This window comes from Pleurodeles waltl, chromosome 6 (genome assembly GCF_031143425.1).
Source record: "Pleurodeles waltl isolate 20211129_DDA chromosome 6, aPleWal1.hap1.20221129, whole genome shotgun sequence".
NCBI classification, from domain to species: domain Eukaryota; kingdom Metazoa; phylum Chordata; class Amphibia; order Caudata; family Salamandridae; genus Pleurodeles; species Pleurodeles waltl.
Genome location: NC_090445.1, coordinates 198,125,346 through 199,278,778, shown reverse-complemented (window position 1 = coordinate 199,278,778; position 1,153,433 = coordinate 198,125,346). Strand labels below are relative to the sequence as shown.

The following is a 1,153,433-nucleotide window of genomic DNA, read 5'->3' as shown; positions in this document are numbered from 1 at the left end:
TGGGACTCCTCTTTGGGTGTGCTGAGTGGGCCTCACTGCGACTCCTGTGCTTGCTGCCCGTGGGGGCTACCTCCTCTTCTTGTGACTCTTCTAGCTGCTAAGGGTCACCTCGGACTCCCCTCCTTGGGTCGAGTCCCGTGGCCCTTACTGGTCCTCTTCAGCCTTGCAAAACCTTCTTCTCCAACTCTTGCATTTGCCAAGGCTTTTTGGTGGTCTTCCAACACCACTGACTGACTGCATCACGACTGCCGACGTGGGACATCACTTGCATCACTTCTGGAACTCCTCTTCTGCTCCTGTGCTGCACTGCTGACTTCCTTCATCCACCATCGGTCCTGCATCCACAGAAGGATGGTTAGTGGCTCCTGCCACAGCCGGACATTCCAACTCGAACTGGACTTGGTCCCCTTCTTTTTCAGGTCCTCTTTTTTCAGGATCCACCTTTGGTTTGTTCCAATCTTGTCTGGGTCTTGCACAGTCGTTTTCCAAAGTCCCCCATTTGCTTTAGGGAAAACCAGGTACTTACTTCATCTCTCCTGGTCGTTGGGGGGGCACTCTGGTACTTACCTGTTGGGGCTCCTAGTTCCTTCAGCTCCTTTCTCCTGATTCCACATCCTTGGCTGGGGGACTGCCTTTCATATTCCACTTACTTAGTGTAGGGCTTTCACTATTTACTATTGTTTTTACTATTTGCTATTGCTTTCTGTGCTTATCACTGACTTCTAATGTGTGCATAATAGTGTGTTTTACTTACCTGCAGTTGGGGTATTGCCTATATAGTATTTTACTATTTATGTTCCCATAATAAAGTACCTTTATTTTTGTAACACTGTCTGGGCTTGCATGTGTGTGAGTGCTGTGTGACTGTAGTGGTATTGCATAAGCTGTGCATGTCTCCTAGATAAATCTTGGCTGCTCATTCACAGCCACCTCTGGAGAGAACCTAGCTTCCTGGACACGGCCTACACTCACCAATGGGGGATACCTGGACATGGTATAGGGTAATAACACCATAGGTGTCCACCACACACCCTGCAAGCTTCCCACAGTCCCTCCCCTGCATCTGCAGGCACCTCAGTGACAACGACCGGCTGGTAGATCCTGCTGTCCCACCAACATCAAGAAGGCTCTGCAACACAGGTGGTGGTTCAGTGGTCCCCTCCAGGTCCAACTTATGTTCTATCCAATTTGAGAGATGGTGGGCCCTTGCTGTGGCCACTGGGACGAAACCCGTGTGCACCACGTCTTTTGCTGTTATGAAAGCTTGTTGACTCTTCTTCCAAGAGATCTTCAAGCTCCAAGAAGCCCCAGCCTCCAGCACTCTGCAACTCCCAGAACATCATCCATCCTGCAACTCCTGCGGCGTGGGACTCCTTGTTTGCTCTGCTGCTGTGGCCTCCCTGCAACTCCCTGTGGCTGCTGCCATTGGGTCCTCGTGGGGGCTCCAACGATTCCTCCTGGCTCTCCTGCTTGCTGAGGGCCAGCCCTGACTCCCCTCCAATGGGGACTAGTCACTAGGACCTTGCTGGTCCTCCAAAAGCCTGTAAACATCTCTTTCATTTACCAATGATTGTTGGTGGTCTTGCTGACCACAGACCCTTCTGCAATCCGGCAACCAACGTGGGACAGCTCGTGGGTGACTCCAAAGATCTTCCTGTATAACCTGCACTCCGCATCTGGACTTATTCCTTCACCGACCTGCAGGAACTCTTCCCAAGAAGGGTGGGCACTGCCTTCCTGCACCACCTCATAGTGGTCTAGACTATGTCGCCTTCTTTTTCAAGTTCTTCCTGTCCAGAATCCACCCTTGGGTTCCACCGACCTGGTCCACAGGTCGCAATAGCCTGGACAAACGAGACTCCCATTGACTCCAAAAAAGGTTTCCAACATCATTTCACCACATACACCTGGGCTCCCTACTGTAGGTACTCCACTTTTCTGGGTATCCACGGGTAAGGGCACTATCCAATATTCCTTGGGCCTGCTGGTTCCCGCGGGGTCCTCTGAGAAAGGTCCTGAATCCTGAAAATTCCAACCGCAACAGTCCTATGTTAGCCTATGGGATGCCCGGCTAGATAACACCTCTCCACACAGGCACCTGGGGGATTTCTGTTACTTACCTTGGGTGATTTCATACTTTCCCAGCCCCTGGGATCCTAACACACTTACCTTGGTTGGGCAACCCCATTCTTATACCACTTTCTTAGTATATGGTTTGGCACCCCATAGGTTTCCATGTATTTTTGTGCTTTTCCTGTTTGTTTCTAAGTATATTTTCTGTGTGTAGATATCTCCGAGTCGGGATATACCAACGTTAGGATAGTACTAGTGTTATAATAAAAAATACTTTATTTTTGTAACACTTGAAATGGTTCTTTCTTGTGTGAACATCACTGACTGACTACTGTGGTATTGTAAGTGCTTTTCACTTCTCCCAGATAAGCCTGAGATGCTCTCCACAGCTACCGCTAGAGAGCTTTGGTTATCAAGTCACCAAAACACTATCACTAAGGGTTGCCTGTACTCAGTATAGGGTGCCTCAACATAGGTGTACACCATACACTGAGCCAGCCTCCCACAATCCTCAGGACCTACAGGGTTTAGACCCTCAAGACAGACAGGGAAAAGCACAGTGTTCCGTCGACGAAGACGGCAAAGTAGACCGAAAATGGCCGAACAAACCATTACTGGATCCACATTGCAAGCATGGAAAGGAAGGAACCAACATCGGCGTGTTGACATCACATCCAGTGGACAACATTGGTACGGAGTCCTGCGACTCCCTCTTCCGATGCACAGACGTACTGGGGGGAAAAAAGATTCCGGATCCAGTTTTGTGTCTGGGGAAGATTCTAAAGTAAGGAATCTGCGGCTAGATATCTCTTATCAGATATGGTTCTTTTCTGCCAGGCTTTTCCCTTTATCATTTCCAACCAACCCCACAAAGTGCTGATCATCCTCTCTGTGTTCTCTGGTATGCTCAATATAAAAGCTCAGTGCCCTTTGGGTGTCTAGTCAATGGAGTCTTTCCTCCGTAGAGGGATGAGGGGGAGCACAGAATGCCAGTAAAGTTTGATCTACGTGGAACAGCGGCACTACTTTTAAAAGAAAGGACACCTGAATCAGCAGAACCAATTTGGGAAGAAGGTGGTATATGGTACATAGAGCTTGGAGCTCATTCACTGTGCTGATGACAACTAGGAACACTGTCTTGAGGGTGAGGAGCTACAAAGGTCACTTGTGCAATGCCTCAAAATAGGTGCTCATTTAATATGCAAGGACCAGGATACAAATCCACTGTGGCATAGCAAAGGGAGAATGAGGAATAAATGCTGGAGTCCTTGAAAACACCACATCAAAACAGGTGATAATAATGAAGGCTGGTCCAGCAACTGTAAGAAGGCCAAAAGGTACCCTTTAACCATGCCCAAGGCACAGCCTTGCCAGGTAAAGAAGTGAACAGACAAACCATCAGACAACTTTCCCTGGAGAGTGCCTATATGTTGTGCACCTCACCAAACAAGAAATTTGCCCCAACAACAGATCCTTCCAGTGGGGCAGACTATTTGGAGGACAGATGCTCATGTCCTGGAGCTCTGGATACCATACTTTCCATGCCCAGTCCTTGGACACTAGGATGACTTGGGCCCGGTTGTTCCTGATTTTCTTCAGAATCTGGGCAGGACAGGAAGGCATACAGAAGTCCTGAGTCCCACTGTAGGTGGAACACATCTTAGAGGGAGACACCTTAGGAACTCTCAGTGCATAGAACTATTGACATTGTGCATTCTCTGTGGTAGTTAAGAGATCAAGCACAGGTTCTCCCCATGCATGGAAGAGACCTTGCGCCACCTCAGGGTGTAACTGCCACTCATGATACACTAGCTGTCCATTCTGGTATTCAGAGTTCCCTCCAGGTGGTTCACAAGCAGGAAGATTTCTTGATGGTCCACCATTTCCAGAGGTGCAGTACCTTCTGGCACAGGGGTCACTACCCAGCCTGTGTTGCAGCACCACATGGCAGTGGTGTTATCTGTGAACACATGCACTAGCCTTCCCCTGCTGGATGGCAAGAAGGCTTTTGACACCAAGAGGATGGCTTTCAGCTTCAGAAAGTTGATGTGGAGCTGGGTCATAGCCAGACACCATAGACACCGGATATTCACCTCTCCTAGGTAACCACCTTAGCCCAGAAACAATGCATCAGTTTCTATGCACCACAGGTGGAGTATGGATAGGGGTGTGCCACCGATCCAAGTGCTTTTGAGCAACAACCATTGCAGGTATTTTGCAGTCTCATCCGAGACCTGGACATGATCAGAGAGTTACCCTTGATGTGGGGCCCACTGAGATTTCAGATCCCCCTGCAGAGCCCACATATACCACCTGATGTATTTCACCAGCACGATGCAGGAGGCCATCAGTCCCAGCAGACTCAGATTCAACATCACTGTAATCCAAAACTGAGGTTGAATGATTGGGATCATAGCCTGAATGACCTGGACTATCCTTTTCATGGAATGTGTCCAGAATTGCTCAGATGAAAGGCAGCATCTGAGAAGGAATAAAGTGTGACTTCGGCTGTTTGATAGTGAACCCCAAAGATGTCATGAGGTTTGCTGTAATCTGAAGGTGGGGGATGATGCCTCTGGTGAGCCTGCCTTCCGCAGCAAGTCATCTAGGTAGGGGTATACTAGGACTCCTGACCTCCTAAGATGTACTGCCACCACCGCCATCACTCTTGTGAATATCCGAGGGGCACTGATGAGACCAAAGGGGAGTACAGTGAACTGTAAATGTTCCTGTCCCTCCATGAACCGCTGAAAGCACCTGTGTGTCTGCAGGATGGGGATATGAAAATAAGCTCCACCGCTTCCATCCTGGTTCGAGAGCATATAACACTTGAGCCAGACAATGCCTGGACTGGGGTGGGCCTCTTGAATTTGTCCTTATGAGGGATGGCATTGAGATGGCACAGCTAGGTCTAAAATAGGATGAAGGCCTCCATCTTTCTTTGGCACCAGGAAGAAGCAGGCGAAAACAAACACATTCCACTTCAGATGCTGTCCAGTTATAGTATCCAGACTGATGGATTTTGGCGGCAGCACCACAGAGTGCAGGGGACTGAGTCTGATCCTGCGCTGTGTGACAGTTGTCAGTCTAACACTTATGGCCACCTAGCAGCACCTCATTAGTACCCGAGAATGAAGGTGATTTTGTGTTAGCCCTTAGTATGACATCTAGATTTCTCAGGGAAACCGTGGTGAAACGGATCTTACCCCTTTCTCTCAGTCACATATGCCTCACACAAAGGCAAAACAGAAGCAGGACTAGTTTCAATAAGTTTTATTGATTAACTGCATTCTATGTAAAAAAGGCGTGTATTGTGATTATAAAGATGATAAAACCTAATAAAAGCAAGGCAGTGACAATGAAAGTGAAACACAGGAAAAGTCCCACCATACTGTCACAACAGTGGTCCAACAATCCCTAGGTGCACTACTAAGATTCTTTACAAGAGCATGGCAGTGTAAGCTCTAATCTGCCTATTGGCCCCCAGAAAAAAACCCATTCCCCATACCTGTGATTGTAGGTAAAGAAGAGATCTGTTGGTCTACTAAGAATCCTCCGACATGGAGGAGGCGTCAGGTCTAAGCAGAAACTGCAAAGGTGATGTGCAGCATATTATGGCAACTGGTTAGAATTCCCCTCTGGTGTGTAGGGTGCAATAAAGTGTTTTATAATAAAACATCTGGTGTTCTGAGAAAACTGCCCTGACGTGACAACACATATTTCTGGATATGAGAGTTGGGTACATGATGAACGCTTTGTACCGGCAATAACTCATAACTTATCACATTCAACCTTGAATGAAGCACAGAATGAAAATGCTGTGCAGAGAAAAGAATAACAAAATTCTGTGTGAAAGAACTAGCTGATACAATAATAAAAACATCTCAACTAAAATAAAGCGTTTGCTAAAACAATAAGAATAAAATTGGATGTATCCGAGTGAAAGGGCGGAATCTGCAGGTCTAGGATAAAATAACATGTCTGTGTAATAGCTAAAGTAACCCCACAACAATGCAGGAACCCTCTCTGTGGCCCTTTTGCACTTCCTACCTTAAGGGGGATAGATAGTCCTCTATAAGGCTTTAGAAAATGGTGGAAGGTTCAGTGAGGAGGCCAGGAAGGATAGACTATACCTCTTCTGGACAATTTGCAGGAACCACCTGTCCGATGTTATGGCCTATTAAACCGGTAAGAAATTGTTCAATCTGCCTCTAACCTCGTGGCCGTGCACCACTGATGGCACGCTAAAGGTGTTATGCAGGTGGGGCTGGGGTAGGGGGTGGGGGTCAATGGAATGACACTGGTACACTATCCCATCCCAGACCGTATGGTCGGTGTATGCCATACCCTCAAAATGGCTGGGAACCCTGCTAAGGCTGAAGTGACTGTCTGTATAGGGCACCACACCCAAAGCTGTGGAGCAGTCAAACGTGCTGATGCAATTGGCATGGCAGAGCAGATAAGCTCAAGGAGCCCAGTATCTCCCTGCTTTCTTTGAAAGGCTCTACAGCAGAGTAAGCTTGTTCTTCAAAAAGGCAAGTCCCATCAAACAGCATGTCCATATGTGATGAACATCACCTGAAAACCTGCCATTCTCAACCAGTCCTGGTGACGGATGGCAATGCTGGTGCCAATGGCTCACCTAATGGAATCAGTGGTTCCACACCACAAAGGATGGTAAACTTGGCAGCCATCCTGTATGACCTGGTTCAGTGCAGGACAAAGGCACACAGTTCTTAAGTAACAGAATACCACAGACCATGGGAATAGAGGCCCAAAGGTATCTGAGAGCCAAACCTGGAAAAAATATCCTCTTTGCAAATGACACCACTCTGTTAGACTCCGTATGTGGGGGAGTAGTCGGGAAGGCATTCTGGTTTGTCCAACTGGTGGAAGCTTGCACCACCAAGCTCTCAGAGGAGGAAGGGCACTGAGTCACAAAAGCAAGGTTGCATGAGGCCGGCCAATAGGGACCAGTGCAAGGTTTGGTCAAGGCTCCTAAGAGGGTGTCAGTAAGGGCTTTATTAAAGAGCAACAGGTATTAAATATTGGTTTGCCCAGACTGAAGGACTTTGGTTAGGACACTGGCCTTGACCTCCAAGATGGGAAGCTGGAGGTTGAGAACATCAACCACCCTATGCTTGACCATCGTGAAGGAGGTGCGTTCCTCATTTGAAGGGCCTGGAGTGGCTCAGTTGGAGCAGCCAAAGGCTGGTCCCAGGCCCAGTTCTCCCTGTGCTGCTGCAGCACTCTTGCTCTTGTCTTTTCCTTGTTTTTCCCCCATTTTTTTAGTGCTTTTTCAAGGACCAAATTAGCCTTCATCCCAAAAGGTTTTAAGCAATGGAACGGTATGTCCTTTAGGGACTGCTGGACGCCGAAGAGATGTCCGTATGGCTGATCCAAGCATGGCTCCTAAGCACCACACTGATATCAACTGGTCACCAAGAAGTCTGTTGTGTCCAGGCTAGAACTAGTTGTCTACTTTTGGTTATTGATGATCAGACATTGTAGGTTATATCTGACATCCTTGGGAACAGCTGGCAATACATCCCACACTCTGTTCCCCAAAGTGTGTGAATACTGTCTCAGGAGGCACAAGGTGATGATGGGTCACAGGGCAAGGCTGGCACTCAAAAAAACAAGTTTAACAAAATGTTTGATCTGTTTGGATTTCCTTTCGGGTGCAGTGGAGGAAAAGGAGATAGGGCTCTGGTCGCTGCATGATGGCAGTACAACCAAGCTGGCTGGGGTGGTATGTTTTATCAGGACGTATGGGCCCCTTGGAGCAGGCCTGTGCTGCTTTGCCACCTGTCTGATGACCTGGTGGGCATGATCCTGGTTTCGCCCACTCACCCACAAAAACATCTACTTGGGCCACACTAAAAAGAGGCAGAGTTTGTAGCTGCCGGGTAAAGAATCTCTGTCAATAAGTTGGTCTTCAACTCTTGCATTGGTGGATTAAGCAATGCCCTCCTGATGACTGTTGCCAAGTAGGCAGACTCTTCAGTGGCCAGTCTATATCATGGGAGGTATCTAACCCACTGGCATCTTGAAGGGCCTTTAAAAACACTGCCCTCATCATAAAATATATCTCCTTCAAAATCCTGATCATAAAACTGCTGACAGCATCAGAAAAAGTAAAATAATGTGGTGGAAATTGCGGGTGTCGAACTTCTGAGTTCGATAAAAGTATCAGATCCGGAGTCGGCTGTAGGCACCCAGTATAGCATTGGACACTGCACCAGGGCTGAGTTGGCAGCACCGTGCTAGAGAGCTGGCCTGACCTCAGATTGAAGTTGAGTGGCACGGACGGTGTTGGACTCACCAATAGGCATCGACTAGACTGCCACCTCAAATCCTTGGGGCCAGAAGGTGCTCCAGGGGGATAGGGTACAGTAGCAAAGATAATCGCTGCAGCCTCTTTCCGACCACATATCTCATCTGCCATGACTGTCAGCTGAGGGAGAATGAGGGTGAGCGGAATCGCTTGTGAAGCTTACTCTGTAGATGGGCTCTGAGGCCTAGAGGTACCCCCCTCAATGTACAACTCCAAGTGATTAGAGTTGGATGATGCCAGAGGACCGTGCTTTGATTTCTTATGTTTTTATGCTTCTTTGACTTACCTGAATCTCTGGATCTTGAAATGGATCCATTTCTGGATCGGCTGTGGGAATGCGAGTGCAACTGTGCCCTCGATCTCAACATGGTCAAGGACAGCTTCCACCACTTCTTCTGCATTTTGGTGAGCTTTGTGGCATGATCTCAGATGGCCTTGTGATTCATTTTAGCACAACATGAACATGAGTTTGTGTACTGCAGGGCAATAAGTCACCGCAGGCAGATTTTTTTTTTAACAATTCTATTTTGCATTTTCAAGGTAAATCAAGTAAACATGACACATCATAGAGAGTCTTTAGGTATGATAATCCTTACTCGCACATAACAGGATGAACAAGTTACATACATCCATATACAATGGAAAAACAGTATCCGAAACAACCACCACCCCAATCCCTCACATAGGTGGTCATTACAACCCTGGCGGTCGGTGTTAAAGCGGCGGCAAGACCGCCAACAGGCCGGCGGTAAAAAAATTGCAATTACGACCGTGGCGGAAACCGCCAACAAAGACAGCCACTCTGAAACTCCGACCGCCATGGCAGTACAAACAAACAGCTTGGCAGTCACCGCCAACAGACAGGCGGAGGACAATGTACCTCCCACAGTATCACAACCTACCAATCCACCACCTTTTCCAGGGCGGATTCACCGCGGAGAAAAACACGGCGGAAACAGGACTTCGAAGGAAAAACGCTCACCTCTACACACCCCACGAGGAATCCGGACGCCATGGAACCCGAGCTCTAGATCCTGCCAGCCCTCATCTTCTTGCTCCTCTACCAGGAGCACGAACGCCAGCGGCGAAGACAACGGTGAGTACTGCACCTACGACACAGGGGAGGTGGGAGGGAAAAAACAGGGACACACACCCGCAACACCCCCACCCTCACCCACTACAACACACCCTAATACAGCATGATACATTACAGTTACAACCCCCTAGCCCCTCAGAAGAATGCAAAGACAAAACCAAATGAGTGTAACCATTGTAATCTATTAAAATCCAGGACGCAAAAATATATATACACTATAAACAAACATATACACCAAGAATAGTAGTCCAGGTAGTGCTCCATTGAAGTCCGTGGAACACTGGTCCCACACGGCATGGGCGAGGCCCACACTCAATCCCCGAACATGACAGAGAGAACACTGCAGGGGCATCAGATAGCAATAAAACAGGCACCTCAGGGGGAAGGGAAAGGGGGGGCACCTCAGCCGGTTGAGTGCACAACGCAAAATCCACGAGGGGGCCGCATGCCCACTGTTCCATCCTGGGGAGTGCAAAGCCACAGTCTCTCAGGTCTCTACAGTGGGTGGGTTGCCCAGTGTTCCATCCTGGGGAGTGCAAAGCCACAGTCTCTCAAGTCTCTCCAGTGGGTGGGTTGCCCACTGCATTATCCTGGGGAGTGCAAAGCCAAAATCTCTCAAGTCTCTCCAGTGGGTGGGTTGCCCACTGCTTTATCCTGGGGAGTGCAAAGCCACAGTCTCTGAAGTCTCTACAGTGGGTGGGTTGCCCACTGCTTCATCCTGGGGAGTGCAAAACCACAGTCTCTCAGGTGGATGCCTTTCTCCACTGGTTCTGGAGGGGGATTTGTGCCCTGAGTGCTTCATCCTGCCAAGGACAGAGGTAGTGGATGTATCTCTCCACTGGTTCTGGAGGGGGCCTTGTGCCCAGAGTGCTTCATCCTGCTTGTGACGGACTCAGTAGCGTCAGTGCCCTTGGCGCTCATGGGCCAGCGGTGCTTGTTGCGGCGGTGTCCTTGGCAGCGGTGCTTGTTGCGGTGGTGTCCTTGGCAGTGTGCTTGTGGCGGCGGTGCCCTGTTCAGCGGTGCTTGTGGCAGCGGTGTCCTGTTCAGTGGTGCTTGTGGCGGCAGTGTCCTGTTCAGCGGTGCTTGTGGCGGCGGGGTCCTTGGCAGTGACTCAGCTGCTGGCGGTCCTGTCTGGCCCAGCGGGGCTGGTGCTGGCGGTCCTTCATGGCCCAGGGGGGCTGGTGCTGGCGGTCCTCCATGGCCCAGCGGGGCTGGTGCAGGCGGTCCTGTCTGGCCCAACGGAACTGGTGCTGGCACTCCTGTCTGGCCCAGCGGGGCTGGTGCTGGCGGTCCTGTCCTGGGCAGCTGGGCTGGTGCTGGCGGTGGCCTCCTGGGCAGCAGGGCTGGTGCTGGCGGTGGCCTCCTGGGCTGCTGGGCTGGTGCTGGTGGTGGCCTCCTGGGCAGTAGGGCTGGTGCTGGTGGTGGCCTCCTGGGCAGCAGGGCTGGTGCTGGTGGTGGCCTCCTGGGCAGCAGGGCTGGTGCTGGTGGTGGCCTCCTGGACAGCAGGGCTGGTGCTGGTGGTGGCCTTCTGGGCAGCTGGGCTGGTGCTGGCAGTGGCCTCCTGGGCAGCAGGGCTGGTGCTGGCGGTGACCTCCTGGGCAGGGGGGATGATGGCAGTATTCTCCGCCGTGCTGCTCTTCCCAGACTTGCTGACTTTCTTGTAGCCCTTCCCCACCTTGGAAGGTGTTGCAGCTGACTCCACACTCCCACCTGTACCCCTGGGAGCGACTTCGGTGACTGGAGTCTTCCCCCTCTCCCGCTGGGCACTGGCCAACTTTTGATGCTTGACAGGTGGGGACTGTCCGTGCTGTGGCTCCGTGCCACACTGGCTGCCCTGGTGGCCGGTGCACTTAAGATTCCGGTGACTACAGGCACCACTGCTCCCTGAGATGTTGTGGCTGAGGTGCTAGGTTGGGACCTGGAGAGTCGGGACCTAGGAGACTTATGGGGTGGGGGAGGTGAGGGAAAAAGGTCAAGGTTGGACAGGAAAAGTTTCTTGGGAACACTGGGACGGGTAGCTGGAGGGGGTTTGGGAGTGGAGGAAGAGGTTGTGGTTGTAGGAGGTGTTCGTTTGGTGACTTTGGGTGAAGGTTCATGCGCTGGAGGCTGTCGTGAGGTGGATGGCTGTTGGGTGGGTGTGTGCCTGCATTTGTGTATCTTGGGAGATGGTGTCACAGACACACTGGGAGAGGACACGGAATGTGTGAATGGCAGTGGGGGTGGTGACTGCATGTGAGCGGGGTGTGGTGGTGTGTGTGCTGGTGATGGAAGTAGTGGCTGTAGATGTAGTGCATGCAGGTGTGAGCTAGACGAGACTGGGAGGGAGGAGGGAGACGAGGAGGAGGGGGGCACAATGGAGGCAGTGGATGTTGGTGTGTCTGCATGTGTGTGATGCTTGTGTGAGTGCCTGTGGGATATGTGGTGCTTATGTTTGCCAGAGTTTCCATTGTGTGTTGACGTGTGTGCATGCTGGTCTGAAGGTGTGCTTGGGATAGGCTGAGGTAGAAGGGATTGGGTCTGGGTGGAGGAAGTTGGAGGGGGGAGGCTATCGACAGGGACAATGGCTGCCATCAGTGTTGAGGCCAGAGTCTGAAAAGCTTGCTGAAGGGCCGCCTGACCAGAATGAATGCCCATAGGAATGCATTTGTTTGTTGCAACTGCCTTTCTACACCCTGGATGGCATTCAAAATGGTAGACTGCCCAACAGTGAGGGACCTGAGGAGGTCAATGGCCTCCTCACTGAGGGCAGCATGGGTGGCAGGGGCAGGGGCTGAGGTGCCTGGGGCGAAGGTGATGCCCACCCTCCTGGGTGAGCGGGCATGGGGCAAAGGCTGGGGGGCTGCTGGGATGGCGGTGCTGGTAGGGGGGGTGGCGGCTGTACCTGTAGATGCGGGGGGCACAGATGTTGCCGCAACCACAAGGGAGCTCCCATCAGAGGATGAGTCCGTATCACTGGTCTCAGCTCCTATCCCCGCCGTGGAGCTCCCCTCGCCCTCCGTCCCACTGGTGAACTCTCAGAGTCCGTTGTCTCGCCCTCCAGGGCCATGTGGGATGCAGCTCCCTCCTGCCCCGGTGCCACTGCTCCTCCGCCTGATGATGCTAATGCACACAAGAACAGTGAGACCACAAAAAGGGGGTGGGGGGTCAGAAGAAAGACATGTTGAGTGCATGCATTACCGCTACAGTTGGCGGACACGACAGACACAGAAGCCCCCTGCACTACGCCGTGCACTTGGGCTCCACTGTTCAATCCCTGGGACATGGCCCACAAGGCTATGGCCGACATCTGCACACATGGATGATACAGGAGCCTGACTAGGTGTACTTGGCACTGTACACAGGTGGGGTGGGGTGCCACAGGGTCTGCCAGAACAAGGGGACCTAACTAGCACACTCGCCCTGGCCTAGGTAAACCCACAGCCCACCTCCCCCACCCAGACACCTCCACTGCACGCAAAATCAGCAGAATGAGAGTGTACTCATCCCGTTGTGGCTGCTGTGATGCCCTCAAGCGCCCATCCAACTCCGGGTACGCCACCACCAGGATCCTGATCATCAGGGGGGTCATGGTGCGACGGGCACCCCTCCCACGTTGGGAGGCCATCCCCAGCTGGGCCTCCGCCGTCTTCTTGCTCCAGCGGCGAATGTGCTCCCGTCTCTTACGGCAGTGGTTGCTCCATCTGTAGTAGACCCCCAGGGTCCGGACGTCCTTGGCGATGGCACACCAAATATCCTTTTTCTGGTGTGCGCTGACCTACATGAATTGTACAGGGGAAAAAGAAAAGTTATTACCAACTGCATCGTCACAGTCATTGGCCCCCATCCCTACCCTTGCCATGTGGCACATGCACTCACCGTCGTTTCATGCACGCCTCAGTCTCTCACCCCCCCATCTTTCATCCACCCCACTCCACACAGGCATAGCCCGTACAGCATCCTCCCAGTGTACTTAACTCTTTGTCTGGAGGACCGTAGAGCAGTGTGTACGGGGGAGGACCCCATCCACCAGTTTCTCCAACTCCTCCGATGTGAAGGCAGGGGCCCTTTTCCCCAGATGCACGAGCCATTGTCTCTTCCAGACCGAGGTCACAGCAGCACTTGCAGTGTAGGTCCTCTCCTGTTGAAGATCAGGTATGATTGAACAGATAGAAAATGGTGGGCACGTCCGCGGCGGTGCGTACCGTCACCGCCGGCATACATCGTCATTGGCTCCTGGGACCCATAAGGTCCAATGTTAACCAATGCAGAATTGCGCCGCGGTCTTCGACCTCCTACCGCAACAATGTACAACGCCAGCGCAGTTACCTCGCATCCCATTGTCCCACTTTACAGGTTAGGCAGTCGCCATTTCAGGGGCCCACATGGCTTAATTTTTAACTGCGTCACACATACCTAGGCCTTTCCTCAACACTCATACAGTCCAAATTTCAGATTATGATTCGTGTTCTATGTAAGCTGTGGGTACGTACCTCTGAGTTGGTTGACTCTGTGCTCGCTGTTGTCCTTCATAGGCACCGTCCGCTGGGACATGTGAGGAGATGGCGGCATCCTCCGGTGTACAGACCGCTGGTGGACCTGTCGATAATTGAGGAAAGACATGTGATCATCACCGACAGGCTTGATCGTGCCACAATCCTGGAACTGTGTGCCCAGCTGGAGCTAGACCTGATGTCAGCTATCCGTCATCCCACAGGAATCCCCCCTCAAGTGCAGGTGCTGTCAGTACTCTATTTCCTTGCAAGTGGGTCATTTCAAACAACAGTGGCCATAGCATCAGGGATGTCCCAGCCTATGTTTTCCAACGTGTTGTCCAGGGTGTTGTCTTCCCTGCTGAAACACATGCGGAGCTACATCGTTTTCCCTCGGGTGGAGGATCTACCTACAGTGAAAGGTGACTTCTATGTCTGGGACATATCCCCAACAACATAGGTGCCATTGATGGGACACATGTGGCCTTGTTACCCCCCGCAGGAGTGAACAGGTGTACAGAAACCGGAAGAGTTTTCATTCCATGAGTGTGCAGATGGTGGGTTTGGCAGACCAGTACATCTCGCATGTTAATGCCAAATTCCCTGGCTCAGTGCATGACGCTTACATCCTGCGGAATAGCAGCATCCCTTATGTGATGGGGCAACTCCAGAGGCACCGTGTGTGGCTATTAGGTGAGCACCTGGAAACAAGTCAGTGGGAATGGTTGTCTGGGTCTGGTGATATCCCTACAGGTTAGTGTGTGTCTAACAGTTGTCCCTCGCCATTTGCAGGTGACTCTGGTTACCCCAACCTGTCATGGCTACTGACCCCAGTGAGGAATCCCAGGACAAGGGCAGAGGAAAGCTACAATGAGGCCCATGGGCGAACTCAGCGGATTACAGAGCGGACCTTCGGCCTCCTGAAGGCCAGGTTCAGGTGCCTCCATATGACAGGTGGATCCTTATTCTACTCACCAAAGAAGGTGTGCCAGATCATCGTGGCCTGCTGTATGCTTCACAACTTAGCTTTGCGACGACAGGTGCCTTTTCTGCAGGAGGATGGTCCAGATGGCGGTGTTGTTGCAGCTGTGGAGCCTGTGGACAGTGAAGACGAGGAAGCAGAAGAGGACATCGACAACAGGAACTCGGTGATCCTGCAATATTTCCAATGAGACACAGGTAAGAATACAAACCTGCTTACTACTTGTACTTTAACACTACTACCTCTCTACTGTCTGTCGTTTTCACCCAGTGTATGGTCACTGAGTTGTCACTTTCCCTTACGATTTCACAGATGTGCGTCCCACTGTGTGACATCTGCTTTGTTTCCTCATGGACTAGAGCTGTGTGACATAGGTATGTTGACATTACATTTGAAAGAGCATTTTGACACTGTAATTGCTAATACACTATTTCGAAATCACAGACTGACTCCAGATTGTTTTGTGCTTCAAGGGTGTTTATTTAAGTGCTCAATATTGGATAGCGTTGTAAAATGGTGAGGGGTGATGGTGGAGGAATGTCCATGGCAGACTACAGTCTATTAGTCTCACAGGTGCATTGCCCATATGGGAAAAGGAAAGTGGAGCTTGGGCAGTTTGAGAATGGAGAGGGTGACAAAGTGGGACAGAAGGATGACATTCAGGGTGGTCTCATTTCTTGGCGGGGGTCTTGGCATCGTTCTCTGTCTTTGTCCTGGATCTCAAGGACCGTTTGCGGGGTGGTTCACCCTCTGCAGGGGGTGGGGTGCTGGTGTGGTGGTCCTGTGGTGGTGCCTCCTGTCCACTAGCGCTGGCGGAGGTGGTGGGCAGTTCATCGTCCAGGCTAGTGTCAAGGGCCCCTTGTTGTGCCACAGTGTCCTTCCTGGTGTTGAGGACTTCCTTCAGCACCCCTACGATGGTGCCCAGGGTGGAATTGATGGATCTGAGTTCCTCCCTGAAGTCTAAACACTGTTCCTCCTGCAGGCGCTGGGTCTCCTGAAACTTGGCCAGTACCGTTGCCATCGTCTCCTGGGAATGGTGGTAGGCTCCCATGATGTTGGGGAGGGCCTTGTGGAGAGTGGGTTCCCTTGGCCTGTCCTCCCCCGTCGCATAGCAGCCCTCCCAGTTCCCCTGTGTTCCTGGGCCTCTGTCCCCTGGACCGTGTGCCCACTGCCACTGCCCCCAGGTCCCTGTTGTTGTTGGGGTGTTGGGTTAGCCTGGGTTCCCTGTAGTGATGGACACACTGCTGATTGACGTGTCCTGGGGACAGAGGTATGGGCCCGCTGGGTGGGTGCTCTGCTGGTGTTTCCAGAGGGGGGGAAGCTCTGTCGTGGCCTGTGACTGTGTCAGGGGAACCGACTGTCCAGAGGTCCTCGATGGGCCGGGCTGGTCATCTAGATCCAGTTGGACAGAGCTGCTGTCATCACTGTGGGCCTCTTCTGTTGGTGGTGTGGACATGTGTGGACCCTCCTGTCCGGTGACGTTGGGTAGGGGTCCTGCAGGGGTATAAAAGAATGTTTATTAAATCTGTGTGTGGCATGGTGTGCAATGGGTGGGTGACCGTGTACCCCAGTGCTTGCATTCCTGTGTGGGTCCTTGTGTGATGGTGGTTTTAGGGGGGTGTATGGGTGTGTGCAGTGGCCATGCTTTGGTGATGGGTGTCCATGCTTTGTTGTTGCATGCAGGGCTTGGTGTTAGGATGTTTGGAATGTGATAGTGGGACATTTGTGAGGAGTTGGAGTGATGGGGGTGAGGGTGAGGGTGGGGGTATATGATAGCATGCAAGTAGGGTGGGGGATGTAATAGTTAAGATTTGACTTACCAGAGTCCATTCCTCTATCTACTCCTGCGAGGCCTTCAGGATGCAGCATCGCCAGGACCTGCTCCTCCTATGTTGTTAGTTGTGGGGGAGGAGGTGGGGGTCCGCTGCCAGTCCGCTGAACCGCAAGGTGGTGTCTTGAGACCACGGAACGCACCTTCCCCCGTAGGTCGTTCCACCTCTTCCTGATGTCATCCCTATTTCTTGGGTGCTGTCCCACTGCGTTGACCCTGTCCACTATTCTTCGCCGTAGCTCCATCTTCCTAGCTATGGAGGTGTGCTGCACCTGTGATCCGAATAGCTGTGGCTCTACCTGGACTATTTCCTCCACCATGACCCTGAGGTCCTCCTCAGAGAACCTGGGATGTCTTTGCCGTGCCATGGAGTGGTGTGGGTGATATGTGGGGTGGTGTGTGTAGTGATAAGTGGGGTGATATTTAGTGGTGTGTTGTGTGAGGTGCGTGGAAGTTATGTGGGTGATGGTATTGTGTGCCTGTGGATGCTTGGTAGTTGTTTGTAGTGTCTCCCTATGGCCTTCTCTCATGATGTGGGTGTGGGTTTTATCTTGTAATGGGTGTGTGGGAGTGGTGTGTGTATGTGTAACAGATGTGTGTATTTCGAATTGTTAAATGTGGTAGTGTTTCGTAAATGTGTGTGTATGTTGAGCGCGGCGGTGTGTACCGCCAATGGAATACCGCGACTGAAAGACCGCTGCGTGGATTCGTGTGTCGTGATAGTGTGAGCGTATTTCTGTTGGCGTGATGGTGGAAGTTTTGTTTTCGCCAGTTTATCACTGACCGTTGGTGTGGCGGACTTCTGTGGGTGTCTGAATTTTGGCAGATTCCGAGCAGTGGGTGATAATGACCGTGGCGGAATTCTGCTGCCGCGGCGGTGTGTTGGCGGTCTTCTGCACGGCGGTAAGCAGCTTTTACCACCAATGTTGTAATGAGGGCCATAATGTTTACTCTTTGAAAGAACCATCGTCCAGTTCAGAAGAAGACATAGGCTCTCATTACAACCCTGACGGTCGGTGATAAAGTGGCAGTAATACCGCCAACAGGCTGGCGGTAACAAAAATGGAATTATGACCAAGGCGGAAACCGCTCAGACAGACAGCCACTTTAACACACCGACCGCCGCAGCGGTATCAACAAGCACCATGGCGGTAACCGCCAACAGCCAGGTGGAAGACAATGTACCGCCCACACTATTACGACAGGCCTATCTGCCACCTTTCCTGGGGCGATACCGACATCAAAAGCACAGCAGAAACAGAACACAGAAGTCGAAGGACTCACCTCTGGAGACTCAGGGAACAACCACGACATCATGGAGCCCGAGCTGCACATATTTCCCATGATCGTCTACCTTTTCCTGCATCATGAGCAGCAACGCCGGCGAAGACGACCACAGTGAGTACTGCCACCTAGCACACAAGGGAGAGGGGAGGAAAAAGAGAGTGACACACAACATGCAACACACAAGCAGATGCACAAACATTACATATCCACCCCGTACCCTTCAGGAATAATGCAAGGACAAAATAATTGGAAGAGGAGTGTAATACGATAAAATAACATGAATACCTGCATTAAAATACAAATGTATACATATTTACAAATGGAGGGACACTGTCCAGTCCTCAGTGCCCTTGGGCTTCAGGGCCACATCACATAGGCCAAGGCCCCACCTCACTCCTGCAACACGGAGAGAACACTGCAGGGGCATCAGGTCGAAAATACACAGGCACACTCAGGGGGACAGGGAATGGGGGGTACCTCAGCCGGAAGATGGTACAACACCACTGATCCTGGAGGGGCCAACATGCCTGGTGCGCTGTCCTGGGGAGTGCCAGGTCACAGTCTCTCTAGTGGGTGGTTTGCCCACTGGTTGGTCCTGGGGAGTGCAAGGCCACAGTCTCTCTAGTGGGTGGTTTGCCCACTGCTTGGTCCTAGGGAGTGCAAGGCCACAGTCTCTCAAGTGGGTGGTTTGCCCACTATTTGGTCCTGGAGAGTACAAGGCCACAGTCTCTCAAGTGGGTGGTTTGCCCAGTGCTTGGTCCTGGGGAGTGCAACGCCACAGTCTCTCAAGTTGGTGGTTTGCCCACTGCTTGGTTCTGGGGAGTGCAAGGCCACAGTCTCTCTAGTGGGTGATTTGCCCACTGCTTGGTCCTGGGGAGCGCAAGGCCACAGTCTCTCTAGTGGATGATATCTCCACTGGTTCTGGAGGGAGCCTTGTGCCCAGTGTGCTTCATCCTGGGAAGGATGTGGTGAGTAGATGGCTTCTTCCACTGGTTCTGGAAGGGGGCTTGTGCCCAGTGTGCTTCATCCTGGGAAGGATGCGGTGAGTGGATGGCTTCTTCCACGGGTTCTGGAGGGGCCATTGTGCCCTGTGATGTAGATCTTGGGGAGTGCAAGATCACAGTCTCTTACCTGGGTGTCAGACCCACATGCTTTGCAGGGAGGGGCCAGGACGCACAAGAGCCCATGGAGGCAGGACTACACACAGTCTGCCGGCGGTGACAGCTGCTCAGTGGTGGCAGTGGCGGTGCTGGTGGTGGTGCTGGCAGTGGTGGGGAGAGGCTCCAGCTCATCCCCTGCAGCCTCGGACGGCTGCCCACTGGGGCTGCTGCTGCTGGCAGTGGTGCTGGTGGAGGTGCTGGCAGTGGTGGGGGGAGGTTCCAGCCCATCCCCTGCAGCCTAGGACGGCTGCCCACTGGGGCTACTGCTGTTGGCAGTGGTGCTGGTGGCAGTGCTGGTGGCGGTGCTGGTGGCGGTGCTGGTAGCATAGCTGGCAGTGGTGGGGGGAGGCTCCAGCCCATCCCCTGCAGCCTCAGACGGCTGCCCACTGGGTCTTCTGCTACTGGCAGTGGTGCTGGTGGCAGTGCTGGTGGCAGTGGTGGGGGGAGGCTCCAGCCCTTCCCCTGCAGCCTCGGACGGCTGAACCATCATGGTTGGTGGTGGGGGCTCAGAATGAGTCCTAGCACCAGGACTCCTGTCCTTCCTGCCTACTGCTGCAGGCCCATTGCCCTTACTGTCAGCAGCCGGAGATTGCCCCTTGCCCTTCCCTGTCGCAGCTGGTTGCGCCTCCATGCCCTTCCGTGATGCATCTAGTGCAGGCACTCTGTCAGTGTTGCTGCCTGGTACCCGGGATCCTCTCCCACCTGCATTAGCTGTCAACACTACTGTGTCCGTGGGCTGGGTGGCTGATGTGCCCGGCTGGGTTCTGACCACCCTGACCCAACGAGAAGGACGGGGGGAGTGGTAGGAAAGAGGTCAAGGGTGGAGAAGAAAAGCTTCTTAGGGACATTGGGGCGGGAAGAGGGTGAAGGTTTTGTAGTGGAGGAAGAGGAAGTGGTTGTAGGAGAGGTGTCAGTCTGCTGTGTTTGCGTGCAGGTGCATCGGTTGGATGCGGTTGTGAGGTGGATGGCTGTTGGGTGTCTGAGTGCTTGCGTTTGTGTACTTTGGGAGGAGGGGGCACAGACACAGTGGGAGAGGACACAGGGGACATTTGCATGGATGTGGGACTGGCGACTGCCAGTGAGGGGCATGTAGTGATAGATGTGATGGTGGTAGTGGATGAGGATGTAGTGCATGCAGGTGTGTGTAGACGCAACTGGGAGGGAGGTGGACGAAGAGGAGGAAGGGGACACAGTGGAGGCAGTGGATGTTGGTATGTCTGATTCTGGATGGTCTTTGTGTGAGTGCCTCTGGGATGATGTGTGGTGCTTGTGTTTGCCTGAACCACTCCTGTGTGTTGTCCTGGGTGCATGCTGGTCTGACTGTGTGCTTGGGATAGGTTGGGGTTGAGGGGAATGGGATTGGGCAGAGGAAGTTGGAGGGGGGAGGCTAGAAACAGGGACAATGGCTGCCACCAGGGAGGAGGCCAGAGCCTGGATTGATCGTTGTTGGGCTGCCATTCCAGAGTGAATGCCCTTCAGGAATGCATTTGTTGGTTGCAAATGGCCTGCCAGGCCCTGGATGGCATTCACAATGGTTGACTGCCCAACAGAGATGGATCGCAGGAGGTCAATAGCCTCCTCACTCAGGGCAGCAGGGCTCACTGGGGAAGGGCCTGAGATGCCTAAGGGCAAGGAGATGCCCACCCTCATGGGTGAGCGGGCATGGGAAACATGCTGAGGGGCTGCTGGGAGGGCGGTGCTGGTACGTGGGGTGGCAGCTGTACTTGTAGTTGGGGTGGGCACAGAGGTGTCCACCACCACCAGGGAGCTTCCATCGAAAGAGGTATCGCTGTCAGAACTGTCCCCTCCAGTCTCCGCCATGGTGCTCCTCTCGCTCTCCGTCCCACTGGTGCCCTCACCGTCAGTGGATTTGGCCTCCTAGGCCCTGTGGGATGGAGCTCTCCCCATCGACGGTGCCTCTGCTCCTCCGCCAGATGATGCTAATGCACATAAGGATAGGGTGACAAAACAAAAAGGGGGGGGAGAGACAAAGGATACCCTTGGTTATTGGCAACAACACCACCGTTGGCGTACACGACACACACACACAGGGAACAGCCCTACGCACTAGGCAATGCACTAACAGTCACAATGCTAGTCACCAGCCCATGGACAGGGATACCTAACACCAATTGCAGCATAGCTGAGGCTCACAGACCCCTGCCCAGTGGTGGATGCCTACTAGCTTGGTTGGAGGAGGTGTACATCAGACCATGCCCAACCTGGGACCTACCCTGCAATGTCCGGCCTGGCCTAGGGGCACCCACAGGCCCACATCCCCCACCCGGATGCCACCCAACAATGCAGCACTGTACTCACCTCCTTGTGGCTGCTGTGATGCCCCCCAAGAGCCCATCCAGCTCCGGATAGGCCACTGCCAGTATGTGGCCCATCAGGGGGGTCAGGGTTCGAAGGGCACCCCTTCCTCATTAGGAGGCCATCCTCAGCTGGGCCTCCTCTGTCTTCCGTGCCCAGCGTCTCAGATCCTCCCACTGTTTCCAACAGGTGGTGCTCTGCCTGCTGTAGACCGCCAGGGTCCGCACTTCCTTGGCAATGGCTAGCCATATGCCCTTTTTTTGATGGGCGCTGACCTGCAGAGAAATACACATAGGAAAAGGTATCAGTCAGACCGTCCTGCCTGTTACACTCATGGCCCACCATAGCCCTCACATCCCTTTATGCACAGACATTGCCCACCATACATGCAGCACACTGCCCAGGGCCCTTCCACCAACCACACCCCACACGAGGACCTCACACACAGCACTCCATGCATTCATGCCCCATGCATCGTGCTCACAGTGTATTCACCTGTTGGTATGGCGGCCCATACAGCATTCGGTACTGGGGTAGGACCCCATCCACCAGTCTCTCCAACTCTGCAGCAGTGAAGGCAGGGGCCCTTTCCCCAGTGACTCGAGCCATGGTCGGTTCCAGACACAGGTCACAGCAGCACTTGCAGTGTAGGTCCTTTCCTGTTGAATGTCAGGTAGCAAGTGAGAGAACAGGTAGAAAATAGCAGTCACATCCGTGGCGGTGCGTACCGTCACCACCGACGTACGTCACCATTGGTTACTATAACTTATAGGGCCCAATGACAACAATGAGGAGTTGCACAGCGGTACTCGACTGCCTCCCGCAACGGGAAACACAACGTCAGCGGCATTTCCTCATTTCTACATGTCCATCCACACAGGACAGGCGGATGTCATTTCGGTGGGGGGGCAGGCCATGGCACCTAACTGCGTCACAGTACACCTAAGCACCATTTGGGCCTATCCAACAATATACTGTTACATTCACAACATGCAATGCAGTGTAGTGTTTGGAAATGTGGAATACTGACCAGCTGCTCACCGTTTTGCCCCCTAGATTACAACCGCTGCGGATGAATAGGAGATGGAGACATCCCTCCCCCCCTGTGTATAGACCCCTGGTGGACTTGGCAACAATGGAGGACAGGCACATTATCCTGACCTATAGACTGGACAGGGCCACAATCACAGAGCTGTGTGCCCAATTGGATCCAGACCTGATATCTGCTATCAGTCACCCCACTGGGATCCCCCCTCTTGTGCAAGTCCTATCTGCGCTCCATTTCTTGGCAACTGGCTCCTTCCAAGTGACAGTGGGCTTGGCAGCAGGAATGTCTCAGCCAATGTTCTCAATAGTGTTGAATGCCCTGATTAAACACATGCGCAGCTACATTGTTTTTCTCCAGGTGGAGGATTTGGCCACAGTGAAAGATGACTTCTATGCAAAGGGACATATCCCCAACATTATTGGGGCTATTGATGGTACACATATTGCATTTGTCCCCTCCCAGGTGTTCAGAAATCAAAAGAGCTTTCACTCCATGAATGTGCAGATAGTGTGCCTGGTGGACCAGTACATCTCCCATGTCAGTGCTAAGTATGCTGGGTCTGTGCATGATGCCTATATCCTGAGGAATAGCAGCATCCCATATGTAATGGCTCCACTCCAGAGGCGGCCCCAGGTGTGGCTAATAGGTGAGCCCATGGTTCACACTCAGTTGGTGTTGGTGTATGGGTATGGTGTTGGCCATAAGGGTTAGTGTTTGGCTAACAGGTATCCCTCGATATTTGCAGGTGACTGGTTACCCCAAGCTCTCATGGCTATTGAACCCTGTGAGGAATCCCACCTTACAACGAGGCACATGGGCAAACAAGAAGAATCATAGAAAGGACATTCGGCCTTCTGAAGGCCAGGTTTTGTTGCCTCCATCTAACTGGTGGATCCCTGTACTACTCACCCAAGAAGGTCTGCCAGATCATTGTGACATGCTGTATGTTGCACAACCTTGCCTTACATCGACAGGTGCCTTTTCTGCAGGAGGACAAGGATGGAGATGGGCGTGTGGCAGCAGTGGACCCTGTGGACAGTGAAGATGAGGAGGCAGAGGATGAGGATTAGGACAACAGAACAGCTATTATACGACAGTACTTCCAGTGACACACAGATAAGACACTATAACTTCACTTTGCATTGACAGTTTTGTATTTGACATTGTACATGGCAGGCAGATTCTCCCAATTCTATGACCACTTACTGTACCCTTTGGCATCTCTGTTTTCAGATATCTGTGCCCCACTCTGTCACCTGGGTGTTGACTGCAGCCAACTACAGGTCATTCCTATGAACACATTACTGTACAGTTGTATGGCAGTGTTTAAACCCTGTTAAATGAATACATATTTAAATCATTTGACAGACTCCATACTTGTATTTATTCAAATGGTGTTTATTTAAGTGCTAATAAGTAGAGGGGGGTGCAATGGCCTGGGGTGATGATGGAGGAAAGTCCAGGATAGAGTCCAGTTTATTTGTATCACAGATACATTGTCCAAGGGGTCATAGAAAGGGGAGCAATTGCAGTTCAAGGTGGATAGGGTGACAGAGGGGGTCACAAGGGTGACAATCATGAGAGTCCTATTTCCTGGCAGGGGTCTTGGCAATGTTCTCTGGCTTCTGCCTGGATTGCAGGGACCGGGTGAGGGGTGCTGGTGGCCTGTTGTTCCTGTGGCGGGGCCTTCTGTCCACTAGCGACAGCGGAGGTGGAGGGCTGTTCATCGGTGTGGCTAGTGTTAGGGGGGCTAGTGCCAGGGGCCTGGTGGTGTGCCACTGCCTCCCTCATGGTGTTGGCCTTGTCTGCCAGCACCCCTGCAATGGTGACCAGGGTGGTGTGGATGTCCTCCAGGTCCTCCCTGTTCCCCAGGTACTGTCCCTCCTGCAGCCGCTGGTTCTACTGCAACTTGTCCAGTATCTGGCCCATTGTCTCCTGGGAATGGTGGTATGCTCCCAGGATGATGGTGAGTGCCTCCTGGAGAGTCAGTTCCCTGGGCCTGTCCTCCCCCTGTCGCACAGCAGCCTTCCCAGCTTGGGACTGTTGTCCTGTGCCCACTATCTCCTGAACCGTGTGCCCACTGCCACTGACCCCAGGTCCCTGATCGTCCTGTGTTTGTGGGGTTGCCTGGGGTCCCTGTAGTGGTGGACACACTGCTGATTGACGTCTCCTGGAGACAGAGCATGGGCTCGCTGGGTGGGTGCTGTGCTGGTATTTCCTGAGGGGGAGACTCTGTGGTGTTATGGGACTTTGCCTGGGTAACCAACTGTCCAGAGATCCCTGATGGGCCAGGTTGGTCATCCAGATCCAGGTGTCCAAAGCTGCTGTCATCACTGTGGGCCTCTTTTCTGCGGGGACTGGATGTTTCTGGCACCTCCTCTCCAGTGACGTTGGGTGGGGGACCTGTGGGGATGTAAATGCAGTGTTATTGTTTCTGCGTGTGACATCTTGTGCATGGGTGTGTTGGCCTGTATGATTGTGATTCTCCTGTCAGCTTTGCCTTGTGTGAGTAGTGAGTTTGTGGGCTAGGTGATTCTCTCTAATGTGCATGCTTTAGTGATGGGTGTCCATGCAGGGCTGTGAGTGATGTCCATGCATTGGTGCTGCATGCAGGGCTTGGTATTGTGATGGGTGGGTTCTGATGGGGGGTGTATTTGAGGTGGTGGGGTGATGGTGGTGAGGGTAGGGGTGTGGGTATGTGATGGCATGCAGGTAGGGGGGATGAAAGTAGTAAAGAGTTGACTTACCAGAGTCCAGTCCTCCTGATACTCCTACCAGGCCCTCAGGATGGAGTATTGTCAAGACTTTCTCCTCCTGTGTTGTTAGTTGTGGGGGACGAGGTGGAGGTCCACCGCCAGTCCTCTGTACAGCTACCACGGAACATACCTTCCCCCGTAGGTCGTTCCACCTCTTCCTGATGTCATCCCTTGTTCTGGGGTGCTGTCCCATGGCGTTGACCCTGTCCACGATTCTCTGCCATAGCTCCATCTTCCTAGCAATGGATGTCTGCTGCACCTGTGATCCGAATAGCTGTGGCTCTACCCGGATGATTTCCTTCACCATGACCCTTAGCTCCTCCTCTGAGAACCTGCGGAGTCTTTGTGGTGCCAAAGGTGTAGTGTGTGTGGTGTGTGTGAGGGTCTGTGGGGTGATGTGTTAGGGTGTGTGCTGTAAGGTGCATGGATGGTATATGTGTGAAGGTGTTCTGTAGCTCTGGTTCTGTGGGTGCTCTTGGTGTCTCTCTCTCTCTCTGTTGTCAATTCTTTTGAGTCGTAAAGGGTTGTGGCTAGTGTGTGTTTTATAGTGGTGTGGGTGTGGTGTGTATATGAGTGTCAGGTGTGTGTAGTTTGAATTGTCCAATGTAGGGTTGTTTTGTATGTGTGTGTGTATTTTGAGCATGCTGGTATGCACCGCCAATGGTTTACCGCGGTTGAATGTCTGCCGCGGTGATTCGTGGGTCATAATGTTGTGGGCGTAGTTCTGTTGGCGTAATGGTGTGGGTTTTGCTACCGCCAGTTTATCACTGACCTTTGGTTTGGCGGACTTGTGTGTGTGGCTGTATAGTGACGGATTGCTATGTGTGGGTCAGAATATGGGTAGCAGGAAAATCGCCCTGGCAGCTTTATGTTGCCGGCAGTCAGCATGGCGTTAAGCTGAACTTACCTCCAATGTCATAATGAGGGCTTCTGTCTTGTATAGCCTTCTTTCTGGTGTTTCTGATGAGTTAGTAGTGTGCAGTGGTGGCGGCTCTAAAGTTGCTGTGGGCTTCTGGGGATTTGATGTTTCTCCAGATTTTCTTGAGGCGGCGACAAGTGCGTCTTGATTCTCGGAGTTCGGGGGTGAACCAGCTAGCTCTCTTTGCGTGGGTGTTGTTGTTCTTTTTGAGGAAGGCTATGGTGTTGGTGAGTCGGTGATCCATTTGTGGAAGGTTCATGATACAGTGTTTAGGTCATCGTCGTGTGTGATGGTGGGGAATCTTGTATACCTGGGGGTTGGTGATGGCCGGGCCTGAGGTGGTGTCGGTCCAGGTCTTAGTGAGGAATGCGACGTCTGGGATGGTGCTGTCAAGGAGGTCCCAGATTTCTGAGGCGTGTTTATGGAGGGAACGGATGTTGAGGATGCAATTCAGGGGTCTCGGGTTCGGGGAGTTGTTGCGGGTGGGTTGTGCTGTTTCCTGGGTCCTGGTGGTGCTTCAGGTTTGGCTGCAGTGGAGGCAGCTGAAGGGACTGTGTGTGTTGCCTGGAGATGCTTGCTTGCAGGTGTTGTTGCGTCCTGGGTTGAGTGTGCTGAGGTTTGCTGATGTGTAGAGGTGGCAGGTGGGAGGACAAGGGTCCTGGCGCTGGTCGTGTTCCGACCTGATTAAGTAGACAGGGGGGAGGAGAAGACATCTGGGAGGCGTGAGCGGGAAACTTCGTGAAAAAAGGGGGCGGGACCGCGGGGGCAGCAGCAGCAGGATAGAGCGCGAGATAGAGGAGGGGGGTGGGGCCGCAAGAGCAGCAGTGGCGGGGAGTAAGAGAGAGGGGGGAGAGCGAGAGTGATGAGAGAGAGAGCGGAGTTGGGGGAAAAAAACGAGGAAGAGAGGAAAAGAGCACAGAAAGCAGAATGTACAAATGGAACAGCACACAAAGAATAAAAGGAGGAAAAAAAGGGTAAAAAAGGCAGAGGGCAGCCTAGCAGAAGAGCAGAGCTCTCCCACTAGACACCAGGGATGAGGAGTAGGTAGAAGCCTGGAGGTGGAGGAGGGCCTCGAACTCCTGACAGAGGTCAGAGTTCGTGGACAGAAGGACTTCACTTGGATGGTGGAGCTATGAGGTGGCAGAGCAGTTCACTGATCAGGTCAGTGATCTTGCTCGTCCTACCACGCAGCGGCCGAAATTAAGTAGGGAGGGGGGAGGAGAGAACAGCTGGGTGGCAGGAGCCGGAAACGGCCCGAAAAAAAGGGGCTGGGCCGTGGAGCAGCAGTGACGGGGATAGAGTGCGAGAGGGGGGAGGGGGCGGGCAGCAGTGGCAGGGAGTGAGAGAGGGCAGAGAGCGAGAGTGATGAGAGAGAGCGGAGTGAGGGGAAAAAAACGAGGAAGAGAGGGAAAGAGCGCAGAAAGCGAAATGCACAAAAGGAACAGCACACAAAGAATAAAAAGAGGAAAAAAGACAAAAGAGGCAGTGGGCAGCCTAACAGAAGAGCAGAGCTCTTACTAGACACCAGAAATGAGGTGCAGGCAGAAGCCTGCGGGTGGAGGAAGGCCTTGAACTCCTGACAGAGGTCAGAGTTCAGGGACAGAAGGGCTTCACTTGCCAGTGGAGCTACGAGGTGGCAGGGCAGTTCACTGATCAGGTCAGTGAGCTTGCTCGTCCTACCACGCAGCGGCCGAAATTAAGTAGGGAGGGGGGAGGAGAGAACAGCTGGGAGGCGGGAGCCGGAAACTGCACGGAAAAAAGGGGCTGGACCGCGGGGCAGCAGCGACGGGGATAGAGCGCGAGAGAGAGGAGGGGGGCAGGGCAGCAGTGGCAAGGAGTGAGAGAGGGCAGAGAGCGAGAGTGATGAGAGAGATAGCGGAGTTAGGGGAAAAAAATGAGGAAGAGAGGGAAAGAGCGCAGAAAGCGAAATGCACAAAAGGAACAGCACACAAAGAATAAAAAGAGGAAAAAAGGCAGAGGGCAGCCTAACAGAAGAGCAGAGCTCTTACTAGACACCAGGGATGAGGTGCAGGCAGAAGTCTGCGGATGGAGGAAGGCCTCCAACTCCTGACAGAGGTCAGAGTTCGGGGACAGAAGGGCTTCACTTGACGGTGGAGCTACGAGGTGGCACAGCAGTTCACTGACCAGGTCAGTGAGCTTGCTCGTCCTAGCCCGCAGTGGCTGCCATTTAGTAGGGAGGGGTGAGAGAGGACAGCTGGGAGGTGGGAGCAGGAAACAGCGCGTAAAAAGGGGGCGGGCCATGGGGGCAGCAGCAGTGGGGATGGAGCACGAGAGAGAGGAGGGGGTTGGGGCCGCAGGGGCAGCAGCGGCAGGGAGTGGGAGAGGGGGGAGAGAGTGTGATGAGACAGAGCGAGAGAGCAGAGTGAGGGAAAAAAATGAGTAAGAGAGGGAAAGAGCGCAGAAAGCAAAATGCACAAAAGGAATAGCACACAAAGAATAAAAAGAAGAAAGAAGAGAAAAGAGGCAGAGGGCAGCCTAGCAGAACTCTCCCACTAGACACCAGGGATAAGGTGCAGGCAGAAGCCGCAGGGGAGGAAGGCCTCGAACTCCTGACAGAGGTCAGAGCTCGGAGACAGAAGGGCTTCACCTGCTGGTGGAGCTATGAGGTGACAGAGCAGTTCACTGTCCAGGGTAAAGTAGATGTCTCTACAAAGCAAGATGGCCACTTACTGGGATTTGCCGGTATAGCAGGAGTGGAATTGTGTGGGATACCAATAGGAGTACCAGGAGTCTGCCCACCGTGTCCCCTTTTTCAGTTTGCTTGATTAATGTAAATCAGCCTTTTGGCGGTTGATTTCATTAAGAGGTGTCTAAGCTCACCCCGCCACTGGCGTAGGTCTCTTAAAGTCCTGTGGGAACTTCCTTCCCTATGGCATGCCTCTGCTTGACATATATGAGTCTCTAATTGTTGTTGGCACAGTTTATTCGCCCGTTCGAAGGTAGCAGTGTCGGAGATAAGCTCACCCAGGAAAACAGTTTTCGCCACATCCCATAGGGTCGCAGATGCCACATCTCTTGTGTCATTTTCAGAAAAATTATGTTCTTTGGTTTCTTTGATGCGATCACAGAGGGCTGGGTCCCTAAGTGCAACATCATTAAGGATCCATGGTTGAGGAAATGAGCATTGTGGGGTCACCAAGCTAAGTGTCAGCGAAACTGGGGCATGGTTGGAGATAACGCTAGCATTGATTTTACTGTCAATAAGGCTGGGCAATAAAGACCGAGGGATCAGAAAATAATCATTTCTTAAATAGGTCCTGTGGGCACTAGAATAGAATGTACAGTTCTGTTCGGTGGTGACGCCAAGCATCGGAAAAGGTCAGGTCTATTATACCCTGAGTCAAGGCCGGAGGTGGGTGAGGTTTGTCCTGTCAGGAATGGAAACGGTCCAGGCCCGGGTCCAGAGGAACATTAAAGTCTCCCCCAAGCACTGTGTCGCCTCTGTGGAAGTGGGAAACCCACGGGAAAAGGTCAGAGTAGAGTTAATCTCTATCTCCGTTGGGATCAGAGATTGAAACAATGGACAGTCATGTAGAACCAAAGTGCCATTTACACGACACAACACCTATCTACCATCCCTTGTGCTCCCTGTATGTGCTGTCCAAGATAAAGTAGAGGTCTCTAGTAGCAAGATGACCACTTCCCGGGATTTGCGGGCGTAGCAGGAGTTGAATTGTGTGGGATACCAATAGGAGTGCAGGCTCGTAGTGTCGACTCTGAAGAGATGCGTCTCTTGCAGCGTGACCAGTTTTATTAATGCCATATGTTTAAGCAGGGTGTTGAGGCCCTGAAGGTTAAGGGATACTCTTAATTTTTTTTATTAGATCTTTATTAGGAGCCATTACAGAGAAAGGCTATACCGCCTGTATACATCGTAACAAGTGTAACAAATAGGGCTTTACAACTCTGAGGGCAGCAGTCGAGATCCTGTTGCCATCCAGAGCAAAGTTTAATAAATTAAGCCAGGGAAGAACAGGGAATAGACATAAGGAAGAAGAGAGTGGGGGGGGGGGTAGGGGGCGTTGCAAGATTGAAGTGGGTAAGAGGAGAGAGGAAACAATGGTAACATTAATGATATATTGCAAAATGTCCAGGGCGTTCGGGGAGGACCATACAGTCATTAGGAGCAGGGCGTTCTTAATCAATCAATCAATCGGGCGCTCACAAGGGTCCGAAATAGTTAGGCACATAAGAGTGCGTAACACGGGGTGCAGAGGGTATGGATATCCATAGTGTGGGGGCTATCGTCAGTCGTAGATGTTATCTAACATAATGGTTGTGTCCTGACCAGTTCTGTTGCCGCTCGTCGTGGCGGTGGAGGGAGAGACAGGAGGGCTGTTTCAGGTATGGATCGGTAGCATATAAAATGCATTATGATCGGGTTATCCACTATTGGTGGCGCCTATGCTCTAGAGCCTGCTCCCCCATCGACTGAAGGGGGGGGGGGGGCGAATATAAGCGAGACGGATCTCTCCCTGAGAGTTTGTCCCCTTTAGAACGGATCCAGTATTCCTGCACTAGGCGGACCGAGAGCGCTGAGTGATAGAAAAGGGATAGTTGGAAGGGTAAAGGGAGGAGATTGAGGGATACTATATGTAGGGTGGTCATATGTAATAATCATGTAGACATACTCCCTTCACCTCTATGAGAAAACAATGTACATGTGGTTTCCGCATGGTAGCAAGGTGTGTCATGTACATGTGTGTCAACAACAATATCAAATTAACAAGAAACATAGCTGGCAGCAACCTGAATTAAAGGCATCAAACGGCAAAAAAGCAGACGGGCCACCAATCTGCAAACAAGCAAATATTAAGTTAGAAAGGACGAAGAAAAACGAAAAACGCAATGGTTAGCAGAAGCAGATAAGCTGTACACCAGATGAACAAAGCAAACACAGCAAAGAGGGGATGAGCTCGTGTTTAGGAAGAAAAAAGGCTCCCTTTTTCCCCCGCCGGCAACCACTGAGCAGAAAAAATCCAATCATCTCCCCTCCTTTAGGGGCCAAGCTTTTAAGGCAGTGTGTCATCATCAGATGAAAGAGGATGCTGTCTCTTAGCAGCCTGTCGTTTGTGTTTCCAAGCTTTCTTCTTGGCTTGGCATGAGGGCTGGTAGAGCCCGCCAACCCCCCCCCCCCCCCCCCCCCCCCCACACACACACCTATCAGAGGAAGGTGTTGTGATTCAGCAGGCTTGTCCACGTCAGAAGTGGGGGAAGTGGGGGTGACAGGCCGAGGTCCTCCGAGGCTTCCTGAAGCATGCGAGCGGCAATCCTCTTGTCTTGATGAGTAAGGTGGATGCGGAGTGGGAAGTCCACTGACATGGAATCTTGTTGCTCTGTAACTGTTGAGTGACATCTTTGAAGTCTTTACGACAAGCTAATGTGTGGGCGGAGATATCCTGATAAATACTGAATCACCAGGGAAGACAATGGGCTCCTGCTGGTGTGCAGCACTCAAGATCTGTTTTTGAAGTAGTGTACCCTAGTTAGGGTGCCTGGAGCCAAGTTCTTTTGTTGCTGGAAGTCTAAGAGAACCAACAAATCATCAGGAAGTTCCAAGAGGTGGGGGAAAAAAGGGCCTGGACATGGGACTTAAGATCAGCAGGCAAATTAGAGGCAGCCAGGCCCCAAAAGCAGATGTTATGGCACCTTGAGCAATTCTTCAGATTGTCTATCTTGCCCTGCAATGTCAGTTACTCCCACTCCAATTTTTCAATGCGTGCCTCCCTGTCAACGTTGTCACGGATGTGATCAAGATTGGAGATGGCGCTAATGAAATCTTGGCACAGGGAGGTGAGGTCCTTACAGAATTCAACAAGCAATAGCTGGATGTCCTCCTTAGTTGCAGAAGCATGCGATTCAGATCCCTCACTTGAGGCTGGGGCTGAAAGTCACTCCCCGCCGAGCGGGGTGAATATGCCGAATGGAGGAGGAACAGTGTGTCTTCGATTTGTGGGCCGCCTTATTAGTACTAACAACCCAAAGTGCACTGTCTCCGATGTCTGTCAGTGTAAGAAGTCAAAGCCCCAACCTGTCTGTTGCTCAGTAGCACGCCCATGGAGCTTATAGGTGAGGCCTTGAATGTGGCTGGAGAACAAGGCACAGGTAGCACTATACTAGGCTGTTAGGTATCCCAATGTCGACCAAAGCCAGGAGCATGATATCTGCAAAGTCAATAGGAAAGGAGTTGTCCCAAGTGGCAAATGAGTATACAAGAGTCAATGTGTGGCAGAACAACTCCAACGCCCAAAGGGAATTCAAAACCGTTCTACAGGGCCCTCCTAATAATGTAGGAATGTTGCAATGTACAATGTGCAGATTTCAGCACCAGGCACATCTCCCACTTCACTCAGACCTTTCATCAATGAGAGTGATCAAGCTTTTCTATTGGCCCACAAGTAATTGAGTCCAAAGATGCCGGGCATCATCACACTGCCAGTTCATTCTCTCCCTCTTCAACCTCACCTCTGATGCTGCCGCTACATGCCTTATTGGAGGGCCTTCCCCAAGCCCAGGTCCGCTCTCCTGCGCGGTCCAGTGGGCGGGGTCCAACATGCTTGTCCCTCACAGTGGCGCTTCGGTGGCCCTTATCCATGACCCTGGGGGCCGCCGGTCAGGTTGGGGTGGACAGCCAATTCAATTAAGGAGGGCTGATGCGCCCATCCATCAGCCATCCGATTCTTCTTTGCAGCGAGCGGTGCGTGTGGCCTAGGCCTGATCTTGCCTCTGAGCTCCTGAGCTCCTGACACCTTTGTGGCTCCACTGAGAATGAGGGGGACAGCAAGTTCAGTTGTGGAGGGCTGGCGTGCTGATCTACCAGCCCTCCAAAGCCTTGTTGCAGCGAGGGGAGGGCAAACTCAGTCACCAATCTACCAGCCATCCGATGCCTTTTTGCAGCGAGCAACGCGAATGGCCTAGGCCTGATCTGGCCTCCCAGCTGCTGAGCGCCTGATCACAACATAGGCCCTCATTACAACATTGGCAGTAAATCCCGCTTACCGCCGTGCAGAAGAACGCCAACACACCGCCGCAGCCGCGGAATTCAGCCACAGCTATTACGACCCACAGCTCAGAAACTTCCAAAATCTAGACACCCACACAAGTCTGCCACACCAAAGGTCAGTGATAAACTGGCGATAACAAAACCTTGTTTCCAGTCCAGGGAAGACCTGGCCTAGCAGTTCGGGCTGGACTGTTCCCATGGGGAACAGGGTCAAGACTGATTTGCATATGGCTGGGTCCAAACTGGAATGGCCTGGGCAGCAAAAAAACAATGGATTAAACCCAGATCTGTGACTGTGGGTGAATGTTTGACAATGTTCAGCATTCCGTCCATCACTTGTTGTTTTTGCATTTGATAACAAAACCTCCACCATCACGCCAACAGGAATACACCCACACTATCATGACCCACGAATCCACGCAGTGGTCTTTCAACTGCGGTATTCAATTTGTGGTACACATCGCTGCGCTCAAAATACACACACATTTACAAAACACAACCACGTTGGACAAATCGAAATACACACACCTGATACACATACACACACCACTCCCACACACCCAATACAATATAAAACACACACCCACATTACCCACAAACCCTTACTACCAAAAATTTAGAAGAAGGCCAGACAAACCGCAAAGCAAAGACAACACCATATACAGAGGCACACAACACCATCACACATACACATCCACACACAAAACACCACACACCCCTAAACCTCATCCCACACATCACAACACTCACCACCTCACACATCACCCACACCACCCGATGGCACCGCAAAGACACCCCAGGTTTTCTGAGGAGGAGCTCAGGGTCATGGTGGAGGAAATCATCCGGGTAGAGCCACAGCCATTCGGATCACAGGTGCAGCACACCACCATAGCTAGGAAGATGAAGCTATGGCGCAGAATCGTGGACAGGGTCAACACAGTGGGACAGCACCCAAGAACACGGGATAACATCAGGAAGAGGTGGAACGACCTACGCGGGAAGGTGCGTTCCGTGGTCCCAAGACACCACATTGCGGTTCAGAGGACTGGCGGCGGACCCCCACCTACTCCCCCACAACTAACAACATGGGAGGAGCAGGTCTTGGCTATACTGCATCCTAAGGGCCTCGCAGGAGTAGCTGGAGTAACGGACTCTGGTAAGTCAAATCTTTAACTAACATATACCCCACCCTACGTGCATGCTATCACATACCCCCACCCTCACCCTCACCCCCATAACTCCAACTCCTCACATATGGCCCACTATCACAAACCACACATCCCAACACCAAGCCCTGCATGCAACAACAAAGCATGGACACCCATCCCCAATGCATGTCCACTACACATACCCACACAGACCCCTAAACAATTAACACACAAATTCCTACACAGGAATGGAAGCACAGGGATACAGTGTCACCCACCCATGGCACACCATGGCACACACATATGCAATAATCATGCCTTTACACCCCTACAGGACCCCTACCCAATGTCACCAGACAGGAGGTTCCAGACATGTCCAGTCCACCCACAGAAGAGGCCCACAGTGATGACAGCAGCTCTGTCCAACTGGATCTAGATGACCAGCCCGGCCCTTCTGGGACCTCGGGACAGTCGGTTCCCCTGACACTGGCACATGCCACCACAGAGCCTCCCCACTCAGGAAACACCAGCACAGCACCCACCCAGTGGGCCCATACCTCTGTCCCCAGGACACGTCAAGCAGCAGTGTGTCCACCACTACAGGGAACCCAGGCTAACCCACCACCCCAAGAACAGCAGGGACCTGGGGGCAGTGGTAATCGGCACACGGTTCAGGGGACAGAGGCCCAGGAAAACCGGGGAACTGGGAGGGTTGCTGTGTTACAGGGGGGGGACAGGCCCAGGGAACCCACTCTCCACGAGGCCCTGCCCAACATCATGGGAGCCTACCATCATTCCCAGGAGACAATGGCAATGGTACTGGCCAAGTTTCAGGAGACCCAGCGGCTGCAGGAGGAACATTATTTGGGGTTCAGGGGGGAACTCAAATCTATCAATACCACCCTGGGCACCATTTTAGGGGTGCTGAAGGACCTCGTGAACACCAGGAGGGACACTGTGGCACAACAAGGGGCCCCGGACACTAGCCTGGACGATGAACTGCCCACCACCTCCGCCGGCGCTAGTGGACAGGAGACACCGCCACAGAACCACGACACCAGCACCCCACCCCCTGCAGATGGAGAACCACCCCGCAAGCGGTCCCTGAGATCCAGTACAAAGACAGAGAACAATGCCAAGACCCCCGCCAAGAAATGAGACCGCCCTGATTGTCATCCTTCTGTCCCACTTTGTCACCCTATCCATCGTTAAACTGCCCTAGCTCCACTTCCTATGCCCCTTTGGACAATGCACCTGTGAGACTAATAGACTGGACTCTGCCATGGACTTTCCTCCACCATCACCCCTGACCATTTTACAACCCCCTCCACTATTTAGCACTTAAATAAACACCCTTAAATCACAAAACAATCTGGAGTCAGTCTGTGCTTTCACAATTGTGTATTTGCAATAACTGAGGGAAATAGAAATGTCCATTGTATTATCAACATACCTATGTCACACAGCTCTAGTCCATGAGGTAACATAGCAGAGGTCACACAGTGGGTCCCACATCTGTGAAATCGAAAGGGAATGTGACAAGTCAGGGACCATACACTGGGTGAAAGTGACAGACAGATGAGAGGTTGAACAATGTTATCAGATATAGGAGGCAGTGATGTCTTCTTACCTGTGTCTCACTGGAAGTATTGATGGATCACAGTGTTTCTGTTGTCTATATCCTCTTCTTCTGCCTCCTCTTCTTCACTGTCCATAGGCTCCACAGCTGCCACAACGCCTCCTTCAGGACCATCCTCCTGCAAAAAAGGCACCTGTCGTCGCAAAGCCAGTTTGTGCAGCATACAGCAGGCCACGATGATCTGGCACACCTTCTTTGGTGAGTAGTATAGGGAGCCACCTGTCATATGGAGGCACCTGAACCTGGCCTTCAGGAGGCCGAAGGTCCTCTCTATAACCCTCCTAGTTCGCCCATGTGCCTCATTGTAGCGTTCCTCTGCCCTTGTCCTGGGATTCCTCACTGGGGTCAGTAGCCATGACAGGTTGGGGTAGCCAGAATCACCTGAAAATGTTGAGGGACAACTGTTAGACACACACTAACCCTTAGGGACAACCCCAGACCCAGACAACTATTCACACTGTATAGGGTCCATGTCCTCACCTAATAGCCACACACGGTGCCTCTGGAGTTGCCCCATCACATAAGGGATGCTGCTATTCCTCAGAATGTAAGCGTCATGCACTGAGCCAGGAAACTTGGCATTCACATGGGAGATGTACTGGTCGGCCAAACACAACATCTGCACATTCATTGAATGGTAACTCTTCCGGTTTCTGTACACCTGTTCACTCCTGCGGGGGGGACCAAGGCCACATGTGTCCCATCAATGGCACCTATGATGTTGGGGATATGTCCCAGGGCATAGAAGTAACCTTTCACTGTAGGCAAATCCTCCACCTGAGGGAAAACGATGTAGCTGCACATGTGTTTCAGCAGGGCAGACAACACTCTGGACAACATGTTAGAGAACATTGGCTGGGACATGCCTGATGCAATGGCCACTGTTGTTTGAAAGGACCCACTTGCCAGGAAACGGAGTACTGACAGGACCTGCACTAGAGGGAGGATTCCTGTGGGATGGCAGATAGCTGACATCAGGTCTGGCTCCAACTGGGCACACAGTTCCTGGATTGTGGCACGATCAAGTCTGTAGGTGACTATTACATGTCGCTCTTCCATTGTCGACAGGTCCACCAGCGGTCTGTACACCGGAGGATGCTGCCATCTCCTCACCTGCCCCAGCGGACGTGCTCTATGGATGAGAACAGCGATCAGAGGGTCAGCCAACACTGAGGTACGAAATAAACAACTTTATTGCACACATTTGTCAATCCGCTATGTGCCTGTCTTAGTGTGTATGCAAGGCCTATATATATGTGACGCATTTAAAATAATGCCATGTGGCCCCCTGAAATGGCGGCTGCCTGACCTGTAATGTGGGACAAGGGGATATGAGGTAACTGTGCTGGCGTTGTACACCATTGCGATAGGGATTGGTTAACATTGGACCCTATGGGTCCCAGGAGCCAATGACGATGTACGCTGGCGGTGACGGTACGCACCACTGCGGACGTGACCGCCATTTTCTGTCTGTTCACTCACTTGATACCTGATCTTCGACAGGAGAGGACCTACACTGCAAGTGCTGCTGTGACCTCAATCTGGAAGCAACAATGGCTCAAGTGTCTGGGGATAGGGCCCCTGCCTTCACATCGGAGGAGTTGGAAAAACTAGTGGATGGGGTCCTCCCCCAGTACACGCTACTCTACGGTCCTCCAGACAAACAGGTGAGTACACTGTGAGCATGCTGTATGGGCAATGCTTGTTTGGAGTGGTGTGGATGGGAGATGGGGGGGATGAGGCGTGCATGAGCGGACGGTGAGTGTATGTGCGTCAGGGCAAGGGTGGGAACGTGGGCGAATGACCAGTGGTAAGAGCCATCTCCACCTAGTCAGGCTCCTGTGACTTGCATGTGTGCAGCAATCGGGCATAGGCCTTGTACCCCATGTCCCTGTGATCAATTAGGGAACTCAAAGTGCATGGCGTAGTGCAGAGGGCTGCTGTGTCTGTAGTGTCCGCCAACGGTAGTGGTATTGCATGCACTGAACATGTCTTTCTACTTTCTTCCCCCCCCCTCTTTGTGGTCTCCCTGTTCTTGTGTGCATTAGCATCTTCAGGCGGAGGAGCTGTGCCACCGGAGCAGGAGGGAGCTGCATTCCACATGGCCCTGGAGGACGAGACTACGAACTCAGAATTCACCAGTGGGACGGAGGGCAAGGGGAGCTCCACGGTGGGGACAGGAGCTGAGACCAGCGACACCGACTCCTCCTCTGATGGGAGCTCCCTTGCGGTGGCAGGCCCCTCTGTGCCCACCACATCTACAGGTACAGCCGCCACTCCCCCTACCAGCACCGCCCTCCCAGCGGCCCCTCAGCGTGTGCCCCGTGGCCGCTCACCCAGGAGGGTGGGCATCTCCTTCGCCCCAGGCACCTCAGGCCCTGCCCCAGTCAGCCCTGCTGCACTCAGTGAGGAGGCCATTGACCTCCTCAGATTCCTCACTGTTGGGCAGTCCATAATTCTGAATGCCATCCAGGGTGTAGAGAGGCAGTTGCAACAGACAAATGCATACCTGGAGGGCATTCATTCTGGCCAGGAAACCCAACAGCGAGCATTTCAGACTCTGGCCTCAGCACTGATGGCAGCCATTGTCCCTGTGTCCAACCTCCCCACTCCAACTTCCTCCACCCAGACCCAATCCCAAGTACCTCAGCCTATCCCAAGCACACCATCAGACCAGCATGCACACACCTCAACACACAACGGTAGCTCTGGCAAACATAAGCACCACACATCCCACAGGCACTCACACAAGCATCATACCCATGCACACATACCAACATCCACTGCCTCCACTGTGTCCCCCTCCTCCACATCTCCCTCCTCCCTCCCTGTCACGTCTCCACTCAAACCTGCATACACTATATCTTCAGCCACAACCTCCATCACCAGCACGCCCATCACCACACACCGCTCACTTGCACTCACCACCCCCACTACCATTTACACATCCCCTGTGTCCTCTCCCAGTGTGTCTGTGAGCCCTCCTCCCAAACTACACAAACGCAGTCACACACCCACCCAACAGCTATCCACCTCACGACAGCCTCCAGCATATGCACCTTCACCCAAAGTCAACAAACGAACACCTCCTACAACCACTACCTCTTCCTCCCCTCCCAAACCCCCTCCATCTACCCGTCCCAGTGTGTCTAAAAAACTTTTCCTGTCAAACCTTGACCTCTTCCCTTCACCTCCCTCACCCCTTCTGTCCCCTAGGGCCCGCCTTTCCAGGTCCCAGCCCAGCAACTCAGCCACCACATCACCGGGAACAGTGGTGCCAGCAGTAACCTGCTTCTGGAGTGCGCCAAGCAGCAGGGCAGCTAGTGTCCCAAGGAGCGAGGCCAAGGACATTCCCCCACCTCCAAAACAAAAGACGTTGCCCACAGCCCGGAGGGAGAAGGCCAAAACACCTGCCACCAAGGGCTCAGGCAAGACAACAGTTGGGAGTGGCAAGACAGCTGCGCCACCATCCAAGGTGGGGAAGGGCCAGAGAAAGAAAGGGAAGTCGCTGCCAACCTGCACGGTGGACAAGACCGCCACAGGCACCGCCACATACACTGCCGCCAACACCCAGGATACTGTGCCCTTAACCTGCACCGCAGGCAATGTGCCCTTCAGCAGCAGCAAGCTCAGTGAGGCCACCACCAGTACAGCTGCTCAGGACACCGCCGCCAGCAGCAAGCTCAGTGAGGCCAGCACCGCCGCTCAGGACACCACCGCCAGCAGGAAGCTCAGTGCGGCTGCCACCAGCACTACCGCTCAGGACACTGCCGCCAGCAGCAAGCTCAGTGAGCCACCCACCAGCACCGCCGCTCAGGATACCACCACCAGCAGCATGCTCAGTGAGCCACCCACCAGCACCGCCGCTTAGGACACCACCACCAGCAGCAAGCTCAGTGAGGCAGACACCAGCACCACCGCTCAAGACACCGCCGCCAGCAGCATGCTCAGTGAGCCACCCACCAGCACCGCTGCCCAATGAGCGCCGCAAGCACCGCCGCTACTGAGCCATCCCCAGTGGTCATTCGTCCGAGGCTGGTGGTCAGTTCCAGGGCGTGGACAGCTTCCATGTTGCCCCACCGTCAGTGGAGTATCACATCCAATACCTCTGTTCTTGGCAGGATGAAGCACTCTGGGCACCAAGCCTTCTCCAGAACCAGTGGAGTATCACATCCACTACCTCAGTCCTTGGCAGGATGAAGCACTCTGGGCACAAAGCCCCCTCCAGAACCAGTGGAGAATCACATCCACTACCTCAGTCCTTGGCAGGATGAAGCACTCTGGGCACAAAGCCCCCTCCAGAACCAGTGGAGTATCACATCCACTACCTCTGTCCTTGGCAGGTTGAAGCACTCTGGGAACCAAGCCCCCTCCAGAACCAGTGGAGTATCACATCCACTACCTCTGTCCTTGGCAGGATGAAGAACTCTGGGCACAAAGCCCCCTCTAGAACCAGTGGAGAATCACATCCACTAGCTCTGTCCTTGGCAGGATGAAGCACTCTGGGCACCAAGCCCCCTCCAGAACCAGTGGAGTATCACATCCACCACATAAGTCCTTGGCAGGATTAAGCACTCTGGGCACAAAGCCCCCTCCAGAACCAGTGGAGAATCACATCCACTACCTCAGTCCTTGGCAGGATGAAGCACTCTGGGCACAAAGCCCCCTCCAGAACCAGTATCATTCATGAATCCTATAGCAGGTAATTATTTGGGAACAAATGTACTCATTGACTCTTGTTGTGACGTGATTGCTATTCTAAGGATTAACTTGAGAGAGTTCAGTGTTCAGAGTATATGATTATAAAAAGGTCACGTTATTGAAAAGTTCTTGATCTCTCGTGTTATTAGAGCATAAAGAATTAAAACAAAGTTCATGAAGATTAATGTGAATGATCTTGCTATTGCATTCTTAACTCTTACTTCCACAGGTTTCCTTCCCCGCTGTTCACAACCTAAACCCCATCCCCGGCATAACTCTGTGCTATGATAGCTAGTAGAGTTTGGAGCTGCCAAGAGGCGGACATATTGGGAACAGGCGCAAACCCCGAGGATCCGGCCTCGCTGACAGTACTAAAAAAACTCCAAAGGTAAGTAGGCAGGATTCCCCAGGCACCATTGTGCATGCAGAGTAGTAATCTCAGGTCAGTGTCCATAAGCTAACATGGGAAAGTCGCGGTTGGAGTTTTAATGTTTTAGGACCCTTCCTAGAGGACTCCAAGAAAACCCGTTGGGACAAGGGAGGTTGGATAGTGCCCTCAACTGTGGATACCCAGAACAGTGCCATACCTGCACCAGGGAGCCCAGGTGTACAGGGATGAAGTTGTGTTGTAACCTCTTGCTGAAGTCAGTGGTGATCTTGGTTGTCCATCTGCTGTCAGGACCCCTGGGCCAGGTTGGTGGAACCCAGGCATGGATTCTGGAAGAAGAAGACCTAAGGAGAGAGGGGACAGAGTTTAGACCACCCGGAGGTGCCCAGACAGTGCAGGAGGGCAAAGCCCACCCTTCTCAGTGATGCTTTCTGTATGACTGTGGACGAAGAAGTGAAGCTGTGGAGTCCAGGTGATGCAGGAGGATCCCAGGAGTCATCCATGAGCTGTCCCATGCGGTCGTCGAATTGCAGAATGGTCAATGGCCAGCTGGACCACCAACAAGCCTTGGCAAATGCAGAAAAGCGTTGCAAGAGTTTGCAGAATTTGTGGGGACCAGCAAGGTCCAGGTGCACCAACCTTGGCAGTTAGGTCAGGTCTGGCCCTCAGCAAGCAGGAGAGCCAGGAGGAATCGTTGAAGCCACCAGCACGACCCTTTGGCAGCAGTCACAGGGAGGCCTCAGCAGCACAGCAACGAGGGATGCCCACGTCACAAGAGTTGCAGAGAGGATATCATTCTTGGAGCTGGGCAGTGCTGGAGGTCAAGGCTTCTTGGAGCTAGGAGGTCTTTGGACTAAAAGGCCAACAAGCCTTGGCAACAACAAGCACACGCAGTGCACAGGGGTGCCAGCCAAGCAGCTTCACTGTGGGACCACAAACTTCCCAGTTGCAAGGAAGATTGGTCAGACTTCTTGAGAGCCACAGAACCATTTCCTGTGTTACAGAGCCTTGGAGAGTCCGTGAGACAACAGGATCCACAAGCCGGTCACTGTCGTTGAGGTGCCTGCGGATGCAGGTGAGTGACTCCTTCACTCCAAGGGAAAGTCCTTCTTGCTTTCCTAAGTGCAGGCAGAGTCCCAGTGACTCTGGACGATGCACGTTCATGGGGTTGCGGAAGTCTTTGCAGAACTTGGAAACAAAGCTGCAGTAGGAGCCATCCTACTGGTTACAATCTTGCTTCTGGTTTCAGCGAACAGCAGCAGCGGTACCGGTGTCCAGGATGCAGAAGTGTCTTGCAGAGAAGACTTGCAGACAGTTTTGGAAGTCTTGCAGATGAATCTGGTGTCCCTCCCTTAGGGGAACCCTTAAGTAACCCAGGAAGGGGGTTGGACACTAACTGAAATGACCCACTTATCAGAAGGGGACAGTGACGTCAACCAACTGGACTAACTAGTCAGATGCTCTGAAGGGCCTCTGCTTATCTTATTTCCAAGATGGCAGGATTAAGTGGCCACTTGGCACAGCTCTGTGCACATTCATAGGGAAGAAGCAGGACAGGGGGTGGTCACTCCCCTGTTCTTTGTGTGGTATCGAACCAAAGCAGGAACCAGCGGCTCCTGCACTGGTACAAACCGATTTATGCAAGGAGGGCACCAAATGTGCACTTCAAAGTAGACTGGTGGCACTCAGAGGCACCTTCAACTCAGCACAGAGACACCTATTTCTAAAGGAGAGGTGGTCACACCTCTAAATTACAGGAAATCCTTTGTTCTGCCTTTCCCTGTCTGAGTTAGGTTCAGCAGCAAGAGGTAAGAACAGTGTCTGGGGTCAGAAGCAGCACGGGTTGGCAAGCAGACCCTGCAAAGCTGTATAGGCAGACACGGGGATCCCCTAGAGACCCCCAGAGTGCATGGTATCATGCAACTAGCACTGGAATCAATCAGTGTAGTTGCATGATTACAACATGTTTGATACCAAGTGAAGCCATTATGTAGTTGGACCACTTGTGTTGACCAGTGTCCACTACATACCTTAAAATGGCTTCGCCTCACATGCGAAGTCAAGGGAATGGAATCTAGGGTTTTTAGATGTATCTTTGCTCATGCAGAGGTACACTCACGCTTAGAACCATGCACCATGCCCTGGGGCTACATGGCCTACCTTAGGGGTGACTTAGAGGGTCAGAGTGCAGTGACCATACTATAAGGCACACTTTATATCTGGAGTGAAAGGTGTATGCATCATTTCACACAGACTTCAATGGCAGGCCTGTAGTCAGTGTGCATGGGCCCCCATGGGTGGCACAATACATGCTGCAGCCCATGGGGGACCCCTGGTGTACCAATGCTCTGGGTACCTAAGTACCATAAACTAGGGACTTACATGGGTGCACCAGTATGCCAATTGTGGAGTGTAAAAGTTACCTTACAACTAAATTTAGGGGAGAGAGATTTGACACTGGGGTCCTGGTTAGCAGGATCCCAGTGTACTATAGTCCAAACACACGGACACCAGGCAAAAAGAAAGGTGCTACTTTCCTACATCTGTGTTATCCAATTTAAGCAGCCCTCTGAGATCTTGCAAAATGACTGTCATATTGGATAGAGAGAGATGGAGTTCAGGAACTACGGAGGGCTGAGCTACTATTGAGATAAATCCCTTTTTACCTGCCCACCAGGAGGCATTTCAAGGCCCCAATAATCTTTGCTTCTTTCAAGAGCACAAATCCAATTCCTCTACCCCAGTGACTCCCCACCTTAACCGGACACAGAAGGCTTACCAGATTGACAGCTTGCCGGTATAGTTACAGGTATGGAGAGACAGAGGAGGTAATTGAATGGAAATGGACGTGCAGGTGGAGCAAAACACTTGGGCCCATATTTAGGAAAAAGTGGTCCATCAGCTATGATGTGCCACTTTGCTTGCTCTTCTTTATCGGCATCTAACAACACCATGGTTTCGCCATATTTATATTCATAATACGGCACACCACTGCAGTTGTTAGCACAGTAGCATCAATATTTTTTACGCTATTGTGGTGCTTTGCTACACCAGCATCAAAAATGTTGACGCTAGTGCAGCAAAGTGCAAAGACGCCCATAGGTTACCATGGGAGCGTCATTTTAATGCCTTCTCTGAGCGGGTGTTAAAAATTAAGTAAAAAATTGTGCTTTTAAATTTCACTGCACCATTTTTGTGGGCCTCCTAGCACCGCTACGCCCCTCTTGCGTACATTATGTCTGGCGCTGGCATAATTTGGCGCAAGGGGTTACACAAAGTGGTGCAATGCATGCATTGCACCACTTTGTAAATAAGGGGCATCTGAAAAGCCACTTTGCCACAGCCTTAGAATACAAAAATGATGCTTTGGCAGCGCTAAAGTGGCGCTAGGGGCTCTTAAATATGCCCCTGAGTGTCTTGCATCATTCTGCTAATGCACAGCCACTCGGGCAAGGAGTGTAAGAATTGTGTATAATACTTACTGTAGGGAGTTGAGATGGGCAAGATGCCTTTCGCTGATACAGGAAAAACAAGAGGTTAGGAACTGGTCCTTCTTTATAATTTGAAGGGCAGGAGCTTATGCAAAATACTGTGTACATTTTCTTTTTTTTTAATTTTTATATAGAGAGGGTAAATAGGGTCTATATGACTACACAAAACATGAAGATCTTAGAATGGGACAAGGAAGAGAGAAGGTTGATAATGGCAGATCAGCAATAAGAACCTGCATTTTTGATAGACTTCCAACTGCAGATTTCTAACCTTGTGAATTTCCCCACGCACCAGACTGGATCCAGAATCTAGGCAGGTGTTGTGGTGTGGCTGCTCCGTATTTGATCCATCTGCTCCACGTGCTGACATCAGTTTCTTTTTTTTTCCAGGCCTTCCAATGCGGATTCTGATCTAGTAGTGCTGTCTATTGACAAAACGTTCCCTGAAGAAACTAGTTTTTCCCCATAAAATTCTTGCAGTGTGCAGATAAGGCCCCAACACTACAGAATTTAAAGTATGGCCCTCATTACAACCCTGGCGGTCGGTGTTAAAGCGGCAGTAAGACCGCCAACAGGCCGGCTGGAAAAAAAATGGAATTATGACCGCGGCGGAAACCGCCAACATAGACAGCCACTTTAACACACCGACCGCCACGGCAATAGAAACAAACAGCATGGCGGTCACCGCCAACAGACAGGCGGAAGACAATGTACCGCCCACACCATTATGAGAGGCCAATCTGCCACCTTTTCCAGGGCGGATTCAACACGAACAAAAACACGGCGGAAACAGGACTTGGAAGGGAAAACTCTCACCTCTACACACCTCACGAGGAACCAGGACGCCATGGAGCCGGAACTCCAAATTCTCCCTGCGATAGTCTTCCTGCTCCTCTACCAGGAGCACGACCGACGGCGGCGACGACCACAGTGAGTACTGCACCTACGACACAGGGGAGGGGGGAGGGAAAAGAGGGTGACACACACACGCAACTCGCAATACCCCCACCCCCACACACAACAACACACACACCAATACATGCTGAAATGTTACATTTCCCCCAACCCCGCCTGGAAGAACGCAAGGACAAAAGGAAATGAGTTGAACGATTGTAATCATGAAAAATCCATTACTCAAAAATATATATACACTATTAACAAATATGTACACCAAGAATTCAAGTCCATGTACTGCACCTACATAGTCCGTGGACTACTGGGCCCAAAATGCATGGGCGAGGCCCACTCAAGATACCCGATCCAAACGGAGAGAACACTGCTGGGGCATCAGATAGAAATAAAACAGGCACCTCAGGGGGAAGGGAAGGGGGGGCACCTCAGCCGGATGAGTGCACAACGCCAGCTCCATGCCCATTGATGTATCCTGGGGAGTGCAAAGCCACAGTCTTTCAAGTCTCTCCAGTGGGTGGGTTGCCCACTGCTTTATCCTGGGGAGTTCCAAGCCACAGTCTCACAAGTCTTTCCAGTGGGTGGTTTCCCCCCTGCTTTATCCTGGGGAGTGCAAAGCCACAGTCTCATAAGTCTCTCCAGTGGGTGGTTTGCCCACTGCTTTATCCTGGGGAGTGCAAAGCCACAGTCTCTCAAGTCTCTCCAGTGGGTGGTTTGCTCACTGCTTTATCCTGGGGAGTGCAATGCCACAGTCTCACAAGTCTCTTCAATGGGTGGTTTGCCCACTGCTTTATCCTGGGGAGTGCAAAGCCACAGTCTCTCAAGTCTCTCCAGTGGGTGGTTTGCCCACTGCTTTATCCTGGGGAGTGCAAAGCCACAGTCTCACAAGTCTCTTCAGTGGGTGGTTTGCCCACTGCTTTATCCTGGGGAGTGCAAAGCCACAGCCTCTCAAGTCTCTCCAGTGGGTGGTTTGCCCACTGCTTTATCCTGGGGAGTGCAAAGCCACAGTCTCTCACTGTAGAATAGGCAAACTGACTAAAATTGTTTTGTCCAGAAAGATCACACTCTGTTTGATCTAAGTGTCAAGATTCAATTGACCAGAAATTATTGCGCACCTTATTGCCAGACTGCGCATCAAGACTCAAGTACCTAGAATGATCGCGCGCTCTTCCGATCTGAACTGCAAGGGTTATTTGCCAAGAATGAATTGCGCACACTGTTGCCGTTTCAACCATCAAGATTCAAATGCCTCGAAATGATCGCGCACTCTGCCGATCCGAACTACAAGAGTTAATTGCCAAGAATGAACTGCGCACACTGTTGCCGATTCAAACATCAAGATTCAAATGCCTCAAAATGATCGCGCACTCTGCCGATCCGAACTGCAAGGGTTAATTGCCAAGAATGAATCGCGCACACTGTTGCCGATTCAACCATCAAGATTCAAATGCCTCGAAATGATCGCGCACTCTGCCGATCCGAACTGCAAGGGTTAATTGCCAAGAATGAATCGCGCACACTGATGCCGATTCAATCATCAAGATTCAAATGCCTCAAAATGATCGCGCACTCTGCCGATCCGAACTACAAGGGTTAATTGACAAGAATGAATTGCGCACACTGATGTCGATTCAATCATCAAGATTCAAATGCCTCAAATTGATCGCGCACTCTGCCGATCCGAACTGCAAGGGTTAATTGCCAAGAATGAATCGTGCACCCTGTTGCCGATTCAGCCATCAAGATTCAAATGCCTCGAAATGATTGCGCACTCTGCCGTTCCGAACTGCAAGGGTTAAATGCCAAGAATAAATTGCACGCACTGTAAATCACAAAGCCAAAAACTCAAATGTTTCAAGAAACGGAGTCGGGGGGCCTACCCCGAACTCCGCCTTACCGCCCTGCTTGAAGATCAGCAAGAAAATGAGGACCGGGCCAGGAAATGTCCAAGTAGGCCTCCGGAACAGGAGCCCAGGAAAATGCTGCTGCTCTGCACCGAGACCTCTGAATAGTGAGCAGGTGGAGCTGGGCTGGGTTCCTCAAATAGTCCCAAGCCCCGTCCACATGCCACACCCAGCCAGGCTGCAGGAAAAACTTGAAAAAGAACAATACATTACAAACAGCATTAATGACATTTCAAGATAAATACCTGCAATGCAAAAGGTTAATATGCAATGTCAACACATACTGCATGAATTATTACATTGCATAAGGTTTGTCATTTTGCATTATGTTGCCCATAGAGCGTGCACTGTCCTGGTGTTGACAAGTACTTACCGAGCGCTAAGATTCCTTGAGTGGTAGTAAGGATTGGGACTGATTTTTGCATTACATTTTTTTAGAATATGGTTTGGCCCACCAGGGGCCCATGTTATTTTATGCCTTTACTTGCCTGTTGCTAAGTATATTTTTGTATGTTCATATCTCTGGTTAGGAGATATACCAAAGTTAGTACTAGAGTGTGTGTTTTACAATAAATATCACATATGTTTCTAACACTGTGCTCTGCTTTGCTTTCAACTGAGAGGAAACGGTGCCAAGGAATGCAGCACTCTTAGTTTGAGTAATGAATGTATTAAGGCACTCCCTATATATCAAATAAAAGCACACAAATATATGAACATGAGCATTTAACTTGAATGCATTAAAACATGTTGTAGGAAGCTGGCTCTGTATATACTATTTCAAAGTAAGAAATAGTGTGCATAGAGTCCAAGGGTTCCCCTTAGAGGTAAGATAGTGGCAAAATTAATTAATTCTAATGCTCTATTTTGTGGTAGTGTGGTCGAGCAGTAGGCTTATCAGAGGGTTGTGTTAAGCATTTTTGTTGTACACACACAGGCAATAAATGAGGAACACACACTCAAAGACTTACTCCAGGCCAATAGGTTTTTATATTGAAAAATATATTTTCTTAGTTTATTTTAAGAACCACAGGTTCAAGATTTACATTAAACACTTTAAATCCAAGGTACTTCACTTAGATACTTTAGGAACTTTGAATAAAAGCAATATCATATACAGTCTTTGTAAAAATGGCAATAAGCTATTTTCAAAGTGGACACAGTGCAAAAATCAATAGTTCCTGGGGGAGGTAAGTAAAGGTTAGATTAGGAGGTAAGTAAAACACTTACAAGTCTCAGTTCTGGGGCATAGGCAGCCTACCATTGGGGGTTCAAGGCAACCCCAAAGTTACCACACCAGTAGCTTAGGGACGGTCAGGTGCAGAGGTCAAAGAGGTGCCCAAAACACATGGGCGCCTATGGAGAACTGGGGTGCTTCGGTTCCAGTCTGCCAGCAGGTAAGTATCTATGTCCTTGGGGGGCTAACCAGGGGGGTTTTGTAAAGCACTGGGGAGGGGACACAAGTAGGCACACAAAACACACCCTCAGCGGCACAGAGGATGCCGGGTGCAGTGTGCAAAGCAGGAGTCGGGTTTCAGGTAGGTGGGTCGTCTCTGGTTACTCACGGGTTCGCAGTCGCCGGGGAGTCCTCCCTGTGGTGTTTGTTCTCTGAATCTCGAGCCGGGGGCATCGGGTGCAGAGTGTGAAGTCTCACGCTTCCGGCGGGAAACGTGCAGTCTTGGAAAGTTGCTTCTTTGTTGCAAAGAATTAGCTGGTTTTGAGCAGGGCCGCTGCTCACAGGAGTTTCTTGGTCCTTTAGCCCAGGGCAGTCCTCTGAGGCTTCAGAGGTCGCTAGTCCCTGTCGGATGCGTCGCTGGTTGCAGGTTTTCGAAGTTGGAGATAGGCCGGTAGGGCTGGGGCCAAGGCAGTTGTTGTCGTCCGCCTTCTCTGCAGGCTTGTAGGTCAGCAGTCCTTCTTGTTTCTTCAGGTTGCAGGAATCTAGTTTCCTAGGTTCCGGGGTGCCCCTAAATACTGAATTTAGGGGTGTGTTTAGGTCTGGGAGGGCAGTAGCCAATGGCCACCCTCTTTGTGCCAGGGGTCACCTCAGCTCAGGACACCTTAGGGGCTGTCCTGACTGATGGGTGACTCCTCCTTGTTTTTTTCATTGTCTCCTCCAGCCTTGCCACCACAAGTGGGGGCAGTGGCTGGAGGGGCGGGCATCTCCACTAGCTGGAGTGCCCTGGGGCATTGTAACACGAGGCCTGAGCCTTTGAGGCTCACTGCTAGGTGTTACAGTTCCTGCAGGGGGGAGGTGTTAAGCACCTCCACCCAGTGCAGGCTTTGTTTCTGTCCTCAGTGAGCACAAAGGCTCTCACTCCAGGGGAGCAGAAACTCGTCTCTCAGCAGCAGTCTGGCACAGACCATTCAGTTCTGCACTGAAGGATTGGGTAAAATACAGGGGACATCTCAAAGATGCCCTCTGTGTGCATTTTCTAATAAATCCAACACTGGCATCAGTGTAGGTTTATTATTCTCAGAAGTTTGATACCAAACTTCCCAGTATTCAGTGTAGCCATTATGGAGCTGTGGAGTTAATTTTTGACAACCTCCCAGGCCATATACTTAATATGGCAAAACTGTACTTACAATGTCTAAGAATAGACTTAGACACTGTAGGGGCATATTGCTCACCTGTGGTATAGTGCACCCTGCATTAGGGCTGTAAGGCCTGCTAGAGGGGTGACTTACCTATGCCACAGGCAGTATTTTGTGGGCATGGCATCCTGAGGGGGATGCCATGTCGACTTTAGCTTTTTCTCCCCACCAACACACACATTCTACAATGGCAGTGTGCATGTGTAAGGTGAGGGGGTCCCTTAGGGTGGCACAACATATGCTGTAGCCCTTAGGGACCTTCCCTGGTCACAGGGCCCTTGGTACCACTGGTATGTTTTACAAGGGACTTATCTGTGTGCCAGGGGTGTTCCAATTGTGGAAACAATGGTACATTTTAAGTGAAAGAACACTGGTGCTGGGGCCTGGTTAGCAGGGTCCCAGCACACTTCTCAGTTAAGTCAGCATCAATATCAGGCAAAAAGTGGGGGGTAACTGCAAACGGGGGCCATTTTCCTACACCTGTTTAAATGGCAAAATGCTCATAGCATTTAAACAATGATGGACAGAAAAAGTGCAATACATCGACAGTGAATATATGCAGTGAATATATATATAGGAGCACAGCCAAGCTGAATAAATAAGGAATAAAAATGCATCATCATGGGGGTCGAATCCAGCATCATCCTTGCCAACATCAAGCCCGGGAACCCTGACCGGCTGAGACAGGAGAGCTTCCCCAACAGGATCCTATTGGGCAGTGTGTTCACTCCCAAAACAAGTTCTTCTTTCTCAGTGCTCAGTTTTCCCCACTTTATATACCTTAAATTAACTCAAGAGGAAGATTCTAGCAATCGACTCCTTCCTTCAGATATTGACTTCAACTGCTGGCTGTACTTGGTCTGTTGAAAACACACAAAAGCACTGGCCAGGCCCCAATGTGCATTGCTGAGACAGAGCTGAACCTTTCTCTGCTGAAAACATTGTCGCCCTGGTACACTCTTATCACCTCCGCATCCCCCACAATATGTTCCCTGCTCTGGTGAGAAGAGCAAAAACACGTTCAGTGTAAAAAACAAGCTTTGTTGAAAAATATCTGCACTGCCACTGTGATGGCACCTGAAGCTGAGCACAAAATGGGGTCAGTGATCAATATGGAGTTGGTGGTCAAATACAAATAGCATTACACTCCACCGTTTGACCAGTGACTCTCATAACATACTGGTCTAAAAGTAACCCTTTTTTGGTCTACACATTGCAATCAGGTTAGGTATGCATTGTATACAGCAACATAGCATTTTTATAATATAAGTCACTATGAGTATTCTACCCAAAAGTGCGCTATTGTCCAAAATCAGGCAACCAGCTAAGTAACCAGTCCCACCAGCCTTTATCTACATATTGTTTTACTCCTTTCACCAATTCATGTACAGCTTCAATATGGAACTGGATGGATTTGGAATGCTCTGACAGGTTAAAGCAGCACATGCCCTCAAATTCTGAGCAACCATGGTTGTGCTTCAGAAGCAAGTAGTCAATGGCTGCCCTCTTTTGCAATGAAGCTTTTCTAGTGTCTCATATGTCTAAGAATAACTCTGCTACAGCAATAAACGTGTGGTTTATATTTTTAACCATCAAGCATGCTAGTTTGGTAATAACTTCGATCTTATAAACAGCTAATCCCGCAACTCCTACCTTAGAAATACTTAAGCTTACATGAACAAGTTACTTACCTTCGGTAACAAATTGTCTGGTAGAGACTCTATCTAGCTGCAGATGCCTTACCTTAGAATTTCCTGTTGTCAGCTTCGAATCCGGATTTCTTCTGCTGAGCAGTACCCTGCGCGTGCCGTCGGGTGGCGTCGTTCGGATCCGCGTGCCCCGTCCGGCTCTGCGTGGTGGCAACAGCGTCGTTGGAGCCGTCTGTGACATCATGGTTGTCTATATAGACTCCACCTCGGCGCGTGCATTTCAGTTCTTTTTCCACAACTTTCCATGCCAGAACTGCAGTTAAGGAAGAACCAACAGCATTTAGTTTTTTCACTTGATTGCTTGAAAAAAAAGACATGCCCCTAACAAAGGCAAAAATACAAAAAAAAAAAAATATATATATATATATATATATATATCCACAGAGCGGGGAGGCTTGGATGGGTGTAAGGAATCTGCAGCTAGATAGAGTCTTTACCAGATAATTAGTTATCGAAGGTAAGTAACTTGTTCATCTGATAGAGACGTCTAGCTGCAGATTCCTTACCTTAAAATAGATACCCAAGCTATAACTTCTGGTGATGGGTCTTGAGGATATATTTCATACCAGGAAGTCCTGCAGGATCGAGTGGTCAAAATGCCCCTCTCTCCTCATCGGGCTATCCAGGCAGTAGTGTCTCGCAAACATGTACAAGGAAGCCCGCGTTGCTGCTTGGCAGATCTCAAATACCGGCACGCCACGAGCTAACGCAGTGCTAGCAGCTTTTCCTCTGGTAGAGTGAGCCCTCAAGCCCTCCGGCAGCTTCTTGGCCAAATCATAGAAAATCTTTATACAGAGAACAACCCAGCGTGAAATGGACCGTTTCTGTACTGCCCGACCCTTCTTTCCACCAACGTATCACACAAAGAGTTGGTCGTCCACCCGGAACTCTTTTGTGTGGTCAGGGTAGAACGATAATGCTCTTTTTGGGTCCAGCTGATGGATACAGCCCTCTTCCTTAGAGGGATGCGGTGGTGCAAAGAAGGTGGGCAGGGTGATGTTTTGACCCAGATGGAAAGGGGTCACCACCTTGAGGAGGAAAGAGGCACGAGTTCTGAGGACTACTTTAACAGGATATATCGTGAGATATGGTGGTTTCGATGATAAACCCTGCTGCTCACTCACTCTCCTATCAGATGTAAATGGCACCAAAAAGGCTGTTTTGATAGTGAGCAGCCGGAGAGAACAATTATGTAAAGGCTCAAAAGGAGCACACATTAGGAAAGTAAGAACAAGCTTAAGGGCCTCATTATGGCCCTGGCGGCTGGCGGTACACTTGCGGTAACACCGCCAACAGGCTGCCGGTGTACCAGAAGTGAATTATGACCGTGGCACATTAGCCACGGCCATACCGCCAGCCCCTCCAACTGACCGCCAGGCTTCAACCTCCAGCCTGTCCATGGAGGTGTAGGCTGGTGGTAAGGGGGACTCAGGGTGCCCCTGGGGTCCCATAGGCACAGCCCCATCGTACATTTCACTGCCTGAATGTCGGGCAGTGAAATGCGCATTGGGTGCTGCTGCACCCTCTGCACGTTAACATTGATGCCAGCTCTATTATGAGCCGGCTGTAATGTTAATGAGACTTTTCCGCTGGGCCAGAGGGCGGAAAGACTGTTTCCGTCCACTGGCCCAGCGGTAAAGTCATAATAGGGAGCCACATATATATACATGGCGGTATAGTGGCACCCGCGGCTTCGGCAGTCTTTTAGTAAGACTGCCAAGTCGTAATGAGGGCCTAAGATCCCACTGGGGCATGACAAAAGGCACAAGTGGATACATATGCACAAGCCCTTTTAGAAATCTTTGTACGATGGGAGACTTGAACAAAGACGGTTGGTCGGGCAAGCGTAGAAAAGCCGATAAGGCAGCAAGATAGCCGTTGAGAGTCCTTAAGGAGGAAACCTGTTGGGTGAGAGATAGAATAAACAAAAGGATATTAGATAGAGAAGAATGAGGAACAATAGACCTCTCTGTACAATATGAAACAAAACGTTTACACCGGCAGGCGTAATCGTTTTAGTAGAGAGACACATGTCTGCCAGAATGACATCACAAACTTCAGAAGGGAGGCCATAAACCATCAACTGTCGCCGCTCAACCTCCACGCATGAAACCGCAAGGTTGACAGGTTCGGGTGAAGAACCTTCCCCTGCTGCTGCGACAGAAGAGCCTCCCAGGAAGGCAATCTGATTGGAGGACTGATGCTCATTTTGAGAAGCTCTGGATACCAGACTCTTCGCGCCCAATCCAGAGCCACTAGGATTACTTGGGCCCGGTTGTTCTTGATTTTCTTGACAAACTCTGGGCAGAAGTGGTATGGGCAAAAAAGCATACAGGAGGCCTGAGCTCCACTCGCGATGAAAAACGTCACCTAGCGATAGTCCCCTTGTAAACTCCAACACGCAAAACTGCTGACATTGCGCATTCTCTACGGAGGCGAACAGATCTAACCAAGGCTCTCCCACTGCTGAAAAAGTCCTTGCGCCACCTCCGGATGGAGATACTATTCGTGATCCGCTAAGCATCATCAGCTGAGTTCATCCACCCTGCCGTTCCGAGAACCTGCCAGGTATTGAACCACCAGGGTTATGCCCTGCTGTTCCAGCCACGTCCAGAGACGCTGAGGCTTTTGACAAAGGGTCCACGACCCCATACCGCCCTGTTGCAGTACCACATTGCAGTGGTTATCCGTGAACACCTGCACTACCTTCCCTTTCACAATGGGAAGAAATGCCCATAATGCTAGTCGGTTCGCCCGAAGCGCCAACAAGTTGATATGGAGCCTGGATTCCGCCAGAGACTAGAGACCCCTGATCTCCACCTCTCCCAGATGGCCGCCCCATCCCAGAAGTGACGCATCTGTCACTACTGTGAGATCTGGTTGGGGAAAGGAGAGGAGTCTGCCTTTGACCCAGTCGCAGTTCACTAACCATCACTGCAGATTCTTTGCAGTCCCCTCCGAGATCTGAACCACGTCAGTAAGATTTCCCTGATGCTGTGCCCATTGGAACTTCAGGTCCCACTGCAGAGCCCTCATATGCCACCTGGCATGCTTGACTAACAGGATGCAGGAAGTCATGAGCCCCAACAGCCTCAGTCTGTCTCACCGAAATCCAGGATAGAGGCCGAAACATCGGTATCATAACTTGAATATCCTGGACTCGCTACTCAGGAGGATAGGCCCGATACTGCACTGTGTTCAGAACAGGTCCGATGAAAGTGAGCTCCTGAGAGGGAGTCAGGTGTGACTTCGGCACATTGATAGTGAACCCCAGCGAATGCAGGAGGTTTGCCGTTGTCTGGAGATGGTTGACGAGAGCCTGGGGTGTGAGAGCCTTCAACAGCCAAACGTCAAGGTAGAGGAAGACTGAAATCCCTGACCTGCGCAGATGAGTTGCTACCACTGCCATCACCTTTGTGAACACCTGAGGGGCACTGGTGAGACCGAAAGGGAGCACGGTAAACTGAAAGTACTCGTGGCCCACCTTGAACCGCAGGTAACGCCTGTGGGTGGGCAGGATGGGGATATGAAAATACGCATCCTGCAGTCCAACGCTACCATCTAGCCTCCTTGGTCTAGGGCAGACAAGACCTGAGCAAGAGTGAGCAGCTTGAATTTCTCATTCTTGAGGAAGCGATTGAAGTCCCTTAAATCCAAGATAGGGTGCAGGCCCTTGTTCTTTTTGGGAATCAGTAGCAGGAATAACAACCACTCCCTACTTCTGACATCGGGAACCTTTCTATGGCTCCCTTGGCCAAGAGAGACGTAACTTCCTTGTGGAAGTCTCGCTTGATATTCCACTTGAGAAACCATTATTTGCCTTCAAAAGGGGTACAAGTTTGACAGACAGTCTAGTGAGGGCCTACATTTGACCAGAAGCACACACACTGAGTAACATCTGGGGGCTAACACCAAGGGTTGGACATTACCCGTGTGGGAATTGCATTGCATGTGCTTCTACTAAAATTGTAAAAACATGTTGTCTAAATGAGAGAACTTGGCAGCTGAAACATTATTCTAATTGTGGCTCTAAAAATGTTATTTACTGTATTCAATGCCAATGTACTTTGTTTTACATTCGTAAAACAACTCAGGAGGTCAGAAAACGGATTATTCAACATCAATCACGAACACGGTGTAATGTTTTGAATGCTCCTATGGTTGAACCTTACAATCTTAGGAAACATGCCCCCAATGATATGCACTGGTTTGTACTTGATGTTATAAAACCCTCGAAAAGACGTGTAAATGTAGACCGCCTGTGGACCATTAAGGAGAACCAATGCATTTGCCTTGCAGATACAGTTAAAAATGGTCTGAATCAACAGGTGGAATGGCAGATACTAGCAACGTCGTAGATAGACTATCTTGAACGAAACAGTTATTGTGATGTATTCCACATAGACAGTTATGGATCTTAACTGCCTTTCATGGTTCTGTGCCTGTAATTGCGTACACTGAATCGATACCTAGCAGCTCTACTAGAGAGGGTCTGGTCCCTTTCAGGGTTTCCCATTGTGTCCTTTTCTTTCTTATGGTTGGTATGAGGGCTGTGAGTCCCTTTATCTGTACTTTCATTTCTGACATGTAGTTGTCACAGTGTTGTTGTTTATGAAATGGACATTTGTTGGAATTGTTGTAATTTTTTTTGAACTTCCTGAATCCTATTGAGTAATATATTGGATTGTAACAGTACGGAGTTGTCTTATTCATTAATTGAAGACTGGATAATATGTACGCATACTATATTTAATAATTCCTTTAGGAGCCTTTTTAAGGGAGTCAGGTTAGGTTAAGGCATTAATATTGTAAGTGATCATGTGTGTGTGATTATTCAATTTTTCATCCATTGTCTCTTGGCAAACATTACAGTACTCGTAGGGCGTAAAGTGTGTCAACGTGTCACTTTTTTTGCACTGCTTCATCTTTGTTGGTGGCATTAAAGATTTGCAGCAAAACACTGTCAGGAGTCGGTATGGCAAATAAACACGTTGCGATGACATCAACAGTACTTTTCATAGTCGTCATGCAGAAATCCGATCTGTTGAGAATGGTGCATGGCAGATAAATCCAAACAGATAAATCCAAACATTCTAATTTGGTGCAGTAAAGGTGTTGATCGGCGCAGTCGGTCAATCACATCCAGGCTGGGGGCTTTCGGTCCTTCTCGACTCCACATGCACTCACCCAAAGGGAGTCCAGACAGTGAAACTAGCACACAGACACTTCGTAGTATGATCTGTAAAAGAGACAAGTATGATCATTCTCACAAATAACATTTATCAGCTGGTATATATTCTGATCTCTCCTGGCCTGGTTTCATGACTATTAACACATTGTCCTGGCCTCTTGCTATAATTTCTGCTGCTTCAGGAGGATGATTTAGGGATTCTACCCACACATTAGCACCAGGATATTTGTCAGTTGAACCAAAACCTCCCTCCCAACATACTGTAAAAAGCTGGGACAGCCCCCTTTTTAACTATTCCTCCATACACTGGAATATTAATCTGAGCAATTCTGTCTCCAGGTTGTATTCTGAAATAAGTGTCTCAGCTGTTCAGTAAAATTACTTTAATTTCTCCTTGGTGGCCTTCATCGATCACTTCCCCCAAATCTTGAATACCTCTCAGTGCCAGCCCAGATTGAGGAGCAATCAATCTGAAATGCTCTGGGAGAATTTGTTTCCCAACACCTGTTTCAATCAAGGTTATGTCTCTTGATTTCAGTCTGTACATGTTCAGAGCATGCAAATCAAGACCTGCAGATTCTGATGTTGCTCGGTATGGAGCTAAGGGTCCTCTTTTTGTCTCCCAATACATGATGGCATTTGTTGCAACATGAGGTTGTATCTATACTGCTGGGGTTAACATTCACATTAATGGTGTTTCTGCATTTGTCAACGGCCTATTATTAAGTATCCACAAGGCCTCATTCAAATAATCTCTCCAGTTTCTCAGAGTTCCATCAGACAACATTCGTAATTGGGCTTTTAGGAGGCCATTCATCCTCTCAATCAACTTTGCAGCTTGTAGGTAATATGGAATATGATAAACCAATTCTATGTTTTGCTGTGAACAATAATCTTGTACCAATTTACCTTTAAAATATGACCCATTGTCATTTTGGACCTGCAGTGGGACTCCGTAATACAACATTAAAAAGTCCAGTGTTTTTATGGTGTTAAACTGGGTAGCACATTTATATGGAAACCCAATCAAATATCCAGAATAAGTATCCATCACCCTGCATACCTATTGGCACCCGTGACTATTCGGTAGTGGCCCAATGTGATCAATCTGCCATATCTGTCCTGGCAACTTCCCTCTCCCCAGCTGACCTCTACAGTTTGCAGAACAGATCTCTGTTGTGTGTGTTGACAAACAGGACACTGCATGATCACTGTATTTATTAAGTCTAGGGGGATGGGCAACACTCTAATCTCTGCCCATCTGTTAATGGCCTTCTCTCCCAGATGTGCACATTTTTGGTGCGCCCATTTAGCCATCCCAACCAAGTTAGAATCCTGCATTGCCACTTCTGCCTGTAAGATTTCGGCTTTGTCGTCTGCAAAGGTATTAAACCATTGTTCTAGTGAATCATTGGGACAGTGGGCATCTACATGATACACAGTAACAGTACTTTGCTCTGGCATTTCCCAAATTTCCTGCCACAATTCTGTGCCCCACACCTCCTTGGAATGTATTTGCCAGTTATGTGCATGTCATGTGGGAGGCCAGGTGGCTAACCCATTGGTGGTGGACCAAAAATCCATATAAATGTGACATGTACATGGAAGTTCCTGTTTTAACGCTTGATATACACTACCCTTCTCCTCTCCTGTAGTGGAAAGCAGCTTCTTGGTGACTGGGTTATATGATACTGCCTTCCAATGTTTTATGGCCCCTACATACCTGGCTGAACCATTGGTGAACCATACATGTGTCTTATCCTGAAGGGACAAGGATTCAAATGGCTTACCCCACTTTACTGGTGACTCTTATCTGTGGCACATCCTGCACTATCTAATTATCCTACACAGGGGCTTGTGTCACCTGTTGATACAGGGCCAATGTCCCTGCTGGTCCCACTCAGGCCCTGTCCTGTATGTACCATTTCCATTTTATAACGCTTGCTTCTTGTGCATGTCCTACTCAGTGAGTTTTAGGTGAACTCATCACCCACTGCATTATTGGAATCTCAGGTCTCAGAATTACATTATGACCTAAGGTCATTTGCTCCGTATTAACTGGAGCCCAGTAACATACTAGTAACTGTTTCTCAAAGGTAGTATATCGCTCTGAGGCATCTGGTAGCTTTTTGGTCCAGAAACCCAGAGGCACCGCCTTTCTTCCCTGTTTTTGCCACATACTCCAATTTTCATAGTGCCCCTGAACGGCTACATGTAACTCAATGTCTCCTTCCTGTACTGGCCACAAGTCTAACGCCTGTTGAATCACCTTCTTTGCCAATTCAAACGCACACTGCTGCTGCTCTCCCATTCAAACTCATGGTTTTGTTTTAGTCACTTTGTACAAAGGGGCTAAAATCTGACTCAAGTGAGGGATATGCTGTCTCCCAAAAAAAAAACCAATCCAATGAATCGCTGAGTTTCCTGCTTATTACGTGGTGGGGCAAACTCTAGTACTTTTTGTTTTATTTGCAGCCACACCTCTCTAACACCTCTCTATGTCCCTGACTCCACTGAATTCCTAGAAACGTCACATTTTGAGAGGATCTTTGTGTCTTATCTGGATTGATCATCCACCCTTTGCTCTGCAAAAGTTCCACAACCCCTGTCTGAGCCTGCACCTATTCTTGTGTTTCTCTCTGAATCATCACATCAATATAATGAGACAGCTGCACCCCGGAATGACAGATACCTCACCCAGGTGTTCTGCCACCAGTCGGTGACAGATGGGTGGGCTGTGTTCATACCCCATATGGAGCCTAAACATCTTGCTTTGTCTTCCGCAGTGTGAAAAGGAGAATTGCTTCCAGCTCTCAGGGGCCAATTGTGTGGAAAAAAAGCATTAGCAATATCAATATTTACATACCAGGTGCCTTTCATGCTTTTGTATCCTTTCAATCAAGGTTATAGTGTCGGGGACTGCAACCGTCAACAGGGGGTGTACATTTGTTTGCGGTAATCAATTGTCACTCTATAGCTCCCATCTGATTTGGCAATGGGCTACAAAGGATTGTTCTACTTAGTGGTGACTGGGGCCACCACACCTGCCTCCATCAGATCCTGTATAGTCTTACTTATCTCTTCATGCCCTCCCGAAATTTGGTAGTGTTTCAACCGAACCACCTTAGTTGCTGGGGGCACCTTCACTGGGGGTATCTTTAGAAGACCCACCCTCACGGTTGCCACTGAACTGTATTGCTTTAATCCAAATTGATAACAACCATCATGCACGTATAAAGTCATCCCCATCAATGTCAATTCCTAGTATATACTCTAGGAGGAGCACAACCAAAAATCTGTATTCTCTTTTAGATGATCTCCCTACTTTCATTTGAACATTATTCTGCACTGCTGGGATTTGCTTTCCGCCCTGTGGGAGGCTGGCCTGGTTTGTAGTGAGTACCTAAGGTATTTACACCTTATACCAGGTCCAGTTGTCCCTTATTAGTGAAATGTAGGCAGTATCTAGAAGCCAGACTCTAGATGGGTAGCTATAGCTGAGCAGACAACGCTTATCTAGGAGACATGCAAAGCTCATGCAATACCACTATAGTCACACAGTACTCACACACATGAAAGAAAATATGGTACTAAAGGTACTTTATTTTGGTGACACAAATGCCAAATATACCATAGAGGCTATACTCACTTAGGAGGTAAGTAACACATACATTATATACACTAGAATGCAAAATAGCTGTAAAACAGTTAGAAAACAGTGCAAATAGTGAAAATCACAATAGTTAGAAATGGGCCTGGGAGAACACAAACCATATACTAAAAGTGGAATGCGAATGTCAGTTTCCCTCCTAGGCAAGTGTAGTGTGTAGAGGGGCACTGGGACTATTAGAAAACACCAAAGGTAAGTAATAGAACCCACCTCAGAGCACAGGAAAGCAGGAACAAATCACAGTAACCTTCCTAGAATACACAAGAACACAACTAAGAAGATTATGCAAGAACCAGAAAGGGCTGCAAGACACCAATGATGGATTCCTGGACCTGAAGACCTATGGAAGAAGGGGACCAAGTCCAAGAAGCACAGAAGACTCCAGGGAGAACCCGGATGAAGGTGAAAAATAACCTCAGGTGAACAACAGTCAATACTGCACTCAAGAAGACGGATGTGAGTTCCTGGTTGGTGCAGATAATGTCCCACACCGGATGGATGATTGAAGTCTTGTTTGCGACACTGGATTCCGCCAACAAGCCTTGCAACACGCAAAGCTCGCGGTTAGCAGAAAGTGGCGCTGCCCGGGGTCAGGAGGGACCTGGTGGGCTCTACCCAGGAGGAGAAGTCAGAGGGGGGCTCTCAGCAACTCAGAGAGCCCTCAGCAGACCAGGCAGCATGCACAGGAGTCCCACAGCATGGGGACAAACAAGGTGCAAAAGGAGGCCCACGCAGCACTACAACAAAGGGTACCACGCCGCTGGAGAACCACTCAGGAAGCTGTGCATCGCAGGAAGGAGTGCTGGGGGCTGGAGGTGCACGGTGCATGAAGAACTTTGTGGTAGGATACCAACAAGCTTTGGCAACTGCAAAACATGCAGTGCACCAAGGTACTGTCTTGCGTGGGGAGGCAAGCTCTTACTTCCACCAAAGTTGGACAGTTGAACATCAGGACTGTCTGGACCACTTCAGTCCACCACCCGTGAGGCAGGATTCACGCAGCTCTTCAGGAGAGAGGACCCAGTCCGCCGGTTGTCGTTGCAGAGAGGTGCCTGCTGAAGCAAGGGGGTGACTCCTTTGCTCCAAGGGAGATTCCTTTGTTCTTCTGGTGCAGGCTGGAGACAGGCTGTGCTCTGAGGATGCACGACCGGGAAACAGTTGCAGTTGTTGGCAGGAGCTTTAGATACAATGTTGCAATGCTGCAGAAGTCATCTTTGCTTCTCTGTTGCAGTTTGTAGAGTTCCTGGAGGGTCCAGATGCAGTTTCTTCTGTAAGAAGGTGAAGCAGAGGATTCCTGCTAGAGACTTCTGAAGAACCACCCAAGAGAGAGACCTTAAATACCCCCGAAAGGGTGATTGGTCACCTAACCAGGTAAGTACCTATCACGGGAGGGCTCTGACACATGCTGGCACTGGCCACTCAGATGCTTCCAGAGTGGCCTGCCAACTTGGAATCCAAGATGGCAAATCCCAGGGACCTTCTGGAGGAGTTCTGAGCACCACCCCTGGGGAGGTGATGGACAGGGAAGTGGTCAATCCCCTTTCCTTTGTCCAATTTCGCACCAGAGCAGGGACTGGGGGTCCCTCAACCGGTGCAGACTAGATTATGCAAGGAGGGCACCATCTGTACCCTTCAAAGCATCTCCAGAGGCTTGGGGAGGCTACCCCTCCCAAGCCTGTAATACCTATTTCCAAAGGGAGAGGCTGTAACACACCTTTCCCAAAGGAAATCCTTTGTTTTGCCATCCTGGGGTTGAGTTGCTCAAGCAACAGGAGGGCAGAAACCAGTCTGAGAGGTGGCAGCAGCTGGGGCTGCCTGGAAAACCTCAGAAGGCTGTAATGGCAATACTGGGGGTCCTCTAAGGAGCCCCCAGAGTGCATGGGATCATACAAACAAAGCTTGAAAAAGCTATGGGGAATGATTCCAACATGTTTGATACCAAACATGCCTATGTTCGGAGTTACCATTATGTAGCTGGACATAGGTAATGACCCATGTCCAGTACACGTGTAAAATGTCGTCCCCGCACTAACGAAGTATGGAAAAATGGTCCTGGAGGTCATGGGGGCACCTCTGCTAGTGCAGGGGTGCCCTCACCCACAGGTAGTCTGCACCCTGTAGGAGTGTCTCCTACACCTAGCATTACTCCAGAGGGTCCTGTGTCAAATAATCACACCATTAATGTAAGCAATGTTTCCTCAGATCTCTGCTTAAATCGACCCATTATATAATTGATTTATTGTTGGTTATAGCCCTCCAGAGTCCATCGCAGCCCCCCCGCAACAGGGTACTGAGGTCCATGCTATAACTCATCTCTGTATGGACTGCGCCTGAATTATTTTCCACTCATCTGTGCTCTGAACAGCACTATTTTTACAAAGCTCCTCACTAGAATCACCAAAACATGTGGAATCCCAAATATTTGTATCCAAAGCATGAGGATTCCGTTTAGTGCTGCTTTAGCAATGGCTAAATGAACCTTCCTTTCCTTAACTCTCCCCCTGCGCTTCTTATATTTATATTGTGGGATGTGCACAGCTGCTATCTCTGCAATGGACTGATAAGTATCAACTTTATCTTGCAGTAATATATTCTGACAGGACAGTATAGTTACATTATTTTTGGATTCGACTAGCTGCCTCTCCAATTGCTGATTTTCTTGTTCTAACTGAGCACATTTCTCATGCATTTTTCTATAAGCAGATAACTGGATCCAGCCCCGTCATGTCTCTTCTCTACTGGCACTTTTAAAAACAAAATACTTTTGTTGGTTCAGCATCTACAAGACGTTCACCCCAATTTTCACATAACTCTGTGCCACACGCTTATTCATTTGATATGAGGAAATACAGGCAGCATCCCCTCATTAATGGTACTGAGGCTTACAGGAACACAGGTGCAAGTGTCACCATGGTGACTAAAAAACTGGTGTCACCTGAGCAAATTCTACTTAGGCACACTAACCAAGTGACCAGTGCTAATAACATCACCTAGTGCCACTCCATGGCAGTTGTGTGTTTAGCTGGGGGGGTTTGTGGCCCTAAGAAAGCTGTAGTTTCCCCATCCATTCCTGTAGTGTGTTAAGGGCAATGATTTGGAGACTTTAGCATGGGCTGAAGTGGAGTTACAGGCTTATGCAGCAATGCTGGACATCCCAGAAAGTGTGTTCGTGGCAACTAGAGCACTGGTCAAGAAACAGGGAGAACAAGGAGCACTGGAGCCTGGAACAATGGCCCAGACAGCTCCGAAGAAGAGTGGTAGGAACGGTAAAAATTGACCTTCTAGCCAGACTTCATGTGAGGATCAGTCTCCTCAGGGTGATGATCTTGCCCCTTACGAAGGACCTGCCCCAGAGAAGCTTGGGGCTGGCTCGGCAGAGCTTTCGGCGGGCAGGGTGACCCTCCTGGGAGGGATAGAGTCTAGAGCAGAAATCCTCCCCATCTCTTGCTGCAGAAGAGGCAGGGGATGTCAATGGAGCCCACAGGATCTACTGGGAAAAGGGTCTCCTTTACTCGGAGGCTAGAGACCACAAGCCTGGTCATACCACAGACATTTAGGGAGTTCTTAATGACCCTGGCACATGACATTCCCCTTACAGGCCATCTTGGGCAAAGCAAGAATTGGGACAGACTTGTCCCACACTTTTCATAGCCCCACATGTCTGAAGACACCAAGGAGTTTTGTTGCTCCTGTGTCACCTGCCAAGCAGGTGGAAAGTCAGGTGGCACTGCAAAGGCCCCCTTAATTCCACTACCAGTGGTTGGGGTTCCCTTTGAGAGGGTAGGGATTGACATTGTTGGTCCCCTTGACCCTCCTACAGTCTCTGGGAACAGATTTATTCCGGTGGTGGACCATGTCACCAGGTACCCAGAAGCTATTCCCCTTAGGATCACTACAGCACATGCAGTGGCCAAAGCCCTTCTAGAGATCTTTTGCTGAGTGTGTTTTCCTAAGGAGGTGGAGTCAGACAGGGGTGCAAACTTCATGCCTGGCTACCTGAAAGCCATGTGGAAGGAGTATGGTGCAACCTATAAATGTACCATCCCTTAACCATCCACAAGGGAATGGGCCAGTTGAAAGATTAAACAAAACCCTTAAAGGTATTATCATGGGACTCTCTGAAAAACTCTAAAGGTCGATGAGATGTACTATTACCTTGCCCTCTTTTTGCCTACAGAGAGGTTCCACAGAAGGGAGTGGGTTACAGCCCATTTGAGCTTTTGTTCGGGCATCCAGTTAGGGTTCCTCTTTGTCTTGTGAAGGAGGGATGGGAGCAATCTCTCAAACCCACCAAACAGGACATTGTGGATTATGTACTTGGCCTACGGTCATGTGTGGCTGAGTATATAAAGACAGCCACTAAAAACCTTGAGGCCAGCCAGGAGCTTCAGAAGGAATGGCATGACTAAAAGGCTTCACTGACTGTTTACCAGCCAGGGCAGAAAGTGTGGATTTTGGAGCCTGTGGCCCCAAGAGCACTCTAAGACATGTGGAGTGACCCTCACACAATTGTGGAGAAGAAGGATGCGGTCACTTATTTGGTTGACCTGGGCACTCCAGGAAGCCCCTACAGGGTGCTTCATGTGAATAGCCTAAAGCCTTATTACGACAGGCCTGACATGAGCTTGCTCATGGCCACTGATGAAGGACATAAGGTAGAGAGAGACCCTCTCTCTGACCTTCTGTCCTGCAACCCTATTGATGGTTCAGTGGATGGGGTAGTCTTTGCTGATTGCCTCACTGAACAGCAACAAGCTGACTGCAGACAAGTTCTCAGTCAGTCTTCAGAACCCTTTTCCCTGACACTCAGACCACCTGGTGTGCCCATGATGTGGGCACAGGTGATAGTCTGTCTTTCAAAAACAAAATTGACAGGCAGCCTGACCATGTCAGAGATTGCATCAGGATAGAGGTCCAAAAGATGCTTGAGTTGGGGGTTGTTCAGCCTTCAGACAACCATTGCGCTAGTCCTTTAGTACTTGTGCCCAAACCTAATTCCCAGGGCTGAAAGAAAGAAATGAGGTTTTGTGTAGACTACAGAGGCCTCAATGAAAGCACTAAGACTGATGCCATTCCTATTCCCAGGGCAGGTGAGCTGATTGATACTCTGGCTGCAGCCAAGTATCTCAGCACTTTTGATTTGACTGCAGACTATTGGCAGATCAAATTAACTGATGCTGCTAACCCTAAAAAAGCATTTTCCACTCCTATTGGACATTATCACTTCACTGTGATGCCCTTTGGTTTGAAAAATGCACCTGCCACATTCAAGAGGTGGGTGAATCAAGTTCTGCTAGGCCTGGATGACTTTAGTGCAGCGTATCTAGTTGATATTGCTGTCTCTAGCTCCAGCAGGCAGGATCACCTGGTACACCTCAGAAGTGCACTTGAGACCTTAAAAAAGGCAGGCCTCATTATAAAGGCTACCAAATGCCAGATAAGGCAGAGCAAAGTTGTTTACTTGGGCTACCTAGTAGGTGGAGGCCAAGTTCAACCTTTACAGAGCTAATCCAAGCTATTGTGGATTAGGTTGCTCCAACTACTCAGACTCAGGTCAGAGCTTTTCTGGGCCTGACTGGGGATTTCAGCAGATTTGTAAAAGGGTATGACTCCATTTTGACCCACTTGGATGATCTCACATCCAAGAAGATGCCGAAAAAGGTACAATGGACAGTTATCTGTCAAGATGCCTTTGATGCCCTGACAAAGGCCACATGCTCAGCTCCAATTCTTAAAAGCCCTGGCTACTCAAAACAATACATTCTTCAGACAGAAACTTCAAAAATAGGAATAGGAGCAGTACTACCTCAACTTAATGTAGAAGGCCAGGATCAACCAGTACCTTTCATCAGCAGAAGGTTGACCCTCAGAGAGAAACATTGTCAGCCATAGAGAGGGAGGCCTTTGCTGTGGTCTGGGCCCTGAAAAAGTTGAGGCCAGGGGCGGCTCCTCCATTAGCTTGGAGAAGCGTGACATCAGCAGAAAGTTGACCCTCAGAGAGAAACATTGGTCAGCCATAGAGAGGGAGGCCTTTGCAGTGGCCTGGGCCCTGAAGAAGTTGAGGCCAGTGGCGGCTCCTCCATTAGTTCGGAGGAGCGTGACATCAGCAGAAGGTTGACCCTCAGAGAGAAACATTGGTCAGCCATAGAGAGGGAGGCCTTTGCTGTGGTCTGGGCCCTGAAGAAGTTGAGGCCAGAGGCGGCTCTTCCATTAGGTCAGAGCAGCGTGTCTCCCCATTCCCCCCACCCCGGCCAGCAGCGCCAGCTGCAAACCTTTTACCAAAAAAACTGTGACTGGAGTGACGAGCACTGAGGGGGAGCCAGTGTGCATGTCTGTTTGGACAGCTGTCTCTGGCCGGCCAAACATACATGCGCAGTAGGCTCTCTCCAGCCCAGCAACACAGTTGCCGGGCTGCAGAGAGCTTGCACATGGTCCCAGTCTGCCTGGGAGTGCCCTGGATGAAGAGTGAATATCCAAAACTTTTGAGGTGGTCCATTTCCCTACGGGGTGGGCTTTTTAATAGAACACTGACCTGGGAGTAACCATGCGAATGCAAATGGGCTTTACAGATATTTCCACTTAGAAAATGAAGACTCACCTGGGTAAGGTTAGTTTTATCCTCTGTTGTTGGTGGTGGGGAAAGTGTTATGTAAGAAAGTGGCATAGGTACCCCTACATTTTGCCTGGTGTCAGTGTGCTTGGACTGTAGTACCCTGGGATCCTGCTAACCAGAGCCCCAGTGTTGGTGCTCTCTCCCCTAAATTTAGTTGTAAGGTAACTTTTACACCCCACAATTGGCATACTGGTGCACCCATGTAAGTCCCTAGTATATGGTACACTAGGGGTCCAACATGGACTGCAGCATGTATTGTGCCACCCATGGGGGGCCATTCAAACTGTGACTACAGGCCTATCCTCGTAGCCTGTGTGAAATGGTGCATACACATTTCACTCCAGATATAAGGTTTGCTTCATTTCATGGTCACTGCACTCTGACCCTGTTAGTCCCCCAGACTCCATTCCCTGGGCTTTGTAAGTGCAGGGAAGCCATCTTAAGGTATGTAGCGGACACTGGTAAACACAAGTGGTCCAACTAAATAATTGCTTCACCGAACATAGGCACGCTTGGTATCAAACATGTTAGAATCATGCAACTACACAGAATCCAGTGCTAGTTGCATGGTACTATGTACTCTGGTGGTTCCCTAAGGGATCCAGCATGTCTGCCTGTACAGCCTTGCAGGGTCTGCATGCCAGTCCGTGCTGCTGCCAACCCCAGACACTGTTCTACCCTCCTGCTGCTGAGCCTAACTCGGGCAGGGGAAGGCTGAACAAAAGATTTCCTGTAAGAGGTGTTACCAACTCCACAAGGAACTCTCTGCAAGACATCTTCTGCTCCTGGCCCGTGGAACCGCTGCTAGTCTGCTTTCGAATCGAAACAAGTGTGCTCCTGGTGGGAAGGCTCCCATTGCAACATTGTTTCCCTGGACCCTGCAAGAATTCTGCAATATCCAAGGCTGTGCATCCTCCTGGGTCACAAGGACTCTTAGTACCGGGAAGGCACAAAGGAATTTCCCTTGGAATGAGGGAGTGACTCCTCTGCATCTGCTGGCACCTCAAGACAACATCGACCAGCTGGTGAATCCTGCTGTCCCACGGACAACGTGAAGAATTATCTCACAGGTAGCGATTCTGTGGCCTCATCTGAGTCCTGCCTATCTTCTGACCAACTTGGGAGACTGTGAGCCCCTGCTCCTGCATTGGACTGGAACCCCTGTGCACCGCAACTCTGGCCCTTGCCAAGGCTTGTTGGCTCTTCCTCCAAGAGATCTTCGAGCACTGAGAAGCCCCAGCCTCCAGCACTCTGCAGTCCGAGGTTCGGTCTCCGTTCTGCAGCTACTGCGACGTGGGACTTCTGTTTTTTGTGTGCTGCTGAGGTCTCCTTGTAACTCCCTGTGTCCATCCCCTGTGGGTCACTCATGAGCCCTTCAACAACTTCTGCTGGCCTCCCTGTGTGCTGAGGGCCTGCCCTGACTCCTCCTCAAGGGTAGAGTCTCCTGTACCTTGCTGGTCCCTAAACACTTGAAAATCCATCTTCAGCTCCTGCTTGCATTTCCAGTGCTTGTTGGTGGCCTCGCTGGTCCAATGACCGACGTAGGACAGCTCATAGGTGACTCCTACGATCTTCTTCAGCTCCTGGACCCCGCAGCTGGACCTCTTCCTTTACCAACCTGCAGGAACTTCACCTCTAGGAGGGAGGGCATTGCCACCTGCACCACCTGGGCACCACTAAGGTGCTGGACTCTGTCTAATTCCATTTCAGGTCTTCTACATCCTGAATCCGTACTTGGGTTCCACTGGCCTGATCCACGGGTCGCAACAGCAGCTGGAAAACCGAGGCCTCCTTTGACTTCAGCTAGGGTTTCCGACATCCTTTCACCCCTATGCATCCAGGTCCCCTGATGTAGGTACTCCTGTCTTCTAGGTATCCTTGGGTGGGAACACTCTCTAAACTTCCTCCTGTCTTTGGGTTTCCTCTGGGTCCCCTGGGAAGGGTCCCGAAACTCACAAATTCCAACCGCGAATTCCCTAGGTTAGTCTATGGGAGACTGGGTAGGTAACCACACTGTGCACCTGGACGTTGGGGACACTTGCTGTACTTACTTCTGGTGTTATCATTCATCCCTAGCCCCTAGCTAACTACCACACTTACCTTGGTTGGGTCACTATTTTGCATTTCACTTAGTATTTGGTTTGCCCCCCAACTGGGCCATGTACATTTTATGCTATTTTTGCTTCTTATTTGGTGTACATATTGTGTAGATACCTCTAAAGGGAGTTATACTAATGCTAGTCTAGTAGTTAGTGTTGTAATAAAGAATCCTTTATTTTTGCAACACTTGTGTGGTTCTTTCTTGTGTAACAGTTACCATCTAACTACTATGGTACTGCAAGTGCTTCACATTCCTCATGGTTAAGCTTTAGCTGCACGCCTCAGCTACCCTTACAGAGCTTTTGCTATCTCGACACCTAAACACTATCACTAAGGGTTGCCTAGACTCATTGTAGGGTGCCACACCATAGGTGTACACCATAAACTGAACAAGACTCCTACAGTGGACATAACCATAACCCTAGTGGCATAATTCCTTCCAAACCAAGATGGAGGAATTTAAAAAGTGGTGTCCACTTAAGCTCGCCCACCTTAGGGGTGGGACTGACATGAAGTGGGCACACCTCCTAATCTGCCTCATTTTCCTGCCTGTTCTGCCAGCAAAAGTGGGGTTAGGACAGGGTTCCCGCCCTGAAATGCCCATCCTGCCAGGGTGCAGTGTTAACACCCCCACCCAGTGCAGGCTTTTGTCTCTGGCCCTCGAAAGTGTTGGCTATCACCTTGGGGAGGGGTCAGAAATGTGGCTAAGGTGGCTGGACTGGTCATGACCAGCCAGTTAACACACTAGTAGCTGGTAGGTTTTCAGGAGGCACCTCTAATGTGTCCTCTGCGTGCAATGATGAATAAATCCCTCACTGGAATTAGTGAGGGTTTATTAATCTGAGATGTTGGATACCAAATATCTCTGGGTTCAGAAAAGCCATCATTTAGCTGGGAAACCCGTAGTGACCAGTGTCCAGCACATGTATTTAAAATGGCTTCCCTTTTCACTTACTATGTCTAAGAATCGACAGACATAGCAGGGACATATCTGCTCAGGCATATATGCCATCACATGTGTCCTGATGCACCCTGCCTTAGGGGTGACTTACACCTGGCACATGCATTGGTAGGGGACCTGGCACACAGGGGTGTGTGACAGTTTGTATTTTCAATTTTACCTGCACCAGCATACACAGTATGCAATGGCAGCACAGTGTGTGTTTGGTGAAAGGTCCCTCTGGGTGGCACAATTGGTGCTGCAGCCCTCAGGGACCTTCCTTAGTACCCTTAGGTACCAGGGGTACCATTTACTAGGGATTTAAAGAGGGTGCTTAGAGTGTGCCAATTATGGAGAACAACTGTGCAGTTTTGGGAAAGAACTCTGACACTGGGGACCTGGTTAGCAGGCACCCAGTGAACTTCCAGTCAAAATCACTTCAGATACCAGTCACAAAGTGGGGGCTAACAATGCCAAAAAGGGTGCTTTTCTACAAGTGCCAATTCCACAGAAAGGGGAGTAGGAGGGTGGTGAGGAATCTGGTCAGAGTATAAACCAGAAAGAGTGTTACCAAAGTCAAGTGTTCTTCTAATGGATACTTCTAATTGCAGATTCCTCACCTTTAGAATAGATACCAATTCTGTACCTCCCCAGCTGGTGGGTTCGTGAAATGACTCAGACCAAAAAGCCCTGCTGGACATAAACGTCCAAAGTGCCCTTCCTGTCAGATCTGGCTGTCAAGGTAATAATGCTTTGCGAACATATGCACATGTGCAGTAATTCCCACGTTGCAGGCTGTCAAATATCCAGGACAGGCACACTGTGCTAAGGACCTTGGCGCTGGTAGACTGGCCCCTTAATCCTTAAGTCTGCGTCCTGGTCAACACACTTTATACAAAGAATTATCCACCTGGATATGTTCCTCTTCTGCACTGCTTTGCATTTCTTGCAGCAGAGAACTCCACAAAAAGCTAATCATCCACCCAATCCACCCAATGGTCTTTGGTACAATTGATGTAAAAGCTGAGCACTCTTTTAGGGCCTAATCGTTGGAGTCTCTCCTCTTTCAAGGAGTGATGTGGGCAAAGAACATCAGAAGAGTGAGCAACTGTCCTTTGTGAAACAGGGTCACAACCTTTGGTAGAAAGGCAGCTGTAGTCTTCTGCACCAATTTGTCCGGGTAGAAGGTGGAGTGGGCAGCTGGACTGATAAAGCTTGATGCTCACTGATGCGGTAGATGGGGTGACTGCGATAAGAAAAAACCTCTTCAGTGTCAAGAGTCCTAGGGAATAGCTGTGCGATAGTTCAAATGGGGTACACATATAAGGAAGATAAAATTCAGGTCCCTTCATGGTATCACAAAAGGCTTCGGAGGAAACATATGGACTAAACCTTTGAGAACCTGCATCACAATAGGTGATTTGAACAATGATTGCTGGTCTGGTAAATGCAAAAATACACCAAAAGGCTTCATATGTAACATCGAACCATGCCCACTGCAAGGCCTTGCTGGGCTAAAGACAAAACAGATAGTAACTTACCCTACAGTTTGCCCTGCAACGGGTCCATGTTAAGGGTGCTACACCAAGCCACAAACTTGTCCCATCATCCAGCATGAATTGAATGTAGAAGGAAACTTAAATCCCAGGGCCACATCCACGACTTTTAGATGAAAAGTGAACGAAGTCTTTAGATGCCGCCCAATCTCCACATGGAGGTGTAGATTTTGTAGACAGGGGTGCAGGACTCTCCTGCTGCTGTAACCAAAGATCCTCCTGAAGTGGTAGCCTGATCAAAGGACAGATGATTATGCCCAGGAGTTCCAGGTACCACACTCTCCTGTAGGGCTTCTGGGTGTATATTCATATCGGTCTATGGCCTGCCTGTTCTGTAGTTACGCAGTTAGCGCTTCCTAAATTACTGTCTACTTCAACACAACGGGTGCACTCAAGTATTTTGGTGCACTGTTTGTGTTTTGATGGCTGAGAGGTGTGTTTAAAAGGGCCTGTCAACAGTCTCCATGGGGTCATTTCTACTGATGCAGGTATGTTTCAGGTCTACCTCCTATTTCTCACAAGGCATAATTTCATGCATCCCTGTTATATACTGTGGGTGGAGCAGTGCACGATTTACCTGATTTGGGGACAGCATTGGTGGGCTCACATCAGGTCATCTCCTGAGAGCGCCATCCCCGCAAGCATGTTTTACGGACACTACGACAAAGTAAACACTAGTACACACTTGTGGCACTCACATCAAATAATGTACAACTAATTATTGGCATTGGGCGTGAGAAAATGATGAGCCACTTCTTAACATGACTGCAATTTGTGATCCTCTAAGCACGTGTGGCTGAGTTTCATCCACTTTGGCATTTAAAAATCCACAACCAGGGAAGTCCTCTAGTGGCCCAGCCACTTTTAGAGATGCCAGGTCTCCTGGCACAGGGTTCAAGACCCCATTCTCCCCAGGCTGTTGCAATACCACATGGCAGTGGTGTTGTCTGTGAACATATGGAACAGCTTTCTTTTGATGGTGGGAAAGAAAGTCTTCAATGCAAAGCGTATCACTGCCAACTTCAGCAAATTGATGTGTCCTCTGATTCCCACCTCTCACAGACTCTCCAACACTGTGTTGATGCATCCCACCATCAGATCTGCGTGAGATAAAGAAAGGGGCCTGACCTAATTGTGGTCCAGTAGCCACCACTGCAGATCTTTTGCAGTCTCCTCAGAAATCTAGATACATTACAACAGACTTTCCCTGATATTGTCCATTGGAATCTCATGTTCCACTACAGAGCTGGCATGTGCCATCTGGCATACACCATTAGCAGGATGCATGAAGCCAACAATCCCAGCAGCCTCAGAGTAATTTGCACCGAGATCCAGGTCAGAGGCTAAAATATAAGGATCATAACCTGAATGTTCCAGACTCTACATTTCAGGGGAAAGGTCACAAAGTTGTACCACATTCGAAATGGGTGAGATGAACTGTAGTGTTTGCAAAGGAGTCAGGTGTGGCTTCCTCTTGTTGATCGTAAACCCCAATGTTGTGAGGAGGTTCACCATTGTCTGGAGGTGGTTGACGAATGCTTGGGGGTGAACACCAAAGAGGCACTGGTGGGCCTACAAGGGAGCACTGCGAACTGAAAATCCTTTGCGCTCTTTTGAAAGTGCTCGAGGGCTGAGACTGCTTAGTTACAAAAAAATGTGAGATCCATCAAAAGGCATGTCCATTAATGATGCTTGGACATCCGCAAAGAGACCTGTGGACCTCATCCAGGCGGGGCAACTGAAAGCCACACTGGTGCCAATGGCATACCCGATGCAATCAGCAATGTGCAGCCATGAATGTATGACAAATTTGGCCACATCATGGGTGTTTTGAATTTTCTGCGTGAAGGATGCCTGAAGGTCATCTGGAACAGCAGCTAAATCTAAGTAACCATATTTCAAAGGGCTTTTTTTTTTTTAAAAAAGTCTCAATCCACTCATGTTCGGGAAGAAAAAAAAAATCATTCTGGTTGACCTTGCTGATCGACACTTGAACCACCAGGCTCTCCAGAGTACGATGTTGTGTTAGGAAGACATGATCGTGAGGCCCAAAGAGATGGTGACGAGCAAGCTGTCTATTGTTGGACAGCCCAAGACAGGGTGAGGCCAAAGTACCCAACTCGTGTCACTAAGTGCCTTGTTAAAGGATAGGAGTGCATCCGTGGCAGTCTTGCCAGTTGCAAGGTGTCAGTTAAAACATTACACATTCATGGTTTGCAAGTCCAGTTCTAATAGTTCAGCTGCCCTTTGCATCACAACAGCGAAAGAAGTACTTTTCTCCGCTGCAGGATCCAGGAGACACAAGGCTGGTATAAGGCGAATATCAACTTCACTGGTATCCTGCAGCTTTACATACCAGTTATCCTCAGTATATTGGAGAACATAATCAACCACTTGATCCTAATCACCATTGTCAGAATTTGTGCTAAACAACTTATATAACCTCTTGGCCCTACCGAGTGTTAAGGACAAGGTATCGGAGTCAGAGGGATTACCAAGAGGTTGGGCAGTGGTCAGTACTGGGGTGCGCCTTCGGTCAAGGTTATGAACTCTGCGTTGTTCTTAACTTTAGGTGGAGAGCACCTACAGTAAGGAGTACCCTGTGACACTCTAGATTTTCTCTCCTCAAATGTCTGTTTTTCCAGAAATGTTTTTAAGCATAGGATTAGCACAGTGCCATCCACGCCGAGCTAGAAAGGGACAACGTCTTTTGCCATTTGTACAGCAAGTTATTTAAGCAAAGGATTGGTACAGTGCCACCCTTGCCAAGCTGTAAAATGACAAAACTCTTTCACCACTCCAGGCATAGTATTGCAGCTTTGGATTGGTAAAATACCATCCAAGCCAACCTGGAATGAGCAAAAGCAACCTCTGACATGTGTGTTGCTATCATTATAGTTCATCAAAGAGGTTTAGGTTTGGAAAGACACAAGGGAGACCCCAGTATAAGTCAAAACAAAACCCTTTTATTGTCAGAGTGATGCATATATTATGCAAAAAAGAAGAGAGAACTCTGGGTAGTTCCCAAGTTTAGGTGACAGCAGCTCCAGTAAGGATCACCCTGGAACACCAGTGACACTCTAGATTTGCTCAACTCAAAAGTCAATTTTTCTAGCAAAGTTTTAAAGCATAGGATTGTCACACTGCCATACTTGCCAAGCTGTAAAATGACAAAAGCCTTTCACTACTTCAGGCACAGTATTGAAAAAAAAAAAAAATATATATATATATATATATATATATATAGATAGATATATATATAGATAGATATATTGATATATATCTATATATCTATATATATATATATATCTTCACGTCCTGTCACTCGCTTCCAAAAAACAGGTGCAGACCGCCTTCTCTTCATCAACATCAGTTTATTAGTTGCCATGACGCATTGAGGCCACAAACTGGCCTTGATCACCCTTGGTCGCTCCCCGCACCGCCGCCCCGCGCCGCCTCCACTCAGCCTACCCTATTGCCTAAAATCCCCGCCGCTGCGTCCCCACGGCCCCTCCCGCCTCCCCCCACCTCCTCACTGTTCACTTTCCATTTTTTCTCTTTTTTTCCCTTGCCACTGCGTCCCCGCGGCCCCTCCCGCCTCCCCCACCTCCTCCCCATCCACTTTCCATTTTTTCTCTTTTTCCCTTGCTGCTGCGTCCCCGCGGCCCCTCCCGCCTCCCCCCACCTCTTCACCGTCCAGTTTCCATTTGTTTTTTCCCGCCGCTGCTAATCCATGCGGCCCCACCCCCAGCCTTCCCATTCGCCCAGACCTCCCTCCTCCCAGCTGCCACTCCCTCCCTCCTCCCCATTTATGGCAGCCGCAGCGCACGCGCCGAAGGCGCACCAAAGGCAAGCCCGTCCGCACCAAGACCGCACCCAGCGCCAGTCCCCCTGTCCCCCTCAGACAAATCTACTCCCCCCTCACCCTCCACTCACTCAACCCAGGCCCTCGCCCCACATGCGCCCTCTCCAGCCCCACACACACTCATGGCCCATTCACCTACCACACCTGCCATTTCTCCTGCTCCTCAGCCCTCACACCACACACCAACCATAGCGACCCCCCGACAACAAACACAACACCCCCAACGCAAGACACACCTGCTCTGCCCCCACCCCCACCAACCAGCCCCGCAGCACACCACCCCACAACCAGAAAACACCCCGCAACAACACCCTCAGGCACCACACCAACACCACCCACCAGAACCACCTCAACTGCCTGCTCCTCAACACCCGCTCCCTTCACAAACATGCCATAGAACTCTGGGACCTCATCACATCACACTCACCTGACATCGCCTTCCTCACGGAAACCTGGACCAACCCCTTCTCGGAACCCGACATAGCCATTGCCACCCCCAAGCGATACAAACTCCAACGCAAAGACCGCCTCAACAGGCCAGGTGGTAGCATCACCCATCCTACACAGGGACACCATCAAAGTCACCACCAGCTCCCAAGACACTATCGACAACACGGAACACATGCACTTCCTAATCCACATTAACAACAACTCCACCCTCAGAGGTACACTAATCTACAGACCACCAGGACCACGCCCTGCCTTCTGCAACACCATCGCCGACACCATCAGCTCGCACGCCCTCACCTCCACAGACTACATCCTCCTCGGTGATTTCAACTTTCACTTGGAGAACCTTCAAGACCACAACTCTACCTCCTTCATAGACAACCTCACCAACCTCGGACTCAAACAACTGGTAACCGCACCCACCCACTCAGCAGGACACACGCTCGATGCAATTTTCACCTCAAGCCAACACATAGCCTACACCCACACCACAGAACTCCTCTGGACTGACCACCACTGCGTCCACTTCTCCTTCACCAAACCTCCCACTCACCACCATCAACACACCACACCCTACTGCATGTGGGACAAGAGCCCCACAGAATGCCTGAACTCCCAACTGGCTCACAACCTCCCCCCCACACCAACGATCCAAACACAGGAGCACACAACCTCTCTAAATAGATCACTACCTGCGCAGACACACTAGCCCCCCTCAGAAAACACATCGCCACCCGCAACATCAAGAACGCCCCATGGTTCACCCCCGAACTCCAAGACTCCAAGCGCAAATGTCACTAAGCGGAGAAAATATGGCGACAAGAACCCTCTACAACCAACTTCTCCACCCTCAAAGCCACCATCCGCACCCACCACTAACTCATACGCACCGCCAAGAGATCACTACAAGACACGCCTTGAAAACAACTCTCAAAACAGCAAAGAACTCTTCACCATCATTAAAGAGCTAGCCAAACCCAAAGCCAGCAACATAGACCCCACACACACACAGCCCCTTTGTGACGCCCTCTCCAACCACTTCCACCACAAAATCCTGGACATTCACAACAGCTTCATACCACACACACCCACCACACACACTCCTCACTCACCCAACTCAACCCCCACTCACGACCCCCCCACCACACTCACCACCTGGGCCCCCACCACACATAAAGAAACCAAAAAAACCATGAACTCCACCCACTCCGGATCCCCCTCCGACCCCTGTCCACATTGCATCTACAACAAAGCCAGCCCAACCATCGCCCCCTTACTCCGCGACATAATCAACTCCTGTTTCGACTCTGCCACCTACCCAGACCCCTGTAAGCATGCGGAAATCACCGCTCTCCTAAAAAAAAACAAATACGACCCGGACACCCTCTCCAACTATCACCCCATCTCCCTCCTCCCTTTCCCCACCAAGGCTGCCGAGAAACTAGTCAACGCCCGCCTATCCCACTTCCTCGAAGAAAACAACACTCTTGACCCCTCACAATCCGGGTTCTGCAAGAACCACAGCACGGAAACCGCCCTCATCGCATGCACTGACGACATCAGGACCAAAGTCGACAAAGGCGAGACCGTCGCACTCATCCTACTAGACCTCTCCGCAGCCTTTGACACTGTCTGCCACCACACACTCCGCACACGCTTCCACAACATAGGAATTCGCCACAAAGCCTTAGACTGGCTCACCTCCTTCCTCACCGACTGGACCCAGAGAGTCCGCCTTCCACCTTTCCACTCCACCGCTACCAAGATCATCTGCCGAGTCCCCCAAGGGTCCTCCCTCAGCCCCACACTCTTCAACATTTACATGATCCCCTAGCCAACATTCTCCGACCACACGGAATCACTATCCTCTCCTACGCAGATGACACCCAACTCATCCTCTCCCTCACCCGCAACCCCACCACCGCCAAAACCAACCTACATGCTGCTCTCCTCGACACCGCCAACTGAATGACAACTAACCACCTCAAGCTTAACTCCAACAAAACCGAGATCATCATCTTCGGCCCCAACAAAACCATATGGGTTGACTCCTGGTGGCCCACCACCCTAGGCCCCGCACCCACCCCCGCAAACTACGCACGCAACCTCAGCATCATCCTGGACCCCTCCCTCTCCATGACACAACAAATCAATGCACTAACCTCTTCCTGCTTCCACACACTCTGCACTCTAAAAAAATCCTTCAAATGGATTCCCCCAGAGACCAGGAAGACAGTCACCCATGCATTCATCAGCCGCATTCTTGACTACGGTAATGCCCTCTACTCCGGCACCACACTCAAACGCAAACTCCAGAGAATCCAGAACACAGCCGCACGCCTCGTCCTTGGCCTCCCCCGCCACGAACAAATCTCACCACACCTCAAAACTCTTCACTGGCTCCCCATTGACAGGAGATTCACTTTCAAGATCCTCATCCATGCACAAAAATCCCTCCACAACACCGGCCTGACCTACCTCAACAAAAGAGTGAACTTCCACACTCCCACCCGCAACCTATGATCAGCCGACCTCGCACTAGCTACAGTCCCTCCATCCATCGAACCACCACAGGAGGCAGGGCCTTCTCCTACCTCGCCCCCATAACCTGGAACTCCCTCCCCACCAACCTCCACAAAACCAAAGACCTCCTACTCTTCAGAAAAAACCTCAAGACATGGCTGTTCAAACAGTAACCCCCCCTCACCACCCCCCCCACTAGCGCCTTGAGACCCTCACGGGTGAGTAGCGCGAGCTATAATTTTTTTTGGTTGATTGATTGATCACATGACGTGCAGCACCACTCACCAACCTTTAAAATGCCCACAATTATTCAAACCAGTGAAACTGAAAAAAGACTGTGATTACCAATTTAAAAACATTATTACATAGCATTTACATTTTCTTATTGCAGCTTGGCATTTTGATCATGAATTAATTCTGTAATTCAATTCCTGATATTTAAACCTTATTGTAGGAGGCTGGCTCAGTTTATGGTGTACACCCATAGTGTGGCCCCCTATACTAAGTCCAGGCAACCCTTAGTGATAGTGTTTTGGTGCCTAGATAACCAAAGCTCTCTAGGGGTAGCTGTGGAGAGCAGCTCAGGCTTATCAGGGAGGAGTTTAAAGCACTTAAAATACAGCAATAGTCAGTCAGTGATGTTCACACAAATAAGAACTACACCAACTGTTACAAAAACAAAGTATTCTTTATTATAACACTTGTACTATCCTTCCGTTGGTATATCTCCACTTGGAAATATCTACACTCAAAATATATACTTAGAAACATACAGTAAAAACATAGGATTACAAGGAGCCCTATGAGGGGGCCAAACAATATACTAAAAGTGGTATAAGAATGTAGGTGCCCAGCCAAGGTAAGTGCGTTAGAATCCCAAGGGCTTGGAAAATAAGGAATTACCAGAAGTAAGTATCATAAATCCCACAAGCGCTCAGGTGCAGAGTAGTTATCGAACTGGGTGTTTCATAGGCCAACACATGACGACTGCGGTTGGAACTTTCAGGATTCAGGACCTTTCCAAGAGGAAACCTCTGTTGGAGTCAATGGGAGCCTCGTTTGTCCAGTTGCTGTCGCAACCCATGGACCAGGTCGGTGGAACCAAAAGGTGTATTCCGGACATGAAGAACCTGACAAAGAAGGGGACAGTGTCCAGACTACTTAGAAATTTCCATGTAGTGCAGGTAGACAATGCCCATCCTCCTAGAGGTGAAGTTCCTGTAGGTCGGTGAAGGAAGAAGTCCAGCAGCAGAGTCCAGGGGTTCCAGAAGATCCTTGGAGTCACCAACGAGCTGTCACACATCGGTCACTGGATTGCAGGAGGGTCAGTGGTCAACATGACCACCAAAAAGCAGTGGCAAATGCAAGAAGAAGTTGCAGGAACATTGCTGGATTTTGGGGACCAGCAAGGTCCAGGAGTCTTGACCCTTGGACAGGAGTCAGGACTGGCCCTCAGCACCCAGAAGAGCCAGCAGGAATCATTGAAGCTCCCACAAGAGACCCACTGGCAGCAGGCACATGGAGTCACAAGGAGGCTTCAGTAACACAACAAAGCCAGAGTCCAACACCGCAGGAGTTGCAGAGTGGAAGCAGATGCAGAGTGCCTGGAGCTGCAGCTTCTCTGGCCCTTGAAGACCTCTTGTAGAAGGTTCCTTTCCAGTGGCTGCAGCAGGGGACCACTGTCCCCCAAGTTAGTCAGAAGACAAGTTGGACCCGCATAGGACCACAGAACCACAACCTGTGTTGCAGAGCCTTTCAATGTCCGTGGGACAACAGGATTCACCAGCTGGTTGTTGTCCTAAGGTGTCTGCGGATGCAGGGGAGTAACTCCTTCACTATAAAGGAGATTCCTTCTTGCTTCTTGATGGAAATAGAGTCCTTGTGACCCTGGAGGATGCACAGCCACGGATGTTGCAGAAATCTTGGAGGAGCTTGAGGAAACAATGTTGCAGTGGGAGCCAACTGGATACAGTCTTGTTTCAGTTCCTAAGGCAGACCAGCAGCGGTTCTGGAGGCCAGGAGCAGAAGATATCTTGCAGAGTTCCTTGTAGAGTCTTGCTTGACAAATCTGGGGACCCATCCTCAGAGGAGCCTTTAAATAACCCTAAAATGGGGTGGGACACTATCTGCAGTGACCCACCTATTAGAGGGTGTCAGGGACATCATCTACCTGGCCTAACCAGTCAGATGCTCTCAGGGCCTCTGCACATCTTATTTTCAAGATGGCAGGATCAAGTGGCCACCTGGCAGAGCTCTGTGCACCTCCCTAGGGGAGGAGCTGGCCAGGCGGGTGGTCACTCCCCTGTCCTTTCTGTGGTTTCACCTCAGAGCAGGAACCAGGTGCAAACCGATTTATGCAAGGAGGGCAAAAGTTGTGCCTTTCAAAGCAGTCTGGTGGTGCTGGGAGGCTACCCCACCCTAGAGGTACCTAGTTCTAAAGGAGAGGAGGTCACACCTCCCTACTACATGAAACTCTTTGTTTTGCTTTCCCCTGCTCGAGTTAGGCTCGACAGCAAGAGGGCAGAACAGTGTCAGGGGTTCTGCAGCAGTGGGGGCTGGCAGGCAGACCCTGCAAGGCTGTACAGGCAGATCTAGGGGATCCTCTCAGGAACTCCCAAGAGTATATGGTATCATGCAAATTACACAAGAATCAGTGTAGTTGCATGATTCCATCATGTTTGATAGCAAACATGCCTAGGTTCAGTAAAGCCGTTATGTGGTTGAACTACTTGTGATGACCACTGTCCACTACATACCTTCAAATGGCTTCCCCCACACTTACAAAGACCAGGGGATTGAGTCTGAGGTTTGTAGGGGCACCTCTGGTCATGCAGTTGTGCCCCCACACTAGAGGCCATGCACCCTGCCCTTGGGCTGAAGGGCCTAGCATAGGGGTGACTTACAGTGTCCCGGTGCAGTGACCGTGATATAAGCAAGCATTATATCTAAAATGAAGGCTGCATGCACCATTTCATGCAAGCTGCAATGGAAGGCCTGCAGACAGTTTGCATGGACTCCCATGGGTGGCATAATACATTCTGCAGCTCATAGGTACCTAAGTACAATATACTAGTGGCCCACATACAATTGTGGGGTGTAAATGTTACCATGTAACCAAATTTAGAGGAGAGAGCACAGACACTAGACACTAGGGTTCTGGTTAACATGATCTCAGTGTACTACAGTCTAAACACAGTGACACCAGGCAAAAAGTAGGGGATATCTATACTAGAAAGATGCTACTTTCCTACATACCCCTAACCCCCCTGCCTAACAGAAGAGGATAAGACTAGCTTTATGCAGGAGATTCTTCATTTTCTAAGTGGAAATATCTGGAAAGTCCGTCTGCATTAGAATGGTTACTCCCAGGTCTATGTTCCACTGAAAAGTCCATCCCCTGTAGGGAAATGGATCACCTCAAAAGTTTTGGATTTTCACCCTTCATCTGTTAAAGCCACAAAAGAGGCTTGTGGTCTGTTTGAACAAAGAAGTGAGTGCCCAACAGGTATAGCCTCTACTGCTTCAGGGCCCAGACCACAGCAAAGGCCTCCCTCTCAATAGCTGACCAACGCTTCTCTCAGGGAGGGTGGAGGGATGGGTGTGGGGAGGGGGTTTGCGGTGGGGGGATGCAACCTTCTGCTGATAAAAGCTACTGGTTGATCTTCATTAAGTTGAGATAGTACTGCTCGCTCCTATTCCTATTTCTGAAGCATCTGTCTGGGCTCTTAATTGTTTTGAGTATTCAGGGCATCAACCCCATCCCCGCCAAGGACATAGTGGTCATGTAAGTGGCGCGCCACTGAGGCGCCACTGACGTAACCACTACGTCCTGGTATAGGTCATCGGGGTAAGCACTGGTGCTCCGCCCAAGGGCCCCACCCACCCCCCCAGGGCAGGGCTGGAAGGGAATTCCCTTTCCCTTCCACCCCGACCCCCCCCCCCCCAGTGACGTCTGATGACATCAGCACGCAATCACATGCTGACCTCATGAAAGGTCACCTCCCATTGCGCTATGCAGAACAGAAATGCTTAGCATTTCTTTTGCTCGGGAGGAGGGGGCAGGCAGAGGCAAGAAAGGAAAGGTAAGGCATTTCCTTTACTTTCATGACTCTGCAAGCATTTGCCCACTAGACACCAGGGAATCTTTTTGTGATACTTACACATAAAGGGGAGGGGCCCCTTGGGCAACGGCCACTCCCCAGGGGTCAAAATTATTTTTAGTCCATTTCTGCCCTCCCCTTCCCCTGGGGCAGATCGGCCTAATACAATGAGGCAGATCTGCCCTCCGGGGGCAGAAACCCCCTAGACACCAGGGATAATTATTTAATTTTTTTATATGTGGGGAGCGACCCCTTAGGCAGCGGTCACTCCCCGAGGAGGCAAATTATTTTTAGGCCATTTCTGCCCCCTTCCCCGGGGGCAGAAACCCCCTAGACACGAGGGAAAATTTTAAAATTTTTCTATATGTGGGGAGCGACCCCTTAGGCAACGGTCGCTCCCCGAGGGGCCAAATTATTTTTAGGCCATTTCTGCCCCCAGGGGGGCAGAAACCTCTAGACACCAGGGATATATTTTTGTTTGTTTACTTTTGTTTTTGATATATGGGGAGTGACCTCTTAGGCAAGGGTCGCTCCCCTGGGGGGCAAATTGCATTTAGGCCATTTCTGCCCCCCTTGGGGGCAGATCGGCCTATTTTTGTTAAGCAGCTCTGCCCCCAAGGGAGGGCAGAAAGCACTTGGCACCAGGGATTCTTTCCCCCGCCAATTTCACACAAGGGGAGCGACCCCTTACGGTCACATCCCTGGGGGGGGGGGCAAATTTATTTTAGGCCATTTCTGCCCCTGGGTGGCAGAAACCCCCTAGACACCAGGGATAATTTTGTATTTTTTATATATGTGGGGAGCGACCCCATAGGCAACGGTTGCTCCCCGAAGGGCCAAGTTATTTTTAGGCCATTTCTGCCCCAGGGGGGCAGATATCCCTAGACACCAGGGATATATTTTTGTTTGTTTACTTTTGTTTTTTATATATGGGGAGTGACCTCTTAGGCAAGGGTCGCTCCCCTGGGGGGCAAATTGTATTTAGGCCATTTCTGCCCCCTTTGGGGCAGATCGGCCTATTTTTGTGAGGCAGCTCTGCCCCCAAGGGAGGGCAGAAAGCCCTTGGCACCAGGGATTCTTTCCCCTGCCAATTTCACACAAGGGGAGCAACTCCTTAGGCAAGGGTCACTCCCCTGGGGGGGGGAAATTTATTTTAGGCCATTTCTGCTCCCCTTTGGGGCAGATTGGCCTATTTCTATTAGGCCAATCTGCTCCCCAGAGGGAAAATAAACCACTTAGGCACCAGGGATTGGTGTGGGTGTATGTGTGTTTTGTTTGGGGGGCAGCCCCTCGGGCAAGGGTTGCTCCCCATGGGGGCACATTACTGTTGGCCATATCTATCGGCCCATTTTTGGAAGGCCCATCTGCCCCCAAGGGGGGCAGAAAGCCCACCAGAGACCAGGGAAGATTTTTTTTCAAAGTAAGAGGGTGGGGGGTATGGCCATACCCTCACCCCAAATAAATAGGGCCAAAGTTTTTCTGCCCACCTGTCGGCAGATGGGGCAACTACCCCGATCCACACCCCGGGAGGGAGGGGGGGCAGAAAGTCTACTAGATGCCTGGGTATAAAAAAATAATTGTGGGGTGGTGGCTACCAACCAGTATGGGCCTGGCTATGCCCCCACCCCAACTAAAGGGGTAACAGTCTTTCAGCTCTCCCCCGCACACTAAAACATCTTATCCCAACGGCAAGCAAGAGGACATTTGATTATTTGGGTTTTTGGTTTTACAGTTGATCCCACTTGGAATGGTGAGGGTTGCACTTTTTGGACTTTGGGACGCTGTCATGTAGAAAAATCCACAAGACCTAGACACATCTGAAAACTAAACATCTGATTGATTCCAGGGTGGTGTGCTTCACATGCACCCTGCACCATTTTCTTACCCACAATGCCCTGCAAACCTCCAACTTTGCTGGAAATCAAACATTTTTCCCACATTTTTGTGATGGAACCTTCCAGAATCTGCAGGAATCCACAAAATTCCTACCACCCAGCATTGTCTCACGTATACCAATAAAAATTCTGCTGCACTTGTCGGCCTAAAAATGTTTTTTTTCAAACTGCCCTTTTGGACCCGCTTCAGTTCCCCCTCAATTTCAACATGTTTTTGGCTCTTCCCTGTCACAGGCACTTGGCCCACCTACACAAGTGAGGTATCATTTTTACCGGGAGACTAAGGGGAACGTTGGGTGATAGGAAATGTGTCCCGGTGCGGTGATCCCACATAGAAATGTGGGAAAAATGAGATTTTTTTAAAGTTGAGGTTTGCTGAGGATTCTGGGTATGAAAACATTGGGAAATCCATGCAAGTTACACCTCCCTGGATTCCCTCAGGTGTCTAGTTTTCAGAAATGTCTGGGTTTGGTAGGTTTCCCTAGATGGCTGCTGAGCCCAGGACCAAAAGGGCAGGTGTCCCCCGCAAAAACAGGTTGTTCTGTATTTGATCATTTTGATGTGTCCAGGTAGTGTTTTGGGGCATTTCCTTTCACGGGCACTAGTCCTACCCACACACTTGAGGTACCATTTTTATCAGGAGAGTTGGGGGGAACGCTGGGTGGAAGGACATTTGTGGCTTTTCTCAGATTCCAGAAATTTCTGTCACCGAAATTTGAGGAAAGTGTTTTTTTGGCCAAATTTTGAGGTTTGCAAAGGCTTCTGGGTAATAGAACCTAGTGAAAGCCCCACAAGTCACCCCATCTTGGATTTCCCTACGCGTCTAGTTTTAAAAAATGCCCAGGTTTGGTAGGTTTGGTAGGTTTCCCTAGATTCTGGCTGACGTCTATTTGAGAAATGCCCTGTAATTCACATGCTAGTATGGGCACCCCGGATTTCAGAGATGTGCAAATAACCACTGCTTCTCAACACCTTATCTTGTGCCCATTTCAGAAATACAAAGCTTTTCTTGATACCTATTTTTCACTCTTTGTATTTCAGCAAATGAATTGCTGTATACCAGTATAGAATGAAAACCCATTGCAAGATGCAGCTCATTTATTGGCTTTGGGTACCTAGGGTTCTTGATGAACCTACAAATCCTGTATATCCCTGCAACCAGAAGAGTCCAGCAGACATAACAATATATTGCTTTAAAAAATTTGACATCGCAGGAAAAAGTTAGAGTAAAACGTGGAGAAAAATGGCTGTTTTTTACCTCAATTTCATTTTTTTTAAATTTCAGCTGTTATTTTCTGTAGGAAACCCGTATAGTATCTACACAAATTACCCCTCGCTGAATTCAGAATCTTGTCTACTTTTCAGAAATGTTTAACTTTCTGGGATCCAGCATTGGTTTCACACCCATTTCTGTCACTAACTGGAAGGAGGCCAAAAGCACAAAAAATAGTAAAAATTGGGTTGTCCCAGTAAAATGCAAAAATGTTGTTGAAAAATTGGGTTTTCTGATTCAAGTCTGCCTGTTCCTCAAAGCTGGGAAGATGGTGATTTTAGCACCGCAAACCCTTTGATGCCATTTTCAGGGGGAAAAAAACACAAGCCTTCTTCTGCAGCCCTTATTTACCAATTTTTGGGGAAAAATTAAATTTTCTCTGTATTTTGGCAAATTTCTTGGTCTCCTTCAGGGGAACCCACAAAGTCTGGGTACCTCTAGAATCCCTAGGATGTTGGAAAAAAGATCGCAAATTTGGCGTGGGTAGCTTATGTGGACAAAAAGTTATGAGGGCCTGGCAGCGAAGGGATTAAGATTTGGAGCTGAGTACATGGCCTTTTTCAGGGTATCAAAGGTCTCTTGACAGCTAACTGTACATTGTACCTCTTTAGGCATCTTTTTGGAGGTCAGATCATTCAATCAAATCAAAATGGAGCCATTCCCTTTTAGAAATCTCCTGTAATACCCAGTCAGGTCCAGAAAAGCTCTGACCTGAGTCGGAGTAGTTGGAGCAACCCAATCCATAATGGTTTAGATTTGATCTTTATGGGTTGAACTTGGCCTCCATCTGCCAGGTGGCCCAAGTAAACCAACTTTGCTTTGCCCTGTCTGGCATTTGGTAGCCTTGATGGTGGGCCTGCCATTTTCAAGGCCTCTAGTATACTCCTGAGGTGGACTAGGAGATCCTGCCAGGTAAAGCTAAAGACAGCAATATCATCTAGATATGCTGCATTATAGTCTTCTGGCCTGCAGGAACTTGATTCACTAAACTCTGGAATGTGATGGGTGCATTTTTCAAACCAAAGGGCATCACTGTGAAGTGATAATGCCCACCAGGAGTGGAAAATGCTCTTTTAGGTTTTGCAGCATCAGTTAATTTGATCTGCCAGTAGCCTGCAGTCCAATCAATAGTGCTGAGATACTTGGCTGTAGCCATCGTATCAATCAACTAATTTGCCCTGGGGATAGAATGGGCATCATTCTTAGTGACTGCATTGAGGCCTCTGTAGTCTCCACAAAACCTCATCTCTCTCTTTCCGCGCTGGGAATGAGATTTTGGCACAAGTACTACAGTACTTACCCAAGGGCAGTCTGAAGGCTCAATAACCCCCAACTCAAGCATCATTTGGACTTCTGCCCTGTCCAATCTCTGACATGGGCAGGCTGCCTGTAGATTTTACTCTTAACAGGCAGACTATAACCTGTGTCCACATCATGGGCACACCAGGTTGTCTGACTAGGTGTCAGGGAAAAGAGTTTTGAGAACTGACTGAGAACTTGTCTGCAGTCACTTGTTGCTGTTCAGAGAGGCAGTCACCAAAGACTACCCCATCCACTGAACCATCAACATGGTTGTTGGACAGATGGTCAGGGAGAGGGTCATTCTCTGCTTCCTGTCCTTCAGTGGCCATGAGCAGGCTCAGGTTAGCCCTATCAAAATAAGCAGTTCACATGAAGCTCCCTGTGGGGGCTTCTAGGAGTGCCCATGTCAACTAAATAGGTTACCTCACCTTTCTTCTTCACAGTTGTCTAGGGACCACTCCATTTGCCTTGGAGTGCCCTGGGAGCCACAGGCTCCAGGACCCACACTTTCTGTCCTGGCTGATAAACAGTCAGCACAGCCTTTTGGTCATGCCATTGCTTTTGCAGCTATTGGCTGGCTGGCTTGAAGGTTTTTGGTGGCCTTCTTCATGTACTTCAACTTGCAAAAAACACAGGCCTAGTACATAGCCAACAGTGTCTTATCTGGGGGGGTTTGAGAGGTTGTTCCCATTCCTCCTTCACAAGGCAAAGTGGACCCCTAACTGCTTGCTGTAGGAAGCTGATTGTATATACTATACCAAAATAAGGTATAGTGTGTATAGAGTCCAGGGGTTCCCCAGAGGCTTAACAGAGGCTAAAGTAGATAATACTAATGCTCTCTTTTGTAGTAGTGTGGTTGAGAAGTTAGGCTTAGGAGAGGGTAGTGCGAAGCATTGGTTGTACACACACAGTAAAGACATGAGGCACACACTGAATGACTAACTCCAGGCCAATTGTTTTATATAGCAAAAATATATGTTGTTACTTTTTCTAAAACCTGAAGGTCTTTGTTGAAGGTAAGTACAGTTGTTAATAGGTATCAAGCATATGTTTCAAATGTACTTTGTTTGGTTTTTGCAGGTAAAGCAGTTTCCATGTAAGTAACATTTTTCTATTTCAAAAGTTGAGACTGCAATTTTTCATAGGTGTCAATAGAGTCCTAGGGGGGAAAAGTGTTAGCACGGTTAACAGGTAAGAACATGACTTACGATTCCAGTCTTCAGAGGTTAAGACGTCCACAGGTAAATGTTTAGGCTGACCCCAAAAGTGCATCACTAAAAACACGGGGCCAGCCGGGTGCAGAGGTCAAAGTTGGTGTCGGTTTTACAATAGAATCCTATGAGCACTTAGGGTGCTCAGTAGAAAGTATATTGCAGATAAGTACCTACAGTTCCAAGATACAGGCCTGGGGGTTTTAATCAGCACCAGGAGGGGTGGGAGGTGGGTTGGAGGGGTGGGTTGTGGGGGGGGCTGCACAGGTTTACACCAAACACACACCCTCAGTGGCGGCTGGGTGCAAACATAGGGCTGCATGTCCAATGCCTTTCAAAAGGGGGACCCAGGTGGCACAAAATATGCTGCAGGCTTGGTCCAGGGGGTTGGTTCCAGGAAACCAAAGGCTGGACAGGTAGGGGAGGCACCCGCTGGATGTTGCTGGACTGTCGATCAGATTCCCCAAGGCCAGGGGGCTGCGGGATGCAGGGATCTCCATGGGCATTGGGTATCTTCGTCTGATCTGGTCTGGATTCAGGCTGCAGGTGTCATTGTGTTGGCCAGGAAAGGTCAACCCAGGGTGAACTTGAGGTCAGAATTGCCTTGGGACCTTCTCTGGACAGGTGGGCCACCTGGACTCGGGCCGGGGGCGTAGGGTGCAGAGTGGCCAGGGCTCGCACATCCAGGGTGGTTCTGGAGTCTTTTTTTAGATTTCTTCTGGACAGGGCCGCTGCCCTTGGGACATACAGTCCTCTGGGGGTTTGTAGAGGTCGCTGGTCCTGCAGGATGCATCGCCTTCTTTGACCAAGGTCTTTGAAGCTGCCGACAGGCCTGAAGGGCTGGGGCCATGTCAGTTGTCATCTGGAATCTTCACTGCTGGGGTCGGTTTGTCAGTCCTTTTTTCTTTCTTCTTGAGGTTCCCAGGAATCTGGTGAGTAAGGTTCAGAGGAGTGCCTAAAAACTAGATTAAGGGACATTACAGGGGTCAGAGGGCAGTAGCCAATGGATACTGCCCTCTGGGGGTGGCTGTACTCTTACTGTGCCCACTCGCTTTGGGGAGTTAGGCACATTCCTAACCCTACTGGTCCCTTTCCTCCAAACCAAGATGGAGGATTTTGCAAGGAGGAGGGGCACTTTAGCTCTGGAAACCTTAAGGGTGGTCCTAGCTGGGGGGTCACTAATCCTTGTTTTACCTATTTTTCCCACCTGACCTGCTGCCAAATGTTGGGGCCTGATCCAGGGGGTGGGCATCTCTACTAGCTGGAGTGCCCTGCGGCACTCTAATAGGAGGCCTGAGCTTTTGAGGCTCACCGCTAGTGTTACACTTCCTGCAGGGGGTAGGAGTAAAGCATCTCCACCCAGAGCAGGCTTTGTTCCTTACCCCAGAGAGCACAAAGGCTCTCACCCATTGGGGTCAGAAACCTGTCTGTTAGTGACAGGCTGGCATAGAGTGGCCAGCCTCACACTAAAGGGTTGGGGAAAAATACAGGGGAAATCTCTAAGATGCCCTCTGAGTGCATTGTACAATAAATCCAACGCTGGCATCAGTGTTGCTTTATTGTGCTGAGAAGTTTCATATCAAACTTCCCAGCTTTCAGTGAAGCCATCATCGAGATATGGAGTTTGTAATGACAAACTCCCAGCCCAGGTACTTAATATGTCCATACTGCACTTACAATGTCTAAGATTTGGCTTAGACACTGTAGGGGCATATTGCTCATGCAGCTATGCCCTCAGCTGTGGTATAGTGCACCCTGCTTTAGGGCTTTAAGGCCTTCTAGAGCGGTGACTTAACAATGCCACAGGCAGTGGGTTGTGGGCACATCACCCTGGAAGGGGTGCCATGTCGACTTTGTCCTTTTCTCCCCACCAGCACATACAATCTGCATTGGCAGTGTGCATGTCCTTGGTGAGGGGTCCCTTAGGGTGGCACAATACATGCTGAAGCCCTTAGGGACCCTCTCTGGTGACTGAGCCCTTGGTACCACTGGTATCTTTTACAAAGGACTTAGCTGTGTGCCATGGGTGTGCCAATTGTGGAAGCAGTTGTACAATTTAGGGAAAGAAAACTGGTGCTGGGGCCTGGTTAGCAGGATCCCAACACACACTCAGTAAAGTTAGCATCAATACCAGGCAACAAGTTGGGGTAGGGAGTAACCATTTAACTTTACTACACATGCCCAAACAGACGCTTATCTGGGCTGTAACCCACTCCTCTCTGTAAAACCTCTCAGTAGGCGAAAAGAAGGCAAGGCAGAAGCCCATCCCTTCTCCTGAGTTTTTCCTGAGAGTCCCATGATCATACCTTTCAGGGTTTTGTTGAATCTTTTAACCAACACATTTCCTTGTGGATGATAAGAAGTGGTGAATTTGTAGGTTACACCACATCCCCTCCACATTGCTTTGGGGTATCCAGACCTGAAGTTTGCATCTCTGTCTGATACAACCTCATTAGGGAAACCCACCCTGGAAAAGATTCCCAGGAGGATCTTGGTCACTGCAGGAGCTGTAGTGGTCCTAATGGGAATGACCACCAGAATAAATCTGTTCCCAGAGGCTGTAGGATGATCAAGGAGACCAACATTGTCAATCCCTACCCTTTCAAAGGGAACGCCAACCATTGGTAGTGGGATAAGGGAGACTTTGTAGTGCCACCTGACTTGCACTGGCTTAGCAAGTGACACAGAAGTGACAAAACATCTTAATGTCTTCAGACATGTGGAGCCAGTGAAAGTGTGGGACAAGTCTGCCCCAAGTCTTGCTTTGCCTAAGATGTTCTGTAAGGGGAATGTCACATGCCAGGGCCAATAGGAACTCTCTAAACCTGCGTCTTCTGCAGCAGTCTGCTGTCTACGGCCTTCAAGAGATGGGTAGGATTACTGCACAAGACAATTCATCCCTGGAGGGTCCTCCTGCACCCAAGAGTTCTGCTGTGTCAGGCCCAAGCTCCTCTGGTGCACTCTCCTCACAAGGGAAAGATCATCTCCCTGATCCTCACATGAGGTCTCGGTAGAGGGTAAAGGGTAGTTTTTTACCCTTCTTTCCTCTCTTCTTGGGAGATGGCTGGGCCAATTGTAGGAGGCTGTCCCTCTCTGCATTGTGCAAAACTAGGCACTTTATGCAGGGGGTCCAGGCAACCACACATTGGTTTCTAGCTGTAATAAATTATACCACCTAATGTTCCAATTTTTATGGTAGCCGGTCAAGCAGTTAGACTAATCCAGGAGATGTGCTAAGTATTTGCTGTACTCACGAATCCAATCATGCACCACACACACTCAATGAATAACTCAAGACCAGAATTTATAAAAATACTCCAGACTTTTATATAAATTTTAAGACCAAGATACGTTAAGTACTTTTTGAGATATAAACTTTTCAAAGTTTTGATAAAATTAGTCTTTCTGTGTGTATTCATGCACCATTTGAATCGTATGGTTGAGTTACCTGTCTCTTCTTTTGCAGGCTGGTCACAGAGGTTGGTGGGCACCTTGTGCCAGCTGGAGAGCCTCAGGTGGCTCCCAGTTCCGGTGGGAGCAGCGTTGTAAAGTCTCTTGGCACAGGCACAGGGCCACCTGAGGGACCACTTGGGAAAGGAGCTGGTTTGCAGATTTGAAGATGGTGCCTTGGGGTCCCCCTGGGCTGTTAAGGATGCAAGAGGTTGGGGACCTGGGGCACAAAGCAGATCCCCTGATGCAGGGCTCAGGGCGGCCGGTTGCAGGGCGATTTGAAGGTCTTGGATGCCATGAGCAGAGACCCTTTGGAACTGGCCGCAAGTCTTCTTCTGTGAGCCTTGCAGGACGTTGTGGGCGCTTTTGTGAGAGGTCCGGGGTGTCACTGAAGTCCCCCAACTGGGGCTTCCTCCTGGTCCAGTTGCAGCTCTGAGTGAGCTGTTTTTGGGGCTGTCCAACATGCACTGACCAGTACCTGGGGTACTGGCACAACTCGGCCATGGGAGGGTGCGGGGCAACCAAAGTTGGCACACTTGCAGGTTTCGTCCAGGCTGTCATCGGTGTCGTCGGGTCCAGCTGCAACTTCAGGTTGCGGAGATATCAGCGGGTCGGTGAAGTGTCCCTCACCGACTTGCAGATTTCTTGCAGGTTCCTTTGCATTCTTCATTGGTGCGTCCACTCAGCAGGAAGATCTCGGGCTATTTACGAAGCCTGGAGGTCATTGGGGTCTTTTGAGGTCGGTCCTGTGGAGATTGTTGGGACTCTGAGGCAGGAAGCAGGAGTCTTGGAGCCTCTTCTGGTGCAACAGGGCCTCTGTTCTCATCCTGTCGGGTTCTTTGGTGCCATCTTTTCTTCCAGATCAATCTAGTTTCTTTGTCTAGGGGAGCCCACTAAATACTGAATTTAGTGGGCATTTCAGTGAAAACCTGGTACTGTCCAACGGGACACTTACCCTTGGGTGGCTACACTCACTACAGTGACCACTTCCTGTGGGAAGGGTCACCTCCCTAAGCCTTATTGGCTATCTTCCTGCTATCCAGCATGGATGAAAATGAAATTGAGGGTCCGATTCGCCTGCAAGCCCCTAGGGGTGGTGCATGCTCAGTGAGGCCCCTCCTCCTACCCCTTGTCTGGTTTCTCACCTTTGCTCCTGCCAAAGTGAGGTTTTGCAAAGGGGGAAGCCATCTGCTGCTAGAAGCCTTCCAGGAGGCTTGCGTTTCAGTTGCGGTAGCCCTTTGAAGCTCACTGCCAGGTTGTTGCACATTCCTGGGGAGGGGGATGCAAAAAGAGGCCTCCTCTCGACTCATTTTTCCAGGCTCCAGTGCTCCTTGTCCTCCCTGTTTTCTGACCTGTGCTCTTGTAGCCATAAAAACACTCTCAGGGATGCCCAGCATTGATGGGCCTGCAACTCTACTTCAGCCCAGGCTGAAGTTACCAAATCATTGCCCATAAGACATTCTACAGGAATAGAAGAAGACACTAACTTTTCTAGGGCCAGTAACAACCCCCTCCAGCTACAGTTAACTGCCATGGGGTGGCACTTTGTGATGGTATCCACATTGGTTATTTGGTAATTTTGCCCAAGTAGGATTTGCTCAGGTGATACCAGTTACTCAGTCACCGTGGTGACACCCACACCTGTGTCCGTATAAGCTCCTGCCCCAATACCATTTATGAGGGGGTACTGCCTGTATTTCCTCATATTAGGAGGCAAGGCAGCCAGAGTGGCAAGGTCAGTGCCACCCTCTTTCAATCAATCAATGCTTGTAAAGCATGACTACTCACCCATTATGGTCTCAAGGTTGTGGTGGTGGGGGTGGGGACGGGAAAGTGTAGCGTTCACTGGTTGTTCTTAAAAAAGCCATGTCTTCAGTTCCTGCGTGAAGCTGAGGAGGGAGGTGGTTTGACTGATGTGGAGAGGAAGGGCATTCCAGACGGTGGCTGTGATGTAGGAGAAGGAGCGTCCTCCTGTTTTTCCTGATGCGGGGTACTTCTGCAAGAGAGAGCTGGGCTGAGCGTAGGGTCCTGTGGGGTACGTGGAGGTTGAGTCGATGGTTCAGGTAGGCTGGTCCAGTGTTGTGGAGGGCTTTGTGTGCCTGGGTGAGGATCTTGATATTAGGAGACCCTCAGTGGTTTCTCTGACTAGGCCACAGTCCACTGCTGTACCGAAGGTGAACCCAGCTACACCCTTGGTTGTGGTAATACTACCAGTACTAGTGCTAGGGGCACTAGCAAGAGTAGTGGTAGTACTCTTGGTGCTTTTCTTAAGACAGTTGCTATCATCTGTCCTATGGCCTTTTTCCTTACACAAAAGCACCAGGGTTTCTTTACAGAAGAGTACGATGACTTTGGCCCACTGCCAGAAGAATTTTGTGGGCCTGTAGAAGATTTTCTTCTTATCTTTGTTTTCCCCATCCTTCTTGTGGGACTTAGAAGCATTCTTTTTCTTCTGGTTACCCCCACCATGGGTTTTCATACTCACCCTGGTGCAAACCCATTTGTCTGCCTTCTTTCCCAGTTCATGGAGAGAGGTCAGATCAGAGTCCACCAGGTATTGGTGTAGTTTGTCAGACACGGTTATTAAGGATGTGCTCTCATGATCAGTTTGTACAGCCCTTCATAGTCATGTACATTACTACCATCTAACCAGCCTTCCAGAGCCTTAACTGCACAGTCTACAAAGTCCACCGAGTTGTGAGAGGATTCCTTCTGAGGTTCCCTGAACTTAATCCTATACTCCTCAGTAGTGAGCCCAAACCCATCAATCAGAGCTTCTTTCAGGACTTGCAAGTTGCCCACTTCCTCTACTCTAACTGCCAACAGTTTGTCTCTACCTTTGCAAAGGAGAGCCACAGGATAGCTGCCCACTGCTTCTGAGGGAACTTCTAGACTTTACAGGCCCTCTCTAAAGTAGTAATCCATTTACGGATGTCATCCCCAGACTTGTAAGGTGGGACTATACTGCTGAGATTCCTGGAATCAAAGTGGCCTTCCTGACTCTGGACTCTCTAATGCTACCACCATGGGGTTCTAACCCCAAATTCTTTCTTTGCCTTTCCATATATAGGGCCTCTCTCTCAAGAGCTAGCTGCTATTTTTTTCAACTTGAGTTTGGCTCTCTCAACTTTCAGCATGCTAAATCCCCTAAGGATTCCTCTTCTGAACTAGAGTAAATGGACCCAGCAGAAGATGCTGAGGCAAGGGAAGATGAGGGGGGTCTACTCCTCCTGGAAACCTATTTGACCACCCTCCTCATCCTCAGGGGAAGAAAAAGTGGGCCTACTGATGTGATCCCCCTTTGTACTATCAGTACCTCTCCCTGCGGGTCTAAGGATCTCTCCAGAATCTTTAAAGTCCTGTCCAGTGTGGTCAGATGAGGTACCAGGTACCTCTTTGTCCAGCACTGGGGGTTCACCCTCCTCATCTAACTTTCTCCCTATCAGGTTTCTGGATGTCATCCTGGATGAGCAACTCTAAGAGAGTAGATTTGGTAGGGTTGCTTCCTGTCTTTAGTTGCCTAGCTGAGCATAGGGTCCGAAGTTCCTTGAACCTAAGAGACCCATACCTAGACTCCTGAGTCTGGTCAGTTTCCCCAACTAAATACATGGTACTAGAGTTCTAAACTTTTAAAAGTTTTGAGAAAGGGCTATGCTAGACCCCTGACTACCCAAGCCATAATTTCAGAAGTACCTGAATGTTGTAAGTACAGTATGCAACCAAGTCAGTAGTGATCATTCTTATGGAAAGTCACTGGTGACCAAGTGGTAAAGCAATGCAAGTGTTTTATTCCACCGCCACAACACCAATGTAGGAGGCTGGGTCAGTTAATGGTGTGGCACCCTATACTGAGTTCAGGAAACCCTTAGTGATGGTGTTTAGGTGTCCAGATACCTCCTCCTTTGGAAAGCCCATGTTTATGGTGTACACCTATCGTGTGGCACCCTATAGTCAGTCCAGGCAACCCTTAGTGATAGTGTTTTGGTGCCTAGAAAAGCAAAGCTATCTAGGGGTAGCTGTGGACAGAAGCTCAGGCTTATCAGGGAGCAGTGTAAAGCACTTACAATACCACAGTGATGTTCACACAAGAACGAACCACATCAAGTGTTACAATAATAAAGTATTCTTTATTATAACACTAGTACTATCTTAACGTTGGTGTATCCCCACTTGGAGATACATGTACACAAAATATATACTAAGAAACACACAGTAAAAGCATAGGAATACATAGAGACCGATGGGGGGGGCAAACCATATACTAAGTGGTATAAGAATGGAGGTGCCCAACCAAGCTAAGTGTGTTAGCATCCCAAGAGCTGGGGAAGTAAGGAATTACCAGAGGTAAGTATCAGAACTCCCACAGGCGCCCAGGTGCAGAGTAGTAATCAAGCCAGGTGTCCCATAGGCCAACACAGTATTGTTGCAGTTGTAACTTTCAGGATTCAGGATCTTCCCAGAGGACCCCAAGGAAACCAGTTGGCACAAGGTAGGTTGGATAGTGCCCCACCTGTGGATACCCAGAACAGTGGGTTACCTACACCAGGGAGCCCAGTTGCATAGGACTGAATTTGTGTCATAATCTGCCGCTGAAGTCAATGAGGATCTCAGATGCCCAGCTGCTGTTGTGACCTGTGGACCATGTCGGTGGAACCCAGGAGTAGATTTTGGAAGAAGGGTTCCTAAGGGATAGGAGAATGAGTCCAGACCACCCGGAGGTGCCCAGGTGGTGCTGGATTGCAATGTCCACCCTTCTAGGAGATGCTTTCTGTAGGACGGTGGACAAAGTGCAGCTGTGGAGTATGGGTGATGCAGAAGGATCACAGGAGTCATCCATGAGATGTCCCATGCCGGTCGTGGAATGGCAGAGGGGTCAGCGGGACCACCAACAAATCTTGGCAAATGCAGAGAAGCGTTGCATGGAGTTTGCAGGATCTGTGGGGACAAGCAAGGTCCAGGTGACCCAACCTTGGCAGGCAGGTCAGGGCCAGACCACAGCAAGCAGGAGAGCCAGCAGGAATCATTGAAGCCCCCCCAGCAGGACCCTCTGGCAGCAGGCACAGGGAGTCACAGTGAGGCCTCAGCATTACAGCAAAGGGGGATCCCCACCTCACAGGAGTTCCAGAGAGGATGTTGTTCTTGGAGCTCGAGAGTGCTGGAGGCCAGGTTTCTTGGAGCTAGGAGGTCTTCGGACTGAAGAGCCAACAAGCCTTGGCAATGACAAACAGACGCAGTGCACAGGGTTTCTGGCCAAGCAGCTCCTGTGCGAGACCACAAACTTCCCAGTTGCAAGGAAGATAGGTCAGACCTCTGGAGAGCCGCAGAACCACCACCTGTGCTCCATAGACTCTCTGCGACAGCAGGATCCTCAAGCCGGTCGCCATCATTGAGGTGCTTGCGGATGCAGGGGAGTGATTCCTTCACTCCAAGGGAGATTTCTTCTTGCTTTCCTAAGTGCAGACAGGGTCCCAGTGTCTCTGGAGGATGCACGGGCAGGGGGTTGCATAGGTTTTTGCAGAACTTGGAGACAAAGTTGCAGTAGGAGTCCTCCTACTGGTTACATTCTTGCTTCTGGTTCCAGCAAAGAACAGCAGCGGTTCCGGTGCAGACAGTTCCTGAAGTCTTGCAGACAAATCTAGGGTCCCACTCTTAGTCAAGTCCTTAAGTAACCCAGGAAGGGGGTTGGACATTTAATGCAGTGACCCACCTATCAGGGGACGTCACCCAAATGGACTAACTGGTCAGATGCACTCAGGGGCCTCTGCTCATCTCATACTCTGGTTCCTCTGGGAAGGGTCCAAAAACATGAAAGCTCCAACTGCAACTTCCCCATGTTAGCCTACTCACATTGACCCGAGATTTCTACTCTGCACATGGGCGCTTGGGGAATCCTACCGACTCACCTTTGGTGTTTAGTACTTCCCCAGTCCTAAGGTTCTTGGGTGGTAATGTAGATTGGGAGTGATTTTCGCTTTCCATTTTTTTAGTTGATGGTTTGCCCCCTCCCCATAGGGCCCCATGTTATTTTATGCCTTTAATTACCTGTTGCTAAGTATATTTTTGTATGTCCATATCTCTGGGTAGGAGATATACCAATGTTAGTTCTAGAGTGTGTGTTCTAATATTACATATTTTTCTAACAGTGGGGTGGTTCTTTCCATTGTGTACTTCACTGACTGATGTGTGGTACTTGCAAATAATTTACACCCTCCTGGATAAGCCTTAGCTGCTCTCCAGAGCAACCCTTATGACAGCTCTGGTTATCTACAGCCACCTACACTACCACTAAGGGTAGCCTGGACTCACTACAGGGTGCCTCACCTATAGGTTTATGCCATGTACTGAGCTAGCCTCCTACCACATTACTGATGACGTCTCAAATAACAACATTGGTGACATCATCCGCCAGATACAACAGTTTACTATAAGCTCTTCATACTGGAAAAAGTATTCAGCAAGGTACATATAGATTCAGTTTTCCATAACATCGGAGTGTATCCTTTCGCAGAATGCAGAATAAGACATTTATCTGTGAAGAACAAGTTTCCTACAGTAAGGTCATATCTGGCAGACTATCTAGCCACATATTCTTTACCTTATAATATTACCCAGGCTTCAGAATGGATCCAGAAGATCTTGAGCAGAATCTTAGTGTGCCGGTAGATGGCACCGATCAGACTGCATTGGTGTCCGCATCGCAAGTGTGCACAGTGCCTAGAGAGGCGCCAGCCCAGCTCGCTCACATCAGTTTCTTTATGGGACCCTTTCCACACCAGAAGCACGTAGCCACATTAGAAGGCTAATTTTACAGAACCAAAGGACCTTCAGGGACCTTTGAGGTAGGAATACAGGTTTGCAGATACCAGGAGGCTGGGTGCGTCAGTAAGGTATCTGCAGGTAGAGACTCTATCAAATAAGGCGTCACCAAAGGGAAGTACTTTCATTGTAGAAAGACTTCCAGCCGCAGATTACTTACCTTAGAATAGAAACCTTCCTGGAGGTGGGCCTGTGAACAGGTCAGACCAAAAAGCCTGGAAGACTGAACGGGCAAAATGTTTGGTGAACTTGTGCAAGGACATCCATGTCGCAGCCCACCAGATGTCCTGGATGGGGACTCCGTGAACCAACACAGTGGTCAAACCTTTGGCCCTAATGAAATGAGCCCACAAGCCCTCAGGGGTTGCTTTTTGGCCAAGGCGTAAGATCTTCATACAGAGTACAATCCATCTGAAAATGGTCCGTTTCTGCACTGATTTCCCTTTTTTCGCTCCACTGAGCCCAAAAAAGAGCTGATTGCCAACCTGGGGCTCTTTGGTGTAGAATGACAAGGCTCTTTTCAGGTCCAATCAGTGGGCTCTCTCCACCTGCTTGGAGGAGTGAGGCAGAGAAAAAAAGATAGGCAGTATGATGCTCTTGCTGACATGGAAAGGGGTTGTCTGGAAAGAAGTTGGTGTACAGAGGGTTAACTGAGAGTGCCTACAGCTCACCTACCCTGCTGGCCAATGTGATGGCCACCAAGAAGACTGTCTTGATTGTGAAAAGTATGAGGGGACAACTATGCGGGGGTTCAAAGTATGAAAACTTTAAGATACTTAAAACTAAATTGGGGCATATTGAAAGATTTTGGGGGGGGGGAGACAAGTATTGAAGACCTTTCAGAAAGCATGTCACAACAGGTGACTTGAACGGGGAGGATTGACTTGGCAACCTCAAAAAAGCAGAGATGGTCCAAAGACACGCCTTAACTATGCCCAGAGGAAGGCCTTGCTGGGCTAACAACAAAACAAACCAACACTTCAGACTAAGATCCAGAAAGGTCAACATGCTTTTCAGTGCACCAAGCTCCAAACTTGTCCTAACGGCAGGCATATACAGTCTTTTTGAAGGGTCACCTGCCTGCCAATATGACCTCATATACTTCAGAAGGCGCATCAAAGACTCTCAGCTGCCACTGCTAAATCTCCATACATGAAAGCGAAGCATGTGCAGGTTTGGGTATAAAACCTAGCCTTGTTGCTGTGACAGGAGATCCTCCCGAAGGGGCAGCCTGATCAGGGGACTGATGCTCATGCTGAGGAGTTTGGGATACCTTACTCTCTATGCCCAATCAGAGCCACAAGGGTGACTTGACCTAGGTCTATACTGATATGCTTTAAAACTGGGAGCAGGAGTAGTATCGGCGGGAGGGCTCCCATGAGTCCTGAGCCCCACCATCTCCAAGGAAGAGCCGTCTGGGAATCTCAAATGCTCAGAAAGGCTGACACTGCGTGATCTCAGGAGTGGTGAATAAATCTAAGCAAGGTTCTCCCCAGTAGTGAACGAGATATGGCACCACCTATGGATGCAGATGAAATTCATGCTCCATGAGGCATCAACAGCTAAGTTATTTGACCCTGATACTGAAAGAACCAGCCAGGTGTTACATGACCAGGAAAATATCCTGAAATGTCCACGACTCCACTCTGCCCTGTTTCTTGCAGTACCACATGGTGTGGTGTTACCATGAACCACTATTCCCTTGATGAAGGTGAGGAAGGCCTTCAATGCCAAGCGAATGTCAACTCCAACAAGTTTATATGGAGCTGAGACTCCATCAGTGACTAGTCCTTTGATCTCTACCTCTCCCAGATGGATGCTCCAACCCAAACGTGAAGCATCTGTCAATAATGTGAGATCTGGGTGTGGAAGGGAGAGGGGTCTGCTGCTGACCCAATCGCAGGTCATTAACCACCCCTGCAGATTTTTTGTACTTCTCTCGGATATCTGGACCATATTAGAGAGATTTCCTTGATGCTGTGCCCAACGGGACTGCAGGTTCCACTGCACAGCCTGCATATGCCAGCGGGCATGCATCATCCGCAGGATAAAGGAAGGCAAGAGCCCCAGCAGCCTCAAAATCCGTCTTGCCAAAATGCAGGATAGAGGATGAAACAGCCGTGTCATAGACTGAATAACCTGGACTTGCGGCTCCAGAGGATGAGTTTGCACTGTGTCCAAAATTGCTGTAATGAAACGGAGCATCTGAGAAGGAGTCCGGTGTGACTTTGACACATTGAAGGTGAACCCCAGTGAATTCAGGAGGTCCGCCACAGTCTGGAGGTGGTTGATGACTGCCTGGGACGAGCCTGCATTCAACAGCCAGTTGCCGACATAGGGGAAGACTAGAACCCCTGACCTCCGCAGATGGGCTGTGACCACAAACATTACTTTCGTGAACACCCAAGGTGATCAGGTAAGGGGAGCACAGCGAACTGAAATGCTCGTGGCCCACCATGAACATCAGGTAATGTCTGTGGGCTGGGAGGGCAGATATATGCACTACCATCCTGTCCTTGGGATCTAGAATAGACAAGACCTGAGCTAATTTGAGGATTCTGATTTTCTCTTACTTCAGGAAGTTGTTCAGAATAAGGCGGTGGCCTCTGTCCTTCATCGGCATGAGAAAGTAGCAGAAATAACTACCACAACCTACGTCTGATGTTGGGACCCCCTCAATGGCTCTTTTGGCCAAGAGGGCCTGTACGTCCTGACACAACAGGGAGAGATGGTCCTCTATCTGCCGATCTCAGGACAATGACATGGTGGTGAGGATTCCATGAATGGAAGGGCGTAACCTCACTGAACAATTTGGTGCACCCACTTGTCCAAGAATGCTTGTGATGTTGCAAGGGCATGTGAAAGAGGTTTGAGGCTGCGGCTGCCCGGGAATGGCAGACTGGGTAGATCTCTGGCTTTGTGTCCCAGGAGGCTTGTGGGAGCTGTGTCCATAGCAACAAATAAACTGGGGAGTCTGTTGGCCATGGTTCTGTGTGGAAATAGATGCAACTGGTAGCCCTACCATATCCATGGAAGGAGCAGGAGGCTGGTGTCCTAACAGGGGCCATGGAAAGTGCTAACAACTGGGTGGTGGCCCTGCTGTCCCTGAACATTTCAAGCTCTGAATCTGCCTGATCACCAAACAGGAGAAAGTCACTCTTTTTGGCATCGTTACCCCTACTTTTTGCCTGTTCATCAGTGTGTTTAGACTCTTCACTGGGATCCTGCTAACCAGGACCCCGGTTATTGTGCTCTCTCCCCTTAAGTTGGTTGCTTTGATACCCTTTACACCCCACAATTGGCATACTGGTGTACTCCTGTAAGTCCCTAGTATATGATACCTAGGTACCCAGGGCATTGGTACACTGTTGGATTCCCATGTAAACTGTGTCTGCAGACCTGCCATTGCAGCCTGCGTGAAAAGGTGCATGCACCCTTTCACTGCTGGTCACTCAACCAGGTCAGTGAAAGTCACCCCTATGGTAGGCCCTCCTGTAGGAGGCTGGCCTGGTTTGTATCGGGTACCTTGGGTACCTACACATTACACCAGGTCCAGTTATCCCTTATTAGTGAAATGTAGTAGTGTTCTAGCAGCTTAGGCTGATAGAGGTAGCTAAAGCAGAGCAGTTTAGGCTGAACTAGGAGACATGCAAATCCCCTGCAATACCACTTATAGTTACACAGTACTTATACACAAGTAAAGACAATACTCAGTGTTGCCAAAAATAAAGGTAGTTTATTTGGGTGACACAAGGCCAAAAATATCTTAGAGGAAATACTCCTTCTGGAGGTAAGTATTATACACAATATATACACTAGACACCAGAATAAGGTAAGTAATTAGACATAGGATAGTGCAAACAATAGGAAATGCTATAGAATGTAATGGGAGAAAATAGGTCTAGGTGCAACACAAACCATATACTAAGAAAGTGGAATGCGAATCACAAATTCCCCCCTAGACAAGTGTAGTGTGTAGAGAATCGCTGGGAGAGTAAGAATACAGTAAAGGTAAGTAAAATACTCCAGCCCAGAGCCCAGAAAAACAGGAGTAAAGTACTGCAAGTTTCCTTAGGACACACTACAAGTCGTGATTAGAGTTACTGCAAGAACCAAGCAAGACTGCAAACAACAAATGGTGGATTCCTGGACCTGAAGACCTGCAAAGGAAGGAGACAAAGTCCAGAAGAAGGAAGAAGTTCCAGGAAGGACAGGAGACCCTGCCAACCCACAAAAAGGGTGCAAAAGAAGAGTTCCCGGTTGGACGAAGACTGCAGAAATGCACCCAAGGAAAATGTCAGCGGGTTCCAGCATGATGCACTGGATGTCCCACGAAGAGAAGTTGGATGCAGGTGAGTTTTGTCACTGGATTCATCCAGCAAGCCTTGGTTCTGGCAAAGTCGTGTTTTGCGTCAAAGTGGAGCTGACTGGGCCCAAGAGGGCCTCAACTCGGCGTGAGGAGAAAGAGGATGCTCTCAGCACTTCAGAGAGCCCTCAGAAGATCAGATAGCACCCACGGGAGTCCCAGGACATGGGGACAAAGGCGGTGCAAAATGCGGTTGGTTCAGCACTACAAAGGAAGCTCCCACGCTGCAGGAGAACAACTCAGTGAGTTGAGTATAGCAGGATAGAGTGCTGGGGACCTGGGCCAGGCTGTGCATGAAGGAATTTTGCAAATAGTGCAAAGATGCCTCAGGATTGAAGAAGACGCTGTGCACAGGGCTAATGTCGTTCTCGGGGAAGGCAAGGTCTTACCTCCTCCAAATTGGGACAGCAGGATCCTCAGGACATTCTGTGTCGAAGGGGTCCACCATCTGTGATCCAAGGAGCACAGTTGGCGCCAGGAGAGGAGTCCAAGAGAACCAGTCGTTGACTTAGAAGGTGCCTGCTTGAGCAGGGAAGTGACTCCGTCACTCCATGGGAGCTTTCTTCGGTCCTTCTGGTGCAGGGTGGAGACAGGGAGTCCCCAGAGCGTGCACACGATGGAAACTGTTGCAGTTGCTGGTTGGTGCTGAAGTTGCAGAGGAAAAGTAGCCCTTCTGGATACTTTGTTGCAGTTACAGCGGTTCCTGGAGCAGTCTGCGGTCGATCTGAGATCAGAGGATGAAGTAGTAGTTGCAGAGGATTCCTGCTGGAAACTTGTGTGATGCTATTAATTGTGTTTGACCAATGACTTTGTGTTTCACCACTGTGCATATTAGTTGCTCAATGTTCACCAGTAGCACATTATGGGGGTCATTATGACCCTGGCGGAAGGCGGAGAACCGGCGGTAAGACCGCCAACAGGCTGGCGGTCTTACTTTGTGGAATTATGACCATGGCGGTTACCGCCATGGTCATCCGCCGGTTCTCCATTCCGCCCGCTGGGCTGGAGACCTGGGTCTCCAGCCCGGCGGCCGTCACTAGACAGCCGGCGGTATTTGGACCCGGCTTATCGCAGTGGATTTCCAGCGGTTTGAACCGCCATGCAATCCATGGCGGTAAGCACTATCAGTGCCAGGGAATTCCTTCCCTGGCACTGCTAGGGGTCTCTGACACCCCCTACCCCAACTCCCTCCCCTACCCACTCAGCACCCCTGCCACCCCCGAAAGGTGGCAGGGCCCCCTTCCCCACCCTGACCCCCAACATCACATCACCCGTACCCACACGACACGCACGCAGGCACCACCTACACACTTACACGCACACACGCCGACATACATGCCTACATCCACACACACAGTCAGACACGCACACCCACATTCAAACATACACGCACACATCCATACAGACATACACGCACTCATTCCCATACACACAACACCCCCGCAAGCATACACGCACTCACACACCCCCATGCACCCACACAACACACAAAACCCCGCCACCCCCCTCCCCTCACGGACGATCGACTTACCTGGTCCGATGATCCTCCGGGAGGGGACGGGAGCCATGGGGGCAGCTCCGCCGACACCACACCGCCACAGCGAATCACAGGACGTGATTCGCTGGGAGGTGTTCTGTTGGCGTGGTGGTGGAGGTGGAGCAACCTCCACTTTCCCGCCTCCCGCCAGTATGGCTGTTGGCGGCTCTCCGAACGTAAAAGGACGGAGAGCTGCCAACGGTCATAATAGGTCGAGCGGTAAACCGCCACCACTGGCGGTCTTCTGCACAGCGGTCCCTAAGACCGCCGAGGTCAAAATGACCCCCTAAATGTTTTGTTCAGTTCAGCTGCCTATTGGCTTTGACATGGCAATAGACATTACATTCTGTATTCAGTTTAGTTGCCTATTGGCTTTGACATGACATTAGACATTACATTTGATATGTAGGTTAGCTGCCTATTGGCTTTAACGTGGGGTTAGACATTGCAGATGAGCTGTGTTTTTCCAAGCTGTGTTTTTCCACAAGATGGACCAAGCTGTTTTCTTCACACCAGACCTTAGCTGATAAGAGCACGTAGATTTTGTGTTTACCTCGCAATCCAGTCTGAGAACGAGGACCTCAGAAGAATTGGCCTCTCTCCAAGGTTCTTTGGCTCTCACACTAAGTTTGCTTTTAAGGATGACTCTGGGCTACAGTGAGTTAGATTTGAATCTGCTTGGCTTCAGATGGGAACTAGACGTCAGTTGCCCATCTCCCGTTTGGGTGGAGAATCTCTTTCTCACAGTTGACCGGAGTCATCAACTTGCAGACCCCAGAAAGATGAAACTGAATATAGGCCCTACTTGCCCATACGGTGATGAATTTGGACTTTTATGCTTTGCTTTGAAGTTATGCTATAAATGTCTTCACCTATATTTGCTGTGTACATTGCAACTGAGAAGTACTTTGATATATTTTGCTTTCATTGCTGCGACTACTTTTGAACGTGTGCTTCCAATCTACTAATTTCGTCTCTCAGGAACTTGTGGGTGGGGAATTAACAACAATAAATGTCTTCTTTAAACTCAGAAGTGCATTCCAGAGAGGTTCTGTAAGCTCGGATATGAGATAAGAGGGAAAGCAGAACAACTTGCAAGTAGAATCTGAAGAGAAACCCACAGGAGAGACCCTAAATAGCCCTGAGAGATGGATTGGCTACCTTATCAGGTATGGACCTATCAGGACGGGTCTCTGATGTCACCTGCTGGCACTGGCCACTCAGAGGCCTCCAGAGTGACCCCACACCTTGAAAAAAAGATGGCTTTGTCCAGTTTTGCGCCAGAGCAGGGACTGGGGTTCCCTGAACCGGTGTAGACTGGCTTATGCAAGGAGGGCACCATCTGTGCCCTTCAAAGCATTTCCAGAGGCTGGGGGAGGCTACCCCTCCCCAGCCTGTAACACCTATTTCTAAAGGGAGAGGGTGTAACACCCTGCTCCCAAAGGAAATGCTTTGTTCTGCCTTCCTGGGACTGAGCTGTTCGGACTCCAGGAGGGCAGAACCCTGTCTGTGAGGTGGCAGCAGCTGTAGCTGCATTGCAAGCCTCAGAGCTGGTTTGGCAGTACTGGGGGTCTATGGTGGAGCCCCCAGGATGCATGGAATTGGCTCCCCATTACCAGATTTGGAATGAGGGGACAATTCCATGGTCTTAGACACCTTACATGGCCATATTCGGAGTTACCATTGTGAAGCTACATATAGGGATTGACCTATATGTAGTGCACATGTGCAATGGCGTCCACGCACTCACAAAGTCCCGGGAATTGGCCCTCAACTATGTGGGGGCACCTTTGCTAGTGCAAGGGTGCCCTCACACTTAGTAACTTTGCACCTAGCCTTCATTAAATGAAGGTTAGACATATGGGTGACTTAAAAGTTACTTAAGTGCAGTGAAAATGGCTGTGAAATAATGTGTGCACTATTTCACGCAGGCTGCAGTGGCAGTCCTGTGAACGGGTTTGTCTGAACTCCTTATGTGTGGCAAAAGAAATGCTGCAGCCCATAAGGATCTCCTGGAACCACAATGCCCTGGGTACCTAGGTACCATATACTAGGGACTTATATGACCTGTGTGCCAACTGAAATTGGTAAATTAAGTCACTAGCCTACAGTGACAAATTTAAAAGGAGAGAGAACATAAGCACTGAGGTTCTGATTAGCAGAGCCTCAGTGACAGTTAAGCACTACTCACTACACACACATTAGGCCACAAACTATGAGCACTGGGGTCCTGACCAGCAGGATCCCAGTGAGACAGGCAAAACACACTTACATATAGGGTTTCACTATGAGCACTGGGGTCCTGGCTAGCAGGATCCCAGTGACACAGTACCAAACAGGCCAAAAGTGGGGGTAACCATGCTAGAAAGAGGCTACTTTCTCACACCTCCTAGCCCAGAGGGCAGGGTGCAGGTTCTTGTGTGTGAGGGTACCCCTGTATGACCAGAGGTGCCCCTATGAACTCCAGTTCCAATGCACTGGACTTTGTAAGTGTGGTGAAGCCATTTTACCCGTGTACTGGCCACAGGTCACTCACTACCTGTGGTCCAGCTACATAATGGTAACTCCAAACCTAGGCATGTTTGGTATCAACCATGTTGGAATCATACCCAATACTAATGCCAGTATTTGGTGGCATAATTCCATGCACTCTGGGGGCTCCTTAGAGGACCCCCCAATATTGCCCCTACAAGCCTTCAAGGATTTGCGGGCAGCCCCTCAGACAGGTTTCTTCCATCTAGCTGCTTGACCAGCTCAAGCAGAGGAAGGCAGAACACAGAATGTCCTGTGGGAGAGGGGATGCAACACCCTCACCCTTGGAAATAGGTGTTACAGGGCTGGGGAGGGGTAGCCTCTCCACACCACTGGCTTGCTTTGAAGGGCACATTTGGTGCCCTCCTTGCATAATCAGGTTTGCACCAGTTCAGGGACCCCTGGTCCCTGCTCTGGCATGAAACCACAAAAAGGAAAGGGGAGTGACCACTCCCCTGTCCATCACCACCCCAGAGGTGGTGTCCTGAGCTCCTCCGGGTGGCCACTTGATTCTGCCATCCTGGAAACATGTGCAGAGGCCACTGGGAGCATCTGGTTGGTCAGGACAGGTGACTGATGTTAGTGACCCCCTCTTATAGGTGGTGACGCTGCAGAGTGACCAAGCCTCCTGTTAGGGCTATTAACCCCTAGTGTGCCCCGGATGAGGTGATCTTGTCCAAGGCACCGGTGCCCCGGTGCCTTGGACGAGATCACTTCGTCGTGCTAGGGGCCCCCAGGGGGAGCGCGCCCCCCCGATGGCTAGGCACACCGCTCCCCTAGGCAGGGATGAAAGGGGAATCGCTTCTCCGCCCCCCACCCCGTGACCCCCGTGGCGTCTGAAAGCGCACTGACCTCATCAGAGGCCTTCCCTCTGGCACTGGAAGCTCAGCTTCCAGTGCCGGATCAGATCACGTGGAGGGGCGGAGAGGCATGAAAGGAGAAGAAAGGGCTTTCCTCTCCTTTCATGTCTCTCTGAGCATTTCTGCAGCAGAAATGCCACTAGACACCAGGGAATTGTTTGTTTTTTGTTTATTTGGGCAGGGGCCGCTCTCCAGGGGGGCAATTTATTTTTTGGCTGTTTCTGCCCCCTAGACACCAGGGATTGTTTTTTTTTTATTATTTTTATTTTTTTATTTGTGGGGAGCGACCCCTTAGGCAAGGGTCACTTCCCTGGGGGCAACATTTTTTCTAGTCCATTTCTGCCCCCCTTGGGGGCAGATTGGCCTATTTGTATTAGGCCAATCTGCCCCCAAGGGGGGCAGAAGCCACTAGACACCAGGGATTTTTTTATTTACCACATAAGGAGAGCGGTGGCCCTTGGGCAAGGGCCGCTCTCCAATCAATCAATCAATCAATCAATTTGTAAAGCGCACTACATACCCGTGAGGGTTTCAAGGCGCTAGGGTGGGGGGTAGGGTGCTGTTACTGCTCGAAGAGCCAGGTCTTGAGGAGTTTTCTGAAGGAAAGAAGGTCCTGGGTCTGTCGTAGATCCGACGGGAGGGTGTTCCAGGTCTTGGCGGCACGGTACGAGAATGATCTGCTGCAGGAGAATTTGTGCCGGATGCGGGGGATGGAGGCGAGGGCGAAGTTGGCGGAGCGGAGTTGCCGGGTGGGGGTGTAGAAGCTGAGTCTGTTGTTCAGGTATGTTGGTACGGTGTTGTGGAGTGCCTTGTGTGCGTGGGTGAGGAGCTTGAAGGTGATCCTCTTGTTGACGCGGAGCCAGTGAAGGTCTCTTAGGTGGGGGGTGATCTGGCAGTGGCGAGGGATGTTGAGGATGAGTCGGGCGGAGGTATTTTGGATACGTTGGAGGTGTTGTAGGAGTTTGGATGAGATACCAGTGTAGAGGGCGTTGCCGTAGTCGAGTCTGCTGCTGACGAGGTCCTGGGTTACTGTTTTTCTTGTTTCTGTTGGGATCCATTTGTAAACTCTGCAGAGCATGCGGAGGGTGTTGTAGCAGGAGGAGGAGATAGCGCTGACCTGCTTTGACATGGAGAGTGAGGAGTCGAGGGTGAAGCTGAGGTTTTGCGCGCTGTCGGTGGGGTACCTAGTGTGGTCGGCCACCATGTGTTGTCCCAGGCAGAGGGGGTGCGCCCAAGGATGAAGACCTCTGTTTTGTCCGAGTTCAGTTTTAGCCGGCTGTCTCTCATCTAGTCAGCGATGGCTTTTAGTCCCTCGTGGAGGTTGGTTTTGGTGGTGTGCGGGTCCTTAGTGAGGGAGAGGATGAGTTGGGTGTCGTCGGCGTAGGAGATGATGTTGAGGTTCTGCTGACGGGCCACTTGTGCGAGGGGGGCCATGTAAATGTTGAACAGCGTCGGGCTGAGGGATGAGCCCTGGGGTACGCCGCAGATGATGTTGAAGGCTTTGGATTGGTACAGGGGGAGGCGGACTCTTTGGGTTCTTCCGGGGGTGGGAAGGGTGTGGTCCATTCGAGGGCCTGGTCCTGGATTCCTGCTGTGTGGAGGCGGGATTTTAGGGTGTGGTGACAGACGGTGTCGAAGGCGGCTGATAGGTCTAGGAGGATGAGGGCTGATGTTTCTCCATTGTCGAGGCGGCTTCTGATGTCGTCTGTGGCGGCGCGGAGGGCGGTTTCGGTGCTGTGGTTGCGTCTGAAGCTGGACTGGGAGGGGTCGAGGATGTTGTTGTCTTCGAGGTACCGGGTGAGCTGAGTGTTGACGATTTTCTCGATGACCTTTGCCGAGAAAGGGAGCAGAGAGATGGGCTGGAAGTTTTTCAGGTCCTTGGGCTCCGCCTTTGGTTTCTTGAGAAGGGCGTTGATTTCGGCGTGTTTCCAACTTTCTGGGAATCTTGCAGTTTCGAAGGAGATGTTGATGGCTTTCCGTAGGTGTGGTGCAATGGCTGTGTCTGCTTTGTTAAAGATGTGGTGTGGGCAGGGTTCTGATGGCGATCTGGAGTGGATGGAGTTCATGTTCTTGCGTGTTTCGTCGTCACTGATGATGGTCCAGGAGGTCAGTCGGCTGGAGCAGGTGGAGTTCGTGGTGGTTGGGGTAGGAGCGTCCGGAGTGTGAGGGGAGTTGAAGCTGTTGTGAATGTCAGTGATTTTTCGGTGGAAGGCGGTTGCTAGGGCGTCGCATAGTTCTTGGGAGGGGGTGATGTCGTTGACGGTGGCGTTTGGGTTGGAGGGTTCTTTTACAATGCTGAAAAGTTCTTTGCAGTCGTGGGCGTTGTTTTCTAAGCGGGTCTTGAAGGAGGATCTTTTTGCTAGCCTGATGAGATGGTGGTGTTTGTGTGTGGCATTCTTGTGGTGGTTGTGTGGTTGTCTGGAATGCGTTCGAGTAGCCATATTTGCTTGAGTTTTCGGCAGTGCCGTTTGGAGGCTAGGAGGTCATCGGTGAACCAGGTGGCTTTTTTGCTGATGTGGTTGTTGGAGGGTTTTCTGAGTGGAGGAAGGCGGTCGGCGCAGTCGTTGATCCATAGTTTGAGGTTGTGTGCGGCGATGTCATGGTCGGTGGGGTTGACGGGTGGTTTCTAGGCTAGGGCGTTGGACAGTTGAAGTTCGGTGACTTTACCCCATCGTCGGCGGGATGGTTGTTCGGTGAGGTGGTGTTCTGTCTGCTTCTTGAAGGTGAAGTGGACGCAGTGGTGGTCGGTCCAGTAGAGTTCGGTGGTATGGTTGAAGGTGACGTGGTGGCTTGTGGAGAAGATGGGGTAAAGGGTGTGACTGGCTGTGTGGGTGGGTGTGTTGACAAGCTGTGTGAAGCCGAGATTGAGGGAGGTGGAGTTGGTGTCATTGTTGTTTTCGAGGTGAAAGTTCAGGTCCCCAAGGAGGATGTAGTCCGTGGAGGCGAGTGCATGGTTGCTTGCCAGGTCGGCGATGGCGTTGCTGAAAGGTGCCCTGGGTCCTGGGGGTCTATAGATGAGTGTTCCTCTGAGCGTGGTGTTGGGGTCCGTGCGGACTTGGAAGTGAAGGAGTTCGGCGGCGCTGAAGGAGTTGTCCAGGGTGGTTTTGACTTCAAGGGTGGCTTTGTGGACGATGGCTATGCCTCCTCCGGTTCTGTTGGTGCGGTCTCGGCGAGCGACTTTGTATCCGTTCGGGATTGCTATGGCGATGTCGGGTGCTGAGGAGTCGTTCCACCAAGTTTCGGTTAGAAAGGCCACGTCCGGGGAGGTGGAGTCGAGCAGGTCCCAGACTTCGATGGCGTGCTTGCATGCTGAGCGGGTGTTGAGGAGTATGCAACGGAGGTGGTTGGTCTTGATCCTAGGAGGTATGTGGGCTCTGTTGCAGGTGAAGCTACAGTTGTGGCAGGAGAAGGATCCGTGCGTGCTCTTTGGAGAGGCCTTGAAGCAGGTGGTGTCTCAGCTGGTGTTGAGTGCGCGGAGGGTGTTGGCATCATAGTGAATGCTGGCGGGGTGGCTGTTGCTGGGGCCAGGGGTTCTGGCGCTGGGCGCGGTCCAGGCGCGGACGGGCGCAGACGGGCTTGCCTTTGGCGCGCCTTGCGCCGCGGCTGCCGTAAGAGGAGGGGAGGGTGGGAGTGGCAGCTGGGAGGCGGGAGGGCCTGACAAATGAGGCGGTGAGAAGGAGGGGGGAGGCAGGAGCGGGAAGAAGCAAAAACAAAGCGGTGGGAAGGAGGGGGGAGGGGCCGCAGGGGACGCAGTGGCGGGAAAAAGCAAAAACCAAAATCAGGAGGTGGCAGCAAGGAAAACGGGATGGAGCGCGGAAGGTGGAGCGGGGAGCGACCTGCCTGCAGTAGCAGGGTCAAAGGTTGCTCTCCAGTGGGGGCAATTTGTTTTTTGGCTGTTTCTGCCCCCCCTGGGGGCAGATCGGTCTTGCAATCAGCCCCAGGGGGGACAGAAACCACTAGACACCAGGGAATATATATTTTTGAGGGCTATTTGAAGTAAGGGGAGCAGCCCCTTGGGCAAGGGGTGCTCCTCGGGGAGCAAATTATTTCTAGGTCATTTCTGCCCCCAGGGGGCTCAGAAATCCACTAGACACCAGGGAAAATGTTATTTATTTTGTTGTTGTTTTAGGAGCGACCCCTTGGGCAAGGGTCGCTCCAGGGGGTGCAAATTATTATTAGGCCATTTCTGCCCCCCCGGGGGCAGATCGGTCTTGCGATCTGCCCAGGGGTGGGGGGCAGAAACCACTAGACACCAGGGAATATATATTTTTGAGGGCTATTTGAAGTAAGGGGAGCGGCCCCGTGGGCAAGGGCTGCTCTCGGAGGGCAAATTATTTCTAGGTGATTTCTGCCCCCCTTGGGGGCAGAACGGCCTAATATTATTAGGCTGCTCTGCCCCCGGGGGGGCAGAAATCCACTAGACACCAGGGAAAATGTTCTTTTTTTTAATTTATTTTTATTATGTTTGGGGAACGACCCCTTGGGCAAGGGTCGCTCCAGGGGGGGCAAATTCTTATTAAGCCATGGGCAGATTGGCCTGGCGATACACCAGGGAATATATTTTTTTGTGGGCTATTTGAAGTAAGGGAAGCAGCACCTTGGGCAAGGGCTGCCCCTCAGGGGGGAGCAAATTATTTCTAGGCCATTTCTTCCCCCCCGGAGGCAGAAATCCACTAGACACCAGGAATAATTTTTTTTATTGTTTTTTTATTTTTTTATGTTTGGGGAGCGACCCCTTGGGCATTGGTCGCTCCGGGGGGGGGGGGGGAGAATCATTATTAGGCCATTTCTGCACCCCCTGGGGGCAGATCGGCCTTGCGCACTGCCCCGGGGGGTGGGGGGGGGTGGGGGCAGAAACCACTAGACACCAGGGAATATTTTTTTGTGTGGGCTATTTCAAGTGAGGGGAGTGGCCCCTTGGGCAAGGGCCGCTCCTCGGGGGGCAAATTATTTCTAGGCCATATCTGCCCCCCTCCCCAGGCGCAGATTGGCCTAATATTATTAGGCCGATCTGCCCCCGGGGGCAGAAAACCATTAGACACCAGGGATTTTTTTTTTTTTGTTTACTTTTATTTTTTATGTTTGGGGAGCGACCCCTTAGGAATGGGTCGCCCCCGGGGGGGGGAATTATTATTAGGCCATTTCTGCCCCCCGGGGGGGCAGAAACCACAAGACGCCAGGGATTTTTTTTTTTAATATACTAACGCATAAGAGGAGCGGCCCCTTTGGCAAGCGCCAATCCCGGGGGTGGGGGGGGTGGCGGGAAAAATATTTTTAGGCCTTTTCTGCCCCCCCTGGAGGCAGATCATCCTAATATAATTAGGCGGATTTGCCCCCGGGGGGACAGAAACCTCTAGACACCAGGGATATATATATTTTTTTATTTACTTTATGTTTTTATGTATGGGGAGCGACCCTGGAGGCAAATTGTATTTAGGCCACTTCAGCCTATTTTTGGAAGGCCAATCTGCCCCCTTTGGGGCAGAAACCTCTAGACACCATGGATTGGTGTGTGTGTATGTGTGTGTTTTGTTTGGAGTGGGCAGCCCCTTGGGCAAGGGTCTCTCCCCATGGGGGCACATTACTGTTGGGCATAACTGCCCCCCTTGGGGGCAGACTGGCCTATTTTGGAAGGCCCATCTGCCCCCAAGGGGGGCAGAAAGCCCACCAGAGACAAGGGAAGATTTTTTTTTCAAAATAAGAGGTTGGGGGTATGGCCATACCTGCACCCCAAATAAATGGGGCCAAAGTTGTTCTTGGGCAATTACCCCGATCCACACCCCGGGGGGACAGAAAGTCTACTAGATGCTAGGGAATAAAAAAAAAAAAAAAGAAAATAGTGGGGTGGTGGCTACCAACCAGTATGGGCCTGGTTATGCCCCCACCCAAACTGAAGGGGCTAACAGTCTTTCAGCTGTCCCCCCCGCCCACTAAAACATCCTATCCCATGGCAAGCAAGAGGACATTTGATTATTTTTGGTTTTTGTTTTACATTTGGGCCATGAGAGCTTGGTAACTCTCAGAATCGTCCTACTTGGAATGGTGAGGGCTGCACTTTATTTTACTTTGGGACACTGCCATGTAGAAAAATCCACAAGACCTAGACACATCTGAAAACTAAACATCTAGTTGGTTCCAGGGTGGTGTGCTTCACATGCACCCCGAACCATTTCCTTACCCACAATGCCCTGCAAACCTGCAACTTTGCTGGAAAGCACACATTTTTCCCACATTTTTGTGATGGAACCTTCCGGAATCTGCAGTAATCCACAAAATTCCTACCACCCAGCATTGTCTCATCTATACCGATAAAGTTTCTGCTGCACTTGTCAGCCTAAAAATGTTTTTTTCAAACTGCCCTTTTGGACCCACTTTGGTTCCCTCTCAATTTCGACGTGTTTTTGGCTCTTCCCTGTCACAAACACTTGGCCCACCTACACAAGTGAGGTACCATTTTTATTGGGAGACTTGGGAGGACGCTGAGTGGAAAGAAATTTGTGGCTCCTCTCAGATTCCAGAACTTTCTGTCACTGAAATGTGAGGAAAAAGTGTTTTTTAGCCACATTTTGAGGTTTGCAAAGGATTCTGGGTAATAGAAACTGGTGAGAGCTCGACAAAGTCACCCCATCTTGGATTCCACAAGGTCTCTAGTTTTAAAAAATGCACAGGTTTGGTAGGTTTCCCTAGGTGGCGGCTGAGCTAGAGGCCAAAATCCACAGGAAGGCACTTTGCAAAAAACACCTCTGTTCTCTTTGAGAAAATGTGATGTGTCCACTTTGTGTTTTGGGGCATTTCCTGTCACGGGCACTAGGTCTACCCACACAAGTGAGGTACCATTTTTATCGGGAGACTTGGGGGAACGCTGGGTGGAAGGAAATCTGTGGCTCCTCTCAGATTCCAGAACTTTCTGTCACCGAAATGTGAGGAAAAAGTGTTCTTTTAGCCACATTTTGAGGTTTGCAAAGGATTCTGGGTAACAGAACCTGGTGAGAGCTCGACAAGTCACCCCATCTTGGATTCCCCAAGGTCTCTAGTTTTCAAAAATGCACAGGTTTGGTAGGTTTCCCTAGGTGGCGGCTGAGCTAGAGGCCAAAATCCACAGGTAGGCACTTTGAAACAAACACCTCTGTTTTCTTGGAGAAAATGTGATGTGTCCACTTTGTGTTTTGGGGCATTTCCTGTCGTGGGCACTAGGCCTACCCACACAAGTGAGGTACCATTTTTATCGGGAGACTTGGAGGAACGCTGGGTGGAAGGAAATTTGTGGCTCCTCTCAGATTCCAGAACTTTCTGTCACGGAAATGTGAGGAAAAAGTGTTTTTTTAGCCACATTTTTAGGTTTGCAAAGGATTCTGGGTAACAGAACATGGTGAGAGCCCCACAAGTCACCCCGTCCTGGGTTCCCCTAGGTCTCTAGTTTTAAAAAATACACAGGTTTGGTAGGTTATCCTAGGTGCCGGCTGAGCTAGAAGCCAAAATTCACAGGTAGGCACTTTGCAAAAAAACACCTCTGTTTTTTGTGGAAAAATGTGATGTGTCCAAGTTGTGTTTTGGGGCATTTCCTGTTGCCAGCACTAGGCCTACCCACACAAGTGAGGTACCATTGTTATCGGGAGACTTGGGGGAACATAGAATAGCAAAACAAGTGTTATTGCCCCTTGTCTTTCTCTACATTTTTTCCTTCCAAATAGAAGACATTGGGTAAAAAAAGATGTCTATTTGAGAAATGTCCTGTAATTCACATGCTAGTATGGGCACCCCAGAGTTCAGAGATGTGCAAATAACCACTGCTCCTCAACACCTTATCTTGTGCCCATTTTAGAAATACAAAGGTTTTCTTTATACTTATTTTTGACTCTTTATATTTCAGCAAATGAATTGCTGTATACCCGGTATAGAATGAAAACCCACTGCAGAATGCAGCTCATTTATTGGCTCTGGGTGCCTAGGGTTCTTGATGAACCTACAAGCCCTATATATCCCCACAACCAGAAGAGTCCAGCGGACGTAACAGTATATTGCTTTCAAAAATCTGATATTGCAGGAAAAAGTTACAGAGTAAAACGTAGAGAAAAATGGTTGTTTTTTTCACCTCAATTTCAATATTTTTTCATTTCAGTTGTTATTTTCTGTAGGAAACCCTTGTAGGATCTACACAAATTACCCATTGCTGAATTCAGAAGTGTGTCTACGTTTCAGAAATGTTTAGGTTTCTGGGATCCAGCACTGGCTTCACACCAATTTCTGTCACTGACTGGAAGGAGGCTGAAAGCACAAAAAACGTAAAAATGGGGTATGTCCCAGTAAAATGCCAAAATTGTGTTGAAAAATTGGGTTTTCTGATTCAAGTCTGCCTGTTCCTGAAAGCTGGGAAGCTGGTGATTTTAGAACCGTAAACCCTTTGTTGATGCCATTTTCAGGGAAAAAAACACAAGCCTTCTTCTGCAGCCCTTTTTTCCCATTTTTTTAAAAAAACGAAATTTTCTCTGTATTTTGGCTAATTTCTTGGCCTCCTTCAGGGGAACCCACAAAGTCTGGGTACCTCTAGAATCCCTAGGATGTTGGGAAAAAAGGACGCAAATTTGGCGTGGGTAGCTTATGTGGACAAAATGTTATGAGGGCCTAAGCTAGAACTATTCCAAATAGGCAAAAAAAAGCCTGGCACAGGAGGGGGAAAAGGTCTGGCAGCGAAGGGGTTAAGGGACTCCCTTGCGGGTCGGTCCCCTGATTCGACATGCACAAGAACTCCTCTACATCAACCTCTTCTATTCCTAGCTCCAGGACCGCTGTTGGATTTCAAAGGAACCAAACAAGCCTGCAACTTCCGAGACAACCTCGTCTTGCAACATTGTTTTTTCGGCTCCTTCCAGCAACTGCAACATTTCCACAGCTGTGCATCGTCTGGGGTCAGCAAGACTTCAGCTGCACCAAAGAAGCAAGAAGAAATCTCCCTTGGAGTGAAAAAGTCATCCACCTAAGACAACGATGTAGGCCCACTTTTACTCCTAGGGGGTTAGTGCAAAGAGTCTCCAGGAGGAGGGGTAGATACTCCTCATGTGTCCATACCCATGTCTCAGCAGTATCTGATGAGACTAACCACGCTAGCTCAGAGGGGGAGTCCCTAGATAAGGAGTTCAGCAAACTAAGGATAGTTGAGGCGAGACTTAGCCCTAGACAGACAGGCCTTGGCAGTGGAGAGAGAAAGGCAGAATTTAGGGCTAACACCACAGGGTGGCAGCAACAACTTTAGGAACACCAGGGTCGGGGAGGACTCCTATAACTCCAGGAACCTAAGCAAAATAGTCCCACCTTACAAGGTTAGGGATGATATCCACAAGTGTTTCACTGCCTTGGAGAGGACCTGTAAAGTTCAAAGGGTCCCTCAAAGACAGTGGGCAGCCAGCTTGTGGCTTTCCATTTCTGACAAAGGCAGGGACAAACTCCTCACGGTCAGAGAAAAGGATGCAGATAACGATCAAGCACTTAAGAATGCACTCCTTGATGGGTTTGGGTTGGCCACACAGGAGCATAGAATCAAATTTAGGGAGACTAGGAAGGAGTCCTCCAAGGATTGGGTTGATTTTGTGGACTGCCCTGTCAAGGACCTGGAAGGCTGGTTACATAGCAGCAATGTGCCTGGTTTTCAGGGCTTGTGAGAGCACATTAGCAAATTCTTAATGATCACACATCTGATAGACTGCATCAATTCCTGGTGGACTCAGATCTTACCTCTTGCCAAAAATTGGCAGACAAATCGGTTCAAACCAGAGTGGGTTCCAGCATGATGCACTGGATGTCCCACGAAGAGAAGTTGGATGCAGGTGAGTTTTGTCACTGGATTCATCCAGCAAGCCTTGGTTCTGGCAAAGTCGTGTTTTGCGTCAAAGTGGAGCTGACTGGGCCCAAGAGGGCCTCAACTCGGCGTGAGGAGAAAGAGGATGCTCTCAGCACTTCAGAGAGCCCTCAGAAGATCAGATAGCACCCACGGGAGTCCCAGGACATGGGGACAAAGGCGGTGCAAAATGCGGTTGGTTCAGCACTACAAAGGAAGCTCCCACGCTGCAGGAGAACAACTCAGTGAGTTGAGTATAGCAGGATAGAGTGCTGGGGACCTGGGCCAGGCTGTGCATGAAGGAATTTTGCAAATAGTGCAAAGATGCCTCAGGATTGAAGAAGACGCTGTGCACAGGGCTAATGTCGTTCTCGGGGAAGGCAAGGTCTTACCTCCTCCAAATTGGGACAGCAGGATCCTCAGGACATTCTGTGTCGAAGGGGTCCACCATCTGTGATCCAAGGAGCACAGTTGTCGCCAGGAGAGGAGTCCAAGAGAACCAGTCGTCGACTTAGAAGGTGCCTGCTTGAGCAGGGAAGTGACTCCGTCACTCCATGGGAGCTTTCTTCGGTCCTTCTGGTGCAGGGTGGAGACAGGGAGTCCCCAGAGCGTGCACACGATGGAAACTGTTGCAGTTGCTGGTTGGTGCTGAAGTTGCAGAGGAAAAGTAGCCCTTCTGGATACTTTGTTGCAGTTACAGCGGTTCCTGGAGCAGTCTGCGGTCGATCTGAGATCAGAGGATGAAGTAGTAGTTGCAGAGGATTCCTGCTGGAAACTTGTGTGATGCTATTAATTGTGTTTGACCAATGACTTTGTGTTTCACCACTGTGCATATTAGTTGCTCAATGTTCACCAGTAGCACATTATGGGGGTCATTATGACCCTGGCGGAAGGCGGAGAACCGGCGGTAAGACCGCCAACAGGCTGGCGGTCTTACTTTGTGGAATTATGACCATGGCGGTTACCGCCATGGTCATCCGCCGGTTCTCCATTCCGCCCGCTGGGCTGGAGACCTGGGTCTCCAGCCCGGCGGCCGTCACTAGACAGCCGGCGGTATTTGGACCCGGCTTATCGCAGTGGATTTCCAGCGGTTTGAACCGCCATGCAATCCATGGCGGTAAGCACTATCAGTGCCAGGGAATTCCTTCCCTGGCACTGCTAGGGGTCTCTGACACCCCCTACCCCAACTCCCTCCCCTACCCACTCAGCACCCCTGCCACCCCCGAAAGGTGGCAGGGCCCCCTTCCCCACCCTGACCCCCAACATCACATCACCCGTACCCACACGACACGCACGCAGGCACCACCTACACACTTACACGCACACACGCCGACATACATGCCTACATCCACACACACAGTCAGACACGCACACCCACATTCAAACATACACGCACACATCCATACAGACATACACGCACTCATTCCCATACACACAACACCCCCGCAAGCATACACGCACTCACACACCCCCATGCACCCACACAACACACAAAACCCCGCCACCCCCCTCCCCTCACGGACGATCGACTTACCTGGTCCGATGATCCTCCGGGAGGGGACGGGAGCCATGGGGGCAGCTCCGCCGACACCACACCGCCACAGCGAATCACAGGACGTGATTCGCTGGGAGGTGTTCTGTTGGCGTGGTGGTGGAGGTGGAGCAACCTCCACTTTCCCGCCTCCCGCCAGTATGGCTGTTGGCGGCTCTCCGAACGTAAAAGGACGGAGAGCTGCCAACGGTCATAATAGGTCGAGCGGTAAACCGCCACCACTGGCGGTCTTCTGCACAGCGGTCCCTAAGACCGCCGAGGTCAAAATGACCCCCTAAATGTTTTGTTCAGTTCAGCTGCCTATTGGCTTTGACATGGCAATAGACATTACATTCTGTATTCAGTTTAGTTGCCTATTGGCTTTGACATGACATTAGACATTACATTTGATATGTAGGTTAGCTGCCTATTGGCTTTAACGTGGGGTTAGACATTGCAGATGAGCTGTGTTTTTCCAAGCTGTGTTTTTCCACAAGATGGACCAAGCTGTTTTCTTCACACCAGACCTTAGCTGATAAGAGCACGTAGATTTTGTGTTTACCTCGCAATCCAGTCTGAGAACGAGGACCTCAGAAGAATTGGCCTCTCTCCAAGGTTCTTTGGCTCTCACACTAAGTTTGCTTTTAAGGATGACTCTGGGCTACAGTGAGTTAGATTTGAATCTGCTTGACTTCAGATGGGAACTAGACGTCAGTTGCCCATCTCCCGTTTGGGTGGAGAATCTCTTTCTCACAGTTGACCGGAGTCATCAACTTGCAGACCCCAGAAAGATGAAACTGAATATAGGCCCTACTTGCCCATACGGTGATGAATTTGGACTTTTATGCTTTGCTTTGAAGTTATGCTATAAATGTCTTCACCTATATTTGCTGTGTACATTGCAACTGAGAAGTACTTTGATATATTTTGCTTTCATTGCTGCGACTACTTTTGAACGTGTGCTTCCAATCTACTAATTTCGTCTCTCAGGAACTTGTGGGTGGGGAATTAACAACAATAAATGTCTTCTTTAAACTCAGAAGTGCATTCCAGAGAGGTTCTGTAAGCTCGGATATGAGATAAGAGGGAAAGCAGAACAACTTGCAAGTAGAATCTGAAGAGAAACCCACAGGAGAGACCCTAAATAGCCCTGAGAGATGGATTGGCTACCTTATCAGGTATGGACCTATCAGGACGGGTCTCTGATGTCACCTGCTGGCACTGGCCACTCAGAGGCCTCCAGAGTGACCCCACACCTTGAAAAAAAGATGGCTTTGTCCAGTTTTGCGCCAGAGCAGGGACTGGGGTTCCCTGAACCGGTGTAGACTGGCTTATGCAAGGAGGGCACCATCTGTGCCCTTCAAAGCATTTCCAGAGGCTGGGGGAGGCTACCCCTCCCCAGCCTGTAACACCTATTTCTAAAGGGAGAGGGTGTAACACCCTGCTCCCAAAGGAAATGCTTTGTTCTGCCTTCCTGGGACTGAGCTGTTCGGACTCCAGGAGGGCAGAACCCTGTCTGTGAGGTGGCAGCAGCTGTAGCTGCATTGCAAGCCTCAGAGCTGGTTTGGCAGTACTGGGGGTCTATGGTGGAGCCCCCAGGATGCATGGAATTGGCTCCCCATTACCAGATTTGGAATGAGGGGACAATTCCATGGTCTTAGACACCTTACATGGCCATATTCGGAGTTACCATTGTGAAGCTACATATAGGGATTGACCTATATGTAGTGCACATGTGCAATGGCGTCCACGCACTCACAAAGTCCCGGGAATTGGCCCTCAACTATGTGGGGGCACCTTTGCTAGTGCAAGGGTGCCCTCACACTTAGTAACTTTGCACCTAGCCTTCATTAAATGAAGGTTAGACATATGGGTGACTTAAAAGTTACTTAAGTGCAGTGAAAATGGCTGTGAAATAATGTGTGCACTATTTCACGCAGGCTGCAGTGGCAGTCCTGTGAACGGGTTTGTCTGAACTCCTTATGTGTGGCAAAAGAAATGCTGCAGCCCATAAGGATCTCCTGGAACCACAATGCCCTGGGTACCTAGGTACCATATACTAGGGACTTATATGACCTGTGTGCCAACTGAAATTGGTAAATTAAGTCACTAGCCTACAGTGACAAATTTAAAAGGAGAGAGAACATAAGCACTGAGGTTCTGATTAGCAGAGCCTCAGTGACAGTTAAGCACTACTCACTACACACACATTAGGCCACAAACTATGAGCACTGGGGTCCTGACCAGCAGGATCCCAGTGAGACAGGCAAAACACACTTACATATAGGGTTTCACTATGAGCACTGGGGTCCTGGCTAGCAGGATCCCAGTGACACAGTATCAAACAGGCCAAAAGTGGGGGTAACCATGCTAGAAAGAGGCTACTTTCTCACACCTCCTAGCCCAGAGGGCAGGGTGCAGGTTCTTGTGTGTGAGGGTACCCCTGTATGACCAGAGGTGCCCCTATGAACTCCAGTTCCAATGCACTGGACTTTGTAAGTGTGGTGAAGCCATTTTACCCGTGTACTGGCCACAGGTCACTCACTACCTGTGGTCCAGCTACATAATGGTAACTCCAAACCTAGGCATGTTTGGTATCAACCATGTTGGAATCATACCCAATACTAATGCCAGTATTTGGTGGCATAATTCCATGCACTCTGGGGGCTCCTTAGAGGACCCCCCAATATTGCCCCTACAAGCCTTCAAGGATTTGCGGGCAGCCCCTCAGACAGGTTTCTTCCATCTAGCTGCTTGACCAGCTCAAGCAGAGGAAGGCAGAACACAGAATGTCCTGTGGGAGAGGGGATGCAACACCCTCACCCTTGGAAATAGGTGTTACAGGGCTGGGGAGGGGTAGCCTCTCCACACCACTGGCTTGCTTTGAAGGGCACATTTGGTGCCCTCCTTGCATAATCAGGTTTGCACCAGTTCAGGGACCCCTGGTCCCTGCTCTGGCATGAAACCACAAAAAGGAAAGGGGAGTGACCACTCCCCTGTCCATCACCACCCCAGAGGTGGTGTCCTGAGCTCCTCCGGGTGGCCACTTGATTCTGCCATCCTGGAAACATGTGCAGAGGCCACTGGGAGCATCTGGTTGGTCAGGACAGGTGACTGATGTTAGTGACCCCCTCTTATAGGTGGTGACGCTGCAGAGTGACCAAGCCTCCTGTTAGGGCTATTAACCCCTAGTGTGCCCCGGATGAGGTGATCTTGTCCAAGGCACCGGTGCCCCGGTGCCTTGGACGAGATCACTTCGTCGTGCTAGGGGCCCCCAGGGGGAGCGCGCCCCCCGATGGCTAGGCACACCGCTCCCCTAGGCAGGGATGGAAGGGGAATCGCTTCTCCGCCCCCCACCCCGTGACCCCCGTGGCGTCTGAAAGCGCACTGACCTCATCAGAGGCCTTCCCTCTGGCACTGGAAGCTCAGCTTCCAGTGCCGGATCAGATCACGTGGAGGGGCGGAGAGGCATGAAAGGAGAAGAAAGGGCTTTCCTCTCCTTTCATGTCTCTCTGAGCATTTCTGCAGCAGAAATGCCACTAGACACCAGGGAATTGTTTGTTTTTTGTTTATTTGGGCAGGGGCCGCTCTCCAGGGGGGCAATTTATTTTTTGGCTGTTTCTGCCCCCTAGACACCAGGGATTGTTTTTTTTTTATTATTTTTATTTTTTTATTTGTGGGGAGCGACCCCTTAGGCAAGGGTCACTTCCCTGGGGGCAACATTTTTTCTAGTCCATTTCTGCCCCCCTTGGGGGCAGATTGGCCTATTTGTATTAGGCCAATCTGCCCCCAAGGGGGGCAGAAGCCACTAGACACCAGGGATTTTTTTATTTACCACATAAGGAGAGCGGTGGCCCTTGGGCAAGGGCCGCTCTCCAATCAATCAATCAATCAATCAATTTGTAAAGCGCACTACATACCCGTGAGGGTTTCAAGGCGCTAGGGTGGGGGGGAGGGTGCTGTTACTGCTCGAAGAGCCAGGTCTTGAGGAGTTTTCTGAAGGAAAGAAGGTCCTGGGTCTGTCGTAGATCCGACGGGAGGGTGTTCCAGGTCTTGGCGGCACGGTACGAGAATGATCTGCTGCAGGAGAATTTGTGCCGGATGCGGGGGATGGAGGCGAGGGCGAAGTTGGCGGAGCGGAGTTGCCGGGTGGGGGTGTAGAAGCTGAGTCTGTTGTTCAGGTATGTTGGTACGGTGTTGTGGAGTGCCTTGTGTGCGTGGGTGAGGAGCTTGAAGGTGATCCTCTTGTTGACGCGGAGCCAGTGAAGGTCTCTTAGGTGGGGGGTGATCTGGCAGTGGCGAGGGATGTTGAGGATGAGTCGGGCGGAGGTATTTTGGATACGTTGGAGGTGTTGTAGGAGTTTGGATGAGATACCAGTGTAGAGGGCGTTGCCGTAGTCGAGTCTGCTGCTGACGAGGGCCTGGGTTACTGTTTTTCTTGTTTCTGTTGGGATCCATTTGTAAACTCTGCAGAGCATGCGGAGGGTGTTGTAGCAGGAGGAGGAGATGGCGCTGACCTGCTTTGACATGGAGAGTGAGGAGTCGAGGGTGAAGCTGAGGTTTTGCGCGCTGTCGGTGGGGTACCTAGTGTGGTCGGCCACCATGTGTTGTCCCAGGCAGAGGGGGTGCGCCCAAGGATGAAGTCCTCTGTTTTGTCCGAGTTCAGTTTTAGCCGGCTGTCTCTCATCTAGTCAGCGATGGCTTTTAGTCCCTCGTGGAGGTTGGTTTTGGTGGTGTGCGGGTCCTTAGTGAGGGAGAGGATGAGTTGGGTGTCGTCGGCGTAGGAGATGATGTTGAGGTTCTGCTGACGGGCCACTTGTGCGAGGGGGGCCATGTAAATGTTGAACAGCGTCGGGCTGAGGGATGAGCCCTGGGGTACGCCGCAGATGATGTTGAAGGCTTTGGATTGGTACAGGGGGAGGCGGACTCTTTGGGTTCTTCCGGGGGTGGGAAGGGTGTGGTCCATTCGAGGGCCTGGTCCTGGATTCCTGCTGTGTGGAGGCGGGATTTTAGGGTGTGGTGACAGACGGTGTCGAAGGCGGCTGATAGGTCTAGGAGGATGAGGGCTGATGTTTCTCCATTGTCGAGGCGGCTTCTGATGTCGTCTGTGGCGGCGCGGAGGGCGGTTTCGGTGCTGTGGTTGCGTCTGAAGCTGGACTGGGAGGGGTCGAGGATGTTGTTGTCTTCGAGGTACCGGGTGAGCTGAGTGTTGACGATTTTCTCGATGACCTTTGCCGAGAAAGGGAGCAGAGAGATGGGCTGGAAGTTTTTCAGGTCCTTGGGCTCCGCCTTTGGTTTCTTGAGAAGGGCGTTGATTTCGGCGTGTTTCCAACTTTCTGGGAATCTTGCAGTTTCGATGGAGATGTTGATGGCTTTCCGTAGGTGTGGTGCAATGGCTGTGTCTGCTTTGTTAAAGATGTGGTGTGGGCAGGGTTCTGATGGCGATCTGGAGTGGATGGAGTTCATGTTCTTGCGTGTTTCGTCGTCACTGATGATGGTCCAGGAGGTCAGTCGGCTGGAGCAGGTGGAGTTCGTGGTGGTTGGGGTAGGAGCGTCCGGAGTGTGAGGGGAGTTGAAGCTGTTGTGAATGTCAGTGATTTTTCGGTGGAAGGCGGTTGCTAGGGCGTCGCATAGTTCTTGGGAGGGGGTGATGTCGTTGACGGTGGCGTTTGGGTTGGAGGGTTCTTTTACAATGCTGAAAAGTTCTTTGCAGTCGTGGGCGTTGTTTTCTAAGCGGGTCTTGAAGGAGGATCTTTTTGCTAGCCTGATGAGATGGTGGTGTTTGTGTGTGGCATTCTTGTGGTGGTTGTGTGGTTGTCTGGAATGCGTTCGAGTAGCCATATTTGCTTGAGTTTTCGGCAGTGCCGTTTGGAGGCTAGGAGGTCATCGGTGAACCAGGTGGCTTTTTTGCTGATGTGGTTGTTGGAGGGTTTTCTGAGTGGAGGAAGGCGGTCGGCGCAGTCGTTGATCCATAGTTTGAGGTTGTGTGCGGCGATGTCATGGTCGGTGGGGTCGACGGGTGGTTTCTAGGCTAGGGCGTTGGACAGTTGAAGTTCGGTGACTTTACCCCATCGTCGGCGGGATGGTTGTTCGGTGAGGTGGTGTTCTGTCTGCTTCTTGAAGGTGAAGTGGACGCAGTGGTGGTCGGTCCAGTAGAGTTCGGTGGTATGGTTGAAGGTGACGTGGTGGCTTGTGGAGAAGATTGGGGTAAAGGGTGTGACTGGCTGTGTGGGTGGGTGTGTTGACAAGCTGTGTGAAGCCGAGATTGAGGGAGGTGGAGTTGGTGTCATTGTTGTTTTCGAGGTGGAAGTTCAGGTCCCCAAGGAGGATGTAGTCCGTGGAGGCGAGTGCGTGGTTGCTGGCCAGGTCGGCGATGGCGTTGCTGAAAGGTGCCCTGGGTCCTGGGGGTCTATAGATGAGTGTTCCTCTGAGCGTGGTGTTGGGGTCCGTGCGGACTTGGAAGTGAAGGAGTTCGGCGGCGCTGAAGGAGTCGTCCAGGGTGGTTTTGACTTCAAGGGTGGCTTTGTGGACGATGGCTATGCCTCCTCCGGTTCTGTTGGTGCGGTCTCGGCGAGCGACTTTGTATCCGTTCGGGATTGCTATGGCGATGTCGGGTGCTGAGGAGTCGTTCCACCAAGTTTCGGTTAGAAAGGCCACGTCCGGGGAGGTGGAGTCGAGCAGGTCCCAGACTTCGATGGCGTGCTTGCATGCTGAGCGGGTGTTGAGGAGTATGCAACGGAGGTGGTTGGTCTTGATCCTAGGAGGTATGTGGGCTCTGTTGCAGGTGAAGCTACAGTTGTGGCAGGAGAAGGATCCGTGCGTGCTCTTTGGAGAGGCCTTGAAGCAGGTGGTGTCTCAGCTGGTGTTGAGTGCGCGGAGGGTGTTGGCATCATAGTGAATGCTGGCGGGGTGGCTGTTGCTGGGGCCAGGGGTTCTGGCGCTGGGCGCGGTCCAGGCGCGGACGGGCGCAGACGGGCTTGCCTTTGGCGCGCCTTGCGCCGCGGCTGCCGTAAGAGGAGGGGAGGGTGGGAGTGGCAGCTGGGAGGCGGGAGGGCCTGACAAATGAGGCGGTGAGAAGGAGGGGGGAGGCAGGAGCGGGAAGAAGCAAAAACAAAGCGGTGGGAAGGAGGGGGGAGGGGCCGCAGGGGACGCAGTGGCGGGAAAAAGCAAAAACCAAAATCAGGAGGTGGCAGCAAGGAAAACGGGATGGAGCGCGGAAGGTGGAGCGGGGAGCGACCTGCCTGCAGTAGCAGGGTCAAAGGTTGCTCTCCAGTGGGGGCAATTTGTTTTTTGGCTGTTTCTGCCCCCCCTGGAGGCAGATCGGTCTTGCAATCGGCCCCAGGGGGGACAGAAACCACTAGACACCAGGGAATATATATTTTTGAGGGCTATTTGAAGTAAGGGGAGCAGCCCCTTGGGCAAGGGGTGCTCCTCGGGGAGCAAATTATTTCTAGGTCATTTCTGCCCCCAGGGGGCTCAGAAATCCACTAGACACCAGGGAAAATGTTATTTATTTTGTTGTTGTTTTAGGAGCGACCCCTTGGGCAAGGGTCGCTCCAGGGGGTGCAAATTATTATTAGGCCATTTCTGCCCCCCCGGGGGCAGATCGGTCTTGCGATCTGCCCGGGGGTGGGGGGCAGAAACCACTAGACACCAGGGAATATATATTTTTGAGGGCTATTTGAAGTAAGGGGAGCGGCCCCGTGGGCAAGGGCTGCTCTCGGAGGGCAAATTATTTCTAGGTGATTTCTGCCCCCCTTGGGGGCAGAACGGCCTAATATTATTAGGCTGCTCTGCCCCCGGGGGGGCAGAAATCCACTAGACACCAGGGAAAATGTTCTTTTTTTAAATTTATTTTTATTATGTTTGGGGAACGACCCCTTGGGCAAGGGTCGCTCCAGGGGGGGCAAATTCTTATTAAGCCATGGGCAGATTGGCCTGGCGATACACCAGGGAATATATTTTTTTGTGGGCTATTTGAAGTAAGGGAAGCAGCACCTTGGGCAAGGGCTGCCCCTCAGGGGGGAGCAAATTATTTCTAGGCCATTTCTTCCCCCCCGGAGGCAGAAATCCACTAGACACCAGGAATAATTTCTTTTATTGTTTTTTTATTTTTTTATGTTTGGGGAGCGACCCCTTGGGCATTGGTCGCTCCGGGGGGGGGGGGGGGGGAATCATTATTAGGCCATTTCTGCACCCCCTGGGGGCAGATCGGCCTTGCGCACTGCCCCGGGGGGTGGGGGGGGTGGGGGCAGAAACCACTAGACACCAGGGAATATTTTTTTGTGTGGGCTATTTCAAGTGAGGGGAGTGGCCCCTTGGGCAAGGGCCGCTCCTCGGGGGGGCAAATTATTTCTAGGCCATATCTGCCCCCCTCCCCAGGCGCAGATTGGCCTAATATTATTAGGCCGATCTGCCCCCGGGGGCAGAAAACCATTAGACACCAGGGATTTTTTTTTTTTTGTTTACTTTTATTTTTTATGTTTGGGGAGCGACCCCTTAGGAATGGGTCGCCCCCGGGGGGGGGGAATTATTATTAGGCCATTTCTGCCCCCCGGGGGGGCAGAAACCACAAGACGCCAGGGATTTCTTTTTTTAATATACTAACGCATAAGAGGAGCGGCCCCTTTGGCAAGGGACAATCCCGGGGGTGGGGGGGGGTGGCGGGCAAAATATTTTTAGGCCTTTTCTGCCCCCCCTGGAGGCAGATCATCCTAATATAATTAGGCGGATTTGCCCCCGGGGGGACAGAAACCTCTAGACACCAGGGATATATATATTTTTTTATTTACTTTATGTTTTTATGTATGGGGAGCGACCCTGGAGGCAAATTGTATTTAGGCCACTTCAGCCTATTTTTGGAAGGCCAATCTGCCCCCTTTGGGGCAGAAACCTCTAGACACCATGGATTGGTGTGTGTGTATGTGTGTGTTTTGTTTGGAGTGGGCAGCCCCTTGGGCAAGGGTCTCTCCCCATGGGGGCACATTACTGTTGGGCATAACTGCCCCCCTTGGGGGCAGACTGGCCTATTTTGGAAGGCCCATCTGCCCCCAAGGGGGGCAGAAAGCCCACCAGAGACAAGGGAAGATTTTTTTTTCAAAATAAGAGGTTGGGGGTATGGCCATACCTGCACCCCAAATAAATGGGGCCAAAGTTGTTCTTGGGCAATTACCCCGATCCAGACCCCGGGGGGACAGAAAGTCTACTAGATGCTAGGGAATAAAAAAAAAAAAAAAGAAAATAGTGGGGTGGTGGCTACCAACCAGTATGGGCCTGGTTATGCCCCCACCCGAACTGAAGGGGCTAACAGTCTTTCAGCTGTCCCCCCCGCCCACTAAAACATCCTATCCCATGGCAAGCAAGAGGACATTTGATTATTTTTGGTTTTTGTTTTACATTTGGGCCATGAGAGCTTGGTAACTCTCAGAATCGTCCTACTTGGAATGGTGAGGGCTGCACTTTATTTTACTTTGGGACACTGCCATGTAGAAAAATCCACAAGACCTAGACACATCTGAAAACTAAACATCTAGTTGGTTCCAGGGTGGTGTGCTTCACATGCACCCCGAACCATTTCCTTACCCACAATGCCCTGCAAACCTGCAACTTTGCTGGAAAGCACACATTTTTCCCACATTTTTGTGATGGAACCTTCCGGAATCTGCAGTAATCCACAAAATTCCTACCACCCAGCATTGTCTCATCTATACCGATAAAGTTTCTGCTGCACTTGTCAGCCTAAAAATGTTTTTTTCAAACTGCCCTTTTGGACCCACTTTGGTTCCCTCTCAATTTCGACGTGTTTTTGGCTCTTCCCTGTCACAAACACTTGGCCCACCTACACAAGTGAGGTACCATTTTTATTGGGAGACTTGGGAGGACGCTGAGTGGAAAGAAATTTGTGGCTCCTCTCAGATTCCAGAACTTTCTGTCACTGAAATGTGAGGAAAAAGTGTTTTTTAGCCACATTTTGAGGTTTGCAAAGGATTCTGGGTAATAGAAACTGGTGAGAGCTCGACAAAGTCACCCCATCTTGGATTCCACAAGGTCTCTAGTTTTAAAAAATGCACAGGTTTGGTAGGTTTCCCTAGGTGGCGGCTGAGCTAGAGGCCAAAATCCACAGGAAGGCACTTTGCAAAAAACACCTCTGTTCTCTTTGAGAAAATGTGATGTGTCCACTTTGTGTTTTGGGGCATTTCCTGTCACGGGCACTAGGTCTACCCACACAAGTGAGGTACCATTTTTATCGGGAGACTTGGGGGAACGCTGGGTGGAAGGAAATCTGTGGCTCCTCTCAGATTCCAGAACTTTCTGTCACCGAAATGTGAGGAAAAAGTGTTCTTTTAGCCACATTTTGAGGTTTGCAAAGGATTCTGGGTAACAGAACCTGGTGAGAGCTCGACAAGTCACCCCATCTTGGATTCCCCAAGGTCTCTAGTTTTCAAAAATGCACAGGTTTGGTAGGTTTCCCTAGGTGGCGGCTGAGCTAGAGGCCAAAATCCACAGGTAGGCACTTTGAAACAAACACCTCTGTTTTCTTGGAGAAAATGTGATGTGTCCACTTTGTGTTTTGGGGCATTTCCTGTCGTGGGCACTAGGCCTACCCACACAAGTGAGGTACCATTTTTATCGGGAGACTTGGAGGAACGCTGGGTGGAAGGAAATTTGTGGCTCCTCTCAGATTCCAGAACTTTCTGTCACGGAAATGTGAGGAAAAAGTGTTTTTTTAGCCACATTTTTAGGTTTGCAAAGGATTCTGGGTAACAGAACATGGTGAGAGCCCCACAAGTCACCCCGTCCTGGGTTCCCCTAGGTCTCTAGTTTTAAAAAATACACAGGTTTGGTAGGTTATCCTAGGTGCCGGCTGAGCTAGAAGCCAAAATTCACAGGTAGGCACTTTGCAAAAAAACACCTCTGTTTTTTGTGGAAAAATGTGATGTGTCCAAGTTGTGTTTTGGGGCATTTCCTGTTGCCAGCACTAGGCCTACCCACACAAGTGAGGTACCATTGTTATCGGGAGACTTGGGGGAACATAGAATAGCAAAACAAGTGTTATTGCCCCTTGTTTTTCTCTACATTTTTTCCTTCCAAATAGAAGACATTGGGTAAAAAAAGATGTCTATTTGAGAAATGTCCTGTAATTCACATGCTAGTATGGGCACCCCAGAGTTCAGAGATGTGCAAATAACCACTGCTCCTCAACACCTTATCTTGTGCCCATTTTAGAAATACAAAGGTTTTCTTTATACTTATTTTTGACTCTTTATATTTCAGCAAATGAATTGCTGTATACCCGGTATAGAATGAAAACCCACTGCAGAATGCAGCTCATTTATTGGCTCTGGGTGCCTAGGGTTCTTGATGAACCTACAAGCCCTATATATCCCCACAACCAGAAGAGTCCAGCGGACGTAACAGTATATTGCTTTCAAAAATCTGATATTGCAGGAAAAAGTTACAGAGTAAAACGTAGAGAAAAATGGTTGTTTTTTTCACCTCAATTTCAATATTTTTTCATTTCAGTTGTTATTTTCTGTAGGAAACCCTTGTAGGATCTACACAAATTACCCATTGCTGAATTCAGAAGTGTGTCTACGTTTCAGAAATGTTTAGGTTTCTGGGATCCAGCACTGGCTTCACACCAATTTCTGTCACTGACTGGAAGGAGGCTGAAAGCACAAAAAACGTAAAAATGGGGTATGTCCCAGTAAAATGCCAAAATTGTGTTGAAAAATTGGGTTTTCTGATTCAAGTCTGCCTGTTCCTGAAAGCTGGGAAGCTGGTGATTTTAGAACCGTAAACCCTTTGTTGATGCCATTTTCAGGGAAAAAAACACAAGCCTTCTTCTGCAGCCCTTTTTTCCCATTTTTTTTAAAAAACAAAGTTTTCTCTGTATTTTGGCTAATTTCTTGGCCTCCTTCAGGGGAACCCACAAAGTCTGGGTACCTCTAGAATCCCTAGGATGTTGGGAAAAAAGGACGCAAATTTGGCGTGGGTAGCTTATGTGGACAAAATGTTATGAGGGCCTAAGCTAGAACTATTCCAAATAGGCAAAAAAAAGCCTGGCACAGGAGGGGGAAAAGGTCTGGCAGCGAAGGGGTTAAGGGACTCCCTTGCGGGTCGGTCCCCTGATTCGACATGCACAAGAACTCCTCTACATCAACCTCTTCTATTCCTAGCTCCAGAACCGCTGTTGGATTTCAAAGGAACCAAACAAGCCTGCAACTTCCGAGACAACCTCGTCTTGCAACATTGTTTTTTCGGCTCCTTCCAGCAACTGCAACATTTCCACAGCTGTGCATCGTCTGGGGTCAGCAAGACTTCAGCTGCACCAAAGAAGCAAGAAGAAATCTCCCTTGGAGTGAAAAAGTCATCCACCTAAGACAACGATGTAGGCCCACTTTTACTCCTAGGGGGTTAGTGCAAAGAGTCTCCAGGAGGAGGGGTAGATACTCCTCATGTGTCCATACCCATGTCTCAGCAGTATCTGATGAGACTAACCACGCTAGCTCAGAGGGGGAGTCCCTAGATAAGGAGTTCAGCAAACTAAGGATAGTTGAGGCGAGACTTAGCCCTAGACAGACAGGCCTTGGCAGTGGAGAGAGAAAGGCAGAATTTAGGGCTAACACCACAGGGTGGCAGCAACAACTTTAGGAACACCAGGGTCGGGGAGGACTCCTATAACTCCAGGAACCTAAGCAAAATAGTCCCACCTTACAAGGTTAGGGATGATATCCACAAGTGTTTCACTGCCTTGGAGAGGACCTGTAAAGTTCAAAGGGTCCCTCAAAGACAGTGGGCAGCCAGCTTGTGGCTTTCCATTTCTGACAAAGGCAGGGACAAACTCCTCACGGTCAGAGAAAAGGATGCAGATAACGATCAAGCACTTAAGAATGCACTCCTTGATGGGTTTGGGTTGGCCACACAGGAGCATAGAATCAAATTTAGGGAGACTAGGAAGGAGTCCTCCAAGGATTGGGTTGATTTTGTGGACTGCCCTGTCAAGGACCTGGAAGGCTGGTTACATAGCAGCAATGTGCCTGGTTTTCAGGGCTTGTGAGAGCACATTAGCAAATTCTTAATGATCACACATCTGATAGACTGCATCAATTCCTGGTGGACTCAGATCTTACCTCTTGCCAAAAATTGGCAGACAAATCGGTTCAAACCAGAGTGGGTAGAAAAACTCCCACAGGGAGTGACAACAAGAAGAAGGATTCCTCCAAGAGTCAGGACAAAGGTGGGGACAAATCTGACAAGAAAGAGTCTTCATCAGGCCCACAAAACTCTTTTGGGGGTAGGTCTAAGTCCTCTTCCTCTTCCCACAAGAAACCTTGGTGCTAAATCTGTAGACAGAAAGGCCACAGGGCAGGTGGCAGCACCTCTCCTAAAAAGAGCACCAGGCCTGCTACTACCACTAACACATCTGCCCCTAGCAGTAGCAATAGCAATGGTAGTAGTAGTCAGTCCGAGTGTAGCTGGGCTCACCCTGGGGACTGTAGTGGGCTGTGGGTTAGTCAGAGGGGCCACTGAGGCAGTGTTGGTCTTGGAGGGTGGCATTGACCTTGCCACCCTAGCTGCTTATCCCCTTAATATGGATAAGTACAGGTGGCATCCCCTTATAAATGGTGTTGGTGCTGAGGCCTACGGGGACACAGGTGCCAGTGTCACAATGGTGACTGAAAAGCTGGTGTCACCCAAACAACACCTACTTGGTTACACCTACCAAGTTACTGACGCTCACAACAACACTCAAGGACACTCCATGGCTGTTGTTGCCCTTAGCTGGGGGTGTGGGGGGGTTACTGGCCCAAAGGAAGTTGTGGTATCCACTAAACTATCTGTAGAGTGTCTGTTAGGTAATGATTTGGAGACTTCAGCTTGGACTCAAGTGGAGTTGGAAAACCATGTAGCAATGCTGGGTATCCCTGGGCACATCTTTGCTTTAACCAGAGCACTGGCCAAGAAGCAGGGAGAGCAAGGAGCCCTGGAGCCTGGAATAATGGCCCAGGAAGTTCCCAAAAAGAAAGACAGGCAGGCTAAAAAGTTACCCCTTGTTTAGAATTCTAATGAGGATCCCACTCCTGAAGGAGAGGAACCTACCTCCGTGGGTGGAGCCTACACCAGAGGAGCTTAAAGCTGATACAGCTGAGCTCTTAGGTGCAGAAAGATCCACCAGGGAAGAGCTAAGTCTAGAACAGATGTCCTGTCCTACTCTAGAAACTCTGAGGCAGCAAACTGCAGCTCAGGAAGCAAGGGATCTCAGTGGTGTAGGAGGCTGGCCCTCAATGTAGTGTGCAAAGCTGGGCACACTGTGCAGGGGGTCCAGACAACCACACGTTGGTTTACGGGGTAAAAACTGGATCACCTAATGCTTTAATTTTCAGGGTAGCTTGGTTGAGCAGTTAGGCTAATCTTGGAGAAGTGCAAAATAAAAATAGTCTTTTGTGCCTAATTACACACCATAGGAATCAATGGAAGATCTCCTTTCAAAATACATATAAAAATTCGTACAGTTGGTGTACCAAGTTCTTCTTTTGCAGGTTGATCAAGGTTGTTGGTAGGCACACTGTGCCAGCTGGAGAGGTCCCCTTAGAGTGTCGGTCACAAGGGGTGGGCGACACTTAGGACACAGCAGGTTCTTCGGTGCAGGGCACAGGGCGGCCGGGTACAGAGTGAAACAGTGAGCCAGAAGCTATGTGTAAGGATGGCCTCAGAAGCAGGGGTTAAGTTGGTTTAAGGGTTGTTTGCAGGACAATGGGGTCACTCTGGCAGGAGGTCTGGGGTGTTACTGAAGTCCTTCGACTGGGGCTTCCTCCTGGTCTTTTTTCTCAGTGTCTGACTTTAGCTGACCAATACCCAGGGTATTGGTACAGTTTGACAACTGGAGGGCGCAGTGCCACCAAACTTTGGCACACTAGCATGGTTTGTCCTCGTGACCATCATTGTCATTTGCTCCAGCTGCGGCTTCTGGTTCAGGAGTTAGCAGCTGGTCAGTGAGGTGACCCTCACTGGCGTGCTGGTTTCTTGCTGTTGTAGAGTGGCACCTCCACTCTGAAGGGAGTTCTATGCTGATTTTCAAAGCCTGGAGGTCCTCTGGGGTCTTCAGAGTTTTTTCTAGTTGTCCAGCAGCTCCTCTTTGTTGATTGTCAGGTCCTGGGTGCAGCAGGCATTGCTTGACACCTTTTTTTTGTTGCAGCAGTCCACAGTTCTTGTCCCTTGGATCTTACTGGTGCTGGTTTTCTTTTGTCCACCAAATCTGATGTCCTGGTCTAAATACTGGACTGGGCTAAATACTGTATTTAGTGGGCGTTTTAGGAGGAACCTGGTAGTAACCAATGCGCCATCTACCTTAGGGTGCCCACACCCACTAAAGTGTCTACTTCCTGTGGGAAGGGTCACTCCCCTATCCCTGACTGGCTATTTTCCTGCATCCAAGATGGAGGAAAATTAAATGGAGTGCCCATCTCGCAGGCAACACCTTAGGGGTGGTACATGCCCGGTGGGGCCAATCCTCCTACCCTTCCCTTTGTGGAGTTTCCCGCCTTTGCTCCCACCAAAAGTGAGGGTTTGCAAAGGGGGTGACCATCTGCTGCTAGCAGCAGTCCTGGGGACCGAGTCTCAAAGGCAGAAAGCCCTTTGAAACTCACCACAAAGGGAATTGCACATTCCTGAGGGAGCGGGAGTTAGCACCTCCACCCAGGAAGGGCATTGTTGTACAAGTTACTTACCTTCTCTAACGATATATCTGGTAGAGGCATATTCTAGTTACATATTCCTTACCTTAGGCGTCAAACTGGATCAGGAGATTTTTCTTCAAGCAGTACCCCTGTGCGCCGTTAGGTGTCGTCAGTCGACTCTCTGGGTGTCGTTGGTGTCATGGTTGCCGTGATGATGTTGTGGTCATATATAGGCACCACCTCGGCGCGCTGGTGTCAGTTTCTTTTCACAACTTTACACTCCAGTAGCACAGAGCCATGAAGAACCCAGAGAATGGTGCGCCAAAACTAAAGGGAAGTTCCTGTCCTTAGAAATCAGTTTGCAGTGCAGGGAGGATGGGCGGGTTGGTAAGGAATCTGCAACTAGAATATGGCCCTCATTATGACATTGGTGGTCTATTCCGAAGACCGCCGTGGTGACGGCTGCCAACTGACGACCACGGAGGCGGTAATCCGCTCGCCAGATTATGATACACAAAACCAACAGAAACCAGCCACAACCACAAGTCCGCCAGACCGAATGAGGGTGAAACGGTCAGACCCACCACCCTCCCCGCTACGCCAGCAATACACTACCCTCCAAATTATGACCCACAAATCACTACAGCGGACATTCAGTGGCGATCAGCCATTGGCAGTGCACACCTCCGCGGCGGAATTGGGCACCCAACGCCACATGAAGCCAACATTGGCCAGATCAAAAAACCCACACCTGACACATATACACACACTCTACAAATCCACCAACAGAACTGTGAAGCACACCCCACGATAACCCACAATCCTTTTCAAACACGAAAAGACTGCTACATCTTGCCACTGAAATCACTTAGTGAACGGCTCACACACACCACATCTACCTATACATCCTTCACGCATCGCACACCCTACCTCAACACTGAACTCCCCTTGCACAACACACAATAGGCCTGTCCCCACAAAAGCACCCCCGTTTCACTAATGAGGAGTTGTGGGTGATGGTGGAAGAAATTGTCAGGGTAGAGCCACAGCTGTTTGGTGCACAGGTCCAGCAGATCTCCATTGCCAGGAAGATGGAGCTATGGCGGAGGATCACGGACAGGGTGAACTCCGTGGGACAATATCCATGCACAAGGGACGACATCCGAAAGAGGTGGAACGACCTATGGGGGAAGGTGCGTTCCATTGCAGAAAGGCACCAGGTCACCATCATGAGGACTGGCGGTCGACCCCACCTCCTCCCCCACAGTTGACAGCATGGGAGGAGCAAGTCTTTGCAATCCTACATCCTGAGGGCCTCACTGGAGGGCTGGACACAGGTAAGTCACCATTACTAACCTATTACCACCAATACCTGCATGGCATGCCACTCCCTCAACCTGACTCCCTACACCCCACTCCATCCCACACAGTGCACCACCCAAATGACCACACTCAAATGTGTTTCCCTGCCTTCCCTACCCACTACAAGCACACCCCTCCCAGCTCTGCATGCACACACACCAGCAATGCATGGACAGCATGTAGAACTACCAATCCCACAATTCATCACCATAAACTACCAAAGGTGGGAGTACAACACCAAACCCATAGTGAGAGCCAGAAATGCAGAAAATGTGACAGACAAACACCCTAACAAATCACTTACATCTCCACAGGTACCGCAGCCAATGTCAGTGGCGAGCAGGTGCCACAGGAACCCAGTCCTCTCCACCAGAAGATTCCCTCAGTGATGACAGCAACTTTGGATGTCCCGAGCTGGATGAATTCCCTGGCCCATCTGGGACCACAGGCCAGTCAGCTTCGACATCCCAGTCAGTCCACCACAAGATCCCCTCAAACCCCAACGCCACAGCAGCCAGTCAACGTCCCCAAACCCCTGTCGCCAGGACACGTCGATCAATAATGTGCCCACCTGTACAGGGACCCGGGTTGAAACTGTACAGGCAAGACAGTGAAGGTCCTGGTGTAAGTGAGAGTGGACACACCATTCAGGGGACACAGGCACAGGGGGCTAGGGACAGTCGGAGGACAGCTGTGCGCCAGGGGGTGGCCAGGCCCAGGGAACCGACCGCCCAGGAGCACTCACATGTCCTGGGGGCATACCAAAAATCCAAGGACAGGATGGATCAGGTGATCACCATCAAGCACGAGAACAAGTGGCTGCAGGGGGTATACCACTAGGAGGTCATGCAGCAATTGCTGGGCCCAAATGCCAACATGGCCTCCATTGTAGGGGTGCTGAGTGACATAGCCAACACCATGCGGCAGAACAGAGCACACCAGCGGCCCACTTCCACTACCCAGTCCACTCACCAGCCATCAACATCTGCTGCAGTTAGTGGACAGGAGGACCTGCAACACCACCCACAGGCCAACAGTACCCCTTCCCCTGCAGAAGGAGAACCACCCCGCAATCGTTCCCTGCAACGCAGAAAGACACCAGAGACTGTTGCCAAGAACAAGACCACAGCCAGGAAATGAGTCCCTCCAGAATGTCCCCATTGTGTGCCACTGAGTCACCTTGTTCACTTTGGACTGCCATTTCTCCTTTTCCTAGGGCCCCATGGACACTGGACCTGTGCTACAAACCCACTGGGCCACTACACTGAAGTTTTCCTCCACCCTCACCTCTCTCTATTACACTATCCCTTCCTTATTGTCACTTCAATAAAAACCCTTGAAAACAACTGGAGTATTTGTGCTTTATCATACAGAAATGTGCAATGTATTTAACTGTATTATGCTGTGCAAATGTCCTGTAATGTGTGAACCCATCCAACAAATGTGTTTAAGCAGTCTGTAGTCATGACATCAGTACACTGTTGTGACCCCAACAACATTGCCAAAAAGGGAAGGCATAAGTGACAGTCAATTGAAATGTAAAGGTAGTGTTTGGCACAACTTAGCTGACACACAGCACTCAACTGAAATGGAGATATGAACAGAATTACAGTTTTACCTGAATGTCATTGGAAGTACTGCTGAATGATAAGTGTCCTGCTGCCACAGGTGCATTGTCTCCCCCCTCCTCCTGCAGGTAGGGCACGTGGTGTCTGAGGGCCAAATTGTGCAGCAAGCCACTACTATCTGGCAGACCTTCTTAGGGGCATAGCATAGGGACCCACCTATTAAATGGAGGCAACTGAACCTGACTTTCCATAGGTCAAATGTGTGTTCTACAAACTCTCCTGGTACGGCCATGTCCTTCATTGTTCCAATTTTCAGGCCCTCTTCTTGGATTCCTCACAGAGGTCAACAGCCAGGACAGGTTTGGGTAGCCAGAGTCACCTAGCAGTAGTGAGGGACACACAGTACCCATGTACAATGGCATGGAGTACAACTCTAGTTGGCATACACTGACATACACTGTGTGAAAACTCAAGCTCACCTATGAGCCACACTCTGTGCCTCTGTGGCCGTGCCATCACCTGTGAGACGCTGCTTTTCCTCAATACATAGGCATAATGCACAGATCCAGGAAACTTGGCACTGACATGGGAGAAGTATTTATCAGCAAGGCACACCATCTGGACATTTATTGAGTGGAAACTTCCTATTCCTGTAGACCTGCTCATTTGCCCTGGGAGGGACCAAGGCAATATGAGTCCTGTCAATGGCCCCAAACACATGTGCTATGTGTCCCATTGTGTAGAAGCCAGCCTTTGCAGTGGGCAAATCTTCACTCTGGGGGAATGAGATGTAGCTGCTCATGTGTTTGAGCAAGGCAGCCAAAACCCTTCCAAGCACTATCAAAAACATTGGCTGTGACATTCCTGCAGCCAAGCCTACTGTCACCTGGAATGAACCACTTGCCAGGAAGTGGAGCACTGGCAGTACCTGCACTACTGAGGGGACTGCTGTAGTGCTACGGACAGTAGCAATCAGTTCTGGCTCCAATTGCTGACACAGCTAAGTAATTGTGGCCCTGTCCAGAGGATAGGTAAGTATGATGTGCCAGTCTTCCAGTGTAGACAAGTCCACTACGGGTCTGCACACGGGTGCTTGCCTGCTCATCCTCCTCCGCAGCTGTTGGTATCTGCAAGAAAATGCCACTGTTGGCATGGTCACCCCCCACTTTTTGCCTAGTGTTGATGCCAGCTTCGATTGGACGTGTGCTGATACCCTGCTAACCAGGCCCCAGCACCAGTGTTCTTTCCCTAAAACTGTACCTTTGTTTCCACAACTGACACAGCCCTGGCACACAGTTAAGTCGCTTGTAAAAGGTACCCCTGGTACCAAGGGCTCTGTGGCCAGGTGAAGCTCCCTAGGGGCTGCAGCATGTATTATGCTACTCTAAGGGACCCCTCACTCAGTACATGCACACTGCCTTGCAGCTTGTGTGTGCTAGTGGAGAGAAAAGACAAAGTCGACATGGCACTCCCCTCAGAGTGCCATGCCCACCAACCACTGGCTGTGGCATAGGTAAGTCACTCCTCTAGCAGGCCTTACAGCCCTAAGGCAGGGTGCACTATACCACAGGTGAGGGCATAGCTGCATGAACACTCTGCCCCTACAGTGTCTAAGTCAATTCTTAGACATTGTAAGTGTAGGGTAGCCATACTAAGTATAAGGTCTGGGAGTTTGTCATTACAAACTCCACAGCACCATAATGGCTACACTAAATACTGGGACGTTTGGTATCAAACTTCTCAGCACAATAAACCCACACTGATGTCAGTGTGGGATTTATTGAAAAATGCACACAGAGGGCATCTTACAGATGCCCCCTGTATGTTAACCCTACTGCTAATCTAAGGCTGACCAGTCTATGCCAGCCTGCCACTTCCAGATGAGTTTCTGACCACGTGGGGTGAGTGCCTTTGTGCACTTTGTGGTCAGAAACAAAGCCTGTCCTGGGTGGAGGTCCTTCATACCTCCCCCTGCAGGAACTGTAACACCTGGCAGTGAGCCTCAAGGGCTCAGGCCTGGTGTTACAGTGCCCCACGGCAGTCCAGCCAGTGGAGATGCCCGCCCCCCGGACAAGCCCCCACTTTTGGCAGCAAGTTCAGAGGGATAATGAGAAAAACAAGGAGGAGTCACCCCCTCAACCAGGACCACCTCTAAGGTGTCCAGAGCTGAAATCACCCCCTCCGTGAGAAATCCTCCATCTTGCGTTGGAGGATTAGGACCAATAGGGATAGGGATGTGCCCCCCTCCGCAGAGGGAGTGGGCACAAGTAGGGTGTAGCCACCCTGAGGGAGAGTAGCCATTGGGTACTGCCCCCTGGCCCTAAATACACCCCTAAATTCAGTATTTAGGGGCGAACCTGAACCCAGCTCTTCAGATTCCTGACTACCTCAAGAAAGAAGGACTGCTGAGCTGAAAACCCCGCTGAGAAGAGGAGACACCAACTGATTCGGCCCCAACCCTACCGGCCCAGCTCCTGCTTCAAAAGCTGCAAAAGAAGAAGCAGTGCGTTCTGCAGGACCAGTGACCCCTTAAAAGCCTCCAGGGGGACTGCCTGCCTCACCGTGGACCAAGAAACCCCTGCGGACAGCGGACCTATCCAACAAGATGACAAAGAAATCATCTTTAAAGGGACTCTCACCTCACTCCAGAAGCGTGAGTCCAAACTACTGTGCACCCGACGCCCCTGGCCCGTGTCCAGAGGAACCAACCGGCCAGAGAGGACCCCCAGGTGATTCCGACCAAGTGTCCACCCTGGGCTGACCTCTCCACCCCTCCACGACGATGCCTGCAGAGGGAATCCCAAGGATCGCCCTGACTGCGACTGCCCGGGACAAAGATATCCGATGCCTGGAGAAGCAATGCACCCGCAGCCTCCAGACTCGAGAGAAACCGACCACCAGTGCAGAAGTGACCAGCAGGCAGCCCTCCTCACTGTCCAGTTGGTGGCTTGCCTGAGAAGCCTCCCTGTGCCTTGCCTGCAGTTCATAAGTGACCCACAGGAATGCCCATTGAGTTCGATTGGGAACCTGACGCCTTGTTTTGCACCCTGCACCTGGCCACCCCAGTGCCGCTGAGGGTGCGTGTTTGGTGCTTACTTGCCCCCCCCTCCTCCAGTGCTCCTCTAAACCCCCTGGTATGCCCTCCGACAACGCGGGTACTTACCTGCAAGCAGACCAGAACCGGAGTACCCCCTGTCTAGGGGCTCACATGATTTTGGCTCCTGTTTGACCTCTGCACCTAACAGGCCCTGTGTTGCTGGGGCTGGGTGTTTGGGGTTATCTTGAACCCCCAATGGTGGGCTTCCTATACGCCGGAGACTGAACCCGTAAGTTTGTTACTTACCTCAAAAACTACTTTACTTACCTCCCCTAGGAACTGTTGGAAATTGCAGTGCAGTATTACTATGCAAAGTGCCTTTCATTTCCTGCTAAATGAATCTTGTGATTCTAAAAATAAATTAAGAAAGAATATTTTTCTATATAAAAACCTATTGGTCTGGAGTTAAATCACAGATGTGGTCATTACAACCCTGGCGGTCGGTGTTAAAGTGGCGGTAAGACCGCCAACAGGCCGGCGGTAAAATAATTGCAATTACGACCGTGGTGGAAACCGCCAACAAAGACAGCCACTTTAACACTCCGACCGACACGGCGGTACAAACAAACAGGGCGGCGGTCACCGCCAACAGATAGGCGGGAGACAATGTACCGCCCACACTATTATGACAGGCCAATCCGCCACCTTTTCCGGGGCGGATTCACCGCGGATAAAAACACGGCGGAAACAGGAATCCGAAGGGAAAACGCTCACCTCTACACACCCCACGAGGAACGAGGACGCCATGGACCCGGAACTCCAAATTCTACCTGCAATAGTCTTCCTGCTCCTCTACCAGGAGCACGAACGCCGTCGGCGAAGACCACGGTGAGTACTGCACCTACGACACAGGGGAGGGGGGAGGCAAAAAACAGGGACACACACATGCAACACCCCCACCCTCACCCACTACAACACACACCTAATGCATATCAATACATCACTGTTACACCCCCCAAACCCCTTGGAAGAATGCAATGACAATAGAAAATGAGTGTAGCCATTGTAATATGTTAAAAGCAAGTAGGCAGAAATATATATATATACACCATGTACATAATATATACCAAGCATAGTAGTCCAGGTAGTGCTCTAAGAAAGTCCATGGAACACTGGGACCACACGGTATGGGCAAGGCCCACACAAGATCCCCGACCATGACGGAGAGAACAATGCAGGGGCATCAGAGAGCAACTAAACAGGCACCTCAGGGGGAGGGAAAGGGGGACACCTCAGCCGCTTGAGTGCACGACGCCAAATCCACGAGGGGGCCACATGCCCACTGTTCCATCCTGGGGAGTGCAAAGCCACAGTCTCTCAAGTCTCTACAGTGGGTAGGTTGCCCACTGTTCAATCCTGGGGAGTGCAAAGCCACAGTCTCTCAAGTCTCTACAGTGGGTGGGTTGCCCACTGTTCAATCCTGGGGAGTGCAAAGCCACAGTTTCTCAAGTCTCCCAAGTGGTGGTTTGCCCACTGTTCAGTCCTGGGGACTGCAAAGCCACAGTCTCTCAAGTCTATACAGTGGGTGGTTTGCCCACTGTTCAATCCTGGGGAGTGGAAAGCCACAGTCTCTTAAGTCTCTACAGTGGGTGGTTTGCCCACTGTTCAATCCTGGGGAGTGCAAAGCCACAGTCTCTCAAGTCTCTACAGTGGGTGGGTTGCCCACTGCCATATACTGGGGAGTGCAAAGCCACAGTCTCACAAGTGGATAACAGTCTCCACTGGTTCTGGAGGGGGCATGGTGCCCAGAGTGCTTCATCCTGACAAGGATTGGGGTAGTGGATTCTTTTCTCCACTGGTTCTGGAGGGGGCATGGTGCCCAGGAGTGCTTCATCCTGCTAAGGACAGAGGTAGTGGATGACAGTCTCCACTGGTTCTGGAGGGGGCATGGTGCCCAGAGTGCTTCATCCTGCTAAGGAGAGAGGTAGTGGATGACAGTCTCCACTGGTTCTGGAGGGGGCATGGTGCCCAGAGTGCTTCATCCTGCCAAGGATTGGGGTAGTGGATGCTTTTCTCCACTGGTTCTGGAGGGGGCATGGTGCCCAGAGTGCTTCATCCTGCCAAGGATTGGGGTAGTGGATTCTTTTCTCCACTGGTTCTGGAGGGGGCATGGTGCCCAGAGTGCTTCATCCTGCTAAGGACAGAGGTAGTGGATGACAGTCTCCACTGGTTCTGGAGGGGGCATGGTGCCCAGAGTGCTTCATCCTGCTAAGGACAGAGGTAGTGGATGACAGTCTCCACTGGTTCTGGAGGGGGCATGGTGCCCAGAGTGCATCATTCACCCCGTGACGGACTCAGTTGCGTCAGTGCCCTTGCCGCTCATGGGCCAGCGGTGCTTGAGATGGCGGTGCCCTGTTCAGCGGTGCTTGAGATGGCGGTGCCCTGTGCAGCGGTGCTTGAGATGGTGGTGCCCTGTTTAGCGGTGCTTGAGACGGCGGTGCCCTGTTCAGCGGTGCCCTGTGCAGCGGTGCTTGAGACGGCGGTGCCCTGTTCAGCGGTGCTTGAGTTGGCGGTGCCCTGTTCAGCGGTACTTGAGATGGCAGTGCCCTATGCAGCGGTGCTTGAGACAGCGGTGCCCTGTTCAGCGGTGCTTGAGATGGCGGTCTCCATTGCAGGGTCTCAGCTGCTGGCGGTCCTTCATGGCCCAGCGGGGCTTTTGCTGGCGGTCCTTCATGGCCCAGCGGGGCTAGTGCTGGCGGTCCTTCATGGCCCAGCGGGGCTAGTGCTGGCGGTGGCCTCCTGGGCAGGTGGGCTGGTGCTGGCGGTGGCCTCCTGGGCAGCTGGGCTGGAGCTGGCGGGGGCCTCCTGGGCAGGTGGGCTGGTGGGCCCCTCCTGGGCAGGTGGGCTGGTGCTGTCGGTGGCCTGCTGGGCAGGTGGGCTGGTGCTGGCGGTGGCCTCCTGGGCAGCTGGGCTGGTGCTGGCGGTTCCCTCCTGGGCAGGTGGGCTGGTGCTGGCGGGCCCCTCCTGGGCAGGTGGGATAGTGCTGGCGGTCCTGTCCTGGGCAGCTGGGATTGTGCTGGAGGTGGGCTCCTGGGCATCGGGGATGATGGTGGTCTTCTCTGCTGTGCTGCTCTTCCCAGACTTGCCGGGTTTCTTGTGGCCCTTCCCCACCTTGGAAGGTGTCACAGCTGACTCCACACTCCCACCGGGACCCCTGGGAGCGTCTTTGGTGGCTGGAGTCTTCCCCCTCTCCCGCTGGGCACTGTCCAACTTCTGATGCTTCACAGGTGGGGGACTGTCTGTGCTGTGGCTCCGTGCCACAATGGCTGCCCTGTTGGCCGGTGCACTCCAGATTCCGGTGACTACAGGCACCACTGGTCCCGGAGATGTTGTGGCTGAGGTGCTAGTTTGGGACCTAGGAGACGAGCAGGGTGGGGGAGGTGTGGGAAAGAGGCCAAGGGTGGACAGGAAACGTTTTTTGGACACACTGGGACAGGTAGCTGGAGGGGGTTTGGGAGTGGAGGAAGAGGTGTTGGTTGTAGGAGGTGTACGTTTGGTGACTTTGGGTGAAGGTGCATGCGCTGGAGGGTGTCGTGAGGTGGATGGCTGTTGGGTGGGTGTGTGCCTGCGTTTGTGTATCTTGGGAGGGGGCGTCACAGACACACTGGGAGAGGACACAGGGGACGTGTGAATGGTAGTGGGGGTGGTGACTGCACTTGAGCGGGGTGTGGTGGTGGGTGTGCTGGAGAGGGACGTAGTGGCTGTAGAGGTAGTGCATGCATGTGTGAGTGTAGACGAGACTGGGAGGGAGGAGGGAGACGAGGAGGAGGGGGACGCAGTGGAGGCAGTGGATGTTGGTGTGTCTGCATGTGTGTGATGCTTGCGTGAGTGCCTGTGGGATGTGTGGTGCTTATGTTTGCCAGAGCTTCCCTTGTGTGTTGACGTGTGTGCATGCTGGTCTGTAGGTGTGCTTGGGATAGGCTGAGGTACAGGGGATTGGGTCCGGATGGAGGAAGTTGGAGGGGGGAGGCTAGAGACGGGGACAATGGCTGCCATCAGTGCTGAGGCCAGAGTCTGAAAAGCTCGCTGAAGGGCCGCCTGACCAGAATGAATGCCCTCCACGAATGCATTTGTTTGTTGCAACTGCCTCTCTACACCCTGGATGGCATTCAAAATGGTAGACTGCCCAACAGTGAGGGACCTGGGGAGGTCAATGGCCTCCTCACTGAGGGCAGCAGGGGTGGCTGGGGCAGGGACTGAGGTGCCTGGGGCGAAGGTGATGCCCACCCTCCTGGGTGAGTGGGCACAGGGCAAAGGCTGAGGGGCTGCTGGGAGGGCGGTGCTGGTAGGGGGGGTGGCGGCTGTACCTGTAGATGCGGGGGGCACCGATGTTGCCGCCACCACAAGGGAGCTCCCATCAGAGGAGGAGTGCGTGTCGCTGGTATCAGCTCCTGTCCCCGCCGTGGAGCTCCCCTCGCCATCCGTCCCACTGGTGAACTCTGAGTCCGTAGTCTCGCCCTCCAGGGCCATGTGGGATGCAGGTCCCTCATGCTCCGGTGCCACTGCTCCTCCGCCTGATGATGCTAATGCACACAAGAACAGGGAGACCACAAAAAGGGGGGGATGACAGAAGAAAGACATGTTGAGTGCATGCATTACCGCTACCGTTGGCGGACACAACAGACACAGAAGCCCCCTGCACTATGCCGCGCTCTTGGGGTCCACTGTTCAATTCCTGGGAAATGGCCTACAAGGCTATGGACGACATCTGCACACCTAGATGACACAGGGGCATGACTAGGTGTACTTGGCACTCTACAGAGGTGGGGTGGGGTGCCACATGGCCTGCCTTACGGAGGGGCCTTTCCTACAGAACTCGCCCTGGCCTAGGGAAACCCACAGCCCACCTCCCCCACCCAGACACTTCCACTGCGCGCAAAGTCAGCAGAATGAGAGTGTACTCACCCCCTTGTGGCTGTTGTGATACCCTCAAGCGCCCATCCAACTCTGGGTAGGCCACCGCCAGGATCCTGAACATCAGGGGAGTCATGGTGCGACGGGCACCCCTCCCACGTTAGGAGGCCATCCCCAGCTGAGCCTCCGCCGTCTTCTTGCTCCAGCGGGGAATGTCCTCCCATCTTTTCCGGCAGTGGGTACTCCGTCTGTGGTAGACCCCCAGTGTCCGGACGTCCTTGGCGATGGCACGCCAAATCTCTTTTTACTGGTGGGCGCTGACCTACATGAAATGTACAGGGGAAAAAGAGAAGTTACTACCCACTGCACAGTCAAATTGATTGGCCCCCATCCCTACCCTTGCCATGTGGCACATGCATTCACCGTCTTTCATGTATGCAGCACTCTCCCCCTTCCTTCTTACATACAGCCCTCTCCACACAGGCATAGCCCATACAACATGCTCCCTGTGTACTTACCTGTTTGTCTTGAGGACCGTAGAGTAGCGTGTACTGGGGGAGGACCCCATCCACGAGCTTCTCCAACTCCTCCGATGTGAAGGCAGGGGCCCTTTCCCCAGACACTAGAGCCATTGTCTCTTCCAGACCGAGGTCACAGCAGCACTTGCAGTGTAGGTCCTCTCCTGTCGAAGATCCGGTATCAAGTGATTGAACAGATAGAAAATGGCGGTCACGTCCGCGGCGGTGCGTACCGTCACTGCCGGCGTACATAGTCATTGGCTCCTGGGACCCATAGGGTCCAATGTTAACCAATACAGCATTGCGCTGCGGTCTTCGACCACCTACTGTGGCGGTGTACAACACCAGCGCAGTTACCTCACATGCCATTGTCCCACTTTACAGGTCAGGCAGCTGCCATTTCAGGGGCCCACATGGCTTCATTTTCAACTTCGTCACACATACCTAGGCCTAGACTCTACACACATACAGGCCATCTTTGGTGTATGAATGGTGTTCTGTGTAAACTGTGGGTACGTACCTCTGAGTTGTTTGACTCTGTGTTCGCTGTTGTCCTTCATAGGCACCGTCCGCTGGGACATGTGAGGAGATGGCGGCATCCTCCGGTGTACCGACCGTTGGTGGACCTGTCGACAATGGAGGAGCAAAAACAACAAGTGATGGACGGAATGCTGAACATTGTCAAACACTCACCCCCAGTCATAGATCTGGGTTTAATCCATCGTTCTTTTGCTCACCATGCCACCCCAGTTTGGACCCAGCCATATGCAAATCAGTCTTGACCCTGTTCCTCATGGGAACAGTCCAGACCGAACTGCCAAGCCAGGTCCTCACTGGACCGGAAACAAGCATCCTGGGACCGGTTTCGGGGTTTCACCCCTCATCAGCCAGGCTAGCTTGAATCCAGTGGCATGGGAAGCACGGGACCCACGTCTGGGCATACCCTTCCCACTTAGGGCGACAAAGCAAAAACAACAAGTGATGGACGGAATGCTGAACATTGTCAAACACTCACCCCCAGTCATAGATCTGGGTTTAATCCATCGTTCTTTTGCTCACCATGCCACCCCAGTTTGGACCCAGCCATATGCAAATCAGTCTTGACCCTGTTCCTCATGGGAACAGTCCAGACCGAACTGCCAAGCCAGGTCCTCACTGGACCGGAAACAAGCATCCTGGGACCGGTTTCGGGGTTTCACCCCTCATCAGCCAGGCTAGCTTGAATCCAGTGGCATGGGAAGCACGGGACCCACGTCTATGCATACCCTTCCCACTTAGGGCGACAAAGCAAAAACAACAAGTGATGGACGGAATGCTGAACATTGTCAAACACTCACCCCCAGTCATAGATCTGGGTTTAATCCATCGTTCTTTTGCTCACCATGCCACCCCAGTTTGGACCCAGCCATATGCAAATCAGTCTTGACCCTGTTCCTCATGGGAACAGTCCAGACCGAACTGCCAAGCCAGGTCCTCACTGGACCGGAAACAAGCATCCTGGGACCGGTTTCGGGGTTTCACCCCTCATCAGCCAGGCTAGCTTGAATCCAGTGGCATGGGAAGCACGGGACCCACGTCTGGGCATACCCTTCCCACTTAGGGCGACAAAGCAAAAACAACAAGTGATGGACGGAATGCTGAACATTGTCAAACACTCACCCCCAGTCATAGATCTGGGTTTAATCCATCGTTCTTTTGCTCACCATGCCACCCCAGTTTGGACCCAGCCATATGCAAATCAGTCTTGACCCTGTTCCTCATGGGAACAGTCCAGACCGAACTGCCAAGCCAGGTCCTCACTGGACCGGAAACAAGCATCCTGGGACCGGTTTCGGGGTTTCACCCCTCATCAGCCAGGCTAGCTTGAATCCAGTGGCATGGGAAGCACGGGACCCACGTCTGGGCATACCCTTCCCACTTAGGGCGACAAAGCAAAAACAACAAGTGATGGACGGAATGCTGAACATTGTCAAACACTCACCCCCAGTCATAGATCTGGGTTTAATCCATCGTTCTTTTGCTCACCATGCCACCCCAGTTTGGACCCAGCCATATGCAAATCAGTCTTGACCCTGTTCCTCATGGGAACAGTCCAGACCGAACTGCCAAGCCAGGTCCTCACTGGACCGGAAACAAGCATCCTGGGACCGGTTTCGGGGTTTCACCCCTCATCAGCCAGGCTAGCTTGAATCCAGTGGCATGGGAAGCACGGGACCCACGTCTGGGCATACCCTTCCCACTTAGGGCGACAAAGCAAAAAAAACAAGTGATGGACGGAATGCTGAACATTGTCAAACACTCACCCCCAGTCATAGATCTGGGTTTAATCCATTGTTCTTTTGCTCACCATGCCACCCCAGTTTGGACCCAGCCATATGCAAATCAGTCTTGACCCTGTTCCTCATGGGAACAGTCCAGACCGAACTGCCAAGCCAGGTCCTCACTGGACCGGAAACAAGCATCCTGGGACCGGTTTCGGGGTTTCACCCCTCATCAGCCAGGCTAGCTTGAATCCAGTGGCATGGGAAGCACGGGACCCACGTCTGGGCATACCCTTCCCACTTAGGGCGACAAAGCAAAAACAACAAGTGATGGACGGAATGCTGAACATTGTCAAACACTCACCCCCAGTCATAGATCTGGGTTTAATCCATCGTTCTTTTGCTCACCATGCCACCCCAGTTTGGACCCAGCCATATGCAAATCAGTCTTGACCCTGTTCCTCATGGGAACAGTCCAGACCGAACTGCCAAGCCAGGTCCTCACTGGACCGGAAACAAGCATCCTGGGACCGGTTTCGGGGTTTCACCCCTCATCAGCCAGGCTAGCTTGAATCCAGTGGCATGGGAAGCACGGGACCCACGTCTGGGCATACCCTTCCCACTTAGGGCGACAAAGCAAAAACAACAAGTGATGGACGGAATGCTGAACATTGTCAAACACTCACCCCCAGTCATAGATCTGGGTTTAATCCATCGTTCTTTTGCTCACCATGCCACCCCAGTTTGGACCCAGCCATATGCAAATCAGTCTTGACCCTGTTCCTCATGGGAACAGTCCAGACCGAACTGCCAAGCCAGGTCCTCACTGGACCGGAAACAAGCATCCTGGGACCGGTTTCGGGGTTTCACCCCTCATCAGCCAGGCTAGCTTGAATCCAGTGGCATGGGAAGCACGGGACCCACGTCTGGGCATACCCTTCCCACTTAGGGCGACAAAGCAAAAACAACAAATGATGGACGGAATGCTGAACATTGTCAAACACTCACCCCAGTCATAGATCTGGGTTTAATCCATCGTTCTTTTGCTCACCATGCCACCCCAGTTTGGACCCAGCCATATGCAAATCAGTCTTGACCCTGTTCCTCATGGGAACAGTCCAGACCGAACTGCCAAGCCAGGTCCTCACTGGACCGGAAACAAGCATCCTGGGACCGGTTTCGGGGTTTCACCCCTCATCAGCCAGGCTAGCTTGAATCCAGTGGCATGGGAAGCACGGGACCCACGTCTGGGCATACCCTTCCCACTTAGGGCGACAAAGCAAAAACAACAAGTGATGGACGGAATGCTGAACATTGTCAAACACTCACCCCCAGTCATAGATCTGGGTTTAATCCATCGTTCTTTTGCTCACCATGCCACCCCAGTTTGGACCCAGCCATATGCAAATCAGTCTTGACCCTGTTCCTCATGGGAACAGTCCAGACCGAACTGCCAAGCCAGGTCCTCACTGGACCGGAAACAAGCATCCTGGGACCGGTTTCGGGGTTTCACCCCTCATCAGCCAGGCTAGCTTGAATCCAGTGGCATGGGAAGCACGGGACCCACGTCTGGGCATACCCTTTCCACTTAGGGCGACAAAGCAAAAACAACAAGTGATGGACGGAATGCTGAACATTGTCAAACACTCACCCCCAGTCATAGATCTGGGTTTAATCCATCGTTCTTTTGCTCACCATGCCACCCCAGTTTGGACCCAGCCATATGCAAATCAGTCTTGACCCTGTTCCTCATGGGAACAGTCCAGACCGAACTGCCAAGCCAGGTCCTCACTGGACCGGAAACAAGCATCCTGGGACCGGTTTCGGGGTTTCACCCCTCATCAGCCAGGCTAGCTTGAATCCAGTGGCATGGGAAGCACGGGACCCACGTCTGGGCATACCCTTCCCACTTAGGGCGACAAAGCAAAAACAACAAGTGATGGACGGAATGCTGAACATTGTCAAACACTCACCCCCAGTCATAGATCTGGGTTTAATCCATCGTTCTTTTGCTCACCATGCCACCCCAGTTTGGACCCAGCCATATGCAAATCAGTCTTGACCCTGTTCCTCATGGGAACAGTCCAGACCGAACTGCCAAGCCAGGTCCTCACTGGACCGGAAACAAGCATCCTGGGACCGGTTTCGGGGTTTCACCCCTCATCAGCCAGGCTAGCTTGAATCCAGTGGCATGGGAAGCACGGGACCCACGTCTGGGCATACCCTTCCCACTTAGGGCGACAAAGCAAAAACAACAAGTGATGGACGGAATGCTGAACATTGTCAAACACTCACCCCCAGTCATAGATCTGGGTTTAATCCATCGTTCTTTTGCTCACCATGCCACCCCAGTTTGGACCCAGCCATATGCAAATCAGTCTTGACCCTGTTCCTCATGGGAACAGTCCAGACCGAACTGCCAAGCCAGGTCCTCACTGGACCGGAAACAAGCATCCTGGGACCGGTTTCGGGGTTTCACCCCTCATCAGCCAGGCTAGCTTGAATCCAGTGGCATGGGAAGCACGGGACCCACGTCTGGGCATACCCTTCCCACTTAGGGCGACAAAGCAAAAACAACAAGTGATGGACGGAATGCTGAACATTGTCAAACACTCACCCCCAGTCATAGATCTGGGTTTAATCCATCGTTCTTTTGCTCACCATGCCACCCCAGTTTGGACCCAGCCATATGCAAATCAGTCTTGACCCTGTTCCTCATGGGAACAGTCCAGACCGAACTGCCAAGCCAGGTCCTCACTGGACCGGAAACAAGCATCCTGGGACCGGTTTCGGGGTTTCACCCCTCATCAGCCAGGCTAGCTTGAATCCAGTGGCATGGGAAGCACGGGACCCACGTCTGGGCATACCCTTCCCACTTAGGGCGACAAAGCAAAAACAACAAGTGATGGACGGAATGCTGAACATTGTCAAACACTCACCCCCAGTCATAGATCTGGGTTTAATCCATCGTTCTTTTGCTCACCATGCCACCCCAGTTTGGACCCAGCCATATGCAAATCAGTCTTGACCCTGTTCCTCATGGGAACAGTCCAGACCGAACTGCCAAGCCAGGTCCTCACTGGACCGGAAACAAGCATCCTGGGACCGGTTTCGGGGTTTCACCCCTCATCAGCCAGGCTAGCTTGAATCCAGTGGCATGGGAAGCACGGGACCCACGTCTGGGCATACCCTTCCCACTTAGGGCGACAAAGCAAAAACAACAAGTGATGGACGGAATGCTGAACATTGTCAAACACTCACCCCCAGTCATAGATCTGGGTTTAATCCATCGTTCTTTTGCTCACCATGCCACCCCAGTTTGGACCCAGCCATATGCAAATCAGTCTTGACCCTGTTCCTCATGGGAACAGTCCAGACCGAACTGCCAAGCCAGGTCCTCACTGGACCGGAAACAAGCATCCTGGGACCGGTTTCGGGGTTTCACCCCTCATCAGCCAGGCTAGCTTGAATCCAGTGGCATGGGAAGCACGGGACCCACGTCTGGGCATACCCTTCCCACTTAGGGCGACAAAGCAAAAACAACAAGTGATGGACGGAATGCTGAACATTGTCAAACACTCACCCCCAGTCATAGATCTGGGTTTAATCCATCGTTCTTTTGCTCACCATGCCACCCCAGTTTGGACCCGGCCATATGCAAATCAGTCTTGACCCTGTTCCTCATGGGAACAGTCCAGACCGAACTGCCAAGCCAGGTCCTCACTGGACCGGAAACAAGCATCCTGGGACCGGTTTCGGGGTTTCACCCCTCATCAGCCAGGCTAGCTTGAATCCAGTGGCATGGGAAGCACGGGACCCACGTCTGGGCATACCCTTCCCACTTAGGGCGACAAAGCAAAAACAACAAGTGATGGACGGAATGCTGAACATTGTCAAACACTCACCCCCAGTCATAGATCTGGGTTTAATCCATCGTTCTTTTGCTCACCATGCCACCCCAGTTTGGACCCAGCCATATGCAAATCAGTCTTGACCCTGTTCCTCATGGGAACAGTCCAGACCGAACTGCCAAGCCAGGTCCTCACTGGACCGGAAACAAGCATCCTGGGACCGGTTTCGGGGTTTCACCCCTCATCAGCCAGGCTAGCTTGAATCCAGTGGCATGGGAAGCACGGGACCCACGTCTGGGCATACCCTTCCCACTTAGGGCGACAAAGCAAAAACAACAAGTGATGGACGGAATGCTGAACATTGTCAAACACTCACCCCCAGTCATAGATCTGGGTTTAATCCATCGTTCTTTTGCTCACCATGCCACCCCAGTTTGGACCCAGCCATATGCAAATCAGTCTTGACCCTGTTCCTCATGGGAACAGTCCAGACCGAACTGCCAAGCCAGGTCCTCACTGGACCGGAAACAAGCATCCTGGGACCGGTTTCGGGGTTTCACCCCTCATCAGCCAGGCTAGCTTGAATCCAGTGGCATGGGAAGCACGGGACCCACGTCTGGGCATACCCTTCCCACTTAGGGCGACAAAGCAAAAACAACAAGTGATGGACGGAATGCTGAACATTGTCAAACACTCACCCCCAGTCATAGATCTGGGTTTAATCCATCGTTCTTTTGCTCACCATGCCACCCCAGTTTGGACCCAGCCATATGCAAATCAGTCTTGACCCTGTTCCTCATGGGAACAGTCCAGACCGAACTGCCAAGCCAGGTCCTCACTGGACCGGAAACAAGCATCCTGGGACCGGTTTCGGGGTTTCACCCCTCATCAGCCAGGCTAGCTTGAATCCAGTGGCATGGGAAGCACGGGACCCACGTCTGGGCATACCCTTCCCACTTAGGGCGACAAAGCAAAAACAACAAGTGATGGACGGAATGCTGAACATTGTCAAACACTCACCCCCAGTCATAGATCTGGGTTTAATCCATCGTTCTTTTGCTCACCATGCCACCCCAGTTTGGACCCAGCCATATGCAAATCAGTCTTGACCCTGTTCCTCATGGGAACAGTCCAGACCGAACTGCCAAGCCAGGTCCTCACTGGACCGGAAACAAGCATCCTGGGACCGGTTTCGGGGTTTCACCCCTCATCAGCCAGGCTAGCTTGAATCCAGTGGCATGGGAAGCACGGGACCCACGTCTGGGCATACCCTTCCCACTTAGGGCGACAAAGCAAAAACAACAAGTGATGGACGGAATGCTGAACATTGTCAAACACTCACCCCCAGTCATAGATCTGGGTTTAATCCATCGTTCTTTTGCTCACCATGCCACCCCAGTTTGGACCCAGCCATATGCAAATCAGTCTTGACCCTGTTCCTCATGGGAACAGTCCAGACCGAACTGCCAAGCCAGGTCCTCACTGGACCGGAAACAAGCATCCTGGGACCGGTTTCGGGGTTTCACCCCTCATCAGCCAGGCTAGCTTGAATCCAGTGGCATGGGAAGCACGGGACCCACGTCTGGGCATACCCTTCCCACTTAGGGCGACAAAGCAAAAACAACAAGTGATGGACGGAATGCTGAACATTGTCAAACACTCACCCCCAGTCATAGATCTGGGTTTAATCCATCGTTCTTTTGCTCACCATGCCACCCCAGTTTGGACCCAGCCATATGCAAATCAGTCTTGACCCTGTTCCTCATGGGAACAGTCCAGACCGAACTGCCAAGCCAGGTCCTCACTGGACCGGAAACAAGCATCCTGGGACCGGTTTCGGGGTTTCACCCCTCATCAGCCAGGCTAGCTTGAATCCAGTGGCATGGGAAGCACGGGACCCACGTCTGGGCATACCCTTCCCACTTAGGGCGACAAAGCAAAAACAACAAGTGATGGACGGAATGCTGAACATTGTCAAACACTCACCCCCAGTCATAGATCTGGGTTTAATCCATCGTTCTTTTGCTCACCATGCCACCCCAGTTTGGACCCAGCCATATGCAAATCAGTCTTGACCCTGTTCCTCATGGGAACAGTCCAGACCGAACTGCCAAGCCAGGTCCTCACTGGACCGGAAACAAGCATCCTGGGACCGGTTTCGGGGTTTCACCCCTCATCAGCCAGGCTAGCTTGAATCCAGTGGCATGGGAAGCACGGGACCCACGTCTGGGCATACCCTTCCCACTTAGGGCGACAAAGCAAAAACAACAAGTGATGGACGGAATGCTGAACATTGTCAAACACTCACCCCCAGTCATAGATCTGGGTTTAATCCATCGTTCTTTTGCTCACCATGCCACCCCAGTTTGGACCCAGCCATATGCAAATCAGTCTTGACCCTGTTCCTCATGGGAACAGTCCAGACCGAACTGCCAAGCCAGGTCCTCACTGGACCGGAAACAAGCATCCTGGGACCGGTTTCGGGGTTTCACCCCTCATCAGCCAGGCTAGCTTGAATCCAGTGGCATGGGAAGCACGGGACCCACGTCTGGGCATACCCTTCCCACTTAGGGCGACAAAGCAAAAACAACAAGTGATGGACGGAATGCTGAACATTGTCAAACACTCACCCCCAGTCATAGATCTGGGTTTAATCCATCGTTCTTTTGCTCACCATGCCACCCCAGTTTGGACCCGGCCATATGCAAATCAGTCTTGACCCTGTTCCTCATGGGAACAGTCCAGACCGAACTGCCAAGCCAGGTCCTCACTGGACCGGAAACAAGCATCCTGGGACCGGTTTCGGGGTTTCACCCCTCATCAGCCAGGCTAGCTTGAATCCAGTGGCATGGGAAGCACGGGACCCACGTCTGGGCATACCCTTCCCACTTAGGGCGACAAAGCAAAAACAACAAGTGATGGACGGAATGCTGAACATTGTCAAACACTCACCCCCAGTCATAGATCTGGGTTTAATCCATCGTTCTTTTGCTCACCATGCCACCCCAGTTTGGACCCAGCCATATGCAAATCAGTCTTGACCCTGTTCCTCATGGGAACAGTCCAGACCGAACTGCCAAGCCAGGTCCTCACTGGACCGGAAACAAGCATCCTGGGACCGGTTTCGGGGTTTCACCCCTCATCAGCCAGGCTAGCTTGAATCCAGTGGCATGGGAAGCACGGGACCCACGTCTGGGCATACCCTTCCCACTTAGGGCGACAAAGCAAAAACAACAAGTGATGGACGGAATGCTGAACATTGTCAAACACTCACCCCCAGTCATAGATCTGGGTTTAATCCATCGTTCTTTTGCTCACCATGCCACCCCAGTTTGGACCCAGCCATATGCAAATCAGTCTTGACCCTGTTCCTCATGGGAACAGTCCAGACCGAACTGCCAAGCCAGGTCCTCACTGGACCGGAAACAAGCATCCTGGGACCGGTTTCGGGGTTTCACCCCTCATCAGCCAGGCTAGCTTGAATCCAGTGGCATGGGAAGCACGGGACCCACGTCTGGGCATACCCTTCCCACTTAGGGCGACAAAGCAAAAACAACAAGTGATGGACGGAATGCTGAACATTGTCAAACACTCACCCCCAGTCATAGATCTGGGTTTAATCCATCGTTCTTTTGCTCACCATGCCACCCCAGTTTGGACCCAGCCATATGCAAATCAGTCTTGACCCTGTTCCTCATGGGAACAGTCCAGACCGAACTGCCAAGCCAGGTCCTCACTGGACCGGAAACAAGCATCCTGGGACCGGTTTCGGGGTTTCACCCCTCATCAGCCAGGCTAGCTTGAATCCAGTGGCATGGGAAGCACGGGACCCACGTCTGGGCATACCCTTCCCACTTAGGGCGACAAAGCAAAAACAACAAGTGATGGACGGAATGCTGAACATTGTCAAACACTCACCCCCAGTCATAGATCTGGGTTTAATCCATCGTTCTTTTGCTCACCATGCCACCCCAGTTTGGACCCAGCCATATGCAAATCAGTCTTGACCCTGTTCCTCATGGGAACAGTCCAGACCGAACTGCCAAGCCAGGTCCTCACTGGACCGGAAACAAGCATCCTGGGACCGGTTTCGGGGTTTCACCCCTCATCAGCCAGGCTAGCTTGAATCCAGTGGCATGGGAAGCACGGGACCCACGTCTGGGCATACCCTTCCCACTTAGGGCGACAAAGCAAAAACAACAAGTGATGGACGGAATGCTGAACATTGTCAAACACTCACCCCCAGTCATAGATCTGGGTTTAATCCATCGTTCTTTTGCTCACCATGCCACCCCAGTTTGGACCCAGCCATATGCAAATCAGTCTTGACCCTGTTCCTCATGGGAACAGTCCAGACCGAACTGCCAAGCCAGGTCCTCACTGGACCGGAAACAAGCATCCTGGGACCGGTTTCGGGGTTTCACCCCTCATCAGCCAGGCTAGCTTGAATCCAGTGGCATGGGAAGCACGGGACCCACGTCTGGGCATACCCTTCCCACTTAGGGCGACAAAGCAAAAACAACAAGTGATGGACGGAATGCTGAACATTGTCAAACACTCACCCCCAGTCATAGATCTGGGTTTAATCCATCGTTCTTTTGCTCACCATGCCACCCCAGTTTGGACCCAGCCATATGCAAATCAGTCTTGACCCTGTTCCTCATGGGAACAGTCCAGACCGAACTGCCAAGCCAGGTCCTCACTGGACCGGAAACAAGCATCCTGGGACCGGTTTCGGGGTTTCACCCCTCATCAGCCAGGCTAGCTTGAATCCAGTGGCATGGGAAGCACGGGACCCACGTCTGGGCATACCCTTCCCACTTAGGGCGACAAAGCAAAAACAACAAGTGATGGACGGAATGCTGAACATTGTCAAACACTCACCCCCAGTCATAGATCTGGGTTTAATCCATCGTTCTTTTGCTCACCATGCCACCCCAGTTTGGACCCAGCCATATGCAAATCAGTCTTGACCCTGTTCCTCATGGGAACAGTCCAGACCGAACTGCCAAGCCAGGTCCTCACTGGACCGGAAACAAGCATCCTGGGACCGGTTTCGGGGTTTCACCCCTCATCAGCCAGGCTAGCTTGAATCCAGTGGCATGGGAAGCACGGGACCCACGTCTGGGCATACCCTTCCCACTTAGGGCGACAAAGCAAAAACAACAAGTGATGGACGGAATGCTGAACATTGTCAAACACTCACCCCCAGTCATAGATCTGGGTTTAATCCATCGTTCTTTTGCTCACCATGCCACCCCAGTTTGGACCCAGCCATATGCAAATCAGTCTTGACCCTGTTCCTCATGGGAACAGTCCAGACCGAACTGCCAAGCCAGGTCCTCACTGGACCGGAAACAAGCATCCTGGGACCGGTTTCGGGGTTTCACCCCTCATCAGCCAGGCTAGCTTGAATCCAGTGGCATGGGAAGCACGGGACCCACGTCTGGGCATACCCTTCCCACTTAGGGCGACAAAGCAAAAACAACAAGTGATGGACGGAATGCTGAACATTGTCAAACACTCACCCCCAGTCATAGATCTGGGTTTAATCCATCGTTCTTTTGCTCACCATGCCACCCCAGTTTGGACCCAGCCATATGCAAATCAGTCTTGACCCTGTTCCTCATGGGAACAGTCCAGACCGAACTGCCAAGCCAGGTCCTCACTGGACCGGAAACAAGCATCCTGGGACCGGTTTCGGGGTTTCACCCCTCATCAGCCAGGCTAGCTTGAATCCAGTGGCATGGGAAGCACGGGACCCACGTCTGGGCATACCCTTCCCACTTAGGGCGACAAAGCAAAAACAACAAGTGATGGACGGAATGCTGAACATTGTCAAACACTCACCCCCAGTCATAGATCTGGGTTTAATCCATCGTTCTTTTGCTCACCATGCCACCCCAGTTTGGACCCAGCCATATGCAAATCAGTCTTGACCCTGTTCCTCATGGGAACAGTCCAGACCGAACTGCCAAGCCAGGTCCTCACTGGACCGGAAACAAGCATCCTGGGACCGGTTTCGGGGTTTCACCCCTCATCAGCCAGGCTAGCTTGAATCCAGTGGCATGGGAAGCACGGGACCCACGTCTGGGCATACCCTTCCCACTTAGGGCGACAAAGCAAAAACAACAAGTGATGGACGGAATGCTGAACATTGTCAAACACTCACCCCCAGTCATAGATCTGGGTTTAATCCATCGTTCTTTTGCTCACCATGCCACCCCAGTTTGGACCCAGCCATATGCAAATCAGTCTTGACCCTGTTCCTCATGGGAACAGTCCAGACCGAACTGCCAAGCCAGGTCCTCACTGGACCGGAAACAAGCATCCTGGGACCGGTTTCGGGGTTTCACCCCTCATCAGCCAGGCTAGCTTGAATCCAGTGGCATGGGAAGCACGGGACCCACGTCTGGGCATACCCTTCCCACTTAGGGCGACAAAGCAAAAACAACAAGTGATGGACGGAATGCTGAACATTGTCAAACACTCACCCCCAGTCATAGATCTGGGTTTAATCCATCGTTCTTTTGCTCACCATGCCACCCCAGTTTGGACCCAGCCATATGCAAATCAGTCTTGACCCTGTTCCTCATGGGAACAGTCCAGACCGAACTGCCAAGCCAGGTCCTCACTGGACCGGAAACAAGCATCCTGGGACCGGTTTCGGGGTTTCACCCCTCATCAGCCAGGCTAGCTTGAATCCAGTGGCATGGGAAGCACGGGGTGGACAATGGAGGAGCGACATGTGATTATCACATACAGGCTTGACTGTGCCACAATCCAGGAACTGTGTACCCAGTTGGAGCCAGACCTGATGTCAGCAATCCGCCATCCCACAGGAATCCCCCCTCAAGTGCAGGTGCTGTCAGTGCTCCATTTCCTTGCAAGTGGGTCTTTTCAAACAACAGTGGCCATAGCATCAGGGATGTCCCAGCCTATGTTTTCCAACGTATTGTTCAGAGTGTTGTCTGCCCTTCTGAAACACATGCGGAGCTACATCGTTTTACCTCAGGTGGAGGATTAGCCTACAGTGAAAGGTGATTTCTATGCCCTGGGACACATCCCCAATATCATAGGTGCCATTGATGGGACCCGTGTGGCTTTGGTCCCCCCCACAGGAGTGAACAGGTGTACAGAAACCGGAAGAGTTATCATTCAATGAATGTACAGATGGTATGTTTGGCAGACCAGTACATCTCCCATGTGAATGCCATGTTCCCTGGCTCAGTGCATGACGCCTACATCCTGCGGAATAGCAGCATCCCTTATGTGGTGGGTCAACTCCAGAGGCACCGTGTGTGTCTATTAGGTGAGCACCTGGAAGCAAGTCAGTGAGAATGGTTGTCTGGGTCTGGGGATATCCCTCCAGGTTAGTGCGGGTCTAACAGTTGTCCCTCACCATTTGCAGGTGTCTCTGGTTACCCCAACCTGTCATGGCTACTGACCCCAGTGAGGAATCCCAGGACAAGGGCAGAGGAACGCTACAATGAGGCCCATGGGCCAACTAGAAGAGTGATCGAGCAGACCTTCGGCCTCCTGAAGGCCAGGTTCAGGTGCCTCCATATGACAGGTGGATCCCTATTCTACTCACCAAAGAAGGTGTGCCAGATCATCTTGGCCTGCTGTATGCTTCACAACTTGGCTTTTCGACAACAGGTGCCTTTTCTGCAGGAGGATGGTCCAGATGGCGGTGTTGTGGCAGCTGTGGAGCCTGTGGACAGTGAAGACGAGGAAGCAGAGGAAGAAGACATGAACAACAGGGACTCAGTGATCCAGCAATATTTCCAGTGAGGCACAGGTAAGAGTACAGACCTGCCTACTACATGTACATTAACACTACTACCTCCCTACTGTCTGTTGTTTTCACCCAGTGTATGGTCACTGAGCTGTCACTTTCCCTTACGATTTCACAGATGTGGGTCCCACTGTGCAACATCTGCTTAGATTCCTCATGGACTAGAGCTGTGTGACATATGTATGTTGACATTGCAATTGAAAGAGCATTTTGCCACTGTAATTGCTAATACACTATTTCGAAATCACAGACAGACTCCAGATTGTTTTGAGCTTTAAGTGTGTTTTTTTAAGTGCTCAATATTGGAGGGGGTAGTGAAATGGTGAGGGGTGATGGCGGAGGAATGTCCATGGCAGAGTCCAGTCTATTAGTCTCACAGGTGCATTGCCCATATGGGCATAGGAAGTGGAGCTGGGGCAGTTTAAGTATGGACAGGGTGACAAAGTGGGACAGTAGGATGACAATCAGGGTGGTCTCATTTCTTGGCGGGGGTCTTGGCATCATGCTCTGTCTTTGTCCTGGATCTCAGGGACCGTTTGCAGGGTGATTCTCCCTCTGCAGGGGGTGGGGTGCTGGTGTGGTGGTCCTGTGGCGGGGCGTCCTGTCCACTAGCGCCGGCGGAGGTGGTGGGCAGTTCATCGTCCATGCTAGTGTCAGGGGCCCCTTGTAGTGCCACAGTGTCCCTCCTGGTGTTGAGTACTTCCTTCAGCACCCCTACGATGGTGCCCAGGGTGGAGCTGATGGTTCTGAGTTCCTCCCTGAAGCCCATATACTGTTCCTCCTGCAGGCGCTGGGTCTCCTGAAACTTGGCCAGTACCGTTGCCATCGTCTCCTGGGAGTGGTGGTAGGCTCCCATGATGGAGGAGAGGGCCTCGTGGAGAGTGGGTTCCCTTGGCCTGTCCGCCCCCTGTCGCACAGCAGCCCTCCCAGTTCCCCTGTGTTCCTGGGCCTCCGTCCCCTGGACTGTGTGCCCACTGCCGCTGCCACCAGGTCCCTGTTGTTGTTGGGGTGGTGGGTTAGCCTGGGTTCCCTGTAGTGGTGGACACACAGCTGATTGACGTGTCCTGGGGACGGAGGTATGGGCCCGCTGGGTGGGTGCTGTGCTGGTGTTTCCAGAGGGGGGAAGGTCTGTGATGGCCTGTGACGGGGTGAGGGGAACCGACTGTCCCGAGGTCCCTGATGAGCCGGGCTGGTCATCTAGATCCAGTTGGACAGAGCTGCTGTCATCACTGTGGGCCTCTTCTGTTGGTGGTGTGGACATGTGTGGACCCTCCTGTCCGGTGACTTTGGGTAGGGGTCCTGCAGGGGTATAAAAGGATGGTTATTACATCTGTGTGTGTCATGGTGTGCAATGGGTGGGTGACCGTGTACCCCAGTGCTTGCATTCCTGTGTGGGACCTTGTGTGATGATGGTTTAGGGGGTTGTATGGGTATGTGCAGTGGGCATGCTTTAGTGATGTGTGTCCATGCTTTGTTGTTGCATGCAGGGCTTGGTGTTGGGATGGATGGTTTGTGATGTTGGGACATATGTGAGGAGTTGGGGTGCTGGGGGTGAGGGTGAGGGTTGGGGTATGTGCTGGCATGCAGGTAGGGTGGGGGATGTAATAATTAAGATTTGTCTTACCAGAGTACATTCCTCCACCTACTCCTGTGAGGCCCTCAGGATGCAGTATAGCCAAGACCTGCTCCTCCCATGTTGTTAGTTGTGGGGGAGGAGGTGGGGGTCCGCTGCCAGTCCGCTGAACCGCCTGGTAGTGTCTTGAGACCACGGAACGCACCTTCCCCCGTAGGTCGTTCCACCTCTTACTGATGTCCTCCCGATTTCTTCAGTGCTGTCCCACTGTGTTGACCCTTTCCAATATTCTTCGCCATACCTCCATCTTCCTTGCTATTGAGGTGTGCTGCACCTGTGAACCGAATAGCTGTGGCTCTACCCGGACGATTTCCTCCACCATGACCCTGAGCTCCTCCTCCGAGAACCTGGGGTCTCTTTGCCGTGCCATGGGGTGGTGTAGGTGATGTGTGGGGTGGAGTGTGTGGTGATAAGTGTGCTGATATGAAGTGGTATGTTGTGTGAGGTGTGTGGAAGTTCTGTGGGTGATGGTGTTGTGTGCCTGTGGATGCTGTTGTTCTTGCTGGTGGTGTCTCTCTCTGGCCTTCTTTCGCAATTTTTTGTCGTAGGAGTTTGTGGGTGATGTGGGTGTGTGTTTTATATTGTAATGGGTGTGTGGGAGTGGTGTGTGTATGTGTATCAGGTGTGTGTATTTCGAATTGTCCAATGTGGCTGTGTTTTGTAAGAGTGTGTGTATTTTGAGCGCGGCGGTGTGTATCGCCAATGGAATACCAAGGTTGAAAGACTGCCGCGTGGATTTGTGTGTCGTGATAGTGTGGGTGTTTTTCTGCTGGCGTGACGGTGGAGGTTTTGTTTTTGCCAGTTTATCACTGACCTTTGGTGTGGCGGACTTGCGTGGGTGTCTGAATTTTGGCGGATTCCGAAATGTGGGTCATAATAGCTGTGGCGGAATTCCGCGGCCACGGCGGTGTGTTGGTGGTCTTCTGCACGGCAGTAATCGGCTTTTACCGCCAATGTTGTAATGAGGGCCTGAGTGTGTTTTCACTTATTGCTTGTGTGCGTACAACAAATGCTTAACACTACCCTCTGATAAGCCTAACTGCTCGACCACACTACCACAAATAGAGCATTAGTATTACCTATTATTGACTCTGTCAAGCCTCTTGGGGAGCCCCTGGACTCTGTGCACATTATGGCCCTCATTATTAAATTGTCGGCAAACACCGCCAGTTGTGGTGGATGGCATACCGTCGTATAAAGATGCCAAAAATGAAAATTGCCAAAAAATGGCAACCTCCACCCACCGCCAGGGCCAACAACGGCGGAAATGCAGGACACCTCCTTCTGCCACTGCCACGCATAAAAAAAAACACCCACCAAATAATGATGCAAAAATCAGCTCTGCAGACAGTGAAAGTATAACGACCATTGGTGGTACCAACCGACGCAGTCAGCAATGGAAACCGCCAACAACAAATACACACATTGGGCGATTTGAAAAGCACACACCTGACACACATCCACACCACTATAAAACACACACATACACACCCCACAATCCTCTTCAACGACAATAGCACGACACATTCACATCCCAACTCGCATACACTGAACAAACCATCACACAAGTCACACACACAAAATCACCACTAAAACACAACCACTGCATACCCACAATCACAAACCACACTCCCAACCACACAAAAGCACCGTCACCAACTCGCCTACAACACACCACCCACAACACACACCATGACACCCACGCTTCACTGACAGGGAGCTAAGGACCAGGGTGGACGAGATACTCAGGGTCGAGCCACAGCGATTCGGGGCACACATGCAGCAGATGCCCTTGGCCAGGAAGATAGAGCTATAGCAGAGGATCGTCAACAAGGTCAACACACAAGGGATGACATCAGGGAGAGATGAACGACCTGTAGGGGAAGGTGCGCTCCATGGCATCACAACACAACATTGCAGTACCGAAGACTGGTGTTGGTCCCCCACCTCCTCTCCCCGAATACACAGACTGGGAGGAGAAGGTCTTGGCTGTCCTGCACCCAGAGGGCCTCAGTGGACTCCCTGGAGGACTGGACTCGGGTAAGCCAACGACAATACCCTGACAGTCACCACACCTGTAATGCATGTATTACCCCATCCCTCCCACTACCGCCATGCCCCATCCCCTACCCAGACCACAACACCCAGACACTCCTAACCATGTTTCCAGCATGCACACAACCTCCCATACAACATGCAGAATGCACCACCACCCCCTCACTAAATGCTTCAAAAAGAACACGAAGGGACCCTGCATGCTACTATATGTGAATGTAACCACCAATCACTGCTGAGTAGTGCTGCAAAGGACAAAGTGCAGGACACCCACATCTCTATCCTCTCTCACACAGGTACCACCACCGATGCCCCCCGGACGGAGACGTCAAGGAGTGCCAGTCCTCCACTTGAAGACGAAGGCCCCACTAAGGAGAGTGCAGAGGGATCCCTGGCCCATCCCACAGTCCTTGACAATCACCTTACAGAAGCCCCACCCAGTGCATCACTGACACCCCTACCACTCTGCCACCACCATCAGCTCTGGCCCAATGCCCCCCACACTAGTGTCTCCAGGCCACTGACTGGCTGCCCACATGTACAGAGGCCTGAGTCTCCACCCACCACCAGGCAGGATGATGAAGGGCCCAGTGCAAGTGGGGCTGCCAGACCTGTGCAGGGGACAGAGGAACAGGGAGCTAGGTCCAGTAGGAGAGTATCAGTGGCCCAGGGGGTGGCCCAAGGAGGGATGCTGCTGCCCAGGAGCTCATTACTGAGATCCTGGGAGCATACCACCATTCTCAGGACAGGATCGGACAGATCCTTGCCACGTTGGAGCAGAATCAGAGGCTGCAGGTAGCACATCACCAGGAGGCCATGGAGCAATGGAATCAGCTCAGTGCCACCATGGCCTCCATTGCAGGGGTGCTGCTGCACCAGACCAACATCCAGCCTGAGTCCTCCACTGACCTGCAGGCCCCTTACACTAGCCAGGACACTGCCCTGCCATCAATATCCGCAGCAGCTATTGGAGTGGTGGCACTGCCAGAGGGCTCATAGGACACCAGCACCCCTTCCCCTGCAGGCCAGCTTCCCCCTTGCAAATGTGGCCTCAGCCCACAGACATCCCAGTCAAACACCAACCAAGACCAAGACCACCACAAGGAAGTGACTCTGCCCTGAACTGTCTCTCTTGTGTGCCACTGAGCTACCTTGTTGACATGCAGCTACCATTTCACCATCATCCAATGGCCCCCTGGACTTTGCCCTTGTGCTACCAACAGCTGTGGAAATGTACCTGAGGATATTGTTCACCATGTGCCCACTCCCTTCCACTGTCCCATCACTCATGTATGTTTTATCTTCAAATATATACACTTGTACACACAAAAAATCGGTCCTCATTTAATATCAGCAAGCAATTGTCAATGTGTATGTATTAGCCAGTTTTCATTATAATGCTGCTTTATTTGCAGGAGAGGGTCTAACAGACTTTCGTGTTTGAAGTATGTCACACTGTACATTCCATTGCTGTAACACACATCTGTGTCTTCATTCATAAAGTAGCAAAATCACTGGTAAGGGACACCACAGCACTAAGCAGGTCAATGCACTGCTCTGCCTCCTGTGGCTCCACCTTGCAAGTAGAGCCCTTTCCCTGGCTCCTCTGAACTCCTGACCCCTGTCAAGAGTTTGAGGCCCTCTTCTACCCACAGGCTTCTGCCTGCGCCTCAACCTTGGTGTCTAGTGGGAGAGCTCTGCCTTCCTACTAGGCTACCTTCTGCCTCTCTCCTCCTTTCTCTGCTTTGCTCTCTGTTCTTCTGTCCCTATGTGCTCCTTTTTGCTTCCCTACTCTCTTCCTTGTTTTTCTCTCACTCCACTCTCTCTCACTTTCGCTCTCCCCGCTCCTTTTCTCCCCCACCGCTGCCGCTCCCACAGCTCTGCCCCCTTTTTTGCGCCATTTTTTGCCCCCGCTCTAACTCTCCCAGCTGTCCTCTCCTCTCCCCCATCACCCTACTTAATGGCGGCCGCTGTGTGGTAGACTGAGCAATACCACTGACCCGGTCAGTGCACTGCTTTGCTTCCCGTAGCTCCACCTTGCAAGTAGAGCCCTTTCCCTGGCTCCTCTGAACTCCTGACCCCTTTCAGGAGTTCGAGGCCCTCCTCCACCCGCAGGCTTCTGCCTGCGCCTCATCCCTGGTGTCTAGTGGGAGAGCTTTGCTTTCCTACCAGGCTACTGTAGGAAGTTGGCTCTGTATGTACTATTTCAAAGTAAGAAATAGCATGCACAGAGTCCAAGGGTTCCCCTTAGAGGTAAGATAGTGGCAAAAAGAGATAATCCTAATGCTCTATTTTGTGGTAGTGTGGTCGAGCAGTAGGCTTATCAGAGGGTAGTGTTAAGCATTTGTTGTACACACACTGGCAATAAATGAGGAACACACACGCAGAGACAATTCCAGGCCAATAGGTTTTTGTATAGAAAAATATATTAGTTTATTTTAAGAACCACAGGTTCAAGATTTGCAAGTAATACTTTAAATGAAAGGTACTTCACTTAGGAACTTTAGGAACTTTGAATTAGCAAAATAGCATATACAGTTTTCACATAAATGACATACAGCTATTTTAAAACTAGACACTGCAATTTTCAACAGTTCCTGGGGGAGTTAAGTGTTTGTTAGTTTTTGCAGGTAAGTAAACCACCTACGGGGTTCAAAATTGGGACCAAGGTAGCCCACCGTTGGGGGTTCAGGGCAACCCCAAAGTTACCACACCAGCAGCTCAGGGCCGGTTAGGTGCAGAGATCAAAGTGGTGCCCAAAACGCATAGGCTTCAATGGAGAAGGGGGTGCCCCGGTTCCAGTCTGCCAGCAGGTAAGTACCCGCATCTTCGGAGGGCAGACCAGGGTGTTTTTGTAGGTCACCGGGGGGGACACAAGTCAGCACAAAAAGTATACCCTCAGCGGCACGGGGCCGGCCGGGTGCAGTGTGCATCGGGTTCACAATAGGGTCAATGGGAGACCAAGGGGTCTCTTCAGCGATGCAGGCAGGCGAGGGGGGGGGGCTCCTCGGGGTAGCCACCACCTGGGCAAGGGAGAGGGCCACCTGGGGGTCGCTTCTGCACTGGAGGTCGGATCCTTCAGGTCCTGGGGGCTGCGGATGCAGTGCCTTTACCAGGCGTCAGGTCTTTGAAGCAGGCAGTCGCGGTCAGGGGGAGCCTCGGGATTCCCTCTGCAGGTGTCGCTGTGGGGACTCAGGGGGGTCAACTCTGGCTACTCACGGTCTCGTAGTCGCCGGGGAGTCCTCCCTGTGGTATTTGTTCTCCACAAGTCAAGCCGGGGGCGCCGGGTGCAGAGTGCAAAGTCTCACGCTTCTGGCGTGAAACGTGTGTTGTTTCAAAGTTACTTCTTTGTTGCAAAGTTGCAGTCTTTGTGGAACAGAGCCGCTGTCCTCGGGAGTTCTTGGTCCTTCTAGATGCAGGGCAGTCCTCTGAGGCTTCAGAGGTCGCTGGTCCCTGTGGAACGCGTCGCTGGAGCAGTGTCTTTAGAAGTGGGGAGACAGGCCGGTAGAGCTGGGGCCAAAGCAGTTGGTGTCTCCGTCTTCTCTGCAGGTTTTTCAGCTCAGCAGTCCTTCTTCGTCTTAGGTTGCAGGAATCTATCTTGCTGTGTTCTGGGAGCCCCTAAATACACAATTTAGGGGTGTGTTTAGGTCTGGGGGTTAGTAGCCAATGGCTACTAGCCCTGAGGGTGGCTACACCCTCTTTGTGCCTCCTCCCTGAGGGGAGGGGGGCACATTCCTATCCCTATTGGGGGAATCCTCCATCTGCAAGATGGAGGATTTCTAAAAGTCAGAGTCACCTCAGCTCAGGACACCTTAGGGGCTGTCCTGACTGGCCAGTGACTCCTCCTTGTTTTTCTCATTATCTCCTCCGGCCTTGCCGCCAAAAGTGGGGCCGTGGCGGAGGGGGCAGGCAACTCCACTAGCTGGAGTGCCCTGGGGTGCTGTAACAAAGGGGGTGAGCCTTTGAGGCTCACCGCCAGGTGTTACAGTTCCTGCAGGGGGAGGTGAGAAGCATCTCCACCCAGTACAGGCTTTTATTACTAGCCACAGAGTGACAAAGGCACTCTCCCCATGTGGCCAGCAACATGTCTGGTGTGTGGCAGGCTGCTAAAACGAGTCAGCCTACACGGGTAGTCAGTTAAGGTTTCAGGGGGCAGCTCTAAGGTGCCCTCTGGGGTGTATGTTACAATAAAATGTACACTGGCATCAGTGTGCATTTATTGTGCTGAGAAGTTTGATACCAAACTTCACAGTTTTCAGTGTAGCCATTATGGTGCTGTGGAGTTCGTGCATGACAGACTCCCAGACCATATACTCTTATGGCTACCCTGCACTTACAATGTCTAAGGTTTTGCTTAGACACTGTAGGGGCATAGTGCTCATGCACTTATGCCCTCACCTATGGTATAGTGCACCCTGCCTTAGGGCTGTAAGGCCTGCTAGAGGGGTGACTTATCCGTACCTGTAGGCAGTGTGAGGTTGGCATGGCACCCTGAGGGGAGTGCCATGTCGACTTAGTCTTTTTATCCCCACCAGCACACAAAAGCTGTCAAGCAGTGTGTCTGTGCTGAGTGAGGGGTCCCCAGGGTGGCATAAGACATGCTGCAGCCCTTAGAGACCTTCCCTGGCATCAGGGCCCTTGGTATCAGGGGTACCAGTTACAAGGGACTTACCAGGATGCCAGGGTGTGCCAATTGTAGGAACAAAAGTACAGGTTAGGGAAAGAACACTGGTGCTGGGGCCTGATTAGCAGGCCTCAGCACACTTTCAAATCATAACTTGGCATCAGCAAAGGCAAAAAGTCAGGGGGTAACCATGCCAAGGAGGCATTTCCTTACAGCTACCTTCTGCCTCTCTCCTCCTTTCTCTTCTTTGCTCTCTGCTCTTCTGTCCCTTTGTGCTCTTTTTGCTTCCCTACTCTCGTCATCGTTTTTTCTCTCACTCTGCTCTCTCTCTCACTTTCACTCTCCCCCTTCTCTCTCTCCCCTTCCGCTGCTGGCCCCAACTCCTTTTTTGCGCCGTTTTTTGTCCCCGCTACCGCCTCCCAGCTGTCCTCTCCTCCCCCTCCACATCCCTACTTAATTACGGCCACGCAGCTGGTGCGCCAAAGGCAAGCCCATCTGCACCCGTCCGCACCCAGCACCAGCACCCCTGCCTCCCGATCCCCCCCACCACTCCCACGCACGTCTTCACTACGACGCCACCATCCTCCGTGCCCTCAACACCGGCTGTTCTCCCGCCTGCCCTCAAGCCTCCCTGCAGACCACCCGCGGACCCTTCTCCTGTCGGAACTGCACCTTCACCAGCCTCCACACCAACGACCCACCCACCAAGGCAGGACGTAACCATCTCAGATGCATCTTCCTCAACACCTGATCTGTCCACAAGCACGCAGTAGAGCTATGGAATCTACTTGACTCAGCCTCCCCAGACATCGCCGTCCTGAACGAGACCTGGATGAACCCCTCCTCAGCGCCTTACATCGCCATAGCCATCCTGGACGGCTACAAGATCACCCGCAAGGACCGCTCCAACAAACCAGGCGGAGGCATCGCTATCATCCACAAGAACACACCTTCAGGATCACGACCCTCATCCGCCTGGACCTCTCGGCCGCATTCCACACTGTATGCCATGTGCTACACTCACACCTCAGCAATGCAGGAATCTGCGACAGAGCCCTGGACTGGGTCACCTCCTATCTCACTGGCAGAACCCAGCGAGACCGTCTCCCCCCATTCTGCTCGGAGGTACCCGAAATCATCTGCGGCGTACTCCAGGGTTCGCCCCTCAGCCTGACACTCTTCAACGTCTACATGGCCCGCTAGCTAACATCGCCCGATCCCACAACCTCAACATCATCTCATACGCCGATGACACCCAGCTGATCCTCTCCCTCACCAAGGACTCTGCCACGACCTACCTCCACGAAGGAATGAAGGCCATCGCCGAATGGATGAAAAGCAGCTGCCTCAAACTCAGTTCTCACAAGAAGGAAGTCCTCATCTTCGGCTCCACCCCGTCCACAAGGGATGACTCCTGGTGGCCTGCCATTCTCGGAGTCGCTCCGACTCCCACCGACCACAGACGCAACCTAGCATTCATCTTGGACTCCTCATTATCCATGACCCAGCAAGTCAACGCCATCTCCCACTCCTGCTTAAACACCCTCCGCATGCTCCGAAAGATCTACAAATAGATACCTACCGAAACCAGAAGAACAGTCACCCAAGCCCTCGTAAGCTGCAAACTGGACTACGGCAATGCCCTCTATGCAGGAACCACAGCCAAACTCCAGAAGAGGCTGCAATGCATCGATATAGCCTCCGCACACCTCATCCTGTACATCGTCTGCCATTCCCACATCACAGACCACCTGAGAAACCTGCACTGGCTTCCAGTCAACAAGAGAATCACATTCAAACTCCTCACCCACGCTCACAAAGCACTGCACAACACCAGACCAGAATACCTCAACAGACGGCTCTCCTTCTACACCCCAACCCAACATCTCCGCTCCCCTGACCTCACCCTCGCAACCATCCCACGCATCCGCATAACTACAACCGGCATTAGATCATTCTCTCACCTCACTGCCAAAACGTGGAACACTCTTCCCACCCACTTGCGCCAGACCAATGAACTCCTTACCTTCAGGAAGCTTCTCAAGACCTGGCTGTTTGAGCAGTAGCAGCACCTCCCCCCCTCTCCCTCAGCACCTTGAGACCCTCACGGGTGAGTAGTGGGCTTTACAAATTGCTGATTGATTGATTGATTAGTACATAAGTCTCCCAGACACAATGCAGAAAACCCATTTGCAGGATAGGAAATGTACCTCAGAGTCACTGGAAGTATAGCCAGATTAGCTGGGTTCTGGAGTTGATGTCTTCCCCCTCTTCTTCATCACTCTCATCCATCCTCTGAGGTGGCAGAGGTGGTTGGACAGCAATCCTCCTGTTCCAGTGGTGGGATAGCTTTCCTCACAGACAAGTTGTGTAGCATGCAGCATGCCACCACTATCTGACACAAAGCGTTAGGGCCATAGCACAGGGATCCTCCAGAGAGATGCAGGCAACAAAATCTTACCTTCAGGAGTCCTATGGTCTGCTCTATCACCCTCCTACTGTGACCATGTGCTTCATTATAATGGAGTTCAGCATCTGTCCTTGGATTTCAGGTGTCAGGAACCATTACATGTTTGGGTAGCCAGAAACCCATGGAAAAATGGGTGTAAGAGAGTTAATACATACACTTACTACTTGCATGCAGCTTGCCTGTCAGGTATGTCACTAGTACAGTGTCATACACACTCACCTATGAGCCAAGCTCTGTCCCCCTGAAGTTGTCCCATCATGTGTGGCACACCGCTGTTTCTCAGGATATAGGCATCATGGACTGATCCTGAGAACCTTGCATTGACATGAGAAATGTACTGATCAGCAGAACACACCAATTAGACATTTGTGAAGTGAAGGTTTTTACAATATCTGAACACCTGTTCATTTACTCTTGGGGGTATGAGGGCTTGTGGGTACCATCAATGGCACCTATCACATGGGGGATATTTGCAAAAGCATAGAATCCTGATTTGATGGTGGTGACATCAGCTCTTTTGGAGAACTGGACATAACTTTGCAGGTGTTGCACAAATGCATTCAAAAATTTGGACAGGATGTGGCTGAACATTGACTGAGAAACACTGGCTGCCATGCCCACTGTCACTTGGAATGAGACTGTGGCTAAAAAGTGTAGTACAAATAGTATGTGCACAGTTGTAGGTATGGCATGGGGATTCCTATTTGCTGGCATCAGAACAGGCTCCATTTGTACACAGAGTTCCAGGATTGTGGCTCAATTCAGACGGTAAGTGATGATGATGTGACATTCCTCGATGGTGGCCAGATCTACCAGGGGTCTGTAAACAGATGGGGCCCACACTCGCCACTTTGGTCTGTACCAATGGAGGAGGAAGAGACACATTGAGTTGGGACATACACTTCCATAACAAGATCCCACTATTCATGTTGTACATGTGACACAATTGTCTCTCACACAGACACAAAGAACGTGTTAATCCTGTCAGGGCAATGTGTGGTGAGGTGTGTATGTTTTATTGCATCACAGTGTAGGCACAATTCCCAACATGATTCCATGAGGAGGACCAGTAATCAAAACAGTACACAACGAAAGGGAGATGGAATGGAGCCATGGACTAGGACCCTGGCCAGACTATATAGACGTGGTGGCTGCAAAATGGCAGCCCCTGCCCTATAGGTAGTGTAGTGTAGGAAATTACCTCATTCCGGTGGCGTTAGTCATCATGGTGTTAGGCGGTGTTCACCGCCGTGCACCTGATCACTGGATAACTTTGTTGTCAATGGGGAAGCAGGGCCAATCATGATCACTGCCGGCGGTGACGGTGCACACCGCTGCGGTATATACCGCCAGTTTGCCATGCCCTTGCCACTTGACTCCTGTACCCTGAGTAGGGAAGAACTCCACTTTGTGTGCTGCTGTGTCCTGACTCTGGTCCTTGAGATGGCACGTGCTACATGGGAACGGGTCCCGACCTTCATCACGGAGGAGCTGGAGAAGCTGGTGGATGGGGTCCTACTCCTGTATGCAAACCTGTATGGGCGACCAGAGGAACAGGTGAGTTACTATTTGTCCTCCTTGAGTGTGTGTGAATGTGGCGGATGCTTGTAGGCGTTTTTGTTGGCTGTGTGAATGCTTACCCGTTGTGTGTCTGGCGGTTTTGGGCTTGGCTATTGTCTATATGTATGTCTCCATGGGCTATGTCAGGTTGGCATGGCATGGCATATGTGTACGGGGCACCCACACTGACATCTGTTTCTTTACTCTCTCTCTGTCCCATGCAAGTCAGCACCCATCAGAAGAAAGGATTATGGCAACCCATCGCCAGGGAAGTGCGGACCCTGTGGGTTTACAACCAGTGGAGCACCCACTGCAGGAAGCGGTGGGAGGACCTGAGGCGCTGGGCCCGGAAGACTGGAGAGGCCCAGCTGGGGACGGCCTTCAAACAAGGGAGGGGTGCACGTCGGACCCTAAGCCCCTAATGGCCTGCATTCTGGCAGTGGCCTAGCTGGATTTGGATGGGTGTTTGAAGGCAGCACAGCAGCCACAAGGGGGTGATTACCAACACTGTTGTGATGCCACTATGATGAGTGAAGTTAGTTGCCATAGGGTGCATGCATTGTGGTGCCAGGCCCATAGACAGGTGTCTCCCTGCAGTCCTGCCCCCGTCTATGTCTGTGGGATAGTGTCCTTATGTAGATATGGCTGGGAATGTAGGCCTGTGAGGGGTCCCCTGTTTGGGTACTGGTTTAATGTGGCCACATGGATTTGCAGATTTGTTGTCTTGGCATCGTCTCTCATTGTTTTCCATTGCAAAGTGTAGCAGATTAGAGGGCCATGATGGTAATGTAGTGTACTGTGGGATCATGCCTACCAGTCAGGGGCACATTCATGTCATATATTGTGTTTGCTGAGGGTTGGTGCCTGATATGGGTGGGAGTGTATGTGTTCCAACATGAATATTTTTCCTGGACTCGACATACTTCTTTCTTCTTTTGTCCCTCCCCCTGTGCTCTTGTGTGCTTTAGCGTCATCTGGCGAGGGAGCTGAGGCACTGGCGAGTGGGGATGCTGCAGCCCACGAGACCCAGGAGGCAGACTCTACCGACACCAAGGGGACCAGTGGGTTGGAGGGCGGGGGGAGTACCATGGGGGAGGTGACTACCACTGAAGGTAATGACTCCGACACCTCCTCCGTAGGCAGCTCCCTGGTGGTGGCAGACCCTACGGAGACCCACCCCCATTCTTTGCCATCTTCTGCCACCCCCCACACCATCACTGCCCTGCAAGTAGCTCCCCACCGAGTTGCCTGTGCCCGCTGACCCAGGAAGGTGGGCGTCTCCTTCACCCCAGACACCTCTTCTCCTGCCCCTGTCAGCCCTGCTTCTCTCACTGAGGAGGCTATTGACCTCCTGAGAACCATCTCTGTACGGCAGAAAACCACTGTGAATGCCATCCAGGGGCTGGCATCCCAGATGCAGCAATGCATTCCTGGAATGCATTCATGGTGCTATGTCTGGCCTACAGATATCTTTTCAGGATCTGGTCTCCTCTTTGACGGCAGCCAGTGTCCCTAGTCTTTCCGTCCCCCCTCCTACTACCTCTACCCCTTCCAGCACCCCAGTCCTTTCACCCATCCCAAGCACACACACAGACAGCCATGCACTCAAATCAACACACATGAAACACACAGAGAAACACAAGCACCACACATCCCACCACATGCAGGCACACACCCAACATACCAAAGCAGACACACAAACATCCATCTCCCCCACTGTGTGTACCCACCCTCCTTCCAAAACACACAAACACTCACACTCATCCATTCCACACACATCCAACACACATGAGTATACTAAACAGGCACCTGCATCCACATCCAGCACACCTACACCTTGTACCACTACTCTCTCTACCTCCACTCCCAAACCGGTCTCCAAAACCCCTCCTGCTCCACCTAGAAAGCTTTTTCTCTCCGTGTTGACCTGTTTGAACCCACTGGCCCAACCCTGTCTTATCCTTAAACATTACCTTGGCCTCACCAAGTCTACTCTTTCCTCTTCAAAGTCCTCCCCAGTCTGCCCTTCCCGTTCTCGTGCCCCTTCCCTAAGGAGGAAGAAGGCCCCTGGTCCTTCTGCCACTCTCCGGTCCAGGCCCACTCCTCCTCCTCCCAAGGGCAAGCTCAAACCCTCTCCATCTCCAGAACCTACGCCCAAGACCCCCCCTTCCAAACCTGAGTCCCCACCACCTGCTGCCCCTGATCCCTGAGGTGAATGGCTTCCCCTTGATGCCCCTTTCTCAGTGGAGGATATTTCCATCGTAGGAGTCAAGTGTGGCCTATATTTGCACTTCCGGGACTTGTATATGGACTGGCCTATGGTCTTGCTTGAACATTTATTTTTTATTCCTGTTCAAGTAATTTTAGTGCCCACCAGACCCGTTGGCGCAATATTGACCTGCTGTGCAGCATTTCACTGTGGGGGTGTGGTGTGCACAGGTTTCTGCATTGATGCAGGTATTTTGTTGGCTTGTGTCTGGTAAGTACATTTTGTTACGGTATGTATGGCTTAGGGTGTTGGGAGGGGTTGGGTGTACGTTGCGTTGTGGGTGGGTAGGGTGTGTAATTGTGCCCTTTCCTCCCATGTGTGCTAGGTTGCAGTACTTACCGTCTTCGTCGGTGGTCACAATCCTGGATGAATATAGCAAGAAGGGCTGGCAGTATTTCCAACTCTCGCTCCCTGTCTGTGTGTTATGTGGGCCTTTATAGGGGTCGTTTCCACCAGGCTTTGCCCGCCCCGGAACTGATGGCAGTTTGGTGGTTCATAATATGGTGGCCGTGTAGGGCCTTTCCGCCGGCCTGAAGATGGCCTCCGCCGTCGTCTTCGGTGCTCCCAAAATGGCAGTGAGTGGATGGGCAGCTGGCTGTTTCTCATGTGCTTCAGTATGTGGGGGTCTGGACCGCCAGCCTGTTGGTGGTAGTTACCGCGACCGCCGGCAGTGCGGTCTTTACCATCAGGTTCAAAATGACCACCCATATCTCATTTTGATATAGTATATACAGAGCCAGCTTCCTACAGTATCTACGTGAGCCAAAAAATAAATATGTGCAACTATAGGAAGTATGGACACACTATCACAGTACACAGAGCATGTATGTATGTAGAAGACTGAAATTGTCTAGATGTATACAATCGATACCACTGACACACATAAATTTGTCCAACAGGAGTACTAGCATTAGGAAATGGCAACCGCCTGTCCTGTATGCAGGGACGGGTGGCAGGGACCTCACTCCGGTGGCTTTTGGCGTCATGGCAGAAGGCGGTCTGCTCTGCCGTGCAACTCCTCATTGGCTAAAATGGAGCTCTATGGAGTACAGGAACCAATGATGATTAATGCCGGTGGTGACGGTGTTCACCGCCGCCGACATGACCACCATTTTCTCAATACTACTTCACTTGATTCCTGACCCTCTCTGGTTAAACATCTCCACTGCGTGTGCTGCTGTGTCTGGAATCTGCGATGATCTGTGCTACAGGGAACAGGGCCCCAGCCTTCACAACCGAGGAGTTGCAGAAGCTTGTGGATGGGGTCCTACCCCTGTATGGGCAGTCATATGGGCCTCCAGACCAACAGGTGAGTACATAATGGGTACATTGGATGCGACATGGCTGCATGAAGATGTATGTGTGTGTGGGCAGGTTTTGGCTGCAAGCAATGTGTATGCAGAGGTACGGGTCATGTGTGTGTGTGTAATGTGGGTTATATGCAGTATGTAAGCCATTTGTGTAACAGAATGGATTGTTGAGTTGATGGTGTCCTTCTGTCTGTGTCTCCTCTGCAGGTCAGCGCCCATCAAAGAAAGGGTTGTGGCGTGCAATCTGCAAGGACGTGCGGCCCCTGGGTGTCCATAGCCGGTGGAGCACCCACTACAGGAAACAGTGGATGGACCTGAGACGCTGGGCCCAGAAGACCAAGGAGGCCCAGCTGGGGATGACCTCCCAATGAGGGAGGGGTGTCATCGGAGCCTGGCCCCCCTAATGGCCCACATACAGGCAGTGGCCAATCCTGAGCTGGATGGGCGCTTGAGGGCAGCACAGCAGCCACAAGGGGGTGAGTACAGACTGGTTTTTTTTTCTGTTTTTTTGTTGACTGCCACAGGGTTTGGGTGCAAGGTTCTAGTCAGTGGATGCCCCAATATGCCGGTGTAGCTTATCCTCTGTGGTCCTGCTTAGCAATGTAGGGTGGTATGTACATTTGGTATTGGTAAGTAGCTAGCATACCATGGCAGACAGGGCTTAGTGAGTCCCAGTGGGTGTGCAGTTAGTAGTGTTTTGGTTCTTTACTGCAGTTTTACCCAGGTAATGGTTTGTCATTGTGGGCTGGGCTGCACAGTGTTGGTCTCAGTGAGTGACTGTGATGTGTATGCCATATGTGCTGTTGGTGCTGCGATTGACCCTGTGCTCCCTTTATTTCTCCCCCACCCTCTCTCCTTTTGTCATCCTGTTCTTGTGTGCCTTAGCATCATCTGGCGAAGAAGCAGAGGCACTGGCAAGTGGGGGAGCTGCAGCTCACGGGGCCCAGGAGGCAGAGTCCACCGACACCAAGGGGACCAGTGGGTTGGAAGGCGAGGGGAGCACCACGGAGGAGACAGGAGCAATGACTACAGACTCAGATTCCTCCTCCGATGGAAGCTCCCTGGTGGCGGCAGACCCATCTGGGACCACCCCAGCTACAAGATCTTCCGCCACCCCTCGTACCAGCACTGCCCTGTCAGTAGCCCCCCCACCCAGTTGCCCATGCCCGCTCAACCAGGAGGGTGGGCATCTCCTTCACCCCAGGCACCTCAGGCCCTGCCCCAGTCAGCCCTGCTGCCCTCACTGAGGAGGCTATTAACCTCCTGAGATCCATCTCTGTAGAGCAGTCAACCATAGTGAATGTCATCCAGGGGCTGGCATCCCAGATGCAACAATGCAGGGCAACATTCACAGTGGCTTGGCTGCCCTACAGAGATCGTTTCAGGCTCTGGCCTCCTCTTTGACAGCAGCCAGTGTCCCTGATTCTTCCGTCCCCCCTCCAACTACCTGTTCCCTGTCCCAAAGCCCTCTCCCCCAGCCCATCCCACACACACAATCTGACAAACATACACCCAAAACAACAGACAGGACTCGCACAGACAAACACAGACACCACACTTCGCTCCACAGACACACAGTCAACACACAGATGCACATACAACAACAGCCAATGCCTCCATTGTCTCCCCCTCCTCCTCCCTCAGTCACATCAACTCTCACAACTGCAGGCACTGCATCATTAGTCCCAGATCCTGCCACCTGTACAGCCTTACTCAGTCACCACAACAGCAGACATGCAGACATGCAGACAAACACCCCACACACTACGTTTGGTCACCACAACCTCATGCAGCACACCCATGTCACTTGCAGACACCACCAAACATACATACACATGTCCTGATTTGGCCTCTCCCACCCTGTCTGCCCCACCTCCAATAACACATAAACGCTCCCAACTCAGACACTCAACAGTTATCCACCTCACACACGCACCTGCACCCAAGTCCAGCACACCTACTCCTCCTACAACCACTCCCTCTACCTCTGCTCCCAATCCTCCTCCCACAACCCAGCCCATTGGTCCTAAGGAGCTTTTCCTCTCCTACCTTGAACACTTCCCTCCTCCCCTCCACCCCCCTGGGCCTGCCCATAATAGAGAGATCCCTCTTCCCCAGACCTGTACCTCCAGCTCCCAGTCGACTCCTGTCCTGCAGCTACACCTGCAACTAAGGGGCACAAGAGTGGCACCCCACCCCAAGCCCACTCCTCCACCCCCTAAACAGAAGGGTAAAGACCCGCCCCCTCCCAGATCCAAGTCCAAGGACCCCCCCTCCCAAGAAGAAATCCGGCCACACCCTCCGCCCCTGAGGGGCCTGCCTACCATCACCATGATGCCCCTGTCCAGTGGAGTGACTTGGGCTGTCAGGAGTCACGTTGGGTCTTGGACGTTGCCCTGTGGCCATTTATGGATGGACTGGCCAATGGCCCTTGCTGTATATTTGTGTGTGTATGTGTGTGTGTGTGTGTGTGTGTGTGTGTGTATATATATATATATATATACATATATATCTATGTGTGTGTGTGTTTATTTTGGATTGAAGTCACTATTCACACAGCATAACAGTGGCTGGACCAGAGGTATGTGTCCTGGCTTTCTTGGCTCTTGAGTTATATTGATTAACTCTGCAGATTGTTCTCGGTGTGTGGTATGTGTTGTGCATGTGGGTGTCACTCTCCCCTCCCCCTCCCTTGTGTGCTAGGTGGCTGTACTCACCATTGTCGTTTTCATTGGCTTTGCTGCTCCTGGACTGCCATTGCGTGGTACAGCATCGGCAGGACTTCCAGTTTGGGTTCCATGACGGTCGCAGATTCATCTGTGTACCTGGAGATGAGTGTCTCCTTTTATGTGATGTGTTTCCGCCAGGCTTTTGGTGGCAGTGGTCCTGTCCCCGGAAGTCCTGGCGGTCTGCTATGTCATAAAATGGTGGGTGGGTCGTTGTCTTCCGCCTGCCTGAAGATAGCTACCGTCATGGTCAGTGGACGGACTGCACTAGCGGTTCAGGTGGTACACTGGCTGTCTATGGGAGGGATCACCACCATGGTCATAATTTGGCAGTCTTCACTGTCAGCCTGTTGACGGTACTGCCGCCATCACCAGCATGGCGGTCAGCTGACCACCAATGTCATAATGATGGCCTTTGTGTTTACCAGATATATCGTTACCAAAGGTAAGTAACTTGTACATCTGATAGAGACTTCTGGGTGCAGATTCCTTACCTTAAAATAGATACCCAAGCAATACCATCCCCGGTGGTGGGCTTCGAACTAAGGTCACCCCATAAAGTCCTGCAGGGCAGAATGGCCAAAGTAGCCATCGCTGCGGACCCGACTGTCCAGGCAGTAATGCTTGGTGAACGTATGCAAAAATGTCCACGTTGCGGCCTGGCACATATCCAGGACTGGAACTCCGCGTGCTAACTCTGTGGTAGCAGCAGTTGCTCTGGCAGAATGAGCGCACAAACCCTTAGCGGTTGGCTTTTTCGCAGAAGCATAGCACATTTTGATGCAGAGGGCTACCCATTGAGAGATGGCCCTCTTCTGCACCACCTTTCCTTTCTTCGCATCCACATATCCCACAAAGAGTTGATCATCCACCTGGAAATCTTTAGTATGATTTAGGTAGAACACCAAAGCTCTTTTTGGATGCAGGCAGTGAAGTCTCTTCTCCTCATGAGAGGGATGTGAGGGTGCATAAAAAAGTAGACAAGGTGATTGAATGGCCTACGTAAAAAGGTGTCACCACTTTGGGAAGAAAGGAAGCCCTGGTACGAAGCACCACCTTGCCAGGATGTACTGCTAGGAATGGTGGATTTGAAGAGAGCCGGGAGCCTCCTCACTCGGCGAGCAGATGTGATGGCAATCAAGAAGGCAGTTTTAAGGGTCAAGAGCTGTAGAGGACAGTTGAGGAGTGGTGAGAAAAGAGCACACATGAGGTATGTGAGGACCAAGTTCAAATCCCACTGGGGCATTATGAACGGGACAGAAGGAAACATATGGGAGATTTGAACAGAGAAGGTTTTTCTGGTAGCCTTAAAAAAGCAGCAATGGCAGACAAATAGCCTTTGAGGGTGTCCAGGGCAGAACCCTGCTGGGCAAGAGAGAGAAAAAAGAAGAGAACCTCAGAGTTGCAGAGAGGATCAACAGACTTGTTGATACACCGTGCCACAAATTTCTTCCAATGACAGGCGTATATAGTTTTGGTGGAGTGACGCCTGCCTGCCAAGATAACATCACAGACTTTGGGAGCAGATTGAAAGCCGTCAACTGCCACTGCTCAATCTCCACGCAAGGAGGCAGAGACTGGAGAGGTTCAGGTGAATGACTGTCCCCTGCTGCTGCAACAGAAGATCCTCCCGAAGGGGCAGTCTGATCGAAGAATCGATGGCCATGCTCAATAGCTCAGGATACCAGACTCTTCGTGCCACCAGGATTACTTGGCCCCAGTCATGCCTGATCTTCAGAACTCTGGGCAGAAGTGATATTGGTGGAATGGCATACAGGAGGCCTGAGTTCCACTCGTAACGAAAAGCGTTGCCGAGCAAGTGCTGCCTTGGAAACTCCAACGCACAAAACAGCAGACATTGCATGTTCTCTGCGGAGGCGAACAGATTTAACCAAGGATCTCCCAACTGCTGAAAGAGACCTTGCGCCACCTCCGGATGGAGACGCCATTCGTGATTGACTTTGCATTTACGGATGAGTTTGTCTGCTCTGACATTCAGAGAACCTGCCAGATGTTGAACCACCAGTGAAATGTCCCAGCGTTCTAGCCATGACTGGAGGTGAAGAGCCTCTTGACAAAGGGTCCACAACCCCACTCCACCCTGCTTGTTGCATTACCACATGGCGGTGTGTTGTTGGTGAACACCTGCACCACTTTCCCTTTGAGAGAGGGAAGGAATGCTTTCAATGCAAGTCAGATCGTCCGGAGCTCCAAAAGGTTGATGTGGAGGCTGGACACCGCTGGAGACCAGAGGCAACTGATCTCCACCTCTCCCATGTGGTCGCCCCATCCCAGGAGTGAGTCACTACTGTGAGATATGGTAGGGGGAGGGAGAGGGATCTGCCATTGACTCAATCTTGATTCAACAACCACCACTGCAGGTCTTTCGTAGTTCCCTCCGAGATCTGGACCATGTTGGAGAGATTCCCCTGACGCTGCGCCCACTGGAACTTTAGGTCCCACTGCAGAGCCTGCATATGCCATCTGGTATGTTGGACCAGCAGGATGCAGGAGGCCTTGAGGCCATGAGGCCCAGCAGCCTCAGTCATTCTCACCGAAATCCAGGATAGAGGCTGAAACATCGGGATCATAACCAGAGTATCCTGGACTCGCTTTTGGGGAGATAAGCCCAAAACTGCACTGTGTCCAGAACAGCTCAAACGAAAGGGAGCATCTGAGAGGGAGTCAGGTGTGACTTTGGCACGTTTATAGAGAACCCCAGTGAAAACAGGAGGTTTGCTGTAGTCTGGAGGGTGGAGACTACTTTCTGGGGGCGTGTCCGCCTTCAACAGCCAGTCGTCGAGGTAGGGGAAGACTGAAACCCCCAACCTGCGCAGATGAGCTGTAACAACTATAATCACTTTCGTGAACACCAAAAGGGCGGTAAGGCCAAAGGGGATCACGTGAACTGAAATTGCTCCTGACTTACCATGAATCGCAAGTAACGTCTGTGGGGCGGCAGGACAGGAATGTGAAAATAGGCATCATGCAAGTCCAACGCTACCATCCACTCTCCAGGGCCCAGGGCCGAAAGGACCTAAACTAGGGTTAGCCTCTTGAACTTCTCTTTCTTGAGGAAGAGATTGATAGACTGGACATCTAGGATAAAGCAAAGACTCTTGTCTATTTGGGCACCAGAAAGTGCGGGAATAAGAACCCCGACCTACTTCTGGTGCAGGGACCCTGTCTATGGCTCCCTTGGCCAAGAGAGCTGTGACCTCCTTGCGGAAAAGTGCTAAATGATCCTCCAATAGATGACCATATGATGGTGGCATGCCCAGAGCATGGCGAGAGCCATCAAAGAGCATGTCCATCAAACTCGACTGGACATCCCCTGAAAAGACAGTCAAAAGTAGCCAGACGTGGCGACGTAGGGCCACTGTCGACGCAATTGCTCTACCCAGCGAGTCAGTCATGTCCAATCCACACCTTATTGTAAACCTGGCTGCATCTCTCCCATCCTAGACAGGATGGGTGAGAGTGTCCTGTACGCCATCCGGGACCTGGGGCAGCACCTGTGCCACCATATCCCATAAAGTATGGGAAAAACAGCCCAATAGGCAAGAGGTGTTTACTGACCTCAATACCAGGCTGGAGGAAGAATACATATTTGGTCCAGCATCTTGGATTCGCTATCCAGAGGGGCAGAAGGGAAGGCACCACGGGAAGTAGAGGCTTGGACCACCAAGCTCTCCGTGGTGGGGTGTTGGGTAAGGAAACTAGGGTCGTTTGGAGCTGGTCTATGGCGGCGGCCGACTGTCCTATTCACAGGAGCCCCTGTGATGGGTTTGGACCATGTTCCCAGAAGGACGTCCGTTAGGGCCTCATTGGTGGGCAACATCGGCTCTGATGTAGTCACCCCTGGCTGAAGTACCTGTCAGGTGATAAGTCCTGACTGGCACCGTGGGCAAGTATAGATCCAAGACCTCAGCTGCCCTACACACCACCATAGCATAAGAAGCTCCCTCCTCTGTAGCCACGTTCGGAGGAGAGAGCATGCCAGTATCTGGACACACGTCCAGTCCACTGGCTTCCCATAGATCCTCATACCAGTCCTGTTCATGCTCCAGTTCACACTCTAAAGGGTCCTCAGACCCCTCCCAGTCCTCTCCTGCGCCTGGCTGTTCAAAATAAGGTAAAATTAAGGAATAATTGGTGGTGCCATTGGGTTCACTTATGTCACCTTTAACAAAGGCGACACAGTGCCCATAGCATATAAATCACATTTATATTCCAATGCAAAACAACGTTTTGCCCCTAGAGGAAAAAATATAACAGCAGTTCAGATGGCTGTCATTAAGGAGAGACCACTTGCCCAAGGGAAACACATAATTGTCAGGGGCAGGGGTCACCTCAGCTCAGGACACCTTAGGGGCTGGCCTGACTGGTGGGTGACTCCTTGTTTTCCTCATTATCTCCTCCGTCCTTGCCGTCAAAAGTGGGGGCAGTGGCCGGAGGGGCGCGCATCTCCACTAGCTGGGATGCCCTGGGGTGCTGTTACAAAAGGCATGAGCCTTTAAGGCTCACGGCCAGGTGTTACAGTTCCTGCCGGGGGAGGTGAGAAGCACCTCCACCCAGTACAGGATTTGTTCCTGGCCACAGAGTGACAAAGGCACTCTCCCCATGTGTTCAGAAACTTGTCTGGTTGTGGCAGGCAGAAACTGGCGAGCCTAGCACCTCTTAGATGTCCTCTGGGTGCATTTTACAATACATTCCACACTGGCATCAGTGTGCATTTATTGTGCTGAGAAGGTTCATATCAAACTTCCCAGATTTCAATGTAGCCATCATGGAACTGTGGAGTTTGTGTTTGACAAACTCCCAGACCATATACTCTTTATGGCTACCCTGCACTTACAATGTCTAAGGTTTTGCTTAGACACTGTAGGGGCATAGTGCTCATGCACTTATGCCCTCACCTGTGGTATAGTGCATTCTGCCTTAGGGCTGTAAGGGCTGCTAGAGGGGTGTTGTACCTATGCCACAGGCAGTGTGATGTGAGCATGGCACTCTGAGGCGAGTGCCATGTTGACTTAGACATTTTCTCCCCTCCAGCACACACAAGCTGTGAGGCAGTGTGCATGTGCTGAGTGAGGGCTCCCTAGGGTGGCATAAAACATGCTACAGCCCTTAGAGACCTTCCCTGGCATCAGGGCCCTTAGTACCAGGGGTACCATTTACAAGTGACGTATCTGAGTGCCAGGGCTGTGCCAATTGTGAGAACAAAGGTGCAGTTCAGGGAAAGAACACTGGTGCTGGGGCCTGGTTAGCAGGGTCCTAGCACACTTTCAAACATAACTGGCATCAACAAAAGGCCATTCCCTGTAGGGATATGGACCACCTCAACAGTTCAGGGTTTTCTCCTTTCATTTGCATCAGCCATCTGAGAGGTGTGTGGTCAGTTTGAACTATGAAGTGAGTACCAAAAAGGTATGGTCTCAACTTCTTCAGGGACCAAACCACAGAAAAGGCCTCCCTCTCAATGGCACTCCAACGCTGCTCCCTGGGGAGTAACCTCCTGCTAATAAAAGCAACAGGCTGGTCAATGCCATCATCATTTGTTTGGGACAGGACTGCTCCTATCCCATGCTCAGAGGCATCTGTCTGCACCATGAACTGCTTAGAGTAATCTGGTGCTGTACACATAGCTTGCTTCAGGGTGTCAAAAGCTTTTGACAGTCCACAGTCCAGTTAACTTTCTTGGGCATTTTCTTGGAGGTCAGTTCTGTGAGGGGTGTCACTATTGATCCATATCCCTTCACAAACCTCCTATAGTACCCAGTAAAGCCAATAAATGTCCCAACTTGAGTCTGGGTTTTTGGAGCTACCCAGCCCAGAATAGTCTGGATCTTGGGTTGAAGTGGCTGAACTTGGCCTCCACCTACAAGGTGACCAAAGTAAACCACAGTACCCTGCCCTATCTGACATTTAGATGCCTTGATAGAGAGGCCTGCTGCTCGCAGGTCCTGCAAAACCTTCTTCAGGTGGACCAGGTGATCCTGCCAGTTGGAGCTAAAGACAGCAATACAATCAAGATAAGCTGCGTTAAAGGACTCCAAGCCAGCAAGGACTTGATTCACCAACCTTTGGAAGGTGGCAGAGGCATTCTTTAAGCCAAAGGGCATCATGGTAAACTGGTAGTGCCCATCAGGTGTAGAGAATGCTATTTTCTCTTTTGCTCCAGTTGCCATTTTTATTTGCCAGTACCCTGCTGTCAAGTCAAAGGTACTTAAGTATTTGGTAGCACCTAATTTGTCTATTAGCTCATCTGCCCTTGGGATGGGGTGAGCATCTGTCTTGGTGACAGAGTTGAGCCCTCTGTAGTCCACACAAAACCTTATCTCTCTCTTGCCATCTTTTGTGTGAGTTTTGGGGACAAAGACCACTGGGCTAGCCCAGGGACTGTCAGCGTGCTCAATCACTCCCAACTCCAGCATCTTGTGCACTTCCACTTTGATGCTTTCCTTAACTTCGTCAGACTGTCTGAATATTTTATTCTCGAATTAAGGGTGGTAAGCCTGACCTTATGTATTTTTAATATGATTTATCACAGAGTTATTTTCACATATGCACCTTAGCAATCACTACTTGTGTACCTCTGGTGTTGTTACTTTTCTTTCTTCTAGGACGACCTTGTTTTGACTCAACCAATTTCCTTGACGTAAGTGACTGATTTGTATGCCTAAAATTTGGGTTTTTCTCTTTATTTCCATTTGTGTTTTTTTGTACTTATTGGAGAAGAAGTATCGTCGTTTGGTCCTGATGAAGCGTCAATGGATCCTGATGAAGCGTCAATGGACTGGAAGACGCGAAACATGTTGACCCTAGTTTAGAGGTACCTCAATTGGCGTAGTCCTCTGTGGTTTTTGCTCTTTGAAAGTGATTGAGCATTACACTCAATTTGTGACTTTCATAGTCATTTCTTAATCTTGGTCTTCATCCCCTGATTGAACTGATTAAAATTTTGATGGAATTTCAGGGATTTATTGGGATGAGTAACCAATTTTATTTTCATGGTTTTGTTTCTCTCCACCAGTGCTGGTGCCTGAATGCAGGCACTTGTGCATTCATAACTAAAACCGATTAGCTATAATAAATTTAATATGGTTAAGAGCCCCTGTCCAGGGAGCCCGTAAAGTGTTGCAGCACCGGCCTGGCGTGGAGCATTCCCAACGATGATGCCAGTCATCCAATGTGATGCTTGAGGGTTCCTGCTCCTGAGACATCAGGTCTCCTAGAATGTTAGTATAGTTTGGAACAGTGTACCTTTCGTTTATATCACTTACAGTGGGAGACTGTACACTGGACCAGTAAAACCTCCTGGTCCCTCCCCCCTCTTTTGATTTGTAACAGGAGGTCATCTTCATTGAGGCTGTCCTCAATGCGTCCAGAGTTACTGGTCTCCCCTGTGGAAGAACCAGTCTAGCTGACTATGACTTGTGGAGTCAGGGTTTGAGAAACCCTGTTCTCCCTGGTTAGGACAGGACGAGGGAAATCATCCTCCTGGTCACTAACTTCCCCATCTGTAGGATTACCCTCAGAGGGGTGGTCCCCTGCAAACTCTGCCAAAAGCTCCTGGAGCTTTACTTTGGTAGGGTTAGACCCAGTCTTTATATTTTTTAGCTTACAGAGAGTCCTTAACTCTGACATCCCTAGATGCAGGTAAGGGGTTAGGTTGAGTTCCACCACCATCTCATCTGTGCTAGGCATTATCACTCTAAAAAATTGGGATAACTTTTTAAGTATCTAAAAAACTACTTCTAGAACTTAAATCCAAACTTTTACAAACTTTTAAACTCTAAAAGAAATGCTAACAGGGACTTACACAAGGCCCTACCAGGAATTTAAAAAAATTAGAAAAATAGCTCAAATGTAAAAAATCAGTTGTTAATGACAATTTTTGGAACATAGTCGTATGATCAGGTATTGGCTGGGTAGTCCAGCAAATGCAAAGTCTTAGATCCCACCGCTGATCCACCAATGTAGGAAGTTGGCTCTGTATATACTATCTCAAAGTGAGAGCTAGTGTGACAAGGTTGGTAGTGGCAAAAGTATATAATTCTAATGCTCTATTTTGTGGTAGTGTGGTCGAGCAGTAGGCTTATCAGAGGGTAGTGTTAAGCATTTGTTGTACACACACTGGCAATAAATGAGGACCACACACTCAAAGACTTAACTCCAGGCCAATAGTTTTTATATAGAAAGATATATTTTCTTAATTTATTTTAGAACTACAAGATTCAAGATTTGAGGTAAGTACATAAAATGCAAGGTACTTCACACGGGTAAGTATTGAACTCTGATTTAAAAAAGTAGTACTCACAGTTTAGGTTAAAATGGCACCAAGCTATTTTAAAAGTGGACAGTGCAAAAATCAACAGTTCCTGTGGGAGGTAAGTTTGGTTAAGTTTCTCAGGTAAGTAAAGCACTTACACAGTCAGTCTCCTGGGCATATGCGGCCCATAGTTGGGGGTTCAAGGCAACCCCAAAGCCACAGCACCAGCAACACAGGGCCGGTCAGGTGCAGAAGTCAAAGGAGGATCCAAAGGACATAGGCACTTATGAAGAACAGGGGTGCTCCGGGCTTAGTGTGCTTACAGGTAAGTACCTGCGTCCTCAGGGAGCAGACCAGGGTTTTTTTGTAGAGGACTGGGGGGGGGGGGGAACACAAGCCCACAAAACACACCCTCAGCAGCACAGGTGCGACCTGGTGCAGTAGGCAAAGTAGGCATTGGGTTTGCTATAGAAAGCAATGGAGGGACCCGGGGGTCACTTATGCGATGCAGGCAGGACTAAGGGGGGCTCCTCGGGCCACCCACTGACTGGGCTAGGATGAGGGCCGCCTGCTGATCACTCCTGCACTGGTGGGTGGTTCCTCTCAGTCCTGGGGGCTGCGGGAGCAGTGCTTGGTCCAGGCATCGGGTTCCTTGTTACCAGGCAGTCGCGGTCAGGGGCGACCTCTGGAACCTCTCTGCTGCGGCAGAAGATCCGCCCGAAGAGGCAGTCTGAGTGGAGGATCGATGGCCATACTCAATAGCTCTGGATACCAGACTCTCCGTGCCCAGTCAGGAGCCACCAAGATGACTTGGGCCCGGTCGTTCTTGATCTTCCTGAGAACTCTGGGCAGAAGTGGTATAGGCGGAAAGGAGGCCAGAGTGCCACTCGAGATGAAAAGCGCCTCCGAGCGAGTGCAGCTTTGGATACCCCAATGCGCAAAACAGCTGACATTGCACTTTCTCTGTGGAGGTGAACAGATCTAACCAAGGCTCTCCCCACTGCTGAAAGAGACCTTGCGCCACCTCCGGATGGAGACGCCATTCGTGATTGGCTGTGCATCGACGGCTGAGTTAGTCTGCTCTGGCGTTGAGAGAACCTGCCAAGTGTTAAACCACCAGGGTAATGACATGTCCAGGGACCCTACACCATCTTGTTTGTTGAAGTAACACATTGCGGTAGTTTTGTCCGTGAACACCTACGAGGGAAGAGGGAAGAGGGAAGAAATGCTTTTAACGCAAGCCTGACCGCCCGAACTCCAGAACATTGATATGTAGCCCAGACTCTGCTGGAGATCGGATGCCTCTGATCTCTGCCTCTCCCATGTGGCCGCCGCAACCCAGACGTGACGCATCTGTCACTATATATAGATCTGGTTGGGGAAGGGAGAGGGATCTGTTGTGGACCCAATGCAGATTCGAAAGCCACCACTGCAGGTCTTTCGCAGGCCCCTCCGAGATCTGGACCATGTCAGAGAGATTTCCCTGATGCTGCGCCCACTGGAACTTCAAGTCTCACTGCAGAGCCCGCATATGCCATCTGGCATGTGTCACTAGCAAGATGCAGGAGGTCATGAGGCCGAGCAGCCTCAGAGTCAGTCTGACCGAAACCCAAGACCGAGGCCGAAAGATCGGAATCATAGCCTCAATGTCTTGGACTCGCTTTTCGTGAGAATAAGCCCGAAACTGCACTGTGTCCATAACAGCTCTGGTGAAGGGGAGCATCTGAAAGGGAGTCAGGTGTGACTTTGGCATGTTTATCGTAAACCTGAATGTGTGCACAAGGTTTGCCGTAGTCTGAAGGTGGGAGAAGACTTTCTGGGGCGAGTCCGCCTTTAACAGCCAGTCGTCGAGGTAGGGGAAGAATGATACCCCTAACCTGCGGAGATGAGCTGCAACCACCGCCATCACTTTTGTGAACACCAGAGGGGCGCTGGTAAGGCCGAAGGGGAGCACGGTAAACTGATAGTGCTCATGACCTATCACAAATCGTAGGTAACGTCTGGGGGCAGGCAGGATGGGGATGTGGAAATAAGCTTCCTGCAAGTCCAATGTTGCCATCCAGTATCCTGGGTCTGAGGCAGACAGACCCTGAGCCATGGTGAGCATTATGAATTTCTCCTTCTTGAGGAAGTAGTTTAGGTCCCGAAGGTCTAGGATAGGACTTAAGCCCTATACTTTTTTGGCACCAGAAAGTAGCAGGAATAACAACAATGACCTACTTCGGGCACAGGAGCCTCCTCTATAGCTCCCATTAGCCAAGAAAGCTGCGACTTCCTGGCAGAGAAAAGCCAAATGATCCTCTGGGAGTTGGCTGAGTGATGGAGGCATGGCTGGTGGAGCAGATTAGAAAGGGAGGGAGTAGCCCTTTCGAACGATATGCAAAACCCACCTGTCGAAAGTGATGGATTCCCAGTGGTAAACGTGATGGCAAATCCTGCTGCCAACTGGATGGGAGTGAGGGGACGGACTAGTAGAGTTTGGAGGCTGCAGAGGGGGCAGCGGTGGACTGGGCAGACCTCTGGTTCCCTGTCCCACACCCACGTGGGATTCCACGTCCCGCAGCAGCTGGACAGCATGGGTGGCTTGGTGGCTGGGCAGGAAACGTGACAGTGAGCCCCTTCCGTGGCCACGAAAGGGGAGAAAAGCAGACTGCGGGGGTCGAGGGGCACAGGAAAGACCAAAGGACTGAGCCGTAGCCAGGGAATCCTTGAATCTATCCAAGGCAGAGTCCGCTTTGTCTCCACAGAGACGAGAGCCTCTCTGCGGAGGTGAACAGATCTAACTAAGGCTCTCCCCACTGCTGAAAGAGACCTTGCGCCACCTCCGGATGGAGACGCCATTCGTGATCGGCTGTGCATCGACGGCTGAGTAAGTCTGCTCTGGCATTGAGAGAACCTGCCAGGTGTTAAACCACCAGGGTAATGCCATGTCCAGGGACCCTACTAAACCTTGTTTGTTGCAGTACCACATTGCGGTAGTTTTATCCATGAACACCTGCACTACTTTCCCTTTGAGACAGGAAACAAATGCTTTTAACGCAAGCCTGAACACCCCGAACTCCAGAACATTGATATGTAGCCCAGACTCTGCCAGAGACCAGATGCCTCTGATCTCTACCTCTCCCATATGGCCGCCCCAACCCAGAAGTGATACATCTGCCACTATAGATAGATCTGGTTGGGGAAGGGAGAGGGATCTGTCATGGACCCAATGCAGATTTGAAAGCCACCACTGCAGGTCTTTCGCAGTCCCCTCTGAGATCTGGACCATGTCAGAGAGAATCCCCTGATGTTGCGCCCACTGGAACTTCAAGTCTCACTGCAGAGCCTGCATATGCCATCTGGCATGTGTCACTAGCAGGATGGAGGAGGCCATGAGGCCGAGCAGCCTCCGAGTCAGTCTGACCGAAACCCAAGACCAAGGTCAAAAGATCGGAATCATAGCCTCAATGTCTTGGACTCGCTTTTCGGAAGAATAAGCCCGAAACTGCACTGCGTCCATAACAGCTCAGGTGAAGGGGAGCATCTAGAAGGGAGTCAGGTGTGACTTTGGCATGTTTATCATAAACCTGAGTGTGTTCACAAGGTTTGCCGTAGTCTGAAGGTGGGAGAAGACTTTCTGGGGCGAGTCCGCCTTTAACAGCCAGTCGTCGAGGTAGGGGAAAAATGATACCCCCAACCTGCGGAGATGAGCTGCAACCACGGCCATCACTTTTGTGAACACCCGAGGGGTGCTGGTAAGGCCGGAGGGGAGCACAGTAGACTAATAGTGCTCATGACCTACCACAAATCGTAGGTAACGTCTGTGGGCAGGCAGGATGGGGATGTGGAAATAAGCATCCTGCAAGTCCAACAATACCATCCAGTATCCTGGGTCTAAGGCAGACAGAACCTGAGCCATGGCGAGCATTATGAATTTCTCCTTCTTGAGGAAGTAGTTTAGGTCCCGAAGGTCTAGGATAGGACTTAAGCCCTTGACTTTTAAGGCACCAGAAAGTAGCAGGAATAACAACCACGACCTACTTTGGCACAGGAGCCTCCTCTATAGGTCCCATTGGCCAAGAAAGCCGCGACTTCCTGGCAGAGAAGTGCCAAATGATCCTCTGGGAGTTGGCTGAGTGATGGAGGCATGGCTAGTGGAGCAGATTCGAAAGGGAGGGAGTAGTCCTTTCGAACTATATGCAACACCCACCTGTCCATAGTGATGGATTCCCATGGGGAAGGTGATGGCGAATCCTGCCGCCAAATGGATGGGAGTGAGGGGACGGACTAGTAGAGTTTGGAGGCTGCAGAGGGGGCAGAGGTGGACTGGGCAGACCTCTGGTTCCCTGTCCCACACCCACGTGGGATTCCACATCCCTCCAGCAGCTGGACAGCATGGGTGGCTCAGTGGCTGGGCAGGGAATGTGACAGGGAGCCCGTTTCGTGGCCACAAAAGGGGAGAAAAGCGGACTGCGGGGGGTCAAGGGGCACAGGAAGGACCAAGGGACTGAGCCGTAGCCTGGGAATCCTTAAATCTATCCAAGGCCGAGTCCGCTTTGTCTCCACAGAGACGAGATCCATCAAATGGCACGTACATGAGGGACTGCTGGACATACCCAGATAACCAGAAGTACAGAACCTGGTGTCTCAAGGCCACTGTCATAGCAACCGATCTGCCCAGAGAGTCGGTCGTGTCCAGCCTACAACGGATTGTGAACTTTGCCACATCTCTCCCATCGTTGACACCTTGGGAGACGATAGCACGGGTGTAAGGAAATGCCTCCTTGGCATGGTTACCCCCTGACTTTTTGCCTTTGCTGATGCCAAGTTATGATTTGAAAGTGTGCTGGGACCCTGCTAACCAGGCCCCAGCACCAGTGTTCTTTCCCTAAACTGTACCTTTGTCTCCACAATTGGCACAACCCTGGCACCCAGGTAAGTCCCTTGTAACTGGTACCCCTGGTACCAAGGGCCTCGATGCCAGGGAAGGTCTCTAAGGGCTGCAGCATGTCTTATGCCACCCTAGGGACCCCTCACTCAGCACATACACATTGCTTGCCAGCTTGTGTGTGCTGGTGGGGAGAAAATGACTAAGTCGACATGGAACTCCCCTCAGAGTGCCATGCCAACCTCACACTGCCTGTGGCATAGGTAAGTCACCCCTCTAGCAGGCCTTACAGCCTAAGGCAGGGTGCACTATACCACAGGCGAGGGCATATGTGCATGAGCACTATGCCCCTACAGTGCCTAAGCAAAACCTTAGACATTGTAAGTGCAGGGTAGCCCTAAGAGTATATGATCTGGGAGTCTGCCAAACACGAACTCCACAGCACCGTAATGGCTACACTGAAAACTGGGAAGTTTGGTATCAAACTTCTCAGCACAATAAATGCCCACTGATGCCAGTGTGCACTTTAATGTAAAAATACACCCAGAGGGCATCTTAGAGATGCACCCTGAAAACATACCCGACTTCCAGTGTGGGCTGACTAGTTTTGCCAGCCTGCCACACACCAGACATGTTGCTGGCCACATGGGGAGAGTGCCTTTGTCACTCTGTGATCAGGAACAAAGCCTGTACTGGGTGGAGGTGCTTCTTACCTCCCCCTGCAGGAACTGTAACACCTGGCGGTGAGCCTCAAAGGCTCACCCCCTTTGTCACACAGCGCCACAGGGCATCCCAGCTAGTGGAGATGCCCACCCCTCCGGCCACTGCCCCCACTTTTGGCGGAAAGGCTGGAGGAGATAATGCAAAAAACAATGAGGATTCACCCCCCAGTCAGGACAGCAACTAAGGTGTCCTGAGCTGAGGAGAGTCTTACTTTTAGAAATCCTCCATCTTGTAGAAGGAGGATTCCCCCAATAGGGTTAGGAATGTGCCCCCCTCCCCAGAGGGAGGAGGCACAAAGAGGGTGTAGCCACCCTCAGGGTCAGTAGCCATTGGCTACTGCCCTCCCAGACCTAAACAAATCCCCTAGATTGAGTATTTAGTGGCTCCCAGAACCGAGGAAGATAGATTCCTGCAACCTAAGAAGAAGAAGAAGAACTGCTGACCTGAAGCCCTGTAGTGAAGACGGAGACGACAACTGATTTGGCCCCAGCCCCACCGGCCTGTCTCCCTACTTCAAAGAAAACTGCAACAGCGACACATCCAACAGCCTCAGAGGACTACCCTGCATCTAAAGGACCAAGAAGCTCCAGAGAACAGCGGCCCTGTTCAAGAAACCGCAACTTTTTTAAACAAAGAAGCAACTTTTAAAGACCACACGTTTCCCACCGGATGCGTGAGACTTTCCACTCCACACCCGACGCCCCCGGCTCGACCTGCGGAAAACCAACACTGCAGGGAGGACTCCCCGGCGACTGCGAGCCCGTGAGTAGCCAGAGTTGACCCCACTGAGCCCCACAGCGACGCCTGCAGAGGAAATCCAGAGGCTCCCCCTGACCGCGTCTGCCTGCTTCAAGGAACCCGACGCCTGGAAACCACACTGCACCTGCAGCCCCCAGGACCTGAAGGAACCGAACTCCAGGAGACCCTCTGCCTAGCCCAGGTGGTGGCTACCCTGAGGAGCCCCCCCTGTGCCTGCATGCATCGTTGAAGAGACCCCCAGGTCTCCCCATTGATTCCTATTAGAAACCCGACGCCTGTTTGCACTCTGCACCCAGCCGCCCCTGTGCCGCTGAGGGTGTACTTTCTGTGCCTGCTTGTGTCCCCCCCGGTGCCCTACAAAATCCCCCTGGTCTGCCCTCCGAAGAGGCGGGTACTTGCCTGCTGGCAGACTGGAACCGGGGCACCCGTATCTCCTTTGAAGCCTATGTGTTTTGGGCACCACTTTGACCTCTGCACCTGACCGGCCTTGAGCTGCTGGTGTGGTAACTTTGGGGTTGCCTTGAACCCCCAACGGTGGGCTACCTTGGACCCAACTTTGAACCCTGTAAGTGTTTTACTTACCTGTGAACTTAACGAACGAGTTACTAACCTTCGGTAACAACTTTTCTGGTGGATACATTAGCTACCTGTGGATTCCTCACCTATTGAATACACCCCTTGCGCCAGCATCCGACGGAAATCTTCTTCCTAGCTTCTGCATGTCGACGAGGACGTCACAATTGCCCACGCGACGCCGTCTGACGTCATACAGGCAATAAGAGGTCCTCGCCGACGTGCCGACGTCAGTACCAACATTTTTTACGTGCCTGAGACTAATAGGCCATTGAGACAAACAATCAAATAACAATATTTAATAATATCGAAGATAAACACATCATTCCAAAAATTCAAGATTTTTTTTTAAAATAAATAAATAAATACATAAATAAATATATACAGTATATGTACAAGCCCTCAAATACCAAGAGGAGCACACCCAAGAACAACTTGGTTTGACCAGACAGGCAACGGGGAGGCGGGTGGTACCGTGAGGAATCCACAGGTAGCTAATGTATCCACCAGAAAAGTCATTACCGAAGGTAAGTAACCCGTTCTTTTGATGGATACAACTACCTGTGGATTCCTTACCTATTGAATAGAGTCCCAAAGCAGTACCGCACTCGGTGGAGGGTCAAACCAAGAAGTCCTGCAGCACTGACCGTGCAAAATGGCCATCCCTCCTAACCTCAGAATCCAAGCAGTAATGCTTCGCGAAAGTGTGGAGGGATGACCAAGTTGCGGCCTTGCAGATGTCGACCACAGGAACACTGCTAGCCAAGGCCGAAGAGGCCGACTTAGCTCTGGTGGAATGAGCTCTTATACCATCAGGGGGTTCCTTCTTTGCTAGAGAGTAGCACATTTTAATGCAAAGAATGACCCACCTGGAGAGTGTTCTCTTGTGGACTGCCCTTCCTCTCCTCTTTCCCACGTACCCGATGAAGAGTTGATCCTCCAACCTGAAATCCTTCGTTCTGTTCACATAGAAGCTTAGCCCTCTCCTCGGGTCTAAGCGGTGTAGTCTTTCTTCTTCTTTCGAAGGATAAGGGGGAGGATAAAACGAGGAAAGAGTAATCGTTTGGGCCATATGAAAGGGTGAAACAACCTTTGGTAGGAAAGCAGCCTTGGTCCTCAACACCACCTTATCCCCATAAAAAGATGTGTAAGGGGGTCTAACAGATAGAGCCTGCAGCTCACTCACTCTTCTTGCGGAAGTAATTTCAACAAGGAAAACAGTCTTTAGAACTAATAACCTTAAAGGGCAAGAATGCATAGGCTCAAACGGTGAACCCATAAGAAAAGCCAAGACTAGGTTTAGATCCCACTGAGGCATAATGAAAGGAGTGGGAGGAAATTTGTTAATGAGACCTTTTAAAAATCTAAGTACTATAGTGGATTTGAATAGAGAAGGCTGGTCCGGAAGACATAGAAAGGCTGACAGGGCAGATAAATATCCCTTGACTGTAGCCACTGCACAACCCCTCTGTGCCAGAGACAAAGCAAAAGACAAGATATCCGATAAGTGGGCACGTAAGGGGTCAATTTAGCTCTCTCCACACCAGTTCACAAATTTAGCCCACCTATTAGCGTAGATAGATTTAGTGGAGTGTCGCCTGGCCGATAAGATAACATCCACTACGTCAGGCGGGAGAGAAAAGGAACTCAGGTTGCCCCGTTCAATCTCCAGGGATGAAGATGCAAGCTCTGGAGGTGGGGTGTAAAACCTGCCCCTGCGACTGCGAGAGGAGGTCTGCCCTGAGAGGGAGACGGAGCGGAGGGCATAGTGAGAGTTGGAGAAGGTCCGTGTACCATACCCTCCTTGGCCAATCCGGAGCTATTAAGATGACTTGGGCCCGGTCTTGGCGAATTTTCCTCAAAACTCGAGGAATCAAGGGTATGGGGGGAAACGCGTAAAGCAACTGGTCGCACCAGGTCATCTAAAACACGTCCCCCAACACTCCTTGTACTGGATACTGGAGGCTGCAGAATAACGGGCAGTGCGAGTTCTCCCGGGTGGCAAATAGATCTATCTGAGGAAACCCCCACATCTGGAAGATTAGACGGACTTGATCCGGATGGAGACGCCACTCGTGATCGGTCAAGAAATGATGACTGAGAGTATCCGCACGCACGTTCAAGACTCCGGACAGATGATTTGCTACCAAGCAAATCTGATGGTCCTTTGCCCAGGACCAAAGCCGTAGAGCTTCTCTGCAGAGAAGGTACAACCCTACTCCTCCCTGCTTGTTTATATACCACATCGCGGTAGTATTGCCCGTCAGGACCTGAACCGACTGATCGCGAAGGGAAGGGAGGAAGGTCTTGAGAGCCAGACGTATTGGCTGCAACTCCAACAGATTCATATGAAACATCTGTTCCATTGGAGACGAATGACCTTTGACCTCCAGGTCCCCCAGATGAGCTCTGCACCCTAGAGTGGAAGCATCTGTTATTACTGTGGTCACCGGCGGAGGTTGCGAGAACGGCCTTCCTTGGGAAAGATTGCCGTCCGCAATCCACCATTTTAAATCCGCAGCAGCGTCCACGGAGATCATTACCGATCCTTCGAGATCCCCTTTGTGTTGAGACCAATGCTTCCGGAGGCACCACTGAAGAGCCCTCCTGTGCCAGCGAGCGTGAGTGACCAACAGAATGCAAGAAGCGAACAGACCGAGCATGCGTAGGACCTTGAGTACTGGAACGACTGCTCAACTTCGAAACATTGGAACCAATGCCTGAATGTCCTGAATCCGCTGAGGCGGAGGAAAGGCACGATTCAATGTTGTATCCAGAACTGCCCCTATGATCAGTAGGCGCTGAGAGGGCTCTAGGTGAGATTTGGGCACATTCACTGAAAAACCCAGGTCGAACAACAACCGGGTTGTCGACTGTAGGTGATGCAACACGAGCTCCGGAGACGTGGCTTTGATCAACCAGTCGTCCAGATAAGGAAATACTGCTATCCCCTTCCTTCTGAGCTCTGCCGCAACCACCGACATCACCTTTGTGAAAACTCGAGGTGCTGAAGTAAGACCAAACGGGAGGACCGCAAACTGATAATGCTGCAACCCCACCACAAACCGGAGATACTTCCTGTGCGACTTGAGTATTGGGATATAAAAGTAAGCATCCTGCAAGTCGACAGACACCATCCAATCTTCATCGTTCAGCGCCAAAAGCACCTGAGCTAGGGTCAGCATCTTGAACTTCTCCTGTTTGAGGAACCAATTCAAGATCCTCAGGTCCAGGATTGGCCTCAACCGACCATCCTTCTTGGGATCAGGAAGTATCTTGAGTAACAACCCTGACCCCTCTCCTGCTCTGGAACCAACTCCACCGCACCCTTTGAAAGGAGGACTTGAACCTCCTGTTCTAGTAACAGGAGATGCTCTTCTGAATAGTAGGATGGGCGGGGCGGGATGGGGGGAGGAAATTCCCAAAAGGGAAGGGCATAGCCTTTCCCCACAATGCTGGTGACCAAGGAGTCTGATGTTATAACCTCCCACTTGTGGAGAAAGTTCAATAACCTCCCCCTACAGGAGTGGTGTGAGAAGGAATTGGTGGAAGTCTAAGGCTGTTTCCCATGCTGCACCCCTCCAGAGGAAGAGGAAGAGGCAGTGTGCTGCTGGGCGGCTCCTCTGGTCCGGACCCTACCTCTCCCTCTGTAAGATCTATAGGAGAGAGCAGAGGCGGGTTGTTGCTGGAATCTCCCTCGAAAGGAGGAAGAGGAACCACGACCAAATCCTCGAAACCTCCTAAAAAGTCTGGAGGAAACAGAAGAGGAGGCCTGCAAGCCTAAAGACTTCGCAGTGGCCCTACTCTCCTTAAACCTCTCTAGAGCTGAGTCCGCCTTGTAGCCGAAAGGTTTATTGCCATCGAAAGGAAGGTCCAAGAGGGTTGACTGTACATCGGATGAGAAACCAGAGCTACAAAGCCAGGCTTGCCTCCTTGTAGCAACAGCAGTACCCATAGCCCTGGCTACAGAGTCAGTTGTATCTAGTCCAAATTGAATAACTTGGGTTGCCGCTGCTTGAGCATCAGAAACTAGGCTCATAACCTCTTGGGGCACCTCAGTATGTGAAGACTTTATTTCGTCCATCAGGGCGTAAATGTATCTTCCTAAAATACAGGTAGCATTAGTGGATTTTAAAGCCATGCTACATGACGAAAAAGCCTTTTTGATGAAATGTCCATTTTCTTAGAGTCTCTATCCGAGGGCACAGCTGGAAATGATCCTGGGGCAGACCGGGCTGAACATGAAGCCTGAACCACTAGGCTTTCAGGAGTTGGGTGCCTGGAGAGGAAGCCTGGGTCAGCAGGAGCAACTCTATATCTTCGAGCCACAGATCTGTTCACCGCCGAAGATGACACCGGCTTCTTCCAAATTTCCATGATCGGATCCAAAAAAGCCTAATTAAAAGGCAGAAGTGGCTCTGCAGTTGTTGAGGCAGGATGCAACACTTCCGTTAAAATGTTCGGCTTAGGCTCAGACACCGGCAAAGGGAGGTCTAAAAAGTCAGCTGCTTTCCTGATGACTGAATGAAATGTTGCAGCCTCCTCCGTATACTCTCCAGGTGATGACAAATCCCATTCTGGAGAGGTGTCCAGACTAGCCGTGTCTAACCCATGGAGATCTTCTCGAGATTCCTCAATCTCTCCTTCCTCTAATGTTTGTCTCCGATATTCTTGTTCCTCAAGGAGGCGAAGAGCAAGCCTCCTCGAATGTAATCTTTCCTCTATCCTCGGCGTCGACATGGCTTCCGCAGACGTCGAAGCCTGACGCCACTCCTCGGATCCATCAGACGCCGGATCCAATGGCGCCATGGATTTCTTCGGCGCCGAACGAGGGGAAGGGCGGACAGAAGACTGTTCCGGCGCCGGAACCACAGGTCTACTCGGCGTCACTGGCTGAGATGCTGACGTCATAGGCGCCGACGCCGAGCCCACATTTCCCATGGGAAGGAAGGGCATAAAAGGTGCCGGTCGTAACGGAGCCGGAGCACCCATATTGAAGGCCAAAGGGCCCAAAGGACTAGCCGGTCCACCACTTGGAGCCATCTGCTGAAAGATGGAGAACATCGCATTCAAGAATGCAGAACTGTCGGCTCCAGGGGCCGGGAAAGCCGGGTACTGAGGAGCCTGGGTTGGAGGCGACATCGACGCCGGTCCCGACGTCTGCAAAGCTGGAGAAAACTCTTGACGCCGAGGAACCTCGAATACAGAAGGAGGATTCACAGGCGACGTCGGCGAAGTCGGGGATGTCGGAGATGCCAACGGCGTCTGCAGTTAGGGAGAGATGGTGGGACTCACTTCCCATGTCTTCCGGCGTTGAGTCGAAGGTGACCTCGATCGCGATCTCTCTCTACTCGACCGGCGTCGAGATTCTCGACGGCGCCGGGAGTCCCGATGACGCCGATGCGACTTCGGTGAAGATGACTTGCGATGATGTCTTTTCTCTTTTTTTCTTTGATTTTGCCAAAAAGAGCTTTGCCTCACGCTCCTTTAAGGCCTTTGGATTCATTCGTTGACAAGAGTCACACTTGTCAACGTCGTGGTCGTAACTAAGATACCACAAACAGTCAGAATGTGGTCCGTAACCGACATGTTGCCACCGCACTCGTTGCAGGGCTTGAATCCAGATTTTCTTTGCGAGGGCAACTGTGACATCCTCGTCGACGTGCAGAAGCTAGGAAGAAGATTTCCGTCGGATGCTGGCGCAAGGGGGTGGGGGGTATTCAATAGGTGATGAATCCACAGGTAGTTGTATCTATCAGAAATTTACTTACCTGCCCCAGGAACTGTTGATTTTTGCACAGTGTCCACTTTTAAAATAGCTTATTGCTATTTTTGTCAAAACTGTACATGCTATTGTGATTATTCAAAGTTCCTAGAATACCTGAGTGAAATACCTTTCATTTAAAGTATTGTTTGTACATTTTGAACCTGTGGTTCTTAAAATAAACTAAGAAAATATATTTTTCTATATAAAAACCTATTAGCCTGGAATTTGTCTTTGTGTGTTCCTCATTTATTGCCTGTGTGTGTACAACAAATGCTTAACACTACCCTCTGATAAGCCTACTGCTCGACCACACTGCCACAAAATAGAGTATTAGCATTATCTCTTTTTGCCACTTTCTTACCTCTAAGGGGAACCCTTGGACTCTGTGCACGCTATTTCTTACTTTGAAATAGTATATACTAAGCCAACTTCCTACAACGTGCCTCCTCAAGACCACTGTCGTAGCAACCGATCTGCTCAGAGTCAGTTGTGTCCAGCCTACAATGGATTGTAAACTTTGCCACATCTCTCCCATAATTGACAGCTTGGGAGACGGTAGCGTGGGCCTCCTCCAGTATGTGCAGCAGGACTTGGTCAACCAAACAGCACAGAGAGTAGGTATAGCGGCCCAAAAGACATGCAGTGTTCAGACCTCAGAGAGATACTGGAGGAATAAAACAACTTCTTCCCAAAGTGTTCCAGGCTTTTTGATTCCCTATCTGGGGATGCGGAAGGGAATGCGCCTGAAGAAGAGGAAGCCTGGATGACAAGATGCTCAGGCATGGGGTGTTGGGACAGGAATTTAGGATACCTGCACCTGAAGATTTTGAGGACGATGAGTGGTGATGGCTCCACGAACAGTCTCAAGTCCTTCCTCTCGATTGAGACCGGGACCTACGCAGAGTCGAGCGCCGGGCCGCCATGAGTTTGAGAGACAGCTACCTCAAGACCTTCGGGTGTATGGCCCAGCACTCGGAGCACAACTTCAGGTCGTGGTCGCGCTCGAGACACCACAAACAAACTCGATGTGGATCCATAACCGACATCATGCAGTGACAGTCCTCACACAGCTTTAAAATGGTCTTCGGGGACATCCTCAGCACACCAAATAACTCACTATAAAGTCGACAAAACGGTCAAATTCGGTCAAAAAGAGACCAGGGTAGCTCTCTCCAGATTGGTGCATGGCGCGGAAAGAAAAGAACTGTCGTTACTGCACTGAGGCGGCGTCTATGTACTACTACCGACGTGCAAGGGTATTGCTCGAAGAAAAATCTCCAGATCCAGTCTGACCCCTGGGGGAAAAATGTTAAGGCAAGGAGTCTGCAACTAGAAGTCTATCAGATTGACATTATCTCTTTGTATGTTTTTAGCTATTGATTTTAGACCACGTTTTAGATGTGATTTTTTTAAACCTAGTTTTTATACTTTTAGCTTTTAGTCCAGAGCATTTTTAGCATTGGATTCATTCACCTTCGGTGGTGTCAAGTTATGGCATCATGCTTGTTACGGCAATGGGGAGGGTGTAGTGAATCCTAGTTTGTTTTAATGGGATACAGGAGTTAAGCTTGGCGTTTGGCTTGCAGACTCGTGATCCCGTCACCTAGTGACTTTTACCCTACTTAGCTTGCTATGTTTCAGCGCATTTATTTCATGAAATCTTTTAAGTTGGCTGGCTTGTTTCTAATTAGGCCCATGTTTTAGTTTGCATTATCAGTGCAACCGCGCTAAGGCATCAATTTCAAGCAACAAAGATAAACAAACTGTAGGTGTTCACTTAAGGTATTTCCCTCTTCACGCTTTTGAGGGAATTGTTTATATAAATTACCGTCTGAAGCATGCCTTGTTATCTATTCTTTGGCAACAGACTTAAGTCAGGGGTCTAAGAAGATCTGTATAAATACTCCTTGCTTAAACAGATAGTCAGAGGGATTCCAACCAGATGCCATCGCTACTATTGATGCTGCACCTCGCCTTTACGCTGACCGTTTTAGTGTCCCTACGGAGTCTGAGCTAGGGACCTATTTCCAAGGTAATGAGGGTTGGGGGCTCTTCTCATGAACATGACATTGTCAGATTAGGTTTAACACGCCTAGCTCTCTTTTAGGTTAGAGATTAGGTACCTGACATTAGGGTATTAGGACATATTTCACATCTCATGTCATTTCATGATATTTCAAGATGGTCGGAGACTTTGTATAAATGACTCGTCTTTACCATTCTTTTTCTTGTACTGTTCATTATCCTAATCATTGCAGCCCATGCAACTTATCATAGATTTCAGTCATGTTAACATAAAATCTATTGAAACCTTACTACATCTTCTTCATTGCCTGTGTTTGAATGACAATGTTAATGTGAGAAAGGGGTAATCTCCGTTTAACCACAACACTCCCTGAGATGTCACACTCTTGAGTCCATGCGTAAAGGCTGCCACAAATCACCTTTTACTGTTTGGGTTTTTGGTGAGGTGCTTCTTGTGAGTCGGGAGGGTTGGGACAACAGTTGTGACTTGTTGTAGGACTGGCATAGTCGCCTAAAAACACATAAGTACCGTCATCCTTAAACCAGCAGTCTTACCTAGAGCAAGAGTCAAACTACGACACAGGTGATGGTGGATCCTGCCGCCAACTGGTCCCGGGTGTTCTGATGCACTAGGAAGGCTTGGCGGCAGAGGCGGGGGTGGACCGCTGGTTCCCTCATTAACAAGCTCGCGGGATCCTGCGTAGGTGCAAAGGCTCTACAGCATGCACGGGTCAGTGGCCGGGTGGAACGGAACATGGTTGAGTGCCCCTTCCATAGCCATGAAAGGAGCCAAAAGTGGACTGTGGGGGGTAAAGAGCAGCTACGAGGCCAAGGGACCGAATCGAAGCCTGGGAATCCTTAAAGCGCTCGATCCCGCTTTTTCTTCGAAGAGAGGGGTGCCATCAAAGGGCATGTTCATCAAGGATCGCTGGACATCCCCTAAAAAGCCAGACGTCCTCAACCACGCGTGGCGCCTCAAGGCCACCGTTGATGCAACCGATCTGGGCAGTGAGTCAGTCGTATCCAATCCACAATTAATCAAAGTTTGCTGTATCTCTCCCGTCCCCAACGGCTTGGGAGATAATGGCACAGGCCTCCTCCGGGACTCGAGGCAGCACTTGAGCGACGGTGTCCCAGAGAGTATGGGAGTATCAGCGCAAAAGGCATGCGTTGTTCAAGGACCGCAGCCCTAGACTGGCAGAAGAAAACATTTCCTTCCCACATGTAGGAAGATGACTCTGTATATACTATATGAGATGTAGTGTGCACAGAGTCCAGGGGTTCCCCAGAGGCTTAAGAGGACAAAGTGGATAATACTAATGCTCTCATTTGTGGTAGTGTGGTCAAGCAGTTAGGCTTATCAGAGGGTAGTGTAAAGCATTTGTTGTACACACACACAGCCAATAGAAGAAACACTGTAGGAGGCTGGCCTGGCTTATAGTGGGTACCTGATGGTACTTACACCTTGTGCCAGGTCCAGCTATCCCTTATTAGTAGTGTTCTAGCAGCTTAGGCTGATAGAGGTAGCTTTAGCAGAGCAGCTTAGGCTGAACTAGGAGACATGCAAAGCTCCTACTATACCAATTATATCATATAGCAACATATCATAAGAAACACAATACTCAGAGTTACTAAAAATAAAGGTACTTTATTTTAGTGACAATATGCCAAAAGTATCTCAGAGAACATACTCCATTAGAAGGTAAGTAAAATACACAAAATATACACACAACCCAAAATCTGGTAAGTAAAACACTTAGAAAAGTAGTGCAAAAACTGTAGAACACAATAGAATGCAATAGGAGACAATAGGCCTAGGGGCAACACAAACCATATACTCCAAAAGTGGAATGCGAACCACAAATGGACCCCAGGCCTAGTGTAGTGTGTAGAGGGTCACTGGGAGTGTAAGAAAACACTAAGGGTGTCCAAGATACCCCACCCCAAAACCCTGAAAAGTAGGAGTAAAGTTACCCTACTACCCCAGAAAGACAGTAAAGTCGAGATAGGGGATTCTGCAAAGGCAACAACTGACTGCAAAGCATTGAAGACGGATTCCTGGACCTGAGGACCTGCAAAGGAAGGGGACCAAGTCCAAGAGTCACGCAAGTGTCCGGGGGGCAGGAACCCACCAAACCCCGGATGAAGGTGCAAAAGGGCTGCCTCTGGGTGGATGAAACCAAAGATTCTGCAAAAGCGGAAGGTGCCAGGAACTTCTCCTTTGGTCAGAAGATGTTCCACGGCGTGCTGGAGGATGCAGAGTTGTTTCCACGCAGAAAGACTGCAACCAAGCCTTGCTAGCTGCAGGAGTCGCGGTTGAAGTTAATGGGGGCTGCCAGGGCCCAGGAAGGACCAGGAGGTCGCCCCTTGGAGGAGGAGACAGAGGGGGCGCTCAGCAACAGAGAAAGCCCACGCAGAAGCAGGCAGCACCCGCAGAAGCACTTGAACAGGCGTTCAAGAAATCTGAGCACAGCGGTCGTCTCAACACAACAAAAGGGGGTCCCACGAAGTCGGTGGTAAACTCAGCGAGTTGAGCAATGCAGGACGGAGTGCTGGGGACCTGGGCTGTGCTGTGCATGAAGGAAACCTTGAAAAAGTGTACAGAAGCCCTAGAAGCTGCAGATCACGCAGTAAACAGGATTACTGTTTGGCATGGGGAGGCAAGGACTTACCTCCACTAAATTTGGACAGAAGGACCACTGGACTGTCGGGGTCCCTTGGATCCAGCTCCTGTGTTCCAGGGACCACGCTCGTCAAGATGAGAGGGGACCCCGAGGATCGGTGATGCAAAAGTTTGGTGCCTGAGTTAGCAGGGGGGAGATTCCGTCGACCCACTGGAGATTTCTTCTTGGCTTCCAATGCAGGGTGAAGGCAGACAGCCCTCAGAGCATGCACCACCAGGAAACAGTCGAGAAAGTCGGAAGGATTAGGCGCTACAATGTTGCTGGTAGTCGTCTTGCTACTTTGTTGCGGTTTTGCAGGCGTCCTGGAGCACTCAGCGGTCAATCCTTGACAGAAGTCGAAGAGGGAGATGCATAGGAACTCTGGTGAGCTCTTGCATTCGGTATCTGACGAGAAACCCACAGGAGAGACACCAAATAGCCCTCAGAGGAGGACTGGCTACCTAACCAGGTAAGAGCCTCTCAGGAGGGGTCTCTGATGTCACCTGCTGGCACAGGCCACTCAGAGGTCTCCATTGTACCCTCACACCTCTGCATTCAAGATGGCAGAGGTCTGGGACACACTGGAGGAGCTCTGGGCACCACCCCTGGGGTGGTGATGGACAGGGGAGTTGTCACTCCCCTTTCCTTTGTCCAGTTTCATGCCAGAACAGGGGTGGGGGATTCCTGAACCGGTGTAGACTGGTTTATGCAAGGAGGGCACCATCTGTGCCCTTCAAAGCATTTCCAGAGGCTGGGGGAGGCTACTCCTGCCCAGCCCCTAACACCTATTTCCAAAGGGAGAGGGTGTAACACCCTCTCTCAGAGGAAATCCTTTGTTCTGCCTTCCTGGGACTGGGCTGCCCAGACCGCAGGAGGGCAGAAACCTGTCTGAGGGTTGGCAGCAGCAGTAGCTCCAGGGAAAACTCCAGCGAGCTAGTTTGGCAGTACCCAGGGTCCAGGCTGGAGCCCCGGGGATGCATGGGACTGGTACCACAATACAAGATTTTGCTTGGGGGGACAATTCCATGATCTTAGACATGTTACATGGCCATGTTCGGAGTTACCATTGTAAAGCTACACATAGGTATTGACCTATATGTAGTTCATGCGTGTAATGGTGTCCCCGCACTCACAAAGTCTTGGGAAATTGCCCTGAACAATGTGGGGGCACCTTGGCTAGTGCCAGGGTGCCCTCACACTTTATAACTTTGCACCTAACCATCACTAAGTGAGGGTAAGACATATAGGTGACTTATAAGTGACTTATAAGTTACTTAAGTGGAGTGTAAAATGGCTGTGAAATAACGTTGGCATTATTTCACTCAGGCTGCAGTGGCAGTCCTGTGTAAGAATTGTCTGAGCTTCCTATGGGTGGCAAAAGAAATGCGGCAGCCCTTAGGGATCTCCTGGAACCCCAATACCCTGGGTACCTAGGTACCATATACTAGGGAATTATAAGGGTGTTCCAGTGTGCCAATCCAAATTGGTGAAAATAGTCAATAGCCTGCAGTGACAATTTTAAAAGCAGAGAGAGCATAAACACTGAGGTTCTGGTTAGCAGAGCCTCAGTGATACAGTTGGGGTCCCGGCTAGCAGGATCCCAGTGACACAGGCAAAAACAAACTGACACACAAGTAAAAATAGGGGTAACATGCCAGGCAAGATGGTACTTTCCTACAAACACAAACTCAGTGACTGAACTCCAGACCAATTGTTTTTATATAGAAAAATATATTTTGATAATTTATTTCTAGAACCACAAGATTCAAGTTGCAGGTAAGTACATCAATAAATAAGTATTTCACATATGTATCAATATTACTTTGATTCAAATTCGCAAGTCATACCGTTTTTGAATAAATGGCAATCTGTTTTAAAAGTTGACAATTTAATTTTCAGAAACAGTTCCTGGGGGGAAGAAAAGTTAGTACGTTTTGAAGGTAAGTGCACAACTTACAGTTCCAGTCTCCAAGGGATAGAAGTCCACAGGTGGGGGTTCAGGTTAATCCCAAACACCCACCACCAGCAACACAGGGCCAGCCAGGTGCCGCGGTCAAAGCTGTGGTAAATTTAACATTGGCTAATATGGAGACTCGGGGCACTCGGTTTCAGTACCCGTGTCTTCGGAGGTCAGACCCGGGTCATTTAGATAAGCACCAGGGGCACAAGTAAGCACCAAACACACAGCCTCAGTGGCACCGGGGCAGCCAGGTGCATGGTGTAAACACAGTGTCGGGCTCCCAATGCTTTCCTATGAGAGGACCCCGGGGGGTCACTTAGATGCTGCAGGCCACGGGTCTGTTCCGGAAAACCACAGGCTGGACAAGTAGGAGGGCCGCCTGCTGCACCAAAGGTTGGGTTCCCCAAGGCCAGTGGACTCCGGATGCAGTGTACCTTTTGGCGACAGGTATCTTCGTCTGGTGCTGTCGCAGTTAGGGGGTCCTCTCAATTCACACTGCAGGCATCGCCTCCAGTCGGTTGGGCCATCTGGACACGGGCCATGGGCATCGGGTGCAGAGTGGTCAGGACTTGTGGATCGGGGAGGCTCTGGAATACTTAGATGTTGTTTCTTCTTGGACAGGGCTGCTGTCCATGGGAATTCTTGGTCCTCGGTGATGCAGGCTGTCCTCCGGAGGCTTGGCAGGTTGCTGGACCTGCAGGATGCGTCACCTTATTTTTGCAGGTTCTCTGAAGCAGGAGACAGGGCTGGGGCCAAGTCAGGTTTCGTCTTCCTTCTTCTCTGCTGGGATTTCAGCTTAGCAGTCCTCCTTTCTTGTGAGGTCGTAGGGAATCTAACAAACTGGGTTCAGGGGAGCCCTTAAATCTTAGGAGCTTTACAGGGGTCAGAGGGCAGTAGCCAATGGCTGCTTTCCCTGAGGGTGGCTTCGCCCTTCTTGTGTCCACTAACTTTGGTGAGCGGGACATAAACCTAACCCTATTGTTCCCTGTTCTCCAAACTAAGATCGAGGATTCTGCAGGGAGGGGGTCACCTCAGCTCTGGACACCTAAGGGGTGGTCCTAGTGGGGGTGATCACTCCTCCCTGCTTCCCCTAATTTTCCCGCCAGACTTGCCACCAAAAGTGGGGCTTTGACAAGGGGGTAGGTGTAGGAAGTTGGCTCTGTATATACTATCGCAAAGTAAGTGATAGTGTGCACAGAGTGCAAGGGTTCCCCTTAGAGGTAAGATAGTGGCAAAATCAGATAATTCTACTGCTCTGTTGTGGTAGTGTGGTCGAGCAGTAGGCTTTTCAGAGAGTAGTGTTTTTATTTTTTTTTATAAACAAATGTTATTGTTTTCTGAGAAAAGGAAACCGTGAACAAAATAATAAAATGAAATATGTAAGCACAACGGACAGAGCGATCATGAGCGATCATGAAACATTATGACATTACAACGAGTGTTAGGGTCTATAGTAACAATATTGATCACAATTGCCTTTATGGTTGTAGTCGTGTTCCCCAGGTAACAACGGCATTTGGGTGAAAGTTCAAGCCAGAGGGTGGACCCTAGTATACGTTTCAGTACTACTTTATTATAGTGTAAGGCCCGTCCCCATTACCACCTACTACATCATGTCCATCCATTTCCCCCATATCTTTTCAAATTTTCGGGCGCAACCTCTAGATTCATAAACCACTCTTTCTTGACTAGCACACCAGTCAACTCCCCTTCTCCATTTTCGTAGTCATGGGCCTTCGGGAGAGCTCCAGGCCGCGGCTATGTCTCTTTTGGCAATCAACAGGGCCGTGGCCACTAAAGCCTGATGTGCCTGTGGTCCACCCATTTCATCCATTACTCCTAGCAAGACCATTTTTGCAGAGCTCTGTATCGTCTTCCCCAGGACTGCACCTAATTCCCGGAGCACCCCATCCCAGACGGGTTGTATCACTCGGCAGGACCAGACCATGTGGAAAAAGTCTGCAGGCCCATCCGGGCATCTTGGGCATTGGGAGGAGGGGCGCAAGCCCGCTCGGTGCAGCCTATTCGGTGTTAGGTAGGCAATGTGTAAATAATAGAATTACACTGTGCGGAGTCTGGCCGATATCGCCAGTGACCTGGGTGCCATCATGGCTTCTCTCCATTCCGTCTCATCCAGGGGGCCGACCCAGGTCTCCCATTTAGTTCTAGTGGCCCCCAGGTCACCGGGCGTTTTATTTATCAGTGTTTTATAGATTTGGGAAATGTCCTTCCCCCCCAGGTTCCCCATAGTTAATTTAGTCTCTATTGGGTTGAATTCCGGGAGGGGGCCCGTTGTTAGTAGGTGAACTTTTAGGGCGTGTCTAAGTTGAAGGTATTTAAAAAAATTGTGTTGGGGTGAGTTGGAACTCCCTTTGCAAGTCTTGGAATGATTTCATGGATTCTCCAGGCCAGACATCTCCTACCAGAGAGATACCTACCAGGTCCCAATCTGTGAAACCCTTTAGTGCTGCTGTAGCACTTAGCCATTTCCCTCGCCACAGGGGGGTCTGCCGAGTGATAACAGCGTTCAAAGGGGTCGTTCTCAAGGCAGCACACCATGCCAGGAAGACCGCTTTTGTTACTTCTCCAGTCCCCTGCGGGAGGGGTGTCCCGTACATTACATTTAGGAGGTGTGGGAATCCCAGGAGTTCCAGTTCCACCAGGTAGGCTGGGTCCCCCCATCCCCCACTGAACCAGTCGTGAATTACTATTAATTGAGTGGCTAAGTAATATAGGTAGGGGTCTGAGGCACCCAAGCCTCCATCATATGTCCCTCTTTTACAGTGGTGTGCCGCTACTCGGTGTCTGGCTCCTCTCCATAGGAGTAGCCCTGTAGCGCTGTCCAGTGCCCTGAACCAGGAGCGGGGGATAGGTTGTGGAAAGTTCTGGAAGATATATAGAAGTCTTGGCAGGATCATCATTTTGTATAGGGCTACATGGCCCATCACGTTTAGCGGTAGGGTGTGCCATCTCTGCAGGTCTGTCTTGATGTGTGTCAACAACGGTGATAGGTTTTTGGCCCATGTCATCTCGGGCAGTAGGGACACCCATATACCTAGGTATCTGAAGCTGAGTCGGCGCAGGGGAATCCTATCTTGCCAGTCAAAGCAGTCTCTAGAGCTTGCCAGTGGGATCAGTATTGACTTGGCGGGTTCATTTTTAGTCCCGAGGCCTGCTCATAACACCGCAGTATTTGGGGCGTGGTCTGACTGCCAGGCAAGATGGCCGTCACTGCGTGAGGCTCTGCCTGGCCCGGGGCCGTTTATTACTCCATTAGGCGGTGCTGGCGGGTGCGAACCTAGCGCACTACCCTAGAAGAACCCCTGGGCTGTCGCTGGCGGCTCAGGAGCGCGGGAGTGTCCGGAGCGGATGCGGAGAGGCGCAGACGGGCCTGTTGACGGCCTCGTCTGCGCACGCAGGGTGCCGGGCGGGCGGACGTGGAGGCCCGTGGCTGTTCCCGGAGGTGTGTGGCCGGGTGCGGTGCTACGCCTGCGGGCTGCTCGGCGACTTAGTCGGGTCTCGGCCCCGCGGCGCACTTGTTTTTTGTGGCGCTGCTATTGAGGAGGCACTGCTGGACCCCGCGGTACATCTGAGGCCTGGCAGTTCGGCCAGGTGAGGAGGAGGCCCGGGCGGAGACGGGCTGGCGTGGTGAGGCCTTCTCTGGGGGCCTTGGAGGTTTGTCGTTGCTCTCCCTGGCTTTCGGGGGGGAGCCGCCCGGAGCGCCTGGGCAGGCCCCCGGGCTGCTTGCTGAGGACACATGGCAGTGCCCGGTCGTGGGCGGTGTCGGCTGTGGTGGCCCGTGGAGGGTGAAAGCGAGGAGATTATCCTGCTTGGCGGTATGGACTGCGAGAGCCTGGGAGGACTGGCTGGTGCCCTGGGGCCCTGCTATTTGCTGACCTCTGTTGCTGGTGCAGGGTCCTACAGTGAGATCTGAGCTGTCTGGAGAGAGATACTGGATTTGGGGCTCCCGCTTGGCCTGTTCTAATTGCTTGGGCCCGGTTAGAGGTGTTGGTGTGGAGTGGAACAATGGCCAAAGCTGACCAGCGCCAGGCAAAACTCACCTTTGAGGGGGGGAAAAAAAAAAAGAACGCTGCTGCTGGCTCACAGCCCTGTGAGGAGACGAACGGAGAGGATAGTTCTGAGGTGTCGGTGAAGTCCATGTTCTTGGACCTTAAGTCCAGCCTGGCTGGCACTGACGCCAAGTTGGACCATGTAACTGAACAGCTCGATCGCATCAGGGCCCGTGTGGACGATCACAATTCCAGGTTTGAGGCCCTGGAGTCACGCACCTCTGAAATAGAGGACGCATGCCAGGGTGACAGGGACCAGAGTGCACGAATGGAGCGAATCCTTGAAGTCATACGCAATAAGAACGAGGACTTGGAGGCAAGATCCCGCCGTAATAACAATCGCATCGTGGGGTTGCCGATATGGGTCGAATGGAAGACTTTGTAGAGCGGATGTTATCAGACCTGTTTACTGGTGAGCTCTCTCGGATGTTAGTGGTTGAGAGAGCGCACAGGTCCTTGGGGCCCGACCTCCGCCGGGGACCCCTCCACGTCCAATTATTGCGCGTCTACTGAACTACCGTTACCGAGACACTGTACTCCATTTGGCAAGGGAGAGACGTCCGCTGCTAAATAAGAACTCGGAAATAAAAAAATTCCCAGACTATACCCTTGGCGTGCAGTCTCAGAGGCGTGCTTTTCTGCCGGTTAAACGACTGTTGAATCAAGCGGGAGTAAGTTTTGCCCTGCTATATCCTGTTAAGTTGAGGGTGCGTCATGAGGGTAAGACGCTCTACTTCACGGATCTGAAACAGGCGGCCAAATTTGCTCGGCAGTTGCCTAAGGTGCGGGAGACCGCGGGGCACTGGAGTCGTGGTGCTGACGACGTCGCCCTAAGTGACAATGACTAATTGGCTCCGGTCGGCCCAGTACCCATTGCTGGAGCTGCTTGGGTGCGCTGGTTTGCTCCTTGCCTGGTCCCGTCTGCTTAGTGACCCGTAGTAGGCCCATGGGCCCCTCTTCCCCGGTGTTAGCTGGGCGGAGAGGTACCAGGCTGGTTACAGCCCCTGGGATGAGTCCTGACATTCACTGTTTTTGTTCTTGGGGAGGGGTTGGGGGCCTAGATGGGTGGGTTCCTGGTTGGGTCCGTTTGGGGGGCCTGAGTGGGTGGGGGGTATGGGGGGGATCTCACATGTTCGTGGGGTACTGTTTTTCTTCCTTTCTATGGATGTTTTGCTTGATCTTATGTTATATTTCCGGCAGGTGGTGGTATGTCTTTGTGTGCAATGCTGGATGACTACCGATGGGGCTGAGGGGTGAGGAAGTGTCTGTGGTTAGGTGTTTGACTTGGAACGTACGAGGGCTCAACGATAGGAGGGAAGCTCGACTTGTGGCTGCATATGTTAAGCGACAGGCAATTGATGTTTGTATGCTTCAGGTGACGCACTTGGTGAGGTCCACAGTATGCAGACTGAAAACTGGGTGGGTGGGTGAGATGCACTGCTCCACGTACTCGGGTTACTCCTGTGGAGTTGCAATCTTACTTCGTAAGGGTCTGCAGTGGCGCACGAAAGAGGTCTTGGTGGATCCAAATGGCAGATACGTACTGATGAGTGGTGTGTTACTAGACAAAGCATGTCGCCTTGTTGCTGTGTATGGGCCGAATGTTGATGATCCAGGATTCTTCCTGGAGCTATGGCGCCAGGTGGAGTCGCTGGGGCCAGGTGCAGTGCTCTGGGGGGGAGACTTTAACATAGTATTAGATGCCAGGATGGATAGGGAGAGCTTGGCCAGGATGCAGCATGTTGCAGCGGCGAAATCTTTGGAGGCTGTAATGCGAGATGGCGCGCTGGTGGATCTGTGGCGGCTGCAGCACAGAGAGGCGAGGGAGGGTACATGTTTGAATTATGTGCATGGTAGCTGGTCTCGAATTGATCGCTGGCTGGGTACCAGGGATATGTTAGTCTGGATTAGAGCGGTTGATCATCTCCCCCGCACGCTGTCAGATCATTCGCCGGTATGTCTGGAATTGGAGATACCGACTGAATTGGGTCGGTCAGTTATGTGCCGGCTACCTTGGGGGGCGCTTCGGGATGTGGCCTTTCGAGAGGAACTGCGCAAGGCGATTAGATTGTATTTTGCTGAGAATCAGGGGTCGGTGAGGTCCCCAGGCACTCTCTGGGAGGCATTTAAGATTGTTATCAGAGGAGTCTGTCTTTCGAAACAACACGGTATAGTTAAAGCTTTGAGGCGAGAGATGGCTGAAATTGAGGGTCGGCTTGCTGAGTTAGAGAGGCGGCTGGCTTCCCACTGGTCCAGTGATGTTCTTGCGGAGATCCGTCGTGAGGTATCGCTGTATGAGGAGGCCTCCCTTAGGGAAATCTGCTTTATTGGGAGAGAGGCTCGCGCCCGCCAGTATGGAGAGGGCTAAAGGGCTGGACGTACGTTAGCAGCTTTGCTTCGCAAGCCTTGGGCCAGTGACTACGTCTCTGAGGTCATAGATGATGAGGGCGGGAGTGTGTCGGGATCGGGTGGAGTTATGCAGGTGTTTACGGAATTTTACACGAAGCTTTATGCGGCTCTGGTGGGCTTTAGCACGGCTGATGCACAGGTGTTCTTTGAGGACATCGCGCTAGTATGGTTTGATGAGGCGCATAGGAAATACTTAGACGAACCGTTCTCGGTAGAGGAGGTGGCTGCGGCCATTCGTGGTCTTTCTGGAGAGAAGTCCCCTGGTGTGGACGGCCTGTCCCCAGCTTTTTATAAAGAATATGTGGATATTTTAGCTCCTCGTCTGTTGGAGGTCTATGCAGAAGCCTTGGAGACTGGGTCGCTGCCGGCCTCGCTTCGGGAGGCTTTGATAGTGACGATCCTCAAACCTGGAAAGGACCCGACCCGATGCGATTCGTATCATCCGCTCTCCATGATTAATATTGACAACAAAATCTTAGCAAAAATGATCGCGGCAAGACTGCAGCCTCACCTCCCCAAGTTGGTGCTACCGGATCAGTCGGGTTTTGTCCCGGGAAGGTCTACAAGTCATAACTTGCGCACCTTTTTCGCAGTGGCGGCTACACTGGTGGAGGATGATAATGCAGCAGCTGTTTTCCTGGACGCGGCTAAGGCGTTTGACTCTTTGGCCTGGGATTATATGTTCGCTCTGTTGGGTAGGATGGGACTTAGCGCGCGCTTCCTACGCCTGATTAAACTGTTGTATACATTGCGCACTGCTAGACTGCGCCTTAACGAAAGCGTGTCCGCTCCGTTTCCGGTTGCGCGAGGCACACGTCAGGGATGCCCGTTGTCCCCTCTCCTTTTCGCTGTGGCGATGGAGCCCTTGGCGGCTGGGCTTCGGCAGAAATACAACGATAGAGGATTACAATTCCGGCATCGCCCTATTTTGATATCTCTGTACGCTGATGATATTGCATTATATGTACGGAATCCTGACCAGAATCTGGACACGTTATTAGATGAGATCGTACGCTCTGGAACCTTTTCAGGTATTACTATTAATTGGTCTAAATCTGTGGTGCTGCCTTTGACCCCTAAGGCGTCGCGGTTTGATTCCCGATACCCCTGGTATGGGCGGAGGGGCCGGTGCAGTACTTGGGTATACAGCTGAGTTGTGATGTGGAGGCGTTGTGGCTGGCTAACTATGGTGCTGCTCTGGCGTGGCTGGAGAGGAAGGTCGAGACCTGGATAGCCCTCCCATTATCATTGATAGGGCGTATCCCTATTGCAAAGATGGTGGTCCTTCTGAAGTTTCTGTACCTGTTTGTGAATCTTCCTCTTCCGCTCTCGAGAGGCTAATTAAAACGTCTGCGCTCTGCGCTGATTTGTCTGGTATGGGCGGGGCGACGCGCGCGTATTTCTTGGGAGAGGTTGATGCTGCTGTTTGAATTTGGTGGGCTCGCTGCGCCGGACATGGAGCTATACTATCTTTGTGCTCAGGCACATTTTGGGTATTACTGGCTGAATCCTATCCGTTATCTGCCGCACTTGGCGCCTGAGAGCGACTCTGTGTGGCCAGATGACCTGTCGCGGGCATTTGGTAGACGCGTTCCGTCCCGGGTGCAGGGGATCGATACAGTGGCATGCACGCTGCGGGCGTGGGGTGTGTTGATGCAGCGATCTGGGGTCACTGTCCCTTATGCTCCTTCTTTACCTGTCATGGCGATAGCCGATGGACAGTTGTATCGCGATGGTGGGGTGCATGGGTTTCTCCGAGAGGCTGGCCTGACCGAGTTGAGAGATTGGATGGCCGCTTGCTTGATGTTTCTGAGGTGCTGGCTGGTTGTGAGGGCACGGCGTTACATCGCATGTATGTTATTCGAGTCCGTTCTTTTTTGCGGGACCGCCTGCATGGCTCGACTGAGGCTCCTCTGGAGTTCCGTGCACTGGAGGTTCTCTGTTGTGTGCAGTCGCCTAATAGGCTGGTCACCAAATTATATAACTGTATGCAAGAGCAGGGCATGGCCTCCGGGAATCGTCTAAATTATAGGTTCAGACTGTTACACTTTAAATTTTTGCACAGACTATACTATACCCCAGCGTGGTTGCACTCTTTGGGGCTACGTGAAGATGCATGCTGTGTTCGTTGTCGGGTGCCGGAGGCGGGATTTTTGCATTTGGCATGGGAGTGTGCGGATGTCTACGTTTTCTGGGTGGCAGTTTTTAATGCAATTTCTGAAATGGTTGAATTGGAGATATCCGCCTCTCCTAGAACTGCGCTGCTTGGGTGCGTGGAGGATATCTGGGCGACGCATAGGCACTTGGTGGGTCTGCTTTTGCTGCTGGCTAAGCGTAGAGTTGCCATGTGCTGGGGTGGGACGAGAGTGCCGCGCTGTTCTGAATGGTTAAGTGATGCTGCTTTTTGCCATGATCAGCTCATGGTTTTCTGGAGCTTGATGCCTGAAGGGTCTAGACCCAAAGATATTTGGGCCCCGTTGAATAAATTGAAGAAGCCCGGACTGTGGTTTTACCCCCCTCTGCCCGTTGGTATCTACATCAGGAAATGTGGCTGGCTGCTGATGTCTAGCTGTATGCCCTACCTGCCTTTTTTGTTTGTTCTTGATGATGTCCCCTTCTTATGCTATACGTTACTGTGAAAACATTGCTGCCAGAGAGCTGCCTTGTGGTTTTTTGGCACAGACTTTGCCACCCGATAATGGATGGGGAAATTTAAAAGTGAATTTCGGATTGTAATGATCAATGTGTATCTATCTGATTTTTCCCTTACGAAATGTATACTGATATTGTGGATGATGGCCACTTAATATCTTTTTTTTTCTTCTCTCGCTGTGATGCTGTGGGGGGCTGTTTGTGTTTTTGTATGTTTAATATGATAAAATTAATTAAAAAATAAAAAATAAAAATAAAAACACCGCAGTATTTCAAGGCTGCGTGGACCCGTTATGCTGGGTTCCTCCATGTATAGTAAGACGTCGTCAGCATAGAGCGCTATTCTATCTTCCTGTGTATGACCCCACTTTCACCCTCTGTATATCGAGTCGGACCTGATCATCTGGGCGAGGGGTTCGATCGCTAGGGTAAATAGAAGGGGGGACAAGGGACATCCCTGCCGCGCACCTCGGTGAATCTCTAACGTTGAGGACTGAGTCCTGTTAATTTGCACCCGGGCAGTGGGGTTAACGTACAGGGCTTGTACTAGACGGCAGAACCTCGGGCCCAGGACCGCGCGCCGGAGCACCAGCAGGAGAAATCCCCAATCTACTGAGTCAAATGCTTTTTCAAAGTCGATAAGTAAAAGGGCGAGGTCCCGGGGCAATCTTTGACGCTCGTCCAAGGCCACATGCAATCGACGGATACAATGTCTGGTGCTGCGAGAGGCCATAAATCCACATTGGTCTGGGTGTAGTAGGTGGGGCAGAACCCTCTTAAGACAGGCAGCGAGGATGGCGGCAAAGATCTTAACTTCAGTGTTTATTAGTGAGATTGGCCTGTAGTCGGCACAGCGCAGTGAGGGGGGTTGGGTCTTGGGTATTACTACAATGGTGGCAGCATCCAATTCTCGTGGGAAGGTGCCATTATTTTCTACTTCTGTAAAGAGATTTAGTAAATGTGGTGTTAACTCTTCCTTGAAGGCTTTGTAATATTCTGCGGGGAATCCGCCTGGGCCTGGGGCTTTCCCGTTGCCTAGTGTTGAGATAGCTGTTTGTATTTCTTCTACGCTGATGGGTTCATCTAGGACTCGCACCTCTGCTACTGGTAGTCAGGGGAGGGAGGTGCAGTCTAATAGATAGCGGGCCAGATCTAAGTCCACCTTGTCCAATGCCTAATACAATGTTCGATAATATGTGGCAAAGGCGTTTGCTATTTCTGCATGCCCCGTTACAAGATTGCCCTCCCTGTCTTGGATTTCGGGGACGATCCTGGAGGCCTGGTGATGTGATACCAGCCAATATAACATTTTCCCCATTTTGTCTCCCCTTCCATAGATTTTCGCCAAATTCGCCCTCCACATGTGCTTTGCCGCTTCCAGAGATTGGTCCCTAATCTCTTCCCTGTTTAGGAATAATTGCCGTGTTACCCTTTCACTTGGGTGGATTTCATCCTCCCTTTCGAGGTCTCTGGCGCGGAGCTCTAACCGTTCGATATGTTGGGCCTGTGCGCGTTCTCGGTTGCGTATCAGGCTCTTTGCCGAGCCTCTCAGCACTGCCTTGCTCGCCGCCCATAGGGTGCCCTTGGAAGTAACTGACCCTGACCGTTTAGGTCAAAGTAATCCTGTACTGCCCTACGCAGCTGATCGGTGTAGTTTGTGTCTTGGAGATACCAAGCATTTAGCCGCCACACCGGGCGGATCCAGGACTGTGTTGGACCTATTATAAATCTGGAAGTCAAAACTGGACCTTCACTTGCCTTGACTAAGCTCATTGCTTCTAAAGTCTACTTCCTGTCAAAGCCAATAATTTGACATTAGATTTTACCATGACTCACCAAGCAAATAGGAGAGAACTATGTAATTCCAAACTGGACCATGTTTTCAACACAACTGGTGCTGGCATCAAAAGCTCTCAATCTACAAATCTATCATCAGCTAAAAGCACCTTTCTAATACCTGAAAGATCTCTAAAGAAGGAAACCTCTAAATGGTGGGAAGTAGCCTCTCTTAAGAAATATCTTGAGCACAACTGTATTCCTCGAGGACTGAGAATGTTAATTTTCCCTCCGATGGATACGACTTCCCAGGAACAGTTACAACAATGGGAAGCCAAATAGCAGAAGGCATCAATCAACATGATTAAACAACTCATAGACTTGGCTCAAGAGGAGTACGAAAAAAATCGACAAGAAGTCGACACTCTCACCCAAATTATAGAGGAGGCCAATTGGGGAGAAATTACCATTAAAAACTATGCTATTCTTATCAATATTATTGATCATTATGAGGAGGATATTATACAAAGGAAGAACCGTAAGTTCAGACGAGATCTTAACGACTACCAACTAGGGAGGGTATATACGTTTGGAAAACAATACGACAACATTAAAGGCTCTACTCTTTCCCTTGACATACCTAGCTGCTCAGAAATCTTACCTTCCTCCGAAGTAGAATCTCCAGACGAATCTGAAAAACGCTCATCCAACAGACCACTTGTAAATTTTTCCAAGGAAGCCAGACGACACCGACTTGGAACTTTACAAGACGATCGTACAAGACCACTAGGTACCTCAACGGAAGTACCCAATATAACAGGTATACAAACAAGAGCACGCAGCAAAATATCGAGACCTTGAGATCAGAGGAGCATCTTATAATCTTTCTGATCAAGTTCTCTTACCAATTCATAAACAAGTCTTGAATAAAGGCCTTTCATTCTGCCCCACCAACTTTTGGAATCTTGTACAAACCAAAATTGATCTTTTTAAATTTACACGCTATCTGAAACTTAAATCCTTCTTATCTACTTTTACCCCTTCACTTCTTTTACCCTCTCCTCCACAAACTACTTGTGACCTCACTGTTAAAGACCTAGAAGAAATATGTTTTTTACGTAACTTATCTAATGTAAACAAACTTGATCTTTCTACTACTACCATAGCACAGGAACTGGATATTGAGACAAATTTGTATCATCCATTTGACCTACGAACTAAATCTACCTTTACTCCAATTCTACCGCCTGGTAACTCAATAGATCTTTTCCTAACAGCAGTGTCCAGTGATCTTGATAAGGAATATAAGAATTATTGCAAGAAATGTAAAAACCTATCATCTCACATCAGTATGCAACAGAAAAAAGCTCTTTTACAACTAAGAGAAAATAACCAAGTTGTTATCAAAGAAGCAGATAAGGGTGGCAATATTGTCATACTTAACAAAAACGACTACCTACTGGAAGCATACAGACAACTCAACGATACAAGGTGCTATAAGAAACTCTCTTCCAACCCCACAACTGAAATTCAAAAGAAATTACTTAACATGTTAGAACACTGGCACTCTCGCCAAATAATTTCATCCAAAGAGAAAGCTGCTTTATATTTACCCCATCCTACCATTCCTACATTATATCTACATCCAAAAATACACAAAGGAGGTCATCCACCCAAAGGTAGACCATTCATCTCTGGAATTAACTCAGTCTGTTCCAATCTAGGAACTTTAATTGATCAGGAATTACAACCTTTCATGAGCAACCTACCCTCTTTTATAAGAGACACTAAAGACATCTCACAAAAACTTCAGAACATAGATTGGCAGCCTGATTATCTCCTAGTAACCATTGATGTGGTCAGTCTTTACACATCCATCAAACATAGTGATGGCATTGAAGCAGTTAGAAAATGCTTATCCACTAAATAAGTCAAATATACAGAGAGAAATCTGATGGTTAGTTTTTGTCTTGAAAACAACTATTTTTTGTTTAATGGCCAATTCTATCTTCAACTTCAAGGGCCGGCGATGGGTGCTAAATTTGCACCGCCGTACACCTGTATCTTGATGGGAGCCATTGAAAGAGACTGGCTCTGGAATGAGAAAACTGAACACCTACATTGATGATATTCTGTTGATTTGGCAAGGCCAGAAAAATCTCCTAAATAAGTTTCTAAAATCACTTATGCCCAATAGATGGAACATTGACATCACCTACCAGATCTCCAATACCGCAGTGGAATACCTAGACTTTATCATCTTCATTGAAAATGACAAGTTACATACTCGTTTTTTTAGGAAAGATATAGCTGCAAACTCAACTCTCCATGCCTCCAGCTGTCACCCTTCAAGTACTATTCGAAATATCCCAGCAGGGGAATTCAGGAGAGCCAAATTGAATTGTACCAGTCTATCAGACTATGAAGTAAATTCCACACAAATGACTGAGAGACTATCAGCCAGAGGCTACAACCAAAAGATCCTGACAACTAAAAAAGAACACAGTCATTCGTTTTATAACCGAGTTTCACAATGGCCATTATCTGATTCGGAAACTTTTAAGGAAGCACTGGTATCTCTTACAAAACAATCCATCCATCAATCAATCAATACATCTCGCAATATCCCCGAATAGGGTTTAGAAGAGCCCCCACAACCTCAGGGATAAACTTTGTCCATCATTTTTTCGAGAAAGGCCTCCTCAAAACAGATTACTACCAAGACCTAAAGGCTTTTTCACTTGTAGTAAATGTTCCATCTGTAAATTGGGGCTATCCAAAACCAAATCCATTACAATCAACGACCATCTTCACAGGGTAAATGACTTTATCAATTGCGAAAGCACCTATGTTGTCTACCTTATCAAGTGTCCCTGCAACAAAGTCTATATAGGCAGCACCACTCGAGCTTTGAAAACAAGGATTCAAGAACACTATCGGAACATCCATAAATACGATCTCAGGGCCCCGCTTGTGAATCATTTCACAGAATTTCATCCTGAGGAACGCACCTTTACTTTCTGTGGCCTCCTATGACTCAAATTACATCCAAGAGGTGGTAATTCAGAATTGCAAGAAGAAAGCCGTCTGATTATTCTTTATGACACAGTACGACAAGGTCTCAACAAAGAGCACTATTGGCTGATTTAATACACTAAGAAAGTTTGTACTGTTGCCATATAATGTTTATTCTTTTTTTTTTTAAAGCCACAAAGCATGTAATTTATTCCGTGAGTAATTACTTAGTTACTTTTCATATTGTTTAGTACTCCGTTCTGGTTACACATAGTTTTCTGGTTATCCCCTACTACTACTATATACATGCACGTAGGATACTTCTTGAATTATATGATGTTATCAAATAAGATAGCTCTCGAGTTATTGCTTAAAACCTCACACCCTAATAGGAGTTTTATTTACATATTTTTCCGTCTATTCAAATTATATTCTCTACCCTCTATATTTGTTCTACGTGATATCTAACTATATCCCAAATACCTGATCCTGTGGCAAGTTTATTGTTTGTAGTAACATTAGCCTTAATCACAGAATATATGAGGATTATCTTTTCTCTGAAGCCATTCAAATATGGGGGCTGTTTTCCTTTACTTTGAAACCCTACAATACTTCATTCATTTTTAGACCCTAGTTATATAGACAGTTCATAATAACTATGTTTCAGCATTCTATCACTTTTTCTAAGTAGTTCACTAATTTATGAGCCAAGTCTTGAATATTGCCATATGCACTATAATAAATAAATTTTTAAATGTTAAATGTTTTTATCTTGTTCACTGTATATCCGTATATTTTAATATAGGCAGACTAGTTGCCTGCACGCCTTTTCAAAATGGCGCTTCTTTTCTCTATAATCAACATGAATGATGGACTCCCGGTGCAGAGACCACAACACAAAATAAGGTTCTATTTTTGTTTTTATTCAAGCGTTCCCAATTAAGGCGGCGGCCAAGGACGAGATTCTTTTTTCAACAATGAACACAAATGATGGACTCCCGAAGCGAGACCATAACATAAAAGAAGGTCCTGTTTCCACTCAAGCGTTCCTAATTATGGCGGCGGCCAAGGACGCAATTGATTGAATTTCTCGGAACGCTATTAAGCAGCCATTACACGGGTAAGCTCTACCTGTCCCCGTAATGACCAATGACTCTTGCGACCTTTCTCTGCCCCATTTTATAAGATTATATTACTGTGAGTGCTTACTTAAAATATGTTTAGTGCATCTCAAATCTTCGTCAAACTTCGGACTCACTTTGCATGTAATTATCTGGTGACCCTTTATTACTTTTGACTCCATTGTGAGCATAACACTATTTACTCTTGCAGTTCCATAGCTACATATATCGCTGTCATATGTTCTCTCTCCTTTTTTTACAGACTGATTGTTATCTTATTAACACATTGAACATTGTTATAAGCAGACCTTGAATTACATTTTTTGGTATGTTTCTGTTTCCTTTTTTGACTCTGTAATTTTATATGCCTGTTCACAATAAGGATGTATAATATTTGTGCATAGAAATGCACTTTGTTTAGCCTATACGTTTTCACAACTACAATGTTGACTAACATGTGCCGGCACCATCATTTGATTTACTGTTTTGTTTACTGCTTAAATGTTGTATTTATCACGTTCTCTTACTTACTACAGTTGTTCATTCATTCTTTTCCAATAATTCCACTTTAGATATCACGGAATGCTCACATGTATCTTCTGATCCTTTCCACTTCTTTCACCAGGAATTTATCTGTGCAACTGCACCTCTATACACGAGTATTTATTCCTGTTACAACTCTGCTGACAGTACCTTAGGGTATGGTAGTACAGCAAAGTTCTCCTTCTAAAATGTTGGGCATCCACCTTTTGGTGCTTATTGATCTATATGATTCAACAGTTTTTTATTTCCATCCTTAATCTTCTACAGCCTTGAGAAAGCCCTGGTGGATGCATCCTAGAGGGCAAAACACATGTTGCCTATAGGTAAACACCTGCGTCTTTGGACACAAATAGGCACACAAAACCCACCCTCAGCGGCACAGGGGCGGCCGGGTGCAGTGTGCAAAGCAGGCGTCGGGTTTTGTATAGGAATCAATGGAGGGACCCAGGGGTCACTCTAGCAGTGCAGGCAGGCCGCAGGGAGGGACTTCTCGGGCCAGCCACCAACTGGGCTAGGCAGAGGATCGTCTGATGGTCACTCCTGCACTGAAGATCGGTTTCTTCTGGTCCTGGGGGCTGCGGGTGCAGTGCTTGGTCCAGGCATCGGGTTCCTTGTTACACGCAGTCACAGTCAGGGGGAGCCTTTGGATTCTCTCTGCATGTGAAGCTGTAGGGGTCCGGGGGGGGGTCGACTTGGGTTACTCACGAGGTCGCAGTCGTCTGGGAGTCCTCCCTGTAGTGTTGGTTCTCTGGAGCTCGAGCCGGGGGCGTTGGGTGCAGAAGGTGAAGTCTCACGGTTCCGGTGGGAAGAGTGAGTTCTTTAAAAGTTGCTTCTTTGTGGCAAAGATGTTGCTGTGGGTGAACAGTGCAGATGTTCTCGGGCGTTTCTTGGTCCTTCGGGTTTCAGGGCAGTGCTCTGAGGCTTCAGAGGTCGCTGGTCCCTTTCCGATGCTGCGCTGTACAGTTTTCTTTGAGTCAGGAGACAAGCCGGTAGGGCTGGGGCCAAAGCAGTTGTCGTCTCCGACATCTCTGCAGGGCTTTTAAGTCAGCAGTCCTCCTTGTTTCAGGTTGCAGAAATCTGATTTCCTGCATTCTGGGGTGCCCCTAAATACTAGATTTAGGGGTGTGTTTAGGTCAGAAGGGCAGTAGCGAATGGCTACTGTCCTGGAGGGTGGCTACACCCTCTTTGTGCCTCCTCCCTGAGGGGAGTGGGGCACATCCCTAATCCTATTGGGGGAATCCATCCATCTCAATATGGAGGGTTTCTAAAGGCAGGGGTCACCTCAGCTCAGGACACCTTAGGGCCTGTCCTGAGTGGTGGGTGACCATCCAGCATAAAATAGCCCCAATGCATCACAGTAAATGCAGTAATTTGATTTAAAGATAGAGACATTTTTTAACAAGTCTTTCACCTTAAGAAGGTGCCGCAAGTGCTGTATCTCTGGACACGTGTTTCTGGCTTTTGACCGTCATCAGCAGAGAGAAAATATATCTGAAGGGGTTGCTTGAAATGCTGCCGAACGTCTTCACAGGTTTTTGTACCACTCAGTAGGCGAACAGGTGTATCACCAGAGCTCGTCAGCTTGTAGGCTCACGGGAGCCGTCAATTTTTTAAATATTATTTGAATTCATTCTAATGACTGCATTTATCATGATGCTTTGGGGCTATTCGAGCTGAAATGTAAGACAGGGTGCTCCCTTTTTGGATTGTGTATTTAACGGCTCCCGTGAGCCTTTGAGCTGACGAGCTCTGGTGAAGCACCTGTGCGCCTAATGAGTGGTACAAAAACCTGAGAATACGTTTAGTTGGCATTTCAAGCAACCCCGTCTGCCACACTTTGCTCTCCGCTGATGACGGCCGAAAGCCAGAAACACATGTCCGGAGATACGGCATTCGCAGCACCAATTTATGGTGAAAAACTATTTACAACGTTACAGCACTTGCTGAGCCCATTTATGGTGAAAGACTTTTTGAAATATTATTCAAATTCGTTCTAATGACTGCATTTATCATGATGCTTTGGGACTATTCGAGCTGAAATGTAAGACAGGGTGCTCCCTTTTTGGATTGTGTATTTAACGGCTCCCGTGAGCTTTTGAGCTGACAAGCTCTGGTGAAGCACCTGTGCGCCTACTGAGTGGTACAAAAACCTGAGAATACGTTTAGGCGGCATGTCAAGCAACCCTGTCTGCCACACCTTGCTCTCCGCTGAAGACGGCCGAAAGCCAGAAACACTTGTCCGGAGATACGGCATTCGCCGCACCAACTTATGGTGAAAAACTATCTACAACGTTACAGCACTTGCTGAGCCCATTTATGGTGAAAGACTTTTTGAAATATTATTCAAATTCATTCTAATGACTGCATTTATCATGATGCTTTGGGGCTATTCGAGCTGAAATGTAAGACAGGGTGCTCCCTTTTTGGATTGTGTATTTAACGGCTCCTGTGAGCTTTTGAGCTGACAAGCTCTGGTGAAGCACCTGTGCGCCTACTGAGTGGTACAAAAACCTGAGAATACGTTTAGGTGGCATTTCAAACAACCCTGTCTGCCACACTTTGCTCTCTGCTGATGACGGCCGAAAGCCAGAAACACGTGTCCAGAGATACAGCATTTATTGCCTGTGTGTGTACAACAAATGCTGAACTCTAACCTCTGATAAGCCTAACTGCTCGACCACTCTACCACAAAATAGAGCACTAGTATTATCTAATTTTGCCACTACCAACCTCTAAGGGGAACCCTTGGACTCTGTGCACAATATTTCTTACTTTGAAATAGTATATACAGAGCCAACTTCCTACATTGGTGGATCAGCGGTGGGGTCTGAGACTTTGCATTTGCTGGACTACTCAGCCAATACCTGATCACACAACTAAATTCAAAAAATTGTCATTAGAAACTCATTTTTGCAATTTGAGCTATTTTTCTAAATTTTTACAAGTCCTGCTAGGGCATTGCGTAAGTCCCCGTTAGCATTTCTTTTAGAGTTTAAAAGTTTTGTAAAAGTTTGGATTAAGTTCTAGAGATAGTTTTAGATTCTTAAAAAGTATCCCAACTTTTATAGAAATAATGTCTAGCACAGAAGAGATGATGGTGGAACTCAACCTCACCCCTTACCTGCATCTTAGGATGTCAGAGTTAAGGACTCTCTGTAAAATAAAAAATATAAAAACTGGATCAAACCCTACCAAAGTACAGCTCCAGGAGCTTTTGGCAGCGTTTGCTAGAGACCACCCCTCAGAAGACAACCTTCCAGAGGGGGAAACTAGTGACCAGGAGGATAATTTCCCTCCGCCTGTCCTAGTTAGGGAGGCCAGGGTTCCTCAATCCCTGACTCCACAAGTGATAGTCAGAGATGCTGCTTCTCCCACAGGGGAGTCCAGCAACTCTGGAAGCATTGAGGGCAGCCTCAATAAAGATGACCTCCTGTTAGCCAGGATGGCCAAAAGATTGGCTTTGGAGAGACAGCTCCTAGCCATAGAAAGGGAAAGACAAGAGATGGGTTTAGCTCCCATCAATGGTGGCAGCAACTTACACAGGGTCAGAGAGAATACTGACATGCTAAAAATCCCTAAAGGGATTGTAACAAAATATGAAGATGGTGATGACATGACCAAATGGTTCACAGCTTTTGAGTGGGCTTGTGCAACCAGAAAAGTAAACAAATTTCACTGGGGTGCTCTCCTTTGGGAAATGTTCACTGGAAAGTGTAGGGATAGACTCCTCACACTCTCTGGTAAAGATGCAGAATCCTATGACCTCATGAAGTCTACCCTGATTGAGGGCTTTGGATTCTCAACTGAGGAGTACAGGATTAGGTTCAGGGGGGCTCAAAAATCCTCGAGCCAGACCTGGGTTGATTTTGTTGACTTCTCAGACAAAACACTGGATAGTTGGATTAATGGCAGTGGTGTAAATGATTATGAAGGGCTGTATAATTTGTTTATGAAGGAACACCTTTTAAGTAATTGTTTCAATGATAAACTGCATCAGCATCTGGTAGACCTAGGTCCAATTTCTGCTCAAGAACTGTGAAAGAAGGCAGGTCATTGAGTCAAGACTAGCGTGACCAAGACTTCCACAGGGGGGGTGACCAAAAGAAAGGGGTCACAAAGACTCACCGTTCAGACAGGGAGAAGAGCCGCCTGCTAAATGGTGAGGTACCAGGGGTTGGTTTCTCCAAGGCCTGGGGGCTGCTGGTGCAGTGTATTCTCTAGGCGCTGGATATCTTTGTTTGGAGCTCGCGATCAGTGGGGTCCTCAGGATTCCCTCTGCAGGCGTCATCATGGAGGGGTGGAGAGGTCAACCTAGGGTGGGCACTTGCTCACAATCACCTGGGGACCGTCTCTAGCTGGGTGGACCACCTGGACACGGGCTGTGGTAGTCGGGTGCACAGAGGTCAGGACTCACGCATCCAGAGGGAGGTGGGCGTCCTTAGTTATAAGTTTCTTCAGACAAAGCTGCTGTCCTCTGGAGTTCTTGGTCCTTTTGGGTGCAGGGCAGTCCTCTGGAGTTGGCAGAGGTCACTGGGCCCACTGGGTCTAGATTACTTATCTTTGAATTTCCCCAGGCATCAGATTGGATTCTGAGATTGTTTCTTCAAGCAGTACCCCTGCGCACCGTTAGGTGGCGTTGGTCTACTTCACAGGCAATGTGGTTGTCGTGATGATGTTGTGGTTGTATATAGACACCACCCCAGCGCTCGGAAGTCAGTTTCTTTTCATGACTTTCCACGCCAGTAGTGCAAAACTAGGGCTCTTAGAGGGAAGTACCTGTCCCTAGAAATCAGTTTGCAGTGCGGGGAGGATGGGCAGGTTGGTAAGGCATCTGCAACTAAAATGTCTCTACCAGATATATCGTTACCAAAGGTAAGTAACTTGTACATCTAATAGAGACTTCTAGTTGCAGAGCCCTTACCTTTGTATAGATACCTGAGAAATACCATCCCCGGTGGTAGGCTGCGAACTAAGATCACACCAAAATGTCCTGCAGGACCGAACGGCCAAAATAGCTGTCCCTGAGGACCTGACTGTCCAGGCAGTAGTGCTTGGTGAACGTATGCAGCCTGACAGATATCCAGGATTGGAACTCCACATGCTAACGTTGGGAGTCTGTCAATTACGAATGCCACAGTTTCATAATGGCTACACTGAAATCTGGGAAGTTTGGTATGAAACAACTCAGCACAATAAATGCACACTGATGCCAGTGTGGGATTTATTGAAAAATGCACACAGAGGGCATCTTATAGATGCCCCCTCGATGCCAGTCCATTTCCTAGTGTTAGGCCAGCCTGCCACAACCAGACGAGTTTCTGGCCACATGGGGTGAGTGCCTTTGTCAGTCTGTGACCAGGAACAAAGCCTGCACTGGGTGGAGGTGCTTCTCACCTCCCCCTGCAGGAAGTGTAACACCTGGCGGTAAGCCTCAAAGGCTCATGCCTGTTGTTACAGCACCCCAGGGCATCTCAGCTAGTGGAGATGCCTGACCCTCCTGACACAGCCCCCACTTTTGGCGGCAAGTCCAGAGGAGATAATGAGAAAAACAAGAAGTCACCCACCGTCAGGACAGCCCCTAAGAGTACTGAGCTGAGGTGACCCCTGCCTTAAGAAATCCTCCATCTTGGTTTTGGAGGATTCCCCCAATTGGAATAGGGATGTGCCCCCCCATTCACTCAGGAAGGAGGCACAAAGAGGGTGTAGCCACCCTCGAAGGCAGTAGCCATTGGCTAATGCCCCGAGACCTAAACACACCGCTAAATTCAGTATTTAGGGGCAACTCTGAACCCAGGAAATCAGATTCCTGCAACCTACAACAAGGACTGCTGACCTGAAAGCCCCGCAGAGATGACGGAGACAACTGACTTGGCCACAGCCCTACCGGCCTGTCTCCAGACTCAAAGAACCTGCATAGTGATGCATCCAGCAGGACCAGCGACCTCTGAGGACACAGAGGACTGACCTGCACCTGAAGGACCAAGAATCTCCTGAGGACAGCGGCTCTGTCCAGAAATAACAAAATTGCAACAAAGAAGCAACTTTAAAGAGATTCTCACTTCCCGTCAGAAGCACTGCACCCGACACTGCAGCTGACGCCCCCGGCTCGAGTTCAGGACAACCAACACTACAGAGAGGACTCCCAGGTGACTCCAACGAGGTGGACTCTCCGAGTCGACCTCCCTGCAACCCCACAGCGACGCCTGCATAGAGGATCCAGAGGCTCCCCCTAACCGAGACTGCCCGGTAACAAAGGAACCCGACGCCTGAACCAAGTACTGCACCCGCAGCCCCCAGGACCGAGAGGAACCACCTACTAGTGCAGGAGTGACCAGCAGACGGCCCTCATCCTTGCCTAGTCGGTGGCTGGCCCGAGAAGCCCCCCTGTGCCCTGCCTGCATCGCCAGAGTGACCCCAAGGCCCCTCTACTGATTTCTACAGCAAACCAGACACCTACTTTGCCCACTGCACCCAGCCGCCCCTGTGCCACTGAGGGTGTGTTTTGTGTGCTTGTGTGTCCCCCCCAGTGCTCTACAAAACCCCTCTGGTCTGCTCCCCGAGGATGCAGGTACTTACCTGCTAGCAGACTGGAACCGGAGCACCCATAGGCGCCTATGTGTTTTGGGCCCTACTTTGACCTCTGCACCTGACCGGCCCTGTGTTGCTGGTGCTGTGGCTTTGGGGTTGCCTTGAAGCCCCAATGGTGGGCTGCCTATGCCCAGGAGACTGACTGTGTAAGTGCTTTACTTACCTGAGAAACTAACCAAAACTTACCTCCCCCAGGAACTGCTGATTTTTTGCACTTTGTCCACTTTTAAAATAGCTATTTGCCATGTTAACCAAAACTGTGTGTACTATTGTTTTAAATCAAAGTTCTATACTTACCTGTGTGAAGTACCTTGCATTTTATGTACTTACCTCAAATTTGAATCTTGTGGTTCTAAAAATAAATTAAGAAAATATATTGTTCTATATAAAAACTATTGGCCTGGAGTTAAGTCTTTGAGTGTGTGTTCTCATTTATTGCCTGCATGTGTATTACAAATGCTTAACACTACCCTCTGATAAGCCTACTGCTTGACCTCACTACCACAAAATAGAGCATTAGAATTATCTAATTTTGCCACTATCAACCTCTAAGGGGAACCGCTGGACTCTGTGCACACTATCTCTCACTTTGAGATAGTATATACACAGCCAACTTCCTACACCGGAGCTCCAAAAGGTTGATGTTGAGTCCGGACTCCACCGGAGACCAGACGCCTCTGATCTCCATCTCTCCCATATAGCCGCCCCATCCCAGGAGTGATGCATCTGTCACTACTGTGAGATCTGGTTGGGGAAGGGAGAGGGATCTGCCATTGAGGCAATATGGATTCAACATCAACCACTGCAGGTCTTTTGCAGTTCCCTCAGATCTGAACCACGTCGGTAAGATTTCCCTGATGCTGTGCCCATTGGAACTTCAGGTCCCACTGCAGAGCCCGCATGTGCCATCTGGTATGTTGGACCAGCAGAATGCAGGAGGCCATGAGGCCCAGCAACCTCAGAGTCATTCTTATCGAAATCCAGGATAGAGGCTGAAACATCGGTATCATAGCCTGAATATCCTAGACTTGCTTTTCGGGAGGATAAGCCTGAAACTGCACTGTGTCCAGAACAGCTCCGATGAAAGAGCGTCTGTGAGGGAGTCAGGTGTGAGTTGGGCACGTTGATAGTGAACCCCAGGGAATGCAGGAGATTGGCCATAGTCTGGAGGTGGAAGACAACTTTCTGGGGTGTGTCCGCCTTCAACAGCAAGTTGTCGAGGTGGGGGAAGACTGGGACCCCTAACCTGCGCTGATGAGCTGCAACCACTATCCTCACTTTCGTTAGCACCCAAGGGGCACTGGTAAGGCCAAAGGGGAGCACGGTGAACTAAAAGGGCTCATGACCTACCACGAATTGAAGGTAACGTCTGTGGGCCGGCAGGACGGGAATATGGAACTAGGCGTCCTGCAACTCCAACGCAACCATCCAGTCTCCAGAGCAGAAGGGACCTGAGCCAGGGTTAACATCTTGAACTTCTTCTTAAGGAAGAGATTGAGGGACTGTAGGTCTAGGATACAGCGAAGCCCCTTGTCCTTTTTGGGCACCAGAAAGTAGAGGGAATAGCAACCCCGACCTACTTCTGGCGCAGAGTTCTGCTTTCCCTCTTATCTCATAACCGAGCTTACAGAACCTATCTGGAATGCACTTCTGAGTTTAAAGAAGACATTTATTATTATTAATTCCCCACCCACAAGTTCCTGAGAGACGAAATTAGTAGATTGGAAGCACACGTTCAAAAGTAGTCACAGCAATGAAAGCAAAATATATCAAAGTACTTCTCAGTTGCAATCTACACAGCAAATAGATGTGATTATATCATAGCATAACTTCAAAGCAAAGCATAAAAGTCCAAATTCATCACCGTATGGGCAAGGCGGTAGGGCCCATATTCAGCTTCATCTTTCTGGGGTCTGCAAGTTGATGACTCCGATCAACTGCGAGAAAGAGATTCTCTACCTAAACGAGAGACAGGCAACTGACGTCTAGTTCCTGTCTGAAGTCATGCAGATTCAATCTACCTCTCTGTAGCCCAGAGTCATCCTTAAAAGCAAACTCAGTGTGAGAGCCGAAGAATCTTGGAGAGAGGCCAATTCTCCTGAGCTCACTCGCTCTCAGACTGGATTACGAGGTAAAAACAAAATCTACGTGCTCTTATCAGCTAGGGTCTGGTGTGAAGAAAACAGCTTGGTCCATCTTGTGGAAAAACACAGCTCGGAAAAATAAAGCTCATCTGCAATGTCTCAACTGCAATGTCTAACCCCACGTTCAAGCCAATAGGCAGCTAACCTAAATATCAAATGTAATGTCTAATGTCATGTCAAAGCCAATAGGCAGCTAAACTGAATACAGAATGTTATGGCTAATGCCATGTCAAAGCCAATAGGCAGCTAACCTAAATATCAAATGTAATGTCTAATGTCATGTCAAAGCCAATAGGCAGCTAAACTGAATACAGAATGTAATATCTAATGCCATGTCAAAGCCAATAGGCAGCTGAACTGAATACAAAATGTTATGGCTAATGCCATGTCAAAGCCAATAGGCAGCTAAACTGAATACAGAATGTAATGTCTAATGCCCTGTCAAAGCCAATAGGCAGCTGAACTGAATACAAAATGTAATTGCTAATGCCATGCCAAAGCCAATAGGCAGCTAAACTGAACAAAACATATAGGGGGTCATTCTGACCATGGCGGTAATTACCGCCATGGCGGAGGTCGGCGGTAGCACCGCCAACAGGCTGGCGGTGCACCGCTGGGCATTCTGACCGCGGCCAGAAACGGAAAGTCGGCGGTGTACCGCCGACTTTCCGCTGCCCGTCTGAATCCTCCATGGCGGCGGAGCGCGCTCCGCAGCCATGGGGATTCTGACACCCCCTACCGCCATCCTGTTCATGGTGGCTCTCCCGCCATGAACAGGATGGCGGTAGGGGGTGCCGCGGGGCCCCTGGGGGCCCCTGCCGTGCCCATGCCAATGGCATGGGCACGGCAGGGGCCCCCGTAAGAGGGCCCCAAAAAGTATTTCAGTGTCTGCCCAGCAGACACTGAAATACGCGACGGGTGCAACTGCACCCGTCGCACCTTCCCACTCCGCCGGCTCAATTCTGAGCCGGCATCCTAGTGGGAAGGTTGATTTGCCCTGGGCTGGCGGGCGGTCTTTTGGCGGCCGCCCGCCAGCACCGGGCAAATGTCAGAATCACCGCCGCAGTCTTTCGACCGCGGTGCGGTGTTCTGACGGCGGTACCTTGGCGGACGGCCTCCGCCGTCCGCCAAGGTCAGAATGACCCCCATAATGTGCTACTGGTGAACATTGAGCAACTAATATGTGCAGTGGTGAAACACAAAGTCATTGGTCAAACACAATTAATAGCATCACATTCCACCCTATGACCAATGGGTTTTTGTTTCACATACCTCTTATTTCAAACCAAAAACAAAAAACAACTAATATCAACAAAAAAACATTATAAGCAAATCAGATTTGAATGATAAAAGCAATCACTGTAAAGCAATGAAAGTGGATTAACATATGGATCTCATAACCTTTCACATCAGATACATCTACGCAGAAAAGACTGAAACTCATATACTCTGAATGAAATAATAGTGTCTCTAAAATAGCAATTTGATGTAGCATGAGTTCTACTCATGTAAAGGTGCACGGTCCATCTGAAAGGTTTGCTGGCGAATCAGAGTTCCACACGAAAAAACACAGACAGTTAACTGTTAAGGTTGCTTAGTTCCAGTGGAAGAATGCAATCAAACAAGTTGAACTTGAACTGAAGGCGCCATTTGCACAAAATGGATCCATGGTGCTTGTACTTTACTCAGTCAGGTTCAAGTTGGGGGTTCGGTCCCTTCCCCGACCCCACACGCACACACCAGAAGGGAGACCACACAGCACACTCAGGGTCAGTGGCGAAACGTGGTAGGATCTGCAAAAGAAAAAAGTATGACTTTTCTTGCAAATAACATTTGTCATCTGAAATGTGCCCTTCCTCTTCCTTTCCCTGTTTTATAATCCGCAGGATGTTTTTGGGGCCCTTTGTTATGATTTCTGCAGGTTCTGGAGGGTCACTTGGAGCTTCAACCCACACCTCAGCACTGAGGTTTTTATCTGCTGCACCACAGCTTCCCTTTCCTTGCACTGTCAGAAGGGCTGGGGCAGACTCCTTCTATACCAAACCTCCATTCACTGCATGTTTGACAAGTTGGGCCATTCTGTCTCCAATTTGTATGAATGAATCAGGTTATTTTCTAGGTATCAGCATAATTTTGATTTCTCCTAGGTAATCTGCAACAATCATTCCCCCTAAAACCTGATCAATTTGCCATATCTGTCCTGGTAACTTTCCTCTCTCCAACTGATCTTTGACTGTTTGTGGGACAGATTGCTGCTGTGCATGCTGCACAGCTTTTATCAAATCTAGGGGAAAGTGCATCTCTCTCATCTCTGCCCACCTGCAAGAGGCTTTTTCTCACAGCTGTCCACATTTCTGGTGCACCCACTTAGCCATCCCCACTAAGTCAGAATTCTGGGTGGACACTTCAGACTCTGAATTTTTCTCTTTAACATCTGCAAGGGAATTGAACCAGTTATGTACAAGCCATGTGGAAAACCAAATGGCTAAACCATTGGCAGTGAGCCAAGAATCAGTGTAAAAATGACACATCTCAAGCAGCTCTTGCTTTAAAGTCTGACACACATTGTACAATGCTGTTCCTTCTCCTGTGCTAGAAAACAACTTTTCAGTCAATGAATCATTAGTCAAACAAACATGCGTTTTATCCTCAGGGGACACGAATTCAAATGGTGCACTCAATTTCACTGTTGACTCTTTTACCTGTGGTACTCCCTGCACCCTCTCCACATCCTGAAAAGGGGCTTGTGGCACCTGTTCATGTAGGGCTGCAGTGACTCTAGCCCTGCCTTGCATGTACCAGATCCAGTGTATGATACTAGCTTCCTGTGCCTGTCCTAAACTGTGAGATTTAGGTGAATTCATCACCCACTGCATGCTTGATATTTCAGTTTCCATACTCCAAAGTTCCAGGGGCACTCTTGTCCTCCCCTGTTCCTGATTTACATGTAAATCAGTGTTTCCCTCTTGCATTGCGCAGAAACCTAAAGTCTGAATTATTTCATTTGCCAAATCAGAAGCGCGCAGCTGCCCATGCTTTTTTCTAATTACTTTATACCAAAGTGTTAGGATTTCACTCAGATGAGGGCTATACTGTTTCCAAAAATCAAACAAGCAAATGAAACTCGGTGTAGTGCAAACAGTAAGAAACTCTAAAAACTTTTGTTTTACTTGTGCCAGTAACTGCACATTTTGCGACGGTACCTCTGCCATGTCCGAATAAATATTTCTTTGCAGAAGCGGTCTGTAAATAACATTCAGAGCTCTGTTCTCAGTGTTATCAGTTAAGGAATGCACTTAAACTGCCAAAAACTGAGGGGTATTTTGGTCCATGCCCGGCTCACTCGGAGGCTCAGACTGGCCCACAGCTGTCTTAACCCCCTCATTACTGGAATGGGAAAAGCCAGATTCTTCTAAAACAGCAGTTTTATAGATTTCAGCATTATCTTGCATTAATGTGTTCTGGCTAATTTGCTCACGTAAATTCTTATTTCCATGTTCTAACTGCCTACATCTCTCCTGCATTTTCCTGTAAGCAGATAAAAGTATTCAAACCCTTCTGTCAAAAACAAAAGGAACATCATTTCTTTCAAAAGGCACATTTTCTCAATATGCTTTATCACAGCAAGAAAACATGTTTCTCACAGCACCATCAGGCAGTTAAACTTCACATGCATACTCAAACATGGTCTGCTGTGCTTCTGTAATTCTCTAAACAACAAAAACCAATTACACTTTTAAATCGTACACTTAGAAATCTCCAATTTACGACCCTGAATCCTGACGACTACGCCACAATGTTCTGCTTTCCCTCTTATCTCATAACCAATCTTATAGAACCTCTCTGGAATGCACTTCTGAGTTTAAAGAAGACATTTATTGTTATTAATTCCCCACCCACAAGTTCCTGAGAGATGAAATTAGTAGATTGGAAGCACACGTTCAAAAGTAGCCGCAGCAATGAAAACAAAATATATCAAAGTACTTCTCAGTTGCAATGTACACAGCAAATAGATGTGATTATATCATAGCATAACTTCAAAGCAAAGCATAAAAGTCTAAATCCATCACCGTATGGGCAAGGCGGTAGGGCCTATATTCAGCTTCATCTTTCTGGGGTCTGCAAGTTGATGACTCCGGTCAACTGCGAGAAAGAGATTCTCTACCCAAACGGGAGACAGGCAACTGACGTCTAGTTCCTGTCTGAAGTCAAGCAGATTTAATCTACCTCTCTGTAGCCCAGAGTCATCCCTAAAAGCAAACTCAGTGTGAGAGCCGAAGAACCTTGGAGATGGGCAAATTCTCCTGTGCTCACTCGCTCTCAGACTGGATTTCGAGGTAAACACAAAATCTACGTGCTCTTATCAGCTAAGGTCTGGTGTGAAAAAAACAGCTTGGTCCATCTTGTGGAAAAACACAGCTTGGAAAAACACAGCTCATCTGCAATGTCTCAACTGCAATGTCTAACCCCACGTTAAAGCCAATAGGCAGCTAACCTAAATATCAAATGTAATGTCTAATGTCATGTCAAAGCCAATAGGCAGCTAAACTGAATACAGAATGTAATGTCTAATGCCATGTCAAAGCCAATAGGCAGCTGAACTGAATACAAAATGTAATGGCTAATGCCATGTCAAAGCCAATAGGCAGCTAAACTGAACAAAACAGATAATGTGCTACTGGTGAACATTGAGCAACTAATATATGCAGTGGTGAAACACAAAGTCATTGGTCAAACACAATTAATAGCATCACACGCAGGGACTCTCTCTCTATGGCTCCCTTCGCGAAGAAAGCCTTGACTTCCTCACGGAGAAGTGCCAAATAATCCTCCGACAGGTGATCAAATGATGGTGTCATGGCTGGAGAAGAAGTCTCGAAGGGGAGGAAGTAGCCCCTTCAGACGATCTGTAAACCCCGCCTGTCCATGGTAATGGATTCCCAGTGGGGCAGATTATGCCGCCAACTGGACCCGGATGTCCCAACGGACTAGGAAGGTTTTGAGGCAGAGGAGGAGGAGGGGGGGTGGACTGGGCGGCCCGCTGATTCCCTGATCTACAAGCTTGGTGGATCCCACATCCGCAACCGTGCAGGAGCTGTACAGGATGCGCGGGTTGGTGGCGGAGTGGAAATGGGTGCAGTTGGGTGCCCCTTCCGTAGCACAAAAGGAGCGTGAGTTGGACTGAGAGGGGTGAGAAGCGGCTGTGAGGCCAAGGGACCGAGCCTTAGCCCAGGAATCCATAAAGCGCTCGAGCGCTGTCTGCTTCGTCTCCGAAGAGACGAGTGCCATCAAAGGGCATGTTCATCAAAGATTGCTGAACATCCCCCGAAAAGCCAGATGTCCTCAACCAGGCGTGGCGTCTCAGTGCCACCGTCTATGCAAGTGATCTGCCTAGTGAGTCCGTCATTTCCAGTCCACAACGAATCATGAACTTGACTGCGTCCCTCCCATCTGTCATGGCTTGGGAGAGAACGTTCCAGGCCTGTTCCGGAACTTGAGGCAGCACTTGCACGACCGTATCCCAGAGAGTATGGGAATAGCGGCCCAAAGGCATGCAGTGTTCACGGACCGCAGCACTAGACTGGCAGAAGAAAACATCTTCTTCCCTAAATTGTCCAGTCTTTTTTAATCCCTGTCCAGGGGAGCGGTAGGGAATGCGCTAGAGGATGAAGAAGTCTGGATGACAAGTTCTTGCTGACTGCCACTCTCACCAGAAAAAGGAGGACTGTAAAAATCTCCTGGGTCAGTTCTCTGAACTGTTTTCCTTCACACAGATGACAGTCTGCCAATAAAGAGCAAAATATAAAGGCAGTCTGATCATGCCAGAGAATGCATCAAAGCAGAAGTGCAAAAGATGTTTGACTTAGGAGTCATTGAGCATTCAGACAGAACTTGGGTTAGTCCTGTAGTCTTAGTGCCCAAGCCCCACTCTCAAAATGGTAAGAGAGATGAGGTTCTGTGTGGATTACAGAGGACTCAATACAGTCACCAGGACTGATGCTCATCCAATCCCTAGGGCAGATGAGCTGATAGATACTCTGGCTGTTGCCAAGTACCCAAGGACATTTCATTTGACAGCTGGATACTGGCAGATCAAATTATCACAATATGCCAAACAGCATTCTCAACACCTAGTGGGAATGATCACTTTATAGTGATGCCCTTTGGTTTGAAGAATGCCCCTGGCAACATTTCAAAGGTTGGTGAACAAAGTTCTCCAAGGCCTGGAAAGCTTCAGTGCAGCATATCTATATGATGTACCTGTCTTTATCTCCACCTGGGAAGATCACCTGGTCCACCTTGGAAATGTACTTGAGGCCCTGCAAAAGGCAGGCCTCACAATCAAGGCATCAAAATGCCAGATAGGGCAGGGCAAATTGGTTTATTTGGGCCACCTGGTAGGCGGAGGCCAAATTCAGCCACTCCACGCCAAAATCCAGACAATTATGGATTAGGTTGCCCCTACTACTCAAACCCAAGTCAGAGCCTTCTCAGGCCTAGCTAGGTACTACAGGAGGTTCATTAAATGGTATGGTTTCATTGTAGCACCCTTAAATGACCTCACATGCCAAAGAAAGTTTTGTGGACAGCTAGCTGCCAGAAGGCCTTTGACCTAAATTGAGCCATGTGCGCTGCTCGCATTCTAGGAAGCCCCGTTTACTCCAAACAATTAATTGTCCAAACAGATGCTTCTAAGGTAGGGGTAGGGGCAGTTCATTCACTTCTAAATGAAGGGGGCCAAGATCAACCTGTTGTTTTTATAAGCAGAAGATTGACCCCCACCCCCCCCAGAGAGAAGCGTTGGTCAGCCAGAGAGGGAGTCCTTTGCTGTGGTCGGGCCTTGAAGAAGCTGAAGCCATACCCGTTGGGCACTCACTTCCTTGTTAAGACAGACCACAAGCCCCTCCTATGGCTTAAATAGATGAAAGGTGAAAATCCCATATTGTTGAGATTGTCCATCTCCCTTCAGGGAACGGGCTAAATAGTGGAACATAGACCTGGGAGTAAAAACTCCAATGTAGATGGACTCTCCAGATATTTCCACTTAGACAATGAAGACTCAACTGGGCAAGGTTAGTCTTATGGTCCTTTTTTTGTGTGTGTGGGGGGTTGTGGAGACGAATGGGGACCAACAAATGGATTATAATTATGACACTTGCTACTATGGCGTACTCAAATAAAGTAAAAGACATTGGATATTTCAGTCCGCTTTCCATGCAAACTGCTCTACTAATGAGGATAACTGAATTAAAATGTGATTAGTAAGTGCATCCGTATCAAGCATTTAAAAAAGGCAGCAGCCGAAACGAGTCATGCTTGAGGATATTAAAAGGAGTTAACCCTTGAGTGCTCCTGTGGTTTGTGAAAGCCAGTTGTTGGAAATATATATATATATATATATATATATATATATATATATATATGTATATATAGTGTGTACTTACCTCCAGTTGGGGGACTGCCTATAAGTGATCTAGTTCAATGCTACTGCAATAAAGTACTGTTATTTTTGTAACACTGTGTGGTTCATTTCATGTGAAATAAGTTACTGGGTGACTGCTGTGGTATTGCAAGTGCTTAACAACCCTCCTAGATAAGTCTTGACTGCTCACCACAGCTACCACCAGAGAGACCTTGCTTCTTAGACACTGTCTCACTAATAGCGGTTGCCTGGACCGGGTATAAGGTGTTCACCACACACCAGGCCAGCTTCCTACAGCGAGTACGAAAGGGCATGTCCATGAGGGACATCCCGGAGAAGCCAGCAGATCGTACCCAGGCGCAGTGACGGAGCACCTCAACTAAGCAATTGATCTACCCAGCCAGACTGTTGTGCCCAGTCCACAGTGCAATTGTGAGCTTTTCTGCATCCTCACCATCGGCAATAGCCTGGGTCAGGATGGTTTGGTCCTCCACAGAGACCATGGACAGCACATGCACGATCGAGTCCCACAGTGTGTGGGTGTATTGGCCCAAGAGGCATGCAGTGCTCATGGACCAAAGTGCAAGGCTGGTGGCAGAGAAGATCCTCTTGCCAAAGTTGACCTGTTTTTTGGATGCCCTATCCAGTGGCGAGGTAGGGAACACGCCAGGGTTAATGCTGGAGGTTGAGGCCTGCCTGACCAAGCTGTGAAGGATGGGGTGCTGGATGAAGAAAACTGGATTCCCCCAGGAGCGGGGCACAGGGCTACAGCCCTGTGCACAGAATAGCCTGGGCAGGGCTCAGTCCAGGCTCTGAGGAGGTCATCAGTCAGGGCTTCATTGAAGAGGAGTAGAGGTTCCGTCCAGGATACCCCAATTTGATGCAGCTCTGTCAAGACATTTGTCTCGATAGCCACCGAAAGCGGCATAAGTTCCAGGGCCCTCTACAACATGACTTAAGACCACCCTTCCTTTGTAACCATACTAGGAGAGACCAGGCAAGTGTATGGTGAGGATGCAGACTCTGTAGATAGTAATGAGATCAGCAACCTATTAAACATTGAATACCTTTCAAAAAACAGTTTTTTAAAACTATTCACCTTAATGGGATGTGCCTCTTAAATATCTAATCTGACATAGAACTCTGAGAATGGCTTCTCTTCAGCACATTAGTGAGTTACAATGTATGCACAACCTTTCATAGCATGTAAAATTACCTCACACATATTGCTTAAATTAGCAGAATTTCACAGACCTTTTTATGCAGTGCTTGCAATCATAATGTAACTTGTACTGTCTGGGTCCTATAGATTGTACATTCACATTTCAGAATTTGCACTGAACATGTAGAAATAAATATCCACACTTTATAAATTTCCAGTTTATGCAGCAATTATCTATAGCACAACATGACAAGTATTTAACCATCAGCACGTACACAGAAATCCTCAGGTGAATAAAGTATTATAAGGAGAAGCTGTAGTTTTCCTTACATATTTTTGGTAACAAACCTTTGAATTAAGGCACAGCCTATTTGACACACGTCTGCAAGTCACATTAGTTGCACTCAGTCTCTGCCTTGCTTTAGTTAAGTACTGCTTGCACTTAAAAATTCCCTGGTAGCTAAAGTATGCACTATGTAACTTTTATTGTACCGAATGTGACTAGCCTCCAACACTACACTGTTTCTATTTGAGGAGCATTATATTAGTGATGTCATCGGTTTCCCCTTGGGCTACTTTACTCGTGCAGGGCTAAACTCCTGTGGGATTGCTACAAAAAAAAAAAAGGGATATATACACACACAATGTCACTTACATCTGTTCGTGGCATGCAGTGCTGCAGAATCACATGCTATTCATACCTTCCGCCATCTAGTGTTGGGCTTGGAGTGTTACAAGTTGTTTTTCTTCGGAGAAGTCTTTTTTTCGAGTCACGGGATCGAGTGACTCCTTCTCTCGGTCATAGTGCACATGGGCATCGACTCCTTTGTTAAGATTTTTCCACAAAACGGTGTAGGAAGGAGTGATAGAGTGAAAGAATGTAAATATGCTAGAAAATGTAGTAAGCAAATAAGATGTCCATGCAACTGTAAATAAATATACAAATAAACTGCAACAACTACAGGTTTCCGGGGAGTAGGAAGGGTGCATGTGAATCTGCAGCACTACACGTCACAAACAGATGTACAATGGGTAAGTGACATTTTCCATTCAATGGCGTGTGTAGCTGCAGATACACATGCTACGCATAGACTAAAAAGCAGTTGTTCTCCCCCAAAAGAAGCGGTGGCTAGCCTGTAGGAGTTGAAGTTGTTTGAAATATTTTCAGTACAGCTTGACCAACATTGCCTGTTTCTTGGAGAATACATCCACATAGTAATGCTTTGTAAATGTATGTGGTGTAGACCACGTGGCAGCTTTGCATATGTCTGCCATTGGTATGTTCCCTAAAAATGCCATAGAAGCAACTTTTATCCTAGTGCAATGAGCTTTAGGGGTTATCAAAAGTTGTCATTTGCCTTAATGTAATATGTTTGAATACATTTAACAATCCATCTAGCTAATCCTTGTTTAGAGGTAGGATTTCCTTTATGTGGTTGTTACAAGGCAACAAAAAGCTGTTTAGTTATTCTAAACTCTTTTGTTCTATCCACATAATACATTAGAGCTCTTTTAAGGTCAAGAGTGTGAAGGGCTCTCGGCAGTTGAATCTGGCTGTGGGAAAAAGACTGGCAATTCCACTGATTGGTTAATGTGGAAAGGCGAGACTACCTTTGGCAGGAATTTTGGATTAGTTCTAAGTACAACTTTATGCTTGTGTACTTGGAAAAAGGGTGCCTCCAGAGTAAATGCCTGTATTTCATTAACTCTTCTTAATGAAGTAATTGCTACTAAAAAGCAGCTTTCCAAGATAGAAATTGTATCTCACACGAATGCATGGGTTCAAATGGTGGGACCATTAGTCCTGCGAGTACAATATTTAGATTCCAAGCAGGAAGTGGTGGGGTTCTTGGTGGAATAATATGTTTTAGTCCCTCCATGAAGGCTTTAATAACTGGAACTCTAAAGAGAGGTATGTTGTATAGTTTGTAAGCATGCCGATATAGCAGTAAGATGAATTTTAATAGATGAGAAAGCTAAATTTCCCTTTTGCAAATGAAGTAGGTAGGATACAATATCTTGTATAGATGCTGTAAATCGGTCAATATAATTTTAGATTGACAGTAATAAACAAAACCTTTCCACTTGTTAGCATAACATTGTCTAGTTGTAGGTTTGCATGCTTGTTTGAGAACTTCCATACACTCTAATGGAAGTTGCAAATATCCAAATTCTATGACTTCAGGAGCCAAATTGCTAAGTTGAGAGCACTGGGACTGGGATGTCTGACTTGATATTTGTTTTGTGTTCACAAATCCGGTCTGTTTGGAAGTTTGCAGTGAGGTACTACAGACAGACCTAGGAGTGTTGTGTAGCAATGTCGTTGTGCCCACGTGGGAGCTATGAGTATCATGGTGAGAGAAGTTTGACAGAGTTTGTTGACCGGAAATTGAATTAGTGGGAGAGGGGGAAAAGCGTAAGCAAATATCCCTGACCAGTTGATCCATAGAGCATTGCCCTTGGACAGAGGGTGTGGGTGCCTGGATGCAAATTGTTTGCCATTTTGCATTTTTGCTTGTTTTGCGAATGGGTCTATTTCTAGTGTCCCTCACCTCTGAAAGTAATGTTGAAGTACCAGAGTGTGAATCTTCCATTCGTGTATCTGTTGCTGTGTCCTGCTTAGAAGGTCTGCTAGCTGATTGTGAATTCCTGGAATGTATTCTGCTAGTAAGTAAATGTGATTGTGAATCGCCCATTTCCAAATTGTGTGGGCTAGAAGGGACAGTTGAGAACAATGCCCCCCCCTTGTTTCTTCAGATAGAACCTGATTGTCATATTGTCTGTTTTATCAAGACAGTTTTGTGTTTGAGAAGGGGTTAAAAAGCTTTTAGGGCAAGGAACACATCTAACAATTCTACATGGTTTATGTGATAAGATAACTGTTTTGAGTTCCATTCCCCCTGTATAGTAAGGTTGTTGAGATGAGCTCCCCAACCTATCATTGATGGAGCTGTTATTGTGGTTTGAGGCACAGGGTCCTGAAATGACCGCCCCTTCATTAAATTGCTGTGATTCCACCATTGAAGGGACTTGTGCGTCTGGTGGTCTAACAACACTAGATCTTCCAATTGACCCTGTGCCTGAGAGTATTGTTCTGAGAGGCACTGTTGAATTGTTCTCATATTTAATCTTGCATGTGGTACTATTGTTATGCAGAATGCCATAATTCCCAACAATTTCATGATAAACCTTACTGTGTAATGTTGATTTGACTGCATTTGTGGTACGAGGTTTTGGAAAGCTTGTATCCTTTGTGTATTTGGATAGGCTAAGGCTTTTTGTGTATTGAGAAGTGCACCTAGGTAAGGTTGAACCTGTGCTGGTTGAGGATGAGACTTTTGGCAATTGACAGTTGTAAGGAAATGCCTCCTTGGCATGGTTACCCCCTGACTTTTTGCCTTTGCAGATCCCAAGTTATGATTTGAAAGTGTGCTGAGGCCTGCTACCAGGCCCCAGCACCAGTGTTCTTTCCCTAACCTGTACCTTTGCTTCCACAATTGGCACACCCTGGCATCCAGGTAAGTCCCTTGTAACTGGTACCCCTGGTACCAAGGGCCCTGATACCAGGGAAGGTCTCTAAGGGCTGCAGCATGTCTTATGCCACCCTAGAGACCCCTCACTCAGCACAGACACACTGCTTGCCAGCTTGTGTGTGCTGGTGGGGAGTAAATGATTAAGTCGACATGGCACTCCCCTCAGGGTGCCATGCCAACCTCACACTGCCTATGGCATAGATAAGTCACCCCTCTAGCAGGCCTTACAGCCCTAAGGCAGGGTGCACTATACCATAGGTGAGGGCATAGGTGCATGAGCACTATGCCCCTACAGTGTCTAAGCAAAACCTTAGACATTGTAAGTAAGAGTATATGGTCTGGGAGTCTGTCAAACACGAACTCCACAGCACCATAATGGCTACACTGAAAACTGGGAAGTTTGGTATCAAACTTCTCAGCACAATAAATGCACACTGATGCCAGTGTACATTTTATTGTGAAATACACCCCAGAGGGCATCTTAGAGATGCCCCCTGAAACCATACCCGACTTCCAGTGTGGGCTGACTAGTTTACCAGCCTGCCACACTCCAGACACATTGCTGGCCACATGGGGAGAGTGCCTTTGTCACTCTGTGGCTAGTAACAAAGCCTGTACTGGGTGGAGGTGCTTCACAACTCTCCCTGCAGGAACTGTAACACCTGGCGGTGAGCCTCAAAGGCTCACCCCCTTTGTTACAGCACCCCAGGGTACTCCAGCTAGTGGAGTTGCCCGCCCCCTCCGGCCATGGACCCACTTTTGGCAGCAAGGCCGGAGGAGATAATGAGAAAAACAAGGAGGAGTCATTGGCCAGTCAGGACAGCCCCTAAGGTGTCCTGAGCTGAGGTGACTCTGACTATTAGAAATCCTCCATCTTGCAGATGGAGGATTCCCCCAATAGGATTAGGGATGTGCCCCCCTCCCCTCAGGGAGGAGGCACAAAGAGGGTGTAGCCACCCTCAGGGCTAGTAGCCATTGGCTCCTAACCCCCCAGACCTAAACACACCCCTAAATTGAGTATTTAGGGGCCCCCAGAACCTAGGAAACTAGATTCCTGCAACCTAAGACGAAGGAGGACTGCTGACCTGAAAGCCCTGCAGAGAAGACTGAGACACCAACTGCTTTGGCTCAAGCTCTACCGGCCTGTCTCCCCACTTCAAGAAAAACTGTAACAGTGACACGTTCAACAGGGTCCAGTGACCTCTGAAGCCTCAGAGGACTACCCTGCATCCAAAAGGACCAAGAACTCCTGAGGACAGCGGCTCTGCTCCAAAGAAGAAACATCTTTGCAACAAAGAAGCAACTTTTTAAGAACACACGTTTCCCGCCGGAAGCGTGAGAATTTCCACTCTGCACCCGACGCCCCCGGCTCGACCTGCGGAGAACCAACACTACAGGGAGGACTCCCCGGCAACTGCGACCCTGTGAGTAGCCAGAATTGACCCCCCAGCGACGCCTGCAGAGGGAATCCAGAGGCTCCCCCTGACCGCAACTGCCTGCTTCAAAGAACCCGACGCCTGGTAAAGACACTGCACTCGCAGCCCCCAGGACCTGAAAGATCCGACCTCCAGTGCAGAAGCGACCCCCAGGTGGCCCTCTCCCTTGTCCAGGTGGTGGCTTCCCCGAGGAGCCCCCCCCATTGCCTGCCTGCTTCACTGAAGAGACCCCTGGGTCTCCCATTGAACTCCATTGCAAACCAGACGCCTGTTTGCACTCTGCACCCGGCCGCCCCGTGCCGCTGAGGGTGTACTTTTTGTGCTGACTTGTGTCCCCCCCTGTGCCCTACAAAACCCCCCTGGGTCTGCCCTCCGAAGACGCAGGTACTTACCTGCTGGCAGACTGGAACCGGGGCACCCCCTTCTCCATCGAAGCCTGTGTGTTTTGGGCACCTCTTTGACCTCTGCACCTGACCGGCCCTGAGCTGCTGGTGTGGTAACTTTGGGGGTTGCTCTGAACCCCCAAAGGTGGGCTACCTTGGACCCAACTTTGAACCCTGTAGGTGGTTTACTTACCTGCAAAACTAACAAACACTTACCTCCCACAGGAACTGTTGAAAATTGCACTGTGTCCAGTTTTAAAATAGCTTATTGCCATTTGTGTGAAAACTGTATATGCTATTTTGCTAATCAAAGTTCCTAAAGTTCCTAAGTGAAATACCTTTCATTTAAAGTATTGTTTGTAAATCTTGAACCTGTGGTTCTTAAAATAAACTAAGAAAATATATTTTTCTATATAAAAACATATTGGCCTGGAATTGTCTTTGAGTGTGTGTTCCTCATTTATTGCCTGTGTGTGTACAACAAATGCTTAACACTACCCTCTGATAAGCCTACTGCTCGACCACACTACCACAAAATAGAGCATTAGAATTATCTCTTTGCCACTATCTTACCTCTAAGGGGAACCCTTGGACTCTGTGCATGCTATTTCTTACTTTGAAATAGTACATACAGAGCCAACTTCCTACATTGGTGGATCAGCGGTGGGGTACAAGACTTTGCATTTGCTGGACTACTCAGCCAATACCTGATCACACGACTAAATTCAAAAAATTGTCATTAGAAACTGATTTTTTAAATTTGAGCTATTTTTCTAAATTTTTAAAAGTCCTGCTAGGGCCTTGTGTTAGTCCCTGTTAACATTTCTTTTAGAGTTTAAAAGTTTTGTAAAAGTTTGAATTAAGTTCTAGAGATAGTTTTAGATTCTTAAAAAGTATTCCAATTTTTAGAAACATAATGTCTACTGCAGAAGAGATAGTGATGGAACTCAACCTCACCCCTTACCTGCATCTTAGGATGTCAGAGTTAAGGTCTCTCTGCAAAATCAAAAAGATTAAAACTGGTTCAAACCCTACCAAAGTACAGCTCCAGGAGCTTTTGGCAGAGTTTGCTAAAAACAACCCCTCTGATGATACCTTCCCAGAGGGGGAAGCTAGTGATGTGGAGGAATTCCCACCCCCACTCCTAGTTAGGGAGACCAGGGTTTCTCCAACCCTGTCTCCACAAGTGATAGTCAGAGATGCTGCTTCTCTCACAGGAGAGTCTATCAACTCTGGAAGCATTGGGGGCAGCCTCAATGAAGATGACCTCCTGTTAGACAGGATGGTCAAAAGATTGGCTTTAGAGAGACAGCTCCTAGCCATAGAAAGGGAAAGACAAGAGATGGGCTTAGGTCCCATCAATGGTGGCCGACGATCCTCCGGGAGGGGACGGGAGCCATGGGGCAGCTCCGCCGACACCACACCGCCAACAGAACACCACCACGGCGAATCACAGGATGTGAATCGCTGGGCGGTGTTCTGTTGGCGTGGTGGTGGAGCGACCTCCACTTCCCCGCCTCCCGCCAGTATGGCTGTTGGCGGTTCTCTGTCCGTAAAAGGATGGAGAGCTGCCAACGGTCATAATAGGCCGAGCGGCAAACCGCCACCACTGGCGGTCTTCCGCCACCACTGGCGGTCTTCCGCATGGCGGTCCCTCAGCGGTCTTTCAAAAAGACCGCTGAGGTCAAAATGACCCCCATAGAGTCTATTGGGAAGGTTGACTCCTCTACACTGAGGCAAGAGATCACAAACCTGGTGCCACTAGGAGAGTGGTAGTGCCTCAGGAGTTTAGGGAGTTCATCCTGACCTTAGCTCATGATATTCCACTTGCTGGGCATTTGGAACAGACCAAGACTTGGGAGAGGTTAGTCAACCATTTCTATTGGTCCAACATGTCCCAGAAAGTCAAGGAGTTTTGTGTCTCCTGTGCCACCTGTCAAGCCAGTGGTAAGACAGGTGGACACCCAAAGGTCCCCCTCATTCCACTTCCAGTGGTGGGGGTCCCCTTTGAAAGAGTGAGTGTGGACAGTGGGTCCACTTGAACCTCCCACAGCCTCAGGGAACCAATACATACTAGTAGTAGTAGATCATGCTACTAGATACCCTGAAGCAATTCCCCTTAGGTCCACTACTGACCCTGCAGTAGCTAAAGCACTCATTGGTATTTTTATCAGAGTGGGATTTCCTAAGGAGGTGGTGTCTGACAGAGGTACCAACTTCATGTCAGCATACCTGAAGCATATGTGGAATGAGTGTTGGGTGACTTACAAATTCACCACACCATACCATCCACAAACCAATGGTCTTGTAGAAAGATTTAACAAGACATTGAAAGGCATGATCATGGGGCTCCCTGAAAAACTCAAAAGGAGATGGGATGGCCTCTTGCCATGTCTGTTTTTCGCCTACAGAGAGGTGCCTCAGAAGGGAGTAGGGTTTTCCCCCTTTGAACTTCTGTTTGGCCATCCTGTCAGGGGACCACTAGCTCTTGTAAAAGAAGGCTGGGAGAGACCTCTTCTTGAGCCTAAACAAGATATATTGGACTATGTACTAGGCCTACGTTCAAGGATGGCAGAGTACATGGAAAAGGCAAGCAAAAACCTTGAGGCCAGCCAACAACTCCAGAAGATGTGGTATGACCAAAAGGCTGCTATGGTTGAATTTCAGCCAGGGCAGAAAGTCTGGGTTCTGGAGCCTGTGGCTTCCAGGGCACTTCAGGACAGATGGAGTGGCCTTTACCCAGTGCTAGAGAAGAAGAGTCAGGTCACCTACCTAGTAGACCTAGGCACTAGCAGGACCCCAAAAAGGGTGATCCATGTGAACCGCCTCAAACTCTTCCATGACAGGGCAGATGTGAATCTGTTGATGGTAACAGATGAGGACCAGGAAGCTGAGCGTGAACCTCTCCCTGATCTCCTCTCCACAGACCCTAAAGATGGCTCAGTTGATGGAGTGATCTATTCAGACACCCTCTCTGGCCAACAGCAATCTGACTGTAGGAAGGTCCTGCAACAGTTTGCTGAGCTCTTTTCCCTAACCCCTGGCCAGACACACCTGTATACCCATGATGTGGACACAGGAGACAGCGTGCCTGTCAAAAACAAATGTTTCAGACAGTCTGACCAAGTTAAGGAAAGCATCAAAGTGGAAGTCCACAAGATGCTGGAATTGGGAGTCATTGAGCACTCTGACAGCCCCAGGGCTAGCCCAGTGGTCTTAGACCCCAAGCCTCACACCAAAGATGGAAAGAGAGAGATGAGGTTTTGTGTGGACTACAGAGGACTTAATTCTGTCACCAAGACAGATGCCCATCCCATTCCAAGAGCAGATGAATTAATTGACAAACTAGGTGCTGCCAGATACTTAAGCACCTTTGACTTGACAGCAGGGTACTGGCAAATCAAAATGGCACCAGGAGCAAAAGAAAAGACAGCCTTCTCCACACCTGATGGGCACTATCAGTTCACTGTGATGCCCTTTGGTTTAAAGAATTCCCCTGCCACCTTCCAAAGGTTGGTGAATCAAGTCCTTGCTGGCTTGGAGTCCTTTAGTGCAGCTTATCTTGACGATATTGCTGTCTTTAGCTCCAGCTGGCAGGATCACCTGGTCCACCTGAAGAAGGTTTTGAAGGCCCTGCAAGCTGAAGGCCTCTCTGTCAAGGCATCCAAATGTCAGATAGGGCAGGGAACTGTGGTTTACTTGGCACACCTTGTAGGTGGAGGCCAAGTTCAGCCACTCCAGCCCAAGATCCAGACTATTCTGGACTGGGCAGCTCCAAAAACCCAGACTCAAGTCAGGGCATTCCTTGGCTTGACTGGGTACTACAGGAGGTTTGTGAAAGGATATGGATCAATAGTGACACCCCTCACAGAACCTATCGCCAAGAAAATGCCCAAGAATGTAAACTGGACTGTGGAATGCCAACAGGCCTTTGACACCCTGAAACAAGCTATTTGCACAGCACCAGATCTAAAAGCTCCAGATTACTCCAAGCAGTTCATTGTGCAGACTGATGCCTCTGAACATGGGATAGGGGCAGTTTTGTCCCAAACAAATGATAATGGCCTTGACCAACCTGTTGCTTTCATTAGCAGGAGGTTACTACCCAGGGAGCAGCGTTGAAGTGCCATTGAGAGGGAGGCCTTTGCTGTGGTCTGGTCCCTCTTTGGTACTCACTTTGTAGTTCAAACTGACCACAGACCTCTCAGATGGCTAATGCAAATGAAAGGTTAAAATCCAAAACTGTTGAGGTGGTCCATCTCCCTACAGGGAATGGACTTTATAGTGGAACACAGACCTGGGACTGCCCATGCCAATGGAGACGGCCTTTCCAGGTTCTTCCACTTAGAAAATGAAGACTTTCTTGGGAAAGGTTAGTCTCATCCTCGTTCGTTTGGGAGGGGGGTTGTGTAAGGAAATGCCTCCTTGGCATGGTTACCCCCTGACTTTTTGCCTTTGCTGATGCCAAGTTATGATTTGAAAGTGTGCTGAGGCCTGCTAACCAGGCCCCAGCACCAGTGTTCTTTCCCTAACCTGTACCTTTGTTTCCAAAATTGGCACACCCTAGCATCCAGGTAAGTCCCTTTTAACTGGTACCCCTGGTACCACGGGCCCTGATGCCAGGGAAGGTCTCTAAGGGCTGCAGCATGACTTATGCAACCCTGGGGACCCCTCACTCAGCACAGACACACTGCTTGCCAGCTTGTGTGTGATGGTGGGGACAAAATGACTAAGTCGACATGGCACTCCCCTCAGGGTGCCATGCCAACCTCACACTGCCTATGGCATAGATAAGTCACCCCTCTAGCAGGCCTTACAGCCCTAAGGTAGGGTGCACTATACCATAGGTGAGGGCACAAGTGCATGAGCACTATGCCCCTACAATGTCTAAGCAAAACCTTAGACATTGTAAGGGCAGAGTAGCCATAAGAGTATATGGTCTGGGAGTCTGTCATACACGAACTCCACAGCGCCATAATGGCTACAATTAAAACTGGGAAGTTTGGTATCCAACTTCTCAGCACAATAAATGCACACTGATGCCAGTGTACATTTTATTGTGAAATACACCCAGAGGGCATCTTAGAGATGCCCCCTGAAAACATACCTGACTTCCAGTGTGGGCTAGTTTTACCAGCCTGCCACACACCAGACACGTTGCTGGCCACATGGGGAGAGTGCCTTTGTCACTCTGTGGCTAGTAACAAAGCCTGTACTGGGTGGAGGTGCTTCTCACCTCCCCCTGCAGGAACTGTAACACTTGGCGGTGAGCCTCAAAGGCTCACCCCCTTTGGTACAGAGCCCCAGGGCACTCCAGCTAGTGGAGCTGCCCGCCCCCTCCAGCCAAGGCCCCACTTTTGGCGGAAAGGCCGGAGGAGATAATGAGAAAAACAAGGAGGAGTCACTGGCCAGTCAGGACAACCCCTAAGGTGTCCTGAGCGGAGGTGACTCTGACTTTTAGAAATCCTCCATCTTGCAGATGGAGGATTCCCCCAATAGGATTAGGGAAGTGCCCCCCTCCCCTCAGTGAGGAGGCACAAAGAGGGTGTAGCCACCCTCAGGGCTAGTAGCCATTGGCTACTAACCCCCCCAGACCTAAACACACCCCTAAATTGAGTATTTAGGGGCTCCCAGAACCTAGCAAGATAGATTCCTGCAACCTGAAGACGAAGAAGGACTGCTGACCTGAAGCCCTGCAGAGAAGACGGAGACACCAACTGCTTTGGCCCCAGCCCAACCGGCCTGTCTCCCCACTTCGAGAAAAACTGCAAACGCGTTCCACAGGGTCCAGCGACCTTTGAAGCCTCAGAGGACTACCCTGCATCTAAAAGGACCAAGAACGCCCAAGGACAGTGGCTCTGCTCCAAAGAAGAAACATCTTTGCAACAAAGAAGCAACTTTTAAAGAAAACACGTTTCCTGCCGGAAGCGTGAAACTTTGCACTCTGCACCCGACACCCCCGGCTCAACCTGCGGAGAAACAACACTACAGGGAGGACTCCCCGGTGACTGCGACCCTGTGAGTAGCCAGAGTTGACCACCCTGACCACCCGACCACCCCCCCCCAGCAACGCCTGCAGAGGGAATCCAGAGGCTCCCTCTGACCACGACTGCCTGCTTTTAAGAACCCGACGCCTGGTAAAGACACTGCACCCGCAGCCCCCAGGACCTGAAGGATCCGACCTCCAGTGAAGAAGTGACCCCCAGGTGGCCCTCTCCCTTGCCCAGGTGGCGGCTACGCCGAGGAGCCCCCCCCTTGCCTGCCTGCTTCGCTGAAGAGACCCTTGGGTCTCCCATTAAACGCCATTGCAAACCCGACGCCTATTTGCACTCTGCACCCGGCCGCCCCCGTGCCGCTGAGGGTGTACTTTTTGTGCTGACTTGTGCCCCCCCCCCCCACCTGTGCCCTACAAAACCCTCCTGGTCTGCCTTCCGAGGACGCGGGTACCTACCTGCTGGCAGACTGGAACCGGGGCACCCCCTTCTCCAATGAAGCCTATATGTGTTTTGGGCACCACTTTGACCTCTGCACCTGACCGGCCCTGAGCTGCTGGTGTGGTAACTTTGGGGTTGCCCTGAACCCCCAACGGTGGGCTACCTTAGACCCAACTTTGAACCCTGCAGGTGGTTTACTTACCAGCAAAACTAACAAACACTTAACTCCCCCAGGAACTGTTGAAAATTGCACTGTCTAGTTTTAAAATAGCTTATTGCCATTTTTGTGAAAACTGTACATACTATTTTGCGGATTCAAAGTTCCTAAGTTACCTAAGTGAAATACCTTTCATTTGAAGTATTACTTGTAAATCTTGAACCTGTGGTTCTTAAAATAAACTAAGAAAATATATTTTTCTATACAAAAACCTATTGGCCTGGAATTGTCTTCGAGTGTGTGTTCCTCATTTATTGCCTGTGTGAATGTACAACAAATGCTTAACACTACCCTCTGATAAGCCTACTGCTCGACCACACTACCACAAAACAGAGCATTAGAATGATCTCTTTTTGCCACTATCTTACCTCTAAGGGGAACCCTTGGACTCTGTGCATGGTATTTCTTACTTTGAAATAGTACATACAGAGCCAACTTCCTACACTGACCACTAGCAACAAGGGGCTGGCCGGGTGCAAAGGTCAAGGCTGATGTAGATTTAAACATGAGCTCCTATAGAGACTGGGGTCACACAGAATCAGGCCTGTTTGCACGTAAGTACCAGCATCTTCAGAGGGCAGACCTGGGGGGATTAGAGGAGCACCAGGCCACAGGTCAGTACGGGTGCAGGGTGCAAACACACAAGTCTAGGGGGTCGGTTCCAGAAAACCAAAGGCTTACCGAGAAGGAGGGCTGCCTGCTGGACATCGCTGGACTAGTGGTCGGATTCCTGAAGGCACTGTAACAAGAGGCCTGAGCCTTTGAGGCTCACCGCCAGGGAGTACAGTTCCTGCAGGAGGGGAGGTGTAAAGCACCTCCACCAAGGGCAGGCTTTGTTTCTGGCCACAGAGAGCATAAAAGCTTTCACCCCACGTGGTCAGAAACTCATCTGGAGATGGCAGGCTGGCACAGACCGGTCAGTCCTGCACTAGAAATTTGGCTAAAAAACAGGGGGCATCTCTAAAATGCCCTCTGGGTGCAGTTTTCAATAAATCCAACACTGGCATCAGTGTGGGTTTATTGTGCTGAGAAGTTTGTTACCAAAGTTCCCAGACTTAAGTGCCACCATCATGGAGCTGTGGAGTTTGTAATGACAAACTCCTAGCCCATGTACTTTATATGGCAACACTGCAATTTCAATGTCTAAGAATGGACTTAGAGTGTCTCATGCAGCAATGCCCTCACCTGTGGTATAGTCCACCCTGCCTTTGGGCTATAAGGCCTGCAGGAGGGGTGACTTACCTACGGCACAGGCAGTGGTTTGTGGGCATGGCACCCTGAAAGGGGTGCCATGTCGACTTTGCCTTTTTCTCCCCACCAGCACACACAAGCTGCAGTGGCAGTGTGAATGTGCTTGATGATGGGTCCCCTAGGGTGGCATAATACATGCTGCAGCCCTCGAGGACCTTCCCTGACCACTGGACCCTTGGTACCATGGGTACCTCGTACAAGAGACTTAACTGTGTGCCAGGGGTGTGCCAATAGTGGAAACAATGGTACCGGTTTAAGAAATAACACTGGTGCTGGGGCCTGGATAGCAGGATTCCAGCACACTCAGTCAAGTCAGCATCAATATCAGGCAAAAAGTGGCAGGGGGTAACCATGCCATAAAGGGCACTTTCCTACACTTTGCGGGCCGAGGTGATAGCAACAAGGAAGGCAGTTTACAAAATAAGCAGGTGAAGAAGACAGTTGTGAAGCGGCTCAAAAGGAGCACACATTCAATAGGTAAAAACTATGTTCAAATCCCACTAGGGCATTATAAACAGGGAAGGAGGAAAGAGATGGGTAAGACCCTTAGGAAATCTGCCAACAATGGGAGACTTAAATAAAGAGGGCTGATCAGGCAGTCGTAGAAAGGCAGAGGTGGTAGACAAATAGCCTTTGAGGGTGCCCAGAGCAGAGCCCTGCTGGGCCAGAGAAAGGACAAACAAAAGAATCTCAGAAAGGGGAGCAGAGAGGGGTCAACAGACTTGTCTTTCCATCATGCCTCAAATTTGTTCCATCTACAGATGTATACCATTTTGGTGGAGCGACGCCTTCCTGCCTAGATAACATTGCAGACTTTGTGCGGAAGGTCAAAAGTTGTCCACTGCCACCAGACGGAGACTGGACAGGTTCGGGTGGAGAACTGTCCCCTGCTGCTGGGACAGAAGACCCTCCTGAAACGGCAGTCTGATCGGAGGATCAATGGCCTTGCTCAATAGCTCAGGATACCATTCTCTTCATGCCCAGTCCGGAGCCAAAAAAATGAAATGGGCAACGTCATTCTTGATCTTCTTGAGAACTCTGGGCAGAAGTGGTATTGGCAGAAAAGCAGAAAGGAGGCCTGAGTTCCACTCAAGATGAAAATCAATAAAGAGGAGTGTTGCCTTAGAAATTGCAACACGCGAAACTGCTGACAATGCGCGTTCTTTGCAGAGTCTAACAGATCTACCCAAGGCTCTCCCCACAGCTGAAAGATCTTGCGCCACCTCCAGATGGAGACTCCAATTCTGATCGACCAGGCATTAATGGCCGAGTTTGTCCGCTTTGACGTTCAGAGAGCCCTTCAGATTTTGAACTACCAGTGAATTGTGCTGGTGTTCCAGCCATGATCAGAGGTAAAGAGCCTCTTGACAAAGGGTCCACGACCCCACCCCGCCCTGCCTGTTGCAGTACCACATGGTAGTGGTGTTGTCCGTGAACACCTGCACCATTTTTCTTTTGAGAGGGGGATGGAATGCTTTCAATGCTACTCTGATCGCCTTGAGCTCCAAAAGGTTGATATGGAGCTCAGACTCCACCGAACACCAGACTCTTTAGATCTTCGACTCTCCCATGTGGACACCCAATCCTAGGAGAGACACATCTGTCACAACAGTCACATTTGGTTGGGGAAGGGAGAGGGGTCTGCCTCTGCCCAACTGCAGTTCAAAAGCCACCACTCCGATCTTGCGCAGTACCCTCAGCGATGTGGACCATGCTGGAGAGATTCGGCTGACACTGCACCCACTAGGACTTCAGGCCCCACTGGAGAGCCTGCATATGCCATCTGGCATATGTGACCAGCAGGAGGCCATGAGGCCCAGCAGCCTCAGTCATTCTCACTGAAATCAAGGCTAGAGGCTGAAACATCGGTATCATAGCTTGAATATCCTGGACTCATCACTCGGGAGGATAGGCCTGAAACTGTACTGTGTTCAAAACAGCCCTGATCAACCCTATTGAATGCTGGAGGTCCGCCGTAGTCGGAAGTGGGAGCAGACAGCCTGGGGCCTTCAACAGCCAGCCGTCAAGTTAGGGGAAGACTGAAACCCCTAACATGGATCGATCAGCTGCGACCACTGCCATCACTTCAATGAACACCCAAGCTGGTAAGGCCAAAGGGGAGCACAGTGAGTTGAAAATGCTTGTGTCCTACCACGAACCCCAAGTAACGTCTATGGGCATGCAGGACATAAATATGGAAATAAGAGTCCTGCAAGCCCAACGCTACCATCCAATCTCCAGGGTAGATAGGACCTTGGCCAGAGTAAGCATTTTGAAATTCTCCTTCCTAAGGAAGAGATTGAGGGACCAGAGGTTGAGGATAGGACGGAGGCCCTTGTTCTTTTGGGGCACCATAAAGTAGCTGGAATAACAACCACGACCTAATTCTGGCACAAGGACCCTCTATGGATCCCTCGTGGAGAAGTGCCAGGTAATCCTCTGTCATCCGATCGTAGGATGGTGGCATGGTGGGAGGCGTAGTCTCAAAGGGGAGGGAATAACTCCATCGGACTATTTGCAAAACTCACCTGTTTGATGTGATGACGTTCCAGTGGGGTAGGTGATGTCGAATTGTGCCTCCAACTAGTCCCTGGTGGGGACGTGCCAGATTAAGAAAGTTTAGAGGCTGCTGCAGGGGCAGGGTGTTGGACTGGCTACACCACTGGCTCCCTGATCCATGCGGACACTGGATCCCACATCCTTGGCCACGGAGAGGCTGTGAAGCTTGCACAGTGGCTGGCAGGGAACAGATATGCTTGGGCGCCCCTTCTGTCACCACAAAAGGGGCGAAAAGCAGACTGAGGGGGGGGGGGGGAAAGAGTGGCAGCAGTGAGGCCAAGGGACCGGGCCATAGCCCAGGACTCCTTAAATAACATGAGCACCCAGTCTGCTCTGTCCCCAAACAGACGGATGCCATAAAAGGGCATGTCCATCAGAGTAGATTGGACAGCCCCTGAAAAGTCAGATGTTCGTTACCAGGCATGGTGCCTCAAGGCCACCATCAAAGCAACTGCTCTGCCTAGAAAGCCTGTCATATCCAGCCCACATCTGATTGTGAACTTGGCTGCATCTCTCCCATAAGCAACAGCCTGGGAGAGAATGTCCCGGGCCTCTTCCAGGACACATGTGGCAGCACTTGCACGATCATGTCCCATAAAGTATGGGAGTAACAGCCCAAAAAGGCATACGGTGTTCACAGACTGTAATGCCAGACTGGAGGAAGAAAACAACTTCTTCCCAAGAAGAAGATCCAGCCCCTTTGATTCCATTTCCAGAGGAGCGGAAGGGAATGCGCCATGGAACATTGAGGCTTGGATGACCAAGCTCTAGCGGGTGGGGTTTTGGGTCAAGAAAACCAGAACATTAGGACAAGCCTATGGCAGCGGGCTATTGTCCTATTAACAGGAGCCCCTGTGCTGGGTTTGGACCAGGTCCCCAACAGGATAAATGTGTGGGCTTCATTGAAGGATAAAAGGGGTTCTGATGTGGAAGCCCCAGGGTGAAGCACCTCAGTGAGGAGATTGGTCCCAACAGCTACCAAAGGCAGCTTGAGGCCCAAGACCTCAGCTGCTCTCTGCAACACCATGGAGTAGGAAGCCCCCTCCTCTCTAGCCACGGTAGAGGGAGAAAGCATATCAGCATCAGGGGAGGTATCCAGGCTGCTGACTTAACCCAGTTCCTGAGCCCAGTCCATAGAATCTTCAAGCTGAAATTCTCAAGCGACCCTGCCATACTCTCACCGAATTCATACCTGTAGGAAGATGGCTCTGTTACACTATAACAAAGTAAGGTATAGTGTGCACAGAGTCCAGTGGATCCCCAGAGGCTTTACAGAGGCCAAAGTAGATAACACTAATACTCTCTTGTGGTAATGAGGGCGAGCAGATAGGCTTATCAGAGGGTAGTGCTAAGCATTTATTGTACACACACACAGTCAAGAAATGAGGCACATTCTCAATGACTAACTCCAGTCCAATGTTTATATATATAAAAAATAAAACTTTGTTACTTTTATTGTACAACCAAAAGGATCTTTGTTGCAGGTGTAGTAAACTTGGATTCTGGTTGTAGTATCCTCCACTGTTTTTTTTTTTTGCCTGGTCTCAGTATGTTTTGAACTGTAGAGCACCGGGATCCTGCTAACCAGGGACCCAGTGCCAGCACTCTCTCCCCTAAATCTGGTCACTGTTTACACCCACAATTGGCATACTGGTGCACCTGTGTAAGTCCCTAGTATATGGCTGTAGAAAGCTTGCCTGGTGTGTGGTGGGTACCAGTGGTACTTCCACCTTATACCAGGTCCAGGTACCCCCTCTTAGTGAAGTGTAGGCAGTGTCTAGAAGCCAGGCTCTATAGAGGTAGCTGTGGACGAGCAGCAAAGGCTTATCTAGGAGACATGCAAAGCTCATGCAATACCACTGTAGTCACACAGCACTTACACACATGAAAGAAAACACTCAGTGGTACAAAAATTACTAGAAAGGCAACCCTTCAATAGGAGGTAAGTAATACACTAAATATATGCACTGGCAATTAGAAATAGGCATATAAAAGGTTAGAAAACAGTGCAAATAGCAATAACCAATAGTGACCGTAGTGGGAGCACAAACCATATACTAAAAAAATGGATTGCGAACACAAGGCCCCCACCTAGGTACGTGGAATTTGTAGAGAAGGGCTGGGGGTATCAGGAAACCACAAAAGTAAGTACCACAACACCACAGCGACCAGGAAAGCAGGAGTAAATCACAGGATTCTCCCCATACCACCCAAAAGGAGGAAAAGAGAAGAGACTGCAAGATTCCAGTGAAGGAATACCTGTGGAGAAAGGGGACCAAGTCCAGCAAGAACAACAGAGTCCAGTGGGGGCAGGAGTCCCACCCATCACACTGAAGATGCAGGTGTTGGTTGACGGTGAACACAGGAATGTCAGCCCTGCACCCCTGAAGACAGAGTCAAGTCCCTGGAGGATGCAGGTAATATCCCACAGCGGGTAGAAGATTGCAGACTGGGTTGCATGTCCGGATTCCACCAACAAGCCTTGGCAAAGGCAAGCATCGCGGTTGGATGAAAGTAGAGCTGCGGGGGACCAGCAAGGTGCAGGAGGACTCAACCCAGGAGGGGGAGTCACAGAGGGCCCTCAGCGAGAGTGAACATAAATAGCCCTGAAAGGGGGATTGGTCGCCTAACCAGGTAAGCACCTATCAGGAGGGTGCTCTGACGTCACCTGCCTGGACTGGCCACTCAGATGCTCCCAGAGTTCCCTGCCAACCTTGGAAACAAGATGGCAGAACCCAGGGACCCTCTGGAGGAGCTCTGAGCACCACCCCTGGGGTGGTGATAGACAGGGGAACGGTTACTCCTCTTTCCATTGTCCAGTTTCACGCCAGAGCAGGGACTGGGTGTCCCTGAACCAGTGTGGACTGGTTTATGCATATGCATGGAGGGCACCAAATGTGCCCTTCAAAGCAAACCAGTGACTTTTGGAGGCTACCCCTCCCAAGCCAGTCACACCTATTTCAAACAGGAGGGTGTTACCTCCCTCTCCCAAAGGAAATCCTTCCTTCTGCCTTCCTGGGATCAGATCAAGCAGCAGGAGGGCAGAAACCTGTCTGAGGGGTGGCAGCAGCTGGGCTGCCCAGAAAACCCTGTATGACTGGTGGTAGCAATGCAGGGGGTCCAGTAAGGAGCCCCCAGAATGCATGGAATCATACTTCTAATACTTGCAACAGTATTGGGGTATGATTCTGACATGTTTGATACCAAAACATGCCCAGGTTCGGAGTTACCATTACATAGCTGGGCATAGGAAGTGACCTATGTCCAGTACACGCGTAAATTGCCATTCCCGGACTCCCGAAGTCCAGGAAAATAGACCGGGAGTTTGTGGGACCACCTCTGCTAGTGCAAGGGTGCCCTCACACACAGGTATCTGCACCCTGCCGTCTGGGCTGAGAGGCCTACCATAGGGGTGTCTTATAGTGACCTGGTGCAGTGACATGTAGTGAAAATGGGTGCAAGCACCCGTTTCACACATACTGCAATGGCAGGCCTGCAGAACCCTTTGCATAAGCTCCCTATGGGCGTCAGAATAACTGCTGCAGCCCATAGGGATCCCCTGGAACCCCAATGCGCTGGGTACATAGAAACCATATTCTAGGGACTTTTATGGGGGGGACGCGTATGGCAATTGTGGTAAAAAAAGGTACAATTTAGAGGGAGAGAGCAAAACTATTGGGGTCCTTATATCCTGCCACTGCAAGTCACCATCTGGTAGGCCCTTCAGCCCAAGGGCAGGGTGCATGTCCGTAAGTGTGAGGGTACCCCTACAAACCCCCAGTTCCATTCCCTGGGCTTCATAAGTGTGGTAATGCCACCTTCAGGTATGCAGTGGACACTGGCCAACACGAGTAGTCCAACTTCATAATGGCTTCTCCAAACCTAGACATGTTTGGTAGCAAACATGCTGGAATCATACAATTATGCAGATTCCAGTGCTAGTTGCATGATCCCCTGTACTCGGAAGGTGCCTGTGCAGCCTTATAGTTTCTGGCTACCAGCCCATGCTGTTGCCGACCCTAGATACTGTTCTGCCATCCTGCTGGTGAGCCTGGCTCAGGTAGAGGAAGGCAGAACAAACGATTTACTGCAAAGAGAGGTGTGACCACCTCCCTCTGTGCATTAGGTGTCTAAGGGCTGAGGTGGGGGTGGGGTGGACTCTGAGTGCCACTAGACTGCTTTGAAGGGCACATTTGGTGCCCTCCTTGCATAATCAGGTTTGCAACAGTTCAGAAACACCCGGTTCCCGCTCTGGCACAAAACTGCACAAAGGACAGGGGTGTGACCATCCCCATGTCCAGCTCCTTCGCTGGGGAGGTGCACAGAGATCTGCCAGGTGGCCAATTAATTTTGCCATCTTGAAAACAAGATGGGCAGAAGCCCTTGGGAGCATCTGGCTGGTTAAGACAGGTAGATGACCTCCCTGACCCCCTCTGATAGGTGGGTCACTTCAGACAGTGACCAACCCCCTTTGAGAGTTACCTAAGGGCTCCCTGTGGGTGGGTCCTCAGATTCATTGAGCAAGAATCTACAACTAACACTGCAAGACAACGTCTGCTCCGGACCTCTGGAGACACTGCTGGTCTGCTTTGGAATGGAAACACACCTGCTTCTGGTGAGTAGTTTCCCACTGCAACATTGTTTCTCCAAGAATTCTGCAACATCCGACCAACTTGGGAGACTGTGGGCCCCTGCTCCTGCCACTGGACCAGAACCCATGTGCACCCAGACTGTTGCTCTTGCCAAGGCTTGTTGACTCTTCCTCCAGGAGGTCTTCGGGTGCATAGAAGCCCTGGCCTCGAGCACTCTGCAACTCCAAGATCAGCCCTGTCATGCAACTCCTCCGATGTGGGACTTCTGTTTTTTTTGTGCTGCTGAGGCCTCCTTGTGACTCCCTGTGTCCATTGCCTGTGGGTCACCTGTGGGGGCTCCAATGACTTCTGCTGAACTTCCTGAGTGCAGAGGGCCAGCCCTGACTCCCCCTCAAGGGTAGAGTCTCCTGGATCTTTCTGGTCCCCAAAACTCTGCAAATACCTCTTTAGCTCCTGCTTACACTTGCCAGTGCTTGTTGGTGACCTGGCTTGTCACTGACCCTCCTGTAGCTCTTGGATTCCGCAGCTGGGCTTCTTCCCCCACCGACCTGTAGGAACTTCACCTCTAGGAGGGTAGGCATTGCCACCTGCACCACCTGGGCACCTCCGAAGAGGTGGACAATCCAAGGCTTCCACTGACTTCTGTGAGAGTCCCTTCTCCCCTCTGCATCTGGGTCCCTTGTTGTCAGTATTCATGTCTTCTGGGAATCCTTGGGTGGGGGCACTCTCCAACCTTCCTCTTGTCTGTTGGTTCCATAGGGGTCCACTGGGAAGGGTCATGAAAAACACAAAATCCACCCACTACTTCCCTGTCTTAGTCTATGGGAAGACTGTTTAGGTAACCCTTCTACACCTGGTTGCTTTGGGCATTTGCTGTACTCTGGTGTTTTTATCTACACCCAGCCCCTAGCTAACTACTACACTTACATTAGTTGGGTTCTCGATTTCATATTCCACTTACTTAGTATACTCCCCCCCTCGCATAAGGCCCGCTATATTTTATGCTATTTCTGCTTGTTATTTTGGGTATACATTGTGTGTACTTATCTCCAAAAGGAGATATACCAATGCTAGTCGAGTAGTAGTGCTGTAATTAAGAATCCTTTACTTTTGCAACACTTGTGTGGTTCTTTTTTGCGAGTGAGTTACTGTCTGATTGTTGTGGTATTGCAAGTGCTTTACTTTCCTCCTGGATAAGCTTAAGCTGCTCGGCTCAGATACCCCTAGAGAGCTTTTGCTATCTGGACATCTAAACACGATCACTAAGGGTTGCCTGGACTCAGTATAGGGTGCCACACCACAGGTGTACACCATAAACTGAGCCAGTCTCCTACAGCAATTAAGTACACTTTCAAGAATGTATCACTTTTAAGTATCAAATGCACTTTGGTTGTAAATCAACAGTGAATATAGGTTTAGGGAAGCAATGCCTTTCAATAACAAAAGTAGATTGCAAAAATCATTGAAGGCAATGCAGTCCTATGGGGGCAAAAGTACAAGCACAATTTTACAGGTAAGTACTTGACTAACATTCCGTCATCAGGAGTTTAAGTGTACGCAGGGCAAGGTTCAAAGGGACACCAAGAGTCCACCACCAGCAACACAGGGTGCAGAGGTCAAAGATGGTGTCGGCACCCAGTGGAAACCAATGGAGACTGGTGGTACTTAGAAACAAGCGTTTTGCAGGTAAGTACCCGCTGCTTCAGGGCACAGTCCCCAAGGGTTTTGATCAGCACTGGGGGGTGGCACAGGTCAGCACCAAACATACACCCTAAGCAGGATGGGGGCAGCTGGGTGCAGGATGCAAACAAAGGGTTGGGTGCCCAATGCAATTCAATGAGGATCTCTGGGTTCAAAAGAGAGGCTGCAGGCTTGGTCCAGGGAGCCAGAAGTAGTGGACCAGAGGCTGGGCAGGTAAGTTGGGATGCCACTAGACAACGGTGGACCATCTGCTTTGTTCCTCAAGGCCAGGGCGCTGCAGGGGAACCTTTAGATGTCGGGAAATCTTCACCAGAGCAGGTTGTGGTCGGGGGGTCCTCTGGATTAAGACTGCAGGCATCGTTGTGATGGCCAGCAGGAGTCAACCCACAGTGGATTCAAGGTCAGAATCGCCCGGGGACCTTCTCTGGACTGATGGGCCACCTGGCCTCAGTGTCATGTGCAGAGTGGGCAGGATTTGCAGTTTCTGGAGGGCACTGGAGTGCTTGCTGCAGGTTTCTTTGTGGACAGGGCCGCTGTCCTCAGGAGTTCTTGGTCGTTGGGCCTGCAGGATGAGTTGTCTTTTGTAGCAAGAGTCTTGGAGCTGCAGAAAGGCCAGTAGGGCTGGGGCCAAGTCAGTTGTTGTCTGGAGTCTTCACAGCTGGTGTGGCTCTTCAGTCCTTCTCCTTCCACCCCAACTGGGACCATCCCTGGTAGATGGTACTTAGGTACCCAGGGCATTGTTACACCAGGGATCCCCATGGGCTGCAGCATGTATTATGCAACAGAGGGGAGCCCATGCAAACTGTGTGGGCAGGCCTGCCATTTGCAGCCTGCGTGAAATGGTGCACGCACCCTTTTGTTGTTGGTCACTAAACTGGGTCACTGTAAGTCACCTGAATGGTAGGCCCTTTCAGCCCAAAGGGCAGGGTGCAGGTCTCTGTGAGCAGAGGGGCCCCTACGAACTCCAGTTCCAATTCCCTGGACTTCTTAAGTGTGGGAAAGCCATTTTATCTATATATTGGCCACTGGTCACTACATGTGGTACAGCTACATTGTATTGTATTAGGCACTTATAGAGCGCATAGCTACACAAGGGCATTCCAGCGCTATAGTGTACTACACATTTCACAGCTGTGACAATGTTACACATCTGCCATCGGAGCTAGGCAATTCACAAGATTGTGCGAACAGCCAAGTCTTTAACTGTTTGAGAATGTCAATTCCAATTCAGCAGTTCGCAGGGTAGTAGGAATAGAATTCCATAGCTTGGAAACATTGTACTGGAAAGATCGTCCGCCTCTTCTCACTCTCTGGATCTGCGAGCAATGTATAGGGATTTAAATTTAATTCTTTAAGCAACCGGCAGCCAGTGTAGCGACTTTAGAGCTTGTTGGGCAGAGTGAAATTTAGAGATGTTACATAGAAGACTGGCAGAAGCTTTCTGCACCACTTGTAATTTGTCAACTGTTGATTTGGGAGTGCTCAAATATAGCCCATTTCCATAATCCAGTTGTGCCAGAGTGAGTGCTTGGGCTGTAAGTCTTTTGGACAGGGACAGGTGAAGGTGTAACATTTTACAAACAGCTCTAAACATCCCAAAGCAGGTAGCAGACACATTTGTTGCTTGGGTGTTCATGGTCAAGTGTTTATCTAGCCAAACGCCTAGGCTTTTTACCTCTGGCACTAGTGTTTTGGCGGGGCGCGTAAGTCGTTAGGCCATCCCAGATTTATCATATTTGGAGAGGGGCTACCTAGAATTAGGAGCTGTTTTCTCACCACTGAGTTTCAGAGTTGAACGGCTCAACCAATTAGCTACCTCTGTAATGCAGGATCCAAGAGCCTCTAACTCCTAGCCTCTAGAGGGTCCAGGTTGGGCTTTTTTCAATAGGGCTCCTATCATTGCATGCTTCCAGGCAATCATCACCATTAAGGACTGCTAAAAGGGAAGGTCCAATCACATCAAAAAAGTTGAATAAGACAGCAGGAGGAGCCGGATCGAACTGCAAACCTGACTTCAGCTTATTAAGGAGTGAAGAAAGCATTTCCAGAGTGGTTTCTGGAAAGCCCTAAAGTATTGCCTTGTCATTTAACTGGGCCTTACTGTGAACCTTGGTTCCAGGGGACGAGTGTAAATCTGAGCGTTAGAAGTAAGTATCATCTATCTTTTCCTTGAAGAACTTAGCAATGTTATTACAATGAAGAGTCGAGTGTGCTTGAACTGGAGTGTTACATACAGGTTTTAAAAGAGATTTTACAATCTGGAATCTCTCTCTTGGCCCACTCAAAGCGGTCTGTATTTTACCATCATAGTATGCTACTTTAGTGGCCAGGATTTCCCCATAGTACTTCCTAACAGTTTCCCCATATTTGGCCTTCGGTGCCGGGGAGTAGTCCCTTCTCCAGCGTCTCAGCTCTTTTGTAGGCTTGTTTTAAAAGTCTAAGTTGAGGAGTATATCGAGGGGCTGAGATGGCTTCGCTGGTGTGCAAATTGATAAGTGGTGGGGCACACTACATCCAGAGATTGAGTGAGCCAGTGAGTAAACTCGGCATAGGCTATGGAAGTGTCTGTATTTATATCAAATCTAGAATTAAGAGCGGAGGTTAAATCATCAATGGAAAGCTTGGAACATCTTTGCTTAAATTACAAGAAGGACATGACCATGGAGGAATGCTGAGGGCAGGTAATCATAAAAGGAAGTAACAAGTGGTTGGACCAAATAACGGGCACAGGTTGAGGTTTAATGCCTACTAAGTTGTCCTCATTAAAGAAAATAAGGTCAAGCAGGTGACCTTTTGAGTGTATTATCTCTGATACCCTCTGACCAAGTCCGTTTGCCAGAAGATCTTGAGTAATCACAGTGGCTTACTTATCTGTCAGATCCTCGAAATGAAAATTTAGGTCATCTAAAAGTGTGAAGTTAGATTTTGAAGCTACAAAATTGGCAATCATCTCTTGGGAGGGCGTTTATAAAACCCTTGCCCTTTTCTGGTGGTCGATAAATTAATCTACCAGAAAATAGATGACACTAGATTTTCACAATCAGAGTGGATAACAGTTGGTCAGGCATGTGAATGATGGCCACCGCGCTCCTCTTATTGGGACAATCTTTCCTACAAATGTAGTAGTTGTCGGGAAGTGCCTGGGCAAGGTCAGGCCACACTTGTCCTGTAACCAAGTTAACATAATGGTATCTCCAAACCTGGGCATGTTTAGTAAAAAAAAAAAACATGTCAGAATCATACCCAAATACTGAATGCAGTATTAGTGGCATGGTCTCATGCACTCTGGGAGTTTTAGAGGATCCCCTTATTCTGCTACTACCAGTCTTCCAGGGTCAGCAGACAGCCTGCGCTGCTTAAGCCCCCCTAGACACGATTCTGCCCTACTGCTGCTTGACCAGCTCGAGTAGGGGACAGCAGCACAAAGGATTTCTCATAGGAGAGGGGTGCAACCGCCTCTCCTTTGGAAATAGGTGTTACTGGGCTGGGGAAGGGTAGCCTCCCCGCACCACTGGACTGCTTTGAAGGGCACATTTGGTGCCCTCCTTGCATAATCGGGTTTGTATCAGTCAAAGGACCACTGGTCCCTGCTGTGGCGTGAAACGCAAAGGAAAGGGGAGTAAATACTCCCCTCTCCGTCTCCACCCCTACTGTGGTACCCAGAGCTCCTCCAGGTGGCCACTTGGTTCTGCAATCTTGAAACCAAGATGTGCAGAGGCCTCTGGGAGCGTCTGACTGGGCCAGCCAGGTAGCTGACGTCTGTGACACCTTCTGATAGGTAGTCACCCCAGGGAGTGAGCAAACCCCCTTTTTGGACTATTTAGGGACTCCAGTGAGAGTGGGTCCCCAGATTAGTCATGTAAGATACTGTAAAGGACTCTCTGCAAGACCTCTTCTGCCCCTGGCTTCTGGAACTGCTGCTGGGCTACACAGGAACCGAACAATACTGCATCACCTGAGAAGACTTCTCTGTAACATTGTTTTCACGGCTCGTCAGCCTTCTGCAACTCCTCCACGGATGTACATCCTCTGGGGTCAAGACTTCAGCTGCACCAAGAAGTGAGAAGGAATCTCCCTTGGAGTGAAGGAGTCACTCCCCTGAATCCGCAGGCACCTAAGGCAACGACGTCCGGCTGGTGGGATTCTTCTGTCTTCTGGACCTGCGAAGATTCTCCAACACAGATGGTGGTTCTGAGGGATCCTCTGGGACCTCTCTGCCTTCTGCCCAACGTGGGAGACGGTGAGCCCTTGTCTCTGCCACTGGGACAGAACCCCTGTGCACCATGACTGTTGCACCAACCAAAGCTTGTTGACTCCTGCTCTGAGGGATCTTCAGGCTCCAGGTAGCCCTGGCTTCAGTATTCCAACTCTGCAATGGACAGTCTCCATTCTGCAGCTCCAGCAACGTGGGACTTCTCTTCAGGTTTTCTGACTGGGCCTAACTGTGACTTACTGCGCCTGATGCCAGTGGGTTGCTTGTGGGGCTCTGACTGCTTCTTCTGGCTCTCCTACATCCTGAGGGCCAGCCTGGACTCCCCTCCAATGGTTGAGTCCCCAGGACCTTGCTGGTCCTCCACAGCTTTGCAAAACCTCCAAAAGCTCCTTTTGCATTTGCCTGTGCTTGTTGGTGATCCACCTGACCACTGACCATTCTGCAATCTGGCGACCATCAAGGGACAGCTCATTGGCGACTTCAGGGACTCCTCTGCAGCTCCTGCACCCTGTTGCTGGACCAGGATCTTCAGCTATAGAAGGGTGGGCATTGGCTCCTGCCTCACCTAGACACTCTTGCGTGGACAGGACTCTGTTCCATTCTTTTGCAGGTCCTCCTCACCAAGAATCTGCCCTTGGGTTCCACTGGTCCGGTCCGGTTTCTGCATTCCTCTACCACAACGTCCCCATGTAAGCCTATGGGCCCTTGCTAATTGATGCTTTCCTGATTACTTACCAGTGTATATTTTGTGTGTTCATACCTCCAGAGGGAGGTATACCAATGGCAGTTTAGTCTGGTGTGCCTAAAATAAAGTTCCTTTATTTTTGCAACACTGTGTGGTTCTTTTCATGTGTGAAGTGACTGTGTGACTACTGTGATATTGCAAGTGCTTCACATGCCTCCTAGGTAAGACTTGGCTGCTCACCACAGCTACTGTAGACAGCACAGGCGGTCTAGACACTATAATACTACCTAACTGGGGTTGCCTGGACCCAGTATAAGGTGTAGCACCCTAGGTGCAGTGTTGGGTTAAGACACTTGCAATTGCTTTACCACTCTGTCACCAGTGACTTTCCACATGAAAGGTCACTAATAGTCCTTGGAGACACACTACACTTTAGTAGCAGGGATTTCTGTACTTTTAGTTTAGGTAAGTTGAGGGTCTAGCATAGCCCTTCCTTTAAACTTTTAGGAAGTCTAGAACCTCAGAGTAGGTAGGTGCGCACACGCTACTCTAGGTAACATGCCTTCAGCAGAGGAGACAACCCAGGCCCAAGATTCTAAGAATGAGGGCATCACCTTTCAGGAACTGATGGAGCTATGTGCCCCTAAAAAGCTGAAGACCGGGAGAAATTCCAACAAAACTCTACTCCTGGGATTGCTTACTCAATCTGATGTCCAAGACTCAGAGAGCCAGGAAGAGCAGAAAGTAGAGACTGACCCTCCTTAGACAGGATCGAATTTGATCCCACTGGGGAGGGTCAGGAAGGTTCTGGGGTAGACCATAGTCCTCTAGGGAGCACTCGGTAGTGAGAGACGGTGACATATAAGTAGGACCACTTTTTTTCCTAGGGTGATGGTGCAAAGGGTCCCCAGGAGGACGGATAAGTCCTCCTCATCTGTCCAAACCCAAGCCTTAGCTTCTAATGAGAATGACCACTCTAGTTTGGGAGGGGACTCCCTAGATAGGGAGTTCAGTAGACTGAAACTAGAACCGGCCAAACTGAGGTTTCAACAGCAAAAGTTAGTCCTAGATAGGAAGGCCTTGGCAGAGGAGTAGCAGCATTTGGGGTTGGCACCCCATGGTGGCAGCAACAGTTAGAGAGACCAGGGTCAGGAAGGACTCTAGGAATCTTAGCAGAATAGTCCCACCTTATAAGGTTGGAGATGACATTCACAAGTGGACTGCTGCTCTGGAGAGGGCATGTAGGGTTCAGAAGGTTCCTCAGGGGCAGTGGGCAGCCATCTTGTGGCTGTCCTATACTGATAAGGGAAGGGACAAACTCCCAGCTGTCAGGGAGGAAGATGCAGACCATTACCGGGTGCTTATGGATGCTCTCATTGATGGGTTTAGGTTGACCACAGAAGAATATAGGATCAAGTTTAGGAAAACACATTAGAATGTAGATTTTGTGGACAGCTCTGTCAAGGCTCTGGAAGGCTGGTTACATGGAAGTAATGTGCATGACTATCAGGGCTTGAGTAATACTATCATGAGAGCGCACATTCTTAACAACTGCTATTCTGACAAACCACATCAATATCTGGTGGATTCAGACCCGACCTCTCCCCAAGAATGGGAAAAGATGGCGAACAAATGGGTTTGCACCAGAGTGGGTAGGAAGACTCACACTGGGGGTGACCAGAAGAAAAAAGATTCTTCCAAGAATCAGGAGAAAGGTGGGGACACATCCAAAGATAAAAAAGGGGTCTTCATCATGCCCACAAAATTCTTCTGAGGTTAGGTCGAAGTCCTCTTCTTCCTCATCACATAATAAGAAACCACCGTGCTACCGGTGAAGACAAAAAGGCCATGGGGTAGGTGGCAGCACCTGTCCTAAAAAGAGCACCAAGCATGCTGCTACCACTAACACTTTTACTCCTAGTGCCCTTAATAGTAGAACTGGTAGTAGTAGTCAGTCCAAGGGTGTAGCTGGGCTCACCTTGGGAACTGCAGTGGGCTCTGTGTTAGGGAGATCACTGAGGCAGTTTTGGGAGCGGAGTGTGGTATTGACTATGCCACCATAGCTGCTTGTCACCTTAATATGGGGAAATAAAGGCAGCATCCCCTTATCAATGGTGTTAAGGCTGAGGCCTTCAGGGACACAGGTGCCAGTGTCACAATGGTGACTGCAAAACTGGGTCCCCTGAACAACATATACTTGGTCACACATACCAAGTCACTGACTCTCACAACAACACTAACTACCACCCTATGGCAGTTGTTGGCCTTAGCTGTCAAGAGTTTACTAGGAAAATATTTGAAGACTTCAGCTTGGGTTGAAGTGGAGGTGGAGGACCATGCAGCAATGCTGGACACATCTTTGTACTGACTAGAGCACAGGCCAAGAAAAAGAGAAAGAATGGAACCTTGGAGTCTGGAAAAATGGCCCAGGAGATTCCCGAAAAGAGAGTCGGACAGGGTAAGAAATTGCCCCCCCGTCCAGACTTCAGGTGACGATCCCACTCCTCAGGGAGAGGAATATGCCCCTTGAGTGGAATATACACCAAAGGAGCTGAAAGCTGACACAGCTGAGTTCTTAGGTGCAAGAGGACCTACCAGGGAGGAACTAAGCCTAGAACAGAAGTCCTGTCCTTCTCTTGAGAGTCTGGAACAGCAAGCTGCCGTCACATGATATTCCCATTGCAGGCCATTTTGGGCAAAGCAAGACTTGGGACAGACTTGTCCCACACTTTTACTACTGCCATATGTCTGAAGGCACAAATGAGTTTTGTCACTCCTGTGTTAACTGCCAAGCTAGTGGTAAGACAGGTGGCACTCCAATGGTCCCCTTAATTCCACTTCCAGTGGTTGAGGTACCCTTTGAAAGGTTAGGGATTGATATTGTTGTTCCCCTAGACCCTCCAACTGCATCTGGGAACAGATTTATACTGGTGGTGGACCATGCCACCAGTTACTCAGAGGCAATTCCCCATAGGACCGCTACAGCATCTGCAGTGGCCAAGGCCATCCTAGGAATCTTTTCCAACTTGGGTTTTCTTAAGGAATTCGTGTTAGACCGAGGTTCAAACTTTGTCTGCATACCTGAAACAATGTGGAAGGAGTGGGGTGTAACCTATAAATTCACCACCCATTACCATCCCCAATGAAATGGTTTAATTGAAAGGTTCAACAAAACCGTAAAAGGCATGATCATGGCACTCTTTGAAAAACTCACAAGAAGGTGGGCTGTCCTATTACCTTGCCTCCTCTTCGCCTACAGGACAATTCCTCAGAAGGGAGTGGGCTATAGTCCATTTGAGCTTCTGTTTTGACAACCAGTTAGGGGTCCATTTGCCCTTGTAAGGGAGGGTTGGAAGCAACCTCTCAAACTCCCCCAAGCAAGGCATAGTGGATTACGTACTAGGCCTAAGATCTAGAGCGACAGAGTACATGAAGAGGGCAACCAAGAAGCTTGAGGCCAGCCAAGAATTGCAAAAGCAGGAGCATGACCAAAAGGCTGTACCGACTGGTTATCAGCAAGGACAGAAAGTGTGGGTCTTAGAGCCTGTGGCTCCCACGGCACTCCAAGTGGAGTGGCCCTCACACAGCTGTGGAGAAGAAGGGTGAGGTCACTTATATGGATGACCTGGGCACTCCAGGAAGACCCACATAGGGTGCATCATGTGAATCGCCTGAACCCATATGACAGGGATGACATGCTTTTACTCGTGGCCACTGTTGAGGGTCAGGAGGAAGCCAGTGACCCTCTCCTGACCTCCTCTCCCACAACCCAGCTGATGGTTCAGTGGAGAGAGTAGTTCTTGGTGACTGCATCTCTGACCAGCAACAAGCGGACTACACAATCTCCTCAGTCAGTTCTCAGAACTCTTTTCTTTGACCCTTGTTCAAACCAACTGTGTGAACATGATATTGACACAGGTGACAGTCTGCCTGTAAAAAGTAAAATATATAGGCAGCCTGACCATGTCAGAGAATGCATCAAAGCAGAAGTGCAAAATATGCTAGAGGTAAGTGTCATTGAGCCTTCAGACAGCCTTTTAGCCAATCCTGCAGTCTTGGTACCCAAGCATCACCCCCAAAATGGGAAGCAAGAGATGAGGTTTTGTTTTGATTACAGTGGCCTCAATACAATCACTAGGACTGATGCCCATCCAATTCCTAGGGCAGATGAACTAATAGATACTCTGGCTGCAGCCAAGTATCTCAGCACAGACTTGACTGCAGGGTATTGTCAGATCAAGTAATCTGATGCTGCAAAGCCAAAAAACGGCATTCTCAACACCTAGTGGGCACTACCACTTCACAGTGATGGCCTTTGGTTTGAAGAATACCCCTGCAACATTTCAAAGGTTGGTGAACAAAGTTCTCCAAGCCCTGGAAAGCTTCAGTGCAGCATATCTAGATGATGTAGCTGTCTTTAGCTCCACCTGGGCGTATCACCAGGTCCCCTTTGGAAGCGTACTGGAGGCATTAGAAAAGGCAGGCCTAACAATCAATACATCCAAATGCCAGATAGGGCATGGCAAAGTGGTTTATTTGGGCCACCTGGTAGGGGGAGGCCAGATTTAGCCACTACAGAGCAAAATATAAACAATAATGGATTTGGTTGCCCCTACCACTCAAACCCAGATCAGAGCCTTCTTATACTTACTGGATATTACAGAAGGTTCATAAAGGGATATGGCTCTATTGTAGCCCCCTGAATGACCTTACATCCAAAAGGATGCCAACAAAGGTATTATGGACAGCTAGCTGCCAAAATGCTTTTCATGACCTAAAACAGGCCATGTGCTCTGCTCCAATTCTCAGAAGCCCGACTATTTAAAACAGTTCATTGTCCAGACAGATGCTGTAGAGGAAATAGGGGCAGTACTTTCCCAACTTAATGAAGCAGGCCACTATCAACCTGCTGCATTCACAAGTAGAAGGTTGACCCCCAGAAAAAACTGTTGGTCAGTCATTGAGAGGGAGGCCTTTCCTGTGGTCTGGGCCTTGAAGCTGAGGCTATACCTGTTTGGCACTCACTCCCTTGTTCAGACAGACCACAAGCCCCTCCTATGGCTTAAGCAAATGAAAGATGAAAATCCCAAACTGTTAAGGTGGTCCATCTCCCTACAGTGAATTGACTATTCAGTGGAATGCAGACCTAGGAGTAACCACTCCAATGCAGAAGGACTCTCTAGATATTTCCACTTAGAAAATTATGACTCATCTGGGCAAGGTTAGCCTACTTGTCCTTCGTTTGAGGGGGGTATAGGAAAGACCCCTCTTTCTGGCATGGTTACCCCCACTTTTTGCCTGATGTCAGTGTGTTTGGACTGTTTTCACTAGGATCCTGCTAATCAGGACCCCAGTGATTGTCCTCTCTCCTCCAAGTGTGTTTGTGTTGGTAGTTCATACACCCCACAATTGGCATACTGGTGTACCCCTGTAAGAACCTGGTAGATGGTACTTAGGTACCCAGGGCATTGGTACACCAGGGTTTCACCATGGGCTGCGGCATGTATTATGCCACCCAAGGAAGCCCGTGCAAACTGTGTCTGCAGGCCTGCCATTTGCAGCCTGAGTGAAATGGTGCATGCACCCTTTCACTGCTGGTCACTACACCAGGTCACTGTAAGTCACCCCTACAGTAGGCACTTTCAGCCCTAAGGGCAGGGTGCAGGTTCCTGTGTGTGAGGGCACCTCTGCATGAGCATAGGTGCTCCTACGAACTGCAGTTCCAATTCCTTGGACTTCATAAATGCGGGGAAGCCATTTTATCTATGTACTGGCCACTGGTCACTTCCTGTGGTACAGCTACATAATGGTAACTCCGAACCTGGGCATGTTTGGCATCAAACATGTCAGAGTCATACCCAAATACGGATTCCAGTATTGGTGGCATGATCCCATGCACTCTGGGGGTTCCTTAGAGGATCCCCTAGTTCTGCTCCTACCAGTCTTCCAGGGTCTGCCTGCAGCCCGCACTGCTGCAGCCCCCCCAGACACTATTCTGCCCTCCTGCTGCTTGACCAGCTTGGGCACAAAATGGAAACAGCCTCCAAAGATGAAGGCCTACAGCGAGGACGCTCCTAGTCCCGCGTTGTCATCTGACTAACAGGGTGAAGTCGTAGAACGCTTGTGCTTCTTCAACTTCTTGTGCTTACCTGAGTGACCAGACGATTTAGAGGAGGACGAGGAGGAGTGGTGATGGCTTTGCGAGCGGTCTCTGGACCTTCGTCTAGACCGAGCCCGGGAGCAATGCGGAGGCAGACCGCAAGCAGCTTTAGGGGATCGCTCCCTCAAAGCCTTCGAGTTAATGGCCCAGCAGTCGGGTCGTGGTCGCGCTCCAAGCACCACCAACACACCAGGTGCGGATCAGGAGTTGCAGGGTTTGAAGCCAGTCTTACGAGACAACATCTCAACTCCCCAGAAGTTTTAAAAAAACAACAAAAAAAAAAAACACTTAGACAAAAAGTCAGAAGGCCAATCAAAAAGTGACTGTAAGGGTAGCTGTCTCCAGATCTGTGTGTAGACTGGCGCAGAAAGAAAAGAACGGACGTCAGCACACCGGGGTGGCGCTTATGTACAACCGACGCCACCTAACATAAGGGTACTGCTTAAAGAAAAATCTCCAGATCCAAACTGACACCTGGGGTAAATTCGAAGGTAAGGAATCTGCAACTAGACGTCTCTATCCAATTACTGAGGCTCAAACAAATTGGTGTCCTTTCCTTTTTAAGTGATTCCAGTTTTAGACTTCTTTTTATTGGGATAAATCCACAAATAGCTACATCTTCCCACTTTGGTCAGTCGTCCAACAATTACTAAGGCATAGGTGGCCTTAATTGTTGTACAATGAAGGAGGAAACTGATGTAGCAGCAAACTGAGTCTATAATAATCTGAATTATAAACAGTGGAAGGTTTCACCACTGTAGTACAGTTGACGAAATTCATCGTCTATAATTAAGAATTACTAAGCAAAATCTAGAGATTGCTACATACATATATTAAAGCTGTGCCTGTCTCAATAGCTATCATCAGCAAAAGTAAAACAATTTCTCAACTGGTTCTCTATGACCAGGGGTGTGAAGTTGGAGGGATGCACATCTAATAAAGTTTACTATTAAAACGATGGCAGAAGTGAGAAATACAAAGAGCCGATAACCCAAAACAAATAGATTTAATAGACTGGAGCACACAGGAGGCTGACAAAGTTATAAAGTAATGATTAGGCAGTGTCTATTGTAGTTTGTGCTCTCATTTTTATTGCAGGCTTAACATGGCCTAATGTTCGCATACATCCAAAGCACATCAATTACCCACAACATTCATAATTAGCAGGATCACTGCATACTATAAATTACCATCCTATATGCAGACTATCAGATTAGCATTTTGAAGCACTTCACTCTGTGCCTTACTTCTGATATCACTTCTTAATTCCGCTAGTTATAGTGTCTGCAGCAAGGGAATGCCGAGTCTTAAAAAACCTAACATTGACAAAGAACAATGCAGACAAAATATGTGTTGGCTGTTTTGTCACGGCTAGGCCATTAACTACTGCTTGTCGTTGCCTTGGGCGAAAAAATAAAACCTCAGCAGTTTTAACTATAAACTATTGACACTGATTAATCATTACTTTCTAATTTTCCTGTATGCTCCCACCTATTATATCCACTTTCAATAAAGCAAGTTTTAACAAAATAACACATTCCCTGGATTTAAACAGCTAAATTGTGGAAGGGTCCACCACTGTAACTCCATCTAGAACTTATCCAGACTAATCCCATTTTACACAGATCCTGATGTTCACAGAGAGGAGTAACACAATAAAGGAATCAAAAGCCAAACAAGCACATGCTTTATTTTGAAGTGGAAAGAGAGGCCGGTCACATTGCCTCATAAGGTATCGCAACAGGCCAAATGCAAAAGCATCTCTAACAGAGAGCTACAGAATGAAATGTTAAAACATATTTAGCAATGTTTCAAATGGAAGCTGCACTACTCCTGCAAGATAGATTTAAGTGCTAGACGACTAAGCATTGGAGGTAAATGGAGGCAAAACCATGGGGGAGTCCACCACAAGCAAAATGTCACATCCACTGAGGAAGGGAACATTACTTAACATTTCCTTAATGTCTGCAGATTTGGGAAAAGTGCAGCGCTACAAGAATTTGCATGGGCCCACTTGAACAGTGACACGAACCATTCACACTCTTCTAGTACGCAAACTATGCACACCTGCTCTCAAACACTCTCTAAAATGCATAACCTATTTTGCAGAAACATCCTTGTAGGCAAAAACACATTCAATCTCACACACTTAGTAACAGACACCCACACACAGGCTCGGACCAAAGGAAGCGCTGGGAATATATTCAAACCAACCAGAACCCCTCCTCTTCTCTCTTATGCCAGCTATAATTCCTGGGGGGAGTCTCTGGAGAAAGCAGATGATAGGGCACCAGCAGCGACCCTTTGCCATCAAAATTCAATGGCTCCAGCCCATCAAGGAAAATGCCTTGGTGGAGGAAAAGGGCAGTACATAGACACACATACATACGTATCCAGCACAATCCCACAAAATGGATTTTTGTGTAATCGATTACAGAACCACTAGGACAGTCCTAATCGAACTGTATAATTCAGGAAGTCAGGTCAAAAACAATATTCCACTCAAATACTGCCACATCTATCACAAAGGCACGATTGTTCCCCAGGGGCTTGCCTCCAGACAATTTCTAACCAACAAACCAAAGACTTCAGCTCCTAGAACTTCTGAAACCCAGTGATTCAGTTGTTTAATGTCCAGATAAACTTGAGCGGGGCATCTCACAAAAGCACTTACACAAAATAAAATAAAAAGGGGCTTACTGTTCCAGGAACCTCATTTGCAGAAAATGTCTGGCTGAGAATATCAAAGACACAAAGAGTGCAACATTCCAAAAGAAGCAAAGGTCATCGTATGGCTTTGAAAAAAAACCTCAAGCTGATCAATTGCTGGAATCGACTTTAGAAAATCCCATGATGAAAGCAGAATGATTCCAGTGCATACCTTTAATACTGTCACTAGTAACAGATTGCAATCCTTGTTTGCAAAAATTAAGCCTGGCTGAGAGCGATGGTGAAGTGCAGCACATATATCATCAGACCCTGCAAGGACAAATATTCTAGAATAGTTAGCCTATGAGCATGTGAATGCACCTTCAGCAAATATACAAATCACCACTTGCTGGTGTAACAACAACAATAAACAAGCACAAAGAAACTTTGGACAGATTCCACACCATGACCAAGCAAATTGGGACACAATGAGGTTGCGGCAAAAGTAAAAATCATGAAATAGTTGCTAAGTGAAAACGGTGGTCCTCGTCTGGACTTCACTCTTTTGGTAGGTCGCTTGTGGGGGATTGTCATCCTCATACATAAGCAGGTCTTGTCCAGTGATTAAGGAACTCAGAAAAACCAAAAGGGAGGGTTGAGCATGAAAACCAAAAAGACACCACAGCTGAATAGTGACATGAACATGAGGGTTGGGTTACTGCAAGTTTAGGCAGAGGGTTAAGAATTGTCGCTGCACTCCTTGAGCCACTTCAGTAAAGTCTTTCACATCCACCTCAATCCAAATATTGAACCTCACTGAGGCTAAAACGCAACACTTCCAAGGGTAAGCAATTCTGGATTGAGTCCCAAGGTTCACGGGTCCCTTCAAGGGGGCACTTTACCCGACACAGAATTTTTATGCAGCTCAGAGTAAGAAGATGCATTAGTTTCTGAATAGCGAAAGGTTATGTTCCCTTTGGCGGTGTCCACTTCAAGCAGCTAGGGTCCATGGACTTGTTGCTGTTTGACCTCTTTGCATCTTTTGCTGCCCACTCATCAATCAGGTCCTGAAAAAAACATACATGGGTTATATAAAATGTTAACTCTGATAACATCAAACTTGTTGCATCTTTAGTCAGTGGCACAGGACCACTGTAAAGACTACTAAAAGCCACATCCAAGTAACACAATGTATCAGCACTTTTGGCCATTATTCCTGTGAAAAATGGAAAACTGCAATAAAGTGTTTGGGTCAGAATATTAAAAGTAGCTATTCTTCAAGGCTTCAATTTTATGTTTGTTATGCATCAGTCATGATCATGTCTCCTCAAAAATAAAATGTACAGGGACACGGGTTCCTTTAGATTATAGTATTTCCCCAATTAGAACGCCTGTCTGTTGCTTACAGTTTAATATGTGGTTCATTTTCTTTAGGTTTTCCGTCTGCTACTTTCATACCCTGAGGAGGCAGGGAGATTGCATATCACTCTGCGACACTGCAAGCTGCAAACCAGTTGTTAAATGTAAGTAACTTTTTCTGGTTGCAGCACCTTGTTCATACATCGTTTGCTCTGCCTGGCTCTGAAACAGTACCCTCTGTCTTTAAAGTGCTGACTTACTGAAAGTTGCAGCGAAAAGCATAAATAACATTTTAACTGTTTCACCTATTTGTGTCTATTTTCTATCTTGTATATCCCCACACTAGTGTTTCGTGAACTGAAATCAATGTGTACACCATGCTAATGTCAACTAATGGAATGTTACCCAAGAACACTAGGGTAGCTTAATTCTTATTTGTGCATCATACAAGTGTGTGTGTGTGTGTGTGTGTGTGTGTGTGTGTGGGGAGGGGCGGAGGATGAGGGTGTGAGTGTGTACGTATATTTTACATATATTCACTGAAAAAACAAAGGTTCAAAGAACATTACAATCAAGTAAAGAAAACAAATCCATATGTGTTGTATGAAAAACAAAATAGAAATTCACTGAAAAGAAACAAAACTTCATAGAGCATTATAGTTAAGTGATGTCAGTCATAATGTAACACCGTAAGCCTGAAAAAATACTGAAAATTGCCAGTTATAATTCAGAGAGCTAACAAAAAATTGTGCCCCTGACATGCACTGCTTATGACCTACTATGTTACATCCCTCATGACATCTTCAATGGCATCATTGTAACACCACCAATAACACCACTAATGATATCATCCAATGAACGTGACTGGTAAGTTACTTACCTGTAATCCTAGTTCTCTTCCAGGGGAATCTTCATCAAACTCATAAGCATTGAAATATTCCCCCTGCGTGTGGGGACCCCGAAGCACATAACACAAATATATATATATATATATATATATATATATATATATCCTATATAATAAAGGTAAAAACATTTCTAATCATCGTTAAGTTTTAATAAATATCAAAAAGAACTCCAGAATTTCTAAAACTCAGACAGAAAGGAGACATAAATAACAATACTATCTTTTATTGAAGAGAAAAACTGTAATGAAACACAGACATTTTTAGACAATAGGCTGCATCCAGATTAACATTGTAAAGCAAATAAATGGCACTGTGCCATTAAGGTCTCAGAGACCTCCAGTATCCCAACCATGCCTCAGAAAGAGGTGACAGGTCAGTACTTTTTTACGGTGAAGTGAAGAATGAAAAACTCCATTAAACATGAACTGCTGTATGCGAGGTTCGTCCAGGGAGGTGGGAGGGTTGCTTATGACTTTGATGCAGATTCCTCTGGAAGAAAACTAGGATTACAGGTAAGTAATTTATCCTCCCCTTCCAGGGGATCCTCATCAATAGTGATAAGAATTGAATAGAGTAGCAAGCCTATCCCATACCCCTGCGGACGAAGCTACAGTAAGCTGCAGCAGTTGAGGTCTTTATTTAAACAGGTTTCGTACTGATGCCTGTCCTACTTGGGGCTCTGCTTTAATATCTGAATCGAGACAGTAGAGTCTTGTGAAAGTATGTACCGATCTCCACCCCGCTGCTTTGCAGATTTCCGCAATGGGTAGAGTTTTCAGAAGAGCTATTGTTGTTGCCTTGCTTTTGGCAGAATGGGCTTTGGGTCTGGCGGTCAAAAGTTTATTTGCCAACTGGTAGGATAACATAATGCAGGAAACTATCCATCTAGAGATAGTTTGCTTGGAAGCAGCCATGCCTTTTCTCCATAGTTCACAAATAAATGATCTGAGTGTCTAATGTCTTTAGTTTTATCCAATTAGAACTTCAGAACTCTTTTTGACTCCAAAGACTGTAGAGCTCTTTCTGCCGGTGTGGATGGTTTGGGATAAAATGTAGGGAGCAAAACAGTCTTAATAATATTTAAATCAGAAACTACCTTTGGCAGCTGTAGGAAGCTAGCCTGGTGTGTGGTGAGCACCTATGGTGTTATCTTATATCCGGTCCAGGTATCCCCGTATTAGTGAGGTGTAGTCTGTGTACAGGAAGCAAGGGCATTCTAGAGGTACCTGTGAATGAGCAGCCAAGACCTATCTAGGAGACATGCAAAGCTTATGCAATACCACTGTAGTCACACAGCACCTACACACACAGTGTTACAAAAAGAAAATGTCACTTACCCAGTGTACATCTGTTCATGGCATGTAGTGCTGCAGATTCACATGCTGTGCATATATCGCCATCTAGTGTTGGGCTCGGAAGTAGTTTTTCTTCAAAGAAGATTTTTGGAGTCATGAGATTGAGTGACTCCTCCTCTCGGGATAGTTCGCATGGGCATCGAGTCCTTTGTTTGATTGTTTTACCGCAGGAGGGTAAAGTAAGGAGTGAAGAATTGTATATGTACAGATATATAGTAAGTAAAGAAGATGTCCATGCAATGGACATACATATTTACATAATAAAGTCCTACAACAGCTACATGCTTCCGTGGAGTAGGGAGGGCGCATGTGAATCTGCAGCATTGCATGCCATGAACAGATGTACACTGGGTAAGTGACATTTTTTGTTCGATGGCATGTGTAGCTGCAGATACACATGCTGTGCATAGACTGAAAGCACTCCCCTCCTAAGTAAGCAGTGGCTAGCCTGTAGGAGTTGGAGTAGTTTGAAATAATGTTTTAAGCACTGCTTGACCAACATTTGCTTGTTGGTGAGCTAGCACATCCACACAGCAGTGTTTGGTAAATGTGTGGGGTGTGGACCATGTGGCTGTTTTACATATGTCTGACATTGGTATAATTCCTAAAAATGCCATTGAAGCTCCTTTCTTTCTAGTGGAATGTGTTTTAGGAGTTACTAATAGTTGCCTCTTAGCTTTAAGATAGCACGTTTGAATACACTTTACTATCCATCTGGCTAATCCTTGTTTTGAAATAGGATTCCCTATATGAGGCTTTTGAAAAGCCACAAAAAGTTGTTTTGTTTTTCTAAAATCTTTTGTCCTGTCTATCTAATACATGAGAGCTCTTTTGAGATCAAGAGTGTGAAGAGCTCTTTCAGCAACTGAATCTGGCTGTGGAACGAAGACTGGCAATTCCACAGACTGACTGATGTGAAATGGTGAAACCACTTTTGGTATACATTTTGGATTTGTTTTAAGTACTATTTTGTGTTCGTGAATTTGGAGGAAAGGTTCTTCTAGAGTGAATGCTGGAATTTCACTTACTCTCCTTAAGGAAGTAATTGCTACCAGGAAAGCAACTTTTCGTGAGAGAAACTGAAGAGCGCAAGAATGCATAGTTTCAAATGGTGGACCCATAAGTCTTGCAAGTACAATATTGAGATTTCCAGGCAGGAGCTGGTAGAGTTCTAGGTGGAATAACTCTTAAGGCCTTCCATAAAAGTTTTTATGACAGGTATTCTAAACAGAGAAGTATGCTGTCTGTTTCGGAGGTAAGCTGATATTGCTGTTAAATGAATTTTAATAGATTAATATCCTAGATTTACTTTTTTTAAGTGAAGCAAAGAAACAATATCCGGTACTGATGCTTTAAGTGGATCAATGTTTTTAGGTTGACAGTAATATACGAAACATTTTCATTTAGCTGCATAGATGCAACTGTCTACTTGTAGGTTTGTGTGCTTCTTTTAGAATGTTTATACATTATAATGGGAGCTGTAATTATCCAAATTCTATGACTTCAGGAGCCAAATCGGCAGGTTGAGCACACTGGGATTGGGATGCCTGATTTGACCTTTGTTCTGAGTTAACAAGTCTGGTCTGTTTGGATGCTTGCAATGTGGTACTACCGACAGATCCAAGTGTTGTGTACAAGTGTTGACGTGGCCAGGTGTGAGCTATGAGTATCATAGTGAGGGAGGTGTGACGGATTTTGTTGACCAGAAATGGAATTAGTGGGAGAGGGGGAAAAGTATAAGCAAATATCCCTGACCAATTGATCAATAGAGCATTGCCCTTGGATTGAGGGTGTGGGTACCTGGAAACAAAGTATGGGTTTTTGGCGTTTTGCTTGTTGTGAAGAGATCTATGTTTGGTGTTCCCCACACGTGAAAGTACTGTTAAATTACGTGGAAATATTGCAGTCATCCTCCCACAGGAGTCCTTTTTTAATTTCTCAATGATGGTATCCACCTCAGTCCAAATAGTTGTTGTTTAATAAATGGCATATTGAGGACCGCTTGTTGTATTTCAGGTTTAAAACCTAAAGACAGCAACCACGCATGCCTTCTGATCACGACACTGGTGTTTATTCCCCTAGCTGCAGTGTCAGCTGCCTCTAGTGCAGGTGTAATCTGATTGTTGGCAATAGCTTGTCCTTCTGCCACTACCTGCTGTGCTTTTTTCCGATGTTCCGTAGAGAGGTATTGAAGGAACTCCTGCATCTCGTCCCAATGGGCCCTATTGTACCTGGCTAAAAGAGCTCGGGAATTGTCAATTCTCCATTTATTTGCAGCTTGAGTTGCCACCCTTTTGCCTGCTGCATTGAAGTTGCGGCTTTCCTGATCAAGGGGGGCAGCATCCCCTGTGGACTAACTGTTTGCTCTATTTTTAGCTGCACTGACCACGATGGAATCAGATGGCAGTTATGATATAACGACTGGAACAGATGGTGCAGCTGTAGATTTTTTGTCCACCCCCGGAGTCAATACCCTTGCTTTAGCTGGCTCTTTAAAAATGTCGTCAGCATGTTTTAACATACCTGGTAACATTGGCAAACATTGGTATTGCTTATATGTAGAGGAAGGAGTACTGAATAAGAAATCCTCCCTCCTCTATGGGCTCAGAGTGCATCTGTACATTGTGGTATGTAGCTGCCCTGGAAGTGACCTGATTATACGCTGTGGTGTCTTCAGGTGGAGACAGCATTGTGGGATACAGATCAGGGTCCTTTGATGGAATTGGGTCAGAATCATACACATCCCATAGGTCCATGTTATAAGGATTCTCACCTATATAATCCCCATGTGATGAGACAGGCGATTGTGTGGGAAACTGTGTGGGTGATGGTGGAGATGAGGGATGAAAAGACGACTGCCGCGGAGAAGGCTGATGCACAGTCTTTGGCTTCTCCTTACATTTAAATATCTTCGCCAGTGAAGGGCCAGTTTCCAAAGTTTGTTGGAATGTTAGTTTCCTCTTCGTTATAAGAGTAGGAGAGGCAATAATCTTCCCTGTATCTTTTTGGATCTGTATTCTCCTATGTTTTTGGTCCATGACTTCAAGAACTGGTCTAATGTCTGTTTCATCTGTTTCCTGTTCTGGAGATAGAACTTGTTTGTGTCCCACCAATGAATGCTCCGAAAGCTTGGTGACAGAATGCTTTAAACGGGCCGGAAAAGTGGTTTGTGCCGTAGATTAAAGTTTTTCTGGCTCTGAGAAGAAACTTGGATGATTTGGCTCCGAAGAGGAGCGTGGATGTTTCGCCTCTGATGTCGTATGTAGCTGTCTCGGTTCTGAAGTGGAAGCCTCCATCTTTCGACTCAATGCCAAAACAGGTGTGGTAGTCTGTTCGGTGGAGTAATTTTTGGCCTTTTTCGGCACCGAACCCGGGGGTTGGTTGACGATATGTTGTTTTTGGGTCAGACAATGGCATGCAAGCAGTGGAGGACCCAAGGCCTTTTGTGACTTTTTAATCTGTTTTTGATGGGAAGGGGCTGGTATACTCACGTACTGCGCCGCAGGAAAAATTTGGCTGTCCCCATCTGAGTCACGGTTGGAGTCGGACTCTGGGATGGAGACTGCAGTCTGTGCCTGTCCCTCACTGAAGATGTCGGGTATTTGTTCTGCTGACTTCGATGCTATCTCGAGCTGTCTTACTCTTCGATCCCGTAAGGTCTTCTTGGATCAGAAGGATCGGTACCGCCTTGCAAGTCTCTTTTTTGTGGTCTAGAGAGAGGCAGAGGTTGCACCCTAAATGCTGGTCGGTGTAGGGGAACTTGGCGTGGCACCAAGGACAGAATCAAAATGGAGTCTGATCCATCAGCCTGTGACTCAGTAGGCCCGAGAAGGGCACAGGCGCCTGAAAGGGCATTTAATCAATCCCGATGCTACAATCGTATCGAGTATAGTCAGAAACGCGTTAAAAAAACTATACCGACGGTGAAGGAAAAGATAGAGAAGTTCAGATAGTACCAAACTAATATCTACCAGAGCAAGAGGGAACACACGAACCCAATGGCGGAAAGAAAACAATTGAACAAAGGACTCAATGCCCATGCGCACTATCACAGAGGAGGAGTCACTCGATCTTGTGACTCGAAAAAGCTTCTTCGAAGAAAAACAACTTGTAACACTCCGAGCCCAACACTAGATGGCGATATGTGCACAATATGTGTATCTGCAGCTACACATGCCATCGAACATAAAGGTACTTTATTATGGTAACACAAATACTAAAATGCAGTATAGGCAATACTCCACTAGCAGGTGAGTAATCACACTATTATATACACAATGGAAGTCACGATTAGCCTAAAAAGCAATAGAAAACAGTGAAGACAATAGTAAGTACTGAAGGCCCTGGGGCAGAAAGGGAGGGATGGGGGGGAGGGGCGAACCAAACCGTATACTAAGAAAGTGGAATGCGAAAGTCAGGCACCCACCCAAGGAAGTGGGAGGGAAGCCGGAGGGAAGCTGGAGGAACTAGGAACCCCAAAAGATAAGTACCAGAGTGCCCCCCAGCGACCAGGAGAAAAGAGGTAAGTATCTGGTTCTCTTCAAACCCACCAAAAGGACTTCAGAAGAGGAATTTTCAAGACCCAGACAAGACTGCAAGAAACCAAAGGTGGATCCTGGTAGAGGAAGACCTGTAAAGGAAGGGGAATCAAGTTCAGTTTGAGTTGGAGTGTCCAGTGGCAGGAGCCACTACTCACCCGTCTGTGGATGCAGAACCAGGTTGACTGTGAGCGAAGATATTCAGCAGTGCAGCGGAGGGGAGTCCCGGGTGACCCTCAGCATTGAGGAGAGTCAAAGGAAGAGGAGGCAGCCCCCCCCCCACACGCAGCAAGCACAGGAGTTGCGGAGAGATCCAAGCAGCACACCTAGAAAGGAGTCCCAAGTCGATGGAGAAGCACGCAGAGGGCAGTGTGTCGCAGGGTAGTGCGCGGGGGCTGGGGTTAAATGGAGCCTGAAGATCCCTTGGAGGAGATGCCAACAAGCCTAGGTAGCTGCAAGAGATGGGGTGCACAGGAAGACTGACCTGCATGGAGAGGCAAGGGCTTACCGTCTCCCAAATTGGATAGCTGGTAGAGAGGGACCAAGGGGACTACTCCAGAAGACCAACCGTGATGCAGGATCCATGCAGCTCTGGAGGAGAGGAGATACACGCAACCTGTTGTTGCACTTGGTGCCTGAGGATGCAGGGCAGTGACTCCTTCACACCAAGGCAGATTCCTTCTTGCCTCTTGTGCAGACTGAAGACTCGTCACCCTCAGAGGATGCACAGCCAGGGAAATGTTGCAGTCGCTGAAAGGAGTCGGAGAAACAAAGTCGCAGAGCAGAATCACCGCTGTAGTTGCAGATTGTCAGTTCCTGGAGGGTCCAGGAGCAGTTCCAGTGGCCAGAAGGTGAAGTAAACGATGCAGAGGAGTCCTGCTGGAATCTTGCACATCAAATCTGAGGACCAACCCAAAAGGGAGACCCTAAATAGCCCAGAAAGGGGGACTGATCACCTAGCAGGGTGACCATCTATCAGAGAGGGGGGGGTTGGGGGCTGTGACGTCACCTATCTGTCCTGGCCACTCAGATGCTCCCATGGGCCTCCTCCCACCTTTGGTCCAAGATGGCACAATCAAGTGGGCACCTGGAGGAGCTCTGGGCACCAGGACAGGGGAGTGGTCACTCCCCTTTCCATTGTCCAGTTTTGCACCAGATCAGGGACTGGGGGTCCCTAGAATGGTGCAAACCGGTTTATGCAAGGTGGGCACCAAATGTGCCCTCCATAGCATACTGGTGGCTTGGGAAGGCTACCCCTCCTAAGCCATATAACACCTATTTCCAAGGGAGGGGGTGTTACCTCCCTCTCCCACAGGAAATCCTTTATTCTGCCTGGACTGGTCAAGCAGCAGGAGGGCAGAAACCTGTCTGAAGGGTGGCAGCAACGCAGGCTCCCTGGAAAACCCCAGAACACTAGTAGGAGCAATGCTGGGGGTCCTCTAAAGAGCCCCCAGAGTGCATGGACTCATACAACCATTACTGGCATCAGTGTTGGGGTTGGATTCCGACATGTTATGTAGCTGAACACAGGCAGTGGCATGCCTGCAGACACATTTTGCATGGGCTCCCATGGATGGCACAATACATGCTGCAGCCCATGGGGAACCCCTGGTGCCCCAATGTCCTGGAACCCTAAGTACCATATACTAGGGACATATATGGGGGCACCAGTATGCCAATTGTGGGGTGTGCCGTGCTAAGTCCTAAGTAACCAAATTAAGAGGGGAGAGAGCACAGTTACTGGGGTCCTTATTAGCAGGATCCCAGTGAACACAGTCAAAATCCACTGACAGAAGGCAAAAGGTGGAAGTAACTATGCCAAAAAGAGGACAATAAGACTAACCTTGCCCAGTTGAGTCTTCACTGTCTAAGTGGAAATATCTGACGAGTCCATCTGCATCCTGTTACTCCCTGGTCTATGCTCCACTGTATAGTCCATTCCCTGTAGGGATATGGACCACCTCAAAAGTTTGGGATTTTCACCTTTCATCTGTTTTAACCATAAGAGTGGCTTGTGGTCGGTTTGAACAAGAAAGTGAGTGCCAAATAAGTGGCTTCAGTTTCGTCAAAGCCCAGACCACAGCAAAGGCCTCCCTCTGTATGGCTCACCAATGCTTTTTCCCTGGGGTGGGGTGGGGGTGGGGGGTTGGTCAACCTTCTGCTTCTGAAAGCTACAGGTTGGTCCTGGACCTCTTCATCCAATTCAAATAGTACTGCCCCTATCCCTACCTCAGAAGCATCTGTCTGCACAATAAATTGCTTCAAGTAGTCGGGGCTTCTTAGTATAGGAGCAGAGCACATGGCCTGTTTAAGGTCATCAAAAGCTTTTTGGTAGCTAGCTGTCCACAAACCTTTCTTTGGCATACTTTTACATTGAGCCTGAAGATCCTTTGAAGGACATGCAACAACCCTTGGTAGCTGCAAGAGATGCGGTGCACAGGGGTACTGTCCTGCATGGAGAGTCAAGGTCTTACCGTCTCCCAAATTGAACAGCTGATAGAGAGGGACCAAGGGGACCACTCCAGACCACCACCCATGATGCAGGATCCACACAGCTCTGGATGAGAGGAATCCACACAGCCGGGTTTGGTTGCAGTTGGTGCCTACGGATGCAGAGGAGTGAATCATTCACTCCAAGGGAGATTCCTTCTTGCTTCTTGTGCAGACTGAAGACTCATCACCCTCAGAGGAAGCACAGCCGGGGAAATGTTGAAGTTGCTGGAAGGAGCCGAAGAAACAATGCTGCAGAGCAGTTTCGTCGCTGTAGTTGCAGATTGTCAGTTCCTGGAGGGTCCATTTGCAGTTCCGGTGGCCAGAAGGTGAAATAAACAATGCAGAGGAGTCCTACTGGAATCTTGCATGTTGAATCTGAGGACCAACTGAAAAAGGAGACCCTAAATAGCCAAGGAAGGGGGATTGGTCACCTATCAGGAGGGGGCTGTGACATCACCTGCCTGACCTGGCCACTCAGATGCTCCCAGGGGAGTCTACCCACCTTGGATTCAAGATGGCAGAATCAGGTGGCCACCTGGAGGAGCTCTGGACACCACACCTTGATGGTGATGGACAGGGCAGTGGTTACTCCCCTTTCCATTGTCCAGTTTCGTGACAGAGCAGGGACCAGAGGTAGACTGGTGCACACCGGTTTATGCAAGGAGGGCACCAAATGTGCCCTTCAAAGCATGCCAGTGGCTTGGGGAGGCTACCCCTACCAAGCCAAAGGGAGAGGGTGTTGCCTCCCTCTTCCAAAGGAAATCCTTTGTTCTGCCTTCCTCGGCTTGAGCTGGTCAAGCAGCAGGAGGGCAGAAACCTACCTTTAGGGAAAACCCTGCAAACTGGTAGGAGCAAAGCTTGGGGGGTCCTCTAAAGAACACCCAGAGAGCATGGAATCATACAACCAATACTCACAACAATATTGGGGTATGATTCCACTTGTTTGATACCAAACATGCCCAGGTTCGGAGTTACCATTATGTAGCTGGACACAAGCAGTGACCTGTGCCTAGTACATGGGTAAAATGGCTTCCCTGCACTTTTCAAGTCCAGGAGAATGGCGCTGGAACTCGTAGGCGCACCTCTGCTCTTGCAGGGGGGCCCTCACACAAAGGTACCTGCACCCTACCCTCTGAGCTAGGAGGGCCTATCATAGGGGTGAGTTACAGTGACCTAAAGTGAAAGGGTGAAAGCACCCTTTCATGCAGGCTGTAATGGCAGACCTGCAGACACATTTTACATAGGCTCCCATGAGTGGCATAATACATGCTGCACCCCATGCCCTAATGCCCTAGGTAACATATACTAGGGTCTTATAAGGGGGCACCAGTATCCCAAATGTGGGGTGTGTGAAGTCCCAAGTAACCAGATTTAGAGGGAGAGGGCACTGTTACTGGGGTCTTTATTAACAGGATCCCAGTGAACACAGTCAAAACACACTGACAGCAGGCAAAAAGTGGGAGTAACCATGCCAAAAAGAGGGTAATTTCCTAAAGCAGGAAACTAGGATGGGTTCTCATAATTACCCTATTGTCATGGAACACCGTGTAAGGCTCTTTTGAGAGCCGGAATTTTGCTTACTCTGAGTGCTGAGGTAATAGCTACAAGAAACGCTGTTTTCCGTTGTAGGAGGTTGTCTCTGTATATACTATTTCAAAGTAAGAAATAGTGTGCACAGAGTCCAAGGGTTCCCCTTAGAGGTAAGATAGTGGCAAAAGTAGATAATTCTAATTCTCTATTTTTGTGGTAGTGTGGTCGAGCAGTAGGCTTATCAGAGGGTAGTGTTGAGCATTTGTTGTACACACACAGGCAATAAATGAGGAACACACACTCTAAGACTTACTTCAGGCCAATAGGTTTTTACATTGAAAAATATATTTTCTTAGTTTATTTTAAGAACCACAGGTTCAAGATTTACAGTTAATACTTCAAATGTAAGGTACTTCACTTAGATACTTTAGGAACTTAGAATGAAAACAATATCATGTACAGTCTTTGTAAAAATGGCAATAAGCTATTTTCAAAGTGGACACTGCAAAAATCAACAGCTCCTGGGGGAGGTAAGTAAAGGTTAGATTAGGAGGTCAGTAAAACACTTACAAGTCTCAGTCCTGGGGCATAGTCTCAGTCCTGGGGTTCAAGGCAACCCCAAAGTTACCACACCAGCAGCTCAGGGCCGGTCAGGTGCAGAGGTCAAGGAGGTGCCCAAAACACATAGGCGCCTATGGCGAACAGGAGTGCTCCAGTTCCAGTCTGTCAGCAGGTAAGTACCTGCGTCCTCGGGGGGTTTTGTAGAGCACTGGGGGTGGGGTGGGGACACAAGTAGGCACACAAAACACACCCTCAGCGGCACAGGGGCAGCCGGGTGCAGTGAGCAAAGCAGGCATTGGGTTTTGTATAGGTCTCAATGGAGGGACCCGGGGGTCACTCTAGCGGTGCAGGCATGCACAGTGGGGGGTGCTTCTTGGGACAGCCACCACCTGGGCAAGGCAGAGGGTCGCCTGGGGGTCACTCATGCGTCAAAGTTTGGTTCCTTCAGGTCCTGGGGGCTGCAGGTGCAGTGTTAGTTCCAGTCAGTTGCGGTCAGGGGAAGCCTCTGGATTCTCTCTACAGGCATCGCTGAGGGGGCTCAGGGGCGTCGTCTCTGGTTACTCACAGGCTCGCAGTTGCCGGGGAGTCCTCCCTGAGGTGTTGGTTTTCTGCAGGTCGAGCCGTGGGCGTCGGGTGCAGAGTGTGAAGTCTTACGCTTCCGGCGGGAAACGTAAAGTCCTTGGAAGTTGCTTCTTTGTTGCAAAGAAGTAGCTGGCTTTGAACAGGGCTGCTGTTCAGGTGAGTTTCTTGGTCCTGTAGTCCAGGGCAGTCCTCTGAGGCTTCAGAGGTCGCTGGTCCCTGTCGGGTGCGTCGCTGGAGCAGGTTTTCAAAGTTAGAGACAGGCTGGTAGGGCTGGGGTCAAAGCAGTTGTCTTCCTCTCTGCAGGCTTGTAGGTCAGCAGGCCTTCATTCTTCAGGTTGCAGGAATCTGATTTCCTGGGATCTGGGGAGCCCCTAAATACTGAATTTAGGGGTGTGTTTGGGCTGGGAGGGCAGTAGCCAATGGCTACTGTCCTTGCGGGGGCTACACCCTCTTTGTGCCTCCTCCCTTTGGGTAGGGGGGCACATCCCTAATCCTACTGGGGGAATCCTCCAAACTTAAGATGGAGGATTTCTCAAGGCAGGGGTCACCTCAGCTCAGGACACCTTAGGGGCTGTCCTGACTGGTGGGTGACTCCTCCTTGTTTTTTTCATTATCTCCTCCAGCCTTGCCGCCAAAAGTGGGGGCAGTTGCCGGAGGTGCGGGCATCTCCACTAGCTGAGATGCCCTGGGGCGCTGTAACAAAATGGGTTCCTGCAGGGGGAGGCGAGAAGCACCTCCACCCAGTACAGGATTTGTTCCTGGCCACAGAGTGACAAAGGCACTCTCCCCATGTGGCCGGCAACATGTCTGGTGTGTGGCAGGCTGGCAGAAACTGGTCAGCCTACACTAGAGGTCGGGTAGGTATTCAGGGGGCATCTCTAAGATGCCCTCTGGGTGTATGTTACAATAAATTGCACACTGGCATCAGTGTGCATTTATTGTGCTGAGACGTTTCATACCAAACTTCCCAGTTTTCAGTGTACCCATTATGGAACTGTGGAGTTTGTGTTTGACAAACTCCCAGACCATATACTCTTATGGCTACCCTGCACTTACAATGTCGAAGGTTTTGCTTAGGCACTGTAGGGGCATAGTGCTCATGCACTTATGCCCTCACCTGTGGTATAGTGCACCTTCCTTAGGGCTGTAAGGCCTGCTAGAGGGGTGACTTACCTATGCCACAGGCAGTGTGAGGTTGGCATGGCACTCTGAGGGGAGTGCCAAGTGTCTTGGTGGTGGAGGGGGGGGGGGGGGGGGGAGGGTGGAGGGGGGGAATCCACGAGCCCACTAAACCCTGGATGAAGGTGCAAAATGGCTGCCTCCGGGTGGAAGAAGCTGAAGATTCTGCAACAACGGAAGATACCAGGAACTTCTCCTTTGCACAGAAGATGTCCCACAGCATGCTGGAGGATGCAGAGTTGTTTCTTTGGAGAAAGACAGCAAACAAGCCTTGCTAGCTGCAAAGGTTGCGGTTGAAGAAAAAGGGTGCTGCCCGGGCCCAGGAAGGACTAGGAGGTCGTCACTTGGAAGAGGAGACAGAGGGGGCGCTCGGCAACAGAGAGCCCACAAACAAGAAGGCAGCACCCGCATAAGTACTTGAACACGGGTTTAAGAAAACTGAGCACGGCGGTCGTCTCATCACTATAAATGAGGGTCCCACGAAGCCAGTGGTCAACTCAGCGAGACCTGGGCTGTGCTGTGCACGAAGGATTCCTTGCAAAAGTGCACAGAAGCCCTAGCAGCTGCAGTTCACGCAGTACACAGGATTACTGTCTGGCGAGGGGAGGTAAGGACTTACCTCCGCCAAATTTGGACAGATGGACCACTGGACTGTCAGGGTCACTTGGATCCAGCACCTGTGTTCCAGGGACCACGCTCGTCACGATGAGTGGGGACCCAGAGGACCAGTGAAGCAGAAGTTTGGTGTTGCGTTAGCAGGGGGAAGATTCCCTCGACCCACGGGAGATTTCTTCTTGGCTTCCAGTGCAGGGTGAAGTCAGACAGCCCCAGAGCATGCACCACCAGGAAACATTTGAGAAAGCCGACAGGATTAGGCACTACAGTGTCGCTGGTAGTCTTCTTGCTACTTTGTCGCAGTTTTGCAGGCGTCCTGGAGCAGTCAGCGGTCGATCCTTGGCAGAAGTCGAAGAGGGAGATGGAGAGGAACTCTGGTGAGCTCTTGCATTCGGTATCTGAGTAAAAGCCCTAAATAGCCCTCAGAGGAGGATTCGCCACCTAGTCAAGTAACCACCTATCAGGAAGGGTCTCTGACATCACCTGCAGGCACTGGCCACTCAGAGGGCTCCATTCTGCCCTCACACCTCTGAATTCAAGATGGCAGAGGTCTGGGACACACTGGAGGAGCTCTGGGCACCACCCCTGGGGTGGTGATGGACAGGGGAGTGGTCACTCCCCTTTCCTGTGTCCAGTTTCGCGCCAGAGCAGGGCTGGGGGTTCCCTGAACCGGTGTAGACCAGTTTATGTAAGGAGGGCACCATCTGTGCCATTCAAAGCATTTCCAGAGGCCTGGAGAGGCTACTCCTCTCAGGCCCTCAACACCTATTTCCAAAGGGAGAGGGTGTCACACCCTCTCTCAGAGGAAATCCTTTGTTCTGCCTTCCTGGGCTGCCCAGAGCCCAGGAGGGCAGAAGCCTGTTTGTGGGTTGGCAGCAGCGGTAGCTGCAGTGGAAACCCCAGAGAGCTGGTTTGGCAGTACCCAGGGTCCATGCTGGAGCCCTAGGGATGCATGGGATTGGCACCCCAATACCAGATTTCGCATGGGGGACAATTCCATGATCTTTGACATGTTACATGGCCATATTCGGAGTTACCATTGTGAAGCTACATATAGGTATTGACCTATATGTAGTGCACGCGTGTAATGGTGTCCCCACACTCACAAAGTCTGGGGAAATTGCCCTGTATTGTGTGGGGGCACCTTGGCTAGTGTCAGGGTGCCCTCACACTTAGTAACTTTGCACCCAACCTTCACAAAGTGAGGGTTAGACATATAGGTGTCTTATAAGTTACTTAAGTACCGTGTAAAATGGCTGTGAAATAACGTGGACCATAGGGATCTCCTGGAACCCCAATACCCTGGGTACCTAGGTACCATGTACTAGGGAATTATAAGGGTGTTCCAAGGTGCCAATTAGAATTGGTGAAAATAGTCACTAGCTGACAAATTTAAAGGCAGAGAAAGCATGAGCACTGAGGTTCTGATTATCAGAGCCTCAGTGACACAGTTAGTCACTACACAGGGACACACATCCAGGCCACAAACTATGAGCACTGGGGTCCTGGCTAGCAGGATCCTAGTGAGACCGGCAAAAACAAACTGACATACAAGTAAAAATGGGGGTAACATGCCAGGCAAGATGGTACTTTCCTACAGCTGGTGCTAGGTGTTTGGGGTTGACTTGAACCCCCAACAGTGGGCTGCCCATGCCACGGAGACTGAGCTTGTAAATGTTTTACTTACCTGAAAAACTAACTATTACTTACCTCCCCCAGGACCTGTTAATTTTTGCAGTGTCCACTTTTAAAATAGCTTATTGCCATTTTTGCCAAAAGTGTGTACATTACTGTTTCAATTCAAAGTGCCATACTTACCTATGCTAGGTACCGTACAATTTATGTAATTACTTGAATTCTGAATCTTGTAGTTCTAAAATAAAAAATAATATTTTTCTATATAAAAACCTATCGCCTGGAGTTAAGTCTGAGTGTGTGTTCTCATTTATTGCCTGTGTGTGTACAACAAATGCTTAACACTACCCTCTGATAAGCCTACTATTCGACCACACTACCACAAAATAGAGCATTAGTTTTATATATTATTGCCACTATTAACCTCTAAGGGGAACCCTTGGACTCTGCACACTCACTTTGAGATAGTATATAGAGAGCCAACTTCCTACAACGACCCAGTGTGAAATGGTACATTTCTGGACTGCCCGACCCTTCTTTGCACCAACGTACCCCACAAAGAGTTGGTCGTGCACCCGGAACTCTTTTGTGCGGTCAAGGTAGAACAATAACGCTCTTTTTAGGTCCAGCCGATGGAGACCCTCTTCTTCTGTACAGGGATGCGATGGAGCAAAGACGGTGGGCAGGGTGATATTTTGACCCAAATTAAAAGGGGTCACAACCTTGGGGAGGAAAGAGGCACGAGTTCTGAGGACTACCTTATCAGGATATATTGTGAGATACAGTGATTTTGATAAAGCCTGCATCTCACTCTCCTGGCAGATGTGATCGCCACTAAGAAGGCGGTTTTGATAGTGAGCAGCTGGAGAGGGCAGTTATTTAAAGGCTCAAAAAGAGCACACATTAGAAAAGTGAGCACTAGATTAAGGTCCCACTGGGGCATAACAAAAAACGTAGGTGGAAAAATATGTACAAGCCCTTTTAAGAATCTCTGTACAATGGGAGACTTAAACAAAGACAGTTGATGGGGCAAGCGAAGAAAAGTCGATAAGGCAGAAAGATAGCCCTTAAGCGTCCCTAAGGAGGAACCCTGTTGGGCGAGTGACAGAATAGACAGATGGATATTAGAGGTAGAAGAAGAAAGAGGATCAATAGACCTCTCTGTACAATATGACACAAAACGTTTCCAACGGCAGGCGTAAATCGACTTAGTAGAGGGAAGCCTGGCTGCCAGAATGACATCACAGATCTCGGGAGGGAGGTCATAAACCATCAATTGTCACCGCTCATTCTCCACGCATGAAGCCGCAGAGTTGACAGGTTCGGGTGGAGAACTTTCCCCTGCTGCTGTGACAGAAGATCCTCCCAAAGAGGCAACCTGATTGGAGGACTGATGCTCATTTTGAGAAGCTCTGGATACCAGACTTTTCGTGCCCAATTCGGAGCCACTAGGATTACTTCGACTGGGTCGTTCTTGAGAACTCTGGGCAGAAGTGGTATGGGCGGAAAGCCGAACAGGAGGCCTGAACTCCACTCGCAACAAAAAGCGTTGTCTAGCGATAGCCTCTTTAGAAACTCTAACTCGCAAAACTGTTCATATTGCCCATTTTCTACGGAGACGAACAGATATAAACAAGGCTCTGCCCGTGGCTGAAAGAGTCCTTGTTCCACCCGGATGGAGATACCATTTGTGATCCACTAAGCATAGTCAGCTGAGTTTGTCCACTCTGGCATTCAGAGAACCTGCCAGGTGTTCAGGGGAAGGCTGCCCTAAAGATATGTCTGAGGAGGGACCTTTCTAGGTGTGAGAAGCACACCTACTCCTTGAGGAAGTGAGCAGGACCAGTAGACCCTTTTTTGCTCACCAGGTTATTTCAGCTCCATGAGACCCAAGCTAAAAGAGATAATTATTATTTGGTTATTGCCTCATGGTTATATTGGGCTTGTACATTTGTATATACTAGATGGTACCCAAAGATAATGGGTTGACATGCTAACAAACAAAGTGAAATACATAACATCTCAACTACACAATGGAAAATAAGACAAGGCTGCATTTGAAATTGATTCGCAAATTTCTTGGCCAAGTCCCTTTCCATGTATCAGTTGATTTTAAGCAACTTTAAATAACTTTAAAAAGGCATTTCCAAAGCAATATGGTTGGGATTTGGCATTATGGCCACAGGATAATACCGAAGAGATTACCTTCAGAGGTTCTACATGCATAAAAAGGATCTTATCAGCAATCATTCTACCCTCGCCATTACTATTGAGTTGTTAGTGTTTTTATGGAGCTCATTCAAAGATCACAGAGGTTTTCAGAAGATTTATAGACTAGTACCCCCTCTGATCAACGCACATTAACAAGGAAAAATAAATTCCTTCTCTTAACTATTTGCTTTCCTAATAAATATTTGCACCTATAAACACAATGTGTGGTTTCAAGAGAGGTGCCCCCTGATCATAACAAGGTGCTACCTGACATGCCAGAAACAAGTAAGTTATTAAAACAAGTGTGTGTGTTTTATTGGTTTGGCATGAACTTTTTCTTGCAGTTACCAGACATACATAAAACATGCACCTTGCTTGTTTACACTGTCCACGTGTGAGGGTATGTTGATAATTTGTTATGGGAGAACAAATCATCACATACTATAGCTACCAGACTATTTACAATCACTGATTTAGTTGACTGATTGTCTTTCTTCCTTTTTAATAATCTTTTTTTCTCCGGTTGGTGTCAAAAAAGGAATAGCACAAGGCAGGTACAGAAGACTTAAGCCTCAAGTTTCTGCATTTAATGTAACATAAGATTGAGCTGCACAGTGCTGCTAGTCACCCGTGAGGGTACCCGGACGCTAAGTAGGTGAGTATAGGCTTGTGGTGATGCTGTGCCTGAATATAGGCAGTCTCAATGGTCGTGCAAGAAGACTAACTGAATAGTCAGGTCTTCAGCTTCTTATAGATTTTAAGAAGAGAGGAGGAGGCCCTCTATCTTGGCGTTCCAGTGGGAGCCACTTGAAGACTGTATGTAACATGCAGAAGCATGAGAAAGTGCTGGCCATGACCTGGGACATCATGGTGAGGTTGCTATCCAGGCCTAGGTTTCTAGTATGGTTGGGGTGGGTGTGGGTACAAGATCGTCAGTCCACCAGTTGGTGTTCCTGGTGAGCTCCTATTCGTGAAGATCAGCCCTTCAGTTTTGTCGGTATTAAGCTGGAGGCAGTTTTCTTTCACCTAATTGGCCACACTGGTCATGCATTGTTTGAAGTTTTTCTTGGTGGTGGCAGTGTTGTCTAAGAGGGGAAAAAATTAGCTGGGTGTTGTCAGCATGATGTAAATTCCGTGGGATCTGATGATGTTCGCCAGATGAGTCATGTACATGTTGAAAAGTGTGGGACTGAGTGATGATCCCTGTGGAACTCTGCAGAGGAGGTTTCTGGGTTTTGAAGTGAACAGCAAGGGCCTGACTTGTATTCTTCCGGAGAGGAAGGAGGCTATCCATTTGAGTAGTGGTCCTTGTATTACCGCTCTGTGTAGTCTAGCACTGAGTGCGTGGTGGGGGACAGTGTTGAAAACGGCAGACAGGTCGAGGACGATGAGGGAGGCAGTCTGTCTGTTTTGTTTCAGTGCTGTTTCTGTTGTTTCCGAATCCTGATTGTGAATCGAACAGGAGTTTGTGGTCATAGAGCAGTCTGTTGATGGTCTTCTCAATAACTTTGCTGGGAAGAGTATCCGCAAGATGGGTCGTAAGGTGCTTAGTACTTCGTGGTCGGCTGAGGATTTCTTGAGGAGGGCGGTGACTTTGGTGTGTTTTCAGATGTCTGGGAAGGTGGCTGTCTTAAGGGAGGTGTTGCTTAAATTGATTGCATTACTGATCGTGGCTCTACCCAGAGTGGACTGTTTTCATTATAGTTGCAGTGTCCTCAATGGATAAAGAGATCCATGCTGTCAGTTGTTTTTGCTTGATGAAGTTTGCAACCTGGGAAAATCAATGTGGGGTGGCTGAGGTTCTAAGTTGCTGTAGGTCTTGGTGATTTCTACATGGAAGAAGTCAGAGGTTGTTGCAGAGTTTTTTTGTAGGGGTGATAGTTTGGGCTGCAGCTTTTGGGTTGGCGAATTTCTTAATGAGGGTGAAAAGTTCTTTGCAGTTGTTGAAGCTAGATTTTATTCACAGGTTCAGGGCCTCTTTTTTTGGTCTCTTTTACTTGATAGTGTAAGTTCAGGTTTGGCCTTGTAGACGTTTCTTGCGGTGGTTCTTTAAGTGGTTCTCAATTTCCTTTTGAGCTGTTTGCAAACAGTATTGAATTCTCAGACTTCAGCGCTGTAACAGGTAGCCTGTTTGCTGGATCTTTTGGGTTTGGTGTTTTTCAGGGGCACCATGGAATTGGCAGAGGTGGTGATCCAGTTCAAGTTGTTTGTGTTATTGATGAGGTACGTAGGTGGGGTTTGAGTAGTTTAGCTGGAAGGCATTAAGCCATTCTTTTTCTGTAACTTTGTTATGGCTGTGGCTTGGGGTGCTGCTAGAGTCCGAAGGAGTCATCAGTGGCCCTATTACGTGGAAGTGGATGATGGGGTTGTCTGTCCATGTACATGGAGTGATGTGGCTGACTTTAACCTTGTCATTGGAGAAGATGGGGTCCAGGGTGTGCCAGGCAATGTGGGTATGGCCTTTGTAGGAAAGCACCCTTGGCATGGTTAGCCCCCACTTTTTGCCTGATATCTGATGTAATTTCAACTGAAAGTGCACTGTGTTCCTGCTAATCAGGACCCCAGCGCCAGATCTCTTCCCCAAAAATTCACAGTTGTTTCCCCAATTGGCAAAACCTCTAGCACCCTCTTTAAGCCCCTAGTAAATGGTACCCTTGGTACCTAGGGCCTGGGGTACTAAAGAGGGCCCCTAAGGGCTGCAAACAAATGTGTGCCACCATAAGGGACCCGTCACCAAGCACATGACAGGCTACCATTGCAGGCTGCATGTCTTGGTGCAGACCAAAGTGAAAATACAACATGGCATAACTTGTGTGCCCTGTCCCCCTAACACTGCATGCATATATGTAAAACACCCTATAGCAGGCCTTACAGCCCTACCACAGGATGCATTATGTTAAATGTGAGGGCATATCTGCACGAGCAGATATGCCCTTATGTCTTTGTCGACTCACAGACATAGAAACTGACCAGTGAAGCCATTTTAAACACATATGCTGGACACTGGTTGAAGGAGGCTTGCTCAATGTATGCTGTATACCTATAGGTGAGGCACCCTGTACTGAGTCCAGACAACCCTTAGTGATAGTGTAGGAGGTTACAGAAATCCAGAGCTCTCAGAGGGATAGCTGTGGAGAGCTAAGGCTTATCCAGGAGGGTGTAAAGCAGCTAGAAATACCACATGATGTACACACGCCAAAGAACCACACAGGTGTTGATGTACACACGCCAAAGAACCACACCAGTGTTAGAAAAATATTCTATATTTGTTATAACACACACACTAGAACTAACTTTGGTATATCTCCTAACCGGAAATATGATCATAGAAATATATACATAGAAAAATTTATATATATATGTAAAAGCATAATAACATGCCCAGGCCCTGGGCAGGGGGGGGCATTTACCAAGTAAATGGAATGCAAGAATCACTCCAAATCCAAACTACCACCCAAGGACCCTTAGGACTGGGGAAGCACAGGAACACCTGAAGTAGGTAGATAGGATTCCCCAGGAACCCGTGTGCAGAGTTTTAACCCAGGGTCAATGTCCGTAGGATAACATGGGGAAGTCGGGTTGTAATTTTCGAGTTCTAGGACCATTCCCAGAGGAAACCCATTGGGACAGTGAAGTTGGATAGAGTCCTCACCCGTGGATACCCAGAACAGTGGAATACCTACACCAGGAGCCCAGGTGCATAGGGGTGAAGTTGTGTTGGAACTGCCTGCTGAAGTCAATGGGGGACTAAGTTGTCCAGCTGCTGTTGTGACAGAGTCCAAACCACCTGAAGGTGCCCAGGTGCTGCAGGAGGGCAATGCCCACCCTTCTTGAAGATGTTTTCTTGCTGCACGGTGGGCAAAGAAGTGTAGCTGTGGAGCCCAGGCAATGCAGGAAGACCCCTGGAGCCATCTACGATCTGTCCCACACTGGTCGTCAGTTTGCAGAGGGATCAGTGGTCAGCGGGACCACCAACAAGCCTTGGTAAATGCAGGGAAGCGTTGCATGAAGATTGCAAGATTTGTAGGGACCATCAAAGTCCAAGTGACCCAACCTTTCCTGGTAGGTCAGGGCCAGCACACAGCAAGCATAAGAGCCAGCAGGAATCGATAGGCCACCCAGCGGGACCCGCTGGCAGCAGTCACAGGGAGTTGCAGGGAGGACGTGGTTCTTAGAGTTGGAGAGTGCTGGAGACCGGGGCTTCTTGGAGCTAGGTCGTCTTCGGGCTGAAGAGCCAACAAGTCTTGGCAACGACAAACAGTTGCCATGCACAGGGGTTCGACCGAGTGACCACAGACTTTCCAGTTGCAAGGAAAGTATGTCAGACCGCCGAGGAGTCACAGAACCACCAACTGTGTTACAGAGAATTGAAGAGTTTGTGGGACAGCAAGATCCACAAATCGGTGTTGTTGGGGTGTCTGCGGATGCAGTGGAGTGACTCTTTTACTCCAAGGGAGATACCTTCTTGCTTAGTGCAGGCAGAGTACCAGTGACTCTGGAGGATGCACGACCACGCGGGTGCAGAAGTCTTGCAAAACTTGAAAAACAAGTTGTAAGGAGAGCCCTCCTATTGGTTATGGTCTTTCTTCTGGTCCAGTAAAAAACATCAGCAGTTTTGGTGTCCAGATTGCAGAAGTGTCTTGCAGAGGAGACTTGCAGACAGTTACTCAAGTTTTGCAGATGAATCTGGGGTCTCTCCCACAGGAGAGCCCTTAAGTAACCCAGGAAGGGGTTGAACAATAACTGCAGTAACCCACCAATCTGGACTAACCGTCAGATGCTCCCAGGGGCCTCTGCTTATCTTATTTCTAAGATGGCAGAATCAAGTGGCCACCTGGCAGAGCTCAGGGCACCTCTCTAGGAGAGGAGCTGGTCAGGGGGATAGTCACTCCCCTGTCCTTTGTGTGGTTTTGCGACGGAGTGGGAGCCGGGGGCTCCTGCACTGGAGTAAATCTGTTTATGCAAGGACGGCACTAAGGGCCAGATGTACGAAAGGATTTTATCCATTCTGTGTCTATGGGAAAAAGCTTTCGTACATATGGCCCTAAATGTGCACTTCAAAGCAGTCTGGTGGCACTCAGAGACACCCATACCCCAGCCCAGTGACACCTATTTCTACAGGAAATCCTTTGTTATGCGCCTTTTCCTGCCCCAGTTAGGTTCAGCAGCAGGAGGACAGACCAGTGTCTGGGGTCAGCAGCAGCAAATGCTGGCATGCAGACCTGGCAAGGCTGTACAGGCAGACATGGGGGATCCCCTAGGGAACCCCCAGAGTACATGGCATCAAGCAACTAGCACTGGAGTCAGTGTAGGTCCATGATTCCAACATGTTTGATTCCAAACATGGCTATGTTCCGGAAAACCATTATGTAGTTGGACATCTCGTGTTGACCAGCGTCCACTATATACCTTAAGGTGGCTTTCATACACCTACAAAGCTAAGAAAATGGAGCCTGGGGTTTGTAGGGGTACCTCTGCTCATGCAGGTGTGCCCTCACACTGAGAACCAAGCACCTTGCCCTTGGGCTCAAGGGCCTACCTTAGGGGTGACTTATAGGGCCAGAGTGTAGTGACCATGATATTAGGCAAACTGTATATCTAGGGTGAAAGGTGCATGCACCATTTCACACAGGCTGCAGTGGCAGGCCTGTATTCACAGTTTGCATGGGACCCCATGGGTGGCACAATACTTGCTGCAGCCCATGGGAGACTCCTTGTGTACTAATGCCCATGGTACCTAAGTACTGTCGCGTAGGCTCTCATTATTCTAATGAGACTACTGGATTTAAGCGGCATAATCGCCTGTGGTGTGGGAGACTGAGTCTTAACCCAATACAGGTGACATCTGTCACCCCAATCTGGGTTTTGCTCTGGCTAACTAGCAGTGCCTCATCTCTACCCAAGAGCAGGGATGATTGGTCAGCCAAGCGCATAACACAATTGACTCCTCAGGGAAATCGTGGTCACTCAGATCTCATCCGTTTCTCTCAGTTACATTAGTCTCACACATATAAAAGGACAAGCAGAGGCAGTATATGTTTCAATAAGATTTTAATGAAGCAACTGCATCTTAGACAAAGCATGTACTGCAATAACCAGGACTATAAAGCTAGACAGGATTACAATTGTGACAAGGAGAGTGAAGCGTAGAAATAACGCTACCATATTGTCAATAGTCAACCGATTAATACCTACCTAGGCTATATTAGAGCACAGTGTGTTAACTCTAGTTCTGCCCTTCAGGTTTCCCTGGGAAGACATCATTCCCCCATACCTGAGCAGAGGCCTGAAGTCTGCTTAACGCTTCGCTACAGCTGCTTATGCAATCAGCATAAAGGCGTCGTCATCTGGCTGGACTCTCCCTCTAACGTGTATGGGACAGAGAAGTGTTTTTATAATAAAACAGCTTATGCTCTGAGAAAATGTTCCTACATAAGGATGTGTATATTTCTATGAATACCAGAGACAGAATGTTACCACGTTTACTGGCAACCTATCTTACTGCAGCCTTGAGAGAAGCACAGAGTGAAAGAAATGTCTTGTTTAAGAATACAGTGCTGGCCTAGGCAAAGAACAGCTAGATAGGGAGAAATAAAACAAGACCAAAAATTTGGCTATTGCTAAAATAATAAACAAAGCTGAATAAAATATATCTAGGTTAAAGTGCACAGCGTCAGGCCTAGTGTGCTAAAATAACGTACATGGAGCTATAACTAAAATGGTTACACAACAGTACCAAACTTCAAAGGCCTGGCTGCCTTTGGAATGCAACCCAGGACGCTCCAAATGATGGAAGACAACCCCCCTGTCCTGACCCCACTTTTTGTGGCAAGCCAGGTGAGAAGATTAGGAGGTGTGCCCACTTCATGCCAGTCCCACCCCTATGATCAATGACCCGAAGCGGACACCACTATTTAAATTCCTCTATCTTGGTTTGGAAGAATTTAGGCCCCTAGGATCAGGGCTATGCCCACCTCCTAACGAAAGTGGTCATAGAAAGGGTGTAGTCACCTACCTGGCACTCCCTGTAAACTTGTATCCTGACAACCTAAGAAGAAAAGGACAAAGAAGAGACAGACCTGCAGAAGAGGAGAAGAAGCAGCAGCTGACCTGGTGCCAACCCTGCCGGCCTGTATGCACTCCTCGATTGACTCTTCACCAGAAGATGTCTCATCCTGCTGCTGAACCTCCAGAAACCTGGGAGGACTCTCTGCTTTTGAAAAAGACTAAATTCTCTTGTGAGCAGCAGACCTGCTCCCCAACCAACTGTACAAAAAGGACTCTACTGTCTCTGGAACTGCAAAGACCTGACACCTGAGGACACCACTGCACCCGCAGTCACCAACCCGAGTGGGAGTGGACCTCCGGTGCCAGCAAGGTCCCCCAGTTGTCCAGAGTTAGAGTCCATTGTGGGTTCACCCTTCCTGGACTCCCTGAAGTTGCCTGCAGCATCTAGATGCAGGCCCATTCTCTCACAGCCTCTGTGGTGAGAGAAACCAGACACCTAAAGCAACCACCGCACACGTTGCTATCGGCCCGAGCTGAAGTCGACTGCTGGTGTCGACATCCCCCAGCTCTCTTGAGCTCGAATCCACTGTGGTTTCACCCCTCCTGGACTCCACAATGAGGCCTGCAGCCTCAGACCAAAGAAACCGCCAAACGCGTGTGCTCCTGGACAAGGACCCCCCTGCACCAATCGACTCTGGGGACCGGTGAAGAGGACCAAAGGTGCATCTACTTCCCCCAGCACCCCACATTTATGACCTACCTGTTGATTGTACCCCCAGCCAGAGCCTGCAACCTAAATCCATGGAGACTAATCCCCATTGAAATACATAGGGCACCAAACACCATACAGCAACTTTGCAGCCCCCCTGTGCTGCCCGGAGTGACCTGTTGGTGTCTCCCTGACCCTTTCCCAGTACTCACCTTAAGTCTAAAAGATTGGTTCTGTGAGTGGTTGTAATGTGCTTGTTGGCTGAATGTGTTTTCCTTACACAGGTAAACATTGAAGAATTATGAAAATTGCCGATTTCGGCAAGTGAAAAGAATGTATGCTTAAAAAAGCACTTACCTTATAACGAAGGTCTTGAGTTTAAAATAGAATTGTTATTTTTCTAAATTGGTCTCAGATTTATTCTTTGAGTCTGTGTCTCATTTATTGCCTCTGTGAGTACAACAAATGCTTAGCACTGCCCTCTGATAAGCCTAACTGCTCGCCCACACTACCACAAAATAGAGCGTTAGTACTATCTACTTCTGTCTCTGCAAACCAACTGGGGATCCACTGGATTCTGCACAGTGTACTTTTTTTTAGTGCACCCTAAAGCCTTGTACGAGCTCGGAAGAGCTATTCTGTAGACTTTCTAGCAAGTCTGTGGAGTTGCAGTCCATGGGGTCATTGACATGAAAGTTGAGATCGTCTAGGAGTATAAAGTCTTTGGTGCCTATGGTGCAGTGAATCTGTGAGGACGTTGCTGAAGTGGGTGTGAGGTCCAGGGGGCCAGGTGGTGAGGGTGCCTTTGATAATGATTTTACTGTCCATCTGAAGTTTGAAGTGCATGTGTTCCATAAAAGTTTCTTCTGTGTCAGTGTAAAACGGACATTTGATGGTATTACTGTGGCTGATGGGGAGTTCGCTTCCTAGTTTATCAGGTCAGTCCTGGTGCAGGATTTTGTATCCAGTGGGAATGGCTGTGGCGATTTCCGGTACTGATGTGGGTTGAGCCAGGTTTTGGTGTGGAAGAGGAGGTCCCAAATCTCAGTGAGGTGCTTGCTTGGTGAGCGTGTGTTGAGGAGCATGCGTGAAAGTGAGTGCTGTGTGGGGTAGGTGTGTGGTGCTGTGCGAGGGAGGGTCTTGAGTTCTGACTTGGTGAGGAGTTCGGTGTGTGTGGGTGGTGTGAGGGGGCATGTGGAGGCAAGTGAAGTACCAGTGGTACCAAGGGCCCTGTGACCAGGTAAGGTCCATAAGGTCTGCAGCATGTGTTGTGCAACCCTAAGGGACCCCTCACCTAACACATGCACACTGCCACTGCAGATTGTGTGTGTTGGTGGGGAGAAAAAGGCAAAGTAGACATGGCATCCCCCTCAGGATGCCATGCCCACAAAATACTGCCTGTGGCATAGGTAAGTCAACCCTTTAGCAAGCCTTACAGCCCTAAGGCAGGGTGCACTATACCACAGGTGAGGGCATAGCTGTATGAACAATATGCCCTACAGTGTCTAAGTCTATTCTTAGACATTGTAAGTACAGGGTGGCCATATTAAGTATATGGTCTGGAAGCTTGTCACAACAAACTCCAAAGTTACATAATGGCTACACAGAATACTGGGAAGTTTGGTATCAAACTTCTCAGAATAATAAACCCACACTGATGCCAGTGTTGAATTCATTACAAAATGCAACCCTATAATTTACCCAATCCTTCAGTGCAGGACTGACTGGTCAGTGCCAGCCTGGCACTGAGACGAGTTTCTGTCCCCCTGGGGTGAGAGCCTTTGTGCTCTCTGAGGACAGAAACAAAGCCTGCAGTGAGTGGAGGTGCTTATCACCTCCCCCTGCAGGAACTGTAACACCTGGTGGTGAGCCTCAAAGGCTTATGCCTTTTGTTACAGCACCCCAGGGCATCCCAGCTAGTGGAGATGCCCGCCCCTCCGGCCACTGACCCCACTTTTGGCGGCAAGGCAGGAGAGGATAATGAGAAAAACAAGGAGTCACCTACCAATCAGGACAGCCCCTAAGGTGTCCTGAGCTGAGGTGACCCCTGCTTTGAGAAATCCTCCATCTTGAGATTGGAGGATTTCCCCAATAGGATTAGGGATGTGCCCCCCTCCCCTCACGGAGGAGGCACAAAGAGGGTGTAGCCACCCTCCAGGACAGCAGCCGTTGGCTACTGCCCTCCTAACCTAAACATACCCCTAAATTCAGTATTTAGGGGCGACCCTGAACCCAGGAAATCAGATTCCTGCAACCTACACAAAGAAGAAGAACTGCTGACCTGAAAGCCCTGAGGAAACGACAAGTGACTTGGCCCCAGCCCTCCTGGCCTGTCTCCAGACTCAAGGAACCTGCGCAGCGACACATCAGACAGGGACCAGCAACCTCTGACGTCTCAGAGGACTGCCCTGAACCCGAAGGACCAAGAAACTTGAGAGAACAGCAGCACTGTTCAACAACAGCAACAACTTTGCAACTTTTTAGCGAAAAAGGAAGCGTGAGACTTCACACTCTGCACCCGCCGCCCCCGGCTCGAGCTCCAGAGAACCAACACTGCAGAGAGGACTCCCAGGGGACTGCAACCTCATGAGTAACCTGAGACAACCCCCCCTGCACTCCCATAGCGACGCCTGCAGAGAGGATCCAGAATCTCCCCCCTGACTGCGACTGCTTGAAACGAAGAACCTGACGCCTGGACCAAGCACTGCACCCGCAGCCCCCATGACCAAAAGGAATCGAACTCCAGTGCAGGACTGACCATCAGGAGACCCTCTGCCTAGCCTAGTCAGTGTCTGGTCCGAGAAGCTCCCCTGTACCCTGTCTGCACCGCTAGAGTGACCCCCGGGTCCCTCCATTGATTTCTATTGAAAACCAGACGCCTGCTAAGCACACTGCACCCAGCCGCCCCTGTGCCGCTGAAGGTGTGTTTTGTGTGCCTGCCCTCCCCCCCCCCCAACAGTGCTCTTCAAAAAAACCCTGGTCTGCCCTCCGAAGACGCAGGTACTTACCTGTTGGCAGACTGGAACCGGAGCACCCCTGTTCTCCATAGGCACCTATTTGTTTTGGGCCCTCCTTTGACCTCTGCACCTGACCAGCCCTGTGTTGCTGGTGCGGGGACTTTGGGGTTGCCTTGAACCCCCAACTGTGGGCTGCCTATGCCCAGGAAACTGAACTTATAAGTGTCTTACTAACCTGGAAAACTAACCAATACTTACCTCCCCCAGGAACTGTTTATTTTTGCACTGTGTCCACTTTTGAAATAGCTTATTGCGATTTTAACCTATACTGTGTATGTTATTGCTCCAATTCAAAGTTCCTTACTTACCTATGAGGAGTACCTTGCATTTTATGTATTTACTTCAAATCTTGAATCTTGTGGTTCTAAAATAAATTAAGAAAATATATTTTTCTATATAAAAATTATTGGCCTGGAGTTAAGTCTTTGAGTGTGTGTTCATCATTTATTGGCTGTGTGTGTACAACAAATGCTTAACACTACCCTCTGATATGCCTACTGCTCGACCACACTACCACAAGATAGAGCATTAAAATTATCTAATTTTGCCACTATCAACCTCTAAGGGGAACCCTTGGACTCTGTGCACACTATCTGTCACTTTGAGATAGTATATACAGAGCCAACTTCCTACAGTATGGACCAGGGCTCCTGGTGCTGGGTGTGATCCAGGCACTGACAGACAGGCTTGCCTTTTGTGTTCCGGAGGCTGCTTGCAGCACTGCCATGCTGCAGCACCCATTAACTAGGGCCCTGGAAAGTGGAAGGAAAGCAGAGGGTTGGGGGCCTGGGGCAAGCAGTAGGCAAGCAGGAAAGTCCAGGAGGAGTGGCAAGGTTGGAAAACACGATCAGTGGAGCAAGTCTGGTGGGCAAAAACTGTCAGAAGAGACTAAAATGCAAAAACTGAGCAGTAAGAGGAGCAAAAGACACAAAAAGGGGCAGTTGAACAGACAGGGGCAGATGGAACAGATGGCACAAACAATAAAAGAGCAGCTACTGAGCCGAGTGCAGTGCGAGCAGAAAAACAGCAGGAGAAAGACACCAACATGAGTCAGAAGGGCAAGGCAAGGTCAAAATTGCTCTAGAACAGAAGAAAAGCACCTGGGCACCTATGCATGGAATGAATGCAATAGTTGAGGGGGCGTGGCTTGGCCGATCAGCAAGATGGCCGCCACACCGTGAGGCTCTGCTCGGCGGGAGACCAACTTGCTGCATTTATCCTGTACTTGCAGCTCTTACCCACATTCCTTCAGCTGTGTCGGACTAGCGGAGGCTGCTGGCAACGGGACGGCGTCTGAGATGCGCCATGTGCGGTTACTGTCCACGCGGCCTGGCCTGGAGGCCTTGGCTGGCGGGAGGGGGTGCCGCCGGGAGCGGCTTCCCCCGCTGGGGTTCCCTAGCTATACCCCACGACTGTCTACTCTTTTTTGGAGGCTGTCCTCGCGGCCCGCGAGGTGAGTGCTGTGCCGCCATCCCTGCGGGGCCCTCTTGGCGGCCATATCGAGCCATGGGCCACTGTGGGTGCGCAGGTAGTTGCTGGGGCTCGGGATGGTCCCCCCTGCTGCTGGTGGCCTTGGTGCTGCTGTATAGGTTATATTTTGGCACCGGCGAGCCTGGGCTCTTGATGCGGGCCGGCGACGGGCTGGTTGGTGTGCCACCCTTGCGTCTGGGGGGTACAGTCAGCGACTGGGTCGGGTTGTGGATCCCTTCAGTTGCACAAGTCTGCCTGGCCCCCGGGATAGAGGTCCTTTGGTTTATTTTTCCTTGTGGAATAGAGGACTGCCTGCTTGGTGCGCTGTGGCCCTTGGTGGCGTTTCCTGCTGCGTGCCTTCATTAGTGTGCCCACATGGTGTGTGGTTTTCCTGGTGAGGGTCTGCCTTCCCTGCTGAGACTTTGTCCCTACTGGGCCATGTAGATCGGAGGAGACTTCCTTTTTGGGTGGCCCTTTGCTTGGCGGCCTGGCTAGATTTGGTTCCTTTTTGCTGGCTTTTTTTGTCAGTAGCTGCTGTGTGCCCCTTTCGGAGGGTTAGGCATTGGTGCTTGCCTCCCCCCTGCCACATCCTGCCTTGTGCTGATCTGGCTGGGTGGTGGTCTCTGAGCGGGGCCCCGCTGCCGGCTGGACGGCTGCTGGTGCGTTACGTGGGTGGTGGTTTTCGCCGGCCTGGCTGTCTGGGGGAGGCATGGGGAAGGCTGATCAGAAGCAGACCAAGTTAATTTTTGAGAGTGGGCGGACGAAAAGTGGCTCATCTAGTCGGATGGCGGACAACTTGCCGCATGTAGAGGATCCGCAAGCGGCATCTGTGAAGGTTATGTTTATCAATCTTAAGCATAGCCTGGCAAGTACTGACGCCAAGCTAGACCATCTCACTGAATAGATGGATCGTTTAAAGGAAAGGGTGGATGGTCATGATACGTGCTTTGAGCAGCTGGGATCCAGCACCTCGGATCTGGAGGATGAACGACGTGGAGATAGGGAAAAGCTGCTGCAAATAGAGCGTGTGTTGGAAATCATCAGGAATAAAAATGAGGATTTGGAAGCTCAGTCTCGCTGCAATAATGTCCGCATTTGGGGTCTCCCAGAGTCAACGGACAGGGGCGCATGGAGGACTTTGTTGGGACTGTTATCTGAGCTGTTTCCTGGGGAGCTCTCTAGGATGTTGGTCGTGGAGAGGGCCCACAGATCTCTGGGGCCACGTCCTCCTACTGGAGCTCCTGCGCGCCCTATTATTGTACGGTTACTTAACTACAGAGACAGAGACACTATATTGCACTTAGCTATGGAGTGCCTGCCGGTGGTATATAATAATGCGGAGCTGAAATTTTTCCCTTATTACACTCATGGGGTACAGGCTGCCCGTAGGGCCTTCCTGCCGGTTAAAAGCATTTTAAGTCAGACAACCGTGAAATACTCCCTTATTTACCCGGCTAAGCTGCGTGTTCAACATAAGGGCAAGTTGCATTTTTTTACGGACCTGAAATTGGCAGTGAAGTATGCTAAATCTGTCCCCCAAGAGGAAGCAGTTAGACGGCCCGCGCTCTGCTGCTGATGATGGAGGATCTATGAGTGATAATGACTAATTGGCCCCTTCAGACAGGGCTTATGGGACTCTGATCGGGAACACTTAGTCTGAGCCTTCGTGATTGATTGTTTCCTTTTACTGTTGGTCCCTCTGCCCTCCTTCCTTAATAGGATGGGTGCTTGGTTGGCTTTGCTGACGCCCCGTCGACGAGTCCACCTCGAGTGCATCAACATGTTGTGGGACTTGTATTTGGGGATGGGTGGGTTTTGAGTACTGACCCGGTTAGGGGGTCTGAGTGGGTGGGGGGTGGTATGGTTCTGTGTTTGGGTTGTACTCTTTTCTCTTTCCTTTGCACCTGCAGCTCTTGCTGGGATGTCAGGGGGAGCTACATAGTTGATGGGACGATGCTTGGTGCCAGATGGGGTGACGAAGGTGCGCTGCCTTACTTGGAATGTCCGCAGTTTTGAACAATGGGCGTAAGAAGCGGTTAATATCTGCTTATGTTCAGCATCATGTGGTGGATGTGTGCATGTGGCAGGAGACGCCTCTCAGACTGGTATCGCTATATGGCCCAAATTCTGATGATCCTGAATTTTTTACTGAAGTGGGGAGGTTCATTGATTCGCTGGGCCCCTGCTGTGTGTGTGTGTGTGTGTGTGTGTGTGTGTGTGTGTGTGTGGGGGGAGGGGGGTCGATGGTGCTGGATTATGAGGTAGATCGCGAGAGCTGGGCCCACCCGCAGCATGTGGCGGCTGCCTGTGTGCTGTCCCGGGTCATGCTAGATGGGGCCCTGGTGTTTTTATGGAGACACAAACATGGTACTGTTAGGGAGGGCACCTGCGTTAACCATATGCATGGTAGTTGGTCACGATTAGACCACTGGATTGGCACTAGGGATGTGATGCTTTGGATGCGCTCTGTTGCGCATATGGCTCACACTCTGTCACATCACTCTCCAGTTATGCTGAAACGGGCTGTTCCAGGTTGGCCAGGTCGTGCCTTTATGTGGAGGCTGCCTCCTGGGGCGCTGAAAGATCAGGCTTTCAGAGAAGAGGTCCAAAACGCTTTTGTACACTATTTTGCAGAGAACCGGGGGTCAGTGGATTTTGCTGGTAAGGTGTGGGAGGCCTTTAAGGTGGTGATTTGGGGAGTCTGCCTTTCTAAACAGCATGGTGTGCTGAGGGCGCTGTGATGGGAGCTAGCAAAGTTAGAAGCCCAGATTGCTGATCTTGAAAGGCGTTTGACTGTGGGCTGGACGGCAGACCTATTGGCGGACCTGCGGGGGAAGATGACATAGGTTGAGGAGGTTGCTCTTCGTGAGGTTTGTTTTTTGGGGAAAAATGTGACGGCAAGGAGATATGGTGAAGGGGATAGAGCTGACCGGACGTTAGCTGCAATGCTTCGTAAGCCACGGGTCAGTAACTATATTGTCAAGTTCACTGACTCATCTTGTGAGCGTCGTACTGGTACCGACGAGAAAGAATATCCTCACTGTATTTTACTCGAACCTTTACGCTGTGCCTCCTGGGATGAATATGGCATCAATTGCTAACTATTTAGAAGATATTAAGTCTTCTTCTGTGGTTTGAGAGAGGGCACTGTCAATATTTAGATAACCCCTTTACGGTTGAGGATGTTGTTCAGGCAATTCGTAGTCTGTGTGGGGACAAGTCTCCTGGTTTGGACGGTCTGACTCTTTGGCATGGCACTATTTGTTTGCACTGTTGGCTCGAGTGGGGTTGAGCTCCAAATATATAAAGCTGATTCGTCTGTTATATAGGCTACAACCTCTTTGTGCCTCCTCCCTGTGGGGAGGGGGGCACCCCCCTAATCCTATTGGGGGAATCCTCCAAAACCAAGATGGAGGATTTCTAAAGGTAGGGGTCACCTCAGCTCAGGACACCTTAGGGGCTGTCCTGACTGGTGGGTGACTCCTCCTTGTTTTTCTCATTATCTCCCCTGGACATTCCGCCAAAAGTGGGGGCTGTGTCAAGGGGGCGGGCATCTTCACTAGCTGGAGTGCCCTGGGGCATTGTAACACGAAGCCTGAGCCTTTGAGGCTCACTGCTAGGTGTTACAGTTCCTGCAGGGGGAGGTGTGAAGCACCTCCACCTAGAGCAGGCTTTGTTTCTGGCCTCAGAAAGCACAAAGGCCCTCACCCCAGGGGGTCAGAAACTCGTCTCTCAGCAGGCTGGCACAGACCAGTCAGTCCTGCACTGAAGGATTGGGTAAAATACAGGGGGCATCTCTAAGATGCCCTCTGTGTGCATTTTTTAAAAATAAATCCAACACTGGCATCAGTGTGAGTTTATTATTCTGAGGAGTTTGATACCAAACTTCCCAGTATTCAGTGTAGCCATTATGGAGACCTAGGTCCAATTTCTCTCCAAGAATTGGGAAAGAAGGCAGACCATTGGATTAAGACTAGGGTGACTAGAACTTCCACAGGGGGTGACCAAAAGAAAGGGGTCACAAAACCTCTCCAGGGGAAGGGTGGTGAGACATCCAAGGACAAAACTAAAGAGTCTTCTCAAGGGCCCCAAACACTTGCTCAGGAGGGTGGGTCCCGAGCCTCTTCACAGTCCTCAATTGGTATAAGGGTAAAAACTTTGATCCCAAGAAGGCCTGGTGTCACAACTATAAACAGCATGGACACCAAACTGGAGACATGGCCTGTCTCAAAAAGAATCCCACTAACTCTACTTCAGTTAGCACTGGAAAAGCCAGTCTCCGGGTGGGATCAACAGTATGCCCAGAGCAAATCAGAGTTCACATTGAAGCTAATCCAGTGTCTGAGGGTGGGGTGGATACAGCCACACTAGCTACCTGGCCGGCTAACATGCAGACATACAGGCAGCAACTCTTGATAAATGGGACAAAGGTAGAAGCCCTAAGGGATACAGGTGCCAGTGTCACCATGGTGACAAAACAACTGTTTTCACCAGAACAGCATTTGGCTGGACAAACCTATCCAGTTACCAATGCTGAAAATGTGAATACGGTCCATCCCATGGCTATGGTGACTTTAGAATGGAGAGGGGTTACAGGCCTGAAACAGGTGTTGGTCTCTTCTGCAATACAAGTAAAGTGTCTGCATGGGTTTTGAGTTCTACCTCAGCCCATGCTGAGGACTCCAAATCATTCCCTAGCAGCCATGCTGGGTATCCCTAAACTGGTGTGTGTAAAAACACGAGCACAGAGCAGAGCACAGGGTGGAAAAGAAGTGTTGGCGTCTGGAATAATGGCCCAACCTTCCAAGAGAAAGGGATAAGAGGACTGAGGGACCAGCCTCTGAACAGCACAAGAAGCAAGACCTCTCTTCCCAGAAAGATGTCCTATCCCCTGACGGAACTGGGTCCATGGAGCTGGAACCTTACCAGGTAGAGCTCTCAAGGGAACAGCTATGCCAGGGACAAAAGACTTGTCCCACTCATGAAGGCCTGAGACAGCAAGCTGCCGAACAGGAGAAGGGAGTGGTCAGTGGCTCCCACAGGGTCTATTGGGAGGAGGAAATCTCAAACCTGGTGCCACTATCAGAGTACTAGAGCCTCAGGATTTTAGAGAGTTTATCCTCACATTGGCCCATGACATCCCCTTAGCTGGGCATTTGGGACAGACTAGTGAACCATTTCTCTTGGCCCAACGTGTCCCAGAAAGTAAGGGAGTTTTGCAGCTCCTGTGTCACCTGTCAATCCAGTGGTAAGACCGGTAGCCATCCAAAGGCCCCCCTCATTCCACTTCCAGTGGTGGGGGTCCCTTTTGAAAGGGTTGGTGGGGACATTGTGGGTCCCTCCTACAGCCTCAGGGAACCAATACATATTGGTAGTAGTAGATCATGCTACCATATACCCTGAAGCAATTTCCCTTAGGTCCACTATTGCCCCTGCAGTATCCAAAGCCCTAATTGGTATTTTTACCAGAGTGGGTTTCCGTAAGCAGGTAGTTTCTGATCATGATCATAGGGCTCCCTGAAAAACTCAAAAGGAGATGGGATGTTCTTCTGCCATGCTTGCTTTTTGCCTACAGAGAGGTGCTTCAAAAGGGATTAGGGTTTTCCCCCTTTGAAGGTCTGTTTGGCCACCCTGGAAGGGGACCACTGGCACTTGTTAAAGAAGGCTGGGAGAAACCTCACAATGAGCCTAAACAAGATGTGGTGGACTATGTGCTTGGTCTTCGGTCTAGAATGGCTTAGTACATGAAAAAGGCATCCAAAAACCTTAAGGCCAGCCAACAACTCCAGAAGTTGTGGTATGACCAAAAGGCTCCAATGGTTGAATTCCAGCCAGGGCAGAAAGTCTGCGTTCTGGAGCCTGTGGCTCCCAGAGCACTTCAGGACAGGTGGAGTGGCCCTTACCCAGACCTTGAGAATAAGAGTCCGGTCACTTACCTGGTGGACCTGGGCACTAGCAGGATCCCCAAGAGGGTCAACCATGTTAGACGCCTGAAACTCTATAATGGTAGGGCAGACATAACCATGCTGATGGTTACTGAGGAGGATCAGGAAGTAGAGAGTGAACTCTCCTTGACCTCCTATCCACTGACCCAAAAGACGGATCAGTAGATGAAGTTGTCTATTCAGACACCCTCTCTGCCCAACAGCAAGCTGACTGCAGGCAAGTCCTACAGCAGTATGCTGAGCTCTTCTCTTTGACCCCCCCCCCCCCCACCCCCACCACCAATGGTCAGGCACACCTGTGTACCCATGATGTGGACACAGGAGACAGTGTGCCTATAAAAAACAAACTATACAGACAGTTTGACCAAGTCAAAGAAAGCATCAAAGTGGAAGTCCACAAGACGTTGGAGTTAGGGGTAATAGAGCACTCCTACAGTCCCTGGGACAGCCTAGTGGTCTTAGTCCCCAAACCTCATGCCAAAGATGGCAAGAGAGAAATGAGGTTCTGTGTGGACTACAGAGGACTCAATCCTGTCACTAAGTCAGATGCTCACCCAATACCAGGAGCAGATGAACTTATTGACAAATTAGGTGCAGCCCAATTCCTAAGTATGCTCTTTGGCTTAAAGAATGCCCCTGTCACCTTCCAAATGTTGGTGAATCAAGTCCTTGCTGGTATGGAGTCCTTTTGTGCAGCATATCTAGATTTGCAGGCCCTGCAAGTAGCAGGCATCTCTATCAAAGCATTTAAGTGTCAGACAGGGAAGGGAACTGTTTATTACTTGAGCCACCTTGTAGGTGGAAGCCAAGTGCAACCTTTGCAATCCAAGAACCAGTCAATTATGGACTGGGAGGCTCCAAAAACCTAGACTCAATTAAGGGCATTCCTTGGCTTTTCTGGGTACTACATGAGGTTTGTGAAAGGATATGGGTCCATTGTGGCTCCCCTCACTGAGTTGACCTCAAAGAAGATGCCAAAGAAAGTAAACTGGACCCTTGACTGTCAAAAGGCCTTTGACACCCTAAAAGAAGCAATGCGCTCAGCACCAGTTCTAAAAGCTCCAGATTATTCTAAGCAATTCATTGTGCAGACAGATGCCTCTGAACATGGGATGGGAGCAGTCCTGTCCCAAAGCAATGATGATGGCCTTGACCAGCCTGTTGCTTTCATTAGCAGGAGGTTGCTCCCCAGGAAGCAGCAATAGAGTACCAATGAGAGGGAGGCCTTTGCTGTGGGCTGGTCCCTGAAAAAGCTGAGTCCATACTCGTGTGGCACTCACTTTGTTTTTGAAACTGACCACAGACTTCTCAGATGGCTAATACAAACGAAAGGTGAGAATCCTAAACTTTTGAGGTGGTCCATATCCCTACAGGGAACGGACTTTGTAGTGTAACACAGACCTGAGAGTGCCCATGTCAATGCAGATGGCCTTTCACGGTTGTTCCACTTAGACAATGAAGACTCTTGGGAAAGGTTAGTCTCATCCTCATTCATTTGGGGGGGGGGGGGGAGGGGGGAAAGGGGTTTGTAGGAAAATACCACTGTTGCCATGGGTCCCCCCCCCCACACTTTTTGCCTAGTGTTGATGCCAACTTCGATTGAAAGTGTGCTGGATCCCTGCTAACCAGGCCCCAGCACCAGCACCAGTGTTCTTTCCCTAAAACTGTACCTTTGGTCCCACAATTGGCACAGCCCTGGCACACAGTTAAGTCCCATGGGAATATGTGTGGCAGATCTTACAGTCTTAGACTTTGTGCTCTGGATAGAGACAGTAAATACACTCTTTATGAGGGTCCTCTGAGTGTAATCTCTTTTTGCCATAGGTCTTAAATAAACCCTTTTTAGGATATTCTGACATGGTCAGAGAATTCTAGGCTGATATAAGATGAAAATTATACTGGACCTAAGAAGAGTCTTCCTGAAAGTATCTGTATTGAAGTATAAACCGAGCAGAGCTCAGGGAGACTCCCGTCAAATGACATGCGATAAAAAATCTGCAGGACTGGAGCTTCTGTGGTGAGGGTTCTAAAGGGTGCGGTCACCTGACAGGATGGACTTTGCTTCATTTTTATTGACACACATAAGCTGTAATAAAAATAAAAAATAAAAAAAAAGAAGAAAGAAAAAAGTTTGTTACCTTCGATAGCACTATAGGGACTATCTAGCTGCAGATTCCCTGGCGTCAGCTTCGGATCCGGAATTTTTTGATGATCAACACCCTGGCTGTGCCATCAGGGGGCATCGTTCGGATCCGCGTGCAACGCTTGGCTCCACGTGGTGTCATCAGCATCGTTGGAGCAATCTTTGACATCACAGTCACCTATAAAGGCACCACCCCGGCACGAGTATGACAGTTCTTTTATCCACAAACTTACACGCCAGAAGCGCAGAGTCATGGATCAACATTTTGTCTGTGCAAAACTAGGGTCCTGAATCCTAACCCTACTAGACATATCTGCAGAGTGGGGAGACATGGGTGGGTGGGTGTAAGGAATCTGCAGCTGGAGTCTCTACTAGATAATGTGTTACCGAAGGTAAGTAACTTGTTCATCTGCTAGAGACTTCTAGCTGCAGATTCCTTACCTTAGAATGGATACCCTAGCCATAACCTCCTGGCACTCACACTAAAAAATCCTGTAGGATCGAATGGGCAAAGTATCTGTCTCTCTGTACCCAACTGTTCAGGCAATAGTGTTTTGCAAATGTGAGCAAGGATGCCCACGTTGCTGCCTGACAGATATCCAGGACTGGAACATCCCAAGCTAGGGCAGTGGTAGCTGCTTTGCTCCTGGTGGAATGAACCCTCAAGCCCTCAGGAGATTGCTTCCTAGCCAATGCATAGCAGATCTTGAAGCAGAGCACAACCCACCACAAGATGGTTCGCTTCTGCACTGCCCGTCCCTTCTTTGCTACCACATACCCCACAAAGAGTTGGTCATCCACCCAGAACTCTTTTGTGCGGTCAATTTATAACAACAACACTCTTCTTGGGTCCAGCCGGTGGAGTCGCTCCTCTTCTTTAGAGGGATCCGGTGGAGCAAAGATGGTGGGTAGGGTGATTTTCTGACCCATATGAAATGGGGTCACCGCCTTGGGGAGGAAAAAGGCACAAGCTCTAAGTACCACCCAGTCTGGATAGATAGTGAGATAAAAGGACTTTGATGACAGACCTTGCATCTCACTCACCCCCCTGGCAGATGTTATTGCCACTAAGAAGGCTGTCTTGTTGGTGAGCAGCCGGAGGGGACAGTTGTGCAAGGGGTCAAAGGGAGCACACATAAGAAAGGTGAGGACCAGATTTAAGTCCCATTGGGGCATAACAAACGGTGTAGGGGTTAATATATGTACAAGCCCTTTGTGGAATCTATGTACAATGGTAGATTTGAAAAGTGAAGACTGGTCAGGCAGCCAAAGGAATGCTGATAAGGCACAAAGGTAGCCCATGAGAGTACTCAAGGCAGAATCCTGCTGGGGAGCTTCTCAGAGGGAGTCAGGAGTGCCTTTGGCACGTTTATAGTGAACCCCAGCGAATGCAGGAGCTTCTCCGATGTCTGAAGGTGGCCGACGAGAGCCTGGGGTGTCGGAGCCAGGTGTCAAGGTGGGGAAAGACTGAAATCCCTAACCTGCACAGATGAGCTGCAACCACCGCCATCACCTTGGTGAACACCCGAGAGACACCGGTGAGGCCGAAGGGGAGCATGATAAATGGAAAGTGCTCATGGGCCACCCTGAACTACAAGTAACCTGTGGGCAGGCAGGATGGGGATGTAAAAATACCCAACCTGCAAGTTCAACGCTACCATCCAGTCTCCTTGGTCTAGGGCAGACAGGACCTGAGCAAGAGTGAGCATCTTGAATTTCTCTTTTTTGAGGAAGAGATAGATGTCCCTTAGATCCAATATAGGGCGAAGACCCTTGTTCTTTTTTTGGAATCAGAAAGTAGCTGGAATAGCAACCACTGCATACTTCTGATGTTGGGACCCTTTCTATGGCTCCCTTGGCCAAGAGAGCCATAACTTCCTCACGGAGCAAGATTAAGTGATCCTCCACCAGCTGTTCTTTTATTGGTGGCATAGAGGGAGGGAAAGACTGGAAGGGAAGGGAATAGCCCTTCTGTTTGGTCTGCAGGACTCATTTGTCCAATGTTATGGACCACCAGTGAGGGAGATTAAACTGAATCCCCCCTGCAACAGGATAAACATGGTCTTGCAGAATCATACTAGGAGGACTTGGGCAGTCTGTAGGTGGGGGGCTGGGTGGTGGCCGACCTCCGGCTAGACCTTCTGGGTCTGAAGGTTCCACGACCTCGTCCTCGCAATTGATGCTGTGATGATGGACAATGTGGCTAGCCTGTGGGTGGTGAGATACCATGCCCCTTCCGAAGCCTCGAAAGGCAGACTGCTAGCAAGCAGGCACCAAGAGGCCCAAATATATGGCCATAGCTCTAGAGTCCTGGAACCGCTCTAGCGCCAAGTCTGCCTTTTCTTCAAAAAGCCATCGAAGGGCATGTCCATCAGGTTTGCCTAGACATCCCCTGAAAAGCCCATCGAACAAAGTCAGGCGTGGCGACGAAGGGCCAGTGTCGATGAACTTGCCCTGCCCAGCGAGTCGGTTGTGTCCAAACCGCACCGAATTGTAAGCTTGGCTGCGTTGCTCCCATCTTTGACAGCTTGAGTGAGTGTCCTGCACGCCCTCCGGGACCTGGGGCAGCACCTGTGCCACCGTCTGTGCCACTGTATCCCATAAAGTAAGGGAAAAACAGGCCAATAGACATGAGGTGTTTACGAATCTCAATGCCAGGCTGGAGGAAGAAAACATATTCTTTCCAAGTTGGTCCAGCCTCTTGGATTTCCTATCCTGGGGAGCAGAAGGGAAGGCACCATGGGAAGTGGAGGCTTGGATGACCAAGCTCTCCGGGGTGGGGTGTTGGGTGAGGAAACTAGGGTCATTAGGAGCTGGTCGATGGCGGCAGCCGATTGTCCTTTTTACAGGAGTCCCGGTGCTGGGTTTGGACCACGCCCTCAGCAGGACATCAGTAAGGGCTTCATTGAAGGGCAACATCAGCTCCAATGTAAAAACCCCTGGCTGAAGCACCTCTGTCAGGAGGTTAGTCCTGACCGCCACTATAGGCAACTCTAGGTCCAATACCTCGGCTGCTCTATGCAACACCATAGCATATGATGTCCGCTCCTCTGTAGCCACAGGAGAAGGAGAGAGCATTGCCTTATCTGGAGAAGTATCCAGTCGGCTGGCTTCCCATAGATCCTTATACCAGTCCAGCTCCAATTCGTATTCTAAATGGTCCTCAGGCCCCTCCCATCCCTCACCTGTGACTGGCTGTTCAAAATAAGCCTCAGGCTCTGATCTGAGCCGTGTCCGCGCCGTCTAAGTCAGAATTGGCGCCGTACGACGTCGCTCTGGATCATCCGGAATGAGGATGGGGTGGGTACCGGCGGTGGGGGAGCGTAAACTTAGGTACCAACGCCAGAGGAGAGCGACTGTGTGCAACCGGCGTCCGTCCAGATCCAAAATCGGATCTTGGGGTCCCCAGCAGTGTAGAGGCCGAAGCTGGTGGCACAGAACCAGATAGGGCCCCTACTGACTCTGCGAGACCCAAAGAGCCACCAGCGGGTGCAGCCCACTCAAACACAGGGCACATGGCTTCGTAAAATTCTCTAAATTGAGCGGGGTCACTCTGGCTCCTGGTTGGGGGGGGAGGGAGAGACACGAAGTCGGACCTGGTATTGGCTCCGTTGAACTGTGCTTGGAACGTCGACGTTCCCTTGATGCCTCGTCAGCCGACGGGCGTGGCGAAGTACGCTTGGACTTCTTGTGCCTCTTCCCCAAGTGCACAGAGGGCCTCAATTGAGAACAAGAGGACTTAGGGCTCCTGGAGCGGTCCTGCGCCCTCCTCCTTGAGCGGGACAGTGACCTCCTGGGAGTTGCACTTACCAATGTCGATTTCCAGACCGCCACGAGCTTCAAAGATCTCGCCCGTAAAGCTTTCGGAGCCATGGCCCAGCAGTCTGAACACAACCTTGAGTCGTGTTCCCTGTTGAGGCACCAGAGACATACCTGATGGGGGTTTGTCACTAACATGGCGCGATGGCAGGCGCCACACAGTTTGAACCCAGTCTTCTTCGAGGACATCTTGCATAGCCAAGAACAATTCTTCGACAAAAGGGAAGAAAAAAACCTTCCAAAAAGGCAAAGGTTAGCTCGATCCCAGCCGTGCACTTATCCGGCACGGAAGGAAAAGAACTGACGTACATGCGCCGGGGTGGTACCATTAAAGGAGACTGTGACGTCACAGACGGCTCCAACGACATCACGCAGAGCCTAACAACGCACGCAGATCATAACAACGCCACCCGATGGTGCACACAGGGTATTGCTCATTAAAACATTCTGGATTCAGAGTTGATGCCAGGGAATTCTAAGGTGCGGAATCTGCAGCTGTAAGTCTATCAGATAGTCAATGTCTCGAACACTGACTTCTGTGCAGGTTGTACTCCACTGCTTTCTACGTTACCGTGGGACTCCCACTTCAACAACAGAGAATGATTCAAGCATGTGAATCTATGAAAGATCCAATACTGGAGAAGGAAAAATTCTGGGTTCAGCCTACAAACGATCTGGCCCCTTTCTCCCCGATGTCCTTCAGAGGCCCGTTATCTCATATTCAGGGATAATAATTCAGCCCAAAAAAATCACAAGCAACCATCATGAAGATCTGACAGAAAAATCTGTTTTTGTCAGCAATGACAGGGTTTAAACCCCAGTAATGTAAGGGAGAAGTCTGAAACCCCGAAACTGGTCCCAGGATGCTTGTTTCCGGTCCAGTGAGGACCTGGCTTGGCAGTTCGGTCTGGACTGTTCCCATGAGGAACAGGGTCAAGACTGATTTGCATATGGCTGGGTCCAAACTGGGGTGGCATGGTGAGCAAAAGAACGATGGATTAAACCCAGATCTATGACTGGGGGTGAGTGTTTGACAATGTTCAGCATTCTGTCCATCACTTGTTTTTGCAGAAGTCTGACCGAGCCTGTTGTACAAGTGTCTTTGAAAATTTAAAATATCTGGTAAAAAAAAAACAGGCTTCAGATTCACATTGGTAGGGCACAGTAATTGAGGAACTGATGCAAGTGTGACAGGCAGCTCTGTATATAGGACTGTGTTGTCGCTTCCAGGGTAAGCTGAGCCACATGTAGAGTTGTGTATCACCACCTACCATTCGCCTAGAAAGTTTCTGTGCAAAGAACACTGGAAGGGGCTGTCATTGGAAAAATGGCTGAGAATCTGACAAATGTCATGTTAGAAGTGTTTCCCAGTCAGCCAATCATGGTGAGGCAGGTCTAGCGTTCACCAGACTATACCTTAGGTTGTACAGAATTAGAATGGAATGGAATGGATGTTACTTACCCTGTAAGCATCTGTTCGTGGCATGTATGCTGTAGATACACATGCTGTGCATACTCCTGTCATCTAGTGTTGGGTCCGGAGTGGTGCAGGTTGTTTTACTTTGATGAAGTGTTCTGAGTCACGGGATCGACTGACTCCACCTCTCGGTGATATTGTGCATGGGCATCGACTACTTTATTAGATTGTTTTCCTGCAGGCAGGTGAGAAAGGAATGGAAGGAAATGATTTGGATTTTGGGCTGCCTTTGTAAGGTGAAGGCTACAAAGAGTTGCTTTGTTTTCAAAACTATGATCCTGCCCATGTAAAACAGAAGTGCTCTTTCAACATAGAGAGTGTTGAGAGCTCTTTCCGCAACAGTCAGGAGGCGGAAAAAAAGGGTAGTGTAGGAAAATGCCACTGTTGGCATGGTTACCCCCTAACCTTTTGCCTTTTGTTGATGCTAGTGATGATTGAAAGGGTGCTGGGACCCTGCTAACCAAGCCCAAGCACCAGTGTTCTTTCCCTAAAACTGTACCTTTGTCTCCACAATCGGCACAGCTCTGGCACACAGATACGTCCCTTGTAAATAGTACCCCTAGTACCAAGGGCCCTGTGGCCAGGGAAGGTCTCTATGCTGCAGCATGTATTTTTGCAGTGTCCACTTTTAAAATAGCTTATTGCCATTTTTGCCAAAACTGTGTACCTTACTGTTTTCATTCAAAGTTCTATATTTACCTATTCCAAGTCCCTTACAATTTATGTACTTACTTGAATTCTGAATGTTGTGGTTCTAAAATAAATTAAGAAAATAATATTTTTATATGTAAAAACCTATTGGCTTGGAGTTAAGTCTTTGAGTGTGTGTTCTCATGTATTGACTGTGTGTGTACAACAAATGCTTAACACTACCCTCTGATAAGCCTCCTGCTAGACCACACTACCAAACATAGAGCATTAGTATTATCTATTATTGCCTCTATCAACCTCTAAGAGGAACCCTTGGACTCATAGTATATACTGAGCCAACTTCCTACAGGTAGTTCAATGGACCGATTTATATGAAACTGTGAAACCACTTTAGGAAGAAACTTAGGGTTTGTGCGAAGGACTACCTTATCTCTATGAATGTGGGAGAAAGGTTCTTCGAAGGTTAGTGCCTGGAGCTCAATGACACGCCTGCATGATGTGATGGCAACTAAGAATGCTAACTTTCAAGAAAGGTATTGAAGAGGACATGACTGAAGTGGCTCAAAAGGATGGCCCGTGAGACTGGTAAGCACAATGTTGAGGATCCAGGATGGTGCAGGGGGTACCCTGGGTGGAATGACCCTTTTAAGGCCTTCCATGAAAGCTTTAATGACTGGAATTCTGAACAACGAAACGCGGTCTTGTAGGACAGTGCCACTGTCTGCATGGTTACTCCTCTCCCCCCCCCACACACACTTTTTGACTAGTGTTGATGCCAACTTTGAAAGTGTGCTGGGATCCCACTAACCAGCCCCCAGCACCAGTGTTCTTTCCCCAAATCTGTACCTTTGTTTCCACAATTGCCACAACACTGGCCCACAGTTAAGTCCCTTGTAAAAGGTATCCATGGTACCAAGGGCCCTGTAGCCAGGGAAGGTCCCCAAGGGCTGCAGCATGTATTATGCCACCCTCGGGAACCCCTCATCCAGCACATATACACTGCTTTTGCAGCTTGTGTGCTGGTGTGGAGAAAAAGGCAAGGTTGACATGGCACCCCTCTCAGGGTGCCATGCCCACAAACCACCGCATGTGACATAGGTAAGAAACCCCTCTAGCAGGCCTTACAGCCCTAAGGCAGGGTGCACTATACCACATGTGAGGGCATGGCTCCATGAGCACTATGCCCCTACAGTGTCGAAGTCCATTCTTGGACATTGTAAGTGCAGTGTAGCCACAATGAGTATATGGTCTGGGAGTCTGTCATTACGAACTCCACAGCTCCATAATAGCTACACTGAGTACTGGGAAGTTTGATTTCAAACTTCTCAGCACAATAAACCCCCACTGATGCCAGTGTGGGATTTATAAAAAAACAATGCACACAGAGGGCATCTTAGAGATGTTAGCGAAACTGCTAGTGTAGGACTGACCGGTCTGTGCCAGTCTGCCACCTTCAGACAAATTTCTGACCACATGGGGAAAGAGCCTTTGTGCACTCTGTGGTCAGAAACAAAGCCTGTCCTGGGTGGGGGTGGAGGTGGGGGAAGTGCTTCACACCTCCCCCTTACAGGAACTGTAGCACCTGGCGATGAGCCTCAAGCCTCGGATTACAGTGCCCCAGGGCAGTCCAGCTAGTGGAGATGACCGACCCCGGATAAAGACCCACTTTTGGCATCCAAGTCTGGCGGGAAAATTAGGCAATGAGGGAGGAGTGACCATCCCACCCAGGACCCCCCCTACGGTGTCCAGAGCTGATAGGACCCCCTCCCCTCAGAATCCTCCACCTTGGTTTGGAGGAAAGGGACCAATAGGATTAGGTTTGTGCCCCTCTCCCCAAAGGGAGTGAGCACACGGAGGGTGTAGCCACCCTCAGTGACAGAAGCCATTGACTACTGGCCTCTTACTCCTAAAACGCCCCCTAAAATCTAGGATTTAAGGGCCTCCCTGAACCTATGTTGTCAGAATCCTGGCAACCTGACAAGAAGGACTGCTTAGCTGAAACCCCCAGCAGAGAAGAAGGAAGATGACAACTAATTACGCTCCAGCCCTACCGGCCTTTCTTCTGCTTCAATGAACCTGCAAAAGAACAGTGACGCATCCAGCGGGACCAGTGACCTCTGCCAAACTCCAGAGGACTGCCCTGCACCCAAAAGGACCAAGAACTCATGTGAACAGCTGCCCTGTCCAAATAAAAATCAACAACTAAAGACTCCAACCTCACTCCGAGTCCTAACCACTCTGCATCAGATGCCCACGGCCCGTACCCAGGTGATCCAACCAGCTACAGAAGATCCCAAGGAGATTCTGAGTAAGTGCCCACCCTGGGTTGACCTCTTCATCCCTCCACGATGACGCCTGCAGAGAGAATCCCGAGGACCCCGCTGACTGAGAAACCTCTGAACAAAGATATCTGACACCAAGTACCTGCTGCACCCGCAGCCCCTGGAGAAACCGACACCCAGCAGCAGGTGGTCCTCCTCCCGGTACAGCCTATGGCTTGCCCGAGACGACCGCCTGGACCTCGCCTGCAGCATCTGATGTGACCCCCGGTATCCCCTCATGGAGAATCATTGGAGACCCAAAACCTTGTTTGCACCCTGCACCCGGCTATCTCAGTGCCACTGAGGATCTATGTTTGGTGCCTATTTATGCCTCACCCTCCCGCCCCAGTGCTCCTCTAAACCCCACAAGGTCTGCCCTACGTAGACGCAGGAACCTACCTGTCCGCAGATCTGAAACCGAGTGCCCCTAGTCTCCATGGGAGCCCATATCAATTTTGACCTCTGCACCTGGCTGGCCCAGTGTTGCTGGTGGTGGGTGTTTGGGGTTAACTTGAACCCCAACCTGTGGACTTCCTAACCCCCGGATACTAGAATTGTAAGTGTTGTACTTAACTGTAAAACTATCTAACTCCCTCCCCCCCCCGAACTGTTTCTGAAATCTGCAGCGTCCATTTTTAAAACTGATTATTGCCAATATTTCAAAAACTGTATGACTTATCGATTTCAAACAAAGTACTGTTGATACATGTGTGAATCTATTGAAGCACTTACCTGCAACTTGAATCTTGTGGTTCTTAAAATAAATTAAGACAATATATTTTTGCAATATGAAAACCATTGGTCTGGAGTTAGGTCATTGAGTGTGTGCTTCTTCTATTGTCTGTCTGTGTACAACAAATGTTTTGCACTACCTGCTGATAAGCCTACTGCTCGACCTCACTACCACAAAGAAGAGCATTAGTATTATCTACTTTAGCCTCTGTTAAGCCTCCGGGGAACCCCTGAACTCCGGGCACACTATATCTTATTTTGATATGGTATATACAGAGCCCGCTTCCTACAGGTCTATTTTGTAGCTTTTCTGCAAGATGTAGACGAATGGAAGTGTAGGCTGGATTTGTTTTCTGTAAATGGAGCAAATAGACTATATCTTGAACAGCAGCCTTCATGGGGTCAATATGTTTGGGCTGAGAGTAGCAAATAAAACGTTACTAGCATAACAGGCTCTAGTTCTGAGTATATGGGCTTCCCAGAGAATTTCCATACATTCCGCAGACAATCCTAGGTAACCAAACTACGACCACAGGAGCCATATTGCAAGGTTGAGTGACTTGGGGTCTGGATGTCTGATTTGGCCTGGTTTCTGAGTGAGAAGGTCCAGTCTGTTGGCAAGCTTCTCTTGAGGGGCTACAGAGAAGTCTAGAAGGGTTGAGAACCATGGTTGACGCGCCCATGTGGGAGCTACAGGGATCATGGTGAGAGATGTTTGATTCTCTGAACCAGAAATGGAATGAAGGGGGAGGTGGAAAAACGTAAGCAAATATCTCTGACCAGCTTATCCACAGAGCTTTGCCCTTGGGTAGAGGGTGTGGATACCTGGAGGTGAAACGGGGATTTTCCATTTTCTGCTGTGACGAAAAGATCTATGTGAGGAGTCCCCCGCTTGGCAAAGTACAGTTGAAGGACTTGTGGGTGGAGTTCCCACTTGTGGACTTGTTGCTGCATCCTGCTGAGCAAGTCTGCAAAGTCCTGTCCATTCCTGGGAGATACCACGCCACCAGGTGAAAGTGATGGTGGATGGCCCACCTCCATAATGTCTGAGAGAGTTGTGACAATTGGGAGGGCCATGTGCCCCCTTTTTCTGCAAATAGTACATGGCTGCCATGTCTGTGCGGAATAAGACAACCCTGTGAGATAGGTGAGGAAGAAATGCCTTGAGGGCTACAAACACTGCCTGTTGCACAAGGTAATTCATATGTAGGGATTGGTGGCTGGGATCCCAAAGGCCCTGTATTGTGAGGTCTTTAAGGTGAGCACCCCATCCTGTCAGTGAAATGTCTGTGGTCCGAATTACCTGAGGCACAGTGTCCAGAAAAGGTTGCCCCTTCAACAGGTTGGTAGTGTTCCATCACTGCAGGGAGAGGTGAATACTGCACCTAACACTAAATCCTCCAGGTAACCCTGTGACTGAGACCATTGACGACAGAGACACTGCTGTAGGGGATGCATGTGCACTCTGGCATGGGGAACAATGGCAATGTAAGACACGATCATCCCTAACAGTCGCATAATGGTCATGACTGTGTAAGTATGATTCTCCTGAAATTGAAGGAGAAGAGACTGAAAACAATGGATGCAGGTCAGGTTATGAAAACCCTAACTCCGCATTCAGGATAGCCCCTAGACAAGGCTGTACCTGAAGAGTTTGAAGGTGGGATTTCAAGAAGTTCAGAGTGAAACCCAGTGTGTGAAGGAGTCCACTGTGAACTAGGTGTCATGTTAGCACTGTTGTGGAGTATTGGCTTTGATGAGCCAGTCATCTAGATAACGGAAGATGTGGATTTTCTGCCTTCTGAGGTGTGCGGCAACTACTGCTAAATACTTTGTGGGGAGCAGTAGTGACCCCGAAAGGTAGGGACCTTGAACTGGTAATGTCTGCTTGCAATAATGAACATTAGTTTTTCCGATGTGCAGAGTGGATGGGAATAAGAAAGAAGGAGTCCTTTAGATCTAGAGGTGTCAAAGTCGTCTTGCTGTAGAAGTGGAATAACATCCTTAAGAGTAACCATGTGAAAGTGTTCTGACAGGATGCGTTTGTTTAATGAGCTGAGGTAGAGAACAGGCCTGCGACAGCAATCCTTTTTTGGGAATCAGGAAGTATAGGGAGTATACTACAGTTCCTTGGTGTTGTAGTAGAACAGGCTCTATGGCCCCTTTGAGAAGAAGGGATTGGACCTCTTGTTTGAGAAGGGTGAGGTGTTCCTGAGATGACCTGTAGGGGGCTGGGTTCAGGCTGCAGTACCCCAACACTTTTTGTGCCTGGTGTGTAGGTGCAACTTTGACTGAAGTGCACTGGGTGCCTGCTAACCAAGTTCCCAGTGCAATGGTTCCTTCCCTAAAACAAGACAGCTGATCACTTGACCCTGAGTGACCAGGCCCTTCAGCTTCTCTTTAAGTCCCTAATAAATGGTACCCCTGGTACCTAGCGCATGGGTACTGAAAAGGAGTGCTGCAGCACAACTTGTGCCATTCTGAGGGACCGAGCACCAACTAACCATATGCAGACTGCCACTGCAGGCTGCGTGACAAGGTGCTCCAAAATTGAAAACACGAAATGGCACACATGTGTGCCCCATGCCCCTAAAACACAGCTTGTAAAATCTGTAAGTCACTATTCAGCAGGCCTTCAGTCCTAAGGCAGGGTGCATTATACTACAAGTGAGGGCATATATGCATCAGCAAATATGCCCTTACTATGTCTTTGCCGATTCTTAGACATAGTAAGCATGTTGGGAAGACATTTTAAATACACGTGCTGGACACTGGTCACTATGAGTTCGCCAGCTACATGATGGCTTCTCTGAACCTAGGGGATGTTTGGTATCAAACACCTTGTATAAATAAACCCTCACTGATTCAGCTGATGAAATTATTAATACATGCATCCAGAGGGCACCTTAGAGGAGGTCCCTGAAAAACCTATTGACTGCTGGTGAGCTCACTGACCAGTTCTGGCCAGCCTGCCACCAACAGACGAGAATCTGACCTCCCTCCCTCCTCTCTTGAGAGGTCAGAAACGAAAGCCTGTCTGGGCTGGGGTGTTACCCACCCCTCCCCACAGGATGCCCTGCATTCCAAGCAAAGAGCTTCAAAGAAGCTGATCATGCCTGTGGTATACTGATCTGGCCTTCCTCAGAGGAAGATGCCAAACCTCCTGCCCCAGGGCTCATCTGGCACCTGGACAGGTGGGAAAATTAGCTATGCAGGAGGTGTGTCACACTTCCAGACTGGGAACACCCCAAGGGTGGCCAGCATGAAGTGGACACAACTTCGGAAATTCCCTCATCTTGCATGTGGTGGAAATTTAGTGACTCTGGGCAGGGTAATGCCCACTCCCCACAGGAAGTGGTCATCTAGGGGTGTAGTGACAACAAGGGTAAGAAGCCCATTGGCTACTACCCTTCACTCTCATTAACGCCCCTTAAATTGAGTATTTAGGGGACCCCCTGGTACCAGATCGTCACTGGACACAAAAGGAGAAGTAGACAAGACGCCTGCTGAATCCGAGAACTGAGGAGCACGTCTTACTTGACGCCAGCCCTGCCGGCCTGCCTGCTGCACCTAACCCTCGAAGAGCAATTGACCTGTCCTGCTGCTCCAAGACACTGGGAGAGCAGCCAGTGCTCCTCAAATCACCCAGAAGAACTCCCTTGCAGTGGTGGGTGGTGACTGAAAGCAGTGGTGGGGCACAAATACAAGACGGAATTGCACCTTGTGAGAGAGCCTCACTACCCACGTATTTCCATTCACCTACTCACCCACTGCCTTTGGTCACCTACCCATTTACTTATCCACATTGTCATCCACTGCCATTCACACAACTCTTACACACAGACACCCACATTTTCTCAGCCACTCTGTCAAGCCCTGCAAACACATTCAAACAAACACGCATTGCCTCACCCATCCAGTATCCAGCAGTTTCAGTGATAAAAGGTACACGTTTATTTGAGCTGCAGATTACATGTTTAATATGACATATCACATCATTAGTCTGCAGAAGAAATAAAACAATAACTAGCCCTGATAAATTACTGAAACCATTACTGCCTTTGAGAGATGAAATCACCTACAGAGGCAGTGAAAGGAGAGGAGAGCTGAGAGAACAGATTTTTTTCTTATGGTCTGTAAAAAAAGATAGAGCTCCAACTTACTTGTGTGCAGGGTTGTCTTTGGCATATTTATGACTTGAGGTCTTCAGGTCACACTCCTGTCTCCCAGAGAGCCTTGGATGGAGTTATTTATTGTATTTATTCCATTTCTCTGCCACAGACTGCTTGTAATGCAGGAAAAGGGGATTTTCTTTGCACAATGCCACATTCTTTTAATAAAATGTGACCTCTGGTACGTAGACCCTTCTGATCACACCCCACCATTTGAGTAAATAGGAAAGGGTGGAGAATAATATCTGAGTGACATGAAGTTTTCAGAAACCCGGGCTGAACAAAAAACGCTACATGCTGTTTACTATCAGGGCTTCTGGTGGAGGAGGAGATAAGCCAGGGACGTCACTGCGTTCTGAGAAAACGTAAGGGCTTTGCGTGGGCAAGCCCTGTCAGCCCTACTGTGCAGCTTTTAGCCACATACTGACGCAGGCGCAGTGGGGCTTTTCAAAGTGCACAACTTTCACTCGGAAAATGTTGTGCAGAAAATGTTTTACTTTCATCATGTAATTAAATATATGCTTCACTAGAGAGGACAGAAAAGGCTAGGGGCGCAGCCCCTTAGCCCTTGAACACCAGCTGCCCCTGCTCCCTTGGAGTGGAGGAGCTGCAAGGACCGGGACTGCCAAAAACTCCATGCCCGACATCACCACTGCATCAGAGCTGCCTAGCATGTGTTGAAGTGGGCCAACGGTGTCAGCAGGCCCTCCAGAAGAAAAGCTCACACCCACTGTGGACTTTATTACAGCATCTGCAGACTGTTTCTGCAGACCCCCCCCTACAACTGCAAGTGACCAGGAGGCAAAACCCGACACCCTAGGACACCTCTGCACTGTCCACTCCTGACCCAGAAGAGGAGAACCAAGGATGGCCCTATGTATCCCCACCTCGTAGGACCTGAGCCAACTTGTTGGACCAATCCCCATAAATTTGAATGGGACACCCAATGCCGTAACATAGCTCTGCACCTGGGCACACCATAGCTCCCCAAAGTGACCGGTTGGTGTGGCCTTGGACCTTGCCCCAAAACCCCCTTAAGTCCAGGAGATTGGTCCCATAAGTCGGTTGTACTCTACTTGGATTGCTGTCTTTGTTTTCCTCAATAGGATTGCATTGCAGCTTTCTGAAAAATTCATGGTCTACTTTTAAAAACTCTAAAAATTCATAACTCGAAAAGTAGTCACCTGACTCAGGTGATCTTGGTATCAAAGTTTATTTAAAAGTGTTATTTTTTTTAAATAGATTGGTGTCCAATTTCATAATTGAGAGTGTTTCTCACTTGCTACCTGTGTGTGTGTGCACTACATGCTTAGCACTACCCTCTTATATGCCTAACTGCTCAACCACACTACCTAAAAAGAGAGCATTTGGGATGACATTTGTGCCACTCGGATGGATACCTCTGGGGATTACCTAGACTCTTTGCACAGTGTACCTCATTTTAGACAACTATAAAAAGAGCCAGCTCCCTACATAGTCTGTGGATGTGAGGGGGAATACTGGAAGGAGTGGTGACGAGTTCTGGAAAATAACAATGTAGGATAATTGAGAGGACCCATTGGGCTGTGGTGATATTGACCTACTGTGAATGAACGTTTTGCAGAGCATGTATATCTACAGCCACACATGCCATTGAATAGTTTTTATACCTTTCATATAGCCACAGGTTTGACACAATTGCACCATAAAAAGTAATTTCGCCTTAAATCAGTGATTTATGCTAATGTGATCGACTGTGCAGAACGCTTCCTGTAGCAAATGCCATATACATGTGGTATTTCTAAACTTCAGACATTCCTGACAGTATTTCAATGGTTAGCATTCTGGGATTTGCTGGTTTATAAAAGAAAAATCTCCTCATTCTGGTTTATATTTTTTATTATATTTGTCATATTATATTCAGGGTACAAGGATAAATTGGTGGCGAGGTTGCACCGGTAGAGAGCTGTGTAGTAGCCCAATAAATAAATAAATAAAATCAGCAAGGCAGATCTCGGTCAGTAAAATCCTGCATTTGCCTGCCCAGATGCCTTGTTTGGCGGAGTGAATCTTGCAGGGCACTTGCATTATGTTGTACATTTCCCTTATGCTGCCTGTCCTCAGCATCACAAGGCCAACAGCAACAGAATATATATATGACCATGAAGAGGAGATCACGTGACCATATTAGCATTCAGGAGGCGGAAGGCTGGGGGTGTGCATAGAAACTGTATTGTAATCACAGTTTGCTCAATCACAGGAGGATAACTGGTTTGAGAGGACACCAATTTAATTTTTACACCTTTGATTCTACCAATAAGGACAGAAAATTAAAGAAAGCTCAGCTTTAAAAGGCAATCCATCTCTGGCCTCAGCTGCAGCAGTGTTGTGTGAAAGACAGCCCAACAGGCAGCACTAGGGACCCGAAGTTAAATGCACCCGACATACCAACAGGTATAAAGTGAGTAGATTTTTCCTAGCCATGCAACCACAGTCCACATAAATTCTTTAGGTACAACTGTGTCACAGCCTCTCCTGTGTTGTTTGCACTGCCAATTGCTGCTCATCCCAGACAGAGATCAGCATGGTTTCTGGCCTGCTATAAAACCCATATTATCACACAGACATTTTACAACAGTTTCATGCTAGGCACGAGTACCCGGTTGTCTTCCAATATAGAAATCCTAGTCTGCAAAGTTAGACTGCTAGAGCTATCCCGTTGCTTAATAAGCACGTAGGGCATCATAAATCAAGGTGAACCCTAAGGCCTCGTTTTTTGGCAAGCAAGAGAGGTATTTCCATGGATAACCGATATTACAGCCCTGGGAGTCTGTCAGTATGAGCTGCTCATTACGGAGGTAATTAGTACTCGGCTAGGTTGCCTTCACTGAGTTCAGCGAGGCTGTAAGGTGGAGGACCTGTAGGATTATAGATCTCCCATATGGAGTTCAGTGAAAGGAGGTCTGACATCTTCCGCAAGGGTTGCCTATTGTAATTTGCTGCTCTGTATCGCTGTTCATCAGACCCTAAGGCATGCAAGGCTAGGGCACTGCTCCACTGCCCCCATGTGTTTGGCACCGTCTTCTGACCCTCTTGGGCGTGGTGGCACCAACTCTCTCCAAATGAACTTGGGGATGTTTTTGCCACCTAACTGCTGATTAGCAGCTAACTTGAGGCCACGCAAAGCAGCATGAAGAAGGATTTAAGGAGTTTGGTTATCATGCTCGCTTAGGTTGCACCTGCCAACTAGGACACTTGGTCATACCCTAAACCTGTTACTAGCAGTGAAAATGTTGTCTTTTTGTTTGCTTCTGTTGCAAATATATCTTATTAGGGTCCCACAAAAATAAAAATTGTAGAATACCCATCTTGATCTCATAATTGTGTTTGTGTGTTTACAGGTGAATTTTGTTTTTAGAAAAAATGTTGTCTCAGACAGAAAGTGAACGTGATGCGAGTAAGCCCAGAGCCATGATTGACAACAGAAGGGAACGTGTGCCTCTAGCTGTATGTAGTATGTGGTTATGATTTTGTTTGTGTAAATCAGTATTGTCTTCTTGAGTTGACACTTGTTAAATGCCTGGAGCACCAGTTCAGCTACAGTCAGTAATACTGACGTGCTAGAGTATCCACTGTGTATGCTCACCCTGCTTCTATGTTTCCATACAGTAGGACAGTTTAAAAAAAATGTCCAGGGTGAAAGGTTTATTTAGCCAAAAGTAGGGGGGGGGGTTTGAAATTAATAAGTACAAACTCCACCATAACTGAGGCTGGGAGTAATATATGCTATCTTTGCATTGTCATAAGATAAGTACGGCGAAAAAAAGAAAAAAAAAGGAGTGGGGTATGGGGGCTATCCTTGTTGCCTCCAAGGCAAGGAGGGGAAGGGTCATTTGCCCAATAAACCGCCACCCAATAACCCTTGTCCAACATGAGTGGAGCATTCTCCCCTATCCTTAGCCAACATGGGGGACGGGGGCTATTTCTATAACTTTGGGCAAGGCAATGGCAATTCATATCTAACACCACGTCAACCTTGCCCCAGGGCAAGACAAGAAAGAGTGTGTTATTCTCTAAACTTCAATTTTATAATCTCCTCACTGGTATTAATCTGGACCTAGACTTACCAGCTGATTCTATAAAAGTAAAGATACCCTTCTGGGTGATAAGGAATAGTTTCTTACCTGTAACTCCAGTTCTCTCGTAGGGGAATTTTCATTAGAGTAAAAAGTACTGAATAGTCCCGCCCAAATGCAGGGACCTCGGAGCACTTCTTAATAATATATCCACTTAAGTGGAGATGTTCACCTTTCTTCGGGAAGACCTGCAGTCACTTAAGAGAGACAATTATTGTGCAGCCCATAGGGAAAGGCTACAATAGCCCAAATCTTCATCTTTAATTCAAAAAAAGGGGCCAAGAGATTATATATGTCTATAATTTGATGGTGCAACAGCAAAACATGTCTTTCATAAACCCTTTGACAGTGTAGCCCCATTATATGAGTGATAATAGAGTCTGTGCCTCTAAGAAGCCAGAGAACGCCAGTATCCCATCATGCTGAGCAAGTGACAGTTGCTTCAGTTCTTTTTTAAGGAGATGTGTGTGTGATGACACTTCAGAGAATTGGTGGTTTGTCCGATCCACCGGGGAGGAGGGAGGGTTGCTTGTGACTGTAATGGAAATTCCCCTACTGGAGTTACAGGCAAGAAACTATTCCTTCTCTCGTAGGGGATTTCCATCTATAATCATAGAGTAGCAAGCCATCCATATCTGAGGCTGTGGAGAGGACAAAAACAATGCATGTTTAAGCAAACAGAGTCCTAAGGAAGGCCTGTCCTACTTTCAGTGTGTGATTTGGCATCTGAACCTAAGCAGTAGTGCTAGGTAAATGTATGAACAAATCTCCAGATGACTGCTTTGCAAATCTCTGGGAAAATAATATTTCTTAATAAAGCAGCTGTAGCCACTTTACTCCTAGTGGAGTGTACTTTAGGCTTAGCTGATAGTGTTTTATTAGCCTTTTGATTACATAAGGTGATGCAAGAAACAATCCATATAGAAATGGACTGTGTAGAAGGGGCCAAACCCGTATGGACAAGACCATGGTTGATAAACAGTTGGTTCGACCTACGAATGTCTTGAGTCTTATTTATATACATTTTTAAAACACTTCTTACATCTAGGAAATTGAGAGATCTTTCTGCTGGAGTAGAGGGATTCTGGAAAAATGTTGGAAGAGATCTGATCTGATTAACATGATAATCTGATATAACCTTCGAGCGGAACTTCTGATGAGTTTTCATAACCACGTTGTTGAAGTGGAAGACTATATACGGTTTGTGAAAAAAAGAGTGCCTAGATTTTGCTAACCCTGAGAGCGCATGTTATTGCTACAAGGAAAGCTGTTTTCCAGGAAAGATGTTGCAGGGATTCTTTGTGAATAGGCTCAAAAGGATCATGCATTAGACAAGAGATTACAGCATTAAGCTCTAAGGGAGAAGCCGGACACCTAATGGGAAAACTTTTTTTTAAACCTTCTAGAAAATCCTTGATGACTGGAATTTTGAAAAAAAAAAAAGGATTGTGAAGGACATTTTCTGTATGCAGTAAGGGCTGCCAGGAGAACCTTTAGTGGATGAGAATTGCAAGCCAGATTTTGTTAGATGGAGTAAATATGGTAGTATGATGTCCTCCTGGCAAGCAGTGGGGTCACGTTCTTGGAGGAACACCAAATGCAGGATCTTTTCCATTTGAAAGCATATGCGATATGGATGGAACGCTGCTGAGCCTCTTTGAGGATGTACATGCATTCCTTTGGTAGATTCAAGTGTCCATACTGTACTATCTCAGGAGCCATGCTGCCAAACTCAAGAAGGAGAGATTGGGGTGTAGTATCTGGCCCCTCAACTTCGTCAGGAGGTATGTCCTGCATGGCAGCCTGAGATGTGAAGGGATGGACCAGAGAAGAAGGTCCTTGAACCACCATTAACGTGGCCACTACGGAGCTATTAAGATCATCTTGGTTCTTGAGTAACACAACTTGATGAGAACTTCTGGTTTAGGGGAATTGGTGGAAAGGCATAAATAAATGTGCTGGACCAGTCGATCCATAGGGCATTCCCCAGCGTCCCTGGTAAGTTAGAGGTGAAGCTTCAGCATTTTTTGTTTTCTGCTGTGGCAAACAGATCGATAGAAAGTGCATCCCGCAAGTGAAACAAGTATTAAATGACATCGTCGTGCAAGACCCACTTGTGATTCTCTTGCACAATCCTGCTGAGAGAGTCTGCCTGAGCAATTTTCACACCTGGAAGATGAGTAGTGGTGATTGTTAAATTATCAGCCATTTCCATATTGCTGAAGGATAGATAAACGTCTCTCCTCCTAAGCATACACTCTTTCCTGTAAAGTGTCAATGGTCACTCCAAGGTAGTGCAATGTGTGAACTGGGACCGGATTTGACTTGCTGAGGTTTACCTGGAGGCCTAATCTTTGGAGAAGATTGCAAGTCCAGTTGTAGTTAAGTTGAGCTGCTTGAGACGTGGACGCCTTGATCAGCCAATCATCTAGGTAGTGATAGACGACTGCCATGCACCTCGAGAATGTTCAGGATGCTGGCTTGAGAACAGACAGAAGTACTTTGTACTGGTAGTGGTCTTGACCTACTACAAACCAAGAAATTGTGATGCTTTCTGGCAATTGGAATGTGAAGTATGAGTCTTGAAGGTTGATGGGACAGAGTCAATCCCCTTGGGGTAATTGGGGATAAATTTGGTGTAAGGACAGCATCTGGAACCTTTCTTGCCGAATGCACTTGCTGGCTGATTTGGGGTCAAGAATGGGTCTGAATTTGCCTATGAAGCCAGGGCTCTCTAGAGGTAGCAGTGGATGAGCAGCCAAGACTTACGTAGGAGACATGCAAAGTTTATGCAATACCACTACAGTCACATAGCACCCCACACGAAAGAACCACACAGTGGTACAAAAATAAAGGTACTTTATCATATTAACAAAATTGTGTAGGCCATACTCCACTAGGGGGTGAGTAAACACACTAGTATATGCACATTAGAAGTCAGGGATTAGCATAGAAAGCAAGAGTAAACAGTAAAATAACAGAAAATAATGGAGATCCTAGGGAGGAGATCAAACCATATACTAAGTAAATGGAATGCGAAAGGCAGTCCCCCACCCAAGGAAGTGGAATCTGTAGAGGGGACCTGGAGGAACTAGGAACCCCAAAGGGTAAGTACCAGGGTGCCCCTCGGCGAGAAGAGAAGAGGTAAGTACCTGTTTTGTCCCCAAACCCACAGGTACATTTTGGAAAAGGACTGTGCAAGACCCGAGCAAGCCTGGAAGAAACCAAGGGTGGATCCTGACAGAAGAAGACCTGCAAAAGAAGGGGACCAAGTCCAGTTCGAGCTAGAGTGTCCGGCTGGGACAGGAGCCACTACCCACCCTTTTGGAGATGCAGGACCAGGTCGACAGTGAAGACAAGGAATCAGCTGTGTAGCACACTGGAGCAGCAGAAAAGTTTCAGAAGTGATGCAAACGATGTCCCATGACGGAAGAAGAGTTGCAGTCGTTCAGTGATGTTGGAAAACCACCAACAGGCCTTGGCAAAGGCAAAACTCGCAGATGAAGATACGCAGAGCTGCCGGGGACCATGAAGGCCAAGGGGGACTCAACAAAAGGAGCGGGGTCTCAGGTGACCCTCAGCAGTGTGGAGAGTCAAAAGACAAGGATGCAGCCCCCACAGGCAACTCACAGACAGCAGGCACAGGAGTTGCAGTGAGGTCCACTAAGCACACCTGAAGATGAGTCCCATGTCACTGAAGTAGCAGGCAGGAGACTATGCTTTGCACGGAAGAGTTTTCATCTGCCCACTAGCTAACTACCACACTTGCCTTGGTTGGGTTCACTATTTCGCATTCCTCTTACTTAGTATATGGTTTGGCCCCACTCATAGTGCCCAGTACATTTTATGCTACTTCTGTTGGTTATTTTGTGCATATTTTATATTGTGTGTAGATATCTCCAAAGGGAGATATACTAATGCTAGTCTAGTAATAGTTCCGTAATAAAGAAACCTTTATTTTTGCAACACTGTGTGGGTCTTTAGAGTCAGTTACTGTCTGACTACTGTGGTATTGCAAGTACTTTACATTCCTCCTGGACAAACTCACCTCAGACCTGGTAGTCCAGTTGCGACTAGATGTCTACCAGGACTGAGAGGACTTTGAGGGATGTCAACCCTGGGACCATGACTGACTCAATTCCTTCACGGACCGTTGAGTAGCCACAGGAAGACCTCAGACTATGACATCCCCAGCATCCTTCTTTCCTTACATCAGTTCTAGTGGTGGCAAGAGTTTCACTCCATGGAATTCTGCTGAGTAACATAAAAACTCTGCAAGATTCCATGGGGTTCAGCCAACTGGTGAAAAATATGCATGCTGCGCAGTAATTTAGCGACAGTAGTGCAAGCAGTGCTAAAACAATCATCACAACAGCACCATGTGGTGCACAAGAGCAGACGGCCATTCAAGTCGATGACTGAGACCACCTGTGTTAGAACATTGTGCTAGAAGACACCAAATCTTCCTCACACCCACATTTCTGAAGCCTCATGTGAAAAACTACACCACAGCAATTGGTGGAATTTGTCCGAAACTCTGACAAGAGTAATGCGGAGTCGCCAAATTCTACTGTCAGAATGAAACACTCCCACTCACCCTTTATCAGGACCACTCCATAGGAACCTACAGCAAAGGGAAAAGAGTGTGGGGAACTTCTTGAGGACTGTTTCTCCTGGTAAGGTAATTGTTTCTGAGGACCTTGCTGGTTTCCCTGACTGGCTCTCTGCCAAAGTTGTTTGCCCAAAGTAACTCTAACTGACTGCAAGACAACTAGCCCAAACGTTTTAGTGAAAGTTTCGAAGTGTCAGATTTGGGGACTTTGCAAATGCTTGTTCACAGTTAGCTAAAAAGTGAATATGTACTGTTCCTTGTAAAATCTATATCTCCTGAACACTCCAGTGTCAATAATATTCATATAAAACTATAAGCCTGGGAAGATGGCATTTTATATATATATTTTTTTTTACTAACCCTTTAACATCTATTGCTTGCATTTTTGAATGACTTCTAAATACTCTTAAGTTTCTGGCTATTAGCTAAACCGAAAAAATATGAATTTTCCTGCTTAACAGTATATATTTTGAAAGAATTTAGATAATTAGATTAAGGGGGTGGCCAAAGGCCTTTGTTTAAGTGCGTTGATCCGACGGGCGATGGTTTTCTGACCTCGAAGCGCAGTAGGTGGGTGTAGGACACTGGCCAAGCTTATGGGGAAAACACCTATGGTGTGGCACCTCTATATTGAGTCCAGGCCACCCTTAGTAATAGTGTAGGTGTTCAGATAGGAAAAGCTCTATAGGGGTAGCTGTTGTGAGCAGCAAAAGCATATCCAGGAGGAGTGTAAAGCAATATCACAATAGTCAGTCAGTAATTTTTCACAAGAAAGAACCACACCAGGTGTTGCAAAAATAAATAATGAAAATGTCACTTACCCAGTGTACATCTGTTCGTGGCATCAGTCGCTGTAGATTCGCATGTTTTGCATAGCTCGCCATCTGGTGTTGGGCCGGAGTGTTACAAGTTGTTTTTCTTCGAAGAAGTCTTTCGAGTCACGGGACCGAGTGACTCCTCCTTTTGTCTCCATTGCGCATGGGCGTCGACTCCATCTTCGATTGTTTTTCCCCGCAGAGGGTGAGGTAGGAGTTGAATTGTAGTAATAGTGCCCATGCAATGGAGTGACTAAGTATGTACCTATTTAAGGTTGAGATGATACACATACAAATAGTTGAAGGTAACTTCCAAACTGCTACAGGCTCCCGGGGAGGCGGGTGGGCACATGCGAATCTACAGCGACTGATGCCACGAACAGATGTACACTGGGTAAGTGACATTTTCAGTTCGATGGCATCTGTCACTGTAGATACGCATGTTTTGCATAGACTAGTAAGCAGTTATCTCCCCAAAAGCGGTGGCTCAGCCTGTAGGAGTGGAAGTAGTTTGAAATAATGTTCTTAATACGGCTTGACCTACTGTGGCTTGTTGTGCGGATAACACATCTACACAGTAGTGCTTGGTGAATGTGTGAGGCGTAGACCATGTGGCTGCCTTACATATTTCTTGCATTGGGATGTTTCCTAGAAAGGCCATGGTAGCACCTTTCTTTCTGGTTGAGTGTGCCCTTGGTGTAATGGGCAGCTGTCGTTTAGCTTTAAGGTAGCAGATTTGGATGCATTTAACTATCCATCTGGCTATACCTTGTTTTGATATTGGGTTTCCTGCATGAGGTTTTTGAAATGCAATAAATAGTTGTTTAGTCTTTCTGATGTTCTTTGTTCTGTCAATGTAATACATTAATGCTCTTTTGACATCTAATGTATGTAGTGCCCTTTCAGCTACGGTATCTGGCTGTGGAAAGAACACTGGAAGTTCCACTGTTTGATTTAGATGGAACGGTGAAATAACCTTTGGCAAAAATTTAGGATTAGTCCTTAGGACAACCTTATTCTTGTGTAGTTGTATAAAAGGTTCTTGTATTGTAAACGCCTGAATCTCGCTTACTCTTCTTAGGGAAGTAATGGCGATGAGAAATGCAACCTTCCAGGTTAGGAACTGTATTTCGCAGGAGTGCATGGGTTCAAAAGGTGGACCCATAAGTCTAGTCAGGACAACATTTAGGTTCCATGAAGGAACAGGTGGTGTTCTTGGTGGTATAATTCTCCTAAGGCCCTCCATGAATGCTTTAATGACTGGTATCTTATATAGGGAAGTTGAATAGGTAGTCTGCAGGTATGCAGATATTGCTGCAAGGTGTATTTTAATGGAAGAGAAAGCCAGGTTAGATTTTTGTAAGTGAAGCAAGTAACCCACTACATGTTCTGGAGTTGTGTGTAATGGTTGTATTTGATTAATATGGCAGTAGCAAACAAACCTCTTCTATTTACTTGCATAGCAGTGCCTGGTGGATGGCCTTCTGGCTTGCTTTATGACTTCCATACATTCTTGGGTAAGTTGTAAGTGCCCGAATTCTAGGATCTCAGGAGCCAGATTGCTAGATTCAGCGATGCTGGATCTGGGTGTCTGATCTTTTGGTTGTGTTGTGTCAACAGATCTGGCCTGTTGGGCAATTTGATGTAGGGTACTACTGATAGGTCTAGCAGCGTTGTGTACCAGGGTTGCCTTGCCCAAGTTGGTGCTATTAGTATGAGTTTGAGTTTGTTTTGACTGAGTTTGTTTACTAGGTAAGGAAGGAGAGGGAGAGGAGGAAAAGCGTAAGCAAATATCCCTGACCAGTTCATCCATAGGGCATTGCCTTGGGACTGTTTGTGTGGGTATCTGGATGCGAAGTTTTGGCATTTTGCGTTCTCCTTCGTCGCAAACAAGTCTATTTGAGGTGTTCCCCAGAGTTTGAAATAGGTGTTCAGAATTTGGGGGTGAATTTCCCATTCGTGGACCTGTTGGTGATCTCGAGAGAGGTTGTCTGCGAGTTGATTTTGGATCCCTGGTATAAATTGTGCTATTAGGCGAATTTGGTTGTGAATTGCCCAACGCCAAATTTTTTGTGCGAGCAGGCTTAACTGCGTGGAGTGTGTCCCCCCTTGCTTGTTTAGATAATACATTGTTGTCATGTTGTCTGTCTTGACGAGAATGTATTTGTGAACTATTATTGGTTGGAAAGCTTTTAGTGCTTGAAAAACTGCTAGAAGTTCTAGGTGATTTATATGCAGTTTTGTTTGATGTACGTTCCATTGTCCTTGTATGCTGTGTTGATCGAGGTGTGCTCCCCACCCTGTCATGGAAGCATCTGTTGTTATTATGTATTGTGGCACTGGGTCTTGGAAAGGCCGCCCTTTGTTTAAATTTATGTTGTTCCACCACAAAAGCGAGAGGTAAGTTTGGTGGTCTATTAACACCAGATCTAGAAGATGACCCTGTGCTTGAGACCACTGTGATGCTAGGCACTGTTGTAAGGGCCTCATGTGCAGTCTTGCGTTTGGGACAATGGCTATGCATGAAGACATCATGCCTAGGAGTTGTAATATCATCTTTGCTTGTATCTTTTGTGTTGGATACATGCGTTGTATGATGGTGTTGAAATTTTTAATTCTTTGGGGACTTGGAGTGGCTACTCCTTTTGTTGTGTCTATTATGGCTCCTAGGTATTGTTGTACCTTGCACGGCAGAATGTTGGATTTCGTGAAGTTGACGGTGAACCCTAGTTTGAAGAGGGTTTGTATGATCTGATTTGTGTGATTTGAGCACTCTATTAACGAATGGGCCTTGATTAGCCAGTCGTCTAGATATGGGAACACATGTATTTGCTGCCTTCTGATGTGTGCAGCGACTACCGCTAGACATTTGGTAAAGACTCTTGGTGCGGTTGTTAATCCGAAAGGCAGTACCTTGAATTGGTAATGTATTCCTTTGAATACAAACCTTAGGTATTTCCTGTGCGATGGGTGTATTGGTATATGGAAATACGCGTCCTTGAGGTCTAAAGTTGACATGTAGTCGTGTAGTTTTAGCAATGGTAATACTTCTTGTAGTGTGACCATGTGAAAGTGGTCTGATTTGATGAATGTGTTCACTATTCTGAGGTCTAGGATTGGTCTCAGCGTTTTGTCCTTCTTTGGTATCAGAAAGTACAGTGAGTAAACTCCTGTGTTTATTTGTGTGTTTGGCACTAATTCGATTGCATTCTTTTGCAATAGTGCCTGCACTTCTATCTCCAGGAGATTGGAATGATGTTTTGTCAAATTTTGTGCTTTTGGTGGTATGTTTGGAGGGAATTGTAGAAATTCTATGCAATAACCATGTTGGATAATTGCTAGAACCCAAGTGTCTGTAGTGATTTCCTCCCATGCTTTGTAATAATGACTTATTCTTCCCCCCACTGGTGTTGTGTGGAGGGGGTGAGTGACATGTGAGTCACTGCTTAGTAGTAGGGGTTTTGGGGCTTTGAAATTTTCCTCTATTCCTAGGGAATTGCCCTCCTCTATATTGTCCCCGAAAACCTCCTCTGTACTGTCCCTGGTAACTGGACGGTGTTGCCTGTGAGGTGCTGGCTTGTGTGCTCTGACCCCGAAACCCCCCTCGAAAGGGTGTTTTACGGAATGTGCTGTAATTCCCTCTGCTCTGCGGGGAGTAGAGTGCGCCCATGGCTTTAGCAGTGTCCGTGTCTTTTTTGAGTTTCTCAATCGCTGTGTCCACTTCTGGACCGAACAGTTCTTTTTCGTTAAAAGGCATATTGAGAACTGCTTGCTGAATCTCTGGTTTAAATCCAGCCGTTCGGAGCCATGCATGCCTTCTGATAGTTACAGATGTATTAATTGTCCGTGCAGCTGTATCTGCAGCGTCCATGGAGGAGCGGATTTGGTTGTTGGAAATGGTCTGTCCCTCCTCAACCACTTGTTTTGCCCTATTTTGTAGGTCCTTGGGCAGATGGTCAATGAGATGTTGCATCTCATCCCAATGGGCTCTGTCATAGCGCGCAAGTAGTGCCTGGGAGTTAGCGATGCGCCACTGGTTTGCAGCTTGTGCTGCGACTCTTTTACCAGCTGCATCGAACTTGCGGCTTTCTTTATCTGGGGGTGGTGCATCTCCAGATGTGTGGGAGTTGGACCTTTTCCTAGCTGCTCCTACAACGACAGAGTCTGGTGGCAGCTGTGTAGTGATGAAAGCCGGGTCTGTAGGAGGCGCCTTATACTTTTTTTCCACTCTTGGTGTGATTGCCCTACTTTTGACCGGCTCCTTAAAGATTTCTTTTGCGTGCCGGAGCATACCAGGGAGCATAGGCAGGCTTTGGTAGGAGCTGTGGGTGGAGGAGAGTGTGTTGAATAAAAAGTCATCCTCGACCTGTTCTGAGTGGAGGCTTACATTGTGAAATTGTGCTGCTCTAGCCACCACTTGAGAATACGCAGTGCTGTCCTCTGGTGGAGATGGCTTCGTAGGGTATGCCTCCGGACTGTTATCTGACACTGGGGCGTCGTATAAGTCCCATGCGTCTTGATCTTGGTCACCCTGGCTCATGGTGGTGTGAGCTGGGGAATGTGATGGAGTTTGTGCTGGTGAGACGTTAATCACAGGTGGAGGAGAGGGTGGTGGGGTAACTTTTTTCACCACTTTTGTTTGTGGTGTTTGTTCAGTTTGGAACTCCAACCTTCTCTTTCTTCTAATAGGGGGAAGGGTGCTTATTTTTCCTGTCCCCTGCTGTATGAAAATACGCTTTTGCGTATGGTCTACATCCGTTGAGTGTAGTTCTTCCTCAAACCTATGCTTTTGCATTTGGGAGGTTAGCGAGTGCTCCTCTGTATAAGAGCCTGAAACTGGGTCGGTTTCAGTTTGTTTTGGCACCGAAACCCTGTCTGCATCTGTTTTCGGCTCCGAGGTGACTTTTTTCTTTTTCGGGGCCGAAACCTCTCGGCGTCGATCTTCTTCGGTGCCGCTGTCTCGGCATCGAGCCGTGTCTACACCGGTATCTCGGTGTCGATGCTTGTCTCCAGCACTTTCTCGGTCCCGAGAAGGCTGCGTGCCGGTGTCTCGACCGGAGTCGGACGATCTCGGCACTGTTTGGGCCTTTTTCGGTGCCGACGGTCGGTCACCGAATTTGTGGGTCGAGCCATGGCCTGGTGGAGGTGGCGTCCCCTGGGCCTTGTAAATCTTCTTCTGAGTGGTTTTCGACGTCCTACTCACGGTTTGTGTATCGTTGAATCCTTCGGAGTCCGATTCTTGGATCGAAAAGGTTCCCTCCTCTTCTTGTTCCTCGAACTCCCGGTGGGCTGTCGGCGCGGACGCCATCTGAAGTCTTCTGGCTCGACGGTCTCAGAGAGTTTTTCGGGACCGGAACGAACGACAGGCCTCGCAGGTGTCTTCACTGTGCTCAGGTGACAGGCACAGGTTGCAGACCAAGTGTTGGTCTGTATAGGGGTATTTATTGTGGCATTTGGGACAGAAACGGAACGGGGTCCGTTCCATCGGCGTTCTTCTGCACGTGGTCGGGCCGACCAGGCCCCGACGGGGGATCGAAAAAATTACCCCGAAGGGCACCGGAGCTCTTCGATCTTAGACGCGGTGTTGAATCTAACTACGCCGACCCCGAACGCAACAATACCGACGAAAATCTTCCGAAATTAGCTATCTTTCCGTTCCGAAACTCGGAGCGACAGGAACACGTCCGAACCCGATGGCGGAAAAAAAACAATCGAAGATGGAGTCGACGCCCATGCGCAATGGAGACAAAAGGAGGAGTCACTCGGTCCCGTGACTCGAAAGACTTCTTCGAAGAAAAACAACTTGTAACACTCCGGCCCAACACCAGATGGCGAGCTATGCAAAACATGCGTATCTACAGCGACAGATGCCATCGAACTTTTTATTACAACACCAAGACTATACTACCATTTATTTTTATCTCCACTTGGAGATATATAAACAGAAAATATACACTTCGCAACAAGCAGAAAAGGATCTAAATACATGGGACTCTATTGGGGGACAAACCATATACTAAGAAAGTGGTATATGAATGAAGCTGCCCAACCAAGGTAAGTGTGTTAGAAACCCAGGGGCTGAGGGAGTAGGAAATTACCAGAGGTAAGTCCTGGAAATACCACAAGCGCCTGGGTGCAGAGTGGTTATCGAGCTGGGTGTCATATAGGCTAACACAGGACGATCACGGTTGGATTTTCATGGATTCCGAAACCTTCCCAGAGGACCCTAAGGAAATTTGTTGGCACAAAGAATGTTGGAGTGCCCCCTTCCGTGGATACCCAGAAGACCAGAGAACCTACACCAGGCAGCTCAGGTGCATGGGGTGAAGTGGTGTCGGAAACTCTCGGAGTCAATGGAAGCCTCGGTTGTCCATGTACCAGGTTGGTGGAACCCAAAGGTGGATTCCGGATATGAAGAACCCGAAAAAGAAAGGGACGACTGAGGAACAGGTGAGCGCCAAACACACTCAACGGCACAGGTGCAAACACTGCGACAGGCTCCCAATGCTTCCTTGTAAGGGGATCCAGGGGGCCACTTAGATGCTGCAGGATCTAGGGGGTCGGTTCCGGAAAATGACAGGCTTGACAAGGAGGAGGGCCGCCTGCTGGACGTGGCTGCACCGGAGTTCGGATACCCATGGCCAGGGGGCTGTGGGTGCAGAGTACCTTTTGCCGATAGGTATCTTCAGCCGGTTCTGTCGCAGTCAGTGGGGTCCTCTGGATTCAGGGTGCAGGCGGCGTCGTGTTGGACAGGAGGTGTCAACCCACAGTGGGCTCTTGCTCGGAATCGCCTGGGGACCACCTCTAGTTGGTTGGGCCACCTGGACACAGGTCGTGGGCGTCTGGTGCAGAGGGGACAGGACTTGCGGATCCGGAGCACTTAGATGGAGTTCCTTCTGGGACAGGGCCGCTGTCCGTGGGAGTTCTTGGTCCTCTGTGATACAGGCAGTCCTCTGGAGGCTTCTCAGAGGTCACTGTTTATGCAGGATGCGTCGCTTTCTTTTTGCAGGGCTTTTGAAGCTGGAGACAGCCCGGTAGAGCTGGGGCTAAGTCAGTTTGCGTCTTCAGTCTTCTATACTGGGGTTTCAGCTTAGCAGTCCTCCTTTTCTTTCTTCTTGTGAGGTCGCCAAGAATCTGACAAACTGGTTTCATGGGAGCCCTTAAATTCTGAATTGGGGAGCGTTACAGGGGTAAGAGGGTAGTAGCTAATGGCTCCTGTCCCTGAGGGTGGCTACACCCCTCCTGTGTCCACTCCCTTTGGGGAGGGGGACACAAACCTAACCCTATTGGTCCCTATCCTCCAAACTGAGATTGAGGATTTTGCATAGAGGGGGTCAACTCAGGGGGCGTCCCAGCTGATGTGGTCATTCCTCCCTGCTTTCCCTAATTTTCCCGCCGGACTTGCCGCCAAAAGTGGGGCTTTGTCCAGGGGGCAGGCAACTCCACTAGCTGGAATGTCCTGGGGCATCGTTAACAGCAGGCCTAAGCCTTTGAGGCTCACCGCCAGGTATTACAGTTCCTGCAGGAGGGAGGTGTGAAGCACCCCCATTCAGGACAGGCTTTGTTTCTGGCCGCAGAGAGCACAAAGGTTCTTACCCCATGTGGTCAGAATCTTGTCTGAAAGTGGCAGGCTGGCACAGACTAATCAGTCCTGCATTAGCAGTTTGGCTAACATACAGGGGGCATCTCTAAGATGCCCTTGCGGTGCATTTTTCAATAAATCCCACACTGGCATCAGTGTGGGTTTATTGTGCTGAGAAATGTGATACCAAACTTCCCAGCATTCAGTGAAGCCATTATGGAGCTGTGGAGTTTGTAATGACAAACTTCCAGACCATATACACAACATAGCCACACTGCACTTACAATGTCTAAGAATGGACTTAGACACTGGAGGGGCATTTTCTCATGCAGCTATTCCCTCACCTGTGGTATAGTGCACCCTGTCTTAGGGCTGTAAGGTCTGATAGAGGTGTGACCTACCTATCTCACAGGCAGTGGTTTGTGGGCATGGCACCCTGAGAAGGGTGCCACGTCGACTTTGCCTTTTTCTCCCCCCCACCAAACACAAGCTGCAAAAGCAGTGTGCATGTGCATTGTGAGGGGTCCCCCAAGGTGGCATAATACATGCTGCAGCCCTTGGGGACCTCCCATGGTCACAGGGCCCTTGGTACCAGAGGTACCTTTTACACTTAACTGTGTGCAAATTGTGGAACTAAAGGTTCAGCTTTTGGAAAACGACACAGCACACTCTAAATGTCGCACCAATATCAGGAAAAAAGTGGGTGGGGGTATCCATGCCAACCAGGGCACTTTCCTACATACATCTTCAGGGGAGCCTTTAAGTAATTCTAAAAGGGGGTTAGTCACTCTCTGTAGTGACCCATGTATCGGAGGTGGTAAGGGACGTCCTCCGCCTAGCCTAACCAGCTAGATGCTCCCAGGGGCCTCTGTGCCCACCTTGTTTCTAAGATGACAGAATCAACTGCCCACATGCCAGAGCTCTGAACACTTCTCTAGGGGAGGAGCTGGATAGAGGGGTGGTTACTTCTCTGTCCTTTGTGTGGCTTCGTACCAGAACGGGAACTGGGGGTTCCTGACCTGCTGCAAACCAGATTATGCAAGGAGGGCACCCAATGTGCCCTTCAAAGCAACCTGGTGGCGCTCAGAGGCCACCCCACCCCAGAGTCACCTATTTCTTTGTTCTACCTTCTCCTGCTTGAGTTAGGCTCATTAGCAGGAGGGCAGAACAGTGTCTTGGATTCGGCAGCAGCGTGGGCTGTCAGCCAGACCCTGTAAGGCTGCACAGGCAGAACTGAGGGATCCTCTAAGGAACTCCCAAAGTACATTGGATCATGCAACTAGCACAGGAATCAGTGCAGCTGCACGATACCAAACATGCCTAGGTTCAGAGAAGCCATTATGTAGCTGGACACTAGAGGTTGACCTGTGTCCACTACATGCCTTAAGATGGCTTCCCCGCACTTACAAAGCCCAGGCAATGGAGTCTGAGGTTTGTAGAGATAACCTTTTCATGCAGGGGTACCCTTACATTTAGCAACATGAACCCTACCCTTGGGCTGACGGGACGTCCAAAGGGGTCACTTACATTGTCAAAGTGCTTTGACTGCGATATAAGGCAAGTCTTATATCTGAAGTAAAAGGTGAATGCACCACTTCACGCAGAGGGCAATGGCAGGCCTGCAAACACAGTTTGCATGGGCTCCCATGGGTGCCATAATACATGCTGCAGCTCATGGGAGACCCCTGGCGTACCAATGTCCTGGGTACCTAACTACCATATACTAAGGAATTACATGGGGGCACCACTATGCCAATTGTGCGGTGTAAAGGTTTACCAGCAACCACATTTAGAGGAGAGAGGACATACATTGGGGTCCTGGTTAGCAGGGTCCCAGTGTACTACGGTCTAAACACACTGACACTAGGCAAAAAGTGGGGGGATCCATCTCAGAAAGATGCTAATTTCCTACAGTGTAGAAACTTGTTCAATAACAATACTGACAAAGGTCGGAGTGGGTTACCAACTGAAAGAGTTTAAAAATGGTCCCGACCCAGAGCTCGATGATACACCACCGGGGGGTTGGCATGCTGGACAGAAGAAAACAATCCAACAATGGATTTAATGCCCTGGTACATTACCAGCAAGAGGAGTCACTATACCTCATAACTCGAAAAACTTTTGCACACTTCCAGACCCAACACTAGACAGCAGGAGTATGCAGAGCATGTGTATCGACATCCACACATGCCATCAAACACTTATTTCGTATCTCTCTAGAGTTTTACCTGGGCATGCAAGAGTAATACAACAAAAGGGTGAGATCTGTTTCTATGACTTCCTCTGGAGTCAGTGTCATGTTCAGGATGCCACAATCGCCTTCCACCCTGATAGGGTTAGGGGTGTAGGTGAGGCACTTTGAACTAGCCAGGAATCAGGTTGACAGTTACTGATGGTGTGCCGGCCTTAGTCCCCCACATTATGAAGATCTGTTGTCCTAATATGCATTCCTATTACCTTACAACAGTATAACCATGCCCTACTAAGAACCTTTATACGCTTGCCACAAAGCAGAGCCCACCCTGAAGTGGAAGCGCTTGTGCAAGACCTTCGGATCCGCGCCCTCCTGGGTGAAGAAAAAGACACGTTAGAACTGAACATTATGTTACATGAGGTTTGGGGAGGAGTGGGGAGGGGGTGACTGCTGTAAGCTTCAGAAGGGGAAGATCAGCAGGCCCGGACAGATTCCCAGCGGAGTTCCATAAGGCCACATGGGAGCTCACCGGTCCCCACTTGTTGGGGGGATTTAGGGAGGCCTTGGAGGGACAAACTGCTAACCTTGAACCTTAGAACGGTGGACACTATGTGTAGGAAAGCTCCCTTCTTGCCACGGTTAGCCCCCACTTTTTGCCTGGTTTCTGATGTGGCTTTGACTGTTAGTGCACTGGGTCCCTTCAAACCAGGCCCATAGTGCCAGATTTCTTTCTCAAAAACTACAGTTGTTTTGCACAACTGCCATACTCTTTAGCACCCAATGTTTAAGTCCCTAGTAAATGGTACCCCCGGAAACTAGGGCCTGGGGTACTAAGGAATGTCTCAGAGGGCTGCAGCACCAGTTGTGCCACCCCCAGGGACCCCTCACAAAACCCCACACACTATTTCCAATGGAGACAGTGTGTTGGTGCAGGCTAAATGAAAAACATGACCTGTCACACACCCCTGTGAGCAAAGTCCACTATCAATGCATTTGCCAGGTGTAAGTCACCATAAGGTAGGGTGCATCAAGACACATGTGAGGACATTTATGCATGAGCAATGTCCCTGCTATGCCCCTGTCGATTTTGAGACATAGTAAGTGAACAGGGAAGCCATTTTAAATGCATGTGCAAAGGTGCCCCCTGAAAACCTATCATCTACTAGTATGTTGACTGGCTGGGGTTGACCAGTTCAGCCACCACAGACACGTTTCTGCACCCCTCCAAACCCCCCTCCAAGGAGAGCCTGCACTGGTCGGAAGTGTTATCACCTCAAACAGGCAGGATGGATATTCCAGGGTGGGAAGCTTCAAAGACCTAGTTGCCTTTGTAATGCGACCCAGGTCTCTCCAGATGGTAAAGTTGACAGACTCCCCCAATTCCCCCTTCCTGAACTCACTTTTGGCAGGAGCCCAGGCAGGAACATTAGGCAGATTAGAAGGTGTGCCCACACTTCACGCCAGTCCCACCCCTAAGGTGGACAAGCTGAAGTGGACACTACTTTTTAAATTCCTCCATCTTGTTTCGAAGAAATAAGGCCACTAGTGTTAGGGTTATGCCCACTTCGCAGCGGAAGTTGCCATAGAAAAGATATACTCACCCTAAAGGTAGGCAGCCCATTGGCTACCATCTGGCACTCCATGTAACACCCCTAAATTGAGAATTTAGGTGGCACCCTTAAAGGCTAGAACTCAGATCCTGACTACCTACGAAGCAAAGGACAAAGAAGAGTCGCAACTGCAGAAGAGGAAAAGAAGGAGCGGCTGATCTGGAACCAGGCCCTCCGGCCTGCCTGCTGACCTCGACTGACTCTGCCCAGAAGACGATTCATCCTGCAGCTGAGCCTCCAAGAAACCCAGGAGGGCTGCCTGCTCAGACTCCCATGAGCAGCGAAACTGCTCTGCAACAAAGTTTAAAGAAAAGACTCTGCAGCCCCTGGAACAGCAAGGACCTGACACTTGAAGTGACCTCTGCATACTACGATCATGACGCGAGGTGAAGCCAACCAACGGTGCCAGCCCAGTTCCCCAGCTGTCTAGAGTCTGAGTCCAGTCAAGTAAGTTTCACCCCTCTTGGACCCCCCCCCCCCAAAGTTGCCTGCAGCCTCTGCACACAGGACCCCCTCTCTTGTAGGCTTGTGGCGAGTGGAAACCCGAAACCTCCAGGAACCACTGCACCTGTCGCCCCTGACCCCACCTGAGGTGAACCACTGGTGCCAATGACATCCCCCAGCTCCTCTGAGCTTGAGTCCACCCTGGGCCCACCCCTGCCGGACTCCACGACGACGCGTGCAGCCTCAACACACCAGACCCCCTGACCGCGAGTGCTTCCGGACGAGAAAACCCGACACCTAAGGACACCCATGCATCCGTCACCCCTGGGCCCTGGAGAAAAGGAACAAACATCCTTGGAGCACCCAAAGTCTAATACATACCTGTTTGTTGCCCCCGACTGGCTTCCCAGCCAGAGTCTGTTTGTCACAAGGACCCACTCCTGCATGATACTGCCCCAGTGCTTCCCGGTGTGACCTTTCGGTGTGGTTCTGATCAGTGCCCAGTACTTACCTTTGCTGTCTGAGCTCGACCTCGTAAGTCGTTGTTAACCCTGTTTGCTGAAAATTGTTTTCCTCCATAGGATAACACGGAGAGAACTCTGAAAATTGCACCAATTGTTGATTTCTGAAACTGTAAAGTATTTATGCTTACGGTTTGAAAAAAAACAAAAACAAATATATATATATATATATATATATGGAAAATGTCACTTACCCAGTGTACATCTGTTCGTGGCATTAGTCGCTGCAGATTCACATGCTGTGCACATCCCGCCATCTGGTGTTGGGCTCGGAGTGTTACAAGTTGTTTTTCCTCGAAGAAGTCTTTGAGTCACGAGACCGAGGGACTCCTCCCATTTCGACTCCATTGCGCATGGGCGTGGACTCCATCTTAGATTGTTTTCCCCGCAGAGGGTGAGGTAGGAGTTGTGTATGCTAGTAATAGTGCCCATGCAATGGAGTGAATGCGTATGTACATAATGAAGTTTCAAGTATGAAAATGTCACTTACCCAGTGTACATCTGTTCGTGGCATCAGTCGCAGTAGATTCGCATGTTCTGCAATAGCTCGCCATCTGGTGTTGGGCCGGAGTGTTACAAGTTGTTTTTCTTCGAAGAAGTCTTTCGAGTCACGGGACCGAGTGACTCCTCCTTTTGTCTCCATTGCGCATGGGCGTCGACTCCATCCTCGATTGTTTTTCCCCGCAGAGGGTGAGGTAGGAGTTGAATTGTAGTAATAGTGCCCATGCAATGGAGTGACTAAGTATGCACTTATTTAAGGTTGAGATGATACATATATAAATAATTGAAGGTAACTTCCAAACTGCTACAGGCTCCCGGGGAGGCGGGTGGGCACATGCGAATCTACTGCGACTGATGCCACGAACAGATGTACACTGGGTAAGTGACATTTTCAGTTCGATGGCATCTGTCGCTGTAGATACGCATGTTCTGCAATAGACTAGTAAGCAGTTATTTCCCCAAAAGCGGTGGATCAGCCTGTAGGAGTGGAAGTAGTCTGAAATAATGTCCTTAATACAGCTTGACCTACTGTGGCTTGTTGTGCGGATAACACGTCTACACAGTAGTGCTTGGTGAATGTGTGAGGCGTAGACCATGTGGCTGCCTTACATATTTCTTGCATTGGGATGTTTCCTAGAAAGGCCATGGTAGCACCTTTCTTTCTGGTTGAGTGTGCCCTTGGTGTAATGGGCAGCTGTCGTTTAGCTTTAAGGTAGCAGATTTGGATGCATTTAACTATCCATCTGGCTATACCTTGTTTTGAAATTGGGTTTCCTGCATGAGGTTTTTGAAATGCAATAAAGAGTTGTTTAGTCTTTCTGATGTTCTTTGTTCTGTCAATGTAATACATTAATGCTCTTTTGACATCTAATGTATGTAGTGCCCTTTCAGCTACGGTATCTGGCTGTGGAAAGAACACCGGAAGTTCCACTGTTTGATTTAGATGGAACGGTGAAATAACCTTTGGCAAAAATTTAGGATTGGTCCTTAGGACGACTTTATTTTTGTGTAGTTGTATAAAAGGTTCCTGTATAGTAAACGCCTGAATCTCGCTTACTCTTCTCAGGGAAGTAATGGCGATGAGAAATGCCACCTTCCAGGTTAGGAACTGTATGTCGCAGGAGTGCATGGGTTCAAAAGGTGGACCCATAAGTCTAGTTAGGACAACATTTAGGTTCCATGAAGGAACAGGTAGTGTTCTTGGTGGTATAATTCTCCTAAGGCCCTCCATGAATGCTTTAATGACTGGTATTTTATATAGGGAAGTTGAATAGGTAGTCTGCAGGTATGCAGATATTGCTGCAAGGTGAATCTTAATGGAAGAGAAAGCTAGGTTAGATTTTTGTAAGTGAAGCAAGTAACCCACTACATGTTCTGGAGTTGTGTGTAATGGTTGTATTTGATTAATATGGCAGTAGCAAACAAACCTCTTCCATTTACTTGCATAGCAGTGCCTGGTGGATGGCCTTCTTGCTTGTTTTATGACTTCCATACATTCTTGGGTAAGTTGTAAGTGCCCGAATTCTAGGATTTCAGGAGCCAGATTGCTAGATTCAGCGATGCTGGATCTGGGTGTCTGATCCTTTGGTTGTGCTGTGTCAACAGATCTGGCCTGTTGGGCAATTTGATGCAGGGTACCACTGATAGGTCTAGCAGCGTTGTGTACCAGGGTTGCCTTGCCCAAGTTGGTGCTATCAATATGAGTTTGAGTTTGCTTTGAGTGAGTTTGTTTACCAGGTAAGGAAGGAGAGGGAGAGGAGGAAAAGCGTAAGCAAATATCCCTGACCAGTTCATCCATAGGGCATTGCCTTGGGATTGTTTGTGTGGGTATCTGGATGCGAAGTTTTGGCATTTTGCGTTCTCCCTTGTCGCAAACAAGTCTATCTGAGGTGTTCCCCAGAGTTTGAAATAAGTGTTCAGTATTTGGGGGTGAATTTCCCATTCGTGGACCTGTTGGTGATCTCGAGAGAGATTGTCTGCAAGTTGATTTTGTATCCCTGGTATAAACTGTGCAATTAGGCGAATTTGGTTGTGAATTGCCCAATGCCAAATTTTTTGTGCTAACATGCTTAACTGCGTGGAGTGCGTCCCTCCCTGCTTGTTTAGATAATACATTGTTGTCATGTTGTCTGTTTTGACGAGAATGTATTTGTGAACTATTATTGGTTGGAAAGCTTTTAGTGCTTGAAAAACTGCAAGAAGTTCTAGGTGATTGATATGCAGTTTTGTTTGATGTACGTTCCATTGTCCTTGTATGCTGTGTTGATCGAGGTGTGCTCCCCACCCTGTCATGGAAGCATCTGTTGTTATTACGTATTGTGGCACTGGGTCTTGGAAAGGCCGCCCCTTGTTTAAATTTATGTTGTTCCACCACAGAAGCGAGAGGTAAGTTTGGCGGTCTATTAACACCAGATCTAGAAGGTGACCCTGTGCTTGAGACCACTGTGATGCTAGGCATTGTTGTAAGGGCCTCATGTGCAGTCTTGCGTTTGGGACAATGGCTATGCATGATGACATCATGCCTAGGAGTTGTAATACCATCTTTGCTTGTATCTTTTGTGTTGGATACATGCGTTGTATGATGGTGTTGAAATTTTGAATTCTTTGTGGACTTGGAGTGGCTACTCCTTTTGATGTGTCTATTATGGCTCCCAGGTATTGTTGTACCTTGCGTGGCCGAATTTTGGATTTTGTGAAATTGACGGTGAACCCTAGTTTGAAGAGGGTTTGTATGATATGATTTGTGTGATTTGAGCACTCTATTAACGAATGGGCCTTGATTAGCCAGTCGTCTAGATATGGGAACACATGTATTTGCTGCCTTCTGATGTGTGCAGCGACTACCGCTAGACATTTGGTAAAGACTCTTGGTGCGGTTGTTAATCCGAAAGGCAGTACCTTGAATTGGTAATGTATTCCTTTGAATACAAACCTTAGGTATTTCCTGTGCGATGGGTGAATTGGTATATGGAAATAAGCATCCTTGAGGTCTAAAGTTGCCATGTAGTCGTGCAGCTTTAGCAATGGCAATACTTCTTGTAGTGTGACCATGTGGAAGTGGTCTGATTTGATGAAAGTGTTGACTACTCTGAGGTCTAGGATTGGTCTCAGTGTTTTGTCCTTCTTTGGTATCAGAAAGTACAGTGAGTAAACTCCTGTGTTTATTTGTGTGTTTGGCACTAATTCGATTGCATTCTTTTGCAATAGTGCCTGCACTTCTATCTCTAGGAGATTGGAATGGTGTGTTGTTAAATTTTGTGCTTTTGGTGGTATGTTTGGAGGGAACTGTAGAAATTCTATGCAGTAACCATGTTGGATAATTGCTAGAACCCAAGTGTCTGTAGTGATTTTCTCCCATGCTCTGTAATAATGACCTATTCGTCCCCCCACTGGTGTTGTGTGGAGGGGGTGAGTGACATGTGAGTCACTGTTTAGTAGTAGGGGTTTTGGGGCTTTGTAATCTTCCTCTATTTCTAGGGAATTGCCCTCCTCTATATTGTCCCCGAAAACCTCCTCTATACTGTCCTTGGTAACTGGACGGTGTGGCTTGTGAGGTGCTGGCTTGTGTGCTTTGACCCCGAAACCCCCCTCGAAAGGGCGTTTTACGGAATGAGCTGTAATTCCCTCTGCTCTGCCGGGAGTAGAGTGCGCCCATGGCTTTGGCAGTGTCCGTATCTTTTTTGAGTTTCTCAATCGCTGTGTCCACTTCTGGACCGAACAGTTCTTTTTCATTAAAAGGCATATTGAGAACTGCTTGTTGGATCTCTGGTTTAAATCCAGACGTTCGGAGCCATGCATGCCTTCTGATAGTTACAGATGTATTAATTGTCCGTGCAGCTGTATCTGCAGCGTCCATGGAGGAGCGGATCTGGTTGTTGGAGATGGCCTGTCCCTCCTCAACCACTTGTTTTGCCCTATTTTGGAAGTCTTTGGGCAGATGTTCAATGAGATGTTGCATCTCGTCCCAGTGGGCTCTGTCATAGCGCGCAAGTAGTGCCTGGGAGTTCGCGATGCGCCACTGGTTTGCAGCTTGTGCTGCGACTCTTTTACCAGCTGCATCAAACTTGCGGCTTTCTTTATCTGGGGGTGGTGCATCTCCAGATGTGTGAGAGTTGGCCCTTTTCCTAGCTGCTCCTACAACAACAGAGTCTGGTGGCAGCTGTGTTGTGATGAAAGCCGGGTCTGTAGGAGGCGGCTTATACTTTTTTTCCACCCTTGGTGTGATTGCCCTACTTTTGACCGGGTCCTTAAATATGTCTTTTGCGTGCCGGAGCATACCAGGGAGCATAGGCAGGCTTTGGTAGGAGCTGTGGGTGGAGGAGAGTGTGTTGAACAAGAAATCATCCTCGACCTGTTCTGAGTGGAGGCTTACGTTGTGAAATTGTGCTGCTCTAGCCACCACCTGAGAGTACGCGGTGCTGTCTTCTGGTGGAGATGGTTTTGTAGGGTATGCCTCTGGGCTGTTATCTGACACTGGGGCGTCGTATAGGTCCCATGCGTCCTGGTCTTGGTCACCCTGGCTCATGGTGGTGTGAGCTGGGGAGTGTGATGGCGTTTGTGCTGGTGAAACGTTAATCACGGGCGGAGGAGAGGGTGGTGGTGTAACTCTTTTCACCACTTTTGGTTGTGGTGCTTGTTCCGTCTGGAACTCCAACCTTCTCTTTCTCCTAATGGGGGGAAGGGTGCTTATTTTTCCTGTCCCCTGCTGAATGAAGATACGCTTTTGCGTATGGTCCGCATCAGTTGCTTGTAGCTCTTCCTCAAACCTATGCTTCTGCATTTGGGAGGTTAGCGAGTGCTCTTCTGTATAAGAGCCTGAAGCTGGGTCGCTTGCAGTTTGTTTCGGCGTCGAAACTTTGTCTGCGTGTTTTTTCGGCTCCGAGGTGACTTTTTTCCTTTTCGGGGCCGAAACCTCTCGGCGTCGATCTGTTTCGGTGCCGCTGTCTCGGCGTCGAGCCGTGTCCACACCGGCATCTCGGTGTCGAGGCTTGTCTCCAGCACTTTCTCGGTCCCGAGAAGGCTGCGTGCCGGTGTCTCGACCGGAGTCGGACGATCTCGGCACTGTTTGGGCCTTTTTCGGTGCCGACGGTCGGTCACCGATTTTATGGGTTGAGCCATGGCCTGGTGGCAGTGGCGTCCCCTGGGCCTTGTAAATGTTTCTTTGTGTGGTTTTCGACGTCTTACTCACGGTTTGTGTATCGTCGAATCCTTCGGAGTCTGAGTCTTGGATCGAGAAGGTACCTTCCTCTTCCTGTTCCTCGAACTCCCGTCGGGCTGTCGGTGCGGACGCCATTTGAAGTCTTCTGGCTCGACGGTCTCGGAGTGTTTTTCGGGACCGGAACGCACGACAGGCCTCGCAGGTGTCTTCGCTGTGCTCAGGTGACAGGCACAGGTTGCAGACCAAGTGTTGGTCTGTGTAGGGGTATTTATTGTGGCATTTGGGGCAGAAACGGAACGGGGTCCGTTCCATCGGCGTTCTTCAGCACGCGGTCGGGCCGACCAGGCCCCGACGGAGGATTGAAAAATTACCCCGAAGGGCACCGGAGCTCTTCGATCTTCGATGCGGTGTTGAATGTAAGTATGCCGATCCCGAACGCAACAATACCGACGAAAATCTTCCGAAATTAACTATTTTTTCTGTTCCGAAACTCGGAGCGACAGGAACACGTCCGAACCCGATGGCGGAAAAAAAACAATCGAGGATGGAGTCGACGCCCATGCGCAATGGAGACAAAAGGAGGAGTCACTCGGTCCCGTGACTCGAAAGACTTCTTCGAAGAAAAACAACTTGTAACACTCCGGCCCAACACCAGATGGCGAGCTATTGCAGAACATGCGTATCTACAGCGACAGATGCCATCGAACATATATTTACAAATGTACAAATGTTTAAGATCTACTTCTAAACGGCTACAGGCTCCCGGGGAGGCGGGTGGGCGCATGTGAATCTGCAGCGACTAATGCCACGAACAGATGTACACTGGGTAAGTGTCATTTTCCGTTCGATGGCATGTGTAGCTGCAGATACACATGCTGTACATAGACTAGTAAGCAGTTATCTCCCCAAAAGCGGTGGTTCAGCCTGTAGGAGTTGAAGTAGTTTGAAATAATGTTCTTAGTACAGCTTGACCTACTGTTGCTTGTTGAGCAGTTAACACATCTACACAGTAGTGTTTGGTAAATGTATGAGGCGTAGACCATGTGGCTGCCTTACAGATTTCTGTCATAGGTATATTTCCTAGAAAGGCCATGGTAGCACCTTTCTTTCTGGTTGAGTGTGCCTTTGGCGTAATAGGCAGTTCTCTTTTAGCTTAGAGATAGCAGGTTTGAATGCACTTAACTATCCATCTAGCAATGCCTTGTTTTGAAATTGGATTTCCTGTATGAGGTTTTTGAAAGGCAATAAATAGTTGTTTTGTCTTTCGAATTAGTTTTGTTCTGTCAATGTAGTACATTAGTGCTCTTTTGATGTCTAATGTATGTAGTGCTCTTTCAGCTACAGAATCTGTCTGTGGGAAGAACACTGGTAATTCTACCGTTTGATTGAAGTGGAACGGTGAGATTACTTTTGGTAAAAATTTAGGATTTGTTCGTAGAACTACTTTATTTTTGTGTATTTGAATAAATGGTTCTTGAATGGTAAACGCTTGAATTTCACTCACTCTTCTTAGAGATGTGATGGCAATTAAAAATGCAACTTTCCACGTTAAGTATTGCATTTCACAAGAGTGCATGGGCTCAAAAGGTGGACCCATGGGTCGTGTTAAGACAATGTTGAGGTTCCATGAAGGAACTGGTGGCGTTCTTGGTGGTATAATTCTATTTAGGCCTTCCATACACGCTTTTATGACTGGTATCCTAAATAATGAAGTTGAGTGCGTAATTTGCAGGTAAGCTGAAATTGCAGTAAGATGTATTTTTATGGAAGAGAAAGCTAGTTTTGCTTTTTGCAAATGTAGTAAGTATCCTACTATATCTTTTGTAGATGCGTGTAAGGGTTGAATTTGATTATTATGGCAGTAATAAACAAATCTTTTCCACTTATTTGCATAGCAGTGTCTAGTGGTAGGCTTTCTAGTCTGTTTTATGACCTCCATACATTCTTGTGTGAGGTCTAAGGGGGTCATTCTGACCCTGGCGGTCATTGACCGCGGGAGCACCGCCAACAGGCTGGCGGTGCTCCCAAGGGCATTCTGACCGCGGCGGTATGGCCGCGGTCAGAAACGGAAAACCGGCGGTCTCCCGCCGGTTTTCCACTGCCCTGAGGAATCCTCCATGGCGGCGCAGCTTGCTGCGCCGCCATGGGGATTCCGACCCCCTCACCGCCATCCTGTTCCTGGGTGAGGGGTGTCGTGGAGCCCCTGGGGGCCCCCGTAAGACGGCCCCTAAAAGATTTTCAGCGTCTGCCATGCAGACACTGAAAATCGCGACGGGTGCTACTGCACCCGTCGCACCCTTCCCACTCCGCCGGCTCCATTCGGAGCCGGCTTCCTCGTGGGAAGGGGTTTCCCGCTGGGCTGGCGGGCGGCCTTCTGGCGGTCGCCCGCCAGCCCAGCAGGAAACACAGAATAACCGCGGCGGTCTTCTGACCACGTAGCGGTATTCTGTTGGGGGAACTTTGGCGGGCGGCCTCCGCCGCCCGCCAAAGTTAGAATCACCCCCTAAGTGTCCGAATTCTAGGATTTCAGGAGCCAAATTGCTAGATTCAGCGATGCTGGATTTGGATGCCTGATCTGTTGTTTGTGTTGGGTTAACAGATCTGGTCTGTTTGGTAGTTTGACATGAGGTACTACTGACATGTCTAGTAGTGTTGTGTACCAAGGTTGCCTTGCCCATGTTGGTGCTATTAGTATGAGTTTGAGTTTGTTTTGACTCAACTTGTTTACTAGATATGGAAGGAGTGGGAGAGGTGGAAAAGCGTACGCAAATATCCCTGACCGGTTCATCCATAGCGCATTGCCCTGAGACTGATGTTGTGGGTACCTGGATGCGAAGTTTTGGCATTTTGAGTTTTCCTTTGTTGCAAATAGATTTATTTGTGGTGTTCCCCAAATTTTGAAGTAAGTGTTTAGTATTTGGGGGTGAATCTCCCATTCGTGGATCTGTTGGTGATCCCGTGAGAGATTGTCTGCTAACTGATTCTGAATTCCTGGAATAAATTGTGCTATGAGGCGAATGTGGTTGTGAATCGCCCAATGCCATATTTTCTGTGTTAGGAGACACAACTGTGTTGAGTGTGTCCCTCCTTGTTTGTTTAGGTAATACATTGTTGTCATGTTGTCTGTTTTGACAAGAATGTATTTGTGGGTTATCATGGGTTGAAATGCTTTCAGCGCTAGAAATACCGCTAACAGTTCTAGGTGATTTATGTGAAACTGTTTTTGCTGTATGTCCCATTGTCCTTGGATGCTGTGTTGACTGAGGTGTGCTCCCCACCCTGTCATGGAAGCATCTGTTGTTATCACGTATTGTGGCACTGGGTCTTGGAAAGGCCGCCCTTGCTTTAAATTTATACTGTTCCACCATTGAAGCGAGATGTATGTTTGGCGGTCTATCAACACCAGATCTAGAAGCTGACCCTGTGCTTGTGACCATTGTGATGCTAGGCACTGTTGTAAGGGCCGCATGTGTAACCTTGCCTTTGGGACAATGGCTATGCATGAGGACATCATGCCTAGTAGTTTCATTATCATTTTGACTTGTACTTTTTGTTTTGGATACAAGGTCTGTATTATATTGTGAAATGTTTGCACTCTTTGTGGACTTGGAGTAGCAATCCCTTTTGCTGTGTTGATTGTTGCTCCTAAGTATTGTTGTGTTTGACACGGCTGCAGGTGTGACTTTGCGTAGTTGATTGAGAAACCTAGTTTGTGTAGGATTTTTATGACATATTTTGTGTGTTTTGCACACCGTTTTAGGGTATTGGTTTTGATTAACCAATCGTCTAGGTATGGGAACACATGTATTTGCTGCCTTCTGATATGTGCAGCTACTACTGCTAGGCATTTTGTAAAAACTCTTGGCGCAATTGTTATTCCGAATGGCAACACTTTGAATTGGTAATGTATCCCTTGGAATACAAACCTTAGGTACTTTCTGTGTGAAGGATGTATCGGTATATGGAAATATGCATCCTTTAGGTCTAGTGTCATGTAGTCTTGTTGTTTGAGCAGTGGGATTACGTCTTGTAGAGTAACCATGTGAAAGTGGTCTGATTTGATGTAGGTATTTAATGTTCTGAGATCTAGTATAGGTCTCAGGCTCTTGTCTTTTTTGGGTATCAGGAAGTACAGTAAGTAAACTCCTGTGTTTAATTGTTCTTTTGGTACTAATTCTATTGCTTCTTTTTGTAGCAATGCCTGAACTTCTAGTCCTAGAAGATCTATATGTTGTTTTGACATATTGTGTGTTTTCGGTGGGACGTTTGGAGGGAATTTGAGAAATTCTATGCAATAACCATGCTGGATAATTGCTAAGACCAAAGTGTCTGTTGTTATTTCCTCCCAATGTGTGTAAAACTTGGTTAGTCTCCCCCCCACAGGTGTTGTGTGTTGGGGATTTGTGACCTTGAAGTCACTGTTTGTTTTGAGGAGTTTTGGGACTTTGGAACTTTCCTCTGTTTCTTTGAAACTGTCCTCCTCTATATTGTCCCCGAAAACTTCCCCGCTGATACTGGCTCTGGTAAGTGGGCTTTGTTTGTGAGGTTGTGGCTTCTGTGGTCTGCCCTCGAAACCCCCCTCGAAATTGTGTCTTTCGAAATGTGCCTCTGCTCTGCGGGGAGTAGAGTGCGCCCATGGATTTGGCCGTGTCAGTGTCTTTTTTAAGTTTTTCTATTGCAGTGTCCACCTCCGGCCCAAACAACTGCGGTCCGTTGAATGGCATATTCAGCACAGCTTGCTGTACCTCTGGTTTAAATCCTGATGTACGCAGCCATGCATGACTCCTTATTGTTACTGCTGTGTTGACAGTTCTAGCAGCTGTGTCTGCAGCATCCATTGCTGATCGAATTTGATTATTGGAGATATTTTGTCCCTCTTCTACCACTTGCTGCGCTCTTTTTTGGAACTCCTTTGGTAAGTGTTCAATAAGGTGTTGCATCTCGTCCCAATGGACCCTATCATATCTGGCTAGCAAAGCTTGCGAATTTGCAATACGCCACTGGTTTGCTGCCTGTGCCGCCACCCTTTTGCCTGCTGCGTCGAATTTTCTACTCTCTTTATCTGGAGGTGGCGCGTCTCCTGAAGTATGAGAGTTGGCTCTTTTGCGCGCTGCTCCAACTACAACAGAGTCTGGTGATAGCTGTTGTGTGATGTACACTGGGTCTGTTGGTGGCGGTTTATATTTTTTATCTACTCTTGGAGTAATGGCTCTCCCTTTGACAGGCTCCTCAAACACTTGTTTGGAGTGTTTTAGCATTCCGGGCAACATCGGCAGACTTTGATATTGACTGTGCGTAGACAACAGTGTATTAAAAAGGAAGCCATCTTCAATGGGTTCTGAGTGAAGGCTGACATTGTGAAATGCTGCTGCCCTTGATACCACTTGAATGTAGCCTGTACTATCCTCTGGTGGCGAGGGTCTCGCTGGATAGCATTGAGGACTATTATCTGACACTGGTACGTCGTAAAGGTCCCATGCGTCAGGGTCATCTTGACTCATCCCCGTATGAGTTGGGGATTGCATCATTGGTGGAGTGGCTACCGGTGATGGTTGTGGAGAGTGATGTGGGGATGGTGGTGGTGTTACTTGTTTAGCCACTTTTGCTTGTGGCTGTTTGTCCTTGTCCTTGTCTTGGAAGGCAAGTTTTCGTTTCATTCTGATTGGAGGAAGAGTGCTGATCTTCCCTGTATCTTTTTGAATAAAGAGCCGCCTTTGCGTGTGATCTGGCTCTATTGTCTCTAATTCTTGTTCAAATCTGTGTGTCTTCATTTGTGAGGAGAGTCCTTGTTCCTCTGAATAGGAACTAATTTTCGGTTTGGAGGCCGGATGTTTCGGCACCGAAACCTTTTCGGCTGCTTTTTTCGGCTCCGACGAAATCTTTTTTGCTTTCGGTGACGTGCCCTCTCGGTGCCGACCCATTTCGGTGCCGCTGTCTCGATGCCGAATCTTTTCGGAGCCACTCTCTCGGGCCCGAGATTGCTGCGTGCCTGTATCTCGACCGGAGTCGGATGACTTCGACACCAGCTCGCCCTTTTTCGGTGCCGATGGACGGTCACCTATTTTTCGGGTTAAGCCATGGCCTGTTGGCGGTGGCGTCCCCTGGCCTTTAGCAGTCTTTTCGTGAGTTCTTTGTTTCGACGTCTTACTCACGGTTTTCGGCGTTTCTTCGGGATCGATCTCCTCCGAATCCTGGATGGAGAATGTTTCTTCCTCCTCCTCGAAACGCCCTTGTCCTGTCGGCGTCGACGCCATTTGCAGTCTTCTTGCTCTTCGGTCCCTGAGTGTCTTCCTGGACCGAAACGCTCGACAGGCCTCACAAGTATCCTCCTTGTGTTCTGGTGACAAACACAAGTTACAGACCAGGTGTTGATCTGTATATGGATACTTGTTATGGCATTTTGGACAGAAGCGGAATGGGGTCCGTTCCATCAGCCTTGAAGAGACACGTGGCCGGGCCGACCAGGCCCCGACGGGGATCGAAAAAACCCCGAAGGGCCACCGGAGCTCTTCTTAATTCGGTGTCGATCTGTTGTAACTAACCCGATACCGAACGCAAACAATACTGACGATTTTTCTGAGATTCTAACTAACTTTCCGACCCGAAACACAGAGCGAAAAGGAACACACCCAAACCCGATGGCGGAAAAAAACAATCTAAGATGGAGTCCACGCCCATGCGCAATGGAGTCGAAATGGGAGGAGTCCCTCAGTCTCGTGACTCGAAAAGACTTCTTCGAGGAAAAACAACTTGTAACACTCCGAGCCCAACACCAGATGGCGGGATGTGCACAGCATGTGTATCTGCAGCTATATATATATATATATATAAAAAATTATTTTTATAAATTGGCCTCAGATTTATTTTTTGAGTGTGTGTCTCATTTATTGCCTCTGTGAGTACACCGAATGCTTAGCACTGCCCTCTGATAAGCCTAACTTCTCGCCCACACGACCACAAAATCGAGCATTAGTCCCATCTACTTCTGCCTCTGCAAAACCATTTGGGGATCCACTGGACTCCCTGCACAGTGTTCTTCATTTTAGTGCACTATATAGAGAGTCAGCTTCCTACACTGTGGTCATATCAAACCCATATCAGCCACTGCATCGCTGTGAATCGTACAGGCCAATCTCCCTTCTCAATATTGAGGTCTGGGTGTGGGGTAATGCTCTGGCCAACCGGCTGCACCAGGACATAACCACACTGGTCCACCCAGACTAGTCTGGCTTTATGCCAGGGAGGGCCAAGCGACATAACATCGGACTGGTGTGCAACACAATTGCATTGTCCAAGCTCTGTCACATGGACGGTGCTCTGCTGCAAGTAGACTTCCGTAAAGCTTTCTATCCAGTTGTGTGGCAGTTCCTGTATAATCTCCTGCCAAAAATGAATTTCGGACTCCAGTATCTTAGTTAAGTGAAGCACCTCTATACGGAGCTGTTAGCCCAGGTGAGGGTGGGTGGGACTACTTTCTCACCTTTTCAGGTTGAGCACAGGCCGCATCAGGGGTGCCCTCTCTCACTGCTCCTCTGCACTTTATCAGCTGAACCTCTAGCTGTCTGAACAAAAGTAGTCACACAACTGAGGGGGGATGAATAGGGTCCTGGGGTCGAGTAGAGGATAGCTTTGTAAGTGGACAACATACTAATCTTTGTAACAGACTTCCAGGGTTCCAGGCTGCATGGGCTCTGGAAGCTGGAAATATTCTGAGACTTCTTGGGGATCAGAGCACATGTCGGTAAGTCCTCTATATTTGTGGTGACCCCAAAGTTGTCACGAGCGTCGGAGCTTGGGGATCTTTGCCACAATTTCAGATACCTGGGAGTTGCACATTACCATAGACGAGGCCTGAGCCTCGGCCCTGAACATACAACCCCAATTGGATTGATTGGAAACACACTTGAAGTTCTGGGCGGTGCTCCCTCTCTCCCTTTTAGGGAGATCAGGTATTTTTAAAATGGTGGTGCTACAGCGTTCGTTATATCAACATCAGAACTTCCCAGTTCCTGTCCCCACATCCCTGTTCTTGGTTATTGACTTGCTCCAGCGGGGCTTCCTGTGGAACCATGGTCCACGGTGGATTGACCTAAGTGCTGCAAATCAACCTATGGGGAGAGCCACCCCAGATGTACGTCCTATTATAGGGCGGCCCAGCTGACTGTCCTGAATGACTAGTGGTTGGAGGGGGGTGGGTCAACGATTGAGCTTATGCAGCTGAGGACTGGGCACTGGGTGCACAGCCTCTGTTACATCTGCTGTATGGGGCCTCGCAGCCTGGAAAAATTCCAAGATGCCTATGGGATGGAAGGGGCAGTTCACATGGGAGACACCTCTCTGGGTGGGTACAGTCCTGCGCCAGATGGCTGGGTTGCAGGGGTTTCAGTGCTGGGACCTTATGGGAATCTCCAGGCTGGGCGACGAGCTCAAGAGGAATTTACTTAAGACTTTGTTTGACCAACAGGTTTTTAAGCACCACAAGACCCAATTCTACAAGTATCTACAAGTTCCCAAGCCATACATAACACACCTAGAAGAAACCGCAGTATTGATCCCATTAGAAGGTAAAATATTCTGACAAATATCCCACACCACAAGATCTCAGTCACATACAGTTCCTAAATCATTAATACTCTGGGCGCTTTTGGGCCCCTGCAGGAGACGTGTGCTCATGACCTGGGCCCCCTGGAGGATGAAGAATGGAGAGGCACTGGCCTCTCCTAGAGAGGAAGCCATAGCCTCCCAGTTCAGCCTCATACAGAGTTTGAGGAGTTTACTACACAAGGGAAAGGCTATGGAGAAGGGGGTCTGATTGGGTCTGCATCCTGTCTGCGTTGTCAGTCAGTGACAGGCAATTACCTACATATTGTCTGGGGTTGTGCTGTCCTGCCCCCTTCTGGGAAGGGGTCTTCAACTTTTTAGAGTGGGTACTAGGACTAACATTGCTGAGGAACCCACAATGTGCCTTGCTACATATCTCTGGAAACATATATGGGAACAGGTATCGGCTCGGCCTGCTGTGACTGGGCCTGGTCATAGCCAAACGTAATATTGCAAGATGCTCTTGCTCCCTCACTAGTGCGGTGGAAGGGGTGAATGGACTATAGTCTAGGATTGGAATCCTCTAGCTTTATATGAAGGGGTTGCGCCCGGAAGTATCATAAAATCTTCAAGGGATGGCCAGTCTACTGTGGGATACGACTAAAGCCATGCCTGAGACAGAGGGAACTGCTTGAGGCCGAAATCAGAACGTTCACTGCATGAGTACATTTCGGGCAGGGTGGGGGTGAGTGGGCTGGGAGATGTGGAGCAATCAATCCTGTGTTTCTGGTTTGGTCATTTTTACTGGCCTCTCTGAATAATGTCATTGTTGGCCACAGGGCAAGGCCGGTTGGCCTTCAAGCTCTACATGTCTATTAACCTAGATCTGAATGCCTGCTGGTGGCCAGTTTTTTATGTAAAATTTGTTGTAAAAAAACAAATAAAAAGTTTCTGGGGGGGAAAAAAACCCAATAAGGCTTCAACCACCCCCAGGCCTTCCAGTTTCAAGGCAGTGCACTGTAACAGAGTGATGGATAAGTCACCCCGCTGCCAACATGGTTCGGGTGCTCGAGTTCAGTACCCTTCTGGAACAGCTCGAAAGATATCAGGATCTGAGAAGACTCCTAACCAGGCATACTACCTCACAGTAATCATCATTAAGTGAGCACCAAATATCCAATGTGTGCTTAGGAAGGGATCTGGTGTTAATCAAACAGGCTGCAACGTGCATAGACACCCTTCCTTATAGCTTGCAAGGGGGTACCACTTGTCCCACTACTATCCTTTGCCGTTTTCCCTACCCTCCTGTGGTATGGTTTATTTCTGAATTGGCACTTTTGGCACTACAAAGGCAAGACACAATAATTTGGTCTAGGCATGCATAACATGTATTATTAACTCATTAACTCCTGATGTGATTGCTTTCCTACTTAAGACCAGTGTCTCCTTATCATGAGAGGGTGTCAGGAACAGCATGGATAATGCTGGACACAATCAGGGCACAGACATGATTGCCTTTGGTGTGCCCATTATGCATTTGTGTGCTGTAGGGTGAATTGTATGTATCAGGGAGAGTTGCATCCCTGATCAGTTTCCAAACAGAGTGCTGAAATTAAAGATGCTGCATCTAGGTTGGACCCCTGAGTAGTGTGAAAAATAGCAGTGGGTAGCACTTTAATTTATATAATAAAACAGATTATTACAGTCAAAAATCAATTAACACAATAGTTTTCCCCAGTCTAAAATCAATTAAAAACTGTTTCCCCAACAACAGTAATTAAGATGGAAAATCTGGTATAAAGTACAATGTGCTGGTACTAATAATTTGTCACCTGCTGGTCATGACCTCTGTGGAGTTTCTCAGCAACCACTGTATAACACTATGTTGCAGCTTTAAGTCTTACCTGCCTCTTTAAGACCAAGTGCTTCCCCTTCCAGTACTTAAGCATCTGTAGTGCTTGGAGTGTGCTGACAATATCAACGGGGTTTACTGCGGTCTCCTGGCTTATCTCTACAACACAAGTAAAAACATTAAATTGAGAAGTGCAGAGGCAACAATACATTATAGAACATATGTAGTTACTGAGTTTAACAGTCTCAGTCCAAGACCTTATCCTCCCATCTGACATTTCCTCATGAGAAAAAGGTGGTTATCTATTTGTACACTAAATATGTGAATAGTGAAAAGGCCACTAAACAACGCAGCTGCACCAAGGTATGAATGGCATTAGTATCCAATGCCTTAACATTTGCATGTTCTTTTCTGCTGCTGGGTCAGTGACGAAAAGACACTGCTGCTGTCATTTAATAACAAATAGTGGGTTGTGAGAGTGGCTTTCAATCCCTTTCAGCCTCTCTGCAACAATACATTAACGTATGTAGCTCCAAAGCAAGCTATGCAGTACACAGAAATCTTGAAGAACCTAGTGTTGTATTAACACAAGCATGTAACAAATTCTCAAGTCACTAAAGAACATGTTCTAACAGCATTATTCACATGGTGAAGAAGCACAGTACTGAAGATAACTGCCCTTTACCTTTTATTAGCAGCCTTTTGTGGAGGTGGGGGATATATGTTAAAAGCGAATACCAACATGTGTAAATGTCTAAATATGCCCTACAAACATACCAGCTGTCAACCCCTTCCTTGTGTATTACTTATTATGTTTCAGTGTAATTCATACTTCTTTTCGGAGTGCTACTGACTAGAATAACAGGACCCTACAAAATTTCTGTACCAGCTTTAACTCTCACAAATATGTCCTTGTTCTTCTATATACTACAAAGTTCACCATGTCAAGGATCAGCTGCACATGAATATACCCAACAGTCAAGGCACTTCCACCTCCCTTATCCTGGAATAGTAAATCAGATACGAAAATGGTCTTCTGGAAAACATACTACCTTGCACCACACGTGAAGCCAGGGCTGACGTTGGACACTGAAGGACAAAACTGATACAATTAACGACCTCTCTCAGTATAGTGCAAACTTTACAAATTAAAGGCATTTTTAACAAGGAAGAAGTTTCTGCTCCACAGAGTGTGAAAATGGGGAATGACAATTAAAGGATATATGTTAAACATGGGCCAGAGGGGAGTGCTCTTGGGTTACCCATACAAACATAAACTTGTAGTGTTTGTGGACAGTGGGAGAGGTTCCACATGCCCAAAGCTCACCTCATGCTTTATTTGCAACCTGTGAAACTCTGAGGTTTGAGCCCATGTGGAGGAGGTGGGGAGACAGGGGAGATGACCCAGATGAAGTCTCACAGGAGACTATTGATAGCAGAACCCCAACTCAGATAAAATGCAATATTCTCATGATGGTGCCCATTACGCATATAACCAGCGCCTAATTATTGTATATTTGATGCAGTAGCATTTTAAATGAAATGCTGCACATATTAATGAGGTGACATAGAAAACAGGGTGCATGGTTCATGCTTCAATTAGGTAATGCGTTTTGACTCAAACGAGTCTTGTTTACAATTGAACAAGACTAGTTTGAGTGGAAACGTGTTTGTGTTTGCTTATATAACCAATACATTTGTGCAAATTGACAAAGATTGGAGTCTGGCAGCTTTCCCTTTACAAGTTTGCTTCTAATATATATATTTATTACCTACTGGCGGTCACCAGTAGGTATAGTTAGGACCTAGTTTCCATAGGAAAAGCATATTTAGTTTTGCCAATAACTTTGGAGCCATTTGACGAATCTTCACAAAATTTTAAAAAACTAGTTCGCACCAGATTTCAGCTTCTGTCTTGAAAGTTTCAGGAGGGTGGGTGTTCTAAAACACGTTTACCCACATGCAATTTCCCATAGTGGGTTGAGACACCCATACAGCCTGCGCCTTTGGACAGAAATACATCAACTTTGGCAGAAAGTTAGCTCTTGGTAGAGAAAGAGCCCTTATTGTTATTTGGTGTAATCCACTCAGTAGTGTTTGAGTAATTATAGAAGCAACAAAACTGTATATCTGATGCTGAAATCTGATTGGCTGCCAATACTTAATCCAGGAAGTTTTGGCAGACATTTTTGGACTCGGATGAGTAAAAAAAATAAAATGGGGCTGGGTAGGACTACCTTAACCCTACCTGGGCAAAAAAGCATTTTTTTTGTTTTAACTTTTTGCCACAAACTGCGGAAGATCAGCGTATCCTGGCAAAAATATTAGGAAGAAATCAAGTGCAGTCTCTCGCACTTGTATAAACTTGGCCCACGGGTGGGGCAGGTCCCAGGGGAAAAAACAACTTTTTATATTGGGGATGGGGATGCACACAGCACACCTCCCAATTGCTAATCATAGTCCCGATAAAGCCATCTCCCCAGGGCAGGCCAAATAAAAAGAGGTATACGCGTAGGACACCCCCCCCAAAGACCGTTTATGGTCCAGGGCACTGCTACCATGGCCTATATATAAAAAGGGAAGGGGGGCAGTGCAGACCCCCCCCTCCTGAGACTATCGGGGCTCCGGGGACCACCACCCAAGGGCCAATGTGATCTCATGATGGGGGGGGGGGGAGGAGGGTCAGGCACCCTCCTAGGTCATTTATGGCCCTGGGGACCACCACCTCCCCAGCGCAGGCCCTACAAATAGATAGGAGAGAGGTCACGTGGCCCCCTTTATGGAGCCTTTAATGGCCCTGGGGACTGCCACTTCCCAACAGTCAGCTCCCTATGTCCAGAGGTGCCCAATCTTGGGACATAGGACCTGATTTAGATATTGGTAGAGGGCTTACGGAGGTGACTGATATCCTGTACTCTGAAATCTAAATCCCATTATATCCAATGGGATTCAGATTTGGGTAGACAGGATATCCGACACCGTTGTCAATATCTAAATTAGGCCTATAGTTGTTTGTTGTTGATTGGCTGGAGCTGTGACATCTCCTGCCAAGCGAGAAGTCTGCTCCCTGCTTGCTGGGAGCAGACTTTTCATATGTTTTCCTGCCTGCTGTCAGAGGGACAGGAAAACAGATGAAACAACTGCTCTTGCACGCAGGGAGCAGTACTTGTTGCTGCTCAACGCGTGGGGGAGCAATGGAGTCTTCTGCTGGAGGCCAGCAGGGAATGCGGGCCTTTCAGGTTCCCCCTGCTGTCCCATAAAACGCACACTGGGTGTGGGCCAGGGCACCACGCAACAAGTGGCCAAGACCAGGGTGATGGTACCCGGAGCAGTAAAAGGCCCAGGGAGGGGAGTCGCGTGCCCCTCTCCAAGGTTGTTTAAATATGGATTGTGGGTCACAGAGCCTGGTGCAAGTCAAGCCCTGTGGCCGACCCACCCAACAAGCACCGGGTGTGGGTGCCTGCGGCCAAGTCCTGCTGCACTCCGCCGTGGGGTTGGATGTGTACGGAGGTTTGGCCACAGGCCAGGCCCTGTGGCCAATCTTTACCACGCATGACCAAAAGTTGGGTGCCTTCAGTAACGCTTTTTTCTGGTGGATACAGTATCTACCTGTAAATTATTTACCTTTTGAATACTCTCAATGCACTAGCATTAAACGGAAATGCTTTAATTCTAGCTCTCCACGTCGACGATGTCACAACGGAACGGCTCCGCACTTGACTGTTTGATGTCATCGGAGCCATGAGAAGTCCTCGCCAGCATGCTTACATCAGTTTCACCCACTTTTTTTCCCAGTGCCTTCGAGGTGAACGGGTGAACACCAACATCATAAGCGCAACATGTTCGAGCTCAACTCAAAAATGTATATACATTTCTTTATGTATGATATATACATAATTTGCAATGTACATATATAATATACATAACTAACTTTATTCTTGGTATATTCACACAAGCAACAGGGAGGCGGGTGGGTCAGTGAGGAATCCACAGCTAAATACTGTACTGTAGGAAGTTGACTCTGTATATGCTATATCAAAATAAGATATAGGGCCTCATTCTGACCCTGGCGGACGGCGGAGGCCGTCCGCCAGGGTACCGCCGCTGAATGACCGCACCGCGGTCAAAAGACCGCGGCGGCCATTCAGACATTTCCTCTGGGCCGGCGGGCGCTCTCCAAAAGAGCGCCCGCCGGCCCAGAGGAAATGCCCCTGCAATGAGGACGCCGGCTCAGAATTGAGCCGGCGTAGTTGCAGGGGTGCGACGGGTGCAGTTGCACCCGTCGCGTATTTCAGTGTCTGCTTAGCAGACACTGAAATACCTTTCGGGGCCCTCTTACGGGGGCCCCTGCCGTGCCCATGCCTTTGGCATGGGCACGGCAGGGGCCCCCAGGGGCCCCGCGGCACCCCCTACCGCCATCCTGTTCCTGGCGGGCAAACCGCCAGGAACAGGATGGCGGTAGGGGGTGTCAGAATCCCCCATGGCGGCGGAGCAAGCTGCGCCGCCATGGGGGATTCTAAGGGCAGCGGTAAACCGGCGGGAGACCGCCGGTTTGCCTCTTCTGACCGCGGCCGAACCGCCGCGGTCAGAATGCCCTGCGGGGCACCGCCGGCCTGTCGGCGGTGCTCCCGCCGACCCTGGCCCCGGCGGTCTTAGACCGCCGGGGTCAGAATGACCCCCATAGTGTGCACAGAGTCCAGGGGTTCCCTAGACGCTAAAGTATATAATACTAATGCTCTCTTTTGTGGTAGTGTGGTTGACCAGTAAGGCTTAACAGATGGTAGTGCAAAGCATTTGTTACACACACACACACACACACGCACACGCACACGCGCACACACACACTAAAGAAAACACACTCAGTGACGAACTCCAGGCTAATATCGCAACAATATACTATGTTACTTTATTTTGAGAACCACAAGATTGTTTGCAGTTAAGTACATTTGCAAGTAACTATCATACATATGTATCAACACCACTTAGTTTCAATTTGGCAAGTTAAACTGTTTTCAAGAAAATAGCTCATATTAAAAGTTGACACTAAGTTCAATATACAGAGACAGTCCTGGGGAGGGGAAGAAAAGTTAGTACAGCTATACAAGACTTATAGTTCCAATCTCCAGGTGCTAGGACGTTAACAGTTTGGGGTTCAAGTTAACTCTAAACATCTAACACCAGCAGCACGGGGCTGGCAGAGTTCAGAGGTCAAACATGATGCAAGATTTAAAATTGGCTCCTATCGAGACTGGGGGCACTCAAACTCAGGCCTGCTTACAGGTAAGTACCCGCGTCTGGGGAGTTTAGGTGAGCACCAGGGGGAGCCACGTGTCAGTCCCAAACACACACCCTCAGCTGCGCAGGGGCGGCCGGGTGCAGGGTGCACACACAGCGTCGGACTTCCAATGCTTTTCAATAAGAGGACCCCGGGGGTAACCGAAAACCACAGGCTGGACAAGGAGGACTGCCTGCTGAACGTTGCTGCACTGGTGGTCGGATTACTCAGGGCCAGGGGGCTGCAGGTGTAGGGGTACCTTTAGCCATCGAGAATCTTCGTCTGGTTCTCTCGCGGTCAGCGGGGTCCTCTGGATTTAGGCTGCAGGTTTTGTGTTTGCCAGGAGGGTTCAAACCCAGGGTGGACACAAGGTCAGAATCGCCTGGGGACCTGCTCTGGACCGGTGGGCCATCTGGACACGGGCTGAGGTCGTCGGGTGCAGAGTGGGCAGGACTCGCGGAACCAGGGCAGTTATAGAGTCCTTTGCAGGAGTTTCTTTCAGGACAGGGCCACTATCCACGGGAGATCTTGGTCCTCTGGTGTGAAGGCAGTCTTCTTGAGGCTTTTAAGAGGTTGCTGGCCTGCAGGATGCATCACCTTTTTGTAGTAGGGCTTCTGAAGCTGGAGACAGGCCTGTAGGGCTGAGGCCAAATCATTTGGTGTCTTCAGTCTTCTCTACAAGGGGTTAGCTTACCAGTCCTCCTTTCTTCTCATTGTCTTCTTCGGGCAGGCCAGGAATCTGACAAGCTAAGTTCTAGGGAGCGCTTATATTCTGGATTTAGAGGCATTATAGGGCAGTAGCCAATGGCTACTGTCCTTGATAGTGACTACACCCTTCTGGTGTCCAGTCCCTTTGGGGAGGAGGGGACCCTTTTGGTCCCTGCTCTCCAAACCAAGACAGAGGATTTTGCAAGGGGGTAGTCACTTCAGTGCTGGACACCTTAGGGGTGGTCCTGGCTGGGGTGGTCACTCCTCCGTGTTTTCCCTAATTTTCTTGCCGGACTTCCCTGTGTGAGACCACTGATGGGAAAGACACTCCTGAAGATTGCAACCAAGGATGCTTCCTAATTATTACATAAGTGTCAATAATCCGAGCTGTGGTGTCTGCTACATCTAGGGAGGATCTAATCTGGTTGTTGGATATACCCTGTCCTTCTGCAACTACCTGCTATACCTTTTGTTGGTGTTTGGGTGGGAGATATTGCAGGAACTCCTATTGTACCTGGAGTCTGGGAGTTGGCAATTCTCCAATGATCTGCAGCTTGAGTTGCCACTCTATTGCCTGCTTCATCAGATTTCTGGCTCTTCATCAGCGGGAGGAGCATCCCCGGTGGACTGACTATTTGCCCTCTTCCTTGCTGCACTAACAACAATAGAATCAGGTAGCAATTGCTGAGCGGATTTGATGGTGCAGCTTTGTATTTTTTGTCCATCCTTGGTATCAGTACCCTAGCCTTCAATGGCGCTTTAAAAATGTCATCAGCATGTTTAAGCATGCCTGGAAGCTTTGGTACTCTGTGTGTAGAGCCAGGATCTCCAACCTTTTCTGTAATAAGAGCTACTTGTGGTCAATGGAAATCATCCTGAGCTACTAATATTATCAGTGTTGTAATAGCAAGCAAATTGGACCTGATTTCATTAGTGGCCACTATGTGCAAGATTACCAACAGTGATATAGCTGCCAGCATTAATGTAACAAAAGAAAAAAGGTTTTATTCAATTGGAATGCATCTACGTGGCTAATACACGACAGCTGTAGCTCGAATGTCCTTACCACTAAGGTAATATTAGTACTAATTCTCTCTGAGGCCACATGATTTATCACTCAAACATCAGTTTTAAAGATATTTTGAAAAATCAACAATGTTTCGCTAAACATCAGCTTATGAGTTCTAAAAATATACACATTTATTTCTTGAAAACAGTCTACTTTTGGGAAATAAGTTAATTCAACAGAGCAAAACCTTGTTATGTGGTAAGCTTGGCTGAACACAGGGGAGCTACTTACAGGCATCTGGAGAGCTACCAATAGCTCACAAGCTACTCGTTGGGGAAGCATGGTGTAGAGGATCGTGTGTTTAAAAAAACAAAAAGAAAAAATCATCCTCTATGGGATCTGAGTGAAGCTGCACATTGTGGTATGCAGCTTCCTAGCAATAACCTGATTATAGTCGGTGGTGTCTTCAGGTGGAGATGGCCTAGTGGGATATACATGAGGATCATTAGTTGGACAGGGTCTGGGTCATACAAATTCCATGGATCTACACTATAAGAATTGTCACCCAGGTCATCCCCAAGTGAGGAAACAGGGGATTGCAGAGAGAATTGTGTAGGTGAAGGTGGTGAAGTGGGAAGCAAAGGAGAATGCGGTGGTAAAGGCTGATGTACTGCCTTTGGTTTCTCCTTGTGTTTGATGATTTTACCAGGTGAAGGCCCAGCTTCGAAAGTCTCTTGGAAAGATAGTTTCCTTTTAGTTATAGAAGGAGGAGAGGCAATAATCTTTCCAGTATCCCTATGGATTTGGATTTTTCGCTGTCTATGGTCCATCACCTCAAGTACGGGCTGAATGTCTGAATTATTCAACAGATGGAGCAAATTTCTTTCCCACAGTTTAGTGCTTCGAAAGCTTGGAGACAGACTTTTTTTTTTTTTTTTTTAAATCGGGCCGAGAATGCGGACTCCGAAGCAGTTAAAAGTTTTTTCGGATCCGAAGACGACGTTGGGTGTTTCGGCTCAGGTGGAAGACGAATGCTTGGGTTCCAAAGTGGAAGCCTCCACTTTGAACTTTGAGTCGGTCCCGAAACAGGTGTGGCAGTCTGTTCGGTCAACATTGAATACATTTTGGACTTTTTCAACGCCGAACCAGAGGGCCGGTCATTGACCATGGCCGGCAAGCAGTGGTGGACCCAAGACCAGTTGTGCTGATTTTTTGGATGGTTTTTGGTGATGGGAAGGGACTGGCGTACTCACATACTGTGCAGCTGGAATCATTTGGCTGTCCCCATCGGAGTCACGGTTGGAATCAGAGTCTGCAATGGAAACCGCAGACTGCGCTTGTTCCTCACCGAAAATGTTGAGCATTTGTTTGGTCGACTTGGATGCCATCTCTAGCCGATACACTCTTCGATCCTGCAGTCTCTTCTTGGAGCGGAAGGATCGGCATGCCTCACAGGTTTCTTCCTTGAGATCGGGACAGAGGCAGAGGTTGTAGGGGAACTTTGCGTGGCACCGACGGCAGAATTGAAACGGAGTCCGATCCATGAGTGACGCCGTAGGCCAGAGAAGGGACGAGAAGGGCGCGGTCACCCAAAGGGTGTTTAAATCGATCCTGACGATACAATCTGATCAAGTGTAGTTAGAAAACAAGTCAGATAGTAATGAACCGAGAGCTACCGGAGCAAGAGGGAACATGTCCGAACCAGATGGAGGAAAGAAAATCTAATAAAGGACTCATGTGCACCATCACCGAGAGGAGAAGTCACTCGATCTCATGACTTGAAAAAGCTTCTTTGAAGAACAACTTGTAACACTCCGAGCCCAACACTAGATGGCGGACTTTATGCAAAGCACGAGTATCTGCAGCTACACATGCTATCGATGACCAACCTTCGGGTTTGGCACCAAATAAGACCAAACACACCACTGCAGCTGTTTCAGTATCAAGCTGAAAAATCTGAGACCTCGGAGCCGAAAAAACCAATACCACTTTCAGGGCTGACACTTTCGGTTCAAATCAAACACTCAGTTTCGAGAGTGTTCAGAACCGAAAAACATGAGTAGCAAACACACTTTAGCTACAGTGGACTCATCAAATATACAAGCTATTTTAGAGGTTATGGATGCGAAACATTGCAAACTTCATATTCACAAGGACACTAGAAGAATAATTGTTTCTCCTCCTGCAAGTATTACAAAAAAAAAATTACTTTTCAAGAGACTTTAGATGCTTCTCCAAAGAAAGCCTCAGAGAAAGAAAAGGCCCCACAGCAACAGTTGCCTTCTCCACCACATTCTCCTTTCTGTCCTTTCACTCTACCACCACCGTCATCCACATACGTCACACAGTTTTCCCCAAAGACATCCTCAGCATTATCTCACAGGGATGATCTTAGTGACATTCAGCAAGATACAGATCCATGGGACCTATATGACCCTGATTCCATTCTTTATAACAAACCGGATTTGTATCCTGCCAGGTCATCTCCACCAGAAGATACCACTGCCTGTAACCAGGTTATAGCTAGGGCAGCTGCCTACCATAATGTTCAGCTGCATACAGATCCCATTGAGGAAGATTTTCTATTTAATACATTAGCAGCTGCACATAAGGAATACCAATGCCTTCCAGTGCTTCCAGGCATGCTTAGACATTATTTTGACACCTTTTGAAGAACCAGTCAAGGCCAGAATAATCACACCTAGGGTGGATTAAAAAAAATATAATCCTGCACCTTCTGACCCAGTTTTTATCAGGACGCAGTTACCACCTGATTCCATAGTCATTAGTGCAGCCAGGAAAAGGGCCAATAGTCAGTCCACAGGAGATGCTCCTCCTCCAGACAAGGAAAGCAAAAAGTGGCAGAGTATATTCCAGGAATAGACAATCAACTAGTGGACCTGTTCAGCCTTGAGACCCTCACGGGTGAGTAGTGCGCTTTACAAATCCCTGATTGATTGAAGTCCACGAATGGGTAATTCACCCAGAGGTAATTCAAAAATACTTTCAACTATGGGGAGTGCCAGACATAGGTCTGTTTGCCACAAAAGAATCTCAAAATGCCAAAGCTTCGCATCCAGGTAACCACACCCTCAGTCCAAGGGCAATGCTTTATGGATGAATTGGTCAGGGATATTTGCTTATGCTTTTCCACCTGCCGCCACTCTTTCCATTTCTCATATGCAAACTCAAACAGACTTCACTCACTATGATTCTCATAGCTCCCACATGGGCACGTCAACATTAGTATCCTACCCTGTTGGATTTGTCTGTAGGACCAGATCTGTTGATTCTAAGGCTAGGCCAAATCAGACATCTAAATGATGAGCACACTCAATCTTGTGATATGGCTCCTGAGATCACAGAATGTGGTTATTTACAACTTCCATCTGAATGTATGCATATTCTGAAAGAAGCACGCAAACCCACAACTAGACAGTGTTATGCTGCTAAATGGAAATGTTTTGTATATTATTGTCAACCCCAAAATATTGATCCGCTTCACACTTCAGTGCAAGACACTGTATGCTATTTGTTACTATTGCGCAAAGCAAATCTAGCATACTTTACCATTAGGCTTCATTTAGCGGGCATAGCTGCTAACCTTCAAAACAGACATCTTTCTTTATTTAGACTTCCTGTCATCAGAGCATTTATGGACGGCCTCAAGAGAGTCATTCCACCTAGAGTTCGTCCAGTTCTTGCATGGAATCTTAATATTGTACTCACAAGACTTATGTGTCAACCATTTGAACCTATGCATTCTTGTACTTCACAGTTCCTCTCATGGAAAGTTGCTTTTTTAGTAGCTATAACTTCTTTAAGAGGAGTTAGTGAAATTCAAGCATTCAAAATTCATAAGGACTTGGAACAAATCCAAAGTTCCTACCTTTTCATATTAATCAATTAGTGGAATTACCAGTCTTCTTTCCACAACCAGATTCAGTCGCTGAAAGAGCTCTACATATCCTTGATGTTAAAAGAGCTGTTATGTATTACATCAACAGAACAAAAGACTTCAGGAAATCAAAGCAACTGTTTAAAGCTTTTTCGGGGCGTGGCCAACATGGCGACCGGAGCGGCAGGATAATACTGCAGCTCCGTGCCTGGCCCACAATAATATCCTGAGTGCGGCGCCCATCGCCCTCCCTGAGGAAGGTGCCGCCCGCCCAACGTCTCAGCACCACCAGCCGATGCAGCGACCCTTTCTGTGACGCCGGGGTCGCCTCAGGACTTGAGGAGGAGCTGGCGGCCTGTCGAGCCGGCGGCCGCAGCTGGTGAGCTTGCTGCCCGGGTCCGTGGGCCGGCTCCACCCCTGGGCCTCTGGCGTGCGGCGCTGGTCTGGGGAGACCCGCGGGGAGCCGGAGGCTGCCGGAGAATCGAGGGACTCGCGCCCCGGGGATCGCACCGTGACGGTGCGCCTGCCCGCGGCCCTTTACCTGCGACGGAGTTGCTGCGGTGGCGCCGGAGCTCTCGGAGCGCCCGGCGCGGCGCGATTTGAAGGACTGCGGCGGCGCTGGGGCTCCCTACCCGGCTGGGTAATATAAGCACGGCCCGATTGAGCTGAGGCCATTAAAGCCAAACTCAAATTAAATCAGCAGTAGGCCTGGGCGCTGCGGTGAAGGAGAGGCCGTCGCGCGCACGCTTTCCAGTGCGGCCGCTCGGGGGATCCCCTGCTGGGCCCCGGGCGCCCAGGCTTGTTTGAACGACAGGAGGCTGCACCCTTTTCGGCGACACGGATCGGGTCGCGGTGTGGGGGGGGGGGGGGGGGGAAATCGCTCTCTCCCCCTTGAGGCCTGCTCATGCGAAGTGGACAACAGTGAATTGGGGAAGTTGAAAACTCTACCCATGACTTTCCTGGATGGGCAGGTACGCGGCGTTGCCCCGTTCCCTCGTCGTCTCCACCAGACATCCGGTGTCACTAATGGCACTATTACTGCTTTCAACCTGGAATCTCCGGGAGCACTGAATATTGAGCTGCCCCCCCCCTGGCGAGGAGCACCACGCGTGACATCGGGCCCATCTGGGTCCTGCTGGCTACCGGGAGCGGCGGGTGCCATGCGGCGCGGATCGGCTAGGCACCAAACTAAAACAACAAAGACAGAGTAAGAAAACGGTGAAACTAAACTGACACCAATATCAGTAAAGGATACGCAACTCCCTCCTGAACCTCAGAGAACTAAGGGACGCTCTGGAGGAAGCCCGAAGTCGTGGGAGGATACTCCCGGCAAACAGCTGACCGGTAACTCTGTCATAACGCACTGGTGTAGAACAGTAAGGAAATCATGGTCAAACCAAAACACCCCAAAACGGGGTCCACGGGAGAAGGAGACCCTCCCCAACCGACTTGCCATGCGGACACGCAATCGCTCACACAGCTACAGCTGAATGAAACATTACGCACGCACTCCCTTCAATTTGACAAAATTATGCAAGCAATAATGGACACTAAATCCTCGTTAGAAGGGAAAATAGACGCTGCAGTACAGGAAGTCTCATTGCTGCGAGCTGACCACCGCAAATTAACTGGAAGGGTCCACGACACTGAAACGACACTGGAAACTATCCAACCAGAAGTAGTAGAAATGAGAACTAGAATGCAAAAAATGTAACTAGACATAACTCAACTACAACGCAGGGCAGAGGAAGCTGAAGGTCGCTCCAGACGGAATAATATCAGATTCCTTGGAGTTCCTGAGAGAATCGAACACCCTAAGGCAGAGGTGTTCTTAGAGACCTGGCTGAGGAACACACTTAAAGAGCAGTACCCTTCCACAACATCAGTGATCGAAAGAGCACACAGAATACCGAGCAAACCACCTAGGCCGGGAGCACCGCCCGACCACTAATAGCTCGCTTCCTAAATTATAGGGATAGAGACTTGGTCCTTCAGCACTTCAGAACGTCTGACCAGATCATGATGGAGAACAGCAGGGTAACTGCCTACCCTGACTACACAATGGAGGTACAAAGCAGGAGAATCGCGTATAGCAAGATCAAGCAGTTGCTGCGAGAGAAAGGCATCACTTACTCCCTCATGTTCCCAGCACGACTGCGCATCGTTATGGACGAGAAAACCCTAATGTTCCCCACTCCTGAAGATGCATGGACTTGGATCCATGCTAAAGGATTGGCCGACCCGGCCAAGGAAGATACAGTATCGGAAGAATGGACCATTGCTAACTACAGAAAGAAGAAAAAAAAACACCAAAACATCCTCTCGCCCCACAAAAGCGCAAATGGCATTGGACCGTGCACAAATATTAAAAGACACAAACTCATTCGCTCGTGGGACGCTGGATTCAAGGAGTGAAACAGACACCAACGACACCACCTCACATGGGGGAGATACAAGCCCATCCCCCTCCCCGTTGCTGGCGGGCCCGGATCTTACGCCACGATTGGCGGACGAAATTTAAAAGTGGAGTTCTGGCATCCGTGGCTCCTCGCCGACAGCAATTAAGGTGCTGCAAAACACCAACATCGGGACCCTCGCCCCGAGATCCACAGCGAATAACAGCCATTAATATGAGTAACTACAACTGAATCCGCAAAAACTGTACAAAGGCGAATGGGACTGCAGAATCGTGAAGTATCCTACAGGTGGGCCACCCAAGGGCTAGACATCAAGTAACCCACGACCCCTTATACCTAAACGGTATCCGAATGGAACTGACTTCTCTGGAAGCCACCTTAGGCACCGGTTGTGCCACTTTAACGGACTTATACAGTCCGTAATATCCTTTTGGTTGTTATATCTATCTTTTTCTTTTCTATCTTTAGCTCACTATGGGCTTACTCCTCACTCTTCGGAGCTTGGGGGCTGGGACGGGGGGGTTGGGTTCCGGGGGGGGGTGTGGTGGGGCCGGGGGGGCTGGGGCGGATGGGCGTGGCGGGTACAGATCAGATAGCTCCCTGCGCCTCAGCATAACACAATGAATAAGGTACCCAGTTATAATCTCATGACTTGGAATGTGAAGGGCATGGCCGGGACTAGCAAACGTCACAGAATACATGCGTACCTAAAACGCCACCATATACATATAGCAATACTACAGGAAACACACATTACGCCCACAGAGGCTGTTCGGTTAGAAAAGCGCTGGATGGGCTCAATATACAGCGCTGGCGACTCTTCCTTCGCCAGAGGGGTGCTGGTCTGGATAGCGCCAGGTGTCCCTTACACAGTACAACACAGCACAAAAGACAAGGAGGGCAGGTTTATACAACTAAAGGGCTTGTTGGATGGGGAGGAACTCGTGATAAATGGGCTATATGTACCGAACATCAAACAAGGTGAATTTTTACAAACCAAGACTTCACAATTAACCAATGATCTAACTTCATCATGCATATGGGGGGGGGGACACATGAACTGTGTCCCACACATAGATAAGGATAGATCACATCCCCCGCTAGTGGCCGCACCAACAATGAAAAACTCCCAAATGCTGGGCGCATGGATGGAAGAACGTCGACTGACCGACATATGGAGACACTTGCATCCACATGAAAATGTGTACTCCTATTATTCCCCAGTACACTTATTACATACCCGTATAGACCTCATCCTCACCTCACAGAATCTAACGCATAAAGTAACGAGAGCGGAGTATTCCGCTAGGGTAATCTCAGACCACTGTCCACTCATAGTACAAATAAGATGGGGCAGACCTCGCTCATGCATTCCTACCTGGCGACTGCAAACGCAACTCTTACAAGACCCCCCTTTTAGGAAGGACATTGCTACACACATCTCAACATATTTCACATCGAATGAAGGGACGGCCACCTCAAGAGCCATCGAATGGGATGCACATAAGACAGTCATAAGAGGGGTATGCATATCAACCACAGTGGGAGTGCGGCAAACACTGATGCGCGAACTCCGAGCATTAGAACAAGAAATTCAGTTAGCTGAGGGCGGGTTCGCTAAAGGTGCCATAACAGCGGCCATGCTCACTAACATGCGCTCCAAATGGTCCGAGACAGACAGTCGCCTCAGACACTTCGACTATCGACATCACATGGCCCGTACACATGCAGAGGGTGACAGATCCGGTAAACTATTAGCGTGGCTTATAAAGAGCGAACACCGGAACGCCCCCATAGGCGCTATCCGCCTGGAATCAGGTCGGATAGTCAATACACAGGTAGAGATAAATAATGCTTTCAAAGAGTATTATAGCTTGTTGTACCAGGCACGGCCTTCACCTACTAATACCCAATTAAACGACTTCTTCAGCGATATAACCCTGAGCAGCCTGACAGCTGCTCAAACCATAGAGCTAGACAGCCCAATTGAGATAGCTGAAATCCAACGAGCATTGCTACAGTTGTCACACGGCAAAGCACCCGGCAGCGATGGCATACCCATAGAATACTACAGCACGTTCCAATCCCAGATTCTAGCCCGATATCTAGCAATGCTAAAGGAAGCGCTGGAACTGGGCCAGCTCCCTGAAACATGTCGTGAGGCTCTGATAGCAGTATTACCAAAGGCAGGCCGTGACCCTTTGGATGTTCGTTCATATAGGCCACTATCATTACTAAACACTGACTGCAAATTACTCGGAAAAATACTAGCTAACCGCCTGCTTCCTTATGTGTCAGAGCTGATACATCGGGACCAGGCAGGCTTCATACCCGGTCGCAACACATTCGGCAACATCAGGAACTTACTGCGCCTTATGAGAAACTCCCCGGTAGAAGGCAGCCGCCAGGTGGCAGTATCATTGGACATAGAAAAAGCGTTTGATACGTTGGGCTGGCCTTTCTTAACAGAGACACTCAAGCGGATGGGGTTCGGGCAAGTATACATTGGTTGGGTGAGAACATTATACACTGACCCAAATGCTAGGGTTAAGACGGGAGACACGATCTCCGAAAAATTTAACATTAGTAGAGGCACCAGACAGGGATGCCCGCTTTCACCACTGTTATTCGCATTAGCTATTGAACCTCTAGCCGCTCGTCTTCGCATAATGGCCCCCACGTGGGGTGTCTTGGATGGCCAGTCGCACCAGATAGTATCCTTATATGCGGACGATGCGCTGATCTTCCTACGTGATCACGTGGGAGCCCTACCGGGCCTGCTGGAACTCCTAGAAAAATTTAGTTCGGTGGCCGGATTAACAGTGAACTGGACAAAATCCTGCATATTCCCTATGCGTCCGGTCCCCGAGGCACTGAGAACACCAACGGGTCCGGGAGGCTTGAAATGGTGCTACTCAACATTTAAACATCTAGGTGTAAATATATACCATGACAGTCAAGATCTCAGTGATGGTAACCTTGGCCAAGTGGTCAGATCAACGAGGGGCTCCTTGCCCTTCTGGAGCTCACTGCCACTGTCTCCTATGGGCAGAGTAGCTATTGCAAAGATGATAGTATTGCCCCGACTACTCTATTATTTTATGGCATTACCCTTGATACTTCCGAGCTCCTTTTTTAAACTATTGAATAGCTTACTAACGGACCTAATATTGGGCAATGGCCGCAGACGCGTTGCGTTAACAAAAGTACTCCTACCGCTCAAACTGGGAGGACTGGGCGCCCCCAAATTTGAAGCGTACTACGCAGCTGCCCAAATACAATGGATATCCACATGGGTTGGAAACCCAACCGGGGCCGAAACTCAGAGGGTGTTGCTGGACCTCGAAGGCACAGAAATAATGCAATACCTCATGAATTGCACTGATCCAGTAAACACTAGCAATATGCTGCTGTACACTGCACACTGGGCTTGGGGCCGATATGCGTTGCAAAACGCAAAAGACCCGCAGTACTCACCGAGGATCCCACTGCTGGCCCAGCCGACATTAGCAAAAATAGCAGCCAAAGTGGGCCTGAACACATGGGGAAGCAGGGGCATACATACACTGGGAGACATCTACCAGGATGGGCAACTTCAAACCTATGAAGCACTAGCCGATAGGCACGCGCACGGCCGGGGAGGTTTTATAGCTTATGGAGCTATTCGGCAGGTAATGAGAGAGTGCTGGAGAAAAGGCAACTCTGAACCGGATGTCTCCCCTCTGCTACACGAACTGATGGGATGCACAAACGCCCCATCTAGCATTTCAAATATATACAACATCCTCGCCACCCAGGCTGAACACAAACAGGAACATGCAAAAAATAAATGGGATCGCGTGCTACCGGAACCACTATCCCTTAACTCATGGGAACAAGCGATGAAAATGACTCGTGAGGTTTCACGCAACCCTTGCTTCCGATACACACAGTTTAATTATGTACATCAGACCTATCTATCACCACACCGCATAACACTCATGTTTCCCCGATCACCGCAGACATGCCCCAGATGCGACACAGAAGAGGCCACATTCTACCACATGACATGGGAATGCCTCCCGATCAGGAACACATGGATAGAGATAATAACGTTGCTAGCTGAATGGACAAATACCACATTATCTCCCACTCCTGAGGTGTGCCTACTGGGCATAACACCTCATCCCAAGAAACGCAAACATACATATAAATGCATTGCCCTGGCGCTGGTGCTGTATAGACGCCTTATCGCCATGAAGTGGAAAGCCCCCGGCGCTCCCAGTGTTGCTCAGTGGCGTGAAGAGGTAATACGCTGGACCAAAGCAGAAACACAGACATTACAGAATCTACTGGATAAAGGTGTATTAGTTAAAGGCCTAGAGGTGTGGAACTCGTTCTTGACAGCTGCAGAAAATAAAGACGATGAACGCCCTCCCTAAACAAATGTGTAAGGGATAATTGACATTACTGCAATGGCCGTAGTGAGGCGTTATTGCATGGGGCGATCTGGGCAAGCGGGGGAGGAGAAGGGAAAAAAATAATAATAATAAAAAAAAAGATAAATAAATAAATAAACAAATAAAATTTTTTAAAAAAATAAATAAAAAAGAACCAATATAAATCGCGATGCCCTTCGCGTGTACCCCTGAGTCTTGGGGTGCGCTGGGGGGTACTGGGGCTGGGAGTCCTCGCACCCTGCTGGTTCCCTCCTGCTGCGGCCCGATGCCCGTGCGCGGCGCTCTACGGCCAACAATGGGCCGGTCCCCTGCGGTCCTGGGGTGGCTTGGTTAAGTGCTGACGCGGCGAAACCGCAGGGATGCTCGCGCAATTGTAGTGTACGGTTCGTGTTGGGCGCCTCTTGCCCCCCCCCCCCCCCGGCAGCTGGTTCCCCGACCTCCTGGGCCTTCCCCCTACCCCGCTGTTGGTCCCCTCCCCCCTCCCATCGGTGCGTGACCGCCGGAGCCACCTCAGCTCCTATCTAACGCTCTCTTCTCTATGTTTCTTAAACAATCTCGCACATGTCGAATATACCTCGAGTGTGATCGCGCAACTCGCAAGGCCCAACCCGGATATTGGTGCAATCACACGGGACTTGCGATATGTCCATACGCAATAATTATATGTATAATGTTCGATGATGCATAATGTAACTTCTTAAATTTCATTTAAATGTTGCCACTTGGCTGATAAAACAATAAAAACACAAAAAAAAAAAAAAAAAAATGCTTTTTCACAACCTCACAAAGATAATCCTATTTCGCAAAATGGGTTAGCTAGCTAGCTAGTGATTTGTACTCAAACTTGCTGTCCTAAAGTTCAAGACCGCTACCAATAGCTCCTTAACCAGTACTTAGGACATTATTTCAAGCTACTCTAACTCCTACAGGCTGGCCACTGCTTTTTTGGGAGGGGACTGCTTTACAGTCTTTGCAAAACATGTGTATATACAGCTACACATGACCTCCCTCCTCCCCGGAAGCCTGTAGTCGTTGTAGTACAATATATTGTAATTATGTGTTCGATAGCCGCTGCTCACGGGAGTTTCTTGCTCCTTTGGTTCAGGGCGGTCCTCTGAGGCATCAGAGGTTGCTGGTCCTTGTTGGATGTGTTGCTGTTGCAGTTTCTTCAAGTCAGGAGACAGGCCGGTAGGGCTGGGGCCAAAGCAGTTGTCTGTGCAGGGCTTTCAGGTCAGCAGTCCTTCTTCTTGTTTCGGGTTGCAGGAATCTTATTTCCTGGTTTCAGGGTTGACCCTAAACACTCAATTTAGGGGTGTGTTTAGGTCTGGGGGGGGCAGTAGCCAATGGCCACTGTTCTTGAGGGTGGCTACTCCCTATTTGTGGGGAGGGGGCACATCCCCAATTCAATTGGGGGGGGAATGCTCCAAAACAAGATGGAGGATTTCCTAAGGCAGGGGTCACCTCAGCTCAGGACACCTTAGGGGCTGTCCTGACTGGAGGGTGACTCCTCCTTGTTTTTCTCATTATCTCCTGCGGACTTAACGCCAAAAGTGGGGGCTGTGGCCGGAGGGGTGGGCATCTCCACTAGCTAGGATGCCCTGGGGCGCTGTAACAACAAGCATGAGCCTTTGAGGCTCACCGCCAAGTGTTACAGTTCCTGCAGGGGGAGGTGAGAAGCACCTCCGCCCAGTGCAGGCTTTGCTCCAGGCCACAGATTGACAAAGGCACTCGACCCAATTGGCCAGAAACTCGTCTGGATGTGGCAGGCTGGCAGAACTGGTGAGCCTAACACTAGTACTCGGACTGGCATGCCGGGGGCATCTCTAAGATGCTCTCTGTGTGCATTTTGTAATAAATCCCACACTGGCATCAGTGTGTATTTATTGTGCTGAGAAGTTTGATACCAACATTCCCAGATTTCAGTGTAGCCATTATGGAACTGTGGAGTTCATAACGGACAGACTCCCAGACCATATACTCTTTGTGGCTACCCTGCACTTACAATGTCTAAGGTTTTGCTTAGACACAGTTGGGGCATAGTGCTCATGCACATAGGCCCTCACCTGTGGTATAGTGCACCCTGCCTTAGGGCTGTAAGGCGTGCTAGATGGGTGACTTACCTATGCCACAGGCAGTGTGAGGTGGGCTTGGCACTTTGAGGGGAGTGTCATGTCGACTTAGTAATTTTCTCCCCACCAGCACACACAAGCTGAGAGGCAGTGTGTATGTGCTGAGTGAGGAGTCCCCAGGGTGGCATAATACATGCTGCAGCCCTTGAAGACCTTCCCTGGCCACAAGGCCCTAGGTACCAGGGGTACTAGTTACCAGGGACTTATCTGTGTGCCAGGGCTGTGCCAACTATGGGAACAAAAGTACAGTTTATGGAAAGAACACTGGTGTGCTGGGGGCTGGTTAGCAGGGTCCCAGCACACTTTCAAACATAACTGGCATCAACAAAAGGCAAAACGTTAGGGGGTAACCATGCCAAGGGAGGCATTTCCTTACACAACTTACACCCCCCCCCCCCCCAAACGAAAGAGGATGAGACTAACCTTTCCCAAGAGAGTCTTCATTTTCTAAATGGAAGAGTCTGGAAAGGCCATCAGCATTGGCATGGGCAGTCTCAGGTCTGTGTTCCACTACAAAGTCCATTCCCTGTAGGGATATGGACCACCTCAACAGTTTAGGGTTTTCTCCTTTCCTTTGCATCAGCCATCTGAGATGTCTGTGGTGAGTTTGAACTATGAAGTGAGTACCAAAAAGGTATGGTCTCAACTTCTTCAGGGACCAAACCACAGCAAAGGCCTCCATCTAAATGGCACTTCAACGCAGCTCCCTGGGGAGTAACCTCCAGCTAATAAAAGCAACAGGCTAGTCAAGGCCATCATCATTTGTTTGGGACAGGACTGCTCCTATCACATGTTCAGAGGCATCTGTCTGCACAATGAACTGCTTAGAATAATGTAGAGCTCTCAAAACTGGTGCTGTACACATAGCTTGCTTCAGGGTGTCAAAGGCCTTTTTATAGCCCACAGTCCAGTTCACTTTCTTGGAGGTCAGTTCTGTGAGGGGTGTCACTATTGATCCATTTCCCTTCACAAACCTGCTATAGTACCCAGTCAAGCCAAGGAATGCCCTGATTTGAGTCTGGGTTTTTGGAGCTACCCAGTCCAGAATAGTCTGGATCTTGGGTTGTAGTGGCTGAACTTGGCCTCCACCTACAAGGTGTCCCAAGTAAACCACAGTACCCTGCCCTATCTGACATTTAGATGCCTTGACAGAGAGGCCTGCTGCTTGCAGGGTCTGCAAAACCTTCCTCCGGTGGACCAGGTGATCCTGCCAGCTGGAGCTAAAGACAGCAATATCATCAAGATAAGCTGCACTAAAGGACTCCAAGCCAGCAAGGACTGGATTCACCAACCCTTGGAAGGTGGCAGGGGCATTCTTTAAGCCAAAGGGCATCAGAGTAAACTCTTAGTGCCCATCAGGTGTACAGAATGCGGTTCTCTCTTTTGCTCCAGGTGCCATTTTTATTTGCCAGTACCCTGCTGTTAAGACACAGGTACTTAAGTATGTGGCAGCACCTAATTTGTCTATTAGCTCATCTGCCCTTGGGATGGGATGAGCATCTGTCTTGGTGACAGAGTTGAGCCATCTGTAGTCCACACAAAACCTCATCTCTCTCTTGCCATCTTTTGTGTGAGGTTTGGGGACCAAGCCCACTGGGCTAGCCCAGGGACTGTCAGAATGCTCAATCACTCCCAACTCCAGCATCTTGTGGACTTCCACTTTGATGCTTTCCTTAGCTTGGTCAGACTCCTGATGGCCAGAGAGGGTGTCTGAATAGATCACTCCATCTACTGAGCAGTCTTTAGGGTCAGTGGAGAGGAGATCAGGGAGAGGTTCACTCTCAGCTTCCTGGTCCTCATCTGTAACCATTAACATGTTTACATCTGCCCTATAATGAAAGAGTTTGAGGCGGTTCACATGGATCACCCTTTTGGGGATCCTGCTAGTGCCTAGGTCCACCAGGTCGGTGACCTGACTTTTTCTCAAGAACTGGGTAAGGGCCCCTCCATCTGTCCTGAAGTGCCCTTGGAGCCACAGGCTCCAGAACCCAGACTTTCTGCCCTGGCTGAAACTCAACCATAGCTGCCTTTTGGTCATACCACATCTTCTGGAGTTGTTGGCTGGCCTCAAGGTTTTTGCTTGCCTTTTCCATGTACTCTGCAATCCTTGAACGTAGGCCTAGTACATAGTCCACCACATCTTCTTTAGGCTCATGGAGAGGTCTCTCCCAGCCTTCTTTTACAAGAGCTAGTGGTCCCCTAACAGGATAGCCAAACAGAAGGGGGAAACCCTACTCCCTTCTGTGGCACCCCTCTTTGTAGGCAAAAAGCAGGCATGACAAGAGGACATCCCATTTCCTTTTGAGTTTTTTAGGGAGCCCCATGATCATGCCCTTCAATGTCTTGTTGAATCTCTCAACAAGACCACTGGTTTGTGGCTGGTATGGTGTGGTGAATTTGTAAGTCACCCCACACTCATTCCACATGCGTTTCAGGTAAGCTGACATGAAGTTGGTAGCTCTGTCAGAAACCACCTCCTTAGGAAATCCCACTCTGGTAAAGATACCAATGAGTGCTTTGGCTACTGAAGGGGCAGTAGTGGACCTAAGGGGAATTGCTTCAGGGTACCTAGTAGTATGACCCACTACTACTAGGATATACTGGTTCCCTGATGCTGTGGGAGGTTCCAGTGGACCCACTATGTCCATATGTCCACTCCCAATCTCTCAAAGGGGACCCCCCACCACTGGAAGTGGAATGAGGCGGGCCTTTGGATGACCACCTGTCTTACAACTGGCTTGACAGGTGACACAGGACGTGCAAAACTCTTACCTTCTGGGACATATTGGGCCAGTAGAAATGGTTGACTAATCTCTCCCATGTCTTGGTTTGTCCCAAAAGCCCAGCAAGGGTAATGTCATGGGCTAAGGTCAGAATGAACTCCCTAAACTCCTGAGGCACTACCACTCTCCTAGTGGCACCAGGTTTGAGATCTCTTGCCTCAGTGTAAAGGAGTCCATCTTCCCAATAGACCCTGTGAGTTCCACTGACATTATCTTTTTCTTGCTCAGCTGCTTGCTGTCTTAGGCCTTCAAGAAAGGGACAAGTTTCTTGCCCCTTACACAGTTGTTCCCTTGAGGGTCCCCCACGGCACAAGAGCTCAACCTGGTAAGTTCCCAGCTCCATGGACTCAGTTCCCAAGGGAATACAACATCTTCCTGGGAAGAGAAGTTCTGTTTCTTTTGCTGTTGTGTTTGTGTTGAAGCTGGTTCCCCAGTCTGCTTTCCTTTTCTCTTGGAAGGTTGGGCCATTATTCCAGACTTCAACACTGCTGTTTCACCCTGAGCCCTGCACTGTGCCCTTGTATTGACACACACCAGTTCAGGGATACCCAGCATGGCTGCATGGGTCTTGAGCTCTAAATCTGCCCATGCTGAGGACCCCAGATCATTTCCTAGCAGAAATTCTACTGGAATTGCAGAGGAGACTACCACCTGTTTCGGGCCAGTGACCCCTTCCCATTCTGAAGTTACCATTGCCATGGGATGGACTTTAGTCTGATTGTCAGCATTAGTGACTGGATATGTCTGTCCAGCCAGGTACTGTCCTGGGGAAACCAGTTTGTCTGTCACCATTGTGACACTGGCACCTGTATCCCTCAGGGCTTCTACTCTAGTCCCATTGATTAAGAGCTGCTGCCTCTATTTTTTGCATGTTAGGTGGCCAGGCAGCAAGTGTAGCTAGGTCTATCCCACCCTCAGAGACTAATGTAGCTTCAGTGTGAATCCTGATTTGCTCTGGCCACACTGTTGATCCCACCTGGAGACTGGCTATTCCAGTGATAACTGGAGTAGCATTAGTTGTGGGACTTTGCTTAGGACAGACCTGGTCTCCAGTGTGGTGTCAATGGTGAGTACGGATGCAACACCAGGCCTTCTTGGGATCAACGTTTTTACCCTTATACCCATTTGAGGACTGTGAAGAGGCTTTGGACCCTCCCTCCTGAGCAGGTTTTTAGGCCCTATAGAAGCCTCTTTACTTTTTCCCTTGGATGTCTCAACACTCTTCCCCTGGGGAGGCTTTGTGACCCCTTTCTTTTGGTCACCCCTGTGGAAGTCTTGTTACTCTAGTCTTGACCCAATGGTCTGCCTTCTTTCCCAATTCCTGGGGAGAAATTAGACCTAGGTCTACCAGATGTTGATGCAGTTTGTCATTGAAACAATTACTTAACAGATGTTCGTTCATAAACAAGTTTTACAGCCCATCATAATCATTTACACCACTGCCAGTTATCCAACCATCTAGTGTTTTGACTGAAGTCAACAAAATCAACCCAGGTCTGACTCGCAGATTTTTGAGCCCCCCTGAAACTAATCCTGTACTCCTCAGTTGAGAATCCAAAGCCCTCAATCAGGGTAGCCTTCATGTAGGATTCCGCACCTTTACCAGAAAGTGTGAGGAGTCTATCCCTACACTTTCCAGTGAACATTTCCCAAAGGAGAGCACCCCAGTGAGATCTGTTTACTTTTCTGGTTGCACAAGCCCTCTTAAAAGCTGTGAACCATTTGGTGATATCATCACAATCTTCATTTTTTGTTACAATCCCTTTGGGGATTGTTAGGATGCCAGTATTCTCTCTGACCCTATTTAAGTTACTGCCACCATAGATGGGAGCTAAACCCATCTCTTGTCTTTCCCTTTCTATGGCTAGGAGCTGTCTCTCCAAAGCCAATCTTTTGGCCATCCTGGCTAACAGGAGGTCATCTTCACTGAGGCTTCTTTTGGGCTGCTGGAGAGGAGATCAGGGAGAGGTTCACTCTCTGCTTCCTCTCCCTCATCAGTGACCATAAGCATGGTCATCTCAGCTCTATCATGATGGGGTTTCAGGCGGTTTACATGGATAACCCTTTTGGGGCTCCCACAAGAACCACAATCCACCAGGTAAATTACTTCCACTTTTCTTTCTAGGATGCAGTAGAGTCCACTGCACTTGTCTTGGAGGGCCCTAGAACCCACAGCCTCCAACAACCATGCCTTCTGCCCTGGTTGGAACTCCACCAGTGCAGATTTTTGGTAATACTAGAGCCTCTGGAGGTCTTGGCTAGCCTCACGATTTTTGGAAGCTTTCCCCATGTACTCAGCCATCCTGGAACGAGGGCCAAGCTTAGGCTCTCCGAGAGGTCTCTCTCATCCCTACTTCACAAGACAAAGGGGTCCTCTAACAGGATGCCCAAACAGAAGCTAAAGGGGGGAAAAAAACCTACTTCTTTCTGTGGCACTTCTCTGTTAGCAAAAATAGGGCAAGTAAGGAAGTAAGACATCCCATCTCCTTCTGAGTTTTTCAGGGAGCCCACCAATCATGTCTTTCAATGTTGAACCTCTCAGGCCATTGGTTTGTGGGTGATAAGGAGCAATTATCTTATAGGTCACACCACGCTCAGCCCACATGTTTTTTAGGTATATCCAGACATGAGGTTAGTAGCTCTGTCTGACACCACCTCCTTTGGAAAGCTGATGTTTATGGTGTAGACCTATGGTGTGGCACCCTATAGTCAGTTGAGGCAACCTTTAGTGATAGTGTTTTGGTGCCTAGATAACCAAAGCTTTCAAGGGGGTAGCAGTGGAGAGAAGCTCAGGTGTATCAAGGAGGAGTGTAAAGCACTTGCAATACACAATAGTCTGTCAGTGATATTCACACAACAAAGAACCAGACCAAGTGTGTAAGGAAATGCCTCCTTGGCATGGTTACCCCCTGACTTTTTGCCTTTGCTGATGCCAAGTTATGATTTGAAAGTGTGCTGAGGCCTGCTAACCAGGCCCCAGCACCAGTGTTCTTTCCCTAAAACTGTACCTTTGCTTCCACAATTGGCACACCCTGGCATCCAGGTAATCCCTTGTAACTGGTACCCCTGATACCAAGGGCCCTGATGCTAGGGAAGGTCTCTAAGGGCTGCAGAATGTCTTATGCCACCCTGGGGACCCATCACTGCTTGCCAGCTTGTGTGTGCTGGTGGGGAGAAAATGACTAAGTCGACATGGCACTCCCCTCAGGGTGCCATGCCAACCTCACACTGACTATGGCATAGATAAGTCAACCCTCTAGCAGGCCCTACAGCCCTAAGGCAGGGTGCACTATACCATAGGTGAGGGCATAAGTGCATGAGCACTATGCCCCTACACTGTCTAAGCAAAACCTTAGACATTGTAAGTGCAGGGTAGCCATAAGAGTATATGGTCTGGGAGTCTGTCATGCACGAACTCCACAGCACCATAATGGCTACACTGAAAACTGGGAAGTTTGGTATCAAACGTCTCCGCACAATAAATGCACACTGATGCCAGTGTACATTTTATTGTGAAATACACCCCAGAGGGCATCTTAGAGATGCCCCCTGAAAACATACCCGACATCCAGTGTGGGCTGATTAGTTTTACCAGCCTGCCACACACCAGACATGTTGCTGGCCACATGGGGAGAGTGCCTTTGTCACTCTGTGGCTAGTAACAAAGCCTGTACTGGGTGGAGGTGCCTCTCACCTCCCCCTGCAGGAACTGTAACACCTGGCGGTGAGCCAAAGGCTCACCACCTTTGTTACAGCGCCCCAGGGCACTCCAGCTAGTGGAGATGCCCGCCCCCTCCGGCCACGGCCCCACTTTTGGAAGCAGGGCCGGAGGAGATAATGAGAAAAACAAGGAGGAGTCACTGGCCAGTCAGGACAGCCCCTAGGGTGTCCTGAGCTGAGGTGACTGACTTTTAGAAATCCTCCATCTTCCAGATGGAGGATTCCCCCAATAGGATTAGGGATGTGCCCCCCTCACCTCAGGGAGGAGGCACAAAGAGGGTGTAGCCACCCTCAGGGCTAGTAGCCATTGGCTACTAACCCCCCAGACCTAAACACACCCCTAAATTGAGTATTTAGGGGCCCCTAGAACCAAGCAAGATAGATTCCTGCAACCTGAAGACGAAGAAGGACTGCTGACCTGAAAGCCCGGCAGAGAAGACGGAGACACCAACTGCTTTGGCCCCAGCCCTACCGGCCTATCTCCCCACTTCAAGAAAAACTGCAACAGCGACGCGTTCCACAGGGTCCAGCGACCTCTGAAGCCTCAGAGGACAACCCTGCATCTAAAAGGACCAAGAACTCCTGAGGACAGCGGCTCTGCTCCAAAGAAGAAACACCTTTGCAACAAAGAAAGAACTTTAAAAGGACTGCACGTTTCCTGCCGGAAGCGGGAGACTTTGCACTCTGCACCCGACGCCCCCGGCTCGACCTGCGGAGAAACAACACTACAGGGAAGACTCCCCGGCGACTGCGACCCTGTGAGTAGCCAGAGTTGACCCCCCTGAGTCCCCCAGCGACGCCTGCAGAGGGAATTCAGAGGCGCCCCCTGACCGCGTCTGCCTACTTCTAAGAACCCGACGCCTGGTAAAGGCACTGCACCCGCAGCCCACCGGACCTGAAGGATCCGACCTCCAGTGCAGAAGCGACCCCAGGTGGCCCTCTCCCTTGCCCAGGTGGTGGCTACCCCGAGGAGCCCTCCCCTTGCCTGCCTGCTTCGCTGAAGAGACCCCTGGGTCTCCCATTGAACTCCATTGTAAACCCGACGCCTGTTTGCACTCTGCACCCGGCCGCCCCCGTGCCGCTGAGGGTGTACTTTTTGTGCTGACTTGTGTCCCCCCCGGTGCCCTATAAAACCCCCTGGTCTGCCCTCCGAAGACGCAGGTACTTACCTGCTGGCAGACTGGAACCGGGGCACCCCCCTTCTCCATTGAAGCCTATGTGTTTTGGGCACCACTTTGACCTCTGCACCTGACCGGCCCTGAGCTGCTGGTGTGGTAACTTTGGGGTTGCCCTGAACCCCCAACGGTGGTCTACCCTGGACCCAACTTTGAACCCTGTAGGTGGTTTACTTACCTGCAAAACTAAAACACTTACCTCCCCCGGGAACTGTTGAAAATTGCACTTAAGTGTCTAGTTTTAAAATAGCTTATTGCCATTTCTGTGAAACCTGTACATGCTATTTTGTTGATTCAAAGTTCCTAAGTTACATAAGTGAAATACCTTTCATTTGAAGTATTACTTGTAAATCTTGAACCTGTGGTTCTTAAAATAAACTAAGAAAATATATTTTTCTATACAAAAACCTATTGGCCTGAAATTGTCTTTGAGTGTGTGTTCCTCATTTATTGCCTGTATGTGTACAACAACTGCTTAAAACTACCCTCTGATAAGCCTACTGCTCAACCACACTACCACAAAATAGAGCATTATCATTATCTATTTTTGCCACTATCTTACCTCTAAGGGGAACCCCTGGACTCTGTGCATGCTATTTCTTACTTTGAAATAGTACATACAGAGCTAACTTCCTACAAAGTGTTACAAAAATAAAGTATTCTTTATTATAACACTAGTACTAGCCTAACGTTGGTATATATCAACTTGGAGATACTGATGTAAGAAAGGCCCCTTTTGGCATGGCTATCCCCCCACATTTTGCCTGGTATTGATGCTATTGTGATGTAGTGTGTGCTGGGAACCTGCTAACCAGGCCCCAGCAGTAGTGTTCTTTCCCTAAACTGTACCATTGCTTCCACAATTGGCACACCCATGGCACACAGCTAAGTCCCTTGTAAAAGTTACGAGTGGTATCAAGAGCTCTGTACACCAAGGAGGGTCCCTAAGGGCTGCAGCATGTATTGTGCCACCCTAAGGGACCCCTCAGCAAGCACATGGTGGGAGAAAAAGTTAAAGTCGACACAGCACCCCTTCTAGGGTGCCATGCCCACAAACCACTGCATGTGGCATAGGCAAGTCACCCCTCTAGCAGGCCTTGCTCTATACCACAGGTGAGGGCATAGCTGCATGAGCAATATGCCCCTACAGTGTCTAAGTCATTTTTAGACACTATAAGTGCAGTGTGGTTATATTAAGTTCATGGACTGGAAGCTTGTCATTACAAACTCCGCAGCACCATAATGACTTCACTGAAGGCTGGGAAGTTTGGTATCAAACGTCTCAGCACAAACCGACACTGATGCCAGTGTTGAATTTGTTGTAAAATTCACATAGAGGGCATCTTAGAGATGCTTCCTGTATTTTACCCAACCCTTTAGTGCAGGACTGACCAGTCTTTTCTAGCCTGCCACTAATAGACAGGTTTCTGACCCCATGGGGTGAAAGCCTTTGCACTCTCTGGTGTCAGAAGCAAAGACTGCTTTGGGTGGAGGTGCTTCATACCTACCCCCCTGTAGAAACTGTAACACTTGGCAGTGAGCCTCAAAGGCTCAGGCCTGCTGTCACAGTGCCCCAGGGCACTCTAGCTAGTGGAGATATGCGGCCCCTGGACCAAGCCTCACTTCTGGCAGCAGGTCCACTGGGAAAATTAGGTACGTTTGGTGTGAACCTGTGCCCCCAGTGCTCAACTAATCCCCCCCTCCCGCAAAGCCTGTGTCCTGGAACTGCAGGTATTTACCTGCAATACGCTTCCTACCAAACACCTCCAGTCCTCATAGGGTTCCAATATAAAACCGATGCCAACTTTGACCTCTGCACCCAGCCGGTCTGTGTTGCTGGTGGTGCACTTTTGGGGTCACCCTACACTTTGACCTGAGGACATCCTAACCCCCAAAGACTGAAATCATAGGTCATGCACTTATGTATTAAATTTACTAACACTACTACCCCCCCTCCCAAGACTCTACTGAAACCTATGAAAAATTGCACGGTATCACCTTTTGAAATACAAAATTGTTACTTACTTTTAAACTGCTTTGTCTGCAAAAACCAAACAATACCTACTTACAACTGTACTTACCTGCAACAAAGATCTTCTGGCTCTAGTAAACAAATAACAAAATTTATTTTTACTATATAAAAATAATTGGCCTGGAGTTAACCAGTGAGTGTGTGCCTCATTTCTTGACTGTGTGTGTACAAAAAATGCTTTGCACTACCCTCTGATAAGCGTAACTGTTCGACCACACTACCACAAAAGAGAGCATTAGTATTATCTACTTTAGCCTCTGTTAAGCCTCTGGAGAACCCCTGGATTCAGTACACACACCACAACTCATTTTGGTATAGTATATAGAGCCAGCTTCCTACCGTCTACACACAATGTATACTTAGCAACAACCAGGAAATACATAGAAATATATGAGACCCTATTGGGGGGGCCAAACCATACACTAAGAAAGTGGTAGAAGAATGGGTGTGCCAAACCAAGGCAAGTGTACTAGGATCCCAGGGGCTGGGGGAGTACAAAATTACCCATGGTAAGCAACAGAAATCCCTGACGCGCCCATTTGCAGAGGTGTCCCATAGGCTAAAACAGGACCGTTGTGGTTGGAATTTTCAGGATTCAGGACCCTTCCCAGAGGACCCAGAGGAAATCAGCTGGCACAAGCAAGGCTTAATAGTGCCCCCTCTTGTGAGTACCCAGACCAGTTGAGTACCTACACCAGGGAGCCCAGATGCACAGGGGTGAAGTGACGTTGGAAACCTTCATTGGAGTCAATCGAAGCCTAATTTGAGCAGCTGCTGTTGCAACCCATAAACCAGGTCGGTGGAACCCAAGGGCGGATTCTGGACAAGAACAACCTGAAGAAAAAAAAGAAAAAAAGGGGGACAGTGTCCAGACCGCTCGGAGATGTCCAGGCAGTGCAGGTAGGCAATGCCCACCCTTCTTCAGGAGACCTTCTTCCAGGCCGGTGAAGGAAGAAGTCCAGCTGCAGAGTCCAGGTGATTTCAGTAAGATCCTTTGAGTCATCCACGAGCTGTCCCACGTTGGTTGCCAGTTTGCAGAGGGGTCAGTGGTCAGCAGAACCACCAACAAGCATTGGCAAAAGCAGGAGGACGCTGCAGAGAATTCTGCAGGATATGGTGGACCAGCAAGCTCCAACCGACTCGACCCATGGAGGGGAGCCCGGGGCTGACCCTCAGCAAGCAGGAGAGCTAACAGAAATCGTTAGAGCCCCCCACGAGGACCCACTGGCAGCAGGCACAGGGAGTCGTAGGGAGGCCTCAACCGCACAACACAGGAGGAGTCCCACGCCACAGGATTTGTAGGGTGGATGCTGTTCTTTGAGTTGCAACGTGCTAGAGGCTGGGGCTTTTTGGAGCTCAAAGGTCTTCTGGAGGAAGAGTGATAAAGCCTTGTTAACAGCAACAGACGTGGTGCACAGGGGTTCTGTCCCAGTGACTACAGCAAGGGTCCACCATCTCCCAAGTTGGCCAGAAGACAAACTGGGCCTGGAGAGGGCCACAGAACGACCACTTGTGTAGCAGAGCCTTTCGATGTCCGTGAGACGGCAAGGTCCGCCAAGGCGGTCTTTGAGGTACCTGTAGACGCAGGGGAGTGACTCCTTCTCTCCAAGGGAGATTCTTTCTTGCTTCCTAGTGCAAAGCAGAGTTCTTGTGACCCCGGAGGATGCACAGCAACAGATGTTTTGGAATTTTTGCAGGAGTTGGAGAAACAGTGTTGCAGTGGGAGCCCATACAACTGGATATAGTCTTGTTTCAGTTCCTAAGGCAGACCAGCAGCAGTTCCGAAGGCCAGGTTGCAGAAGTGTCCTGCAGAGAGTTCCTTGTAGAATCTTGCTCGAGGAATCTAGGGACCCACCCTCAGGGAAGCCCTTAAGTAATCCCAGGTTTTTTTGGGGGGTGAATGCCGGTGATGGTGGTTGGAGGGTTGGACACGGTCTGCAGTGACCCCCATCAGAGGGGGTCAGGGACGTCACCCACCTGGCCTAATCAGTTAGATGCTCCCAGGGATCTCTGTACATCTTATTTCTAAGACGGCAAAATCATGTAGCAACCTCACAGAGCTCTGTGTAACTCCATAGGGGAAGAGCTGGACAGGGGGGTGGTCAATCCCCTGTCCTTTGTGTGGTTTTGCACCAGAGAGGGAACCAGGGGTTCCTGCACTGGTGCAAACTGGTTTATGCAAGGAGGGCACTAAATGTGCCCTAAAAAGCAGTCTGGTGGCACTAATAGGCCACCCCACCCCAGTCCAGAGAAACCCATTTGGTCACACCTCTTTCCCTACAGGACATCTTTTGTTATGCCTTCCCCTGCTTGAGTTAGGCTCATCAGCAGGAGGGCAGAACAGTGTCTAGAGTCGGCAGCAGTGCAGGCGGGCATGCAGACTCGACAAGGCTGAAGAGGTAGAACTGGGGGAATCCTCTAAGGATCCCCCAGAGTACATGGTATCATGTATCTAATTCCAACATCCCTAGGTTTGGTGAAGATATTATGTAGTTGACCTACTCGTGTTGGCCAGTGTCCACTACATACTTTAAAATGGCTTCCCCAAACTTACAAAGCCCAGGGAATGAGGTTTTAAGGGGCACCTCTGATCATGCAGGAGTGCCCTCACACTCAGGATCATGCATCCTACCCTTGAGCTGAAGGGCCTTCCATAGGGGTGACTTCCAGTGACCAAGCGCAGTGACTGTGATTTAAGGTAGGCCTTATATCTTAAGTGAAAGGTGCATGCACCATTTCACACAGGCTGCAATGGCATGTCTGCAGACACAGTTTGCATGGGCTTCCATGGGTGGCATAATACATGCTGCATCCAATGGGAGACCCCTGGTGTACCAATGCCTTGGGAACCCAAGTACCATATACTAGGGACCTACATAGATGAACCAGTATGCCAAATGTGGGGTGTAAAAGGTAACTAACAGACAAATTTCGAGGAGAGAGCACTTTCAAAGGCAGCAGGGTCCTTGAAGCTCTGCGCCCTGGAATGTCAAAACTGCTCTGGACGAGGTGGTGTTATCACCTCCACCCAGAGCAGGCCTTTGTTCTGAGCCGCGGAGAGCTTTGGCCCTCACCTCAGGGGGCAGAACTCAGTCTAGGGTGACTGCACTGGTTTGGATCATTCAATGAACTCTGAAGTAGCTGGATACGTTATCAGGGCACACCCCTTAGGTGCCCCCTGTGTGCATTAATTAGTAAATCCATCACTGGGATCAGTGAGGGTTTATTATTCTGACATGTTTGATACCAACTATCCCAGGATTCGGTGAAGCCATCTTCTAGATGGGGGAGCTCGCAATGACCAATGTCCACCACATGCATTTAAAATTTCATATGTACTTACTATCTCAGAATCGTCAGACATAACAGGGACATATCTGCTCATGAATATATGCCCTCACATGAGCGTGGATGCACCCAGCCTTAGCAGTGACTTATACCTGGCACACGCAGTGATAGAGGGCCTGGCACACAGGGGTGTGTGACTGGTCGTGTTTACAATTTAGCCCACACCAACAAACGCAGTCTGCAAAGCCAGCACCGTGTGGGTTAGGTGAGGGGTCCCTGAGGGTGGCACAATTGGTGCTGTAGCCCTCAGAGACCTTCCAAAGTACTCTAGGCTCTAGGTACCAGGGATTATCATTTACTAGGTACTTACAGTGGTAGCTAAAGAGTTTGCCAATTCTGCAAAACAAATGAGCACTTTTGGGGAAGAGATCAGGCACTGGGGACCTGGTTATAGCAGGGACCCAGTGAACTAACCAGGCAAAAGCTGTCAAAATCTTGAGCACCCTCCATAAGTCTGTAGTAAGTGGTATCCCTAGTACCTACAGCCTGGGTACAAAAAAGTATCCCTAATGGCTGCGGCACAAATTGTGCCACCCTAAGGGACCCCTCTCCAAGCACATGGCAGGCTGCCATTGCAGCCTTTGTGTCTTGGTGCAGAAAAAAGTGAAAAAACGCAATGGCACAGAGAATGTGTACTATGCCCCCTAACACTGCATGTAATATATGTAAGTCACCCATCTAGCAGGCCTCAGAGCCCTATGGCTCGGTGCATTATACTACACGTGAGGGCTGTAGGAAACTGACACTTGTTGCAGTTACCCACCCTCCCACTTTTTGCCTGATATTGATGCTGACTTGACAGAGTGTGCTGGGATCCTGCTAACCAGGCCCCAGCACCAGTGTTCTTTCCCTAAACATGTACCATTGTTTCCACAATTGTCACAACTCTGGCACACAGATATGTCCCTTGTTAAACCCTCTGACCAGGGAGGGTCCCTAAGGGCTGCAGCATGTGTTATACCACCCCAATGGACCCCTCACCAAACACATGCACACTGCCATTGCAGATTGTGTGTGTTGGTGGGGAGAAAAGGGCAAAATCGACATGGCATCACTCTCAGTTTGCCATGCCCACAAAACACTGCCTGTGGCATAGGTAAGTCACCTCTCTAGCAGGCTTTACAGCTCTATGGCAGGGTGTACTATACCACAGGTGAGGGCATAGCTGCATGAGCAATATGCCCCTACAGTGCCTAAGCCCATTCTTAGACATTGTAAGTGCAGTGTGGCCATATAAAGAATATGGTCTGGGAGGTTTGACATTTCTAACTTCACAGCTCCATAATGGCTTCACTTAATACTGGGAAGTTTGTTATCAAACTTCTCGCCACAATAAACCCACACTGATGCCAGTGTTGGATTTATTCTAAAAGGCACTGTAATAGTGTTGGCACGGTGGAATCAATCAGGACACACTGTTCTATATATATATGGTGGTTTATTAGCAGAGGTTTGTAGGTTAAAGTCAAGATAGATTTAAGTTTTCCTTCTCCGGTTCTAGTGAGTGGGTTTAACTCTTGTTCTTCCCTCTTCTCTTTGGTCTCCTCGTCTCACAGGGTTCCCCGGGAAGCGCATGTGGAGAGAACCGAACAACAGAGGTAAGTGGTCAGGGTTTCTTTTACTCAGTAAGACTTATAATTCTCCCTTCCTGTCTCTTTTCTTGGTGAGCTTCCTTTGCTTTCTCTCCCTTGTGGTCTTGTCTTCTCTGATACTTGTTCTCGGGTTTTCATTAACAGAGCTTTCTAGGCTATTCCTTTCTCTCTCTTCGTCTTTCTTTTCCTTTTCCTGTTTATCTGCATCTATGCACGTTTTATCGTTTTCCGTGGCAGTAAGTTCATGCACGCGGGGCCTTGGGTGAGAACTATAGATGCTACGGTACTTTGGTGTGATTTAGTGATAGTGCTCCCCCGGTTCTCCCTCACTCTCTTCCTTCGCCCCCCCTTCCCCCCCCCCCCCCCCTTCGAGTGCCCTTGTCTGTGAATCCCCTGATTTATTTGTCCCCCCCCCCCCCACTCTCTTTCTCTCTCTCTCTCACTTTGGGCCGTGGTCCAGGCACATGGAACTGCCATGCTTCTCAGAAGCGTGGCGGGGCGCAGCGCTCCGTCCTCCCGGTTGCCTGTTGTCGGAGATCCCGTCGGACGTCTCTGGGCTTCTCTCCGCGATATATCTGGTTTCCCCGTCTCCGTAATTGCGCTTGAGGGTCCAACTACGGTCTTCCTCGGCTGCTGGGATTTTGCTGTCTTCTTCCTCCTCCTCGGTCCCGTCTCTTCTTCCTCCAACGCCTGTAGTGTCTGCTACCGGGATATTTGACCTCCCGGCATCCCGCGCCCATAGACCATTCCTCCAATCACGGGCCGGGAGGCCGGGAAAATCAGGAGCACAAGTGCCAGCGCAAGCACTAGTCCCATCCATGTGCGGGCGATCCGAAGCCGGCCCGTCACAGGCACACAGAGGGCATCTTAGAGATGTCCCCTATATTTTACCCAGTCCTCTAGTGTAAGGCTGACCGGTCTGTGCTAGCCTGCCACTAGCAGACTTGTTTCTGACCCCATGGAGTGAGGGCCTTTGTGCTCTCCGAGGCCAGAGTCAAAGCCTGCTCAGGGTGGAGGTGCTTCACACCTTCCCCATGCAGGAACTGTAACACCTTGCAGTGAGGCTCAGGCCTCATGTTACAGTGCCCTAGGGCATGCCAGCTAGTGGAGATGCCCGCCACACGGATAAAGCCCCACTTTGGGTAGCAAGTTTGTCAGGAAACTTAAGAAAAACAAGGAAGAGTGACCACTTCAGCTGGGACCACCCCTAAGGTGTCCAGAGCTGAAGTGACCCCCTTCCTGCAGAATCCTCCATCTTGGTTTGGAGGACAGGGAACAATAGGGTTAGGATTGTGCCCACCTCCCCAAAGGGATGAGCACAAGAAGGGTGTAGCCACCTTCAGGGACAGTAGCCATTGGCTACTGCCCTCTGACGCCTGTAACACCCATAAATCTTGCATTTAAAGGCTTCCCTGAACCTAGCTTACCAGATTCCTGGTGACCTAACAAGGAGAAGAAGGACTGCCTAGCTGAAACCCCCCAGCAGAGAAGAAGAAAGACGACAACTGATTTGGCCCCAGCCTTATCGGCTTGTCATCTGCTTCAAAGAACCTGAAAAGAACAGTGCTGCATGCAGCGGGACCAGCGACCTCTGCCAAGCTCCAGAGGACTGCCCTGAACCCAAAAGGACAAAGAACGCCCGTGGACAGTGGCCCGGTCCAAGAAGAAAACAACAACTAAAGAATCCCACCTCACTCTGAATGGGTGAGTCCTAACCACTCTGCACCCGACGCTCACGGCTCGTGTCCAAGGGGAATCCCGAGGACCCCCCTGATGGCAAAAGCTCCGGACGAAGATATCCGACACCCCAGGGCACCCGCAGCCCCCAGGCCTTGGAGAAACCGACCGGAAGTGCAGCAACATTCAGCAGGCGGCCCTCCTCCATGTCCAGGCTGGGATTTGCCCGAGATGACCTCCTGGACCTCGCCTGCAGCCTCTGAGTGACCCCCGGGGTCCCCTCTTAGAGTATCACTGGAGACGCGACATCTTGTTTGCACCCTGCATCCGACCGCTCCAGCACCGCTGAGGGTGTATGCTTGGTGTCTACTTGTGCCCCCCACCCCCAGTTCTCCTCTAAACCCCACCCTCCCCGGTATACCCTCTGAAGTTGCGGGTACTTGCCTGCAGATCTGAAACCATGTGCCCCCAGTCTCCATAAGAGCCCATGTTCATTTTGCCTGCACTTTGACCTCTGCAACCGGCCGGCCCCATGTTGCTGGTGGTGGGTGTTTTAAAAAACATTATTGCCAATATTTCAAAAACTGTACAACGTATCGATTTCAAACAAAGTGTGAAATACAAAACTATTGAAGTACTTAGCTGCAACTTGAATCTTGTGGTTCTAAAAATAAATTAAGAAAATATATTTTTCCTACATAAAAAACATAGGTCTGGAGTTAAGTCATTGAGTGTGTGCTTTTTCTATTGTGTGTGTGTGTGTGTGTGTGTGTGTGTGTGTGTGTACAACAAATCCTTTGCACTACTCTCTGATAAGCCTAACTGCTCGACCACACCACCACAAAAGAGAGCATTAGTATTATCTAGTTTAGCCTCTGTTAAGCCTCTGGGGAACCCCTGGACTCTGTGTACACTACATCTCATTTTGAAATAGTATATACAGAGCCAGCTTCCTACAAGGGCTGTAGGAAGCTGGCTCTGTATATACTATAGCAAAATGAGGTAAATTGTGCAACAAATGAGAACACACACTAAATGACTTAACTCCAGGACAATATGTTTTTATATAGAAAAATATTATTTGCTTAATTTATTTTAGAACCACAAGATTCAAACTGCAGATAAGTACATTAAATGTAAGGTACTTGGCATAGGTATAGTTAGAACTTTGAACCAAAACAGTAATGTATACAGTTTTTCAAAAAATGGCAATAAGCTATTTTAAAAGTGGACACTGCAAAATTCAACAGTTTCTGGGGGAGGTAAGTACAGTTAGGTTAATGTGGTAAGTAAAGCACTTACAAGTTCAGTTTCCAGGGCATAGGTAGCCCACAGTTGGGGGTTCAAGTCAACCCCAAACACCCAGCACCAGCAACACAGGGCCGGTCAGGTGAAGAGGTCAAAGAGGAGCCCAAATAACAACGGTGCCTATGGGGACAGGGGGTGCTCCGGTTCCGGTCTGCTGGCTGGTAAGTACCTGCATCCTTGGGGAGCAGACCAGGGGGGGGATTTAGTAGAGAATTGAGGGGAGTTTAAGTAGGCACACAAAACACACCCTCAGTGGCACAGGGACAGCAGGGTGCAGTGGGCAAACAGGGTTTGCAAAAGATTTCAATGGAGGGACCCAGGGGTCACCCAGATGTTGCAGGCAGGGCACAGGGGGGCTTCTCGGGCCAGCCCAGGCCCAGGTCCAGGTCTTTCCAAATGGCAGAGATGACCAATGCCCCTGTCCTGACCCCGCTTTTTGGCTGCAAGAATGGCGGGAAACTTAGTCATATTAGGATATGTGCCCACTTCATGCCAGTCCCACTCCTCAGGTGGATAAGCTGAAGTTAACACCCCTTTGGAAATTCCTCCATCTGGTTTTGGGTGGAATTATACCTCTAGGGTCAGGGATATGCCCACATCCCTGTATTTAGGTGGCAGCCCTGAACCCAAGAACTCAGATCCTGATGACCTAATAAGACCAAGGACAAAGAGGAGTCGCTCCCACAGAAAAGAAGCAGCTGACCTGGTACCAGCCCCGCCGGCCTGTCTGCAACCCTCAACTGACTCTGTACCAAAAGACAGCTTGTCTTGCAGCTGAGCCTTCAGAAACCTAGATGGGACTGCCCATCTTCGGAAAAGACTCAAGGCTCCTGTGAGCAGCGGACCTGCTCCCCAATCAACTCTAAAGAAAGGGCTCTGCAGCATCAGGAAGTGCTATCACCAGACACCTGAAGTCACCACTGCACCCACTGTCATCAACGCGAGTGGGAGTGGAGCTCCTGGACTCCCTGAAGTCGCCTGCAGCCTCTGCATGCAGGCCCCCTTTACCGTAGCCTCTGTGTTGAGAGAAACCAGACACAAAGCACCCACTGCACCTGTCTCATACGGCTCGATCTGAAGTAGGTCCCTGGTGTCAACGACCTCCTCTAGCTCTCCTGAGCTTAAGTCCACTGTAGGTTTCACCCTTCCTGAACTCCCCGATGACGCCAGCAGCCTCAGACCACAGGACTTCTCAACCGCGACTGCTTCCAGACACAGAAACCCAATGCCAAGGGACACCCCAGCATCTGCTGACCATGAGTCTTGGAGAAGAGGACCAAATGTGTACCTCATCCCGAGCACCCAACATTGGTTACCTACCTGTTTGCTTCCCCTGACTGGCTTCCTAGCCAGGGCCTTCTGCCTTTCTCCCCCCCAAGGAGACCAATCCCCACAGAAATACAGTGGGTGCCGTACTACACCTCTGCACCCGGCTGTCCTAGTGCTGCCCGGAGTGACCTGGTGTGGTCCTGATCTTTGCCCAGTACTTACATTATGTATCTGAGATTGGTTTCTTAAGTCGTCAAAGTACCTTCTTTGCTGACTTTGTTTTCCTCCTATAGGTTAACATTGAATAACTCAAAAATTGCTGTGTCCATTTTTGCAAGTAAAAAGTATGTATGCTTACCTTGTGCCTAAGTTCCTGGATTCAAAGTATATATAAAAAGAAGTGGTATTTTTCTAAATGGGTCTTAGATTTAGTCTTCGAGTGTGTGTCATTTATTGCCTCTGTGAATACAACAAATGCTTAACACTACCTTCTGATAAGCCGAACTGTTTGACCACACTACCACAAAATAGAGCTTTAGTACTATCTACTTTTGCCTCTGTAAACTCACTGGGGATCCACTGGACCCTCTGCATGGTGTACTTTTTTGTGTGCACTAAACAGAAAGCCAGCTTCATACAGGAAGCCTAATCATCCTCTGAAAAGCCAAATGTTCTCAGCCAGACGTGGTGTCGAAGCACTACACTGGAGGAAACCTCCCTGCCCAGCGAGACGGACATGTCTAAATCACACCTATTGGTGAACTTTGCTTCATCTCTCCCATCTTGGACCGCTTGAGAGATAATGGCCAGAGCCTCCACCTGGACCTGTGGCAGCACTTGTGAAACCGTGTCCCACAAAGTGTGGGAACAGCAGCCCAATAAGCATGCAGTATTCACGGACCACAATGCAAGATGGTGGTAGAAAACAACTTCTTTCCCAAGCTATCTGTCCTGCCGAATTCCCCATCCAGGGGTGCGGCGAGGAGCGCCAATGGGAGGTAGAGGCTTGGACTACCAAGTTATCAGGGGTAGGGTGCTGTGTGAGTAAGTTTGCAACCCCGGATTGCATTGGTGGCGGCAGACGATTGTCCAATTCACAGGAGTTCCTATGGTGGGCTTGGACCAGGTTTCCAGTAGGACATCTGTCAGTGCTTCATTGAAAGGGAACAGGGGTTCGGAAGAGGAAGCACCCAGATGTAGCACTTCAGTCAAGATGCTCATCTTGATTGCCACAGAGGGCAACCCTAGGCCCAGGCCCTCCGCCATCCTCTTCACCACCACAGCATATGTTGCTCCCTCCGCCTCCGCCTTGGTAGGGGAAGAAAACATGCCAGCATCTGGAGACGTATACAGTACTCTAGCATCCCCCAGTTCCTCACACCAGTCCATGCTTCTAACTGGTAGTCTAAAGGGTTCCAGTGACCCCTCCCATTCTTCACCAACACCTAACCCTTCAGAATAGGGCTCAGGCACCAACCTACGTCACGTGGTTCCTTTTGTCACTGGAATCGGTGTCCGTCGACTCTGTTCCAGCTCTGTGTCGAATTTGGGGATCCAAATGGGGCTGGCGCTGCCGGCTGTACTGGGAGCATCGGTGTCAGGCCTAGTTTTGGAGAAGGTCACGGTGGCACAACCTGTGCAGGTCCAGATCCGTGATAGGATCCACAGGGCCTATCCAAGCCGAAGCCTAAGCCACCAGCGTGGCACCTGATTGGGGCCATTCTGACCCTGTGGGGCCTGAAGGTGCTCCGGTGGGGTCGGCCTGCTCAAATATGTGGCACATGGCCTTGTAAAATATTTTACCTCAGCGGGTGTCACTCTGGCTCCTGGAAAAGTGGGAGGCGAGAAGTCGAACTGGATGTTGGCTTGCAGAACCATGCCACGATCGCCGATGTTCTATCATCGCATCGGCCAACGGATGAGGAGAAGTCTGCAGGAGGCTGGCCTGGCTTATAGCGGGTACCTGATGGAACTTACACCTTGGGCAAGGTCCACTTATCCCTTATTAGTAGATTAGTAGTGTTCTAGCAGCTTAGGCTGATAGAGGTAGCTATAGCAGAGCAGCTTAGGCTGAACTAGGAGACATGCAAAGCTCCTACTATACCACTTATATCATATAGGTACTATATCATAAGAAACACAATACTCAGGGTTACTAAAAATAAAGGTACTTTATATTACTGACAATGTGCCAAAAATATCTCAGAGGATATACTCCCTTAGGAGGTAAGTAAAATACACAAAATATACACACACAAACCGAAGTCAGGTAAGAAAAACAGTCAGAAAGTGGTGTAAACACTGTAGAATACAATAGGATGCAATAGGCCTGGGGGGGGGGGCAACACAAACCATACTAAGAAACTGGAATGCAAACCACAATTGGACCCCTAAGCTAGTGTAGTGTGATGAGGGTCGCTGGGAGTGTAAGAAAACACAAAGGGTGTCCAAAATACCCCACCCCAAGACCCTGGAAAGTAGGAGTAAAGTACTACTATTTCCCCAGAAACACACTAAACTCATGATAGAGGATTTTGCAAAGACCACAACAGACTGCAAAGCACTGAAGACGGATTCCTAGACCTGAGGACCTACAAAGGAAGGGGACCAAGTCCAAGAGTCGTGAAAGTGTCCAGAGGGGCAGGAGCCCACTAAACCCTGGGTAAAGGTGCAAAATGGCTGCCTCCGGATGGAAGAAGCTGAAGATTCTGCAACAACGAAAGGTGCCAGGAGCTTCTCCTTTGTGCAGAAGATGTCCCACGGAGTGCTGGAGGATGCAGAGTTGTTTCTTTGGAAAAAGACAGCAAACAAGCCTTGCTAGCTGCAAGAGTCGCCGTTGAAGAAAAAGGGTGCTGCCCAGGCCCAGGAAGGACCAGGATGTTGCCACTTGGAAGAAGAGACAGAGGGGGCCCTCAGCAACAGAGAGAGCCCACGCACAAGAAGGTAGCACCCACAGAAGCACTTGATCACGGGTTCAAGAAGTCTGAACACGGCGATCGTCTCAACACTGCAAAAGAGGGTCCCACGAAACCGGATATCAAATCAGGGAGTTGAGAAATACAGGACAGAGTGCTGGGAACCTGGGCTAGGCTGTGCACAAAGGATTCCTTGAAAATGTGCCCAGAAGCCCTAGCAGCTGCAGTTCACGCGTTGCACATGATTACTGTCTGGAGAGGGGAGGCAAGGACTTACCTCCTCCAAATTTGGACAGTTAGACCACACCACTGGACAGTCTGGGTCACTTGGGTCCACCACCTGTGTTCCAGGGGCCACGCTCGTCAGGATGAGAGGGGTCCCAGAGAACCGGTGACGCAGAAGTTTGGTGCCTCCTGGAGCAGGGGAAAGATTCCGTCAACCCACAGGAGATTTCTTCGTGGCTTCCAGTGCAGGATGAAGGCAGGCAGCCCCCAAAGCATGCACCACCAGGAAACAGTCGAGAAAGCCAGCAGGATTAGGCGCTACAATGTCGCTGGTAATCCTCTTGCTACTTTGTTGCAGTTTTGCAGGCGACCTGGAGTAGTCAGCGGTCGATCCTTGGCAGAAGTCATAGAGAGAGGTGCAGAGGAACTCTGGTGAATTCTTGGAAGTCGTTATCAGAGGAAAAGCCCACAGTAGAGATCCTAAATAGCCCTCAGAGGAGAATTGGCCACCTAGTCAGGTAAGCACCTGTCAGGAGGGGTCACTGACGTCACCTGCTGGCACTGGCCACTCAGAGGCCTCCAGGGTGCCCTCACACCTCTGGATCCAAGATGGCAGAGGTCTGGGACACACTGCAGTAGCTCTGGGCACCACCCCTGGGGTGGTGATGGACAGGGGAGTGGTCACTCCCCTTTCCTTTGTCCAGTTTCACGCCAGAGCAGGGGCTGGGGGATCCCTGAACCGGTGTAGAATGGCTTATGCAAGGAAGGCACCATCTGTGCCCCTCAAAGCATTTCCAGAGGCTGGGGAGGCTACTCCTAACCAGCCTTTAACACCTATTTCTAAAGGGAGAGGGTGTAACACCCTCTCTCAGAGGAAATTCTTTGTTCTGCCTTCCTGGGCTGCCCAGACCCCAGGAGGGCAGACCCAGATCTGTGGGGTGGCGGAAGCAGTAGCTGCAGAGAAAACCCCAGAGAGCTGGTTTGGCAGTACCTGGGGTCCATAGTGGAACCCTGGGGATGCACGGGATTGGCACCCTAATACCAGATTTGGCATGGGGGGGGGGTGCCAAAAAATGGCTGTGAAATAACGTGTGAGTTATTTCACTTAGGCTGCAGTGGCAGTCCTGTGTAAGATTTGTCTGAGCCCCCTTTGGGTGGCAAAATAAATGTTGCAGCCCATAGGGATCTCCTGGAACCCCAATACCCTGGGTACCTAGGTACCAAATACTAGGGAATTATAAGGGTGTTCCAGTGTGCCAATTAGAATTGGTAAGAATGGTCACTAGCCTATAGTGACAATTTTAAAGGCAGAGAGAGCATAAGCACTGAGGTTCTGGTTAGCAGAGCTTCAGTGACACAGTTAGTCACTACACAGATACACACATTCAGGCCACAAACTATGAGCACTGGGGTACTGGCTAGCAGGATCCCAGTGAGACAGGCAAAAACAAACTTACATACATGTAAAAATGGCAGTAACATGCCAGGCAAGATGGTAATTTCCTACAAAGTCTAAGCACGCTTCGACTACTTTTGCTTCTTATGCCTCTTTCTCGAATGTCCTGATGAGTGAAAGGAAGAGGACTTGGCGCTCTAGGAGCGGTCCGCAACTTTCCCCCTCGATCGAGACCTCCTAGGAGTCGCACTACGTGGCATCACGTTCCGGTCGCTAGCAGCTTCAGGGACTGCACCCTCAAAGTCTTTGGTGCCACGGCTCAATAGTCCAAGCATGACTTGGAGTGGTTTTCATGTGCGAAATACCACAGACATATGAGGTGTGGGTCCGTAACTGATATGGCGCTTGTGACAGGCGCCACACTGTTTAAACCCAGTCTTCCTGGAAGACATCCTTGACACACCTGGAGGAAAAATGTCCTCAAAAACAAAGGTGGCAAAATGTCATCAGTGGCACATCGCAATTTGATAATTTAATGAGGGGCCAGAGAAAGGTTTGGCCCTGGCCTCTAGGAGGGTATCAGTGAGTGCCTCAGTGAGAGGTAATAGGGTCACAGCAGTGGATTGACTCTGCTGGCCTACTTCAGTTAGGACATTTGTTTTGACATCTAAGGTGGGAGAGCTGGAGGTAGAGAACCTCAGCTGCCCCCCCATAATCAACCCTTGACTGTTTTTTCACTGATATGTGCACACAGACACACACACCTTATCAGCCGTAATCAACCTTTGACTGTTTTCAGTGATATATCCATGCACACACATACACAAGCACAAATGCCACTGACTTAATATGTTAAAAACATCTTGGCTGAGACAAAGTAAACTTCAAAAGAACTGCATTTTTCCAGTTAACAGTACTGATACCATGCCTAGCGTAACACTCTTCAAATATATAGACTTATTGGTATGGAAGAACTATGAACGGAGCACAGATATCAACAACAAAACAGTTTAAAGCTGCTCTGACTCACTAATATAGTAGTATACAAGTTAGTTCGCAATTTCCATCAATGGACAAATACTTCTTAAACTACACCAAGCGGTACTCACCCACTGGCCCTCAAAATGTCTATTTCAAGCCACCAGGGTCTTTAAACACAATCCCCACCATAAATAACCAGTTGAAACTCTTGACAAATCCAGATCTTGATCATCTCCTGGACAGGGTGTTAAAATGCTGACATTCAACAGCAGCATAGATATCAGCCAACACAATCACAAAATCCACCAACACCAATGACAAAATTGAAAGAAAGTAATTATATTATTAACAGTGCACTCAATATGATTAACCAATGGTATAGACACCTTTTTCCTGCAAAAGCAGCGCATTCATCAAAATGCCTGTGCTGTCCCATTCTCAAATGCTGCTCTCCTATACACGACACACACACCAGACGGCCACACAGATTAGGAGGTGTACATCATGTGTAGTCGTTAAATAGCACACATCCACATCTGTGTATTTGTATTCTCTGCATCTATCAGTGAAAAAAGGCTGAATAATGGGCATGATGTTGTTCTCAACATACCACCCACTGTGCTTCACTAAGCTCTACAGCATGTACATGTTCACAGCAGTACATAGGACCAACAAACTAGCAATGTGATTCTTAACACACAGTAGGCTTCTTACAAATGTGCAACCAAATTCCCTACTTCAAGAGCACATTGTGCATGACATCATGTCTGAGTTCAGAATGGCATGGTGTTAACAAAAAAATGCCCTAATAGAACTATGCCAACTTCAACGGTGTAGTTCTTGAGTATCACAAAGCACATCTACTTTGTCAATGGTGTAGTTCTCGAGTATCACAAAAAACTTATATGTCAAGAGAAACCAAGGCAGCAGATACATTCAGTAAGGCAGTCTATAGAGCCCAGCGGAAATACGGACAAGAACATGTGGAGAGCTCACAACAGATAAATGCTAGATACATGCTGTAGCAATACCACTAGCATAACATGTCCAGAAGTAGCATAACACTAGAACATTTACTGTACTTGTGGTAAGAGTCCAGGAGATAATGGGAGAAACAGACAAAAGCAGGCCAAAACATTATTTCTAGTGGTTTCCCCTCATCATCAAATATATGTAAAATGTCACTTACCCAGTTTACATCTGTTTGTGGCATGTTCCGCTGCAGATTCACATGCTGTGCACTGTTCCTGCAATCTACTGTTGGGCTCGGAGTGTTATAAGTTGTTTTTCTTCTAAGAAGTCTTTTTGAGTCACAGGACCGAGTGACTCCTCCCTGTGGCTTGTTGTGTTGCTAACACATCTACACAGTAGTGTTTGGTAAACGTATGAGGTGTGGACCAAGTGGCTGCCTTACAAATCTCTTTCATTGGTATGTTACCTAGAAAGGCTATTGTTGCTCCTTTCTTTCTAGTGGAGTGTGCCTTTGGTGTAATGAGTAGCTCGCTTTTAGGTAACAAGTTTGTATGCATTTGATTATGCCCTGTTTGGAAAGCGACGAACAATTGTTTAGTTTTACGAAATGGTTTTGTTCTGTCTATATAGTACATTAGTGCTCTTTTAATGTCTAATGTATGCAGTGCTCTTTCTGCTACTGAGTCTGGCTGTGGGAAGACAGTTTGGTTTAAATGAAACGGTGAAATGACTTTTGGCAGAAATTTTTGATTTGTGCAGAGAACTATTTTATGTTTGTGTATTTGTATAAAGGGTTCTTCAATAGTGAACGCTTGTATTTCACTAACTCTTCGTAGTAAAGTGATAGCTACTAGAAATGCCACCTTCCAGTTTAAGAATTGGATTTGGCAAGAATGCATGGGTTCAAAGGGTGGACCCATGAGTCGTGTAAGTACAATATTAAAATTCCACGAGGATACTGGTGGGGTTCTTGGAGGTATGATCCTTTTTAGTCCTTCCATAAAGGCTTTAATGACTGGTATTCTAAATAGTGATTTTGTGTGTTTGATCTGCAAGTAAGCAGAGATTGCAGTGAAATGTATTTTGATGGAAGAAAAAGCGAGATTTGTTTTTTGTAGGTGTAAGGAAATGCCTCCTTGGCATGGTTACCCCCTGACTTTTTGCCTTTGCTGATGCTAAGTTATGATTTGAAAGTGTGCTGATGCCTGCTAATCAGGCCCCAGCACCAGTGTTATTTCCTTAACCTGTACCTTTGGTTCCACAATTGGCACACCCTGGCATCCAGGTAAGTCCCTTGTAACTGGTACCCCTGGTACCAAGGGCCCTGATGCCAGGGAAGGTCTCTAAGGGCTGCAGCATATCTTATGCCACCCTGGGGACCCCTCACTCAGCACAGACACACTGCTTGCCAGCTTGTGTGTGCTAGTGGGGATATACAGACTAAGTCGACATGGCACTCCCCTCAGGGTGCCATGCCAACCTCACACTGCCTACAGGTATAGATAAGTCACCCCTCTAGCAGGCCTTACAGCCCTAAGGCAGGGTGCACTATACCATGGGTGAGGGCATAAGTGCATGAGCACTATGCCCCTACAGTGTCTAAGCAAAACCTTAGACATTGTAAGTGCAGGGTAGCCATAAGAGAATATGGTCTGGGAGTCTATCATGCACGAACTCCACAGCACCATAATGGCTACACTGAAAACTGTGAAGTTTGGTATCAAACTTCTCAGCACAATAAATGCACACTGATGCACTCTGCACCCGACGCCCCCGGCTCGACTTGTGGAGAACAATCACTTCAGGGAGGACTCCCAGGCGACTGCGAGACCGTGAGTAGCCAGAGTTGACCCCCCTAAGTCCCCACAGCGACACCTGCAGAGGGAATCCCGAGGCTCCCCCTGACCCTGACTGTCTGCTTCAAAGACCCGACGCCTGGTAAAGGCACTTCATCCGCAGCCCCCAGGACCTGAAGGATCCGACCTCTAGTGCAGGAGCGACCCCCAGGTGGCCCTCTCCCTTGCCCAGGTGGTGGCTACCCCGAGGAGCCCCCCCCTTGCCTGCATCGCTGAAGAGACCCCTTGGCCTCCCATTGATTTCTATTGAAAACCCGACGCTTGTTTGCACACTGCACCCGGCCGCCCCGGTGCCGCTGAGGGTGTACTTTCCGTGTGGACTTGTGTCCCCCCCCCGGTGCCCTACAAAACCCCCCTGGTCTGCCTTCCGAAGACGCGGGTACTTACCTGCTGGCAGACTGGAACCGGGGCACCCCCTTCTTCACTGAAGCCTATGTGTTTTGGGCACCACTTTGACCTCTGCACCTGACCGGCCCTGAGCTGCTGGTGTGGTAACTTTGGGGTTGCCCTGAACCCCCAACGGTGGGCTACCTTGGACCCAAACTTGAACCCCGTAGGTGGTTTACTTACCTGCAAAAACTAACAAACACTTACCTCCCCCAGGAACTGTTGAAAATTGCACTGTGTCTAGTTTGAAAATAGCTATATGACATTTATGTGAAAACTGTATATGCTATTTTGCTAATTCAAAGTTCCTAAAGTACCTACCTGAAATATCTTTCATTTGAAGTATTACTTGTAAATCTTGAACCTGTGGTTCTTGAAATAAACTGAGAAAATATATTTTTCTATACAAAAACCTATTGGCCTGGAATTGTCTCTGAGTGTGTGTTCCTCATGTATTGCCTGTGTGTGCACACAACAAATGCTTAACACTACCCTCTGATAAGCCTACTGCTCGACCACACTACCACAAAATAGAGCATTAGAATTATCTCTTTTTGCCACTATCTTACCTCTAAGGGGAACCCTTGGACTCTGTGCATACTATTCCTTACTTTGAAATAGTGCATACAGAGCCAACTTCCTACAGTAGGTGTAATAAATAACCTACGATGTCTTGTATGGAGGTATCTAACGGTGTGATGTGTTTTGCTTGACAATAGAAAACAAACCTTCTCCATTTATTAGCATAGCAATGCCTGGTGGTAGGTTTCCTTGCCTGTTTAATGACTTCCATACACTCATTTGGAAGATTTAGATAGCCAAACTCTAAGACTTCAGGAGCCAAATTGCTAGGTTGAGCGTCGCAAGATTTGGGTCCTGATCTGTTGTTTGTGTTGTGTTAACAGGTCTGGTCTGTTTGGAAGTTTGATGTGAGGTACTACAGAGAGGTCCAACAGTGTGGTTTACCACGGTTGGTGAGTCCACGTTGGTGCTATGAGTATTAGTTTGACTTTTTCAGTTTGTTGACTAGAAAAGGAATGAGTGGGAGAGGGGGAAAAGCGTAAGCAAATATCCCTGACCAATTGAGCCATAGAGCATTGCCCTTGGACTGAGGGTGTGGGTACCTGGACGCAAAGTTTTGGCATTTTGCATTTTGTTTTGTGGCGAACAGATCTATGTTTGGTGTCCCCCACTGGCTAAAGTAATTTTGTAGTATCTGGGGCTGTATTTCCCACTCATGAGTTTGCTGGTGATCTCGACTGAGATTGTCCGCTAATTGATTGTGAATGCCTGGAATATATTGCGCTATGAGGCAAATGTTGTTGTGAAATGGCCAATGCCAATTTTTTTGTGCTAGGAGGCATAGCTGTGATGCGTGTGTTCCCCCTTGTTTGTTTAGGTAGTATATTGTTGTCATAATGTCTGTTTTGACAAGAATGTGTTTGTGAGCTAGAGGTTGAAATGCTTTTAGTGCTAGGAAGACTGCTAGCAGCTCTAAGTGATTTATGTGTAGTTGTTTCTGTTGACTGTCCCATTGTCCTTGTATATTGTGACTGTTGAGGTGTGCTCCCCACCCCATCATTGATGCATCTGTTGTGAGAATGGCGTGAGGCACAGGGTCTTGAAAAGGCTGCCCTTTGTTTAAATTTACGGGGTTCCACCATTGAAGCGAATAGTGTGTTTGGCAGTCTATCAACACTAGATCTTGGAGTTGACCCTGTGCCTGCATCCATTGTTTTGCAAGGCGATGCATGATGCCATCATGCCTAGGAGTTTCATCACAAATCTGACTGTGTAGTTCTGATTTGGTTGTATTTTTGGTACCATGGTGTGGAATGATTGTACCCTTTGTGGGCTTGGACTGGCAATCGCTTTTTGATTGTTGAGTGTTTCTCCCAAGTATTGTTGCTCTTGGGCTGGTCGCAAGTGCGATTTTTGGTAATTTATTGAAAACCCTAGTGTGTGTAGGGTATCTATCACGTAACATGTGTGATGTTGACACTACTGTTGAGTGTTGGCTTTTATTAGCCAATCGTCGAGATACGGGAATACATGCATGTGTTGTCTCCTTATATGGGCTGCTACTACTGCGAGGCATTTTGTAAATACTCTGAGGGCTGTTATCCCGAAGGGTAATACTTTGAATTGGTAATGCTTTCCTTGTATGACAAACCTGAGGTATTTTCTGTGAGATGGATGGATGGGTATATGAAAATACGCATCTTTTAAATCCAATGTTGACATGTATTCTCCCTGTTTTAGTAAGGGGACTACATCTTTTAGTGTCACCATGTGGAAGTGTTCTGATTTGATGAATAGGTTGAGAGTCCTAAGATCTAAAATTGGTCTTAGTGTTTTGTCCTTTTTGGGAATAAGGAAATTTAGGGAATAAAGCCCAGTACCTTTTTGTTGGTGAGGTACTAGTTCTATGGCTTGTTTTGTCAATAGTGCCTGCACCTCTGTTTGTAACATTTCCAGATGTTGCACTGACAATTTGTGCGCTCTTGGGGGAATATCTGGAGGAAAATGTGTGAATTCTATACAATAACCATGTTGGATAATTGATTGGACCCATGTGTCCGTGGTTATGTCTGACCAATGTTTGTGGTAAAATCTCAGTCTTCCTCCCACAGGTGATGTGTGTTGGGGGAGGCCGACGGGCAAGTCACTGCTTGTTATTAGTGGCCTGCTTAGTGGGCTGAAATTTCCCCCCTTGACCTTGGGAATTGTCCCCTGAAGGACCGACGAAACCCCCCTCTCTGATATTGTGATTGGTAGGTGGGTTTTGTTTGAGGGGTGGATGCTTCTGAAGACTGTTGTCTGAAACCTACCCTATATTGCGGTTTCCTGAATGTCCCTGTTGTCCAAACAGTTGTTGTTGATTGAATGGCATGTTAAGTACCGCCTGTTGTATCTCTGGTTTGAACCCTGAGGATCTTAGCCAAGCATGTCGTCTAATTGTGACTGCAGTATTCACTGTTCATGCGGCAGTGTCAGCGGAATCTAATGCCGAACGTATCTGATTGTTCGATATTGCTTGTCCCTCCTCTACCACTTGCTGAGCCCGTTTCTGGTATTCCTTGGGGAGATGTTGGATGATATCGCTCATCTCGTCCCAATGAGCTTGGTCATATCGTGCAAGGAGGGCTTGAGAGTTTGCTATGCGTCATTGATTGGCAGCTTGTGACGCTACTCTTTTTCCTGCTGCGTCGAACTTTCTACTCTCCTTATCTGGAGGTGGTGCATCTCCAGATGACTACGAGTTGGCTCTCTTTCTCGCAGCTCCAACCACTACAGAGTCTGGGGGCAGCTGCTGTGTAATGAACACTGGGTCTGACGGTGGTGGCTTGTATTTCTTTTCGACCCGTGGTGTAATGGCTCTTCCTTTCACGGGCTCCTGGAAGACTTGTTGGGCATGTTTAAGCATGCCTGGGAGCATAGGCAGACTTTGGTAGGAAGCATGCGTGGAGGCCAAGGTATTAAAGAGAAAATCGTCCTCCAATGGCTCTGAGTGCATGCTTACATTATGGAATGCAGCAGCCCTAGCCAAGCCTTTGGTGTATGAGGTGCTATCCTCGGGTGGAGAGGGTTTTGAAGGGTAGCACTCAGGGCTATTGTCCGACACAGGGGGATCGTAGAGGTCCCAGGGGTCTAAATCCTCTTGCGACTGCACAGTGTGTGTGGGTGACTGAGCAGTGGGCATGGCAAGAGTTGACACTGTTATTTGTGGTGAATGTGGAGGAGAAAGTTCTGGTCAAAAATGGCGAGACAGCGATTTTTCCTTAGGCACTTTAGCTGTTCAGTCTCTGATCGTCCCTGGAAAGCCAGTTTCCTTTTTAATTTGAGAGGAGGTGCGGTTTGGATCTTCCCAGTATCCTTCTGGATCTGTATCCTTGCCTGCGTTTCATCAAACTCCTCCATTTGAAGTTCCTCCTCAAATCTGTGTCTCTCTTTTAGTTGCTTAGAGAGTCCATGTTCCTCGGTGTACGAGGCTTTTTTCGGCTCCGAAGCCGGTTTTTCCGGCACCGGAATGCCCATGCTGATGAAAGGCCTCGGCTCCGAAAGACTTTTTCGAGGCTTTGTCGACTCGACAAGTTGATGTCGAGTTTTTTCGATGACGGGTTCTCAGCTCGAGTCCGAAGACTTTGGCACGATTTTGGCCTTTTTCGGTGCCGAAGATGTTGCTTGGTCACCGCTTTGTTTTTTATGAGTCAAGCCATGGCCTTCAGGCAGTGGCGTCCCGAAGCCTTATGCTTCTTAGGCTGACTGTGGGCTTGGGTCGGTACAGGCCTACTCACGTGTTGGCCTGCTGTAGATGGTCGGTCTGCGTGGGAGTCGTCCGACTCCGAACCTTGGATGGAGATAGCCATCTCCTCTTCTTCGACGTCGAGGTGCTCTGAACTTTGACGCCATTTGCATCTGTCGCGCCCTCCGATCCCTCAAGGTCTTCTTTGATCGAAAGGACTTGCAGGCCTCGCAAGTATCTTCCCTGTGCTCCGGTGACAAACACAGATTACAGATCCGATGTTGGTCTGTACAGGGATACTTAGCGTGGCACTGTGGGCAGAAACGGAAGGGGGTCCGTTCCATTAGGCTTTGACGTCTTCTGTGGTCAGGCCGACCAGGCCCCGGCTGGGCGCAGAAGCCCCGAAGGGCCACCAAAGCTGTGTCTCGTCGGTGTCGATGCAAGATGTTTCCCTGACAATACCGACGCTTTTCAGTGAATTTTTGTCTTTTTGCGATTCGAATAACGGAGCGAAGAGGAACATGTCCGAACCCGATGGCGGAAAGAAAACAATCTGATGGAGACGATGCCCATGCGCAATGGAGCCGAAAGGGAGGAGTTACTCGGTCTGTGACTCAAAAAGACTCCTTCGAAGAAAAACAACTTGTAACACTCCGAGCCCAACACTAGATGGCAGGAACAGTGCACAGCATGTGTATCTGCAGCTACACGTACCATCGAACATATATATGGAAAATGTCACTTACCCAGTGTACATCTGTTCGTGGCATGAGACGCTGCAGATTCACATGCTGTGCATATCCCACCATCTAGTGTTGGGCTCGGAGTGTTACAAGTAGGTTTTTGAAAAGCTACAAACAATTGTTTTGCGAAATTGTTTGGTTCTATCAATATAATACATTAGTGCTTTTTTATTTCTAATGTATGTAATGCTCTTTCAGCTACAGAGTCTGGTTGTGGAAAAAATACTGGGAGTTCCACTGTTTGATTTAAGTGGAACGCTGAAATAACTTTTGGCAAAAATGTGGGGTTTGTGCGTAGAACCACTTTATGTTTGTGTATTTGTATAAAGGGTTCTAAATAACTTTTGGCAAAAATGTGGGGTTTGTGCGTAGAACCACTTTATGTTTGTGTATTTGTATAAACGGTTCTTGTATGGTAAAGGCTTGTATTTCACTTACTCTCCTAAGAGATGTGATAGCTATTAGAAAGGCTACTTTCCATGTTAAGTATTGTATCTCACAAGAGTGCATGGGTTCAAGTGGTGGACCCATGAGTCGTGTTAATACAATATTGAGGTTCCACGAAGGAACTGGTGGTGTTCTTGGGGGAATGATCCTTTTTAGCCCCTCCATAAATGCTTTTATGACAGGAATTCTAAATAACGAGGTTGAATGTGTAGTTTGCAGATAGGCAGAAATTGCTGTGAGATGTATTTTAATGGACGAAAAAGCTAACTTAGACTTTTGCAAGTGTAGTAAGTAGCTTAAAATGTTTGTCGTAGACGCGTCTAATGGTTGTATTTGATTATTATGACAGTAATAAACAAATCGTTTCCATTTATTTGCGTAGCAATGTCTTGTAGTAGGTTTCCTAGCCTGTTTGATGACCTCCATACATTCTTGTGTAAGGTCTAGATGTCCAAATTCCAAGACTTCAGGAGCCAGCTCGCTAGATTGAGCGATGCTAGATTCGGGTGTCTGATCTGTTGTCCGTGTTGAGTTAACAGATCTGGTCTGTTTGGAAGCTTGATATGAGGCACCACTGACAGATCTAGTAGTGTTGTATACCATGGTTGGCGTGCCCAAGTTGGTGCTACTAGTATTAGTTTGAGTTTGCTTTGACTCAATTTGTTTACTAGATACGGAAGAAGTGGGAGAGGGGGAAAGCGTAAGCAAATATCCCTGACCAACTTATCCATAACGCATTGCCCTTGGAGTGAGGGTGTGGGTACCTGGATGCGAAGTTTTGGCATTTTGCGTTTTCTCTTGTTGGGAATAGGTCTATTTGCGGTGTTCCCCAGTTTTGGAAGTAGGTTTGTAGTATCTGGGGATGAATTTCCCATTCGTGGATCTGTTGGTGATCTCGACTGAGATTGTCAGCTAACTGGTTCTGAATTCCTGGTATGTATTGCGCTATTAGGCAAATGTGATTGTGAATCGCCCAATGCCATATTCTTTGTGCTAGGAGACATAACTGAGTTGAGTGTGTTCCTCCCTGTTTGTTTAGGTAATACATTGTTGTCATGTTGTCTGTTTTGACAAGAATGTGTTTGTGGGCTATTAGTGGTTGAAATGCTTTTAGCGCTAGAAATACTGCCAGTAGTTCTAAGTGATTTATGTGAAATTGTTTTTGCTGAGCGTCCCATTGTCCCTGGATACTGTGTTGATTGAGATGAGCTCCCCACCCTATCACAGAGGCATCTGTAGTTATTACGTATTGAGGCACTGGGTCTTGGAAAGGCCGCCCTTGGTTTAAATTTATGCTGTTCCACCATAGAAGCGAGGTGTATGTTTGGCGGTCTATCAACACTAGGGGGGTCATTCTGACCCCGGCGGTCATGGACCGCCGGGGCCAGGGTTGGAGGGAGCACCGCCAACAGGCTGGCGGTGCTCCACAGGGTATTCTGACTGCGGCTGTTCAGCCGCGGCCAGAAAGGGAAAACCGGCGGTCTCCCGCCGGTTTTCCGCTGCCCTGTAGAATCCTCCATGTCGGCGCAGCTCGCTGCGCCGCCATGGGGATTCTGACACCCCATACCGCCATCCTGTTCCTGGCGGTATGGGGTGTCGTGGGGCCCCTGGGGGCCCCTGCAGTGCCCATGCCAATGGCATGGGCACTGCAGGGGCCCCCGTAAGAGGGCCCCACTCTGTATTTCAGTGTCTGCTTTGCAGACACTGAAATACGAGACGGGTGCCACTGCACCCGTCGCACCTTCCCACTCCGCCGGCTCAATTCTGAGCCGGCGTCCTCGTGGGAAGGCCGTTTTGCACTGGGCTGGCGGGCGGCCTTTTGGCGGTCGCCCGCCACCCTAGTGCAAAACCCAAAATACCCTCAGCGGTCTTTCGACTGCGGAGCGGTATTTTGGAGGGGGGAACTCTGGCGGGTGGCCTCCGCCGCCCGCCAGGGTGAGAATCACCCCCTAGATCTAGAAGTTCACCCTATGCCTGTGACCATTGTGATGCTAGGCACTGTTGTAAGGGCCGCATGTACAATCTGGCGTTTGGGACAATGGCTATGCATGAGGACATCATGCCTAGTAGTTTCATTACCATCTTGACCTGTATTCTTTGTTTTGGATACATGACCTGTATTACCTTGTAAAATGCTTGTACCCTTTGTGGACTTGGAGTGGCAACCCCTTTTGTTGTGTCTATTGTGGCTCCTAAGTACTGCTGTGTTTGGCACAGCTAAATGTGCAACTTTGTGTAGTTGAGTGAGAAACCTAGTTTGTGAAGGGTCTCGATAACGTACCTTGTGTGTTGTGAACACCGTTTTTGCGTGTTGGTTTTGATTAACCAATCGTCTAGGTACGGGAAGACGTGTATTTGCTGTCTTCTGATATGCGCAGCTACCACTGCCAGGCATTTTGTGAAAACTCTTGGCGCAGTTGTTATCCCAAATGGCAACACTTTGAATTGGTAATGTACCCCTTGGAATACAAACCTTAGGTACTTTCTGTGTGAAGGATGTATCGGTATATGGAAGTATGCATCCTTTAGGTCTAGTGTTGTCATGTAGTCTTGCTGTTTGAGCAATGGGATTACGTCCTGTAACGTCACCATGTGAAAGTGATCTGATTTGATGTAGGTATTTAACGTTCTGAGATCTAATATAGGTCTTAGAGTTTTGTCCTTTTTGGGTATGAGAAAGTACAGAGAGTAAACTCCTGTTCCTTTCTGATGAATTGGTACTAATTCTATTGCTTGTTTTTGTAACAACGCTTGGACCTCTAGTTGTAGAAGATCCATGTGTTGCTTTGACATATTGTGTGTTTTCGGTGGGACATTTGGTGGGAAATTGAGAAATCCTATGCCATAACCATGCTGGATAATTGCGAAGACCCAAATATCTGTTGTTATCTCCTCCCATTGTTTGTAGAGCTTGGTTAGTCTCCCCCCCACAGGTGTTATGTGTTGGGGATTTGTGACGTGTAAGTTTTTGCTTGCTTTGTGGAGTTTTGGGACTTTTGAATTTCCCTCAACTATTTTGGAACTGTCCCCCTCTATATTGTCCCCGAAAACTTCCCCGCTGATATTGGCTTTGATAAGTGGGCCTTGTTTGTGAGGTTGTGGGTTCTGTGCTTTGTCCTCGAAACCCCCCTCGAAACTGTGTCTTTCGAAATGTGCCTCTGCTCTGTGGGGAGTAGAGTGCGCCCATGGCTTTGGCCGTATCTGTGTCTTTTTTAAGCTTTTCGATGGCAGTGTCCGCTTCCGGCCCAAACAACTGCTGTCCGTTAAATGGCATATTCAGCACGGCTTGTTGTATTTCCGGTTTGAATCCTGATGTACGCAGCCATGCATGTCTCCTTATTGTCACTGCTGTGTTTACAGTTCTAGCAGCTGTGTCTGCTGCATCTATTGCTGACCGTATCTGATTGTTTGAGATACTCTGTCCTTCTTCCACTACTTGCAGTGCTCTCTTTTGGAACTCCTTGGGCAAATGTTCTATAAAGTGTTGCATTTCGTCCCAATGAGCTCTACCGTATCTGGCCAACAAATCCTGTGAGTTTGCAATACGCCACTGGTTTGCTGCCTGTGCCGCCACTCTTTTTCCTGCCGCGTCGAATTTACGACTCTCTTTATCTGGAGGTGGTGCATCTCCTGAAGTGTGTGAGTTAGCCCTCTTGCGAGCTGCCCCTACTACTACTGAGTCCGGTGTTAGCTGTTGTGTGATGTACACGGGGTCAGTTGGTGGCGGTTTATATTTTTTCTCCACCCTTGGAGTAATGGCCCTTCCTTTTACAGGCTCCTCAAACACTTGTTTGGAGTGCTTTAACATTCCAGGTAGCATGGGGAGACTCTGGTACTGGCTGTGTGTGGACGACAGTGTATTGAATAGAAAGTCGTCTTCAATTGGCTCTGAATGCAGGCTGACATTATGAAACGCTGCTGCCCTAGACACCACCTGCGCGTAGGCTGTACTATCTTCTGGTGGTGACGGTCTACCTGGATAACAGTCAGGACTATTATCAGACACTGGCGCATCATAAAGATCCCACGCGTCTGGATCGTCCTGACTCATCCCTGTATGAGTCGGGGATTGCATCATTGGTGGAGTGGCTACTGGTGATGGTTGCGGAGAGCGCTGTGGGGACGGTGGCGGGCTTACTTGTTTAGCCACCTTTGCCTGTGGCTGCTTGTCTTTCTCCTGGAAAGCAAGTTTGCGTTTCATTCTAATAGGAGGGAGAGTGCTGATCTTTCCCGTTTCTTTTTGGATGTGGAGCCTTCTTTGGGTGTAGTCTGGCTCCATTGTCTCCAGTTCCTGTCCAAATCTGTGTGTTTTCATTTGTGAGGACAGTCCTTGTTCCTCTGTGTAGGAACTTGATTTCGGTTCCGAGGCCGGATGTTTCGGTATCGAAACCTTTTTGGCTGCTTTTTTCAGTTCCGACGAAACCTTTTTTATTTTCGGCGTCGTGGTCTCTTGGTGCCGACTTATTTAGGTTCCGCTGTCTCGGTGCCGAACTTGCTCGGAGCCGCTGTCTCGGGCCCGAGATTGCTGTGTGGCGGTATCTCGACCGGAGTTGGATGACTTCGACACCTGCGTGCCCTTTTTCGGTGCCGATGATCGGTCACCTATTTTTCGGGTTAAGCCATGACCTGTTGGCGGTGGCGTCCCCTGGGCTTTTGTGGTCTTCTCGTGAGTTTTATGTTTCGACGTCTTACTCACGGTTTTCGGCGTTTCTTCTGGATCGAGCTCGTCCGAGTCCGACTCCTGGATGGAGAAAGTTTCTTCTTCCTCCTCGAAACGCCCTTGTCCTGTCGGCGCCGACGTCATCTGCAGTCTTCTCGCTCTTCGGTCCCTTAATGTCTTTCTGGACCGAAACGCTAGACAGGCTTCACAAGTATCTTCCTTGTGCCCTGGAGACAAACACAAGTTACAGACCAGATGCTGATCTGTATACGGATACTTCTTATGACATTTTGGGCAGAAGCGGAATGGGGTCCGTTCCATCAGCCTTGAAGAGACACGTGGCCGGGCCGACCAGGCCCCGACGGGGGAATCGAAAAAACCCCAAAGGGCCACCGGAGCTCTTCAAAAATCGGTGTCGATCTGTTATAACTAACCCGATACCGAACGCAAAAAATACCAATGATTTTTCCGAGATTCTAACTAACTTTCCGAACCGAAACACGGAGCGAAAAGGAACACGTCCGAACCCGATGGCAGAAAAAAAAAACAATCTAAGATGGAGTCGACGCCCATGCGCAATGGAGTCGAAATGGGAGGAGTCCCTCGATCTCGTGACTCGAAAAGACTTCTTAGAAGAAAAACAACTTGTAACACTCCGAGTCCAACACTAGATGGCGGGATGTGCACAGCATGTGTATCTGCAGCTACACATGCCATCAAACATATATATATATATATACAAAAATGAAAGGATTCCATGGGAACACACCTTTAATAGAAATTTCTTTCCCTTGAAAGTTATGAAGATAGCGTAGAAGAACTTCTTTCCAGTAACTGCGATAGCTTATCAGACCTAAGTCAGACAGTGGCCGTTCAGGAGAGCCCACTTTTTCTTCCACTTTGGAAAGTAAGTAACCTAAAAAAGTAAACACAATTAGACAGATGTTTAGAAATTATTATTCCAGAACATTAAGCTGGTATGATCATAAAATACTCATCCTTCCCAGGCAAGCATTTGCTATTCTTTAACACATCTCACCATAGTCTCCCATGTGTCCTCTTTTCGATGACTACATACATAGTATGCTGCGATTATTTGTTGCAAACAGGTGTTACAATATATTCCTGAATAAATGAATCGTAAGAGACAATGAGATGCTGGCCACATCGTATGACACACTCTAACAGTAGACAAAAAGAGTTTTGTTACCTCCTAACTCTGCAAAAGATTAAAACTAATTAGAGCTTGTTAAACAACAGATAGAAGATAATTAGATTGCATGCTTTGTAGGAAAGTTGCATCTTTCTGCCATAGTTACTACCACTTTGTGCCTGGTGTCAGTGTATTTAGACTGCAGTACACTGGGATCCTGTTAGCCAGGACCCAAGTGTCTGTGCTCTCTCCTCAAAATTTGGTTGTTTTTACACTCTACAATTGACATACTGGTGCACTCAAGTAAGTCCCTAGTATATAGTACTCAGGTACACAGGGCATTGGTACACAAGAGGTCTCCCATGAGCTGCAGTATGTACTATGCCACCCATGGAAGCCCATGCAAACTGTCTCCGCAGGTCTACCATTGCAGCCTTTGAGAAATGGTGCATGCACCCTTAACTCCAGATATAAGGCTTGCCTTATATTGTGGTCACTGCACTTGGGACACTAAGGGGGTCATTCTGACCCCGGCGGTCTAAGACCGCCGGGGCCAGGGTCGGCGGGAGCACCGCCGACAGTGCCCCACAGGGCATTCTGACCGCGGCGGTTCAGCCGCGGTCAGAAGAGGCAAACCGGCGGTCTCCCGCCGGTTTACCGCTCCCCCTTAGAGTCCCCCATGGCGGCGCAGCTTGCTGCGCCGCCATGGGGGATTCTGACACCCCCTACCGCCATCCTGTTCCTGGCGGTTCGCCCGCCAGGAACAGGATGGCGGTAGGGGGTGCCGCGGGGCCCCCGTAAGAGGGCCCCGAAAAGTATTTCAGTGTCTGCTGAGCAGACACTGAAATACGCGACGGGTGCAACTGCACCCGTCGCACCCCTGCAACTACGCCGGCTCAATTCTGAGCCGGCGTCCTCGTTGCAGGGGCATTTCCTCTGGGCCGGCGGGCGCTCTTTTGGAGAGCGCCCGCCGGCCCAGAGGAAATGTCTGAATGGCCGCCGCGGTCTTTTGACCGCGGTGCGGTCATTCAGCGGCGGTACCCTGGCGGACGGCCTCCGCCGTCCGCCAGGGTCAGAATGAGGCCCTAAGTCATCAAGGTAGGTCTGCTTTTGGAATTGAAACAAGACTGCATCCAGTTGGGAGGGATCCTACCGCAACATTGTTTCTCCAGCTTCTGCAAGATTACTGCAACATCTGTGGCTGTACATCCTCCAGGGTCACAAGGACTCTGTGTGCATCCAAGAAGCAAGAAGGAATCTCCCTTTAATTAAAGGAGTAACTCCCCGGCACTTTAAAACAACAACAACCGTCTGTGTATCCTGCTGTCTCGCGGACATCGAAAGGCTCTGCAACACAGGTGATGGTTTTGTGGTCCCCTCTGGGTCCAACTTGCCTTCTGACTAACTTGGAAGACGGTGGGCCCTTCCACTGGAGCCAAACTCCTGTGCACTGCAATGGTTACTTTTACCAAGGCTTGTTGGCTCTTCCTCCAAGAGATCTTTGAGCTCCAAGAAGCCTCAACCTCCAGCACTCTGCAACTCCAAGTTCAGCTTCCACTCTGCAGCTCATGTGACGTGGGACTCCAGTTTTGTTGTGCTGCTTCGGCCTCCCTACACCTCCCTGTGCCTATTACAGTAGGTCCCTCGTGGGGCTACAACAATTCCTGCTGGCTCTCCTTCCTACTGAGGACCAGCCCTGACTCCTCTCCAAGGGTCGAGTCGCCTGGACCTTGCTGGTCCCCCAAAATCCTGCAGACGTCTTGCAACTTCTTGGATTTGTCAATGCTTGTTGGTGGTCCTGCTGACTGCTAACCCTCCTGCAATCTGGCGACCAACTTGGGACAGCTTGTGGGAAACTCCAAAGATCTTCCTGCATCCCATGGGCTCTGCAGCTGGACTTCTTCCTTTACCAACCTGCAGAAATGTCACCTCTAGGAGGGTGGGCATTCACTACCAGCACCACCAGGACATTTACAAGTGATCTGGACACTGTTCCCTTCGTTTTCAGGTTCTTCATGTCCAGAATCCACCTTTGGGTTCTAGCAACCTGGTCCACGGGTCGTGACAGCAGCTGGACAATGCGACTCCAATGAGGGTTTCTGATGTCACTTCAACCCTATGCATCTAGGCTTCCTGGTGTAGGTACTACAATCCTCTGGGTATCCACGGATGGGGGTACTATCCAACCTTCTTTTTTTCCCAACTGGTTTCCTAAGGGTCCTCTGGGAAAGGTCCCAAATCCTGTAAATTCCAACTGTGACAGTCCTGTGTTAGCCTATGGGACACCCGGCTCGATAACTACTCTGCATGCGGGAACCTATGGGATTTCTGAAACTTACCCCTGGTAATTTCTTACTCCCCCAGCCCTTGAGATTCTAACACTTACCTTGGGTGGGCACCTCCGTTTTTTTAATACCAAATTCTTAGTATATGGTTTGCCTCCCATCTCCTCCGCCCCACCAATTAGGGTCCCACCATGTATTTCTATGCTTTTCCTGTTTGCTGCTAAGTGTATATTTGGTGTGTAGCTTTCTCCAAGTGAAGATATATCAGTGTTAGTATAGTAGCAGTGTTGTGATAAATACTTTATAATTGCAACACCTGGTGTGGTTCTTTATTGTGCGACAGTCACTGACTAGCTATTGTGGTATTGCAAGTGCTTTACACTCATCCTGGATAGCTTTAGGCGCTCACCACAGCTACCCCTAGAGAGCTTTTGCTACCTGGACACCTAAACCCTATCACTAAGGGTTGCCTGGACTCATCATAGGGTGACACAAGTGTACACCATAAACTGAGCCAGCCTCCTACATGCATTATTTTTCTAAAAAACACAATCTTCTGAACAAAAAACCATAAATCCATTTCAATGGTGAAGTTGGACTCTTAAAACTATTACAAAAAAAAACTTAGAGAAAGTTAGCTCTTCCCTGCCTGAAGTTCCTCAAGGCTAAATTTACAATCGCTCTCCCACTTCTGCAAGGCAGTTATTAGTATCTGAATAGGTGTCAAAAAGGTGTGACGTGCCTCCCAGAAGCAAACATTTGGCTACTGTGAATAGGTAGAGAGGATTCCTCTGAACCTCACAGAATATGCAGGGTTGGGCTGTGAGCATCCATTTTGCCAATGTAGTGGCAAATCCTGCTTGAATGTCAAATCCTACTTGACCGGTCTACTGGGTTTGCATATAGTGCACACTCTAAAGGAAGGGAAACAGGATGCCAAATCAATTCTTTTGCATGGCCAAGCAGAACAACAAGATGGCAGCACACGGAGTTCTGACAACCAGAGCCTAAATCCTGCACAAACCTCTGTTCAACCACAATATAATCCCCTAAAAACGATACTGTACAGACCTACTGAACATTCCAGCTTCTAAAAGCGCGAAAGGGCCTCAGCACCTAGTCGGGCGGGCACTAGCCAGAGGAAGACAACTCTGACCGTGCTCGGTGCTGGGGCCTGGCAGAGAGTAGCGAGCAGAGGTTGCCAGACAGGACAGCGACTGATAGGAGTGCTGTGGGCTGCGCTTCGCTCGGTCTGCTTCCAGTCCCGCTGGCAGTGCCAATGAGGGCTCCAGTGGCATCTGGCCTGGAGCAGTGGCATAACCGGGGGAACAGCTGGATGTGGCTACTGGCTCACCCGGAGTGCCGTGGCCTGCTGACAATCACTGAGCGCAGACAGGAATGCCCCAGAGGACATCGCAGTGGTGGCAGGACGAGGAGTCTGCCTGACTTGCTTGGTGACTGGTGCTGGCGATCCTGCGTGGGTCTGACCATGTGGACCACCTCTACCATGAGTACTCAAAACATTTAGCCATCACAGGAACTTTGAGTCCCCCCCCACCATCGCATGGGATTACATTTTACAGGGTTGTGAAACTCACTTTAACGCACAGACTATCTTATAGCTTGTCATAACGTTGGAGCAGTAGTGTCTTTAGGGTGGATTCACCCAGTGCTCCGGCACAAGTTCCTACTTAAGTTGCAACCAAAATACATTAGAACCAGTTCTCAGAGAAAGAAGGAGGTCCTGGACTTTGGAGACCCAGATTCCACATCATCACGCCCTCATCCAACCATGGGAAAAGCAGCCACCAGGCAGTCTCATTAGATGTTTGATGGCAGGAAAAAGTGCCAAGCACCCAGTATCTGAAGCTGCACATATCTCTGACCAGGAAGACACAATGGATGGTGAATCCCTCATGACTGAGGGCATTAAATCCCTATTGTTCGAGATGAAATCAAGCCTTTCCCCCATGGACCTTAAAATCAACTCTGACACAGAAAATGGACGACATGAAAGACTGCCTTCACAAACAGCACATGCACACTGATGCTGCTGCACAATGAATCTCGAGCACAGAAGATGACCATGCACATCAGGCCGAAAAGTTGAAAGAACTGCAGGAAGAACTACATCGCATTCAGTAAAAATAAATTAAGACCTAGAAGCTCAAACAAGGAGGAGTAATATCTGCCTTACTGGAATACAGGAATCCACTGCCATGGGCTGCACCAAAATATTGCTACCAACTTGATTTGGAGTAGACAGTTTTTCCAAGACATTCATGACTGAACAAGCTTATCAATCCTTGGCCCCAGACCAACACCACGCAAACTTCCATTAGTGCTACTATAAAAAACAAATGTTTAACTAAAAAGACAGATCAGCTCTCGAGACTGGCCAAGAAGGCAAAGGAAACAATATGAAAGGATGCACTGATTTCACATATCTGTATAGGAATCCAGAAAGACATTTCTCCCAGTGCAGAAGAAACTACAACATCTCGGCATACCCAATGCCATGTTGTACTGTGCATGACTTCAAATCACATGGGAAGGCAAGACACAGAAGTATTTGGACCCCGGGGGCGCTGTGGCCTTCATCTAGAAACATGTGGCAACACATGACACTGTATCAACATAAGAAAAGGACAAGCCCAGATCGTCGCTTGAGAAGATCGTATGACACTTTGACCAAACGGAACACCAAACCCTAATCGAACTGGAAAATCCATGCCTTTCCTGTCTCACATGACAATCCCTTGACTCGACTGAACCTGAAATGATCGAGCGTACGTAGCATAATATGATGTTGCTGTGATGTATTGATATTTACACGTGTACTTGGTGTAAAGTTACACTATTTGCCGTTCCGGCCACCCCTGGCTTTTTACCTCAGTGGGAATACGTTTTGGTATCTCTTAACTTTCTTTGTTGCATAGCCTTACCTTGATGGGATAAAATATTTTGGGTTTTCACTTGGCGATTTGGGTCCTGGCGTGGGAGAAGGAGTTTGCACAAAAAAGGCAGAGGCATGTTAAACACTTCAGTTGGCACTTGACTCATAGGCTCGTAATCCTGGAGTCACAACTGTCAATTAATGTTTATAGTCAATCGACACAATAGCAGCCCTTGCCCAATAAAGACAGCAGGTGGAATGCACGGGGCTCAATAATCCCCATAAGTGCAGGCAGAACCTTGCCTATATAACTAGACACGCAGTGGACATTTTAACTTGCATATACACACCTGAGGGCCATGAGGTGCACAAGCCCGCCAAAATAATGGACACATTTGCGGCCTTCCATAAAGAACTATACATCTCCAAAATGCAGGAAGATATACCTGATAGCCTTAAATACCTGGACAAGGCAAATCTGGTGTAGCTAGGACTTGAGGAACACACTTTATTATGCCAACCGATAACAGTAAAAGAGATTACATCTGTGATTAAACAGCTCAATGTGAGTGCTCCTTATGGAGATGGCCTTCCCACAAAATTTTCTAAGAATATGCTGAGGAATTGGCTGCTTTGGTCTTGGAGGTCTTCGAAGAGGCGCATAGTGCAGGGAACTTCCACAAACCGAGAGGGAAGCTATAGGTATAACTCAAACCAGACAAGCCCCAGAGAGGTTAGATTTCTACAGTCCTCTCTCCCTCATTAATGTGGATAGTAAGATCCTGGCCAAAATACTAGCGAACAGACTGCTCCCCTCGATGCCCCACCTAGACCAGATCAATTCAGCTTCAAACCTGGCAGATCCAGCGATGATAACCTAAGATCGCTATTTGCTATCAAGCACCAATTGAACATTGACCTAAAAAAAACTTTCTGGCTGCCGCAAAGGTATTTGACACGGTTGAGTGGTCATTCCTGCTAGGGGTGTTAGAAAGAATGGGACTCGGTAGGGCTCTATTAAAGTGAATCAAGCTCATCTATTCAGACTCTCTAGCCCGGATCAGGGTAAATGGAGGAATGCCCCCTGCATTCCAAGTCAGTGTAAGAACACGCCAGGGATGCCCCCATCCCCATTTTGTTTGCTTTAGCAGTGGAGCCTCTGGCCTGTCTTAGGGAGTTTCATAGCAGCAAAAGGAGCACCTTGGGATTTTGATACACTCTATTGTCAATGTATGCAGAAGTTATACAGTATAAGACACTGTTCAGGACTACAGATCAATTGGTTGAAATCAGTTACAGTCTCCTCCCCCTCAACAGCCACAACACAACACACCCTGGCCTACCCACTGCAATGGCAGATGTGGCCTGTCTACTAACTGGGCATACTTTTTCATATGGACGCACTGACAATCCTTCAAGATAACTATGGGAAATAAATAGTGGGTGTAGGAGGCTGGCTCAGTATATGGTGTACACCTGTACACGATGCACCCTGTACGGAGTCCAGGCAACCCTTAGTGATAGTGATGAACAAGTTACTTACCTTCGGTAACGAGGTATCTGGTAGAGACTCTATCTAGCTGCAGATTCCTTACCTTAGAATTCCCTGGCGTCAGCTTCGAATCCGGAGTTTTTTCTGAGCAGTACCCTGCGCGCGCGCCGGCGGACGGCGTCGTTCAGATCCGCGTTCGTCGACCAGCTCTGCGTGTCGTCAGCGTCGTTGGCGTCGTCTATGACATCACGTTGTCTATATAAACGCCGTCTCGGCGCGCGTACGTCATCTCTTTTCCACAACTTCCCGCGCCAGAAGCACAGAGTCATGGAAGAACCAACCAATAGCATTTTAACTTCGACTGTTTGGAGAAAAACACTTTCATGCCTGTAAGAAAGGCAAAAGTTGCCAAAATCAAAACATATACATATATACATCTATATACACATATCCACATGAGAAAAATGTCCCCAGAGCGGGGAGGCTTGGGCGGGTGTAAGGAATCTGCAGCTAGATAGAGTCTCTACCAGATACCTCGTTACCGAAGGTGAGTAACTTGTTCATCTGATAGAGACTTCTAGCTGCAGTTTCCTTACCTTAGAATAGATGACCAAGCTGTAACCCATGGTGGTGGGTCTGAAGGAGATTTTTTTTTTTTTTTTTTTTTTTTTAATATAAGGAAGTCCTGCAAGACAGAACGGGTAACATGCCCCTCTCTTCTCACCTGGCTATCCAGGCAGTAGTGCTTAGCAAACGTGTGTAAAGAAGCCCACGTTGCGGCCTGACATATGCCCATCACCGGTACGCCACGTGCTAACGCAGTGGTAGCAGCTTTCCCCCTACTGGAATGAGCGCTCAAGCCCTCAGGAGGCTGCTTCTTCACCAAAGCGTAGCATACTTTTATACAGAGAATGACCCAGCACGAAATGGATCGTTTCGGTACTGCCCGACCCTTCTTTTCACCAACGTACCCCACAAAGAGTTGGTCATCCACCCGGAACTCTTTAGTGCGGTCAAGGTAGAACGATAACGCTCTTTTTGGGTCCAGTCGATGGAGACGCTCCTCTTCCATAGAGGGATGCGGTGGTGCAAAGAAGGTGGGCAGGGTGATATTTTGACCAAGATGGAAAGGGGTTACCACCTTGGGGAGAAAAGAGGCACGAGTTCTTACCACCACCTTGTCAGGATATATCATTAGATAAGGAGGTTTAGAAGATAAAGCCTGCAGCTCACTCACTCTCCTGGCAGATGTAATTGCCACCAAAAAGGCTGTCTTAATAGTGAGCAGCCGGAGAGGACAGTCATGCAAGGGCTCGAATGGTGCACACATAAGGAAGGTAAGAACCAGATTAAGATCCCACTGGGGCATAACGAAAGGCACAGGCAGGAACAGATGTACAAGCCCTTTCAAAAACCTCTGTACTATAGGTGATTTAAACAGAGATGGTTGATCAGGCAACTGAAGAAAAGTCGATAAGGCTGCAAGATAGCCCTTAACAGTCCCCAAGGAGGAACCCTGCTGGGCGAGAGACAAAATAAACAAAAGGATGTTAGACAGAGAAGAAGAAAGAGGATCAATAGACCTCTCTGAACAATAAGAAACAAAACGTTTCCAACGGCAGGCGTAGATCGACTTAGTTGAGGGACGCCTGGCTGCCAGAATGACATCACAGACCTCGGGAGGGAGGTCATAAACCATCAACTGTCGCCGCTCAATCTCCACGCATGAAGGTGCAGAGTTGACAGGTTCGGGTGGAAAACCTTCCCCTGCTGCTGCAACAGAAGATCCTCCCGAAGAGGCAGCCTGATTGGAGGACCGATGCTCATTTTGAGAAGCTCTGGATACCAAACTCTCCGTGCCCAATCCGGAGCCACAAGGATTACTTGGGCCCGGTCGTTCTTGATTTTCTTGAGAACTCTGGGCAGAAGTGGTATAGGCGGAAAAGCGTACAGGAGGCCTGAACTCCACTCGCAACGAAAAGCATCGACTAGTGATAGCCCCCTTGGAAACACCAACGCGCAAAACTGCTGACATTGCGCGTTCTCTGCGGAGGCGAACAGATCTAACCAAGGCTCTCCCCACTGCTGAAAGAGTCCTTGCGCCACCTCCGGATGGAGACACCACTCGTGATCCTCTAAGCATTTTCGGCTGAGTTCGTCTGCTCTGGCGTTCAGAGAACCTACCAGGTGTTGAACCACCAGGGTCATGCCCTGCTGTTCCAGCCATGTCCAGAGGCGTAAAGCCTCTTGACAAAGGGTCCACGACCCCACACCGCCCTGCTTGTTGCAGTACCACATTGTGGTAGTGTTGTCTGTGAACACCTGCACCACCTTCCCTTTCACAACAGGAAGAAATGCTTTTAATGCTAGCCTGATCGCCCGAAGCTCCAACAAGTTGATGTGGAGCCCAGATTCCGCCGGAGACCAGTGACCTCTGATCTCCACCTCCCCCAGATGGCTGCCCCATCCCAGAAGTGATACATCTGTCACTACCGTTAGATCTGGTTGGGGAAGGGAGAGGGGTCTGCCCTTAACCCATTCGCAGTTCACTAACCACCACTGAAGATCTTCCGCAGTCCTCTCCGAGATCTGAACCACGTCGGTAAGATTTCCCTGATGCCGTGCCCATTGGAACTTCAGGTCCCACTGCAGAGCCCTCATGCGCCATCTGGCATGCTTGACCAACAGGATGCAGGAGGCCATGAGTCCCAGCAGCCTCAAAGTCTGTCTCACCAAAATCCAGGATAGAGGCCGAAACATCGGAATCATAACCTGAATATCCTGAACCCGCTGATCGGAGGATAAGCCCGATACTGCACTGTGTCCATAACAGCTCCGATGAAAGAGAGCTTCTGAGAGGGAGTCAGGTGTGACTTCGGCACATTTATAGTGAACCCCAGCGAATACAAGAGGTCCGCCGTCGTCTGGAGGTGGGTGACGAGAGCCTTCAACAGTCAATCGTCCAGGTAGGGGACGACTGAAATCCCTGACCTGCGCAAATGAGCTGCCACCACCGCCATCACCTTTGTGAACACCCGAGGGGCACTGGTGAGACCAAAAGGAAGCACGGTAAACTGAAAGTGATTGTGGCCCACCTTGAACCGCAGGTAACGCCTGTGGCTTGGCAGGATAGGAATATGGAAATACGCATCCTGCAAATCCAACGCTACCATCCAGTCTCCTTGGTCTAGGGCAGACAAAACCTGAGCAAGAGTGAGCATCTTGAATTTCTCCTTCTTGAGGAAGAGATTGACGTCCCTTAAATCCAAAATAGGGCGAAGGCCTTTTTTCTTTTTGGGAATCAGAAAGTAGCTGGAATAACAGCCACTGTCTACTTCTGATATTGGGACTCTTTCTATGGCTCCCTTGGCCAAAAAAGCCGTAACTTCCTCGCGGAGCAAATCTAAATGGTCCTCCATCAGCCATTCCTTTGTCGGAGGGATAGAAGGAGGGAAAGACTGGAAGGGAAGGGAGTAGCCCTTCCGTATGATCTGGAGGACCCACTTATCCGTGGTGATGGAAAGCCAGTGAGGGAGATGAAAACGAATCCTCCCTCCAACTGGACGGACGTGATCCCGCAGAACCACACTAGGAGGGCTTGGGCGCAGTGGAGGGGGGCTGTGTGGCGGCCGACCTCTGGCCAGACCCTCTGGGTCTGATGGTACCACGACCACATCCTCTTCCGGGATGCTGTGAAGCCTGAGGACGGTGGCTAAACTGTGGCTGGCGTAGTACCACGCCCCTCCCGAAGCCTCGGAAGGGGCGAAAGACAGACTGCTGTCGTGCCGGCGTTGAAAGGCCCAAGGATCTGGCCGTGGCTCGAGAATCCTTGAACCTCTCAAGTGCGGAGTCTGCCTTTTCGCCAAAAAGGCGAGAGCCATCAAAGGGCATGTCCATCAAGCTGGACTGGACAACCCCTGAAAAACCAGTAGAACGTACCCAGGCGTGGCGATGTAGGGCCACTGATGATGAAATCGCTCTGCCCAGCGAGTCGGTCGTGTCCAAGCCACACCGGATTGTAAACTTGGCTGCATCTCTCCCATCCTTTACAGCCTGGGTGAGAGTGTCCCGTACGCCCTCCGGGACCTGGGGCAGCACTTGCACCACCGTATCCCATAAAGTATGGGAATAACGGCCCAATAGGCAAGAGGTGTTTACAGACCTCAATGCCTGGCTGGACGAAGAAAACATCTTCTTCCCAAGCTGATCCAGCCTCTTGGATTCCCTATCCGGGGGAGCGGAAGGGAAGGCACCACAGGAAGTAGAGGCTTGGACAACCAAGCTCTCAGGAGTGGGGTGTTGTGTCAGGAAACTAGGGTCGCTGGGAGCGGGTCTATGGCGGCGGCCGACCGTCCTATTCACAGGAGCCCCTGTACTGGGTTTGGACCACATACCCAGAAGGACGTCTGTAAGAGCCTCACTGAAGGGCAACAACGGCTCCGATGTTGACACCCACGGCTGAAGCACTTCTGTCGGGATATTTGTCCTGACTGGCACGTAGGCAAATCTAGGTCCAAGACCTCAGCTGCCCTACGCACCACCATAGCGAAAGAAGCCCCCTACTCCGTAGCCACATTAGGAGGAGAGAGCATAATCTGGAGATGTGTCCAGTCCACTGGCCTCCTCTAGATCTACATACCAGTCCTGCTGTAATCCTGATTCTAAAGGGTCCTCAGACCCCTCCCATTCCTCTCCTGCGTCTGGCTGTTCCAAATAATGCTCAGACAATGATCTGGGCCGAATCGGCTCCGTCAAAGTTGGAGTCGACGTCGTCGCTCCGGATCATCCGGAATAAGGATGGGGCTGCCACCGGTGGGCGCCGGTGGCGGAATCGTCGACGTCGGACCCGGCGCCGAAGGAGTTCGACTGTGAGAGACCGGCGCCGGTCCAGATCCGTTATCGGATCCTGAGGTCCCCAACGGCACCGAGGCCGAAGCCGGCGGCGTCTAATCCGAAGGGGCCCCTGCTGACCACGCGGGGCTCGAAGACCCACCGAGGGTACAGCCCGCTCAAAGACGAGATGCATGGCCTCGTAGAATTCTTTTATTTGAGCGGGGGTCGATCTGGTCCCAGGAAAGGGGGGGAAGACGCGGATTCGACCTGCGCTCGGAACGTCGACGTTTGGACTTCTTCTTCTGCCTCTTACCTTCAGATGATCTCGAATGTGAGGAAGAGGACTGGGGCTCCGGGAGCGGTGCCGCGACCTCCTCCTACTGCAAGACCGTGACCTCCGTGGAGTCGCGCCGACCGAAGACGAATGTCGGGCCGCAAGAAGCTTAAGGGATCTCTCCCTCAAGGCCTTCGGCGCCATGGCCCGACAATCGGAGCACAAGGTGGAATCGTGGTCCTTGTCCAGGCACCAAAGAAACTCGGTGCGGATCCGTCACCGGCATGGTGCGATGAAACGCACCACACGGCTTGAATCCTGTCTTTCTCGAAGACATGACTCCAAACAGTCAAAAAAGCGTCGACAAACTGTCGAAGCAGGGTAGCTCTTTCCAAAACTGCGCTTAACCGGCGCGGAAGGAAAAGAACTGACGTACGCGTGCCGAGACGGCGTCTATATAGACAACCGTGACGTCATTGACGACTCCAACGACGCTGACGACGCATGCGGATACGAACGACGCCGTCCAACGGCGCACGCGCAGGGTACTGCTCAAAAAAAACTCCGGATTCGATGCTGACGCCAGGGAATTCTAAGGTAAGGAAGCTGCAGCTAGAAGTATCTATCAGATAAAGGCTTTCTAATAACCAAAGCTCTCAAAAGGGGTAGCTGTGGACAGCAGATCAGGCTTATCAGAGAGGGTGTAAAGCAATTGCAAAACACAGTCAATCAATGGTTTACAAACAATAAAGAACCACACCAAGAGTTAAAAATAAAGTATTATTTATTAACACACAGGCTCTAAACTAACATCGGTATATCGCCTAACTGGAGATATGCACGCACAAATATACTGCAAATCAGGTAGGTACAATAATTACATAGGCCCCTTCGGGTGGGTTTCAAACCATATACTAATAAAATGTAAGTAAAGTCACAGCTGACCAAGACTGACACTCGAGAATCCTAAGGACTGGGGAAGTACTAGAATACCAAAGGTAAGTAACAGGAATACCCCAGGAGCATGTGTGTAGAGGTGCTACCTAGTGTCAGGTGTCCCATAAGATAACATTGGCTAAGTCGCGGTTAGGTAAAAGTTGGAAATGGAGTCTTCCCAGAGGACCCCGAGGAAACCCGTTGGAACAAGGAAGGGTCAATTGTGTCCCCACCCTTGGATACCCAGAGAAGTTAAGTACCTACACGAGGGAGCATAGGTGCATAAGGGTGAAGCTGTGTCGGAACCGCCAACTGAAGTCAAGGGGGACTTAGGCTGTCCAGCTGCTGCAGTGACCCGTGGACCAGGTCGGTGGAACCCAGGCATGAATTCCAGGCAAGGAGCACCTGTGAAGAGAGGGGACAGAGTCCAAACCACCCTGACGCATCACTCCAAGGGAGATTCCTTCTAGATGTCCTAAGTGCAGGCAGAGTCCTTGTAACTCTGGAGGATGCATGACCACAGAAGTTGCAGAGTTCTTGCAATGCTCGGGGACAAAGTTACAGTAGGAGAACTCCTACCAGATGCAGTCTTGTCTTGGTTTCTGGCGAAGTCCAGCATCAGAATCCGGTGTCTAGGTCACATCAGAAGTCTTGAAGACGAATCTGGGATTACACCCTCAGGGGAATCCTTAAGTAACCCAGGAAATGGGGCTGGACATTTCTGTGGTGACCCACCTACTTGACGGGGAGGTGGGGGAGGGGGGAAATCAGGATCACTACTCAACTGGACTGACCAGTCAGTTGCTCCCAGGGACCTCTGCTCATCCTGTTTCCAAGATGACAGAATGAAGTGGCTACCTAGCAGAGCTCTGGGCACCCTGCCAGGGGAGGAACTGGACAGGGGGTGGTCACTCCGCTGTCCTTTGTGTGTTTCACACCAGAGCGGGAGCCTGGGGGCTCCTGCACTGTATGGAACCTGTACGCATCACTGCAGTGCTCTATAGCTGCCATACAAAACAACTTCTTATGAGAGAATCATCTACAATTTGCTAGATAGGGCTGAAACATATCTTATATCCCTTCTTGAGGATGGGTTGATCTCGTATGCCCACCGCAGGGGCAGTGTTCCCAGGCTGTCAATCCTCATTCCTCCTCTCCCTCAGGTGTGTGTTAAGGGAACACCGGCTTGTCCCCTCCCCCAGATTCCCCTCCTCCCAGTCCCCCGAGATGCTGGGAAGCTTGCTACCAGAGTGACCCCCACACACACTAGGGGGTGAGAGGCCTAGTGTCCCCTCACCCCCCACCCATCCCCTCTTCTATCCACATCCCCCTCCTCTTCCTGCCCCCCAAACTCCTGCTCCACCCCCACACCCTCCTGTGGTTTCCCTGTCGCCCCATCTCACCCTCCCCATACGTCTGTCCCCTTCTCTCTTTCACCCTCTCCATCCTATTACCCAAGATGGGCGTACACTTATGCTGCCCCCTCCCCTCTTGTCCTAATCCCACCCTCTTCATGGATTTCTTTTTTGCATGTTGCATTCGCTCAACCTAGTTGTTATCCGCTTCTCTGACTGAACTAGTCTCTATGAAACACTTATATAATCATTGATGGTCGTTATTGTACATAATATATCTGACTCTTTGGATTGTTATAACCATGTTTGGCATTCTTGCCATTGTTCTTTCTTGATGCTTCAATAACAAATTACAACACAAAAAAGGAAAAAGGAAAAGGAATATGAAACACTGTTAGCCAATAGTCTGTGATTCAAAGCAATAGTAAAGAAAAACTGGCAATGTGTCTTTAAGAACCTCCTAGTGCTCCCTGTATCCCTTCATGCCCCACAGGTGACAGTTATCACAGGTCATTTTTAAAGTGATTGGTAATCCTGGGTGAAGTATCTGTTGAGAGCTATAGAAATAGTCTGTTTGGATGATGCCAAACGTTTTCTCAGTGGGCCATATCGAATAATTAGGTGATCTGATTTTCTTATAATTTTAGTTTTATCTAGGTAGAACTTCAGTACTCTTAACATCAAGAGAGTGTAATGACCTTTCAGCTGGGGTGGCTGGGCTAGGGAAAAAGTTCAGTGATGAGATATCTGGATTTTATGTCAAGACAGGAGGCTAGCATTATGCATTAATCTTTTATTCACTACTTCCAAGCAGCATCTTTAAAGCTCTATATTAGAATCAATTATCACGCTATAAGCAAAAAGAACTTTACTCCCGAACACTTCCTCTTTTGTTTGCTCCTTCTGAGCAGATGAGTATAACTTCCATATCTTGCCAGTTCCAGAATGTTTACTATATTTTATTTGTAATGTATTTATAATTGTTAGATTTAATATAAATGTGAGTTATCAGAACCCAATTTGATAGGTCTGTGTTACTTAATAAGCTCAAGTTTTTATTAAAAGTAACATTCATGATATTTGTTTTTTAAAATTAATTAACTTACTTTATCATTTTTAGGTCAGGTAAGTATCATTTGATGAGTACGGGTATATTAGTGTATTGGATGTATAAGCTTTTTTATTTCATAACACACAAGCATTGTTGAACCATTACACCCAATGCGTTTAGTTTAATAACGCAGTGAAAGCTATCTGAAATGTCCGTGCGACCGGTCTCATTAGACATACATAATAATTGAGGTTATGTTACCAAGAATAAATCTGTTTTCTTGTACGCGGCTTGGAGAGCAAGCTTGCTTTTTATGATTAAGAAGGGAAAGACACTTCACAATAACAACACGTCTTTTGATAATAGGAATTTCTCTTTGCAAGTCGTGCAGGTTGCACACTTGCGTCTGGAAAATGAAAAGGTCAATGTTTTATTTAACTTTGCTTATAGGAGTATTTAAATATGAAAAATCGTACCTATCAATTTATAGGAAATATGGAGTCACTTTTGCAAGAATGTAGGTTTTTGGTCTGCCAGGAAGTGCACGACAGTGCATTATGCAATATAGCAAACTCTTTGTTTGAGTTTGGTTCCTTTTAGAGGATCGAGCAGTTTCTTTTCAGGCTATCTCCTGAGGGATTCGGATCCTGTTTTCAGCTCAGTTAAGTGAATTTGGAGGCTTTAGGAGGGTTTAAAGACCCTTGGTAAAATATTTAAACATATTAGTCAATATAATTTTTAAAATGGCAGAGATAAATACAGAGAAAGATATTCAGACGGAGAGGGTGACAGCAATAATTAGACAAGAATTAAAGAGGAGCGTAAAAGAGATACTAAGTAATATTTTAAAAAGTAAGAAGGGAATGGATGATGAGGAGTGTTGGACCATGTCGGGGGAAGAGGGTTCTTCAAATGTAGCTCCAGGTGACAAGTGTCCACGTAAAAAGAAACATTTAAAGGTAGAAGAGGTCTCCGTATCTTCAAAGTTTGGAGTCCAACAAGACTCAAAAAAGAAGGTGACCCAAAGTAGCATAAGTTCAAGGCCTGTTAACACTAAGTGAATTCCGTCTTGAAAATAGAGAGAATTAAGTTAATTCAAAGTGGGATGAATATGTATTTGACATGGATGTTGACAAGGAGATATTGTTACTGATACAGAATTTAGAGACAGTGACATTTCTTCACAAAAAACAGAGGTTTAAAAGATCCTCCAGGTAAAAAATGTTTTGATTCAAGGGAGATTAGACATCCCAGGAGTTCCAACTGGTGGCCTATGGGTCATGCAGTGAAATATATTAAAAGGAAGATAAGAAAACCTCTGGAAAAAGAGGAAGTAAACATGAAGGCAGAATGTTTGAGGCCCATAATTGAAGAGAAGGTCAGATTGACCCAAAATTTAGACCCAGAGCTGATTATCTATTTAAGCTTGGAATAGATCCAAGAAAGGGTCTAGAGCGCTCGCTAAAATAGTGTGAGGATAGACTGTTGGATGTTTTGGGTTCTCCGACCCATATATTCAATTTAGCAGAGAATGCATACATTAATGGAGGTGATATAGACCCTAGAGCACCTAGGAGTTTGGAGCCAGAGTGTGATTTGTTTCCTGGGAAATGCCAATGCTAGCCTTGTAGCTGAGAGCTGCCTGACTCTGCCTGGTGGGACTCCAAGTCCCAGGCACCTCCTCGCTCCCACACACCAGGGGAACATCGCAGGCGCTATTAAGCGTGCCGCGCATCGCTGCTGGGTGCTGCCGCCTGACTGCCTGGTGGGACTCCAAGTCCCAGGCACCTCCTCGCTCCCACACACTGGGGGAACATCGCGGGCGCTATTAAGCGCACCGCGCATTGCCGCTGCACGGGACGCACCTGGGCCCGTCTGCGCCCGTCAGAGCCTGTTGGAGGCTGGGCTGGGCCTCAAGGTACGGCACTGACCCCCTTCTGTTTGCAATTGTCTAACTACTATTTTGTGCGCTGAACACCCTCCCTCCAAACAAGTCAAGCTGTTTGGTCACCCTAGGGTGGCGACAAGGGTTCCTTTTAGTGATTGAGGCTGGACAAGTCATATTACATTCCTCCCCAAAAAGGGAAAAGTGTGTAGGGCCATTTCTATTACCTTTGACCTTGTGACCTGTCTGCTGCCAGCACTAAAGAATGGGGAAACGCAAAGCTATGGACATCCCAACCCACCAAAATGGTATTAAAAATCTAAAAAACAATCTAAAAATCCAGTGAGCCCCGCAATTAGCAAAGGAACCTACCCCCTGGATGAAATTGATCTATTGTTTAAGGAGGTCGATGAAATTTTGAACTACAACTCTCAAAAGCCCATAAAGAAGAGCGAAACCTTAGGGGTGGGGAAGATAACAGAAATCTTTGCAAAAAAGAAGAAGTCATTAATCACCTAGTCTACACTTTTAAATACTTCTAGCGAGGTCCTTTCTGCTCCTAGAGGCAATTTCACGCACAAGACAGCAGCAATTTCTTGTAGCTTCGCCGATGCTCTACCTAGCCATCCGGGTCTCCCTCTCGCGGGCACTATGGCGAACCCCCCTCCACTTAGACCTGAAATCGTGGTGATCCTTAACATCCCGTGTACAAATCGATTTAGGCTACTGGTGGAAGAGGGAGGCTCCCCTGCTTGTGTACCACATGATCAACACGGAGCTGCCACTGAGAGTAACGCCCAGCGTGACAGCGATCCCACTCCCGATGATGTGCAAATCCGCTTGGCGAATGGTAATTTAGACTTTGTATTACAAAAGGTAGATGAAGTAAAGACCCTGGTAATGTCCTTAATGGGGCTGTTGAAAAAGACCTTGGTGCCGAAATGTGCTTGTAGTTGCCAAACAACCATAAAAAAGGCGGGAACCGATACTGGACCTACAGCCATGACCAAGCTTGGATTACAACCAGTTGTTCCTCCCACTAAGGTTGCTATGAATCCCCTTCTGCTCGAATTACCCCTGACCCTTGCCAAATGCAACCAGCAAGATGCTGTTAGGCTGTGCCAGAAGCATACTGGGGCTCTCAACAGAAGGGGTGCACGGGGGGAGCTCCTACTGCGACACGTCCCCGTCCCCTGCAAGCGAGACCCGAGGGGGTAGTTACATCCCGAGGTTCAGGTGGGGCGGCTGGCTTTCATGGGACTCCTAAAGGAGTAGATACGTCCCTGGTTGACACATCACGACTGACACGACAGACACAACACTTGGCCCAACCTAGTAAAGATTGCACTATTTATATGATTAATGTCCCCAAATTGACGCATGGTTCGTTTGAGGACCATGAGTCTTTGGCCAATAAGGTCATCCATTGGTTAAGGTTTAGACGCCACTGCCTCTCGGTTATCCGATCAGATATTCTAGAGGTAGGCAGACGTGACCTCCCAGGGTTAATGATTACATCTCTGTTTCTTTCATTAAAAATGACACAGTGGGTCAACTTGTGGAACTGGTAAACCGTACCAATGAGTTATGGGCCAAGAGAAGGGTTGGCATTAATTTATCTACAAAACCACTGTCTATCTACATAGGAGAGAATGGTAGTGATTTAACCCTGGCCTTGGGACGCAAACCTTTTGGGGATCATAACTCACCCCACTCCCTGAACGCCACTGATTGACTAAACAGTAATCGGGAAGTGGGGTCTGCGGTCACTACTGGAGCCAGCTGTATGGAAGAGGGATCGAGCCCCGCCCACAGCCATGATACAATTAAGCCTGATCATCTAATTTTAACATGGAATGTAGCGGGTCTTGGTAAGAAGCTAGGGGATTCGGAGTGGGCCACCTTCATCAATGATTTCCACATCTGCTTGTTTCAGGAAACCTGGGCTGTTGGGCAAATACATATTGATGGGTTTTTCTCGTATAATATCCCCGCCCAGATACCAGAGAAGGGCTGAGGCCGCGCTACAGGAGGACTGTTGATGCTCATTAATAAGAATTTGCAGTGCGAGCATCTTTTGCTAAAAATAGATTCAGTGGATCTAACAGGAGTACAACTCACTTTTCACCGAGAAATTAAAATCATAGTTATCAATGTATACGCTAGATCTGTTCCAAGGGGTACTGAGTCCCAAATTCTGATACAACTGTCAGAATTCCTTGACTCCCTATGCCTTCCATTCTATCTAATAATAGCAGGTGATTTAAACTGTACCTTCGAACCCTCTAATTTGGTTACTGGACTAACTGAAGAGGAAGATGAGATGTGGGAAATCCCGCAGCTAATAGATACTCATCCCTGTACCCAATCTCGCATAGCCCTTCAGTTGGCTTCGCTATGCTTGAGGTTCGGGCTGCAGGCTTGTAACGGTCATACACCATCTGATTTAAATATGGAACCTACCTTCAAGCGTGGGATGTCTTCAAGTGTAATTGACTATTTTCTACTCGACGTTAGAATGTGGTCTCTATTGAAACACATGAAGGTTGAACTTTGATGTGAAAGATATCATAACCCCTTGTTACTATCAATGGATGGGGAAGTTTTCAGGAGAACTCTGAACCTACAACGCACAGTTGAATAACAACCACATGCGATCAGCAGGATTTACAAACTGTTTATGGACAAGCTGGCAATCTATGCGGACTGCGAAGTTGATATCATGCCCATTCTTGATATCCATCAAGAAATGCTGAAGGGACTGCAGAGGTTCTTTTACAAAAAATCTTATGTTAAATTAGATATTGAATTTACCAACGGCGTGAAAGGGTGGTTTGACAAGGGCTGTAGCAGGGCCAAATCTGAACCAAAAGCTGCTATTAAGACAGGTGCCTAGCAGAGATTCAACCAGCTAGGCGATTATATAACAAGGTCCAAATGGTAGCTAAAAAGTCATGGGAAGATGCATTATGGCAAGGCTTGATCCTTGCTACAGTCAACAAAAACGAAGTGATGTTTTGGGACTTATTGTCAAGGAGGAAACAGGAGGCCGATCAGGAATCACATCCAACCTGAGATTTGGGTAAATCACTTCACCCAACTTTATGCTACCCCCTATAACTCCTTGGCCGACCATCTTCCAGCACACGATTCATTAACTCCACAGTCGGCTAGCCAGGGGGATTGGTATGAATCACTTGTTTTCTCTATAGAGGAAACTAAAGTTGCAATAAACTCTTTAAAGCCAGGGAAAGCTCCAGGGCCAGATAAGATACCAGGTGATCTTTATAAATCAGAAATTTCCATTTGGTCATGGTACATTAACCTGATTTCAAACAGAATTGCCGCTGGCTGTGCAATTCCAAGCACCTGGAAGGGAGCAGAAATAATCCCCATTTTTTAAAAGGGTAACGCAAACTCCCTTGCCAATTACTGAACCATCAGCTTGATCGATAATCTGCAGAAAACTTTTGCTAAACAACTGCTAGAGAGGTTAACTACTTGGGTCCAAAACCACCAGGCCCTCTCTGTTACAAGCGGGTTTTCGATCCAAAATCAGTACAACTGACCAGGTTTTTAGACTGACACTTCTGTATTGGAAATACGTGGCTCTTGCTAAACAACCTTTATATGTCGTTTTCATGGACCTTAGAGCTGCCTTCGATCTGGTCTCTAGAGAAAAGTTGTGGGAAACACTATTTCAGATGGGTGTCCCCAAAAATCTAGTTTTTCTCCTTCAGCGGCTACATGCTAATACGTACGCGCAAGTGAGGTGGGGTGGCCAGGGAGAACAGACAAAATCCACATACGGAGGGGAGTCCGCCAGGGTTGTGTCTTGGACCCCTTACTATTCACATTATTCATTAATAAAGTGATCCAAATCCCATTCTCTTGTTCCAATGACGCTCCCACTTTGAATGGACAGAAGATTCCAATATTACTGTTTGCCAACGATTCACTTCTTATCTCTAAGACCCCCAGGGGCCTCCAAACCCTTGTGGATAGATTTAAGTCTTTCTGTGACGGCCACGGTTTGGAACTGAATGCCAATAAAACCATGTTGATGGCGTTCACTTCCGGCTCCGGTCTGAAGTGCACTACCAACTTGGACGGGCCGCTTTAAGCAGAGTTAAGACTATAGACTATTTGGGAGTGCGTTTATCAAACAACCTGCATTGGGAGGATCAAATCAATAAAGGCTTGGGGCTTCTTCAGCACAGAGCAGCTGCCATCCTGCGCTGCTATAAGAACTCCTTATCTAAAGCTGTATCTCCAGCCATCAAAATCTATCTAGCAAAGGCGCAGGGTGCCGCTGCTTATGGTGCTGAAATATGGGGAATTCTCCTTTTGCAAACGTTTAACAGTAGGAGAAAACAACTTTGCCAGGGCTTTACTAGCATGTCCCCATAGTACAACCTTGATCCCTATGTTTTTGGACCTAGGATTTAAACGTATAGCCGATCTGATAGCTCTAAGACCCCTGCTATACTGGGTAAGGATTTGGACTGTCCCTGAACTTTTTGTATATAGAGATTCAGTACTCTATCTATGAAGGAGGCCGATAGTGGCCACTGTTCCAAGCATGTTTCCAAACGGTTTTGTATTCTTGGATTACAAAGGTTTTGGGACGAGCCACACAAGCCAGGAAGATCTGATAAAACTATTTTGAAGATAGCATATTGGTCCTATGTAAAAAACAACCTGGTCCACAGTTTATCCTATGGCCAGCTGACCAACTCGTTTATCGATCTTAAGTGGTATCCCCAATTTGAACCATATCTTGATCTGATTCCCGATTTACTGGGGAAGGGTCTTTACGCACACTTCCGTTTTGGAAGCCTCCCGTTGTTATCTTTTACCAAACGCTGGGGCACCTCTCCATCTATTGATCTTTGTCCTGTTTGTCTTGGTTGTCCCGAAACTATTGAACATTTCATGTTTTTTTGCCCTGTATATACTGGTCCTAGATCAAAATGGTCACGTCCAATGTGTTGAGACTTGGGCTTGAGCCAGTGTTTTTTTTAGCTATAAGGAGTTTAAAGAGTGACACTTCTAAATCTGTAATCCTCGCGGTTAGCAAATTCCTTGTGACCGCGTGGCGCATTCAACATTCTTTATTGAACTAAATCCTTTTAACTCCGCTACCAACTACCAATTGAAGATGCAACTATAGGGATACACCTGCTTTGTTTTAATTATTGCATATGCATTTATTAAGTTATTGAGCTAGTTGTTTTTATCTCTTGTTTTAACTCTGTTATGTATGTATTTTATGCTTTGATGGCCTTTTAGACCGAATAAAGCCTTGCTATTTGGAGAAAAGAAATCAATATATTTTGAATCAGCCCAAGATTGGGTGATCTAGCCAAAAAAGAAAGTGGAGAGGATACTAAATGACTTCTATTCGGAGAAGGCACAGTAATATCAGTAGGGAAGTTTGTGGCAACTTTCACAGCTTTAGACAAAGCTCACACCTCCATAGCCACGGTAGGAGGAAACAGCTTGCCTGAGTCAGGAGAAGTATCCAGACCACTGGCTTACAGCCCTAAGCCAGGGTGCACTATACCACAGGTGAGGGCATATGTGTATGAGCACTATGCCCCTACAGTGTCTAAGCAAAACCTTAGACATTGTAAGTGCAGGGTAGCCATAAAGAGTATATGGTCTGGGAGTTTGTCAAACACAAACTCCACAGTTCCATAATGGCTACACTGAAATCTGGGAAGTTTGGTATCAAACTTTTCAGCACAATAAATGCACACTGATGCCATGGTGCAATTTGTTGTATAATGCACCCAGAGGGCATCTTAGAGATGCCCCCTGAATACCAGTCTGACTCCTAGTGCTAGGCTAACCAGTTCGTGCCAGCCTGCCACACACCAGACATGTTGCTGGCCACATGGGGAGAGTGCCTTTGTCACTCTGTGGCCAGGAAGAAAGCCTGTACTGGGTGGAGGTGCTTCTCACCTCCCCCTGCAGGAACTGTAACACCTGGCGGTGAGCCTCAAAGGCTCATGCCTTTTGTTACAGCACCCCAGGGCATCCCAGCTAGTGGAGATGCCCGCCCCTCCGGCAACTGCCTCCACTTTTGGCGGCAAGGCTGGAGGAGATAATTAGGAAAACAAGGAGTCACCACCCACCAGTCAGGACAGCCACTAAGGTGTCCTGAGCTGAGGTGACCCCTGCCTTTAGAAATCCTCCATCTTGAGATTGGAGGATTCCCCCAATAGGATTAGGGATGTGCCCCCCTCCCCTCAGGGAGGAGGCACAAAGAGGGTGTAGCCACTCTCCAGGAAAGTAGCCATTGGTTACTACCCTCCTGATCTAAACACACCACTAAAACTAGTATTTAGGGGCGACCCAGAACTCCGGAAATCAGATTCCTGCAACCTACAATAAGAAGGACTGCTGACCTGAAAGCCCTGCAGAGATGACAACTGACTTGCCCCCAGCCCTACCAGCCTCTCTCCAGACTCAAAGGACCTGCACAGTGACACATCCGACAGGGACCAGCGACCTCTGAAGCCTCAGAGGACTGCCCTGCACCCGAAGGACCAAGAAACTCCTGAGAACAGCGGCACTGTTCAAAAACAGCAACAACTTTGCAACTTTCTTGCAACTTTTAAAGTTTTCAAAGTTCCTTACTTACCAGTGTGGAGTACCTTGCATTTTATGTATTTACTTCCAATCTTGAATCTTGTGGTTCTAAAATAAATTAAGAAAAGATACTTTTCTATATAAAAACTATTGGCCTGGAGTTATGTCTTTGAGTGTGTGTTCCTCATTTATTGCCTGTGTGTGTACAACAAATGCTTAACACTACCCTCTGAAAAGCCTACTGCTCGACCACACTACCACAAAACAGAGCATTAGAATTATCTAATTTTGCCACTATCTTACCTCTAAGGGGAACCCTTGGACTCTGTGCACACTATCTCTCACTTTGAGATAATATATACAGAGCCAACTTCCTACAGCATGTAAAACAGTGTATGGTTCTTCAGTACATAATGCCTAAATCTCACTAACTCTGCATGCTGAAGTGATAGCCACAAGAAAAGCTGCTCTCCAAGAGGCTTTAAGGATAGGTTCAAACAGGGGACCCATTTATTCAGAAAGAACAATATTCAGTTCTCACAGAGGTGAGGGTGATCTAATTTGAGGTAACACCTTCTTAAGCCCTTCTAGGAAGTCTTTGTTCACTGTAGTTTTTAAGAAAGACATCTGTGAAAGAGATTTTCTATAGGTTGTAATGGCCGCAAGATGCATCTTAAGATAAGAAAACTGTAGGCAAGATTTAGCTAGATAAATAAGATAGCCACATCTTCTCGACACAAGGCAGGGTTGTGCTTGTTTTGAATGCACCATAAGTAAAACCTCTTCCACTTAAAAGCATATGATTTCCTAGTAGAAGTTCTTCTAGGCTCTTTTAAAATGTTCATGCAGTCTTGAGAGAGACCTAAATGCCCATATTGGAGGAATTCAGGAGCCATGCTGTCACATTCAGGGATGGAGGGTTGGGATGCAGTATCTGTCCTCCAAACTTGTACAGGAGGGTCCTGTCTGCATGGCAATCTCCTGTGTGACCTTTCTGACAGATGCAAAAGGTCCATGAACCACCACTGACGAAGCCATTCAGGTGCAATCAGTATCATCCTGATTTTGAACCTAACCAGTTTGACAACCACTGTTGGTATGAGAGGAACTGAGAGAAACGAGTAAAATATTTAGCTGACCAATTTATCAAAAGGGCATTCCCCTTCGAACATCGGTGGACGAATCTGAATGCATAATCTTGGCATTTCTTTTGTTGTCTGCATCGGCAAACAAATGTATTGGTGGGTATACAGAGTCCTGAAAAATGTCTTGTAAGACCTTGTCATTTAAGATCCAGTTGTGATGTTTATGGAAAGGTCAACAGAGTCTTCTTGGGTATTTTGAACCCCTTGAACATGAATGACTGTTATGGTTAAATTCCTGGCTATTAATCATTTCCAAATGGCTCGGGCCTCGAGAGATAAAGGACGAGATTGAGTCCCTCCTTGCTGGTTCAGGTAATACATAGTTGTAGTCCTGTCGGTTTGAACAAGGAGATTGTTTTTTTTGATGGGAAGAAAAATTTCAGAGCCAAATGAAATGCTCTCAATTCCAGCATATAGATGTGAAAAGTCTTTTACTTGTCCAACCAAATGCCTTGGGTCTGCAGGGAGCCCATATGAGCACCCATCCCTGAAGAGAAGCATTTGTGATTATTGTGAGTTGGCACATCCTGATAGAATGGTATCCCTACCAACGAGTTCTTCTGTTGCGACCACCATGGGAGAGATCGAATTGTAGCCTGCTATAGACTCAGCTTGTCTTCAAAGCAGTTAGAGATCCGATTCCATTGGCCTTCTATAGACATTGCTGCAGAGGTTTCATGTGTAATTTTGCATGAAGAACTATGAAGATGAAAGGGGCCAATGACTATGGAAGGGATGTAATTTGTTTCGCTGATGGATAGGGAACCTGTAGAAGATTGCAACACTTCAGATTGATCGATAATAGTCTCTCCTCTGAAGGATAAACTTTTGTGAATTGTGTACCCAGTACTGCTCCCAGGTACTGTAGCATTTGAACTGGACAGATCGTAGACCTTCTGTGGCTGACTTGTTTTGATGTCAATTGATGTTTTGACACAAATCTGATAATGCTTCTTTGTCTCTGATGGTAAAATGCTCTTTGTTTATGGCCATAAATTTGGCAAACATTTTTGGAGCCAATTTGAGAACTAAAGGTCGGACTTTGTATCAATAGTGTTGAGATCCTACTTTTCAGGATTTTCTTGCCACCGCCACTATTAATGACTCAGGAGGAAGATCAGCTCTGGAAAGTAATGGGACCTGGTCAGAAGCTTTGTATGTTTTAAGTAGCTAAGATGGAGCAGAATTTAGCAATGCTGAAGTCTGAAATAACTGCACAGCAGACTCAAGAAGACCCGCAATCAGAGAAAGTAGTGGTCCAATTATGTCGTACTAGTAGGGATGTGTAGGTTTAGTTTGGTTGCCTCTCTTATGAAAACGTCATTAAACACTAGGAGATTACAAATTGAAGATACTTTTGCAGGAGGCATGTCTGTCAAGGTAGGAGAGTATTCTCTGATCGAAGAGCAAGGAGTCGCAGGCCAGGATGGAGATGATCTTCTCTTATGTCTAGACCTAGAACGATAGGACCTCCTGGATCTTGATGTGGATCCGGTGCTAGATGTCGCTTTGGATCTACAGCGGTGGGGCAGTAGACTTCTAGATCTCTGAGGAGACTTATTTGTCACCGGTGGTAGATGCGGACTTTGTAAAGGTCCTAAGGGGGTTGTAGGAGGTACAGACAGAATGCCTGCAGACAAATGAGATGGTGTCCTTCAGGTGATGGTGTGCTGTGTGACTCTTGAAGGAAAGGATGTCTGTGAATACTCGGTAGTATGAGGCACAGGTCTCTACAGTAGAATTTCTAGCCAACAAGGCAAAATGTTCAGTACAAATTGGGATCTGGCACTAGATGGAGAGAGAGGCCTTAGGCCTTAGCTGAGCCTGTTGGAAAAAGCTAGACCTCTCACGACGTTGACTGCGGCCTTTCCATAGTGTGAAGCACTGGATAATTTTCTTTCAGTGTCGATGAAGGATGTTTTATATGCAATGCTGAATGCTTTTCTTTTGCCGTAGACGGAATCTTCTTCTCTGACCTCAACGTCTATCCATGTGTCTTCGACTAATGTTTTTTTTGGCCGTCAACATTGACCAGGCGAAGGAAGTTTCAACATCAAACGCAGTGTGTGTCAACTACGAAGAAAGACTCGATTCCACCTTCAACGTGTCGTTGAGGGCCAGCACACCCCAATCTTCTTCGTCCTTGATGTCATACCTCTCGACATCGAAAGGGAACACCACATATTTCTTTGTTTTTCCAGAGATCTTCCCCTACGGGAGTGCTTGGAATGAGAGGAGGGCTCTTTGGAGAAAGTCTGACCTTCCCCAAGTCCTCTTGATGATCCAGCTGTTCCTCTCAGAGTCCACAAAGTCTGATCTTCTCTCTGCCTGTCAGAGTGCGTCTGGGTAACTTCTGACAGTAACCACAGGTCTCGGGTGAGGGGACTCCGGTAGGCAGACAATAGAAACTAAATGAGGGTTAGTCGGAGCCTTTTTTTTTTTTTTTTACCACTGGAAGGGCACTCCATACGAAGTGAAAAACAAAGATGTTTCTATCAGAAAAATGGTTCTCTGCAGCGTAGGTACTGAGAAATATCAAAGATGTCAAATTTCAAAAGGTTTGAAAAGGACTTTACTGACTAAGGTGGTCATTACAACACTGGCGGACGGTGTTAAAGCGGCGGTAAGACCGCCAACAGGCTGGCGGTAAAAAAATAGCAATTACGACCGTGGCGGAAACCGCCAAAGACAGACACTTTAACACTCAGACCGCCACAGCGGTACAAACAAACAGTGCGGCGGTCACCGCCCACAGACAGGCGGGAGACAATGTACCGCCCACAGTATCACAACCTACCAATCCGCCACCTTTTCCGGAGCGGATTCACCGCGGATAAAAACACGGTGGAAACAGGAATTTTGAAGGGAAAACGCTCACCTCTACACATTCCACGAGGAACAAGGACACCATGGAACCGGAACTCCAAATTCTCCCTGCGATAGTCTTCCTGCTCCTCTACCAGGAGCACAAACGCTGGCGGCGAAGACCACGGTGAGTACAGCACCTACGACACAGGGGAGGGGGGAGGCAAAAAACAGGGACACACACACGCAACACCCCACCCTCACCCACCACAACACACACACACACTAATGCATATCAATACATCACAGTTACACCCCCAAACCCCCCCCCCCCCGGAAGAATGCAAAGACCAAAGAAAATGAGGGTAACCTTCGGAATATATTAAAAACAAGTAGACAGAAATATATATATACACACAATGTACAAAATAAATACTAGGCATAGTAGTCCAGGTACTGCACAAAGAAAGTCCGTGGAACACTGGGCCCACACAAGATCCCCAACCATGCAGGGGCATCAGACAGCAAGAAAATAGGCACCTCCGGGGGAGGGAAACGGGGGTCACCTCAGCCGGTTGAGTGCATGACACCAAATCCACGAGGGGGCCACATGCGCACTGTTCAATCCTGGGGAGTGCAAAGCCACAGTCTCTCAAGTCTCTACAGTGGGTGGGTTGCCCACTGTTTAATCCTGGGGAGTGCAAAGCCACAGTCTCTCAAGTCTCTACTGTGGGTGGGTTGCCCACTGTTCAATCCTAGGGAGTGCAAAGCCACAGTCTCTCAAGTCTCTACAGTGGGTGGCTTGCCCACTGTTCAATCCTGGAGAGTGCAAAGCCACAGTCTCTCAAGTGGATGACAGTCTCCACGGGTTCTGGAGGGGGGCTGATGCCCAGAGTGCATCACTCACCCCGTGACGGACCCAGTTGCCTCAGTGACCATGCCGCTCATGGGCTAGCGGTGCTTCAGATGGCGGTGCCCTGTTCAGCGGTGCTTCAGATGGCGGTCTACATTGCAGGGTCTCAGCTGCTGGCGGTCCTTCATGGCCCAACGGCCCTTTTGCTGGCAGTCCTTCATGGCCCAGCTGGGCTGGTGGTGGCCTCTTGGGCAGCTGGGCTGGTGCTGGCGGTGGCCTCCTGGGCAGCTGGGCTGGTGCTAGCGGTGGCCACCTGGGCAGCTGGGCTGGTGCTAGCGGTGGCCTCCTGGGCAGCTGGGCTGGGGCTGGCGGTGGCCTCCTGGGCAGCTGGGCCGGGGCTGGCGGTGGCCTCCTGGGCAGCTGGGCCGGGGCTGGCGGTGGCCTCCTGGGCAGCTGGGCCGGGGCTGGCGGTGGCCTCCTGGGCAGCTGGGCCGGGGCTGGCGGTGGCCTCCTGGGCAGCTGGGCTCGGGCTGGTGGTGGCCTCCTGAGCAGCTGGGCTCGGGCTGGCGGTGGCCTCCTGGGCAGCTGGGCTGGGGCTGGCGGTGGCCTCCTGGGCAGCTGGGCTGGGGCTGGCGGTGGCCTCCTGGGCAGCGGGGATGATGACAGTCTTCCCCGCCATGCTGCTCTTCCCAGACTTGCCGGGTTTCTTGTGACCCTTCCCCACCTTGGAAGGTGTCACAGCTGACTCCACAATCCCAACAGGACCCCTGGGAGCGGCTTTGGTGGCTGGAGTCTTCCCCCTCTCCCGCCGGGCACTGGCCAACTTCTGATGCTTCACAGGTGGGGGAATGTCTGTGCTGTGGCTCCGTGCCACACTGGCTGTCCTGGTGGCCGGTGCACTCCACATACCGGTGACTACAGGCACCACTGGTCCAAGAGATGTTGTGGCTGAGGTGCTACTTCGGGACCTATGAGATGGACGGGGTGTGGGAAAGAGGTCAAGGGTGGACAGGAAAGGTTTTTGGGACACACTGGTACGGGTAGCTGGAGGGGGTTTGGGAGTGGAGGAAGAGGTGGTGGTAGTAGGAGGTGTACGTTTGGTGACTTTGGGTGAAGGTGCATGCGCTGGAGGCTGTCGTGAGGTGGATGGCTGTTGAGTGGGTGTGTGCCTGCGTTTGTGTATCTTCGGAGGGGGAGTCACAGACACACTGGGAAAGGACACAGGGGACGTGTGAATGGTAGTGGGGGTGGTGACTGCACGTGAGCGGGGTGTGGTGGTGGGTGTGTTGGACAGGGACGTAGTGGCTGTATAGGTAGTGCATGCAGGTGTGAGTGTTGACGAGACTGGGAGGGAGACGAGGAGGAGGGGGACACAGTGGAGGCAGTGGATGTTGGTGTGTCGGAATGTGTGTGTTGCTTGCGTGAGTCCCTGTGGGATGTGTGGTGCTTATGTTTGCCTGAGCTTACCTTGTGTGTTGACGTGTGTGCAGGCTGGTCTGATGGTGTGCTTGGGATAGGCAGAGGTACAGGGGATTGGGTCGGGGTGGAGGAAGTTGGAGGAGGGAGGCTAGAGACGGGGACAATGGCTGCCATCAGTGCTGAGGCCAGAGTTTGAAAAGCTCGGTGAAGGGCAGCCTGACCAGAATGAATGCCCTCCAGAAATGCATTGGTTTGTTGCAACTGCCTCTCTACACCCTGGATGGCATTCAAAATGGTAGACTGCCCAACAGTGAGGGACCTGAGGAGGTCAATGGCCTCCTCACTGAGGGCAGCAGGGGTGACTGGGGCAGGGCCTGAGGTGCCTGGGGTGAAGGTGATGCCCACCGTCCTGGGTGAGCGGGCACGGGGCAAAGGCTGAGGGGCTGCTGGGAGGGCAGCGCTAGTAGGGGAGGTGGCGGCTGTACCTGTAGATGCGGGGGGCACAGATGTTGCCGCCACCACAAGGGAGCTCCCATCAGAGGACGAGTCCGTGTCGCTGGTCTCAGCTACTGTCCCCGCCGTGGAGCTCCCCTCGCCCTCCGTCCCACTGGTGAATTCAGACTCCGTAGTGTCGCCCTCCAGGGCCATGTGGGACGCAGCTCCCTCGTGCTCCGGTGCCACTGCTCCTCCGCTTGATGATGCTAATGCACACAAGAACAGGGAGACCACAAAAAGGGGGGAAGACATGTTGAGTGCATGGATTACCACTACTGTTGGCGGACACGACAGACACAGAAGCCACCTGCACTACGCCGCGCTTTTGGGCTCCACTGTTCAATTCCTGGGAAACGGCCTACAAGGCTATGGACGACATCTGCACACATAGATGACACAGGGGCATGAATAGCTGTACTTGGCACTCTACAGAGGTGGGTGGGGTGCCACATGGCCTGCCTTACGGAGGGGCCTTGCCTATGGAACTCGTCCTGGCCTAGGGAAACCCACAGCCCACATCCCCCACCCAGACACCTCGTAATGCGCGCAAAGTCAGCTAAATGAGAGTGTACTCACCCTCTTGAGTCTGCTGTGATGCCCTCAAGCGCCCATCCAACTCCGGGTAGGCCACCGCCAGGATCCTGAACATCAGGGGGGTCATGGTGCGACGGACACTTTACTATTACATCCCCCACCCTACCTGCATGCTATCACATACCCCCACCCTCACCCCCAGCACCCCAACTCCTCACATATGTCCCAACATCTCAACCCACCCATCCCATCACCAAAGCATGCCCACTGCACATACCCATACAACCCCCTAAACCATCGTCACACAAGGTCCCACGCAGGAATGCTAGCACTGGGGCACACGGTCACCCACCCATTGCACACCATTAACATACAGATTTAATAAACATCCTTTTATACCCCTGCAGGACCCCTACCCAATGTCACCGGACAGGAGGGTAAACACATGTCCACACCACCAACAGAAGAGGCCCACAGTGATGACAGCACCTCTGTCCAACTGGATCTAGATGACCAGCCCGGACCATTGTGGACCTCGGGACAGTCGGTTCCCCCCACACAGGCACAGGCCACCACAGACCTTCCCCCCTCTGGAAACACCAGCACAGCACCCACCCTGCGGGCCCATACCTCCGTCCCCAGGACACGTCAATCAGCAGTGTGTCCACCACTACAGGGGACCCAGGATAACCCACCACCCAAACAACAGGGACCTGGGGGCAGTGGTAGTGGGCACACGGTCCAGGGGACAGAGGCCCAGGACCACAGGGGAACTGGGAGGGCTGCTGTGCGACAGGGGGCGGACAGGGCAAGTGAACCCACTCTCCACAAGGCCCTCTCCTCCATCATGGGAGCCTACCACCACTCCCAGGAGACGATGGCAACGGTACTGGCCAAGTGTAAGGAAATGGCTCCCTGTTGCAGTTCCCCCCACTTTTTGCCTGCTACTGACTTGACTGAGAAGTGTGCTGGGACCCTGCTAACCAGGCCCCAGCACCAGTGTTCTTTCACCTAAAATGTACCACTGTTTCCACAATTGGCACACCCCTGGCACACAGATAAGTCCCTTGTAAAAGGTACCAGTGGTACCAAGGGCCCTATAACCAGGGAATGTCCCTAAGGGCTACAGCATATGTTGTGCCACCCTAAGGTACCCCTCACCTAACACATGCACACTGCCATTGCAGATTGTGTGTGTTGGTGGGGAGAAAAAGGCAAAGTCAATATGGCATCCCCCTCAGGATCCCATGCACACAAAATGCTGCCTGTGGCATAGGTAAGTCACCCCTCTAGCAGGCCTTACAGCCCTAAGGCAGGGTGCACTATACCACAGGTGAGGGCGTAGCTGCATGAGCTATATGCCCTACAGTGTCTAAGTCTATTCTTAGACATTGTAAGTACAGTTGTGGCCATATTAAGTATATGATCTGGGAGTTTGTCAAAAACGAACTCCACAGCTCCATAATGGCTACACTGAATGCTGGGAAGTTTGGTATCAAACTTCTCAGAATAATAAACCCACACTGATGCCAGTGTTGGATTTATTAGAAATGCACACAGAGGGCAACTTAGAGATGCCCCCGTATTTTACCCAATTGTTCAGTGCAGGACTGACTGGTCTGTGCCAGCCTGCTGCTGAGAGACGAGTTTCTGACCCCATGTTGTGAGGGCCTTTGTGCTCTCTGAGGACAAACAAAAGCCTCCTCTGGGTGGAGGTGCTTCACACCTCCCCCCTGCAGGAACTGTAACACCTAGCAGTGAGCCTCAAAGGCTCAGGCTTCGTGTTACAATGCCCCAGGGCACTCCAGCTAGTGGAGATGCCCACCCCCTGGACACAGCCCCCCTTTTGGGGTCAAGTCCAGAGGAGATAATGAGAAAAACAAGGAGGAGTCACCCATCAGTCAGGACAGCCCCTAAGGTGTCCTGAGCTGAGGTGACCCCTGCCTTTAGAAATCCTCCACCTTGGTTTTGGAGGATTCCCCCAATAGGAATAGGGAAAACCTGAATAAAGAAGAAGGACTGCTGACCTACAAGCCTGCAGAGAAGGAGGAAGACGACAACTGATTTGGCCCCAGCCCTACCGGCCTGTCTCCAACTTCGAAAACCTGCTCCAGCGACGCATCCAACAGGACCAGTGACCTCTGAAGCCTCAGAAGACTGCCCTGGACTACAGGACCAATAAACTCCAGTGAACAGCGGCCCTGTTCAAAACCAGCTCCTTCTTTGCAACAAAGAAGCAACTTCCAAGGACTTCACGTTTCCCGCCGGAAGCGTGAGACTCTACACTCTGCAACCGACGCCCCGGCTCGACCTGCAGAAAACCAACACCTCAGGGAGGACTCCCCGGCAACTGCGAGCCCGTGAGTAACCAGAGACGACCCCCCTGAGCCCACACAGAGACGCCTGCAGAGAGAACCCAGAGGCTCCCCCTGACCGCGACTGCCTATAACAAGGGACCCGACGCCTGGAACCAACACTGCACCCGCAGCCCACAGGACCTGAAGGAACCAAACTCCAGTGCAAGAGCGACCCCCAGGTGACCCTCTGCCTAGCCCAGGTGGTGGCTGCCCCAAGGAGCCCCCCGTGCCTGCCTGCATCATTGAAGTGACCCCCGGGTCTCTCCATTGTTTTCAATCTAAAACCAGATGCCTGTTTGCACACTGCACCCGGCCGCCCCTGTGCCGCTGAGGGTGTACTCTCTGTGCCTGCTTGTGTCCCCCCGGCACCATACAAAACCCCCCTGGTCTGCCCCCTCCGAGGACGCGGGTATTTACCTGTTGGCAGACTGGAACCGGGGCACCCCTGTTCTCCATAGAAGCTTATGTGCTTTGGGCACCTCTATAACCTCTGCACCTGACCGGCCCTGAGCTGCTGGTGTGGTAACTTTGGGGTTGCCTTGAACCCCCAACGGTGGGCTGCCTATGCCCCAACTTTGTGACTTGTAAGTGTTTTACTTACCTTCAAAACTAACCTTTGCTTACCCACCTCCCAGGAACTGTTGAGTTTTGCACTAAGTGTCCACTTTTGAAATAGCTTATTGCCATTTTTACAAAGACTGTACATGATATTGTGTTTATTCAAAGTTCCTAAAGTATCTAAGTGAAGTACCTTGCTTTTAAAGTATTAATTGTAAATCTTGAACCTGTGGTTCTTAAAATAAAATAAGAAAATATATTTTTCAATATAAAAACCTATTGGCCTGTTGAGTGTGTGTTCCTCATTTATTGCCTGTGTGTGTACAACAAATGCTTAACACTACCCTCTGATAAGCCTACTGCTCGACCACACTACCACAAAATAGAGCATTAGAATGATCTACTTTGCCATTATCTTACCTCTAAGGGGAACCCTTGGACTCTGTGCACACTATTTCTTACTTTGAAATAGTATATACAGAGCCAACTTCCTACTGTTACTATACGTTAAACAAACAACCGCCATGCATGGTCAGTTGTCTGATGTTCATGGTCTGTGGCCAACCCCTATAATCACCCGCTGTTTGCGGTGGGGTGGTCTGAAGGACCTGGCCTGCGACCAATCCCTGCGGCTAACCACCCAACCACCCAACCCTGAGATAGAGGGAAACTGAGAGATAGATCAAGTGATTTAGGCTTTGGTGAATGATATACTCAGAATGAGATATTTCCAAACAAATTGAAAAAAAAAAATGTTTTTGTCAATTAAAGAGATCACCTTTCAGTATGTAACTTAAATATTCATAGTTGAAAAGAAACTAAAATCAGGAAATGACCACAGACTCACCTAGACTGGAACCCCTAACATTCAGTGTGCATGTCTGGGACCTTAAACACTAGGCCAGAGGGGACCCCTTACTGTGCAGTGTCCAAACCTAGCTATGATATTCAACCCACAGATTTTGAGGGGAAAAGACTTCAATGTTGCATCACTAGGAATGTTTAACAGTCAAAACACTAGAAAATAAAGACACACTGTCATGAGATAGCAGGATTTGAACATTAACTCTACTGACATTCCAAGAGTTTTACCATTAGGCCAGAAGTGACCCTTGTCTGCGGACCATTAAAAGGTAAGTATAACATTTGCACCAAACATCTTGCTAGTTTGACGCTTTGAACTCATTGCATGGAGTGACCACTGCAATAACAATCTCTCTCTTTCATCCCACTTTGGTATGAAAGAGAGAGAGTGACAGGACCGCGAAGGGGAGGCTCAAGACCCCGTGGTCCTAGATGGCTCCCCCGTGTCCTGCTGGAGCTGATCTTTCTTCCACAGACAGGGTGCTGCTTTAAACAGCAGCTCCCTGCCTGCAGGAGCAATGCTTTCACCGGTTTCCTTGCATGCATATAATCTGCATGCAGGGAAATAGATGAAAACTCTGCTTTCTGCAAGTGCGGCAGTTTGACAGCTCTCACTTGCATAAAGTGGAGGGTTTGCTCTAACTGGGAGGGAGCTGTCAAAGCACTCTGGGACATAGCAGGAGCTTTTTTTTTTGTCAAGCTGTGCCACAGTTATAAGCAAGTAAAAAATGATTTGGCAACATGGTGCTAACTAAAACTACATAGTGACGACTGCCAACTCGTGTATATATATATATGGAAAATGTCACTTACCCAGTGTATATCTGTTCGTGGAATGTTCCGCTGCAGATTCACATGATGTGCGTACGTCTGCCATCTAGTGTTGGGCTCGGAGTGTTACAAGTTGTTTTTTTTTGAAGATGTGTTTGAGTCACGGGATCGAGTGATTCCTCCCCTTCGGCGCCATTACACATGGGCATCGACTCCATGTTAGATTTTTTTCCCCGCAGAGGGTAAGGTAGAAGTGATTTAGCATAAAGAAAAGAGATGTCCATGCAAATGGAAGAAAATTAGTTACTTACCTGTAACTGTAGTTCTCCAGTATTGGAATCTTTCATTTGTGACGTGTAAGTCACTGTTTGTTTTGTGGAGTTTTGGGACTTTGGAACTTTCCTCTACTTTTTTGGAACTGTCCCCCTCTATATTGTCCCCGAAAACTTCCCCGTAGATATTGGCTCTGATAAGTGGGCCTTGTTTGTGAGGTTGTGGGTTCTGTGCTTTGCCCTCGAAACTGTGTTTTCCGAAATGTGCCTCTGCTCTGTGGGGAGTAGAGAGAGCCCATGGCTTTGGCCGTATCAGTGTCTTTCTTAAGTTTTTCGATAGCAGTGTCCCCCTCCGGCCCAAACAACTGCTGTCCGTTAAATGGCATATTCAGCACAGCTTGCTGTATTTCTGGTTTAAATCCTGATGTACGCAGCCATGCATGTCTCCTTATTGTCACTGCTGTGTTGACAGTTCTAGCAGCTGTGTCTGCTGCATCCATTGCTGACCGTATCTGATTGTTGGAGATACTCTGTCCTTCTTCTACTACTTGCTGTGCTCTCTTCTGGAACTCCTTGGGCAAATTTTGTATAAAGTGTTGCATTTCGTCCCAATGAGCCCTATTGTATCTGGCCAACAAAGCCTGTGAGTTTGCAATACGCCACTGGTTTGCTGCCTGTGCCGCCACCCTTTTCCCTACTGCGTCGAATTTTCGACTTTCTTTATCTGGAGGTGGTGCATCTCCTGAAGTATGTGAGTTCGCTCTCTTGCGAGCTGCCCCTACTACAACTGAGTCCGGTGTTAGCCGTTGTGTGATGTACACGGGGTCTGTTGGTGGCGGTTTATATTTTTTCTCCACTCTTGGAGTAATGGCCCTTCGTTTTACAGGCTCCTCAAACACTTGTTTGGAGTGTTTTAGCATTCCAGGTAGCATGGGGAGACTCTGGTACTGGCTGTGTGTGGACGACAGTGTATTAAATAGAAAGTCATCTTCAATGGGCTCTGCATGCAGGCTGACATTATGAAATGCCGCTGCCCTCGACACCACCTGTGCGTAGGCTGTACTATCTTCTGGTGGCGACGGTCTAGCTGGATAACAGTAAGGACTATTATCTGACACTGGCGCATCATAAAGATCCCACGCGTCAGGGTCATCTTGACTCATCCCTGTATGAGTCGGGGATTGCATCATAGGTGGAGTGGCTACCAGTGATGGTTGCGGCGAGCGTTGTGGAGACGGTGGCGAGCTTACTTGTTTAGCCACCTTTGCCTGTGGCTGCTTGTCTTTCTCCTGGAAGGCAAGTTTGCGTTTCATCCTAATAGGAGGGAGAGTGCTGATCTTCCCCATTTCTTTTTGGATGTGGAGCTTTCTTTGGGTGTAGTCCGGCTCCATTGTCTCCAATTCCTGTCCAAATCTATGTATTTTCATTTGTGAGGACAGTCCTTGTTCCTCTGTGTAGGAACTTGATTTCGGTTCCGAGGCCGGATGTTTCTGTATCGAAACCTTTTCGGCTACTTTTTTCGGTTCCGACGAAACCTTTTTTATTTTCGGCGTCGTTGTCTCTCGGTGCCGACTTATTTTGGTGCCGCTGTCTCGGTGCCGAACTTGCTCGGAGCCGCTATCTCGGGCCCGAGATTGCTGTGTGGCGGTATCTCGACCGGAGTCGGATGACTTCGACACCAGCGTGCCCTTTTTCGGTGCCGATGTTCGGTCACCTATTTTTCGGGTTAAGCCATGGCCTGTTGGCGGTGGCGTCCCCTGGGCTTTTGTGGTCTTCTCATGAGTTTTATGTTTCGACATCTTACTCACGGTTTTTGGCGTTTCTTCGGGATCGAGCTCGTCCGAGTCCGATTCCTGGATGGAGGTTTCTTCCTCCTCCTCGAAACGTCCTTGTCCTGTTGGCGCCGACGCCATCTGCAGTCTTCTTGCTCTTCGGTCTCTTAGTGTCTTCCTGGACCGAAACGCTCGACAGGCTTCACAAGTATCTTCCTTGTGTTCTGGCGACAAACACAAGTTACAGACCAGATGCTGATCTGTATATGGATACTTGTTATGGCATTTTGGGCAGAAGCGGAATGGGGTCCGTTCCATCAGCCTTGAAGAGACACGTGGCCGGGCCGACCAGGCCCCGACGGGGGATCGAAAAAAAAACAAAGGGCCACCGGAGCTCTTCAAAAGTCGGTGTCGATCTGTTATAACTAACCCGATACTGAACGCAAACAATACAGACGATTTTTCTGAGATTCTAACTAACTTTCCGACCCGAAACCCGTAGCGAAAAGGAACACGTCCGAACCCGATGGCGGAAAAAAAACTATCTAAGATGGAGTCCCTCGATCTCGTGACTCGAAAAGACTTCTTCAAAGAAAAACAACTTGTAACACTCCAAGCCCAACACTAGATGGCGGGATGTGCACAGCATGTGTATCTGCAGCTACACATGCCATCGAACATATAAATATATAAAGGAATACCTCAAACAAAATACCGTATGTCAATCCCATCTTTACTTCTCTTCACTTTTCTCTATTTCCCCCCCCTTTTTTTTTTTAAACATGAAAAGTCTTGAATCTGTAGGCGAACATAAGAGACATAAACAGTGTGCATACCTTATCTAGGATGGGGGGGGGGATGAACGAGATGGCTCACCTTCACCTGAAGAGGTTCCTGAGGACTGCTTGGCCCGCTGCTACCTCTCCTTGAGATAGTGATTCCAAGCAGTAATGTCATGTAAATGTATGGCAGCTCTTCCATGTTACTGCTCTGCAAATGTCTTGCAGGGAAACCCCTGCAAACAGCGCTGCTGAGGAAGAAACTGCCCGCGCAGAATGAGCGCGTACTGATGAATGCAGAGGTTTACCCGCTGCTTGATGGCAGAATCGAATGGCTGAGGCAATCCATCTGGATATACTCTGCTTGGAGAGTGGTTGGCCTCCTTTGGGTGCACTGTAAGCTACGAACAATTGATTAGAGCGGCGAAAGGACTTAGTTCTATCCAAGTAGAATTGAACACATCTCTTAACACCTAAGGAGTGTTATGCTTTTTCCGCAGGAGTAGAAGGATGTGGAAAAAAGGTTTTGAAAACTAAGGGCTCGTTGATGTGGAAGTCTGAAGGGACCTTCAGTATGAAATGCAGGTTTGTGCACAGCAGTAGTCTGTCTTGTTTAATCTGTAAGAACGGCTCTTGTATGGAGAGGGCCTGTACCTCACTGACACGTCTGGCTGATGTGAGAGCCACCAGTAAAGCAACCTTCCAAGAAACCCTGAAAAGGCCTTTCAAAAACCGTTTGATTAAACGAGAGGAATACAGTGAGGGTGAAGAGTCTGAGCGCTTGTATGATGCTATTGCCACCAGATGTACCTTTATGGAGGAAATTGCCAGGCCTGCTTGCACTAAATGCAATAAATACGGCAATATTTGTTCCGGCGGTGACGATCGTGTATCAATTTGCCGCTGATGACACGGGAAACAAAATCTTTTCCATTTGCAAGAGTAAGCCTTATTAGTACTATCCGCTCTGGACAAAATGTCCCTACATTCCTGTGGGATATTCAGATGTGCAAACTCCCTTTGTAGAGAAAAACTACTACGAAAGCTACTAGAATAGCCATGAAGATACAATCATCTTCACATACCAATACTATGGTCTAGAATGATGTTAACTATATATAACTGACCAGTTCTGTGTTTATATCAGGCTGCTCCAATCAGGTACTCAGTTACAAATAAAATTATCCTATTGCATAATTGATACACACTTATTTTACAAATACAAATGTTTTATTATTCCATAATGATACAATCATAAAAAGTATAAACATTAAATCAGAGAAATAAGAAGAACATACATACAAAGCACCTAAAACAAACATACCACGTATACACTGGATTATATAAATAAGAAAACGTGTCTTATTTACAAGTGAAACACCACATTAAGAAACTAATCCAAATAAGAATGGGACAATTTAGAATTATAAAAATATATAAATATAAACTATTCTAGTATGTTAGTATTAATAATCTAATACATAGCTAAGGAAACAATATGAACATAATTCTATCCAAGTGGTACCGTAGGGACCGAAGGCCTACGCGCGTTTCGGTATTATAAGGTATAGTGAACAACCTTCCTCAGGGTCATTCCCAGTGGCACTAGTATATGATACTTGAATCTTAGCAGCCAAATCTTCTGGTCAGATTAATTGTAGGTTTGTAGTGTTCTTTTTGATGATGTAGTCAAGAAATCTAATAAAAGAATTAATTTATGTAAACATTTTGTATAAATTCTCGTGCTACTTATTTAGTAGTCACCTCACTAGGCGTGACATGTATGTCACAACCAAAGATGGCATATTATCTTGTCAAAAGTATGTGTCCAAAAGAGTAAAGTGAATTTTATATAGTGCAGTTAATAGAAAAATATAAATAAAGTATAGAGCATAAATTATACGCATATACAGCTAGTTCATGTAGTGTTAATTACTGTGATGTATACCAAATGCCCCTGAAAATTCAGATGATTAGTATGTCATCATTGGTGAATATCTTATATTCATCTACCCATATGTCTTAGTTCCCTTTTGGTGAGAACATGCAGCTTAGTATGTGCAAGGTAATAGAAGTAATAAATTTTAATACAGGCAAACCTTACTTGAAGAGTCTTGTCTAACGTTTTTATGGGATATTAATTCTTCTGACCATAGCTGCTTCACTGTAGGGCATGATGCTGCCTATTATAATACAAACAGATGGACTAGATAAATACCTGGAGCCACATAATGGGTAAATGGATAAATAAATAGATAATAATGGTAAATTGACAATATAGTCAATATATATTATTATCATAATTTATATAATCTACAATTCACCTAAGTATTGGCTGGTGTCTGTTACTGAATTCGGCTCCAAATGAGCCCCTGTATGTGGATACGTATCCTCAGAATCTTGCCAATACATCAAACTAATTCGGAAAGTGGAAACTTGGATGCAATGATTTAAGCTGTTGCGAGTAACAATAAGCAAAAAGAAAGAAAGAAAAAGGAAGAACCGGATTATTGAACCATTTACTGGTTATAGTTCATGCTGTGCTTGATAGCAAGAATGAAATAAATGAAGCGCAAATACAATAAAGAAAAAGCTACAGACTCGGATAAAGAAATACCGGTCTCGATGTTTACTCTTCCCGCGTCTGCTGACGAAGTCAGCTGCCGCCGATCATAGACGTTTTAAAGTGGCCGTGCAGAGATGTTATCTCTGCTACTAGGCCGCGAGGAGGTGAATAAATAAGCAGACTAATACGGCGGCCATATTGGGGATGTTGTGAGAGTATCTGAACGGTACAAACCGAATGGTAAATACGCATCGTTCGATGCCTCTCAAACCGAAATTTAGAGTCTAGGCAGGTAATTTTTGAGGAACCTGCTTATATGTACGCCATTCATTAATCCAAAATATAGATGTTAAATAAAATCCTATCATAGAGTGAATATAAGGACTGGCTCTGAGAGGGTAATTCAGGACACAAGGGACATTATTAACTCTACTCGATCTATAGAGAATACTCTGATATGTAATGAAGAAAGTATTGAAGACTAACAGACTCACCTTCAGGCAAAATCTTCTTCTATTAGCATGAAACTGGTTATGCTGGAATAGTACCCTGGTCAAAATGGGGATAGGGATGGAAATTATAATAAAGAATGAACTTATATAATTGCATTTTCCCATGGAGTGTATTCATTCAATCCCTTTTCACAGCTATTTAATGTAAAAATCCAGAAGATTTCTCTCTTTTTCCGAATTTTATGATCTTCTTTCTGTCCAGGGTTCTTAATCTTTTCTAGGACAGTCCAAGAGAGGTCCTCGATTTTATGTCCATGCTGTGTCCAATGTGTGACCAACGGGGCACTTTCTTTGCTGTTTCGAATGTTGGAAATATGCTCCAAAATTCGAATTTTTACTTCTCTTCCAGTTTCTCCTACATAGAGGAGAGGGCAAGGACATCTAATTACATAGATACAATTGACTGTTTTGCAATTAGTCATATCTGATAATTGGAAGTCAGTACGATTCCAGGAGAATATGTTGCCAACAATCGCTCTCGGACAGGCTTTACAGTTGCCACATTTATGGTTGCCTGTAATGGGTCGATTACCATATATCGACTTTTGACAGAAGGTCTCGTTCTTAGGTAAAATTGCTCTGACTAGTTTGTTCGCAATATTTTGGTTTCTTCTAAAGGATAGGAGAGGGCGCTCTAATGGTGCTTGACTAGAATCACTATTTAGAATGTGCCAATTAGCAAAAATTATTTTCCTGATTTTGTCATCAAGGTTGAAGTGTTGGATAACACACGCTATGGAAGAAGTAGATTTTTTGTTTTGTTTCTCAAACATGCTTACTCTATTGTAGTATTTAGCTCTTTTGTATGAGTCTCTAATCAGTTTTTTGGGATATCCTCGTAGCAGAAATTTCTGCTGTAGGATGTTAGCATGGTATTCATAATCTCCCATGTTGGAGCAATTTCTACGAACCCGTAGGAATTGGCTAAAGGGTATCCCTTGTTTCTGACTGGTAGGATGAAAGCTATCATAATGTAATAGGGTATTCCTAGCTGTCGGTTTTGTGAACAGTGACATCTCAAGTTTAGAGTTATTATGGCCAATCCAAATATCCAAGAATTCAACTTTATTCCTACTGGTGTGGATAGTGAACTTGAGGTTGGGATCACATACGTTGATCCACTGACTAAATTCTGTTAGAGCGTCCTCTTCACCTTTCCATATGAAAAAAATGTCATCTATGAACCGTGACCAACAATGAACATTTTCATGAAACGGTGCCATCTCATTGTAGATATGGGTTTCCTCAAATGAGCCAACATAAATGTTGGCCACACTTGGGGTGCAGGCAGCTCCTATACTGACCCCTTTCTTCTGCTGATATGTTTGGCCATCAAATTAAAAAAAGTTTTCTTGTAGGACAATATTGAGGCACTGTAAAATGAAGGAGGAATGTTCTGTATTGCCTTCTGTTTCGAAAAGGCGTGCAACTGCTAGCCACGCTTCTTTCTGCGGGATGTTAGTATACAGTGCTTCAATGTCCATAGTTACTAGTAGTTGGTTGATCGGATTGAACGGAAGACCTTCTAATTTGGCAATAATGTGGCTAGTGTCACGAATGAATGCTGGAAGTAATGCTACTCGCGGGTTTAGGAATTTCTCAACGTATTTAGATAGGGGTTCTGTCAGAGCCCCTACAGTAGAGACATGGAGCCATGCTGACAATCGCATCGACTGAGGATCTGGGTGCGATACTTGTCCTTTGTTCATCGTTAGTAACTGTAGAGACGGTTTCAGTGGAATGTGAGACTTCATTGATAGAAGAAGCAGCTCCGCAAACCAGTGTTGGCGAGGCCAGTACGGAGCTATCCATATCAGGATGCACGGCTCTGCATTCATCTTCTTGAGGACTCTTGGGATCAATGGAATGGGAGGAAAGGCGTAAGCAAAGATGTCTGACCAAACTATGGAAAACGCACTCCCCCAAGATCCCTTTTGGTGATGCCAGCTTGCGAAGTACTGGCATTTGCCGTGCCACTTGTTGGCAAACAGGTCTATTGTTGGCGTTCCCCACTGGGAAAAGATGGTAGTCCACTGTAGACTGGTCCAGCTCCCACTCATGGCAGCTCGAGCTTTGCCTGCTGAGCGAGTCTGCTATCTTGCTCTCTATCCCCGGCAAATGCACAGCTGTGAGTGTGATGCCTTGCTGCGAGGCCCAATTCCAAATTCTTTGGGCTTCCTTGGAGAGGGTGAGAGATCTCGTGCCTCCTTGTATGTTGAGGTAATGCATAGTAGTGGTGTTGTCTTTTCTTATTACTACGTCTGATCCTGCTATTTTCGGGCGAAAAGCCTGCAAAGCGAGATAAACTGCTCTGAGCTCTAGCAGATTGATGTGCATCACTCAACTCTAGTGGCCACTTACTTGAAGATCCTGCAACACGGCTCCCCATCTCCCCAGAGATGCGTCCGTAGTGATGGTCCACGGAGCTGGACGATGTAAAAAGGAAAGGCTGATGGACAGATGATAGTTTTGAGACCACCATGTCAGGGCTTTGGCTATTTATGGGAATATGTTTATTCGATCTTCGAAGCTTGCCGAAACCTGAAGCCATTGACGGTTGAGTTGCTCCTGTAGCAATCGCATGTTTAGTCTGCAGAGAGGAACCAGAGGTATGCATGATGACATCATACCCAACAGGGATTTGAACAGGCGAACAAAAATGCAGCTTCTTCCCTGTATTGACTTTGCTAGTGTCAGTAACTTTTGTTGCCTCTCTACTGTGGGACACGCCATGGTGGATTGCGTGTCCAGGTTTGCCCCTAAAAAGGTGATACTGTGTGCTGGCAGAGGTTTGGACTTCTCCCAGTTGATGGTGAGGCGTAGACTGCTTAGCAAGGAAACGCACCTTCTGGTTGATCTGCGTGCTCCTGCGTAGGTGCTTGCTTTTATCAGCCAATCGTCGAGATATGGAAATATTTGGTGTTTCCTCCTCCTGTGGAAGGCTGCAATTGGAGCTAGGTATTTGGTGAATATCCTGGGAGCGGATTTTAGGCCAAAAAGTAGGACACAAAATTGAAAATGGCTTCCGGCTAACATGAATCTCAGGTATCGTCTGTGGGTAGGGTGGTTGGGAATGTGGAAATATGCATCTTTTAGGTCTAGTGTAGACATGAAATCTCCCTGATTCAGACGCAGGAGGACATCCTGCAAGTTTGTCATGCGGAACAACTGCTTTTTTAAGTAGAAGTTTAGTTCCCTTAGGTTGAGGATCGGCCTCCAATCTTTCCACTTCTTGCGAATGAGGAAGAACCTGGAATAAAACCCTCTTCCTTGCTGTGAACGAGGTACCTTCTCTATAGCTCATTTGAGGAGCATCTTGTTGACCTCCCTCTTGAGTTGTTCTGGGTACCTTGAAGGAGTCCTTCGAGGAGGATTGGAGGGAGGCAGTTGGATAAACTCCAGAGAGTGACCCTGTTTCACTAATTGGAGGACCCACTTGTCTGATGTGATGACTTGCCATTGCTTAAGGAACAGGGATATCCTTCTGCCAAGAACCAGAGGAGGAGAGTTGGGTGTAGCCGGCGCCTCGGATGTATCAGGCTCTACGAGCCGAGTCTTTGGCAGGGCGAGTTGAGCGTCCCCTATTGCCTGATCTACCATAAGCTGCTTGCAGTGGCTGCCTTTGTGGGTAATATTGATGGAACTGGTGAGAGGAGGAAGAATAGGTTGAATATCTATACTGCTGATATCCTCCTCTATATGAAGGCTGTCCACGTCCTCTAGCTCGAAAGGAAGGCTTTCGAAACTGGAGAGTCCCTAATGATCTTGCCGTATCAGTGTCAGATTTGACAGATTGTAAAGCCTCGTCAATATGTTTACCAAATAATGCCTGACCATCGAAAGGTAGGTCTAAAATGTTATTCTGTACCTCAGGCCGGAATGATGTAGCCTTTAGCCAACCTTGTCTCCTAAGTACAGCCGCACCTGCGAGCTGTCAAAATGCAGTTGTGGCTATGTCCTTTGGACAGTCTATGAGTTCCGCTGACGTGCGCTGACCTTCTTGGAACGTCTTCTTTGCCTCTGATCTTCTGTCCTCCGGCAACTGGTCAATATGTGGGGCGATGTCTGCCCATAGCTGTCTGTCGAACCTGGCTAACACCGCTAATGAGTTAGCAGCTCTTATCACTAGGCTAGCCATCGAGGAGAACCTCTTCCCAATGTTGTCTAGCCGTCTACCTTCTTTGTCTGGAGGTGCAGAAATCGGAGCAGACAGATTCTTGGACTTCCTCTGTGCCGCCTAAGCCACCACTGAGTCCGGATGAGGATGACCAATTAGTCATGCTGGGGCACTGTCTGGTGCCTTGTATTTTTTGGCCAAACGAGGCAGCACTGCTGTGACAGTAGCAGGATTGTGCATCACTTTTAGGCCTTCTTCCCATAAGTAGCTGACCAGCAGAATAGAGCGCACAAATTTTTGAAACAGCTCTTTAAACTCATAAAGAAAACAATCTATCTGTTTTGATGGCATTGGCAAAGCGAAACGCTTAGCTGCTCTTTCCAGGAGATTATGAAATCCTCCGATGTCGTCAGGAGGGGACTCCACCTTTGATTGGGAAGGAGAAGGAGGAGAATGAATAATGTATTCATCCCACTCGGAATGAGTGTTAAGGAGCTCCCCTTCTTCGTGATCACCTTTCGACATGTCACTGTCCTGAGGTAAAGTCATATCCGGCGTAGCCACATTTGTTAGAGGTAAAGAGGCCGGTCTCTGACGTGGAGTGGTAACCCCGGAGACGGGCGATGGAAGAAGTTGTTCCCCTTGAGGAGGAAAATGCCTGCTGTAATCAGCCAGCATTGCTCGGAGGTCAGATAGTAAAGAGGATGGAATGTACGCCCCTTCTTGATATTGTTGGTCTCCTCCATAGAATTGAAGGTCATAGGTTTGATCACATTCGTCTTCGTTCTGATATTTAACGTTTAATTGAGATGGGCTGTCCCAAATGGTCCCTCGTCATCCGAGTCTTCATCTCCCTCAAACAAGTGCACTGGAATGAGAGAGGTCACCTTACTAGGTGAGGTGTGCTTTGGGGTAAGTCTTTCATGTGTTTTATGATGTTTTTGCCTCGTCGACGATGAACGCATGGAGATTTTGATAGATGACAGCCTTACCGGAGTCTACCGTCGACGAGGCTGTCGACTATGGTAAAGCCAATACCGTCATAACCGCCGTCGACGATGGAAGGGTTTAAGTCGTCATTGGCAGTGAAAATGCACTCACCGTTGGTCTCGTCGATGAGGAGTCAGTCGTCGACGGTACTTTTTTTGTAGAAGTAGAAGAAGGCCTTTTGAAAGGCACAGACGGAGGTACAGAGGATGCCTTTTTATGCCTCTCAGAACTACTGGCATGACCTCTCTCCCCTTTCCTGGAAGATTTTTGAGGAGAAGTTGAGCGCCTGAGGCCCTTGTAAGACCCCGAGGCAGTCTTTTTGTGGGGTTCCCCTTAGAGGTAAGATAGTGGCAAAAAGAGATAATTCTAATGCTCTATTTTGTGGTAGTGTGGTCGAGCAGTAGGCTTATCAGAGGGTAGTGTTAAGCATGTGTTGTACACACACAGGCAATAAATGAGGAACACACACTCAAAGACTGATTCCAGGCCAATAGGTTTTGATATAGAAAAATATATTTTCTTAGTTTATTTTAAGAACCACAGGTTCAAGATTTACAAGTAATACTTCAAATGAAAGGTATTTCACTCGGGTATTATAGGAACTTTGAATAATCACAATAGCATGTTCAGTTTTGACAAAAATGGCAATAAGCTATTTTAAAAGTGGACACAGAGCAAAAATCAACAGTTCCTGGGGGAGGTAAGTAAAGGTTAAGTTCACAGGTGAGTAAAACACTTACAGGGCTCAAAGTTGGGTCCAAGGTAGCCCACCGTTGGGGGTTCAGGGCAACCCTAAAGTTACCACACCAGCAGCTCAGGGCCGGTCAGGTGCAGAGGTTTAAGTGGTGCCCAAAACACATAGGCTTCAATGGAAATAGGGGTGCCCCGGTTTCAGTCTGCCAGCAGGTAAGTACACGCATCCTCGGAGGGCAGACCAGGGGGGTTTTGTAGGGCACAGGAGGGGCGGGGGGGACAGAAGTAGGCGCAGAAAGTACACCCTCAGCGGCACAGGGGCTGCCGGGTGCTGAGTGCAAACAGGCGTCGGGTTTCTGATAGGAATCAATGGGGAGACCCAGGCATCCCTTCAACGATGCAGGCAGGCACGGGGGGGGGGCTCCTCGGGGTAGCCACCACCTGAGCTAGGCAGAGGGTCGCTCCTGCACTAGAGTTCGGTTCCTTCAGGTCCTGGGGGCTGCGGGTTCAGTGCTGGTTCCAGGCGTCTGGTTCCTTGTTACAGGCAGTCGCGGTCAGGGGGAGCCTCTGGATTTCCTCTACAGGCATCGCAGTGGGGGCTTAGGGGGGTCAACTCTAGCCATTCACGGGCTCGCAGTCGCCAGGGAGTCCTCCCTGTAGTGTTAGTTTTCCGCAGGTTGAGCCGGGGGTGTCGGGTGGAGAGTGGAAAGTCTCACGCTTCCAGCGGGAAACGTGTGGCCTTTAAAAGTTGCTTCTTTGTTGCAGAAAGTTGCAGTTTGTTGAACAGGGCTGCTGTTCTCGGGAGCTTCTTGGTCCTTTAGATGCAGGGTAGTCCTCTGAGGCTTCAGAGGTCGCTGGACCCTGTTGGATGCGTCGCTGTTGCAGTTTTCTTCGAAGTAGGGAGACAGGCCGGTGGGGGGCTGGGGCCAAATCAGTTGTCGTCTGTAAGGAAATGGCTCGGTTCCCCTCACACAGGCACAGGCCACCACAGACCTTCCCCTCTCTGGAAACACCAGCACAGCCCCCACCCAGCGGGCCCATACCTCCATCCCCAGGGCACGTCAATCAGCAGTGTCTCCACCACTACAGGGAACCCAGGATAACCCACCACCCCAACAACAGGGACCTGGGGGCAGTGGTAGTGGGCATACGGTCCAAGGGACAGAGGCCCAGGAACACAGGAGAACTGGGAGGGCTGCTGTGCGACAGGGGTTGACAGGCCAAGGGAACCCACTCTCCACGAGGCCCTCTCCTCCATCATGGGAGCCTACCACCACTCCCAGAAGACGATGGCAACAGTACTGGCCAAGTGTAAGGAAATGGCTCCCTGTTGCAGTTACCCCCCACTTTTTGCCTGATACTGATGCTGACTTGACAGAGAAGTGTGCTGGGACCCTGCTAAACAGGCCCCAGCACCAGTGTTCTTTCACCTAAAATGTACCATTGTTTCCACAATTGGCACACCCCTGGAACACAGATAAGTCCCTTGTAAAGGTACCAGTGGTACCAAGGGCCCTGTGACCAGGGAAGGTCCCTAAGGGCTGCAGAATATGTTGTGCCACCCTAAGGGACCCCTCACCTAACACATGCACATTGCCACTGCAGATTGTGTGTGTTGGTGGGGAGAAAAAGGCAAAGTCGACATGGCATCCCCCTCAGGATGCCATGTACACCAAATACTGCCTGTGGCATAGGTAAGTCACCCCTCTACTAGCAGGCCTTTTAGCCCTAAGGCAGGGTGCACTATACCAGAGGTGAGGGCATAGCTGCATGAGCAATATGCCCCTACAGTGTCTAAGTCTCTCCTTAGACATTTTAAGTACAGTTGTGGCCATATTAAGTATATGATCTGGGAGTTGTCAAAAAAGAACTCCTCAGCTCCATAATGGCTACACTGAATACTGGGAAGTTTGTTATCAAACGTCTCAGAATAATAAACCCACACTGATTCCATTGTTGGATTTATTAGAAATGCGCACAGAGGGCATCTTAGAGATGCCCCCCTGTATTTTACCCAATTGTTCAGTGCAGGACTGACTGGTCTGTGCCAGCCTGCTGCTGAGAGATGAGTTTCTGACCCCATGTTGTGAGGGCCTTTGTGCTCTCTGAGGACAAACAAAAGCCTGCTCTGGGTGGAGGTGCTTCACACCTCCCCCCTGCAGGAACTGTAACACCTAGCAGTGAGCCTCAAAGGCTCAGGCTTCGTGTTACAATGCCCCAGGGCACTCCAGCTAGTGGAGATTCCCGCCCCCTGGACCCAGCCCCCACTTTTGGCGGCAAGTCCAGGGGAGATAATGAGAAAAACAAGGAGGAGTCACCCACCAGTTAGGACAGCCCCTAAGGTGTCCTGAGCTGAGGTGACCCCTGCCTTTAGAAATCCTCCATCTTGATTTTGGAGGATTCCCCCAATAGGAATAGGGATGTGCCCCCCTCCCCTCAGGGAGGAGGCACAAAGAGGGTGTAGCCACCCTCAAGGACAGTAGCCATTGGCTACTGCCCTCCCAGACCTAAACACACCCCTAAATTCAGTATTTAGGGGATCCCCAGAACCTAGGAAACGATATTCCTGCAACCTGAAGACGAAGAAGGACTGCTGACCTGAAGCCCTGCAGAGAAGACGGAGACACCAACTGCTTTGGCCCCAGCCCTACCGGCCTGACTCCCCACGTCAAGAGAAACTGCAACAGCGACGCGCTCCCCAGGATCCAGCGACCTCTGAAGCCTCAGAGGACTACCCTGCATCTAAAAGGACCAAAAACTCCAGAGGACAGTGGCCCTGTTCCAAAGAAACCAAAACTTGCAACAAAGAAACAACTTTAAAAGGACTCCACGTTTCCCGCCGGAAGCGTGAGACTTTCCACTCTGCACCAGACGCCCCCGGCTCAACCTGCGGAGAAACAACACTACAGGGAGGACTCCCCCGCGACTGCGACCCTGTGAGTAGCCAGAGTTGACCCCCCTGAACCCCATCCAGTGACGCCTGCAGAGGGAATCCAGAGGCTCCCCCTGACTGCGACGCCTGGTAAAGACACTGCACCCGCAGCCCCCAGGACCTGAAGGATCCGACCTCCAGTGCAGAAGCGACCCCCATGTGGCCCTCTCCCTTGCCCAGGTGGTGGCTACCCCGAGGAGCCCCCCCCCCTTGCCTGCCTGCTTCGCTGAAGAGACCCCTGGGTCTCCCATTGAAACCTATTGCAAACCCGATGCCTGGTTGCACTCTGCACCCGGCCGCCCCTGTGCCGCTGAGGATGTACTTTTTGTGCTGACTTGTGTCCCCCCCCCCCCGGTGCCCTACAAAACCCCCCTGGTCTGCCCTCTGAAGTCGCTGGTACTTACCTGCTGGCAGACTGGAACCGGGGCACCCCCTTCTCCATTGAAGCCTATGCATTTATTGCCTGTGTGTGTACAACAAATGCTTAACACTACCCTCTGATAAGCCTACTGCTTGACCACACTACCACAAAATAGAGCAATAGAATTATCTCTTTTTGCCACTATCTTACCTCTAAGGGGAACCCTTGGACTCTGTGCATGCTATTTCTTAATTTGAATTAGTACATACAGAGACAACTTCCTACATCGTCTCAGTCTTCACTGCAGGGCTTCAGGTCAGCAGTCCTTCTTCTTTAGGTTGCAGGAATCTATCTGCCTCGGTTCTGGGAGCCCCTAAATACTGAATTTACGGGTGTGTTTAGGTCTGGGAGGGCAGTAGCCAATGGCTACTGGGCCTAAGGGTGGCTACACCCTCTTTGTGCCTCCTCCCTGTGGGGAGGGGGAGGGGGGACACATCCCTAATCCTATTGGGGGAATCCTGCTTCTACAAGATGGAGGATTTCTAAAAGTAAGTGTCACCTCAGCTCAGGACATCGTAAGGGGCTGTCCTGACTGGGGGGGGGGTGACTCCTTGTTTTTCTCATTATCTCCTCCAGCCTTGCCGCCAAAAGTGGGGGCAGTGGCCGGAGGGGCAGGCATCTCTACTAGCTTGGATGCCCTGTGGCGCTGTAACAAAGGGGGTGAGCCTTTGAGGCAGGAGGAGGTGAGAAGCACCTCCACCCAGTACAGGCTTTGTTCCTGGCCACAGAGTGAAAAAGGCACTCTCCCCATGTGGCCAGCAACATGCCTGGTGTGTGGCAGGCTGGGAGAAACTAGTCAGCCCACACTGGAAGTCGGTTGGTATTCAGGTGGCATCTCTAAGATGCCCTCTGGGTGTATTTTACAATAAAGTGCACACTGACATCAGTGTGCATTTATTGTGCTGAGAAGTTTGATACCAAACTTCCCAGTTTTAAGTGTAGCCATTATGGAACTGTGGAGTTCATGTTTGACAGACTCCCAGACCATATACTCTTATGGCTACCCTGCACTTACAATGTCTAAGGTTTTGCTTATACACTGTAGGGGCATAGTGCTCATGCACTTATGCCCTCACCTGTGGTATAATGCACCCTGCCTTAGGGCTGTAAGGCCTGCTAGAGGGGTGACTTACCTATGCCACAGGCAGTGTGAGGTTGGCATGGCACTCTGAGGGGAGTGCCATGTCGACTTAGTCATTTTCTCCCCACCAGCACACACAAGCTGGCAAGCAGTGTGTATGTGCTGAGGTAGGGGTCCCTAGGGTGGCATAAGACAAGCTGCAGCCCTTAGAGACCTTCCCTGGTATCAGGGCCCTTGGTACCAGGAGTACTAGTTACAAGGGACTTACCTGGGTGCCAGGGTTGTGCCAATTGTGCAGACAAAGGTACAGTTTAGGGAAAGAATACTGGTTCTGGGGCCTGGTTAGCAGGGTCCCAGAACACTTTCAAATCATAACTTGGCATCAGCAAAGGCAAAAAGTCAGGGGGTAACCATGCCAAAGAAGCATTTCCTTACAGGCAGCATATACAATCCTGATGAGGGTCTTCAGAATGTAGCCTCTTCTTACCACAAGTTTTGCAATTTCTGAATAAACCCTCCTTCTCTTTGTCAGACATGTTGAAGGTGTTATTCCAATCAGTTCAAATAAGTTTTTCGCAGAGAAAAATATGTTCAAGCTAATCCAAAAGGTGTGAATAAAGAGCAGAGACTCCCTAGCACGATGTGCGGTAAAAAATCTGAGATACTGGAGATTCTCTCAGGAGGATTCTAGAGGGTGGTGTCATCTGATTGGTGGATGCTCAAGCTTGGCCCTTTTCCTAAAAATGACTCTGATAGACTGCTAAATTGAAGAGGCCTAGGACCCTTTTGTTAATATATTTCAACACTACTTGTGTAATTTGTACCGGGGGCTCCCATCTCAACGACGGGGAATGATTCAAGCATGTGAATCTATGAAAGTTCCAATACTGAAGTAACTGTCCTCAACTTCTCTATGGTCGTATCGACTTCAGGCCCGAATAAGTGTTTCTTATCAAAAGGCATGTTAAGTATTGCCTGTTGGATTTCTGGTTTAAAACCAGAAGAGCATAACCATGCATGCCTTCTTATTGTAATGGCAGTATTTACACTTCTTGCTGCTGTATCAGCAGCATCTAGGGGAGACCTTATCTGGTTGTTACTTATGGCCTGGCCCTCTTCTACTACCTGTTGTGCTCTCTTTTGATGCTCTTTTGGGAGGTGCTGTATGAGTTATTGCATCTCATCCCAGTGGGCTCTGTCATATCTGGCAAGAAGTGCTTGCGAATTTGCAATTTGTGTGGCCACTCTTTTGCCAGCGGCGTCAAACTTTCTGCTTTCTTTATCAGGTGGAGAAGCATCCCCTGAAGATTGGCCATTAGCCCTTGTTCTAGCCTCACTCACCACCACTGAATCTGGAGGACCTTGATGTGTGATGTAGTCTGGGTCTCTACGAGCAGGTTTGTATTTTTTGTCAATTTGTGGAGTAATTACCCTAGCTTTGACTGGCTCACTAAAAATTTGGTCTGCATGTTTGACCATTCCAGGCAACAAGGGAAGGCATTGGTATCTAGAAGGAGTGGAAGACAGACTGTTGAACAAGAAATCTTCCTCTAGGGGCTCATTATGCATAAGCACCCCATGATAAGCAGCTGCCCTGGAAACAACCTGCGTGTATGCAGTAGTGTCCTCTGGTGGAGAAGGCTTTGATGGCAACAAGTCAGGATCATTATCTGGAATAGGACCCGGGTCATATAGATCCAAGGGATCCACTGTATCTCCATGAGAGTATTGTGAGTGCGTTGGAGAAGGCAACAGTGGTAGGCTATTGTGTGGAGGTGAAAAAGAAAGCTGTGGAGAATGAGGAGGTGAAGGCACTGGCTTCTCTTTTTGTTTTTGGATTTTTTCTGGTGGTTGAACAGAGTCTAATTCCTCTTGAAAAGCAAGCTTTCTTTTAATTTTTAAAGGAGGTGCTATAATAATTATGCCAGTCTACTTTTGTATATGGATTCCGGATTGTCTCTCATCCATAACCTCCAATATAGGCTGAATCTCAGTGTCATCATCAGAAGGTCTGTAAGATTCTTGCATTGGCTTCGAGGCTTGCTTGAGTAGGCTTGAAAGTCCTTATTTCTCTGTATAAGAGGCTTTCTTAGGTTCCATAGTTTGGATCTTTTTCGGTCCTGAAAATGAAGTCGGCTGTTTTGGCTCCGAGGCAGAACTTTTAACCAACTTACTCGAATCCGAAGTGGATGGAGGAGTGGCCTTTTTCGGTGCCGAACACAAAGGTCAGTCAACGACTGTCTTTTTTCGGGCCGAACCATGGCCTTCTGACAGTGGTATACCAAAGGCCTTCAGTACTTTTTTGTATGTGGGCGTAGGGGGCAGAAATACTCAAGTGCTGGCCAGTAGTGATAGGCGTATCTTCTTCCGATTCTTGCTCGAGTTGGTATCTCAGATGGAGACTGCTGTCTGCGCCTGTTCTTCTTCCATGACGTCAAGGTGCTCTCTACTCTTCGACGCCATCTCTAACCTTCGGGATCAAAACGATCGACAGGCCTGACAATACTCTTCTCGGTGTTCCAGAGAAAGGCACAAGTTACAAACCAGGTGTTGGTCTGTACAGGGAAACTTTGCGTTGCACCGAGGGCAGAATGGAAATGGAGTCCGATCCATCAAGCTTCCACGCGGTAGGCCTGCAAAGCCCCGAGTCGGGCACACGCGTCCAAAAGGACGAAATCTAAATTCCAACTGTACTATCTTTTCGAGGCTGGATGGAACACAATCGAAACAATACCGACGATTAAATTAGTTTTCTAAGGTTTCCGATTTGAAATCTCGGAGCGAGAGGAAACACGTCGGAACCCGACAGCGGAAATAATTAATTCTAACAATGGAGTCGATGTCCACACGCATTGTAACCGAGAGGAGGAGTCACTCGATCCCGTGACTCCGAAAATACTTTTTCGAAGAAAAACAACTTGCAACACTACGAGCCCAACACTAGATGTCGGAAGAAATATGCATAGCTTGTGTATCTGCAGCTACACATGCCATTGAACATATGTACATTGCAATAAATGTGAAAGTCAGTCAATAAACTGAAGATATCTAGCTATAGATGAAATATTTCCAACAGTTAGTGCAATCCATAATATAATGAATGTGTCGCTGTTTCAGCCCTTCCGGTTAAATTGACCAGGGGCATCATGAAAACAGGTTGTCAAAAGCCATTTTTTTAAAATGCAACTTCAAGAGTTCAGCTAAATAGCACAAAGAAATTGGAAAGGAAGTACATCAAGGCCAGAACTAACCTGAAAGCAAGCCAAAAGGTTTTGGGCTAAAGGAAACAATCCAAGGCAGAAGCAACACATTAAGAGCAGTTAAGTCATCCAATTCCGAAAACGCAGCTTAATGGAAGATGAACAACAGTGACTGGGAGGGACTGCATGTCTAACTAAATTGCATCCCCTCTGCCCGATAGACGGAGGCCAGGAGGAAACCTTCAGGGAGGCATCCAAGAAGGGGTACAACACACTGGAATTAAAGCCAGAAGCGTACTGCATCCAAACCAAATGTTTTCAGTGTGAAGTACCCCTTTTCGGATGCCTTCCTGAAGAATTCCTTTCTACCTCGTTCTGTCCTGTGATTTAACCTCAGATATGTGGGACCTTTTTAATAACTTTTCTTACAAAAATAATGAAACCCATGGCATCTGACATTAAGTTGTACCAATTAACCAATCAGATCTATAGGCTATCACTGGCTTGTCACCATAGCCAACTGAGGCATTCACTTAGCATAAGGTTTCCCACAAGGCAACCACCAGGTACACAGAAATAAAATTGTAAATATGTACAAAATAACAACTGTCATAACAAGATAAAAATCTCTTCTCAGACAGCCCAATAAAGAATCATATTACACATCTCCTATCCCCATGGTTTGAGTTGTTCACAAATACCAACCCCTCGCCTGCAACTTTAATCTATGAGATTTCATGTAACAAAATACTTATCTGCAGCCTGTAATGTGGTGTAATAAAAGCCCACCATTGAAGGCATAGTGGATTTAATAAATTTGTTTTTCACAATAAAAAAGCCATGCCTACTGTCTTCATCATAGCTTCTCTTAATTAACAGATCAACCCTGTTGCATCAAGTGTAACTTTCACAGGGAACCAATCACTACTATAGCCTTCATCATTGACTTGTCACCATACTCAGGCTTACTGTATTGCACAACTGCGTTGTCACAAGGCAGCCGCCAGTCATACAGCAATAAAATACAAATATGTACAAAATTACATTTGCCAAAACAATATGCAACTCTTCTCAAAATAGACTAATATGAATTAGCACAGGGAAACTCTTCAACCCTCAAAGTTTGTCCAAGAGGGTGATGAACACCAAAATCGTTAGCAACTAAAGTAATCTGTAAGATTTAATGCGCTATCTGCTTTTATAATTGCTTTTCACAATAAATAAGAGTCATACATACTGTCATAGCCTTTTACAATGAACAGATCAGACCTATAGCAGTGGACATAATTCAAGATAATTTGTGGGATTCTATATTATTATATTGTAAACATTGTATAGAGCTCAACTACCCCAAGGTGTCTTGGCACTGACCTACATAATAACACAACAGTAGATTAAAAAATAAAATAATAATCAAAGGCTAAAAATGCACAGATGTATTTCTTGGTTTGATAGAAATTAATGTTTTCCTTAACAGTGAGTGATTTGTGCGCAGCCCTGTGCAGAAATCATGTAACAAAATATACTTCTTTGAAGGCCTTAATACAGAATAATAGCAATCCACCTTTAACCCCCAGGGTGCTGCGGGCGAGCTGGTCTCTTCCAGGCACACTGTTCCCTTGTGCCCTGGACAAGACCAGCTTGTCCTGCACACGGCCCACGGGAGGAGTACTAGTGCTCCTCCTGTGGGCCTCCCACCCACACCCCCCAGTCGAGGATGGAAGGGGAATTGCTTCCCCTTCCACCCCTTGACCCCCCCTCAGTAATCTGATGACATCAGCGCACTCACAGCGCACCAACGTCATCAGAAGCTGCCAAGGACGAGCTGGAAGCCATTTGCTTCCAGCGCATTTAGCGAGAGGACCTCAGAAAGGTGAGTCCTTCTCTTTTTGGGGGTTTTGGGGGGAAAACAGACAAGGTAAAAGTAAAGAGTTTTTCCTTTCCCCCTGTGCCTGTTTTAAGTAGATTCCTGCTCCACGATCGCGGGCATGGGCAGCGATCGTGGAGCAGGAATCCCCACTAGGCAACAGGGACTCTTTTTGCATGAGATTTAGGGGAGCGACCACTTGGGCAAGGGTCGCTCCCCTGGGGGGGGGGGGGGGGGGCAATTATAAATCCTGTTTCAGCCCCCCCGGGGGCAGATCAGCCGTGGGGGCACATTACTGATGGCCATTTTTGCTCCCCTTGGGGGCAGATAGGGCTATTTTTTTTTTAGGCCTATCTGCCCCCAAGACGTGAGGGAATTTATTTTTATTTTTTTATTCCCCTTAGTTTTTTTTGTGCTGGGGCACCCCCTTTGGCAAGGGTCGCCCCCCCAAACAGGGTACAGAGCTGTTGGCCATTTCTGCCCCCTTTGGGGGCAAAGCGGGCTATTTATTTTAGGCCCATCTGCTCCCAAGGGGGGTAGCAGCCACTTAGTCACCAGGGTCAAGTTCTTGGTGGCGGGGTGTTTGTCAACTGGCGAAGTATTTGTATTTGTGATTATAAGAGTTTATTTCTTCTTTTTGTTCTAGTTCAAAGCTTTTGCTTCCTTTGCTGTGGATCCTTGCGGTTTAGGCAGTAGTAGTCCTGTGGTTTGCATAGTTGCATGTTTTAGGTAAGTAAAAGCAATTTACTCCAAAGGAGTATTGTTGACATGCATGAATGACATGTTTGTAGATGGTGTACTAAATGCAGGATTGTGTGTGAAATTGTCCTGAGATTTGAGCACAATGATTTTTGTGTTGTCATATGTCTAATTTTCTTTTTTCTTTTTAGTGGGATATCATTGGTGATTGCTGTGACTGTGCAGAGTAGTTGTTGGTGAGTAGCTTTTTCAGGCAAGTGAGTGGTATAGTTTTTTTAGTACATAACTCTTTGTGATAAAGCTACACTTTGTTTATTGCTTATTTTAGTGCTGGTTGTTGTTGGCAATCCATTTGTTGTTAGAAAGGATCATGGCTGGCTGCAGAGTGACCGCTCAGCAGGTTGCGGGCATGCTTTTTGAGTCGTCTTCAGACCATGATTACGAGACTGACGCAGAGGAGGAAGTGAGAGATTCTGGCAGTGAGTTTTCTGTCCGTGAGGATTCTTCTGATGAGGAAGCCACTCTCAGTGCAGATGAAGGGCCTGTTTTAAAGGAGGACATTGATGTTCCAAGGGTGCAGCAGCATGGGGCTGAAGGGGGAAGACCTGACACCTGGATTGCCCTAAACATGGAGCCGCCACAGTTACCTGAATTTACTGGTCTCCCAGGGTGCAGAGTCAATACGGAAAACTTTTTGCCTGTCAATTTCTTTCACTTGTTTATGGACGATGTATTTTTCGAAGAGATTGTGGAGCAGACTAATTTGTATGTAGAGCAATACTTGAGGGACAACACTGCCAGACTTAGGCCTCAGTCAGTCTAGAGCTACTCCGTGGGCTCCCACATATCTGGAAGAAATGAACAAGTTTTTAGGCTGGACTTTTTTGATGGGATTCATAAGGAAGCCGTCACTGGCTTCTTATTGGTCTACTAGTCTCTTGATGGAAACGGCTATATTTCCTGCAACTATGACACGCAATCGCTATTTGCTTCTTCATCGTATGCTGCATTTTGTAGAAATTGCTTTAGCCTTGCCACGAGATCACTCTGATTGTGACCGTCTTTTTAAGATTAGGTCTGTCCTTGGTCATTTTGTAGATCGGTTTTCAGAGGTCTATGTTCTAGGCAAAGAAATAAGTGTGGACGAGTTTTTGGTCCTTTTCAAGGGGCGTTTAGTTTTTAAGCAGTACATTCCTAGTAAGAGGGCACGGTATGGAATTAAATTGTATATGCTGTCAGACAGTACTACAGGATACGTGTATAATTTCCGGGTCTACACTGGTAAGGATTCAGTATTGACCCTCCTGGTTGTCCGCCCACTTTTGGAGTTAGCGAGAAAATTGTGTGGGAACTTGGTAGACGACTGTTTAACAAAGGTCACCATTTGTACGTAGATAATTTCTATACTGGAGTGTAGCTGTTAAAGGAGTTTTTCAGAGTGGACACTGTTGCTTGTGGCACAATCCATTCTAATCGGAAAGGCTATCCAAGGGAGCTTGTCTGCAAAAAAACTTGAGAGGGGACAGTGCAGTGTCTTGCGGAATAATGAGCTGCTAGCTCTGAAATTTTCAGACAGGAGGGATGTGTACATGCTAACTACCATCCATGATGAGAGTACTTCCCCTGTGACTGTTTGGGGTCAGGTTACCGAAGTGTGCAAACCTGCGTGCATTTTGGACTACAATAGGCACATGGGTGGTGTTGATAGAGTAGATCAGAGGTTGGAACCTTACACTGCTCTTCGTAAGTCTTGCGTGTGGTATAAAAAGTTGGCCCTACATTTATTCCATTTGACAACTTTTAATGCTTTGATTGTGTTCAAGGATTGTTCACCTGAGTCCAGGATGAAATTTGTTAAATTTCAGGAGTCTGTGATAGGGAGCCTGATAGTGGTGAAATAGGCAAGAGTTCCTAGAGTAGCAGTGGTGGAGGATGTGGCTAGATTGAAAGATCGCCACTTTCCAGATCACATTCCTCCCACTCCCAAAATAGACTTGCCCACTAAGAAATTTAGAGTATGTGCCTGAAGAGGTATCCGGAGGGAGAGCTGGATGTACTGCCCTGATTGCTCTTCAAAGCCTGGGCTGTGTGTGACTGGCTGTTTCAGAAGTTACCACACAAAGAAAATGTTTTGGGAAATAACTTGAGCGTGAACTGCCTATTTTATCTTTTCATATGTTCAGTTTCACGGTTGGCATTACCGTCATGTATTTAGTTAGAGCTTTTGTGTTTGTAGTTTTGTACTTATGTTATATTTAGTTAGTGGTCTCTTTGTTGTTTATAAACCAAAAAAAAAATAGTGATGGCGGTGTGCTTGGGGTGGCGCTTGGCTGGCGGAGCCAGCCAAACATCAGTCCACACACTCCCATCAGCTAGTGTGACTGCAGTATCAGGTATGTGGGCATATGTAAGGGATAGGCCCTTGAGCGGCGCTGTCTGTCAATGCGAGTGTTGTAATTAGCTGGGCCCGTGGCTGGCGGGGTGAATGGTCTTGTGCATCTCATGTATGAAAGGTGTGTGAATGGACTATAAAACGGTTGGTGCCTTGACGCGGCTTTACAGCTCACGAGCTGTGAGTCACTGGTTCAGTTTTTTCGCCTCTCCGTTATTAACAGTGCATTTCACTTTTTGGAAATCTCTTGTTAATAAAATTTGATCTACTGAATCATCACTCACTTTTGTGCCAAATCCAACCAGTATGTGTGGTAAAAATGACAAAACCTGCTCCGCTGTAATCAGGTGTCGCAGCACACTTGTGACACGCTAGGTGTCTCAGGTGGGACCCCGATGATGAAGCATGCCACCAACTTGGTTGGTGGGTGAGGGGTCTTTTTCACATAACTTAAGTGTGCTTCTTTTCACAATTTTAGTGTTTGGCACATCACAGACGTGCGTGGATACATCAAAATGATGTATTACAAAACTACCTGTGTTTGGGTGGGGGGGGGGGGGGTTGGGGAGGGAGTGGACACCTATGTTTTTAGTCCTGGGTGCGGCCTTCATCTAGGAAAACCTACCAAACACAGACTTTTTTTTAAAAAAACTAGACACCCCAAGGAGTCCAGGGAGGGGTGGCTTACGTGAATCCCGCAACATTTTCTTACCCATACTCCTCTGCAAACCTCAAAATTTGCTTAAAAAAGCATATTTTCCTGACTTTTCTTTGTAGGGTCACCGCTCCAGCACAAAATTCCTACTCCCCAGTATTCCCCCTCAGTCTCCCAAGAAAAATGACACTTCACTTGTGTGGGTCCCCAAAGCAGAGTCAGCCTAAAGATGTATAAAAATAAAATATGTGCTTATTAACTCGCTGTGCTATCCCCTCAATCTCTACAAGTTTTTGGCCTTTTTCTGTTGCAGGCACCTGGCCCACCCACACAAGTGAGGTATAATTCTTATCGGGAGACTTGGGGGAACGCTGTGTGGAAGGAAATTTGTGGCTCCTCTCAGATTCCAGAACTTTCTATCACCGAAATGTGAGGAAAAAGTGTTTTTTTTGGCCACATTTTGAGGTTTGCAAAGCATTCTGGGTAACAGAACCTGGTGAGAGCCCCACAAGTCACCATCTTGGATTCCCCTAGGTCTCTAGTTTTGAAAAAAACACAGGTTTGGTAGGTTTCCCCAGGTGCCCATTGAGCTAGAGGCCAAAATCCACAGGTAGGCACTTTGCAAAAAAACACCTCTGTTTTCTTTAGAAAAATGTGATGTGTCCACATTGTGTTTTGGGACATTTCTTGTCACGGGTGCTAGGCCTACCCACACAAGTGAGGTACCATTATTATCGGGAGACTTGGGGGGGAACATAGAATAGCAAACCAAGTGTTATTGCCCCTTGTCTTTCTCTACATTTTTTCCTTCCAAATATAGGACGGTGTGTAAAAAAAGGTGTTTATTTGAGAAATGCCCTGTAATTCACATGCTAGTATTGTTGTAGTTTAGCAGCGATTAGATTAAGCATTAGCAGAAGACATCTTGTATTTAGTAACTATTGTGAACATTTCGCGGAATCCATTTTGTATTCATGGCAGCCATTTTCTCTGCCACATGCTGCCATGTGCTCACCATGTGCTCTGTCCTACCTTTCTGTTAACTACTCTTGAAAATCTGCCTAGTGACAAGTTATATTTAGCATGTCCCACTTTCGCACATGCTCAGTAAGGTCTGCAGCTGTTAGTCCTTGAAAACTGTTAGCTCCTCCTACCTGTCGACTGTGCATTTCCACATGACCTTACATGTATGCAAGTCTTGCTTCTATAATTGTACCACCTCCTTTTAGCCCCTGCGTGGGTATAAAAGAACCATGCTCTCTCAGTTCAGTGTGCTACTTCAAACATTACCGAAGGGTGCTGTTTGAACTGTAGTACCACCTCATGAGGTTAATAAACTTTTGTCTTTTATTTCAGTTTCTGTGCCAACTTCTTCCGACATGGTCTGAGGACTTTGTGCAAAGAAAGGTGAACCCCTTGCACTAGAAGGCCTTGCTGAGGCTTACTTCAACAGTATGGGCACCCCGGAATTCAGAGATGTGCAAATACCCACTGCTCCTCCACACCTTATCTTGTGCCCATTTTGGAAATAGAAAGGTTTTCTTGATACCTATTTTTCACTCTTTATATTTCAGCAAATGAATTGCTGTATACCTGGTATAGAATAAAAACCCACTGCAAGGTGCAGCTCATTTATTGGCTCTGGGTAGCTAGGGTTCTTGATGAACCTACAAGCCCTATATATCCCCGCACCCAGAAGAGTCCAGCAGACGTATATTGCTTTCAAAAATCTGACATCGCAGGAAAAAGTTACACAGTAAAACAGAGAAAAATGGCTGTTTTTTTCACCTCAATTTCAATTTTTTTTTTATTTCAATTGTTATTTTCTGTAGGAAACCCTTGTAGGATCTACACCAATTACCCATTGCTGAATTCAGAATTTTGTCTATTTTTCAGAAATGTTTAGGTTTCTGGGATCCAGCATTGGTTTCACACCCATTTCAGTCACTGACTGGAAGGAGGCTAAAAGCAAAAAAAAATGGTAAAAATGGCGTACGTCCCAGTAAAATGCCAAAATTGTGTTGAAAAATTGGGTTTTCTGATTCAAGTCTGCATGTTCGTGAAAGCTGGGAAGGTGGTGATTTTAGCACCGCAAACCCTTTGTTGATGCCATTTTCAGGGGAAAAACCACAAGCCTTCTTCTGCAGCCCTTTTCCCCCATTTTTTTTTCTTCAAAAAAAAAAACGAAATGTTCACTGTATTTTGGCTAATTTCTTGGCCTCCTTCAGGGGAACCTACAAAGTCTGGGTACCTCTAGAATCCCTAGGGTGTTGGAAAAAAAGGACGCAAATTTGGCGTGGGTGGGCATGGGTAGCTTATGTGGACAAAAAGTTATGAGGGCCTAAGCGCGCCCTGCCCCAAATAGCCTAAAAAAGGCCTGGCACCTGAGGGGGAAAAGGCCTGGCAGCGAAGGGGTTAAATACTTGTTGATGTTTACACATGCATTTTACAATAAATAAACCTGATCAAATGCCTTTATCATAACTTTCATAATTAATGTTTCATAGCTGAAGCCTTCATGTTTGGTTTGACACCATAAAAAACACCAGGCCTGATGTACTGAACATAAACTTTCTCAAAAGACAAAAAGTGCAATCCAAGCACTCGTTTTCAGTCCAAGCACAAAATGCATATCAAATTAAATGTTATACTAAAGGGTATTCATATGTGGGTGGAGCTAAAGCCTTTCTCGCACTTGTACTTCTGAAAGCTTCTTTTCTGTTAATGACAGCGACAACTCCACTGTCAAACCAGCCCCTCCCCCCCCCCATAAAAAAATAAAACAATATCTGGTGAAGTGCCCACACAGTCCAATAGAACCTAGCACTCACCACTCGTTACATGCAGACTCCCACCCCCTTCACAAGTCACAGGAATCCCTCATACATGTCCCAGATATGGAAGCCAAGGACACTGATTATAGGGAAATGAAGGGACCATTTCTAGAGAACAACCTGTAAGCAGTCGCCCCAAAGGGAACAAATTAAAAAAAAAAAAGTTTGCCCTCACAACTGTAAACATGATGCGTCCACAGTCTGTCACTACGCAGCCTGGGTTAAGAAAGCATCAGCCACTCACCCAATAAGACTAGATTTTAGGCGTCCCCAGCCATTTGAGCTCTGATGCAGACTAGCATAGTAAAAGGGAAACCTCCAACGGGTACACGCACAGAAAGTCACTCCAGAAAACAGTTAAGTGCAGGGCGGCTCAGCTTTCACCCAAAACTCATAAATCTAATTAATGGGGCTATTCCGTGAGAAGAGCCCCGCTACCTAAATTGAGGCTTGCCAGGAAGGCGAATGTTTGTGCAACTGTACATCTATTAGACTATCCAACTTTCTTTAAGGGGTTTAGAAAAGGTCTCTCTACATGAATGGGCTGAAGCAACGTTTCAGTTGCCGCACCGCAATTCAGGAAAACATTAAGTAAAGAAGGCTGATTTGTCTGGAAATCTGAGCTCAGTTGGTAAAGGAAATTATAAGGAGTCTAGAGCCTTTTCCTAGTATAGAGGCCTGTATAAGGTTCATAATAATTATATGATCCAGTTCGATGTGAACGCTGTATTAACGTGTTTAAAATCCCTTTGAGGTGGAATAGCGCTATTTAAAAATGAGGAATGAAGTCGGAAAGATTCATTGCTTTCATATTTAGCAAGACTGTTTTCCTTACAATACTGGGTCCTTTGCATAGACGGGCAATCAGTGCTCATGATATCAGTGCTCATAAGCATGATTCCCCTGAAAGAAATAACGAGAATTCCTATTTTCCAGCTATATGGTATGAGTTTTATCAACATTGCTATGATGAAAGAACATACCACTGTGATTCAAACATGTAATCTACAGGTTCTTTGCAGTGGGTGTATTAATTTACTGAGTTGTCACTCTCAGTGTGACTCTTGAATGAATGAAGGAATGTTAGGTTTATGTGTCAAATAGCTAAGCAATTAGATGTGGTTGGAAAGGTGTGGAGTACCATTACAAAGGAAGAGTGGAGACTTTGCAATCGATTTAGTCATATGAATACACATTAGCAAGTCAGGCTTTCTATATCTAGTTAAACTAGAAAAAGTAGTGGTGGGGAAGACATTTGACAACATGCATTTTCAAGACTTGCCCAACATACAGGTCCGACAAGGAACCAAATATCAAACCAGATGAAACAATAACCAACAGCAGTTACTTTTTTTAATTGCTTTTTACTTACTGAAATCAATTAGCATTTTCCCATATCCCTGCCGCATGTACTGAGGCATCGTAAGGATACAGGAGACGTTGTAATTGAGGAATGAGTTTTTCTCCTGCAAAGAAGTGTTATACAGATTGAATTATTCACATACTGTAACTTCATGATTGACAAAACCAAATAAGGAAAAACGAGATATCACTACGAGAAATATATCAGTTTCACCATAAACCAAACAACTATTCATTCAACACATGCTCAGATTTAAAGTGAACATTGAGCCAGTGCCAACCCAGCAGCTACACCAGTGGACCGAACAAATTGGTGTTGAACACAGCTACTTCCACAGTGGACCAAACGTATGTGCAAGTCAACAACTTAACTAGGACTCCATTTCCAGAGTAGGCAGTATTGAGGATCTTTGCGTTGAATCTGACCCTTGTTTAACACGCCAGCTTGCTGAAAAACGCAAGCAATGAAAACCCTGCCTTTTGCATGCCAAAGATGTTTGTTTAAACTTCCAGCTATTAAATAAATCTTGCAGATTTTGTCTTTAAAAATGTATATTCCTAGAATACTTAAAGAAGAAACACATGGCTTTGGAGGTAGCATTTCTTTAACACGTGTAGAGCTGTGTTGCACTGGGTATCTTTTAACACGAAGACACTTATAATGCATCCATATTTATATCTAGAATACAGAACTGTATTTTAAATACAACCAGAGTTCCTCTCCAAAGAAAAAATAATCGACATATGGTGACTGGAAGTAAAAATGTGGAACAAACAGATATTGCTTTGGTAAAACATTATCAAGAAGAAAAGAGTTCCCTTTTTATAAATGACTTCCACACAAAGCTACAAACCAATAGTTACAGGTAATCAGATTAAGCAAATGCTGGAAATAAAAAGGACTGTTTGCCCAAGCTGTGCCTCTTTTCGAGTATGAATGTTTACACAGGACTGCTGTTTGAAAGTGCTGGTGTAGACCATGTAGGTGACAAAGATGTCTGAAAGTGGTGAGTTGCCTGGGAAGGTACAGTGGCTTCTTTTCACAAATGGAATATGCTCTAGGCACAGGGTGGGGTGCACATTTAGTGTTGGCATAACAGAACTGGATAAACTTCACTATACATCGTGCAAGCCAAGATTTTGATTTGCCCAAATGGGGTTTAGCAAATGTGAAAAAGAGAGTTGTTTTGGTTTCCCAACAGATTTAGTACGATCAATGTAATACAATTGTGTGCAAAGCTCTTTCTGCAACCAACTGAGATTGTGGAAAGAAAATTGGTAGGGCAATGGTTTGATTAAAATGGTACAGTGACATTTGGCAGAAAAAAAACAAGTTACTTACCTGTAACTACAGTTATCCAGTATTGGTATCTTTCATAAATTCACATGCTTGAATCATCCCCGTCGTCGAAGTGAGAGTCCCACGGTACATAAAATAGCAATAATTAACAAATACATTATTTTTCCTATAGGCTATAATGGAAATACCAGCCACTCATATAGCCTATCCAAGTCCTTTTGTGAAAAGGACCCAAACCTGCCTGCTAGCCAATCAGGCACCAGCACCCTCCAGAGAAGCTCCTTCCCTCAGATTTTCCAGCACCAGAGTGAAAAGATTATAACCTGAGAGGAAATGCGAGCGTCTAAGGGGAGGAGGGTGGGTCACATGTGAATTTATGAAAGATACCAATACTGGATAACTGTAGCTATAGGTAAGTAACTTGTTTTCTTATCCAGTATTGGATCTTTCATAAATTCACATGCTTGAATCTCAATAGTCAGCAGTACTGTTGATAAAACATACTCACAGTGGATGGAGGGTGCGAGCATAGAAATCCTTTACAACCTGTATCAAATAGCTAGCTCATAAATCTTGTATTATGAACTTCAAACATATACATAAATCTATGTACACATATATACTGAACATCCATATATATATATATATATATGGAAAATGTCACTTACCCAGTGTACATCTGTTCGTGGCATGAGACACTGCAGATTCACGTGCTGCGCATTATCCTGCCATCTAGTGTTGGGCTCGGAGTGTTACAAGTTGTTTTTCTTCGAAGAAGTCTTTTCGAGTCACGAGACTGAGGGACTCCTCCCTTTCGGGTCCATTGTGCATGGGCGTCGACTCCATCTTAGATTGTTTTCCCCGCATAGGGTGAGGTAGGAGTTGTGTATATAGTAAAAGTGCCCATGCAATGGAGTGAGTATGTATGTACATAATGTGTATAAAAATAGTATATATTTACAAATTTACAAATGTACAAGTTTCATCAACTTATAATGGCTACAGGCTCCCGGGAAGGCGGGAGGGCGCATGTGAATCTGCAGCATCTCATGCCACGAACAGATGTACACTGGGTAAGTGACATTTTCCATTCAATGGCATGTGTAGCTGCAGATACACATGCTGTGGGTAGACTAGTAAGCAGTTATCTCCCCAAAAGCGGTGGCTTAGCCTGTTGGAGTTAAAGGTGTCTGAAATAATGTTCGTAATACAGCTTGTCCTACTGTGGCTTGTTGTGTTGTTAACACATCTACACAGTAATGTTTTGTGAATGTATGAGGCGTAGACCATGTGGCTGCCTTACAGATTTCTGTCATAGGTATATTTCCTAGAAAGGCCATTGTGGTGCCTTTCTTCCTAGTGGAGTGCGCCTTTGGCGTAATAGGTAGATCTCTTTTTGCTTTATTATAGCAGGTCTGAATACATTTCACTATCCATCTGGCAATGCCTTGTTTGGATATTGGATTTCCTGCATGAGGTTTTTGGAAGGCTACACACAATTGTTTTGTCTAGCGAAATTGTTTTGTTCTATCAATGTAATACATTAGTGCTCTTTTGATGTCTTACGTATGTAAGGCTCTTTCGGCTACTGAGTCTGGTTGTGGAAAAAAGACTGGGAGTTCCACCGTTTGGTTTAGGTGGAACGGTGATATAACTTTTGGTAAGAATTTGGGATTTGTACAGAGAACCACTTTATGTTTATGTGTTTGTATAAAGGGTTCTTGTATAGTAAATGCTTGTATTTCACTTACTCTTCTAAGAGATGTGATAGCTATTAGGAAGGCTACCTTCCAGGTTAAGTACTGCATCTCACAGGATTGCATGGGTTCAAATGGTAGACCCATGAGTCGTGTCAATACAATATTGAGGTTCCACGAGGGGACTGGTGGTGTTCTCGGGGGTATGATTATTTTTAAACCCTCCATAAATGCTTTGATGACTGGGATTCTAAAAAGTGATGTTGAATGTGTAATCTCCAGATAAGCAGATATTGCTGTGAGATGTATTTTGATAGAAGAAAATGCTAGTTTAGATTTTTGTAAGTGTAATAAATAGCTTACAATGTATTTTGCCAAAGCATGTAGTGGTTGAATTTGATTAATATGGCAGTAATAAACAAATCTTTTCCATTTGTTTGCGTAACAATGTCTTGTAGTAGGTTTTCTAGCTTGCTTAATGACCTCCATACATTCTTGTGTAAGGTCTAAATGTCCAAACTCTAGGACTTCAGGAGCCAGATTGCTATATTGAGCGATGCTGGATTCGGGTGTCTAATCTGCTGTTTGTGTTGAGTTAACAGATCTGGTGTGTTTGGTAGTTTGATATGAGGTACTACTGACATGTCCAGTAGTGTTGTATACCATGGTTGGTGAGCCCAGGTTGGTGCTATTAGAATTAATTTGAGTTTGTTCTGACTCCATTTGTTTACCAGATAAGGAAGGAGTGGGAGAGGGGGAAAAGCGTAGGCAAATATCCCTGACCAACTCATCCATAACCCATTGCCTTTGGACTGAGGGTGTGGATACCTGGACGCAACGTTTTGGCATTTTGCATTTTCTTTTGTTGCGAATAGGTCTATTTCTGGTGTTCCCCAGCGTAGAAAGTAAGTTTGTAGTATCTGGGGATGAATTTCCCATTCGTGTGTCTGTTGGTGATCTCGACTGAGATTGTCGGCCAACTGGTTTTGAATCCCTGGGATGTACTGTGCTATTAGGCAAATGTGATTGTGAATCGCCCAATGCCAAATCTTTTGTGCTAAGAGACAGTTGTGATGAGTGTGTCCCTCCTTGTTTGTTTAAGTAATACATTGTTGTCATGTTGTCTGTTTTGACAAGAATGTGTTTGTGGACTATTAGCGGTTGAAATGCTTTCAATGCTAGAAACACTGCTAACAGCTCTAAATGATTTATATGCAGTTGCCTTTCTTGAAAGTCCCATTGTCCCTGTATACTGTGTTGGTTGAGGTGTGCTCCCCACCCCATCATGGAAGCATCTGTTGTGATCACGTATTGAGGCACTGGGTCTTGGAATGGCCGCCCTTGGTTTAAATTTATAGGATTCCACCATTGAAGCGAGAAGTGTGTTTGGCGGTCTATCAACACTAGATCTTGAAGTTGACCCTGTGCTTGTGTCCATTGTGTTGCTAGGCACTGTTGTAAGGGCCACATGTGTAGTCTTGCGTTTGGGACAATGGCTATGCATGAAGACATCACGCCTACGAGTTTCATTACAAACCTCACTTGATAGTGCTGGTTTGGGTACATGTTTAGTATTACATTTTGGAAGGCTTGTACCCTTTGTGGACTTGGAGTGGCAATCCCCTTTTGTGTGTTGATTGTTGCTCCTAGGTATTGTTGTATTTGACACGGTTGTAGATGTGATTTTTGGTAGTTTATAGAGAACCCCAGTTTGTGAAGGGTTTCTATGACGTATTTTGTGTGTATAAGACACTGTTGCTGAGTGCTGGTTTTTATTAACCAATCGTCTAAGTAAGGGAATACGTGCATGTGCTGTCTCCTGATGTGAGCGGCTACTACTGCAAGGCATTTTGTGAATACCCTTGGGGCTGTTGTTATGCCAAATGGTAACACTTTGAATTGGTAATGCACGACTTGGATTACAAACCTTAAGTATTTCCTGTGGGAAGGATGTATGGGTATGTGGAAATAAGCATCCTTGAGATCTAATGTTGACATGTAGTCCTGTTGTTTGAGCAAGGGAATCACGTCTTGAAGTGTCACCATGTGAAAGTGATCTGATTTGATGTAAAGATTCAGTGTTCTGAGGTCTAATATGGGTCTCAGTGTTTTGTCCTTTTTTGGAATTAGGAAATACAGGGAGTAAACACCTGTTCCTTTTTGATGGTTGCGTACTAGTTCTATTGCTTCTTTTTGTAAAAATGCTTGGACTTCTAGTTGTAACAGGTCTAAGTGTTGTTTGGACATAGTGTGCTCTTGGAGCCCATCTGGTGGCAAATGTAGGAATTCTATGCAATAACCATGTTGGATAATGGCTAGGACCCACGCGTCCGTAGTTATGTGCTCCCAGTTGTGGTAATAATCTGTAAGTCTCCCCCCCACTGGTGTTGTGTGGTGGGGGTTTGTGACATTGAAGTCAATGTTTGGTTTGTGGGGTTTTTCGGCTCTGGAATTTCCCTCTTGTTTTAGAGAACTGTCCACCCCCCTATATTGTCCTCGAAACCCTCCTCTCTGATACTGGCCCCGATATGTGGGTCTGACTTGTGAGGTGGAAGGCTCTGTGGTTTGGGCACGAAACCCCCCTCTAAAGTGCGGCTTCCTAAAAGTGCCTCTGCTCTGTGGGGAGTAGAGCGCGCCCATGGCTTTGGCCGTGTCCGTGTCTTTTTTCAGCTTTTCTACTGCCGTATCCACCTCCGGCCCAAACAATTGTTGTTCTTTGAAAGGCATATTCAGCACAGCCTGCTGGGTTTCTGGCTTAAATCCGGAGGTTCGTAACCATGCGTGTCTACGAATGGTTACTGCAGTGTTTACTGTCCTTGCCGCCGTGTCTGCTGAGTCCATAGCCGACCTTATTTGGTTGTTCGAGATAGCTTGGCCCTCCTCAACAACCTGTTGGGCACGTTTGTGGAACTCTTTGGGAAGGTGTTGAATGAGATGTTGCATTTCATCCCAATGTGCCCTGTCGTATCGAGCCAGTAGAGCTTGGGAATTGGCAATCCGCCATTGATTGGCTGCCTGTGCTGCCACCCTCTTGCCTTCTGCATCGAATTTCCGACTTTCTTTGTCGGGCGGTGGTGCGTCCCCTGAGGTTTGGGAATTTGCCCTTTTACGGGCTGCTCCCACTACCACCGAATCAGGAGTTAATTGTTGTGTGATATAAACAGGGTCAGTAGGGGGAGGTTTATATTTCTTCTCCACCCTAGGCGTGATGGCTCTGCCTTTTACTGGGTCCTGAAACACTTGCTTGGCGTGTTTTAACATGCCTGGCAGCATTGGCAAGCTTTGGTATTGGCTGTGAGTAGATGACAGGGTGTTGAACAAAAAGTCGTCCTCTATGGGCTCTGCATGCAATGCTACATTATGGAATGTATCTGCCCTTGCAACCACCTGCATGTATGTATGCAGTGCTGTCCTCAGGTGGTGACGGCCTTGCCGGGTAGCAATCAGGCCTATTGTCTGAGACCGGTGCATCATACAAATCCCATGCATCCGGGTCATCTTGGGACATCCCCGTGTGTGTCGGTGACTGCATCATTGGGGGTGTTGCTACCGGGGACAGATGTGGCGACTGTGATGGTGATTGCTGTGGCGAGAATTGTGGTGGTGTCTTTTCTTTAGCCACTTTAGCTTTGGGCTGCATTTCCGTTTCTTGGAATGCGAGCTTGCGCTTCATCTTTATTGGAGGAAGAGTTCGTATTTTCCCTTTGTCTTTTTGTATATGCAACCTCCTCTGGGTATGGTCTGGCTCTCCCATGCCCAGTTCTTGTTCGAATCTGTGACCTTGTAATTGAGTTGAAATGCCTTGTTCTTCTGCATAGGGGCCTAGTTTCGGCTCCGAGGCCGGATGTTTCGGCACCGAAGACTTTTTGACAGTCTTTTTCGGCTCCAAGGAAACCTTTTTGACTTTCGGGGTGCCGAACTCTCGGTGTCGAGTTTGGTCGGAGCTGGTATCTCGACCGGAGTCTGATGTCTTCGGCTGCTGGGAGGCCTTTTTCGGTGCCGATGTTTGGTCACCGTGTTTTCGGGTTAAGCCATGGCCTGTTGGCGGTGGCGTCCCCTTGGCCTTCATTATTTTGGAGTGAGTTTTTGCCGGGGCAGGTTTACTCACGGTTTGCTGCGTCTTCAGGTGGTCACTCTCGGACTCGTCCGAGTCCGAATCTCGAATGGAGAATCTCTCCTCTTCTTCGACGTCGATGTGCCAGGCCGGTGTCGACACCATCTGGAGTCTTGGAGCTCTTCGATCTCGCAGTGTTTTCTTGGATCGAAATGCCTGACAGGCCTCGCAAGTATCCTCTTTGTGTTCGGGGGACAAACACAGATTACAGACCAAGTGTTGGTCTGTATAAGGATACTTTGCGTGGCAGCTGGGGCAGAAGCGGAAGGGGGTCCGGTCCATGAGGTTTGAAGATGGACGCGGTCGGGCCGACCAGGCCCCGCCGAGGAGTGGAAGCCCCGAAGGGCCGCCGGAGCTCTTCTTTCTTCGGTGTCGATGTGCTACCACTAACCCGGTACCGAGCGCAAACAATACCGTCAAATTTCCCGATGGATAACTATCTTTTCCGAACCGAAATACGGAGCGAAGAGGAACACGTCCGAACCCGATGGCGGAAAGAAAACAATCTAAGATGGAGTCGACGACCCATGCGCAATGGTGCCAAAAAGGAGGAGTCCGTCGGTCTTGTGACTTGAAAATACTTTTTCAAAGAAAAACAACTTGTAACACTCCGAGCCCAACACTAGATGGCAGGATAATGCACAGCATGTGTATCTGCAGCTTCACATGCCATTGAACATATATATATATATAAATAAAATAAAAACTACATACATACATATATAAAAGCATGTCAAAGTATATTGCATAGCAATTATGGACTATTTGCATATCAGTTTCTACACAACCAAGAAAAGGTCTCACCTTAATGAAAGAGATGACGTAGAACAGCTTGTCCAACTAGAGAGTCAGTTCTCTGCAAGGACTCCAAACAATAGTGCTGCGTAAAGGAGTGTGCAGTCTTCCATGTCACAGCTTGGCATAGCTTATCCAGGGCAATACCCTGAAACAAAGCAGCTGATGTGGAGACTGCTGTCGTGGAGTGGGTTCTCGGGCGCCTAGTCAACGGTTTTCCTGCTTTGGTGTGACAGAATTGAATTGTAGAGGAAATCCACCAAGCTATAGTGGCCTTGGTGACCCCTGTTCCTTGTCGTCCAAGAGAATAAGATACCAAGAGCTGACTTGATTGCCTGATTTGTTTGGTACTTTGAAGGTAAAATTTAAGGCATCTTTTGATGTCCAAAGAATGCAGAGTTTTTTTCTGCGATTGTAGTTGGATTTGGAAAAAAGGTTTGTAGTATCACGGGCTCATTGAGATGAAATGAAGATGGCACCTTGGGAATGTATCTGGGGTTCGTCCTGAGCATAACAAAGTCATCCGAAAAGACCAGAAAAGGTTCTTTAGTAGGAAAAGTCTGTATATCACTGACTCTCCTGGTGGAAGTGAGAGCAAGCAGGGTTGCCACCTTCCATGTGATGTACTTGAGTTCCGCCCTGTGAATAGGTTCGAAAGGAGCTTTCATGAGCTGGGACAGGACTATACTGAGATGCCACTCTGGTGGAGGTAGACGCACCGAGGGAGGCCTTTCATGAACTGCTTAATGACTCTAGATGAGCCGATTGAGGGCATCTCAGAGGAGCGCCTATAAGAGGCTATAGCTGCTAGGTGAATCTTGACGGATGCATGGCAAAGACCAGTCTTTGAAAGTGTGAGAAGGTATGAAATAATCTGTTCAGGCTTAATTTGTAACAGGTGGAAATTGTTCTGAGAGCACCAAACACAAAATCTCTTCCACTTGAGTTTGTACGTCTTATTTGTGTTTTCTGCTCGTGCCCATGATCGATGTTCATACCCTGAAACTCTCGGAACTCAGGAGCCAAGCATGCAATTGAAGAGAAGTTGGATCGAGATGAAGAATTTGACCCTGATTCTTTGTGAGAAGGTCGTGGCTGCAGAGAAGGCGGACTGGATTGGCCACAGACCGGAGTAGAAGCTCTGTGTACCAGTACGGTCTGGGCCATCTGGGCGCTGTGAGAATGATCCTGCAGCATTCAGACTTTATTTTCCTGAGGAGTCTGGGGATCAACGGGATGGGGGAAAAGCGTAGGTAAAGATCTCGGACCATCTCATCAAAAGAGCATTTCTCCACGACCCCGGGAGTGGGTATCGACTGACATAGAACTGGCATTTGGCGTTCAGGTTGGTGGCAAACAAGTCTAAGATCGGTTGACCCCAGCGTTGGAAGATGCCGTCGAGTATCTTCTGGTTGAGTTCCCACTCGTGGCAGTTGTCGTCCGTCCTGCTGAGAGAGTCCGCTAGGGCGTTGTTGACCCCTGGCAGGTGCTCGACCCTGAGGCGAATATTGTGCAGTGTGAGCCAGTCCCAAAGAGACTGAGCTTCCCTTGAGTGGGAGAGAGAGATCTTGTTCCTCCCTGCTTGTTGATGTAAAACATACTTGTTGTGTTGTCCGTCCTGACCAACACTGAGGACCCTGTGATGTGTGGAAGAAAAGCCTTGAGCGTGAGGTGGCTCGCCTTCAATTCCAACAGGTTTATGTGCATTCCTTTCTAAAGATTTGACCATCTTCCCTGAATGCGCATGTCTTGTGAATGGCCTCCCCAGCCTTCCAAGGAAGCGTCTGTGGTGATGATAAAGCCTGTCATTGGTGTTAGAAACGTAAGACCTTGGGAGAGATGGTTGGTCTGAGACCACCACTTCAACGCCTGGCAAATTCTTGGCGTGACAGTTAAGTCGTCAAAGGACCCTTGCGACTGGGTCCATTGGAGCTGTAATTCTTCTTGTAACGGTCTCATTCTCAGCCTTGCCAGTCAAACTAGGACGATGGCGGAGGAAATCATGCCTAGAAGCGACTTGAACAGTCGCACTGACACAAACTCTTTTGTGGAAATTCTGACAGCTAAGTTGATTAGTTTCTGCTGCAGTGCCGGAGTGAGGTATGCTTTGTTCTTGATGGTGTCTAATTCTGCACCCAGGAAGACTCTTCTGCATGAGGGAAGTATGACCGACTTCTGTAGATTTACTGTTAGCCCCAAACTGCAAAATAACTTCAAGCAAGCGTTTGTAGCCCTGGAGGCTATTAGTGGAGAAGGAGCTTTTATGAGCCAGTCGTCCAGGTATGGAAACACCTGGAAACCCCTGCTGCGGAGAAAACCTGCGACTGGGGCAAGGCATTCGTGGAGCTGACCTCAGACTGAATGGGAGAACTCTGAACTGATAATGGGCACCGGCTACAGTAAAGCGGAGATATTTGCGATATTTCTGATGTATTGGTATGTGGAAATAAGCATCCTGGAGATCCTCTGTTGTCATAAAGTCTCCAGGATTGAGAAGGTGCAGGATATCCAACAGCGTGATCATCCGAAAAGATTGTTTCCGAAGGAACTTGTTGAGTTTCCTGAGATCTAGTATCGGTCTCCATTCCCCTGACTTCTTCTATATCAAGAAGAAATGGGAATAGAATCCAAGACCTCTTTGCTGAACTGGAACTTTTTCTAATGCTCCCTTGGTAAGCATAAGGAATACTTCCTGCTGAAGCAGACGAAGATGGAACGGTCTGGATGTTCTTGGTGGATGATGGGGTGGTTTTTGTATGAATTCCAGGGTATGACCACTTGCCAATATATCCAGCACCCATTTGTTTGATGTTATGTTATGCCACTCCTGGATGTAGTTGGAGATGTTTGCTCCTATTTGATGATAGTGCGAACATTGGGGAAGCATAGCCGGTGCCTCGTGAAGATCATTGCTTTCTGGGTTGATCTCTGTTTTGTGAACCCTGTCTTCTCTTTCTTTCCCTGTCTGGCGTATGAGGCCGTGGATGGTTGCCTATACTGTTGTTGATAGGATGGCCTACATTGGGGTTGCTGGTACTGCCTGTGAAAGGAACCTCGAAATTAGGTAAATTCTCTTCCTCTTGCACTGCCAAAGGGCTGTTTCCGGTACTGCAGGGTACCTAGGGACTTGGCAGTGTCTGTGTCGGTCTTGATGGCCTGCAGCGCATCATCTACGTGCTTGCCAAAGAGAGAGTCCCCATTGTAAGGCATGTCGAGAATTCTGGACTGCACTTCCGGTCTGAAAGATGTGGCCTTGAGCCAACCTTGGCGGCGTAACACCGCGGCACCAGCCAGCTGACGAAAGCCGGTGGGGGCTATATCTAGAGCGCAGTCGATTATCTCCTCCGACGTACGCTCACCTTCTTCGAGGAACTTCCGTGCCTCTGCTTGCTTGCAGGGATGAGATCAATGAAAGGATGCATATCCGACCACATTTGCCGGTCATAACGACCCAGGATTGCCAAGGAATTTGCTGCTCTAACAGTAATTGCTGACATGGAGGAGAATCTTTTGCCCACAGTATCTAATCTCCTTCCTTCTCTGTCTGGAGGAGGAAAGATAGGCGTCAACGGGTTCTTAGAACGCCTTTGAACCGCTTGTGAAATCAGAGTCAGGCTTTTGGTGACCAGTGAGACATGCCGGAGAGTCCTGAGTTGCCTTGAATTTCTTGTCCAACTTTTGAGGCACTGGTGGGACTGTTGCCGGGTTGCGCATGATCTTGGTACCCTCGCTCCATATAAAGTCAATAATGGGAATGGACCTTACTGACTTCCTTGACTGTTCCTTAAAATCATGAAGGAAGCATTCCGACTGAGAGACAGATGTTGGAAGGTGGAAGCGTGCAGCAGCCCTGTCCATTAGATTGTGGAAACCACCTATATCCTCGGGTGGAGAATCTGAAGGGCAAGGAGGTGGTGGAGAGGGAGTGGGGAAATAAGTAGTCATCCCATTCCTCAGTCTGATGCTGTGGGGTAGACATCTCTCCTTCTTCCTCTTCTTCCCCTGAAGTGGAACCTTCATCTCCGGGAGGGGGTGCGGGGGTCAGCTAAAACAGAATGAGGTGTCATCCTGGGAGTAGCTGGAGGGACGTTTATTGGTGTAACAGGAGAAGCTGGCAGTGGTGGTTGATCTTCTGCTATAACTGGGAACCTCCTCCTATAATCCTATAACATTGATTGTAAGTCCTGGATTAAGGAGGCAGGCATCTGTATAGAGTCTCTTGGCTGAGGTGGTTGGTAATAGCGTTCTTGATGTGAGTAATATGGTTGGTATTGATCATACTCATCATTGTCTGCCCTCTTCCTGGTATTTAACGTGTAAATGTGATGGGCTGTGCGCATCTCCAAATGGACCCTCATCCGATTCCTCCCAGTCCAGTAGATGACTGGGTAATAAAGTTGACACTTTGCTTGGCGACGTGTCTGTAGGATAAATCTCCGATCTGGGCAAAGATGTGATCTTGACCATGGCCCAAAGATCAGGAGACCTGGAAGAGGTAGGAATAGCCTCTATCTGTCTCACAAGCACCAATGGCATAGTAGATGGTGTCAATGATGATGGTGCCGTCAACGGTATTGTAATCAGGGATGATTTTTCCATCGACGATGGTGTCGACGACAGTGGTCTCGTCGACGGTGAGAACGCCGACGACGCTGTCGTTGGTGGTGTTGTAGTCGACGGGGCTTTTGTTGACTGTGTTATCAACGACGATGTTGTCGTCGACGAAGAAGTCGATGTTGTTAACGACGCACTCCGTTCTGGAATCCTCGTCGACGGAGGTTTGATAGAGGAAATAGGAGCCCTTACCGTTGACGTCAAGGTAGTCGTCGCCGACGATGGTCTCGTCGACGAGGTGGTGGAGATGGTAGATGTAAACATCGTCGTCGTCGCGGTCGTCGATGGTGGTGTCGTTGACTTAATTTGAATGGTTACCTTTCTAGAGGTAGAAGGCTCAGAGGAAGGAGAAAGACGGTGCAACTCCTTTTGAAGGGGGAAGGATGGCTCACAGGAAATTTAAGTCTGTAAGCCTTTTCCATGATGCAATTTCTGCCTCTTTCTAGATTTTACTGCCTGGCCCAGGTCCTCAGATTTGGACCTTTTGTGTGGCCTTTCTGACCCACTCTCCTCACCTGAAGTACAGGATTTTTCCTGTAACCATGTCAGAAGTCTACCCTCACGGTCTCTGAGGGGTTTTGTGGAGAAAGTACAACATATCTTGCAGTCCTTCACCTGGTGTTGTGGGTAGAGGCAATACAAGCAGTCCTTTTGTGGATCATCCACATGGAGCCTTTTCTTTCCACAGGTCTTGCAAGGGCGGAAAAGGCCTTTTCTAGAAGAATCCAAAAAGTTTTGAGTTCTCTGAGAAAAAATGCTTCTGAAGAAGTAGAAAAACTGAGCAGAGCTCAGGGAGACTCCCTTCACACGACATGCAGTAGAAAATCTGAGGGAAGGAGCTTCTCTGGAGAGTGTTCTAGAGGGTGCTGGTGCCTGATTGGCCAGCAGGCAGGTTTGGGTCCTTTTCACAAAAGGACTTGGATAGGCTATATGAGTGGCTGGTATTTCCATTATAGCCTATACGAAAAAAATTTATTTGTTAATTATTGCTATTTTATGTACCGTGGGACTCCCACTTCGACAACGGGGATGATTCAAGCATGTGAATTTATGAAAGATCCAATACTGGATAATCACAGAATTGACCTCAAGACGACCTGATCCTTGTAAACTTAAATTAAAGATTTTTCTTCTGTTAAGGCTTGCTAATGAAGGACGTAACCAACCAAGAAGGCTACTTTCCATAAGGAAAATTGCACTTGAAAGGAATGCAACTACTCAAACAGGGTTGCCATGCGTCAAGTAGGTTCTAGATGAGGGGTCCAAGAAGGTACTGGGGTGTTTAGGTGGGATAGCTCTTAAGACCCTCCTTGCTCACTCTTACCAGTGGAAGCTTAAATAGAAAGCATCTGTGCTAGACCTGACATTTGTAAATGTAACAAGTAATGTCTTGAAGCCTAAATAGAATGATAGTCTCTAATGAGACAGTAGCATTTAAATATTTTCCATTTTGCAGGGTAAAAAGCTCTTACATTAGTGCTTTCAGCCTTCTGCAAAATGAGCATACTCTCCCTCATGAAGTTATAAATATGTCAACTCTAATATCGTGGGTAGCAAATCAAAAGATTGTCTTGAGGTTTAGGTGTCATACCTGCTCATGATGCTGAGTTAGGCCTCTTCTCAGAGGTAACTTCTTTTGTGGGTGAATGGACAAGTCTTAGCAATGAGTACCATGTTTGTCTTGCCTATGCTGGAGAATGAGCCTCATTACCACAATGGTCTGATTTTCCTGACTAAGTAGAGAATCTGAAGTAACGGAGGAAAAATATAAGGGAATATCGATGACTAATTCAATCATAAAGCATTGACAAAGGGCTGAGGATGAGAGTACTTGGGAGGCGCAGCTTGGTCGTTTTGCATTTTATGCAGAGGTGAACGGTTTGACGCTGGCTGTTCTCTATTTCTGAAAGTATTGCTGATGTACTTGGGGATTTATCTCCCACTCCTCTTTTTTGATGAATCCTGTGTAACACGTCTGTAAAGTCTTTGTCCACCAATGGCAGATGCTCTGCTAGAAGCAAAAACTGATGTCTGGCTCACTGCTACATCATTTGTGCCAGCATTGGCAATGGGAGTGGATGAGTGCCCCTTGCTTTTGAATGTAATACACTGCCGTCATATTGTCATTTTCTATAAGGACTTTCTTGTTGCAAATTACTGCATAAAATGTTAGATCTAAGAAATTGATATGCAGTTTCTGCTGTTGCTCTAATCAGATAACCTGATGATTCAGGCTAACTAAAAGCCTCCTGCCCCATGAGGAAAGTATCTGTGGTAATGATCACCTGCAGCTGAGGGTTAACAAATGCCCTGCCCAGAAACAAGTTCTTTTTGTTCCACTATCTAAGATTGATGATGAGAATTTGCAAAGCACACTATTACTCTTAGAGGTGTCTTGGCGCTGACCTTAACAGAGGAGTGGGTGAAAGAATTGGTGAGAAGAAATATTATGATGGAAATAAAGGCTTTTAGGAATTTGCAGAAGAGAACATGGTTGTGTCGTGTGCAAAGACTGCGAGGGAGGAGTTCTAGTGTTTAGGTCCGAGATAGGAAAAAACATGTCCATGTCTTGAGCAGCATATCCTGGTGACTATGAGTAGATAATAGGATGCAACGTGAACGGTACTAGTTGAAACATAAGGAGGAATTCTGCATGGTAAATAAGGACTGAAACTATAGACTGCAAAGTGACTACAAACTTAGTGGCACCCTTGTGTACTCCTCTTCCAGCTCCCACCCAGGGACCATGTGCCAACTTAGACAGCATCAATACCCCAAATCCCCCGATCCTCACCTCCAGCGCCTACAAATCTGCCCTCAGTTGCTATCTTCAGCAAATCGGAGCCACTAAATGTTCTGCTCACTAATCACTCACAAAGCAGCACCAACAGCGACAAGGAAATCTTTGCCATAGTTAACAACATCACCTCTCCGGCAGCAAGCTCCATCAGTTTAACTTCCACTCAGGACCTCTGCACCCAGCTGTCACTATTCTTCAGCAACTAGATCACCAGTGTGCATGACAACTTCAAGCCCCAAATGGATTCAAACCAACGCCCTCCTGCAGTTCTCAACCAACTCCAAGAAGACTACCCTGACCACCTGCCCCATATCCACCACTCAATAAATAGTATCAGCCATGCAGTCCATACACTCTGGAGCACCTTCAGATCCCTAACCTCATCAAATCTTCAAAGGACTGGACCCAGTCAGCACAGCCTTTACTCAGATCCTGAATGACTCACTCATTACAGCCCCCCACCCAGGCGCCTGGAAACATGCAACAGTACTTCTCCTCAAGAAACTCAAGAAGCAGAGCCAAAGACACCACCCAACTACTGGTTTATCTCCATGATACCTGGCAAAAGTGATGGAAAAGATTGTTAATGCTTGGCCGTCCACCTCAATGAAAACCCACCTCCTCGACAGCATTCAATTCGGATTGAGGCCCAACCACGGTAAAATGCTGATCACAGCACGAGGATGATCACAGCCAGAGGTGATACCGTAGCCCTCATCCTACTGGATCTTTCTGCAGCCTTAGACACTGTCTCCCATCCTACTGTTATTTAACAGCCGCACTAATCCGGCATCCAAGGACCAGTACCCCACTGGATTTGCTGCTTCCTGACAGGTCACATTTAGTCAGTCAAGCTAGCTGCCTTCATCTTAGAACTCAAAAGCGGAGTCCCACAAGTACCCTCTCGCAGCCCCACCTTGTTCAAAACGTACATGATCCCACTCACCAGAATCAACTGCGTCCACTGAATCAACATCATATCCTATGCTGAAGAAACACAGCTCATACTTTCTCTCAGACAAGACGTCAAACACCTGGACTTATTTCTACACCTGCATGACCGAAGATGCCAGATGAATGAAAATCAAGTGCCTCATTGTCAACACAAAGTAGACCTAAGTAATAATCTTCAGCAAAGACACCTAGCTCAGGGTCTCCACCTTATGGCCTGCTGAACTCGGACCCACACCCCAACCAGCAACCTACATAAAGAACCTTGGAATAGTAATTGACAACCAACTCACCTTAACCGGCCAAGAGAAGGCAGTCTCAGTCTCCTACTTCCACACACTCAAGATGCTCAGGAAGAACTTCAAATGAATCCCCACCAACACTTCTAGAACTGCCACCAAGCCATCATCCCCAACAAACTGAATTATGGCAATGCTCCTTATGGCAGAATCAACGCTCAACTGACCAGAAGACTCCAGACCACACACATGCAGGAGCCAGACTCACCCTAAACCTTCCACTCATATCACCTTGCATTTATAACAGCTCCACTTGCTATGATCTCCTCGTGCACACATACAAAGTCTTACACAAAATTGGGCCCACATACCTCAACAACTAGATAAACTTACACAAACCTAACAGACAATTCCACTCAGCTGGACTCATAGTTGTACCATCCCCATCCACGCCCATGTACACAGAACCAGGTCCGGAGGCCATGCCTTCTCCTAAAGCCTGGAATGACCTGCCACTGTACACCAGAGCCACCTCCTCAGTTCTTGAGTTCTTCACAAAACTGAAGACCTAGTTCTTCACCTAGCTCATACAGCTTCTGCTTAAGCACCAGGATACCTTCCTGGGTGAGTTGTCAGCAGCATTAGCAATGCCAATGGCCTCTTGGCTAGGATTGGCATTGCCTCTCACTGTGTTCCATATGGAATTTTAAAAAGAGTCACACCTATTGAGGAAAAAAAGTTATTTATTTGGCATGCTCTATAAATCCTAATATAGGTAGGTTTGACGTCACTTGCTTAGTGAGTGATACATACTGCTAACCGCTTTTGCTCTTGATCAGTCAGTTGTACAGAAATGAAGACATGAATGGCGCTGCACGCAGAGGAGCTCCAAACATCAGCAGGCAATTTATAAGTCCAACTCTGAGGTGTTGTGACCTTAAAGTGTAGCGATGATGCACTGATGGATGGAGATGTGTGTAGGAAAGTCACTCTTTTTGGCATGGTTACCCCCACTTTATGCCTGTTTATCACTGTGTTTAGACTGTTTCCCTGGGATCCTGCTAACCAGGACCCCAGCGATTATGATCTCTCCTCTAAATCTGGTTACTTTGGTACCCTTCACACCCCACAATTTGCATACTGGTGTACCCCTGTAAGTACCTAGTATATGGTAATCAGGTGCCCAGGGCATTGGTACACCACAGGCCCCCCCCCCCCCACCACAGGCCCCCCCCACAGGCCCCCCCCCCCGGGCTGCATCATGTGTTATGCCACCCATGGGAACCCATGCAAACTGTGCCTGCAGGCCTTCCTTTGCAGCCTGTGTGAAAAGGTGCATGCACTCTTTCACTGCTGGTCACCCATATGGTAGGCCCTCCTAGCCCAGGGGCTCAGGGTGCAGGTCCTTGTGTGAGGGCACTCCTGCATAAGCAGAGATGCCCCTAGGAACTCCAGTTCCAATGCACTAGAATTTGTAAGTGCTGGGAAGCCATTTTACCTGTGTACTGCCCACAGGTCCAGCTACATAATGGTAACTCTGACCCTAAGCAAGTTGGTATCAATCATGTCGGATTTATACACCAATACTAATGCCAGTATTGGTGGCATAATTCTATGCACTCTGGGGGCTCCTTAAAGGACCCCCCAAGTATTGCTCCTACCATTCTTCCAGGGTTTGCAGGCAGCCCACGCTGCTTCAGCGCCTCAGACAGGTTTCTGCACTCCTGCTGCTTGACCAGCTCAAGCAGGGGAAGGGAGAACAAAGGATTTCCTGTGGTAGAGGGGATGCAACACCCTCTCCCTTGGAAATAGGTGTTACAAGGCTGGGGAGAGGTAGCCTCCTCACACCACCAGCTTGCTCGGAAGGGCACATTTTGTGCCCTCCTTGCATAATCGGGTTTGCACAAGTTCAGTTGTGGGCATGGAACCACACAAACGAAAAGGGAGTGGCAACTCCCATGTCCATCACCTCCTCCAGGTGGCCACTTGATTCTGCCATCTTGGAAACCAGATGTGCAGAGGCCCCTGGGAGCTTCTGGGTGGTCAGGACAGGTGACTGATGTCAGTGACCCTCTCTGATAGGTGGTCACCCTGCAGAGTGACTAAACCCCCTGTTAGGGTTATTTAGGGGCTCCCCTGCAGGTGGGTCCCCAGATTCGGCATGCAAGACTCGACCAGGACCCCTCTGCATCAACCTCTTCTGCACCTGGTCATCGGAACCGCTGCTGGACTTCACAGGAACCAAACAAGCCTGCAACTCCCAAGACAATCTTGCATTGCAACATTGTTTTTCCAGCTCCTTCCAGCAGTTGCAAAATTTCCACAGCTGTTCATCCTCTGGGGTGGGCAACGCTTCAGCTGCACCAAAGAAGCAAGAAGGAATCTCTCTTGGAGTGAAGGAGTCACTCCCCTGCATCCGTAAGCACCTAAGGCTACGACATCTGGATGCTGGGATCTTCTGGCAACCGGCAACAGGAAGAATCTCCAGCACAGGTGGTGGCCTGGAGAGCTCCTCTGGGTCCTCTCTACCTGCTGTCCCAACTTGGGAGATGGTGAGCCCTTGCCTATTGCTTCAAGACTGTACCCCTGTTCACCATTACTCTTGCAGCAACTAAGGCTTGTTGACTCCTGCTCTGAGGGACCTTCAGGCTCCAAGTAGCCCCAGCATTCATCCTTGCAAGGATAGCATCTCTCCCTTGCTGCTCCAGCGACGTGGGACTCCTCTCCAGGTGTGCTGATTGGGCCTCACTGCAACTTACTGTGCCTGCTGCCAGGGGGTTGTCTGTGGGGGCTGCAACTGCTTCTGCTGACTCTCTAGACTGCTGAGGGTCAGTCCGGACTCTCCTATAAGGGAACTTGCTGGTCCTCTTCTCGGCAAATCCTCTTCTGCCCAGATTTGCATTTGCCAAGGCCTGTTAGTGGTCCTCCTGACCGCTGATCATCTGAGGCCTGTGTGGGACATCTGCCGCACGACTCCAAGGACCTCTCTGCAGCTGATCTTTATCTTCCATCATTGACCCCGATCTTCATCCTGCCCCCCCCCCCCGGACACTCCTGTGTTGTAAGGAAATGCCTCCTTGGCATGGTTACCCCCTGACTTTTTGCATTTGCTGATGCTAAGTTATGATTTGAAAGTGTGCTGGGACCCTGCTAACCAGGCTCCAGCACCAGTGTTCTTTCCCTAAACTGTACCTTTGTCCCCACAATTGGCACAACCCTGGCACTCAGATAAGTCCCTTGTAACTCGTACCCCTGGTACCAAGGGCCCTGATGCCAGGGAAGGTCTCTTAGGGCTGCAGCATGTCTTATGCCACCCTAGGGACCTCTACCTCAGCACATACACACTGCTTCACAGCTTGTGTGTGCTGGTGGGGAGAAAAAGACTAAGTCGACATGGCACTCCCCTCAGAGTGCCATGCCAACCTCACACTGCCTGTGGCATAGGTAAGTCACACCTCTAGCAGGCCTTACCGCTCTAAGGCAGGGTGCACTATACCACAGGTGAGGGCATATGTGCATGAGCACTATGTCCCTACAGTGTCTAAGCAAAACCTTAGACATTGTAAGTGCAGGGTAGCCATAGGAGTATATGGTCTGGGAGTCTGTCATGCACAAAACACCACAGCACCATAATGGCTACCTAGGTTCATGACAGATTAAAGAATATCACCTGCAGATAATGAGGGTAGGGACCGTTGCATAGGGCAGAGGTTCCCAAACTGCACCGTGGCACCCTAATGCTCATGGCTAATTTTGGCTGGATATGTCCAGCTCCAGGCTGAGGGTGCAGAAACAGCAAACAGATGCAGTAACCGCATGGCCCAAGAGCAAACAAATATTGTGAAAAGAGGGAGTAGACATATGCTTGCATTGCTCACACTATTCTACATACCTTAGTCCCAATTTTCTTTCTGAAAACTGGGAAGTTTGGTATCAAACTTCTCAGCAAAGAAAATGCACACTGATGCCAGTGTGCACTTTATTGTAAAATACACCCAGAGGGCATCTTAGAGATGCCCCTTGAAAACATACCCGACTTCCAGTGTGGGCTGACTAGTTTTTGCCAGCCTGCCACACACCAGACATGTTGCTGGCCACATGGGGAGAGTGCCTTTGTCACTCTGTGGCCAGGAACAAAGCCTGTACTGGGTGAAGGTGCTTCTCACCTCCCCCTGCAGAAACTAACATCTGGCGGTGAGCCTCAAAGGCTCACCCCCTTTGTTACAGCTCCACAGGGCATCCCAGCTAGTGAAGATGCCAGCCCCTCCGGCCACTGCCCCCACTTTTGGCGGCAAGGCTGGAGGAGATAATGAGAACCCAGTCATGACAGCCCCTAAGGTGTCCTGAGCTGAGGTGACTCTTACTTTTAGAAATCCTCCATCTTGTAGAAGGAGGATTCCCCCAATAGGATTAGGGATGTGCCCCCCTCCCCACAGGGAGGAGGCATGAAGAAGGTGTAGCCACCCTCAAGGACAATAGCCATTCGCTACTGCCCTCCCAGATCTAAACGCACCCCTACATTCAGTATTTAGGGGCTCCCAGAACTGAGGAAGATAGATTCCTGCAACCTAAAGAAGAAGGACTGCGGACCTGAAGCCCTGCAGTGAAGACAGAGACGACAACTGATTTGGCCCCAGCCCCCCCGGCCTGTCTCCCTACTTCGACAAAAACTGCAACAGTGACGCATCCAACAGGGACCAGCGACCTCTGAAGCCTCAGAGGACTGCCCTGCATCTAAAGGACCAAGAAGCTCCCGAGAACAGCGGCCCTGTTCAACAAACTGCAACAAAGAAGCAACTTTCAAAGACCCCACGTTTCCCGCCAGAAGTGTGAGACTTTCCACTCTGCACCCGACGCCCCCGGCTCGACCTGCAGAAAACAAACACCTCAGGGAGGACTCACTGTCGACTGCGAGCCCGTGAATAGCCAGAGTTGACCCCCGGGAGCCCCCACAGAGATGCCTGCAGAGGAAATCCAGAGGCTCCCCCTGACAGCGACTGCCTGCAACAAGGAACCCGACCCTGGAACCAGCACTGCACCCGCAGCCCCCAGAACCTGAAGGAACCGCACTCCAGTGCAGGAGCAGCCCCCAGGCGACCCTCTGTCTAGTACAGGTGGTGGCTACCCCGAGGAGCCCAACTGGTGCCTGCCTGCATCGTTGAAGAGACCCTCGGGTCTCCCCATTGCTTTCTACACAAAACCCAACACCTGTTTGCACTCTGCACCTAGCCGCCCCTGTGCCACTGAGGGTGCACTTTCTGTGCCTGCTTGCCCCCCCCCCCCCCCCACCAGTCTACCCTCCGAGGATGCGGGTACTTACCTGCTGCCAGACTGGAACTAGGGCACCCCTGTTTCCATTGAAGCCTATGTGTTTTGGGCACCTCTTTGACCTCTGCACCTGACCGGCCTTGAGCTGCTGGTGTGGTAACTTTGGGGTTGCCTTGAACTCCCGGCGGTGGGCTACCTTGGATCCAACTTTGAACCCTGTAAGTGTTTTACTTACCTGTGAACTTAACATTTATTTACCTCCCCCAGGAACTGTTGATTTTTGCAGTGTCCACTTTTAAAATAGCTTATTGCCATTTTTGTCAACACTGTACATGCTATTGTGATTAATCAAAGTTCCTAGAATACCTGAGTGAAATACCTTTCATTTGAAGTATTACTTGTAAATCTTGAACCTGTGGTTCTTAAAATAAACTAAGAAAAGTTATTTTTCTATATAAAAACCTATTGGCCTGGAGTAAGTCTTTGAGTGTGTGTTCCTCATTTATTGCCTATGTGTGTACAACAAATGCTTAACACTACCCTCTGATAAGCCTACTGCTCGACCACACTACCGCAATCTTACCTCTAAGGGGAACCCTTGGACTCTGTGCACACTATTTCTTACTTTGAAATAGTATATACAGAGCCAACTTCCTACATGTGTCGACTGGACTTGGGCCCCTTCTTTTCCAGGTACTCTTCCACTATTGGGTGCCATTGGATTGGTCCTGGTCATGCAATCTTCTTTTTCCAAGTCCCTGTCCTGGTTTCTGGGAAGAAACCGGTAACTTACCTCTGCTCTCCTGGTCACTGGGAGGGTCATCGAAGTACTCACCTTTTGAGGTCTCGAGTTCTCCCAGCTCCCCTCTAACTATTCCACATCTTTGGGTGGGGGAACCTAACTTCGCATTCCACTATTTTAGTATATGGTTCAGCCCCCTACAGGGCCCTAGCTATTTTCTATTTCTAATGCTTGTTATTTTACAATACTAATTCCTAACACTTATTGTGTATATATACTGTGTACTTACCCCCAGTTGGGGGACCGCCTATAAGTGATCTAGTTCAGTGCTACTGAATGAAGTACCTTTATTTGTTTAACACTGTGTGGTCCCTTTCATGTGAGAAGTTACTGTGTGACTGCTGTGGTATTGTAAGTGCTTTACACTACTCCTAGATAAGTCTTGGCTGCTCACCACAGCTTCCTAGACACTGTCTCACTAACTAATAGGTGTTGCCTGGACCTGGTATAAGGTGCAAACACCAGAGGTGTCCACCACACAACAGGGCAGCTTCCTACAATGTGGACATAAGAGTCCTTGAGATCATGGGTTACCATGTGATCTCCTATACAGAGCAGGGGAATGCTGAGTAGTAATCTTGAAGTGGAGTGGCCTAATGTAAAGTACTGACTTAAGTGTCCTGTCATTTTTTGGAATTCGGAAACATAACAAGTATATCCACTGTCCTCTTTCCTGTAGTGGAACATGTTCTAGTCCACTCTTTTGAGAAGTGGTTGTTCCCTCTTGTGCAGCGGTCTTGGATGTTCTCGACTGATTGGTTGGTGGCAGAATCGTTGGTGGTGTGGTATGCATGTATTTTAAGGAAGACTCTATTGTTAACTTTGCATAATGCAGTATCATCTGCAGGCAGATTGCAAATAATAATGCCAGTGGAAATTATCTTTCCGGGACCAATTCCCTACCTCTTTTTGTAGGCTCCTGGCAGATATTGCACCAGCAGCTACATATCTTCCCAGTGGTACCTATCATACTTAAGATAGTAGGTCCACTGACTTGGAAATGCTCCATGAAGTTACTGCTCCAATTGCTAGCCTCTTGCTTGCAGCTTTGTCTGGTGAGAGCCTCCCCAGTACCTTGAGCACAGTTCGTCTTCCTGACACTGTTGCACACCAGACAGTAAGGTGGTAGTGCCTTCTAATATACAGTCAGTCCTCTGGTGATGCCTTATATTTCTTTTTAATCCTTGTGCTTGCAACCCTTTTTTTTTACAGGGGCCCAGATATGAAGTACTGCGGTCATTCTCTTGACCATGGGAAGGCTGTGGATTGACCTCGGTCTTTAGAGTATCCACTAGGAATTATTCTTCTTCTTCTAGAACATGCAGCTTCACCTTATGCTGATCTGCAGCTCTCTGGATGAAAGCATTATAGGCTGCTGTGCTATACAGTGGGGAAGCCTTCCTTGAGTAGGATTCAAAATAATCTTCCTGGGAGTCCACACAATACTTGTGCCTGGGACTGTTTCTAAATTCATTGGCTTTGGCTTACAGTAAGGATCCTGGGGATCTAATTCATGATCCAAGCCAAGACAGTGTGTGATGAGTTCCGGTTTACCCAAATGCACTAATGACTGCAGTTGAGGTGTAAGGCTAGTGCAGTACTTCCCAAACTGTGCGACGAGGCACACTAGTGCACCACCAAAACCAGACTTGGGCGCCGCAGTCGAAGAGGAGAATCCATAATCTGAACAACATCTAGGTAAGTGTATTCTACAAAACTATCAGTTATTCTTCAGCAGTGAAGCAAGATCGTTTCAACAAACTACAGGTCTTATAGGACCCACTAGATGCCAGTAAGAGCACACACCAGAAGACCTGCTCCCCTTACTCAAACAAAATATTTCTAATGCCAGAATGTTCATTAAGTTTCAGGAACAACTGAAATTCTAAAGCCTCTTGTCGGATTTGGACGAATGCAAATATGACTAGTGCATTGATCGTGGCAGTTTCACGAAACTGCTTGGTTATAAAACAGCCATTATGGAGTAGTTGTCCCATCTTGTGCAGCTGTAGCTGGCGTAGTGTGGCATTTATTGGTGTATCCAGTTATTGCTGCAAAGCAGGACTATCTGCGATGATTCAATGATTAATGCAAATCCGGAGTATCTGTGTGTTCAAGAGTATACCTTTTTTCTTTTTATCTAGCCCTATTAGCAACCGTCATATTGCCCAGTGTGGACAGTCAACCGTTTCAATGAATTGATATTGTAAACACTAACAGAAAAATGAGTGTCCCAAGATCACCTTGAGCTCACTCGAAGGGTGCGAACGTGCAGGAAAGAAGCTTTTGTTTGAAATCAGTCATAGGCAATAAGCTCGCCTCATGGGGCTGAGTAAGCGACTCCCATCTACATCACGGACCTTTATCTCTCCGTGTTAATTTAGCCAGCAATGCTTGAAGTCTAGCATATGTATGCATGAACAAATACAAACTTTTGAGCAGCACTACCACTTTAGCAGCGGGACTCTGCATGCCAGAGCTAGAGCCAGAGCCAGAGTTAGGGGTAGTAAGATCCATCACTCTACTTTTGTGACAAGTTTTTCCAGTCATCAGTCCACAACTGTCTCTAAGAGCAATTTCTATTGATGACGATACCCAGATAATTCACTCTTTCCTCCAAGTCAAAGGAAAGTGCAGAAACATTCTAGTTTTGTTACTGGTGAGTGGGAACGTCTCTGACTTGCGTCAGTTGATCCGAATACCTAAGTAGTCCCCAAACTTGATCACATCCTGTATTGTGTGCACCCGGTTCTCACCTAGGTTTATGACAGATTAGAGAATATCACCTGCAGATAATGAGGGTAGGGACCGTTGCATAGAGCAGAGGTTCTCAAACTGCACCGTGGCACCCTAATGCTCATGGCTAATTTTGGCTGGATATGTCCAGCTCCAGGCTGAGGGTGCAGAAACAGCAAACAGATGCAGTAACTGCATGGCCCAAGAGCAAACAAATATTGTGAAAAGAGAGAGTAGACATATGCTTGCATTGCTCACACTATTCTACATACCTTAGTCCCAATTTTCTTTAGGGGTTAAAATGGAAAGAATACCTAGGCTGATCTTACATCTTACCATCCCCCGCCTACCTCCCTGTCAAAAAAATATAATATAATAGGGAGCCGCTTCCAAAGGGGAAGGGAGCCACAGGTCGTTAAAGTTTGGAAAACACTAGGCTAGTGTCTCAAAGGGGATTTTTCTTTGATTTGAGGAACATTTTCGATTTTGCACATATGAGCGCCTCAAAAGTTAGTTTCCTCTTTTTAGCTAGGTCGAGCTGCACCTATCTCAGATCTTTTTCTACCGGACATCAAGCTTTTCAGGTAGCTTTGGGATTGTGCTGGCTCACTTGATGTCCAGGTAGGTGCCAATGGCTGTTTTAAATCCAACTTCGGAGTTGACTTTAGTGCTAAAGGCACAGTTTTGGTGCCTCAGGCAGGAAGGGCATGTCTTGACTAAAGCTTGGTGCCCTGTGCTCCAGGCATTTCTGGCACCAATATAGATTGTTTGTCCTAAGGAGGCTCCAGGATAGTGCTTGGTGACAGTCGTGGTAATTTCGTAACAGTCTCCGGCTCAAAGCTCAGGTCACTGGAGGTGCTCATCTTTAAGATAATACATTATTATTGTATTGTCTGCTGGAGTCAGAAGGAAGATTTATGTGAAAGTTGGGAACTTTTATCCCCAATGAGCATTGTCTGTTAGCAGCAGTACAAAGCCTTGGATTTATTTTGTTTTGATAGGTTTGTGAAGAGTTCTATTGTTGGACAGTCATAATCTACAAAGATGTGATAAAAAGCATAATCATCCAGGACCCATTTGTAATTTTCCTAGAAGAAGTGAATTAGGAAATGTGCTAGAGGGTTTACAATTCCTGGCGAGTGATAGTATTACCTTTAATAACAGACTCCTGGCCATGGCCAGGTCTTCTGCAAATTCAATGATAGAGGTCTTGATCTTGTACCCCCCTTGCTATTTTAGGTGGTCCATGGCTGTTGTTCTGTCAGTTTGAATAACAAGTCTGCTTGACAGAGATGTTAGGAGAGCTAGATGGACTGCCTTCAATTCCAGGTAATAAATATGATGGGAGCTCTCCTTTCCTGACCAGAAGCCTTACACAGAGCTGCATCAAAAGCTCTCATCCTTAAAGTGAAGCATCTGTCAAAATACTTTGAACTGAAGATTCTCTTGTGTCACCATGAGATTGCTTTGCAATCATTTACAAGTAGACCTTGTCTTCCCAATTTTATTCCTTTTGAGATAACTGATCTTTTGGACACTGCTATAGAGGTCTTATATGTAGTCTCACATCCCAGACAATGGAAATGCAGGAAGCCATTGGCCCAATAAAGTGAGGAGGCAGCTGGACTGAAAGTCTGAAACAGATGATCTCTTCTAGATTAAGGAGACACTCTCCTCCGAATGAAGCAACTTTTCGTGCACTATGTCCAAATAAAGAAGAGCCTGAGAAAGAAGGTTGTGCATTTTTAGTTGTGGACAGGCTTCAATGGAGCAAGGTTCAACCAAAAAGAATGCTGCAAAGTGACTCCATAACAGTATCTCGAAGGTGCTAATTCAGCAGAGTCTGAAGCTGCACTAGTCACTTACGTTGACACTAAAGAACCATCTTCAAAGACCTGCCTATATTGTGACGGTATGTCTTCAGCAAAGAACTTGGTCATTTTAAATTTCTCAGTCATAGTATACATGAAGGGCAGGTCGCCTTTTATCGCTGAAGATGCTGATCTACACATTTTCCTGCCTGCTGTATCCATCCTCTAATTCTCCCTGTGAGGAGCTGCAGACATTTCAGGATAAGAGGCGTGTCTCTTAAAGGATGACGAAGATTATGGTTCAGGATTGATATGAGAAACTCCAAATCTGGATGGGGAGGTTTACATTTTATGAGAAGCCTAGGAATGCTACTTTAAAAGGCAGACATGAGGAATTTCCATTCCGTAAATTCTAGCCAACTCTGTACCAATGGAGGAGAGGCCTAGGTGATGCCCTTGGTTGAAGGTTGTCCATAATTACAGGCAACCTTGTTTGGAGTGCATCCATGAGGATATTCAATATTGAGGATCCTCATGCCAGAAAATAATCAAAGGTAGTTATTTTGTCAACTGGAATGACACTCATTGGTGACACTGCAGCTGATGTTGGTATGATGAAGCTCTTGAATGCATCATCTGAACATGACCATGAAGGTGATGGTGATCTTACTAGCCCGAGTCTTCTGCCCATGTGTGGATATTCTAAATCTGTTTCACCACAGCGATGAAGTGGAAACTGATAACTGGATTGGTACTGCATAACCCAATTTCATTATGTTGAATGTAGAACCTTTATTTTTGATTTTTCTTTTTTTTTTTTAAGGGACAGGTGAAGGTTAAAAGGCAGCAGAAGGATCTACAATGAGCCCTCAGCAGGGATCACAAAGTAAGGAGGCTCATAGGACTGCAAAGATTGTTTTCTGCTGGTAGGAAGAGTCTTAGCCTTCTTTTAAACAGCTCAGGAGAGAATGCTGATGTCGAACATCTTAACACTCATGTGGGCAACATTGAACAGTGGTACAACAATGGTAGCTCCGCCAATGGTGTGGCGACGCTGGCTGACTAGTATGAATCAATGTCGCCGATCCGTGTCTGGATGTTTCGATACAGTAGAAGTTACTGATTAGAGCATTGACGTTAAAGACTGACTAGACTAACAATGGTGACATGTTGACAGCAAGCATGTTTGGGCCAAGGCTTTCAACTGCAATTCTGCTGTCAATGCACGAATGACTGTCCTTTCATAGATTTCTCAGCTTTCCATAACCACCTCTTCCCCGGACCATCCTCTGTGAAGGTCCTTAGAGATTTCTGGTACCTTATCAGTGGAAGAAAATAAGTTACTCACCTGTAACTGTTGTTGTCCAATATTGGAATCTTTAATAGATTCACATGCTTGAATCATTCCCCGTCGTAGAGATGGGAGTTCCCTGGTACGTTCCAATAGCAATGTAATACTAAGTGGAGTGCATGAAGTCTTTAGGTCCTTCACTTTAGTAGCATATCCTAGTCCATTTAAAAATGAGAGCAAACCTAAGTTCCAGCCTATCAAGTTGTTTTACCCTCTAGAACACTCCTGTAAGAAACTCCAGTCCCTCAGATCTTCTGAGGCATGAGTGCTTGAGAACCAAAGATAGATAGAGAGAAGAGTGAGCCTCTCAGGTGAGGTAGGAGGGTCGCATGTGAATCTATGAAAGATTCCAATACTAGAGAACTACAGTTACAGGTAAGTAACTTATATTCTTACACCATTATTGTAACTTTCATAGATTCACATGCTTGAATCAGAGTAGCTGGCAGTAGTGAAGCACATTGTAATAAGTATACATATAACAATCGCTACCATATCTAAATACCTTTGTGAAAAAAGAATTGGAGTCTTGCGTATGCAGTAAAGACACATGTAGTCAAATGTTATGACAAAGCAATATTAAATAAGCATTAAACAATGCGCTGAATGGATACTGGAATGGTGGTAAGAAAATAGCTCATTGTTGCTGGAACAGATGTTTCAGTACAGCTTGACGGACTGCCACATCACCTTAAGGTGCTGCATCTAGGCAGTAGTGCTTCGTAAAGGTGTCCGTGTTCTTACAGATGGCTGCTCCGTAAAATGTCCTGAAGACACCAGCAAACAGTGCTGCTGAGGCCGCTACAGCTCTAGAAAAATAAGCATGTGTTGGTGTCTGTAAAGGTTTTCCTGCAGAGGCAAAAATGAAATGTACCAGATATCCACCTAGCAATATCTTTTTTGGAGAGAGGCTGACCCTTTCTTGGAGCGCTAAATGCCACAAACTAGTTAGATTTTCTAAAACCTTTGGTGTTGTCCAGATAAAATTTGAGGCATCTTTTGAGGTCTAGAGGGTGAAGAGCTTGTTCAGCAGGTGTGGCTGGGTTCGGACAGAACGATTTTAAATAACTGGTTGATTGATGTGAAAGTCCGAAGGGACTTTGGGGATAAACTTTGGATTTGTCCGAAGGATAACTCTATCCTCCAACTGTAGAAATGGGTCCTGTATGGTAAAGGCTTGAATCTCGCTGACTCTTCTAGCTGATGTAAGTTTCACAAGAAGAGCGACTTTCCACAAAAGAGACTTTAAACCTTCCCTGTGAGTAGGTTCTAATGGATGCTTCATCAACTGCGATAACCCAGTGCTCAGCTGCCAAGATGGAGGAGGTGGTCTGACTGGTGGGAAAACTTGAAAAATACCTTTGAGGAATTATTTGATAATTCTACCAGACCATAAAACCAGTGACATGTCCGACCGTCTGTATCGGGATATTGCACTGCCACACCGGGGCTATCAGGAGTATTCTACACATCTTGATCGTAGATAGAACTCTTGCAATGAGGGGAATGGGTGGAAAAGTGTAAGCATATATTCCTGACGATGCCATCGAAACTGCATTCCCCCATGATTCCAGACAGTGATCCCAACTTGCAAAGAATACGCATTTGGTATTCAGGGGAGTTGCAAATAGGTCAAGGTTTGGCTTGCCCCACCAAGAGAATATCTGATCTATTGCTTCCTGATCGAACTCCAATGTTGGATGTTTTCAATCTGCTGAGCGTGTCTACTAAACATTTTGTTTTCTGGGAACGATCTCCGCTCGTAAATGCACCCTGTGAAGGATGGACCAATTCCAATTATTTTACTGCGATTCTCGAGATAGGAGAAAGAGACCTACTCCCGCCCTGCTTGTTGACATAGTGCATCATTGTTGTGTTGTCTGTCCATATTAAGATTCTTTATACTTGGAAGAAAAGCCTGAAGGGCCAGGCGTACTGCCTTGAGCTTAAGCAGATTGATGTGATATCTCCTGTGCTGTCTTTTTTGTTTGTTACTGGCCTGCAGGTCATGAAGGTAGGCTCCCCATCCCTCAGGCGAGGCGTCAGTAGTAATTACCTATGGAGAGGGTAGAGTTAGGAATGACAGACCGACTTACAGATGTGGACTCTGAGTCCACCAACATAGAGCCATGACCATTCGTTTGGTAACTCTGATGGTACTGGAGGAACCTGTGGCCGGCACCCACTGGCTGTCCAGTTTCTCCTGGAATGATCACATTCGCAGTCAGCAGGATGGAATATGAGTGATGCAAGATGACAGCATACCTAAGAGACACTTGATGAGGCCCACTGAAAGACTTTTCTTTGAATTGATTTTGCTAAGGTTATTAGCTTTAGTTGTCTTTCCCTTGTAGGAAATGCTTTGTTGAACTAAGTGTCCAGTGTTGCACCAAGAAAAATTATATTTGTTGAGGATTGAAAAATCGTTTTTTTCATGATGATTGTGAGACCTAGTTCTCTGAACAGTGTTACACAGGCTGTTATTCTCTGCGCTTCTATCTTGGACAGAGCTTTGATTAACCAATCGTCCAGATATGGGAGTACCTGTTTCTTCCGTTTCCTCAGAAATGCTGCAACTGGAGCTAAACATTTTGTGAATATCCTGGGGGCTGACTTCAGACAAATGGGAGAACTGTGAATTTAAAAAGGCTGCCAACTACCGGAATCAGAGTAATTTCCTGTGGGACAGTTGAATGGCGATGTGAAATTATGCATCCTGAAGGTCGAGAGTGGACATACAATATCCAGGATTTAGAAGAGGGAGAGATTTCTTGCAGTGTTATCATACAGAGTGACTGCTTCTTGAGATAACATTTTTAAGTCTCTAAAGGTCTAGAATCAAACTCCATTCCTTCCCCTTTTTGGGGACTAGGAATAAGCGGGAATAAAACTGTTTCCCTTTGTCTAAAACAGGAACTCTTTTGATTGCTCTTTTCCAGAGCCTGGTCAATACTTCCCATTTCAGCAGATGGAGATGCTTTTATTTGTGGGAATGAGGAGGTCTTGCTGGTAAAATGATCTGTTGACAACAGCAAATTAAAAAGGAAATTGTTCTGCCTAGTTTGGAAGTGGACGAAACATTGGTAACCAGAGCTTTGGTAAAGTCATTGCCTACGACTTGTATCCTTTCCTTAGCGTCCTGCTCTACCCTTAGGTATCAGTCTGCTGTAGGTGACCTAAGGAGGTTGTTTTAGAGGGTATTGTGTTTGAAATGGCTGGTAAGAAAAGGTGTAAGCGGAATAGCTGTACTGCTGAAAACCTCCCCTGTAGGATGAAAATCCTCGCCCCCTGGCACCTCGAAAGGGCTGCTTCCTGAACTGAAGGGTCCCGAGGGATTTTGTAATATCTACATACGTTTTTATTGCTTGCAGAGCGCTGTCTACATGTTTCCCAAACAGGGCTTCCCATCAAATGGGAGATCCAGGATCTTGTTCTGGGCTTTCGGCCTGAACGAAGATGCTTTAAGCAAACCCTGTCTGCAACTCCTGCAAGTTGACAAAAGGCTGTAGTAGCCATATTAATCGCACAGTCAACGACCTCTGCTGAAGCACGTTCTGCCTCCTACAGAAATTTCTTTGCCTATGCTTTGGCTTCCTCTGCCAGCTGGTCTAAGTAAGGGGTGATCTCAGCCCATTGCTGTCTGTTATACCTGCATATGACAGCCAAGGAATTCAACACCCTGATCGTTAGAGACAACACTTAAGAAAAACATTTACTAATGTTGTCCAGTCACCTACCCTCTGCCAGGGGGAGCATATATCAGAGTGGATACATTTTTTGATCTTCACTGGGCTGCCCGAGTGATTATCAAGCCTGGTTTAGGGTGAACAGGTAGACATGCTAGAGCATCCTCTGGAGCTTTGTATTTTTTCTGTCCAAACATGAAAGGACAGCTGTCACTGTGGCTGGATTTTCCAGGACAATAAGGCCTTCTTCCTAAACATAGTTGGCTATGGGCATGGGTCTTACGCTTCTTTCGAAGGGCTCTTTGAAGACATAAAGGAAGCAGTCAGTCTGCTTCGTGGGCATAGGAAGTGCAAATGTTTTTGCCGATATTTCCAATAAATTATGGAAACCTCGATGTCCTCTGGTTGGGTATACTCTGGAGCAGGAGCAGGAGGATGGTGTGGGTATGAGGTGTTTTGCCTGTCAGAATCAGGTAGTGATAAAGGTCTCTGTATTGGTGTAGACGGTGGTGGTACTGGTGACCTTGCTGGCGTAGTTAATTGCTGCGCAGGAGTAGATGTAGGCAGAAATCGTTTTCTGTAAACCACAAGCATGAGTTGAAGGTCAGAGATGATTGGCCCACGTAATTAAACCATTTTCTCTTGGTTTAAGTACTGTTGAGAAGCATAATATGCTTGTGGATCATAAACTTCTGCCTTTTAGTCATCATGCCCTTCATCCCCCTCCTGGCATCTAACATGCAGTCCAGATGGGCTGTGTGCCACCACAAATAGCCACTCTTCATCAGAATCATCCTCCTCCAGCAGATCTGCAGGCATCAGGGGTGATATTTTGCTTGGAGAGATGTGAGATGGTGTAAAAAAAATCTGCTCTTCTCTTTTTTTTTTCTCCATTTTTTCTCTCATTGACAGGGTCATCGATGAGGTAATAGACGACGTAAGCAGAAGCAGCATAGTGGAAACCATGTACTCCGTCGATGAGGGAGCCACCGTCAGTCCTACCGTTGTCGCTGTCTGCGACAGCGAAGCAACGGAGATCCTCAATGTTGACGGACTTGCTGATGACACCGTCGATGATGCTGTCATAGTCGTAAAGGATGAGGTAGTACATAGTGTTGCAACCATGCTTGTGGTAGCTGTCGTCAACGCTGACATGAATGTCTTTGTCATCGACAACTAGGTTCTCGTCAACGGTGTGATTCTTGTTGACGTTTTGTCACAAGGTGGCGCAGAGGAAAGCTTTTTAAAAGTGTTGAACCCTCTGACCTGAAGGGGGTTCAGAAGAAGCCCTTTTCTCGCCATTCTTAAGAGACAGAATGTATTTTTCTCCTTATGTTTTGAAAAAGACGAATGACTGAGGCTATCCTGAAGAACTACGGCCTTTGTAGGACCCCTGAGTGGCCTTTTTTGAGGTTTTCTTGGGCTGCTCACTGGGAGAACGTGAGTGAGGGGACCTGGCCCTTTTTGTGATCTTCAAGAGGAACGTAGATGAGTCGTCACTCACAGAGCCAGACACAGGCTCTTTTCTTGATTTCAGTTTATGGAGCAAAATCAGCAGCCTTCCTTCTCTGTCCTTTAAAGTTTTACTAGAAAAGGTCAGACATACCTTGCAGTCTTTTGCTGAATGGTCTGGCTAAAGACAATAAATGAAATCCTTATGTGGAGCCTCAAAGTGAAGCCTCTTTTTGCCACAGGTCTTACAGGCTCTGAATAGATCCCCTTTCTCCTTATCTGACTTGACTGATAAAGACAAAAAACAGACAGAATATCTGGTGTGAGAGAGAACTGGTGAAGTACAGACATTTTTGGAAAAATTACCAGAAATAACTCTGAAAAGGTGTGACTGAGCAAAGTTCAGTGGGGACTCCCTAGCACGGCGTGGGGTAGAAAACCTAAGGGACTTGAGCTTTTCACAGGTATGTTATAGAGGGTAAAGCAGCCTGATTGGCTGGAACCCATGTTTGGTCTCTTTTGTAAATGGACAAGGATATGCCGCTAAAGTGAAGGGCCTAAGGCCTTCATGCACTACACGTAGTATTACATTGCTATTGGAAGGTACCAGGGGACTCCCATCTCGATGACAGAATGATTCAAGAATGTGAATTTATGAAAGCTCCAATATTGGAGTAAACAGTGTTCTCCGGATGACATTTCAGGTCTTGTTTTCCTCCATTCCCAACAGACCTATTAGCTTGATGCAGAATCCCCAATTTACGAAAGTTACAATCATTCATGGAAGAAGAGGAAAGCAGACACTACATGCACTATGTGTGGATATGAAGGAGCATTCTTTCTCTCACATGAGCAGCACTCTAATTAAAAGGCAATTATAGCAATGTTTATGACTTTCAATGAAGATCCGAAGTTTCAAAATTAGGTCTTCACAGAGTAGAACACTTTTCAGTAGAAGGGCTTTGCCTTAGTAAGGAAGTAAAGCTCTTACAGTTATCAGATGTACTGGTGTGCGTGGTCTGGAGCAGAAGGGACAGAGGTCACAAAAGCCCGAGGCGCAAAAGGAGTCATTGCTGCCTGAAGTGTAGCAAAAGGAGACATCTTTTGATGCTCGCAAATCTTTTTCCACTGGTGGATACTCTATCTAACCACAGATTTTTTACCAATATCCCCAGGCTAACTGAAACATGTTCCCACACGTTGGTAGGTGGCACCATGGAGCTCCACGCTGTCTCAATACACAGAAGTCAAGAGCCACACAAAAGAGCCAGCATTGCACAGTGAAATGAGCTTCTTGTTTTTCTGTCCTTCCGCTGCCTCAAATGCAGAGCGTAGAACAAACTGTCAGAGAAACCGGGGGCCGTTTCAGATGTTAAAGAAGTCACTTCATAGAATGGTGAGTTGGAAGGGGAGTGATGAATCTGCAGTTTGATAGAGGATCCACCAGAGGGAATATATTACTTACCCTGTAAGCATCTGCCTGTGACAAGTAATGCAGTAGATTCACATAGTATGCATACACCTGCCCGCTAGTGTTGGGCTAAGACGTGTGTAAGGAAATGCCTCCTTGGCATGGTTACCCTGACTTTTTGCCTTTGCTGATGCCAAGTTATGATTTGAAAGTGTGCTGAGGCCTGCTAACCAGGCCCCAGCACCAGTGTTCTTTCCCTAACCTGTACCTTTGTTTCCGCAATTGGCACACCCTGGCATCCAGGTAAGTCCCTTGTAACTGGTACCCCTGGTACCAAGGGCCCTGATGCCAGGGAAGGTCTCTAAGGGCTGCAGCATGTCTTATGCCAACCTGTGGACCCCTCACTCAGCACAGACACACTGCTTGCCAGCTTGTGTGTGCTGGTGGGGAGAAAATGACTAAGTCGACATGGCACTCCCCTCAGGGTGCCATGCCAACCTCACACTGCCTATGGCATAGATAAGTCACTCCTCTAGCAGGCCTTACAGCCCTAAGGCAGGGTGCACTATCCCACAGGTGAGGGCATAGGTGCATGAGCACTATGCCCCTACAGTGTCTAAGCAAAAGCTTAGACATTGTAAGTGCAGGGTAGCCATTAGAGTATATGGCCTGGGAGTCTGTCATACACGAACTCCACAGCACCATAATGGCTACACTGAAAACTGGGAAGTATGGTATCAAACTTCTTAGCACAATAAATGCACACTGATGCCAGTGTACATTTTATTGTGAAATACACCTTAGAGATGCCCCCTGAAAACATACCCGACTTCCAGTGCGGGCTGACTAGTTTTACCAGCCTGCCACACACCAGACATGTTGCTGGCCACATGGGGAGAGTGCCTTTGTCACTCTGTAGCAAAGCCTGTACTGGGTGGAGGTGCTTCTCACCTCCCCCTGCAGGAACTGTAACACCTGGCGGTGAGCCTCAAAGGCTCACCCCCTTTGTTACAGCGCCCAAGGCACTCCAGCTAGTGGAGATGCCCGCCCCCTCCGGCCACGGCCCCACTTTTGGCGACAAAGCCGGACGAGATGATGAGAAAAGCAAGGAGTCATCACTGGCCAGTCAGGACAGCCCCTAAGGTGTCCTGAGCTGAGGTGACTCTGACTTTTAGAAATCCTCCATCTTGCAGATGGAGGATTCCCCCAATAGGATTAGGGCTGTGCCCCCCTCCCCTCAGGGAGGAGGCACAAAGAGGGTGTAGCCACCCTCAGGGCTAGTAGCCATTGGCTACTAACCCCCCAGACCTAAACACACCCCTAAATTGAGTATTTAGGGGCTCCCAGAACCTAGCAAGATAGATTCCTGAAACCCCATGGTCCAGCGACCTCTGAAGCCTCAGAGGACTACCCTGCATCTAAAAGGACCAAGAACTCCTGAGGACCGCGGCTCTGCTCCAAAGAAGAAACAACTTTGCAACAAAGAAACAACTTTTAAAGGACTGCACGTTTCCCGCCGGAAGCGTGAGACTTTCCACTCTGCACCCGACGCCCCGGCTCGACCTGCGGAGAAACAACACTGCAGGGAGGACTCCCCGGCGACTGCGAACCTGTGAGTAGCCAGAGTTGACCCCCCTGAGCCCCCACAGCTACGCCTGCAGAGGGAATCCAGAGGCTCCCCCTGACCGCGACTGCCTGCTTCTAAGAACCCGATGCCTGGTAAAGACACTGCACCCACAGCCCCCAGGACCTGAAGGATCCGACCTCCAGTGCAGAAGTGCCCCCCAGGTAGCCCTCTCCCTTGCCCAGGTGGTGGCTACCCCGTGGAGCCCCCCCCCCCCCTTGCCTGCCTGCTTCGCTGAAGAGACCCCTGGGACTCCCATTGAAACCTATTGCAAGCCCGACGCCTGTTTGCACTTTGCACCCGGCCGCCCCCATGCCGCTGAGGGTGTACTTTTTGTGCTGACTTGTGTGTCCCCCCCGGTGTCCTACAAAACCCCCCTGGTCTGCCCTCCGAAGTCGCGGGTACTTGCCTGCTGGCAGACTGGAACCCCCTTCTCCATTGAAGCCTATGCGTTTTGGGCACCACTTTGACCTCTGCACCTGACCAGCCCAGGGCTGCTGGTGTGGTAACTTTGGGGTTGCCCTGAACCCCCAACGGTGGGCTACCTTGGACCCAACTTTGAACCCTGTAGGTGGTTTACTTACCTGCAAAACTAACGAACACTTACCTCCCCCAGGAACTGTTGAAAACTGCACTGTCTAGTTTTAAAATAGTTTACTGCCATTTTTGTGACAACTGTACATGTTATTTTTGCTGATTCAAAGTTCCTAAGTTACCTAAGTGAAATACCTTTCATTTGAAGTATTACTTCTAAATCTTGAACCTGTGGTTCTTAAAATAAACTAAGAAAATATATTTTTCTATACAAAAACCTATTGGCCTGGAATTGTCTTTGAGTGAGTGTTCCTCATTTATTGCCAATGTGTGTACAACAAATGCTTAACACTACCCTCTGATAAGCCTACTGCTCGACCACACTATCACAAAATAGAGCATTAGAATTATCTCTTTTTGCCACTATCTTACCTCTAAGAGGAACCCTTGGACTCTGTGCATGCTATTTCTTACTTTGAAATAGTACATACAGAGCCAACTTCCTACAACGTGCAACTTGCTTTTCTTTAAAGAAGTAGCTCGAGTCACAAGGCATAGTGACTCCTTCTACGACTGGTAAGGCACATCGTTGTTTTCCGCACGGCAGGTGAGGATAAAGATGAAAGAAAAGAAAGGATGACCAACAAAAAAAAAACCAATAACTCTTCAATAACCAGAGGCTTCAAAGGAGGAGGGTGGCAATATGTGAATCTACAGCACCACATGCCACAAACAGATGCTTATAGGGTAAGTAACATTTTGTTCGTGGCATGTGTAGCTACTGATACAAATGCTCTGCAAAGACTATAAAGCAGTGATCCCATTAAGTGGTGGCTACCTGGAGGATGCTGCAGAGGAATGAACCACAGGTTGGTTCAGCGGTGCTTGCTGACATGCTAAAACGTCCACACAGTAGGGTTGGTCATGTGTGGAGTGGACTAGGTAAGTTGCTTTACAAATTGTCAACTGTAGTGATGTTACCAAGGAAGGCCACAGAGGCCACTTTCGTACGAGAAGTGAGGTCTGGGTACGGTGGGGAATTGTCTCTTTGCCTTAGAGTACCAAGTCTGAATACACTTGACAAGTCATCTATCTGGCTTAGTCATTTTATCCCCACCAGCACACACAATCTGGCAAGCAGTGTGTCTGTGCTGAGTGAGGGGTCCCCAGGGTGGCATAAGACATGCTGCAGCCCTTAGAGACCTTCCCTGGCATCAGGGCCCGTGGTACGAGGGGTACCAGTTACAAGGGACTTACCTGGATGCCAGGGTGTGCCAACTGTGGAAACAAAAGTACAGGTTAGGGAAAGAACACTGGTGCTGGGGCCTGGTTAGCAGGCCCCAGCACACTTTCAAATCATAACTTGGCATCAGCAAAGGCAAAAAGTCAGGGGGTAACCATGCCAAGGAGGTATTTCCTTACATCTATTTATATATACATATCTACATATATATATATATATATACATATACATATATATATGGAAAATGTCACTTACCCAGTGTACATCTGTTCGTGGCATTAGTCGCTGCAGATTCACATGCTGTGCACATCCCGCCATCTGCTGTTGGGCTCGGAGTGTTACAAGTTGTTTTTCTTCGAAGAAGTCTTTTCGAGTCACGAGACCGAGGGACTCCTCCCATTTCGACTCCATTGCACATGGGCGTCGACTCCATCTTACATTGTTTTCCCCGCAGAGGGTGAGGTAGGAGTTGTGTATGCTAGTAATAGTGCCCATGCAATGGAGTGAATGCGTCTGTACATAATGAAGTTTAAAGTAATATATTTACATTAACAAATACATATTTACAAATGTACAAATGTTTAAGATCTACTTCTGAACGGCTACAGGCTCCCGGGGAGGCGGGTGGGCGCATGTGAATCTGCAGCGACTAATGCCACGAACAGATGTACACTGGGTAAGTGACATTTTCTGTTCGATGGCATGTGTAGCTGCAGATACACATGCTGTGCATAGACTAATAAGCAGTTATCTCCCCAAAAGCGGTGGTTCAGCCTGTAGGAGTTGAAGTAGTTTGAAATAATGTTCTTAGTACAGCTTGACCTACTGTTGCTTGTTGTGCAGTTAACACATCTACACAGTAGTGCTTGGTAAATGTATGAGGCGTAGACCATGTTGCTGCCTTACATATTTCGTTCATTGGAATATTTCATAGAAAGGCCATGGTAGCACCTTTCTTTCAGGTTGAGTGTGCCTTTGGTGTAATAGGCAGTTCTCTTTTAGCTTTAAGATAGCATGTTTGAATGCACTTAACTATCCATCTAGCAATGCCTTGTTTTGAAATTGGATTTCCTGTATGAGGTTTTTGAAAGGCGATAAATAGTTGTTTTGTCTTTCGAATTAGTTTTGTTCTGTCAATGTAGTACATTAGTGCTCTTTTGATGTCTAATGTATGTAGTGCTCTTTCAGCTACAGAATCTGGCTGTGGGAAGAACACTGGTAATTCTACCGTTTGATTCAAGTGGAACGGTGAGATTACTTTTGGTAAAAATTTAGGATTGGTCCGTAGAACTACTTTATTTTTGTGTATTTGAATAAATGGTTCTTGAATGGTAAATGCTTGAATTTCACTCACTCTTCTTAGAGATGTGATGGCAATTAAAAATGCAACTTTCCACGTTAAGTATTGCATTTCACAAGAGTGCATGGGCTCAAAAGGTGGACCCATGAGTGGTGTTAAGACAATGTTGAGGTTCCATGAAGGAACCGGTGGTGTTCTTGGTGGTATAATTCTCTTTAGGCCTTCCATAAACGCTTTTATAACTGGTATCCTAAATAATGAAGTTGAGTGCGTAATTTGCAGGTAAGCTGAAATTGCCGTAAGATGTATTTTAATGGAAGAGAAAGCTAGTTTAGATTTCTGCAAATGTAGTAAGTATCCTACTATCTCTTTTGCAGATGCGTGTAAAGGTTGAATTTGATTATTATGGCAGTAATAAACACATCTTTTCCACTTATTTGCATAAACGTGTCTAGTGGTAGGTTTTCTAGCCTGTTTTATGACCGCCATACATTCCTGTGTGAGGTCTAAGTGCCCGAATTCTAGGATTTCAGGAGCCAAATTGCTAGATTCAGCGATGCTGGATTTGGATGTCTGATCTGTTGTTTGTGTTGTGTTAACAGATCTGGTCTGTTTGGCAGTTTGATATGAGGTACTACTGAAAGGTCTAGTAGTGTTGTGTACCAAGGTTGCCTTGCCCATGTTGGTGCTATTAGTATGAGTTTGAGTTTGTTTTGACTCAACTTGTTTACTAGATATGGAAGAAGCGTACGCAAATATCCCTGACCAGTTCATCCATAGTGCATTGCCCTGAGACTGATGTTGTGGGTACCTGGATGCGAAGTTTTGGCATTTTGAGTTTTCTTTTGTTGCAAATAGATCTATTTGTGCTAACTTTCCGACCCGAAACACGGAGCGAAAAGGAATACGTCCGAACCCGATGGCGGAAAAAAAACAATCTAAGATGGAGTCGACGCCCATGCGCAATGGAGTCGAAATGGGAGGAGTCCCTCGGTCTCGTGACTCGAAAAGACTTCTTCGAAGAAAAACAACTTGTAACACTCCGAGCCCAACACCAGATGGCGGGATGTGCACAGCATGTGTATCTGCAGCTACACATGCCATCGAACACATATATATATATCAAGGAATACTTCAAAGAAAATATGGTATGTGAATACTATGGTTTTCCGCCACAATGGCCCCGGCCGTTCTAATCCACCAGGGCAGCGCTGCTAGCAGCGCTGCCCAGGGGATTACGAGTCCCCCTACCGCCAGCCTTTTCCTGGCGGTTCACGCTGGCGGTACAGGGAGTCGCGGGGCCCCGTGCAGCTTTTAGACAGTGAAAAGCACGGCCGCATCACCGCCAGCTCCATTTGGAGCCGGCTCCTGTGTTGCCGCCGAGATCCCCGCTGGGCTGGAGGGCGGAAACCATGGTTTCCGGCCGCCGGCCCAGCGGGGGATCTCAAAATGACCGCAGCGGGAGTGCGGCTGCATTGGCAGCCGCCCGGCTGTCAGATCTTGAGGGCCCATGTTCTGTCCAAGTAGAATTGAACACACCTCTTAACGTCTAAGGAGTGTAATGCTATCTCCGCCGGAGTAGAAGGATGAGAAAAAAAGGATTTAAGCATTAAAGGCTTGTAAGAGGCAGGACTGGCTTGTAGTGAGTACCAATGGGTACTTACACCTTGCACCAGGCCCAGTTATCCCTTATTAGTGTATAGGGTGTCTAGCAGCTTAGGCTGATAGATAATGGTAGCTTAGCAGAGCAGCTTAGGCTGAACTAGGAGACGAGTGAAGCTCCTACAGTACCACTAGTGTCACTTGCACAATATCATAAGAAAACACAATACACAGATATACTAAAAATAAAGGTACTTTATTTTTATGACAATATGCCAAAGTATCTCAGAGTGTACCCTCAGTATGAGGATAGCAAATATACACAAGATATATGTACACAATACCAAAAATATGCAGTATAGTCTTAGAAAACAGTGCAAACAATGTATAGTTACAATAGGATGCAATGGGGACACATAGGGATAGGGGCAACACAAACCATATACTCCAAAAGTGGAATGCGAACCACGAATGGACCCCAAACCTATGTGACCTTGTAGAGGGTCGCTGGGACTGTAAGAAAACAGTGAGGGTTAGAAAAATAGCCCACCCCAAGACCCTGAAAAGTGAGTGCAAAGTGCACTAAAGTTCCCCAAAGGACATAGAAGTCGTGATAGGGGAATTCTGCAGGAAAGACACAAACCAGCAATGCAACAACAATGGATTTCCAGTCGAGGGTACCTGTGGAACAAGGGGACCAAGTCCAAAAGTCACAAGCAAGTCGGAGATGGGCAGATGCCCAGGAAATGCCAGTTGTGGGTGCAAAGAAGCTGCTACTGGACAGTAGAAGCTGAGGATTCTGCAGGAACGACAAGGGCTAGAGACTTCCCCTTTGGAGGATGGATCCCCCACGCCGTGGAGAGTCATGCAGAAGTGTTTTCCTGAAGAAAGACCGCCAACAAGCCTTGCTAGCTGCAAATCGTGCGGTTAGGGTTTTTGGATGCTGCTGTGGCCCAGGAGGGACCAGGATGTCGCCAATTGCGTCTGGGGACAGAGGGGGCGTCGAGCAAGACAAGGAGCCCTCTCAGAAGCAGGCAGCACCTGCAGAAAAGCCGGAACAGGCACTACGAAGAGGAGTGAAACGGTGCTCACCCGAAGTTGCACAAAGAAGTCCCACGCCGCCGGAGGACAACTTAGAAAGTCGTGCAATGCAGGTTAGAGTGCCGTGGACCCAGGCTTGGCTGTGCACAAAGGATTTCCGCCGGAAGTGCACAGAGGCCAGAGTAGCTGCAAAAGACGCGTTCCCAGCAATGCAGTCTGGCGTGGGGAGGCAAGGACTTACCTCCACCAAACTTGGACTGAAGAGTCACTGGACTGTGGGAGTCACTTGGACAGAGTTGCTGGATTCAAGGGACCTCGCTCGTCGTGCTGAGAGGAGACCCAGGGGACCGGTGATGCAGTTCTTTGGTGCCTGCGGTAGCAGGGGGAAGATTCCGTCGACCCACGGGAGATTTCTTCGGAGCTTCTAGTGCAGAGAGGAGGCAGACTACCCCCACAGCATGCACCACCAGGAAAACAGTCGAGAAGGCGGCAGGATCAGCGTTACAGAGTTGCAGTAGTTGTCTTTGCTACTTTGTTGCAGTTTTGCAGGCTTCCAGCGCGGTCAGCAGTCAATTCCTTGGCAGAAGGTGAAGAGAGAGATGCAGAGGAACTCTGATGAGCTCTTGCATTCGTTATCTAAGGAGTTCCCCAAAGCAGAGACCCTAAATAGCCAGAAAAGAGGGTTTGGCTACTTAGGAGAGAGGATAGGCTAGCAACACCTGAAGGAGCCTATCAGAAGGAGTCTCTGACGTCACCTGCTGGCCCTGGCCACTCAGAGCAGTCTAGTGTGCCAGCAGCACCTCTGTTTCCAAGATGGCAGAGGTCTGGAGCACACTGGAGGAGCTCTGGGCACCTCCCAGGGGAGGTGCAGGTCAGGGGAGTGGTCACTCCCCTTTCCTTTGTCCAGTTTCGCGCCAGAGCAGGGCTGAGGGGTCCCTGAACCGGTGTAGACTGGCTTATGCAGAAATGGGCACCATCTGTGCCCAAGAAAGCATTTCCAGAGGCTGGGGGAGGCTACTCCTCCCCTGCCTTAACACCTTTTTCCAAAGGGAGAGGGTGTAACACCCTCTCTCTGAGGAAGTCCTTTGTTCTGCCATCCTGGGCCAAGCCTGGCTGGACCCCAGGAGGGCAGAAACCTGTCTGAGGGGTTGGCAGCAGCAGCAGCCGCAGTGAAACCCCTGAAAAGGCAGTTTGGCAGTACCCGGGTCTGAGCTACAGACCCGTGGGATCATGGGATTGTGCCAACAATGCCAGGATGGCATAGAGGGGGCAAGTCCATGATCTTAGACATGTTACATGGCCATATTCGGAGTTACCATTGTGAAGCTACACATAGGTATTGACCTATGTGTAGTGCACGCGTGTAATGGTGTCCCCGCACTCACAAAGTCCGGGGAATTTGCCCTGAACTATGTGGGAGCACCTTGGCTAGTGCCAGGGTGCCCACACACTAAGTAACTTTGCACCTAACCTTTACCAGGTAAAGGTTAGACATATAGGTGACTTATAAGTTACTTAAGTGCAGTGAAAATGGCTGTGAAATAATGTGTGCATTATTTCACTCAGGCTGCAGTGGCAGGCCTGTGTAGCATTTGTCAGAGCTCCCTATGGGTGGCAAAAGAAATGCTGCAGCCCATAGGGATCTCCTGGAACCCCAATACCCTGGGTACCTCAGTACCATATACTAGGGAATTATAAGGGTGTTCCAGTATGCCAATGTGAATTGGTGAAATTGGTCACTAGCCTGTTAGTGACAATTTGGAAAGAAATGAGAGAGCATAACCACTGAGGGTCTGGATAGCAGAGCCTCAGTGAGACAGTTAGTCATAACACAGGTAACACTTTCAGGCACACTTATGAGCACTGGGGCCCTGGCTGGCAGGGTCCCAGTGACACATACAACTAAAACAACATATATACAGTGAAAAATGGGGGTAACATGCCAGGCAAGATGGTACTTTCCTACAAGGCTCACTGATCTGGAAGTCTGAGGGGACCTTTGGGATGAGATGTGGATTAGTACGCAGCAGTAGCCTGTCTCGTTTAAACTGTAAGAACGGCTCTTGAATTGAGAGGGCATGCACTTCGCTGCTGACACGTCTGGCTGATGTGAGAGCCACCAATAAAGCAACCTTTCATGAAAGGAATTTGAGAGAGGCACGATGAATTAGTTCAAACGGATGCTTCATCAGCTGTGCTAAGACAATATTTAGGTTCCACGAAGAAGGTGGTGGTCTGAATGGAGGGAAAACCCTGAAAAGTCCTTTCAAAAACCTTGTGATCAGACGAGAGGAATAGAGCGAGGGTGAAGCATCCGATCGGCTGTATGCTGCTATTGCCGCCATATGTACTTTAATGGATGAATGAGCCAGGCCTGCTTGCGCTAACTGCAATAAGTACAGCAATATTTGTTCTGGCGGTGAAGATAGTGGGTCAATCTGCCGCTGATGACACCAGACAAAATTGTTTCCATTTGCAAGAATCAGCCTTATTAGTGCTATTCGCTCTAGCTCTGGGCAAGATATCCCTACACTGCTGTGGGATATTCAGATGTGCGAACTCCCTGTGCACATGAGCCATGCTGACAATCGCATCGACTGCAGATCCGGTTGCCATACTTGCCCTTTGCTCATTGTTAACAATTGTGGAAATGGTTTCAGCGGAATGTGTGGCTTGATTGACAGAAGAAGAAGCTCTGCAAACCAGTGTTGGCGCAGCCAATACGGAGCTATTCATATCAGAGTGCATGGCTCTGCCTTCATCTTTGTGAGGACTCTTGGGATCAATGGAATTGGAGGAAAGGCATAAGCAAAGATGTCTGACCAGACTATCGAAAACGCATTCCCCCAAGATCCCTTTTGATGATGCCAACTTGCGAAGTACTGGCATTTGGAGTTCTCTTTGTTGGCAAAAAGGTCCCACTCGTGGCAGCTCGATCTTTGTCTGCTGAGCGCATCCGCTGTCTTGTTCTCTATTCCTGGCAAATGCACAGCTGAGAGTGTGATGCCTTGCTGTGAGGCCCAGTTCCAAATTCTCTGGAGAGAGTGCGAGATCTTGTGCCTCCTTGTTTGTTGAGGTAATGCATCGCAGTGGTGTTGTCTGTTCTTATTACTACGTGCGATCCTGATATTTTCGGGAGAAAAGCCTGTAAAGCGAGGTACACTGCTCTGAGCTCTAGCCAATTGATATGCATCGCTGTCAATTGCGGTGGCCACTTGCCACTTACTTGAAGATCCTGTAGCACGGCTCCCCAACCCTCTAGAGATGCATCCATAGTGATGGTCCACAGAGCCGGATGATGTAGGAACGAAAGGCCTATGGATAGATGATGCCCTTGAGACCACTATGTCAATGCTCTGAGTATTGCTGGGGTTACGTGTATCCGATCTTCGAAGCTTCCCGAAACCTGGAGCCACTGACGATTTAGTTGCTCCTGTAACGGGCGCATCTTTAGTCGGCATAGAGGAACTAGAGGTATGCATGATGACATCATGCCCAACAGTGACTTGAACAGGCAGACAGAAACACAATTTCTTTTTTTTTTTTATAGATCTTGTTAGTGTCAGTAACCTTTGTTGCCTGTCTAATGTGGGACAGGTCATGGTGGATTGCGAGTCCAGGTTTGCCCCTAAAAAGGTGATACTACGTGCTGGACGAGGTTTGGACTTCTCCCAGTTGATGGTTAGTCCCAGATTGGTTAGTAAGGAAACACACCTTTTTGTTGATCTGTGTGCTCTTGCGTAGGTACTTGCTTTTATCAGACAATCGTCTAGATATGGAAAAATTTTGTGTTTTCTCCTTCTGAGTAAGGTTGCAATTGGCGGTAGACATTTGGTAAATATCCTGGGAGCTGATTTTAGGCCGAAGGGAAGGACACAAAATTGAAAATGTCTGCCGGCTACGGTGAATCTCAGGTATTGTCTGTGGGCAGGGTGGATAGGAATGTGGAAATATGCGTCTTTCAGGTCTAGTGTAGACATGAAATTTCCCTGGTTGAGGCGCAGCAGGACATCTTGTAGGCTGATCATGCGGAACGATTGCTTTTGTAAGTAGATATTCAGTTCCCGTAAATCGAGGATTGGCCTCCAATCTTTCCACTTTTATCGAACGAGGAAGAACCTGGAATAAAACCCTCTTCCTTGCTGTGATTGGGGTACCTTCTCTATAGCTCCTTTGAGGATCATTTTGTTGATCTCCTTCTTGAGTTGTTGTGGGTATCTTGAAGGAGTCCTGCAAGGAGGATTGGAGGGAGGCAGTTGGGTAAATTCTAGAGTGTGGCCCTGTTTCACTAATTGGAGGACCCACATGTCTGATGTGATGACTTGCCATGGTTTGAGAAAGAGGGATATCCTTCCACCTAGAACCAAAGGAGGAGAGTTCAATCACTGCATTTGTAAAGCACGCTACATACCTGCGAGGGTCTCAATGCGCTGGGGAGCAGGGGGGGGGGGGGGTTGGAGGTGGGGTGTCAGGGGGGCATTTCGAGTTAGGGGGGGGGTGCTACTGGTCAAAGAGCCAGGTCTTGAGGAGTCTTCTGACTGAAGGCCAGCAGGTCCTGGGTCTGTCGTAGGATGGTGGGGAGAGTGTTCCAGGTCTTGGCGGCGAGGTAGGAGAAGGATCTGCCGCCGGCAGTGGTTTTTCGGATGCGGGGGACTGTGGCGAGGGCGAGGCTGGCTGAGCGGAGGCTTCGGGTGGGGGTGTGGAAGCTGAGTCGGTTGTTGAGGTAGGTGGGTCCGGTGTTGTGCAGTGCTTTATGTGCGTGGATCAGGAGCTTGAAGGTGATCCTTTTGTTGACGGGGAGCCAGTGCAGGCCTCTCAGGTGGAGTGTGATGTGGCTGCGGCGGGGGACATCGAGGATGAGTCGGGCTGAGGCGTTCTGGATGCGTTGGAGTCATCTCAGGAGCTTGTTTTAGTTCCTGAGTAGAGGGCGTTCCCGTAGTCGAGTCTGTTGGTGATGAGGGCCTGGGTAACGGTTTCTCTCGTGTCGAGGGGGATCCATTTGGAGATCCTGCAGAGCATACGGAGGGTGTTGAAGCATGACTTGCCTGGTCATGGAGAGAGTGGAGTCGAGGATGACCCCCAGGTTGCGTGCGTGGTCCGTGGGTTCCGGGGCTGTGCCTAGTGACGTGGGCCACCAAGAGTCGTCCCAGGCTGATGGGGTGGGTCCGAGAATGAGGACTTCCATCTTGTCTGAGTTCATCTTCAGTCTGCTGTCCTTCATCCAGTCGGCTACGGCCTTCATTCCTCTGTAGAGGTTAGCTTTGGCGGTGTGGGGATCTTCGGTGAGGGATATGATCAGCTGGGTGTCGTCGGCGTAGGAGATGATGTTGAGGCTGTGTTGTCGTGCGACGTGGACAAGGGGGGCCATGTAGATAATGAACAGTGTCGGGCTGAGGAAGGATCCCTGAGGGACGCCGCTGATGATCTCAGTGGTTTTGGAGCGGAAGGGTGGGAGGCGGACGCTCTGGGTTCTGCCGGAGAGGAAGGATGTGGTCCAGGCCAGGGCCTTCTCTTGGATACCGGCGTCATGGAGGCGTGCTGATAGGGTGCGGTGGCAGACCGTGTCAAAGGCTGCTGATAGGTCCAGGAGGATGAGGGCGGCTGTTTCTCCTTTGTCCATCAGGGTCCGGATGTCGTCAGTGGCGGCGATGAAGGCGGTCTCGGTGCTGTGGTTACTGCGAAAACCGGATTGGGAAGGGTCCAGGATGTTGTTGACTTCGAGGTAGCGGGTCAGCTGTTTGTTGACAATCTTCTCGGTCACTTTTGCCGGGAAAGGGAGCAGAGAGATGGGCCGGAAGTTCTTGAGGTCCTTGGGGTCCGCCTTGGGCTTCTTCAGAAGGGCGTTGATCTCGGCGTGCTTCCAGCTTTCTGGAAAGGTTGCTGTCTTGAAGGAACAGTTGATTGTTTTCCGGAGGTGGGGCGTGATGGCTGCGCTGGCTTTGTTGAAGACGTGGTGAGGGCAGGGGTCTGATGGGGATCCGGAGTGGATGGAGTTCATGGTTTCGATGGTGTCTTGTCGCTGAACCAGACGGTCAGGCAACTGGTGGGAGTGGTAGTCGCAGGGGTGGTGGACTCGGTGGTGGGTGCCGGGGGGTGGGGGGGGGGGGGGAGTCGGGGTTGAATCTGTCGTGGATGTCAGTGATCTTGCTGTGGAAGAAGGTGGCCAGGGAGTCGCACAGGTCTTGAGATGGCGGGATGTCGTTGGTGATGGAGCTGGGTTGGAGAGTTCTTTCACGATGCCGAAGAGCTCTTTGGTGTTGTGTGCGTTGTTGTCTAGGCGGTCCTTGAAGGCGGTCTTCTTGGCGGTCCTGATGAGTTGGTGGTGTCTGCGGGTGGCACTCTTTAGGGCTGTGTGGTTGTCTGGTGTTCGGTCGTGGAGCCATTTCTTCTTCAGCTTCCGACGGGTGTGCTTGGAGATCCGGAGGTCCTCGGTGAACCAGGCGGCTTTCTTGTTGGTGTGGTTGGTTGTAGAGGTCTTGAGAGGGGCGAGGGTGTTGGCGCAGTCGTTGATCCACTGTGTGAGGTTGGTCGCGGCGGTGTCTGGGTCGGTGGGTGGTCTCAGGGCGAGGGCAGTAGTCAGTTGGTCCTCGGTGACCTTGCCCGAGCAGCGGTGTGGTAGCTGTTGGGTGCGGTGGTGGGTTTTCTGAAGGTGAAGTGGACGCATCTGTGGTCGGTCCAGTGTGGTTCGGTGGTGTGGTTGAAGGAGACGTGGGGGCTTGCGGAGAAGATGGGGTCGAGCGTGTGTCCAGCGGCGTGAGTGGGTGTCGTTACGAGCTGTTTGAGTCCGAGGTTGGCGAGGTTGTCAATCAGGGCAGTGGAGTTGGCGTCATTGTTGTTCTCGAGGTGGAAGTTCAGGTCCCCGAGGAGGATGTAGTCCGTGGAAGCGAGGGCGCTGATGAGGTCGGCGATGGTGTCACTGAACTGTGGGCGGGGTCCGGGAGGTCTGTAGATGAGAGTTCCTCTGAGGGTGGTGTTGGGGTCGGTGTGGATCTGGAAGTGCATGTGCTCGGCGGTGGTGAGGGTGTCATCGGTGTTCGTTGAGATTTTGATGGAGTCTTTGTGGATGATGGCGATTCCTCCTCCCACTCCGTTGGTGCGATCTCTGCGGAAGATCTTGTAGCCCTGTGGGATGGCTATGGCGATGTCTGGTGCTAATGTGGCGTTCAGTCAGGTCTCCGTCAGGAAGGCAACGTCGGGGGCGGTGGAGTCTAGGAGGTCCCAAAGTTCGATGGAGTGCTTGCGAGCGGAGCGGGGGTTGAGGAGGATGCAGCAGAGGTGGTTGGGTTCTCTGGCTGGTGGTGTGGAGGTTGGATGCTGGTGAATCTTCCGTTCCGGCAGGTGAAAGGCCCCTGGGTGCGTTTCGGGGTGGCCCGATAGCAGGGGTGGTCTCGTCTGGTGTTGAGTGCGTGGAGGGTGCTTGCGTCGTACTGCAGTCTGGCGTTGCGGGGGGCACGAGTTCCAGGGGTTCTGGTGCTGGGTGCGGTCCAGGCGCGGACGAGCGCAGACGGCTTGCCTTAGGCACGCCATCAGCGCGGCCGCTTCGTGGCCTCCATAGTAGGCCAGAGGGAGGGATGAGCAGCTTGGAGGCGGGAGCGGGGCGGCCAATGGGAGTGAAGGGTGCGGGGCAGCAGGGGCTCAGCGGTGAGGGAAAAACCCGGGGAAAACCCCAGGAAAAAAAGGCCGGAGAGGGACAACAGAGCACAGGGGTACAGAAAGCAAAACACAGGGGCACAGAATGAAAAAACGAAGGGGCACAGAAGCCAAGCGCAGGGGTACAGAAAAAAAGGGAGCGAGTAGTCAGGCGGCAAAAGCGGCAAACGGAGGTTCAACCCACATGGGGCTGCGTGGCAGATGGGGGAAGCGACCTGCCTGGTGACAGGGTCAGAGTTGGGTGTAACCGGCGCCTCTGATGCATCAGGCTCTCCGAGCAGAGTCTTTAGCAGGGCGAGTTGAGTGTCCTCTACCGCCAGATCTACTGTAAGGTGCTTGCGGCGGCTGCCTCTGGGGGTAGGACTGACGGTACTGTTGAGAAGAGGAAGGATAGGTGGAATATCTATACTGCTGTTATCCTCTTCTACATGAAGGTTGGCCACACCATCTAGCTCGAAAGGAGGGCTTTCGATATTGGAGGGTCCCTAATGACCTTGCCGTGTCTGTGTACGACTTAATGGATTGTAAAGCCTCATCGATATGTTTTCCGAATAACTCCTGGCCATCAAAGGTAAGTCCAAAATCTTATTCTGCACCTCAGGCCGGAATGAGGTAGCCTTTAGCCAACCTTGTCTTCTAAGAACAGCTGCCCCTGCGAGCTGTCAAAATGCAGTCGAGTCAATGAGTTCTGCTGACATGAGTTGACCCTCTTGCAAAGTCTTGTTTGCGTCTGATTTTGCATCCTCCGGCAACTGGCTAATATGTGGGGCGATGTCTCCCATAGCTGCCTGTCAAACCTAGCCAATACAGCTAGTGAGTTTGCAGCTCTTACCAGTAGGCTAGCCATAGAGGAAAACTCTTTCCGATGTTATCTAATCGCCTACCCTCTGTCTGGGATTGCGGAAATCGGGGCAGATGGATTTTTGGACTTCCTCTGTGCCGCTTGAGCCACCACTGAGTCCGGATGAGGATGTCCAGTTAGACATGCTGGTGCATCGTCCAGTGCCTTGTACTTTTTATCTAAACGAGGCAGTACTGCTGTGACTGTAGCAGGATTGTGCATGACCTTTAGACCTTTTTCCCACAGATAGTTAACCAGCGGAATAGAGAACACAGATTTTTGGAACTGCTCTTTAAAGTCGTAGAGAAAACAGTCTGTTTGTTTAGATGGCATTGGCAAAGCGAAACGCTTAGCAGCTCTTTCTAGGAGATTGTGAAATCCTCCGATGTCGTCTGGTGGGGACTCCACCTTTGATTGAGAAGGAGAAGGAGGAGCAGGGATGATGTATTCATCCCACTCGGAATGAGTGTCCAGGAGCTCCCCTTCTGACATGTCCGTATCTTGAGGCAGCGTCATATCCGGAGTAGCCACGTCCCTGAGAGGTAAAGAAGCTGGTCTCTGACATGGAGTGGTAACCCCAGAGAAGGGCGATGGAGGAGGTTGCTCCCCTTGAGGAGGAAAACGCCTGCTGTAATCAGCTAACATTGCTCTGAGGTCAGACAATAAGGAGGATGGAATATATGCCCCCTGTTGATGTTGTTCTTCTCCATAAAATTGAGGGTCATAGGATTCATCATACTCATCCTCCTCTTGGTTCAACTGTGATGGACTATGGGCTGCTCCGAATGGCCCCTCGTCGTTCGAGTCTTCATCTCCCTCTAACAGGTGTACTGGAATAAGGGAGGTCACCTTACTAGGTGAGGTATGTTTTGGGGTCAGTTTTTCCTGCGTTTTGTGATGTTTTTGTCTCGTCGATGATGTCGTCGACGGCGCATACATGGACTTAGTCAGTGGCGGTGTCGTAGACGCTGAACGCATGGAGATCTTGATGGAAGCCAGCCTCACCGACAAGTCTACCGTCGACGACGGTACAGCTGATACTGTCATAAGCGCCGTCGACAATGATGATGTATAGAAGTTAGTCGACGATGATGTCGTCAATGCTGTTCTCGTCGACAGTGGGGTACTTGTCGTCGACGGAGCTGTCGTCGACGGTGGAAATGTAGAAGTCGTTGTTGCCGTCGGAAAAACACTCACCGACGGTCTCGTCGACGATGAATCTGTCGTCGACGGTTCCTTTTTTGCAGAAGTAGAGGATGGTTTCTTGAAAGGCACAGATGGAGGGACAGAGGAGGATTTTTTATGCCTCTCTGAACTACTGGCATGACCTCTCTCCCCTTTGCTGGAAGATTTCTGAGGTGAAGAAGATGGGCTGCGGCCCTTGTAAGACCCTGAAGCAGTCTTTTTGTGGGCTTTCCTTGAGTGTTGGGAGGGAGATCTTGTGTTCCTCTTTGATGACTTTTTAGGTGTTGAAGAGTCATCACTCTCAGAGTCAGAAACTGGATTTTCCCTGTATTTTAGTTTTTGCAGCCATATCAATAATCTGCCTTCCCTATCCTTAAGAGTCTTAGAGGAAAAGGTACCACAAACCTTACAGTCCTTGGCTGAGTGGTCTGGATAGAGGCAGTATATGCAATCCTGGTGAGGGTCTTCACAATGAAGTCTTTTCTTGCCACAAGTTTTACAATTCCTGAATAGACCCTTCTTCTCCTTATCAGACATGTTGAAGATGATTTTCCAATCAGGTCAGTTAAGTTTTTCTGCGAGAAAATATGTTGAAAAGGTGTGAAGAAAGAGCAGAGCTCTGAGGAGACTCCCTAGCACGACGTGCGGTAGAAAATCTGAGGTGCTTGAGCTTCTGTCTGAAGGATTCTAGAGGATGGTGTCGCCTGATTGGTGGATACTCAAGTTTGGTCCTTTTCCTAAAATGACTCTGATAGACTATTAAAGTGAAGAGGCCTAGGGCTTTTTTGTTAATATAGTTTAACACTACTTGTGTAATTTATACCGGGGGCTCCCATCTCGACGACGGGGAATGATTCAAGCATGTGAATCTACAGGGAGTGCAGAATTATTAGGCAAATGAGTATTTTGACCACATCATCCTCTTTATGCATGTTGTCTTACTCCAAGCTGTATAGGCTCGAAAGCCTACTACCAATTAAGCATATTAGGTGATGTGCATCTCTGTAATGAGAAGGGGTGTGGTCTAATGACATCAACACCCTATATCAGGTGTGCATAATTATTAGGCAACTTCCTTTCCTTTGGCAAAATGGGTCAAAAGAAGGACTTGACAGGCTCAGAAAAGTCAAAAATAGTGAGATATCTTGCAGAGGGATGCAGCACTCTTAAAATTGCAAAGCTTCTGAAGCGTGATCATCGAACAATCAAGCGTTTCATTCAAAATAGTCAACAGGGTCGCAAGAAGCGTGTGGAAAAACCAAGGCGCAAAATAACTGCCCATGAACTGAGAAAAGTCAAGCGTGCAGCTGCCACGATGCCACTTGCCACCAGTTTGGCCATATTTCAGAGCTGCAACATCACTGGAGTGCCCAAAAGCACAAGGTGTGCAATACTCAGAGACATGGCCAAGGTAAGAAAGGCTGAAAGACGACCACCACTGAACAAGACACAAGCTGAAATGTCAAGACTGGGCCAAGAAATATCTCAAGACTGATTTTTCTAAGGTTTTATGGACTGATGAAATGAGAGTGAGTCTTGATGGGCCAGATGGATGGGCCCGTGGCTGGATTGGTAAAGGGCAGAGAGCTCCAGTCCGACTCAGACGCCAGCAAGGTGGAGGTGGAGTACTGGTTTGGGCTGGTATCATCAAAGATGAGCTTGTGGGGCCTTTTCGGGTTGAGGATGGAGTCAAGCTCAACTCCCAGTCCTACTGCCAGTTCCTGGAAGACACCTTCTTCAAGCAGTGGTACAGGAAGAAGTCTGCATCCTTCAAGAAAAACATGATTTTCATGCAGGACAATGCTCCATCACACGCGTCCAAGTACTCCACAGCATGGCTGGCAAGAAAGGGTATAAAAGAAGGAAATCTAATGACATGGCCTCCTTGTTCACCTGATCTGAACCCCATTGAGAACCTGTGGTCCATCATCAAATGTGAGATTTACAAGGAGGGAAAACAGTACACCTCTCTGAACAGTGTCTGGGAGGCTGTGGTTGCTGCTGCACGCAATGTTGATGGTGAACAGATCAAAACACTGACAGAATCCATGGATGGCAGGCTTTTGAGTGTCCTTGCAAAGAAAGGTGGCTATATTGGTCACTGATTTGTTTTTGTTTTGTTTTTGAATGTCAGAAATGTATATTTGTGAATGTTGAGATGTTATATTGGTTTCACTGGTAATAATAAATAATTGAAATGGGTATATATTTTTTTTTGTTAAGTTGCCTAATAATTATGCACAGTGATAGTCACCTGCACACACAGATATCCCCCTAACATAGCTAAAACTAAAAACAAACTAAAAACTACTTCCAAAAATATTCAGCTTTGATATTAATGAGTTTTTTGGGTTCATCGAGAACATGGTTGTTGTTCAATAATAAAATTAATCCTCAAAAATACAACTTGCCTAATAATTCTGCACTCCCTGTATGAAAGTTCCAATACTGGAGTAATGAAAATGTCACTTACCCAGTGTACATCTGTTCGTGGCATCAGTCGCAGTAGATTCGCATGTTCTGCAATAGCTCGCCATCTGGTGTTGGGCCGGAGTGTTACAAGTTGTTTTTCTTCGAAGAAGTCTTTCGAGTCACGGGACCGAGTGACTCCTCCTTTTGTCTCCATTGCGCATGGGCGTCGACTCCATCTGCGATTGTTTTTCCCCGCAGAGGGTGAGGTAGGAGTTGAATTGTAGTAATAGTGCCCATGCAATGGAGTGACTAAGTATGCACCTATTTAAGGTTGAGATGATACATATATAAATAATTGAAGGTAACTTCCAAACTGCTACAGGCTCCCGGGGAGGCGGGTGGGCACATGCAAATCTACTGCGACTGATGCCACGAACAGATGTACACTGGGTAAGTGACATTTTCAGTTCGATGGCATCTGTCGCTGTAGATACGCATGTTCTGCATAGACTAGTAAGCAGTTATTTCCCCAAAAGCGGTGGATCAGCCTGTAGGAGTGGAAGTAGTCTGAAATAATGTCCTTAATACGGCTTGACCTACTGTGGCTTGTTGTGCGGATAACACGTCTACACAGTAGTGCTTGGTGAATGTGTGAGGCGTAGACCATGTGGCTGCCTTACATATTTCTTGCATTGGGATGTTTCCTAGAAAGGCCATGGTAGCACCTTTCTTTCTGGTTGAGTGTGCCCTTGGTGTAATGGGCAGCTGTCGTTTAGCTTTAAGGTAGCAGATATGGATGCATTTAACTATCCATCTGGCTATACCTTGTTTTGAAATTGGGTTTCCTGCATGAGGTTTTTGAAATGCAATAAAGAGTTGTTTAGTCTTTCTGATGTTTTTTGTTCTGTCAATGTAATACATCAATGCTCTTTTGACATCTAATGTATGTAGTGCCCTTTCAGCTACGGTATCTGGCTGTGGAAAGAACACTGGAAGTTCCACTGTTTGATTTAGATGGAACGGTGAAATAACCTTTGGCAAAAATTTAGGATTGGTCCTTAGGACGACTTTATTTTTGTGTAGTTGTATAAAAGGTTCCTGTATAGTAAACGCCTGAATCTCGCTTACTCTTCTCAGGGAAGTAATGGCGATGAGAAATGCCACCTTCCAGGTTAGGAACTGTATGTCGCAGGAGTGCATGGGTTCAAAAGGTGGACCCATAAGTCTAGTTAGGACAACATTTAGGTTCCATGAAGGAACAGGTAGTGTTCTTGGTGGTATAATTCTCCTAAGGCCCTCCATGAATGCTTTAATGACTGGTATTTTATATAGGGAAGTTGAATAGGTAGTCTGCAGGTATGCAGATATTGCTGCAAGGTGAATCTTAATGGAAGAGAAAGCTAGGTTAGATTTTTGTAAGTGAAGCAAGTAACCCACTACATGTTCTGGAGTTGTGTGTAATGGTTGTATTTGATTAATATGGCAGTAGCAAACAAACCTCTTCCATTTACTTGCATAGCAGTGCCTGGTGGATGGCCTTCTTGCTTGTTTTATGACTTCCATACATTCTTGGGTAAGTTGTAAGTGCCCGAATTCTAGGATTTCAGGAGCCAGATTGCTAGATTCAGCGATGCTGGATCTGGGTGTCTGATCTTTTGGTTGTGCTGTGTCAACAGATCTGGCCTGTTGGGCAATTTGATGCAGGGTACCACTGATAGGTCTAGCAGCGTTGTGTACCAGGGTTGCCTTGCCCAAGTTGGTGCTATCAATATGAGTTTGAGTTTGCTTTGACTGAGTTTGTTGACCAGGTAAGGAAGGAGAGGGAGAGGAGGAAAAGCGTAAGCAAATATCCCTGACCAGTTCATCCATAGGGCATTGCCTTGGGATTGTTTGTGTGGGTATCTGGATGCGAAGTTTTGGCATTTTGCGTTCTCCCTTGTCGCAAACAAGTCTATCTGAGGTGTTCCCCAGAGTTTGAAATAAGTGTTCAGAATTTGGGGGTGAATTTCCCATTCGTGGACCTGTTGGTGATCTCGAGAGAGATTGTCGGCGAGTTGATTTTGTATCCCTGGTATAAACTGTGCAATTAGGCGAATTTGGTTGTGAATTGCCCAATGCCAAATTTTTTGTGCTAGCAGGCTTAACTGCGTGGAGTGCGTCCCCCCCTGCTTGTTTAGATAATACATTGTTGTCATGTTGTCTGTTTTGACGAGAATGTATTTGTGAACTATTATTGGTTGGAAAGCTTTTAGTGCTTGAAAAACTGCTAGAAGTTCTAGGTGATTGATATGCAGTTTTGTTTGATGTACGTTCCATTGTCCTTGTATGCTGTGTTGATCGAGGTGTGCTCCCCACCCTGTCATGGAAGCATCTGTTGTTATTACGTATTGTGGCACTGGGTCTTGGAAAGGCCGCCCCTTGTTTAAATTTATGTTGTTCCACCACAGAAGCGAGAGGTAAGTTTGGCGGTCTATTAACACCAGATCTAGAAGGTGACCCTGTGCTTGAGACCACTGTGATGCTAGGCATTGTTGTAAGGGCCTCATGTGCAGTCTTGCGTTTGGGACAATGGCTATGCATGATGACATCATGCCTAGGAGTTGTAATACCATCTTTGCCTGTATCTTTTGTGTTGGATACATGCGTTGTATGATGGTGTTGAAATTTAGAATTCTTTGTGGACTTGGAGTGGCTACTCCCTTTGATGTGTCTATTATGGCTCCTAGGTATTGTTGTACCTTGCGCGGCAGAATGTTGGATTTTGTAAAGTTGACGGTGAACCCGAGTTTGAAGAGGGTTTGTATGATCTGATTTGTGTGATTTGAGCACTGTATGAACGAATGGGCCTTGATTAGCCAGTCGTCCAAATATGGGAACACATGTATTTGCTGCCTTCTTATGTGTGCAGCGACTACCGCTAGACATTTGGTAAAGACTCTTGGTGCGGTTGTTAATCCGAAAGGCAGTACCTTGAATTGGTAATGTATTCCTTTGAATACAAACCTTAGGTATTTCCTGTGCGATGGGTGTATTGGTATATGGAAATAAGCATCCTTGAGGTCTAAAGTTGCCATGTAGTCGTGTAGTTTTAGCAATGGCAATACTTCTTGTAGTGTGACCATGTGGAAGTGGTCTGATTTGATGAAAGTGTTCACTACTCTGAGGTCTAGGATTGGTCTCAGTGTTTTGTCCTTCTTTGGTATCAGAAAGTACAGTGAGTAAACTCCTGTGTTTATTTGTGTGTTTGGCACTAATTCGATTGCATTCTTTTGCAATAGTGCCTGCACTTCTATCTCCAGGAGATTGGAATGGTGTGTTGTTAAATTTTGTGCTTTTGGTGGTATGTTTGGAGGGAATTGTAGAAATTCTATGCAATAACCATGTTGGATAATTGCTAGAACCCAAGTGTCTGTAGTGATTTCCTCCCATGCTTTGTAATAATGACCTATTCTTCCCCCCACTGGTGTTGTGTGGAGGGGGTGAGTGACCTGTGAGTCACTGTTTAGTAGTAGGGGCTTTGGGGCTTTGAAATCTTCCTCTATTTCTAGGGAATTGCCCTCCTCTATATTGTCCCCGAAAACCTCCTCTATACTGTCCCTGGTAAGTGGACGGTGTGGCTTGTGAGGTGCTGGCTTGTGTGCTTTGACCTCGAAACCCCCCTTGAAAGGGCGTTTTACGGAATGTGCTGTAATTGCCTCTGCTCTGCGGGGAGTAGAGTGCGCCCATGGCTTTGGCAGTGTCCGTATCTTTTTTGAGTTTCTCAATCGCTGTGTCCACTTCTGGACCGAACAGTTCTTTTTCATTAAAAGGCATATTGAGAACTGCTTGTTGAATCTCTGGTTTAAATCCAGACGTTCGGAGCCATGCATGCCTTCTGATAGTTACAGATGTATTAATTGTCCGTGCAGCTGTATCTGCAGCGTCCATGGAGGAGCGGATCTGGTTGTTGGAAATGGTCTGTCCCTCCTCAACCACTTGTTTTGCCCTATTTTGTAAGTCCTTGGGCAGATGTTCAATGAGATGTTGCATCTCGTCCCAGTGGGCTCTGTTATAGCGCGCAAGTAGTGCCTGTGAGTTCGCGATGCGCCACTGGTTTGCAGCTTGTGCTGCGACTCTTTTACCAGCTGCATCGAACTTGCGGCTTTCTTTATCTGGGGGTGGTGCATCTCCAGATGTGTGAGAGTTGGCCCTTTTCCTAGCTGCTCCTACAACGACAGAGTCTGGTGGCAGCTGTGTAGTGATGAAAGCCGGGTCTGTAGGAGGCGCCTTATACTTTTTTTCCACCCTTGGTGTGATTGCCCTACTTTTGACCGGCTCCTTAAAGATGTCTTTTGCGTGCCGGAGCATACCAGGGAGCATAGGCAGGCTTTGGTAGGAGCTGTGGGTGGAGGAGAGTGTGTTGAATAAGAAATCATCCTCGACCTGTTCTGAGTGGAGGCTTACATTGTGAAATTGTGCTGCTCTAGCCACCACTTGAGAATACGCGGTGCTGTCTTCTGGTGGAGATGGCTTTGTAGGGTATGCCTCCGGACTGTTATCTGACACTGGGGTGTCGTATAGGTCCCATGCGTCCTGATCTTGGTCACCCTGGCTCATGGTGGTGTGAGCTGGGGAGTGTGATGGAGTTTGTGCTGGTGAGACGTTAATCACAGGCGGAGGAGAGGGTGGTGGGGTAACTCTTTTCACCACTTTTGGTTGTGGTGTCTGTTCCGTCTGGAACTCCAACCTTCTCTTTCTCCTAATGGGGGGAAGGGTGCTTATTTTTCCTGTCCCCTGCTGTATGAAGATACGCTTTTGCGTATGGTCCACATCAGTTGCTTGCAGCTCTTCCTCAAACCTATGCTTCTGCATTTGTGAGGTTAGCGAGTGCTCTTCTGTATAAGAGCCTGAAGTTGGGTCGCTTGCAGTTTGTTTCGGCATCGAAACCCTGTCTGCGTGTTTTTTCGGCTCCGAGGTGACTCTTTTCTTTTTCGGGGCCGAAACCTCTGGGCGTCGATCTGTTTCGGTGCCGCTGTCTCGGCGTCGAGCCGTGTCGGCACCGGCATCTCGGTGTCGAGGCTTGTCTCCAGCACTTTCTCGGTCCCGAGAAGGCTGCGTGCCGGTGTCTCGACCGGAGTCGGACGATCTCGGCACTGTTTGGGCCTTTTTCGGTGCCGACGGGCGGTCACCGAATTTATGGGTCGAGCCATGGCCTGGTGGCAGTGGCGTCCCCTGGGCCTTGTAAATGTTCTTCTGAGTGGATTTCGACGTCTTACTCACGGTTTGTGTATCGTCGAATCCTTCGGAGTCTGAGTCTTGGATCGAGAAGGTACCTTCTTCTTCCTGTTCCTCGAACTCCCGTTGGGCTGTCGGTGCGGACGCCATCTGAAGTCTTCTGGCTCGACGGTCTCGGAGTGTTTTTCGGGACCGGAACGCACGACAGGCCTCGCAGGTGTCTTCGCTGTGCTCAGGTGACAGGCACAGGTTGCAGACCAAGTGTTGGTCTGTGTAGGGGTATTTATTGTGGCATTTGGGGCAGAAACGGAACGGGGTCCGTTCCATCGGCGTTCTTCAGCACGCGGTCGGGCCGACCAGGCCCCGACGGAGGATCGAAAAACTACCCCGAAGGGCACCGGAGCTCTTCGATCTTCGATGCGGTGTGGAATCTAAGTACGCTGATCCCGAACGCAACAATACCGACGAAAATCTTCCGAAATTAGCTAATTTTCCGTTCCGAAACTCGGAGCGACAGGAACACGTCCGAACCCGATGGCGGAAAAAAAACAATCGAAGATGGAGTCGACGCCCATGCGCAATGGAGACAAAAGGAGGAGTCACTCGGTCCCGTGACTCGAAAGACTTCTTCGAAGAAAAACAACTTGTAACACTCCGGCCCAACACCAGATGGCGAGCTATTGCAGAACATGCGTATCTACAGCGACAGATGCCATCGAACATATATTTTCTTAATCTATTTTTAGAAGCACAAAATTCAAGTTGCAGGTAAGCACTTTGAAATTGTTAAGTTATACAGTTTTTGAATTACTGGCAATAATCTGTTTTAAAAATGGACAGTGCAATTTTCAGAAACAGTTCCTGGGGGAAGAAATGTTAGATTGTTTTACACGTAAGAACAACACTTACAGTTGCAGTCTCCGGGTTTTAGGAAGTCCACCTGTTTGGGTTCAAATTGACCCCAAACACCCAACATCAGCAACACAGGGCTGGCCGGGTGCAGAGGTCAAAGATGAGCAATTTTAACGTGGGCTCCTATGGAGACTAGGGGGACTCGGCAACTGCCAGTGCAAGGCATTCTGGGAGATTGATGCTGCTGGCTCCTTATGTGCTAGTACACTTTTAACCTTAGAACCCCTCGGTCTGAGGGCTTCCGGAAATGGTGTTGCAAACCAGTCTTATTGGTTAAAATTAGTCTGTGGGAAATTGAGTCTGGATAGGCATTAGATGTTGTTACTGCATTTAAAATTACTACCAGATTTCACCTCTATTACATATACGTTTTGTGTGGATTTGAAGTCTTATGAGATCCAAGCACACTGGTTTAAATATTCTAGTTTCAGGACCATCGAAGATCCTATGATGGAGAAGCATACATAATTATGCAAGGCCAGAAAGATGAATTTGCCATTCACACTTTAATCGAAGGTCTTTTACCAGTTTATTTAGCTCAAGAAGTTGAGGGCAATGCTTAGCTGTGGTTTAATGCCAGTTAGGAAAAGGAAGGGGCTTAGGCCATACACTGTAGTCCTTGAACTGAAATGTGGCTAGTAAATTAATGCATATCAAAGAGAGGGCTTGAGAGAAAGTCTCACAGCAAACTAAATACTATGATAAAGCCCCGCAAAGCACTTAATGAAAGACAAAAAAATTGTATTCATACTAACCTTGGAGAAATAGCCGATCAGGTGACATCCAGTGTTGTCAGCTTCTGTCATGACATAGAAGAGGAAGGGCTCTACATCATAATACAAAGTTTTGTGGTCCAAGAAGAGCTTCGCAAGCAGACATAAATTTTGACAGTAGATCTGAAATTAAAACAGCAGCCAAGAAAGTATTATTGCTGTCCCAAATGTTTCACCTTCCATCCTAAAACCATTGCTGCTCAGAGGTGAAACCAAAAACATTACAAACCACAGTAATTCCAAGACCGACTGAAGAGACCGTAATTAGATAGAGCCATCTACATCACTAAGACATTACTGCTTACTTTAGCAAAAATTCATACCTTATTCTTCTTTCCATCAACTTCAAAGACTGAAATGGATGCTTTGCGATAAATCTCATCACCTGGAGGATGTTTCCATACACACTTAGCCTATTAAAAGAAAAAGAAATTAGCATAAGTCTTCAAAGTTACTAATTAAAATGGAGTATCAATGTTAAAACACATAAATCCTTCACATAGTAACAATAACTTCAACGCCCGTCAATACTTTCACTTCTAAGAAAAAATGTGAGTTTTCTAAGATTCAACTTCAAACATTCTTTTAACTTGTAAAGGAATATTGACCTTGCGGACAAATTTTGCCCCACGAGGAATTAAAGTGACTTCCAGGGACACAGATCTTGGGGCTTTTAATCAGGTAGCTCAAACTAGGTTAACAGACACATGAAATCTATGGGCTCAAGCCTCAGTTGCTAAGTTCCTGCCACCCAAAAATAAAGAGTATCCACCAAAATTACTAAGTCAAGGTCCCTGACCATCCAATTGAAAACGCATTACCCCATGATCCGTTTTTGTTCGCAAGTGCTTGAGAAGAAGTGGCATGCTTTTTTGCTGGGTTTTAAAGCGTTCCAGCATCAGCCTTTCCTATAGCCTGAATACTTTCTGCAATAGATCTATCTCCCATTCATGGGTGTCCTTTGCTGTTTGACAGTGTTGGCAGATGGCTCAATGTCACAGGAGTTGTGGGTCAGCAGAAATCTGAGACCTTGTAGCTCCCGATTTTTTGTACATACATCATTAATGTTGTGTTGTGCTTCTGGATCAGCACCAGTTGTCATCTCGAATCGTAATTGTCTCTGAGATGTAGCAAGTTCAAGTACAGGTTCATCTCATGTTGGACCATAATCCTCTTGTGATTAAGTCCGGGACTTAATACTGTGCCCTACAACCATCCACAGAAGCACCTGTAGTCATTAAAAAAAAACACCTTGATACTATGCAGAGCCACCGGGTCAACCTGTGCGGTGCCCTCATTACCCTTGGAAAATGAGATCTGAGACTTGCTTGACCAATTCTTCTTCCATTGTTTTTATCCTTAAGTAGCACAAGGGAATGACATAGAACGAAATGGTTACTTACCTGTATGAGTGGTATTGCAGCTTGTAGGAAGTTGTGAGTGCTGTTTCTTACTTTGAAATAGAACATACAGAGCCAGAGTCCAAGGGTTCCCCTTAGAGGTAAGATAGTGGCAAAAAGAGATAATTCTAATGCTCTATTTTGTGGTAGTGTGGTCGAGCAGCAGGCTTATCAGTGGGTAGTGTTAAGCATTTGTTGTACACACACAGGCAATAAATGAGGAGCACACACTCAGACAATTCCAGGCCAATAGGTTTTTGTATAGAAAAGTATATTTTCTTAGTTTATTTTAAGAACCACAGGTTCAAGATTTACAAGTAATACTTCAAATGAAAGGTATTTCACTTAGGTAACTTAGGAACTTTGAATCAGCAAAATAGCATGTACAGTTTGCACAAAAATGGCAATAAGCTATTTTAAAACTAGACACTTAGTGCAATTTTCAACAGTTCCTGGGGGGAGGTAAGTGTTTGTTAGTTTTGCAGGTAAGTAAACCACCTACAGGGTTTAAAGTTGGGTCCAAGGTAGCCCACCACTGGGGGTTCAGAGCAACCCCAAAGTTACCACAGCAGCAGCTCAGGGCCGGTCAGGTGCAGAGGTCAAAAAGGTGCCCAAATCACACAGGCGCCTATGGGGAACAGGGGTGCTCCGCTTCCAGTCTGCCAGCAGGTAAGTACCTGTTTCCTCTGGGGGGTGGGGGGGCCAGACCAGGGGGGATTTGTAGAGCACAGGGGATGGGGGGGAAGAGTAAGCACACAAAACACACCCAGCGGCACAGGGACAGCCAGGTACAGTGTGCAAAGCAGGCATCGGGTTTTAGGTAGAAAACAATGGAGGGACCCAGGGGTCACTCTAGCCGTGCAGACAGGCTCAGCGGGTACTTCTCGGGACAGCCACCACCTGGGCAAGGCAGTGGGTCGCCTGGGGGTCCCTCCTGCGCTGAGGTTCGGTTCCTTCAGGTCCTGGGAGCTGCGGGTGTAGTGTTGGTTCCAGGCATCGGGTCCCTTGTTACAGCAGTCGCGGTCAGGGGGAGCCTCTGGATTCTCTCTGCAGGCGTCGCTGTGGGGGCTCAGGGGGGTCGTCTCTTAACTCACGGGCTCGCAGTCGCCGGGGAGTCCTTCCTGTGGTGTTTGTTCTCTGGATCTCGAGCCGGGGGCGTCTGGTGCAGAGTGTGAAGTCTCACGCTTCCGGCAGGAAACGTGCAGTCTTTGAAAGTTGCTTCTTTGTTGCAAAGAAGTAGCTGGTTTTGAACAGGGCCGCTGTTCACTGGAGTTTCTTGGTCCTTTAATCCAGGGCAGTCCTCTGAAGCTTCAGAGGTCGCTGGTCCCTGTTGGATGCGTCGCTGGAGCAGATTTTCGAAGTTGGAGACAGGCCAGTAGGGCTGGGGCCAAAGCAGTTGTCGTCTTCCTCCTTCTCTGCAGGCTTGTAGGTCAGCAGTCCTCCTTGTTTCTTCATGTTGCAGGAATCTGATTTCCTGGGATTTGGGGAACCCCTAAATACTGAATTTAGGGGTGTGTTTAGGTCTGGGAGGACAGTAGCCCCCTCTTTGTGCCTCCTCCCGGTGGGGAGGGGGCACATCCCTAATCCTATTGGGGGAATCCTCCAAACTCAAGATGGAGGATTTCTCAAGGCAGGGGTCACCCCAGCTCAGGACACCTTAGGGGCTGTCCTGGCTGGTGGGTGACTCCTCCTTGTTTTTCTCATTATCTCCTTCAGCCTTGCCACCAAGAGTGGGGATCCCTGGGGCGCTGTAACAAAAGGGGTGAGCCTTTGAGGCTCACCGCCAGGTGTTACAGTTCCTGCAGGGGGAGGTGAGAAGCACCTCCACTCAGTACAGGCTTTGTTCCTGGCCACAGAGTGAAAAAGGCACTCTCCCCATGTGGCCAGCAACATGTCTGGTGTGTGGCAGGCTGGCAGAAACTGGTCAGCCTACACTAGAAGTAGGGTTGGTATTCAGGGGGCATCTCTAAGATGCCCTCTGGGTGTATGTTACAATACATTGCATACTGGCATCAGTGTGCAGTTATTGGGCTGACAAGTTTGATACCAAACTTCTCAGTTTTCAGTGTAGCCATTATGGAACTGTGTAGTTCGTCTTTGACAAACTCCCAGCCCATATACTCTGATGGCTACCCTGCACTTTCAATGTCTAAGGTTTTGCTTAGGCATTGTAGGGGCAAAGTGCTCATGCACATATGCCCTCACCTGTGGTATAGTGCACCCTGCCTTAGGGCTGCTAGAGGGGTGACTTACCTATGCCCCAGGCAGTGTGAGGTTAGCATGGCACTCTGAGGGGAGTGCCATGTCGATTTAGTCATTTTCTCCCCACCAGCACACACAATCTGTGAGGCAGTGTGCATGTGCTGAGTGAGGGGTCCCTAGGGTGGCATAAGACATGCTGCAGCCCTTAGAGACCTTCCCTGCAATCAGGGCCCTTGGTACCAGGGGTACCAGTTTCAAGGGACTTACCTGAGTGCCAGGGTTGTGCCAATTGTGGAGACAAAGGTACAGTTTAGGGAAAGAACACGGGTGCTGGGGCCCGGTTAGCAGGGTCCCAGCACACGTTCAAATCATAACTTGGCATCAGCAAAGGCAAAAAGTCAGGGGGTAACCATGCCAAGGAGGCATTTCCTTACATACCTGCTCCTCTTCAAGTGTGTCGGTGGTGGACTCTCCATGTTTGGACGCCACCTCCAGTCTTCGTGCTCTTCGATCGCTTAACGTTTTCTTCGATCTAAAAGACCAACACGTCACAGGTTTCTTCTCTATGTTCTGGAGAAAGACCAAGTGATTAAAGACCAAGTGCTGGTCGATTTGATGAAATTTTGCTTGGCACCGAGGAAGAATTGGAATGGGGTCCGATCCATTAGGAAATGACACAGTAGGGCCAACCAGGCCCAAAGTGGACGCGAGTGCTCAAAAGGGTGTTTTCTTGATCCAGACAGTCAGATCGAGTGGAGAAGAAAATGCGTTTGAAACAATAACAACAGTATGAGAAAACTTTGAGATAGAGAATTTCCGAACCAAAAGTCCCGGAGCAAGAGGGAACACGTCCGAACCTGGCGGCGGAAAGAAAACAATCTAACAAAGGAGCCGATGCCCATGCGCACTATCACCGAGAGGAGGAGTCACTCGATCCTGTGACGCAAAAAAAGACTTCTTCAAATAAAAACTACCTGTAACACTCCGAGCCCAACACTAGATGGTGAGATATGCACAGTATGTGTATCTGCAGCTACACATGCCATTGAACACACATATATATGGAAAATGTCACTTACCCAGTGTACATCTGTTCGTGGCATGAGACGCTGCAGATTCACATGCTGTGCACTGTTCCTGCCATCTAGTGTTGGGCTCGGAGTGTTACAAGTTGTTTTTCTTCAAAGAAGTCTTTTCGAGTCACTGGACCGAGTGACTCCTCCCTTTCGGCTTCATTGCGCATGGGCGTCAACTCCATCTTAGATTGTTTTCCCCGCAAAGGGTGAGGTAGGAGTTGTGAGTATACTAGAGGTGCCCATGCAATGGAGTAGCAATGTATGTACATAGTGTGTATTAAAATAATAATTATTTATATATTTACAATTTTCATGCAACAAAAAACGGCTGCAGGCTCCAGGGGAGGCGGGAGGGCGCATGTGAATCTGCAGCGTCTCATGCCACGAACAGATGTACACTGGGTAAGTGACATTTTCCGTTCGGTGGCATGTGTATCTGCAGATACACATGCTGTGCATTGACTACTAAGCAGTTATCTCTCCAAAAAGCGGTGGTTTAGCTTGTAGGAGTTGAAGTTGTTTGAAATAATGTTCTTAATACAGCCTGTCCTACTGTGGCTTGTTGTGTTGCTAACACGTCTACACAGTAATGCTTAGTAAATGTATGAGGCGCAGACCAGGTGGCTGCCTTACAAATTTCTGTCATTGGTATATTTCCAAGAAAAGCTATTGTGGCACCTTCTTTCTAGTGGAATGTGCCCTTGGTGTAATGGGTAATTCTCTTTTAGCTTTAAGGTAACAGGTCTGAATGCATTTAACTATCCATCTGGCAATGCCTTGTTTGGATATAGGGTTACCTGGGTGAGGTTTTTGGAAGGCTACGAACAATTGTTTTGTTTTACAAAATTGTTTGGTTCTGTCAATATAATACATTAGTGCTCTTTTTATGTCTAATGTATGCAAAGCCCTTTCAGCTACTGAGTCTGGTTGTGGAAAGAAGACTGGGAGTACCACAGTTTGGTTTACATGGAATGGTGACCTTTGGTAAGAATTTTGGATTTGTACGGAGAACCACTTTATGTTTATGTATTTGTATAAAGGTTTCTTGAATAGTAAATGCTTGTATTTCACTTACTCTTCTAAATGATGTGCTGGTTATTAGAAAGGCTACTTTCCAAGTTAAAAATTGGATTTGACAAGAATTCATGGGTTCGAATGGTGGCCCCATGAGTTGTGTTAATACAATATTAAGGTTCCATGAAGGTACTGGTGGTGTCCTTGGGGGTATGATTCTTTTTAGTCCTTCCATAAATGCTTTAATAACTGGGATTCTAAAAAGCGATGTTGTATGTTTAATCTGCAGATAGGCAGATATTGCAGTGAGATGGATTTTAATGGAAGAGAAAGCTAGATTAGACTTTTGTAAGTGTAGTAAATAACTTACAATGTCTTGTGTGGAGGCATCTAGTGGCATAATTTGATTAGTCTGACAGTAGCAAACAAATCTTTTCCATTTGTTTGCGAACCAATATCTTGTTGTAGGTTTTCTCGCCTGTTTAATTACCTCCATACACTCTTGTGAAAGGTTTAAATGTCCGAATTCTAAGACTTCAGGAGCCAGATTGCTAGATTGAGCGATGCTGGATTCGGGTGTCTGATCTGTTGTTTGTGTTGTGTCAACAGATCTGGTCTGTTTGGTAGTTTGATGTGGGGTACTACTGATAAGTCCAACAGTGTTGTGTTGTGTACCACGGTTGGCGAGCCTAGGTTGGTGCTATTAGTTTGAGTTTGTTTTGACTTAGTTTGTTGACCAGATAAGGAACGAGCGGGAGAGGGGGGAAAGCGTAAGCAAATATCCCTGACCAGCTGATCCATAGAGCGTTGGACTGAGGGTGTGGGTACCTGGACGCGAAGTTTTGGCATTTTGCGTTTTCTTTTGTTGCAAATAGATCTATGTTTGGTGTTCTCCAGCGGTGGAAGTGATCCTGTAGAATCTGGGGATGTATTTCCCATTCGTGAGTTTGCTGTTGATCTCACTGAGATTGTCCGCTAACTGATTTTGAATGCCTGGTATGTGCTGTGCTATTAGGCGAATGTTGTTGTGAATTGCCCAATGCCAAATTCTTTGTGCTAAGAGACACAGCTGTGACAAGTGTGTGTCCCCCTGTTTTGTTGAGATAATACATTGTTGTCATATTGTCTGTCTTTACAAGAATGCGTTTGTGGGCTATCAGTGGTTGAAACACTTTTAATGCTAGAAATACTGCTATCAGTTCCAAGTGATTTATGTGATGTAGTTTTTGTTGATTGTCCCATTGACCTTGTATGCTGTGATTGTTGAGGTGTGCTTCCCACCCAAGCATGGAAGCATCTCTTGTGATAATGGCGTGAGGCACTGGGTCTTCAAATGGGCGCCCTTTGTTTAAATTTATAGGGTTCCACCATTGAAGCGAAGAGTGTGTTTGGCGGTCTATCAACACTAGATCTTGTAGTTGACCCTGGGCTTGCGTCCATTATTTTGCTAGGCACTGTTGTAAGGGCCGCATGTGTAGTCTTGCGTTTGGGACAATTGCTATGCATGAGGACATCATGCCTAGTAGTTTCATTACAAACCTTACCGTGTAGTGTTGGTTTGCTTGTATGCTTGATCTTACATTTTGGAACGATTGGACTCTTTGTGGACTTGAAGTGGCAATTGTTCTTTGTGTGCTGAGTGCTGCTCCCAAGTATTGTTGTATTTGGGATGGTTGCAGATGTGATTTGTGGTAATTTATAGAAAACCCTAGTTTGTGTAAACGAGTTTCTATGACTTATTGCGTGTGAAATTGACATTGTTGTTGAGTGTTGGCTTTTATTAGCCAGTCGTCCAAATATGGGAATACGTGCATGTGCTGTCTCCTTATGTGAGCTGCTACTACGGCTAGGCATTTTTAAAAAACTCTGGGGGCTGTTATTATCCCGAACTGTAGTACTTTGAATTAATAATATTTGCCTTGAATTACAAACCTTAGGTATTTCCTGTGAGAAGGATGGATGGTTATGTGGAAATACGCATCCTTGAGATCCAGTGCTGTCATGTATTCCCCCTTTTTTTAGTAAGGGAACTACGTCTTGAAGTGTTACCATGTGAAAATGATCTGATTTGATGAAGAGATTCAGTGTTCTGAGATCTAAGATAGGCCTTAACGTTTTGTCCTTTTTTGGAATGAGGAAATATAGTGAGTAAACGCCTGTTCCTTTTTTGTGATTGGGTACTAGCTCTATTGCTTGTTTTTGTAACAGTGCTTGGACCTCTATATGTAATCGGTCTAAGTGTTTTGGAGACAGTTTGTGCGGTTCTGGTGGCACATCTGGAGGGAATGTTGGGAATTCTATGCAATAACCATGTTGGATAATTGATAGGACCCATGTGTCTGTGGTAATATGTGTCCAATTGTGGTAGTATTTGGTTAGCCTCCTCCCCACTGGTGACAAGTGTTGGGGTGTTGTGACACTGAAGTCACTGCTTGCTAGGGTTTGGTTTGGCGGGCTGGAATTTCCCTCTTCCTCTTGGGAATTTCCCTCTATAGCAACCACAAACCCGCCCCCCTTTGGTATTGTGATTGATAGGTGGGTTTTGTTTGGGAGGTGGAAGGTTCAGATGCTTGTTGCCGAAACCCCCCCTCTAAATTGTGGTTTCCTAAAAGTGCCTCTGAATTGTGGGGAGTAGAGCGCGCCCATGGCTTTGGCCGTGTCCGTGTCTTTTTTCATTTTTTCGATGGCAGTATCGACTTCCGGCCCAAACAACTGCTGTTGGTTAAACGGCATATTTAATACCGCTTGTTGAATTTCTGGCTTGAATTCAGAACTCCGCAGCCATGCATGTCTGCGAATCGTTACAGCCATGTTGACAGTCCGTGCTGCTGTCTCTGCAGAGTCCAATGCGGACCTTATCAGATTGTTAGATATGGCCTGTCCCTCTTCAACTACTTGCTGGGCACGTTTTTGGTGTTCCTTGGGCAAGTGCTGGATGATGTCTTGCATCTCGTCCCAGTGTGCCCTGTCGTAGCGTGCAAGTAGGGCTTGCGAATTTGCAATTCGCCATTGATTGGCTGCTTGTGATGCCACTCTCTTACCCACTGCGTCACATTTTCTACTCTCTTTGTCAGGTGGTGGGGCATCCCCTAACGATTGTGAGTTTGCCCTTTTTCTTGCCGCCCCTACAACCACTGAGACCGGTGTGAGCTGTTTCGTCATAAACACTGGGTCTGTTGGGGGTGGTTTATATTTCTTTTCGACCCTAGGCGTTATAGCTCTTCCTTTTACAGGCTCTTGGAAGACCTGTTGTGCGTGCTTGCGCATGCCCGGTAGCATTGGCAGGCTTTGATAGGATGCATAGGTGGATGCCAGAGTGTTGAAAAGGAAGTCATCTTCCACTGGTTCAGAGTGCATCGTTACATTGTGGAACGTAGCTGCCCTGGCTAGTACTTGTGTACATGCTGTACTGTCCTCTGGTGGTGACGGCTTGGTTGGATAACAATCTGGGTTGTTATCCGTTATCGGTGGATCATATAAATCCCATGCATCAGCATCATCTTGGGTCATCCGAGTATGTGTGGGTGACTGCATTAACGGTGTTCCCACTGGTGACAAGTGTGGTGAGTGCAGTGGGGATGGTTGTGGTGAGACCTGTGGTGGTAGTGACTTGTCTCTAACCACTTTGGCCTTTGGTTGCATCTCTGTTTCTTGAAATGCAAGTTTTCTTTTAGATTTGAGTGGAGGTAAAGTCTGAATATTGCCAGTATCCTTTTGGATATGTAACCTTTGTTGTCTTTGATCAGGTTCCTCTATATCCAAATCTTGCTCAAATCTATGTCTTCCCTTGAGTTGCATGGAAAGCCCTTGCTCCTCAGTGTATGAGGTTCATTTTGGCTCCGAGGCCGCTTTTTTCGGTACCGAAGTTTCTAACGTAATAGTCTTTTTCGGTTCCAAGGAGCTTTTACGGGGTTTGGTCGATTCGATCACTCGGTGTTGTAATTTTTCAGTACCGGAACCTCAACCGGAGTCGGAAGCCTTCGGCAACTCTTTGGCCTTTTTCGGTGCCAATGTTATCTGGTCACCTTCCCTTCTGTGGGTTGAGCCATGGCCTGCTGACGGTGGCGTCCCCATGGCCTTGAGTTTCTTGGTGTGACCCTGAGTATGGGACGGGGCAGGGTTACTCACGGTTTGTTGCACCGTCGAGGGTCGTTCAGTGTCGGATTCATCCGAGTCTGTTTCTTGGATGGAGATTCTTTCTTTCTCCTCGATGTCGAGCTGTTCTTTCGGTTTCAACGCCATTTGCAGTCTTCGATCTAAACGCTCGGCAAGCTTCACAAGTATCCTTTCTGTGTTCGGGCGACAAACACAGGTTACAGACCCGGTGCTGGTCTGTATAAGGATACTTTGCGTGACACTTAGGACAGAAACGGAAAGGGGTCCGGTCCATTTGTCTGGGATGACGGGTGTGGTCGGGCCGACCAGGCCTCGATGAAGAGTGGAAGCCCTGAAGGGCCGCCGAAGCGGTCTTGATGTCGGTGCCGATACACTAACACTAAACCGGTACCGAACGAGAACAATACCGCAGAATTTTCAATACTTTAGCTAACGTTCCCAATTCGAAATACGGAGCGAAGAGGAACACGTCCGAACCCGATGGCGGAAAGAAAACAATCTAAGATGGAGTCGACGCCCATGCGCAATGGAACCGAAAGGGAGGAGTCACTCGGTCCCGTGACTCGAAAAGACTTCTTCGAAGAAAAACAACTTGTAACACTCCGAGCCCAACACTAGATGGCAGGAACAGTGCACAGCATGTGTATCTGCAGCTACACATGCTATCGAACATATATATATATATATTTATATGTAGTGAGAGAGAGCGCGAACAAGTGAGAGAGAGAATTAATACTTTTAGCTGGAGGTATATATCTCGTTGATAGTCTGGTGGCACCTCCTTCAGTACATAGACAGCACAGCTTTACCAGCATATATCTAAGAGGGGAAGAAAATGTAATTCTTAAATTGTTCTAAGACCACAACGTCACACCTAATAGAAGGTATGTGTAACAGTATCCTAAACCCCTCTTAATCTTCCAGTTTTTGGAACGGAACAATTTACCATGCAGCCTAGCTGACACAGCAAAACCACAAACTTCGAGAGGAAGGTCGAAAGCCGCCAACTGTTGCCACTCAATCTCCACGCATTAAGGTGAAGGGGGTGCTGGACCCTCCCCTGTTGCTGCGACAAAAGACCCTTTTGAAGAGGCAGTCTGATCAGCGGTCGGATGCTCACGCTCAACAGCTATGGATACCAGACTCTCCATGCCCAATCCAGAGCCACAAGAATGCTGTGGTCCCGATCTTTCCTGATCTTTTTGAGAACTATGTGCACGAGTGGTATTTCCCGAAAGACGTACAGGAGACCAGAGCCTCACTAGAGCCGAAAAGTGGTTCAGAGCGATAGCTACCTTGGACACTCCAGCTTGTAAATTAGCAGATATTGCATGTTCTCAACGGTAGCGAAAGGCTTTAGCCAAGGCTCTCACCAAGCTTGAAAAAGATGTTGTACCACATCTGGATGGATACGCCAATCAAGATCAACTAGTCAACATCAGCAGAGTTAGTCTACCTTGACAGTCAGAGAGCCCGCAAGATGTTGAACCACCAGGGAAATGCCCTGGTGGTCCAGCCATTTCCAGAGATGCTGATCTTCTTGACAAAAGAGTCCACAACCCTAATCCACCCTGTTTGTCTGTAATATTGTCCGTGACTTCTCTTGATCGAAGGAAAAAAGGCTGTCAACACCAAGCCAACTGCTTAGTGTTGAAAGCCCAGGTTGATGTGAAGCCCAGACTCCGCCACAGACAAGAGTCCTTTGATCTTCAGCTCTCCAACATGGCTGCTCCAACCCAGAAGGGACACATCTGTCATTACAGTTAACTCTGGTTGTTGAAGATAGGGGGTTGCCATTGACCCAATCGTGATTCACCAGCCACTGCTGCAGATCTGGACCATGTAACCAAGATTACCCCAATGCTGTGCCCACTGGAACTTTAGGTCCCACTGCAGAGCCCGCATATGTCAATGGGCATGTATGTACACTACTGCAGCTGCCACACAGAGACCTGATTCAATGGGCAGGACGCCAAGCTTAGGTTATTAAGCAGCCAGGGTACCAGGCTACTGTGGGATCAAAAAGGCATGTGCGGATACCAGTCCAGTAGGCTAGTACACGGTCTTCAAATACAAGGTACAAATACAAAATACACCGGGAATAAAGTGCAAAACCAGGTCAGTTGTGCAGTCTTTTACTGTTAGACCTGCAATCCCAGGTTGCTCTTTAAATATGCATTGAATGTTAAGTAGTACAGACATTGAGGGCAAGCCAGGTGCAGCATATAGATCAATCTTATACTTTGCAGGATAGTACGAAATCCACAGACACTAAAGTGTAAGATGCAAGGCCATGCCGTTTTGTGCTAACGTTTGCTATTAGGCCTGCAGTCACAGAGACTGGTTATTCTATGAATAAACAGTAAATGTAAAATATCACAAACGTTGAGAGTGCAGGTCGGCCACAGCATGTAGTTTGGTTTTGTGCTTTGCGGAATAATTAGAAGAATCTAGAGTCTAAGGTATCAAGTGCAAAGACATTTTTGTGCAAGCATTGCTACTGGGGCTGCAACCTCAATGGCCAATTGCTCTTTCAATATGCAGTCCAGTCAGCATAAAAATAGCCTACGCAACCTCCCATGCCCTTAGTGCTTACTAATTAGGACCTTGTTTGTGGGCAGGGACTGACCCCTGTGCATTTCACAGGCACATGCCAGCTTCAGATAAAAATTTGCCAAAACAGGCTAATTCTGTTGGAGCCTTCGCTGTGTACAATTATGTCAGCACCATTTTGTATGTTCTTAATCTGTGCTGAAGTAATAAGGATCTTAGGAGTGCACACCTCTGTTGTAAAAGGCCAGGGCAGCAACACACGCTGTGGGCTACCAATTCCGTGTAATATTGGCACAGCCTGCTTTGTTTCTGGATGCTGGTTGCAGACTTCCAACAGAATCTGTATTTCCACACCGAAAGAGTTAAAAATCGCATAAGCAATATGCTTCTGAACATGCGGTTTCCAATGGCCACTATTAGATATGGTTGACAACGCACCGCCTCAAGTGAGTCCGCAAGGCCCTCTGCCCCTCTGATTTTCCTGACATAAGAAATACCTGATTCCTCTTGAGACCCTCCTCCCCTGTACATTTAAGGACCTCTTCAGCAAGGCCGTCATTATGAGGGGGGGAATTTGCCAAGTAGACTGGAACCAGATATAAGCTGGCCTGTGAGCTATTTAAATAACTGGTCCAATTGGTGGGGTTATGCGTAAAGATTACTTTCAGGGCCCCCACACAGACTCAGGTTCCTCCTAATTACTTGATGGAAATTGATGAATATCCTTTTCACATTTTATGTCCATAATCATCAAGTCAAACTCCAGGTGAAGCGTGGTGTGCTGTATAAATCTAGGGATCTGGAATACATATTTTTTTTTTACAAACATTAGCGGACAGTGCTCAAGTAGGACAGTTGGCCTGCTAGGGTATGCAAGATGGCCGTACGTAATAATTTTGCCTTCATCACTCTCCAGATTGCCACCGCAGTGGAAGATTTTAGCCTGTGGTATCATTTGGAGAGGGCGTAGATGGTTCTTCCCGCTTTGCCTACCAATGCGGAGCCTGGTGCGAGGTTTTGCCAGTATCTGATATTTACTTGATGACTATCTTTAAAAGACCTAGGTTCCACTGTAGTTGATGTTTCAAGATGCTCATACGGTGGGCAAGTTGCTTTTGTACTCAGGTACTCCATACTGTCCATACCAGCCTGCGGCCAGTTAGATGAAAGGTTTGTTCTCCACTGCTGCAGATCTGGGCCATGTCGCCGAGATTCCCCCCATGCTGCGCCCACTGGAACTTCAGGTACCACTGCAGAGTCTGCATATGCCAACGGGCATGTGTTACAAGCAGGATGAAGAAGGCCATGAGGTCCAACATCCTCAGCATCAATCTCACCGAAATCTAGGAAAGAGGCTGACACATTGGTATCATAGCGTGATTATCCTGGACTTAGTGCTTTAGGGTGGGCACTCAACGGTGCCCAGAACACCACCAATGAAAAGGAGCATCTGAATGGGAGTCAGGTGTGACTTCGGCACAATGATAGTGAACCCATGCGAGTGCAGGAGATTCATCCTAGCATGGATGTAGCAGGCGACTGCCAGTGGCAAGCCCACCTTAAACAGCCAGTCATCTAGGTGGTTGCATCTCTCTGAAGAGGAGATGCAACCACTGCCATCACCTTTGTGAACAACAGAGAGGTGCTGGTATGGCTGAAGGGGAACACAGCAAACTGAAAGTGCTCTTGACCCATTGTGAACCACAGGCAACATTTATGGTCAGGTCAAGATAGGGATATGGAAATGTGTCATGCAAGTACAATGATACCATCCAGTCTCCCAGGTCAAAGGCAGACAGAACTTGAGCGAGTCTTAGAATTTAGAATTTCTCCTTTTCAGAAAAAATTGAGAAGGTGCAGACCTAGGATAGGATGAAGGCCTCCATCCATTTTGGGCAGCTGAAAGAAGGACTAACAACCACAACCACAACCTACTTCGGATGCCAGCACACTCTTAATGACTCCCTAACGGAGTAAGGCAAGGTGGTTCACCATAAGTAGGTGGAGGGGTGGTCTCAAAGGGGAGAGAGTGATCCCTTTGGAAAATCTTTAAAAACCAATTGTTTTATGTTACTGACCTCCAGTGGTGCAGCGGATGGGGTATCCTGCCCCTTACATGATGGTCAGAGGGCCTGTTGTAAACGGGACCCACATCCTCTGCCAAAAAAAGCCTGTTGGCTGTGGTGGATGGAAGGGTATGGACACAGTTGGAAAGCCCCTACCTGGCAGCTAAAATGGCAGAAGGTGTTCTGGGGCTGATGAAGGGCCATGAAGAAGGACAAGGACCTAGCCTCACCTCTGCTATCCTTAAAGCACTCTGGTGCTGACTCAACCTTCTCTCCAAAAAGATGAGAGCCATCAATGAGCGTGTCTATAAGCGAGGCTTGGATATCCCGAGACTCCAGTGATTAACAGGCGTGGCACTGAAGGGTCACTTACAATAGAATAGCTCTACCTAGTGAGCATGTACTCTCCAGTTCAAATCCTATGGTGAACTTTGCTGCAACTCTGCTGTCAGCAATAGCCTGGGAGCAAATGGCTCTGGCATTTTCCGAGACCCTAGGCAGCACTTGTGCAATCAAATCCCATACTGTATGGGGATATTGACCCAAAAGGCATGCAGTGGTCACTGACCGCTGTGCAAGGCTGGCAGAAGAGAATATCCTCTTCCCAAAGTTATCCAGCCTCAATGATTCCCTATCCGGTGGAGTGATGGGAAAGCACCAAGGTTGACCCTAGAGGTGGAAGCTTGGACCACAAAGCTCTCCAAGGTGGGGTGAGGTGCTGGGCATGGGAACTGGGGTCCCCAGGAGCAGGGTGATGCCAGTGGGCAGTTATCCTACGCACAGAAACCCCTGTGCACGTCTTGGACCAAGTTCCATGTAGTACATTGGTAAAAGGTTAATTAAATAGGAGTACGGGTTCGTCTGAAGCACCTCTGTTCATCTTGACCCAGCCCACGCACCACCACAGTAGAGGGATAGATCTAGCCTGTGTCCTGTGAGGTGCCTAACCCAATGGCCTCCACCAGTTCCTCATACCTGTTACCATCAGAATTGTCTACGGAATGTTGGTATCTATAAAGGTTCTCAGGCAGCTCCTGTAAGGAAACACAAACTCCACAGTTCCATAATGGCTACACTGAAATCTGGGAAGTTTGGTATCAAACTTCTCAGCACAATAAATGCACACTTATGTCAGTGTGGGATTTATTGTAAAATACACCCAGAGGGCATCTTAGAGATGCCCCCTGAATACCAGTCTGACTCTTAGTGCTAGACTGACCAGTTTCTGCCAGCCTGCCACAACCAGACGAGTTTCTGGCCACATGTCACTCTGTGGCAAGGAACAAAGCCTGTACTGGGTGGAGGTGCTTCTCACCTCCCCCTGCAGGAACTGTAACAACTAGCGACAAGCCTCAAAGGCTTATGTCTTTTGTTACAGCACCCCAGGGTAACCGAGCTAGTGGAAATGCCCGCCCCTCTGGCCACCTCCCCCACTTTGGCAGCAAGGCTGGAGGAGATAATGAGAAAAACAAGGAGGAGTCACCCTCCAGTCAGGACTGCCCCTAAGGTGACCCCTGCCTTTAGAAATCCTCCATTTTGAGATTGGAGGATTCCCCCAATAGGATTAGGGATGTGCCCCCCTCCCCTCAGGGAGGAGGCACAAAGAGGGTGTAGCCACCCTCGAGGACAGTAGCCACTGGCTAATGCCCTCCTGACCTAAAAACTCCACTAAATCTAGTATTTAGGGGCGACCCAGAACCCAGGAAATCAGATTTCTGCAACCTACACAAATAAGAAGGACTGCTGACCTGAAAGCCCTGCAGAGACGACGGAGACGACAAATGACTTGGCCCCAGCCCTACCGGCCTGTCTCCAGACTCAAAGAACCTGCAAAGCGACACATCCGACAGGGACCAGCGACCGCCGAGTGCTTAGAGGACTGCCCTGAACCCGAAGGACCAAGAAACTCCTGAGAACAGCGGCACTGTTCAAAAACAGCAACAACTTCGCAACTTTTTAGCAACTTTCAAAGAACTCACTCTTCCCACCGGAAGCGTGAGACTTCACTCTCTGCACCAAACGCCCCCGGCTCAAGCTGCAGAGAACCAACACCACAGAGAGGACTCCCAGGCGACTGCAACTACGTGAGTAACCTGAGACCACCCCCTTGCACTCCACAGTGATGCATGCAGACAAGTTCCAGAGGCTCCCCCTGACCGCGACTGCCTGGAACAAAGAACCCGAGGCCTGGACCAAGCACTGCACCCGCAGCCCCCAGGACCAGAAGGAACCAAACTCCAGTGCAGGAGTGACCATCAGGCGACCTTGTGCCCAGCACAGTCGGTGGCTGGCCCGAGAAGCCCCCGTGCCCTGCCTGCACCGCTAGAATGACCCCCAGGTCCCTCCATTGACTTCTATTGAAAACCCAATGCCTGCTAAGCACACTGCACACGGTCGCCCGTGTACGACTGAGGGTGAGTTTTGTGTGCCTACTTGTGTCCCCCCCAATGCTCTACAAAACCACCCTGATCTCCTCTCTGAAAATGCAGGTACTTACCTGTTGGCAGACTGGAAGCCGAGCACCCCTGTTCTCCGTAGGCACCTATGTGTCTTGGGCCCTCCTTTGACCTCTGCAGCTGCAGGGCCCTGTTCTGCGACTTTGGGGTTGCCTTGAACCCCCCACTGTGGGCTGCCTATGGCCAGGAAACTGAACTTGTAAGTGTCTTACTTACCTGAGAAACTAACCAATACGTCCCCCAGGAACTGTTGATTTTTGCACTGTGTCCACTTTTAAAATAGCTTATTGCCATTTTAACCTATACTGTGTATATTACTAATTCAAAGTTCCCTACTTACCTGTGTGGCACACCTTGCATTTTATGTATTTACTTCAAATCTTGAATCTTGTGGTTCTAAAATAAACTAAGAAAATATATTTTTCTATATAAAAACTATTGGCCTGGAGTAAGTCTTTGAGTTTGTGTTCCTCATTTATTGTCTGTGTGTGTACAACAAATGCTTAACACTATCCTCTGATAAGCCTACTGCTCGACCACACTACCACAAAATAGAGCATTAGAATTATCTAATTTTGCCACTATCAACCTCTAAGGGGAACCCTTGGAATCTGTGCACACTATCTCTCACTTTCAGATAGTATATACAGAGCCAACTTTCTACTGCTCATATTTGTCTCCTTCTCGAGGCCTGTTCAATGAAAGGCACTGGCACCAACCAAGAGGACAAGGTCTCAGTTGGTGCCGGAACCAGCGTCATGCGACCCCCATCCAGCTCTGTGTTGGAGCCAGGAATAACAATGGGGACGGACCGGATTTGGCATGTCAGCAGCATCAGCACCGAAGCGGGCACTGAGGAAGGTCTCTGTCTCACAGGCAGCTCAGCTCCAGAACAAACACCGGATACACTGGGGCCCGACTGGTGCCAAGGGTTAACCCACAAGGATCCAGTGGGGGTCTCTTCCAAACTTGTGGGACCGAACAGCACTTCGAAGGGGTCAGACCACTCAAATAGGAGTTTCACAGCTTCATAAAAAATTGTTGAACTGGTCAGGGGCCACTCCAGCTCTGGGAAAGTCAGGCAAGCATGGAGCAGTCCCAGACTCAGGCTCTGCCAAAGCACATGGCTTGGATTGACAACACTCATGTGCCTCAATCTGAGACTTTGATGGGAGCGGCAAAGTCAAAAATCTCTTCAACTTCAGGGATTTATTCTTGTGGTGGAAACTACTAGACCACCACCAGTTGTGAGCCCACAAGCAGTCCATGCAAACGGGACTGTGAGCGTCTCAGGGTAGTCAGGTGGCAATGAGCTTGAAGGAATGCTCCCTCAGTGCCTTCGGCTGCATGGCATGGCAGTCCTTGCAGTCATGATTCCTCCCCAAGCACCACAGACAAACCAAGTGTAAGTCTGTCACAGACATCTGCCTCTGACAGGCACCAGAGGATCAAAACCAGCAGGTTTGTTTCGGGACATATTGTCACAACAGGAGACTACATCTCTCTCGAAAGTTTGATAATAAATCAAGAAAAAAAAAACTATTCAAAAAGCAACAGAGTAGTTCTTCACAGATCAGCGCTATCTGGCGTGGAAAGAACTAACATCAGCAGGAAGGAGTGGCACCTATATAAGTCCTTGGAAGGTATTTTCGCTGCAGATTAGGTGGCATGGAACCGAATGCCAACACCTACTGGCAGGGGCACAGATCAAAAATTTCAGGATCCAGTCGGACACATGGGGAACATTTTAAGGTAAGAAATCTACAGCTAGAAGACTATCAGATCTGCATCAATTCTTGCTTTGAACATTTCTTCGGTACCAAAAAATATATGGAATACATGCCTTTTTCTCTTTGAAATGGAGGGACTGGTTCAATTGCACATTTTTTGGAGGAGACTGTACTTCGTAAATTAGCAGATGTAGTTGATGTTTTGGTGCTGGTTTTGGGCGGGATTGATGGAGGTGATGCTTTAAAGAGCATCATCGGATTGGACGATTTGTTGGACCTATCTGTTTGTAGTAATTGCTTTCCACTCTGCCAGGCAGTTTGTGATTGTCGCTCCCACTGGAGAGGGTACCAGGCAAGAAGAAGCAAGTTGCTCACTGAGATTATGAGCAAGGTTTTGAATATGACATCTGCTGCTGAGGTTGCTATTGCTGTTCTCTTCCGCCACCATTTCTACAATAGTACTGCGTATGCTGTTATGACCGATGGCCTTAAGATTGGGAGTAAGAGGATCACTGAAGAATTTTTTTTATTTAATTTTTTTATTCAGTGAAAAAGAACACTTATAACAAAGAGAGCCCAGTAATGAAAATGTCACTTACCCAGTGTACATCTGTTCGTGGCATCAGTCGCAGTAGATTCGCATGTTCTGCAATAGCTCGCCATCTGGTGTTGGGCCGGAGTGTTACAAGTTGTTTTTCTTCGAAGAAGTCTTTCGAGTCACGGGACCGAGTGACTCCTCCTTTTGTCTCCATTGCGCATGGGCGTCGACTCCATCTTCGATTGTTTTTCCCCGCAGAGGGTGAGGTAGGAGTTGAATTGTAGTAATAGTGCCCATGCAATGGAGTGACTAAGTATGCACCTATTTAAGGTTGAGATGATACATATAGAAATAATTGAAGGTAACTTCCAAACTGCTACAGGCTCCCGGGGAGGCGGGTGGGCACATGCGAATCTACTGCGACTGATGCCACGAACAGATGTACACTGGGTAAGTGACATTTTCAGTTCGATGGCATCTGTCGCTGTAGATACGCATGTTCTGCATAGACTAGTAAGCAGTTATTTCCCCAAAAGCGGTGGATCAGCCTGTAGGAGTGGAAGTAGTCTGAAATAATGTCCTTAATACGGCTTGACCTACTGTGGCTTGTTGTGCGGATAACACGTCTACACAGTAGTGCTTGGTGAATGTGTGAGGCGTAGACCATGTGGCTGCCTTACATATTTCTTGCATTGGGATGTTTCCTAGAAAGGCCATGGTAGCACCTTTCTTTCTGGTTGAGTGTGCCCTTGGTGTAATGGGCAGCTGTCGTTTAGCTTTAAGGTAGCAGATTTGGATGCATTTAACTATCCATCTGGCTATACCTTGTTTTGAAATTGGGTTTCCTGCGTGAGGTTTTTGAAATGCAATAAAGAGTTGTTTAGTCTTTCTGATGTTTTTTGTTCTGTCAATGTAATACATTAATGCTCTTTTGACATCTAATGTATGTAGTGCCCTTTCAGCTACGGTATCTGGCTGTGGAAAGAACACTGGAAGTTCCACTGTTTGATTTAGATGGAACGGTGAAATAACCTTTGGCAAAAATTTAGGATTGGTCCTTAGGACGACTTTATTTTTGTGTAGTTGTATAAAAGGTTCCTGTATAGTAAACGCCTGAATCTCGCTTACTCTTCTCAGGGAAGTAATGGCGATGAGAAATGCCACCTTCCAGGTTAGGAACTGTATGTCGCAGGAGTGCATGGGTTCAAAAGGTGGACCCATAAGTCTAGTTAGGACAACATTTAGGTTCCATGAAGGAACAGGTGGTGTTCTTGGTGGTATAATTCTCCTAAGGCCCTCCATGAATGCTTTAATGACTGGTATTTTATATAGGGAAGTTGAATAGGTAGTCTGCAGGTATGCAGATATTGCTGCAAGGTGAATCTTAATGGAAGAGAAAGCTAGGTTAGATTTTTGTAAGTGAAGCAAGTAACCCACTACATGTTCTGGAGTTGTGTGTAATGGTTGTATTTGATTAATATGGCAGTAGCAAACAAACCTCTTCCATTTACTTGCATAGCAGTGCCTGGTGGATGGCCTTCTTGCTTGTTTTATGACTTCCATACATTCTTGGGTAAGTTGTAAGTGCCCGAATTCTAGGATTTCAGGAGCCAGATTGCTAGATTCAGCGATGCTGGATCTGGGTGTCTGATCTTTTGGTTGTGCTGTGTCAACAGATCTGGCCTGTTGGGCAATTTGATGCAGGGTACCACTGATAGGTCTAGCAGCGTTGTGTACCAGGGTTGCCTTGCCCAAGTTGGTGCTATCAATATGAGTTTGAGTTTGCTTTGACTGAGTTTGTTTACCAGGTAAGGAAGGAGAGGGAGAGGAGGAAAAGCGTAAGCAAATATCCCTGACCAGTTCATCCATAGGGCATTGCCTTGGGATTTTTTGTGTGGGTACCTGGATGCGAAGTTTTGGCATTTTGCGTTCTCCCTTGTCGCAAACAAGTCTATCTGAGGTGTTCCCCAGAGTTTGAAATAAGTGTTCAGAATTTGGGGGTGAATTTCCCATTCGTGGACCTGTTGGTGATCTCGAGAGAGATTGTCTGCGAGTTGATTTTGTATCCCTGGTATAAACTGTGCAATTAGGCGAATTTGGTTGTGAATTGCCCAATGCCAAATTTTTTGTGCTAGCAGGCTTAACTGCGTGGAGTGCGTCCCTCCCTGCTTGTTTAGATAATACATTGTTGTCATGTTGTCTGTTTTGACGAGAATGTATTTGTGAACTATTATTGGTTGGAAAGCTTTTAGTGCTTGAAAAACTGCTAGCAGTTCTAGGTGATTGATATGCAGTTTTGTTTGATGTACGTTCCATTGTCCTTGTATGCTGTGTTGATTGAGGTGTGCTCCCCACCCTGTCATGGAAGCATCTGTTGTTATTACGTATTGTGGCACTGGGTCTTGGAAAGGCCGCCCCTTGTTTAAATTTATGTTGTTCCACCACAGAAGCGAGAGGTAAGTTTGGCGGTCTATTAACACCAGATCTAGAAGGTGACCCTGTGCTTGAGACCACTGTGATGCTAGGCATTGTTGTAAGGGCCTCATGTGCAGTCTTGCGTTTGGGACAATGGCTATGCATGATGACATCATGCCTAGGAGTTGTAATACCATCTTTGCCTGTATCTTTTGTGTTGGATACATGCGTTGTATGATGGTGTTGAAATTTTGAATTCTTTGTGGACTTGGAGTGGCTACTCCCTTTGATGTGTCTATTATGGCTCCCAGGTATTGTTGTACCTTGCGTGGCAGAATTTTGGATTTTGTGAAATTGACGGTGAACCCGAGTTTGAAGAGGGTTTGTATGATCTGATTTGTGTGATTTGAGCACTGTATGAACGAATGGGCCTTGATTAGCCAGTCGTCCAAATATGGGAACACATGTATTTGCTGCCTTCTTATGTGTGCAGCGACTACCGCTAGACATTTGGTAAAGACTCTTGGTGCGGTTGTTAATCCGAAAGGCAGTACCTTGAATTGGTAATGTATTCCTTTGAATACAAACCTTAGGTATTTCCTGTGAGATGGGTGTATTGGTATATGGAAATAAGCATCCTTGAGGTCTAAAGTTGCCATGTAGTCGTGTAGTTTTAGCAATGGCAATACTTCTTGTAGTGTGACCATGTGGAAGTGGTCTGATTTGATGAAAGTGTTCACTACTCTGAGGTCTAGGATTGGTCTCAGCGTTTTGTCCTTCTTTGGTATCAGAAAGTACAGTGAGTAAACTCCTGTGTTTATTTGTGTGTTTGGCACTAATTCGATTGCATTCTTTTGCAATAGTGCCTGCACTTCTATCTCCAGGAGATTGGAATGGTGTGTTGTTAAATTTTGTGCTTTTGGTGGTATGTTTGGAGGGAATTGTAGAAATTCTATGCAATAACCATGTTGGATAATTGCTAGAACCCAAGTGTCTGTAGTGATTTCCTCCCATGCTTTGTAGTAATGACCTATTCTTCCCCCCACTGGTGTTGTGTGGAGGGGGTGAGTGACATGTGAGTCATTGTTTAGTAGTAGGGGTTTTGGGGCTTTGAAATCTCCCTCTATTTCTAGGGAATTGCCCTCCTCTATATTGTCCCCGAAAACCTCCTCTATACTGTCCCTGGTAAGTGGACGGTGTTGCTTGTGAGGTGCTGGCTTGTGTGCTTTGACCCCGAAACCCCCCTCGAAAGGGCGTTTTACGGAATGTGCTGTAATTCCCTCTACTCTGCGGGGAGTAGAGTGCGCCCATGGCTTTGGCAGTGTCCGTATCTTTTTTGAGTTTCTCAATCGCTGTGTCCACTTCTGGACCGAACAGTTCTTTTTCATTAAAAGGCATATTGAGAACTGCTTGTTGAATCTCTGGTTTAAATCCAGACGTTCGGAGCCATGCATGCCGTCTGATAGTTACAGATGTATTAATTGTCCGTGCAGCTGTATCTGCAGCGTCCATGGAGGAACGTATCTGGTTGTTGGAGATGGTCTGTCCCTCCTCAACCACTTGTTTCGCCCTATTTTGGAAGTCCTTGGGCAGATGTTCAATGAGATGTTGCATCTCGTCCCAGTGGGCTCTGTCATAGCGCGCAAGTAGTGCCTGGGAGTTCGCGATGCGCCACTGGTTTGCAGCTTGTGCTGCGACTCTTTTACCAGCTGCATCGAACTTGCGGCTTTCTTTATCTGGGGGTGGTGCATCTCCAGATGTGTGAGAGTTGGCCCTTTTCCTAGCTGCTCCTACAACAACAGAGTCTGGTGGCAGCTGTGTAGTGATGAAAACCGGGTCCGTAGGAGGCGGCTTATACTTCTTTTCCACCCGTGGTGTGATTGCCCTACTTTTGACCGGCTCCTTAAATATGTCTTTTGCGTGCCGGAGCATACCAGGGAGCATAGGCAGGCTTTGGTAGGAGCTGTGGGTGGAGGAGAGTGTGTTGAACAAGAAATCATCCTCGACCTGTTCTGAGTGGAGGCTTACGTTATGAAATTGTGCTGCTCTAGCCACCACCTGAGAGTACGCGGTGCTGTCTTCTGGTGGAGATGGCTTTGTAGGGTAGGCCTCCGGGCTGTTATCTGACACTGGGGCGTCGTATAGGTCCCATGCGTCCTGATCTTGGTCACCCTGGCTCATGGTGGTGTGAGCTGGGGAGTGAGATGGAGTTTGTGCTGGTGAAACGTTAATCACGGGCGGAGGAGAGGGTGGTGGTGTAATTCTTTTAACCACTTTTGGTTGTGGTGCTTGTTCCGTCTGGAACTCCAACCTTCTCTTTCTCCTAATGGGGGGAAGGGTGCTTATTTTTCCTGTCCCCTGCTGAATGAAGATACGCTTTTGCGTATGGTCCACATCAGTTGCTTGTAGCTCTTCCTCAAACCTATGCTTTTGCATTTGGGAGGTTAGCGAGTGCTCTTCTGTATAAGAGCCTGAAGCTGGGTCGCTTGCAGTTTGTTTCGGCGTTGAAACTTTGTCTGCGTGTTTTTTCGGCTCCGAGGTGACTTTTTTCCTTTTCGGGGCCGAAACCTCTCGGCGTCGATCTGTTTCGGTGCCGCTGTCTCGGCGTCGAGCCGTGTCCGCACCGGTATCTCGGTGTCGAGGCTTGTCTCCAGCACTTTCTCGGTCCCGAGAAGGCTGCGTGCCGGTGTCTCGACCGGAGTCGGACGATCTCGCCACTGTTTTGGCCTTTTTCGGTGCCGACGGTCGGTCACCGAATTTATGGGTCGAGCCATGGCCTGGTGGCAGTGGCGTCCCCTGGGCCTTGTAAATGTTTCTCTGTGTGTTTTTCGACGTCTTACTCACGGTTCGTGTATCGTCGAATCCTTCGGAGTCTGAGTCTTGGATCGAGAAGGTACCTTCTTCTTCCTGTTCCTCGAACTCCCGTTGGGCTGTCGGTGCGGACGCAATTTGAAGTCTTCTGGCTCGACGGTCTCGGAGTGTTTTTCGGGACCGGAACGCACGACAGGCCTCGCAGGTGTCTTCGCTGTGCTCAGGTGACAGGCACAGGTTGCAGACCAAGTGTTGGTCTGTGTAGGGGTATTTATTGTGGCATTTGGGGCAGAAACGAAACGGGGTCCGTTCCATCGGCGTTCTTCAGCACGCGGTCGGGCCGACCAGGCCCCGACGGAGGATCGAAAAACTACCCCGAAGGGCACCGGAGCTCTTCGATCTTCGATGCGGTGTGGAATCTAAGTACGCCGATCCCGAACGCAACAATACCGACGAAAATCTTCCGAAATTAGCTAATTTTCCGTTCCGAAACTCGGAGCGACAGGAACACGTCCGAACCCGATGGCGGAAAAAAAACAATCGAAGATGGAGTCGACGCCCATGCGCAATGGAGACAAAAGGAGGAGTCACTCGGTCCCGTGACTCGAAAGACTTCTTCGAAGAAAAACAACTTGTAACACTCCGGCCCAACACCAGATGGCGAGCTATTGCAGAACATGCGTATCTACAGCGACAGATGCCATCGAACACAGAATTACAAAGTAATATAAAGCTAGTCCCATGCAGTATACAAATCCCAGTGCCGATACAACAACCCTTCAGAATCACAGAGGGGAATATCCCAGCACAAGCAAAGCTCATCAGAATATAGCGTCAGCACTAGGGGCATAAAACATTGACGAGCGCAAGGCTGAAGACCAGCTCGAGATTAGCTCACAATCTGAGGGCTGAAAGTCATATTCGCAACCAACAAAGCAAGAAAGAACGATGGGCAGAGGGAAGACGCGGGGTACAGTGCAATCATCCATTAACGCATAGCAGCCATTGCGCATGAGAAAGGGGACTGTAAGCAGAGCTGCCAAGCGTGTGGCTAAGGTGAGTCACAGCATCAGCCTCACAGAGAAGACTCCAAAAAGGAGCGCAGCAGAGCCCAGATGTCCCGGGGGCGGGAACCCTGAGGGACCAATTCCCAGAAAATCATGAATTGCTCCTGGCAAAGAGAGGCATTGCGCAACCAATCAGACCCACGAGGAGACCTACCACACCCCCAACACATCGCCACCCTGCGCTTGGCCAGCAGCAGCAACAGGCCCACAAGCCTCCTATTGGCCGGCGGAACTACATCAACCAGTCTAAAGAGCGCCAGCTTAGGGGAGAAGGGCAGATCCAGTCCGGTCATATCCTCAATCCTATGCATTACCTCTACCCAAAAGGTATGAACTTCCCCACAGTTCCACGCAAGATGCAAAAAGTCTGCATCAGTGGCCCGGCACCTCTCGCAATGTGAGTCCCCACGCAAACCCATAGCGTGCAACCCTCGAGAGGTGTAATGCAACTGATGCAGAAATTTGAAATGAATAAGCCTCAACCTGTAGTTAGGGGACAGAGCTCATATGTGCGCAGCATTTTCTCCACGCATCATCAGAAATGGTCTCGCCAATGTCAGCCTCCCATTTAGCTTTAGCCGACTCCGCAGCGCCACCTCGCTGACCTTTCAAACAGTTATAAAGCTTAGTAATGAGACCGTGAGGACACTGCGCCCTACATATCACCTCCAGCACCTAACATACCGATGAAGTTGCAGGCAGATCGGAGAAGTGAGCAAGTAGAATCGCGCAGACACGCAATACGTACAACCTGTGCAACGAGTCGTCACGCCCATCCCCAAGCGCCACCTCCGGGAGATCAACCGATCACTCAGTTCAGTCAAACTAGAGCCCCCGCAAGAAATCGCGCAGCCGAGCATCGTGATGCATCCTCTCATTCGCGACAGCCAGCGACGGCATCGAGGGAGCAATGGGCTCACGCGAGTCATCTCAGCACAGAAAGACTGACCAAACTCTAGCAGTACAAGCCACAGTATCTACACCGCGCTGCCTGGGCCGAGAGGGACTCCCAAGAACTAGTGACAGGCCGTCCGGCCACACCGCATCACTTTCAGGTGCCAGAAGCCTGTTGCAACTAGTAATACGCAAAATGGGCCTGCGCACAATAATTGTAGAGTTCCAGGTCGGGCACAGCAAGGCCACCCAGCTCAAAGGGTAACGCCAGTTTCTCCCAGGCAATTCTAGGCTGTCCGTCTGCCCAAACCAACCTTATCAAAGAAGAACGTAGGCGCCGCAGAAAGCTCGCAGTGAGGACGAGAGGAATATTCACAAACAGGTACAGGAATTTAGGCAGCACTACCATCTTAGCAATAGCAATGCGACCAATAAGGGACAGTGGCAGCGAGCATAATTGGCCAACCAGAGTGTTTCCACATCACGACTCAGCCACACCCCTAAATAGCGGGACCATCCACCCACCCAATCTGATACCAGGAGGGAAATCTCGCCGACCCCCCAGAAAAGGGGCATCACAACCGACTTGGACCAATTAATCACGATGCCCGAGAAGGCGCCAAAGCGAACGATCTCATCAAGCAGAACATCAAGGTTTTTGCGAGGTTCACATAGATACAGCGCAATGTCATCGGCATACATGGAAATCAGTATGGGCCGCTGCCGAAACGGCAGCCCTCTTGGATTATTATAATGTCTCAGGCACGCCGCCAACGGCTCCATCGCAATTGCAAAAAGCAACAGAGATAAAGGGCATCTCTGGTGAGTCCCACGAGCCACCCTATAGGGGTCAGAGATGCAATGGAGCTGTGGGCTCCGAATACAGCAAGCGGATCAATTGCACAAATTGTGAGCTTAGACCCACTCTAGCAAGCAGCGCAAACATGTACTTCCATGTCAGCGAGAAGCAGCGCAAACATGTACTTCCATGCCAGCGAGTCGAAAGCCTTAGTGGCATCAAGAAACATTGCAACCGCATCATCCTAAGCTTCAATCAAGCCCGCGACCGTGAAGTATGTATGCAGATTATGCGACGTAGACCGGCCCGGTACAAACCCAGACTGGTCCGGGAGCACCAGCTTCGGCAACAGTGGGTGCAGTCGCGCAGCTATCATCTTAGCCAAAATTTTATTGTCTATATTAATCACTGAGAGCGGGCTGTACGAATCACAGCAATGTGGATTCTTACCAGGATTGCGAATGGTAACAATCAAGGCCTCGCAAAGGGAGGGAGGAAGAGCTCCAGTCTCCATAGACCTCCGCATACACCTCCAAAAGCTGAGGAGCAAGGATATCAGAGTATTCCTTGTACAACGCAGGAGTCAGTCCGTCCAAGCTGGAGACTTATCCCCAGGCAGGCTGCGGATCACTAACTTCTCCTCCTCCTCCGAGAAGGGAGCGTCAAAATAAGAGCGGTGAGCCTCATCAAACCAGAGTAAGCTGATCTCAGAAAAGTAACCTTGTGCCGCCTCATCGTCCAGCCCGGAAGGCTCAGCGTACAGATCCGCAAAGAATTTAGTAAAAACCTGCATGACACAATCCGTCCCCATCACACGGCTCACCCTCCAAGCTATCAATGTCAGTAATATAATTACTGGCCCAAGGTTTACGTAACCAGTTCGCCAGTGTCCGCCCGGCCCTCTCACCCTCCCCATAGCGCCTTGCCCTGGCAAACTTCCCCAAGAAACAAATCTCTCGCTGGGAGGCCTCTTCGTATTGAGACAGCACTCCGAAGAGCCGCTAACGAAGCGCCAGACCAATCCGACACCAGTCGTCTCTCCAGATCTGCGCCTCTAGATCAGCCAGCTCTTGCGGCAGCATCCGTAAGACACCATGTTGTTTTGAGAGGCATACCCCGCGAATAACCACCTTGAACACCTCCCACAACGTTCCAGCCGAACTCACTGACCCACTGTTTTCAGCAAAATAATGAGAGATGGCCTCACAAACCTCCTCACCACTGAAGAAGTTGAATCCTTTATCTAGACTGACACAGGTAATTCCTTCTACTATATTGGGATCTGAAAAAACCTTTTTCCTACAATTTAACTCCTTTTAATGTTTTTTATTCTTTTTCATCAGTTACATTTCTTCATCTGTGTAAGGTCCACATGAACAGCCCAAGTAAATGGTAAAATTCATGATCTTCAGCTGTGCCCCTGGTGATAAAGCTGAAAGTCTGAGCCAAATGCCTCTAAGATGTGCTATACCATAATAGTTTGAAGTTACAGTGAAGTCTGTTGAGTCTATTGCAGCACTGACTATCTGGGTACTCTTTGCCCTTCCATTATGATCTCTTAGAAAGCTAGCATTCTTTCCTTCAGGAGGTCATTTGTGATAGTCTGGAGTGAATTTTACAGAGTTCAGTCATACCGCCCAGTAAGAAAAGTGTTACTTACCCAGTAGACATCTGTTTGTGGAATGTAGTACTGTAGATTCACATGCTCTGCATTATTCTGCCATCTAGTGTTGGGTCCGGAGTGTTAGAAGTTGTTTTTCTTTGAAGAAGATTTTTTTTTTGAGTCACAGGATCAAGTCACTCCTTCTCGGCGATACTGCGCATGAGTATCAAGTCCTTTGTTAGATTGTTTTCCCGCAGGCGGGTGAGAAAAAGGAGTAAGAAGGAAGTATAAAGAAAGATGTCCATGCAAGTGTAGCTACATATGATCAAATATACAGTAACTGCAACAGCCATAGGGATTCGGGGAGGAGGGTGGTTCTACAGCACTACATCCCACAAACAGATGCTTACAGGGTAAGTAACAATCCGTTCGATGGCATGTGTGGCTGTAGATACACATGCTCTGCATAAAGTGTAAAGCAGTGCCCTCCAGAAAGCAGTGGATAACCTGTGGGCGTTGCAGTTGTTTGAAAAAGAGCTAACCCGGCATCAGCATCATTGTTTTTTCCCAAAAACTGTACCATTGTTTCCACAATTGGCACACCCTGGTACAAACTTAAGTCCCTTGTAAAAGGTACCCATGGTATCAAGGGCCCTGTGGCCAGGGAAGGTCCCCAAGGGCTGCACATGCACACTGACACTACAGCTTGTGTGTGCTGGTGGGGAGAAAAAAAAGTCGACATGGCACCCCTCTGAGGGTGCCATGCCCACAAACCACTGTCTGTGGCATAGGTAAGTAACCCTACTAGCAGGCCTTACAGCCCTAAGGCAGGGTGCACCATACCACAGGTGAGGGCACAGCTGCATGAACACTATGCCCCTAAAGTGACTACGTCCATTCTTAGACATTCTAAGTGCAGTGCGGCCATATTGAGTATATGGTCTGGGAGTTTGACATTTCAAACTCCACAGCTCCATAATGGCTTCACTGAATACTGGGAAGTTTGGTATCAAACTTCTCAGCACAATAAATGCACACTGATGCCAGTGTGGGATTTATTGTAAAATACACCCAGAGGACATCTTAGAGATGCCCCCTGAATACCAGTCCGATTCCTAGTGCAAGGCTGACCAGTCTGTGCCGGCCTGTCACTTTCAGACGAGTTTCTGACCTGATGGGGTGAGAACCTTTGTGCTCTGTGTGGCCAGAAATAAACCCTGTCCTAGGTCGAGGTGCTTCACACCTCCCCCCTCCAGGAACGGTAATACCCGGTGGTGAGTCTTAAAGGCTCAAGCCACTCCAGCTAGTGTAGATGTCACCCCCCCCGGCCCCCCTGAAAAAGCCCCACGTCAAGTCTGGCGGGAAAGCAGGGAGGAGTGACCACCTCAGCTAGGACCAACCCTAAGGTGTCCAGAGCTCAGGTGACCCCCCTCTTTGCAAAATCATCCATCTTAGTTTGACGGACAGGGATCAATAGGTTTAGGTTTGTGCCCTCCTCCCCAAAAGGAGTGGACACAGGAAGGGTGTAGCCACCCTCAGGGACAGGAGCCATTGACTACTGCCCTAGGACCCCTCGAATGCCCCTAATCCCAGGATTTAAGGGCTATCCTGAACCCAGTTCGTCAGATTCCTGGCGACCTTACAAGAAGAAAGAAGGACGGCTAAGCTGAAACCCCAGCAGAGAAGATTGAAGATGCAAACCGACTTGGCCCCAGCCCTATAGGCTAGTCTCCAACTTCAAAGCCCCTGCAAAGAAAGCGATGCATCCTGAAGGAACGGCGACCTTCGAGACGCCTCTAGAGGACTGCCTGCTTCATAGAGGGCCAAGAACTACTGTGGACAGTGGCCCTGCCCAAGAAGAAACTCCATCTAAGGACTCCAGAAGTGACCCAGAACTGCAATTCCTGACCACTCTGCACCAGACGCCCACAGCCCGTGCCCAGGTGGCCTGACTAGAGGTGGTCCCCAGGCAATTCCGAGCAAGTGTCCACCCTGGGTTGACCTGTCCTGTCCAACACAACGACTCCTGCAGCCTGAATCCAGAGGACCTCCCTGACCACAACAGAACTGGACAAAGACACTTGTCGGCAAAAGGTACACTGCACCCGCAGTCCCCAGGCCTTGAGGAATCCTAACTCCAGTGCCGCAACGTCCAGCAGGTGGCCCTCGTCCCTGTCCAGCTTGTAGGAGTTTGCATCCTGCACCCGATTGCCCCTGTGCCGCTGAGGGTGTGTGTTTGGTGCTTACCTTTGACCTCCCCCCCCACCCCACCATTGCTCCTCTAAACCCCAACCAAGTCTGCCCTTCGAAGACACGGGTACTTACCTGCAAGGTGGCCTGATTCAGGGTGCCCCTAGCCTCCATAGAAGCCCACGTTAAATTTTCCTCATTTTTTACCTCTGCACCCGGCCGGTCCTGTGTTGCTGGTGGTGGGTTTTTCAGGTTAACTTGAACCCCACCCTATGGACTTCCTAACCCCTTGAGATTGGAATTGTAAGTTCTGTACTTACCTGCATATTGTACTAACCTTTCTTCCCTCCATGGACTGTTTCTGAAAATTACACTCTTAACTTTTAAAACAGATTATTGCCATTTATACGAAAACTCTATAACTTGCCAATTTTAATCTAAGTGGTATTGATACATATGTGGAATACTTATTTATTGATGTACTTACCTGCAACTTGAATCTTGCGGTTATAGAAATAAATTAACAAAATACATTTTTGCTATATACAAACCATTGGTCTGAGGTTAGTCATTGAATAGGTGCTTCCCTTATCGTCTGTGTGTACAACAAATGCCTTGCAATACTCTCTGATATGCCTAACTGCTCGACCACACTACCACAAAAGAGAGCATTACTAGTATCTACTTTAGCCTCTGGGTAAACCCAGGACTTTGGGCACACTATATCTCATTTTGATATAGTATATAGAGAACCAGCTTCCTACACTTTAGAAGAAATTTAGGATTGGTACGTAGGACTAACCTATGTTTATGAATTTTAAAGAACGGTTTCTGCAAAGTTAATGCCTAAAGATCACTCACACGTCACAGTGAAGTGACTGCTACTAGAAATGCTACCTTCCATGAAAGGAACTGAACTTTACAGTTATGTAATGGTTCAACTGGTGGTCCCATTAGTCTAGTAAGTACAACATTAAGGTTCTATACTGGTGTTGAAGGAACTCTTGGTGGAATTACTCTTTTAAAGCCTTCAGTAAATGCCTGAATCACAGGTATCCTGAACAATGATACGTGTTTATTCTGTAGATATGCAGCTACAGCTGCAAGGTGTATCTGTATTGATGTACACGTTAACCCACAATCACAAAATACCAAACAATATTTTGAATAGTTGCACTGAAAGGGTTAATCTGTTTGTTTTGACAATAGAAAACAAATCTTTTCCATTTGGCAGCACAGCATGCTCTTGTTGTAGGCTTACGTGCTTCTTTAATAATGTTCATGCATTCTGTAGGTAAGCTCAAATATCCAAACTCTATGACCTCATGAGCCAAATCGCATGGATTTCTCCATGGTTCTGAGTGAGAAGGTCTGGGTGTAGGAGGAGCTTCTTGTGGGGGAACTACTGACAGTTCGAGTAGGGTTGTTAGCCATGGCTGACGTGACCAGGTGGGAACTATTAGAATGTGTGTGAGGGAGGTCTGCCTGAACTTCCTCACCACAAATGGAAGAAGAAGTAGAGATGCAAAAGTGTAGTCAAATATCCCTGACTAGTTCATCTATACAGCATTGCCCTTGGATCGTGAGTGTGGAAGCCTGGAGGCAAAGTTTGGGCATTTTGTTGGTTTGCGGTTGCAAACAGGTCTATTTGTGGAAATCCCCACCATTGGAAGTATGGTGGAGGACTAGAGGGTGGAGTTACCATTTCTGGACTTGTTGGCACATCCTGTTGAGCTGGTCGGCAAAGTCGTTGTCCATCCCCGGGAGGTGTTCCACTAACAAGTGAATCTGATGACGAATTGCCCAATGCCAGATTGTCAAGATAGGCGTGACAACAGTAGAATGTGTGCTCAGTCCCCCCACCCCCCAGTTTCTGTAAATAAAATATTGCTGTTGTGTTGTGTGTCCGGACCAAGAGAACTTTGCCTTGAAGATGAACCAGAAAAGCTTTTAACGCTAGATGAATGGCTTGGAGGTCCAAGTAGCTGATGTGTAGGACTTCACTTTTGGAGTACCTAAATCCTTGTATTGACAGGTTGTTTATGTGAGCATCCCAGCCTGTGATAGATGCATCTGCTACAAGAGTGACCTGGGGAACGGGGCCTAGAAACGGCCACCCTTTCGACAGATTTTATGTGTTCCACCACTGCAGAGAGTGATGTGTGCAGCTGTTTACCAACACTAGATCTTGAAGTTAAAGCTGTGATTGAGTCCATTGACGCGCCATGACTCTTGGAGTGGCCACATGTGTAGTCTTGCATGAGGTACTATTGCAATGCAAAAAACCATCATCCCTAGAATTCTCTGAATCGTTCTCACTGTTATCTGTTGGTTGGGGTGTAACTGCTGCAAGTGGGTTACTATATTTTGAATCCAGAGTGCATTTGGGAATGCCAATCCTAAGTGTGTTGTGAACAGTCCCTAGATATGGCTGCATCTGAAATGGTTGAAGATGGGATTTTTCGATGTTGATGGTGAATCCTAGCTGGTGAAGAAGATGAAATGCTGTTTGAGTGTGCTGAATGCATAGTGGGAGTGAACTCAACTTGAAAAGCTAATCGTCCGGGCAAGGGAAAACATTAATGCTCTGTCTGCATTGTGTAGATGTGCTGCAACTACTGTCCGGCATTTCGTGAAAACCTGAGGTGCAGTTGTTACTCCAAAAGGGAGTACTTTGAAATGATAATGTCTTCCCTGTCTCAAATCTGAGATATTTTCTGTGGGCTGGATGTATTGGGATATGGATTTATGCATCATTTAAGTCCAGTACGGACATGAAGTCTCCTTGTTGTAATAACATTGTTACCATATTGAAATGTTCTGACCGAATGTACTGATTTAACAGCCTGAGATCCAGTATTGGTCGAAGTGAGCCGCCTTTTTAGGAATAAGGAAGTATAGTGAATATACAGCTGTTACTCTTTGATGAATCAGGAGTATTTCTATCGCCCCTTCTCGAAGGAGAGCCTGCACTTCCTAATTTAGTAATTGTAGGTGTTCTACAGAGAGTTTGTAGTTGCGGGATGGTATATTTGGAGGTGTGCTGATGAGCTCCAGGCAATAACCATGTTGGTTAATATTATGTTATGTTTTGCCATGTTCGGAAAAACTGTTGTAAACGTCCCCCAACAGGTATTAAATGATCAGGGGAATGAAAAGAGTCACTTTTTGATGTGGAGCGGGTAACGTGAGGGGAGGCGCCTTTCTCTTGTCCCTTTGAACTATTACCTCTATATGTGCCTCTATAGAATCCTCTTCAAAGGGAGGTTGGATGGTGTTGTCTAAAAGAGGTAGGTGGTTCTCACAACAGTTTGTTCTATTGTTTAAATGTAGGCCTTCAAAAGAAACCATGATTAGTGGGAGTTTGAAGTGTTCCCCTAGATTTGGCTACCTCATTGTCTTTCTTCATCTTTATCCAGAGTTTGGTCTACTTCAGGGCCATAAGGTGTTGAAGGAAGCTGGCTCTGTATATACTATATCAAAATGAGATATTGTGCACAGAGTCCAGGGGTTCCCCAAGAGGCTTGACAGAGGCAATAATAGAGAACACTAATGCTCTATTTGTGGTAGTGTGGCCGAGCAGTTAGGCTTATCAGTAGGTAGTGATAAGCATTTGTTGTACACACACACAAACAATAAGTGAAAACACACTCCATGACTTAACTCCTGGCCAATAGGTTTTTATGTAGAAAAATATTAAATGAAAGGTACTTTGCATAGTAATACTTAGGACTTTTTTATATAATCAATATTGTACAGAGTTTTCTTTAAAATGGCAAAAAGCTTTTTTTTAAAGTGAACACAGTGCAATTTGCAACAGTTCCTGAGAGGGGTAAATAAAGTACAGTTTCTGAGGTAAGTATTTACGGGTTCAGTCTCCAGGGCATAGGTAGCTCACAGTTGGGGGTTCAACGCAACCCCAAACACCCAGCAACACAGGGCCGGTCAGGTGTAGAGGTCAAACAGGAGCCAAAATAACATGGGGGCCTATAGAGACAGGGGTACTCCGGTTCCAGTCTACTTGCAGTTAAGTACCTGCGTTGTCGGAGGGCAGACCAGCGGGGTCTGGAGCAGTACTGGAGAGGCCCCAAGTAGGCACAAAAACCGCACCATCAGCGGCACGGGGGTGGCCGGGTGCAGTGTGTCAACAGGGCCTCTGGTTCTCAATAGAAATCTATTGAGGGACCCGGGGGTCGCTTAGGTGCTGCAGGCAGGGCCACTGACTGGGCAAGGGTGAGGGCTGCCTGCTTGTCGTTGCTGCGCCGGTGATCGGTTTCTCTCAGGCCGGGGGGCTGAGGATGCAGTGCTTCTCCAGGCGTTGGATATCTTCGTCTCTGCCAGTCGCTGTCAGGGGGGTCCTCGGGATTCCCTCTGCAGGCATCATGCAGGGAGGTCAGCCCAGGGGTCCTCTCTGGGTGGTTGGTTTCTTTGGACATGGGCCGGGGGCGTCGGGTGCAGAGTTATTGGACTTGCGATTCTGGAGTGAGGTGAAAGTCCCTTTCAAGTTGGTTTATTGGTCTTTTCTTTGGACAGGTTCGCTGTCCATGGGAGCTTCTTGGTCCTCGGTGATGCAGGCAGTCCACCCTGGAGGCTTTTCAGGGGTCGCTGGTCCTGTAGAACGCGTTGCTTCTTTTCTTGCAGCTTTTCGAAGCAGGAGATGGGCCGGTAGGGCTGGGGCAGAGTCAGTTTGTGTCTCTTCTTCTCTGCAGAGTTTTCAGCTCAGCAGTCCTTTCTTGAGGTAGTCCGGAAATCTGATGATCTGGGTTCAGAGTCGGACCTAAATACTAAATTTAGGGGTGTGTTCGGGTCAGTAGCCAATGGCTACTGTCCCTGAGGGTGGCTACACCCTCCTTGTGGCCACACCCTCTGGGGAGGTGGCACATCCCTATTCCTATTGGTCCTAATCCTCCAAAGCAAGATGGAGGATTTCTCAAGGAGGGGGTAACTTCAGCTCTGGAACCTTATGGGTGGGTCCTGGCTGGTTTTCCTCATTATCCCTCTGGACTTGCAGCCAAAAGTGGGGGTTCGTCCAGGGAGCGAGTGCTCTAGGGGCATTGTAACACCAGGCGTGAACCTTTGAGGCTGACCGCTAGTTGTTACAGTTCGTGCAGGGGGAAGGTGTGAAACCTCCACCCAGTGCAGGCTTTGTTTCTGGCCCCAGAGAGCACAAAGGCTCTCACCCCAGGGGGTCAGAAACTCAACTCTAAGTGGCAGGCTGGCACAGACCAGTCAGTCCTGCACTGAAGGATTGGGTAAAATGCAGGGGGCATCTCTAATATGATACCAAACTTCCCAGTATTCAGTGTAGCCATTATGGAACTGTGGCATTTGTTCTGACAAACTCCCAGACCATATAATAAATACGGCCACACTGTACTTACAATGTCTAAGAATGGACATAGACACTGTAGGGGCATATTGCTCATGCAGCTATGCCCTCGCCTGTGGTATAGTGCACCCTGCCTTAGGGCTTTAAGGCCTGCTAGAGGGTGACTTACCTATGTCACAGACAGTGTTTTGTGTGCATGGCACCATGATGGGGATGCCATGTCGATTTTTCCTTTTTCTCCCCACCGACACACAATCTGCAATGGCAGTGTGCATGTGTTAGGTGAGTGGTCCCTCAGGTGGCACAACACATGCTACAGCCCTTAGGGACCTCCCCTGCACACAGGGCCCTTGGTACCACTGGTACCTTTTACAAGGGACTTATCTGTGTGACAGGGGTGTGCTAAATGTGGAAACAATGGTACATTTTTAGTGAAAGAACACTGGTACTTGGGCCCAGCACACTCTCAGTCAAGTCAGCATCAATATCAGGAAAAAAGTGTGTGTGTGGGTGTGTGGGGGGTGTGTTGGGGTGTGGGGGGGTGCAGATGGGGTTAATTGCGAGAAGGAGCCATTTTCCTAAAGGTGTTGTTTATCAAAAGAGGCATTTAGCAGTGTTTGTTGCACCTCAGGTTTAAAACCTGATATACATAACCCTGCATGTCTACAGAGTAAAACACAAGTGTTTATCCCCCTACCAGTGGTTTCTGCTACATCAAAAGCACATTTAATGCTATTATTTGAAATCAACTTTCCTTCCTGTACAAGTTGTTGACCTTTCTTTTTAAATTCCTCTGGAAGATGTTATATGAGATCTGCCATCTCATCCCAGTGTGCACTATCGTATCCAGCTGACAACCCTTGGGTGATAGCAAACCTCCAATGATTAGCTGCTTGTACCCCCACCCTTTTACTTGACGCATCAATTAACTTTTAATCTTTAGCTGGTTGAGGTGAGTCTGTTGTGGTTTTTGAGTTTGCTCCCTTGCGAGCGTTTAATACCACTAGAGAATCCAGTGGAATACGACAACTAATATATGCACAAATAGATGAAGATGCCTTATATTTTTTGCTGACCCTGGGTATAATTATCCTGGCACAGACAGGATCTTTAAAAATATTGTCTGCATGACGGATCATTCCTTTCAACATGGGCAAGTAATGGCATGCCATAGTGGTGGAGGAGAGGGTCTCAAATAGAACATCTTCTATAGCGTCCTTGTGTAATGGGACCTCATAATATTCAGCCACCTTTTCTACCAACTCATTAAAAGATGTTGTGTCATCTGGTGGAGACGGTTGAACCAGATATACATCTGAGTCAGTGTCTCCTGGTGGGTCAATATCTTACGTATCCCAAGGACCTACTGGCTATTGTGTATTATCAACACCCCTTTGTTTCCTCATGTAAGGTTGTGGAGAACCATGTTGATTTTGTCCAACAATATCTCCTATAGGCGTTAGAGAGTGGAGTGAAGTGGGTGAAGGAGAGGGTGGTGTAGGAGGATAAATCAGACAAGTAGCTATGTCCTTTCTTTTCTTTTTCTGAGGTGGTGGTAAAGTAATGTCCTCCTCTAGTGAAGACTGATGTTTAGTTTGCGTGGACATCTGCTTCATAGATTTAGCAATGATCCGCCCCGTATTTGCTTGAATATGAAAAGTATTTTGTCTCTGATCAACTTTCTCTGCCATAGTCTGTAATATAGGCTCTGGTTCGGAAGCAGTTTGTATACAGAATATACACTAGCAGGTACTCAGAAAAGCGTAAATTAGCAACCTATTGGGGGGGGGGGGGAGGGGGCCAAACCATATACAAAAAAAATGGAATGTGAAAGGGTGTCCCCAACCAGAGTGTAGGAGTAGTTAGCTAAGGGCTGGGGAAGAGTGGAACCCCAAAAGGCAAGTATGTAGAAGATCCCCAGCATCCGGATGCAGAGAGTTAAGTTATCTGCTCTTCCCATAGGCTAACATAGGGACGTCGTGGTTGGAGAAATGCAGAAACAGGACCAGGCCGGTGGAACCCAAGGGTGAATTCCAGGAAATGATGACCTGCAAAAGAAGAGTACAAAATCCAGTCCATGCACAAGTGTCCAGGTGGGACAGGAGGAAATGTCCATTCTTCTGTAGCTGAAGATCCGGGTCGTTGGTGATGAAGGCCAGCAGCAGGGTCCAGGAGCTGCAGAGGAGTCCCTGAAGTTGCCTACGAGCTGTCCCTCGACAGTCGCTGGATTGCAGACGGGTCAGTGGTCAGGAGGACCACAAACCAGCACAGATTTTGCAGAGCTGTGGAGGACCAGCAAGGTCCTGGGGACTCAAACCTTGGAGGAGAGTCTGGGCTTACCCTCAGGATTCAGGCAAGCCAGAAGAAGCAGTCAGAGCCCCCACAAGCAACCCATTGGCAGCAAGCACAGTTAGTCGCAGTGAGGCCACGTCAGCACATCTGAAGAGAAGTCCCACGTCGCTGGAGCTGCAGGGAGGCAACTGTCCTTGCAGTGGTAGAGTGCTGAGGGCAGAGGTTACTTGGAGCCTGACGATCCCTCGGAGCAAGAGTCAACAAGCCTTGACTGGTGCAACAGCTGCGGTGCACAGCGTTCTGTCCTAGTGTCAAAGTCAAGGGCTCACCTTATCATGCGTTTGATAAAAGGCAGAGCGGACCCAGAGGATCCCTCAGAACCACCACCTATTTTGGAGATTCTTCCCAGATCCGATGGACCAAAGATCCCACTAGGCGGACGTCATTGCCTTAGGTGCCTGCACATGCAGGGGAGTGACTTTCACTCCAAGGGACATTCCTTCTTGCCTTTTGGTGCAGTCTAAGTCTTGTTGACCCCAGAGGATGCACAGCCTTGGAGATGTTGCAGAATGCTGACAGAAGCCACGGAAACAATGTTGCCAACAGAAGTCTTCCCAGGCAGTGCAGGCTTGTCTGCTTCCTGTGTAGCCCAGCAGCGGTTTCAGAGGCCAGAAGCAGAAGATGTCTTGCAAAGTGTTCCTTCCAGTATCTTGTAGGACGAATGTGGGGAACCACACTCAAGTGTGTCCCTAAATAGCCCAAAAAGGGGGTTTTGTCACTCTCTGGGGTGATCATTTATCAGGAGGGGTCACGGACGTCAGCTACCTGGCCTACCCAAGCAGATGCTACCAGAGGCCTCTGCACATCTTGTTTCCAAGATGGCAGAACCAAGTGGCCACCTGGAGGAGCTCTGGGCACCACGTCAGGGGTGGAGATAGACTGGAGAGTGGTCACTCCCCTTTCCTTTGTGTGTTTTGCGCCAGAGCGGGGACCAGTGGTCCCTGGACGGGTGCAAACCAAATTATGCTAACGCGGCACCCAATGTGCCCTTCAAAGCAGCCCTGAGGCACGGACAGGCTACCCCTCTCCAGCCCAGTTAACACCCATTCCCAAAGGACAGGAGGTTTCACTCGTCTGCTACAGGAAATCCTATGTTCTGCTGTACACTGCTCGAGCTGGTCAAGCAGCAGAAGGGTAGAATCTTGTCTTGGGGGCAGCAGCACTGCAGAGTGCACAAAGACTCTCAAAGACTGGTAGGAGCAGAACTGGGGGGCCCTCTAAGGAACTCCCAGAGTGCATGGAATCTTGCCACCAATACTGGAATCATTATGGGGATATGATTCCGACACGTTTGAGATACCAAACATGCCCAGATTCAGAGTTATTATGAAGTTGGACCATAGGCCAGTAAATAGATCAAATGGCTTACCACCACTTACGAAGTCCAGGGAATTGGAAGTTTGTAGGGGCACCTCAGCTTATGCAGGGGTGCCCATACACACAGGGGCTGGCACCCTGCCCTTTGGGCTGAAAGAGCCTACCATAGGGTGCCTTACAGTGATCTGGTGTACTGACCAGTAGTAAAAGGGTTCATGCACCATTTCATGCATTCTGCAAATGGCTGGCCTGCAGACTCAGTTTGCATGGGCTCCCTTGGGTGGCATAAAACATGCTGCAACCCACAGTGGACCCCTTGTCCACCCCAGATCAGAATGTAAACATTGTGGAATGACTGAATCTGTGACATCCTGTGATTAAACTCATGTTACCAACACATTCATACTCTGATTGCATGTGATTTGCATTTGACAAAAACAAGACTTTCTTAATAAACACATAACATACTTCATGATTCGTCAATAATACTAGAAAGCCTCAGTAGAAACTTGTAATTTCATATTTACTTGGAAAAAGCCACAGTTGCATGTTGTGCCATAGTGCAGTAGTTATGATAAAAAACGTCAGTTTGTGTGGGAGGCTCATCAGATATGCAGTGTTCTACACCATGCCTGGAATTGCCATGGTGTTGCTCAGCATTATGTCATAGGATCTCAGTCTTGTACTGTGGAAATTGTGTAGTGTTTAATGCGATGAAATCTCCATTCGAGATGGTGGTTATTCTGTATGTTACCATTACATAATACTCTGTACTTTGATAGATGTTGCATCCCAGGTACAACAATCGGCATGTTTACATCTCAAGTATGTTTTTAAGTTTTACTTTGGGGACCTTTTCTCCCTGGATCTGCAGATTCTTCGCAAGTGGATCCTTGTCCCTACATATCTGTCTTTTCTCCTTTAATGACTCCAAAACTATTAAACGGATTTTCACCAGATCACGAAAAGCGCTCTTTCTGGACCAAGATCTAGCCTTTTGCCATATTTGGTGTAATTCTGTCCAGCGGTTTGGCCTGTAGTCTTATTCAAAATCCCAACAGGAAATAGCATGGAGAGAAAACTCGTTTTGGTTCTCACCTTTTCTCGCCTCCTGCTTGACCAATCACCCTGAACTTTTTCAAACAGCAGAAGCAAGCGGCAAACTAGTTGTGAAAATTTGGTTGAGATTGGTTAAACAGTGCCAAATTCATAGGCAAAACAAAAAAATGCTTTTCCTATGAAAACGTGGTCCTAACTAGAACTACTTACAGGCTATCCCCAATAATTTTTTTTTTTTAAAAGCAAATGTTACAGGGACTGTTAGACCTGACAGCTCTTAGCATGGTTTCCCCTGTCTTTTCACTTCAGACCTACTGCTTTTGATCCTGTGCTGAATTTAATTGTTTCTAGTTTTAGGACTCGGAGCAATCGATCACTGCTGACTAGTGCTAGAGTGCAAAAGCTCCCTGTCTAAATTGTATTGGTGATTGGTCTATCTATGATTGGCATATTTAATTTACTAGTACGTCCCTAGTACAGAGCACCAAGTGTGCCCAGAGCCTGTAAATCAAAGGCTGCTAGTGGGCTTGCAGCACTGATTGTGCCACTGGCGTGAGTAGCCCTGCAAACATGTCCTAAACCTGCCATTACAGTGCCTGTGTGTGCAGTTTTAAACTGCCATGTTGACCTGGCAAGTGCACCCACTTTCTAGGATCAAACCTTCCCTTTTACGACCTGTAAGTCACCCCTAAGGTAGGCCCAAGCAGCCCCAATGGCAGGGTGCAATGTATTTAAAAGGTAAGACATGTACTGGTGTGTTTTACATGTTCTGACAGTGAAATACTCCTAATTTCGTTTTTTCACAATTGCAAGACCTATTTCACCCATAGTATAACATGAGGCTTGCCTTGCACTATCTTTTAAGTGTAATTTCTCTTTGGGATTAGATAGAGACATGGCGTTTGAGGTCTCTGAAAACACAATTTAAAAATACATATTTTGGTGAAGTTGGTTTTGAATTGTAAGTTTGAAAATGCAGTTTTTAGAAAGTGAGCATTTTCCTGTTTAACACTGTTACTATGTGTGCTGAGTCCTACTTGCTTGGCTCCCTCCGCAGCACCTAACAGGGGTCAATTGCAAGACAAAGGAAGATGTCCAAGATTTGGCGAAAAACCGGATACAGGCAACTCTCCCTGTCGCTGCCTTCCTTTCTTTTTTTCCCCATTGTCTGCGCCTGTGCAGGAGGCGGACGAAGGGGATCAAATGCGGACGGCTTGGGGCCGTGTGCTGAGATCCTTCACCCCAATTGGCAGAAAGCCTGCAATTGATTCTTAAGCGAAATGGTAAGCAATTGTGGTCATCCGGTTTCTTTAAAAATGTGATTTCCTCCAAACAGCCTCCGACTGAGATCAGCGAAGTTTAGAGTCCCTCTGGAAACAAAATGGCCCCTGCATTCCGAGCATTCCTTACCGCTTTATCTCCTGGGTTTTAGGTGTTGTGTGCACATCCTTCAAATATGGCCCAGGCTTATTTATCTTTAAACCCAGAACAGTGATCTATCGGAAAGGTTGTTGCTAAGCAAGTAAAATTCAAGTGGTCCTTGCTCCAACACCCGCTGTAGAATGCAATTGCTGTTTTTTCTTTTTTTTTTGGGGTGACTAATATTGGCTGTCATCCATTATGTAAACGATGTTTGTTAGCGAAAACGCTGCTTAACAGCTGTTATTGCTTTGTTGCTCTGCAAATTTTTTTATTTGTCCTGCTAGATGGATTGGATGTTATCAGTTTGAAGAGTGAATGGCTGAGATGACCCCACCCATGAAAGGACTCGGGGACCTGCCCGTTTGAAAATGTGCATTGCAGCAGGTATGTGTGCTACTTGATGGCTGGAAGCCCAGAAATCAGCGCTTACATTTGGAATGGTTGCTCGTATTGTAAGAGGTTGCGGGGTTAACCAAAGGAGAAAAGCAATCCTCATTTGCCAGTTCTGCGCAATGTACTACAGTAGAAAGGGGGATAGTGTGGCACGGCAGGGTCATGATTCTTCTGCTGCAGTGTTTATTCTCACGAAGGGAATGGAGAATGAAGATCTTAGGATATGAACCCTTTGTTTCCCGCGGCCACCCATTATGAGTTTCCTGTTGAATGCAGTGAGAGGTCAGGCCTAACTGAGGGGTGTAAAGTCTAACACTCAATACATAAAAGTACCTTGAAAGCTTTATTACAACAACATAGGATACGTATGTGTCTGCACTCTGCAGCCTCAACAGGTTGTCTAACCAAGGAGAGGGAAGGACAGCTTAACATGCCATCTCCCTTGAATGGTGGGCTCCAAATGTTTCAGGTCTTTCTCTTATTGTTCAAACCAAAGTGCTGCATAAATCCTCTGCAGCCTGATGGCTGTCTAACTTGGCATCTGTTTATTAACTGTTCGGACTGGGTCGGGCCTAGGGCCAGAAATGCTGCCCAATTTACCATTTACCAGGAAGGACCTTACTTCCTACACATCCATCAAAATGCAACACATTATCAACAAAGACATCCAACTCTTGGATCACAAACCTCCTACTGATAGCAATGTCGTATCAACCTACACTAAACCTCATATACCGCACCTATAAATATCCACCACACCTACAACAGTAAAACACCTTCATTCTCACACAGCAAACACTACTTTGTCCATTCCCATTAATACAACCTGCCATTGCCCATAACACAAAACCACATATTACTTTCAGCCATCCAGATGCACACTCCCTGTTCATACAAACCAACAGCACTATCCTCTATTTGCTCCTACAGACCCCCTTTTATCATGACAATACCTAAATCTAGTATTCCAACACATCATCTGCAAACATCCTCCCCCTCTATTACATACAACCATACAATCCCTACACTCCACTCCACCACACATTACCTCTTCCAGTGATCAAAACTAACACAAACACCCCTGAACCACATCCATCCCCTCTTACACACATCTTCAAAACACAACACCCCATGTAATATTCTAATTCCACTCACCAGCACTAACTCACAAAAAATCCTTCACAGAAAGCTACTACATCAATATCCTCTCTCTATTCCCCAAAACCAAAACAGACCACACACATCAGCACATCAAAATAACACAAACTTTCATAATACTTTCCGTCACACCCGCCCTCATGACTACACAATTAATACAAATCCTGACCAATCTTTACTACGACATTCTCACTCTTCTCAAACATCTACCAAAAGCACACCAACACAACATTTATTCAACTGCCTCTCATCCATTGTACAATTTAGAGCCTTACATTTTTATCCACATGCTCCTCCACCATCCCAAACCCATACTCTTTCCACACTAAACAGACGCAAACAAAATAAACATGCCACTCTTAACAACTTCGCATTCCCTTGTCTATTACACAATAAGGCTACTATACAAAAAAAGTACACTCTTCATGTCTCTCCCAGCCACCAAGTCCACCACCAACACACACACACCACCAACAAAATGACTCCTAAGCCTTCTGGAAAAGGAACACTATATTGAAAAACAGGACTATTGTGACTCTCACATAGTTATCACAACTATCACCTCACCTGCTACAACCTAAAAATATACTGCTCACCCTTCTCCAAAACAAAACACTGCCACAAACACACATTGAACTGCCTGCTCATAAATGCTCAATCACTCTAAACAAACAAGTGCCACATCTACGACCTGCTCACAGACACAACACTTGACTTACTATTGCATTACATGGCCCCAGTGTTCCATGAAGCCGTTCCTCCGTGCTATCAAACCATCACACAAAACTGTATAGGGAAGAGAGGCGGTGGACTAGCTATTATATTAAAACAAGCAATAAATCTCAGTAAAACATACTTTTCCATACAAGGTTGTGAGGTCCTCTTCACCAGATGCAACCCTACACTAATTTCCTCCTGTAACTTTCTTCTCCTCTACAGACCTCTACCTAACAACTCAACATTCATAGACACGTTTCTAGATACAGCCTCAAACATTAGAACATTATACTCAAACCTATGCAATCTTGGGGACATAAACATTTGGTTTGCCAACCCCAATATGCTCCATCCACAAGCTATCGCCACTGGCCCAATCACATTGAACCTACATCAGATTGTACACAATCCCACACACATTGCTGGACACATCCTAGATGTCATTTTTGAGAAGCCTGAACCAGTTACAGCTTATAGCATCACGTCACTCACATGGTCATACCACCCTCTGATAACTCTCCATCATAAAACACTACAAATCAGCACAGCCCATAGCAACTTCCATACATGCATCTATCGACCATGGTGCAAACTCAATTTTAAAGACTTAGAAACACAACTAACAGCCAACACAGATATAGATACAATTAATTCTGTGCCAAAACTTTGATTGGATATCCTAATACCACTCAGAAAAAATAAACAGGACAAAAGAATAACACCTTGGAGAAACACAGAACTTAAAAAGAGAAAGCAACAAATCAGAAGGTTGCAACGGACCTGGCTCAAAACAACACCATTCAAGACAAACTTCAGCTACAAAAAAACTTAACAGGATATACAAATCATCAATCAAAAATGCTAAAAAATAAATTTAAAAAAAGGTACTACTCGCACAGATTTCTGAATGTTAATTCTGCAAATAAGAATTTTAAAAACTTCTCAATGAATTTCGAAACCCTACATGCATGAAAGGAAGTCATCCCGCTACTCAAGATTTCACAAACAAACTGGCAACTCATAACACAACCAAGACAGACACACTGGACTCCTATTTAATACAGAAGAAAACCATCAGCATCCCACACTTTCCTAAAATCCCCTCCAGGAATAAACCAACCCAGTCTCTGCACTCCCCCAAACAAATATCACAAGCTGAATTTATGGAGTTGGTCAAAGCATGCAGGCCTTCCGGTTGCCCTTCTGACCCTTCTCCACCCCACATCTTCAAGAACATTCTTTTATCTACTTCTGCTGCCACACCTGTAAGAAGAATGATCAATAATTAACTACAGAAACTTTTCCTCAAGACCTAAAAAAGTCATACATACGTCCATTATTAAAGAAAACAAACCTAGACCCACAGGACCCCAACAACTACAGACCAATCACAAATGGGCCTTTCCTGGGCAAACTGATAGAAAGAGCAGCATTTTCCCAGATGTCACAATTCATTGAAGACAATTCTATATTTTGAGACTACCAAACTGGATTCTGCCCAGGAAGGGGCACTGAATTGGCAATCATAGAAATCTGTAATAATCTTAAAAACAAAGTAGACCGCAATGGAGTTGCTGCACTACTTCTCTTGGACCTCTCAGCTGCCTTTGATACTGTTGACCAGGACACCCTAATTCAAAGACTCCACGAAGCGGGCATAGAAGGGATTGCTCTCGAATGGATTACATCCTACCTTCAATCCAGAACTAATATTATCTATTCTCCCCCTTCTTGTCCAAGCCCTACCTCATAAAAGCAGGGGTCGCCCAAGGATCAATCATCTCACCTATGCTTTTCAACATCTACATGATTTCATTACCAGAACTGATCAATGATTTTCCACTTATATGCTACAACTACTCAGTTGACACACAAATACTACTTAAATTGGAATGCCCCAAAGACACTGAAAGCTCACAAATGTTCAGTTGCCTCTGAGCCACTGATCAGTGGATGACTTGGAGCCATCTCAAACTGAATGCTTCGAAAACAAAAATACTCACGTGTGTGACTGGAAAAATTATGACCCAGTGTGTGCCTGGCTTATCTCAGACCCCCACCTCAAGTAACCAAGGAAGTTTAGAACCTTGGAAATAACATGGACTCCAAGTTAACAATGAATGCCCAAGTGGACAAATTAGCACAATCAAGCATCATCACCTTGAAGACTCTGAGACGCATCTTACCCCACCTCGGATTTCCACACAAGGTGTAGGCTACTACCTCGCTTGTACTATCCGAACTGGATTATGCCAATGGCCTCTACCATGGATTATCTCTATTATGAAAAAACTACAACGTATTCAGAACTCAGCTGCCAGGCTAAATATTACATGTAAAGTCACAAGCCCACATCTACCATGCTTTGACAGCACTACACTGGTTACCCATTGCCAGAAGATTCACCTTTAAGCTGCTTTGTATCACTCACAAAGCTATACATGGAACAGGAGTGCCTTTTCATCAGAAACAAAATAACCAAATACATTCAACGAAGAAACCTCCGCTCAAGATTGGCACCCTGCCTTAGAACACCACCATACAACAAAAAGACAATAGGTAGTACATACTTCTCAGTTCAAGAAGCCAAATTATGGAATTCATTACCTCAAAATATAAGATCCACGGATAACTATCTTGCCTTCAGAAGACTACTCAGAGTTGGCTCTTTTCTTCATAACCACCATATTCAAACAGCAATGGACTGCTTATGCTTGTGCTGATAAATATTTATAATCTGATTATGTATATCTTCTAGATATGTATAGTTCTTGGCATGATATCAAAACAACTTTTCTCTTTCTTTTTTTCTTTCTTGTTTTTCCTTTTTTCTTACTGACGCCTTCTACTTACTGAATCTTCCAATACACCCAATTTTTTGATGATACAAATGGGAAGGTCACAAGGTGTGCATGTCAAATTGCATGCTCCAACTTCACTGATCACTAAACTATTTTTAAGAGGTCTTTCAGTGACCTTGATCTACCTATTCTGCATTATTTTGTAGCCTTGAGAAAGCCCCAGGCAAAATAACCGTAGGGGGGGCGAAACACGTGTTGGCTGTCACAACTGGATCCTAATCATCTGCAGTGATAACTGACGTACACACAGTCCAAGTCTGGATATACCCATGTATTAATGATTGTTTAACTTTCACTTACCGCACCATGATATGGATCTGTGAATTTCCAAATAAAGATTTTCCGTACATATAAAAACTTATAATGTGGGTTCTCATCTGTACATAGACTTTGGATTTACTCACTAGGGGTTTTTTGGTCCATACCCATAAACTTTGAGTTTCCACTCAATTTCACTTTATTTTGGCATTTACTAGGGAAGGGAGCTGGCCCCCTTTATATATCATGTGTGACGTATTACAAGTGATTCACTTAAAGCAACATGGTAATGATAAAGTATAATACATATAATGAGCAAAACAACGCCTTTGGGAAGAGAATTATTTTTCATTTTGAGAGTGTGTTTCAAACAGATGAGAAAAATGTTTGTATCAATGTGATTTATCATTTAGGGTTTCAAATATACACTCTTCCCAAAGGCGTTGTTTTGCACATTATATGTATTATACTTTATCATTACCATGTTGCTTTAAGTGAATCACTTGTAACACGTCACACATGATATATAAAGGGGGCCAAAATGGCAGCCCCACAGGTTGAGAAAGGCGGAGACGCCGAAACGCGTTCCTGTTTTGGTAGAATGAAACCTAATTTGCACATTCACGGCGTGCCAGTTGCCTTATTGATGTACAAGGTATCGTCTTCATGTCTTTTCGAGTCACGAGACCGAGGGACTCCTCCCATTTCGACTCCATTGCGCATGGGCGTCGACTCCATTTTAGATTGTTTTGCCCGCAGAGGGTGAGGTAGGAGTTGTGTATGCTAGTGATAGTGCCCATGCAATGGAGTGAATGCGTATGTACATAATAAAGTTTTAAGTAATATATTTACAAATGTACAAATGTTTAAGATCTACTTCTAAACGGCTACAGGCTCCCGGGGAGGCGGGTGGGCGCATGTGAATCTGCAGCGACTAATGCCACGAACAGATGTACACTGGGTAAGTGACATTTTCCGTTCCATGGCATGTGTAGCTGCAGATACACATGCTGTGCATAGACTAGTAAGCAGTTATCTCCCCAAAAGCGGTGGTTCAGCCTGTAGGAGTTGAAGTAGTTTGAAATAATGTTCTTAATACAGCTTGACCTACTGTTGCTTGTTGTGCAGTTAGCACATCTACACAGTAGTGCTTGGTAAATGTATAAGGCGTAGACCATGTTGCTGCCTTACATATTTCGTTCATTGGAATATTTCCTAGAAAGGCCATGGTAGCACCTTTCTTTCTGGTTGAGTGTGCCTTTGGTGTAATAGGCAGTTCTCTTTTAGCTTTAAGATAGCAGGTTTGAATGCACTTAACTATCCATGTAGCAATGCCTTGTTTTGAAATTGGATTTCCTGTATGAGGTTTTTGAAAGGCGATAAATAGTTGTTTTGTCTTTCGAATTAGTTTTGTTCTGTCAATGTAGTACATTAGTGCTCTTTTGATGTCTAATGTATGTAGTGCTCTTTCGGCTACAGAATCTGGCTGTGGGAAGAACACTGGTAATTCTACCGTTTGATTTAAGTGGAACGGTGAGATTACTTTTGGTAAAAATTTAGGATTGGTCCGTAGGACAACTTTATTTTTGTGTATTTGAATAAATGGTTCTTGAATGGTAAATGCTTGAATTTCACTCACTCTTCTTAGAGACGTGATGGCAATTAAAAATGCAACTTTCCACGTTAAGTATTGCATTTCACAAGAGTGCATGGGCTCAAAAGGTGGACCCATGAGTCGTGTTAGGACAATGTTGAGGTTCCATGAAGGAACTGGTGGTGTTCTTGGTGGTATAATTCTGTTTAGGCCTTCCATAAACGCCTTTATGACTGGTATCCTAAACAATGAAATTGAGTGCGTAATTTGTAGGTAAGCAGAAATTGCCGTAAGATGTATTTGAATGGAAGAGAAAGCTAGGTTCGATTTTTGCAAATGTAGTAAATATCCTACTATTTCTTTTGCAGATTCGTGTAAAGGTTGAATTTGATTATTATGGCAGTAATAAACAAATCTTTTCTACTTATTTGCATAGCAGTGTCTAGTGGTAGGTTTTCTAGCTTGTTTTATGACCTCCATTCATTTCTGTGTGAGGTCTAAGTGCCCGAATTCTAGGATTTCAGGAGACAAATTGCTAGATTCAACGATGCTGGATTTGGATGTCTGATCTGTTGTTTGTGTTGTGTTAACAGATCTGGTCTGTTGGGTAGTTTGACATGAGGTACTACTGAAAGGTCTAGTAGTGTTGTGTACCAAGGTTGCCTTGCCCATGTTGGTGCTATTAGTATGAGTTTGAGTTTGTTTTGACTCAACCTGTTTACTAGATATGGAAGGAGAGGGAGAGGGGGAAAAGCGTACGCAAATATCCCTGACCAGTTCATCCATAGAGCATTGCCTTGGGATTGATCTTGTGGGTACCTGGATGCGAAGTTTTGGCATTTTGAGTTTTCCCTTGTTGCAAATAGATCTATTTGAGGTGTTCCCCAAATTTGAAAATAATTGTTTAGTATTTGGGGGTGAATTTCCCATTCGTGGGTTGGTTGGTGATCTCGAGAGAGATTGTCTGCCAACTGGTTCTGAATCCCTGGAATAAATTGTGCTATTAGGCGAATGTGGTTGTGAATCGCCCAATGCCATATTTTTTGTGTTAGGAGGCACAACTGTGTCGAGTGTGTCCCTCCTTGTTTGTTTATATAATACATTGTTGTCATGTTGTCTGTTTTGACAAGAATGTACTTTTGGGTTATTATGGGTTGAAATGCTTTCAGCGCTAGAAATACTGCTAACAGTTCTAAGTGATTTATGTGAAACTGCCTCTGATGTATGTCCCATTGTCCTTGGATGCTGTGTTGATTGAGGTGTGCTCCCCACCCTGTCATGGAAGCATCTGTCGTTATGACGTATTGTGGCACTGAGTCTTGGAAAGGCCGCCCTCGGTTTAAATTTGTACTGTTCCACCATAGAAGCGAGATGTATGTTTGGCGGTCTATCAACACCAGATCTAGAAGTTGACCCTGTGCTTGTGAGCATTGTGATGCTAGGCACTGTTGTAAGGGCCGCATGTGCAATCTTGCGTTTGGGACAATGGCTATGCATGAAGACATCATGCCTAGGAGTTTCATTACCATTTTGACTTGTATCTTTTGTGTTGGATACATGGCCTGTATTACCTTGTGAAATGTTTGAACCCTTTGTGGACTTGGAGTGGCAATCCCTTTTGCTGTGTTGATTGTCGCTCCTAAGTATTGCTGTGTCTGACACGGCAAAAGGTGTGACTTCGCGTAGTTGATGGAGAAACCTAGCCTGTGAAGGGTCTGTATGACATATTTTGTGTGCTGTGAACACTGTCTTAGCGTGTTGGTTTTGATTAACCAGTCGTCTAAGTACGGGAACACATGTATTTGCTGCCTTCTGATATGTGCAGCTACTACTGCCAGGCACTTTGTAAAAACTCTTGGCGCAGTTGTTATTCCGAATGGCAACACTTTGAATTGGTAATGTATTCCTTGGAATACGAACCTTAGGTATTTCCTGTGTGAAGGATGTATTGGTATATGGAAATACGCATCTTTTAGGTCTAATGTTGTCATGTAATCTTGCTGTTTGAGCAGTGGGATTACGTCCTGTAACGTGACCATGTGAAAGTGGTCTGATTTGATGTAGGTATTTAGTGTTCTGAGATCTAGTATTGGTCTCAGAGTTTTGTCCTTTTTGGGTATTAGAAAGTACAGTGAGTAAACTCCTGTGTTTTTTTGTAGATTTGGTACTAATTCTATTGCGTCCTTTTGTAGCAATGCTTGAACTTCTAGTCCTAGAAGATCTATATGTTGTTTTGACATATTGTGTGTTTTCGGTGGGACGTTTGGAGGGAATTGGCGAAATTCTATGCAATAACCATGCTGGATAATTGCTAAGACCCAAGTGTATGTTGTTATTTCCTCCCAAAGTTTGTAAAATTGGCTTAGTCTTCCCCCCACAGGTGTTATGTGATCGGGTTGTGTGACTTGTGAGTCACTGTTTATTTTGAGGAGTTTTGGGGCCTTGGAATTTTCCTCGATTTCTTGGGAATTGTCCCCCTCTATATTGCCCCCGAAAACCTCCCCTCTGATATTGACCCTGGTAAGTAGGCCTTGTTTGTGAGGTTGTGGTTTCTGTGGGTTGACCTCGAAACCCTCCCCTAAAAGGTGTTTTTCGAAATGTGCCTCTGCTCTGCTCTGCGGGGAGTAGAGTGCGCCCATGGCTTTGGCTGTATCAGTGTCTTTTTTGAGTTTCTCAATGGCAGTGTCTACCTCCGGCCCAAACAATTGCTGTTCATTAAATGGCATATTGAGCACAGCTTGTTGGATTTCCGGCTTGAACCCTGAAGTGCGCAGCCATGCGTGCCTTCGTATCGTGATTGCAGTGTTTATTGTCCTTGCAGCTATATCTGCTGCATCCATGGAAGACCGTATCTGATTATTTGAGATACTTTGTCCCTCTTCTACCACCTGTTGCGCTCTTTTTTGGAACTCCTTGGGTAAGTGTTCGATGAAATGTTGCATTTCATCCCAATGAGCTCTGTCGTATCTTGCCAAAAGTGCTTGTGAATTGGCAATACGCCATTGATTTGCTGCTTGTGCTGCAACCCTTTTTCCCGCAGCATCAAATTTGCGGCGCTCTTTGTCTGGAGGTGGTGCGCGTCTCCTGAGGTATGAGAGTTGGCTCTCTTACGAGCTGCCCCGACAACTACTGAGTCTGGTGGTAGTTGTGTTGTAATATAGATTGGATCTGTTGGCGGTGGCTTGTACTTTTTCTCCACCCTTGGAGTTATGGCTCTGCCTTTAACTGGATCCTGAAATATTTGTTTTGAATGTTTTAGCATTCCTGGGAGCATGGGAAGGCTTTGGTACTGGCTATGGGTGGAGGATAGGGTGTTAAACAGAAAGTCATCCTCAATTGGTTCAGAATGTAAGGTGACGTTGTGAAATTTGGCTGCCCTTGCGACCACCTGTGTGTAGGATGTACTGTCCTCAGGGGGTGACGGTTTTGTAGGATAGGAGTCTGGGCTGTTGTCAGACACTGGAGCATCGTAAAGGTCCCATGCATCGGGATCATCCTGACTCATTGTAGTATGAGCTGGTGAGTGCATCAGTGGTGGAGTTGTTGCTGGTGATGCATGTATTGATGGTAGTGGAGACGGTGGTGGGGTCGTTTTCCTTGCCACTTTTGCCTGTGGTTGCTTGTCCTTTTGTTGAAAGGCAAGTTTCCTTTTTATTTTGATTGGGGGAAGAGTGGTTATCTTCCCTGTGTCCTCATGAATATGAAGCCTTCTTTGCGTGTAGTCAGGTTTTACAGCTTGAAGCTCCTCTCCAAATCTATGTAATTGGGAGGTTAACCCTTGTTCCTCTGTATAGGAACTAGTTTTCGGCTCCGAGGCTGGATGTTTCGGAACTGAAACCTTTTCGGAAGTCTTTTTAGGCTCCGAAGAAACCTTCTTTGTTTTCGGCGTGGTGTCTCGGTGCCGAAATTCTTCGGTGCCGCTGTCTCTGTGCCGAAGTTTCTCAGACTGCTGTCTCGGCTCCGAGGTTGCTGTGTGGCGGTATCTCGACCAGAGTCGGATGACTTAGACACCAGCATGCCCTTTTTCGGTGCCTTGGATCGGTCACCTAGTTTTCGGGTTAAGCCATGGCCTGTTGGCGGTGGCGTCCCCTGGGCTTTTGTGGACTTCTCGTGAGTCTTGATTTTCGACGTCTTACTCACGGTTTGGGGTGTTTCTTCGGCGTCGAGTTCTTCAGAATCCGACTCGTGGACGGAGAAAGCTTCTTCTTCCTCCTCGAAACGTTCTTGACCTGTCGGCGTGGACGCCATTTGTAGTCTCCTGGCTCTTCGGTCTCTCAGCATCTTCCTCGACCGAAACGCTCGACAGGCTTCACAAGTATCCTCCTTGTGCTCGGGGGACAAGCACAAGTTACAGACCAGATGCTGATCCGTATACAGATACTTGTTATGGCATTTTGGGCAGAAGCGGAATGGGGTCCGTTCCATCAGCCTTGAAGTCGCACGTGGCCGGGCCGACCAGGCCCCGACGGGGGATCGAAAAAACCCCGAAGGGCCACCGGAGCTCTTCAAAATTCGGTGTCGATTTGTTCTAACTAACCCGATACCGAACGCAAACAATACCGACGATTTTTTCCGAGATTCTAACTAACTTTCCGACCCGAAACACGGAGCGAAAAGGAACACGTCCGAACCCGATGGCGGAAAAAAAACAATCTAAGATGGAGTCGACGCCCATGCGCAATGGAGTCGAAATGGGAGGAGTCCCTCGGTCTCGTGACTCGAAAAGACTTCTTCGAAGAAAAACAACTTGTAACACTCCGAGCCCAACACCAGATGGCGGACTGTGCACAGCATGTATATCTGCAGCTACACATGCCATCGAACATATATATATATATATATATATATATATATATATATATATATATATATATATATATATATATATATATATATATATATATATATATATATATATTTAAATACATATATATGTGTATTATTCTATGCTTAACATGTTCATAGGTCATTGCATAGCTCCTAGATAAGTTGTTATATTAGATACTTATCAATCCCTGTTTTCGTTTTTATATCACAATGATCAAATGTTTTATTATCTACTTAACAGCAAGCATTTCGCTATTCAAAAATTTAAGAAAGAAATGATTAGAAAAGTACACTTATTAATGTCAAATATTACAAATCTCGAAAATATTGTGTTTATACAATAATCCTCTTCTTCTCTTATTATACCCACTATATTCCTCACACATATATTCCGTTACTATATATTTTCATATCTATTACTCTATTCCTACTGTACTAGAGAAAACAAAAACACAATAAAATGTATAATATATTTACATTAATACAAATATATATATATTGTAAGGAAATGCCTCCTTGGCATGGTTGCCCCCTGACTTTTTGCCTTTGCTGATGCTATGTTTACAATTGAAAGTGTGCTGAGGCCTGCTAACCAGGCCCCAGCACCAGTGTTCTTTCCCTAACCTGTACTTTTGTATCCACAATTGGCAGACCCTGGCATCCAGATAAGTCCCTTGTAACTGGTACTTCTAGTACCAAGGGCCCTGATGCCAAGGAAGGTCTCTAAGGGCTGCAGCATGTCTTATGCCACCCTAGAGACCTCTCACTCAGCACAGACACACTGCTTGCCAGCTTGTGTGTGCTAGTGAGGACAAAACGAGTAAGTCGACATGGCACTCCCCTCAGGGTGCCATGCCAGCCTCTCACTGCCTATGCAGTATAGGTAAGACACCCCTCTAGCAGGCCTTACAGCCCTAAGGCAGGGTGCACTATACCATAGGTGAGGGTACCAGTGCATGAGCATGGTACCCCTACAGTGTCTAAACAAAATCTTAGACATTGTAAGTGCAGGGTAGCCATAAGAGTATATGGTCTGGGAGTTTGTCAAACACGAACTCCACAGCCCCATAATGGCTACACTGAAAACTGGGAAGTTTGGTATCAAACTTCTCAGCACAATAAATGCACACTGATGCCAGTGTACATTTTATTGTAAAATACACCACAGAGGGCACCTTAGAGGTGCCCCCTGAAACTTAACCGACTATCTGTGTAGGCTGACTAGTTTTAGCAGCCTGCCACAAACCGAGACATGTTGCTGGCCCCATGGGGAGAGTGCCTTTGTCACTCTGAGGCCAGTAACAAAGCCTGCACTGGGTGGAGATGCTAACACCTCTCCCAGGCAGGAATTGTCACACCTGGCGGTGAGCCTCAAAGGCTCACCTCCTTTGTGCCAACCCAGCAGGACACTCCAGCTAGTGGAGTTGCCCGCCCCCTCCGGCCAGGCCCCACTTTTGGCGGCAAGGCCGGAGAAAATAATGAGAATAACAAGGAGGAGTCACTGGCCAGTCAGGACAGCCCCTAAGGTGTCCTGAGCTGAGGTGACTCTAACTTTTAGAAATCCTCCATCTTGCAGATGGAGGATTCCCCCAATAGGGTTAGGATTGTGACCCCCTCCCCTTGGGAGGAGGCACAAAGAGGGTGTACCCACCCTCAGGGCTAGTAGCCATTGGCTACTAACCCCCCAGACCTAAACACGCCCTTAAATTTAGTATTTAAGGGCTACCCTGAACCCTAGAAAATTAGATTCCTGCAACAAGAAGAAGGACTGCCCAGCTGAAAACCCCTGCAGCGGAAGACCAGAAGACGACAACTGCCTCGGCTCCAGAAACTCACCGGCCTGTCTCCTGCCTTCCAAAGATCCTGCTCCAGCGACGCCTTCCGAAGGGACCAGCGACCTCGACACCCTCTGAGGACTGCCCCTGCTTCGAAAAGACAAGAAACTCCCGAGGACAGCGGACCTGCTCCAAGAACAGCTGCAACTTTGTTTCCAGCAGCTTTAAAGAACCCTGCAAGCTCCCCGCAAGAAGCGTGAGACTTGCAACACTGCACCCGGCGACCCCGACTCGACTGGTGGAGATCCGACGCCTCAGGAGGGACCCCAGGACTACTCTGATACTGTGAGTACCAAAACCTGTCCCCCCTGAGCCCCCACAGCGCCGCCTGCAGAGGGAATCCCGAGGCTTCCCCTGACCGCGACTCTTTGAATCTAAAGTCCCGACGCCTGGGAGAGACCCTGCACCCGCAGCCCCCAGGACCTGAAGGACCGGACTTTCACTGGAGAAGCGACCCCCAGGAGTCCCTCTCCCTTGCCCAAGTGGAGGTTTCCCCGAGGAACCCCCCCCTTGCCTGCCTGCAGCGCTGAAGAGATCCCGAGATCTCTCATAGACTAACATTGCGAACCCGACGCTTGTTTCTACACTGCACCCGGCCGCCCCCGCGCCGCTGAGGGTGAAATTTCTGTGTGGACTTGTGTCCCCCCCGGTGCCCTACAAAACTCCCCTGGTCTGCCCTCCGAAGACGCGGGTACTTACCTGCAAGCAGACCGGAACCGGGGCACCCCCTTCTCTCCATTCTAGCCTATGTGTTTTGGGCACCACTTGGAACTCTGCACCTGACCGGCCCTGAGCTGCTGGTGTGGTGACTTTGGGGTTGCTCTGAACCCCCAACGGTGGGCTACCTTGGACCAAGAACTGAACCCTGTAAGTGTCTTACTTACCTGGTAAAACTAACAAATACTTACCTCCCCTAGGAACTGTGAAAATTGCACTAAGTGTCCACTTTTAAAACAGCTATTTGTCAATAACTTGAAAAGTATACATGCAATTTTGATGATTTGAAGTTCCTAAAGTACTTACCTGCAATACCGTTCGAATGAGATATTACATGTAGAATTTGAACCTGTGGTTCTTAAAATAAACTAAGAAAAGATATTTTTCTATATAAAAACCTATTGGCTGGATTTGTCTCTGAGTGTGTGTACCTCATTTATTGTCTATGTGTATGTACAACAAATGCTTAACACTACTCCTTGGATAAGCCTACTGCTCGACCACACTACCACAAAATAGAGCATTAGTATTATCTATTTTTACCACTATTTTACCTCTAAGGGGAACCCTTGGACTCTGTGCATGCTATTCCTTACTTTGAAATAGCACATACAGAGCCAACTTCCTACATTGGTGGATCAGCGGTGGGGTACAAGACTTTGCATTTGCTGGACTACTCAGCCAATACCTGATCACACGACAAATTCCAAAATTGTCATTAGAAATTGATTTTTGCAATTTGAAAAGTTTTCTAAATTCTTAAAAGACCTGCTAGGGCCTTGTGTTAGATCCTGTTTAGCATTTCTTTTAGAGTTTAAAAGTTTGTAAAAGTTTGAATTAGATTCTAGAACCAGTTTTAGTTTCTTAAAAAGTATTCCAACTTTTAGAAGCATAATGTCTAGCACAGATGTGAATATGGTGGAACTCGACACCACACCTTACCTCCATCTACAGATGAGAGAGCTAAGGTCACTCTGTAAACTAAAGAAAATAGCAATGGGCCCCAAACCTACCAAAGTACAGCTCCAGGAGCTTTTGGCAGAGTTTGAAAAGGCCAACCCCTCTGAGGATGGCAACTCAGAGGATGAAGATAGTGACTTGGAGGGAAATTCCCCCCCTCCAGTCCTACTTAGGGAGAGCAGGGCTTCTCAAGCCCTGACTCCACAAATAATAGTCAGAGATGCTGGTTCCCTCACAGGAGGGACCAACAACTCTGAAATCACTGAGGATAACTCCAGTGAAGAGGACATCCAGTTAGCCAGGATGGCCAAAAGATTGGCTTTGGAAAGACAGATCCTAGCCATAGAGAGGGAAAGACAAGAGATGGGCCTAGGACCCATCAATGGTGGCAGCAACATAAATAGGGTCAGAGATTCTCCTGACATGTTGAAAATCCCCAAAGGGATTGTAACTAAATATGAAGATGGTGATGACATCACCAAATGGTTCACAGCTTTTGAGAGGGCTTGTGTAACCAGAAAAGTGAACAGATCTCACTGGGGTGCTCTCCTTTGGGAAATGTTCACAGGAAAGTGTAGGGATAGACTCCTCACACTCTCTGGACAAGATGCAGAATCTTATGACCTCATGAAGGGTACCCTGATTGAGGGCTTTGGATTCTCCACTGAGGAGTACAGGATTAGGTTCAGGGGGGCTCAAAAATCCTCGAGCCAGACCTGGGTTGACTTTGTTGACTACTCAGTGAAAACACTAGATGGTTGGATTCAAGGCAGTGGTGTAAGTAATTATGATGGGCTGTACAATTTATTTGTGAAAGAACACCTGTTAAGTAATTGTTTCAATGATAAACTGCATCAGCATCTGGTAGACCTAGGACCAATTTCTCCCCAAGAATTGGGAAAGAAGGCGGACCATTGGGTCAAGACAAGGGTGTCCAAGACTTCAACAGGGGGTGACCAAAAGAAAGGGGTCACAAAGACTCCCCAGCAGAAGGGTGATGAGACAACCAAAACTAAAAATAGTAAAGAGTCTTCTACAGGCCCCCAAAAACCTGCACAGGAGGGTGGGCCCAGAGCCTCTTCACAAAACAATGGGTACAAGGGTAAAAACTTTGATCCCAAAAAGGCCTGGTGTCATAGCTGTAAACAGCATGGACACCAAACTGGAGACAAGGCCTGTCCCAAGAAAGGTTCCACTCCAAACTCCCATCCAGGTAACACTGGTATGGCTAGTCTCCAAGTGGGATCAACAGTGTGCCCAGAGCAAATCAGGGTCCACACTGAAGCTACTCTAGTTTCTGAGGGTGGGGTGGATTTAGCCACACTAGCTGTCTGGCCGCCTAACATGCAAAAATACAGACAGCAACTCTTAATTAATGGGACTAGAATAGAGGGCCTGAGGGATACAGGTGCCAGTGTCACCATGGTGACAGAGAAACTGGTTTCCCCTGGCCAATACCTGACTGGAAAAACTTACACAGTCACCAACGCTGACAATCAGAGAAAAGTACATCCCATGGCAATGGTTACTTTAGAATGGGGAGGGGTCAATGGCCTGAAACAGGTGGTGGTCTCCTCAAATATCCCAGTGGACTGTCTGCTTGGAAATGACCTGGAGTCCTCAGCATGGGCTGAGGTAGAGCTAAAAACCCATGCAGCCATGCTGGGTATCCCTGAACTGGTGTGTGTGAAAACAAGAGCACAGTGCAAGGCACAGGGTGAAAAAGTAGAGCTGGAGTCTGGAAAAATGGCCCAGCCTACCAAGAGAACAGGAAAGTCAGTTGGGAAACCAACTGCAACACAGCAAAAGAAAGGGAACCTCTCTTCTCAGGAAGAAGTTCTGCCCTCTGAGGGAACTGAGCCTTTGGAACTTGAACCTTATCAGGTTGAGCTCTTAGGCCCAGGGGGACCCTCAAGGGAAGAGCTGTGTAAGGGACAAGAAACCTGTCCCTCTCTTGAAGGCCTTAGGCAGCAAGCTGCTGAAGAGTCCAAAGGCAAGAAAAATGGGACACATAGGGTCTATTGGGAAGATGGGCTCCTGTACACTGAGGCCAGAGACCCCAAACCTGGTGCCACTAGGAGAGTGGTAGTGCCTCAGCTGTTCAGAGAGTTCATCCTAACATTGGCCCATGACATTCCCCTTGCTGGACATTTGGGACAAACCAAGACGTGGGAGAGGTTAGTCAACCACTTCTACTGGCCCAATATGTCCAACATGGTTAAGGAGTTTTGCCTCTCCTGCCCCACCTGTCAAGCCAGTGGTAAGACAGGTGGGCATCCAAAGGCCCCCCTCATTCCACTTCCAGTGGTGGGGGTGCCCTTTGAAAGAGTGGGTGTGGACATAGTTGGTCCACTGGAACCTCCCACAGCCTCAGGAAATATGTATATCCTGGTAGTAGTGGATCATGCTACCAGGTATCCTGAAGCTATTCCCCTTAGGTCGACTACTGCCCCTGCAGTAGCCAAGGCCCTCATTGGTATCTTTACCAGAGTGGGTTTCCCTAAGGAGGTGGTGTCTGACAGAGGTACCAACTTCATGTCAGCATACCTAAAGCACATGTGGAATGAGTGTGGAGTGACTTATAAATTCACTACACCCTACCATCCACAAACTAATGGCTTAGTTGAGAGATTCAACAAGACATTAAAAGGCATGATCATGGGGCTCCCAGAAAAACTCAAAAGGAGATGGGATGTCCTCCTGCCATGTCTGCTTTTCGCTTACAGGGAGGTACCACAGAAGGGAGTAGGGTTCTCACCCTTTGAACTTCTGTTTGGTCATCCTGTAAGGGGACCACTTGCCCTTGTTAAAGAAGGCTGGGAGAGACCTCTCCATGAGCCTAAACAGGACATAGTGGACTATGTACTTGGCCTTCGCTCTAGAATGGCAGAATACATGGAAAAGGCAACCAAAAACCTTGAGGCCAGCCAACAGCTCCAGAAGTTTTGGTATGACCAAAAGGCTGCACTGGTTGAGTTCCAACCAGGGCAGAAAGTCTGGGTTCTGGAGCCTGTGGCTCCCAGGGCACTCCAGGACAAATGGAGTGGCCCTTACCCAGTACTAGAGAGGAAGAGTCAGGTCACCTACTTGGTGGACCTGGGCACGAGCAGGAGCCCCAAAAGGGTGATCCATGTAAACCGCCTTAAGCTCTTCCACGACAGGGCTGATGTCAATCTGTTGATGGTAACAGATGAGGATCAGGAGGCAGAGAGTGAACCTCTCCCTGATCTTCTGTCATCAGACCCAAAAGATGGTACAGTAGATGGAGTGATCTACTCAGACACCCTCTCTGGCCAACAGCAAGCTGATTGTAGGAGAGTCCTACAACAGTTTCCTGAACTCTTCTCCTTAACCCCTGGTCAGACACACCTGTGTACCCATGATGTGGACACAGGAGACAGCATGCCTGTCAAGAACAAAATCTTTAGACAGTCTGACCATGTTAAGGAAAGCATCAAGGTGGAAGTCCACAAGATGCTGGAATTGGGAGTCATTGAGCGCTCTGACAGCCCCTGGGCTAGCCCAGTGGTCTTAGTCCCCAAACCTCACACCACAGATGGAAAGAAAGAGATGAGGTTTTGTGTGGACTACAGAGGGCTCAATTCTGTCACCAAGACAGATGCTCATCCAATTCCAAGAGCTGATGAGCTCATTGATAAATTAGGTGCTGCCAAATTTCTAAGTACCTTTGACTTGACAGCAGGGTACTGGCAAATAAAAATGGCACCTGGAGCAAAAGAAAAGACAGCATTCTCCACACCTGATGGGCATTATCAGTTTACTGTTATGCCCTTTGGTTTAAAGAATGCCCCTGCCACCTTCCAAAGGTTGGTGAATCAAGTCCTTGCTGGCTTGGAGTCCTTTAGCACAGCTTATCTTGATGATATTGCTGTCTTTAGCTCCACCTGGCAGGATCACCTGGTCCACCTGAGGAAGGTTTTGAAGGCTCTGCAATCTGCAGGCCTCTCTATCAAAGCATCCAAATGCCAGATAGGGCAGGGAACTGTGGTTTACTTGGGACACCTTGTAGGTGGAGGCCAAGTTCAGCCACTCCAACCCAAGATCCAGACTATTCTGGACTGGGTAGCTCCAAAAACCCAGACTCAAGTCAGGGCATTCCTTGGCTTGACTGGGTACTACAGGAGGTTTGTGAAGGGATATGGATCCATTGTGACAGCCCTCACTGAGCTCACCTCCAAGAAAATGCCCAAGAAAGTGAACTGGACTGTGGACTGCCAACAGGCCTTTGACACCCTGAAACAGGCAATGTGCTCAGCACCAGTTCTCAAAGCTCCAGATTATTCTAAGCAGTTCATTGTGCAGACTGATGCCTCTGAACATGGGATAGGGGCAGTTTTGTCCCAAACAAATGATGATGGCCTTGACCAGCCTGTTGCTTTCATTAGCAGGAGGTTACTCCCCAGGGAGCAGCGTTGGAGTGCCATTGAGAGGGAGGCCTTTGCTGTGGTCTGGTCCCTGAAGAAGCTGAGACCATACCTCTTTGGGACTCACTTCCTAGTTCAAACTGACCACAGACCTCTCAAATGGCTGATGCAAATGAAAGGTGAAAATCCTAAACTGTTGAGGTGGTCCATCTCCCTACAGGGAATGGACTTTATAGTGGAACACAGACCTGGGACTGCCCATGCCAATGCAGATGGCCTTTCCAGGTTCTTCCACTTAGAAAATGAAGACTCTCTTGGGAAAGGTTAGTCTCATCCTCTTTCGTTTGGGGGGGGGTTGTGTAAGGAAATGCCTCCTTGGCATGGTTGCCCCCTGACTTTTTGCCTTTGCTGATGCTATGTTTACAATTGAAAGTGTGCTGAGGCCTGCTAACCAGGCCCCAGCACCAGTGTTCTTTCCCTAACCTGTACTTTTGTATCCACAATTGGCAGACCCTGGCATCCAGATAAGTCCCTTGTAACTGGTACTTCTAGTACCAAGGGCCCTGATGCCAAGGAAGGTCTCTAAGGGCTGCAGCATGTCTTATGCCACCCTAGAGACCTCTCACTCAGCACAGACACACTGCTTGCCAGCTTGTGTGTGCTAGTGAGGACAAAACGAGTAAGTCGACATGGCACTCCCCTCAGGGTGCCATGCCAGCCTCTCACTGCCTATGCAGTATAGGTAAGACACCCCTCTAGCAGGCCTTACAGCCCTAAGGCAGGGTGCACTATACCATAGGTGAGGGTACCAGTGCATGAGCATGGTACCCCTACAGTGTCTAAACAAAATCTTAGACATTGTAAGTGCAGGGTAGCCATAAGAGTATATGGTCTGGGAGTTTGTCAAACACGAACTCCACAGCCCCATAATGGCTACACTGAAAACTGGGAAGTTTGGTATCAAACTTCTCAGCACAATAAATGCACACTGATGCCAGTGTACATTTTATTGTAAAATACACCACAGAGGGCACCTTAGAGGTGCCCCCTGAAACTTAACCGACTATCTGTGTAGGCTGACTAGTTTTAGCAGCCTGCCACAAACCGAGACATGTTGCTGGCCCCATGGGGAGAGTGCCTTTGTCACTCTGAGGCCAGTAACAAAGCCTGCACTGGGTGGAGATGCTAACACCTCTCCCAGGCAGGAATTGTCACACCTGGCGGTGAGCCTCAAAGGCTCACCTCCTTTGTGCCAACCCAGCAGGACACTCCAGCTAGTGGAGTTGCCCGCCCCCTCCGGCCAGGCCCCACTTTTGGCGGCAAGGCCGGAGAAAATAATGAGAATAACAAGGAGGAGTCACTGGCCAGTCAGGACAGCCCCTAAGGTGTCCTGAGCTGAGGTGACTCTAACTTTTAGAAATCCTCCATCTTGCAGATGGAGGATTCCCCCAATAGGGTTAGGATTGTGACCCCCTCCCCTTGGGAGGAGGCACAAAGAGGGTGTACCCACCCTCAGGGCTAGTAGCCATTGGCTACTAACCCCCCAGACCTAAACACGCCCTTAAATTTAGTATTTAAGGGCTACCCTGAACCCTAGAAAATTAGATTCCTGCAACAAGAAGAAGGACTGCCCAGCTGAAAACCCCTGCAGCGGAAGACCAGAAGACGACAACTGCCTCGGCTCCAGAAACTCACCGGCCTGTCTCCTGCCTTCCAAAGATCCTGCTCCAGCGACGCCTTCCGAAGGGACCAGCGACCTCGACACCCTCTGAGGACTGCCCCTGCTTCGAAAAGACAAGAAACTCCCGAGGACAGCGGACCTGCTCCAAGAACAGCTGCAACTTTGTTTCCAGCAGCTTTAAAGAACCCTGCAAGCTCCCCGCAAGAAGCGTGAGACTTGCAACACTGCACCCGGCGACCCCGACTCGACTGGTGGAGATCCGACGCCTCAGGAGGGACCCCAGGACTACTCTGATACTGTGAGTACCAAAACCTGTCCCCCCTGAGCCCCCACAGCGCCGCCTGCAGAGGGAATCCCGAGGCTTCCCCTGACCGCGACTCTTTGAATCTAAAGTCCCGACGCCTGGGAGAGACCCTGCACCCGCAGCCCCCAGGACCTGAAGGACCGGACTTTCACTGGAGAAGCGACCCCCAGGAGTCCCTCTCCCTTGCCCAAGTGGAGGTTTCCCCGAGGAACCCCCCCCTTGCCTGCCTGCAGCGCTGAAGAGATCCCGAGATCTCTCATAGACTAACATTGCGAACCCGACGCTTGTTTCTACACTGCACCCGGCCGCCCCCGCGCCGCTGAGGGTGAAATTTCTGTGTGGACTTGTGTCCCCCCCGGTGCCCTACAAAACTCCCCTGGTCTGCCCTCCGAAGACGCGGGTACTTACCTGCAAGCAGACCGGAACCGGGGCACCCCCTTCTCTCCATTCTAGCCTATGTGTTTTGGGCACCACTTGGAACTCTGCACCTGACCGGCCCTGAGCTGCTGGTGTGGTGACTTTGGGGTTGCTCTGAACCCCCAACGGTGGGCTACCTTGGACCAAGAACTGAACCCTGTAAGTGTCTTACTTACCTGGTAAAACTAACAAATACTTACCTCCCCTAGGAACTGTGAAAATTGCACTAAGTGTCCACTTTTAAAACAGCTATTTGTCAATAACTTGAAAAGTATACATGCAATTTTGATGATTTGAAGTTCCTAAAGTACTTACCTGCAATACCGTTCGAATGAGATATTACATGTAGAATTTGAACCTGTGGTTCTTAAAATAAACTAAGAAAAGATATTTTTCTATATAAAAACCTATTGGCTGGATTTGTCTCTGAGTGTGTGTACCTCATTTATTGTCTATGTGTATGTACAACAAATGCTTAACACTACTCCTTGGATAAGCCTACTGCTCGACCACACTACCACAAAATAGAGCATTAGTATTATCTATTTTTACCACTATTTTACCTCTAAGGGGAACCCTTGGACTCTGTGCATGCTATTCCTTACTTTGAAATAGCACATACAGAGCCAACTTCCTACATATATAAATTAAATAAATAAAAAATATATAAATGTATTCTCTTGTAAGCTTTACTCTGTCTCCCTATCACTCTATGTTTCTATAAATCTATCCTCCATCCACACTCTGACTCATCCCAAAGCCATTCTACTACTTTCATCTCCAAAATAACCCTGCCTAAGCTCTTCCCTTCTCTACCAAATCTAGCTCACCCCAAACCTCAATTTACTACCATGATCTCCCAAACAACCCTACTAAATTCTTCCTCATTTAACTCACCTTTGACTCAGCCAAAACACCTCCTGCTACTATGATCTGCCTAACCCTTTCCACAGACTCTTTCTCTCATTTACTCATCCTAAGCCTCATCCTATTAATATAAACTCCCAATTAACACTTCTGGATTCTTCCCTCCTCTATCCCTCCATTAGTCTAGTCAATCCAACTAACAAACTCACATATCCTCTGCTCAAATTAACTCATAATAATACTAATACTGTACTCATATTTCCCTATACTAATCCACCACTAATTCCTCTTGGGTTCTGGAGTAGCGTGCTACTCACCGAAAAGCGCTTTGACGCCTTGTAAAGGGAAGTAACTGCTATATAAATCCAATTACAATGCCCTGGATACCTAAGTACCATCTACCAGCGACTTTCAGGGGTACACCAGTATGCCAATTGTGGGTTGTATGAAGTACCAAAACAAGAAAATTTGGAGAGGAGAGCATAATCACTGTGGTCCCGATTAGCAGGATCCCAGTGAAAACAGTCTAAGCACACTGACATCAGGCAAAACGTGGGGGTAACCATGCCAGAAAGAGGGGACTTTCCTACAGTTGGGGCACTGTACTCAGGGTTTGCGCCAAAGTCAGTTAGTGGCTCTTGACATCAGATTGGATGTCTGAATCCGAATCTTGGATCAAGACTGCTTCCTGGTGGGGTTCCTCCTGTGCATGTTCTTCCCTTGAAAATGTCTGAGGTGCCATTTGGAGATCTGAGCGCCATCTGTAGCATAGGAGCTTGTCGGTCTCGGAGCATCTTCGTGAACCGGAACGATCGGCACACCTCACAGGTAGCCTCTTGATGGTCCAGCAAGAGGCATACATTACACACCCGATGACGATCAGTGTAGGGTACTTCGAATGGCACTGACGGCAGAACCAAAGTGGTGTCTGTTCCATCAGGCTTACATTCTCTCTGGTGCCAAAGGTTTCAAGACCTAAGAGACCAACAGGCCTTCACCACGAAGGGCGTACGGTAAAACAAAACTGAAACCGATAAGTGATAAACGGTTGATGTGAAAGTCAAAAAAACAGATCAAATGTACAATACCTTTGAATAGAAAAGACAGAGGGAAAGTCTTGGACTGGGGCGAGTTGAAGATGGAGTGAAAAAATACACGTCCGAATCAGACTGCAGCGAGAACACAATTTAACAAAAAGGACTCAATGCCCATGCACAGTATCATGGAGAGGAAGGAGTTACTCGATCCTGTGACTCGAAAAACATTTTTGTAAAGTAAAACAACTTGCAACACTCGGGAGCAAACACTAGATGGCACGATAATACAAAGCATCTGTATCTACAGCCACATGCCACTGAACAGCTTAAGCACTTGATGTTTCAATGGCAGCTCACCCACAGAACTTTCTGCCCACTGGGTCTATTCTTTTTATGGAGGGACTAATGACTCCGGTGCAGAAGAATGTCTTTTTTGGACTGCTGATACTATGACTGAACCAGGTTTAGGCTCTTCTAATGTGTATGGGATCTTGTTCTACTGTCTTGTATTTCTTGGTGAGACTGGATGTTGTTCTTGGTATCATTATCAGAGGATGTGGCAGCGTCAAATTAACTGGAAACACGGAAGACATAGGACAAAGAATCAAAGGCTCGAATGGTTCCTGAACTCGGACCTCTGCAGGAACTGTGAATCTTTGACAAATTAATGGGTCAGTCTCTTCCACAGGAAAAGTCTCATGAGAGGACACTGTCTTCTGTGTCAATTTACTCATTCTTGAAGTTAATCTCCCTAACACAGATAGTTTCGATGGTGAGCTAAATGTCAATCTTTATCATTTTGATGTTCTGTGATAAGGTTTCGCCATCAAACAAGGTGATGTCGAGAGGTATGACGTCATAGCTCAGGACTTCCGTGGATGAGTCAAAGTCGTAGGTGTTAATAGTACTACAGGAATCTGTACCTAAATAATTAATGTCAACAGTGGGAATGTCAATGCTAATGGTCTGGATGGTGACTGGTGTTCTTAGGAGTGGCAAGAGTCTCTAATGGTGGCCATGATGTTTTCTTCACCTCCACTTTTCAGATCTCCCTTTGTGGAAGTCTTTTCCAGGAGAGTAACTTTTTCAGAATAGGGAGACCCCTTTCTGTTCTGTTTCTTCTCTTCCTCTCTGCTGAGAACCTCCAGTTTGGCTCCTACCCTGACTCCCTCTCTAAACTTGAGGGCATGTTATGACATTTTTGGACAAAACTTGCAGTCTTTAATTTAATATGAGGGTGGTACACATATGATACAGATGATTGAGGGTTTGATGTTGCCTTTTTTTCCTTCTACATGAACAGCATTTCAGGACAAAATTGCATTTTCAGTGAAAAATTCCCTTCAAAATAGATGAAAAGTGACCCAACAGGCAAGTGACCCTAACTAATGCTAAAGTTAACAACAATTTAAAGCTGATGGGGGAAAAAAAAGAAGAAAACAAAAAAAGGGGGGGATAAAAAAAATAAAACAAAAAGGTGGTGCGTGGCCAGGATGGCGGCGCGCTAGGACGTTCCTACCTGCGCTCCGCAGCCCTGGCCCTGGAATCTGCTGGCTGGCCTGACGAGGGGGTGTCCCATGGCCTCCCCCCCGAGTTGACGGGTGCTGCTGGCAGCAGGGGGTAGCAGGGGGCAGCCCGATCGAGGTTGTGCAGCGCGCGGTGCTGCCCCTGAACAGAGGAGCGGCCGGCCCGAAGCATGTTCGGGGCCGCAGAGCGGCTTGGGCGGTTCCCTGGGCCGCGAAGTGGGGCCTTTTTCCGGCGGCGGCCTGGGCTTGCGTCTAGAGGCATCGGAGCCTCGGAGGGATCCTGCTGGGCCCCGTGAGTCACGGGGGCATGGAGGGGTCTTAGACCCCAAGAATAATTGCCGTTTTTGTGTGGAAGGAGCCCCTTTGAAAGACCTGGGTGGAGCCCCTTCTCATATTGGACCTCTCCAGGACTGTGGAGGGAGCTGGAGGTGCGGTCACATAGAGGAGAGGTCTCTGTTTGATCCTGAGGTCTTCATTCCTATCAGCATGGACCACAAGTAGGTGCGGGCCATTGTGTGAGGCGCCAGAGGCCACAAAAGGCGAAGTTCCATGGGTGGAGGCTACACAATGTGCAGGCCAGACGCAATATGTCACGAAGACACCTGGGGATTTGTTTCCGGAATGAGCTTTTGGAGAGACTTGGGGGGTGTCCAGGCGAGCTGAGTCCGGGCCCGCAAGCCATGGCGGCGTCCAAATCTAAGCGGGAACGCTCAGTAAGAGATGTTGACAGGGACCCGTAAGGCATTGGGGGGCATGGAGGAGGATCCACCGGTGACGAGACCACTGGAGGGTCGGACAGAGATGGAGTCGGATGAGGGCTCGCCAGTCACGAAGGGCTTTCTAACCTCCCTGTTTGATTCGCTCCGCAGCGATATCCAGGAACTTCGCAGGGACATATCCCAGGAAGTGAAGGAGCTACGGGGAGAGGTTACCTCCCTGGGAGTTCGTGTAGCGCAGTTGGCAGATGGCGAAATTCCCCGGGGCGAGGAGGTGGTGGGCCTGCAGCAAGAGGTTGTTCGTCTCCGAGAGCAGCAAGATTCCCTCCAGATAGCTGTCGAGGATTTAGAAAATCGTTCAAGGAGACAAAATATCCGTATCAGAGGGGCCCCGGTGGGGACGGAAAAGGAGGACATTGGAGAGTATGTGGTGGGCCTGTTCCGCTCTCTGCTGGGCCCGGAGGACACCCAAGAGATAGTTTTGGACAGAGTGGGCCGCGCTGGAGGCCCTGGAGACCGCTCCCCGGATATCCTGGCATGTCTCCACAATTTCGTGCTTAAAGAAACGATCCTGCAGCGGGCTCGCAATCTTGAGCAGGTACTCTTTGGAGGACATGTGCTCCAATTATTCCACGGCCTCTCTGTGCGGACCTTACAGAGGCGGAGATCATTTAGACCTATTACGGACCACTTGCGGGCGCATGATGTGTCTTATTCCTGGGACCACCCGTTCCGCTTGGTCTTCCGGTGGAAGGAACAGCTACGGCAGGTGTGATCCGTTTCGGAAGCATTTTGGATCTTGGGCTTGGAGGAGAATTCCCAAGATGCGAGCGAGAGGGCGGCCTTGCCTGGGGGGGCCCCCACGTTGGCGGCGGAAGGAGAAAAGAAGGAAACTACAGCGCCCTACGGCCTCGGAGCGGAGGCTGGAGCGGGAATCCGTTCTGAACAGCGTAGCCACCGGAACTTCAGCCTAGTGGAGGGGGGGCGGGACAGACCCGAACTGCAGACGGCCTTGATGTCGACGGCTTGTCGACCGCTGAGGAGGGTCGGGGCGGCGGAGGCGTTGGACCTGGTTTACCAAACATGGATGGTTCTACGGCCCTGTGGACACACTTCCTCGTGAAGTTGGGTGTGCGAGGACTTTTTGGTTCTAAGCACCTGTTTTGCGCATTGTTTGAATGTTGTTGTGTTTCCCTGTGACGCTGGCTTCTGTGTGGAGATAGTCTCAGGCCTTGGTTTTTCAGATGGTTCATCTTTTGGCCCGGGGGGGTCATCTTCCTGTTGGGTCCCTTCCCTTTTGAATGCTTCTCTCATTATAGGGTATGATTATTAAATGTACAAGCCTGAATGTCCGAGGGCTTAACAATCCTACGAAGAGGCTAGCCATCCTGTCAGCCCTAGAGAGGTCGGGGAGTCATATATGCCTGATGCAGGAAACACATCTCGTCCCAAAAGACATTTACCGCATGCGCTATAAGTGGTTCCCTAGACAGTTCTGGTCTTTGGCATCAACGAAATACGGAGGGGTTGCGATATTGCTGGTGCGCTAATTCCCTGGGGAGGTGGTGACAAAATTGCATGAGGTGCAAGGTAGGCTTTTAGCCATGAGATTGAGACTGGGTTTTTTTTCCTTCACTATTGCTTCTATCTATGTTCCTAATTCTCAGCAGGAAGTCTTCCTAAAACAGGCTTTGACCCCGCTCTTACAATCCCCGGATGGCTCTATCCTGGTGGGGGGCGACTTTAATCTGGTGATAGATGGGGATTTGGATCGCTCAGGCCACCGGTATGGGCAGACGGGGTCAATGACAGCGGCGGGGCGTCAATGGATAAATGAGTGGGCCTGGAGGAGGGCGCATCCCATGTTAAGGGACTATTACTTTTATTCGGCAGCAACCAAGACATATGCTAGGCTTGATCTGTTTTTTGGCCTCGCAGCAGCTTCTTCCCTGGGTTAGGGAGTCAGCGATCTAGCCTCGAGCCATGTCTGATCACGCTCCGGTTACTGTTGAGGTTGCCATGAATATCAGGCGCGTGGGCGTATCGGAGTGGCGATTCAGGGACTCGATGCTTCAGAACGCTGCAACAGTGGATGCGATTCGTAGTGCAATAATAGATTACCTTAACCATAATGATGATGGGGCCACTTGTATGGCAACGCTGTGGGAGGCACTGAAGGCGGTATTGAGGGGTGAGGTGATGTCGCTGTCAGCTAGTGATAATAAAGCAAGGAGATTGCTCCGGGAGGATTTAGAACAGAGAGTGAGATTATGGAGCGTTCACATAAGCATACTGGTGCTCCGAGAGTCTGGTGAGAGCTTGAGAAAGTGAGGAAGCCGTTGACGCGGTTGGATTTGGACAGGGCAGAGTATGCAGTGGTGCGCCTTAAGCATAAGTATTACTTAAGAAGCAACAGATGCGGTAGGCTATTGGCGCATCGGTTGCGAGCGCAGCGTCAATGATAAAAATGGTCCGCTCCCCTTTGGGAGCGGAAGCGCGCACGAGCGACCAATTTGCGGAGGCCTTTGCGGAATTCTATCGGGGATTATATGGAGCTGAGGACCCCGGCAATGCATCTCCGGAGGCCTTCCTGGAGGGTATTGGAATTACTTTTTTGACCGAGAGAGAGGCGACCTCATTAGATCAACCCATAAGGGCGGAAGAGGTCATTTCAGCGATTTCACGTTTGCAGGTCGGGAAGTCACCAGGCCCTGATGGTTTTTCCGCACTTTTGTTTACAAGACCTTTTGTGTGGAACTTGTACCGATATTAGTGCGACTTCAGTTCCTTTTGGCAGACCGGGGCTCTCACAGCCAGCATGCTGGATGCCATGATTGTGTTTATCCCGAAACCGGGGAAAGAACCCGAGCAGTGGCCTCCTACAGGCCTATCTCCCTCTTGAATATCGATGCCACACTGTTCACTGGTATACTCGCACACCGTCTCAATTATTATATGCCGGGCCTTGTAGATCCCGACCAAGCAGGATTTATACCACATAGACAGAGTAGTGATAGCACTATGAGACTGCTTCACCTATTGGATAAAACTGATCGCTCACGCAGGGAGGCGCTCTTTCTCTCGATCGATGCTGAAAAAGGTGTTCAATAGGGTTCATTGGCCATATCTGTTCAGAGTCCTTGAACATTTTGGATTGGGCCCGGGTTTCATGGCATGGATTAGTTGCATCTATCAGGCGCCCCGGGCAGCGGTCCGGGTCAACGGAACGCGCTTGCTGCCGTTCCCAATTCAAAGAGGGACCCGGCAAGGGTGTCCGCTTTCGCCTCTCTTGTTTGCGCTTTACATGGAACCCATGGCGCAGTGGATTCGCGATAACCCTCAGATCAAGGTAGTGAAGTTCGGGGGAGATGAACACATCATTTCACTGTACGTGGATGATGTGATTCTTACCTTCTCGGAGCCTGCAAACTCACTGCCTGCACTAATGGAGATACTGGAGGGATTTGGACGGATCTCGGGATTCCGGATAAACATGTTAAAGGGTCAGGCCATGAGCAGGTTTATTAGTGCCGAACATGAAAGATCTGAAGGCCTGATTCCACTTTATATGGTCTTCCTCAAAAATCCCGTACCTGGGGACTGACTTAGGGTCCACTGTTGCCCATACGGCGACGATGAATTACATGAAACTGACCTGGGAGGTGCAGCACGACCTAGAGACCTGGGGGAGACTTAAGCTGTCTTGGCTAGGCAGGGTGGCAGCAGTGAAGATGACTATCTTGCTGCATGTTCTCTACTTCTTCCTGGCACTTCCGGTGGCGCCCCCGCCATGGACGATAGCAGCCCTCCAAACAACGATTCTAAAATTTATTTGGGAAGGAAGGGCGCTGCGGTTGCCTCAACGGGTGTTGTATCACCCTAAGCAGGAGGGAGGACTGGCGGTCCCCTGCCTTCTACGATACTTTCAGGCTGTACAATTGCGTTTATTAGAATGGAGCCGCCCGTCTTCCGAGAAACATTGGTGTTTCATGGACGAAGCGGTGGCCAGCTCCCATATATGGAAAGAGCCCTGGCTCTGCCGCTGCCACAGAGCGCGGGGATTATATGTGTCCCAGGTCATGGAGGTGTCGATGAGGTTATGGGATGTGGTAGCTAGCAGACTGGACTTGACGACATTCCCGTCCCCAATGACTCCCTTAGGTGAGAACCCTGATTTTGGCCCGGGCCTGCAACGGGAGGCCCTATGCCGTTGGTATGAAGGAGGCTGCAAACGGGTGGGTTACCTTTTCAACGAGCAGGGGGGTGATTTCCTTCGACCAGATGAGAGAGGTCTATGGCTTAACGGAGGCAGATGGGATGATGTATTACCAAATACGGCACTGGGCCATGTTGCCAGCTAATAGAGCATTCATAGACAGGCCACTAACACCGTTTGAAAAATGGATCTTAGTAAAAAAAAAAGACGATAAGCGGGTGATCTCGGAGCACTATGGCCTCCTAAGGGGGGACACCCGTTCGCCTAAGGGTCAGCTGAGGTGGGGGAGGGAACTGGAGAGAGAGCTTTCTGATGTGGAACGGGAGGGTGTTTTCTACAGGACTCACCATACGGCCTACAGTGCGGCAAGCACAGAGACAGCCTCTAAGGTGGCCTCCTATTGGTACTACACCCCAGCAAGGATCCATGCCTGGGATCCCACTAAGTCTAGCCTTTGTTGGAGGGGTTGCGGGGGTGGAGGATCGCTTGTGCACGTGCTATGGCATTGCCCCAAGCTTCACCGGTACTGGGAGAATATTATAGATGCTATTGATTCGGCGTTTGATACTCAGATCCCCAGATTTCCGGCGTACACTTTGCTGGGCTTGCCTAACCCGCATACCTTCCCCCTGAGATCACTGAGGGGGCGGCAGATGGCCTTGAACGTGGCACTGCAGTTGTTGGCCGTGTGGGGGACTGACAGGATCCCGACAGTAACCTCATGGCTCCACAAGTTGTGGTTCATTCTTGCTATGGAAAAGCTCACTTTAGCTTCACGGCAACGCAGTGGCGAATTTAAAGAACTCTGGCAACCATTCTTACAACTACTCTCCACGGAGTTCGCAGAATTGACATGCCCGGCCTATCTGAGGGTGCTGGAACTGAGGGAAAAGGAGGAAGTGAGCATTAGAGAACTATACGCAGAACCAAGATTGAGTGGAATCTAGGTTTGGGACTGAGTGATGGCTGTATGATGTGCCAGTAGCAGGGAAACAATATTAAAGTTTTGTTCATGTTTATTGTCACTGTACATGGAGCATGCCTTATTTTACAGCAATTGTACCAGTTTGATAAAATGCATATGTGATGTTTATAATTGAAAATAATAATAAATAGATTTGATCCATAAAACAAAAAGGTTTTGAACCTGAAATGTTCAGAGATCCTCGTAACAGGCACTCCAGAAAAAACAAGCAACTGGGGCTCTGAGGTAAACTGTCAGTACAGTGCATGCCAGGACAGAGAAGCTAGCTAGCTGGCCAAATCTCTCCCAAGATATGGCGTTTATAAGTGATGGTTAGATGCAAATCTCAGAACTTGTGGGTACTCATACTAGCATTTCAGTGTTAGGGACATTTCACACAATTGTGTGTCATGTCATGTAGCAAGGAAACATATATATTTCTAAATGAGTAGAAGATATGAAGTTTAGAAGTGGTGGTTATGTGCACATCTCAGAATTTGTGGGTACTCATACTAGCATGTGAATTAGAGAGCATTTCAGGGTCACTTCCACCCGGCGTCATGGAAGTAAAGATGTTGTACATAGTGTTTAAAAACACTGCAGGATCAGATCCCGGAGTCGGGAAAGCCGGGTACTGCTGCTGCACCGGCACCGGCAAAGCTGCCGAAAAGGGTTCAGGTAACTCCTGGCCAGGAGAACCCTCAGGTGAGGCTCAACCTCAAAGACCGACCCGGGTGACGTCGGGGTCGTCGGAGGCGGAGGGGTGACGGTTGGGCTTATCTCCCACGTCGAACGACGCCGAGCCGACGGAGAAGCTGATCTACATCTGGACCTTCCCTTGCTCGATCGGCGCCGAGATCCATGACGGCGCCGAGAGTCACTATGATGGTGACGAGACCTCGAGCATCTCGACGAAGCCATTGGAAACAGTAGCTCCCTGTGAGCCTCGAAGAATTAACCGTTATTCGGGCACGGAAAAAAGGGAACTGACGTCTGCACGTCGACAAGGGCTTTTATTGCCTGGATGACGTCATGTGGCATCGCGTGGAGTCGGGCGATTGTGACGTCATCGTCGACGTGCAGAGCTAGAAGAAATTTCCGTCGAGGGCTGGCGCGAGGGGAGAATTCTTTAGGTGAGGAATCCACAGGTAGGTGTATCCATCAGAAACACTGGCACTGGGGACCTGGTTAGCAGGAAGCCAGTGCACTTTAGTCAGTCGCATTAGAAACTAGGCAAAAAGTAGGAGACTACTGCAATCAAAACCCAGTTCCTACAGAGTTGTTCTAGGAGGACTGGTTGTCTTCCTCAGTTCTGGCTAAGCAGATGCCAGGGTTCTTACCCCCAACCTCACCCCACGACCCAGTGATAGAGTGGTTGCTGAACTTTAGAGAACCGTGACTGCTGTTGCAAATGTTCCGGGCCACAGGCCCTGGAAGTACAATGGGAACCTCATCACAGCATATCCAGACTATACAGCTGAGGTCCAGACCACAGCCCTGTACCTTGGGGCTGTAACAAGTGCTGCTCCTTCCGCGAGGTTCCGGGTAGTAGATTCCAAGGTCTCCCATTTCTTTCAAATGCCAGGGGAGGCCTGGACATGTCTAAGGCCCCACGAGACAGAGGATCTGCCTGCTGCAGATGGAGGTGACCTAGGGAGCTAAAACAAAATTTACCCTTGTTGTCACCCCTGCCAGGTGTGTGCCCTCAGACAAGCAGTCAGCCAGAGAACAGCACAAGTGGTGGGTGAGACCTCCCTATATGGCTCCTACAGGTACAATGTCATGGTCCCCTGACAGACCTGGAATCAGAGGCGGGGAACTCTAGTACCCCGAGAGGAATCATTGAAGCGCTGGATGTCAGAACAGTAGTTTACATGGGGTGACTAGTCCCAAGTGGACTGCCCTGGGCGATCTGCATTTTGGTGTGGAACTGCTTGACAATAGGGACAGAGGTAACCAACTGTTGACTTTTCTGCTTCCAAATAGAGTTCCAGTAAAAGTACTTTTTTATATTGTGTGGGGGATTATGACAAGATGCACATGTGCGCTCAAGACAAGGGTGTGGAAGTCACGGTTCAGTTAATGTTTTATGACTATGGTTGAAATAGGGGAGGGCGGGGCCACACCAGAGGTAACCGGGGGGGATGGGGTTGAGGTGCCACGATTGCATGCATGGGTGCATGCCTGTTAACGCCTGCACATGGCAATGGATGTGGGTGTGTGTGTGGTGGTGGGGATTTTAACTGCATTCATTGTACGCAGGGAGATCGCTTGATGCCTCCCATGCCAAGGGACACAGGGCATATGGGTGACAGAGATTTCATCAAAGGACGGCAGCGGTACAGGCTCCGGGAGGCGATCGGCTCAAACATGCAACATCATTTTGAGGACAATGAGGGATAAGTAGAGAGAAAGAGGACAGAATGGGATGTGCTGTGTTGTGGATGATGGTTCACTGCATTAAAATCACGTGTGGAGCCAGGACATCCCTACTCCGCGACCTGTCGAAGTTGGAGAAGCCGCTGCAGGTGGCTGAGAGAGAGGCAGTATCATGGGTGGAGGGCCGGGCGAGACATAGCACACTACAGAAACAGTATGGGGACATAATGCACCAGACTTATCAACATCGATTATAAAGCACACCTCGCCCAGAAGGAAGTTGAGGGCGACAACCAGTGCCCCGGCTGTTAAAATCTGAGATCCCCAGGACCAGGTTTGGGGCCAATCAGTGTCATTGGTCTCAGAGTGAATACTCAAGCGGACATCAATGCGGTATTCACAGATACCTATGGAGCGTCAAAGCTCCAGTAGCCAAAGCGATGGATGGCAGATAACAAGATGACAGTGTGGTGATCCAGGATGAACTCCCCTGACTGATGGTTAGACTGGTCGATGGACAGGGGCGGTTCCCTGAGAGTATGGAGAAGATTGGGGTGGACGGCTATGCTCTGGTGGAAAAAATACATTCTGCCCCAGCACCATATACATCGCAACTGCCACTTTGGCGTGTGCCAAAGGTGAGGGCTGTGCACGACCTGACCCCAAGGCAAGAGACTGAGGCTAGCCGTGTGAGAGATCTTTACCCTCAAGGGGTTTCACAGGCCTTTTACAGACTTGCAATCCTCACATGACTTGGGGGCGGTCTTTTACTGGCAAATAACGTGTTGGTGACTGTGGTGTAGGACATTTGGGGTATGGCACAAGAGGAACCGGTACTAAATGAGGGGCTCCAGTGTGTCTTTACCATGGGATGGGGAAACGGGCACTCATATTGTTATATGGTGCACTGTTAGACAAGTATAAAATATTGCAGCATAGTAAGCCCAAATTGGGGGGTTGCCTGGGAGTGGATATTTTGATTAAACAATGGGAGTTGGCACTGGAGTATGTTAAATGTGTTTCCCCCAATGCCTGCTTCAAATTTATGCAATGTAACTACCTACACCAGGCTTATCTCACGCCCCACGGGGTGCACAATATGTTTCCATGTTAGTCATCGAAATTCAGTCATCCCATGTGTCAAGACCCTGTGAGTCATGAGGTTGGTCATATGGAACCTAGGACTGTCCCCACCCACCCTACTGTAAAGAACCTCCAGCTGAATGCTATGGCAACCCTAGAGGCAAGACAGGAGAGAAAGCTGGGGAAGGAGGTGGAGGCAGGGAAGGAGGGGGGACAAGCAGGAGGAGGGGGAGAGGTTGCACTGTCATGCCTCCCTTGCGTTTTGGGGGCTAGAAGTTCAGGCAGGTTGATGGCCTCCTCAGAAATAAGTTTCCTTATGTGAGATGCAGAGTCCTTTATCACATGCGGAGGCTTTACCAGAGTTCAATCTGTGCCAGATTGCATATGAATGTGCATCCAAGTGTTCCTATAGCCGTTAAAGAACTGGCTGTTCAAACTCCTCAGAAGCAGCACAGGATGCCACAGTGGAAGGCGGCATTGATGGGGCTGCAGAAGTTTGGACAGTGGAGACTGTTGAGCTTGATCTCAGCTCTGAGTTGATGGGTCTCGATGCCAAACTCCACCTCGGCTCCGATTGTTTCGGTCAAAGCTGTCACAGCTCTGAAGATTTCAGCTTCAGAACGTACAAGTCAGAGGGTGGCCAAAGATTTGCCTTCCGTAGCCAAAGCTGTAGTCAAAGCTTGGAGTAGGACTTTGCCACCAAAGGTGGCTTGGGTCGTTGGGTCCATATACGAAAGCCAGTGTTTTCCATGGCTGGATGGCAGTGGTGCACTGGAGGCCTCATAAGCAACCTGGGAGCTTGCACCTGTGTGGCGAGTTATGGGAACAACCGTACTTTGTGATCTTTTGAGGGCACTGGGCTGGCAGAAGCTCTTCGGACTTGACATCTGCCTCGGAACCAACGCTTTCAGGTAAATAATTTTTTTTTTTTTAAAAAGCTGTCTCCACTGCGGCACCTGCAGGACCTAACCTCTTCAACATCTGACTCCTCCTGTTCTCCGAAGATATATGGAGCCTCTTCCATCTCCTATCCATGTGTCATGGTAGTGGAGGAAATATGACAGGTGCATCGGTTCCAAATTTTCTTGTGAATGTCAATGCAGGCCGTACAGGAATCTTAATAATGGTCAGGAGACCAACAGATATTGCAGACTTCGAAGAAGTTAAATCTCGGATACTTGGCCCGACAACTGGGACATGATCGTAATGCAGTCCTTTCCATCACAGGAAGATTCTCTACCTCATCAGTTGGGAGGCAAGGGTTATTAGATCGACGGAGTCAAAAATATGTGATGGTATGAAACGGACATGAACATAGGATTGTTTGTAGGTACCCACAAGAGGACGGATCCGAGGACCGGCGAGACCACAAGGCATCAAACCACAGCTGTAAATGACACAACTGAACCACTACCGCGCAGGTAAAACAATCTAACGATGGCGCCAATTCCCATGCGCAATATCACTAGACCTCGTGACCCAAAAAGACTTCCTTCAAAGAAAAGAAATGTTGTACATGTCCGAGCCCAACACTAGATGGCATAAGTATGCACAACATGTATATCTACAGCTACACATGCCACGAATAAAAAGATAAAAAGCTTTGTTTTTTCCCCAAGCTGTTTTCGCTTTATGATCTGGCAGAAAACCTTGCCATGCAATCTTTTATGCCTGAGAGGGAAGGTTAAAAGGTTGTTTGGGATACTGCTACACATGTGCTCACTCAAGTGCTCCAGTGCTGGTAAAGGTGTACGGTCTATATACTGTAAGAGGTGACACAAGACTATTTATCAAGGAGAGGTCTACCCACAGCTAAAGATTGATGTATTTGAAAAAAAGAAGAGTTCTGGGTCCTTGAGCATAAGCGGGAACATTCTACATTTATGACCATCAGTGAGGATCCTATGATGCAGAATGTCAAGCATTCACAGAGTACATACCTTACAACATCACTTAAACATATTCACTTTTCATACTACAAAATCAATGTGGTTTAAAGTATTGTGCATTGCACTGATAATGCTGTGACTGCTTATACCACAGAGTAATAATGCACATGTACTGTTTAACATATTAACTTTACAAATCACATACAGCTTTTTGTCACCTAACAGCTTTATCATGTGTATCACAAGGCGCCTAAGTCATACAGTAATCAAAATGCTGTGGTAACAGCACACACCATACTTGAATATCTTCTTCCAGGCTGAAGCAACAGAACATCTTCACCAGAACACATTACACTCTTATGCATACAGATCACCAAAGCTTTATAGTTTGACTACTAATGCAATCACAAAAGCCACTCTTAACACATAATTGTATCACAGAACCATCAGAAGTCCATGCCACACTCACTTAACACATCTGTAACTGCCTAATACTAACAGTTTAGGCTAGTAATAGCCAACATCAGGGTCATGTCCAAATCAGACAGCTTCTTAAGTGATATGCATCCACATAAGTCGTACACCACTACTCAACAGATCAATTAATATGTTTTACAATAACACCAGACCATAATGGCTACAGTCAATGAGAAAATATAGACTTGTGCATAAAGGGTGGAGTGAAAGCACTATTATGCAACACAAATGATGTTAAAAACACTAGACAAATGTTGAGGAAGGGACCTATTTTATACACAATCTGCATGTATGCTGCATTACAATTTACCTAGTCATTTCTTCTGTATACATCAACACATACCATATGTCTCCGAAGTATTGTTTGACTCTTCATGTATTTCAGACAAAATTCACACATGTAGAGGCGTCCGAGGCGAGCATACTCCTCTGGGTAGGGGGAATGGTACCAAGTGTCCAGCTCATACCGTCCAAACACAATTGTTTTAATCATGTTACTGCCTTCTGTTATCTGGCCTTGTAGTCGCAACTTCTCCTATGTGTGATGAAAGCAAACAACAACATTCTTTAGTGCACCTCAACAAAGACCTGAAACCTAAAATATCACTGACTATAGAAGTGCTTAAACAACAACAACAAAAACAATTAACATGCCTTGATCTACGGAAGACAAAGTTACTTACCTGCAATGCAATTCAATAGTATTTTCAAACCTTAGAATATCTATCCACGTGTGGGATTGTGGAAGAGTGAGAACACTGAAAAATACATCATTTCAAATATAAAACTGAAAATAGACAACACTGACTAGGGAAGGCAACATTTCCTGTTCCTGTTTATCTTTTAATAAACTGAAGCATGCACTTGCATAATCTAGAAAATCAAAAAGGTTTTAATATGACATGGAGCAGATACTCTGCTTAAAATGTTAATTCTTCCTTTTCAAATAAAATAAACTGGTTCCCAAAGCTATTCAGCCTCAAACGAAGAACAAGTTCACCAACGCAACATCCCAGGCACTCTATACTGCTAGTATTTAGTACATTGGCAGATAGTTTTAAGTAAAGGAAATCCGTTGGCAAAATTAACCCCAATAGCTCTACTGGGGGAAAGGCTTGATTGTGTGTATATGTAAATAGTACATATGTGATTAAGAACTCAAGCTGGAGGTTGTTATCTATTGCGGGATCTTCATGAATGTTAATAAACTTTGAAATAGAAAATCAATCTTATTAATTTGCAAAGTAGGTGGTGGGAAGGTAAGGAAAGGAAGACGGAGAAAATGACCAGATCACATTCAATCTACTAGATTTATCCCAAGCAGGAATAATAGCACTTGAAACCAAAATTGTTCTCGCCTCACTTCAAAATGACTTGTGGATACTGATGGATAACTGAGGATACCCTGCTTTGACCTTACTTGATCTTTCTGCAATCTTCAATACCCTTTCTTGGCAGATGGAGAAGGTTAGGCAGTAATTGATGCAGAAATATAGAAAGCAACGGTCAAGCCCTTAGAGAAACAATTCTCATGTTGGGCACATTCTATTACATCACACAGGTAAGCAAGTTAGAAGGCTCTCTTGCACTCGTCAGTTCTAATGAGCCAAATGGTTCCGTGCAGCCATTTTGTCAACTGCAAGGACTTCGGGGTGTAGTGAGGAACTTAGCCCATGTTCAAGATAGCAAAGAAAGATCTAGCTTGAAATGAAATAGTGTTTGTATTGAGATTTTCCACAGTTCAAGAACTAGCTCTGACTGGCCCAAACTACAAGAAGAGTTGTGCCCGATAGTATTTATCACAAAGCATTTGAGATCAAAGGAATGGTAAGAAAAGAGTAAAGAAACATGCTGATACAGTTTGTCAAAGAAGGCAGGCCTTGCAACCCTGAAAATGTCCATCTGCTGATAAAGAGGGAACACTCAAAGTTCGAATCCACTGAAAAGAGAAACAACCTACTGGTTGCCCACTGCAATAACAACAGGGGCTGCCTGTTGTCGATAGTCCATTTGTTGTTGCTGGTCAGCTACATGCTCAAGGTATCCATACAGGGGTGATCGAATCCTTGCACATGTTTAGCTGAAAAGTCAACACCATTTCGGAGACCAGTGCCATAGGATCTGAGTTAACAGAAAAAGCAACAAAGATCTCGTCAGACCTTGCTTCTGAATAAAGTACATGATCACCATGATGCTCAAGGAAACAACTACTTGGAAGTTTTTCATCCTACTGAGGGAAGGCTCAGAAATTAATTTGGCAGCCCTGAATTTAACAGACTGATGTGGAGTTTTCTAGGACCACAGCTGAATATGTGCTGAAGCATCTGCTGTGAGAAAAGGTGGGGAGTGAACAGTGATAAAACGGAATATGTACGGATGTTGTTGGGGATTAGCCACAGTTTCAGGGCATATAAGGGTGGAGAGGTTCAGAGGTTAGTCAGGTTTTCCATCACATTATTGCCATTGCATGTTCAGTTGCTCTTCAGCTGACTTCATACAGACGGGGCATTGTGGCAGAAACTGGATGCAGGAATACATGCACCATAACAGCGCCTCAAGTTTTGGCATTTGGAGTGAAGCTGTGTGGGACTAAAAGCTGGCCAAAATGTTCCTTCATCACCAAATTCTTCCATTTTCTGGAAATGTAAAGGATGTAGTGGTAAAATATTACTTGAAGAGGTCTGATTTTGGCATTAAATCAATTGAATCCCTTTTGCAGTAATTAATAGGCTCTTTTTTGTGTCATTAACTGGCTAGTCGAAGAGAAAATAAATGTCTTCTTCGAGCCTTCTTGCAACTATGATTTAGGTATTGTCGCTGTCAATGCAATCGCCATTAACACCATCTTCGAAGAACTTTCTTCTCAGCTTTCTCAACATAAAGATGTTGTCGTTGTTCTCAACGTCAGACTCTGTAGTCATTGCTAAGGTGGCTGAGGATATGACAGTCGATGGCAGATCAGTAGAATCGTGAATGTTCCTCATTGAGGACTCCTTAAAAGGAGTCACAGTTACTGATTTAGATGTGGAAGATGTTTTATGAGAGCAACGTGAACCGGAAACTCCCTTACCCACTGAATTTTTCATCAAAGTCTTTGTTGTGAAACTTTGTTTTCTTTTATGTCTCTTCATATGAAGCTGAACCCTCATTTTTACAGTTTCTCCCTGGTGAAGAACAACTGTCCCTCATCTTCAGAAGCAGGGTCATAACTCTTTTTCATTTGAAGTCATAGAAGTAGCCTGGCTTCTCAGTCATTTAGAGTTTCAGCAGAAAAAGTTCTGCAATGCTTACATTCCTTTTGTTTAGGGTGAACGTGGAAGCAATAAAGGCATTCCTTATGTGCGCCGCAGAAAACATTTTTGGTTTCCCGCAAGATGTACAAGATCTCAGAAGTCTCTTTTTAGATCCCTCTGACTTGGAGCTGGTCGGGAAACATCACTTGCAGGGTCAAACAACTCAGTTCTGAGAGAAAAATTCAAAAGTTGACTGAAGCACTAAACTGAGTAGAGCTCAGGGACTCTCACTCACACACACCATGCAGTTAGAAATCTGAGGTATAGTGGTACTGCATGGGAAGAATGCTTAAGAGTGTGGGCTCTGATTGGATGAAATTTGGTTTCTATAAAACAATGTGAATTGGTTACCAATGTCACTTCTTTATGGTTTTCAAAGCTTATATATGGCACTGCTTGCGATTGTTACCATACGGCTCCCATCTCGATGACTGGTACGATGCAAGCATGTGAATCTATGAAAGATTCAATACAGGAGAATCGTTGAAAACAATAAAAAAAATAAGTTTAAAAAAAAAGCATAGTGGTCATCTTTCCCTTGAGGTGTGATCATAGGGTAAGAGATTTCTACAAAACTGCAAAAAAAATAAAGAACATGGTGCAGAGAAAAAAAGGGGAATATCATTCAGCCTACTAACCGGTGGCAGGAACAGACAGTGGAGTCATACAAAATCCCTTGCTGTAACTTTTCTAGGACTTCTTCCACATCTTCAACAGTAGGCTAACATACCTGGTAGGTTTTGGTGCCATTAATCTTTCATTAGGAAGACTCCCAAAGGAGGTTGCGACTGAGCTCCAGCTGTGCTGGGAAGCTATCTAACAAATTCACCTATCCTAACCTTTACATTACAGGAAAGTATTGAAAAAGGATCTGCATAATTGAAGCTTGAATACTTCAAATACCTAAATTCCAAAACTGTAGTTAGCCACTGCACAATAACAAGTGCAAACATTAAATGACATATTTAATGGTGTTGGGCAACAGTTCATCTCCATGATAAACTTGTGACAAGAGATTGTCCTGCTTTGTGATGCCTGACACTTTGAACCTGCTTAAGGATGTTACTTGAGGCCAGTCATAAAGGATGCCATTAATGAGGTTCTCCACAAGGGTGTAAAGAGGATTTGGTTAACAAGGATGTCGCTGATGAGGCCATTATCAATGAGGATATTGTCTGTAAGGGGCTTATGTAGGAAGCTGACTCTCTATATGGTGCACTAAAAAGAAGTACACCGTGTAGAGATTCCAGTGGATCCCCAATTGGTTTGCAGAGGCAAAAGTAGATAGGACTAATGCTCTATTTTGTGGTAGTGTGGGCAAGCAGTTAGGCTTATCAGGGTGTAGTGCTAAGTATTTGTTGTACTCACAGAGGCAATACATGAGATGCACTCAAAGAATAAATCTGAGACCAATTTAGAAAAATAGCACTTCTTTTTATATATATTTTAAACCCAAGAATTCTGTTACAAGGAGAGTATGTTTTTAACTATAAATTCCTTTCAGTTGCAAAAATCGACAATGCAATCTCATAGTTCTTCAATGTTAACCTATGGAGAGAGCACATTGAGCAAACAAGCATGACGACTCACAGAACCAATCTTCTAGACTTAGGGTGAGTACTGGGCAAGGGTCAGGACAACACCCAACAGGTCACTCCAGGCAGCAGTGGGGCGGCAGGGTGCCTGTAGTATGGCATCGGCCCTCAATGCATTTCAATGGGGATTGGCCTCCATGGATGTGGGCTGCGGGCACAGCCTGGGGGACCAGTCGGGGACAACCAACACGGAGGTCGCAAAAGTGGGGCACTCGGGGATGTGGGTGCACCTTTGGTCCTCCTCACCATGGCCTGGTGGTTTGGGGGTGGAAGGGTAGGGGGAGGAGGATGAGCGGGGTTTGTCATCTGGAGTATAGGGGGGTGAAACCATAGTGCACTCAAGTTCAGGAGAGCTTTGGGACGTCATTGACACCAAGGGGTCCATTCAACTCGGGCCAGCAGCGATGGGTACAGTAGTTGCTTTAGGTGTTGGGTTTTTCTCACCACGGAGGCTGTGGGAGAGGTGGTAGGCACGCAAAGGCTGCAGGCGACTTAAGAGATTCTAGGAGGAGTGATACCACGATGTATTCAGGCTGTGGACAGCTGGGGGACCATGCTAGCACAGTCGTCCACTCCGTCAGTGACGGTGGGTGCAGTGGTGCCTCCAAGTGTTGGGTTTTTGCGGTTCTGGATGCTGCAGTCTTTTCTCTAGAGGTTGGGGAGCAGGTCCGCTGCTCACAGGAGACTTGATTATTTTTCAAAGGGAGGCAGTCCTCTTACGTTTCTGGTGGTTCAGTTGCAGGACAAGGCGTCTCCTGGTGCAGAGTCTAGCGAGGAGTGCCGACAGGCCAGCGGTGTTGGTACTAGTTCAGTTGCTTCTTCGCCTCTTCTGCGGGTGCATCTCTTCTTTGTCCTTTTCTTCTTAGGTCATCAGGATCTAAGTTCTGGAGTCCAGGGGTGCCACCTAAATACTCAATTTAGGGGTGTAGGAAGCTGGCTCTGTATATACTATATCAAAATGAGGTACAGTGTGCACAGAATCCAGGGGTACCCAAAGAGGCTGGACAGAGGCAATAATAGATAATACTAATGCTTTATTTGTGGTAGTGTGGTCGAGCATTTAGGCTTATCAGAGTGTTAAGCATTTGTTGTACATACACAAGCAATAAGTAACTTAACTCCAGACCAATAGCATTTTATATAGAAAAATATTATTTTGTTAATTGATTTTTTGAACCATAAGATTCAGACTGCAGGTAAGTACATTAAATGTAAGGTACTTCGCTTAGTAATACTTAGAACTTTGAACCAAAACAGTAATGTACACAGTTTTTCATAAAATGGCAATAAGCTATTTTAAAAGTGGACACTGCAATTTTCAACAGTTCCTGGGGAGGTAAGTACAGTTTAGTTATTATGGTAAGTTATCTTTGGGATTCCCTCTGCAGGCGGCATGGTGGGGGTGCAGAAAGGTCAGAGGGAGAGGTCGCCTGGGGATCCTCTCTGGGTTGTTGGTTTCTCTGGACACGGGCCAGGGGTGTCGGGTGCAGAGTGGTGGGGACTCACGCTTCTGGAGTGAGGCAAGAGTCTCTTTAAGGAGAATTTCTTCTTTCTTGGTTGGACAGGTCTGCTGTCCACGGGAGTTCTTGATCCTTTGAAGTTGCAGAGCAGTCCTCTAAGCTGGCAGAGGTCGCTGGGCCCACAGGATGCGTCGCTGGGGTGCTGGTTCTCTAAAGCAGGACTGTAAGGAAATGGCTCCCTGTTGCAGTTACCCCCCACGTTTTGCCTGATACTGATGCTGACTTGACTGGGAAGTGTGTAATGTAAATTAGCACTTGTATAGCGCACTACTCACCCGTTAGGGTCTCAAGGCGCTGTACTCATACCGCTATGGAACCCCTCCTGGCTTTTCCCTGTGAGGCGCCCACTCCTGAGCACCCCCAGGGTGAAGCCAGGCATCCAAGCGCTGTTGGGGCCGTTGTGGAGATTAAGCAAGCTATTGCCCAGAGTTGCAGAGTGGGACCCATTAATTAGATTAGGCACAGAGGCAAGAATTATCTGGTCAAGGGGAATTGAGCCCAAGACCTGCCGAAGCGGGACTTGAACCCTGGTCTTGGGCCAGATCTCTGCTTCAGGGTCTGCCGCTCTAACCATTGAGCCACACTTCTCCTGCTGGGACCCTGCTAACCAGGCCCTAGCACCAGTGTTCTTTCACCTAAACTGTACCTTTGTCTCCACAATTGGCACACCCCTGGCACCCAGGCAAGTCCCTTGTAACTGGTACCCCTGGTACCAAGGGCCCTGATGCCAGGGAAGGTCTCTAAGGGCTGCATCATGTCTTATGCCACCCTAGGGACCCCTCAGTCAGCACAGACACACTGCCATTGCAGATTGTGTGTGTTGGTGGGGAGAAAAAGGCAAAGTCGACATGGCATCCCCCTCAGGGTGCCATGCACACAAAATACTGCCTGTGGCATAGGTAAGGCACCCCTCTAGTAGGCCTTACAGCCCTAAGGCAGGGTGCACTATACCACAGGTGAGGACATAGTTGCATGAGCAATATGCCCCTACAGTGTCTAATTCTATTCTTAGATATTGTAAGTACAGTGTGGCCATATTAAGTATAGGCACCCCTTCTCCATTGAAGCATATGCGTTTTGGGCACCACTTTGACCTCTGCACCTGACCGGCCCTGAGCTGCTGGTGTGGTAACTTTGGGGTTGCCCCGAACCCCCAACAGTGGGCTACCTTGGACCCAACTTTGAACCCTGCAAGTGCTTTACTTACCTGACAAACTAACAAATACTTACCTCCCCCAGGAACTGTTGAATTTTGCACAGTGTCCAATTTTAAAATAGCTTATTGCCATTTTTGCCAAAATTGTACATGCTATTGTGATGATTCAAAGTTCCTAAGATACCTGAGCGAAATACCCTTCATTTAAAATATTGATTTTAAATCTTGAACCTGTGGTTCTTAAAATAAACTAAGAAAATATATTTTTCTATATAAAAACCTATTGGCCTGGAATTGTCTTTGAGTGTGTGTGTGTTCCTCATTTATTGCCTGTGTGTGTACAACAAATGCTTAACACTACCCTCTGATAAGCCTACTGCTCGACCACACTACCACAAAAATACAGCATTAGAATTATCTCTTTTTGCCACTATTTTACCTCTAAGGGGAACCCTTGGATTCTGAGCATGTTATTTCTTACTTTGAAATAGTACATACAGAGCCAACTTCCTACAAGGACACAGGGCAGTAGGGCTGGGGCCAAGGCAGTTGTCGTCTTCCTTCTTCTCTGCAGGGTTTTTCAGCTGAGCAGTCCTTTGTAGGTCGTCAGGAATCTGATGATCTGGGTTCAGGGCTGCCCCTAAATACTAAATTTAGGGGTGTGTTAGGGTCAGGGGGGCAGTAGCCAATGGCTACTGTCCCTGAGGGTGGCTACACCCTCCTTGTGCCCACTCCCTCTGGGGAGGGGGACACATCCCTATCCCTATTGGTCCTACTCCTCCAAAGCAAAATGGAGGATTTCTCAAGAAGGGGGTCACTTCAGCTCTGGTCACCTTAGGGGTGGACCTGGCTGGAGGGGCGGCAACTCCTTTTTCTCATTATCCCTCCGGACTTGCCCACCAAAAGAGGGGCCTCGTTAGGGGGCAGGCATCTCCATGGCTGGAGTGCCCTGGGGGCATTGTAACACCATTTGTGAGCCTTTGAGGCTCACCACCAGGTGTTACAGTTCCTGCAAGGGGGGGGGCTCTCACCCCAGGAGGTCAGAAACTCGTCTCTCAGTGGCAGGCTGGCACAGACCAGTCAGTCCTGCACTGAAGGATTGGGTAAAATACAGGGAACATCTCTAAGATGTCCTCTGTGTGCATTTTTGAATAAATCCAACACTGGCATCAGTGTGGGTTTATTATTCTGAGAAGTTTGATACCAAACGTCCCAGTATTCAGCCATTATAGAACGGTGGAGTTTGTTTTGACAAATTCCCAGACCATATACTTAATATGGCCGCACTGTACTTACAATGTCTAAGAATGTACTTAGACACTGTAGGAGCATATTGCTCATGCAGCTCTGCCCTCACCTGTGGTATAGTGCACCCGGCTTTAAGGCCTGCTAGAGGGGTGACTTACCCATGCCACAGGCAGTGTTTTGTGGGCATGGCACCCTGAAGAGGGTGCCATATCGACTTTGCCTTTTTCTCCCCAGCAACACACACAATCTGCAATGGCAGTGTGCATGTGTTAGGCGAGGGGTCCCTTAGGGTGGCACAACACATGCTGCAGCCCTTAGGGACCTTCCCTGGTCACAGGGCTCTTGGTACCACTGGTACCTTTTACAAGGGACTTATCTGTGTGCCAGGGTTGTGCCAATTGTGGAAACAATGGTGCATTTTCAGTGAAAACACTGGTGCTGGGGCCTGGTTAGTAGGATCCCAGCACACTCTGTCAAGTCAGCATCAATATCAGGCATGTGTGGGGTAAGTGCTATTCCTTATGTCAGCAATCTCTTGAAAGGACATCTCTTTCTTTGGAGGGTTCAGATCCAGAGACAGCTTTCAGAAGTCTGCCATTAGGTCTCTGAATTTTAATTTTCCGTGACAAAAAACAGCCTTCAATAGGTTGGATGTGTGAAACTGGGGTTGCAACGGATATCCAGGCAAGATTTTCTGACAACATAGTCAGGAAAAACATATGAAATGCTGAAGAGCAGAGCTCTGCACAAGGAATCCCTCACACATTACTAGTGATTAAAACATAGGCTGAACGAAGTGCTGTATACATTTGCATTACTGAATGAAGCTTGAGTGGGTGGTTTATAACATGATGAATATGCTACCAGAACACTATATTTGGCCATTACTGCATTGTAATACTTTTTAATGCTATTGCAATGTATTGTGGAACTCAATCAGTAAAGATTTAAACATTTAAGTCTATGAAAGATTCAATGCTGAAGATCTGACCAGTACGTAGAGAGTGGGGCTAAAGAAATCTTGGAAGAATGGAGCTAAACAAGGGACACAGACACGCGTGGTGATTTTCCAAGTGAAATCTTTGAGGCAGAATATTAATCATTGAACAAGCAGGATAAAGGTTTTTTTTTCCAGAAGATGTACAATCAACAAAAAAGAAACATTTGGTGAATGATTGGTTTTCTACATTTGGAACAACTGATGTGCTTGCTGGCAATGGTACAGTAGATCACTGTGCCACAGTCAGTAAAATAAACACAGCCCACAAGTCTGCCACCAAAGAAGCAGGTTCAAATTTTCATGTGGTCAGTTTTGAAGAAATCTGAGGAGAACTACATTTTGGCACCATATTCTGAGCTGTGCAGATTCTTCTTCCTGTAAGGTTAAAACCAGCCTTATGCCACTGTCCAGATGTTTGTGGTCTAGTGAAAGATAGGATAAGCGCTAGGTGTGGAGGGTCATCAATAAAACATTTCTTTTGGTACAAGAAGCTTAAGGCCTGAACAGGTAGTTAATGGAAATTGCCTTTGTAATTTTAATGAACATGTTCTAGGCTTTAAGACTCCCCCCCCCCCCCAAAAAGGTGGAACGCAAAGACAACCAATCTCTTCTTCAAATATGAGGCTGCACAAACATGAGGCTGCAGAAGGCCCTGTAAATTCAAAAAAATAAATTAATAAGAACATACATAAATTAAAGCTTGAAAAAGGTCTTTGAATGACGGCTCTGAAAGCAGAGTTCTAAGTGCCAGAGGTTTTCATTATACTTGATGTTTACAAGACAAGCTGTTCTGCAGAGCTTCTGTGGAGACCTGAGCTGTGTATCTCCCCACCTCATTTGTCAGAATTTGCGGGAACATCCGGAGTTGGACAAGATATATAGTACAAAGATAAAGCTAGGTTGTTTAAGTGTATAATTACACTGCTTTATAAAACAAATACTTATTTATCAGTAGTTTTCCTTTAATAAACCGCTTACCAGAAGTAAGCATTTCTGTAAATCAGAAAGTGAGAGCATAAAGTGCACAACACAGCCTTTATTGAAGAGAAAACAGCAAGGGAATATAAAGGCCTTCTTAGCCAACAGGCTACATTAAAAGCATAGTAAGTGAAAACTGGCACCGTGCCTTTGAGGCCTCCAGGACCTCCTGTATCCAATCATGCCCCAAAGGGGACAGTTAGGTCAGTACTATTTATACGGTGACATCAAGAATAAACCACAGACATGTATGGACTGCTGCATGCAAGATTCATCTGAGGAGGTGGGCAGGTTGCTTACGACTTTGATGAGAATTCCCGTGGAAGAGAATCAAGAGCAAGCACAAACAGCTGTCATCATCATCGAAAGATTTCTTAAAGAGGCTTGCCCTACTTCGGTGTCTGCTTTAGTGCCATATCTAGACAGTAATGGCTCATTAAAGTATAAACCGTTCTGCAAGTAGCAGCTCTGCAGATTTTGGAGATGGGAACACTGTTTCGTAGGGCTGCTGTTGTAGGAAAGTAACCTCTTTTTGGCATGGTTACCCTCACTTTTTGCCTAATGTCAGTATGTTTTGACTGTGTTCTCTGGGATCCAGCAAACGCGGACCCCAGTGACTGTGCTCTCTTCCCCTATATTTGGTAGCTGGGACTTCACACAGCCCACATTTAGCGTACTGGTGCACCCATAGAAGTCCCTAGATTATGGTACCCAGGGCATTGGGTCACCAGGGGTTCCCCATAGGGTGCAGCATATTTTATGCCACCCCTGAGATCCCATGTAAAATGTGTATGCAGACCTGCCATTGCAGCCTGCATGAAAAGGTGAATGCACAATTTCACTACAGGTCACTGCACCAGGTCACTAAGTCACCCCTATGGTAGGCCCTCCAGGGTGCGGGTACCTGTGTGTGAGTGCACCCATGCATGAGCAGAGCTGCCCCTACGAACTCCAGCTACATTTTCCTAGACTTTTTAAGTGTGGGAAGCCATTTTACCTGTGTACTGGACACAGGACACTACATGTTTCCAGGTACATAATGGTAACTTCACACCTGGGCATGTTTTAGGTATCAAACATGTCAGAATCATACCCCAATATTATTGCCAGAATTGGCTGTATGATTCCATGCACTCTGAGGGCCCCTTAGAGGACCCCAGCTTTGCTTCTACAAGTTTGCAGGGTTTTCCCAGGCAGCCAGTGCTGCTGCCATCCGACAGACAGGTTTCTGCCCTCCTGCTGCTTGACCAGCTCAATCCCAGGAAGGCAGAATGAAGGATTTCCTTTGCGAGAGGGAGACAACACTCTCTCTCTTTGGAAATAGGTGTTACATGGCTTAGGAGGGGTACCTCCTCTTTGAAGGGCACTTTTGGTCCCCTCCTTGCATAAACAAGTCCAGGGACCACGGTTCCTGCTCTGGAGCAAACCTGGACAGTGGAAAGGGGAGTAACCACTCCTGTGTCCATCACCACTGCAGGGGTGGGGCCCAGAGCTCCTCCAGGTGGCCACTTAATTCTGCCATCTTGATTCCAAGATGGGCAGAGGCCTCTGGGAGCACTGAGAGGCCAGGACAGGCAGGGGACATCACAGCCAATCCCCCTTTCTGGGCTAGTGACTCCCTCTTCGGTGGGTTCTCAGATTTGATGTGCAAGATTCCAGCAGGACTCCTCTGCAACGTATACTTTGACTTCTGGCCACTGGAACCACAACTGGACTTCACAGGAACCGACAATCTGCAGCTCCAGTGATCACTTTGCTCTGCAACATTGTTTCCCTCAGCTCCTACCAGCAACTGCAACATTTCCCTGGCTGTGCATCCTCTGAGGGTAGCAAGTCTTCAGTCTGCACCAAGAAGCAAGAAGGAATCTGCCTTGGAGTGAAGAAGTCACTCCGCTGCATCTGCTGGCACCAACTGCAACGACAACCGTTTGCACTGATCTCCTCTCCTCCAGAGATGCGTGGATAGTGGATTATGGGTGGTGGCCTGGAGTGGATCACTCAGTCCTCTCTACCATCTGTCCAACTTTGGTGGAGGTAAGCCCTTGCCTCTCCACGGAAGACATTAACTCCATGCACTGCGTCTCTTGCAGCTACCAAGGCTTGTTGGCATCTCCTCAAAAGGATCTTCAGGCTCCGTGTAGCCCCAGCCCCCAGTACTCTTCTCTGCGATACACAGCTCTCTGCATGCTTCTCCTGTGACATGGGACTCCTTCCTAGGTGTGCTGCGTGGGCCTCACCTCGACCCCTGTGCTTGCTGCCTGTGTGGGCTGCCTCCTCTTCCTGTGACTCTCACTGCTGAGGGTCACCCGGGACTCCCCTCTGAGGGTTGAGTCCTCCTGGACCTTGTAGGTCCACCACAGCTCCGCATTTCTTCTTCTGTGGCATTTGCCTTTGCCAAGGCTTGTTGGTGGTTCTTCCACACCACTGAAACTGCAATCCTTCTTCCAGGCATGGGACGCAGACTGCATCACTTCAGGAACTCTTCAGCTGCTCCTGTGCTGCACTGGCGACTGTCTTCGTCCACCATCGACCTGGTCCTGCATTCACAGACGGGTGGGTAGTGGCTCCTGCCACCACCGGACACTCCAACTGGAACTGGACTTGGTCCCCTTCTTTTCCAGGACCTCTACCAGGAACCACCTTTGGTTTCTTGAAGGCCTGTCTGGGTCTTGCATTATCCTTTTCTGAAGTCCTTTTGGTGGGTTTTGGGAGAAACAGGTATTTACCTCTCTTCTCCTGGTCACTGGGAACACCTTTTGTGGTTCCTAGTTCCTCCAGCTCCCCTCTACCGATTTTCAGGGGAGGATAGGGGGGGCGACTTTCGCATTCCACTTTTAGTATATGGTCTGGTCCCTCCCCAGAAGGCCTTCAGTACTTACAATTGCTTTCACTATTTTCTATTGCCTTCTATCCTAATTCCTGACTTCTAATGTACATGTAATAGTGGGTTTGCTTCCCTCCAGCTGGGGTTTTGTCTATATATTATTTTGGTGATTGTGTTACCATAATAAAGTAGCTTTATTTTTGTAACACTGTATGGTTCTTTCATCTGTGTAAGTGCTGTGTGACTACAGTGGTGTTGCATAAGCTTTGCATGTCTGCTAAATAAGTCTTAGCAGCTCATCCAAAGCTACCTCTAGAGAGCCTGGCTTTACTACACTACACTAATAGGGTTTACCTGGACCTGAAATAAGATGTAAGTTCCTTAGGTACCCACCACACACCAGGCCAGCTTCCTACAGTGGCTGTGGAGGAGACCTTGAAGGAGAGTATGTCCTTGAGTACTGCGAGTTCAGACTCTGTGGGACAGACTAGTTGCAAACACTTTCTAGTGATCGTGGTGTCTGACTGATGGGGAGGTCTTTGCTCTGCAGAGTAGTGTGAAGAAGGTCCTGAAGAAGTAGCTGAAGGTCTAGAAGAATGATGCCCCGTGGGCTTGTCCATGGACAAATGCTGCCTCAACGTGGAGTGACAAGGTGCTGTTGTCGATGGTGGTCTTTCATGAGGCCTTGATGTTGGATGGCACATTGGTGCCATTGATAGAGACCGTCTATTAGCGGTCTGTCTGAATGTCGATTGGTGTCTGATTGCCTCCGATGGAGAAGTGTCTCGAAATTGAACGATGCCTGGTTGCTGTTGACTGAGAAGTCCGCCTCCATGTCGGATGGTGCCTGGTTGCCACTGACAGACGTGTGTTTCGACATAAAAAGGTACCTGGTCGCCACTGACAGAGAATGCCTCAGTGAAGAGTGTCTTGAAGATGAGCGGCGATGAGACAATCGACAGTCTATTCTTGCCTCGACGTCGAATGATGGAGACCTGCCGTCAACGGAGAATTTTGCGTTGACACCGAGTGGTGGTAAAATGACGATTGGACTTGCCTCGACAACGTTAGCTTCGGCAGCTTGAGATAGCACTTCATTGTCGATGGAGACCCGAGTAAAGAGTCTTTCGAGCTGTTTTGCCGCTGACGGCGAGCCTGCGGGAGACTGAAGCCTCATGGTTGAGGATACCTTTGACGTCAATCCAGACGGGGAACAAATAGGTATTTTCCTACCCCTAGATGTTGACCTCGTCCTTTTTTCGCATCTGTCCAGAGATCTGCCTCTGGGAAGAGCCTTCTGATGAGATAATTTTCTTGGAGTAACTTGGAGGCCCTGTCACCTTTGCAGCATGATGAGATACAGGAGGCCCTGGAGGACTTAAAGACAGTGGCAGTTTTCACTTATTCAACTTTTAATGATGCCAATTGGCTAAAAATGCCTCTGTATTTCCTTGCAGTTTTCCCTTCAATAGGGCTGCATATATATGCAAAATGTCACTTACCCAGTGTACATCTGTTCGTGGCATGCAGTGCTGCAGATTCACATGCTATGCATAATCCTGCCATCTAGTGTTGGGCTCAGAGTTACAAGTTGTTTTTCTTCAAAGAAGTCTTTTTTTGAGTCACGGGATCGAATGACTCCTCCTTTCGGTGATAGTGCGCATGGGCATCGACCCCTTTGTAAGATTGTTTTCCCACAGAAGGGTGTAGGAAGGAGTGTTAGAGTGAAAGAATATAAATGTACAAGTAAATGTAGTAAGTAGATAAGATGTCCATGTAAATGTAAAAAGCGTGAATCTATATGGAAAATGTCACTTACCCAGTGTACATCTGTTCGTGGCATGAGACGCTGCAGATTCACATGATGTACATATCCCGCCATCTAGTGTTGGGCTCAGAGTGTTACAAGTTGTTTTTCTTCGAAGAAGTCTTTTCGAGTCACGAGATCGAGGGACTCCTCCCATTTCGGCTGTATTGCGAATGGGTGTCGACTCCATCTTAGATTGTTTTCCCCGCAGAGTGTGAGGTAGGAGTTGTGAGTATACTAGAGGTGCCCATGCAATGGAGTAGTAATGTATGTATCTAATGTCTATTCAAATATTATTTATTTACATATTTACAATTGTTATGCAACTAAAAACGGCTACAGGCTACCGGGGAGGTGGGAGGGCGCATGTGAATCTGCAGCGTCTCATGCCACGAACAGATGTACACTGGGTAAGTGACATTTTAGGTTCGGTGGCATGTGTAGCTGCTGATACACATGCTGTGCATAGACTACTAAGCAGTTATCTCCCCAAAAAGCAGTGGTTTAGCCTGTAGGAGTTGAAGTTGTCTGAAATAATGTTCTTAATACAGCCTGTCCTACTGTGGCCTGTTGTGTTGTTAACACGTCTACACAGTAATGCTTAGTAAATGTATGTGGCGTAGACCAGGTGGCTGCCTTACAAATTTCTGTCATTGGTATATTCCCAAGAAAAGCCATGGTGGCGCCTTTCTTTCTAGTGGAATGTGCTCTTGGTGTAATAGGTAATTCTCTTTTTGCTTTAATGTAGCAAGTTTGAATACATTTAACAATCCGTCTGGCAATGCCTTGTTTGGATATAGGGATACCTGTATGAGGTTTTTGGAAAGCGACAAACAATTGTTTTGTTTTACAAAATTGTTTTGTTCTGTCAATGTAATACATTAGTGCTCTTTTTATGTCTAATGTATGTAAGGCCCTTTCAGCTACTGAGTCTGGTTGTGGAAAGAAGACTGGGAGTTCCACAGTTTGGTTTAGATGGAATGGCGATATGACATTCGTAAGAATTTTGGATATGTACAGAGAACCACTTTATGTTTATGTATTTGTATAAAGGGTTCTTGGATAGTAAATGCTTGTATTTCACCCACTCTTCTAAGTGATGGGATAGATATTAGAAAGGCTACTTTCCAAGTTAGATATTGAATTTGACAAGAGTGCATAGGTTCAAATGGTGGGCCCATGAGTCGTGTTAATACAATATTAAGGTTCCACAAAGGTACTGGTGGTGTCCTTGGGGGTATGATTCTTTTTAGTCCCTCCATGAATGCTTTAATGACTGGGATTCTAAAAAGTGATGTTGTATATGTAATCTGCAGATAGGCAGATATTGCAGTGAGATGGATTTTAATGGAAGAAAATGCTAGATCAGACTTTTGTAAGTGTAACAAATAGCTTACAATGTCCTTTGTGGAGGCATGTAGTGTTTGAATTTCATTAGTGTGGCAGTAGCAAACGAATCTCTTCCATTTGTTTGCGTAACAATGTCTTGTTGTAGGTTTTCTGGCTTGTTTAATGACCTCCATACACTCTTGTGTAAGACTTAAATGTCCAAATTCTAAGACTTCAGGAGCCAGATTGCTAGATTGAGCGATGCTGGATTCGGGTGTCTGATCTGTTGTTTGTGTTGTGTTAACAGATCTGGTATGTTTGGTAGTTTGATGTGGGGTACTACTGATAAGTCCAACAGTGTTGTGTACCACGGTTGGAGAGCCAGGGTTGGTGCTATGAGTATTAGTTTGAGTTTGTTTTGATTTAGTTTGTTGACCAGATAAGGAATGAGTGGGAGAGGGGGAAAAGCGTAAGCAAATATCCCTGACCAACTGATCCATAGTGCATTGCCCTTGGACTGAGGGTGTGGGTACCTGGACGCAAAGTTTTGGCATTTTGCGTTTTCGTTTGTTGCAAATAGGTCTATGTTTGGTGTTCCCCAGCGGTGGAAGTGATCCTGTAGGATCTAGGGATGTATTTCCCATTCGTGAGTTTGCTGGTGATCTCGACTGAGATTGTCGGCTAACTTATTCTGAATGCCTGGTATGTATTGTGCTATTAGGCGAATGTGGTTGTGAATTGCCCAATGCCAAATCTTTTGTGCTAAGAGACACAGTTGTGACAAGTGTGTCCCCCCTTGTTTGTTGAGATAATACATTGTTGTCATGTTGTCCGTTTTGACAAGAATGTGTTTGTGGGCTACTAGTGGTTGAAATGCTTTTAATGCTAGAAAAACCGCTAGCAGTTCCAAACGATTTATGTGAAGTTGTTTTTGTTGATTGTCCCATTGACCCTGTATGCTGTGATTGCTGAGGTGTGCTCCCCACCCCATCATGGAAGCATCTGTTGTGATAACAGCTTGAGGCACTAGGTCTTGGAATGGCTGCCCTTTGTTTAAATTTATAGGGTTCCACCATTGAAGCGAGGAGTGTGTTTGGCGGTCTATCAACACTAGATCTTGAAGTTGACCCCGTGCTTGTGTCCATTGTTTTGCTAGGCACTGTTGTAAGGGCCGCATGTGTAATCTTGCATTTGGGACAAAGGCTATGCATGAGGACATCATGCCTAGAAGTTTCATTACAAACCTTACTGTGTAGTGTTGGTTAGATTGTATGCTTGATCTTACATTTTGGAACAATTGGACTCTTTGTGGACTTGGAGTGGCAATTGCCCTTTGTGTGTTGCTCCCAAGTATTGTTGTATTTGGGATGGTTGCAGATGTGATTTCTGGTAATTTATAGAGAACCCCAGTTTGTGTAGCGTTTCTATGACATATTGTGTGTGAAGAAGACACTGTTGTTGAGTGTTGGTTTTTATTAGCCAGTCATCTAAATATGGGAATACGTGCATGTGCTGTCTCCTTATGTGAGCGGCTATTACCGCTAGGCATTTTGTGAATACCTTTGGGGCTGTTGTTATTCCGAACGGTAGCACTTTGAAATGATAGTGTATGCCGTGCATTACAAACCTTAAGTATTTTCTGTGAGAAGGATGGATGGGTATGTGGAAATACTCATCCTTGAGATTCAATGTTGTCATGTAGTCCTCCTTTTTTAATAAGGGAACTACGTCTTGAAGTGTTACCATGTGGAAGTGGTCTGATTTGATGAAGAGATTCAGTGTTCTGAGATCTAAGATAGGTCTTAACGTTTTGTCCTTTTTTGGAATCAGGAAATATAGTGAGTAGACGCCTGTTCCTTTCTGATGATTGGGTACGAGCTCTATTGCTTGTTTTTGTAGTAGTGCTTGGACCTCTATTTGTAATAGGTCTAAGTGTTGTTGGGACAGATTGTGCATTTTCGGTGGCACATCTGGCAGGAAATTTGTGAATTCTATGTAATAACCAAGTTGGATAATTGATAGGACCCATGCATCTGTGGTAATATGTGTCCAGTTTTGGTAGTATGTGGTTACCCTACCCCTCCCCCCCACCCCCCCACTGGTGACAAGTGTTGGGGTGTTGTGACATTGAAGTTACTGTTTGGTCTGGTTTGGTTTGGTTGTTTGGAACTTTCCCCTTCCTCTAGGGAATTGTCCTCTATAGGAACCACAAAACCCTCCCCTTTGGTATTGTGCCTGATAGGTGGGTCTGGTTTGAGAGGTGGAAGGCTCAGATGTTTGTTGCCGAAAACCTCCTCTGAATTCTGATTTTCTAAAGATGCCTCTGACTTGTGGGGAATAGAGTGCGCCCATGGCTTTAGCCGTGTCAGTGTCTCTTTTCAATTTCTCAATGGCTGTGTCGACTTCCGGCCCAAACAACTGTTGTTGATTAAATGGCATATTCAACACCGCTTGTTGAATCTCTGGCTTGAATCCAGAACTTCTCAGCCATGCATGCCTGTGAATGGTTACAGCCGTGTTGACAGTTCATGCTGCATGTCTGCAGAGTCTAGTTCGGACCTTATCTGGTTGTTAGATATGGCCTGTCCTTCTTCCACTACTTGCTCGGCACGGTTTTTGGTGTTCCTTGGGCAAGTGCTGTATGATGTCATGCATCTCGTCCCAGTGTGCCCTGTCGTAGCGTGCAAGTGGGGCTTGCAAATTTGCAATCCGCCATTGATTGGCTGCTTGTGCTGCCACTCGCTTGCCTGCTGCGTCAAATTTTCTGCTCTCTTTGTCAGGTGGTGGAGCGTCTCCTGACGAGTGAAAGTTTGCTCTTTTTCTTGCCGCCCCTACAACCACTGAGTCCGGTGTAAGTTGTTGTGTTATGAACACAGGATCTGTTGGGGGGAGGTTTGTACTTTTTCTCAACTCTAGGCGTGACAGCCTTTCCCCTTTACAGGCTCCTGGAAGACCTGTTTTGCATGCTTGAGCATGCCCGGGAGCATTGGCAGACTCTGATACGAAGCGTGGGTGGATGCCAGAGTGTTAAACAGGAAATCATCCTCCACTGGCTCTGTGTGCAGTGCTACGTTGTGGAACGTAGCTGCCCTGGATAGCACATGCTTATATGCAGTACTGTCTTTTGGTGGTGACGGCTTTGTTGGATAACAATCCGGACTGTTATCCAATACTGGTGCATCATACAAGTCCCATGCATCAGCATCATCCTGTGTCATCCCAGTATGTGTGGGTGACTGCATTATAGGTGTTCCCACTGGTGACAGTTGTGGCGAGTGCGGTGGGGACGGTTGTGGTGAGAACACTAGTGGTGGAGATTTGTATCTGCAGCTCCACATGCCACTGAACATATATTTACTTACACACACACACACACACACACACACACACACATGGAAAATGTCACTTACCCAGTGTACATCTGCTCATGGCATGAGACGCTGCAGATTCACATGCCGACAGTCCACTGCACCTAGCCGCCCGAGTGAAAGGATGACCCTACATCCCCGAGCTTTGTTAGATCTGAGTCCACTTGTTCGTTTGGTTGGACTTGACCCAAGTCCACACCTGCATCTTTCTGCAGACCCCCTCTACCGCTTCCGGAACTCAGATGGTCCAAGACACCACAGCAGCCGGCCACCACGGACCGAGAAGTGGACCAAAAGTTTACCCACATTCCCGAGCTTTGAAAGAACTAAACATCCTTGTTGGTTCAACAGGACTAGTCCCACAGTCCCTACATGCAGGATCTTTCTGACCAGACCAATCCCCACTGGCTTCAACAGGGCACCCGACTCTGAACTATACCACTGCAACTAGCAGCCCTAGGTGGCCTCTTGGTGTGGCCTAGGACCCTGCCCTACAATCACCTTAAGTCTGGAAGATTGTTCCTTTAAGTTGCTGTGAAGTACCTGTTTGCCGTAAATGTTTTCTCTCCCATAGGAGAACAGTACAGCTTCAAAAAACGCCTTTAAAAAATATATATATATATATATATATATATATATATATATATATATATGGAAAATGTCACTTACCCAGTGTACATGTGTTCGTGCATGAGACGCTGCAGATTCACATGCTGTGCACATCCCGCCATCTAGTGTTGGGCTCGGAGTGTTACAAGTTGTTTTTCTTCTAAGAAGTCTTTTTGAGTCACAAGATCGAGGGACTCCTCCCATTTCGTCTCCATTGCGCATGGGCGTCGACTCCATCTTAGATTGTTTTCCCCGCAGAGGGTGAGGTAGGAGTTGTCTATATAGTAATAGTGCCCATGCAATGGAGTAAGTATGTATGTACATAATGTGACTAAAAGTGTTATATTTACAAATTTACAAATGTACAAGTTTATTTTCATCAACTTATAACGGCTACAGGCTCCCGGGGAGGTGGGAGGGCGCATGTGAGCCACGAACAGATGCACACTGGGTAAGTGACATTTTCCGTTCGATGGCATGTGTAGCTGCAGATACACATGCTGTGCATAGACTAGTAAGCAGTTATCTCCCCAAAAGCGGTGGTTTAGCCTGTAGGAGTTGAAGTTGTTTGAAATAATGTTCTTAGTACTGCTTGTCCTACTGTAGCTTGTTGTGTTGTTAACACATCCACGCAGTAATGTTTAGTGAATGTATGAGGCGTAGACCATGCGGCTGCCTTACAGATTTCTGCCATTGGTATATTTCCTAGAAAGGCCATTGTGGCGCCTTTCTTTCTAGTGGAGTGTGCCTTTGGTGTAATAGGCAGTTCTCTCTTAGCTTTAACATAACAGGTTTGAATACATTTAACTATCCATCTGGCGATGCCTTGTTTGGATATTGGATTTCCTGCATGAGGTTTTTGGAAAGCTACGAACAATTGTTTTGCGAAACTGTTTGGTTCTATCAATGTAGTACATTAGAGCTCTTTTTATGTCTAATGTATGTAATGCTCTTTCAGCTACAGAGTCTGGTTGTGGAAAAAACACTGGGAGTTCCACAGTTTGGTTTAAGTGGAACGGTGATATAACCTTTGGCAAAAATTTGGGATTTGTGCGTAGAACCACTTTATGCTTGTGTATTTGTATAAAGGGTTCCTGTATGGTAAAGGCTTGTATTTCACTTACTCTTCTGAGAGATGTGATAGCTATTAGGAAGGCTACTTTCCAAGTTAAGTATTGCATTTCACAAGAGTGCATGGGTTCGAATGGTGGACCCATGAGTCGCGTTAATACAATATTGAGGTTCCACGAAGGAACTGGTGGTGTTCTTGGTGGAATGATCCTTTTTAGACCCTCCATAAATGCTTTAATGACTGGGATATTAAATAGTGAAGTTGAATGTGTAATTTGCAGACAGGTAGAAATTGCTGTGAGATGTATTTTAATGGATGAAAAAGCTAACTTAGATTTTTGTAAGTGTAGTAAGTAGCTTACAATGTCTTTAGCGGATGCGTGTAATGGGTGAATTTGATTATTAGGACAGTAATAAACAATTTTTTCCATTTATTTGCGTAGCAATGTCTTGTAGTAGGTTTTCTAGCCTGTTTGATGACCTCCATACATTCTTGTGTAAGGTCTAGATGTCCGAATTCTAAGACTTCAGGAGCCAGATTGCTACATTGAGCGATGCTGGATTCGGGTGTCTGATCTGCGGTTTGTGTTGAGTTAACGGATCTGGTCTGTTTGGTAGTTTGATATGAGGCACCACTGACAGATCTAGTAGTGTTGTGTACCATGGCTGTCGTGCCTAAGTTGTTGCTATTAGTATTAGTTTGAGTTTGTTTTGACTCAATTTGTTTACTAGATACAGAAGGATTGGGAGAGGGGGAAAAGCGTAAGCAAATATCCCTGACCAACTCATCCATAACGCATTGCCTTTGGAGTGAGGCTGTGGGTACCTGGATACGAAGTTTTGGCATTTTGCGTTTTCTTTTGTTGCGAATAGGTCTATTTGCGGTGTTCCCCAGTTTTGGAAGTAGGTCTGTAGTATCTGGGGATGAATCTCCCATTCGTGGATTTGTTGGTGATCTCGACCGAGATTGTCGGCCAACGGATTTTGAATTCCTGGGATGTATTGCGCTATTAGGCGAGTGTGATTGTGAATCGCCCAATGCCAAATCTTCTGTGCTAAGAGAGACAGTTGTGATGAGTGTGTGCCTCCCTGTTGGTTTAAGTAATACATTGTTGTCATGTTGTCTGTTTTGACAAGAATGTGTTTGTGGGCTATTAGCGGTTGAAATGCTTTCAACGCTAGAAACACTGCTAGTAGTTCTAGCTGATTTATATGAAGTTGTTTCTGCTGAGTGTCCCATTGTCCCTGGATGCTGTGTTGGTTGAGGTGTGCTCCCCACCCTACCATGGAAGCATCTGTTGTGATCACGTATTGAGGCACTGGGTCTTGGAAAGGCCGCCCTTGATTTAAATTTACATGATTCCACCATTGAAGCGAGGTGTGTGTTTGGCGGTCTATCAACACTAGATCCTGAAGTTGACCCTGTGCTTGTGTCCATTGTGTTGCTAGGCACGGTTGTAAGGGCCGCATGTGTAATCTTGCGTTTGGGACAATGGCTATGCATGAGGACATCATGCCTAGTAGTTTCATCACTAATTTTACCTGATACTTTTGGTTTGGGTGCATGTTTTGTATTACGTTTTGGAATGCTTGTACCCTTTGTGGACTTGGAGTGGCAATCCCTTTTTTTGTGTTGATTGTTGCTCCTAAGTATTGTTGTATTTGACACAGCTGTAAGTGTGATTTTTGATAGTTTAGTGAGAAACCCAGTTTGTGAAGGGTGTCTATGACGTATTTTGTGTGTTGAAGACACTGTTCTTGAGTGTTGGTTTTGATTAACCAATCGTCTAGATACGGGAATATATGTATGTGCTGTCTTCTGATATGTGCAGCTACTACTGCAAGGCATTTTGTAAATAGCCTTGGTGCTGTTGTTATCCCAAATGGTAACACTATGAACTGGTAATGTACTCCTTGGATTACAAACCTTAAGTATTTTTTGTGTGAAGGATGTATGGGTATATGGAAGTACGCATCCTTGAGATCTAAAGTTGACATGTAGTCTTGTTGTTTGAGAAAGGGGATTACGTCTTGAAGTGTCATCATGTGACAGTGATCTGATTTGATGTAAAGATTTAGTGTTCTGAGATCTAAGATGGGTCTCAGAGTTTTGTCCTTTTTGGGTATTAGAAAATACAGGGAATAAACACCTGTTCCTTTCTGATGGTTGGATACTAGTTCTATTGCGTCTTTTTGTAACAACGCTTGGACTTCTAGTTGTAATAGATCCAAATGCTGTTTGGACATGTTTGTTCTTGGAGGCACATTTGGTGGTAATTGTAGGAATTCTATGCAATAACCATGTTGGATAATGGCTAGGACCCACAAGTCTGTTGTTATTTCCTCCCAATTTTGGTAATAATCTGAGAGTCTCCCCCCCACTGGTGTTATGTGTTGGGAATTTGTGACACTGAAGTCACTGTTTAGTTTGAGGGGTCTTTGGGCTTTGGAACTTTCCCTTAGTTTTAGGGAACTGTCCACCTCTGTATTGTCCCCGAAAGCCTCCTCTTTGATACTGGCCCTGGTATGTGGGTCTGGTTTGTGAGGTTGAGGGTTCTGTGCTTTGGGCCCAAAACCCCCCTCTAAATTGTGTCTTCCTACATGTGCCTCTGCTCTGTGGGGAGTAGAGCGCGCCCATGGCCTTGGCCGTATCAGTGTCCTTCTTCAGCTTCCCCATAGCTGTGTCCACCTCCGGCCCAAACAACTGCTGTCCATTAAAAGGCATATTAAGCACAGCCTGTTAGATCTCTGGCTTAAACCCGGAGGTGCGTAGCCATGCGTGTCTCCGAATAGTGACCGCTGTATTCACAGTTCTTGCAGCTGTGTCCGCTGCATCCATTGCCGATCGTATCTGGTTGTTCGAGATACTTTGGCCCTCTTCCACCACTTGTTGTGCAGCACGCTTTTGGAACTCCTTGGGCAGATGCTCTATAAAGTGCTGCATTTCATCCCAATGAGCTCTGTCATATCTTGACAATAAAGCTTGGGAATTGGCAATGCGCCATTGATTGGCCGCTTGTGCTGCAACTCTTTTTCCCGCTGCATCAAACTTTCGACTTTCCTTGTCGGGTGGTGGTGCATCTCCAGAGGTGTGTGAATTAGCATTTTTACGTGCTGCGCCCACTACTACTGAGTCAGGTGTCAGTTGTTGTGTGATGTACACGGGGTCTGTAGGGGGAGGCTTGTACTTTTTCTCCACCCTAGGTGTGATGGCTCTGCCTTTGACGGGTTTTTGAAATACTTGTTTTGCGTGTTTCAACATCCCTGGTAACATTGGGAGACTTTGGTACTGACTGTGTGTCGACGACCAAGTATTAAATAAAAAGTCATCCTCAATGGGTTCAGCGTGCAGTGCCACATTGTGAAAAGCCGCCGCTCTGGACACCACCTGCGTGTAGGCAGTACTGTCCTCAGGTGGTGATGGTCTTTCTGGGTAGCAGTCTGGACTATTGTCTGATACAGGCGCATCATAGAGATCTCATGCATCTGGGTCATCCTGGCTCATCCCTGTGTGCATTGGAGATTGCTTCATAGGGGGTGTTGCAATTGGTGACAGTTGCGGTGAGTGGTGTGGTGACGGTTGTGGCGAAGAGTGAGGTGGAGTTACTGCTTTTGCCACTTTTGCTTGTGGTTGTTTTTCTTTGTCTTGGAAAGCAAGGTTCCTTTTCATCCTTATAGGAGGGAGAGTTCTTATTTTCCCTGTATCCTTTTGAATATGGAGCCTTCTTTGTGTATAATCTGGCTCCCCTGCTTCTAGCTCTTGTCCAAATTTATGGCCTTGTTGTTGTGCTGAAAGGCCTTGTTCTTCGGAGTAGGAGCTTGTTTTCGGCTCCGAAGCTGGATGTTTCGGTACCGAAACTTTTTCTACAGTATTTTTTGGCTCCGAAGCCACTTTTTTCGGTTTCGGTGTGCCGATCTCTCGGTGCCAACTTATCTCGGTGCCGGTATCTCGATGTAGAGTTTGGTCGGAACCAGGCTCTCGGTGTCGAGTATGTTCTGTGCCGGGATCTCGACCGGAGTCCGATGACTTCGACACGTGTGTGCCCTTTTTCGGAGCTGATGGACGGTCACCGATTTTACGGGTTAAGCCATGGCCTGCCGGCGGTGGCGTCCCCTGGGCCTTCATGATTTTGCCGTGAGTTTTGGCTGGGGCTGTTTTGCTCACGGTTTTCGGCGTCTGCTCGGTCTCTGGCTCGTCCGAGTCAGCAATGGAGAAAGTCTCTTCTTCCTCGACGTCGTGGTGTCCTAACGGTGCCGACGCCATTTGAAGCCTTCGTGCTCTCCGGTCCCATAGCGTTTTCTTCGACCGAAATGCCCGACAGGCCTTGCAAGTATCCTCTTTGTGTTCGGGGGACAAACACAAATTACAGACCAGATGTTGATCTGTGTATGGATACTTGTTATGGCATTCGGGGCAGAAGCGGAATGGGGTCTGTTCCACGAGCCTTGAAGACGCACGTGGTCGGGCCGACCAGGCCCTGCCGGGGGATAGAAGCCCCGAAGGGCTACCGGAGCTCTTCTTTAATTCGGTATTGATATGTGTTAACTAACCCGATACCGAACGCAAACAATACCGTCGAATTTTCCGAGATTTAACTAACTTTCCGGACCGAAACACAGAGCGAAGAGGAACACGTCCGAACCCGATGGCGGAAAGAAAACAATCTAATATGGAGTCGACACCCATGCGCAATGGAGCAGAAATGAGAGGAGTCCCTCGATCTCGTGACTCGAAAAGACTTCTTCGAAGAAAAACAACTTGTAATACTCCGAGCCCAACACTAGATGGCGGGATATGCACAGTATGTGTGTCTGCAGCTACACATGCCATCGAACATATACACACACACAAATGTACAAATACATACTGCAACGACTACAGGCTTCTGGGGAGGAGGGAGGAGGAAGGGTGCATGTGAAATTGCAGCACCACATGCCACAAACAGATGTACACTGGGTAAGTGAAATTTACCGTTCAGTGGCATGAGTAGCAGCAGCTACACATACTATGCATAGACTAAAAAAACAGTCCTTCTCCCAAAACAGCAGTGGCTAGGAGTTGAAGTAGTTTGTAATAAAGTTTTAAGTACAGCTTGATCAACATTGGCCTGTTGGTTTGAAAATACATCCACACAGTAATGTTTAGTAAATGTGAGTGGACCATGTGGCAGCTTTACATATGTCTGCCATTGGTAGGTTACCTAGAAAAGCCATAGAAGCACCTTTTGTCGTAGTGGAACGTGCCTTGGGTATTATTAAAAGTTATCTTTTCGCTTTAATGTAATATGTTTGGGTGCATTTATTAACCCATCTAGGTAATCCCTGTTTAGAGATAGGATTTCCTTTATGTGACTACTGAAAAGCAAAAAAAAAAAAAAGCTGTTTAGTTTTCCTAAACTCTTTTGTTCTAACAACTTAGTACATTAGAGCTCTTTTAAGGTCAAGAGTATGAAGAGTATTAAGAGTATGAAGAGCTCTTTCAGCAGTTGAGTCTGGTTGAGGGAAGAAGACTGGCAATTCCACTGATTGGTTAATGTGAAAAGGAGAAACTACTTTTGGCAGAACTTTTGGATTAGTCCTAAGTACTACTTTATTTTTGTGTAAAAAGGTTCCTCCAGAGTGAATACTTGTATTTCACTAACTCTTCTTAATGAAGTAACTGCTACTAAGAAAGCAACTTTCCAAGTAAGAAATTGAATATCACATGAATGCATGGGCTCAAATGGTGGTCCCATTAATCTTGTGAGTACAATATTTAGATTGCAAGCAGGAACTGGTGGGGTTCTTGGTGGAATAATACGTTTAAGTCCTTCCATAAAGGCTTTAACAACTCTAAAAAGAGAGGTATGTTGTATAGTTTGTAAGTATGCTGATATAGCAGTAAGATGAATTTTACTAGAGGAGAAAGCTAAATTTGCTTTTTGTAAATGAAGCAGGTAGCATACAATAGCTTTTAGGTTGACAGTAGTAAACAAAACATTTCCACTTGTTAACATAGCATTGCCTAATTGTAGGTTTGTGTGCCTGTTTAGAACTTACAACTTCCATTAGAATGTATGGAAGTATCCAAATTCCGTGACTTCATGAGCCAAATCACTAAATTGAGAACCCTGGGATTGGGATGCCTGATTTGTTCCTTGTTTTGTGTTAACAAATTCAGTCTGTTTGGAAGTTTGCGATGAGGTACTACTGACAGATCTAGCAGTGTTGTGTACCAATGTTGCAGTGCCCACGTGGGGGCTAGGAGTATCATGGTAATAGAGTTGTGACGCAGTTTGTTGACCAGAAATGGAATTAGCAGGAGAGGGGGGAAAAGCATAAGCAAATATCCCTGACCAGCTGATCCACAGAGCATTGCCCTTGGACAGAGGGTGTGGGTGTCTGGATGCGAAGTTTTGTCATTTTGTGTTTTCGCTTGTTGCAAATAGGTCTATTTCTGGTGTTCCCCACATTAGAAAGTACTGTTAAAGAACTTGAGAGTGAACCTCCCATTCGTGTATTTGTTGCTGTGTCCTGCTTTGCAAGTCCGCTAGCTGATTGTGTATCCCCGGGATGTATTCCGCTAGTGTAGGAAGTTGGCTCTGTATGTACTATTTCAAAGTAAGAAATAGCATGCACAGAGTTCAAGGGTTCCCCTTAGAGGTAAGATAGTGGAAAAAAGAGATAATTCTAATGCTCTATTTTGTGGTAGTGTGGTCGAGCAGTAGGCTTATTAGAGGGTAGTGTTAAGTATTTGTTGTACACACACAGGCAATAAATGAAGAACACACACTCAGACAATTCCAGGCCAATAGGTTTTTATATAGAAAAATATATTTTCTTAGTTTATTTTAAGAACCAGAGGTTCAAGATTTACAGCCAATACTTTAAATGAAAGGTATTTCACTCAGGTACCATAGGAACTTTGAATCAGCAAAATAGCATGTACAGTTTTAGCACAAATGGCAATAAGCTATTTTAAAACTAGACAGTGCAAATTTCAACAGTTCCTGGGGGAGGTAAGTATTTGTTAGTTTTGCAGGTAAGTAAACGACCTACAGGGTTCTAAGTTGGGTCCAAGGTAGCCCACCATTGGGGGTCCAGGGCAACCCCAAAGTTACCACACCAGCAGCTCAGGGCCGGTCAGGTGCAGAGGTCAAAGTGGTGCCCAAAACGCATAGGCTTCAATGGAGAAGGGGGTGCCCCAGTTCCAGTCTGCCAGCAGGTAAGTATCCGTGACTTCGGAGGGCAGACCAGGGGGGTTTTGTAGGGCACCGGGGGGACACAAATCAGCACAGAAAGTACACCCTCAGCAGCACGGGGGTGGCTGGGTACAGCCTGTAAACAGGAGTCAGGTTTGCAATAGGTTTCAATGGGAGACCCAGGGGTCTCTTCAGCGAAGCAGGCAGGCAAGTGGGGGGGCACCTCGGGGTAGCCACCACCTGGGCAAGGGAGAGGGCCACCTGGGGGTTGCTTCTGCACTGGAGGTTGGATCCTTCAGGTCCTGGGGGCTGCGGGTGCAGTCTCTTCTTTGGAGCAGAGCCGCTGTCCTCGGGAGTTCTTGGTCCTTTTAGATGCAGGTTAATCCTCTGAGGCTTCAGAGGTCACTGGACCCTGGGGGACGCGTCGCTGTTGCAGTTTTTCTTGAAGTGGGGAAGACAGGCCGGTAGGGCTAGGCCAAAGCAGTTGGTGTCTCCGTCTTCTCTGCAGGGCTTTCAGGTCAGCAGTCCTCCTTTGTCTTCAGGTTCCAGGAATCTATCTTCCTAGGTTCTGGGGGCCCTTAAATACTCAATTGTGTTTAGGTCTGGGGGGTTAGTAGCCAATGGCTACTAGCCCTGAGGGTGGGTACACCCTCTTTGTGCCTCCTCCCTGAGGGGGGGGGGGGCACATCCCTAATCCTATTGGGGGAATCCTCCATCTGCAAGAGGATTTCTAAAAGTCTGTCACCTCAGTTCAGGACACCTTAGGGGTTGTCCTGACTGGCCAGTGACGACTCCTTGTTTTTCTCATTATCTCCTCCGGCCTTGCCGCCAAAAGTGGGGCCGTAGATGGAGGGGGCGGGCATCTCTACTAGCTGAAATGCCCTGTGGCGCTGTAACAAAGGGGGTGAGCCTTTGAGGCTCACCGCCAGGTGTTACAGTTCCTGCAGGGGGAGGTGAGAAGCACCTCCACCCAGTACAGGCTTTGTTACTAGCCACAGAGTGACAAAGACACTCTCCCCATGTGGCCCGCAACATGTTTGGTGTGTGGCAGGCTGGCAAAACTAGTCAGCCCACACTGCAAATCGGGTATGTTTTCAGGGGGCATCTCTAAGATGCCCTCTGGGGTGTATTTCACAATAAAATGTACAATGGCATCAGTGTGCATTTATTGTGCTGAGAAGTTTGATACCAAACTTCCCAGTTTTCACTGTAGCCATTATGGTGCTGTGGAGTTCGTGTATGACAGACTCCCAGACCATATACTCTTATGGCTACCCTGCACTTACAATGTCTAAGGTTTTGCTTAGACACTGTAGGTGCATAGTGCTTATGCACCTATGCCCTCACCTATGGTTTAGTGCACCCTGCCTTAGGGCTGTAAGGCCTGCTAGAGGGGTGACTTATCTATGCCATAGGCAGTGTGAGGTTGGCATGGCACCCTGAGGGGAGTGCCATGTCGACTTAGTCATTTTCTCCCCACCGGCACACACAAGCTGGCAAGCAGCATGTCTGTGCTGTGTGAGGGGTCCCAGGGTGGCATAAGACATGCTGCAGCCCTTAGAGACCTTCCCTGGCATCAGGGCCCTTGGTACCAGGGGTACCAGTTACAAGGGACTTACCTGGATGCCAGGGTGTGCCAATTGTGGAGACAAAGGTACAGTTTTAGGGAAAGAACACTGGTGCTGGGGCCTGGTTAGCAGGCCTTAGCACACTTTCAAATCATAACTTGACATCAGCAAAGGCAAAAATTCAGGGGGTAACCATGCCAAGGAGGCATTTCCTTACAGCTAGCAAGTAAATGCGATTGTGAATTGCGCATTTCCAAATTGTTTGGTCTAGAAGGGACAGCTGAGATGAATGTGTGCCTCCTGGTTTCTTCAGATAATACATTGCTGTCATATTGTCTGTTTTTATCAAGACAGTTTTGTGCTTGAGAAGGGGGTGAAAAGCTTTTAGGGCAAGGAACACAGCTAACAATTCTAAATGGTTTATGGATACGTTTTCTGTATTGAATTCCATTCCCCTTGTATGGTAGGGTTGTTCAAGTGTGCTCCCCAACCTATCATTGATGCATCTGTTATTGTGGTCTGAGGCACAGGGTCCTGAAACGACTGCCCCTTTAATGAATTGTTGTGATTACACCATTGAAGAGATTTGTGTGTTTGGTGGTCTAACAACACTAGATCCTGCAATTGGCCCTGTGCTTGAGATCATTACTGTGAGGCACTGCTGTAGTGTACTCATGTTTAGCCTTGAATGCGTTACTACTGCTATGGAGGATGCCATCATCCCCAATAGTTTCATGATAAACCTTATGGTGTAATGTTGATTAGGCTGTATTTGTGATATGAGATTTTGAAAAGCTTGTATCCTTTGTGTATTTGGATAGGCTAAGGATTGCTTGGTATTGAGAATAGCACCTAGATACGGTTGAACCTGTGCTGGTTGAAGATGAGGTTTTTGGTAATTGATGGTGAACCCCAATGTGTGTAGGGTTTCTATTGTGTACTGCGTGTGTTGCTGTCATTGTATAATATTGCTTGACTTTATTAGCCAGTGGTCTAGATAAGGAAAGACATGTATGTGTTGTCTTCATAGGTAAGCTACTACTACCGCTAGATATTTTGTGGAAACCCTTGGAGCGGTTATGCTGAATGGAAGAACTTTGAATTAGTAGTGGTTTCACGCTATTACAAACCTTAGGTATTTTCAATGAGCTGGATGTATGAGGATATGAAAATATGCATCTTTGAGATACAATGCAGTCATGTAATCTTGTTTTTGCAGTAGTGGAAAATACGTCCTACAGAGTTACCATGTGAAAGTGTTCTGATAGGAGATACAGATTTAGTGGTCAGAGAGTGCCATACTTTTTGGGTATGAGGTAGTATAGTGAATATACCCCTGTTCCGAGTTGAGATTTTGGGACCAATTCTATTGCTTATTTTAGTAATAGCGATTGCACCTCTTGTTGTAACAGAATGTTGTGTTCTGGGGACAACCTGTGATAACGAGGGGGAATGTTTGGAGGAGCAGAAATTAGTTCTAGGCAGTAACCATTGAGGATAATTGAGTCTGTGGTGATATTTTGCCATTGGGAATGGAACTGCTGCAAGTCTGCCCCCCAACAGGAGATGTGTGGGGTTGGGGTATACTGAGGAAGTCACTGTTTTGATGGAGTGGTGACTCTGAGGCTTGAAATTTGCCTCTGAGGCGTTGATCTCTATAAGAGCCTCTAAATGCTCCTCTTTGGTATTGCTGTTGACCTTGTTTAGGTTGTGAGGTGGAAGCGTCTGCAGATTGGGGTTTGAAACCTCCTCTAAATTGTTGTTTACGAAAGGAGCCTCTATAAGGTGTAGTGTATAGAGCTCCCATAGCTTCTGCAGTGTCAGAGTCTTTCCTGAGCTTTTCGATAGTTATGTAAACCTCAGGACCAAATAGGTGTTTTTTTTTAATCAAATGGCATATGGAGCACTGCTTGTTGGATTTCTGTTTTGAAGCCAGAAGATCTTAACCATGCATGCCTATGTATGGTTATGCTAGTGTTTATGTTCTAGCTGCTGTATCGGCTGCATCAAGACCAGATCTTTTTTAGTTGTTGCTAATCGCTTGACCTTCTTCAACAATTTGTTGAGCTCTTTTTGTATGTTCTTTTGGCAGGTGTTGTAAGAATTCCTGCATTTCGTCCCATTGTCCCCAGTCATATCTCACTAGTAGGGCTCGTGAATTGGCAATGCACCATTGGTTACCTGCCTGTGTAGCTACTGCCTTACCAGCAGCATCAAACTTCCTTCTTTCTTTGTCAGGGGGAGGGGTATCCCCTGAAGATTTGCTATTGGCCCTTTTCCTAGCAGCACTGACGACAACAGAGTCTGGTGGTACCTGTTGCTTGATATAAGCTGGGTCTGTTGGTGCAGGCTTGTATTTTTTGTCTATTCATGGTTTTAAAATTCCAGCCTTAACAGGTTTTTTTTAAAAGGACTTCTGCATGTCTGAGCATGCCAGTCAACATTGGCAAGCACTGGTATTGTGAGTGGGTAGAGGACAATGTGTTAAAAAGAAAATCCTCCTCCAAAGGCTCAGCATGCATTTGTACCCCATGGTACGCAGCTGCTCTCGAAATGACCTGTGTATATGCTGTGCTATCTTCTGGTGGCGAAGATTTGGAAGGATAGATGTCTGGGTCATTTAGTGGTATGGGATCAGGATCCTACAAATCCCAGGGGTCAAACTGTATCACCATGCAAATATGTATGGGAGTGTGTTGATGAAGGCAATGGTGGTGAGGTATCAGGTGGTGGTGAGAAAGAAAGTTATGGCGAATATGGTGGAGAAATTTGTAAAGATAATGGTTTCTCCTTCCTTTTAAAGATTGTTGCTGGTGGTGGAGCAGTATCAAGATTTTCTTGAAACAACAACTTTCTTTTGGTTTGTGGTGTAGGTAAAGCAATGATCCCCCCACAGTCTCCTTTTAGATATGTATTCTTGTTTGTTTGGCGGCCATGATTTCAAGGATAGGCTGAATATCTGATTCTTCAGAAATATATTCTGATGTTGTAGGTAGTTTAGAGGATTGATCATCAAATGTCTTTGAGCTGTGCTTTAATCGGCTCAAAAGTCCTTGTTCTTTTGTATAAAAAGATTTTCTCGGCTCCGAAGTGGTCAACTTTTCCTCTCCCAAAGATACAGCCTGTGGTTTCGGCTCCGAAGCTGGACATCAAACTTTCGACTCCGAAAAGTGTGACCAGAACCCAAAGGTCAGTCGCCGACGCTTTTCTTTCAGCAGGAACCATCGTCTCTGGCAGTGGTACACCCAAGGTCTTAATAAGTCTCTTGGAAGTGGGCGTACAGGCAGGTGTACTCACATGCTGAGCCGCAGTGATTGGTTGGCTGTCTTCATCCGAGTCTGCTTCGGAGTCGGTGTCCTGGTTCGAAACAGCTGTCTGGGCCTGTTCTTCTACGGTGTCCTCTGTATGTTTCCACGCCATTTCGAGTCTCCTCGTTCTCCAGTCACGCAGTGTCTTTTTCGACCGGAACGACCAACAAGCTTCACAGTCGTCTTCTTGATGCTCGGGAGAGAGAGACAGAGATTACATACCATGTGTTGATCTGTATACAGGGATTTTGCATTGCATCAAGGACAAAATCGTAATGGAGTCTGATCCATCAGGCTCCGGCGTGGTAGGCCAGAGTTGGGTGCATGCGCCAAAAAGAGCGTTTTCTGGTTTCCGACTGTACTATCGGCTCGATTACAGATGGAAACGCAAACGAAACAATACCGACGGTGAAATAGAGTTATTATAATGTTTCTGAATCGAAATTCTCGGAGCGAGAGGAAACATGTCGGAACCCAACAGCGGAAAGAAAGCAAAGGAGTCGATGCCCATGCGCACTATCACCGAAAGGAGGAGTCATTCGATCCTGTGAGTAAAAAAAAAAAAAGAATTCTTCGAAGAAAAACTTGTAACACTCCGAGCCCAACACTAGATGGCGGGATTATGCATAGCATGTGTATCTGCAGCTACACATGCCACAGAACATTGTTATTATATATATATATATATATGTGTGTGTGTGTGTGTATATATATATATATATATATATATATATATATATATATATATATATATATATATACACACACACACACATAATATATATATAATATATATATTTTGTTTTTTTTAAATATGTGATCTCAGCATTAGGAGGGAATATTCAGTGCTTAGGTCTATTGAGGAGGATCCCCTGGAAGACAAAGTTATTAACTGATTTATATGAAACTGAGAAACTACTTTGGATACGAAGGATGGATGTGTCCTTGTGACTACTCTGCATGAAATATGGTGCACAGTCCTACTGATAGCATCTGAATTTCCAATACCCTCCTACGAGAGTTAACTGCTACCAAAAAAGCAGTTATCCAAGACAAATGCTGCAACTGAGCCTTCTGTATTGGTTCAAATGGAGGACAGTCTGGACAAGACCAGATTGAGGTTCCAAGGTGGCAACTGTTTTCTTATAGGAGAGAACACTTTTTTGAGACATTCAAAAAATCTTCAACCGCAGGTTTTTAGTAAAAAGAAATCTGCTCATTTCCTATATGCTGTAATTGCTGCTTCATGCAGCTTTGGCATAACAGGTTTGTATGCATTTGACTAACCAATGTCCTACATCTGCTTTGGAAAGAGCACGATCCTTATAAGGCTTGGAGCCTGACACAAACAGTTGATGGGTCATACAAAATGGTTTAATTCTACCAATATAGTACGTAAGTGTTCTTTAAGTGCTCTGGTTGTGGGACGAAGACTGGTAGCTCAATCATTTAAAGGTGGAAGCTTAGAACCAATCCAGAATGTCTTCCTAAACTGGTTTCAAGGATCACTCTATCCTGACGCACCTGGAAAAAGGGTTCTTCCAGGCTAAGAACGAGTATCTCACTGACTCTGCTCAAGGAAAGGATGGCCATAAGGAAAGCCACCTTCCAAAAGAGGAACTGCAGTGGGCAAGAGTGTAGGGGGTATAAGGGAGGCCCCCAAGAGCTTAGCAAGGACAGTGTTTAAGTTCCAAAATGGAGCACGGGATGTGGTGTGTGAAATAACTCTTCAGGCCTTTCATGAATTATTTAATGACAGGTATTCAAAATAAGGAAACCTGTGGCCTGTTTTGGAGGTAGGCCACTACCGCAGCCAAGGGTAATCGGTTTGAGGTATAGGCTAGACCTGAGTTTTCCAAGTGCAGAAGGTAGCAAACCATATCCTGTGCCGGTGTTGTGAGGGGATTAATGTGTTTTGCAATAAAGAAATGTACAAAATGTTTCCACCTGGCTGTGCAAATGGCCCTGGTGGTGGGTCTTTGTGCTTCTTTAAGATTAGACATACACTCTTCTGGTAGATTGAGGTAACAAAATTCTAAGGCCTTAAAAGCCAGATTGCAAGGTTGAGTTCCTGAGGGTTGCGATGCCGGGTAGTGCCATATTTTTGTATGAGAAGGTCCAGCCTGTTGGGGAGCCCCTCATGTGGGATTATGGAGAGTTCTAGGAGCGTTGAGGGCCATGGCTGTTGTGCCCAGGTTGGAGCCACTAGAATGGTATTCAGGAATGGCTGAATCTCCTCACCATAAATGGTAGGTGTGGGAGAGTTGGAAAAGTGTGTACCACCCATGGACTGTGGGTGTGGTAGCCGGACGGTAAAGCCTAGGCATTTCGAGATTTTCGCTGAAGCAAACTGATCTATTTATGGGAACCCCCACCTCTGTAAGGGAGCAGGACCTGGGTTTGAAGTTCCTATTTGTGAAGTTGTTGATGCGTTCTGCTGAGCAGGTCCACTATATTGTTTCCGCCCCGGGAATATACTCTGAGTAGGTTATTCTGTGATGAATTGTCCATACCAGATATACTGAGCTACACTGGACAGCTGTGGCAAATGTGTGCCCCCTTGCATCTGCAGGTAGAACACAGCAGGTGTGTTGTCTGAGACTATTTAAACTGCCTCATCCTGAATGATAGGGAGAAAAGGACTGAGTGGTCAAAATGAATCACTAGCAGCTACAGGTGACTGAAGTGAAGATATTGCTCTATAGGGGACCATTGACCCAGAACAGTAGGATGTTTGAGATGAGCTCTCCAACCCATGAGTAAGGCATCCATTGCAATGGACATGTGCTGAACTGGGGTGATAAAGGGTCGCCCCTGCATCAAATTGTATTCCACCACTGCAGAGAGCAATGTGTGCCGCCCCAAACCAACACTAGATCGCATGGGTGAATTATCGCTGTGCTGTAAAGCACTCATTTAACAGGTGCATGTGGAGCCTGGCAAGACACCAACCTGGCTAGTAGAGGAATCCCAGTTCTGACTGCTACCTGCCGAGCTGACAAAGAGAGGAAGAAAGTGTCACAAAGCCCAGATGGTCTGGGTTAACCTTTTCCTACCCACGCATCCAGGACAGCTCCAAAGAAGGGCTTTACCTGAAGGGGTTTAGGCTAAGATTTGTTTAGAATGATGGTGAAGTCCAGACTATGCTGGGAGTGAATTGTGGTCTATGTGTGCCCTAGATAGAGCTGCTGCGTGGCGCTCTTGATCAGAAAGTTGTCTACGTAAGGTAAAACGGGAACTACTCCTTGTGAGGTGAGTGGCTACCACAGCCAGATAGTTGGTGAACTCTTGGTGCAGTGGTAACCTTGAAGGGGAGTACCTTGAATTGCTAATGGTGTCCACTTACAGCAAAGCTCAGATATCTACAATGTGCTCTGTGGATGGGTATATGGAAGATGTCTTTCAGATCCACGGCAGTCATAAAGTCACCTTTGTGCAAGAGTGGTGTAACACCCTGTAGAGTCAGATCGAGAATGGGTCAGAGGGAGCCGTCCTCCTTTGGCATGAGGAAGTAGAGAGAGTATGGAATGGTTTCTTACCTGTAACTCCAGTTCTCTCGTAGGGGTATTTCCATGATAGTCATAAGCACTGAATAGTTCCGCGCGCCTGCGGGGACCCCGGAGCACTGTTGTGTAGTATATTCTTAAGTGCAATCATCAGCTCCTTGACAAAAAAGGTCTGTGAAAAACACTTAAGAATAACAATGTGCAGCCTATGTGAACAGCTACACAGGCCAAATTGTTAGAAGAAAAAACAGTTGTAGTGTAAATTTCACGTTTAAACCTCTATTTATTCTATAAATACATAAATAAATACATTCTCATATTTTATTTACACCTCTCATGAGAATAAAACAATGTAGGGCAGTGTAGCCCATAGGCTGCCATTATACAGAATGAAAATAGAGCTGTGCCTTTAAGAAAGTAAAGTCTTCCTGTTTCCCATCATGCACAGCAAAAGGCAGTTGCCTCAGTTCTTTTTTGGAGGCTATTAACCTGACATGAAGAAAAAACAAAACATTTGTTGGAGTACCAACCTCCATAATATTCATGTTCTATGTCAACTCCACCGGGGAGGAGGGAGGGTTGCTTATGACTATCATGGAAATACCCCTACGAGAGAACTGGAGTTACAGGTAAGAAACCATTCCTTCTCTCGTAGGGGATTTCCATGTATAGTCATAAGCACTGAATAGAGTAGCAAGCCCATCCCCATAACCGCGGTGGAGTAGATATAAGAATACTGAGAAAAACATGAATCATGCAAACAAATTCTTGAGCAAAGCCTGCCCAACCTGAGCATCTGCCCTAGCGTCTGTATCAAGGCAGTAATGCTTAGTAAAGGTATGGACCGACCTCCAAGTGGCAGCCTTGCATATTTCTGCCAAAGGGACATTTCTCATCAAGGCTACAGTAGCTGCTTTCCCTCTGGTAGAGTGGGCTTTTGGCCTACCACCAAGGGATTTGTTTGCTAACTGATAACATAACATTATACATGAAACAATCCACCTGGATAACGATTGTTTAGATGTGCCCAAACCTGTTCTGATTGGGCCATAGTTAATAAAAAGCTGTTGTGATTTTCGAAAGCTTTTTGTCCTGTCCAGGTAAAATTTCAAGACTCTCTTTACATCCAGAGAGTGCAGAGTTCTCTCAGCAGGGGTAGCTGGATTCTGAAAGAAAGTCGGTAATGAAATTGTTTGGTTCACATGGAAGTCGGAGACTACCTTAGGTAAAAATTTTGGATGAGTTCTCATTACCACTTTCGCAGAATGAAAAACCGTGTAGGGTTCCTGAGCGCAAAGGGCCTGGATTTCGCTGACCCTACGCGCTGAAGTGATTGCCACCAGAAAAGCAGCTTTCCATGTGAGATGCTGCAGCGATGCCTTATGTATCGGCTCGAATGGCGGCAGCATCAGACGTGATAAGACAACGTTCAGTTCCCATGGAGGAGAAGGCTTTCTAATGGGAGGAAAAACCTTCTTTAAACCTTCTAGGAAATCCTTAATAATCGGAATCCGAAAAAAGGAAGTTTGTGAAGGACTCTTTCTGTATGCCGTTATCGCCGCCAAGTGAACTTTTATTGACGACAGTTGTAAGCCCGATTTTGCCAAACTTAACAAGTATGGCAGGATAGATTGTTCCCCACAGGAAACCGGGTCAATGTTGTTGTGTAAACACCAAATGCAGAATCTCTTCCACTTGCTTGCATAGGCTGATCGTGTGGAAGGGCGCTTTGCTTCCTTCAGAATTTCCATACAGTCCTGAGGTAGGTTCAAGTGTCCATATTGCACTAGCTCAGGAGCCATGCTGCCAAACTCAACGATGAGGGGTTGGGATGAGATATCTGCCCTCTGAACTTCGTGAGAAGGTCCGGACGATATGGTAGCCTGATGTGTGGTTTGAGTGACCGGTGAAGAAGGTCTGGGAACCACCACTGGCGTGGCCACTCCGGAGCAATTAGGATCATTTTGGTCTGAACATTGGACAGCTTCTGGAGGACCGCCGGAATCAGGGGAAGCGGTGGAAAGGCGTAAAGAAATGCTCCTGACCAGCTTATCCACAGGGCATTCCCCAGTGTCCCTGGATGGTAATATCTGGAGGCGAAGTTTTGGCATTTTTTGTTTTCTGGGGTTGCGAATAGGTCTGTAGAGGGGGTACCCCAGAGTGCGAAAATGGAATGAACGACGTCGTCGTGTAGTACCCATTCGTGGTTCTCGTCCATTACCCGACTGAGGGCATCCGCTTGAACATTCTGGATGCCGGGCAGGTGAGTTGCCACTATTGACAGGTTCCTGGCTAGAAGCCAATGCCAGATTGTCTGAGCCTCTCTGGATAAAATTCTGGACCTGGTGCCTCCTTGTTTGTTCACGTAGTACATAGTGGCCACGTTGTCTGTCTGGAGAAGGAGAGTTTCCGTTCTCAGAGAGGGAAGGAAGGCTTTGAGCGCAAGGTGGACTGCGCGAAGTTCCAGCAGGTTGATGTGATAGAGACTCTCTCTCTGTGACCACTCGCCTTGGACTCGAAGATGTTCCATGTGCGCCCCCCATCCGATCAGTGACGCATCTGTTACGATGGTTTGAGATGGGGGCCGTTGTTGGAACGGAATCCCCACCAAGAGATTGCTGGGTAAACACCACCACTTGAGGGATTGTAGGGTGTGAGGAGAAAGAAGGACTTTGTTCTCCCAATCGTCCCTCAGTTGACACCACTGATCCTCCAGATTTTCCTGCAATGGTCTCATATGGAGGCGAGCATTGGGAACCAGATGGATACAAGACGCCATCGAGCCCAGTAGAGAAGCTATTATTCTTGCAGTGGCTTGAGGTCTTTCCTGCAGTTGTTTGCACTTCTGGAGAATCGATAACCGTCGTTCCTCCGAAGGAAACACCTTTCCTAGCCTGGTATCTACAATGGCCCCTAAGTAATGCAACCTCTGAACAGGTGTTGCTGTAGATTTCAGGAGATTGACTTGAAGACCAAGTTTTTGCAGCAGTTGTAGAGTCCATTCGAAATGTTGCTGTGTCTCGAGACAACTGGAGGCCTTTATGAGCCAATCGTCTAGATAGGGGTAGACGAATATTCGCTGTTTCCTCAAGTGGGCGGCTACTACCGCCATGCATTTGGAAAAAGTTCTTGGCGCTGATTTTAGGCCGAAAGGTAGAACTGCAAATTGGTAATGGCGTTTTCCGACGGTGAACCTTAGGAATTTTCGATGTTTCTTGGTTACTGGGATATGAAAGTAAGCGTCGCAAAGATCTATCGCACATAGCCAGTCGCCCTGACGTAGATGTGGATAAATTTGGTGTAAGGCTAACATCCTGAATTTTTCTTTGCAAATCCATTTGTTTGCTGTCCTCAGATCTAAGATGGGACGAAACTCTTGTTTGTCTTTTTTCGGTACAAGGAAATATCTCGAATAAATCCCCTTCCCTTGTTGGCTGATGGGAACGGGTTCTATGGCTCTTTTTTGCAATAGGATATTGACCTCTAACTGTAGAGCTTCGAGATGGCGGTTGTCTGTTTTGGGTGGAACAGATGGTGGAGAACTGGTGAATCTGAGAGCGTAACCATGTCTCACAATATTCAATACCCAGGCGTCTGTTGTGATGCGTAGCCACTCGTCCAGATGATTCGAGATACTTCCCCCTACCGGAGTGGATAACGGAGGAGGGGGAAGCAAAGATTCAGGGCTTAGACGTGGGAGCCTGTCGAGTTGCCTGAGTTTGAGGTGTTGAACGACCCCTTGTCGACCTTCGCTGAGTAGAGAAACCCCTTTGATACTGCTGTTGTTGCTGCTGCTGGGGGCGCGAAGACATCCAGTGTGGCGACTGATACCGGTGGGTGAAAAGTCGTCGTTGATATGGCCGGAAAACCTTTCTTTGTTCTTTCGGTCTTTCCATGCCTACCGCTTTCAAGGTATCTAGTTCAGCTTTCATTCTAGCCATCTCGTCATCGGCATGAGAACCGAACAAGGTGGAGCCCGAGAAAGGCAGGTTTTGTATTCTCTGCTGCGCTTCAGGTTTGAGTGATGTAAGTCTCAACCATGCATGCCTTCTGAGCGCTATCCCGTGTGCATAATTGTGTGCGGATAGCACCGAAGAGTCAGCTGCAGCACTTATAATTTGGTTAGACACCATGGCTCCCTCACCCACGACCTCCAGGAAATCTTCCCTTTTATCCTTAGGAAGATGTTCCGCAAACTGCATTAAAGAGTCCCAGAGGGCACGATCGTACCGCCCTAATAACGCAGTAGCGCTGGCTGCCTTCATCGTGACGGCTGCATTAGAGCATACTTTTCGTCCTGCAGCATCTATCTTTCTGCTCTCTTTATCTGGAGGTGAAGAAGAAGATGGTGAGGTTGAATGCAGTTTCTTTGCCGCTACTATGACCACTGAATCAGGAACTGGGTCCGACCTCAAGAATAGAGGATCTTGTTCTGGTGGACGATATTTTTTAATAAGTCTGGAAGGAGCAGACTTTGTTGCGGCCGGTGCAAGGAAAATATCCATTGCTGGTTCAAGGAGACCTGGAACCAGTGGAAGCAAAGGTCTGGAAGATGTCCTGTGATGCAAGGTCTCGAAGATCACTGACGTCGATGGGGCAGGTACCGCCAGCGGGATGTTCAGCTTGGTTGCCCCTCGTACTAAGGCCTCCTGGAACGTATTCACATCATCTATGGGGGACACTCTCGGGGACGGTGAGTCCGATAGGGTTGGAGAGTAGTCCCGTGTAGACGAAGAAGAACGCCTGTGATGTGAATGCTGAGATCTCTGTGAGTCATGACGGTGCAGAGAGGAAGAAGAGCGTCTAGAGGAATGTCCCGAACGTCTTACAGACCGCGTTGGAGTCCTCAAAACAGACTCTGAAGGCGGAGCCGGAAGAGGCGCCGTAGGTGTTACCGGCGTCTGTGGCAATGGTGATTGTCGAGGAGAGAGTTGTGGAGACGCTGGAAGGAGGATGAGTGAAGCCGAGGATTCTGAGGTTGTATAAACCCTCCTAGGTCTTTTTGATTGTCTCGACGTCGACACACTCCTCGACGTCGAAGTACGGTGACGGCGAGTGCCCTTCGCCGTCGATTCTTCTCGCCGTTGAGAATCTCTCGACGACGACCCTCGACGTCGCCGTGATGACGGTGAACGTCTACGACGTCGAGCACCCCTCGACGTTGATCGATCTCGCCGTTTCGACGGCGAACCGGATTCAGATCTCCTCGACGTGGAACGTCCTCGCCGTGTCGACGGTGACCCAGATCTCGACGGCGAAAGTCCCCGCCGTCTCGACGGCGAAATCGTCGTCGACGGCGAGCGATGTCTCTTTCTCGCCGGCGAACCACTCCTCGACGGCGAGCATGTTGGCGCCGTTCCTTGCCTCGACGTCGACGCCCTCGACGTCGTCGGAGACCTGTGCCGTTTTTGAGCCGGTCTGGACGGAGTTATAGAGGAACCAGTGTGAGCCCTGGTAGAAGACTGACCTTCTCCTCGCTCTGTGGTAGAATGACCACTTTTCCTCCTGTCCTCTTTCGCCTGGAGTCGGATCTTCTCCCTGTCACGAAGGGTCCTTCTGGAGAAGGTTTTGCAGATGTCACACGACTCCGGTTTGTGGCTGGATGGAAGGCAAATTATGCAGACCCGGTGTGGATCTGTTTTGGCCTTTTTTCTGCCACAAGAAGGACATTTGTCAAACAGTGAAGGCATTTCTGAAGTAGAAAAACCTCAAAATTCTGTCAGAATCTAACAGAAAAAAGCAGAAAATTATCACTCAATGTTAAAAACGTCGAGTGAAAATGAAATTTAAAAGATTTTAAATGAATTTCTGTCACAAAAGGATTTTGTGAGGTAGAGCTCAATGCTTCAGGGTCCTGTCAGAAAGGAGCCGGAAAAAAGAACTGAGGCAACTGCCTTTTGCTGTGCATGATGGGAAACAGGAAGACTTTACTTTCTTAAAGGCACAGCTCTATTTTCATTCTGTATAATGGCAGCCTATGGGCTACACTGCCCTACATTGTTTTATTCTCATGAGAGGTGTAAATAAAATATGAGAATGTATTTATTTATGTATTTATAGAATAAATAGAGGTTTAAACGTGAAATTTACACTACAACTGTTTTTTCTTCTAACAATTTGGCCTGTGTAGCTGTTCACATAGGCTGCACATTGTTATTCTTAAGTGTTTTTCACAGACTTTTTTTGTCAAGGAGCTGATGATTGCACTTAAGAATATACTACACAACAGTGCTCCGGGGTCCCCGCAGGCGCGCGGAACTATTCAGTGCTTATGACTATCATGGAAATACCCCTACGAGAGAAACACCCTTTCTGCGGTGTTGAGGCGGAAGCGCCTTTATGGCCCCCTTGTCCAACAGGGCTTGTACCTCTTTGAGAAGGAGGTGGAGAAATTCTTCGGAAAATCTGCATTGATGTGGGGAGATATTTGGTGGCATTTTGCAGAGTTCTAGACAATGCCCCTCCTATATAATATCTAGAACCCAACGGCCTGAGGTGATTTCTGCCCAGTGAGGCAGAAACATGTGGAGTCTTCCCTGACAAGTGTTGTGTGATCAGGGGGGAGGAAGCTGTGGGGGTGGTGGGGGGGGAGTGTCACAGTTTTGGAGGCATGGTCCCCTTAGGGGTGGCGCCCTTACCGCTACCTCTTCCATTATTGACTCATTAACCACCTCTATAATAACCCCATGAGGGGGACTGGTGTGTTCCCTTTGTGAAGATAAGAGGTTTTAGGAGGGCGAGTCTTGGGTGGCCCAAGAAACTGTGAATGCCAAGAGGAACCCCTGGGGGTCTGTGTTTCCAAGGCACCCATAGCCTTAGCTGTCAATGTACTTTCTGATTTACTTAAGCATCTCATTCACCTGCGGGCCAAAAAGATGCTGACCATCAAAAGGCACATTCAATAGATGCTAGGTGACTTTCTGGCTTGAATTCTGAAATACGCAGCCAGGCATGGCGGAGCAGCAGAATGCCAGTATTAATGCCACAAGCAGCTGTATCCGCAGCATCCAGAGCACAGTGGTAGTTAGTTTTAGAGATGATCTAACCTTCTGCCACTAGCTGTTGCCTTTTCATATGGTACTGCTTTGGGAGGTGATCTACCAGGTCAGCCATTTGGTCCTAGTGTGCACGGTCATACCGGGAGAGTACGCCAACTGAAATCACTAATGGTCTGCGGACTGAGTTGCCACTCTCTTTCCCCACACATCAATTTTCTTGCTCTCCCAGTCAGGAGAAGGTGCATTACTTGTTCCTAGAGTGTTGGCATGCTTTCTGGCTGTATGAACCACCAAAGAGTCAGGTGGTAGTTGGCTACGGATGTATGAAGGGTCATTAGGGGAAACTGTATACTTCCTATCCACCTGAAACATGATCACTCTTGCCTTGAAAGGATCTTTAAAAATCATGTGACAGGCTTGAGGGCAGTCTTGAGCATGGGGAGATACTGAAAGGAGTGTTGGGTTGAAGAGAGGGTTCCAACAAGGAAAGCATCCTCTTCTTGCTGAACATGGAGTTGTACATTGTGGAAAGTGGAGGAACGCCTCATGGTACAAAATCACATCATCAGGAGGTGATGTCCTAGTAGGGTACAGGGTGGGGTTTAGTAGTGTAGTCATCCGATGAGGCTGCACCCTATAAATTAGGAGGGTGGTCATAAGGGAGTCTAGGACTGTCCTCACCTCTTCCCCCCCCCCCCCTACAAAAATGGAGGAGGCAAGGAAGGAGGGAGACTAGCAGGAGGTATGTAAGAGGTTGCCCCGTCATGTCTCTTGCTTTTTTGGGGCTCAAAGTTCAGGTGGGTTGACTGCCTCCTCAAAAGTCTGCTTCCTTTTGTGAGGCACAGATTTCTTTGTCACAGGTGGAGGCTTTGCCAGAATCTGACCTGTGACTGGTTGGATATAAATGAGCAAGTGGCTAATCTAATTCCTCAGAAGCAGCAGAGGATGCCATAATGGAAGGCTGCGTTGATGGGGCTGCAGACCTTTGCTGACCTGAGGGTGCAGAGTTCGATCTTGGCTCAGATTACTACAGGTCCATGTCAAAGTCTGCGTCGGCTCGGAATGTTTCTGTGCAAGCTATCTCGGATTTGAAAATTTCAGCTCCAGCCGGTTTGAGTCAGAGTGGCAGAGGATGTGCCTTTGGTTCTAGAGACAAACCTGCAGTCAAGGCTCAGAGAAGGACTTCAGCACTGAATGTGGCTTGGGAGCTTGATACATCTCTGAATGCCAGTGTCGACCGGGGCCGGATGGCAGTGGTGCACCAGAGGCCTCATAAGCAACCTGGGAGCTACAAGCTTGTGCCTCTGTGTGATGAGTCATGGTAACATCCGTACTCACTGAGATCTTGTGAGGGAGCTAGGCTGGTGGAGACTCTTCAGATTCTACATCTGCCTCTACATCTGCCTCGGAAATGATGCATCAAAGTGAAAAAGCCATCTCCATTCCAATGCTTGGAGCATCTACCTCTCTGCCATTCGACTCCTGATCTCCAAAGATGTCTGGAGTCTCTCCCACTTGCCATATGTGTGTAAAAGCCAGCGGAGGAGATACAACTGGCGCATTAGTTCTGAAGAGGTTCCTTGTTACAAAAAACGAGGCTGGCTGAACAGGAATCTTCATAATGGTCGAGAGACAAACAGAGGTTGCAGACTTCGTAGAGGTCGGATCTCGGATACTACCTCCTACACCAAGGAAGGTTTTGGAAGAGTCCTTTCCATCACTGAAATATTATCACCCCCAGCGTTTGGAAGTCAAAAATACCCAACAGTGTGAAACCATGGAATAGTGTGAAGCACAGGATTCTTTGCAGGTATCGGTGAGAGGATGTATTGGTGGCCCTAGTTTTGGCGCACCATTCTCAGTCTTCTTCATGGCTCCGCGCTACTGGCATGGGAAATCGTGAAAAGAAATGGACGTCAGTGTGCCAGGGTGGTGCCTATATACGACGGCGACCATGACGCCAACGACGTCCACGTAGTCGACCGATGCCACCTAACAGGGGTACTGATCGAAGAAAAAATCTCCGGATCTAGTCTGACGTCTGGGGAAATTCAAAGGTAAGGAATCTGCAACTAGAATTCTCTATCAGATAAATACATTACTAAAGCACAACGTGGTAGCACACTCCTTTCCAGACAGTAAATTTCCCACTGAAATGGCCACAAAAGTTCCTACAAACCTGCAGCTCTGCTGATAAAACTATATAGTATATTAAACTTAATCAGTGAAAACTGGGTTTCATAAAGCATTTATAATTTGCACATCACCAAGTAAAGGGTTCTGATTTTTTTCATCCCATTATATTTTTTTCATCCCACAGAAGTACAACAAATGGGCTTTGACAACTAGTGAAATATTTTTAAATTGTTTGTACAGTTGACTTATTAGCTATTTAAATGTGTATTAGGAAACACCCCGCAGCCTCTAATTTTACACTCTGTACAGCAGGTCAGACAGCTCACTTTACAAAATCCTTTAACTCTGCAGTCAGAGACGTAAAGTGACTTCTGACCTCTTTCTCTGAACACAGAGCAAATGTGACAAGATAAAAAGATGTACAAGCATTTTATTGCTCTTTCTCTTTGAGTTATCAGAACACCTTTTCTATGTCAACTCGCCAGAAGGGGTGAGTAGTTTCTAAATTTAATAAAATCGGACTCTCCACAGCAAGAGGACAAATACATTTCTCGAGGCCTGCTGATATTTTTTTTTCAACTTGTGGTAAGACAGCAGCCACCGAAGCTCGATTTTTCTTCTTTTATTTTTTTGCCCTCTTCCCAAATGTAATCTACTATAGGGACTGTTCAGACAGATCTTTTGGCAGGCTCTTTAAACTCAAACAAAAAACAGTCAGACTGCTTAATGGTCAATGGTGTCTGGAGGCGTTTTGCAGCCCTTACCATGAGGTTATGGAAACCTCCGTTGCCATCGGGTGGAAAGGTGTCATAAGTGGCAGTATAGGAGGAGGTGTTCTCATAGATGGAGGTGTTTGAGATAGTGTCTTAATGGGATTCAGGAATCTTTAATAATAATCTTGTAACAGGCCTTGGACATCTTTGAACAAGACTAAAGGAACCTCTGCCATGCATTCTTGGGAAGGAGAAGGGTAATAGCATTGGAAGCCTTCCCCATTTCATTATTTCTGTGCCTTCTTCCCTTATGTAATCCACTATAGGGACTGCTTAGTCAGATCTTTTGGCAGGCTCTTTAAACTCATTCAAAAAACAGTCAGACTGCTTAACTGTCAATGGTAGATGGAAACGTTTTGCAGCCCTTGCCATAAGGTTATGGAAACCTCCATTGCCATCGGGTGGAGAGTTCAACAGTTGTGGTGCAGGTGGAGAGGGAGTAGGGATTAAATAGTCATCCCATTTGTTGGTAATGGATCAGTTGTCTGCTATATCCCTTTCTTCCTCCAAAGAGGATGGATCATATCTAGGAGGCATTGCAAGGATCATATCTAGGAGGCATTGCATAGGAAGCTGGTGTCAAAGATGGCTGTAAAGCGGGTGTTGTTCTCGTAGATGGAGGTGGATGGCTAGTCTGTTTTGGAGATCGTGTCTTCATGGGTTCTCAGAATCTTTTATTATGTTCTTGCAGAATGCCTTGGAGATCTTGGAACAAAACTAAAGGAAACTGCGCGATGCATTCTTGGGAAGGAGAATGGGTATAAGGGGTGAAGTGTTCCCCATGCTGCTTAAGCCAGTGGTTCCCAACCTGTGGTCCAGGGACCCCTGGGGATCCACGAAGTCTTCTCAGGTGGTCCACACCTCCTTAGAAAATTGAATAATATTAATAGATTAGGTACCCAGTTTTCAGTAATGACTCAATGGGGGGGTCCCCGGTTTCCAATTATGAATCAGTGGGGAACCCCGGGTTTGGGTAATGATAAAGTGGGGGTCCACAGAAGTCAAAAAGTTGGGATCCACTGGCTTAGGCCTTTCCAAGTATTGTGTCTGTTGCGGCAGATAATAGTTCTCATAGTAATGTTCATTCTCCTCCTCCTGATACTTGATGTTGAGCCCAGAAGGGCTGTGCGCTGTTCCAAACTGTCTGTCATCATCTGACTCTTACACCTGAAGATGATGACTTGGAAGGAGAGGAGACATCCTACTTGGTGAAGTATGCTCTGGAAGCAGGAATTGTGTAGAGGTTTTCACTCTCGCTGACAGTGTTCTTGTCACTTCTTTGGTTGGGCTTTCTTGTTGCGAAGGCTTATTCGATGCCTTTAACATCAACAATGTTGTCTTTATCGACGGGCCACCCCCCGTCAACAGTGTTGGTGTAAACTGTTCTAATGCTGTAATCGCTGAACCTTCGTCGATTATGATTTCACCGATGGGATCAACAGTGACGATACAGTCAATGGTGTCATCGATGTAGCTGTCGTCATCACCATAGTCACCCTTGCTGAAGCTGCCTTTTTCAACAGTGATGTTCTAGTCATTGATATTTTTAAGGTAGCATTAGACTTTGTCAATGATGGTTGAGGACGACTTCTCAGAGTGCACTCCTAAATTAGCAGAGTGAGTGGTAGGTTCAAACCTCAGTTTGAGGAGAATCTCTCTTTTTCTCCTTCTGAAAACTGTCTTTAGCAGACTCATGGTGAGTCTTTTCAAGGCCTTTTTTTTTTTTTACACCTCAGATGTTTCTCTGTCATGCAACCTTTCCTTTTTGTGTGACCTTTTCTGAGAGGTCGCAGAGTTGTCACTATATTACGCCTCAAAAAAAGAGGAGATCTTGATTTCAACTTCTGAAGCCCTAAAAGAAGCCTCCCCATATTATCTTTTAGAGTCTTGGTAGAAAAGGTGCAGCAGATTTTGCAGTCCTTTATCTTGTGGATAGGGTGGATGCAGTAGAAGCAGGTATTGTGTGGGTCTTCAGAATGAAATATTTTCTTCCCACAGGTGCCATAGGGTCTGAAAAGCCCTTTCTTTTATGGTTTTCACATGGTAGTAGATAGCTTGTAGGTAAAAGTTATCAATCTGGTTGAAGAACTGAAAATAGTTCAGGGAGCCTCTCTTCTCAAAACTTACAGTAAAATATCTGGGGGAAATCAGCCTCTGTGAGGAGTATTCCAGAGGGTGCGGTCACCTGATTGGTTGGGGTTCTGCTCCTTTTGAATGGCATGGATAATTTATTAAAGTGAATGTTGGTAATGTTATGTACCACTTTATTATGGTACCAAGGTACTCTCACTTTGACGAGATATGATTCAAGCGAGTACATCTATGAAAGATCCTAAATTTGTGAATCTTTGTTTATCCATGTCTCAAATCTATAAGAAGATTAGTTACTTACCTGTAACTGCAGTTCTCCAGTATTGGAATCTTTCATAGATTCACATGCTTGAGTCCTTCCCCGTCGTCAAGATGGGAGCCCCCGGTACATTAAAACAGCAATATAGAAGCTACTGCCATTAAAAAAAGGCCCAAAGTCTTTCACTTTAGTAGCCTATCTTTATCTCTATGAGCAAAAAGGACCAAAGTAAGTCCCAGCCAATCAGGCTTCCCCTCCCCTCTAGAACCCTCCCTCAGATTTCCCCAAACATGAGTGCCAGAGTATCTGAAGAAAACAGGTAACGGTGAGCTTCCCAGGGGAGGAGGGAGGGTCGCATGTGAATCTATGAAAGATCCCAATACTGGAGAACTACAGTTATAGGTAACTATTGGAACTTTCATAGATTCATATGCTTGAATCAGAATAGCTAGCAGTAATGGAGCACATTGTATAGTATATATCCATACATGATTTTATATATACATATACACACACACACATACACATATATATACACATATATATACACACATATATATATATATACATACACATATATATATATATATATATATATATATATATATATATATATATATGGAAAATGTCACTTACCCAATGTACATCTGTTCGTGGCATGAGTCGCTGCAGATTCACATGCTGTGCACAGTCCGCCGTCTGGTGTTGGGCTCGGAGTGTTACAAGTTGTTTTTCTTCGAAGAAGTGTTTTCGAGTCACGAGACCGAGGGACTCCTCCTACTTCGATTCCATTGCGCATGGGCGTCGACTCCATCTTAGATTGTTTTCCCCGCAGAGGGTGAGGTAGGAGTTGTGTATATTAGTAATAGTGCGCCCATGCAACGGAATGAATACGTATGTACATAATAAAGGTTAAAGTAATATATTTACAAATGTACAAATGTTCAAGATCTACTTCTAAACGGCTACAGGCTCCCGGGGAGGCGGGTGGGCGCATGTGAATCTGCAGCGACTCATGCCACGAACAGATGTACACTGGGTAAGTGACATTTTCCGTTCGATGGCATGTGTAGCTGCAGATACACATGCTGTGCACTGACTAGTAAGCAGTTATCTCCCCAAAAGCGGTGGTTCAGCCTGTAGGAGTTGAAGTAGTTTGAAATAATGTTCTTAGTACAGCCTGACCTACTGTGGCTTGTTGTGCAGTTAACACATCTACACAGTAGTGCTTGGTAAATGTATGAGGCTTCGACCATGTTGCTGCCTTACATATTTCGTTCATTGGAATATTTCCTAGAAAGGCCATGGTAGCCCCTTTCTTTCTGGTTGAGTGTGCCTTTGGTGTAATAGGCAGCTCTCTTTTTGCTTTAAGATAGCAGGTTTGAATACACTTAACTATCCACCTAGCAATGCCTTGTTTTGAAATTGGATTTCCTGTATGAGGTTTTTGAAAGGCAATAAATAGTTGTTTTGTTTTTCTAATTAGTTTTGTTCTGTCAATGTAGTACATTAGTGCTCTTTTGATGTCTAATGTATGTAGTGCTCTTTCAGCTACAGAATCTGGTTGTGGGAAGAACACTGGTAATTCTATTGTTTGATTTAAGTGGAACGGTGAGATAACCTTTGGTAAAAATTTTGGATTTGTTCTTAGAACTACTTTATTTTTATGTATCTGAATAAAAGGTTCTTGTATGGTAAATGCTTGAATCTCGCTCACTCTTCTTAAAGATGTGATGGCAATCAAAAATGCAACTTTCCACGTTAAGTATTGCATTTCACAAGAATGCATGGGCTCGAAAGGTGGACCCATGAGTCTTGTTAAGACAATGTTGAGGTTCCATGAAGGAACAGGTGGTGTCCTTGGTGGTATGATTCTTTTTAAGCCTTCCATAAACGCTTTAATGACTGGTATTCTAAATAGTGAAGTTGAATGAGTAATTTGTAGGTAAGCTGATATTGTGGTGAGATGTATTTTTATGGAAGAGAAAGCTAGATTTGATTTTTGCAAATGTAGTAAATATCCAACTATAACTTTTGGAGATGCGGTTAATGGCTGAATTTGATTTTTCTGGCAGTAATACACGAATCTTTTCCACTTGATTGCGTAGCAGGGTCTAGTGGTAGGTTTCCTAGCTTGTTTTATGACCTCCATACATTCTTGTGTGAGGTGCAAGTGTCTGAATTCTAGGATTTCAGGAGCCAAATTGCTAGATTCAAAGATGCTGGATTTGGATGTCTGATCTGTTGTTTGTGTTGTGTTAACAGATCTGGTTTGTTGGGTAGTTTGACATGAGGTACTACTGACAGGTCTAGTAGTGTCGTGTACCAAGGTTGCCTTGCCCATGTTGGTGCTATTAGTATGAGTTTGAGTTTGTTTTGACTCAACCTGTTTACTACATATGGAAGGAGAGGGAGAGGGGGAAAAGCGTATGCAAAGATCCCTGACCAGTTCATCCATAGAGCATTGCCTTGGGATTGATATTGTGGGTATCTGGATGCGAAGTTTTGGCATTTTGAGTTTTCCTTTGTTGCAAATAGATCTATTTGAGGTGTTCCCCAAATTTGAAAGTAATTGTTTAGTATTTGGGGGTGAATTTCCCATTCGTGGGTTTGTTGGTGATCTCGAGAGAGATTGTCTGCCAACTGGTTCTGAATCCCTGGAATAAATTGTGCTATTAGGCGAATGTGGTTGTGAATCGCCCAATGCCATATTTTCTGTGTTAGGAGGCACAACTGTGTCGAGTGTGTCCCTCCTTGTTTGTTTAGATAATACATTGTTGTCATGTTGTCTGTTTTGACAAGAATGTATTTTTGGGTTATTATGGGTTGAAATGCTTTTAGCTCTAGAAATACTGCTAACATTTCCAAGTGATTTATGTGAAACTGTCTCTGATGTATGTCCCATTGTCCTTGGATGCTGTGTTGATTGAGGTGTGCTCCCCACCCTGTCATGGAAGCATCTGTTGTTATGACGTATTGTGGCACTGGGTCTTGGAAAGGCCGCCCTTGGTTTAAATTTGTACTGTTCCACCATAAAAGCGAGATGTATGTTTGGCGGTCTATCAACACCAGATCCAGAAGTTGACCCTGTGCTTATGACCATTGTGATGCTAGGCACTGTTGTAAGGGCCGCATGTGCAATCTTGCGTTTGGGACAATGGCTATGCATGAAGACATCATGCCTAGTAGTTTCATTACCATTCTGACTTGTATCTTTTGTGTTGGATACATGGCCTGTATTACTTTGTGAAATGTTTGAACCCGTTGTGGACTTGGAGTGGCAATCCCTTTTGCTGTGTTGATTGTCGCCCCTAAGTATTGCTGCGTTTGACACGGCAGAAGGTGTGACTTCGCGTAGTTGATGGAGAAACCTAGCCTGTGAAGGGTTTGTATGACATATTTTGTGTGCTGTGAACACTGTTTTAGCGTGTTGGTTTTGATTAGCCAGTCGTCTAAGTACGGGAACACATGTATTTGCTGCCTTCTGATATGTGCAGCTACTACTGCCAGGCACTTTGTAAAAACTCTTGGCGCAGTTGTTATTCCGAATGGCAACACTTTGAATTGGTAATGTATTCCTTGTAATACGAACCTTAGGTATTTCCTGTGTGAAGGATGTATTGGTATATGGAAATACGCATCTTTTAGATCTAATGTTGTCATGTAGTCTTGCTGTTTGAGCAGTGGTATTACGTCTTGTAACGTGACCATGTGAAAGTGGTCTGATTTTATGTAGGTATTTAGTGTTCTGAGATCTAGTATTGGTCTCAGAGTTTTGTCCTTTTTGGGTATTAGAAAGTACAGTGAGTAAACTCCTGTGTTTTTTTGTTGAGTTGGTACTAATTCTATTGCGTCCTTTTGTAGCAATGCTTGAACTTCTAGTCCTAGAAGATCTATATGTTGTTTTGACATATTGTGTGTTTTCGGTGGGACGTTTGGAGGGAATTGGCGAAATTCTATGCAATAACCATGCTGGATAATTGCTAAGACCCAAGTGTCTGTTGTTATTTCCTCCCAAAGTTTGTAAAATTGGCTTAGTCTTCCCCCCACAGGTGTTATGTGATGGGGGTGTGTGACTTGTGAGTCACTGCTTATTTTGAGGGGTTTTGGGGCCTTGGAATTTTGCTCGAGTTTTTGGGAATTGGCCCCCTCTAAATTGCCCCCGAAAACCTCCCCTCTGATATTGACCCTGGTAGGTAGGCCTTGTTTGTGAGGTTGTGGTTTCTGTGGGTTGACCTCGAAACCCTCCCCTAAAAGGTGTTTTCCGAAATGTGCCTCTGCTCTGCGGGGAGTAGAGTGTGCCCATGGCTTTGGCTGTATCGGTGTCCTTCTTGAGTTTTTCGGTGGCAGTGTCTACCTCCGGCCCAAACAATTGCTGTTCATTAAACGGCATATTGAGCACAGCCTGCTGGATTTCGGGTTTGAACCCAGAAGTGCGCAGCCATGCGTGCCTCCGTATTGTGACTGCAGTGTTTATTGTCCTTGCAGCTGTATCTGCTGCATCCATGGAAGACCGTATCTGATTATTTGAGATACTTTGTCCCTCTTCCACCACCTGTTGCGCTCTTTTTTGGAACTCCTTGGGTAAGTGTTCGATGAAATGTTGCATTTCATCCCAATGAGCCCGGTCGTATCTTGCCAAAAGTGCTTGTGAATTGGCGATACGCCACTGATTTGTTGCTTGTGCTGCAACCCTTTTTCCCGCAGCATCAAATTTGCGGCTCTCCTTGTCTGGAGGTGGTGCGTCGCGCCTGAGGTATGAGAGTTGGCTCTCTTACGAGCTGCCCCCACAACTACTGAGTCTGGTGTTAGTTGTGTTGTAATGTATATTGGATCAGTGGGCGGTGGCTTATATTTTTCCTCCACCCTTGGAGTTACGGCTCTGCCTTTAACTGGATCCTGAAATATTTGTTTTGAATGTCTTAGCATTCCTGGGAGCATGGGAAGGCTTTGATATTGGCTATGGGTGGAGGATAGGGTGTTAAAGAGAAAGTCATCCTCAATTGGTTCCGAATGTAAGGACACATTGTGAAACTCGGCTGCCCTTGCGACCACCTGTGTATAGGATGTACTGTCCTCAGGTGGTCACGGTTTTGTAGGATAAGTGTCTGGGCTATTGTTAGACACTGGAGCATTGTAGAGGTCCCATGCATCGGGATCATCCTGACTCATTGTGGTATGAGCTGGTGAGTGCATCAGTGGTGGAGTTGTTGCCGGTGATGCATGTATTGATGGTGGTGGGGTTGTTTTCTTTGCCACCTTTGCCTGTGGTTGCTTGTCCTTTTGTTGAAAGGCAAGTTTCCTTTTTATTTTGATTGGGGGAAGAGTGGTTATCTTCCCTGTGTCCTCATGAATATGAAGCCTTCTTTGTGTGTAGTCAGGCTCTGCAGATTGAAGCTCCTCTCCAAATCGATGTAATTGGGAGGTTAATCCTTGTTCCTCTGTATAGGAACTAGTTTTCGGCTCTGAGGCTGGCTGTTTCGGAACCTAAACCTTTTCGGAAGTCTTTTTAGGGTCCGAAGAAACCTTCTTTGTTCTCGGCGTGTCTCGGTGCCGAAATTCTTCGGTGCCGCTGTCTCTGTGCCGAAGTTTCTCGGAGCCGCCGTCTCGGCTCCGAGGTTGCTTTGTGTGGCGGTATCTCGACCGGAGTCGGATGACTTCGACACCAGCATGCCCTTTTTCGGTGCCTTGGATGGGTCACCTATTTTTCGGGTTAAGCCATGGCCTGTTGGCGGTGGCGTCCCCTGGGCTTTTGTAGACTTCTCGTGAGTCTTGATTTTCGACGTCTTACTCACGGTTTTGGTTGTTTCTTCGGCGTCGAGTTCTTCCGAATCCAACTCGCGGACGGAGAAAGCTTCTTCTTCCTCGAAACGATCTTGACCTGTCGGCGTGGACGCCATTTGTAGTCTCCTGGCTCTTCGCTCTCTCAGAGTCTTAATCGACCGAAACGCTCGACAGGCTTCACAAGTATCCTCCTTGTGCTCAGGGGACAAGCACAAGTTACAGACCAGATGGTGATCCGTATACGGATACTTGTGATGGCATTTTGGGCAGAAACGGAATGGGGTCCGTTCCATGAGCCTTGAAGTCGCACGTGGCCGGGCCGACCAGGCCCCAACGGGGGATCGAAAAAACCCCGAAGGGCCACCGGAGCTCTTCAAAATTCGGTGTCGGTTTGTTCTAACTAACCCGATACCGAACGCAAACAATACCGATGTTTTTTTCCGAGATTCTAACTAACTTTCCGACCCGAAACACGGAGCGAAAAGGAACACGTCCGAACCCGATGGCGGAAAAAAAACAATCTAAGATGGAGTCCCTCGGTCTCGTGACTCGAAAACACTTCTTCGAAGAAAAACAACTTGTAACACTCCGAGCCCAACACCAGACGGCGGACTGTGCACAGCATGTGTATCTGCAGCTACACATGCCATCGAACATATATATATATAAAATGTCACTTACCCAGTGTACATCTGTTCGTGGCATTAGTCGCTGCAGATTCACATGCTGTGCACATCCCGCCATCTAGTGTTGGGCTCGGAGTGTTACAAGTTGTTTTTCTTCAAAGAAGTCTTTTCGAGTCACGAGATCGAGGGACTCCTCCCATTTCGGCTCCATTGCGCATGGGTGTCGACTCCATCTTAGATTGTTTTCCCCGCAGAGGGTGAGGTAGGAGTTGTGTATTATAGTAATAGTGCTCATGCAATGGAGTGAATACGTATGTACATAATGTAGTTTAAAGTGATATATTTACAAATTTACAAATGTTCAAGATCAACTTCTAAACGGCTACAGGCTCCCGGGTGGGCGCATGTGAATCTGCAGCAACGAATGCCACGAACAGATGTACACTGGGTAAGTGACATTTTCCGTTCGATGGCATGTGTAGCTGCAGATACACATGCTGTGCATAGACTAGTAAGCAGTTATCTCCCCAAAAGCGGTGGTTCAGCCTGTAGGAGTTGAAGTTGTTTGAAACAATGTTCGTAGTACTGCTTGGCCTACTGTGGCTTGTTGTACCGTTAACACATCTACACAGTAGTGTTTGGTAAATGTATGAGGCATAGACCATGTGGCTGCCTTACATATTTCGGTCATTGGAATATTTCCTAGAAAGGCCATGGTAGCACCTTTCTTTCTAGTGGAGTGTGCCTTTGGTGTAATAGGAAGTTCTCTTTTTGCTTTAAGATAACAAGTTTGAATGCACTTAACTATCCATCTAGCAATGCCCTGTTTGGAAATTGGATTTCCTGTATGGGGTTTTTGGAAAGCAATAAATAATTGTTTTGTCTTCCGAATTAGTTTTGTTCTGTCAATGTAGTACATTAACGCTCTTTTGATGTCTAATGTATGTAGTTCTCTTTCTGCTACAGAATCTGGCTGTGGAAAGAACACTGGAAGTTCTACTGTTTGATTCAAGTGGAACGGTGATATGACTTTTGGTAAGAATTTAGGATTTGTTTGTAAGACTACTTTATGCTTGTGTATCTGAATAAATGGTTCTTGTATGGTAAATGCTTGTATTTCACTTACTCGTCTTAGAGATGTGATAGCAATTAGAAATGCAACTTTCCATGTTAAATATTGCATTTCACATGAGTGCATAGGTTCGAAAGGTGGACCCATGAGGCGAGTTAAGACAATATTGAGGTTCCATGAAGGAACTGGTGGTGTTCTTGGTGGTATAATTCTCTTCAGGCCTTCCATAAACGCTTTAATGACTGGTATCCTAAATAAAGAAGTTGAGTGTGTAATTTGCAGATAAGCTGAAATTGCGGTAAGATGTATTTTAATGGATAAAAAAGCTAGCTTTGACTTTTGCAAATGTAGTAAGTAGCTTACAATGTCTTTAGCAGATGCGTGTAATGGTTGGATTTTATTATTGTGGCAATAATAAACAAATCTTTTCCACTTATTTGCATAGCAATGTCTAGTGGTTGGTTTCCTAGCTTGTTTTATGAACTCCATACATTCCTGTGTAAGGTCTAAGTGTCAGAATTCTAAGATTTCAGGAGCCAAATTGCTAGATTCAGCGATGCTGGATTTGGGTGTCTGATCTGTTGTTTGTGTTGAGTTAACAGATCTGGTTTGTTTGGTAGTTTGACATGAGGCACCACTGATAGATCTAATAGTGTTGTGTACCAAGGTTGTCTTGCCCAAGTTGGTGCTATTAGTATGAGTTTGAGTTTGTTTTGACTCAACTTGTTTACTAGATATGGAAGGAGTGGGAGAGGGGGAAAAGCGTATGCAAATATCCCTGACCAACTCATCCATAACGCATTGCCCTGAGACAGATGTTGTGGGTATCTGGATGCGAAGTTTTGGCATTTTGCGTTTTCTTTTGTTGCAAATAGGTCTATTTGTGGTGTTCCCCATCTCTGGAAGTAAGTGTTTAGTATTTCGGGGTGAATCTCCCATTCGTGGATCTGTTGGTGATCTAGAGAAAGATTGTCTGCTAACTGATTCTGAATCCCTGGAATAAACTGTGCTATTAGGCGAATGTGGTTGTGAATCGCCCAATGCCATATTCTTTGTGCTAGGAGACATAACTGAGTTGAGTGTGTTCCTCCCTGTTTGTTCAGATAATACATCGTTGTCATGTTGTCTGTTTTGACAAGGATGTGTTTGTGGCTTATTATGGGTTGAAATGCTTTTAGCGCTAGAAATACTGCCAGTAGTTCTAAGTGATTTATGTGAAATTGTCTTTGCTGAGTGTCCCATTGTCCCTGGATGCTGTGTTGATTGAGATGAGCTCCCTACCCTATCATGGAGGCATCTGTAGTTATTACGTATTGAGGCACTGGGTCTTGGAAAGGCCGCCCTTGGTTTAAATTTATGCTGTTCCACCATAGAAGCGAGGTGTATGTTTGGCGGTCTATCAACACTAGATCTAGAAGTTGACTCTGTGCCTGTGACCATTGTGATGCTAAGCACTGTTGTAAGGGCCACATGTACAATCTGGCGTTTGGGACAATGGCTATGCATGAAGACATCATTCCTAGTAGTTTCATTACCATCTTGACCTGTATTCTTTGTTTTGGATACATGACCTGTATTACCTTGTGAAATGCTTGTACCCTTTGTGGACTTGGAGTGGCAACCCCTTTTGTTGTGTCTTTTGTTGTGTCGCTTGTCGCCCCTAAGTACTGCTGTGTTTGGCACGGCTGAATGTGCGACTGTGTAGTTGAGTGAGAAACCTAGTTTGTGGAGGGTCTCGATAACGTACCTTGTGTGTTGTGAACACCGTTTTTGCATGTTGGTTTTGGTTAACTAATCGTCTAGATACGGGAAGACGTGTATTTGCTGTCTTCTGATATGCGCAGCTACCACTGCCAGGCATTTTGTGAAAACTCTTGGCGCAGTTGTTATCCCAAATGGCAACACTTTGAATTGGTAATGTACTCCTTGGAATACAAACCTTAGGTACTTTCTGTGTGAAGGATGTATCGGTATATGGAAGTATGCATCCTTTAGGTCTAGTGTTGTCATGTAGTCTTGCTGTTTGAGCAATGGGATTACGTCCTGTAACGTCACCATGTGAAAGTGATCTGATTTGATGTAGGTATTTAACGTTCTGAGATCTAATATAGGTCTTAGAGTTTTGTCCTTTTTGGGTATGAGAAAGTACAGAGAGTAAACTCCTGTTCCTTTCTGATGAATTGGTACTAATTCTATTGCTTGTTTTTGTAACAACGCTTGGACCTATATTTGTAGAAGATCCATGTGTTGCTTTGACATATTGTGTGTTTTTGGTGGGATATTTGGTGGGAAATTGAGAAATTCTATGCAATAACCATGCTGGATAATTGCTAAGACCCAAGTATCTGTTGTTATCTCTTCCCATTGTTTGTAGAACTTGGTTAGTCTCCCCCCACAGGTGTTATGTGTTGGGGATTTTTGACGTGTAAGTCACTGCTTGCTTTGTGGAGTTTTGGGACTTTGGAATTTCCCTCTACTTTTTGGGAACTGTCCCCCTCTATATTGTCCCCGAAAACTTCCCCGCTGATATTGGCTTTGATAAGTGGGCTTGTTTGTGAGGTTGTGGGTTCTGTGCTTTGTCCTCGAAACCCCCCTCGAAACTGTGTCTTTCGAAATGTGCCTCTGCTCTGTGGGGAGTAGAGTGCGGCCATGGCTTTGGCCGTATCTGTGTCTTTTTTAAGCTTTTCGATGGCAGTGTCCACCTCCGGCCCAAACAACTGCTGTCCGTTAAATGGCATATTCAGCACGGCTTGTTGTATATCCGGCTTGAATCCTGATGTACGCAGCCATGCATGTCTCCTTATTGTTACTGCTGTGTTTACAGTTCTAGCAGCTGTGTCTGCCGCATCTATTGCTGACCGTATCTGATTGAGATACTCTGTCCTTCTTCCACTACTTGCTGTGCTCTCTTTTGGAACTCCTTGGGCAAATGTTCTATAAAGTGTTGCATTTCGTCCCAATGAGCTCTATCGTATCTGGCCAACAAAGCCTGTGAGTTTGCAATACGCCACTGGTTTTCTGCCTGTGCCGCCACTCTTTTTCCTGCCGCGTCGAATTTACGACTCTCTTTATCTGGAAGTGGTGCATCTCCTGAAGTGTGTGAGTTTGCCCTCTTGCGAGCTGCCCCTACCACTACTGAGTCTGGTGTTAGCTGTTGTTTGATGTACACGGGGTCCGTTGGTGGCGGTTTATATTTTTTCACCACTCTTGGAGTAATGGCCCTTCGTTTTACAGGTTCCTCAAGCACTTGTTTGGAGTGCTTTAACATTCCAGGCAGCATGGGGAGACTCTGGTACTGGCTGTGTGTGGACGACAGTGTATTGAATAGAAAGTCGTCTTTAATTGGTTCTGAATGTAGGCTGACATTATGAAACGCTGCTGCCCTAGACACCACCTGCGCGTAGGCTGTACTATCTTCTGGTGGTGACGGTCTAGCTGGATAACAGTCAGGACTATTATCGGACACTGGCGCATCAAAGATCCCACGCGTCTGGATCGTCCTGACTCATCCCTGTATGAGTCGGGGATTGCATCATTGGTGGAGTGGCTACTGGTGATGGTTGAGGAGAGCGTTGTGGGGACGGTGGCGGGCTTACTTGTTTAGCCACCTTTGCCTGTGGCTGCTTGTCTTTCTCCTGGAAGGCAAGTTTGCGTTTCATTCTAATAGGAAGGAGAGTGCTGATCTTCCTCGTTTCTTTTTGGATGTGGAGCCTTCTTTGGGTGTAGTCTGGCTCCATTGTCTCTAGTTCCTGTCCAAATCTGTGTGTTTTCATTAGTGAGGACAGTCCTTGTTCCTCTGTGTAGGAACTTGCTTTCGGTTCCGAGGCCGGATGTTTCGGTATCGAAACCTTTTCGGCTGCTTTTTTCGGTTCCGACGAAACCTTTTTTTAGTTTCGGCGTCGTGGTCTCTCTGTGCCGACTTATTTCGGTTCCGCTGTCTCGGTGCCGAACTTGCTCGGAGCCGCTGTCTCTGGCCCAAGATTGCTGAGTGGCGGTATCTCGACCGGAGTCGGATGACTTCGACACCAGCGTGCCCTTTTTCGGTGCCGATGATCGGTCACCTATTTTTCGGGTTAAGCCATGGCCTGTTGGCGGTGGCGTCCCCTGGGCTTTTGTGGTCTTCGTGAGTTTTATGTTTCGACGTCTTACTCACGGTTTTCGGCGTTTCTTCTGGATCAAGCTCGTCCGAGTCCGACTCCTGGATGGAGAAAGTTTCTTCTTCCTCCTCGAAACGCCCTTGTCCTGTCGGCGCCAATGCCATCTGCAGTCTTCTCGCTCTTCGGTCCCTTAATGTCTTTCTGGACCGAAACGCTCGACAGGCTTCACAAGTATCTTCCTTGTGCTCTGGAGACAAACACAAGTTACAGACCAGATGCTGATCTGTATACGGATACTTGTTGTGACATTTTGGGCAGAAGCGGAATGGGGTCCGTTCCATCAGCCTTGAAGAGACGCGTGGCCGGGCCGACCAGGCCCCGATGGGGGATCGAAAAAACCCTGAAGGGCCACCGGAGCTCTTAAAAAATCTGTGTTGATCTGTTATAACTAACCCGACACCGAACGCAAACAATACCGACGATTTTTCCAAGATTCTAACTAACTTTCCGACCCGAAACACGGAGCGAAAAGGAACACGTCCGAACCCGATGGCGGAAAAAAAACAATCTAAGATGAAGTCCACGCCCATGCGCAATGGAGAGGAAATGGGAGGAGTCCCTCGATCTTGTGACTCAAAAAGACTTCTTCGAAGAAAAACAACTTGTAACACTCCGAGCCCAACACTAGATGGCGGGATGTGCACAGCATGTGTATCTGCAGCTACACATGCCATTGAACATATATATATATATATATATATATATATATATGTATACACACACACACACACACACACTTACCCAGTGTACATCTGTTTGTGTCATGTTCCGCTGCAGATTCACATGCTGTGCATTATACTTCTGCCATCTAGTGTTGGGCTCAGAGTGTTACAAGTTGTTTTTCTTCGAAGAAGTGTTTGAGTCACAGGATTGAGTGACTCCTCCTCTTCGGTTCCATTGCGCATGGGCATTGACTCCATTGTTAGATTGTTTTCTCGCAGAGGGTAAAGGAAGGAGTGATAGAATATATAGGTACAGAGTAAAAGATGTCCATGTAAATGTATATACATATGTACAAATGTTTGTAACTTAAACGACTGCAGCCTCCCGGGGAAATGGGAGGGTGCATGTGAATCTGCAGCATAACATGCCACAAACAGATGTACACTGGGTAAGTGACATTTTCCGTTTGATTGCATGTGTAGCTGCAGATACACATGCTGTGCATTGACTACAAAGCAGTTTGTCCTCCCATAAATGAGCGGTGGTTAGCCTGTAGGTTTTGAAGTTGTTTGAAATAATATTCTTAGTACAGCTTGGCCTACTGTGGCTTGTTGTGAGAATACATCTACACAATAGTGTTAAGTGAAAGTATGTGGTGTTGACCAAGTGGCAGCTTTACATATTTCAGCCACTGGTATATTCCCTAAAAAAGCCATTGTGGCACCTTTTTCCCTTGTAGAATGTGCTTTAAGAGTAATTAGAAGTTGTATTTTTGCTTTAATATAGCATTTTTGGATGCATCTCACAATCCATCACGCTAAACCATGTTTTGATATGGATTACCTGTATGAGGTTTTTGGAATGCAACAAATAGTTGTTTAGTTTTTCTGAACGGTTTAGTTCTATCTATACAGTACATTAAAGCTCTTTTGATGTCTAATGTATGTAGAGCTCTTTCTGCTACAGAATCTGGCTGTGGGAAGAACACTGGCAGTTTCACAGTTTGATTTATATGAAATGGTGATACCACTTTTGGTAAACATTTAGGGTTTGTTCTTAGTACAACGTTATGCTTGTGTACTTGGAACGGTTCTTCAAGAGTAAAGGCTTGTAGTTCACTTACTCTGAGAAGTAATTGCCACCAGGAAGGCAACTTTCCATGTTAGAAATTGAATTTGGCATGAGTGCATAGGCTCAAAAGGTGGTCCCATAAGTTGTTTAAGAACTATATTTAAATTCAAAGAAAGAACTGGTGGTGTTCTGGGTGGAATGATGCGTTTTAAACCTTCCATGAAAGCCTTAATGACAGGAACTCTAAATAAAGAGCTACGTTGTTTATTTTGTAAATATACTGAAATTGCAATAAGATGAATTTTTATTGAAGAGAATGCTAAATTTGCTTTTTGTAAATGGAGTAAATAACATACGATGTCTTGTATTGACGCCGTTAGGGGGTCAGTATTTTTGAGTTGACAGTAATATACAAATCTTTTCCATTTGTTTGCGTAGCACTGTCTAGTAGTGGGTTTTCTTCTTGCTTAATAACTTCCATACAGTCTGATGGTAGTTGTAAATATCCAAACTCTATGACCTCAGGAGCCAAATTGCTAGTTTGAGTGTTTTGGAATTTGGATGTCTGATTTGTCCTCTGTTTTGTGTCTACAGATCTGGTCAGGCTGGGAGTGTGGTACTACTGAGAGATCTAATAATGTTGTGTATCATGGTTGACGTGCCCATGTTGGTGCTAGGAGTATCATGTTGAGTGAAGTTTGACGCAACTTGTTGAACAGAAATGGAAGGAGTGGGAGAGGGGGGAAAAGCATAAGCAAATATCCCTGACCAATTGATCCATAGAGCATTGCCCTTGGATAGGGGATGTGGGTGTCTGGATGCGAACTTTTGGCATTTTGTGTTTTCGCTTGTTGCAAACAGATCTTTGTTTGGTGTTCCCCACTTTTGAAAGTATCTTTGGAGTACTTGAGGATGAATCTCCCATTCATGTGTTGGTGATTTCTGCTGAGGATGTCTGCCAATTGATTGTCTATCCCTAGCAAGTATTGTGCTAACAGATGAATTTGGTTGTGAATTGCCCATCTCCAAATTTGTTGGGCTAGAAAGGAAAGCTGGGATGAATGTGTCTCTCCTTGTTTGTTTAGATAGTACATGGTTGTCATGTTGTCTGTTTTGATAAGAACATTCTTCTGTATGAGAAGAGGTTGAAAGGCTTTGAGGGCTAGAAAGACAGCCAATAACTCCAAATGGTTTATGTGCAGCTGTTTGTGTTTGACATCCCGTTGCTCTTGAATGGTGTAATTGTTCAGGTAAGCTTCCCAACCAATCATTGATGCAGCTGTTGTAATTATAGTCTGAGGCACAGGGTCTTGAAATGGCCGCCCTTTTTTTTTCTTCAGATTTGTGGAATTCCACCACTGAAGGGACATGCATGTTTGGCAGTCTACCAACACTAGATCTTGAAGTTGACCATGTGCCTGTGACCATTGTTGTGCAAGGCACTGTTGTAAGGGCCGCATGTTTAGTCTTGCGTGTGGAACAATTGCAATACATGATGCCATCATTCCTAAAATTTTCATGACAAATCTGACAGTATATCAGTGATTTGTGTGTATTTGTGTGATTATATTTTGGAAAGCTTGTATCATTTGTGTATTTGGATATGCTAGAGCTTGCTGAGTATTTAGTATTGCACGCAGATACTGTTGTATTTGTGCTGGCTGCAGGTGTGATTTCAATTTATTGAAAATCCTAGTGTGTGCAAGGTTTGTATTACATAATGCGTATGATTTTGGCATTTCATATGACTGTTTGATTTTATTAGCCAATCGTCTAGATATGGAAAGACATGTATATGCTGTCTTCTTAGGTAGGCTGCGACTTCTGCTAAGCACTTTGTGAATACCCTTGGAGCTGTTGTTATTCCAAAGGGCAACACTTTGAACTGGTACTGCTTTCCTTGAATGACAAACCTGAGATATTTTCTGTATGCAGGATGGATGGGTATATGGCAATATGCATCACTGAGGTCTAATGCTGTCATAAAATCTTGCTTTTGTAGTAGTGGGATAACATCCTGTAAAGTTAGCATGTGAAAATGTTCTGACAGGATGTAAAGATTGAGAGTCCTGAGGTCTAATATTGACCTGAGGGTGGCATCTTTTTTGGGGATTAGAAAATATAGTGAGTAAACTCCTGTCTCTATTTGAGATTGTAGCACTAATTATGTTGCTTGCTCAGTAGTATAGATTGGACTTCTTCTTGCAACAAAGAGATGTGTTATGTGGATAGTTTGTGTGACCTTGGTGGGATATCTGGAGGAGTCTGTATCAATTCTAGACAATAGCCATTGTGGATAATTGATAGCGCCCAATTGTCTGTGGTAATATTTTGCCAATTTGTGTGAAACTGTTGTAGTCTCCCCCCCACAGGAGAGGTGTGGAGCGGAAGGGAGTGATAGAAGTCACGGTTTTGGGTATTGTGGAGGTTGCTTAAAGACTTAAAATTTGCCTCTATTTCTGGTGTAATGCCCCTAAAACTACCCGGCTGGTATTGTGGTTGGTAGGCTGTCTTTGCTTGTGATGTGGATGCCTCAGCTGTCTGTGGTCTGAACTCGCCTCGAAACTGAGGTTTCCGAAAGGACCCCCTGTATGGTGCTGAGTAGAGTGCACCAATTGCTGTTTCAGAATCCTTTCTTAACTTTTCTATGGTTGAGTCAACTTCTGGCCCAAAAAGATGTCTTTTTATCGAACAGGATATTTAACACCAGCTGATGTATTTCTGGTTTGAATCCAGAAGATCTGAGCCATGCATGCCTGCGTATTGTGACTGCAGTACTGACACTTCTAGCAGCGGTATCTGCTGCATCTAGGGCAGATTGAATTTGGTTGTTAGTAATGGCTTGCCCTTTTTCCACCAACCGTTGTGCCCTTTTTTGGTGTTCTTTGGGGAGATGCTGGATTATGTCTTGCATCTCGTCCCAATGGGCTCTGTCATAGCGAGCTAACAGTGCTTGTGAGTTGGCTATTCTCCACTGATTTGCTGCCTGGTATGCAACCCATTTCCCTGCAGAATCAAATTTCCTGCTCTCCTTATCAGGTGGGGGCGCATCTCCTGATGACTGACTGACTGCTCTTTTTCTGGCAGCGCTAACAACCACAGAATCTGGAGGTACCTGATGGGTGATGTAATCATGATCGGAGGGTGTAGGTTTATATTTTTCTCTATCCCGGGTGTTATTATATGTGCCTTAACAGGTTCACTAAATATCTGATCCGTGTGTTTTAACATGCCTGGGAGCATGGGAAGGCATTGATATTTAGAGTGTGTTGAGCATAGGGTGTTAAACCAAAAAACCTCTTCTAGGGGTTCTGTATGCATGGTGACCCCATGGTATGCTGCAGCCCTAGCTGTAAATTGATTGTAGACAGTGCTATCCTCAGGTAGTTAAGGTTTAAGAGGGATAGCTGTCTGGGTCATTACTAGGAATGGGATCTGGATCATAAAGGTCCCATGGATCCACATTGTCCTGTTGTGAGTCATAAGAGTGAGTGAGTAACTGCACTGGTGTAAGACTAGTAGGAGGAGAGGTAGGTAGGTGTGGAGAGTGAGGAGGAGAAGATTAAGGAGGTGGTGGTTTCTCCTTCTGCTTTGGCACTTTTGCTGGAGGCTGCATAGTGTCCAACTCCTCCTGAAAGGCGAGCTTTCTTTTTGTTTTTAGAGGAGGTGCTGTTTGAATTCTGCCTGTTTCCTTATGGATGTGGATTCTGGACTGCCTTTCATCCATAACTTCAAGTATTGGTTGTACTCGATACTCCTCTTCAGAGGTTTTGTGGCTATCTTTAAGTCTTTTTGAAAGTCCATGTTCCTCTGTGTATGCTGGCCTTTTCGGGTCCGAAGCAGGCTTTTTCGGGATCGAAAAAGATGATACTGTAATGCTTTCGGCTCGGAAAGTTATTTTCTAATTTTCGACTCAGAAAAATGGTGTTTGCAGGAGTCTGACACAGACCTCTTTGTTGCCTCCGATGTTTTGGGAGAAGTGGCCTTTTTCGGTGTCGAACTGGTAAGCTGGTCACAAGTAGTCTTTTTTCGGGCCGAGCCATGGCCTTCCGGCAGTGGCGTACCCAAGGCCTTGTGTTTTTGCTTTTGTGAGGGTACAGTGGCAGGCATACTCACATGTTGTCCTACTGTCACTGGTCTGTCTTTTTCTGATTCCTGATCGGATTCGGAATCTCAAACCGAGACCGCTGTTTGCATCAGTTCTTCCTCCTCCACGTCGAGATGTTTACAGCTCCGACCCATTTCAACTCCTCGTGCCCTCCTGTCTCAAAGAGTCTTTTTCGATCGGAAGGATCAACAGGCCTCACAATTTTCTTCCCGATGATCCGGGGAAAGGCAAAAGTTGCAAACCAGACGCTGATCTGTGTACAGGTATTTCGAATGGCACCGAGGACAGAACCGGAATGGAGTCCGACCCATGAGGCTTCCACACGGTCGGCCCGAATAGGCCCGAGTTGGGCGCGCGCGCCCCGAAGGGCAAAGAAAGTTGTTTTCCTTGACGGTACTGCTGTGTCGATGGAAGATATAAACCCAGTCGAGACAATACCGACGAAAAGAGTTTTTCCGAATAGAAATCTTGGAGCGAGAGGAAACACGTCCGAACCAGACGGCGGAAAGAAAACAATCTAACAATGGAGTCGATGCCCATGAGCAATGGAACTGAAGAGGATTCACTCGATCCCGTGACTCGAAAACACTTTTTCAAAGAAAAACAACTTGTAACACTCCGAGCCCAACACTAGATGGCAGAATAATGCACAGCATATGATAAAAGAACATCACCTTGACCAGAAAAATAAGAAATATCACAACCTTAACCCCTTCGCTGCCAGGCCTTTTCCCCCTCCTGTGCCGAGCCTTTTTTTGGCTATTTGGAGCAGTTCGCGCTTAGGCTCTCATAACTTTTTGTTCACATAAGCTACCCACGCCAAATTTGCGTCCTTTTTTTCAAACATCCTAGGGATTCTAGAGGTACCCAGACTTTGTGGGTTCCCCAGAAGGAGGCCAAGAAATTAGCCAAAAAACTGTGAAAATTTCGTTTTTTTCAAAAAAATGGGGAAAATGGGCTGCAGAAGAAGGCTTGTGGTTTTAACCCTGAAAAGGGCATCAACAAAGGGTTTGCGGTGCTAAAATCACCAGCTTCCCAGCTTTCAGGAACAGGCAGACTTGAATCAGAAAACCCAATTTTTCAACACAATTTTGGCATTTTACTGGGACATACTCAATTTTTACGATTTTTTGTGCTTTCAGCCTCCTTCCAGTCAGTGACAGAAATGGGCATGAAACCAACGCTGGATCCCAGAAACCGCAACATTTCTGAAAAGTAGACAAAATTCTGAATTCAGCAAGGGGTAATTTGTGTAGATCCTACAAGGGTTTCCTACAGAAAATAACAACTGAAAAAGAAAAATATTGAAATTGAGGTGAAAAAAACATCAATTTTGTCTCTACATTTTACTCTAACTTTTTCCTGCAATGTCAGATTTTCGATAGCAATATACTGTTACGTCTGCTGGACTGTTCTGGTTGCGGGGATATATAGGGCTTGTAGGTTCATCAAGAACTCTAGGTACCCAGAGCCAATAAATGACCTGCACCCTGCAGTGGGTTTTCATTCTATGCCGGGTATACAGCAATTCATTTGCTGAAATATAAAGAGCAAAAAATAGCTATCAAGAAAACCTTTGTATTTCCAAAATGGGCACAAGATAAGGTGTTGAGAAGCAGTGGTTATTTGCACATCTCTGAATTCCGGGGTGCCCATACTAGCATGTGAATTACAGGGCATTTCTCAAATAGACGTCTTTTTTACACACTGTCTTACATTTGGAAGGGAAAAATGTAGAGAAAGACAAGGGGCAATAACACTTGTTTTGCTATTCTATGTTCCCCCAAGTCTCCCGATAAAAATGATACCTCACTTGTGTGGGTAGGCCTAGCGCCCGCGACAGGATATGCCCCATAGCGCAACGTGGACACAGCCAAATTTTTGAAGGAAAACAGAGGTGTTTTTTGCAAAGTGCCTACCTGTAGATTTTGGCCTGTAGCTCAGCCGCCACCTAGGGAAACCTACCATATCTGTGCATTTCTGAAAACTAGAGACCTAGGGGAATCCAAGATGGGGTGACTTGTGTGGCTCGGACCAAGTTCTGTTACCCAGAATCCTTTGCAAACCTCAAAATTTGGCTAAAAAAAACACATGTTCCTCACATTTCTGTGGCAGAAAGTTCTGGAATCTGAGAGGAGCCACAAATTTCCTTCCACCCAGCGTTCCCCCACGTCTCCCGATAAAAATGATACCTCACTTGTGTGGGTAGGCCTAGCGCTCGCGACAGGAAACGGCCCAAAACACAACGTGGATACATCACATTTTGTCATAGAAAACAGTGCCTACCTGTGGATTTTGGCCTCTAGCTCAGCCGGCACCTGGGGAAACCTAGAAAACCAGCGCATTTTTGAAAACTAGAGACCTAGGGGAATCCAAGATGGGGTGATTTGCGGGGCTCTGACCAGGTTCTGTTACCCAGAATCCTTTGCAAACATCAAAATTTGGCCAAAAACCACTTTTTCCTCTCATTTCGGTGACAGAAAGTTCTGGAATCTGAGAGGAGCCACAAATTTCCTTCCACCCAGCGTTCCCCTAAGTCTCTCCATAAAAATGGTACCTCACTTGTGTGGGTAGGCCTAGCGCCCACGAAAGGAAATGGCCCAAAACACAACATGGACACAACATATTTTTTCACAGAAAACAGAGGTGTTTTTTGCAAAGTGCCTACCTGTGGATTTTGACCTCTAACTCAGCCGGCCCCGGGGGGGGGGAATGCCCTAAAATAAATTTGACCCCCCACACCCCCAAACTCCCCCTGCCCAGGAGCGACCCTTGCCTACGGGGTCGCTCCCCCTGCGTGACATTGGCGCCAAAAAACAAATCCCCGGTGCCTAGTGGTTTCTGCCCCCTTGGGGGCAGATTGACCTAAAATCGACCAATCTGCCCCCAAGGGGGGCAGAAATGGTCTAAACACAGTTTGCCCCCCCCAGGGGAGCGACCCTTGTCTGATGGGTCGCTCCCCATCTCTAAAAAAACAAACAAACAAACAAAAAACACCCAAAAAAAAATTGCCCTGGCGCCTAGAGGTTTCTGCCCCCCCTGGGGGCAGATCGGCCTAATAATAGGCCTTTCTGCCCCTAGGGGGGGCAGAAATGGGCTAAAATAATTTTGCCCCCCGCTACCACCCCCCCCCTCCCGGGGAGCGACCTTTGACTACAAGGTCGCTCCCCTTGCGTGACGGCGCAAAAAAAAGATCCCTGGTGCCTAGTGGTTTCTGCCCCCCTTGGGGGCAGATTGACCTAAAATCGGCCGATCTGCCCCCAAAGGGGGCAGAAATGGCCTAAATACATTTTGCCCCTCCAGGGGAGCGACCCTTGTCCAAGGGGTCGCTCCCCATCTGTAAAACAGAACAACAAAAAAATCCCTGGTGCCTAGTGGTTTCTGCCCCCCTTGGGGGCAGATCAGCCCAATCAAAATAGGCTGATCTACCCCCCAGGGGGGCAGAAATGGCCTAAAATAATCCTCCCTCCCCCCAGGGAGCGACCCTTGCCTAAGTGGTCGCTCCCCTTGCGTGAAATTCACGCAAAAAAAAACTCCCTGGTGTCTAATGGTTTCTGCCCCCCTTGGGGGCAGATTGGCCTCATCAAAATAGGCCAATCTGCTCCCAAGGGGGGCAGAAATGGCCTAAATATAATTTGCCCCCTAGGGGAGCGACCCTTGCCTAAGGGGTCGCTCCCCACCTAAAAAAAAAGAAAACATAAGAAAAAGAAAAAAAAAAAAAAAAAATGATCCCTGGTGCCTAGAGGTTTCTGCCCCCCCCTGGTGGCAGAAAAGGCCTTCCCCAAAAAATGCCCCCCCCTGGGAGCGACCCTTGCCCAAGGGGTCGCTCCCGTTGCGTGAAATTCGCGCAAAAACAAAAACAAAAAACTCCCTGGTGTCTAATGGTTTCTGCCCCCCTTGGGGGCAGATTGGCCTCATCAAAATAGGCCAATCTACCCCAAGGGGGGCAGAAATGGCCTAAATATATATTGCCCTGTAGGGGAGCGACCCTTGCCTAAGCGATCGCTCCCCACCTAAAAAAAAAAGAAAACATCACAAAAACAAAAACAAAAAAAAAAAAGGTCCCTGGTGCCTAGAGGTTTCTGCCCCCAGGATAGGCCAATCTGCCCCCAGGGGGGGGGCAGAAAAGGCCTTCCTAAAAAAAAAGCCCCCCCTGGGAGCGACCCTTGCCCAAGGGGTCGCTCCCTTTTGACAATTTCATTGAAAAAAAAAAATCCCTGGTGTCTAGTGGGGTTTCAAAAGCCGGATTGCAAGCAATCCGGCTTTTGAAACCTGTGAGAGACTTCAAAGGGAAGGAAATACATTTCCTTCCCTTTGAAGCCTCTCGGGGCCTCCCCCATGAGATTGAAAGAGAAATGCAAAAGCATTTCTCTTTCAATCGCGCTGGAAGCTCTGCTTCCAGCGCGATGGGGGAGACCCTGTGAATAATCAGCCCGCGCTTGCGCGCTGACGTCACAGAAGGGGGTTCGGGGGGGGGGCTTCCCCTTCCATCCCTGACTTGGGGGGGTGGGGGGGAACCCCACAGAGGGAGCGTTAGCGCTCCCTCTGGGCTCTGTGCACAGGACGTAATGGTTACGTCCTGGGCACAGCAGCACTGTGCCTCAGGACGTAACCATTACGTCCTTGGCACAGAAGGGGTTAAAGAAAGAAACAATGCAATACAATGTGCGCAAAGTAAACTGGGCTGGCAGGAAAAAGGAATAAAGAAATACAACAGTTCACCGTTACTGGAATAGATGTTTGTAAGGAAATGCCTCCTTGGCATGGTTACCCCCTGACTTTTTGCCTTTGCTGATGCTATGTTTTGAATTGAAAGTGTGCTGAGGCCTGCTAACCAGGCCCCAGCACCAGTGTTCTTTCCCTAACCTGTACTTTTGTATCCACAATTGGCACACCCTGGCCTCCAGATAAGTCCCTTGTAAATGGTACCCCTGGTACCAAGGGCCCTGATGCCAAGGAAGGTCTCTAAGGGCTGCAGCATGTCTTATGCCACCCTGGAGACCCCTCACTCAGCACAGACACACTGCTTGCCAGCTTGTGTGTGCTGGTGAGAACAAAACGAGTAAGTCGACATGGCACTCCCCTCAGGGTGCCATGCCAGCCTCTCACTGCCTATGCAGGTATAGAAAAGTCACCCCTCTAGCAGGCCTTACAGTCCTAAGGCAGGGTGCATTATACCATAGGTGAGGGCACCAGTGCATGAGCACTGTGCCCCTACAGTGTCTAAGCAATACCTTAGACATTGTAAGTGCAGGGTAGCCATAAGAGTATATGGTCTGGGAGTCTGTTTTACACAAACTCCACAGCACCATAATGGCTACACTGAAAACTGAGAAGTTTGGTATCAAACTTCTCAGCACAATAAATGCACACTGATGCCAGTGTACATTTTATTGTAAAATACACCCCAGAGGCACCTTAGAGGTGCCCCCTGAAACCTTAACCGACTATCTGTGTAGGCTGACTGGTTCCAGCAGCCTGCCACAACCGAGACATGTTGCTGGCCCCATGGGGAGTGCCTTTGTCACTCTGAGGCCAGTAACAAAGCCTGCACTGGGTGGAGATGCTAACACCTCCCCCAGGCAGGAGCTGTCACACCTGGCGGTGAGCCTCAAAGGCTCACCCCTTTGTGCCAGCACCGCAGGACACTCCAGCTAGTGGAGTTGCCCGCCCCCTCCGGCCACGGACCCCACTTTTGGCGGCAAGGCCGGAGAAAATAATGAGAATAACAAGGAGGAGTCACTGGCCAGTCAGGACAGCCCCTAAGGTGTCCTGAGCTGAAGTGACTCTAACTTTTAGAAATCCTCCATCTTGCAGATGGAGGATTCCCCAATAGGATTAGGGATGTGACCCCCTCCCCTTGGGAGGAGGCACAAAGAGGGTGTACCCACCCTCAGGGCTAGTAGCCACTGGCTACTAACCCCCCAAACCTAAACACGCCCTTAAATTTAGTATTTAAGGGCTCCCCTGAACCTAAGAATTTAGATTCCTGAAACTTACAAGAAGAAGAGGACTGCTGAGCTGAAAGACCCCTGCAGAGGAAGAACAGAAGACACCAACTGCTTTGGCCCCAGACTTACCGGCCTGCCTCCTGCCTTCCAAAGAAACCTGCTCCAGCGACGCTTTCCAAGGGACCAGCGACCTCTGAATCCTCTGAGGACTGCCCTGCTTTAAGAAAGACAAGAAACTCCTGAGGACAGCAGCACTGCTCCAAAAGAACTGCAACTTTGTTACAGAGGAGCAGATTTAAAGACCCCTGCAACTCCCCGCAAGAAGCGTGAGACTTGCAACACTGCACCCGGCGACCCCGACTCGACTGGTGGAGAACCAACACCTCAGGGAGGACCCTCCGGCGACTCCGAGACCGTGAGTAACCAAAGTTGTCCCCCCTAAGCCCCCACAGCGACGCCTGCAGAGGGAATCCCGAGGCTCCCCCTGACCGCGACTGCCTGAACTCCATTTCCCGACAGCTGGAAAAGACCCTGCACCCGCAGCCCCCAGCACCTAAAGGAACGGAACTCCTGTGCAGGAGTGACCCCCAGGAGGCCCTCTCCCTTGTCCAGGTGGTGGCTACCCCGAGGAGCCCCCCCCTTGCCTGCCTGCAACGCTGAAGAGATCCCTTGGTCTCTCATTGAAAACCATTGCAAACCCGACGCGTGTTTGCACACTGCACCCGGCCGCCCCCGCGCTGCTGAGGGTGTACTTTTTGTGCTGACTTGTGTCCCCCCCCCCCCCCCCCGGTGCCCTACAAAACCCCCCTGGTCTGCCCTCCGAAGACGCGGGTACTTACCTGCTGGCAGACCGGAACCGGGGCACCCCCTTCTCTCCATTGAAGCCTATGTGTTTTGGGCACCTCTTTGACCTCTGCACCTGACCGACCCTGAGCTGCTGGTGTGGTAACTTTGGGGTTGCTCTGAACCCCCAACGGTGGGCTACCTTGGACCAAAAACTGAAACCTGTAAGTGACTTACTTACCTGTGAAACCTAACAATACTTTACCTCCCCCAGGAACTGTGAAAATTGCACTAAGTGTCCACTTTTAAAACAGCTTATTGTGTTTTATGTAAAAAGTATATATGCTACTGTAATTATTCAAAGTTCCTAAAGTACTTACCTGCAATACCTTTCAAATGAGATATTACATGTAGAATTTGAACCTGTGGTTCTTAAAATAAACTAAGAAAATATATTTTTCTATAACAAAACCTATTGGCTGGATTTGTCTCTGAGTGTGTGTTCCTCATTTATTGCCTGTTTGTATGTACAACAAATGCTTAACACTACTCCTTTGATAAGCCTACTGCTCGACCACACTACCACAAAATAGAGCATTAGTATTATCTCTTTTTGCCACTATCTTACCTCTAAGGGGAACCCTTGGACTCTGTGCATGCTATTCCTTACTTTGAAATAGTGCATACAGAGCCAACTTCCTACAATGTTGTAAAACCACTTGTCCTACCGCCACATCACCCTGCTGAGTTTCTTCTAAACAGTAATGTTTCGCAAAAGTATGTGTTGACTTCCAAGTGGCTGCCCTGCAGATGTCCTGGATGGGCACTCCTGCAAAAAACACCATGGATGCAGCCATTTTCCTTGCCGAAAGAGCACGCACTGGATTCTGTAAGGGTTTTCCTGCTGCTGTATGACAATAGTTAATCGCAGAGGCTATCCACCTTGCAATCCCCTGCTTGGACAATGCTCGGTCTTTACGCGGCGCACTAAATGCCACAAAAAGCTGGTTCGATTGTCTAAATTGCTTAGTTCTATTGAGATAAAACTTCAGGCATCTCTGAACGTCCAATGAATGCAGAGCTTGCTCCGCTGGCGTCTATGGATTTAGGAAGTTTGACTTCAGTACCATCGGCTGGTTTATATGAAAATCCAACGGGACTTTAGGTATAAACTTTGGGTTTGTTTGTATAATTACCTTGTCCCTCTAAAACTGCAAGAAAGGGTCTTGGATAGTGAATGCTAGAATCTCCCTCACTCTTCTGGCTGAGGAAAGAGCGAGAAGGAGAGAGACCTTCCAGGATAGAAATTTCAAATCCTCCTTGTGAATTGGCTCAAACAGTGGTTTCATTAATTGAGACAAGACCAAATTAAGCTGCCACGATGGAGGAGGATGCCTGACCGGAGGGAAAGACCTGAACAGTCCCTTAAGAAACAGCTTTATGACCCTTGTGGACCACAAAGGAGGTACGTTATCTGCACACCTATAGCGGGAAATCGCTGCTAAGTGGACCTTAATTGAGGAAATAGCCAAACCCGATTTGGCCAGAAGGGGAAGCTAAGGCAGTATTTGCTGTGGAGATGAAAAAAAAAAAAAAAAAGGATGCACCTGAGCTTGTGTACACCATGAGCAAAACCTCCTCCACTTCAGACGATAACATCTGCTGGTACTGTCAGCTGCAGCCCTGGCGAGGATGGCTCTACAATCCGAGGGTATATCTAGATGCGCAAGCTCATGGTGTTCAGGAGCCAGGCTGTCAAGTGAAGTGAAGCCGGATCCGGGTGGAAAACTTGGCCCTCGCTCATTGTTAGCAGGGAGGGCATCACTGGTAGAGGGATGCTGTGGTTTTGTGAGAGAAGAAGCTCTGTATACCAAAACTGGCGAGGCCATGCCGGAGCAATCAGAAGGAGCTTGCATCGTTCAATCTTGATCTTCGCCAGAACCCTCAGTATTAGGGGAATGGGAGGAAAAGCGTAAGCATAAATTCCTGACCATGCCATGGAAAACGCATTCACCCAAGAGCCCCGATGGTGATCCCGACCTGCAAAGAATCAGCATTTCACATTCTGCTGGCGGCGAAGAGATCCAGGTTTGGTTTTCCCCATAGGGAGAAGACTTTCTTAAACACTCCTTGATCCAGCTCCCATGTGTGGTTGGACGATTGAGACCAGCTCAGATGATCTGCTATGATGTTCTGCATGCCTGGGACATGTTCCGCTCGAAGGCTTATCTGGTGGCTGATAGACCATTCCCAAATGCGCTGAGCTTTTCTAGATAAGAGCAGAGACTTGGTTCCCCACTGCTTGTTGATCTAATGCATTTTTGTATTGTTGTCCATCCGAAGGAGTACTAATGAACCTTTTATTTTTGGAAGAAAAGTGCAAAGTGCTATTCGAACAGCTTTCAATTTGAGGAAATTGATGTAAAAGACCTTCTGATGTGGTTTCGATTTGCACCTGACTGGTAGGTGCTGGAGGAAGGCACCCCAACCCTCGAGAGAAGCATCTGTATTAATCACCCATGGAGCTTGTTGGGGGAGAAAAGAAAGTCCCTTCGATAAGTAAGACTGAGTCCACCAAGCTAGAGGTGACATCATGGGCTTCGTTATTATGATGACATCGTCGAAAGACCCCCGGGACTGCGTCCACTGAAGATCTAGCTGCTCCTGTAGGGGCCACATTTTGAGACGACAGAAAGGTACCAGTAGAATGCAGGAGGACATCATCCCTAAGAGGGACTTGAAGAGGCGAACTGAAACATACTTTCTTTTTTGTAAACGCCTCGCGAGGTATATGAGCTTTCTCCGTCTGTCCTCTGTAGGATTTGCATTGTTGGTGGAAGTGTCCAATATCACCCCTGGAAATGTTCTCCTTTTTAAGGGCTGGAAGGCTGACTTTTCGCGGTTGACTGTTAAGCCTAGGCTCGTGAACATCTTGATGCAAGCACGTGTGGACTTCTGCGCCTGAGACCTGGACTTAGCCTTGACCAGCCAATCGTTCAGATACGGGAAGACTTGATGGTTCTGCCTTCTGAGGAAAGGTGCTACTGGAGCCTAAAGATTCTGGGGGCCGATTTCAGACCGAAGGGTAACACTTTGAACTGGAAATGGTATCCGGCTACTACAAATCTGAGGTATTTCGTGTGGGAAGGGTGTATCGGAATATGGAAATATGCGTCCTAAAAATCGAGGGTGGACATGAAATTTCCCAGGTTGAGAAGGGACAGGAAGTCTGTTAGGGTGATCATATGGAATAATTGTTTATTGAGCTAAGTATTGAGTTCCCCGAGGTCTAGGATTGGGCGCCAACTCTTCCGCTTTTCTTTTCGAGCCAGGAAGAATCGAGAATAGTATCCCTTTCTTTTGTCCTGATGTGAAACTCTCTCTATAGCTCCCTTGAGGAGCATCGACTCGACTTCCTGCTTGAGTAAGTGCAAGTGCTTTACCCTTCAAGGGAGGGAAGGTCTTGTAGGAGGGTACTGTAAGAATTCCAAAGTATGGTCAAATTGAATGAGATTTAAGACCCATTGGTCTGATGTTCTCTTTTGCCAATTGTGAAAGTAAAGAGAAATCCTTCCCCCTCGTTTTGTATCCAAGGGAAGGGTCGTAGCTGGAGACGCCAGAAAGTCATTGTCTGTGTCCTTCGCTTGCCTTCCAGCTTTTCCTCTCGGTGAAGGTCGCAAATAAGCCGCTTGCGGAGGCATTCTCTGTTGGAACTGGGGACGAAAGGACTGATAAGCCGCAGAGACAGAGGGGTATCTATATTGTTGGAAGCCTCCTCAGAATGATGAATACCCCCAACCTCTAGCTCCCCGTAAGGGCTGTCTTTTAAACTGCAGCGTGCCAAGGGACCTGGCTGTGTCAGTATCCGTTTTTATTGACTGAAGCGCATCATCAATGAGCTTCCCGAACAGGTCTTCACCAACAAAAGGAAGGTTCAGAATTTTGTTTTGAACTTCAGGTCTAAACGAAGTCGCTTGGAGCCAACCATGCCTTCTGAGAACCGCGGCTCCTGCCATCTGTCGGAAAGCCGTGGTGGCGACATCAATTGCACAGTCTATGACTTCAGCAGAAGACCTCAGTCCCTCTTGCAAGACTTTGTTGGCTTCCAATTCAGAGTGCTCTGGCAGCTGAATCAGATAGGGAGCAATGTCCGCCCATAGCTATCTATCATATCTGCCTATTGTAGCCAAAGAATTAGAAGCTCTTATCATAAGCAAAGCCATCAAAGAACAATGCTTACCTATATTATCGAGCCTTCTACCCTCCTTGTCCAGTGGAGTAGAGATTTGCACTGAAGGGTTTCTGGATCTACGTTGCGCCACTTGGGCAATTACTGAGTCCAGTTTGGGATGGCCTGTGAGGCAGGCCGGGGAGTCTTCCGGGGCCTTATATTTCTTGTCGAGGCAAGGCAGAACCGGGGTGACGGTCGCCGAGTTCTTAATTACCTTGATGCCCTCATCCCAAATATAGTCCACAATTGGCATAGATTTCACACTTTTTTTAAATGGTTCATCTGAAATCATACAAGAAGCAGTCCATCTGCTTTGTGAGCATGGGCAGGTCAAATCTCTTTGCAGCTCTTTCCAACAAGTTGTGAAAGCCCCCGATGTCACCAGGAGGGGAATCCACTGGAACCGGGGAGGGTGAGGACAGAGAAGGAATTTGATAATCATCCCACTCTGTTATGGTATCCGGCAATTCTCCCTTGTCTGTCACCATCAGATGAAGACAGACCCTGTGTTGGGATTGAAACTGGCGTCTGTGGTGGTACATGCAATGGCTGGACCCCCGGATGAACCGGAGTAGAAGGAAGAGGCATAGAGGGTGTCATAAGAGGTTGCTGTACTTCCGAGCCAGCTGGCGGAAACTGCCTTCTATAGTCATCCAACATCAGTTGTAAGTCAGCTATGGGCGATCCCGGCAAAGAAACCATCTGTTCCTGATAGGGATACTGCTGAGGCTGTGAATAAAATGAGAGTGGATCATGCTGTATGTCCTCCTCTAGATCCTGGCACTTCACATCTAATTTTGATGGGCTATGAGCAATCCCAAAAGGGCCCTCGTCTTCTGAATCTTCTTGTTCCAAGAGATGTGTAGGGACCAATGCTGATACCCTACTTGGAGATGTAACCAGTGGCGAAAGCAAATCAGACTTTTTATGTCCTTTAACTCTCGTCAACGGCATCGCCGCCGGTAGCGCCAACGGGATCGTCGACGGGGACAGCACTGATGATGGAAAAAGTCTTGTAGACGAGAAAGCCAACGACAGTAGCACCATCGTAGACGGAGGAGAGGCGATGGGTATATTGATCATCGACGAAGTGACTGCAAACGCCGTCGACAAGGACGTCATCGATATGAGCATCATTGAAGAGGAAGCAGCTGTAGAGACAGATGTTGTCGTAGTCTACAACGAGGCTGTAAACACACCTTTAGACACTGCCGTCGACGATGCCCTTATCGACCGTGCTGTTGTAGTCGATTTTTCAGATGGCTTCTTAAAGACATGTTTTACCACAGGGGGTGGCGTTGGAAGCTCGGAAAAGGATCTTTTGCTGCGTTCTGAGGAGACAGAACGTTTTTTAGAGTGTCTTTTAGATGAAACAGAACTCCTGTGTGGAGAACTGGAAGGACTGCCAGATTCAGAAGACACCCGTTTGGTCTTTTTATGAACCATTCTAAGTGGATCCTCAGAATGGTGAGCTGCCTCTTTTTTGTAACTTTCTTGATGAGGAGGAGGACTCCTCACTGTCAGAACCAGTCACTGGGTTTGATCTGGATTTCAACTTCTGGAGCCAAATCAGTAGCCTACCCTCTCTGTCCTTGAGGGTTTTGTTAGAAAATGTTCTGCACACCTTGCAGTCTCTGGCTACATGGTCAGGATAGAGGCAGTAAATACAGTCTTTGTGTGGGTCTTCAAAGTGAAGTATTTTCTTCCCACAGGTTTTGCAGGTTCTAAAAAGACTTTTCCTTTCCTTATCTGACATGTCAAAATTTGACAAAATACAATTCCTTTAGGCGAAGTAAGAAGATGATACCTTACTTGCAGACGAAATCCACTTTCTTTGAAGAAAAAGCAGTAGGAATAGACTTCTCTGGAGGTTTGATTGAGCAGAGCTCAATGGAGACTCCCTAGCACGACGTACGGTACAAAATCTGAGGGAATGGAGCTTCTCTCAGGAGGGTTCAGAAGGGAGGGGAAGCCTGATTGGCTGGGACTTGCTTTGGTCCTTTTTGCTCATAGGGATAAAGATAGGCTACTAAAGTGAAAGCCTTTGGGCCTTTTTTCATTACAGTAGCTTCTATATTGCTGTTTTAATGTACCGGGGGCTCCCATTATGACAACGGGGAAGGATTCAAGCATGTGAATCTATGAAAGTTCCAATACTGGAGTAAGGATATTTATTACCGCTTTGGACGTCAGTTTTTTTCTTCACCTTCATATGCAGATCCAAAGCTAGCTCCTAACTTTCTCATCAGTTGACAAGCCTTTTCTCTTCAAAATTTCTTTCCAGTGTGCAAGAGAACACTTCCCCTCCTAAAACTACAGGGTTTAAGCCTTATAGGGACTGTTGCAACAAATAAGTCGCAGATCCCAAGGAGATGTGTCTCTGGTGTTTGGCTCAACCCTTAATTCAAGTTGGTTGCAGAGTGTGCCCTGACACACCCGAAGGTGATGCAGAAATGTGAAGTCAAAGTGTTTGTTACAGAGCACCACCAGAAATCGTAGAAGGCTCACCCCCATTTGAAGGTGAGGATAAATCAGTTTCCTGCTCTCTGGACCTTGCTAATTTTTGTTTTTCAAAACAAACTTTATTGCGTTTTTAAAAGTTCTGGATAGATTACCCAGAGCCAGTACATTGTAGCGAGCAGTCCACAGTGTCAACAATTATATACATAACAGGGTTTGATAGCTCTGTCCTTTGCTGCAATGTTCATTAATCGTAAGTACTGTATGCCAGACTGAATCAAACACACAATTAACATACCCCACAAACTCCCTCCCCCGTGGTCCACTGAGTAATATGGAATGGTAGGGCTGCCCTGTTAGTGCTACTCCTAGGTGAGATTAAGGGAAGGGTATAGATTCATCTTGCAGCTAGCTGTCATAGCCCGGGGTCTAGCTCCCGTATCAAGGCCTCTGGGCCTGGCTGATGATCGCTTTTGCAACACTGGATCCATCAATCACTCACATCACTTATAGAAGCCACAACAACAATAAAATACTCTTAAACGTTAGTCAAACAGATTCTCTGACCCTACTCAGATGTAAGAAAACGCAGACTCAACTTTAAGTGGGTCTTTAACACACAAAAAATACATAATGTTTGCCTTCAGATAAAAATAAAAGAAGCTTCATTGTGTAACCTATTTGTGAACAAGAGAAAGAAAGAAAAGCAACACAAAAGATGTTTTTTTTCACAGCCTTTGTTGACATAATCTATAAATAATAGCACAACCATCTATAAAGCGCAAAGAGGCAGACTAAAAAAAATGGCTCAGATTTGCCGGCATCAAGATACCTGTACTCCAAAATATGCATATAAAGAGAAAATCTGTGAAACCGAGTAAGTGCAGCCAAATGATTAAGGCAGGTCCTGGAAGGCAACAGCTCAGGAGATATTGGGGAGATCTAAAGAGAAAGGAGGGAGACAATCTGTGTTCCAGTGGAAAGAAATGATGCGCAACTTGTGCTGACAGTCTACTAACTTTCTTCCATTTTTCGTTTTAATGAAAAATCAAAGTTTCAAACGCCAGTACCTGAATCTACTGAATTTTACTGAATCAACAATTGGCCATTATATAAACAAAAATAACTTTAAACAGATATAGATTTTAGGATTACACACTGAAGTGGAGAATTTTGATGTTCAGGAATATTAGTAAATCACTGCATAAACAACCAGTTACACAACGATAATGAAATAAATGTAATGGGCAATTTACTAATAAGCAACATTGGGCTCTTGATTCATCTAGCTAATACCGACTGATGGACTTATCAATGTACACACTTATCACACTGCTTTGAAAATTCACCTCAATATTTTATACCATCACACTTGCGGAGGATTTTTAATAAAGATAAATACATTCAATGGATAATAGTTATGTTTATACAGCAGCCTTGAGAAAACAATATAAAAAATAAAGCATTAAACATTGTAAAATAAATATGATCATGTTGGAATAAAATACATGGAAGTTACTGATAAAAAGAAAAGACATAACACCATCTTTGAGCTCTCCTACAAATAGATACATCGATCAGGAACCAATAACACTCGTTGAAAAAGAATACCCATCCCTTTACCCCTTGGATAGAAGAAGCAGGTGTTGACAGATGCCTCACCAGGTCCTCAGAGGCCCGTGCCTGAGCTCGTCGAAACAGCTCCAAGTCGTATTCACTGGTTAGGTTTTCCAGAAGTGGCTCCCTGGTGTTACCATAGGTTTGTCTATGCTCCTAAATAAAGACAGCATAACTTACTGTAGTGACTTGTGTCTTTCTAGACACAGCTTCTCATAGCTTCAGGTAAAAAAAAGAAAAGTCAAAGTAACAACACAGCAATTTTTCAAAGCATAAGAAGAATGTTATTTATTTTTATTCCTAGTTGTGCACCACAGGAATTCATTTAAGGCAAACGCTTGCAGTGATCTCCAACTGTTTTCATAGACCTGGAACACTGTACCAAAGATAGGTTGCTCACAGCGATATAACACAGGGTACTAAAGTCCATTTGTCCATAGGACCAACAGCACACTGTAACAGTCTATAAGGGGAGGATTTTTTCTGAAAAAAGTGAAACAGATTTATACTGGCAACGTTGTAGAACTACAGTGCAACATCTTCAGAGTACAACAAGTTAACAATGTGAAGAAAGTAAGAACAAATGTAACCTGATAGACTTCTCTGCCCAAGGTAAACTGAACCAGGTCAGATTATCCAGGGCTCAAGAAACACATTTAAAAGTCTAGGAACTCTGGGACAAGGTAATGCCCACTTCCCACAGGAAGTGGTCAAATAAGGGGCGTAGTGATGTTAGGTGTAAGTAGCCAATTGGATACTACCCTACACTCCCCTAAGGGCCCTAAATTCAATATTGAGGGGAGCCCATGTAGAAAGTACCTTCTTTTTGGCATGGTCACCCAACACTTTTTGCCTGATGTCAGTATGTTTTGACTGTGTTCACTGGGATCCTGCAAACCAGGACCCCAGTGACTGTGCTCTCTCTCCCTCTAAATCTGGTTGCTTGGGACTTAGGACACCCCACATTTGGCATACTGGCGCCCACATAGAAGTCCCTAGTACATGGTACCTAGGTACCCAGTGCATTGGGGCACCAGGGGTTTCCCATGGGCTGTAACATGTATTGTGCCACCCATGGGAGCCCATGTAAAATGTGTCTGCAGGCCTGCCACTGCAGCATGCGTGAAAAGGTGCATGCACCCTTTCACTACAGGTCACTGCACCAGGTCACTGTAAGTCACCCCTAAAGCAGGCCCTCCTAGCCCAGAGGGCATGGTGCAAGTACCAGTGTGTGAGGGCACCCCTCCATGGAAAGAGGTGACCCTATGAACTACAACTCCATTTTCCTAGACTTCTTAAGTGCGGGAAAGCCATTTTACCAGTGTATTGGACACCTGTGTCCAGCTACATAATAGTAACTCCGAACTTGGGCATGTTTAGTATCAAACATGTCGGAATCATACCCCAATACTGCTGCCAGTATTGGTTGTATGATTCATTGCACTCTGGGGGCTCCTTAGAGGACATCCAGCTTTGCTCTTTCCAGTTTGCAGGGTTTGCCTGGGCAGCCTTTGCTGCTGCCATCCTACACACAGGTTTCTAATCCTCCTGCTGCTTCACCAGCTGCCTCAAGCCTAGGAAGGCAGAACAAAGGATTTTTTGGGGGACAGGTAGGCAAACCCCTCTCCCTTTGGAAATAGGTGTTACATGGCTTGGGAGGGGTAGCCTCCCCAAGCCACTGATATGCTTTGAAGGACACATTTGGTGCCCTCCTTGCATAAACTGGTTTGCACAAGTCCAGGGACCCCCAGTCCCTGCTCTGGCGTGAAATTGGACAATTGAAAGGGGAGTAACCGCTCCACTGTCCATCATCACCCCAGGGGTGATGCCCAGAGCTCCTCCAGGTGGCCACTTGGTTCTGTCACCTTGAATCAAAGGTAGGCAGAGGCCCCTGGAACCAACTGAGTGGCCAGGTCAGGCAGGTGACGTCAGAGCCCCACTCCTGATAGGTGGTCACCTTGCTAGGTGACCAACCTCCCCTTCCTGGGCTATTCAGGGTCTCCCTCTTGGGTGGGTCCTCAGATTTGACGTGCAAGACTCCAGCAGAGCTCCTCTGCAAGGAGTACTTCACCTTCTGGCCACTGGAACTGCAAATGGACCCTCCATGAACCAACGATCTGCAACTACAGCAACGACTCTGCTTTGCAACACTGCACGCCAGCTCCTTCTTTCAACTGCAATATTTACCGGGCGGTGCATCCTCTGAAGGCGAGGGCGATGAGTCTTCAGGCTGCACAAGAAGCAAAATGGAATCTCCCTTGGAGTGAAAAAGTCACTCCCCCTGCATCCACAGTCACAAACTGCAATGGCGACCGGCTGCGTGGATCTCCTCTCCTCCAGAGTTGTGTAGATCCTGCATCACAGGTGGTGTTCTGGAGTGCTTGCTCTTCTCTACAAGCTGTTGAACTTGGGAGATGGTAAGCCTTTGCCTCTCCACTCAGGACAGCACCCCCATGCATCACGCCACTTGCAGCTACCAAGGCTTTCTGGCATCTTCAAGGGATCTTCAGGCTCCGTGTAGCCCCAGCACCCAGCACTGTTCTCTGCGATGCACAGCCCTCTGCGTGCTTCTCCAGCAACGTAAGACTCCTTTCTAGGTGTGCAGCACGGGCCTCACCGCGACTCCTGTGTTTGCTGGCTGTGGGTCGCCTCTGGGGGCTGCCTCCTCTTCCTGCAGCTCCCCTCATTGCTGAGGGTCAACCTGGGACTCCCCTCCGTGAAATGAGTCCCCCTGGACCTTGCTGGTCCCCGGCAGCCCTGCGTTTCTTCATCCACGACTCTAGCCTTTGCCAAGGCTTGTTGGTGGTTTTCCTACTGACCAACTGCAACTTTCCTTCTGACGTGGGACATCGACTGCATCACTTCAGGAACTCTTCTGCTGCTGCACTGCTGACCATCTCCATCCACTGTTGTCCTGGTTCTGCATCCACAGACGGGTGGGTAGTGGCTCCTGCCACAACAAGACACTCCAACATGAACTGGACTTGGTCCCCTTCCTTTACAGGTCTTCCTCTATCAGGATCCACCTTTGGTTTCTTGCATGTTTGTCTGGGTTCTGCAAAATCCTCTTCTGAAGTCCTTTTGGTGGGAGAACCAGCTACTTACTTACTTTTCTCTTGGGCGCTGGGGGGCACTCTGGTACTTAATTTTTGGGGTTCCTAGCTCCTCCATCTCCTTTCTACAGATTCCACTTCTTTGGGTGGGGGCTTGACTTTCGCATTCCACTTACTTAGTATGTGCTTTCGTCCTCCCCCTACCAAGCCATCAATACTTGCTATTGTTTGCACTGTTTTCTATTGCATTCTATGCTAATCACTGACTCCTAATTGTACATATTCGTGTGTTTACTCACCTCCAGTTGGGGTATCGCCTATACAGTATTTGTGTTCCCATAATAAAGTACCTTTATTTTTGTAACACTGTGTGATTCTTTCATGTAAGTAAGTGCTATGTGGCTACAGTGGTATTGCATAAGCTTTGTATGTCACATAAGTCTTGGCTGCTCATCCACACCTACCTCTAGAGAGCCCTGGCTTCCTAGACACTGTCTACACCTCACTAATAGGGGATACCTGGACCTGGTATCAGGTGATAACGCCATAGGTGCTCACCACACACCAGGCCAGCTTCCTACACACCGGGCACTGGAGAATCAGATGCTGCCAACCTGAAAGAAGAAGGGCACTGAAGAGACGCAATAGCGAGAATTGAAGACTAGTTAGCTCCAACCCTGCCAGCCTGCCTCCTACCTTCGACAATCGTCCCAAAGAAGCCTCATCCTGCAGCTGCCTGTGCCTCCAAAAGCCTGAGGAGACTGCCAGTCTTCACTTAAGAACAAGGAACTCCCGTGGAACAGTGGAGTTGCTCCTCCCCTGCATCTTGCAGGCAACCCCAGAAGAACTGAGGGGGCACTGGATCGCCAAAAACCGACAGCAGACAGCATCACTACACCTGTGCCTCCTAGCCCCATTTGAGGAGGGCCAATGGTGTCAGCGCAATTACCAGGCCCTCCAGAGAATTAGCCCAATTTGAGTTCGCCCATTGTGGACGTCCCAGCAACAACTGCAGCCTCTTTCTGCTGGCACCCCTCTTCCACAACCACTTCTGGTGATGAAAACCCGACAGTCCACTGCACCTAGCCGCCCGAGTGAAAGGATGACCCTACATCCCCGAGCTTTGTTAGATCTGAGTCCACTTGTTCGTTTGGTTGGACTTGACCCCAGTCCACACCTGCATCTTTCTGCAGGCCCCCTCTACCGCTTCCGGAACTCAGATGGTCCAAGACACCACAGCAGCCGGCCACCACGGACCGAGAAGTGGACCAAAAGTTTACCCACATTCCCAAGCTTTGAAAGAACTAAACATCCTTGTTGGTTCAACAGGACTAGTCCCACAGTCCCTACATGCAGGATCTTTCTGACCAGACCAATACCCACTGGCTTCAACAGGGCACCCGACTCTGAACTATACCACTGCAACTAGCAGCCCTAGGTGGCCTCTTGGTGTGGCCTGCCCTACAATCACCTTAAGTCTGGAAGATTGTTCCTTTACGTTGCTGTGAAGTACCTGTTTGCCGTAAATGTTTTCTCTCCCATAGGAGAACAGTACAGCTTCAAAAAACGCCTTTTCAATATATATATATATATATATATATATATATATATATATATATATATATATATATATATACATATATATATGGAAAATGTCACTTACCCAGTGTACATCTGTTCGTGCATGAGACGCTGCAGATTCACATGCTGTGCACATCCCGCCATCTAGTGTTGGGCTCGGAGTGTTACAAGTTGTTTTTCTTCGAAGAAGTCTTTTCGAGTCACAAGATCGAGGGACTCTTCCCCTTTCGGCTCCATTGCGCACGGGCGTCGACTCCATCTTAGATTGTTTTCCCCGCAGAGGGTGAGGTAGGAGTTGTGTATATAGTAATAGTGCCCATGAAATGGAGTAAGTATGTATGTACATAATGTGACTAAAAGTGATATATTTACAAATTTACAAATGTACAAGTTTAATTTTTTGTCAACTTAAAACGGCAACAGGCTCCCGGGGAGGTGGGAGGGCGCATGTGAATCTGCAGCGTCTCATGCCACGAACAGATGTACACTGGGTAAGTGACATTTTCCGTTCGATGGCATGTGTAGCTGCAGATACACATGCTGTGCATAGACTAGTAAGCAGTTATCTCCCCAAAAGCGGTAGTTTAGCCTGTAGGAGTTGAAGTTGTTTGACATAATGTCCTTAATACTGCTTGTCCTACTGTGGCTTGCTGTGTTGTTAACACATCCACGCAGTAATGCTTGGTAAATGTATGAGGCGTAGACCATGTGGCTGCCTTACAGATTTCAGTCATTGGTATGTTTCCTAGAAAGGCCATGGTGGCACCTTTCTTTCTAGTGGAGTGTGCCTTTGGTGTAATAGGCAGTTCTCTTTTTGCTTTTATATAACAGGTTTGAATACATTTAACTATCTATCTGGCAATACCTTGTTTGGATATTGGATTCCCTGTATGAGGTTTTTGGAAAGCAACAAACAATTGTTTTGTTTTGCGAATTTGCTTGGTTCTATCAATGTAGTACATTAGTGCCCTTTTGATGTCTAATGTATGCAATGCTCTCTCAGCTACAGAATCTGGTTCTGGAAAGAACACTGGGAGTTCCACTGTTTGATTTAAGTGGAACGGTGATATGACTTTAGGTAAGAATTTAGGATTTGTGCGTAGAACTACTTTATGTTTGTGTTTCTGTATAAAGGGTTCTTGTATGGTAAAGGCTTGTATTTCACTTACTCTTCTGAGAGATGTGATAGCTATTAGAAAGGCTACTTTCCATGTTAAGTACTGTATCTCACATGAGTGCATGGGTTCAAATGGTGGACCCATTAGTCGTGTTAATACGATGTTGAGGTTCCACGAAGGAACTGGTGGTGTTCTTGGTGGGATAATCCTTTTCAGACCCTCCATAAATGCTTTTATGACTGGGATTCTGAATAATGAAGTTGAATACGTAATTTCCAGATAAGCCGAAATTGCAGTCAGATGTATTTTAATGGATGAAAAAGCTAACTTGGACTTTTGTAAGTGTAGTCGGTAGCTTACGATGTTTTTTGCAGATGCGTGTAATGGTGGGATTTGATTATTATGGCAGTAATAAACAAATCTTTTCCACTTATTTGCGTAGCAATGTCTTGTGGTTGTTTTCCTAGCCTGTTTTATGACTGCCATGCATTCTTGTGTAAGGTCTAGATGTCCGAATTCTAAGATTTCAGGAGCCAAATTGCTAGATTGAGCGATGCTGGATTCGGGTGTCTGATCTGTTGTTTGTGTTGAGTTAACAGATCTGGTCTGTTTGGCAGTTTGATATGAGGCACTACTGACAGGTCTAGTAGTGTTGTGTACCAAGGTTGTCGTGCCCAAGTTGGTGCTATCAGTATTAGTTTGAGTTTGTTTTGACTCAATTTGTTTACTAGATACAGAAGGAGTGGGAGAGGAGGAAAAGCGTATGCAAATATCCCTGACCAACTCATCCATAACGCATTGCCCTGAGAGTGAGCCTGTGGGTACCTGGATGCAAAGTTTTGCCATTTTGCGTTTTCTTTTGTTGCGAATAGGTCTATTTGCGGTGTTCCCCATCTTTGGAAGTAAGTTTGTGATATCTGGGGATGAATTTCCCATTCGTGGATCTGTTGGTGATCCTGAGAGAGATTGTCGGATAACTGGTTTTGAATTCCTGCTATGAATTGCGCTATTAGGGGAATGTGGTTGTGAATCGCCCAATGCCATATCTTTTGAGCTAAGAGACACAATTGTGTCGAGTGTGTCCCTCCCTGTTTGTTCAGATAATACATTGGTGTCATGTTGTCTGTTTTGACAAGAATGTGTTTGTGGGTTATTAGTGGTTGAAATGCTTTCAACGCTAGAAATACTGCTAGTAGTTCTAAGTGATTTATATGAAGTTGTTTCTGTTGAGTGTCCCATTGTCCCTGGATGCTGTGTTGGTTGAAGTGTGCTCCCCACCCTACCATGGGAGCATCTGTTGTGATCACGTATTGAGGCACTGGGTCTTGGAAAGGCCGCCCTTGGTTTAAATTTATAGTATTCCACCACTGAAGCGAGGTGTATGTTTGGCGGTCTATCAACACTAGATCTTGAAGTTGACCCTGTGCTTGTGACCATTGTGATGCTAGGCACTGTTTTAAGGTCCGCATGTGTAATCTTGCATTTAGGAAAATGGCTATGCATGAGGACATCATGCCTAGTAGTTTCATCGCTAATTTTACCTGGAACCTTTGGTTTGGGTGCATGGCCTGCATTACGTTTTGGAATGCCTGTACCCTTTGTGGACTTGGAGTGGCAATCCCTTCTTATGTGTTGATTGTTGCTCCCAAGTACTGTTGTATTTGACACGGCTGTAGGTGTGATTTTTGGTAGATGAGTGAGAACCCTAGCTTGTGAAGGGTTTCTATAACGTATTTTGTGTGTTGAGAACACCAGTCTTGCGTATTGTTTTTGATTAACCAATCGTCCAGATACGGGAACACATGTATTTGCTGTCTTCTGATATGGGCTGCCACTACGGCAAGGCATTTTGTAAAGACTCTTGGCGCTGTTGTTATTCCGAATGGCAACACTTTGAATTGGTAATGTACCCCTTGGATTACAAACCTTAAGTATTTTCTGTGGGAAGGATGTATGGGTATATGGAAATACGCATCCTTGAGGTCTTATGTTGTCATGTAGTCTTGTTGTTTGAGCAAGGGGATTACGTCTTGAAGTGTCACCATGTGAAAGTGATCTGATTTGATGTAAAGATTTAGTGTTCTGAGATCTAAGATGGGTCTTAGAGTTTTGTCTTTTTTGGGTATGAGAAAGTACAGGGAGCAAACACCCGTTCCTTTCTGATGATTGGGTACTAGTTCTATTGCATCTTTTTGCAACAACGCTTGGACCTCCAGCTGTAATAGATCCATGTGTTGTTTGGACATGCTGTGTGTTCTTGGTGGCACATTTGGTGGAAATTGTAGGAATTCTATGCAATAACCATGTTGGATAATGGCTAGGACCCACGTGTCTGTTGTTATTTCCTCCCAGTTTTGGTAAAAATCTGTTAGTCTCCCCCCCACTGGTGTTATGTGTTGGGGATTTGTGACACTGAAGTCACTGTTTATTTTGAGGGGTCTTGGGACTTTGGAACTTTCCTCTAGTTTCAGGGAACTGTCCCCCTCTGCATTGTCCCCGAAAACTTCCCCTCTGATACTGGCTCTGGTATGTGGGTCTTGTTTGTGAGGTTGAGGGTTCTGTGCTTTGTCCCCGAAACCCCCCTCTAAATTGTGTTTTCCTAAATGTGCCACTGCCCTGTGTGGAGTAGAGCGCGCCCATGGCCTTGGCCGTATCTGTGTCCTTTTTAAGTTTCTCGATAGCAGTGTCCACTTCCGGCCCAAACAACTGCTGTCCGTTACAAGGCATATTAAGCACCGCCTGTTGAATTTCGGGCTTGAATCCTGAGGTGCGTAGCCATGCGTGTCTCCGTATGGTGACCGCTTTATTTACAGTTCTTGCAGCTGTGTCTGCTGCATCCATTGCCAACCGTATCTGGTTATTAAAGATACTTTGGCCCTCTTCCACCACTTGTTGTGCACGCTTTTGGAACTCTTTGGGTAGATGTTCTATGAAGTGTTGCATTTCGTCCCAATGAGCTCTATCATATCTTGATAGCAAGGCCTGTGAATTGGCAATGCGCCAATGGTTGGCTGTTTGTGCTGCAACTCTTTTCCCTGCTGCGTCAAACTTGCGACTTTCCTTGTCGGGTGGTGGTGCATCTCCCGAGGTGTGTGAGTTCGCCCTTTTGCGAGCTGCACCTACTACCACTGAGTCCGGTGTCAATTGCTGCGTGATGTACATAGGGTCTTTTGGGGGACTTTTTCTCCAACCTAGGAGTGATGGCCCTGCCTTTCACAGGCTCTTGAAATACTTGCTTTGCGTGTTTCAACATTCCTGGTAACATAGAAAGACTCTGGTATTGACTATGTGTAGACGACAGAGTATTAAACAAAAAGTCATCTTCAATTGGTTCTGCGTGCAGGGTGACATTGTGAAATGCGGCTTCTCTGGACACCACCTGTGTGTAAGCAGTACTGTCTTCAGGTGGTGATGGTCTTGCTGGATAACAGTCGGGACTGTTATCTGATACAGGTGCATCATAAAGATCCCATGCATCAGGATCATCTTGGCTCATCCCTGAGTGCGTTGGGGACTGCATCATCGGTGGAGTGGCCATTGGTGATGGTTGTGGTGAGCAATGTGGTGATGGTGGCGGAGTTACTTGTTCTGCCACCTTTGCCTGTGGTTGTTTGTCTTTATCTTGGAAAGCAAGTTTCCTTTTCATTCTGATTGGAGGGAGAGTTCTGATTTTTCCTGTCTCCTTTTGAATGTGGAGCCTTCTCTGTGTGTAATCTGGCTCCCCTGCTTCTAGCTCCTGTCTAAATTTGTGTCCTTGCATTTGTGAGGACAGGCCTTGTTCCTCAGTGTAGGAACTTTGTTTCGTCTCCGAAGCAAGATGTTTCGGCATCGAAACCTTTTCAACCGCCTTTTTCGGCTCCGAAGACACTTTTTTGGCTTTCGGTGTTCCGATATCTCGGTGCCGACTCATTTCGGTGCTGGTATCTCGATGTTGAGATTGCTCTGACCCGGTGTCTCGGTGCCGAGTCTGTTCTGTGCAGGTTTCTCGACCGGAGTCGGATGACTTCGACACATGTGTGCCCTTTTTCGGTGCCGATGGACGGTCACTTAATTTTCGGGTTAAGCCATGGCCTGTCGGCGGTGGCCTCCCCTGGGCTTTAATGTATTTTCCGTGAGTTTTGGCCAGGGGTGTCTTACTCGCGGTTTTCGGCGTCTGTTCGGTTTCGGTCTCGTCTGAGTCCGATTCAGCGATGGAGAAGGTTTCTTCTTCCTCCAAATCTTGGTGTCCTGACAGCGCCGACGCCATATGAAGTCTTCTTGCTCTCCGGTCCCTTAGCGTTTTCCTCGACCGAAACGCTCGACAGGCCTCGCAGGTATCCTCTTTGTGTTCGGGAGACAAACACAAATTACAGACCAAATGCTGATCTGTGTAAGGATCCTTGTTGTGGCATTCGGGGCAGAAGCGGAATGGGGTCCGTTCCATTAGCCTTAAAGACGCACGTGGTCGGGCCGACCAGGCCCCGCAGGGGAATCGGAACCCCGAAGGGCCACAGGAGCTCTTCAAAATTTGGTGTCAATCTGCATTAACTAACCTGATACCGAACGCAAACAATACAGTCACATTTTCCGAGATTTAAATAACTTTCCGAACAGACGAACTACTAATCTTTTTGGAGGATGTACACAGGGATCTACCACGGGCACAGCAGATGCTTGCTCAGTTTGGCAGACACTCTGGATTAGGAGTGACCAGGGATAAAACCGGTTTGTTCCCTTTGAGATCCTCAGTGGCGCCTCCGTTGGGGCTGGGAATGGTCAAGTGGGTTCCAAGCTGTCTTTCCTATTTGGGTGTTAAGATCTTTCACAACCAGTGAGATATTCTAGAGAGTAATGTGGGGGGCTCACTGAGGTCACTAAGATCCAGTATGGCTTTTTGGCAAACCTTACTTTTATCTGTAACAGGAAGAGTGGTGATTCATAAAATGATAATGTTACCACGTTTATTATACCATCTTACTGTACTATCGGCGTGGATACCCAAGGCCATATTTAAAGAGCTTGAGTCAATGTTCATTGCATTCCTATGGGGTGGTGGACGGAAGAGAGTCAAACTGCCTTGGTCAAACTGCAGAGCCTCTACGGATGGAGGGTTAGAGGTTCTGGATTTTGAAGCTTACTAATTGGCAGCGCAGCTCCAGTGGTTGGCGCAATGGATTGCAAGTAGAGTAGAACCGGAGGCGAGAGTGCAACCGTTCAGCCCTCCAGGGGCTAGGATATTTGAGGTATTGTTGGGATGCTCAGGTGGTGGGAGACAAGACTCTCCAGAATTAACATTTTTGACTCAATGCTGGAAAAGTTTCCTTCGCAAAATTAAGATTAAAACCCCGTACTCCACGGAGCTTCCTCTGTTGTCCTTGCTGGCTTTGCCTCATCGGGGTTAAAGGGGGGGGGGGGGTGGGGGGGAGAGACTTCAGACTTGGATAGAGGCAGGAATTCAGACAGTGGGAATATGGTTTAAAGAAGGGACACTGTTACCCTTTGATGCCCTCAGAGCAGAATTCGAGCTACCAAGAGGTCACTTCTTACTGCATGGTGCTATTGCAGGCAGTATTCGCAGGCATTGGCCGGGAGGGATGGGAGAGCCTCCTACACAGGCAACCTGTACATGCTTGGCGACATCCTCCGGTAAATATAAAGCAGTGTCAAACCTATACAGCAGGATTCAGGCTGACAAGACCCTACCCTTGACCCAACTTAAATAGACATGGGCTTAACATCACTGATGGGGACTGGGGGCGCATCCTAGAGGGGATTCCCAAATCGATCCGAAATGCCAGATTTAAGCTTATTAACTTCTATGTATTGCATCGGACATACCATACCCCCGGGCGGATCAATAGGTACTTTGAAACAGAAGGAGTAGGATGCCAGAGATGCGGATTGGCGGGAGTGGAATTTAAGCATATGTTCTGGGACTGCCGTCAGTTGAAGGTATTCTGGGCGATAGTGAGCAGGATCGTGGCTAAAACTATAGGACGGAAAATCCCCTGCACAATGGGCCATTGCCTGCTTGGATGGTCCCCATATTCTGCCAAGTACAAGGTTACTAACAAGTTTCAAGACCTGGCATATGTATTGGCAAAAAGGGAAATCACGATGTCCTGGAAGAACCCAGTAGGTCCGAGAATACCCCAATGGACAAGAGAGTTGACCAAATGGGCTGGTTGTGAAGGGAGTACTCTTCATAGGGAGGCCAAGAGAGGACTGAGACCACCAGAAGTGGCGCAGGACTGGGAGATAGTATTGGAAGCCCCTAGGGAGGAAAGTCAGGCAGATCCTGATCCTGACGGAGAGGCTGCTGGATAGGCAATTGAGCCACACTTGTGTCACAACTACTGAGGGCTTTCGCTCACGACTGCAGGTTCAGGAGTTATGGGTACGATGAGTAACTTCATTGTCCTCATATACATAGAGTGTAATCTCATACCCGAGACATGACACGTTTAGGTACACTGTTGCTACTACACTGTACTGATAGAATCACCTAAGGGGGGGAGGGGTGGTTGATTGTTTAGATCTTTGTTTTTTTTTGAGGGAACAGAAGAACTAGTTACTTACCTTCGGTAACGACTTTTCTGGTAGATACATTAGCTACCTGTGGATTCCTCACCTAATGAATACTCCCATGGCGCCAGCATTCGACGGAAATCTTCTTCCTAGTCTCTGCACGTCGACGAGGACGTCACTCTAGCCCACGCGACGCCGTCTGACGTCATACAGGCAATAAGAGGTCCTCGACGACGTGCCGACGTCAGTACCAACATTTTTTACGTGCATGAGAACAACCCAATGCAATGAAAGAGCAAGGCAACATCCCATAACATTGTAAAATACACAACATTGCAATAAAATGGCTGTACATTTAATATAACTCTTTAAAAAAAAAAAAAAAAAAAAAAAAAAAAAAATATATATATGCAAATCATGTATATACACAAAGATATATACATATATACAGTATATACATATAAATATACACAAGTATCCATATATACAACATCTATTGCAACCTTGAATACCAAGAGGAGCGCACTCAAGGATTACTTGGTAAGACCAGAAAGGCAACGGGGAGGCGGGTGGGACTGTGAGGAATCCACAGGTAGCTAATGTATCCACCAGAAAAGTCGTTACCGAAGGTAAGTAACTCGTTCTTCTGATGGATACAACTACCTGTGGATTCCTCACCTAATGAATAGAGTCCCAAAGCAGTACCACTCCCGGTGGAGGGTGCCTGTATGGTCAAACCAAGAAATCCTGCAGCACTGACCGTGCAAAATGGCCGTCCCTTCTGACCTCAGAGTCCAAACAGTAATGTTTCGCAAAAGTGTGAAGGGACGACCAAGTTGCGGCCTTGCAGATGTAGACCACAGGAACACCTCTGGCCAAGGCCGTAGTGGCCGACTTAGCTCTGGTGGAATGAGCTCTAATGCCATCAGGAGGATCCTTCTTTGCCAAAGAGTAACAGATTTTAATGCAAAGAACAACCCGCCTGGAGAGTGTTCTCTTGTGGACTGCCTTTCCTCTCCTCTTGCCCACGTATCCGATGAACAGCTGATCCTCCAGCCTGAAATCCTTCGTTCTATCAATGAAGAAGCTTAACGCCCTCTTTGGGTCCAATCAATGTAGTCTCTCTTCCTCCTTTGAAGGATGAGGCGGAGGATAGAACATGGACAAAGTCATTGTCTGGGCCAAATGGAAGGGTGAAACAACCTTCGGGAGGAAAGCAGCCTTGGTCCTCAACACCACCTTATCCCCATAAAAAGTTGTATAAGGGGGTTTTACCGATAAGGCCTGCAACTCACTCACTCTCCTTGCAGATGTTATAGCCACCAGGAAGACTGTTTTAATAACCAAATACCTTAATGGGCAAGAATGCATAGGCTCAAAAGGGGACCCCATAAGGAAAGTGAGGACCAAGGACAAATCCCATTGAGGCATCACGAATGGTTTTGGAGGATATTTATTTAGAAGACCTTTCAAGAATCTGAGAACAATAGGGGATTTAAATAACGATGGTTGATCTGGAAGACAAATGAAGGCTGACAGGGCAGACAAATAACCTTTAATGGTAGCCACTGCACAACCTTTCTGCGCTAGAGACAGAGCAAAAGACAAAACATCTGACAGATGAGCATGTAAGGGATCAATCTGTCTCTCTCCACACCAGATAACAAATTTAGACCACCTATAAGCGTAGATAGATTTAGTGGAGTGTCGCCTGGCCGCTAATATAACATCCACTTCATCAGGCGGGAGAGAAAAGGAACTCAGGTTGCCCCGTTCAATCTCCAGGCATGTAGGTGTAGACTCTGGAGGTTGGGGTGTAAAACCTGCCCCTGCGACTGCGAGAGGAGGTCTGCCCTGAGAGGGAGACGGAGCGGAGGGCACAGCGAGAGTTGGAGAAGGTCGGAGTACCACACCCTCCTTGGCCAATCCGGAGCTATTAAGATGACATAGGCCCGGTCTTGGCGAATCTTCCTCAACACTCGAGGAATCAAGGGTATGGGGGGAAACGCGTAAAGCAACTGGTCGCACCAGGTTATCAGAAACGCGTCCCCCAATGCTCCCTGCACCGGATACTGGAGGCGGCAGAATAACGGACAATGCGCGTTCTCCCGAGTGGCAAACAGATCTATCCGAGGAAACCCCCACATCTGGAAGATTAAACGGACTTGATCTGGATGGAGACGCCACTCGTGGTCGGCCGAGAATTGGCGACTGAGACTGTCCGCACGTACATTCAAGACCCCGGCCAGATGATTTGCTACCAAGCAAATCTGATGGTCCTTTGCCCAGGACCATAGTCGAAGAGCTTCTCTGCAGAGAAGGTACGACCCTACTCCTCCCTGTTTGTTTATGTACCACATCGTGGTAGTATTGTCCGTCAGGACCTGTACCGACTGACCACGAAGGGAAGGGAGGAAGGCCTTGAGAGCCAGACGTACCGCCCGTACCTCTAACAGACTGATATGAAACCTCTGTTCCTCTGGAGACCAAAGTCCTTTGATCTCCAGATCCCCCAGATGAGCTCCCCACCCTAGAGTGGAAGCATCCGTTATGACCGTGGCCACTGGTGGCGACTGCGCGAACGGCTTTCCTTGTGAAAGATTGTTGCTCGCAATCCACCACTTCAAGTCCACAGCAGCATCTCTGGAGATCTTGACCGCACCTTCTAGATCTCCCTTGTGTTGAGACCACTGCCTTCGGAGGCACCACCGAAGAGCCCTCATGTGCCAGCGAGCATGCGTGACCAACAGTATGCAGGAGGCAAACAGACCGAGCAGACGAAGGACCTTGAGGACTGGAACTACCGCTCCATTTCGAAACACTGGAACCAATTCCTGAATATCTTGAACCCGCTGAGGCGGAGGAAAGGCTCGATTCAATGTTGTATCCAGTACTGCCCCTATGAACAGGAGGCGCTGAGAGGGCTCCAGGTGAGATTTGGGCACGTTCACCGAAAAGCCCAGGTCGAACAACAACTGGGTTGTTGACTGCAGATGATACGACACAAGCTCCGGGGACTTGGCTTTGATCAACCAGTCGTCCAAGTAAGGGAATACTGCTATCCCCTTCCTTCTGAGCTCTGCCGCAACCACTGACATCACCTTCGTGAAGACTCGAGGTGCTGAAGTAAGACCAAACGGGAGGACCGCAAACTGATAGTGCTGCGACCCTACCACAAACCGGAGATACTTCCTGTGCGACTTGAGTATCGGGATATGAAAATAAGCATCCTGCAAGTCGACAGACACCATCCAATCTTCTTTGTTCAACGCCAAAAGCACCTGTGCTAGGGTCAGCATCTTGAACTTTTCCTGATTGAGGAACCAATTCAAGATCCTCAGATCCAGGATCGGTCTCAACCGACCATCTTTCTTGGGAATCAGGAAGTACCTTGAGTAACAACCTTGACCCCTTTCCTGCTCTGGAACCAACTCCACTCCGCCCTTTGAAAGGAGGACTTGAACCTCCTGTTCTAGCAACAGGAGGTGTTCTTCTGAACAATAAGATGGGCGGGGCGGGAGGGGGGGCGGAAACTCCCGAAAGGGAAGGGTGTAGCCTTTCTCCACAATACTGATAACCCAAGTTTCCGTTGTAATAGTCTCCCACTTGTGGAGAAAATGCCGTAATCTTCCCCCTACAGGAGAGGAGTGAGTGGGAAATGGTGGAAGCCTAAGGCTGCTTTCCCTGCTGCACCCCTCCAGAGGACGAGGAAGAGGCAGAGTGCTGTTGAGAGGCTCCTCTGGTGCGGGCCCTACCTCTCCCTCTAAATGATCTATAGGGGTGAGAAGAGGCGGCTTGCTGGAACCTCCCCCGAAAGGAAGAGAAGGAAGAGCCACGCCCAAATCCACGAAACCTCCTGAAAAATCTGGAAGAGGCAGAGGAAGAAGGAGCTTGCAGCCCTAACGATTTGGCTGTGGCCCTGCTCTCTTTAAATCGCTCCAAGGCCGAATCTGCCTTTGCTCCAAACAGTTTGTCCCCATCAAACGGGAGGTCTAATAGGGTCGACTGTACATCCGCAGAAAACCCTGAATTATGGAGCCAGGCCTGTCTCCTTGCCACCACAGCCGTGCCCATCGCCCTAGCCACCGAGTCGGTCGTGTCCAGTCCAGACTGGATAATCTGGGTTGCGGCAGCCTGGGCGTCTGAGACAAAATCCAAGAGTCCCTGGGGAAGCTCCGTAAAAGAAGATGAAATATCATCCATAAGAGCATGGACATATCTCCCCAAAATGCAAGTTGCGTTGGTGGCCTTCAACGCCAAACTGCAAGAAGAAAATATTTTCTTGGATTGCGCATCCAGTTTTTTGGAGTCCCTGTCTCCTGGCACCGTCGGGAAGGATCCAGGCGCTGATTTTGAAGAACAGGAGGCTTGTACCACCAAGCTCTCCGGGGTAGGGTGTCTTGAAAGAAAGCCAGGGTCAGATGGTGCAGTCCGATATCTCCTGGCCACAGCCCTATGAACTGCCGAGGAAGATACAGGCTTCTTCCACACCTCCAACACCGGATCAAGCAAAGCCTCATTAAACGGCAAGAGAGGCTCCGCTGCAGCAGAGGCCGGATGCAACACCTCCGTTAATAAATTCTGCTTCGCCTCTGCCACCGGCAAAGGCAGGCCCAGAAAATTAGCCGCCTTCCTCACCACCGCGTGAAAGGAAGCAGCCTCCTCCGTATACTCCCCTGGAGATGAAAGGTCCCACTCAGGGGAAGTATCCAGTCCACTGGCCGTATCCAGACCATGCAGTCCATCACCCGAGTCCTCAACCTCTCCTTCCTCCAGGACTCGCTGGTACTCCTGCTCTTCCAACAGACGGAGAGCACGCCTCCTTGAATGTAGTCTCTGCTCAATGCGCGGAGTCGACATGGCCTCTGCCGAAGTCGAAGATCGGCGCTGATCTCCAGAAGCATCCGACGCCGCATCCGGCGCCGCAGACAGCTTCGGTGCCGATGAAGGAACAGGACAAAGGGATCTTGGAGCCGATGGACCCACCGGAGTCACAGGACGAAATCCCGACGTCGACGGGATGGAAACATCCGGAGCCAATCCCTCTGAAGCCACCGGAGCGGCCACCGGCGCCGACACCGGCGCCGAGCCCACATTCCCAAAAGGGAGAAAGGGCATAAAGGGTGCCGGCCGAAGAGGCGCAGGATCACCCAATGAAAAGGCCAAAGGCCCCGAAGGACCAGCCGGAGCACCTCCTGGAGCCATCTGCTGAAAGATGGTATACATCGCATTCAGAAATGCAGTACTATCTGCTCCAGGGGCTGGAAAAGCAGGATACTGGGGTGCCTGGATCGAAGGCGACCCAGACGCCGGCCTCGACGTCCGCGACGCCGGAGGCATCACAAGAGGCTGCATCACCTCAACCACAGACGCTTGTCCAGGCGAAGTCGGTGACGCCGGAGAGGGCAACGGCGTCGATGGATGCTGCGTGACCGTGGGACTGACCTTCCAAGTCCTCTGACGTCGAGCCGAAGGCGACCTCGAACGAGTCTCCTTGCTTGAAAGACGCCGTGAATCTCTACGGCGCCGGGAGTCTCGATGACGCCGATGAGACCTTGGCGAGGAAGACTTCTTGTGATGTTTTTCCTTTCTCTTCGACTTCGCCAGGAATAATTTAGCCTCACGTTCCTTGAGGGCCTTCGGATTAATGTGCTGACATGAATCGCAAGTCACAACGTCGTGATCGGAGCTCAAGCACCAGAGACAGTCGGAGTGAGGATCTGTAACGGACATCTTGCCCCCACACTCTTGACAGGGCTTGAAACCCGACTTTCTCTGAGACATTGTTACCGCAGAGAAGAACTACGCAGCAGAAAACACACTGTAACCACTAAAGTAACAGTAGCTCCCTCGAAGATAACCGTTTCGAATTCACGGAAAAAAGGGAACTGACGTCGGCACGTCGTCGAGGACCTCTTATTGCCTGTATAACGTCAGACGGCGTCGCGTGGGCTAGAGTAACGTCCTCGTCGACGTGCAGAGACTAGGAAGAAGATTTCCGTCGAATGCTGGCGCCATGGGAGTATTCATTAAGTGAGGAATCCACAGGTAGTTGTATCCATCAGAATTATAAGGATCAGGATTGGCTTCAGGCATTAGATAACAAGATTATTTTGTATTGTATTGTACTGTATTATGTCTACCCACCAATGGTTGAATACAACGACAATAAAATATGTTTAAAAAAAATAAAATCTTCCAACATTGTTTCCTCAGCTCCTGTGAGCAACTTGCAACATTTCCACAGCTGTGCATCCTCTGTGGTCGGCAAGGCTTCAGCTGCACCAAAGAAGCAAGAATGAATTTCTCTTGGAGTGAAGGAGTCACTCACCTGCATCTGCAGGCACCTAAGGCAACGACGTCCAGCTGCTGAGATCTGCTGTCCTCTGGACCAGTGAAGATTCTCCAGCACAGGTGGTGGTTCTGAGGGGTCCTCTCTGCATTCTGTCCAACTTCAGAGACGGTGAGTCCTTGCATCTTCCTCCAAGACAGATGCAACTATTGTAGTAACCAAGGCTTGTTGATTCCTGCTCTGAGGGATCTTCAGGCTCAAAGTAGCCCCAGCCCCCAGCACGCTACCTTTGCAAGGACCGTTTCCTCTATGCGGCTCCAGTGACGCGTGACGTGTCATTTTGAAATGTTGCATGTGGATAAATTTCCCCGTGCAGTGTGTGAAGTAGGTGTCGGGATTCAGATAGGAATCATTGGAGAGACCCGGGGGTCACTCTTGCGATGCAGGCAGGGCACGAGGGGGCTTCTCGGGCCAGCCGCCGACTGGGCACGAATGAGGGCTGTCTGGTGGTCACTCTTTCACCGGCAGTTGGTTTCTCTCGGGCCTGGGGGCTGCAGGTGCAGTGCTTCTTCCAGGCGTCTGGTTCCTTTCTTACGGGGCACTCACGGTCAGGGGAGCCTCTGGATCCTCTCCGCAGGTGTCGCTGTGGTGGTGCAGGGAGGTCGACTCAGGGTGTCCACGTCATTGGAATCGCCTAGGGGGCCTCCCTCTAGTGTTGGTTCTTCTGGACATGAGCCAGGAATGTCAGGTGCAGAGTGTTAAGGACTCACGCTTCCAGAGTGAGGTTGTAGTCCCTTTAAAGATGGTTTCTTTGTTGCTGTTTTGGACACAGCCGCTGTCCACGGGATCCTTTGAGGCTCACCACCAGGTGTTACAGTTCCTGCAGGGGAAGGTGTGAAGCACCTCCACCCAGTACAGGCTTTGTTCCTGGCCACAGAGTGACAAAGGCACTCACCCCATTTGGCCAGAAACCTGTCTGGATGTGGCAGACTGGCAGAAACTGGTCAGCCTCGCACTAGTAGTTGGGCTCGTATACAGGGGAGGCATCTCTAAGATGCCCTCTGTGTGTATTTCTCAATAAAGCACACACTGGCATCAGTGTGGATTTATTGTGCTGAGAGGTTTGATACCAAACTTCCCAGTATTCAGTGAAGCCAACAACTGTGGAGTTCATGTTTGACAAACTCCCAGACCATCTACTCTTTATTGCTACCCTGCACTTACCTATCCAACAGGCAGTGTGTTGTGTGCATGGCACTCTGGGGGAGTGCCATGTTGACGTAGTCTTTTTCTCCTCACCTGAGCACACAAGCTGTGAGGCAGTGTGTATGTGCTGAGTGAGGGGTCCCCAGGGTGGTATAATAGATGCTGCAGCCCTTAGAGACCTCCCTGGTCACAGGGCCCTTGGTACCAGGGGTACCATTTACAAGGGAATTATCTGTGTGGCAGGGCTGTGACAATTGTGGAGACAAAGGTACAGCTTAGAGAAGGAACACTGGTGCTGGGGCCTGGTTAGCAGGGTCCCAGCACACTCTCAAATCATAACTAGCATCAACAAAAGTCAAAAAGTTAGGGGGTAACTATGCCAACAGTGGAATCTTCCTACATCCACCTCATCGGGGGGTTTGGCCTCTGGCCCTTCCCGCTGCTTTGCTGGGTGGTGCCATTGCTGGTATCCAGATTGCTGGCAGCCTGTTTTGTGGTGCCTTGGCCTTGTAGCTGTTGTCCTGTCAGGAAAGGTCCTCTTCCCGAGGGTCTTCTGGGTGTGTTTCCTCTCATGAAAATACCCCTGTATTGTAGAGCACCCATTGACTTAGCAGTCTTGTTGTCCTTCTTGATTTGTTGCAAGGACTTGTGTACTTTCTGTCTGAATAAGGTCTCTCCTGTGAAGGGCTTATTATTAACAGAGGCCTGGACTTCAGATTTAAAGCCTGAGATGCTGAACCAGGTATGTCTTCTGAGGGTTGTGCCTGTACACATTTGTCTGATAGCAGTATCTGATGCATCCAATGCTGATTTTAAACAAGAGTTGGCGATATTTTTCCCCTCCTGAGGAATCGCCTTGCACACTGGTAAAAAGAAGAATTTGGGGAAAAAAATAGTTGTGAAAGACAAGAGGGGTGGAGTTTGTGATCTGCGACTAACAGCAAAGAAAGAAAGAAATTGACATCAGAACACTATGGTGGCGCTTACGTCACTTATGGAGCGGAATGATGTTGGTAGAGAGATGAAAGATACCAACTACCAGCAGTAATAAGTACTGCTCATGAGCTTCTGGGACTAGTCTCACACCTGGATCATTATTTAAAAGGTGAAGAATCTGCAGTTGGAAGCAGCCATCAGGATCTTCACTGTTAGTAATAAACGTCTATGATGCAGAAGTGCAGAAAGAATGGTTTCTTACCTGTAATACTAGTTGTCTTTCAGAAATCTACATTGAAGTCAAACACTGAATAGTCCTGCTCACATGCAGGGATCCCAGAGCACTTGTTCATAATATATTTTTTTAAGTGTAGATGCTCCCCTTTCTTGAGGAAGGCCTGCAGATACACTAAAGAACATTGCACAGCCTATAAGGAAGGCTAGAATGGCTAATGTCTTCAGGTTGCTTTAAACACTGATGAGAATACCCATGTAAATGTATATTTACAGCTGAATACATTGGTATAATGTTTAAATCTTTCAGAAAACCTTTTTTAACAAGAGAATGATAAAGGGGGGGGGGGGGAGAAAGGGGGGGGACAGTGTATCCCTATTGGATGCCATTATGTTAATTTAAAAACAGTATCTGCGCTTTTAAGGGCCAAGACACCACCAGTATCCCTTCATGCCCAGCAGGTGGCAGTTGCTTCAGTTTTTTTTTTTTTTTAAATGATATTTGGCAGTATCAGATAGGTCAAAAAATCGCTTCTGTTATCTCGACCATGGATGTGGGAGGTATGCTCATGAGTTCAATGGTGAATCCCCTAAGAGAGAGCTGGGATTAGAGGTAAGAAACCACTCCTTCTCACTCAGGGGATTTCCATTGATAGGCATAAGCACTGCATAGAGTAGCAAGCCCACCTCCACCAAGGGCAGTGGAAGAGAGAGGAACAGCCAATCGGACAAATAAAGCAAATACGTTTCTCAGGGAGGCCTGATCTGCTTGGACATCTGAATCCAACAGTAATGTTTGGTAAACATGTGAACAGATCTCCATGTAGCCGCTTTACAGATTTCAGCTTCAGATAAATTTTTCATTAAAGCAGCAGTGGCCACTTTCCCTCTAGAAGAGAGCTTTAGGTCTACTGGACAGGACCTTGTTTTCTTTCCAATAGCGTAATTGAATGCAAGATACTATTTATCAGGAAATGGACTGTTTTAACATAGCTAGAACTGTACATACCGGTCCATAGTTTACAAACAATTGGTACAACTTTTGAATAGCTCTCCTCTGTTGTTCAAATAAAGCTTTAAAACTTGCCTAACATCTAGAGAATGGAGAGTCCTTTCAGCAGATGTGGGAGGGTGCTGAAAGAAAGCAGGCAAGGAAATAGTCTGACTGATGTTGAAGTCTGAAATGAGTTTAGGTAGGAATTTTGGTTGAGTCCTCAGCAGTACCTTACTGAAACGAAAAATGGTGCGTGGATTGTGGGAAAACACTTGGGTTTCAGTAATTCTATGTGCTGATGTGACTGCTCTGAGGAAAGCAGTTTTCCAAGAAAGATGTTGCAAGGACAATTAGTGAAATGGCTCAAACGGAGCCTGCATGAGGCCTAGAGGCCTAAGAGGACTATATTGAGCTCCTAAGATGGAGCTGCACTCTTATGGGAGGGAAAAAGTTTTTCAGCCCTTCCAAAAAAACAAAAAACAAAAAACAACAACATCCCTTGATAGAGATAAAGGGAACTTTGAAAAAGACGTTTGTGAAGGATATTTTCAGTAGGCAGTAAGAGCTCCCAAATGAACTATTATGGAAGAAAATTGTAAACCAGATTCGGGCCAAATGAAGTAAGTATGGAAGAATGACATCTTGGCAGATTGTTGGATCCACATCCAAGTTAGAACACCAAATGCAAAAAATCTTTCATTTGAAAGAACAGGCTGAACGTGTTGATTGTCAGTGAGCCTCTTTCAGAATGTTCTTGCATTCTTGGGGACGTTTCTGATGCCTATACTCAACTACCCAAGGAGCCATGCTGCCACACTCAAGGAGGCGAGATTGGGGTAACCCATCTCATCTTCGAATTTCGTTGACAAGATCCAGTCTGCATGGCAGCTTGAGATGTGAACACTTCGACCAGTGAAGAAGGTCCATGAACCACAAACTTAGGTGGCTACTCCGGAGCAATCAAGATCATTCTGGCTCTCAAATAAGACAGTTTGATGAGAACTGATCAGATCAGGGGGATTGGAGGAACGGCATAGAGAAATTTGCCAGATCAATCCATCTATAGGGTGTAGGAATCTGGCTCTGTATATACTATATCAAAAGGAGATATAGTGTGCACAGAGTGCAGAGGTTTCCCACAGGCTTTACAGAGGCTAAAGTAGATAATACTAATGCTCTCTTTTGTGGTAGTGTGGTCAAGTAGTTAGGCTTATCAGAGGGTAGTGCAAAGCATCTGTTGTACACACACAGGCAATAAAGGAAGCCAACACTCAATGGCTAACTCCAGGCCAATGGTTTTTATATAGCAAAAATATATTTTGTCACTTTATTTCTAGAACCACAAGATTCTGATTGCAGGTAAGTGCAACTGCAAGTAAGTAGCAAGCCTATGTAACAGCACCACTTTGTTTTAATTTGGTAAAGTTATATGCTTTTCAAATAAATAGTAATAATCAGTTTTAAAAGTTGACAGTGCAAATTTCAAAACAGTTATGGGGGGGGGGAAAAAATTAGTACAGTTTTGAGGTAAGTACAAGACTTACATTTCCAGTCTCTGGGGGTTAGCATGTCCAAAGGTTCGGGTTCAAGTTAACCCCAAACATCTACTACCAGCAACACGGGGCCGGCCGAGTGCAGAGGTTAAATTTGACGCAAGATTTAGAATGGGTTCCTATGGGGACAGGGGGCCCTGTGAACTGGATCAGCCACAGGTCTTCTAACCCTATTGGTCCATGTCCTCCAAACCAAGATGGAGGATTCTGCAGGGCGGGGGTCACTTCAGCTCTGGACACCTTAGAGGTAGTCCTAGCTGAAGTGGTAATTCCTCCTAGTTTTACCTAATTTTTCCATCGGACTTGCCGCCAAAAGTGAGGCTTTGTCCTGGGGTGCGCATCTCCGCTAGCTGGAGTGCCCTGAAGCACTGTAACAGGAGACTTGACCCTTTGAGACTCACCGCCAAGTGTTACAGTTCCTGCAGGGGAGGAGTGTGAAGCACCTCCACCCAGAGCAGGCCTTGTTTCTGGCATCAGAGAACAAAGGCCCTCACCCAATGGGGTAAAAAACATGTTTGCTAGTGGTAGGCTGGCACAGACCAGTCAGCCCTACACTAGAGGGTTGGGTAAAATACAGGCGGGGGTGGGGGGGATGGGGCATCTCCAAGATGCTCTCTGTATTTTTTTTTTTTTTTTTTTTTTTTTTTTACAATCAATCCAACACTAGCATCGGTGTGGGTTTATTGTGCTGAGAAGTTTGATACCAAACTTCCCAGTATTCAGTGAAGCCATTATGGAGCTGTGGAGTTAGAAATGTCACACTCCTAGACCATATACTTAATATTGCCACACTGTACTTACAATAAATCTCACATACTATATTGTGACAAGTGATTCACTCAACAGATTTTGTCCGTTTGATTTTCTGTCTTCTTCTGACAGAATGTCTTTGTCCTTAGTCACATAAAATGCCATGTTTATTTGACAAGTGCCTGCCTTGTGCAAGTAAGAAGGCCATGTCAGCCCCGTATGATGTCTGCATCATCTGCCTTCCTGAGAGCCCTGTTCCTGACAGATGGCCCCAGTGCAAGACACTTTCCAGCGTACCCCGAAGGAAAGGGAGACGGTTCGCCTCCATGGCAATGTAGGCCACAGGCTCAGTGAGAAGGTGAGACATCTGGAGAGGGAGAAGAGGCTCAGTCCTCGCCCAGGGCTCTCCCACCTTCCTCTGAGGACCCCAGGCGAAAAAGAGAAGTACAATTCAAAAAAGTTCAACATCAAGACGGTCGACTTCTAGACAAGGTATCATACCAATTTGTTCACCTAAGAGGGCTGAGTTGACGTCAGAGGAGACTAGGTTCAACGTCGGGAAGTGGTAGATAGACGTCAAAGGTGGCTACTCCGTCGAGGCGCAGAAGAATTTAGACGTCAAGGAGTGTGTTGATGTTGAGACAGAGGAAAGTCGATGTTGAGTTTGGCGAAGTGAAGACGTAGGTGAAGGTCGACATTGAAGAGTGTGTTGGCCTTTAGACCATCTAGGTCTGCAGAGAAGGCTAAACAATCAAGGTAGAGACACATACCTTCATCCTCAGACTCTTGATACTCCCTGGTTTGATTTCTGTTGTCGACTACTGCCAGACCCTCCTCCACAGCTCGTGCCTTTTCCACCACCAGCGCCTATACCTCTTCATATACAGCCGTTGGAAGCCCCTCCTCCGAGACCTATACCATCCCTGCGAGGATCGCCACAGGTCCCAGCGTTTTTCATCTGTCATCATCCAATCCAGATGCTCACATTGTCACTGTGCGTCCAGGTCACAAACAAGGTCAAGACATCATTTGGCTATTCCACAACTACTTCTTCCAACGCAAGCAGAGACTCCCCAACCCTGATTCTCCTTAACCAAGGGTCTTTCTAGTAGAGATCAACTCCTTTCAGGAGGGGCTGTTGAGAGGCGCTTCAAAATTAAACTTGTTTGTAAGGAAATGCCTCCTTGGCATGGTTGCCCCCTGACTTTTTGCCTTTGCTAATGCTATGTTTACAATTGAAAGTGTGCTGAGGCCTGCTAACCAGGCCCCAGCACCAGTGTTCTTTCCCTAACCTGTACTTTTGTATCCACAATTGGCAGACCCTGGCATCCAGATAAGTCCCTTGTAACTGGTACTTCTAGTACCAAGGGCCCTGATGCCAAGGAAGGTCTCTAAGGGCTGCAGCATGTTTTATGCCACCCTGGAGACCTCTCACTCAGCACAGACACACTGCTTGCCAGCTTGTGTGTGCTAGTGAGAACAAAACGAGTAAGTCGACATGGCACTCCCCTCAGGGTGCCATGCCAGCCTCTCACTGCCTATGCCAGTATAGGTCAGTCACCCCTCTAGCAGGCCTTACAGCCCTAAGGCAGGGTGCACTATACCATAGGTGAGGGTACCAGTGCATGAGCATGGTACCCCTACAGTGTCTAAACAAAACCTTAGACATTGGAAGTGCAGGGTAGCCATAAGAGTATATGGTCTGGGAGTTTGTCAAACACGAACTCCACAGCACCATAATGGCTACACTGAAAACTGGGAAGTTTGGTATCAAACTTCTCAGCACAATAAATGCATACTGATGCCAGTGTACATTTTATTGCAAAATACACCCCAGAGGGCACCTTAGAGGTGCCCCCTGAAACTTAACCGACTGTCTGTGTAGGCTGACTAGTTCCAGCAGCCTGCCACACTAGAGACATGTTGCTGGCCCCATGGGGAGAGTGCCTTTGTCACTCTGAGGCCAGCAACAAAGCCTGCACTGGGTGGAGATGCTAACACCTCCCCCAGGCAGGAGCTGTAACACCTGGCGGTGAGCCTCAAAGGCTCACCCCTTTGTCACAGCACCGCAGGACACTCCAGCTAGTGGAGCTGCCCGCCCCCTCCGGCCCCGGCCCCCACTTTTGGCGGCAAGGCCGGAGGAAATAATGAGAATAACAAGGAGGAGTCACTGGCCAGTCAGGACAGCCCCTAAGGTGTCCTGAGCTGAGGTGACTCTAACTTTTAGAAATCCTCCATCTTGCAGATGGAGGATTCCCCCAATAGGGTTAGGATTGTGACCCCCTCCCCTTGGGAGGAGGCACAAAGAGGGTGTACCCACCCTCAGGGCTAGTAGCCGTTGGCTACTAACCCCCCAGACCTAAACACGCCCTTAAATTTAGTATTTAAGGGCTACCCTGAACCCTAGAAAATTAGATTCCTGCAACAACAACAAGAAGGACTGCCTAGCTGAAAACCCCTGCAGAGGAAGACCAGAAGACAACAACTGCCTTGGCTCCAGAAACTCACCGGCCTGTCTCCTGCCTTCCAAAGAACTCTGCTCCAGCGACGCCTTCCAAAGGGACCAGCGACCTCTGAATCCTCTGAGGACTGCCCTGCTTCGACGACGACAAGAAACTCCCGAGGACAGCGGACCTGCTCCAAAAAGACTGCAACTTTATCCAAAGAAGCAGCTTTAAAGAACCCTGCAATCTCCCCGCAAGAAGCGTGAGACTTGCAACACTGCACCCGGCGACCCCGACTCGGCTGGTGGAGAACCAACACCTCAGGGAGGACCCCCGGACTACTCTACGACTGAGTACCAAAACCTGTCCCCCCTGAGTCCCCACAGCGCCGCCTGCAGAGGGAATCCCGAGGCTTCCCCTGACCGCGACTCTCTGAAACCTAAGTCCCGACACCTGGAAAAGACCCTGCACCCGCAGCCCCCAGGACCTGAAGGACCGGACTTTCACTGCAGAAGTGACCCCCAGGAGTCCCTCTCCCTTGCCCAAGTGGAGGTTTCCCCGAGGAAGCCCCCCCTTGCCTGCCTGCAGCGCTGAAGAGATCACTTGATCTCTCATTGACTTCCATTGCGAACCCAACGCTTGTTCTAACACTGCACCCGGCCGCCCCCGCGCCGCTGAGGGTGAAATTTCTGTGTGGGCTGGTGTCCCCCCCGGTGCCCTACAAAACCCCCCTGGTCTGCCCTCCGAAGACGCGGGTACTTACCTGCAAGCAGACCGGAACCGGGGCACCCCCTTCTCTCCATTGAAGCCTATGCGTTTTGGGCACCACTTTGAACTCTGCACCTGACCGGCCCTGAGCTGCTGGTGTGGTAACTTTGGGGATGCTCTGAACCCCCAACGGTGGGCTACCTTGGACCAAGAACTGAACCCTGTAAGTGTCTTACTTACCTGGTAAAACTAACAAAAACTTACCTCCCTCAGGAACTGTGAAAATTGCACTAAGTGTCCACTTTTAAAGTAGCTATTTGTGAATAACTTGAAAAGTATACATGCAATTGAAATGATTCAAAGTTCCTAATGTACTTACCTGCAATACCTTTCAAACAAGATATTACATGTTAAATTTGAACCTCTGGTTCTTAAAATAAACTAAGAAAAGATATTTTTCTATAACAAAACCTATTGGCTGGATTTGTCTCTGAGTGTGTGTACCTCATTTATTGTCTACGTGTATGTACAACAAATGCTTAACACTACTCCTTGGATAAGCCTACTGCTCGACCACACTACCACAAAATAGAGCATTAGTATTATCTCTTTTTACCACTATTTTACCTCTAAGGGGAACCCTTGGACTCTGTGCATGCTATTCCTTACTTTGAAATAGCACATACAGAGCCAACTTCCTACATTGGTGGATCAGCGGTGGGGTACAAGACTTTGCATTTGCTGGACTACTCAGCCAATACCTGATCACACGACAAATTCCAAAATTGTCATTAGAAATTGATTTTTGCAATTTGAAAAGTTTTCTAAATTCTTAAAAGTCCTGCTAGGGCCTTGTGTTAGTCCCTGTTAGCATTTCTTTTAGAGTTTAAAAGTTTGGTAAAAGTTTGAATTAGATTCTAGAACCAGTCTAGTTTCTTAAAAAGTATTCCAACTTTTAGAAGCATAATGTCTAGCACAGATGTGAATGTGGTGGAACTCGACACCACACCTTACCTCCATCTACAGATGAGAGCTAAGGTCACTCTGTAAACTAAAGAAAATAGCAATGGGCTCCAAACCTACCAAAGTACAGCTCCAGGAGCTTTTGGCAGAGTTTGAAAGAGCCAACCCCTCTGAGGATGGCAACACAGAGGATGAAGATAGTGACTTGGAGGGAAATTCCCCCCCTCCAGTCCTACTTAGGGAGAACAGGGCTTCTCAAGCCCTGACTCCACAAATAATAGTCAGAGATGCTGGTTCCCTCACAGGAGGGACCAACAACTCTGAAATCACTGAGGATAACCCCAGTGAAGAGGACATCCAGTTAGCCAGGATGGCCAAAAGATTGGCTTTGGAAAGGCAGATCCTAGCCATAGAGAGGGAAAGACAAGAGATGGGCCTAGGACCCATCAATGGTGGCAGCAACATAAATAGGGTCAGAGATTCTCCTGACATGTTGAAAATCCCTAAAGGGATTGTAACTAAATATGAAGATGGTGATGACATCACCAAATGGTTCACAGCTTTTGAGAGGGCTTGTGTAACCAGAAAAGTGAACAGGTCTCACTGGGGTGCTCTCCTTTGGGAAATGTTCACAGGAAAGTGTAGGGATAGACTCCTCACACTCTCTGGAAAAGATGCAGAATCTTATGACCTCATGAAGGGTACCCTGATTGAGGGCTTTGGATTCTCCACTGAGGAGTATAGGATTAGATTCAGGGGGGCTCAAAAATCCTCGAGCCAGACCTGGGTTGACTTTGTAGACTACTCAGTAAAAACACTAGATGGTTGGATTCAAGGCAGTGGTGTAAGTAATTATGATGGGCTGTACAATTTATTTGTGAAAGAACACCTGTTAAGTAATTGTTTCAATGATAAACTGCATCAGCATCTGGTAGACCTAGGACCAATTTCTCCCCAAGAATTGGGAAAGAAGGCGGACCATTGGGTCAAGACTAGGGTGTCCAAAACTTCCACAGGGGGTGACCAAAAGAAAGGGGTCACAAAACCTCCCCAGGGGAAAGGTGGTGAGACAGCCAAAAATAAAAATAGTAAAGAGTCTTCTACAGGCCCCCAAAAACCTGCACAGGAGGGTGGGCCCAGAGCCTCTTCACAAAACAATCCTGGGTACAAGGGTAAAAACTTTGATCCCAAAAAGGCCTGGTGTCGTAGCTGTAATCAGCCTGGACACCAAACTGGAGACAAGGCCTGTCCCAAGAAAGGTTCCACTCCAAACTCCAATCCAGGTAACACTGGAATGGCTAGTCTCCAAGTGGGATCAACAGTGTGCCCAGAGCAAATCAGGGTCCACACTGAAGCTACTCTAGTCTCTGAGGGTGGGGTGGATTTAGCCACACTAGCTGCCTGGCCGCCTAACATGCAAAAATACAGGCAGCAGCTCTTTATTAATGGGACAAGTGTAGAAGGCCTGAGGGATACAGGTGCCAGTGTCACCATGGTGACAGAGAAACTGGTTTCCCCTGGCCAATACCTGACTGGAAAAACCTATACAGTCACCAACGCGGACAATCAGACTAAAGCACATCCCATGGCAATGGTAACTTTAGAATGGGGAGGGGTCAATGGCCTGAAACAGGTGGTGGTCTCCTCAAACATCCCAGTAGACTGTCTGCTTGGAAATGACCTGGAGTCCTCAGCATGGGCTGAGGTAGAACTAAAAACCCATGCAGCCATGCTGGGTATCCCTGAACTGGTGTGTGTAAAAACAAGAGCACAATGCAAGGCACAGGGTGAAAAAGTAGAGCTGGAGTCTGGAAGAAAGGCCCAGCCTACCAAGAGAAAAGGAAAGTCAGTTGGGAAACCAACTGCAACACAGTCAGAAAAAGAGAACCTCTCTTCTCAGGAAGAAGTTCTGCCCTATGAGGGAACTGAGCCTTTGGAGCTTGAACCTTATCAGGTTGAGCTCTTAGGCCCAGGGGGACCCTCAAGGGAGGAGCTGTGTAAGGGACAAGAAACCTGTCCCTCTCTTGAAGGCCTTAGGCAGCAAGCTGCGGAAGAGTCCAAGGGCAAGAAAAATAGAACACATAGGGTCTATTGGGAAGATGGACTCCTGTACACTGAGGCCAGAGACCCCAAACCTGGTGCCACTAGGAGAGTGGTAGTGCCTCAGTCGTTCAGAGAGTTTATTCTGACCTTAGCCCATGATATTCCCCTTGCTGGGCATTTGGGACAAACCAAGACGTGGGAGAGGTTAGTCAACCACTTCTACTGGCCCAATATGTCCCACAAGGTTAAGGAGTTTTGCCTCTCCTGCCCCACCTGTCAAGCCAGTGGTAAGACAGGTGGGAATCCAAAGGCCCCCCTCATTCCACTTCCAGTGGTGGGGGTCCCCTTTGAAAGAGTGGGTGTGGACATAGTTGGTCCACTAGAACCTCCCACAGCCTCAGGAAATATGTATATCCTAGTAGTAGTGGATCATGCTACTAGGTATCCTGAAGCTATTCCCCTTAGGTCGACTACTGCCCCTGCAGTAGCCAAGGCCCTCATTGGTATCTTTACCAGAGTGGGTTTCCCTAAGGAGGTGGTGTCTGACAGAGGTACCAACTTCATGTCAGCATACCTAAAACACATGTGGAATGAGTGTGGGGTGACTTATAAATTCACTACACCATACCATCCACAAACTAATGGCTTAGTTGAGAGATTCAACAAGACATTAAAAGGCATGATCATGGGGCTCCCAGAAAAGCTCAAAAGGAGATGGGATGTCCCCTTGCCATGTCTGCTTTTCGCTTACAGAGAGGTGCCACAGAAGGGAGTAGGATTCTCACCCTTTGAACTTCTGTTTGGTCACCCTGTAAGGGGACCACTTGCTCTTGTTAAAGAAGGCTGGGAGAGACCTCTTCATGAGCCTAAACAGGACATAGTGGACTATGTACTTGGCCTTCGCTCTAGAATGGCAGAGTACATGGAAAAGGCAAGCAAAAACCTTGAGGCCAGCCAACAGCTCCAGAAGTTTTGGTATGACCAAAAGGCTGCAATGGTTGAGTTCCAACCAGGGCAGAAAGTCTGGGTTCTGGAGCCTGTGGCTCCCAGGGCACTTCAGGACAAATGGAGTGGCCCTTACCCAGTGCTAGAAAGGAAGAGTCAGGTCACCTACCTGGTGGACCTGGGCACAAGCAGGAGCCCCAAGAGGGTGATCCATGTGAACCGCCTTAAGCTCTTCCATGACAGGGCTGATGTAAATCTGTTGATGGTAACAGATGAGGATCAGGAGGCAGAGAGTGAACCTCTCCCTGATCTTCTGTCATCAGACCCAAAAGATGGCTCAGTAGATGGAGTGATCTACTCAGACACCCTCTCTGGCCAACAGCAAGCTGATTGTAGGAGAGTCCTACAACAGTTTCCTGAACTCTTCTCCCTAACCCCTGGTCAGACACCCCTGTGTACCCATGATGTGGACACAGGAGACAGCATGCCTGTCAAAAACCAAATTTTTAGACAGTCTGACCATGTTAAGGAAAGCATCAAGGTGGAAGTCCACAAGATGCTGGAATTGGGAGTAATTGAGCGCTCTGACAGCCCCTGGGCTAGCCCAGTGGTCTTAGTCCCCAAACCTCACACCAAAGATGGAAAGAAAGAGATGAGGTTTTGTGTGGACTACAGAGGGCTCACCTCTGTCACCAAGACAGACGCCCATCCAATTCCTAGAGCTGATGAGCTCATAGACAAATTAGGTGCTGCCAAATTCTTAAGTACCTTTGACTTGACAGCAGGGTACTGGCAAATAAAAATGGCACCTGGAGCAAAAGAGAAAACAGCATTCTCCACACCTGATGGGCATTATCAGTTTACTGTTATGCCCTTTGGTTTAAAGAATGCCCCGGCCACCTTCCAAAGGTTGGTGAATCAAGTCCTTGCTGGTTTGGAGTCCTTTAGCACAGCTTATCTTGATGATATTGCTGTCTTTAGCTCCACCTGGCAGGATCACCTGGTCCACCTGAAGAAGGTTTTGAAGGCTCTGCAATCTGCAGGCCTCTCTGTCAAGGCATCCAAATGCCAGATAGGGCAGGGAACTGTGGTTTACTTGGGCCACCTTGTAGGTGGAGGCCAAGTTCAGCCACTCCAACCCAAGATCCAGACTATTCTGGACTGGGTAGCTCCAAAAACCCAGACTCAAGTCAGGGCATTCCTTGGCTTGACTGGGTATTACCGGAGGTTTGTGAAGGGATATGGATCCATTGTGACAGCCCTCACTGAACTCACCTCCAAGAAAATGCCCAAGAAAGTGAACTGGACTGTAGAATGCCAACAGGCCTTTGACACCCTGAAACAAGCAATGTGCTCAGCACCAGTTCTAAAAGCTCCAGATTATTCTAAGCAGTTCATTGTGCAGACAGATGCCTCTGAACATGGGATAGGGGCAGTTTTGTCCCAAACAAATGATGATGGCCTTGACCAGCCAGTTGCTTTCATTAGCAGGAGGTTACTCCCCAGGGAGCAGCGTTGGAGTGCCATTGAGAGGGAGGCCTTTGCTGTGGTTTGGTCCCTGAAGAAGCTGAGACCATACCTCTTTGGGACTCACTTCCTAGTTCAAACTGACCACAGACCTCTCAAATGGCTGATGCAAATGAAAGGTGAAAATCCTAAACTGTTGAGGTGGTCCATCTCCCTACAGGGAATGGACTTTATAGTGGAACACAGACCTGGGACTGCCCATGCCAATGCAGATGGCCTTTCCAGGTTCTTCCACTTAGAAAATGAAGACTCTCTTGGGAAAGGTTAGTCTCATCCTCTTTCGTTTGGGGGGGGGGGGGGGGGGGTTGTGTAAGGAAATGCCTCCTTGGCATGGTTGCCCCCTGACTTTTTGCCTTTGCTGATGCTATGTTTACAATTGAAAGTGTGCTGAGGCCTGCTAACCAGGCCCCAGCACCAGTGTTCTTTCCCTAACCTGTACTTTTGTATCCACAATTGGCAGACCCTGGCATCCAGATAAGTCCCTTGTAACTGGTACTTCTAGTACCAAGGGCCCTGATGCCAAGGAAGGTCTCTAAGGGCTGCAGCATGTCTTATGCCACCCTGGAGACCTCTCACTCAGCACAGACACACTGCTTGCCAGCTTGTGTGTGCTAGTGAGAACAAAACGAGTAAGTCGACATGGCACTCCCCTCAGGGTGCCATGCCAGCCTCTCACTGCCTATGCCAGTATAGGTCAGTCACCCCTCTAGCAGGCCTTACAGCCCTAAGGCAGGGTGCACTATACCATAGGTGAGGGTACCAGTGCATGAGCATGGTACCCCTACAGTGTCTAAACAAAACCTTAGACATTGGAAGTGCAGGGTAGCCATAAGAGTATATGGTCTGGGAGTTTGTCAAACACGAACTCCACAGCACCATAATGGCTACACTGAAAACTGGGAAGTTTGGTATCAAACTTCTCAGCACAATAAATGCACACTGATGCCAGTGTACATTTTATTGCAAAATACACCCCAGAGGGCACCTTAGAGGTGCCCCCTGAAACTTAACCGACTGTCTGTGTAGGCTGACTAGTTCCAGCAGCCTGCCACACTAGAGACATGTTGCTGGCCCCATGGGGAGAGTGCCTTTGTCACTCTGAGGCCAGCAACAAAGCCTGCACTGGGTGGAGATGCTAACACCTCCCCCAGGCAGGAGCTGTAACACCTGGCGGTGAGCCTCAAAGGCTCACCCCTTTGTCACAGCACCGCAGGACACTCCAGCTAGTGGAGTTGCCCGCCCCCTCCGGCCCCGGCCCCCACTTTTGGCGGCAAGGCCGGAGGAAATAATGAGAATAACAAGGAGGAGTCACTGGCCAGTCAGGACAGCCCCTAAGGTGTCCTGAGCTGAGGTGACTCTAACTTTTAGAAATCCTCCATCTTGCAGATGGAGGATTCCCCCAATAGGGTTAGGATTGTGACCCCCTCCCCTTGGGAGGAGGCACAAAGAGGGTGTACCCACCCTCAGGGCTAGTAGCCATACTAACCCCCCAGACCTAAACACGCCCTTAAATTTAGTATTTAAGGGCTACCCTGAACCCTAGAAAATTAGATTCCTGCAACAACAAGAAGAAGGACTGCCTAGCTGAAAACCCCTGCAGAGGAAGACCAGAAGACAACAACTGCCTTGGCTCCAGAAACTCACCGGCCTGTCTCCTGCCTTCCAAAGAACTCTGCTCCAGCGACGCCTTCCAAAGGGACCAGCGACCTCTGAATCCTCTGAGGACTGCCCTGCTTCGACGACGACAAGAAACTCCCGAGGACAGCGGACCTGCTCCAAAAAGACTGCAACTTTATCCAAAGAAGCAGCTTTAAAGAACCCTGCAATCTCCCCGCAAGAAGCGTGAGACTTGCAACACTGCACCCGGCGACCCCGACTCGGCTGGTGGAGAACCAACACCTCAGGGAGGACCCCCGGACTACTCTACGACTGTGAGTACCAAAACCTGTCCCCCCTGAGCCCCCACAGCGCCGCCTGCAGAGGGAATCCCGAGGCTTCCCCTGACCGCGACTCTCTGAAACCTAAGTCCCGACACCTGGAAAAGACCCTGCACCCGCAGCCCCCAGGACCTGAAGGACCGGACTTTCACTGCAGAAGTGACCCCCAGGAGTCCCTCTCCCTTGCCCAAGTGGAGGTTTCCCCGAGGAAGCCCCCCCTTGCCTGCCTGCAGCGCTGAAGTGTCCACTTTTAAAGTAGCTATTTGTGAATAACTTGAAAAGTATACATGCAATTGAAATGATTCAAAGTTCCTAATGTACTTACCTGCAATACCTTTCAAACAAGATATTACATGTTAAATTTGAACCTCTGGTTCTTAAAATAAACTAAGAAAATATATTTTTCTATAACAAAACCTATTGGCTGGATTTGTCTCTGAGTGTGTGTACCTCATTTATTGTCTACGTGTATGTACAACAAATGCTTAACACTACTCCTTGGATAAGCCTACTGCTCGACCACACTACCACAAAATAGAGCATTAGTATTATCTCTTTTTACCACTATTTTACCTCTAAGGGGAACCCTTGGACTCTGTGCATGCTATTCCTTACTTTGAAATAGCACATACAGAGCCAACTTCCTACATTGTTTATGCCTGCTTCTACATCATCCGCATCAGTAATTTTTTAGACACTTCACCACAGATCAGCATCCAAGCCTCTCCTTCCATTGGTTCAAGGCCTCTTTGAGCCAGCAGTGGACTTGTTTCTTATAGCGGCCTCTGCCAAATTTGTTGCATCGAGGCTGCAAAAGAAATTCAGACCTCCAGAGCTGGTCCCACTGTTTCTTCATTCTAAGCCTTCTCCAAATTGTGTGGTCATCTTTGTGGCAAGGAAGCACCATTATTCCATTCTTTTATCTACTGTGCCACCAGACAAGGAGAGTAAAAAGATGGATTCAGTGGGAAACAAGTTATGTGTACAGCTTCCATCTCTATGAAGGCAGCAAGTGCATCGGCTCTCCTGGGCAGGCATGACAGAGGCTTGTGGGAGTCTTTGCAAACATTTGCCTACTACCACCCCAAAGCCAAGCGGGAGGATTTCCTCGACATGACCAACGAGGATATGATGGTCTCCAACCAGATCATCAGTGCTGCAGCTAATTCATTACTTCTAGCAGCCCACGAATACTGCCAGGGGGTGGCCTTGCGAAGGCATTTATGGCTCCGTCTTGCAGCTCTTAAACGCGGATCCCAGCAACAGATTATTAACCTTCCATTCGTGGGGTCTACGCTTTTCAGCAGTCATATGGACGACAAAATGATACGGATGAAGTCTGAGATGGAGACCGTAAAGGCAGTAGGCCCCAAAAAGCAGAAAGAGCAGTGAAGGCCCTACAAACATCATTTTTACCCACATAGTGTTCAAACCCCTCACTGGTTCCAAGGTCGCCAGCAAAAGCAACAGCAGAGTCTCGCCAACAACAGGAATGTCCTTAGTCTAAAGGAAGAGCCCCTCAGCAGCCTGCTCAATGGGGGGGGGGGGGGAGCCTACAGCAGAGACTATACAATGAATCTCTACTTCCCACTCTTCTGTTACCCACTCCGATAGAGGGAAGTCGCTCTCACAAACTAACACAAAAGAAGCCATCCAACCACCATCTACAAATGCTGTGCTCTGAAGTAAACCTCCTTCTGCAAAAGCCTGGTGTGGAGGCTGTTACTCCCAAATGGGGCACAGGGATTAATTTCAATTAATTTCTGGTGAAAAGGAAAGGTCCCAGAAATAAATTCAGATTCATTCTCGATTTGAAACTGCCTAACAAATGGATCCGGTGATAGAAATTCAGAATGCTGGCACTGCATCAGATCTATCCCCAGGTAACCCAGGCAGACTGGCTCTGTTCAAGATACTAATAGCCAAGAAGCATGGCAATTTCTTGAGATTCATCGTGGTTCACGATTATTACCAGTACAAGGTGCTTCCAGATGGCTTTAAATCAGCTCTCAGAACTTTCTTTAAATGTATGTCAGTGGAAGCTGTACACTTCTGTAAGCTCATTGTTCGTCTGCCTGTATCTAGACGACTGGCTCATCATGCTGTCAACACCTCAAGAAGACCAGCTACATATCCAGTTGACAATCGGTCCCCTCCATCCATCAGGGCCGCATATCAATCATGTCTAATCAAACTTTTCTCCAGTCCAAAGACTGCCTTACTTGGGGACCTCCATCGACACAATCCAAGTGCGAGTGTGTCCTTCGGAGAAGAGACTATCAATCTGTCTGAAGTATCACACTCATGAAAAGTCTCTCACTCAGTGAGAGCAATGTCATCTCTTCTTGGCTTAATGGCTCTTTGTATCGTTCTAACTTTGAAAGCCCATCTTCAAATGCATCTCCTCCAGGACTGTCTTGAGCATCAGTGGGACCAACTTACTGGCAATTGGGAGCACACATGGACCACCTCCAAATCCAGGGAACAATTGTCTTCCAGAGAGATGACCTATCGCATTAGTCTCCTCAAGCTACAAGCAGTTCACCTAGCATTGAAGGCTTTTCTCTCATCTTTCAAGACTCAATCCCTGCTTGTTTAGACTGACAAGAAGTCAACTATGTACTACCTCAACAAACAGGTGGAAAACAAAGTCCAGAGCTTTTTCTCACTAGGCCTATACAGTTTGGAAGTGGCTGATAGCCCGAGACTTGCTGATCACTGCAAACTCATCTCCCATGTGTTAAAAATATTCAAGCATACTCTCTAAGCAGAGTCCTACAAAGAAACCACAAATGGGTTCTTCGCGACAAAGTGGTACAAAACATCTTAAAAATGTGGGTGTCTGCAACAACAAACACTTTTTTGCCACTGCAGAAAGAAAGAAAAATGCCCATGCTTCACCTCAAGATCCTACCAACCATGGATACTGGGGAATGCCCTATGTAGGAAACTAGCACATGTTGCTATTACTCCCCACCCCCCACACCCCCCTCCAACTTTTTGCCTGAGATTGATGCTGTCTTGACTGAGTGTGTGCTGGGATCCCGTTAACCTGGCCCCTAAAACCGTGCCATTGTTTCCACAATTGGCACACCTCTTCCACACAGATGAGTCTCTTGTAAAAGGTACCAGTGGTACTAAGGGCCCTGTGGCCAGGGAGGTTCCCTAAGGGCTGCAACATGTGTTGTGCCACCTTAAGGGACTCCTTACCAAACACATGCACACTGCTATTGCCTTTTTTTCCCTGCCAACAAACAAAATCTGCAAATTCGTCATGGCATCCCCCTTAGGGTGCCATGGTCACAAAAACACTGCCTGTGGCACAGGTACGTCACCCCTCTAGCAGGCCTTACAGCCCTAAGGCAGGGTGCACTATACCACAGGTGAGGGCATAGCTGCATGAGCATTATGCCCCTACAGTGTCTAAGTCCGTTCTTAAACATTGTAAGTGCAGTTTGGTCATATTGAGTACATTGGTTGGAGTGTGACATTTCTAACTCCACAGCTCCATAATGGCTTCACTGAATACTGGGAAGTTTGTTATCAAACTTCTCAGCACAATAAACCCACACCGATGCCAGTGTTGGATTTATCCTAAAAAGCACACAGAGGGCATCTTAGAGATGCCCCCTGAATTTTACCCAATCCTCTATTATAGAACTGACCAGTCTGTGCCAGCCTGCCACTAGCAGACATGTTTCTTACCTCATGGGGTGAGGGCCTTTGTGCTCTCTGAGGGCAGAAATAAAGCCTGCTCTGGGTGGAAGTGCTTCAAATCCTTCCCCCTGGAGGAACCGTGACACCTGGGGATGAGCCTCAAAGGCTCAGGGCTCGTGTTACTGTGCCCAAGAGCACTCAAGTAAGTGGAGAAGCCCTCCCCCATGGCAAAGCCCCACTTTTGGCAGCAAGTTTGGTGGGAAACTTAGGAAAAACAAGGAGGAGTGACCACTTCACCTGGGACCACGCCTAGTGCCCACCCCCCCCTCCCTGCAGAATCCTCCATCTTGGTTTGGAGCACAGGGACCAACAGGGTTAGGAATGTGTCCTCCTTCCCAAAGGGAGTGGAAACTAGAAAGGTGTAGCCACCCTCAGTGACAGTAGCCATTGGCTACTTTCCTCTGACCCCTGTAAAGACCTATAATCCTGTAATATAGGGCTTCCCTCAACCCAGCTCAGATTCCTGACGACCTGAAAAGAAGAAGAAGGACTGCTTAGCTAAAACCCCCAGCAGAGAAGGAGGAGAACGGCCTGTCTCTTGCTTCAGAGAACCTGCAAAAGAACAACGACGCATCCAGAGGGACCAGCGACCTCTGACCAGTTCCAGAGGGCTGCCCTGCACTCAAAAGGACCAAGAAATCCAGTGGACAGTGGCCCTGTCCAAGAAGAAACCAATGACTAAGGACTCCCACCTCACTCTGAATGCGTGTGTCCTGACCACTCTGCACCAGTTGCCCACGGCCTGTGTCCAGGAGCCTAACCAGCTAGGGAGTATCCCAAGGCGGTTCTGAGCGAGTGCCCACTCTGAGTTGACCTCAACAACCCTCCACGATGACGCCTGTAGCGGGAATCCCGACAACCTCGCTGACCGCGAAGCTCCAGACGAAGATATCTGATGTCTAAAGAGACAGTGCACCCGCAGCCACCAGGCCTTGGAGAATCCGATCTCAGGCAGCAACGTTCAGCAGGAGGACCTCCTCCCTGTCCAGCCTGCGTTCTGACTGAGATGACCCCCCCGGACCTCGACTGCAGCCTCTGAGTGACCCCCTGCATAGACCAGTATTGGGAGCCCAATGTCATGTTTGCACCAGGCCGCCCCTGTACAACTGAGGGTGCGTGTTTGGTGCCTACTTGAACCACACACCCAACTCCCCCCACCCCCACACACACACTCCTCCCCCTCCCCCAGTGCTCCTCTAATCCCCCTTGGCCTATCCTCCAAACGGTGGATACTTATCTGTAGGGAGGCCTGAATCCGAGTACCCCATGCCCATAGGAGCCCACGTTAAAGGTGCTCATTTTTTACCTCTGCACCGGGACGGCCCTGTGTTATATGGCTTGGGGTTCATTTGAACCTTCGACCGGTGTACTTCCTAAAACCCGGTGACTAGAACTGTAAGTCGAATACTTACCTGTAAAACTATTTAACATTTCTTCCCCCAGAAACGGTTTCTGAAAATTGCAGTGTCCATTTTTAAAACAGATTATTGCCAATATTTAAAAAACTGTATGACTTATCGATTTTAAACAAAGTACTGTTGATACATGTGTGAAATACAAATCTATTGAAGTACTAATCTGCAACTCGAATCTTGTGGTTCCAAAAAGAAATTAAGAAAATATATTTTTACTATATAAAAAACTATTGGTCTGTAGTTAAGTAATTGAGTGTGTGCTTCTTCTATTGTCTGTGTGTGTACAACAGATGCTTTGCACTACTGTAGGAAAATGGCTCCCTGTTGCAGTTACCCCCCACTTTTTGCCTGAAATTCATACTAACGTGGCTAAGAAGTGTGCTGGGACCCTGCTAACCAGGCCCCAGCACCAGTAATTTTTCACTAAAAATGTACCATCTTAGAGATGCCCACTGTATTTTTACCCAATCCTTCAGTGCAGGACTGACTGGTCTGTGCCAGCCTACCACCGAGATGAGTTTCTGACCCCATGGGGTGAGAGCCTTTGTGCCCTCTGAGGCCAGAAACTAAGCCTGCACTGGGTGGAGGTGCTTCACACCTCCCCCTGCAGGAACTGTAACACCCAGCAGTGAGCCTCAAAGGCTCAGGCTCTGTGTTACAAGGGCACTCCAGCTGGTGGAGATGACCATCGCAACAACCAACCCCAACCCCCCACCCCCACATTTGGCAAGTCCGAAGGAGATAATGAGAAAAACAAGGAGGAGTCACCATCCAGCCAGGACAGCCCCTAAGGTGACCCCTGCCTTAGGAAATCTTCCATCTTGTTTTGGAGGATTCCCCCGAATAGGATTAGGGATGTGTCCCCCTACCCTCAGGAAGGAGGCACAAAGAGGGTGTACCCACCCTCAAGGACAGTAGCTATTGGCTACTGCCCCCAGACCTAAACACACCCCTAAATTTAGTATTTAGGGGCGACCCTGAACCCAGGAAACCAGATTCCTGCAACCTGAAGAAAGAAGAAGGACTGCTGACCTGAAAGCCCCACAGAGAAGACAGACAACTGACTTGGCCGCAGCCCTACCGGCCTGTCTCCAGACTCAAAGAACCTGGACAGCGACGCATCCAACAGGGACCAGCGACCTCTGAGGACTTCTCTGAACCCGAAGGACCAAGAAACTCCTGAGAACGGCAGCACTGTTAAAAAACTGCAACAACTTTGAAAGAACTCTCTCTTCCCACCAGAAGCGTGAGACTTCACACTCTGATCCCGACGCCCCTGGCTCAAGCTCCAGAGAACCAACACTGCAGAGAGAACTCCCAGGCAATTATGACGATGTGGGCACCCTGAGTCGACCCCCCTGCACCCCACAGCAACACCTGCAGAGAGGATCCAGAGGCTCCCCCTGACCACGACTGCCTGGTAACAAGGAACCAGACGCCTGGACCAAGCACTGCACCGCAGCCCCCAGGACCGAGAGGAACCACCCACAAGTGCAGGAGTGTCCAGTAGGCGGCCCTCATCCTTGCACAGTTGGTGGCTGGTCCGAGAATGTCCCCTGTGCCCTGCCTGCATCACCTAAGCAACCCCCAGGTCCCTCCATTGCTTTCAATAGCAAACCCAATGCCTACTTTGCCTACTGCACCCGGCCGCCCCTATGCCGCTGAGGGTGTGTTTTGTGGGCTTCTGTCCCCACCTCAGTGCTCTACAAAACCCCCCTGGTCTGCTCCCCGAGGACGCAGGTACTTATCTGTAAGCAGATTAGGACCGTAGCACCCCTGTTCTTCATAGGCACGTATGTGTTTTGGGACCTCCTTTGACCTCTGCACCCGACCGGCCCTGTGTTGCTGGTGCAGTGCCTTTGGGGTTGCCTTGAACCCCCCCAACGGTGGGCTGTCTATGCCCAGGAGACTGACTGTGTAAGTACTTTACTTACCTGAAAAACTTAACCAAAACTTACCTCTCCCAGGAACTGATTTTTGCCCTGTGTCCACTTTTAAAATAGCTTATTGCAATTTTAACCTAAACTGTGCGTACTACTGTTTTAAAGCAAAGTTCTATACTTACCTGTATGAAGTACCTTGCATTTTATGTACCTACCTCAAATCTTGAATCTCGTGGTTCTAAAATAAATTTTTCTATATAAAAACTATTGGCCTGGAGTTAAGTCTTTGAATGTGTGTTCCCCATTTATTGCCTGTGTGTGTACAACAAATGCTTAACACTACCCTCTGATAAGCCTACAGCACCACAAACAGAGCATCAGAATTATCTAATTTTGTCACTATCAACCTCTAAGGGGAACCCTTGGATTCTGTGCACACTATCTCTCACTTTGAGATAGTATAATCAGAGCCAGCTTCCAACAACTACCCTCTGCTAAGCCTAACTGCTTGACCACACGAGGGCATTAGTATTATCTACTTCAGCCTCTGTTAAGCCTCTGGATTCTGTGCACACTATTTCTCATTTTGATATAGTATATACAAAGCCAGCTTCCGACAAACGGGCACATGCTGGGCATGATGGGATAGTGGTGGGCACTGGGCCCTTAAAGGCAAAGATGCTTTTTTCCATTCACATAACAGTATCCGGTAGGGCTACACAGTCTTTTTTTTTCCTTCAACTTTTTCTTTTAAAAAAAGGGTAGGTGAAAAAGATTTAAACATGTTACCAACGTAACTGACCTTAAATAATACATAAACTTGGATATTCTTACCCTTTTATAAAAGCAATCTGAAAATATTTGCCATTATAGCCTTCCTTATAGCTGCACAATGTTCTTGTCAAGTGTTTCTATAGGCCTTCCTGAAGCAAGACAAACATCTACACTTAAGAGGATATATTATGAAAAAGTGCTCCGGGATCCCCGGACGTGAGCGGGACTATTCAGTGCTTATGACTATCAATGGAGATCCCCTGAGAGAGAGGGAAAAAGAACAAGTTACTTACCTTCGTTAACGCTTTTTCTGGTGGAGCTACCTGTGGATTCCTCACCTTATGAATTCTCCCAATGCGCTAGCATTCGACTGAACTTTTCTTCCTAGCTCTTCACGTTGACGAGGACGTCACAGCCGCAGAGCTCTACATGAGACTCTGTCTTACGTCATCGTGGGAATAAGAAGTCCTCGCAGGCGTGCGGACGTCAGTTTCACCATTTTTTACGTGTCTTCGAGGCGAACAGGTGAATACCGACTTCACAAGAACAATATATATACCAATACAAATACAAATATAAATCACAATATTTGTTTATATAAAAACAGCAAAAACTTATATACATTTATAACAAAAGTCTTGGTCTGACCAGACGGGCAACAGGGAGGCAGGTGGACTGTGAGGAATAGCTACTGTATCCACCAGAAAAAGCATTACCGAAGGTGAGTAACTTGTTCTTCTGATGAATACAACTACCTGTGGATTCCTCACCTTACGAATAGAATCCCAAAGCAGTCCCGCACTCGGAGGTGGGTGCCTGACCATCCAAAACCAAGAAATCCTGCAACACTGAACGCGCAAAATGGCCGTCCCTCCTAACTTCCGAGCCTAACTTTGCGAAAGTGTGGAGGGAAGCCCACGGTGTGGCCTTACAAATTTCAGCAACTGGGACACCTCTAGCTAAGGCCGAAGTAGCAGACTTAGCCCTGGTGGAATGGGCCCTAATACCTTCAGGAGGAACCTGTGAATAACAAACATTTATGCAAAGAATGACCCACCTGGAAAAGGGTTTTCTTGTGGACTGCTTTGTTCTTCATCTTGCTCACATATCCAACAAAGAGTTGATCATCAATACAAAAGTCTCTTGTCCTTTCAATGTAAAAACTCAGAGCCCTTCTTGGATCTAGGTGATGAAGTCTTTCCTCCTCTTTTGAAGGATGGGGAGGAGGGTAAAAGGACAAGAGTGTTATAGATTGCCCCATATGAAAGGGAGTGACAACTTTAGGAAGGAAAGCCACCCTGGTTCTCAGCACCACGTTGTCAGCATGAAAGGATGTAAAAGGAGGTGTCACACTAAGAGCATGGAGCTCACTCACACGCCTAGCAGACGGGATAGATGTGAGGAAAACGGATTTCAAAACTAAGCCTCAACGGGCAAGAATGCATACGTTCAAACGGTGAACCATTAAAAAAGTAAGAACCAAATTCAAATCCCACTGAGGCATGACAAACGGAGTGGGAGGAAACTTGTTAGTCAAGCCTTTCAAGAACCTAATAACTATAGGGAACTTAAATAAGGTAGGCTGATCAGGAAGGCAAAGAAAGGCCGATAGCGCTGATAAATAACCCTTCACAGTCGCAACTCTACATCCCTTCTGTGCCAAGGAAAGGGCAAAAAGCAAAACATCAAACAAATGGTCCTTTAAGGGATCAATTTGCTTCTCTCCACACCAAGTAAAAAATGTTGCCCATCTGTTGGCATAGATAGTCTTGGTAGAGTGTCGCCTGTCCGATCCTTCTGGAGGGAGAGAAAAGGAATTCAGATTGCCCTGTCAATCTCCAGGCATGAAGGTGTATGCTCTGGAGGTGGGGGTGTAGAACCTGCCCCTGCTACAGGAGGTCTGCCCTGAAAGTTGAAGCAGGTGTGTGTACCACACTAGTCTTGGCCAATCCGGGGCTATTAAAATGACTTGAGCCCGATCTTGGTGAATCTTCCTCAGAACCTGAGGAATCAAGGGTACGGGTACGAGTAAAGCAACGGGTTTCACCAAGACATCTGAAACGCGTCCCCCAACGATCCCTGCACCGGATACTGGAGGCTGCAGAATGACTGGCAGTGTGCGTTCTCCCGAGTGGCAAACAGGTCTATCTGTGGAAATCCCCACATCCGGAAGATGTGAAGAACCAGGTCAGGATGGAGACGCCACTCGTGATCTGCCGAGAAATGCTGACTGAGACTGTCCGCACGTACATTGAGAACTCTGGCCAGATTATTTGCTACTATGCAAATCCGATGGTCCTGTGCCCAGGACCAGAGCCGCAAACCCTCTCTGCAGAGAGGATAGGACCCTGCTCCTCCATGCTTGTTGATGTACCACATCATAGTAGTGTTGTCCATCAAGACTTGAACTGACAGACCGCAACGGGATGGGAGGAAGGCCTTGAGAGCCAGACGTATTGCCCGGAATTCCAACAGATTGATATGAAATATCTATTCTACTGCAGACCAATGACCTTTGATCTCCAGGTCCCTCAGATGAGCTCCCCACCTTAGAGTGGAAGCATCTGTTATGTGGCTACCGGAGAAGGTAGACAAAACGGCCTTCCTTGGGAAAGGTTGCCGTCCACAGCCCACCATTGTAGATCCGCTGCAGCATCTCTGGAGATAGTTATCGACTCCTTGAGATCCCCTCTGTGTTGAAACCACTGCTTACGGAGGCACCGCAGAAGAGCCCTCATGTGCCAACGTGCAAGAAGCGAGCAGACGTAGGACCTTGAGAAACTGAACAGCCACTCCCTTTTGCAACAATGGAATCAACGACTTTATGTCCTGAATCCGCTGAGGTGAACGATAGGCCTGATTCAATGTTGTATCCAATACTGCCCCTATGAACAGGAGGCGCTGAGAGGGCTCCAGGTGAGACTTGGGCACGTTTACTGTAAAGCCCAGGTTAAACAACAACTGTGTTGTCATTTGCAAGTGATGCAGCACAAGCTCTGGGGACTTGGCTTTTATCAGCCAATCCTTCAGGTAAGGGAATACAGATACTCCCTTCCTTCGGAGGTCTGCTGCAACCACCGCCATCACATCCGTGAAGAGTCAAGGTGCAGAAGTAGACCAAAAACGAAGGACCGCAAACTGGTAGTGTTGCGACTCTACCACGAAACGGAGATACTTCCTGTGTGACTTCAGAATGGGGATATGAAAATAAGCATCCTGCAAGTCGAAATACACCATCCAGTCTTCCTTGTTCAATGCCAGAAGCACATGTGCTAGAGTCAGCACTTTGAATTTCTCCTGTTTGAGGAACCAATTCAAAATCCTAAGGTTCAGGATAGGCCTCAATCAACCATAATTCTTGGGAATCAGAAAATATCTCGAATAGCATCCCAGACCCCTTTCCTGCTTCAGAACCAACTCCACTGCACCCTTTAACAAAAGGACTTGCACCTCCTGCTTAAGCAACAGGAGATTATCTTCCGTGCAAAACGAATGACAGGGAGGGATGGGAGGGGGAAACTCCCAAAAAGGAAGGGCATACATTTTTCCCCACACTATTCAGCACCCAAGAGTCCGATGTGACTAACTCCCCCCGTGGAGAAACTGAAATAGCCTTCCCCGTACAGGAGAAGCATGATTCAAGGTGGAGAGAAAACTAGGGCTGCTTTCCTTGTTGGGATCCCCCAGAGGAAGAAGATGATGTTCTAACCCTCCCCCGCCCTCTAGAAGGCCTATTGAGAGGGTTGGCAGGCTACTGCATGCTGGACTGTGGCCTTCCATGAAAAGAGGACCCCCGGAACCTCCGAAAAGATCTAAAGGGTGTGGATGCTGAAGCCTGGAGCCCCAAGGACCTTGCAGTAGCCCTGCTGTCTTTAAAACGTTCCAAAGAAGTCAGCCTTAGATCCAAACAACTTCTCACCATCAAACTGAAGGTCCAACAAAGTTGTATGAACGTCCGTGGAAAAGCCAGAATACCTAAGCCACACATGCTTCCTAGTCGCCACTGAAGTGCCCATTGCCCTGGCAACTGAATCAGCTATATCCAAACCAGACTGGATAACCTGCACGGACGCCGCTTGAGTGTCCAACAGGAGCTCATCAAACTGCCCTTGCACATCCTGAGGCAAGCTCGGCACCACAGCTATTGCCATGTCCATCAGGGCATGAATATACCTCCTGAGCACAGAGGTAGCATTGACCGACTTCAAGGCCATTCTGCATGAGGAGAAACCTTGCTTAGCTGCTTGCTCCATCTTAAGACTCTCTATCAGATGGAGTAGCCGGGAATGAAGCAGGTGCAGATTGGGGCAGATCAAGACGCTTGCACCACCAAGCTCTCAGGTGTTGGATGCTGAGACAAAAATTGTGTGCCCCCAGGAGGAACTCTGTACCTCCTAGCCACAGTTCTGGAAACCACTGGAGTTGTGACAGGTTTCCTCCAAATGTCTAAAATGGGCTCAGTAAGGGCATCATTAAAAAGGATTGGGGGCTCCGCAGACGTAGAAGAAGGATGCAACACCTCAGTCAAGATGTTAGTCTTCACCTCCGAAGCTGGTAACAGAAGTTCCAAGAATTCAGCAGCCTTCCTTAGAACACTGTGATAGAATGCTACCTCCTCTGAATTCGCCCAGGGATGAAAGATCCCACTCAGGGGATGTATCTAGGCCACTTGCAAAGTCTAGACCCTGACATTCCCCCATAGGATCAGGAATTCCCCCGTTCGCCAAAAGCTGAAGCTGATACTCCTGCTCCTCCAAGAGCCTCAAGGCCCTCCTCCTTGACCTCAGTCTGGCCTCCAACCGCAGCGTCGTCCGAGAATTAGCCGACGTCGATGATGCCGGTTACAAAGCAGATGGATGCTCTGGTGGAGGAGATGGTGGAGATACACTGCGTCCCGATCGGGATCCATCCGGCGCCGGCATCAACTCCATCGGCATCATCATCTGGGGCGGCGCAGTATCAGCGCCGAACCAGCACCTTCAGCTAGATAGAAGGGTAGAAACGAGGCCAGTTTGTACGACGCCAGCGAACCCAGAGAGAAAGCTAATGGACCCGTGGGACCAGCCAGTGCACCAGCAGGGGCCATAGCCTAGTTGAAAATGCTAAACATCGCATTAAGGAACGCTGCTTGATCCGCTCCCGGAGTCGGGAAGGAAGGAAACCTCTGCTAATCTTGAGGCGCTTGGGCCAAATCTGAAGCTTGTGCCACCCGCTCCTAAATTAACAAAGGTGAAAAGTGAACCAGACGACCTGCCGAGGACTCGAAGACCTCAATCAACGACTGTGCCGGAGAATCCTGTGGACTCTGAGACTGACATCCCACGCCGTATGGAGCAGTCTCGGAGGGGACCGAGACCGATCTCCAGAGAACGGCATTGAGAATCGTGCCAGCGCTGCTTCTTATGAGATCTCAAGGACTTGTGTGACAAAGAGTCCCTCGCCTTAGATCTTCGATTACCCTTGTGCCCCCTCTTAGCTTTTGCCAAGAAGAACTTAGCCTCTCTGTAGGAATTTGGCTCTGTATATACTATTTCAAAGTAAGGAATAGCATGCACAGAGTCCAAGGGTTCCCCTTAGAGGTAAAAGAGTGGCAAAAATAGATCATTCTAATGCTCTATTTTGTGGTAGTGTGGTCGAGCAGCAGGCTTATCAGAGGGTAGTGTTAAGCATTTGTTGCACACACAGGCAATAAATGAGGAACACACACTCAAAGACTTATTCCAGGCCAATAGGTTTCTATATAGAAAAATATATTTTCTTAGTTTATTTTAAGAACCACAGGTTCAAGATTTACAAGTAATACTTCAAATGAAAGGTATTTCACTTAGGTACTTTAGGAACTTTGAATAATCACAATAGCATGTACAGTTTTGGCAAAAATGGCAATAAGCTATTTTAAAAGTGGACACAGTGCAAAAATCAACAGTTCCTGGGGGAGGTAAGTAATTGTTAAGTTCACAGGTAAGTAAAACACTTACAGGGTTCAAAGTTGGGACCAAGGTAGCCCACCGTTGGGGGTTCAAGGAACCCCAAAATTACCACACCAGCAGCTCAGGGCCGGTCAGGTGCCGAGGTCAAAGAGGTGCCCAAAACACATAGGCTTCAAGGGAGAACAGGGGTGCCCCAGTTCCAGTCTGCCACGTCTGCCAGCAGGTAAGTACCTGCGTCCTCGGGGGGTGGGGGGGGGGAAGCAGGCACAGAAAGTACACCCTCAGCGGGACAGGGGTGGCCAGGTGCAGAGTGCATACAGGTGTCTGGTTTTGTATAGAAAGCAATGGGGAGACCCGGGGTCTCTTCAACGATGCAGGCAGGAATGGGGGGGGGGCTCCTTGGGGTAGCAACCACCTGGGCTAGGCAGAGGGTCGCTCCTGCACTAGAGTTCGGTTCCTTTGGGTCCTGGGGCTGCAGTGTTGGTTCCTGGTGTCGGTCCCTTGTTACAGGCAGTCGCGGTCAGGGGGATGCTCTGGATTTCCTCTGCAGGCGTCGCTGTAGGGGGTCGGGGGGGGGGGGTCGTCTCTGGCTACTCACGCGCTCGCAGTTGCCGGGGAGTCCTCCCTGTAGTGTTGGTTTTCCGCAGGTCGAGCAGGATGCAGAGTGTAAAGTCTCACGCTTCCGGACGGAAACGTGAAGTCCTCAGAGTTGTTTCTTTGTTGCAAGAAAGTTGCAGATTGTTGAACAGGGCCAGTTTCACGGGAGTTTCTTGGTCATTGGTTGCAGGGAAGTCCCCTGAGGCTTCAGAGGTCACTGGTCCCTGTTGGATGCGTCGCTGTTGCAATTTTTTTCGAAGTTGGGAGACAGGCCGGTAGGGCTGGGGCCAAAGCAGTTGTCATCTCAGTCCTCACTGCAGGGCTTCAGGTCATCAGTCCTTCTTGTTAAGGTTGCAGGAATCTAGTTTCCTAGGTTCTGTGGGCCCCTAAATACTGAATTTAGGGATGTGTTTAGGTCTGGGAGGGCAGTAGCCAGTGGCTACTGTCCTTGAGGGTGGCTACACCCTCTTTGTGCCTCCTCCCTGTGGGGAGGGGGGCAAATCCCTAATCCTATTGGGGGAATTCTCCATCCACAAGATGGAGGATTTCTAAAAGTAAGGGTCACCTCAGCTCAGGACACCTTAGGGGCTGTCCTGACTGGCCAGTGACTCCTTGTTTTTCTCATCATCTCCTCCAGCCTTGCCGCCAAAAGTGGGAGCAGTGGCCGGAGGGGCGGGCATCTCCACTAGCTGGGATGCCCTGTGGCACTGTAACAAAAGGGGTGAGCCTTTGAGGCTCACCGCCAGGTGTTACAGTTCCTGCAGGGGGAGGTGAGAAGCACCTCCACCCAGTACAAGTTTTCTTCCTGGCCAAAGAATGACAAATGCACTCTCCCCATGTGGCCAGTAACATGTCTGGTGTGTGGCAGTCTGGCAAAAACTAGTCAGCCTACACTGGAAGTCTGGTATGTTTTCAGGGGGCATCTCTAAGACGCCCTCTTGGTGTATTTTACAATAAATTGCACACTGGCATCAGTGTGCATTTATTGTGCTGAGAAGTTTGATACCAAACTTCCCAGTTTTCAGTGTAGCCATTATGGAACTGTGGAGTTCATGTTATACAAACTCCCAGACCATATACTCTTATGACTACCATGCACTTACAATGTCTAAGGTTTTGCTTAGAAACTGTAGGGGCATAGTGCTCATGCACATATGCCCTAACCTGTGGTATAGTGCTCTCTGCCTTAGGGCTGTAAGGCATGCTAGACCCACAGGCAGTCTTACCTATGCCACAGGCAGTGTGAGGTTGGCATGGCACTCTGAGGAGAGTGCTATTTCGACTTAGTCATTTTCTCCCCACAAGCACACACAAGCTGTGAAGCAGTGTGTATGTGCTGAGTGAGGGGTCTCTAGGGTGGCATAAGACATGATGCAGCCCTTAGAGACCTTCCCTGGCATCAGGACCCTTGGTACCAGGGGTACCAGTTACAAGGGACTTACCCGAGTGCCAGGGTTGTGCCAATTGAGGAGACAAAGGTACAGTTTAGGGAAAGAACACTGGTGCTGGGGCCTGGTTAGCAGGGTCCCAGCACACTTTCAAGTCATAACTTAGCATCAGCAAAGACAAAAGGTCAGGGGGTAACCATGCCAAGGAGGCATTTCCTTACAATCTTTCAAGGCCTTCAGGTTCATCCGCTGGCAGGACACGCACCCCTCCACGTCGTGGTCCGAACTTAGGCACCACAAGCAGTCCTCATGAGGATCTGTGACTGACATTCGACCCCCACACTCATGACCAGGCTTAAAACTGGATTTCTTTGGTGGAGTCATTATAACTAGTACAACAAGAGCACCTTCAAAACAGTAACTGTTCGAGAGCCAGGAAAAAACGTTAGTGTCGAAGGAGAGAGGAAAAAAGGGAACAGACGTCAGCACGCCGGCGAGGACTTATTGCCACAATGACGTCAGATGGAGTCGCATGCGGAGCCGTGCAATTATGACATCCTAGTCGAAGTGAAGATCTAGGAAGAAAATATCCACCGAATGCTGCAGCATTGGGAGAATTCATAAGGTGAGGAATCCACAGGTAGTTGTATCCATCATAAGGTTCCTTACCCCAGAAGTATCTGTTCTTATCATGCAGTGCTGTGGATTCACATGCTCTACATACTCCTGCCATCTAGTGTTGAGAGTCTGCAAGTTGTTTTTCTTCAAAGAAGTCTTCTGAGTCATGATGTGTAATGACTCATCTCCTGGTTTGCAAAGCGCATAGGCATTGACTCCATGTTAGATTGTTTTCCACACAGTGAATAAGAGTAGCACAGAGTGGTGAGTGAACACTATATGATGCAGGATAGAAGAGATCTTTGGTCAGAGTCATGAGGAGGGTGGGCGCTTGTGAATGTAGTACTCCATGCTACAGACAGATGCTTACAAAACACAGAATGGTTTCTTACCTGTAATCCTAGTTCTCGCTCGGAAATCTCAATTGAAATGATAAGCACTGAATAGTCTGGCCAAAATGTAGGGACCCCGGACAACTTCTTTCAAAGTCAAAATTTTACACTATGTTCACCTTATTTTGCAAAGGCCAGCAGGCACATATGACCAAAAACTCAACATTTGAAGCCTTAAGACAAACTATATAGTCAATTCCATTAGTTTATTTTAAAAGATGAAAAACAGCATACAACTTTAAAAAGTCACTAAAAATAAGCAAACGTGACTTTTTAAAACACATTTCACAAACTCCTTTTACTTTCTTTTAAATTGAATGGCAGCGAGGAATAGCGCAATTTAACTGTATAGGCTGCAGCATTGAAACAATGAAAACGGAATTCTGCTCCTTCTAGGGATACATTTGGTAGAGAGGCTTTATGCATAGGCTCAAAGGGAGGACCCATAAGGAGAGAACAAATAATATTCAACTCCTATGGGAGAGGATAGATTTCTTAATGCACTCAAAGAAGTCCAGGACTATAGGATTTTTGAAAAAGGATATTTGTGAAGGACATTTTCCATATGGCCATGATTGCTGAAAGATGTCTTGATCGAAATTCATTTCCTTGAGAAAGTTTTCTGAGCGACATCACCAGTAGAGTAACTGCTTCGCACCGAGTTGTTAGGATCACTTTGTCCTCCCCATCTTCCCGAGAACCGATCCCATTGACCCTCCAGACACTGTTGCAGCAGTCTCATGTACAGGCGTGTATTCTGAACCAGAAAGATACAGGATGCCATTGATCCTACAAGATAGACCATCCAACTGTAAGGCAAATATTCTGTTCTCTTCAGATTGTGACATTTCTGAAGGATAGATAATAGTCTCTCTTCCTAAGGAAACACTTGAGCGAACGGTCTAAAACTGCTGTTGGATAGTGTATGGATTGTACTGCCATGGAAATGCATTTCTTGTGATTTATATGCAGATCTGGTTGATTGAGAACTACAATAGTCCTCTGCTAATGTTGGCACGCTTATTGGTAAGATGACGCCTTGATAAGCCACTCATGTAGATTTGAGCAGACAAATGTCTCATTTTCCTGCGGTGAACCATTTGGAGAAGGTCCAGGTGCAGATTTGAGACTGAAAGCAAGAACTTAGTATTGGTAGTTGTCTGATCCTAACATGAACCTCAGTAATTTCCAATGGTTCATGGCTATCAGGATATGGGAAAAAAAGGCATCTTGCAGATCTACTGAGTCAGCCAGTCCCCTTGATGGGGTTGAAGATAGATATGATGGAGAGGCAACATCCTGAGCTTTGTAAACATACTTCTTTGTTTTTTTCAGGCCTAGAATGGGTCTGAACTAATTTTTTGGTCCTTTCTTGTTCAGCAAACAAATTAACATACTTTTGAGAGGAGCTGGAACCTTAAACCACGTTTTTGCAAGAGGATGGAGACTTCATGCTGTAGTATGTCCTGATGGAATGGGGTTGATTTCTTTAGTTATGATGATGGACGGTACTCAAATCTGAGACGGTATCCATTTTACAATATTGAAAACCCATTTGCTGACTGTTATCTTTATCCACTCTTCCAGGTAAGATGATATGCTTCCCACTACCAGACTTGGTAACAGAGGAGGGAGAAGAAGGCACTCATTCCTTGCCACTTGTGTTTGGCTTAGTGGCTTTGGCAGGTTGTAGTTGACCTCCTCTGCCTCTTGAATGACCGTCTGGCCGACCACTATCTCTTGTTTGGCTAGAACATACACAAAATAGTGCTTAGTAAATGTGTGGGGTTCACCATGTAGCTGCTATGTTTTATGTTTGCTAGTGGAATGGTCCATAAAAAGGCCAGGATTGCAGCCGTTTTTTATGTGCAGAGCTCTATTGGTAAGTGTGGATACACTTAACTACCCATCTAGGTAATCCCCCCTTAAATAGTGGGTAAGCCTTTGGTGAGGCTTTGAAAAGGCTACAAACAGTTGGTCTGCCTTTAAAACAAGTTTAGTTCAGTCAATGTAATACATGAGAACGTGCTTTACATCTAGATTATGGAGCGCTCTGTTCCCTACCGAGTCTAGTTGGGAAAAACAAAAAACTAGAAGCTCCATGGTTTGATTAAGGTGGAATGGGGAAACCACCTTAGGAAGACAGTTTGTCCTGAGCACAACCCTGCCCTTGTGAACTAATATAAAGGTTTTTTGCATTGTGAGGGCTCACTAATGTAGCTTAATAAAGTTATTGCAGCAAGAAAAGGTACTGAAGCAGCCAAAAATTAAAGAGTTTAAAAGGGGTGAGGCTCTGGGCCCACAAGCCTGGTAAGTACAACATTAACTTTCTGCATATCTAGAAGCAATTACTTTTTTGAGGCCTTCTATTAACACGTTGTTTACAGGCATGCAGAAGAGGAAGGAATGCCCTGGTTTTGCATGTATGCAGCTGTTGCCCAATTGACAAATTGAAGTTGAGGCTAAACCGGACTTATGGAGTTGGAGGGAGTAGCTAATGGAGTCTTGGAGAGCACATCCTAGAGGGTCAATCTTCTTGGTGTTGCTGTTCTAGAGAAATCTTTTTTCCTTTGTGTCATAGCAGGCTCGTGAGGTAGGTCTACAAGACTCACACAGGATGACCCAAGTAACCAAATTCTAAGAACTCCGGTGCCAATTTGCTAGATTGAGTTGCTGGAGATCTGAGTGCCTGATATGACTTTGGTTCTTGGTGAGAAAGTCCAGTCTGTTGGGGAGAATATCATGGGGGCTGATAAACACCTCTAGTAGGGCTCAAAACCAGGGTTGCCTGGGATGAGGATGGGGCCACGAAGATGAAGGTTTGCAATGTATGCCACATCTTCCACACCACCAGTGAAAGAACTGGGGAGGTAGAAAAGCATTGGCAAATATCCCTGGAAAGTTGATAGATAGTGGCTTGCCAATGGAATAATGGCATGGATGTCTGGAAGCGAGGTTTGGGCCTTTTGTGTTCTCCGGGTGGAGGTCAACTCTACTTTGGAAATGCCCAAAGGTTGGAAATACTGGAGCAGGACCTGCTCGTAGACTTATTGATGCATCCTGCTGAACAATTCCACTAAGTCATTGTGTAAAGACACTCCGGTGTTGAAGAGTCCAATACCAAATTGCCTGAGCCACCAGGGAAAGACAGCATGAGTCCCACTGCTTCTGAAGGTAGTACATGACAGTCCTGTTGTCTGTCCTTTTTTGCCTTGATTAAGCAGTAGGAAGGTTTTGTGGGTGAAGCGGAATGCCAAAAGCTTGAAGTAATTGGTGTGGTGGCTCTGTTGTTGTGGAGTTAACACACCCTGCACAGTGCTGTGGTTCAGGTGAGCTCCCCACCCGACTTGAGGCATCTGTGGTTAGGTGACTTACAGAATGGGGTCTACGAAATGCTGCTCCTCCACAGCTGTTGCAGTTCCACTAATTTAGAGAGAGATGGATGTTAGCAGTTACCAACACTAGATTTTCTATCTGACCTCTCATTGTGACTACTGAGCTGACAAGCACTGCTGCATCGGACACATGTATCTATATATGATAGTAATGCACAAGGCCATCATGCCCTACTGGCACTTTACAGTTCACACTGTGAGGTGGTGATGTGGCTGAAAGAGGTATAAGCTGGCCAAAGGCTGCAACCTTTTGAGTGTTGGATCGGCTTAGTAGATCAAGGACTTTTGGATTGCTCCCAGAAACGGTTGGATCTGAAGGGGTTCAAGACAGGACTTCCTAAGTTTATGGTTATGACCTGTATCGGATGTAGGAACTGTTAGCTGCTTTTGCTCTTGATCAGCCAATCACTGAGATAGTGGAAAACATGGATGCATCCTCTCCTTAAGTGGAAAGCTCCACTGCCAGACCCTTGGGGCAGTGGAGACACGAAGGAAAGTACCTTGAACTGATAATGCCAGCCACTTACCACCAAACACAAGTAGCGTTGAAGGGATGGATGGGGATGTGAAAGTAGGTTGTCTTGCTGAAGTAGAGTTATCACATCTTACAGCATCACCATATGCAAATGGTCCGAGAGAATATATCTGGTATGGGGCCTGAGGTCCAGAATGGGTCTGAGAGACCCATCCTTTTTGGGGATAAGAAAGCAAAGTGAGTAAACTCATGTGCCCAGTTGGCAGACAGGCAATGACTCAATGGCACCCATTTGAAGGACCTCTTCCTCTAACAGGCATAGACGTTCACTTCAGAGAAGGTGCTTACGGGATGTAGGGTAGGAGGAGAATGTTGGGTGGTGGTGTGAAGTTCTGGGCAACTGCTGTCCTAAATTATGCACAATACCCACTTGCCCGATATGACTTCATGCCAGCAGGAAGGAAATCCTGAAGTCTTACCCCTACAGATGTTGTGTGATTGGTGGGGAGGGAAGGGGAGTCACTGTTTGAAGGCGGTAGCCCCTTTGCCAGAACTATCCTTGACGCTAACCCTGCTTCTGAATGTAGTACACGCCTGTCATGTTGTCTGTCCGTATAAGGAGTATCTTGCCCACTATGTAATGGTGGAAGGCCTTGAGGGCTAGGTGGATAGCTAGCAGCTCCAAATATTTGACGTGGAGACCAAAGTAAGTAGGAGCCCACCGGTCCTAAAGTCAGGTCTTGGAGGTGGACCCCCGCCACTGAGGGGTGGGACCATTCTGACGGTGATCTGCGGAAGTGGGTCGATAAAATGCTGTCGCTACATGTTGTTGGTGTTCCACCACTGCAGAGAGCAACGAGCGTGGGGGCTGATCAACACTAGTTCTTTCCAATGACCCTCCTTTTGAAACGACTGATGTGTTAGGCATTTCTCGGTGATGCATATGCAATCTTGTGTAGAGTACTACGGCGATGCAGACCATCATGCCTAGCAGACACATGACTGTTCGTACTGTGACGTATTGATTTGGCTGAAAAAGAGGCAGCAACACTTGGAAAGACCGTAGTCTTGCTGGACTGAGATATGCCTTGTGGACTTCAGCACTGAGGATGGCTCCCAGATAGGGATGAATTTGAAGGGGTTGGAGAAGAAACATTACAGTGTTGATGAAGTCCAGTTTGGGCAGTAGGTCTTTTGTGGCTTGGGTGTGTGCACAGCATGGCAGTTGCACTGTGTTCCTTATCAGCCACTCGTCCAAGTAAGGGAATGCAGTGTGCTGCTACTAACGCAAGACATTTCATAAAATCCAGGGGTGCAGTGATGACTCCAAAGGGCAGCACTTTAAACTCGCAATGCTGACCACTTACTACAATGCACCGGATGAGATGTGTAGAAGTAGGTGTTTTTGAGGTTGAGTGCCACCATGAAGTCACCTTGCTGTAATAGGTATGACATGCTGAAGGGTGGCCATGCAGAAGTGCTCTGATAAGAAGTACTCGTTCAGGGATCGGAGGTCCAGAATGGGCAAGAAGGACCTATCCTTTTTGGGAATGAGGAAGTCGAGGGAACACTCCTCTGACCCCTATAGGTGTTGTGGCTCAGGCTCTATAGCCTTCTTCAGGAGGAGTGTTCGGACCTCTTCCTGAAGCAGACGCTGGTGTTCTGGGGAGAGGACAAGTCTGCGGAGTGGTATGTTGGGTGGTGTGGAGGTAACCCCTCGGCTATAACCGTGTGGGAGGATGCCTAAAACCTACTGATCTGATGTGTGTTGCAAAGCAAGGAAGAACATCTGCAGATGCCCCCCGACAGGTATTGTGCGATTGATGGTGCGGGGGCACTTTGAGGAGCGTCAAGCCATTGTTTAGCTGGGGCCGCTCCCTTGGGGGAGCTATCTTTGGCGTGGTTTCCACGATAGGCATCCCTGAAGTACCACCTTGTGGATGCAGGTTAGACAGGCTGGTGTTGGAAATATGCTGTGGCTTTAGGGGACACAGGTATTGGAGCCTCCACGATATGTGGAGCGGAGAAAGGACCCCTGTCAGGTAGGCATCTGTAAGATGCCGTGGGCATTCGCTGTTTCTGTATTTTTTTTTCTCGTTTTGTTCAGCATCTCAAACCTGAAGCCAAAAGATGCTCCTGATCAAAGGGCAGATTAAGGAGATACTGTTAAACATATGGCTTGAAGTCAGAGAGACAGAGACAGACATGCCTGTGGAGATGGGGAAGACAGTTAATCCCCTAAGCATCTGTGTCAGCAGCATCTAGGGTGCAGCAGATAGTTGTGCTGGAAATTAGCTTGCCTTCTGCCTAACTCGTAAACAGTGCTCCTCTGGGAGGTGTTTGAGGAGCTCCTCCATTTCAGCCCAGTGGGCCAAGTCAGATCTAAAGAGCAAACCAATGGCACTCTGCCAGCAGTTTGCAGACTGTGCTGTGACTCGTTTACCAGCCGCATCTATCCTTTTACTCTCTTTGTCCAGTGGTGGAGCAATGCCTGTGCCCTGAGCATGAGCCTTCTTACAATCAGAATTAGCCACTAGGGAATCTGGTGGGAGCTGGCCTCTTATATAGATAGAGTCTAAAGGGGATACCTTGTATTTTTTGTCAACCCATGGGGTAATAACCTGAGCTTTGACTGGCTCCTTGAAAATATCAAGGGCTGGTGTGAGTGTCCCCTTCAGCCAAAGCAGATACTGCATGTAGCGATGAGCCAAAAAAGTCTCAAAGAAGAAGTCCTCCTCAATGGCTTGCTATGCATCTCCACCTTGTGGTAAGTAGAAGGCCCTTTAGAAGGTCATGATATGAGGAGGTGTCCTCATATCAGTCCCAAATGCTACCCCAAATCTCCCCTGCGTGTCCAACTGTGTCAGAATGTTGTGACCCCCATGGAGTGTAAGACAGTGGGTCAGGTAAACAAGGAGGAGGGAAAGGTGATGGTGGGGGTCTGGGTGAAGTGTAAAATGGGAGAGCCAGTCCGATGTCAAGAAGAGGACTGCTTCTTTTGCTGCTTTGGATGAGAGGGCTCTCGAGCTTCTCAAAGCTGAGTTGTTTGTCAGGAGGCTGAGAATCTGGCATGGGAGGCCGTGTTAGGATGCGGCCCGTTTGTGAGTGGATGACAATTTGTTTCTATCAGGCATTGAGCTGCTCCTGCAACTGCTAGAGAACCTGTTCAACTGGTTCATAGTCTGTTCTTCTGGTCGGCACAGGGTTTTTGGGTGCCGACTTGTGTTTCGAGGTAGACGGTACTGTATCAGACAATGGGAGTCTCTTCTGAGCAGGCAGCGCCAACGGTGACAGTTTTAGGATTTCTTTGGGACCGAGCTGCAGCGGGGCATGGTGTCCAAAGTTGACTGTCAGAGCCGACCATGGTCTGGAGGCAGTGGCAGCTCAGAAACCTGCCTCTGTGGGTCCTGAGTGGCTGAATGCCCCTTGTGGGGTAGATGCTCAGAGTGGTGTCGGTGGGGAGCTGTACTCGCAACCTTCTGAGCCGGCAGGTGGTCTTCAATTTCGAGGACGGACCAGTAACTCTCTTCAGGCAAGAAAGCCTCCTCAGCTGTAGCCGAAGATGGTGAAGAAGAGCAAGTTACTTACCTTCGGTAACGCTTTTTCTGGTGGATACACTAGCTACCTGTGGATTCCTCACCTAATGAATTCTCCCCATGCGTAGCATTTGACAGAAACTTCTCTTTAGCTCTGCACGTCGGCGAGGACGTCACAATTGCCCGATTCCATGCAGCTCCGTCTGACAACATCGTGGCAATAAGAGGCCCTCGCCAGCATACTGACGTCAGTTTACGCTATTTTTGACTTGCCTTTGAGACGAATAGATAAACATTGATAATCCAAACACTTCATAACTATATGCAAGAAACCTTTATGGAAAAAGTAATTGCCAGTAATAGAAACAATACCAATACACCTTCTTAAAAGCTCTACACCATTATGAACAAATTCTAGAACTTGCAAATAAACAGAAATGCAACTATATATATATATATATACACACACACACACACACACACACACACGCACACACAAATATATAGAAATAAAATATACAAATGCACACCCAAGGAGATCTCGGTATGACCAGACAGACAACGGGGAGGCGGGAGGGAGCGTGAGGAATCTACAGGTAGCTAGTGTATCCACCAGAAAAAGCGTTACCGAAGGTAAGTAACTTGCTCTTCTGATGGATACAACTACCTGTGGACTCCTCACCTAATGAATGGAGTCCAAAAGCAGTACCCCCTCGGAGGAGGAGGGTGTCCATCTGGTCACACCAAGAACTCCCACAAATAATTCTTTACAAAAGGTGTGGAGGGAAGACCAAGTCACGGCCTTTCATATGTCCACCACTGGAACACCTCTGGCCAGGGCCGATGAGGTCGACTTGGCCCTATTGGAATGGGCTCTGATCCCCTCAGGAGGATCCTTCTTCGCCAATGAATAACATATTTTAATACAAAGAACTGTAGGAAAGTACCATCTTGCCTGGCATGTTACCCCCATATTTTACTGTATATATGTTGTTTTAGTTGTATGTGTCACTGGGACCCTGTCAGCCAGGGCCCCAGTGCTCATAAGTGTGCCCTGTATGTGTTACCTGTGTTATGACTAACTGTCTCACTGAGGCTCTGCTATCCAGAACCTCAGTGGTTATGCTCTCACATTTCTTTCCAAATTGTCACTAACAGGCTAGTGACCAATTTACATTGGCATAGTGGAACACCCTGATAATTCCCTAGTATATGGTACTGAGGTACCCAGGGTATTGGGGTTGGATAAGTTACTTACCTGTAAATCCTAGTTCTCTTCCAGGGGTATCCTCATCAAAGTCATAAACATTGAATATTCCCGCCCTTGTGCGGGGACCCCGGAGCATATATATAAAATACATACATATTATCATGTGTAAAACAGCAATGCAGGCTATAATCATAAATAGGCTAAAATGCTTTATTTCTATGAATTTTTTTTTTTTTTTTTTTTTATATTATAAAATCACAATAGATCATAAATATCTACCTAAGCCCCCAAAAACTGGACTTAGGGAAGTAAACAGCAGTAAATAGCAGAGAAAAATAGAAAAAACTACATTGAAAAACAATGAAGCATTCTTAGCCAATAGGCTGCATGCAGGTTAACACAGGAGAACCATAAAAACTTTGGCACCGTGCCTTTAAGACCCTGAGCACCTCCAGTATCCCACCATGCCTCAGGGGTGAAGGGAAGGTGACAGTTGGTTCAGTACTTTTTTACGGTGACAATCTGTGTAACTGATCAGAAAGATAATCTGTCCTGCACTTCCAGGAGACTTGAGTCCGGGGAGGAGGGTGGGTTGTTTATGACTTTGATGAGGATACCCCTGGAAGAGAACTAGGATTTACAGGTAAGTAACTTATCCTTCTCTTCCAGGGGATCCTCATCAATAGTCATAAACATTGAATAGATTAGCAAGCCCATCCCTAAACTCTGCGGACTGTCTGAAAGAAGTGCAGGAAAAGATATATATTCATGCAAATAGATTTCTAAGAGAGGCCTGCCCCACCTGGGCATCCGCTCTTGCATCCGAGTCTAAACAGTAATGCTTAGTAAAGGTATGCACAGACTTCCATGTAGCAGCCTTACAAATCTCGGAAATTGGTACATTGTTAAGGAGGGCAGCAGTAGCCGCTTTTCCCCTTGTGGAATGCGCTCTTGGCCTAGCCAGTAATCTCTTATTAGCCAGTTGGTAAGAGTTAACAATACAAGACACAATCCATCTTGATATCGTTCGTTTAGACGCTGCCTCTCCTGTTCTTAAATGACCATAATTTAGAAACAAATGGTTAGAATGTCTAATCGGTTTTGTTTTGTCCAAATAGAATTTCAGCACTCTTTTCAAGTCTAAGGAGTGCAATGCTTTCTCAGCCGGAGTCTCCGGCTTGGGAAAGAAAGTCGGTAAAGATATAGTCTGATTGATATGGAATTCTGACACCACCTTCGGAAGGAAAGATGGGTGAGTTCGCAGAACCACTCTATTATCGTGAAAAACCGTGTACGGTTCTCTGCAAGACAGAGCCTGAATTTCGCTGACCCTCCTCGCTGAAGTAATGGCCACCAAAAAAGCCGTCTTCCACGTAAGGTGCTGTAAAGAGGCCTTGTGGATAGGTTCAAAAGGAGGGCCCATAAGTTTTGACAGGACTACATTCAGTTCCCATGGAGGAGAAGGTCTCCGAATGGGAGGAAAAACCTTTTTCAAGCCTTCTAAAAAATCCTTGACTACAGGTATCGTAAAGAAGGATTCCTGAGAAGGCGACTTACGATACGCTGTAATTGCAGACAAATGAACCTTAATAGAAGATACCTGCAGACCAGACTTCGCCAGATGAAGTAAATAGGATAGTATGACGTCCTCCTGAGCTCGTATGGGATTTATACCTTGTTGAGAGCACCAGATGTAAAATCTCTTCCACTTAAAAGCGTAAGAACGCCGCGTGGAAGGTCGTTTTGACTCTTTCAAGATGCTCATGCACTCCTGTGAGAGCCCTAGGTGCCCATACTGTAGGAATTCAGGAGCCATGCTGTCAAGCTCAGAGAGGGAAGGTTGGGATGTAGGATTCTGCCTTCCATTCTGCTCAGGAGATCCGGTCTGCACGGCAACCTCCTGTGAGGTCTTTCCGATAAGTTGAGTAGGTCCGTGTACCAGAATTGGCGGGGCCATTGTGGCGCTATCAGAATCATTCTGGTTCTGGAGTTGTAAAATTTGTTGATTACTGCCGGTATGAGGGGAATCGGTGGAAAGGCGTAGAGAAATGTCCCTGACCAGTTGATCAACAGGGCATTCCCTTGAGATCCCGGACGGCAGAACCTGGATGCGAAGTCTGGGCATTTCTTGTTTGTTTCGTCTGCAAAGAGATCCAACTGAGGTCGACCCCATTGACCGAAGATGTCCTCGACGACTTCGTCGTGTAGCACCCAGTCATGCGCGTCTTCCAGATGTCTGCTCAGGAAATCTGCCTCTACGTTTTGCTGACCTGGCAGGTGTACCGCTGTGATAGACATTCCCCTGGCCAGGAGCCAATGCCATATCGTTTGGGATTCTCGAGACAGAGGTAGTGATCTTGTTCCCCCCTGTTTGTTCAGGTAATACATTGTGGTTGTATTGTCTGTCTGAATTAGGATAGATTTCCCCTGAACCAATGGAAAGATTTGAGAGCCAGATGGACTGCTCTGAGTTCCAGTAGATTTATGTGATAGTTCTTTTCCTTGTCGGACCACAGACCCTGAGCTTGGAAGGAACCCAGATGAGCACCCCAACCCTGAAGAGACGCATCCGTTACCAGAGTGTCGACTGGAATTGTCTGGTGAAACGGAGAACCTATCGACAGGTGAGGTCTGTGCATCCACCATTGTAGTGATTGAAAAGCCACTGCTGGTAGTCGAACTCTGTCCTCCCAGTGACCAGTCTTTTGGCTCCAATTGTTCTCTAATGCCTCCTGAAGGGGCCTCATGCGTAGCCTGGCATTCGGGACAATGAAGATGCATGAAGCCATGGAGCCCAGAAGCGATGTCACCTGACGAGCTGTAGGTGCATCGGCTGTTAATAGATGTTGACACTTCCTGTGGATTGATAAAAGTCGTTCCTCCGAAGGATACACTCTTTGGAGCTCTGTGTTTAGTATCGCTCCCAGGTAGTGGAGGTTTTGTGTTGGAATCAAGGTTGACTTGTCGTGGTTGATTTGAAGACCTAGAGACTCGAAAGTTCTTAGAACGATATCTCGATGTTTTCTCGCCTGATCCGGAGATGAGGCCTTCACTAGCCAGTCGTCCAGGTAGGGGTAGACGAATATTTTTTGTCTTCGAAGGTGTGCCGCTACCACTGCTACACATTTTGAAAAGACTCGGGGTGCAGACTTCAGGCCGAATGGAAGGACTCTGAATTGGTAGTGCTGTGACGCTATCTGGAAACGTAAAAATTTCCGATGTTTGGTTGCTATTGGGATGTGAAAATATGCATCCTGTAGGTCGATGGAGCATTTCCAGTCTCCCTGATGCAGTTGCGGGACAATCTGGTGAAGGGCTAGCATCCTGAACTTTTGTTTTCTTATGTACTTGTTAAGGAGCCGTAAGTCCAGAATTGGTCTGAAGAGGCCCTGTTGACCTTTTTTCGCCACCAGAAAGTAACGGGAGTACACCCCTTTTCCTTTTTGTGCCGGAGGAACCTTTTCTACAGCTTTCTTTTGTAGGAGTGCGAGAACTTCCTTGCGTAGCAGGCTGAGATGAGAAGGAAAACACCTTGCTGGCGGCAAGTGTGGAGGAGGTTTTTTGAAAAGGAGAGAATAGCCATGTTCGACAATATTGAGCACTCATTTGTCTTTTGTGATTGAGTGCCACTCGCGAAGATGATGCGTAACACTTCCCCCCACCGGAGTGGTGCACAGTGCTGAGGGAAGCAATGCCTCATTGCTTTGATGGTGTCTTTGCTGTAGACTGTTGAGGTCTACTTGACCCTCTGTCTCTTGTGGGTCTACGTGCCTGAAACAGGGGACGTCCCTGTCGTTGTTGTGGCCTTTGAGACCAGTGAGGGGTTTGAACCCTCTGCTGGAATGGTCGTCTGTCATACGGCCTGTACCTCCGCCTGAAGTCTTTTTTACGTTCCAGGCCCACTGCCCTCATCGTGTCGACTTCCGTTTTCATTCGGGCCATCTCTTCATCCGCGTGGGTACCGAACAACAAACTCCCGCTGAATGGGAGGTTCAAAATGCGCTGCTGTGCTTCCTGTTTCAGACCCGTGAGCCGTAGCCAGGAAGACCTCCTAGCGCAGATTCCGTGCGCATACCCATGCGCAGCCAAATCCGCCCCGTCCGCCGCCGCGCTGATGACCTGGTTAGATACTAGGCCCCCTTCCTGCAAGATTTCCTGGAAGTCCTGTCTATCTTCCCTGGGCAACTTTTCTGTAAATCTGTGGAGTGAGTCCCACAGAGAGCGGTCATATCTGCCCAGAAGTGCTGAGGCGCTGGAGACCTTCATAGCAGATGCCGCCGTACCGCACATCTTTCTCCCCAGAGAGTCTAGGTGTCTGCTCTCCTTATCCGGGGGGACTGTGGAAGATGATGCCACAGAGTGTGTTTTTCTGGCTGCGGCTAAGATCACAGAGTCCGGTGGCGGATCCTTCCGCAGGAATAAAGGATCTTGTTCCGGAGCTTTGTATTTCTTTTGAATCCTAGCCGGGGCAGACTTGAGAGTGGCTGGAGACAGAAAAGTGTCCATAGTCGGTTGCAGCAAACCCGGTACTAGTGGCAGCAGTTTTCTCGAGACTGATCTGTGTTGTAGGGTCTCAAAGATAACTGAGGATGAGGTGGCCGGCTCCGGTACCTCAATATTTAGCTTCTGCGCTCCCCTTAGAAGAACCTCATTAAAAGTGGTGATATCATCCACCGGGGAAATCCTAGCAGGTGGAGAATCTGTGAGTGTGGGGGAGTAGCGCCCAACAGACGATCCTGAAGAAGACCAAGAAGGTGATCTTCTGCGTGGTGTTCGTGACCTGGTTCTCCTTCGGGAACGGGACCTGCTCCGAGAGGCTGTAGCAGAGTGTGCAGGTCTTGTGGTCGGCTGACGAGAAGCAGAACGAGCCCGTCCTGCTCTAGCTGTAGGCGATGGCGTTCTCGGTAATGAGGCAGTAGGAGAATACATCCTAGAGTATTGTGAATCCGGGGATGCTGTGATGGGAGAAACATGCCCCGATGCTCTGGAATGGGATGATGCACTCCTTATAGAGACCACCGGTGAGGGAGCTTTGTCAGCTGGCTCAACTGCCTGTGACACAGCTGAAGGTTGTGTCGACGTCGATTGTATCCTCGACGTCGAAGGTTGCGATGGCTGATCTGTTCTCGACGTCGAAGGTCTTGACGTCGGAGGTCTTGCCGTCGAGTGTCTTGACGCCGATCGCCTATCGCGGGACCTGGACCTACTCGCCGTCGTGTGTCTCGACGTTGAGTGGCGAGTGGTCGACGGCGGATGTTCATGCCGTCGAGGTGTTTTTGGTGTCGTGTCCTTCGACGCCAAGGAGTGAGACGTTCTCAACGGCGAACGGGAGCGCCTGAGATGACTCGACGCCGAACGGCGGCCTGCCGTCGACGGAGATGTACCCCTGTGTCCATGCTTTGACGTTTTGTCCCTCGACGTCGGTCTGGTCGCCGTCGACGGCGATCTATGCCGGTGAGACGGTGGTGCCGATGACGTCGATGGAGAACAAACAGGTACAATCCTACCTGTCGACGTCGATCGGGCCATTCCTTCTGCTGTAGGTCTGGGAAGTGAAGAGGATGTTGACTTTTTCCTCTCCTGAAGCCCATGTAGCCTGATCTTCTCTCTGTCTTTGAGAGTCCTCCTTGACATGTTCTTACAATACTTGCAGGTGTCAGGACAGTGACTCTGTGGCAGGCAGACAATACACAGAGAGTGTGGGTCTGACTGGGCTTTCTTCTTCACACAAGAAGGACATTTTACAAAAAGAGATGGCATTTTCTGTCAAAAAAGACTTCCAAACTCAGACAAAAGATATTATCTGTCGAGTAAATAGGAAAAACACTATTTTTAAGGATTTTTCTGAAGAAAAACTCAGAAAAACTGAGTGCTCAATGCTCCAGGATCCTCTCAGAAGAAGCCGGAAAAAAGAACTGACCTAACTGTGAACCAACTGTCACCTTCCCTTCACCCCTGAGGCATGGTGGGATACTGGAGGTGCTCAGGGTCTTAAAGGCACGGTGCCAAAGTTTTTATGGTTCTCCTGTGTTAACCTGCATGCAGCCTATTGGCTAAGAATGCTTCATTGTTTTTCAATGTAGTTTTTTCTATTTTTCTCTGCTATTTACTGCTGTTTACTTCCCTAAGTCCAGTTTTTGGGGGCTTAGGTAGATATTTATGATCTATTGTGATTTTATAATATAAAAAAAAAAAAAAAAAAAAACTTCATAGAAATAAAGCATTTTAGCCTATTTATGATTATAGCCTGCATTGCTGTTTTACACATGATAATATGTATGTATTTTATATATATGCTCCGGGGTCCCCGCACAAGGGCGGGAATATTCAATGTTTATGACTATTGATGAGGATCCCCTGGAAGAGAACCAGGAGATCCCTATGGGCTGCAGCATTTCTTTGGCCACCCATAGGGAGCTCTGACAATTCTTACACAGGCCTGCCACTGCAGCCTGAGTGAAATAACGCCCACGTTATTTCACAGCCATTTACCACTGCACTTAAGTAACTTATAAGTCACCTATATGTCTAACCTTTACCTGGTAAAGGTTGGGTGCTAAGTTACTTAGTGTGTGGGCACCCTGGCACTAGCCAAGGTGCCCCCACATTGTTCAGGGCAAAATCCCCGGACTTTGTGAGCGCGGGGACACCATTACACGCGTGCACTATACATATGTCACGACATATGTATAGCGTCACAATGGTAACTCCAAACATGGCCATGTAACATGTCTAAGATCATGGAATTGTCACCCCAATGCCATTCTGGCATTGGGTAGACAATTCCATGATCCCCCGAGTCTCTAGCACAGACCCGGGTACTGCCAAACTACCTTTCCCGGGGGTTCAATGCAGCTGCTGCCAACCCCTCAGACAGGTTTCTGCCCTCCTGGGGTCCAGCCAGGCTTGGCCCAGGAAGGCAGAACAAAGGACTTCCTTTTCCCTTTGGAAAAAGGTGTCAGGGCTGGGGAGGAGTAGCCTCCCCCAGCCTCTGGAAATGCTTTGATGGGCACAGATGGTGCCCATCTCTGCATAAGCCAGTCTACACCGGTTCAGGGATCCCCCAGCCCTGCTTTGGCGCAAAACTGGACAAAGGAAAGGGGAGTGACCACTCCCCTGACCTGCACCTCCCCTAGGAGGTGCCCAGAGCTACTCCAGTGTGCTCCAGACCTCTGCCATCTTGGAAACAGAGGTGCTGCTGGCACACTGGACTGCTCTGAGTGGTGACGTCAGAGACTCCTTCTGATAGGCTCTTACCGGTGTTGCTAGCCTATCCTCCTTCCTAAGAAGCAAAACCTCCTTTTCTGGCTATTTAGGGTCTCTGTTTTGGGGAATTCTTTAGATAACGAATGCAAGAACTCAGAGTTCCTCTGCATCTCTCTCTTCACCTTCTGCCAAGGAGTCGACCGCTGACTGCTCTGGAAGCCTGCAAAACTGCAACAAAGTAGCAAAGACGACTACTGCGACCTTGTAACGCTGATCCGGCCGCCTTCTCGACTGTTTTCCTGGTGGTGCATGCTGTGGGGGTAGTCTGCCTCCTCTCTGCACTAGAAGCTCTGAAGAAATCTCCCGTGGGTCGACGGAATCTTCCCCCTGCAACCGCAGGCACCAAAGAACTGCATCACCGGTCCTCTGGGTCTCCTCTCAGCACGAAGAGCGAGGTCCCTTGAACTCAGCAACTCTGTCCAAGTGACTCTCACAGTCCAGTGACTCTTCAGTCCAAGTTTGGTGGAGGTAAGTCCTTGCCTCCCCACGCTAGACTGCATTGCTGGGTACCACGTGATTTGCAGCTGCTCCGGCTCCTGTGCACTCTTCCAGGATTTCCTTTGTGCACAGCCAAGCCTGGGTCCCCAACACTCTAACCTGCAGTGCACGACCGACCTCCTGAGTTGTCCTCTGGCGTCGAGGGACCTTCCTTTGTGACTTCGGGTGAGCTCCGGTTCACTCCACTTCGTAGTGCCTGTTCTGGCACTTCTGCGGGTGCTGCTTGCTTCTGAGTGGGCTCTTTGTCTTGCTGGACGCCCCCTCTGTCTCCTCACCCACTTGGCGACATCCTAGTCCCTCCTGGGCCACAGCAGCATCCAAAAACCCTAACCGTGACCCTTGCAGCTAGCAAGGCTTGTTTGCGGCCTTTCTGCACGGAAACACCTCTGCAAGCTTCTTCACGACGTGGGACATCCATCCTCTAAAGGGGAAGTTTCTAGTCCTTGTCGTTCTTGCAGAATCCACAGCTTCTACCATCCGGTGGCAGCTACTTTGCACCCACAGCTGGCATTTCCTGGGCATCTGCCCACTCTAAACTTGATAGTGACTTTTGGACTTGGTCCCCTTGTTCCACAGGTACTCTCATCCGGAAATCCATCGTTGTTGCATTGCTGATGTTGGTCTTCCTTGCAGAATTCCCCTATCACGACTTCTGTGCTCTCTGGGGAACTCAGGTGCACTTTGCACTCACTTTTCAGGGTCTTGGGGTGGGCTATTTTTCTAACCCTCACTGTTTTCTTACAGTCCCAGCGACCCTCTAAAAGGTCACATAGGTTTGGGGTCCATTCGTTGTTCGCATTCCACTTCTAGAGTATATGGTTTGTGTTGCCCCTATCCCTATGTGCCCCCATTGCATTCTATTGTGACTATACATTGCTTGCACTGTTTTCTATTGCTATTACTGCATATTTTGGTATTGTGTACATATATCTTGTGTATATTTGTTATCCTCATACTGAGGGTACTCACTGAGATACTTTTGGCATATTGTCATAAAAATAAAGTACCTTTATTTTTAGTATATCTGTGTATTGTGTTTTCTTATGATATTGTGCATATGACACCAGTGGTATAGTAGGAGCTTTACACGCCTCCTAGTTCAGCCTAAGCTGCTCTGCTAAGCTACCTTTTCTATCAGCCTAAGCTGCTAGACACCTCTTCTACACTAATAAGGGATAACTGGACCTGGTGCAGAGTGTAAGTACCCCTTGGTACCCACTACAAGCCAGGCCAGCCTCCTACAAGAACGACCCACCTGGATAGTGTTCGTTTGTGGACGGCCTTCCCCTTCCTCTTCCCCACGTATTCAATAAAAAGTTGGTCATCCAAGCGGAACTCTCTTGTCCTGTCAATGTAAAAACTGAGAGCCCTCCTGGGGTCCAGACGATGGAGTCTTTCCTCCTCCTTAGATGGATGCGGAGGAGGGTAGAATGTCAAGAGAGTGATGGATTGTCCCAAATGAAACGGAGACACTTCTTTGGGGAGGAAAGCCTCCCTGGTCCACAAAACCACTTTGTCTTTATGAAAGGTTGCAAAAGGTGTATGAACAGAAAGCGCCTGAAGCTCACTCACACGTCTAGCCGACGTGATGGCTGTTAGAAACACAGTCTTTAAACACAAATACCTTAAAGGACAAGAATGAAGCGGCTCAAAGAGAGAGCCCATCAAAAAAGTCAACACCAGATTTAAGTCCCACTGGGGCACGATAAATGGAGTGGGTGGAAACCTATTGGTAAGCCCCTTCAAAAACCTTAATACTAAAGGGGATTTGAAAAGAGGGTTAATCAGGAAGACATAAGAAGGCCGAAAGGGCCAAAAAATAGCCTTTGACAGTGGCCACAGCGCAACCTCACCGCGCCAACGACAAAGCAAACAGCAATATATCTGACAGATGGGCACTTACGGGATTAATTTGTTGCTCTCCACACCAATGAATGAATTTATCCCACCTGCTGGCATAGACAGATTTGGTGGAGTGCCGCCTGGCCGATAAAAGAACGTCCACCACCTCTGGCGGGAGAGAAAAAGCACATGTTGCCCCGTTCAATCTCCAGGCATGAAGGTGCAGGCTCTGGAGGTGGGGGTGTAGAACCCGCCCCTGCGACTGCGAGAGGAGGTCTGCCCGGAGAGGGAGACAGAGCAGAGGGCACAGCGAGAGTTGGAGTAGGTCTGCGTACCACACCCTTCGAGGCCAATCCGGAGCTATTAGAATGACTTGGGCCCAGTCTTGGCGAATCTTCCTCAGAACCCGAGGAATCGAGGGTAATGGGGGGAAACGCGTAAAGCAACTGGCCGCACCAGGACATCTGAAACACGTCCCCCAATGCTCCTTCCATCGGATACTGACAGCTGCAGAACGACGGACAGTGCGTGTTCTCCCGAGTGGCAAAAAGGTCTATCCGGGGAAAACCCAACATCCGAAAGATGTAACGAACCAGATCTGGATGAAGAAGCCACTTGTGATCGTCTGAGAAGAGCCGACAGACTGTCCGCACGCACGTTTTAAACCCTGGCCAGATAGTTTGCTATTACGCAAAGCCGATGGTCCCGAGCCAAGGAACAGAGCCGTAGAGCCTCTCTGCAGAGAAGGTACGACCCCACTCCTCCCTGCTTGTTGATGTATCACATCGTGGTCGTGTTGTCCATTAGAACTTGAATCAACAGACCTCAAAGGGAAGGGAGGAAGGCCTTGAGGGCCAAACAAATCACCTGCAGTTCCAGCAGATTGATATGAAACATCTGCTCTACTGGAGACCAACGACCCTTGATCTCCCGGTCCCCCAGATGAGCTCCCCACCCCAAGGTGGAGGCATCGGTTATCACTGTGGTCACTGGAGGAGGCAGTGAAAATGGCTTTCCTTGAGACAGATTGCCGTCCGCAGCCCACCATTGGAGATCCGCCGCAGTGTCCCAGGAGATCTTCACTGACTCCTCGAGATCCCCTTTGTGTTGAAACCACTGCCTGCGGAGGCACCACTGAAGAGTCCTCATGTGCCAGCGTGCATGAGTGACCAACAGAATGCAAGAAGCGAACAAACCAAGCAAAAGAAGGCCCTTGAGGACTGGAACAACGGCTCCTTCTTGAAACATTGGAATCAACACCTGAATGTCCTGGATCCGCTGTGGCGGAGGAAAGGCCCGATTCAGTGTAGTGTCCAGTACTGCCCCTATGAACAGGAGGCGTTGAGAGGGCTCCAGGTGAGACTTGGGCACACTTATTGAAAAGCCCAGACTAAACAACAACTGGGTTGCCAGCTGCAGATGATGCAACACAAGCCCCGGAGACTTGGCTTTGATCAACCAATCGTCCAGGTAAGGGAATACTGCTATTCCCTTCCTTCTGAGGTCTGCTGCAACAACCGCCATCACCTTCGTGAAGACCCGAGGTGCGGAAGTAAGACCAAAAGGAAGGATCGCAAACTGGTAGTGTTGCGACCCCACCACAAACCAGAGATACTTCATGTGTGACTTGAGACTAGGAATATGAAAATAAGCATCCTGCAAGTCGACCGACATCATCCAATCCTCCTTGTTCAACGCCATAAGTATCTGTGCTAGAGTCAGCATTTTGAATTTCTCCTGCTTGAGGAACCAATTCAAAATCCTCATGTCCAAGATAGGCCTCAGGCGACCATCCTTTTTGTTGTGATCAGAAAGTACCTTGAATAACATCCCTGACCCCTCTCCTGCTCGGGAACCAACTCCACTGCACCTTTCAACAATAGGGACAGAACCTTTTGTTCTAGCAACAGGAGATTATCTTCTGAACAAAAGGAAGAACGGGGAGGGAACAGAAGGGGAATCCCCCGAAAGGGAAGGGTATAGCCTTTTCTCACCACGCTGATGACCCAGGAATCGGATGTTATGGACTCCCACATGGGAAGAAAAAGAGATAGCCTCCCCCTCTACCGGAGAGGCATGGGACGCGATGGCAAGAGGACTAGGGCTGCTTTCCTTGTTGCATCCCTCTGGAGGAAGAGGAAAGGTGCTGCTGCTGGGTGGCCCCTCTAGTGCGGACCCTACCCCATCACCTAAATGATCGATAGGGGAGGCTCGAAGACTGCTGTCTCGGCTGCTGAGATCTCCCAGGAAAGGAAGCACCTAGTCCAAAAACTTGCAGCCGCCTAAAAGATCTAAATGGGGTCGAAACAGCCTGCAGGCTCAAGGACTTAGCAGTGGCCCTACGCTCTAGCGCAGAGTCCGCTTTAGATCCAAACAATTTAGCCCCACAAAAGGCAAGTCCAAGAGCGTGGCCTGAACGGGTGAAGAAAACCCAGATGTGCGCAACCAAGCATGACACCTGGTGGCAATAGAGGTCCCCATGGCTCTTGCAACAAAGTCCGTGGAATCCAGCCCTGACCGAATGACGTGCGTAGCCGCTACCTGGGCATTCGAAAGTACGCCATGCAAGTCCTGGGGCATGTCTGGTAACACTGTCTTCGCTGCATCCATTATAGCGTGTATGTACCATCCAAGGATGCAGGTAGCATTTGCAGATTTCAACGCCATGCTACACAATGAGAAACCTTTCTTGGCCGACTGTTCCATACACTTGGACCCCTGGTCAGATGGTACTCCCGGAAAGGAGCCAGGAGCAGACCGTGAGGAACAGGATGCCTGTACGACCAGACTCTCTGGAGACAGATGCTTAGACAGAAATTTGGGGTCTCCAGGTGCAGACCTATATCGTCTGGCCACCGACCTGCTCACAGCCGACGAGGTGACAGGCTTCTTCCACACCTCTTCTATTGGCTCCATGAGAGCCTCATTGAATAGCAACAGAGGATCCGCAATGGCTGTGGAAGGGTGAAGAACTTCTGTCAGAAGGTTGGTCTTAACCTGCGCCGTAGGCAGGGGAAGTTCCAGGAAATTCGCAGCCTTCCTGATGACGAAATGAAAGGTGGCTGCCTCATCTGTATTCTCCCCTGGGGAGGCCAGATCCCATTCCGGGGAAGTATCTAGACCACTGGCCGTATCCAATCCTGGAAACTCATCCTGGGGATCAGCAATCTCCCCTTCCTCGAGGATCTGCTGCTGGAACTCCCTCTCCTCCAGCAACCTGAGGGCCTTCCTTCTGGATCTCAATTTGGCTTCCAACCCCGGCGTCGACATGGAGTGCAACGACGTCGGTGAATGGCGCCGAGAAGGCGTCATTACAGGATCTCTGGATCCTCCTGACGCCGTAGATGGATCCATCGGCGCCATGGATAAAGGCCCTGTACCCGTCAACGCCATCCGGCTTCGAGGCTCCAACTCAACAGACAACGGCATTGAAGGTCTCTCTCTCTCAACGGGCTGGCTTCCCAAGACTTACGGCGTCGAGTCGACAGAGACCTCAACTCCGACCGGGTTCTGGAACGACGCCTGGAGTCACGATGACGTCGCTTCTTGTGACTGGACTTCCCCGACCATGATCCACGTGTCTTTTTCTCTCCTTCTTAGCCTTGGCTAATAACAACTTAAACCTCACGTTCCTTCAAGGCCTTCGGGTTCATTTTTTGTCATGAACCACATTCTTGGACGTCATGGTCCGAACTCAGACACCAAAGACAGTCGTTGTGGGGGTCAGTCACCGACATCCAACCTCCGCACTCTCTGCAGGGTTTAATACCTGACTTCTTCGGTGCCGACATGTCGAGAAAAAAACACAAAGTATCCCTTCCGAAGAGCAAACGATACAGGTAGCTGGAAAAGTAACCGTTATCGAAGGCACGGAAAAAAGGGAACTGACGTCAGCACGCCGGCGAGGGCCTCTTATTGCCACGATGACGTCAGGCGGAGCCGTGTGGAGTCGGGCAATTGTGACGTCCTCGCCGACGTGCAGAGCTGGAGAGAAGTTTCCGTCAAATGCTACGCATGGGGAGAATTCATTAGGTGAGGAATCCACAGGTAGTTGTATCCATCTGAAGTCTGGAGTATCTTCTCCGCTCTTGCATAACATCTCAAGTCGACGGGCCCAGCAGTCTCAAAGGGTCTTCTTCAACCGAAAGGAATGACATGGCACAAGAGACATCCTTGTTCTCGGGTGAAAGGCAGAGATTACAGAGCTGGTAGAGATCAGCCCACGGATACTTCAAACAACACTAAGGCAGTATCGAAAGAGCATCTGTTCTATCACAAGCAAGGCACTGCGAGAGTCGCTCAAACGGAAAGAGGACTTGACTGGCAATGCCCCACCGGGAGCTGGAGTTGACTGGTGTACTGTCCTGAACTGAGTTGATCCAGAACACAGAAGCACACGTCTGAACCCGATAGAGGGGGGGAAATAAAATCTTACAATGGAGCCGATTACCATGGGCATTGGAATCAAGAGGTGGAGTCAACTACTTTGTGCCTAAACAAGATTTCTTTGAAGAAAAACAACTTGCACACATCCAAGCTCAACATTAGATGACAGGAGTTTGTAATGCATGTGTACCTATAGCCACACATGCCTCAACAAGGTTTGCCCCTCTGACACAAATTCTTCACCCCTCTTCCAATACTGCTTATAGAGATGCTTGAGGAGATCCTGCATTTAATCCCAGTGCACTCTATCCTACAAGGACAGCAAACCACTAGAGTTGGCAATCCCCCAGTGAGTAGCCACCTGCACTGCTAATCATTTCTCTGCGGTGTCTATCTTTTTGCTCTAGTTATCTGGAGGGAGGCATCTCTTGTGGCCTGCACGTTTACGCCTGTGGACCATAAGGGCATCTGATGGTAGCTGCTCACGTATGTAGGGTGGGTCACTGGAAGAGGGCTAATATTTCTTGCTGATTCTGGTGTAACAACCCATGCCTTCAGAGGCTCTTCAAAGGTGCCTGTAATGTATTGCAACACTTATATAGTGCCTACTACCCCTATGTTGGGCGCTGAAGCAGTTGCCTATATGCTACTCAGGTAGCATGCTTCACTGTGTTGGGTGTGTGGTTGGAAGTGCATTGTCTTTGTTTTGAGTCTGCGTGGGAAGTGTTTCCATTTTGTGCCTGAGGACCAGAGATGCTGTTATGTTATGTGACGCAGAGCTTAGTAGTGTGATGGATGTAGAAGTTGGAGAAACATTTTATGGTTTTCAGTAAACTGGCAGCTTTGAGCATCTCTGCAGGCTCCTTTATGGTATTTCTTATGTTCCACTTTTCTGGTTACTGCACTAGATTGTCCATTCTGATATATTCTATTTAAAGTTTAAGCCCTGAGCAGGCATAGTTTGGAGGCAGACATGGATCAGATGTTTCCTTGAATGAACTTTGTTACTTTGATTCAAAACCTGATTGTCATTTTGAGATGTCAAAAATGATTGTATGATGTGTGTGACGGACATGACCTGTAGTAGTTTTGTTTACATGAGTGTGAACGCATCAAGTAATAAAAGGACATTTTATGCAGTCTGTATGAACTACAATCGACTGCCCAACCAGTGAGTATTACAGTACAGTGCTGGGTACAGTATTGTATGGCAATTGCATTTATTTACTACATCCGAAGTATTGGAGCGATTTACACCAGGTAGCACGCCACTCTGGAAACCCAGCTTTAGCAGATTTATTGGGGGGTGGGAGTGTTTACTGGGATTCGGTTTGCACTTTTAAGGAAACCATACCATGCATTTACTTCAGTTTCTGAAGTGTAGATTACATTAACAGAAGTCGAGCAGGCCTGTTTAGTGGTCAGGGTGATTGGTGAATTCATGCACTGGAAGGCAGTATTAATAGATGAGCTACGGGAGATTAGGGAAGGGTTTTGACCTTTCAGGCAGAGGTTGTTGACCTTTGAAATGAGATGTGGGCAATTTGCAGAGATAAAGTAACAGGAATTAAGGACAGACAAGCATATGATTTAGAGTAGGGTGTGCTCAGAAAGAGGAAGCTTGAAGAAGATGGCAAGGAAGGAGAGTGAGTCACTTGAAAGAACAAGGATAGTCGACAATCAGAAAGCTTCACATTAAACTCAGTTTTCATGCAGGGATTTTATAAATAGTGGAGGTGTCTGAAGCAGCATCAAAACCTGAAAAAAAAAAAAAAAAAAAAGAAATCACATTAGTGGCATATGTTGTAATATCATTGTAGGGCATGAAAACACCAGTGCGAGTACATGTACACATCACACCACACCGTACCACCATTGTGACCTAGCTGAGTACAGATCTGGGTCTGTGTCGTCCCGGGGCGGATCAACACTAGTTGCCTCACATGTTGTCAAGTAGGCACCAGGTCGTAAGGCGCATTGTAGAGGTCAACAGGATAAACTGGGCTGCCTTCCCCATAAAATATGAGTCGGGTGACCTGCTCTGCTGAATATGGAAGAGGGGAAGTATGTGGTAGTGGAGAGAGGACCAGACTTCAGTGCAGGTAGTTAAGGTCCTTTTGGCTTCAAAGGCTTATGTAGAATCTCCGAGCTCCAAGGACTCAGGGGTTTGACGCCTGAATGAAGGAGAATTGTCTGCTCTGAAGGCTTGTGGTGGTCTCAAACATGGTCCTAGAGCAGTGGTGGCCTGGAAGGATGTTGTTTAGATATCAGGCTCAACTCCCAATTCCCTCAGGGTTCGGTGATGAGCCTCGACTCTAGGCCCTTGTGCTAGCTTAAGCTGTGTGTCGAAAGTACTCACGGTTGGAAACTTCATCCATGTCTGTGAGGCACTGTGTCCAGCTATTCATCCTCATCTAACTCTACCTCCGCTTTCTCCAGGGGGGTTGTCCTGAGTACCGAAGGGTTTTCTTGAGGGCATTGTGTCCCGCTATTCTCTATTAATACCGAGGGTTTCTTTTTGTATATATATTTTTTTTTAACCAGAAAGTGGAATAGACCTCACACGTGGTGTTGTCAAGATCAGGGGAGAGGCAGAGATTTTAGATTTGGTGACAGTCTGTCCAAGAAAATTTGGAGTGACAGTGGGGCAGTTCTGGAAGGGAATCCTTTTCATGACTGTTCACATGTTGCTGGCAACTAAGTCCTCGAGGCAAAGGGCAGAAATCCCCAAAGAGGACCAGCAGCCCTAATGATGAGGCGCACAAGAAGGCTGGTCTCCACTAAATGTTGTTCTGAAGAAAACTAAATAATCACTGAGTGAGGTTCCCAGTGCTCCCAGAGTCGAAAATAGGCCAAATAGGCCAAAGAAAACTTCTTGACAGGGAGCCATGTTGCTACGCGTTGATGGCTAGCATGGCGTTGATACCCATGTGCATTGCCAATAAAGACAGAAGTCACTACACTTTGTGACTCCAAAGACTCTTTTTTTTAAGGGGGGATTCAATGGTTCCAGGCATGTTATAAGCATATTTTTTAAAAATACACACACAAACGTCATAACTATATTTATGAGGACCGGCCACTGACTGTAATGAAGTGTGTATTTACTATTCTAGCTCCACGCGCACTTTGATAGTAGGGAAGGGTATAAAGCAGACTGAAGCAAATGTAACTGCACTTTTCGTTTTTTGATACACTCGCTCGCAACTATTTAAACACACAACGGGGACATGTCCTCATAATGCATCGGTCCTCACAAGGATAGTGTCTGTCTTGAACTTTCGGTGTTTAGCAACGCTTGTTCACATGCACACATCCAGTTTATACCAGGGCTCGTCTGCAAATTATGTTGACTTTTGTTTTTTTTGCCCGGTGTCATTATTTGATTGTTTTTTTTATGTAAATTAGTGTGCAGCAGACTTACTTTTTGGTACTTTAAAACTGTCAGTGCATATTACATTCTTTTCCTTACAAAAAAAAAAAAGTACTTCTAGCTGGATGAGGCTAGACCTATTGAACTAGCCAACACGTTGATGCTTTGAGCAGATTTCCCACTTTGCAAAACCACTTCTAGGACCAGCTATTCAGAGCATTAGAGCAACATGGTAAAGCTGCCATTACTTAGAATTATCCTAGAACTTATTCAAATAAACCAAAGTCTGAAACTCTCAAAAGAGATCATTGCTCCATCACGCCATACCCATTGAACATTGTAGATACCAGACATTTTACATTTCTTCTATTGTAACGTGCTATCATATTTTATATGCAAGCTACCAGATATGGAAGCAAACATTGGTGGCAGGAACTCGCCAGACAATCATATACTATCAGAAAGCTGGGTGGAGCACTTTTCCAGCCTTTATGCTCTCCCAGCAGATCTGATGGAATATGATGAAGATTACCCTCAGACAGCGAGATTAAATTCATGTTCTAGTTGTGCCTATACCACTGACGATTGCATCTTTTTTTCCCCATCAATGAAACTCTTGATGCCATTAATTCTCTAACACCCGGTAAAGCCCCTGGGCCGGTTAAGCTCCCAGGAGATCTTTATAAATCAGAACCAAAGATATGGTCCTGGTATATAAATGCAATCTCAAATCGTATAGCTGCAGGGGGGTTAATCCCCGACACATGGAAGGGGGCTGAAATTATACCAATCTATAAAAAATGTAATGTTAATCTTCCCACTAACTACAGACAGATCAGCCTCATCGATAATCTGCAAAAGATTTTTGCTAAACAACTTCTTCAGAGGCTAACCGGCTGGGTTGAAGACCACCAGATACTTTCCCCACTTCAGGCAGGTTTTTGTCTAAAAACAAGCACGGTGGATCAGGTCTTTAGGTTGGCCATTTTGTACTGGAAATATGTTGCTCTCTTAAAACAGCCTTTATATGTAGCATTTATAGATTTACGATCTGCCTTTGACCTGGTCCCCAGAGCTAAACTTTGGGAAGTGTTAAGTAGACTGAAGGTCCCAGCTGACATACTACTTTTGCTAAAGCGACTCCATGAAAACACCTACGCACAAGTGAGATGGGACAAGCAAGGCGAGTTGACCGAAAAAATCCCTGTTAAAAGGGGAGTTCGCCAAGGTTGCGTGTTGGCCCCTTTATTATTTACCCTCTTTATTAATGAGGTGGTAAAGGATCTAATCACATGCCAGAATGATGCCCCATCTCTGAATGCACAAAAGATCCCTATTCTCCTTTTTGCAGAGGATTCACTTCTCATCTCAAAAACACCAAGGGGGTTGCAAACATTAGTTGACAGATTTAAGCTATTTTGTAGTGAACATGGGTTGGAGGTAAACATCAGCAAAACAAAATTGATGGTGCTTTGTTCTGGTCTCAGCAAAGATGTACCATCCATATTGATGGACTCCCTTTGAACAAGGTTAGCTACATAGATTATTTGGGTGTTAGGCTAACCAGTAAATTATCCTTGGAAAACCAGATTTCGAGTGCAGGGCTGTTACAATACAGAGCTGCAGCCATACTGCGCTTTTACCGAAGCTCTATAACAAAGGCAGTATCCCCTGCGATTAAAATTTACATAGCCAAAGCGCAGGGAGCTGTCTTGTATGGGGCGGAAGTATGGGGATTATAGTAATTGCAGCAAGATATCAGTGGGTGAAAACAATTTTGCGAGGGCTCTAATTGCATGTCCCCGTAGTACACCTTTGATTCCTCTTTTTTATGATTTGGGGTTAAATCGAGTAGCTGAATATAGTTGTTTTAAGACCTCTTTTATACTGGATAAGGATATGGACTACTCCCGAGTTGGAAATATATAAGGTTTCATTACTTGATCTACTAAAAAGACAAAATATTGTTTCAATTCCATGGATCAGACATTTGTCCCATTGGTTCCGTGTGTTGGGACTGGGTGATTATTGGGAAAATCCTTATAATTTAGAGAGAAGTCATAAAAATGTTTTAAAATCAGTTTACTGGTCCTATGTAAGGGAGAACTACGTAATCAGCAAATCACATGGTCGCTTGACGAATCTTTATATTGATCTTAAATGGCTTCCGCAATATCAACCTTATTTAGATATTATACCAGATCTGCTGGGCAAGAGTTTTTACGCAAGGTTTCGGTTTGGAACTCTACCACTGCAGTCCTTAACCAGTACCTGGGGGCCATCCACTCTTTCTGATATATGCCTTGTATGTGGAAGTGCCTCAGAAGCCATTGCTCATTTTTATGTTTTTTTAAATGTTTTTTTTGTCCTGCATATTTTACCCCACGGTCAAGATGGATTCGTAAAATTTGTCGAGATATGGGATTGAATAATTGTAGTTCTGCACTAAGGATTTTAAAAAGTCACAGTTCATATGATCTGATCATTGCAGTTAGCAAGTTTTCAGTAGCTGTGTGGCATATACGTCGCTGTTTTTTGTTTTTTTTTTTTAAACCAAGGATTTATGAAGGTGACTTAGATGGAATTTTCATGTGTATCTTGATTTTATTTATATGTATTAATGTATTACATTGATTATAGACGGTGGTATTTAATTGTGATTATTTATTGTACTGTGTTGCTTTGATGGTCAATGGACCGAATAAAGCTTTTTCCATTCTAAGAAAGCTTTGTGATATTTTTCCAAACATGGAAACTGAAATCCTTCCCAAGATGTAGAAATGTATGTATATTTTTTCCAGAGGATTTTTCACTTGGTTATCTTGTTACCAAACAAATGTGAAACAACTTATTCCCAGATGGTGGACAAATACCTAAAACAGTCAAAATGTACAATAATTAATGAGCTACTGACACTGTAATTGTATTTTTTCTCCTCCCCAGTCCTATGGACAACATTTCCCAAGTGCTGAAATATTTGTTCAATGGGTGGGACTACATTTATAATTATTATATTGTATTGGAATCTCTTGTGGGGTCCAAGTACCTACCTTACCTTCCACAAGAATCCAAATCTTTTCAGGTATTCACATTTTTTTCCGTCTGCTAATTTCCACTGAAATTGGGTTGAGCGCTCTGTGAGCTATTGCTTAACTCTACAGTCTTTGCTTTCATTAGTGTACAAAGTCATCCTATTATGTGGAACTCACAATGGCTTTAATCAGTTTGTTTTGGACAATAATATCCAGTTAAGGTAAAATGTTGGCATAAACTGCAAACGCAAAGTTCTTGGCGGTCACAGCTCTACTCTGTTTGGTGCCTTTCATCATTAGTGGTGCATCCCTTTCCCAATATTTACAGCAAAGCATGACTTTAATTCATTTTGATTCTGATGGTGGTGCGCCCTAAGCCGCATGTTTATGGTCCTGAACGTGCACATCAAATTTGTACATGTACTTCACCAGTTTGGGTAACCGACTTTGCACCACACTGGAGGCCTGCATAAGCTTCATATGTTGAAAATTAATTTATCTAATGAAAGTTTTTTGCAAAGCGCTTTAAAAAAAAAAAACTTATCTTTCAGATTCCAAGATTTGTGCAATAACAAACTATTTTCACTCCATATCCGATACATTACTAAGAAGTCCCCAGTGCATTTCAAATGGACACCTGCTCTTCGTCAAGGGGGCCTTTTGTTTTCTAGTTCTTAACCATTATTAAATTGTTCAGGAGATGTATATGCTTTTTAAGGGTGGGGATTGGGGTGTGCGCGCACACACTCCTGAACAGTCTGGGACAGCAGATGTGTGCACATATGTTCATTCTGGCTGGTGCTGGTTCCACAATGTGAGTCAGAAAGTGTTGCACGTATTGCTTGCAGTTCATTCTCAGCTGTAAGGCTGTGCAGGTAGATACAAATTAGTGTCTCAGTGTCACACAATGAGCAGCGGAGTCTTGGGATCTGCAATCTTCTGGTGGTCTTCACTAGCCAGAATGCTCTGGCACAGAAAAAAGGAAGATACAAGGAAAATAGCAAGGAATGGCCAAGTCCTCACAACAGCTGTAAAATAAACAACTAACAGCAGGTGTCACAAGGTAATTATTAGTAATCTGCTTAGGCAGACTTTTGGTTTCCAAAATCAAATGAAGCCTTCCTAGAAACTCTTACATATTTCAGTTTTTATCAGCATACACATGCTTGATACTCACTTTCAGAATAAAGAAAACAGAACAATCACTAGCCAATATCAAGCTTTTCATACCATGTACTTTTCCTTTTGCTCTTTGGTCAACCCTGAATTCCTCTTTTTTCGCAGCTCTGAAACCTTCTCTTTATATCGGATTTGTCTTTCTGTCGGCGCCTAAGAGAAAACAATGGAGAGAAAAGAAGAAAGCCATTAAGTTGAAAGGTGTGTCTTCTATAGCGTACCTGTCTACTACTCCTAAGACAGAAGGTCCACGCTTACATAGCACACTATGAAGTCAATTGCATACTGGTGCCAATGACAGACTTTCTAACCATCCTGTAATCAAACTCAGAAAGGAGGTGTATGTGTGAACCTGACAAATTTAATTGATGCCTCTAGTCTTATGCTCAGGCCTCTGCTGAAGAAGACTACTTTACTAGATTCAAGCCAGCTATTTAACAGAATGCAAGTACATATCTTCCTAAGCACTATGAGGTTAAAAACAACTATTTCTTTGGGAGCTAGGCAAGAGGAAGAACCGACCCAAGTATATACTATATGGCTGATGGAAAGGTACCCACCTCAGCCGATTCCCGAGATACTGTTCTAGTGCTGGATACTGGATCACTGCCCAAAACTCTGTTCATGCACATCCCATGCAGGCTAACTTTTTGCCATCAATCAGAAAATGAGTACTGTGGTTTAGAGTTCATGTATAAGCCGAGAGGCTATACAGTCACTTGCTGGTAAAATACAGCCGATCATACAACTCGGATAATCCCAGAAAACCAAATCGGCAACACATACTAATAGCAGGAGCACACAGATTGAAAAGGTCCACCATTCTGACAGGAAGAAACTCCACCTTTAACTGTCTTCTAGTACACTCAGTACATTATTATTATTATCTTCACATACATCCAAAGACAGGCTTAGCACCTGCTCAGTGATGAGAGTTTAGCAGAAGGATAATTTTATGTTGCCCACTGCTTTTCAACCACTGCTGAATTATTTTACAGAAACACAGAAGCCCTTGGCAGAAGACAGAGACCAACACCAGAGCGATGAAGCCTACCTGGTGCCTGGTTGCATGTCTGTTATTGTCATCCTGATTGTGGGACAGCATCCTCTCCTCTATCTGTTTATCCCGGCTGTGTGCTCTTACCTAGAAATCAGCACAAGTCTATCAGTCCTGCTGCAATGCATGCACTCAGACAAAGCAAGCAGGATCGTCCCTCGAAAAACATGGGAGGACTTCCAGGAGGAGTGTGTGCAGTGTATGCAGGGTTCTTGCTAAATGAATAATGAATGGACACCAAAAAATATAAGGCTATGCAATTTTAATAATGCTTGGCTGTCACAGAACCCCTTTGTGTAGCAATTAAAGAAAAGAAAAACTGTAATACCTTGCATTCATCTGCCGAAAGATTGTGATACAGCGGACATCCTGAGATGGAAAAGTGCCTTTCGTGCTTCCCAGTTAGATGACCTGTGTAGAAAAAAGTAACAATTTGCATTAGTGATGTGGTTACTAAAAAATATTAATAGCCAGAATCAAAATACGATGTACTGCAACACAAAGAGTGGCTAGATACCTCACATTCCTTATATCTATTTGCAGAGGTACTTTCTTAAGGACACGCCACCAACATCCACTCTTTAAAAAATGGTAAGCTTAGTACGTATTCATACCCATGTACTGAAGGGTACTTTCTATATGTTCAAAAGAAGCTCTCTCGTCTGTCCCCCCTCCACATACATCTGTATCTAGAGCTACAGTACACTACATGAAAGATGTCATTACCTAGTGAGTTGCATCCTGGGGTAGGACATTTCATGTTGAAGTTATAACTTTCATGGAAGCGCCGTCGCTTGGGACGATGGGAGAGGTCACTCCCAGAATCCTTCATGGACAGATCCTTAGCGATACTCTCATCGTGTGACACATTAGGACTGGATATATCAATGTCGGACTCCGACGATGGAGCATTGCCGGTTGGAGTACGTGGCGGTGACTCGTCATGGTCCACTGCAGTCTTTGTGTCTTAAAAGAAATAACAATCATTAAACGGTGGCACTTATAAAAAGAACAGGTTATACTAAAGTTGAACATCAACCGTCCCCATGCTCATCTGCTGCATACACTTAGTCACAACTAAACACCCCATACCTCCATCGCAAAAGTCAACCACTTGCTCAGTTTCCGATCCGGACAAGCGGGCCTGTCGAAGTGGGTATTTTTTCGGACTCACAGGGGTAGGCGGTTGCTGACTGCGGGTCACCCTCTTGGTGGGAAAGGCAGGCTCCTCTGCATCAAACGACTGCAGATTGCGAACCGGGCTGGAATCTGGTTTAATAAAAACCACAGTTTCATTCAGTGCTAGGACAACAAATCAGTGAAGTGTCCCCTGCCTGAATTAATGGACAGGATGCTGCTGCCAGACACGATGCAGAATTCTAGTTTGGAGGGGGATAAGCCCTTTACAAATTTTTTAATTTTAAATAACTAATCTGAAGTCAAGATAAAGTTTAGCACACCCGAGATCAATAACCTTTTTTCTTTTTTTTAACTGTCATTTTTTAAGTAACAGGTCTCTGTATGATCCCTAGAGAGCAGTGTAATGTCAATTTGAGGAAGAACAATGTGATAGGCCACTTGAAAACAAGATCTTTGCTACTAATCTTTGTGCGATTCTCAGAACTTATTTTTATGTTCTATCATATGATCATGTAAATTGCACTATCACTTGTGAGGGTCTCCAGGCGCTCATCTAAGAAAATTAAATCATGAAAGTTAAGACAAAGAAAGATACATGGAGGTTAGAAAGAAAGAAAATGAGGAGTCTTAACAGGCTTCATGAAATTAAGGTGGTTAGCAGCCACATAAATATTATGGGGATGTTCATTTTTAAAGGGATGAGCCTGTGTGGATAACATGTTTATTTATACAAAGGAAATCGCCAGTTTATTTATGCCAAGAAGACAACCAATAAGGGAGAACTACATAAAGCTTCATTCTCAGCAATGGGCCCTTCACTGAAATTCATAACGCTACAACAGAATGATTAACTCACCCCTTAAACATGGAGGAGATTAACCCAGTGAAAAAGGTATTATCAAAGGGATACAGCCTTAATGCGGTTCGAGTCACGTTGTACCTTTACAACGCGGCCTGAACCACGAATGTGTCTTTACAACGCATTCCTTTACCACTCAAGTCATTAAAACGACTTGCCTTAGGGAAAGTGTTGTTGGACTGATGTTGGACTTTAAGTCCAACACTTTCCCTACTGTGGCGCTGACTGGAGTTGGAACAGTAAACTATACTATTCCAAAGTCCAGCACTTTCTCCAAGGCAAGTCGTTGTAATGACTTGCATAGTAAAAGAATGCGTTGCAGAGACGCATTCGTGGTTTGGGCCGCGTTCTTAAGGCAGGCGTGCTAAAGACCTACGTGTTCCGACACACAACCATTATCCAATAATTTCTCCAAGCTTGACTTACTTGCAAGTTTGGTTTGTATTCACAATATAGCAAAGCGAATGACAAAATTATGTCCACTTTTCCAGGTGGTTGCTGTGCAAACTTCATGGAAAGGTATATTCCTAACAATAGCAGGAAGGGCTGCCATACCTGTACCAGAGAAAACTGCAAACCTGTGAGGGGCTGTTTATGACATGATCAGACGATAAAGATCAACACCAGAGCAATATTTCCATCTAGTACATGGCTGCATGTTTGTTATTATCACCTTGATCATAGGGCTGCATCTCTCCTCTATCTTTTTTCTCCAAGCTGTGTGTCTAGAAATAAATGCAAATATAACCCAAAGAGTCCTGCTGCAAAGCATGCACTCAAACAAAGCAAGCAGGATCATCCCTGAAGAAACATGAGAATATTTGCAGACAGAACGAGTGCAGAGTATAATAATGCATTGCTATTTATCCGTTTATGGAGCTAGAACATTGTGGATAGCCGAGTAGTTAGAGTTGTATTTTCCAACTGATTTATTTTTTTAAGAGTTCTGAAGAACTCTTTTCTACATTTTGAGTGCTGGTGTAGAATGATCAGAAGAAAGATTAGCGAAACTTAAGTAACAGACAAGGGAAACAAGCAACCTTAGATAAAAATAAAGTTTGAAGGGATACCATATTATGTTACAGATAATGCATAAGGAAACACAAACCCTGTATTCAACTCCTCATTTTAGCTAATGTTAATAGCCACCATGAAAGCTAACTTCAAGGTCATGTACTGAAAATCACATTTGTGTTTAGTTTACAAAGAAGCTATAGGAAAATGGCTCCCTGTTGCACTTACCCCACACATGCCAGATATTGATGCTGACTTGACTGAGAAGTGTGCTGGGACCCTGCTAACCAGGCCCCAGCACCAGTGTTCTTTCACTAAAAATGTACAATTTTTTAGACAAATGGCACACCCCTGGCACACAGGTAAGTCCCTTGTAAAAGGTACCAGCGGTACCAAGGGCACTGTGACCAGGGAAGGTCCCTAAGGGCTGCAGCATGTGTTGTGTCACCCCAAGGGACCCCTCGCCTAACATATGCACACTGCCAGCGCAGACTGTGTGTGTTGGTGGGGAGAAAAAGGCAAAGTCGACATGGCATCCCCTCTGGATGGCATGCACACAAAATACTGCCTGTGGCATAGGTAAGCCACCCCTCTAGCAGTCATTACAGCCCTAATGCAGGGTGCACTATACCACAGGTGAGGGCACAGCTGCCTGAGCAATATGCCCCTAGAGTGTCTAAGCCTATCCTTAGACACTGTAAGTACAGTGTGGCCATATTAAGTATATGGTCTGGGAGTTTGTCAAAAACTCCACAGCTCTATAATGGCTACACTGAATACTGGGAAGTTTTGTATCAAACTTCTCAGAATAATAAACCCACACTGATGCTAGTGTTGGATATATTACAAAATGCACACAGAGGGCATCTCAGAAGATGCCCCGTTTTTTACCCAATCCTTCAGTGCAGGACTGACTGGTCTGTGCCAGCCTGCCACTTGGACGAGTTTCTGCCCCCCTGGGGGGAGAGCCTTTGTGCTCTCTGTGGACCGAAACAAAGCCTGCACTGGGTGGAGGTGCTTCTCACCTCCCCCTGCAGGAACTGTAACACCGGGTGGTGAGCCTCAAAAGCTCCTTCCTTTTGTTACAGCACCCCAGGGCATCCCAGCTAGTGGAGATGCCCGCCCCTCCGACCACTGCCCCCACTTTTGGCGGCAAGGCAGGAGTAATGAAGGGAAAAAAAGGAGGAGTCATCCACCAGTCAGGACATCCCCTAAGGTGTCCTGAGCTGAGGTGACCCCTGCCTTTAGAAATCCTCCATCTTGCGATTGTAGGATTCCCCCAATAGGATTAGGGATGTGACCTCCCTCCCCTCAAGGAGGAGGCACAAAGAGGGTGTAGCCACCCTCCAGGACAGTAGCCATTAGCTACCGCCTTCCAGACCTAAAAACACCCCTAAATGCAGTATTTAGGGGCGACCCTGAGCCCAGGAAATCAGATTCCTGCAACCTACATAAAGAAGGACTGCTGACCTCAAAGCCCCAGAGAGACAAAGGAGATGACAATTGACTTGGCCCCAACGCTACCAGCCTGTCTCCAGACTCAAAGAACCTGCACAGCGATGCATCTAACAGGGGCCAGAGACCTCTGGTGACTCAGAGGACATCCCTGAACCCGAAGGACCAAGAAACTCCAGCGAACAGCAGCACTGTTCACCAACAGCAACATTTTTGCAACAAAGAAACAACTTTCAAAGAACTCTCCCTTTCTGCCGGAAGCGTGAGACTTCTCACTCTGCACCCAATACCCCCGGCTCGAGCTCCAGAGAACAAACACTGCAGAGAGGACTCCCAGGTGACTGCGACGACATGAGTAACCTGATCTGCTCCCAGAGGACGCAGGTACTTACTTGCCAGCAGACCGGAACCGGAGCACCCCTGTTCTCCATAGGAGCTTATGTATTTTGGGCCCTCTTTTGACCTCTGCACCTGACCCGCCCTGTGGTGCTGGTGCGGTGACATTGGGGTTGACTTGCGCCCGCAACGGTGGGCTGCCTAGGAGCAGGAAAGTGACTGTGTAATTACTTTGCTTACCTGCAAAACCTAACCAAACTTACCTCCCCCAGGAACTGTTGATTTTTGCACTGTGTCCACTTTTAAAATAGCTTATTGCCATTTTAACTACTGTTTTAAATCAAAGTTCCCTACTTACCTGTGGGGAGTACCTTGCATTTTATGTATTTACTTCAAAACTTGAATCTTGTAGTTCTAAAATAAATTAAGAAAATATATTTTTCTATATAAAAACTATTGGCCTGGAGTTAAGTCTTTGAGTCTGTGTTCCTCATTTATTGCCTGTGTGTGTACAACAAATGCTTAACACTACCCTCTGATAAGCCTACTGCTCGACCACACTACCACAAAATAGAGCATTAGTATTATCTAATTTTGCCACTATCAACCTCTAAGAGGAACCCTTGGACTCTGTGCACACTGTCACTTTGAGATAGTTTATACAGAGACAACTTCCTACAGAAGCCCATGAAGTTCTAAAGCACATTGTTTATGTTCAAGCCGTGAAGGGTTTCACAACTAGCGGGAAAGAATGAATGGTTTCTTACCTATAATCCTAGCTCTCTCCCTCAGCAGAATCACCACTGAGAGAAGCACTGAATAGTCTTGCCTACAAGCAGGCTCGATGGTCTCTTGCATATTTTTGACGCCAAAAGCCTGTCTGCGCACAAGACCACAACAAGAGTGTCTGGAAGACCAGTGTAATCAATAATCTGGCAACTTGGAAGACAAGATCACCCATTTCCTTTTTTTTTTTTTTTTAAATATTTTTATTGATTTTATGTTTCAGATATGCAATACAAACCGTTCAATTTTCAACGACAGGATCACTCAGAGCATTATCTAATATCAAAACCATTTAACAATCGCAAACCCCCCCCAAAAAAACACAACACGGAACACTTCCAGTTCAGCCGTATCCTTTATAGCTGCACTTGCCATGAGTTTATCCTTGGTTATCTATCTTTTAAGGTGTTCGTGCGTGACCAGTGTGGGCCCTGTTTTGCTGAGCAAAAGTTTCCTGGCCGCCTAATGGGGGCTCCAGGCAGAATAGTGAGCACGGATGCCTACCCGGGTGATGCTGCGCCCCATATGTCGTTGGTAATCTTGTGTTGGGGAGCTGGTGGGTTGTTACTACATGAGGAGGTAGGGGGTGAGGTGTATGCACTGTAGTGTCTGGGCGCCCGGCGGGTTGTGTCTCTGTGATGGGGGAAGCAGAGAGATTTATATTGCAATTATTGCAGGTATGTGTTCCCTGGTTCATGGGGGCATCTCGTCATTTTTGGCCTCCAATTTGGTTACCAGATTTTCCCAGGTGGTGCACCCTGTGTGTTGTCGCCCCTCATGCACCATTCTTTTGAGTACCTGATATTCAGTGCAAGCCCAACGTAATATTAGAGTATGCCAAGATTTACGATCGGGAGCTTTGGGGGCTTTCCAGTGTATCGCTATTAATCTTTTGTACATTAAATAGGCTAAGCCTACAAACTTGTGCAGGTGTCTTTGTTTTTTTGGTCTTTTTCTCAGACCCAATAGGCAGGATCCGGGATCTGCTGTCAACGAGAGCCCCGTTAACTCGGACATCTCACCTACCACCTCCGCCCAGGCAGTTTGTATATTGGGACAGTCCCATACCATGTGATAGAAGGGTGCTGACGGTGTTTTGCATCTAGGGCATACTGGCTCAGAGTTGGGGAACATTCGCTTTATCCTGGCTGGGGATAGATATGTTTGATGCGTGAAATTGTATTGGGTGTACCTAAATCTGGGATTCCTTGACACGCCGCGGGCGTGGGACAAGGCTTTTGGCCAGTCCACTTGTGTGATCGGGGCGGGGAGTACAGCGTTCCATCTCATCCAGGCCTTCCCCGCCTGTGGCTCGGGAGCTTTATTGAGAGTTCTGTAAAGGCTGGATATTATTTTTATTTGGTCATTATGTTGAAAGAGGTGGTGAACCACAGGGGAGACCGCCGGTTCAGAGACACCTGCCCCCCATATTTTTCTAATTTCGTGGCATATAGCGTGGTATGTCAGGAACTGGCCGGGGCTTATCTCTGTGAGGGCCTGGAGAGCCTTGAATGACATTAGCTTGCCATCTTCAAAGCAATCTCCTACTGTCTGTACTCCTGCTTCACTCCACGCCCGCACAGCTCGCATTCCGGCTGCGGTCCCCGCCAATAGATAATTCTGTGGTATGTGTGGGGAGTAAGGAAGCTTATCCTCTCCTTTTTGCACAAATTTAGCCCAGCACGCGTGCGCAACTGCAAGCAGTGGGTTGACCTGTTCTGTCTTGGGGAACTTCGATGTCAGCCATCTTATCAGGGGGGTCCCCTTCAGCCGGGGCTCCAGGCACGTGGATTCTGCATGTTCTGGTTTGTGGATCCAATTGTGGACCCACTGAAGTTGTGCAGCTGCATAGTATCGTTCAAAGTTAGGGGCTCCCAGGCCGCCATTGTCCACCGGTTGTTGCAGCGTGATTAGAGCCACCCGTGCTCTGCCTCCGCCCCAGATGAGCTGCAGCAAAGCTGTGTTTAAATTGATAAAGAAGCTTTTGGGAATAGTTATCGGTAAGGCCGCAAAATAATATAGCAGCCTAGGTAGGATCAGCATGTTGGCGATCGCCACCTTACCAGGCGGCGAGAGCGGGAGCTTGTTTCAGAACTGTAATGAGCCTTTTATGGAGGTTAGCGCCCTCCCCAGATTCCCATCTCTTAGATCTTCTGTGTCGTGATATATGTTTATCCCAAGATATTTAAATGTAGCCGGACACCACTTAAGGCGCCCTATCTGAGGGGCATCCTGATTATTGGGTGCCCTCTTTACCAGGGGAAATGCACAGGACTTTTCCCAATTCACCACAAGGCCTGACAGGTCTCCAAACTCAGCCAGTAAGGATATTACTGAGGGAATAACTGCACGGCCGTTCCTGATGTATTTTAAGGCATCATCTGCGTATAGTGAAATCGTGTGATGTAGCCCGCTCCTGATTATTCCCCATTCATGTTCCATGAGACGTATTCTTGCCGCTAGCGGTTCCATTGCTATGGCAAACAATAGCGGGGATAGGGGGCAGCCCTGCCGTGTGCCCCGGGAGATCGAGAAGCTGTCAGAGATCACCCCGCCCGTCCTCACCCTCGCGCTTGGATTGGAATACAGTGTCCGGACCCAGCGAATATAATTGGGGCCTATTCCCATGCGAGCCATTGTGGCCAGTAGGTAATCCCACTCAAGCGTGTTAAAGGCCTTTTCAATATCTAATTATAGCACCATTTCCTCTTGTGCGTCACGGGGAGTGTCCCCCATTATGCTCAGTAGTCTGCGAATATTTAGGAAGGTGTTGCGCCTAGGGATGAAGCCGTTTTGGTCTGCATGTACAAGTAAGTGCATGAGGGGAGCCAATCTGTTAGCTAATATTTTGCCCTTTATTTTGCAATCTGTGTTTAGAAGCGATAGTGGTCTATAGGATTTGACATCTGTGGGGTCCCGGCCCTGTTTAGGGAGTACCACAATCATAGCTTCCCTTTGGGATAAGGGCAAGCTACCGTTAGTCCACGCTTCTGTGAACACTCCCAGCAGGTGGGGTTTCAGGCAGGATAAGTGGGCTTTATAATATTCCGAAGGGAGGCCGTCTGCCCCAGGCGCTTTATTCCTGGGCAGCTGTGCAAGGGCTAATTCTATTTCATCCATTGTCATGGGGGCTTCGATTATATCTCTATCTGTTTGTGGTAGTTGGGGCAGGAGAGAATCGGCGAGAAAAGCCTTGAGTTGTGTAGCAGTGCATGAGGTACGTTTGGTGTATAGGTTTGAGTAGTATTTCCTAAATGTCTCGTTTATTTCTACTTGTGTGGTAGCCATATCCTGTGCGCCCACTCGGATGGCACCTATTGGAGTTTGCTGTCTGTCTTCGCGGAGCAGCCATGCTAACATTCTGCTTGATCTATCCCCTTCCGTTTGCAACCTGGTTAAGTAATAGTTGTAGTCATGGCAGCGGAGTCTGCTATCTGCGTCGTCATATTTTGAGCGTTTTTCTTTTAGGACAATATTGGAAATTTCCCCTAGTGCTACCGCTATTTCCGCTGCCCTGAGTTCCTACTCTAGTTTGCCAATCTCTGCCTGTAAAGAGCGTCTCACTCCCCACGTGGTGGATATGCATACTCCGCGTGCTACTACTTTGTGGGCGTCCCACTCTATTGCCCGAGTTGCTGCGGACATGGCATTTATATCCCAGTACTGGCTCATAGATTCTTTCAGTGATTCAGCAAATGCTTGGTCCTGTAATGCCTCCGCCTGGAACCTCCAGGTGGGGACTGCCTGACGTGTTCTTCCCCAATTCAGTGTTACTCTCAATGGCGCATGATCCGACAGTGTCTTTGCTAGGTATTCCGATTCGCTAACCAATGCCCCTATTTCGCGAGTGCCCCATATTATGTCTATTCTAGTGTGGGTGTTGTGTGGTGCTGAGTAAAATGAATATTCTCTTTGTTCTGGGTGGCCTAGTCGCCATGTCGTAAAGCCTCATAACGCTTGCCCAGTCTTGCAGGGGACTTGTGGGTTTCCTGTTGGTTAGTGAGCGGGTAGAGGCACTAGTTCCATCCAGTACTGCAGATGGGGTACTATTGAAGTCGCCACCCCAGAGGGCTAGGGTCATGGGGTGGGACAGTAGTGTTGGAGTGAGGGTAGTGAGAAAACCCGTAATGCCACTATTTGGGGCGTATATGCCGATCACTGCTATTTGTCTGCCGTCTAGTCTGCCCTCCACCACCACATATCTCCCTCCTTGATCTATCCTGTGTGCCGACAAGAGAAATGGGACTCCCGCCGCTATCCAGACCAACACTCCCCTTGCGAAGGCCGAGTACGTTGTGCCTATCAGCAGGCCTCCCCATTTTGTGCGCAGATCACGTAAGTCCCCCTCTAACATGTGTGTCTCTTGTAGAATGGCAATGTGCACTCCTAGTCGTTTGAGTCGAGCGTGCACTCTAGCCTGTTTACTCAGTGCCCCCAGGCCCCTAATATTCCAAGTTACTATAATATACTGGTTTTTGGTATTGTTGCTTGAAGGCATCATTTGGGGCTTTGGGGGTATGTTTCTGCGTTAAGGATCTGGGTTCTAAAGTTGGCCCACCTGGTCACTGCCTTTCTGTAGCTGGTATTTAAATATGGCGGGTGCAGCTGTTCATTTTGTGCTTTAAGTGGTTCCGGTACATGTGTTTCTACTAGACTATTAACCCCAACTCCCCTTATTGAATCCCCGTTACTACTTCCAACTATTGTGAAACTACTAAACTTAACAACACATGTGATAACCCATATCCGGTTGGATTTGCATAGTGGGATACTCATATCGTCCAGATGTGGCTCTTATGAGGGGCTCACATCTTTCCGCAGACTTAGTCTGCTAATACCATTGGGCGCCTCTCGAAACGTCAGATTATTCCCTCCAACGCTGCTCCGCCAACCACGGTCCGCCCGCAGGTGGCCCCTTTAACCCGGCTTAGTATTTATATCAAAGATACACATTATTGGAGGCGCATTGTCCCCACGCCTCGCCGGCACCACAGCGTCTCTTGAAGTTTTCAGGTTTCAAGCATCATCACTAGCGGCCTCTCAGGGTGGATGTATGTAGCTTAAAGTTCGTCAGCGGATCTGGGGGTGACCTTTGGCCCATCTAGTTCTCCTATTATTGTAGATGTGGAACTGGCCGTGTCTGAGTCCGATCCCAGCTCTGGGGGTTTCCTAGCAATTGCACAGTTGCTTTGCATGTGTAGAGGCGTCTCCTTCAGCACTTTTGCTCTTTCTTCTACCTGCCAGTCATTAGGCTGGCCCCTGGTTCGTCTTTTGGATCGCTTTCTTGCAGCAGCAGGAGTTTGCCATTTCTCATCTCCTTCCGAGTCTTCCCGAGGGTGAGCTAGGCCCTTGGCATGTAGCCATGTCCAAGCATCCTCAGGGTTTGTGAATATGTGGGTGCGGTCCTCCGCTACTACCCTTAGTTTCGCAGGAAAGAGCAAGGCATATTTTATGTTGTGTTCTCGTAGGCGTTGTTTAATTTTGACGAAAGAGTTGCGTTGGTTCTGCACCTCCTGTGTGAAGTCTGGATATGCATTAATAGTCGAGTCTTCATACTTAAATGGGCCTTTGCTGAGGAATTGTTGCAATATTGCATCCCGGTCTCTATAGTTCAGGAATCTAGCGATCAGTGGTCTAGGGGGCTGGCCAGGGGCCGGGGGTCTACCCGGGAATCTGTAAGCCCTTTCAACTGAAAAAAACTTGGATGGAGCCCCATTTAACACCTCCTTGATTAGCCATTGTTCCAGGGGGATTTCCGATTCCTGTTGTCGCATACTTTCTGGAAAGCCCAGAAACCTCACGTTGTTGCGGCGCGCCCTGCTCTCCATTTCCTCCGATCTCCTCCAGAGTACCTTCAACTCCGCGTCCATGCGCTGGATCTGTTTTTGATTTCCTTGCGCCATTGGGGTTAAGTCGGATATTTCAGCTTCAGCCGTTTTCACTCTTTCAGCTAGACTTCGATGGTCCACTCGTAGGAGGTTCAAGTCTTGTGTAACTGCGTCAATTCTGTTTTCTAGAGATGACTTAGTGTCCAAGATCGCCTGTAATACTTTCTCAAACTGAGCAGAATGCGACATGAGCGTGTTTTCCAGTGACTGTAGGGATGGGTTAGATTGTTGATCGGCAGGTGTTGAACCATGGGTGCTTCGGTCCATATTCTTAGCTGATTTGGCTCTGGCGGCCATTTTGTCTGTCCCGAGGTCTCTTCCTAGTCTGCAGTGATTTCGCGCTATTTGGCACTTTTAGTTCAGTGAGTTAAACTTTTGCTGAGTGTCCTCGATATGGCTTACACATACGGTGTTGAGAGCGTGGGGTTGGCCGGCAGTGCCAATGGAGGGCGTAGTCATGTTTATGGGTGCTCATTGCCTGTGGCCATACGTTCATTGACAGTTGCAGCGGCCGCTGGGTTTCGCGACGGTCCGGCGTTGAGTCCCCATGGGACCATCCGCGGGGCGCCTCAATGTGTGTGGGGAGCGTAACAGCTGGAGGAGAGCGCTCTCACCCTCATAGGCGGCGGAGCCTGGTGCCGGAGGTTTCCCCAGAGGAAGGGGGAACGTGACTGAAGGCAGAGGCAGGCGGCGTAGCCTGGAATGGGCCAAGGAGTGGGGCGAACGTCCGAGGCCGCGGGTAGATTCCACGCAGCGCAGGGCAATTTAAGCAAGTGCCGACCGCAGGGGCATCGGCGCGACCCTGGCGCCCTCAGCACGCTCCAGCCATCTGTGCAGCGTAGGCTGTCCGGACCGAGCCCACAGAGGCCCGCAGCGCTTATTGGTCTAGCGCACTTTTTCTTTTAAGGTTCAAGCGCTTGTCTCCTTCCCAGGGGGCGCAGGCAGGTCGCGATGATGTTGGGGCAGCGAGGGGGAGGGTTGGCTGGGGGTTCAGGAGTGTCCCCTCTGCGTGGGTCGAGTTGGTCCCCCCAGATTTCCCCCCTCGCTGCAAGATGCGGGCTCCTGTCCAAAGGCCACTGCTCCCTCCTGAGCTGTTGGCTGCAAAGTGCTTTGTTTCTGGGCAGGAGTGCCCTTTCTTTATTTTTTAGCTATGTGTCCTCGCGGCTCGCCGCGCGATATTCAAGATGGCGTCTCTGCACCCCCCCGGGCCAGCTCCAGCCGCGCGCGCCTCAGGGGTGCAGTGCGGGGGTCCCCGTTGGCTCGCGCGGTCGTTTTGTTTCCACACATGCGGCCGCGAATGAAGAGTGCGGGGGGCCGGCCGCGCGAAGCAAAGGCGCGTCCGGAGCTGCCGAAGCAGCTCCACTCAGCGGTCTCAGCGTCCGGCACAAGTCCCCGCGATCCGGCCTCAGCTCCGCCGCACCTCGCGGGCCGCGCCCGGTCCGCGGCAATTGCCCCGGTCCCTCTCGATCGGGCCACCGCCGCAGCTACTGCAGCAACGCTGCGAGGGGTGCCCTTCAGGATGACTTAGCCGAGCCGGAGACGGAGCGCTCGGATCAAGCGACCGTCCCGGCCGCCATTTTGGCTCCTCCCCCCAAGATCACCCATTTCCCAAAAGCAAAACAATCCCTAAAATGTTGGAGCAAGTGGTAAAATATCCTTCAAGGGATGCCCTTCCATCAGGATGTTCCCTCTCAGACGATAGTGAATAATGCCTCCCTGTTAGGTTGGTGAGTGCACATCAATCTTCTTCAAATTCAGAGAACATGGCCCATGAAGGAAACAACTCATACCAACCTCCTGGCACTACAAGCTGTTCATCCGACATTGAAGTCTTTCCTACCACTCTCTTCAATACAAAATCCCTTTGTGTTCAGACAGACAACACAACAACAATGTACTATCTGAACAAGCAAGGAGGGACAAAGTCCAGGCCGTTGTTACTGAAAGCCCAAACAATATGGAATTAGTTGCTAGCACAGACATGAGCATCTCTGCAACCCCATCCACTGGAGGGGGACAGTGTTTAAGCAGGATTTTGTCGTTCAAAACATCTGCACGTGTGGTTTTCTTCACATAGATTTATTTGCAACCATGGAAAACCAAAAATGCCGAAACTTTGCATCGAGGTTCCTATGGCTCGACTAGTCCGGCAAATTTATCTATACTTTTCCTCAGATTCCCCTGATTCTATTGGTAATCATCAAGGTATGTTACCCAAAACCAAAATGATTTTGATAGCTCCGCAGCGGCCCGGATAGTTGTGGTTCAAAGACGAAACAAGAGACATACGCCAGTCTACTCAATTGTTTGTAAACTATAAATACAGGTTTAATTAAGCATGCCTAAACAGTCGGTATCCAAGTGGATAGTTTCTTGCATCCGGTTATGGTACCAGAAAGCAAATAAAGTTCTGTCTAGTAAACCAAAATCTCAATCCACTAGAGAGAAAGCAACTACAGCTGCTTTGATGAGGAATATTCCTATTGCTGAAATATGGAAAGCAGCTACGTGCAACTCTGTTCACATTTTTACCAAACACTATTGTTTGGACTTAGATGCTCCAGCAGGACGGGTTTCCCTGAGGAATCTCTTCACTTAGCTTTCTCTATGGATCATCTTTTTTCTTTTCCACCACAGTTTGTAGGGATGTGCTTGCTACTCTATTGAGTGCTTATAATTATCAATGGAGATCCCCTGAGAGAGAAGGAATGGTTTCTACCTGTAATTCCAGGTCTCTGTTAGGGGAATTTATATTGAAACCATATGCCACCTACCCTATTCCCTAGTAGAAGAGACAGAGGTTAAGAGACTTATTTCCTTAAGTAATAGTACTGTTTGCTCAGTAAAACGATCTAAGGTAACTGCAACCTTCTGGGCATGATGTGATATCAGTGGGTTGTGAGCCCTTAAAGGCACAGTCACTTTTCATGTCTGCAGATCTGCAGCCTATAGGTCTACTTTAAAAAAAAGGTTTTAGAATGAGATTTGTAAGTACAAATTACTCAGCTCCTCTTACTGTTCCTGGTTTAACTATATATTAACCTGTTTTTAAATGGAAATTAACGCCATTGGCCAATATAGCCTCATTTACAGGCTACAAAACATTTAATACGTTTAGTGCCTATCGTGGCCTTACTGAAGAAAGGAGATGATATATAACTAAGAATATATATTGTAAAGAAGTGTGTCGGGATCCCGCACGTGAGTGGGACTATTCAGTGCTTATGATTACCAATGGAGATCTCCTAAGAGATAAATCACTTACCTGTAACTTAAGCTCTTTGACATCAGAATCTTTCACATATAATCACATGCTTGACTCATGCCCAGTTGTCACTCTGGTAATCTCAAGGCCATTTATGTAGCAGTAAACACTTTTAAAATGGCCCTCGGCGGAGCGGAGCTTACCTGGCCCGAAGATGGCCACTTGTTAGGTGAGCTCCTCTGGCCGCATATCACAATCCTGCATTATCCTACAACATCCCACTACAACTAACCTTTCTGAAGACTGCCTGCTGCCTCCTCTGACTTGGGGACCCTGCCCCTGTGGACATTTGCTGCAAAGGAGGGTGCCCAGGGCTGGGGCAAGGCCTGCTGCGGCTTGCAAGGGACGTGTGCTGGGAGGTCTGGTGTGGGGGGGATCCTGCACACCTTCAGAGCCCCCAGTACCTGCAGGGGCTCTGCAGCAAAGCCACACGGCTTCAGTGTGTGGCAGGCTGGTTGAAGCTCCCGACTGCACGCATTACTGCTGTCCTCGGTTGTGGGTTCAGCTGTCTGCAGCGGAGGGCTCTTGCTCTCCGGCCTGTGCTGTTGAGGCCATGCCCGCATATTCGCCCCCGCTGTGGTGCTGACTTTTGTTTGCATCACCTGAGGCCCTGGGGGATAATACCTGCAGGGCCAGCATTGTAGCGTGCTGAGGCGCGGCTCACTCTTCTGCCAGCAGAGGTGAGACTGCACCACGACACAACGGGGATCCCTAACAGCAAGGCTACGCTGGTCCTGTGCCTGGGGGAGGGGCGCCGACACTGCACACCTCGATGTTGTAGAAACTTAGATTCCCCCATGTGCAGCTGGTTTGGCCTTGAGCTAGGCCCCTAATGATCTGGGGCACCTGACTGACCTGGTTGGTCATTGGATGACTGCAAGGCGCAACCTTGACACAGAATGTGGTAAGGAGGTGTGCACATTTTCAGGGTCCTGCTGGACATTTACAGGCTGTGTGGAGCCGCAATGTGACTCAAACAGAACTGGCCCAGATGGCAGGTCATGTATCAAGCTTGACTGCACATTACCACTTTAACTTCCCAAGACTGTGCCCTGGGATCAATCCCCTGAATCTACAAAAACATCAACTTGGCACCTATGGTTGCCCCTGCATGCCCTTCCACCATTTATCCACCTCTCTACATGTCCCTGGTGCACTAAGCTGCTGGTTCACTCGCCAGCGCAGGTGTTGACCCCTGCCGGGAATATTGTGTGTGCCATGGGTGGAGATTGCAGTGGGCCCCCTGGGTAGCAGAGCCTCCTGCCCACCACCACTGCGCCAGCGGATTGTGCTCTCCATCACTTATATTCAGCCAGGTCAACTTGTGGTAATATTGGTAGCCCATAAACATTAACGTTTCAAATCCAACTGTGGTAACTTCTGACTGGGCAACTGAAGTGATTTGAACTGTCTTGTACGTAATGGGTAAAACTGACAAAGCGATACCCAAACTGCAGTTTAAACAGAAAAAAATTCCACAGATGCGCAATGAGGGAACGGCAACACCCGTGGAGGGATCTGAAACTGTTGGTCCTGAGATGGGAGGGGATCTATGCCAAATTTTACCAGCTATGCAACTTAGCCTCAACAAAATATATTACGATTGATGCACTAAAATACAGAGTGGATAGAATCTCAGAGCGTCTGGATAAGCATGCGGAGTGCCTAGACATGGTAGAACAGCAAGTGTCTGAAGTTGAGGATGAGTAGAGGCTGACGGCGGTAGTGCAAAAACAGCTTGAGAAGACCTTATTTGCGCTGTAGGCTAAAGCCAAGGACCTGGAAGCTTGCTCTCTGCTGAATAATCTACGCATAGTTGGAGAGTCAACGAATGTTGAGAATTTGGAGGCCTTTGTGGAACAGCTCCTTATAGAACTGCTAGGGAGCTAAACATTTTCCGTCAAGTTTGTGGTGAAGCATGCTCATCACTCGCTTGCCCCTCAGCCAGTCCCGAGGGCTAGGCCCCACAAAATCATTGCTAGGCTGCTCAACTACTGGGAAAAAGAGAGAGAAAAGGAAAAAAAAAAAAAAAGAAAAAAAAAATCAATCACTGGGGTTCTGGTTAGCAGGATCCCAGTAAAAAACAGTCAAAGCTTACTGACAGCAGGCAAATATTAGGGGTACCCATGCCAAAAAGGGTACTTTCCTACAAAGGATACATCTGCCTGTGGATTCATTACCTTTTGCATAGAATCCCAAAGCAGTACCGCACTCGGAGGTGGGTGCCTGTCTGGCTATACACAGAAATCCTGCAGCTCTGAACAGGCAAAATTACCATCCCTCATCACTTCTGAGTCCAAGCAGTAATGTTTTGCGAAAGTGTGGAGGGAAACCCAAGATGCTGCCTTGCAAATGTCAACAACAGGTACACCTCTAGCCAAAGTAGAAGTGGCAGACTTAGCTCTGGTCGAATGAGCTCTAATGCCCTCAGGAGGATCCTTCTTTGCTAGCGAATAACATTTTTATGCAACAAATGACACACCTTTACAGTGTTCTTTTGTGAACGGCTTTGCCCTTCATCTTGCCCATGTAGCCAATGAAGAGCTGATCATCCATTCTGAAGTCTTTCATCCTGCCACATAGGAGCTCAGTGCTTTCTTCGGATCCAGATGATGCAGCCTTTCCTCCTCCTTCGAAGGATAGGGAGGAGGGTAAAAGTATGGAAAAGTGATAGCTTGTCCTAAACGGAAAGGTGTCACAACCTTAGGTAGGAAAGCTATCCTGGTTCTCAAAACCACCATATTAGCATGGAAGATAGTAAATGAGGGTTTCACACTAAGAGCTCGCAGCTCACTAACATGCTTAGCCAACATGATCGCTATAAGGAAAACAGTCTTAAACGTAAGGAACCTCAAAGAGCAACTATGCAATGGTTCAAACTGTGAACCCATCAAATATATTACCTAAATTTAAGTCCCACTGAGGCATTATAAATGGAGTGGGAGGAAGACTATTAGTCAAACCCTTAAGAAACCTTAATACTATAGGGGGCTTAAACAAAGAGGGTGGATCAGGCAAACAAAAGCCAACAGCGCAGATCGGTAACCCTTCACTCTCGCAACTGCACAACCTTGTTGCGCTTAGGAAAGAGCAAATTGTAAAACATTAGACAAATGGGCCTTTAAATAATCAATGTGTCTCTCTTCACACCATTCAACAAATTTTGCCCATCTGCCAGCACAGACAGTATTGGTGGAGTGTCGCCTGGTCGATAAAACAGCCTCCACCACTTCAGGATTCATGTTGCCCTGTTCAATTTCCAGGCATGTAGGTGCAGGCTCTAGAGGTGGGGGTGTAGAATCTGCCCTGAGAGGGAGACAGAGCAGAGGGCACAGTGAGAGTTAAGAGTTAAAGAAGGTCTGTGTACCACACCGTTCTTGGCCAAACTAGGGCTATTAGTAAGACTCATGCCCAGGTCTTGGCGAATCTTCCTCAGAACCTGAGGAATCAAGAGTATGAAAGGAAACGCATAAAGCAGCCGGTTGCTCCAGCACAGCTGAAACGCGTACCCCGATGTTCCCTGCACTGGATATTTGAGGCTGCAGAAAAAGGGCAGTGCGCGTTCTCGCAAGTGACAAATAGGCCTATGGGAAGGTCCCCCACATCTGGAAGACGTGAAGAACCACCTCCGCATGGAGACACAACACGTGGTCGGTTGATAAGTGGCGGCTGAGACTGTCCACACGAATGTTGAGAACTCAGTCCAAATGGTTTGCTACTATGCAAATCCGATGATCCAGAGCCCAGGACCAGAGCAGAAGAGCAGTAGAGCCTCCCTGCAGAGAAGGCACAACCCTACTCCTCCCTGTTTATTGATGTACCACATCGCAGTAATGTTGTCTGTCAAGACTTGTACCAACTGACTGCAAATGGACAGGAGGAAGGCCTTGAGAGCCAGACATAATGCCTGTAACTCCAATAGATTGATGTGTAACATCTGTTCCACTGGAGACCAAAGACCTTACTGTGCTCCCTATCCTAGAATGGATTCATCCATTATGACAGTGGTCACCAGAGGTGAAAGACAAAACGGCCTTCCTTGAAATAGATTGCTGTCCACACTCCACCATCTAAGATCCGCTACAGTGTCTCTGGAGACTGTTATTGACTCCTTGAGATCTCCTTTGTGTTGAAACCACTGCTTGCGGAGGCACAACTGGGGAGCCCTCATGTGCCAACATGCATTAGTGACCAGCAGAAAACAGGAAGCTAACAGACTGAGCAGGCGTAGGACCTTTAGGACCGGAACCACCGCTCCACCCTGAAACATTGCAATCATAGCCTGTGTGTCCCAAAGTCTTTGAGGAGGAGGAAAGGCATTATTCAATGTTGTGTCTGAGAGGGCTCCAGGTGAGACTTAGGCACAGTCAACGAAAAGCCCAGGCTGAACAACAACTGGGTTGTCACCTGCAGATGGTGCACCACTAACTCTGGGGACTTGGCTTTGATCAGCCAATCGTCCAGTAAGGGAATACCGAAAATCCCTTACTTCTGAGATGCACTGCAATCACCTTCATGAAGACTCGAGGTGCGGAAGTAAGACCAAAAGGAAGGACCGCAAACTGGTAAGAGCTGTGACTCCACCATGAAACGGAGATACTTCCTGTGCGACTTCAGAATGGGGATGTGAAAATACGCATCCTGCAAGTTGATAGAAACTATCCAGTCTTCCTTGTCCATCGCAAGAAGCACCTGTGCCCAGCTCAGCATTTAGAATTTAGATTTTTTTCTGTTTGAGGACCAATTCAAAATCCTCAGGTCCAGAATAGGCCTCAAATGACCAGCTTTCTTGGGAATCAGGAACTAAATTTAATAAACATCCCTGACCCCTTTCAGCCTACAGAACAAACACTATTGGCACCCTTTAACAGCAGAATTTGTACCTCCTGGTAAAGCAACAGTAGGTGCTCTTGGGAGTAAAAAGATTGCTGGAGAGGGAAGGGAGGAGGTGAAACTCCCGAAAGGGAAGGGCTTATACATTTCCTACAATGCTCAGCACCCATGAGTCTGAAGTTATCAACTTCCACTCTTGGAGAAATTGAATTAACCTTCCCCCAACGGGCAACACATGCTGCTGAAGGGTAAGAGAATCAAGGCTGCTTCCCTGACAGGTTCCCATAGGAGAAGGAAGGCTGCTGAGGGGCACCACTTGCTCGGAGTCTTCCACGACCTCTGTAAGACCTGTAGATATGGTTGGCAGGGTGCTTACTTTAGAACTGCTGCCTACCATGAAAGGAGGAGCTACAGCAAAAACCCCTAGACCTAAAGAAAGGTCCATAGGTTGAGGAGAGTGATTCAAGACCTAAAGACTTAGCAGTGGCTTTGCTGTCCTTGAACCTTTTAACTGTAGAATCCGCTTTCTCACCAAACAATTTGAATCCATCAAACGGGGGGGGGGGGCATCAAGGAGGATTGTACATCCAGGGACAACCCTGATTATCTAAGCCATGCATGCCTCCTACTGGCCACTGATGTTTCAAGGGCTCTGGCAACCGAGTTGGCTGTATCTAGGCCAGACTAAATAACCTGTCTAACCACTGCTCGACTATCCTACAACAATTCTTGAAAATGTTCCTGCACATCCTGTGGCAGTTTGGAACAACCTCTCTCGCCCAATACATTAGCGCATGGATATACCTGCCCACCACACATGTAGCATTAACTGACTTTAATGCCAAACTAGGCCAAAAACTACACAAGAAGATCTTCTTTGCAGATTGTTCCATGCCCTTTGATTTCCTATCCGCCGGAGTTGTAGGGAAGGAACCAGGAGCTGCTTTTGAAGAGCAAGAAGCCTGGACCACCAGATTCTCAGGTGGAGGATGCAGAGTAAGAAATTGCTGGTCACCTGGCACAGCTCTATATCTTCTGGCAATCACCTTGGACACAGCTGGAGTAGTGACAGGTTTGCGCCACAGGTCCAAGACCGGCTCAGTCAAAGCATCATTAAAAGGAAGGCTCAGAGGTAGCAGAAGAGGTGCTAAGAACTTTGGACAGAATGTTTGTTTTTAATTCCGAAGTGGGAAGCAGCAGTTCTAAAAATGTAGCCGCCTTCCTTATCACCCCAGGATAACCGGCAAGTTCCGGAGGAGGAATACCCCCAGGCGTTTACAACTCCCACTTCGGAAATGTATGGAATCCACTAGCTTCATCAATACCTTCAAAACCATGACGAGGTAAAGGAATTCCTCCTTCCTCAAGTTCTTGTTGCGCCTCATAATATTGCTGTTCTTCTAAAATCGTTCTTCTAAAAGCCTCAAAACTTCTCTTCTAGATCTGAATAGATTCCAGTCTTGGCGTCGATAAAGCATGTGCAGACGTCGAAGATGCCTTTCGTGGTGCCGGTGAAGCTGGAGCCGGCACCGGGATGTCATCCTGAGTGGAGTGACATGAAGCCAGATGAGATTTATCCGACGTCAGTATTGGCTTCAGCGGCACCGTCATCTTCGATGACATTGGAGCCGTTGGCATGAAATATATGACGCCGGGAGTCCTTCAAGATTACAAGCCAAAGGTCCCCTAGGGGCCATAGCTCTAGTGACTTAAAACCAGACTTCTTCGGCAGTGACATTGTAACACAATAAAAACTTAAACGAAGAAGCTACCTCAAAACAGTGTAGCAAACAGGAGAGGTAGAAAAAACGTTTGAGTCGAAGGCCTTGAAAAAAGGGAAGCGGCGTCAGCATGCTGGAGAGGACTTCTTCTGGCTCCAATGATGTCAGACTGAGTCTCATCCGGAGCTGTACTACTGTGAGAGCTAGAAAGAAAAGATTTACATCAAATGCTGGTGCATTAGAAGTATTCAAAAGTTGAGGAATCCACAGGTAGATGTATCCATCAGAAACAAAGATTTCTGCGAAGGTTCTGACTATCTGGTACCGCTGCTTTCGAATATAGTCGAACTGTAACAGTTGGGATTCATACCAGGGTGATCGCCCATATATAATCTTCACACCCTCTTTGACTCTATCTCCTGCATCGATCCAGACGTGTGAGCCACTGCAATTTTGCTAGATGAGGAGAAAGCATTTGACTCGGTCAAGTAGGGGTTTATGCTTTCTTTATTAGACTGCATGGGGTGGGCAATGTGTTCCTGAAACTAGTACAGTTCCACTGCATGGAACCAACAGCACAGCTACGGATCAAGGGTAGTGTGACAGATCCCACCAATATCATGAGACACACGTGACAGAGAAGCCTTTTATCTCTGCTACTCTAAGCACTACTTGTGGAGCCTCTGGCTTGCTCGCTGTGGGTGTACCATGTGCACCGTGTCATTAGCTTACCACATTATAAACTCAGTGTCTGCTTATGCGGACAAGCCCCTCATTTTTCCCCTTACTTCCGCCACCACACCGATACAACCAGAGTTTCCGCTTAGATGGACAACAGATCCGGTGCGCTTAGTCATTTACATCCACAGTGCCGAGAAGTAGCGGTACGAGAAAACTACAGGAAGGTGGTGCGCCACCTCAAGGAGGAAACAGATCACTGGATTTGATTGCCTGGGTCCATACGTAGGCATGCAGCCATCATGAAGATGGTGGTATTATCCTGTTTTCTGTTCTTATTCACAAACATCCCAATTTGCTACCTAGCACGGTCGTGTGAACTCTGTGCACATTGCTGGTGCGCCTGGCTTTGGACGGAAAACCACCACAGGTGGGGTGGGATACACTTACCCTACCATATGCAATTGGGAGGGGAGGCGAGGGTTAGGGGGCGGCTCAATGCCCAAACCTTGAAACTTACTATATAGCGGCACAATGCATGTTTGCCTACTACTAGCTGCATGGACCAGTGGACTTGCTGCATCTTTGGCTAGAACAGGATGCAGCACTTCCCATGTCTCAATCAACAAACCAAAGTGTCAATACCACACGTTAGACCTCATAGGCACTACGCATTATCTTTGAAAGAAGTCGCTGAACCTGCAGAAAAAGACCTTGCTCTATTCCCTGCAACTCCCCTTCCAGTGCTGCAGGTGGTTTCGCCTGGGCCAGAAAAAGGTGGCCATAACTGCACCTCAGGAGATCGTAATAAGACTCATAGGCTACTTTCTCGCACTGGGTTCTTCATGACAGGGCTCTCTCATACTTATTACAAGCGAAGACGCCATTTCCGATACTTGTGACATTATATGCCTACTTGCAGGGATATGGTGTGGCCGAAGACTCCCGCTGCCAGTGCTGCAGAGTGATTGGTGCAGGCTTTACCTACATAGCATGGTACTGGCTTGGTGCAAAACGTTTGTGGTAATTCAAACTTTAGACGAGTCCGGGGGGAAGGGATGTCGGTCTGGGGGGCTTTCACTCACACATATCTAGTAGCCCTTTTAGGATATGACAGATGTCCCAATGGCTCAGCGGAGACCAGTCGCTCTTGGCTTATTCCTAGCGCAGTAGAACAGTGATGCCCTGGATGAAAGGCCCCCTTCCCACATTAAAAGAGTGGCGTACAGACATGGTGTACTGCAACACACAATCAGATACTTATGACCTTATGCCACCCTGTAGTCACCTGAAGGATATATGGGGTCCACATCCTCTGTGTAGGGCGGTAGGGAGTATTGGGTTGGAGGCTTCTATAATACATGCTACTTCATGTTGAATGGAGTATGTTGTTCTCCATGGGCACAAATTGGTAAAAGTATATTTAGCTGTGATGGTACTGTCCATGTTTGCTGTTGCATGTAAATTGCTGCACAGTATACTCACCTTGTATCTGAGACATGTCTGTTACAAACCTGTACGACACCACCCTCTAGAATCCTCCTGCGAGAAGCTCCAGCACCTCAGATTTCCCAAGCACAAGTACAATAAGAGGAGATATATATACACATACATACATACATATATGTATGCAAGCTTCTCCGGGGAGGTGGGTGGGTCGGATGTGAATCTATACAAGATTATAATACTGGAGAACTACAGTTACAGGTAAATAACAAATTTTCTTACTCCAGTATTGGAACTTTCATAGATTCACATGCTTGAATCAGAGTAGCGAGCAGGACTTATGCACATTGCAACATTGTAGCCATGTATGTCACAAAACGCCTGCATATACATCAATATCTCAAACAAAATATTGCCTGTCATCCTTATTTCTCTATTTTTTTTATTTAACATGAAAAGCATTAGATCCGTATCCAAAAGTAACAGACATAAACAATGTGCATATCTGATCTAGGATGGATGAATGAAAGAGATGGCTCACCTTCACCTGAAGAGGTTCCCGAGGACTGCCTGACCCACTGCTACCTCTCCCTGAGATAGTGCTTCCAAGCAGTAATGTCTTGTAAATGTATGGCAGCTTTTCCAGGTTGCTGCTCTGCAAATGTCTTGCAGGGGACCCCCCCGCAAACAGCACTGCTGAGAAAGAAACTGCCTGCGTAGAGTGAGCACGGACCAATGAATGCAGTTGTTTGCCCGCTGCTTGATGGCAGCAATGAATGGCTGAGGAAATCCATCTTGCTATACTCTGCTCGGAGAGCGGTTGACTTTGTCTAAGTGCACTAAAAGCTACGAACAATTGATTGGAGCGGCAAAAGGGCTTAGTTCTGTCCAGGTAGAATTTAACACATCTCTTAATGTCTAAGAAGTGTAATGCTCTTTCCGCAGGAGTAGATGGATGTGGAAAAAAGGTTTTAAAAACTAAGGGCTCGTTCATGTGGAAATCCGAAGGGACCTTCGGGATGAAATGCGGGTTCGTGTGTAGCAGTAATTTGTCTTGTTTGATCTGCAAGAACGGCTCCTGTATGGAGAGGGCCTGTATCTCACTGACCCGTCTGGCTGATGTGAGAGCACCAGTAAAGCAACCTTCCAAGAAAGGAATTTCATAGAAGCACGATGGATCGGTTCAAATGGATGCTTCATTAACTGTGCTAGAACAAAATTCAGGTTCCACGAGGGAGAAGGAGGTCTGAATGGAGGAAAGACCCAATTAATTTAGAGGAATACAGCGAAGGTGAAGAGTCTAAACGCCTGTATGATGCTATTGTCGCTGATCGCACCTTTATGGAGGAATGAGCCAGGCCTGATTGCGCTAAATGCAATAAATAAGGCAATAGTTGTTCCGGTGGTGAGGACAGTGGATCAATTTGCCACTGGTGACACCAGAAACAAAATCATTTCCATTTGCAAGAGTAAGCCTTATTAGTGCTTTCTGCTCTAGCTCTGAACAAAATGTACCTACATTCCTGTGGGATATTCAGATGTGCAAACTCCCTGTGCTCAGGAGCCATGCTGACAATCGCATCGACTGAGGATCCGGGTGCAATATTTTCCCTTTGTTCATTTTAGGTAAGTGCAGAGACTGTTTCAGCGGAATGTAAGGCTTCATTGACAGAAGAAGAAGCTCTGCAAACCAGTGTTGGCGAGGCCAGTATGGAGCTATCAATATCAGGGTGCATGGCTCTGCCTTCATCTTCGTGAGGACTCTTGGGATCAATGGAATTGGAGGAAAGGCGTAAGCAAAGAGGCCTGACCAAGCTATGGAAAACGCATTCCCCCAAGATCCCTTTTGGAGATGCCAGCTTGCGAAGTACTGTCATTTGGCGTGCCACTTGCTGGCGCACAGGTCTATTTTGGCTGTTCCCCACTGGGAAAAGATGTAATCCACTGTGGACTGGTCCAGCTCCCATTCGTGGCAGCTCGATCTTTGTCTGCTGAGCGAGTCCGCTATCTTGTTTTCTATTACTGGCAGATGCACCGCTGTGAGTCTGATGCCTTGCTGCAAGGCCTAATTCAAAACATTTTGGGCTTCCCTGGAGAGGGTGAGAGATCTTGTGCCTCCTTGTTTGTTGAGGTAATGCATCGTAGTGGTGTTGTCTGTTCTTATTACTACGTCTGATCCCGCTATCTTCGGAAGCAAGCCTGCAAAGTGAGATAAACTGTGAAGAATATGACCCGGGGCACACCCAAAAAGTCCAAACTTTCTATGCTTGCAAGTCAGTATGTGAAACGAGTATATGGTAAATCAAAAGGATTTTATATATCCGTTGGCAAGAGATTCAAACCAAGGCAACGGTAAGTTCAATGGCAACAACAGCCAAACAGCCGACACGTGTTTCGTACAAAAGACTTTTTCAAACAAAAAAATAGTGATCCGCATTTGAGAAGCAAAACAAAAACAAAAAGAGCAGTAAAATCAGAGGGATTCAACAACAAATGTGACATCCAGATGTAGTTGAAAATATAGTGCTGGAGAAAGAAAAAAGTAAAAAAGTAAACCAGTGTATACCATGCAAAACGAGTACACCCAAATGTAGGTAACCAGACAACACACGTCGTGAATAACAGACACCAAAAGGCATATGTACACACACCGTGAGTCGACCAACATACATAACATACTATAAAAAGGAATTAAAAGTACAAAGCACCAACAGCTACATACCATCAATAAAAAGCATGAACCAATACTGTAAATACTGTAAAGACAATTGAGTATCCGGTGTTCTGGATATCCCACCAAGTCCAATGTCTGTCATATATACAAAAAGCGTAAAAAGTGAGATAAACTGCTCTGAGCTCTAGCAGATTGATGTGCATCACCTTCAACTCTAGTGGCCACTTGTCACTTACTTGAAGATCTTGCAAAACGGCTCCCTATCCCTCCAGAGAGGCGTCTGTAGTGATAGTCCACAGAGCTGGACGATGTAGAAAGGAGAGGCCGACAGACAGATGATGCTTTCGAGACCACCATGACAGAGCTTTGACTATTGCTGGGGTTAAGCTTATTCGATCTTTGAAGCTTTCCGAAATCTGGAGCCACTGAAGGTGGAGTTGCTCCTGTAGCGGTCGCATTTTTAGTCTGCAGAGAGGAACCAGAGGTATGCATGATGACATCATGCCTAACAAGGATTTGAGAAGGCAAACTGAAACAGAGTTTCTTCCCTGTATTGACTTTGCTAGAGTCAGTAACTTCTGTTGTCTCTCTACTGTGGGAGAGGCCATGGTGGATTGAATGTCCAGATTTGCCCCTAAAAAGGTGATACTGCGTGATGGTAGAGGTTTGGACTTCTCCCAGTTGATGGTGAGGCTTAAACTGTTGAGTAAGGAAACGCACCTTCTTGTTGATCTGCGCGCTCCTGCGTAGGTGTTTGCTTTTATCAGCCAATCGTGGAGGTATGGGAATATCTGGTGTTTTCTCCTCCTGAGGAAAGCTGCGATTGGCGGTAGGCATTTGATAAAAATCCTGGGAGCTGACTTTAGGCCAAAAGGGAGGACACAATATTGAAAATGGCTTCCGGCTACCCTTAATCTCAGGTACTGTCTGTGGGTTGGGTGGATGGGAATGTGGAAATATGAGTCTTTAGGTTTAGTGTAGACATGAAATCTCCCTGGTTTAGTTGCAGGAGGACACCCTGTAGGCTTATCATGCGGAACATCTGCTTTTTTAAGTGGACATTTAATTCTCTTAGGTCGAGGATCGGCCTCTAGTCCTTCCACTTCTTGCGAATGAGAAAGAACCTGGAATAAAACCCCCTTCCTAACTGAGACAGAGGTAATTTCTCTATAGCTCCTTTGAGGAGCATCTTGTTGATTTCCCCCTTGATGCAGGTCTGGATACCTTGATGGAGTCCTGCGATGAGGATTGGAGGAAGGTAGGAGGATAAACTCCAGAGTGTGGCCCTGTTTCACTAATTGGAGGACCCACTTGTCTGACGTGCTGACTTGCCATTGCTTGAGAAACAGGGATATCTTTCCACCTAAAACCAGAGGAGGAGGAGGGCTGGATGTAGCCAGAGCCTTTGATGTATCAGGCTCTACGAGCCGAGTCCTTAGCAGGGCGAGTTGAGCGTACCATAGTGCCAGATCATCCATAAGCTGCTTGTGGTGGTTGTCTTTGAGGTTCGTATTGACGGAACTGCTGAGAGGAGGAAGGATAGGTTGAGTATCTATATTGCGGATAGCCTCCTCTATATGAAGGTAGTCCACGTCCTCTCGCTCGAAAGGAAGGCTTCCGAAACTGTAGAGTCCCTAACGATCTTGCTGTATCCGTGTCGGATTAGATAGATTGTAAGGCCTCATCAATAGGTTTACCAAATAATGCTTGGCCATCGAAAGGTAGGTCTAAAATTTGATTCTGTACCTCAGGCCGGAATGATGTAGCCTTTAGCCAGCCTTGTCTCCTAAGTACAGCTGCACCTGCGAGCTGGCGAAATGCAGTCATGGCTATGTCCATTGCGCAGTCTATGAGCTCAGCTGACGTGCGCTGACCTTCCTGCAACGTCTTCCTTGCCTCCGATCGTCCATCCTCCGGCAACTGGTCAATATGCGGGGCGATGTCTGGCCACAGCGCTCTGTCATACCTGGCTTATACCGCTAGGGAGTTAGCAGCTCTTATCACTAGGCTAGCCATCGACCAGAACCTCTTTCCAATATTGTCTAGCCGTCTACCCTCTGTCTGGAGGTGCAGAAATCGGAGCAGATGGATTCTTGGACTTCCTCTGTGCCGCCTGGGCCACCACCTAGTCCGGATGAGGATGACCAATTAGACATGCTGGGGCATCCTCTGGTGTCTTTTTATCTAGTCGGGGCAGTAAAGCTGTGACAGTAGCAAGGTTGTGCATAATTTTTCACTCTTCTTCCCATAAGTAGCTGACCAGTGGAATAGAGCGCACAGATTTCTGGAACAGCTCTATAGGAAGCAATCTGTTTGCTTGGACGGCATTGGCAAAGGGAAACGTTTAGCTGCTCTCTCTCCTATGAAATCCCCTGATGTCGTCTGGAGGGGACTCCACCTTTGACTGAGAAGGAGGAGGAGGAGCAGGAATAATGTATTCATCCCACTCTGAATGAGTGTCAAGGAGCTCCCCTTCTTCCTGATCACCTTCCGACATGTCAGTGTCCTGAGGTAAAGTCATATCCGGCGTGGCCACATTTGTTAGTGGCATTAAGGTCGGTCTCTGACGTGGAGTGGAAACCCCGGAGACGGGCGACGGCGGAGGTTGCGCCCCTTGAGGAGGAAAACGCCTACTGTAATCGCTCAGAGGTCAGATAGCAACGAGGTTGGAATGTGTGCTCATTCCTGATATTGTTGATCTCCTCCATAGTACTGAGGGTCATAAGTCATCAAATTCATCCTCGTTCTGATATTTGACGTTCAATTGAGAGGGGCTATGGGCTGTTCCAAATGGACCCTCGTCGTCTGACTCCTCATCCTCCTCTAACAAGTGAACTGGTATGAGAGGGGTCACCTTACTAGGTGAGGTGTGCTTTGGGGTAAGTGCTTCTTGTTTTTTATGTTTTTCCCTCATCGAAGGGAAAGCAGATACTGTGGTTACCGCCGTCGACGATGAGGAGGTGTAGATCTTCGTCGACACTGCTTTCGCTGACGGTGGGGCACTGGTCGTCGACTATGTTGTCGTCACAACTATCGTCGACGGTGGAACAGTGGAAGTCGTCGTCAACGGTGGAAAAACACTCTGACGGCCGCGTCGACAATGAGTCCGTCGTCGACTGTACATTCTTGGCTGCTGAAGTAGATGAGGGTCTTTGGAAAGGCACAGATGGTGATACAGAGGATGACTTCTTATGCCTTTCAGAACTGCGGGCATGACCTCTCTCCCCTTTCCTGGAAGATTTATGAGGTGAAGTAGAGGGGTTGCGGCCCTTGTAAGACCCTGAGGCAGTCTTTTTGTGGGCTTATCTTGATTGTTGGGAAGGAGATCTTGTGTCTGATCTCACCCTTTTTGATGACTTTTTGGACATTAAATCACTATCAGAATCAGAGACTGGATTATATCTGTACTTCAGATTCTGCAGCCAAATCAATAATCTGCCTTCTCTGTCCTTAAGAGTCTTATAGGAAAAAGTACGACAAACCTTACAGTCCTTGGCTAGGTGGTCTGGATAGAGGCAGTATATGCACTCCTGATGAGGGTCTTCAGAATGTAATCTTTTCTTACCACAAGTTTTGCAATTTCTGAATAAACCCTTCTCCTTCTCAGACATGTTGTAGATGTTAAGCACAATTGGTCAAAACAAGGTTTAGCAGAGAAAAAATAGCTTCAGGCTAATCCAAAGGTCTGAAGAAAGAGCAGAGCTCTGAGGAGACTCCCTAGCATGACATGCGGTAGAAAATCTGAGGTGATGGAGCTTCTCTCAGGAGGATTCTAGAGGGTGGTGTCGTCTGATCGGTGGATGCTCAAGTTTGGTCCTTTTTCTTAAAATGACTATGATAGACTATTAAATTGAAGAGGCCTAGGTCCCTTGTATTTAATTGTACCGGGGGCTCCCATCTCCATGACTGGGAATGATTCAAGCATGTGAATCGATGAAAGTTCCAATACTGGAGAAAGTACCCTGTCTATGCTGAAATGATTATCCTGCTTTGCCTGATTGTTACTCACAACGAAAATAAAGTTTACAAAAACAGCCATAGTCCTCAACAATGTTTCTTTAGAAGCAAATCCACTTAATCTGAAATAATCCGAACTTTAGTCAATGATGTGGAAGCACCAGTTTTCCCACTCCCCGTAGAGGCCACCACAGCTCAGATTTTAAAGCACAAGTGTGAGAAAAGTAGGGACGTAGGAGGGTCACATGTGAAATTCTGAAAGATTTCACTGCTAGTGAACTAAAGATACAGGTAAGTAACTAAGTTCTTCTTTAACATTGGATCTTTCATAAATTCACATACTTGAATCAAAATAGCAAGCAATGCGCAATATTAAAGTGGGAAGCAGGTTCACCTTTACCGAAACAGGTATCTAAGGACTGACTGTCACACTGCTGTGTCACCTTCTAAGTCCACGTCAAAATACTTTGTGAATGTGTGCATGCTCTTCCAGGTTGCTGAACGGCAGATGTCTCGCAAGTCCACACCAGCAGAGTGCAATAGTGGATGCCATGCTCCTGGCTGAAGGTGCCCTCACTCCACTGGAGTGGACACTTCGCCTTTTTATGACACAAGGCACTGTAGGCTGAAAGCCAATGTGCTATCCCCTGTTTGGACAGGGGACAACCTCTTCCTGGCTGTCGAAAAAAACACAAATAGCTGATTTGACTAGTATATGCCCTGTGTTTTTCAATGTAGATGTTGGGGCATCTACATAAGTCTAATGAATATATTGATCTTTCTGCGGACACAGTTTGGTTTGGAAGGAACGATCGTAGAATGACTGGTTCACTGAAATGAACATCCAACTGTGTTGTACTGTATGCAATCTGTGATGCCAAATCACTGGCATCCTCTTCTAACTCTAGGATCTCATATGGTGGAGACTCTTAATGGTCAAAAAACAGTTTTAACAAATAATGTTGCGGTGTGTCATCCTCGATGATGGTGTGGTCTACAGTGCTGTTGATGTTGCTGAAGGGCTCGATGGCATTGATGCCACTAGTACTCATAATGGCGGTAGTGGAGACATACATGTGCTGTAAGTAATGGTGGTCTCGGTGTCAAAGTGTTTTTTGAACTTGTTGTCAACAGTGTCTTCTGGGGATTTTATCGTCTCTTATCTTAGTAGATAGTTGGTTATCAATCGCATGACATTTTTCAGCAGAAAAGCTTCTGCTCTGCAACGTTTTCCTGCTCCAGTTCAAGTACGCGAAGAGTTGGCTGCAAGCATAATGAACATTAAATCCAATTTAGAGAACTCTAAAAGTTTCCATTTTTGCGCTACCTTTGTGATAGTCCTTGGTGGGGCACTTTTCACAGAATCTTTCCCATAAGAGGGGAACTCCCCCTGTAGAAGGATATAAGTTCTCTTTATCCAACAGATATTTTGCCAACCTCCTCTCTCTCTCTGTCCTCGAGTCTTAAACATAAAGGTTTTTACATACACTGTGTAGGAAAATGCCACTGTTGGCATGGTTAACCCTCCACTTTTTGCAGAGTGCTGATGCCAACTTTGAAAGTGTGCTGGGACCCTGCTAAACAGGCCCCAGCACCAGTGTTGTTTCCCTAAAACTGTACCTTTGTTTCCACAATTGGCACAGCCCTGGCACACAGTTAAGTCCCTTGTAAAAGGTACCCAAGGTACCAAAGGCCCTGTGGCCAAGGAAGGTCTCTAGGGGCTGCAGCATGTATAATGCCACGCTAGGAGACCTCTCACTCAGCACATGCACACTGCCTTGCAGCTGGTGGGGAGAAGAAGAAATCGACATGGCACCTCTCTCACGGTGCCGTGCCCGCAAACCACTGCCTCTGGCATAGATAAGCCACCCCTCTAGCAGACCTTACAGCCTTAAGGCAGGGTGCACTATACCACAGGAATATGTGCCCCTACAGTGTCTAAGTCCATTTTTAGACAGTGTAAGTGTAGTGCAGCCATATTGAATATGTGGTCTGGGAGTTTGTCATTACGAACTTCCCAGCACCATAATGGCTTCACTGAATACCGGGAAGTTTCGTATCAAATGTCTCAGCACAATAAACCCGCAGATGCCCCCTGTATGGCAGCCAAACTGCTGGTGTAGCCAGCCTGCCACTTTCAGACAAGTTTCTGACCACATGGGGTGAGGTCCTTTGTGCACTCTGTGGTCGAAAACAAAGCCATCCTGGGAGGAGATGCTTCACACCTCCAGGAACTAACACCTGGTGTGAGCCTCAAAGGCTCAAGCCTCGGATTTACAGTGCCCCAGGTCACTGCAGCTAGTGGAGATGCCTGCTTGGTCCACCCAGCAAGAGAGGGTCCCCAAGCGATTGCTAACAAGTGCCCACCCTGGGTTGACCCCTTCACAATGACACTTGCAGAGGGAATCCAGAGGACCCCCCGACTGAAGCTCCAGACGAAGATATCCGACACCTAAGAACACACTGCACCAGCAGTCCCCAGACCTTGGAGAAACCGACCACTGGTGCCTCAATGTTCAGCATGTATAGTATATATGGAGCCAGCTTCCTACACACTGGGAATGAGGATCATCAATGTAAATCGTGTTTTGTCTACGAGAACAAGATCTGAAGAGAGCATTTTCTTCTGTCACACATGGTGACTGTTGACAGACTGGTAAATGATCTTTCTGGCACAGGATGTAGCAAATTTCTTTAATAACAAATCTCAGTTCTGTGGGAGCTGAAGATAGTCCTGCTTCAATTCCAGGGGATAGACTAGGAAAGTATTAGGTTTTAGCATGGTTTACTGCTATTTTAACACTCCAAGGACTCAAGATGGTGGTCATGGACAGCCTACCCAGGAACTGGGTTATGTACCCATCCTAGAACGGGCCCAACAGTCTCTGCTCCAGACCAGGTCTACCCAGTGCAAATACATTAACCTGTTGGAGAAATCTGTGGTTAAAAGGGTGCTCGGTGGACATGAAGGGGTAAAAAAAAAAAAAAATTAGGTACATCTGGATTGTTGGTGTCCAAATAATACTATATTTGGCCACTTTATACAGGTGATCCTAGATGGCTGGCCATAACCTGAATATGTTGTGACAGCCACTAAAGCATTCAGGATAAAACACACTCACACATAAGGGCCAGGATAAGCAAATTCGGACTTCAAAGGGCATGTGGGTGGCTCCAAGGGGGCCTCCTTTGATTGTCACAACATGTCCATGTTGTAGGCAGCCAATCATTACAGGACTTGAGGACATTGTCCACACTGAAATGCATGTAGTGAAAAGCCTGTTTAAGAGGGTGACAAAAAGAAGCATATAAAAGGTGATAAGAGATTTTAGTCACCGTAAACCATTTCCTCTCATTATTTCCTCATAGTGGTTGAGGGAGGTGGTCCAAATGTCAAAATGTGAGCACATTCCTTAAAATTCACACTATCTTGTTCAGGCATGCGAGAAGAAAGTCTGATGTTATGAGCAAAATATGTACTTCCAACTGCAATGTTCTGCTGAAGCTTCCCACAGTGTTCTGATGCCTCCTTTGAACCAACCAAAAAGTAATCGTATAGTTCTACCTACTCGGGAGCTCCCTGGAAGGGCTGAGAAACGGATGGAGGGCACTTTCCTAGATGTGCATGCAGGGAACCACAGCGGTGGCTCATATGCAGCTGCCATGAACTCTTTTTTGACAATCCAAAGAACTCAATCTGGTTTGCATCACCATGCTTAGATTAAGAACAGTAGAATCTTGCTGCCTCTGAAGGTGGGACCTCCATATCTGGAGGCCATGCGCATCATCAATGCTTTTTGTTGCAGGTTAACCATCTCCACTAGGATAGTTCCGGCCCCCTGCAAGCCTGTTGGTCTATTCTTTAACAGATGCAGCACTTTACAGATCTCCCAAGGGGAGGCATCCTCCCACCCAGTAGATTTGATTGTAATAACTGGGTAATCAACTTCAACATGTTTCTCTGTCGGAACAAGCATGGAATACCCAGCCTTTTCAAGTGGGAGATTCTAGCTAAATCACACAGGGTCCACTTCCTCCTCTAGACGGATCATGGCTTTGAGAGAGCAGACATTGAAATGTTCATGCTGCCTCAATTATTCTTTCTGGCCAAGGAACTTGGCCTCAGCAGTCATCAGCCACTGATCAAAGACCCCTTATTTCTTTTAATTTATACCTACACTGACCTGCAAGCCTTTATTAATTGAGGAGACTTACTTACCTAGTCTCCAAATGTGATCTCTCATTTTCCACAGTGCCTAACCGCTAGTATGGCAGCCCAGGGTCTTCCATACTGGGTTATCTGTTCCCCATGAGGATGATCATGTTTTCTGTGGGGTTCTAAAATCCATCTGTCAGTGAGAATTTCTCCGTTTAATTCTGCGGTATAAACTTAAAAACTATCAATCCTGCCACCATGCAGAATAGAATCCTGGGGGCTAGTCTACCCATTTTGTTTAGTCAGGTTTTACGCCACACTCCTGGCCAAAACATCCTCCCAATTCGGAGCACGGTGATGAGCTATCTACCCGCAATGACGGTTTGACATAGACTCTGTATCTGGTAGGTCACTCCATTACCCCTTGGTGTGCGGCATCTGGAAAGTACCTATAGCATCATACTGTGGACTGGTGTGCCACAGCCTCATCTACTTCTGCTTTGTTGTCTCCAACACAATCTGAACAGTGCCAGTAGTGGGAGGGGAATGCATGCCTGACACCAGTTTTCAGGTTCAGGAAATCTTCAGGATGTCCCAGGACCAAACTTTTCTGCCCTCCCAGGATTCAAAGTTCCAGGACCCTATGGGTGCCAAACACTCTTGTTTGTATTTGCTACCATCAGCCGGGAAACTAAAAGCTGCACTAGAGCTCCTCAGCAACATGTCCGACTAATGACTTGGAGCCTATCACCCCTTCTGTCTCATTTAGAAACTTTAAACAAAACGTTTTTTAAATGAAGAAACTAAAGGAGCACTGGCAAAATGATGTAATGGATTGTCTGTTTAGTAAATACGCAGTGATTACCAAAAAAATGTATACAAATGCCAGTGCAGATTAGGTCTAAACAAAAAGAGGAATGGTTTCTTACATGTAATCCTATTTCTCCTTTTCATTCACTTTGGGGCCTAGCTCTTTGCACAAAGCCATTATGCCAACAATTTCACAATGTTGGAAATGGTAGCATATAGGAAGCTGCAATTAGCCTCTGAAACGCTTGTAGTCTATCAACTATTCAGAAATGTTGAGTTATTTAGGTGCTTAGGCTTGTCCCTGGATAACTGTGGGTATGCTAACATGTAAATATAATTTTATTTAGCAGTGATGGTGATCCATTAATGATCAAGTTGATAAATTGTTTTCTGTAGGGGACACAGGTCTTGCTACGTGGCTTTTTCTTTTACCAGTCAATTGTTCATCTAAAGTGAGGGTTTTTTTTAAAAAATTTTTTAATTTTTATTTTTAAAAAGGAGTCCAAAGGCAGGTGGTGGTGACCAAGCTTAGACTAACACAGCCTTTTGCCACTGGTGTCATGAAACTTTATCCAAACTATTCAAAAATTCAGCACGAAGAACATCGCTTTAGCATCTGACCCACAGATTCATGTCGAGCAGCCAGATGCTTATTCAGGTAGGTTGGGTGGGATGACTGAGAACTATTGATGGGCGGAACTCGCTGAGTTGACCTATGCAGAATTCCGTGGCGGTAACATAGAAACTTTGAGATTCCGCTGAATGCCGCCCACCGGGCCATCTCACCACAATAGTGTGATTGTTGAGTAATGAAACTCATTGGGTGCCTAGAAAAGGGTACCTTCCACAGATCCCTTTCACAGCCGCCCGGGACGTGCCATGCAGGGATTGTGTACACACTATCAGCTGCAAGTGACACACACTGACTTATACTGATGCAGAGATCCTACACAATATTTGAGGAAGCCTTCCCAAGAAAGACGCTGTGCAATCAGATGTGGTACTGCACAGTGCTGCATGGGCACCTCTGAATAGCAGTGTGGGTGGGTACTATAAACATGGCCGTGGGAGCATCTGTGGGTCTGCAGTGAATCACCAAAGTTACTATCATTAGCCATTAATTTCACTGGAACTCCGGAACATCGAACATTAGCTAAATTACCCACTAGCCCGGAAGCCAGTCGGAGAAAAGGCATGCTTCTCCACAGGAACAAGCGTGCCCTCCAACCAATTCAGGTTGTGCATCCCGAGTGCTTGCTGTTAGCAGTGGGGTCAGCAATTGGTGGCAGAACAAGTCTTGCAATCTGTGCCCCTAACCCACCCTCGAGCCATGTGTCGGATGCAGGGATCACCTAAATAAAGGGTGATTGGCTCCTTAAAGAGAATGGGCACAGTTTCCAGCACCAGAAGAGCGCCTTGATGAAAGGACGGGATCAATATGTCAAGTGTCATCATTGCACAATATCACTGATGCTTCCATAAAAGCCCATCAGCACTCAGAAATTCTGCATGCAAAGCCTTCTTAACAGTGCAGTGCTGAGCCCAGTGACACTCCAGGAAATACCATTCACTTAAACATACTCCATATGACACAAAAAGTGGTCATAATACATCCAGGACAGCTCTTCCTGCATTCATTAATCGTGCCCTCTACAAGGTGCAATGAGCAACGTGTGTAGGTGAGGCATGTCATGGCCGGTTCATTTGTGTATCACAATTTCCACCAAGTACTTACTGTCGGGTGCTCCTGTCGATCTCCGCTGCAACTACTCCTGACCAAAGCCACTCAGTGCTGTGGCCTGGAGCATTATCAAGCCGATTTTCCTCCCTTCTCAGACTCCAGCATTAAGCGGTTTTAAAATGGAGCAGCAGGAAGCCGGGGAACAGAGCTTGGGCAATGGCACAGCTTTCACTGCTTTTTGTGTAACCCATAGCAAGGCTGTTAGACCAACTGTGGGGCTGCAAAGACGAGAGAGCAGCTCGGCCTCCCAGAGAAAAAGGAATACACACCACCATTGAGCACACTGTACACATCAATTCAGATTGCTTAGGTTTAATAGGGGTCGACGCGTTATACTCCGCCTGCGGCATTGACTGGAGTTTTTGCTGAGCTCCACACTACAAGTGAACTGTGGAGTTGCAAAACTCTGCCTGCAGAGTGGAGTTTGCTGCCCACCCTTACTCAGAACTCAAACATCAAATATCAATCTATGAATCAGGGACAGGCCTATGATTTAAGTTGGAAAAGACAAGGTATTTGGTTTTTGACACAACACAATAATCCATAGTCAACAGAGAGCACTTCAATCTGTGTAGAGTTACAAGGGTAACAAAAATTGTCAACTATGAGACAGCCTAGACGGCTCCACTATAATAGTTTTCATATGATTGCGTAATGTAAGGAGGACACTTGACCACTTCGGGGAATTAGTGGCCATCTCCACACATGCCAGTCCTTCAAGAGTTCATGGTTCGGTCATTCCCAAAAACAATGATTCCCCCGGCTGTATTCCACCACTTGCACACCGACCTTTTCTCCTCAACTTAGCCTGAGGCACGTTGGGAGGTTGAGCCAGTGTGACTCCTGGTGGCATCTCATCACATTGCCCACTTTGCAGGATCCTGTTGACTATCCTGGCAGTGGATGACTGGGGGGGAGGGAATTACTCTGCTTTCACCAGGGCTCATGGCACTTTTTTATGCCACAGGCCCCTCTCTCATGGCCCTCGAAGCTCTGGTCCAGTGCTGTAAAGTCCAGAGTAGGGTTAGAGGGTGAAGGATTGACCCTCATTTTAGATGGTTGTCCTGTATCCTCCTGTGAGCTCCTGCAAGACGCCAAATCAACATTTTTGGTTCACCAAGGAACTGATGCAGGAAAGGAGGCTAATCAATAGGGGGTGTAAAACCCGCCACGGGCGGAGCCTGGTGTTGCCGAGCCCAGCAGGATGTCCTAGCACTAACTCTGGGGACAACCAGCATGAACTGGTGCAAGGGGCCAGCATTTATTAACATGATAACCGAGAGGGAGGACACGGAGCACAGGAGGTGACTTTCAAAGGACACTTTGTTAAAATGTTTATACTCATTTTTAGCAGTTCTAAAGCTACACACTGACGAAGGAACATCCCTTAATGAGTAGACACCCACCCTAAAATCTTTATAATATGGAGAAAAATGTCAAGGGAGAACATGATTTGCGCAAGATCAAATAATTTGGTAAAGTAAGAGAACAAAGAGTGCAACACAAGACTGCTTTTTCAAGACACATAGCTTAATAATTATACCACATGCGTAATCTGTTAAAGATTTAAGGGGGCTCATTTAGGACACTGTGTAATGGTAAGATAACTCCAAAATGAATACAGCGATTTTTGGCAATCTCCATATAACATCTTCTTAGTGAAACAACAAGTGTGCTAAGGGTCCTGAGAAGTGATAATGGAAAGTGGAATTCCAAACTAGGAAGGTCCTAGGTATAGAGTGGGTGGTAGGGTTTTCTGATCTTCACCTTTAGAAGTTATGGATTGATTCTTCTCAATAAAGACTCACAACCATGGCCCAGCTCTACAAGGCCTAGTGGAGGAACAGCCATCCTTTGGGCCTATCAACGTTGGACTACTGATGTGTGCCTGAGGGGAAGGCCTTTCATTCCTTGGACATCACAGGATGATATGGTGAGGCTCTGCAAGCCTCGGGGGAGGGTCATAGCATGGCCTTGAAGTACTGGTCCATCTTTGCAGGCCCAGTGGAGGACTCCTCCCGTGGACTTTTCAGACTTAGTTAAGCACTGTGAAACCCAGAGAAGAGGCTATAGATTTTTTTTTTTTTTTAAATTGTATTTTTCCAAAAGTGAAAAGAGGTTTCATGGGCAATAATTGGTAGAATGACAGCTTGTAACAGTGGTTTCAAGATCATCCCCATCAATTGGTATGAAAGAGTTTAAAGTAATCACAGTTTGAATATTGTGAGCAGACACAGTAAAGTTATAAGGTGTATGAATTTGTTCTGCCTGGATGTTGTCACATACTAGTTTACTCTTATTGAAGAAGAATTGAGCAAGATTATTACAGTTGTTAGGAGTGTTGTAAGGTAGCTGAAGACGTTGTAGTTCTAATACGATATGGAATAATTATTTCAACAGGGTCAAATCCAATCAAAGAAGTTGTTTGTTTTGCTTAAATTTTCAATTTATAGGCGATAGGTACCAAACAAATCCAGGTTTTGCTTCTTTATCCCATTTTAATTATCTTTAGACATTAAAATACTGCCTGTGCTCGTAGAATGCAGGCCAGGTGGCAACCCTGGAGGTCTAATCTTGCTCCCTTGCACCCTGCAGCCATACTGCAATACTGAGACCCAAGGAAACAGGCTGGTTAGTGAGCCAGGCTTACAGCATCATTTAATTGCATTTGGATGTGTGCTTTCCAAATGTGGTACTAAAGTAGGCAATATAATTGTATGCAGATTGAATGAGATATCTGAAAACTGTTAATTGAATTGGTGTTGTGCTAATTTACAAAAGGAAACACTCTCAGGAACCTTTTAGGTGTATATTAATAATTGGTATCCAAAATTTTAAAAGTGCAGAAGGTGTGACACCATTAAACCGTTTTAGCTTAGGCCAAACCTTTCCACCTACTGTAACAAATTTAACATATTTCCACTTAAAAGAAGTTTTTATTGTTTTACTGATATCTACACCAGAAAAGTTGCTTCTTGCAAAGTCCCACAAGATGCCAGGGTACTAACAGTCAATTGATGGCACTTCCTGTAATGTCATTTTCAGGGTTGCCATGAGGTGTGCAAATAAGAGGGGCCTCGCACATTACCTTCCCGACAGGGGCCCCACAAACCCTAAAACTGCACCTGCAAGAACATACTGATGTATAGGGAAAAACCCTGACTGAAATATCAGCTCCAAGATTGCCGAGTGACAGGTAAGAGCATGGGGGCTACACTATACAAGCCAGACCATATGATGTAAACTGGGCAACAAAGGTTGGCTCGTACACCTTGAATTATGTAAAGGCAGACAGACTAGGGGTAGGGCCAATGAGCCAATGTGCATACTGGCCTTGCATGCATTAGTCTACTTGTCCCATCACCAATGGAAGGTGTGCTTGTTTACAGACTCAGGCAACATACACATTACTACAAAAAATGAAATTGGGAAGACATGAATGAAACATATGCTGATATCTTGTCCATATTGATAGACATGAAGACCAGCCTATGCGCCACTGATCTGAAAATTGATCATCTAATTGTTGAGATGGATTTGATGAAAGGCAGTTTTGATCAACACAGCAACTGACAATGAGGCTGAATGCAAACTGTTTCCTTTGGAAGATGACGCTCCAGAACCTAAAAATACAGTCATATGAAGGTAAGGTATCTTGTCTAAAATAGCTGCCAAAAATGAGCATTTGGAGTCCCGATCTCGCACAAATAACATCTGTGTAATTGGGATACAGGAAACTACAGACACAGGTAAGATTGAGACATTTGTGTAATCCTTACTTCCAAAACCTATTTGACAGAACCAGTTTCTCAAAATACTTAATTGCTAAAAGAGCGCATAGGTGGCTAGGGCATAGGGCTCCTAAGAGCCCCCATCCCAACCAATAGCAGAAAGACAATTAAACTATAGTGACGAGACACACCTTAACTATTGGCTCAAGAAAAAGAAATGTCCAGGCCTCTATTCTTTTGCTCTATCTGGATTTAACAACTACCGTGCAGGAGGCTAGGAGGGCAAATCTGGAAGTTAAAAAACTGCTGTGATCTCATGATATTAAATATAACACATTTTCCCAGCCTGTCACAGTGTACAACCAAAAGGATTGGATACATAGCTGCACTAGTCTGAAATTAGCCATGAAATTAGCCAAAAATGCAGTCGAGAAACCAAGACATATACCACTAGATTCATTAGCGGCTACGGAACTAGACACTTATCACTAATGAGGACTCCATCCACTTTGATCCTGTACTATCAAACTGAAGCTTTTATCCCTTGCCTTTTCTGTTAGGAGTACATAAATTTGACTAGAAACAGCCCTTAGTATGTTTGACCTGCTATGCATCTCCATACTGTATTTTTGCGTTGGCTGTTATTACAATTAGGTGGTGAGCAACTAGCCTATAAGAGGACCCTGCCAGATTTTCAAGTATTTCGTCAAGAGCTGTAGCATCTTATTGTTGAAAAGGAGCAACAAGGAGTGTTGGATTAGGCTGCACTAACCGAACACTGTGCATGACCTCAGTTAACTTCTTTCTTAGGTTTAACAATTTATTATGGGGATGATACAATGATTGTTGGGGTGTTCAAAGTGGGTGGGGGAAAACACTGTATATACAACAGAAACTTAGAACTGCCAAAGAATAACGCATAAACAATGCAAGCAACAGGGTAACAAGTACCCTGATAAATACTTGGCTGCCTGCTGTGTAAAATGAAGACTAACTCATAGGATTGCTTAAAATGATAACGTGGACCATCAGAGCTTATGTAGCGCCTAGAAGAGAAGACAAATACGGCTGTACTTAGAGAAGCACAGTGCAGAAGTGCCAATGTTACAAGCAGCTCACTGGGAGAATCGAGCACCAAGTTCTATAGCTTCAGAATGGGGCCAAAACTGACATTTTGCCTTTTACAGTACATATTTTTTTGTAGCAGCAATACTGATAAAGCACTCCATTTGTTTTAAACTATCCTATCTATACACTGGCCTCTGGGTAGACTGCTATTCTTGAAGGTAACGCTACTAGATAGAAGGAAAAAGTTATTTACCCAGTAGACATCTGTTTGTGGCATATAGTGCTCAAATACACATGCTTCGCATAAGTCCACCATCTAGTGTTGGGTGCAGAGTGTTACAAGCTGTTTTTGTTCAAAGAATCTTTTCGAGTCACAAGATCGAGTGACTCGTCTTCTCTGTGATACTGCGTATGGGCATCTAGTCCTTTGTTACCATTTCTTGTCGCAGGCGGTTGAGGTAAGGAGTGTATAGAGAGTAAAGAGAAAGATGTCCATGCCATGCATTAACATATATACAATATTTATATAAGAACGCAACTACAATGGCCACAGATGGCCTGGGAGGAGGGAGGACACATGTGAATCTACAGCACCACATGCCACGAACAGATGTCTACTGGGTGTAGGAAAGTACCCTCTTTCTGGCATGGTTACCCCCCACTTTTTTCCTGCTGTCAGTGTGTTTTGAATGCGTTCACTGGGATCCTGCTAACCCGGGCCCCCGTAACTGTGCTCTATAATTTAGTAGCTATAATTTAGAAGCTTAGGTCTTTGCAAACCCCACAGTTGGCATACTGGTGCCACCATTTAAGCCCCTAGTACATGGTACTTAGGTACCCAGGGCATTGAGGCACTAGGGGTTCCCCCTGGGCTGTAGCATGTATTGTGCCACCCATGGGAGCTTTTCAAAATGGGTCTCTAAGTCTGCCATTGCAGCATGCGTGAAAAGGTGCATGCACCCTTTCACTACAGGTCACTGTAAGTCACCCTTATGGGTGTGGGGCATTTGTATGTACTATGGTCAAGTTGGATTAGCCTTGTGTCGGGTAAGTACCTCTTGCTGTGGGGTGTATGACGTGTGCTGCTGTGAAGGGTTGGGTGGGGGGGGCGTAGCAGGGTGGGTGGGTATGTGACTGTGCCCTTTCTTCCCTTGTTCAGTAGGTTGCGGTACTTCGTCGGCGGTCTCGGTCGTGGAGGTATATGGCACGGAGCAGGGCTGGCATGATCTGCAGCTCTCTATCGATGTCTGCTGTGGCGCGTTGTGTGGGCCTCCGGTGAGTGTTTCCTTATATTTGGTTCATTTCCACCTGGCTTTCCGTGGCGGTGGTTCACCCTCCGGATCTGGCGGCAGACTGGTGGTTCATTATTTGATGGCCGGGTTAAGCCTTTCTGTCGGCCTGTGGGCGAACTCTGCCGTCGACGTCGGCACTCCTCTACTGGTGGAGGGTGGTTTGCGGGATGCCTGTGTTTCGTTTGGTTCGGTTCATTATTTGGCAGTCCGGCCCGCTCCTCTGTTGGTGGTTTCTACCGCCACCGCTGGCAGAGCGGAGCAGACTGCCATGTTCATAATGAGGGCCATAGTGACCTGTGTCTAGTACATGGGTGGGCTTCCCGCACTTACGAAGTCTACTGAAATGGAGCTGGAGTTCGTAGAGGCACCTCTGCTCATGCAGGGGTTCCCTCGCACACCGGTACCTGCACCCTGCCCTCTGGGCTGGGGAGGGTCCGGAGGAACACCACAGCCCTGTTAAGACTACTGCAGGTAATGGGGGGGAGGAGGGGAGGAGGTTGGGGGTACAGGTCGGGTCAGTAGGCCCACATTTACTCCTAGGGGGTTGGTCCAGAGAGTCCCCAGGAGGAGGGATAGGTCCTCCTCTGTTCATACCCATATCTCCTCAGTATCTGAGGGGACCCACTGCTCCACGGCAGGGGAGGATTCCTTAGACAGGAAGCTTAGGAAACGGAGGTTGGAGGAGGCCAAGCTCAGGCTACTTCAGCAACAGCTGGCCCTAGATAGGGAGGCCTTGGCAGTGGAGAGGGAAAAACCCCATGGTGGCAGCAAACTTAGCTTTAGGGACACCCGAATCAGGGAGGACTCATGATTCATATGAACCTGATCAAGACAGTCCCCACCTTACAAGGTGGGAGATGACATTTACAAATGGTTCACTGCTTTGGTGAGACCTGTAAAGTTCAGAATATCCCCCAAAGGCAATGGGCAGTAATCTTGTGGCTCTCCCTCTCTGACAAAGGAAACGACAAACTCCCCACTGTAAGAGAGGAAGATGAAGACAACTATACAGCTCTAAAAAGTCCACAGTTAGATGGTTTTGGTTTGACCACTGAACATTACAGGATCAAGACCATGGCCCAAAGGCAGTGGCAGTCTGGCGACCTGCTTTTGGGGTTTCTTCAAAGTCTTTCTATGGGGAGTCGGGGCAGATGTACTCACAGGATGGGCGGAGGTAAGAGGCTGGCTTTCAATGTTGAATTGGACATCAGACTCTAAATCTTCTATGGAGAGGGCCTCCTCATGCGCGTGTTTTTCCCCGAAAATATCAGGAGTGTCGTCTGGCGTCTTCAACGCCATCTCCAATTGGCCAGCAGGCATCATAGCTTTCTTCTTTATGGTCAGTGGAGAGACACACGTTACACACCTGGTGTTGATCAATGAGTGTGAATTTTGAATGGCATTGACGGCAAAACTGAAATGAGGTCCATTCCTAGTTCAAACTCCCCTCTGCTGATTCCACTTCCTTGGGTGGGTGGACTGCCTTTCACATTCCACTTTTTAGTATATGGTTTGGCCCTAACCTAAGGCCCTCACTATTTACTATTGTTTTTACCAATGCCTAATGCTTTCTATGTTATTTACTGATTTCTAATGTGCATGTAATAGAGTGTTTACTTACCTCCACTTGGAGTATTGCCTGTGCAGTATTTTACTATTTGTGTGACCATAATAAAGGACCTTTCTTTTTCTAACTTGTGGGGTTCTTTCATGTGTGAAAAGTGCTGTGTGACTATAGTGGTATTACATAAGCTTTACATGTCTCCTAGATAAGTCTTGGCTGCTCATCCACAGCTACCTCTAAAGAGCCCTGGCTTCCTAAACACTACCTACATCTAACTAATAGGGGATAACTGGACCTGGAATAAGGTGATAGTACCATAGGTGCTCACCACACACCAGGCCAGCTTCCTACACTGGGGTAAGTAATATTTTCTGTTCGATGGCATGTGTGGCTGTAGAAACACATGCTTTGCATAGATTGCAAAGCAGTCCCTCCAAGCAGTGGCTAGCCTGTAGGGGGTTGAGTTGCTTGAAAAAGTGTTCTGAGCAGTGCTTGGTCAACACTGGCTTGCTAAAACATCTACACAATAGTGTTTAGTAAATGTATGTGGTTTAGACCAAGTAGCAGCTTTACATATATCTGCTCTTGGGATGTTCCCTAAAAAGGCCATGGAGGCACCTTTTTTCTGGTGGAATGTGCTTTGGGGGTAATAGGTTTTGCCTTTGGCATAGCAAGTTTGAATACACTTAGCTGGCTATACCATTTTTTGATATTGGGTTACCTTTATGAGACACTGAAAATGCTACAAAAAGTTGTACGGATTTCCTAAACTGTTTGGTCCTGTCAATATAATACATAAGAACTCTTTTTAACATTTAGTGTGCGAAGAGCTCTCTCCAACGGAGTCTGACTGTGGGAAAAATACAGGTAACAATTGACTGGTTGATGTGGAATTGGGAAACTACTTTTGGAAGGAATTTAGGGTTTGTTCGAAGAACTACTCTGTCACTGTGAAACTGGAAGAAAGGTTCTTCTAAAGTTAGAGCCTGGAGTTCACTTACACGCCTTAGGGAAGTGATAGCTACTAAAAACCTACTAAAAAGGTTACCTTCCATGAAAGGAATTGTAAAGGGCATACATGGGCTCAAAAGTTGGGCCCATGAGCCTAGTAAGTACAACATTAAGGTTCCAGGATGGTGCTGGGGGAACCCTGGGTGGAATGGCGCCTTTGAGACCTTGCATGAAGGCTTTGATAACTGGAATTCTACATAAAGAGACCTGTTGTCTGTTTTAGAGGTGATCAGCTATAGCTGCTAAATGAAGACGAACAGATGAGTACTCTAAGTTTGTCTTTTGCTAATGCAGCAGATAGCAAACAATGTCTTGGACTGAGGCTTTGAGTGAGTCAATGTGTTTAGGTCGACAGTAGAATACAAAATGTTTCCATTTTGCAGCATAACACTGTCTAGTTGTAGGTGTACATGTCTCTTTAAGAATGTCTATGCATTCAGGCGGAAGATTTAAATAAACAAACTCTAGGACTTCAGGAGCCATATCGCAAGGTTGAGAGTTTTGGGACCCAGATGTCGATCTGACTTTGTGTAAAAAGGTCCGGCCTGTTGGGGAGTTTCTCGTGAGGAACTACAGACAGATACAGAAGTGTTGTGAACCAAGGCAGACCCATGTGGGAGCTACAAGGATCACGTAAGTAAAAGTTGTCTCAGTTTGCAAACGTGAGACAGAATGAGTGGGAAAGGTGGGAAAGTGTAAGAAAATATCACTGACCAATTCACCCCTAGACCATTGCCCCTGGACTCAGGGTGTTGGTATCTGGATGCAAAGTTTTGGCATTTTGAATATTCAGCAGTGGCGAAGAGATCTATTTGTGGTGTTTCCCACCTTTGAAAGTACTGGTGAAGGATATGTGGGTGGAGTTCACATTCATGGACTTGTTGCTGCTTCCTGTTGAGGTCGTCAGCGAATTGGTTGCCCAATTCCTGGGAGATGTTCTGCCACTAGGTGAATGGGATGGTGAATTGCTGATTTCCATATTGTCTGAGGGAGATGGGACAATTGAGAAGAACTTGCCCCCCCTCAACACCTTTCTGCAGATAATACATGGCTGTCATGTTGTTTGTATGGACTAGAACCACTGTGTGGAAGAGTTGTGTTAGAAAGGCTTTGATTGCTAAGAAAATTGCCTGCAACTCCAAGTAATTGATGTGAGAAGTTTTTGAAAGGGATCCCATATACCTTGTATAGTGAGGTAGTTGAGGTGAGCTCCCTAACCTGTCTGTGATGCATCTGTAGTGAGAGTGATTTAAGGCACTGGATCCTGAAAGGGCCGCCCTTTAGAGAGGTTGGTGGTATTCCACCATTGCAGAGAGCAGTGAGTCTGGCGGTCCAACAACATATCTTGGAGATCACCCTATGACTGAGACCACTGACGAGACAGACACTGCTGTAAGGGGTACAAGTATAGTCTGGCATGGGGGACGATGGCAATGCAAGAGGCCATCATCCCTAGTAGTTGCATCACTGTTCTCACTGTTTAAGTGTGGTTTTCGTGTAGTTGGGAAAGGAGTTTGAATTCGAGCTAATGTTGGATATGCTAGCCCTGACTGAGCATTGAGAATTGCCCCTAGGTAAGGCTGTATCTGTGAAGGTTGGAGATGGGATTTCAGAAAGTTGATCATGACTCCTAGAGTACGAAGGAGGTATTGTGATTGGAGTGCAACGCTGACATTGTTGGTTTATACTGGCTTTGATGAGCCAGTTGTCCAAGTAGGGTAAGATGTTCTCATCTGTGGTATGCTGGAACTACTGCTAGACATTTTGAGAAGACCCTGGGGCGGTTGTTACCCCGAATGGTAAAACCTTGAATTGATAGTGTTTCCCCGCAATGACAAATCGGAGGTACTTGCGGTGAGTGCTGGATGAATGGGAATATGAAAGTATGCGTCATTCAGAACTAAAGCAGTCATTAAATTTCCTCGATGTAACAATAGAATGACATCTTGGAGAGTGACCATATGGAAATGCTCTGATAGAATATAGAGGTTGACTGGTCTGAGTTCTGGTATATGTGCGAATGACCCGTCCTTCTTTGATATGAGGAAAATATGGGACTATACTCCTAACCCTTGCTGTGAAACTTGGTGTGAACTGGTTCTATAGCCCCTTAGAGAAGAAGGGATTGTACCTCTTCTTTCAGAAAAAAAACATGATCTTGTGAGAGTTTGTGACTGCGAGGGGGGGATGTATGGTGGAGTGGAAATGAGTTCCAGACAGTAACCATATTGGATAACTGAGAGAATCCACTGCTCTGTGGTGGTACTGGACCATTGTGTGTAGAAATATTTTAGTCTTCTTTCTACTGAAGAGGTGTGAGCCGGTGTAAGGTGTAGGTAGTCACTGGCATGCAGTGGAGGCAGACCCTCTAGAGGTGGATGTTCTTCATCTGCCTTTGTTGATTGCACCTTTGTAGGAACCTCTAATATAGAAATGGGTGCCTTGCTGGCTTTGAGAAATGGAAACTTCAGTAGCGGATGGTTTTGAGCCTCCACTGAATTGTGGGCAACAAAAATTACCCCGTTGTGGTGTTGTGAGTAATGACCCATACCCTTCGCTGTGTCCCCTGTCGAAGGGCGTGTTGAGAACTGCCTGCTGAATTTCTGGCTTGAACCCTGAACATCTAAGCCAAGCATGTCTTCTGATGAAAATGCTGGTAGTAATGTCTGCAGCATCAATTGCACAACTGATGGAGTTGTTTAATATGGTTCGACCCTCAGAAATTATCTCCTGTGCCCTTTTTCGATGTTCCTCTGGGAGGCACTGGAGAAGATCCTCCATTTCATCCCAGTGGGCCCTATCATACCATGTTAGGAGTGCCTGCGAATTGGCGATACACCAATGACTGGCAGCTTGTGCAGCCACCTTTTTTCCCTGCTGCATCTAGTTTTTTGCTCTCCTTTACAGGGGAGGCGTACCTCCTGTTGATTGGCTGTTAACATGTTTTCGTTCAGTGCTGACTACTATGGAGTCAAGAAGGATTTGTGAGCGTGTAAAGGGGTCTGTAGGTGCTCCCTTAAATATTTTTTTACCCACCCTTGGGGGGATAACTCTAGACGTAACAGGTTCTTTAAAAATATCAGTGGCATGTCTAAGCATGCCAGGTAACATAAATAAAAACTGACTTTCTTTATGTGTGGTAGTCAGTGTAACAAAGAGGAAATAACCTTTGATATGGTCATTGTGCATTTGGACATTGTGGTAAGCAGCTGCCCATGCTGATATGATGTTGAGTCTTCAGGAGGTGATGGCGTGCTTGATATAGATCAGGGTCATTTGATAAAATGGGATCTGGATCGTATGACTCCCATGGCCCAATATCCTGTGGCATGTCTCCTAAATCATCTCCATGAGGTGGTGGGGAACCTTGTGGAGAAAACTGTGGCTCAGCAATAGGAGTAGGTGACTGGGGGTGGGGTGTAGAAGGAAGCACAGGAGTGTGTGGTGGAGAAGGCTGGGGTCGAAGTGGAGCCTTGGCCTTGGAGACTTTTTCAGGGGAAGTGCCTAAGGCCTCTTGAAATGTAAGCTTCCTCTTGATTGGAACGTGGGGAAGCAATTATTCTTCCTCTTCCTTTTTGAATATGGAGCTCGCACTGACAAGCATCCATTGCCTCTAAGATGGGCTCCACTGATGAGGCGTCATCCGAGGAGTGACTGGAATCTTTGGAAGATACAGTCTTAGTTTCAGAGGTTTTCGCTGCTGAAACCTTGTGTCGAGCTGAAGCCATTGGATCTGAAGCCAATGTGGTGGGCTTTTTGCTCAGTGCCAAACCACTCCGATCAATGGGTCTGCTCGATCTCAAGACTGTGTGGGATGTTGCAGAGCCGGAGGTCGATGCCAAAGATGTTTTGGTTTTGCCTATTTCAGTGTCGAGCCAAAAAACGGGGAATCCAAAGGTATCTTTCAGAACCAACCATGTCCCGAAGGTAGTGGCAGTCCGGCGACCTGCTTTTGGGGCTTCTTCAAAGTCTTTGTATGGGGAGTCGAGGCAGATGTACTCACAGGATGTTCCAGCTCCTCCTGCACGTGTTTTTCCCTGAAAATATCAGGAGTGCCATCTGGTGTTTTCAACGCCATCTAAAATTGACGTGTTTTTGGGTCCTGTAGTGTCTGCTTGGATTGAAAGAACCAGCAGGCATCGCAGCTTTCTACTTTATGGTCGGGGGAGAGACACAAGTTACACACCTGGTGTTGATCAATGTGTGGGAATTTCGAATGGCATCGAGGGCAAAACTGAAATTATGTCCATTCCAACAGCCCTGCATATTCCGACTCCACATAGAGAAGTAGGCTGAGACGGTGTTGGTGCCCTGAAGGGCGATTAGCAGACTCCCACCGCAGAAATAAGGATCAACTATGTTAGACAGAGAAAACGTGAACGAATTACAATACCGGAAAAGAGTAGTTAAGAACAGACAGAGCTGAGGAATATCGTAACGAGAGGAACACACGCTCGAACCAGACGTTGGAGAGAAAACAATCTAACAAAGGACTCAATGCCCATGTGCAGTATCACCAAGAGAAGTAACTCAACCTCGTGACTCAATAAGATTCTTCTAACAAAAACAACTTGTAACACTCCGGACCCAACACTAGATGGCGGACTTATGCAAAGCATGTTTATCTACAGCCACACATGCCTTTGAACCTGTAGTTTTCTTGGAGAATACTGGAGGAGAACAGCAGGTTGTAAATACTAAAAAAAAAAAAGCCTTTTTGACACTTGTCACACATTTCATAGAAAAGTCTGCCCAATACTAGAGGCTGCGTGAAAAGGAAAAGACAGCTTGATAGGCTACACTGGGAAGCTTAGAAAAAAGGACCTGTACCTTTAAGGACCCCAGAGGAACCCCTATCCCAAAATGCCAGTGCATTTTGGGATAGGGGTTCCTCTGGGGTCCTTAAAGGTGGCAGTTTGCCTAGGAGCGCCATTTCTTTTTATTCATATCCTATGCATCACAGAAAAGACACTGACAGCAAGGGAAGAGTGAGGTGTTTATGACTTCAATGAAGATTCCTACGATGCAGAACTATGACCACAGGTATGTAACTTTTTCTTCTACATCGTAGCGTTTTCACTGATAGTAATAAGCTTTGAACAGAGTAGCAAGTTAAGAGAAAAACCCTGTACATCACTGTCAGTCATCTATATCATGTGAATGCTCTATGTGTCTGATTTAAGAGATGAAGAATTGAGTAAAGTGTTCAGGCACACAGAGATAGAATGAACTATTTGAATATATTTCTTAGTGTTACTTGCCCGAATCTGATCTCGGCGTATCAGTGTCTAGACAGTAGTGTTTTCTGAATGTATGAAGAGACCTCAGAATGGCTGCTTTACAACTGTCTAGGATAGGTAGTTGTCTAATCCAGTCTTTGGTCACAGCCTTTCCTCATGTAGAATGGGCTCTAAGCCTGCCTAGTAAAAGCTTGTTTGCAATCTGGGAACAAAGAAATACAAGATACTATCCATTTAGCTATTGTTTGGAGGTTGCTAATCCCTGCCCTGTCTCAAAGAACTTTTGACAAAGTCAAATTTGACTTGGATTTATCTAGATAGAAACAAAGTACTTTTTTTGACATCAATAATGTAATGTTCTCTCTGCTGAAGAAGTAGGATTTGGAAAAAGTGGGCAGAGTAACAGACTGGTTAACATGGAACTCTGATACAACTTTTGGCAGAAAAGAAGGGAGCATATGTAAACGATCCTATTATGGTGAAAAACAGTAAAAGGTTCTACCAAAGATAGTGAATAGCGGGCACTAACGCTATGTGCCAAAGTAATTGCTATTAAAATGCTGTTTTCCATGAAAAGTGCTGCAGCGTTGCATTATGGATAGGTTCAAAAGGAGGGCCCCATCAATTTTGATAATACCAAGTTCAATTACCAAGGGGGATGGAGGTATCCTGACTGGAGGAAAGACCTTCTTTACTCCTTCTAAAACAATCCTGAACTATGGTTATCTTGAAAAAAAGATTGCTGCATTGGTGACTTTCAATGTGCAGTAATAGCTGTTAACATACTTTGATAGAGGCCAATTGCAGGGTATAATTGGCAAAGTGTAACAAGTAAGGGAGGATGACATTTTCTTGCACTGTAATAGGGTCATAATTTTTAGCACGAAACCATATGGAGAAACATTTCCACGTAAAAGCATAGCAAGCTCTTGTGAACGGTTCACAAGTCCATACTGGGCAAGTTCAGAAGCCATGCGGCAAAATCACTGACTGGATCATTGCATGTACTGTTCTGCCCTGAAGCCTGGAGAGCAGATCCGGTCTGGGTGGCATACACATGTGATGGGTTATAGAGAGATGAATGAGATCTGACTATCACCACTGCCTCGGCCAATCTGGAGTGACTGTGGTGCGTGACCTTATTTTCTGAATCACTCGCAGAACAAAGAGGGAGTGGTGGAAAAGCGTACACAAATGGATTCAACCAGTCTATCAAAAAAGCATTGCCCAGAGACTGCAGATCTGGAGCCATGGACACGTAGTTACGACATTTTTTGTTTTTGGAGGCAGCCAACTAATCTTCTGCTGGAGTGCCCCATTCTTCGAAGATGTAGTTGACTACTTCTTTGTTGAGGACCAATTTGTGATTCTCTTCTAGGAAACAATTGAGAAAATATGGTTCTATGTTTAGAGCTCCTTGAATATAAAAGACTGTGATGAAGTCCTCTTGCTAATGCCCAATGCCACATTGCTTGAGCTGGGAGAGACAACTGTCTTGATCTTGTTTCACCCTATTTATTTATATAACACATTGTAGTGGTGTTGTCCGAATCATGAGGTCTGCAGATCTGAAAGACATAGGAAAGCGTTGCGAGCTAGATGTGCTGCTTTCAGGTCTAACAAGTTGATATGATAGGATAGTTCCTTTCGAGACCAAAGACCTTGGAGGGTCAGGTGGTCCTTATGAGCACTACAACCTGTCAGTAAGGTATCTGCGATGATGGTATGAGATGGTGTTACTTTCTAGAAAAGGAACTCCCACAAGAAGATACGGAGGGTTGGTCCACCAGGAAATCGATTGACGTACTGTAGGAAGTTGGCTCTGTATATACTATCTCAAAGTGAGAGATAGTGTGCACAGAGTCCAAGGGTTCCCCTTAGAGGTAAGACAGTGCCATAATTAGATCATTCTAATGCTCTCTTTTGTGGTAGTGTGGTCGAGCAGTAGGTTTATCAGAGGGTAGTGTTAAGCATTTTTTGTACACACACAGGCAATAAATGAGGAGCACACACAAAGACTTAACTCAAGGTCAATAGTTTTATACAGAAAAATATCTTTTCTTAATTTATTTTTAGAACGACAAGTTCACGATTTGAAGTAAATACATAAAATGCAAGGTACTCCACGTAGGTAAGTTAGGAACTTTGAATTAGAGCAATAGCATATACAGTTTTTGATAAAATGGCAATAAGCTATTTTAAAAGTGGACACACTGCAAAAATCAACAGTTCCTGGGGGAGGTAAGTAATGGTTAATTTTTCAGGTAAATAAGACACTTACAAGTCTAGGTTCCTGGGCATAGGCAGCCCACTGTTGGGGGTTCAAGGCAACCCCAAACATACCACACCAACAGCTCAGGGCCGGTCACGTGCAGAGGTCAAAGAGGTGCCCAAAACACATAGGTGTCTATGAAGAACATGAGTGCTCCGGTTCCAGTCTGCCTACAGGTAAGTACCTGCGTCTTCGGAGGGCAGACCAGGGTTTTTTTTTAGAACACTGGGGGGGAACACAAGTAGGCACACAAAACACCCTCAGCGACACAGGGGCGGCCGGGTGCAGTGTGCAAAGCAGGTGTTGGGTTTTGTATAGGATTCAATGGAGGGACCCTTCTCTAGCAGTGCAGGCAGGGGCTTCTCGGGCCAGCCACCGACTGGGCTAGGCAGAAGGTCGTCTGATGGTCATTCCTGCACTGAGGTTCGGTTCCTTCTGTTCCTCCGGGCTGTGGGTGCAGTGCTTGGTCCAGGCGGCGGGTTCCTTGTTACAGGCAGTCACGGTCACGGGAGCCTCTGGATTCTCTCTGCATGCGTCGCTGTGGGAGTCCAGGGGGGTCATCTCAGGCTACTCACAAGGTCGCAGTCACCTGGAAGTCCTCCCTGTGGTGTTGGTTCTCTGGAGCTCGAGCCGGGGGCATCGGGTGCAGAGGGTGAAGTCTCATGCTTCCGGCGGGAAGAGTGAAGTCTTTAAAAGTTGCAATATTGTTGCTGTTTGTTGAGCAGAGCCACTGCTCACAGGAGTTTCTTGGTCCTTAGGTTCGGGCAGTCCTCTGAGGCTTCAGAGGTCGCAGGTGCCTGTTGGATGCGTCGCTGTTGCAGTCTGTCTAGTCAGGAGACAGGCCGGTAGGGCAGTTGTCTTCTGTTGTCTCTGCTGGGCTTTCAGGTCAGCAGTCCTTCTTTCAGGTTACAGGAATCTGATTTCCTGGTTTCTTGGGTGCCCCTAAATACTAAATTCAGGGGTGTGTTTAGGTCTGGGGGGCAGTAGCCAATGGCTACTATCCTGGAGGGTGGCTACACCCTCTTTGTGCCTCCTCCCTGTGGGGAGAGGGGGGCACATCCCTAATCCTATTGGGGGAATCCTCCATCCACAAGATGGAGGATTTCTAAAAGTAAGGGTCACCTCATCTCAGGGCACCTTAGGGGCTGTCCTGACTGGTGGGTGACTCCTCCTTGTTTTCCTCACTATCTCCTCCAGCCTTGCCGCCAAAAGTGGGGGCAGTGGTCGGAGGGGCGGGCATCTCCACTAGCTGGGATGCCCTGTGGCGCTGTAACAAAGGGGGTGAGCCTTTGAGGCTCACCGCCAGGTGTTACAGTTCCTGCAGGGGGAGGTGAGAAGCACCTCCACCCAATACAGGCTTTCTTCCTGGCCACAGAGTGACAAAGGCACTCTCCCCGCGTGGCCAGCAACATGTCTGGTGTGTGGCAGGCTGGCAAAAACTAGTCAGCCTACACTGGAAGTCGGGTATGTTTTCAGGGGGCATCTCTAAGATGCCCTCTGGGTGTATTTTACAATAAATTGCACACACTGGCATCAGTGTGTATTTATTGTGCTGAGAAGTTTGATACCAAACTTCCCAGTTTTCAGTGTAGCCATTATGGTGCTGTGGAGTTCGTGTTTGACAGACTCCCAGACCATATACTCTTATGGCTACCCTGCACTTACAATGTCTAAGGTTTTGCTTAGACACTGTAGGGGCGTAGTGCTCATGCAACTATTCCCTCACCTGTGGTATAGTGCACCCTGCCTTAGTGCTGTAAGTCCTGCTAGAGGGGTGACTTACCTATGCCACAGGCAGTGCGAGGTTGGCATGGCACTCTGAGGGGAGTGCCATGTCGACTTAGTCATTTTCTCCCCACCAGCACACACAAGCTGTGAGGCAGTGTGCATGTGCTGAGTGAGAGGTCTCTAGGGTGGCATAAGGCATGCTGCAGCACTTAGAGACCTTCCCTGGCATCATGGCCCTTGGTACCAGGGGTACCAGTTACAAGGGACTTACCCGAGTGGCAGGGTTGTGCCAATTGAGGAGCCAAAGGTACAGTTTAGGGAAAGAACACTGGTGCTGGGGCCTGGTTAGCAGGGTCCCAGCACACTTTCAAGTCATAACTTAGCATCAGCAAAGGCAAAAAGTCAGGGGGTGAACATGCCAAGGAGGCATTTCCTTACACTGTAGATGTACAAACTGCTATTATGACCCATATCTTGTTTAATGTGCCATGGCAAAATAATAAACACACATATACGTATATATAAAAATAAAAAATAAAGAGTTTGCACAGGGATTGGAATTATCCATTTATAAACTGTGTGACAATTATTACCCTCCCCCTTCTAGTTTTCCTCTGGTAGATTGTGACAAGTCAAACCTGCCAAAAGTGATCAGCGAAATAAAGTCATAAAAAAAAAAAAAAAAAGAGAGAAGATCAAAATATATGAATTTTGGTGTCTTAAATATTGATTCTACATACTATGCCACAGTTATAATCTGAGATCTCAGAATAGTAGGTACTTCACCCTGGTTTAATGTTATTTACCGACAGTTTCCCTTCTGCTGCTCTTTGAATGAACATCATAACTGTTGCAAATCCTGAAACCGATTTCCTCTTGTTCACTGGCAGTACCAAACAACCACCAATTCAAGCTTAGCTATTCGACGTGAATATAGATGTACAATCATTTGGTTCACCGTGGACAGATCTTTCCTTCAAAGAATTTACCACATTTGGTTTCAGCAGGGTTTGAGTTCAATCTGCTGTAAAATGTGAAACTCTTCTTATTCAAAACATATTCAAAAATATAGTGCACCATATTACATAGTCAGCAGCTGCAGCCACTAGGCCACATCGCCTACTGTGAAAGCTCTGCTCATATTGGATTTCTAGAAGTCCTTGAGCTAAGCCAGAGCTGCGCTTCTGACTTGAAACCCTTCCACCCCCTACTAAGTATGACTAAAAACTATTATTGTTTCGCGAATAGTACAGATTTACAACAAAGCAAAAAAAAAAAAAAAAAAGGTCGCTCTCTGTACCAGGACCTACCTTTCTGTCAAATTTGTCCGTTCAGTGGTTTCAGCGCTATCGCTGTTCAATTTTTCCTATGGAAAAATGAATGGAGGAAACAAATGTTTTGGAACCCTCCCCTCCTCCTTTTTTCGATCCCCCTTCTAACCAGGCTACAGTTCCTCTCATCTACGTTGAACTGGGCGAGACTGAAATGCTCAGCTGAAACAGAAATACCTCATGCTAATGAGCTACAATGGAAACATTTGCATCCAAGATTTAGAAAAACATTCTCAGGCTGCACAGTCAAACTATGCAATATATTAGTATGACAGCAAAAATAATGTGCCGCATAAGCCAACTGAGAGGGGTCAAGTCGATACAGGCAAGCTAAAAAAAAAAAAAAAAAAAAAAAAAAAACATTTTTACCATTATAACACCTCAGATGACTCAGATCATAAAAGTTTTATATTAACCAGACAGCCAATATAGACTATGGCTGAGAAGGCAGGCACAATGCAGCTTTACTCTCCACACATTAACAACGCAAGGACCCATTCTGAGATTCCTCCTACACTGGTTACGGTCATAAAGGCAAAAATCAAGGAAGGGACAACGTTCATAAACCATGCTAATCGGAAAAGGTAGACCTAATGGGTGTTGGTTCAAGTTGAAATTCCATTAGATTTTTATGCTGCGGATCATTGAACTGTAAACCACTTGTTCTTATGGCTGCTTGTCTTGAAAAGGTTAATAAAATGTTTAAAAACAAATAAGGCCAATTTTTCTGGGTGGGATGGTGACTTCCTAGTATCAGAAGAATTTAGACATAGCAGAGATGGTAATTTTTAAACATATTTGGTGCAGACATGATCGTTGGTAAGGTAATCTAGCTTTTCTGCCCCTCTTGATGACCGGAACCTTGAAAAAAAAAAACACGCCTGTGATTGCTGCGGTGTATGCGACTATGGCTGAGGTGCACCTTCAGCAAGGTGTACGGTAGTCCCTTATGTAGGCAATGGGTGAGGAATTTGACCAATGAACTCCTGTGCCCATCCTTACTTGGCTCCTTGTGTTTTACATCAGGGTGTAAATCTACTACGTTTTGCCTTGAATTTTCATCTGCTGACCCTTCTGGGCCCGAGTACTTCCACGGTTTTGTGTGGCAGGTTTAGGTTGTCAAATTCCATGCCCTCAGGTACCATGTTGCTAGGCTTAAGGTTGCTGGTTCTGGGTGATATACCTGGCCCTGCGTCACTGTTTTTAAGTCTTGGTGCAACAATAGCTTTATTGTTCTTTCTTGTGCGATTTCCAGTAGATCAGAGAACCAGGTCTGCTTGTTCCATTGTGGGGAGATCAGTACTAGTGTCATGGCTGCTTGTCTGCATCTGTTCTGCAACACTGGTATCAATGGCATGGGGAGAAAATTGTATGTAACTCTTCCTAACTAGTCTATCGACAGGGCAGTCCCTCTTACCCTTGTTACAGGTACATGGAGGCGAAGTATTGGCATTCTGCATGCTCCCTTGTTGCGAACGGGTATATGTGTGATGTTCTCCACCTGTAGAAGATGTCGTCCACAACTTGTTGTTTGAGTTCCCATTCGTAGGAGTTATTATATCTGCTTATCTTGTCTGTTTCTGTGTTCTGCGCTACTGGCAGGTGGATGGCCATTAGTGTTATGCTCCAACGTATGGCCCATCTCTTGATGTATTGTGCTAGTGGGACAGTGGGTGTTGTCCCATTTTGCCCCCGCACCCCCTTTGTGTGGAGGTAGAACATTGTGGTAGCATTGTGCATTTGGATTTGGACCACTTGTCCATTCATGTGATTTTGGAAGGCCTTGAGCACCAGGAAAACTGTTTTTAGTTCCAGAAAATGTATGTTCTTCACTGCCTCCTTTGGAAGCCTTTTCAAAGCCCTAGATCCTGACATTATCCTGGTTAGTTTCCAAACTGTCCTCACTGTCTGAGACTATCTCGTCTGATAGAGCTTGCTGTATTAGTGCCCGTGTTTTCTTGTCGAGCTGGAAAGCCTTGTCTGTGGTAGAGTACAATGATGCACCCAGGAAGATCTTTTCTTTTTGTGGAGTGGGTGATTTTTTTTTTTCTTATGAAGCAGCTCAGGTTGTGCAATGTTTGCATAACTGCTCGTACATTCCTTTGTCACTGGCTGAACGATCTCACTTTTACCAGACAGTATACAAGTAAGAGTAGACAGGAATTCGTAGCCACCTTGAACTGGTAATTGATTCATTCAACCACAATTCTCAGGAATCTTTTATATTTGTTTTTCTTTGATCATAGAGGTAGGCATCTTTGATGTGTAATGTTGCACTGTTGTCCGCTTGCCACATAGTATGGCCTCCTGCAATGTTACCACCTTTAATTTTTGTGCTTTTATTGACTTGTTTAAGGTGAAAAGATCTAGGATAGGTCTGAGCGTTTTGTCCACTTTTGGTACCAGGAAATACATTGGGGACACTCATTGTCCTTTTGGAAGTTTTGGTACCCTTTCAACTGCGTTTGTTGAGGAGGTCCTTTACCTCCTGCATTAAGTGGGCTGCCACTTCCTTGTTGCAAGGTCTTGTCCTTGGTCTTATGTTTGAAGGTGTTCTTAACAGTTCTATGCAGTGTCCATGTCCTATTAGGTTTAAGATCCACTTGTTCCCATTCCCTGAGGAACTCTCCGAATCTGCCCCCTACTGGTGTTTTGTGTAGGTGGGCTTATGACTAAGTCACTTCCATTGGTGTTCCGTTTCTGCCTTGAAAGCTGTATTTGCATGCAAGGATACTCCTACTGTGGTGCTTGCACTGGTGGGACTGTTTGCTGAGGGAAACAGTGTTTGGTAATTGGTTGTGATCCTGCCCTTACTCCCGATTAAATCCGTTGTGCCCACACTGCCTCGCTATCTTTTTACATTTTTTGAGGCAACACATCCACCACTGTGTCGAAAAGGTTGTCGTCTATGAAGCGCGTCTCCCACATCATCATCATCATCTTCTCCATTAATCAATCACCTTCCCTGAAGACTGGAAACATGGAGCAGTGAACACCATCCTCAAGAAACCATCAGTCAACCCCAGTGAGCTGAGCATGTTCCAACCCATCTCCCTGTTTCCGTAGCCAGGCAAAGTGATAGAGAAGGTAATCAACAAACTCCTTGCCAACCACCTCGCACTCTGCAACCTATTCAACTGTATCCAATCATGTTTTCAAAGCAACCACAGCACAGAAACAATACTCACCGAAGCCACAGACAAAACCAGCACTAAAATGGACAGTGGAGAAACCGCTGCCCTTATCCTCCTCAACCTCTCCGCTGCTTGCAATACAGTATCACATTACACCCTAATCAGAAGGCTGCACGACAAAGGCATCCAAGGACTGGCCCTCAACTGGTTCTGTTCCGTCTTCTCCATTTCCCTACCCTCAATGATCTTTTTGACATCAGAGTCCTCCCCCTGTCCCGGAGGACTCAGGGTTCCCCTCCTTGCTCAAGCGATCACGATCTTTCGGGAAGGTCTTCAACTGCACTATGGCGTAGTGTATTCACCTTTGTTTTTCCCTTGATTTCAGCGTCTTGGGCTGCAATTCAGCACAAGAGATGCAAACCTTTGCGTTGTGGTCTTTCAGGATACACAGTTTGCAGACTTTGTCGTATTTGTGGTGGCACTGTAGACAAAAGCTGAAGGAGGGATGCTCCATCTCCAACCCTCATGGTCAATGTTTATTTTGAAGGTTGCAGTTTGTCGGTGGAAGACTGTGCCTTCCCTTTTTGGGTTCTTCATTGTTCTTTGCTTCAAAAAACTCTATGAAAAGACATACCTGCCTTCAAAAATCTTCAGCTGCTTTGCTCTGCTTTCAGATCCAACAGTGGAAAAAAGAATCTGAAAATGTTGACCAAACAGGCTTCTGGGGAAGGCTTCTTGTGTCACAGAGAAAGGATCAAGGATGTCAAATCGTCTCAAAAAAGAACTAAGAGAAGAATTCCGGACCCAACCATTAGATAGCAGAATGTGAACCCAGTGAAGATTCATGCTGTTAAACCAGACTTGAGGCAGCAGGGCTATACAGAGCTGTAATACCCATCTTTACTAACGGCTATAGGGAAATGCATCTAGCCTTTACTTGGTGGGCTTACCTGCCTGCCTTCACACATGAGAACAGTAGATGATATTAATTTGCTGAACATTGGTTCTACTATTCAGAAAAGGAACAAGGTTGTGAACCATCTCTGAAATTCTCAAGTAGGCCGCTTTTGGTGCAAAGTTGAGCTCAAAGTAAGTTGGAGTGGGAAATACAAATAAACATTAATACAACCACATGCTACACCATTTTTATTGCTCACTCTCCTGACAAGTATCATGGCAACTATTGTGCTGTAATAGTTACTAATCACCACGTACACACTAAAATTGAGTTTTAATTTTATATAAATATCTCAACTATAACTTCTACTTTCTTAGTGTCCTTGAGTTGCCTTTCTAGGATGAAAGAGGGTTTGGGTTTCTCAGACTATCCCAATAATATTTCTCATGACTCGTTGTTACCTAGAATGCATATCATTCAGTTAATATTCAGTGAGTTGGTTACAGTCCAAGTGGCTTTCGGTTGCAGGCTGACACACTGACGAAGTCCTTAGTGCTAGAGGCTGTAGAAAGCCTGTTTTCCAGGCTGCATTCTGGAAACAAAATCAGAAAACCTTTCACTTTGCTGTCGCTCACCACAGCCTATACCATTGGGCAACGAGTCAGAACCACCACAAAAATCAGCTCTCTGCAAAGTGAGTGGCGGCATTCTGCTACTACACACATCTACCGGAAAAAAAAGTCAACTTCACTTCTAAGGCTGGCAGGCCAATTTCTACTTTCATCTTTTTTTAAATATATTTTGCCAATAGTTCACTTTTTAAAACCTAAGTATGCTGTATTTCGACTGTAGCATTTTTGTTTTTTATTATTTTAAAATATTTTAAGCCCCTTTGCATATGGTGAAAAAATAAAAACACGCTTGTTAAGGTCAGACAAACGGCCTTGCAAACGCTTGTAGTTTGTTTATTTGAAGTGATGTTTTGACTTTGTGAAGAATAATTAGAACAAATGAGTATGCCCCCTTCTCAGTCATATCTTCTTTACAAAAGTATTTACAGAAATGAAGATATTTAATAAATTTTTTAAACCTGAATGCAGAGAGATATTTTAATGTAAATCCTAGATTGGAGAATCAGGAAATCTTGGGAGCACTAAATGTAAATCTGCATGTATTATAACAGGTAACTAACTGCCTTATCTCCCAAATGGAACCAAGGAACTTGCAGCTCTCGTGCCATGGCAGGTGCACATATTTTCTGGCACAATGGATCCATGGTTATTCTGTCCTTAACCAGCATATTTTTTCTGTCCTGGTCTAGGTTACAAATACTAGAAAGCTGCTAAAAAAATAAAATTAAAAAAAAAAAAAAACAGCAACTTAGTGAAGATTGATGTACAGCAAAAATGGGGAAGACTGAGTTCCAAAAAAATAATCTATACCCAGAAAGAAATTACATGGAAAAAAACCCACTAAGCATTGATTGTACAACAGAGAAGAAAATACTAGTGATGCACAATATCACAGCTTTCAACCTAACCTTACACCAGCTGTCAACGTGTTAAAGGATATGTAAAGAAAGCATCTATGCACCACGCGCTTAGGTGATAACTGTCTCCAAACATTAAGGATCCTTCAAACTGATCTTACTTACAAGTCACATGAACTGAAAACATATTTCTTCCAAACATGAGTAACCAAAAAATACTTTTATTGCTACACATCAGTCTTAATACTGTTGAACTAGGAAGGACTAGGGTGTTATTGGAAGTGATATAGGTCATGACCATAAACTCTCTAAGTACCTTGGGAGCTCTGACTAAGCCTGGCAGCAGATCGTGTCACTCTGGCAGATCTCCTTGACCTCCTCCTTTCACTTTCAGAGCTGTCAGTGTGCTCCACGTCTGTTGAAAAATCAGAATCTTCTGTCCCGTCCGAACTGCTGCCAGCATTCCTCTGTAACATTGCAAATCATTCCATTAGCTCCGGAGAGAATTGCTTGTTTTTATTTTAACCTCCCCACACAATCCTCCCAACTTTGTTCATACACTAACTAGTCACAACATTTGCTGTCCTCAATACCTCCGATTATACCAGCTGTTTGTTCAACAAAATTCCCAGAACCAATGAACCATAGTACACTGCCTCTACCTAACGGAACCAGACTGGTTCGGGCATTTCTTTTATTACAGGGCGGATAGGTCCATTTGTCCCCCAACGCAGCAAAAGAACAAGCTTCTTACTTTTGGAAGCATTCTTTTTGATGAACAGTTCTGTTCCCTCGGATTCCATACATGAACTTAACACACAGTAATTTGCTCTTTTTCAATGTTTTATATCAATTTATATTGCATGTAATGAAAGTGCTATGCGGTTTAATGGTATATTTGTATTGTATGCCCATGTTATGCTTAGGCCTACACTGCACTTGCAGTGGTGACATATTCTGCCTCCTCGTATTGACACTTAAGTGATGATTCACAAATTACTACCTAAGCGTATTTGTATATTTTCAAGGTCTTTTCCATCCTTCTCATGAGAAAAGCCAGTAGCTGCTAAAACTCCCACTTGGTTTTGGTCGGGTGTAACTTTGCTACATATGAGCTTAAAATATATATTAAGTCAACTGCAGGCAGAATTAGCAATGCATTGCCCATCTCGGGAGAGAAATCACTTTGAATACTTATACTTGTGCTTTCTTTCACAAAAATATTTTAGACTTCAAGTAGGCAGAAAGACCTTGATTTTCTTACACACAAAAAATGGTGCACTGACCAGGAACTACCTACACTCTACCTGAGGCGGGAAGAGAGCTAAACTTGATGCTCCCCAGGAGCCAAAGGTAAAAGAGAAAAACCTCCAGGAGACTTGTGATGGAGAGGCCCAACACTCAATCATGCTAACCAGTTCAGTTAGCATGAAGCATAAACATGCTTATTTCTTTGTTGCTATATGTGTTTGACGATTTTGAAAGATGTGCATCAGTCATCCAGGTGGGAGATAATGGATTTAAACTGACTGGATAGGTCAAACAGAGGAATCCCAGATAGAAGCATCAATATATGCGCATCCCTTGGCATGGAGCAACCAGGCTCTAGAAATGTGTGAACAGAGGATGAAAGGCATCAGTGCCAGGCACTAGAAAAGACACTATAAGGATGAATGTGTGTGCGAAAGAAGCTCACTGATCCAACCAGCCCAACGCCTCTGCTAGTCTCATTGGCCAAACTAGAAATAGGCCAAACTGAAGTGGTTCAGCAAGCATGAGTGAAACATACTTTTCTACTCTCCCTCCAACTGAGGTTCCCCTCCTTACCCTCTTCTATTTTGAGCTTTCTGCTACTTAAAGCTCTTCTGGCCGCAAGACCCCATAGCGTACTCGTGACCGGCAAACTTAGCAGATTTGCACGCTGCGCTGATATGGATCTATTTTATTTTTAAGGTGAGCTTCATAAATCATGCGCTTATGGTTAGCACAATAGGATTGTGAATATTTTTAGTTACTAATTTTCGGTTGTATTAAAACGAAGAGCCAGTACCCTTTTAAAAAAAAAATATAGTGAGCTATATAGACTCATGCGCTTATGGTCAGCGCAATTAGGATCGTGAATGTCTTTGGCTATTTACTTTAGTTTCTAGTAAATACGATGAGCCATTACTTGTTATCATTTACATTATTGATATTTATCATTTGGCAGATTTGGCTTTGTTACCACCTTGATACAATTGGAACGTCTAAATACTCACACTTATGAGATATATGGAATCTTAATACTACAATAATAGGATTAAGGATTGCTTAATCTTGCAGGTACAATTTTACAGATTTAAGTGTTTTTTTCCCACCAATAGTCTATGCATGATACTGGTTCTTTATCTAATAGTTTTCTTGCCTGTTATCACAACACTATGTGAGTTGTTAGTGATTGACAATAGGTGCTGACCATCTATTTGTGTTGATGTTTCATTTTAAGATGTGGCCACCAATATCGGTTCTGGCGCGGTTCCACTTGGACTATAAGGTTAGCAGTATTTTATGATTATTCACGGCTTGATGGTGTCTACTCCTTTTTTCTTCTTCTTTTTCTACATTTATATTTGCGGGTTTTATATCCATACCACTTTTTCCTATGGTGGAGGACTGACTTACACCTATTTTATTCTCTTGGGTCTATTTGGTACTTGATAATTGCCATTATGCTTACATGGCCTATGTTTTGGCAATAATTTCAGCCCTGATGAAGTCGATGGGGCGATCCCTGGATGAAACACGTGTTGGCTGTGGGGTTTTGAACGGAACTATAACAACATTGTGGACATGATGACTGGCAGACGTACCACTGATTGATTCGAATGAATTTGAACATTTAATAAACCCTATAATTGGTTGGAACTACGCTGGAGACTGCTACGCCTCTTCAATTCTGGACTTTGTTACATCATCAAATGATACTTAAGCCTGATGCCTTTTTCTTCTTCTAACAAAACCATAGAGGCTATACACTACACAATTATTTAACTACTATAATATTCACTGAGTGCCTCCTTCGTGTATGACGTTCTGTTTGATTTTTCTTATAGTTTAGTGGGGTAGGGGTGTAGGCCCCCAGGAGTGCACCGTGGGTGATTTGAGATTTATACATTTTTCTCCTAAAATAGAAGCCCTGTGCGATTTGAGTATCCCATCTCTCGTTTTCCTTCTCTCACTCCCTACTCCTTCTCAGGATGAGATGTGGCACAAAAGCCTGGCAGAGAATGTCTTATATTCCTGTGAGCGCCTGCAGAATGAGAATACAAGCTAAGAAATCTAGGATAACAGAAGGGCCTCTGAAAAAGGGACTCTTGCCCATATAATGCCCCACTAGTATGTACAAGCACTGACAAAGCCAATGGGTCTCGCCTATGTCAGATCTATTGGATTTGTCAATATTTTTTTTTAGACATGTTGCAAAGCAGCACAAGCCACTGTGCAACTTGGCTTAAAGTCAAGGGGGGAAAAAAGGACTGCATCATAGAGCTTTTTTTTTTTTTTTTTTTAAATGCTACTGTGCAATATGCTTCAAAAATAAGGTGTAGGGTGTGGTAAGCAACACAAGGGAGGGCCAGGGGAGAAGGGTGGGAAACAGCAATGGGAGTGGGGAAAGCATCATGAAGGAGGTGCAGGAGGCAGCAATCACATTGTGAGTAGCTGACGGGCACTTTTTAAGTTGATTGTCTCTGTGCTTGGTCCATGCTCCAAAAGGGACTCTTGATCATATGCTATGTGCCACCAGTATGAACAAGCACTGACAAAGCCTACAGGCCTAGCTATGAGAAATCTATTGGCTTTTTCAGAAATTTTTACACATGTTGCAAAGCAGTGACAAAGACAAGCTGCTGTGCAACATGGATTGACATAAGGAGAAAAAAAGGGCTATGACATGGCCAGCCTTGACTGCATCAGCGTTTTCTTCCAGCTTAAACAAAAAAAACCTGATGGGGAAGCAACACAGGGGAAGTGTGGTGGTGAAAGGTGAGATCAGCAACAAGCCAACAAATGGTAAGCAATGAGTGGACAATACGTCTTGCAAGCAAGGGGCATGCAACACATGTGCGGTCACAGACTTGACCTAAAAATAAAAGTGGGAAGAGAAGAATGCAGAAAAATGGAGAAGAGAGGACTGTAAAAGAGAGAAAAGTAGACCGCAGTAAAGACGTAAAACAGGGTCATAGCAGAGCCCAAGAGAGATGGAGGGGAGGAAGGGCATGAGGAGAGACAAAAGACAGACGAGAGTTCTGGAAAGAGAAAGGAAAACGAAATTAAGGCGAGAAGGAAAATAGGGCATGAGAGAGAACAGAAGAAAGGGAGGTAGAGTAAGGTCATGAAAGAAGAGAAGTGTAAGAAAGGGAAGCAGAATAGAGAGAAAGTTTGAGACGAGTACATAAAAGAAAAATAAGAGAGAAGACATGAGATGAGGTGAAGTAGCGCGGCAGCGAAAAGATGATAGGAGAGGGGAGAGATGAGCAAAGAAGGTGAAGGGGGACTGCAGGGTCAGGAGGAAGATACTTATTGGATAAAAACACGGTGAAGAGTCTTGGCAACGAGACACAGCTCACAACTGTGTGACAGGGAAACTTCCTGCTGTTTAAGTTTGGACCTAGGCTGCTCATCTCCCATTCTTAAATGTGCTAGGTTTTGGAGATCACCTCCTGTCGTGTTTGCCCAGAACAAGGAAGCTGCTTGGTGAGCGGGCTTAGATACAAGTGATAAATTAAAGACAGACGAAGCCTCTTCCAAATGTGCATAACTATATAAATAGCAACTATGTGTATTCATGATATATGATCTTACTGTTTCAGTCAATGATTTTTTGATAAACTGTAGGTTTACAAATGTAAGCATGAGTCAATTGGAAGAGAGGGTTTATGTGGCTTGGTATACCTCAAGGATTAAGCACTCTCACCACTTTAAACATTCTTAGAATATTAAAAGCGGGAGGGACATGTGTGGCACAAATGTATTTGGAGGTCCAAATCAGTGAGCCTCATTACGACTTCAGTGGTCCTTTCATATGACCGCCGAAGCCGCTACAGGCAAAAGACCACCAGTAACGGAGGTCTTTTGCCTGCCATATTAGGAGTGTTCCACTGGGCCGGCGGGCGAAAACAGCTTTTTCGCCCGTTGGCCCAGCGGAACACTCACCACAACACTGACGCCAGCAATGTTGTGGTGCGCTGGGTGCGACAGCACCTGTTGAGCATTTTACTCCTCATAATTTGGGCAGTGCGATGGGGCAGTGCATGGGGACCCCTGCAATGACCATGGCAAGTGCATGGGTAGTGCAGAGGCCCCCAGGGGCTGCCCAGAAATCCCCATTCCACCAGCCTTTCCATGTTGGTGTTTACCGCAATGGAAAGGCTAGGGAATGGGGACTCATAATCGGATTACAACTGCCCGGACCGTCTGGCTGCAGCCTGGCGGTGTCAGTTGTTTGACCATGGCAGCAAAGCCACGGTCATAATGGGGCGGTCGGACAGCCCTGTCGGAGGCGGTCCGACCGCCATTGCGAGGCTGGTGGTCTTAAGACCTCCAGCATCTTAATGAGGCCCATAATTAGAAAAAAGGGACACAAGTCTGTTGCGCTCTCTTGCAAGTCAATACAGGAGAAATGTAATTTAGCAAGTGATCCTCTTCCAAGATCCTCACACAATCTAATTACGACAAATGCAGGAGTATGTGACATCCAGTCCTCATTTGACCAGGCAGAGAGGACGTTAAGACTGACGTGACACTGACCTGGTCCAAAACACTGGATTAAAGGGGGTTGAATACTCTGCAGTTGGTGAGTTATATAGTGTGCGTGTGCCCTTATGTAGCCTGGCACCCATGGGACATGGAATGGTTTCCAGGCCTTGCCAATGCAGGGAAGTGATGCACATTCTCATCAACAAGAGAGAAAAATGGGAAAGGTGCCGTACTGAAGAATCACCTTGCAGTAGAGTATCCACCCAGGCCCAATGACACTTCACAGAACCAATGACATGAGGAGGGTTGGAGAATGTCCAACATGTTGCAACGAGAGCTCACTGCTTGAAGGCTAATCAAAGATTTGAGCAGGCAAGGACCGAAATTTCTGAAAACAGACTGTTGTGGCGTGAAGTCAGGCAACATGTCTCAATATGTGCCCTGGTTATAAACAAAGCTGCATGAAAAGAAAACTGAAACATACCGGGCACCATATCAGGGCATTCCAAGTCATAACAATTATCACGAGTAGAAGCATTTTGCAAGCAAAGGGAGAGCCACCTCCAGCACAAGAGATACAAGAATGAACCAGAAATTGAAGAAAATGTGCACCTACAGCAGAGAAGAACGAGTTACTTACCTTCGGTAACGACTTTTCTGGTGGATACATTAGCTACCTGTGGATTCCTCACCTCATGAATACTCCCATGGCGCCAGCATTCGACGGAAATCTTCTTACTAGTCTCTGCACGTCGACGAGGACGTCACTGTCTCGCACGCGACGCCGTCTGACGTCATACAGGCAATAAGAGGTCCTCGACGACGTGCAGACGTCAGTACCAATCATTTTTTACGTGCATGAGAACAACCAGGCAATGCAATGAAAGAGCAAGGCAACATCCATTATATTGTAAAATACACCACATTGTATGAATAACTGTAAATCTTTTTATGTACATATATATAAATATATATATATAAAACTCTCTCTTAAAATATATACACACACCAAGTATATACATAAAGATATATACACATATACACATATATATATATAAATATATTATATATACATCTATTGCACCCTCAAAGACCAAGAGGAGCGCACTCAAGGATTACTTGGCAAGACCATAAAGGCAACGGGGAGGCGGGTGGGACCGTGAGGAATCCACAGGTAGCTAATGTATCCACCAGAAAAGTCGTTACCGAAGGTAAGTAACTCGTTCTTCTGATGGATACAACTACCTGTGGATTCCTCACCTCATGAATAGAGTCCCAAAGCAGTACCACGCCCGGCGGTGGGTGCCTAAATGGTCAAACCAAGAAATCCTGCAGCACTGACCGTGCAAAATGGCCGTCCCTTCTAACCTCAGAATCTAAACAGTAATGTTTTGCAAAAGTGTGAAGGGACGACCAAGTTGCGGCCTTGCAGATGTCGACCACAGGAACACCTCTGGCTAAGGCCGAAGTGGCCGACTTAGCTCTGGTGGAATGAGCTCTAATGCCCTCAGGAGGATCCTTCTTTGCCAAAGAGTAACATATTTTAATGCAAAGAACAACCCACCTGGATAGTGTTCTCTTGTGGACTGCCTTTCCTCTCCTCTTGCCCACGTATCCAATAAACAGCTGATCCTCCAGCCTGAAATCCCTTGTTCTATCGATAAAGAAGCTCAACGCTCTCTTTGGGTCCAGACGGTGCAGTCTTTCTTCCTCTTTGGAAGGATGAGGCGGAGGATAGAACGTGGACAAAGTAATTGCCTGAGCCAAATGGAAGGGTGAAACAACCTTCGGGAGGAAAGCAGCCTTGGTCCTCAACACCACCTTATCCCCATAAAAAGTTGTATAAGGGGGTTTTACTGATAAGGCCTGCAACTCACTCACTCTCCTTGCTGATGTTATAGCTATCAGGAAGACTGTTTTTAAAACCAAATACCTCAAGGGGCAAGAATGCATAGGTTCAAAAGGGGACCCCATAAGGAAAGTCAGGACTAAGGACAAATCCCATTGCGGCATAACGAATGGCTTTGGAGGATATTGATTTAGAAGACCTTTCAAGAATCTGATAACAATAGGGGATTTAAATAAATATGGTTGGTCTGGAAGACATATGAAGGCTGACAAGGCCGATAAATAACCTTTAAATGGTAGCCACTGCACAACCTTTTTGCGCCAGAGATAGAGCAAAAGACAAAACGTCCGATAGATGAGCATGTAAGGGATCAATCTGCCTCTCTCCACACCACGCAACAAATTTAGACCACCTATTAGCGTAGATAGATTTAGTGGAGTGTCGCCTGGCCGCTAATATAACATCCACTACCTCAGGCGGGAGAGAGAAGGAACTCAGGTTGCCCCGTTCAATCTCCAGGCATGTAGGTGCAGACTCTGGAGGTTGGGGTGTAGAACCTGCCCCTGCGACTGTGAGAGGAGGTCTGCCCTGAAAGGGAGACGGAGCGGCGGGCACGTTGAGAGTTGGAGAAGGTCGGAGTACCACACCCTCCTTGGCCAATCCGGAGCTATTAAGATTACTAGAGCCCGGTCTTGGCGAATCTTCCTCAATACTCGAGGAATCAAGGGTATGGGAGGAAACGCGTAAAGCAACTGGCCGCACCAGGTCATTTGAAACGCGTCCCCCAACGCTTCCTGCATCGGATACTGAAGGCTGCAGAACAACGGACAATGCGCGTTCTCTCGAGTGGCGAACAGATCTACCCGAGGAAACCCCCACTTCTGGAAGATTAAACGGACTTGATCTGGATGGAGACGCCACTCGTGGTCTGCCGAGAAGTGGCGACTGAGACTGTCCGCACGCACGTTCAAAACTCCGGCCAGATGGTTTGCTATCAAGCAAATCCGATGGTCCTTTGCCCAGGACCATAGTCGAAGAGCTTCTCTGCAGAGAAGGTACGACCCCACTCCTCCCTGCTTGTTTATGTACCACATCGTGGTAGTATTGTCCGTTAGGACCTGTACCGACTGACCACGAAGGGAAGGGAGGAAGGCCTTGAGAGCCAGACGTACAGCCCGTAACTCTAACAGATTGATGTGAAAAATCTGTTCCTCTGGAGACCAAAGACCTTTGATCTCCAGATCCCCCAGATGAGCTCCCCACCCTAGAGTGGAAGCATCCGTTATGACTGTGGCCACTGGTGGCGACTGCTGGAACGGCTTTCCTTGTGAAAGATTGTTGCTTGCAATCCACCACTTCAAATCCACAGCAGCATCTCTGGAGATCTTGACAGTACCCTCTAGATCCCCTCTGTGTTGAGACCACTGCCTTCGGAGGCACCACTGAAGAGCCCTCATGTGCCAGCGAGCATGCGTGACCAACAGAATGCAGGAGGCAAAAAGACCGAGCAGTCGTTGCTCAATCCGCGGAGTCGACAATACCTCCGCCGAAGTCGGAGATCGGCGCCGATCTTCCGAAGCCACCGACGCCGCATCCGGCGCCACAGGTAACTTCGGCGCCGACTGAAGAGCAGTTGAAACGGATGGACCCACCGGAGTCACAGGCCGAAATCTCGACGTCGACGGGATGGAAATCCCTGGGGCCAATCCCTCCGAAGCCACCGGAGCGGCCACCGGCGCCGACACTGGCGCCGAGCCCACGTTCCCAAACGGGAGAAAGGGCATAAAGGGTGCCGGCCGAAGAGGCGCAGGATCACCCAAAGAAAAGGCCAAAGGCCCAGCCGGAGCACCCCCTGGAGCCATCTGTTGGAAGATGGCATACATCGCATTCAAGAATGCGGAACTATCGGCTCCAGGGGTGGGAAAAGCCGGATACTGGGGTGCCTGACTCGGAGGCGACCCCGACGCCGGCCTCGGCGTCTGCGCCGGAGAAAACACTTGAGGCTCCAATATCTCAATCACCGACGCCTGTCCAGGCGAAGTTGGAGACGCCGGAGAGAGCAACGGCGTCGAAGGATGCGGCGTCACCGTGGGGCTGACCTCCCATGTCCTCCGGCGCCGATCTGGAGACCTGGAACGAGCCTCCCTTGAATGACGCCGAGATTCTCTACGGCGCCGGGAGTCTCGATGACGCCGATGTCTTGGAGAAGACTTTTTCTTGTGATGCTTCTCCTTTGACTTGGCCATAAACAGCTTCGCCTCGCGTTCTTTAAGGGCCTTCGGATTCATGTGCTGACATGAATCACAAGTCGAGACGTCGTGGTCGGAGCTCAAACACCAAAGGCAATCGGAATGAGGATCCGTCACCGACATCTTGCCTCCACACTCACGACAAGGCTTAAATCCAGACTTTCTCTGCGACATTATTTCCACAGAGAAAGAGTACGCAGCAAGATATACACTGTAACCGCAAGAGTAACAGTTGCTCCCTCGAAGATAACCGTTTCGAATGCACGGAAAAAAGGGAACTGACGTCTGCACGTCGTCGAGGACCTCTTATTGCCTATATGACGTCAGACGGCGTCGCGTGCGAGACAGTGACGTCCTCGTCGACGTGCAGAGACTAGTAAGAAGATTTCCGTCGAATGCTGGCGCCATGGGAGTATTCATGAGGTGAGGAATCCACAGGTAGTTGTATCCATCAGAAGTGTGCCTTCTTGCGCAGAATAATTTAACAGTGGAACAGCAGCACACTTTTATCTCAACTAGTGAAACAATGTCTGCCCTTGCTGCTTGATAAGGGTCGAAAAACGCATACTGGGCATAGTATATCACAAACATCTAAGATTGCCCGGATATGGATCATAATTGGACATCAGTATGGTCACAACAGCACTCGCCATGTAGAACAGGACTTCAATCACAGTGTAAGCAGTGGAGGGGCATTAATTAAGGTGAATCGATCTGTGCTAGGTCCGTGTACGCCACACAAAGGAACTAAAGTGTCTCTTGGCCTGCGCTGGCCAAATAGGAAGCTGCAAAGGAGCGTGACATTGAAGCCAACAAATGGTAAGCAATATGAGGCTCAAAGTCCTTTATTGTAAATTCATTAATCTCACATGAGAAAGGGCATGTGGTGCATGCGCTGTCACAGGCTCAATCTAAAAACTGTGCACATATTTAAAGCAATGTGTGTGACTCACTAATGAGGATGGAGGAAGAGAATTCCAGAAATAGGTACCCTCATTCAAAAGGTACCTAACTAATTTGAGATTACAGCTAAATGATACCAAAAATAGGATAGATGCAGAACAATATCCTGTGTTTATTTGGTATAAAGAAGCAAATACATGTAAGCAAAAGTCACATGTCCGTGGGAAGATGGTGACCCATGAGAAACTGCAATATCAAATCAGTCACTTGAGGGAAAGGGTTATGACTTCCTGACCCACCTCTGTCCCTCCTACTGCCTACTTATTGCCCCCAAATTCCTTAACCAGCAGAAACCAGCATTTGCAAAGCAATGGGTCTCGCGTTTGCATGAGTTGGAGCTACAGGCGTTGTAAATTCCTAACTGGACTTTTCTTGCCACATAAATTGAAAATGAAAAGTAAAACAGTTGGCATAAGCGAGCCGATTCAAAACACCGCTGCCGTCATGAGCATGAGCACGAAGAAGAGACACAAAAGGAACAGGAAGTTCGCTCACAGTCAATCACATCTGCAAAAGTGCAATTATCCATGTAAAATGGTCGCTGTCCAAGGCGGTAACAAAACCGCTCCAAGGAGGAACAAAAGTAAAGCATTTACCAATGATAAAAAATGAATTTTTAAAGACAAACGAGTGAAAGTGATGGGCGTGGTTAAAAGCCCACAATACTTATAAAGGGTCAAAGCGTTTGCACAATCGACTTAAAAACAGCAGAAGACGTTATAGATGTCTTGTATTTACCTATGTCAGTGGGAGATGCTGATGGTGAGCCTGCAGCAGTGCCCGAAAAAGAGGCAGTGTCAGAAACCCCACTGGCAGTAGGGGCACAGGGAGACAAAGTGCCAGCATGTGCAAAGAGACCAGAAAATAGCTATGAAGAATAAGAGGACAACGCCACACATGCAGTAGGAGGCAGACGCCACCACTCATCCTACCAGTTCCTGAAGTAGTTCTAACTCCACCTTCAAGAGGTGCTGGACAGACACCCCAACCCCACTATTATCCCTAAGAGTTTGAGACGCACTGCAGATTGTGGGGGTAAAGAGAAGTCGAAATGACAGACAATCGCCACACTCCACCTACTACTGGAAAAGAGGATAAGAGTATCCGATAACGCCCTCATATCCTTACCTTAAGAGACTATCCTGGCCCTGCAGATAGAATTACCATTGAAAGCTCTTGGTCCCTGCCTCATGTCCACAAAATGCCTATGGTGTACTTGTAGCTGGATGTGCTTCATATACTTTTCACAAAATTTATGAAAGATAGCATCTGCCACAAGTGCGTTATACCTAGGTGGCTGAACTTATTGATTTTAACTGTATTCACAGATTCCAGGTTTGCCTTTGGAATTATTTGCGTTCGTCTGTGGATCCAGAGGGGGTTTCTCACTTCAGTGCAGCCCCCTAATAAGAATGGGTTGTACAAAATTTGTTAAATGACCTCACACACCCTCTGAAGGGCACAATCATAAAATGTGCTTCTCAATCTACCTCAGACAAAGCATCTCAAGGAAATGCATCGGCAAGCAAGGCTGCTTTGTATCCCAATGGCAAAGTCACTATTCATACATCTATTTCCTGTACCTACTCTCAAATAAGTCTCTGCCTTGTAGAAGTGAGCATCTGATGTGGAGAAACAAGCACTGATCAAACCGAACCATAAAAGGGACCTTGATGGAGTGTGGAAGGGTGACACTGGGACAGCGGTCGTCCCAAAATTATTCTTCTCCAAAATAGCCAGACTATCATAGCCTGGTCCATGTCAAAAGAGACGGTATGATTAATATCACAGTAGACCACTCGTATGCACTCTTCTTTTCTCCTGCTGCCCACAATTATTGCCACTCTTGTGTCACCTGCCAATCTGACAATATTGGGAAATGGCTCAGACAAGTGGTTCGTATCCTGTGGTCTGGAGACCCATTGAGGGGAGTCGCAACGGGGAAACAGGAAATCGGCGAATGCTCCAAAAAGTAAATATTAATCAAGTGCATATAATAATACAAATAGAGACGCAATACGAAGAACGAATGATTAAAAAATGTACGTAAAAGTGAAGGAATTTTAAACTGGAAGCTAAAAGTGAAGTTGGTATCTTCAGATTGATTCTTGGAGCAGTGCAAGTGCATGAAGAAAATATAATAAGAAAATATAATATGGACCAAGGGTGTCACAACTAAATTAAAAAACACACATCCAACCCGCTTCTTTAAATTAAAAGTTTGATTTTTAATTTGTGAGTAAGATCAAATATTTCATCAACTGTGTATTTGCTTGATGAATTATTGTTTCAGTATTTTTGTATATTGTGTTTCAGTTAAAATCATCAAAATTGTTTAGGCCTGGTCCCTGGCTTCCAGTAATGACTCAAAGAGGGTCCCCAGATTTCAATAATGATTCAGTTAGGATTCCCAGGTTTTGTTAATGATTAAGTGGGGGTTCACTGAAGTAAAAAGTTTAAGAACTGCTGGATCAGACCATCTTGGCTGACATCCACCTTCTTGAAAGCCCTTCGACCATCTGTAAACCTTTATTCAGATGCCTAAAGAACAAGTTACTTACCTTCGGTAATGCTTTTTCTGGTGGATACACTAGCTACCTGTGGATTCCTCACCTTATGAATTCGTCCTTGCGTCAGCATCCGACGGAAAGTCTTCTTCCTAGCTGCCCACGTCGACGAGGACATCATAATGGCATGGCTCCACGTGACTCCGTCTGACGTCAACATGCCAATAAGAGGTCCTCGTCGGCGTACTGACGTCAGTTTCACCTCATTTTTTTCGTGCCTTTGAGGCGAACAGGTGAGAACCGACCCATCAAATACCATAATAATAATAATAATAATAGATATATATACAAAACACAAAAACATTGTCCATTGAACCCATATATTTACATAGTTACCTTAAATACATGTATATACAAAAATATATAGAAACATTTTTCCAAGTACTGCAAGATAAGCGTGAAATCAGGCAGGCAATGGGGAGGCGGGAGGGACCGTGAGGAATCCACAGGTAGCTAGTGTATCCACCAGAAAAAGCGTTACCGAAGGTAAGTAACTTGTTCTTCTGATGGATACAACTACCTGTGGATTCCTCACCTTATGAATAGAGTCCCAAGCAGTACCGCACTCGGTGGTGGGTGCCCGCCTGATTACACCAAGAAATCTTGCAATACCGAACGAGAAAAATGACCGTCCCTCCTCACTTCATAGTCTAGAAAATAATGCTTTACGAAGGTATGGAGGGACGCCCAAGTTGCCGCTTTACATATATCTATTAACGGAACTCCTCGCGCTAGGGCCGAGGATGCAGACTTAGCCCTAGCAGAATGGGCCCTGATTCCTTCAGGAGGGACTTTTTTTCACCAGAGAGTAACAAATCTTAATACACAAGATGACCCTCCTGAAAAGTGTTAGTTTCTGGACCGCTCTGCCCTTCCGCTGTCCAACATACCCAACAAACAGCTGATCATCCAGGCGAAAGTCTTTAGTCCTCTCCAGGTAGAAACTCAGCGCCCTCTTAGGGTCCAACCTATGGAGCCTCTCTTCATCTTTAGAAAGGTGGGGAGGAGGGTAGAACGCGGGTAGGGTAATAGACTGCCCTCTATGAAAAGGAGTGACAACTTTCGGCAGAAAAGCAGCCCTGGTTTTTAGTACCACTCTATCAGGGAAAAACATGGTAAATGGGGGCTTAACGGAAAGGGCTTGAAGCTCTCCAACTCTCCTAGCAGATGTGATTGCAATTAAGAAAACAGTCTAAGACCAAATATCTCAACGGGCATGAATGCATGGGCTCGAAAGGCGAACCCATCAAGAACGTCAATACAAGATTCAAGTCCCACTGAGGCATGTGAAAGGGCGTAGGAGGAAACTTATTCACTAAACCTTTAATAAACCTATTTACAATTGGAGACTTAAACAAAGAAGGCTGGTCCGGAAGGCAAAGAAACGCCGACAGAGCTGCCAAATAGCCCTTAACTGTAGCTACCGTACAGCCTTTCCTTGCCAAACTAAGAGCAAACAAAAGAATATCTGAAAGGTGGGCCTTCAAGGGATCTTTTTGATTCTCTCCACACCAAACCACAAATTTTGCCCACCTGCCGGCATAAACAGATTTAGTGGAGTGTCGCCTGGACGATAGAATAACATCCACTACATCCGGTGGGTGAGAAAACGAACTCAGGTTGCCCCGTTCAATCTCCAGGCATGAAGGTGCAGGCTCTGGAGGTGGTGGTGTAGAACCTGCCCCTGTGAGAGGAGGTCTGCCCTGAGCGGGAGATGTAGCAGAGGGCACTGAGAGAGTTGAAGCAGGTCTGTATACCATACCCTTCTGGGCCAGTCCGGAGCCACCAAGATGACTTGGGCCCGGTCTTGATGAACCTTCCTCAGAACCCGAGGAATCAAGGGTATGGGGGGAAACATGTAAAGCAACTGGCCGCTCCAGGACATCTGAAACGCATCCCCCAATGCTCCTTGCAACGGATACTGGAGGCTGCAGAACAACAGGCAATGCGCGTTCTCCCGAGTGGCGAATAAATCCACCTGAGGAGTACCCCACATCCCGAAGATGTGGAGGACCAGATCTGGATGGAGACGCCACTCGTGATCTATTGAGAAGTGACTACTGAGACCGTCCGCACGTACATTCAGAACTCCGGCCAAATGATTCGCTATTAAGCAAATGTGATGGTCCTGAGCCTTAGGACCAGAGCCGCAGAGCTTCTCTGCAGAGAAGGTACGACCCTACTCCTCCCTGCTTGTTTATATACCACATCGCAGTAGTGTTGTCTGTCAGGACCTGAACAGACTGACCGCGAAGGGAAGGGAGGAAGGCCTTGAGCGCCAAACGTACTGCCCGCAATTCCAACAGATTGATATGCAACATCTGTTCCGCTGGAGACCAATGACCCTTGATATCCAGGTCCCCTAGATGAGCTCCCCACCCTAGAGTGGAAGCATCCGATATCACTGTGGCCACTGGAGGCGGCAGTGAAAACGGTTTTCCTTGGGAAAGGTTGCCGTCCTCTGCCCACCAAAGAAGATCCGCTACAGCGTCCTTGGAGATCTTTATTGAATCCCTGAGACCTCCTTTGTGTTGGAACCAATGCCTGCGGAGGCACCACTGAAGAGCCCTCATATGCCAGCAAACGTGAGTGACCAACAGAATGCAAGAAGCAAACAGACTTAGCAGGCGTAAGACCTTGAGGACTGGAACTGCCGCTCCAACTTGAAACAACGGAATCAGCACCTGAATGTCCCGAACCCGCTGAGGCGGGGGGTAGGCCCGAAACATTGTTGTGTCCAGTACTGCCCCTATGAACAGGAGGCGTTGAGAGGGCTCCAGGTGAGATTTGGGCACATTTACAGAAAAACCCAGATCGAACAACAACTGGGTTGTCATTCGCAGATGAGACAACACAAGCTCTGGAGACTTGGCTTTGATTAACCAATCGTCCAGGTAGGGAAAAACCCCTACTTCCCTCCTTCTGAGATGTGCTGCAACAACGGACATCACATTTGTGAAAACCCGAGGTACTGAAGTAATTCCAAACGGAAGGACCGCAAACTGGTAGTGTTGCGTTCCGACCACAAACTGGAGATACTTCCTGTGCAACTTGATTATCGGAACATGAAAGTACGCGTCCTGCAAGTCGACAGACACCATCCAGTCTCCTTCGTTCAACGCCAATAGCACTTGCACTAGGGTCAGCATTTTGAATTTTTCCTGCTGGAGGAACAAATTCAAAATCCTCAAGTCTAGGATCGGCCGTAAACGACCATCCACTTTGGGAATCAGGAAATATCTTGAATAACACCCCTGACCCCTTTCCTGCAACGGTACCATCTCTATAGCGCCCTTTGCCAACATGGTGACAACCTCCTGTTGTAACAACAGAAGATGGTCTTCTGAACAAAAGGAGGGACGGGGAGGAAAGGGAGGAGAGAACTCCTGAAAGGGGAGAGCATAGCCCTTTTCCACAATACTTAGCACCCACGAGTCTGTTGTAATCTACTTCCATTTCTGCAGAAAAAGACTCAATCTTCCCCCCTACAGGAGAAGTATGGATGATAAAGTGGGGAAAACTAGGGCTGCTTCTGCTATTGTCCACCAGAGGAGGATGAAGAAGAAGAGAGCTGCTGGGCTGGACCTCTAGCCCTACCCCTACCCCGCCCTCAAAAGGCACAATAGGGCAGATTGGCAGGTTGCTGGGCGTAAGACTGCGACCTCCGAAAGGCAGAGCCTCGAATGCACCCCCGGAACCTGCAAAAAGGTCTATAAGGCATCATAGCAGAGGTCTGTAAAGCCCAGGGACTTAGCTGTCGCCCGACAGTCCGTAAACCGTTCAAGGGCAGAGTCCGCCTTGTCCCCAAACAACTTTTCCCCATCAAATGGAAGATCCATTAAGGTGGATTGGACATCTGAAGAAAATCCAGAGTACCATAACCAGGCATGCCTCCTAGTAGCCACAGATGTTCCCATGGCCCTGGCTATGGAATCCGAGGTATCCAGGCCAAATTGTATAATCTGCTGTGCAGCAGCCTGCGCATCCATAAAAAGGGATCCAAACGATTTCTGCATCTCCGGTGGCGGTTCCTTCGCCATTTCTTTAGCGGAGTCCATAAGGGCGTGGACGTATCTGCCCAGCACGCAGGTAGAATTAGTAGCCTTAAGCGCCATACTACAAGATGAAAAGATCTTCTTTGAAGACTGCTACATCCTCTTGGACTCCCTATCAGTTGGGACTCCAGGGAATGTCCCAGGAGCAGACTTCGCAGAACAGGACGCCTGAACTACTAAGCTTTCCGGAGTTGGATGTTGTGATAGAAAAACCGGATCTCCTGGTGCGCCCCTATGTCTCCTCACCACTGCCCTATTCACAGCAGGAGTTGTTACTGGCTTTTTCCATAAGTCCAAAATAGGCTCAGTTGAAGCCTCATTGAAAGACAGTAAAGGGTCAGCACTGGACGAAGAGGGATGTAGTACCTCTGTGAGCAGGTTAGTTTTTACCTCCGCCACAGACAAAGGCAGATCCAGGTACTCAGCTGCCTTCCTCACCACTGTATGGAAGGAAGCGGCCTATTCAGTAAACTTCCCCCGGAGACGCAATGTCCCACTCCGGGGAAGTATCTAGACCACTTGCAGTGGCAAGACCCTGGAACTCATCTGAAGGCTCAATCTCGCCTTCCTCCAGCTGTCTATATTCCTCCTCTTCCAAAAGTCTCAATGCCTTTCTCCGAGATCGAAGATGTCTCTAGGGCCGGCATCGACAAAGAGTCCATCGACGCTGATGACTTCGAATCCCAAACTGGACCAGAAAGAGATGGATGACTCCTAGACTCACCCGACGCCGGTGCCGGCGCCGGCACGGAGTCGAAAGATGACCTTCTCGGAGTCGGTTGGCAGGAAGGTGATGGAGTCGGTCTGGAAGGGGACATCAACGACATCGGATGGCGCGGAGAAGGAGTCGGTTGACGTGAAGGAGGATCCACCGTCACAAGTGGAGGACTCCTGCCAGGGGATACCCTCAGCGCCGAACCGCCAGTCTCTGAAGGGCAGAAGGGCATGAATGGAGCCGCCTTGTACTGCGCCGGCGAGCCCATATTAAACGCCAATGGCCCCGTGGGACCCGCCGGTGCACCAGCAGGGGCCATGGATTGGAACACGGCATCCATGCATTAAAAAATGGAGCCGGATCCGTCCCTGGAGCCGGGAAAGCCGGGTACTGTTGTGCAGATGTCTGCTGTACATCAGACGCCCTCAACGCCGGCGAAAACTGAAGGCTACGATGAACGACCTCAAAAACAGATGGCGCCGGTGACAACTCCAGACTCTCAGGCTGAGGCGTGACAGTAGGACTCATATCCCATGTCTTCTGGCATCGTGAAGATCGAGACCTCGACCTCGATCGGCTCCGCTCCGAACAGCGCCGAGAGTCATAATGACGCCGCTTCTTATGCCTTTTGGGACAAGCATGGGAGGAATCCTTTTTATGGCCCTTCTTCGCTTTTGCCAAGAAGAGCTTCGCCTCACGCTCCTTCAGAGCTTTTGGATTCATGCTCTGGCACGAAGAGCATCTTACTACATCATGCTCCGAACTAAGGCACCAAATACAGTCCGAATGGGGGTCGGTCACTGACATCCGACCCCGCATTCTCTACATGGCTTGAAACCGGACTTTTTTGGAGGCAACACTGTAACCACCAAAAAGCGTTACAGTCATCAACAAGCCAGGAAGAAAAACCGTTGGCGTCGAAGGCACGGAAAAAAGGAAAACTGACGTCAGTACGCCGACGAGGACCTCTTATTGGCACGTTGACGTCAGACGGAGTCACATGGAGCCGTGCCATTATGACGTCCTCGTCGACGTGGACCGCTAGGAAGAAGACTTTCCGTCGGATGCTGACGCAAGGATGAATTCATAAGGTGAGGAATCCACAGGTAGTTGTATCCATCAGAATGCGGTTTATGTTCTTTTGTTCTTGTAATTGTGTATATGTTCCTAGGGTGGGTTGAAGCCTATTCTTGTCCATGGGTCACTTCAGTTTCTTAACTCCTGCCAGAAAGAATCTGACCTGACTAGTGCAACTTCCTCAGCAGTGTGCCCATAGAGAGAATAGTGGTTGGCCGAGAACTGCTGGCCTCTTTAGAATTCATATTGACCTTCTTGAATAATGGAGAAGAAACATCTGCCTTACTTACAGAAAACAGAATGGATCAATCCCAACAATAAGGACTCTTCCAAGAGGCCAGTCACTGTTTTCTTAATGACTAAAGAGATCTCAGTACCACACGAGGGCATAGATTGCCTGGGAAACTAAATTCAGAGCCTGCTACAATAAAGTAGTTCACACCAAAAACATTAGAAATATTCCAAGTGCAACATCAAATATGAGCGTATAGAAAAAACATGTGTACTGATAATTCACATTAGACCATTACTGAATTTACAATCCTCTTACTGCATCCTTATTATGTTTTCAAAGTGCTATGCAACTATGACTTGCCCCATCCAGCAGCCTTTCAATAACTTTTGTTGTTACCTTTCTTATTTTCTCTGTTCCATCATCAAAATTCGGGAGCTGAAGAAAAAGAAACAAAGAAGTAATTCTCCATAAAAGAAACACATCATTCAACATTCATGAAGGCCTGCAATAAAGAGTAAACATCTTTAGGAAGCTAGTTCCATTCAATCAATCCAGTCTCTTTTTTTGGGCATAACACAATCTGCAAAATGTCTGGCATTCATGTAAAAAACACGTAACGGTCATGTTGAGGACTAGGATGCTTTGGAGGCCATTCATAGTTCTTCAGGTACTGCCCTTGCTCATGTCACACTTCCAAAAAGTAAACACATACTTTAAAAAAAAACCAATTCATTGGAATTTGTCATATATACATAAACACATACAAAACATTGATAAAAACAATCAGGCACAGTATTAATCCAAGTACTTGGGTGCTCAATAGACATACTGAAGAAAAGTATAGACAGTATCTCTGTTGCTTCTGTGGTCAAAGGTGGTACATATATGCAAAAAAGTCATAGTACCTACTTCTATCGCATAAGCGAATGATATATGTGGGTCCTGCAAAGACAAGGAAGTGCTCGGGGCAAAGATAAAAAAAAACAACAACAAAAAAACAAGCAAACAAAGTCCAACCCAATCAACCAAATGGCGCTGCATAACACGGGGGCATACTCTTGAACAATAGTAGTAAGCTACACGGGATCTCCTCACGAACTGAAGGCAAAAAATGCTAGAGGCATGCCTAAGAGCTCAGTTTCAGTCCTCGCCCACCAAGTAACCATCTGGGTTAGGAAGTAGGTGACCATCCTCGCCTATCGTTGGAGCTTCTGAAAGAGTCAGAGTCTGATCCCAAACATAAGCATGGTCTTTATTGCATCAACCCCCCCCCCTTTTGTGCCTAGACGTTCGTAACACTCTTGCATTCTACCCATCTATCCAGTTCCCATTGCAATTCCATTAGACAGGAACCCGCAGGAGATTTACAAAATATCGAGATATGCAAGCAAGCCAAAATGAAAGCTAGGTCAAACCTGGAGGAGACAGCTCTACTCTACTGTGGGTTTGGGAAACAGTCCTAATGGACAGACAGCTGGACACCTATCAAGGTTGCAGCCTGTAGCAGTATTGACCAGGGCTGTCACAATTTCCCAATATGGAGTAATAATCAGGTAGGACCACACCCTATGGTAGAAGCCAGAGTCATATAATAGATCCCTGGGATGAGCTGCTTGGACCCTGGGAATATTCTGTTCAGTTGTTTTGTAGTTAGGTATACCCTGTGCAGGCAATACCGGGTCAGTTGAAATAGGGCATTACAGGACGTACGCAGAGTGTAGCACAGAACATTAGCCCAGTCTTTATCTGGCAGGTCTAGGGCCAGGTCTACCACCCAGCGAATCCATAAAGGTGGAATATTGTCCTCTGCTTGGGTTAACAGGGAACATATAAAAGAGCATATTGTGGTGCATAGGCTTTAGGCAACTGTGCTCGGAGGGTCTGTCTGACAGCGGCCTCCACTGCACCACAGAACCTGAAAGGGGGCAACAGAACTCTGCTCTTAGGTCCTGGAAGTTGCACAGCATTCAGGAACTAATCTTTGGTAGTCACCATTCCTCTTTGCTCTCAGTCATGCAGCCCAGTCCAGTGCCCGGCATGTGGGGGATGAAGCAGCATCAATACGGGGATGTCATTGGCATAAAGGAGCCTCGTCTTGGAGTGTTGCAGCGCTCAGGCCCACGCTAAACAGAGGGCAGGCAACAGCGGGCCCTCTATTCCTGCTCAAGAAAAGAGTCATGGGATGAGGAGGACTGTTTCCAGACAGGACAGAATGGAAGCAAATTGCCATCCTAGAGTCCCGCCACCCCAGAGCCCATCATGCAGAACACCGCCCATTTTAGTTGTGAAGCAAAGTGATAGAACTCCATGTCTGACATTGCAAGACTTCTCTCATGTGCTGGGAGGTGCAATTTACCCAAAGCTCTACAGGTGTGCTCCCTGCCCCCAGATAAACGAGTGAGCAGTCTGTCCACTTGATTTACAAAACACAAACTTTACAATTCCTTTTATTTTAATTTTTTTATTGTTCTATGGCTTACTTCCTTCAGTGAAGGAAAAGTTAGGTTTATAAAACACAAATTATTAATGAAACTCTAACCCATCACATAACATGCTTTTACATCAAAAATAATCTCTACAATCATTTCAAATAAGATTGCAGTCAGTTAGCTCATAACGAGGGCTCTCGGTTTTATGGTATTTATTTTCATAACATTTACATCTGTATTTATCCATATTTATTTTTTGGACATTTTATTGGTATCTATCGATATTTATTTTGTGTTTTGAGAATAAAGTAAGTCATAAAATGGTATATTTCCACAGCTATTTAACACTTAAAAATGCACTCATATGTGGAAGCCTATCCCATTTTAGCAAATTAAGTAGCCACATAACAACACTACACTCAGATACATATTAGCTTTAGAATCCAAATAAATGCTTACATATGCCTGTGTTTAAGGAAATCTGATCCTATATTGTAACTCCCCATCAGTCTACCCACCCAGCCTTTGCCTGGAATTAATCAAGGACAGCATGGAGAGTGTTTTAAACTATAAAAAAAAAAAAATGTAAAAAAAATAAAAAAAATATCAGTACAATCTGAAAACTGGAAGCCTTACTCATAATGATGTTCCTGTTTAAGAAATTATTTCAACATTATAACTAACACAATTGGCAGTCCATATGGGATCAAGCTTTCTCTTGCCACTCCTGCAGAGTATGTATTTGAGGGTGTGATGGTGGGAGGTGGTGGTTTTGTTTTACTCTTTTGCATAACATTTTTGATTTAACTATCTGAAGGATTTACCCTACTTCTTGCCCCTCTCTCCCAACCTAGCATGGAGCTAATAATATATTAATGTTCCAAAAAAAGTAAAACTGGGCTTAATGAAGCAATGAAAATTAAAAATAAATTAATAGGCGGGGGTTCTATGCTCCCCGTTAAATGCATCAGGGAATTTTACGCTAATTGTGCAAAATGTAAAGATCAATCTATTATCTAGCTGAATAGATGAGGAGGGAGATGGAGCATCAGCCATATTTAAGCCACCTTTTATGCAGTCAACATATATGCACCAAATGGAAATTACCCTATATTATGATCTAATTTCTCGAACAAAAAGCAATCTTTCTTTGATCATGCCTTAATCAGGTCGTCTGGGACTTCAATCTACCAACAAACTGCACAGCTTACAGACAATAGCACAGAAAGCTACGAAAAACCTTTGCACAAAATTCAATAAAAGATGTGTGGAGACGGCAACACCCAGACAAAAAAAAAAAAAAAAAATCCCCCCTCCCCCCCAACTTTCTGGCTACCAATATTCAAGGATTGATTACTTACTGATCAAGCATTTTTGCACGAACCATCAACACCACAAGAATTAAACCTAGAATTCTTTCCAACCACTCTTGCATTACCTTGTTTCTAAGAGAAACTATTAAAAATGGACTCCAAACAATGGAGATTAAACAATAAAATCTTAACCTCATCTGAAAATACAGAGGCAATCAACAGCATGATGAGCAATTATATAAGTGATAACTCAAGTCCTGACATTTTACCTCTACTTAAATAGAAAACGCTTACAGCTACTGTTATAGGCGTATTGATAAATATCAGATTTAAAATGAACAAAGCCACAAATGCCAATCTCCAAAATCTAGGGAGGAAAAAAAAAAAAGAATACAGCCTTGTAAGCCCAACATATTAGCTCTAAATACACTACCTTGCTAAATACGCTTATTAGGAAAAATACAAATACAACAAACTTAAGCCTAAGAGCTTACATCCGGGATACATAACAAGCATTTGCAATACAAAGCAATTTGTCTTGCATTTGCTCTAGTTAGAACTGTTAACATTGTAAATTCCTAACTGGACTTTTCTTGCCACATAAACTGAAAATGAAAAGTAAAACAGTTGACATAAGTGAGCTGATTCAAAGCGTGACGGCCGCAATGAGCGCGAAGGAGAGACACAAAAGGAAAACAGTTTGCTCGCAATCAAACGTGCAATTATCCATGTAACAGGGTCGGTCCGCAAGGTGGCAACAAAACCGCCACAAGGAGGGACAAACGTAAAGCATTTACCAATGTCATCAAAAGGATTTTTGAAAGGCAAGCTCATGAATGAGTGAAAGTGATGGGCGTGAGATGGGAGTGCTTAAAAGCCCACATAGATACCAATACGTCAGATAAAAAGTGCTTGTGCGCTGCTATGCTCAACCTAAACAGCACCAAAATTTGTGAAGCAAATAAAGCAGGGAGAATGCTTGCATTCTACCCAAGTCTAAACAAAACTCCATTGTAAACAAGCCTGGTATAGCCCAAAAAAAAAAACACCATAGAAGGGCAGACATCTTCAGAGAACTCCACTTGGCTAACTTGAACACAAACGCAGAAAAGCTTAATCTACGCTTACTTAACCTGAATCTTCCTTCCCAATTGGAAGATGACAGAATAACAAAATGCACCAATTATGATGGCAGAGATGAACGAGTTACTTACCTTCGGTAACGACTTTTCTGGTGGATACATTAGCTACCTGTGGATTCCTCACCTAATGAATACTCCCATGGCGCCAGCATTCAACGAAAATCTTCTTCCTAGTCTCTGCACGTCGACGAGGACGTCACTCTAGCCCACGCGACGCCGTCTGACGTCATACAGGCAATAAGAGGTCCTTGATGACGTGCCGACGTCAGTACCAACATTTTTTATGTGCATGAGAACAACCCAATGCAATGAAAGAGCAAGGCAACATCCCATAACCTTGTAAAATACACAATATTGCAATGAATAGCTGTAAATTTAATATAACGAACAAATATATGCAAATCATGTATGTACACAAAGATATATATATATATATATATATATATATACACACACATAAATATACACAAGTATCCATATATACAACATCTATTGCAACCTTGAAGACCAAGAGGAGCGCACTCAAGTATTACTTGGTAAGACCAGAAAGGCAACGGGGAGGCGGGTGGGACTGTGAGGAATCCACAGGTAGCTAATGTATCCACCAGAAAAGTCGTTACCGAAGGTAAGTAACTCGTTCTTCTGATGGATACAACTACCTGTGGATTCCTCACCTAATGAATAGAGTCCCAAAGCAGTACCACGCCCGGTGGCGGGTGCCTAAATGGTCAAACCAAGAAATCCTGCAGCACTGACCGTGCAAAATGGCCGTCCCTTCTGACCTCAGAGTCCAAACAGTAATGTTTCGCAAAAGTGTGAAGGGACTACCAAGTTGCGGCCTTGCAGATGTCAACCACAGGAACACCTCTGGCCAAGGCCGAAATGGCCGACTTAGCTCTGGTGGAACGAGCTCTAATGCCCTCAGGAGGGTCCTTCTTTGCCAAAGAGTAACAGATTTTAATGCAAAGAACCACCCACCTGGAGAGTGTTCTCTTGTGGACTGCCTTTCCTCTCCTCTTGCCCACGTACCCGATGAACAGCTGATCCTCCAGCCTGAAATCCTTTGTTCTATCAATAAAAAAGCTCAACTCCCTCTTTGGGTCCAGACGGTGCAGTCTTTCTTCCTCTTTAGAAGGATGAGGCGGAGGATAGAACGTGGACAAAGTAATTGTCTGAGCCAAATGGAAGGGTGAAACAACCTTCGGGAGGAAAGCAGCCTTGGTCCTCAACACCACCTTATCCCCATAAAAAGTTGTATAAGGGGGCTTTACCGATAAGGCCTGCAACTCACTCACTCTCCTTGAAGATGTTATATCTACCAGAAAAACTGTTTTTATAACCAAATACCTTCAGGGGCAAGAATGCATAGGCTCGAAAGGGGACCCCATAAGGAAAGTCAGGACCAAGGACAAATCCCATTGCGGCATAACAAATGGTTTTGGAGGATATTTATTTAGAAGACCTTTCAAGAATCTGATAACAATAGGGGATTTAAATAACGATGGTTGGTCTGGAAGACAAATGAAGGCTGACAAGGCCGACAAATAACCCTTAATGGTAGCCACTGCACAACCTTTCTGCGCTAGAGACAGAGCAAAAGACAAAACGTCCGATAGATGAGCATGTAAGGGATCAATCTGCCTCTCTCCACACCACGTAACAAATTTAGACCACCTATTAGCGTAGATAGATTTAGTGGAGTGTCGCCTGGCCGCTAATATAACATCCACTACATCAGGCGGGAGAGAGAAGGAACTCAGGTTGCCCCGTTCAATCTCCAGGCATGTAGGTGCAGACTCTGGAGGTTGGGGTGTAAAACCTGCCCCTGCGACTGAGAGAGGAGGTCTGCCCTGAAAGGGAGACGGAGCGGAGGACACATTGAGAGTTGGAGAAGGTCGGATTACCACACCCTCCTTGGCCAATCCGGAGCTATTAAGATGACTAGCGCCCGGTCTTGGCGAATCTTCCTCAATACTCGAGGAATCAAGGGTATGGGAGGAAACGCGTAAAGCAACTGGCCGCACCAGGTTATTTGAAACGCATCCCCCAACGCTCCCTGCATCGGATACTAGAGGCTGCAGAATAACGGACAATGCGCGTTCTCCAGAGTGGCAAACAGATCTACCCGAGGAAACCCCCACCTTTGGAAGATCAAACGGGCTTGATCTGGATGGAGACGCCACTTGTGGTCTGCCGAGAATTGGCGACTGAGACCGTCCGCACGTACATTCAAGACCCCGGCCAGATGATTTGCTACCAAGCAAATGTGATGGTCCTTTGCCCAGGACCATAGTCGAAGAGCTTCTCTGCAGAGAAGGTACGACCCTACTCCTCCCTGTTTGTTTATGTACCACATCGTGGTAGTATTGTCCGTCAGGACCTGTACCGACTGACCACGAAGGGAAGGGAGGAAGGCCTTGAGAGCCAGACGTACAGCCCGTAACTCCAACAGATTGATATGAAACATCTGCTCCTCTGGAGACCAAAGGCCTTTGATCTCCAGATCCCCCAGATGAGCTCCCCACCCTAGAGTGGAAGCATCCGTTATGACCGTGGCCACTGGTGGCGACTGCGCGAACGGCTTTCCTTGTGAAAGATTGTTGCTCGCAATCTACCACTTCAAGTCCACAGCAGCATCTCTGGAGATCTTGACAGCACCTTCTAGATCTCCTTTGTGTTGAGACCACTGCCTTCGGAGGCACCACTGAAGAGCCCTCATGTGCCAGCGAGCATGCGTGACCAACAGAATGCAGGAGGCAAACAGACCGAGCAGACGAAGGACCTTGAGGACTGGAACTACCGCTCCATTTCGAAACATTGGAACCAATTCCTGAATATCTTGAATCCGCTGAGGCGGAGGAAAGGCTCGACTCAATGTTGTATCCAGTACTGCCCCTATGAACAGGAGGCGCTGAGAGGGCTCCAGGTGAGATTTGGGCTCGTTCACTGAAAAACCCAGGTCGAACAACAACTGAGTCGTTGACTGCAGATGATGCGACACAAGCTCCGGCGACTTGGCTTTGATCAACCAGTCGTCCAAGTAAGGGAATACTGCTATCCCCTTCCTTCTGAGCTCCGCCGCAACCACCGACATCACCTTCGTGAAGACTCGAGGTGCTGAAGTAAGACCAAACAGAAGGACCGCAAACTGATAGTGCTGCGATCCCACCATAAACCGGAGATACTTCCTGTGTGACTTGAGTATCGGGATATGAAAGTAAGCATCCTGCAAGTCGACAGACACCATCCAATCTTCCTTGTTCAACGCCAAAAGCACCTGAGCTAGGGTCAGCATCTTTAACTTTTCCTGTTTGAGGAACCAATTCAAGATCCTCAGGTCCAGGATTGGTCTCAACCGACCATCCTTCTTGGGAATCAGGAAATACCTTGAGTAACAACCTCGACCCCTTTCCTGCTCTGGGACCAACTCTACCGCGCCCTTTGAAAGGAGGACTTGTACCTCCTGTTCTAGCAACAGGAGGTGTTCTTCTGAACAATAAGATGGGCGGGGCGGGATGAGGGGCGGGAACTCCCGAAAGGGAAGGGTGTAGCCTTTTCCCACAATACTGAGAACCCAAGTGTCCGTTGTAATAGTCTTCCACTTGCGGAGAAAATGCTGCAATCTTCCCCCTACAGGAGAGGAGTGAGTGGGAAATGGTGGAAGCCTAAGGCTGCTTTCCCTGCTGCACCCCTCCAGAGGACGAGGAAGAGGCAGAGTGCTGCTGAGAGGCTCCTCTGGTGCGGGCCCTCCCTCTCTCTCTAAAAGATCTATAGGGATGGAAAGAGGCAGGTTGCTGGAATCTCCCCCAAAAGGAAGAGGAGGAAGAGCCACGCCCAAATCCCCGAAACCTCCTGAAAATCCTGGAAGAGGCAGAGGAAGAAGGAGCTTGGAGTCCTAACGATTTGGCTGTGGCCCTGCTCTCCTTAAAACGTTCCAAGGCCGAATCTGCCTTGGCGCCAAACAGCTTGTCCCCATCAAAAGGGAGATCCAATAGGGTTGACTGCACATCCGCAGAAAACCCCGAATTACGGAGAAAGGCCTGTCTCCTTGCCACCACAGTCGTGCCCATTGCTCTGGCCACCGAGTCGGTCGTGTCCAGCCCAGACTGAATAATCTGGGTCGCGGCAGCCTGGGCATCTGAAACAACATCCAAAAGACCCTGGGGAAGCTCCGTAAATGATGAGGAAATGTCATCCATAAGAGCATGAATATATCTCCCCAGGATACAAGTTGCGTTGGTGGCCTTCAACGCCAGACTGCAGGACGAAAAGATTTTCTTGGACTGCGCATCCAGTTTCTTCGAGTCCCTGTCCCCAGGCACCGTCGGGAAAGAACCAGGCGCTGATTTGGATGAACAGGAGGCCTGCACCACCAAGCTCTCCGGTGTAGGGTGCCTAGAAAGAAAGCCTGGTCAGTTGGTGCAGCTCGATACCTCCTGGCTACGGCTCTATGAACCGCTGGGGAAGATACTGGTCTCTTCCACACCTCTAGCATCGGATCCAGCAAAGCGTCATTAAACGGCAATAGAGGCTCTGCCGCAGCTGAGGCCGGATGAAGCACCTCTGTCAGAAGGTTCTGTTTTGTCTCTGCCACCGGCAAAGGCAGGTCCAGAAAACTAGCTGCCTTCCGTACCACTGCGTGAAAGGAAGCAGCCTCCTCCGTGCATTCCCCTGGAGACGAAAGATCCCACTCAGGGGAAGTGTCCAGCCCACTGGCTGTATCTAGACCATGCAGTCCATCACCCGAGTCCTCTATTTCTCCTTCTTCCAGGACTCGTTGGTACTCCTGCTCCTCTAATAAACGGAGAGAACGTATCCTCGAATGAAGCCTCTGCTCGATACGCGGAGTCGACAATGCCTCCGCCGAAGCCGAAGATCGGCGCCGATCTTCAGAAGCCACCGACGCCGCGCCCGGCGCCACAGGTAACTTCGGCGCCGATGAAAGAGCACTCGGAGCGGATGGACCCACCGGAGTCCGACACCGGCGCCGAGCCCACGTTCCCAAAAGGGAGAAAGGGCATAAAGGGTGCCGGCCGTAGAGGCGCAGGATCACCCAATGAAAAGGCCAAAGGGCCAGCCGGAGCATCCCCTGGAGCCATCTGTTGGAAGATGGTATACATCACATTTAGGAATGCGGTACTATCGGCTCCAGGGGTGGGAAAAGCCGGATACTGGGGTGCCTGTATCGAAGGCGACGCCGGCCTCGACGTCTGCGACGCCAGAGACAACACCAGAGGCTGCACCACTTCAATCACCGACGCCTGTCCAGGTGAAGTCGGTGATGCCGGAGAGGGCAACGGCGTCGATGGATGCGGCGTGACCGTGGGACTGACCTCCCAAGTCCTCCGGCGCCGATCCGAAGACCTGGAACGAGTCTCCTTGCTTGAATGGCGCAGTGATTCTCTACGGCGCCGGGAGTCTCGATGACGCCGATGCCTTGGCGAAGAAGCCTTCTTATGATGTTTTTCTTTCTTCGACTTCGCCATAAACAACTTCGCCTCACGTTCCTTGAGGGCCTTTGGATTCATGTGCTGGCATGAATCGCAAGTCGAGACGTCGTGGTCGGAGCTTAAACACCAAAGGCAGTCGGAGTGAGGATCCGTAACTGACATCTTGCCCCCACACTCACGACAAGGCTTAAAACCAGACTTTCTCTGCGACATTATTACTGCAGCGAAGGACTACGCAGCAAAAAATACACTGTAACCACGAAAGTAACAGTTGCTCCCTCGAAGATAACCGTTTCGAATGCACGGAAAAAAGGGAACTGACGTCGGCACGTCGTCGAGGACCTCTTATTGCCTTTATGACGTCAGACGGCGTCGCGTGGGCTAGAGTGACGTCCTCGTCGACGTGCAGAGACTAGGAAGAAGATTTCCGTTGAATGCTGGCGCCATGGGAGTATTCATTAGGTGAGGAATCCACAGGTAGTTGTATCCATCATAAATCAGATGTTATTAAGAAAACCTAAACGTTTTCAAGGCCCATGGCCTAGATAGTTCTCTACTCAGTTTTATAAAATCTTTCATGACTCATTAAGCAACTATTCAACTATTTGTGAATTCCGAGACAGTCAGTGGCACTCCTACAGGGGCAATAATCGCTGTCATCCCTAAGAAAGGAAAAAAAAACAGTGCATGCCAAAAGAAGCAAATACTTACTTTTGGTAACACATTATCTGGTAGAGACAGGATATAGCTGCAGATTTCTTCCTTTAGAATCTTCTGCAGGCGTAGATCCAGAAACTCTTTTCCCCCCCAGCACGTCTGCACGTCGTAAGTGGGCATTGTACGAATCCATACTGATGTTGTCCACCGGATGTGACCTCAACTGAATCCATATAACCTCCTCTCTGACGCAACAACATCTGTTTTTTCTGTGACTATTTTCCTACACTCAAAACGTGGAGCCACATACAGAAACTGCTCATCAAAACAGTGTGCTAAAATAAAAGATACCCTTATGTCAAATAGTCACTGAATTGGCAATTCAGGATATGAATTTCCATAACAAAATCTTTGAGGCATACTCTACGGAGTTGTGGTGCTCACTCAAGCACCACATACAAATTGAGTGGGGGTCCGTGGCCGACGTTTGTCATCCACAGCACCCACAAGATTTAAACCCTGAAGACACACAGAAAAAAAGCCAACGAAAACACTGAAGTAGGCCATAAACGGTCTGACAAACTGTTACCAGATCCACCTTGCAAGTACAGAAAAGAGGGAACTGACATTAGCACATCAGAAAGGTGGTTATATTGACTCCATTGATGTCATTATTTGGTGGACGACGTCAGTATGGATTCACACAACGCCCCCTTACAACACGCCGACATGTTGGGGTGGGCGGGGGGGGAAATGGGAGTTTCCAGATCCAGTCTCTGGCCTGTGGAAGATTCTAAAGTAAAGAAAGATATCGCTATCAAATAATAGAAACTACTATCATTCATAACTTCTGACTGCAAAATGTATGCTAAACAAATTTGGCAAAAAGATCAGATCATTTACTACCACACTTAATCAACCCATCTCAGGTGGGCTTCCTGAAATTTTTTTTTTTTTAAATTGTCCAACGGTAACACTAGACTACTGTGTAATATTACAGATAAAGCCAGCAGAAATTCCTTCTTAACTATAGCCACCACACTTGATGCAGAAAAAGCATTTGACAAAGTAGCACAGCCCTACCTCAAAGCAGTTTTCCAAACATTCAATTTTTGTGAAAGCATTATTAAAGTAGTGAAGTCCTTGTATGCAAAAGCTAGAGTTAAAGCAGCTGGGATTATCTCACAATCCTTTAACACAAGTCAAGGTTTTCCCTCTTAACCTTGAAACCTGTACTCCACAATATTAGACCCACTGAGACTATATCTGGGTTAAATTAGATGGTCTGACGATAAAACAAAAAAAAACGCAGCTCATGCAGATTAAATCCTAATAGTTACAGAAGATGCAGGTCCATAAACCCAAGCCCTAATGTCCACTACACATGCATTCAAGGATGCCAATTCACCAAAATGGCAGGCGGTAGCGGAAGGGACATCACACAACCTTTGATCTTAATGACATGACAGAAGGTGACATCACATGACCTTTGACCATAACTGTCCCAGAAAGTGGTGGCACACGACCTTAACCATGAAGACATCACAATAACTTACATCACTAAAGTTCCACAATAACTGCATGATTAATATAACACAACAGTCAATTATAACACAAAAGTCAATTTTAAAAGCCATCTATGTTGTGGTACTGACATGAACTTTGAAAGTGATGAGGCTTAGTACTTTCACTACTTTGTAGCAAGCAAGTCAAGTGTGAGAGACAGGCCTTTTCTAGGATAACTTGGGTGTTCACCCCTGAGAACATTTCTGAAAATAAATGGACACAATCAATTCATTTAAAAGCATACCTTTACATACATTTTCCAAAAAGCCATAGACTCTGAAAGAACGCTCAGTCAAATTCACATCTTTTCATAGTGTGACAAGCCATGGAAACCTAATGCATCCTAGCAACTGACCCATTGTTTTCAAGATGTTTCCTTTAGGATTTGAGGTGTTTTTCCCCCAGGCTGACTACTTAAGTGAGCAGCGGGTATACTACTGTAAGATGCAAATCTAGCAGGTTGTACTCACTTAGACTATGGCCAGTCCCAGGAAAATAACATACATCTGACAGGCTGTCTGGATTAACTACAGCAGTACACAAATAGGGCCTTAGTTTCCTGCCAGACTTAGGTTAACATGAGGGGCATATTTTGAACAGACTTCCACTCATGGTTTCTTTATTCCACTTTAAGGTTGTGCTGAGACCAGTTTTGCTGAAGAATACTTAAGTCAAAACGTTCATGCAGAGCTGCGTATAATGGGTGAGAGGAGGGAGATTGAGCGTGGGGATGGGAAAGTCACAGAGTTGATCACACCTGCCGTAACCAGGTTAGATACATGGTAAAAGGTGAATGATGAAACTAAATTACTAGGCCTATTGTCCTTGCTGAGTTTTTTTGTTTCCCTCCTTTTTGGGAATATCATAGGACATTTTCTGAACAGACCTGGACCACCTATACACTTGTCTTCATGGTTAGAGTGTGCTTCCACATGCTCTTGACTGTAGTAATGAAAAATGAAAACAACTCAATTGTCAGCTACTATCAGTGAGGCTTCATCATTTATGATGGGGACAATGAAAGCTCTATTTACTCGTGGAACAACAATATCACAAGGCTACAGTATCCTTTACACACTTTGGAGCTATACTGGGTGATGGCTGAGTAGCATGAGAGTTACATAACAGGATTACATTAGGCAAACCATTTGGGGCAGCATTTGAGCAAATACATTCATAGGCACCAGGCTAATTAGACTAGGTATTTCAGCCATTGAGGCAGTATTGTTTAGCCATATGCTGAGAGTTCTTGTAACAGGGCAACATTAGAATCAAGTTTAATTAAGTGCCAATAAGCACAAACTGCCCTAAATATCAATAAAAAAAACCTCTGTTTAGCACCAGATTGGGAATCACTCAGCACGAAAGACCCTCTGCTTCTGATGGTTTTCAAAAGCGCAAGAGTAGGAAAATCTAATGGAAATATTTGTAATGCCTTCAGCTTAAAGACTGGCACCTCGGCTAAAGTAAAATAAAAAAATAGTTATTTTTAAGCTGTAGTTACTCTCAGGGTTGCATTTGATCTGCAGCTCATAAATTCAAAGCAGTATTTGGCATGAAAAAATAACGCTCTAAACCTATGTTTTACAATAGTAGTCTTCAACCCACTCAATTGTGCTCTGATCACTAATCTTTTTTTCTCATAAATATAAAATACTGCCATGCTTGATAATCTACTTTTGCATAAACCAAGTGTCTTGTTTTACTTTCAATTTACATTACTATCTACTATTCCTGTGTAGCTTGAGCCTTTCAGTGAGCTCTCGAATGAAGTGGCTGTTCTTTACATTTCCACACTTAAATAAGCTCCCACAGCGATCCTGGTCTCCTAGTTTAGCTTTGGAAATTGTTAGATCTCGATGCACCTTCAGCATGGTCTTAACATCACACTTAAGAAAACGTTGATCACCAACAGGGAGATATGCATTATAGGGCCTTAATGAGGATGCCCCATGGAAATTAAGGAAGGGGAACCCCCATCACCAATTTCCGTAATGGGAAAAGGGACAGCCCCCTAGCCCAACCAGGACAAGAGTGTATTTAAACCATTTCTACTCATTAGGAATCAGTGCAAACAGGGACTAATGAGTACTTAAAAAATAAATTAAAAAAAAACATAATCATGGTACTAATCTATCTCTGTCGCAACAACTGAAACTTGTAAGAAGATCAACTGCAGCCCTAAGATCAGCCACAAGTACAGGGAGAAGTTGATGCAATCAAGAACTCTGGTCAGACAAAAAGTCACAATGACACAGCTGCAGGTAGAACCTAGAAATGATACAGAGAGAGATTGGATCCAAGAGTCAACTTTCATCTTCAATTAAGCATATGACCAGGATATTATGGCAGGAGAACATCACAGAAGGAGTAATATGGGTGTGGACTTGGTTAAATGAAATAAACATGGCTAAAAGTAGTGTACAGCCATTCCCTTTTGCAATCAGAAAAGGAATGTAGCTAAAGCACAGCTATCAGACATTCAGCCACCCATTACGCCTGACTGAAGGTGAATGAAGCATGTTTACTGTACGTGTATGATCACAGGATAAGCCGCATTTTCTTAGAGAGAATGCAGCATTGTACAAAGTCTTTGTTTTTTCCAAGTAAGTTTATTGAAGTGTCAGGACGATACAGATAACAGATCTTACTCGCCGGGCTCCCTCCAACCGTCTCCCTGTACTCTCCACATTCCCATCGCACATTCTGTTGAGTCTCGTGCCTGCTGGTTCAACAACAACCACAAGACTAGACCGCACAAGGCCGAAGGCATAAGCGAGACACTCTTAACCTTTATATAATCTCCCACCTTCACACTAATTGTCTTTCTCGGTTCCTCCTTATACTTATTCTGAGCTTTCTCTCTCCTTTCACTAATCTTCTCAATCAAGCTCCCATCAATGGCAAACTCACCCATCCACTATCTTGAAAATTTGGTTGCTGGAACTCTATCTCTCAATAATACAAAAGGAGATACCCCTGTATCTGCGTTGGGGTAGTATGCATGGCCCACAACAATTTCTTCAGCTCTACTTAGCAATTCAAACCACTGGCCTTAGCTAATTGCACATTTTCTTTAATCACTCTATTAAATCGTTCCACAAAACCATTACTTCTAGGATGATACAGCAACGTTTTTACATGCTTAATACCCGTGTGTACCAGAAAACTGGCAAATTGAGTTCAAGTGAACCAACAGCCATTCTCCGTCAATATTTCATCAAGGGTTCCCTCCCTATCAGAAACAGATTCTAAGACGGCTGTAAAAATCAATTAATACTAGACCTATTCGACCATTCCACTGCACAGCACAACAGCACCAATAATGTCTATAGCAATTTTGCTCGATGGTTTATTAGGTGCCTACTCCTACTGAGGCAATAAAGGTAAAGTGACTTGAGACTGGTCACTTATTGCACACATTAAACAATCTCTCAAAGTGTTCTACACTTTTATCCAGCCCTGGCCACCAAAGGTTCTCGCAAATTCTCCTCTTCCTAGCCCGCATTCATATATGACCTTCATGGCACAGGGTTAGTACCTTGTTCCTCATACTCTCTGGCACAACCAGGACATCAGATCGCATTGAAATTTGATTAACGACTGATTATTCATCACCAAAGACATGTTTGTAAGCCTCACTTACTTTTTGACTTGGTTTACACTCAGACCACCCTTGAAGAATATCTTTTTTAACTTTGCTTAATTGTTCATCTTTTTCACACGCTTCCCTCCACTCAGCTTCAGTCACAGCACCATCCAGGTGACAATCTATGGAGCATACCAACTCATCAGCCTCATCAATCCCTTCTTCATGCTCCTTATTTTTACACTCACTAGGAAGACGGGAAAGACAACTGGCAAGTACATTTCTAGCTCCAGGCACATATTCAATGTGGTAACCATACATTTGTAATCTGTTCTGCTATTTTGCTATTCTGGGAGAAGCATGCTGTGCTCCACTAGTGAAAAACAACTGCACCAGAGGTTGATGATCCACCCCGACTGTAAAATGTACGCCCCACAGTTTTGAAATGCATAACCCCCCCCACCGACATAAAAGCAATCACCTCGTCCTTACCAAGTTAACAACTAACAGCACCCAAACCTTTCTGGCTGGTATCAGTCATAATTACTATTTCATACCTCGTGTCAAAAGATTTTAACAGCATGGCATGTGAAACTTCTTTCTTATGGTTAAAAATTGTTGCTCACACTTAGAACACCACTCAATTTTGACACTTTTCTTCAAAAGATTCCTTATACGTTTTTTCTGCATAATTAGGAATAAATCTGGCATGGACTTCAATCAATCCCATAAAAGACCTAACTTGATCCTTCTTGCATGGGGATTGAAAATCCTCAATAGCTTTAACTATACTTGCCTTTGGTTCTACTCCCCGTTCAGATATTTTGTAACCTAAGTAGTCAATACATGTGCTACATTTACACTTGTTTGCCTTGAGAGTGATTCCCTTGTTCTTTTAAAATTGACAAGGCTTGTCTCATCCTTTCATCATGTTGACTTTGATCCTTCCCAAAAAATTAAGATATAATCCTGAAATGCAACGATTCCCTCCAGATTTTTGAACAAATTATCCACAACCCTCTGGAATACGGCAGAAGCCGACAAACCAAATGGCATGCGTTTGAATTGCAACCAACCTTCAGGTGTAATAAACGTCGTTACATGTCTTGACCCAGGGTGTAAATTGTTCTGGTGGTAAGCAGAAGCCATATCCAACAAACTAAACCTACTAGCATTCTTAAGGGTGGACAACATTTCAGTGATGTTAGGTAAGGGGTGACTATTTACCCAAATTTGTGCATTAAGATCTCGCAAGTCCACACACATACGCATTGATCCGTTAGCTTTGCGAGCAATTACAATTGGAGCAATCTAATCAGAATCTTCAATTCTTTCAATGACATCCTGTTCGCATAACTTGTCGAGCTCCTTCCTTAACTCCACTCGTAAAGCTAGGAGGTACTCTCCGAACCGTATGCACCTTAGGTACAGCATTATCTGCCACCTTAATTTTGTGTGTCAAACCCTTGAACTACTCAAATGCCTCCCTGAATACACCAGGAAATTCATCTTGCCATGCGTTATCTTTGACAAAGTACATGTCTGTAGTTTCTGCTCAAGATTACTTGATCAGGATTGTTTGAATCAAGTAAAATTCTCAAATTCTTTTGATCGCTCCACCCCAACAAACATGTATCATCCTCTGCAACATACACAGTTCCCTTTGACGTACTTCCTTGAAAACTGAATTCAACTTCATACTCACCCAACACTTCTATAGGGTTTCCTCCATAACCCACCGGTCTTATAATAGACTCCTTAAGTTTAATGTGATCAAAACACTCACACATGAGAGTATATGGCAAACCTAAATCAGCGATTGCTCTTACTTTGTTCCCATTAACAAACAAGTTCCAAAAAGGTCTCCTAGACTTATTAGAAGATACACCACAAATATTTTCCTCACTCAGTTCAGATATGTTATTAATGGTTAGTATTTCATCCTCCTCACTAGTAGTTGACTCAATACCACTAACATTATCATTAAGTACCCTGAGAACCTTGCCACTTGTGTTAGATGCCAATTTACCTTTTGCCTTGCATACTCTAGCAAAATGACCCTTTTTAAGGCACTTGGAACATTTTGTATCCAATGCCAGAAACACACTCGCATTTCCTAAATAGAACATGCTACCGCACCTATACTATTCAGATTTTCTAAAATTCTCCTTTTTAGGGTCGAGCCTGCGCTAGCATGCGCATGCGTATCACTTGCGAGACGCTGTAGTAGTTAGAAAAGGGCTTGGAGCCCCATACAGGTCATGTCAGTGTCTTTCATTGGTTCGTGGGCTTCCTTTAAAAATATGCTTGCTTTCATTAGTGGAAGGAATGCATAAGTCATGCTTTTTCCGGTGGTTAGCCCTCCTTGAGCGCAGCGACCAAGTACTGAAAACATACAAGGCCCGCTGTTTTCCGTCTTGTTTGTGGACTACTTTTTCTCTTTTTTCACAGTGTGATCTCGCTTAGCAGAAGCCGAGCACTTTGCATGACATCGACCCCGTTTCATAGTTAATTGCACTTTTGCCGGTTACATAGATAATTGCACTTTTGCGGATAGGTTTCACTACGAGTAAACTGTAGCAGCGCGATCACGCTCTTTCTTTCCATTTAATGAGTCAAGAAAAGTCTGGTTGGCAGTTTACAACTGCTAGTAGCTCTAACTCTGAGAAATGTGAGACCCATTGCATTGAAAATGCTTGTTACAAGATGTCTTTGGCGTGACTTTCCTTAGCCTTCTATTTAACCAACGATACACTCTGATGTGACGCTTTATAATCAGACATGTTCATTTGTTCCACATAAGTTGTCGTATTTTCTATTCTAGTAGCAATTTCCACTGCTTTTTCTAATGTTAAATTCGGTGTTGACAATAGAGTTTCTTGCACCTTCCTATTTTTCATTTTTTCAACAAGTTGAACTCGTATCATTTAATCCTCACATGCCATATAATGGCATGATACAGTTAAAATTCTCAAGGCACCCACAAAACACGCGACAGATTCACCAGAAATGTAAACTCTTATGTGAAACTTGTGTCTCTCCATAATAACATTCTTACATGCTTTGAATCTAGCATCAAGAGACTTAATAGCTGAAGAATATTCATCAATTCCTCCATCTCCCTCTCCTTCCGCTAAAGGTACAACTTCTTGGGGGATGTGTTTCAAAATTTTATGGCCTGATCCTAAACAATGTCGAAGAATGGCAAATCTTTTCTTGTTAGTAAAAGAATCACCCGTCCAGCGCATCAAGATAAGCCTTGAATCCCTCTTTCCACAATTCCCAGTCTGATTCCGAAGGATCAGGGTCCGGAGCAAAAACAGGAGATGGCATAATGGAGTGTTGCATGACGTAAGAATGAGTAATTCCAATATGACACGCCTAATATTATGAGATGTGCGTGTCACAGTTTAATTGATTGCTAGTAGCCAATACAAACTCTTTGTTTTTTCCAAGTAAGTTTACTGAAGTGTCAGGATGGTGCATATAACACATCTTACTCGCCGGGCTCCCTCCAACCGTCTCCCGTACTCTCCACATTCCCATCGCACATTATGTTGAGTCTCGTGCCTGCTGGTTCGACAACAAGCACAAGACTCGACAGCACAAGACCGAAGGCATAAGGCAAGACCCAACACATTGCTACTGGTAATTTACGTCATTTGGGATTCCTGAAAGAAAGTTCATAAAGCCTGGCTATCTGAATTATATGTCACCTGGTACGCATGACTGACAGAATGTCAACTGACACCCGCTGGCCAATGTACAAGCAATGACAGGGAACTCACTAGCAGTATGCAGCCACTCGAGGGAGAAAATAATGTTGTATACAGCAAGTAAACAGTATGAGTTGATGAAGAAAGCTATTATAGAGTGAAGATCTACCCAGTTATGTGGAGGTATGAAGGCAGTTGGTGGTCAAAGTTCACTGAGATAAAGGAATCACTTTGAATGTAGCCCACAATGTGAATTAAATAGACTACCTGAACATGAAAGCAGCAAAATAAACTGGGCTTTTACTCTACCAAAGAAGAGTCATCTGGATTGGTGCTGCATGCATCAAGAATCCTCCAAAGGATTGCATATATTGCAACTGATTTATGACATGTGATGGTGGATGAAGAGGATGCAAACCGTATTAAAAAAAAAAAAATGTCAAGGAGTAGAAACAATGAAAGTCTGTTCAGTTTCCATCTAGAGTGCCTGAGGCACTGACTTTTCTTAGTAGCCAACGAGGTCACACATGTGACAAGCGCAAGAACATGAAAGTTCTAAATTAAAAAAATAAATAAAAAAAAAACGTCCTTGGTATATGAAAATATTTGCTAGGAGATGGAGAATTCTGCTACGGCAGAAAAGCCAGTTGACAAATGCGCCCAGACATCAATAAGAAGACTGCACAAATTAACCCAGGTGAAAAATCAAATAACCCAGCAAACAGGCAAGAATTATGAACAAAAATATAGGAAAATTAGGCGATAATCCAAAGTTAAATAAAATCGGGCATGTGCACATTATGATGCATTTTCCACTTTTTTTCTTCTTTTTTTTTTTTTAAACAAACTGAGTTTTATGCAACATAAGCGGTTACTTCATATTGTCGCACATTGCAAGAATGACAAGGTCTTAAATCATTGGTTAACAGGAGCTCAACTGCTTGTGGTGCAAAGTGAAACAGTACTTAATACTACTTGCGTCTAATTCACACTTCACCCCTCCCATCCCCACCCCTCCCCTCCCCTCTCCCTGGAGCCATAAGCCAATTAGCCAATAACCATGGCGTGTGTCCCTCTTCTCTGGAGCGTCCTGTCATATGTCCTTGTAGTGTATGTTCAGAGGGTGGGTACCTAGCGAGCAATGAAGGTCTTTGATGAGCCCAGGCCTGATCATCACCAGACCGGGGAGCAGTCTACTCAGGTATCCTTTCCTGGGAGGAAGTGACTGAGAGGCCATTTGTATCACGCAGCATGTCCACTGAGGCCTCCCATGCCTGTGCTGCGTCCCTTGTCCCAATGCCGCAGTCAGCCTCACGTCTAAGGAGCCTTTCCTCACAACTCGTCCATTTTTCTAGTTCCATACGCCATGTATTTATTCTAGGTCCTCTGGGGGATTTCTAACATTGGGCGATTTCTCTTTCAGCCAGACTGAACGGCAGGTCCTTAAACTTACTGGTAGTTTTAGTCTTAGACGTGTGAGCAAAACAGCCCAGGTTGCAAGGTATCGTTTCTTCTAATATGGCAATAAGCACCCCGGTAACCTCCCTCCAAAACTTTCATCCTACTACATATGTCCACAACATATGTAGCAAGTCCATGTGAAGCTCTCCACAACGCGGACAGGGTGCGTCAGCTACCTGAAAATATCTATGGTTGCGCTCAGAGGTAAGATATGCTCAATGTAATATATAAAAGTTCATTTGTTTGAAATGTGTGTTTCAACACTTTGGGGGTTGTATGCACTATCTTGTTCCAATCACTCTCGCCTATAGGACCGCCCAACTCATCTCCCCATTTATTTTTGGAGGGTCTACAGGGGGGATATTGTATGTCTGCTCCTTTGGCTCTGTAGAGGCATGTAACCGGCTTAAAGGCTCTGGAGAAAAGGGCTATATATCAGAAACTGGGTATGAGCCATAGGCTCTATCGTGCCGTTGCGCCAGCGTTTTCTGATAGCTGCTGAAATCGATCCATGCATCAAGAAGTGCCTTTGGGGCAGTCCGAATTCAACCCAGAATTCCTCGAAGGGGAGAAGTTCCACGGCGCAATAGAGGTCACATTGGTCTCTCCCACAGCCACCCAATCCTCCAGGGCCCTCCAATCACCACCGTGAGAGAGTTCCAGTAATACAGTGAGGGGCAAGTCAGGCGAATAAGGAGTCTTGGCATGCATTTTCTACAGGCATTGTTTCCAGCAGCGATGGCCCTATCAGCAGAGGGGGTTTCACTTGGAATAACACCTGCATGAGCTTCCCCACACATTGGCACGAAGGGTCCCACTTCCCGTCTGGATATGCGACTACACATCAGCCAGACCAACCACCACTGGAGTTGCGTTGCTCAATAATATGATTCGAAATCCAGCACTGCCACGCTGCCTTCCAGCGTTGGGCGGTTCAAAGTGACGAGGGCAACTCTGCGGAAACCAAACCCCAGATGAAGGCAGTGATCCAAGTGTCAAGATCCCCAAACACTGTCCAGGAGACCCAGATGGGGAGCATCCCAAAAAAATATAGGAGCCACGGTAGGATCAGCATCTTTAATAAGGCTATTCTGCCCATCATCGACAATGGCAGAGTCTTCCAAAAGTCAGTGCAGGCTCTTAGAGATTGAATAGTTGCTTCAACATTCCCTTCCAGGATGTTGGATTGGATTAGAGCAAGTTGATCCACTTCAGGAAATTCTGCCCAAACTTCATAGAACACCCCCAACTCCAGGCTATCAAAGACCTTCTCAATGTCAACCGCGAACACTGTTGATGTTGTCGGATCATACGCACCTATTTCCATCAGTCAGCAATCGCCTTATATTAAGGGTTGTGTTGTGCTCAGGAACTAAACCAGCTTGATCAGCATGAACAAGCTTCTTCATATCCATTCCCAGGGTCTTACCCCCTTACTAGTGCTTTGATAGCCACTTTGATCTCCTCTCCTTCTCCCCCCCCCCCGATCATCTGCCTCCTCCGGGAATAAGCTTGGTAATGTTAAACCCTATAGGAAGACCTGGACCAGCAGCTGTGCTTCTATACAGCACTGAGTAATATCGGTAAAAGCAGTTGTGACTCCATCCTGGCAATATATGTCATCACCCCCCTCCGTCGCTATCTCTCAGCATGGGAGTCCCACACTTTGTCAAATTTGCCAGCCAGGCCAACAGCGAGCCTGTGGGATCCTGCTCAGCCTGCATGCGCTCCATATAGCCCCAATAATCAAAGCAGCACAGTCTCTCTACTCAGACGGCCACCACCTCTCTCTGCGCCATTAGGGATAAGGATGGTTGGGGCGGCGCCTTTTAAGTTCTCGAAGATCCGATTCTGCCATCAGGATTTCAGTCAATAAGGTCTGCCTAATTCCCATTGAGGATGCCATGCAGTGTCTTTGTACCACCGTCTTAAAGGCATTCCATTCTAGTTGTAGGGAGGAAGTAGTCCCTGTTTTTTTCTGCAAAATTCTGCACTATCTTTATCCGGGTGCTCTCTCTAAAGGCCTGGCCCTCCAGGGACGCTGGTTTAAATCCACACGTGGGACTCCTGGCTAGGGGCAGATACCAGGTCCAGCTCAGAAGAATCGGATTATGTCAGATCGCACCTGCCAGATATTCAGAGTGTGAGACCTTTCTATGCACATCCGGGGTACACAGGTAAGTGTCCAGTCTAGCATGCAGCTTGTGAAGCCAAGATAGGGGGGGGGGGGGGGCGGGGGGTATTCTCTATCTTGTGGGTGCATTCTTCTCCAGGTGTCCACCAGTCCCCATTGTTTCTGCCAGTCTAAGAACGCCTTGGCCACACTAAACGTTGTAGAGTCAGGTAATGGGGGATGAGATCTATTTAGGTGGGGATCCGCTATACAATTAAAGTCCCATCTGATTAATGTCAACAGTGTGATGTATGGCCCAAAAGTGCCTGAGAGGCCTGCCAGAAAGGACCTCTTATCAGAGTTAGATGCATGGACATTAATTATGGTGAGATCCCGCCCCTCCAGCCTACCCTTTATGAATGAACAAGTTACTTACCTTCGGTATATGAAAATATTTGCTAGGAGATGGAGAATTCTGCTACGGCAGAAAAGCCAGTTGACAAATGCGCCCAGACATCAATAAGAAGACTGCACAAATTAACCCAGGTGAAAAATCAAATAACCCAGCAAACAGGCAAGAATTATGAACAAAAATATAGGAAAATTAGGCGATAATCCAAAGTTAAATAAAATCGGGCATGTGCACATTATGATGCATTTTCCACTTTTTTTCTTCTTTTTTTTTTTTTAAACAAACTGAGTTTTATGCAACATAAGCGGTTACTTCATATTGTCGCACATTGCAAGAATGACAAGGTCTTAAATCATTGGTTAACAGGAGCTCAACTGCTTGTGGTGCAAAGTGAAACAGTACTTAATACTACTTGCGTCTAATTCACACTTCACCCCTCCCATCCCCACCCCTCCCCTCCCCTCTCCCTGGAGCCATAAGCCAATTAGCCAATAACCATGGCGTGTGTCCCTCTTCTCTGGAGCGTCCTGTCATATGTCCTTGTAGTGTATGTTCAGAGGGTGGGTACCTAGCGAGCAATGAAGGTCTTTGATGAGCCCAGGCCTGATCATCACCAGACCGGGGAGCAGTCTACTCAGGTATCCTTTCCTGGGAGGAAGTGACTGAGAGGCCATTTGTATCACGCAGCATGTCCACTGAGGCCTCCCATGCCTGTGCTGCGTCCCTTGTCCCAATGCCGCAGTCAGCCTCACGTCTAAGGAGCCTTTCCTCACAACTCGTCCATTTTTCTAGTTCCATACGCCATGTATTTATTCTAGGTCCTCTGGGGGATTTCTAACATTGGGCGATTTCTCTTTCAGCCAGACTGAACGGCAGGTCCTTAAACTTACTGGTAGTTTTAGTCTTAGACGTGTGAGCAAAACAGCCCAGGTTGCAAGGTATCGTTTCTTCTAATATGGCAATAAGCACCCCGGTAACCTCCCTCCAAAACTTTCATCCTACTACATATGTCCACAACATATGTAGCAAGTCCATGTGAAGCTCTCCACAACGCGGACAGGGTGCGTCAGCTACCTGAAAATATCTATGGTTGCGCTCAGAGGTAAGATATGCTCAATGTAATATATAAAAGTTCATTTGTTTGAAATGTGTGTTTCAACACTTTGGGGGTTGTATGCACTATCTTGTTCCAATCACTCTCGCCTATAGGACCGCCCAACTCATCTCCCCATTTATTTTTGGAGGGTCTACAGGGGGGATATTGTATGTCTGCTCCTTTGGCTCTGTAGAGGCATGTAACCGGCTTAAAGGCTCTGGAGAAAAGGGCTATATATCAGAAACTGGGTATGAGCCATAGGCTCTATCGTGCCGTTGCGCCAGCGTTTTCTGATAGCTGCTGAAATCGATCCATGCATCAAGAAGTGCCTTTGGGGCAGTCCGAATTCAACCCAGAATTCCTCGAAGGGGAGAAGTTCCACGGCGCAATAGAGGTCACATTGGTCTCTCCCACAGCCACCCAATCCTCCAGGGCCCTCCAATCACCACCGTGAGAGAGTTCCAGTAATACAGTGAGGGGCAAGTCAGGCGAATAAGGAGTCTTGGCATGCATTTTCTACAGGCATTGTTTCCAGCAGCGATGGCCCTATCAGCAGAGGGGGTTTCACTTGGAATAACACCTGCATGAGCTTCCCCACACATTGGCACGAAGGGTCCCACTTCCCGTCTGGATATGCGACTACACATCAGCCAGACCAACCACCACTGGAGTTGCGTTGCTCAATAATATGATTCGAAATCCAGCACTGCCACGCTGCCTTCCAGCGTTGGGCGGTTCAAAGTGACGAGGGCAACTCTGCGGAAACCAAACCCCAGATGAAGGCAGTGATCCAAGTGTCAAGATCCCCAAACACTGTCCAGGAGACCCAGATGGGGAGCATCCCAAAAAAATATAGGAGCCACGGTAGGATCAGCATCTTTAATAAGGCTATTCTGCCCATCATCGACAATGGCAGAGTCTTCCAAAAGTCAGTGCAGGCTCTTAGAGATTGAATAGTTGCTTCAACATTCCCTTCCAGGATGTTGGATTGGATTAGAGCAAGTTGATCCACTTCAGGAAATTCTGCCCAAACTTCATAGAACACCCCCAACTCCAGGCTATCAAAGACCTTCTCAATGTCAACCGCGAACACTGTTGATGTTGTCGGATCATACGCACCTATTTCCATCAGTCAGCAATCGCCTTATATTAAGGGTTGTGTTGTGCTCAGGAACTAAACCAGCTTGATCAGCATGAACAAGCTTCTTCATATCCATTCCCAGGGTCTTACCCCCTTACTAGTGCTTTGATAGCCACTTTGATCTCCTCTCCTTCTCCCCCCCCCCCGATCATCTGCCTCCTCCGGGAATAAGCTTGGTAATGTTAAACCCTATAGGAAGACCTGGACCAGCAGCTGTGCTTCTATACAGCACTGAGTAATATCGGTAAAAGCAGTTGTGACTCCATCCTGGCAATATATGTCATCACCCCCCTCCGTCGCTATCTCTCAGCATGGGAGTCCCACACTTTGTCAAATTTGCCAGCCAGGCCAACAGCGAGCCTGTGGGATCCTGCTCAGCCTGCATGCGCTCCATATAGCCCCAATAATCAAAGCAGCACAGTCTCTCTACTCAGACGGCCACCACCTCTCTCTGCGCCATTAGGGATAAGGATGGTTGGGGCGGCGCCTTTTAAGTTCTCGAAGATCCGATTCTGCCATCAGGATTTCAGTCAATAAGGTCTGCCTAATTCCCATTGAGGATGCCATGCAGTGTCTTTGTACCACCGTCTTAAAGGCATTCCATTCTAGTTGTAGGGAGGAAGTAGTCCCTGTTTTTTTCTGCAAAATTCTGCACTATCTTTATCCGGGTGCTCTCTCTAAAGGCCTGGCCCTCCAGGGACGCTGGTTTAAATCCACACGTGGGACTCCTGGCTAGGGGCAGATACCAGGTCCAGCTCAGAAGAATCGGATTATGTCAGATCGCACCTGCCAGATATTCAGAGTGTGAGACCTTTCTATGCACATCCGGGGTACACAGGTAAGTGTCCAGTCTAGCATGCAGCTTGTGAAGCCAAGATAGGGGGGGGGGGGGGGCGGGGGGTATTCTCTATCTTGTGGGTGCATTCTTCTCCAGGTGTCCACCAGTCCCCATTGTTTCTGCCAGTCTAAGAACGCCTTGGCCACACTAAACGTTGTAGAGTCAGGTAATGGGGGATGAGATCTATTTAGGTGGGGATCCGCTATACAATTAAAGTCCCATCTGATTAATGTCAACAGTGTGATGTATGGCCCAAAAGTGCCTGAGAGGCCTGCCAGAAAGGACCTCTTATCAGAGTTAGATGCATGGACATTAATTATGGTGAGATCCCGCCCCTCCAGCCTACCCTTTATGAATGAACAAGTTACTTACCTTCGGTATATGAAAATATTTGCTAGGAGATGGAGAATTCTGCTACGGCAGAAAAGCCAGTTGACAAATGCGCCCAGACATCAATAAGAAGACTGCACAAATTAACCCAGGTGAAAAATCAAATAACCCAGCAAACAGGCAAGAATTATGAACAAAAATATAGGAAAATTAGGCGATAATCCAAAGTTAAATAAAATCGGGCATGTGCACATTATGATGCATTTTCCACTTTTTTTCTTCTTTTTTTTTTTTTAAACAAACTGAGTTTTATGCAACATAAGCGGTTACTTCATATTGTCGCACATTGCAAGAATGACAAGGTCTTAAATCATTGGTTAACAGGAGCTCAACTGCTTGTGGTGCAAAGTGAAACAGTACTTAATACTACTTGCGTCTAATTCACACTTCACCCCTCCCATCCCCACCCCTCCCCTCCCCTCTCCCTGGAGCCATAAGCCAATTAGCCAATAACCATGGCGTGTGTCCCTCTTCTCTGGAGCGTCCTGTCATATGTCCTTGTAGTGTATGTTCAGAGGGTGGGTACCTAGCGAGCAATGAAGGTCTTTGATGAGCCCAGGCCTGATCATCACCAGACCGGGGAGCAGTCTACTCAGGTATCCTTTCCTGGGAGGAAGTGACTGAGAGGCCATTTGTATCACGCAGCATGTCCACTGAGGCCTCCCATGCCTGTGCTGCGTCCCTTGTCCCAATGCCGCAGTCAGCCTCACGTCTAAGGAGCCTTTCCTCACAACTCGTCCATTTTTCTAGTTCCATACGCCATGTATTTATTCTAGGTCCTCTGGGGGATTTCTAACATTGGGCGATTTCTCTTTCAGCCAGACTGAACGGCAGGTCCTTAAACTTACTGGTAGTTTTAGTCTTAGACGTGTGAGCAAAACAGCCCAGGTTGCAAGGTATCGTTTCTTCTAATATGGCAATAAGCACCCCGGTAACCTCCCTCCAAAACTTTCATCCTACTACATATGTCCACAACATATGTAGCAAGTCCATGTGAAGCTCTCCACAACGCGGACAGGGTGCGTCAGCTACCTGAAAATATCTATGGTTGCGCTCAGAGGTAAGATATGCTCAATGTAATATATAAAAGTTCATTTGTTTGAAATGTGTGTTTCAACACTTTGGGGGTTGTATGCACTATCTTGTTCCAATCACTCTCGCCTATAGGACCGCCCAACTCATCTCCCCATTTATTTTTGGAGGGTCTACAGGGGGGATATTGTATGTCTGCTCCTTTGGCTCTGTAGAGGCATGTAACCGGCTTAAAGGCTCTGGAGAAAAGGGCTATATATCAGAAACTGGGTATGAGCCATAGGCTCTATCGTGCCGTTGCGCCAGCGTTTTCTGATAGCTGCTGAAATCGATCCATGCATCAAGAAGTGCCTTTGGGGCAGTCCGAATTCAACCCAGAATTCCTCGAAGGGGAGAAGTTCCACGGCGCAATAGAGGTCACATTGGTCTCTCCCACAGCCACCCAATCCTCCAGGGCCCTCCAATCACCACCGTGAGAGAGTTCCAGTAATACAGTGAGGGGCAAGTCAGGCGAATAAGGAGTCTTGGCATGCATTTTCTACAGGCATTGTTTCCAGCAGCGATGGCCCTATCAGCAGAGGGGGTTTCACTTGGAATAACACCTGCATGAGCTTCCCCACACATTGGCACGAAGGGTCCCACTTCCCGTCTGGATATGCGACTACACATCAGCCAGACCAACCACCACTGGAGTTGCGTTGCTCAATAATATGATTCGAAATCCAGCACTGCCACGCTGCCTTCCAGCGTTGGGCGGTTCAAAGTGACGAGGGCAACTCTGCGGAAACCAAACCCCAGATGAAGGCAGTGATCCAAGTGTCAAGATCCCCAAACACTGTCCAGGAGACCCAGATGGGGAGCATCCCAAAAAAATATAGGAGCCACGGTAGGATCAGCATCTTTAATAAGGCTATTCTGCCCATCATCGACAATGGCAGAGTCTTCCAAAAGTCAGTGCAGGCTCTTAGAGATTGAATAGTTGCTTCAACATTCCCTTCCAGGATGTTGGATTGGATTAGAGCAAGTTGATCCACTTCAGGAAATTCTGCCCAAACTTCATAGAACACCCCCAACTCCAGGCTATCAAAGACCTTCTCAATGTCAACCGCGAACACTGTTGATGTTGTCGGATCATACGCACCTATTTCCATCAGTCAGCAATCGCCTTATATTAAGGGTTGTGTTGTGCTCAGGAACTAAACCAGCTTGATCAGCATGAACAAGCTTCTTCATATCCATTCCCAGGGTCTTACCCCCTTACTAGTGCTTTGATAGCCACTTTGATCTCCTCTCCTTCTCCCCCCCCCCCGATCATCTGCCTCCTCCGGGAATAAGCTTGGTAATGTTAAACCCTATAGGAAGACCTGGACCAGCAGCTGTGCTTCTATACAGCACTGAGTAATATCGGTAAAAGCAGTTGTGACTCCATCCTGGCAATATATGTCATCACCCCCCTCCGTCGCTATCTCTCAGCATGGGAGTCCCACACTTTGTCAAATTTGCCAGCCAGGCCAACAGCGAGCCTGTGGGATCCTGCTCAGCCTGCATGCGCTCCATATAGCCCCAATAATCAAAGCAGCACAGTCTCTCTACTCAGACGGCCACCACCTCTCTCTGCGCCATTAGGGATAAGGATGGTTGGGGCGGCGCCTTTTAAGTTCTCGAAGATCCGATTCTGCCATCAGGATTTCAGTCAATAAGGTCTGCCTAATTCCCATTGAGGATGCCATGCAGTGTCTTTGTACCACCGTCTTAAAGGCATTCCATTCTAGTTGTAGGGAGGAAGTAGTCCCTGTTTTTTTCTGCAAAATTCTGCACTATCTTTATCCGGGTGCTCTCTCTAAAGGCCTGGCCCTCCAGGGACGCTGGTTTAAATCCACACGTGGGACTCCTGGCTAGGGGCAGATACCAGGTCCAGCTCAGAAGAATCGGATTATGTCAGATCGCACCTGCCAGATATTCAGAGTGTGAGACCTTTCTATGCACATCCGGGGTACACAGGTAAGTGTCCAGTCTAGCATGCAGCTTGTGAAGCCAAGATAGGGGGTGGGGGGGGGGGGGGGGGTATTCTCTATCTTGTGGGTGCATTCTTCTCCAGGTGTCCACCAGTCCCCATTGTTTCTGCCAGTCTAAGAACGCCTTGGCCACACTAAACGTTGTAGAGTCAGGTAATGGGGGATGAGATCTATTTAGGTGGGGATCCGCTATACAATTAAAGTCCCATCTGATTAATGTCAACAGTGTGATGTATGGCCCAAAAGTGCCTGAGAGGCCTGCCAGAAAGGACCTCTTATCAGAGTTAGATGCATGGACATTAATTATGGTGAGATCCCGCCCCTCCAGCCTACCCTTTATGAATGAACAAGTTACTTACCTTCGGTAACGCTTTTTCTGGTGGATACAATAGCTACCTGTTGATTCCTCACCTTATGAATAGAGTTCCAAAGCAGTACCGCACTCGCAGGTGGGTGCCTGCCTGATTACACCAAGAAATCATGCCACACAGATCGTGCAAAATGGCCGTCCCTCCTAACCTCAGAGTCCAAGCAATGATGCTTTGCGAAGGTGTGGAGGGACGCCCAAGTTGCTGCCTTGCAAATATCTACCACAGGAACCCCCCTTGCCAGGGCCGAAGTAGCGGACTTAGCCCTGGTGGAATGGGCTCTGATACCCTCAGGGGGAACATTATTTGCCAACGAGTAGCAAATCTTGATACAAAGAATGACCCACCTGTAGATTGTTCTTTTATGGACTGCTCTGTCCTCCAGGCGAAAGTCTTTCGTCCTTTCAATATAAAAACTAAGCGCCCTTTTAGGGTCCAAACGATGGAGCCTCCCTTCCTCCTTCAAGGGGTGAGGAAGAGGGTAGAAAGATGGAAGGGTAATGGTCTGCCCTATATGAACAGGAGTGACAACTTTTGGCAGGAAAGCCAGCCTGGTTTTCAACACCACTTTATCCGGGGAAAACAAGGTAAAGGGGGGGGGTTAACAGAAAGAGCTTGAAGCTCACTAACTCGCCTAGCCGAGGTTATAGCAACGAGAAAAACTGTTTTAAGCACCAGAAACTTTAACGGGCAAGAGTGCATGGGCTCGAAAGGTGACCCCATTAAAAATGTTAAAACAAGATTTAGGTCCCACTGAGGCACATGAAAAGGAGTGGGAGGAAACCTATTAACTAAACCCTTCAAAAACCTAATCACAATAGGAGATTTAAACAATGAAGGCACTGCACAACCCTTCATTGCTAAATCTAAAGCAAATAATAAAATATCGGATAGGTGGGCCCTCAAAGGATCCATTCGCTTTTCTCCACGCCAAGCCACGAATTTTGACCACCTGCCGGCATAAACCGTCTTAGTGGAGTGTTGCCTGGCAGATAAAATAATATCCACTACATCTGGTGGGAGAGAAAAGGAACTTAGGTTGCCCCGTTCAATCTCCAGGCATGAAGGTGCAGGATCTGGCGGTGGGGGTGTAGAACCTGCCCCTGCGACTGCGAGAGGAGGTCTGCCCTGGGAGGGAGACGGAGCGGAGGGCACAGCAAGAGTTGGAGAAGGTCCATGTACCACACCCTTCTTGGCCAATCCAGGGCTATTAATATGACCTGAGCCCGATCTTGCCAAATCTTCCTCAGAACCCGAGGAATCAAGGGTATGTGTGGAGGGGGGGGGGGGGTAGGGGGGGCAGAGGTGGAAAGCGTAAAGCACCAAGAGATCTGAAACACATCCCCCAAAGCTCCTTGCACCAGATACTGGAGGCTGTAGAATGACGGGCAGTGCGTGTTCTCCCGAGAGGCAAACAGATCTATCACCGCAGAACCCAGTATCAGAAAAATGTGCAGGACCAGATCCGGATGGAGACGCCACTCGTGATCGGCCTAAAGATGCAGAATCAGAGTCCACACGCACGTTGAGCACCCCGGCCTGATTTGCTATCAAGCAAATCCAATGGTCTTGAAGCCAGGACCAGAGATGCAGAGCTTCTCTGCAGAGAAGATACAACCCTACTCCTCCCTGCTTGTTTATATACCACATTGCGGTAGTGTTGTCCGTCAGGACCTGACCTGACTGGCCACGAAGGGACGGGAGGAAGGCCTTGAGAGCCAAACGTATCGCCCGCAATTGTAACGGATTTATGTGAAAAGTCTGTTCCACTGGAGACCAACAACCCTTGATCTCCAGGTCCCCCAGATGAGCTCCCCACCCATGAGTGGAAGCATCCGTCATGACTGTGGCTACCGGAGGCGGCAGTGAAAACGGCCTTTCCTGAGAAAGGTTCGCCGTCCACAGCCCACCATCGTAACTTCGCTGCAGGGTCTCTGGAGATTGTTATCGACTCCTCGAGATCCCCTTTGTGCTGAAACCACTGCCTGCGGAGGCACCACTGAATAGCCCTCATGTGCCAACATGCATGAGTGACCAACAGAATGCAAAAAGCGAACAGACCGAGCAGGCGTAAGACCTTGAGGTCTGGAACAACCGCTCCATTTTGAAACATTGGAATCAACGCCTGAATGTCCTGAATCCGCTGAGGCGGAGGATAGGCCCGACTCAATGTTGTATCCAGTACTGCTCCTATGAACAGGAGGCATTGAGAGGACTCCAGGTGAGATTTGGGTACGTTTATCGAAAAACCCAGACTGAACAACTACTGAGTTGTCATCTGCAAGTGATGCAACACAAGCTCTGGAGACGAGGCTTTGATCAACCAATCATCCAGGTAAGGGAATACCGCTATCCCCTTCCTTCTGAGACTTGCTGCCACCACTGCCATCACCTTTGTGAAGACTCGAGGTGCTGAAGTAAGACCAAACGGAAGGACCGCAAACTGGTAGTGTTGCGACCCCACCACAAAACGGAGATACTTCCTGTGCGACTTGAGTATAGGGATATAAAAGTAAGCATCCTGCAAGTCGACAGAAACCATCCAATCCTCTCTGTTCAACACCAGAAGTACCTGTGCCACAGTCAGCATCTTGAATTTTCAGGTCTAGAATGGGTCTCAAATGACCGTCCTTCTTGGGGATAAGGAAATATCTTGAATAACAACCCTGACCCCTTTCCTGCTCTGGAACCAACTCCACTGGACCTTTTGACAATAGGATCTGAACCTCCTGCTGCAACTTCTGAGCAAAACAACAGATGGGGAGGGATGGGAGGAGGAAACTCCTGAAAAGGGTGCATATCCTTTTCTCACAATGTTTAGAACCCAAGAGTCTGATGTAACTAACTCCCACTCGTGGAGAGAAAAAGACATAATCTTCCCCCTACAGGAGAAGTATGGTCAATAAAGGGGAGAAAACTAGGGCTGCTTCCCTTGCTGTTGTCCTCCAGAGGAAGAGGATGATGCAGGGTGCTGCTGGGTGGCCCCTCTTGTCCTAACCCTCCCCTGCCCTCTAAAGGATCGATATGGGAGGCTGGTAGACTGTGACCGTGGACTGGGGTCTCCCACAGTAAACAGCTCCACGCCCAAACCCCTTGAACCACCAAAAGGACCTGAAAGGGGTAACAGAAGAGGCTTGCAGACCCAAAGACTTTGCAGTGGCCCGACTATCTTTAAAGCGCTCTAAGACAGAGTCTGCTTTATCACCAAACAACTTTTCTCCATCAAAGGGAAATCCAATAAAGTGGTCTGTACATCTGAAGCAAACCAGAGGACCTCAACCAAGCGTGTCTCCTGGTAGCGATGGATGTACCCATTGCTCTGGCCATCGAGTCCGTGAAATCCAGACCAGACTGGATTATTTGTTTTCCCGCAGCCTGAGCATCAGATAGGAGTTCACCAAATGATCTCTGTACATACTGCAGCAGGTCAGGAACCATAGCCTTCTCAGAGTCCATCAGGGCATGGACGTCTCTACCCAGCACACAGGTAGCGTTCGCAGCCTTGAGAGCCATGCTGCAAGACAAGATCCTTTTGGATTCCCTGTCTGATGGAATCCCAGGGAAGGAGCCTGAAACAGACTGTGTAGAGCAAGAGGCCTGAACCACCAGACTCTCCGGGGTAGGATGTCTCGATAAAAACCCCGATCACCAGGCACCACTCTGTATCTTTGTGCTACAGATCTATTCACAGCAGGAAACGACACAGGCTTCCTCCAAAGCTCTAATATGGGCTCCCTAAGAGCTTCGTTGAATGGAAGCAAAGGATCCGCAGAAGTCGAAGAAGGATGCAGGACCTCCGTTAAAATGTTTGTCTTAACATCTGCAGCAGGCAATGGAAGATCTAAAAAGTCTGACGCCTTCCTAATCACAGTGTGAAAAGAGGCTGCCTCCTCCGTGAACTCCCCCGGTGAAGACAAGTACCATTCCGGGGAAGTATCAAGACCACTGGCTGAATCCAGCCCTTGATATTCTCCCAAGGGCTCCACAATCTCCCACTCCTCCAACAACTGCCTTTGGTACTCCTCCTCTTCTAAGAGTCTCAAGGCCTTTCTGTGTGACCTCAGTCTAGCCTCCAACCTCGGCATGGACATAGAATTGGTCGACATTGAAGACACCGGCTTCAATACCTTACGTGGAATCTGAGAGGAAGGTTGACTTCGGTTGAATCCATCACTCGGATCCGGCATGGATCCCAATGGCGCTGAGGAAATTTGCGGCTCCACCATCGGCGCCGGCTGACAGAGCGATCAAATCGACGTCATTGGCCTGGAAAGCAATGTCAAGGGAACCACAGGGCCTCGAGGCGATGTCATGGAGCAGGGGAGCCCAATGAAAATGCCAATGGAGCAGTGGGACCAGCCGATGCACCATCAGGGCCATCGCTTTGAACAGAGAACATGGCATTTAAGAATGCCGCCGTATCCGCTCCAGGAGCCGGGAAGGAGGATACCACTGACCTCCCTGTTGCACCTGTGCTTGCTGAACATCGGACTCATGAGCAGCAGATGAAAATCGAGGACTGTCCTGAGGTGCCACTACCTCGAAGACTGACTGTGCCGGAGAAGCTTCAGGGCTCTGAGGTTGTGGAGTCAACATCGGACTCCCCTCCAAGGTCGCAAGGCACCGATAAGATGGAGACCTTGATCTTGATCAGCTTTGAGCCGTACGACGCCGAGAGTCATGACAACGCAGTTTCTTATGCTTCTTCGAAGAAGCATGGGAAGAGGATCAACAATGGCTCTTATGACCCTTCTTCGCCTTAGCCAAAAAGAGTTTGGCCTCTCTTTCCTTCAAAGGCTTTGGATTCATGCTTTGGCAAGAAACACACTCCTTGACGTCATGCTCAGACACCAAAGACAATCATCATGAGTGTCAGTAACCGACATGCGACCCCCGCACTCTCAAGGCATGAATCTGGACTTCCTAGGAGGAGACATTGTAACCAAAAGTCAGAGAGAACTAGCAACAAGATGGATCCAACAGTAGCGAGAGCTAGAAGAAAACCGTTAGCGTCGAAGGCACAGAAAAAGGGAACTGACGTCAGCACGCTGGCGAGGACCTCTTATTGGCACGGTGACGTCAGACAGAGCCGCGTGGAGCGGTGCAATTGTGACGTCCTCATCGAAGTGGAGAGCTTGGAAGAAGATTTTCCGTCGGATGCTGGCGCAAGGGTGAATTCATAAGGTGAGGAATCCACAGGTAGTTGTATCCATCAGAAACATATCGAACTTCATGGCCAGTTAGTTGTTTGACCCAGGAGGACCACCACCCTGGCAAGAGCCAAATATTTAGTATAATAAAGCTGACCTCTCCAATGCCTCTGCAGGGCCTGTCTTTCTTTTTCTGTTAAGTAGGTCTCTTGAAGGAGTGCCAATTGTATGCGTCGCCTATTAAGGTAGGCTAGGACTTTATACTTTTTAGACATGGCATGCATTCCTCTAATGTTCCACGAGCGGAATCTACATGGTGCAGGTACCGCCATTAGTAGTGTTCTGGGATTAGTGCCCCCCTCCACTCCCGTTCATCTCTCCATATCAGATGGGGTGCTTAGTGAGGACTATGTGTACGATACCTGAATGGCTGAGACTCTCTGGGTCCCGCTGTAACTGAACCCAACTATAACCCAGGAGTTTGCCCCCTCATCAAAAGAAAACACATCTTCTGCAGATGTCCTAAAGATTATTACACAGTCGAGACAAATTCAGGTGATGTAAGAACCTCTGCCCTCAGGCCTCCCACCCAGCCCTTTCAAAGAAGTTGGTAACCCAGTAGCCACAGGATGTCAGTTCACTTACTTCTCTGTTCACTCCCCTGATGCTCAGTGATTATCTTGCCAGGCTGGAATCTTCTGCCCCATATCAGTTAGATAATATCATCTGATGTCCCAGGTGTAATGTGGAGTAGCTGCAGGCTGGAAATTTCGGAGTCGCTAGGAAGACTGTCCAAGTCAGAGCCTTCTGCAGGCCCATCAGCCAGCAGGGATGACAGGGCTGTGCCGGAGCCACGGAGGTAAGTCGATGTCTCCATCACTTGTCTTTTTTCTAGTTAGGCTTCTTCTTGAGTTGGGGCGACTGAATTGGTAAACTTCTTCCTAAGGTCTCTCTTGCGTCTGCGATTTTTCATCAGATTGAGTTCGCCACTTGGGCCTGGGTGTGGGTGGAGGTCAAGCCATTACCAGACCTCTTGTGGGGAGTGAAAAAGCAGGTGCCTTCTGCAGTGACCACCAGCAGCCTTGCTGGGAAGAGCATACCATATTGAAGCCCCAATTGCAGCAGTTTATGTTTGGCACCTTGGAATGCAGCATGTCTGCGCTGTACTTCGCAGGAAAAGTCTGGGTAAATGTGCACATCACTGTGGTTCACCAAGATGGCCCCTTTCTTGCATGCTTGGCCCAGGATGTAGTCCCTATCACAACAAAAACGTTCTCTAGCCATCACCCCTCTGGGATTGGGGGGGGAAGGGGGTGGGGGGGGCAGGGGGAAGGATTGCTCCCAGGGCTGTGGCTGGCACTCACCACAGTACCCTGTAGGCCCGTTCAAGAGTGAAGAATGGAGAGGGGCCTTCCACACGCAGCTCAGTCTTGATCCAGTTCTCCAGGTAACTAATCATGTTGGTGCCTTCAATTCTTTCTGATAGTCCCACCACACGGATATTGCTCCGGCGGGATTTGTTTTCCTGCATCCTTTGCTCGTAGCTCCAGTGTGCGGATCTTGGATTCCATTATGGTAAGTTTTCCATTCATGGCAGCTAAGGCAGGAGAAATGTCTGTTAATTTGCTCTCCATAGGGTGACCGTTTCTACCAGCCAGCTATGATCATCCCTGAGTAGGCTCAAATTCCCCCTCCCCCCAGCAAGTCAATTTTGGTTTCAAGGACTTTATGAGTAGCTGTTATGGCGTGGAAAATGCCCTGGAGCATTGGATGTCTGGGCGGGCCCCTGGGTGGCCCACTAGTGAGGCGTATCCATGCAGACCCTCCAAGGAGTTACCCCCTGCACTACCAGCTGTGTTACTTGCAGCCTTCTTATCCCGCTTCTTCCCCCACTTTGCCCATGATTAATTGCCTCATCTAATTGGGCAGGGTGTGCTCCCAGTTGCACCACGGAGGTGGTAGTGTCCCAAAGACGATTGTGACCTTATATGGATGCTTGGGGCAGCCCCACAGCGGACACCATCCAATTCTTCCATTGGACCGGGGGGGGGGGGGGAGGGAAAATTGGGGGGGGTTTAGTGGGGCCTTCTGAAGCTGCTTCCAGGACCCTCCCTCCCCCCACCGTGCGGTGCAGGTATGTTCCACTGGGGCTGGGAGGCAGAGATTCCTGAGGTGCAATTAGGACCCCCTTCCCCCACCCCACCCCCACACCCACAGATGTAGCCTCAGTGATCTCCAGACTGGGCCTCCGGTGCTATCTGGGGACAACGTTCAGTTCTCCTGTAGGTTCGGCGCAGCACAGCCTAATTTAGGCCTACCTGCACATCAATATGGGTATGGAGGTAGCATACGGTTGCCAGAGTTGTAGGACCTCTGTCCCGGGTGCCGCCAATCTTTCAGTGCAGCCACCCCACCTCCAGCGTAGTCCTATATTCCTCACTTGGCCCCAAGAGCTCCCCAGCAGTGAAATCTTGTTGGGCCTGAGACCCTCATTCCTTATGTTTTCCCCCAGTGCCGCTCCCAGTCACAGTAGTGCTGCACTGCTGCCACCCTCTCCTTCTCCCCAGGCCGTACTCTTACTCCCAGCGCTGATACAGGCGTGGCACAGTCTGTGTCTTTTCCAAGCAACTGGGGCCACCCGCCACATCAGGTTTCCTCTCCCGGGCGCCCAGGAATCACTGCCCGAGGCTATGAGTGGCACACTTTTCCACAAGTTCTGACCCTCCAGAAGTACGAGGGAAATGTCCTGCCCCTGCCAGTAGGGCATATCAGGTTGGGCTGGGAAACAGAGAGCTAGTCCACAAGCTTAGGCCGAACCACGTGAGCTCCCGGTTGTTGTCAGTTCTTCCACCCTGCGTCTTCGGCAGCCTCGATCGGCACTGTCCGCTTGCATATGTCGCTCCATGTGGTTGTGCGCACTCGATTTCCCCTCTGGGCGACAGGATGGGGCCGAAGTGCTGGGAGATCTCCTTCTGTGCTGCATACTCCATTGCAGGCAAGCCACGCACCCCCAGCATCTTCCTGTTATGTTTGTCTGCCTTTTATATAATTCATTAAGTAAAATACAGACTCATATTTCATCTTAGATTGGAAAAACCCAAAAGGTATCCACTGAACAATCCAACATCTTGGTAAGGGAGCTTCATCTGCCTGACAAATACTCTTCCTTCAAAATCATGGCATTGGGTGAACATGTAGAAGACCGCCAAGTTTAACACAATTTTTTCACTGCTGGATACCACAAGCCCACTGTAGTCCACACCAGCCAATTCCTTTCACTGACTGCGGAACATTGTTTCAGAAAACCTCTATTACAGAATCCTACTTGCGGCCTAAGTGCATGACTGTTGCAGCATCCAGCAACATCTAGCTGTACAGATCACGCAAAATGTTCCTATAAGCAAAGTCTCTTGTGAATTCTTGGCACAGTTGTTACAGTAAGCTACGATCTAATGTTCCATGTTTATGGACAAGAAAAGAAACTAGTAAGAAAGCATTAACAGAACATACATTTTCCCTTGAACATTCACTAGCTAAATACTCTTCAGTAAAATCAAGAATAAAAGACTACACCTAATCATCTGAGAGTCACAAACTTCATGAACTTCAAATTCAGCTTGTCCTTATACCATACTTGGCGAAGGTTTGGATGGAAGCCAATAAAGATATGAACATATGACTTCAATTGCAATGCATTAAAGAAAGATTGAACCTCCCAAGTGTGAGGAAATTTCAACTGATGGCCTGAGAAAAGATATGAGTGGTGACAAGCAGACTAAAAGTGTGCTGTCAAACTCTGACTGACAAAGTATGAACTGAAAACAAACAAGACAACAAAATCTTAACTCCAAAACCAAGAGAGAAACTGGATCTCAACTTCACAGGTTGCTCCTTCTGCTTGATCTTTGAGTGGTGAAAACTTCGAGATTTCTTACTTTCTTTAACAGATTCCCATAGTCAGTAGCTGCTCCGACCAGTGGATCAATCCAAGAGGAAGAAAACACAAACCTCTTAATTAAAATCCATGTATACAATTAAAATGTTAAATTATTCATTCCTGTTAGTTGCGTCATTGCTAGAAAATTTTGCAAGGGTATATAGGAAAATCAATTGTCAAAGCTTACAGTGATATGAAAGAATAGTTGGCCACCAAAGCAGATCCAAGGCAGACTTCATTCCTCTATGGTCAGACATTGCAGATTCATGAACCATCTTTAGTTTACCCAAATTAATCTCTTTAGTTTGGACCAAAACAGCTTATTCACTCATCTATGGAACCAAGGGAAGCTTAAGATGACTAGCTTCCAATTCCCTCGGATACATCAGTTCTTGAATCACTTTAATTCTGTTTACAAAAAGACCACACAATGCCAACCACTTGATGAGAGGAAAGTACAAGTATAAGTATATCACATTTAAGAGATGTTTGAGGATAAAAAGGGGACAGGCATCAAACAAAGATTTGTTTAAACCAAGAATATAAATAATTGTGACATTATATTGGGCAAAGAAAAAGCCCATCTAACTTGTTCACTATTCTTGTATTTAATATTTATTTCGTACTGCCAGTTCTGATGATCGGTTCACATATAAAAGGGTTTGCTAGTTTCTCATCAAAAGAGGTCTCCATTCTCTAAATGCCATCAGCAGTGTTAAAGGCTCTCCCTTCCAGCACTGAAGAGTTCCATTCAGAATCTAACAACCAAGGAGCAAGTAAAGGACAGGATGTGCAATCCATCTTTTTCTTGTCTTTAAATAAAATAAAATAAAATAAAAAATAAAAAAAAATACAGTTCCAACGCCTCTCTTTTTTCAACAAATGAGCATGGTCATCAATATTGCTGAAATCTTTCTTTGGAGTCATGTAACACAAGAGGCAGTAAATCTAAAAAACTCAATTTCATCTTTCTCACAGTTGCACTTCTCAAGTTTGCAAAATGAATTACATTGCTGAAGTCTTCACAGCACCAGACTCACATTCTTGTCATCTATATAAAGCAATACAAATTGATCCAAAATGGATACCAGATGACTGATGTAAGATGGCAGGCGCCACTGAAAAATAGACATTTTAAGTGTGGAAAAGCACTTTTGTTTGAAGCGGAACACCCAGCATCAAATATTAGTTGCCAAGTCCTCAAAACAAAGTCTAAAAATATTTTTTAAATGTAGTTGTCCACAAGAGTGGGTGAACAGAGGAACTAGGGTGGGGCACGGGATTAAAACAAAAGTAAAGCCAGGTGGGAAGCACACAAGGGAGAGCGCAACAGAGTGCAGGGCTAAGGTAGAAGCACATGAAAAAAATAACACACAAGGGTGCTTGGGAGAAGCAGGGGGAAGAAAGCTGGAACACCCATGCACTCCAATAGAGTGCTTAACCAAAAATGAAAAACCAGTTCCCCAAAAGTGAGCAGTGAGGAATACAAGTCAGCCAAGACAAAGGATGTTAAACAGGCTTTGTTCCAGGGGAGGACAAACAAACTGGGACAAAGAAAGACATCGAACAGGGAGCAAGCAAATAAGAGTGACAAAGCTGACCTAGGTAAGCAATGTATGGGTTCTAAGCCCACTATAAGTTCTTGGTAAACTCACAAAAGGGCTTTCAGGATCAGACAGTTTCCACTGTCTTGAAGAAGACGAGACCTAAGTAAATTAACATAAATCCAGAGTAAAGAGTGGAGGGCAAATACCTGGAAGAGAATGGTGCTGCTCCTCATGCTCAATGATGCAGTGCAGAAAGGGTAGACGATGCATCAGGTCAGCGGCCAAGGTTGCACGAATGAAGGGCAATATAGGAGAGGGACATGAGAAGATCAAACTGTCACATAGCTACGCAGTGAGTGGCTTGGGGAGGCAGAGGAGATATTTGAGCTGAGCAGAGGCAGTCTACAGAAGCTCAACGAGTGGGCAGATAACATGTGGAGGAGTGTATAGGAACCAAGACGCTAGTGACAGAGGTTCAGAAAAGAACATCTATACGCTGGGAAAAGGACTGTGACCAGATGGCCTCATATGAGATCTAAATGAAGGTCACAGAAATAGAGTAGTGAAAACATTAAGAGGGGTGCACTGAAGCAGGGAAGAAAATGAAAGATGACAAAATCTGAAAAATGGCTTACTACTAAAGGATCACTGCTGATATCTGGTGTATTCTGCACATTACGGTTTGGAATCCCAGCAAGGCAGACTCAATTTCCATCATCGAAAGATCAATAAATGGAATGCTATCACTGGAGTAACAGTAAAAGCTTTACTTAGTACGTTAAAATGGCAAAAGTGAGATATCAAGCGCTAGAAGTTACTGGTGAGGGATGGATTGAGGAAGCTGGCATAGCTCAAGGGCACAGAATGAAGGATAACATGGAAAATCTTTGTGTGAAATATGAAGTGCTGGGTCAAGAAAAATAAACGGTTAAGCAAATTGTGATCTCCTGCACCTCTCCCTGGCTGCATGGCACAATCCTCAGCCATAGGCAAAGCAGGTGACTCACAAGAGCATAGAGGAAGCGGCAGGTGCCACTGCAAACCCGCAAGATGGCTTACTGAGTTAAAGCTTGACACTAACATGCTATGTGATCTACAGGGGTACTAGGAAGAAAATGAAGACACAGAATGGAGATAGAAGGGGGATTGCAACTGGTGGGGCAACTGGACATGTGACTCCTGAGTGGAGATAACAGGAATGCAGTAACCCCAGGTAATCAAAGGCGGGTGGTGTAAGGAGGTGGTGAAAAGTGTAGAATGAGTTCGAGTACTATGAAGGAAGCGAGTAGCAGAGAAAAGAAACTGTGGTTAGGATAGGGAACGGAGCTCAAGTGACAGAATAAATGAATTCAGATGAGAAGAATTGGGGGAATCACGAGGTGGTATCTGTAAGCAATCCTGACAGATTTTCCAAGTCCATGTGTGACATTATTACACAGTCTAGGCTTTTCCTTTGCATTGAGGGACTTATAGTCCTGGTTTAAGCCCCAGAAAGAGTATGAACAAACCCTTGGATGGACCTGCAAGTCACACATGAACCTGGAATTTTTTGGAAGTGCTGTGTAAGAGTATGGTCAGGCTAAAAAGGCGCAAGTAACTGGAGATTTGGAGAACAGAATCAAGATACCAAGGTGAGTAAGGTAGGGGAGGGGATTGAGAGAAGAGGTCAGACCGAGGCTACTGGAGAATTTGCCCATGACAGACTGAAGCAGGATTACTAAAATAGGGTTGGCAAGGGGTAAAGCACTAAGTACAAGTGCTGATGGGTAGAAGACAGGTAATCTGATAGTGTGGGTCGTGCCTGAGAGGGAAACAATGCCACTGAGTTCACAGTGAACAATGAGATGATAAATCTAATGTGCCCCAGCTGGAAAGCCCCTTCAATCAAAACTGTTGAAAACTGTTAAAAACGTAAAGCATTTGAAAGGAATCCTTAGAACTAATAACAAGTGCTGTCAGACAATTCGCTGATTAGGAGAGGACTGTTTTAAGTCAGGTTGATCCCTGACCGACCTCTGCAGAAAAGAGAAAATAGACCGGGCTTCCCCAACAAGTAGCTTGTGAGCTTCTGGTAGCTCTCCAACTGCCTAGTAGTAGTTCTCCTCTGTCTAGTCTACTAAATTAGAAGATTTTGCGTAACTGAATTAGTGTATGTATACAACAATTGAAAACTGTGTATATAAAATGAGAATGTGAGTATTTGCAGAACTAAGCTGATGGCTGAATTTCCTAAATATATTTAAAGCTGATATTTGAGTGATAAACCTTCCCAACGCCCCTTTGTTTATCACTAGTATTATTAGCTCGGTGCCAGGGACATTTAAGCTATAGTATAATGTATTACCTACATAAAGGCATTCCAAATTGACACAGTCTCCTTTTACTGCTGGTTACCCTGCCTTATGCAGAGGTGATCACTCGGGTAATTTTAAATATGGTGGCAACAATCTTGTCTGATTTAATCACTATTAAAACACTAATGATTATCACTGATCATAAGTAGCTCTCACAACAGAAAAAAGACTGATGTAATCAATATTACAACACTAATAATACCAGTAGCTCAGGATGGTTTTTGTTGATCTTAAGTAGCTCTCAGAAAAGGTTAGAGACCCCTGAAATACACCATTTCACCCACGACCTCCCACCTGCTCTTTGTGTGCCATTTTAGAATTATCTGTAGGGACATCAATGGCTCCCCACCCAATCTCTCATGGCTACTGTTGTGGGTTATTTTTTTAGGTATCGCCCGCACGCTGAGCTCGAGAAACCTTTTGTGTTTGAAAAAAAATATATATATCTTAAAAGGCTTAGAACCCGCCTAATACTTACCTGAACATACCATTGGTCCATTCTATTGTCACTTGAATTTACTTGCTCCTCATTGGCCAGCATGTTGTTTGCATTCACTTTTGGCTCTTATAGCTCTGCTTTTGCTATCGCATGGAGCTTTGACCAAGTACTCCTTCCCGTCACTCAGACGGACTGCTGAGAGTGTCTTTTCACTAACTACTTCCCCTGCCACGTACACTTTTTCCCCCGCAATTCCCAACAGTCACTACACCACCAACAGTGAGCAGCTAATACAGCAACCCCGTGGGCCGCCTTGTCGTCTTTACTGTGTGCAACATCTTCCCCTATCTTTCTGCTTCCCAGTCCTTGTGTTGGAAGACCAAAGGGGTCCTAGAGGATTGTGCAGGGTTTCCCACCTTGTTTTTTAGGTCGAGCGCGCAAGCGCTTTGACCTGTTGTAAGTATTGTGGGCTTTTAACCACACCAAACACACTCACTTGTTTGTGGGCTTGCCTTTCAGAAATCACTTTTTATCATTGGTAAATGCTTTACGTTTGTCCCTCCTTGGGGAGATTTTGTTACCGCTTTGAGGACTGCCCCGGTTACATGGAAAATTGCACAATTGTCGATATGTTTGACTGCAAGCGAACTTCTTTTTCCTTCCGTGTCTCTCCTTCGTGCTCATGGCGGCCATTGCACTTTGCTGAACAACTGCTGTTAAGGACGACATTGAAAATGGGATTCTGTGGACTTGGATTATTAACATGGTTTATTATCGGGCACACTAAATGACTATCCGTTCTATTTCCCCTTGTACCAGTCGTCAGTAAGTGTAAAGCTAAACTGGTGTTCAACGCCTTTACGTTTGATGCCCTTTAAAACAAAAATAGCTTCTGTGCAAAGTGCATTTGTCTGTACCCATTGCACGTTATTGGCATGTTGAGGTCAGGTTTAAGCTTTGCTTTATGTAATATGAGAAATCAAAACCTTCCATCTATTTGTATTCCCCTGCCCCCCCGCGCAGCTGCATCCATCAGAGTAGGAGGGGGCTCCTCGCAGGTTTGACCATCAGTCATGCTCTTTGTGAGGGATCCACAGAACAGCTTTTGTACATTTGACTTTAAAATACGACTTTTTAAATGTAGAGCTGCCTGTTCGGACCCAAAAGTTTTTTAACATTTGGTAATCATTTAGGAGGGGTTGGACTTTCCGACTTTATGTGGAGGCTCCCAGCTCCTGTACTTCTGCTTTCCATGTCTCTTCACAATTTTTTCTTCACTGCTATCGAGCTGGCGAGTTTACCTGCTTGCTACCTATGATAAATTGCCAGTATGTAGGTCGGTGATAGCAGGGCAGCTGTCCCACAGTGAATTTGCGTTTTTTATTTTAAAACAACATGCTCACAGATTACTCCCACTTACAAGTTATTTATTTAGTTTTATTTAAGTTCAGCACTTCATCAGTGGTAGTAAACACTATATAAATCCATTTGCAATAGGATACAATCCAAGTTAAAGAAAAATCCCCCGTCTAGCTCTTAGGTCGGGGTGTAAGCGATAAAACAGTTTATGTGCGTGTAAAATACTTCACTGAAAAGTGGTCTAAATGTGAATTATTTCATGTAATTCAATGTTGAATTCAAATGCAGGATATTTAGCTTCCCTAAACAAAGTTAAACACATCATTTTGTTTTCCTTTCAGTCCAAGCTAAAACAGTTTGACAATGCAGCTGTTAAAACAATAAATCAACACACCTGACAAGCTCACTCTTGCAGGCCTATCCTTGATTCAAGCATCTATTGTATTAAAATAAATATTGTAAATGCAGAAGAAGCCTGTTAGCAAAGGGTTACTGTTTCAAAGAACAAATTATCTTATCTTCTTTATTTAAATAAATATATGTATTTTTAAACCTGCACTAGGTTTTAATTTACTCACGATGTGCTTTGTATTTAAAATTTCACTTCAAGTAATGCACCCTGTTGCATAAAACACACTATATATTATCAGACCAAAAATTTGCAAAAATACTGTGCATTTTCTCCCCAACTGCTGCTTGCAGTTCACTTAATCACCCTGTGCCGTACCCACAGCCCCACCTCCCGCCCCTCACTGCCTGTTATTTTCAATATTTCAGCATACTGCGTTTGGATCAGATGGCAGTCCCTCACTGAAACTGACCAACTTGAACGAGTGTGCGCTAAAACATGCCTAATGCCATGTGCTTCCGGGACCCCAGGGCTGCCCGCTTGTTTGTGCACTGTAAGCGTCTGCAGTGCTTGGCCTGCTTAGTTTTGACTCTTGCCACGAGCGAGAAAGACTTTGCTTGGCTAATGTTATCCCATCGCGATGCTCTGCACAGATACAGCAGATTATAATGTGCCAACCATTTCTGACTGTTAGCAGTCAGGCCGCTCTGGAATCGGCCTTTTTAACTACAACGATGGTGAACTGCTGCTGTGCTGCATCTGCTGTGTGTGAGGGAAGCTTACAATGCTGCCTGCATTGTATCTGTCCCTTCTGTAAGGGAAGCTTGCACTGTTCATTCTCTGAGAGGGAAGCTTGAACTGCTGCTATGTTCCATCTGCTGTGTGTGAAGGACGCTTGCACTGCTGCTGCCTAGGTTGCATCTGTTCTGTGTGTGAGGGGAGCTTGCATTGCTGCCGTGCTGTATCTGCAGTGTGTGAGGGAAGCTTGCACTGCTGCTAAATGAGCTGTATCTGGTGTGCGTGTGAAGAAAGCTTGCACGGTTGCTGTATAAGGCTGTGAGTGAGGGAAACTTGCTCTGCTTTTGAATGTGCTCTATCTACTCTGTGTGTGAGGGAAGCTTGCATTGTTGCATCAACTACGTGAGGGAAGCTTGCACTACTGCTGTGCTGTATCGGCAATGTGTGCGAGGGACCCTCTGCCGCCAACCAAATTATTATAGCAACCAACATTGTCTGCTGCTGCCTGGGCTGTATGTGCTCTGTCTGGGGGGAAGCTTGCACTGCTGCTGTGCTGTATATGTTGAGTGCTAGGGAAACTTGCACTGTTGCTGCCTGTGCAATATCTGCTCTGTGTGTGAGTGAAGCTTGCACTACTGCCTGTACTGTATCTGCTCTGTGTGAGGGAAGCATGAATGGTACATTCTCTGTGAGGGAAGCTTGCAATGGCCTTTCTCTGCGAGGGAAGCTTGCACTGTACAATCTGTGTGAGGGAAGCTTGAATAGTACCTTCGCTGTGAGGGAAGCTTGAATTGTACCTTCTGTGTGACAGAAGCTTGCAACGAACCTTCTGTGTGAAGAAAGCTTGCAACAGTTCCTAAATAACTACCTATCCCTCTTAATCTTCCTATCTATTCTATGTAGTTCTCACCCATATATATTAATCATGCAACATAATTCCACTACAGAAATAAACTCCGTACCACACAATTCCACACTACACAAGTAACAGTTAAAATACAAACCACAAAATTCCACTGCACACCACATACATCCCCTACACTCCAAACCAAAACACATAAAAGACACTGACAACGCCATTGCTGTAACTCTCGCAAATGCAGACCTATTGCATTGCAAATGCTTGTTTTTCTTTATTCTGCTTTACCCGTCATTCTCGTATGATGTTCTTTTCCGGTCATCGGTTCCTTTTCATAGTTGTGGGTTTCTTCTAATGGACGCTGTGGCTTAGATATGCTGGGAGACAAACCGTAGTTTTATTTTCATTCAGTTTTGAGATGCGTTACTGTTGGACCTGGCTTTTTGACAGGGTCATCCCCAAACTTTTTGCCTCCTTCCTCCTATTTTTTCTGACCTGTTGTTGTTGGCTTTTGACCTCTGGGCACTTTACCACTGCTAACCAGTGCATATGCTCTCTGTGTAAATTGTACTACTGATTGGTTTATCCATGACTGGCTATTTAATTTACTTGTAAGTCCCTAGTAGAGTGCACTATATGTGCCTAGGCCTGTAGATTAAATGCTACTAGTGGGCCTGCAGCACTGGTGGTGCCACCCACTTCAGTAGCCCCTTAACCTTGTCTCAGGCCTGCCACTGCAAGGCCTGTGTGTGCAGTTTCACTGCCACTTTGACTTGGCATTTAAAAGTACTTGCCAAGCCTAGAACTCCCCTTTTTCTACATATAAGTCACCCCTAATGTGTGCCCTAGGTAACCCCTAGAGCAGGCTGCTGTGTGGGTAAAAGGCAGGACATGTACCTGTGAAGTTATATGTCCTGGTAGTGTAAAACTCCTAAATTCGTTTTTACATTACTGTGAGTCATGCTCCCTTCATAGGCTAACATTGGGGCTGCCCTCATACATTGTTGAAGTGGCAGCTGCGGATCTGAAAGGAGCAGGAAGGTCATATTTAGCATGGCCAGAATGGTCATACAAAATCTTGCTGACTGGTGAAGTCGGATTTAATATTACTATACTAGAAATGCCACTTTTAGAAAGTGAGCATTTCTTTGCACTTAAATCTTTCTGTGCCCTTCGATCCATGTCTGGCTGGGTTTAGTTGACAGCTCCTTGTGCATTCACTCAGACACACCCCAAACACAGGGTACTCAGCCTCACTTGCATACATCTGCATTCTGAATGGGTCTTCCTGGGCTGGGAGGGTGGAGGGCCTGCCCTCACACAAAGGACTGCCACACCCCCTACTGGGACCCTGGCAGACAGGATTGAACGGAAAGGAGACCTGGTGCATTTCTTAGACACTCTTTGAAGTCACCCCCACTTCAAACGCACAACTTAGTATAAAACAGGGCCTCTGCCATACCTCATGAGACACTTGCTGGAGAAGAAACCTGAACCAGAAACTACATCCTGCCAAGAAGAACTGCCTGGCTGCTCAAAGGACTCACCTGTCTGCTTTCTCCAAAGGACTGCTGCCTTGCTGTTGGCCTGCTGCCTTGCTGAACTCTTGTCTGGCTGTTAAAGTGCTCTCCAAGGGCTTGGATAGAGCTTGCCTCCTGTTCCCTGAAGTCTCAGGACCAAAAAGACTTCTCTTTTTCATTTGGACTCTTCGTGCGCCGAAGATTTAGATGCACAGCTTGTTCCGCGGCGAGAAAAATGCTGCACACCGACGCAACGCCTTCGGGGCGACCGGAAATTCGACGCACGGCCTCGCAAGGACAACGCCACCCGACGTCCAGAGGGGAAATTGACGCGACGCCTGCTGTGAGAGCGAAACTTCGATGCCCAGGCCCACAGAACGATGTGCAGCCGTAAAACAAGCAGGAGAATCCACGCACAGACCCCGGGACATCTGGTAATCCCCGCGACCCACAGAAAGAGATTGTCCACACGCCGGAAAACGACGCACGACTTCCCCGCATGAAAAATAATGACGCAAGTGTGTGTGCTGGGGAGAAATCGACACACACACCATTTTTCAACGTATCTCTTCTTCTGCAGCCCTTTGCGGAGATTTTCCACTCCAAACCAGGTACTTTGTGCTTGAAAGAGAATTTGTTTGCTTTTTAAAGACTTAAGACACTTTATATCACTTTTCAGTGATATCTTTACAAATTCATATTGCATCTTTGATCGTTTTGACCTGCAAATACCCAGATAAATATTATATATTTTTCTAAACACTGTGTGGTGTATTTTTGTGGTGCTATATTATGGTATTGTATGATTTATTGCACAAATGCTTTACACATTGCCTTCTAAGTTAAGCCTAACTGCTCGTGCCAAGCTACCAGAGGGTGGGCACAGGATAATTTTGGATTGTGTGTGACTTACCCTGACTAGAGTGAGGGTTCTTGCTTGGACAGAGGGTAACTTGACTGCCAACCAAAAACCCCATTTCTTACCTTGTAGATTGGCAGACCACCATGTGAAGGGGAATGGCAAGGGGAGAGCCGTATTGGCTGCTCTCGTTCTGCCGGTAATAGGATTGTCATAGTTACGCTAATTACCTAGTACCATTTCTCTGCACCCTCTTTAAGCTTTCACAATAACTTGTGACACCTTACTTTTCCCATTTCTATGTGGCCTCTGAAGATTCTTCAAAATGTGCGACAGTTGTATGCATGTGCGATATTTTAACACATTCTACAATGCCTCTCGTGTGCATTCTTGTACGACGGAGTAATGGTGCTTGGTTCTTTGCACCCTCTGCCCCCAATCAAATTATTATAGCAACCAACGATGTCTGCATTAGCCAGGACAACTCGAGAAGGCAGTGTGCAACGAAAATAAATACACCGTTGCAATGCAGCCATCTCGAAATACAACTTACAATATGTAAGCAGTTTTGTAGGTACTGTGGTGCGATACATTAAAGGTTTACATAATTTCGCAGCAAAAGGTTTGCATGAATCTGTAGCAAAATAGTTGTCTAGTTGTCTATGTAGAAAGTGTGTTGTTAGAAAGTGCATTTCATCCAAATTGGAAAAGATGTTCAGAAACTGTTAACAAACTTGAGTAGCTAATGGGTAGCAGTAGCTAATGTTTGTTGCCCACACACGAGTAATCATGTTCTGCTGCTCCACGTATTTCTGGTCTCGGTGTGTAAGGAAGCATTTGTTTCTCCCATTGATTAAACCAAAAGATTTACATTGGGGAAAAGTATTGGCTTTGCCAATGCTTGTTTATAGAGTGCCCTGTGATTTTTATTCTGTTCAGTCTGAGTTTTTTCAGCCAATATCAGCCTTGGCCAATGAACTCCAAGGATGAGTTCCCTGAGATAGTAAGTGCCCATCAAACATTTAGCAGGATTGATAGGATCAATTTCCCTCTCCTTGATTGGCTTGAGCACCAGGGTGTCTAATGGCTTTTTCCACATATAGTGCAGCTTTCATTAATTAGACATGATGCAGCGCATTAACCAACAGTTCAGATCGTAATTTGAAATAAGCGACTTTGCAACTGTATTAGCATCAGGAGAGCAAAACATGATGCCTTTTCTGGCAAACTAAACAGACTTTAAAAGTCCTTGTCCCCCAGCTAGAATCCTAAGTCCTATGAGGCTTGGATCAAAGCCCTATATATTACCCACAACCAGAAGAGTCCAGCAGACAAACGGTATATTGCTTTTGAAAATCTGCCATAGCTGGAAAAAGTTATATGAAAAAGTAGACAAAAAGATTGGAAGTTTTTTGTCTATCGCAATTTCTAAGTTTTTATTTTATTTCAACTGTTACTTTGTATAAAAAAATTGAAGGATCTACACAAATGACCGCTTGCTGAATTTAGAATTTGGTCTACTTTTCAGAAACATATAGCTTTCTAGGATCCACCATTGGTTTCACACCCATTTCTGTCACTTACAAAGTGGAAGGAGGTTGAAAGCACAAAAAAGTTGGAAAAAATGGGATATGGCACAGTAAAATGTCAGAACTGTGTTGAAAAAGTTGGTTTTCTGATACTAATCTGCCTGTTCCTGAAAGCTGGGAAGATGGTGATTTTAGCGCCACAAACCCTTAGTTGATGCCATTTGCATTAACAAAATCAGATGCTTTCTTCTGCAGCACTTTTCCCCCATTATCCCCCCAAAACCCATATTTTAGCTCTATTTTGGCTAATTTCTCAGTCCTCTACCAGGGTAATCTGTACACCCTTGGTACCTTTAGAATCCCTAGGATGTTGGGGAAAAAAAGGACACAAATTTGGTGTGAATATCTTATATGGAAAGAAGTTATGGAGCCCTGATTGTGAACTACCCCAAAGAGCCGAAAAGGGCTCAGTATGGGGGTGTAGCTGCTAAGGAGTTAACATTGTGTATCCTGACATCAATATATATCGGTATCTGCACATCCTGATTTGGGCTATCTGGACTGTGCACCTCATCTCTTATCTATCCACCATGCCACATAATTCAACTACACAAATGCACTCCACATCACAGAATTCCAAACACAGAATTCCAAAACTAACAATTCCAATCCAACCCACATATTTCCACTTCACAACACATACTATCCACCCCACTCCAAACAAAAACACATGGGTAAAAACATTGTCATTTACAATACCAATATCTCCAACTCTTGCAAATGCAAGACCTACTGTCATTGCCAATGCTTGTTGGGGAGAAAAAAAAGATCCAAGAAACAGGGTCGCTGTGTTTTGAATAAAAAAACTGAGACAGTCTCCACATATACATACCTTTGTGTCAGTTTTGATAACTGAAGTAAATTCAGTGATCACATGTCTTTGATAAGATCTGGAGAACAATCTCTTGGGTACACATTCAAACTGTTGCGGAAACTGTGTGGTCCTTCTCTTCAATGTATTTTGCAGGTTATATGCAGCAAACCTCCTACCACCTCAACATAAGGTATAGTACTACTTTTGAGGAAAGACCTAACTATTAGACAGCACTGGCTAATATTTACAAACAGTTGGGGCGTGGCTTCGGGCGTCAAGATGGGGGTCGCACTCAGAGTGCTCTGGACCCCTCCGTCATCCGCCAGAAGAAGCAGTCAACTTCCTGCCCTATGGCACTTACCAGGCACTCCGATGGGTTCCCTGATTGCCTGGGACCAAGGTGAGGCGTGGAGTAAGGAGCGGCGCTACCCGAGCCCCGTAAAATTGTTCGATCCCGCGGCCAAGATGGCAGTAAGGAGCAGAGCTGCCGGCCGTGCCCGGGGAGCAGCGCGGATCCTCGGATCGAGCGTGCCGAGGGGCGGAAATAGTGTGGAGTCCGAAAGGAGCTGGCGCTGGGTCCCGGCGTGTCAGCCTCCAGGCGGACAAAGAGAAGCGGCAGAGGCGGCAGGTGAGGAGGAGCCCCTGGCAGCCACGGGTCATCTCCCCTCTGACCTTGGGGGGCCGACTGTGCCGGCGGCCTATACAAGGAGGCGGCGGCCTCGGGCCACGCAAGTGAAGGCAGAGCCTCCGGGACAGGAGCGGCCTGGAACACTCTGCCGGGCCTCACACCCGGAGCAGAGTTAGCTGATCTGACTGGTCGCGGGGGTCCAGCTCACGGGGGGAATACTGAGCCATCCCCTTGGGTTGCCAGGACTATACAGGTGGCGGCCTGGCTCCTGGGGCCGCAGCCTCCGATCTGTGGACTGGCCCCGCGAGTGAGGACACGGGCCCTCCTGGGGCTGGGGTGGCCCAGATCCTGAGCGCGCCCGGCTGGGCGGTCACCGCTGGAGCAGGGACCGGCAATTCGGACCATCGCGGATGCGGGCCCGCGAAAGGAGTACCGGACCCCCCTGGTGCCCTGTGCCGGGCTGCGACTGAAGGAAATTGGGGGTCCATTCGGGGCGTGAGGAGCTTCTTTGCAGCTGCTGCCAGCCTGGGACACCTGGAGGCCGGCCGGGCGCAGCCATGTGGATGCTGCCCCCCCCTGGTGGGGTCTGCTCTCCAGAGGTGGGCCTGCAAGTGGTGGCCTGCCGTGCAGCCACCCTAATTGATTGCCTCTCCTGAGACGTCCGGGCTGGCTTGGGGGACCCACCCCCCCTCTGGGAGATGTCCTGTTAAGACCCGGGGACGCAAGAGGTAGCACTGTGACTGGAACTCAGTCTTGAATTTCACGAGGCACAAAGAGGCTAAGCCACACGTTGGAAGAGACATGGGGAAGGACAGAGCGAACAGGCAGCCACCACCCTCCCAGCAGAAGATCGACCAGTTCACCACACCGGCTGCCTCTCGGAGTGACGGAGACACGATCTCCAGAGTCCCAGCACCGGACGGGGTGAATGCCATCCTTCAGGCAATCAAATCATCACAACTGGCCGTGGAGACCAAGATAGGAGAGGTAAGAGAGGATATGGGCCTCATCAGACAAGATTTCAGAAATGCAGTGGGACGGATCACTGAGGAAGAGGGCAGTGTCTCACAGGCTGAAGACGAACTGGCCGACCTCAGAACCAAGGTGGCTCAGTTGCAAACCTGAACATGCGAACTACACCATCATGCCAAAGATGCCGAAAACCACTCTCGGCGCAACAACCTTCGCTTTGTAGGATTTCCAGAGGGAGCAAAGGATAACAAGGACTCCGATTTTCTAGAGCGTTGGATCAGGTCCTGGATGCCGGACCAATCTCTCTCGTCCTGGTTTGCAATCGAACGAGCCCACAGGGCCCTGGCTCCGCACCCCCCTCCCCTGCGTGGTCCCAAGAGACTGATGATTGCACGTTTCCTAAACTTTAAAGACCGGGACAATATCCTTAGGGAGGCCAAAAGCTCGGTTGACCTCCACTGGGACAACCACAAGATCCTAATATTCCCGGACTACACTCGTGAGGTCCAGACCGGCATCGGTCATATCAACACTTTAAACAAAAACTCAGGGCCATGCAACTCTCCTACATGCTCCTTTTCCCGACACGTTTAAAAGTCCTTATGGCCTGAAAGACCTACTTTTTCGAATCCCCAGAGGAGGCGTAGGACTGGCTGACAGAGGAGGGTGTCGGGTCTCGAAGGGGTCCCACTGGCCCAGCTGGGGGCTCCCCCGGGAGTGGACTGCTCACTCAGACGGGACAACAGAGGGGCCGAAGGCGCACCAGATCAAGACGTGGGGGACTGAGGGGCCCTGGAGACCCTAAAGGCAAAGGTCGAGGACCCGAATCCGGGCTGAGGGGGTGCCTGGAGGCCTGAGACCCAGCACACGTGATGGACGGTGACCGCCTGAGCCAGTCCCCGACACTCGGCTGACGCAAGAATCATGATCCTATTCGCGGCCGGTAGATCTTAATGGAAACTGCCCAGAGTTGACACACACAGTTTGGAACAAGGCCCTGTTGGCAACTGGGTAGCCCGTCCACCGCCAAACTCTTTACTTTTCATGGTTTTGACTTCTGTCCATCGATTGTAGATGATCCGCTTTGCAAGGAGTGGTCCACCACTCCACTCCAACGACAGTTCATCTGGCTGTATTGGTTTTGTTGGGTAGTTGGGCGACAGATGCTTCCGGGGTAGAAGTACAGGGTGGGGGGTGGGGGGGGGGGGGGGGGTGAAAAGTTCATTATTGGGTTAAGAAGTAATGTTTTTGCAAGTTTTCTTTATTGTTTTGGAATTTTATTTCACTGTTCAAGACTGTTGTCCTGGTGCCCATTGACGGATACTCAACACCTTGATGCTTCTGCACCCCACACGCGTGGCCCTCACTGACATAGGTCCTTACATGGAACGTGAACAGCCTCCTAGATAAGATCAAAAGGTCCGCATTGTACAGTACCCTCCGCAGATACGCCCCCCCCCCCCCCCCCCAAGTGGTCTTACTACAGGAAACATCTCTTTGGGACTAAATGCCCCATGCTTGCAAGGGGGGGGGTACGATAAAGTTTACCACTCAGGTTTCTCCAGGGGAGTGGCCATTCTACTCCACCGCTCATTGCCCATGGTGATCACGACCACACAGTCCGACTCACAGGGTAGATATGTTGCGATGTCCGGGTCGCTCCATGGGCTGCCGCTCAGCCTCGTATGTGCCTACGCCCCCCTGACCGGGTTTGACACCTTTCTACTCTCATTCCGCCAGGTGGTGGCCGGGCTCCCTCAGGGAGCTACACTAATAGGAGGAGACTTTAATGCTGTCCTAGATCCCAGGCTAGATGTGTTCGGGGACATTACTTCCACCCGGTCAGGCCGGACCTCGACCCTGAGTGGCTGGGCGGAGAGTCGCGGCCTGTGCGAGGTTTGGAGAACTTGGCATCCTAGGACACAACAGTATACACACACACCTCAGCAGCTCATGGGACACTCGCCCGAATCAACCTCGTGTTCATGCCAGCACTAGATGTTGTCAATGTCACCGGGGCTGACATCTTACCCCGCGTGGTCTCTGACCACGCACCAGTACCAATCCGATTAGGTAGTGCAGAGCTTTCCCGGCGTCCGATGTGGCACCTGAACGCATGCTACCTGGAGGATGGCGAATACACACTAGCAGTTAGAAACCACTTCACACAATACTTTGAACAGAACGTGGGATCGGTCCGGTCCCCGGGTATAGTTTGGGCAGCATGTAAGGCTACCCTTAGAGGGCACGCTAAACATCTCCTTCGCATATGTGAACGTGCACGCAATTTCCAAGTGTCAGAGGTAGAGGCCCGCGCTCTGCACCTTGAACGCCTGCACTCAACTTCTGCTTCAGCCTCCAGTCTGAGGCAGCTTATTAGGGTGCGAGAGGAGATTAAACACGTAGTGTTAGAGTCTGCAAAACACATTTGGAGAGCCTCGGCCGCCCGAGTGTTTGGTTGGGGAGACAAAAATGGAAAACTCTTACACTGGCTAGCCACACGGCCTTTGACCGACAGGGTTGTCTCGGAGATAGTAGACGAAACGGGATCCCTTTCCGAGACACCCAGCGAAATCGCACCACAGAGTTTTGCTTCTTATTACGCACGGCTATATGCGGAGCGCCCCCGGTGGAAAGAGAGTCCCCCCCTTTCTAAACAAAATTACTCTTCCTAAAATTTCCCAGGTGGTAAGAGAAAGCTTGGAAGAGGCTATAAGCCTGGTAGAAATCACTGAGGCAGTGGCCAACTTATCATCGGGTAAGACCCTGGGCCCAGACGGGTTCCCAGCAGAACTGTACGGTAGATGTGGCGATATTCTAGGCCCCCACCTACTCGACATGTACGAAGAGGCAGAAAGAAGTGGCCGCTTCCCCTCCGGGGTCAATCAAGCCACAATTGTGGTGATCCCTAAGACCCAAACTCCCACCAATGCGGTTTCATGCCCTCCCAGAGTACTAGACATCCCATCAGGCGCTTGCACCTGGCCTTGGCGCATCGTGGAGCCCCGACTCGATCCCCCTGGACTTGCTCTTACTTGATTTCACAAAAGGCTTTGATACAGTGGACTGGTCTTAACTCGACCGTGTGTTGCAGGGCAATGGACCCCTCAGAGGCCTCAGGCCTAATTCTAAACCCCCACAAATCCTTGCTGGTCCCTCTGCACTCCTCCAGGGACTGTATTGAGTGCCAACACAACATCCCCATCCGTAGGAACAGTTTTAAATACCTGGTAGTGTTCATCGCACTTATTCCAGAACTAGCATGGGAACTTAAATGTCACATCACTTACTAGAAGAATCAAGGACGATTTACAATGTTGGCGGACCCTACCCCTCAACCTGCTAGGGAGAATAGCATTCTATTAAATGATGATTCTCCCCAGGCTCCTTTACTGGTTACAAAACTTCCCATATCCAGTCCCCAAGACATGGTTCAAGGAAATGGACTCAGTGGTGCGCCAGTTCCTTTGGAGCGGCACCCGTCCTAGATTGGCCCTTTCCACCTGCCAACGGGACGTCTATAATGGAAGGTTGGGAATGCCCAACATTCACTATTACTACCTTGCTATGCATCTGCTCGTAATCAATGACTGGGTAGGAGGTGGCTTGACTGACCCCGCATACCGATTGAAGCTTCAAGCAAAAGTCAGTTTGTCCTACAATTAATTTTCCTTCTGTAGGAAGTTGGCTCTGTATGTACTATTTCAAAGTAAGAAATAGCATGCACAGAGTCCAAGGGTTCCCCTTAGAGGTAAGGTAGTGGCAAAAAGAGATAATTCTAATGCTCTATTTTGTGGTAGTGTGGTCGAGCAGTAGGCTTATCAGAGGGTAGTGTTAAGCACTTGTACACACACAGGCAATAAATGAGGAACACACAGAGACAATTCCAGGTCAACAAGTTTTTGTATAGAAAAATATATTTTCTAAGTTTATTTTAAGCCACCACCTGGGCAAGGGAGAGGGCCACCTGGGGGTCGCTTCTGCACTGGAGGTCGGATCCTTCAGGTCCTGGGGCTGCGGGTGCAGTGTCCTAATCAGGCATCGGGTTCTTAGAAGCAGGCAGTCGCGGTCAGGGGGAGCCTCTGGATTCCCTCTGCAGGCGTCGCTGGCTACTCACAGGGTTGCAGTCACCGGGGAGTCCTCCCTGTAGTGTTGTTTCTCCGCAGGTCGAGCCGGGGGCGTCGGGTGCAGAGTGCAAAGTCTCACGCTTCCGGCGGGAAACGTGGAGTCCTTTTAAAGTTGTTTCTTTGTTGAAAAGCTGTTTCTTCTTTGGAGCAGAGCCGCTGTCCTCAGGAGTTCTTGGTCCTTTTAGATGCAGGGTAGTCCTCTGAGGCTTCAGAGGTTGCTGGACCCTGTGGAGCACGTCGCTGTTGCAGTTTTTCTTGAAGTGGGGAGACAGGCCGGTAGGGCTGGGGCCAAAGCAGTTGGTGTCTCCGTCTTCTCTGCAGGGCTTCAGGTCAGCAGTCCTTCTTCGTCTTCATGTTGCAGGAATCTATCTTTCTAGGTTCTGGGAGCCCCTAAATACTCAATTTAGGGGGTGGGTTTAGGTCTGGGGGGTTAGTGGCCAATGGCTACTAGCCCTGAAGGGGCTACACCCTCTTTGTGCTTCCTCCCTGAGGGGAGGGGAGGGGGTCACATCCCTAATCCTATTGGGGGAATCCTCCATCTGCAAGATGGAGGATTTCTCAAAATCAGAGTCAACTCAGCTTAGGACACCTTAGGGGCTGTCCTGGCTGGCCAGTGACTCTTCCTTGTTTTTCTCATTATCTCCTCCGGCTTTGCCGCCAAAAGTGGGGCCGTGGCCGGAGGGGGCGGGCATCTCCACTAGCTGGAGTGCCCTGGGGTGCTGTAACAAATGGGGTGAGCTTTTGAGGCTCACCGCCAGGTGTTACAGTTCCTGCAGGAGGAGGTGAGGAGCACCTCCACCCAGTACAGGCTTTGTTACTAGTCACAGAGTGACAAAGGCACTCTCCCCATGTGGCCAGCAACATGTCTGGTGTGTGGCAGGCTACTAAAACTAGTCAGCCCACACTGGAAGTCGGGTATGTTTTCAGGGGGCATCTCTAAGATGCCCTCTGGGGTGTATTTCACAATAAAATGTACACTGGCATCGGTGTGCATTTATTGTGCTGAGAAGTTTGATACCAAACTTCCCAGTTTTCAGTGTAGCCATTATGGTGCTGTGGAATTCGTGTATGACAGACTCCAAGACCATATACTCTTACGGCTACCCTGCACTTACAATGTCTAAGGGGCATAGTGCTCATGCACCTATGCCCTCACCTATGGTATAGTGCACCCTGCCTTAGGGCTGTAAGGCCTGCTAGAGGGGTGACTTATCTATGTCATAGGCAGTGTAAGGTTGGCACGGCACCCTGAGGGGAGTGCCATGTCGACTTAGTCATTTTCTCACCACCAACACACACAAGCTGGCAAGCAGTGTGTCTGTGCTGAGTGAGGGGTCCCCATGGTGGCATAAGACATGCTGCAGCCCTTAGAGACCTTCCCTGGCATCAGGGCCCTTGGTACCAGGGGTACCAGTTACAAGGGACTTACCTGGATGCCAGGGTGTGCAAATTGTGGAAACAAAGTTACAGGTTAGGGAAAGAACACTGGTCCTGGGGCCTGGTTAGCAGGCCTCAGCACACTTTCAAATCATAACTTGGCATCAGCAAAGGCAAAAAGTCAGGGGGTAACTATGCCAAGGAGGCATTTCCTTACAACTTCCGACTGCAAAGTATCATTATTTTGTAAGGTGAACTATATGGCCTCCTGTACAAAGAGTTATTTAAATGTTGTGTGTGCAAACATTTGAAAATATATTTCAGTAGTTGTGAAAGCCCATTTTTTGAGTGATTGAAAAAATATTTTAAAAAGAAATCCCAATACTTTGCTTGGTGATTTACAAATAAGTATGTTTTCTGAAACCCAATTTTCACAGATCATTGTTAATACACTATAAAGTTTAATCAGTAAGGCTGCAAGTTAGTGGAATGGTTTTTGGACATTTCCCGTCTGTAAATGACAGTGTGCTGGCACAACATGCTTTAGTACTATATTTATTAAAAGGGAGTGTTTAAACAAACTGAGAAACACCCCTGCCCTGATGGCAATGCTATTAGTAAACATAAGAGGAAAGTCATGGATCACATGTCCCCTATATGTGGGCTAGATTCTTATAAATAGAGCAAACTTATAGTCTATTTAATCAAAGAAAAGAGTTTTTTTGTACAGCAGAAATCCTAAACTCACATATTTGAAGGTGCACTCCTATGTGAGAATTAAGAAAAAGGCAATACTGTAAAATAAAACATATGCCTAGGATCACACAATTGGAGACCCATTTACGGGTCAAGTATGTTACAGTTAGGTCTAGTAGATTATTCAAGTTACTCAACCTGCAGGCCTAGTAACATGTTTATAATTTTTCAAGGCCTGCCGTGTGAAGAAATCTGTTCACAGAGCTGGGAAAATAGGAGGGTCAGTAAGGAATCTGTGGCTAGATAGTCTCCAAAAGATAAGGTATCACCAAAAGTAGGTAACTTGTTCATCTGATAGCGACTTCTAGCCGTAGATTTCGCCCAAAAGGTGGGTCTGTGAAAATAAATTCCACCAAAACATCCTGCAGGTTCAAGCGGCCAAAATGGCCATCATAACAGACACAGACTGTCTAAGCAGTAGTGCGTAGTAAATATGTTTAAGACCCACGTCGCAGTCAGACAGATGACAGGGACTGTAAGCTAATACAGTGGTCGCAAGCTTGGCTTTGGTAGAATGAGCGTGCAGGCCCTTAGGGGGTTGCTTCTTGGCCAATCTACAGCAGATTGTAATGTAGAGCACAATCCATTGTAGATTATTTCTGCACAGCCTTTTCTTTCCTTACTCCAAAGTACCCAATGAAGCGTTAATCGTCCACCCAGGATGCTCTGGTATGATCAATGCAGAACATCAACGCTCTTTTTTGGGTACACTTCATGGAGTTTCTCCTCTTTGGAAGGAGAAGGAGGAGCAAAGACGGTTGGCACATTAAAAAAAAAAAAAAAGTCTTTTGGTTCACATGAAAGTGTCACCACTTTCGGGAGAAAGGAGGCACAAGTTCTCAGTACTAGTTCATCTGAGTAGAATGTTCTGTAAGGAGGGGTACGGAAGCTGCTACCAGCACACGGACCCTCCAGGCCGATGTAAGGGCCACCAGAAAAGCTGTTTTGATGGTGAGTAAACAGAGAGGACAGCTGAGTAGAGGCTCAAAGGCTACATACATTAGAAATGTCAAGACCAGACTAAGGTCCCATGGGGGCACGATGAACAGGCGTGGAGGGAAAAGGTTTTGATGTCCCTTTAGAAAGTAAGTCACAAAGGGTGACTTGAACAAAGAAGGTTGGTCCGGTAACTGCTAGATAGCCAAAATACATGACAAGTAGCCTTTTACAGTAAACAAAGCAAAGCCTTGCTGGGTCAGGGAAAGTATGAACAACAAAACTTGGGATATGGGTGTGGTGGGGAGCTCAACATTCTCAGAGGCACATCATATCACAAATTGTCCTAACGTTAGGCATATACAATCATTTGAGGGACGCCTGGCTGTAAATTAACATTGCAGACTTCAGGAGAAACGTAAAAAGCTGACAAATGCTGCCACTCAATCTCCAAGCATGAAGGTGGACGGTGCACAGGTAGTCCTGCAAGACCCAACCGGCTGCTGCAACAGGAGATCCCTCTAAAGTGGCAGCCTGATTGAAGGACCAATGCTCATGAGTTTGGGATACCATACTTTTCATGCACAATGTGGAGCTACAAGAATAACTTGGGCTTGGTCGTTCCTGGTCTTCTTGATAACTCTGGGCTGGAGTGGTATTGGTGGAAAAGTGTACAGGAGGCCTGAGCTCCACTCAAAATGAAAGTGTCTTCGAGTGAGAGTTGCCTTGGAAACCCCAATGCACAGAAGGGCTGACATTGCATGTTCTTGGAGGTGGCAAATGGATCTCTAAAAAGACCTTGAACCACCTATAGATAGACTCACCATATGTGATCCACCAGGCATTGACAGCTGAATTAATCCGTTCTGGCAGTCAGAGAGCCCTCTAGAAGTTGAAACACCAGGGAAATGCCCTGATGTTCCAGCCTTATCCAGAGGCACAGGACCTCTGGACACAGTTTTCACAACCCTAGGTCGCCCTGTTGGCTGCAGTGCCACATAGCATTTCCCAGATGCTGCAGCAAGCAGCCTCAGAGTCCATCTCACCGAAATCCAGGATAGAGACCGAAACATCTGTATAATAGCCTGAATATCCCAGACTCGCCGTTTGGAAGGATAAGCCTGAAATTGCACCATGTCCGGAACAGCTCCGAAGAAATGGCGCATCTGAGAGGGCATTGGTGTGACTTCAAAACTTTTACTGTGAACCCCAGTGAGTGCAGGAGGTCCACTGTAGCCTGGAGGTGGGACACGGCAGCCTGGAGTGAGTCAACCTTCAACAGCCAGTCGTCAAGATAGGGGAAGACTGGCACACCTAATTTCGGCAGATGAGCTGCAACCACTGCCACAGCCTTGGTGAACATCTGAGAGATGCTGATAAGGCAGAAGTGGAGCACGGTGAACTTAAGTTCTAATGGCCTACTGTGAACCACGGGTAACAGCTATGGGCAGGCTGGACGGAAATGTGAAAGTAAGCATCCTGCAAGTCCAACACTATCAATCCACGGCAGACAGGACTAAAGCGAGCGTGAGCATTCTGAAATTCTCCTTTTTGAGGAAGAAGAGGGTGAGCTCTGGGATACGACAAAGACCTTCAACCTTTTTGGAAACCAGATTGTAGGGGGAATAGCAACCACAACATACTTCTGAAGTTAGTACCCTCTCTATGGCTTCCTTGGCCAAGACAGCCAGCACTTGCTGCCGGAGAAAGGAGAGATGGTCCTTCGTCAGTATGCCGCAAGTGGGTGGCAAGAGTGGAGGAATGGTCATGAAGGATTGGGAGTAGCCTCGTCAGACAATTTGAAGAACTCATTGGTCTAATGTTACAGACCACCAGTGGGCCAGGTGATGGCGTATCCTGCCTCCCAGTGTGTGCCCATGATGGAATAAGGGCAAGCTAAAGGGGTTTGGAGGCTGGAGGCTGCTGCTGCCAGGGCAATGGTGGACAGGCCAGATCTGTGTGTACCATGTCCTCTCCATGCAGAGGCTGGGTAGCATGCGCGCTGTGGCTGCTAGGCGGGTACAGACGCAGTTTGAAGCCTGTTCTGTGATCATGAAAAATTGACTGGGGTTTGCGAGTCATGGACAGGCCCAAGAATCTGGTTGTAGCCCTGCTATGGTTGAAGCGCTCCAGCACCGAGTCCGCCTTGTCTCTGAACAGATGGGTGCCATCTGCAACCCCCGATGCCTGCCCTGTAGGTCAGTTTGGTGCCTCTGTCCATCTCCCTCCTGCCCTCTGTTATCCAAGTCCCTGTCCCCATTGCTCCTGCTCTCCATGATTTAATGTACCATTACTTGTCAACATTTTGAACTTAGTAAGAGGGAGATTTTGAAAATAAAAATCTGGGTAATTGATTTCTCCTGGTTTATTTACATTGAAAAAGAGGACATTTTAGGCAGGGGACAAATAAAATAAAGTGCTTTTGGGCTTAAAAACATTGGGAGCCTCCGGTCTGAATCAGGTCTGTTTGCATGTATGGCTGTACTGCCACTACTTCGTCCTTCTGACCTTAATGATATGTTATTTTGCCACAGCCTCTCAAGCCTATCCTACAGGGTTGGTTTGTTGCCCCTGCCCTGCATGGTCTGTTGTGCTCCCACTGCTCCTCCTGCCAGCCCAGCAAGGTCAACTTGTTACCTTTGTACCCTGCTCCCTGCCCTCTATTTTCTGAGTCTGTGCCCTTGCCCTTTGCCTCCCCACAGTATTCTGACTAACTAGAATGCTAACATTCTATATTTATTACTAAAGTGTGGCACGTTTGACGTCATCTTGATGTAATCAAAAGTGTAATACCCAAAGCATTTCCATAGAAATTATGGTTAAAGCTCTAAAAAAGTAAAATTACATATCCGAGGTCTCAAATTGTAACAAAGCACTTTTAAATTATTTGTTATCTTGACTTTCCTATCCAGTTGATCACTTGATTATTTGTTTCACTTAGGGGAGAGAATGTGAGTTTCAGCGTCAGCTTGACATCCTGTGCAAATCAAGTAATCTCCCCATACCTAATGCCCAAACGGAATGTACCCTTGTGTAATATAAATGAAACTCATGTAAAGCACTACAATAAGTCTGCGCTATATAAATCTGCAAAAATACAAACAATCTAAATGTTTTGCACACTTCTGTCATTGGGCTATACTTGGGATACATTTGGGTGATATCTGTGCTACATTTGGGCTCTTTTTTTCTTTTGTGGCCATCTTGGCAGACCTACTTGTTATGAAGCTCCCTAATCTCAGAGTTCACTGCAGTAGCCTCAATAGAGGATGCTTTCAGTATTCCATTTCGATTCCATCAACATGGCAGTCAGATGTGCCACACTTTTGGCATTAGTTCAGTATGTTAGCACTCTAGTTGCTCATCAAAACAACTGCTAATCACCAGGGAGTTAACTGGTAGTCTGCTGCTGGTGTTGAACGTGCATGTTTCAGTCTACACGTGAGAATGTTTTAATGAAATAGGAGACAAAGATATTTGAGAACTTACTTAAAACGCGCTCTAATTTTTCTTTCTACAGCACTAACCATACTTTCTATGACAAAATGAAGCTCATCATTTGGTTTCATTCTAAATTAAACGTGTTAAGTTTCACCAGTACAAACTCAATAAAGATGGCTTCAGGTGTGGCAGACTTTTGTCATATGTAAGACTGTTAGCGCTCTAGCTGTTTTTTAGAACACTCTGGGAGGCTGCAGTAGAACACAAGGAAATCAACTGACAGGTTGCTCTTGTTGGAAGTAAGTTTTATTGAGAAAGTCACACTTCATTGTCTTATGGCTGAAAAAGTGTGAATTTACAGAAAATATGCTCAGGTTAGCTTCTGGAGCACTTTTCATAACCTCAATGGGAAAATCATGAGTAAACAGTTTTCCCTCAAACATGATTTGTGAAATCCCAGCAGGGTAAAATCACCTTAGAACATACCACAACTCCTAAAATTAGTATGTTACCATTACAAAATGAGTAATATTGTAACAAAACAAAACAAAAAAAAAAATTCACCCTTTATACTTTTTGTGACCCTCAAAACCTGCCATTCACTACAATGCATTTCAATGGCTTGCTATCATGTATATTGGTCCCAAGATGGCTACCATCACTTTCAGGTTGAAGTGCTGACAGCCAATCCAATTAGATCTCACCATGAGATCTGTGCTTAGGCTCCGCCCACATATACAATTTTTTCCCTTTTAATTTCTCGAAAAATACTGAACAGATTTACACCTTCTGAAACAAGTGCTACCTGTCTGCCAAACTTGGTGTAATTTCATCAAGTGGTTCGGGCTTTGGTAATGTCTAACATTGCTATGGGAATTAACATGGGAAACTAATTTTTTGTTGACCCCCATTTTTCTCCGCCAGTAGGATACATATATAGATATCTGGGGCTGTGAGCGAGTGCGTGAGGGTCTGTGAGTGGGTGCAGGAGTGTCTCTCGCCATGCACAGTTTTTTTTTTTAACAAAAACTTTGACTGCAAATGTTACATTGATATTAGCAATGATGTTATCAAAGATGTTAGTAGTGGCATAATTTGTACATAATTAGCAGTGCATGGCGAGGGTGTGAGTTATAGTTATCTTAAGGCACGAGTTATAGTTACTTGAAATAACTAACTATAACCGGCGAATGTCTACGGTTTTGTACGTTTAAAAAGTGAGCCTAACTATAAAGTCCCTGTAACCTTTTTTTTTTTTTCAGTGAACTATGTTTTTTAATTCTATCTCCTAACTATAACGTCCCAGTAACCTTTGTTTTTTTTCAGTGAATTGCGAAGGTGTTTTTTTTAACAGAGTAATTTTCACTACTATACGTTAATCCTACCACTGCCAAACCCTTATAACCACCCAACCTTAACTGTGCACAGCCTTCAAGCATGTGCAGAGAAGGTTGGCCTACAGCCAGACCCTGTGGCCAACCTCCCTAACCACCCAACCCCAAGCTGTGCATTGCCCTTTGGCCATACGCAGCAGGAATTGTCTGCGGCCTCTGGGTGAGAGAGGGTGTATCTGGGAGGTGGGGGAGTGGCTGTCAGATTGTCTGTGTGTGTGAGAGCGCGTTTTGATGTCCGATATACTTAGAATTAGATATTTGTGTAAATTTTTTAATCAAAAATCTGTTTGTGTTTTATTGCTGAAGTGTTGGCAGACAATCAGATATCAGCATGGGGAAAGTTGGATTTGTGTCCCTATATATCTATATTTTTTTGCCTTAATGTTTCTGAAACTACTGAACAGATTCACATAGCAGAATCTAGCTTTGTGTCAAATGTGGGGTAATTCCGTTCAGAGGTTCGGGCTGTAGGCGTGTCTAAACATCCCATGGAAAAATGAATGGGCGAAAACACATTTTGCCCCCCTCCCCCCCCCCCCATTTCTCAGCCCCTGCTTGACAGATCACCCAAACAGGAGTTGAACTTCGCAAAGTATAAGTTTTAAAAGTTTTGTGAAGATTCAAACGGAGACAAAGTTATTAGCAAAACAAAAAACACTTTTTCTATAGAAACTAGGTCCTAACTAGAACTACTTAGTGGCGACTGCTATATATATATATATATATATATATATATATATATATATATATATATAATCTATATACACACACACACGATCGTTCCAGGTGTCTTTCTCCACCATGGAATACATCTGCAACACATCACATCTATTAAAGCTTAATGAGGCTCTATGCTTCTAATTTTTTCTTTATTCATAAGCACCTAAAACAAAGGGAAGCATATGCGCTTCAGAAAATGCCTTCAACCAGGACAACCCGTTCACTATCACCATTGTCTTGCCACTGCAATGAACCACTACTCTGCTACCGCAATGTTTCAACATCAATTCACCAGCACCATGACAATTCCTTTTGTTCTTCAGTTACACTATTGGTCTACATTTATTGCACGTCCCCCACAAAGTCATATTAGGATTCCAATTTTGAGCATATGTGGACTACTTTCCCTTTACACAAGAAATCATTGTACATAACACAAATTCCTTATGTACAACCGTTCACAGAATCCCTTTAACAAAGTAAAGAGGAATAGTGCGAGTAAATTCAAACAGTACTCAGACTTCTCGACTAATAGCAGCAGACTGGACAGCAGCAGCAGTAGAATAATTTATTTCTCTTTGGCAGTATTTCATTGCATAATATAAACAAATTACATTTCAGGTCAGTTCATTCAGGACCCCTTTTGAAGCATTCTATGAGGTGTCATAGTGCAAAAAAAAAAACACAACTCCAATACTCTTCAACCCCAATAATCTAATAACAGCAATAAATTAGCAGCAATTCAAATATTCACCGTGAAGGGATTTCTCTCCCTTCGTACAATACTTCATTATATATTGTAAGCAATTGTTGTTTTACATAATTTCATTACATTTTGCAGAAAGTTCACATTTCAGGATAGCTCACACAGCACCCATTTTAAAGCTATCTTTAAAGTGTCATGGAGCAAATAAAATTCCAGCAATAATCAGATCTAGAACTCAAATAGCAGCAATTAGCAGTAAGTTGAAAGTTCATTATAGAGGTGACGGGAATGTTGTATCTGTAACTTGGCACTTCACAATTATCCACCAAAGGTTTCTCACACAGCACTTAGTCATAACAAGAGATTTTTGTGCAACAGAGAAGTAATGAATACATCCGATTATCACACATTGTTCCATGCAAAAATTTAAAATGTCAGTGTTCTAGTGCTATGAACATATAGTTCAAAATTGGCGGCTAGCATACCGTTGGTTATCATTATCCCATTCTAAAATACACCTTCAACTATTATCAAAACATGGACAGACTATAGAACGATTTCATTACTGTGAGGTGGGCAGCATATTCAACCAATCCAACCCAATTTTTAAGGAATTGTGTAAAAATAGATGTATCCAAAAAATTCCCATGTAACAAATATTAAGCAGGGGTAGAAAGCTTGTGATAAAATACATACGTTCATAAGTGATCCTAAGCTACATCTACAGTCATTATGAAACACCAGGTGGGCATCATATAACTGGCCATGTTCTTAAACTTCAAGCTGTCCTCTGTTGTAGGGAATCATTCGTCTTGCAGTTACACATGTATATGGCAGTTCTGCTTCCAAATTGCGACACACGTTTTTTCAATCAATCAATCTAGATTAACATTTCCCTAAATCCAATTCACAATCTCCATTGCGTGGATGCATCTTAATTTGTTTGATTCCATAGTTCTTAAGCCTGATTGGGTTCCCAACATGAACCTCGCAGAAGTGTTTCACCATTGAATAGTTCCTCTCTTGGGTCTTAATGGCTTGACTGGAGCATAGTTATAATCGTTTGTGTGTGCTCTACAAAACTGAGTGGGTGAGCTCTCAAGGAATATCAACACGCATCAATTCCATATCCATGTGTTATGGATGTGAGGAGTGTTGTCACATTCATTGCAACACAAAAGGGTGATGGACGGAGTGCTGAAACTTTTCAAATACTCAACCCCAAGCAGAGATCTGGGTTAAATCCATTTTTATTGCTCCCCCCCCCCCCCCCAGCTTGGACCCAGCCATATGATAATCGGTCTTGACTCTTCTCCTCATGGGAACAGTTGAGCCTGAACTACCAGGCCCTCCCTGGACAGAAAATAAGCACCCTGGTACCAGTTTTGGGGTATCACCCCTCACAAGCCAGGCTAGTTTGATAACCTGAAACAGGTCTCTAGGTGCTTCTTTTTGGTCCAGGAGGACTTGATCTGGCAGTTTGGGCTGGACTGTTCCCATGGAGAGTAGGGCCAAGACTGACTTGCATATGGCTGGGTTCAAACTGGGGTGGTAGGGTTGGTGAGCAAAAGAATAATGGATTTAAACCAGATCTGTGACTGGGGGCAAGTGTTTGAAAAGATTCACCACCCCGTCCATCATCTTTTTATGTTGCTAAAGTCTCATCCATTGTCACCATCATGTATGTCTTTTTCCACGAAATTTAACTGATTTTACACAGAAATTCATTGGTATTCTTTATAAAGGAGAGTAAACTGGTGTCAAACTCTTATAAGAAACGATCCAGCTATCTTGAGGTGTTTTCCAGAAGGCATTCAATCATTCTCACAATAGGTCTGCCACAGTATTTGCTTTGTCTTTATGGGTTTTTGCTAAGAAGTAGGTAAATGGGGGGGTGCCCAGAAGGCGACCAAGCAGACGACTTTCCAGCAAGTTCTGTTGCAGCACCACAAAAATCCTTCATAATCCTGCACACCAGACGGCACTGGTGCTCTGACATGCACCCCTAGCATATTTGCACTGCTGGGGGGAGCGTACACTAACCCGGGGATCGCCCTTACCTTAGTAGATATTCTGCCCCCCAACTGTAGAGTGGAGGCCCTGGCGCTTCGCCACGTGGAGGCCCCGGTCTGGGCACGGCGGAGCTGGAGAAGGAGCGGCCGCAACAAGTCTGTCTAGCTGTGGGTGGGTACATGTGGTTCACTTCCCACAGAGAGGACGGAGTTTTGCTGAGCGCACGCCTTGGGCCCACAGCGCAAGTGAGAGGTGTGGCCTCAGCAGAGTGATTTCTGAGAGTGAGTGCTGCCTAGCTAGGCTGGCCATACTGGAGGTGAGTAGTGCAGGGGGACGGGGGACCTCGAGCAGTGACTGAGGCCTGAGTAGAGGACAAACCCAGAAGGACTGTCCAGTGCCTTGCAGGGGATCAGGGGGGCGTGGTGAGGTCTGCACACATCGGTGGGCCCGCGCGAGTGGGGACGCAAGCCCGGACTCTTTACACCTGAACGAAAGACTTGTGGAAATGTCAGCCTACCCTACACTGTGTGGCCCCTCGCTGCCTATCAACCACAGGACACTCCAGTTGGACACTGTGTCCCTCAATCCAGGAGAGAAGCCTGGCGCTGGGGCTGCCTAATAGGAACCACACTGTCAGGCACTGTGTTGGTGTTCCTCTGTTGAACCAAGTGCGGCCTGGGCCTTAAAGGGTTCCCCAGCTCCCAGGGAGGGACTCTTATACCTGGTTGGCCCTTACCTAGCTTGACCTCCTTCACCGTCCCCTAGTGAACCTGTCCCACATATTGGGCCGCGCATTCCCTACAGGGGACCTTCACTTTTGACAGACAGAATCTGAAGAACGCCATGAACGATGCACTGGATACGTAGCCATTGTGTGCAACATACTGGGTCTTGGCTGGTATTCAGCCGCATTCCACCACGCAGCAGCCCCATTCACATCTGGAGATCCCCTGCCTGGCAGACAGGTGCTCATACTACGCCAATTGGCCAGTTCTTACCTGTAAATTGTAATCTTCTACAGGCACTATGGGGAAAGACAGGCCACTTCGCAATACCCAGCATAACAAAATTGATCAATACAACAACCCAGGAACACAAGGAGGGGCGGGGGTGTAGGACCTTGCCCTCTGCCCATACAACTGTTGAGCAGCCGCCCCGTCCACACAACGAACCTCCAGGAACTCAAATACTTGCAGCCATTGGGCTTTCCTGCACCACTGTCAGGGCAAGACAGATGCTATATCATTGGATGCTGGACTGCTCAGAGCGATCCCTGGCCACAGAACAACTTGTGTCCCCATTACAGGGTGAAGCGGCAGCCATCAAAACTGCACTTGCTGCAATTACCTCCAAAACTGACACACTGGATCGAAGGGCGAAGGACGAGGAAGGACTATTGCGGAGATGAAACCTCCACTTCATGGGATTACCAGAAGACGTTGAGGGTAGTGACTCAGAATTATTTCTTTGAAAGATGGCTACGTGAGGTATGCCCAGAGGCTGCGTTATCTCCAGTATTGGTTGTGGAGAGACCACACAGGTCCCTGACTCCTAAGCCACCCGTAGCACCCCCTCCCCCTGTACCCTCATCAAAAAAATCCTTAATTTCAGAGACTGGGATGCCATTCTGCAATCTATGCATCGAACAGGAGACCCCAAGTTTGATAGTCACACGATATGAATATTTCCAGACTATACACTGCAAGTCCAACAGCCTTTTGCATCGTCCTGGGGTGTCAAACAGAAACTTAGGTCAATGGGGCTACGCTACATGCTGCTCTTTCCTGCAAATTTTAAAGTGATACATGCAGACGAAGCTCATTTCTTCACTTCCCCAGAGGCAGCCTGGGATTGGCTAGAGGTGAGTGGAGATGGCCGCATCCCAGCACCCCAGTCTAAAGGTCAGGATGGTGGGGACCCTGGACCTATTAGGTCACTGCAAGCAAGGAAGCAGAGAGCACAGACAATAGAGGCACTGCATCTAGGTTCCCAGATGAGACCGAGAAATGAGAGGAGGGCAGGAGGCCCGCTGGTGCCATTTCTTTGCCCCAGGTTTTAACTGCATCACCCTCACCACAGCGTACTGCTGCAGGGGAACTGATCAAACATGGCAGATTCACTGATCCTTGGGTCTCGCTACTGGATGCACTCTGCCCTGATAACCCTGTGAGGGGTAGGGGTGAGTAAACAGTTAACTTGGATGTGACTGCTGAATGTGGATGTTTGACTCTCAGTGCGTGATGTGAAGGAATGAATGAGGCTGGCTGTTAGTAGGGCGACTGGACCAGAGTGCATGACTTAGCACCTGGAGTAGGGCAGGTGTGCTGATCCCATCAACCCACAAGATCTACAATTTGGCCCACTGGTGCATAGACCTTAGGTGTTCTGATTGAGAGTCTGGTTGTGGAATGATAAGTGTGATTGGGATGTATGTAGCTTATAGACTGGGCATTGAATATTGACAACACAATGTTATAATGCTTTTTTACGTAGTAAGGGGAAGGAGGGGCGTACAGTGACTTGGTTGGGAATGCACAAGTTATCATATGTCTACCCGGGGGTAAGGGGAGAGCTATGGCCGGTTTCATCCAACATGCACTGACGAGTGAGACTACACCGAAAGTCACATCAGGTCGTTTGGACATTGTATGACTATATGCAATGCGTATGGATATTCAATATAAACTTCTGACATAGACCGTGCGAGGGCTGAATTCATATGTCAAGCAACACAGGGTACTGACCTATCGACGTCATCACAACATACAAATTGCACTCCTTCAGGAGACCCACTTAACCGGCAATAGGGTCAATAAACTACACCGGAAATGGAAGGAACAAATATACTCTACCACATACTCAAATTACCCTTGCGGAGTGTTAATATGGATTGACCCGAAGGTGCCTTTCCAATTCCGGGGACTCCAGGCAGACATTAACAGCCAATATCTACTGACACATGACCAAATAAATGGAATGGATGTCTGCCTGTTAAACATATATGCCCAAAACATTGATGACAGCAACTTTTTTCCTGCAACAGAAACCGAATTAACCCCCCTTTCTAGGGCTCCTGATTATATATAGGCTGGGGATTTTAATTGTGTCCCTAATGGAGACATGGACAGGTACCCCCAAAGACTCACATCAAACCACAAATGACATTTCGCTCCAGGCTGTGATAGACAGGCTACAAAGCATTGACACTAATATGAATTGAGAAGTTTTCACAGAGTATAATTGCGCTACCTGCCCTTGATTCACTAAATTACTAGCCCAGACGGTGCACTGAACAGGGCGAACACCTCCAAACTGCCCTGTGATCAGCAACACAGTTCCTGATAAATTACCTTTAATTATTTTCAGGCACTCGTCCAGCTAAATATCTCACAAATAGTATACTTTGAAATAAACATTCAATATTTTTTTTTTTTTTTACATTTGTTAATTCCTAACACATAATCTGAAATGCAGAATACAATATTTTGATGTAGGCGTCCGGCCCTATAATGTCATAGGTAACTTCAATCGTATTATAGTTCTTGTAGTAGTTCTTTACAGTCCATACAAATAACTTCATAGTATTCACAGTGACCCTTGTAGTTTTTTTTAAAAGTCCTCTAGATATCCATCCAGGTCCAAATCATGTGAGTTTCGTATCGAATATTAAAAATATTTGGCCTAATATCAGCTTACTCAGCTGTTTTAGGTTTCCACATAAGATTCACCCAATGGTTGTAAGAATATATCAACAAATTCTGAGATTCTCTCCGTAGGTCCCCCCAATTCCTGAAATAATTGGTCTCCCAGGGGGGGGGGGGGAAGGGTGATTCTTGTGAATTTTTGGTAGAGTATAAAAGCATGGATATCTAGGTCGATCTACCTTCAAATAAATGTACTCTTCTTCATCCAACAACCCCTGCTGATGCCAATTTCCTAGTAGATTATTAATTAAACTAACAAGACTATGTATCAGGTTTTGACATGCATTGACATGTGGCGAGGTGAGCCTTGCACCCAAACACAAGAGAATTTACATGCTACACTCCCACCCACTCCACGCATAGCCAACAGGATAGATTCCTTGTGACCTGTGACATTGCGACGTTACTAACGTCCAGATCACAGGTAGGTTCCTGTTCGATCATGCACCAGTATCAATGGAGTGTCAGATGGGAGGGCGCAGACCTCGTGCCCCGCTCTGGAGTCTCCACCTGGACACCATGGGGGACCCATGTTTAGGGAGGAGCTAGGCACAGTAATAGAGTAAATTTGAATCGGTTATCTACTGCGACCAGGGGTGTGGAGTGGGATGCCCTAAAAGCTAGTCCCACAGGCAATGTCTGTCCTGGATTTGTAGTATGCACCGGTGACTAGAATTAGAATTAGACCTAAGAGGCCAAGAACTCTTTAGCTGCCATACAGCGGACACACTTACGGCGTTCAGGAAATCAATTTACAGGCCAGCTGTCACATTGTGGAATTATGGGACTGACTAGACAAGCTGACAAAACGGGACTATCAACAAATACGGCACAGAGAGGGCGACAAGTTAGGACGCCTAATGGCCTGGCTGTTGCGCCTTGAGACCCCACACCTCTCATACTGTCCTTGCAGAGTCCGGACGGGGAGACCTGAACTCACAATACGATAGCAATATGCCCCTGGCAGGCCACCTAGTGACTGTATACACCAAGGGAAGGACCCCGACTTCGAAGATACAAGCCTACCTGGCGGACCTTAATCTCTCATGCCTCCCAGGTAAAACAGATAATATCACACTTAGGGCCAGATATAGCACGCTGTTTGCGACGTGCAAACTGCACCTGGCAATGCACAAAACCCCTTTTGCGATTCGGTAACCTGGATACCGAATCGCAAAACGGGTTTGCGACTCGCAATTAGGAATTCCTAATTGCGAGTCGCAGTGCAATGCCAGATTGCATTGTGACCGTCAACGCGGTCGCAAAGCAATCGCAGTTAGCACCCATTCGCAAAAGGGAAGGGGTCCCAGTGGGACCCCTTCCCCTTTGTGAATGGCATTAAAAAAAAAAAAAAATTCCAGAGCAGGCAGTTGGCCTGCTCTGAAAAAATGAAACAAAAACGTTTCATTTTTAAGTTTTGTAATGCATCTCGTTTTCCTTTAAGAAAAACGGGGTGCATTACAACAACAACAAAAAATTGCTTTATTTAAAAGCAGTCACAGACATAGTGGTCTGCTGTCTCCAGCAGGCCACCATCCCTGTGAGTGCCGTAAGTCTCAAGGGGGTCGCAAATTGCGACCCACCTCATTAATATTAATGAGGTGGGCCTTTGCGACCCCCTTGCGTGTTGCAGATGGTGTCAGGGACACCATCCTACATTCTGAATTGCGACTCGCAAATTTCGAGTCGCTCTGACTCGCAATTTGCAGGGCGCAATTCAGAATCTACCTACATCTGGCCCTTGGTGCATGACGACCAGTGTAGCTTTATGCCGGATAGGGGGACCGACATGAATCTCAGGAACCTGTTGCATGTGCTTCACTCGACAACTGGGGAAGATACCCTGGCGGCTGTGGCCTTGTTCAACATAGAAAAAGCACGGGACACTGTAGAGTGGGAGTAAGTGAGGACAGCCCTGGCTGCAAAGGGGTTTAAGCACGCCGCTCCTGGGCTGGGTACGCCTCCTGTACACCCACCCAGTTGTGCGAATATGCACGGGCATGGAGGTCTCTGATCTCATCCTAATTGAAAGCGATACCCTATCAGCGCCACTCTTCACAATCACGCTAGAGCCCCTGGCACACAAATTGAGGAGGGAAATGATGCAGTTGACGGGGGGTGCGGTGGGCACAGTCACGTTGTCTCCCGCTATGCAGACCACACTTTGCTATATTTGACAGACCCTCAGCCTCAATATTGCTGGATATTCTAACGGAATTCAGCAATATGTCAGGACTGCGCCTCAATCAGTGCAAGTCTGTATTATTTCCTATAGGGGGGGACTTGATGGTCAGGCCGATAGGAGGGAAACACAGATCAGGAGATGGGTGGGAGAGGGCCCGGAGCCCCAGGGTAATTGAGCTTGAATCATTCTAAAGCACCCACATTACACTAAATACGGATTTAGTGAACATAATAATGTCTTGACAGTTGGGAGAATCTTTACACATTCCACACGCCCCCGCAAGACATGTTACATCATGATATACCGAGATGTCCATTGGACAATGACGACGAACCTTGATTCTGATTAGGTGACACCAAGACTAGCTGTTGTTGAAGGTATTTGTTACTCACCACTTTGGTACCCACACAGTAGCTAGTAGGAGAAGCGGATCCACTTATACCAGCGTACCAGTGGTTATAATTCACCCAGGCAGGGCACCGCTCCTTAGGATGTTTTGATACTGTAACTGGAAGGAGGATCATACAATGCTCCAAATGATATATATATATATACACACACACACACATACATACATACGAGATTTGCCCTGCTATCCATAGTTAAGAACATGAAGTGACTGCATTCCTGTAACTGTCACAGAATAAGAGTTTTTACTGTACATGGTCACTTGTATTGTGGATAGCATGAATATGTTAATAAAAAAACAATATTTAAAAAAAAAAACAGAAGCAGATAATGGGGATTTTTGGATAGTCATCACTGAAATATAGATACTCATACTGCAGAAGCCCCAAATCATACCATTAACATCCCATGATATCTTTGTTGGTGTTCCTTGACTGAATTGGTTCGCAAATTCTCATAGTAATCTCTCTTGTTCAACTATCTGAACACTTCCATCTCTTGTCTTTGTCCATAATAATGATGCTACCACCCTTACCAGAGGGTTTAATGATGATTGATTTGTTGTTCCCAAGTCTGTTCAATTCAAACCAGTCCTTTGATGACAAATTACTTTTGCATTGATGTCTAAATCTCTTCTTTAATCTATGGATGTCATCCACGACTAGTTCATAAAAAACATCGATCAAGTTCTCACTTGGTCATTGAGGACACACAATATATTTTGTGGTTGTAGGCCACTTTCAATATGCGAGTCAGTTGAAAATCCAATCCTTCTCAGACATTCATTATCCACATTATCTTTTCCAGATACAGTTGGAGTTATTTCCCCATTTTCCCATTTCTAGCTCATCCAAAAGAAGCACTTCAGAGAAATTTCAAATTGTAAATTCAGACTTCCATGTTCCCTCTTAGTTCCCTGGTATATGTGGCTTTTTATCACATATTTACACACTTTCAGCATCCTTGTACATTTAGGTTTCAAATCTTACATTTACATAGTCAGGACTAAAGGTTGGGCAAAAACTCAATGCAGAACTTAAGATCTTCTTGTGTAGGTGTTAAACCCCACTCTATATTAATAGCTTGTGGATTTATATTCGATCTCCCTTTTTAACTCCAGGTTGCCCCTCCATCGTCCTGTGACACAGTGCCCTCGATCTCTCTTTTCCTCATTGTGGTGTCACCCTTCTCAGTAATCTCATTCCCATAAAGATCCATCTTCTCCTTTGGACCTTCATCTGCAGTGGAACATAAATCTGAATTCCCATCTAATTCAATTACTTCAGTGTTCCCAGGCACAGTCTGGTTCATTTTCTCCTTGGATCTTAGTGGTTAAAACTTCTTTGTGAAGGTGTATGCCCTTCCATACTGGTAATTTAGTTTATCTCTGTTCAATGTATGAGCTGTCTTCTTTCCTTTTTCTGCCCCATTTTTAGCAATTCGCTTTCCCATAGCATTGTTTTCACTTCTTCCTGTTACTTTATTCCTTCGATCTCCTTTAATAGTTCCTCAATTCTGGCAGTTTCTATTTCCATTCGAAGTTTGGCATGTTTCAAAAAAAGTATCCATAAATTTAATGGATCAATCCTCTGTATTTGTTCTCCATTCCTCAAAAAGCTCTGGATCCATATCACCATATGTAGGCATCGCTAATATTCTTAAAGCACGCGGTATTCTACCACATTCCACATATTTCGCTAGTGAGGTTATCTCCCACCACTTGTTAGATTCAGAGATTCTGGCTTTCTCAAGTTCTCTGATTTGAGCTAGAGTCTGTGTGCCCATACCATATTTACATTGATTATCATGATCAGTGTTACTGTTATCAAACACATCTTTTGCTGCACGTTCCCATTAGGCTCATTATTTAGCCATTTTGCATACAGAATTGAAATTTACAGTTTCAGTATGAGGACACCTTACCTTAAACTCTGGTATGGAGCTATTTCACTGTCAATTTCGCATCACCCCTGCAGTATATGGATAATGGTGCACATTCCAAAATTTCCTGGTATTGCTCCTTGTTTGTTTTCTGGCCTTTGTATCAGTGGCTATGGCTTCATTGCTATCCTATTCCTTCACTCTGCGGTCTATTCCTTGCATTGTCATTTTCAACATTGCGGGAGACTGGGTCTAAGACGCCAACGGTGATCCAGTTTGTGACAGATTTTAACAGAGGGAGTCCCTCACGGCATCCCGCCGAGAAGTACACTTACCACGTCCTCCTTCCCAATTCCTCAGTTCCTTGTATGGTTCACCGGAAGAGAGCCGTTCCTAAGTACCACCCAAATCAGTGCACAAACCATTCAGGGAGATCTTCACATCTCAGTGTGCTGGCGGTTGTGCAGGCTCACACATTAAACCCAACAATCGTTACACGTGTCGTTCTTCTGCAGAATACAGACACACCAAGTATGCCATACATCGCATCTATTATTAAAGCATAATAATGAGACTGTAGGCTCCTTTTGTTTCATAATTCATAAGCACCGTAAAATGAGGGGGGGGGCATGTATGTTTCGGCAAACACCTTCACCCAGGCCAACCCGTTCACTCTCATCTTCTCGTCTTATACACTCCTCTTTCCACTGCAATCAAGCGTGCTACAACAACCACCAAAATGTTTCAATGTCAATTCATCCGTGCCATGACAGTTCCTTTTGGTCTTCAGCTACACAATCGTTCTACATTTATTGCACGTCTCCGGCGAAGTCATAATAGGATTCCAATTTCGTGCATATGTGTATTTCATTCTCTTTGCACAATAATTCATTGTATATCACACAAATCCCTTATGTACAAACCGTCCACACAAAATCCCTTCAACAGACTAAAGTGGAACTAAATTCAAACAGTACTCAGACTTGCCCGTTTAATAGCAACAGACTGGATAGAAGCAGATTAGAATACTTTTGTATTTGCCCAGTATTCCATTGCATATTGTAAGCAATTTACATATCAAGACAGCTCAAACAGGACTCCTTTTGAAGCTATCTTTAAAGTGAGTACAAATAAAACTCCAACACTAATCAAATCCTGCAGCATGCCCTTTCAATACTCAAGAGCACAGCTGTTTCACTGCTGGGGCATTATCTCACAATAGCAGTTATCTTGTTATGTAGTTGCGTAAGAAAATGAACAACAGGCTTGTCCATCTCAAAACTCATTATGCTCCAGAGCTTGGACCAATTTACAGGGTCAAAAGCATAACTTACATCCTTCAGAGTTACTTTTTTGGGCCACCTTCGTTGTTAATGACATTCTGCAACAAGCATGTAAAATATGAAAACGCTGCTTCAAGAATTCCAAAAATGTATTTTATTCACATGCATAACTGCTTCATCTTAGTAGTGCATCAGTCTTTATAAGTGCAAGTAAGAAATAGCTTTCAAGAATGATTTTTGAAACAGTCTTACTTCCACTCCCCTTGACAATGACAATAGTGAACTAAGAATAAGGTCAGTTATGTGCATCTTTTAGATGGTCTGGGTTGTTATTATACATCGACTATATAGTAAAATCAAATGTTGGAGAACTTTATGTACAGTGCACATCCTGAAGGTATGTATTTCAAGATCGTGTTATACATAATGAAGATTAAGCACTGGCAAAGCCAATAAGCTTCACCTATGCAAAGTCTATTGCCTTTGTCAATGTTTTAGTACATGATAAAGAGGACTATTATAAAGTTGTGAAATAATGGAGAGAGCTGCCGACATCCTGTGATCCGGACCAAATCATGTAATCTCCTGAGTGCCATAAAAAAAATGTCTGTGCAATGTAACTGGTGCTCTTATAAAGTGCTAAAATACTTTTTTTTTTAATCACAGATTTTATTAAGTTTCATTACAAATACATTGGTCTCAACAAGACAGTACAGCTCTAACATTTATGTATGAAAACCAATTAATGGAAGAACATGCTAAACACGAATTTGACACTAGGAGGTAGAAACTATAGCTGGGAAGACTAAAACGAATAAAGCCAGCAAGTGGAAAGCCAGAAAACATGAGTTTCCAACCACAAAGGCAATAGCAAGCAATGGGCAGAATTAATTCCCAGGTCAAATTTCTGAAACTCCCTAAAATGCCTTTCATATACCACACAGCTGCACTCTAAAAATGGGAAATGTACAACTTGGTAGAATGCACGATTACCTCCATGGGCACTGGCTGCTAACAATGATTCACGTGCATCATCTGTTTTTTCCCCCTATAATCAACTGCCCTCTCATAGGCCATCATATTTATTTATGAATAAAAATTAAACCATCTGCCATGTTCCTATGTAGTTTTGAGTTCAGTCATAAGGTCACTGTATGCTTTACAACAATCCAAGGGAAACCATCTGACTCATTTCATTTTCATCTTGTGGTGTGGCAGAACTGTTAGGAGTTTCATGATCGGCCCGCATAAAACATGATAGAAGCCAACAAACTCCACTGCCTCCACATCCCCATCCAAACAATACAAAATGTCAACTTTGTTCAGAAACAACAGGTTGGTTAAAAGGACTGACAACACATTCCCACTTCATCAGACTGGACTTGCTTTTCTCTGCCACTAATGGGAGTGGGTCGAGCTGAGTTTACAAAGGGGGGAAATCTGTGCAATAGGAAATAGACAATAAGTTGTAACTGTTAAAACATTTTGAAATACAAAGAAATTGGTAAAACACCCAGGTAAGCAGGAGAAAACAATGTAGAATTGAGGGTACTGTAATAAATCATAAAAAATAAAGGCAAACTGCAGGTGACAATAGTCAAGAAGACAACTTAAATCTTCGCCATGCTAAAAGTGTGTTAATGCCACCCCTCAAAGGTATAGAAATCCATGGGATGTATATCTCCATAAGTGACAGTATTGATTATTAAAGCAACAGCCCCACCCTGGAGCCACACCATTATTTGTATTAACAAAAATCAACTCAAATAAGTATGTCAACATTATGACAACACAAATTGGTACTATACACATTGATTAACAAGAACTCTTTTGGTCTACAGACAAGCCAGAAATATTGATAATATGATGAATCGTTCCAAGACCAAATAATTCTTCCTAGTAAGGAGGCCGAAAACAGAATAAACAACCCTCTATTGGTTCTGTCCAAATTTGTTGCAATAGCAGGGATTTAACCATCTATAGGTTGGATAAAACCATGTTATAAAACAGAGACAATCAGGATTTTTCAACTTGGTACTCAATCCTGCTTTATTCTAAGAGACTTTCCAACACTTAAAACACCAAGGTGCGCCTAACAAACTCAAGACACGCTGCCTCCATAACCAATACTTTCTTCACACGACATGCCAATGTAAAGCATGATCACGCTCCGGAACCAGAGTAAAAATGGAGAGTTCACGCCCTCCCAACCAAAAAATAAATACAAAAAAATCCCCAGCATCCTATCAGAAGAGACTGGCCAGCAGTGGCAGACGGAGCGGGGAGCCGTAGACGCAATTACCCTACATCCAATCACGTGGACAATTACCCTGCAGCCAATCACGTTAAGCCTCTGTTTACCTTTCCAGCCAATCCAAGGTAACGGTAGAGGGGAAATTAGTGAGCGCGAGAAGCCACGCGAGAAGAATCGAGATAGACTATGTCTCAAACCAATCACCTGGTAGAGATAGGAACTAGGACCAATGAGCAAAAGGAACAGGCGGTGCATACGATTGAGGCCTTGTTTTGTCTGTGTTCTTTTCAATGCGGAGTGAGCGTGGAAAGGGCAGGCAGTCAGTGTAAGGTTTTTATGGAATCTACCTCTTTCATCGCTAAGCAATATTAAAAAGTACACTTTAGCGGAAGTGCTTGCCTAAAACCCACAGCTCCACCCTCCTTGCACCTCACCTTTCTCCGCGGCATGTCTCCCTCAGCCGCCCCTATGCCTCCGTTCCCAGGGTCTCTTCGGTTTAACGGTCCCACAGCGCACGCGCACACTTGAGTTCGCTTCAGAACCGCGCGTGTACTAGATAGCGCTATCCCCCACAGGACGCCACGCCCACCTCTGTGGCTCGCGCCTCCGCTACAGCTGGCGCGCGACCGTTAATCACGTGACTTGCCGTGCTGACTCTGAAGGACAGGAGGCTTCCCGTGCCTGAAGTCATTGATCACGTGCCGCAAGGAGGTGGAGCACTCGTATAAAAAGCGTTAGACAAGAACGCGCTAGGTAGTGTTTATTTTCTCGGCCATGTTGGGTGTAGCGGTGTAAGCTTGCTGCTAAAAAGCTCTTCTCAAACGAATGAACTTCCTTGCGCTTTCTTTAGAGCTACAATCTTTTTAATGTATTTCGTACTCAAAACTATCTACCCAGCGCCTTCCTAAGCGCTACGTTTTTTTTTATGTGTGTTCCGGACTGACAGCTGCTGTCATTCTATAGTTGCCAAGTTTTAATATTGCTTATGTATGGCATTTCCGTGGGTTTAGGATTGACATTGTACAGCTAAATGTGTGATACTTGGTGTGACACCTATCTTTTACTAGCTGTAGTACAGTTAACCACTTGCACAGCCAAAGTGCTTTCTCAGTTGCAGAATGGGACCTGGTAGCACTATAAGTAGACAAATCACTATTCCCTACTCCGCCAGCTAAGATTCTTTTCTATTTCTCACTGGTTACACATACATAGACGTGTTCAGATATATTGCATTAACTAATTGAGGTTTAAAAATGGGGAATAGCACATTTTGTGGGGTTTTCCTAGTATGTTCTTTATGTTTAGATGAGAATTTGGAACATACCTTTTTGGGAGCTCCAGGGTCTCGGCCGTCAGTAGTGAGGTGTCAATGATGGATGTATTTTGCTTGGATTAAACTATGTTCAACACATCCTCTTGGCTAATGGATATTCACCTCTACAATGTGACTATAAGCTGAATCTGCAAACTGCCAGACCACCAGGTTTCCACTGCATTTGACGTTTGTTGCATTTCGTTAGAGGTTCTTGCATTCCGGTGATTGTAGGAAAGTACCATCTTGCCTGGCATGTTACCCCCATTTTTCACTGTATATATGTTGTTTTAGTTGTATGTGTCACTGGGACCCTGCCAGCCAGGGCACCAGTGCTCATAAGTGTGCCTGAATGTGTTACCTGTGTTATGACTAACTGTCTCACTGAGGCTCTGCTAATCAGAACCTCAGTGGTTATGCTCTCTCATTTCTTTCAAATTGTCACTAACAGGCTAGTGACCAATTTTACCAATTTATATTGGCTTACTGGAACACCCTTATAATTCCCTAGTATATGGTACTGAGGTACCCAGGGTATTGGGGTTCCAGGAGATCCCTATGGGCTGCAGCATTTCTTTTGCCACCCATAGGGAGCTCTGACAATTCTTACACAGGCCTGCCACTGCAGCCTGAGTGAAATAACGTCCACGTTATTTCACAGCCATTTTACACTGCACTTAAGTAACTTATAAGTCACCTATATGTCTAACCTTTACCTGGTAAAGGTTGGGTGCTAAGTTACTTAGTGTGAGGGCACCCTGGCACTAGCCAAGGTGCCCCCACATTGTTCAGGGCCAATTCCCCGGACTTTGTGAGTGCGGGGACACCATTACACGCGTGCACTACATATAGGTCACTACCTATATGTAGCTTCACAATGGTAACTCCGAATATGGCCATGTAACATGTCTATGATCATGGAAGTGCCCCCTCTATACCATCCTGGCATAGTTGGCACAATCCCATGATCCCAGTGGTCTGTAGCACAGACCCTGGTACTGCCAAACTGCCTTTCCCGGGGTTTCACTGCAGCTGCTGCTGCTGCCAACCCCTCAGACAGGCTTCTGCCCTCCTGGGGTCCAGCCAGGCCTGGCCCAGGATGGCAGAACAAAGAACTTCCTCTGAGAGAGGGTGTTACACCCTCTCCCTTTGGAAAATGGTGTGAAGGCAGGGGAGGAGTAGCCTCCCCCAACCTCTGGAAATGCTTTCATGGGCACATTTGGTGCCCATTTCTGCATAAGCCAGTCTACACCGGTTCAGGGACCCCTTAGCCCTGCTCTGGCACGAAACTGGACAAAAGAAAGGGGAGTGACCACTCCCCTGACCTGTACCTCTCCTGGGAGGTGCCCAGAGCTCCTCCAGTGTGCTCCAGACCTCTGCCATCTTGGAAACAGAGGTGCTGCTGGCACACTGGACTGCTCTGAGTGGCCAGTGCCACCAGGTGACGTCAGAGACTCCTTCTGATAGGCTCCTTCAGGTGTTGCTAGCCTATCCTCTCTCCTAGGTAGCCAAACCCTCTTTTCTGGCTATTTAGGGTCTCTGTCTCTTGGGATTCCTTAGATAACGAATGCAAGAGCTCATCCGAGTTCCTCTGCATCTCTCTCTTCCCCTTCTGCCAAGGAATCGACTGCTGACCGCGCTGGAAGCCTGCAAAACTGCAACATAGTAGCAAAGACGACTACTGCAACTCTGTAACGCTGATCCAGCCGCCTTCTCGACTGCTTTCCTGGTGGTGCATGCTGTGGGGGTAGTCTGCCTCCTCTCTGCACTAGAAGCTCCGAAGAAATCTCCCGTGGGTCGACGGAATCGTCCCCCTGCAACCGCAGGCACCAAAGAACTGCATCACCGGTACCTTGGGTCTCCTCTCAGCACGACAAGCGAGGTCCCTTGAATCCAGCAACTCTGTCCAAGTGACTCCCATAGTCCAGTGACTCTTCAGTCCAAGTTTGGTGGAGGTAAGTCCTTGCCTCCCCACGCCAGACTGCATTGCTGGGAACCGCGACTTTTGCAGCTACTCCGGCCTCCGTGCACTTCCGGCGGAAATCCTTTGTGCACAGTCCAGCCTGGGTCCACGGCACTCTAACCTGCATTGCACGACCTCCTAAGTTGTTCTCCGGCGACGTGGGACTCCTTTGTGCGACTTCGGGTGAGCACCGTTTCACGCATCCTCGTAGTGCCTGTTTCTGGCACTTCTGCGGGTGCTGTCTGCTGCTGAGAGGGCTCCTTGTCTTGCTCGACGCCCCCTCTGTCCCCTGACGCAATTGGCGACATCCTGGTCCCTCCTGGGCCACAGCAGCATCCAAAAACCCTTACCGCACAATTTGCAGCTAGCAAGGCTTGTTGGCGGTCTTTCGGCGGGAAAACACTTCTGCACGACTCTCCACGGCGTGAGGGATCCGTCCTCCAAAGGGGAAGTCTCTAGCCCTTGTCGTTCTTGCAGAAACCTACGCTTCTACTGTCCAGTAGCAGCATCTTTGCACCCACAGCTGGCATTTCCTGGGCATCTGCCCATCTCCGACTTGCTTGTGACTTTTGGACTTGGTCCCCTTGTTCCACAGGTACCCTCGACTGGAAATCCATCGTTGTTGCATTGCTGGTTTGTGTCTTTCCTGCAGAATTCCCCTATCACGATTTCTATGTCCTTTGGGGAACTTTAGTGCACTTTGCACTCACTTTTCAGGGTCTTGGGGTGGGCTATTTTTCTAACCCTTACTATTTTCTAATAGTCCCAGCGACCCTCTACAAGGTCACATAGGTTTGGGGTCCATTCGTGGTTCACATTCCACTTTTGGAGTATATGGTTTGTGTTGCCCCTATCCCTATGTGTCTCCATTGCATCCTATTGTAACTACACATTGTTTGCACTGTTTTCTAATACTATTACTGCATATTTTGGTATTGTGTACATATATCTTGTGTATATTTGCTATCCTCATACTGAGGGTACTCACTGAGATACTTTTGGCATATTGTCATAAAAATAAAGTACCTTTATTTTTAGTATATCTGTGTATTGTGTTTTCTTATGATATTGTGCATATGACACTAAGTGGTACTGTAGGAGCTTCACTCGTCTCCTAGTTCAGCCTAAGCTGCTCTGCTAAGCTACCATTATCTATCAGCCTATGCTGCTAGACACCCTATACACTAATAAGGGATAACTGGGCCTGGTGCAAGGTGCAAGTACCCCTTGGTACTCACTACAAGCCAGTCCAGCCTCCTACATTGGTTGTGCAGCGGTGGGATAAGTGCTTTGAGACTACTTACCACTCTTGTCATTGTACTTTTCATAAGAGAAAAATATACAAAACAAGTTCAGTGTATGTACACATAACCAAAAAGTTTTGCATTTCCTCTTTTCACTCTTTTCTAAAGTGCTGAAAAGTACTTCTAAACTTCCTAAAAGTTCTTAAAAGTTTAAAAAGTTTTTTTTTTCTGTCTTTTTAAAAGCTCTAAAAACTTTTTCTCACTTTTTCTGTCACTTAAACTCTTTCTAAAATGTCTGGCACAGGCCAAAATGTTGATCTGTCCAAACTTGCATATGACCACCTTAGCTGGAAAGGAGCAAGGAGTCTCTGTATAGAAAGAGGTTTGAGTGTAGGGAAGAATCCTTCCTTGGAATTGTTACTTAACATGCTTAGAGAACAACATAAGGCCAAAAGTGCCCCATCTGTTGAAAAAGCAGCTAATGGTTCCCAATCTGATCCAGGGACACCCCTAGGAAAAGATTCAGGAAATAAACTTCAGAGCCTGCCCATTACTAGACAGTCTAGCATAGTTGGTACTGATGTACAGTCACCATACAGATAGTGTTGTCTCACATCATAGCAAGAGCATTCATTCTCACCACAGTAGAAGTGATGTTTCTGTTAACCAAGCTGTTAGGGTGCCTTCTGTAAGGGACAGGTCTCCTTCTGTCCATTCTCATCATACTTCTGTTTCAAGACATGTCCCTCCCACCCACCCTGATGACAGATTGTTAGAAAGGGAGCTCAATAGATTGAGAGTGGAACAAACCAGACTGAAGCTCAAGAAGCAACAGCTGGATTTGGATAGACAGACTTTAGAAGTAGAGAAGGAGAGACAGAAGTTGGGTTTAGAAACCCATGGTGGCAGCAGCAGTATTCCCCATAGTCATCCTGCAAAAGAGCATGATTCCAGGAATCTGCACAAGATAGTTCCCCCTTATAAGGAGGGGGATGACATTAACAAGTGGTTTGCTGCACTTGAGAGGGCCTGTGCTGTACAGGATGTCCCTCAAAGGCAGTGGGCTGCTATCCTATGGCTATCATTTAGTGGAAAAGGTAGGGATAGGCTCCTTACTGTAAAAGAAAATGAAGCCAATGATTACAAAGTTCTTAAGAATGCACTCCTGGATGGTTATGGCTTAACCACTGAACAATACAGGATAAAGTTCAGAGAGACCAAAAAGGAGTCTTCACAAGACTGGGTTGATTTCATTGACCATTCAGTGAAGGCCTTGGAGGGGTGGTTACATGGCAGTAAAGTTACTGATTATGACAGCCTGTATAACTTGATCCTGAGAGAGCATATTCTTAATAATTGTGTGTCTGATTTGTTGCACCAGTACTTGGTGGACTCTGATCTGACCTCTCCCCAAGAATTGGGAAAGAAGGCAGACAAATGGGTCAGAACAAGGGTGAACAGAAAAGTTCATACAGGGGGTGACAAAGATGGCAACAAGAAGGATGGTAAGTCTTCTGACAAGGGTGGGGACAAATCTAAAAATGAGTCTTCATCAGGCCCACAAAAACACTCTGGTGGGGGTGGTGGGCCCCCCAAATCCTCTTCAAATCAAAACAAAGAAAAGAAACCATGGTGCTATTTATGTAAAATAAAAGGCAATTGGACAACAGATCCCAGTTGTCCAAAGAAAAGCACCAAGCCTCCTACCACTACAACCCCTACTGCTACACCTAGTGTCCCTACTAATAGCAGTGGTGGTGGGAGCAAACCTACTAATAGCCAATCCAAGGGAGTAGCTGGGCTCACTTTTGGTAACTTAGTTGGGGTTAGTCTGATTAGGGAGACCACAGAGGCTGTGTTAGTCTCTGAGGGGGCTATTGATTTAGCCACCTTGGTTGCTTGTCCCCTTAACATGGATAAGTACAAGCAACTACCCCTAATAAATGGTGTTGAGGTTCAGGCCTACAGGGACACTGGAGCCAGTGTAACTATGGTGATAGAGAAACTGGTCCACCCTGAACAACACCTACTTGGTCACCAGTACCAAGTAACCGATGCTCACAACAACACACTTAGCCACCCCATGGCTGTTGTAAATCTCAACTGGGGGGGGGGGGGGTTACTGGCCCAAAGAAAGTTGTGGTAGCTTCAGATTTACCTGTAGACTGTCCATTAGGGAATGATTTGGAGACATCAGCTTGGTCAGATGTGGAGTTGGAGGCCCATGCAGCAATGCTGGGCATCCCAGGGCATATTTTTGCTTTAACAAGGGCCCAGGCCAAAAAGCAAAAAGGACAGGGAAACTTGGATCATGGAACAATGGACCAAGTGCCCCCTAAAGCTAGGGCTAGTAGAAGTAAAGCACTTCCTACTATCCCTCCCTCTACAGTGGATTCTACTTCTGAGGAAGAAGAATTTCCACCCTGTGCAGAACCTACACCAGAGGAGCTGGAAGCAGACACTGCTGAGCTTTTGGGTGAAGGGGGGCCTGCCAGGGAGGAGCTGAGTGTGGCACAGCAAACCTGTCCCACACTAGAGGGTCTAAGACAGCAAGCTGTCAAACAGGCTAATGGGGATGTCAGTGACTCTCACAGAGTTTACTGGGAGGACAACCTCTTGTACACTGAAGCATGGGATCCTAAACCTGGAACTGCCAGGAGGTTAGTGATTCCTCAGGAGTACAGAAAGTTCCTTCTAACTCTAGCCCACAACATTCCCCTAGCTGGACATCTGGGACAAATGAAAACTTGGGACAGGTTTGTTCCCTTGTTTCATTGGCCTAGAATGTCTGAGGACACAAAATAATTTTGTAAGTCCTGTGAAACCTGTCAAGCCAGTGGCAAGACAGGTGGCACCCCAAAGGCACCCCTTATTCCACTGCCTGTGGTTGGGGTTCCCTTTGAAAGGGTAGGGGTTGACATAGTTGGCCCCCTTGACCCTCCTACTGCTTCAGGCAATAGGTTTATCTTAGTGGTAGTGGACCATGCCACAAGATATCCTGAAGCAATTCCTTTAAGGACCACTACAGCACCTGCAGTGGCAAAGGCCCTCCTGGGAATATTTTCTAGGGTGGGCTTCCCAAAGGAAGTAATATCAGACAGAGGAAGCAATTTCATGTCTGCTTACTTAAAGGCCATGTGGAAGGAGTGTGGTGTGACTTACAAGTTCACTACACCCTATCATCCACAAACAAATGGACTGGTGGAGAGATTTAACAAAACTCTCAAAGGCATGATTATGGGTCTCCCTGAAAAACTCCGCAGGAGATGGGATATCCTGTTACCATGCCTCCTTTTTGCCTACAGGGAGGTACCCCAGAAAGGAGTGGGCTTCAGCCCCTTTGAACTCCTCTTTGGACACCCTGTTAGGGGTCCACTAACACTTGTCAAGGAGGGTTGGGAACAACCTTTAAAAGCTCCAAAGCAAGATATTGTGGATTATGTACTTGGCCTCAGATCAAGGATGGCTGAGTATATGAAAAAGGCCAATTAAAACCTTCAGGCCAGCCAAGAGCTCCAGAAGCAATGGCATGACCAGAAGGCTGTTTTGGTTCAGTACCAACCAGGGCAGAAAGTGTGGGTCTTGGAGCCTGTGGCCCCAAGAGCACTCCAAGATAAATGGAGTGGACCCCACACAATTGTTGAGAAAAAGGGTGAAGTCACCTACTTAGTTGACTTAGGCACTGCCAGGAGTCCCCTTAGGGTGCTCCATGTCAATCGCGTGAAACCCTACTATGACAGGGCTGATCTCACCCTGCTCATGGCAACTGATGAGGGACAGGAAGAAGACAGTGATCCTCTACCTGATCTCTTCTCTTCCACAGAACAAGATGCTCTTGTGGAAGGTGTAGTTTTGGCTGATTGTCTTACTGCTGAGCAGAAAGACCATTGCATAAATCTCCTGGGTCAGTTTTCTGAACTCTTCTCTACTGTGCCAGGTACCACTTCTTGGTGTGAGCACACTATAGATACTGGAGACAGCTTGCCTGTCAAAAGTAAAATCTATAGGCAGCCTGACCATGTCAGAGACTGCATAAAGCAAGAGGTGCAGAAAATGTTAGAACTGGGAGTGGTTGAGCACTCTGAAAGTCCATGGGCTTCTCCTGTGGTACTTGTACCAAAACCTCATTCCAAGGATGGGAAGAAAGAAATGCAGTTTTGTGTTGATTACAGAGGTCTCAACCAGGTAACCAAAACTGATGCTCACCCTATACCCAGGGCAGATGAGCTCATAGATACACTGGCATCTGCCAAGTATCTAAGCACTTTTGATTTGACTGCAGGGTATTGGCAGATCAAATGATCAGAAGATGCTAAACCTAAAACTGCATTTTCAACCATTGGAGGCCATTACCAATTCACAGTAATGCCTTTTGGATTGAAAAATGCACCTGCCACTTTTCAGAGGTTGGTGAACACAGTCCTGCAAGGGCTGGAAGCTTTTAGTGCAGCATATCTGGACGATATAGCTGTCTTTAGCCCCAGTTGGGATGATCACCTGGTCCACCTATGGAAAGTTTTAGAGGCCCTGCAAAAGGCAGGCCTCACTATCAAGGCTTCAAAGTGCCAGATAGGGCAGGGGAAGGTGGTTTATCTGGGACACCTTGTTGGTGGGGAACAGATTGCACCACTTCAGGGGAAAATCCAAACTATTATAGATTGGGTTCCTCCTACTACTCAAACTCAAGTGAGAGCCTTCCTAGGCCTCACTGGGTATTACAGGAGGTTCATTAAGAACTATGGCTCCATTGCAGCCCCTCTTAATGACCTCACATCCAAAAAGATGCCTAAAAAGGTATTGTGGACAGCTAGCTGTCAGAAAGCTTTTGAGGAGCTGAAGCAGGCCATGTGCTCTGCACCTGTCCTGAAAAGCCCTTGTTACTCTAAAAAATTCTATGTCCAAACTGATGCATCTGAATTAGGAGTAGGGGCAGTCCTATCACAACTTAATTCTGAGGGACAGGATCAACCTGTTGCTTTTATTAGTAGGAGGTTGACCCCTAGAGAAAAGCGTTGGTCTGCCATTGAGAGGGAGGCCTTTGCTGTGGTCTGGGCACTGAAGAAGTTGAGGCCATACCTGTTTGGCACTCACTTCATTGTTCAGACAGACCACAAACCTCTACTTTGGTTAAAACAAATGAAAGGTGAAAATCCTAAATTGTTGAGGTGGTCCATATCCCTACAGGGAATGGACTATACAGTGGAACATAGACCTGGGAGTAGCCACTCCAATGCAGATGGACTCTCCAGATATTTCCACTTAGACAATGAAGACTCATCAGGTCACGGCTAGTCTTATTGTCCTTCGTTTGGGGGGGGGGTTGTGTAGGAAAGTACCATCTTGCCTGGCATGTTACCCCCATTTTTCATTGTATATATGTTGTTTTAGTTGTATGTGTCACTGGGACCCTGCCAGCCAGGGCCCCAGTGCTCATAAGTGTGCATGAATGTGTTACCTGTGTTATGACTAACTGTCTCACTGAGGCTCTGCTAATCAGAACCTCAGTGGTTATGCTCTCTCATTTCTTTCAAATTGTCACTAACAGGCTAGTGACCAATTTTACCAATTTATATTGGCTTACTGGAACACCCTTATAATTCCCTAGTGTATGGTACTGAGGTACCCAGGGTATTGGGGTTCCAGGAGATCCCTATGGGCTGCAGCATTTCTTTTGCCACCCATAGGGAGCTGTGACAATTCTTACACAGGCCTGCCACTGCAGCCTGAGTGAAATAATGTCCACGTTATTTCACAGCCATTTTACACTGCACTTAAGTAACTTATAAGTCACCTATATGTCTAACCTTTACCTGGTAAAGGTTGGGTGCTAAGTTACTTAGTGTGAGGGCACCCTGGCACTAGCCAAGGTGCCCCCACATTGTTCAGGGCCAATTCCCCGGACTTTGTGAGTGCGGGGACACCATTACACGCGTGCACTACATATAGGTCACTATCTATATGTAGCTTCACAATGGTAACTCCAAATATGGCCATGTAACATGTCTATGATCATGGAATTGCCCCCTCTATACCATCCTGGCATAGTTGGCACAATCCCATGATCCCAGTGGTCTGTAGCACAGACCCTGGTACTGCCAAACTGCCTGTCCCGGGGTTTCACTGCAGCTGCTGCTGCTGCCAACCCCTCAGACAGGCTTCTGCCCTCCTGGGGTCCAGCCAGGCCTGGCGGTAAGCACTATCAGTGCCAGGGAATTCCTTCCCTGGCACTGATAGGGGTCTCCGCCACCCCGAGTCCGTCCCTGACACCCCAGAGTCTGTCCCCGACACCACCCACCCCCTACCACCCCCCAAAGGACCCCCCTCCCCACCCCTACCCCCGACATCACAACACAGACACACACCTGACACGCATGCAGGCACCACCAACACACATTCCCGCACACACACAAACAAACATGCCAACAGACACACACACAGTCATACACGCACACCCTCATTCAGACATACACGCACACATCCATACAGACATACATTCAGACAGACACATACACATCCATACAGACATACATTCAGACAGACACGCACACGTTTCCATTCACACTACATCCCTGCATGCTTACTCGCACTCACACACCCCCTCTACATAATCACACGCACACCCCCATGCACCCACACATCACACAACACCCCCTCACCCCCCTCCCCTAACGGACGATCAACTTACCTTGTCTGTTGATCTTCCGGGAGGGGACGGGATCCATGGGGGCTGCTCCGCTGCCACACCGTCAACAGAACACCGCCACGCCGAATCACAGAACGTGATACGGTGGGCGGTGTTCTGTTGACGTGGCGGTGGAGGTGGAGCAACCTCCACTTCCCCGCCGACCGCCAGTATGGCTGCTGGCAGCTCTCCGTCCAGAAAAGGACAGAGGGCTGCCAGCAGTAATAATACGCCGAGCGGAAAACCGCCACCACTGGCGGTCTTCAGCACGGCGGTCTTGTCTAAAGACCGCCGAGGTCGAAAGGACCCCCTTTGTCTTTTTTCCCCACCAGAAAGAGATTGCTGAGATAAGCATGAGGGTGCAGTACAGACCCGCAGATCGCTGCCTTGCACAGGAGCTCCTCAACTTCTGCATCACTTAGTACCACCTGTGTCACAGCACAGGACCACCACCTCAGCATGACTCAGCACCATCTCAGTATCACTCAGAACCCCTGAGCTCCACCTCCACACTAGCACACCACCTCAGCATCACTCAGCACCAGTGCAGCACCAGCACAACATCCGCACAGCACCACCACCACCTCAGCATTACTCAGCACCCCCATATCACCACCTCAGCACCAGTGCAGCATCACTTCAGCATCAGCGCAGTACCACCGCAGCACTACCTCAGCATCACCTCAGTAATATCTCAGCACCAGTGCAGCAGCAGCTAAGCACCAGCCCAGCTCCATTTCAGCTCCACATCAGTACCAACTCTGCACCAGTACAGCATCACCTAACCACCATGACTTCAGGATCAATGCAGCACAAATTCAGCAAAGCAGAGGGAAAATAGGGACAGTGAGGTATGCGTGGGATCAGTGCAGCACAAATTCAGCAACAGCACAGCACTACTTCAGCAACAACGCAGCACCACCTCGGGTCCATCTCAGCACAAATGCAGCACCACCTCAAAACCAGTGCAGCACAACAGTACAGCACCACCTCAGCACCAACGCAACACCAACTCAGCTACAGCTCAACACCACCTCAGCTACAGCACAACACCACGTTGACTCCAGCACAGCACCACCTCCGCACCACTTCAGCTTTGAAGTTCACCGGCACCGTTTTGGAGTTTCAGAGACCGGCAGACTATGGATGGCAGTCTTTAGTGGTATGCTACAGACTTGGCCATTTAAGGCTATGCATCCATTTAGTTATTGTGATGTGTGCAGTGGGGCAGTGGTTTGTATAGCCTTCAGTTACATCTTAAATCTACATTGATTAAACTATCGTAGAGTAAACATGAAGAATCATTTGTAGGTAACGCAACGTGGCAACATTTGTTATTTGTGTGTTAGTACGCTATTACAATGGCCTGTGCTTAAGAAACTCCAGTGGTTAAAATAGAATGGATACCGCCCGTGGATGGGAAGAAGTGCTCAGTCTTTTGGCACATTCAACAAAATGCAATATGATTGTAAATGTACACTTTTGCAGCAAGTAGAAGTGTGCTGCATTCTTAAGTGTACTTTTTACTTGTAAGTTTCTGGGAAAGTTATACTCTCTGAATGGCTGTGTCCATTATGCATATACCCTTTGTACTCTTCAATTCAAGCAGAGTATATAAATCCCTGTCACACATCACCACATTCCTCTTTTAGGCTGCAACAAAACACAAAGTGGGTCAACAGCCATTTTGTTACAAGACTGGTGTACATTATGCAGTTTAGAGCTTTCCACTACCAGATTGCTCATATGCTCCTCAAAAACTTGCAAACGTGTTTGCATTTGATGAGTTGGCTGCTTTCAAAATCTCAGCAAGTGATCCTCTTGCCCAAAACACTTTACTAGCAATAGCACCCCTAGATAATACACACCAAGGACCTGCCAAGATCAAGCACACATTATAGCGCAACCAAACTCCAATCCGCCTGCACAGTAGCTGACAGGGAATTCTGAAGTGTTACTAGCATGCAGACACCTGAGAGTGTGTTTCCAGAAACATTTTTTTAGCAGTATTACCATAAGTACAAAAGCATATGTATGGAATATATTGACCCTCTTGCCAGAGTTTGTGAACTTAGATAACAACTGATGTCAGCAGAAAGCTTTTAATTAATTGAACCATCTAGTGGTGTTCTTCTAACATAGCTCTGTTTTTTTTTTTTTTTTTTTTTTAATTTGCATAAATATTACTTCTTGAAGCCCTTAAAATAGCTCATTACTTTGAGTACAACAACTTGTGATGTGCACAGAAATCCATTTGCAAGCTTAAATCCTCCTCTGGCCAAATCTGTAAGTCATACTTCTAAGGCTAAACATTGATTCTTCCTAGTTTGGTATATCACCTTTTATGTAAACACCAGTGTCACCTGTGCATACTTTTTATTAAATCAGTACTCTTGTGACCGGTGCTGAGATTTCAAACATTTCATGGCTTTGTTCTGATTCAAAGGATTCCCTACTGCTTTCCTCACCCATTCACCAGGTTCTGGAAGTAGAGGCACGCATGCTGAAGTGGATGCAAGGAAACAACTGCTCTCTTCAATCTCATTTCCCGTCATGTCTTGCAAGAGGCAAAGTGCACTGTGTGACTCCCGACTCCGCATGGAACAGAAATATGACCAATCATTGGGCACGAAGGCACAATTAACCAGACCAGTTAGAGAGTAAAAGGCCTCTTTATTAGGCCATGTATTGATTTTTCAAAATGCAACACCAAGAATGTAATTTATTGTATTATATGCCCTTGTGAAAAAGTATATATTGGACAAACATCGCAGTTGGTCAAGACTCGGATCCTGCAACACAGATCGAGGATAAAATGTTCCACAAGAGGAGCACCATTGGTGGAACACTACATAGAAATGAAACACACAGCAGAGGACATTCGCTGGACTGTGCAGGCTGTACTACAAACAAAGACAGACGGACAATCGACAACAGATAAATTGCTGAGACTGGAAGCTCGGCTTATTGAAAAATATCAAACAGCTCGAAAAGGACTAAACGACATTGATGAAATTTGGGCACTAATCTAAAAGTTGGTACTGGTCTGTTTTCTTTATAGTTTATTTTTCTTTATTGTTTATTTGTATTTTCAGGTGACCCTGCTCTCATGCAGGAACCACTGTTGTTGTAAATAGTTAAAATTTTTCCATGCTTTTTATGAATTAGGGGCACAGCTACCTGGGATACTAGAACTTGTGTACCATTAATTAACCTGCTGAGCTTTAAGAGAACAGTTATTTATGCCCGGTTTCCCAGTAACTCTCTTTTAGCATTTTACTACCCCTTCGGAGGATCGTATTTCCTCTTCACAAGGCAAAGTCAATGTCTCGTAGGCTCTCCCCAGCCACTCCAAGATGCTACAAATCATGACATGCCGACGCGACGGCTTCATATATGCAAGCTGTTTAGCCCGGCTTAGCATCTTTTTCCCTGAGGACCGCAAGCCGCGATACACCCCGCTGCCAAAGAAGGGGAGTTTCCCTTCAAGCACCGGGTAAATGCTGCGCGCCGACACGCGGCGCGCTACAGCAGGAGGAATTTGTATAATTCACATTTACAGTAAGTGCAGTGCCTAACCAGCTTTTCACGTTTTTGATAGACTCGACCAGACAAGCCTCTTTGATTTGAGTGGCTTTCTCCCGTGGTGCCTATGCAACGTAATTGACTATTCGGTATTTCTCTATGTTTAGGTTGTCCTCGGACGAGGAACCATTTGACTGCCATAAGTTCTAGAAACAGTGAAGGTAAATGACGCCCTGACCCAGTGTCCGAGTACTTTCACAACCATAAATTGTTTATCACGTCTTTACGGACCATGAGCACGTGTCACACGAGTTGTTTCAGGCACTATTTTTGCCATCATTCTAGATTTTGGTTAGCATCATGGATTTAGCATGGCTATGCAGACTTACACGTTGGGGCATTTTGAATCTAAGTTGGTTACATAACCTGCACCGGGTGGCCAATTGTTTGGCATTTTTAAGCCTTTCTCAGCGCTTTGAGCTTACTGTGTTTGTTTTGGTTTATCATTAGGCAACATTGTCCCTTTCTAGTCCTGATGAGGCCCAGAATTGAAGGGGCCGAAACGCGTCAACACCTTTTGGATTGTGGCGAGGTTGGGTAGAAAGCGTATCAGACCCTCCAGAACTACATCACACAGTGCAAGGAACCCCAAGAAGACATTTATCAGGGTCCAGCACTCGTGGGTATAGCTATCCACAACCATCGCGCTAGAGTGGATTACAACTTTAAGTGATCATTGTACCACCACCTCTAACGGAGGAAATTCAGTTGGGACAATTTCCAGACGATGAATTCTTGTTATGTCTTTTGATTAGTTTGCATTTAGTCATATGTTTTGTAATTGTTGATATTGTGTAAAATGTATTTCTGGTGCTATGTTCCATCCTTTGTTGGGACACCCCGTTTCTTTGAGGTTTTCTCTCTCTTCGTCCTGATTGATTTTATGCGAATACATTTTGTAAATAAATTATTTCCCGAAGAGAGTATTCATCACTTCTCTTTGCAGAAAACAGAGTTATTAATCCCGGCCTTTTTACCAATTTTGTGTTATAAATTATTAGGCCATGTAAGCAGACTATTAAACCATCTTTAACATTAATCAAAAAGCTCCTGCCTCACTAGTACAAAGAACAATCCTAACACCCCCACCCTTAAACCTCCCTCCCAACAATAAAAATTAATTCCTTTCCATCCCCTTTCTTTCCATTCACTGTCCTTCACACTCAACCCCGCCATCTCTCCCCTGTATCCCTGTGCCATGCCTACCCTGCAAGGCCCCAACCCTTCTGGCCTGTCTGGATCATGCCTCCCATTCTGCCCCCTGTCCTAAGCGATAACAACTAAGAGCCTGTCCACCTACCCCTATAAAAGCCACCAGAATAATTCAAAAAACATCTTGGCTATTTTGGAAGGGAGGGGATAAAATTTCAACAAACTACCTCCAGGACCACATGGACCTAAATGGGACTTTACTTAGATGACAAGGGACCCAACTGTCACCATAACCCCGCTAACACCTAAACTAACCAATAAGGGACCCCGCTGGTCAGGACTGCGCCACCTGCCCGAAGATCCCCAAAGGTGGACACCTTTAGATGCCACCACCAGGACCCCCATCGGGCGTGAAGGCGCAACTAAACAGATGAGTTAGAGAGTAAAAGGCTGCTTAATTAGGACAGGTAAGCAGTCTATTAAACCATCTTTACATTAACATTAATCAAAAAGCCCCCACCTCACTAATATAAAGAACAGTCCTAAAACACCCACCCTTAAATCTCCCTTCCAACAATAAAACAGTTGCCCCATCCATCCTGAAACCATTAATTCCTTGTCATCCCCTGTCTTTCCATTCACTGTCCTTCACACTCAACCCCACCATCTCTATCCTGTACCCTATGCCATGCCTACCCTATAAGGCCCCCAACCCTTCAGGCCTGTCTGGAGCTCCTCCCTTTCTGCCACCAGGAAAAAAAACCTGTTAAGGAGTTTTTCCTGTACCCCATTCCCCACCAACTGTTAAATTTATATTCTGTCCTTCATGAATAATTGATAGGCTGTCGACCCAACAGCCTTGATGAATTCAACTAAAAACCACAGGCTACACGGTGCTGTCGCCACAACAGCCTCTAGAACCAGCTTTTTACTGCTAATGCCTTGGATAAAGTCTCCTTGAGCTCCAATAAACAGAGCCATTCCCCATAAATGATAGATGATCCTCATCCTGTCTAAAAAAGGCAAACTTCTCTTTTTTTAGTCTCCTTGTGCTCAATCCAACCTATCCCCCTCGCTCTTCAGAACTTTAACATCTCCGTATTAACTTTCCTCCTGGCTTTTCAATAGCAGAATATTTCCTCGCACGACGCCATGCCCTCCTTGAACCAATGTAGCCTAAAAACCCTTTGTGCCTGCCCATGACAACCCAAATAAATCCAAATCATACTTCATGGCCTTTAATAAACCTAAGCCAGACACAAATCATTTTGTCCTAAATGTAGCACTAATACATCCGGGTACATTCACACTAAAATCAAATCAGACAACCACGGAAGTTTTGGCCCCACTTCATCCCTTCTCTCTCCCACCAAGAGATATGAATATCTTTAGATCGAAATTCCAGTTGTTTTCCCCAAGGTGTCTTGTCCACATGTTTCGCTGCCCATTTTATAAAAGAATTGTCTACAATCCATATAGAAAAAGCCACCATAATAGTTTTGTACCATTTCCATGCCCAAAAACAAAGGCTCTGCCCATACCCTCAACTAATTTGAATTCATACCATGCCTCTACCGGGCAAACTGTGCCTCCAGTCTTGTGAAAGCAAATTTCCACACCCTTCCCAACCTGATCAGTTTTGGATTTCTCCAAGAATATCTTCAATGTTGTTTCCCTGGCAACCACATGCCTAACCTTCAACCCACCCACTGCCAGCATTAGCCAAAAGCTCTGTAATTCTAAAAGCTTCTAAAACAGCCAAGATATAAACAACCTGAACAATGCAATTTCAATAATGGAATAACAGCAATCTTTCAAACCGCTGACCAACAAAATTCCCCTGCCCATCTCACCTGCTGAGGGCTCGTAGCCCCAAAAGAATTTGCCATAGAAACTTATCCCCACGGGTGCGTGGCCAGCAATCTAAGATGGCGGACGCAAATCACTAGCGCTCTGCGTTCAATTCCCGGATTATCCATTTAAATGCGGCGCGTGGGGCCGGAGAAGATGGCGCGATTCAGGGCTTGTGGTGCCGACCTCCCCGGGCACTCTGGAGTTTCGGTTTCGGGCCCTGGGGGTGTGTCTGGTGCCCCGGCGGGAGCAGCGCGGGCGGGCGCGAGGGCCTGGGCCGGTGAGCTGGAGGTGACGCGCCGGTGCCACAACGAAGGGCTGGAGCAGCGTGGGGCCCACGGACCGGAGGGGGCCTAAAGAGGCGCCAGCAGGCGCAGCTGAGATTGCGGCAGTCGGGCCGCATTGGAGATTTCTGTGACCACGCGTGGTGGAGCTAGGCCTTGGACTGCACGGCTGGGGGCGTGACAACGCAGAGAGCCTGATCCAAGGCTCTGCTGAAGCCCCGAGGAGAGTCAAGGCCTTGCTTGTGGGGCCCTCTGAGCAGGGTGAGAAACTGGATCACCAGGGAACAGGGGAGTGACAGGGGCCGGGCTGCTCGTGCTGCTGCCCCATCGAGGCCTAGTGGGGCATGCAAGCGGGCCTGGCCCAGCTTCCCAGTGCGAGAGGGGAGCGGAGGATTGCCACTGGAGGGGCCCTGAGTGGTTGCATGATTGGACATCACGCAATTTGGAACGCCTGGTTGTTCGTGGTACCAGTGTCGGACTCTAGACGTCAGGTGAGGTGTGGGGGCAGACCCTGCAACTTGGCCTGTAGGGGTTCATCATTGAGGAGGCTGGCCGAGCTGCGTTCTCTATGGGATCCAGCCTATTTGACCCCTTGTGATGGACTGGTGAGCTGGGAGCAGCGGGGTGTCCTTGGAGCTGACCCATGTGGAGCGCGTAGAACTGCCTTATTGAACACGTGTGCGGAGGCGGTGGCCATGGCGGGGGTAAGCCGCCTCCGGTCTGGTGCCGGAGCTGGAGCAAAATCCATGCAGGAGACTGCGTCCCAAGACAACCAGAAGTTGGATGCTGTATTGGCAGGGATGGAGCGAATAGGAGCCTCTTTGGAGCGAGCCAGGACGTCCCTGGAAGGCAAGATCGACAAGGTGGCCAGCGATCTCGCCCTGTTACATGCGGATCAACGCAAACCGGCGGACAAGGCAGGAGCACTTAAGGTGTGGCTGGACGAGCTGACACCCACTACAACTCGGCTGGAGAATACAATGGGGGATGTACTGGCCCGCATAACAGAGCTTGAAAGGCGGGCTGAGGATGCTGAGGGTTGCACCCGCAGGAATAACATTCTTGTGGTTGGGCTGCCGGAGGGAGTGGAGGGCCGTGATGCTGTCGCATACGCTGAGACCTGGCTCCGGGGGTTGGTACCGGAGGGAACATTGTCTCCCTTTTTCTCGGTGGAACGTGCACAGAGGATCCCCACCAGGGCGCGCCCACCGGGAAGAGGTCCTCGTCCCTTCATACTACGCCTGCTTCACTTTGCAGACAGAGACAATATTTTAAGGTCGGTCAGATCATCCTCGCCTCCCCGAGTGGAGAATGCCCAGGTCATGTTGTTCCCTGACTACACGCTGGCAGTGCAAAAGGATCGTGCCTCTTATCTGCCACTAAAGCGGAAGCTCTGGATACTCAGGTGGTCATTACAACCCTGGCGGTCGGTGTTAAAGCAGCGGTAAGACCGCCAACAGGCCGGCAGAAAAAAAATTTAATCACGACTGTGGCGGAAACCGCCAACAAAGACAGCCACTTTAACACTCCTCCGCCACGGCGGTACAAACAAACAGCGCGGCAGTCACTGCCAACAGACAGGCGGGAGACAATGTACCGCCCACAGTATCACAACCTACCAATCCGCCACCTTTTCCGAGGCGGATTCACCGCAAACAAAAACACGGCGGAAACAGGACTTCGAAGGGAAAACGCTCACCTCTACACACCCCACGAGGAACCAGGACGCCATGGAACCAGAGCTTCACATTTTCCCGGCCCTTATCTTCTTGCTCCTCTACCAGGAGCACGAACGCCGGCGGCGAAGACCATGGTGAGTACTGCACCTACGACACAGGAGAGTGGGGAGGGAAAAAACAGGGACACACACACGCAACACGGAACACCCCCACCCCCACCCTCACCCACGACAACACACACACTAATACAGGATGATACATTACAGTTACACCCCCCAAACCTCCCGAAAGAATGCAAAGACAAAAGCAAATGAGTGTAACCATTGTAATCTATTAAAATCCAGTACGCAAAAAAATATATATACACTATAAACAAATATATATACACCAAGAATAGTAGTCCAGGGCTTTGCTCCATTGAAGTCTGTGGAACACTGGGCCCACACTGCATGGGCGAGGCCCACAATCAATGCCCGAACATGACGGAGAGAACACTGCAGGGGCATCAGATAGAAATAAAACAGGCACCTCAGGGGGAAGGGAAAGGGGGGGCACCTCAGCCGGTTGAGTGCACAACGCCAAATCCAAGAGGGGGGCCCATGCCCACTGTGCAATCTGGGGGAGTGCAAAGCCACAGTCTCTCAAGTCTCTACAGTGGGTGGTTTGACCACTGTTCAAACCTGGGGAGTGCAAAGCCACAGTCTCTCAAGTCTCTACATTGGGTGGGTTGCCCACTGTTCAATCCTGGGGAGTGCAAAGCCACAGTCTCTCAAGTGGATAACAGTCTCCACTGGTTCTGGAGGGGGCTTTGTGCCCAGAGTGCTTCATCCTGCCAAGGAATGAGGTAGTGGATGTAAATCTCCACTGGTTCTGGAGGGGGCTTTGTGCCCAGAGTGCTTCATCCTGCCAAGGACTGAGGTATTGGATGTAAATCTCCACTGGTTCTGGAGGGGGCTTTGTGCCCAGAGTGCTTCATCCTGCCAAGGACAGAGGTAGTGGATGAAAATCTCCACTGGTTCTGGAGGGGGATTTGTGCCCAGAGTGCTTCATCCTGCTCGTGGCGGACTCAGTAGCGTCAGTGCCCTTGGCGCTCATGGGCCAGCGGTGCTTGTGGTGGCGGTGTCCTGTTCAGCGGTGCTTGTGGCGGAGGTGTCCTGTTCAGCGGTGCTTGTGGCGGCGGTGTCCTGTTCAGCGGTGCTTGTGGCGGCGGTGTTGTGTTCAGCAGTGCTTGTTGCGGCGGGGTCCTTGGCAGCGACTCAGCTGCTGGCAGTCCTTTCTGGCCCAGGTGGGCTGGTGCGGGCAGTCCTGTCTGGCTCAACGGGGCTGGTGCGGGCAGTCCTTTCTGGCTCAGCGGGGCTGGTGCTGGCAGTCCTTTCTGGCCCAGCGGGGCTGGTGCTGGGGGTCGTGTCTGGGCCAGCGGGGCTGGTGCTGGCGGTCCTTTCTGGCCCAGCGGGGCTGGTGCTGGCGGTCCTGTCTGGCCCAGCGGGGCTGGTGCTGGTGGTCCTTTCTGGCCCAGGGGGGCTGATGGCGGTGGCCTCCTGTGCAGCGGGGATGATGGCGGTGGCTTCCTAGGCAGCGGAGCTGATGGCCTCCTGGGCAGCGGGGCTGATGGCAGTGGCCTCCTGGGCAGCGGGACTGATGGCGGTGGCCTCCTGGACAGCGGGGATGATGGCGGTTACCTCCTGGGCAGTGGGGCTGATGGCGGTCTTCTCCGCCGTGCTGCTCTTCCCAGACTTGCTGAGTTTCTTGTGCCCTTTCCCCACCTTGGAAGGTGTCGCAGCTGACTACACACTCCTACCTGTACCCCTGGGAGCAGCTTTGGTGGCTGGAGTCTTCCCCCTCTCCCGCCGGGCACTGGCCAACTTTTGATGCTTGACAGGTGGGGGACTGTCCGTGCTGTGGCTCCTTGCCACACTGGCTGCCCTGCTGCCTGGTGCACTCCAGAATCCGGTGACTACTGGCACCACTGGTCCCGGAGATGTTGTGGCTGAGGTGCTAGGTTGGGACCTGGAGAGTCGGGCCCTAGGAGACTGACGGGGTGGGGGAGGTGAGGGAAAGAGGTCAAGGTTGGCCAGGAAAAGTTTCTTGGGAACACTGGGACGGGTAGCTGGAGGGGGTTTGGGAGTGGAGGAAGAGGTTGTGGTTGTAGCAGGTGTACGTTTGGTGACTTTGGGTGAAGGTGCATGTGCTGGAGGCTGTTGTGAGGTGGATGGCTGTTGGGTGGGTGTGTGCCTGCGTTTGTGTATCTTGGGAGATGGTGTCACAGACACACTGGGAGAGGACACGGGATGTGTGAATGGTAGTGGGGGTGGTGACTGCACGTGAGCGGGGTGTCGTGGTGTGTCTGCTGGTGATGGAAGTAGTGGCTGTAGATGTAGTGCATGCAGGTGTGAGTGGAGACGAGACTGGGAGGGAGGAGGGAGACGAGGAGGAGGGGGACACAGTGGAGGCAGTGGATGTTGGTGTATCTGCATGTGTGTGATGCTTGCGTGAGTGCTTGTGGGATGTGTGGTGCTTATGTTTGCCAGAGCTTCCCTTGTGTGTTGATGTGTGTGCATGCTGGTCTGATGGTGTGCTTGGCGTAGGCTGATGTACAGGGGTGTGGGTCTGGGTGGAGGAAGTTGGAGGGGGGAGGCTAGAGACAGGGACAATAGCTGCCATCAGTGCTGAGGCCAGAGTCTGAAAAGCTCGCAGAAGGGCTGCCTGACCAGAATGAATGCCTTCCAGGAATGCATTTGTTTGTTGCAACTGCCTCTTTACACCCTGGATGGCATTCAAAATGGTAGACTGCCCAACAGTGAGGGACTTGAGGAGGTCAATGGCCTCCTCACGGAGGGCAGCAGGGGTGACTGGGACAGGGCCTGAGGTGCCTGGGGCGAAGGTGATGCCCACCCTTCTGGGTGAGTGGGCACAGGCAAAGGCTGAGGGGCTACTGGGAGGGCGGTGCTGGTAGGGGGGCTGGTGGCTGTACCCATAGATGCGGGGGGCACAGATGTGGCCGCCACCACAAGGGAGCTCCCATCAGAAAACGAGTCTGTATCACTGGTGTCGGCTCCTGTCCCCGCCATGGAGCTCCCCTCGCCCTCTGTCCCACTGGTGAATTCCGAGTCCGTAGTATCGCCCTCCAGGACCATGTGGGATGCAGCTCCCTCCTGCTCCGGTGCCACTGCTCCTCCGCCTGATGATGCTAATGCACACAAGACCAGGGAGACCACAAAAAGGGGACGACGACAAAAGAAAGACATGTTGAGTGCATGCATTACCGCTACCGTTGGCGGACACGACAGACACAGAAGCCCCCTGCACTACGCCGCACATGGGGTCCACTGTTCAATCCCTGGGACATGGCCTACAAGGCTATGGTCGACATCTGCACACATGGATGTCACAGGTGTAGTTGGCACTGTACACAGGTGGGGTGGGGTGCCACAGGGTCTGCCAGAAGAAGGGGACCTAACTAGCACACTCGCCCTGGCCTAGGGAAACCCACAGCCCACCTCCCCCACCCAGACACCTCCACTGCGCGCCGAATCAGCAGAATGAGAGTGTACTCACCCGCTTGTGGCTGCTGTGATGCCCTCAAGTGCCCATCCAACTCCGGGTACGCCACCACCAGGATCCTGAACATCAGGGGGGTCATGGTGCGACGGGCACCCCTCCCACATTGGGAGGCCATCCCCAACTGGGCCTCCACCGTCTTCTTGCTCCAGCGGCGAATGTCCTCCCATTTCTTACGGCAGTGGGTGCTCCATCTGTGATAGACCCCCAGGGTCCGGACGTCATTGGCGATGGCACGCCAGATGTCCTTCTTCTGGTGGGCGCTGACCTACATGAATTGTACAGTGGAAAAAGAAAAGTTATTACCAACTGCACCGTCACAGTCATTGGCCCCCATCCCTACCCTTGCCATGTGGCACATGCACTCACTGTCGTTTCATGCATGGCTCAATCTCCCCCCCCCCCCATCTTTCATCCACCCCACTCCACACAGGCATAGCCCCTACAGCATGCTCCCAGTGTACTTACCTGTTTGTCTGGAGGACAGTAGAGTAGCGTGTTCTGGGGGACGACCCCATCCACGAGTTTCTCCAAATCCTCCGTGGTGAAGGCAGGGGCCCTTTCCCCAGACGCACGAGCCATTGTCTCTTCCAGACTGAGGTCACAGCAGCACTTGCAGTGTAGGTCCTCTCCTGTCGAAGATCAGGTATCGAGTGATTGAACAGATAGAAAATGTCAGTCACGTCCGTGGCGGTGCGTACCGTCACCGCCTGCGTACATCGTCATTGGCTCCTGGGACCAATAGGGTCCAATATTAACAAATGCAGAATTGTGCCGCGGTCTACGACCGCCTACCGCGACGGTGTACAACGCCAGCGCAGTTACCTCACATCCCATTGTCCCACTTTACAGGTCAGGCAGCCGCCATTTCAGGGGCCCACATGGCTTAATTTTTAACTGTGTCACACATACCTAGGCCTTGCCTCAACACTCATACATGCAAATTTCGGATTATGAATCGTGTCCTGTGTAAGCTGTGGGTACGTACCTCTGAGTTGGTTGACTCTGTGCTCGCTGTTGTCCTTCATAGGCACCGTCCGCAGGGACATGTGAGGAGATGGCGGCATCCTCCGGTGTACAGACCGCTGGTGGACCTGTCGACAATGGAGGAAAGACATGTGATCATCACCTACAGGCTTGATCGTGCCACAATCCTGGAACTGTGTGCCCCGTTGGAGCCAGACCTGATGTCAGCTATCCGCCAACCCACAGGAATCCCCCCTCAAGTGCAGGTGCTGTCAGTAATCCATTTCCTAGCAAGTGGGTAATTTCAAACAACAGTGGCCATAGCATCAGGGATGTCCCAGCCTATGTTTTCCAACGTGTTGTCCAGAGTGTTGTCTGCCCTGCTGAAACACATGCGGAGCTACATCGTTTTCCCTCAGGTGGAGGATTTGCCTACAGTGAAAGGTGATTTCTATGCCCTGGGACATATCCCCAACATCATAGGTGCCATTGATGGGACACATGTGGCTTTGGTACCCCTCCACAGGAGTGAACAGGTGTACAGAAACCGGAAGAGTTATCATTCCATGAATGTGCAGATGGTGTGTTTGGCAGACCAGTACATCTCCCATGTGAATGCCAAGTTCCCTGGCTCAGTGCATGACGCCTACATCCTGCGGAATAGCAGCATCCCTTATGTGATGGGTCAACTCCAGAGGCACCGTGTGTGGCTATTAGGTGAGCACCTGGAAGATAAAAAGTGGAAATGGTTGTCTGGGTCTGGGGATATCCCTACAGTTTAGTGTGTGTCTAACAGTTGTCCCTCGCCATTTGCAGGTGACTCTGGTTACCCCAACCTGTCATGGCTACTGACCCCAGTGAGGAATCCCAGGACAAGGGCATAGGAACGCTACAATGAGGCCATGGGAGAACTCAGAGGATTAGAGAGCGGACCTTCGGCCTCCTGAAGGCCAGGTTCAGGTGCCTCCATATGACAGGTGGATCCCTATTCTACTCACCAAAGAAGGTGTGCCAAATCATCGTGGCCTGCTGCATGCTTCACAACTTACCTTTGCGACAACAGGTGCCTTTTCTGCAGGAGGAATGTCCAGATGGAGGTGTTGTGGCAGCTGTGGAGCCTGTGAACAGTGAAGATGAGGAAGCAGAAGAAGAGGACATCGACAACAGGAACTCAGTGATCCATCAATACTTCCAGTGAGACACAGGTAAGAATACAAACCTGCCTACTACATGTACTTTAACACTACTACCTCTCTACTGTCTGTCGTTTTCACCCAGTATATGGTTACTGGGTTGTCACTTTCCCTTACGATTTCACAGATGTGGGTCCCACAGTGTGACATCTTCTTTGTTTCCTCATGGACTAGAGCTGTGTGACATAGGTATGTTGACATAACAATTGAAAGAGCATTTTGACACTGTAATTGCTAACACACTATTTCGAATTCACAGACAGACTCCAGATTGTTTTGTGCTTTAAGGGTGTTTATTTAAGTGCTCAATATTGGAGGGTGCTGTAAAATGGTGAGGGGTGATGGTGGAGGAATGTCCATGGCAGAGCCCAGTTTATTAGTCTCACAGGTGCATGGCCCAAATGGGCATAGGAAGTGGAGCTTGGGCAGTTTGAGGATGGACAGGGTGACAAGATGGGACAGAAGGATGACAATCAGGGTGGTCTCATTTTTTGGCGGGGGTCTTGGCATCGTTCTCTGTCTTTGTCCTGGATCTCAGGGACCGTTTGCGGGGTGGATCTCCCTCTGCAGGGGATGGGGTGCTGGTGTGGTGGTCCTGTGGCGGTGCCTCCTATCCACTAGCGCCGGCGGAGGCGGTGGGCAATTCATCGTCCAGGCTAGTGTCAGGGGCCCCTTGTTGTGCCACAGTGTCCCTCCTGGTGTTGAGGACTTCCTTCAGCACCCCTACGATGGTGCCCAGGGTGGAATTGATGGTTCTGAGTTCCTCCCTGAAGCCCAAATACTGTTCCTCCTGCAGCCACTGGGTCTCCTGAAACGTGGACAGTACCGTTGCCATCGTCTCCTGGTAATGGTGGTAGGCTCCCATGATGTTGGAGAGGGCCTCGTGGAGAGTGGGTTCCCTGGACCTGTCCTCCCCCTGTCGCACAGCAGCCCTCCCAGTTCCCATGTGTTCCTGGGCCTCCGTCCCCTGGACCGTGTCCCCACTGCCACTACCCCCAGGTCCCTGTTGTTGTTGGGGTGGTGGGTTAGCCTGGGTTCCCTGTAGTGGTGGACACACTGCTGCTTGACGTGTCCTGGGGACAGAGGTATGGGCCAGCTGGGTGGGTGCTGTGCTGGTGTTTCCAGAGGAGGGAAGCTCTGTGATGGTCTGTGATTATGTCAGGGGAACAGACTGTCCAGAGGCCCCAGATGGGCCGGGCTGGTCATCTAGATCCAGTTTGACAGAGCTGCTGTCATCACTGTGGGCCTCTTCTGTTGGTGGTGTGGACATGTGTGGACCCTCCTGTCCAGTGACTTTGGGTAGGGATCCTGCAGGGGTATAAAAGGATGTTTATTGCATCTGTGTGTGCCATGGTGTGCAATGGGTGGGTGACCGTGTACCCCAGTGCTTGCATTCCTGTGTGGGACCTTGTGTGATGGTGGTTTAGAGTGGTGTATTGGTATGTGCAGTGGCCATGCTTTGGTGATGGGTGGCCATGCTTTGTTGCATGCAGGGCTTGGTGTTGGGATGTGTGGTTTGTGATATTGGGACATTTGTGAGGAGTTGGAGTGATGGGGGTGAGGGCGAGGGTGGGGGTATGTGATAGCATGCAAGTAGGGTGGGGGATGTAATAGTTAAGAGTTGACTTACCAGAGTCCATTCCTCCATCTACTCCTGCGAGGCCCTCAGGATGCAGAATTGCCAAGACTTGCTCCTCCCATGTTGTTAGTTGTGGGGGCCCGCCGCCAGTCCGCTGAACCGCAAGGTGGTGTCTTGAGACCACGGAACGCACCTTCCCCCATAGGTCGTTCCACCTCTTCCTGATGTCATCCCTATTTCTTGGGTGCTGTCCCACTGCGTTGACCCTGTCCACTATTCTTTGTCATAGCTCCATCTTCTAGCTATGGAGGTGTGCTGCACCTGTGATCCGAAAAGCTGTGACTCTACCCGGACGATTTCCTCCACCATGACCCTGAGCTCCTCCTCAGAGAACCTGGGGTGTCTTTGCCGTGCCATGGGGTGGTGTGGGTGATGTGTGGGGTGGTGTGTGCAGTGATAAGTGGGGTGAGATTTAGTGGTGTGTTGTGTGAGGTGCGTGGAAGTTATGTGGGTGATGGTATTGTGTGCCTGTGGATGCTTGGTAGTAGTTTGTAGTCTCTCTCTCTGGCCTTCTTTCGGTATTTTGGTCGTAGGGGTTTGTGGGTGATGTGGGTATGTTTTTTATACTGTAATGGGTGTGTAGGAGTGGTGTATGTATGTGTATCAGGTGTGTGTATTTTGATTTGTCCAATGTGGCTGTGTTTTTTAAGTGTGTGTGTATTTTGAGCTCGGTGGTGTGTACCGCCAATGGAATACCGCGGTTGAAAGACCGCCGCGTGGATTCGTGGGTCGTGATAGTATGGGCATATTTCTGTTGGCGTGACAGTGGAGGTTTTGTTTTCACCAGTTTATCACTGGCCTTTGGTGTGGCGGACTTGTGTGGGTGTCTCAATTTTGGCGGATTCCGAGCAGTGGGTCATAATGACCGTGGCGGAATTCCGCTGCCGCAGCGGTGTGTTGGAAGTCTTCTGCACGGCAGTAAGCGGCTTTTGCCACCAATGTTGTAATGATGGCCTCAATCTTGAATACTCACTGTTGTTCCCGGCCAAGCTTCGTATAATAGCAGACAGTAAATCGCATTTTTTTGCCACTCTAGAGGCGGCATGGGATTGGCTGGAGTCAACGGGCCGAATCAATGGAAGAGAAACAGAGAAGACTCAGGTGGCGCTGAGGGGCAGGCGCACTCGTGCAAAATGCGCCCTCAGGGCTAACGACGCCACCCCGGAGAAGGTGGAACATGTTCCCGATCTGGAGCAGATCATTCAGGAGCGGCGAGAAGCCCTGCATTCAGTGGCGACCATTAACTCTACTTGAACAATCTCAGAGATGGGAACGGACGCCTCACAACCCAATAGTGAAGACCTTGCCACGCCGGACCGGCTTTCTGAGGTGGACTGGGGGTGACTCCGTGCACAGCAGATGAGTTGTTCTAGCCTGCCCCGGAGCGCGACGTGGCTCCCCTGCACTCCTGTGTCTGCGTGCCTATTGCACTCCGGCCTCCTCAATGCTTTCCACACGTTCTGAGAACCAAAATGACATTGTATTGTTGATCAGGGGGGCCGGGGTTGCGTTTATGTAATGTGCGGGGAACCCTTTGGTGGGGTGCCCTCGTTTCTCGCTGCCTCGCTCTTCCGGCGGTCGTACTTGCTCCCCTCCCTTGGGATTAGTGGCGCCGGCCGGCCCCGCGCATAGACATTCGTACACGGGAATGCGCTTTATTGCACATCTGTCTTTTTGGCACACAGCCTACCCGACTCTCCTGCTTGCGGAGATTCCTTACACACGATTGTTAAGTTGACTTATTGGTCATATGGTTAGGGCGAGTGCCTGTGGCTTCTCTGCTCTGATGGTATTGTACTTGTTTCTGTTTTTCTGTAGATTGTACACTAATGGTCTGATGGAGTGTAGGAACCCAGCTACATTATATACCGCACTGCGTGCGCAGTTTGCGCTGTTGCTTGGCTGCGCTCACTACCTTTATCTGCATGAACACATACACCACATACACGATATTTACATGGAACGTGTGTAGCATACATACACCAAAGAGAAAGTACTCAATATATTCCTATCTTAAAAGACATTTGGCGCACATCGCTTTCCTGCAGGAGACCCACCTAGCACTTCCTGAGGTGCCCCGCTTACGGCGTAGATGGAGGGGTCAGTTATATGCGACAGGATACTCCACCTTTGCAAGGGGTGCTTTGATTTGGATTAGGCCAGGTGTACCTTTCGTGGAAGAAGGTCAGATGGTAGACAGCCAGGGACGCTATGTGCTGGTGCGGTGTCGCCTAGCGGGACGGGCACTGGTACTGGGCTCCATCTATGCGCCAAACTCGGAGCTGGCTTCCTTTTTCTACACACTGACACGCCAGTTGTCGGGATGGAGTGACTACCCCTGGCTCTTGGATGGGGACTTTAACAGTGTGCTTGATCCGATCCTTGACCGCTCATTCCCACCGTTGCCCACGGCACCTACTATGGCGGCAGCGCAAGCGTTAAGCACCTGGGCTACAAATTGGCATCTAATGGACATCTGGAGTCATCGCAATCCTGCCAACATAATATATTCCTACTATTCCGCCCCACATTCGCTCCATGTGTGCCTAGATAGAATAATGTGCACACACAACCTATCCACGGTGATTCATGATGTTACCTATTTGGGTCGCACACACTCAGATCACAACCCGCAGTTGGTGTGTCTGGGATGGGACTCCGTTCTCCCTGCGATTCCCACTTGGAGACTCAGACCCGAGCTGCTGGAAGATGAGGTGTTCAGAGCATCGCTGGACGCGGCAATCCCCGAATACTTTGAGCGCAATAGTGGCACTGCGACCTCCAGCCTGGTGGAATGGGATGCCTTCAAAGTTTTTATCAGAGGTCACTGTATGGGAACTCAGTGGAGTCAGCGACGCTCTGTTGAAGAGGAGCTTGCTCAAGTGGAGCGGGCGCTGCTGCGTCCGCGCGGGGACCTGGGGAGGAGGCACTTTTGTCGGAGGCAAGGACGGAGCACTATGCACTATTTTGGAGATGCTGCGCTGCCTATACTATGCTGCACACTCGGTTCGAACCCATGCGTCAGCAGACAAGACGGGTTGGTTGCTAGCGTGGTTAACCAGGGGTGAGCGGGAGAGAGGCCCAATAGTAGAGATACGTTCAGGGTTGGGCGCAATACTCTACACTCCTTTGGAGATACTGGCAGAGTTTACGCGTCACTATAGGTCCCTCTACCAATCGTCTGTGCAGCCGGGCAGTCAAGCCTGTGCGGACTACCTCTCGACCATTACGCTGCCCCGGCTGTTAGCAGAGCATTCCGCTGCACTGGAGGAGCCGCTTGAGCTCTCTGAAATAAGGGCTAGCATTCACAATCTCTCGGCGGGCAGAATCCCTCGCCCGGATGGCCTCCCTGCTGACTTTTACAAGACCTTTGCTGCTGTACTAGCACCCCACCTTCTCCGAGTGTATGAGGAGTTGGTGCAGAGGGGCTCATTGTCGGCATAACAGAACGAGGAGCTGCTGGTGTCACTTCCTAAGCCGGGGAAGGATCCACTGGAACTTGGCTCGTACCGTCCGTTAGCGATGCTTAATACGGACTATAAAATACTAGCCAAGATACTGGCGATGCGGGTGGCGCCGTTAGTGCCTGACCTGGTACAAGTCGATCAGAACGGCTTCATGCCTGCGTGGGACACGTCACAAAATATTCGGCAGCTGTTTCGTGTTATGCATTACTCGACGCAGGAGTGGTCGAGAGCGGGCTGCTTGGTTTTGGATCTGGAGAAAGCCTTTGATTCGTTAGAATGGCCATACCTCTTCGGAGTGCTGAGGCATTTTGGCGTTGGCCCTTTTTTTCTCTGCATGATTAGACTGTCATATACGAGCCCCTGAATCAGAGTCAAAACATGTGGAGGTATCTCGGAGTCAGTGGAAGTGAGGAGGGGTAACAGGTAGGGCTGTCCCTCTCTCGCTATGGAGCCTCTAGCGGAGATGTTCCGCGGCCGTGGCCCTCATTGGGACATCCCACTGGGAGATGGTGTCCACACAGTGTCGCTTTATGCTGACGATCTCTTATTATATTTTCGTGACATCACCCGGGTCCCTTCAGAAGTTGGGACAATACTGCAGCAATTTGCCTCTTTGTCCGGGCTGCGAGTCAACTGGGTGAAATCCTGTCTGTTTCCCTTTGATCCTGCCCTCCCAGACCCACGGCTGCATCTTTCTGGAGTGGCGGTCCCCTGGCAGCCACACACGTTCAGATACCTAGGCATCCAAATCTATCATCGTAGAGAGGACCTGTCCGATGGAAACCTTAAAAGGGCGGTATCCTCTATTAGAGCCCAGATGGCTTTCTGGCAAACATTGCCATTGTTAGTGGCAGGCAGAATTGCTATATTACTTTACCAACCTTCCACACTATGTGCCGGCCAGTTTCTTCAGGGAGCTGGAACCTAAGCTGAGAGAGTTTATTTGGAACAAAGGGCGCTGTAGAGTGGCGCTTAGGAAACTGTATCTGCCGCTGGAACAGGGTGGGCTTTCGGCTCCCAACTTGGAACACTACTACTTAGCGTTGCAGCTTCAATGGGTGTCTAGATGGTTGGCGGGACTCCATCGCTCGGACACAGCCACCGGTGCGGGCCCCTGGTCTTTGTCGAGAGTTACGAGCTTGTTCCACCCACTTGCGCGTTCAGTGCCGCCAGAGGAGCTACTTCTCAGGGTGGCCCACAGCTGCTTCCATAGGTCCTTGCACCTCACAGGTGGGACCATCCCGTTTGCCCCGGCCCTGGTGCTCTTGGGCACCCCCCGAGCCTCAGGAGCAATACCTGGGATGGAGTTGAGGGCTTGGCACAATGTACATCGGCATACTCTAGGCGACCTCTATAGGGAGGGAGAACTGATTCCGTTTGATTCTTTGGTTGTTGAATTGGGCCTCCCTGACAGACAGTTTCTATTATACTCTACGCTGCTCCGCTCCTTATCAAAAGAATGGGTAGATTTAATGTCGGCTCCCCCGACTCACTTGCTCGTACAATACATGCTGGTGATGGGCCGGGGCAGACATCTAGTCAAGTGGTTCACGGAGGCTCTCAGTTTCCACTCGGTGCAAGAGAACGCTGCAATGCGCACGGACTGGGAGGGAGACTCAGCCACAACCCTCACGGATAGGCAGTGGACATCTGCCATCGCCGGGCACACTAATATACCCCGCAATTCCAGATTTAGACTTATTCATTATTACATAATACAAAGGGCATATCTCACGCCAGCCCGTATAAATAAATACTTCCACCGCTCTGATGCAGCCTGCCCTAGATGTAAATGTGTGAATGCAGAGCTCTTACACATGCTGTGGTCCTGCCCCTCCGTGCGAAGCTACTGGGCAGCTGTGGTACACGTCTTGTCAGTATGTACCGAACGAGCCACACAGCTTAAGTGGGAAAGTTGCGTGCTGGGCTTATTCCCTAGGGGCCCCCTCCATCGAGCGACCATAAGATTCCTAGATCTGGGATTCATAACAGCAAAAAGACTCATAGCACGTAACTGGAGGTCGTCGGAGGCGCCGAGTCTCCTGGCCTGGAGACGCTCGTTTTCGACGTGGGCGGGTGCTGTGGGGGTGGCATTGAGGAGAAAAGACATTCTGGGTCTGCGCAGGTGCCCATTGTCAGGCAGCTGGGATGCCATGATGGCACACCTACAATCTCCTAGGGGGGATCTCCTGGCTGTAGGGGAGGATTAGAGTCACAGGTCAATTCAAAGTGTATTGGATGTAGGAGACGGTGGATACAGCTCCCAGACATGGCCCCCACCCACTCCATTTTGGTTTTAAGCAACTTAGGAAGAGGTGTGGCGTTCGCTATGCAGTAGGTAATCCACTGCGACTAGGCGCTATTCGAACGCAGGCAGGCAACGTAGAGTATCCTTCTCCATATGCGGGGCTACCGCCCCATCATCAGCATGCAAGAGGGGAAAAAACAATACACTACATTGTTAATAAATGTTAGTTATTTACATTTGTTGTTCTTCCGGAATCTCAAATTGCATATTGCGTGTTCACACGAAGGCAAGATAAGGAGAATTTGCTTGCAGAAAGGCTGACTAGTTAACAGACCAATTAGGCATCCACAGAGTTGTCTCGCTACTAAGTAAATGACTACTGCCTAAACTCGGGCGGATTTTATCTGCTGCTGCTACAAGGATCATCATCTTAGGCAAACCGCTTACTGATCAGTCTACAGATGTAGCAAATGAAGTAACATATGCAGAATCTGCCTGAAGTATCATGACAGATGTTACTGATGTAAGCATTAGCTGTGCTAATATAAATGCAAAAATGTAATGCCTAGTGAAACTGTTCATAATTTTTGAAAAATCAATAAAAAGATTTCTGAAAAAAAATAGAAACTTATCCCTACTAGTTTTCCTGCAATTGTGGGAGCAGAAACTTTTTTTTATCAATATTAGCCATGATGAACCTTACTACATCATCCTTCCTGGCTTCAAGAACTCCCTCTTCCTGGTCTCTATATCTAGCCCCTCCTCTACACCCATGCACTCCGATAGGCTGACCTCATACTGTCTGCAATAGATTTTTTCCACCAGTTACTTGATTCTAATCTGCTAGCTCCCAAACTTCTGAAGGGGCCTGTGTCTTGGACTGATCGGCCTGGGCACCAAACCACGGAATCTCTGCCTTTGCGAACAAGACAAAACGCCTGCGATGTTATTGTCCACACATGGCAGATGTTTGGCTCTAAAGAAAATGTTGAACATTTAAATAGTCTAGCATGAATCTCTGCAACAATTTTAACAGCCTCTTAACCTTTGCTTTCTGTCCATGGACCAGATCCACTACAGTTCTGTGGTCTACATGGAAAGTAGTTGTTTTATTCTCCAGGCATTTCCCCCATACCAACAGGGCCACAAAAAGGGAGACAAACTCAAAGACTGTAGGGCGGTAGTCGTGCTCCTGCCATAGCAAAGCCAAGTCTATGACAAAAGGCTCTACCTGCTCTCACTACTTTGCAAGCAAAATTGTGATGTCGTAACAACTGTTGCAATTGCCGCAGCTGCAGCTTAGTTGCTGCCATCGCCTGCTCCAACAAACTGAGCAATTCTTGAACTTTCTGCCGAGGTAACATTGACTCTATCTTCACAGTATCTAACTCAGTCCGTAAAAAGACCAAACTTGAATCAGGCCCTTTTAGTCTTTTCGGGAGCTAATGAGTTGCCCATCTCTTCTGCCAGTGCTTTGAAATTGTTTAATGTATGCAAACAGCCTCACCATCCTCACCCCCAGTGAACAAGAAATCATCTAAATAATGGGTAACTAGCTTGTTTACCTGTCCTGAAGGTAAAACACCATTTAAAAAAAGAACTAAATGTCTCAAATAACCTGCAAGATATGGCACAGCCCATGGGAAGAACCTTGGCTAAATACATACCATCTTGGAATTGAATCACCACAGAGAAAAATCACTGAGATGAGCAGGAAGAAGCTTGAAAGCAGATTTAATATCTCATTTTGCCAGATCCACACCCACACCTGCCTTCCTTACCAGGCGGAACGCCACATCCAAAGACGCAAGCGCAACAGCAGAATCCTCTCTAGCAATGAAATGATTAACAGAGGAGCCTTTGGGCCAAGAAAGGTGATGGAGCAATCTAAATCCACCTGCCTGCTTTTTTGGGACCACCCCGAGTGGAGACACCATCAGGTCTTGCAACGGCCAATAGTGAAAAGGCCCCGCCACTCTCCCTTGCTTTATTTTTAAATTGTCCTCAAATCCCCTAACCCACGGTCTTCGGTACCCCAGCCTAAAACCTGTCTCAAAGCCCCATTGTAGAAGTAATGCTTTTTCTCTGCTGGGATAAAATGCCAGCCAATGCTTGAAGAACTTCAAAGTTAATTGGAGTAGAAGCCCTTGTTTCCAGGCACACGTCACCCTTCCCCTACCATAAGCCAGTAAATACACCAAGTGAAGACCCAAATTATTCATGTGTAGGAGAATAAATCATCGCAAACCACATTTTTATTTGTCAATTTATAAACCGGCTGAGTGGTCTTCACTCATATTACTTGTACCTATAAGATGCAGTAATTCTCTATTTAAAACATATATACAAATTGCATTGAATAACCAAAATATCTAAAAGAGTAATGAATGAAAAAAGACTTTTAAACCAAGGAGAAAAAAATGTCCATTCACCATACAATCTTCCACATACGTATATATAGAAAAGAAGAAAAGGCAGAAATCAACCATCAGAGGCTTAATTGTTTTATATTAAAAGTAACACTAGGACACACACCAAAATAATAGAGAAAAAAACGAATCCTGTGAGTGTGTATCACGATGAAGACTACCTCCTGTGGTGGACTGGATAGTTGAAATGTGTGACAGCCACACTGACTGTAAACAATTGGAAGGACTAGTGTTAAGCCTTTAAGGGTTTATTTATGTCTTTTTTTAATTTCTATATATATGTGTGGAAGATTGGTGAATGGAGATTATTTTCTCCTTGGTTTAAAACTCACTTTCCATTCATTACTCTTTTCAATATTTTTGTTATTTCATGTAATTTGTACATATGTTTTTACATAGAGAATTGCTGCACATTATAGGTACAAGTAATTTGAGTGAAGACCACTCAGCTTGTGTATAAACTGACAAATAAAATGTGGTTTGGGATGATTTATTCTCCTAGCAGTGACTAATTTGGGTCTTCACCTGGTGTATTTACTGGCTAGTTCATTTTTCCCCACTGGTCTTTATTAATTTCCCTCTGCACTTGGAGCATTCATGTTTGTATTTGCAGGGATTTCTAGGACAAAACCCCATGTTGAAGCTCCAGCAGGCTCCAGGATTTGAAGAGTATCCTTTCCCCAACTCCCCCTCAACCCCCCACCCTCCCCAGGATGGGCCACTCTTGAAAGGGCCAATATTGGACTGCCAACCTGCTAGCTGTGTGCATAGTAGGCGCAGGACGTTAAGGGTACAAGCACTGTACCCATAGCTCATTATCCTCCTCTCCCCAAGGTTTGTCTGGCTTCCTTACAATCCTTGCCTTAAATTCTTAATCATAATGGATTGCAAAACCCCCAAATTCCATGTGTGCTTTTCTTATGGGATCCATGTATTTAAATATGGATACAGATCTTTCTAGAATCTTTTTGCAATACACACTAGCATATATAAAGAAATGCAGATGTCCATGTATTAATGGTTGTAGGTACTCAAGGTCTTTTCGTCAATTTCTATGCTCTCCCCGTTGAACCCTCTTTTAATTGCAGCTCCCTATGTAACAATTTAAAAACATCCACAAACGGCCCCTTCCAAATGTTCTCTTTTGTCGCAGTAGACAGATGTGCTCCAATGGCATTGAAAGACCCATATATGGTAAGCTCTTTAAACTTGCTTTCACGCCTGTTTCAGTATTATCCACTGTTCTGTTTTCATTTTCTCTGCCCTCGTCGCCTTTATCCTCCTTGTGGCCAGATCCTTTATTGTTTTCTTTTTCAGCATTGCCTCCCTTCGTCGCCCCCGTTTCTCCACTTACCGCTGCTTCACTGGAATCTGTACCCATGCCTTTGTCCACGTTCAACATCCACACCCCCACATCCACTGTAATTGACTCTTGTGATGTTTGTATGTCCCAACCATGCCACCATTTCTTCTCACCTAGCTGCAAAGTACGTCTTTCCGCTACCAAAGCTCTCCTCTCGCCCTCCCAACCGTCCGTTTCCATTGAATCCTCAATTCTTTCTCCACTGCTGGCCCCACTTTGTCCTGCTGCTGCTCTAACCAATGTGGTATGTCCCCCTCCACCAATTCCTCTTTTTCCTCATCATAATCCAATTCACAACACAGTAAAGTCACCTTTACCACTCACTCCTGTCCTTTTATCATCCCCCACACTCCCATCAAATGTCTTCTAATCAATCACGTCTGCTGTGAAATGGCCCTTGGTACCTGGCGTCTTCTCCCTTGTTGTGGGGATGTTTTCCCTGAACCACTTCCTCACGTCAGGCCGGTTGATCCAGGACACCTGAAACCTGGCTGGGTCTCTCTCACCACAGCTGTGTGGCTTCTGTGGTAAGCTCCCCATGGTGCCTCGCAGTTCGCCCCATCCTTCGGGATCTGTGGTCCTGCTCCCTGACCTGTCATCTCCTACTTCTTTTATAATACTTTCTTGTGGATCTTATATCCACACCCATTGTTCTTCCACTGTGCCAGAGCATGAAACATCAATAGGTAAATGTTGTTCTGTAATTTAAGCTCTTTGGGTGAACTCTGATTGATTTTGAAACTCCCCTTGCCCTTGATTATATTCTAGGATCATAAATAAAACATTTCCAGAAGGCTCTTGTTCACCTGACCCACCCTGAGAAGGCCTAACTGTGCCATTTCCTGCACTAGTTTGACCCATATACACTGTGTATTCTAGTGTTTACAGGCCTCTTTCCCCGACTGGAAAGTCCTACCTTTGTTTTTAAACCCTTCCCATGAGTGCTCACGGTAGGACTCTGTTGCCACTTGGTGTGAGTCCTTAGTCACAGTACCCTGCACAAGGGGGGCGGATGCTGCACGTGACCTCACCACATTAGGATCTGCCTCCTTTTCTTGCCGCTGTGCACTTGCCGCTCGTGCGAAGGGGAGCCGCTGACACACGCTCTGCCTCTGCCCGTATGAGGATGCACTCTGACATGCTCCACGGTAAGCATTTTTCTTTTACCACTCCCTGAGTCGGATTCAACCTCCGAAGCTATATTAACTGCTGCTTCTTGTACCTTCAACTTGGCCTTGGTGAACAGACCAAGACAGCCACCGCTTCTCCACTCGCGGCCGACCTCTTTGGTCGAGCCATTCCAAACCTTGCTTGAGAAAGCACAACGGGCATTATAAGATCGTCTCTCGCCACTTCAGATAATACCCTCAGGGCCTCATGCACTGCCTGTGTTTTTCAGCCATAACCACCCTTATGTCTAATAAGAAGGAAAGATTCTGCCAATAATTATACACTACAAAGCGGTGATATCCTAAGGGTACCTACAGCCATCTCTTTAGGAAAAGACAGATGATCAAATGATTTGGGCCTAATACTATGGACATTTCAACAGCCTACTTCCCGGACCACATTGATCTAAATGCGACATTACTTAGATGACAAGGGACCCAACTGTCACCATAACCACGCCCTGCATCTATACTAACCAATAAGGGACCCCACTGATCCGGACTGTGCCACCCGTCTGAAGATCCCGGGGGTGGACACCTATAGGTATCACCACCGGGACCCCCATTGTAAGGCTTAAAAATAAAGCCACAGAGTGACTGGCCATGTTCTGTAGTATTCCTACCACCGCGCTGCCTTCTGAGCACTGGTCAGTGGAGACAGGCCACCCGAAACTGCTGTGAACACAACCAATCGACGTGCTGCTCTCATGCTATTTTTAGTAGTAAACAACATGAGAGAAATGCGAGTATTGGTGGGAGCAGGTGAACCCAGTGCTCCAAATGTGACTGGTGAAGCTGTGCTGTGGTCCCCCTCTGCTTTTTGGCTGCATGGGTTCATGAGCCCTAAAGTGTGCATGTCTGGCTGGTCAAAGTAAGAGACCTGACAAGATTTAATAACATAATGTAGAGTAGATGGAAAACTTCTGAAGGATTAATTTAAGGATCATCAGGATTTTAGAATTCATAGAAGTAAATTCTGCCTATAAGCTTTTTTTCACTACGTCATAAGAATAATATTTAAAATGTGACCCAAATATTGATCTCAGTGCAGAAACCCTGAAAAAGTTATAAGGACCCCTCATTTGACTTTCATTAAGCCTAGAAAAAAACAACTAGGTTTTTTGTTCAAACATCTAGAGTAGTGTAAATGATTTTTGCAAATTCATATAAGCTGATTTGGAATGAAAATGAGAATCCTTCATGTGGTCTGATATTTCAAAGCAGAACGACTTCTGCCAGTAGGAACGTCAACAGTGCATCGGGAAATTTAAATAAGGTTATTATTTGCAATATGTATTCAGGGTTCAAAGTTATTATCTATAACTTTGCTATGTTTATTTTCTCCGGTCAAGAGGCAGAAAACATCCTGGTGTAAGGAGAACTGATATGTTTCAACATACTTAACTAGCTCATATGATTTGTACATGTAAGTTTAGACCTGAAAAGTCCCTGTCCCAGGGATTGTGTTTCAGGAGCCCACAGCTGCCACATGCTTACAGGGGTTTCATTGGGAATGGGTGGACAGGGTTAGAGGGAGAGGCAAGAAGAGGATGTTGGAAGGGCACTAGTGGTGCAATGGGGAATTAAAAAATGAGGAAATAGAACATCTAAATATGAGAGAACAGGTTGGGAAGGCTTATGACTAGTTTTGTTTTAACTAGCAGCGCAGCAAATAAAAAAGGACAATTTGTTTTTCAATAACTTTGGGGTAGGTGTCATGTTATTTCAGGTGAGTCAGCTGCATAGAAATAACTGTGCACAACGTAGCACCACTAGCAAAGGGACACCAATTATGGCTAGAAACGTAGTACAGTTTAAGGTGCATGTTACTGATTCTGACAAAATAAGAAGGTTGGACAGCATCTACATTCATGGCTGGTCATAACAGATTTATAGCAGCCAGTATAGATATGGGACAAATGTTAACAATAGTTGTAGGTATAGGGAAGTTGAAATGACCATTACAGGAACGGGAGCACCATATTATTTTGGAGGTGTTGAGTTTGAACATCGCGCTGAAGTAGATTGATAGAATTGTGATCTTTCTCTACATTTAGATTTTCATAAAAGATAAACCTGAATATACCACAATTTACTTTCAATATGACCCTTATACCAGGATTGGGCTTTTTTCAGGTTTTAGCTATACAATCTAATAAAGTTACACAAATCTCGACTAACCCAACAACAACCATGACTTGCAATGATTATATTTGAAATAGCGAAGGCCCAACATTCTCCCTTCCAATAACTGGTCTTTTAATAGTCCATTGATAAAAAATTCAACCTTTTTATAACTCATCGAACTGGAGTTAGAGGAATTTTATTTAATGACCTACATTTGACCCACATTTTTTGCATAACGGTCACATACATATAAAGCATACCTGGTAGTATAACTGAATATCTGTAGGAAAATGCCCCTTATGGACATGGCCCCTCACTTTTTGCTCACTGGTACTGAGGTTTTTAGACTGAGGTGCACTGGGGCCCTGGTAAACAGGCCGCTGGTGGCAGTGCTCCTTTACTAAAACAAGGTAAATTGTGTACAACTGGCACACACTCTTGTACCTCTGTAAGTCCACATTAAATGGTACCGCTTGTACCTAAGGCCTGGGTACTAGAAAGGGTCCCAAAGGGCAGCAGCATGTTTTGTGCCACCCTAATGGACCCCCCCAAAAAACACACACAGCCTGCCATCGCAGACTATGTGTCACGGTGCAAGCCATGAGAAAACACGACGTGACACACAAATTATGTGCCATGCACTACTCACTGCATCTAGATATACGTAAGTCAGCCCTAAAGCAGGGTGCATTATGTCTGATGCGAGGACATATCTGCATGAGCAGATATGCCCCTGTGATGTCTAGACTGATTACTAGATTTTGCAAGTGAACAGAGAAGCCACCTTAATGTATGTACTAAACACTCGTCATCACAAGTTCCCAAGCTACATAATGGCTTCACTGAAACCTATAGTGTTTGGTATCAAACACATCATCTTAATAAATCCAGAATGAAGCCAGTCTTGGATTTATTATGACGTGCACCCAGAGGGCACCTTGAAGGTGCTTCCTGAAACTTATTGGTCCTCTAGTGTGCTAGCTGACAGGTCTCGACCAGCCTGCCACCACCAATGAGTTTCTGACCCCCTGGAAGTAAAAGCCTGCGCTCTCAGAGACCAGAAACAATGTCTGCTCCGGTGGAAAGTGTTATCACCTCCTCCAGAAGGATGACCAGTGAATCTGCATACCAAGGTTATGGGCTTCAAAGACCCTACTGCCTTTGATATGCACCCTCCTGTCCTCAGTCCCATTTGGCACCAGGACAGGTGGAAAATGAGTTACTCAGTAGGTGTGTTACACCTTTGGGCTAGACACATCCCTAAAGTGGGCTACCTGAAGTGGAAACTCGAGGAAGGTTTCCACCATCTTATTTTTGGAGGAACTAGGAATTCTCAGACAGGGCTACGCCCGCTTCCCAAAGGAAGGTGTCAAATAAGTGGTGTAGTCACCCCAAGGGTCATTGGCCCATTGGGTACTACCCTACACTCCTCTAAATGCCCCTAAGTTTAGTATTTATCTGCCCCCTGACACCAGAAGAACAGATTTGTCTGGCCCAAGAAGAACAGGGCAAAGAAGTGCCAAAGAAGTGAAAACTGCAGACTACTGGGGACTTTTGGCACAAAACCCTGCCTGTCTCCCTGCTCCTGTACTGACAATCGCAACATCCTGACTCATCCTGCAGCTGTTCATCCTCCAAAAGCCTCAGAGAACCTCCAGCACTTCATCAAGTCGTCAACATCTCCCTTGAAGTGGAGGAGCCAATACCCTGTAGTCTGCAGGCACCAACCACAACATCCGGCACACTTTTCTGCTGACCACTGACCACTGGAGTCACTGACGCAGCAGCCGCCCAGGAGGTCACTGTGCTCCAAGAAGTTGACCCTCTCTCCCCACCAAGTGCATTATAGGGCAAGTTTGTAAGTGCAGTGAATATTGTAGTGTCTTGATTGTAATGCTCAGAGCAGCCTCTAGAGGACACCATAATAAAAATTGCATTTATAAGAAACATGGTCATTTAACCATATAGTCAGACCTTAGAGGGCATAACGACATGAAAACAGAATGCTAGAAAGTAATGCAGTATAGCCCTATATGTAACCCATAGAAGATGTAGTACATTACACATTTTCAGGCCTAGCAGGCCTACTGCAATACTATTACAAACAAGGCCCTTAAATCACAAACTACTCCCAGCTGTAAAACAAACGATCCAGCCTTGAGAGAGCTTAAAAAGACATTGTTTGGTGGGAGATGTTACTATTTTGGGGTTGCCTCCAACCTAGTGTGGTGTCTCAGAGATGACCTAGAGAGAAAGGGCGTGTTATGCTGAATGGTTTGATGGTGGTTCCATTGTTGTAGGACCACCACAGGCTGAGTTATGGGCCAAAGGTTTTGAAAAAGAAATGCCCCACAAAGCATTATGGGGTGGGTTTCCTAAGTGCAGTGAATATTGTAGTATTGGGTCTCCTGATGTCCCAGGAGAGCCGCTTTGAGTATTTCGGATTTTTTTGTGCTTTAAATGCTCCAGTTTGAATATTTTTCAACTGCTAAGCTTGTATGAAACTGGTACTCATGCAAAGCGCTTCTCAGGTCGAGATCACGCTATATGAAACTTCAAGTACTCATGTAAAGCGCTCCTCCGAGTTTGCGCTATATGAAACTTCACGGACTCATGTAAAGGGCTCCTCCTGTCAAGTTTGTGCTATAGGAATCTTTTTTAAAACACTATTAAATAAATAAAAAAAGAAGCCCCCTCCAGCTTGCAGCCTTTGTGAGCAGACACCACCAAGAAACAACAACATTCTTAAAACAAGGAAGAGGAAGAAACAACATAGTGTGAAGCGGCAAGGCAAAAGAAAAAAGTAGTGCTCCACACTAAGGCATATGGTGATCGTGCATTAATCCATGTAACAGGGTTAGTCTCCAAGGCGGTAACAAAGCAGCCGCAAGGCAGGACAAACGTAAAGCACTTACCTACAAAATCAAGGGAATTTTGAAAGAAAGGCCAACAAATGAAAGATAGTGATGGGCATGAGATGAGCTTGGTGCAAGCCCACATATGTAGATTACAATATGTAGAGAGAACAGCGCTTGCGAGCTGCCTAGGCTTGACCTAAAAACTGGCGTTCCTCGTACAGTGTGTGCAGTACAGTGTGAGGATTCACGTCAGGAGAACATATCATTGAATGGCACTCTGATTGCAAACTACATTTCCCAGCACTCCTTGAGCTGTCACGTTGGTTGGAGATGGCGGTGCCTATCTTGGAGTATTCAGTATAACTGTCAGATTTGCTTATGAAAAGAAAATTGCTAATTTTGTACTTTGTTGGTGGACTTCTAGGAATAAAGAGAAGTATTTTGAGAACCAAGCAGTGTTGACAAAATGAACTTTGAACTATTTTGTGAACATTTAACTTTGAACTTTAAAAGAAAGTTAAGGTAATTCAATTTAACTTGCGTTGGATCCCGGAGAAATTCTCATGACAGTACAATGTTACACTTGATGTGTATATATGAGAATACATACGATATTTAGGTTTCCTAGTAACAAATATATTTTTTTAAGGAAGGAAAGAGAATATTAATTCTACTTCATTACTTCTTTCTTCAGTGGCACAAACAGTGAAGTAGTAACTAATCTTATCTTCAATAGAGAGTGCATAGTTAAAAAATCCAAGCTTATAATCACTCTTGTAATCATTTTAATCACTCTTATAATTACTCCTATTTGTATGTTTTAGTTCAGGATACCAAGTTTCATGTGGAAACACAGAGAGTTGGTTACACATACATAAAACAAAGTTATTATCCTATCCCTATTACAGTTTGATACAGAACTCTGATGGCATGTTTCTAGGATAGTTTTCTTTGCCTTTACATACACACTATGACCTGCAATCCTCAGTGCCCAGAAGAAGTGATTAGTCAGAGTGGTGGTGTCCTGTGTTTTTTTTCTTTCTTATTCCATTCACAGTTCCACGTTTCTATGACTGACCCTCATGTTGTCGTGAGTGGTTACTGGTGGAGGTGGCAGAAGACAGAAGACAGAAGAGTAGATTGTGCCCACTGAATCCAGAGTACAGTGTTAATGCTTTCTGATTACTTTTACCATGTGTGTAGGGATATGTCCTTACTCTGTTTATGTGTCTCTCCACAGCTTCAACAATGCAATAGTCCTTGATGACAACACTACTCCCCACTCATCAGATGACATCAGGGGCATCCTGAAGGCAGTAAAAAGTCTTTCTACCACCCATCGATTAGGAGGGTCTGTTGCAGTGATGCATTTCCTACCATCTAGATCCATTTGGAACTTATTTTCACCCTTTGTCATTTTTTAACAAATGACTGTTCAGTGACCAATTGTTTTATGTGAAATATATATGTCATTGTGACAGGGCGAAGGTGGAAGGCTCAAGGAGCACACTGGACCCTCAGTGAAAAGTCTGCAGAGGACACAGTACCCAACAGAAACCAGGCTGACCAGAGCGGGGTCTGGAGGACAGCATCCACTTTTTAAAGGGGCTTGGTCATAGTTAATATGCAGTCAGTGATCTTTCGCCGCAGACAAAATGGATAGGACTGAGCCTACCACCAACCAGTTACTGGCCTGGGTAGGAAGGAATGTGAGGAGGCAGTTCCCTTTGTTTCTCTCTAAAACAATGCCTCATTTGAGCTAAAGAGTACACACAAGGTGTATAAATAAATAAAAATAAAAAATAGAGTACACACAAGGGCTCCTTTGCAGGGAAGAAAATTGGTATGACCAAGCATCCCACCAACCAATCACAATCCTGGGGAGAAGGGAATGGAAGGAGGGAGGTCCCTGCATTTCCCTTGATTACGCAGCCTTCTTTAGGCTAAGGAGTACACACAAGAGATCTGACATTCATACGGACTCAAAAACCTTTTTTCTTCACAGGCCAGTGGAATCCTGGAAATAGACTAGGGGTGTGAAACAGAAGAGCACAAGGAACTTGTAGCTCTCATCCGGACTCAACCACCTTCTTCCTTCACAGGGCACAGGACCAATTGAGAGGTTGTGTGGACTAATAGATGAGGAATGGGCAAATACTGTACCATTGTTGGGAAAAAGGAGACCAAAATACCCTGAGAGAAAAGACTTGCACATTGAACGAAGAGAGGAGAATATTGAAACAAACAGTTTACTCTATTGAAATTGTAGAACATGAAGAAACGGTATCTTTTACATCTAGAACTTAATCCATTATAAAGTTAGGGATATTTCAGTACCTAATTTAAGGGAGAGAGCTGTAAAAAAACGTTGTTGCTCAACATTAAAGAATGCAATAAAGTAGTCCAATATCCCTGATGACTACCGGTGTTTTCTCACATGGTTTCAGAAGCAGTATTGTAAACGAACAGCACAACCAAGGAAGTACTGTTCCAGAAATTAACTGGCGGGCAATGCTAGTTGATAAGTGCACTCCATATTTTTTAGCAACAAGTCCAAGGGGCCATGCAGCAAGCACCTACAAGGACGTAGACCGATGGCAACGGAAGAAAAAAAAATAGGTGGTTATTAGTCAACAATTAGATGGAATCACCATGCCAAGGTACATCCCAGTACACCAGCATCTGTCATATATAAATTTACTTCTGCTGGTAGTCCCACTCATTTCTTTACCGCCTTCAACCACATAGGTAGAAATGTTATGTTATTTCTATTTGTAGGGCGTGCATGTCACCTGGGACCATATCATGGTATATTTGAAGGGGGAGTTCTGGCCTGTTGTGGACTTAATGGAAGAACTGTCAGGATACTTCAATTCGATTTCCTCAGAAGCAGAAGATAACTCCTCAGTCCCGACCCGAGCTACTCACAACAAATTTTAATCCTTCGTGCTGAGTACCCCGGAGGGGGAAAGGGGAATGGGATTGTAGAGAGACTGCCACAGAGATGACGAACGTCAGTACTCAGTCTGCCTATTCACGTCTAAGATTGGATGCAACACCTGCAAAAGTCACAGTCACAATTACTAGGGACATACAATATAAATTTTACACTTTCTACTCTTAACACTTAATTCTCTTTAATTCTATTATTTCTTCACTCACCCTGAGTTCTCTGTAGCCTTGCTTCTCTCTATGAATGATAAGCTCTTCTTAAAAATGCTTATTATTGATTCTGGAAGAACTTCTCAACCTTTGTTAGAGATTGGTTTTATGTTGCTATATATATATATATATATATATATATATATATACAGGGAGTGCAGAATTATTAGGCAAGTTGTATTTTTGAGGATTAATTTTATTATTGAACAACAACCATGTTCTCAATGAACCCAAAAAACTCATTAATTTCAAAGCTGAATATTTTTGGAAGTAGTTTTTAGTTTGTTTTTAGTTTTAGCTGTGTAGGGGGATATCTGTGTGTGCAGGTGACTATCACTGTGCATAATTATTAGGCAACTTAACAAAAAAAAATATATACCCATTTCAATTATTTATTATTACCAGTGAAACCAATATAACATCTCAACATTCACAAATATACATTTCTGACATTCAAAAACAAAACAAAAACAAATCAGTGACCAATATAGCCACCTTTCTTTGCAAGGACACTCAAAAGCCTGCCATCCATGGATTCTGTCAGTGTTTTGATCTGTTCACCATCAACATTGCGTGCAGCAGCAACCACAGCCTCCCAGACACTGTTCAGAGAGGTGTACTGTTTTCCCTCCTTGTAAATCTCACATTTGATGATGGACCACAGGTTCTCAATGGGGTTCAGATCAGGTGAACAAGGAGGCCATGTCATTAGATTTCCTTCTTTTATACCCTTTCTTGCCAGCCACGCTGTGGAGTACTTGGACGCGTGTGATGGAGCATTGTCCTGCATGAAAATCATGTTTTTCTTGAAGGATGCAGACTTCTTCCTGTACCACTGCTTGAAGAAGGTGTCTTCCAGGAACTGGCAGTAGGACTGGGAGTTGAGCTTGACTCCATCCTCAACCGGAAAAGGCCCCACAAGCTCATCTTTGATGATACCAGCCCAAACCAGTACTCCACCTCCACCTTGCTGGCGTCTGAGTCGGACTGGAGCTCTCTGCCCTTTACCAATCCAGCCACGGGCCCATCCATCTGGCCCATCAAGACTCACTCTCATTTCATCAGTCCATAAAACCTTAGAAAAATCAGTCTTGAGATATTTCTTGGCCCAGTCTTGACGTTTCAGCTTGTGTGTCTTGTTCAGTGGTGGTCGTCTTTCAGCCTTTCTTACCTTGGCCATGTCTCTGAGTATTGCACACCTTGTGCTTTTGGGCACTCCAGTGATGTTGCAGCTCTGAAATATGGCCAAACTGGTGGCAAGTGGCATCGTGGCAGCTGCACGCTTGACTTTTCTCAGTTCATGGGCAGTTATTTTGCGCCTTGGTTTTTCCACACGCTTCTTGCGACCCTGTTGACTATTTTGAATGAAACGCTTGATTGTTCGATGATCACGCTTCAGAAGCTTTGCAATTTTAAGAGTGCTGCATCCCTCTGCAAGATATCTCACTATTTTTGACTTTTCTGAGCCTGTCAAGTCCTTCTTTTGACCCATTTTGCCAAAGGAAAGGAAGTTGCCTAATAATTATGCACACCTGATATAGGGTGTTGATGTCATTAGACCACACCCCTTCTCATTACAGAGATGCACATCACCTAATATGCTTAATTGGTAGTAGGCTTTCGAGCCTATACAGCTTGGAGTAAGACAACATGCATAAAGAGGATGATGTGGTCAAAATACTCATTTGCCTAATAATTCTGCACTCCCTGTATATATATATATATATATATATATAGTTGGTGATAATGCGTTCGTCAAATCAGCTGATGTTAGTTGGTTTCTACTTTACATTAGAAAGTTCAATTACGTTTATTGCATTGGTAATTCTTGCTTGTGAAAGTTTGTTTCTCTTTTCTTATTTTGACTTCTGTCAATACTTGTATTTGTAAATGCTTGTTTATTAAAGTTCGCTTCTTCTTTCTTACTTCGACATGTGTTGATAACTTGTATTTGTAAATGCTTGTTTATTAAAGTTAGTTTCTCCTTTCTTACTTCGACATCTGTCGATAACTTGTATTTGTAAATGCTTGTTTATTGAAGTTTGTTTCTCTTTTAAACTCTACTTTGGTTTATTACCGTTGCATTTGTAAATGCTTACTTGTTAACATTCATTTCTCCGTTAAACTGGGCCTTCGTTTATAACCTTGGTATTTGTAAATACTTGCTCGTTTTTCTTTTGACTTTGGTATCTTAAACAGGAACCTTGTAAACATAAGGTTTATTCATACATTAAACTCTGTAGCCTTGCCAAACCTCCACTGGAACGGTCTACTATCAAACTCCTCAAATAAACCTTGACAATATTTATCACGTTTTCTGTAAAATAGTCTTCAAGTGTAATTTTACCTCACAGGAGTTTCTGCTCTGAAGCGCGCTCTCTCTCCACACAGCTAATTCCTGTCAGACCTCAGTTGAAGTGCCAAGCTTCCAGCTGGTGAGCTCGTAACCTAGCAACCAACCGATTGCAAGACTAGAACTGTAACTAACCTTAACGACTCACGACGGCCATCTTGAATCTTCTCTTGATTCTTCCTTTGAAATAAGCGTAAGATTACTCTGCAAACCTTCTTCCAGTTTGGGCTTTGCTGTCTCCACTGAGGATATCTCTTTGCTTTTCTCAAGCATTTCTTTGATTTGATTTGACAAGTTTGTGTGGTCATGACAAGAACCAGGTTTTCTGTTTCCTCTGTGTAGGAAGCTGGCTCTGTATATGCTATATCAAAATGAGATATAGGCCCTCATTACAACATTGGCGGTAAGTACCACCTACTGCTGTGGCGACAGCCGCCAAAAGACCGTCACCACGGCTAACATCCGTCTGCCATAATATGACCACAGCCGGATTTCCGCCACAAGAAGGGTGGAAATCCGGCTGTGGCCATATTGGTGGACGGTGTTAAGGTGGCGCTGTTACCACCAGCAGCGCCACGCCAGTAGACCGCCGCCAGCCGTATTATGACAAACAATACGGCCGGCGGTGTTCTGCTGGCAGTCGCTGCTGGCGGTAGCAGCGCCCCGTCCCCTGCCGGAAGACCCCCTGGATTCAGGTAAGTCGGGTTTCCAACAGGGGAGGAGGTTGGGGGGTGTTGTGTGTGTGCACGTGTGAGAATGCGTGAATGAATGGAAAAGAGAATGCGTGAATGTTTGGATATATATGCGGATGTGTGCGTGAATGAATGGATGTATGCGTATATGCCTGTGTGAGTGAGTGTGTGAATGCATGGTGTGTGCCTGCATGTGTGCGTGTATGGAGGGGTGGATTAGAAGAGGGGGTGCATGGATGAGGGGGTCTGGGGGCTGTATGGGGAGTTTTGGGGGGCCTCCTACCAGTGACAGGGAAGGAATTCCCTATCATTGGTAGGGCCTACCACCAAACGAACGCCACAACAACCATGGCAGTAGGGAGGGTCTTAATGTCGCAGGCGGGACAGTAGCGGCCTCCGGGTTGGAGGTTGTTATCTCCAGGCCGGCGGCTGCTACCACCATGGCGTTTGGTGTGGTACATTGACAGCTTGTCTTCAGCCAACCCCCAATGTCATAATGTGGCGGGATGTACCGCCAGCCTGTTGGCGGTACTACTGCCACATTTACACTGACCGCCGGGGACATAATGACTCCCGTAGTGTGCACAGAGTACAGGGGTTCTCCAAGAGCCTTGACAGAGGCAATAATAGATAATACTAATGCTCTATTTGTGGTAGTGTGGTCGAGCAGTTAGGCTTATCAGAGGGCAGTGTTAAGCATTTGTTGTACACAAACAAGCAATAAGTGAAACCACACACTCAATGACTTAACTCCAGGCCAATAGGTTTTTATATAGAAAAATACTCTTTTGTTAATTTATTTCTAGAACCACAAGATTCAGATTGCAGGTAAGTACATTAAATGTAAGGTACTTTGCTTAGTAATAGTTAGAACTTTGAAACAAAACAGTAATGTCCACAGTTTTTCATTAAATGGCAATAAGCTATTTTAAAAGTGGACACTGCAATTTTCAACAGTTCCTGGGGGAGGTAAGCAAAGTACAGTTTTTGAGGTAGTAACAAACTTATGGGTTCAATCTCTGGTGCACAGGTAGTCCACTGTTGGGGGTTCAAGATAGCCCCAAACACCCAGCACCAGCAACACAGGGCCGTTTAGGTGCAGAGGTCAAACAGGAGCCAAAATAACATGGGCGCCTATGGAGACAGGGGGTACTTCGGTTCCAGTCTGCTTGCAGGTAAGTACCTGCGTTGTTGGAGGGCAGACTAGGGGGGTTTGAAGGAGTACTGGAGGGGCCCCAAGTAGGCACAAAAACCACATCCTCAGTGGCACAGGTACGGCTGGGTGCAGTGTGCAAACAGGGTGTCGGGTTCTCAATAGAACTCTGTGGAGGGACTCAGGGGTCACTTAGTGCTGCCTCCAACTGTGCAAGGGTAAGGGCCGCCTGCTGGTCATTGCTGCACTGGTGGTCGATTTCTCTCTGGCCTGGGGGCTGCGGGTGCAGTGCTTCTCCAGGCGACGGATATCTTCGTCCCAGGCATTCGCGGTCAGGGGGTTCCTCAGGATTCCCTCTGCAGGCATCATTGTGGGGATGTAGATAGGTCAGCCCAGGGTAGACACGTAGTTGGAATTGCCTGGTGATCCTCTCTGGCTGGTTGGTTTCTCTGGACACGGTCCAGGGCGTTGGGTGCAGAGTAGTTGGACTCACACTTCTGGAGTGAGGTGAGAGTCCCTTTAAACATGGTTTCTTTGTCTTCTTGTTGGACAAGTCTGCTGTCCACCGGAGTTTCTTGGTCCTCAGTGATGCAGGCAGTCCCCTGGAGGCTTTTCAGGGGTCGCTGGTCCTGCAGAACGTGTTGCTTCTTCGTTTGCAGCTTTTTGAAGCAGGAGACAGGCTGGTAGGGCTGGGGCCGAGTCAGTTGGTGTCTCCTTCTCTTCTCTGCGGGGTTTTCAGCTCAGCAGTCCTTCTTCTTTCTAGAGGTCATCAGGAATCAGAAGAGTTGGGTTCAGGGTCACCCCTAAATACGAAATTTAGGGGGGTGTTAGGGTCAGGGGGCAGTAGCCAATGGCTACTATCCCTGAGGGTGGCTACACCCTCCTTGTGCCCACATCCTCTCGGGAGGGAGGCACATCCCTATCCCTATTAGTCCTAATCCTCCAGAGCAAGATGGAGGATTTCCCAAGGAGGGGGTCACTTCAGCTCTGCACACCTTAGCAGTTGTCCTTGCTGAGAGGGTGACTCCTCCTTGTTTTTCTCATTATCCCTCTGGACTTGCCGGCAAAAGCGGGGGCTCATTTGGTGGGCGGGCATCACCACTGGCTGGAGTGCCCTGGGGCACTGTAACACCAGGCCTGAGCCTTTGAGGCTCACCGCCAGGTGTTAGAGTTCCTGCAGCGGGAGGTGTGAAGCACCTCCACCCAGGACAGGCTTGGTTTATGACCAGAAAGTGCACAAAGGCACTCACCCCATGTGGTCAGAAACTCATCTGGAAGTGGCAGGCTGGCATAGACCGGTCAGCCTTACACAAGCAGTTGGGCTAACATACAGGGGGCATCTCTAAGATGCCCTCTGTGTGCATTTTTCAATAAATCCCACACTGGCATCAGTGTGGGTTTATTGTGCTGAAACGTTTGATACCAAACTTCCCAGTATTCAGTGGAGCTATTATGGTGCTGTGGAGTTCGTAAAGACAAACTCCCAGACCATATACTCAGTATGGCTACCCTGCACTTAAAATGTCTAAGAATTGCATTAGACACTGTAGGGGCATAGCGCTCATGCAGCTATGCCTTCACCTGTGGTTTAGTGCACCCTGCCTTAGGGCTGTAAGGCCTGCTAGAGGGGTGACTTACCTATGCTACAGGCAGTGGTTTGTGGGCATGGCACTCTGAGGGGAGTGCCATGTCGACTTTGTCTTTTCTCCCAACCAGCACATACAAGCACACACAAGCTGCAAGGCAGTGTGCATGTACTAAGTGAGGGGTCCCCTAGGGTGGCATAATACATGCTGCAACCCTTTAGGGACCTCCCTAGGCCACAGGGCCCTTGATACCAGGGGCATCTTTTACAAGGGACTTAACTGTGTGCCAGGGCTGTGCCAATTGTGGAAACAATGGTACAGTTTTAGGGAAAGAACAGTGGTGCTGGGGGGCCTGGTTAGCACGGTTCCAGCACACTTCCAATCAAAGCTGGCATCAACACTAGGCAAAAAGTGAGGGGATAGCCATGCCAACAGTGGCATTTTCATACACCCTGGAATTTGAGGACGGAGCTGGTAGCTTTCTTGTGGTAGGGGAGTTCATTTCAGGATTTAGTGGTGATGTAAACACAATCACAGAACCATGGTTGAACTGTTTATCTTTTTCACTATATTTGAAATGTTGGTTACCATGCTCTGTCTTGTTATCCTAATAATTGTGGCTCATGTTTTTATGCAAGAATAAGATTGGTGCTGTAAATGTTCTAAACAACATTTTCACATTCTTTCTTGTGTCTAATCTTAGGTACTCTATGTGACAACTAAAGGACAGAGCTCTTTCCATGAGTTCCTTGGGAATCTGAGTAGTCATGTTCGAGGTTGCGGAATCCATCTGGTACCCTGGTGCGTTTAGGGGTTCAAATGAGGGCACTGTGAGCTAGGTAGGAATCGCCAGGAATGTTCGCTAGGAACTTTCCCCTATGGTATATGCAGACGGAGTCCCTATAAATTGATGTTTATGTTCACCAAATACACAGTCCTATTTTATTGGTAGGAACCGTATAACAAGATAGCTAAATATGATTTATCAAAGATAAGAAACATTTTATGAACGTAACATCTGTAGAATGGTTTTAATTCATGCAATGTGTTAACAATGCCTTAAGTTGTTTTTTTCAATATGTCAGGTCTGAGCACACAAAGATGTAGAAATTCAAAACTGTCACAATTTGTTCTTCTAAAAATAAACACATCAATCTCACATACGCATTGCATTTTACGGATAAGTAACTCACTGAAAGGGCTACACTGCCATCAGTTCATTGGTTGTGACCCAGACAGAATCTAAATCTATGGGTCCTTGGCAGTTCATTAATTCCTTAAGTAAAAAAAGCTTGTTGTATATGGCTTTCATAGAGAGCCTCTACCGTTCAGGTTCTGAAAGCCATAACTCCTTGCTATGACACAACAACAGATGATTAAAAAAAACTGGTTATCAACTATTGGCTCTCCGAGAGCCTGTCAGCACAGCTCTGCTTGTCTGCTTTAACTGAAAGCAGAAAACACAGCTGCAGGAGGGAGAAAGAAGGCATGAAGGTAGTGGATGTTGGTTAAGGATTGCAGATAAGATATTTATTTTTCACATTTGTGTCAGGGAGGGGAGGGCATGTTTTGTATAGCTCACCCATAATCATCTGCCCCTGCACAGTATGTGGAGGCAGATGATTGTGGGAGCCATGCATACCATAAAATTATAGACGGGTAAAAAGTGAATTACGAGGATGTTTTTTACCTGAGAGTTCTGTGTGACACCATCGACAACTCGATCTTCGCTCTTGCTGACTATTTGACGTCACTCAGAACCCACTTGATGATAAACATCTCCATAATTCATTCTTACCCAACTATAATTCTATATGTCGTGTGCTAACTTTCAACATCTACTTGTTAAGCTGCACATAAGAATAGCTTGTGCCAAACAGCTAATTTTATTAATTTGAGAGTGCTTTTGTGTGTTACGGTGTGCACTGTGAATTGAACTTAAAAGTGCAATATCTAGTTTTGGTTTTGTTTTCAAAGACAAGCACATTATGCATACCTCAGAGGTCTTCAAACTTTTTGATGCCGGGACCCCCCTCAAAAAAATGTAGGTGTAAGGACCCCTCCTGAAAAAAAAATCTAGAACCTGGTACTCATCATCGTCAATAAGCAATGTCCCTATTTCTCCCAGCAAACCATTTTTACAGTGAGGAAATAATATTAATATTAAACAGTGTTTAGCAAACCAAAGGTCAGCGAGTGTGGTGCGTGGCCAAAGGTGTAGCTAAAAGCAAAGGTCCTCATTTATGAGGATTTGGCATATGACAGTGCCACAAGTCTTCTTGCTACACTGCCCTTCACCAATACAAAAGGGCAGGAATGGACCGTAATTATGAAATACAGTGCATTTCTGTTCTTTCCCCCTGCGCTGGTGCACAAATTGCTGCCTAGTACCAACGTAGCCAGGATTGTTTTTGTCAGAAAGGAGCACCTTGCTGCACAAAAACAATCCAGAGAGGCATTGTACCTCTTTCTATATGTCCGGCAGAAAGCAACACACATGGAAAGACGAAAAACAAGGAGAAATTAAAGCATTTCTCCTCATTATGCCTGCTCAGGGGAGGCGTAAGGTTTTGGCACTGCTCCAGTTTATATGATTTTTTTTTAATCTGAGGCAGCGTCAAAATCCATGGGTGTTGCTTGGGAACACCCACCACAAAGCCCATGGAACCTCTCCTTGACACAAAGTAAGGCAATGCAGTGGCTTGCGCTGCCTTGTCTTACTACATATCTACGAGGCCAATCAAAGCCACGCAGGGTTGCTTTGCGTCACCTCATACATATGATTGAGAGGCTTGTGCCATTGAAACGTCAAAAAAGTGATGCTCCACCCGCACAAGCCTCTCATAAGTAAACCCCAAAATATTCTAAGTTGTTTTTAAGTCTTTCACCATCAGGTAGCTACATATAAAATGACAGCCAGCTTAAATAAAAAGTAGATTAAAAAAAGTTGTTACTTATTGGGAAATTGGTCGCAACCCCCAGATTGAATACCTCTGGCATACCTGTGTTAACAGGTGTGGGACTTCATTCCTAACAAAATACTGTATCTTTTGAGATGTCAGAATCCTGATACTTGTAAACACAGAGGTTTAGCTCGTTTTTAATTTAAATGCTCAAAGACAAATGTTTGGTTCAGTGTTTTGTTATGAAGGAAAATCAGGTGTATGAAGCAAGTGAGTTAGTTAAACAACAGCTTATTATTATTACGTGATGAAATGTTATAAGCACGTGTAGCGTGCAATTCTTAGTGATAGATGCTAGTTTGATATCTGGCTGATTTAGTGTTTTTCCCTCCTTGGTTTGATATTTCCTTAAAATGTGAACCAACCGCCAATGTATGTGGGACAAGCGATTTGAAATAACGGTATTCACGATCATGTGTGATGAACTATCTCCTACATGCATCTAGGTAGATATATACAAATAAGGTACCTAAAAGGAATGGGCATTGCTTGAACTTAGTTAGGAGCTCAATAATTACAAAACCACAGAACGAACAGGAAAGACAATAGCTCTCCAAATATATGTTTTATGTGTCAACTGGTGTTCCAGATAGTGTGAGCAACTAAAGATTTGAAACGAGGCTGTACACCTGAGCAGTGAAGATTCTGTAAACGGTACAACGTCACCAGAGATCACACTAAAACCCATCAAATCCAGTGGTCAAGAAGGTCATACCAAAACCATGAACAACATTTTAGAAAAGACATTGACAAAACCTCTGTATTATCAGTAGGGAGCACTGAAACAGAAACACCCACTCTGTCCTCCCAGGTCAGAGGTGGATGGAACTGATTCCCTATTCCTATGACTTGTTTGTCAACTGTAGCCTGTACATTGGTAGTCAAGAAATTGCTCAAATAAAAGTGTTTCACTTTAGTTTACTGATAATCTATCTCACCTTTGCTCCATCAAAACTGAACTGATGGAGACTGAAAATGAACCTCCTAGGATTCCCACCAAACCTATCACCTCTTAATTCAGCAAGGGATAAGTTTAGAGTAAAGGTTTCACAAGAAGCAACTGGTGGACCTAAAGCTGCATTCTCATCAGTAAGTGTTTGCACCTGAGTGAATAAGTCCAGATCCGCTAACGTGACATCTCCTGGACTCGACCCTGGGGCGAAGCTTCAGGGGGGTGTTACACCCCTCTAATAAATGGTAAATAGTTGCAGGTGATTTCAGTTGGGTATGGTGATGTGTTTGTCGGATTTCACCAGTAATTTCGACATACAAAAAGACAAAAGAAATACACACTCACCCTTTCTCTGTTTTGAAAGTCTTAAAATTGTTTGGTTAGTTGACAAAATATTGTGTTTTTCTCATTTAGTACCCCAACCAAACTGCATTCCTCTCCCTTTCCACTGCCCCTTAGGCTGCTCTCATGTGCCCTGCTTGTTGTATAATGTATTTTAATGTTATAGGCCTGCGTGATTAATGGAAACCTGAAGCTCTCAACTCCCCCGCCCCCCAAAAAAATATTGACCAAGCTACACCCGGACGCCACCAATCAACCCAGCTGAATAACAACAATAGAGTGTAAGTGAGATGAAGCCAGGAATTGATGCCAGGCAGAAGGAGAAATTGAGGCAATGGCGAATGGTGCAAGGTGTTGTGTTACCCGCCCGACAGAAGGCACGGGTAACATGGTGAAAATATCACAGGACACCAGTTTGGTTTCTGACAGCTGGCGCCAAAACCACAGCCCATATTTATTTGCTCGCCCCTTATGTCAGGGGCACACCACCTGTACAACTGCAGGCAGGGGGAAACATGGCATGGACTGGAACGGATTCCCCTCCCAGTTGGACCAGTCTATGCTGCAACATAACATTCCTCCTTTACCCCAAACAAAAATGAAGAAAAGAAAAACCCACGACCGTTATGCAAAACAGAACCAAAACCAATGCAACAAACCTAGCATATGAAACATGCTTTCACCAAATCCCCGGACCATCCATGTCCCTGCAAAAAAATACGGTCTGCACACTACCTCATTAAATCAATACGAAATCTGGCAGCTTACTAGACGGTAATGGTCTAGGCCTGAGATGGTATCTCCTAGCCCCAGCCCGCAGAGCAACACTCACCACAGTCTCTGCAGTACCATCTAGCCCTGGTATCTCTGGCTGGCAACCATCATCACATCCATCAGATGTGACCCCTTGAGAGCCCACATTGTTTTCTAGACAGTCACCTCGAAGTGTAGTGATCTCCAACTCCGGGGTGCCAACGCAATCATCCCCAGACTCCATGCCATCAGAGTCATTGTGTGGTGGTGAAGCATCAGAGGCTGTAGGAGTAGTGTCAGACCTGTATTGCTTAAAAAAATGTATATTGCGAGTCACAGACTCTTGGCCCTTTTTGGCAGTGACCATGGTACCTCTGATCCTCACAACAGTCCACGGTGTCATCTCAAATGGGAGTCTAAACTTCCCACCTGGATGTCGATTCCTGACCAACACCCGGTCACCCACTTGAAGAGGCACTGTTCTCTCATCTCCTTCTTGACACTCAATCATTGGCAGCTTTACGCTGGCGCAATCTCTCACTCGCTTGCTCCTGAAGGGCAGTAGGTACGTCACACTGCGGAATGGTGTCTTCTACCTGTCTGTTCATACACAGAGCACTTGGTGATATTTTTGTGGTAGTGTGAGGGGTGAGTCTATACTCTCTTAGGAATGCATGCAAGGCACAGTCAATATTGTGTGCATTGGCCACCGCCATCCTCAATACTTTATTCAGGGTTCGCATGAAGCGTTCAGCTTCACCGTTAGCTTGAGGCCAGCAGTTTGTAATTGTCCGAAGGGCAACACTGTGTCTCTGGAGGTACTCTGCGAACTCTTGACTGGAAAACGGCGGGCCATTGTCCGTTCTGAGTTCCTGAATGAGACCATGAGTCGCCATGATTTTTTCCAAACGAGGAATGACCTGCCCAGCCATGGTCGTGTCCAGTACCTCCACCTCAGGATATTTGGAAAAATCATCAATGACCACCAGCATGTGCCGGGTGTCAGGCAAAGCACCCAGGTCGACACTGGCCCGCTTCCATGGCCTGGAGGGAATTGGTTCAGTGATTATAGGTGCTGGAAGCTTGGATGGTCCCACGACCTGACAGAGGAGGCAATGTCACACCACTCTCTCCACTTGGTGATCCAGTCCTGGGAACCACACTTTACAGCGAGGTCTGGCTTTTGTCTTAACTACTCCTTGGTGAGCTGCTTGAGCCAAATCCAATATGCGGGATTGCAAGGACCGGGGAACTACCAGTCGCAGCCCCCAAAGCAGACATCCCTCCGGCGATACCGACAGCTCCTGCTGGACATGATGCAAGGCAGCCAGGGTGTGTCTAGCCTCCTCAGTCCTTCTTGATAGATTGTGTACCATTTCATGGCACCTCCCTGTACAAACAGCTCTTATGGCAAGTTGGAGGCATTCATCCTCTTGAGGCGGCTTCCATGAACTCCTGCAGTGACACCGTAATCGTCTTGATCACTCGACCACCAGACAAATGTAGTCCTCCACTGCTTCCGCCTCGTCCTCCTCCTGTGCTGAAGTCGGCCTGGCATGCCTCGACAGATAGTCTGCCGGGTTTTGGGATCCTGGTCGATGGGGCACCGTGAGCTGATAGTCTTGTAGTTGTAGAATCCACTTTTCTATCCGAGGAGGAGAAGTGGATGTGGACCTGTTGAAAAGCGGAACAAGGGTTTTGTGGTCTGTCACCACTGTGAACGTCTGACCGTATAGATAGAGGTGAAAATGGCAACAACCCCAGTGGACCGCCATGGCCTCTTTCTCAATATGTGAATATCTTTGTTCCATCTTCGTTAGGGTTCGGCTGGCATAGGCCACCGGGGCCAACTCCCCTTGTTCACCACATTGAGACAGAATGGCACCTAGTCCCACTGAACCTGCATCCACCGCCAGTTCAGACTCTTTGGCCGGATCGAAGTACCTCAACGTAGTATGAGCTGACAGTGCGTTCTTGGTGGCACAGAAGGAACTTTCCTGGGCGAGTCCCCACTCCCAGGGAGTGTTGGTCTTTGTCAGTTCTCAGAGAGGAGCAGTGAGAGATGCCAGATTCTTAATTAATCTGCCACAGTACATGACCATACCAAGAAATCTACGGACACCGGTGACCGAGGTGGGGGCAGACGCCATCTGAATATCATGTACCTTCTCCGGATCTGGCATTACACCTTTATCAGAAAAATGCTATCCAAAGAAAGCAATTTGAGTCTGAAGAAACTCACATTTTTCTCTGTGCATCGTTAGACCATGCTCTTGGAGTCGCTTGAACATGGCTCGCAGTCTGTCAAGGTGTACTTCCAGGGTAGGCGGTTGTACCAGTATGTCATCACTTACGTTAATGACACCATCCAGTCCTGCTAGTACCCCTCTGATAGTCCTGAAAAACCTCTGCGGCGCTGGAGATCCCAAAACTGAGGTGGGTGTACCTCTGGAGCCCCACATGGGTAAAAAATGTGGTTATTGCTCTGGATTCAGGGTCCAGCATGAGTTGGTGACAGCCTGCCCTCAGGTCCATCTTTGCCAACCACCTTGATCCACTCACTTTGGCCACAATGTCATCAATGGTTGGTGTTAGGTGACGTTCACGACGGATAGTCGCGTTGGGTAGCCTCATATCTATGCAAATCCTCACCTTGCCAGGCTGTTTGCGCTTCCGGGTGACCACAATTGGCGAGACCCAAGGCGCAGGTCCCTCCACTCTCTCAATGATACCAGCTGTTTCCAGTTTTCGCAACTCCTCCTCCACTTTGGGGCATAGATGGAAAGCGACCGTGCAATGGTTCAGGGCCACTGGCTGTATGGACTTGTCAATGTGAAGCTGCATCAGTCTTTCTTTCAGACACCCAATTCCATTGAACAGCTCAGAGTATTCAGCTATCAACCCTTCAATACTTTCTTGATGCACACTGAACGCAAACAACACCATTCCCAGCTGCTCTGCTGTCCGGCAACTCAACAGCATGCCTGACCCGGTCTTGGTGACGTAGATTTTGGTGCTAACGGTCTGAGCCTCATGCGCGGTGTCAGTTTTGAACACTCCTGCCAGAGGAAGCGGAATGGATGACCCAAACGCAAACACTTTAGTAGTGAGGGTGCGAAGTATCGGTTTAAGTTGAAGGGTCTTCATCCCTGGAGAGCCATGATGTTGATAGAGGCTCCTGTGTCTGTTAGTGCCAACACTGGCTTGCCTCCCACCAATATGTTGCATTTAGGGATGCGTTTCCTAGGACGGCCTCCCGGTTGCATGGCATGTACTACATGGATGGTGCCTTCTGATTCATTGTCATCCATATCTCCAGCACCTTCGTCTGATGTGTGGATCTGTGCAGCCTGCACTGTCTTGGGTTGCTTTGACTTCTTGGAGGAAGCGGATCTGCACACTTTGGCAAAGTGGTTTGGTTTGTTACAATTTGTACACCGTTTCCCCTGGGCAGGGCACTGTCCTTGATGAGGGTAGGACCCTCTGCACATCTAGCAGGCCCGTGTCGCTGCGTTTGACTTAGTGCGTGATTTCTGTCGATCCGCAAGGGCAGTGGTAACCACATTCACTGTTTCAGTTTTTACTTTGCAGGTCTGCTAACATATGAGCTGCGCGTACCTTTGATAGCTTCTTGGATCTCCCCAGTGTGAGCATGTTAGCCATGGACATCCCCGGTTCTTGTAAAATGTTCTCCCTCAGCTTAACCGAGTAACAGCCTTTTTATAAATTGGGCCCGAATCTCGTCCTCCGCATCCAGCAGGGTGCAGGTGCTCGCCAATTCTCAGAGTCTTGCGAGGGAGCTGTTGAGCCTGACGTAGGAGGAACCTTTTGTAATCCAGGTTCGCTAATGGCTCAAAATAGGCTGTGAGGGCTCTCTTTAGTGATTGGTACCTGAAAGGTGCCCCTTCTTCTGTGATGGACTTACTGATCTTGTGGCTGGCCGCCCCTCCTAGATGTACGAGCATGGGGCGATGTTGCTCTTTGTCCAAAGCAACGGCTGCAAAGTATGTTTCCAGTCTCTCCACCCATTCTTTCCACCTAGCCGCCTGAGCTGATGGTGGACCGTCAATTATGAAGGGATCCAGCATCAGTATGGACTACATTACGCAGCACAGGCAATGTCAGTGCCCCACCCAATGACCTGTCCTGCAATGAGCATTCTGCGCTCCTGTGTAATGAGGTCCCCGTGCTCTGTCTTTGATTTACAGGTGCCTCCTCCTAGACCCTCGGCAGGGTAAACAGTGGGGGGTATTGACTGGAGGAGGTGCGCTCCTTAGTAAAACAATGACCGTGTTATTGTCCTTTGGTGTACTTCACTCACTTGTTGCTTCGTTGAGGAGCAGCAGCTTGGCAAATGCCAGTCCTCTAATAGACTGGCGACCTCAGGCAGAATGGCATCAACTCCAGCCCACGAGGCTGCTGTAGTCAGGGCAGGCCGTGTTCAGGCTTTCAAATAGCTCCGTGCAGCACGTGGAGCGCGATGGGGGCAGGGCCACCAATCCTTCCAGCCAGCCGCGCTCATCCTGCGGCTGATCGTGCTGCCCCGAGGCCAATAAGCACAGAGGCACATTACACGCTGGAGAAAGTGTCCAGAAGGTGAGGGCACAACGCTGCGAAGCGGCTGTCGCCAGGCGTGTAGGCGTGTACACCGACGCGCCGGGACAGCCACGAGGAACGACGGTGCGATGATGTAGGGTGGGAACGCCCACGCCCACCCTCGTCGCCAGTTTGTTGCATTGCCTGCCCGACAATAGGCACGGGTAACACCCTGAAAAGATCACAGGACTTGCTGGCGCCAAAACCACAGCCCATATTTATTTGCTCGCCACTTACGTCAGGGGCACCCCTCCTGTACAACTGCAGGCAGGGGGAAACACGACATGGACTGGGACGGATTCCCCTCCCAGTTGGACCAGTCCATGCTGCAATATAACACAAGGGTTAGGAGGGCTCAAAAGAAAAACGATAATCAGATCAAAGCAAATTAACAAGAGGCAAAAATCAATACACGGAAGAAGCATTAGATAAACAAATACATAATCTGAAAGCGAGGAAGCCAGACTAGCCCTTGCAACTTCACTCGTTCGTTCGTTACTTTATTTCGGCAAATATTGCCATAAAAGTCAGGACAGGAAATAAATACGACATACATAAATACATTATACAATAAAATATAAGATACAATACATACAGTTGGCAAGAAGTATATGGATGTCCCCATGATTAAGCAGTATCATTAAGTGTATAAAAATATAAATAACAATTTATAAAATAATTAAAAACCAGAACTAAGAGGAAAGAAAAAAAAAAAAAAAAAAAATTCAACTTGTCGATAAAACAGTGCATCATATACCTTTGCAAGGAGGGGGATGAGCGGGCCACCTGACAAAGCGTTACAATTTGTGACCAAGTCGATTCCTGATAAGGTACACATTATATAGGAATCTGCTTGTGCCAAACACCACTAGTTGTGAAGTATTGGACTGAAATATGCGCACTGCTTCTTTATAGGATCTGACCCCCACATATTTACAAACGGGTTTGATCCACCGATCCCTTGGTTTCTTGTATACTGGGCAAAAGAAGAGTAAATGAACAACGTCTTCTTTAGCCCCTAAGGTACAGAGAGTGCAGAGTTCACATCCTTTTACCCCTCCCCAATTGCATGTGCAAGCATTAATCTGTAAGACCCCGTACCTAAACTGTAAATAAAGTGTTTTTGCCAGAGGAGGGCCGACCTCATCCAAAAATTGTTCGAATTTAGGTGTATCTTTTATGTTTAAAAAATTCAAAGTCAGAGTACCAATCGATGAACTATGCAATAGCTCTCCGTTGACATAAGACCAAAAAGTGTCCTTTACATTTTTCCTGGTACATGTTGTCATGTTCTGTGGAGCTTCCCATAGGTGTGATAAACCTAATCTCTCGTACCACTTAGATACATATTTTAACCAAGGGGTATTCATATGTCCATCTATCTGAGTTAGTTCAGTCAGTCCGTTCTTGTAATCACTCAACTCCGGGGTTACCCATAGCCTGACCCAATACAGCAATGGTCTTAATAATGCTTGATAGTCTGCTCTTTTAAGATTAATATCAAGGAAAACAGGGACTAGGGGGGTTCTTGTCGGTATTTTAAGTAGCCTTCGTACAAAATGGTTTTCCGTTTTTCCAAAGTTGTTATTGCAATGGAATCCCCAGAGTTCAGCGCCATAAAGGGCGGTCGATTGGGCCTTTGCTTTATATACTTCCAGTGCTGGTGAGATTGCTTTAGAGTAACTGGCTCCGTGTATTTTTAAAATAGGCATTGAGTTTTGTTTAAGGGCTAGGATGCTTTTATCCATCTGCCCTTTCCAGGACAGGTTACTATCCAGCATCATCCCCAGATAATTGAAACTCCCTACCTGTTCCAGTTTTTGGTTATCCAAGGACAGATTATTCCTGAGGGATTTCTTGGAGTTTATTGACATATACTTTGTTTTGGTAGGATTTATTTCTAGCCCCTTCCCCACGCAATACTTCTGGAAAGAATCCACCAAATTCTGTAAACCTCTCGGAGTTTGAGAAATGAGGATGGTGTCATCGGCAAATAGTAGTGCCGTAACCGGCTCGCCACCTAGCTTCGGTGAGTCATGTACACAATCCCTTAAATAGATTGGAATATCATTAACATATAGTGAGAAAAGTGTAGGAGCTAACACGCAGCCTTGGCGCACACCACGGTCTACAGGTATGGCCCTTGAGGTCTCACCTTCTTTACCCCACCTAATTTTTGCATAGTTCCCTGTGTGAAGCTTGATAAGTTCTTTAAGTAGTTCCCCAGGGACCGCCATGTTTCTTAATGTAGACCACAACAAATTGCGAGGAACAAGGTCAAAGGCGGCCCTTAGATCCATGAATGCCACATGGAGGCTACCCTTCCTTATGTTTATATACTTCCAACAGATGCACATGAACCTAAACACCTGGTCAACCGTACTTACTTTTATTCTAAAGCCAGCCTGATATTTGGTTAATATTTTAGTCTCTTCAATCCAATCTAAAAGCCTGTTTAAAATATGTCTGGCATATATCTTTTGAAATGAGTCTATCAAACTTATTGGGCGGTAATTACTTGGATCATAGCGATCACCTTTTTTAAAAATTGTCATAATTTCTGCCCCTTTCCAGGAATCGGGGATTGGTGTGCCTGCCACAATGGAATTACTCAAGTAATTTATGTAAGGCCCCCACACATCCACATCATATTTTAGAAGATCTCCGGGGATTTTATCAGGGCCTGGGGCTTTGCCCAATTTCACAGCTAATAAAACCTTATTAGTTTCTTCTAAACTAAAGGTTAATGGAGCAACACTTATCTCTGAATTTGTCTCATGGTACTCAAAGGGCAAATTCTCCTGTTTGTTAGCATAGAGCTTAGTGAAGTGGTCGCACCAAGTATTTTCATCTAGGAAAATATCCTTTGTTGATCTGCCCTGCTTATTTCCATTAGCGATTAAGTTCCAGAACATACTCTGATCCCGTAGCTTAGCTGCATTCAAGAGATCCTCCCAGAAGTTTTCATCCCATGTTTTTTTAGCTTGGGCCAGCATTTTTTTGTGGGCTAGTCTATTGTTTTTTATATCCAAGCTGTTCCCGGATTTTACTGCCTGGATTAGTCTTGATTTTGCTATACGACAGTCTTTATTATACCATGGGTTCGCTGCCTCAAGATCATTCCGTTTCCTATTACCATTTTTTTTATAGATTTTGCTCAATAGTGGGGTTAATGCGTCTACCAGCTTAAGATGTATGTCAAGCACACCTTGTGTTCCCACTAATGCTGTCTGAAGGCCTCCTACCGTGTCAGTAAATACATTGTATATATTTATCAGCGTTATTTCAGTTCCCAAGATATAGGGCCATCTTAGGGCACGCCTGTTATTAGTTACCTCTAGTTCCGCGACCGTGGTATTTAATAGGGTCTCTTCTTTGGATTTAATAATGAATGATTGAGAATCCAGCCATAGTAGGAGGGGAAAATGATCACTCTCCGTCCTAAGGTCTATCTTGAAATCGGTTATTTGGTCCCATATATTCCGGGTAGCCATTACAAAATCTATATGGGATCTGAAATTTCTCTTAAAATAGGTTGGGGCTGCTGGTCTGTCTGAGCGAAATCGACCATTACAGGCCCTTAGGTCATGCGCCACAGTCAACTGTAAAATCTGTAAGGCGGCTTTTGTGCCTTTAGCTGCACTTACGGATTTTAAGGGCAGGATGTCATTAGCAGCATCTTGATCGTCAAATAATTTTTCCAACCCCGGGATAGGCTCATATTTACAGTTAAAATCTCCACCAACTAACACCTTTGCATTATCTCCTAATGAGTCTAGAACGGAGTCCAAGAGTTCTACTACCTCTGATTCCTTGTTAGAAGGGAACGGTCTGTTATATATATTTATTAGATGTATAGTTTCTTTCCCTCTTGTTTTGATTTTAAGGCCTAGTAGGTCCGGGGAGGGGATGGGTAGCGGGGTGACATCTATTTCTAGGGTCACTTTAACCCAGATGACCAGTCCTCCTGAGGCTCTCCCTCTAGTTGATGGAATGGCATGGGAACAATATGTTTTATACCCCAGCCTATGGGGGGTTTCTACAATCCAAGTTTCTTGTAGGAGTATGATGTCGTAGTTCTCAATATAGGAGCACCATACCACATCCTCAAGGTTCCTTGCTAAGCCAGCTATGTTCCATGATATCAATCTAATACTTGATTTTCCTTTTACACAGGGAGGATCTAATACTGTAAGTAGGTTGTCTTTTTCTGTAACATCCTCCAGCTCAACTAAGGGGTTTGGCTCTTTATCTTGGTTGTAGTTTTTACTAGTGTCTTTACTAGTGTCTTTACCCTCCATGGTCACTGAGAGGCACTTATCCGGTACACCCGAACTAGTTGTCTTACTTAAAATAGAATAAGGGGATTTAACGTTGCCTACCAATTTAACTGTCTTTGTATTTCTGGGACTCGAGGGTACTATAAGTTCCGGTTCAAGATCTTCTATACTCTGTTTTTGTTCCCACGTCTGGGTGTATACTAACGTTTCTGTGATGGGATCCCCTGCTCGTGGGAGTCAATCGTTTTCGTCCAAAGTGCTCAGTACCGAGAAGGTATTTCCAGTTGGGGTATAAGAGCTAGTGTTTCTTCTAATAGTCAAGGGTCTGTGTTTTTTAGAAGGTTCTGATGTACTGGCTAAGTGTCGATAAAAATAACCCAGAGGATGCACACCCACGTCAGATTCCTTTATATCCAAGGAGGCTGCTCTAAGAAGGACAGTCGCAACATGTTGAGGGTGCCTAAAATTGACAATTACACAGTCTCCCTTACATTTTTTCCTTGCGTTTCCGATCCATGGTATCCGTCTAGTAGACAGTATTTGATCGGATAGGTGTGGGGGGAAACCACAATTTTTGTTTAACCAGGCAACTGATTTCCGTTTGAGAGAATCATGTGATTCCTCACGGAAGTTCACTGCTGTTGGGTCTAAGGGAGGAATGTTCGTAAGGACTATGACATAGGGTTCACAATCAGGTGGAAGGTTAATAAAATTTGGTCTGTTCACAGGAGTAGTGTTCCTCACAATATTAGATGCAGCTGCTTTCATATGAGGGGTGCTATCCACCATACTTGGTGGCTCCCTATATTCAGGTAAACGTGGCATCTGTGCTTCAACCAATTGTTCAGGGTTGCCGGATTGGACGGATAGCTCAGACTGTTTCATAGTCTGTTCCATATACATTTTGTCTAAAAGTCCACCCAACCTAGATACCTCCGTAGATAGTAATTCAATCTTTTCCATAAGAGGTTTAGTCATATGGACTAGTTTTTCCTCAAATAGCTTAGCGATGTGGCCCAAGAGAACACCATTCACATCGTCCTTGTTAATTGTAATCCCATTTTCAGCTACATTACTTCTATGACCATATTCTATCATTGGTTCTATTGTTGGTTTGAGATGAGTGTTACCCCGCTTGGATAGCATTTTTCTGCATTTTCTAACAGCTCTCTTAGGGGGAGAGTGAGACGATGCAGGCTCACTCGGGGGCTCCAATGGGACTTGATTTGGTGGCTCTAAAACTAAGGGTAAAGCGGCTGAGTTTTCCAAAGGGAAAGCTTCAATATTAAGGGGGTCCATCATAACAGAACCGCTACCATTGTTTACAGGAGAAAACATTTCTGGGGTGGACTCCTTCCCTAAGGACTTCCTTCTATCAGTGTTTATCTTGCTCACCATTTTAACCAGGTAATTATCCAGGGTGGAAATATTCTTAGCCATTCTACACCGCCTTCACGAATATGACGACCACTACTAGTTTTTGATAAATACTAGACTGTCTAGTTTTACGGCCCTGCACTTCACAGAACTTTTATATCGTTTACAAAGTATAGGGCCTCTACATATATCAGCAATAACACAGAACAGCAAGTGTATAACACCCAGAAGACACAATGAATCAATTTAAATGGAGCCCAGGTATACAACTTACTAAAACGTTATCAGATTCAATAAAAACAATTACAATTAATTGCTTAGTGAACTTGCTCAACCCGACCCCTTCTGGCCCCCTAACGGCTCCCTAACGGACTCACAATGGCCTGTCCTTTGCCCGACCCCGCTCAGCCAGGGGCAGGATCAGTTTGATATCACCTTCGGGCGTGTGAGATCCGTTTGTTCTGCTTCCGTGGTGCTAGGGGACCTGGCTAAAGTGGTCCCGTCCTGGTCCGTCAACGCTCCTCCCACACAGCGGTCGCAACGTCGGGCGACGGCGGGGGGGAGACGTGGAGGTCAGCAGAGGGAACAAAAGGGACAGCACCCCCCGAGGACCACAAGGGCACACAGGTATGCTGCACGATACAGGTGTAATTAAATTACAGCATTAATATGTCTGTGACCAGATATTAAAGAGGGGTGGCCCAGCCCAGCCTCTTCCTGTCGATGACGGGCGAAGGACGGGCCCGCCCTTGGCCCGGGCTTCGCCCGGGCGCCGCCCGCGCGCGTCCCGCGGTTGCGGGCGCGCTGTGAGGTTAAGAAGGGCTTCCCGCCCTATCAGCGCCTGAGGCTGGCTCCGACAATGTTTAAAGGGCTCCCGCCCAGGAAAGAAGTTGTGCGCGTCCCGCGGTTGCGGGCGCGCTGTGAGGTTAAGAAGGGCTTCCCGCCCTATCAGCAGCTGAGGCTGGCTCCGACAATGTTTAAAGGGCTCCCGCCCAGGAAAGAGGTTGTGCGCGTCCCGCGGTTGCGGGCGCGCTGTGAGGTTAAGAAGGGCTTCCCGCCCTATCAGCAGCTGAGGCTGGCTCCGACAATGTTTAAAGGGCTCCCGCCCAGGAAAGAAGTTGTGCGCGTCCCGCGGTTGCGGGCGCGCTGTGAGGTTAAGAAGGGCTTCCCGCCCTATCAGCAGCTGAGGCTGGCTCCGACAATGTTTAAAGGGCTCCCGCCCAGGAAAGAAGTTGTGCGCGTCCCGCGGTTGCGGGCGCGCTGTGAGGTTAAGAAGGGCTTCCCGCCCTATCAGCAGCTGAGGCTGGCTCCGACAATGTTTAAAGGGCTCCCGCCCAGGAAAGAAGTTGTGCGCGTCCCGCGGTTGCGGGCGCGCTGTGAGGTTAAGAAGGGCTTCCCGCCCTATCAGCAGCTGAGGCTGGCTCCGACAATGTTTAAAGGGCTCCCGCCCAGGAAAGAAGTTGTGCGCGTCCCGCGGTTGCGGGCGCGCTGTGAGGTTAAGAAGGGCTTCCCGCCCTATCAGCAGCTGAGGCTGGCTCCGACAATGTTTAAAGGGCTCCCGCCCAGGAAAGAAGTTGTGCGCGTCCCGCGGTTGCGGGCGCGCTGTGAGGTTAAGAAGGGCTTCCCGCCCTATCAGCAGCTGAGGCTGGCTCCGACAATGTTTAAAGGGCTCCCGCCCAGGAAAGAAGTTGTGCGCGTCCCGCGGTTGCGGGCGCGCTGTGAGGTTAAGAAGGGCTTCCCGCCCTATCAGCAGCTGAGGCTGGCTCCGACAATGTTTAAAGGGCTCCCGCCGAGGAAAGAAGTTGTGCGCGTCCCGCGGTTGCGGGCGCGCTGTGAGGTTAAGAAGGGCTTCCCGCCCTATCAGCAGCTGAGGCTGGCTCCGACAATGTTTACAGGGCTCCCGCCCAGGAAAGAAGTTGTGCGCGTCCCGCGGTTGCGGGCGCGCTGTGAGGTTAAGAAGGGCTTCCCGCCCTATCAGCAGCTGAGGCTGGCTCCGACAATGTTTAAAGGGCTCCCGCCCAGGAAAGAAGTTGTGCGCGTCCCGCTGTTGCGGGCGCGCTGTGAGGTTAAGAAGGGCTTCCCGCCCTATCAGCAGCTGAGGCTGGCTCCGACAATGTTTAAAGGGCTCCCGCCCAGGAAAGAAGTTGTGCGCGTCCCGCGGTTGCGGGCGCGCTGTGAGGTTAAGAAGGGCTTCCCGCCCTATCAGCAGCTGAGGCTGGCTCCGACAATGTTTAAAGGGCTCCCGCCCAGGAAAGAAGTTGTGCGCGTCCCGCGGTTGCGGGCGCGCTGTGAGGTTAAGAAGGGCTTCCCGCCCTATCAGCAGCTGAGGCTGGCTCCGACAATGTTTAAAGGGCTCCCGCCCAGGAAAGATGTTGTGCGCGTTCCGCGGTTGCGGGCGCGCTGTGAGGTTAAGAAGGGCTTCCTGCCCTATCAGCAGCTGAGGCTGGCTCCGACAATGTTTAAAGGGCTCCCGCCCAGGAAAGAAGTTGTGCGCGTCCCGCGGTTGCGGGCGCGCTGTGAGGTTAAGAAGGGCTTCCCGCCCTATCAGCAGCTGAGGCTGGCTCCGACAATGTTTAAAGGGCTCCCGCCCAGGAAAGAAGTTGTGCGCGTCCCGCGGTTGCGGGCGCGCTGTGAGGTTAAGAAGGGCTTCCCGCCCTATCAGCAGCTGAGGCTGGCTCCGACAATGTCCGACAATGTTTAAAGGGCTCCCGCCCAGGAAAGAAGTTGTGCGCAACTTCACTCACTTTTAATAAGAAGCCAAATACACTTTTCTGACGTGTTCTGGAAGAGTTCGTCATCCATCTTGCCTTAGGATAAGCTGTGTTTTGTTGACTGAAAAAAATTGTAACAGTATTGGTCGTTGGCCACTAGGTGTCACCAGTGGCTTTAGAAAGTAGAGTAAGGCAAGAGGTGTTTTCTAAGGTATTGTGTCATTGTCGAAAGACTGATGGAAAGAGCGATATGCCTCTTTTCTCGGGCTGCCAGTGTCGTGATGGAACGGACTCTCTCTGTGCATGCCGGACATACCTGACTGAACTATCTGCTGCAGGATGTGGAAAGACAGGAAAAAAGGCAGGCGCAGAACAGCATAGCAGCAGAGCAGGGACTGCTGAGACTGGGACTTGCATCTCACCTTCTTCTTGGTAGGGTTGTCACACGGCCGGCTTTGTACTGGCACAACCAATATTTGAATGTGCTTGCCACGAACAAAATTATGAAACTCACCTAAAGCTAGTCTTTTTTCCCTTCTTAGCACATTCTTTAAACAGTAAGTGTAAGAAAAAAAACTGTTTAAATTGTGTGCCACAGCTGCCTTAACCCCTTAGCTGCTGAACCCCCACACCCACACACTGGTGCTGAGATCTTTTTTGGCTACTTAGAGTAGTTCGTGTTTAGGCCTCCACAACCAATTGTCCATTTAAGGTGGCAAATTTATGTGCTTTTATCCAACATGCCTGTGATTCTAATAGTACCCATGGTTTGGGGATTCCCCTGGAGGAGTCCAGGGAAATAGGTAAAATATAGCTACATTTTGAGTTTTCTGGAAAACAAATATGAAAAAAGTACACTGGATAAAAGTGTCTGTTTTTCATAAAAATGGCACTGGTGAACGGTTTTCTGTGCTAAAGTCATCATCTTCTCATTTTTGAGGAGCATGCTCAGCTGAATCAAAAAACTATTTTTCCACCAGTTTTGGCATTTTTAATAGAGGTAGCCCATTTTCCCTATTTTTTGTGCTTTCAACCTACTACCCATTTATGGTGGAAACCAGTGTGAAAATCATGGGTGATCCAGGAAAGCTCTTTATTTCTGGAAAGCGGACAAAATTCTAAATTCAGCAAAGGGTGTAGATCCCTCAAGAGTTTCCCAAATAAACTATGTGTTGAAATAATGAAAACTAATACAAAAAAAGCCATTTGTGACAATATTTTCATCTGTAACTTTTTGTCACTAGGGCCAATTTACGAAAGCAGTGTACCATTACGTTTGGTAGATCCTTTTAGTTGTGAGGATATATATAGCTTGTGGGTTTAACTGAGCTGCACCGAAAAATGGCTTTTCATTGTGTACTGAGTATAGACCAATTCATATGGTGAAATATGTAGAGTGAAAAATAGGTATCAGTATAACGAATGTATTCCTGAAAAGGGCACACGATATGGAATTTAAGAGCAGTGGTTATTTCTACATCTCTGAATTTGTGGGTATCCGTGGAAGCATATGATTTAGAGGGTATTTTTCAAAATATCTTGTTTCTTACACACTTGCTTACATTTGGAAGGCACAAATAAAGACAAATCCAATTGGTAATAACAAATATCCTGCTATTCTATGCTCCCTCGTGTTCCAATAATAAATGGTACCTGACTTGTGTGGGTAGGCCTAGTCCCCACATATGGAAACAACCCAAAATGCAGCATGGGCACATCACATTTTTCCACTCAAAATTGACTTGTTTTTTGTAAAGTAGGTAGCTGTAGATTTTGGGCCCTAGCTCAGCCCGCACTTAGGGAATCCTAGCAAACTTGTATATTTTTTGTAACTAGATGCCTAGCGGAGTATAGAGTGGGGTGAGTTTGTGGCTCTCCCCAGGTTGTTTTTACCAAGAATCCCTTGCAAACCTGAAACTTTGATTAAAAAACAATTTTTTCTCACATTTCTGTGATGAAAAGTTCTGGAATTTGCAGGGAGCCATAAACTTCCTTCCATCTAGCATTTCCCTAAGTCTTCTGATACAAATGGTGCCTCACGTTTGTGGGTAGACCTAGTGCTTGCAACAGGAAACTGCCCAAAATGCAACATTGGCACATTACATTTTTCCACTCATAACTGACACTTTTTTTTGCAAAGTGAGTAGCTGTGGATTTTGGACCCTAGCTCAGCCGTCACCTAAGGAAACCTAAAAAACCTGTAAATTTTTCAAAACTAGACACCTATGGGAATCCAGGATAGGAAGACTTGCAAACTTTACCTGAAATCACACATTTTCCTTACATTTTTGTGATGAATCCTCCGGAACCCGCAGGAATCCACAAAATTCCTACCACTCAGCATTACCCCATGTGTGCCGATAAAAAAGCTGCCCCATGTCTGCGTCCTCAAGCTTGTTATTGGGATGGGATGCTTTGGTCTGCATGGAAGCAGAAAGACTGGTGAGGGTTTAGAGGTACGGGTGGGGCCTGATTTTAGGATGGGAAAGACACCCCCGGGTGGGCAGATCAGAGATAATTACCCCAATTTCCCCCCCCAGAGGGGGCAGAAAGACTGTTGCCTTGTTTGGTTGGTGTATGGCCTGGCCATGCCCATATGGGTAGCCCCTGCGTTGCAGTTCCTATTGTGGTAATAAGACTGCATGTTTTAGGGCGGGAGCATCACACAGTATGGGTGACTTAGTCAATCCCACTCAACCCTGAAAGATGTCGGCCTAACTCCTGGCTAGCCTACAGTGCCTCACCCAATCCTAGAAAGGAAAGGTGATTTGTGGCAACCTAAATCTGACACTCTGACTTCATAGGGAAGTCATGGTGAACAGATCATACCTGTTTCGCTCAGTTACTCAGAGATTCATACATGCCAAGGCAGAACCAAGAGAAGGCAGAACCAAGAGATGCAGAATGGTTTTCAATGCATTTATTGAAGCAATTGCATCCTATTATGAAAAGCATGGGCTGCGATAGTTAGGCAGATGAAACATAAAACTAGCATCATCATTACAGTCAGTGTGAATAAGATAAGCACCCCACCATCTTTGTATGATCCTAAAGGCCTAGAGATTCCTATCCACACCCGTCTGTCTAAAATCTGAGAGCATAGCAGTGGTAACTCTTCTACCTGTCCTGATCTAAGGGAGGGACCCCACGCTATACCTGAAGATGATGCCAAGTATGTGCCTGTTGTATGGAAGGCAGTCCTCTAGGGTAGCTGAAGAGTCAGCGCCAGGATCAGCAAAGCTGTCAGTGTAATAATGTGTGTCGCAGAATGGGCATGACTGGAATGCCGGCTGCCCCTTTAAGGCCTATGTGGTGTTTACAGAATAAATCCTACACTGTTCTATGAACAGGCCTGACGTACTAATGTGTCTAGGAACTGAGACTGACTCCTGAGCTCCTGGAGCAGCAACACAAGTTAGAATATTGTGTACTGAATATGACAGCCCTGACCGGGACACAAAGTTTAATGTGTACAAAGGGTTGATAAAATGTGTAGCACGAACAACTATGGCCCTCATTACAACCCTGGCAGATGGCGGTATTTTGGAGAAAGGTACTGCCAACAGGCTGGCGGTACCTTTCCCCAAAATATGACATTGACGGTATGGCCCAAGCCAAACTGCCAATGTACCATTCCGTCCTCCAGGGCGGTAACAGCCGCCGGGCTGGAGACTTCAGTCTCCAGCCAGGTGGCCGTCACAGTCCCACCCGCGGTATTATGACCCTGCCTACCGCCATGGGTTTCGTGGCAATCTTACCGTCACGAAAACCATGGCGGTAGGCCCTATTAGTGCCAGGGAATTCCTTCCCTGACGCTAATAGGGGTCTCCCCTGCCCCGTCCTTTTCACCACCCCCCCATGACATACACGCACATTCACGCACCAGCATACACACGCATACACACACTCATACCCACATTCACCCATGCATGCATACATCCATTCACACACAAATCCACACACACTGACATACATACAGGCACACACGTAATCACACAACACAACATACACGCACACTCACACCCATTCATGCACACACGCATTCCACACGGCACACTCACGCATACACGCACACAGACACATACACCCACACACACAACACCGCCCTACCCTGTCGGAGCACCTGACTTACCTGCTTGCAGGGGGTTCTCCGGTAGGAGGCGGGATGTGACGCTTCTGCCAGCAGCAGCGTCCACCAGCAGAACACCACCAGGCCGTATCATGGATCATTATACGGTCTGCGGCGGTCTACTGGTGTGGCGCTGTTGCTGGCAGCAGCACCACCTTTCCGCCATCCGCCGCCATGACCGCTGCTGGAATTCCGCCAGCCTTCATAATATGGAGAACAGTAGGTAGCCGCGGAGACAGTGTTTTGGCAGCCGTCACCGCAGCAGTAGGCGCTCATTACTGCCAATGTCATAATGAGGGCCTATGTCTTCTCAGAATTGAGCAGCCGATTACAGTATTAAAACAACAAGCTAATGATTGGCTGTGCTTAAAAAATATGAAGTGGATACAAACATGTCTACATGTAAAAGGCACAGGATATGCGCCTATTGCTAACATAAGGGTGTCCAACCCAGGTACTAAGGAGAACCCACAACACACCCACTATGTAACATATATATATAATAATCCTTTTGGGTTCTGGAGTAGCGTGGTAATCGCCGAAAAAAGCATTGACGCCTTGTCAGGGGTAGTGAGCGCTATATAAATACAATGACTATATATATACATATATATATATATATATATATATATATATATATATATATATATAATTCCCTTTATTTAGGGGCTAGGCAGCCGCCACCCCTCTCTTCTTATTTGAAAAAAATCCCTAGTGGGCTTTCTGCCCCCGAGGGGGGGTTAGACCAAGGTAGTTGTCCCCATCTGCCCGCCTGGGGATGCAGAAAGACTGTTCACCCTTCTTTGAGGTGGAGGTATGGCCGTGCCTATCGTGGACACCCCCCAACCCATCTGCTTATTTGAAAAAGATCCCTGGTGCCTAGTGTGCTTTCTGCCCTCTCCTCAACCCCTTGAAGGCACATTAGGAGCATTTGCCCCATCTCCCCCCTAAGGGGGCAGAAAGACAGGTCACCCTTATTTAGGGGTGAGGGCATGGCCATGTCCATTCTAGGCAGCCCCCAACCCTCTCCTTATATGAAAAAAAATCACTTGTGCCTAGTGGGATTTCTACAGATCGGGGGGAATGGCAGAAAGACTGGTCACCCTTCTTTGGGGTGCAAACATGGCCATGCCCATTGTGGGCAGCTCCAAACCCGCCATTCTCATTTACAAAACCCTGGTGCTTAACGGGCTTTCTGCCACCGGGAGGGGGCATAGAGGTGTGTTTGTGCAGATCAGGTAAAATTGCCCTATCTGTGGAGGGTAGAAAGACTGTTGACCCTTATTTAGGAGTGGGAGTATTGCCATGCCCGTACTGGGCACCCCTCTATTCTTTTTTTAAAATACGTTCTTGGTGCCTAGTGGGCTTTCAGTTTCCTTAGGGGTGGGGGCTGATTGGAAGTAATTGACCACATCAGCCCCGCAGCAGAAGGTTTCATATGTAAAGGAAATAAAAGGGGAGCGCAAGCCCTTGCCCAAGGGGCTGCTCCACCTATCCTGGTGCCTAGTGGGTGGATCCACAGCAGGGATCTCCCATAAGAATCAGTGATTGGGGGCTGAGATAGCCCCCTGAGCACTGATTCAGTGAAAGTGAAACAAGCCCTTTGGCTCGTTTTACTTTCACTTTTGTATGAAATGGCATCAGGACGTTCTGTGCGCTGATTGTCATTTCATACAAAAGAAAACTCTGCCAGCTCGGGAAGCTCTTCCCGAGCAGCTTGAGCCTGAGGGAAATAAAAGGAAACACTCTGATGCAAAGCACCAGGGATCTCTCCTGACCCGACACCTGCATCAAACTGGTTAATGACCCATGACTGATAAATAAAGTAAACAAAGCCAGAAAGGACATGTTAACAACTGGTGCAGACGACTTCATATAAAGTTCAACTTAAGAGTTAAATAAGGAGCCTTTGCGGAATTTTAAAATTGAACAGATCGCTGGTATTTCTCTCTGGGAAAGGTGGTAACCCTGCTTGAGAGCAGAATCGCTGTCTGTGAAGGAGTACTTCCAGGACTGCATCAGGCCCTAATGCTGGCATTCCGAGACAGCTGTCAAGAGCACTGCCATGGTGCTTATTTTATAAACGAAGAAGTGTTCGAGCCTGAAGTTTTGCTCAGAAGCCCTTGGCCGGCACTGTTGAATATTGGTGTGCCATATACCTGGCTTTTCTTGGCTTTTCTTGAGTCCATTTTGGGTAGTCTTGATTCCACCTCATGTCTCTTCCATCTGGGTGGGGCTAGGTGGTCATATGATGAAGCATGACACTATATAGTGTGTGAGACTACCTAGACCGTAAAGGAAACTTTCCTTCCCCCTCCTCCACCTCCTAACCTCAACTCTCCACAGTACCCACCAGCATCAACTTACCTAATAGGGTCTAAGAGCTACTAGGAAACTTTCCACAGCTTAGAGCTCTCTTTGAACCCCGTACTTTCTTGTGTGAATTTGGTTTTGAATTTTGGGAGATCAGTACGGTGTTGTTCCCTTTGGATATATATATTTTTATATCCTCAACTCTCCCTTACTCTCCAGTTGTGTTCCGACCTTTGGAAAGAGCTACTGTGTTTACCGCGTTAGACATGTCTGATGCGTACCACCAGGTGGTCTTGTGTGAAGAGTTGAGATATTTGACCTAATTTGCAACTCTGTAGGGAACATTTTTTTTAAGGACTGTCGGAAGCTGGCTCTGTATATACCATATCAAAGTGAGATATAGTGTGCACAAAGTCCGGGGGTTCCCCAGAGGCTTGACAGAGGCTAAAGTAGATAATACTAATGCTCTATTTGTGGTAGTGTGGTGGAGCAGTTGGGCTTATCAGAGGGTAGTGTTAAGCATTTGTTGTACACACACAAGCAATAGAAGAAACACACACTCAATGACTTAACTCCAGACCAATTGGGTTTTCTATAGAAAAATATATTTTCCTAATTTATTTTAGAACCACAAGATTCAAGTTGCAGGTAAGTGCTTCAAAAGTTTCGTATTTCACACAGGTATCAACAGTACTTAGTTTGAAATAGGTAGGTAATACAGTTTTGGAATTATTGGCAAATATCTGTTTAAAAAATGGACACTACAAGTTTCAGAACAGTTCCTGGGGGGAAGAAATGTTAGATCGTTTCACTGGTAAGTACAACACTTACAGTTTCAGACTCCGGGTTTTAGGAAGTCCATCGGTTGGGATTCAAGTTAACCCCAAACACCCACCACCAGCAACACGGGGCTGGTCAGGTGCAGAGGTCAAAGTTGAGCAAAGTTAATGTGGGCTCCTATGGAGACAGGGGGTACTCGGAATCAGGTCTGCCAGCAGGTAAGTACCCGCGACTCGGAGGGCAGACTAGGGGGGATTAGAAGAGCACTGAAGGGGCTACAAGTGAGCACCAAATAACACCCTCAGCGGCCGGGTGCAGTGTGCAAACAGGATGTTGGGTCTTCAGTGCTGGTCTGTAAGGAAACCCCAGGGGTCACTCAGAGGCTGCTCGGGCACACCACCGGTTGGAGAGGGAGGAGGGCCGCGGGCTGAATGTTGGGACACTGGGGGGCAGGTTCTCCAAGGAATGGGGGCTGCGAGTGCAGTGTGTCCTTAGGCGTCAGATATCTTTGTCTGGAACTTCGCTGTCAGGGAGGTCCTCGGGATTCCCTCTACAAGCGTCGTCGTGGAGGGGTGGAGCGGTCAACCCACGGTGGGCACTTGCTCGCAATCACCTGGGCACCCTCTCTTGCTGGGTGGACCACCTGGACAGGGCCCGTGGGCATTGGGTGCACAGGGGTCATGACTCATGCATCTGAAGTGAGGTGGAGTGAGGTGGGAGTCCTTGGCTGTAGATTTTCTTAGACAGAGCTGCTGTTCTTGGAAGTTCTTGGTCCTTTTGGGTGAAGGGCTGTCCCTTGCAGTTGACACTGGTCCCGCTGGACGCATCGCTGCTCTTTGTGCAGGTTTTCTGAAGCAGGAGACAGGCCAGTTGGGCTGGGGACAAAGCAGTTGTCGTCTTCCTTCTTCTCTGCTGAGGGTTTCAGCTATGCAGTCCTTCTTCTTTTCAGGTTGCTAGGAATCTGGGGAGCTGGGTTCAGGATGGCCCTTAAATCCTAGAGTTAGGGGCGTGTTAGGGGTCAGAGGGCAGTAGCCAATGGCTACTGTCTCTGAGGGTGGCTACACCCTCCTTGTGCCCACTCCCTTTGGGGAGGGGGACACATTCCTATCCCTATTGGTCCCTGTCCTCCAAACCAAGATGGAGGATTCTGTAGGGAGGGGGTCAGCTCAGCTCTGGACACCTTAGGGGTGGTCCTGGCTGGGGGGGGGTCACTCCTCCCTGTTTTCCCTAATTTTCCCGCCGGACTTGCCGCCAAAAGTGGGACTTCTCCACTAGCTGGAGTCCCCTTGGGCACTGTAACTCTATGCCTGAGCCTTTGAGGGTCACTGCCAGGTGTCACTGTTCCTGTAGGGGGGGAGGTATGAAGCACCTCCACCCAGGACAAGCTTTGCTTCTGGCCATGGAGTGCATAAAGGCACTCACCCCATGTGGTCAGAAACTCATCTGAAAGTGGCAGGCTGGCACAGACCGGTCAGTCCTACACTACCAATTTTGGCTAAAATACAGGGGGCACCTCTAAGATGCCCTCTGTGTGCAATTTTCAAAAATAAAATCCCACACTGGCATCAGTCTGGGTTTATTGTGCTGAGAAGTTTGATACTAAACTTCCCAGTATTCAGTGAAGCCATTATGGAGCTGTGGAGTTCGTAATGACAAACTCCCAGACCATATACTCAGTATGGCTACACTGCACTTACAATGTCTAACAATGGGCTTAGACACTGCAGGGGCATATTGCTCATGCAGCTATGCCCTCACCTGTGTTATAGTGCACCCTGCCTTAGGGCTGTAAGGCATGCAAGAGGGGTGACTTACCTATGCCACAGGCAGTGGTTTGTGGGCATGGCTCCCTGAGAGGGGTGTCATGTCGACTTTGTCTTTTTCTCTCCACCAGTACACACAAGCTGCAAGGCAGTGTGCATGGGCTGAGTGAGGGGTCCCCTAGGGTGGCATAATACATGCTGCAGCCCTTAGAGACTTTCCCTGGCCACAGGGCCCTTTTTACCCTGGGTACCTTCTACAAGGGACTTAAGTGTGTGCCAGGGCTGTGCCAATTGTGGAAACAAAGGTAACGTTTTAGAGACAGAACACTGGTAATGGGGCCTGGTTAGCGGTGTCCCAGCACACTTTCAATCAAAGTTGGCATCAACACTAGGTAAAAAGTGGGGGGGTAACCACGCCAACAGTGGCACTTTCCATCAGGGAGATATTTAAAGACTGCACGGGTGTCCGGTATTTTCAGGATGACATACTGATTTTTAGTAAGGATCTCCAGCAGCGCCATATGCGTCTGATAAGGTTTTACACTTCTTACAAGACAAAGAAATAACCCTGTGGGGTGACAAATGTAAATTCAAAGAATGCGGGATAGACTATTTGGGACATCACATATCTCAAGTTGGCATTGGCCCCAAGTAAAGTTGTTAAAGACAATTTAATAAGCTCCCATTTCTGTTAACATAGACCAATTGAGATCCTTCTTCGCGTTAGCCGAATATTACTCTGTTTGTTCCTCATTTTGCTGATAAAACTACTCACCTGAGGGACCTATTAAAAAAGGTGTTTCATTTGTGTGGAATGAAGAGTGCCAGGTTGATTTTAGCAAGATTCGTTCCAACATAATATTGACATGTCCTTTAAAGTTATGCAAACCTAGGGATGGTAGTATCATAGTGACTGATACCAGCAACTTTGGATTAGGTGTGTTTCTCTTACAGAAGAGGAGCAATGGGAGAGAAGTGGTGGCTGCTTTTGCATCCAGAGTGCTTAGAGGTGCAGAACAGTCACATTCCAAAACAGAGGAAGAGGCCTTAGCCCTTTGGTGGGGAACTCACTATTTTTGTATTTATGCTTGATGGGTCCCTTTTGTTCTGAGAACACATCACAAACCATCGATTGATGGCAATCCCACTTACAAGAATTTAATTATAAAGTGAGCATGTTTCTGGAAGAAAAAATGTAATTGCAATTTTTTTGTCCAGAATGCTATTACATGTTTCTGATGTGCAGGTAGTGGGTCACAATGGGAGTGTCTTTTTGGCTAATTGGTGCATTGGTGGAAAATGAATGGATGGATGACTTACAAAAGGATTCTGTTCTCAGTGAAGTTATGCTGTGGGCTGTAAGGGAACGGCCTAGTTCCAAGGTAACAGACAAACAGTTTACTCATTATGTTCGTGTGGCTACTGAATTGACGTGCGAGGATAGACTCCTAAGAAGTTTGGGGGCAATTGGTTGCATCTACTAGTTTGAGATGAAGGTTACTGGAGTTGGTGGACGAGGGTCACATCAGAATGAGAGCAATGTAGCGTGGAATATGTGAAGATTTCTAGTGGCCTGCTGTGGATAGAGCTGTGGAGTGCCGTGTATGAAATTATGGTCTGTGTGTCATGGGTGACAAGACCAGGGTGACCCACTCAAACCCAGTCAAACCGGTTGATTCACCTTTGATACCTTGGGCAGATTTAGACTTGGACATTGCTGGCCCAATAAAGATCTTGGGGGTAAGTTCCATATTTGCAATTGTCTTGATGGATTACCTGTCCAAATGGCCAGAAGTTGGGTTTGTGCACAATGTGAGTTCTACTTCAGTCATACAATTTTTACTCTGAGGATTTGTAAGGGAAGGATACCCCACTGAGATTGTGATTGATAATGGGACACATTAAGTGTCAGAGGAGATTAAGGCCCTCATTATGACATTGGCGGTGTACTGACCACCACTGTTAAAGTGGTGGTAATACCACCAAAAGCCTGGCGGTAATTACCGCCAAATTACGACCATAGCGGTGATACCTCCCATAGACAGCCAATGTACCACACCAACCGCCAGGGCATTAACACCACTGACCACGGCGGTAGCCACCTACAGCCAGTCGGACGCCAAGTTACCGCCAACCATATTATGACATAGTAAACCGCTAGGATTTCTTGGGCAGTACCAACATCATCAAAAGGCTGGTGGAAACACAGTACCGAAAATGAAAGACTCACCATCAGGGACGCAGAGGACTCCGCGGCCACCATGGAACTGGAACTCCAAGTCTTCACGATGCTCTACCACGCCATAGCTGTCCTGGAGCACCAACGAAGACGAAGACGACGACGGTGAGTACAGCTGCCTAGCACACAAGGGAGGGAGGGAGGAAAAGGAGAGTGGCACAGTGTCAGGAAAACCATTGGGAGCATTGTTAAGTTCTTCCCTCAGCAAAAACGATTCCCCTTTTCCTTGTACCCACGTTGGCTGCAGCGGCGTCCTCACTCCCGGTGGCTCTTACGGAGGCTGTTCTTAGAACTAGCTTCTTCAGGTTTAACTGCCACTCAAGATGGTGGCCGCAAATCCTTGTGAGGTCAGCGCTCTAGTGTTTCTACCTTAGTCTTGTGCTGAAGCTTCCCTCCAGCTGTTTCTCTCTGGGAGACCTGCACTTCAACTGTCATCCTGAGGAGAATGAGCAATGTTCCTGAGGTGCTTCATTTCATAGAGAATTCTTACAGTTTTGAGTAATTAATTATTTTTCTTGTTACAGTGTGCACACCAGCTACTTTTTCCCTTTTGAAGAAGCTGATTTTTTTTCCTTCTTCCAACAACTGGCTACCGGCTTTCTGAGGAGAATTTGTTTTGCCTTAACAGAACTTCTAGCAACTGCGGTAAGGATTCCTTTTGTATGATTTCCAGACTTGCCAATATATATATATGTACATATATATTCAAGAACTCTTTGCTTTGCAGACTTGTCAGTCAGAGGCAAACCTGGGGCTCAGACTAATTCCTAGAGACTGTGATTGAGTCTGTCTTTTTCTATTCCCATTCCCCTTTCCCCCTAGTGGATGCAGGGTTCAGATAATCAGTTAAAAACTGGTCACGCATCTGTGGGAGGGAGTTGGCTAAAAGGCACCTGCTCCTGTGGAAGTTTGATTTAATTGGTAATCTTCTCACACACACACACAACACACAGCATACACACCATACACAGAACCTGCTGCAGAGTATAACGACTGTCACAGGACCCACAAGCAAATAATGCAAGGACAACAATTCAGAAGTACAAACACTGTAATTTGCTGCCAACAGCCACCATAATGAATCATGAAATTAAAATACAGATGTCAATGTACCGATTGGGTCACAGGCCAGTCAAAAGTACCAAAGGCCACATGGCCACAGGGCATAGTCCAAGCCCCAACTTGACTCCTGACAACATCTGGACTCCACTGTTCAGGGGCATTATGTTGGAAATGGGCAGACACCTCAGGGGGAGGGGAATGGGGAGGGCACCTCAGCTTGAGTTGGTTTCATGCGCACTGGTTCTGGCGGGGGCTCCTTGCCCAACAGTCTCTGAAGGGGAGTGAAAGGCCACAGTCTATGGAGTGGGTAACACACCCAGTGGTTCTGGAGGGGGCTTCTTGCCCAGCAGTCTCTAGAGGGGAATGAAAGGCCACAGTCTATGGAGTGGGTATCACGCTCACTGGTTCTGGAGGGGGCTTCTTGCCCAACAGTCTCTGGAAGGGAGTGAAAGGCCACAGTCTAGAGAGTGGGTAACATGCCCACTGATCCGGAAAAGGCTGCTTGCCCAACAGTCTCTAGAGGGGAGTGAAAGGCCACAGTCAATGGGGGGTGGTCTACATGCCCTCAGATGGGTGGGGTGTTCCTTGCCTTCTGCTAGTAGAGGGGGCTCCTTGCCCTCTGCAGGTGGAGGGGACTCTTTGGGTTCCTCTGCTGGTGAAGGGGGCTCCTTTCCCTCTGCTGGTGGAGGGGGCTCTGTGGGTTCCTCTGCTGATGGAGGAGGGTCCTCTGCCTCTGCTGGTGGAGGGGGGTCTTTGGGTTCCTGTGCTGGTGGAGGGGGCTCCTTGCCCTCTGCTGGTGAAAGGGGCTCTTTGCCCTTTGCAGGTGGCGGGGGCTCCTTGGCTTTCTTTGGTGGTGGGAGGGTATCCTTGTGTTACCTCTTGTGACGGGCCCCCTTGTCCTTTGTCATATGACTTGTGTCCTTGCTTCCAGGTCTAGGAGGTGCCTCCACTGACCCATCCTCTGTCCCTTAGGTTTCGCCACCATAACCCTCCCTTTCTGGGGGGGGAGGTTTGGACTTACTAGGAGTGGCTGCCGTCACACTCAGGGGCCCCTTAGTGCCAGTAGCAGTTTTTTGGTGGGAGCAGTGGCAGACAGTTTTGCTGAGGTGCTGGTCTGGGTCATTGGGACCCCGCTCTTACAGGCAGGATAGGGTGGAGGGAGGAGGGAAGAGGTCAGATGGGCAAGAAAAAGCTTCTTAGGGACGTTAGGGCAGGATGTGGGAGGAGGGATGGGAGTGGAGGGAGAGGGAATTGTTGTAGGCAGTGTACATTTTCTGGACTTCTGTGCAGGTGCATGGACAGTGTGCGTGTGTGAGGTGGATGGCTGTTGGGTGTCTGAGTGCGAGCGTTTGTTTCTCTTTGGAGGGGGCAGACAGGATGGGAGAGGACAAACAGGACGTGCGGATGGATGTTGTGGAGGTGTCTGCAAGTGAGGTGGGTGTGCTGCATAATATGGTGATGGGGGTGGAGGCTCTTGATGCAGTGAATGCAGGTGTGAGTGCGGATGTGACTGTGAAGGAGGGGGGAGGCAGTGGATGTTGTTGTGTGTGCAACTGTCTGTTGTTTGTGTGAGTGCTTGTGACTTGAAGTTTGCTGCCTGTGCTTATCTGTGCCATTCTTGTGTGATGTTTTGTGTGCTTGCTTGTTTGTATGTGTGCATGGGATGGGGTTGAGGAGACTGGGACTGGAAAGTGTTAGTTGGATGGGGGACAGTAGGACCAGGGACACTGGCTGCCATCAGAGAGGAGGCCAGAGCCTGAAAGGATCTCTGGAGGGCCACCAACACACCGTGGATGCCCTCCAGGTAGGCGCTGCATCTGGGATGCCAGCCCCTGGATGGCATTCACTATGGTTGACTGCCCTACAGAGATGAATCTCATGAGGTCAATAGCCTCCTCACTGAGGGCGGCAGGGCTCACTGGGGCAGGGCCTGAGGTGCCTGGGGCGAAGGAGAGGCCCACCCTCCTGGGTGAGCAGGCACAGCCAACTTGGTGGGGGGCTACTGGAAGGGCGGTGCCAGTACGGGGTGGCGACTGTACCTGTACCTGGGGTGGTCCTAGAAGTGTCCACCAGGAAGCTCCCATCAGAGAAGGATTCAGAGTCAGTGTTGTCACCTCCTGTCCCCGTCGTGGTGCTCCCCTCGCCCTCCTTCCCACTGGTCCCATCGGTGCCGGTGGACTCTGCCTCCTGGGTCCCGTGGGCTGCAGCTCCCTCACTCGCCGGTGCCCCTGCTCTTCCGCCAGATGATGCTAATGCACACATGGACAGGATGACCGAAAACAATAGGGGGGGGAGAGAAAGGGAGCACTGGGTCAATTACAGCACCAACACCACAGATGGCATACACATTACCATCACACTCAGGGACCAAGATTGAGCACTATGCATCGCACTGCCATAACATTGGCTAGGTACCACAGTAAGATGACAGCCAACCACCGCCATCTGCACCCCTTCTGGTACCTACCGTCTGACATGAAATGCCACCTAGCTAGCTAAAACGATTTTGCTATTCACCCTTTTACCTGAAGCTGGACCAAGCAGCAATGTATGAGCTGGCATGAACTGGCACCCACTGACTGCAACCCACCACCAGCATCCTATGCGAGGCAACAAAGATGGGTGTTACACACAACGTACTCACCCCCTTCTGGCTGCTGCTGCCCTCAAGCGCCCATCCAGCTCTGAGTAGGCCACTGCCAGTATGCGATGCGGGCCATCAGTGGGATCAGGTTCCGACGGCCTCCTGGGCCCAGCGTCTCAGGACCTCCCACCGTTTCCTGCAGTGGGTGCTCCGCCTGCTATAGGCCCCCAGGGTCTGCACATCCTTGGTGATGGAGCACCACAATCCCTTCTTCCGATGGGTGCTGACCTGCAGAGGAAACACAGACAGGAGGACACCATTAACCATACAATCCAGCCTCGCACACATATGGCCCACTAAGACCATTTCCCCTCAAATCTCACACACATCACCCAGAGCCCTGCATGTACACTACCACCAGCCATACCCCCACCCAAATGGCACACTGCCAGCACACACACACATCTCCATGCAACCTTGTTGCATGAATCGTCCCCTTGGTGTACTCACCTGTTGGTCTGGAGGCCCATACAGCTGTCCATACACGGGTAGGACCCCATCCACCAGGCGCTGCAACTCCTCTGAAGTGAAGGCAGGGGCCCTTTCCCAGTCACCCGGGCCATGGCAGATTCCAGACTCAGTTCACAGCAGCACACACAGTGGAGGTGTTGTCCTGTGGAAAGTCAGGAATCAAGTGAAGTGGTAGATATAAAATGGCGGTCACGTTCACGGCGGTGTACACCGTCAGCACCACCGGTGATCCTCATTGGACACTGTACTCCATAGAGCCTCATGTAAGCCAATGAGGAATAGCATGGCTGTGCAAGACCGCCTTCTGCCATGAGCCCGATGCCGACGGAGTTACATCAATTCCACCTGTACCTACATACAGGACAGGCGGTTGCCATTTTATGGTGCAGGTCAACATTCTTAAATTGAAAACTGTGTCATTGCTGTCAATGGTACATACATTGCCATTTACATAGTCCAGTTATATACATGGTCAATGTATACTGAAGTGGTGGTTCCATTGTTCAGTTTGTCACTCCGTTCTCACTCTTGTGTCCCTTAGGTACCTACTAGTGCCAAGGAATAAAAGGATAAGGAGGCAAGCCCCCGTGTACAGACCCCTTGTGGACTTGGCTACACTGGAGGACAGACACATTATGCCCACCTATAGACTGGACAGGGCCACAGTCATAGAGCTGTGTGCACAATTGGAGTCTGATCTGATATCTGTCAACCCACTGAGATTCCCCCTCTTGTGCAGGTCCTATAAGTGCTCCATTCCCTGGCACCTGGCTCTTTCCAAGTGACAGTGGGCTTGGCTGCAAGAATGTCATAGACAATGTTCTCAATAGTGCTGGCAAGGGTTTTTGCTGCCCTGCTCAAATACATGTGCAGCTACATCATTTCCCCCAAATAGATGATTTGGCCAATGTGAAGGCTGGTTTCTATGAAATGGCACATATTCTAAATGTTATTTGCGCCATTGATAGAACACATATAACATTTGTCCCTCCCCCCAACCGTCCGGGCCAATGAACAGGTGTTCAGGAATCAGAAGAGTTTCCACTCACCCAATGTGCAAATAGTGTGCCTGACTGACCAGTACAACTCACCCATCACTGCCAAGTAGCCTGGGTTGGTGCATGATGCCTTTGTCTTGAGGAATACCAGCATCCCACATTTGATGGCACAACTACAGAGGCACAGGGTGTAGCTAATAGGTGAGCCTGAGTCCCCACCCAATGCATGTCAGTGTATTGCTTCAGGAGTCATCCCCCACACTATTGTGTAAGGCTTGTTTGTCCCTCACTTCTTGCAGGTGACTCTGGCTACCCTAACCTGTTGTGACTCTTGACCCCTGTAAGGACTGCCAGGACAGGGCCAGAGAATAGGTATAATGATGCTCATGGGTAACCAGGAGAATATTTGAGAGGACCTTCGGTCTCTTGAAGGCCAGGTTCAGATGCCTCCATCTGAAAGGTGGATCCCTCTGCTACTCCCCTGAGAAGGTCTGCCAGATAGTTGTTGTATGCTTCATGTTGCACAACCTGGCCATCAGACGACATGTGCCCTATCTGCAGGAGGAGGAGGTTGAGAATGCTCCTGTGGCAGCAGTGGGCCCTGAGGACAGTGAGGATGAGGAGGCAGAGGATGAGGATGTGGACAACAGGACATCAGTCATATGGCAGTACTTCCAATGGCACACAGGTAAGACAGTGGAACTGACCATTTCTCTGATTATTTATTTTTCTGTACGGCTGTAGCATGATGGCAGTCACTTCCTTAGCATCCAACTGACTGTCACCTATGCCTTCCCATTTTGCAGATGTTGGTGTGGTTACAACTGTGTACTGATGTTATGACTACAAACTGCTACAGGCCATTTTTTAGGATGGAATCACAAAGTTCAGGACAATTGCACAAGATGAAACAGTTAAACGTATTGCACTTTTTTGTCACATAAAGCACTATCACTCAAGTTGTGTTCAATGGCGTTTATTGAAGTGTAAAATATAGAAGGAATAGTGCAATGGAATGGGGTGATGGTAGAGGTAAGTCCAGGATATTGGTCCAGTCTGTTTGTAGCACAGGTCCAGTGTCCAAGGGGCCACATGAAGGGGAGAAATGGCAGTTCAAAGTGGACAAGGTGACCGAGTGGAACATAAGGGGGACATCCAGGAGGGTCTCATTCCCTGGCAGTGGTCTTGGTCTTGGCAAGTGTCTCTGGTGTCTGTCTGGGTCGAAAGGAAACGTTTGGGGGTGGTTCACCTTCTGCAGAGGGAGGGGTGCTGGTGGCCTGTGGGTCCTGTGGCAGGGCCTCCTCTCCACTAGCTGCAGCAGATGAGGAGGGCTGCTCAGTTGCCTGGCTAGTGGTAGGGGCCCGCTGGTGTGCTGTGTAGTCCTTCATGATGTGGGTCATATCACCCAGCACCCCTGCAATGGAGACAATGGTGGTGTTGAGGGCCTGCAATTCTTTCCATATCTCCTGGTGGTGTTCCTCCTGCAGCTGCAGGTTCTCCTGCATGATGTCTATCACCTGACCCATCTTGTCCTGGGATTTCTGGTAAGCCCCCAGGACATTGGTGAGTGCCTCCTGAGCAGTCAGTTACCTGGGCCTGTCGTCCCCCTGGCGCACAGCTGTCCTCCGTGTGTCCCTGTCCCCCTGTGCCTGTGTCCTCTGAACAGTGTGCCCATTGCCACTGACCCCAGGACCCTGATTGTCTTGGCTGTGAGGTGTGGACTTGGGTCCCTGTATAGGTGGGCACACTGCTGATTAATGTGTTCTTAGGACAGAGGTGTGGGGACGTTGGGTGGCTGCTGTGGTGTTGGATACTGATGGGGGAGGCTCTGTGGTGGACTCTGTGTGGGCTGGGTTATCAGACTGACCAGTGATCCCTGATGGGCCAGGGAGTTCATCCAGATCCAGTAGTCCAGAGTTGCTGTCATCACTGGGGGCATCGTCTGGTGGGTGACTGGGTAGCCGTGCACCTTCTCCTGGGATTTGCTGGCGCACCTGTGAGGATGTAAGTGGTGTATTTTGCTACATGCCTGTGACATATTCTACATCCCTAGCTTCCCCTATATTGTTGCTGTTGCCCTGCCACTTTTGTTTGTGTATGGTGATGTATTATGGGATTGTTAGTTCTCCATGCTGTGCATGCATTGGTGGTGGGTGTACATGCAGGGCTGGGAGGGATGTTCATGCAGTGGGTATGGCATGCAGGGCTTAGCATTTAGGATTGTTGTTTGTGTTGGTGCACTGTGTGGGATGGAGTGGAGTGATGGGTGTCAGGGTGAGGGGTGATGTTGGCATGCAGGTATGGGGGGGATAGGTAGTAAATATTGACTCACCAGTGTCCAGTCCTCCGGCAGCTCCAGTGAGTCCCTCAGGATGCAGTAATGCCAAGACTTGCTCCTCCCATGCTGTCAGCTGTGGGGGAGGAGGTGGGGGTCCACTGCCAGGCCTCTGGATGGCGAGCTGGTGCCTTGCTGCCATGGAATGTACCTTTCCCCGTAGGTCGTTCCAGCTCTTCCTGATGTTGTCCCTTGTTCATGGATGTTGTCCCACAGCGTTCACCTAGTCCACGATTCTCTGCTATAGCTCCATCTTCCTTGCAATGGAGATTTGCTGTACCTGTGCTCCAAACAGCTGTGGCTCTACCATGGCTATTTCCTCCACCATGACCCGCAACTCCTCATCGGTGAAACGGGGGTGCCTTTGTGGGGACGTGGGTGTTGTGTGGTGTGTGCTGTGCAGTCGGTGTTGAGTAATGTGGTGGGGTGTGGGGGGCGTGACGGATGAATGGGTGTTTGTGGTGTGTGTGTAGCTGTGTCTATGATTTGGGTGGCTATCTCTTGGTTACTTTTCATGTTAGTGTAGGAGGCTGGACTGGCTTGTAGTGAGTACCAAGGGGTACTTGCACCTTGCACCAGGCCCAGTTATCCCTTATTAGTGTATAGGGTGTCTAGCAGCATAGGCTGATAGATAATGGTAGCTTAGCAGAGCATCTTAGGCTGAACTAGGAGACGTGTGAAGCTACTATAGTACCACAAGTGTCACTTGCACAATATCATAAGAAAACACAATACACAGTTATACTAAAAATAAAGGTACTTTATTTTTATGACAATATGCCAAAGTATCTTAGAGTGTACCCTCAGTGAGAGGATAGGAAATATACACAAGATATATATACACAATACCAAAATATGCAGTATAGTCTTAGAAAACAGTGCAAACAATGTATAGTTACAATAGGATGCAATGGGGACACATAGGGATAGGGGCAACACAAACCATGTACTCCAAAAGTGGAATGCGAACCACGAATGGACCCCAAACCTATGTGACCTTGTAGAGGGTCGCTGGGACTATTAGAAAATAGTGAGAGTTAGAAAAATAACCCTCCCCAAGACCCTGAAAAGTGAGTGCAAAGTGCACTAAAGTTCCCCCAAGGACAAAGAAGTCGTGATAGAGGAATAATGCAGGAAAGACACAAACCAACAATGCAACAACAATGGATTTCCAATCTAGGGTACCTGTGGAACAAGGGGACCAAGTCCAAAAGTCACAAGCAAGTCGGAGATGGGCATATGCCCAGGAAATGCCAGCTGTGGGTGCAAAGAAGCTTCTACTGGACAGAAGAAGCTGAGGTTTCTGCAGGAACGAAAAGGGCTAGAGACTTCCCCTTTGGTGGACGGATCCCTCTCGCCGTGGAGAGTCGTGCAGAAGTGTTTTCCCGCCGAAAGAACGCCAACAAGCCTTGCTAGCTGCAAATCGTGCGGTTAGCGTTTTTGGACGCTGCTGTGGCCCAGGAAGGACCAGGATGTCGCAAATTGCGCCAAGAGATAGAGGGGACGTCGAGCAAGACAAGGAGCCCTCTCAGCAGCAGGTAGCACCCGGAGAAGTGCCAGAAACAGGCACTACGAGGATGCGTGAAACGGTGCTCACCCGAAGTTACACAAAGGAGTCCCACGTCGCCGGAGACCAACTTAGAAAGTCGTGCAATGCAGGTTAGAGTGCCATGGACCCAGGCTTGGCTGTGCACAAAGGATTTCCGCCGGAAGTGCACAGGGGCCAGAGTAGCTGCAAAAGTCGCGTTCCCAGCAATGCAGTCTAGCGAGGTGAGGCAAGGACTTACCTCCACCAAACTTGGACTGAAGAGTCACTGGACTGTGGGAGTCACTTGGACAGAGTTGCTGGATTCGAGGGACCTCGCTCGTCGTGCTGAGAGGAGACCCAAGGGACCGGTAATGCAGCTTTTTGGTGCCTGCGGTTGCAGGGGGAAGAGTCCGTCGACCCACGGGAGATTTCTTCAGAGCTTCTAGTGCAGAGAGGAGGCAGACTACCCCCACAGCATGCACCACCAGGAAAACAGTCGAGAAGGCAGCAGGATCAGCGTTACAGAGTTGCAGTAGTCGTCTTTGCTACTATGTTGCAGTTTTGCAGGCATCCAGCGCGGTCAGCAGTCGATTCCTTGGCAGAAGGTGAAGAGAGAGATGCAGAGGAACTCTGATGAGCTCTTGCATTCGTTATCTAAAGTTTCCCCAGAGACAGAGACCCTAAATAGCCAGAAAAGAGGGTTTGGCTACTTAGGAGAGAGGATAGGCTAGCTACACCTGAAGGAGCCTATCAGAAGGAGTCTCTGACGTCACCTGGTTGCACTGGCCACTCAGAGCAGTCCAGTGTGCCAGCAGCACCTCTGTTTTCAAGATGGCAGAGGTCTGGAGCACACTGGAGGAGCTCCGGACACCTCCCAGGGGAGGTGCAGGTCAGGGGAGTGGTCACTCCCCTTTCCTTTGTCCAGTTTCGCGCCAGAGCAGGGCTAAGGGGTCCCCTGAACTGGTGTAGCCTGGCTTATGCAGAATTGGGCACATCTGTGCCCAAGAAAGCATTTCCAGAGGCTGGGGGAGGCTACTCCTCCCCTGCCTTCACACCATTTTCCAAAGGGAGAGGGTGTAACACCCTCTCTCAGAGGAAGTCCTTTGTTCTGCCATCCTGGGCCAGGCCTGGCTGGACCCCAGGAGGGCAGAAGCCTGTCTGAGGGGTTGGCAGCAGCAGCAGCTGCAGTGAAACCCCAGGAAAGGCAGTTTGGCAGTACCAGGTCTGTGCTACAGACCACTGGGATCATGGTATTGTGCCAACTATGCCAGGATGGCATAGAGGGGCAATTCCATGATCATAGACATGTTACATGGCCATATTCGGAGTTACCATTGTGAAGCTACATATAGGTAGTGACCTATATGTAGTGCACGCGTGTAATGGTGTCCCCGCACTCACAAAGTCCGGGGAATTGGCCCTGAACAATGTGGGGGCACCTTGGCTAGTGCCAGGGTGCCCTCACACTAAGTAACTTTGCACCTAACCTTTACCAGGTAAAGGTTAGACATATAGGTGACTTATAAGTTACTTAAGTGCAGTGTAAAATGGCTGTTAAATAACGTGGACGTTATTTCACTCAGGCTGCAGTGGCAGGCCTGGGTAAGAATTGTCAGAGCTCCCTATGGGTGGCAAAAGAAATGCTGCAGCCCATAGGGATCTCCTGGAACCCCAATACCCTGGGTACCTCAGTACCATATACTAGGGAATTATAAGGGTGTTCCAGTAAGCCAATGTAAATTGGTAAAATTGGTCACTAGCCTGTTAGTGACAAGTTAGAAAGAAATGAGAGAGCATAACCACTGAGGTTCTGATTAGCAGAGCCTCAGTGAGACAGTTAGTCACTACACAGGTAATACATTCAGGCACACTTATGAGCACTGGGGCCCTGGTGAACAGGGTCCCAGTGACACATACAACTAAAACAGCATATATACAGTGAAAAATGGGGGTAACATGCCAGGCAAGATGGTACTTTCCTACAGTTAGGAAAGAGTTGTGGGTAATGTGGGTGGGTGTTTTGTAGTGCTGTGGGTGGGTGTGGTGTGTGTATCAGTGTCAGGTGTGTTTTTTTAGTTTTGGCCAATGTTGTGTTGCTTTCTAGTTGGGTGGCCATTCTGACGGCGCTGGTGTATACCACCAATGGTTTACCGCCATTGACTGTCCACTGTGTTGATTCCTGGGTCTTAATGTGGAAGCTGTTGTTTTCTTGGCATAACGGTATGGGTGTTCGTACCAACACTTTAACACTAACCTTTGGTCTGGCGGATATGTGTTTGTGGCAGTATTCTGTCGGTGTAGTGTGTGTGTGACATAATATGGCGAACAGATGTTCGCCTCCGCGACGGTATGTTGTCGGCAATCACTGCGGCGGTAAGCAGGATTTACTGCCAAAGTCATAATGAGGGCCCAAATCATTCTTGGATGCCCATGGTATCAAAAATATTAGGACCTCCTTGTACCATCCAAGAAGTAATGAATTGGTGGAATGTTTTATTTGCACATTGAAAGATTAATTGCAGCTAGCAGTGGTCAACCACCTGAATTGGATGTTATGAGAGTAAAGGACAACTCCCAGTTTTTCTACTGGCGTGTCACCTTTTGTTCTGTTGCGTGGAAGGGTTGTGGGTTCTAAACTGAATTGAGAATGGACGAGTCGGCACCACATTGATATTGCACGCTTGTCTGATGTGCTGGTTGTCAGGAAAAGTGTACAGAAGAGGTATGAGGGTGAAGGTGTGAGAGAAGATCCATGAGATTTGGTCAAAGTGACTTGGATCAGGATCAAGAAGCCTGCACATGTTATTTATGGTAAGGCTGGGTTCTCTGTCCTGGTACAAGTGGTTAAGGTGACTCCAAGTGTGATATACACCTGAGATGGAAAGATCTTGAACAAAGACAGAATTTTTGACATTCCTGGAAGCAATGTTGATTTTGTGTACACTCGATTTAGGGAGACGTCAGACAAGCCATGTGTAACTTTGTCAGAGGATGTAAGGTGCAAACCTGCTTGGCACAGGGATTACATTGTCGAATGTCTTTCACTAAATGTGTCTTACCTTCTCCATCTATCATTTAGTTGTTTGCCATACTAGTAATTTATCAGTTTTTATTCATTTATTTTTGTATCTCTTATTTTGTGAATTTATGGGGGGGGGCGTTGGGTTTGTCTCTTGTAAGAACCTGGAGAGGAGAATATAATGTAGAGAATTGAGGATGTGAGGGTTCTAGGAAGGCAGTTGAGAAGGGAGAAGAAAACAGATTGAAGCCTGTGTGATGTTCTGGTGGCATTTCTCTTACGTTGAATTTGTGAAATAAAGCACTTACTTTACAAACAACATTGGGAGCTGCATCTTCATTTTATTTTGGCACACACCTCCCCTCTGCTTCACTACACTTTGGGCCAGATGTACAAAGCTTTTTGCACGTCGGAAACAGGGAATTTCACTGTTTGCGACGTGCAAAAAGCACTTTGCAATACACAAACCCCGTTTTGCGATTCGGTACTGCGAGTCGCAATTAGGAAGGGGTGTCCCCTTCCTAATTGCGAGTCGCAGTGCAATGCAGGATTGCTTTCTGACCGCGGACGCGGTCGCAAACCAATCGCAGTTTGCACCCTTTAGTAATGGGTGGTAACCCATTCGCAAAAGGGAAGGGGTCCCATTGTGAATGGCACTGCAAACATTTTTTCAGAGCAGGCAGTAGTCCTATAGACCACTGCCTGCTCTGAAAAAATCAAACGAAAACGTTTCATTTTTCGTTTTTGTAATGCATCTCGTTTTCCTTTAAGGAAAATGGGCTGCATTACAAAAACAAACTGCTTTATTAAAAAGCAGTCACAGACATGGTGGTCTGCTGTCCGCAGCAGGCCACTATCACTGTGAGGGCCGCCACTCGCAAGGGGGTCACAAATTGCGACCCACCTCATGACTATTCATGAGATGGGCCTTTGCAACCCCTTTGCGAGTGGCAGATTGTGTCAGGGACACCATCCAACATTCCGAATTGCGACTCGCAAATTGCGCGTCGCTCTGACTAGCAATTTGCGGGTCGCTCTGACTAGCAATTTGCGGGTCGCTCTGACTCGCAATTTGCAGGTCGCAATTAGGAATGTACCTACATCTGGCCCTTTGTTCTCTACTGATGCTTGTTAGATAACATATGCTTGCATTATTAATTTTTCCATATTTTTGGTCCAGTCAGCAAAACACTGGAACTCCTTTCCAAGCAAAATATGAAGTGTAAGGGGCACATGACATTTAGATAAAAACCTGGCTGTTTTAGAGCAAATCCTTTAGACTACAGCTACCAGCAAACATCTTGGGACTACAGCTTCCTGCCATAGCACATAGCACTCAGTACCTCTGTGCCAGCTGCTGATAACATGATCATAGATACAGGTAACCCATCTGGAGTAGAAGTACCTTGTCCTCCCACCATCTATTGACTCACATTACAATATGCCACTTCCAACTATGTAATCATGATGTTGCCTATACAGTGGGATATAATCAACCAGCCAACTTTAACTGACCACTCAATACAAATTGGTCACGTTTGTAATGCATAACGAGATTTGCTACACATTGCTGCCCACTTGAAGACTCTTAACAAAGGAAGTATCTGCAGGTCCTGACTAGCTATTTATTCTGGTCATTACTTGACATCTTATAGTTGAGAATCTATAATAAATACATTAAAAATGACTGTAATGAAGTAATGCAGTCCATCCTGGCAGATCTCTGTCTCTCACCTCCCTCTTCCTACTGCAGCTCCTCCCACAAATCCATTAGATCTCAAAATGGGCGACCTTCTGCTGCATTCAGCATATACATGAGGACCCAGAATAAAAAGAAATGATACACATAATAATTGTATCTAAAGAGCTAATCATAGATTCCAGCACACTATACACCATAAACTCCATGTCTGTTTCTCATGCACCCCTCTTTCATCACGCTGCTAAGTGGTGCATCCTAAGACAAGATAAGTACACCTCTGTCATCACTTACACATGACACAAAAACACTCCCTATGTAAGTTCAAAATAAAGTCAACATTCTTTCGACCAAACATCCCAAGCAGTGTGGCATACCACCTGCACTGTAGTACCCCACATACGGATAGTTAGCACTATATAATACCACAGTACAATACATTCGGTGATACACTTGATCTCTTTGTGTCCTATTGCTGTTCCAATGAGGCTAGCAGCTTTATGCTGGTTTATTATACCACTTCAGAACTTTGTAAGAAGAAAACTGTGAGGGAAATACGTTCCAGGCCAGTTGCTGTTGACTGCCTTAGGGACCACACACTTTGTAATACTTGGTTACTAAAAGAGATTCTACTTAAAGATCTTGGATTGACTTGCAGGATTTTAGCATAAGTTGGTGACGATTTGGCCAATTTCCAAGAAGTAGTACTATGGAGTGGTGGCAGCTGAATCTACTGAGGCACAGACATTGTTCCTGCAAACTCATTTCCCCAATTCAGCGTTTAGGTGTACCTCATGGTGCAAAGCAAAGGTAATTGTGAGCGTGTATGTGAGATGAGATTGAGCGCTTTCTCTGACATGAAATGCAGAGGGTGGAAGAGGTGGGTGAGCCACTGAAGGCTTGGCCCACTGCTCGAGCCTGAGGCCTGGCTCCAGCATAGATCTTGGTCCTGTAGAACCTCAAGCCCATAACAAGCCAAGCTTTCATGTGGCTTCTTCCTGCTATCTCCCATTTACCCAAAATGCGCTTTACGGCCAGAGATGCCAACTTTGGAACCGGAGAACCAGGTTTGAGTCTCGACATTGGCTCAACATTCTGTATTCTGGGCAATTCACTTAGGGCCTGATTTAGATATTGTCCATAAGGGTCCTGTCATTGAGTTTTCGACTGAAAACCTGTCCACCGCCGTGACTGTCTGCCTATCATATTTAGATGTTGGCGGTCCCATAGCCCAAAGCCCGCATTCGAACTGCCTTCTCTGCCAAGAAACATTGCCTATGTTGATGGCGGGAGAAAGAAAAGTGGCTTCCGGCGGGACCCAAACCACCCTTCCTACCCTGCAGGTTTGGATGTGTCTTTTCACCAAGCAAAAAGTGGTGGTCCGACCTCTACTTCTGAGTTGGTGGGTTGGTGGGGGGGGAGGGAAGGAGTGAAAACTCACCTTTTTCCTGATTCCACCTCCAATCTTGACTGGACACGACTGGGTAACACCTGCTGTCACTGCTGCCACGACCCATGGAGAAAACACAAACCTCCCTTCGCCAGACTCGAAGGTAGGGACGCTGCATTGCCAGGATACTTTGGGTGGCCACTGCACAGGAGGTGGGGACCACTGCAGGCATATACATGTCACAGTAAGTTTTTTAAATCACTGTGACATTCATATGTCGGGTACACAAGTGGATCAGACACGGATAGGGATACACTGGTGCACATCACATATAGCACACATACACATGTCATTTTGGTGTAATTATTCATTGCCAAATTAATGCTGGCACGACAGTGACAGTACATTCACACTTGTCATCGGTGTCCATGTGTGTTTTTTGCAAGGGGAGTTGTACTGGTCTGTTGGTGCTATCTGTTGTGTATGTGAGTCAGTACCTATATATGTGTGTGTGTGTGTGGATTGGCTGGTTGAGGTAGAGGGAGCTGGAGTGGGTGGCGTGGTTGTGTCTGTATGTGTGTCACTTGCATGTGAGATTGATATTGTTCTGTATGTTGTGTTGCCATGTTGTTGTGTGGCGGATGTTGTCATGATGTGTGTAGTTGTGATTGTGTGTGAGTTTGTGTAGCTGAGTATGTAGTTGCGTTGGTTGTTGTGGTTGTGTCGTGTGTAGATGCAGTGTAATGGGGGGGGTGTTCTGTCATGGATGCATGTCAATGTGTGTTTTTGGCATGTAACAATTGTATTGTGTTGGAATAATAATGGGTGATTGTATGTGGTGTGTTATGTAGTGTGTAGGGCAGGGGGACACATATGGCTAAGGGACAATGTGTGTGTGTGAGACTTACCTCTATTCCATAGCCACTGCCATTGTATGAAGTCTATTGTGTCCCACTGCTGTCTCCATTCGTCAGCAATCTATCGCCAGTCCACCGCTTGCAGAGCTGTAACATCTAAATACGGTGGCTGGAACACCATTGACTTTACGGTCTTTTGGGGTCCATCGCCTTTGTGCCTTAGCGGTAACACCATCAATATCTAAATCAGGCCCTTAATCTTCCCATGTATATAAGAAATTAATGTCACCTTGTGTAATGTAACTGGTGTTAATGTAAAGCCTCCAATTCCTTCGGGTCAAGTTCGCGCTATATATAAAAACTGAAGAAAAATGCACAAAGAGGTACAAACGATGCCTTAATATAAGTAAAGACAAATAGATACCCATTTAGTGCTTAATTTGCAAAGTGGAGCCAGAAAACCTGGATTATTTGTGGCTTCCCGCTTAAATTGTGTGATCTCAGGCAAATATGTTTTTTTCACCAAAGCTCCTTTTTCTTCATTATCACGTATGAAAGCACTTTCAGATATATGAGTTCAAAATACTAGTTGTACAAAAACCTATTGTATTTGATTTAATAGATTATAATGTTGCTCTATAAAAATCTGGGCCACCTACAGGGTGTGCATGACAACCATCTTGCCTCTTAGTTCACTAATGATTCATGTTTAGTCACTTTTAATAAGTACCTCTCAGTGCAGTGCTATAATGTGACATAATAATGTCAAAGCTTCCGCATGTTAAAGAAATACACTTTTTTTAATTTTGAAGAAGCTTAATCATATTTTACATGATGTTTGTTGTATGGTTTACATAGCAAACATTTCCAGGACTCGGCTCGTAAATGTGCTCTAAGAGCCGAGCCATACTCTTGCCTTGGGTCTGGCTCAGCTTTCACTGTTAATTTGTTGGCTCGCCTGACCCTAGTGAAGGTGAAAACCATTATATTGTTCTCTGTTTGTGCTTCTGCACAGTTGTCTCCAAAGCACTTTCCATGCTGGATTATAACTAACAACAAAAGCACTTACCAGCCTACCTCAGAAACGACCGCCGCATACACAAGTAGCCGCCCTCCACAGATCTTGCCATCAGATGCTTCTCACCAGCAGGTTTCATTGTAACCACTTCGTAAAATAGGATGCTACCACTGTACTCCAACTCAGCACCACTCAACTCTTTTAAGTAGTTCTTCAAGACCAAGTATTTTGTCCCAAATGTGAAACTGAACATCACAAGAGTCACCACTCCTATCCAGTGGCCACACAGCATTATACTTGAACAATGTTTTATTTGATTATACAATGGTAGTTTGCCATACTGTCAACTCTATTTCTAGTCTCTGTTGTAGATGTTCTATGTCACCTTCCGGCTTAATTTGTAGAAAGAGATTATCACTATGGTATCCTCAAATATTATACACCCCCTTCTTCCTTGCGCAAGCAGGATCCTCACCCATCATCTGGGAAGAATGGGTGAAGTTGTTTGAAAATGATCTCACTGCATTTGATGGTGTTAACGTCAGTGCAATCAGGAGGAAAGCATTGCTCATTAGTGCAACACAAGGAAGGGCAGCATATTTTTTAAACATTTACCCATTGCCAAGGATGAACAAGGCCATGTCATTACCGATGTATACCTGGAAGTGAAAACAAGATGGAGATTAGATTCACTGAATCTCTTTATTTGGTCTTTTGCAGACACAAATTCTATACCCAACTTCAAAGGGCCAATTAAACTATTAACACATTTGTGGCCAGATTGCTGGAGTTGGCCATCAAATGTTAATTTGGAGAGATGACAAAAGAACTATCTAACTAATTAACTAACAATTATTAATGTAAAGCTGTAGTAAAAAAAATGCAGGGATGATTATTTGCAGACAGAAATTCAACTCTAAAAGAAGCAATAAAGAGTGCAAAAACCGTGGAGGAATCAAGTTATTGAATAAGGGTGATGGGCAATCAAGATCACATAAAAAAATTGGAAATAGGAGCTGTAGGCGACAAGGGTACAAGCAAAGACTTTAATCTCATAGGTAGGAAAATATGGCAAAACAAACAATCTGTGAATAAAGCAAACAAACAAAAGAGGTGTGTGAGGTGTGGAAGTGAGTACTACAATTTGTATTCCAAGATGTGTTTTGCCATGAACAGGGAATGCAGGCGATGCAGCAAGAAAGGGCATTATGCCATAGCATATAGGCAGATGTTTGGAGGGAATAACATAGCAATGGCTGGTGAAGAGAGGAGTGAGGCTGGAGGATACTAATAGTTGAAGGGGAAGCAAAGGAAGGTGAAACCTGTAGAGAATGCAGGCCAAATTTGGTGTTCGATGTTAATGGCAAAATGGTGGAATTAATGGTAGATTTGGATGCTCTGCACACCATTATTTCTTAGGAAATGTTGTTGGTGGTATGGAGTACGAAGCAGCTGGATTTGAAAGACATTAACGCAATAGGATATCAAGGAACTACCATAGATGTCTTTGGGTGCATGTGGGCAGAACTTGAGTTTAGAGAGTAATGTATGCAAGGGAAGATATATATGGCAAAGTGATATACATATACATATTATAATAAATTCCAGTGGCGTAGAAAAGGTGATGGTGTTGGAGAATACCAAATTCAAACCGATAGTAAGAGATGCAAGGTTAGCATTCAATGAGGAGCATGGGTTGTTGGGGGGGGATACATACATAGGCCCTCATTATGAACATGGCGGTCCAGACCGCCATGCCGGCGGTTGCGGAAATTACAGCCACCGGCATGGCGGTTTGTACCGCCATATTACAGACATTGGCGGACCGCCACAGGTGGCCCTCCGCCACCGCCAGGCTACCGCCGCCAGGCAGCCTGACGATGGTGGTGTTCTCTATCCGACAGGGCAGTGCTGCAAGCAGCGCTGCCTTCAGGATAAAGAACCCATGTTCCTCCAGCCTTTCCCTGGCGGTTTCCCCCGCCGGGGAAAGGCTGGTGGAAGGGGTGCTCCGGGGCCCCCGTGCACAGCCCCGTCATGCAGGTCACTGCCCGATTTACGGGCAGTGATATGCGCGACGGGTGCTGCTGAACCTGCCGCACTGCAGCATTGACGATGGCTCCATGTGGATCTGTCGGCAATGTCCAGGCCCAGCATTCCGCTGGGCTGGCTGGCAGAAACACTGTTTCTGCCCGCTGGCCCAGTGGAATGTTCATTATTGAGCTGGCGGGGTCTTCAATGGGCTGGTGGTCTGTGTTTAGACTGCCAGCATGAACAAGGCGGGGAATCCCGCAGTGTTCATAATGACCCCCATAATGTTAGAAATGGGGTCTTTGGTTGGCAGTCAGGTTACCCCCTGTCCAAGCAAGGACCCTCACTCTAGTCAGGGTAAGTCACACACAATCCAAATTATCCTGTGCCCACCCTCTGGTAACTTGGTAGTGAGTAGTTAGGCTTAACTTAGAAGGCAATGTGTAAAGTATTTGCGCAATAGATCATGCAATAACACAGTATAGCACCACATAAATACACCACTCAGTGTTTAGAAAAATATATAATATTTATCTGATAAAATGCAGGTCAAAACAATTAAGATGCAATAAGTATATATTTAAAATATCACTGTAGAAATGATATAAAGTATCTTTAGTCTTTTAAAAGCAATCAATGTCTCTTTCAAGCACAAAGTACCTGGTTTGCGTTCAAAATCTCCGCAAAGAACCGCAGAGTAGGAGATGCGTGGAAAACAGGGAGGTGTGCGTTGATTTCTCGGGCCGCACACGCAGATGCGTCATTTAGTTTTCAGGCAGAGACGGCTGTGCGTCGATTTCCTGTGCTCGGTCGAGGATCCTGCTCGGGTTGCAGGGTTTTCGGACGCCCGGGGACGATGCGTGGATTTCTGCCACTGACAGAACAAAGTTACAGGGGCTGCGTCGATCCGGTGGGCGTTGCGTGGAAATTTCTACCCCACGGCAGGTGCTGCGTCGATTCCTCTCTGGAAGTCGGGCTGCATCGTTCCGGCTCGGCTATGCGTCAATCCAGTGGGCGGTGCATCAAATTTCCAGTTGCTACCCTGGCGCTGAGTTGATCTTCTCCTTGCGAAGTCGGGCTGCATCATTCCGGTTCCACGTGCGGTGAATTTTTCATTGCAATGCAGGCTGTGTGTCATTTCTGGCAGACTGTGCGTCGATTTTTATCGCACAAGGAGTCCTTCTTGTAGAGATGAAGACTTTTGGTCCTGAGACTTCAGGGAACAGAAGGAAAGCTCTATCCAAGCCCTTGGTGAGCACTTCACAGCACAGCCAGACAGCAGCAAGGCAGCAGGGCAACAGCAAGGCAGCAGTCCTTCACAGAAAGCAGTCAGGTGAGTCCTTTGGGCAGCCAGGCAGTTCTTCTTTGCAGGATGCAGGTTCTGGTTCAGGTTCTCCTCTCCAGGAAGTGTCTTGTCAGCTAGAGTGTCTACCTCAGAAGTGTCTGAGTTGGTAGGGGCAGAAGCCCTGTTTGAATACCCAAATGTGCCTTTGAAGTGCAGGAGACTTCAAAGAGTGGCTTAGAAGTGCACAAGGTCCCCTTTCAGTTCCATCCTGTCTGCCAGGGTGTGGCAGTCCTTTGTGTGAGGGCAGGCTACTGTCCTTTGACATGTAAGTGTCAGGCCCTCCACCCTCCCAGCCCAGGAAGACCCATTCAAAATGCAGATATATGCAAATGAGGCTGTGTATCCTGTGTTTGGGGTTTGTCTCAGGGAATGCACCAGGGAGCTGTCAACTAAACCTAGCCAGACGTGGATTGGAAGGCACAGAAGGACTTAAGTGTGAAGAAATGCTCACTTTCTAAAAGTAGCATTTCTAAAATAGTAACATAGTATCCAACTTCACCATTATGCAGGATTTTGTATCACCATTCTGGCCATACTAAAATGACCTGGCTACTCCTTTCAGATCAGAATCTACCACTCAAACAGTATATGAGGGTAGCCTCAATGCTATACTATGAAAGGAGCAGGCCTCACAGCAGTGTAAAAACGAATTTAGGAGTTTTACATTACCAGGACACATAGAACACACATGTTCATGTCCTGCTTTTTACCTACATAGCACCTGCCCTATGGGCAACCTAAGGCTTACCTTAGGGGTGACTTATATGTAGAAAAAGGGGGGGTTAAGGCTTGGCAAGTACTTTTAAATGCCAAGTCAAAGTGGCAGTGAAACTGCACACACAGGCACTGCAGAGGCAGGCTTCAGACTTGGTTAGGAGGCTACGTATGTGGGTGGCGCAACCAGTGCTGCAGCCCTCTTGTAGCATTTAATTTACAGGCCCTGGTCACATGTAGTGCACTTGACTAGGAACTTACAAGTAAATTAAATAAGTCAATTGGGTATGAGGCAATGTCACCATGTTTTAGGGAGAGAGCATATGCACTTTAGCACTGATTAGCAGTGGTAAAGTGCTCAGAGTCCTAAAGCCAGCAAAAATGAGATCAGAAAAGAAAAGGAGGAAGCCAAAAGGTTTGCGGGTGACCCTCCAGAAAGGCCATTTCCAACATATCCCCCTTCCAGCCTAAAGCCAGGGTAGGCTAATCAACTCTCTGATGGACGTCCCTGCTTAAGGCAATAGAACATGGACAATGGCCCACTGCTGCAGGCGTACTTGCCAGCTCTACGCCTTTCTGACTCAGTGAGGCTCCTCTGTCTATACTATGGGGCCACTGAACTGACCAATGGGGAATCCGTCTCTTCACCTGAGGACCCAATCTGTGAAGCTCCTAACTTTAATTTGCTCACAGATGCATCCCGGTATGCAGACAGTACCACCATGGCCAACAAAGTGATGTGGCCCGTTCCATTTCTTGGGTCTGACTTCTGTCCCTAACCCAGGGAAAACTCTGTCCATAAGGACGGAAACCAACAGACGCCACTGACAGCTGTCAGTGTCAATAGCCAGGCCCCAGACCATCCACTGCTAAGTGGAAACCATGAGTGGGGCCTTTGGATGAGCTTCTCCAGCAGGGGGGCTGGTAGGGAGCTCTCAAGGAGCTCCTGAGGCATCTCAGAATGGGGGGCAGTAGCCCCCGGGGTCTCACCAGTTCAGGGGTGGGTCCCTGATACTGGTCACTCAGCCCAGGGTCTGTACCCTGAGGCTGAACAGGGGACAAGGTTGAATCCTTTCCCACCTTGCCTCCACATCTGGGCTCACATACCCTCCTCTGGGAGAGGTACTGCCAGACAGCTAAACTGTCAGGGCGCCCTTAGGGGTCAACCATCTCAGTTCTCCTGACACTAGGGACAACTCATTCTCCAGAATGCAGTCAATGGGCAGCTGGGGACTAACTATGACCTGCCTCTGGGTCATCTCCCCACCCCATTCTAGGGACACCAGGGCCCTAGGGGGGAATAAATCCTCCCCAATGGCTGGAGTCAATCTACACACCTGGCTGGTGTACTGCTCTGGTGACACTAGTCTCTCCACCATCATGGTAAGACTAGCCCCTGTGTACCTCAGAGCGGTGACTGGGACCCCATTCCCTCCCACCTGGTGGAAGTGACGACTCCCAGCCTCAGGGATCACCAGCTTACCCTCTGAGTGAGTCCACCTCCCAACTAAAGGAGATGAAGGCATGGTCTACGGCCTGCCCCTGGGGACTACTTTCCCCTAAGGCCACATTGGCCACCCCTGTAGAGGTCCCACTAGTGGGTGATTTCTTTGGACAGACAGAGTCCCCTTTCCTGTGTCCTAGCTGGAAACACTCAAAGCAGCGGGGTTGGGAATGGGATGCTTTGGGCCACTGCCCACCAAAACCACCACCCTGTTTCTCTGGTGGGGCATGGGAACACTTTCCTCCCCCCTTACTCTGGGACTTCGCTGGGTCATCTCTAACCTCCCCCTCACTCTGTTGGGGGGAACTGGAACCACCCTTCTTGGGGTCACTCCCAGGTACCTTTTTGGACACTCTGGTACTAGTCCAGAGGTCCACCTCCTCAGCAAGCTTCCTAGGATCACTCAGCTTACTGTCAATCAAGTGCTGGCGCAACTCTGTAGAACAAAGACTGAGCATATGCTCTCTCAGAATTAAATTAAATAACCCTTTGTAATCATTTACTTTGCTGCCCCACACCCATCCATTCAGTGCCTATTGGAGAAATCAAAACAGTGTACCCAAGTCTGTGTGGAAAGTTTGGTGCTGTCCCTAAACCTCTGATGATATTTTTCAGGGGTCAGCCCAAACTTGGCCAGTAAAGTGGCTTTCATGGGTGCATAGACATTCTGATCATGTGGATTTAGTGTAAGGAGTGTGTCCCTCCCCACTACTGGTACATAAAACCACAGGGACGCCCCCCATTGCTCCTCAGAGGTCCCATGAGCTCTTAGTGCAACTTTATAGGCAGCCAACCACTTGTCAATATCATCTCCCACCACATAACTGGCACCACATTTTTGGGTATAAGAACCTTTCTCTCCCCCAACAGGTCCTGCATGTGTGCTGCCACCTTCACTGCTGGACTCAGACTGTCTTGCCTTGATATCCAGCTCTTTGAGACTCAGTTCATGAGGCAACAAAAGTTTCTTCTCAGCCAAGGCTCTCTCAGCCTCAGCTTGCTTGGCTGCTCTTTCAGCTTCAGCCTGTTTGGCTTCTCTATCTGCCCTCCTCTCCTCCTGTTGAGCTTCCATTTGCAATTGAAATTCTCTCTCCTTTCCTCTGTGGTCAGGCCCTGATCAAAGACCCTGCCCCCTAGTTTGGCAGTGGGCACAATTACAGTGGTAACATCCTCCAGTAATGGCAAAAAATCCTCTGAGGGGCCATCCTCTGGACCCTCCTCCTCAACATTCTCATCAGAATGGATTTCCTAACTTGGCGTGAGGGCCCTATTTTGTCAAACATTTCAGTTCCATTTGTTCTGTGCTACGAGCAAAATTGTATGCCTTCATCAGCCCTGTTTAATTTCATTTCCTGCAAATGTGCTGGTTTCTTAGAGTAGGGTAGGTCGCTCCCCCTGCCGCTGCAGCTCCTCCAGGTTCCTGAGTTCCTGAGACCCACCCCACAGTAAGTACCCCCCACCTCCCAGCCCCTCGTTCTGCCCCGCGCTACTCACCCTCTCTCCTGCTTCTTTTCCTCTTTCCTTCTTCTCTGTTCTTCCTCCTCGCTCCTCGTCTGTATTCTTCTTCTGTACTCCTCTTCTCCCCGTCTTCTCTCCTCTTCTCTTCTTCCTCATCTTCTGCTGTGGTATTCTGCACCCTGTTTCTTCGTTTTTTGTATCTCCCTCCGTGTTCTTCTGTGTTCTTCTGTGTTCCTCTGTCTTCTTCTGCCTTCCTCTGTCTTCTTCTGTCTTCCTCTGTGTTTTTCTGTCTTCCTCGGTGTTCTTCTGTCTCCCTCTGTGTTCTTCTGTATTCTTCTTTGTTCTTCTGTCTTCCTCTGTCTTCTTCTGTCTTCCTCTGTGTTCTTCTGTATTCTTCTCTGTTCTTCTGTACTCCTCTCTGTTCTTCTGTGTTCTTCTGTGTTCTTCTGTGTGTCTTCTGCTCTTCCGGTCTTCTGCTCTTCCGGTCTTCAGTCCTTCCGGTCTTCTGCTCTTCTGTTCTTCTTTTCTTCTGTTCTTCTTTTCTTCTTGTCTTCTTGTCTTCTGCCTTCGGCTCTTCTGCCTCCTCCGTCCTCTTCTCCCCGCGCCTGCCCTCCTGCTCCTGCCTCATCCCCCTCCCCCACTCGCATCCCCCCCTCTATCTCCCCTATCTAACCCGTTCACTTTCTACCTCCCTCACTCCTCCTATCTACCTAGCTCTCCATCTCTCTATCCCACTATCCAACTCCCTCACTCTCCACCTCCTCCTATCTTCCTATCTTCCTATCTCTCTATCTTTTTCCCTATCTATCGATTTCTCTATCTACCTTTTCTCTCTACCTATTTCTCTATCTCTCCCCCCCTCCCGCCACCCCCTCTATTACCTATCTTCCTATCCCCTCACTCTACCTCTCACCCTCACCCACCTCTACAACCCCCCCTCCCCTATCTTCACAACCCTACACCTATCTTTCTCCCTAATCTCCTAAACCTCCTAACACTCTCCCCCCTCCACCCTTAAACCCCCTCCCCCAGCTCTTCTCACTCTACCTGTCCCCCCCCTCCCTCGCGCTTTCCCGCCGCGACCTCCTGCACGCCCCCGCCCCCCAGCTCCCATTCGCCCCCAGCTGACCTCTCCCCCCCCTCCTACCTCATATGGCGGCCGCTGCGCGACAGTGGTAGCGACCCTTGACCCAAGGGTAGGTCGCTCCCCCTGCCGCTGCAGCTCCTCCAGGTTCCTGAGTTCCTGAGACCCACCCCACAGTAAGTACCCCCCACCTCCCAGCCCCTCGTTCTGCCCCGCGCTACTCACCCTCTCTCCTGCTTCTTTTCCTCTTTCCTTCTTCTCTGTTCTTCCTCCTCGCTCCTCGTCTGTATTCTTCTTCTGTACTCCTCTTCTCCCCGTCTTCTCTCCTCTTCTCTTCTTCCTCATCTTCTGCTGTGGTATTCTGCACCCTGTTTCTTCGTTTTTTGTATCTCCCTCAGTGTGCTTCTGTGTTCCTCTGTCTTCTTCTGTCTTCCTCTGTCTTCTTCTGTCTTCCTCTGTGTTTTTCTGTCTTCCTCCGTGTTCTTCTGTCTCCCTCTGTGTTCTTCTGTATTCTTCTCTGTTCTTCTGTCTTCCTCTGTCTTCTTCTGTCTTCCTCTGTGTTCTTCTGTATTCTTCTCTGTTCTTCTGTACTCCTCTCTGTTCTTCTGTGTTCTTCTGTGTTCTTCTGTGTGTCTTCTGCTCTTCTGCTCTTCTGGTCTTCAGTCCTTCCGGTCTTCTGCTCTTCTGTTCTTCTTTTCTTCTGTTCTTCTTTTCTTCTTGTCTTCTTGTCTTCTGCCTTCGGCTCTTCTGCCTCCTCCGTCCTCTTCTCCCCGCGCCTGCCCTCCTGCTCCTGCCTCATCCCCCTCCCCCACTCGCATCCCCCCCTCTATCTCCCCTATCTAACCCGTTCACTTTCTACCTCCCTCACTCCTCCTATCTACCTATCTCTCCATCTCTCTATCCCACTATCCAACTCCCTCACTCTCCACCTCCTCCTATCTTCCTATCTTCCTATCTCTCTATCTTTTTCCCTATCTATCGATTTCTCTATCTACCTTTTCTCTCTACCTATTTCTCTATCTCTCCCCCCTCCCGCCACCCCCTCTATTACCTATCTTCCTATCCCCTCACTCTACCTCTCACCCTCACCCACCTCTACAACCCCCCCTCCCCTATCTTCACAACCCTACACCTATCTTTCTCCCTAATCTCCTAAACCTCCTAACACTCTCCCCCCTCCACCCTTAAACCCCCCTCCCCCAGCTCTTCTCACTCTACCTGTCCCCCCCCTCCCTCGCGCTTTCCCGCCGCGACCTCCTGCACGCCCCCGCCCCCCAGCTCCCATTCGCCCCCAGCTGACCCCTCCCCCCCCTCCTACCTCATATGGCGGCCGCTGCGCGAGTGCGCAGCGGGCGCGCGCAGCGGGTGTGCCTCTGGCGCGCCGGAGGCGCGCCAGAGGCAAGCCCGTCAGCGCCCGTCCGCGCCTGGCCCGCGCCCAGCGCCATGACCCCTGGTCCCCAGCGCTCCCAAGCCCCGATGATCCGCTATGACCCCACCACCCTCCATGCCCTCAACCCAGGACGCTCCAACACCTGCTTCCAAGCTCACCCCAAACGCACCCATGGACCCTTCGCCTGCAACTCCTGCAAACGCATCTTCCACCACGCAACAACTACGACCACAAGCCCACGCGCCATCAACCACCTCAAGTGCATCCTAGTCAACGCTCGCTCCGTTCACAAACACGCCGTTGAACTCTGGGACCTCCTAGACTCCACAGCACCGGACGTCGCCTTCATCACGGAGACCTGGATGAACGCCTCCTCTGCTCCAGACATCGCCACCGCCATCCCCGAAGGCTACAAGATCTCCAGGAAAGATCGCACCAACCAAGTAGGAGGAGGCATCGCCATCGTCTTCAAAGACTCCATCAGCGTCACCACCTCCACTGAAGACTCCCCTCTTGCCGCTGAACACCTGCATTTTCAGATTCGCACCGACCCGAGGACCACCCTCAGAGGATCCCTCGTCTACCGTCCTCCCGGACCTCGCGCCCCTTTCAGCGACACCATCGCCGACTTCATCTCCCCGCACGCCCTCGCCTCACCGGACTACATCCTCCTAGGCGACCTCAACTTCCATCTGGAACAAAACAACGACCCCAACACCACCACCTTGCTCAACAACCTCGCCAACCTCGGCCTCAAACAACTGGTGAACACTGCCACCCACATCGCCGGACACACACTCGACCCTATCTTCTCCGCCAGCAAACACGTCTTCTTCAGCCACGCCTCCGCCCTTCATTGGACCGACCACAGCTGCGTCCACTTCACATTCCGACGCGAGACCCGCCACCTCCGCACTCAACCCATCCCTCGCCGACAGTGGAACAAGATCCCTGAAGAGCAACTCTTCGCCGCACTCGCCGCCAACCAACCCACCCTCACCACCGACCCCAACGTCGCAGCCCTCAACCTCACAAACTGGATCTCCAACTGCGCAGACAACCTTGCTCCCCTCAAACGCTCGCAGCGACAGAACAACACCAAGAAACCGTTCTGGTTCTCTGACACCCTCAAAGAATCAAAGAAAACTTGTCGCGTACTTGAAAAAGCCTGGCGCAAGGACCGCACCGCTGACAACATGGCCGCCCTCAAGAACGCTACCCGCAAACACCACCACCTGATCCGCACTGCCAAAAGGAATTTTTTCACCGACAGACTGGACAAAAACAGCCACAACAGCAGAGAACTCTTCAGCATCGTCAAGGAGTTCTCCAACCCCAGCGCCAACGCCAACGCCGTCACGCCCTCACAGGATCTATGCGAATCCCTCGCCACTTTCTTCCATCGCAAGATCAGCGACCTCCACGACAGCTTCGGACACCAGACCCAACCTAACACCACCGAACCCACATCCCCGACCATCACCCTCAACAACTGGACCCACATCAGCACGGAAGAAACCAAATCCATCATGAACTCTATCCACTCCGGCGCCCCTTCGGACCCCTGCCCGCACTTCATCTTTAACAACATCATCGCCCCGCACCTCCAGACCGTCATCAACTCTTCTTTTTCTTCTGCTACCTTCCCCGAATGCTGGAAACACGCCGAAGTCAACGCCCTACTAAAGAAACCTACGGCTGACCCGAGCGACCTGAAAAACTTCCGCCCCATCTCCCTTCTGCCTTTCCCAGCCAAAGTAACAGAGAAGACCGTCAACAAACAGCTGACCACCTTCCTGGAAGACAACAACCTGCTCGACCCCTCACAGACCGGATTCCGAACCAACCACAGCACTGAAACTGCCCTCATCTCAGTCACAGACGACATCAGAACCCTGATGGACAACGGTGAAACAGTCGCCCTCATTCTTCTCGACCTCTCGGCTGCCTTTGACACCGTCTGTCACCGCACCCTAATCACCCGCCTCCGCTCCACCGGGATCCAAGACCAGGCCCTGGACTGGATCGCCTCCTTCCTCGTAAACCGCTCCCAAAGAGTCTACCTCCCTCCGTTTCGCTCAGAACCCACTGAGATCATCTGCGGCGTACCTCAAGGCTCATCACTCAGCCCGACACTCTTCAATGTCTATATGAGCCCCCTCGCTAACATCGTACGCAAGCACGACATCATCATCACCTCCTACGCCGACGACACCCAACTTATACTCTCCCTCACCAAGGACCCCGCCAGCGCCAAGACCAACCTACAAGAGGGTATGAAGGACGTCGCAGATTGGATGAGGCTCAGCCGCCTAAAGCTGAACTCTGAAAAAACTGAAGTCCTCATCCTCGGCAACACCCCGTCCGCCTGGGACGACTCCTGGTGGCCCACAGCCCTCGGCACCGCACCGACCCCCGCAGACCACGCCCGCAACCTCGGCTTCATCTTGGACCCCCTTCTCACCATGACCAAGCAAGTCAACGCCGTGTCCTCCGCCTGCTTCCTCACCCTCCGCATGCTCCGCAAGATCTTCCGCTGGATCCCCGCCGACACCAGAAAAACCGTGACCCACGCCCTCGTCACGAGCCGCCTGGACCACGGCAACACCCTCTACGCTGGGACCACCGCCAAACTCCAAAATCGCCTGCAACGCATTCAAAACGCCTCAGCCCGCCTCATCCTCGACGTACCCCGCAACAGCCACATCTCCGCACACCTGAGACACCTGCATTGGCTCCCAGTCAGCAAAAGGATCACCTTCCGACTTCTCACCCACGCACACAAAGCCCTCCACGACAAGGGACCGGAATACCTCAACAGACGGCTCAACTTCTACGTCCCCACCCGCCCCCTCCGCTCCTCTGGCCTCGCACTCGCCGCCGTCCCTCGCATCCGACGCTCCACGGCGGGTGGGAGATCTTTCTCCTTCCTGGCGGCCAAGACCTGGAACTCCCTCCCCACCAGCCTCAGGACCACCCAGGACCACTCCGCTTTCCGGAGACTCCTAAAGACCTGGCTGTTCGAGCAGCGATAACCACCCCCTTTGTCCCTAGCGCCTTGAGACCCGCACGGGTGAGTAGCGCGCTTTATAAATGCTAATGATTTGATTTAGAGTTGCTTTTGAAACTTTGCAGATGGGCTAAGCTGACCCATGTTCTTAGAAATGTTATCTCTGTGTTTGAACATCCTGTTCTTGTGGTTCAAATGTGTTACAGGAAATGTTTGCTTGAACGTGTTTGGAAATTATGACGTATGTATATTGTGGTAAACTGTTTTTTTTTTTGCAATAAAAGACATCAAAGTCTGAGGGAAAGGTCAGTTGCCTTGGCCAGACAGGGTCAGTCATTGACACTCTTTGGAGGTGACCCACTGCAGTGAATAAAATGCTATCTTGAAGCATAATCCGAATTCTTGTATTCTATTTTGTAGAAAATCAGCCTCTTACAAGAAGAGACTTGTAAATTTATTTCACAAACTTGGGTGCCCGTACGGGGACTCATGGAGAGAAATTAGACAGACATAAAGGCTGTGACAGAGGAAGGAGACCGGAGACTGCGGATCATGGGGGTCCCTGCTAAAAGACAAATTTCTTGCAGCTGCCATCTAACGTCGACAACTTCCATCCCCTGTAAAGAATTTCTCCCACTGAGACCCAGTAGGAGGCAGAGGAGACATTTGACCTCAAGAATACGAGGATCCGGACCCGACCTATTTGGTGAGACTGTTCTATGTCACTTGTAACTTGTAAACTTGTATCCTGGTATTGACGTCATATTCATCTTGGTATTTGATCTTGGTACTTGCTTGTGACCTTTTCATAGGTAAATTCTGCATTTAGGACAACCATGAGTAAGTTCAAGAAATGCATTTCTAAATGTTGTTTTTGTTTCTGGACTCTTCGCCTGGACGAGTCTATACCCATGCCAGCCGAAGGTAGTCCAGCCTGGATAGTAATGAAAACATATGGTGCGTGCCCGACCCTCTGGGCCCCAATTTGGCACAAGTATATGAAGAAAGGGGGAGTCATACAGTGGCCATTAAATGGATCCTTTGACGATGACAAATTACATTTTTTACAACAGACATTATTTAAGAAAAATGTTAGCCAGAAAACGTGGGACAGTTATTAGACCTGGGAAAAAGGGCCATGAGAGAGGACAGGAATATTACATTTTTTTAAAAATTAAAAAAACAGTCAGGCTTGAAACTGAAAGAATATTGTGACGTTAAAAGAGGGCGACAGGGAATTTAGAATGACTACAAATAAAATGTAGCGGTCAGAAAATGACAAACGACAAGGGACTGCATAGGACGAATTGTTGGAGAAAATTTTGGACAGTTCTCCACCTTATGTTCCCGTCCAGCCCAATGCTCCAGTGCAAAATGTTAACGTTAATATCCCTAATCCCTTTCCTCATGTTATTATTCCTCCTCCCCCTTGATCTGGCCCTAATGTCCCCAATGTTGGCCATCAGGTTCTTGGCCCTCACATATTTAATCCGGCCCAGACTATAAATATTCTTCCCATCCCAGTCCCCATACAAACTACACAAAATGCTGCTATACTAAACACTACAATGGGAGGAATACCTCAGTTGAATAGTACTTAAAGTATAATGGTGACTCCACAGATTCATCCTAACATGCAACAAGGAACTATTTCTTATACTCCACAACAGTCACCATATATTAGTAACAATGTTAAATATAAGAAATACAAGAAGGGACACAGGCCCTCCTATGTGGGACACACTTCAGACACCACTCCATGTAGTGTTCGGAAGGACCCCACGGTGAGGTTTTCTTGCATTAGTTTGCAAGATGGTCCTATTTAGGGCACCTCCTGTCGAAGGCGGGTAGAAGACTAGACTCACAAAGACTATCAATAATTTGCAATTTACAATACCCACAAACACAGAAAGATGTTTGAGGTTTTATAGGTATTACCTCATATTGCAGACAATGGATACCTAACTATTCCCTCATAGCGAAACCTTTGGTTGCCCTCACTCTGAAACATGTACATGTACCAACCACTTAGAATGATGAATGTGAAAGAGCCTTCTGTGAATTGAAAAAGGCTTTGTGTAATGCACCTGTGTTAGTCACCCCAGATTATCAGAAACCATTTACCCTATTTGTACATGAAAAAGAAGGTTGCAGTCTTGCATTATTGACACAATCGCACGGAGACAAAAACAGACCACCCAAGTCCGGACCAGTACATAAGCTTACCAGTGAGGCTTGGAAGTAAAGGACACTGGGAATAATTATATCTTTTGTCTGTTAGAGTAGATAGGGAAAATGGCTAGGTATGACAATATCTCTGAGGAGAAAAAGGTAATGAACAAAGAAAAGGCAGGGTATCATAATATTTGCTGCACTGATTTTTGTTTGTTTACTCATATTGGTGACGTTTCTATTACTTGAATGGTACAACATGTTTGCCTCACGGCAAAAAGGGCAGTTTGTGGAAAATGGATTTCCTAACTTGGCGTGAGGGCCCTATTTTGTCTAACATTTCAGTTCCAGTTGTTCTGTGCTATGAGCAAAATTGTATGCCTTCATCAGTCCTGTTTAATTTAATTTCTTGCAAATGTGCTGGTATCTTAGAGTTGCTTTCGAAACTTTGCAGATGGGCTAAACCGCCCCATTTTCTTAGAAATGTTATCTCTGTGTTTGAACATCCTGTTCTTGTGGTTCAAAGGTGTTACTGGAAATGTTTGGAAATTATGACGCATGTATAGTGTGGTAAGGTGATTTTTTTTTTTTGCAATAAAAGACATCAAAGTCTGAGGGAAAGGTCAGTTGCCTTGGCCAGAGAGAGTCAGTCATTGACACTCTTTGGAGGTGACCCACTGCAGTGAATAAAATGCTATCTTGAGGCACAATCCAAATCTTTGTATTCTATTTTGTAGAAAGTCAGCCTCTTACAAGAAGAGACTTGTAAATTTATTTCACACAGAGACATGTTGAATGAGGATTTTAGTAAAAAAATGTCAGGTAGAAAAATGAAATTGCTTGAAAAGATAAAAAATCAATTTGACCTTCAACTGTGGGTAGGTAGTGAACACTTAGCTATTGTATGTCACTGCACAAATACAAGTCCTACCCTCACCGCTGATCACCAATGTTAGAAATTGGGTCTTTGGTTGGCAGTCAGGTTACCCCCTGTCCAAGCAAGGGCCCTCACTCTAGTCAGGGTAAGTCACACACAATCTAAATTATCCTGTGCCTACCCTCCGGTAGCTTGGCACTGAGCAGTCAGGCTTAACGTAGAAGGCAATGTGTAAAGTATTTGTGCAATAGATCATGCAATAAAACGGTATAGCACCACAAAAATAAACCAGACAGTGTTTAGAAAAATATATAATATTTATCTGATAAAATGCAGGTCAAAACGATTAAGATGCAATAAGTATATGTTGAAAATACTACTGTAGAAATGATATAAAGTGTCTTTAGTCTTTAAAAAGCAATCAATGTCTCTTTCAAGCACAAAGTACCTGGTTTGCGTTCAAAATCTCTGCAAAGAACCGCAGAGGAGATGCGTAGAAAACAGGTAGGTGTGCATCGATTTCTTGGGCCGCACACGGCAGTGCGTCGTTTAGTTTTCATGCAGGGATGGCTTTGTGTCGATTTCCGGCACTAAGTCATGGATCCTCTTCGGGTTGCGGGATTTTTGGACGACATGGAGATGATGCGTGGATTTCCAGCGCTGACGGGATGAAGTCACAGGGGCTGCGTCGATCCGGTGGGCAATGCGTGGAAATTTCTACCACACGGCAGGCGCTGCGTCGATTCCTCTCTGGAAGTTGGGCTGTTTCATTCTGACTCGGCTGCACGTCGATTCAGTGGGCTGTGCGTTGAATTTCCGGTCGCTACGCTGGCACTGCGTCGATCTTCTCCTTGTGAAGTCGGGCTGCGTTGTTCTGGTTCGGCGTACGGTGAATTTTTCATCACAATGCAGGCTGTGCGTCATTTCTGGCAGGCTGTGTGTCGATTTTTGCTGCACAAGGAGTCCTTCTTGCAGATTAAGTATTTTTCATCCTGAGACTTCAGGGAACAAGAGGCAAGCTCTATCCAAGCCCTTGAAGAGCACTTCTCACGACAGCCAGAGAGCCGCAAGACAGCAGGGCAACAGCAGGGCAACATCAAGGCAGCAGTCCTTCACAGAAAGCAGTCAGGTGAGTCCTTTGGGCAGCCAGGCAGTTCTTCTTGGCAGGATGCATGTTCTGATTCAGGTTCTCTTCTCCAGGAAGTGTCTTGTCAGGTAGAGTGTCTAACTCAGAGGTATCTGAGTTGGTAGGGGCAGAGGTCCTGTTTAAATACCCAAACGTGCCTTTGAAGTGGGGGAGACTTCAAAGAGTGACTTAGAAGTGCACAAGGACCCCTTTCAATTCCATCCTGTGTGCCAGGGTCCCAGTAGGGGGGTGTGGCAGTCCTTTGTGTGAGGGCAGGCTACTGTCCTTTGACATGTAAGTGTCAGGCCCTCCACTCTCCCAGCCCAGGAAGACCCATTCAAAATGTAGATGTATGCAAGTGAGGCTGGGTATCTTGTATTTGGGGTTTGTCTGAGGGAATGCACAAGAGAGCTGTCAACTAAACCTAGCCAGACGTGGATTGGAAGGCACAGAAGGATGTAAGTGTAGAGAAATGTTCACTTTCTAAAAGAAGCATTTCTAAAATAGTGATATATAGAATCCAACTTCACCATTAAGCAGGATTTTGTATCACCATTCATGCCATATTAAATATGACCTGGCTATTCCTTTCAGATCAGGATCTACCACTCAAACATTACATGAGGGTAGCCCCAATGCTATCCTATGAAAGGAGCAGGCCTCACAGCAGTGTAAAAACAAATTTAGGGGTTTTACACTACCAGAACATATAGAACACACATGTTCATGTCCTGTCTTTTACCTACATAGCGCCCTGCTCTATGGGCTACCTAGGGCCTACCTTAGGTGTGACTTATATGTAGAAAAGGGGGAGTTTAAGGCTTGGCAAGTACTTTTATATGCCAAATCGAAGTGGCAGTGAAACTGCACACACAGACACTGCAAAGGCAGGCCTGAGACATGGTTAGGATGCTACTTATGTGGGTGGCACAACCAGTGCTGCAGCCCACTAGTAGCATTTAATTTACAGGCTGTGGGCACATGTAGTGCACTTGACCAGGGACTTAAAAGTAAACTAAATTAGCCAATTGGGTATGAGCCAATGCCACCATGTTTTAAGGAGAGAGCATATGCATTTTAGCACTGATTAACAGTGGTAAAGTGTGCAGAGCCTTAAAAGCCAGCAAAAATGAGGTCAGAAAAGAGAAGGAGGAAGCCAAAACGTTTGGGGGTGAGCCTGCAGAAAGGCCATTTCCAACACATAACATCTATTTAAAGGAGGGCATTATACCAGTAAGACAGAAAGCAGGCAGTTTCCAGTAACAGCAAGGGACAAGCTAAAGAGAATGCTGAATGAAATGGTGTTGGGGGGTCATTGAACCAATTGAAGCAGCAGAATAAGTACCTCCACTGGTAGTCACTAGAGAGGTAGATTGGAGGTTAAGATTTTGTATAGCTCTAAAATGTCTGACCCGAAACATAATTACGGACAACATCCCATTGCCAAAAATTAATGAAATGGTCTTAATGGTAAATGGTGGTGAGTGCTTCTCAAAGTTATACTTAAAACGTGCTTACCATGAAATCAAGCTTCACTGAGACTTGAAACCCCTGATGGCCCTCATTATGCCTGAGAGTGAATGCTTAGTGAAATAGTGTAAAAGGGGTCCATTGAACCAATCAAAGCAGCAGAATGGGTTTTCTCTGATGGTAGTCACTAGAAAGGAAGTTGGGAGTTTAAGATGTTGTGTAGCTCCAAGAAGCTTGACTCAAAACTTAATCATGGACAGCTTCCACCTGCCAAATATTGACACATTGGTCTAAATGAAAAATTGTGGTACGTACCTCACAAAGTTAGACTTTAGAAATTCTTACCACCAAATCAAGCTACTCTAAGACCCAAAGGCCCTCATTTTAACCTCGGCGGTCTTTTTGGAAGACAGCCGAGGTACTGCTGTGCTGAAAACCGCCAGTGGAGGCGGTTTTCCGCACAGCGTATTATGACTGCTGGCAGCCCTCTGTCCTTTTTCGGACGGAGAGCCGCCAGCAGCCATACTGACGATCGGCGGGGAAGTGGACGCTGTCCACCTCCACCGACACGTCATCAGAACACCGCCCACCGAATCACGTCCCATGATTCGGTGTGGCGGTGTTCTGGTGACGGGGTGCTGGCGGGGGAGCAGCCCCCATGGATCCCTTTCCCTCCCGGACAAGGTAAGGTGATCGTCCGTTAGGGGAGGGGGATGGGGGGGTGATGTGTGTTGTGTGCGTGCATGGGGGTGTGCGTGTGAGTGTGTAAAGGGGGTGTGTGAGTGCGTGTATGCATGCGGGGGTGTTGTGTGTTTTGAAAATGTGTGCGTTTATGTCTGTTTGTATGTCTGTGAGTATGTGTGCGTGTATGTCTGTATGTATCTGTGCGTGTATGACTGTGTGTGTGTCTGTTGGAATGTTTGTATGTGTGCGGGTATGTGTAGTTGTAGTGTCTGTGTGCGTGTAGGGGGTGTCGATGTTGGGGGGGTGAGGAGGGGGGGTCCTGCCACCTTTGGGGGGTGGTTGGGGGTCTGGGGTGTGGGGGGAGGACTCAGGGGTGGGGTAGGGGGTGGGGGAGACCCCTATCAGTGCCAGGGAAGGAACTCCCTGGCACTGATAGTGCCTACCGCCATGGATTTCGTGGCGGTACAGAACCCCACGAAGTCCATGGCGGTATGTGGGGTCATGATACCGCTGGCGGTGTAGTGACAGCCGCTGGTCTGGAGACTGAAATCTCCAGCTCATCGGTCATAACCACCCTGGCGGTCGGAGTGGAGAAGTGGCGGTTTAGCATGCCGGTCACCGCCATGCTTGTAATGACTTTTTTTTCCGCCGGCCTGTTGGCGGTATTAACGCCATTTCTCCACCGACCGCCAGGGCTGTAATGAGGGCCAAAGTCTCTGATGGCCTTTTAGTAGGCCTGAGGGCGTATTTCATTTTACAAGCCTGCCTTTTGGTCTGGCTTTGGTGGCAAGTATCTTTCAACATATGATGAGTCAAATGACTGGTAGTCAAAAGAATATGTTATCCTTCCAGGATGGCATTGTAGTCTTTGAAAGGATGGTGCAGGAACATTGTATGTTGTTGATGAATGCTTTAGATTGTTTGGGAAGAGCAGATTTAACCAAATAAGCAAGTTTTTTTGGGGGTGGTGGTGGAATATTTTGAGTGCATGATCAGTGCCAAGGGAATAAAGCTGAGGTCTAGTCTACTGAAGGCCATCAGGGATACACCAGCCCATTTAATAAGGACCAAGTAAGAGCATACATAGGGCTGGTAGAATATTATGCAGTGTTTGTTAGGAATTTTAGAGAACTATTGAAGGAACCTTTAAGGAAATGCGTGGTCTAGTAAGCATGACACAGCCTTCAATACCACTGAGATTTGTGCTGCTAACATTTTAACTCCCTTTGATGTGAAGTGGAAAACAAATGTCACAGTAGATGCCAGTGCACCTAGTATTGGGCAGTGTTGTCACAGTGCCATGAAGGGAAAGATGAAGTAGTAGTTTTTGTATCTTTTTCTTTGTCATCCACAAAAAAGGAATTATTCTGTCATAGAAGGAGAGGCGTTAGCTGCAATGTGGGCACTGGAGCACTTTCAAAACTATGTATGGGTTTGAGAATCACCCGGATCATAAGCCTTTGATTGAAGTGTTGTCTCCTGGACCTACGCTGCATTTATCTGTGCACTTAGCACTTCTGGCGACTAAGTTACACCATTATAAATGGTGTAACACATTCTGGGGTAGAGCAATAAGCAGGCAGACTGCTTGTGTCTACCAGTAGAACAAGAACTGAAAAAAGATGACTTGAGTTTTGAGGAAAATGTGGCTGCGGTATGGGTTGATGAGGAAAACTTCAGGGGTGCTAATTTGAGGCAGCAATAGCGAGAATCAGAGACGGTGGACCTTACCTTGGCTGGAGTAAGAGACATAATTAGAAAGGCAGACCAAGGAAGAGTTGGGTGGAAGTAGTGCTTCTAGAATGGACAAATTGTCAATTGTTTGGGATGGCCTGATAGTCCCAGAGAGGGATTTATGCCTCCTCGGAGAGGGAGGAGATGGGGGTAGGAAGGTGGTACAGGAGGAGGATGATTGTAATGGCTTTACATTGATGATAGATGCGGAGTATTGCAATCAGAAGGTGAAACTGAGAGACAGTGGAAGAGTGATGGTGGTCAACTTAAGGATGTGGGAGTAGAAAGAGCGCACAAACTTTGATTGTGCTCAATTATGTCCAGAGCGACATCAGTGAGGTCTTAAGATTCTTTGCACTCATGTGGCTGAATTGTCAAATAACTTCAACTTGTTTCCTTCCAGCATTCTTTACCTTTGTAGGAAATGTTAATTTAGTTATAGTTATGTTCATCTACCATTTATCGCTTTTCTCTCATGCATTTCCTAATTTTTACATATTTACTTTGCTTTGTTGATGTAAGGGAATTGGATATGTTGTAACGTTAAGGCCAGCAGCTTTGTGCTGGTCTATTATTTTGCTTCAAAATTCTGTAAGAGGAGAACTTTGAGGCAGTGAAGTTCCAGGTCATTTGCTGTTGACTGGCCAAGGGAGGCACTATTTGTAGTGCTTCGTGTTTAAAGGAGATTCTTCATGAAGATCTTGAATGAACTTAAACAATTACAGCACCTATCCACACTCAGATGGGTTTTGCATGCTCTCCCAGACCCCTGGCTTTGAGTACCTCCGAAGGTTGAGTGCATAGTTTTGATCCAGGGGATGGTGAACATGTCAGTGAATGTTATTCTTGGTCACGGTGTGATCTAGTGGCCAAATTCTCAATTGAAGATCTCTGAGGCATGGTTTCAGGTCCTCAGTGACCTGGCCTAGACACACTCTTTGCTCTTAGACAAATGCCTTTGTGTAAATGTATTTACCTTTCCTCTGTGCCAGATTAAGAAACGTCAGAAGTAGGGTAAACTGTGATATTACGTGCTATGTAAATTATTTTACTTTTACATTAATTGCTTGATAGAATTAGAACGGTGGTATCTAATGTAGAGCCAGGGAGGCTGGAGCTGTGTAATATATGTAGGATACACTCATGAAAGAAACACAGACGTGAACCTCAAAGGGAATCATTTAGATAGTAGTTATCGAGAATATCTGGTCTATCCCCGACCCTGCATGCTCCTCACTCAAGAATACAAATAAGTTATTCAGTCATGCTTTGCGTAGATCTTTGGTCTGAAAAAAGACATAAAAACAACACATCACATTAGAGCAATTCACTGTCGCTGTCAAGGATCTGAGAACAGTGGACTCCGCGGAATAACAAAATATCCCCACAGGCCCGTTTATGGTACCTAATTAAATCATGTTCCAACACCTCCTCTTTGCAGAATAAGTGACGAGCTGCGCCCGTCATGATAATTGTCCCAAAGCGTCTTTGTCAGCCTGTAAGACACTGCTGCACCGTTGCTAAGCAACCCATCGCTCCCCAGTCCGTGGACCAAGTTCCGCACGTACGGAATACGGACGACTGACGATCTCTCTTTGATCAAACATGACAATGCGAAGACGCACTCTCCCTCGTCACTCCTTGTGGTTTGCTCTTACTCCAGTGACACGAAATGAACCATGGTAACATTAGAGTCCTTCTGAAGAATGCAATCGTGCACTGAATGAAAGCCTGCTGATGCATCAAAATCTAGTAAAGTAAGCAAATCGAATGCGGTACATTGTTAGTGCTTAATACTGTGCCAACCAAGACAAATAACTAGTCGGTGACACACCATTGCCATAATGTGTCTCCAAGGCAAGGCCCACAAAGTACCTTCGGCCAGTGCTTAATTTGTGCTTGTTGTTTCCGGTGCTGAGCTCGGCACTTATTTGTGAGGGCCGGGGCTTATTCTTCTGCCTCAAGCATATGCTGCGAGCAAAAGACACATATGGGAAAGACGGAGGGAGGGAAAAACGAAAAAGCGTCACAAAGAGAGAAAGTAGAAAGCTGCAAGAGTGAGCTGAAGGAGCAGGGAGTGACTTTATATGTATTGAAGAGGCTCGAGATGGCTTCAGGATTACACCGCCTCAGTATTCCGTGTTCACACATTTAATTGCAGCAGCCGTGTTTTTAAGAGGAGGGCTTTGGGCACCAGCACGTATTTATTTACAACTTAAACACTGCCTTCGGCCAAACTTTTAGCGAAGCAATGGTCTGAGAAATGACAGCAACAATATTATTCATCAACATGACAACACCATTCATTGTGGAACGAAGCAAGGTGTTGCGATGAACGTTCTCTGCTGCAAAGCCCTTGTATGTTTCAGGACATTTTCTTGTTATTTTCCGCAGAGAACTCCACAAACAGGTGAACCCACTGAAGGTGCTTTCTTTACTTTCTTGTGGACATTAAGGGGAATCCCGGAGTGTACCCGCTTTTTGGGTGATATTGAGTACCATGGTTTGAACCCAGGCTAGTCAGGGGCATAGGTCGTTGCACTACCGGCAAATGGTTTGTTCTGTCCTCTTATTTGGTGTGCTTGACCTTCAGTTGGTCTCGTAAATGTATGAAGAATGCCTGCTGTAGGTGTGGGTTTGTGTTCAGTGCAAACTGCTAGTGAGTGCTGTAGTCCATTGCTTCTGGTTTGTGCTGAGCAATGGTGTTCGTCTCTGAGACCCCAGAGTTTCGGCCCGCTGGCACAGCAGGAAACAGCCCACAACATTGACGCCGGCTCGTAATTGAGCTAGAGACAATGTTGTGGTGCGTAGAGTGCACAAGCACCCATCGCGCTTTTCACTGTCTACAAAACCGACAGTAAAAAGCGCGACGGGGCTGGCCTTGGGGGCCCCTGCACTGCCCATGCCAAGTGCATGGGCAACCGCCATGTAAACACTGGTGGAGAGGTGGGCTGTAATCCCCAGGGCAGCGCTGCTTCTTGCGGCCAAAAAGTAGCAGTGCCGGCGGTCTGACCGTGGCGGTAACTCTACAGTCATAATGTGACTGCCGGACTGCCACATTAGCGGCGGTCCGACCGGCACCACGGCCCTGGTGGTCTGTAGACCACCAGGGTCGTAATGAAGGTCTTAATAACTATTCCAGTACTTATATAGGCCCTCATTACAACATTGGCGGTAAAAGCCGCTTACCGCCGTGCAGAAGACCGCCAACCCACCGCCGCGGCCGCGGAATTCCACCACAGCTATTATGACCCACATGTCGGAATCCGCCAAAATTCAGACACCCACACAAGTCCGCCACACCAAAGGTCAGTGATAAACTGGCGAAAACAAATCCTCCACCGTCATGCCAACAGAAATACGCCCACACTATCACGACACACGAATCCACGTGGCAGTCTTTCAAAGCGGTATTCTATTGGCGGTACACACTGCCGTGCTCAAAATACACATACACCTACAAAACACAGCCACATTGGACAATTCGAAATACACACACCTGATGAACATACACACACCACACTCAATACAATATAAAACACACACCCACATCACCCACAAACCCCTACGACAAAAAATTCTGAAAGAAGGCCAGAGAGAGAGCACCAGCAAGAACAACAGCATCCACAGGCACACAACACCATCACCCACAGAACTTCCACGCACCTCACACAACACACCACTACATATCACCCCACATATCACCACACACTCCACCCCACACATCAGCTACACCACCCCATGGCACCGCAAAGACACCCCAGGTTCTTGGATGAGGAGCTCAGGGTCATGGTGGAGGAAATCGTCCGGGTAGAGCCACAGCTATTCGGAGCACAGGTGCAGCACACCTCAATTGCAAGGAAGATGGAGCTATGGCGAAGAATAGGGGACAGGGTCAACGCAGTGGGACAGCACCGAAGAAATCCGGAGGACATCAGGAAGCGGTGGAACGACCTACGGGGGAAGGTGCGTTCCGTGGTCTCAAGACACCACCTGGCGGTTCAGAGGACTGGCGGCGGACCCCCATCTCCTCCCCCACAACTAACAACATGGGAGGAGCAGGTCTTGGCGATTCTGCATCCTGAGGGCCTTGCAGGAGTAGGTGGAGGAATGGACTCTGGTAAGTCAAAGCTTTACTATTACATCCCCCACCCTACCTGTATGCCATCACATACCCCCACCCTCACCCCCATCACTCCTACTCCTCACATATGTCCCAACATCACAAACCACCCATCCCAACACCAAGCCCTGCATGCAACAACAAAGAATGGACACCCATCACTAAAGCATGCCCACTGCACATACCCATACAACCCCCTAAACCATCCTCACACAAGGTCCCACACAGGAATGCAAACACTGGGGTACACGGTCACCCACCCATTGCACACCATGACACACACAGATGTAATAACCATCCTTTTACACCCCTGCAGGACCCCTACCCAATGTCACCGGACAGGAGGGTCCACACATGTCCACTCCACCCACAGAAGAGGCCCACAGTGATGACAGCAGCTCTGTCCAACTTGATCTAGCTGACCAGCCCGGCCCATCTGGGACCTCGGGACAGTCGGTTCCCCTCACACAGTCACAGGCCACTACAGAGCTTTCCCCCTCTGGAACCACCAGCACAGCACCCACCCAGCGGGCCCATACCTCTGTCCCCAGGACACGTCAAGCAGCAGTGTCCACCACTACAGGGAACCCAGGCTAACCCACCACCTCAACAACACCAGGGACCTGGGGGCAGTGGTAGTGGGCACACGGTTCAGGGGACAGAGGCCCACGAATACAGGGGAACTGGGAGGGCTGCTGTGCGACAGGGGCAGGACAGGCCCAGGGAACCCACTCTCCACGAGGCCCTCTCCAACATCATGGGAGCCTACCACCATTCCCAGGAGACGATGGCAACGGTACTGGCCAAGTTTCAGAAGACCCAGCGGCTGCAGGAGGAACAGTATTTGGGCTTCAGGGAGGAAATCAAATCCATCAATACCACCCTGGGCACCATTGTAGGGGTGCTGAAGGAACTTGTCAATACCAGGAGGGACAATGTGGCACAATAAGGGGCCCCTGACAATAGCCTGGACGATGAACTGCCCACCACCTCCACCGGCGCTAGTGGACAGGAGGCACCGCCACAGGACCATGACACCAGCACCCCACCCCCTGCATATGGAGAACCACCCCGCAAACGGTCCCTGAGGTCCAGGACAAAGACAGAGAACAATGCCAAGACCCCCGCCAAGACATGAGACCACCCTGAATGTCATCCTTCTGTCCCACTTTGTCACCCTGTCCATACTTAAACTGCCCTAGCTCCATTTCCTATGCCCCTTTGGACAATGCACCTGTGAGACTAATAGACTGGACTCTGCCATGGACATTCCTCCACCATCACCCCTGACCAATTTACAACCCCCTCCACTATTTTGCACTTAAATAAATACCCTTAAATTACAAAACAATCTGGAGTCAGTCTGTGCTTTCGAAAATGTGTATGTGCAATAACTGTGGAAAAATGCTATATCCAATGTATTGTCAAGATACCTATGTCACGCAGCTCTAGTCCATGCGGAACCAAAGCAGATGTCACACAGTGGGACCCACATCTGTGAAACTGAAAGGGAAAGTGAGAGGTAGAAGAATTAAGTCAGATGTAGCAGGCAGTGTTGTCTTCTTACCTGTGTCTCACTGGAAGTATTGATGAATCACTGTGTTCCTGTTGTCTATGTCCTCTTCTTCTGCTTCCTCGTCTTCACTGTCCACAGGCTCCACAGCTGCCACAACACCTCCATCTGGACCATCCTCCTTCAGAAAAGGCACCTGTCGTTGCAAAGCCAAGTTGTGAAGCATACAGCAGGCCACAATGATCTGGCACAACTTCTTTGGTGAGTAGAATAGGGAACCACCTGACATATGAAGGCACCTCAACCTGGCCTTCAGGAGGCCGAAGGTCCTTTCTATAATCCTCCTAGTTCGCCCATGTGCCTCATTGTAGCGTTCCTCTGCCCTTGTCCTGGGATTCCCCACTGGGGTTAGTAGCCATGACAGGCTGGGGTAACCAGAGTCACCTGCAAATGTCGAGGGACAACTGTTAGACACACACTAACTCTTAGGGACATCCCCAGACCCAGACACCTAGTCACACTGTATTGGGTCCATGTCCTCACCTAATAGCCACACACGGTGCCTCTGGAGTTGCCCCATCACATAAGGGATGCAGCTATTCCTCAAAATGTAAGCGTCATGCACTGAGCCAGGAAACTTGGCATTCACATGGGAGATGTACTGGTTGGCCAAACACACCATCTGCACATTCATCGAATGGTAACTCTTCCGGTTTCTGTACACCTGTTCACTCCTGCGGTGGGGGGGACCAAGGCCTCATGTATACCATCAATGGCACCTATGATGTTGGGGATATGTCCCAGGGCATAGAAGTCACCTTTCACTGTAGGCAAATCCTCCACCTGAGGGAACACGATGTAGCTGCGCATGTGTTTCAGCAGGGCAGACAACACTCTGGACAACACGTTGGAGAACATATGCTGGGACATCCCTGATGCAATGGCCACTGTTGTTTGAAAAGACCCACTTGCCAGGAAATGGAGTACTGACAGGACCTGCACTAGAGGGGGGATTCCTGTGGGATGGCGGATAGCTGACATCAGGTCTGGCTCCAACTGGGCACACAGTTCCTGGATTGTGGTACAGTCAAGTCTGTATGTGACAATTACATGTCGCTTGTCCATTGTCGTTAGGTCCACCAGCGGTCTGTACACCGGAGGATGGCGCCATCTCCTCACCTGCCCCAGCAGACGTGCTCTATGGAGGAGAACAGCGAGCAGAGAGTCAACCAACACTGAGGTACGTAAACACAACTTTATTCCATAATTTTTTGAAAATCAATATATGCCTGTATTAGTGTTTATGCAAGGCCTAGATATGTGTGACGTAGTCAAAATTAATGCCATGTGGCCCCCTGAAATGGCGGCTGCCTGACCTGTAAGGTGGGACAAGGGGATATGAGGTAACTGCGCTGGCGTTGTATAGCGTCGCGGTAGGCGGTCGAAGACCGCAGCAAAATCCTGCATTGGTTAACATTGGACGCTATGGGTCCCAGGAGCCAATGATGATGTACGCCGGCGGTGACGGTACGCACCGCCGCGGACGTCACCGCCATTTTTTGTCTGTTCACTCACTTGATACCTGATCTTCGACAGGAGAGGACCTACACTGCAAGTGCTGCTGTGACCTCAGTCTGGAAGAGACAATGGCTCATGTGTCTGGGGAAAGGGCCCCTGCCTTCAGCACGGAGGAGTTTGAGAAACTAGTGGATGGGGTCCTCCCCCAGTACACGCTACTCTACGGTCCTCCAGACAAACAGGTAAATACACTGTGAGCATGCCAAATGGGCAATGTCTGTGTGGAGTGGTGTGGATGAAAGATGGGGGGGGAGAATGAGGTGTGCATGAAACAACGGTGAGTGCATGTGCATCATGGCAAGGGTAGGGATGCGGGCCAATGACTGTGACGGTGCAGACGGTTATATCTTCTCCTTTTCCCCTGTACTATTCGTGTAGGTCAGCGCCCACCAGAAGAAGGATATTTGGCGTGCCATCGCCAAGGAAGTCCGGACCCTGGGGGTCCACCACAGATGGAGCACCCACTGCCGGAAAAGATGGGAGGACATTCGCCGCTGGAGCAAGAAGCCGGCGGAGGCCCAGCTGGGGATGGCCTCCCAACTTGGGAGGGGTGCCCATCGCACCGTGACCCCCCTGATGTTCCGGATCCTGGCGGTGGCGTATCCAGAGTTGGATGGGCGCTTGAGGGCATCACAGCAGCCACAAGGGGGTGAGTACAATCTCATTCTGCTGATTCAGCTCGCATTGTAGGTATCTGGGTGGGGGAGGTGGGCTGTGGGTTCCCCTAGGCCAGGGCGAGTTTAGTAGGCAAGGTCCCTTCTTAAGGCAGGCCATGTGGCACCCCACCCCACCTGTGTTCAGAGCTAACTACACCTAGTCAGGCTCCTGTGACTTCCATGTGTGCAGCAATCGGGCATAGGCCTTGTATCCCATGTCCCTGTGATTAATTAGGGAACTCAAAGTGCACGGCGTAGTGCAGGAGACTTCTGTGTCTGTTTTGTCCGCCAACTGTAGCGGTATTGCATGCACTCAACATTTCTTTCTTCTGTCTCCCCCCCTTTTTGTGGTCTCCCTGTTCTTGTGTGCATTAGCATCATCAGGCGGAGGAGCAGTGGCACCGGACCAGGAGGGAGCTGCACCCCACATGGCCCTGGAGGGCGACACAACGGAGTCAGAAGCCACCAGTGGGACGGAGGGCGAGGGGAGCTCCACGGCGGGGACAGGAGCTGAAACCAGAGACACGGACTCCTCTTGTGATGGGAGCTCCCTTGCTGTGGCGGGCCCCTCTGTGCCCCCCACATCTACAGGTACAGCCGCCACCCCCTACCAGCACTGCCCTCCCTGCAGCCTCTCAGCGTGTGCCCCGTGCCCGCTCACCCAGGAGGGTGGGCACCTCAGCCCCTGCCCCTGTCACCCCTGCTGCCCTCAGTGAGGAGGCCATTGACCTCCTTAGGTCCCTCACTGTTGGGCAGTCTACCATTTTGAATGCCATCCAGGGTGTAGAGAGGCAGTTGCAACAGACGAATGCATACCTGGAGGGCATTCATTCTGGTCAGGCAGCCCAACAGCGAGCTTTTCAGACTCTGGCCTAAGCACTGATGGCAGCCATTGTCCCTGTGTCCAGCCTCCCCCCTCCAACTTCCTCCACCCAGACCCAAACACCTGTATGTCAGCCTATCCCAAGCACACCATCAGACCAGCATGCACACACCTCAACACACAAGGGAAGCTCAGGCAAACATAAGCACCACACATCCCACAGGCACTCACGCAAGCATCATACACATGCAGACATACCAACATCCACTGCCTCCACTGTGTCCCCCTCCTCGTCGTCTCCCTCCTACCTCCCAGTCTCGTCTCCACTCACACCTGCATGCACTACATCTTCAGCCACTGCCTCCATCACCAGCACACCCACCACCACACCCCGCTCACTTGCACTCACCACCCCCACTACCATTCACACATCCCGTGTCCTCTCCCAGTGTGTCTGGGAGCCCTCCTCCCAAACTACACAAACGCAGTCACACACCCACCCAACAGCCATCCACCTCACGACAGCCTCCAGCCCATGCACCTTCACAGAAAGTCAGCAAACGTACACCTCCTACAACCACTACCTCTTTCTCCACTCCCAAACCCCCTCCATCTACCCGTCCCAGTGTGTCCCAAAAACTTTTCCTGTCCAACCTTGACCTCTTCCCCTCACCTCCCCCACCCCTTCGGTCCCCTAGGGCCCGCCTTTCCAGGTCCCAACCCAGCACCTCAGCCACAACATCTGCGGGAACAGTGGTGCCAGTAGCAACCGGCTTTTGGAGTGTGCCAAGCAGCAGGGAAGCTAGTGTGCCAAGGAGCCAGACCACGGACAGTCCCCCACCTCAAAAGCACAAAAAGTTGGCAACTGCCCGGCGGGAGAGAGGCAAAACATCTACCACCAAAGCCTCTCCCAGGAGTACAGTTGGGAGTGGGAAGACAGCTGCGCCACCATCGAAGGTGGGGAAGGGGCACAGAAAAACAGGCAAGTCGCGGTAAACCTGCACGGCGGACAAGACAGCCACCAGCACCACTGAACAGGACACCGCCGCCACCAGCACCGCTGAACAGGACACCGCCGCCACAAGCACCGCTGCCAAGGACATGGCCTCCATAAGCACCGCTGCCAAGGACACCACCACCACAAGCACCGCTGAACAGGACACCGCCGCCACAAGCACCACTGCCAAGGACACCACTGCCACAAGCACCGCTGCCAAGGACACCACTGCCACAAGCACCACTGAACAGGACACCGCCGCCACCAGCACCACTGAACAGGACACCGCCGCCACAAGCACCGCTGCCAAGGACACCGCCGCCACCAGCACCGCTGAACAGGACACCGCCGCCACAAGCACCGCTGAACAGGACACCGCCGCCACATGAACAGGACACCGCCGCCACAAGCACCGCTGAACAGGACACCGCCGCCACCAGCACAGCTGAACAGGGCACCGCCGCCACCAGCACCGCTGACCAGGACACCGCCGCCACCAGCACCGCAGGACAATGAGCGCCAAAAGCTCCGACGCTACTGAGGCCGCCACGAGCAGGATGAAGCACTCTGGGCACCAAGCTCCCTCCAGAACCATTGGAGAATCACATCCACTACCTTTGTCCTTGGCAGGATGAAGCACTCTGGGCACAAAGCCCCCTCCAGAACCAGTGGAGAAAGGCATCCATTACCTCAGTCCTTGGAAGGATGAAGCACTCTGGGAACAAAGCCCCCTCCAGAACCAGTGGAGAAAGGCATCCACTACCTCAGTCCTTGGCAGGATGAAGCACTCTGGGCACAAAGCCCCCTCCAGTACCAGTGGAGAATCACATCCACTACCTCAGTCCTAGGCAGGATGAAGCACTCTGGGCACCAAGCCCCCTCCAGAACCAGTGGAGACTGTTATCCACTTGTGAGACTGTGGCTTTGCACTCCCCAGGATACAGCAGTGGGCAAACCACCCACTGTAAAGACTTGTGAGACTGTGGCTTTGCATTCCCCAGGATACAGCAGTTGGCAAACCACCCACTGTAAAGACTTGTGAGACTGTGGCTTTGCACTCCCCAGGATACAGCAGTGGGCAAACCATCCACTGAAAAGACTTGTGGGACTGTGGCTTTGCACTCCCCAGGATACAGCAGTGGGCAAACCACCCACTGTAAAGACATGTGAGACTGTGGCTTTGAAATCCCCAGGATACATCAATGGGCATGGAGCCCCCTCGTGGATCTGGCGTTGTGCACTCATCCAGCTGAGGTGCCCCTCCTTCCCTTCCCCCTGAGGTGCCTGTTGTATTTCTATCTGATGCCCCAGCAGTGTTCTCTCCGTTTTCATCGGGTATCGAGTGTGGGCCTCGTCCATGCATTTTGGGCCCAGTGGTCCACGGACTTTAATGGTGGAATACCTTGGACTTGTATTCTTGGTGTATATATTTCTTTATAGTGTAAATATATATATATTTTTGATTACTGTATTTTAATAGATTACAAACGTTCAACTCATTTCCTTTTGCCCTTGCGTTCTTCCAGGGAGGGTTGGGGGTTGTAAATGTAATGTATCAACATGTACTTGTATGTGTGTTGTAGTGGGTGACGGTGAGGGTGGGGGTGTTGTGTGTTGCGTGTGTGTGTGTCACTCTTTTTTCCCTCCCCCCTCCCCTGTGTCGTAGGTGCAGTACTCACCGTGGTCTTCACCACCGTCTTTGATGTTCCTGGTAGAGGAGCAGGAAGACAAAGGCTGGGAGTATCTGGAGCTCAGTTTCCATGGCGTTCTGGTTCCTCGTGGGGTGTGTAGAGGTGAGCATTTTCCCTTCCAAGTCCTGTTTCCGTCGTGTTTTTGTTCACGGTGAATCCGCCCCGGAAAAGGTGGGGGATTGGACTGTTGTAATACAGTGGGCGTGTAGCGACAATGGAGGTCATTAATCACGTTGGAGTCGATCGTCAGGTATATAAGTGTTATTTATTGGATAGTAATTGGAATTGTGCCCTTGTGGTTGGTGTTTTCTCCTCTTTGCTTCTTCTTGTTTTTTTGTTTGATGATGTTATGCAGGTTCCTGGCTCTCACTCTTCTCCTTGTTTCCCTCCGTCTCATAGGTTTCCCGGGAAGCGCATGTGAAGAGAAACAGAGAGATAACGGTAAGTGGTTTATTCCCCTAGTTTTGTGTTTTCCCTTTTCTATCTCCTCCTGACTTTCCTTCTTCTGCTTCGTTCTTTTCTTTCCTGATGTTTTTGTTTTTTTCTTTCTTATCCTATGTTTTCTTGGTCTGCTGGGTTTTCTCTTTTCTTTCCCTTTCTACCAGTGATTCTGGCTCAGTCTTTTCCTATCTTTCCTCTTTCTGATCTCTTTTCCTGCTTCTGTACTCTGTTTTCTAAGGGTGTACTTTCTCCAACCTTTTTCTCGCGACCTTGTTACTTCTGTTACTTATATAAGTGCTCTTCTCTTATGCGGTGCCCCTTGTTCCCCCACCCCACCTTCTCCCGTGAAATCATACAATACTTCCCCAGTGCGGTATCTTGTATCCCCTTCAGTCTACACCCTCCTGTCCTCGCTCCCCTCAGGGTAGTTTCCCCACACACCTGGATATGCCACGCTTCTCCAGAAGCGTGGCGGGATCCTGCGCTCCGTCTTCCCGGGCTACCGCGGCGTTCAGACCTCCGTCTGCCACTATGTTGACCTCTCCCCGTCGGTTGGGAAGGTGCCGCTCTCCCGACATCCAAATCCTCTCGTCTTAAAGGGTCTCCTCGTCCTCCGTCCTCTCGCTGTCTCGTCCTTCTTTCCTCCAGTTCTCCCTTGCGCCGTTTTCCTCCTCTCTTTCCTCCTCTGATGCCGCCCGTTTTAACCTTCCGTCTTCCAGCATTACTCCAGAAGCTCGCGGCTCATTGGTGGTGCCACCGGGATGTTCCGGGGCGGAACCTTGTCTTCCGCCTGTCTGTCGCGGTGTTTGTTTGTACCGCCGTGGCGGTAGGAGTGTTAAAGTGGCTGTCTATGTTGGCGGTTTCTGCCACGGTCGTGATTCAATTTTTTTTTACCGCCGGCCCGTTGGCGGTTTTACCGCCGCTTTAACACCGACCGCCAGGGTTTTAACGACCACCATAGGCATGTCAGGGAGGCTTTTAGCCTGGTTGATCCACCCTAAACTGCAAGCTGCTCCCGTCACACACCTGATATCGGACACAGGAGCCCATATTTACTCCCCATGGGACATAAACTAAGAGTTCAGGCAGTACCATGAGTCTCTCTATGATAACCCAACAGCCCTTCCAGACAGTTCTTTAGCTGGGTTCCTGGACTGCCTCCCCACCCAACATTAGCATGTGAGGCACAAGAAAGTATAGGAGGACCAGTGACTGCCCATGAAATTAGGCTATTAAAGACATGGCTACTGGGAAGACCCCTTGCCTTGATGGACTACCACTGGAGTGCTATGTGACTTATGTGAACCTGATGCCCCTAGAATGGATAGGAGACCCTTTATGCTGACTCCTTGAGGGAGGGATACCTACGAGAGACAACATGAAGTGCAAATGTCATTCTCCTCCCAAAAACTAAAACTCAGGGGCTCTGGTTACTGCTTTCTGCCTGCTGTCTATGCTTAACTTAGATTTCAAAATCTTGAAGAAAGTCCTAGCTACCAGACTGCTTCCACAAATGCCGGGCCTGATCAATAAAACCAGAATGGCTGCATTCCGCACCGTGGCACGCACGTCCCTTAATCTTAGGAGGAGTTACCATCTCCTTTACCATCCCAAAGTTCAGAGCTTGCCGGGAGTCTTACTTATGTCGGTGTACCTTGAAAAGGCTTTCAACTCAGTCAGATGTGACTATTTGGAGGGGGTCATGTGCAAATTCGGTATGGGTGAGGCCTGAATTAGGTAGGTTTCACTATTATATATGAGACTGAATGCACAGGTCAAGAATAACATCATTATTTCCGCCCCCTACGTTATCTCCCAGGGCACCAGACAGGGATGTCTGCTGTCACCCCTGCTATTTGTGCTCACGATCGAGCCATTGGCTGAACACTTTTGGAGAGAGGGGAAAGGTGGTAGCATAGTGGCAGACTATCAGCAGCATATCATCTCACTGTATACATCTCACTGTATGCAGATGACCTCTTCCTTTACCTGTACGGAGGATCGTTGATGGCCAGGAAGGCGATTAAACACCTGGAAGTCTTTGGGGCAATATCAGGGCTGAAGGTTAATAGATCAAAAACATGTCTCCTCCTGTAATCGAAGCAATCAAATGCTTACATGGTCACCGGTGACCTTCAAATATCTGGATATCCAGGTGTGCCTAGATGATCTAAGCGAGGGGAACCTGGGCAGTGCAGTGCGATCACTGCAGAACTGTGTCACCTTCTGAAGATCTCTGTGCCTACCACTCATGGCCCGGATATCTATCTCCAAGATGGTGATGCTCCAGAGGCTAGTATATTTCTTTGTTAATCTCCTAATTAAAATTTGTGAAGCATGGTTTCAGCAACTGGACACCCTGCTTTGGGAGCTGATATTGGATGGAGGCTGCAATAGAGCGTCCTTGGACGTACTGAAGCCCCCACCTGAGCAGGGGGGCCTTGGGGTCCCGGATTTTGAACTGTATTATATTTCAGCACAGCTACAGGGGGTAACTAGATGGCTTGACAACACCTGACAGAGTACCTTTAACACATTAGGTCTGACGCCTCATCGGAAGCTCGTACTGGCTAAGCTAATACACTGTGATTTGCGGATACCCTGACTGAGTGCTTTACTACAAGTAGCTTTGCATAGCTGGCATTGCGGCACTGTGAGTACTGCTAGGGCGATATTGTGTGCACCACCCATACCATTGGTTGGTCTGCCTCATGGGTAACCAATCAGATACTTCACGGTGGTCCGGCTCCGGGCTTAAACCGCTGAAGGGGTGACAACAGAAGGGGACTATTTTGAAATGGGCACCCTCATCCCAATGGAAGAGTTATGCGAACTGCACGGCCTGCCCAGTGGACAATTTCGAACTTTCTAAGCATTGGTGAGATCATACACGTGCTTATGGGGAGAAGGAAGAGAGGAGTCCCAACAACATCCAGTCTTTCAGTTACTGCTCTCCCTTGGTTCAGCTCGACAACAGATGACTTTGTTTGTATAGGGGACTTATTGGCATGGGACAGAAATCATTGGTGACTCTTAGGAACTGATGTGAAAACACCCTGGGACGTGATCTTGAAACGGGAATGGGACAGAATGTTAGCATACCCAAAGAAAATTTCCAGCAATACATGACTGAAATGTGTGCAATTCAACATCCTACACAGTACTTACCTTACCCCATATAGATTGCGGATTATCTATGGGTGGAGGAGGTCCAAGAGTGCCCACAGTGCTAATCTCCTGGTGCAGATTTTGCTCACATGATGTGAGGATGCCCACTACTTCGCCTCTATACAGCAGTTGGACGCATGTTGCCTTGTACGATTTAAACCTGTCTCTTGGGATTTTTTTTCTCAGCCCCAGACGTGGAGGGTAGATAATCGGTTTCTAGATTTGGCCCTTGCTCTAGCCAGGCGCAGGATTGCGGTGGCATGGAAATCACGGATTGACCGATAGTTGAAACATGGGCCAAGCATGATACTACCTGGGCTGAAGCTGAAGAAAGCATACTCTGCAGGGAAGATGCTTGGGGTCTCCAGAGCGCCCCATGGTGGGAGGTGATAGAGAGCTAGGAACACCTGGATGACAATGTGGATTTAGAACAGACTCACTCAGAGGATGACCACATAAATGAAGACAGGGGAGACACAGAGTAAGAGAACATCAGGAATAGTACCCCACAGGTCTGAGACAACTTAGGAGCATAGGAAATTACCACTCCTTTACGTACAATTCGTAAACAATAAACTAACACCAGCCGAGACAGACTGTAGAATACAGTATTGTGTAGAATATCACTCCCCACCATAATCACAATATGAACACACTTGGGCTGACTGAGGAATCCTTCAGAGCCCGATGATACTTGATGGCTCCTCCTACCAGTGGGTAATGGCTCAACCTCCCAGAGACTTTCTGGTTTGTCATTGTTAAAAATGGGGTCTTTGGTTGGCAGTCAGGTTACCACCTGTCCAAGCAAGGACCCTCACTCTAGTCAGGGTAAAAGAGAATCACCCTCAGCTAACCCCTGCTTACCCCCTTGGTAGCTTGGCACGAGCAGTAGGCTTAACGTCAGAGTGCTAGGTGTAAGGTATTTGTACCAACACACACAGTAACTTAATGAACACACTACAAAATGACACAACAGAAGTTTAGAAAAATAGAGATTATTTATCTAAACAAAACAAGACCAAAACGACAAAAATCCACAATACACAAGTCAAGTTATCAATAAAAATGCAATGTAATTTTAAACACACACTAACACTGTTAGCGTGAAAATGTACCTTGGGTTCGTCAAAAAGACCCCGCACGGGCGAGTGTGCATCAAAAAGGGCTTGCGATGCATCGATTTCACTCACGAGCGAGACTTTGCATCGTTTCTCCTTTCGTCGGGTTGGGCGCGTCGTTTCTTCTCAATGCGTCGATCCAGTCAGCACTCTTGCCGGGCAGGCCTCCCCAGTAGCACAGACATGGCCCACCATACATGCTGCACGCTGCCCAGGGCCCCGCACCTCCTTGCCGATGGCATGCCAAATACCCTTTTTCTGGTGGGCGCTGATCTAGAGGGAAAAGACAGAGGAAAAAGAAATTACTCACCCGTCCGGACCGTCATACTCATTGCCCATCAGTTCCCACCCATGCCTTGACGCACATACACTGACCACCTCTCATGCAGCACTCAGGCCAGGACGCCTTAGCAACCCCCAACTTGTGGCTTACATCCACACCACTTCAAACATGCATTGCCCACACATCATCCTCACAGTGTACCCACCTGTTTGCCTGGAGGACCGTAGGGCAACGTGTACTGGGGTAGGACCCCATCCACCAGTTTCTCCAACTCCTCCGCAGTGAAGGCAGGGACCCTTTCCCCAGACACTCTAGCCATTGTCGCTTCCAGACTCAGGTCACAACAGCACATGCAGTGTAGGTCCTCTCTTGTTGATGGCCAGGTAGCAAGTGAGTGAATAGCTAGAAAATGGCGGTGACGTCCGCGGTGGTGCGTACCGTCACCGCCGGTGTACATCGCCATTGGCTCCTGGGACCCATAGGGCCCAATGATAACCAATGCAAAGTTGCGCAGCGGTCATCGACCGCCTACCGCAACGCAGCACAACGCCAGCGCACTTACCTCATTTCCCCTTGTCCCTCCTCACAGCCGCCATTTCAGGGGGGCACATGGCATGACACCTAACTGTGTCACAGCAGACATTGGTACATCAACTGACTCTCGACTTCACACACTGCTTCTGTGATGCAAATTCAACAACAGTTGTGCCATCTATGTGGAAATATGACCTTCTGCCACCGTTCTCCTCCATAGGCTACAACCGCTGAGGCAGATGATGAGATGGCGGCATCCTCCGGTGTACAGACCCCTGTCGGACCTGTCGACAATGGAGGACAGACACATTATCATCACATACAGACTTGATTGTGCCACAATCCAAGAACTGTGTGCCCAATTGGAGCCAGACCTGATGTCAGCTATCCGTCGGCCCACAGGAATACCCCCTCTAGTGCAGGTTCTGTCAGTGCTCTATTTCCTGGCAAGTGGTTCCTTTCAAACTACAGTGGTCATGGCATCAGGAATGTCTCAGCCAATGTTCTCCAACGTGTTGACCAGAGTGTTGTCTGCCCTGCTGAAGCACATGCGCAGCTACATCATTTTACCCCTGGTGAATGATTTGGCCACAGTGAAAGCTGACTTCTGTGCCCTGGGACATATCCCCAACATCACTGGTACCATTGATGATACACATGTGGCATTTTTCCCCCCTTTCCCCCCGAAGAAATGAACAGGTTTATAGGAATAGAAAAAGCTATCATTCGATGAATGTGCAAATGGTGTGTTTGGCGGACCAGTACATCTCCCATGTGAATGCCAAATATCCTGGCTCTGTGCGTGACACCTATATCTTGAGGAACAGCAGCATCCCTTATGTGATGGGGCAACTCCAGAGGCACCGGGTGTGGCTAATAGGTGAGCCCAAGGTCCCCACACAGTATAAGTTGGGGTCTGAGTATGGGGTTGTTCCTAAGGGTTAGTGTGTGTCTAACAGTTGTCTCTTGATATTTGCAGGTGACTCTAGTTACCTCAACCTCTCATGGCTACCGACCCCAGTGAGGAATTCCAGGACAAGGGCAGAGGAATGTTACAATGAGGCACATGGGCGTACAAGGAGGATTATTGAGAGAACCTTCGGCCTCCTGAAGGCCAGGTTCCGGTGCCTCCATCTGACACGTGGATCCCTGTACTACTCACCCAAGAAGGTGTGCTAGATTATCGTGGCATGCCGTATGCTGCACTACCTGGCCTTGAGACGCCAGGTGCCTTTTCTGCAGGAGTATGAGCCTGGAGATGGTCTTGTGGCAGCGGCGGAGCCTGTGGATAGTGAGGAAGAGGAGGCTGATGAAGAAGATGTGGACAACAGAACAACCATTATACAGCAGTACTTCCAGTGACACACAGGTAAGAGACTGTAACTCAACTTTACATTACAGTAATCTTTTGGACATTCTATATGGCAGGCTCTTACCCTCTGTCTATGGACACTGACTGTTCCCTTTGGATTCTCTATTTTCATTCCATTCTGGCTCCTGCTATATGTACTGCTGCCCACCAAAGGTCATCCTGTAGTATATTTCACTGAACATAGACGTTGCAATGCCTTGATAATGTTGTAATAATACATTTTTCTAATCATTACACTGGCTCCAATATGGTTTATGCTTCAAGGGTGTTTATTTTTGTGCAAATAAGTATGGGGGTAAGGGCAAGGGGCTGGGGTGATGGTGGAGGAATGTCCAGTTAGAGTCCAGTCTATTGGTATCACAGGTGCATTGTCCAAGGGGGCATTGGAAGTGGAGCAATGGCAGTTCAAGGTGGACAGGGTGACATAGCGGGACAGAAGGGTGACAATCAGGAGAGTCTTATTTCCTGGCAGGGGTCTTGGCAATGTTCTCTGTCTTCTGCCTGGATCGTAGGGACCGTTTGCGGGGTGGTTCTCCTTCTGCAGGGGGTGGGGTGCTGGTGGCCTGTTGGTCCTGTGGTGGGGTCTCCTGTCCACTAGCGCCGACGGAGGTGGAAGGCTGTTCCTCGGTTTGGCTAGTGTCAGGGGCCCTTTGTTGTGCCACTGCGTCCCTCATGGTCTTGCCCATGTCAGCCAGCACCCCTGCAAGGATGACCAGGATGGTGTATATCCCCAGGTATTGTCCCTCCTGCAGCCGCTGGGTTTCCTGTAACTTGGCCAGTACCTGGCCCATGGTCTCCTGGGAATGGTGGTATGCTCCCATGATGTTTGAGAGTGCTTCGTGGAGGGTCGGTTCCCTGGGCCTGTCCTCCCCCTGTCGCACAGCAGTCCTCCCAGCTTCCCTGTTGTCCTGTGCCTCTGCCCCTCGAACCCTGTGCCCACGGCCACTTACCCCAGGTTCCTGATCGTCCTGGGTTTGTGGGGTTACCTGGGGTCCCTGTAGTGGTGGACACACTGCTGATTGACGTGTCCTCAGAACAAAGGTATGGGCCCGCTGGGTGGGTGCTGTGGTGGGGAGGCTCTGTGGTGGTTTGGGACTGTGGCAGGGAAACCAACTGTCGAGAAGTCCCTGATGGGCCAGGTTGGTCATTGTGATCCAGGCGTGCAGAGCTGCTGTCATCACTGTGGGTCTCTTCTAGGGGGGGCTGGATGTAGCTGGCACCTCCTCTCCGGTGACATTGGGTAGGACTCCCGTTGGGATGCAAATGCATTGTTAATGTATCTGTGTGTGCCATCTTGTGCATGGGTGTGTTTCTCTGTATGATTGTGCTTTCCCTGTCGGCTTGGCCTTGTGTGAGTGGTGATTTTGTGGGCTTGGTGAGTTTCTCTATTGGGCATGCTGGGGTGATGGGTGCCCATGCAGGTCTGTGATGGGGGTCCATGCATTGTTGTTGCATGCAGGGCTTGGTATTGGGATGGGTGGGTTGTGATAGTGGGATATATGTGAGTTGGTGGAGCGAGGGTAAGGGTGGGGGTATGTGATGGCATGCAGGTAGGGTGGGGGATATAGTAATAGAGATTTGCCTTACCAGAGTCCAGTCCTCCTGCTACTCCTGCGAGGCCCTCAGGATGCATGATCGCCAAGACTTGCGCCTTCCATGTTGTTAGTTGTGGAGGAGGAGGTGGGGGTCCACCGCCAGTCCTCTGTACAGCAATCTGGTGTCTTGAAACCACGGATCGCACCGTCCCCCGTAGGTTGTTCCACCTCTTCCTGATGTCATCCCTTGTTCTTGGGTGCTGTGCCACGGCGTTGACCCTGTCCACGACTCTCCACCATAGCTCCATCTTCCTTGCAATGGACGCCTGCTGCACCTGTGATCCGAATAGCTGTGGCTCTACCCGGATGATTTCCTCCACCATGACCCTTAGCTCCTCCTCAGAAAACCTGGGGTGTCTTTGGGGTGCCATGGATGTGGTGTGAGTGATATGTGTGAGGATGTGTGAGGTGATGTGTGGGGTGATGTGTTGGGGCGTATACTGTGATGTGCGTGGATGGTGTATGGGTGATGGTGTTCTGTGCCTCTGATTGAGTGGGTGCTCTCTGCTTGTCTCTCTGTGCATGGTCTCTTTTTTGTTGTTGTTAGGGGTTGTGGGTAATGTGGGTGTGTGTTTTATAGTGGTATGTGTGTGATTGTGTGGTGTGTGTATGTGTGTCAGGTGTGTGTATTTTGAATTGTCCAATGTGGTGTTGTTTTGTAAGTGTGTGTGCATTTAGAGCTTGGCACTGTGTATCGCCAATGGTTTACTGCGGGTGAAAGGCCGCCGTGTTGATTCATGGGTTGTGATACTGTGGGCGTATTCCTGTTGGCGTAACGGTGTGGGTTTTGCTATCGCCAGTTTATCATTGACCTTTGGTGTGGCTGACTTGTGTGGGTGTCTGTAATGTGGCGGAATTCTCTGTGTGGGTCATAATACCTGTGGCGGATTACCGCAGCGGTCACAGTAAGTTGGCAGCCGTCTGCACAGCGGTAGGCGGCATTTACCGCCAGGGTTGTAATGAGGGCCTTAGTCACTTCGATGATGGCTAGTTTGCAATTGAAGGTATCAAGGTGGTTAATCCATTCTGATCTAGGGGTGGTGGTGTTGAGTGGTGAGATGGGAATGATTTCCATTTTCAAGGAGTTTAATTTGAGGTGATTTCGTGCTAGCCAATTTTGGGTTTTTGTGAGGGTGTCATTGAATTGGGTGATATTGATATTGATATACTGATACTGGTTTCTAAAGAACACGAATGCCAAGGGTGTCTTGGCGCTGAAAGGACTGCTACACTGACTAATCATATCCCAGAGAAAGGAAAATAATGTATACCTCTCATACTGGGCGGGAGAATAGGCAGGCTTCAAGTTGTTTTCTGAAGCTCAAAAACTTGGACTAGCGTCTCAGCTGTTCTGGCAAATTGCACATATAACCACGCTGTGGATACAGTGAAAGTCTAAGGGTACAAGTGGTAGACACAGCGTGTGAAAAAAGCACACAGTAAAAACAAATCACACAGCACTCTGTGAGATGGATGTGGTGAGTGGGAGTGAATTCAGCTGCCCCGTCAACGATAAGGAACAGGTAATGCCGACCATATTTAGGGAAATTAAGGGCCACAATAGATATAATAATAAACTAGGAACTAACCAAGTGGACCAATAATAAGCCTACATTTCGAATGAAGCACCACGTGCATTTAGAGTCGCAATTACGAAGTGAGCCCCCAATGCGGGTTCTGTAAGTATAGTGCTGTCAACAAAGTTACTCGCCAAGTGAGATCTCAGATAAAAATTGCGTGCAGTCAAAATATTTTCTAAAGCCTATGCTGACCTCAAGAGCATAAACGGGCGAATAGGCCCTCCTGGTATAGCAACCCTGTGCCTGTCTCACGCACAAGTCTCTGCAAGAGGCGCGTTAGCCTTCTGAGCAACTCCAACACCGATGCAACAGCTCTCGCCAAAAATTAAACCTAATTAATCTTGCTCAAAATAGAGAAACCCCAGTGTAGCAATTAATGTAATCTGCTGAGAAAGCACTGCTCTCGAATAATTACTCTTGCCTCCGCCACACAATTCGACGCACAGATGTCGGCAGAACCTTTGGAAATTACTTCGCGCGGAAGGCAGAATGTGAGGAGCTGCTCTTCCTGAAACGGAATTTTAATCATTCGGAGGTGGCAAAGGGAGCATCTTTCCATTGTCTACTGCTAGTACCTGAGTAGATAAAATCTAAAGCATTCCATATTGTGAGCGGGGCCTATTGCCAGCAGTGCCCATCGTTCCTTCGTTCCATATGTATTTACCATTTACTAAACCGGGGACTAAAATCCCCTGAATTTAAACTCCCGGTGGTGCCTGATTTTAGCAAAATGCCGAGGGGGGCGTGCCCTTCTTGGGCTGTGTTCACACTTGTAACATCTGTTTTTTCTTGGGCTCAGGAAACAGTCATTGTTCATCATCCTGAGAAAGCATTAAACGGTAGTTATTTTCCCAGTAGCCCTTCTTTTCCGAGTTTTCTCTTACTAGGAAGCCTGCACGCACCCTGGATTACAGGGGCGCGCGGTGCAGCGATTTTCGGGTTACATCTTTGCGCAGTGAAGAAATATACCATAAAACAAGACACACATTGTCTCAGAATCGGCGCATGTATTGTTCCAAGTGAGAAAAGAGCACGCGTATCCGAAGCTTTTGTGGTCGTGACCGCACTTTCTTGTATTTGAGTTGCGGAGAATTTACGGCGTTCGCTCGTCTAATATGCCTATCACTTGGGGGTGTTTCTAATCCTTACACAACAATGCGTGCGTCTCACAATGTCAATCCATTTGCTTCAGGCCTTCTTCTCTGGTGCGACTGCCACCTGACTAGCGATCGGCCAGTTTTGTGTCGACTGGCGTGGTGGCCGCGTTGGATCAAGTACGATGAAAAAGGCCTCAGAAGTCGGACAAGAATGGATGTTAATGGCTTAACAGCATATTAAATATGGCTGACAATAAAGTTCGCGCGAGTTTGCTTGCATTGACTGCTGGTTGCCGGAAGATGTCGCAGTATTCAACAAATTTAGTCTGACTTAAGAACTCTTACTTGTGTCATGGGATAACAATGACAGGGGTCAGAGCACGCGGATTTCTATTTTAAAATTAGGAGGGGTGGGGGAGTCCTGCTTCTAGCGTCAAATTGCTAATTAAGCCATATGTGCCTCCACCATTGCCTCTAATGCGTCGTTTGTTGCGCCTACGTAACTGGGGCAGCCGCAGGTTTACAAGCCTCCTGCTGGAAGCTTAACAAAGGAAGATCGGAGGAGTTAAAAAAGTTATCTGTGCTGTGTCTGCGCTACAGCTTCCTTCCTGGCCTCAGCGTGGAGTCACGTTCATGGCGCAAGTCATGCTCTGTTGCAAACGTGTGAAAAGATTCTGCCCACTCTGAACCCAAACCGCTGCGTGCACCCACATCTAGGGCACATTCAGCCCTGTTTGCATGTGAGATCTTGGTGCTGTGCCTGCTTGAATTATTGGTGCGGCACCTGATTAACTAGGTAAGAGCCGTGAATCAAATTAACTTAAACAGTTTTAGACCATTAGCCAGGCGTGGAGAGGTTAGAAACCGGCAGAAAGGAAGGGGCCGTTCTGTAGATATTGAGTTTAACTTCTCAGCACGTAGGAGTGTAATATCCGGCTGCAGTACAGAAACCAACGGACTTGAAATGCAAATCAAACCATCCATTGACACAACTATGAACTGAAAACTATGCCAAAAATAAAGTGATATTTGCATTATACAGACCGACATTTGGTAAATGCCACTGGTATTAAATCCATGGGCGTCAATTCACCAAAATGCCAGGGGTAGCAAAAGAGACATCACATGCCATTTGACCTGAGAGAGCGTAGACGGCTGTGCCACCATGCCTCTTCAAAATTAATGCAAAAGGGTGGTCACATTGCTGGTGGTCGCCATTTGGTGGTCACATTTTTGTATAATACGGGAAAAAAACCCATTTCATTTCAAAATGCACAGGTTGATTGTAATGTTTTAAAGAAGCTGCATATAATCATAGTTGGAATTATGTGCTATAATGTTTTAAAAGTATTACTTTGCATAATCATTTTGTATTTCAACTATAAGTAATGGAATTCATTTAAACTAAAATATATTTGTGTTTCTTTAACTTGGCTGGAGTGAAGGCCAAAATTATTTTCTTGTCTAACCTTCAATGTGAAGCTGTTTTTTCAATGTTTTCTAGGTGATTCAGGTGTCAGGATCCGAGGTTGAATTAATAAAGAGTCAATTGTATTCAAAAGATAAAAAGATTTACAAGAGATGCTGTTATCATGAGGGGAGTCGTTTGGAATGTTGGCCGTAACTCTTCTAAAGTTCCTGGGAATGCGATGGGGTGCAGGGTCGGAGTGGAGAGAGACTGAAGTCAAGCTGGCAATTATAATTAATTTAATGATCTATTTTTCAGTGAAGGTGCCTTTGAAATGTTAAGCTCTGTAGAACGAGGGCGTAAAAGAGGGATCAATTCAGTGAAAGTTTTAGATTCCCTTTGTCCATAGCAGAGAGTGGACCATACTGAGATTTTCTTTACACTTAAATTCTCTCTGGTTTCATGCCGCTGCACCTCTCTTAATAGAAATGTCTATTGAAGATCCTGTTTGCTGATTCTTTACTTAGAAGGTTTAGCATTAGAATAATTAACTTAGATTAAATGGTTAGGCAGGAAAAATTGATTTCAGAATTTAAGCATCAATCTTTATTTCTGATTTACTGCATTATTGCTAGAGAGATACTTGTGTTTCATATGCCTGTGACATTTTAAATAATACAGCGTTTCAACTCTCCTTTGGTGATTCTGTATATCTATACTATGGTTTTGAGACTCATTTATGTAAGTTTGGCTTTGAGTCTGTAATAAAGCCCTTTGAAACTTACGATGGTCTCGGAGACTTAGGCCCTCATTATGACTTTGGCGGTCAGCTGACCCCACGCTGGTGATGGCGTTAGTACCACCACCAGACTGGTGGTGAAGACCGCCATATCATGACCACAGCGGTGATCCCTCCCATATACAGCCAATGCACTGCCTGAACTACCAGTGCGGTGCAGCCACCGACCACGGCGGTCGCCATCTTCAGCCTGGAGGAACACCATTTACCGCCCACCATATTACGACATGGCAGACCGCCAGGATTTCCGGGGTGGGACGACCACCGTGAAAAGCCTGGTGGATACGACCCATAGAAAAGAGACACTCACCTCCAGGGACACAGAGGGTCCGCGGCCGCCATGGAAGCCGAACTGAAAGTCCTGCCAATGCTGTACCACGCAATGGGAGTCCAGGAGCAGCAACGCCGATGAAGACAACAACGGCGAGTACAGCTGCCTAGCACACAAGGGAGGGAGGAAAGAGTGACACACCCACACGCACAACACACACCATACACACATACCACACACATAGAGAACAATCCGCTGAAAAGTACAACAATAACATAAGCCAGAAGAAAAGAAAGCCAGGACAAATACCTGTGATTCAACCACTGTATTCCCGGTGGGACTAGCACCCACAACAAAACAGGAACTATATAAAAAAGGCCATTGGTCAGTCCAATTGTCCAGGGCAACCTACAGGGCAACGAAATAGGCCCAACTTGACTCCTGACAGTCCAAGTGACTCCACTGGGCAGGGACATCAGTATGGAAGGCAGGCACCTCAGCGGGCAGGGGGAGGGGTAGGGTTGTTTTTTCTTCTTGGAATGGGGGGACTTTGGTTTGGGAGGGGGTGGGCTCTTGCTTCTCTGTTTAGGAGGCAGGGGAGTGGGCCTGGAGCAGGAGGTGGGAGTGGCTGCCATGTGCTCCGTAGTGGGAGATTTTTAGTTGGGGCGGCATTTTCAACACTAGGGAGGCCATGAGAGGACCGGGAACTGGAGGGACTGGGCTGGGGGAGCGGGACCTTAAGTTTTGAGACAACCTGGGGTGGGTCAGCAGGAGAGAAGAGGCCATGGCAAGAAAGGAAACGCTTTTTAGGTACAGTGGGGCAGAGTGTGGGAGGACGTTTGGGAGTGGAGGTAGAGGGAGTAGTTGTAGGAGGTGTAGGTGTGCTGGACTGGGTTTTAGGTGCATGTAAAGTGTGCGTGTGTGAGGTGGATAGCTGTTGAGTGTCTGAGTGGGAGCGTTTATGTGTTTTAGGAGGAGTGGGGCAGAGAGGGAGGGAGAGGACAAACAGGTCGTGTGAATGTATGTTGAGGTGGTGTCTGCAAGTAAGGTGGGTGTGCTGTAAGTGGATGTGATGGTGGTGACTGTGCACGTGGTGAATGCAGTGCTAGTCTGCATGTCTGCTGTTGTAGTGACTGTGATCTGGGACTGAGGATGCAGTGCTAACAGGTGTGAGTGCTGATGTGACTGTGAGGGAGGAAGTGGAGGGGAAGACAGTGGAGGCAGTGGCTGTTCTTGTGTGTGCTTCTGTGTGTTGGCTGTGTGTACGCTTGTGGTGTGATCTGTGGTGCTTGTGCTTGTCTTTGTGAGTCTTGTCTGTTGTCTTGGGTGCATGCTCGTCTGATTGTGTGCTTGAGATGGGTGGGAGGAGAGGGTTGGCGACTGGGGAGAGGTAGTTGGAGAGGGGACAGAAGAACTAGGGACACTGGCTGCCATTAAAGAGGAGGCCAGAGCCTGAAACAATCTCTGTAGGCCAGCTAAGCCACTGCGAATGCCCTCCAGGTAGGCATTGCATTGCTGCATCTGGGATGCTGCCCCTGGATGGCATTCACTGTCGTTGACTGCCCTCCAGAGAGGGTCCTCAGTAGGTCAATAGCCTCCTCAGTGAGGGCAGCAGGGCTGACTGGGGCAGCGGCTGAGGTGCCTGCTGCGAAGGAGACACCCACCCCCGGGGTGAGCGGGCACAAGCAACTGGGTGGGGGGCTACTGGGAGGGCGGTGCTGAGACAGGGGTGGCGGAAGATGACAATGCTGAAGTGGTCCCAGAGGGGTCCACCACCACCAGGAAGCTCCCATCGGAGGAGGAATCAGAGTCAGTTGTTGTAGCTCCTGTCTCCCCGGTGGTGCTCCCCTCACCCTCCAACCCACTGGTCCCCTCGGCATCAGTAGACACTGCCTTCTGGGTCCTGTGGGCTGCCGCTCCCCCACTCGCCGGTGCCCCTGCTCCTTTGCCAGATGGTGCCAATGCACACAAAGACAGGAGAAGAAAAGGAGAGAGGTTGGGGGAGAAAGAAAGGGAGCACAGGGTCAATAACAGCAATAACAGCCCACATGGCATACATATCACACTGACTCACTGGTAATTACACTATGCAGTAACAACCACAATACCACACCATTGCCTGGGAACAACAGCTGGAATGAACTCTGCAGACACAACCATCTGCACACCTACTGAGACTCACTAATCCATGTCTGCTGTTGACAAAGGCACAGCTACACTACTCCGACAAAGTGACTGCACAACGTGCAATTGCCAGGTTGCACCATCTAGGCAGTGGACATCAGAGCATCACTCCAACACTGGTGAGTCAGGATGTAGGCCCTTACTGAAGCTGGAATACCAGCAAATGACCAATACCAATTGTACATACCACTCACCATAGCTATGCAGAACTTAACAACATAACCTACAAGAGCATACTGAGGCATACGCTGACTATTACCTTGCATCCAAAGACCATGCTAGGCATCAGGAAAGAAATGTACACAGTGTGTACTCACCCTCTTGTGGCTGCTGTTTGACCCTCAAGCGCCCAGCCATCTCTAGGTTAGCCACCTCCAGTATGTGGGGCATTAGGGGGATCAGGGTCCGATGGGCACCGCTCCCTCGTTGGGAGGACGTCCCCAGCTGGGCCTCGGCGGTCTTCCAGGTCCAACGTCGGGGGTCCTCCCATTTTACACATCACTCGTGCTTCTGTGTACATGTTGCATGCCACAAACAACACTCGCTAAAGGACACACCGCATGCACACATACATACATCTACATGCAGCCATGTTGCATCCAAAATACCTAAAAGGTGCTCACCTGTTGATCTGGAGGCCCATACAACTGTGCATACAAGGGTACGACCCCATCCACAAGCTTCTCCAGTTCTTCGTATGTAAAGGCTGGGGCCCTATCTCCTGTAGCACGGGCCATTGCGGGTTCCAGACATAGGAGCTCATGCAGTGGAGGTCTTGATAGGGTGAAGTCAGGAGACAGGTGACATGGGCATCTGAAAATGGCGATCACGTCCGTGCCGGTAATCACCGTCACTGCCGGTGGTGATCATCATTGGCCCCTGTGCTCCATAGACTTCAGTGTTAACCAATGAGAAGTTGCGCTGCGGTTCAGACCGCCCTCCACCATGACGACAAACGCCGGTGGAGTGAGGTCACTTCCACCTGTCCTCTGCATACACAGCAGGCGGGTACTATTTCCTGATGATAGTACTCATGGTAGTCAATTAAATGTGAGTCATAGGTACTGATGGTACACACCAAGGCAATTCCAACACGTCTATATTTTAGGATTGGTGGGAGACTCTGGCTCTTCAATGAGAGTTCATGCCAGTGCAGTGCTTGCAGAAGAGTAGTTGAAAAAAACATGTAAAATGTGATGGTACAAACGGCGTCTCACGACTTCGACTACATCTGTGAGACAGTATGGCAAATGAATGAGAATGTATGGTTTCAGAAGTCCATTTGCATGTAGAGTACAACAGAATAGATTCTAATCATTGGTTGCCTAAAATGTATAAGACAGTTCGGTTTACCGTGATGTTATGTGTCTATCCTTCCCGCTATCACACACTTGTGATGTTTGGTTTGTTTAGATACCAACCACTGCAGAGGAGGAGGAATGCACCCGTGTACAAACCCCTAGTCAACTTGGCTACACAGGAGGAACGCCATATAATTCTCACCTATCGTCCGGACAGGGCCACAATCATTGAACTGTGTGCAGAATTGGAGCCAGATCTCATTCCTGCTGTTCATAGTCCAAGTGCAATACCCCCTACAGCACAGATGTGGTTAGTGCTCCACTTCATGACAAGTGGATCATTTCAGGTGACAGTGGGCTTGGCTGCATGTATGTCACAGCCAATGTTTTCTAAAGTGCTGAGTAGAGTTTTGACTGCCCAGCTGAAACACATGAGCAGCTATATCTCATTCCTCCAAAGTGATGATTTGCCCACTGTTAAGGCTGCTTTCTACACAATGGGACAGATTCCACATGTGATTGGGGCCATTGACAGGACCCATATTGATTTGGTCCCTCACAGGATAAATGAGCAGGTGTTCCAAAATAGGAATAATTACCATTCCATTAATGTGCAGATGGTGTACCTTGCTGATCAGTATATTTCCCACATTACTGCCAAGTTTCCAGGATCTGACCATGATGCCTATATAATGTCCCACAGATGATGGCACAGCTACAGAGAGAGAGAGAGAGTCTGGCTCACTGGTGAGGATGATGTTTCACAGTGCTATTGTACACAAGTAATGTGTGTTTTCTCAGTATTTCCAGGTGACTCCGCTACCCAAACCTATCCTGGCTGTTGACACCAGTGAGGAATCTGAGGACAGGAGCAGAGAATCAATACAATGAGGCACATGGACGGACCAGAAGAGTAATCAAACAAACATTTGGGCTACTGAAAGCCAGGTTCAGGTGCCTCCATATTTCTGGCGGACCCCTACTCTACTCCCCTGTAAAGGTCTGTCAGATAGTGGTGGCCTGCTGCATGCGTCACAATTTGGCCCTTAGACAGTATGTGCCATTCCTGCAGGAGGAGGGGGGGAGACAATGCACCTGTGGCAGCAGAGGACACTCAAGACAGTGATGAAGATGGGGAGGAGGAGGATGTGGACAACAGGACACATCTGATACACCAGTACTTCCAATGCCACTCAGGTAAGACTGTAGTTCTGTTCACACCACCATTTCAATGAAGAGCTGTGTGGCAGCTATGATGACCCAGCACAAATGTGTGCATTCTGTAACTTGACACTTTTCCATCTGTGGTCTGTCATGCCAGTGGTATGATGATTGTGAAAAAGCGTTTCTGCCTATGCAATGCATCAGCTGTTTTGCAGTTTCAAATAATGCCCACGTCAAACTGTGTCCTCATTTCATACAGTACTTAGCATTTGTTGCTGAGAATGTTGTGTGGTTTACAATGTGCTTACACAACCACTCTGTGATTTCACTGTCCCTGACAGTTTGGCCTCGACTAGCTGTTCCAGAGGCGGGATTGTCATACTGACAATATGGCATAGCTAAAACTGTGGTATCTTGTCTGAGGCCCTTACATAAGTTGTTTCTCTTCACTTACGGTGTTTGGAGTTACTTGCAGTGCAACGTTTTGAGTTGATGTGACCAGATGAATGTAGGCTGTTATGTCACAGGGGCTCATGTTGCTTTACTTCCATTAACTTCTCATTTGAATGTCACTAATGGTTTCCCTTTTAAAGAATGTTGGTGTAGTCACTACTGTGAACTCGTGTAATGCCTACAGACTGCTTTCACACAGTTTGGTGGCTGGTGACTTGTGGAATGCTCTTACACTGCTAATGTGTACCCCAAGCTGACTGTACATTGGATGGATTCACACTTTACATTACATTTACACAGGATAATAAAGGTCAAGTCATTGCATATTGATGAAATAAAAACACAAATCCTTCAGTTGTGTTTAGGTGTGTTTATTGAAATGACAGAAAGGAAGGGATAGTGCAAAAGAATGGGGTGATGGTAGAGGAAATCTTCAGTGTAGTGGCCCAGTTAGTTTGTAGCACAGGTCAAGTATCCGTGGGGCCATAGAAAAAGGAGCAATGGCAGTCCAAAGTAAACAAGGTGTCTCAGTGGCACACAAGGGAGACATGTAGGAGAGACTCACTTCCTGGGCTACAGTCTCTGGTGGATGTCACAGGGAACGTTTGCGGGGTGGTTCGTCTGCAGCAGAGGGAGGGGTGCTGGTGCTCTGTGAGTCCTGTGGAAGGTCCTCCTGTCCACTAGCTGCAGCAGATGTGGAGGGCTGGTCAGTACACTGGCTAGTGGAAGGGGCCCGCTGGTGTGTTGTGTACTCATGCAGGATGGTAGCCATATTCCTGAGCACCCCTACAATGGAGGCCATGGTGGTACTGAAGGCCTGTAGCTGCTGTATGACCTCCTGATGGTGTCCCCCCTGCAGCCTCTAGTTCTCCTGCAAGATGGTAAGTACCTTGCCCATCCTGTCCTGGGATTTCTGTAATGCTCCCAGGACATGTGAAAGTGCCTCCTGGGCAGTCAGTTCCCTGGGTTGGCCCTCCCCTTGGTGCACATATATCCTCCCACTGGCCCTGGCCCACTGCTGCCTGTGTCCCCTGAACAGTGTGCCCACTCCCACTGACACCAGGGCCTTCTTCGTCTTGCCTGTGAGGTGTTGACTCAGGTCACTGTACAGGTGGGCACACTGTTGATTGACGTGTCCTGGGGACCTAGGTTTGGGGACACTGGGTGGCTGCTGTTTTAGTGGAGTCTGATGTGGGGTGCTCTGGGTGTTGCCTGTGGTGTCTGACTGACCAGTGGTAACAGATGGGCCAGGGAGATCTTCAAGATCCAGACATCCAGAGCTGCTGTCATCAATGGGGCCTTCTTCTGGTGGAGGACTGGATTGACGTGGCACATGCTGCCAGCTGACATTGGCTGGGGTACCTGTAGACATGTATGATATTTGTTAATTTCATTCTCAGATACATAATCAGCATTTATGGGTTTCCCTATGGGATGGGGGTGGTTTTTCCACCTTTGGTTTGTGTATGGTGATGCATTGTGGGATTGGCAGTGCTTAATGCTAACCATGCATTACTCATGTGTGTGAATTATGACCTTGGAGAGGTGTGCTTGAAATGGGTAGGGCATGCAGGGGAAAATTGTTGATCGTGGTTATGGGGTTGGTTATCAGTTTGGGATAGAGTGGGTTGAAGGGAGATAGGGTGACGGGAGACATGCCATGCAGGTGTACGTGGTGGTGGGAAGCTAATGGTGACTTACCAGTGTCCAGCCCTCTAGTGATTTCAGTGAGGTCCTCGGGATGCAGGATAGCCAAGACTTTCTTCTCCCATGTTGTCAACTGTGGGGGAGGAGATGGGGGACCTCCGCCAGTCTTCATAACAGCAATGTGGTGCCTGGATGCCATTGCACACACCTTCCCCCGTAGGTTGTTCCACCTCTTTCTAATGTCGTCCCTTGTGCGTGAATAGGTTCCCACGGAGTTCACCTTATCCAAGATTCTCCGCCATAGCTCCATCTTCCTGGCAATGGATATCTGCCGGACCTGTGCACCGAACAGCTGGGGCTCTACCCTAATGATTTCGTCTACCATGACCCACAACTCCTCATCAGTGAAACAGGGGTTCTTTTATGGGGACATTCCAATTATGTGGTGGGTGTTGTGCAGAGGGTGGAATGTTTGGTGGGGGTGCAGGTTGTGAGTATGTGGGATGCTGTGAAGTAGTGATTGAGTGCAGTGTTGGTGTGTGTGTTTGGTGTAGAGGTATGATGTTTGGTGTGTGATGCGTGAAGGGTGTGTGTGTAGTTCTGGAGATGTGTGGGCTGGCAACGTGTAGCAGAATTTTCAAGTTTTCAACGTATTGTGGGTTATGTGGGGGTGTCTTTTATAGTGCTGTTGGTGGGTGTGTACGGTGTGTGTATGCGTGTCAGGTATGGGTTTTTTAATCCAGCCAATGTTGGGTTCTGTTGTTGTGGAGTGGCAAAATCGATCGCAGTGGTCCGCACCGCCAGTGGGTAACCGCTGTTGAGTGACCGCTGTGGTGATTCGTGGGTCATAATTTGGAGGGCGGTTTGTTGTAGGCGTGGTGGGGAAGGTGGTGGGACCGACTTTCTCCCGCCTTAGTTGGCTCTGGGGGGATTGTAATTTTGGCTGCCTTCTGGCGGTTTTGTGTTTGTGACTCATGATATGGCGAATAGATTGCCGCCTCCGTGGCAGTCTTTTGGCGGCCGTCACTACGGCGGTCTTCAGTAAAGACCGCCAAAGACATAATGAGGGCCTTAATGTGTGGCTCCCTGAGTTACACTGTAATTGTTCTACTTTAAATTGATGCAGGTTCTCCTCTTCCCTCGGACATCAGAAGAAAAGATTCATCGGAGTCCAGATTCATAGATAGGGCCCAGTGCTCCCTCAGACCTAGATGTTGACTAGCACACACGCTTACACATACACACATATTCACACTCTCTTCTCTTTCAAGAAACACACTGTCAGCCATAAGCATGCATACATCACACATTTAAAAGCATTTTCACTTACCTTAGCTGTCAGATGATGTCAGATTCCAGCTAATTGAACTCCATTTTTTATTACACTAATAGTAAATAATATTATTCACTGTTTGTGCAATTTACATTTTTTTAACGGAAGACCTTGAATGTGAGCCACAAATGATGTCAATTAGGACAAGCCACCCCTCTTTTCCAGACACTTATTTTGTCCCCTCTTGTGGCCAGTGGTCGCATAGGTAGTTCCAGGGGTAGTAAGGGTCAAGCCACGGTTCCTGCAACCCATGGTGACTCCCTAAATGACTTCCATGGTTAAATCTAATGAATGACTAGTTGGCAGAAAAGTGGAAAACACGATGTAAGTAACCCCATTTGCCCCATTCAACAAATATGCGGAGGCTTAACTACTGTGCCACCTAAAACAGCAGTCACATTACACTGTTCAGCAGCTCCTGATACTTCCTGGCAATCAGCCACATATAGCCCATGACTGGAACAGAAAATAGGTGCAGGCACCAAAAAAAGCAAATCAGATAACTCCAAATTTGGCCCACATTTGCAAGTTTGGGTAGTTTTCAGTTTGTAAAGTAACCCTGCATAGGTGTTCGCAGGGCAATGGAGACTGCATGCACCTGTGCTTGCTGCATGCAATGTTTGATAATGTTGTGCAAATCTTCCATCTGTGACTCCTGATGGATCCCCAAATAGTTTCTCCATATTGACTGCATAAAGAATCCAAAACCGAAATCCAAAAAATTATCCACAATGATCCGGAGCCACACACAGGTGCTGGCGCTGCCAGAACACTAATACTTAATAAAATGGTTCATCCCTGTGCAAGTGGGACATCTTCGCATGTAGCAGCCTGGCTTTAATTTCACAGATTTCTTGGCGCCACGCATGATTCAACTACATAGGCGCACAACAACCACCTATGATCATGGTAACAGATTATCCTGTGAGAACACGGACATTGGGTGAGAAATTTGGTACATGGAGCTAGTGCCAAAACTTAAAACTTAGGATACTGCATGCTGAAATGTAGGAACATAATACATGGCTAACTCTTCGTGCACCAAAAAACCGAATTGCACAAACTAAAACCACTTACACAAACGCACACATACAAATATGCTTATTGAATTTTGTGTATGCAGTAGCATAACAAAACATACAAATACAACAGTGCCCTGTTATATAAACTGGAACATGGTGCTTGGGGTGGCAGGAGCTTTGTTCATTCCAATTGCGAACTCTGGAATCAACTTCCCGGACATCTCAAATGGCAATCGTATATGACATGCTTTAGGAAATATCTAAAATCTTGGTTGTTTTCATCTCTTCTTTAGTTCTTTGTCTCCCCCCATTGCCTCAGTATGGTAAATTGCAGATGTTTCCGCCGAGACACCCTAGGGCATTTTTATGCTCTATAAATTATAAATTAAAATCAAATCTAGGCAAGCAGAGCATATAAAGCATATAAAAAGACAAGAACATGTTTATGAAATGCACAATGGTCCGTTACCCAGGCACATTGCTACTCTCTGCACCTGTGCATAATATTGCACTGTTCATGCTCCTGGAGTGACTGTCTTATCCACTGCTCTCACTGTCTGGTAGTAGACTAGCCTGATCTCTGAGGGGAAGGATCTGAGGCAGACATAACAGATTTTTAGGTCTCGCCTGCAACAGCCCATGTGCTGCATGCTCTCTCACTTGCGAAAGATATCATATACAAGGGGTTTGTAGCCATTGCTTAGCATTCATTGGCTTCATTGTCACTCTTACATGCTGCCTTCTAATTGGCCAGCACAAACTGGCTTCGCTTCCCCTTCTTTTGGCTGGAGCATGGACCAAAGTACTGATTGTTTCAGCTTTATTGCTGTCCTTTCACTTAACAATCTATGATTGAGGTACTACTTTTACTTTGTCTTCTTTGTAGCCATGATTTACTATGCCACACACACTTCAAAGGAGCCTCTTTCTCCTTTGAAATGGATGTTTATTGTGAGAACAGATGTTATCTGCTTTTATTGTGAGAACAGATGTTATCTGCTTCCAAATGGATTTTCTCTTAGATATGGACATGACCGTTACTGCTTTCTTTATGTGATAGGATTTTTTGACAAATGTCCTATATTTATACTTTTTTATGCATGGGTAGATCAACAGATTTACTCAGAATCACAGGGGTTCTGTAGCAAGACATTAGCATTGGCAAAACAGGTAGGTCTTAACATTCAGATTATTGGCTCTACCATTGCCTTTCATGATGTTCAGCATGGGCATTGGTGACTTCGGCACTGATTTGTAGCCATGCTATATAGCAGCATGGCTGCTGTGCACCATGGCTAAAAATGATAATTAAAAAGGACTATGATGCATTCAGTGCTAATGCACTTTGTAAAAAGCCCATTAGCCATGTCTGCGTCATAGTGGTTTTAAAAATTATTTTTGGCCATACTAGAACGCAAACACACCAATGCTTGTTTGCGAGGCCTATGAGAATATTACTGTGGGGCCAAGACAGGGCTTTCTTGAGGCTCCTTCCATTTTTGCCAGGTGCAATAAGCACCTGTTTCTAAGTAATAAAATAAAAGTTGGACAAGGAAAAAGAAAACGTAACATCTTGCACCCTGTATCAGTTTGGTTACACAAGCTACATTATTAATAATTAAGATGGCTAGTACCATCAAGGATGGGAGCGTGTAGTTTCCGTCTGCTGCATCCGCCTTTGGGACTGTTGCATGCACAGGCGTAAATGCCGGTCCGTGTGAAGATTAACTGAACCACACTTTTGTCTGCCTTGTACTACTAAACTGGTGGACAGGTGCCCAATTTCACTTAATTGCATTAGTGCCAATCCATTGATGAAAAAGCTGCAACACTACAATTTTTTAGGCCAGGGTGTTTATGATATCCATCCTTGTGTGTTGACGCCTACATGTAACGAGCCACCTGACATGCACGGAGTGACTCCTGCTCCAGAAGTTATGCAAGCAACCCTCGGGGACGGGCTCAGACCGAGGGTTTAAATAAAAGGGGCAGGACCTCTTGGGGTCTTCGGCCCAGTTCTGAAGTGTTGTGTCTATGTGTCTATTTGTCACCAACAGGGCACGATCTATCACACACTGATCGCCCGTCCACATTGGCGACGACGGTGGTTACCGCCACAATACCCATCACCAGCAGCAGCTTCTGGTGCAGCCCACTGCTCCATCCTTCCACAGGGCTGTTTTTTTTTCTCCTGGCCCTGGCCTCCCCTGCAGTCCTTAGCATGGTCCCGCTGGGCCCAACTCCTCTGTGTTGGCTGCACATATGCAGCAGCCCCTGAGACCTAGCATGGCCCATCTCAGTGCACCATTGATGCAGCGGCAGCACTTCTCTTGCTGAGAGCCCCGCCCATAACACCACAGCTTGCAGACGACCTGCCTGGTGAGGACTGCTCCAGTGCTAGGCCTGACTGCTCAAGCGTGCTTCAGTGCCCAGTCTGTGCCAGCAAAGTTGCCTCCACCGACCAGGCCGCTCCAGGCACCCGCTACGCTGGGCCCCCTGTGGTTCATGGTTAGTCTATGCCAAGTCAGCATCTCCACGCCAAGACCCTGTTACTATGCATCCTGTGCTATGAGTATTGTGGCAGACAGCTGCCGATCTCTGCCACCTGCTTCAGTTGCCGCAGCCAGATGTCTTCCACAAGGAAGAATGGTGGATAATGCTGCTAACGTGCAAAGAACTGCACCACCTGTGGTGCCTCTGCTCCCCAGCTCTAATGGCATACCCCCACAGCCCTGTTGCTGCACTCTAACCTTTCAGTGAACCGGCGGATCCTGCTATGGCCACACCCAGATGGAGGACCTGTTTAGAGAACATTTTGATCCTGGCCCGATCGCATGACCTATCAGCTGCGACAGTGGCAGAAATGAGATCCACGCTTTCTCCTGGTCCTAGGATCCCTCATGCCAGCACACACTTCGTAGTCAAGACAAACACCTTGGATGTGATCAAGACACAGCAAAGGGGAAGGACAGGGCACCAGGATCCACCCCCACGTGCTCACTCCAGAAACTGTGGGAGAGAGGATCCTCTGATCGACAACTGCCATGCCCAAGGAAAGACATGTTCAAATTGTGGGAAACCAGAATCCTTTTGTGAAGGCATGCAGAGATAATCCAAGAGGCAGAGGAGCCAGGGGTAGGGCCCTAGCAGCGAGAACAATCTGGCAACTCAAGGCACAAGATGGTACACCACAAAGGAAGGAGACCCAGTGGAAGGAAGAAGATGTATCCTCGTGTACATCACAAAACACATAACGAAAGGTCATTAACTCCAACCCAGGTGCGAGATATATGTGACCAGAACAAGGATCAAAGCCTTAATTGATACCAGGGCATCAGTGAACATGATGAGCCAGTACCAGTATTCACATCTGCTACCCAGACCAAGGTTATCTCCATCCTCAACTAATATCTACGTGTACGGGGGACACATACCCCTCCCCCTGATGGGGACAATCGATGTATCAGTACAGGCCAACTGAGAAGAAATTCCCATGAGGTTCCATGTAATGAAGGGAGACGCGGAGACCCTTGTCGGGTGCCACACTGCTGATGATCCTTGCATTGTGTACTTTGACCGGAAGATTTACGTTCACCAAGCTGAAGACATCATACAACAGTTCCCACAACTGTTCCAGTATCAAGGGTGCCTAAAAGGTCCACTGGTACAACTCCATGATCAACAAGATGGTAAAGCCAGTGCGTTGTACCATAGACGTGTGTCCTTCACCCTGCGGCCCCTTGTAGAGGAAGACCTCGAAAAGCTAGATGACATTGAGAAAGTATCAGGACCAACACCGTAGGTGTCCCTGACTGTGACAAGGGAAAGGCCCAAACAACCTGCCAAGATCAGGCTATGCATTTATATTTGTCTTCCGAACAAAGCTATCAAGAGGGAAAAACACATCACACCTACGAGGGATGACATCATGACTGACCTGAACAGGGCAAAATAGTTCTCCACGCTGGATTTGAAAGCTGGATACCACCAACTCCAGCTTGATGAAGGTAGTCACTTTATCACACCTTTTCAATCCATCTGGGCCTAAGGAGGTACAAATGCCTCAGCTTTGAGATTTGGTCAGCAGCGGAGGTGTCTCAAAACACAATAAATGAAGTACTATCCAGCCTCCAACGAGTCATGAATGTGAGTGATGACATCCTGATCTACACAGCTTCCATAGGGGAGCACCATTGCTGCCTTAGAGTGACTCTGCAGTGCCTCAGAGAGCACGGTCTCACCGTACACAAGGACAAGTGTTTGGTCTTTGCATCTGACATCACATTTTTTTAGATATATCTTTACCAAGAATGGCATTGAAGTAGATCCACGCAAGTCCTAGGCCATCCACCACATGCCAGCAGCCAGGAATGCCACGGAGGTGTACAGTTTTCTCAAAATGGCCACATATTGTGGATGCTGCATCCTGAACCTTGCCACAACAGCTAAACCACTTCGAGCCTTGATAAAGGTGGATGCAAAGTGGAAGTAGGGCCCTACAGAAGCATTTCAAAAGATTAAAAGCAAATTATTGGATATTGAGACTATGGCATACTTTGATAAAGAAAAGAAGACTGAGTTATTGGTGGACGAAAGCCCAGTAGGGCTGGGGGTCGTGCTAACACAAGAAGTGGAGCCAGGGAGATGGCACCTATTGCATTCACCAGTAATGCATTGACACCAGCAGAGGCAAGGTACTCCCAGATTGAGAGAAAAGCCCTCGCCATCAAATGGGGCTGTGGACGCTTCCACCTGTATATGTGTGGATGGCCGTTCCAGGTCGTCACTGATCACCATCCACTACTGCCTTTGTTGAGGGGGACAGCCCTATATACTCCACCTCCAATCGAGAGATGGGCATTACAACTGCAACAGTACCACTTTGATGTGACATATTGCCCAGGAGCAAAGAATTCTGTTGACTTCCTGTTGAGGCATCCTGTACAGGAAAAAGACACGACAGGGGACAAGGATGATCAAGCGCGCATAAAGTTGGTGAGCCTTGGAGCGTGCCCAAGAGTGCTCCACCTTCAGTAAGTGAGTGACGCAACAGTGGAAGATGACGTGCTTCAGTAAGTGATCACCACCTTACAAGGAGGAACACCTCAGGTCCTCATCAGCAGCCCTAGCAGTAGTTCTGCATATAAAAAAGGCCAGATGGGGTGGTAGGTCTTTGTCGTTTTTAGGGGCAAGGTTATGGAATTCTCTGCCTCTATCCCTTCGTCTCACCGACCAGGAACTAAGCTTTAGGCGCCTTTAAGCTTAGGCGGATACTGAAAACATGGCTATACTAACTTCCCGCACCTTCTGACGTCAGGTTCTGTTAAAGCGCTAGGAGGCCTTCGGGTAGCTATGCGCTATACAAATTGAATTAACATAACATAACATAACACCACCACCGACAGCTTAGTACTGAGGGGTTATCGCCTAGTGATTCCCGCTGTTAACCCAACTGGCACATAACGGACCTCAAAGGGCGGTGAAGGCCAAAAGCCACTTGAGGTAAATGTGTAGACACTGTGGCGAAGCAGTGCATCCTCTGCCCAATGACAAGTGGACCTAAGGCCGTGGCGGCAGTGATCACAGAGGCTTGGTGTTACACTCTATTGAAGAAGACCAGTCTTGACTTCAGTAGTTTTCCCAATGGGTGCGCAATGATGGTCATGATGGACAGCCACTCGAGGTACCCACTGGTAGAATTGACTGAATTAACAGCCTCCTCCAAGATGATCTCTGCTCTCGAGAAAGCACTGGCACTGTTAGCAATTCCATAGGAGATCCGCATGGACAATTGCCCCCCTTTTCAGGGAGTAGAGTTCTAGGAATTCCTGCAACACATGGACATCCAACACAGATGGATAACTCCTCAGTGGCCCCAAGCCAACAGGGATGTTGAGCAGTTTATGTGCACCTTGAACCAAGTGCTATGAATTGCCTTGCACAAGGGAGCAGACCTAGAGTTGAGCCTACACCGAACCATAAGGGAGTATCTGCACCCCCCCCCACTGCACCACCCAGTGTGCACCATGGATGCTGATGTTGAAGGAATTGCAGAGAGACATGAGGGGTTTGACCTGGAGAGTACCCAATGGAGGAAAGAACGAAACAAGAATAGGGCAAGTATCCAGCAAAGAGCAGGCAGCTGTCAGGTGAACCTAGCGGACCAGGTACTCATGTGGGATTGACAACCAGGGTGGACATTTTATATACCCTATGAGACAGGGGTGGTGATTGTGACCATGGTGAATGGGACCATGATAACAGCCCAACGGGGTGAAGAAAGGGTGACCAGAAATGTATTCTGGTTTAAGAATGTGCAAACTGGAGCCAGTGAAGGACCAGAAGAGGAGAAGGAATCTGAAGAAAGGGAGCTAAGACCTGAGCTTAAAGTAACACCTGAGACAGAGGTCCCTGGGCAACAAAGATGGGTCGCAGGGGCAAAAGGGACGGAGGGATCAACACCCGACAAGAACCAGCAAGGTACTGTGGATTCTCTGCAAGGCCACAACCCCACTAGAAGCCAGCATTATATTTTGTGACCGAATTTTCAATCTAACCAGAGACTAAGGCCCTCATTAAAACTCTGGCGGTAAATTCTGCCTATTGCCGTGCAGACGGCCGCCACATACCGTGACCGCGGCGGTATTCTGCTACGGTACTATGACCCACACTGAGAAATCTGCCACAGTACAGACACCCACACAAGTCCGCCAGACCAAAGGTCAGTGATAAATTGTCAGTACCAAAACCCACACTGTTACGCTAGCAGGAGTACGCCCACAGTATCAGGAGCCACGAATCACCGCAGCGGTCTTTCAACCGCGGTAAACCATTGGCGGTACACACCACCGTGCTCAAAATACACACACACACACACAAAACTGCACCACATTGGACAATTCAAACTACACACACCTGACACACATACACACACATCACACCCACACACTCAGACCACTATAAAACACACACCCACATTACCCACAACCCTTTCAACAAAAAAAAGATTGCCAACAGAGAGAGACACAAGCCAGGAGCACCTACTCAATCTGAGCCACAGAACACCATCACCAATATACCATCCAAGCACCTCACAGCACACACCACAACACATCACCCCACACATCCTCACACATATCACTCACACCACACCCATGGCCCCCCAAAGACACCCCATGTTTTCAGAGGAGGAGCTGAGGGTCATGCTGGAGGAAATCATCCGGGTAGAGCCACAGCTGTTCGGCTCACAGGTGCAGACGACGTCCATTTCAAGGAAGATGGAGCTATGGTGGAGGATCGTGGACAGGGTCAATGCCGTGGGACAGCATCCAAGAACAAGGGATGACATCAGGAAGAGGTGGAACGACCTATGGGGGAAGGTGTGTTGTGTGGCTGCAAGACACCAGGTAGCTGTACAGAGGACTGTCGGTGGACCCCCACCTCCTCCCCAACAACTAACAACATGGGAGGAGCAAGTCTTGGCAATAATGCATCCTGGGGGCCTCGCAGGAGTAGCAGGAGGACTGGACTTTGGTAAGTCAAATCTTTACTACTATATCCCCCATCCTACCTGCATGCAATCACAAACTCCTACCCCTACCCTCACCCCATCACTCCACCACCTCACATATACCCCACTATCACAACCCACCCATCCCAAAACCAAGCCCTGCATGTAACACCAATCCATGGACCTCCATCACAGACCTGCATGGACACCCATCACCACAGCATGCCCATTAGAGAGAATCACCTAGCCCACAAAATCACCACGCACACAAGCCTAAGCTGCCAGGGCTATCCCAACCATACAGGGAAACAAAGCCATGCACAAGATGGCACACGCAGATACAATAACACTGCATTTTCATCCCCACAGGACCTCTACTCAATGTCACCAGAGCGGAGTTGCCAGCAACATCCAGTCCCCCCAGAGGAGGCCCACAGCAGCTCTGCACGCCTGGATCACGATGACCAACCTGGCCCATCAGGGACCTCCGGACAGTCGGTTACCCTTCCACAGTCCCAACCCACCACAGAGCCTCCCCCCTCAGGAAACACCAGCACAGCACCCACCCAGTGGGTCAATCCCCAGGACACGTCAATCAGCAGTGTGGCCACCACTACAGGGACCCCAGGCAACCCCACAAACACAGGATGATCAGGGACCTGGGGTCAGTGGCAGTTGGCACACGGTTCAGGGGACAGAGGCACAGGACAACAGGGAAACTGGGAGGAATGCTGTGCGACAGGGGGAGGACAGGTCCAGGGAACCGACTCTCCAGGAGGCACTCTCCAACATCCTGGGAACATACCACCATTCCCAGGAGACCATGGGCCAGATACAGTACAAGTTGCAGGAGACCCAGCAGCTGCAGGAGCGACAGTACCTGGGGATCAGGGAGGACCTAAAAAACATATACACCATCCTGGTCACCATTGCAGGGGTGCTGGCAGACATGAGCAAGACCATGAGAGAGGCAGTGGCACAACAAAGGGCCCCTGACACTAGCCACACTGAAGAACAGCCCTTCACCCCTGCCGGCGCTAGTGGACAGGAGGCCCCGCCACAGGACCAACAGACCACCAGCATCCCACCCCTGCAGAAGGAGAACCACCCCACAAACGGTCCCTGCGATCCAGGCAGAAGCCAGAGCACATTTCCAAGACCCCGCCAGGAAATAGGACTCTCCTGATTGTTACCCTTCTGTCCCACTCTGTCACCCTGTCCACCTTGAACTGCCATTACTCCCCTTCCTATGCCCCATTGGACAATGCACCTGTGATACCAAGAGACTGGACTCTAACTGGACATTCCTCCACCATCACCCCAGCCCATTGCACATCCCCCTCTAAGTATGAGCACTGAAATAAACACCCTTGGAACAAATACAAATCTTGAGTCTGTTAAATGATTGAATTATGTATTAGTACAACATTCTGAAAACATTGCAAGTCATATGTACAGTTATTTATACATTAGTATGACCGTTAGTGGGCAGCAGTAAACATACCAGGAGCCAGAGTGGGCCACAGAGATCTGAAAATGGAGATGCCAAAGGGTACAGTCAGTGGCCATAGACATAGGGAAATCAGGCTGCCATGTACAATGTCCAACAGAAAACTGAAATGTAAAGTGAAGTTACAGTGTCTTACCTGTGTGTCACTGGAAGTACTGCTGTATTATATTACTTCTGTTTTCCACATCTTCTTCCTCTGCCTCCTCTTCCTCACTGTCCACAGGCTCCACCGTTGCCACAAGACCATCTCCAGGCTCATCCTCCTGCAAAAAAGGCACCTGGCGTCTCAAGGCCAGGTTGTGCAACATGCAACGATGAGCTGGCACACCTTCTTGGGTGAGTAGTACAGGGATCCACCTGTCAGATGGAGGCACCGGAACATGGCCTTCAGGAAGCCAAAGGTTCTTTCAATTATGCTCCTTGTTCGCCCAAGTGCCTCATTGTAACGTTCCTCTGCCCTTGTCCTGGGATTCCTCACTGGGGTCAGTAGCCATGAGAGGTTGGGGTAACCAGAGTCACCTGCAAATATCGAGGGATACCTGTTAGACACACACTAACCCTCAGGGACAACCCCATACCCAGACACCAACCTATACTGGGTGGGGACCTTGGGCTCACCTATTAGCCACACCTGGTGCCTCTGGAGTTGGCCCATCACATATGGGATGCTGCTATTCCTCAAGATAAAGACGATATCAGAACCAAAGTCGACAAAGGCGAGACCGTCGCACTCATCCTCCTCGACCTCTCCGCAGCCTTTGACACCGTCTGCCACCACACACTCCGCACACGCCTCCACAACATAGGAATTCGCCACAAAGCCTTAGACTGGCTCACCTCCTTCCTCACCGACCGGACCCAGAGAGTCCGCCTTCCGCCCTTCCACTCCAACACTACCAAGATCACCTGCGGAGTCCCCCAAGGGCCCTCCCTCAGCCCCACACTCATCAACATCTACATGATCCCCCTAGCCAAAATCCTCCAAGCACACGGAATCACTATCCTCTCCTATGCAGATGACACCCAACTCATCCTCTCCCTCACCCGCAACCCCACCACCGCCAAAAGCAACCTACACGCCACTCTCCTCGACACCGGCAACTGGATGACCACTAACCACCTCAAGCTCAACTCAAACAAAACCAAGATCATCATCTTCGGCCCCAACAAAACCACATTGGACGACTCCTGGTGGCCCACCGCCCTAGGCCCCGCACCCACCCCCGCAACCCACGCACGCAACCTCGGCATCATCCTCGACAACTCCCTCTCCATGACACAGCAAATCAATGCTCTAACCTCCTCCTGCTTCCACACACTCCGCACTCTAAAAAAATCCTTCAAATGGATTCCCCCAGAAACCAGAAAGACAGTCACCCACACACTCATCAGCAGCAGACTGGACTACGGTAACGCCCTCTACGCCGGCACCACACTCAAACTCGAACACAAACTCCAGAGAATCCAGAACACAGCCGCACGCCTCGTCCTTGGCCTCCCCCGCCACAAACGAATCTCACCACACCTCAAATCCCTTCACTGGCTCCCCATAGACAAGCGGATCACATTCAAGATCCTCATCCACACACACAAATCCCTCCACAACACCGGCCCAACCTACCTCAATGAAAGAGTTAACTTCCACACTCCCACACGCAACCTCCGATCAGCCGACCTCGCCCTACCCACAGTCCCCCGCATCCAACGCACCACCACAGGAGGCAGGTCTTTCTCCTACCTCGCCCCCAAAACCTGGAACTCCCTCCCCATCGACCTTCGCAAAACCAAAGACCTACTGGTCTTCAGAAAGAACCTCAAGACATGGTTGTTCGATCAGTGACCTTCCCTGCCTCCCCCGTTTCCCCTTCCCCAGCGCCTTGAGACCCTCACGGGTGAGTAGCGCGCTCTACACATTTTTTGATTGATTGATTGATTGAAAGCCATTATGCACAGAGCCAGGAAACTTGGCATTCACATGGGAGATGTACTGGTCCGCCAAACACACCATCTGCACGTTCATAGAGTGATAGCTTTTTCTATTCCTGAACACTTGTTCATTTCTTCGTGGGGGGACAAATGCTACATGAGTGCCATCAATGGCACCAATGATGTTGGGGATATGTCCCAGGGCATAAAAGTCAGCTTTCACTGTGGCCAAATTCTCCACCTGGGGGAATATGATGTAGCTGCGCATGTGTTTCAGCAGGGCTGACAACACTCCGGTGAACACGTTGGAGAACATTGGCTGAGACATCCCTTATGCCACGGCCACTGTTGTTTGGAAGGAACCACTTGCCAGGAAATGGAGCACTGATAGGACCTGCACTAGAGGGGGATACCTGTGGGCTGGCGGATAGCTGACATCAGGTCTGGCTCCAATTGGGCACACAGTTCTTGGATTGTGGCCTGATCAAGTCTGTAGGTTAGGATAATGAGTCTGTCCTCCATAGTCGCAAGGTCCACCAGTGGTCTGTACACCGGAGGATGTCACCATCTCATACTCATCCTCAGCGCTTGAAGCCTAAGGAGGAAAACGGTGAGCAGAGGGTCATAGTCATACATACATTGAAATAATGATGCATCTTTTCCTTTACAGAACCTGTATGTGAATCTGAGAGTCAGTTGCTGTGCCAATGTCTGCTGTGACGCAATTAGGTGCCATAGCCTGTGCCCCCCTGAAATGGCGGCTGCCTGACCTGTGAGGAGGGACATGTGGAAATGAGGTAATTCCGCTAGCATTGGGCGCCGTTGCGGTAGGCGGTTGATGACCGCTGCACAACTTCGCATTGGTTATCATTGGGCCCTACGGGTTCCAGGAGCCAATGGCGATGTACACCGGCGCCATTTTCTATCTGTTCCCTCACTTGCTACCTGACCTTCAGCAGGAGAGGACCTACACTGTGAGTGCTGCTGTGACCTGTGTCTGGAAGCGACAATGGCTCATGTGTCTGGGGAAAGGGCCCCTGCCTTCACTGCGGAGGAGTTGGAGAAACTGGTGGATGGGGTCCTACCCCACTACATGTTACTCTACGGTCCTCCGGACAAACAGGTGATTGCACTGTGAGCATGATGCATGGGCAATGAATGTATGGATTGCTGTGTGTATAAGCCACATGTAGGAGGGGCTGAGGCATCCTGGCCAGGGTGCTGCATGTATGGTGGTCAATTTATGTGCATCAGGGGATGGGAGGGATCTGGTGGGCCATGAGTGTGACGGTCTGGACGGTTAACTAATTCCCTTTTCTGCTGTCTTTTCCATGCTGGTCAGCACCCATCAGAAAAAGGGTATTTGGCGTGCCATCGCCAAGGAGGTGCGGACCCTGGGTTTCTTTGACAGGCGGAGCACCCACTGCCGCAAAAGGGTGGGAGGACCTGCACCGCTGGGCAAGGAAGACGGCGGAGGCCCAGCTGGGGTTGGCCTCCCATCGAGGAATGGGTGCCCGTCGTACCCTCACTCCCCTGATGTTCCTCATCCTGGCGGTGGCCGATCCGGAGTTGGATGCGTGCTTGAAGGCATCACAGCAGCCACAAGGGGTTGAGTTCAGATTCAGATTCATGAATTTCCGCGAGTTAAGGTTTACCTGGGTGGGGGATGTGGGCTGTGGGTGCCACTAGGCCAGGGCGAACATGACAGGATAGGTTCCTTGTTGGGCAGGCTCTAAAGCACTCCACCCCCAATAGTGTTAGTGGGCATCTACTCCGGGGCAGGGTCCTGTGGGTTTCAGGTGTGCAGCTAATGGCGGTAGGCATTGTACTCCATGGGCTGGTGACTATCTTAGTAACTGGTAGTGCATGGCCAAGTGCATAGGGCTTCTCCCTGTGAGTTGTGTACACCAATGGTAGTGTTGTTGCTGACATTGACCAAGTGTATCCTCTGTCTCCCCCCTTTTTGTTTTGTCACCCTGTCCTTGTGTGCATTAGCATCATCTGGCGGAGGAGCAGAGGCACCAGCGACGGAGGGAGCTGCATCCCGCATGGGCCTGGAGGCCGAATCCACCAACGAGGAGGGCACCAGTGGGACGGAGGGTGAGGGGAGCACCACAATGGGGACAGGAGGGGACACCACAGACAGCGACTCCTCCTCCGATGGAAGCTCCCTGGCAGTGGCGGACACCTCTGTGCCCACCCAACAACAGGTACAGCCGCCAGCCCCCCTACCAGCACTGCCCTCCTAGCAGCCCCTCAGCGTGTTTCCCGTGCCCACTCACCCAGGAGGGTGGGCATCTCCTTTGCCCCAGGCACCTCAGACCCTGCCCCAGTCAGCCCTGCTGCCCTCAGTGAGGAGGCTATTGACCTCCTGAAATCCCTCATTGTTGGGCAGTCAACCATACTGAATGCCATCCAGGGTGTTGAGAGACATTTGCAACAAACAAATGCATACCTGGAGGGCATTCACTCTGTCGTGGGGGCCCAACAGAGAGCATTTCAGGCTCTGGCCTCAGCACTGATGGCAGCCATTGTCCCTGTCTCTAGCCTCCCTCCTCCAACTTCCTCTACCCAGTCCCAATCCCCTCAACCTCAACCTACCCCAAGCAGACCTTCAGACCAGCATTCACCCAAATCAACACACAAAAGTGGCTCAGGCAAACACAAGCACCACACTTCATCTCACAAGCACTCACACAAGCACCATCCCCATGCAGACACACCAATATCAACTGCCTCCACTGTGTCCCCCTCCTCCTCGTCCTCTAGCTCCCTCCCAGTAGCGTCTCCACTCACACCTGCATGCACTACATCCTCATCCACTACCTCCATCACCAGCATGCCCATCACAACACACCCCTCAGTGGCAGTCACCACCCCCATATTCATGCACACGTCCCCTGTGTCCTCTCCCAGTGTGTCTGTGACCTCTCCTCCCAAAGTACACAAACGCAAGCACTCACCCACCCAACAGCCATCCACCTCACAACAGCATCCAGCCCATGCACTTGCACCCAAACGCAGCAGAAAGACACCTCCTACAACTACTCCCTCTTCCTCCACTCCCAAACCCTCTCTCTTTTCCTGCCCCAGTGTCCCTAAGAAGCTTTTCCTGACCAACTTGGACCTATTCCCTACCTCTCCCCCCATTCTTCCCCTCGGGCAAGGGTGGCCAGAACCCAGCCCAGCACCTCAGCCACCAAATCGTCGTCTGCTGTGGTTCCTGCAGCTATCAAAGGTTCAAAGGGGTACCCATCAGCCCAGCCAGTGTGCCACCAACCCCTGCCAAGGCCAAAACCATTCCACCATCTGGCAAGGTGAAGAGGGGGACAGGATCCGGCAAGGGGAAGGAGCCACAACCACCCAGCAAGGCCACTTCAAAGACTCCAGCTGCCAGTCCCAAGGTCACACCACCATCTGCCAAGGTGAGGAAGGGGTAGAAAACACCAGCCAAGGCACTTTAGCCATCCGAGGCTGAAGGTGAAGGCCTGGTGGCTACCAGCACAACCGCCTGCACTGCCACCTGCACCGCAGGGAGCACCGCCAGCAGCCCCGCCGCTAGCACAGCCTCAAGCACTGCCGCAAACCCCGCCACCTGCACTGCCACCTGCACCGCCGCAAGCGCCACTACGGTCAGCAGCAGCAGCAGCCCCAGTGGGCAGCCGTCCGAGGCTACAGGAGAAGGGCTGGAGCCTCCCTCCACCACTGGCAGCACTGGCACCTGCACCACGGCCAGCACCACCACCTGCACCGCCACAAGCACCGCCACCTGCACCGCTGACAGTAGCACCACTACCAACAGCAGCAGCCCCAGTGGGCAGCCGTCTGAGGCTGCAGGAGAAGGGCTGGAGCCTCCCTCCAGCACTGGCAGTACCCCCACCAGCCCCAGCACTACCACCAGGTTGCAGCCGTAGCCGTCCCCGGATGGAGTCTAGCCTGCCTCCATGGACTATCATGCAACCTGGTCCCTGCAAATCTCAGACACCCAGGTGAGGGACTGTGAACTGCCACACCCCAAGTGTTGCATCACTGGGCACAAAGCCCCCTCCAGAACCAGTGGAGATATGCATCCACTCACCGTATCCTTGGCAGGATGAAGCACACTGGGCACAAAGCCCCCTCCAGAACCAGTGGAAGAAGGCATCCACTGACCCTATCCTTGGCAGGATGAAGCACACTGGGCACAAAGCCCCCTCCAGAACCAGTGGAGATATGCATCCACTCACCCTAACCTTGGCAGGATGAAGCACACTGGGCACAAAGCCCCCTCCAGAACCAGTGGAGATAAGCCTCCACTCACCCTATCCTTGGCAGGATGAAGCACATTGGGCACAAAGCCCCCTCTAGAACCAGTGGAAGAAGGCATCCACTCACCCTATCCTTGGGAGGATGAAGCACACTGGGCACAAAGCCCCCTCCAGAACCAGTGGAGATATGCACCCACTAACCCTATCCTTGGCAGGATGAAGCACACTGTGCCCAAAGCCCCCTCTAGAACCAGTGGAGATATGCATCCACTCACCCTATCCCTGGCAGGATGAAACACACTGGGCACAAAGCCCCCTGAACCAGTGAAAAACTGGCACCCACTAGAGAGACTGTGGCCTTGCACTCCCCAGGACCAAGCAGTGGGCAAACCACCCACTTGAGAAACTGTGGGTTTGCACTCCCCAGGACCAAGCAGTGGGCAAACCACCCACTTGAGAGACTGTGGCCTTGCACTCCCCAGGACCAAGCAGTGGGCAAACCACCCACTTGAGAGACTGTGGCTTTGCACTCCCCAGGACTAAGCAGTGGGCAAACCACCCACTAGAGAGACTGTGGCCTTGCTCTCCCCAGGACCAAGCAGTGGGCAAACCACCCACTAGAGAGACTGTGGCCTTGCACTCCCCAGGACATCGCTGTGGGCATGGAGCCTCCTCCAGGAGCAGTGTCGTTTTACCATCTTCCGGCTGAGGTGCACCCCCCTTCACCCTCCCCCTGAGGTGCCTGTGTGTTTTCGACTTGATGCCCCTGCAGTGTTCTCTCTGTATTGAGGCAGGAGTCAAGTGTGGGTTTGGCCTATGAGTTTTGACCCAGTGGCCGAAGGGACATTTTGTGTGGACAATGTACCGCCCTATGTACATATTGTACATTTTTGTAAATACTGTTTTTAAGATTCTTACGTATATCTGACTATTTCTAAAATATCACTGATTTGACTCTATTCCATTTGTCCTTGCGTTCTTCCAGAGGGTTACGGTGTGTAAATGTAATGTTGATGCATGTGTGTATGGTGTTGTGGGTGAGGGTGTGGGTGTGTTGCGTGTGTGTGTCACTCACTTTTTCCTCCCCCCGTGTACTAGGAGCAGTACTCACCGTGGTCGTCGCCGCCGTTGGTACTCCTGGTAGATGAGGAGGTAGACCAGCATGGGCAGGACGTGCAGCTTGGGCTCCATGGCATCCTGGTTCTTCGTTGAGTGTAGAGAGGTGAGTGGTTTCCCTTCCAAGTACTGTTTCCGCCGTGCTTTTGATAGCTTTGGTACCGCCCGCAAAAGCTGGCGGATGGGGAGGTTGTGAAAGGGTACATTGACTCCCGCCTGTCTGTTGGCGGTTACCGCTGATGTGTTTGTTGCTACCACCATGGCGGTCGGAGTGTTAAAGTGGCTGTATGTTTTGGCGGTTTCCGCCGTAGTCGTAATCCCATTTTGTTTACCGCCGGCCTGTTGGCGGTATTACCGCTGCTTTAACACCGACCGCCAGCGTTGTAATGAGGGCATAAAGGACTTTTCTTGGTGGCTGGCGGAAAGGAGGAAAGAGATGAACTAAGGTTGTGGGTATGTAATGAGCCAACATAAACAGAGTGACCTCTGCCGGTTAACAAGACTGGCACATAAGCAGCATAGAACTTTGGATCCCTATCTTTTAAAAACATATATCAATATGCTTCCAGAAGTGGGGAGGGGCTCTCTGCAGATCCAACTCTAAGAGAGTTGATCACAGAAAGAGAAAAGGAAGTAAGGGAAAATATTTTATAAAACTGAGGTGATATAGTATCAGAGCCAGCTACTTTATCTGGTGGAAGAGTTTGAATTACCTTGCTGAGTTCAGCAAGAGAAATAGGGATCTCAACTATAGGTATTTGTGATACACTCAGCAAGGAATTCCCAGCAGGGGCCCCGGGGGTGCAAGGGGCATGTTCGCCCGCTTTGTGCACCCTCGGGGAACTTTGGCCCCTTCTGTAATACAGATAGCACTGGCGCACATGTAGTGCCAGTGCCATCATTAGTGGGTGTTTCCTCATTTGCATTGGGGTGTGGCCCAATGCAAATTAGGGAATCTCTTTGCCTCTGTGCCCATGCCATTTGTAGATGTGGTTGCAGAGGCAAACATGCCTTTAGGAAGCACTCTGAAATTGTACCACAAAAAGGTGGCACACTTTTAGTGTGCCTCCTAAAGGCAGCTGTGTGAATGAAAGGGGGTCCTGTGGGCCCCACAGACATCTCCTTGCAGGTGGGTGCAGTCACTCACTGCACCTGCCTGCAAGGGATCTCTAATTCCTCTTAAAGTGCAAGCAGGTTGCTGCCTGCACAGAGAAATGTGGAGCAGCTTTTAAACAGCTGCTCCATGTTTTCCTTTAATGCGCTGTCCTTGGGCCAGCACAAGTTCGCATTCATCATAATAGGACACACTTTCCCAGTTTGCACCTGACGCACCTGCTTAAAGGTGCACTGTGGTACAAACAGGGAAAGTGCACCCTATCTGTAATAGGGCCCCAGGTGTTTAGTGTGCAGCAATCTGTTTTTCTGACCAGCTAGAATTATCAGAGTAAAGATCTAAATAGGATGTGTGAAAGACTCCATATATGTCCTTAGAATTTTGACTTTCTACCCTTCTTTATAAACAGCACAGTAAACGTAGTTCCTATTAGCCAGTTCCTTTACTCTTAATGGTAAATGCAACCCATGCTTTTCTTATTCTCAAAGACTTTAAGACATTGAGAGCAGTGTTTTCTAATTGGTTTCTCCCATGCCATTTTTTTAGGAGCACTCTAATAGTAATAAGGCATTTATATATTTCTGCTTTCAGCACAGCAGCTACATTATTGTGAATCATGCCATGCTCCAATTCAAAAAGTGGGTAGAGAGTCCTGGAGATATTCCTGTCTGACTTTAATCTTCCCCCTTATAGTATGTCTTATGGTTGTCCCTCGAATAACGGCCTTAACAGAATCCCAAACTGTCCAATAGGAACTGAAGGACCCACAGTGAAGGCAGCCATCTGTACCTTGTTGGTCTGTTCAAGTGGACCAAAATTGCTTATTTTTAGTTCAGTAGCTTTCTCACACTGCCCGGTAAACCGGGTGCCATTTTAGGTAGATGCCAAATTGATCCCTTGCTCAGTCATCGAAACCGAAAGAGAAGAATTCCTTTGTGGTGCCTCCACCAGATAGTCCCACAGGGAAACATCCCCAACCACGACTCCGGAACAACGTTTCGTTAACCACGACTTTGTTGCTCTGTGCCTTAACCACGCATGTGCTGAACAACGCACATGCGTGGTTAAGGCACAGAAGAAGGGAGTCGGCTTCATCGGAGGACGCGATCAGGTAAGTGGGGCTGGGGCCATTTTAGGAGTGGGGGGTCGGGGCATTTTTAGTTTTTAGGGGTGGGGTGGGGGGTCGGGGTAGTTTAGGTTTTGGGGGTTGGGGGGTCGCAGTAGTTTTAGGGGCAGAGGGGAGGTCAGGGTAGTTTAGGTTTTAGGGTGGTGGGGGGTCGCTGTAATTCTAGGGGCCGGGGTGGAGGGGTTGGGGTATTTTTAGTTTTTAGGGGTGGGGGGTAGGGGTAGTTTAGGTTTAAGGGGGGGTGGAGGGTCACGGTAGTTTTTGGGGCTGGGGTGGAGGGGTCGGGGTATTTTTCGTGTTGTGGGGCGGGGGGTCGGGGTAGCTTAGGTTTTAGGGCAGGTGGGGGGTTCACTGTAGTTTTAAGGGCGGGGTGGAGGGTCGGGCATTTTTTGTTTTTAGGGGCGGGGTGGGGGGTCGGGGTAGTTTAGGTTTAGGGGGGTGGGGGGTTGCGGTAGTTTTAGGGGCGGAGGGGAGGTCGGGGTAGTTTAGGTTTTAGGGGGGTCGCTGTAATTCTAGGGGCCGGGGTGGAGGGGTCGGGGTAGTTAAGGTTTAAGGGGGGTGGTGGGGTTGCAGTAGTTTTTGGGGCGGGATGGAGGGGTCGGGGTAGCTTAGGTTTTAGGGCAGGTGGGGGGTTCACAGTAGTTTTAAGGGCGGGGGAGTCAGGATATTTTTAGTTTTTAGGGGGGTAGTTTAGGTTTTAGGGGGGTGGGGAGTTGCAGTAGTTTTAGCGGCAGGGATTGGGTGTCGGGGTATTTTTAGATTTTAGGGGCCGGGGTGGGGGGTCGGAGTAGCTTAGGTTTTAGGGGGGCAGGAGGTCACTGTACTTTTTTTAGGGGTGGGGGGTCAGGGGTATTTTTAGTTTTTAGGGGCGGGTGGGGTGTTGGGGTAGTGTAGGCTTTAGGGGGCGTGGGGGTCTTGGTAGTTTTAGCGGTGGGTGGGGTATTTTTAGTTTTTAGGGGCGGGGTGGGTGGTCGGGGTAGTTTAGGTTTTGGGGGCTGGGGGGGTTGCGGTAGTTTTAGGAGCGGGGGTGGGGCGGTCAGGGTATTTTTAGTGGTGGGGTGGGGGGTCGGGGTAGTTTAGTTTTTAGGTGGGGTGGGTGATTGCTGTAGTTGAAGGGCTGGGGTGGGGAGGTGGGGATTTTGGGGTGTTTTTAGGGGCAGGTGGGGGACAGGGTAGTTTAGGTTTTAGGGTGTGGGGGGTTGCTGTAGTTTTAGGGGTGGAGTGAGGGGGTTGGGGTATTTTTAGTTTTTAGGGGGAGGGGTGGGGGATCGGGTATTTTAAATTTTTAGGGGGATGGACAGTCGCAGTAGTTTTAGGGGCGGGTAGTTTACGTTTTAGGGGTGGGGGTCAGGGTAGTGGTATAATTGTTTTTAGGGTTGGGGGTACGATTGTTTTAGGGGTGGGGGGTCAGGGTGGGGGGAGTCGCATGCTGGAACATGCATGCCTTTACCAGGAATGCCTTTACAACGAAAAATCGTTGTTAAGGCATTCGTGATAAAGGCATTCGTGGTAACAACATGGTCGTTGTTCTGACCGCATTGTTTAGGCATGCATGGTTCCAGCATTCGTGGTTTCGACTCCTATTCAGTCCCACAGCCTATGTTTGTTTGGAAGACAGCAGTCAGATCAGCTCCCAAATGGTAATGCAAGCAAGAACCAAAGTGCTAGTAAAAATGCTAGGCAGTCTTTCTGTTCCAGCCCCAGCTGCGCTTAGAGCACCACTTTCTTGTTTCTTTTGGTGCAGGTTAAATCTGCTTGTTCCCGTACCATTCCTGTGAGGAAGATTAGCAGCAATAAAAGGACAAACATATGAGAGGTCAGGCTGGAACAAGCCAGAAACTTTGCAGCAGGGTAGGCCTTCACACCCCACATAGACTAGGTGCCAGACTATACTTATTGGTGAGTCGTCAACTCAAGCAATTACTACTCCGTGCTGTGAGGGATGGAAAACACAGTACTCAAGTCCATTGCAGCTGTTACAAGAGTCAGCTGACCTCCATCTTGGGCAGACAAAGACTGGGGGAGGCTTTTGGTTCACCATAGAAAGAGTTAATTAATATATAGAACTATGGATACATTAATTGCTAGATGAACACATGAATTGTTCATTATCTCCTTGCCCTTCTTATTTGTCCCAGTCCTTACTCGGTGAGATACCATTTCTGCATATGGATATGGTTTACCTATCTAAGCTAATATGCTACAAACATGGCTGCCTTCCTCTTCGTGCGAGGACTACATATATAGGAAGCTGTCAAACATCACTTCCGTTTTTTTTATTTCTGCATTGCATAGGGTCCCAATTGTTTGGTTTTGTTTTTGGCGGGGGTTGTACATTTTAAGTGTTTGAGTGTTGCTCTAGTGTGTTCAATATGAAGTAAAGAAAACATAACCCCATGGTTACTGGTGCCACTAAGCGGATCAGGCTAACTACAGAGCGACCCATTTTAACCCTTTTGGCCTGCTCTAGTGGTGGGGGTCCAGTAGGGTGGCTTTCTGAGGTCCTGCTTGGTTGTCAGGCTAGAGGTGAATACCTCATTTGGATCCCCACCTTATTCCTCCTGAAAGTTGGGTGGTTCATGCTGCTGCTTTTTTGACATAACACAGTCTTGTGAGACTATTGGGGAAGTGCAAGACCTGGTTGCGTGGTAAGACATCAAGGGGGTCATTACAACCCTGGCAGAAGGCGGAGAACTGGCGGTAAGACCGCCAACAGGCTTGCGGTCTTACTCTGTGGAATTATGACCATGGCGTCATCCGCCGGTTCTCCGTTCCGCCCGCCGAGCTGGAGACCTGGGTCTCCAGTCCGGCGGCCGTCACTATATCGCCGGCCGTATTTGGACCCGGCTTACCGCCGTGGATTTCCAGCGGTTTGAACCGCCATGAAATCCATGGCGGTAAGCACTATCAGTGCCAGGGAATTCCTTCCCTGGCACTGATAGGGGTCTCCCCCACACCCCACCCTGAATCCCTCCCCTACCCCCCCCACCACCCCTGCCACCCCCCAAAGGTGGCAGGGCCACCCTCCCCACCCCGACCCCCAACATCACTTCACCCATAGCCACACGACACGCACGCAGGCACCACCTACATACTTACATGCACACACGCCGACATACATGCCTACATCGAAACACACAGTCATACACGCACACCCACATTCAAACATACACGCACACATCCATACAGACATACCCACACACATACACGCACTCATTCCCATACACACAACACCCCCGCAGGCATACACGCACTCACACACCCCCTCTACATACACACATGCACACCCCCATGCACCCACACAACACACAACGCCCCCCACCCCCCTCCCCTCACGGACGATCGATTTACCTGGTCCGACGATCCTCCAGGAGGGGACGGGAGCCATGGGGGCAGCTCTGCCGACACCACACCGCCAACAGAACACCGCCACGGCGAATCACAGGATGTGATTCGCTGGGCGGTGTTCTGTTGCCGTGGCGGTGGAGGTGGAGGTGGAGCAACCTCCACTTCCCCGCCTCCCGCCAGTATAGTTGTTGGCGGCTCTCTGTCCGTAAAAGGATGGAGAGCTGCCAACGGTCATAATAGGCCGAGCGGCAAACCACCACCAATGGCGGTCTCCGCACGGCGGTCCCTCAGCGGTCTTCAAAAAAGACCGCCGAGGTCAAAATGACCCCCCAAGTGACCAGCACCAGGGTTATTTAAAACAGCGTTCTTTTTAAACACTTTTATATTTCTACACTCTTGCATACTGCATAAACAAGGCTTGCAGGAGAGACTTGAACGTTATGGACTACAAACTTCCTGCAAAGAAATATCAGTAGAGCCTAATCCAGTGGTTGAGAGAGAGGCTGAGTCTGCCTCTGGAGAAAGGATTACTATAATATCGATCCAGCAAATGATTCAAAGTGCAGAGAAGGTGACCTTTGTACCAAGAGAGGGAATCCCTTCACCAAAAGCTCTGAGTATGGTGAATCCTGCCAATAACTCCTTGCTGGAGGATAATGAAGATGAGGAACTTCATGGCCTTTTTATGCAGTGACCTGAACATTCAGAGGTACCTCGGCATTTAGAAGAAAATGTTTTCCTTGCTTTAACTTCAGAACCTTTGGAGGAAGAAGACATTTTAGTCAATAGCAGAGCTAGAAATCAGTGAGTACATTCTGTGATCAGAAGGGTTATGGTTCATGAGTGGAGTAATGTGGAAATCAAGATTTTCTGAGATTTCTCTCCAAGCTTAATCCCTGCTCACATTTTCAGATTGATTTCCACTTATAGTAAAAGTGGATTTGATAATGCAAGGGTTGTCTTCAGAGGGGGTTATAATTTCCAAGTAAGCAATCCCATCAGATCTTGTGGATAAGAAGGTTGAGCATGCAGCTAAGAAGGCGCATGCAGCTTCAGATTTATCCATCAGAACCACCACTCACTTGAACTACACAGTTCAATAATTTCTGGAGGATTTTCAGACTCTTGCTGACCAGAGTGTGAGGTTTCAATCACACCCTGTTCTCCTATTGCAAGTTATATATGATGTCAGGGGGCATCTTGGTTTTGGAGGGGCTCTTGGCAGTTTGTGGAGGAGCTGAGAAACAGCTGTCTGTCGTGGTGTTTGTACCTGGGCTCTAATAAAGTATTTAGACACTTGACTGTTGCTGAAATTATCACACAGATCCCATTGACTGGTGGAACTGCTACCTGGCCTTCTTAGAGGGAGTAACAACAACTAATAATGCTAATAGCTCAATTGAAACCTAACCTCTATAATTTTTCTATAATTTTTTGGAAATTTTAAAATTACAATCTTTTGAAAATAGTCTGCAGCCACAAATAACAAAAAAAAACACAAAAATGAATGAGAGTTTCCTTAGTAAAGTTAAACAATTCAGCATTTTAGTTGCACAGCCTATTGGGAAAATATTACATACATTTTAGAAAGCTATCACTACTGAAATTACAATCCAACTTTACTTTTCTGTTTTGCAAAATTTGAAAACAAACTAATTGGCCTATTTTATATGTAATTAAAAGCTTACCTGAAGATTTCTTCTTTCTTCCACTGAGAGTAATTTTTTATAAGAACCATCTACCCTCATTTAGGAGTATTCTGTTGAAAATAATTTCACGTTTGAACCCTTAAAAATCCCCCAAAATGTATTTTTTTTTAATTCGATTCAAGAAATGCTTTAGAAAAGATAAAGTGACATTTCTATTAGAAAATTTTGAGTCTTTATAAATTACAAACCTTAAAAAAAAAAATTCAGAATAAAAAGAAAGCAACATGTACTAAAATATCAGGATGGTCTGTCCTCAGCAAGCTTTAATGGTAAAAAGGGTTAAAACACACGATAAAAACAACATAACAACCCATGATTACACCTAACTCCACTTCGTTAGCCCTGCCCTACAGTAAAGAGACTTTACATTTTATCTAAGTAATACCAAAATACTTTCCTACATCTCCAATGTAGCAGCACCTGTTTGTCCTTGACCGCAAAACTCCACTTACTTACGAAAGAGACTTAAAACCTTGGAAATGTAAAAGAAGATGGTAGCTCTTGATAAATAAAAAAAGGACAAAGACTTCCATAAGAAGTAATGTAAAAAAGTGGAAAACAACATCATTTATTGTTATTAAAATCCTTACAAATATTTATAAAATGTTTAATCACGAGTGAATATTGTTTTCAAATGTATGTATTTTCTATGGTTATTAGAAGAATTAAAAGTGCTCAATAACATTGTGTTCTTTATAATTAAAATATATATTTTTACATAAAAAAATTGTTTATAGTGTGGTCTTTTTCATTTTGAGTAGTTTAATAAAATGTTGATATGTATGCATTTAGTATTTAAATTGTTTTAAAAATGGGCTTATTATTTAGAAAATGTATGTATTAGTTGTATTATTCTTTTAATTCAAGTATTAATTGAGTATTAAGTTAAAATTAATTTAATTTAATAAAGCTCATGTTTTTTTAACTTTCTCCCCAACCTGTACCCCAATAACCGTTATATCCTGTCCCTAAAATTCTACTTCATTATTTGTTAAATTATTGTTCTGAACTATTTGAAAAAATAATACTACAATATATATTTTACAAAATGCCAAAGTATGAATCTTAAATTAATATTATGTCTCAATATTAAATCACTGTCCTACCTAGATGCCTATATTCCATACATCCCATCCCCAAAAGTTAAATGCCTACTATTACCTAAAATTATTTAGTTGAAATGTATTTTAAAAAGTAATACCAAGTCTTAATTCATTACACAATTCTAAAGTATTAATCTAAAATGTAGAATTAGTCCTCATAAATAAATTACTCCTGATCTTGTGTGCCCAGTGCCCCATACACCCAATACCTAAAAATTAAATGTCTATTTTTCAAATTATTTTCCTGATATGTTTTAAAAAAATACCACAGTTATATTTAAAAAAAACAAAAGTATTAATTTTAACTTAATACTATTGCTTATTATTTAATTATTCCCCACCAAGGACTCCTATAGCCATTATATTCCATTATTAATGTTGAAAATTCAATAAACGTTATTATTATTACTAGAGTATTAATTAATTCTCTTCAAAACCATTAATTCTTTTTTTTGTGATGGGGGAGTGCATCCTATAACCACCCAACTCCATTTAAAAAAGAAAAAAAACAATTTTCTAAACAAAACATTACCATTATTAACAAACTTACTCCTGAATGTTGCATGGAAGGGTAAACCCCCCAACCTGTCCTTTCTTAAATTTTAACCCTCCTGAAAAGCCCAATACTTACCTAACAGATATGTTACCTTCTATGTGTGGTAAAGTCTTGCTTTGTAAAGTCATGCTTATTAAAGTCTTGTGTGATAAATTACATTGAGGGCCTCATTATCAGTCTGGCGGTCACTAGACTGCCAGACATGCAGTGGTGGTGTGGACTGCTGCTGCTGTGGGGGACCGACCGCCACATTGCGTCCCTGGCGGTCCGACAGCCAGAGTACCGCTGTTTCCGCCGGGATAAGTGATCCCGACGGGCTGATGGCGGTTGCAGGTTGCAATCAGCCAAGATGGCGCTTCATGCAAATTATAACCTGTGTCTGCGCCAGAAAAGGTTGGAGGAGAACAGGTGCAGGCGGCCACAGGGGGCCCTGCCCAGCACCCTGCTGTGCAGACAGTGTGCATTACGAGGGTGCTGGTGCCCCCTGCGGGTGTTAGCATTTCTGCCGACTTGATTACAAGCTGGCGACAATGCTGCCGCCACTTTCCAGCGGCGAAGTCATAATGGGTCTGGCAGGGAGGTTGCCACTACAGTGGTGGCCACCCTGTCAGGAGTTCGGTGGACGGGTGTTGCCATCCGCCAAACCCGTAATGAGGGCCTGAGTCATAAAGACTGCAGGTAAATATACCACATGGTATTTGCTGAGTTGTAGAGGTAACATAATCAGCATAACAAGCTCAAGAAATGTAACACACTTCAAAGATGTTCTTAGTCAATAGTGGTATTTCTTTTAATATATAAACAAAGTATACTTGAGTGAAAAATGCAATATTTAGTAGCATATTAAGTTATGCTTCTCATACGTGACCCTTGTGGGGCAGTAACTGCAGTACATCCTGCACCTGTTCAAAGCATGACGCATCAAAGTGGTGTTGCAGGCACTCCACCTATTAACATCAATGGCTAGGCCAAGAATTGGCTCATGAAGAGGGGGTGTCAACATTGTATTCTTTGGGCACGCTGAGCTGCTGCCGTTGCTCACATTGTAACAGAATTTGTATCAAGTCAGTTTTCCAAGAAGCTAATGTTAGCTCATTGGTCGTGAGATTCTCTTGAAAAGCTGTTTTTTCCCTATCACACACTGGGCTGTTTAACTCATGATTGCTTTAAAGAACAAGCATTGGTACAACCAGTATGTTTGGCACTGTTATCAGCCTTTTCACTTTTTCCAAGTGCTTGTTTTGTTTTGTAATCGATTTTACTGTAGTGGCCTGGCCCTCGTCAATATTAAAAAAATGTGTAGAAGCAAAAATCTTTTTGTGGTCTGAAAAAGCAGACATTGCGATAGTCTTCTCTGGCACTGAAAGGATCTATTTTGTTTGTGGATGTGCTCCTTGTGAACTAGCAGAATGCCATCACTCACAGTGAGCCAATGGCTCAAATGGGTTGACCCATCGACCCATGCTGTATTCCATAGGGGGGGAAGAAAAATGTAAATGACACATAAAACTAATGTTTGGAGGGGGGTAACTAAAAGCCTTTATAGGTATATTATATATACACACCATTTCTAGTAAACTCAAAATATAAAGGTTAGCACCAGATCTAGGAAAAGACCTGAAAGCCATGAACTGAATTATATTTTGCATTTCACAAGTCTTTCTACTGATGGTTTGACATATAAAAACAAAAGTATGGGGGTGTGATCTTTCCATGAAACTCGAAGGAGGCCTCTTTTGGTGTTAAGTTTAGCTTAGTTACCTGAGATAATAGAGGAGTTGGGGATATTGATGTGAAGAAGCTTCATGATGCAATCATAATGTTACAGTATGTTTTCTATTTTTGTACCTCTTGACAAGTATCATTGCCACTATCTTTTTTTTTATAGTCACTATTCTTATTGTATGCATTAAGTTTGGTTTCTGTTTTTAATAAATCTTGAAAAACAATTTCTGGTTTCCTCCTGTGCTTGAGTGTGCCTATTCATATTAAAAGAGAGGTTTGGTTCCATTAACTGTCCGTGTGAAATCACATAGGACTGATTGTTACCTAGAATGCACCCCACTCAAGTAAAGCTCAGTGGGTTGTGTAGTGGTTGCTGTCTACTGGGTATTCTGTGTCAGGATGGGATATTCTATAGGTCCTTGGTTCTAGAGGGTCTAGAAAAGCCATCTATAGGCTGTGTTCTGAAATTAAACCAGAAAATACACCATTACCACAAAGAATAAGTAACAGACAGGTGGTTTTAGCAGAAGGAATTGCACATGGTTTTCTCACATATACAGGACTGGTACAACCCAGGTGACTAGCACGCTAAAGAGCGAGTGGAAGGAGAGAAAATACTGTAACATGTAAACAGACATAAACATACAAGAAGTAGAAAACTCTTGGAAGAAATAGCCAAACCTCTTTTGGAATTACCATACTTTCATGTCTTCAGATATGAAGATGAACCCTCAACTTACCTAGTGTGTTATGCTCCATCAGTGGGTTTCACATCCAGCACTGGGAGACATCCAAGAGTGCTATTGTTCACTGGTTGTACAGTCTTCTAGTTATAGGGTCCCTAGTTTGGGTGAGATTATGGGGGTCATTACGACCCTGGCGGCCGGCGGTAAGTTGGCGGTAACACCGCCAACAGGCTGGCGGTGTTCCGCCAGCTATTATGACCGTGGCGCAATAGCCGCGGCCATACCGCCGGCCCCTCCACTATACCGCCAGGCTTACGCCTGGCGGTCATAATCCCCAGGGCAGCGGTGCAAGCACCGCTGCCCTGGGGAGTATGAGTCCCCGACCGCCAGCCTGTCCGTGGCGGTAAACACCGCCATTGAAAGGCTGGCGGAAAGGGGACTTGGGGTGCCCCTGGGGGCCCCTGCACTGCCCATGCACTTGGCATGGGCAGTGCAGGGGCCCCCAGGCATAGCCCCGTCGCGCATTTCACTGCCCGAATTCCGGGCAGTGAAATGCGCGACGGGTGCTACTGCACCCGCTGCACATCAGTATTGCTGCCGGCTGTATTACGAGCCGGCAGCAATGTTGATGTGACTTTTCCGCTGGGCCAGCAGACGGTAACACTGTTACCGTCCGCTGGTCCAGCGGAAAAGACATTATAGGGAGCCAGGAATACCGCCGTCAATGGCGGTATTCTGACTCCCGCAGCCTCGGCGGTCTTTTTAAAAGACCGCCGAGGTTGTAATGACCCCCTATGTCTCTTATAACAACATATATGTGCTACCTTTGTCAAACTGTCAGAGCTCTGTTAAAATATTGTGTGTATGAGCTAAATGTTTTTATGGTCGAGCGTGCAAGCACTCTGGCCTGTTGTAATCTCTCTGTGAGCTTTTAACCACGCCCACTCTTGCTAATCATTGTTTGTTGTGATTGTTTTAAATGTTTCATTTTTATTGGTGCATTTTGTGAAATGTCCTTCCTTTGTGTGCTGAGTTCCCTCCCAGGAGATTTCACGAAGTGAACATTTTTGTTGGCCATCAGACTAAGTCACGCTTCCTCCTGTTACACTGTGTAATGGCCCCTTGGTGGTATTGGACAGGAGTGCGGTAAACTGTCTTTGATTTAATAGGTGTTTCATTTCAACCAGTCTTCTGTAGGAATCTGAATGGACACTGAAGCTTCAAAGGAACACAGGTTGTCACTGGTGGGTCAGAAGGCATTAGCTTTGGAGCAATTCTGGGAAAGAGGCAGTGTGTTCGGCCATAACCATAATGGTAGAAAGTCCAAAATCTGCTGACTCATGGCATATGTATAACACACTCACATCTTGCATTGGCCTCTAGGTGCTTTGTAGCAGTAAAAATAAATTCTTAAACCTTGTTTCTTAATTCTGTAAGTAGTTACAAAGTGGGGAGATGTGTTTGATAGCCCAAGTATGCTGTCAATTGCACAGGTTTTGAACAACCATTACGTTTGCTGCCCACATATACGTAGACCTTCTTTTCACTGGTCATCCTCACCCTAATTTTCTTTTAAGTGAAAGGAACCAGGATCAGCAACGAGAAAGCTCATATTTAAAACTGCTATTTTGCTCAGAGAAGAAAATAACTTGATTATCAGCATTTCCATTGTAGGTTATTTAGTGTGTTTACAGAAAGTTAATCTACAGATTATGGAAGCACTACAAGACCATACAAATTGTAACAACACCCTATACAAATCCACATAATGGACTCAATACTGGAATGAAAAAATTCAGATGTATTTTATACTCCGTGGTGTAGTGACACTTGCTTCATCAAACTTAACAATCAACTTGAATTTAAAAAAGGCTCTCAAACAGGCAAAGAAAAAAATTAAATTGTCACACAGTATGCAAACATGGATAATCTGCTATATCAAAAATGGAGTAAGGCCCTGAGTGATGGAGCTTCTTAAGATTTGGAATGGAGGTGGGGTATGTTAATCATGGTGAAAGGAGTGACAAAGGAATGCTTACCCACCAAAACTGCTACTCTTCCATGTTACTGTTGACCAAAACATGGGTATGGATGTTGAGGTTGCTACAAACTTTGCGTCTAGTTATATGGTCTAGCTAGGGAAGTGGACCATAATTGTCCTTTCCAATTATTTAATGTGACTTTGAAGCCATGGAAAATTGGCATTCCCACAACCCATTCCAATATTAGTGTCCTTTTCAGTGTTTTTACTCACATCGGATTGTGATTATCTAAACAACATCCCATCATGAGAGTGTTGTGTTCTATGGACCATACTGCAGTTCATAGCACATGACTGGGAACATTTGATATAATATTTATTTTATCATTTATTAAATGTAGTGCCTTTTTTTAAATCCTGGGACTGGTACTTGGTAAACGATGTATGGCCATCTAGAGGCTGCAGCCCCTGGGTCCTACAGAAGCTGCCTTGAGAGAGCTAATGGATTGGGCTCTGATAGAGCAGAAACAAATTAGGGCCACTAGAACAGATGAAAAGCAGAGGAGGAAATCCCAGACTGAGTTGAGATGAAAAGGATGCTATAGGGTCCCACAGGATTCAGAGTATCGTTTCCTTCCTCACCCTTTTCCCGTGCTGGCTCACAATAGAGTAGCAATTGAGAAAACCCCACTAGGCTCGGGCGCAATGGGAATCCATTGACACACTGCTACAGGAAACAGCGTACAGGTCAAAAAGCGGAATGTGTTCAGTTAGCAGGAGAGTTGCGATAGGGCAGCCTGAACTGTTAGAACTAGGGTACATCGACCAATGTAAGTGGAATTCTGGAGATAATAGCAATGTACTGTGTGCCCTCCGTTGGAATAAACAGGGGTAACTTTGTTCGTAGTGTAAATCAAAAACGGTGGATAGAGATGATATTTATCCTATGTTTTGCTTTGGACCCACCAAAATGTGTAGAATCAAGAAAACAAATATTACATATTGTTCATCCTCCTTATGCCACAGTCAAATGTAAACTGAAATTAAAATGTTTGCTTTATGTTATGTTAAAAGTTGTTAACAAATCTAGAGTCTTTCTATATTTTTATCTTCTAGTGCTCCCCAGTTTATCAGTGCGCAAAGTGGGGCTTGGATGATATGGGCCTTACCTTGAGTTCATCCTCTGAATTATAGCAGTGAGTGTGATGGGATTAGTGCTGCTGGTTGAGTGCAGTGCATCGCAGCTGGCATACTTTGATGAGGGATTACAGACGTATTCTCTTTTGGTTTTGAGTACCTTTGTGGTGGTCAATGGGGGCAGCATGGCTTATCTTCAAAAACTCATTAGTGATTTAACATCTGCAGATCGACTCTGGCCAGGATCCCTCTCAAGACTCTACATTTTTTTCCTGTCTTTATCCTTTTACCGCGGATGTTTAGTAAGTGTAGGTTTACACAGACTTGACGTTTGAAGCAGATTCTCTTGTATTCGCCAAGTCTGGCATTTTCTTTGGTAGGAGGCTTTTAAGATAGCAGCCTCACCATGAACCCTATCTGGGGCCATTCAATTAGGATTTCATTGGTGGGTTTGCCTATGTCATGTTGATGTCATGTCATGCCCACAAAGCAGTCACACCAATACTGAGCCAGGTAGGGTGGAGGCTGCTCTCTCCGAGCCTGCCGGCACAAAATAACCCTCAAAGAAGTGGTATCTGATTTGCAAAGTAAGAACTATTCCAAGGGACAGCTGCCGCTTTGTGAATTACATACAACTCCTTTCGAAATGTCAGTAGCTCATCAGAAGTTTAAGACTGCAATTACAGTCACAAAAATACACCCCTTTCCAACTCCCAAATAGAAGGGGAAAGACCATTTCACACCCTCTCCTATTTGAGATTTAGAAAGGGTTGCAAAAGACCTTTACAAGTTGAAAAGACTTCTCTGACTCATAAGTGGGCTTTATAAAAAAAAGGAATTTTGCAGTTGCAAACCTCATTATTTTGTGAATAGCAGGCTTTGCGATGCAAAATAACTTTGTACATCAGGCCTTATATTCCAGGTGCATTTTCATGTTCTTCCTATTGCCTGTTGTTTATATTGTTTTCCCGCATCCATGGTCTTTCTGTCTTGCTCTCTCTTGTGCCTGTGTTCTCTTATTTGTTTTAATGCATTTTGCAGGCTGTATTTTCTCTTTCCTCATCCCTCTCTGTTCCATGTGCTCTCTTTGCCTTGCTCTCTAAATCTTTGTCTTTTCTCTTGTGAAACTTTGTCTTCTACCTTCTGTTTTACAATCTCTAATCCCTGTTTTGTCCTTTCTCTTGCGTTCTATTCAATATACTCTTTTTCTTGACTGCGTGTCGCTTTGCTTTCTTTTTTGGCTGTCTCTTTTGGAGGTGTTATACCATTATTCTTCTTGCTATGTCTAATGCCCTTGCTTCTTTGCTTTATGATTCCATTTTTTAGGTCGTAGTGTCTGGTTTGCTAAAGACATTTTGGGGACATTCAGAAAGTTGACCTAGGAATACATTGCTTACCATTGACTTTGTGGTTTGTAACTCACGTTTTCGGACTTTCTATTTGCTGCCTTTATTTGCTTTAGGCTGTCCAGCTTGAGTTTGTCCTTTCCGTTGCCTAAATCTTGTTTACTCTATTCTTCCACAAACCCGCTTTCTGTAAACAGGCCTTCAAATCTTTTCTTATTTTGTCACATTTGCTGTGCATTCAAAGACAGAGCTCAAATGTCAAGCTGTGTCTTTCGAGTGAGCTTGTTGTTTACTTTGCTTTCACTGATTTCAAAGTGATAGTATTTATAGGAAAGAGTTATGCAGATTACTGTCTCCTTGGAGTCCGCTCGTGCCCCCACATGCTCCATTTACAAGGCTGTAACATAACTCTTAAATAGCACATCATGTAACATGCAGATGACAGATTTTTATTGTGGCTAGATAGGAACTGAGTTACTGCTCTTAACACAGAGATCCGTTTGTTACTTGTAGTTAATAAACTGTAATCCTTCTAATGTAGCACAGCGAACTACAAAGGACATGTGTCTCCTACACCTTGTAGCCCGCACTGTTTTATGCAAAAAAATATCTTATACATTGATTTACATACTTACATGATTTATTGTCAATGTATAATATGTATGTTATGTAAAGTGCTCTGACACCCTGCACAAAGATATGTAGCACTATAACAGAAATAAAATAGTGGTATTTTCATTATTTGTGCAAATACTGGGACAGACCAACACATCTGACATTCTTACAGTGCATGCAATTCTCTTATCACCAGGGACTGAACAAAGTCAAAAGCAAGCCTTTCCTAAGCACCTGTGAAGTGATAAGCCGTGAGCCTTTCTTTCCCCTCCTTTCCATTTGCATTTGAGTGTGAGCCTCTAGACCACACCCAGCCAGACACAGATTGGAACAAAAGGAGGCCTGATGGCCCCTTGACTTCGGCCCAGCTGGAGGTGAAAATAAATTTAAAAAACCCTCTCCTCCTGCATGTTGGTGCTTAGAATGAAAGCAGACAGTGCAGACACTGCTAAACGTGTCCCGGTGATTGAAAATCACAGCGGGACAATTTCAGCATAGGCAAAAAGGCAAAGTTGTTCTACATAAACAACAACACCCCATCACTGCTCCTCTAAGCACCTCCAATCACCTCTTTCTTCCCTATCCTTTGAACACACACTTCCAAACAGCAAGTGCAGAGACACCAGGACAATGAGAGCTCATGGAAACATTACACCTACGCTAATGCTTCAGTTTATATTATGAACAGACAAAAAGGAACACAATTCCTTTACTCGCACTAGGAGATACCACACACTGCTTATACCAGAATATACATTTTGACCATAGCTCCATGTTAAAATACAAAGTATGGCTATTGTTTACTTACACTGCAACTTATCACCCTGCTTCGGTGCACACACTCCAACAACACACTTCTCTCTTTATCGGTCATTTTGAACTACTCTTACTAGAACGTATATTATGGGCCTGATTCACAAAGGTAAACTTTGTGTAAGTTTACGATTTTTTGCAAATCACAGAGGAACTTTACGAGTAGTATCTTTACAAACTGCGGAGTCTCCTCACTAGTGGCATAGACTCTGCACATAAAAAGACAGGCAGTCGTAATGATATTACTCGCAATTTACTTTGCAAATTGCAAAAAATCATAAACCTACACAAAAATGTATGTTTAATTTTGTAAGTCATGCCCTACATTTGTGCAGCATGTACAGTGGCACAATGCCCAGCTCAAACACAATGAACATAAACCACAGCTTAATTTCACCCATCTACATATTCCTCTTCTGTCCCTGGACTCATCTCACCGCTCCCCACTCCCCCATGCTTTTACAAAGTCCTAATTTCCATTCAGGCATCAAATCTTCTGGCTTCAGGACTGTAAGTTGCTATTTGTATGGGTGCGTGGCTTGCCCGAGAAGATGGCTGACACAGACTTGTGAAGCTCCATGTCTCCGACCCACGATCCGGACATAATCACCTCAATCCGTGCCGCTGCTCACTGCTGGTGATGCGGAGTAGGGCACAGAGATATTGCTGTGACTCCTGAAGCCTCCACACAACTAGCAGAACTGGGGGACTGGATGTGATGGGAGGCACTGTTCTACACCGCATGGCAGTGGCCCATCCCCAAACATAATAAGGCAAAGGCCCGTTCCTGCCACCGACCGTACCAGGTAAGGTGCAAAGCGCACTCCACTCCCCCCGCCGGGGACTGCGTGAACCGCCAGCGGAGATGAGGAACTGTGGCGCTGCCGCAACAACTGCCTACAGAGCAGACTGGCTGAAAACAAGCAGCGAGTGGGGGCTGAGACCTGAGCCTGTGCGGAGGTGGCTGCATTCCGTGGATAGGCCTGTGACTAGAGACCGGCACTGGGAGATACACCAAGTGGGCCAGACTGTTGACTTGGCTACCCCTGACTGATCCTACGGGCTGCCCCCACCACTAGAGTAAAAGCGTGAAGAGCCTGGCAGTACGCAGCAGTGTGGGTGAAGAGCAGCGCCACATCACACAGCAGACTGCAGACCAGAGAGGAGACACTGCTGTAGTAGAGCCTCCACACCCCTGAGACCCCTGCCTTATATAACCGCTGCTGAAGGGGGCTTGTGCCCCATGGGAGGTGACTGAACAAGGTCCCCCACTCCAACCCCAGCGAAGAGTGACCAAACTACAGCTGGACACCTATTGAAACATACCCATTATCTGAGGGTGCTTAAGTGAGGCAGGTCCCAGATGCGCTGCCCTAGGAGGGACCTTGCCACCTTACACCCTCTGTCCCCTGGGGCCGAATACCGTGCTCAACACAGAGGCTAATATATTGACTGCAGGGGTCCACTGCCTCTCCACAGTGGAATAAGAGGAATCCCTCAAGGACATGACTCTACCTGATAGCTGGGTCACTGCGGCTGTCCCTGCTTGCTCACATTCGAGAAGAAGGAGAAGTGGGATACCCAACCAAGAGGGAGAGGCCGGATTGGTCTTGCCCCCCTTTGCGATCTACCATGGAGGTGAGAGAGGGTTGAGGCGGGTCCAGAGGCAGCTAGAGGTCTACGCTGCACTCCTATGCAGCTGGAGGGACAACACCATTTTTGAGGAAGTTGTGCAAAGCGCACAACTGACAGTGAACGCTCACTGTCGTGGGGGGCCCCAATAGTGTCTGTGCCTGCTGCCCCCTGCACATATCCTTGTGGAGGGTGTCTGGGGGCCTGGTGGGTCTCATGGAGCGGTGAACACCGACGTGCAGGGCCCCCTCCATCAGAGAGGTCCTCCATCCATTTGATGTGGGCTTAACATTTGACTCCGGTGACAGACGTGTGACCACACACCTGATGGGGAGGTGAAAGGGCACAGGTACTCAATCTGAGGGACGCTCGAACTTGCAATCAACAGACCGCCTGGATGCAACTCCTACTCAAGAACACTATCAGAAGTCCCCTTTGGAGGAGAAACTTGACAAAATCCTGGAAGCAAATGCAGACTCGCTACAGGAGCTCTACAGCTGTGGCCATTGACATGGGACTGCTCAGGGAAGACCAGAAGAAGCTCAAGACCAGAATTGATGACATGGAAAAAGCCATACAGAACTGGGGCCAGGCCTCAGGACCTACAAAGCAAAGTCCGTTCCCTCATCACCAAAGTCCATGAGCTCAAAAGCAGGGCTGAGGATTCCGAAGGGCGTTCTCGCCACAACAACCGCCACATGGTGTGCTTCTCGTAAGGGGCAGAGGGGTTGGACCCCATAACATTTTTCGAGGACCAGCTACTGAAGATGGTGACACCGGAAAAGCCGTTCCCTCACTTTCTGCTTGAGGGTGCCCATTTGGGTCCCAACCCGAAGATCTCCAATGGGAGCGTCCCCAGGCCTGGGTAATGAATTATAGAGATAAGGAAGCCATCCTACAAGTGACTCGATCCGCTGGTCCAATTCCCTATGAAAACTCACACATTTACCTTTTTCCAGATTACACAGCGGCAGTGCAACACCGCAGACCCTCCTTCCTGGGAGTGAAGTGAAAGCTCCAACAAACTAGCCTAAAATACTCTCTTTTGTTCCCAGCCAAGCTTAAAGTCATAGGTCAGCTACATTTCTACAGAGCGCACAGATGCCTTGGATTGGGTGAAACAATGTCACTACGACACGGACATTCCGACCTTGCCGACTGCAGGTTCTCGTACAGAGGGCCCCAGAAGGAGAACCAAATGGAGGGCACAGAGCAGCAAACATCGCTAGGATTCCCACCCCAGCACAGGCAAAAGAAGAACAGTCGCAGGCCATACCTACTGTGACTTCCTGTGGGCTGCTGGGCGTCCCCTGACCCCCAGACAAATGAAGGACGGCCTCTCCAAATCAGACTCCCACACTTCCCACACACTACAATAGGGAGTGCCGACTCCCAGGCCCCTCCGGATGTTACGCCACAAATGGCTGATACACGGATCTAAACATGTGTACACTACCTGCTGTTGCAGCCAGTGATAAATGCAGAAGACTTTCTACAACAATCAATGACTGGGGAGAGGGCTGAACCACTCTATGATGTCACCCCCCCACTTTGGACAGCACCAAGCTACTACTGGCTTGATCGCCCTGCGAAGCTGCTGGGAGTGGCACCCGTGCTGTCAGCCGGAGTCCCCAAGAATCCTCTCAAGTGTTTCCAGGCATGTTGAGTGTAGACATGGGTCGGACTTGCCTCACCTAACATCCCCACCTTTTTTTCCTGTTTCTTTACTTTGATTTGCTCTCAGCACTCTCACTTGCTGCTGCACAACACTATCACACGATACCCCCTTAGGCTAAGAGCCAGTAGTGCAGTATGTGTATGCGAGAGCGACTTATACGCTCTCGCATACACGTACTGCACCTTAACAATGGGTTTCTTAGTTGACTGGGTGGCCATATGTTCGTGGTCTGTCCTGGGTTGGGAGTTGCTGAGGTTACTATTAGTTTACACAGTACAGATCTCACGGTGGAAAGGAGCCCATTTCACTAGGTTGTTCCTCCCAGCACGACACAACACACAAGATATGCTTTGCATGCTACTCCACGTCTTCTTGCCCCCCTGCTTGGATCCATCACACTCCCCCCACTTTGCTACTTCCCACACAAAGATAGATTATAGATACAATGGGCAGAATAACATGGAATGTGAAGGGGATGGGAACAGCCAGGATAAGACATGCAGTGCCGCAATATATACGGTGAATGGGAATGCAAGTAGCATTCCTTCAGGAAACTCACATCGCTAAAGGTGAAGAGGACCGCCTACAAAAGCGCTAGCAGGGACAATATTTTAGCACCACTTACTCTGGGTTTGTGTGGGGGGGCACTCATCTGGGTCTGTCCAGGAGATCCATTTCGGCCTATGTCCAAGGAGATAGACCCTAAGGGGCGCTATGTGCTGGTGGAGGGACAACTGGTTGGGGGGCTGTTGTTGGGGAGTATCTACACCCCAAACACAGCACATTCCTCGCTCCTGGCACACTTGTCCCTGGTTCTTAGCCACTGGTCTCACATCCTCTAGATCCTTGGGGGAGATTTTAATTGCTTCCTAGATCCACATGTAGACCACTCACATCCCCTGCTGCTGACCTCACCAGTGGTGACATCTGCCACTTGCCTTTCGTAATCACTTACTCTTTGGTCCCTTCATGACAGCTGGCGGTGTCGCGTGGGCTCTCATTATTCTAAATGAGACTACTGGATTTCTAGGCAGCAGGATCGATAACGATGTGGGGGACTGAGTCTGACCCACGTGTAAGGAACTCTGTCACCCTAAATTCGGTTGTTGCTCCGGCTAACTAGCAGTGCCTCATTTCTCCCACGGGGAAGAAATGATTGGGCAGCCGAGCGCATGACATCTTAGGAACTTCTCAGGGAAGTCGTGGTCACTCAGATCCAAACCAACTCTCTCATTCACAATATGGTCTCATATACAAATGACAAAGACAGTATAAGTTTTATATAATGTTTTAATAAAACGACTGTATTTTAGATATTAAGGCGTGAGCCGCAATAACCAGAACAATACAACATAGTAGGATTGATATAGTAACCAGGAGAGTAAAACATAGAAATAAAGCTATCATAATTCCTAACCGTTTCTACTCTCCCTCTGCTTGTTCTATTTAGAGCACAGCATGTTAAGCTTTCAGCTTGCCTTTCTGTATCACTAGGGAGATGGACACACTCATACCTGAGCAAAGGCCTGTGATCTGGTTCAGCATCTGCAACGAGGCAGTCAGCGTCTAGTTGTGGTTCCCTGGTCGGAATCTCCCTCTTGATGTATTGCGACAAGGAAGTGATTTTATAACTAACATGTCATCGTGATCACAAAATGTTCCTGCGCAGGAATGGCAAATCTAGACTCCTACCACGTCTATCGGAAATGTGCCAGACTGTATCCTTGACTAAAGCACAGAGTGAATATGTTATGAAGAACTCCAGTGCTGAAGTAGGCAAAACAGTGTGATATGAATAAAAAACAACACCGTAGAACTGGCTATTCTGTAAAATAACAGTACGAAGCCTAATAGAAAGCATTTAGAGTAAAGTGCACAGAGGCTCTAAGCTGTTAGCAAATGAATAAAATATATTTAGGGCAAAGTGCACAGAGGCCTAAGGCCTGAAGCTAATGCGCAAAATATACGGAAAACTGACCACACTACACCCTCCCCTTGTCGGTAGCAAGTGGTTCTAACAACATAAAAAAAAAACATGACCTAAATTTAAACCCAACATTTCGACAAGATGAGAAGACAGCAAAGTCATAAATTTAGGAAACATGTGACGAGAGAGCGAATTGCAATATAGTGTCAATTTAGTCGGGAGAGAGAGAAAAAAAATCCAATTGTCAGACAGAAGCAATAGAGCGTAGAAGCTCCACCACTTCGGGATATGTCAATATCGGAAGATCCACGCCACAAAGTACCATGGAGCAGGTGTGTTCCAAAGCCCCAAAACCATTCAGGGCGGCACCCCGTGTAGTGCCAAGGAAAGAGACAAAACCATCTTCCTCCAGGAAGGGAATCTCATAATCCGCTTCACGAAGCAAACGCAACCGTAGTGCACAAGTCTGGGAATGAGCCCTAATCGGGAACATCAACAGATCAAGATCAACCACTGGAGAGCGCTGCAGTGAGAGACAGAAAGCCAGTGCATGTTCAAACGAGCACCAAAGGCATCGAAACACGGGTTGCACACAATCCAAAACCGGTCGGAACGACAAAGACCAGTCACACTCCAAATGAGCCAGGAGTGTTGCTCCAAAACACTGCATCATGCGTTCACGACACAGCTGCGCTGACGGGAGCAGCAATACAGGATCTCGTTGCGGCGGGACAGCCATTGCGAAAAAACAGCAACAATAGCAAAACTCCAGCCAATAAAGCCAAAGTAATTGGGAAACCCCCAAAAATGCTTCTGAAAATAGAGTGTATAGCCGAAGGTATCAAACCGAATATGGAAGAGAAGGTGTGAACGAAACCAACACCAACGGCTTTGAAAAAATGAGCAATACCAGCAGTGCTGGATGCATTAAATATACGTCCCACAAGTTCACCGAAGTGACTCCGAAAGTTAGTATTCAAAAGGGACTGTATCTCCGCCGATGACCTTGCCACTTGAAGTGCGTAGGTCTCGCTAGCAGATGTAAGGGCCACATGCTTTTGAAACAATAAAGCTTTCAGCCGACTCAACTTGTCGAAATCAACCTTGGAAGTAGCAATATGAGGCCAGATGTCCGCTACCTCCCTAAATTCAGTAGGGGGAAACAACACATTCCCGCAGCACGTAACGGCCTTGTTGACAACGACGATGTAAACTATTCCGGCACGCATGCCACAGCAGCGTTCGCTGTTAAGAACAATGTAACTGCCGTTAGAAAGCACCTGGAAAGTGTTTTTAATTACCGGGACCGGAACTCCCTTCAGATAACAAGCTAAGTTAGCAATCGAAGCATTACACGCTCCGTGCAAGGACAGCTGTTTACAAACCATGGAATGGCTAACAGAAGTTTCGCAGTCGCTACCGCTAAGAAAAACTTCCCGCAAACCATTAACACATCTGTACTGAAAAGGAAGCTCCCACACCTCGTGTATGTAACTGTCACTCAATAGTTCATATCTTCCCACCGGAATGTGCTTCAAACAAGAAGTAAATTGCAGAGTGGAGATAGGCAAATTAATAACCCCATGAATCAACCACTCAGCTGACGGAATCTCAGCCACCGTAAAAGGCAGTTTCTCCAATTTTTCAATATTTAACATAACATACGTCGCTTCCTTCTTAGCCATCAATTGTTGTTGACGAGTTAAATTAAAGGAGATAAAGATCTCTCTGGCACGAATGTGCTGCCATGGAACGCGACCCGCCTTCAAGGTCTGAAGAGTCCAACCCAGCTGCATGATAGATCATGTCTGACTCTGCCCATGATATAAAGAAGACATGTCTGATTTTATAATGTCAATAGCAGAAGAGACAATGCTGTCAATCGTGTAAACACGGTCAGAAAGGGTATGCATGCCATTATCAACAACAGACAAAGTCTGCAGCAGATTTTCTCGATCAATCTGTCTTAACCTGGCTGCAGCCTCCTGCTGGGAAAGTTTCCAAAACTCATTATACACTTCGTATAAGAACCTTTTTCTCCGGGGCACCTTGGGACCTGACATGAAATCTTGTAAATCAGTACCATTAGACAGTAACTTGAGGTGTGACTTAACTGCACCCAGCGTGGAGTACTTCAACCATTGTTGACAAAGTTTCCCCACACTGTATGTAGTTATTATATCTGCATGTTCTGGTGAAATGTAACGAGGGTCTGCCCTACTAGTCCTGAACCCCCCAGAAGAGGTAACAAAACGTTGATGACACTGATTAGTGTCTACAGGCCACAATAACCACCCGCCCGGATGTAACGATGAAGCGTTAAGCGTACCATTCTGGACCCAATGCGTAAATTCACTAAAAGTAGCATTCACATAGTGCTGCCAGTTATTTAATTTAGAAGGGACAGGTATGCTAGGCAAAGTCAATTCTCTAATCGACGCCAAGCCCAAACAACTAATCTGTTGTACTGTGTCATTGAGGAAAATCATTTGCACAGGGATAATGCATGCTCGAAATAATGTATCTGTGCCTTGCATCTGCCACTTTTTCGTACCCCAAACACTTTTCAAGTCAACAGTCTTCAACCAGTATTCATATCCTTCGACCGAAAGTTTAGATACAAACGAATTAGAATACAGTAATTTAGTATCGGTCAACAAAATCTGCTTATTAGAATACGGTGTCACTTTAAAATAGTAAGACTTAGCGCTTCGCTGATCATGCCCAGAAAAATATGCAAATTTATCATTATACGTTTTCGAACTCCCTTGTGGAGGAGTCGAGCAATGTTCCCATTGTACATAATTAAAGATGGACTTAGGGCTACTCGCTTTGTGAATAAAGTGGTGTCCATAATAGGTGTAGCAAAACATATCACCATGATTATCTTTAAATTGGTAAGCATCTTCATTGTCATAGACAATATAATATTGCAAATCTTTTAGCATAGCATCTACTGTCTTCACATCCCAATCATCAGAAACAATGCCTGGAATAACAATATCATTCATTGATAACTTAAGAACATACGGTATTTGAATCAATTCAGTGGGACCATATATTTCAAACATTACTTTATCCCACACAATTCCATCCGGAATTGGTATTGCAGAAATGTTCACATGGGATAAGTCTCTTCGAACCATATGAGACGAAAAATGTGGTCTCAACACAGTCTCCACGTGCTCAATGTCTGATCGATCCGGAAGAAAATTACCATGTATTACCAGAAAAAAGGTAACCACAAATCCCAACCATAAAAAAATAGTCAGTACAGCCATAAAAAGCCACAAATAGTTCCAAGGAACAACAAACTATGTACGTTTAAGCCAATTTAGTAGCTTACGTGGACCTCGGATTGAAGACAGCGAAGACGAAGAGCTGGATACAGCCGCATCCGCGTCGTTGAAGCAGCCAGAGGCAGTTCTTGCAAAAGGTGCAACAGTGAACAAGGAAGCTGATGGAGGTTCTCTCCTAGGCACGCTATAAATCACATATTCAGAAACATCAGTAGAACGTACAGCAACTTGAGAAAAAGAATCGATATCAATCGTTGACTGTGGAACAATCGCAAGATCATCTTCCACCCTCCCCAAGCTCGGAGAGGAAACATGGTCGGTGCTAATCACCTGCAGCGGGACTTCTTCCCCAGTAGTGAGAGGGATGCCGGAACTACTGGGTGTCCCTCTTGGTCTGCTGTGCAGAATCGGCCACATGTTGTAACTTGACATTATCAATGGAAACAAAACGATTTCCTTTGGCCCCTTGCAGCGGCGGCAAAATCACAGTTCTCGTGCCGCTCACCCCCAACACCGGGACAGGTGCTCGATAAGAAGGACCAAATTCTTTCTTTACTGCGACTTTTTCACGCACTAGATCCCCAATCCTGGGTATCCAACCAGTAGGTGTTACTGGCTCATCCTTAATTCCAGAGGAGGCAGCACTCGCAGAAGAGTTATCTTCACGAAATTGTTGTAAATCCTGCAAAACAGTGACACGATCATTTATGTCAAAGGGCGTATCTGCCGCCTCCACACCAGGACCATCTAGATCAGGAACATACATTTGTGTTCCGAACAGGCACTCATATGAAGTACGACCCCCCAGTGACCTTCTAGGCAAGTTATTAAGTGCTCTCTGTACTCCATACAGGTGGGCTAGCCAACTACGACCCGTACCTATAACCCTGGCTGTTAAGGATTGCTTTAAATCACGATTTAAACGCTCCACGACAGAATTTCCCTCGGGATGAAATGGAGACGAGAATTGGAGTTGGACCCCCAACGAAGCCATGGTGTCCCTGAATGCCTTAGAGGCAAAAGCAGGGCCCTGGTCCGAATGAAAAGCCGCAACTGCAAATGTATCGACAAAGATACGCAAATCTTTAATAACAGTCCGAGCGTCAGCCGAGCGCTGTGGCCAGACCCACACAAATCTGGAGCACGAATCTACAGCAACCAATATGTATTTGTATGCACTATCTGGTGTCAGTGGACCACAATGGTCCAAGTACACACACTGTAATGGTCTATTTGATATCAGAAGAGGAGTCTGCTGCGGGCGTCTAGCCGACGATGCTTTAATTTGCTGACAGACGTCACAACAAAGGACATACTGCTTTGTCTCCTTATAGAGACCAGGCCACCAATAACGGGCCTGTAAAAGCGAAATCGTGGCAGCCACACCAGCATGCGCAGATGCCACCCCTTCATGCGCTGCAGAAATTAATCGAGGTCTCTCAATCTTATTCGGTAACTCACGTACACCAGCGCCTGGAATATTAACAACAGCATTTAGTGCACCACTCAAGCAGTAACTATATTTAGAAGGGAATCCTTTAGGAAATGGCCTGCCATCAGCCGTAGCTTTTATGGCAGCCGAAATCTCTATGTCTGGTTTTGAACTCGAACGAGTTACCGCGGCTACAGTGGCAATAGCCACTGCCGACTTTGCAGCCTCATCAGCCAAAGTATTCCCAGCAACGTGTATTC

The 1,153,433-nt window shown here is 47.8% G+C and overlaps 1 protein-coding gene across 6 annotated transcripts; it reads right to left on the bottom strand.

The window, feature by feature from the left end:
• Window positions 1–274,377: 274,377 nt before the first annotated feature.
• Window positions 274,378–957,614, bottom strand: KAT7 (lysine acetyltransferase 7). 6 transcript variants are annotated; one of them, XM_069237807.1, is made up of 16 exons: window positions 957,391–957,614; window positions 876,326–876,364; window positions 856,800–856,950; window positions 796,059–796,235; window positions 795,693–795,932; window positions 795,295–795,377; window positions 794,964–795,053; window positions 793,964–794,062; window positions 712,222–712,371; window positions 630,418–630,609; window positions 550,728–550,817; window positions 550,387–550,527; window positions 489,057–489,150; window positions 424,114–424,260; window positions 365,790–365,896; window positions 274,378–276,429 (listed from the first exon to the last, which is right to left on the bottom strand). In XM_069237807.1, exons 1-16 carry the CDS (start codon window positions 957,403–957,405, stop codon window positions 276,328–276,330), a joined length of 1,917 nt encoding a protein of 638 aa, XP_069093908.1. In that variant the 5' UTR covers window positions 957,406–957,614; the 3' UTR covers window positions 274,378–276,327. The 6 variants fall into 6 exon arrangements, with proteins under 6 accessions (XP_069093908.1, XP_069093909.1, XP_069093911.1 ...); XM_069237808.1 differs by having other exon boundaries at window positions 712,261–712,371; window positions 957,391–957,581; XM_069237810.1 differs by lacking the exon at window positions 794,964–795,053.
• Window positions 957,615–1,153,433: the final 195,819 nt, after the last annotated feature.

Excerpts from the sequence above, each read along its gene's own strand:
- KAT7 (XM_069237807.1), bottom strand. Across the intron at positions 712,372-793,963 it reads AGCAAAAGGAAAAGTACATG|GAGCATAGACAAACCTATGG; the intron begins GTATGAAAAGCT and ends GTCTTTATTTAG. Across the intron at positions 365,897-424,113 it reads GAAAGAAATTTCTATTAAAG|AGATAAGCCAGGAGACCGCA; the intron begins GTGTGTTCCCAT and ends CTTGTGTTGTAG.